We start from the raw sequence: 1,108,683 nt of genomic DNA, 5'->3' as shown, positions 1-1,108,683 counted from the left end.
AGTATTAAGGGATATAAAGAATGATGAGAGAAACTATTGAACAATGAGGTCAGAGGCAGCCTCTCTGAAAAGAAGATATCCATGCAGAGGTCTAATGAAGTAAAGGAGTGAGCTATGTCAGAAACTGAGGGATGCATTTCAGGCAGAGAAGAGCCCTTTAATAGCCCTGGTCTGTTGAGGAACTATCAGGAGGCCAATGCAATTAAAGCCGCTCAGGACAATGGCCCTTTCCTTCTCCATCTGCAGCATTCTTAAGCAGGATGCTGAGGCAACAGAAGCTGACTCCCAGGGTGGAAGAGTAAAGCAGAGCAAGAGCCTTCATCATTCTCCTTATGGGCCCTCTATTTCTAATGAAATTGCTTTAACTTTTTTGACAGCCACATCATACTGCTGACTCACATTGAGTGTGTAGTTAACAATCTCCTAATGCTTTTTCATACTGCCTGCTGTTTTTTTTTAAAAAAAAAGCTTCAAATAATGGCAAGGCAATTAACCAAGGAAAAATTAAATATGGGTTACAGAACCTCAATGTGACAGGATTTGTATCTCAGAGGGGAAAAAAGGGAAGTGAGACGAAGGGTGAAGAAGGTGAATTCTGGAGATAGTTGAGCTTCCTACCTCATTCTTTGCAGTCTGTATTTCTCAACCGAAGAGGTGTGTTCAGGAAATTGAGCCACTGAGGAAAAATGACCTTGCCATGTAGAGGGGCCCAGACAAATCCTTCATTGGAGGAGAAGCTAAAGTACCCATGTGCACCACTGAAAACGAAGTTTAATTAAATCTATAGCTAACTGAGGCCCAGTGTGTTAAACTGGGAAGGGGAAAAGTGTCCAGGTAGTTAGCCACCCAGCAACCATTCTGACTTTTTCAGCCAGAGAAAAACCCTTCACTATTAGATAAAACCATAGCCTTAGCCTTTTGTTATGGTAAAGTCTTTCCTTGGAGACTGAATGTGCCTTGCATAAATAAGTTTGAACTGAATGTGAGAGAAACTCATTCTAGCTGTTCTATTTTCAGAAGACATTAAGGGAGGCCATTATGGGAGGGCTCAAGGTTAAAACAGGGAAACTTAAGGCTTGTGGGGAGGACCCATCTCCTTTTTCCATCCAAACTGTGTGCTCCTCCCTTGTGTTTTGGGTGCTCACAGTGGAAATCAGGAGCTAGCCTTAACATATATTCTGCTGCATTGGTGCCCACTTTTCCTCTTTTGCACCCCACAGTCCAACCAAACTAAACTACTCAAAATTTTCAGGACATTCTTCACAATTTCCCCCATACTGTTTTCAGAAATTACCACCACTTGCCCTCCCCCTCTCATTCCTTAACAACCTCAAGCTCATGTCGTACTCATTTTTCTAGGCCCAGGCACAAGGCCCTTTCCTATAAGGGTATTGCTTATCCATGAAATTTGGAGATATTTCCTCATGCCTTGGAATCCTCCACCTTGTTCTTTGTACCTCTCATGACACTTAATCCTTTGTTTTTATTTCATTTTATTTTTTCAGTGTTCCAAGATTCATTGTTGATGCACCACACCCACTGCTCCATGCAATACGTGCCCTCACTAATACCCACCAACAAACTCACCCATCCTCCGTCCCTCTCCCTTCCAAAACACTGCTTGTTTCTGAGTCCATTGACTCTCATGCTTCATCTCCTCCTCTGATTTCTCCCAATTCACTTTTCCTTTCCTTCTCCTAATGTCCTCCTTGTTATTCCTTATGCTCCACAAGTAAGTGAAACCATATTATACTTGACTTTCTCTCCTGGACTTATTTCACTCAGCATAATCTCCTCCATTCCCATCCATGTTGTTACAAAAGTTGGGTATTCATCCTTTCTGATGGAGGCATAATATATGGACCATATCTTATTTGCCATTCGTCTGCTGAAAGGCATCTTGACCCTTGCCACAGTTTGGCGATTGTGGCCTTTGCTGCTGTTGGGGTACAGATGGCCCTTTTTTTCACTACATCTGTATCTTTGGGGTAAATACCCAGTAGTTCAATTGCAGGGTCATAGGGTAGCTCTATTTTTAATTTCTTAAGGAATCTCCACACTGTTTTCCAAAGTGGCTATACCAACTTGCATTCCCACCAACAGTGTAAGAGGGTTGCCCTTCTCCACATCCTCTCCAACATATGTTGTTTCATGTCTAGTTAATTTTGTCCATTTTGTCTGGTGTAAGCCTGCATAGGAAAGACAGATCAGATTCAGACTTGTTTCTTGGAGGTAAGACTGTGGTGCTCACTTGAGTTTCCAGGCTTAGCTTTGGAAAGGCATCCCTCTCCGTGGAGCGACGTGTGCGGGGAAGGTGTTGGCATTCCACCCTGACTTGTTTCTCACAGGGTGGTTGAGGGGCTTAACCTCAGACGTTCCCACACCCTCCAAGTTGGCACACCACATCCCTGTGGACGACACAAGGCACTGCCCTGTGAGAGGACTCCCTCCAGCCCAGGTGTTCTCAACTCAGGAAGCGGGCCAGTTCCTCTCTCATCCAGGCTTCGCTATACCTGCACATCGTTAGCGGGAGGACGTTTTTCCCGGAACATGGTGTTGCTTTATATCAGGGCCATGCTGTCTCCTTCTGCTTCCAGGCCCCTGCGTGAAACAACCATGTCTCCTTAAAGCCTGCTGTCACACCAGAGGCACTAGCGGCACCCACAAGTCCCAGGGGTGGAGGCCCAAGCCATCAGTTTGTGTGCACTTTCCTCCACCTCTGATAGAAGGCTTTGGGCTTTAGGGGAATGCGGAGCTGACAGGGCCCCCTGTGTGAAGCTCCTTCAAGGAGCTGAGGGGCTAGTGCCTTGCTCTGTGCTTCTCGGTGTCAGGACTGCTTCTCTCTCCACGGGATGGAGTAGGGCTTGCTGGGCAAATGCGTCATCCTGCAGCAAAGCCGTGAAACTGGCTCTGCGCTTCGACCACCCATTTCAAGCAGGCATCCCAGCTGAGGACACCCTCAGACTTCTTGGCCTAAAGGCGGGCAACATTGTCCTATCCTCCTCTCCCCGAATTGGGTGTGTAGCACGGTGCTTTCCTAATGCTTGATCCTGTGGGGCCGTCCGCTGAGGGCGTTAGGCTGAGGGAAGTGAGGCTGCTGTCAGAAGTCCTACAGATCCCTCAGATCTAGTGTGTTGGTTCTGCTGTGGGTCCTGCGTTAGGGGCACAGCAAGAGGCACTTTCAACACCCATGTGCGGGGCTTCCGTGAGGCTGAGGGAAGGGGCCGCCCTCTCCGATGGCCCTCGACCTGAGGCCCAGCAGGCAGCCTTCCTTAGGCTTCCGCCCCAACCCGCCAGGCTCCCTCTTCCTCTCTTCACGAAAGAGGCCTGCAGGGGAAAGGCAGCTCAGCTTCAGGATTGTTTCTTGGAGGTAAGGCTGTGGTGCTCACTTGAGGTTTCCTGGCTAAGCTTTGGAAAGGTATCCTTCTCGGTGGAGCGATGAGTGCAGGGATAGTGCTGGCATTGCACCCTGACTTATTTCTCACAGGGAGGTAGAGGGGCTTCACCTCGGGCGTTCCCACACCCTTCGAGGCGCACGTTACTTCCCCGTGGACAACGTGAGGTTCTGCCCCGTGTGAGGCAGGCCCCACGTCCCGGTGGTCTCGACTGAGGAAGCAAGCCAGTTCCTCTCTCATCCACGTTTCACTCTTGGTGCTCGCCATTTTGGAGTGGACGTTTTTGCCGGAGCATGGTGTTGTTTTCAGTCTGGACCGCTCTGTCTCGTTCAGCTTCTGGGCCCTTGAGTGAAATGACCGTGTCTCCTGAAGCTCACTGTCACACCAGAGGTGCTGGCAGCACCCACAGGTCCCTGGGGTGGCGGTCCAAGCCCTCAGTTTGTGTGCACTTTCCTCCGCGTCTGAGAGAAGGCTTTGGGCTTTCGGGGAATGGGGAGCTGACAGGACGCCCTCCATGAAGCTCATTCAAGGGGCTGAGGGGCTGGCGCCTTGCTCTGTGCTTCTTGGTGTCATGACCGCTTCTCTCTTCATGGGACGGAGTGGGACTTGCTGGGCAAATTCATTGTCCTAGAGCAAAGCCGTGGAAATGGCTCCTCGCTTCCAGCGCCCATTTGGGGCAGGCCTCCTGGCTCGGGGCGCCCCCAGAGAGGTTGGCCTTGAAGGCCGGCGTCGCTGTCCTGTCCTCTCCACGAGCTAGGTGTACAGCATGGTGCTTTCCTAATGCTTGCTCCCGTGGGGATGACCGCCAGTGTGTTACAGGCTGAATGAAGCGGGGCGACTGTCAGAAGTCCTACTGCTCCCTCAGATCTAGTGTTTTGTTTTGGCTTTGGGTACCGCATTATGGGCGTACCAAGAGGCACTTTCGAAGCCCTTGTGTGGGGCTTCTGTGAGGGCCAGGGAAGGAGCTGCCTTCTCGAATGTCCCACGAACCAAGGCCGGGCATGTAGTCTTCCTTAGGCTTCAGCCCCAACCTGCCGGGCCCGCTTTTTATCTCTTCATGAAAGAGGCCTGCACGGGAAAGGCAGCTCGGCTTCAGGCTTGTTTCTTGGATGTAAGGCTTTGGTACTCACTTGAGGTTTCCTGGCTAAGCTTTGGAAAGTCATCCTTCTCCATGGATCATGTGCGGGGGCGGTGCTGGCTTTGCACCCTGACTTGTTTCTCACAGGGAGGTCGAGGGGCTTCACCTCGGGCTTTCCCACACCCTCCGAGGTGGCACGTCGTTTCCCCTTGGACACCGTGAGGCACTGCTCCACGTGAGGCAGGCCCCTTAACCCGGGCGGTCTTGACTGAGGAAGGAGGCCAGTTCCTCTCTCATCCATGCTTCACTCTTGGCGCAGGTCATTCCGGAGTGGACGTTTTGGCCAGAGCACGGTGTTGCTTTGAATCAGGACTGCTCTGTCTCGTTCAACTTCCCAGCCCTGGAGTGAAATGACCGTGTCTCCTGAAGCCCACTGTCACACCAGAGGCACTGGCGGCACCCACAGGTCCCTGCGGTGGAGGCCCAAGCCCTCAGTTTGTGTGCACTTTCCTCCACGTCTGAGAGAAGGCTTTGGGCTTTATGGGAATGCGGAGCTGACAGAATCTTCTCTGTAAAGCTCGTACAAGGAGCTGAGGGGATGGCGCCTTACTCTGTGCTTCTCGGTGTCACAACTGCTTCTCTCTTCATGGGACGGAGTGGAGCTTGACGGCCAAATTGTTGTCCTATTGCAAAGCCGTGGAACTGGCTCTGCACTTCCTGTGCCCGATTCAGGCAGGCTTCCAGGCTCAGGGTGCCCACAGAGAGGTTGGCCTAAAGACCTGCATCACCCTCACGTCCTTGCCGCGAGCTGGGTATGCAGCACAGTGCTTTCCTAACGCTCGCTTCCATGGGGCCAACCGCCAGCCTGCTTGCAGGCTGAGGGAAGCTGGGATGCTCTCAGAACTCTTACCGCTCCTTCAGATCCAGTGTCTTGGTTCTGCTGTGGGTCCCGTATTATGGGCGCAGCAAGAGGCGCTTTCGAAGCCCTTGTACGGGGCTTCCGTGAGGCCCAGGGAAGGGGCCGACTTCTCGGATTGCCCCCGACCTGAGGACCGGCACGCAGCTTTCTAAGGATTCCGCCCCAACCCGCCGGGCCCACTCTTTCTCTCTTCATGAAAGAGGCCTGCATGGGAAAGGCAGCTCGGCTTTAGGCTTGTTTCTTGGAGGTAAGGCTGTGGTGCTCACTTGAGGTTTCCTGGCTAAGCTTTGGAAAGGTATCCTTCTCCGTGGAGCGACTTGTGCGGGGACAGTCCTGGCATTGCACCCTGACTTCTTTCTCACAGGGAGGTCGAGAGGCTTCACTTTGGGCGTTTCCACACCCTCCGAGTCGGCACATTGCTTCCCCATGGACAATGCGAGGTGCTGCCCCGTGTGAGGCAGGCCCCATATCTAGGTGGTCTCGACTGAGGATGCAGGCCAGTTCCTCTCTCTTCCACGCTTCACTCTTGGTGCACGCCGTTCTGGAGTGGACGTTTTGCCGTAGCACGGTGTTACTTTGAATCAGGACCACTCTGTCTCGTTCTGCTTCTGAGCCCTTGAGTGAAACAACCGTGTCTCCTGAATCTCACTGTAGCACCAGTGGCGCTGGTGACACCCACAGGTCCCTGGGGTGGAGGCCCAAGCCATCAGGTTGTGTGAACTTTCCTCCGCATCTGAGAGAAGGCTTTGGACTTTAGGGGAATTGGGAGCTGACAGGACACCCTCGGTGAAGCTCGTTCAAGGAGTTGAGAGGCTGTCACCTTCCTCTGTGCTTCTCAGTGTCACGACTACTTCTCTCTTTACGGACAGAGTGGGGCTTGCTGGGCAAATGTGTTGTCCTAGAGCAAACTCGTGGAAATGGCTCCTTGCTTCCAGTGCCCATTTGGGGCAAGCCTCCCGGCTCAGGGTGCCCCCAGAAAAGTTGGCCTTGAAGGCTGGCATTGCCGTCCTGTCCTCTCCGTGAGCTATGTGTACAGCACGGTGCTTTCCTAACGCTCACTCCCGTGGGAGCGACCGCCAACGTGCTTCAGGCTGAAGGAAGCGGGGCGGCTGTCAGAAGTCCTACCGTTCCCTCAGATCTAGTGTTTTGCTTTGGCTTTGGGTACCGTGTTACGGGCGCACCAAGAGGCGCTTTCGAAGCCCTTGTGTGGGCCTTCCGTGAGGCCCAGCAAAGGGGCCGACTTCTCGGATGGCTCCCGAACCAAGGGCCGGCACACAGCCTTCCTTAGGCTTCCACCCCAACCTGACGGTCCCACTCTTTCTCTCTTCGCAAAAGAGGCCTGCACGCAAAAGTCAGCCGGCTTCAGGCTGTTTCTTGGAGGTAAGGCTGTGGTGCTCACTTGAGGTTTCCTGGCTAAGCTTTGGAAAGGCATCCTTCTCCATGGGCAACGTGTGCGTGGACGATGCTGGTATTGCACCCTGACTTATTTGTCACAGGGAAGTCCAGAGACTTCACCTCGGGAGTTCCCACGCCCTCCGAGGCGGTACAATGCTTCCCTGTGAACAACGCGAGGCGCTGCCCCATGAGAGGTCGGTCCATTAGCCCTGGTGGTCTTGACTGAGGCAGCAGGTCACTTTCTCTCCAATCCAGGCTTCCCTCTGCACACAACGTTCAGGGGAGGACTTTTTTTCTGCCGAGCACGGTATTGCTTTGAATCAGGGCTGTGCTTTCTCATTCGGGTTCCAGGTCCCTGCATGAAATGCAGATGTCTCACTGAAGCGTGATGTCCCACCAGGCGCACAACACTGAACTCGCAGAAACAGCTCCCTGGAGGAACGGACAGTCAGCTCCCATTTTCCTCTAGGATGTGGTAGCGTTTGCGGAGGCAGGTGTGTCCAGGGCGCCATCCCAGGGCGCAGGTGGTGTGCAGTGGTCCTGTGGCCTTTCCCCTCATCTGGGGAATGCACAGTCCTGTTCCCGAGACCGCCTGAACGTGAGAGGAAAAGGCCATGCCCTTGCTAACTCAGGACATGGCAGTCTGCGCAGAGTGCCACCCTGGACAACGCACGCTGCTGTAGGGTCGAAGCTGTGTCTCCTGACATGGGCGAGGCAGTGCGAACCCAGGGCGTGAACCTGGTGCCCGTGAGAGCAAGGCCCAAGAGGCACCAACTCTCAGGCAAGTTCTCTTCCCTTAAGCGAGAGAGTGAATGCCCAAAGCCTTCTTGAGGAATCAGCAGCAAAGTGCGGTTTGAGCCACGCCGAAAAACTCTGCAAAAGCTCAGCATTCGCTGAGAAATCAGACTCGGTTCTGTGGGCTGCTGCTGCTTGCCTGAGCCTAGTGCTCCACAGCGCAGTGGGAGAAACCAGCCTAGAGCGAAACCTTCTTTGCCTGAGAGAGAAGCGTGGCTGCGCCTGTGGTAGCTGCCTTAAGGAAAGGGACACGCCTGTCACCGTGCTCCCCAGGAGCACATCTGGGGAGAGCACATCACGCCACCCCAGGAGAAGAGAGGAGCCGTTGGCATTGCTGTTGGGAAACTGACGTGAAGCAGGATAGCCTGCCCCCTGAGGCACAGCAGGCCTGTGGCAAGACAAGTGTCACCCACTCCCTGTGCGGAGAGACAGGAGACTGGCTGCTAAGGAGACACGAGGGGACGACTAGGGCAGGGGTGACTGCTCTACTCTGAGAAAGGAGTCTAGGCAGAAGGCAGGCCTGTCTTCTGACTCTAGGCCCAAGGTGACAGCAGCTCCTTGTCCACCTGTCCCTTGGGCAGACTTTGGGTTGCTTCAAGGCGCCTGACCCGGAACTCACAGAAAGAGCACCCTGGAGGAATGAGCAGTCAGCTTCCGTCTTCCTCCAGGATGTGCCAGCATTGGCGGAGACAGGGGTTGTTCGGGGAAGGAGAGGGGACAGTCCACCACAGGCTCCCCATCCCAGGTCATGGGCGGTGTACAGTGCTCCTGTCGCATCTCCTCTCATCTGTGGAAGGCACAGGTTTGTTCCCAGTTCCGCCTAAATGCAAGAGGAAAAGGACAAGCCCTGGTTAACCCGGGAGATGACAGTCTGCACAAAGCGCCACCCTGGTGACGCACGCTGCTGCAGGGTCGAGGCTGTGTCTCCTGACATCAGCGAGACAGTGGGAGCCCAGGGCGCGAACTTGGTGCCCGGGAAAGCAAAGCCCAAAGAGGCACCAACTCTCCTGCAACTAACTCTTCTTCCCTTTCGCGAAAGACCAAACACCCAAAGCCTTGTTGAAGAAGCAGGATCAAAGCGGTTCGCGCCACGATGAGAACCTCTGTGAAAGCTCAGCATTCACTGGGAAACCAGAGTCAGGTCTCTGGGCTGCTGCTGCTTGCATCTCCAAGTGCTCCGCAGCGTGGTCGGAGAAACCAGCCTAGAGCGAAACCCTCTTAGCCTGGACATCCCCTCTACCCGAGAGAGAAGTGTGGTCGCGCCTGTGGTAACTGCCTTAAGGAAAGGGACACACCTGTCACCCAGCTCCCCAGGAGCACGTCTGGGGAGAGCGCAGCAGGCCGCCCCAGCAGAAGAGAGGAGCCATTGGCATTGCTGTCGGGAAACTGACGCAAAGCAGGAGAGCCTGCCCTCTGAGGCACAGCGGGGCGGTGGCAAGACAAGTGTCACTCACCCATTCCCTGTGCAGAGAGACAGAAGCCTGGCTGCTAAGGAGACACGAGGGGACGACTAGGGCAGGGGCTCATGCTCCACTCTGAGAAAGTACTCTGGGCAGAAGGCAGGCCTGTCCTGTGCCTCTGGGCCCACGGGGACAGCAGTTCCTAGGCCATCTGTCCCTAGGGCAGACTTCGGGTTGCCACCAGGAATCTGAGCCTGAACTCACAGAAACAACTGCTGGGAGGAACGGGCAGTCAACTACCGTCTTCCTACAGGATGTGGCAGCGTTGGCGGTGGCAGGGGTGTCAAGGGAAGTAGCGGGGACAGTCCACCACAGGCTCACGATCTCAGGGCGCGAGAGGTGTACAGTGCTCCTGTCGCCTCTCCTATAGTCTGGGGAAGGCACAGGCCTGTTCTCTAGTATGCGTGTACGTGAGAGGAAAAGGCCAGGCCCTGGTTAACCCCGGGAGATGGCAGTCTGCGCAGAGTGCCACCCTGGCGACACACGCTGCTGCAGGGTCGAGGCTGTGTCTCCTGCCTTTGGCGAGTCAGTGTGAGCTCAGGGCCTGAACCTGGTGATCAGGAAAGCAAGGCCCAAGAGGCACCAAATCTCCCTCTAGTATTCTTCCCTTATGAAAGAGAGCGAACGCCCAAAGCCTTGTTGAGGAAGCAGCAGCGAAGTGCAGTTCACGCCAAGCCGAAAACCTCTGCGAAAGCTCAGGATTCACTGGGAAATCAGAGTCAGCTCTGATTTCTTGCCTGAACCTAATGTTCCGCAGCATGGTGGGAGAAACCACCCCAGAGCGAAACCCTCCCCTCTGCCTGAGAAACATCCCCTCTGCCTGAGAGAGAAGCCTGGTCGCGCCTGTGGTAACACCCTTAAGGAAAGGGACACTCCTGTAACCCCTCTCCTCAGAAGCATGTCTGGGGAGAGCACAGCACACCACCCTGGGAAAACAGAGGAGCCGTTGGCATTGCTGTAGTGAAAGTCATGTGAAGCAGGAGAGCCTGCCCACTGAGGAACAGCAGGCTGTTGGCCAGACAAGTGTCACCCACTCCCTGTGTGGAGAGACAGAGCCTGGCTGCTAAGGAGACATGAGGGGACAACTAGGGCAGGGGCACGTGATCGACACTGAGAAAGGAGTCTGGGCAGAAGGCAGGCCTGTCCTGTGCCTCTGGGCCCAATGTCACAGCAGATAGTGGGACTCCTGTCCCTAGGGCAGACATTGGGTTGACACCAGGCACCCGACCCTGAACTCTCAGAAACAGCTCCCTGGAGGAACGGGCAGTCAGCCACCGTCTTCCTCCAGGATGTGGCAGCGTTTGCAGAGGCACGGGTGTCCAGGGAAGGAAAGGGGACAGTCCGCCACAGGCTCCCCACACCAGGGCACTGGCGGTGTGCACTGCTCCTGTTGCCTTTCCTCTCATCAGTGGAAGGCACAGGTCAGTTCATGAGTCCACCTGAACGCGAGAGGAAAAGGCCAGGCCCTGGCTAACCCAGGAGATGGCCGTCTGTGCAGAGTGCCACCCTGGACACCGCACGCTGGTGCAGGTCAAGGCTGTGTCTCCTGACATCAGCGAGGCAGTGTGAACTCAGGGCGCAAACCTGGTGCCTGGGAAACAATGTCCAAGAGGCACAAACTCTCCCGCAACTCTTCTTCCCTTATGTGAGAAAGCAAACGCCCAAAGCCTTGTTGAGGAAGCAGCAGCGAAGTGTGGTTCACGCCGCACTGAAAACCTCTGTGAAAGCTCAGCATTCGCTGGGAAATCAGAGTCGGTTCTGTGTGCTGCTGCTGCTTGCCTTAGCCTAGGCTCCACAGCCCGGTGGGAGAAACCCGCATAGAGCAAAACCCACTTTACCCAGAAATCCTCTCTGCCTGAGAGAGAAGCATGGTCGCGCCTGTGGTAACAGCCTTAAGAAAAGGGATATACCTGTCACCGCAATCCCCAGGAGCATGTCTGGGGAGAGCGCAGCACGCAGCCCCGGGAGAAGAAAAGCTGTTGGCATTGCTGCTGGGAAACTGACGCTAAGCAGGAGAGCCTGCCCTCTCAGGAACAGCGGGCCGGTGGCTAGGCAAGTGTCACCCACTCTCTGAGCTGAGAGACAGAAGCCTGGCTGCTAACAAGACACAAGGAGATGATTAGGGCAGGGGCGTTTGCTCCACTCTGAGAAAGGAGTCTGGGCAGAAGGCAGGCCTGTCCTGTGCCTCTGGGCCCAAGGTGACAGCAGCTCCTTGGCCACCTGTCCCTCGGGAAAACTTCGGGTTGCCACCAGGCGCCCGACATGAACTCGCAGAAAGAGCTCCCTGGAGGAACGGCCAGTCAGCTACTGTCTTCCTCCAGGTGTAGCAACATTTGTGGAAGTAGGGGTGTCCGGGGACGGAGCGGGCCAGTACCCCACAGGCTCCCCAACCCAGGGTGCGGGCACTGTGCAGTGCTCCTATTGCATCTCCTCTAGTCTGCGGAAGGCACAGGCCTGTTCCTGAGACTGCCTGAACACGAGAGGAAAAGGCCAGACCCTAGCTAACTCGGGAGATGGTAGTCGGCGCAGAGTGCCATCCTAGGCGACGCATGCTGCTGCAGGGTCGAGAGTGTGTCTGCTGATGTTGGCGAGGCAGTGTGAATCCAAGGCATGAACCTGGTGCCAGGGAAAGCAAGATCCAAGAGGCACCAACTCTCCCGCAACTCTTCTTCCCTGACGCGAGAGAGCGAACGCCCAAAGCCTTGTTGAGGAATCAGCAGCAAGTACGGTTCACGCTGCACTGAAAACATTTATGAAAGCTCAGCATTCGCTGGAAAATCAGAGTCGGCTCTGTGTGCTGCTGCTGCTGCTTGCCGTAGCCTAGTCTGGGCAGCACGGTGGGAGAAACCCACATAGAGCGAAACCCACTTTACCTGGACATGCCCTCTGCACAAGAGAGAAGCATGGTCGCGCCTGTGGTAACAGCCTTAAGGAAAGGGACAGGCATGTCACTGCTCTCCCCAGGAGCACGTGTGGGGAGAGCGAAGCACGCCGCCCCTGGAGGAGACTAGCCATTGGCATTGCTGTCGGGAAACTGACGTGAAGCAGGAGAGCCTGCCCTCTCAGGAACAACAGGCCGGTGGCTAGGTAAGTGTCACCCACTCCCTGTGTGGACAGACAGAAGCCTGGCTGCTTTGGAGATACAAGGGGATGACTAGGGCAGCGGCGCATGCTCCATTCTGAGAAAGAAGTCTGGGCAGAAGGCAGGCCTGTCCTGTGCCTCTAGGCTCAAAATGACAGCAGCTCCTTAGGCACCTGTCCTTAGGGCAGACTCCGATTTGCCACCAGGCTCCCGGACCTGAATTCGCAGAAACAGCTCCATGGAGGAACGGGCAGTCAGCTACCGAATTCCTCCAGGGTGTGACATCGTTTGCAGAGGCAGGAGTGTCCGGGGAAGGAGCGCGGACTTTCCCTCACAGGCGGCTTCCCATCCAGGGCGCGGGCGGTGTGTAGTGCTGCTGTCGCCTCTCCTCTCATCTGGGGAAGGTACAGGCCTTTTCCGAGTTCGCCTGCACCCCAGAGGAAAAGGCCAGGCCCTGGCTAAGCCGGGATATGGCAGTCTGCAGAGTGCCACCCTGGGCGACATGCTTCTGCAGGGTCGAGACTGTGTCTGCTGACGTTGGCGAGGCAGTGTGAACCCAGGGCGAGATCCTTGTGCCCGGGAAAGCAACGCCCAAGAGGCACCAACTCTCTCACAATTCTTCCCTGACGCGATAAAGTGAATGCCCAAACCCATGTTGAGGAAGCAGCAGCGAAGTCCGGTTCGCGCCGCACTGAAATCCTCTACGAAAGCTCAGCATTCGCTGTGAAATCAGTCAGTTTTGTGTGCTGCTGCTGCTTGCCTGAGCCTAGTGTGGGCAGCGCAGAGGGAGAAACCCGCATAGAGGGAAAAACTCTTTGCGAGGACATCCCCTCTGTCCAAGAGAGAGAACCGTGGTCGCGCCTGTAGGAAGAGCCTTAAAGAAAGGGACACGCCAGTCACCACACTCCCTAAGAGCATGTCTGGGGAAGGCGCAGCACGCCAACCAGGGAGAAGAGAAAAGCCGTTGACATTGCTGTTGGGAAATGGACGCAAAGCAGGAGAGCCTCCCCTCTGAGAACAGCGGGCTGGTGGTAAAACAAGGGTCACCCACTCCCTATGTGGAGAGGCAGAAGCCTGCCTGCTAAGGAGAGACAAGGGGACGACTAGGGCAGGAGCGGGTGCTCCACTCTGGAAAAGGAGTCTGGGCAGAAGGCAGATCTGTCCTCTGCCTTGGGCCCAAAGGGTGAGCAGCTTTTGGCTGCCTGTCCCTAGGGCTCACTTTAGGTTGCCCCGAGACTCCCAACCCTGAACTCGCAGAAACAGAGTAACGGGCAGTCAGCTACCATATTCCTCCAGGATGTGGTAGTGTATGTGCAAGCATGAGTTTCCGGGCAAGAAGAGGGGACATTATACCACAGGCAGCTTCCCAAACAAAGGTGCGGGCGCTGTACAGTGCTGCTGTCACCTCTCCTCTCGTCTGGGGAAGGCACAGGCCTTTTCCAAGTTCAACTGAATGTCAGAGGAAAAGGCCAGACCCTCGCTAAGCTGGGATATGGCAGTCTGCTCAGAGTGCCAACCTGGGCGATGCACACTTCTGCAGGGTCGAGGCTGTGTCTTCTGAAGTCGCCAAGGCAGTGTGAACCCAAGGCGTGAACCTGGTGCCCGGGAAATCAAGGCCCAAGAGGCACCAACTCTCCCACAACTCTTCTTCCCTGACACGAGAGAGCGAACGCCCAACTCATATTGAGGAAGCGGCAGCCAAGTATGGTTTGCGCTGCACTCAAAACCTCTCTGAAAGCTCAGCATTCTCTGGGATATCAGTCAGTTCTGTGTGCTGCTTCTGCTTGCCTGAGCCTAGTCTGGGCAGCGCGGTGGGATAAACCTGCATAGAGAGAAACACTCTTTGCGAAGACATCCCCTCTGCTCGAGAGAGAAGCCTAGTCACGCCTGAGGGAAGAGCTTTAAGGAAAGGGACATGCCAGTCACCACGCTCCTTAGGAGCATGTCTGGGGAAGGCACAGCATGCCGTCCGGGGTGAAGAGAAAAGCTATTGGCATTGCTGGTGGGAAACTGACGTGAAGTTGGAGAGCCTCGCCTCTGAGAACAGCGTGCTGGTGGCAAACAAGTGTCACCCGTTGCCTACGGAGAGAGACAGAAGTCTGGCGGCTAAGGAGAGACAAGGGGACGACTAGGGCAGGGGCGCGTGCTCCACTCTGAGAAAGGAGTATGAGCAGAAGGCAGACCTGTCCTGTGCCTTGGGCCCAAGGGAAGAGCAACATTTGGCCGCTGTCCCTAGGGCTGACTTTGAATTGCCACCAGACTCTGGAACCTGAACTCGCAGAAAGAGCTCCATGGAGGAACGGGCAGTCAGCTACCGTCTTCCTCCAGGATGTGGTAACGGCGGTGCAGGAGTGTCCGGGCAAGAAGAGGGGTCATTCCCCCACAGGCAGCTTCCCATCCCAGGGCGCGGGTGCTGTGCACTGCTGCTGTTGCCTCTCCTCTCATCTGGGGAAGGCACAGGCCTTTTCCGAGTTCGACTGAATGCCAGAGGAAAAGGCCAGGCCCTGGCTAAGCCGGGAGATGGCAGTCTGCGCAGATTGCCACCCTGGGCGACAAACGCAGCCGCAGGGTCGAGGCTGTGGCTGCTAACGTCGGCGAGGCCATGTGAACCCAGGGCACAAACCTGGTGCCTGGGAAAGCAATGCCCATGAGGCAACAACTCTCCCGTTACTCTTCTTCCCTTACGAGAGAGTGTGATCGACCAAAGCCTTTTGGAGGAAGCAGCAGTGAAGTGCAGTTAACGTCAAGCCATAAACCTCTGCAAACACTCAGCATTTGTTGGGAAATCAGAGTCCGTTCTGTGTGCTGCTGCTACTTTCCTGAGGCTAGTCTGGGCAGGTCGGAGCGACAAACCCGCATCGAGCGAAACCCACTTTGGACAGACATCCCCTCTGCCCGAGAGAGTGCGTGATGGCGCCTGTGGTAACAGACTTAAGGAGAAGAATACAACTGTCACCGCATTCCGCAGGAGCATGTCTGGTTAAGGCGCACCACGCTGCCCTAGGAGAAGACAGGAGCCCTTGGCATTGCTGTCAGTAAACTGACGCTAAGCAGGAGAGCCTGCCATCTGAGGCACAGCGGGCCAGTGGCAAGACAAGTCTCACCCACACCCTGTGCGGAGAGACAAAAGCCTGGCTGCTATGGAGACAAGAGGGGACGACTAGGGCAGGGGCACGGGCTCCACTCTGAGAAAGGAGTCTGGGCAGAAGGCAGGCCTGTCCTGTGCCTTGGGCCCAAGGGGAGAGCAGCTTTTGGCCGCCTGTCCCTAGGGCTGACTTCAGGTTGCCACGAGACTCCTGACCCTGAACTCGCATAAACAGCTCCCTGGAGGAACAGGCAGTCAGCTACTGACTTCCTCCAGCATGTGGTAGCGTTTGCAAAGGCATGAGTTTCCGGGCAAGAAGAGGGGACATTCCCCCACAGGCGGCTTCCCAACCCAGGGCGCAGGCCGTGTGCAGTGCTGCTGTCTCCTCTCGTTTCATCTGGGGAAGGCACAGGGCTTTTCCGAGTTCGACTGAACGCCAGAAGGAAAGGCCAGACCCTGGCTAAGCCGGGAGATGGCAGTCTGCGCAGAGTGCCTCTGTGGGCAACGCGCGCTTCTGCATGGTCAAGGCTGTGTCTGCTGACGTAGTCTAGGCAATGTGAACCCAGGGTGGAAACCTAGTTCCCGGGAAAGCAAGGCCCAAGAGGCACAAACTCTCCCACAACTCTTCTTCCCTGACGCGAGAGAGCGAACGCCCAAACCCATATTGAGGAAGTGGCAGCCATGTGCGGTTTGTGCGACACTCAAAACTTCTGCGAAAGCTCAGCATTCTCTGGGATATCAGAGTTGATTCTGTGTGCTGCTGCTGCTTTCCTGAGCCTAATCTGGGCTGCGCGGTGGGACAAACCTGCATAGAGGGAAACACTCTTTGCGAAGACATCCCCTCTGCCCGAGGGAGAAGCCTAGTCACGCCTGAGGGAAGAGCTTTAAGGAAAGGGACATGCCAGTCACCACGCTCCACGGGAGCATGTCTGGGGAAGGCTCAGCACGCCATCCGGGGTGAAGGGAAAAGCCGTTGGCATTGCTGTCGGGAATCTGATGTGAAGCAGGAGAGCCTCCCCTCTGAGAACAGTGGGCTGGTGGCAAGATAAGTATCACCCGCTACCTATGGGGAGAGAGAAAAGTCTAAATCATAAGGAGAGACAAGGGGACGACTAGGGCAGGGGCGCATGCTCCACTCTGAGAAAGGCGTCTGGGCAGAAGGCCGACCTGTCCTGTGTTTGGGCCCAAGGGGAAAGCAGCTTTTGGCCGCCTGTCCCTAGGGCTGACTTCAGGTTGCCACCAGACTCCCGACCCTGAACTCGCAGAAATAGCTCCCTGGAGGAACGGGCAGACAGCTACCGTCTTTTTCCAGGATGTGGTAGCGTTTGAGCAGGCATGAGTGTCCGGGTAAGGAGAGGAGACATTCCCCCACAGGCAGCTTCCCATCCCAGGGTGTGGGCTGTGTGCAGTGCTGCTATCGCCTCTCCTCTCGTCTGGGGAAGGCACAGGCCTTTTCTGAGTTTGACTGAACACCAGAGGAAAAGGCCAGATCCTGGCTAAGCCGGGATATGGCAGTCTGCCCAGAGTGCCACCCTGGGCGAAGCACGCTTCTGCAGGGTCGAGGCTGTGTCTGCTGACATCAGCGTGGCAGTGTGAATCCAGGGCGTGAAACTGGAGCCCCTGGAAAGAAAGGCCCAAAACGTACCAACTCTCCCACAACTCTTCTTCCCTGACGCTAGTGAGCAAATGCCCAAACCCATATTGTGGAATCAGCAGTGCAGTGCAGTTTGTGCCACGCTGAAAACCTCTGTGAAAGCTCTGCATTCACTATGAATTCAGAGTCAGTTCTGTGTGCTTCTGCTGCTTGCCTGAGACTAGTGTGGGCAGCGCGGAGGCAGAAACCCACATAGAGCGAACACTCTTGGCGAGGACATCCCCTCAGCCAGATTGAGAAGCCTGGTCAAGCCTGTGGGAAGAGCCTTAAGGAAAGGGACACTCCAGTCACAATGCTCCCCAGGAGCAGATCTGTTGAACGTGCAGCGCACCGCCCGTGGAGAAGAGAAAAGCCGTTGGCATTGCTGTCGGGGAACAGACTCGAAGCAGGAGAGCTGAGCTGAGAATAGCTGGCTGGTGGCAAGAAGTGTCACCCGCTGTCTACGGGGAGAGACAGAAGCCTGGCTGCTAAGGAGAGAAGGGGACGACTAGGACAGGGACGCGTGATCCACTCTGAGAAAGGAGTCTGGGTAGAGGGCAGGCCTGTCCTATGCCTTGCGCCCAAGGGGAGAGCAGCTTTTGGCCGCCTGTCCCTCAGGCTGACTTCAAGTTGCCACCGACTCCCAAACCTGAGTTCGCAGAAACAGCTCCCTGGAGGAACGGGCAGACAGCTACCATCTTCCTCCAGGATGTGGTAGCATTTTCGCAGGCATGAGTGTCTGGGCAAGAGGAGGGGACATTCCCCAACAGGCGTCTTCCCATCCCAGGGCATGGGCGATGTGCAGTGCTGCTGTGGCTTCTCCTCTTGTCTGTGGAAGGCAAGGCCTGTTCTGAGTCTGACTGAAAGCCAGAGGAAAAGATCAGACCCTGGCTAAGCCGGAGATGGCAGTCTGCACAGAGTGCCACCCTGGGTGACGCATGCTGCTGCAGGGTTGAGGCTGTGTCTGCTGATGGCGGTGAGGCAGTGTGAACCCAGGGTGGGAACCTGGTGCCCGGGAAAGTAAGGTCCAGGAGGCACCAACTCTCCCACAACTTTCTTCCCTGGCCCAAGACAGCAAACGCCCAAACCCATGTTGAGAAAGCAGCAGCAAAGTGCGGTTCACGCCGCACAGAAAACCTATGTGAAAGTTCTGCATTCTCTGGGATATCAGAGTCGGTTCTGTGTGCTGCTTCGGCTTGCCTGAGCCTAGTCTGGGCAGCTCGGTAGGAGAAATACGCATTGGGTGAAACACTCTTGGCGAAGACATCCCCTCTGCCCAAGAGAGAAGCGTGGTCGCGCATGTGGGAAGAGCTTTAAGGAGAGGGACACGCCAGTCACGACGCTCTCCTGGAGCATGTCTGGGGAAGGCGCAGCACACCCCCGGGGAGAAGAGAAAAGCCCTTGGCATTGCAGTTGGGAGACTGACGCGAAGTAGAGAGTCTCCCCTCTGAGAAGAGTAGGCTGGTGGCAAGACAAGGGTCACCCGCTCCCTACGCGTTTGACAGAAGCCTGGCTGCTTAAGAGAGAGGAGGGGACGACTAAGGCAGGGGTGCGTGCTCCACTCTGAGAAAGGAGTCTGGGCAGAAGGCATATCTGTCCTGTACCTGGGGCCCAAGGGGACAGCAGCTTTTCGCCACCTGTCCCTAGGGCTGACCTCAGGTTGCCACGAGACTCCTGCACGTGAACTCGCAGAAACAGCTCATTGGAGGAACGGGCTGTCAGCTACCAACTTCTTCCAGGATGTGGTAGCGTCTGTGCAAGCATGAGTGTGCGGGCAAGAAGAGGGGATATTCCCCCACAGGCTGCTTCCCATCCCAGGGCGCAGGAGGTGTGCAGTGCTGCTGTCTCCTCTCCCGTCGTCTAGGGAAGGTACAGGCCTGTTCCCGAGTTCACCTGAATGCCAGAGGAAAAGGCCAGGCCCCGGCTAAGCCGGGAGATGGCCGTCTGTGCAGAGTACGAACCGGGGCGATGCACCCGGAGAAAGGGTCGAGTCTGTGTCTGCTGACGTGGCAAGGCAGTGTGAACCCAGGGCACAAACCTGGTGCTTGGGAAAGCAATGCCCAAGAGGCAACAACTCTCCCACTACTCTTCTTCCATTATGCAAGAGTGCAATCGCCCAAAGCCTTGTAGAGGAAGCAGCAGTGAAGTGCCATTCATGCCAAGCCGTAAACCTCTGCAAACACTCAGCATTCACTGGAAAATCAGAGTCGGTTCAGTGTGCTGTTGCTGCTTACCTGAGCCTAGTGTGGGAAGTGTGGAGGGACAAACCCACATCTAGCGAAACCGTCTTTGGGCGGACAACCCCTCTGCCCACGAGAGAAGCGTGGTCGCGCCTGTTGTAACAGACTGAAGGAGAATTACAAGCCTGTCACTGCATTCCCCAGGAGCATGTCTGGGTAAGGCGCACCACGCCGCCCCGGGAGAAGAGAGGAGCCCTTGGTATTGCTGTCGGTAAACTGACGCTAAGCAGGAGACGCTGCCATCTGAGGCAGAGCGGGCCAGTGGCAAGACAAGTCTCACCCACACCCTGTGTGGAGAGACAGAAGCCTGGCTGCTATGGAGACCAGAGGGGACGACTAGGACAGGGGTGCGTGCTCCACTCTGAGAAAGGAGTCTGGGCAGAAGGCAGGCCTGTCCTGTGCCTTGGGCCCAAGGGGAGAGCAGCTTTTGGCTGCCCGCCTGTCCGTAGGGCTGACCTTAGGTTGCCACGAGACTCCCGAAACTGAACCCGCAGAAACAGCTCCCTGGAGGAACGGGCGGTCAGCACCCGACATCCCCCAGGATGTGGTAGCATTTGCGCAGGCATGAGTGTCCGGGCAAGAAGAGGGGATATTGCCAAACAGGCGGCTTCCCAACCCAGGGAGCAGGCGCTGTGCTGTGCTGCTGTCGCCTCTTGTTTCATCTGGGGAAGGCACAGGCCTTTTCCAAGTTCGACTGAAGGCCAGAGGGAAAGGCCAGACCCTGGCTAAGCTAGTAGATAGCAGTCTGTGCAGAGTGCCATCCTGGGCGATGCACACTGCTGCAGGGTCGAGGCTGTGTCTGCTGATTTAGGCGAGGCATTGTGAACCCAGGGTGGGAACCTAGTGTCCGGGAAAACAAAGCCCAAGAGGAACCAACTCTCCCACAACTCTTCTTCCCTGATGCGAGAGGGCGAACGCCCAAACCCATGTTGAGGAAGCGGCAGCAAAGTGCGGTTTCCACCGCACTGAACCGCTCAGTGAAAGCTCAGCATTCTCTGGGATATCAGAGTTGATTCTGTGTGCTGCTTCTGCTTGCCTGAGCCTAGTCTGGGTGGCACGGTGGGAGAAACCCGCATTGGGCGATACACTCTTGGTGAAGACATCCCCTCTGCCCAAGAGAGAAGTGTGGTTGCGCCTGTGGGAAGAGCTTTAAGGAGAGGAACACGCCAGTCACCACGCTCTCCCAGAGCATGTCTGGGGAAGGCGCAGCACTCTGCCCTGGTAGAAGAGAGGAGCCCTTGGCATTGCTGTCAGAAAACTGACGTTAAGCATGAGAGCACAGCGGGCCGGTTGCAAGACAAGTGTCACCCACACCCTGTGCGGAGAGACAGGGTGCCCATAGTCCGTCCTTGTTCTATCTTCATTCCTCAAAGGAGAAGACACTGTTATGAATGAGTATCCATCTGAAGTAGTTTCCCTGAACAGATACCTTCCTGTGAATCACCTGTAGGGGACATGTATGTGTCACTTCATGATTTCAACACAGGTTCCACAGAAACCAACATTTCCTAGCTCAAGCCTGTCATGAATACGTCCTATAGCACAGTTCCCTCACTGCATTTGAAGGGTTTTGAGCAGAGGTAGACACTGTGGAACATCACCAGTGGTGAACTTCCAGTGTCTTAGAGGCCTAAGAGCCTTACCCTGACCTTAACTCCCAGAATCCAACCTGCCCTCTGTCCGTCCTCATTCAATCTTCTTTCCTCTACTGGAAAGACACTGTCAGAAGTCAGAATCTGCCTTAAGGAGATTCCCTGAAACAGAACTTCCTATTGGCAAGGGGATGGACGTCTGAGACTAGAGCCTTATACACGCCTATTCCAGTTCACCACACAGTCAGTCCCAAAAGCTTCCTTCTTTGACAGAATCATCACTGCCACGAATCCCTCCTAAAGCAAACTTCCCTCACAATGCTTGAAGAGTTTTCGACACAGAAAGTGTGGATGACCACAGGTCCTGAACATCCAATGTGTTGTGGATGCCTAAGCGCCATAGCCTGCACTTCACTCACCGTACCTAAAGTGCCCATCGTCTGTCCTTGTTCTATCTTCATTTCTCAATGGGGAAGACACTCTTATGAATGAGGACCCACCTGAAGTATTTTCCCTGAATAGATCCCTTTCTAGGAATCACCTGTTAGGCACCTGTATGCGTCACTTCATGATTTCAATAAGACAGGTTCCACAGAATCCAACATTTCGCACATTCAACCCTGTAGTGAGTACGTCCTATAGCACAGTTCACTCATGACATTTGAAGTCTTTGAGCAGAGGTAGACACTGTGGAACACCACAGGTTCTATACCTTCAGTATGTGTCTTAGAGGCCTAAGAGTCTTACCCTGCCCTTAACTCACAGGATCCAACCTGCTCTCTGTCCGTCCTTGTTTTGTCTTCTTTCCTCCACTGGAAAGACCCTGTAAGAAATCAGAATCTGTCTGACGGAGTTTCCCTGAAACAGAGCTTCCTATGGTCAAGGGGATGGACGCTGAGACTAGAGCCTTGTACACGACTATAGCTGTTTACCACACAGTCAATCCTAACAGCTTCCTTCTTTGACAGACTCAACATGCCACAAATACCTCCTTAAGCACACTTCCTTCACAATATTTGTAGTGTGTTCGACAGAGAAACAGTGTGGATGACCACAGGTCATGAACATCCAATGTGTTTTGGATGCCTAAGCACCATAGCCTGCACTTCCCTCACAATACCTAAAGTGCCCATAGTCCGTCCTTATTCTATCTTCATTCCTCAAAGGGGAAGACACTGTTATGAATGAGTATCGACCTGAAGCATTTTCCCTGAATAGATCCCTTTCTAGGAATGACCTGTTAGGGCCCTGTATGCGTCACTTCATAATTTCAACAAGACAGGTTCCACAGAATCCAACATTTCGCAGATTCAACCCTGTAGTAAGTACATCATATAGCACATTACCCTCACGACATTTGAAGGGTTTTGAGCAGAGGTAGGCAATGTGGAACATCACTGGTGGTGAACTTCCAGTATGTGTCTTAGAGGCCTAAGCCTTACCCTGCCCTTAACTCCCAGAGTCCAACCAGCTCTATGTCCATCCTTGTTCAATCTTCTTTCCTCCACTGGAAATACCCTGTCAGAAGTCAGAATCCGCCTGAAGGAGTTTTCCTGAAACAGAACTTCCTATGTCAAGGGGATGGATGTCTGAGACTAGAGCCCCATAACAGTGTCTTCTCCATTGAGGAATGAAGATAGAACAAGGACAGACTCTGGGCACTTTAGTAACTGTGAGTCAAGTGCAGGCTATGGCGCTGAGGCATCCAAAACACATATTGGATGAGCACGACCTGTAGTCATCCACACTGTCTTTCTGTTTCAGAAACGCTTCCAACATTGTGAGGGAAGTGTGCTTTAGGAGGGATTTGTGGCCGTGTTGAGTCTGTCAAAGAAGGAAGCTGTTGGGACTGACTGTGTGGTAAACTGGAATCGGTGCATATCGGAGTCTAGTCTTAGACGTCCATCACCTTGACAACAGGAAGTTCCGTTTCATAGAAATTCCTTCAGGAGGATTCTCATATCTGACAGTGTGTTTCCAGTGGAGGAAAGAAGACAGAACAAGGATGGACAGAGGGCAGGTTGCATACTGTGAGTGAAGGGCAGGGTGAGACACTTAGGCCTCTAAGACATATACTGCAAGTACACCACCGGTGATGTTCCACAGTGTCTCCCTCTGATCAAAACACTTCAAAAGCCATGAGTGAACGCTGCTGTAGGACTTACTCATGACAGGGATGTAACTGTGGAAGGTTGGAAGCTAAGGGACCTGTCTGTGTACAAATCATGAAGTGTTGATACAAGGCTATTGCCGGTGAACATAGGAAGTTCTCTGTTCAGGGAAACTCTTGCAGGCAAATATTAATTGATGAAAGTACCTTCTCCGCTGAGGAAAGAAGATAGAACAAGGACGTTCTCATGGCAGTTTGCATACTGTGACTGAAGTGCCAGTTAAGGCGGTTAGGCATCCAAAACACATTTGGATGGTCCTACCTGTGGTCATCCACACTCTATTTCTTTGTCAAAAACGCTTTAAACATTTTGAGGGAATTGTGCTTTAGGAGAGATTCGTGGCCCTGTTGAGTCTGTCAAAGAAGGAAGTTGTTGGGACTAAGTGTGGGCTAAACTGGAATGGGCGCGTATAGGAGTCTAGTCTCAGACGTCCATCCCCTTGACCATAGGAAGTTCTGTTTCAGAGAAACTCCTTCAGTCGGATTCTCATTTCTGACAGTGTCTTTCCTGTGGATGAAAGAAGACAGAACAAGGACGGCCAGAGGGCAGGTTGCATACTGTGATTGAAGGGCAGGGTGAGACACTTATGCCTCTAAGACACATACTGCAAGTACACCACCTGGGATGTTGCACAGTGTCTCCCTCTACTCAAAACACTTCAAATGTCGTGAGGAAACTGTGCTATAGAACGAACTCTCGACAGGGTTGAGTCTGTTGAATGATGGGTTCTGTGGAATCTCTCTGTGTTGAAATCATGAAGTGACGCTACAGGGCCCTTAAAGGTGAATTACAGAAATGGATCTGTTCAGGGAAACTACTTCAGGTGGCTACTCATTCATAACAGTGTCTTCTCCATTGAGGAATGAAGATCGAACAAGGATGGTCTCTGGGCATTTTAGTAACTGTGAGTGAAGTGCAGGCTATGGTGCTTAGGCATCCAAAACACATATTGGAAGAGCAGGACCTGTAGTCATCCACACTGTCTTTCTGTTTCGAAATTGCTTCAAACATTGTGAGGGAAGTGTGCTTTAGGAGGGATTTGTGGCCGTATTGAGTCTGTCAAAGAAGGAAGCTGTTGGGACTGACTGTGTGGTAAACTGGAATAGGCGCGTATAGGAGTCTAGTCTCAGATGTCCATCCCCTTAACCACAGGAAGTTCTGTTTCATAGAAATTCCTTCAGGAGGATTCTCATATCTGACAGTGTGTTTCCAGTGGAGGAAAGAAGATAGAACAAGGATGGACAGAGGGCAGGTTGCATACTGTGAGTGAAGGGCAGGGTGAGGCACTTAGTCCTCTAAGACACATACTGCATGTACACCACCTGTGATGTTCCACAGTGTCTCCCTCTGCTCAAATCACTTCACGCCGTGAGGGAACGCTGCTGTAGGATGTACTCATGACAGGGATGTGACTGTGGAAGGTTGGAAGCTTTGGGACCTGTCTGTGTACAAATCATGAAGTGTCGATACAAGGCTATTGCCGGTGAACATAGGAAGTTCTCTGTTCAGGGAAACTCTTGCAGGCAAAGAGTAATTGATGACAGTATCTTCTAGGCTGAGGAAAGAAGATAGAACAAGGACGTTCTCATGGAAGATTGCATACTGTCAGTGAAGTGCCAGTCAAGGCACATAGGGATCCAAAACACATTTGGATGGTCCTACCTGTGGTCATCAACACTCTATTTCTTTGTCGAAAACACTTTAAACATTTTGAGGGAATTGTGCTTTAGGAGAGATTCGTGGCCCTGTTGAGTCTGTCAAAGAAGGAAGTTGTTGGGACTAAGTGTGTGCTAAACTGGAATGGGCACGTATAGGAGTCTAGTCTCAGATGTCCATCCCTTGACCATAGGAAGTTCTGTTTCAGGGAAACTCCTTCAGTCGGATTCTCATTTCTGACAGTGTCTTTCCTGTGGAGGAAAGAAGACAAAACAAGGACGGACAGAGGGCTGGTTGCATAATGTGAGTGAAGGGCAGGGTGAGACACTTATGCCTCTAAGACACATACTGCAAGTACACCACCTGGGATGTTCCACAGTGTCTCCCTCTACTCAAAACACTTCAAATGTCGTGAGGAATCTCTGCTATAGAACGTACTCTCGACAGGGTTGAGTCTGTTGAATGTTGGATTCTGTGGAATCTCTGTGTTGAAATCAAGATGACACTACAGGGCCCTGAAAGGTGTTTCATAGAAAGGGATCTGTCCAGGGAAACTTCTTCATTAGGATATTCATTCATAACAGTGTCTTCTTCTTGGATGAATGAAGATAGAACAAGGACGGACTATGGGCACTTTAGGAACTGTGAGTGAAGTGCACCTATCCAAAAAACATATTGGATGAGCACGACTTGTCGTCATCCACACTGTCTTTCTGTGTCAAAACTTTTCAAACTATGAGAGGGAAGTGTGCTTTCAGAAGGATTTGTGGCCGTGTTGGGTCTGTAAAAGAAGGGAGCTGTTGGGACTGACTGTGTTGTAAACTGGAATGGGCACGTATAGGAGTCTAGTCTCAGACGTCCATCCCCTTGACCATAGGAAGTTCTGTTTCAGGGAAACTCCTTCAGGCGGATTCTCATTTCAGACAGTGTATTTCCTGTGGAGGAATGAAGACAGAACAAGGCCGAACAGAGGGCAGGTTGCATACTTTGAGTGAAGGGCAGGGTGAGACACTTATGCCTCTAAGACACATACTGCAAGTACACCACCTTTGATGTTCCAAAGTGTCTCCCTCTCCTCAAAACACTTCAAATGACATGAGGGAATGCTGCTGTAGGATGTACACACGGCAGGGATGTGTCAGTGCAAGGTTGGAAGCTGTGGGATCTGTCTGTGTGGAAATCATGAAGTATCAATACAGGGACATTGCCAGTGAACATAGGAAGTTCTCTGTTCAGGGAAACTCTTGCAGGCAAATAATAATTGATGACAGTATCTTCTCCGCTGAGGAAAGAAGATAGAACAAGGACATTCTCTTGGCAGTTTGCATAATGTGAGTGAAGTGCAAGGTAATGTGCTTAGGCATCCAAAACACATTTGTTTGGTCCTTACTTGTGGTCATCCACACTCTATTTCTTGTTCAAAACCGCTTTAAACATTTTGAGGGAAGTGTGCTTTAGGAGGGATTCGTGGCTATGTTGAGTCTGTCAAAGAAGGAAGTTGTTGGGACTAAGTGTGTGGTAAACGGGAATGGGAGCGTATAGCAGTCTGGTCTCAGACGTCCATCCCCTTGAGCATAGGAAGTTCTGTTTCAGGGAAACTCCTTCAGGTGGATTCTCATGTCTGACAGTGTCTTTCCTGTGGAGGAAAGAAGACAGAACATGGACGGATAGAGGACAGGATGCATACTGTGAGTGAAGGACAGGGTGAGACACTTAGGCCTCTAAGACACATACTGCAAGAACACCACCTTTGATGTTCCACAGTGTATCCCTCTACTCAAAACACTTTAAATGTCGTGAGGAAACTGTGCTATAGAACGTACTCACGACAGGGTTGCGTCTGTTGAATGTTGGATTCTGTGGAATCTCTCTGTGTTGAAATCATGAAGTGACGCTACAGGGCCTTAAAAGGTGATTCACAGAGAGGGATCTGTTCAGGGAAACTACTTCAGGTGGCTACTCATTCATAAGAGTGTCTTCTCCATTGAGGAATGAAGATAGATCAAGGACTGACTATGGGCACTTTAGGAACTGTGAGTGAATTGCACCTATCCAAAACACATATTGGATTAGCATGACCTGTAGTCATCCACACTGTCTTTCTGTTTCGAAAACGCTTCAAACATTATGAGGGAAGTGTGCTTTAGGAGCGATTTGTGGCCGTGTTGAGTCTGTCAAAGAAGGAAGATGTTGGGACTGACTGTGTGGTAAACTGGAATAGGCGGGTATAGGAGTCTAGTCTCAGACGTCCATCCCCTTAACCACAGGAATTTCACAGAAATTCCTTAAGAAGGATTCTCATTTCTGACAGTTTCTCCCCAGTGGAGGAAAGACGAAAGAACAAGGATGGACAGAGGGCAGGTTGCATACTGTGAGTGAAGGGCAGTGTGAGACACTTAGCCCTCTAAGACACATACCGCAAGTACACCACCTGTGATGTTCCACAGTTTCTCCCTCTGCTCAAAACACTTCAAATTCCATGAGGAACGCTGCTGTAGGACGAACTCGTGACAGGGATGTGTCTTTGGAAGTTAGGAAGCTGTGGGACCTGTCTGAGTGGAAATCATGAAGTGTCGATACAGGGCCATTGCCGGTGAACATAGGAAGTTCTCTGTTCAGGGAAACTCTTGCAGGCAAATACTAATTGAGGACAATATCTTCTCCACTGAGGAAAGAAGATAGACAAGGACGTTCTCTTGGCAGTTTGCATACTGTGTGTGAAGTGCATGTTAAGGCGCTTAGGCATCCAAAACACATTTCGATGGTCCTTACCTGTAGTCATCCAGACTCTATTTCTTTGTCGAAAACGCTTTAAACATTTTGAGGGAAGTGTGCTTTAGGAGGGATTTGTGGCCGTTTTGAGGTTGTCAAAGAAGGAAGTTGTTGGGACTAAGTGTGTGGTAAACTGGAATGGGCGTGTATAGGAATCTCTTCTCAGACGTCCATTCCCTTGACCATTGGAAGTTCTGTTTCAGTGAAACTCCTTCAGGTGGATTCTCATTTCTGACAGAGTCTTTCCTGTGGAGGAAAGAAGACAGAACAAGGAGGGACGGAGGGCAGGTTGCATACTGTGAGTGAAGGGCAGGGTGAGACACTTATGCCTCTAAGACATATACTGCAAGTACTCCAGCTGTGATGTTCCAGAGTGTCTCCCTCTGCTCAAAACAGTTCAAATGCCATGAGGGAACTGTGCTATAGGACGTACACATGACAGGGATGTGTCCTTGGAAGGCTGGAAGCTGTGGGACGTTTCTGGGATGAAATCATGAAGTGACGCAACAGGGCCCTAACGGGTGATTCATAGAAAGAGATCTGTTCAGGGAAACTACTTCAGGTGGCTACTCTTTCATAACAGTGTCTTCTCCATTGAGGAATGAAGATAGAACAAGGACAGACTCTGGGCACTTTAGTAACTGTGAGTGAAGTGCAGGCTATGGCGTTTAGGCATCCAAAACACATATTGGATGAGCACGACCTGTAGTCATCCACACTGTCTTTCTGTTTTGAAAATGCTTCAAACATTGGGTGGGAAGTGTGCTTTAGGAGGGATTTGTGGCCGTGTTGATTCTGTCAAAGAAGGAAGCTCTTGGGACTGACTGTGTAGTAAACTGGAATAGGCGCATATAGGAGTCTAGTCTCAGATGTCCATCTACTTGACCACAGGAAGTTCTGTTTCATAGAAATTCCTTCAGGAGGATTTTCATTTCTGACAGTGTCTTTCCAGTGGAGGAAAGAAGATAGAGCATGGACGGACAGAGGGCAGGTTGCATACTGTGAGTGAAGGGCAGGGTGAGACACTCAGGTCTCTAAGACACATACTGCAAGTATACACCTGTGATGTTCCACAGTGTCTCCCTCTGCTCAAAACACTTTTAATGCTGTGAGGGAACGCTGCTGTAGGACATACTCAAGACAGTGATGTGTCTGTGGAAGGTTGGAAGCTGTGGGACCTGTCTGTATGGAATCATGAAGTGTCGATACAGGGCCATTGCTGGTGAAGATAGGAACTCTCTCTTCAGGGATACTCTTGCAGGCAAATACTAATTGATGACAGTATCTTCTCCAATGAGGAAAAAAGATAGAACAAGGTCGTTCTCTTGGCAGTTTGCATACTCTGAGTGAAGTGCAAGTTAAGGCACTTAGCATCCAAAACACATTTGGATGGTCCTTACCTGTGTAAGTTAAGGCGCATAGGCATCCAAAACACATTTGGATGGTCCTTACCTGTGATCATCCACACTGTATTTTTTTGTCGAAAACGCTTTAAACATTTTGAGGGAAGTGTGCTTTAGGAGGGATTCGGGGCCGTGTTGAGTCTGTCAAAGAAGGTAGTGTTGGGACTAAGTGTGTGGTAAATTGGAATGGGCGTGTATAGGAATCTAGTCTAAGACGTCCATCCCCTTGACAATAGGAAGTTCTGTTTCAGGGAAACTCATTCAGGCGGATTCTCATTTCTGACAGTGTCCTTCCTGTCTAGGAAAGAAGACAGAACAAGGACGGACAGAGGGCAGGTTGCATACTTTGAATGAAGGGCAGGGTGGGACACTTAGGCCTCTAAGACACATACTGCAAGTACACCTCCTGTGATGTTCCACAGTGTCTCCCTCTACTCAAAACACTTCAAATGTCGTGAGGAAACTGTGCTATAGAATGTACTCTCGACACGGTTTAGTCTGTTGAATGTTGGATTCTGTGGCATCTCTCTGTGTTGAAATCATGAAGTGATGCTACAGGGCCCTAAAAGGTGATTCATAGAAAGGGATATGTTCAGGGAAACTTCTTCATTTGGATACTCATTCATAACACTGTCTTCTTCGTGGATGAATGAAGATAGAACAAGATGGACTATGGGCACTTTAGGAACTGTGAGTTAAGTGAAGGCTATCCAAAAAACATATTGGATGAGCACGACTTGTGGTCATCCACACTGTCTTTCTGTGTCAAAACGCTTCAACCATTGTGAGGGAAGTGTGCTTTTGGAGTGATTTGTGGCAGTATTGAGTCTGTCAAAGAAGGAAGTTGTAGATGACTTGATACTTGTTTTGGAAAACCCAAAAGACTCCACCCTCCAAATTTCTAGAACTTACACAGCAATTCAGTAATGTGGCAGGATACAAAATCAATGTACTGCAATCAGTTACTTTTCTGTACACTAATAATTTAACTGTAGAAAGAGAAATTATGGAATAGATTCCATTTACAATAGCACCAAAAATCATAAGACACCTTGGAATAAACCTAACAAAAAAGGTAAATGTTCTATACTCTAGAAACTACAGAACACTCATGAATGAAATTCAAGACACAGAAAAATGGGAAAGCACTCCGTGATCATGGATCAGAAGAATAAACACTGTTTCCCTGAGCAGTCTATACTTTCAACGCCATCCTGATCAAAATACCAACTCCCTTTTTCAAAGTGCTGGAACAAATGATCCTAAAATATTTATAGGACCAGAAAACACCATGAATCACCAAGGAACTGCTGAAAAGAAAAAAAAAAAAAAAAAAAAAAGCTAGGAGCATCACCTTGCCTGATTTCAAGGTATAAAACAAACATATTATCACAAAGACAGCATGGGACTGGCACAAAACACACACATAGATCAAATGAACAGAATAGAGAGCCCATGTAGGGACTCTCAACTCTGTGGTCAACTAATCCTCAACAAAGCAGAAAAAAATTTCCAGTGGAAAAAAGTCTCTTCAATAAATGGTCCTGGGAAAATCGGGCATCTATAAACAGAAGAATGAAATTCTCTCATTCTCTTACATCATACACAAAGATAAACTCCAAATGAATGAAAGGCCTCAATGTGAAATAGGGATCCACCAAAATCTTAGAAGAGAACATAGACACTAACTTCTTTGACATGGGCCACAGGAACTTCTTTCAAGACACATCTCCAGGGCACCTGGGTTGCTCAGTTGGTTGAGCGACTGCCTTTGGCTCAGGTCATGATCCTGGGATCAAGTCCCACATCGGGCTCCAAGCTCCACAGGGAGTCTGCTCTTCCCTCTGACCTTCTCCCCTCTCATGCTCTCTCTCAGTGTCTCTCTCTCAAATAAATAAATAAAATCCTAAAAAAAGACATGTCTCCAAAGCAAAAATGAACTTTTGGGACTTCAAGATCAAAAGCTTCTGCACATCTAAGAAAACAGTAAAAAAAAAAAAAAAGACAAAGAGGCAACCCATAGAATGGGAGAAGATATTTACAAATGACACTACAGACTAAGGGTTAATATCCAAGATTATAAAGAACTCCTCAAACTCAAAACCTAAAAAGCAAATAATGAAGTCCAACAATGGGCAGATGACATGAACAGACACTTCTCCAAAGAAGACATACAAATGGATAACAGACACATGAAAAAATGTTCACCATCGTTAGCCATCAGGGAGATTTCATTCAAAACCACATTGAGATACCACCTTACAGGAGTTAGAATGGCCAAAATTGACAATGCAAGAAACCACAAATGTTGGAGAGGTTCTGAAGAAAGGTGAACACTCTTACACTGTTGATGGGAATGCAAGGTTGTATAGCCACTTTGGAAAACAGTGTGGCGGTTCCTCGAAAAGTAAAAAATGGAGCTACCCTATGACCCAGCAATTGCACTATGGGGTATTTACCCCAATGACACAGATATAGTGAAAATAAGGGGCACATGCCTACAATATTTATAGCAGCAATGTCCACAATAGCCAAAGTATGTAAAGAGCTGAGATGTCCATCAACAGATGAATGGATAAAGAAGATGTGGTCCATATATATAATGGAATATTACTCAGCCATCAGAAAGGATGAATACCCAACTTTTGCATCAACATGGATGGAACTGGAGGAGATTATGCTAAGTGAAATAAATCAAGCAAATACTTTTAATTATCATATGGTTTTACTTATTTGTGGAACATAAGGAATACCATGGAGGACATTAGGTGAAGGAAGGGAAAAATGGAAAGGGGTGAAATAAGGGGCAGTGAAAGCCATGAGAAACTATGGACTCTGGGAAACAAATGGAGTTTTATAGGGGAGAGCAGGGGGGAATGGGTTATGCCAGTGATGGGTATTAAGGAAGGCAAATATCGCATGGAGCACTGGGTATTATACACAAGCGATGAATCATGGAACACTACATCAAAAACTAATGATGTACTATATGGTGACTAACATAACATAAAGAAAAAAAAATGAAACAAAATTTTACAACCTAAGAAACTAACTAAATAAATTAGTTTTAAATAAAGTTACCAAAAATGTAACAAATATAGAAAGTATATATAAATAAAAGTTTTAGAAATAATAAAATTTTAAAATATAGTTGGAAAAATTAAGAAAATAAGAAAGAACTAAGTTAAAGAAAGCTGGATCCTATTTCCCCTAGAACTGAAGCTCACAGCACTCTGTGATTAGTATACTTGGTGTGAGGGAGTTGGTTATGTTAGCCTTCTGGGTTAGGGGACTGTTGTGCTGATTCTCAGGTGGAGTTGTTTTAGTGGAAATGTGACTCGAAGCCCAGGGTGCTCGTTTAATATAAGGATCTCTTTCCTTCACAATGTGGGCACTCTTTCCTTCCATGAATTCTTTCAGGGATGATGGCATGATGAATATGGGTTTATCTAGCTCTCTATCCCTGGAGCTGAAATTTCTTGACCAAGCTCTTCAGTGCACTCTCTTAGAAGAGCAATTAATCACTCTTGTGTCCCTATTCTCCATGAACACCATATTCACCCTGCCCGTGTCTGATCCCATCCATTTCAGGTGTGTGACTGAACTCCAAAACTCTACATTTTATGGACTCCCAGGGCACAGACCCATGCTGCCTCCCCCCAGGGGAGGGTCTTGCCATGCTTTTCTCACTGGCCAGCCCATCCCAGGCAAAGTTCACAGGACCACACAGAGGTTTGCTGTCCATTGCAAAAGAGTTCAGGGTCCTGGCACCAAGACCTGCTTCTCTCTGCATGCCTCCCTGCCACTATTACTGGGAACACTGCAACACTTTCATACCACATTCTTATTTTGACCCAGAGGATCTTCAGCCCATCCTGTTACACCTGGGATTTCACTCCAGTTTGCCACCTAAGCGCCGCCAAGCCAGGCACGTCCCCCATAGCAGCAGACTTCTAAAAGTTTGGATTTTGCACTCTTTTGCTTATAATACTTTGTACAGCCTCCATAATCACCTTTCCTCCCTGTTGCCATATACACAGCTATGTCTGCCCCAATCAACTTCTTCACCTCTTACCTTCCATAGAGTGGTTTCTTTTCTACTTGTAGACTTGTAGTTTTTGTTCTCTCGGACCTCCAATTGATCTCTTTGGTGCTCAGACAGATTTGATAACTATCCATCTGTGTTTGTCGGATGAGACAAACTTAGGGTTCCCCACTCCTTTACTATCTTAACTCCTCTCCTGGAGTTCAATAATTTTTTATGTAAAAAGTCAAAGTCCTCACCCTGAGAAGTCAAATGTTATTGACATTTGACAGTGTCTTCTGCAGGGCAGGATGGACACTGGCAGGTAGATGTTGCTTCCAAACTAAGCAAAATATGCATGTGAGAGGAAAAGTGTGATCTAGGAGGCATTTGGAGTTAGTTATGCACCTTAGGATCAGAATGGCAAGAACTAATCTGTCTGAACCTCATCCCTAACCATTCCACAACACTACCATAGTTCTAGAAATGTTTTCAGAGGCTCCAGTAATGCAGTTTAGGGTAATTTTCTCCAACAACATCCTTCTTTCCTTCATTTAATCCCTGTTTCCCACCTACTCCAACATTCCCCATCCTGCCCCCACCCATTTGGGATGCAGCAGTAAGAGCCAATGGGAATAACTAAGAGTAGCCACACTTAAATCTGTTCCTTCTCAACCTCTGCCTGTTTTCCCTTGAGCTCACAGTCAGACTTCCCAAAGACCATTGAGGTGAGGTGGAGCTTATCTGTCTTTTCCTAACTGATTTCAACAATAATTACAAGGAAAGCTTCAGCTATTGCTGATCAAACTTCAGGAAGGGCCAAGGTAAGTGTTTTCTCCTGAGCTTATTGTCCTGATTGCCCTAGCCCTTCCTCTGTGCATGTGCCATTACTATCCAGTTCTAACACCTATCTTTTGCCTCTCTGTTCTTAATATAAATATTTTTCAATTTACTTTGAAATATAGTATGCATACCATATATTTAAGTCTTTTGAAATATTATTTAGTATATTAAGTGGTGTATAGTATATTCACAGTTATATAACCACTACTACTACCTAATTTTAGAAAATTTTCATTACCACAAAAGGAAACCTGGTACACATTAGAAATCATTCTCAATTCCTTCCTCCAAACCCTGCCTAACCAATAATATACTTTCTATCTCTATATATTTGCCTGTTCTGCACATTTTATATAAATTGAACCATACAATGGCCTTTTGTGACTGGCTTTTTTCACTTAGCATATTTACAAGGTTCATCCATATTATTGCATATATAGCTTCATCACTTTTACTGCCAAAAAAATATTCCATTTTATGGACATGCCATATTTGATTTATACATTTATCAGCTTATGGATAGTTGAGTTGTTTAAACTTTTTAACTATTATGAATTATTTTTGTGAGGACACATTTTAATTTCTCTTCTGTATATACTTAAAAGTGAAATGCAAGTTCACATGGTAACTTTATGTTTAACATTTTGAGAAACTGCCAAACTTCTTTCAAAAGTGGGTGCACCATTTTTTATTCCTATCTTCAATTAATTTAGTCTTTCTAGGAATCTCCATTTCATATGGGTTTTATCTAATTTGTTGGCATGCATGTGTTGTTTATAGTATTCCTTTCTCATTCTTTATATTTCTGTAAAGTCGATAGTAACACCTGTTCTTTCATTCTCGATTTTAGTGATTAGAATCTTTTCCTTTCCCTTGGTTGCTCAGGGTGTGTCAATTTTGCTGATCTTTTCAAAGAATCAACATTTGAGTTCATTAATTTTCTCCATGCATTTTCTGTTCTCTATCTCATTTATTTCTACTCTAGTCTTTTATTTCCTTCCTTCTCTTACTTTGGGTTTATTGTGCTTTTCTTTTTCTTTTTTTTTTAAGGTGAAAAGATAGGCTGTTGACCAAAGACCTTTGTCTAGAGGTTGTTGATCTTAGGCCTTTATCTATTAATATGAGTACTTACAATTACAACTTTCCTTCTATGCCCTGCTTTACTGTATCCCATATGTTTTAGTGTGTTGTGTTTTCATTTACATTGATATGAAAGTATTTTTCTAATTTTTATTGTGATTTATTCTTTGATCCTTTGTTTTTTCAAAAGTGTGAAGTTAATTCTAATTAAAATCCATTGTGGTCATAAAACATACATGGTATTATTTCAATTCTTTGAAATTATTAAGGCTTTTTGTGGTCTAACATATGATCTATCATGATGAATGTGTCATGGACCCCTGAGAAGAATGTGTTTTCTGCATTATTGGGAAAAGGATACTATAGATTTCTGTAGGGCTAGTTGATTTATAGTGTTGTTCAAGTCTTCTCTTTACGTGTTGATCTGCCTAGTTGTGCTATACATTAGAGAAAATGGGATACTAAAGAATCTATTATTGTTGGATGGTCTATCTCTCTTTTCAATTCTTTTTTTGTCTCATGTATTTTGAGACTCTTCTGAGGTGCATATATGTTTCCAATTGTTATCTTTTTGATGAATTGAACATTTTATCATAAAATATCCTTTTTGTCTCTAATAACTGATTTGCCTTAAAGTCTATTTTGTCTGATGAGTGCAGGCATCCCAGTTCCCATGTCACTCTGTGCATGTTATGTCTGTTTTCCACCATTTTTCAATTTATTAATGTCTTTGAATCTAAATTGTGTTTCTTCTAGACAGCTTGACATTGGATTCTTGGATTCTGTTTTCCTTGCCTTTCACTTGGAGGTTCTAATCCATTTACATTTAATGTAACTACTGATAAACTAAGACTTACAATTGCCATTTTGCTATTTGTTTTCTTTGTGTCAGGTCCTTTATGTTCCTCTATTTCTCCATTACTGTTTTTGGGGTGTGTTAAATATTTTCTAGTGAACAGTTTTAATCCCTTTTCTTACACTATTTTTTAGCATATTTTTATTGTTTCTGTGAGGATTGCATTAACATCTTTTTTAAATTAATTTATTTATTTTCAGCATAACAGTATTCATTATTTTTGCACCACACCCAGTGCTCCATGCAATCTGTGCCCTCTATAATACCCACCCCCTGCCACTTCAAATGCCCCAGATTGCTTTTCAGAGTCCATAGTCTCTCATGATTCACCTCCCCTTCCAATTTCCCCCAACTCCCTTCTCCTCTCTACCTCCCCATGTCCTTTGTGCTTTTTGTTATGCTCCACAAATAAGTGAAACCATATGATAATTGACTCTCTCTGCTTGACTTATTTCACTCAGCATAACCTCTTCGAGTCCCGTCCATGTTGCTAAAAAAGTTGGGTATTCATCCTTTCTGATGGAGGCATAATACTCCATAGTGTATATGGACCACATTTTCCTTATTCATTTGTCCGTTGAAGGGCATCTTGGTTCTTTCCATAGTTTGGCGACCGTGGCCATTGCAGCTATAAACATTGGGGTACAGATGGCCCTTGTTTTCACTACATCTGTATCATTGGGGTAAATACCCAGGAGTGCAATTGCAGGGTCATAGGGAAGTTCTATTTTTAATTTCTTGAGGAATCTCTACACTGTTCTCCAAAGAGGCTGTACCAACTTGCATTCCCACCAACAGTGGAAGAGGGTTCCCCTTTCTCCACATCCCCTCCAACACATGTTGTTTCCTGTTTTGCTAATTTTGGCCATTCTAAATGGTGTAAGTTGATATCTCAATGTAGTTTTAATTTGAATCTCCCTGATGGCTTGTGATGATGAACATTTTTTTCATGTGTCTGATAGCCATTTGTATGTCTTTATTGAAGAAGTGTCTGTCCATATCTTCCGCCCATTTTTTGATATGCTTGTCTGTTTTGTGTGTGTTGAGTTTGAGGAGTTCATTATAGATCCTGGATATCAACCTTTTGTCTGTACTGTCATTTGCAAATATCTTCTCCCATTCCGTGGGTTGCCTCTTTGTTTTTTTGACTGTTTCCTTTGCTGCGCAGAAGCTTTTGATTTTGATGAAGTCCCAAAAGTTTATTTTCGCTTTTGTTTCCTTTGGCTTTGGAGACATATCTTGAAAGAAGTTGCTGTGGCTGATATCAAAGAGATTACTGCCTATGTTCTCCTCTAGCATTCTGATGGATTCCTGTCTCACGTTGAGGTCTTTTATCCATTTTGAGTTTATCTTTGTGTACGGTGTAAGAGAATGGTTGAGTTTTATTCTTCTAGATATAGCTGCCCAGTTTCCCAGCACCATTTATTGAAGAGACTGTCTTTATTCCACTGTATATTTTTTCCTGTTTAGTCGAAGATTAATTGACCATAGAGTTGAGGGTCCATATCTGGGCTCTCTGCTCTGTTCCACTGGTATATGTGTCTGTTTTTAGACAGCCAGTACCATGCTGTCTTGGTGATCACAGCTTTGTAATAAAGCTTGAAATCAGGTAATGTGATGCCCCCAGCTTTATTTTTGTTTTTCAACATTTCCTTAGGGATTCGGGGTCTCCTCTGATTCCATACAAATTTTAGGATTATTTGCTCCAGCTCTTTGAAGAATACCAGTGGGATTTTGATTGGAATGGCATTAAAATTATATATTGCTCTAGGCAGTATAGACATTTTAACAATATTTATTCTTCCGATCCAAGAGCATGGAATGGTCTTCCATCTTTTTGTGTCTTCTTCAATTTCTTTCATGAGTGTTCTGTAGTTCCTCGAGTACAGATCCTTTACCTCTTTGGTTAGGTTTATTCCCAGGTATCTTATGGTTCTTGGTGCTACAGTAAATGGAAGCGATTCTCTAATTTCCCTTTTTGTATTTTCATTATTAGTGTATAAGAAAGCCACTGATTTCTGCACACTGGCTTTGTATCCTGCCACATTGCTGAATTGCTGTATGAGTTATAGTACTTTGGGGGTGGAGTCTTTTGGATTTTCCATATAAAGAATCATGTCATCTGCAAAGAGAGAGTTTTACTTCTTCATTACCAATTTGGATACCTTTTATTTCCCTTTGTTGTCTGACTGCTGTTGCTAGGACTTCTAATACTATGTTGAAGAAGAGTGGTGAAAGTGGACATCCTTGTCTTGTTCCTGATCTCAAAGGGAAGGCTGCAAGCTTTTTCCCATTGAGGATGATATTTGCTGTGGGTCTTTCATAGATAGATTTGATGAGGTTCAGGAATGCTCCCTCTGTCCCTATACTTTGAAGCGTTTTAATCAGGAACGGATGCTAGATTTTGTCAACTGCTTTTTCTGCATCAATTGAGAGGACCATATGGTTCTTCTCTCTTCTCATATTAATTTGTTGTATCACATTGATTGATTGAAGGATGGTTCAACAAGGTTCAACAATGATGTTGACTCATCCTTGTAGCCCAGGGATGAATCCCACCTGATCATGGTAGATAATCTTTATAATGTACTGTTGGATCCTGTTGGCTAGGATCTTGTTGAGAATCTTAGCATCCATATTCATCAGTGATATTCATCTAAAATTCTCCTTTTTGGTAGGGTCTTTGCCTGGTTTGGGGATCAGGGTAATGCTCGCTTCATAGTAAAAGTCAGGAAGTTTTCCTTCTGCTTCAATTTTTTGAAACAACTTCAGGAGAATAGGTGTTATTTCTTCTTTGAAAGTTTGGTAGAATTCCCCAGGGAATCCATCAGGTCCTGGGCTCTTGTTTTTGGGGAGATTTTTGACCACCACTTCAGTCTCGTTACTAGATGTTGGTCTATTCAGGTTGTCATTTTCTTTCTAGTTCAATTTTGGGAGTTTATAGTTTTCCAGGAATGCATCCATTTCATCTAGGTTGCTTAGCTTATTGGCATATAAATGTTGATAATAACTTCTGATGATTGTTTCTACTTACTTGGTGTTCGTTGTCATCTCTCCCTTTTCATTCATAATTTTATGTATTTGAGCTTTCTCTCTTTTCTTTTGGATTAGTGTCGCCAATGGTTTATCGATCTTATTGATTCTTTCAATAAAGCCAGCTTCTAGTTTCATTGATACGTTCTACTGTATCTCTGGTTTCTACTTCATCGATCTCAGCTCTAATCTTATTTCCCTTCTTATGTGTGGAGTTGGTTTGAGTTGTTGTTGATTCTCCAGTTCTTTAAGGTGTGTTCTGGATTTTTCAATTTTTTTGAAGGAGGCTTGGATGGCTATGTATTTCACCCTTAGGACCACCTCCAGTTCTCAGCTGCTGTGTTCTGGATTTTTCAATTTTTTTGAAGGGGGCTTGGATGGCTATGTATTTTCCCCTTGGGACCACCTTTGCTGTATCCCATAGGTTTTGGATCTAAGTGTCTTCATTGTCATTGGTTTCCATGAATTGTTTCAGTTCTTCCTTGATCTCCTGGTTGATCCAAGCATTCTTAAGCAAGTTGGTCTTTAGCTTTCAGGTGTTTGAGTTCCTTCGGAACTTTTCCTTGTGATTGAGCTCCAGTTTCAAAGCATTGTGATCTGAGAATGTGCAGGGAATAATCCCAGTCTTTTGGTATTGGTTGAGTCCTGATTTGTGATCTATGTGCCCTGATATGTGGTCTATTCTGGAGAAGGTTCCATGTGCACTTGAGAAGAATGAGTATTCTGTTGTTTTAGGGTGGAATGTTTTGTATATATCTAAGAGGTCCATCTGGTCCAATGTGTCATTCAATGCTCTTGTTTCTTTATTGATTTTCTGCCTCAATGATCTATTTCTGAGAGAGGCGTGTTAAGATCTCCAACGATTAGTGTATTCATATCAATATGACTCTTTATCTTGATTAACAGTTTTCTTATGTAATTGGCTGCTCTCATATTGGGGGCATAGATATTTACAATTGTTAGATCATTTTGGTGGATAGTCCCTTTAAGAATGATGTAGTGTCCTTCCGTATCTCTGACTACAGTCTTTAGTTTAAAATCTAACTTATCTGATATGAGATTAGCTACCCCAGCCTTCTTTTGAGGCCCATTGGCATGAAAAATGCTTCTCCATCCCTTCACTTTCAGTCTGGGTGTATCTTTAGGTTCAAAATGGGTCTCTTGTAGACAACATATGGATGGGTCCTGTCGTTTTATCCAGTCTGCCACCCTGTGCCATTTTATGGGTGCTCTTAGGCCATTCACATTGAGGGTGATTATTGATAGATACGTTTTTATTGACATTGTGTTCCCTTTGAAGTCTTTCTTTCTGTAGATTGTCTCTGTTCAATGCTATTCGTGGGCCTTTTCCTACTTTAAAGAGGCCCCCTTAATATTTCCTGCAGTATGGGCTTGGTGGTTGCATAGTCTTTTAATCCTTACGGGTCCTGGAGATTCTTTATCTCTCCCTCTATTTTGAAAATCAGTCTTGCTGGATAAAGTATTATTGGCTGCATGTTCTTCTCATTCAGTACCTTGAATATATCTTGCCAGCCCTTTCTGGCTTGTCAGGTCTCTGTGGACAGGTCTGACATTATTCTCATGGGCTTTCCTCTGTATGTAAGGATCTTCTTTGTCCTAGTTGCTTTCAAGAGGTTCTGCCTACAATTATAATTCTTCATTCTTACTATTAGGTGTCTCAAGGACTTTCGAGAATCTGTAATCTTGGGGGGAAACCTTTTGGCCTCTAGTACATGAACTCTGGTTCCATTCATGAGATTTGGAAAATTTTCATGAAGAACTTGTTCCACTGTATCTTCTAGATTTCTTTCTTTCTCCTCCCCTTCAGGGTTTCCAATAATTCTGATGTTGGAACGTTTCATGGCATCATTTATTTCCCTGATTCTGTTTTCGTGGCTTCTAAGCTGTTTGTTCCAGGCTTCCTCCTGATCCTTTCTCTCTATCTTTTTGTCCTCCAGATCACTAATTCTATCTTCTGTCTCAGTTACTCTAGCGTTGAGAGAATTTAGATTAGATTGGAACTCATTCAGAGTATTGTGAATCTCATCCCAGGTAGATTTCAGCTCTTCCCTAATATTGAAAACATGATTTCTGGTCGTTTTCAGTTCGGCCCTAATCAATTCCGTTTGGTCACCCATGGCTTTCTCCAACCTAGCTATTGCTTGGATAGTTGTTAGCCTGAATTCTCTTTCCGATATATTGTCTATGTTGCTAGCCGTTAGCTCTGTTGCAGAAGGTCCATCCTCTGTATTTTTCTTCGGTTGGGCATTCCTCTCCTAGTCATTTTGGTGAGAGATGGCTGAATGGGTGTAGCTGGGTGTATCGACTATGGTGCAGTCCAAGTGCACCCTGGAATGCTTCTGAGCATTCAGGGTTCCCCACCCAAATGAGAGGAAAAAGAAAAGGAAAAGAAAAAATGAGAGAGAGAGAGAGAGAGGAAAGAAAGGTGAGATAAAAGAGAAGGTTCAGCCCAAATGGGCCCCAAGGTAAGATTTATGAAGTATACAAATAGACACAGACAAACAAAAGGACTGATAAAAGTATATTACAAGAGAAAAAAATATATATATATTTGCATATATATATATATATATATATATATATATATATATATATAGAACCTCGTCAAAAAGAACCCTGAGTGTAAGAGTTATATACTATCAGGACAAACACAAAAACACAGAAATACTGGTGGAAGAAAAAGATGGGAGAGTGGTTGTAAATTCTCAGTGTGGGTGAGGAAGGTTGTTTTGATTCTTCCTGGATGTATCTTGATATCGTTGTTAAAGGACTCAACTTTCCTAAGATAAGGGGGGATTAGAAATTGGTTTACCTATAGAGGTGGCATTGATTGAGGAAAGGGGATTACCTTGAAGTTTAACTCTATATGAATATTAGAAAATAAAAATTAAAAAAAGGAATAAACTAGACTAAACTAAACTAAAAAAAAGAAATTTAAAAAATAGAAATGCAAAAGGAAAACACAGGTGTATGTATCAAAAAGTTCAGCTTAGAAGGTTATTATGGAATTTGATGTACTGGACATCTCACTGTGATGGTAAATAGGTTAAAAACTTATCTATATAATAAAAAAATGAGCCAGAATAGTAGGATCGAATTAATAATAAAAATTGTCCTATGAAATAGTGGTGGTTGTTCTCTTGTCTTTTTTTTTTTTTTTTTTTTTTTGTCCTTTCCTGGTTGGTTTTCTGGGGGAGGGGCCTGCCACGTGGGTTTTCAGTCAAAGATGTTCTCTCAGTTAAGTCCCCCCGCCGCCCTCAAGGGGGTGGGCTCTGAGGAAACTGTTTTTTTCAGGCTTTTGTTCTCTGGAGGTTTTTATATTTGTTCACTTTTGGTTTTCTCTCTCGCCTTGACCGCTTTTGATGGTTTTTGTAGGTTTAGAGGAAAGCAAACTGCACCCTGACCTCCCTCTCAAAGAGAAGCCTCAGTCTGGCTGCAGAGCCCAAATAAATCCCCCCTTTGCAGTTGGCAGAGCAGGTTCCCAGTCGCGGTCCCTGGGGACTCAGGATTTTTTGCTTGTACCCAAAACCAGGGCAGCAGCGGCTGTCTGGGCAGCTCCAGACTGCCAGAGAAGTTCCAAGCAGCGATTGCACACTGAAATATTCCCGCTGGCCTGGGCTGTGAGTGCCTGGTCTCTCCAGTCCGAGAGGACCCAGCTGGCACCTGTGTGCACCTCTCTCAGGGGAGGGCGTGGGGCATGACTCGGACTCTGATGGCATGGCAGGGCACTCTCATGGGGACTGCAAAAAGGCTGTGCTTCTGTTGGCTGGCAAGGCTCTCAGCCCCTCACGGGAGCTGGGCGCCACGCACTTTCAGGCGCTGGTGGTTCAGGGACTGAGACCTGGTTTCTCTGCCGCACTCTCTCTGGCTCTGCTCCAGGGGTGGCTGTCCTGGGTCTGGGGACTTAAGCCCCAACCCTAACACCCCGATTCCCGCAATTCCACCCCCCCCCCGTGAGTCTTTGCTCTATTTGGGTGCTTTCTACCAGACTCCCGAGTTAATGTTGGTCCCCAGGCGCAGGACACTCTCGTATTTGGATATTACTTTCCAACAGGTCGCCTCTGGTGGCTCCCTCCCTCTTTTGTTTATCTTCCCATATCAGTCCAACTTTCCCACTCCGCTTTACCTGCCCACTGGCGTCCTCTGCTCCAATAGAGATCCAGACGTGTATAATTCTGATATCAGGCTGATTTTGTGGGTGATCGCGGAGTTCTTTGGAAGGTAATCAACTCACTTTAGGGTACAGGTTGAAAGGGCACCTCCTCCTACTTCCCGCCATCCTGTCTCCCCCAATTACATTAACATCTTAACTTTAAACAATCTAAAATGGATTAATACCTACTTCATTTCCACAGAATATTTTCCTCCAATAAAACTCCAATTCTTCCCTTCTCTTTTGTATTGTTACTGTCATGCAGACTACATATTTAAAAATTATCTGCCATCACAGGTGTTGTATGTGAATGATAAATCACAAATTTTACACCTGAAACTGGTATTGAACTTAACTTGAATATAAATAAAAACTTGAAAAAATTATCTGCCATGAGCACAGTTTTATAACTACTGCTTTGTGTAGTTGTATTTTACACCATTTGGAGAAGGAAAATGTTACAAATAAAAATACATTCTACTGTCTTTTATATATATACCTATGTGTGTGTGTATATATACATGTATACATATATACACACACACATATATATGTTTATATAATATATATATACATATATATATATATATATATATTTGTTTTAAGATTTTCTTTATTTGTTTGACAGATGGAGATCACAGAGAAGCAGGCAGAGAGAGAAGAGGAAACAGGCTGCCTGTCGAGCACAGAGCCTGATGCAGGGCTCAGTCCCAGGACCCTGGGATCATGACCTGATTCGAAGACAGAGGCCTTAACCCACTGAGCCACCCAGGCGCCCCTATATAATATTTATTATACCTATATGTATACATTTATTTATTATGCCTATATGTATATATACATATGCCTATGTATATATTTTATTTATTAGTGATATTTATTTTTTCATGTGGAATTGCATTACTCTCTGTGTCTACTTATCTCAACCTATAGAATTTCTTTTAGTTTTGTCATAGGGAAGATGAGATAAAGACAAACTCTCTTAATTTTTTTTCATTGGGGGAAGTCTTAATTTCTCCTTGGTTTTGAAGGATATTTTGCCCTGAAATAGAATTCTTGGTTGACATATACTTTCTTTTAGCACTTGGAATATGTAATCCCACTTCCTTCTGGTTTCAATGGCTTTTCAAGAGAGTCAGCTGCTATTTTTTTTATATCACAAGTTCTTTACTTTTTTTCTTACTGCTTTCAAGAAGATGCTCTCTTTGTCTTTATCTTCTGATAGTTTTAATATGATTTGCTTCACTCTGAATCCTTTAGAGTTTATCCTACTTGGAGTTTGTTGTGTTTCTTAGTTTTAGATTGTTTTTCAGCAAATATGGAAAGTCTTTTATCACTTTTAATCAAATATTCTTTCTGTCCCATTCTTTCCTTTGGAGTCTTCCCCTTATAAGCATAATTGTATGTTTGATGAGGTCTATGAAGCTCTATTCATTTTTCATCAGTGGTTTTTCTTTTTGTTTCTCAGACCGAGTAATTTAAATTGACCTATATATTGGTTTCCTATGGCTGTTGTAACAAATTACCACAAATTTTGTGACTTAATTACAAAAATTCACTGTTTAACAGTTTTGGCCAAAAGCTGAAATAAGGGTACTATCAGTGCCATGCTCCTTCTGGAAGTTCTATGGGAACACCTATTTTTGTCCCTTTCAGCTTCTGGTGGCAGCATTCTTTGGCTTCAGATTGTAGCACTGTAATCTCTGCTTCCCTTTTCACATCTTCTCCTGTGTATGTGTGCATGAGTGTGTTGGTGTTTGTGTGCAATCTCCTTCTAGAATCTCTCTTATAAGAGCATTGCAATAGCATTTAGAGCCCAACAAGATATTCTTATCTCAAGATCCCAAACTTAATCACATCTGCAAAAACTAATTTTCCAAATAATTTAAAAGTTATAGGTTCCAGTGATAAGAACAGGGACATATCTTTGGAGCCATTAACAATACATTTCAATATTCAAATTCACTGATTCTTTTCTTTGCCAGCTCAAGTCTGTTATTGAACCCCTTTATTGAATTTTTCATTTTGGTTGTTGCACTTTTCAACTCCAGAATATATATTTTACACCTTAAAATTTTTTTGGTGTCCTTATTGATATTCTCTATTTGGGGAAACACTCTTCACATAATTTCCTTTAATTCTTTACTTATGGCTTCCTGCAGTATTTTGAACATATAGCCTATTTAGTCTTTGCCTATTAAACCCAATCTCAAAGAATTATCCTCAGGGACAATTTGTATTAACTTCTTTTTTCCCCTATGTATGGGCTATACTTTTCCTGTTCTTTGCTTTTATCACTTTTTGTTGTTGTTGTTGAAAATTGGCCATTTTGCATGATACAAAATGGCAACTCTAGATATCAGAATCCTTTCACCCCTCAGGATTTGTTGTTGTTGCTATTCTGTTGTCATTGCTACTGATGTTATAATTGTTCTGTTTAGTGAGTTTCCTTGACTAATTCTGTACATTTTGCATTCGCTGTTATATGAAGGCACTGTAACCCTGCTCAGTTAGCTTAATGGTCAGCTAATGATTGAACAGAGATTTCCTTAAATTCTCTGAACCAGTAAGCCTGTCATCCTTTATTGTGGACCTCTGTGTGTGCCTTGATGTACACCTTAAATGTTCTGGCAAGCAGATCACAACTCAGTCTTAGCTCAACTTCCTGCTTGTGCAGAGCCTCGAGGACAACCAATGATGACAGCTTCTGGTCTCTTATTTCCTGGACAAACATACAGGCCTGAACATGCACATGTTCTTCTAAATGCCTAGGAATATACTGTAATTTTTCAACGCTCACTACAGGCATCTCATTACACAAAATTTCTCATTTTGGACAACTTTTTATTTGATCCAACTAGTATCACTGCCTCAGGTACCTGCAATATTAAAAAAAATGCAGTGATTGGTTCGAACAAATGTCTTGGGGGTGTAACTTTGCCTAATGAGCAGAGGGTCTGAGTCAGGTCAAGTAATGACAAGCCCTATGAATGGTGATTTTCTTTTTTTTTCTTCCTTTCTTTCCTTTTTTAAATGAAAGAATTCCTTCCTTTTTTTTTAAGATTTTAATTACTTATTTGACAGAGAGAGATCACAAGTAGGCAGAGAGGCAGGCAGAGAGAGAGGAAGAAGCAGGCTCCCTGCCAAGCAGAGAGCCAGATGCAGGACTCGATCCAAGGACCCTGAGACCATGACCTGAGCTGAAGGCATAGGCTTAACCCACTGAGGCACCCAGGTGTCCCTGAATGGTGATTTTGTAGGGAAATTCCTGACACATAAAATGACAACTTTCTGAGGATGGGTCTTTTGGAGGAATTTTAAACTCATTCTACTAAATTGTTTGCTTTCATAGCTACCAAGTTTGTGATGCTACTAGTTCTCAAGGCTACCACAGAGAACATGACTGACTGTGGCCTGGAAATGGGATAGCCTGGTCAAATAAGGATTTTTAAAAATTGCTTCTTTTTATCTTTTTTAAAAAGTGGGCTCTATGCCCAGCATGGAGCACAACCCATGGCACAAACTCATTACACTGAGATTAAGACCTGAGATGAAATCAAGAGCTGGCTGCTTAACCAAGGTGCCCAGGTGCCCCTCAAAAGATTTGTTTCTTAAAGAACTTTAATCCAGGCTGTGTGAGTGGCTCAGTCAGTTAAGTGTCTGCCTTTGGCTCAGGTCATGATCCCAGGGTCCTGGGGTTGAGTCAGGTATCCTGCCCCCCCACTCAGCAGGGAGTCTGCTTCTCCCTCTTCCCCTCCTCCCCATATGTGCTTGCTCTCTCTTTCAAGAGCAAATACATAAAATCATTAATACTTTAATCCACAGAAAGGTTGGTAGAACTTTACCAAAGCTTATGGGAACATCAAGGCCATAATTGACTTATCCACTTTCTCAGAAATGGTGAGATACTTGGAATATTCCATCAAAATCAGACATGCACCAAACTGTACCAAAGAAGGGATCAGAGATCCACACAGCAGCTCTACATACAGGAGGCTTCCTCAAGGAGGGCTCACAGAAATGGAATTTCCCATTGAAAATACAACCCAATCACTCTCCCTTTCACCAATTCACTCATGAGTGTATGATAACCATGAGTTATGTGTGCAGTGTGTGTGTATCTGCAAGCAAAATTTTCAGATGAAATTATTGTTGGGTAAGTATGCAATTGTTTCCATAGGAAATTCAGCCTGTATTTTGTTGTCATTTGGCAAAATAAAAGTTAATATTTAATTTTTCTTTGGCACAAGTCAGTGATGTAAGTGATAGGCAGGAGCGGCAGAAGTTGTTTTCAGATAAGGAAGGCTGCTACATCAAAGAGGTTGTTGATGGATTCTATATAGTTTCAGAGAGCAGAAAAAGAAAGGCTCATAACAAACTCAGAAAAAGCTACCAGGAACAGATATCAGTTCATATTAAGAATATGGCTTTTGCATCAGGGAGATTCAAATCAAAACCACTTTGAGATACCACATTACACCAGTTAGAAAGCCAAAATTAACAAGACAGTAAACGTGTGTTGGAGAGGATGTAGAGAAAGGGGAATCCTCTTGTGCTGTTAGTGGGAATGCAAGTTGGTGCAGCCACTGTGGGAAACAGTATGGAGATTGCTTAAGAAATTAAAAATAGAGCTTCCTTATGACCCTGCAATTGCACTACTGGGTATTTACCCCACGGATACAGATGTAGTGAAAAGAAGGGCCATCTGTACCCCAATGTTCATAGCAGCAATGGCCACAGTCGCCAAAGTGTCAAAAGAACCAAGATGCCCTTCAACAGATGAATGGATAAGGAAGATGTGGTCCATATATACTATGGAGTATTATGTCTCCGTCAGAACGGGTGAATACCCAACTCTTGTATCATCATGGATGGGACTGGAAAAGATTATGCTGAGTGGAATAAGTCAAGCAGAGAGAGTAAATTATCATATTGTTTTGCTTATTTGTGGAGCATAAGAAATAACCTGAAGGACATGGGGAGATGGAGAGGAGAAGGGAGTTGGGGGAAATTGGAAGGGGAGATGAACCATGAGAAACTGTGGACTCTGAGAAACCATCTGAAGGTTTTAGAGGGATGGGGGGGGTGGGAGGTTGGGTGAGGCTGGTGGTGGGTATTATGGAAGGCATGTATTGCATGGAGCACTGGGTGTGATGCATAAACAATGAATTCTGGAACACTGAAAAAATTTTTAAAAATAAATAAAAATTTAAAAAAATATGGCTTTTGGGGGAGTTTAGATAGCAGAGGTGCAGGTGATCTTAATTTTGTCTGGTTCCTGGAATTCAACTAGATATTTATCAAATTATTCTGAACACCTGAAAAATCAATTGGATATCTAAGAAATAAATTGGTACATTCTACAAATAAGAAAGTGACCACTTTTTCCAAGATAGGAAGTGCAGAGATGTGAATCCAGGATGATATTCAGAAGATAAACCATGGAGGGAAGGGAGCCTGCTTAAGGAGATTCCCAAAAAGTATTATAAGCAGCAGAAGCAAAATCAGAACTTTTAGAAGTTTGCTACAGTTTGGGATGTCCCTGGCATAAAGGTCCTTGGGTGGCAAAGTGGGCCAAAATCCCACATGGGACAGTATGGACTCAAGATCCATGGGGTCACAAAAAGAATGGGGGAGCCCAAGTGCAGCAGAGTTTCAGGCATCAGATTGGATGAGCCAGCTGAAAAGAGCTAGTCTAGGTGCAGACTTTCTGCTTGGTATTGCCATAAACTGCAAACTGCTGCACAGTCATGCAACCACTCTCCCAGCATGGGTCCAGCCAAATTCAGAAGTGTGGTGAGAACCTCCTCCATCCCTAGGGAGAAATGAAATGAGTCCAGGCCACAAGAGCCTGAAAAGTCTGCAGAATGGAAACTGGGTTGTTTGTGTGCCTGAGATAAAAATATTCAGTCATAGGCTGGATGAAAACAGAGTTAAGATGGAAACCTGATAGACAAGACAATTGCTCCTCTCTGAGGGTTCACTGAAGAGTGAGGGGAGTGAACTCAGGATCTAGTTTGTTGTTTTGTTCTGTTTTACTTTTTGTTTGACTTTAAAATTTTTGTTTCCTTTTGGTCTGTTTTGTTCCTACTTTTCTGTTGTTCTTGTTATTTTTGTCTTTTCTCTCTCCTTCATTTATTCATTTCTGGACATAATAAGATGGAAAAACTTACCAAAAAAGAAAGAACAGGAGGTCATACTCACTGCCAAGGATTTAATCAACACATATAAAAAGTGTCTGAATTAGAATTTTTTAAAAAGTTTATAAAGACACTAGCTGGGTTTGAAAAGGCATAGAAGACACCGGAGAATCCTTTATGTAGAAAGAAAATAACTAAAATCTAACCAGGCCAATATTAAAAATGATATTACCAAAATTCAATCACAAATAAAGGCTCTAATAGGGAGAAGAGGAAAGGCAGAAGAGAGAGTCATTGATATAGAAGATAATATGGTGGAAAATAAAGAATCTATAAAGAACAGAGACAAACAACTAATGGATCATGAAGGTAGACTTCAAGAACTCAGCAATTCCATAAAGCAAAACAATACTTGGATAATAGGGGTCCCAGGAGATAGAGTGAGAGAGAGGGACAGAAGATTTATTTTTAACATTTTATAGATAAGACGTTTCCTAATTTGGGGAAGGAAACAGGCATTCCAGTACAACAGGCACAGAAACCCTCCTTCAAAAATAAATAAAAATAAATCAACATCTCAACATATAGTAGTGAAACATGCAAATTTCAAAGATAAAATGAAAATCTTAAAAGTACCTTAGGACAAGAGGTCCTAAACTTACAAGTGTAGAAACAATGCTGGCATCAGACCTGTCCATAGAGACATGGCAGGCCAGAAAAGATTGGCATGATATATTCAACATAAGAAATTGGAAACATATGCAGTTAAGGAGACTTTATCCAGCAAGGCTGTCATTCAAAATAGGAGAGATAAGAGTTTCCAGAATAAATAAAAACTCAAGGAATTTGTGAACAGTAAATATTAACAAGAAATATTACAGGGGATCCTTTGAACAGAGAGAGAGCTCCAAAGGAACAAAGATCAGAAAGGAAAAGAGAAAGTATAAGGAAAGAGCAACTTTACAGGTAACACAATGGAACTGAATTAATATAATTCAATAATCACTCTGAATGTAAATGGACTAAATTCTCCAGTCAAAAGATATAGGGTGTTGGGGTACCTGGATAGTGCTCAGTTAGTTAAGCTTCTGTATTTGAGTCAGGTAGGAATCCCAAGGTCCTGAATTGAGCCCCACTTTGAGCTCCTTGCTTGGTGGGGAGACTGCTTCTCCCTCTTCTCCCTTCTCATGCTCTCTCTCACTACCTCTGTCTTTCACTCAAATAAACAAGTAAATCTTTAAAAAATACACATAAAAATAATGAATGAATGAATGAATGAATGAATGATACATGGTATCAGATTGGATAAAGAAGCAAGACTAATCAATATACTATATAGAAGATTCACAGTTTAGACAAAAGACACCACCAGATTTAAAGTGAGGGTGAGGAGAACAAATAAAAGTGCAAATGGACTTCAAAAGAAAGCTGAGGTAGCAATCCTCATATCAGACAAATTAGGTTTTAAACAAAAGACTGTGGTAAGGGTTGAAGTGGGCCATTATATCATACTTAAAGGTCTATCCAACAAGATCAAACAATTATACCTATTTATGCTCCTAACATGGCAGCAGCCAATTATATCAACTAATTAATAAGCAAGTTAAAGAAACATATTGATAAAAATACAATATTAGTAGGGGACATGAACACCCCACTCAGAAAAAAGGACAGGTAATCTAAGAAGTTCAACAAAGAAACAAAGGATTTGAATGACACATTGGACCAGATGTACTTCACAGATTCATACAGAGAATTTGATCCTAAAGCAACAGAACACACATTTGTCTTGAGAGCACAGGAACATGCTGGAGAATAGATCACATACTAATCATAAATCAGGTCTCAACCAATACTAAAAGATTGATATAATTCCCTGCATATTTTTCAGACCACAATGCTTTAAAATTGAACTCAATCACAAGAGGAAATTGGAAAGAGCACAAGCACTTGGAGGCTAAAAAGCATCCTACTAAAGAAAAGATGGGTCAGCCAGGAAATTAAAGAACTTAAAAAATTCATGGAAAAAAATGAAAATATAGCTGTTCAAAAACCTTTAGTCTAGAGAAAATGCAGTCCTAAGAAGGAAGTATTTTGCAAAAACAGCCTCTCTCAAAAAATTAGAAAACTCTCAAATACACAAACTAAACTTAAACCTAAGGAATTGGAGCAAGAACAACAAATAAAGCCTAAGTCAAGCATAAAAAAATGAAAGTATAATAATTAGATCAGAAATCAATGGAATGGAAACGAGAACAGTAGAACAGAATAAGGAAACTAAAAGCTGGTTCTCTGAAAGAATTAATAAGATTGATAAGCCCATAGACAAAATTTTCAGAAGGAAAAGAGAAAGGACCCAAATTAATGCAGTCATGAATGGAAAAGGAGAGATCACAACCAACACCAAAGAAATAGAAACAATTTTAAGAACATATTATAAGCAAATATATGCCAACAGATTAGGCAATTTGGAAGAAATGGACGCATTTCTGAAAACTTACAAACTACCAACTCTGAAACAGGAAGAAATAGAAGATCTGAACAGACCCATAACCAGCAAGTGAATTGAAGCAGTAATTAAAAACTTACCAAAAAACAAGAGTGCAGGGCCAGATGGCTTCACAGAGGAATTCTACCAAGCATTTAAAGCAGAAATAATACCTATTCTATTGAAACTGTTTCCAAAAATAGAAAAGTGAGCAAAACTTCCAAAGACGTCTAAGAGGCCAGAATTACCCTAATCCCAAAACCACACCAAGACCCCTCAAAAAGAATTACAGACCAATAACCATGATGAAAATGGATGCCAAAATTCTCACCAAATTATTAGCCAATAGGATACATCAGTACATTAAAAGGACTATTCAACACAACCAAATGGGATGTATTCCTGGGATGAAAGGGTGGTTCAAATTTGCAAATCAATCAACGTAATACATCGCATTAATAAAGAAAGAACAAGAAGCATATGAATCTCTCAATTGATGCAGAGAAAGCATTTGACAAAATACACTATTCTTTCTTAATTAAAACTCTCTACAGTGTAGGGATAGAGGGAACATATCTCAATATCATAAAAGCCATCTATAAAAAGCCCACAGCAAATATCATTCTCAATGGGGAAAAACTGAGAGCTTTTCCCTTAAGGTCAGGAACAGAACAGGGATACTCACTCTCACCATTACTGTTCAACATAGTACTAGATGCCCTAGCCTAAGCAATCATACAACAAAGAGAAATAAAAAGCATTCAAATTTTCAAAGAAGTCGAACTCTCTTTACAGATGACATGATATTTTATGTGGAAAACCAAAAACACTCCACCACAAAATTTCTGTAACTCATACAAAAATCCAGCAAAGTGGCAGGATATAAAACCAAGGCACAAAAATCAGTTGCATTTCTATGTACTATAATGAAACAGAAGAAAGAGAAATTAAGGAACCAGTCTCATTTACAACTGAACCAAAAACTTTAAGATACCTAGGAATAAACCTAACCAAAGAGGTAAAAGATATGTGCTCTAAAAACTACAGAACACTTATGAGAGAAATTCAGGAAGAAACAAAGAAATGGAAAAACACTACATGTTAAGGGACTGGGAAAAAATATTGTTAAAATTTCTATGCTATGGGAGGGGGGGGAGTCAAGATGGCGGAGAAGTAGCAGGCTGAGACTACTTCAGCTAGCCGGGAGATCGCTAGATAGCTTATCTAAAGATTGCAAACACCTGAAAATCCATCGGCAGATCGAAGAGAAGAACAGCAATTCTGGAAACAGAAAAACAACCACTTTCTGAAAGGTAGGACCAGAGGAGAAGTAAATCCAAAGTGACCAGAAGCTAGACCCCGGGGGAAGGGGCCAGGTCCCGGCAAGCGGCGGAGCAACCGTGCACAAAATCAGGACTTTTAAAAGTCTGTTCCGCTGAGGGACATCGCTCCAGAGGCTAAAGGAGGGCAAAGCCCACGCGGGGTCAGTGTGGCCTCAGGTCCCGCAGGGTCACAGAAGGATCGGGGGTGTCTGAGTGTCGCAGACTTGGAGGTATTGGAATGGGAAAACCGGCTACAGAGACAGAGACGACAGTAAACTCACAGCTCGGTGTTACCTTGAACCGGTCGCAGGCTCGGTGAGCTCGGAGCGCGGCCGGAGGTCAGGCAGACGGGAGTAACTGGGCGCTGTTCTCTGAGGGCGGACTGAGGAGTGGGGACCTGGGCTCTCAGCTCCTCCCTGCCTGAGACCAAGAGGCCGCCAATCGTATTCCGCGTCCTTCGGAACTCTACAGAAAGCGCTCAGGGAACAAAAGCTCCTGAAAGCAAACCCGAGCAGATTACTCACCCTGGCCCCTGATAAGGGCGGTGCAATTCCCCCTGGGGCAAAGACACTTGAGAATCACTACACGAGGCCCCTCCCCCAGAAGATCAACAAGAAATCAGGCCAAGACCAAGTTCACCTACCAAGGAGTGCAGTTTCAATACCAAGGAGAGCAGCAGAATTCTAGAGGAGGAGAAAGCAAAGCACGGAACTCATGGCTTTTTCCCTGTGATTTTTTTGAGGCTTGCAGTTAATTTAATTTTTTTCTTTTTCATTTTTTGTTTTTTTTTCTCGCCTTCGGGTAAAAATATTTTTAACTGTTACCTTTTACTTTATTAACGATTTTTTACTAGATTATCTAATATATATATTTTTTCTTTTTTATATTTTTTTTAGGTGTTTTCTTTTTTTTAATTCTTTTCTTTTTTTTTTCTTTTTTCTTTTTTTTTCCATCTTCCTTTTTGAACCTCATTTATCCCCTGTCTCCCCCCTCACAATTTTGGATCTCTTCTAATTTGGTTAAAGCATATTTTCCTGGGGTTGTTGCCACCCTTTTAGTATTTTACTTGCCCCTTCATATACTCTTATCTGGACATAATGACAAGACGGAAAAATTCAACACAAAAAACAGAACAAGAGGCAGTACCGAAGGCTAGGGACCTAATCAATACAGACATTGGTAATATGTCAGATCTAGAGTTCAGAATGACAATTCTCAAGGTTCTAGGCGGGCTCGAAAAAGGCATGGAAGATATTAGAGAAACCCTCTCGAGAGATATAAAAGCCCTTTCTGAAGAAATAAAAGAACTAAATCTAACCAAGTTGAAATCAAAAAAGCTATTAATGAGGTGAAATCAAAAATGGAGGCTCTCACTGCTAAGATAAATGAGGCAGAAGAAAGAATTAGTGATATAGAAGACCAAATGACAGAGAATAAAGAAGCTGAGCAAAAGAGGGACAAACAGCTACTGGACCACGAGGGGAGAATTCGAGAATTAAGTGACACCATAAGACGAAACATTAGAATAATTGGGATTTCAGAAGAAGAAGAAAGAGAGGGGGAGCAGAAGGTATACTAGAGAGAATTATTGGGGAGAATTTCCCCAATATGGCAAAGGGAGCGAGCATCAAAATTCAGGAGGTTCAGAGAAAGCCCCTCAAAATCAATAAGAATAGGCCCACACCCCGTCACCTAATAGTAAAATTTACAAGTCTCAGTGACAAAGAGAAAATCCTGAAAGCAGCCCGGTAAAAGAAGTCTGTAACATACAATGGTAAAAGTATTAGATTGGCAGCTGACTTATCCACAGAGACCTGGCAGGCCAGAAAAAGCTGGCATGATATTTTCAGAGCACTAAATGAGAAAAACATGCAGCCCAGAACACTATATCCAGCTAGGCTATCATTGAAAATAGAAGGAGAGATTAAAAGCTTCCAGGACAAACAACAACTGAAAGAATTTGCAAACACAAAACCAGCTCTTCAGGAAATCTTGAAAGGGGTCCTTTAAGCAAAGAGAGAGCCTACAAGTGGTAGATCAGAAAGGAACAGAGACCATATACAGTAACAGTCACCTTACAGGCAATACAATGGCACTAAATTTATATCTCTCAATAGTTACCCTGAATGTGAATGGGCTAAATGCCCCTGTCAAAAGACACAGGGTATCAGAATGGATAAAAAAACAAAACCCATCTATATGTTGCCTCCAGGAAACTCATTTTAAGCCCGAAGACACCTCCAGATTTAAAGTGAGGGGGTGGAAAAGAATTTACCATGCTAATGGACATCAGAAGAAAGCAAGAGTGGCAATCCTTATATCAGATCAATTAGATTTTAAGCCAAAGACTATAATAAGAGATGAGGAAGGACACTATATCATACTCAAAGGGTCTGTCCAACAAGAAGATGTAACAATTTTAAATATCTATGCCCCCAACGTGGGAGCAGCCAACTATATAAACCAATTAATAACAAAATCAAAGAAACACATCAACAATAATACAATAATAGTGGGGGACTTTAACACTCCCCTCACTGAAATGGACAGATCATCCAAGCAAAAGATCAGCAAGGAAATAAAGGCCTTAAACGACACACTGGACCAGATGGACATCACAGATATATTCAGAATATTTCATCCCCAAGCAACAGAATACACATTCTTCTCTAGTGCACATGGAACATTCTCCAGAATAGATCACGTCCTTGGTCCTAAATCAGGACTCAACCAGTATCAAAAGATTGGGATCATTCCCTGCATGTTTTCAGACCACAATGCTCTAAAGCTAGACCTCAACCACAAAACGAAGTTTGAAAAGAACCCAAATACATGGAGACTAAATAGCATCCTTCTAAAGAATGAATGGGTCAACTGTGAAAGTAAAGAAGAATTGAAAAAAATCATGGAAACAAATGATAATGAAAATACAACGGTTCAAAATCTGTGGGACACAACAAAGGCAGTCCTGAGAAGAAAATATATAGTGGTACAAGCCTTTCTCAAGAAACAAGAAAGGTCTCAGGTACACAACCTAACCCTACACCTAAAGGAGCTGGAGAAAGAACAAGAAAGAAACCCTAAGCCCAGCTGGAGAAGAGAAATCATAAAGATCAGAGCAGAAATCAATGAAATAGAAACCAAAAAAACAATAGAACAAATCAACGAAAGTAGGAGCTAGTTCTTTGAAAGAATTAATAAAATTGATAAACCCCTGTTTCGACTTATCAAAAAGAAAAGAGAAAGGACCCAAATAAATAAAATCATGACTGAAAGAGGAGAGATCACAACTAACACCAAGGAAATACAAACTATTATAAGAACATACTATGAGCAACTCTACGGCAATAAATTTGACAATCTGGAAGAAATGGATGCATTCCTAGAAACATAAACTATCACAACTGAACCAGGAAGAAATAGAAATCCTGAACAGAACCATAACCAGTAAAGAGATTGAAACCGTCATTAAAAATCTCCAAACAAACAAAAGCCCAGGGCCAGACAGCTTCCCGGGGGAATTCTACCAAACATTTAAAGAAGAACTAATTCCTATTCTCCTAAAACTGTTCCAAAAAATAGAAATGGAAGGAAAACTTCCAATCTCATTATATGAGGCCAGCATCACCTTGATCCCAAAACCAGACAAGGATCCCACCAAAAAAGAGAGCTATAGAACAATATCCTTGATGAACACAGATGCAATAATACTCAACAAAAACTAGCCAATAGGATTCAACAGTACATTAAAAAGATTATTCACCACGACCAAGTGGGATTTATTCCAGGGCTGCAAGGTTGGTTCAACATCCACAAATCAGTCAATGTGATACAACACATCAATAAAAGAAAGAACAAGAACCATATGATACTCTCAATAGATGCTGAAAAAGCATTTGACAAAGTACAGCATCCCTTCCTGATCAAAACTCTTCAAAGTGTAGGGATAGAGGGCACATACCTCAATATCATCAAAGCCATCTATGAAAAACCCACCGCAAATATCATTCTCAATGGAGAAAAACTGAAAGCTTTTCCGCTAAGGTCAGGAACACACCAGGAATGTCCATTATCACCACTGCTATTCAACATAGTACTAGAGGTCCTAGTCTCAGCAATCAGACAACAAAAGGAAATTAAAGGCATCCAAATCAGCAAAGAAGAAGTCAAATTATCACTCTTCGCAGATGATATGATACTATATGTGGAAAACCCAAAAGACTCCACTCCCAAACTGCTAGAACTTGTACAGGAATTCAGTAAAGTGTCACGATATAAAATCAATGCACAGAAATCAGTTGCATTTCTCTACACCAACAGCAAGACAGAAGAAAGGGAAATTAAGGAGTCAATCCCATTTACAATTGCACCCAAAACCATAAGATTCCTAGGAATAAACCTAACCAAAGAGCCACAGAATCTATACTCAGAAAACTATAAAGTACTCATGAAAGAAATTGAGGAAGACACAAAGAAATGGAAAAATGTTCCATGCTCCTGGATTGGAATAATAAATATTGTGAAAATGTCTATGCTACCTAAAGCAATCTACACATTTAATGCAATTCCTATCAAAGTACCATCCATCTTTTTCAAAGAAATGGAACAAATAATTCTAAAATTTATATGGAACCAGAAAAGACCTCGAATAGCCAAAGGGATATTGAAAAAGAAAGCCAACGTTGGTGGCATCACAATTCAGGACTTCAAGCTCTATTACAAAGCTGTCATCATCAAGACAGCATGGTACTGGCACAAAAACAGACACATAGATCAATGGAACAGAATAGAGAGCCCAGAAATAGACCCTCAACTCTATGGTCAACTAATCTTTGACAAAGCAGGAAAGACTGTCCAATGAAAAAAAGACAGCCTCTTCAAAAATGGTGCTGGGAAAATTGGACAGCCACATGCAGAAAAATGAAATTGGACCATTTTATTACACCACACACAAAAATAGACTCAAAATGGATGAAGGACCTCAATGTGCGAAAGGAATCCATCAAAATCCTTGAGGAGAACACAGGCAGCAACCTCTTCGACCTCAGCCGCAGCAACATCTTCCTAGGAACAACGCCAAAGGCAAGGGAAGCAAGGGCAAAAAGGAACTATTGTGATTTCATCAAGATCAAAAGCTTTTGCCCAGCAAAGGAAACAGTTAACAAAATCAAAAGACAACTGACAGAATGGGAGAAGATATTTGCAAAGGACATATCAGATAAAGGACTAGTGTCCAGAATCTATAAAGAACTTAGCAAACTCAACACCCAAAGAACAAATAATCCAATCAAGAAATGGGCAGAGGACATGAACAGACATTTCTGCAAAGAAGACATCCAGATGGCCAACAGACACATGAAAAAGTGCTCCATATCACTCGGCATCAGGGAAATACAAATCAAAACCACAATGCGATATCACCTCACACCAGTCAGAATGGCTAAAATCAACAAGTCAGGAAATGACAGATGCTGGAGAGGATGCGGAGAAAGGGGAACCCTCCTACACTGTTGGTGGGAATGCAAGCTGGTGCAGCCACTCTGGAAAACAGCATGGAGGTTCCTCAAAATGTTGAAAATAGAACTGCCCTTGACCCAGCAATTGCACTATTGGGTATTTACCCTAAAGATACAAATGTAGTGATCCAAAGGGGCGCGTGTACCCAAATGTTTATAGCAGCAATGTCCACAATAGCCAAACTATGGAAAGAACCCAGATGTCCATCAACAGATGAATGGATCAAGAAGATGTGGTATATATACACAATGAAATACTATGCAGCCATCAAAAGAAATGAAATCTTGCCATTTGCGACAACATGGATGGAACTAGAGCGTATCATGCTTAGCGAAATAAGGCAAGCAGAGAAAGACAACTATTATATGATCTCCCTGATATGAGGAAGTGGTGATGCAACATGGGGGCTAAGTGGGTACGAGAAGAATAAAGGAAACAAGATGGGATTGGGAGGGAGGCAAACCATAAGTGACTCTTAATCTCACAAAACAAACTGAGGGTTGCTGGGGGGAGGGGGTTTGGGAGAAGGGGGTGGGATTATGGACATTGGGGAGGGTATGTGCTTTGGTGAGTGCTGTGAAGTGTGTAAACCTGGTGATTCACAGACCTGTACCCTGGGGATATAAATATATGTTTATAAAAAATAAAAAATTATATAATGTCTCTAAAAAAAAAAAAAAGAAAAGCAGGTATAAGAAAATAAAAAAAAAAAAAAAGAAAAAGATAAAGAAAATCGAACCAGGGGACTCACAGTGCCTGACTTCAAGCTATGTTACAAAGCTGTAATCCAGAAAGCATGGTACTGGCACAAAACCAGACACACAGATTAATGAACATAAGAGAGAGCCCAAAAAAGGACCCTCAACTCTATGGTCAACTAAGCTTCAACAGAGCAGTAAAAAATATCCAATATAAAAAATAGAGTCTCTTCAACAAATGGTGCTGTGAAAATTGGACAGCCACATGCTGAAAAATGAAACTAGACCACTGTACACCATACCCAAAAATAAACACAAAATGGAATAAAGACCTAATTGTGAGACAGCAATCCATTAAAATCCTAGAGGAGAACATGGGCAGCAACCTCCTTGACCTACAGTGGAACAATTTTTTTGTGAGACATGGCTCAAAATTCAAGAGAAACAAAAGGAAAAATGAACTATTGGGACCTCATCTAAATAAAAAGCTTTTGCAGAGCAAAGAAACAATAAAAAGTCTAAAAGGCAACCTATGTTAGGAGAAGATATTTACAAGTGATATATCAGATAAAGGGCTAGTATTCAAGATCTGTAAAGAACTTATGAAACCCAACACCCCCAAAATAAGTAATCCGGTCAAAAAATGAACAGAAGACATGAACAGACATTTTCCAAAGAAGCCAACAGACATATGAAAAAATGGTCAACATCTCTTGGCATCAGGGACATACAAAAAAAAAAAAAAAACCACAATGAGATACTACTCACACCAATCAGAATTGCTAAAATTAAGAATTTAGGAAAAAAAAAAGATGCTTGTGAGTTTGGGGAGGTGGGGGATCCCTCTTACAGTGTTTTTGGGAATGCAAACTGGCACAGCCACTCTGTAAAACAGAATGGATGTTCCTCAAAAAGTTAAAAATAGAGCTACACCATGACACAGCACCTGCAGTACTAGGTATTTATCCACAAGGTAGAATCAGTAATTTGAAGTGGCATCCCAATGTTTATAGCAGCAATGCCCACAATAGCCAAAATATGGAAATAACCCAGTTGTCTATCAGAAGATGAATGGATAAAGATGTCATTCATATATATATGAATTTCATATATATATATGTATATATATATATATATATATAAAATGGGATGTCATTCATATATATACACACACACATTCATATATACATATGTGTGTGTATATCTGTACATATATATACATATATGTGTGTTTGTATGTGTGTGTGTATATATACATATATATACATATATATATGTAATGGGATGTCACTCAGAAATCAAAAAACGAAATCATGCCATTTGCATGGACATCAGTTGAAGTAGAAGGTGAAGTGCTAAGCGAAATAAGTCAGTCAGAGAAAGACAAATACCACACAATTTCACTCATATGTAAAATTTCAGAAACAAAACAGCTCAACACAGGGGAAGGGAAGGAAAAATAAAATAACAGAAAATAGAGAGCAAGGCAAACTGTAAGAGATGCTGAACTCTAGGAAACAGACTGAGGGTTGCTGGAGGGGAGATTGGTGGGCAGAAGGCAAATTGGTGATGGGCATTACATTAATGCATGTAATGAACCCTTGGAGTTATATGCATCTGATGAATCAGTAAATTCTACCCAATAACTAAATTCTAAACCAAGAATATAGTATATGTTAACTAAATTGAATTTAAATAAATAGTTTATATTTAAAAATTTACATTTAAATATAAATTAAAAATTTATTTTTAAAAAGATAGCTAAAATTAACAACTGAAGAAACAACAGATTTTGGCAAGGATGCAGAGAATGGAGAGCCCTCTTACACTGTTTGGAGGGGGGTAATGCAAACTGATGCAGTATGGAGATTCCTCAGAAAGGTAAATTGGAACTACCATGTGACCCACAAGTTGCCCTACCTGGTATTTAATCAAAGGATACAAAAATAGTGATTCAAAGAGGTAAATTCACCACAATGTTTACAACACTATCCACAGTAGCCCAAATATGGAAACAGCACAAATATCCACCAATGGTTGAATGGATAAAGATGATGTGGTATATACATTTAATGGAATATTAGCCATAAAAAAGGAAATCTTGCCATTTACAATTACATGCATGGAACTAGAGTGTATTATGCTAATAAAAATGAGTCAGAGAAAGAAAAATACTATGATTTAACTCATATATGGAATTCAAGAAACAAAACAGATCAAAATAGAAAAGGAAGGAAAAATAAAATAAGATAAAATTAGAGAGGGAGGCAAATACTAAGAGACTCGTAAGTATAGGGGAAAAACTCATGATTTCTGGAGGGGTTGTGGGTGGGGGGGTTGTGGTAAATGGGTTTTAGGCATTAAGGAGGGCACTTGTAATGAGCATTGGGTGTTAAATGTAAGCGATAAATTACTAAATTCTACCCCTGAAACTAATACTACATTATGTGTTAACTTGAATTTTAAGTCAAATTTTGAATTTAAAAAAAATGAAATATGGTAAGAAAACACAAAACTTCAAGTTAAAAAAAAAATCATCCCCACTGTGTCAAAAATGTAAAGAAGTCCTCAGACTGGGTTATTCCAAGACTGGAAGACCAGAGTTCTAGTTGTGGTTTTAGTTGCTCTTAACTTGCTTTGTGACTTTGGTCAAGTCCATTCCCCTCTCTGGGTCTCATCTTTAAAATATGGATGATAATAATACACGCTGTACTAGCAGTACAGGGTATTAACATAAGTATATAAGCATCAAAAGAGAATGTTGAAAAGGTGCTTGAAGTGTAAATAATTCTACCATGCAATTAACTTCCTTTACTCTCCACCTTCTCAACCTTTTCTCTATCTTTTTTTCATTTTTCAAAGACTTTATTTATTTATCTGAGCCTTAGAGGGAGAGATCATGAGCAGGGGGAAGGGTAGGGGGAGCAGGGAGCCTGATGTGGGACTTGATTCCAGGACTCTGGGATCATGACCTGAGCTGAAGGCAAACACTTAACTGACTGAGCCACTCAGGTGCCCCTCAAATTTTCTCTCTTGTCCATCCCCATTGTTTTCTTATTTCATTCTATTTTTAATTCCATTTTGCTTTAAGCAGGTCTCAGACTTCATGCCAGTAGTGTAGTTAGGTAGAAGCAACACAGCCTTAGAGTAAGAGGGACCTGGGCTGTGCATTTTTCTTAGTTGTTGGGCAATTAATTTACCTCTTTGAGCCACAGTTTCATCATTTATAAAATGGGCACAAATAACACCTTCCTTGCAAGGTTGTTGGGAATTGTGATGGATTGTCTGCAGATATGGCCAGCAATCTCTCCCATCTCTGACAAGCATGTCGCCCTTCCCGTTAGGATATTCCCCACTTCTTAAATCTGGGTTAGCTGTGTGACTTGTTTAGACTGCTATAGTGCAGCAGCAGTATTGCTATATCACTTTCTGGTCTTATGCCACAAAAGGCTTTGTTTTTTACCCTTTGGAAGCCTGGCACCACATGAAAAAACATGACTAATCTACTTAGAAGAAAGGCCAAAAGGAGGGGAGGCTGTGGAGGATAAAATACTAATAAGGCATGTGGGAAGACTGGGCAGCCCAGCTGAGGTGCCAGACATGAGAGTGTCGACATCATGGATCTTTCAGACCTAGCCAAGCTGTCTGAGGCAACATCACATGCAATATAAATAAGCTATTCCCAGCAAGTCTTGTATAAATTGCAGATCATGAGTGGCTTTAAAACCACTAAGTTTTGGTTTGTTTCACAACAGTTGATAAATGAACCAAGGAAACTAAGTAAGGTAATAGAACCCCACTCGGTGGCTAACAGGTATAGATGCTCAACACGTGATTGTTCCTTCCCATTCAGAAGCATCTCTGGGAAATGGCTATCTATTTAGTGGTGTGAAAATTGACTTTTAGAATTAACACATCTGACCTCCAGTGTCCAAGGATGCAGATCAATTAACCACCTCTCATATACTTATAGGGACCTACTGAGGCCTATACAGGTTAGGATATACCCCCAGTCACACAGCTGAGTGTCCTCCCTTTGCCCACAGTGAGCCCAGGCCACCTCAAAAGCATGCTCATAGATGAACAAAATCTGGGGTGATGACATAATATCAGGTAAGAAAAATAGTATTTCTTTGACTAGTCATTCAATATATCTGAAGGAAATTAGCACTTATTGAGTACTTACTATGTACCTAACATCTCTTACAACAGCCCCAGAAGTGGGTATTATTATATTCTGAGGACACTGAGGCACAGAGGCATTTTGGTCAGCTAATGGGTTACTGGGAAGCTATGGGACTACTTAATGTACAGGATGTTAATTAGGGAGGCCTTGGAATTAACACTTGTAGAGGAGAAACATTAGAGAAGGCAAGGTTAAGCAGAGGGTGCTGATGAACTACAGTCCAGTCTTAATGGAAACCTCAGTACACCCTATGGAGAACTCTGAAACTAGGATGGTCTTGCTCTGAAACTACAATGGTCTTTCACTGTTGTTCCCTATTATATCTCTATGGGGAACCAGGCCATTGTATTCTTGCATCGATCACTGGATTCCTAGACCTTAATTTCTAGTTTAGAGTTATTTCAACTACTCCTATCATCAAGCCATCCCAAAGGGAGAATGGCTTAAAGAAATAAAATGATCATAGAGAAGAGTAGAAACATATGGGCTCTAGAATCAAATCTGGATTCAAATCTTGAAATTTCTCTTTAGTTCTTTAAAGCCCAGTTACTTAACCAGTTATTTAACTTATTTATTTATTTAAGTTATGTATGTATGTATGTATGTATGTATTTAAGTTATTTAGTATCTTACCAGTTATTCAACTCTGGGCAAGTTATTTAATTTCTCTGTGCTTTGGTTTACCTTTTTGGAAAATGGTAATAAAAATACTTAGCTTGAAAGATTGTTTTAAAAATTAAATACAATCATGTACATAAAACATCTTGCAGAGATCTGGCACAGTGTAAATAGTGAATAAATGAGAATTATAACAATAATAAATTATTGTGCATTGGTATGTTTGGTTCCTTTACTTACAGGGTTGAGTGAGTAAAAGTTAAGAGCTACCCAGAAAGGGAAAAGTCACTGTATCTTTTCTATTACTTGGTACTTACAATTGTCAGCATTCACTTCAATGAACAAATGTTTATTTAAAAGAATTTGTACAGACATAACACTCTTACTTTCAAAGAGTGGAGGAACTTTTTATAGTATGAATAAAAAAAAAAAACCACTGGGGCAACTTAAAATTACAGTTAAGAAAGGAAGGGAAAATACCCCCTTTACCCAGTCAGGGACTGAGACTTGGATCTAAAGACAACCCCTATCTCTGTCCTTTAAGTCTGAGAGTGACTTGACTAGCAATCTGATTTTGGTAGAGAGGAGAACTGAAGGCCTGGGGAGTCCAGTGCCTTTTCTTTTGTAAGGGAAGGCCACCAACAGAATCTATTGGAAAGGGGATAGCCTGCAGCTGACCTGAGCTGAGACTACCTTACCTTACATAAGAGGGCAGACTCAAGAGAGGGAGAGATGAATGGAAGGGAAGTCCCACCCTTTTACATATGTAAAATGGTCAGCACTCACTTGAATCTCAACTCATGCCTCTAACCCCTAGGATATATCATTGAGTAAATGCCAGAATAATGGTTTTGAACAAAAGTGGTTTTCAACATTTGGTAAAACAGATGTGCTGGGCCCTTCTCATCCTAAAGTTTCCCTATGGTAGAGCCCAATGATTTAGGCAGCAAGTTATTTAGGACTTGCAGAGGGAATTTCTGCAACTGATTTGAAAAATGAAGGTAATGGGAAAAGCCTGCAGGCCTCAAGATCTCTGGACACACAACCTGTGTTTGAGAACTTCAGCATATCTGGGGGACTGGCATGGAAGTGAACTCCATAATAGCAGCCAAGCCTCTCAAATGAATGGAAAGGAGGGCTTGTCCAACTTTCCTCTGGGCCTTGCTTAGATGAGATGAAATTAGGGGGCATATGAGGAAGATATATACACCAAGTCTTCTGGAAAGTCCAGCAAGAAGACTGTTGTCCCTTCAGAGCCTAAGGCAAAAGTACAGGGAGGGGGCACACTGGAGCCTTCACCTGAAACAAGGTCCTCCTCCAGCCCTCAACCCTTAGGCCCCAGGCCTCAGACACAAGAGGAGAGAATCATATCTGGCCCTTCTGCCCTTCCCTCAGCTTCGAACAAGGGCAGGGATTAAAATGTGGGTGGGAGAGAAGGGCTCATCAGATACACTGTCACTGGCACCTGAACCATATCTCTTCTTAAGTCAGAAACCCCAAGAGAAGAAAGAAATAAGAACAAAGTGAGAGGGGTCATGTTTCCATCACATCAAATAGAAAACTCAGTAGAGTTGGGGTAGGGTGGTTTCAAATAAGGACATTAATCACTCTGGCCAAGAGGAAGGGTTATGGTAGCAGAGCTCTATGTGTTCTCCATCTCTTCATTCGTCCTGCTTCCGTTTTGGCTTTTTGGGGTTCCGGGACCGGCTCTTGGCTTTGCACAGAGGACATATAGGTGCATTTCGATGAATTTGTTGATGACATGACAAGCAGGCCTGGTGGAAGAACACAGGATAAAGAAAGTTAGTAATTAGATTCTTCTAGACAATGGTTCAGCCTTCTGATCCCCAAGGGTCCAGAAAGAAATTATAACTTCCCAACAGGAAGAGATTACTACTACTTCTCAACAAGTGAGACCCAAGTAAAGAGGTCAGTGCCAGATGTAAGGGAAGTAAAGGTTATAAGGAGATGAGGGTCAAAGAGAGTTATTGAGGTAAAATATCCAGAATTTGGAAATAAGGCAAAATGAGAATTACATAGCATTTTAACATTATATTGGAACATGGACCAACAGGCCCTATTAAGGATTATTTAATTCTCTAGGATAGGTATCAGTAAACTTTCTCTGCAAATGCCAGGAAAGTAAATATTTTAGACTTTTCATATTACATTGTGTTAGCTGCAACTACTCAACTATAATTGTTTTACATGAAAGAAGTTACAGATAATACATAAACACACACAAAAAAACATATGTGTATGCCAGTAAACCTTTATTTACAAAAACTGGGAGCAAGTCAGACTTGGCCTGTGGGTTCTAGTTTGCTGACCCCTGCTCTAGGAGACTGTCCCTTTGTTTGACTATTTACTATTGATCAGGGCCCAAACTGTGACTTATGCTAATAAGCTACAAATGGTTTTTGCCCAGTAGAAATGCAGAATATTTCTGTTCCAAAGAAAAGATAATCACAAAGGTTATAGTTTATTGCCCTGTAGGACATCAACCAGTTCTGTATTTAATTTTGCAAAATTAGTTCAGCATTCCTTTCCTTTTCTTACTATATAGTTATCTGTTTCTCAAATGCTTTTGGAACCAGTTTTGTAATCCTGATGACTACCTCATTAACAACACATTGTCACTATATATTTGCACAGGTCTTATTTCTAACTTTTAAAAATTATGCTTAGGAGAGCCACCAACTTTCCTGCATTGTAGCCCCTTAGGGAATATGAAACAATAAAATGAGATGGTCTGCTATAGCACGTAAACACCAACCCTTCCTCTGTGTCCCAAGCAAAGGCTACTTTAGAAAGGCACCAAATTGGTAACCACAAAGCCCCAGTCCTAGCCTTCCATGGGGCTCCATGAAGATACTTTGCTTCCTCCACAACCCCTAGCCAGATCACTTACCTTCATAGGTGGGGGCTGCTGCCTAAAGGTGGCTGTCTGCCGAGTGTCCTGCTTTCTAGCCACTTGGAGTTGCTGGGCAGCAGCGGCTGCAGCGGCCAGAGACTCAGGGATGGGGGGCTCCTGAGGCTCCGTCTGCCACTCCGCTTTCTGCTTCTCAAAGTAACTTTGGAGATGAAAGACATTAGCTGGATCATTCTGAAAGCAAGGATAACCTTGCCCCTCTTAAAGACTCCATGCCACAGAACCAAAGGGGTTGGGCTGTGGCTCACTATAGAGTTTCTGCACACTCCCCAGGAAAGATTCTTCTCATTGGGTATCTGGGCCATTGTCTGCTGGGAAGGGTAATCTTCCTCCTCCTTGGTTTTGACAGATCCAGAAAATAAAGACTACCAGGGCTAGCAAAGTCTTTAAAGGGCATTTGCCTATTGTTCATCCCATGAACCCTTACAATAGTCTCATTAAGTATCCTCAGGCCTTTGTTGACATACTTCTAGGAATATGATGCTCACCACTTTCACAGACAGCCTGCCCTACTTTAAGGAAGTGTGCTTCCTTCTACTGAATTGAACTCTCTCTGTAAGATTAGTGTAGTTCTTAATTCTGGGTCTTAAGATGAAGCTGCAGGCTAGCCCCTGAAGACCATAAATGCCCAGGCTTCTATGTTTTCAAAGATTTCTAGATGCCCCTGTTAGACCTTGACTTGTGAGGTGACCTGAGTCACACGCGCGCGCGCGCACACACACACACACACACACACACAGTCATAGACACAGTCTTGTGTTATCAAAATTGCACAAAGAATTTTAAAAATTACTTGGTACTACTAGTCTAATCATCCTAACTTTGATACACAGAGACTTGCCCAAGGTCATAAAATGAGTCCGTAACTAACAGGCCTGAAGCTAGGACTGTGTTACATGACTTTTAAATAAGGCTTTATGTGTACCTATGCACCTCTGTATTTTTGTGTGTGTATGTGTTTGTATGTGTATGTGTTGTGTGTAAGTTACAGGGACAGGAAATAGGCAGCTTACTCCAAGGAGAGCTTCTCCTCCTCTTCACATAGGTCAGGGAGCCTCTGCAGGCCTAGAGTCATGCGTAGGGCATCGACATGTTCCTTCAGTGGCTTATACTCATCATGTAGCCGCCGGGTAGACTCTAGCAACTTATTTAGGTCATTCTCAGACTGTTTGATGGTGTTTTCCATCTGGAACACAGAGTGAGGTAGGTACAGAGAAAAGACACTATCATTCTCTGCAAGGATCTACAGCTAAGTGAATAAAATAGCCCAGGCCCCAGATCCAGACCAATCTATGGTTAAGTCCTTCATTTACCATATATTTATTCTATGTGGCTCTTGTCAAGCCTTGGTTTTTTTCCATTTTTATAAGATGATAACAATAGTTTCTACATCTCTAATCCAGACTGATTTGAGAAACAATAAACTTGAGAAAACTCACTGCCTGGATTGGAAAAAGAATAACAGTATCTACCTCATATAAATCTTATAAAGATTCAGTGATTGAATTTATATAAAGCTATCAGTAAAGGGGCTACTGCAGAGTAAACTCTCAATAAATGTTAGTTATTATTCAAATATAGCACCTTAAATGAGCACTTAAGAGTTCATTTAGTCCATCCCACCATCATTTTACTGATCAGAGAATTGAGACTCAGAAAGAAGAAACTTAAGAAACTTCCCCAGAGAAATGCTTCTTAGGGGGAAAGCATAGACAAAGACACAGGGCTTAAGCTTCCAAGGCTGGTTTTCAAAATGTAGTCACCAAATCAGCAGCATTAGCATCATCTGGAAACTCATTAGGAATGAAAATTCTTAAGCATGGCCCCAGACATATAGAAATCAGAAATCCTGGGGTAGAGTCCAATAATCTATGTTTCAGGAACCTTTTCAGGTGAACTGGATTCATGCTTAAGTTTGACTTCCACTGGCTTAGATTTTCAGCCCCTTTGTGACTAATACTTTTTTATGTGTATTGGATTTGTATACTCTGTTCGCTGGCAGCAGCTCATGAAACCCTGGAATCCTGTGATCTTATGATAGAAAATACCAAGTACCTACTATCCAAATCATAGTCCTATTTCCTTTAAGATCCCAGGCTTGGCAATGTGAGGAAATAAGTATTGCCATAGAAATAAGTTTTCCAAGAATAATAAAAACTTCAAATGTAATTTCTTTTTTGTTTTAAAGATTGTATTTATTTATTTGACAGTCAGAGATTACAAGTAGGCTGAGAGGCAGGCAGAGAGAGAGAAGAGGAAGCAGGCTCCCTGCTGAGCAGAGAGCCCAATGTGGGGCTCGATCCCAGGACCCTGGGATCATGACCTGAGCTGAAGGCAGAGGCTTTAACCCACTAAGCCACCCAGGCACCCCTCAAATGTAATTTCTAAAAAAAAAAAAAAAGAAAAAGAAAAATGTTTCTCATTGTCCTAGGCTCTAAGGATTAGAGAGGACTTTATAAGTCAACACTTCCATTTTTCCTCCTGGTTCATCAATTCTGTAGTCCAGACAGGTGATCATTCAGACTATCCTTGAATAACTCCAAAAATTGGGGAACTTTATCACCTTAGCAGGCAGTTTATTCCCCTGCTTCAGGTATCTCCAAAAGAGAAACTCTAATGAGGGGGCTACACTTTAGTAGGCTGACAAGGATTGTTTAGCTTACTTGGAAGATTTGGAGCCCTTTGAGCTAGACCTCAGAGGCAGCTGCCTGCTCTGCATTACTCCAAGGCTATCTCTCAACTCCCAGACTCCCAGGATAAGAACACATTAGTGCTGAAAGAGACCTTAGAGGTGACTGAATCCCTGTCATAGTAAAGTGAGAAAATGGGGCCCAGGAGAAAGAGGGACTTGTCCAGTGATATATGGTCAGTCAGTGACAGAGCCAGAGCTAGATCTCGAACTCCTGGATTCTTCCATTCCATCACAACTGATGCTTACTTCCCCAAGTTGGCCTCAGCCACATCTCAAGCAGAGGCCATAGTACTCACTACTGTTTATTCCTCAAAGGGCCCAGAGGTAGGCTTCGGGAAGCCATCCACATACCACGTTGATATCAGCATGGATCAGTCGGAGTTCCTCCACATGGGCCATCTTCTCCTGTAGCAGCAGGTCCATCTCCTGCTTATATTCCTTCAGGTGCCTCTCCTCTGATTCAAGGGCCTCAAACTCAGCCTTCAAACGTGACTTGATCTTCTCCATCTGCAGAGTCTTGTTCCTACAATTACCAAAAGCAAGAAACAGATGAGCAGGAAAAGAGAGGAAAATGGGAATGGAGTATGGACTTAGGCCCTCAGCCAAGTCTATTTTTCTAAGCCATCTTTCTAAGCCTTTTTTTCTCCAGCCTCCCCCAAAAGTAGAAGATCCTTTATTCTACGATTGAAGGTCAGTGGGTCTCAAAAGGGGATAATGTTATGGTTTTTGTTATTAGACTGATTCAAGAAAGAGCACTATTGGCATGTAGTGGGCAAGGGCCAGAGATGCTAAATAGACTCTCAGTGCACAGGAAAGTCCCACACCACAAATAACTCCCACCCGAGATGCTAAACATGACCCTTGAGAAACTTTTAAAGGAGCATTGTCCATTAAATTTTCTACAATGATGGAAATGTTCTATATCTATACTTTCCCATACACTAGGCACATGTAGATACAGGGTACTTGAAATGTGGCTAAATCAGCTGAAGAATTGAATTTTGAATTTTATTTAATTTTAATTAATTTAACTTTAAGCCATCACATGTGGTTAATTGAACAGCACTGCTCTACAGGGTCTACTCCTCTCTTCCAGAAGAGGAAGGGTAATGGAAGAACTATAGTTCATTTCTTTTCCTAAAAAAAAAAACTATATATGGTTGTTAAATCCCAATTGTATACTCTCTGGTTCAGTAAGTGCACACCTGTGAATTTATTCTAAGGAAATAATTAGAGGAAACAAAAAGTTAATATGCAGGAATACTCATTCTGGACTATGAGCAAAATTGCAATATGTAGGAAGCCATTAAAAGAATCATTATGAAGACTTGTGACATGGAAAATGTTGAAGATATACTCAATTAAAAAGTATATACAGTTAGGTTGAATTTTTCAACGTATACATGCACAAAGTATACTGGCACAGTTTCAAAGACCTTTAACACCATTTGAAGCCTGCCTAAATGAAAGAGCCACAAAGCTTTGGAAGGAGGCTCCTATAGAGCACATTGTTTTCCTCCCACTGGCTCTCTGTGCTCTCTGGTTTTTAGGTACTGCCTAGCTGTTATTCATCACTCAGGTTTAGCATCTCCTGTCCTCTGCATTAGTACTTGGCTTTCATCTTTGCTCCAGCCCATCCCATGGGTGCTCTTGCTCTACACACTAGACACTGGCCTCTGGCTTTAGCCTGTTTTTGTCTTTAGTTTCTCTCTCCTGTGGATACTGCCTTAAGAGGTGACCATCAGTGGTGCAGAACCACAAAGAGTACTGTATTATGTGGATAGGGCAATGGGAGAAAATTTTTTCTTTATTCAAAACTTTTTTTCATATTATTATATTTTGTTACCTTAGGAAAGGGTAAAAACGTTGGGTGTTATTATCCTATTTGTAAAAAGAAAAAAAGAAAGAAATTGAGGTTCGGGTATTAACTTGCCCAAGACTACAGAACTAGTAAATGGGATGTAAACACTTGAATGCAGGGCTCTCTAATGCCACCCACTATTCCACACTGCCTAAGTGGGGTTGCCCAGACTAAACAGCATAAACATATTGAGGGTTATTGGTATACCTGTTCAACTGTCTTGCAAAGGATGAAACTGATTTGTATTGGTCAATCAACTAACTATTTAGAGTCCCTTATATCTAGACATCCAATTTCTTCCTCTAGATTACATGCAGAACAATCTGAATTTCATCTATCCTTATCCCAATTTACAGATAAGAAACTAATGAGATTCAAAGTGATACAGTATATCACACTAAGTCGTAGAGCCAGTTTGTGGCAGTGCTCCCCCTACAACCTTTTTCTGTATTAAGCACAGCAATATTAGGAAGGGAACACAAGCTTTAGATTCAGGCCTGGATATAAATCTGTGTTCTGCCCTTGATTGGTTATTTGTTTTTAGACAACAATAATAACAGTTGTTATATGCAACTGATGAATTCTTGAACACTACAACTGAAACTCATGATATACTACATGTTGGTTAATTGACTTTAAATTAAAAAAAGGGGGGAGGCAAGATGGTGGGAGAGTAAGTGACCTCAGTTCATCTAGTCCCTCATATTTAGCTGTATATCTATAAAACCATTCTAAACACACATAAATTCAGCCTGAGATGTAAGAAAATACATCTGGAACTCTACAAATGGAAAAACAACAGCTTTTTGCAAGGTAGGAAGTGCAGAATCATGAATCTCCAGGAAATGTTGGAAGATAAAAAGACAGGATGGAGCCTCCATAAGCTGGCTACCAGAAGTGCAAAAATCAGAACCATTAGAAACCTTCTCCAGGGAGAGACATCCCTTTCTGAAAAGGGAACAGGGATTAAAAGAGCAGAATTTTACGTGCATCACTGTGGTCTCAGGATACCAGAAACAAAGAAAAACAGGGCTGCCTGATCTGAAAGAGTGTCCAAGCAGTGGAGTGGGAAAACTGGTTATGGTCAGTGAGCCCAGAAGGGACTCTCAGCTCCAGTTACCATAAACTGCAAGGCAGACCAGTAGGGAGGCTGTTCTCTTCCTAAGCACCCTGAAAAAGACTGGGACATGTAGGCCATTTAACATCCCTGGGAGTGACAAAACAGCTGAGCCTATGACTGAGCAACAGCTCTCAGGGCAGTGGTGGTCCCAGAAAGGATAGTAGGATGGCACCCAGCTGTGACCTGGGAGCAGTGAAGGAGGGCATGCATGCAAGCTCCCAGTAGCTCCCAGTTGCAGACACAAAGTGAAGTGTTGCTCATGGACCCTGGGGGCTCCCCCCAGGATAATTGCAGTGGGGGCAAACGATGAGAGTCTGTGGGTTTGGTGAATATGGAAGTGGAGATGGTTTGACTTGGAGGGCTTACTAAAGAAGTATGGTTGACTTGGAGAGTTTACTGAAGAAGGGGGACCATGATCTTGCAGCTCTGGGCCAGAGATCCTGGCACAGCTGGTTTTGTTCTGACCTTCTGAAGAGGTGAAGAAAGCCACTAGGGAATAAAAGCCACACAGAAGACCAGCTAACCTTAAGCCCATCCCCCTGACAAGGGGTGGGGTAACTCCACCCAAGCAAGACACTAGAAAGCCAAAACAGCAGGCCCTTCCCCTTGAAGACAGACAGGAAGAACTGGTGAATGACAGGCTTATATATCTGACAGGACTGTAAAACTCCAGCACCAGGGGAAAGCAATATATTGAGTTCCAGGTGTTTTCTCCCAAATCATTTATCCCTTAGTCTAAAATTTTATATTTCTTATTTTTATGAACATTTTCCCCATTGCAACTAGAGTTTTATTTTACCAACTTATATTTTTAAATTACCTTTTAACTTTTCCCCCCTCACATCCACATTTTATAGATTTATGCCTTACTCTAGTCCTTTTTTCACTATAGCCAAAATCCAATCAGGAACAAGAAGATCACACTGCTTTGTCTACCCTATGAGATTATAGTATCTACCCCCCCTTTTTATTGTTTTGGCTCATCTTGGGTTTATTTCCTTTTCTTTGATGGCTTCAAACCACTCCACATTTTTTCCAGGATGAATATGTCTTGGCTCATGGTTGATATTTTGGACTCTGTTCATTCACTCAGCCATCCTTTCCTGGGCAGAATAAAGGAAAGAACCAGAGGCAGTGTTCTCTGCAACAGAGCTAATCAATATGGATATAAGCAAGATGTCAGAGATAAAATTCAGGATAGCAATCAAAAAGTTAATAGCTAGGCTTTAAAAAGTGTAAATGAAAATACAGAATCTCTAAGGGTGGAAATAAGATCTAAAGAGGCCAAACTATGCTATGAATGAGATGCAGTTTAAACTGAATGCTCTAACAGCTAGGGTAAATGGGACAGAAGAGAGAATAAGTGATCTAGAGAACAGGCTAATAGAAAGGAATGAAGTGGAGGAAAATAGAGAAAGACAACTAATTGCCCATGAAGGAAGGCTTCAGGAATTTCATAATGCCTTGAAACAAACCAATGTCCAAATTACACGGATCTCAGAGGAGGTGGAGAGAGACTCTAGAAGGTCTATTCGAGCAAATTATTACTGAAAACTTCCCTAATCTTGGGAAGGAAACAAGCATTCATGTCCATGAGGCAGAGAGGACTCCTCTCAAAATCAATAAAAATAGATAAACACTCTGACATATAATAGTGAAGCTTGCAAATCTTAAGCCAAAGAAGCTATGCTGAGAGCAGCTAGGGAGAGATTTCTTATGTATGGAGAGAGGAACATCAGAATAACATCAGACCTAACCACAGAAACCTGGCAAGACAGAAAGAGCTGGAAAGACATATTCAGGGTACTAAATGAGAAGAACATGCAACCAAGAATACTTTATCCAGCAAGGCTCTCATTCAGAATGGAAGGAGAGATAACGAGTTTCCAGGACACTCAGAAATTGAGAGAATATGTGACAACCAAGCCAGCCCTGCAAGAAATAGGAAGAGGGACCCTATAAGTGAAGACACAACCCATGAGTAATATAGACCAGAAATTTACACAGAAACAGGGACTTTGGGAGAGGGGGGCATGATGGTGACTGAGTGGAGGACTTCATTTCATCTAGTTCCTCAAGTATAGCTGGATATCTATCAAACCATTCTGAATATACATGAATTAAACCTGAGATGTAAGTAGATTTATCTGGATCTCCACAAGCAGAAAAATGACTACTTTTTTTGAAGTAGGAGGTGTGGAATCTCGAATGTTTGGGAAAAATATCTGAAGAGAAGCAGAGTGGGGAGGAAGCCTCCACAAGCCTGCCACTGGAAATTGATATAACACTGGAGCAAAAAATAAGAAACCCTTGGAAATCCATCCTAGTGAGAGGCACCCTCTTCTGAAAAGGGCACAGGGAGTGAGTAGGGCCAAATTCTAGGTGGACCATTGTGGTTTTGGGGTTCTAGAAGACTCAGGAAGAATGGGAGAGCCTAAACCAATGGAGTGCTTAAGCAATGGAATAGGGGGACTGGTTGTGTTCAGGAAGCCCAGAGGGGGCTTTCAGCTCTGAACACCATAAACTGTGGGGCCAACCTGTTAGGAAGGCCGCCCTCTGCCTGACCATCCTGAAAAAGACTAAAAGGTGTGGGCTGTCAAACATCTTAGGGGAGATATAGAACTGCTTGCACCCATGACAAGGACAGATTTCAGGGCAGAGTGGCCTATGAGGAGATGCTGGGGCCACCCAGGGGTGGGGCAGCACACAGTGTCATCTAGGAGCTGCAGAGGAGGGTGCACATGCGAGCCCACAGCTGCTGGCAGTTGTGGAGTCACATGGTGCAGAGGTGCTCACGGGTTCCCATGGCTCCCTTGGGAGAAGAGCACCTGGTGGGAATCACGGGATTCATCAGTTTGGTACATAAAGACCTGCTCCCATGACTGGGCAACAGCATTCAGGGCAGTGTCACCCCCAAGAAACACTGGGGCAGCACACAATATAACCTGGGAGATGTGGAAGAGGGTGCACGTATGAGCCAATGGATGTTACCAATTGCAGAATCACAAAGCAGATACTTGCAGGTCCCCATGACTCCCCTGGGAGAGGTGGGGGTGGCACGAATTGCATGAGTGTGTAGAGTCTGGTACATGCAGCGGTGGAGAAGGACTGGCCTGTAGAATTTGATGGGGGTGAGGGGTGGACCTCAACATTGCAGCTCTGGGCCGGAGATTCCTGAAAGGCCACATTTGTTGTGACCCTCTAAAGAGAAGCAGAAAGATGACAAGGAACGAAAGCTATGCAGCCAATCACCTCACATTAAGCCCATCCCCCTGATAAGGGATGGAACAACTTCACCCAGGAAAAGACTCCTGAGAAGCTAAGAAGCATACCCCTCACCCAGAAGGCAGATTATGAATGATGAGCTTACTTGCCACAGTACTGTAAAATTCCAGTGCCAGAGTAAAATAATACAGGGAGGTCCAGGTGTTTCCTCCTGGCTCACTCATATTTCAGATAAAAATTTTACATTTCATTTTTAGTTTATTTTCTTATTTTTTCTTTCCTTTTTTTAATCCCGCTTCCATTTCAAAAAGATTTGTATTTTCCAGCCTATATTTTTAAGTCACTTAACTTTAATTTTCCTTCTCTATATTTGTTTCTATTTTTATTTTTATTTCTATAACTCTTATTTCTATTTTCTATATATTTTTATAGATTTATGCCCCATATAAGCCCGTTTTTCACTCTATTCAATTTTATCTTGGTATACATATAAGTTCTGATTTCTTTGCAATTTTGGAAAATAGTGTCTTCTAACATACTGACCAAAAATCAAGCAGGAACAGCCACACCCCCTGCTCTGTTCACATTGAGAGATTATAATCTTTCTCCTGATCCCCTCTTTATTTTTTTCTCTTATCTCCTTTCTTTTTTATTGTTTTGGATCATCTTGGTTTTGGTGGCATATCTGTGATAGTTTCTACCACTTCAGATTTTTTTGTAGGTGCATTTTGCCTTGGTTATGGTTGATATTTGGGACTCTGTAAATTCTCTCAACCATCCCTCAACAGAATAACTAGGAGAAGGAACTCCCAAAAAAGAAAAGAGCCAGAGACGACATGCTCTGCTACAGATCTAAGGGATATGGATACAAGCAAGATGTCAGAGATAGACTTCAGGGTACCAATTATGAAGTCAACAGCTAGGCCTGATAAAAGCATTAGCAGCAAGAAAGAATCTCTAAGGGCATAAATGAAATCGAATCAGGCCAAATTAAAAAAATCCTATGAATGAGATGCAGTCTAAACTGGATACTCTAACAGCCAGCATAAATGACACAGAAGAACAAATAACTGATCTAGAAGATAAGCTGATAGAAAGGAAGGAAGCTGAGGAAGATAGGGATAGATAGCTAGAAGCCCATGAGAAAAGACTTAGAGAGATCAATGGCACCATGAAACATTGCAATGTCAGAATTATTGGGATCGCTAAGGGGGTGGAGAGAGAGAGGGCTAGAAGATATATATGAGCAAATCATAGCTCAGAACTTCCTTAATTTGGGGAAGGAAACAAGCATTCTTGTCCGAGAGGGAGAAAGGACCCCTTCCAAATCAATAAAAACAGACCAACACCCCAGTATATAACAGAGAAACTTGCAAATCTTATAGGGACAGAAGCTATCTGGAGAGCAGTTAGGGGTAAGAGATTTCTGATATACAGAAGGAGGAACATTGAAATAACATCAGACATATCCACAGAGACCTGGCAAGCCGGAAAGGGCTGGCAAGACATAATCAGGGTACTAAATGAGAAGAACGTGCAGCCAAGAATACTCTATCCAGCAAGGCTGTGATTCATAATGGACGGAGAGATAAAGAGCTTCCAGGGCAGGGAGAAACTGAAAGAATATGTGACCACCAAGCCGGCCCTGCAAGAAATATAGTGGGGAGTCTGTAAAAGAAGAATATAGACCAAAAATTTACAGAGACAATCTACAGAAACAGGAACTTTATAAGCAATATTATGGCACTAAATTCATCTTTTAATAGTTATTGTCAACATGAACAGACTGAAAGCTCCCATCAAACAGCACAGGGTTTCAGATCAGATCAAAAAGCAGGACCCATAAATGCTGTTGTTTCCTTATTGATTTTATCTTTGGATGATCTATTACTGAGAGTGGTGTGTTAAAATCCCCATCTATTAATGTATTTATATCAATATGAGTCTTTATCTTGATTACTAGTTGGCTTATGTAGTTGGCTGCTCTGTATTGGGAGCATAAATATTTACAATTGTTAGATCTTCTTGGTGGATAGTCCTTTTAAGAATGATGTAGTGACCTTTTGTATCTCTGACTACAATCTTTAGTTTAAAATCTAATTTATCTGATATGAGAATCGCTACCCAAGCCTTCTTTGCAGGCCCATTGGCATGAAAGATGGTTCTCCATCCCTTCACTTTCAGTCTGGATGTATCCTTAGGTTCAAAATGGGTCTCATGTAGACAACATATGGATGGGTCTTATCGTTTTATCCAATCTGCAACCCTATGCTGTTTTATGGGAGTGTTTAGGCGATTCGCATACAGAGTGATTATTGAGAGATACGTTTTTTTTTTTGAGAGATACATTTTTATTGACATCATGTTGCCTGTAAAGTCCTTATTTCTAAAGATTGTCCCTGTAAATTTCTGTTCTATGACTCTCTTGGGTTCTTCTTCTATAAACCTCTCCCCCCTTAATATTTCTTGTAGTGCCAGCATGGTGGTCACATACTCTTTTAAACCTTGCCAGTCTTGGAGGCTCTTTATCTCTCCATCCATTTTGAATGTCAGCCTTGCTGGATAAGTATTCTTGGCTACATGTTCTTCTCATTTAGTGCCCTGAATACGTCTTGTCAGCCCTTTCTGACTTGCCAGATTTCTGTGGACAGGTCTGATGTTATTCTGATGGGCCTTCCTCTGTACATAAGGAATCTCTTCCCCCTAGCTGCTCTCAAAAGCTCCTGTCTAAAATTATGATTCATCAGTTTCATAATCAGGTGTCCCGAGGTCTTTCAAGATTCTATGATCTTGGGGGGTAGACCTTTCTGCCTCTAGGACATGAATGCTGGTTCTGGAACATTCCCCATATTGGGACAATTTTCATGGAGAATTTGTTCAACTCTATCCTCTAGTCTTCTTTCTTTCTCCTCCTCCTCAGGGATTCCAATAATTCTGAATTTGGAACATTTCATGGCATCATTTATTTCCCTAATTCTGTTTTCATGGCTTCTCAGCTATTTGTTCCAGGCCTCTCCTGATCCCTTTTCTCTATCAGTTTGTCTTCTAGATCACTAATTCTATCTTCTGCTTCAGTTATCCTAGCTGTTAGAGAATTTATATTAGATTGGAACTCGTTGACAGCAATTTTAACTTCCTCCCTGGTGGCTTTCATTTCTGCCCTAATCGAGTCCATGTTGTCATTAATGGTTTTCTCCAACCTAGCCATTGCCTGGATAATTGTTAACCTGAATTCCCTTTCCAACATACTGTTTGTGTCCATATCCAATAGCTGATGGAGAGAGCAGTCTCTGAATTTTTCCTCTGTTGGGCATTCCTCCTCTTAGTCATTTTGGTGAGAGAGGGCTGAGGGTATGTGTAGCTGAATGTATCAATCATGATCCAGGCAAGATGAACTATGGAATGCTTTGAACAATCAGGAGTCCCTGCCAAAAAGAAAGAAAAAAGAAAAAGAGAGAGAGAGAGAAAAGAAAAAGAAAAGGAAAAAAAAAAAAAGAGAGAGAGAGAAGACCCAGCCAGAATGGGCCGCAAAGGTAGGATTTATAAGGCATATGAACTGAAACAGACAAAGAAAGACCAACAATATTAAATGACAAGAAAAAAAGAACCCAGCCAAAATGAAGCCCAAGTATAAGATTTATATCATACCAGAACAAAAACAAATACACAGAAACACAGATAGAAGAAAAAGATGGGAGGGTGGTTATAAATCCTCTGTGTGGGCGAGGAAGGTTATTTTGATTTTTCCTGGGTGTATCTTGAGATCTTTGTTAAAGGACTCAAATTTCCAGAAATAAAGGGGGATTAAAACTGGTTTATATATAGGGGTAGTATTGATTAGGGAAAGAGGATTACTTTTAAGTTTTTCTCTAAATGAATATTAAGAAAATTAGAAAAGCAAAAGAAAAACACAGATATATGTCTCAAAAAAGTTCAAGTTCAAAGGTTATTATGGAATTTGTTGCATTGAACCTCTCATTATGATGGTAAATAGGCTAAAAATAAAAAAAGAAAATAAGAATAATGTTAATGAATTAAAAGAAAAGTTGTATCTGAGAAATATACAGGTTTTAGGGCAATACTCGGAGTTTAATATCTTCTTTCCCCTTAATATTGGGGTTTTACAGTTTTATGGGGACCCTGTGGTGGTTGTCCTCTCGATTTCTTTGGCTGGTTTTCTGGGGGGAGGGGCCTGCTGCATTGTTTTTCAGGCATCCTTGCTTGGGTTGAGTTCTCCTGCCCTCTAAGAAGGGGCTGAACTCTGAGGAAACCGTCCTTTCAGGCTTTTGTTTTCTGGACGTTCCCTATACCTGTTTTTTGTCTTTGTTTTTGTTTTTTTGTTTTTTCCTCCCCCCCCCCCCCCCCCCGTTGGTGGCTGTTGTCAGTTCTTTGGAGGATTAGAGTTAAGCAAACTGCACCCAGACCTCCATTTCAGAAAGAAGCCTCAGTATGTTCCCCTCTGGATGATTCACAGCACACAGACTCCCCCTCTGCCACCTCCCACCGGCAGAGCACATCCATAGCCACTGTCTCAGGGGTCTCAGGATCTCCTACTTGTCTCTGTACCCCTGTGCCACCAAAGCTGCAAGCAATATTGGTACAGAGAGCCTGCTTTCAGTGGCTGCCTTTGCTGGGCTGCTCTCTGGGCAGGTCTAGACCGTCAGAAAGATCCCAACCAGAGATAGCAGTGAGATCTTCATTCTGGCCTTAGCTGGGAGTGTTCAGACTCTTGGCCAGTCCTAGAGACCACCGGCCAGTTCTAGAGACCACCGTGCCCACACAGACCTCTCTCAGGGGAGTGTGTGGAGCATGGCCCAGGCCCTGGTCAGTCACACAGCAGGCATGCACAGTGAAAAAGGTTGTGATTCTAGAGAGCGCTGACTGGTGTCCACTCAGACTCTCTCATGCCCACCTGGGGCTCAGGGCCCATGGCCTGGAGGCTTTGCTGCACTCTCTCTGGCATGAGTGGTCACTGGCAATAGCTGTGCTGGGTTCATGGGCTTAAGCCTGTGGTCATAACTGCCTGATTCTTCCAGTTGCCCCTTAAGACCTTTTGCTCTTTTTGAGTGCTTTTAACCAGACTTCAAGATAATGCTGGTCCCCAGTCATAGGGCACTGTCATATTGGGGTATTAATTTCCAATGGATGGCCTCTGGTGTCTGCCTACCCCTTCTGTTTATTCTCAAATATAAGTCTGATTGTTCAAACTCCACTGCTTTAACTCATGACTGGCATCTTCTTCCCCTGTAGAGATCCAGAAGTGTATAATCCTACATCTCAGGCTGATTTCATGGATGTTCAGAGTATTCTGGTAGATAATCAGCTGACTTTAGGGGAAAAGTTGAGACAGCATCTCCTACTTCTCTGCCATCTTGCCCCCATCCCTATTTTCAATTTCTTAAGGAATCTCCACACTGTTTTCCAAAGTGACTGCAACAACTTGCATTCCCTGCAACAGTGTAAGAGGGTTCCCCTTTCTCCACATCATCTGCAATACATGTTGTTTACTGTCTTGTTAATTTTGGCCATTCTTACTGGCATAAGATGGTTTTGATTTGAATCTCCCTGATGGCTAATGATAATGAATATTTTTTCATATATCTGTTAGCCATTTGTATGTCTTCCTTGGAGAAGTTTCTGTTCATGTCTTCTGCCTATTGTGTGACGTGATTATCTGTTTCTTGCCTGTTGAGTTTGTGGAGTTCTTTATAGATCCTGGATATCAATCCTTGTTTATAGTGTCATTTGTAAATATCTTCTCCCATTCCATGGGTTTCCTCCTGTTGACTGTTTCCTTTGCTGTGCAGAAGCTTTTAATCTTGATGAAGTCCCAAAAGTTCATTTTTGCTTGTTTCCTTTGCCTTTGGAGACATATCTTGAAAGAAGTTGCTGTGGCCGATGTTGAAGCAGTTACTGCTTATGGTCTCCTCTAGGATTTTTGATATATTGCTGCCACACATTGAAGTCTTTTATCCATTTCGAGTTTATCTTTATGAATGGTGTAAGAGAAAGGTCAAGTTTCATTCTTCTACACATAGCTGTCCAAATTTCCCAGCACCATTTATTGAAGAGACTGTCTTTTTTCCACTGGATATTTTTTCCTGCTTTGTCAAAGATTATTTGACCATAAAGTTGAAGGTCTGTATCTGGGCTCTCTACTCTCCTCCATTGCTCTATGTGTCTGTTTTTGTGCCAGTACCATGCTGTCTTGGTGCTCACAGCTTTGTAGTAAAGCTTGAAATCAGACAATGTGATGCACCCAGTTTTGTTTTTCTTTTTGGGGGTATCTGATGGTTCCATACAAATTTTAGGATTGTTTGTTCCAGCACGTGGAAAAATGCCAGTGGATTTTTGATCAGGATGGCCTTGAAAGTATAGTTTGCTTTAGGCAGTATAGACATTTTAACAATGTTGATTCTTCTGATTCATGAGCATGTCAATGAAACTAGAAGGTGGTTCTTTGAAAGAATCAAAAAGATCTATAAACTACTGACCAAATTGATCCAAAAGAAAAGAGAAAGAACCCAAATTATTAAAATTATAAATGAAAGGTGAGAGATCATGACTAACACCAAGAAATAGAAAGAATCATCATAAATTATTTTCAAGAGTTATATGTCAATAAATTAAGAAACTTAGAAGACATGGATGCATTCCTGGAAACACACAAAGTTCCAAAACTGAATTAAGAAGATACTGACAATTGAATAGACCAATATCTAGTAACAAGACTGAATCAGTGATCAAAAACCTCCCTAAAAACAAGAGCTCAGGACCTGAAAGATTCCCTGGGGAATTCTAACAAACATTCAAAGAAGAAATAATACCTATTCTCTTGAAGCTGTTTCAAAAAATAGAAACAGAAGGAATACTTCCAGACTCTTTTTATGAAGCCAGCATTACCCTGAGCCCTAAACCAGGAAAATAACCCACCAAAAAGGAGAATTTCAAACTAATATCTGATGAATATGGATGCTATGATTCTCAACAAGATCTTAGCTAATGGGATCCAAAAGTACATTAATAATATTATCCTCCATGACCAGGTAGGATTTATTAATGGGAGGCAGGGGTTGTTCAACATTTCCAGATCAATCAGTGTGATAGAACAAAACAATAAGAGAAGAGAGAAGAACCACATGGTCCTCTCAATTGATGCAGAAAAAGCATTTGACAAGTTACAGCATCTGTTCCTGATTAAAAATCTTCAAGGTATAGGGATAGAGGGAACATTCCTCAACTTCATAAAATCCAACTATGAAAGGCCCACAGTTAATATTATTTTCAATAGGGAAAAGCTGACAGCCTTCCCTTTGAGATCAGAAACACAACAAGGATTCCCACTCTCACCACTCTTGTTCAATGTAGTACTAGAAGTTCTAGCAACCTCAATCAGACAACAAAAATAAATAAAAGGTATTCAAATTGGCAATGAAGTCAAACTCTCTCTGACATTATACTTTATATGGAAAACCCAAAAGACACCACCCACAAACTACTAGAAATCATAGACCAATACAGTAATGTGGCAGGATGCAAAATCAATGCAAAGAAATCAGTTGCTTTCTTGTACTCTAATAATGAAAATATAGGAAGGGGAATTAGAGAATTGATTCCATTTACTATAGCACCAAGAACCATAAGATACCTAGGAATAAACCTAACCAAAGAGGTAAAGGATCTGTACTCGAGGAATTACAGAACACTCATGAAAGAAATTGAAAAACACATAAAAAGATGAAATATGATTCCATGCTGATGGATCAAAAACATAAACATCGTTAAAAAGTTTATACTGCCTAGAGCAATCTATACTTTCAATGGCATTCCAATCAAAATTCCACCAGCATTTTTCAAAGAGCTGGAACAAACAGTCCTAAAATTTGTATGGAACCAGAAGAGATCCTGAATTGCTAAGGAAATTGTGGAAAAGGAAAACAAAACTGGGTGCATCACGTTGTCTGCTTTCAAGCTTTACTACAAACTGTGAGCACCAAGACAGCATGGTACTGGTACAAAAACAGACACATAGACCAGTGAAGCAGAGTAGAGAGCCCAGATACAGACCTTCAACTTTATGGTCAAATAATCTTTGACAAAGCAGGAAAAAATATCCAGTGAAAATAAGACAGTCCCTTCAATAAATGGTGCTGGGAAAATTGGACAGCTATGTGTAGAAGAATGAAACTTGACCATTCTCTTACACCGTTCACAAAGATAAACTCAAAATGGATAAAAGACATGAATGTGAGGCAGGAATCCATCAGAATCCTAGAGGAGAACATAAGCAGTAACCTCTTCAACATCGGCCACAGCAACTTCTTTCAAGATATGTCTCCAAAGGAAAGGAAACAAAAGCGAAAATGAACTTTTGGGACTTCATCAAGATTAAAAGCTTCTACACAACAAAGGAAGCAGTCAAAAAAACAAAAAGGCAACCCACGGAATGGGAGAAGATTTTTGCAAATGGCACTACAAAGGGCTGATATCCAAGATCTATACAAACTCGTCAAACTCAACACACACAAAACTGAAGATCACGTTGCACAATGGGCAGAAGACATGAACAGACACTTCTTCAAAGAAGACAGACAAATGGCTAACAGACATATGAAAAAGTGTTCCTCATCATTAGCCATCAGGGAGATTTAAATCAAAATGATATTGAGATATCACCTTACACCACTTAGAATGGCCAAAATTAACAAGACAGTAAACAACATGTGTTGAAGAGGATATGGAGGGAGGGGAACCCTCTTATACTACTGGTGAGAATGCAAGTTGGTGCAGCCATTTTGAAAAACAGTGTGGATATTCCTTAAGAAATTAAAAATAGAGCTTCTGTATGACTCTGTAATTGCACTACAGGGTATTTACCCCAAAGATACAGATGCAGTGAACAGAAGGGCCATCTGTACCCCAATGTTCATAGCTGCAATGCTGCAGTTGCCAAACTGTGGAAAGAGCCAGGATGCCCTTCAATGGACGAATGAATAAAGAAGATGTGGCCCATATATACTATGGAATATTATGCCTCCATCAGAATGGATGAATATCCAACTCTTGTATCAACATGAACAGGACTGGAAGAGATTATGCTGAGTGAAATAAGTCAAGCAGAGAAAGTCAATTATCATATGGTTTCACTTATTTATAGAGCATAAGAAATAACATGGAGGACATGGGGAGATGGAGAGGAGAAGGGAGTTGAGGAAAATGGAGGTGGAGAAGAACCATGAGAGACTGTGGACTCTGAGAAATAAACTGCGGGTTTTGGAGGGGCATGGGGTGGGGGACTGGGTGAGCCTGGTGGTGAGTACTATGAGGGCTTATGTTGCATGGAGCACTGGGTTTGGTGCATAAACAATGAATTCTGGAACACTGAAAACAAATTAAAAAAAAAAAAAAGCAGGACCCATCCATATGCTGTCTACAAGAGACTCACTTTGAGCCTAAAGAAAACTCCAGATTGAAAATAAGGAGATGGTAAACCATTTATCATGCCAACTGACCTCAAAAGAGACCTGGGGTAGCAGTCCATTTATCAGACAAATTAGATATTAAACGAAAGGCAGTAGTAAAAGATGTAAAAGTACACTATATCATATTTAAAGGCTTTATCCAATAAAAAAATCTAACAGTTGTAAATATCTATGCCCCCAATATGGGAACAGCCAATACAAACTGTTAACTGAAATAATCATATTTAATAATACATTAATAGTAGGAGAGTTCAACACTCTACTCACAGCAATGGATAGATCATGTAGACAAAAGATCAATGAAGAAACAAGACCTTTGAAGGACACATTGGGCAAGATGGACTTTGTAGATATATATATAGTACATTTCATTCTAAAACAAGAGACTACTCATTCCTCTCAGGTGCACATGGAACCTTCTCCAGAATAGATCACACACTGTGTCACAAATTAGGTCTCAACCAATACCAAAAGATTGAGATTATTCCCTACATATTTTCAGACCACAATGCATTGAAACCGGAACTCAAGCACAAGGAAAACATTGGAAGGAACACAAACACTTGGAGGTCAGAAAGCATCCTGCTAAAGAATGTGTGGGTCAATCAGGAAATTTGATGCAAACACATAAGAATGAAAACACATAACTTCAGAACCTAAGGGATACTGCAAAGGCAGTCCTTAGAGGGAAATACATAGCCATCCAAGCCTCTCTCAAAACATTAGAAAAATTCCAAATGCACAGTCTAACATTACACCTAAAGGGTTTGGAAAAAGAACAGCAAATAAAGCCTATACCAAACAGTCAATGAGAAGTAATAAAGAACAGAAATCAATGAACTAGAAACTGGAAGAATAGTGTAACAGAAAAACAAAACTAGAAGCTGGTTCTTTGAAACAATTAATAAGATCGATAAAACTCTGGCCAGAATTATCCAAAAGAAAGAGAAAGGACCTAAATTAGTAAAATCATGAATGAAGGAGGAGAGATCATGACTAATATCAAAGAAATGGAGGCAATTAGTAGAAATTATTACCAACAGCTATATGCCAACTAACTAGGCAATCTGGAAGAAATGGATATAATCCTGGAAATGTATAAACTACCAAGACTGAAACAGAAAAAATTAGACAATCTAAATAGACCAGAACCAGTAATAAAATTGAGGCAGTAATCAAAAACTTCCCAAAAAACAAGAATCCAAGGCCAGATGGCTTCCAAGGAAAGTTCAGCCAAACACTTAAAGTAGAAATTATACCTTTTCTACTGAAGCTGTTCCAAAAAATAGAAATAAAACTTCCAAACTCATTTATGAGGCCAGCATTACCTTGATCCCAAAACCAGACAAAAACCACATCAGAAAGGAGAATTACAGACAAATACGCCTAATGTACCTGGATGCTAAAATACTCAACAAGATCCTAGCCAACAGGATCCAACAGTACATTAAGGAGATTATTCACCACTACCAGGTGGGATTTATTCCAGGGATGAAGGGTGGTTCAACATTTGCAAATCAATCAACAAGATAGATTAACAAAAGAAGAGACAAGAGGCATATGAATCTCTAAATTGATGCAGGAAAAGCATGTGACAAAATACAGCATCCTCTCCTGATTTAAATTCTTCAAAATATAGGGATAGAGAGAACATACCTCAATATCACAAAAGGCATCTATGAAAAGCCCATAGCAAATATCATTCTCAAAGAGGAAAAACTGAGACCTTTTCTTTAAGGTTAGGAACATGACAGGGATGCCCACTCTCACCACTACTGTTCACCATAGTGCCAAATGTTCTAGCTTAAGCAATCAGACAACAAAAATAAATAAAAGGCTCTCAAATTGGCAAAGCAAAGGTCAAACTCTCTCTCTTCACAGATGACATGATAATTTATGTGGAGAACCCCAAAGACTCCACCCCCCAAATTATTAGAACTTATACAGCAATTCAGCAACGTGGCTGGATATAAAATCAATGCACAGAAATCAGTTGCACTTCTATATATGAACAATGTGACTGAAGAAAGATAAATTAAGGAATTTACTCCTTTATAATTGCACCAAAACTATTAGATACCCAAGAATAAACCTAACCAAAGAGGTAATGTATCTATATTCTAAGAACTACAGAAGACTTATGAAGAAATTGAGGAATACAAAGAGATGGAAAAACATTCATTCTCATGGATTGGAAGGAAAAACATTGTGAAAAGGTCTATGTTGGTGAAAGAATCTACACTTTAAATGCAATACCTATCAAAATACCATTGACATTTTTTTCAGACCTGGAAGAAACAATCCTAAAATTTATATAGAACTAGAAATGAATGTTGAAAAAGAAAAATAAATCTGGGGCATCACAATGCTTGACTTCAAGCTATATTATAAAGCTGTGATAATTAAGTCAGCATGTACTGACATAAAAAGAAACACATCGATCAGTAGAATAAAATAGAGAACCCAGAAATAGACCCACAAATCTATGGTCAACTAATCTTTGGCAAATCAGGAAAGAATATCCAATGGAAAAGGACAGTCTCTTCAATAAATGGTGCTGGGAAAATTGGATAGCCTCATGCAGAAGAATTAAACTTGTCCATTTATTGTACCATACACAAATGTAAAATCAAAATTGATGGAAGATGTAAATGTGAGAAAGGAATCCATCAAAAGCTTAGAGGAGAACACAGGCAATCACCTCTTCAGCATCAGCAACAGCAACTTCTTGCAAGATATGTCTCTAAAAGCAAGAGAAGCAAAAGCATAAATGAATTATTGGAACTTCATCAAGATAAAAGTCTTCTGCACGGCAAAGGAAACAGTCAACACAACTAAAAGGCAACCTACAGAACAGGCGAAGACATTTGTAAATGACATAACAGATAAAGGACTGATATCCAAGATTTATAAAGAATGTCTCAAACTCAACACCCAGAAAACAAATAATCAGATTATGAAATGGGTAGAAGACATGAATAGACACTTCTCCAAATAATACATACAAATAGCTAAAAGAACCATGAAAAAATGCTCCACATCACTTGTCATCAGGGAAGTACAAATCAAAACCACAGTGAGATATCACTTTATACCAGTTAGAATGTTAAATTTAATAAGACAGAGAACAACAAATGTTGGAGAGGTTGTGGAGAAAGGGGGACCCTCTTACACTGTTGGTAAGAATGCAAGCTGGTAGAGCCACTTTGGAAAACAGTATGGAGGTTTCTCAGGATGTTAAAAGTAGAGCTACCACAAGACCCAGGAATTGCACTACTTTTTATTTACCCCAAAGACATAAATGTAGTGAAAAGAAGGGGCACCTGCACCCCAATGTTCATAGCAGCAATGTCTACAATAGCCAAACTGTGGAAAAAAGACAAGATGTCCTTCAGCAGATGAATGGATACAGAACATACGGTTTATATATACCATGGGATATTACTCAGCCATCAGAAAGGATGAGTACCTACGATTTACATCAACGTGGATGGAACTGAAGTTGATTATACTAAGTGAATAAGTCAATCAGAGAAAGACAATTACCATATGGTTTCACTCATATGTGGAGTATTAGAAGTAGCACAGAGGATAATAGGGGACGGGAGGGAAAATTGAATGGAAGAAATCATAAAGTGGGACAAACCATGGGAGTCTCTTGACTCTGGGTAAAAAACTGAGGGTAGAGGAAGGGGAGGTGGGTGGGGAAATAGGACAACTGGGTGATGGGCATTAAGGAGGGCATGTAATGTGATGAGTTCTAGGTGTTGTACACAACTGATGAATTATTGAACACTATATCTGAAACTGTTAATGTAGTATAAGTTGGCTAATGGAATTTAAATTTAGAATAAGTAGTAGATGATCAGGAAGAGCATTTAAGGTAGTAATGCAGGAAGGAATGGCAGACACAGAGTGAAAAAGTGTGATCTCAGAATTTCCTCTACAGTAAAATTATAATGGCAAAAAAAAGGGGACCCTTAACAGTTTTTTTTTTTTAATTTAAATTCCTGAACACACTGTCTCATGAAAAACTATGGGATGAGATGCAGAATTCAATGGAAAAAACACAGCAAAGGGACACTGCAGAGTCAAGAGGGCAGTCAGGGGACGCTTTCCTGGGAATCTGTGGATGTGACATTAAGCTTAGACCCGGAAAATGAGTTGGAGGTAGCTGGTGAGTGCAGGTTGTCACAGAGGAAAGCAGTCCAGGCAGAAAAAACAGCACGGGCAATGTCCTTGGAGCACAAAAGAATATGGCACACTAGAGGAATTAAACAAAGGTCAGTGTGGGTGGAGTTTTACTATAAGAGGGAGGGGGTCTGAGATAGAACTAGGATGGATGCCAGAACGTGGCCTGGAGATTGAGGATTTGGGACTTTTATTTTTTGGAAGAGGGAGAATCATTGTAACATTTCAAGCATCAGAAGAGTGACATAAATCTAATTATCTCACTTTACTTCTTGCAGCCTTAATTTCCTCATTAGTAACACAGGAATAATAATAGCACCTACTTCACTGGTTATGTGGTGAGGGTTAAATGAGCCAAAACATGTAAAGTTCCCAAGCAGAGTGTGTGGCACTTGGTGAGGAGTGAACAAATTATAGTGCCCTTCTCTTCCCTCTCTGCCCAACTCTTCTGCTATGGGTATCTCCCACAGTGGTTTTAACTTTATTCTAAAAAGCCTACAATGAATAGGGTCTGTGTGTGTGCATGTGCATGTGTGCATTTGTGTGCATGTGCATGTGTGTACATGTACTAGCATGAGAAGCAAGATATCTTAACACTTGCTAAGATTATAATAATAATCATTACCATAAGCCACCTCCTAACTTCAACATAAATAATTTTATAGAACTGGGGTGATCCTTCCTAATTTGTAAACAACTCAGTTAAGATGTCAACTACTACTAAATGAAATCAGGGTGAGAGATCTCTCCCACTAACGCTTCATAGAAACCAGCATGGTACATCTTTCGTTGTTTGGATGAGTGCCTTTCATGTTATCTTCCCTCGTTTCCTCCATGCTTAATTCTGCTTATGGAACCTCGTGTTTTAAGGCAGGAAAGACACTACAGTCCCAGATTAAATCAAAATAAACCAAAGACTTTTCACCTGATTGGTTCTTAGTCAAGTGCTCCCTGGAATTGGAAAATCAAAGGCAGAAAGTCTTCCTTAAAGTATCAGTGTTATTTCCTTTTTCTGAGAAGGAGGGCTGTCCCCAGCAAAATGGCAGCTCCATCCATTGGGTATGAGGCCCAGGGTGACCACGATGTCGGCATCTATCCATGGTGTTTTGGAGCTTTTTGTAATTGTCAATGCCTTGCAAGAAATAGCAAGGACTAGAAACCTTAATTAAGGGGCAAAGGGCCAAGTCTCCTATTTAGAGAAAGGAAACAGAGTTATGAAAATTGGTTTCAGAAACAGCCTCTCTTTAATGCTGTTTCTTTTTTTTTTAGATTATCTATCTATCTATCTATCTATCATCTATCATCTATCTATCATCGTCTATCTATCATCTATCTATCTACCATCATCTATCTATCTATTTATTTATTTATTTTAATTTTTAAATTTATTTTCAGCATAACAGTATTCATTATTTTTTCACCACACCCAGTGCTCCATGCAATCTGTGCCCTCTATAATACCCACCACCTGGTACCCCAACCTCCCACCCATCCGTCAATTCAAACACCTCAGATTGTTTTTTAGAGTCCATAGTCTCTCATGGTTCACCTCCCCTTCCAATTTCCCCCAACTCCCTTCTCCTCTCTAACTCCCCATGTCCTCCATGCTATTTGTTATACTCCACAAATAAGTGAAACCATATGATAATTGACTCTCTGCTTGATTGATTTCACTGAGCATAATCTCTTCCAGTCCCATCCATGTTGCTACAAAAGTTGGGTATTCATCCTTTCTGATGGAGGCATAATACTCCATAGTGTATATGGACCACATTTTCCTTATCCATTCGTCCGCTGAAGGGCATCTTGGTTCTTTCCACAGTTTGGCGACTATGGCCATTGCTGCTATAAACATTGGGGTACAGTTGGCCCTTCTTTTCACTACATCTGTATCTTTGGGGTAAATACCCAGGAGTGCAATGGCAGGGTCATAGGGAAGTTCTATTTTTAATTCCTTGAGGAATCTCCACATTGTTCTCCAAAGTGGCTGTACCAACTTGCATTCCCACCAACAGTGGAAAAGGGTTCCCCTTTCTCCACATCCCCTACAACACATGTTGTTTCCTGTCTTGCTAATTTTGGCCATTCTAACTGGTGTAAGGTGATATCTCAATGGGGTTTTAATTTGAATCTCCCTGGTGGCTAGTGATGATGAACATTTTTTCATGCGTCTGATAGCCATTTGTATGTCTTCATTGGAGAAGTGTCTGTCCATATCTTCTGCCCATTTTTTGATATGCTTGTCTGTTTTGTGTGTGTTGAGTTTGAGGAGTTCATTATAGATCCTGGATATCAACCTTTTGTCTGTACTGTCATTTGCAAATATCTTCTCCCATTCCGTGGGTTGCCTCTTTGTTTTCTTGACTGTTTCCTTTGCTGTGCAGAAGCTTTTGATTTTGATGAAGTCCCAAAAGTTTATTTTCACTTTTGTTTCCTTTGCTTTGGAGACATATCTTGAAAGAAGTTGCTGTGGCTGATATTGAAGAGATTACTGCCCATGTTCTCCTCTAGGATTCTGATGGATTCCTGTCTCACGTTGAGGTCTTTTATCCATTTTGAGTTTATCTTTGTGTACGGTGTAAGAGAATGGTCAAGTTTCATTCTACAGATAGCTGCCAAGTTTTCCCAGCACCATTTATTGAAGAGACTGTCCTTTTTCCACTGTATATTTTTTCCTGTTTTGTCGAAGATTATTTGCCCATAGAGTTGAGGGTCCATATCTGGGCTCTCTACTCTGTTCCACTGGTCTATGTGTCTGTTTTTGTGCCAGTACCATGTTGTCTTGGTGATCACAGCTTTGTAGTAAAGCTTGAAATCAGGTAGCGTGATGTCCCCAGTTTTATTTTGTCATCTATCTATTTATTACTTGAGAAAGAGCAAGAGAGAGGAGTAGAGAGGGAGAGAGAGAGGGAGAAGCAGACTGTGGCGAGCTCATCTCAGCCTGATCCCAGGACCCTGAGGTCATGATCTGAGCCGAACGCAGACATTTAACTGAGCCACCCAGGCACCGCTCTTTAATGCTATTTCTAAAGTCTGTTTCTGTGGGAGGAATCTAGCCCAGGCTTTAGTGGAGGGACAGCAGTGTCACTGTGGCTTTGCTGGTATACTATTGTTACCTCTCAGCAGTGATATACCAAGGGCAGGAAAGTGGAAGCAGTCCTTCCTGGGTGTAGATAATAGAAGGTACATTGTGTGTAGAGATTTAAATGTAATCATAGAACCAACTAAAGCTGGTCTGCTCTTTATTATCACAATGGACTGACAATTCTAAACAATGCCCACAAAAGGACATCTGTGATGATTCTAGTTATTGTAAATTGTAAATTATGAACAAAGCTGCTATGAATATCAATGTAGAAGTTTTAGTGTGACCATATTTTTCAATTCTTTAGAATAAACGACCAAGACTGAAATTGCGGGATTGTATGGTAATTACATGTTTATTTTTTCTAGTAACTTCTAATCTGTTTTCCAGAGTGGCTGTACCATTTCACATGCTCACCAATCATGCATGAGTGATCCAGTTCCTCTACCTGGTCAGCCATTTTACTTGAGTTGTTTCAGTAGGCATGTGGTGATACCTCAAAGTGATCTTTTTTTTTTTTTAAGATTTTGTTCATTTATTTGACAGAAAGAGAGGGAACACAAGTTGGGGGGTGGGAGAGGGAGAAGCAGGCTTCCCACTGAGCAGGGAGTCTGATTCAAGGTTTAATACCAGGACCCTGGGATCATGACCTGAGCTGAAGGCAGACACTTAACAACTGAGTCATCCAGGTGCCCCCCTCAAAGTGATCTTAATTTGCAGTTCCCTAATGGCTAGTGATGTTGAACGTCCTTTCATGTAGTTATTTGTCAACTGTATATATTTTTCCATAAAATGGCTATTGTTTATTCCATTTTTAATTGGATTATTTATATTCTAACAGTTGAGTTTTGAGAGTCGATATATACTATAGACATAAGTACTTTGTCGTATATGTGGTTTGCAAATATGTTCTCCCAGTCAGTACCTTATGTTCCACATCTTAATCAGGTTTTTAGCAGAATATTAAAAAAATTTTGAAGTCCAATTTATCAAATTTTTCTCTTATAGATAATGCTTTGGTGTCAGGTCTAAGGCTCTTCACCAACCTCCAGGTTCTGCAGATTTTCCCTTATATTATCTTTTAAATTTTATATAGTTACATTTATATCTATGAGCTACATTGAGTTAATTTAGTATAAAGTGTGAAGTTAAGGCTGTGATCCCCCCCTTTTTTTTCCTTGCTTATGGATATGCAATTGCTCCAGCGCCATTTGTTGTAAAGACTGTTCGTCCTATGTTGGATTATTTTGCATCTCTGTCAAAAATCAGTTAGCCAGGAGGAGTCAAGATGGTGGAGAAGTAGCAGGCTGAGACTACTTCAGCTAGCCGGAGATCAGCTAGATAGCTTATCTAAAGATTGCAAACACCTGAAAATCCATCGGCAGATCGAAGAGAAGAAGAACAGCAATTCTGGAAACAGAAGAACAACGAATTTCTGAAAGGTAGGACCAGAGGAGAAGTGAATCCAAAGCGACGGGAAGATAGACCCCGGGGAGAGGGGCCAGCTTGCGGCAAGCGGCGGAGCAACCGAACACAAAATCTCCACTCCAGAGGCTACCCGGGGCGAAGCCCACGCAGGGTCAGCGTGGCCTCAGGTCCCGCAGGGTCACAGAAGGATCGGGGGTGTCTGAGTGTCGCAGAGCTTGTGGGTATTGGAACGGAAAAGCTGGCTACAGAGACAGAGACAACAGTAAGCTCACAGCTCGGTGTTACCTTGAACCGGTCGCAGGCTCGGTGAGCTCGGAGCGCGGCCGGAGGTCAGGCAGATGGGAGTAACTGGGCGCTGTTCCTTGAGGGCGCACTGGGGAGTGGGGCCCTAGACTCTCGGCTCCTCTGGGCCGGAGACCAGGAGCCGGCCATTTGTATTCCCATCCTCCGGAACTCTACGGAAAGCGCTCAGGGAACAAAAGCTCCTGAAAGCAAACCCGAGCGGATTACTCACCCCGGCCACTGGTAAGTGCGGTGTAATTCCGCCTGGGGCAAAGACACTTGAGAATCACTACACCAGGCCCCTCCCCCAGAAGATCAACAAGAAATCCAGCCAAGACCAAGTTCACCTACCAAGGAGTGCGGTTTCAATACCAAGGAGAGATGCAGAATTCCAGAGGAGGAGAAAGCCAAGCACGGAACTCATGGCTTTTTCCCTGTGATTTTTTTTTAGTCTTGCAGTTAATTTAATTTTATTCTTTTTCATTTTTTGTTTTTTTTTCTCGCCTTCAGGTAAAATTTTTTTTTAACTTTTACCTTTTTCTTTTTTAACGTTTTTTAACTAGTTTATCTAATATATAAATTTTTTCTTTTTTATATTATTCTTATGTGTTTTTTTTAATTCTTTTCTTTTTTTTTCTTTATTGTTTTTTTTTTTCTTTCTTCCTTTTTGAACCTCTTTTTATCCGCTTTCAACCCCCTCACAGTTTGGGATCTCTTCTAATTTGGTTAAAGCATATTTTCCTGGGGTTGTTGCCACCCTTTTAGTATTTTACTTGCTCTTTCATATACTCTTATCTGGACAAAATGACAAGACGGAAAAATTCAACACAAAAAAAAGAAAAAGAGGCAGTACCGAAGGATAGGGACCTAATCAATACAGACATTGGTAATATCTCAGATCTAGAGTTCAGAATGACAATTCTCAAGGTTCTAGCCGGGCTCAAAAAAGGCATGGAAGATATTAGAGAAACCCTCTCGAGGGATATAAAAGCCGTTTCTGGAGAAATAAAAGAACTAAAATCTAACCAAGTTGAAATCAAAAAAGCTATTAATGAGGTGCAATCAAAAATGGAGGCTCTCACTGCCAGGATAAATGAGGCAGAAGAAAGAATTAGTGATTTAGAAGACCAAATGACAGAGAATAAAGAAGCTGAGCAAAAGAGGGACAAACAGCTACTGGACCACGAGGGGAGAATTCAAGAGATAAGTGACACCATAAGACGAAACAACATTAGAATAATTGGGAATCCAGAAGAAAAAGAAAGAGAGAGGGGAGCAGAAGGTATACTGGAGAGAATTATTGGGGAGAATTTCCCCAATATAACAAAGGGAACGAGCATCAAAATTCAGGAGGTTCAGGGAACGCACCTCAAAATCAATAAGAATAGGCCCACACCCCGTCACCTAAGAGTAAAATTTACAAGTCTCACTGACAAAGAGAAAATCCTGAAAGCAGCCTGGGATAAGAAGTCTGTAACATACAAAGGTAAAAATATTAGATTGGCAGCTGACTTATCCACAGAGACCTGGCAGGCCAGAAAGAGCTGGCATGATATTTTCAGAGCACTAAACGAGAAAAACATGCAGCCCAGAATACTATATCCAGCTAGGCTATCATTGAAAATAGAAGGAGAGATTAAAAGCTTCCAGGACAAACAGAAACTGAAAGAATTTGCAAACACCAAACCAGCTCTACAGGAAATATTGAAAGGGGTCCTCTAAGCAAAGAGAGAGCCTACAAGTGGTAGATCAGAAAGGAACAGAGACCATATACAATAACAGTCACCTTACAGGCAATACAATGGCACTAAATTCATATCTCTCAATAGTTACCCTGAATGTGAATGGGCTAAATGCCCCTGTCAAAAGACACAGGGTATCAGAATGGATAAAAAAACAAAACCCATCTATATGTTGCCTCCAGGAAACTCATTTTAAGCCCGAAGACACCTCCAGATTTAAAGTGAGGGGGTGGAAAAGAATTTACCATGCTAATGGACATCAGAAGAAAGCAGGAGTGGCAATCCTTATATCAGATCAATTAGATTTTAAGCCAAAGACTATAATAAGAGATGAGGAAGGACACTATATCATACTCAAAGGGTCTGTCCAACAAGAAGATCTAACAATTTTAAATATCTATGCCCCCAACGTGGGAGCAGCCAACTATATAAACCAATTAATAACAAAATCAAAGAAACACATCAACAATAATACAATAATAGTAGGGGACTTTAACACTCCCCTCACTGAAATGGACAGATCATCCAAGCAAAAGATCAGCAAGGAAATAAAGGCCTTAAACGACACACTGGACAAGATGGACATCACAGATATATTCAGAACATTTCATCCCAACGCAACAGAATACACATTCTTCTCTAGTGCATATGGAACATTCTCCAGAATAGATCACATCCTCGGTCCTAAATCAGGACTCAACCGGTATCAAAAGATTGGGATCATTCCCTGCATATTTTCAGACCACAATGCTCTAAAGCTAGAACTCAACCACAAAAGGAAGTTTGAAAAGAACCCAAATACATGGAGACTAAACAGCATCCTTCTAAAGAATGAATGGGTCAACCGGGAAATTAAAGAAGAATTGAAAAAAATCATGGAAACAAATAATAATGAAAATACAAGAGTTCAAAATCTGTGGGAAACAACAAAAGCAGTCCTGAGAAGAAAATATATAGCGGGACAAGCCTTTCTCAAGAAACAAGAAAGGTCTCAGGTACACAACCTAACCCTACACCTAAAGGAGCTGGAGAAAGAACAAGAAAGAAACCCTAAGCCCAGCTGGAGAAGAGAAATCATAAAGATCAGAGCAGAAATCAATTTAATAGAAACCAAAAAAACAATAGAACAAATCAACGAAACTAGGAGCTGGTTCTTTGAAAGAATTAATAAAATTGATAAACCCCTGGCCCGACTTATCAAAAAGAAAAGAGAAAGGACCCAAATAAATAAAATCATGAACGAAAGAGGAGAGATCACAACTAACACCAAAGAAATACAAACTATTATAAGAACATACTATGAGCAACTCTACGCCAATAAATTTGACAATCTGGAAGAAATGGATGCATTCCTAGAAACATATAAACAACCATAACTGAACCAGGAAGAAATAGAAAGCCTGAACAGACCCATAACCAGTAAGGAGATTGAAACAGTCATTAAAAATCTCCAAACAAACAAAATCCCAGGGCCAGATGGCTTCCTGGGGGAATTCTACCAAACATTTAAAGAAGAACTAATTCCTATTCTCCTGAAACTGTTCCAAAAAATAGAAATGGAGGGAAAACTTCCAAACTCATTTTATGAGGTCAGCATCACCTTGATCCCAAAACCAGACAAGGATCCCATCAAAAAAGAGCTATAGACCAATATCCTTGATGAACACAGATGCGAAAATACTCAACAAAATACTAGCTAATAGGATTCAACAGTACATTAGAAAGATTATTCACCACGACCAAGTGGGATTTATTCCAGGGCTGCAAGGTTGGTTCAACATCCGCAAATCAGTCAATGTGATACAACACATCAATAAAAGAAAGAACAAGAAACATATGATACTCTCAATAGATCCTGAAAAAGCATTTGACAAAGTACAGCATCCCTTCCTGATCAAAACTCTTCAAAGTATAGGGATAGAGGGCACATACCTCAATATCATCAAAGCCATCTATGAAAAACCCACCGCAAATATCATTCTCAATGGAGAAAAACTGAAAGCTTTTCCGCTAAGGTCAGGAACACGGCAGGGATGTCCATTATCACCACTGCTATACAACATAGAGGTCCTAGCCTCAGCAATCAGACAACAAAAGGAAATTAAAGGCATCCAAATCGGCAAAGAAGAAGTCAAATTATCACTCTTCGCAGATGATATGATACTATATGTGGAAACCGAAAAGACTCCACTCCAAAACCGCTAGAACTTATACAGGAATTCAGTAAAGTGTCACGATATAAAATCAATGCACAGAAATCAGTTGTATTTCTCTACATCAACAACAACACAGAAGAAAGAGAAGTTAAGCAGCCAATCCCATTTACAATTGCACCCAAAACCATAAGATACCTAGGAATAAACCTAACCAAGGAGGCACAGAATCTATACTCAGAAAACTATAAAGTACTCATGAAAGAAATTGAGGAAGACACAAAGAAATGGAAAAATGTTCCATGCTCCTGGATTGGAAGAATAAATATTGTGAAAATGTCTATGCTACCTAAAGCAATCTACACATTTAATGCAATTCCTATCAAAGTACCATCCATCTTTTTCAAAGAAATGGAACAAATAATGCTAAAATTTATATGGAACCAGAAAAGACCTCGAATAGCCAAAGGGATATTGAAAAAGAAAGCCAACGTTGGTGGCATCACAATTCCAGACTTCAAGCTCTATTACAAAGCTGTCATCATCCAGACAGCATGGTACTGGCACAAGACCAGACACATAGATCAATGGAACAGAATAGAGAGCCCAGAAATAGACCCTCAACTCTACAGTCAACTAATCTTCGACAAAGCAGGAAAGAATGTCCAATGGAAAAAAGACAGCCTCTTCAATAAATGGTGCTGGGAAAATTGGACAGCCACATGCAGAAAAATGAAATTGGACCATTTCCTTACACCACACACGAAAATAGACTCAAAATGGATGAAGGACCTCAATGTGCGAAAGGAATCCATCAAAATCCTTGAGGAGAACACAGGCAGCAACCTCTTCGACCTCAGCCGCAGCAACATCTTCCTAGGAACAACGCAAAAGGCAAGGGAAGCAAGGGCAAAAATGAACTATTGGGATTTCATCAAGATCAAAAGCTTTTGCACAGCATAGGAAACAGTTAACAAAATCAAAAGACAACTGACAGAATGGGAGAAGATATTTGCAAATGACATATCAGATAAAGGACTAGTGTCCAGAATCTATAAAGAACTTAGCAAACTCAACACCCAAAGAACAAATAATCCAATCAACAAATGGGCAGAGGACATGAACAGACATTTCTGCAAAGAAGACATCCAGATGGCCAACAGACACATGAAAAAGTGCTCCATATCACTCGGCATCACGGAAATACAAATCAAAACCACAATGAGATATCACCTCACACCAGTCAGAATGTCTAAAATCAACAAGTCAGGAAATGACAGATTCTGGCGAGGATGCGGAGAAAGGGGAACCCTCTTACACTGTTGGTGGTAATGCAAGCTGGTGCAGCCACTCTGGAAAACAGCATGGAGGTTCCTCAAAATGTTGAAAATAGAACTGCCCTAGTACAAATGCCAGCAATTGTACTATTGGGTATTTACCCTAAAGATACAAATGTAGTGATCCAAAGGGGCACGTGCACCCGAATGTTTATAGCAGCAATGTCCACAATAGCCAAACTATGGAAAGAACCTAGATATCCATCAACAGATGAATGGATCAAGAAGATGTGGTATATATACACAATAGAATACTATGCAGCCATCAAAAGAAATGAAATCTTGCCATTTGCGACAACATGGATGGAACTAGAGTGTATCATGCTTAGCGAAATAAGTCAAGCAGAGAAATACAACTATCATATGATCTCCGTGATATGAAGAAGTGGTGATGCAACATGGGGGCTTAAGTGGGTACGAGAAGAATAAAGGAAACAAGATGGGATTGGGAGGGAGACAAACCATAAGTGACTCTTAATCTCACAAAACAAACTGAGGGTTGCTGGGGGGAGGGGGTTTGGGAGAAGGGGGTGGGTTTATGGACATTGTGGAGGGTATGTGCTTTGGTGAGTGCTGTGAAGTGTGTAGACCTGGTGATTCACAGACCTGTACCCCTGGGGATAAAAATATATGTTTATAAAAAATAAAAGATTAAAAAAAAATCAGTTAGCCACACTGTGTGGGTCAAATTCTCAGTCCTCAGTGTTGTTCATCTATCCCTTTGCCAATACCACATAGCCTTGATTATTGTAGCTATTAGATCTAGGACTTTTTTTTACATTTCTGTTGTTTTCAATTTATTGGGATTTCTTGTATAGACAATTATGTTATCTTCAAACAAGGACAATTCCATTTCTTCCTTTTCATTTGTAGTTTTTTTTTTAATTTTTTGACTAATCGTCCTGTCTAGAGCCTCTAGTACTATACTGACTAGCAGTGCTGAGAATGGACATCCCTACTTTCTTCTTGGCCTTGGAGGGATAGCATTATACTTCTTTCACAATGAAGTATAATGTTAGCTATCTGGAAAGTTTTTATAGGTACACTTTATGAAGTTGAGAATATTCTCCCTTATTCTTAGCTTTCTAAGCTATATTATCATAAATGTGTTGTCTTATCAAATGCAGTTATCTGTGTTAATTGACATAATCATGTGACTTTTCTTTTTTAGTCTGTTAATATGACATGTAACATTGACTTTTTTAGTAGCAAACCAGCCTTACAACTCTGGAATAAATCCCAGTTAATTATGGTATATAATTCTTTTTATATATGATATAATCTATTTGTTAATATTTTATAAAGGTTTTTATATCTTTATTCTTGAGTATGTTTTTATTAATGTCAGAGAACACTCTGTTTTCCATTCTTTTGAATTTTGGGGACATTATTCTGTATCCCAGGATATGGCCTATTTGTCTTGGCACATATTCCATGGGCACTTGAATATATAACTTGTCTTTGGGCTAAGTGTTCTATGAATGTTAAGTATATCCTGTTGCTGACGGTATTGTGGCATTCTATAACCTTGCTGATTTTCTGTCTAGTTCTACCAAATGATAGAGGAATGCTAAATTTTCAACTATAATTGGATTTATCAGCCACAGCAACTTCTTTCAAGATATATCTCCAAAGCAAAGGAAACAAAAGTGAAAATAAACTTTTGGGACTTCATCAAAATCAAAAGCTTCTGCACAGCAAAGGAAACAGTCAAGAAAACAAAGAGGAAACCCACGGAATGGGAGAAGATATTTGCAAATGACAGTACGACAAAAGGTTGATATCCAGGATCTATAATGAACTCCTCAAACCCAACACACACGAAACAGGGAAACATATCAAAAAATGGGCAGAAGATATGGACAGACACTTCTCCAATGAAGACATACAAATGGCTATCAGACACATGAAAAAAAGTTCATCATCACTAGCCATCAGGGAGATTCAAATTAAAACCACATTGAGATATCACCTTACAGCAGTTAGAATGGCCAAAATTAGCAAGACAGGAAACAACATTTGTTGGAGAGGATGTGGAGAAAGGGGAACCCTCTTCCACTGTTGGTGGGAATGCAAGTCGGTGCAGCCTCTTTGGAGAACAGTGTGGAGATTCCTCAAGAAATTAAAAATAGAACTTCCCTATGACCCTGCCATTGCACTCCTGGGTATTTACCCCAAAGATACAGATGTAGTGAAAAGAAGGGCCATCTGTACCCCAATGTTTATAGCAGCAATGGCCATAGTCGCCAAACTGTGGAAAGAACCAAGATGCCCTTCAGCGGATGAATGGATAAGAAAGATGTGGTCCATATACACTATGGAGTATTATGCCTCCATCAGAAAGGAGGCATGGATGGGACTTTTTTAACAGCATGGATGGGCCTGGAAGAGATTATGCTGAGTGAAATAAGTCAAGCAGAGAGAGTCAATTATCATATGGTTTCACTTATTTGTGGAGCATAACAATTAGCATGGAGGACATGGGGAGTTAGAGAAGGGGGTTGGGGGAAATTGGAAGGGGTGGTGAATCATGAGAGACTATGCACTCTGAAAAACAATCTGAGGGGTTTGAAGTGGCAGGGGGGTGGCAGGTTGGGGTACCAGGTGGTGGGTATTATAGAGGGCACTGATTGCATGGAGCACTGAGTGTGGTGAAATAATAATGATACTCTTACGCTGGAAATAGATAAATGAAAAAAAAATTCTTTGCTCTGAAATCTACTTTATCTGATATTAGTGTTTCCAGTCCTGTTTTCTTGATTAATGAACACATTGTGTATCTTCTTCCACTATCTGTACTTTCAACATATATACATCTATATACTTGAAGTGAGTTTCCTGTAGATAGCATATAAATGCGTCACTTTTTTAAATTATCTTGGCTAATCAGTATCTAATTGCTGTATTTAGGTCATTATATAGTGTACTTATTGACAAGTTAAAACTTAAGTTGTATCAATCCATTTTTGCTTATCATTTGATCTTTTATTTGAGTCAGTCTTTTTTAGCTATTGTCCTGTGTTTAATTAATTTTATTTCAGAGTCATATTTTGTCTATAGTGTTTCTACTAAAATTTTTATTTATTTTTTAAATTTCTTTTCAGTGTTCCAGAATTCGTTGTTTTTGCACCACTCCCAGTGCTTCATGCAATATGTGCCCTCCATAACACCGATCACCAGGCTCACCCAACCTCCTACCCTCCTCCCCTCCAAAACCCTCAGTTTGTTTCTCAGAGTCCACATTCTCTCATGGCTCATCTCCCCCTCCAATTGCCCCCAACTCCCTTCTCCTCTCCAGCTCACCATGTCCTCCATGTTATTCCTTATGCTCCACAAATAAGTGAAACCATATGATAATTGACTCTCTCTGCTTGACTTATTTCACTCAACATAATCTCTTCCAGTCCTGTCCATGTTGATACAAAAGTTGGGTATTCATCCTTTCTGATGGAGGCATAATACTCCATAGTATATATGGACCACATCTTCTTATCCATTCCTCCGTTAAAGGGTGTCTTGGTTCTCTCCACAGTTTGGCGACTGTGGCCATTGGAGCTATGAACATTGGGGTACAGATGACCCTTCTTTTCACTACATCTGTGGGGTAAATACCTAGTAGTGCAATTGCAGGGTCATAGGGAAACTCTATTTCTAATTTCCTAAGGAATCTCCACACTGTTTTCCAAAGTGGCTGCACCAACTTGCATTCCCACCAACAGTGTAAGAGGGTTCCCCTTTTTCCACATCCTCTCCAACACATGTTGTTTGCTCTCTTGTTAATTTTAGCCATTCTAACTGGTGTAAGGTGCTATCTCTCTATAGCGTTTTTAAGTTTATCTCTTTCTATAGTTTTTTAGTGGTTGCTCTAGGTATTACATTTCATAATTTTGTATTCTGTTGTGTCATATTTTTTTAAATAAAAGATTTTATTTATTTATTTGACACAGAGAGAGATCACAAGTAGTCAGAGAGGCAGGCAGAGAGAGAGGGAGAAGCAGACCCCCTGCTGAGCAAAGAGCCCAACCTGGGGCTTGATCCCAGGACCCTGAGACCATGACCTGAGCCAAAGGCAGAGGCTTAACCCACTGAGCCACCCAGGCACCCCTGTGTCATCATTTTATTGGTATGATAGTAGAAATATTATCTACCTTTATGCCCCTTTGCCTTCCACTGTTTATAACTATCTGAAGTATTTCTTCTACATACATTTCTTCTACATACATACATTATTGCTTCCACTACCAGAAATAATTAAGAAAACTAAACAGGAGGAGGAAAATGTATTGTATTTTAATCACATATTATTCTTTCATTTTTTTTCTTTCTGATATTTCATGTTTTGTTCTTCTTTTTCCTTTTAAAAATTCCCTTTATTTTAGGGTAGATATGGATATTTTTGCTACATATAAAATTTAGGGTTTGGTTATGGAGTGCATTGTGTCTCTCAAAAATTCCCATGTTGAAGTCCTAACTCCCAATGTGAATGCATTTACTCTGAGGTCCTTAAGAAATTAAGGTTACATGAAGTCATAAGTGTGGTACCCTAATTCAATTGGATTGGTCCTCTTATAAGAAAAGAGATACCAAAAATTGCTGTTTCTCTAAATGCACCAAGGAAAGGCCATATGAAGACACAGCAACAAGGTGGCAGACTGACAGTCACAAAGATAGCCTTCACACAAAGCTAGTTTGCTACATTTTGACCATAACTGCCTCCATAAGTGAGAAAATAAATGTCTGTTGTATAAGTCACCCAGTTTGTAATATTTTGTTGTAGAAGACTGAGAAGCTTTTGGTACTGTAAAGTGGGGTGTTACTTTTAAAAATACCTAAAAATGTGGAAGTGGCTTTGGAACTGGGGGATGAGTAGAGGCTGGACATGTTTGGGGTGCATGTTAAAAAAGCCCAGATTGCACTGAAGGGACTGTTGCTAGAAATATGGACATTAAAGGTATTTCTCATGAGTTGTCATAGAGAAAGAAGACCATGCTTTTGGAAACTGGAGGAAAGGTGATCTGTGTTAGAAAGTGGCAAAGAATTTGAATTTTTTTCTAGTGTTTTGTGAAAGGTAGTAAATGTGAGGAATGACATTGGATTTTTAGCTGAAGAGATTTTTAAGGAAAATGTTGAAGGTGAGGTTTGGCTTCTCCTTGTTGCTTATAGTTAAATGCAAGAGGAGAAGGAGAAACTGAAAGAATCATTAAGCAAAAAGGAACCAGAACTTGAAGATTTAGAAAACTCTAATTCTATCTGTATTGCAAAATATGATAAAACATGCTATGGAAAGAACACCAAGGATGTGCCTGGAAATCACTCTATGAGGAGATTACTTATCATTTTAATCAGGTATCTCAGTAGACTTCAGGAACAGAAATGAGATTACACAAGCACAGACACTGTCAGTATGGACCAAGGAAAGGAGAAATATAAAATAAAGTTTTTGGAACTCCAGGATTCTACAGGAAAGGACAATAGACTTATTTGACTCAAACATGCTTTATCTTTCAAGTAAAGGAAAGAATTATGCTGAACATAATTCAAAGATCATCAGGGCTGCCACTTGCACCACAGGCCCAGAACAGACCCAGGTGCAAAGCTGTTTTTTCCTAAGTTTCAAAGGGTGGGGTCCTCTCCTCAGTCTCAGAGGCCAGGATACCTCTGACTAGTGTTTCAGGGAAAAGGTGACTGCAAAGAGCTGTCAAGATGTGGCTGCCACAAGCAGCTGTAGGGGTGATGCTGTTCAAATTATCTAGCCAAAGAAGTTGCTTCTTGAGCCTTAATGGAACTTAACATGCTAGGTTTTGTACTTCATTGGGAACCATCAATCCGATCTTTTGGATTTCTCCTTTTTAAGAAGGGAATGTCTATCCTATACCTGTCCTACTACTATACTTGGGAAACAGATACTTTGTTTTCACAGATGGAGAGGAATTTTGACTCTGGATGAATCATACCACAAGACTTACCCAAACATAATTTAGATGATATTTAGATGAGATTATGTGCTCAGAATATATGCTTCAATGGACTAAGAGAGTTGGGGTTATGAGAAGGAATGAACAACTTTTACATGTGAGAAGGAAGTGTCTGTGGGGGGGGCACAGAGTGGGAAGTAAGGAATGCATTGTGTCCTTCTAAAATACATATATTCAAATCCTAACCCCCAAAGTGACAATATTTGGAGAGAAGATTTTTAGGGAAGCATAAGGTTAAATAAGGTCTTAACAGCAGATCACAAATCCAATAGTATTGGTGGACTTATACATAGAAGTAGAGATATGTGCACTGTTTCTATGCCCACACAAGAACAGAGGATAAACTCAAAATGGATAAAAGATCTGGGCGCCTGGGTGGCTCAGTGGGTTAATCCGCTGCCTTCGGCTCAGGTCATGATCTCAGGGTCCTTGGATCGAGTCCCGCATCGGGCTCTCTGCTCAGCAGGGAGCCTGCTTCCATCTCTCTCTCTCTCTCTGCCTGCCTCTCCACCTACTTGTGATCTCTCGCTATCAAATAAATAAATAAAATCTTTAAAAAAAATGGATAAAAGATCTAATCATGAAACCTGAAACCATAAAACTTCTAGAGAGAGCATAGGTAATAATCTCTTGCACATCAGCCTTTGCAACATATTTATGGATATGTCTCCTCAGGTAAGGAAAACAAAAGCAAAAATACTCTATTGGGACAATACCAAAATAAAAAGCAAAGGAAACCATCAATGAAGTGAAAAGGCAAACTACTAAGTGAAAGAAGATATTTAAAAATGATATATTATCAAATATCAAATATATTAGCATAGAGGTTAATATCTAAAATATATTATCAAAGAGGTTAATATATTATCAAAACTTATCAAAAATATATTATCAAAAATATATCAAATATATTATCAAAGAGGTTAATATCTAAAATATATAAAAAAAACTTATACAACTCAAGACACACATAAAAAAAACAAGTAATTTGATTAAAATGGGCAGAGAATCTGAATAGCTAGACTCAGAAAGACAAGAAATAAATGGTGAGAATGTGGAGAAAAAGGAACCTTTACACACTGTTATTGGCAATGTAAATTGGTACACTCACTGTGAAAAAATTTGTAGTTTCCTCAAAAAATTAAAAATAGAAATACCAAATGACCCAATAATTCGACTACAGGGTATTTCCACAAAGAAAAGAATCATTAATTCAAAAAGGTGTATGAACCCTGGCATTTATTGAGTTTTATTTACAACATCAAGAAGTGGGAGCAATGCAAGTGTGTACCAATAGATGAATGCATAAAGAAAATGTGGTATATAAATATATAATGGAATATATATCAGTCATAAAAAGAAGGAGATCTTGTCATTGTGACAACATTAATGGACCTAGAGGGCATTCAGCTAAGTGGAATAACTCAGACAAAGACAAATACCATATGATTCCACTCATATTGTGGGATCAAAAAATAAATAAACAAAAAAACAGTAAGTATTAAAAATGGAGAACAAACTGGTGTGTACCACTGAAAAGATGGACAGGGGAAGCTGGGTGAAACAGATAAGAGGTATTAAAAAGTATAAAGTCTAGTTATAAAATAAATAAGTCATGGAGGTAAAAAGTACAGCACAAAAATATAATCAATAATATTGTAATGATGTAGAAAGGTGACAGATCATGACAAAAATTATAGTAGTGAACAACTAGTAATGTACAGATGGTTGAATTACTCTGTTACATACTTGAGACTAATATAACATTATATGTCCATTATACTTCAATAATAAGTTAAAAAAGTAACAGTGACATAATGTCATAAAGATACACAAATGGAACTATGAAGCAAAAAAGAAAGTCCAGAAGTAAACCCATAAATATATGGACAACTGATTTCTGACAAAGGTATAACAACAATGCCATGGAGAAAGAATGTCCTTTTCAACAACTGGTCCTGATACAACTGTATATGCACATGCAGAATATAAACAAACAAACAAACAAACTTTACTTATATTCTGCATCATATACAACAATTAAAGTGGATCATAGGACAATGTGTGAAACCTAAAAAAATAAGCTTCCTGGAAGAAAACTCAGAAGAAAATATTTGTGACACAAACATAGAGAAAGGTTTTGTGAATTTTTCTTGGGCAAAGATTACATTTTAGTCATCACAGTGGTGTAAACTACAAAGAATTACTACTTCACACCACTATGATGGCTAAAATGTCCTTTTTTAGACACCCAATTAACAAGTGTCAGGGAGGTAGAACAAGTGCAATCTTCATACACTACTTCTAGTGATGGAATTTGCCACAGCACTTTGGAGACAGTTTCCAATGCCATTAAATGTTATATGTATACTTATAGTATGACCTAGAAATTCCACTCCTAGGAATCTAATCAGGAGAAATTAAAATGTATTTCCATGCAAATAATCAACAAAGCTAAAAGGCAACATATGGAATGAGAGAAGATATTTGCAAATGACATAACTAATAAGGGGAAGTATAAGATATATAATTATAAATCTCAGTACCCAAAAAAGCAAATAAACCAATTTAAAAATGGGCATAGGACATGAACAGATATCTTTCTCCCATCCAAGTACTAACCAGGCCCGACCCTGCTTAGCTTCCGAGATCAGACGAGATCGGGCGCGTTCAGGGTGGTATGGCCGTAGACATGAACAGATATCTTTCTAAAGAAGACATTAGAATGGCCAATACCCCTGGGGATAAAAATATATGTTTATAAAAAATAAAAAATTTAAAAAAAGAATGGCCAATAGACACATGAAAAGATGCTCAACACATCACTCATTATTAGGGAAATACAAATCAAAACTACAATAAGATATGACCTTGCACCTGTCAGAATGACTAAAATCAACAACGCAAGAAACAACAGGTGTTGGAGAGGATGTGGAGAAATGGGAGCACCTTTGCACTGTTGATGGGAATGCAAAGTAGTGTAGCCACTCCAGAAAACAATATGGAGGTGCCTCAAAAACAAACTGAGGGTTGCTGGGGGGAGGGGGGTTGGAAGAAGGGGGGTGGGGTTATGGACATTGGGGAGGGTATGTGCTTTGGTGAGTGCTGTGAAGTGTGTAATCCTGGCGATTCACAAACCTATACCCCTGGGGATAAAAATATAAGTTTATAAAAAATAAAAAATTCAAAAAAAATAGTGAAAAATATAACTACCCTATGATCCAGCAATTACACTACTAGGTATTTACCAAAAGAATATAAAAATACTAATTCAGGGGCACCTGGGTGTCTCAAATGGTTAAGCATCTGCTTTCAGCTCAGGTCATGATCTCAGGGTCCTGGGATCAAACCCCATGTCAGGTTCCCAGCTCAGCAGGGAGTCTGATTTCCCTCTCCCTTTCCCTCCCCCTCTACTTTCTCTGTCTCTTTCAAATGAATAAATAAAATCTTAAAAAAATACTAATTCGAAGGAATGATGCACCCCCATGTTTATAGAAGCATTATGTACAATAGCCAAATAATGGGAACATCCCAAGTGTCCATCAACTGATGAATGGATACACACACACACACACACACAGAGGAATATTACTTATCCATATAAAAGAATCGGAGCACTGGGTGTGGTGCAAAAATAATGAATACTGTTATGCTGAAAATAAAAAATAAATTTAAAAAAAGAATCAGATCTTGCTATTTGTAAGAACATGGATGGAGCTAGAGTGTATTATGCTAATGAAATAAGTAGTCAGAGAAAGACAAATACTACATAATTTCACTAATATGTGGAATTTAATAAACAAAACGAAGGGAAAAAAGAGAGAGGCAAATCAAGAAACAGACTGTGGAGATTAGAAAGAGAAAGAAGAGAGGAGCACAGGGCATCACACAAGGAAAACACATGTCCAAAGACATTGACTGGGAAAACAAGAGGGGCTGATTTTTTTAGTGTTTTTTGTGTTTTGTTTTGTTTTGTTTTTTCTTTTCCCAAACAGCAGAGCTCAAAGACCAGAGTTTTAGTGGTGCATGGTGTAGCTGGTATATAGCATTGAGGACACATCAGTGCTCCTGCAGAGAAGGCAGTCAGGCAGATGGCAGCATCTCAGGATTTCCCAAGACACACTGGGAGAGACAGTTTCCCCTTCTTGGAGCACATATGAGAAAGTGCCTCTCTGGGGACAAAGGAGCTGGTGGGGGACATTACCCTCCCCTGCACCTCAGCATAGAGAGAGACATCTGCTGAGGGTGGCTAACCCAGACACTAGCCGCTTAGCAAAGCCATTTTCTTTGCTCCAAATTCCATGTGCCTGAGCTCTGGCACAACTGCCTTTTTGGGTCAAATCTGCATCAATCCCAGGATAGTAAGACCCTCCCGCAGAAGACCAGCATAGGTCCCCTCCATGCCAGGTCTTTAAACTTTAGAGTTTTAAAACTCAGCTGGCCTGGATGGGATAACCCAAAGTGCGCTGCACTTCTCCAGACAAGCAAGTGACCTAGATACAGAGTGTATAAGCAGTGACCTGAAAAATGCTTAGGATGCTTGAGGCAAATTTATTCACTCTTCTAGGAGGTCTTCCCTGACAAAAGTGAACATGAATTAACCTCTCTGAAAACAAGCTGGCTGGCACCACTTCTTTCTCCTGTCCCTTAGCATAATATAACTTCAATAAATAGCACAGGGTCAACACTGGAGGTCTAAACCTTGTCTCACCTGTGCTTTGCTGGTACTGCTTTTCTCAAGCAAGTGTGGCTGAGAACCAGTGCACTGGGACCCTCTCCCAGAAGACCAGCAAAAACTCCACCACACAGCCCATCACACACCATGTCTACTGGCCATAAAGTTCTGCAAATCTTCAGCACTGGTGGAAATAGTATCAGGTTTTTTATAACAAGAAGACCAGAGCACACTTCATTTAAGACTCACCACACTCTGGCCAAGGTGCAAACACTCCCCACTGCAGGTAAGAAAAAAATGTGTAGAGGACTGACCTGATAAAGCAGTCATAACACAGCAGCAGAATACATGCAACATACACAAGAGACAATTCCTGAAGAACAAGGCTCTGGACATTATATGACCTCTTCTTCATAAAGTCATTATTCGCAGGAGCAGGAAGCATAGCAGGCTTTCCTAGCATAGAGAAGATGACAAAGACCTAGACAAAATGCCAAATGGAGAAATTCATCCCAAAAGCAAGAAAAGGAAAACATAATCTCCAGGGACCTAATTGAAACAGATATAGGTGATATTCCTGATTCAGAACTTAAAGCAACAATTTTAAGGATACTAGCTGGACTTCAGAAAAGCATAGATGACATCAGGGAGATCAATGCCATAGAGATAAAGGAGCAAAAAATGAATCAGGTTGAAACGAAAAATGCAATAACCAAGATTCAAAACCACTGGCTATAATGAACTCAAGGATAGAAGACTTCTTCCAAATAAATGATACAGAAAATAGAATTATGGAAAATAATGAAGGTGATCAAAAGAGGGAAATAAAAATCTTGCATCAGGAAAGTAGACTTAGGGAACCCCAGAATTACATGAAATATAATAGCAATCATATCATAGGAATCTCAGAAAATGAGGAGAGAGAAAAAGGGGGGCAGGTTTATTTGAGGAAGTTATAGCTGAACATTTCCCTAATCTGGAGAATGAACAGAATTCCAAATCCAGGAAGCATACAGAACTCTCATCAAAATCAAGAAAAGCAGGCCAACACCAATATGTCTTTAGTTAAATTTGCAAAATATAGAGATTAAAAACAAATAAACGAACAAGCAAAAAATCAAGACTAAAAGCAACAAGGGAAAACAAGTCCCTAACTTACAAGAGAAGACAAATAAGGTTAACAGCACACCTCTTCATAAAAACATGGCAAACCAGAAGAAAGCTATCCTGCAAGCCTGTCATTAACAATAAAAGGAGAGCTAATGATTTTCCCAGACAAACAAAAACTAAAGGAGTTTATGACCACTAAAACAGCCCTTCAAGAAATATTAATGGAGACTTGCTGAGTGGGAAAAAGACTAGAAGGGGACAGAGAAAATCTCCAGAAATAATGACAGAACAAGTGATAAGATGGCACTAAATTTACATATATCACTAATTACCCTGAGTGTAAATGAAACAAGTGCTCTAATCAAAAGACATAAGGTGTCAGAATGGATACAAAACCAAGACACATTTTACATGTTGCCTACAAGAGACTCATTTTAGACCTAAAGACACCCGCAGATTAAAAGTGAGGGGATGGAGAAATACTTATCATGTTAATGGACATCAAAAGAAAGCTGGAGTAGCTACACTTACATCAGATGAACTAGATTTTAATCTGAAGACTGTGACAAAAGATGAAGAAGGGGGGCATCTGGGTGGCTCAGTGGGTTTGGCATCTGGCTCTTGATTTTGGCTCAGATCATGATCACAGGGATGTGGGATCAAGCTGCAGGTTCTGAGCTGAGTGGGGAATATGCTTGAAATTGTCTTCCTTTCACTCTGCTCTCTACCCCCTTGCACTTTCACTGTCTCTCAAACAGACAAATGAATAAATCTTTTCAAACAGAGATCAAGAAGGGCACTACATCATAATAAAGGGGTCTATGCAACAAGATCTAACAATTATAAATTGTTATCCTCCTGAATTGGGAGCATCCAATATACAAAGCAATTAATAACAAACATAAAGGAACTCATTACTAATAATGCAATGATTCTAGGGGAATTTAATAGCCACTTACATCAATGGACAGGTCATCTAAGCAGGAAATCAGCAAAGAAACAATGACTTTGAAACACACACTGGACCAAATGGGCAGAAAAAATATATTCAAAACATTTCATCCTAAAGCAGCAGGATGCATATTTGTAAAGTGCACATAGGACATTCTTTAGAATAGATCAACTACTAGGTCATGAATCAGGCCTCAACAAGTATAAAAAAATGACATCATAACATGTATGTTTTCAGACCACAATACTATGAAACTTGGAAATCAACCACAAGGAAATATTTAGAAAGACCACAAATATGTGGAGGATAAAGAACACCTTACTAGAGAATGTGAAGGTCATTCAAAAAATAGGAAATTAAAGAAGAAATTTTAAAAATACATGGAAATAAATGAAAGTAAAAAACAGGAAGTTCCAAAATATTTTGGATGCAGCCAAGGTGGTAATAAGGGCGAACTATACAGTAATATAGGTCTACCTCAAAAAGTAAGGTAAATATCAAATATGCAACCTAACCCTACACCTAAAGGAGCTAGAAAGAGAAGATAAAATGAGGTCTAAACCAAGCAGGGAAGGGAATTAATAATGACTGGAGCAGAAATAAAAGATGTAGAAACAACAACAACAGAAACCAGTAAAACAGATCAACAAAACCAGGAACTGCTTCTTTAACAAAATTAATGAAATTGATAAACCCTTAGCCAGACCTATCAAAAAGAAAAGGGAAAGGACCAAACAAATAAAATCATGAATGAAAAAGGAGATCAAAACCAACATCACAGAAATACAAACAATTATAAGAGTATATTATGAAAACTTTATGTCAGCAAATTGGGCAATTGGGAAGAAGCAGATAAATTACAAGAAACATATAAACCACCAAAACTGAAACAGTAAGAAATAGAAAAACTGAAAAGACAACCAGCAAAGAATTTGAATCACAAATCAGTATCTCCCAACGAAGATAAGTCCAGGGCCACATGACTTCTCTGGTGAATTCTACCAAACAGTTATTATTTTTAAAGATTTTATTTGTTTATTTAAGACAGGGAGAGCAAGAGAGAAAGAGAGTGAGGGAGAAAGTATGAGCAATGGAGATGGACATAGAGAGAGGGAGAAGCAGACTCCCCAGTGAGCAGGGAGACACCAGGCTGGATCCCAGGACCCTGAGATCATGACCTCTGCCAAAGGCAGATGCTTAACTGCATCTTCTACCCAAGGGCCCCTTCTGCCAAACATTTAAAGAAGAATTAAAACTCATTCTTCTGAAACTGTTTCAAAACATAGAATGGAAGTAAAACTTCTAAATTCATTCTATGAGGCCAGTATTGCCTTGATTCCAAAATGTGACAAAGACCCCACTAAAAAAGAGTATCACAGACCAATATCCCCTATGAATATGGATATAAAATTTCTCAACAAAATACAAACAAAATACTAGCAAATCAAATACAACAGTACATTGAAAGAATTATTCACTATGACCAAGTGGGATTTATTCATGGGCTACAGGGACAGTTCAATATTTGCCAACCAATCAATGTGATATAACACATTAAAAAAAGAAAGGATAAGAACAATCTCAATCAACAGATGTAGAAAAAGCATTTGACAAAGTATAACATCCATTCTTGATAAAAATCCTCAACAAAGTAGGGATAGAAGAAACATATCTCCACATCATAAAGTCCATATATGAAGGACCCACAGCTAATATCGTTCTTAATGGAGAAAACTGAGAGCTTTTCCTTTGGTCAGGAACAAGACAGGACATCCACTATCACCACTGTTAATTTAACATGGTACTAGAAATCCTAGTTTCAGCAATCAGACACAAAAATAAAAGGCATTCAAGTTGGAAAAGAAGTCAAATTCTCAGTCTTCACAGATGATGTGATACTTTGTGTGGAAAACAAAAAGCCTCCACTCCAAAATTGCTAGGACGGATACACGAGTTAAGTAAAGCTGAAGGATACAAAATCAAGGTACATAAATCTGTTGCATTTCTATACACCAATAATGAAGCAGCAGAAAGAGAAACCCATTTACAATTGCAACACAAACCATAAGATACCTAGGAATAAACCCAAGCAAGGAGGTAAAAAGATTTCTACTCTGAAAACTATATAACACTTATGGAAAAAAATGAAGGTAACACAAAGAAATGGAAAGTCAAGCAGCGAAAGACAACTATCATATGATCTCCTTGATATGAGGAAGTGGTGATGCAACATGGGGGCTTAAGTGGGTACAAGAAGAATAAATGAAACAAGATGGTATTGGGAGGGAGACAAACCATAAGTGACTCTTAATCTCACAAAACAAATTGAGGGTTGCTGGGGGGAGGGGGTTTAGGAGAAGGGGGTGGGATTATGGACATTGGGGAGGGTATGTGCTTTGGTGAGTGCTGTGAAGTGTGTAAACCTGGTGATTCACAGACCTGTACCCCTGGGGATAAAAATATATGTTTATAAAAAATAAAAAATTAAAAGTAAAAAAAAAAAACATTCCATGCTCATGGACTGGAAGAATAAATTCTGTTCAAATATCTATACTACCCAAAGCAATCTACAATTCAATGTAATCCCTATCAAAATATCACAGCATTTTTCAGTTAGAACAAATAATCCTAAAATTTGTATGTAACAGCAAAAGACCCTGAATAGCCAAAGAAATCTTGAAAAATAAAAGCAAGCTGGAAGCATCACAATTCGACTTCAAGCTATATTATAAAGGTACAGTCATCAAGACATTATGGTATTGACACAAAAAGAGACACATAGATCAATGGAACAGAACACCCAGAAATGGACCCAAAACAATGTGGTCAACTAATCTTTGACAAATCAGGAAAGAATATCCAATGGAAAAAAATGACAATTTCTTCAACAAATGGTGTTAGGAAAATGGGACAGCCATATGCAGAAAAATGAAACTGGACCACCATCTTTTACCATACATAAAAATAAATTCAAAATGAATGAAAGACATAAATGTAAGACAGGAATCCATCAAAATCCTAGAGGAGAACACAGGTAGCAAACTCTTTGACATTGGCTGTCACAACTTCTTACTAGACACGTCTCCTGATGCAAGGGGAACAAAAAAAAAAATTAACCAATGAGACTTCACCATGATAAAAAGCTTCTGCCCAGTGAAGGAAACAATCAACAAAACTAAAAGGTGACTTTCAGAATGGGAGAAGATATTTTCAAGTGACATATCTGATAAAGGGTTATTATTAAAAATCTATAAAGAATTTATCAAACACCCAAGAAACAAATAACCCACTTAAGGAATGGAAAAGCGAAGACATTTTTCCAAAGAAGACATCCAGATGGCCAATAGACACATGCAAAGATGCTCAACACATTACTCACTATCAGGAAAATACAAATCAAAACTACAATGACATATCATCTCACATATGTCAGAATGGCTAAAATTAACAAAAGAAGAAAAAACAGGGACAAGTATGTGGAAAAACTGTTGATGAAAATGCAAAGTGGTGCAGCCACTCTGGAAGAACATATGGAGGTTCCTCAAAAAGTGAAAAATGGAGCTACCTTATAAACAAGCAATTGCAATACTAGGTATTTAGTATTTAATTAGATAAAAATACTAATTCAAAGGGATACTTGCACCCTGATGTTTTAGTAACATTACCTACAATAGCCAAATTATAGAAACAGGTCAAGTGCCCACTGACTGATGAATGGATAAATAAGTTATGGTATATATAGGCAATGGAATATTGCTCATGCATAAAAAGAATGAAATCTTGCTATTTGCAATGATATGGATGGAGCTAGAGAATATTATGCTCAGTGAAATAAGTCAGTCAGAGAAAGATGTATACGTAATGATTTCACTCATATGTGGAATTTAAGAAACAAAACAAAAGAAGAAAGAGAAAAAAAGAGAGAGACAAACCAAGGATGATACTCTTAACCATAAAGGACAAAGTGATGGTTACCAGAGGGGAAGTGAATGGGAGGGGTGGGTTAAATAAGTGATGGGGATTAAGGAAGGCACTTGTGATGAACACTAGGTGTTGTATGGAAATGTTGAATCACTATATTGTACACCTAAAACTAGTGTTATACTGTATGTTAACTAACTGGAATTTGAATAAAAACCTAAAAATAAAATATAGTTCCATACAATGACTTATATGCCTATGTTCAAAGAAACATTCATAGAAGCTGAAAAGTGAACACAACCTAAATGTTCATTAATTGTTCAGCAAATGAACAAAATGTGGTACACCCACACAATGAAAAACTGTCTATAAAAGGGAAAGAAACAGTAGCATATGTTACAATGTGTACAAAGCCTCAAAACCATCATGCTAAGTTATATGCAAAGTCCTATAATGGCAAATCTATAGAAACAGAAAGTGGATTACTTGTTGCCTAAAGCTGTGGGTGAGAATGGAGATCAATTTAAATTGGGCATAAGAGCTCTTTGTGGGACGAGGAAATGTTCCCAAATTGTATTGGGGTGATAGTTGTACAACTCTGTAAAGTAAAAGCACTGAATTGTGGCCACCAAAAATGGATGTTTTCTACTGTATGTAAATTACAACTCAATAGGTCTGTTAAACATATATCCTCTAATGAATTTTTACTGTACTCAGAATTAAATCTAAATTCACAACACCGTCTGAGCCAAAGTCTAAGCTGTTTCTACTCTGTTCCTGTTTCTCCAGGAAATAAATGACATGTCAAAACCCTTGTGTAAAAGAAATAGATTTTTTTATGGAGTTTGTCAATTGAGGTACCCAGGAGGACTAAGGATGGGGTTAACGATGAAACAAAGAATGCAGACATGTCACCCTTGTACACAATTGTCTTTACTATGCTCTTCAGGCTTAGTATCTAATGCCCCACTTTCCATGCTCTGTCCAGTAACTGGGTAGTTTGGGCTAAGATTAAATTTCCCAAATCTACAGAATAGACATCATGCTAATTTCCTTCTATTCACATATTCTATCAATCAAGTGGACAAAGAAAGTTTATTAATCAAGTACCAGTTGTTCCAACTATGTGCTGGATCCTGTGGGTGACTGATGAACAGAAATAAAATATAAAAGTGTGATCCAATGTAGAAAATAGAAAAAAAAAATGTAACCGTTATGGCTAAAATGGAAGCAGGACCACCAGAGTCCTTATTCTCTCTTCAAATCCAACTCTGACTCTATTAGTGGTTCATCATATACCTCCATGGAAATCCCAGGACTCCTCAGAACATATTTCAAAGCCACCAATAAAATTTATCCTCTTCATTTCAGAGATGAAGAAACAAATGTCCAAAAAAGGCAAAGAAGTAGCCCAAGAGAATGCAGCTATGGCCTTCTGGGTCCTCTAAATGTAGAGTTACACATGAAGCAATTTAAGATTCAGATAATTATATACACAAGAGCTTTCTGGAGACTGGCGCAGTTTCATACTTTTCTCCATCATAGTGCTTTGGCCATGAGCAGGGTTCAGCAATTATATTTGGAGTGACAAAATGAAACCAAATAGGTAGTAAGTTTAGGGTATTGACTGAAATTTAAGTAGTCTCAAAGAAAGAAAGATATTACTGTGGGTGGGGGAAGATTTGATTCATTCAGTCAATATTTATTAGGAGTCTATAAGTGCCAGGAACTGAGAAGCAATTGGGTGTTCATTAAAGTTCTGTTTAATAATAGTAGGGGTGTGTGTGTGTGTGTGCGTGTGTGTATTATGTACCAGCAATGGTGCTAAGCATTTTATAAGTCATCTAATTTCCCCATCATGATAAAATGGATAGGTATGTTTAGCTTCATTTTTACAGATGAAAATTCTGAGGTTGAGAGAACTAAAGTGGCTTGTCAAAGATCACAAAGCCAGGAAGTGGAGACTTGTGAGCCTAATCAGCTTTTCCACCATACCAAGGAACTTTCCTCATATGATAGATCTCAAGTGATAGAAAATAAGGCAATGGAAGTAAATCTTGTCCTGGTTTAGACAGCAGTTTTCAGGGTGAAATAGGGAATATCATAAAATCTCCTGGAACCTTGGAAATTCTGCCTGAGAAGTAGAACTCCGTGTAGCCTCACACAGAGATCTCAGAAGACTCCGTGAGGTAGAATCTGTAACATATTTGGCTTTACCAAGAGAGGAAAGCATCCAAGTCATTAAAGATGTGATTTTATGTGGAAAGTATTGTAATGAAATCCTCCAAAGAGGATAAAGTGCACCAGATGTGGCTGCAAAATCACAGGAAATCCACAATATACTTCTTTTATTTTTAATCCACAATCACTGGGGTCATAGTCTTACCTAACTGTTGAACCAAGGTACCTGAGCTCCCACAGCTATCCAAACAGAATCCTGAGTCAAAACAAAAACCAGTCATCTGGCTGACTTCTTTCCAATGGCTTTTCGCTGGCTAACATGGAGTAGGAAGTATAGAGAGGTTAATGGAATATCCATTCCTGGGCCAAACTTGGCAGGCTCATGTGTCATCCAGCTTTAGAGGTGACTTAGTCCTCACAAAACCCTTATTCACTCTTACTTACAGTGCTTACTTACTTGCAAACCTTAGCCCTTACTCACACAGAAAACTGCACAGATTTGTTGATGAGCTACAAAAATGGTGAGAAGTGGAGACTCAGAATATATTATGTAGGTATATCCTACCAGGTCTTACTATTGCAGTGGTTTTCAAGTGTGATCCCTGAAACAGCAGTAACACTATTGCCTGGGAACTTGTTAGAAATGCATATGCTTAGGCTCCACCCTGATCTACTGAATCAGAGACTCTGGAGATGGGACCCAGCAATCTATTTCAATGGTCCTCCAGGTAGAGTCTGATGCAAAACCAGTGTGTTAATGTTTGATAATCACTATGCTAATGTTTCAATGTAGGGGGTCAGAGAGAGGGACAGATGAAGAATGATACCAGATTTGGGGGTGGGGAGACATTTACTACTGATGGAGCAGACTAGGAAAGGATAATGTTGCAGTGGGAGTGAAACTGAAAATTCTGTTGGAGAATATTTGAGATGGCAGTGACACATCCAATGGGGTTGGTTAAGTGGGAAGTTGGATATATGAGTCCGGAACTCAGGGGAGAGTTCACAGCTATTCACCTTAATTCTAAGATCCTTGAGAACAAGTCTAATTCACCTTAATGGTCCCCACAGAATATACCAGTCTAGTGTATGACCCAGAACAAGTGGTAGATAAATGTCACTGAATGAAGAAAGGGGAGCAAGCTTTTCCTGCCTTCTCTAGTCTAGCTAGAATACTCCTTAAGTATCAAATGTTCTTCCATTTAATATTTATTTGCTCATCTGGGAAAACAGCTACTGTGAGAAAAGCAAATACCTTAGAACAGTTGAGTTTGAAGACTTTTTTACAGCTCACTAACAAATGTCAACTCTTTCCCATTCCCTTGGCTTGACTTGTCCATTCCTAAATTCCAGAGGTACCAGATCTCCTGTAACTGGCTATTGAGTGAGCACTAAGGTTGTGTCAGTTCTCAAGCCAGGTGACAGAGGAGCCTGCTGAAACTGCCACAGCAATGACTGAATGAAGGAAGGAATGAACGGATATACATGCCAATTCAAAACTTGGTAACAGAGTAACTTGTGTGCAACAATAAATCTCCCTATGGGAGCCCAAAAAGGTGGTGATCCATTCGGACTGCCAAATTTGGAAGGTTTTGGACAAGACCTATTCTAGGTCTACATTGAAGAATGAGTAGGAATTACAGGGTTGGAATGAGGGAAGGGCATTCGAAAAGGAGGGATTTACAATGGCAAAGGCCTGGGGGAGTGAAAGTGTGTAAGAGAGCAAGGAAAGTTCATGTAGATAAAAGATAGGTTGAATGAAAGGAAGTAGTAGCAGATAAGATTGGAAATGTGGATGTGGGCCAGACTGGCGAGACGGGGCCCTGATCTTTTGGCTCTGGGGCTAGAGATTGGGGCACCACCATTTTTGTTTTCATCCCTAAAGCAGCTCAGAAAGCCTTCAGGGAACAAAGCCACATAAAGCAACCTGGAGCAGCTTACACTGAGCCCAGCCCCCTGGAAAGGAGCAGTGCAACTCCACCCAGGCAAACACACCTGAAATTCAGTGCAGCGGGTCCCTCCCAGAAAACCAGCAGGAACATCAGGCAAATACCAAGGTTCCAGAACACACAGAACTGCAACACTCCAGCATTAGGGGAAAATAGTACATAGAATTTGAGGTTTTCCCTTCATGATTGTTTTAAAGGTTAAATTTTCCTATTCTTTTTTCCTTTCCAATTAGTTTGTTATTTTATCAACACTTTGTTTTTTAAGTCTTTTTTTAATTTCAGTTTTACCTTTACATTTTATAGATATAGTCTTCATTTTTTGCTTCCTTTCAACGTATTCAAATTATCTAGTTAGATAGATAGATAGATAGATAGATGATAGATAGATAGATAGATAGACAGATCCCTGTAAAAAAACAGTATGGAGGCACTCAGTTGTCCTCCATTGGGGTGGTGTGAAGTGGGAACAGGCACAATCCCAGGACCACTCTTAGTGCCAGGATCTTACAAAAGGCAGTAACGTAAGACCCTCAGACTCCCCCTGGGAGGACTGCTGTGGGCATGCACCACACATTCTGCAGAGTTTGACATGCAAGAAAGTGAAGACATTTTATCCCAGAGGGTTTACTAAATAAAGGAGACTGCAATCTCTCAACTCTGGAGCTAGAGAATGGGTCACGGCCATTTTCGTTTTTATTCTCTAAACAGGTGAGGAAAGCCTTCAGGAAACAAAAGCCACACAGAGGACCAGATCATATTTAGCCCATCCCCCTGGCAAAGGGATGGTACAGAGCTGTCCAGGGAAAGATACGTGAGAAGTACCACAGAAGGACCCCCCCCCCCCGAGAAGATCAACTGGAAGAACAGGTGCAGGATATAAAATCAATGCACACAAACCAATTGCATAGCTATATAATAACAATGTGATTGAAGAGAGAGAAATCAAATAATTGATTCCATTTACAATTTCACCAAAGACTGTAAGGTACCTAGGAATAAAAGTAACCAGAGAGATAAAAACTACAGATTGTTTATGAAATAAATTGAGGAATACACAAAGAGACAGAAAAACATTCCATGCTCATGGGTTGGAAGAACTAATGTTGTTAAAATGTCTATGCTGCCTGGCGTAATCTACAAATTCAAAGCATTCCCTGTCAAAATACCATGTGCCATTTTCACAGAGGTAGAACAACAAATTTAAAATTTTAATGGAACCAGAAAAGACCCTGAATCACCAGGGGAAGTTTGAAAAATAAAACCAAAGCTGGGGGGCGCCTGGGTGGCTCAGTGGATTAAGCCACTGCCTTCGGCTCAGGTCATGATCTCAGGGTCCTGGGATCGAGTCCCGCATCGGGCTCTCTGCTCAGCAGGGGGCCTGCTTTCCTTCCTCTCTCTCTGCCTGCCTCTCTGCCTGCTTGTGATCTCTCTCTGTCAAATAAATAAATAAAATCTTTAAAAAAAAAAAAAAACAAAGCTGGGGGGCATCACAATGCCTGACTTCAAGCTATATTACAAAGCTGTGACCATCAAGACAGCATGGTACTGTCACAAAAAAACAAACACATAGGTTAAAGGAACAGAAGAGAGATCAGAAATGGAACCTTTAGTCTATGGTCAACTAATCTTCAACAAGGCAGGAAAGAATATCCAATGGAAAGGGACAGTTTCTCCAATAAATGGTGCTGGGAAAATTGGACAGCCACATGCAGAAGAATGAAACTGACCATTCTCTTACAACATACACAAAGGTAAAACTCAATATGGATGAAAGACCTAAATGTGAAACAGGAATACATCAAAATCCTAGAGAAGAACACAGGCAGCAACCTCTTCGACCTCGGCCACAGCAACTTCTTGCAAGACACGTCTCTAAAGGCAAAGGAAACAAAACCAAAAATGAACTATTGGGACTTCACCAAGATAAAACTTTTCTGCACAGCAAGAAAGAGTCAACAAAACTAAAAAGCAATCTATAGAATGGGAGAAGATATTTGAATATGACACATCACATAGAGGGCTGATATCCAAGATCTATAAACAACTTATCAAACTCAACACCAAAAAACAAATAATCCAGTCTAGAAAAGGGCAGAAGACATGAACAGACATTTCTCCAAAAAAGACAAAAATGACAAAGACCTGAAAAATGCTCAAGATCACTTGTCATCAGGAAAATACAAATCAAAACTGTAATGAGTTACCACCTCACACTAAATGAGTTACCACCTCATACTAGTCAGAATGGCTAAAATTAACAATATAGGAAAGAACAAATATTGGCGAAGATGCAGAGAAAGGGGAGCACTCTTACACTGTTGGTGGGAATGTAAGCTAGTACAGCTACTCTGGAAAACAGTATGGATGTTCCTCGTGAAGTAAAAAATAGAACTACCCTATTATCCAGTAATTGTACTACTAGGTACTTACACCAAAGATAGAAATGTAGTGGGGGCACCTATACCTCAATGTTTATAACAGCAATGTCCACAATAGCCAAATTGTGCAAAGAACCGAGATGTTGACAGATGAATGGATAGAGCAGTGACATACATATACAACGGACTATTACTCAGCCATCAGAAAGGATGAATACTTACAATTTACATGGATGTGGATGGAACTAGGTGGTACTGAGCAAAATAAGTTGATCAGAGAAAGATAATTATCATATGGCTTCACTCATATGTGGATTATAAAAAATGGCACACAGGGTTGTAGGGGAAGGGAGGGAAAACTGAATGGGAAGTGAACAGAGAGGGAGAAAAATCATGAGAGACTTAACTACACGAAAGAAAGTGAGGTTTGGTGAAAGGGAGGTTGGTAAGGGGAAGGTTCAGTTGAGTGATGGACATTAAGGAAGGCACATGATTTGATGAGCACTGAGTGTTATACTCAACTGATTTCTTAAAATAAGACAATGACATTTGTCATATCAATTGACTCTTCCTTTCATGAAAGATGTCTCTGGTGTATGTAATGCTGTTTAATACCATTTTACCCACAGACGTTCTTTCAGAATTGGAGTGAATCCTCCCAAACACTGCTGTTACTTTAACAACTAATATTTATATATTATTCTAAATCTTTTGTTGTTATCTCAACAATCTTTACAGCATCTTCACCAGGAGTAGATTCTATCTCAAGAAACCATTTTCCTTGCTCATCCAAGAGAAGCAACTCCTCATCTGTTAAGGTTTTATCAAGAGATTGCAGCAATCCAGTAAAATCTTCAGATTCTACTTCTAATTTCAGTTCTGTTATTTCTACTACATCTGCAGTTACTTCCTTCATTGAAGGCTTGTACCCCTCAAAGTCATTCAGGAGGGTGCAATTAATTTCATAAACACTTGTCAATGTTGATATTTTGACTACTTTCCATGAACCATGAGTGTTCTTAATGACATCTAGAACGAACATTTTCCAGAAGGTTTCGATTTACTTTGCCCAGATACATCAAAGGAATCATCATATGGCAGCTATACCCTTAGAAAATGTATTTCTTAAAGGTGGAATTACTCCTTAATCCATAGGCTGCATAATGGATGCAGTGTTTTCAGAAATGGAAACAACATTAATTTTGATGTTTGTTTCCATCTAAGCTCTTGGATGGCCAGGTGCCAATGAGTAGCAAAATTTTGGAAGGAATCATTATTTTTTCCTTAATATTAGGTCTCAACAGTAAGCCTGGGAGGAGGGGCAAGATGACAGAGAAGTAGCAGACCCTGTTTCAACAGGTCCCCTAATGTGAACTAAATATCTACCAGAACTCTCTGAAGACCCATGAAATCAGCTTGAGATGTAAGATTATCTTCTGGATCTCTAAGGGCGCAGAAGACATCAGTGGAGAAGTAAAGGGGAATGAGAACACTCAGACAGATATTGGAGGATAAACAGAAGGGGGAGGGAGCCACCAGAAGTGACCCATTGGAAAGTAATACCCCAATAAGAAAGTGCCCAGTGACTGGGGAGCAGCATTAACTTGGAGTCTAGTTAAAAGCACTCAAAAAGAGCAAAAGATCTTAAGGGGCACCTGGTGGAATCAGATGGTCATGGGCACGTGCCTTAGCCAATGATCCCAAGATGGTCACCAATGGAGACCACCTGTGCCAGAGAGAGTCCGGCAGGGCCTCCAGTTCCTGGGCCCTGAGCCTGAGACTTTCTGCTGCTTACACCACTGCTCAGCTGGGTGCACTCCCGCCCATGCCTAAGAGAGCCTGATGTGAGGGCCGGCTGGCACTCTCTAGGATGGCAGCCTTCCATGACTAGCTGTGCCTGAGAGAACCCAGCAGTATCTCCAGTCTGGATCCCTCAGCCGACAGCCTTCCCTGACTCGTGCAACTACTGGGTCTGAGCAAGCTCGGTGTGGGCCTGGACTCCAGACAGCAGTTCCAGCAAAGGCAGCAACCAGAAACAGGCTCCCTGGACCAATATTGCTCCTGGTTTTAGTGGCATGGGGGTGCAGAGACAACTGGGGGCCTTCAGGTGACCACTGGGATGGTGGCTGGGGGTTTACACCATCTGTGGGAGGTTGCATTGTTCAGTGGACTTTGCAGAGGGGGAGTCTGTGTGTTCTGGATCACCCAGAGGGGAACATTCTGAGGATTTTCTTGGAGGCAGAGGTCTGGGTGCAGACAGATTCTTTCTTTGCTTTGATCCTCGGAAAAGCCACAAAACAAAGATCAAAAACCTGAAAAACCGTTTTCTACAGAGCCCAGCCCTTTGATAACCTGCAGGGTAACTCAACCAAGCAAGACTGACAGGAGAATGAAGCAGCAGGTACCTCCCCCAGAAGACAAGCCAAAAGAACAAGAAGGCAACCACCACAGGGTACCCATAAAGCGTAAACCCCAACATCAGGAGGAAACAACATATTAAGCTCTGGTATCGCCCTAAAATCTGTATATTTCATAGATACAACTTATATATTTTTTAATCTCACAATTCTTGTTCTTTTAATTTTTTTAACCTACTTACCATTAAGCTAGAGGTTTAATACAACATATTCCTTAATAACTTTTTAAGTTGAACTTTTTCATACATATACCTATGTATCTTTTCTTTTTTAAAATATACATATAGATATAAGCTTCAAGGTAATCATTTTTCCCTATTCAATACTACCACTATATATAAACCAGTTTCAATTTCCCTGTATCTTTGGAAAGTTGAGTCCTTTGACAAAGATATTAAGATACACCCAGGAAGAAATGAAATAACCTTCCTTGCCCACATCGAGGATTTATAACCACCCTTGCATTTTTTTCTTCTGTCAGTGTTTCTGTGTATTTGTTGTTGTTCTGGTATTATATAAATCTTGTTCTTGGGTTCATGTTGGCTGGGTTCTTCTTTTTTTCTTGTCATTTACTTTTGTCATCTTTTTGTTTGTTTGTTTTTGTTCATATACCTTATAAATCATACTTTTAGGGCTCATTTTGGCTGATTTTTCTCTTTTTTTCTCTTTCTCTATTTTTTTTTCCTTCTTGGTAATGACTTCCGATTACTCTGAAACTTTCCAGGGTGCACCTTGCCTAGATCGTGGTTGATATACTCAGCTTTACAACCCCTCAACCACCTCTCATCAAAATGAACACCCAACAGAGGAAAAATTCAGAGACTGTGCCCTCTGCCACAGAACTACTGGATATGGATATAAACAGTATGTTGGAAAGGGAATTCAGGGTAACAATTATCCAGGCAATGGCTAGGTTGGAGAAAACCATGAGTGATAACATAGAGTCTCTAAGGGCAGAAGTGAGAGCTGATCTGGCAGAAGTTCAAAATGCTATCAATGAGATCCAATCTAATCTAAATACTCTAACAGCTGGGATAACTGAATCAGAAGATAGAAGGACAAACTGATAGAGAAAAAGGATCAGAAGGAGGCCTAGAACAAACAGTGTAGAAGCCACAAAAACAGAATTAGGGAAATAAATGATGCCATGAAACATTTCAATGTCAGAATTATTAGGCTCCCTGAGGGGGTGGAGAAAGAGAGAAGACTAGAAGATATAGTTGAACAAATTCTGAACATGAAAATTTCTCCATTCTGGGGAGTGGAATAAATGTTCATGTCCTAGAGGCAGAAACACCTCCCAAGATCAACAAATCTAGAAAGACCTCCAGAAACTTGACTGTGATGTTCACAAATCATAATTTTAGAAAACAGGTCCTAAGGGCAAGTAGGGGAAGAGATTCCTTATGTACAGAGGAAGGTCCATCAGAATAATGTCAGACCTGTCCACAGAAACCTGACAAGCCAGGAAGGGCTGGCAAGACATACTCAGGGCACTAAATGAGAAGAACATGCAGCCAAGAATACTTTATCCAGCAAGGCTGACATTCAAAATTGATTGAGATAAAGAGCTTCCAAGACTGGCAATGGTTAAAAGAGTATGTGACCACCAAGCCGGCACTATTAAAGGGGGTTCTATAAAAAAAGAAAGAATACAAGAGTGACATAGAACAGAAATTTACAAAGACAATCTATAGAAACAAGGACTTCACAGGCAACACAATATAAATAAAAACTTATCTTTCAATAATCACTCTCAATGTGAACAGCCTAAATGCTCCCATAAAACAGCACAGGGTTGAAGACTGGATAAAATGACAGGACCCATCCACATGCTGTCTACAAGAGACACATCTGGAACCTAACCATACATCAAGACTGAAATTGAAGGGATGGAGAACCATCTTTCATGCCAATGCACCTCAAAAGAAAGCTGGGGTAGTGATTCTTAGATAAATTAGATTTTAAGCTAAAGACTGTAGTCAGAGATACAAAAGGAGACTACATCATTCTAAAAGGGTCTATCCACTAAGAAGATTTAACAATTGTAAATATTTATACCCCCACATTAGGAGCAGCCAACTATGGAAGCCAACTGTTAACCAAAATAGTCATAATTACATGAATACATTAATTGTAGGGGTACCTTAACATGCCACTCTCAGTAACACACAGATCATCCAAGCAGAAAATCAATAAAGAAACAAGAGCATTGAGTGACACATTGGACCAGATGTACCTCATAGATATACACAGAACAGCCCACCCTAAAACAACAGAATGCTCATTCTTCTTGAGCACACATGGAACTTTCTCCAGAATAGACCACATACTGGGTCAAAAATCAGGGCTCAACTTATACCAAAAGACTGAGATTAATCCCTGCATATTCTCAGACCACAACGCTTTGAAACTGGAACACAAGAAAAGTTTTGGAAGGAATTCAAACACTTGGAAGCTAAAGACCATCCTGCTCAAGAATGTTTGGATCATCCAGAAAATCAAATAAAAACATAAACAAGTCATGGAAACCAAAGGGAATGAAGACACATTGGTCAAAAACCTATGGTATACAGTAAAGGCAATCCTAAGTGTAAATACATAGCCATACAAGCCTCACTCAAAAAAAAAAAAAAAAACCTGAAAAATTCTGACTACACCAACTCTCTTTACACATTAAAGAACTGGAAAATCAACCACAAATTAAGCCAACCCCATGCACAAGAAGGGAAATATTTAAGAAACTAGACTTAAATGAATAATTTAAATTAATTTTTAAAAATTAAGAAACTAGAGATACAGTAGAAAACATCAATGAAGCTAGAAGCTGGTTCTTTGAAGGAATCAATAAGATTGATAAGCCACTGGCCAGACTAAGTCAAAAGAAAGAGACAGGACACAACACAGACCTGTACCCCTGGGGATAAAAATATATGTTTATAAAAAATAAAAAATTAAAAATCAAATTAATAAAATTATGAATGAAAGGGGAGAGATCATGACTAACACCAAGGAAACAGAAACAATCATCAGAAATTATTATCAACAATTACATGCCAATAAGTTAAACAACCTAGAAGAAATAGATGCATTTCTGGAAACCTATAAACTTCCAAGATTGAAACAGGAAGAAATTGACAACATGAATAGACTGATATCTAGTAATACTAGTTTCTTTTTTTTAGATTGAAGCAGTGATCAAAAACATCTCAAAAAACAAAAGCCGAGGACCTGACGGATTCCCTGGGGAATTCCACCAAACATTCAAAGAAGGGATCTGTATTTGAGGAACTACAGAACACTAATGAAAGAAATTGAAAAAGACAAAAAGATGGAAAAGTATTACATGCTCATGGATCAGAAGAATAATCATTGGGTGCGCCTGGTGGTGGGTATTAAGAAGGGCACATATTGCAGGGAGCACTGGCTGTGGTACATAAACAATGAATCTTGGAACACTGAAAAAATTAAATTAAATTAAAAAAACAGTAGGGTTAAAATATGCAGTAAGCTATGTTGTTAACAGATGTGCTCTCATCAAGGCTTGTTGTTCCATTTATGGACGACAGGCAGAATAGATTCAGAATAGATTCACAATAATTCTTTTTTTTCTTTTTTTAAAGATTTATTTATTTATTTGACAGACAGAAATCACAAGGAGGCGGAGAGGCAGGCAGAGAGAGAGAAGGAAGCAGGCTCCCCGCTGAGCAGAGAGCCCGATGTGGGGCTCGATTCCAGGTCCCTGGGATCATGACTAGAGCTGAAGACAGAGGCTTTAACCCACGGGGCCACCCAGGCGCTCCCCCCCCTTTTTTTTTCAAGATTTCATTTATTGGTTTGATAGAGAGAAAGACAGCAAGAGCAGGAACACAAGTAAGAGGAATGGGAGAGGGAGAAGCAAGCTTCCCACTGAGCTGGGAGCTAATGCAGGGCTCGATCTCAGGACCCTGAGATCATGACCTGAGCCAAAGGCAGATGCTTAATGACTGAGCGACCCAGGCACCCTGATTCAGAATAATTCTTAAGGGCACTAGAATCTTCAGAACAGTAAATGAGCCTTGCCTTCAACTTTAAAGTCACCAGTTGTATCAGCCCTTAACAAGAGAGTCAGCCTATTTGAAGCTTTCAAACTAGTCACTGACTTCTCTCTAGCTATGGAAGTCTTAGAAGACATCTACTTCCAATATAAGGCTATTTAATTTACACTGAAAATCTGTTGTTTAGTGTGCTCACATTCATTAATTATGTTAGCTACATTTCTGGATAACTTGTTGCAGCTTCCACATCAGTACTTGAGCTGCTTCCCCTTATACTTCTCTGTTATGGAGAAGGCTTCTTTCCTTAAACCTCATGAACCAGCCTCTGCTAGCTTCAAACTTTTCTTATGTAGCTTTCTCACCTCTCTCAGCCTTCACAGAAATGAAGAAGGTTAGGGTCTTGCTCTGGATTTGGATTTGGCTGGAGGGAATGTTGTGGCATATTTTAGGTTCTATCCAGACCACTAAAACTTTCTCCATATCAGAAATAAGGTTGTTTTGCTCCCTTATCATTCACTGGAGCAGCATTTTCAACTTCTTCAAGAACTTTTCCTTTGCATTCCCAACCTCATTTACTGTTTGGCACAACAAGCCTAGCTTTTGGTCTATCTCAGCTTTTGACTTGCCTTCAATAAGTTTATTAATTAGTTTTTTATTTAAAGTGAGAGACGTATTTCTCTCTTGAACACTTAGATATCACTGTAGACTTATTAATTGGCCTAATTTCAATATTGATATGTCTCATGGAACAGGAAAGTTCAAGGAGTTGGAGAAAGATGGAAAACAATTGGGCAGTTGAGCAGTCAGAACAGACATTTACTGATTAAGTCCATCATTTTATATGAGTGCAGTTCAGGGCAACCTGAAACAATTACAATAGTACATCCAAGATTAGTAACCACTGATCACCAAAACAAATATAATAATAATGAAAAAAGTTAGAAATATTACAAGAGTTACCAAAATATAACATGGAGACTTTAAGTGAGCAAATGCTATAGTAAAAATGTCACACAAAATCTTGCTTGATGCAGAGTTGACACAAACCTTTAATCTGTAAAAACAAATCAAAACTATCTGCAAAGTACAATAAAATAAGGTACCCCTGTTTATACTTCCAAAATGTGTTTTCCTTTCTTAAGTGAGGAAAACTTATTGTGTATAGATATGCATGCACTAAGACCTGGGTGAATGTGTGCATATGAATGGCATGTGCAGGATAAGGAGATATTAGTATGCATTTGAGGAGCTGGTGAAGGGCTCTACTTCATCTAGTGGTGGTTGCACCTTGTCTGCCTCATAGCTTATTTTCTTCCCTCTTCTCCATCTCCCTTTCTTTTGTTCTAATCTCCTCATTCCCTTTCTACATATCTGCATGCTCCCTTGCCACCAATTGAAAGCCTAATGAATGGGCTGGCAAAACAGATCAGTGTGAGATTTGGGGCCTGTGGTCTGAAGCACAGTATTGGGAGTGTGGTTGAGATTGGGAGGAAGGACAGGGCTGGATATGTGGTCAGAGTCAGGAGTGGGGAATGGCCTGTGGTTGGAAAATCTATTCCTAAAACATTTTCCATTTCAAATTCTACCATCGGTATGCATGAACACTGAGTATGAATGTGTTTATTTCTGGTCCTGGTCTGAGGGTCTGTCTAGCTTCTAGCTTGTCTTAATTAGTTCTTTTGGTGATGTTGCCATCATCACTGCTACTTAAGCTCAGAAGTGACATTATTATTATTTTTTAACAGAAATAGGCTGCTCTGCTCATAACTTCTAGGGATTTGAGACTGTAAATAATAGTTAATGTATCAGCATTTGTTAAAATATGTATGCCACGTGAATGGGAGAGTATATTCTCTCTTCCTTTCCTAGCTCTATGACCATAAATAGCTTATATTACTTCTCTGAACCTCAGTGTCCTTACTGTATAATGGGGATAATAATTCCTACCACAGATTTTCACTAGGAAGAATAAATATAAATGAGCCAAGAGCTCTGAAATTAGATGATCAACAACAAATGTGAGCTCCTTTCTCCAGTTCCTTCTACCCCTTCCCCTACACTACTTCTTTCCCCCTCCCATACATGTTTACCTTTCCCATGTGTGAACATCAAATATGTATTTATAGTACTTTCCCCACTTTAAATTCTTAAACCAACTGATGTAATCTCTGTATATTACTGAAAAATTGTCTAAAGCAAACTAATTTAAATGACTTTTGGGCATACATATTTAGAATTGTTATGTCTTCTTGGTGGCTTGACCCTTTCTCATTATGTAATATCCCACTCTGTTCCTGGGATTTGTCTTTGCTCTGAAATCTGCTTTATTAACATTAACATTAACATTAACATAGCTGCTCCTGGTTTCTTTTAATTAAAGTTTCCATAGTAATTTTTCCCCAACTTTTACTCTCAGCTTACCTATATCATTATATCTGAAGTGCATTTCTTTATAGATAACATATGGTTAAATTTTTTTAATCCACTCTTTCACATCAGTGTATTTAGACCATTTATATGCACATAATTATTGATATGTTAAGGCTCAGCCTGCCATTTTAGTTACCTGTTTGTTCTTCTTAGTTTTAGTTTTTGTTTTTGTTTGCTTTGGTTTTGTGCCCTGCTTTTCTGTGGGTAGCTTGAACACTTTTTAAAATTCCATTTTGACTTATCTATAATGTTTTTGAATGCATGCATCTCTTTTTTTTAAGATTTTATTTATTTATTTGAGAAAGAGAGCACAAGCAGAGGGGAAAGATCACAAGTAGGCAGAGAGGCAGGCAGAGAGAGAGGGGGAAGCAGGCTCCCCGCTGAGCAGAGAGCCCAATGTGGGCCTCGATCCCAGGACCCTGAGATCATGACCTGAGCCGAGGGCAGAGGCTTAAGCCACTGAGCCACCCAGGCACCCTGCATGCATCTCTTTGTACAGTTTTTAGTGTTTCTTCTTATTACATTATGCATGCACAATTTATCACAGTCATCTAATGTCATCATTGTATCAGCTCAAGTGAAATATACAAACCTCACCTCCCTTTACACTCCTCTATTTGTGACATGAATATCTTAAATGTTTACATACACTGAGAACTGCATGAAACAGTATGATAACTTTTGATGCAGTCATCAAGCATAATTCAGACAACTCAAGAGGAAAAGACTTCTTTTGTATTTACCCATGCTTTTTCTCACTGTATTCTTCCTTGTAAATGTCCTTTTATTGTTTATTTTGTATTTGAGGAACTTACTTTAGACATTCTTATAAAGTAGACCTCCTATTGATAAATTCCCTGCTTCAATTCATTTCAGAATGTCTTGATTAATCCTTTTATTTATATAGGACATTATCACTGGATATAGGATGTTGGGTTTCATTTGGAATTTCATTCAGGGTTCATGATTCTCTTCCTTCAATACTTGGAAAATTTGTGTCACTTTCTGCTAGGACCTCATCACTGACTGATGAGAAATCTGTTATTGTCCTCTAAAATTTTTCCCCTGAAGGTATAGATAAAGTGTTGTTTCTTTTTTGTTGCTTTCTAAATCTTTTCTTTGCCCTTTGTTTAGAAGGTTGATTATGATGTGTCTTGGTGTGAATTTTTTCACATTTTCTTGAGAGTGTTTGCTTTGCTTGTTGAATCTGGAGTTCATGTTCTTTGCTCAATCTGAGAAGTTTTAGCCACTATTTCTTTAAGTACCTTCCTAGTCCTGATTCTTTCTCAGGACATTTGCTGAAATAATCAATAGTGGGTCAATGAACTGTGTACACCAGGTGCTCAATAAATAATAGTTCCCTTCCCTTTATACCCTTGTAAAAGTAGAGATGCAACCTTTCGAAGGACAAAAAAAAGCTCAAATGCTTCCTTATACTCACATGTGTGAGTCTCATCAAAGACATTTACTCCAAGGGTTAAGCTTCTTGTTCCAAGGTCTTATTTCTTAAAGAGGCACACTTGATATCCACATCATTTCCCCTAGGTTCCATGAAAGCACTAAAGGGAAACTGTCCAACCCAGGCCACCCTCAGAATGAGGGTGGAAGCTGGGGTCCTGGATGGGGGACTTGTTCTGGCAAAGCAGAGTAGGTGAAGGAAAACCTGCTACCAGCCCAAACAGTTCCCTTACCTGACTACACTGTGTTCTGAGCAAGAACAACATCATCGCCTTGCCACAAGCTGCGCCTGGAAGGAAAGGGTCAGGACGCAGGCAACTCCCACTTTGTTGGCCTGCGCTTCACCTCTGGCGCCTCAAAGCTGCAGCTGAGCTCCCACCATCTGGCACAGCAACCACCTCCTCCGTCTCCATTGCTCCCACCCCCCTTACAGAGCAACGGGTAGGAGAGGAAGAAGGTGGTGAATGTGTGAATGCAAAAAATAATCACGCGCAAGGGCTAGCGGTCCTACTAGACCCAGCCTGCCAGATACTTCTGCATCCTCAGCTCTCAGTCCCTGGCGGCCACCACCAGCCCAAACGCGCTGTTGCTCTCAAAAGGCTAGCCTGAGCTCTAGGTCCTGAAGTTAATGAAGCTGAAAAAATTCTTTACTCGGAAAGAGAAAGGAGTCACATACACCACAGAGCCAACAAACACTAAATAAATAAATAAATATTTTTTAAAAATGGATCTAAGAATGCCGTCCCCCCAACTCCCACTCCAAGATGAAAAAAGCTGTCTTGGAACGACCACCACCACCACTATCACCACCCACAGCCCACTCCCACTCCACCCATGCCGTGTTCTCCCCAACCCCCGTGTGTCTCCATCTGGCTTTCTCTCTGACATCTGGCAAATGGTCTCTCTTGGTCAGTCTCTCCGCTTGGTTCAGTTCCGACACTTTCCCCCCTCCCTCCTATCCTTGAATTCCGTGAATCTGTTTCTTTCCCGCCCCTCTCCACAAGTAGCTTAACAATAGATACTTTCTGTTGGTAACTCTGCTCTATCCCTCCCGCAGCGGGGGGATTCTGGGGGCCTCAAGGGGTCTGAGGGGGCGCTGCAATGTTCCGCTTACCTGATCTCTTTAATGCTTTCCAATTTACACATGATTTCTTGCTCATCTGCCATGCTTTTCACTCTCAATTTCACGTCCCGAGAAATGTACAAACACACACGACCAGAGATACAATAGACACGGCGCAACCAACGCCTTCGGGCCTGGGGCTCTGAGTCTGTGCGGTAGGGATTCAAAGCAGCCTTGGGAGCTGTAGTCCGCAGCTCCAGGACCAGCCAGGCAGCCCACGGAGGAGCGGGACTACAAATCCCAGAAGGCCAAGCGAGATATGCCAGTTTCTCTTCCTGCAGTCACATTTTAGATTAATTTGTCACGGATAATTGTGTCAAAGGTTGTGAGGTGTTCAAGGGAATTAAGCTATTCGACTGGCCCCTGCGGAAAAAAATGGGAAAAAATACCTCAGAAGGCAACTGGAGAGATAAGAGACACACTCACTCACACCCTTCCTGGGGCCCCTACGCCTACACACTCCCAAAAGGTAACCAGGAGTCCCTAATTGATGGATGCTGTCAGTCTGCAAAGAAACCCTGCAGAAGAATTCTCTTGAGATGTTGAATGTACTGGCTGCAGCCCGGGAATTAGTAGCTTTGGCATTCAGATGGAGATGAGGGGGGTGGGATTAGAGAAGAGGCGGGAGAGGGAGGAGGGAGCAGCTGCTAAAGCTGGGGGAATGGGGGAGTGACCTAGTTCCTTTCAGTCCTCCATCCATTCTAAAAACAGTTACTGAGCTCAGATCTTTTTATTCTTTTCTTTTTCTTTTTTAAAATTCAATTTGGTGTAGTGTTCAATGATTCATTAGTTGTGTGTAAACTCAATGCTCATAAGATCAGGTGCCCTCCTTTATGCCCATTACCCAGTTACCTCATCCTCCACCCACCTCCCTTTTCCACAGTCCTCAGTTTATTTCCCAGAGTCAAGAGTCTCTCATGGTTTTTCTCCCTCTCTGATTTCTTTCTATTTAGTTTTCTTTCCCTTCCACTATGATCCTCTGTTTTATTTCTTATATTCCACATATGAGTGAAACTATATGATTATCTTTCGCTGATTGACTTATTTCATTTAGCATAATCCCCTCCAGTTCTGTCTATGACAGTGTAAATGGTAAGTATTCATCCTTTCTAATGACTGAGGAATATTTATTGTACATATGAACCACATCTTCTTTATCCATTCATCTGTTGAAGGATATCTTGGCTCCTTCCAGTTTGGATGTTGGAGACAGATTTTGCCAGTCAATGAAGGAGATACTGGTGGGGGGGTGTGGTGGGGGGAGATCATTGGGTGAGGCAAAAATAAATAAAAACAAGTCCTTAGCTTTGAGGAAAAGGAGGCTGTAAAGTGACCCATTAATTATAGTACAGTGTTCTATCATAATACAGGAATGGATATGGTGTAATCTGAGCAGAGAAGATGTAAATAGTTTTTAAAAGGTGACTGAGAGGGGCATCTGGGTGGCTCAGTGGGTTAAAGCCTCTGCCTTTGGCTCAGGTCATGATCTCAGGGTCCTGGGATAGAGCCCTGCATAGGGCTCTCTGCTCAGCAGGGAGCCTGCTTCCCCTCTCTTTCTCTGCGTGCTTCTCTGCCTACTTGTGATCTCTGTCTGTCAAATAAATAAATTTAAAAAAAGGTGACTGAGAATTTGCCAGACCATTGAGGAAGATGGACTTTTCAGGAGAAGGCACAACACATGTAGAAAGGAAAGAACAAGCAGGCCATAGTGTCACAGTATAAGGTTCACATAAGGGGTGTGGAGGTGGAAAAGAGGAGTGGGAAAAGTATTTAGAAAAGGTCGGCTGGGGCCAGAATGTGAAAGACCTTGAATGTCACACTAAAGAATTTGGACTTAATCATATAGGCACACATTTATTGAATACACATTTGTTAAATGCTTACTTGTGTGCCAAATAATGCCAAATGATTTTATGTTTCAAAGCATGGGAATAATAAGATTGGAGGGATGTCTTAGGGAGGTGACTCTAGAGACAAAGTGAAAAAAAATGGTTTAGAGGTGATGAGAGCATGTGAGAAAGAGTTACTCTGAGAGCATAGGCCCAGAGAACCGGGCTTCAGACAAAAAGAGGACTTTGGTTCACTCCCAACTAAAGGTGAATCAGAACTCTCTATTTAGCCCTACTTTAAAGGCTTGTTGTGAGTACGCAGTGAAAACTTCCCCAATGGTACAGAATACAGGGTCTGATATTTTTTAGGTGCTAGAAAAAAGTTAGTGGAATATAAATCTCAGTACATCCTGAATGTCCACATTGATTTAAAGGTATCTCTGCGGGGGGGGGGGGGGGGATGCCCTTCTCTTCTTTGAATCCTAGACATACCTTTCACAACAAAGAAATTCTTGGCAGTGTCACCCGATACTTTCTTTATGGTCTTGAAGATCCTTGTCATATAGTGCTACTAGCTAGCATTTGAAGACTCTACAGTTAGTTGACCACAAAGACTGGGTCTGAGCTACCCTACCATAGAGTCCAGAGTCAAGAATTGGCCCAAGCCCTGTCTTATAAGAGGAAGGTAAAGGGAACAGGTCCATGTAAATGCCTGGCCTGTATCAGCTGGTGTGCTGAGAGGCGCACGTGCAGTCACTTATTTCATCTTCAAAACCTCTATGAAGGTGGTAAGTAGATTCATCCCCTTTTACAAGGAAGAAAACTGACTCATATAAGGAAAGTGGTTTGGCCCAGGGCCACACATTAAGTTGCAAAACTAGAGCCTGGGCTCACGTTGGACCCAGTTAGCTGTAGATTAAAAAGGGAATACGTATGAAAAAATATGGAGATCAAAAGTAAAATTGGGGTTTTAGATTATGTATTTATGTCAAACATAAATTGCATTATAATACAAGTTAACAATGGTTTGAGGAGAAATGGAAGGTGTGTATGGTGATGTGTGGGAAGCAATTTAGGAATTTCCTTAGAGATTTTAAAACGAATATTTATTTATCTCACTATCCACTCACTCTTAGAATCTTAGTCTTGCTCTGTTCACATATCTGGTAAGGGTCTAGATATGGCTTTACATCTGTTTAAATTAAATGTATTAATAGCTTCACAGACTGATTTTGAAAGTAATTTTGCAAATATCTTGCCTTTTAAGCCTCATTAAATCCCTATTTCACAGACAAGGGAACAGTCTAAGAGAGGCAAAAGACTTGCCCAAAGTCACCCACCCTGTCTGACACAGAAACAGGACTCCTAACTCAGGGTCTTGTGCTCTTTCTGTAGCCCCATACTGTCAATATCAAGCTGCTGTGGTCCCCAAGGAATCCAAATGTCTCTGTTACTTCAGCCAGGTGGTATTCTCCAATTGGGGAACCTGCAGAGCACCAAGTATGTACTATGCTCCCAATCCATAGATATTAAAAGGAGATGAAAAGTTAATCTAGGAGTAGGGATCTTGGGAGCACCTAAAGCTTGAAAGGTTTATGCTATGTGTCACAATCAAGTTGTCCAATTAAGGAAATGTTTCTTAAGCCTCTTAACATCTGTGAGTTTATCTTGGCTTCTTAACCTCTTTAATAACAGGTATCTCATCTACTCTTTACTGAGTTGTAAGAAACCAGGCTAGCAAGAAGGGAAGGGAATTTTTAAAGATAAGAGAGGGGAATAGAAAGAAATTATAGCTTTCTGCTCCTTTTCCTGAAGCAGTACTTAAAACAAAACCTTTAAGCCAAGCTGGTAACCTTCCTACAGTAAGTGTTTAATAACTCTCAATTGATTAGAAGTCTGTAATGGATGAGAGAATATTTAGGAGCCCTACTAACAGTGCGCTCTAATGCATTATTTTATTTAGAAAAACTGATTGATTTAAGGTAGTGGGGGAAAAATTAGTTCTATCAGGTCCAACATTGTCCTTATTAATAAGAAACAGGTAAGAAGGACAAGGAATGTTGGGGTAAATATTATTAAAATGCAAGAAGTTAGCAAAGGAGAAGCCAGCCAGATGCTTGTTTACATTTTGCTTTCGGGAAATAGATCAAGATTTAAGAATAGAGGCCAAAATGTTTGAATTCATGTATCTTTTCCTGTGCTTCAATACCAAACTGAGCCAAAAGAGGAGGCAGAGGTGTGACAACTTTAAATCTGAAATGCCTTTCAAAAAGTGCTGAAAATGCTTATTAAGTTTCTCAAATCATGTTTTTAAAGTAACATTTCTTTTTAAATTTTTTTTTTTATTTGACAGAGAGATATCACAAGTAGGCAGGACCCTGGGATCATGACCTGAGCTGAAGGCAGAGGCTTAACCCACTGAGCCACCCAGGCACCCCATATTAAGTAACATTTCTAAGAGAAAAATAAGTCAAAGTTTTGGGATCATTTAGCTAAAAAACATTTATTGTGTACCTATTATGTCAGGTGCTATGGTAGGCAGGCAAGATACCATAATAGATATAACAGACATAGGCCCTGCCCTCAGCAAGTTGCAGGTTTGTTTGTTTGTTTGTTTGAGAGAGAGACCAGTTATATGACAAATATCACACAAAATTATATAGCAATAACCAGCAATTAGGGATTGGAAGAAGTCTGGGTTCTGTGAGTACACATAACAGGAGAACAAACTAAGTCCTGAACAGAGGGCAGGGTTATAGTAAAAGGAAATCTTCCCAAAGGAAACGAGGCAGGAAAGGAACAAAGGAGTAGGAGGCATCAAGGATTTATTCTTGCAGTCAACCCCCAAATATTTTGGGGGCACCTACTATATGCTAGACGCTCTTGTAGATATTGAGGATGTAGTGTTTTGCATGTATTAATTCAGATTAATTTTTGCAAGAACTCAAAGAAGTATTACTGTTATTATCCCCATTTTATAGACAGGCAAGCTAAGGCATAGAGAACTTAGGTAACTTTCCCAGAGTCACTCAGCTAATAAGAACTGAGATTTGAATTTAAAGTCTGGCTCTGGAAGTCATGCTCCTAACCACTATGTTCTATTGCTTCCCTAGGTTTTCTGTCCTCATGAAATTTACATTATAGTGGAAGGAAAAGACAATAATCATGGAATAAAAAAAATATTAATTTTATGTGTAGATAAAGCCAATAAACAAACTAAAAGAAGAAAACGGAATTACAGTAGTGTAATAATTTAGGAAGAATTGCCAAGGAAGGGTTTTCTTCAGAGATGACAATGAAAAGGAACCAGTCATCCAATGATCTGGAGAAAGAGTATTCCAGGCAGAGAGAACAGCCAGTGTAATGGTCCTGAGGCAGAAACATGTTTGACTTACGAAAGTAGGCAGGACTCTGACTGACTGAGGGGAGCAGCAGTATTAGATTGAGGAGATAGGCAGAGATAATATCTTGTAAACACTAGTGAGAAGTTTGGATTTTATTCTAATTGCAATGGTATCCATTGAAGATTTTAAGTAGTGGAGTCACATGATCTAGTTTTATTTTTATTTCTATTTTTATTTTTTTAAATATTTTATTTATTTGAGAGAGAGAGAGAGAGGAAGAGTGTGAGCACCAGCAGGGGGAAGGGCAGAGGGACAAGCAGACCTTCCAAGGGTGCAGAGCCCAATTTAGGGCTCTACTCCAGGACCATGAGACCATGACCTGAGCCAAAGTCAGACTGAGCCACCCAGGTGCCCCATCATCTAAGTTTTAAAGATCACTCTGACTGATGTGAAAATAATAGATTGTACTGGGTCAAGAGTGGAAGCAGAAAAACCATCCAAGGGATATTGCAGTTATCCAGGAAATAGGTGATGGTTTGGGGTAGTAACAGTGGGTATGAAGAAAAACAGACTGACTGGAAACATATTATTGGATGCAGAACTGGTATGATTTGCTCATGGATTGGATAAAGAAGTATAGAGGGGAAGATAGGGCAACCAAAATGACTCCTGGATTTATAGAGTGGATAATAGGGTAGTGCCATTAACTGAGATAGTGAAGAATGGAAGAGAACCATAGGACATTAGATTTAGAAGAGCTCCCACATGTGGCATATGGAAAAACTGAAGATCAGATATAGTAACTGATCTGTCTGGGGTCAACCAGTGAGTTGGGAGCAGAGACAGGCAATCCCATTTTCACAGTCTTCCAGATAAGTTTATGTTCTCTATCTCTTCAATTAATCTGGCCTAGTAATTCTTATAATGCATATGGAAGGGGGTAATTGAAGACTTACCCAAGATTACCTTAGGAGATGGGAATTGTGGGTGATGAGCATGTAATTTGCACCTGCTGCATGGATTGTGCTAGGTATTTTCAGGCAATATTTCAGCTGAGATTCTTGCTATTTTTGATGACCTTTTGTCGCTGAACTGTCTTGCTCTTCTATTCTTTCTCACTTACCCAATGCCACTGACCTAAATACCTCAATGAAAGTCCAGAGCATAAAGCAATGCTGTTAGAATATGGAAGATCCACTCCAAGTCCATAAACCCTATTGTGAAGAAATATATTATAAAAGTAGCCTAGTATACCTCTACTGAATTTTCTCAGTACACATTCATCAACTTCCTCCAGAACTCAAGGAAAAAGATACACTGACTACTGAGTCTATGACCTGGGATTCAAATCCCACTTTCACACTCCTTCCCTGTGTCTTGGAAAATTCCCTTCCCCTACTGAGTCTCAATCTTCCCATCTTTAAAATGATAGGATGGCACTCTCTAATGTACCTTGGAACATAAAAGAAAATATCTAACAGAGTATACATGCTTAAAAGCTCCATTTTCTAAGACCAACAAGATGTGAATCTAGGGTCCTTTCTTATTTGTTTCCCTGCATCTTCCATTCCCCCAACTCCCAGTAAATGTGAGTCATTTAAGCCATCTGCCCTTGCTCTTTCCTGTTTATCCTGTTCTAAAGGATACAGTCATTCTCTCTTTCCTTGAACTTCCTTCTTATGTGCTTGTTCCCACAGCCCTTGTATTCTGACTAGCACAGGTGAGATATCATGAGAACAACTTGCTTTTTTGTATTAATTTCTTAAATGTATGCAGGTTTTCTAAATCTGTATAGATCAGCTTCCATGAAGGGGCAGGATAAGGAAGCAGGAGAGTTGTGTTGAGGGGCTGGCTGCACCACTAACTAGCCAAGAATTCCCTGGGCCTCAGTTTCCTTATTTGTAAAATAACCTCACACTAGATGATGAACTCCAGGGCCTGCTCTATAAATAACTTTCTCAGATTCTATTTTCTAACACATATACTTTTAAAAATTCATCAACTTACTGGGAACATTTGCCACCATTCCTTTCCTTGTTCATTTCTCATTTACTCTGAATCATGCAAAGGAGAGAAGGAGGCAAGAGACCTGGCTTCTCTGCCCAGCTTTACCATTAACTCTCTGTGTGACCTGTGGAAGTCTGTTTCCTTCTCTGTGCTCTGTTCCAACATTTTTTATTATTTTTTTATTAACATGTAATGTAGCCCCAGGGGTACAGGTCTGTGTATCGCCAGGATTACACACTTTGTAGCACTTTCCATAGCACTTACCTTCCCCAATGTCCATAATCCCACCACCCTCTCCCGACCCCCCTCCATCGGCAACCCTCTGTTTTGTGAGATTAAGAGTCTCTTATGGTTTGTCTCCCTCCTGATCCCATTTTGTTTCATTTATTTCTTTCCCATCTCCCAAAGCCCCCCATGTTGCGCCTCCAGTTCGTCATATCAGGGAGATCATATGATAGCTGTCTTTCTCCGATTGACTTATTTCGCTAAGCATAATACCCTCTAGTTCCACGACATCGCAAATGGCAAGACTTCATTTCTTTTGATGGCTGCAATGGAATACTATGCATCCATCAAAAGAAATGAAGTCTTGCCATTTGCGATGTTGTGGAATATATATATATATATATATATATATACATATATATATATATATATATGATATCTTCTTTATCCATTCAACTGTTGATGGACATCTAGGTTCTTTCCATAGTTTAGCTATTGTGGACATTGCTGCTATAAACATTCAGGTGCATGTGCCCCTTTGGATCACTACATTTGTATCTTTAGGGAAAATACCTAGTAGTGCAATTGCTGGGTCATAGGTTAGCTCTATTTTCAACTTTTTGAGGAACCTCCATGCTGTTTTCCAGAGTGGTTGCACCAGCGTGCATTCCCACCAACAGTGTAGGAGGGTTCCTCTTTCTCCACATCTTCGCCAGCATCTGTCATTTCCTGACTTGTTAATTTTAGCCATTCTGACTGGTGTGAGGTGGTATCTCATTGTGGTTTTGATTTGTATTTCTGTGATGCCAAGTGATGTGGAGTACTTTTTTCATGTGTCTGTGGCCATTTGGATGATTTCTTTGCAGAAATGTCTGTTCATGTCCTCTGCCCATTTCTTGATTGGATTCTTTGTTCTTTGGGTGTTGAGTTTGATAAGCTCTTTATAGATTTTGGATACTAGCCCTTTATCTGATACGTCATTTGCAAATATCTTCTCCCATTCTGTCAGATGTCTTTTAGTTTTGTTAACTGTTTCCTTTGCTGTGCAAAAGCTTTTGATCTTGATGAAGTCCCAATAGTTAATTTTTTTCCCTTGCTTCCCTTGTCTTTGGTGTTGTTCTTAGGAAGAAGTTGCTGTGGCTGAGGTCAAAGAGGTTGTTGCTTGTGTTCTCCTCAAGGATTTTGATAGATTCCTGTCTCACATTGAGGTCCTTCATCCATTTGGAGTCTATTTTTGTGTGTGGTGTAACGAAATGATCCAGTTTCATTTTTCTGCATGTGGCTGTCCAATTTTCTCATCACCATTTGTTGAAGAGACTGCCTTTTTTCCACTGGACATTCTTTTCTGCTTTGTTGAACATTAGTTGACCATAGCGTTGAGGATCTATTTCTGGGCTCTCTTTTATGTTCCATTGAGCTATGAGTCTGTTTTTGTGCCAGTACCATAGTGTCTTGATGATGACAGCTTTATAATAGAGCTTGAAGTCTGGAATCGTGATGCCACCAACTTTGGCTTTCTTTTTCCATATTTCTCTGGCTGTTCAAGGTCTTTTCTGGTTCCACATAGATTTTAGGATTATTTGTTTCATTTCTTCGAAAAACTTGGATGGGATTTTGATAGGGATTGCATTAAATGCATAGATTGCTTTAGGTAGCATAAACATTTTCACAATATTTGTTCTTCCAATCCATGAACATGGAACATTTTCCCATTTCTGTGTGTCTCCCTCAATTTCTTTCATGAGTACTTTATAGTTTTCTGAGTATAGATTCTTTGCCTCTTTGGTTACGTTTATTCCTAGGTATCTTATGGTTTTGGGTGGAATTGTAAATGGGGTTGACTCCTTAATTTATCCTTCTTCCATCTTGGTGTTGGTGTAAAGAAATTCCACTGATTTATGTGCTGTTCTAACATTTTTAACACAATGGGGTTAGACTAGTTGGTCTGGTATTCTAGTTTAGTCACTTTTGGATTCTATGATCTTTGAGGATTGATTTATCTTTGCGGATTTCTAGGTAGATAAGAGAGCTGGATAGTTGGATAACTACATTTATCACTTTTCTTACTCCTTGGATATTGCTCCCAAGTACATAAGCTGGTAATGGTCAGAATTTTCCAAGATTTGTGTTCACTTGAGTGTGAATATGTTTGCTGTTCTACTAAATGCTTTCATCTATATGTTTCATTTTTTTTTTTTTGCAATCTGTCATAGTTCTGATTTGGCTTCTATGGTAGAGGAGCAGCAGGCTTGTTTCTAGGCTCTATGTTGCTGCCCACGAAGATGGTTAGAACCATGTTCTCAGAGTGACATCATACTGAAATGGCATTCATTCCCTTGGCTTTTCTCTTGAGTGCATTTCTCCTCCTTTGCTCCTTTTCTTCTTCCTGACTTCAAAATAGAAACAATCCTCAAGGTACTGACATCAAATCTCTTCTCTTTTTTTTTTCTGCTTTTTCCCTCAGGGAAGTAACAACAGCCCTCCCTCTTCCTTCAATTCTTACCTTTTTGAGGATGACCAAGCTGTATGTCTAACTCAAATGACCTTCAGGCCATCATTGCAAAATGCCTGCTTTATATCTCCAAGACTAAGTACAGAGCTGGGATTCTAGAAGGGCTGAATGTTATCAGGGTCCTTTCATATTTTCCCAGTTTGGGGCAACTTGGAACTACCCATAGGTCCCGCCTCCCCCTCATACAGCTGTTTAAGGATTAAATGAAAAAATATAAGGTGTGGAAAAGCACCAGCACAATGGCTGAAATACTGTAGTCATTCAGTACCTATTAATACACTTACTGTCCTCTCCACCTCTCCTAATTCTCAGAGTTTCTTGTGCCCCAAAATTCAGAGAGAATTTAATGAATAGAAGTAGGAGCAGATCATGAAAAATGATAGTTTGTCTTGATTTATGCATAAGAAGACAATGATAGAAGTTTCACTTCAGACCAGGCAGTATATGGTGTGAAGGTTGGAGTCATCATCTCTCCCTGAATATAAGGCAAAAACAGCTTTAATTATAGTAGAAGCTTAGAGGGATGATAACTTGTAAACAGAGAAACAACCCAAAGGGAAAATATGGACAGATTCAACTATGTAAAGATTGAAACTGTACAATAAAAAGTGATACTCATAAAATAAAAATAAAAACAGACTATGAAATAAAAACTCTTAAGGCTTAGTGTTACCTCACCCAAGTGTTGGTTGCATTATGAACAGCAGACCAAATATTAAGTGAAAGGAATAAATCTAAATTAATGAAACACCATCAGGCATCTTCAAGTGAATTGATTGGAAGATAAGTGAAAAGGCAAATCTCTTTTCCCTGAGTTTTCAATATCCCCTTGCATGGAGCCCATATAATTACACAGGTTGACTGCTGCATATAGTCCTTCCTTTTTTAGCACAGGTGGCAGTATGCAGAGTGCTGAGACACCCAGACTCTGTAGTCAGGCTGCATGTTGGTGCCCCAATATGTTTAACTGTTTGACTTATGGACAAATCACTTGCTTTCTCTGAATTTTGTTCTTATCTGGAAAATTTGGGTAATACCAATTATAACTACCTTTTAGAGTTGCAAAGAAATTTGAGTTAATACTTGGAACTGGCTAAAACCCAGTTCTAGTTACCAGCATAGTAAGCAATATAGAAATATTTGTTATTACAAGATGGATATATTTTAATAAATTTCTTGTCACCTTCTTATTTACCACCATTGGCAGCCTAGCTAACATCAGTTAGGTTCCCATTATCCTCTAGATCTTAAGGATTGAAAGGAAGGATTGAGCCTATCTGCTTAGAAATGAAAAATGCCAAATAAGTACAGCAATGATGTGGCAGCCAATCTGTCATAAAATTGAATATTCAAAAAATTTAAATTTCTGACATCCTTTAAAAATAGAGAAATCACAGGACACCTAGGTAGCTCAGTTGGTTAAGCATCTGTCTTTGGCTCAGGTCATGATCCTAGCATTCTGGAATTAAGCTCCCTGCTTAGTGGGGAGTCTGCTTTTCCCTCTCCACCCTCCCATGCCCCACTCATGTCTCTCCCTCTCAAATAAATAAACAAAATAGAGAAATCATATTCTTGGTCCTATAAAATGGCCATTAATTTACTATACACATTGATCACATGATCTGCTATTTATGTTAATCTAATAATCTTAGACAAACCCTACTTATAGTACATTGGCACATAAAAATCCATCTCAACTTTATCATAAATCAGATAAAAATCAATACAATAACTTTATTGAAGGCTAAAAATTTAATTAACATGTTTGCCTTCTTTAAATTAAGGTAAGCTTTTTGGAGAATAATTGGGATGATTTGGGTTTCTTGGGCAAAATTATTCAAGGAAGGAAGAAAGGAATTTAAGAAACATTTTTTCTTCTCTTTTCTTTTAATTTAATTTTATTTAAATTCAATTAACATATAGTGTATCATTAGTTTCAGAGGTAGAGTTCAGTTATTCATCAGTTGCATATAACACCCAATGCTCGTTACATCACATGCCTTCCTTAATGCCCATCAGCAACTTATCCTATCCTCCCATCTCATGTCCCGCAACCCTCAATTTGTTTCCTATAATTAAAAGTCTCTTATTGTTTGTCTCCCTCTCTGATTTTGTCTTATTTTTCCCTCCCTTCCTCTATGATCCTGCTTTGTTTCTTAAATTCCACATTGAGTGAAATCATATGATAATTGTCTTTCTCTGATTGTCATTTTTTGTTTAGCATAATACCCTCTAATTCCTTTCATGTTACTGGACATGGTAAGATTTCATTTTTTGGTGACTGAGTAATATTCCAGTGTGTGTGTGTGTGTGTGTGTGTGTGTTACATATATATTTACCATATCTTCTTTGACCATTCATCTGTCAATGGACATTTGTTCTCTTTCCATAATTTGGCTATTGTGCACATTGCTGCTATAAACATTAGGGTGATTGCACCCCTTTGTATCCTTTTGGTAAATAACTAGTAGTGCAATTGCTGGGTGATAAGACAGCTCTATTTTTAACTTTTTGAGGAATCTCTATACTGTAGAAATATTTTTTTCTTGATCCAACATTTCACTTCAACAAATGTTTATTGAATAAGCTGTTTATTTTAGGCGTTATTCTAGGGGCTGGAGGTCCAGAGAAATAAGAACAGTTCTTCCTTTCAGAATGTTTAAAGCCTAGTTTGATATGGCCTGGTAAACAAACAATAGCAGTACACTGTGAGTTGTGTCATAATGAAGAAGTGGTTAGCATGCTCTGGGGTCACATAGAAAAGATGAAGGAACTCCAAACTGGATAATCAGGAGGGTGTTCCCAGACAGATATTATCAGAGCTGGGACTTCTGCAGGCTCCATTAAAAACCTTGAATCAATTTCCCTATGACAGGCAAAGGCATGCATATTTCTAGAACCATAGCCCTTCTAAATCAACACATCTTGAATAAAGACTGACTCAACATTTCTCCTCCTCGTGACAGTCTTACTTCTTGGTATATTTAGTGCCACAAAGGTAGTGAATATCAGCTCAGGAAAGGCCTCTCAGAAGTCAACTAGCTCAATCGTTTTCAAATTAGTTTTGAGAAAGCTCCAAAAGCTTCAGAGTAAAGGGAAGCCACCCCATTCCTGGTTCAACTAGAGCTCAGCTAGTATTGCTTTTATATTTGGGGTTTTCATAAAAGAGATTTTTCAACATAGTGCTATGTTGCTTATAAACATACTGGATTAAAAAAAAAAAAACAGTAATTTAGTCCTGCTTGTCTTTATTTTAACGGTAAGTAAACTGAGGATCAGAGTAAGCAGGACCTGGCCAAAGACCAAATAAATATAATAAGAAAACAAATGCTATTGAAACAAACATGATTATCTTTTGTTTGTCAAAAACAGCTTTGCCAAAGTTCCTTTTAGGCTCTAAGTCTTCCAGTCCCAAGCCAGAAGTCTTGCCTAGGAGTGCCTGGGTGGCTCAGTTGGTTAAGCATCTGCCTTTGGCTCAGGTCATGATCCAGGGTCCTGGGATGGGATGCAATCCTGGGTCAGGCTCCCTGCTTAGCAGAAAGTCTGCTCCTCTCTTTTCCTCTGCCCCTCACCCAACTTGTGCTCCCTCTTTCAGATACTCTTTCTCTCTCAAATGAATAAATAAACTCTTCTGTGTGTGTACATGTGTGTGTGTGCACACACACGTGTGTGTGCATGTGCATTTTAAGAAGCCCTGCTTAGTGTGGCCTTATTAGCAATGGAAAACCCAGTAAAGCTGAAGAGGACCAGAATCCAGGGCCAATAATTCTCCTCATTCCACATATGCACATTGGTTACAACAAATGCACGTTGGTGTCAGATAGTGTTTAGGGAAGAACTAGGCCCTACATAAAAAGCTGGACTAGGTATATTACCTGACAAGACACAGACCAGAGAGTTAGTTGGAGTGTAATATGAATTAACAGGAGTATGCCCACCAGTGCTAGATGCAAAGCAAGAAGGCTCCGAAGGACTAACATAGTTGGAAGATCCCAGTAGGTAGCTGCCTCCAAAGTAATGTGTTCATAAAGACAAGGCTCTAGACTTCGGTTAGTCTCTGATATGAAAATAATGGAGGAAGGTAGACACACTGTCCAGTGAGATAAAAACAGGTCTCCATTGTATAGGGATTGGAGAATTGAGCTACAAATTAAGACATAGGGAGAAAGGTGAGAACCTAATGATTAGCACTGGGACAAAATGTTGACACTTTCCAAATTGATATATAAGTTTAATGTAACTGATATAAAAATACACAAAAATAGGAGTAGCTAGAGGCAAGATAATTCTAAAATTGGTATGGAAAGGTAGAGGAACTGGAAGAAGTAAAAACAATTTTGAAAGAGAAGAATGAAGTGAAAGAAATCATGGTAACCTACTTCAAATCTTATTAAATAGCTACAGTCTTTAGTACCCTGTGGTATTGGTGGAGGAATAAACACAGAAATCAATGGAAAAACATAGAAATCCTAGAAACAGACTCAGAAAAATACACCCAACTGGTTTTTGGCAAAGGTACAAAAGCATTTCAGTGGAATAAGGATGGGTTTTTCCATAAACGATGCTGGACCAAGTGGCCATCCAATGGCAAAACAACAACAATAAATTAATCTTGACCTAAACGTCACATCTTATGCAAAAATTAACTCAAAATTGATGATGGACTTAAATGCAAAATGTAAAAGTATAAAAATTTTAGGAAAGAAAAACAGGAGAAAATCCTTGGAATTTAGGGCTAGGCAAATACTTCTTATATTTATGCCAAAAGCATAAACCATAAAAGGAGAAATTGATAAATTGGGCTTTATCAAGATTTAAAACTTCTGCTAAGAGAAGATGAAAAGACAAGCTGCAAGCTGTAAGAAAATATATGAAAATGATATATTCAACAAAGGACTAGCATCTAGACTATATACAGAACCCTCAAATTTCAACAATAAAAACAGACAAATGGTTAAGGAAGATGCGGTCCATATACACTATGGAGTAGTATGCCTCCATCAGAAAGGATGAATACCCAACTTTTGTAGCAACATGGATGGGACTGGAAGAAATTATGCTGAGTGAAATACCTCAAGCAGAGAAAGTCAATTATCATATGGTTTCACTTATTTGTGGAGCATAACAAATAACATGGAGGACATAGGGAGATTGAGAGGTGAAGGGAGTTGAGGGAAAATGGAAGGGGAGGCAAACCATGAGAGTCTATGGACTCTGAAAAATAATCTGAGGGTTTTGAAGGGGCGAGGGGTGAGAGGTTGGGGGAGCCAGGTTGTGGGTATCAAGGAGGACACGGATTGCATGGAGCACTGGGTGTGGTGCAAAAACAATGAATTCTGTTATGCTGAAAAGAAATTTTAAAAAATTTCAACAGTAAAAACCAACCAATCTGATTAGAAAATGGGCAAAAGATATGAAGAGATATTTCACAGATGAGGATGTGCAGATAACAACTAAGTAAGTGAAAAAATGTTCAACATCGTTAGCTATTTAGGAAGTAAAATTAAGACCACAATGAAATATTGTTACACACTGATCATAAAGGCTAAATTTTTAAAAAATGGTGATAGTACTAAATGCTGGCAAGGAGTCAGAGAAATTGGATCACTTATTTATTGCTAGTGAGCATATAAATGATATGGTCACTCTGGAAAACAGTTGGAAGTCTCTTTTAAAAAAAGAACATGTAATTATTATACAATATGGTAATTGCACTCTTGGGCATTTATCCTAGAAAAGTGAAAATTTATATTTACACTAAAGCCATATGTTTATAACCATTTTACTTTTAATAACCAAAACATGGAAATAAACCAGATGCTATTCAACACATGAATGTTTAAACAAGCTACGGTACATTCATACCATGGAATACTACTAAGCAATAAAAACGCAATTATGCAGAGTGAAAAAAAGGCCATACATACTATATGGTTCTATTATGTAACATTCTTGAAATGAAAAAACTATAGAAACAGAACAAATAAATGGTTGCCAAGATTAAAAGAGGGAAGTGGGTGTAACTATAAAAGGGCAACGTGAGGAATCCTTGCACTGGTAAAAATGTTCCGTATCTTGACTGTATCATCAATATTCTCTTTGTGATATTGTATTATAGATTTTGCAGGAGTTACCATTGGGGAAAACACAATAAAGTGTACCCAGGATCTATCTGTGTTATTTTTAGAGTTGTATATGAATCTACAATTATCTAAAAATAAAAAATAAGAAAAAAATATGGTTTATCTTGATTACTCTGTTTGTTGGATCCCCTTAAAATTCTTCCCAAAACAAAAACCTCATTCATTTCCCCTTATGGCCAGCCTTTTACTTTCTTTTCTGTATCCCATGGCCTAGCATAGACCAGGCCTTCAGTGGATTCACACTGTACAGGTGGGGAGTGAATAATTTCCTTCAGATAAATTATTCCTAGTAATTCTACCTTCACAGGGAAAAACAAAATTCCTTGTCTCCTTCTGTCCATGTTTATTTATTTTCCTTTTGGCATAAAGATCAATTTTCAACATTGTTGAAGCAATCTGGATTCAGTTTATGAGCCCAAATTTATCAGTGATCTTCACCTTTTCTAGAGGTGTTAAAAGGCATACACTTTAGTGTAAAGGAACCTCGACCAAGTGTTGAAATTCTTAGCATCTAATGCAAGACCAGAAACTCAGTACTTTAGGTCATTTGACAAGTCACTTTACCTCTAGAAGACTCAGTTTCCTCATCTCCCCAATGGGAATAATAAGACCTTGTCAGAAAAGTTTTGTAAGCTGGAAAATACAATGTATCTAAAAGACATGTAAAAATCCATTTTTACACCTCCCTACCTCTGTGAAGTAAATAGATACACGAGACAATGTGTGGGAAGAAGGAAAGTAAGACCCCATTTGCACATGGCAGTTTTATATTGGTATAGTTCTTTCTTTTGGAACCCGAAGATCATCCCAGTAGTGAAAACTGACTAAGGATAGGATTTCTCAGTGGTGAAGAGTCTCAGATTTAATCCCATTTTTGAAGCCTCTTGGAAATATTAAAAAGGAAAAGTTGATAGATCTTCAATAAGTCAAAGTTACAATGTAACCCATCAATTCCACACCTAGGCATACATCCAAGAGAAAAGAAAACCAAATTTTAAAAAAAAGGAAAAAAGAAAAAGAAAAGAAATGAAAACCTATGCCTATGTCCACAGAAAAACTTGTATATGAATATAGCAGCCTTATTCATAAAACCCTGAAAGGTAGAAATATGCTCCCAAAGTCCATCAACTGACAAATGGATAACTAAAATATAGTCTATCCTTAAATTAAATATTATTTATCCATTAAAGAATGAAATACTTATCACCTGCTAAAACATGGATGAACCTTGAAAACATGCTAAGTGAAAGAGGCCAACTAGAAAAGGCCACAGATTGTAAGATTTTACTTATATGTAATATTCAGAATAAGCAAGTCTGTAGACAGAAGGTAGATTGCCAGGAGGAGTGAGGAATACAGTGACTTCTTGATGGGTATGGGTTTTCTTTCAGTGGTTATGAAAATGTTGTAGAATTAGACAATGGAAATTGTTGCACAACACTGTAGATGTAATAAAAACCACTGAATTTAAAAAGTAATTGTACATTTTAAGAAGGGTGAAATTTATGTTATGTGAATTATATCTCAAAAAACATTGTCAAATCATGTCTTGTACCAGCGACAGTATTTAAACATATCTGGAGATAATGCCAAAATTCTCAACTTAAGACCTTACATGAATGTGACTTATAGGCCAAATGGGTCTTCTCATCCCCCATACCTCCTGACCCTGTCCTATGTTAGGCTGTGATTGAGAATCCCTCCATGTATGCCATCCACATGTCTGTTAAAATTGTAGTTGAATCCTTTAATGCTGCTATCTAGGCTCCAAACTGCCTGTTTCTGAGCACTTGGCAAGACATATATCTCTGCCCACTGCTCTGTGGGGTTTAGAATTACTCACATTTTCAAATTTGGGTGTTCCTTCACAATAGCTGACTGTCCCAAGCCTTCTTTCTCCCAGGTATACTAATGACCCAGTGGCCTCAGGGACCAGACCTGGTCATGTCATTGATCTCATTCCCTAACTCCAACTTGCTGGTTCTGCCCTACTTTTGCTCAGATCTGTAGAGCTAAGTTTCTGCTACTTTCCCATTTGTATTTGATGGTTGCTGTGGTTGATACTGCCAAGTTTCACTCCTTCCTTTCCTCCCACAGATACAAAGCACTACCAGGGTTCATTATTCTTCACCCTGCTTTTATTGCTAACCAGTGCCTTTACTTGGGTCATTACTAGGGGTCTACATCAGAATTTTTAAAATTTTGTGTTTTCATTTTAAAAATTAACTTTTTTGTTTGCTAGTTATGGAAATATCACTTCATTTTTTTGCATGATGATTCATTATTGAATAATAACATTTATTGAGTACTTACTATTCTAGGCACAATGTATAAATAAATTTATCTTAAAAGAACTTCATGAACTATGCATTACCATTATACTCATGTTATAGCTGCAGAAACAGTCAGAGAGAGGTAGATAATATAACTAGTCCAAGATCACTTAGTTGATAAGTGACACCCCTAGGATCAAACAGAGGCAAACTGGGTGAAGGGCTCATATACTTAAAACTATGTAATACTCTATATGAATAAGTTATATAAAATTTTAGTTTCTTATGTCTGTGTTTTTAAAATCGGGGTGTTCTTAGGGATCCAAGATGCATTTTTCTTTATATTAGTCAATGTCCAGAAACTTTGTACTCTTGTATTGCTGAGTTGTTGCAGTAATCTTCATCTATCCCAGCTTATGGACATTTAGTTGAAAGACATGTTCAGAAACACAATTATGAATTATTAGCTAAGCCATGTTTTTTGTGTTCTTCTAGGCTTTCTTTTTTCACTGATGCCATTAAATAGTGTTAAAGCAACAGGATCTTAACAGATACTTAAGATGAATTATTTCCCAGTTTTAAGATGGATAGGTAGTAAGTGAAAATACTGGCATTTTAATCATATTCTCTTATTTATATCTCACCTCCTTCCACAAAAAGAATTTCATGAAGTTTACAGAGATACACACATTGTTAAAAAATTGGATAAATGGGAGCGCCTGGGTGGCTCAGTGGGTTAAGCCGCTGCCTTCGGCTCAGGTCATGATCTCAGGGTCCTGAGATCGAGTCCCGCATCAGGCTCTCTGCTCAGCAGGGAGCCTGCTTTCCTTCCTCTCTCTCTGCCTGCCTCTCTGCCTACTTGTGATCTCTCTCTGTCAAATAAATAAATAAAATCTAAAAAAAAATAGAATAAATGAAGTGGAAAAAGAAAGAAAAATAATGGGAAATAAATGCATAAAATAAGAAAAGGACAGAGATTGAGGAGGGGCAAGATGGTAGAGGAGTAGGAGACCTTATTTCAACCAGTCCCCTGAATTAAAGTAGATATCTATTTGAGCACTCTGAACACCCATGTATTCAACCTGAGATGTGAGATTACACACCTTTGGATCTTTATGGGGTCACAAAATCATCAATGGAGAGGTTGGGAGTGGGCAGGCAGATATCAGAGGATAAATAGAAGGGGGAAGGAGCCACCAGAAGGGAGCCTTTAGAAAGTAATACAACAATGCGAAAGTGCCTGCACTTGAGGACAAGTAATAACTTAAACAAGTTATAACCTGGCTGTGAGTCAGGAAGGGACTGATAACAACACTCAAACAGAACAAAGGGACTTACAGGACAATTGTTGGGACCAGGCAGCCATAGGCACAGACCCAAGTCCACAGTCCCAGGACCGCCTCCTGCACCTGGTACCCTCCTCCTCCTAGCACCCTCCTGCAGCTGGTACCTGCCCATACTTGAGCAGGCCCATTGTGGGCTCCAGTCAGTGGTCCCTGGGCCTGCCTGTGACCACCACAACCACCTCCACTGCCTCCACCACCACTGGGGCTAAACGCACCTGGCATGGGCTGGAGTTAGTGGTCCTGGGAAAGGCAGCCACCAGGAGCAGGCTCACCTGGACCAGTACCACTTACAGTTTTGGTGGCATGGGGGTACAGAGACAAGCAGGGTCCTTGGGAAACCACTGAGATGGTGGCTGGGGTGCACACTGCCTGTGGGAGGCTGCAGTGTTCAATGGAATTTGCAGGGGGTGTCTGTGTGCTCTGGACCATGCAGAGAGTAGCAGACTGTGGCTTTTCTCTGAGGTTGTGGTCTGGTTGCAGACCATTTACATTGCTCTAACCCTCTGCAAAGGCACAAAAAGCTATGATAAAATAAAAACCTCCAGAGAGCAAAATCCCGGAAAACCAGTTTCCACAGAGCTCAGCTAAGCAGGATTGACTGAAAAACAATAGGACAGCCCCCTCCGCCAGAAGACAAATCAAAGGAACAAGAGGACAAAACCACAGGGTCCCCATAAAACTGTAAAACCTCAACATCAGGGGAAAACAATATATTAAGCTCCTGGTATTGCCTCACAGTCTGCATATTTCTTAGATACAAATTTTCTTTTTTTTTTTTTTAATTTATTCTCACGATTCTTGTTTTTTTATTTATTTAATTAATTTTTATCTACTTACCTATTCAATAAGATGTTTAAGACAACATATTCCATAGAACTTTTTAACTTAAACTTTTTTCATACATATACTTTTTTCTTTATATATATATATATATATAAATATGTATATATATACACACAGATATAGATATATCGATATTGATATAACTATATATCGAAATATAGATAGCAAGACCCAGGAAGAACTGAAATACCGTTTCTCACTCACGTCAAGGTATTATAACCAGCTTCCCATCACCCTTACCTTTTTATTTTGTGTTTTTATTTTTTTCTTTCTCTTTTGACTGTCTTTCTGTTTGTTTGGTATTGTTTTTGTACCTTACAAATCTTATTCTTGGGGTTTATTTTGGCTGGGTTTTTCTTTTTTCTTTTTTCTTTTTATTTGTTGTTCTTGTTGTTTGTTCTCATTTTTGTACTTAATAAATGTTACTCTTGGGTCTCATTTTGGCTGTTTTTTTTAAATTTTCTTTTTCATATTTCTTTTTAGTGGTGACTTCTGAATGCTCCAAAACTTTCCAGGGCGCAGCTTGCCTGGATTACATTTGTTATTTTCAGTGATACATCCCCTCAACCACCTCTCACCAGAATGACTAAGAGAAGGAATCCCCAACAGAGAAAAATTCAGAGACTGTGACCTCTTCCACAGAACTATTAAATATGCACACAGGCAAGATGTTGGAAATAGAATTTGGGGTAACAGTTATTCCGACCATTGGTGAGTTTGAGAAAAACATTAGTGGCAACATAGAATCTCTAAGGGCAGAAGTAAGAGCTGATCTTGCAGAATTTAAAAATACTATCAGTGAGATCCAATCTGATCTAAATATTCTAACAGCTAGGGTAAATGAGGCAGAAGATTGAATTAGTGATCTAGAAGAAAAACTGATAGAAAAGAAGGATCAGGAGGAGGCCTGGAACAAACAGCATAAATGCAATGAAAACAGACTTAAGGAAATAAATGATGCCATAAAATGTTCCAATGTCAGAATTATTGGGATCCCTGAGTGGGTGGAGAGAAAGGACTAGAAGATATAGTTGAGCAAATCATAGATGAGAATTAATATTATCTGCGGAATAGAACAAGTGATGATGTCCTAGAGGCAGAGAGGACACTCCTCCCCAAACCAACAAGGATAGAAAGACCTCCAGACATGTAATTGTGAAAATCCTGAATTGCAAATTCAGAGAAATTGTCATAAGGGGATCTAGGGGGAAGAGATTCCTAACATAGAGAGGGAGGAAATTCAAGATAACATCAGACCTGTGCACAGAAACCTGGCAAACCAGAAAGGGCTGGAAAGACATATTCAGGGCACTAAATTAGAGAAACATGCATCCAAAATACTTTATTTGGGAATGCTGACATTCAGAATGGACGGAGAGACAAAGAACTTTCAAGACTGGCAAAGACTAAAAGAATATGTGACCACCAAGCCTGTACAACAAGAAATAGGAAGAGGGTTTCATAAGAGAAGAAAGACCCCTAGAGTGATATAGAACAGGAATTCACAGAGACAATCTATGGAACCAATTTCCTCACAGGCAACATGATGACAATAAAAACATATATTTCAATTATCACTCTCAATATGATAATTGAGAATGGCCTAAATGCTTCCATAACATGGAACAGGGTTGCAGATTGGATAATAAGACAGGAACCATCCATATGCTGTCTACGAAAGACTCATTTTGAGCCTAAATACACACCCAGACTGAAAGTGAAGAGATGGAGACCATCTTTCATGCCAATAGGCCACTAAAGAAAACTGGGGTAGTGATTCTCATATCAGATAAATCAGATTTTAACCTAAATACTGTAGTTAGAGATACAGGAGGGCACCACATCATTCTTAAAGGGTCTATCCTCCAAGAATATCTAATAATTGTAAATATTTATGCCCCTAACATGGGAGCAGCCAACTACCCAAGCCAAATGTTAATCAAAATAAAGAGACATATTGATAAGAATACATTAATTGTAGGGGATCTTAAATGCCACTATCAGCAACAGACAGATCATCTAAGCAGAAAACCAACAAAGAAAGAAGAGCTTTGAATGACACATTGGACTGGATAGACCTCATCGATATATACAGAACATTTCACCCTAAGACAACAGAATACTCATTCTTCTCAAAAGCACATGGACTTTCTCCAGAATAGACCACTTATTGGGACATAAATCAGGTCACAACTGATACTGAAAGATTTAGATCATTCCCTGAATGTTCTATGACCACTGTGTTTTGAAACTGGAGCTGAATCACAAGAAAAGGTTTGGAAAAAGTTCAAACACTTGGAAGCTAAAGACAATCCTGCTCAAGAATGTTTGGATAAACAAGAAAATCAATGAAGAACTTAAACAATTTATGGAAACCAATTAGAATGAAGACACATCAGTCCAAAACCTATGGGATATGGCAAAGGTGGTCCTATGGATGAAATACATAGCCATTCAAGCCTCGCTCAAAAAAAAAAAAAGAAAAGAAAAGAACAGAAAGAAAGAAAGAAATTTATAAAAAATAAAAAATTAATAAAAGAAAGTGAAAAAAAAAAGAAAAATCCTGAATATGCCAACTGTCTTTACACCTTAAAGAACTGGAGAATCAACAACAAATTAAGCCTTCCCCATGCACAAGAAGGGAAATAATTAAGATTAGAATGGCGATCAATGAGTTAGAAAGCAGAGATTCAGTAGAACACATCAACAAAACAAGAAGCTGGTTCTTTGAAGGAATCGATAAGATTGATAAATCACCAGCCAGACTAATCCAAAAGAAAAGAGAAAGGACACAAATTAATAAAATTATGAATGAAAGGGGAGAGATCATAACACCAAGGAAGTAGAAACAATCATCAGAAATTATCAACAGTTATATGCCAATAAGTTAAGCAATCTAGAAGAAATGGATGCATTCCTGGAAACCTATAAACTTCCAAGACTGAAACAGAAAGAACTGACAACATAAATAGACTAAGGTTTAGTAATGAGATTGAAGCAGTGATCAAAAACCTCCCAAAATGCCCTTCAACGGACGAATGGCTAAGGAAGATGTGATCCATATACACTATGAAGTATTATGCCTCCATCAGAAAGGATGAATAGCCAACTTTTGTAGCAACATGGACAGGACTGGAAGAGATTATGCTGAGTGAAATAAGTCAAACAGAGAGAGTCAATTATCCTATGGCTTCACTTATTTGTGGAGCATAACAAATATCATGGAGGACAAGGGGTGTTAGAGAGGAGAAGGGAGTTGGGGTAAATTGGAAGGGGAGGTGAATCATGAGAGACTATGGACTCTGAAAAACAATCTGAGGGGTTTGAAGTGACGGGGCGTGGGAGGTTGGGGTACCAGATGGTGGGTATTATAGAGGGCATGGATTGCATGGAGCACTGGGTGTGGTGAAAAAATAATGAATACTGTTTTTTCTGAAAATAAATAAATAAAATTTAAAAAAAAAAGCCTCCCAAAAAACAAGAGCCCATGACCTGACAGATTCCCTGGGGAATTCTACCAAACATTTGAAGAAGAAATAATACCTATTCTCCTGGAGCTGTTTCAAATATAGAAAATATAAACAGAAGGAAAACTTCCAAACTCTTTCTATGAAGCCAGCATTACCTTGATCCCATATCAGGCAATGATCCCCTCAAAAAGGAGAATTTCATTTATTCTTCTCGTACCCACTTTGGGATTATGGACATTGGGGAGGGTATGTGCTTTGGTGAGTGCTGTGAAGTGTGTAAACCTGGTGATTCACAGACCTGTACCCCTGGGGATAAAAATATATGTTTATAAAAAATAAAAAATTATATATAAAAAAAGGAGAATTTCAGGCCTATATCCCTGATGAATATACATGACAAGATTCTCAACAAGATCCTAGCTATTAGGATCCAACAGTACATTAAAAAGATTGTTCATCATGACAAGGTGGGATTTATCCTTGGAAGACAAGAGTGGTTCAACATTCACAAATCAATCAACGCGATAGAACAAATCAATGAGAGAAGAGATAAGAAACACATGGTCCTCGCAATTGATGCAGAAAATGCATTTGACAAAATACAGCATCTGTTCCTGATTAAAACTCTCCAAAATATAGGGATAGAAGGAACATCCCTCAACTTCATAAAATCTATCGATGGAAAACCCACAGCAAATATCATTCTTAATGGGGAAAAGCTGACAGCCTTCCCTTTGAGATCAGGCACACAAGGATGTCCACTCTCCCCACTGTTGTTCAACATAGTGCTAGAAGTCCTAGCAACAGGAATCAGACAACAAAAATAAATAAAAAGTATTCAAATTGGCAACGAAGAAGCCAAACTCTCTCTCTTCACAGATGACTTGATACTTTATGCAGAAAACGCAAAAGACTCTATCCCCAAAGTACTACAACTCAGAGAGCAGTTCAGTAATATGGCAGGATACAAAATCAATGCACAGAAATCAGTGGCTTTCTTATACACTAACAGTAAAAATATAGAAATGGAAATTAGAGAATCAGTTCCATTTACTATAGCACCAAGAACCATAAGATACTTGGGAATAAACCTAACCAAAGAGGTAAAGGATCTGTATTCAAGGTACTACAGAATTCTCATGAAAGAAACTGAAAAAGATGGAAAAGTATTCCATGCTCATGGATCAGAAGAATAATCATTGAGTGAACCTAGTTGTGGGTGTTAAGTAGGGCGTATATTGCAGGGAGCGCTAGATGTGGTGCATAAACAATGAATCTTGGAACACTGAAAAAATAAAATGAAATAAAAAAAAGAATGACAATCCTTGTTAAAATATCTATACTGCTTAGAGCAATCTATACTTTCAGTGCCATCCCGATTAAAATTAAACTGGCATTTTTCAAAGTGCTGGAACAAACAATCTTAAAATTTATATGGAAACAGAAAAGACCCTGAATTTTCAAGAAATTGTTGAAAAAGTAAAACAAAGCTGGGGCATCACATTTTCTTATTTCAAGCTATATTACAAAGCTGTGATCACCAAGACATCATGATACTGGCACAAAAATGGACACATAAACCACTGGAACAGAGTAGATCCAGATATAGATCCGCAAATCTATGGTCAAATAATCTTCGACAAAGTATGAAAAAATATCCAGTGGAAAATAGACAGTCTCTTCAATAAATGGTGCTGGGAAAATTGGACAGCTATGTATAAGAGAATGAAACTTGACCATTCTCTTACATCATATACAAAGATAAACTCTAAATGGATGAAAGACCTCAACATGAGGCAGGAATCTGTCAAAATCCTAGAGGAGGACATAAGAAGTAACCTCTTTGACATTGGCCATGGCAACTTCTTTCAAGACATATCTCCAAAGGCAAAGGAAACAAAAGTGAAAATGAACTTTTGGGACTTCATCAAGATAAAAAATTTCTGCACAGCAAAAGAAACAGTTGACAAAACAAAGAGGCAACCCATGGAATGGAGGAAGATACTCGCAAATGACATTACAGACAAAGGGCTGATATCCAAGGTCTATAAAGAACTCCTCAAACTCAACACACACACACAAAAAACAGATAACCAGTCAAAAAATGGGAAGAAGACTTGAACAGACAATTCCGCAATGAAGACATACAACTTGATAGCAAACACATGAAAAAATGTTCATCATTATTAGCCATTAGGGAAATTCAAATCAAAAGCACATTGAGATATGACATTTCACCAGTTAGAATGTCAAAAATAAACAAGGCAAGAAACAAGAAATGTTGGAGACAATGTAGGGAAAGGGGAACCCTCTTACATTGTTGGTGAGAAAGCAAGTTGGTGCAGCCACTTTGGAAAACAGTGTGGAGGTTCCTCAAAAAATTAAAAAGAGTTTCCTTGTGACCCAGAAATTGCAGCACTGTGTATTTACCCTAAATACAAATGTAGTGAAAGAAAGGGCCTTATACATTCCAATGTTCATAGCAACAATATCCTCCACAATCGCCAAACTTGGAAAGAGCCAAATGTCCTTCAACAAAAGAATGGATAAAGAAGATGTGGTCTTGGGGCACCTGGGTGGCTCAGTGGGTTAAAGCCTCTGCCTTTGGCTCAGGACATGGTCCCAGGGTCCTGGGATCGAGCCTCACATTGGGCCCTCTGCTCAGCAGGGAGCCTGCTTCCTCCTTTCTGTCTCTCTGTGATCTCCGTCTGTCAAATAAATAAAATCTTAAAAAAAAAGAAGATGTGGTCCGTACATACAATGGAATATTACTCATCCATAAGAAAGGATCAATACCCAACTTCGGCATCAATGTGGAGGGAACTGGAGACTATGGTGAGTGAAATAAGTCAAACGGAGAAAGTCAATTATCACATGGTTTCATTTATTTGTAGAACATAAGGGATAACATGGAGGACATTAGAAAAAGGAGAGGAAAAGTGAAGTTGTGAAATCAGAGTGGCAGACAAACCATGAGGGATTTTGGACTCTGACAAATAAACTGAGGGTTTTAGAGGGGAGAAAGTAAGTGATGGTTGAGCATGGTGCTGGGTGTTAAGGAGGGCATATATTACATGGAGCAGAGGGTGTTATATGTAAACAATGAATCTTGGAACACCACATGAAAAACTAACAATTTATTTTATGATTAATAACATAACACAATATCAATCAATCAATCAATATTCAAAAAGAAAAAAAAGATAAAGGCAGGGGCAAATGCAGAAAAAGGAATTCTTGCATAATTGTTGGTACTAGCCATAATCTATCTCTGAGTTTCTGAGCAGCCAAAGGCAGAATGAAATTGCAAACCCAATCATGCTTCCCATAGGATTCATTGGAAAAAAAAAAGTTTCTCAGGATTTCCTTTTCCTTAAAACAATGGATTCTGGGGGAGCTTAGGTGGTTCAGTGGGTTAAGCCTCTGCCTCCAGCTCAGGTCATGGTCTCAGGGTCCTGGAATCAAGGCCTCTGGCTCTCTGGAATCAAGGCATCAGGCTCTCTGCTCAGAAGAGAGTCTGCTTCCTCCTATCCCTCTGCCTGCTTCTCCTCCTACTTTTTATCTCTCTAAGTTAAATAAATAAATAAAATCTTTAAAAAAACAATGGATTCTAGGTGACATCAGGAAAATGACAAGAGCAGGCAGCTCCATTTCCATCCCTTAACAAAGCAATGAAAAACAAGCAAAATATCATTACAACCTTCTTTTTTAGAATTCTGGAAAACAGTCAAAGGTTCACAGCAATCAAGAGTTTTTTAATCAAGAAATTCTTGTGGAAAGATATTGCAGGAAATCTTGTAGTGTTTTTATTTGTAATTATCCTACCTTCTCCTCAGATTGACAATGATTTTGAAGAGGCCAGTTGCATTTGCGGAGTGAGACTCTAGTACCTGGTTCCAAAAGAAGCACAACAGACTTCATTTGCAATTTATCATATAAGCTCTTCTAATCTCTCTGTGGGCTCATGAAAAGACTGATGAAAACATTCATGTCTTTTTCACCTAACTTGGAATTTACCCAGGCCAGAAAACTGGTGGATGTTGCTTAAAAACCTGGTCATGGCAAACAGACCACACATTAATGGGGGTGAGACTACTATGCAGATATGCAATAGACCCCCTGAGGCCTGGGAGAAAAATTTGGAGGAGAGCTTCCTTGGAAAGTTAGGGCATTCAAATGTATCTATGTTGGGGTCCCTAGGTAGTGAATTCAGTCAAACATTGGACTCTTGGTTTTGGTTCAGGTTGTGATCTCAGAGTTATGAGATCAAGCCCATATAAGGCTCCCTGTTCAGTGCAGAATCTACTTAAAACTCTCTCTCCCTCTATCCCTCCTGCTCTCTAAAATAAATAAATAAATCTTTAATAAAGTACCCGTGTATTTAGAGGAATTTAGAAAGCCACATAGTATACAGGGCAAGATGCATGCTCACAAAAGTCTTGTGAAGACCTTAAACGTGTAAGTTTGAGCTGATTCTTAGGTTTGATGAGTACAGGTGAGGTGCAGGCTAAGTGTCAAAGAAAGAGCCCACCACATCATCAATCAACAAAGACAGGGAAAGGTGACATTTTGATTGTTTTCTTGGTAAGGTCCTGACATTTAGAGCAATATGTTTACACAAGGGGAACACCAGCTAAGAAAATAAAAATTCAAAAGCCATACACAATAATAAATACAGATCTGCAAATTAAACAAAGTCACTAGACACACTATCACAGCTTTAAGAAACCCATAACAGTAAATCTTGGGGAAGAATGATAATTGACCATGTGAAAGATGGTGGAAGAGTAGGAGACCTCATTTCATCTGGTCATTTGAATTTAGTTAGATAGCTATCAAACCATTCTGAACACCAATGAATTCAACCTGAGATGTAAGAAAAAAAATATCTGGAATTCTACAAGTAGAAAATTGACCACTTTTTGCAAAGTAGGAGGTGTGGAGAAGTGAATCTGAGGGGAGATATTGGAAGATAAATAGAGGCAAGAGAGAGCATTGACAAGTAGGCACCAGAAAGTGTGTTATAGCCCTGGAGGACAAAATGGAAATCCTTTGAAATCTGCTCCAGTTGAGAAGCATCCCTGCCTGAAAGGTGTTCAGGGGATGAAACTGGCAGAATTCCAGGTGGGTCAGTGTGGTCCTAGGATCTCAGGAGTCAAAGAACTAATGGCAATGTCTGAGTCATTAGAGTTCCCAAGCAGTGGAGCAGAGAAACTTGTGGTCAGAAAGCCCAGGAGGGGGCACTCAGCTCTATTCATCATAAACTGCCAGCTAGGAATGAATGGGTGACTGCTCTCTATCCAGAGATGTGTGTCATCCCCTGGGAGGGGCAGAACAACTGCATGCATGACCAGGGAAAAACTCTCAGGGTGAGGTCCCTGTAAAGAACAGTACAGGGTGACCTATCTTCTCTGGGAGGGAAAGGGCAGTACATGCAAGATCCCATGACTGATCTCAGTGCTGGGGCCCTACAAAGGGCAGTAACAGGGGACCATTTAACTTCCCCCAGGAGGATCACTGCGGGCCTGTACAGTAGGAATCTACAGAGTTTGGCACATAAAGAATGAATGGTTTATCCCAGAAGGTTTACTAAAGAAAGGGGGCTGTGATCTTTTGACTCTTGGGATGGAGATTGGGACATAGCCATTTTTATTTTGATCCTTCAAAGAAGGAAGGAAAACCTTCAGAGAACAAAAAGCACAGAGGACCAGCTTACACTGAGCCCAGCCACCTGGTGAGGAGCAGTGCAACTCTACCCAGGCAAAGGCACCTGAGAAGCAGCACAGCAGGCACCTCCCCTAGAAGACCAACTGGAAGAACAGGGTTATAGCAGCTTTACAGATACCATAAGATTGTAAAACTCGAGTGTTAGAAGGAAATAGTATATGAAGCTGTGGTTCATGTATACAGTGGAATATTACTCAGCAATCAGAAAGGATGAATACTCTAATTTTGCATCAACAGGGATGGGACTGGAAGAAATTATGTTCTGTGAAATAAGTCAGGCAAAGAAAGTCAATTATCATATAGTTTCACTTACTTATGGAACATAAGGAATAACATGGAGGACATTTGGAGTAGGAAAGGATAAATGAATGGGGGAATTAGAAGGGAAGATGAACCATGAGAGACTGTGGACTCTGAGAAAAACACTGAGTGTTTTGGGCGGGGGGAATGGGTGAACATAGTGGAGGGTATTAAGAAGGGCACATATTGCACGGAGCACTGGGTGTTATAATCTTGGAACACTACATCAAAAACTAATGATGTATTGTATGGTTTCTAACATAACAGTAAAAAATGGTAATCTGTTAATACTTTTAATGCCATTCTGATCTAAATCGCACCGGTATTCTTCAAAGAGCTGTAGCAAATAATCCTAAAATTTGTATGGAATCAAAAGAGATCCCGAATCGCTAAGGAAATGTTGAAAAACAAAAATAAAGCTGGGGGCATCACGTTACCTGATTTCAAGCTTTATTACAAAGCTGTGACCACAAAGACAGCATGGTACTGGCATAAAAACAGACACATAGACCAGTGGAACAGAGTAGAGAGCCCAGATATGGACCCTCAGCTCTATGGTCAATTAATCTTCAACAAAACAGGAAAAATATACAGTGGAAAAAAAGACAGTCTCTTCAATAAATGGTGCTGGGAAAACTGGACAGCTATATGTAGAAGAATGAAACTCGACCATTCTCTTACACCATACACAAAGATAAACTCAAAATGGATAAAAGACCTCAACGTGAGACAGGAATCCATCAGAATCCTAGAGGAGAACATAGGCAGTAATCTCTTCAATATCAGCCACAGCAACTTTTTTTCAAGATATGTCTCCAAAGGCAAAGGAAACAAAAATGAAGATGAACTTTTGGGACTTCATCAAAATCAAAAGCTTCTGCACAGCAAAGGAAACAGTCAACAAAACAAAGAGGCAACCCACGGAATGGGAGAAGATATTTGCAAATGACAGTACAGACAAAAGGTTGATATCCAAGATCTATAATGAACTCCTCAAACTTAACGCACACGAAACAGGCAAACATATCAAAAAATGGGAAGAAGATATGAACAAACATTTTTCCAATCAAGACATACAAATGGCTATTAGACACATGAAAAAATGTTCATCATCATTAGCCCTCAGGGAGATTCAAATTAAAAACACATTGAGATATCACCTTACACCAGTTAGAATGGCCAAAATTAACAAAACAGGAAACAGCATGTGTTGGAGAGGATGTGGAGAAAGGGGATCCCTCTTACACTTTTGGTGGGAATGCAAGTTGGTGCAGCCTCTTTGGAGAACAGTGTGGAGATTCCTCAAGAAATTAAAAATAGAACTTCCCTATGACCCTGCAATTGCACTACTGGGTATTTACCCCAAAGATACAAATGTAGTGAAAAGAAGGGCCATCTGTACCCCAATGTTTATAGCAGCAATGGCCATGGTCGCCAAACTGTGGAAAGAACTAAGATGTCCTTCAGCGGATGAATGGATAAGGAGGATGTTGTCCATATACACTATGGAGTATTATGCCTCCATTAGAAAGGATGAATACCCAACTTTTATAGCAACATGGATGAGACTGGGAGAGATTATGCTGAGTGAAATCAGTCAAGCAGAGAGAGTCAATTATCATATGGTTTCACTTATTTGTAGAGCATTACAAATATCATGGAGGACAAGGGGTGTTAGAGAGGAGAAGGGAGTTGGGGTAAATTGGAAGGAGAGGTGAATCATGAGAGACTATGGAGTCTGAAAAACAATCCGAGGGGTTTGAAGTGGCGTGGGTGTGGGAGGTTGGGGTACCAGGTGGTGGCTATTATAGAGGGCACGTATTGCATGGAGCACTGGGTGTGGTGAAAAAATAATGAATACTGTTTTTCTGAAAATAAATAAACTGAAAAAAATTTTAAAAAAATGTTAATCTTATCATGTCACTCTGGTAATCCTGTAATCTTACTTCTATCTAATCCCTTTCCTCCTGTCCATCAATTCTGTTTATGGATCCTTATAGGCTTTCAGGACAAAATTTGGAGTAATTTGTTGGCTTTTGCCTGATTCTCTAGCTTCATTTAACAGTACTTTCCAGAAAACCCTTTATCTCCAGCCATAGTAACTACTTTTTATTAGGTTGGACATCCAAACAGAATTAGACAACCAAGCAGAATTAGACATCTTACTGACACCATCCTAAAAAGAGTCCTACCTGGCTTTTTTGTCTCTGGGCATCAGAATCTTGGCTATAATGGTAAGGACGAGTCTACATGTTAGGAGATAACTCTTGGGATTCTTATGCCTTTATACATTTTGTAAGCAGCGGTACTAATGGCCCTTTTGTTTTCAACTATTTTTTTCAAGGATATTTTTATAGACAACAAACTTGAAAATAAGAGATATTGCCTTCCTCCAGAGCAAAGAACAGGTTGTTTACTGTCCAGTATAATAAAGGTAGTACTTCTCTCCAAGCAAAAGTCAGGCACGTTTGCTTACTAACCATTATAAAAAGTAAGGATCCCTCCATTTGATACAAATCCACTGCATGTGTAGTGCCCACTTTGGCCCCCCTGTATGACCCCGCTGGAACTTGGGTGAAAAAGGGAAGGAACAGAAACATGATGATCATGATGCTTGCTGTACTGTAATAAATTCCTTTGTCTTTAACCCAGGAGTTCCATGTCTTCCCTCAATACCTATGAAACTGTGTCAAGGTCATCCTTTCAAGATAGGATAAATAATTTATAATTATTTATAATTTATAATTTCTGGCACTAAACAGGCTAGGTAGGAAAGACTGGAGGGATCACATTTAATTCCAGAATTTTCAAAGACACCAAAGGGATATACTGAGAATTATTAAACTTATTTTCTTGAATAAGAACAATATACATTTTCCTCTCTATTAACCTAAGGTAAGGGGGAGGAGTCAAGATGGCGGAGAAGTAGCAAGCTGAGACTGCTTTAGCTAGCCGGAGATCAGCTAGATAGCTTATCTAAAGATTGCAAACACCTGAAAATCCATCGGCAGATCGAAGAGAATAAGAACAGCAATTCTGGAAACAGAAAAACAACCACTTTCTGAAAGGTAGGACCGGCGAAGTGAATCCAAAGCGACGGGAAGATAGACCCCGGGGGGAGGGGCCGGCTCCCGGCAAGCGGCGGAGCAACCGCGCACAAAATCAGGACTTTTAAAAGTTTGTTCCGCTGAGGGATATCGCTCCAGAGGCTAAACCGGGGCGAAGCCCACGCGGGGTCAGCGTGGCCTCAGGTCCCGCAGGGACACAGAAGGATCAGGGGTGTCTGAGTGAGTGTCGCAGAGCTTGCGGGTATTGGAACGGGAAAGCCGGCTGCAGAGACAGAACCAACAGTAAGCTCACAGCTCGGTGTTACCTTGAACCGGTCGCAGGCTCAGTGAGCTCGGAGTGCGGCCAGAGGTCAGGCAGACGGGAGTAACTGGGCGCTGTTCACTGAGGGCGCACTGAGGAGTGGGGCCCTGGGCTCTCGGCTCCTCCGGGCCGGAGACCAGGAGGCCGCCATTTATATTCCCGTCCTCCCCAACTCTACGGAAGCGCTCAGGGAACAAAAGCTCCTGAAAGCAAACCCGAGCGGATTACTCACCCCAGCCCTGGGTAAGGGCGGTGTAATTCCGCCTGGGGCAAAGACACTTGAGAATCACTACAACAGGCCCCTCCCCCAGAAGATCAACAAGAAATCCAGCTCGAGACCAAGTTCACCTACCAAGGAGTGTGGTTTCAATACCAAGGAGAGCAGCAGAATTCCAGAGGAGGAGAAAGCCAAGCACGGAACTCATGGCTTTTTTCCTGTGATTTTTTTTAGTCTTGCAGTTAATTTAATTTTTTCTTTTTCATTTTTTTTTTTTTTCTTCTCGACTTCGGGTAAAAATTTTTTTTTTTAACTGTTACCTTTTTCTTTTTTAACGATTTTTTACTAGTTTATCTAATATATATATTTTTTCTTTTTTACATTTTTCTCAGGTGTTTTGTTTTTTAAAAAAATTTTTTTTCTTTTCTTTTTTTTTTCTTTTCTTTTTTCTTTTTTTTCTTTCTTTCTTTTTGAACCTCTTTTTATCCCCTTTCTCCCCACTCACGATTTTGGATCTCTTCTAATTTGGTTAAAGCATATTTTCCTGGGGTTGTTGCCACCCTTTTAGTATTTTACTTGCCCCTTCATTTACTCTTATCTGGCCAAAATGACAAGACGTAAAAATTCAACACAAAAAAAAGAACAAGAGGCAGTACCGAAGGCTAGGGACCTAATCAATACAGACATCGGTAATATGTCAGATCTAGAGTTCAGAATGACAATTCTAAAGGTTCTAGGCGGGCTCAAAAAAGGCATGGAAGATATTAGAGAAACCCTCTCGAGAGATATAAAAGCCCTTTCTGGAGAAATAAAAGAACTAAAATCTAACCAAGTTGAAATCAAAAAAGCTATTAATGAGGTGCAATCAAAAATGGAGGCTCTAACTGCTAGGATAAATGAGGCAGAAGAAAGAATAAGTGATATAGAAGACCAAATGACAGAGAATAAAGAAGCTGAGCAAAAGAGGGACAAACAGCTACTGGACCACGAGGGGAGAATTCGAGAGATAAGTGACACCATAAGACGAAACAACATTAGAATAATTGGGATTCCAGAAGAAGAAGAAAGAGAGAGGGGAGCAGAAGGTATACTGGAGAGAATTATTGGGAAGAATTTCCCCAATATGGCAAAGGGAACGAGCATCAAAATTCAGGAGGTTCAGAGAACGCCCCTCAAAATCAATAAGAATAGGCCCACACCCTGTCACCTAATAGTAAAATTTACAAGTCTCAGTGACAAAGAGAAAATCCTGAAAGCAGCCCGGGAAAAGAAGTCTGTAACATACAATGGTAAAAATATTAGATTGGCAGCTGACTTATCCACAGAGACCTGGCAGGCCAGAAAGAGCTGGCATGATATTTTCAGAGCAATAAATGAGAAAAACATGCAGCCCAGAATACTATATCCAGCTAGGCTATCATTGAAAATAGAAGGAGAGATTAAAAGCTTCCAGGACAAACAACAACTGAAAGAATTTGCAAATACCAAACCAGCTCTACAGGAAATATTGAAAGGGGTCCTCTAAGCAAAGAGAGAGCCTAGAAGTGGTAGATCAGAAAGGAACAGAGACCATATACAGTAACAGTCACCTTACAGGCAATACAATGGCACTAAATTCATATCTCTCAATAGTTACCCTGAATGTGAATGGGCTAAATGCCCCTGTCAAAAGACACAGGGTATCAGAATGGATAAAAAAACAAAACCCATCTATATGTTGCCTCCAAGAAACTAATTTTAAGCCCGAAGACACCTCCAGATTTAAAGTGAGGGGGTGAAAAAGAATTTACCATGCTAATGGACATCAGAAGAAAGCAGGAGTGGCAATCCTTATATCAGATCAATTAGATTTTAAGCCAAAGACTACAATAAGAGATGAGGAAGGACACTATATCATACTCAAAGGGTCTGTCCAACAAGAAGATTTAACAATTTTAAATATCTATGCCCCCAACGTGGGAGCAGCCAACTATATAAACCAATTAAAAACAAAATCAAAGAAACACATCAACAACAATACAATAATAGTAGGGGACTTTAACACTCCCCTCACTGAAATGGACAGATCATCCAAGCAAAAGATCAGCAAGGAAATAAAGGCCTTAAACCACACACTGGACCAGATGGACATCACAGATATATTCAGAACATTTCATCCCAAAGCAACAGAATACACATTCTTCTCTAGTGCACATGGAACATTCTCCAGAATAGATCACATCCTCGGTCCTAAATCAGGACTCAACCGGTATCAAAAGATTGGGATCATCCCCTGCATATTTTCAGACCACAATGCTCTAAAGCTAGAACTCAACCACAAAAGGAAGTTTGGAAAGAACCCAAATACATGGAGACTAAACAGTATCCTTCTAAAGAATGAATGGGTCAACCGGGAAATTAAAGAAGAATTGAAAAAAATCATGGAAACAAATGATAATGAAAATACAACGGTTCAAAATCTGTGGGACACAATAAAGGCAGTCCTGAGAGGAAAATATATAGCGGTACAAGCATTTCTCAAGAAACAAGAAAGGTCTCAGGTACACAACCTAACCCTACACCTAAAGGAGCTGGAGAAAGAACAAGAAAGAAACCCTAAGCCCAGCAGGAGAAGAGAAATCATAAAGATCAGAGCAGAAATCAATGAAATAGAAACTAAAAAACAATAGAACAAATCAACGAAACTAGGAGCTGGTTCTTTGAAAGAATTAATAAAATTGATAAACCCCTGGCCCGACTTATCAAAAAGAAAAGAGAAAGGACCCAAATAAATAAAAAATCATGAATGAAAGAGGAGAGATCACAACTAACACCAAAGAAATACAAACTATTATAAGAACATACTATGAGCAACTCTATGCCAATAAATTTGACAACCTGGAAGAAATGGATGCATTCCTAGAAACACATAAACTACCACAACTGAACCAGGAAGAAATAGAAAGCCTGAACAGACCCATAACCAGTAAGGAGATTGAAACAGTCATTAAAAATCTCCAAACAAACAAAAGCCCAGGGCCAGACAGCTTCCCGGGGGAATTCTACCAAACATTTAAAGAAGAACTAATTCCTATTCTCCTGAAACTGTTCCAAAAAATAGAAATGGAAGGAAAACTTCCAAACTCATTTTATGAGGCCAGCATCACCTTGATCCCAAAACCAGACAAGGATCCCACCAAAAAAGAGAGCTATAGACCGATATCCTTGATGAACACAGATGCGAAAATACTCAACAAAATACTAGCCAATAGGATTCAACAGTACATTAAAAAGATTATTCACCACGACCAAGTGGGATTTATTCCAGGGCTGCAAGGTTGGTTCAATATCCGCAAATCAGTCAATGTGATACAACACATCAATAAAAGAAAGAACAAGAACCATATGATACTCTCAATAGATGCTGAAAAAGCATTTGACAAAGTACAGCATCCCTTCCTGATCAAAACTCTTCAAAGTGTAGGGATAGAGGGCACATACCTCAATATCATCAAAGCCATCTATGAAAAGCCCACCGCAAATATCATTCTCAATGGAGAAAAACTGAAAGCTTTTCCACTAAGGTCAGGAACACGGCAGGGATGTCCATTATCACCACTGCTATTCAACATAGTACTAGAGGTCCTAGCCTCAGCAATCAGACAACAAAAGGAAATTAAAGGCATCCAAATTGGCAAAGAAGAAGTCAAATTATCACTCTTCGCAGATGATATGATACTATATGTGGAAAACCCAAAAGACTCCACTCCAAAACTGCTAGAACTTATACAGGAATTCAGTAAAGTGTCAGGATATAAAATCAATGCACAGAAATCAGTTGCATTTCTCTACACCAACAGCAAGACAGAAGAAAGAGATATTAAGGAGTCAATCCCATTTACAATTGCATCCAAAACCATAAGATACCTAGGAATAAACCTAACCAAAGAGACACAGAATCTATACTCAGAAAACTATAAAGTACTCATGAAAGAAATTGAGGAAGACACAAAGAAATGGAAAAATATTCCATGCTCCTGGATTGGAAGAATAAATATTGTGAAAATGTCTATGCTACCTAAAGCAATCTACACATTTAATGCAATTCCTATCAAAGTACCATCCATCTTTTTCAAAGAAATAGAACAAATAATGCTAAAATTTATATGGAACCAGAAAAGACCTCGAATAGCTAAAGGGATATTCAAAAAGAAATCCAACGTTGGTGGCATCACAATTCCGGACTTCAAGCTCTATTACAAAGCTGTCATCATCAAGACAGCATGGTACTGGCACAAAAACAGACACATAGATCAATGGAACAGAATAGAGAGCCCAGAAATAGACCCTCAAATCTATGGTCAACTCATCTTCGACAAAGCAGGAAAGAATGTCCAATGGAAAAAAGACAGCCTCTTCAATAAATGGTGCTGGGAAAATTGGACAGCCACATGCAGAAAAATGAAATTGGACCATTTCCTTACACCACACACGAAAATAGACTCAAAATGGATGAAGGACCTCAATGTGCGAAAGGAATCCATCAAAATCCTTGAGGAGAACACAGGCAGCATCCTCTTCGACCTCTGCCGCAGCAACATCTTCCTAGGAACAACGCCAAAGGCAAGGGAAGCAAGGGAAAAAATGAACTTTGGGATTTCATCAAGATCAAAAGCTTTTGCACAGCAAAGGAAACAGTTAACAAAATCAAAAGACAACTGACAGAATGGGAGAAGATATTTGCAAATGACATATCAGATAAAGGACTAGTGTCCAGAATCTATAAAGAACTTAGCAAACTCAACACCCAAAGAACAAATAATCCAATCAAGAAATGGGCAGAGGACATGAACAGACATTTCTGCAAAGAAGACATCCAGATGGCCAACAGACACATGAAAAAGTGCTCCATATCACTCTGCATCACGGAAATACAAATCAAAACCACAATGAGATATCACCTCACACCAGTCAGAATGTCTAAAATCAACAAGTCAGGAAATGACAGATGCTGGCGAGGATGCGGAGAAAGGGGAAACCTCCTACACTGTTGGTGGGAATGCAAGCTGGTGCAGCCACTCTGGAAAACAGCATGGAGGTTCCTCAAAATGTTGAAAATAGAACTGCCCTATGACCCAGCAATTGCACTATTGGGTATTTACCCTAAAGATACAAATGTAGTGATCCAAAGGGGCACATGCACCCGAATGTTTATAGCAGCAATGTCCACAATAGCCAAACTATGGAAAGAACCTAGATGTCCATCAACAGATGAATGGATCAAGAAGATTTGGTATATATACACAATGGAATACTATGCAGCCATCAAAAGAAATGAAATCTTGCCATTTGCGACAACATGGATGGAACTAGAGCGTATCATGCTCAGTGAAATAAGTCAAGCAGAGAAAGGCAACTATCATATGATCTCCCTGATATGAGGATGTGGTGATGCAACATGGGGGCTTAAGTGGGTAGGAGAAGAATAAATGAAACAAGATGGGATTGGGAGGGAGGCAAACCATAAGTGACTCTTAATCTCACAAAACAAACTGAGGGTTGCTGGGGGGAGGGGGTTTGGGAGAAGGGGGTGGGATTATGGACATTGGGGAGGGTATGTGCTTTGGTGAGTGCTGTGAAGTGTGTAAACCTGGTGATTCACAGACCTGTACCCCTGGGGATACAAATATATGTTTATAAAAAATAAAAAATTAAAAAAAAATAAATAAAAATAACCTAAGGTAATGTATAAAACAACCATTAAAAGATAAACATCAACTCCCAAGTATCCATCATTCACAAATTAGTGTAAACCTTATTTTCTTTTTTGGTCCTAAGTAAATATCTCTTTGTTTTGGTTCTGTTGATCTCCACCGTGGAACTGGATGTCTTATTACTTCAGGATCCTTATTTATTTATTTATTTATTTATTTATTTATTTATTTATGTGATGTAATAAACATGGTATTTTCAATCTGTTTACTCAGATGTGCAAAAATGTATAAATTTATTGCTCCACAACCAAACTTACGTTAAGTCACATCAGGGTTTTCCTTAGTCTCACTCTAACAATTCAGGATTTTCTAATCTTCCTTTTCATTTTTCTCTGGGTTTGATTTAAGTTCCAAGAACATACATAATGCATGCCTCTGGTATTCTGTGCTGACATTTGCTGACACGTGTACCTTTTTGTTTCTTGGGCATGGTCAGGAAAGGTCAGGTGCCCTTTCTACCACTCCAAGTCTATGGAATATTTTGGTTTAGGCTATCTGTTTCTGTAACCATAAATAGTCTTCTCCATTTTGAGTTTTTACACCATAATATCACAGAAACCCTTGCAAGATGGTCCCCTACTCTCAAGTTTTCAGAGAAAAAGCAAGCACGAGTGTTGCCTGCTTTTCATTCCCAATCTTTCTGTCAGCTCTAGTCTTACTGAAGCCATTTCTTGATAGGAAGAGGGTGGGATTAGGGAATGACATACTTTTTAAGAGCGCCCATGAACTAGCTTGTTCTCCTCTTCAATTCTCTATTTCTCTTACTGAAGCTCAGAGGATCTCTATCTAGTCTTTTAAAGAAGGTAGGTAAGCAGGAATTTTTCCAAAATATTTATATTTAAGCCACTTAAATAATTAAATTTAATTTAGGAGAGAGATCACATGTTTGTTTATTAACAGCTTTTGGATTATGTATTTCTTCAGATATATTCAGTAGAATATATAATTTAAAGCCAATATAAAGAAAATATCACTGATGGAACAAAAAAAGGTTATTTTGTATAAACACAGAATTTATTTCTATAGTTATTGTTTCCAAATTAATATTTCAATTCTTAAAGAATAGTACTTAATTAAGTCCAATCACATAAAATGAGGGCATTTCAATAACTTAAGTAACATTGTTAGTAAGTTAGTTCTTTCTTTCTTTTTTTTTTTTTTTTCATTTTCAATATCAGGGCTTTCTGAAGAAATGGAATTTGAGTTGAGTCTTGAGAGTTGGATAAGACTTTACTAGGCAGAGAAAAATGTATAAGCTTTAGGTATTTTTTCACTGAAAGAATACCTAATCCTTCCAGGCACACGATACGGTAATGTACTTTTTAGAAATATTACCAGTTTTATTCCTCATTATTATTACCTCTCTAGGTATTATTATTCCTATATTATTGTTGAATCTGAGGCTCAAAGAGGTGACCTACTTATTTAGAATCACTCAGCTAAGAAGTGGCTGAGCCTGGATTTGAGTCTGTCGGACTCTGAAGCCCATGCTCTTTTCCCACTGTGTTATAACATATTACCTCTTTGTTAAATCCTTTCTCTTAGCTCAGTTTTTCTGATCTTATTATTGGCCCAGTTGTCTGTGAGAGAATCAGCTAGATTTAGAGGGGCCCCAGTAGAGGGAGAGGTCTGAGACCTAGTCCTTCTGTTATATAAAGTGTGAGGCAGCGAAGGTATTCTCTAAGAGTTCTTACGGCCTTTGTGTGACAATCAGATCATGAGTGGTAAACAAAAAGGTGACACCCTTATAGATCAGAACACAAACTGAGATCTACAGATGCACATCAAGGAACTAAGTATTCTGTGGGGGCTGAAGAGTCAGTTGCACTGATGGGTCAGTAAGGTTTAGATGCAGGGGATAATGTATGCCATCTTTGATAGAGCTTTCTGATAGACTCCAGTCAAAGATGGCTCTAGAACTATAGAAGCCATTGGGAAATTTAGTACATTGGACTAATTGCAATCTTTCAGTCTCCTGACTTGTTTTTTTTTTGAACAAATGGAAAGATTTATTATGCATTATTCTGCATTTAAAATGTGATTTGACTTATATAAAACACATACATTTGATAAATACATAGATATATTAAATTGTCTTAGCATTTTTTTGTTTTTTGTTTGTTTGTTTGTTTGTTGTTTGTTTTGTTTTTTGAAAACAGAGCTTTATTAAGATTTTAACCACAGGAAACTATGTGAAAGGCTAAGGACATTTTTTTTCCAGTTTTTTTTAAAATTTTTTATTTCTTTTCAGCATAACAGTATTCATTGTTTTTGCACCACACCCAGTGCTCCATGCAATACGTGCCCTCTATAATAGCCACCACCTGGTTCCCCCAACCTCTCACCCCCCGCCCCTTCAAACCCCTCAGATTGTTTTTCAGAGTCCATAGTCTCTCATGGTTCACCTCCCCTTCCAATTTCCCTCAACTCCCTTCTCCTTCTCATCTCCCCTTGTCCTCCATGCTATTTGTTATGCTCCACAAATAAGTGAGACCATATGATAATTGACTCTCTCTGCTTGACTGATTTCACTCAGCATAATCTCTCCCAGTCTCATCCATGTTGCTATAAAAGTTGGGTATTCATCCTTTCTGATGGAGGCATAATACTCCATAGTGTATATGGACCACATCCTCCTTATCCATTCATCCGTTAAAGGACATCTTGATTCTTTCCACAGTTTGGCGACCATGGCCATTGCTGCTATAAACATTGGGGTACAGATGGCCCTTCTTTTCACTACATCTGTATCTTTGGGGTAAATACCCAGTAGTGCAATTGCAGGGTCATAGGGAAGTTCTATTTTTAATTTCTTGAGGAATCTCCACACTGTTCTCCAAAGAGGCTGCACCAACTTGCATTCCCACCAAAAGTGTAAGAGGAATCCCCTTTCTCCACATCCTCTCCAACACATGTTGTTTCCTGTCTTGCTTATTTTGGCCATTTTAACTGGTGTAAGGTGGATTCTCATTTCATTTACTATAGCACCAAGAACCATAAGATACCTGGGAATAAACCTAACCAAAGAGGTAAAAGAACGGTACTCAAGGAACTACAGAACACTTATGAAAGAAATTGAATAAGACACAAAAAGATGGAAGACCATTTCATGCTCTTGGATCAGAAGAATAAACATTGTTAAAATATCTATACTGCCTAGAGCAATCTATACTTTTAATGTCATTCTGATCAAAATTCCACCGGTATTTGTCAAAGAGCTGGAGCAAATAATCCTAACATTTGTATGGAATCACAAGAGACCCCGAGGGGGGACAAGATGGCAGGGAAGTAGGAGGAGGCGACTTTTCAACCTGTACCCTAAAATGAGCTGATTACCTACCAAAGAACTCCGATCACCCATGAAATCAGCCTGATATCAGAATTATACACATCTAGATGTCTACAGGGGCAGAAGACGCCAGTGGGAAGGTAAAGCAGAGTGGGAATGGCTGACTGATATCGGAAGATAAACTAAAGGGGGAGGGAGCTACCAGAGGTGACCAATTGGAAAGTAATACCCAATCTGAGAGTGCCCCGCGTGTGGGGACCAGCAATAACTTGGAGACTGGTTGAAAGCACTCCAAAAGAGCAAAGGATCATGGGGGGGGGAATTGTGGGAATCGGGGTGGCTAGGGATGGGGCTTAAGTCCCTGGTCCCAGGACAGCCTCCCCTGGTGCTGAACCAGAGAGAGTGCAACGGAGAAACCAAGCCTTGGTCCTTGAGCTGCCAGCGAGCCTGAGATTGCATGGGATCTGGCTCCTGTGAGGGGATGGGAGCCATGCCAGATGGCAGAAAGTAAGAGCCCTGCTACAGAGCCTGAGATGCACATGCCCCTCATCCTCCCCTAAGAGAGGTACAAAGGCCCAGCCAGCGCTCTTTGACCCACGCCATTGTTTCAGAGCCTAAGCCGCGCGCCCCAAACTCTCCCCTGAGAGAGTTGTGCGAAGGACCAGCCTGGTGCTTTCGGACCTGCATCCTGTTCTCAGAGCCTGAGATGTGCGTTCGACCCACAGCTTCCCCTGAAAGGTGCGCGCAAGCTGGGCGCTCTTAGACCCAGAAAGACCAGGGACTCCCAACACAGTCCAGCGGGAAAATCTCAGTGTGTGATTGCTGCTTGGAACCTCTCTGGCAGTCTGGAGCTGCCCAGACAGCCACCGCTGCCATGGTTTGGGGTACAAGCAGAAGATCCTGCATCCCCAGGGACCGGGACTAAGAACCTGCTTTGCCAGTGGCCAAGGGGAATTTATATGGGCTCTGCAGCCAGACTGAGGCTTCTCTCTGAGAGAGAGGTCAGGGTGCAGTTTGCTTTCCTCTAAACCTACAAAAACCATCAAAAGCGGTCAAGGCAAGAGAAAAAAAAAAAAGTGAAGAAACATAAAAACCTCCAGAGAACAAAAGCTTAAAAAAAAACACAGTTTCCTCAGAGCCCACCCCCTTGAGGGGGGTGGGAAGACTTAACTCAGGGAACATCATTGATTGAAAACCCACGTGGCAGACCCCTCCCCCAGAAAACCAACCAGGAAAGAAAAAAAAAAAAAAGACTACAAGAGAACAACCACCACTATTTCATTGGACTACTTTTATTCTCAATTCGTTCCCACTATTCTGGCCCATTTTTTTAATATAGATAATTTTTTAACCTATTTAGCATTACAGTGAGCTGTCCAGTACATCAAATTCCATAATAACTTTCTAACCTGAACTTTTTGATACATACACCTGTGTTGTTCTTTTGCATTTCTATTTTTTAAATTTCTTTTTAATTTTAGTTTAGTTTAGTCTAGTTTATTCCTTTTTTATTTTTATTTTCTAATATTAATATAGAGTTAAACTTCAAAGTAATTCCCTTTCCCCAATCAATACTACCCCCATAGGTAAACCAATTTTTAATCCCCCTTGATCTTAGGAAAGTTGAGTCCTTTAACAAAGATATCAAGATACATCCAGGAAAAATCAGAACAAACTTCATCGCCCACACTGAAAATTTATAACCACACTCCCATCTTTTTCTTCCCCCAGTGTTTCTGTGTTTTTGTGTTTGTCCTGATAGTATATAAATTTTACACTCGGGGTTCTTTGACGAGGTTCTTCCTTTATTTGCATATATATATATATTTTTTCTCTTGTCATATACTTTTATCAGTCTTTTTGTTTGTCTGTTTTTGTTTGTATACTTCATAAATCTTACCTTGGGGCCCATTTGGGCTGAACCTTCTCTTTTATCTTCCCTTTCTTTCCTGTCTTTCTCTCTCTTTTTTCTTTTTCTTTTCTTTTTTCTCTCGTTTGGGTGGGGAATCCTGATTGCTCAGAAGTGTTCCAGGGTGCACCCTGACTGCACCATGGTCTATACATCAAGCTACATCTGTTCAGTCATCTCTCACCAAAATGACTAGGAGGAGGAATGCCCAACAGAAGAAAAATACAGAGGATGGGCCTTCTGCAACAGAGCTAATGGCTATCAACAAAGACAATATGTCGGAAAGAGAATTCAGGCTAACAATTATCCAGGTGATAGCTGAGTTGGAGAAAGCCATGGATGACCAAACAGAATTGATTAGGACTGAGCTGAAAGCGACCAGACAGGATGTTCACAACGTTAGGGCAGAGCTAAAAGCTACCAGTGCTGAGGTTCACAATGCTCTCAATGAGTTCCAATCTAACCTGAATTCTCTCAAAGCTAGGGTAACTGAGACAGAAGACAGAATTAGTGATCTGGAGGACAAACAGATAGAGAGAAAGGATCAAGAGGAAGCCTGGAACAAACAGCTTAGAAGCCATGAAAACAGAATCAGGGAAATAAATGATGCCATGAAACGTTCCAACGTCAGAATTATTGGAAACCCTGAAGGGGAAGAGAAAGAAAGATCTAGAAGATAGAGTGGAACAAGTTCTTCATGAAAATTTTCCTAATCTCATGAATGGAACCAACGTTCATGTACTAGAGGCCAAACGGCCTCCACCCAAAATTATAGATTCCAGAAAAACATCAAGGCACCTGATAGTCAAATTGAGGAATCATAATTGTAGGTATAATCCCTTGAAAGCCTCTAGGACAGAGGCTCCTTACTTACATAGGAAAGCCCATAAGAATAACGTCAGACCTGTCCACAGAGATCTGGCAAGCCATAAAGGGCTGGCAAGACATATTCAGGTTACTAAATGAGAAGACTCACATTCAAAATGGATAGAGGGATAAAGAGTTTCCAAGACCGGCTAGGCTTAAAAGACTATGCAAGCACCAAGCCAACACTGCAGGAAATATTAAGGGGCGTTCTATAAAAGAGGAAAAATCCTAAGAATAGCATTGAAAAGAAATATAGAGACAAACTACAGAAAGAAAGACTTCAAAGGTAACACGATGTCAATAAAAATGTATCTGTCAATAATCACTCTCAATGTGAATGGCCTAAATGAGCCCATAAAATGGCACAGGGTTGCAGATTGGATAAAACGACAGGACCCATGTGTTGTCTACAAGAGACCCATTTCCAACCTAAGGATACACCCAGACTGAAAGTGAAGGGATGGAGAAGCATCTTTCATGCCAATGGGCCTCAAAAGAAGGCTGGGGTAGCGATTCTCATATCAGATAAATTAGATTTTAAACTAAAGACTGTAGTCAGAGACACAGAAGGACACTACATCATTCTTAAAGGGACTATCCACCAAGATGATCTAACCGTTGTAAATATCTATGCCCCCAATATGGGAGCAGCCAATTACATAAGAAAACTGTTAATCAAGATAAAGAGTCATATTGATATAAATACAATAATAGTAGGAGATCTTAACACGCCTCTCTCAGAAATAGAGAGATCATCGAAGCAGAAAATCAATAAAGAGACAACAGCATTGAATGACACATTGGACCAGATGGACCTCATAGATATATACAGAACATTGCACCCTAAAACAACAGAATACTCATTCTTCTCAAGTTCACATGGAACCTTATCAAGAATAGACCATATACTGGATCACAAATCAGAACTCAAACGATACCAAAAGACTGAGATTATTCCCTGCATATTCTCAGATCACAATGCGTTGAAACTGGAGCTCAATAACAAGCAAAAGTTCAGAAGGAACTCAAACACCTGGAAGCTAAAGACCACCTTGCTTAAGAATGCTTGGACCAACCAGGAGATCAAAGTAGAACTGAAACAATTCATGGAAACCAATGAGAATGAAGACACCTTGGTCCAAAACCTATGGGAGACAGCAAAAGCAGTCTTAACGGGGAAATACATAACCATTCAAGCCTCCCTCAAAAATATTGAAAAATCCAGAACACAGCAGCTGTCTCTACACCTTAAAGAACTGGAGAATCAACAACAAATCAAACCAACTCCACACATAAGAAGGCAAAACATCAAGATTAGAGCTGAGATCCATGAGGTAGAAATCAGAGATACAGTAGAATGTATCAATGAAACTAGAAGCTGGTTTTTTGAAAGAATCAATAAGATTGATAAACCATTGGCCACACTAATCCAAAAAAAAAGAGAGAAAGCCCAAATTCATAAAATTGTGAGTGAAAAGGGAGAGATCACAATGAACACCAAGGAAGTAGAAACAATCATCAGAAGTTATTATCAACAGTTATATGCCAATAAGCTAAGCAACCTAGATGAAATGGATGCATTCTTGGAAAATAAACTCCCAAAATTGAACCAGGAAGAAATTGACAACCTGAATCGACCAATATCTAGTAACAAGATTGAACTAGTATTCAAAAGTATATCAAAAAGCAAGAGCCCAGGATCTGACAGATTCCCTGGGGAATTCCACCAAACTTTCAAAGAAGAAATAACACCTATTCTCCTGAAGATGTTTCAAAAAATTGAAGCAGATAGAAAACTTCCAGACTCTTCCTATGAAGCCAGCATTATTCTAATCCCCAAACCAGGCAAAGACCCTACCAAAAAGGAGAATTTCAGAGCAATATCCCTGATGAATATGGATGCTAAGATTCTCAACAAGATCCTAGCAAACAGGATCCAACAGCACATTAAAAAGATTATCCACCGTGACCAGGTGGGATTCATTCCTGGGCAACAAGGATGGTTCAACATTCGCAAATCAATCAATGTGATACAACAAATTAATAAGAAAAGAGAGAAGAACCACATGGTCCTTTCAATTGATGCATAAAAAGCATTTGACAAAATCCAGCAATTGTTCCTGATTAAAACGCTTCTAAGTATAGGGATAGAGGAACATTCCTGAACTTCATACAGGATATCTATGAAAGACCCACAGCAAATATCATCCTCAATGGGAAAAAGCGTGCAGCCTTCCCATTGAGAACAGGAAAACGACAAGGATGCCCACTCTTACTACTCTTGTCCAACATAGTATTAGAAGTCCTAGCAACAGCAATCAGACAACAAAGAGAAATAAAAGGTATACAAATTGGCAATGAAGAAGTCAAACTCTCTCTATTCGCAGATGACATGATTCTTTATATGGAAAACCCAAAAGACTCCACCCCCAAACTAGTAGAACTCATACAGCAATTCAGTAATGTGGCAAGATACAAAATCAATGTACAGAAATCAGTGTCTTCCTTATACACTAACAATGATAATACAGAAAGGGAAATTAGAGAATTGATTCCATTTATTATAGCACCAAGAACCATAAGATACCTGGGAATAAACCTAACCAAAGTGTTAGAGAATCTGTACTCGAGGAACTACAGAACACCCATGAGAGAAATTGAAGAAGACACAAAAAGATAGAAGACCATTCCATGCTCTTGGATTGGAAGAATAAACATTGTTAAAATGTCTATACTGCCTAGAGCAATCTATACTTTTAATGCCATTCCAGTCAAAATTCCACTGGTATTCTTCAAAGAGCTGGAGCAAATAATCCTAAAATTTGTATGGAATCACAAGAGACCCCAAATTGCTAAGGAAATGTTGAAAAACAAAAATAAAACTCGGGGCATCATGTTACCTGAATTCAAGCTTTACTACAAAGCTGTGATCACCAAGACAGCATGGTACTGGCATAAAAACAGTCATATAGACCAGTGGAACAGAGTAGAGAGCCCAGATATGGACCCTCAACTCTATGGGCAAATAATCTTCGACAAAACAGGAAGAAATATACAGTGAAAAAAAGACAATCTCTTCAATAAATGGTGCTGGGAAAACTGGACAGCTATATGTAGAAGAATGAAACTTGACCATTTTCTAACACCGTACACAAAAATAAACTCAAAATGGATAAAAGACCTCAACGTGAGATAGGAATCCATCAGAATCCTAGAGGAAAACATAGGCAGTAATCTCTTCGATATCAGCCACAGCAATTTCTTTCAAGATATGTCTTCAAAGGCAAAGGAAACAAAAGCGAAAATAAACTTTTGGGACTTCATCAAAATCAAAAGCTTCTGCACAGCAAAGAAAACAGTCAAGAAAACAAAGAGGCAACCCACAGAATGGGAGAAGACATTTGCAAATGACAGTACAGACTAAAGATTGATATCCAGGATCTATAACGAACTCCTGGAACTCAACACACACAAAACAGAGAATCATATCAAAACGTGGTCAGAAGATATGAACAGACACTTCTCCAAAGAAGACATACAAATGGCTATCAGACACATGAAAAAAAGTTCATCATCACTAGCCATCAGGGAGATTCAAATTAAAACCACATTGAGATATCCAATTACACCACTTGGAATGGCCACAATTAGCAAGGAAACAACATGTGTTGGAGGGGATGTGGAGAAAGGGGAACCCTCTTACACTGTTGGTGGGAATGCAAGTTGGTACAGCTTCTTTGGAGAACAGTGTGGAGATTCCTCAAGAAATTAAAAATAGAACTTCCCTATGACCCTGCAATTGCACTACTGGGTATTTACCCCAAAGATACAGATGTAGTGAAAAGAAGGGCCATCTGTACCCCAATGTTTATAGCAGCAATGGTCACGGTCGCCAAACTGTGGAAAGAATCAAGATGTCCTTCAATGGATGCATGGATAAGGAAGATGTGGTCCATTCACACTATGGAGTACTATGCCTCCATCAGAAAGGCTGAATACCCAACTTTTGTAGCAACATGGACGGGACTGGGAGAGATTATGCTGAGTGAAATCAGTCAAGCAGAGAGAGTCAATTATCATATGGTCTCACTTATTTGTGGAGCATAACAAATAGCATGGAGGACATGGGGAGTTAGAGAGGAGAAGAGAGATGAGGGAAATTGGAAGGGGAGGTGAACCATGAGAGACTATGGACTCTGAAAAACAATCTGAGGGGTTTGAAGGGGAAGGGAATGAGAGGTTGGGGGAACCATTTGGTGGGCATTAGAGAGGACACGAATTGAATGGCACACTGGGTGTGGTGCAAAAATAATGAATACTGTTATGCTGAAAATAAATAAAAAATAAATTAAAAAAAAGAGAGACCCTGAATCACTAAGGAAATGTTGAAAAACAAAAATAAAACTGGGGGCATCATGTTACCTGATTTCAAGCTTTATTACAAAGCTGTGATCACCAAGACAGCATGGTACTGGCACAAAAACAGACATGTACACCAGTGGAACAGAGTAGAGATCCCAGATATGGACCCTCAGCTCTATGGGCAAATAATCTTTGACAAAACAGGAAAAAAATATACAGTGGGAAAAGGACAGTCTCTTCAATAAATGGTGCTGGGAAAACTGGACAGGTATATGTAGAAGAATGAAACTTGAGCATTCTCTTACATTGTACACAGAAATAAACTCAAAATAGATAAAAGACCTCAATGTGATACAGGAATCCATCAGAATCCTAGAGGAGAACATAGGCAGTAACCTCTTCGATATCAGCCACAGCAACTTCTTTCAAGATATGTCTCCAAAGCCAAAGGAAACAAAAGCGAAAATAAACTTTTGGGACTACATCAAGATCAAAAGCTTCTGCACAGCAAAGGAAACAGTCAACAAAACAAAGAGTCAACCTACCGAATGGGAGAAGATATTTGCAAATGACAGTACAGACAAAAGGCTGATGTCCAGGATCTATAAAGAACTCCTGGAACTCAACACACACAAAACAGAGAATCATATCAAAAAATGGGCAGAAGATATGAAGAAACAATTCTCCAATGAAGACATACAAATGGCTATCAGACACATGAAAAAATGTTCATCATCACTAGCCATCAAGGAGATTCAAATTAAAACCACATTGAGATACCACCTTACACCAGTCCCCTGACTTTTTTATCAACTCAAGTGTTCACCCTAGGCATTTTTGTTTGCCAGTTACAGAAGTTAACAGAAGGATAAAGTATTTTATTGTAATGATATGGCAGACCATCTTGTGGAACCCAATTAGAGGAACTAGATCATGTCTCAAGGGACTGGAAAATTTTTCTAGGGTGCCCGGGTGGCTCAGTCAGTTAAATGTCTGCCTGTGGCTCAGGTCAAATTCTGTGTTAGACTCACAGCTCAGCAAGGAGTCATCTTCTCCCACTCCCTCTGCTGCTGCTCTCTCTTTCTCTGTTAAATAAATAAATGAAATCTGAGACTTATTTTTCAGTCTCTTGCTCTTATTCATTTTACTGAACTGCATATCTTACCTTTTTCCCTTGAAACATCTGCTCAACAACCCCATTTTTTCTTGCAATCCAGCTTCCTCTTATTTATCAGAACCAATCATTAATTTATTACAGCCAGTTATGGTTGTTCAAAAATGGAAGTTTCAGCCCTCCAGTCTATATGACTACACAAGATAGGCATGCTTTCAGCAACAATAAATAGGAATGACTAGAGTGACTTAAACAAATAAGGATTTTTTTTTCATTTAGTAAATCTAACAATGGACGAATGGTTTAAAAAACTGTGGTACACACACACACACACACACACACACACACACACACACAAATATTTTTCAGCCATAAAAAAGAATGAAATCTTGCTATTTAATACAACATGGGTGGACCTTGAGAACATTAAACTAAGTGAAACAAGTAATAGAAAGATAATCATCATATGATTTCTGTTACATGTGGAAATCTGAAAGTAAATAAATAAATAAGAAAGCTCATAGAGGGACGCCTGGATGACTCAGTTGGTTAAGCAGATGCCTTCGTCTCAGGTCATGATCCCAGGGTCCTGGGATCGAGTCCCACATTGGGCTCCTTGCTCGGCAGGGAACCTGCTTCTCCCTCTGCCCCTGCCTGCCTCTTTGTCTTCCTGTGCTCGCTCGCTCTCTCTCCCTCTGTCTCTGGCAAATAAATAAATAAAATCTTAAAAAAAAAAAGAAAGCTCATAGATCTGGAGAATAGATTGGTGGTTGTCAAAGGTGAGGGATGAAGGGGTAGGAGAAATAGATGGACTGTTTTTGTTTCATTTAAATAAATTGAATTAAACAAGTTTAGATGCAGGGAGTTTTTGCTGTTGATAGACTATTTCATCATGTTAGAGTCAGTATTTCATAGTCTTACCTCACATGGTTGCTTGAATTCCAGCTATCGTAGCCATAATCATGGCAGGGAAAAGGAAGACAGGTAGGGAAGAAAATGTTTCCTGTCCTTTTTTTTTTTTTTTAAATCAGGAAAACAAAACATTCCAAGAAATTCTTATCAAGTTTTTCCTTGCATTTCAATGCCCAGAACTAAGTCTCATAGTCACCTCAAGCTACAGAGGGGGCAGAGAAAAAGAGCTAGGCACATTGTTGCCATGAACAAAAATCTCAGTTCTGAAATATTTAAGAAAGAATATGAAAATAGGTATTACCAACAGCTAAAGATCTCTGCTACAATGACTTGCCAAGCTCAGTTCCTTGCATCAAGCTACCTGGTCTTTGTTTACTTTTTTTTATTTTTTTAGCTGTTTACATTTCCCTGTTTACAGGAAATGAGGGAACACAGTGATAAGGGCTGCCTTGTTGGGGATGCACCTGGGATAGGTTCCCTAAAAAGGAATATAGAAGAGTCTGTAGGAGGTGGTTTCTACAAGGGTCCCCAGTAATCCCTGCCTCCTGGAATCCATCGTTTTGTGAAGTCCCCTCTCCTTGACCATAAGCTTGATCAAGTGACCTGCTTCTGATGAATAGAAAATGATGGTTAATCTTCTCTGTCTCAAAAGTTTCATGGGTAATTGTTAAGATAGCCTTGGGTAACCTGAAACTTTAAAGTTTTGCTTGGATGACAAATGAGGTTAAATTCTTTGGACATCTAGGTCTTTTCCAATAAGATAAAGTGTTAAAGCATTGATCAAAGGATGTAGGTTTGTGCTTTTGACTTATTGCAAAATCAAACAAAACTAAACTAAACTAAAGATATTTGGGTCTGTTGGAAAGCATTCTTTGCACTTGATTGATTCATAAAATTATCATTTAAAGAATTCTGGCTTAACAGGTTACAATTGCTTACTGCTTAGTCTTCACTGGAGTCTAAGTTTTTTAAGAGTGCAAAAATCTACTAAGTGTAATTAAGACTGATGGGAATAAGGGAAGCAAATCTGTAGGTAGAAAAGTAGTAGGTATGCAAGAAAGTTATAAGACATGAGAATTAATTTTGTTGGAGGTAGAAGAGGATAATTTTGTCCTAAGTGAGAGAGGTTGTTTGGAAAGAAATTGTTTGGGACAGGTACTTTGGAAAACAGTATAAAGTTTCCTCAAAAAATTAAAAATAGATTTACCCTATGACCCAGCAATTGCACTACTGGTATTTACCTCAAAGATACAGATGTAGTGAAAAGAAGGGCCATATGCATCTCAGTGTTCATAGCAACAATATTCACAATAGCCAAATGGTGGAAAGAGCCAAGATGCCCTTCAACAGAAGAATGGATAAAGAAGATGTGGTCCATATATACAATGGAATGTTACTTAGCCATCAGAAAAGACCAATACACAACTTTTATAGCAACATGGATGGGACTGGAAGAAACTGGGCTGAGTGAAGTAAGTCATGCAGAGAGTCAATTATCATATGATTTCACTTATTTGTGGAACCTAAGGAATAGCACAGAGGACATTAGAAGAAGGAATGGAAAAATTAAGGGGGGGGGGAACCGGAGAGGGAGAAGAATCGTGAGAGACTATGGACTCCAGGAAACAAACTGAAGGTTTGTAAGGAAGGAGAGTGGGGGGATGGGTGAATCTGGTGATGGGTGTTAAGGAGGGCACATATTGTATGGAGCACTGGGTGTTATACACAATGAATCATGGAACACTACATCAAAAACTAATGATGTACTGTATGGTGTCTATCATAACATAATTTAAAAAAGAATGTTTGGGGACAAAATATGAATGCAAAGGAAAGTTTTAGAAGGTTTGTGAAGGGAAATCCTTGGAAAGGAATTCTAGGTGTGGTCAAGGATGGACTACATTTGAAATGAATGGATTTTAAAAGTGCACTGGTTTTGATTTGAATCTCCCTGATGGCTAATGATGATGAACATTTTCTCATGTGTCTGTTATCCATTTGTATGTCTTCTTTGGAGAAATGTCTGTTCATGTCTTCTGCCCATTGTTTGATGTGATTATCTGTTTTTTGAGAGGTGAGTTTGAGGAGTTCTTTATAGATCTTGGATATCAGCCCTTTGTCTGTACTGTCATTTGCGAATAGCTTCTCCCATTCTGTGGGGTGCCTCTCTGTTTTTTTTTTTTGACTGTTTCCTTTGCTGTGCAGAAGCTTTTGATCTTGATGAGGTCCCAAAAGTTCATTTTTGCTTTTGTTTCTTTTGCCTTTTATGACATGTCTTGAAAGAAGTTGCTGTGGCTGATGTTGAACAGATTACTGTCTATGTTCTCCTCTAGGGTTTTGATAGATTGCTGCCTCACATTGATATCTTTTTATCTATTTCGAATTTATTTTTGTGTATGGTGTAAGAAAATGGTCAGGTTTCATTCTTCCATACATAGCAGTCCAATTTTCCCAGCACCCTTTATTGAAGAGACTGTCTTTTTTCCACTGGATATTTTTTCCTGTTTTGTCAAAGATTAGTTGACCATAGAGCTTCGGGTCCATATCTGAGCTCTCTACTTTGTTCCAGTGGTTTATGTGTCTGTTTTTGTGCCAGCACCATGCTGCCTTGGTGATCACAGCTTTGTAGTAAAACTTGAAATCAGGCAACTTGATGATCCTGGCTTTGTTTTCCTTTTTCAACATCTCCTTAAGAATTCAGGGTCTTTTCTGGTTCTATCAAAATTTTAGTACTGTTTGCTCCAGCACGTTGAAAAATGCCAATGGTATTTTGATCAGGATGGCATTGAAAGTGTAGATTGCTCTGGGCACTATAGACATTTTAACAGTGTTTATTCTTTCAATCCTTGAGCATTGAATGCTTTTCCAACTTTTTGTGTCTTCTTCAGTTCCTTTCATGAGTGTTCTGCAGTTCCTTGAGTACATATCCTTTACTTTCGTGGTTATGTTTATCCCAAGGTATCTCATGGTTCTTGGTATTATAGTAAATGGAATTGATTCTCATTTCCCTTTCTAAAGTTTTGTTGTTAGTGTGCAAGAAAGCAACTGATTTCTGTACATTAATTTTGTATCCTGCCACATTACTGAATTGCTGTATGAGTTCTAGTAGTTTGGGAATGGAGTCTTTTGGGTTTTCCACATAAAGTATCATGTCATCTGTGAAAAGAGAAAGTTTGACTTCTTTACCAATTTGAATAATGTTTATTCCTTTTTGTTGTCTGAATGCTGTTGCTAGGACTTCTAGTACTATGCTGAACAATAGTAGTGAGCGTGGGCATCTTTGTTGTGTTCCTGATCTCAAAGGGAAGGCTGTCAGCTTTTCCCCATTGAGAATGTATTGACCGTAGGTTTTTCATAGATATATTTTATGAAATTGAGGAATGTTCCCTCCATCCCTATATTTTGAAGAGTTTTAATCAGGAACAGATGCTGTATTTTGTCAAATGTTTTCTCTGCATCCATTGAGAAGACCATGTGGTTTTTCTCTCTTCTTTTATTGATTTGTTCTATCACATTGATTTATTTGCGAATGTTCAACCACACTTGCATCCCAGGGATAAATTCCCACTAGTCATGGTGGGTAATTTCTTTAATTTTCAGTTGGATCTTATTAGCTAAGATCTTATTAAGAATCTTGGCATCCATATTCATCAGGGATATTGGCCTGAAATTCTTCTTTTTGAGGGAGTCTTTGCTTGGTTTAGGGGTCAGGGTAATGCTGGATTCATAGAAAGAGTCTTAAAGTTTTCCTTCTGTTTTTATTTTTTGAAACAGCTTTAGGATAATAGGTATTATTTCTTCTTTGGATGTTTGGTAGAATTCCCCCAGGGAATCCATCAGGTCCTGGGCTCTTCATTTTTGGGAAGTTTTTGATCACTGCTTCAATGTTGTTACTAGATATTGGTGTATTCAGGTTGTCAATTTCTCCCTGTTTCAGTCTTGAAAGTTTATAGGTTTCCAGGAATGCATCCATTTCTTCTAGGTTGCTTAACTTATTGGCATATAACTGTTGATAATAATTTCTCATTAATGTTTCTATTTCCTTGGTGTTGGTTGTGATCTTTCCCCTTTAGTTCATAATTTTAGCAATTTGGGTTCTGTCTTTTCTTTTGAATTAGTTTGGCTAGTGACTTCTCAATCTTATTGATTCCTTCAAAGAACCAGCTTCTAGTTTCATTGGTGTGTTCTACTGTATCTCTAGTTTCTATTTCTAATTTCAATTCAATGAGAATTGATCTCTGCTCTAATCTTGATTATTTCTCTTCTTGTGTGTGGGGTTAACTTAATTTGTTGTTGATTCTCCAGTCCTTCAAGGTGTAAAAAGAGCTGGTGTATTCTGGATTTCTCAACTGTTCTGAGTGAGGCTTGGATGGCTATGTATTTCTCCCTTAGGACCAATTTTACTGTATCCCATATGTTTTGGACCAATGTGTTTTCATTCTCATTGGTTTTCATAAATTCTTTAAGTTCTTCTTTGATTTCCTGGTTGATCCAAACATTCTTGAGTGGGATGGTCTTTCACTTCCAAGTGTTTGAATCCCTTCCAATCTTTTCTTGTGGCTAGTTCCAGTTTCAAAGCATTGTGGTCTGAGAATATGAAGGGAATACTCTCAATCCTTGGTATCAGTTGAGCCCTGATTTGTAATTCAGTATGTGGTCTATTCTGGAGAAAGTTCCATGTGCACTAGAGAAGAATAAGTATTCTGTTGTTTTAGGGTGGAATGTTCTGTATATATCTGTGAGGTCTATCTGGTCTGATGTGTCATTCAAAACTCTTGTTTCTTTACTGATTTTCTGCTTAAATGATCTGTCTATTGCTGAAAGTGGAGTGTTAAGATCCTCTACAATATATGTATTCATATCAATATGACTATTTTGATTAACAGTTGGCTTTTGTAGTTGGGTGTTCCCATATTGGGGGCATAAATATTTACAATTGTTAGAACTTCTTGGTGGATAGACCCTTTAAGAATAATGTAGTGTCCTGTATCTCTGACTACAGTCTTTAGCTTAGAATCTAATTCATCTGATATGAGAATTGCTTCTCCAACTTTCTTTTGAGGCCCATTGGCATGAAAAATGCTTTTCCATCCCTTCACTTTCAGTCTATATGTTATCTTTAGGTTCCAAATGTGTCCTTGAAGACAGTATAAGCATGGCTCCTGTCATTTTATCCAATCTGCAACCCTGTGCTGTTTTATGGGAGCATTTCAGCCATTTACTTTGAGAGTGATTATTGAAGATATGTTTTTATTGACATATGCTGCTTGAGAAGTCTTTGTTTCTATATATTGTCTCTGTAAATTTATGTACTCTGTCACTCTTGGGTTCTTTCTTCTTTTACAGAACCCCCATTAATATTTCTTGTTGTGCTGCCTTGGTGGTCACATACTCTTTTAAACCTTGCTGGTCTTGGAAGTTATTTATCTCTCCATACATTTTGAATGTCAGCCTTGCTGGATAACGTGTTCTTGGCTGCATGTTCTTCTGTTTTAGTGCACCGAATATGTCTTGCCAGCCCTTCCTGTCTTGCCAGGTTCCTGTGGACAGGTCTGACACTATTCTGATAGTCCTTCCTCTCTATGTACAGAATCTCTTCCCCCTAAGTGGCTGTAAGACCTCTTGTCTGAAATTATGATTTATAAATTTCACAATTAAGTGCCTGGAGGTCTTTGTAGACTCGTTGATTTGGGGGGTTGTCCTTTCTGCTTCTAGGACATGAACATTTGTTCCTTTCCCCAGATTAGGAAAATTCTCATCCAGAATTTGTTAAACTATTTCATCTAGTCTTCTCTCTTTTTCCACCTCCTCAGGGATCCCAGTAATTCTGACACTGGAATGTTTCATGGTCATTTATTTCCCTAATTCTCTTTTCAGGGCTTCTATGGTATTTGTTCCAGGCCTCCTCCAGATCCTTATTCTCTATCAGTTTGTCATCTAGATCACTAATTCTATCTCTGTCTCAGTTACCCTAGATGTTAGAGTATTTAGAGTAGATTGGATCTCATTGACTGCATTTTTTTTGCACTGCCAGATCAACCCTCACTTCCTTAGAGTTTCTATGTTGCTGTTAATGGTCTTCTCCAACTTAGCCATTGTCTGGATAATTGTTACTCTGAATTCATTTCTAATATACTGTTCATGTACTTATCCAATATTTCTGTTGCAGAGAGCAGAGTCTCTGAATTTTTCCTCTGTTGGGTGTTCCCCCTCCTAGTCATTTTGGTGAGAAGTGGTTGAGGGGATGTATAGCTGAATATATAAAGTACGATCCAGGCAAGGTGCACCCTGAAAAGTTTTGGAGCAACCAGAAGTCACCACCGAAAGGAAAGAAAAAAGAAAAAAAGAGATATAAAAAGAGAAAAAAAAGAAAACCCAGCCAAAATGAGATCCCCAAAGTAAGATTTATAAAGTACATAAACAAAAACGAATAAACCAAGGGACTGACAAAAGTAAAAGAAAAAAAAAAGAAAAACTTAGCCAAAATGAACCCCAAGAATAAGATTTACATAGTATAAAAACAAAAGCAAATGTACAGAAGAGTAAGATAGGAAGGTGGTTCTAAACCCTCCATGTGTGTGAGGAAGGTTATTTCAGTTCTTCCTGGGTGAATCTTGTTATTTTTGTTAAAGGAGCCAACTTTCCAGAGATACAGGGAAATTAAAACAAGTTTATATATAGGGTAGTATTGAATAGGAAAAAAAGATTACCGTGAAGCTTATATCTACATGCATATTAAAAAAAGAAAAAAAGAAACATAGTTATATGTATGAAAAAATTTCAAGTTAAAAAGTTATTATGGAATATGTTGCATTAAACCTCTGGTTATAATGGTAAGTGGGTTAAAAGTTAAAAGAACAAGAATTTTGAGAATGAATTTAAAGAAAAAGAAAGATTGAAAAGTTATATCTATGAAATACATAGGTTCTAGGACAATACTGAGTGTTTAATATATTGTTTTCCCCTGTTATTAGGGTTTTACAGTTTTATGAGGACCTTGTAGTGGTTGTCCTCTTGTTCTTTTGACTTGTCTTCTGGCAGCAGGGACTGCTGCATTGTTTTTCAGTCACTCTTGCTTGGGGTGAGTTTCCCTACCCCCTATCAAGGGGCTGGGCTCTGTAGAAGTTTTTCAGGCTTTAGTTCTCTGGAGGTTTTGTTCTTTGGTGGCTTTTTGCAGTTTTGGTGGGTTTAGTGCTGGGTAAACTGTCTGACCTCTGCCTTGAGAGTAGCCTCAGTCTGTTCCCCTCTGTGTGGTCCAGAACACACAGTTTCCCCCTCTGCAAACTCTGCTGAACAGCGCAACCTCCCATAGGCTTTACACACTCTCAGCCACCATCACAGTGGTGGCCCAAGGCTCCTATTTATCTCTGCACACCCATGCCACTTATACCACAAGTGATATTGGTTCAGGCAAGCCAGAATCTGGGTGGTGCCACTGCAGGGACTGCTCTCTGGAGCCCACACCCGTGCCAGGTTTGCTCACACCTGGTGGTGGTACAGGTTGCCAAAGACTGTGGGTCCAGAGACCACCTGCTGGAGCCCACACCAGCCTCTATCAGGCATAGGCAGGAGTGCCCCAGCCCGAGCGGTGGTGCAAACAGTGGAAAGCTGAGTGCTCAGGGACCACGGACCGGAGCCCCCGCCAGGCTCTTTCTGGCACAGGTGATTAGGTGGTGACAGTCCTGGGAACATGGGCCTGTGCCTGTGCCCTCCTGAATCCTCCAGTTGCCGCTTAAGATCTTTTGCTCTTTTTGAGTGCTTTTGACCAGACTCCAAGTTAATGCTGGTCCCTAATCACAGTGCACTTTCATATTGGAATATTACTTTCCAATGGGTCGCTTCTGGTGGCTCCCTCCCCCTTCTGTTTATCTTCCTTGGATATCAGTCTGAGCATTCCAACTCTGCTTTACCTCTCCACTGATTAAATTCTGCCCACATAGAGATCCAGAAGTGAATAAACTTACAACTCAGGCTGCTTTCATGGGTGTTCAGAGTGTTCTGGTAGATATTTAGTTCACTTTAGGGGACCTGTTCTTTGAAATATTGCTCCTCCCTCCTGAATTTACTTTAAAAAGCATTTTTGAACATGTTCTACAGTTTAGAATTTGCATAAATGATCAAAAAAAGAAAAAAAATAGGGGCACCTGGGTGGCTCAGTGGTTTAAGCCTCTGCCTTCGGCTCAGGTCATGATCTCAGGGTCCTGGGATAGAGCCCCGCATCGGGCTCTCTGCTCAGCAGGGAGCCTGCTTCTCCCTCTCTCTCTGCCTGCTTCTCCCCCTACCTGTGGTCTCTCCTTCTCAAATAAATAAATAAAATCTTAAAAAAAAAAAGAAAACACATATAATTTCACTTCATAATAATTTTCACACTCAGTACTATAATCCCTGTCTTTCCAGTATTTTTCTACCCCCAGTTATACTTATAATAAATGATCTACAATTTCTAATTTCTAGTTTCTAATACTTCCAACTGTTGTTTTAAAAGATTTATTTATTTGAGAGAGGGAGAGAGAGAGAGACCATGCATGTGAAGGGTGAGGGGCAAAGGGAGAGAATCTTCACACAGACTACCCACTGAGTGCATAGCTCCATGCAGAGGTCAACCTCAGGACTCATGAAATAATGACCTGAGCCAAATCCAAGCATTTGATGCTTAACTGGTTTAGCCACCCAGGCACCCTAATACTTCCAATTCTTGGTTATCTACTTGATTATCTACTTTATGGATCATTGGTGGCAAATTAAAATCCCATGCTGTTTTCCCTCTATCACACAGCACTTACCTGTGCTACCTTCCCCCGGCCATCAATTAATATTTGTCTGGAAATGAAAATTCATCTTCATACTGGCCTAAGGCAAATAAGCTGCCAAGAAATCAGAACCTACATTCTAGAATACACTAGAAATGTGACTTAGATTTCCCAATACTTCTTTATACCTTCCATTAAGTCAGGACTCTGAAAACTAACTCTTTTATTTATTTATTTTTAAAGATTTTATTTATTTATTTGACAGAGAGAAATCACAAGTAGATGGAGAGGCAGACAGAGAGAGAGAGAGAGGGAAGCAGGCTCCCTGCCAAGCAGAGAGCCCGATGCGGGACTTGATCCCAGGACCCTGAGATCATGATCTGAGCCGAAGGCAGTGGCTTAACCCACTGAGCCACCCAGGCGCCCCATGAAAACTAACTCTTTTAGTACCTACTATGTTCAAGGCACTTTACTTAATAAAGAGATTAATCAGACACACTCTCTTAAAAAATATTTTATTTATTTATTTGACAGAGAAAGTGGAAGAGCACAAATGGGGGAGTGACAGAGGTGGAGGGAGAAGCAGGCTCCCTGCTGAGCAGAAAGGCCCCTGTGGGACTTGATCCCAGGACCCTTGGATCATGACCCGAGCTGAAGGCAGACATTCAACCAGCTGAATCACCCAGGTACCCCAAATCAGACACACTCCTAATGGAAATTTCAATTTACTAAGGGATTTAAGGTAATCATATTGAGAGTTACAATATAGGGCAGGTCATTTTAATTTAATTCAAGAAATATTTATAGACTATCCACTGTGTTTCATGCATCTGGCTAAGTGCTAGAAAGCATTGATGACTAAGATGTTATTCTAGTCCTCAAGGTGCTCACCACTTATGGGGACAAGAAACATACATAACTCAGATGTTGGCTGGGCCTACCTTATTTCTCATAGATCTTGAAATAATTTGTTATGGCCTTTATCATTCCATGATATATGAACTTCTGACTCTCCTTATGATTTCTGTGGTCACAGTTGGAACTTATACCTTCTTGCTTTCTTCAGGGTCTGGCCTATAGCTCCTGTATCAATACATCCAATACAACTTACACATAGAGTTCAAACCTTCACTAGTTTTCACAAGAAATATATTCACAATAATCCTTACATGAGTTCTATACTTTATTAAAGATTTGGTGATAATAGGGAAATCTCAGAACACAAACCTTGTAGCTTTCCACCATCTGCTTTCTCCTTCTATCTCTTCACTTATCTTCCTCCCTCCCAGATTGCTCCTATAGTTCCAAACACTTTCTCCACTGTTATACAGAATACTTGTGTCTTCCCTAGATAATTACTAGCTTGCCTACCCTAGCTTGCCTACCCTAACCCATAAAAGATATACAGACAAACATCCCCCTTTTAAATGGGTATTTTCCTTGCAAGACAATTAGGTTTATACTTAGTAAATTTGTTTTTGTATTATATTCTATAAATAAATGTATTAGTGTGGCAGACCTTGTAAGTTGGTTCCCCAAGACTTATTCCACATTTTTTTTCTTGCCAACATAACCCTAATTTTTTTTTCTGGGAAGCAATGTGATTGGCCCAGGTAGGTACTCACTTTTCCAGTTTCCTTAAAGACAGAATGGCTCTGGATCCAGTTTTGACTAATGATAAGAAGGAAGAATCTGCTTGACTCCAAGGAAAGCTTTTGCTCTTTTAATAAAAGGTAGAGGAATAGCTGGTGCTGCCTGCCTCAGCACCTCAGGGGAAAGACCCAGAGAAAAGAATCCCTTAAATCATGTGCTCACCACTTACCACCCCCCTCCCTGTCCAATCAACTATGGTTAGGGACTATGATTATGTTGTAATAACCTGGCAGCTCTTATTACAACCAGGTATATGACTGAATGGAGGAACAAGATAAGGGGAACAGAATTCCTAGAGAGAATTTCTAGATAGATAATTACATAGGTACCTGTTACAACAAAGTTAGATGATGAATAGTATTGGGAGTGTGAAGACATTTTGCTGGTATTGGCTAGAATATCCACGATGCCCAAATTTTGTTTTACTCTTCCTCCTCAATTGCTCCCTGAGAGCAGAACAATAAAAACTGGTAAACAGAGTACCATGTTATTATTAATCAGACCTGGGCCCAATATTTGAAGTTCATGGCATAAACCTGAGGTCTCAGACAGGCTGCTACTCCCACAACTCAGTATAAATAAAAAATACTACAACTATTTTACCATCTGCAGGGCAGGTGAAGAGAAAGAAATTTGATAATCCCAGCAGAATGAAAGGAGAGGCAGCTGAGAACAAGGCCAGGCCCAGTTGACTGATCTTTAGTCTAGTGACCCCATTCATTAGCTCACAAGTAAATGTGACCCAGTCATATTGTTATTCAATTTATCAGTTAGGAGCTCCCTCTTGTCTAGGAGGAGGGAAGAAAATAGTAGGAAAAAGTGTGGAAACCATCTGTTACAGATTTTTCTGTTGTGAGGAAAGGGAATGACAGCTCCTTTCACCTTATACTCTGCTACATTAGATTCTCTTTTAATCCTTTGGGCTTAATAAGAAATATGACAGTCAGATAGGAAGGTAATTACTCCCTTTGTGGGAGAAGAACAGTGGAATATCAGAGAAGTTTGGCTTCTCCTTTTGTGATACAATCTCTTTGACTTTCATCATTCTTTTATCTTCCCAGGACCATACCTGTACAGCTGGTCAAGATTTTACCCATTATTTTATCTCCCATCTCAAATTATATGTATCTACAACTGTCCAATATGGCAATATTGTGCTACATGGTAGCACAACCCAGATAATGCAACATGACCCCAACAATTTAATATCCTACATTTGAACAATATAAAACCCCTTAAAGACCAAGTTTCCACAAAGAGTTACACTTGGAAAAGAGTTTATTTTGTAGAAATTAATTTCCCAAAGAAACCAAAGTCAAAAATTATCTTCTCCCCAACTTTTCATTTTTCTTTATCTCAGCCAAAAGAGGTGTCATCCAGATGCCTGGCTGGAGTCTGGCTTCCTTCAGTGGTTACAGAATTTGTTCCATTTCACTGGAATTATAGCTTTTCTAACACTCCTGAAGTTGAACTTATACAACTTTAAGTCTCCTTCGGGTCTCACTTTTCTCAAGTTTTAGTCCTACACTCATAAAATGTATGGCCAAACAGTGACCATCCTGATCAATGACAATCCTAAGCAAAAATAATGTTCCCATGTTACTATTACCAGTCCCATTTCTTGGGGAATGAGAATAGAGGGTGAACAGAAAAGAAAAAAAAGGCCAAAATCTTGCTTTTAAATTTATCTGTGTGCCTGTCAATTTATGCTAATTGTACAGTACCTGTAACAATTAAATACAGTTTTTTTAAAATAAGATTTTATTTACTTATTTGACAGAGAGAAATCACAAGTAGATGGAGAGACAGGCAGAGAGAGAGAGAGGGAAGCAGGCTCCCCGCTGAGCAGAGAGCCCAATGTGGGACTCGATCCCAGGACCTTGAGATCATGACCTGAGCCGAAGGCAGAGGCTTAACCCACTGAGCCACCCAGGCGCCCCCTAAATACAGTTTTCATGTGAGAAATTGTCAGGAGATCAAGCGAGCTTTTATATTTATTTTCTAAAAGCCTTGTGGAATCTCAAATATTTATTAGTTCTGAACTGCTGCTATTTGGGACTTATCAAACTTGTATTCCTGTCAGTATTGTTTTCCCTCAGCTTTTGAATTTCACAGGTTTTGGTTGTCTAAATAAAACACAAATTTGTTTCTACTATCTTTTTTCTACTATGGAAGGATGTGACCTATTTTGGAGAAACATACCATTACTCAGCTCAAAGTGAGAGACAGGTTGTAGTGGAAAGTGAGGAGGACAAAATACTGTCCCTCCAATCAATGCCTAAAAACATGTGCACCGAAATTCTTTCTGTCTAAAGGTCTCATTCCTCGCTAGCCATGGAAGAATTTTCCTTTATGTGAGGCTCTGTCTTCTAATCTATATTCCCCAAAGGATGTCCTATTTTATGGCAGAATCTCTGTCCTCCTAATATGAGCTGCAACTGTGATTACTAAATATAGGGTGCTGCAACAAATATTTTCTGGTGTAGAGTGATGGGAAATTATGGTTGAAACATGGGTCACTTAAACCTATGTTAGATTACCTAACAGCACCTTTGTTCCAAAGCTCAAATCAAAATGCTACTCTTCTCTGGTAAGCCACAAATCACAGGAATATTAATTAATGCTCAGAGAGAGAGAGAGAGAGAATGAAAAGCTGCTCTGGCCTTCTTACAATATACACAACTAAGAATAGGAAAAGAAAAACTGTGCATGAATATGAGACTTATTTGTAGACAATTATCCCACTTGCTATTGAGTCTGATCCAACCATGGTCATGACATCTGACCTATATATAATATCAGCATTCCCTTTTCTTGGGAAGGAATGAGGAAATGGCAGAGTAGAAAGGCAGGTACCTTCCTGATACAGGTAGAGGGCCTGAGTCCTACTTTCCTTGTAAAAATAGGGATTATTCAGGCAAAATTGTAAGAGGAACTACAGTTTTCTGGTTAAAGGGAAAAGAATTAGCAAAGACACAAGAGTGTTAAACAACACGATATGGGAAAGCAGTATTTTTTCCAAGGATGAGAAATTCAACTCAAACTAGCTTAAGCAAAAAATAAATTTAGCATGAGGATAGAGTGTCTTATGGACCCAAAGAATAAGGCTGATGAACTTAAAGGAATAAATTAGAGCTAGGGACTCAGTTGGTATCTGGTGTCTCCCTTTCTCATCTCTGCATCTCTCTGTGTGACTGCTTCATCTTTAATAGCAGACCAGCTTTTTCTCTTTTCCAGACCATATGGCATAAAAATGGCTGCTGCCAAACAGCTCTGAAGAGTACAGTACTCAGCATAAGAAAACAAAGTGGTTTGAAATTTCAGTCTAGAGTCCAAATTTTTGAGGAAGGGCTGTGATAGACCCAGATTGGTCAACTGTGTCCAAGGGGTCACATAAACGAAAATTTGTAAAGTAACATTGAGAAGGGGTTTGTGGCAAGAGAAAATCCCAGAAAAGAGGGTATGTTTATCAAAGGAGAATAGAAAACAACATATTTCTGAACATGAAAGAGAATGGCAGGAGATGGGGCTGGAGAAGAGACAAGTTATAGAGTATTTTGTAGCTTGAAGTGTATTCAGTAGGCACCATGGAGTAGGTTTGAAATGTTTTTAATCAGGGAGGAATTTGGTAAGATTGCATTTTAGATAACACATTAAAGGAGCAGTGTGGAAGATGATTTGGAAGAGAGGTAAGACTGAAATCAAGAAGCCCAATTAGAAAGTTGTTGAAATAGTCCTAAAGAAAAGATAAAGGTCTAAACTAAGGCAAAACTGATAGCATTGGAAGCTTAAAGGAAATATGGATATGAGAAATATTTAGAAAATAGGATAAACAGAGCTTATTAACTTAATTTGATAGGGTGGGGGATAAAGAGTCTAAGGTGATTTTAACTTTCTGTCTTGGGAGACAAGGTGAAAGTTTCACATGTTCTTTATTCACTATTGAGTGCAAAACAAGATCTAGGTATTACACACAATCCTTGCAACCTTCTGGAAGTGGAATTAGCATTGCTCATTCAGGCCCTTGAAGCAAACCTCAGAGGAATTTTGCCTATACACAGATATCTGAGGCCCTGGAAGAAGTAACTAAGAACTGAATGTTCCAAGTGATAGATGAAGTGTTTTATCCCACCCCAACCCCACCACCCCTGATCCTTTTTCTTTATTTCCCATGGGCAGAAATCTGGATGAAATGCCATTACAAATTCCTTTTGCCTTATTCAGATACAAAAAGACACATTTCTCTTAAATAAGTTATGGATCTATATCTATCTACCTAAATCTGTATCTATCTGTCTGTATCTATCTATCTATCATCTAGCTAGCTAGCTAGCTATCGCTATTCTAGCAGAATTCCTAAACAAAGTCTCTTTAAGCAAGGGATATACAGATTCATTCATTTATTGAGGGCTTTCTATGTGCCAGATACTACCCTAAGAACTTTGAGACACAGCAGCAAACAAAACAGATAAAAATCCTTATCCTCATGCATCTTCCATTTGAGCAATACAAGTTATTCTTCCCTAATATATACAGAGTCTATTTCCTGGGAAAAGATACAGTAGTCTTGACACAACTCATAAAATAGTCATATTCTAGTCATTTCATTTGGTTCTGTGAAATGTGTGATGATAACTTACTTTAGTATTTTTTTTAAATCCTCCTTAAGGAAGAAGAACGCATTAGTATATGAAGATAGTGAGTTTAGCTGTGGACAAAATAAATTTAAATTGTTTGAGGTCATCCAGATGAGAATACTTAGTAGTCAGTTGAATCTGTTTTTTTAAAGCTTTTATTTATTTATTTGACAGAGAGAAATATCCCAAGTAGGCAAAGAGGCAGGTAGAGAAAGAGAGGAGGAAGCAGGCTCTCTGCTGAGCAGAGACCCCAATGTGGGGCTCGATTCCAGGACCTGAGCTGAAGGTAAAGGCTTAACCTACTGAGCCACCCAGGTGCCCCATCAGTTGAATCCATTGATCTACATATCAGAAGACATGGCTGAACTGGAAACATAGATTTGAAAGTCTTCCATACATTAATACAGTATGGAGAGCAGAACAAAATAAATAGGTCATGGACAGAACCATGGGAGAACATAAATATTTAAGACATAGGAAGAAAAGGAGGAATACATGAAAGTTACAAAAATGTAAAATATAGACAGAAAGGAAAAGAGCAAGGAGAATGTGTGTCTGAAAGTCAAGTCAACAGAGAATTTCAAGCAAACTGAAATGATCAACGTTATTATATGTAGAAGTGAGATCTAATAATAAAAGGGCTTAAAATGTTCATGAAAAAGAGACATTTGTCTGTGAGTAAATAGCATCCTTAACGAGTGAGATTTTAGTGGAGATTGGTAGGTAAAATCCCTATTATAGAGGTTGAAAGGTGAATGGGAAATGAAAATAATAAAGGCCATAAATGTTGATAACCAGTTTTGAGACCTCTGTCGGAAAAGGAATGGTGATAACAGTCACCACTTCAAGGAAACTAGAGGAGGAACTAGAGGAAGAAACTGGAGGAAACCCCAGGATGAAGGAAAGTGTTTAAGGATGGAAGAGACTTGAGAATGTTTATAGGCTGTGGAGAATGAGTCAGTGTGTGGGGATGTGTGTGTAAAATATTAAAGACAGAAGAGGTAATAGAGCACAGTCTCTGAGAGGCTGGGTGAGACAAAGAACAGGAGCATAGATGGTAGAATTAGTTTTATACAATCTATGTGAGGCTGAGGGATCAAAGTACAGTATGGGATCAGATGCTGATTAAGAGTGAGAAGAACACCTAATAGTTTCAGTTTTTTTTTTTTTTGACAGTTAACCAAAAAAACTTTTATTTTAGTCTTCAAAGAACAAACTGTTCTTCTTTTTCCAAGATAATAATGATTAACTTACAAAAATGGGCATTTACAATGCATCTTCAAAACTTTTCCCTTTAACGGGAAACTTAGCTTTACAGAATCCAAACATTAACAGGTTAAAAAAAATTTTCTATCTTGTTGTCATTATAACACAAAACAGTTAAGTCAAGGAAATCCATTCATACTTCAGGACCTTCTCCTCCAGGAACCAGCATTGTTATATTATTTCCATTTAGCAAAATTTGATCTAATTTAGTCATCCTTCTTCCTTCTGGTGTGATTTCACTAGAGGCAGCAGCTGCGACGGGTTAGTGGTAGCGTTAGCCGCCATGGCTACGCCGGAAGCTTCAGTTTTTTTTAAAGGAAGGTAGATGATGAAGTAATCATTTAGGTGGTAGGTTTGATGGGTGAGTGAGAAAGTCATCAGTAATAGTGGAGAATGTTTAACATTTGGAATAATAGCTGAGACTTGGAGAGGGATTGACCAAGAAAAAGTGAAAGGGTTGTTAAGTACGGAGTTGAGAAACCAAATCTGTGTTAATAACACTATACATTAAAAGGCCAGAGTAATAGGGATTGCACTGAATATGTAGATTGCTATGGGTAGCATAGACATTTTTACAGTATTTGTTCTTCCAACCTGTGAGCATGGACCATTTCTTTGTGTCTTCCTCAATTTATCTCATAAGTGTTCTATAGTTCTTAGAGTACATATCCTTTATCTTCTTGGTTCAATTTATTCCTAGGTATGTTATGGTTTTAGCACAATTGTAAAAAAGGATCAATTCCTTAATTTCTCTTTCTTCAGTCACATTATTAGTTTATAGAAATGCAACTGATTTCTATTAAAGATTTTACTTATTTATTTGAGATAGAATGAGAGCACATGTGTGAGAGAGAGAGCACAAGCAGGGGCAACAGCAGACAGAGGAAGAAGCAGACTCCCTGCCAACCAGGAAGCCCAATGCGGGACTCAATTCCAGGACTCCAGGATCATGACCTGAGCCAAAGTCAGATGCTTAACTGACTGAGCCACTCAGGCACCCCAGAAATGCAACTAATTTCTGTGCATTGATTTTGTATCCTTCCACGTTATTGAATTCTGTATAAGTTCTAGCAATTTGGGGGTGGAGTCTTTTTGTTTTCCACATAAAGAGTATCATGTCATCTGTAAAGAGTGAGAGTTTGACTTCTTTGCTAGTTTGAATACCTTTTATTTCTTTTTCTTGTCTGAACACTGAGGCTAGGACTTCTAGTACTATGTTAAACAACTGGGGAGAGTGGGCATCCCTGTCGTGCACCTGACCTCAGGGGGAAAGCTCTTAGTTTTTCCCAATTGAGAACGATATTCGCTGTGGGTTTTTCATAGATGGCTTTTTTGATATTGGTATGTTGCTGCTATCCCTACACTGTGAGCGTTTTAATCAAGAAAGGATGCTGTTTTTGTCAAATGTGTTTTCCACAGAAATTGAGAGAATCATATGGTTCTTGTCCTTTCTTTTATTAATGAGATGTATAGCATTGATTGATTTGTGAATGCTGAACCACCCTTGCAGCCCAGGAATAAATCCCACTTGGTCGTGGTGAATAATCCTTTTAATGTACTGTTGGGTCCTCTTGGCTAGTATCTTTTTTTTTTAAGATTTTATTTATTTATTTGACAGTGAGAGAACATAAGTAGGCAGAGAGGCAGGCAGAGAGACAGGGGGAAGCAGGCTCCCTGCTGAGCAGAGAGCCCAATGTGGAACTTGATCCCAGGACCCTGAGATCATGACCTGAGCCGAGGGCAGAGGCTTAACCTACTGAGCCACCCAGGCATCCCTCTTGGCTAGTACCTTGTTGAGAATTTTGGAATCCAAGTTCATCAGAGGTATTGGTCTGTAAATCTCCTTTTTGGTAGGATCTTTGAGTATGGGATCAAGGGAATGTTGGCCTCGTAGAATGACTTTGGAAGTTTTCCGTTCCTTTCCATTTTTTGAGACAGCGTCAGAAGAATAGGTATTAGTACCACTTTAAATATTTAGTAGAATTCCCCTGGAATTCTGGCCATGGACTCTTTTTTGGGGGAGATATTTAATTACTGCTTCAATTTCCTTGTTAGTTATGGGTCTGTACACGTTTTCTTTTTCTGGTCCAGTTTAGGCAATTTATAAGTTTCAAGGAACGCATCCATTTCTTCCAGATTGCTTAATTTATTGGCAAATAGTTACTTCTTTAAATTGTTTGTATTTCCTTGGTGTTGTTTGTGATCTTTCTTCTTTCATTCATGATTTTATTAATATGGGTCCTTTCTATTTTCTTTTTGATATGTCTGGCTAGAGGTTTATCAATCTATTAATTCTTTCAAAGAACAAACTTATACTTTCATTGATCTGTTCTACTATTATTTTTGTTTCTATTTCATTGATTTCTGCTCTAATCTTGATTGTTTGTTTTCTGCTTGGGTTAGGCTTTATTTGCTGTTCTTTCTCCAGCTCCTTTAACCTCCTTTAACCTCTTCTATAACTTTCTTATTTAAGAAAGATATGTTCATGATCTACCAGGTGCCATCTATTGTGCAGGCAAAGGTCTGTTTTTTGAAAGAACTCACTGAATTGTAAAGGTAAATGAAGGTGAGTAAAATGAAATACTATTTTTTCTCCTTTACTTAATGTGTTTCTTTGGGGGACATAGTGGGCATGGATCCTTTAGAATACAGGTCAATCTCTCTAACAACTAGAAAAGCTTATTCTTCAGTTTTAGAATGTAGGCATTTTTTCAAAATCATGAACCATATTCCCCTTAGAATGTAAAGATACTTCTACAGATATAATATGGAAGCCTATCTCCAGATGTAACCATTCGACTTCCAGGAAGATTCAAGGTGTATTTGAGGAAATAAGAGATGTTTCATTATTCTTTTTTTTTTAAATTTTTTAAATTTATTTATTTTCAGCATAACAGTGTCATTTGAGACTTTTCTAATTTTTTTGAGAAAGGCTTGTATTGCTATGTACATCTCTCTTAGGACTGCCTTTGCTTTATCCCAAAGGTTTTGAATGGTTGTAGAGGGGAGGTGGGTGTGGGGATGAGGGAACCGCATCATGGGTATTAAGGACAGGTTATGTGATGAGCACTGGGTGTTAAATGCAACTGATGAATAACTGAACTCTACTTCTGAAACTAACCATGTACTCTCTGTTGGCTAGTTGAAAAAATACATTTTTTTAAAGTGTCAGAATGATTTTCTACAGCAGAGCCAGAATGGAAACAGGGAACAAAGAATACAAGAACTACAGCATATAGACACACAGAGTTAAAGTATTTAAAATTCCAGGAGCTACTCTGATTATGGACATTGTTTACATTATAGGTCAAGATCAAATCATCCAAGGAGCTTTCTCAGAAACATTATCCAAAATCAGTCCACAATCCCCTATCTGCCCCTCAAATACATCTGTCAATTTATGGTATTTCATTTATCTTAATTATTTGTTATATTGTCTTCTTTCATCCATTAGCTTAAAAGCTCTTTGATATTGGGGCACTGTTTAATATTTGTGCTGGACGCCCCCAAAATTAGTATGTTGCATATATTAGCTATCAGATATGGACCTTTTCCAAACTTTGACATGGTATCTATGGCATTTCACAATCTTTCACCTACCTAATTCTCTCTACTCAATTGTGTCCTTATGCTGCTCAGCTCCTAAATACAGATATAATATGTGTAAGTTAACTCTTCGAACTTCATTGCCCATACCAGGGGTCTTCACATTTTCTGGACCTTTGAGCAGAACATTTTATTTGCATGGAATAGACTTTTCCCTTCTGGAAAACTCCTACTCATGTGCTAACACCCAGAGCAATGTCACCTCTTCTATAACTTTCTTATTTAAGAAAGATATGTTCATGATCTACCAGGTGCCATCTATTGTGCAGGCAAAGGTCTGTTTTTTGAAAGAACTCACTGAATTGTAAAGGTAAATGAAGGTGAGTAAAATGAAATACTATTTTTTCTCCTTTACTTAATGTGTTTCTTTGGGGGACATAGTGGGAATGGATCCTTTAGAATACAGGTCAATCTCTCTAACAACTAGAAAAGCTTATTCTTCAGTTTTAGAATGTAGGCATTTTTTCAAAATCATGAACCATATTCCCCTTAGAATGTAAAGACACTTCTACAGATATAATATGGAAGCCTATCTCCAGATGTAACCATTCGACTTCCAGGAAGATTCAAGGTGTATTTGAGGAAATAAGAGATGTTTCATTATTCTTTTTTTTTTTTAATTTTTTAAATTTATTTATTTTCAGCATAACAGTGTCATTATTTTTTCACCACACCCAGTGCTCCATGCAATCCGTGCCCTCTATAATACCCACCACCTGGTCACCCCCCCCCCCCGCCACTTCAAACCCCTCAGATTGTTTTTCAGAGTCCATAGTCTCTCATGATTCACCTCCCCTTCCACTTTCCCCCAACCCCCTTCTCTCTAACTCCCCATGTCCTCCATGCTTTTTGTTATGCTCCACAAATAAGTGAAACCATATGATAATTGACTCTCTCTTCTTGACTGATTTCACTCAGCATAATCTCTTCCAGTCCCATCCATGTTGCTACAAAAGTTGGGTATTCGTCCTTTCTGATGGAGGCATAATACTCCATAGTGTATATGGACCACTTCTTCCTTATCCATTCATCTGTTGAAGGGCATCTTGGTTCTTTTTATAGTTTGGCGACTGTGGCCATTGCTGCTATAAACATTGGGGTACAGATGGCCCTTCTTTTCACTACAACTGTATCTTTTGGGTAAATACCCAGGAGTACAATGGCAGGGTCATAGGGAAGTTTTATTTTTAATTTCTTGAGGAATCTCCACACTGTTCTCCAAAGAGGCTGTACCAACTTGCATTCCCACCAACAGTGGAAGAAGGTTCCCCTTTCTCCACATCCTCTCCAACACATGTTTTCTGTCTTGCTAATTTTGGCCATTCTAACTGGTGTAAGGTGATATCTCAATGTAGTTTTAATTTGACTCTCCCTGATGGCTTGTGATGATGAACATTTTTCATGTGTCTGATAGCCATTTGTATGTCTTTGTTGGAGAAGTGTCTGTCCATATCTTCTGCCCATTTTTTGATACGCTTGTCTGTTTTGTGTGTGTTGAGTTTGAGGAGTTCATTATAGATCCTGGATATCAACCTTTTGTCTGTACTGTCATTTGCAAATATCTTCTCCCATTCCGTGGGTTGCCTCTTTGTTTTCTTGACTGTTTCCTTTGCTGTGCAGAAGCTTTTGATTTTGATGAAGTCCCAAAAGTTTATTTTTCACTTTTGTTTCCTTTGCTTTGGAGACATATCTTGAAAGAAGTTGCTGTGGCTGATATCGAAGAGATTACTGCCTACATTCTCCTCTAGGATTCCGATGGATTCCTGTCTCACATTGAGGTCTTTTATCCACTTTGAGTTTATTTTTGTGTACGGTGTAAGACAATGGTCAAGTTTCATTCTTCTACATATAGCTGCCCAGTTTTCCCAGCACCATTTATTGAAGAGACTGTCTTTTTTCCACTGGATATTTTTTCCTGTTTTGTTGAAGATTATTTGCCCATAGAGTTGAGGGTCCATATCTGGGCTCTCTACTCTGTTCCACTGGTCTATGTGTCTGTATTTATGCCAGTACCATGCTGTCTTGGTGATCACAGCTTTATAGTAAAGCTTGAAATCAGGTAACGTGATGCCCCCAGTTTTATTTTTGTTTTTCAACATTTCCTTAGCAATTCAGGGTCTCTTCTGATTCCATACAAATTTTAGGATTATTTGCTCCAGCTCTTTGAAGAATACCAGTGGAATTTTGATCGGAATGGCATTAAAAGTATAGATTGCTCTAGGCAGTATAGACATTTTGTTATTCTTTTGGAGGAAGTCAATTAACTAAACAGTCACTACAGTTCTCAAGTGAATTTTGTATTTGCCTTATTCTATAATTTGTGTGGAATTATATCCTGATTTTTTAGTTTCTTGAGGGTTACCTATATGCTTGCATTGAACTGCCCTCAATCAATAATAAGTTTATTTCTTTCCATAGTGATGTGGATAGGTCTTTCTTTTTTGATAGTTTTTACTTAGCTAACATAGTAGAGGCAGATACAATGATCTGTTCAAAGGAGTCAGATTGTATATTGAAACCCAAGGGAAAATATTGAAGGAGTTTAAGCAGTGACACAGTTTTGAATGTAGAAAAGGAATAATTAAAGATGATTAGTGGAATTTTATATATTTATTCCTCTGTTACTGTAGAATGATGAGTTCCATTAGTGAACAGAAAATACAGATTTAAAAAAAGAAAATACAGATTTTATATCAGTAAATACAGATTTCAGAAGATCTAAGCAAATTCTGTTAGAAGTCTGTCCCTGTGAGCTGTTGATGGTCCTTGGAAAAGGCTGAACACTCAGAAACTGTGTTTCTTTGAACTTGAAATGCACGTTTGTATCTTATGGAAGGAAAAGGATGATCTTACACTTACAGTGGTAGTACCTATTCCTTATGTTGTGATCTTCCCTGCTGGTTACAGTTTGTTGATTATTTTCATCTGGTACTTCTACTTAATTAGTCTTAGAGTGATTCACTCTTTTTCACCATCCCAATTATTCTTTTTTTTTAATTTAAGTTTAGTTAACCAACATACATCATTTAGTTTCAGATGAAGTGTTCACTGATTCATCAGTTGCATCTAACACCCAGTGCTCATCATATCATGCATCCCCCTACTCACCACCCCTTCCTTACACCTCAGTTGGTTTCCCAGAGTCAATAATCTCTTGTGATTTGTCTCTGTCTCTGATTTCTTCCCATTCAGTTTTCCCTCCCCTCCCCCTATGATCTTCTGCACTATTTCTTATATTCCACATGCAAATGTGGTGTGAGTGCAAGCTGGTACAGCCACTCTGGAAAACAGTATGTAGTTTCCTCAAGAAGTTAAAAATAGAGCTACCCTACTACCCAGCAATTGCACTACTAGATATTTACCCACAAAGATACAGATGTAGTGAAACAAAGGGGCACCGACCCCCCAATGTTCATAGTAGCAATGTCCACAATAGTCAAACTGTGGAAGGAGCCAAGATCCCCTTCAAAGATGAATGGATAATGAAGATGTGGTTTATATATACAAGGGAATATTACTCAGACTTCAGAAATTATGAATACCTACTATTTAGATTGACAGGGATGGAACTGGAGGGTATTAAGCTAAGAGAGATAAGTCAATAAGAGAAAGATAAGCATCCCATTTTTTTCTCCTTTTTTGATATTTTTTGGTTACTTGGTCCTCCAAGTTCCATTTTAGTTTTATATTCCATTTGAGCTCTTCGTTAATGTTAAAGTATGAGTTCTAGGGCCTCTCAGATTCTCTATATTTGGTACAGCGATTTTTATGCTTCCTAAAATGTTTAAATCTTTAGTTAAATAAACATCCAGCAAGACCTATGATGTTTGTAAATATGTTCATGCATTGTATGAAGTTCAAAATTGGCAACATATTTTTGTCATTATACGTTACAGAAACTTGAAACCTGATTTAAAAAGATCAAGTAAAGGGAGAGCCTGGGTGGCTCAGTCATTAAGCATCTGCTTTTGGCTCAGTCATGATCCCAGGGTCCTGGGATCAAGCCCCACATCAGGCTCCCTTCTCCCTCTCCTACTCCCCCTGCTTGTGTTCTCTCTATCCCTGTGTCTCTCTCTGTCAAATAACTGAATAAAATCTAAAAAAAAAAAAAAAATGAAGTGAAAAAGCCTCTGGAGAAAGCACACAATTTTTGTAGACAATCACTATGTTCCAGTTTTCAGTGTCATTATTTAAAAATTCGCATGTATATTTTGGGAAGGATCACTGAATACTTACATGTTCATTAATTGGAGGGTTTACATAGAATTCTTCTCCAGATGAACCTTTGGAAAATATAATTAAAAAACTTTATAATCTAGATGTATCTCAAGAACTTCAGGGACTCTCTGTGGCTAGGTGCCCAAATGGAAGTGGAAAGGAGATAAAGCTAGAAAAATAGAGGCAAGATCTTAGACAACCTTAAATTCTAAGCTAAGGAGTTTATACTTTACCCATTTTTATAAGCAAAAATATAAAATCAGCTTAAAAACAGCTATAATTTTTACTGAGTGTTTATTCTGGTGCCAGAGTAAATTCTCTATGTTAAGTGTTTTACACGCAGTCTCTCATTTAATCCTCATAACTATTTCATAATACTATAATAATCCCCATTTTACAAATGAAGAAACAGATTCAGAGAGGTTAAGCATCTTGGCTCAAGGAAACAGCTAGTCAGCTGTGGGGCAGAAATTAAAAACTGGCTTTCATGCCAAAGCCCTTCTCTAAACCGAAGGGAAGTGAGAGTAGATTTATGTTTTACAAAGATCACGCTGATGGAAGTATGAGAATGGATTGTAGCAAGACAAATACAAAGGCAGGGAAGGCCAGAGAGTATGCTATTGCAGTAGTCCAGAACTGTTAGGCCCTATTAAGGGGGTTGTTCCTTAACTACCAGAATTATGCAGATGAGTGACATGGTCAAAGGGGTTTATTTAGAAAATTACTCTGGAAGTCCTTCTTAAGAATGAATTGGAGAAGGCAAGACTAAAGAATAAGTTGGAAGGTTGTTGGGCTGGCCAAGATGCCTGTCGAGGAGTCTAGAGATTGTATCCCCAAATTCTCCAGCCTCTTCCATTTGCAGGGCAAACTGCACCTCTCCCACCTCACCCCGCCTTGACGCCATTCCATCCAGGATCTAGGAAGTGGGCTTTAGAGCACTTTTGTAGGTCCTAGACTGAGCCCCTACAGAGGCGCCAGCGGTGGCGGCGGTCGCCGGCGGGGGTGGGGCGCATGCGCGCGGTTGCTAGGCGACGGCAGTCGGGGCGCCACGGCTCCAACAGCGCTGGGGTTGTGTGTGTAGGCAGCGGCGCCAGAGGAGGAGGAGCACGAGGATGAAGCTGCGACAGCGGCCCCGAGAGGGAGCCGCCGCTGCTCTGTGGCCGCGGGGGCTGAGGGACGGGAATCAGGCCTGGGGGTCGGGCCGCTGAGGGGACCGGGGGTGGCGGTCCCGCCCGAGCTCCGGCCTAGTACTCCAGGAACGTACGGGGCCGCTGGGCGAGGGCCTCCCCCCCCCCCCCAGTGCCTACCCTCGCCCCTCCACGTCGATGGTGGTGAAGTTGGCGGCGTCAGGGAGCGCAAGGTACCAGGCTGCCTCCTTTACATCCAGCTCCTCCTGGGGCGCATCTCTGGCACCGGCACACGGACACCTGCGCCGCCGTCTCCTCCCGCCGGCTGAGCCCACCCCTGGCGGCGGGCGGGGGAGGGGCTCCCCCTGCAGGGGCTGTGTCCAGCAGGGCGACGACGGGGACCGTAGGAGAGTAGGGGTGAGTAGTGGCACCGCACTCGCCTGGTGCTGGGGCGCCTTTCTGTCCTCTGGGGCCCCGGGAGGCGACCAACGCGCTGCTTTCTCCTGCAGAAGCTTCTAACGCCTCTCCTACATCTGCTCGCGGCTCCCTATACCCTTCGAGGTAGTTTTCCTTCTAAAAACCACCACTCTCTGGTCTCAACCCCAGCATCCAGGAATGAGGGGCTTAAGGCCTGGCTTTGCTTCTTAGATGCCATAGATGCTGATAATTCTACGTACAATCACGCAGCCTGGTCCCCAATTCCGGGACAGTCTTTCCCAATATCCTTTTCATTCCTTTTCTGTTGCTTTTGCTCTCTAACGTTTCAGTCTGACCACAGGCTTCTCAAGAATCATTTCTCAGACTGTTGTCTCTCCATGCCTCAAAGCTTGAACGGGCAGATGGCCTGGCCTCTTTTCAGTTTTCTTGATACTCGTGTGCTGAGGAGAGCTTCTGAAAGTCGCGTGCCTGGCTTCCGACTTCTGACATGTATGAGGAAGTCAGTACTTATATTAAATAATAGTAATAAAACAAACTAGCAAACACACAACCTACTTGACTTCCAAAGTGGTATCGAAGTTGAAAAGAAGTAGACAGATAGTGCCTGATAACAAGGGAAACAGGTTTTATGAACTACTTTTCATCCAGAATGATCTAACTTCTTTTTTAGTAAATATGATGAAACTTAAAATGTCCCTAATAAAAACAGGGGTGTCTTATGATCTATCTGTTCTTCCTGGGGTATTCTGCAATTGAGATTAGTTGCTTCTAAAAACATGGCCATGAGGGACCTGAAGTGATGTTTTGGACAGAATGATTTAGATGAGGATCTAAAGTTGTAAGGTGCTTTTTGAAAATTAGCAATATTATCTTTGAGTAGTGAAGTTGTTCCTTTAAAAGAAAATGGTTGAAAAAAGTCACAGTTCACAGTTGACCCTTTCCAAAAGTGGACTGAATTCAGATTGATTAGTAATTTTGATTGTAAGGTACTTTCATGCACACACAATGAAAGATGGGTTCCTTCTTCTATTTGGGTCTCTTCCCTCCCTAATAGTTTTTAAGTTATTTTATGTTTCTTTTATTAGGAAAAAAGGAAAGAAGTAAAGAAGTGTTGCATTAAAGAGGCTAAATTTAATTTTGGGTAAATTATTTTAAGCTAAAGATTTTTAAAAAGGATATACATGCTTTTTGTGATTAGATAAGTTTATTTAGTGAATCAGTCCAAACTTGATAGTTTTGGGTAAAATGTAGCTTTCATGTTGTTTGAGGTTCTCTTGGATATACATTAAGGCACTGTTTAATTCTAGTATCACTGCAAAATAATCTTGGACCTCAGCGAGTATTTTATGTTGTTGTTGGTGGTGGTCATTGTGGTGGTGATAGTGGTGAATTGGCAAATTAACATGCTTATAGTTGCTAGATTCCAAACTTAGGAATGTTTCTATTTTGGAAAAGCTCTTAATTCAAGTCCGAACTATTTGAAATAAAATGTATCATTTGGATACTCACTTCACATACTTTTAGAAATAGGCAGTAATTTGGATACCATTTAGAATTTGATTTCAATGAATATGGTTATAGTTATAAAGGTGCCACATACTCAAGAGCGTTTACCTAGAGAGTTATACCCACACTGTAAGATAATATTAATACAACAAAGCACTCGACCAGTGAATTCTGGAATGACTTCAGTGTTTTTTAAATTAATTGGTTTTCAACAAGCTTTTATTGTCTAGCTTCACTGAGTGCCCATTACTATAGTAGTTACTGTAGAGAATAGAAGAGAAACAGGCCCCAAGAATTAAATTGTTCATCCACTGGAGACATCATGGTCAAAAATTAGAACATTGAGTAGTACAGAATAAGAGCTAAAATAATTATAGGTAAAAGAGGAGATTTGGAGCTGTTTGTCTGAGAAGGCTTTATAGACAAAGTCAGATTTGATTTGATTCTTTATTAAGAAAATTCTTTATTATTTTATTTGAAGTACAGATATTGTTGGAAGGTGGGGGAGTTCAACATAGCATGAACTGAGGCACTTGATTTTCTAATCTTTGTGAATATTACTCTCCTGGATAAACCTAAAGGGCACTTTCAGTAGTGGGCATAGTTTTTATGATAAATTATATCCTAAATCAATAATATTAAATAATTTTTCACAGGTGCATACTATAGAAGCCAGACTTAAAATAATCCTTCTATTTCTTGGGGCAAGTGAAGATGTTTTCTAAGAAGATAGAGAGTGTTAAGTTCACATATTTTTATCACCTGTACATTTTCTTTTTCTCCTAAAACAGTTACAATCTAAGTATTTTGTATAGGATTGATCTGATTAGTACAACTTTAGATTATTAATATTCTCCAATGACTATTTCCTGGTAAAGTAAATTATGAAATTCTATAAGCAACATTAATTTTGGTCCATTAAGTATATGATAGCTTAGTTTTTAGTACTGCTAATTAATACTACTATTTTTTTTAAACAAAGAGAGGTATCCCAGAGTCCTACAAATTGATGTCTGTCAAAGTTCTAATATTATCCTATTAATAATGCTTGTGTGAAAAATTGTCTGTTAACATCAGTGTTTAAATTGCAGTTACAAACCTTTGAAAAACTGATTTTATTGCTTTTCTAACAACTTTTTGCTGTGTTGAAAATTAGTTACATGACTAATAGTTTTCTTGGTTTTAGTCAACCATTTTAGGTTGATGTTTATATATAGAAAAATAAGCATAAGAAAATGTGCTATGGTTGTACCCCTCAAAAAAATTGCAAAGAATTCTTGAGATTAATTCATGGATTTACTGTAAGGAACAATATTACCAAACTAGATATTTTTTGAGGCTTCTATACACCATCTTATACTTCTCATTTGGTATCTTTGCTGCCAACAATAGTCTCTCTGATTATAGTTATTACTAATAAAAGTTAATTCACAGTAGTTAGTAATTTTGATAGATATAACTGTTGTTTTTAACATTCTCTACTTAGGTTGTTAGCTATTAGCTAAATAAGTTAGAGAGTTAGAGAGCAGAATAGTACACATATACATAGTCAATGAATATTCAATCACTAGAAATTAGTTAACAGCAAAGCATTCAGAAAGCATTGGGTTTAGTCTCCTTTCCTAAGCAAGTATTGCGCATTTCTGTTCTTAGCTGATTATGCTGGTATCAATAGGGGACATCTTTGGAAAGAGCACTGGTAAATTTAAATGATGGAGAAACTGCTGAGAAAATGAAAATTACTTTGTATGTCAAGTTCTCTGTACTATGGTGATTTAAGGCAAGTAAACAGCTTATGTAAATTGCTAAGTCTCAGTGGTGGCTGCATGTGAAATAGAGTAAGAGATTGCCAGTTTCCCTTACTATATAATAGAAAATTCTCAATATTTTTTACCATATTACTGAGTCTAGAGGTAGAGCAGCATTATACTGAATAACAAAGGTGTATCCATAAGTTATAATTTTCTTTATGCAGTTTTAACATTGTTATTATGGTCTTAAGTATGATATTTATTATGTCAGTGGGTTGAAAATTTCCCCGGATGAGCACAGTCCTATTTTATTATGGAAGTTTATGGCAAAAATGGCTTTTACCCAATAGTTCTTTTTGGATCACATTTCCCTGGAAAATAACCTTTTCCACAAAGTGGAAAATACTATCAGCCAATTCAACATAGGAAGAAAAGTGGAGAGTAGAATTCTTTCTTAAAGAATGGCACCTACAAACAAAATAAAGCAAATCCTTCACATATAAGTTCTAAAGTAATATTCATAAGAACTGCTTTATACACAATTATTGTTCTCTTAATATCAAATATTATATATTGTTAACTGTCTTTGGAATGTTGACACCCCAAATTTCCCCTGTGGTCTGATTCATTCCTGATGACAAATACATCTCAGGAATTTGATGGAATAAAGTATAAGCATTTTGAAGCAGCTTTTAAAATGCAATAAGTATTAAATGAAAATCTGAAGTTTAGTTATGACATGATTCATAATGAGAAAAAATGGTGTTTTTAAAAAATTCTTGATTAAAACAATTGCACACTACATATCCGTATTTACATAACCTTTAAAAGCCCTGATTTATATAGATCATTATGTTCACTTTCTGTGCCTCATTTCCCCTTTCTTAACAAATGTAGATATTACTTTGTTCTCACTGTCACTTCTGAGTTACATCTGTGACCCCTGAATGAATTTTTAAAAATATATTTATATCTTTAAAAACTTATTAGGAAAGATTTTCTGTCATGGTCTAAAAAGCTGAATCCATATCAGATAAACTGCATTTGAAACTGGGTGATTAACTGGAGGCAGTAAGAAGGGAATTAATCCAAACTCTTAAAAAACTGTGTCTAGAATGGATAAAGAAGATGTAGTCCATATACACAAGGGAATATTACTCAGCCATCAGAAAGGATGAATACCCAATTTTTGGATCAACATGGATGGGATTAGAGGAGATTATGCTAAGTGAAATAAGTCAAGCAGAAAAAGTCAATTATCATATGGTTTCACTTATTTGTAGAACATAAGGAATAGAATGGAGAACATAGGAGAAGGAAGGGAAAAATGAAGGGGGAGAAATTGGAGTGGAAGACGAACCATGAGAGACTAGGACTTCGAGAAACAAACTGAGGGTTTCAGAGGGGAGGGAGTGGGGGAATGGGTTAGCCCAGTGATGGATGTTAAGGAGGGTATGTATTTCATGGAGCATTGGGTGTTATATGCAAACAAGGAATCATGGAACACTACATCAAAAACTAATGACCTACTGTAAGATGACTCACATAACATAATAATTAAAAAAAGAGTTAAAAAATGACTAGATCTCCATGACATAATTTTGGATGACTAGGGCAATCTGCACAACAGGAAAAAGAGTGTAATATTGTTTATATTAAAAGAATACACAGAAAACAACAATATTTTATATACATTTCTACATATATATGTCAATCCATATGAAAAAATTCTGGTAAAATACAAACCAATCTTATAACAGTGGTTACCTTTGGGGAAGGAGATAGAGGAGCCTGTGACTGTGGGTGATAAACATAGGGAACTTCAATCTTATCTGTAGTGTTTCAACTTTTTTCATGTAGAATGTGTTTATATAGGACTTCTATATTTTTTTCTCATTTTTAAAAAAATTTTCAGCATAACAGTATTCATTATTTTTGCACCACACCCAGTGCTCCATGCAATCCGTGCCCTATATTTTTTTTAATTGAAATAGAGTGAATGGGAATTGATGGAAAGGAGATAGACCCAGTGGGAATCCTGCTTTTCTCTCTCCCTGTGCCTGCTACTCCTGTTGCTTGTGCGCGCGCTCTCTCTCTCTCTCTGTCAAATAAATAAATAAAATCTAAAATAAAGTAAAATAAAATAAAATAAAATACTGTGTCTAACTTAGTGGACTTAGAATCTCAGAATTATAAAATAATTACTCTATTTTTTAGAATCTCAGAATTATAAAATAATTACTCTATTTTTCTTTCAAATTGAAAACCAGTTGGTATATGAAGTGTGACATAAGTAGTTTTATTCCAGAGATCATACATAAGCCATACTTACTATTTATTAGTTGCTCCTTGACGTTTACTGGGTATTTAATTGTTCTTGTTGAGTTCAATTTCTAAATGTGCACACAAATCCTTATATTCCTTTTCTCTTTGTACTTTCCAGGCTATTATTATTAACTGGGTTGTTTTTGTTTATTATTAATAGATTTAATTATCATGGAGTGTGTTGATTTTGCTGCCAAATTAGTTCAGATCCCTATGATTCCATAGAAGATGGAAAAAAGTAGGGGTATAAGAAAAATGGATGTTTTATTTTACATGTTTAATTTTTTCTTAATATGCAGTAACAGTAGAATAGGTGTGAAGTGGTTGAAGTTGTGAATTTTAGAATATTTCTTATGTACTGCAGGTTTTATTACTTCCTTGTACTTTCTTGTAACTGGAACTAGGCTAACAAAGTATTAATTCTTTTAATAAATGTGTAAGAATGATATGTAGTTAGCATATCTACAAATTATGTGGAAAGAGATATTTCTAAGGTATTTAAAGAAGGTTGGAAACATTTTTTCTCTACTATCTTGTTGATATTAATTTGCCTAGCAAACTCTTTGTTCATAAATAATGCTAAGGTTAATTTAATCTCAGCCACTGTCTGAATTATCTCAAATTCTGTATCAGTGGGGTCTAAATCATATTTCAAAATTTCCATAATTCAGGCTCCACTAGTCAAAATTTGTTATAGCCTGGATATAGTAATTATGCTAAAAATATATATTCTGTAGAGTGCCAAACCCATGCTGGTGATGGATTGCATTCCACAGGAGAAGCAGCCAGAGCCATACCAGAGGTTAGATGTCAGAGCTTCTTTACTGGCTATGACAGTGTTGCCAGGTGAAGTGGGGAGATCCCAGGTACTGAGGCCATCTCAAAGATGTTGCCAAAAGTACTTGGTCTCATCAGGGAAAGGATTCAAGAACAGATACAATGCAGTGTACAATCGACATGTGTGGGAAAGTTTATTAAAACAAAAGTACACTCTCAAGATGTGAGAGCTGGCAAGAGAAGTGGGAGAGATTGCTAGAGAGTGAGAGAGCTGCAACCTGGAGTTTAGGTGTCCATTTTTTATTGATGGTTGTTAACAAGCGGCTGGAATATTAATTACTTAGGAGGGGATTTCTTGGAAGCAGGGTTGTCAGTCTTTACTTATTTGGTCAAGAGTGTCAGGTCTAATTTGTCAGTCATCTTGGACCTGTCTTGTTTGACCCAGCTTCTTTGGAGTGCTGCCAGAAAAGTCCTCTGACTTTCCCCATAGCTGGCCACGGCTTCCTCTTTGTTGGCCTCCAGGCCTCCTGTTAGAACCTAACTAATTTCTTGTAACAAAAGCACTGATATTCAATTAAAATAACTGCTAAGAGGAAAGAAGGTAGGTTTTATGTATTTTAAAATGTCTTCTAAGTGCTGCATTGAACATACAAGGATTAGATTATTAATTGAATTGAGCTGTTTACAAGAAAAGGGATTTGAACATCAGTTAGTAATGCAAGCAAAATTGGGACAATAGTTATGATGAATTGCTCTCAGATTTTTTTCCTAATATATTTTTTAAATTTATTTTCAACATAACAGTATTCATTATTTTTGCACCACACCCAGTGCTCCATGCACTCCGTGCCCTCCATAATACCCACCACCTGGTATCCCAACCTTCCACCGCTCCCGCCACTTCAAACCTCTCAGATTATTTTTCAGAGTCCATAGTCTCTCATGGTTCACCTTCCCTCAGACGTTTTAAAAACTAAAATAGCAATATTATTTGCATGTAAATTCTGTGCACTTAAATTCTTCTTATCATTTCGTCAGCATGAGAAAGTGAAATAAGTATGCATTGGAAGTTTCACTGAGGGATGCCTGGATGGCTCAGTCCATTAAGCAGCTGATTTTGGCTCAGGTCATGATCTCAGGGTCCTGGGATCCAGTCCCACATCAGGTTCCTTGCTCAATGGGGGGCCTGTCTCTCCCTCTACCTGCCACTCTGCCTACTTGTGCTCACTCTCTCCCAAACAAATAAATAAATACATTCTTTAAATTTAAAAAGTTACACTGAATAGTCTTTAAAAAAAGATTTTATGTATTTGACCAAAAAAGAGAAAGAGAGAGAAAGAGTACAAGCACGCAAACAGGAGGAGTGGCAGGCAGAGGGAGAGGGAGAAGCAGGCTCCCCGCTGAGCAAGGAGCTCAAGTTGGGACTGGATTCAGGACCCTGAGATCATGAACTGCACAAAGGGCAGATACTTAACCAACTGCGCCCCCACACTGAGTAGTCTTAATAGTCTTGATATGTTAATGGTATTTTAACAATGCTGGAAGTAGTAAAACTTCAGGACCTCCTTTCCTCTAGTATTTTTTTTTTAAGATTTTATTTATTTATTTGAGAGTGGGAGAGAGAGCATAGGGGCAAAAGGCAGAGGGAGAGGGAGAAGCAGACTCCCCACTGAGCAGGGAACCTGATGTGGTACTCCATCCCAGGACCCTGGGATTACACCCTAAACCAAAGGCAGATGTTTAACCAATGCAGCCACCCAGACTCCCCTTCTTTTCTCTAGTTTTGAATTAGTAATCATATAATGCATGCATGCATATTAATATATATTTGTTTTATTTATGTGATGTTGCAAAATGTTCTAAAACCCAATGTTACTGATAGCATGGAATGAAATTCTTCTAACAAGAAACCAGAATAAATGTCAAAGTTAACCGGGAAAAAGCACAGCTACATGCAATAATAGGGATGTTGGAGGCTTATTATTGATGTTCTTTTAGGAGGGGAAAAAAAAACTAGTTCTTTGTTTCATGCATATTACAATAGTGAAAACTCACTTCTACTGTGTAAGTCATAGCTCTTCACTGATAAGTCCTAGACCTTAGAAGTAAAAGCAAAGAAAGCAATAACGCAAAGGTCATTAGATCAACTAGAATAAAAATTTAGCTCTCTGGAATTCTTAATTAAACTGAAACACACTCATCTCCTTTGCCCCCCTCCCTAAACTCTCACCTCTACTCTGTTCTCTATCACTATAATTATGTTATTTCATGAATGTTGTATTATATTCCTCTTTATCCCTAGTATTTTCTTCACTCCGAAGTGTACTTAATGGGAAGTAATTTTTTAAAAAAAAATCTGTTTCAGTGGTATATCTTTTTTCCATCTATTTACTTTCAGTCTACACATGTCTTTATGTTTGAAGTGAATTTCTTGCAGACAACATATACTGGACCATATTGTTTTTATCCACTATGCTAATCTGTCTTTAAATTGGTCCATTCAGATTATTTGCATATTAAAATAATTATTGATATGTTAGGACTCTGTCTTCCAATTTTTTTATTGTGGTAAAAACATATACTATGAGATCCACTCTTTTAACAAAAATTTAAGTATTCAGTAGAGTTTACAGGAGATCTCTAGAACTTTATCATCTTGTGTGACAAACTCTATACCCATTGAATAGTAACTCCCATTTCTCCTTTGTCAAATAGCATTGTACTTTCTGCTCCTATAAGTCTTACTAGTTTAGATACTTCATATAAATGAAATTATTCAGTATTTGTCTTTCTCTGACTGGCTCATTTCACTTAATGTAATATCTTCAAGATACATCTGTTGTAGCATGTAACAGCAGTTCCTTCTTTTTTAAGGCTGAATAATATTCAGTTGCATGTATCTACCACATTTTCTTTCTTTTTTTAATTTAAGTTTATTTTTTCAGTGTTCCAAGACATATCAGTCAGTGGACATTTAGTTTGTCTCCACCCCTTATCTATTGTAAATAATATGCAACGAACATAGGAGTGCAAATATTTCTTGGAGATCCTATTTTCAATATTTTGGTTAATACCCAGAAGTGGGATTGTCAGATCATATGGTAGTTTTTATTTTTTTTAAGATCTAATTACTCTTTTCCCTCCAAGTTTTTATTTAAATTCCAGTTACTTAACATATGGTGTAATATTAGTTTCAGGTTTAGAATTGGGTGATTCAACATTTCCGTATAACACAAGGCACTCATCACAAGTGCTGTCCTTAATCACTATCACCTATTTAGCACATACTCCCATTCTCTTCCCCTCTAGTAACCCTGTTTGTTCTCTCTATATTTAAGAGTCTGTTTCCTGGTTTGCCTCTTTCCCCCACTACATTCATTTGTTTTGTTTCTTACATTCCACATATGAGTGAAATCATATGGTATTTGTTTTTCTCTGACTGACTTATTTCAGTTAGCATAATACTGCATAGTTCCATCCATATCATTGCAAACAGCAAGATTTCATTCTTTTTTATGGCTAAGTAATATTCCATTATAGATATACAATACCACATCTTCATCCATTCATCAGTTGATGGGCATTTGGGCTCTTTCCAAAATTTGGCTATTGTTGATAATGCTACTATAAACATTGGGGTGCATGTAAACCTTCAAATCTGTATTTTTGATCCTTTGGATAAATACCTAGTAGTGCAATTGTTGAGTTGCAGGGTAGTTCCATTTTAAACTTTTGAGGAACATCCATACTGTTTTCCAGATTGTCTGTGCCAGTTTGCATTCCCACCAACAGTACAAGAGGGTTCCCCTTTCTCCACATTCTTCCCAACATCTTTTTTTTTCTTCTATTGTTAATTTTAGCCATTCTGACATGTGTGAGGTGCTATCTCATTGTAGTTTTGATTTATATTTCCCTGATGATGAAGGATGTTAAACATCTTTTCATGTATCTGTTGGCCATCTGTGTTTTTTGGGAAAAAAAAAGTCTATTCATGTCTTCTGCCCATTTTTAACTGGATTACTTAATTTTAAAGATCATATAATAAATCTTAAGAGTTTTGTGGAACTTCCATGCAATATTCTGTACCAGCTGCACCATTTTTACATTCCCACCAACATGGCACAATGATTCTAGTTTTTTTGTTTTGTTTTAGATTTATTTATTTTAGGTGGGGCAGAGGGAGAGGAAGAGAGAAAGAGAAGCACATTTCCTGCTGAGCCTGATATGAGACTTGATTTTCTGACCCTGAGATCATAACCTGAGCTGAAATCAAGAGCTGGACCCTTAACTGACAGAGCCACCCAGGTGCTCCAAGGGTTCTAGTTTCTAAACATTCTTAACAATAATTTTCTGTTTTTTGTTTTGTTTTGTTTTTAAATAGTGGCCATTCTAACTGATGTGAAGTACTATCTCCTTGTGGTTTTGGTTTACATTTCCATGATAGTGATGTAAACTATATTTTAATATACCTATTGTTTATTTATGTGTCTTCCTTGGAAAATATTAATCATTTCCTTGTTTTTAAAATTGGTTTATTTTTGGGTGCCTGGGTGGCTCAGTGGTTAAGCCGCTGCCTTCGGCTCAGGTCATGATCTCAGGGTCCTGGGATGGAGTCCCGCATCGGGCTCTCTGCTCAGCAGGGAGCCTGCTTCCTCCTCTCTCTCTGCCTGCCTCTCTGCCTACTTGTGATTTCTCTCTGTCAAATAAATAAATAAAATCTTTAAAAATAAAATAAAATAAAATAAAATTGGTTTATTTTTATTTTCATTTTTACTGTTGCATTGTAGGAGTTCCTTAATATTTTGAAAATTAACCCTTTATCAGAAATATGGTTTGCAAACCTTTTTCCCATACTATAGGTTGCCTTTTCACTCTCAATTTATATTTCTGTGAAGATGCATTTTAGGGGCACCTGGGTGGCTCAGTGGGTTAAGCCGCTGCCTTCGGCTCGGGTCATGATCTCGGGGTCCTGGGATCAAGTCCTGCATCGGGCTCTCTGCTCAGCAGGGAGCCTGCTTCCCTCTCTCTCTCTCTGTCTGCCTCTCCGTCTACTTGTGATTTCTCTCTGTCAAATAAATAAATAAAATCTTAAAAAAAAAAAGATGCATTTTAGTTTATACTCCCATTTGTCTATTTTTGCATTTGTTGCCTGCATTTTTGGTGTCACATCAAAGTAATGTTTTGAAGCTTTTTCTTTATGTTTTCTTCTAGGAGTTATATGGTTTCAGGTCTTACATTTATGTTTTGAATCCACTTTGATTTGATTTTTGTGGATATGTAAGATCCAATTTCATTCCTTTGCATGTAGATATTCATATTCCCAACACCACTTATTGAAGAGACTGTCCTTTACCCATTGCATATTATTAAAACTTTGTTGAGTATCAGTTGACTGTATATACATGTATTTATTTCTGGGCTCCATAGTCTTGTCCTTAGGATTGTATGTCCATCTTTATGTTAGCACTACACTGTAGCTTTGTAATATGTTTTGAAAACAGGAAGTATGAGGACTCTACCTTTGTTTTTTTGCTCAACCTTTTGTTGTTGTTGTTGTTTGGGGAACTTTCTGGTTTTGTTTGAATTTTAGGATCGTGTGTGTGTGTGTGTGTGTGTAGTCTTTAGGTTTTTCTGCATATCAGATCATGTCACTTTGAGCAGAGATGATTTATTTCACTTCTGTTTAAACTTGGATGCCTTTTAAGCTTCCTTTATTTGTCTTATTGTTCTAGCTAGAAATTACAGAGGACACTAATTGGAAAGATATACCATCATACCATGTTTATGGATTGGAATGAATATCGTTCAGATGTCCATCCTACCAAAAGCAAGCTACAGATCCAATGAATACCCTATCAAAATTCCAATGGCATTTTTTTACAGAAATAAAAAATCCTAAAATTCAGTACTATGTTTGATAGAAATGGTGTGAGTTGGAATCCTTGCCTTACTCCTGACCTTGGAGGAAAGATTTTCAGTTTTTATTGAGTATGATGTTAACTGTGGGTTCTTCATATATGGCCTTTATTATGTTGAGGTAAGTTCTTTCCATTCTTAATTCATTGAATGCTATTTATTGTAAAGTGGTGTTACAATGTGTCAAATGATTTTTCTACATCTATACATCTGTAATCATATAATTTTCCCCTTTATTCTGTTAATGTGGGTATATCATATAGATTGATTTTTGTCTGTTGAGCTTGAGCTATCTTTGAATCTGGGAATAATTCCCACCTTTTCATGGTGTGTGATCTTTTTAAGGTACTATGGAGTTTGTTTTACTAGTAGTTTTTTCAAGAAATTTGAATCTGTATTCATCAGGGTTATTAGACTATAGTTTTCTTCTAATATTCTTTTTTTTCTGGCTAAGGAGACTAAATGAGTAATTTAACAATGTTCCAACAACAATAACAATAAAAAGCTCAGAACCAGGTGGTTTCATGGATGAATTCTACCAAACATTAAAGAATTAACACTAATCTTTCTCAAATTGTTCCAAATAAAAAATCAGAGGAATAAACACTTCCAAACTCATTTTATGAGGTCAGCATTAACCTAATACCAAAGCCAGATACAGGACTGTTTAGTTTTCAATTCCTTATTCAGATTTTGATAGGTTGTGTGTTCCTATAAATTTATCTATTTCTTCCAGAGTACCCATTTTGTTGGTGTATAATTATTCATAGTAGTCTCTTATAATCCTTTACATGACAACAGTTGTAATAACTCCTCTCGCATTTTTTAAACTTGGGTTTTCTATTTCCTTAGTTAATCTAGCTGGTGCTTTTTTAAAAAAATTAACATATAATGTATTATTAGCCCCAAGGGTACAGGTCTGTGAATTGCCAGGTTTACACACTTCACAGCACTCACCATAGCACATACCCTCCCCAATGTCCATAATCTCACCACCCTTTCCTTCCCCCTTCCCCCCAGCAACCCTCAGTTTGTTTTGTGAGATTAAGAGTCTTTTATGGTTTGTCTCCCAACCCATCGCATCTTGTTTCATTTATTCTTTTCCCACCCCCCAAACCTCATATGTTGCATTTCCACTTCCTCATATCAGGGAGATCATATGATAGTTGTCTTTCTCCAATTGACTTATTTTGCTAAGCATAATACCGTCTAGTTCCATGACATCACAAATGACAAGATTTCATTTATTTTGATGGCTACATAGTATTCCGTTGTATATATATACCACTTATTCTTTATCCATTCATCTGTTGATGGACATCTAGGTTCTTTCCATAGTTTGGCTATTGTGGAGATTGCCGCTATAAACATTTGGGTGCATGTGCCCCTTCAGATCACTACATTTGTATCTTTAGGGTAAATACCCAGTAGTGCAATTGCTGGGTCGTAGGGTAGCTCTATTTTCAACTTTCTGAGGAACCTCCATGCTCTTTTCCAGAGTGGTTGTACCAGCTTGCATTCCCACCAACAGTGTAGGAGGGTTCCCCTTTCTCCGCATCCTCGCCAGCATCTGTCATTTCCTGACTTGTTAATTTTAGCCATTCTGACTGGTGTGAGGTGGTAACTCACTCTGATTTTCATTTGTATTTCCATGATGCCTAGTGATGTGGAGCACTTTTTCATATGTCTGTTGGCCATCTGGATGTCTTCTTTGCAGAAATGTCTGTTCATGTCCTCTGCCCATTTCTTGATTGGATTCTTTGTTCTTTGGGTGTTGAGTTTGATAAGCTCTTTATAGATTTTGGATACTAGTCCTTTATCTGATATGTCGTTTGCAAATATCTTCTCCCATTCTGTCAGTTGTTTTTTGGTTTTGTTGACTGTTTCCTTTGCTGTGCGAAAGCTTTTGATCTTGATGAGGTCCCACTAGTTCCTTTTTGCCCTTGCTTCCCTTGCCTTTGGCGATGTTCCTAGGAAGAAGTTGCTGTGGCTGAGGTTGGAGAGGTTGCTCCCTATAGTTATCCTCAAGGATTTTGATGGATTCCTTTCGCACATTGAGGTCCTTCATCCATTTGGAGTCTATTTTTGTGTGTGGTGTAAGGAAGTGATCCAGTTTCATTTTTCTGCATGTGGCTGACCAATTTTCCCAACACCATTTGTTGAAGAGACTGTCTTTATTCCATTGGACATTCTTTCCTGCTTTGTTGAAGATTAGTTGACCATAGCGTTGAGGATCTATTTCTGGGCTCTCTTTTATGTTCCATTGAGCTATGAGTCTGTTTTTGTTCCAGTACCATAGTGTCTTGATGATGACAGCTTTGTAAGAGAGCTTGAAGTCTGGAATTGCGATGCCACCAACTTTGGCCTTCTTAGCTGGTGTTTTTTTAATTTTGTTTTCATTTTAAAAAATCAACTTGACCTTTTATTCTTTTTTTTTTATTTCATCTATTACTGCTCTGATGTTTATTTCCTTCTACTAACTTTGGATATGGTTTTTTCTTTCTAAGTTCCTTGACATGTAAAATTAAGAAAGATTTGAAATCTTCCTTCTTTTTTTTTAAAAAAAGATTTAATTTATTTATTTGACAGAGAGAAATCACATGTAGGCAGAGAGGCAGGCAGAGAGAGAGGGGGAGGCAGGCTCCCTGCTGAGCAGAGAACCCAATGTAGGACTCAATCCCAGGACCCTGAGATCATGACCTAAGCCAAAGGGAGAGGCTTAACCCACTGAGCCACCCAGGCACCCCTCTTTCTTCTTTTTAAATAAGTGTGAGCTGCTATACAGTTATCTCTTAGTACTGCTTTTACTACATCTTAATATGCTTTGGTATGTTGTGTTTTAATTTTTGTCTCAAGATATTTTATTTTCTTCTTTTTCATTCTTATAATAATCTTTATTAAATTTTATTATTGAAATAAAATTGATATATAACATTATGTAAGTTTCATGTGTACAACATAATGATTGAAATAAAATTGATATATAACATTGTGTAAGCTTTATGTGTACAACATAATGATTTGATATATTTATATGTTGCAATATGATTACTACCATAGAATTAACTAACACCTCTATTATGTTACATAATTATCATTTTTTGGTGGTGGGCACAAGTAAGATCTAATCTATTAGCAACTTTAACCTTATAATACAGTGCCATCGACTGTAATCATTATGCTGTGCATTAGCTTTGCCAGGATTTCTTTAACTACTAGTTTCCAGTTTTTTGTTTTTTGTTTTTTTTCCAGTGCTGATAGACTCTTTTTTTTATAAATTAATTTATTTATTTTCAGAAAAACAGTATTCATTATTTTTTTCACCACACCCAGTGCTCCATGCAATCCGTGCCCTCCATAATACCCACCACCCAGTACCCCAACCTCCCACCCCCCCGCCACTTCAAACCCCTCAGATTGTTTTTCGGACTCCATAGTCTCTCATGGTTCACCTCCCCTTCCAATTTCTCCCAACTCCATTCTCCTCTCTAGTTTCCAGTTTTTACCCTTAAACAATTTGTCCCCAATCCTCCCACCCTGCCAGCGTTTAGTGACCTCATTTTACCCCTTTTCCTTGAGTTAAGCTTTCATAGATTCCAAATATACATGATACCATACAGTATTTCTTTGTTAACACATCTCAGCATAATGCCCTCAAGGTTCATTCATGTTTTCACAAATGATAGGCTTTCCATCTTTCTCATGGCTGTCTTAATATTCATATATATTTTTTTATCCTTTCATCTGTTGACAGACACTTAGGTTGTTTCCAAATCTTGGCTATTGTGAATAATATTGCAAAAATATTATCATATTCTTTGGATGTATACCCAAAAGTGGAATTAATGGTAATTTTATGTTTCAGAGGAACCTCCCTGCTATTTTCCTTTCCCATATATAATGTAAAAGTGTTCCTTTTTCTCCACATACTCATCAACACTTTTTGTATATTGTCTTCTTTTTTTTTAATGATTATTTATATTTATTTATTTATTTATTTATTTATTTGAGAGAGAGAGGGAGAGCATGAGTTGGGTGGAGGGGAAGAAGGAGAGAGAGAAGCAGACTCCCCAGTGAGCAGAGCACTTGACACAAGGCTCAATCCCAGAACTCTGGGGTCATGACCTGAGCCGAAGGCAGATGCTTAACCAGCTGAGCCACCCAGGGGCTCCTATTTCTTGTCTTCTCTATGGTAGCCATTCCATCAGATGTGGGGTGATATTCTGTGTTGGCTGTGATTAGTGATATTAAGCATCTTTTCATAAACTTGGAGGTGATCTAGATGTTTATTTTTGAAAAATAACTAGCTTCTCTGCCCATTTTAAAATTGAATTGTTTTTCTGTTATGAGTTGTACTTTATATATTTTGGCTGTTACTCCTTGTCTGATATATGGTTTGAAAATACTTTCTCTAATCTCATAGACTGCCTTTTCATTTTTTTCCATTGTTACATTTTTTACACAGCTTTTTAGTTTGATATAGTTCCATTTTGTGTATTTTGTTTGTGCTTTTGGTGCACACCAAAAATTATTGCCCAGTCCAATCTTAAAGAATTTTTCTTCTACATTTTCTCCTAGGAGTGGTATAGGATCAGGTCTATGTTTAAGTGCAAACCACCAGTTTGTTCTATGTATTTAAGAGTCCTGGAGTTTTTGGCTTTTTTCTTTGCTTGTTCATTCATTTTTTTTCTTATATCCCATATATGAGTGAAATTGTGGTATTTGTCTTTCTCTGACTTATTTCACACAGCATTATACCCTCTAGGTCGATTATATTGTTGTAAACAGCAATATCTCATTTTCTTATGGCTGAGCAATATCCATTGCATATGTATATCACTTCTTTATCTATTAATTTATGGATGGACCTTTGTGTTGCATCCATATCTTGGCTATTGTAAATAATGCCGCAATAAACATAAGGGTGAATGTACCTTTTTGAGTTAGTCTTTCTGTTTTCTTTGGGTAAATAGCCAGTAGTTGAATTAATTTATCATATGATAATTTTATTTATAATTTTTTGGGGAACATCCATACTGTTTTTTCACAATGGCTATACCAATTTGCATTACCACCAATTGTTTGGGTTCCTTACCAACTCTTGTTATTTCTGTCTTTTTGATTTTAAACATCCTGGCAGATATAAGGTAATAATTTCATTATGGTTTTGATTTGCATTTAACTGATTATTAGTGATATTGAACATCATTTCATATGTTTATTGGCCATCTCTGTGTCCTCTTTGGAAAAATGTCTACTCAGGGTTTCTGCTTGTTTTTTAATTTGATATTTTTTTTCCTTGGTGTTGGCTTGTATAAGTTCTTTACATATTTTCGATATTAACACACTACTGGATATATCATTACAGATATCATTTTCCATTTAGGAGGTTGTCTTCTTTTTTGTTGGTGATATCCTTAGCTGTGCGAAAGCTTTTTATTTTGATGTAGTCCTGAAAGTTTGATTTTGCTTTATTTTCCTTACCAGAAGAGACATACCTAGAAAAATGTTTCAGTGGCCAAAGCCATAGAGATTGCTGCTTATGCTTTCTTCTAGGATTTTTATGTTTTCAAGTCTCACATTTTGATGTTTAACAAATTTTGATTTATATTTGTGTATGATATAAGAAACAGGTCCAGTTTCATCATTTGAATGTAGCTGACCAGTTTTCCCAAGACCATTTGCTGAGTAAGACTGTCTTTTTAGCCTGGTATATTCCTTCCTCCTCTTACAGATTAACTGTATAAACGTAAGTTTTTTTCTGGACTCTTTTATTTCTTCCATTGATCTATGTGCCTGTTTTTGTGCCCCTATCATACTGTTTTGAATACTACAGCTTTGTTGTATATCTTGCAATCTGGGATTGTGATACATCCAGCATTGTTCTTTTGTATCAAGCTTTCATTGGCTATTCAGCATCTTATGTGGTTCTGTACCAATTGTAATATTATTTGTTTAATAAACAGTGCTGTTGGTATTTTGATAAGGATTGCATTGAATCGGTAGATTGCTTTGGTAGTGTGGCCATTTAAATGATAATAATTCTTATAATACATGAGCATGCATTATCCTTCAATTTGAGTTTTCAATTTCTTTCATCAGTGTTTTATAATTTTCAGATTACAGGTCTTTCACCTACTTGGTTATGTTTATCTTTGGGTATTTTGTTATTTTTTAATGTAGTTGTAAATGGGACTGTTTTCTTAATTTCTCTTTCTATTATTTCATTATTAGTTTGCAGAGATGAACTGATTTCTGGGTATTAATTTCATATCATGCCATTTTACTGAATTCATTTATCAGTTCTAGCAGTTTTTTGGTGGAGTCTTTCAGGTTTTCTACATATAGTATCATGTCATCTGTAAAAAGAGAATTTTATTTCTCCCTGACTGATTTGGATGCCTCTTATTTATTTTTGTCTGATTGCTGTGGCTAGGACTTACAGTGCTATGTTGAATACAAGTAGTGAGAGTGGACATCCTTGTTGTGTTCCTCACTGTAGAGGGAAAGCTCTGTTTTTATCCATTTAAGGTGGTATTAGCTGTGGGTTTTTCATGTACAGCCCTTACTACGTTGAAGTATGTTCCCTCTAAACCTATTTGTTGAGGGCTTTTATCATTAATGGATGTTGTAGTTTGTCAAATGCTTTTTCTGTCTACTGAAAGGCTTTTATCCTTTCTCTAATGAGAGGATGGATTACACTGATTGACTTGTGAATATGAGACTACCCTTGTAACACAGGAATAGATCCCATTTGATTGTCATAAATAAGTTTTTAATGTATTGTTGGATTCTGTTTGCTAGTATGTTGTTGAAGGTATTTTTTGCATCTATTTTCATCAGGAATATTGGTCTGTAGTTTTCTTTCAAAGTAGTGTATTTATCTTTTTTTGGTATTAGAGTAATGCTAGCCTCATAGAAAGAATTTGTAAATTCCTTCCTTTTCTATTTTTGTTTTTTTGGAACAGTTTTAGAAGCATAGGTATTAGATTTCTTTAAATCTTTTGTAGATTTTGTATCCTGCCACATTGCTGAATTGCTGTCTGAGTTCTAGTGGTTTGTGGGTGGAGACTTTTGGGTTTTCCATATAAAGTATCATGTCATCTGCAAAGAGAGAGAGTTTGATTTCTTTGCCAATTTGAACACTTTTTATTTCTTTTTGTTGTCTGATTGTTGTTTCTAGGACTTCTAGTATTATGTTGAACAACAGTAGAAAGAGCGGGCATCCTTGTCCTGTTCCTGATCTCAAAGGGAAGACTGTCAGCTTTTCCCCATTGAGAATGAAATTCACTGTGGGTTTTTCATAGATTTTATGAACTTGAGGGATGGTCCATCTATCCCTATAATTTGGAGAGTTTTAATCAGGAACAGATGGTGTACTTTGTCAAATGCTTTTCTGCATCAATTGAGAGGACCATGTGGTTCTTCTTTCTTCTCTTATTGATTTGTTGTATCACATTGATTGATTTGCAAATGTTGGAACACACTTACATCCCAGGGATAAATCCCACCTGATCATGGGGGATAATCTTTTTAGTGTACCGTTGGATCCTATTAGCTAAGATCTTATTGAGAAATTTGGCATTTTTTCATATTCATCAGGAATACTGGTCTGAAATTCTCCTTTTTGAGGGGGTATTTCCCTGGTTTGGAGGTCAGGGTAATGCTGGCTTCATAGAAAGAGTCTGGAAGTTTTCCTTCTGTTTCTGTTTTTTGAAAGAGCATCAGGAGAATAGGTGTTATTTCTTCTTTGAAAGTTTGGTTGAATTCCCCAGGGAATCCATCAGGTCCTGGGCTCTTGTTTTTTGGGACGTTTTTGATCACTTCTTCAATCTCCTTACTAGATATCAGTCTATTCAGGTTGTCAATTTCTTCTTATTTCAGTCTTGGAAGTTTATAGGTTTCCAGGAATTCGTCCATTTCTTCTAGGTTGCTTAACATATTGGCATAGACCTGTTGATAATAATTTTTGATGATTGTTTCTATTTCCTTGGTGTTAGTCATGATATCTCCCCTTTCATTCATAATTTTATTAATTTGGGTCCTCCCTCTTTTCTTTTGGATTAGTTTAGCCAGTGGTTTATCAATCTTATTGATTCTTTCCAAAAACCAGCTTCTAGTTCCATTGATGTGTTCCACTGAAACTGTAGCTTCTATCTCATTGATCTATGCTCTAATCTTGATCATTTCCCTTCTTTTGCATGGGGTTTGTTTAATTTGTTGTTGATTTTCCAGTTCTTTATGGTGTAAAGAGAGCTGGGGTATTCTGGATTTTTCCATTTTTTTGAGGAAGGCTTGGATGGCTATGCATTTCCCCATTAGGACTGCCTTTACCATATCCCATATGTTTTGGACCAATGTATTTTAATTCTCATTGGTTTCCATGAATTGTTTAAGTTCTTCTTTGATTTCCTGGTTGATCCAAACATTCTTAAGCAGGGTAGTCTTTAGCTTCCAAGTGTTTGAATCCCTTCCAAACTTTTTCTTGTGGTTGAGTTCCAGTTTCAAAGCACTGTGGTCTGAGAATATGTTGAGAATATGCAGGTAATAATCTCAATATTTTGGTATCAGTTGAGCCCTGATTTGTGATTCAGTATGTGGTCTATTCTGGAGAAAGTTCCATGTGAGCTCAAGAAGAATGAGTATTCTGTTGTTTTAGGGTGGAATGTTCTATATATATCTATGAGGTCCATCTGGTCCAATGTGTCATTCAAAGCCCTTATTTATTGATATTCTGCTTAGATGTTCTTTCTATTACAGAGAATGGTCTGTTAAGATCTCCTACAATTAATGCATTAATATCAATATAAGTATTTTGATTAACAGTTGGCTTATGTAGTTGGCTACTCCATTTACTATAGCACCAGGAACCATAAGATACTTTGGAATAAACCTAACCAAAGAGGTAAAAGATCTGTACTTGAGGAACTACAGAACATTAGTGAAATAAATTGAAGAAAACACAAAAAGATGGACAAGCATTCCATGGTCATGGATCGAAAGAATAAACATTGTTATAATTTCTCTATTGCCCAGAGCAATCTATACTTTCAATGCCATCCCAATGAAAAATCTACAGGCATTTTTCAAAGTGAAGGAACAAAGAATCCTAAAATTTGTATGGAACCTGAAAAGACTCCGAATTGCTCAGGAAATGTGGAAAAAGTAAAACAAAGCTGGGGGCATCACATTGCCTGATTTCAAGCTTTACTACAAAGCTGTGATCACCAAGACAGCATGGTACTGGCATAAAAACAGACACATAGATCAGTGGAACAGAGTAGAGAGCCCAGATATGGACCCTCAACTCTATGGTCAAATAATCTTCGAAAAAGCAGGAAAAAAAATATCCAGTGGAAAAAAGACAGTCTCTTCAATAAATGGCGCTGGGAAAATTGGACAGCTATATATAGAAGAATGAAACTCGACCATTCTCTTAAACCATACACAAAGATAAACTTAAAATGGTTAAGAGACCTCAATGTGAGGCAGGAACCTATCAAAATCCCAAGAGGAGAACATAGGCAGAACCTCTTCGACATTAGCTACAGCAACTTCTTTCAAGACATGTCTCCAAAGGCAAAGAAAAACAAAAGTAAAAATGAACTTCTGGGAGTTCATCAAGATCAAAAGTTTCTGCACAGCAAAGGAAACTGTCAACAAAACAAAGAGTCATTCCTAGAATGGGAGAAGATATTAACAAATGACACTACAGACAAAGGGCTGATATTCAAGATCTATAAAGAACTCATCAAACTCAACACCCAAATAAACCAGATAATCATGTTAAAAAATGGGCATAATACATGAACAGACACTTCTGCAATGAAGACATACAGCTTGCTAGCAGACACATGAAAAAAAAAAAGTTCATCATCATTAGCCGTTGGGGAAATTCAAATAAAAAACATACTGAGGTACAACCTTACAGCAGTTAGAATGTCAAAAATAAACAAGGCAGGAAGCAATAAATGTTGGAGAGGATGTGGAGAAAGGGGAATCCTCTTACACTGTTGGTGGGAATGGACATTGATAAAGCCACGTTGGAAAACAGTGTGGAGATTCCTTTAGAAATTAAAAATAGAGCTACCCTATAACCCTGCAAGTGCACTACTAGGTATTTACCTCAAAGATACAGATGAAATGATAAGAGGGGCCATATGTACCCTAGTGTTCATAGCAGCAATGCACACAGTTGCCAAACTGTGGAAAGAGACAAGATGCTAATCAACAGATGAATGGGTAAAGAAGTTATGGTCCGTGTATATAGTGGGATATTATGCCTCCTTCAGAAACGATGAATATACAACTTTTGTATCAACATGGAGCGGACTGGAGATTATGCTGTTGTAAAAGGCAATATTTCAGTTCCTTCATCCCAAACATTTTGGACCATTGTGTTTTGATTTTCATTTGTCTTTATTTTTTTTTAAATTTCATCTTTGTTTCTTGGTTGACTCCTTCATTTTTTAGTAGCATGTTATTTATAGCATAAACAAATAACATGCTACTAAAATAACATGCTAATTCCTGTTTAATTATACATGCTCCCATGTATTTGTGTCTTTTCAGATTTTGTCTTGTGATTAATTTTTAGATTCATATTGTGATTAGAAAAGATACATGATAGGATTTCAATCTTCTTTAATTTATTGAGACTTGCTTTGTGTCCATGCATACTTGAAAGGAATGTGCATCCTGCTCTTGGGGAATACAATGTTCTGAATTTTTCTGTTAGGTCTATCTGCTCAGTATATCATTCAAAGCCAATTTTCCTTGTTGATTTTCTGTCTGGATGATCTCTCCATTGATATAAGTGGGGTGCTAAAGTCCTGTACTGATAGTATTTCTGAAAATTTCTTCCTACATATCTGCAAATAGTTGTTTTATGTATCCAGGTACTCCCATGTTCAATGCATATTTACAATTGTTATATCCTCTTATTGTATTGTTCCCTTTATCATTATATAGTGTCCTTTTGTGTCTCTTGTTATGGGCTTTGTGTTAAAATGTATTTTGTCCAATGTAAGTATTGGTACCTCTTCTTTCTTTTCACTGCCATTTTCATGGTAAAAGTTTTTCTGTCCCTTCCCTTTCAATCTGTGTTTGTCTTTAGGTCTGAAGTGAATTTCTTGTAGGTGCATATACATGGCTTTTGTTCTTATCTATTCTATCTTTTGATTGGTACATTTATTCCATTTACATTTAAAGTAATTACTGATAGGTATGTTCTCATTGTCATTTTGTTATTTGATTTCTGGTATTTTTTTGTAGTTCTTCTCTTTTCCTTTTTCTTCTGTTGCTCTCTTCCTTGTGTTTGATGGTTTTCATTAGTGCCATGCTTGGATTCTTTTCTCTTTATTTTTTATGTAGCATGTGTTTCTGATTTGTGGTTACCATTATGGTCATATATAATTGCTTATGCATTTTGAACTCATCTTGTTGCTTTTAAAATTATCTCTTTATCATTACTTTTTCCTATTTAATTATCATGCATCTTTTTTCAGGTGTTTATTTATTTTTATGTTCAGTTAGCCAATATATAGTACATCCTTAGTTTTTGGTGTAGTGTTCAATGACTCATTAGTTGCATATAATATCCAGTGCTCATCACCACATGTGCCCTCCTTAATACCCATCCCCTGGCTACTCCATCCCCAACCCACCTCCCTTCTGTAGCCCTCAGTTTGTTTCCTGGAGTGCAGAGTCTCTCATGGTTTGTCTCCCTCTCTGATTTCTTCCCATTCAGTTTTCCTCCACCCCGCCCCCTTGGTCTTCTGCATTACTCCTTATGTTCCACATATGAGTGAAACACAATAATTGTCTTTCTCTGCTTCATGTAGATGTCCTGGGTTCATTTTGCTGGGTCTGTCTGTGCTTCTGGCATCTCTGTGTCTGTATCTTTCTTTTTCAGCTATCATTTCTTCCCCTTTCTCTCAAATAATTTTTCTTCCCCTTTCTCTCTCTCTTTACTGGGATCCCTGTAATGTTAATGTTATGCTTCATGATGTTGCTGAGATCTCTTAACCTAGTCTCATTCTTTATTATTCTTTTTTTCCCCCTTTTGCCATCTGTTCTTGGTTGCTTTCCATTACCCTCTATCCTAGGGAGCTAATCCACTCTCCCACCTCTTCTAATCTGCTATTGATTCCCTCTACTATATTTTTTTATTTCAGTAATTATATTTTTCATCTCTGACTGCCTCTGTTTTATATTTTCTATCTCTTTCTTGAAGGTATCACTGAGATCCTCTTATCTTTTTTCTGGTCCAGTGAGTATACTTATGACTATAAAAGTAAATAGTAAAAAAGTTAATGGTAAAAAAGTAAATTTTTCTCCAGACATATTACTTAGATTAGATTAGATTACATTAGATTCAGATGTAGTGTTCAGTAATTCATCAGTTGCATATAACATCGCATACTCATCACCTCATATAACCTTCTTAATGCCACTCACCGAAAAACCTAATTCCCCCACTCCTCTCCCCTCCAGTGACCCTCAGTTGTTGCCTATAGTTAGGAGTCTTTCATGGTTTTTCTCCCTCTCTGATGACTTACCATTTAGTTTTCCTTCCCTTCACCTGTGATCCTCTGTCTCTTATATTCCACATATGAGTGAAACCATATGATAATACTATTTCTCTGACTGACTTATTTCACTCAGCATAATACCCTCCAGTTCTATCCACATCAGTGTAAATTGTTACGTATTCATCCTTTGGATGCCTGAGTACTTTTCCATTATCTATCTATCTATCTATCTATCTATATCACATATCTATATGTGATATATATACACACACACACATATATATATATCACATCTTTATCTAGTCATCTGTTGATAGACATCTCAGCTATTTACATAGTTCGGTTATTGTGTATATTGCTACTATGAACATTGGGGTGCAGGTGCCCCTTCAGATCACATTTGTATATTTGTGATAAATACCTAGTAGTGCAGTTGCTTCTTGAGAAAACTCCATACTGTTTTACAAAGTGGTTTTACCAGCTTGCATTCCTACAAACAGTGTAAAAGTGTTCCTCTTTCTCTATATCCTCAAGAACATTTGATATTCCCTGTCTTGTTATTTTTAGCCATTCTATCTGGTGGGATGTGGAATCTCATTGGAGTTTTGATTAATATTTTCCTGATGACAAGTGATGTGGGACATTTTTTCATATGTCTGTTGGCCATTTGTATGCCTTCTTTAGAAAAAGATTGTTCATGTCTTCTGCCCATTTCTTGACTGGATTTGTTTTCAGTATTGAGTTTGATACCTTTTTTTTAATAGATTTTGGATACTAACCCTTTATATAATATGTCATTTGCAAATATTTTCTCCCATTACATAAGTCGCCTTTCAGTTTTGTTGACTATTTTCTTTGCTGTGCAGAAGCTTGACATCTTGAAGTCCGAGAAGTTCATTTTTGCTTTTGTTTTCCTTGCCTTTGGAGATGTGTCTAGGAAGAAGTTGCTGTGGCCAAGGTCAAAGAGATTGCTGCCCATGTTTTCCTCTAGGATTTTGGTGGATTCTGCCTCACATTTACATTTATGTCTTTCATCCATTTTAAGTTTATCTTTGTGTAAGGTGGAAGAAAATGGCCCATTTTCCCTCTACATGTGGCTGTCCAATTTTTCCAGAACAATTTGTTGAAGCCCTTTTTCCATTGGATATTCTTTCCTGCTTTGTCAAAGATTAGTTGAGTATAGATCTGAGGGTCCATTTCGGGGTCCTCTATTCTATTCCATTGATCTATGTGTCTGTTTATGTGTCAGTACCATACTGTCATAATGATTACGGTTTTCCAATACAGCATAAAGTCACACATTGTGATGCCACCAGCTTTGGTTTTCCTTTTCAATATTTCTCTGGCTATTTGGGGTCCTTCTGGTTCTATACAAATTTTAGAATTATTAGTTTCAGCTCTGTGAAAAATGTTGATGGAATTTTGATAAGGATTGCTTTGAAAGTATCGATTTCTCTGGGCATAATAGACATTTTTACAGTATTTATTTTTCCAATCCATGAACATGGAATGCTTTTCCATCTCTTTGTTTCTTCCTTAATTTCATTCATAAGTGTTCTGTAGTTTTTGGAGTACAGATCCAAAAACATTTTGGTTTGGTTTATTTCTAGGTATCATATGTTTTTTTTTTCTTTCTTTCTTTCTTTTTTTTTTTTTTTTTGGTCCAGTTATAAGTGGTATTGATTCCTTAATTTTTCTTTCAGTGTTAGTGTATAGAAATGCAACTGATTTCTGTGCATTGATTTTATATCGTGCCACATTGCTGAATTGCTTTATGAGTTCTAGCAATTTTGGGGTGGAGTATTTGGGTCTTCCACATAAAGTATTATGTCTTCTGCAAAGAATGAGAGATTGATTTCTTCTTTGACAATTTGAATGCCTTTTATTTCTTTTTGTTTTCTGATTGCTGAGGCTAAGGCATCTAGCACTATGTTAAATAGCAGTGGGGAGAGTGGGCATCCCTGCCATGTTCCTGACCTTAGGGTAAAAGCTCTCAGTTTTTCCCCATTGAGAACGATATTCACTGTGGGTTTTTCATAGATGTCTTTTGTGATACTGATATGTTGCCTCTATCCCTACACTACGGAAACTGCACTTTCAATCTGGAGGTGACTTTATGTCTCTAATGAGTCTATTATAGACCACACATGAATGGGTATTCCTTTTTGTACATTTTATTTTTTCAATATTATTTTATGCAATCTAATACCAGCCCTGTGCCTTTGATTGAAACATTTAGTTCATTTACATTCAGAGTAACTATTGAAAGATATGAATTTACTGCCCTTGTATTACCTGTAAAGTTCCTGTTTCTGTAGATTGTCTGTTTCTGCCACTGTAGGTTAAGGAGCTCTTGCCTCAAGCTGCTTTCAGGATTTTCTCTTTATCTCTAAAAGTTGCAAGCTTCTATATTATATGCCAGGGTGTTAATCTATATTTACTGATTTTGAGGGGGGATCTTTCTACCTCCTGGACTTGAATGCCAGTTTCCTTCCCCAGATTAAGGAAGTTCTCAGCTAGGCTTTGCTCAAAAATATCTTCTGGCCCTCTTTCTCTCTCTTTCTTTTTCCTCTGGGACCCCAATAATTCTAATATTGTTTCACTTTAAGGTATTTGTGATTTCTTGAATGCTCCCCTCATGGCCCATTAGTTGTTTTCCTCAGCTTCCCTCCTTTCCATAATCTTGTCTTCTATGTCACTGACTTTCTTCTGTGTTATTTACCCTACCTTTTAAAGCATCCATTTTAGGCTGCATCTCAGTTAAAGCATTTTTAATTTTGGCCTGAGTAGATCTCATCTCTGATGAGATTCTCTAGTGTCTTTATGCTTTTTTTCAAGCCAGCTATTAACACTATAATTGTTATCTTGAATTCCAGCTCTTACATATTTATATTGATTAGATTTGTGACAGAGAGTATTACCTCTTTTTGTTATGAATTCCTGTGTGTAATCATTTTGCCCAGAGGAGAATGGGTAAGCCAGTGAGCAGAATAAAAAATATCAACCATGACCCAAGCAAAATACACACTAGACAAATCTGAAGATACCAGAAACCAAAAATGAAAAGAAAAAGAAAGGGGAAAGGGAGAGAATATAATCTCCCAAGGTGGGCAAAACAAGGGGATCCACTTGGTCCTAGATTTATTTTAGTATGTTAGATGACGCTGTATCCCAGAATTGTAAAGAAATCCAAGCAATATATATATTGCTTTCTTTACAATTCTTTACATATATATATATGCTTATATATGAATATATATACATATTTAAAGCATAAATCTGAATACAGTGAAAGGAAGACAAAAATGAAGACTATATCTATAAAATGTAATGTAAAACTGAAATTTAAAAAAGACTTAAGGAGGGCATGTGATTTGATGAGCTATGGGTGTTACACACAACTATGAATGAATGAACACTACATCAGAAACTAAAAAGAATGAAATGCATTTAAAAAATAAAATAACTCAAAGACAAAGAGCTGATAAAATAAACTAGGGGTGAAGAAAAAATAAGAAGGAAAATTTAAACTGAAAGATAAAATAATCATGAGAAAAAAACTCAAATTCTATATGCTACTGTCTCTTAATGGTGAAGATTCGCTGTTCTGTGTGCTTTGTAAACTTAGTATTCACCTGATGTTCCAGCTTGTCTTCTAGCAGAGGGGCCAGGAGACCAGGCTCAGTGTACATTGCTTCAGATTATTCTATGTTGGTTTTGTTCCCTGAAGCCTTTCATGCCACTTTAAGTGATGATAATAAAAATGGCTGCACCTGGATCTCCATCCCTGGAGCTGAAAGATTGTGGCCCCTTCTGCAGTAAACCCTCAAAGAAAAGCTGTCTTCAGTTGTTGTGTGCCACACTGCAGACTCCTGCGATGCACACCCTTACAAATCCTCCTGGGGGAGGGAGGGAGGTGACCAAGTTTCTGCCCTTTGCAGGGATCCCAGTTGAATAGTGGTTGACTGATTGTGCCTTGGTTTACACTTCATGGCAGTCCTAGCTGAGATCCCACTCTTGGGCTTGGCAACTGTAGCCAATTTCCCTGCTCCAATGCTAGGGAACTCTGTCGGCTCAGGCACCCCCTTTCTTTGTGTGACCCTAGGGATCCTGAAACCAGTGTCCCATCTAGGATTCTGCCCCACTTTGCTACCTGACACCCTTCAGGCAGGGATGTCTGTCATAGGAGCAGATTTCTAAAAGTTCCTATTTTGTGCTCTGGCATTATATCATTTTTCGGTAGCTGGCTTACAGATGTCCTTTCCCATATATCCCCTCAGATTTGTCTCTCCATATATCCCCTCAGATTTACTTCTCCACACCTACCTTACAAAACTGGTCGCTTTTCCACTTGTAGAATTCCAGCAATTATTTTCTTATATCTTAGGCTGTCTTCATAGGTGTTCAGAATGATAACTAAATTCAAGGGACCTGATGAATTGAGATCCCCTACTCTTCCATCATTTTGCTACCCTCGTCTATGGTTTTGTTCTGCATTTTCATTTGGAATGTATTTCTCTGCATCCTCGTTTTGTTTAACTCTTTGTTTCTATGTATTAGGAAAGTTAGCCACATTTCCTGCTTTGTGCCTTCTGTGCAATGTCCCTGTTCACCAGAACTAATTGCTCCAGGTATGTTTCCTATATGGGATAATGTGCCTTATTGTTGTAGCTGAGCTGTATTTGCCTTCAGTCCAGTCAGGGTCAATGTAACATTTTGTCTGTTGTGGGTATACCAGGCAGGGTTTTTTCCTTATATTGTTAAGAGGCCTGCTTGGGGCCACCATTGACTTGTAATTTTGTGGTGTCAGCAGTCAGACCTCATGCCTGCCCTCAGTCTATTTTCCTGGGCTACAGTAGCAGTACCCTTCAGGGTATTCTACCTGCTGTGTCTTCCAGAGGATTTCCTTGGGTGAGGGGCTGGCAGTAAATCCCTGTAACTTCCCCAGTGCATCTGCTGGAGCTGCAGTCACACTGAATTTCAGGACTCTCTTTCTGTGTTGTACCTGACATATTTTTGTTGGTGAGCAGTGCTAGCAGTCAGACTAGATTACTGTCCCAAGTTTATCCCTTACAGCTGCAGTATCACTGATTGGCAGGGCACTCTTTTTATGCTGCCAGCCCCTGGGACTTTGGGTGTCATTGGTAGCCAGTGGCAGGAGTCTCTTTGGAGGAATGTCTGCTAAGTGGGGTGGTTTGGATGGGGAGGGATCCACAGAAGAACATGGGTGCAGGACACTCGGTATTAGCAAGGTAGGTGGAGAGTGCTGGTTTCCTAAAATGTCCTTTTATCTAATTGTTGGAGGGAATGTGAGTAATGAAGCCTGGAGCACTCTTTTGTTCTTGCCAAAGTCTTTCCAGCACATATTCTGAGATTAGTAAATAAATCTTTATGTATATCCCAGGCACTTTTTAAACTGCTGCTTCTATGTTGTATCTAGCCTGGGTTGTTTGTTATGCTGTTTCTTTAAGGGCAAGGACCCAGTTTTCTATCACCCTATGGCTCACTTGGAGCTAAGCCTACTGATTTTCAAAGTGTCCAGAGTTAATTCTCCCTGATTGTAAAAGCTCACAAAGTTATACCCCAAATGTTATGCTTTTAGTGCATAGAGATTTATTCTTTTAGTGCAATTCCCCCATGCTTGGATGCCTGGTAAGATCTGATCTTCTCGCTTCTCTATGCTTGTGGTATCCCTTTCCTTAGGCTTGCTGGAGGTTTGGTTCCCAACATCATCTGTGTCCCTCCTGCCCTTTTTGATGTGGCCTTCTCTCTAGGATTAACTGGAATGTCTGTTCTGCCAGTCTTTGGGTTGGTTTCTGAGTTAGTTGCACTAAAGTGCCTGTTTTCTTGGTGTGTTCATGATATGAGGTGAGAATTTTCTTGCTTCACCTTCTTCCCAATCTCTCCCGTGACTGATTTTTGTAGATATAACTGATTTCCTCCTTTGGATTTTTTAACCTCCAATCTGACTTTATAAGTAATTAATTTACTCAGTTTACTGTGAAGTTTTTTCCTTTCCTAATTTTCTTCTAGATATGGCCTTTCTTTCCAGTTTAACATTTTTTGTAAGGCTGGTTTAATAGTGATCAACATCTTTACACTGTGTTTGGAGAACTCTTTATTTCTTCTGTTTTGAATGGTACCCTTGCTGAGTAGGGTTCTTGGTTCCAGTTTTTTTTTCCTTTCAGTACTTCAGGTTATATCATGCCACTCTATTCTGGCCCACTAAGTTTCTCCTGAAAGATCAGCTGATAGTCTGTTGTAGGCACCATATAAAAGTGTCTTTATTTTTTAATCCATTCATTCACCTATGCCTTTCGATAGAGGAATTTATTACATTTATAGTCAAAGTAATTATTGATACATATGTACTTAATGACATTTTGTTAATTATTTTCTGGTTGTTTCTGTAGTTGTTTTCCTTTCCTTTCTTCTTTTTCTGCTCTTTTCCCTTGTGAGTTACTGACTTTGTGTAGTGTTATCGTAGGATTCCTTTCACTTTGTGTGTGTGTTTATTTGTTACAGGTTTTTGATTTGTGGGTACTAGGAAGCTCATATATAGCAACCTATATATGTAGCAGTCTGTTTTACGTTGATAGTCACTTAGGTTTGAAATCATTCTAAAAGCACTACATTTGTACTCCCTCTTCACATTTCATTTTTTTGACATCATATTTTACATCTTTTTATTTTGTGTATCCCTTTTTAAAAAGATTTTATTTATTCATTTGGGAGAGAGAGCGTGCACACAAGCAGTGGGGAGGGCAGAGGGAGAGGGAGAAGCAGACTCCCTGCTGAGCAGGGAGCATGATGTGGGACTCGATCCCAGGATCCTGGGATCATGACCTGAGCTGAAGGCAGATGCTTAACTGACTGAGCCACGCAGATGACTTTTTTTCTTTATTCTTTTTGTTGATCAGATTGGATGATTTCCACTACCTTGTGTTTCTTTTCACTGATTAATTCCTTTTTATCATCTAATCTGCTTTCAATTTCCTCTGGTGTACTTTTCATTTCACTTATTACATTCCTCTCCTGATTGGCACTTTCTTATGTTTTGTCTTTTTTGAAATTCTCACTGTATTCACTCATCTGAGTTTGCTGTTCATCTTTATGACTATTACTTGAATTCTTTGTCAGGTAGGTTACTTATTTCTGATTCATTAAGGTCCTTTTCTGAGGCTTTGTTTTTTTTCATTTGGAACATATTTCTTTGCATCCTTGATATTTTCCTCTCTATTTCCATGTTTTAGGCCAACCAGCTCTTTCCCAGTTTTGAAGGAGTAGCCTTATGTATTGTGGCCTTATGTATTCATAAGTGGCCTTATGAATTGTCCCATGGTACCCATAAATGTAATACACTCGAGATGTTTAAGTGGCATCTCCTGTTGAGATTTGCCTACTTGTTGTGCAACAACTATTGTGGCATGGTGGTGGACAGGCCTCCTCCCCACACCTGCCCATATGGCTTGGCGTCCATGGCTGTAGCTGCAAATGCATAGGTGTGTGGGGTTCTGCCTCTAGCCTGACAGGCTTGAGATGTGATAGTAGGCAAAGCTATGTTGTGGCCCAGCTTGTTGGCGCACCATGGTGGCCTCTGTGGCTACACAAGTGGTGGGGTTAGCCCCCAAGACTCCGCTTGATGGGGTGCTATGGTTGCTGTTGTGACTATAGTACTGGACAGAGCTCCACCTCGCCAGCTATCTAGAACAATGCAAGTTCTCCAGTGGTTGGAGCTCTCCCTCCAGCCCTGGTGGCTGGATCTGTGGGTGACAGGCGGGTAGGGACTTATCCTATATCATCTGACTATATTGCCCTTTCTGCAGCTATGACTATGGTGGTCATGGGACTGTCAGCATGTATGCTTAGCAGTATTAACAGGTTATTGTGAGATTCTGAAGATGTTGTTCACTAGCATTATCATTAGCAAGATAGAATGTGATCACACAAATTGTGCCCAACTCTTTCTCACTTCCCAGAGAATGTCTCAGCAGTTTCTTGCTTGCTCAGCATACACTGTAGGACTAGTAAATGATATATTTCACTTTTTTTTTTCTAGGAACTTTCCCAAATGGCATTTTATTGCTGGGTCCCAAGTTGAATGAGACTGTATGTGAGCCCTTTAAGAGCAGGTTCTCCTTTAAAAAGCTTTTGCACAGCAAAGGAAACAATCAACAAAACTAAAACTCAACTTATGGAATGTGAGAAGATATTTACAAATGGCATATCCAATAAAAGGTTAGTACCCTAAATCTATAAAGAACTTATCAAACTCAACACCCAAAAAAACAAATAATCCAGTCAAGAAATGGGCAGAAGACATTAACAGACCTTTTTCCAAAGAAGACATTCAAATGACTAACAGAAAAAAATGCTCCACATCATTTGGCATCAGTAAATACAAATCATAACCCCACTGACATACCACCTCACACCAGGCAGAATAGCTAAAATTAACAACTCAGAAAACAGCTCATGTGAGGATGCAGAGAAAGGGGATCCCTCTTATACTGTTGGTGGGAATGCAAACTGGTATAGCCACTCTGGAAAACAGTATGCAGTTTTCTCCAAATGACCCAGCAGTTGCACCACTAGCTTTTTATCCAAAGGACACAAAAATAGTGATTTGAAGGGGCACATGCACCCTAATGTTTATAGCAACAATGTCCACAATTGCCAAAATATGGAGAGAGGCCAGATGTCCCTTAACAGATAAATGGATAAAAAGATATGGTATAGGGGCACATGGGTGGATCAGTTGGTTAAGCCACTGCTTTTGATCCCAGAGTCCCAGGATCAAGTCCTGCATCAGGGTCCCAGCTTCACAATGAGTTTGTTTCTCCCTCTGACCTTTTCCCCTCTCATGCACTCTCTCGTTCTCTCCCTCTCAAATAAATAAATAAAATCTTTTAATAGTAGAGAAGAGATTATATATATATATATATATATATATATATACATGTATATATGTGTGTGTGTATGTATGTTTGTATATATATATATATAAAATGGAATATTACTGAGCCACCAGAAAGAATGAAACCTTGCCATTTGCAACAATATGGTTGGAATTAGAGTGTATTATGCTAAGTGAAATAAGTCGAGAAAGACAAATAACATTTGATTTCACACATATGTGTAATTTAAGAAATAAAGCAGGTGAACAAAAGGGAAAGGAAGTAAAACTAAAATAAGATAAAAACAGAGAGGGGGCAAACCATAAGAGATTTTTAACTATAGGGAACAAACAGGGTCGCTGGAGGGGAAGTGGGTAGGGTGGTATAATTAGGTAATGGGCATTAAGGAGGGCAGATGATGTGATGAGCCCCGGGTGTTATATGAAACCGGTGGATCACTAAATTCTACCCCTGAAGCTAATAAGACACTATGTGTTTACTAAATTGAATTTTAAATTTTCCAACTGCAAAATCCACTGAAAAAGCAGAATTTGAATGCAAATCTATATAGTTTAAAAACCATTATCTTTCCCACTATACCAGTGTTCCTTAGAGTATTGTCCAAGGACCTTGAGGGGTCCATGAGGTCAAAATTATTTTCAAAATAATGCTATGATGTTATTTTGCTTTTTTCTTACTACGTTGATATTCCCACTGATGAGCTAAAAACAATGGCATTTTAGCACAAGTAAATCAAGGAAGTGGCACCAAATTGTACAAGTGGCTACTGTAGTATTTACCACAACACACCACAAGAAAATAACTTCCACCTAAGAATTTCTTTGCCGAGGGGCACCTGGGTGGCTTAGTTGGTTGAGCGTCTGACTCTTGGTTTTGGCTCAGGTATGATCTCAGGGTGGTGAGATTGAGCACTGTGTTGGGCTTTGTGTTCAGGGCAAGTTGGCTTGAGTTTCTCTATCCCTCTCCCTCTGCTCTTCCCTCTTCCAATACACACTCTTTCTCTCAAAAGAAATAATTATCTTTGATGAAAAAACAATAAAAAATAACTTTTTAGAATTTTAACCCTGAGTATATGTCATTTAATACTCTTTATTTGACAAAAGAGGAAGTGTACATAAAGCACATTTGCTGCATAAAGAAGTTTGATGTTTGCCTTTAGGAAAAGCACTTGTATGGCTGAACTTTGAGTCAAACTAGCAGTTTTTCTCATGGAATACCATTGTTTTCCTGAAGGACAACAGGCAAAAAGTCTATGGCTATTCCAACATTTTGTAGACATTTTCTCAATAATGGATGAATATGAAACTCTTATTTTAAGGCAAACAACTGGGAGTATTTGTTACAAATGATTAAATTTAGACTTTCAAGTGAAAATTAGAATTTTGGAAAAATTGTTTCTTTCACCATGAGATTGACAGCTTTACAATATTTCTCATCAGAAATTTGTCAAATAATTAAATGAACAAGATACACTATATCTCTTGTTTCATTTTGTATTCCAGGCTAACAACCCAAACAATAAAGTTTTAGTTGGCAATACTAGATGTACTGGATTTATGTTAGCTACTATTAAACAATAATAATAACACATGGTTATTCATAAGCCATCTATTTAGTAATTTGTTCTAGAATTTTGCTGGGATTTCATATTACTTTCACTATTGTAGTTTATATAGTTTTGGGGTTTTACCTTTCTTCCTTTTAAGAAAATCTGAAACCTTATACTCACTCTTCCTGTACCTCTCCTGTTATCAGTCTAGTAGTAGTTTCTTTCAGTATCCTAATTTATAATATATCTGGTTTTGGAAGTTTATTTATTTTAGAACAGCTGGTTGTTATCTTACTCTTTCCTACCTACCAAATTGCATTTTTAGTCTCTCATAACAATGTTTTTCTACCATATGTATTTTGATAATCATTCTTCTTCAAAGAGAAAATGGTACAAAATAGGAGTAGTTCATTTTTATCTGATAGTATGATACTGTTTCTCAAATAGTGAGGCCATTATTTGTGTTTTTATGGCTTTGATCCAACGTTTAATAAGGCATTTTGTATTATTAGCAATTTTTATTAAATTATTTCACTCTGGGCTTTAGTCTTTTTCTTTTTTTTTTTAAAGATTTTATTTATTTATCAGAGAGAGAGAGGGGGAGAGAGTAAGCACAGGCAGACAGAATGGCAGGCAGAGGCAGAGGGAGAAGCATGCTCCCTGCCAAGCAAGGAGCCCGATGTGGGACTCGATCCCAGGACGCTGGGATCATGAACTGAGCCGAAAGCAGCTGCTTAACCAACTGAGCCACCCAGGCGTCCCTGGGCTTTAGTCTTCTTAATACAATTCTTACTGTTATTGTGCTGTTTGTCTGTTGTCATTTGCTATCATTTGTCATTATTTGTCAAATACCCTGTCATTCATGCTTTATACATTTTTTTAAAAATGTGATTTCACTGAAGAGCTGCAAGGGCTATTTGCTTGTTCATAATGGCTTGTTTAAACATACTTTCTCTTTCTTACAGGATCCTTTTCAATTATTTTGTCAAAATTCTGTTTTTGAGAAATGCCTTCCTTTTTTTTAATTTTTTATTTTTTATAAACATATATTTTTATCCCCAGGGGTACAGGTCTGTGAATCACCAGGTTTACACACTTCACAGCACTCACCAAAGCACATACCATCCCCAATGTCCATAACCCCACCCCCTTCTCCCAACTCCCCTACCCCAGCAACCCTCAGTTTGTTTTGTGAGATTAAGAGTCACTTATGGTTTGTCTCCCTCCCAATCCCATCTTGTTTCATTGATTCTTCTCCTACCCACTTAAGCCCCCATGTTGCATCACCGCTTCCTCATATCAGAGAGATCATATGATAGTTGTCTTCCTCTGCTTGACTTATTTCGCTAAGCATGATACGCTCTAGTTCCATCCATGTTGTCGCAAATAGCAAGATTTCATTTCTTTTGATGGCTGCATAGTATTCCATTGTGTATATATACCACATCTTCTTGATCCATTCATCTGTGGATGGACATCTAGGTTCTTTCCATAGTTTGGCTATTGTGGACATTGCTGATATAAACATTCGCGTGCACGTACCCCTTTGGATCACTACATTTGTATCTTTAGGGTAAATACCCAATACTGCAATTGCTGGGTCAAGGGTAGTTCTATTTTCAACATTTTGAGGAACCTCCATGCTGTTTTCCAGAGTGGCTGCACCAGCTTGCATTCCCACCTACAGTGTAGGAGGGTTCCCCTTTCTCCGCATCCTCGCCAGCATCTGTCATTTCCTGACTTGTTGATTTTAGCCATTCTGACTGGTGTGAGGTGATATCTCATTGTGGTTTTGATTTGTATTTCCCTGATGCCGAGTGATATGGAGCACTTTTTCATGTGTCTGTTGGCCATCTGGATGTCTTCTTTGCAGAAATGTCTGTTCATGTCCTCTGCCCATTTCTTGATTGGATTATTTGTTCTTTGGGTGTTGAGTTTGCTAAGTTCTTTATAGATTCTGGACACTAGTCCTTTATCTGATATGTCGTTTGCAAATATCTTCTCCCATTCTGTCAGTTGTCTTTTGATTTTGTTAACTGTTTCCTTTGCTGTGCAAAAGCTTTTGATCTTGATGAAATCCCAATAGTTCATTTTTGCCCTTGCTTCCCTTGCCTTTGGCGTTGTTCTTAGGAAGATGTTGCTGCGGCTGAGGTCGAAGAGGTTGCTGCCTGTGTTCTCCTCAAGGATTTTGATGGATTCCTTTCGCACATTGAGGTCCTTCATCCATTTTGAGTCTATTTTCGTGTGTGGTGTAAGGAAATGGTCCAATTTCATTTTTCTGCATGTGGCTGTCCAATTTTCCCAGCACCATTTATTGAAGAGGCTGTCTTTTTTCCATTGGACAGTATTTCCTGTTTTGTCGAAGATTAGTTGACTGTAGAGTTGAGGGTCTATTTCTGGGCTCTCTATTCTGTTCCATTGATCTATGTGTCTGTTTTTGTGCCAACCATGCTGTCTTGATGATGACAGCTTTGTAATAGAGCTTGAAGTCCTGAATTGTGATGCCACCAACTTTGGCTTTCTTTTTCAATATCCCTTTGGCTCTTCGAGGTCTTTTCTGGTTCCATATAAAATTTTGAATTATTTGTTCCATTTCTTTGAAAAAGATGGATAGTACTTTGATAGGAATTGCATTAAATGTGTAGATTGCTTTAGGTAGCATAGACATTTTCACAATATTTATTCTTCCAATCCAGGAGCATGGAACATTTTTCCATTTCTTTGTGTCTTCCTCAATTTCTTTCATGAGTACTTTATAGTTTTCTGAGTATAGATTCTGTGGCTCTTTGGTTAGGTTTATTCCTAGGTATCTTATGGTTTTGGGTGCAATTGTAAATGGGATTGACTGCTTAACTTCTCTTTCTTCTGTCTTGTTGTTGGTGTAGAGAAATGCAACTGATTTCTGTGCATTGATTTTATATCCTGACACTTTACTGAATTCCTGTATAAGTTCTAGCAGTTTTGGAGTGGAGTCTTTTGGGTTTCCACATATAGTATCATATCATCTGCTAAGAGTGATAATTTGACTTCTTCTTTGCTGATTTGGATGCCTTTAATTTCCTTTGGTTGTCTGATTGCTGAGGCTAGGACCTCTAGTACTATGTTGAATAGCAGTGGTGATAATGGACATTCCTGGTGTGTTCCTGACCTTAGTGGAAAAGCTTTCAGTTTTTCTCCATTGAGAATGATATTTGCGGTGGGTTTTTCATAGATGGCTTTGATGATATTGAGGTATGTGCCCTCTATCCCTACACTTTGAAGAGTTTTGATCAGGAAGGGATGCTGTACTTTGTCAAATGCTTTTTCAGCATCTATTGAGAGTATCATATGGTTCTTGTTCTTTCTTTTATTGATGTGTTGTATCACATTGACTGAATTGCAGATGTTGAACCAACCTTGCAGCCCTGGAATAAATCCCACTTGGTTGTGGTGAATAATCCTTTTAGTGTACTGTTGAATCCTATTGGCTAGTATTTTGTTGAGTATTTTCGCATCTGTGTTCATCAAGGATATTGGTCTATAGCTCTCTTTTTTGATAGGATCCTTGTCTGGATTTGGGATCAAGGTGATGCTGGCCTCATAAAATGAGTTTGGAAGTTTTCCTTCCATTTCTATTTTTTGGAACAGTTTCAGGAGAATAGGAATTAGTTCTTCTTTAAATGTTTGGTAGAATTCCCAGGGAAGCCGTCTGGCCCTGGGCTTTTGTTTGTTTGGAGGTTTTTAATGACTGTTTCAATCTCCTTCCTGGTTATGGGTCTGTTCAGGCTTTCTATTTCTTCCTGGTTCAGTTGTGGTAGTTTATATGTTTCTAGGAATGCATCCATTTCTTCCAGATTGTCAAATTTATTGGCATAGAGTTGCTCATAGTATGTTCTTATAATAGTTTGTATTTCTTTGGTGTTAGTTGTGATCTCTCCTCTTTCATTCATGATTTTATTTATTTGGGTCCTTTCTCTTTTCTTTTTGATAAGTCGGGCCAGGGGTTTATCAATTTTATTAATTCTTTCAAAGAACCAGCTCCTAGTTTCGTTGATTTGTTCTATTGTTTTTTTGGTTTCTATTTCATTGATTTCTGCTCTGATCTTTATGATTTCTCTTCTCCTGCTGGGCTTAGGGTTTCTTTCTTGTACTTTCACCAGCTCATTTAGGTGTAGGGTTAGGTTGTGTACCTGAGACCTTTCTTGTTTCTTGAGAAAGGCTTGTACCACTATATATTTTCCTCTCAGGACTGCCTTTGTTGTGTCCCACAGATTTTGAACCGTTGTATTTTCATTATCATTTGTTTCCATGATTTTTTTCAATTCTTCTTTAATTTCCCGGTTGACCCATTCATTCTTTAGAAGGATGCTGTTTAGTCTCCATGTATTTGGGTTCTTTCCAAACTTCCTTTTGTGGTTGAGTTCTAGCTTTAGAGCATTGTGGTCTGAAAATATGCAGGGAATGATCCCAATCTTTTGATACCGGTTGAGTCCTGATTTAGGACCGAGGATGTGATCTATTCTGGAGAATGTTCCATGTGCACTAGAGAAGAATGTGTATTCTGTTGCTTTGGGATGAAATGTTCTGAATATATCTGTGATGTCCATCTGGTCCAGTGTGGCGTTTAAGGCCTTTATTTCCTTGCTGATCTTTTGCTTGGATGATCTGTCCATTTCAGTGAGGGGAGTGTTAAAGTCCCCTGCTATTATTGTATTATTGTTTATGTGTTTCTTTGATTTTGTTTTTAATTGGTTTATATAGTTGGCTGCTCCCACGTTGGGGGCATAGATATTTAAAATTGTTAGATCTTCTTGTTGGACAGACCCTTTGAGTATGATATAGTGTCCTTCCTTATCTCTTATTATAGTCTTTGGCTTAAAATCTAATTGATCTGATATAAGGGTTGCCACTCCTGCTTTCTTCTGATGTCCATTAGCATTGCAAAATTTTTTCCACCCCCTCACTTTAATCTGGAGGTGTCTTCGGGCTTAAAATGAGTTTCTTGGAGGAAACATATAGATGGGTTTTGTTTTTTTATCCATTCTGATACCCTGTGTCCTTTGACAGGGGCATTTATCCCATTAACATTCAGGGTAACTATTGAGAGATATGAATTTAGTGCCATTGTATTGCCTGTAAGGTGACTGTTACTGTATATGGTCTCTGTTCCTTTCTGATCTACCACTTGTAGGCTCTCTCTTTGCTTAGAGGACCCCTTTCAATATTTCCTGTGGAGCTGGTTTGGTGTTTGCAAATTCTTTCAGTTTCTGTTTGTCCTGGAAGCTTTTAATCTCTCCTTCTATTTTCAATGATAGCTTAGCTGGATATAGTATTCTTGGCTGCATGTTTTTCTCGTTTAGTGCTCTGAAAATATCATGCCAGCTCTTTCTGGCCTGCCAGGTCTCTGTGGATAAGTCAGCTGCCAATCTAATATTTTTACCATTGTATGTTACAGACTTCTTTTCTTGGGCTGCTTTCAGGATTTTCTCTTTGTCACTGAGACTTGTAAATTTTACTATTAGGTGACAGGGTGTGGGCATATTCTTATTGATTTTGAGGGGCATTCTCTGAATCTCCTGAATTTTGATGCTCGTTCTCTTTGCCATATTGGGGAAATTCTCCCCAATAATTCTCTCCAGTATACCTTCTGCTCCCCTCTCTCTTTCTTCTTCTTCTGAAATCCCAATTATTCTAATGTTGTTTCATCTTATGGTGTCACTTATCTCTCGAATTCTCCCCTCGTGGTCCAGTAGCTGTTTGTCCCTCTTTTGCTCAGCTTCTTTATTCTCTGTCATTTGGTCTTCTATATCACTAATTCTTTCTTCTGCCTCATTTATCCTAGCAGTGAGAGCCTCCATTTTTTATTGTACCTCATTAATAGCTTTTTTGATTTCAACTTGGTTAGATTTTAGTTCTTTTATTTCTCCAGAAAGGGCTTTTATATCTCTCGAGAGGGTTTCTCTAATATTATCCATGCCTTTTTCGAGCCCGGCTAGAACCTTGAGAATTGTTATTCTGAACTCTAGATTTGACATATTACCAATGTCTGTATTGACTAGGTCCCTAGCCTTCGGTACTGCCTCTTGTTCTTTTTTTTTTGAGTTGAATTTTTCCTTCTTGTCATTTTGTCTAGCTAAGAGTATATGAAGGAGCAAGTAAAATACTAAAAGGGTGGCAACAACCCCAGGAAAATATGCTTTAACCAAATTAGAAGAGATCCCAAATTGTGAGGGGGGAGAAAGGGGATAAAAAGAGGTTCAAAAAGGAAGAAAGAAAAAAAAAGAATTAAAAAAAAGAAAACAAATAAGAAAAATATAAAAAGAAAAAAATATATATATTAGATAAACTGGTTAAAAAACGTTAAAAAAGAAAAAGGTAAAAGTTAAAAAAAATTTACCAGAAGGTGAGCAAAAAAAAACCAAAAAATAAAAAATAAAAAAATTAAATTAACTGCAAGACTAAAAAAAAATCACAGGGTAAAAGCCATGAGTTCCGTGCTTTGCTTTCTCCTCCTCTAGAATTCTGCTGCTCTCCTTGGTATTGAAACCGCACTCCTTGGTAGGTGAACTTGGTTTCGGCTGGATTTCTTGTTAATCTTCTGGGGGGGGGGGGGCCTGTAGTAGTGATTCTCATATGTCTTTGCCCCAGGCGGAATTGTACTGCCCTTAGCAGGGGCCAGGGTGAGTAATCCGCTCGGGTTTGCTTTCAGGAGCTTTTGTTCCCTGATCGCTTTCCGTAGAGTTCAGGAGGACGGGAATACAAAAGGCGGCCTCCTGGTCTCCGAGAGCCCAGGGCCGCACTCCTCAGTGCGCCCTCAGAGAACAGCGCCAGTTACTCCCGTCTGCCTGACCTTCGGCCGGGCTCCGAGCTCACCGAGCCTGCGACCGGTTCAAGGTTACACCGAGCTGTGAGCTTACTGTGGGCTCTGTCTCTGTAGCCGGCTTTCCCGTTCCAATACCTCAAGCTCTGCGACACTCAGACACCCCCGACCCTTCTGTGACCCTGCGGGACCTGAGGCCATGCTGACCCCGCGTGGGCTTCGCTCCGGTTTAGCCTCTGGAGCGATGTCCCTCAGCGGAACAGACTTTTAAAAGTCCTGATTTTGTGCTCCGTTGCTCCGCCGCTTGCCGGGACCCGGCCCCTCCCCCCGGGGTCTAGCTTCTGGTCACTTTGGATTCACTTCTCCTCTGGTCCTACCTTTCAGAAAGTGGTTGTTTTTCTGTTTCCAGAATTGCTGTTCTTCTTCTCTTTGATCTGCTGATGGATTTTCAGGTGTTTGCAATCTTTAGATAAGCTATCTAACTGATCTCCGGCTAGCTGAAGTAGTCTCAGCCTGCTACTTCTCCGCCATTGACTCCTCCTCGAGAAATGCCTTTCTTAAACCCACACTTAGAGCTTGTTCACTTCATTTTCTGAGTTCCCATTTGTATGAAGTAGAAATTTCAAAATGGATATTATGGTCATAAACCAGTAAACACCCACAACCAAAACTAAAGTTCACCAAACAAGTATATTTGTTTCAGTTAGAACCCAATCAAGGGACAGAAAACAGAAACTTGAGAAGGGAAACTTAGCATAAAAAAGCATTGATTATAACAAGGGGTTGTATTAGTGTTTGATTTGCTAGTAAGGAATAAAGAGAACTTACGAATATAGGAAAAGCAGATATAGGGAGCAGCCACTAACCTTAGGCTTGTGATAGAGCACCCAAGGAAATAACAGATGGGAAGACCCTCTTTCCCCCTGTCCCTGGACAGAGATCAATGGGAGGGAACATGGAGGTAGTTCACTGGATGCAGAACTCAGCAAAGGTGCCACACTGGAATGACTCACAAGAAAGCTGAGGAAAGTTTTCTCTGGTTCCAGGAAGAAGACTGTATGGGAAGATGCCTCATGCTGTTTGTTACAATGTTCTGAAGGAGCCAACTCAGAGGAATTAAAATTGAATGCGATGAATCAATTACTGGTATTTTACCATTACTATTTGCAATGTTTTCTAATATTTCCTACTCTGTTCCATTTTTCTTTAAATGCTAGTTCATCCCACTTAAGGTATTATGGGACTTGGAATTAAAGTACTCAGTATATAGTTAATGGATCGTTACTGCAGAGTTGTAAATACTGGAATTACTTGGTCAGACTTGAGTTTATTTTATTTTTTGTCCCTTTTAAATATTTTAGATGTATTTCTTAACATGGAAAGAATCATCATTCCAGAACATCACAGGACAAAAAGAATGAAAATGTAGGGTAAAGATTTTTTTTGAGATTGGTAATAATACAAAGATAAAGCAAATATATTAACAATAAAATATTGGTAGGTGCACCTCAGTGGCTCAGTTGGCTAAGCGTCTGCTTTGGCCCATGTCATGATCTCAAGGTCCTGGGATCCAGCCCTGTATCAGGCTCCCTGCTCAGCAGGGAGTCTGCTTCTCTCTCTCCCTCTGCCCCTCCACCCCACTCATGCACTTTCTCTCTCATTCAAATAAATAAATAAAATTTTTAAATAATAAAATATGGGTGAACATATCTTAAAATTTTAATATAAAAGAATAGAAATATTATACAGTGATATTTATTATAATTCAAAAAGATTAAACTATTAATGATATTTATACTATTTAAGGATACAAATTTTGCAGTGATATTTATATTGATTCTAACAAAAATATTCACTTCATGAATTACAAATAATCAGAATATTTGTATATTTGTAAGAAAATATGTCTCACATAATTTCCCTTAAATGTTAGGTCTTTCCTGAACAAAGATCTGTATATCATCCTACTGCAAACTATTACTTTTTATCCTTCATTGACTTTTTGTTATGATTTTATTTAAATTCCAGTTAGTTAACATACAGTGTAATATTAGTTTGAGGTGTACAATGTACTGACTCACTCAACACTTCCATACAACACCTGGTGCTCATCACAGCAAGTACACTTTTTAATCCCCGTCATCTATTTTATTCAGGCCCCCTCTCTGGCAACCATCAGTTTGTTTTCTACAGGTAACAGTTTGTTTTTTTGTTTGCCTCCCTCTCTCTCTCCCTGCCTTTCCTTGCTTGTTTTGTTTCTTAAATTCCACAAATGAGTGAAATCATATGGTATTTGTCTTTCTCTGATTGACTTATTTCACTTATTATAAAATTCTCTAGTTGCTTCACATCTTTGTAAATGGTAAGATTTCATTTTTTATGGTCTTTGTATATATATACAGCAACCTCTTTATTCATTCATCAATAGATGGACACTTGGACCACTTCTGTAATTGGGTTATTGCAGATAATGCTGCTGTAATCATCAGAGTGCATATATCCCTTCAAATTAGTGTTTTTATAACCTTGAGATAAATACTTAGTAGTATAATTGCTGGGTGATAGGGTAATTCTATTTTAAACTTTTTGAGGAACCTACATACTATTTTCCAGAGTGGCTGTACCAGTTTGTATTCCCACCAATAGTGCAAGAGTGTTCCCTTTTCCCACATCCTTGCTAATACATGTTTCTTGTATTGTTAATTTTAGCCCATCAGACATGTATGAGGTGATATCTCATTGTAGTTTTGATTTATGTTTCCCTGATGATGAGGGGTGTTGAGCATCTTTCCTTGTGTCTGTTGGCCATTTGAATATCTTCTTTGGGAAAAGGTCTGTTCATGGCTTCTGCCCGTTTTTTAAATGAATTATATGTTTTGGGGTGTGAAGTTTTATAAGTTCCTTATATATTTTGATTACCAGCCCTTTATCATCTATGTCATTTGCAAATATATTCTCCCATTCTGTATGTTTCCTTTCAGTTTTATTGGTTGTTTCCTTCACTGTGCAGAAGATTTGAATCTTGATGAAGTCCCACTACTTTATTTTTACTTTTGTTTCCTGTGCCTCGGCAGACATATGTGGTAGAAATTGATACAGCCTATGTAAAATAGGTTGTTGCCTGTGTTCTCCTCTAGGATTACAATGATTTACTGTCTCACGTTTAGGTCTTTCATTGATTTTGAATTTATTTACCTATTATTTTGTATAAAGTCCATTTTCATTCTTTTGCATTTGCCTTCAAACTTTCCCAATACCATTTGTTGAAGAGACTGTCTTTTTTTCCGTTGGATATTATTTCATAATTTGTTGAAGATTAACTGACCATAAATTTGTGGATTCATTTCTGGGTTTTTGATTCTGCTCTACTTATCTATGTGTCCATTTCTGTGCTGGTACCATACTGTCTTGATCACTACAGCTTTGTAATATATCTTGAAGTCTGGAATCCTGATGGCTACAGCTTTGCTTCCCCACCCCCACCTCAAGATTGCAATGGCTATTCAGTCTTTTATGGTTCCATACAAATTTTAGGATTTTTAGTTCTAGCTCTGTGAAAAATGCTGCTGTTATTTTGGTAAGGATTGAATTAAATGCTTTGGATTGCTTTGGATAATATAGGCAAAGGACATTATTTGTCCTTTCAGTCCATGAGTAGGGAATGTTTTTCCATTATTTGTGTTCTCTTCAATATCTTTAAACAGGGTTTTCTAGTTTTCAGGGTAGAAATCCCTTAGCCTCTGTGGTTAGGTTTATTCCTAGATATCTTATGGTATTTGGTGCAATTGCAAATGAGATTGATTCCTGGATTTCTCGTTCTGCTGCTTTATTAATGGTGTATAAAAATGCTACAGACTTTTATACATTGATTTTGTATCCTATGAATTTACTCAGTTCGTGCATCAGTTCTAGTAAATTTTTTTTTGGTGTAGTCTTTTGGGTTTTCTATGTAAAGTATCATATCATCTACAAAGAATGAAAGTTTGACTTTCTCATCACTGGATCTCATAATTAGATGTCTTTTGTAGTTTTTGTTGTCTAATTGTTGAGGCTAGGACTTCCAGTAGTATGTTATATAACAATGGTGAGAGTGAACATCCCTGTATTCTTTCTGACTGTAGAAGAAGGCTCTCACTTTTTTCCACACCGAGGGTGATATTAGCTGTGAGTTTTTCATAAATGGGCTTTATTATGTTCGCTCTAACCTTATTTTGTTGAGGGCTTTTAACATGAATGGATGTTATACTTTGTCAGATGTTTTTCCTCCGTCTATTGAAAGGATCATGTTGTTTTTTTTTTTCTTTCTTTCTTTCTCTCTTTCTTTAATTCAATCTAGCTACCATATACTGTATTACTAGTTTCAGGGCAGAGTTTGGTGATTCATCAGTTGCATATAATACCCTGTGCTCATTACATCAAGTGCCTTCCTGAATGTCCTTCACCCAATTACCACACCACCCCACCCACTTCCCTGCCAACAACACTGTTTGTTCCCTACAGTTAAGAGTTTGTTATGGTTTACCCACTCTGTTTTTATCTAATTTTAGTTTTTCTTCTCATCCCCTAGGTTCATCTGTTTTGTTTCTTAAATTCCACATATGTGTGAAATGATACTGTATTTGTCTTTCTCTGACTGACTTATTTCATTTAACATAAAACACTGTAGTTCCATCCCCATTGTTGCAAATGACAAGATTTCATTCTTTTTGATGGCTGAGTAAAATCCATTATATTTTAAAATATTTTATTTATTTATTTGACAGAGAGAGAGATCACAAGTAGGCAGAGAGGCAGGCAAAGAGAGAGGGGGAAGCAGGCTCCCTCCTGAGCAGAGAGCCAGATGCAGGGCTGGACTCCAGGACCCTGAGATCATGATCTGGGGCAAAGGCAGAGGCTTAATCCACTAAGCCACCCAGGTGCCCCTGAAATCCTAAAATCCATTATGTATGTATGTATGTATATGTATGTATGTATGTGTGTATATATGTATATGTGTGTGTGTATATATATATATATATATATATATATAAAATCCTGTTTATCCATTCATCTGTCAATGGACATCTGGGCCATTTCCATATTTTAGCAATTGTGGACATTGCTGTAGTAATCATTGGGGTGCAGGTGCCCCTTTGAATCACCATCTTTGTGTCCATTGGATAAAGAGCTAGTAGTACAATTGCCAGGTCATAGGGTAGTTCTATTTTTAACTTTTGGAGGAAGCTGCATACTGTTTTCCAGAGTGGATGTACCAGTTTGCATTCCCACCAACAGTATAAGAGGGTTCCCCTTTCTCTGCATCCTCACCAACACTGGTTGTTTCCTGAGTTGTTAAATTTCAGCCATTCTTCTTGGTGTGAGATGGTATCTTATTGGGGTTATGATTTGTATTTCCCTGAGACAAGTAATGTGGAATACTTTTTCATGTGTCTGTTAGTCATTTGAACGGCTTCTTTGGAGAAAATTCTGTTCATGTCTTTCGCCCATTTCTTGACTGGACTTTTTATTTTTGAGGTATTGAATTTGATAAGTTCTTTATAGATTTTGGATATTAGCCTTTTATCTGATATGTCACTTGCAAATATCTTAGCCCATTCTGTAGGTTGTCTTCTAGTTTAATTGCCTGTTTCTTTGGTGTGGAAAAGGGACTTATCTAGATGAAGTCCCAATAGTTCATTTTTGCTTTTGTCTCCCTTGCCTCTGGATATGTGTCTAGGAAGAAGTTGCTGTGGCCAAGGTTGAAGGGGTTGCTAGCTGTTGTTTTCCTCTGGGATTTTGTTGGATTCTGGCTCACACCTAGGTCTCTCATCCAGTTTTTTTTAAATTTTTTTTTTATTTATTTTCAGCATAACAGTATTCATTATTTTTGCACCACACCCAGTGCTCCATGCAATCCGTGCCCTCTGTAATACCCACCACCTGGTACCCTGACCTCCCACCCCCCCGCCCCTTCAAAACCCTCAGATTGTTTTTCAGAGTCCATAGTCTTTCATGGTTCACCTCCCCTTCCAATTTCCCCGAACTCCCTTCTCCTCTCTATCTCCCCATGTCCTCCATGCTATTTGTTATGCTCCACAAATAAGTGAAACCATATGATAATTGACTCTCTCTGCTTAACTTATTTCACTCCTCTCATCCATTTTGAATTTATTTTTGTGTATGGTGTAAGAAAGTGGTCCAGTTTCATTTTTCTTCATGTGGCTGTCCCATTTTTCCAACAACATTTTTGGTGTTTTTTTTCCATTTGGTATTCTTTCCCGCTGTGTCGAAGATTAGTTGAGCTAGAGCTGAGGGTCCATTTCTGGGTTATTTATTCTGTTCCATTGAACTACGTGACTGTTTTTGTGCCAGTACAATACCATCTTGATGATTACAGTTTTAAAATACAGCTTGGAGTCTGGAATTGTGATGCCTTTGCGTTTGGTTTTCTTTTTCAACTTTCCTTTGGCTGTTTGGGGTCTTTTCTGGTTCCATACAAATTTTAGAATTGTTTGTTCCAGTCTGTGAAAAATGTCGATGGTATTTTGATAAGGATTGCTTTAAATATGTAGTTTGCTTTTGATAGTATAGCTATTTAACAATATTTGTTCTTTCAGTCCATGACTATGGATTTTTTTCCCCATTTCTTTCTGTATTCTTGAATTTCTTCCATAAGTGCTCTATAATTTTCAGAATACAGATCTTTTATCTCTTTGGTTAGGTTTTCTTCCTAGGTATCTTATGGTTTTGGTACCATTGTAAATTAGACTGATTCTTTGATTTCTCTTTCTTCTGTCTCATTGTTTTTGTACAGAAATGCAACTGACTTCTTTGTATTGATTTTTATATTCATCCATTTTGCTTAATTCCTGCATCAATTCTAGCAATTTTTGGGTGAAGTCTTTTGGATTTTCAAAGTAGAGTATCATGTCATCTGCGAAGAGTGAAAGTTTGACTTCTTTGATGATTTGGATGTATTTTATTTCTTTCTATTGTCTGATTGCTGGGGCAAGGACTTCCTGTACCATGTTGAACAATACTTTTGAGTGTGGACATCCCTGTCATGGTACTGACGTGTTGCTATTGAGGAAGATGTCACCTGTGAATATTTTTTTATATGGCCTTTATGATGTTGAGGTAGTTCCCTCTGTCTTTTCTTTGTGGACTATTTTTTAAAATCAAGAATGAATGCTGTATTTTGTCACATGTTTTCCTGCATCTATTGAGAGGATCATGTGTTTTTTTTTCCCTTTCTTTTATTAATGAGGTGTAACACATCAATTGATTTGTGGATATTGAACCACTCCTGTAGTGCTGGAATAAATCCCACTTGGTCATGGAGAATAATCCTTTTTAATGTACTGTTGGATTCTATTAGCTTATATCTTGTTGAGAATTTTTGCATCCATGTTCATCAGGGATATTGGTCTGTAATTCTCCTTTTTAGTGGGTAATTGGTCTGGATTTGGGATCATGGTGGCTTCATACAATGAGTTTGGCTTCATACAATGAGTTTGGAAATTTTCCTTTCATTTCTATTTTTTTTAACATTTCAGAAGAATAGGTATTAATTCTTCAAATGTTTGGTAGAACTCCCTAGGAAGCTGTTCAGCTCTGGACTTCTGCTTGTTGGATTTCTTTCTTTTCTTTTCTTTTTCTTTTTTTTACTACTTCAATTTCTTTGCTGGATGATTCTGTTCAGTGTCCTATTTTTCCCGTTGCAGTTTTGGTAGTTTTTATGTTTCTAGCAATTCATCAATTTCTTCGAGATTCCCTAGTTTCTTGGTTTATAATTGCTCATAATATTCTCTCACAATTCTATTTTATCTATGTTAGTTGTGATCTCTCATCTTACAGTCATGACTTTTTTTTTTTAATGTGGGTCCTTTCTTTTCTTTTTTATAAGTAAGGCTTGGGGTTTACCAATCTTGTTAATTATTTCAAGGAACAAGCTCCTAGTTTTGTTGGTCTGTTCTGTTTTTTTTAAATTTTTTTATATCTTTGATTTCTGTTTTGATTTTTATTAATTCTCTTCTCTTGCTTGTGATAGACTTTATTTCTTTTTATTCTCTATCTTTGTACTTTGCAAGTTTCACTATAATATATATTGATATTGACCTTTTTTTGTTGCTGTTATAATTTTGACTGGAAATCTCTGTGCCTCTTGGACTTGAATGCCTGTTTCCTTCCCCAAATTAGGGATGTTCTCAGCTATAATTTGTTGAAAGAAAGTTTAGTCCACTTCTCATGCACTTTTTTTTTTGGGAATCCTATGATACAAATATTTTACTTTATGCCATCACTGTGTTCTCTGCCTACCTTTGTGATCTAATAGTTTCTTTCTCTCTTCTTTTCATCTTCATTATTTTCTTTAATTTTATATTCTTTTTCTCTTAAATTAGATTTACTTATTTTCAGCATAACAGTATTCATTATTTTTGCACCACACCCAGTACTCCATGCAATCTGTGCCCTCAATAATACCCACCACCTGGTAACCCAGACTCCAACTCCCCCACCACTTCATTCCCCTCAGATTGTTTTTCAGAGTCCATAGTCTCTCATGGTTCACCTCCCCTTCAAATTTCCCCCAACTCCCTTCTCCTCTCCAACACCCCATGTCCTCCATGATATTTGTTATGCCCCACAAGTAAGTGAAACCATATGATAATTGACTCTCTCTGCTTGACTTATTTCACTCAGCATAATCTTTTCCAGTCCCATCCATGTTGCTACAAAAGTTGGATATTCATCCTTTCTGATGGAGGCATAATACTCCATAGTGTATATGGACCACATCTTCCTTATCCATTCATCTGTTGAAGGGCAGAAAGATTCCCTTCTTTTTTTTTTTTTATATAAACATATATTTTTATCCCCCGGGGTACAGGTCTGTGAATCACCAGGTTTACACACTTCACAGCACTCACCAAAGCACATACCCTCCCCAAAGTCCATATCCCACCCCCTTCTCCCAAATCCCTTCCCCCCAGCAACCCTCAGTTTGTTTTGTGAGATTAAGAGTCACTTATGGTTTGTCTCCCTCCCAATCCCATCTTGTTTCATTGATTCTTCTCCTACCCACTTAAGCCCCCATGTTGCATCACCACTTCCTCATATCAGGGAGATCATATGATAGTTGTCTTTCTCTGCTTGACTTATTTCACTAAGCATGATACACCCTAGTTCCATGCATGTTGTCGCAAAAGGCAAGATTTTATTTCTTTTTTTTTTAAGATTTTATGTATTTATTTGACAGACAGAGATCACAAGAGGCAGAGAAGCAGGCAGAGAGAGAGGAAGGGAAGCAAGCCCCCTGCGGAGCAGAGAGCCCGATGTGGGACTTGATCCCAGGACCCTGAGATCATGACCTGAGCTGAAGGCAGCGGCTTAACCCACTGAGCCACCCAGGCGCCCCAAGATTTCATTTCTTTTGATGGCTGCATAGTATTCCATTGTGTATATATACCACATCTTCTTGATCCATTCATCTGTTGATGGATATCTAGGTTCTTTCCATAGTTTGGCTATTGTGGACATTGCTGCTATAAACATTCGAATGCACATGCCCCTTCGGATCACTACTTTTGTATCTTTAGGGTAAATACCCAATAGTGCAATTGCTGGGTTATAGGGTAGTTCTATTTTCAACATTTTGAGGAACCTCCATGCTGTTTTCCAGAGTGGCTGCACCAGCTTGAATTCCCACCAACAGTGTAAGAGGGTTCCTCTTTCTCCGCATCCTCACCAGCATTGGCCATTTCCTGACTTGTTGATTTTAGCCATTCTGACTGGTGTGAGGTGATATCTCATTGTGGTATTGATTTGTATTTCCCTGATGCCGAGTGATATGGAGCACTTTTTCATGTGTCTGTTGGCCATCTGGATGTCTTCTTTGCAGAAATGTCTGTTCATGTCCTCTGCCCATTTGTTGATTGGATTATTTGTTCTTTGGGTGTTGAGTTTGCTAAGTTCTTTATAGATTCTGGACACTAGTCCTTTATCTGATATGTCGTTTGCAAATATCTTCTCCCATTCTGTCAGTTGTCTTTTGATTTTGTTAACTGTTTCCTTTGCTGTGCAAAAGCTTTTGATCTTGGTGAAATCCCAATAGTTCATTTTTGCCCTTGCTTCCCTTGCCTTTGGCGTTGTTCCTAGGAAGATGTTGCTGCAGCTGAGGTCGAAGAGGTTGCTGACTGTGTTCTCCTCAAGGATTTTGATGGATTCCTTTCGCACATTGAGGTCCTTCATCCATTTTGAGTCTATTTTCGTGTGCGGTGTAAGGAAATGGTCCAATTTCATTTTTCTGCATGTGGCTGTCCAATTTTCCCAGCACCATTTATTGAAGAGGCTGTCTTTTTTCCACTGGACATTCTTTCCTGCTTTGTCGAAGATGAGTTGACCGTAGAGTTGAGGGTCTATTTCTGGGCTCTCTATTCTGTTCCATTGATCTATGTGTCTGTTTTTGTGCCAGTACCATGCTGTCTTGATGATGACAGCTTTGTAATAGAGCTTGAAGTCTGGAATTGTGATGCCACCAACGTTGGCTTTCTTTTTCAATATCCCTTTGGCTATTCGAGGTCTTTTCTGGTTCCATATAAATTTTAGAATTATTTGTTCCATTTCTTTGAAAAAGATGGATGGTACTTTGATAGGAATTGCATTAAATGTGTAGATTGCTTTAGGTAGCATAGACATTTTCACAATATTTATTCTTCCAATCCAGGAGCATGGAACATTTTTCCATTTCTTTGTGTCTTCCTCAATTTCTTTCAAGAGTACTTTATAGTTTTCTGAGTATAAATTCTGTGGCTCTTTGGTTAGGTTTATTCCTAGGTATCTTATGGTTTTGGATGCAATTGTAAATGGGATGGACTCCTTAATTTCTCTTTCTTCTGTCTTGCTGTTGGTTTAGAGAAATGCAACTGATTTCTGTGCATTGATTTTATATCCTGACACTTTCCTGAATTCCTGTATAAGTTCTAGCAGTTTTGGAGTGGAGTCTTTTGGGTTTTCCACATATAGTATCATATCATCTGCGAAGAGTGATAATTTGACTTCTTCTTTGCTGATTGGCTGCCTTTAATTTCCTTTCGTTGTCTGATTGCTGAGGCTAGGACCTCTAGTACTATGTTGAATAGCAGTGGTGATAATGGACATCCCTGCCGTGTTCCAGACCTTAGCGGAAAAGCTTTCAGTTTTTCTCCATTGAGAATGATATTTGCGGTGGGTTTTTCATAGATGGCTTTGATGATATTGAGGTATGTGCCCTCTATCCCTACACTTTGAAGAGTTTTGATCAGGAAGGGATGCTGTACTTTGTCAAATGCTTTTTCAGCATCTATTGAGAGTATCATATGGTTCTTGTTCTTTCTTTTATTGATGTGTTGTATCACATTGACTGATTTGCGGATGTTGAATCAACCTTGTAGCCCTGGAATAAATCCCACTTGGTCGTGGTGAATAATCCTTTTAATGTACTGTTGAATCCTATTGGCTAGTATTTTGTTGAGTATTTTCGCATCTGTGTTCATCAAGGATATTGGTCTATAGCTCTCTTTTTTGATGGGATCCTTGTCTGGTTTTGGGATCAAGGTGATGCTGGCCTCATAAAATGAGTTTGGAAGTTTTCCTTCCATTTCTATTTTTTGGAACAGTTTCAGGAGAATAGGAATTAGTTCTTCTTTAAATGTTTGGTAGAATTCCCCCGGGAAGCCATCTGGCCCTGGGCTTTTGTTTGTTTGGAGATTTTTAATGACTGTTTCAATCTCCTTTCTGGTTATGGGTCTGTTCAGGCTTTCTACTTCTTCCTGGTTCAGTTGTGGTAGTTTATATGTTTCTAGGAATGCATCCATTTCTTCCAGATTGTCAAATTTGTTGGCGTAGAGTTGCTCATAGTATGTTCTTATAATAGTTTGTATTTCTTTGGTGTTAGTTGTGATCTCTCCTCTTTCATTCATGATTTTATTTATTTGGGTCCTTTCTCTTTTCTTTTTGATAAGTCGGGCCAGGGGTTTATCAATTTTATTAATTCTTTCAAAGAACCAGCTCCTAGTTTCATTGATTTGCTCTATTGTTTTTTTGGTTTCTATTTCATTGATTTCTGCTCTGATCTTTATGATTTCTCTTCTCCTGCTGGTCTTAGGGTTTCTTTCTTGTTCTTTCTCAGCTCCTTTAGGTGTAGTGTTAGGTTGTGTACCTGAGACCTTTCTTGTTTCTTGAGAAAGGCTTGTACCGTTATATATTTTCCTCTCAGGACTGCCTTTGTTGTGTCCCACAGATTTCGAACCGTTGTATTTTCATTATCATTTGTTTCCATGATTTTTTTCAATTCTTCTTTAATTTCCCGGTTGACCCATTCATTCTTTAGAAGGATGCTGTTTAGTCTCCATGTATTTGAGTTCTTTTCAAACTTCCTCTTGTGGTTGAGTTCTAGCTTCAGAGCATTGTGGTCTGAAAATATGCAGGGAATGATCCCAATCTTTTGATACCGGTTGAGTCCTGATTTAGGACTGAGGATGTGATCTATTCTGGAGAATGTTCCATGTGCACTAGAGAAGAATGTGTATTCTGTTGCTTTGGGATGAAATGTTCTGAATATGTCTGTGATGTCCATCTGGTCCAGTGTGTCATTTAAGGCCTTTATTTCCTTGCTGATCTTTTGCTTGGATGATCTGTCCATTTCAGTGAGGGGAGTGTTAAAGTCCCCTACTATTATTGTATTATTGTTTATGTGTTTCTTTGATTTTGTTTTTAATTGGTTTATATAGTTGGCTGCTCCCACGTTGGGGGCATAGATATTTAAAATTGTTACATCTTCTTGTTGGACAGGCCCTTTGAGTATGATATAGTGTCCTTCCTCATCTCTTATTATAGTCTTTGGCTTAAAATCTAATTGATCTGATATAAGGATTGCCACTCCTGCTTTCTTCTGATGTCCATTAGCATGGTAAATTCTTTTCCACCCCCTCACTTTAAATCTGGAGGTGTCTTCGGGCTTAAAATGAGTTTCTTGGAGGAAACATATAGATGGGTTTTGTTTTTTTATCCATTCTGATACCCTGTGTCTTTTGACAGAGGCATTTAGCCCATTAACATGCAGGGTAACTATTGAGAGATATGAATTTATTACCATTGTATTGCCTTTAAGGTGACTGTTACTGTATATGGTCTCTGTTCCTTTCTGATCTACCACTTGTAGGCTCTCTCTTTGCTTAGAGGACCCCTTTCAATATTTCCTGTAGAGCTGGTTTGGTGTTTGCAAATTCTTTCAGTTTCTGTTTGTCCTGGAAGCTTTTCATCTCTCCTTCTATTTTCAATGATAGCCTAGCTGGATATAGTATTCTTGGCTGCATGTTTTTCTCGTTTAGTGCTCTGAAAATATCATGCCAGCTCTTTCTGGCCTGCCAGGTCTCTGTGGATAAGTCCGCTGCCAATCTAATATTTTTACCATTTTATGTTACAAACCTTTTTTCCTGGGCAGCTTTCAGGATTTTCTCTTTGTCACTGAGACTTGTACATTTTACTATTAGGTGACAAGGTGTGGGCCTATTCTTAATGATTTTGAGGGGTGTTCTCTGAACCTCCTGAATTTTGATGCTCGTTCCCTTTGCCATATTGGGGAAATTCTCCCCAATAATTCTCTCCAGTATACCTTCTGCTCCCCTTTCTCTTTCTTCTTCTTCTGAAATCCCAATTATTTTAATGTTGTTTCGTCTTATGGTGTCACTTATCTCTCGAATTCTCCCCTCGTGGTCCAGTAGCTGTTTGTCCCTCTTTTGCTCAGCTTCTTTATTCTCTGTCTTTTGGTCTTCTATATCACTAATTCTTTCTTCTGTCTCATTTATCCTAGCAGTGAAAGCCTCCATTTTTGATTGTACCTCATTCATAGCTTTTTTGATTTCAACTTGTTTAGATTTTAGTTCTTTTATTTCTCCAGAAAGGGCTTTTATATCTCCCGAGAGCGTTTTTCTAATATCTTCCATGCCTTTTTCGATCCCAGCTAGAATCTTGAGAAATGTTATTCTCAACTCTAGATCTCACATATTACCAATGTCTGTATTGATTAGGTCCCTAGCCTTTGGTACTGCCTCTTGTCCTTTTTTTTTGTGGTAAATTTTTCCGCCTTGTTATTTTGTCCAGATAAGAGTATACAAAAGAGCAAGTAAAATAGTAGATGTGTGGTAAGAACCCCAGGAAAATATGGTTTAACCAAATCAGAAGAGATCCCGAATTGTGAGTGGGGAGAAAGGGGATAAAAAGAGGTTCAAAAAGAAAGAAAGAAAGAAAAAAAGAAAAAAAAGAAAAGAATTTAAAAAAGGAAAACGAACAAAGTAATATATAAAAAGGAAAAAAATATATTAGATAAACTAGTTAAAAAACGTTAAAAAAGAAAAGGGTAAAAGTTTTACAAAAATATTAGCAGAAGAAGAGAAGAAAAATGAAAAAGAAAAAAATTAAATTAACTGCAATACTAAAAAAAATCACAGGCAAAAGAAAAAAAAAAGAAAAGAAAAGAAAAAAATAACACAGGGAGAAAGCCATGAGTTCCGTGCTTTGCTTTCTCCTCCTTTGGAATTCTGCTGCTCTCCTTGGTATTGAAACCGCACTCCTTGGTAGGTGATCTTGGTCTTGGCTGGATTTCTTGTTGATCTTCTAGGGGAGGGGCCTGGTGTAGTGATTCTCAAGTGTCTTTGCCCCAGGCGGAATTGCACCGCCCTTACCAGGGGCCGGGCTGAGTAATCCGCTCAGGTTTGCTTTCAGGAGCTTTTGTTCCCTGAGCGCTTTCCGAAGAGTTCCGGAGGACGGGAATACAAATGTCGGCCTCCTGGTCTCCAGCCCGGAGCATCCGAGAGCCCAGGGCCCCACTCCTCTGTGCGCCCTCTGAGAACAGCGCCCAGTTACTCCCGTCTGCCTGACCTTCGGCCGCGCTCCAATTCACGGAGCCTGGCACCGGTTCAAGGTAACCCCGAGCTGTGAGCTTACTGTCGGCTCTGTCTCTGCAGCCCGCTTTCCCGTTCCAATACTCGCAAGCTCTGTGACACTCAGATACCCCCGATCCTTCTGTGACCCTGTGGGACCTGAGGCCACGCTGACCCCGCGTGGGCTTCGCCCCGGTTTAGCCTCTGGAGCGATGTCCCTCAGTGGAACAGACTTTTAAATGTCCTGATTTTCAGTGGAACAGACTTTTAAAAGTCCTGATTTTCTTCTCCGTTGCTCTGCTGCTTGCCGGGAGCCGGCCCCTCCCCCCCCGGGGTCTATCTTCCCCTTGCTTTTGATTCACTTCTCCGCTGGTCTTACCTTTCAGGAAGTGGTTGTTTCTCTGTTTCCAGAATTTCTGTTTTTCTTCTCTTCGATCAGCCGATGGATTTTCAGGTGTTTGCAATCTTTAGATAAGCTATCTAGCTGATCTCTGGCTAGCTGAAGTAGTCTCAGCCTGCTTCTTCTATGCCATCTTGACTCCTCCCCCCCATTCTTTACTGATTATAGTCATATGATTCTTTTTAAAAAGATTTACTTTTTTTATTTGAGAGAGGGAGTCTGTGCATAAACAGCAGGAGGGACAGGGGGAGAAAATCACAAGCTGACTCCCCACTGAGAATGGAACCCAATGCAGGGCTCGATCTCACAACACTGAGATCATAACCCGAGTCAAAAATCAAGAGTTGGACACTCAACCAACTGAGTCTCCCAGGTGCCCCTAAAGTCACATAATTCTTTTTTTTAAATTATGTTAGGTTAATCACCATACACTACATCATTAGTTTTTGATGTAGTGTCCCAAGATTCGTTGTTTATGTATAACACCCAGTTCTCCATGCAATACATACCCTCCTTAATACCAACCACCAGGCTCAGATAATTCTTAGAAGAGGTTTACAAATACATTGCTGCAGACTTTGAGTTATCACAAGATAATTGTTTTGGTTAAATACTAGATATTTTGTATCTCAATAAAATATGCTGAAAAACAATTGTGAAAGATAATTTAATTCATTGAAAAATTGACTTTGAGGTTGTGTGGGCCACAGTCTGGGATATTATGAATACAGCTTGTCTTTGGCATCCATTATTCAGTGCTCTGTTTCTTTTTCTTGGTGTCTCCCTCTCTCTTTTTTATTTTGTTCTGTTCCCACTATTTTATGCTAATGTGTTAACTATTTAACAAAAGTTTTAGTTGTTTGGGGGTTTAAAGCATTCTTCTTTCTCTGTAAGGGCTTGTGGAGCAAGGGATAACACCATTTTCCCCTTCTTTCGTACTGTATATCTCTGCCTCAGAGGCCCCAGTATTCCAATCTCAAGAGCCTGAAGCTTTGAGGAGTAACACATTCAAGTGTTTCCTATGAGACACCTGTCTTGGTTTCATCAGGCCTGCATGAGATCCAGTAACTTGAGAAAGCAACTGCTCTCCTAAGCACCAGTTGGGCTGCATAGCATGGCCTCTGCCTCTAAGAGTGAACTTGAGTTACTTGAATTTTGTGTGCCCAAATTTTGTTGTCAAAAGACAAAATAAGGAGAGAAGAAGAAAAACATTTGACTAGCTCTTGATGTTATTAGAATAAAGTGATATAGGGGATAGTTATTTAACATTCCTTCAGGTTAAAAGCTTTTCAAAATTATGTCATAAGGTATTATGACATGGCCATCTCTACTATCTACTCTTCTATAATGCTACTTGTAATAACTTTCAGGTCTTAAGAATAACAACACTTAAGAAATATGCCATACATTTTTCAAATAAAAGTAACGAAGCAGTGAACTAATAGAATTCCTTAAGTACATGAGTTCACTAAAATCCATGATTATAAAAGGACCTATGAAGGCATATTTTTTTTTCATTTGAAACCTCAATGTCATGTATTTTTTTCCCACTATATCTAATTAGCTAAGAAATCTTTTGAATTCTTCATTTTATTTATTTATTTTTAAGATTTTATTTATTTATTTGACAGAGAGAAATCACAAGTAGATGGAGAGGCAGGCAGAGAGAGAGAGAGAGGGAAGCAGGCTCCCTGCTGAGCAGAGAGCCCGATGTGGGACTCGATCCCAGGACCCTGAGATCATGACCTGAGCCGAAGGCAGCGGCTTAACCCACTGAGCCACCCAGGCGCCCGAATTCTTCATTTTAAGTACTGTATCTGTTTTCTATTCCTTTCCCATTGAATGTGGCTACTGAGTAAAATGATGACAGGAATCTTCAAGGAAATTTCATGATAAGGCTGTATGGACATTACAGATTTAGGGCTATAAATTAATTTTTAGCATTTAAATTAAGATGACTTAAGTGGGCTTTCATATTTACTGAGAAAAAAACTGAATATTTATTTTTTAAATGTAATTGGTAACTATAAATCTATTCAAGCTTTTCTGTTTTAAAATCCAAAACCATTTGTCTCAGTTTTCTTGCTTCCCCTGTCTTTGAGGATGACTCTTTCCTGACTTTCTTTTTCACTAAAACCTGTCACTTCTTATTCTATCCTTTGGAATTCTGTTCTCCATAAAACTGGCTGAAGAATGGCCATGTAATTTCTCCTGCATTTCCTTCCTAACTGCTCCAAAGATAAACACACAATACCCTTTTATTTTTTTAATCTTTATTTATCTTTTATTTTTTTAATTTTAAAGGATTTTTAAATTTGAATTCAATTAGCTGAGGTATAGTACATCATTAGTTTTTTTTTTTTACATCATTAGTTTTTGATATAATAGTCAATGATTCATTAGTTGCATGTATCACTCAGTGCTCATCATATCAGATGCCCTCTTTAAAGCCCATCACCCATTTACCGCATCCCCTCACCTAACTTCCTTTTCACAGTCTTCAGTTTTTCCCCCCTAGTCAAGAGCCTCATATGGTTTGATTCACTTTCTAATTTCTTCCCATTCAGTTTCCCCCAATGACCCTTATTGCCTTCTGCACTATTCCTTATGTTCCACATATGAGTGAAATCATATGATAATTGTGTTTCTATGATTGGCTTATTTCACTTAGCATAATCCCCTCCAGTTGCATCCATGTCATTGTAATGGTAGATATTCACCCATTCTGAGTAGTATTCCATTGTATATCGAATCACATCTTCTTATCCATTCATCCATTGAAGAGCATCTCAATTTCTTCCACAGTTTATCTATTGTAGACATTGTTGTTATGAACTTTGGGGTGGGTGTGCTTCTTCTTTTCACTACATCTGTATCTTTGGGGTAAATACCAAATAGTGCAATTGCTGAGTCATAGGGTAGCCCTATTTTTAACTTCCTGAGGAACCTCCATACTATTTTCCAGAGCACCTGTACCATCTTGCACTCCCACCAGCAGTGTAAGAGGGTTCCCCTTTCTCCAGATCCTCCACAATATTTGTTGTTCCCTGATAGTTAATTTTAGCCATTCTGACAGGTGTAAGGTGGTATCTCATTGTGGCTTGGATTTGTATTTACCTGATGACAAGTGATGTGGAGAATTTTTTCATGTATATGTTGACCACATGTATTTCCTCTTTGAGAAAATATATGTTCATGTCTTCTGCCCATTTCTTGACTGGATTATTTGTTTCTTGGGTGTTCAGTTTGAGAAGTTCTTTATAGATCTTGAATACGAATCCTTTATCTATAATGATGTCTGCAAATATCTTCTCCCATTCTGTAGGTTACCTTTTAGTTTTGTTGATTGTTTCCTTTACTGTGCAAAAGCTTTTTATCTTGAGGAATTCCCAATAGTTCCTTTTTGCCTTTGTTTCCCTTGCCTTTAGAGATCTGTCATACAAGAAGTTGCTTTGTCCAAGGTTGAAGAGGTTGCTGCCTGTGTTCTCCTCCAGGATTTTGATGGATTCCTGACTCAAATTGAGATCTTTCATCCATTTTGAGTTTATCTTTGTGTATGGTGTAAGAGAATGGTCCGGTTTCATTCTTCTACGTGTAGCTGTCCAATTGTCCTAGCACTGTTTATTGAAGAGACTGGCTTCTTTCCATTGGATATTTTTTCCTGCTCTGTTTTTGATTAGTTGAGCCCAGAGTTGAGGATCCATTTCTGGGGTCTCTATTCTGTTCCAGTGATCTGTGTGTTTGTTTGTTTGTTTGTTTGCCAGTACCATGTTGTATTGTCTTTGTAATATAGGTTGAAGTTAGGCATTGTGATACCCCAGCTTTGGTTTTCTTTTTCAACATTCCTCTGGCTAATTCAGGTCTTTTCTTGTTCCATACAAGTTATAGGATTGTTTGTTCCATCTCTGTGAAAAATATCAATGATATTTTGAAAGGGACTGCATTGGAAGTGTCCATTTCTCTGGGAGCATAGACATTTTAGCAATGTTTATTCTTCCAATCTATGAGCATGGGATATTTTTCGATATATTTGTGTCTTCCTCAATTTCTTTCATAAGTCTTCTGTAGTTTCTAGAGTACAGATATTTTACCTCTGTTTAGGTTTATTCCTAGGTGTCTAATGGTTTTTGGTGCAATTGTGAATGGGGCAAATTTCTTCTTTTTTTTCTTAAATTTCTTTTCAGCATAACAATAATCATCGTTTTTGTACCACACCCAGTGCTCCATGCAATCCGTGCCCTCTCTAATACCCAAAACCTGGTTCCCCCAACCTCCCACCCCATGACTCTTCAAAACCCTCGGATCGTTTTTCAGAGTCCATAGTCTCTCATGGTTCATCTTCCATTCAATTTCCCTCAACTCCCTTCTCCTCTCCATCTCCCCTTGTCCTCCATGCTATTTGTTTTGCTCCACAAATAAGTGAAACCATATGATAATTGACTCTCTCTGCTTGACTTATTTTACTTAGCATAATCTCTTCCAGTCCCATCCATGTTGCTACAAAAGTTGGGTATTTATCCTTTCTGATGGAGGCATAATACTCCATATTGTATATGGACCACATCTTCCTTATCCATTCATTCGTTGAAGGGCATCTTGGTTCTTTCCACAGTTTGGTGACTGGCCATTGCTGCTATGAACATTGGGGTACAGATGGCCCTTCTTTTGACGACATCTGTATCTTTGGGGTAAATACCCAGTAGTGAAATTGAAGGGTCATAGGGAAGTTCTATTTTTAATTTCTTGAGGGATCTCCACACTGTTTCCCAAAGTGGCTGCACCAGCTTGCATTCCCAACAACAGTATAAGAGGGTTCCCCTTTCTCCACATCCTCTCCAATACATGTTATTTCCTGTCTTGCTAATTTTGGCCATTCTAACTGGTGTAAGGTAGTATCTCAATGTGGTTTTAATTTGAATCTCCCTGATGGCTAGTGATTCAGCAACGTGGCAGGATACAAAGTCAATGTACAGAAATCAGTGGCTTTCTTATACACTAACAATGAAAATACAGAAAGGGAAATTAGAGAATCAATTCCATTTACTATAGCATGAAGAACTATAAGATACCTGAGGATAAACCTATCCAAAGAGGTAAAGGAACTGTACTCGAGGAACTACAGAACACTCATGAAAGAAATTGAAGAAGACACAAAAAGATGGAAGACCATTCCATGCTCTTGGATCGGAAGAATAAACATTGTTAAAATGTCTCTACTGCCTAGAGCAATCTGTACTTTTTTTTTTTATTTGTCAGAGAGAGATCACAAGTAGGCAGAGAGGCAGGCAGAGAGAGAGGAGGAAGCAGAGAGCCTGATGCGGGGCTCGATCCCAGGACCCTGAGATCATGACCAGAGCCGAAGGCAGAGGCTTAATCCACTGAGCCACCCAGGCGCCCCTAGAGCAATCTGTACTTTTAATGCCATTCCAATAAAAATTCCACCGGTATTTTTCAAAGAGCTGGAGCAAATAATCCAAAACTTTGTATGGAATCAGAAGAGACCCCGAATCACTAAGGAAATGTTGAAAACCAAAAATAAAACGGGGGGCATCACATTACCTGATTTCAAGCTTTACTACAAAGCTGTGAGCACCAAGGCAGCATGGTACTCGCATAAAAAGAGACACATAGACCAGTGGAACAGAGTAGAGAGCCAAGATATGGACCCTAAACTCTATGGGTAAATAATCTTTGACAAAACAGGAAAAAATATACAGTGGGAAAAAGATTGTCTCTTCAATAAATGATGCTGGGAAAACTGGACAGCTATATGTAGAAGAATGAAACTCGACCCTTCTCTTACACTGTACACAGAGATAAACTCATAGTGGATAAAAGACCTCAACATGAGACAGGAATCCATCAGAATCCTAGAGGAGAACATAGGCAGTAACCTCTTTGATATCAGCCACAGCAGCTTCTTTCAAGATCTGTCTCCAAAGACAAAGGAAACAAAAGCGAAAATGAACTTTTGGGACTTCATCAAGATCAAAAGCTTCTGCACAGCAAAGGAAACAGTCAACAAAACAAAGAGGCAACCCACGGAATGGGAGAAGATAATCGCAAATGACAGTACAGACAAAAGGCTGTTATCCAGGATCTATAAAGAACTCAAACTCAACGTTGACACACAAAACAGACAATCATATCAAAAAATGGGCAGAAGATATGAACAGGCACTTCTCCAATGAAGACACACAAATGGCTATCAGACACATGAAAAAATTGGGCAAATTTCTTAATTTCTCTTTCTTCAGTCACATTGCTAGTATTTAGGAATGCAACTAATTTCTTTGCATTGATTTTGTATCATGATGTTGCTGAATTTTTGTATGAGTTCTAACATGTTTGTGGTGGAGTCTTTTGGGTTTTCCACATAAATTATCATGCCATCTATGGAGATAGAGAATTTGAATTCTTCTTCACCAGTTTCAATGCCTTTTCTTTCTTTCTTTTTTTTTTTTTTGTCTGATTGCTGAGGCTTGGATTCTAGTACTATGTTGAACAGTGGTGAGAGTGGGCATTCCAGTCATTTTCCTGACCTTAATGGAAAAGCTCTCAGTTTTCCACCTTGAGAATATTTGTTGTGAACTTTTCATAAATGGGTTTTCTGATACTAAGGTGTGTTCCCTCTATCCCTCTATTTTGAGGTTTTAATTAAGAAAGGATGCTGTATTTTGTTTAATGCTTTCTCTGCATCGAGAAGGTCACATATTCTTGTCTTTTTTTATTGATATGCTTTATTATGTTGATTGGTTTGAGAATATTGATCCACACTTGCATCCCAGAAATAAATCCCATTTGGTCATGGTGAATAATCCTTTTAATGTATTGTTAGATCCTATTGGCTAGGATACTGGGGAGTATTTCTGTATCCATGTTCATCAAGAATTTTGTCGGTAATTCTCCTTTTAATGGGATCTTTGTCTGATTTTGTTATTAAGATAAAGCTGCCCTCACAGAACAAGTTTTGGAAATTTTCCTTCTATTTCTATTTTTTGCAACAGCTTCTTTAAATGTTTGTAAAATTCCCTTGGGAAGCTATCTGGCCCTGGACTCTTGTTTTGGGGGAAATTTTTGATTACTGCTTCAATTTCCTTGCTAGGTATTGGTCTGTTCAGAGTGTCTATTTCTTCCTGTTTCAGTCTTGGTAGTTTATAATTTTCAGGAATGTATCCATTTATTCCAGATTGCTTAATTTGTTGGCATATAGGTTCTGGTAATAATCTCTAATAGTTTTTTCTATATTGTTGTTACTAGTCACTATCTTGACCCTTTCATTCATGATTTTATTAAGTTTAGGTTCTTTCAATTTTCTTTTGGATATGTCTACACAGAGGCTTATCAATCTTATTAATTCTTTTAAAGAACCAGCTTCTGGTTTCCTTGACACGTTCTACTGTTTTTCTGGTTTCTATTTCATTGGTTTCTGCTCTAATCTTCATTATTTATCTTCTCCTGCTTGGCTTAGGCTCTATTTGCTGTTCTTTCTCCAGGTTATTTAGATGTAAGTTTAGTTTGTGTATTTTGAATTTTTCTAATTTTTTGAGTGAGGCTTGGATGGCTATGACTTCCCTCGTATGATTTTCTTAGCAGTATCCCATAGGTTTTGAACTGATATTTTTCATTTTCATTAATTTCAATGAATTAAGTTATTCTTTAATTTCCTGGTTGACCCATTCACTCCTTAGCAGGATGCTCTTTAATCTCCAAGTGTTGAGTTCCTTCTAAATTTCTTCTTGTGGTTGAGTCCTAATTTCAAGGCATTGAGGTCTGAAAATACACAGGGAATAATCTGTCTTTTGGTATTGGTTGAGACCTGATTTGTGACCTGTATTAAGTCTATTCTGGAGAAAGTTCCATGTTCACTTGAGAAGAACATTATATATATTATATATGTATATATATAATATATAATATATAATGAGTAATCTGGTGTTTTAGAATAAAATGTTCTGTACATATCTATGAACTCCATCTGGTTTAACTTGTCATTCAGTTCTTGTTTATTGATGTTCTGCTTAGGTGATCTGTCCATTGGTGTGAGTGGAACATTGAAGTCCCCTACTATTAATGTATTACTATCAAATGTTTCTTTACTATATTAATTAATTGGTTTATATAACTTGTTGCTCCCACGTTTGGGCATAGGTATTTACAATTGTTAGATCTTTTTCTTGGGTATATCCTTTAAGTAATAGTGTCCCTCTACATCTCTTACTACAGTCTTTGGTTTAAAATATCATTTGGTTGATATAAGGATTTCTACCCCAGTTTTATTTTGAGGTCCATTAGCATGGTAAATAGTTTTCCATCACTTCACTTTCAATCTGGAGGTGTCTTTAGGTTCAAAATGAGTCTCTTGTAGATATCATATGGATGGGTTCCTGCTTTTTTATCCAATATGATACTCTGTGTTCTTTTATTGGAGCATTCAGTTCATTTACATTTAAAGTAACTATTGAAATATATGAATTTAGTGCCATTGTATTGCCTGTAAAGTCCCTGTTTCTCTAGATTATCTCTGTTACTTTCTGGTCTATGTGACTCTTGGAGTCTCTCTTCACTTACAGGATACCCCATAATATTTTTTGCAGGGGTGGCTTGGTTCTTTTAGTTTCTCTCTGTCCTGGAAAATCTTGATCTCTCCTTCCATTCTGAATAATAGCTTTTCTGGATAAAGTATTCTTGGCTGCATGTTCTTCCCACTTAGTATCCTGACTATATATAGCCAGCTGTTTCTCCCCTGCCAGGTTTCTGCAGATAGGTGTGATGCTATTCTGATGTTCTTCCCTCTATAGGTAAGAAATCTCTTCCCCTTAGCTTCTCTCAGGATACCTTCCTTGGCTCTAAGAATTGCAAACTTCACTATTTTATGTCAGTGTGTTTATCTATTTTTATTGTTTTTGGGAGAGTTCCTCTTGTTTCTTGGACATGGATGTTTGTTTCCTTCCCCACATTAGGGAATTTCTCAGGTAATATTTGCTCAAATATACCTTCAAAACCTCTCTCTCTGTCCACCCCTTCTTGGATTCCATTGATCTTGATATTGGTTCTTTTCAATGATGATTAAATACTCTAAGTCTCTCTTCATGTCCGGTGAGTTCTTTTCTTCTCTTTTCTTTAGTTTCCATCCTTTCCATTAGCCTGTCTTCTAGATCACATATTCTCTCTTCTTCCTCATTGACCCTAGTTGTTAAAACATTCAATTTAGACTGCATCTCATTCATAAGATTTTTAAGTTCGGCCTGATTAGATCTCATTTCCGCCCTTAGAGATTCTGTATTTTCATGTATGTGTTTTCTGAACTTAGCTATCAGCTTTATAATTGCTATCCTGAATTCTATCTCTGACATCTTGCTCATATCCATATCCATTAGTTCTGCAGCAGAGGACATTGCCTCTGGTTCTTTTCTTTGTGAATTCCTCTTCCTAATCATTCTGTCAAAGGATAGTTGAATGAAAGAACAAATTCTAAACTATCAACTACTACCCAAGAAAAATGCACCCTAGGAAAAACCTGAAGTTTTCAGAAGCTACCACAGATGTGCAAAAAAATTCGGGATTATTCAAAACAATTTTAAAAAAGTGGGGGCAAAGAAAGACTGTAACCTTTCAGGGTGGACAAAGCAGGGTAATCTGCCTATTCCTGATTGATCTTTTTTTTTCTCTGTGTTAGGAGACACTGTATCCCAGAATTACAAAGAAATCACAATAAGATAAAACTGAATAGAGTGAAAAAAGGGCTAGTATGAGATGTAGTTTTATAAAATGAAGATGTGAAAAAAAAAGTTAAAAATCTACTTAAAAACATAAGTTGGGAAATAAGAATCTATTTGAAATGGGAACAGGGTAAAAAAGAAAAAGAAAGAAATAAAAAAGAAATATAAAATTTTAGCCTGAAATATAAATGAGTCATGAGAGATCACCTGGAGCTCAATATATTATTTTCTCATGATACTTGAGTTTTATGGTCTTGTGGGAAATAAGCTTGTTATTCACCTGTTCTTCCAGTATCTTCTGGGGGAGGGACTTGCTGCTCAACTTCTCAGAATTCTTTGTGTTAGTGGAGTTGCCCCACCCCTTGACAGGAGGATGGGCTTAACGTGAGCTAGTCATCTGTGTGACTTTTTTTCCCTGGCAGCTTTCCATGCCTCTTTAGAGGATTATAGCAAATATGACCATGTGTGAATCTCTGGCTCAGAGCCACAATATCATGGTCTCTCTTTTCTTCAATAAACCCTCCAGGTCAAACCATCTCCACTTCTGTGTGTACCAAACTCCACAGACTCACGTTATTCATGCCTGCTGCAACTCTCCTGGGGAGTTCTGGGGACCTGTGGGGGTCTCTGTGCTTTGTGCTTTTGCAAATGCAAGCAGCCATGGGCTCACATATGCACCCTCCTCTGATGATCCCAGGTCATGGTTGGTTGCATCCCCAGTGCCCTTTTGGAGGCCACACCACCCTGAGAGCTGTTGCCCAGTCATGAACTCAGCCCACAACTTCTCATCCTTTTCAGGGTGCTCAGGAAATGAGCAGTCTCCCTACCAGTCTGGATTCCTTCACTGTGCAGTAACTTTTTGTTTTGTACTCCTAGTAGTTTATTTTGCTTTTGTTTTCCTTGCCTAAGGAGACGTATTTAGAAAACTGTACTTAAGGCCATGTCAAGTAGATTACTGCCTGTGTTTTCTTCTAGGAGTTTTATGGTTTCAGGTGTCACATTTAAGTCTTTAATCTTTAAAGTTTTGTGTATGGTGTACTAAAGTGGTCCAGTTTGATGTTTTGCATGTTACTGGCCAGTTTTCCCAACACCATTTATAGAAGAAACTATTTTCTCACTATTGTATATTCTTACCTCCTTTGTCATAGATTATTTTATCATATAAATGTGGATTTATTTCTGGGCTTTCTGTTCTGTTCCATGGACCTATATGTCTTTTTTTTTTTTTTTTTTTTTGGCTAGTCCAATACTGCTTTGATTTCTATAGCTTTGCAGTATATCTTGAAATATGGTATTGTGATACCTCCAGTTTTGTTCTTCTCCTTTAAGATTGCTTTGCTTAGTCACAATCCTTTTGTACAATGACATTTTATTCTAATTACTTTTGGGAACAGAGAATTGAAAAAAGTGCATGAACAGTTTTGTTTAATTCTGTAGGCATTTGTTATTGGCTGTTTATAGTGTCTAATCAAACACTGGGCTATCTCAGGATATAAAGATGTATAAGATCTTTAATGTATCACATAATGATAGGGGGGCATTATAGATCTTCAGTAGATCACAGTCTAGTTTATAATGTCACAAAGCTCTTTCTAATGTCACAAAGCTTCTTAATCCTGTGACATAATGTTCCTTAAACATACTATATATAATTAATAATAACTAATTATTATAATTATTATTAATAACTATTAATAACTATTAATTACAAAAATGCCATACCGTGACTGTATTTCTATTATAATTTTCATTTCTGATTTTCCTTTACTTTTAGAAAAGGAAGAACAAATTTATCTTACCAACCTCTCCAACTAAACTGTGAGATAAAACATATCCTATTGAATTTCTACTACTATCCCATCTAGTGCTCTTAAGACCTAGTAGAATTTGGGGGGAAAACACAATGGAAATTACCACTTAATCACAAGTATCACAAAAAAAAATACTAAGTGTTTCTATTTTCCCTTTTCTTTTTCTTGTCTTTTTTACCATTGAAATATATGGATGAATTTCTTGTATCAGATTCAGGGGAAGTGGGAAATGATATACTGATTTAAGAAAAGCATATGAAGGGGCACCTGGGAGGCTCAGTGGATTAAGCCTCTGCCTTCGGCTCAGGTCATGATCTCGGGGTCCTGGGATCAATTCCAGCCTCAGGCTCTCTGCTTGGTGGGGAGCCTACTTCCTCTTCTCTCTGTCTCTGCTGGGTATCACCTACTTGTGATCTCTCTCTGTCAAGTAAAAAATTAAATCTTTAAAAAAAAGAAAAGCATATGAAGAATATAGGATACCCTTTATTATTAAAGGAGATACATGCAAATATTTTATTTCATTTGAATATTAAATTTATCCTGATTTTTTTTAAAGCTGTTGGTATCTATCAAACAGATTCCAGATGTTGTCTGGCTTAGATAATTCGGATGGAGAGGTACCAGCATCTTTCCATAAGTACCATGAATATTTATGTGTTTGTAGTATGTTTAAGGAACATTATATCATAGGATTAAGAAGATATCTAGAAAAAATAGAACAAGAGAAAATAATAAGAAAAAACAGAGGACATGGGGCACCTGGGTGGCTCAGTGGCTTAAGCCTTTGCCTTTGGCTCAGGTCATGATCTCAGGGTTCTGGGATCAAGCCTCGAATTGGGATTTTTGCTCAGCAGGGAGCCTGCTTCCTCCTCTCTCTCTGCCTGCCTCTCTGCCTACTTGTGATCTGTGTCTGTCAAATAAATAAATAAAATCTTTAAAAAAAATAGAGGACATAATATTTTAATTAAAGGGAACGAAGTTCTTTAAACAAAGTTCTATTCTGGTTATAAGAGTAACATACATTTGTTATAGAAAACTTAAAAAATTGCAAAGAAGAAAATCAATGAATCATCAGTAATTCCTCCTCAATTCCTGAAATAACCTTTGTTGTATTTGTGACTTTCTTTTTTTCTCTTTATATTGCCCTACCTTAATTGTGGTCATACAGTAAACAATTTTATTTCCCATTTTTTATGAACATTATTTTTATTTAAACATTTTCCCCAAGTGATTAGAATTATTTTCAAACATTTTTGATGACTGCATGATAACCTATTTAATGGATGTGTTATGATTTACTTAATAATTTCCTTATTAGACATTTAGGCAAAAGAGTTTTTATTTTTCCATTATAAATAAATCTTGTGAAAAACATTTTTTGGTGTAAAACTTTGCATTTTGGGTATCTCTTTAGAGTAGATATCACAGAATTGCTTTCTAAAATAGTTTTATAACTTTATATTCTTATCAACAATAAATACACAATTTATTAAGGATCAAATTGTTTTCAAATGTTTATTAGACATTTATATTTCTTCTTTTTCAATTTTTTTGTTCTTTGCTCATTTCTCTATCACATAACTTTTAACAGTTATTCCAGAATCAAAGAACCACAAAAAGAAAATCAAAAGCCTGAGCACCACAAAAACATTCAGGAAAACTCTGCTGGAAACATATTCTTATACACTTGATATTATTTTTCAAGAAGATTTATTTATTTATTTATTTATTTAATATAGAGAAAGAGAAAGCATGAGTGGGAGGAGCAGAGGGAAAGAGAATCCGAAATAGACTCCAAGACCCTGATCATGACCTGAACCCAAACCAAGAGTCAGATACCCAATGAGTGCAGTCACCTCAACCCTTGATATTATTTCTATGTTAAGAAGACTTGTGGAAAAAAATGTATTATTGAAAACCACTGTTGTCTTTAATAGAGATAAAATAAGCAATATGTGAGTGAGCAATAAATGAAGAATTGGTTTTTATATGGTCAGGTCAGAATATATATATATATATATATATATATATATATATATATTTGAGTTTTCAAGCATGTATTAAATGAAGTTCTGGTTTTTATTTCATTCATTTATTCAACAAATATTTTTTGAGCAATTACTATATCCCAGGCACTGGAGTACAGTAATAAGCAAAGCAGACAGAATTCCCTGTCTTCACAGACTCTTTCTAGAATGACCATTGCTACAGACTAACAGCATTAGCATCACCTGTGAGTTTTTTTTAGGAATGTTGATAATTAGGCCCAACCCTAGACTTCTTGAATCTGCATTTTAACAACATCCTTAGATGTTATCATGCACATTAAAGTTTGATAAACACTGATCCAGTGGATTTGGTAGTAGGAAAGTAATCTGGGAAGAATCTTGAGCAAAGATGTGGAGAGACACTGAGCAAAATACATTTGGAAAGTTAAATATAGTTTGGTAGAGAAAGCAGAACTGTTTACTAAATGCTGTGTGGTCAGTGTGTTTGTGTCACCCCAAAATTTATACATTGAACTCTTAATCCCTTAGGTAATTGCATTAGGAATTGATTAAGTCATGGAGGCAGAACCTTCGCATTTGGGATTAGTTTCCTTTTATAAGTGACCCCAGAGAGCTAGCTCACTTTTTCTGCAGTGTGAGGTTACAGTGAAAGGACAGCTGCCTAACAGGAAGGCCCTCATCAGACACTGAATCTGTAAGCACCATTATCCTGGACTTCCCATAAATGTGAAAAATAAAGGTTTCTTGTTCATAAGGCACCCAGCCTCTTATTTTGGTATAGCAGCACAAACTTGTTAAAACACTAAGAGATAAGATTTGTGGGGCTTGAATGTTGAAAGCTTAGATTTCATCTGTCATATACTGAGTGGTTTTCCATTGGGCAATTGGATATATGAATCTGGGATTCAGAGGAGAAGATAGGCAGATATTTGACAGTTTGCAGAGTGGAGCAGGGTTGAAATTTCCAGGTATGGATTAGATATCCTATGAAAAAGAGAATATGTGACAAGAAGGGAACTAAGAACAGAACTTCATGAAAAACAATATTTAAGATGGAGAAAAGAGAAGAGGAGTCCATGATGGAAAACTGAAAAAGAATTAGAGGTAGAATGAGGACCAGAAGAGCTAGTCCTAAAGTGAATTGCATAAAGAATTTCAAGAATTAAGGAGGAACTACAGTATCCATTACCATGAAAAGTTAAATAAGATAAATTCTGAAAAATAAATATTAGATTTGTAAATAGGCAGTCATTGATGATCTTAGAAAAATCATTTTTTAGTGGAGTTGTGGGGAAAAAGCCTAATTACCTTCACTTGAAATATGAATGGAAGGAACTAGAGAGTGTGAAAGTAGACTCTCGGTAAACATGGCTATGAATGAGGAGGAATAAAAGATGTAGGTAGGTTCCATGTGTAGGGAGAGGCACCCTTGCTTGCTCTCTCCCTGTATCTCAGCTTTGTTTTAAGATCTTTAAGATCATCTTTATATGCTGAGATGTAAGATCCAGTAATGAATGTGATAGTAATGTTAACATTATTGAATGCTTACTCTGCGTGAGGAACTCTGCTAGGTTCTGGGCATATATTATATCACTTAGTAATTACAACAATCTTATGAGAGAGACAAGGATAACATGATATTTCTGAGGTTGCACAAATGATTAATAGTAGAGTTAGGAGTTAAACATGAACAGTCTGATTATTTAGCCTATACTTACAATCATTATAATCATTAAGCTATACTGCCTCTCAAATAGAGAAGAGATGGAAAAGAAACAAAAAAGAGGAGATAATGGATAAAACAAAGTCCTTAAAATATATGGGAACAAATGCCATTCAGAGTATTCAGAAGTTAAAGTATAGGCCTTTTAGCACAAAGATGGACAGCTCTTTCTTCCACTTGGGAAAGAAGAGAGTAAAGATATGCTTGATATAGAAATGTTTGGGAACTTTATAAATTTGTGCTTAATTTAAATATGCAAGCCCACACTTTAACACTTTCTATCCCCTTAATCCTGGTCTCCATCTGACATACACTGTATATTTATTGATCTGTCTTGATTATTATTTTGATCCCAGCAAATGGTAATTTTATATTCTTGATAAAAATAGTATCAGTGGAAAAATGGTAGTAGAAATCCCAAGGGAATGATTTGAGAAAAACAATAATTGAAAAAAATCAATACAGTAATTATAGAACACTTTCAAGTTTTGTGGTAAGTCATAGAATGGAGTGGAACAATAGTATGTGGAGAAGGTAGTATTAATGGTAAATGTTTCTTTTAGAATGGGAACACATAATATGTTATAAGCTGAGGAAGAGGAGCCAGTTGACAGAAACATGAAGGATACTAGTGGTAGTAAATCATTGACAACAGTCTGATGGATGTGGGATCAAGGCGATATTTGAAGAAGTTATCTTTTTTTTTTAAATTTTTATTTTTTATAAACATATATTTTTATCCCCAGGGGTACAGGTCTGTGAATCACCAGGTTTACACACTTATCTTTATTGAGGAAGAGATATGTATATTTTTCTTATGGAAATGGAGGTGGTAAAGATGGGTACATCTTTACAGTTACAGGTGTATGTATATATTATCTATCTCTCTCATTGTACTGTACAAGAAGTTTGTGTATGTTGTTCACTGTTGAATGCTCAGTGCCTGAACTATGATGTAGCTTACAGTAAATGCACATTTACTTGGATGGAATGAATATTCATAGATACGTTCAGAGTTATAAGGGAAAGAATTAGAGGAACCTTTCAATTGATACTTTCTATTATATCTTTAACCAGAAAAAACACAATTTGTGTAAAAATGAGGGTGATGGGTAGAGGAATCTTGAACTCTGCCTCTATAAAGAATTAAAATTAGTGATCGGCATTAAGGGGGCACATGATGTGATGCATACTAGGCGTTACATGCAACTGATGAATTATTGAACTCTACATCTGAAATTAATGATGTACTATATGTTGGCTAATTGAATTTAAATTTTAAAAAGGTGGAAGCAAAATGATAGCCCGGAATTATTTGAGGCCCAGATGAGGTTGAACTTTTTCTGTTTCAAACTTCTATTGATGTAACTTATGTAAAACACTCTACACATTGGCATATGGTTGTCCTTAAGTAAATGTTAGTTCCTTCCCCCATTTCCTGATAGCATTTACTTATTAAGTCATGTTATCTCGGTATTTCCAGATTGTATACTTCTTGATAATGTGACTGTGTCTTATATTTCTTTGTATTCTCGACTCCCTTCTTTCCTTGTCACAATAATGACAATAGCAATAAATGAACTCCTGTATAGCGTTTTATAATTTACAAAGGTTTCTATACAAATTACCTCATTTAATCTTTAGAATAACATATTATGAGCTTTTGATAGGTGAGTACACTGGAGCTCAGGAAGATGTAAAGGCATGTTCTAGGTTTTAGAGCAAGCAAGTGGATAAACAGAACCCCAAATATTGCTAGCTACTAGATATCAATGCACTAGATATCAATGCACACCAACTAACTGAAAGTGTAAGATATGGTAAAGGTGAATCTTAATGATGGATGGAATTGGTAGGCTAATAAAATGAGTCAGAGACAATATCACTGAATTCCAGGACTTTTTAAACATTAGCAACATTTAAATTGAGAAGAGAAACTAAAGGGGATTAAATAATGAGTTTGGATTTTTTGGTTTATTTATTTCTTTTTATTAACTTCAATTAGGCAACATATAGTACATCATTAGTTTTTGATGTAGTGTTCAATGATTCATTATTTGCATATAACACCCAGTGCTCATGAGATCACGTGCCCTCCTTAATGCCCATCACCCAGTTTGGATTTGGATTTTTACATGTGAATTATTATATTGCTGGGATATCAAAGAATAGGTGAATTATAGGACAGTAACTTCTTCCTCCTCTTACCAATTCTGATCTATTCTTTACATAGCAGCCATCCTCTAAAAATATAACTGTGACTTTAATGAGTTAGTGAAACAATCAAAGAAGAAATAAAAGAATAAAAGAATACATGTAGACAAATAACAATGAAAAGAAGCAATTGTCCAAAATCACTGTGACACAGCAAAAGCAGTTATAAAAGAGAAATATAGCAACAGAGGCCTACCTCAAGAAATACAGAAAATCTCAAATAAACAATCTAACCTTACACTTAAGGGAACTGGAAAAGGAAGAACAAAGCCCAAGGTGAATAGAAGGACAAAAATAAGGGTCAGAGCAGAAATAAATGATGGACTTAAAAAATTAAAAAGATCAATGAAACCATGAACCATTTCAGTTTTTTGAAATGATAAACAATATTGATAAACCTTAGGCAGACTCATCAAGAAAAAAAGAGAAAGGATTCAAATAAAATCATAGACAAGGGAGAAATAAGGGCTGACACCACAGGAATACAAAGGATTAGAAAGAATAAATAAAAAAATCATATGCCAACAAATAAGACACAGATGTGGAATTTAAGACACAAAACAAATGAGTAAAGGGAAAAAAGAGATAAATTTAAAAACAGGCTTTTTAAAATTTTAGTTATTAAACAGTGCAGTATTGGTTTCTGGAATAGAATTCAATGATTCATCACTTACATGAAATACCCAGTGCTCATCACAAGAGCACTCTTTAATAATGGTCACCGATCTAGCCCATCCCCACCTCCCTCCATCAACCCTCCATTTGTTCTCTATTATTAAAAGTCTATTATGTTATGGCTTATATCCACTGCTCCCATTTTCTTTTCTTTTCCCTCTTCCCATATGACATTTGGGCTTTCTTCATAGTTTGACTATTGTTGCTAATGTTGTTATAAACGTTGGGGTGCATGTACCCAATCAAATCTGTATTTTTGTATCTTTTGGGTAAATACCTAGTAGTGCAATTGCTGGACCATAGTGTAATTCTACCTTTAAGTTTTTGAAGAGTCTCCAAACTGTTCTCCAGAGTGGCTCTCCCATTTTGCATTCCCACAAACGGTACAAGAGAATTCCTCTTTCTCCAGGTCTTGTCAACACCTGTTGTTTCTTGTGTTATAAATTTTAGCTATTCTGACAGATGTGAGGTGGTATCTCATCATTAATTATGAACAAACTGATGGTTATCAGAGTGTAGGAGAATGGAGGATGTGTTCAATAGGTGATGTGGTTTAAGTTGTACATTTGTGATGAACACTGAGTGATATATGGAATTGTTGAATCACTATAATATACACCTGAAACTAATAAAACATTGCATGTTTAAAAAAGAAGAAATGTACAAATTCCTAGAAATATAAACACTTATATAACTGAATCAGGAAGAAAACTAAAATCTAAACAGACCAATTACTAGTAATGAAATTGAGTTGGTAATCAGGCATATTCTACCAGACATTTAATGAAGAGTTCATACCTATTCTCCTCAAACTATTAAAAAAGTGTAAAAGTAAAGAAAGTTTCCAAATATATTCTAATAGTTCAGCATTACCCTGATATTGAAATTCTAAAAAAAAAAAAAAGGACACCACAAAAAAGAAAACTAAAGGCCAATATCCCTGATGAGCATAGATGCAAAAGATCTCAACAAAAATGTTAGCAAACTGCATTCAACAATACATTGAAGGATGAGTTACCTGGATGAAGTGGGATTTATTTCAGGGATGCAAAATAATTCAATATTCAAAAATCAAATGGTACATTTACATTAGTAAAATGAAGGATAAAAGCCATGTGACACAAAGATCCAGAAAGAGCATTTGAAAAATTCAGCACTTATTCACGATAAAAATGCTCAACAAAGTGGGTTTAGAGGGAAAAATACCTCAATGTATTGAAAGCTGTTTATGAAAATCCAATAGAGATTTTCATCTAAGATCACTTTTAAAAAAATTATTTAAATTACAGTTAGTTAACATAAAGTGTCATATTGCTTTCAGGTGAACAATACAGTGATTCAACACTCCTGTACAATACCTGGTGCTCATCACAGGTGTACTCCTTAATTACCATTCCCCCACCCTTCTCCACTCTAGTAAACATTGGTTTGATCTCTATAGTTAAGAGTCTGTTCCTTAGTTTGCTTCAATCTCTCCCTTATTTTGTCTATTTGTTTGTTTGTTTGTTTTTGTTTTGTTTTCTTTCTTAAATTTCACATATGAATGAAAACATATGGTGACTGTCTTTCTGGCTGACTTATTTCATTACCACAATACTCTCTAGCTCCATCTACATCTTAGCAATGGCAAGATTGTGGTTTTTTTATGGCTGAGTAGTATTCAATGTCTTGGATATACCACATCGTCTTTATCCATTTGACAGTCAAAGGACACTTAGGCTGTGTCCGTAATTAGACAATTGTAGATAATGCTGCCAAACATCAGGGTGTATGTACATCTTTGATTTAGTATTTTCACATACTTTGGGTAAATACATAGTAGTGCAATTGCTGGATTGTAGGGTAGTTCTGTTTAAAATTTTTTTTTAAAGATTTTATTTATTTATTTGACAGACAGAGATCACAAGCAGGCAGAGAGGCAGGCAGAGAGAGAGGGGAGGAAGCAGGTTCCCTGTGGAGCAGAGAGCCCGATGCGGGGCTCGATCCCAGGACCCTGGGATCATGACCTGAGCCGAAGGCAGAGGCTTTAACCCACTGAGCCACCCAGGCGCCCCTCTGTTTTAAATTTTTGAGCAAACTCCATACTGTTTCCCAGAGTGACTGCACACGATTGCATCCCCACCAACAACACAGAAGGGTTCCCCTTTCTTTTCATCCTTACCAGTTCCTGTTGTTTCTTGTGTTAATTGTAGCTGCTCTGATGTGTGTTGACTTGTAGTCTCAACATTCCTCCTGTATCATTGTTTGTATATAGAAATTCAACTGACTTCTGTGCATTGATCTTATAACCTGCCATTTTGCTGGATTCCTGTATTAATTCTAGCAATTTTTTGGTGGAGTCATTCAGGTTTCCTACATAGAGCATCATATCATCTGCAAAGAGCGAAAGTTTGGCTTCTTTGTTGATTCAATGTCTTTCATTTCTTTCTGTTGTCTGATTGCTGTGGCAAGACTTACGGTACCATGTTGAACAATAATGGTGAGAGTGGACATCCCTGTCATGTTCCTGATGTCAGGTGAAAAGCTCTGTTTTCCGCTTGAGGAAGATATTACATGTGAAACTTTTCTATAAGAACGTTATGTTGTTGAAGTATGTTTCCTCTATCCATACTTTGTTGGGGGTTTTTATAATGATTGTTGTACTTTATCAAATGTCTTTTCTGCATCTATTGAGGGGATGATATGGTCTTTTATAAAAAATGTATTTTGTTTTTTCAGTGTTCCAAGATTCATTGTTTATGCAGCACACCCAGTGCTCCATGCAATAAGTGCCCTCCTTAATACCCATTACCAGGCTCACCCATTCCCCACCCACACTCCCTTTCATAATTCTCAGTTTGTTTCTCAGAGTCCACAGTCTCTCATGCTTCATCTCTCCCTCCGATTTCCCCCAATTCACTTTTCCTTTCCTTCTCCTAATGTCCTCCATGTTATTCCTTATGCTCCACAAGTAAGTGAAAGTAATTGACTCTCTCTGCTTGACTTATTTCACTCAGCATAATCTCCTCCAGTCCAGTCCATGTTGATACAAAAGTTGGATATTCATCCTTTCTGATGAAGGTATAATATTCCATTGTATATATGGACCATATCTTCTTTATCCATTCATCTGTTGAAGGGCATCTTGGCTCTTTACACAGTTTGGCAATTGTGTGCATTGCTGCTATGAACACTGGGGTACATATGGCCCTTCTTTTTTTTTAATTTATTTTTAATTTATTTTCAGCATAACAGTATTCATTATTTTTTCACCACACCCAGGCCCTTCTTTTCACTGCACCTATATCTTTGGGGTAAATACCCAGTAGTTCAATTACAGGGTCATAGGGTAGCTTTACTTTTAATTTCTTAAGGAATCACCACACTGTTTTCCAAAGTAGCTGTACCAACTTGCATTCCCACCAACAGTGTAAGAAAGTACCCCTTTCTCCACATCCTCTCCAACACTTGTTGTTTAGTGTCTTGTTAATTTTGGCCATTCTAACTGGTGTAAGGTGGTATATCTCAGTGTGGTTTTGATCTGAATCTCCCTGATGGTTAATGATGATGAACATTTTTTTCATGTGTCTATTAGCCATTTGTATGTCTTTTTTTGGACTGTTTATGTCTTCTTCCCATTGTTTGATGTGATTATCTGTTTTTGTGTGTTGAGTTTGAGGAGTTCTTTATAGATTTGGATATCAGCCCTTTGTATTGTCATTTGCGAATATCTTCTCCCATTCCGTGAGTTGATTTTTTGTTTTCTTGACTGTTTCCTTTGCTGTGCAGAAGCTTTTGATCTTGATAAAGTCCCAAAAGTTCATTTATGCTTTTATTTCCTTTGATTTGGAGACATATCTTGAAAGAAGTTGCTGTGGCCAATGTTGAAGAGGTTACTACCTATGTTCTCCTTTAGGATTTTGATAGATTCTTGCCTCATGTTGAGGTCTTTTATCCATTTCGAGTTTGTCTTTTTGTATTGTGTAAGAAAATGGTCGAGTTTCATTCTTCTACACATAGCTATCAAATTTTCCCAGCACCGTTCCCCTGCCGACTGGATATTTTTACCTGCTTTGTCAAAGATTTTTTGACCATAGAGTTATGGGTCCATTTCTGGACTCTCTTCTCTTTTCCACTGGTCTATGTGTCTGTTTTTGTCTCAGTACCATGCTGTCTTGGTGATCATAGCTTTGTAGTAGAGCTTGATATCAGGCAACATGATGCCCCAGGTTTGTTTTTCTTTTTCAATATTTCTCTAGCGTTTCATGGTCTTTTCTAATTCTGTACAAATTTTAGGATTGTTTGCTCCAGCACTTTGAAAAATGCCAGTGATATTTTGATCAAGATGGCATTGAAAGTGTAGATTGCTCTGGGCAGTATAGACTTTTTTAACAATGTTTATTGTTATAATCCATGAGTATGGAATGTTTTTCCATCTTTTCCTGTCTTCCTCAATTTCTTTCATATGTGTTCTGTCGTTTCTCAAATAAAGATCCTTTACCTCTTTGGTTAGATTTATTCCAAGTTACTCATCATTCTTGGTGCTATAGTAAATGGAATTGATTCTCTAATTTCACTTTTTATAGTTTCATTGTTAGTGAATAAGGAAGCAATTGTGCATATAAAAATTTTTTTTGTGCATTGATTTTGTATCCTGACACATTACTGAATTGCTCTATGAGTTCTAGTAGTTTGGGGGTGGAGTTTTTTGGGGTTTCCATATAAAGTATCATATCATCTGCAAAGAGAGTTTGGCATCTTCTTTGCCAATTTGAGTACCTTTATTTCTTTTTGTGGTCTGAATGCTGTTGCTAGGACTTCTAGTATTATGTTGAACAAGAGTGGTGAGAGTGGGTGTTCTTGTCATGTTCTTGATCTCAAAAGGAAGGCTGTCAGCTTTTCCCCATTGAGAGTGGTATTCACTGTGGGTTTTTCATAGATAGATTTTATAAAGTGAGGAATGTTCCCTCTATTCCTATACTTTGAAGAGTTTTAATCAGGAAAGGATGCTGTAGTTTGTCAAATGCTTTTTCTGCATCAATTGAGAAGACCATATGGTTCTTCTCTCCTCTCTTATTGGTTTGTTCTATCACAGTGAATTAATTTGCGAATGTTGAACCACACTTGTATCCCATGGATAAATCCCACTTGGTCATGGTGTATAATCTTTTTAAAGTACTGTTGGATCCTATTAGCTAGGGTCTTGTTCAGAATCTTGACATCCGTATTCATCAGGGATGTTGTTCTGAAATTCTCCATTTTGATAGGGTCTTTTCCTGGTTTGGTGATCAGCATAATGCTGGATTCATAGAAAGAGACTGGAAGTTTTCCTTCTACTTCTGTTTTTTGAAACAGCTTCAGGAGAATAGGTATTATTTTTTCTTTGAATGTTTGGTAGAATTCCCCAGGGAATCTGTCAGGTCCTGGGCTCTTGGTTTTTGGGAGGTTTTTGATCACTGCTTCAATCTCATTACTAGATATTCAGGTTGTTAATTCTTCCTGTTTCAGTCTTGAAGAATTTATAGGTTTCCATTTCTTCTAAGTTGCTTAACTTATTGGCATATAACTTTTGATAATAATTTATGATGATTGTTTCTATTTCCTTAGTGTTAGTAGTGATCTCTCCCTTTTCATTCATAATTTTATTACTTTGTGTCCTCTCTCTTTTCTTTTGGATTAGTTTGGACAGTGATTTATTGATTTAATTGATTCTTTCCTTTGAAAGAAGGTTTCATTTGAAAATACCTTCTGGTTTCATTGATGTGTTCTACTGTATCTCTAGATTCTAATTCGTTGAACCCTGCTCTATTCTTAATTATTTCCCTTCTTGTGTGTGGCATTGGCTTAATTTGTTGTTGATTTCCCAGTTCTCTAAGGTGTAAAAGAGTTGATGTATTCAGGATTTTTCAATTTTTTGAGTGAGGCTTGGATGGCTATGTATTTCCCCCTTAGGACTGCCTTTGCCTTATCCCATACGTTTTAGACCAATGTATTTTAATTCTTATTGGTTTCTATGAATCATTTACATTCTTCTTTTATTCTGAGGTTGTTCCAAACATTCTTGAGCCAGATAGTCTTTAGCTTCCAAGTGTTTATATTCCTTCCAAACTTTTTCTTGTGGTTGAGTTCCAGTTTCAAAGCATTATGGTCTGAAAATATGCCATGAATAATCTCAAAATCTCAGTATCAGTTGAACCCTGATTTGTGATCCAGTATGTGGTCCATTCTAGAGAAAGTTCCATGTGAACTCCAGAAAAACGAGTATTTTGTTGTTTTAGGTTGGAATTTTCTGTATATATCTTTAAGGTCCATCTCATTCAATGTGTCATTCAAAGTCTTGTTGTTTTAGTGATTTTCTGCTTGGATGACCTGTCTGTTACTGAGAGTAGTGTGTTAAGATCCCCTGCAATTTATGTATTCATATTAATAGGATTCTTTATTTTGGTTAACAGTTGGCTTCTGTTGGTGGCCACTCCTATATTGGGGGCATAAATACTTGCAATTGCTAGAAGTTCTTGGTGGATAGACCCTTTAAGAATGATCTAGTGTTCTTTTCTAATTCTGACTGGTCTTTAGCTTAAAATCTAATTTATCTGATATGAGAATCGCTAACCCAGCTTTCTTTTGAGGCCCATTGGTATGAAATGCTTCTCCATCCTTTCACTTTCAGTCTGGATATATCTTTAGGTTCAAAATGCATCTCTTGTAGACAGCATATGGATGAGTCCTGTCCTTTTAGTCTGCAACCTTGTGCCTTTTTATGGGAGGCATTTAAGCCATTCACATTGATAGTGATTATTGAAAGGTTAGTTTTTTTAAATTTCTTTTCAGTGTAACAGTATTCATTGTTTTTGCACCACATCCAGTGCTCCATGCAATCCGTGCCATTTCTAATACCCACCACCTGGTTCCCCCAATCTCCCACCCCACACCCCTTCAAAACCCTCAGATCGTTTTTCAGAGTCCGTAGTCTCTCATGGTTCACCTCCCCTTCCAATTTCCCTCAACTCCCTTCTCCTCTCCATCTCCCCTTGTCCTCCATGCTATTTGTTATGCTCCACAAATAAGTGAAACCATATGATAATTGACTCTTTCTGCTTGACTTATTCCACTCAGCATAATCTCTTCCAGTCCAGTCCATGTTGCTACAAAAGTTGGGTATTCATCCTTTCTGATGGAGGCATAATACTCCATATTGTATATGGACCACATCTTCCTTATCCATTCATCCATTGAAGGGCATCTTGGTTCTTTCCACAATTTGGCGACAGTGGCCATTTCTGCTATGAATACTGGGGTAAAGATGTCCTTTTTTCACTACATTTGTACCTTTGGGGTAAATACCCAGTAGTGCAATTGAAGGGTCATAGGGAAGCTGTATTTTTAATTTCTTGAGGAATCTCCACACTGTTCTCCAAAGTGGCTGCACCAACTTGCATTCCCACCAACAGTGTAAGAGAGTTCCCCTTTCTCCACATCCTCTCCAATACATGTTGTTTCCTGTCTTGCTAATTTTGCTCCTTCTAACTGGTGTAAGGTGGTGTCTCAATGTGGTTTTAATTTGAATCTCCCTTATGGCTAGTGATGATGAACATTTTTTTCATGTGTCTGATAGCCATTTGTATGTCTTCATTGGAGAAGTGTCTGTTCATATCTTCTGCCCATTTTTGAAATTTATTTTTTATTTATTTTCAGCATAACAGTATTCATTATTTTTGCACCACACCTAGTGCTCCATGCAATTGTTTAAGTTCTTCTTTGATCTCCTGGTTAATCCAAGCATTCTTAAGCAAGGTGGTCTTTAGCTTCCAGGTGTTTGAGTTCCTTCTGAACTTTTCCTTGTGATTGAGCTCCAGTTTCAAAGCACTGTGATCTGAGAATATGCAGGGAATAATCTCAGTCTTTTGGTACCGGTTGAGTCCTGATTTGTGACCCAGTATGTGGTCTATTCTTGAGAAGGTTCCATGTGAACTTGAGAAGAATGTGTATTCTGTTGCTTTAGGGTGGAATGTTCTGTATATATCTATGAGGTCCATCTGGTCCAATGTGTCATTCAATGCTCTTGTTTCTTTATTGATTTTCTGCTTCGATCATCTATTTCTGAGAGAGGCATGTTAAGATCTCCTACTATTATTGTATTCATATCAATATGACTCTTTATCTTGATTAACAGTTTTCTTATGTAATTGGCTGCTCCCATATTGGGTGCATAGATATTTACAATTGTTAGATCATCTTGGTGGATAGTGCCTTTAAGAATGACGTAGTGCCCTTCTGTATCTCTGACTACAGTCTTTAGTTTAAAATCTAATTTATCTGATATGAGAATCGCTACCCCAGCCTTCTTTTGAGGCCCATTGGCATGAGAGATGCTTCTCCATCCCTTCACTTTCAGTCTGGGTGTATCTTTAGGTTCAAAATGGGTCTCTTGCAAGCAACATATGGATGGGTCCTGTCGTTTTATCCAATCTGCAACCCTGTGTCATTTTATGGGCGCATTTAGGCCATTCACATTGAGAGTGATTATTGATAGATACGTTTTTATTGACATCGTGTTACCTTTGAAGTCTTTCTTTCTGTAGATTGTCTCTATATTTCTGTCCAATGCTTCTCTTAGGATTTTTCCTCTTTTATAGAACCGCCTTTAATATTTTCTGCAGTGTCAGCTGTGGTTGCATAGTCTTTTAAACCTTGCCAATCTGGAAACTCTTTATCTCTCCATCCATTTTGAGTGTCAGTCTTGCTGGATAAAGTATTCTTGGCTGCATGTTCTCTTTTAGTGCCCCGAATTTATCTTGCCAGCCCTTTCTGGCTTGCCAGGTCTCTGTGGACAGGTCTGACATTATTCTGATGGGCTTTTCTCTGTAAGTAAGGAGCCTCTTTGTCCTAGCAGCTTTCAAGAGATTGTATCTACAATTATGATTCCTCAGTTTGACTACGAAGTGTCTTGATGTTTTTTTGGAATCTATAATCTTGGTTGGAAATCGTTCAGCCTCTAGTACATGAATGCTCATTCCATTCGCGAGATTGGGAAAATTTTCATGAAGAACTTGTTCCACTATATCTTCTAGACTTCTTTCTTTCTCCTCTCCTTCAGGGATTCCAATAATTCTGACTTTGGAACTTTTCATGGCATCATTTATTTCCCTGATTCTGTTTTCATGGCTTCTAAGCTGTTTGTTGAGGCCTTCTCCTGACCCTTCTTTTCTATCAATTTGTCTTCTAGATCACTACTTCTATCTTCTGCCTTGGTTACCCTAGCTGTTAAAGTATTAGATTAGATTGGATCTCATTGTTAACACTTTTAACCTCTGCCAGATTGGCTCTCACTTCAGCCCTTAGAGAGTCTATGTTGTCACTAATGGTCATCTCCAACCTAACCATTGCCTGGATAATTGTTACCCTGAATTCCCTTTCTGACATACTGTTAATGTCCATATCCAATAGTTTTGTGGCAGAGTTCTCAGTCTCTTAATTTTTCCTCTGTTAGGGGTTCCTCCTCCTAGTCATTTTGGTGAAAGGTTGTTGAGGGGATATATAGTTGAATATATCAGACATGATCATGACAAGGTGTACCCTGGGAAGTTTCAGAGCTCCCAGAAGTCATCATGAAGAAAAAAGGGAAAAAAATAGAGAAAGAGAAAAAAAACCAAAGTGATATTTATAAGTCATATAACAAAAATGAATGAACAAAGAGACAGACAAAAGTAAAAAGATAAGAAAAAATGAAAACTCTAGCCAAAATGAACCCCAAGAATAATATTTATATAATACTAGAACAAAAACTAATTATACAGAATTACTAGCCAAAGACTAAGATGGGAGAATAGATATAAATCCTCGATGTGTGAAAAGAAGGTTCTTTCGGTTCTTCCAGGGTGTATCTTTTATCTTTGTTAAAGGACTCAACTTTCCAGAGATACAAGGAAATTAAGACTGGTTTATATATAGGGGTAGTATTGAATAGAGAAAAAGGATCACCTTGAACCTTATATCTATATGTATAGTAAGAAGAAAAAAAGTAACACAGGTATACGTACGAAAAAAGTTCTAGTTAAAAAGTTATTCTGGGGGCGCCCGGGTGGCTCAGTGGGTTGAAGCTTAAAAAAAGTTATTCTGGAATATGTTATATTAAACTTCTATTTGTAATGGTAAGTAGGTTTAAAAAGTTAGAAGAAAAATTGTGAGAATGAATTTAAAAAAAAAAGAAAGAAAAATTGTATCTATGAACTATACAGGTTTTGGGGCTATACAGGGAGCTTAATGTATTGCTTTCTCTGATGTTGGGATTTTACAGTTTTATGGGGACCTTGTCGTTGTTGCCCTCTTTTTCTTTTGGCTTGTCTTTTGGCAGCGGGGTCTGCTGCATTGTTTTTCAGTCGATCTTGCTTGGACTGAGTCACCCTGAGAGGGGCTGGGCTCTGTGGAACCAGGTTTTTCAGGCTTTTGTTCTCTAGAGGTTTTTGTTCTTTGGTGGCTTTCAGTGGCTTTTGGGAGGTTTAGTGGAAAGTAAACTGTCCATATCCAGACCTCCACCTCAGAGAGAAGCCTCTGACTACTCCCCTCTGGGTTGTCCAGAACACACAGTCTCCCCCTCTGCAAACTCCTCTGAACACCCTAACCTTCTACAGGCAGTGCACAACCTCCCCAGCCACCATCCCAGTGGTCGCCCAAGTCCCCCACTTGTCTCTACACACCCATGCCACTAAAACTGCAAGCAATATTGGTCCGGGCAAGCTCAAACCTGGGTGACAGCTGTTGCCAGGACTGCTCTCTGAGGTCCACACCCATGCTGGGTGCACTGTAGCCCAGAAGAGGCGCGGGCCGTGGGAGGCTGTGGGCTGAGGGACCCCGACCAGAATTCATGCAGGTTTCCTCAGGCATGGGCGGGAGTGCGCCCAGCCCTAGTGGTGGGGCAAGCAGCAGAAGGCTGTGTGCTCAGGGACCAGGGACTGGAGGCCCCAGTGGATTCCCTCTGGCATGGGTGGTCACCAGTGGTGATGGTCCTACGGCCATGGGCTTAGGCCCTTGCTCATGACCGCCTTATTCCACAAGTTGCCCTTTAAGATCTTTTGCTTTTTTTGAGTGCTTTTAACTAGACTCCAAGTTAATGCTAGTCCCCACTCACAGGGCACTTTTGTGTTGGGGTATGACTTTCCAACAGGTCACCTCTAGTGGCTACCTTCCCACATATCAGAGGATATCAGTCTGAGCGTTGTCACACCACTTTACCTCTCCACTGATGTCTTCTACCCCTGTAGAAATTCAGAAGTGTAGAGTCTTACATCTCAGCCTGATTTCATGGGTGTTCAGAATGTTTTGGTAGATATTTAGCTCACTTTAGGGGACCAGCTGAAATAGGCTCTCCTACTTCTCTGCCATCTTGCCTCTCCTCCTCTGCATTCTAGATGATATGGTTCTTATAATTTATTTTATTAATCTGTTTTATCATGTTGATTGATTTATGGATATTGAAATACCCTTGTAACCCACAGGGGGGAAAATCCCACTTGATTGTAGTGATGATTTTTTTTAATGTACTGTTGGATTTGAATTGCTGCTAGGTTTTGTTTTGTTTTGTTTTTGAGAATTTTTCTATTCATGTTCATCAGAGATATTGGCCTGTAGTTTTTTTATTAGTGGTATCTTCATCTGGTTTTGGTATCAGGATGATGTTGACCTGTATTTAGAATTCCTTCCTTTTCTTTCCTTTTTTTTTTTTAATTGTTGAGAAAAGATAGGTATCAGTTCTTATAATGTTTGGTAGAAAGCAAGAAACAAAATGTCAGGTGTATTTGCTGTCTTTTTTAAAAAAAATTTTTTCATTTAAATTCAACTTAGTTAACATATAGTGTATTATTAGTTTTAGGGGTAGAATTCAGTGATTCATCAGTTGCAAAAAAACACCCACTGCTCATTACATCAAGTGCCCTTTTTAATGCACATCACCCAATTGCCCTCCAAAACTACCCCTTGCCCCCCAGCTACCTTGTTTATTTCCCATAATTAAGAGTCTCTGGTGGTTTCCCACCCTTTCAGTACTTATTTTGTTTTTCCTTTGTTTCCCTTCTGTTTATGTTTTGTTTCTTAAATTACACATAAAAGAGAAATCATATGGTATTTGTCTCTCTGACTGACTGATTTTGTTTAGCATCATGCCCTCTAGTTCCATCCATGCCATTGCAAATGGCAAGATTTAATTCTTTTTGGTGGCTGAGTAATATTCCTGTGTGTGTGTGTGTGTGTGTGTGTGTGTGTGTGTGTGTGTGTACACCACTTCTTCTTTATTCTTTCATCCTTTGATGGGCATCTGGGCTCCTTACATATTTTGGCAATTGTGGACATTGCTGCTATAAACAGTAGGGTGCATATATGGTGCCCCTGCAAATCACTCTATTCTTTGGATAAATACCTAATAGTGCAGTTGCTAAGTCCTAGGATAATTCTATTTTCAACTATTTGAGGAACATACATACTCTTTTCTAGAATGGCTGGACAGGTTTGCATTCTGACCAACAGTGTAAGAGAGTTCCTCTTTCTCTGCATCGTTCCCCAAATCTGTTGTTTCTTGAGTTGTTAATTTTAGCCATTCTGATTGGAGTGAGGTGGTATCTCATTGTGGTTTTGAATTGTATTTCCCTGATGCTGAGGGATGTTGAGCACTTTTTGATGTGTAAGTTAACCATTTGAATGTCTTCTTTGAGATATATCTGTTCATGCCTTCTATCCATTCCTTTACTGGATTTTTGAATTTCGGGTGTTGGGTTTGGTAAGTTCTTTATAGAGTTTGGGTAGTAGCCCTTTGTCTGATTTTTCATTTGCAAATATCTTTTGCCATTTCATTGAATGCTTTTTACTTTCTGTAGAAAAGATTTATATCCTGATGAAATCCCTGTAGTTCATTTTTACTTTTGTTTCCCTTGCCTTTGGAGACAGGTTTTGTTTTGTTTAGTTTTTCCTTTGCTGTGGAGAAGCTTTTTTCTTAATAAGGTTCCAATAGCTTATTTTTGCTTTTGTTTACCTTGTCTTTAGAGCCATGTCTTGCAAGAAGTTGATTACAGTTTTAAAAGACAGCTTGAAGTCTGGAATTTCGATGCCTTCAGCTTTGGTTTTCCTTCCAATGTTACTTTGGCTATTTGGGGTCTTTTCTGGTCCCATACAAATTTTAAAATTGTCTTTTCCTCCTCTGTGAAAAATTCTGGTTGTATTTTAATAGGGATTGCATTAAATATGTAGTTTGCTTTGGGTAGAATATACATTTTAATAATATTTTTTCCAATCCATGAGCATGGAATGTTTTTCCATTTCTTTGTGTCTTCCTCAATTTCTTTCATAAGTTTCTATACTTTCCAGAATACAGATCTTTTACCTCCTTAGTTAGGTTTATTCCTAGGTATCTTAGGATTTCTGGTGCAATTTTAAACAGGATTGATTCCTTGATTTTATTTTCTTCTACTTCATTGTTAATTTGTAGAAATGCAGCAGACCACTGTGTTTTCATTTTATATCCTGACTCTTTGCTGAATTCCTGTATGAGTTCTAGCAATTTTTTGGTGGAGTTTTTCTGGGTTTTCTACATTGAATATCATGTTTTCTGCAAAGACTGAATATTTTAACTTCTCCTTTGCCAATTTGGTTGCCTTTTATTTCTTTTTGTTTTCTGATTCCTGAGGCTTGGACTTTTAGTATTAGGATAAACAAAAGTGGTGAAAATGGACATCTGTGTCATGTTTATGATCTCAGGAGAAATGCTATTGAGGATTATATTCATCGTGGGTTTTGTGTATATGATGTTTATGACAGGAAGGTATGTTCTCTCTATCACTACATCATGGAAGATGTTTTTTAAATAAAAAGAAGGTGGTGTATTTTGTCAAATATTTTTTCTCCATCTGTTGAGAGGATCACTCTTTAATACTGTGGCATATAATGTTTTTTAATTTCTTGATGTTGAACTACCTTTGCAGCTCAGAAATAAATCCCACTTGGTCATGGTGAATAATCCTTTGAATGGACTGTTGGATCCTATTAGCTTGTTTCTTGGTGAGAATTTTGCATCCATGTTCATCAAGGATATTGGTCTGCAATTCTCCTTTTTTAAAAAATTGATTTTTTTCAGCAGAATAGTATTCATTGTTTTTGCACCACACCCAGTGCTCCATGCAATCCGTGCCCTCTCTAATACCCACCACCTGGTTCCCCCAACTTCCCATCCCCCACCCCTTCAAAATTCTTCTTTTTAACTGGGTCTTTGTCTGGTTTTGAGATTAAGGTAATAAAGGCCTCATAGAATGAGTCTGGAGGTTTTCTTTCCATTTCTATTTTTTGGGAACAGTTTTAGAAGAATAAGCATTAGTCCTTTATTTTTATTTTTTATTTTTTTAGCATCTTAATTTTATTTTTCAGTGTTCAGAGATTGTTTATGCACCACACCCAGTGTTTCATGCAATGGGTGGCCTCCTTAATATCCATTACCAGGCTCACCCACATCTCACACCCACTCCCTTTCAAAACCCTCAGTTTGTTTCTCAGACTCCACAGTCTTTCATGCTTCATCTCCCCCTCTGATTTCCCCCAATTCACTTTTCCTTTCCTTCTCCTAATGTCCTCCATGTTGTTCCTTATGCTCCACAAGTAAGTGAAACTATATGACAATTGACTTTCTCTGCTTGACTTATTTCACTCAGCATAATTTCGTCCAGTCCTGTTTGTGTTGATACAAAAGTTCGGTATTCATCCTTTCTGGTGGTTGTGTAATATTTCATTGTATATATAGACTCTATCTTCTTTATTCTTCAGCCTGTTGAAGGCCATCTTGGCTCTTCTTTAAATGTTTGGTAGAATTCGCCTGGAAAACCATCCAGCCCAAGAATCTTGCTTGTTGGTTAATTTTTTTTATTAAAGATTCAATTTCTTAGCTGGTTATGGGTCTGTTCACTTTTCTCTCCCCCCTCTTTCTTTGGTAGTTTGCATGTTTCTAGGAAACATCTATTTCTTCCAAATTGCCTGATTTTTTGGCATATAATTGCTCATTAATATTCTCAGAATTGTTTGTATTTCTTTGGTGTATGTTGTGATCTCTCCACTTTCTTTCATGATTTTTATTTATCTGGGTTCTCTCTCTCTCTCTCTCTCCTTGATAAGTCTGGATAGGGGTTTATGAATTTTGTTAGTTCTTTCAAAGAACCAGCGCCTACCTTTCTTGTTCTGTTCTACTCTTTTTTAAATATATCACTGATTTCTGCTCTAATACTTTTTTTTATTTCTCTTCTCCTGCCAGATTTAAGCTTTATTTGCTCTTCTTTTTCAAGCTCCTTTTGGTGTGAGGTTAGGTTGTGTATTTGAGATTTTTCTTTCTGAGTAAGGCCTGAATTGCTATATACTTCCCTCTTAGATCCACCTTGCTGCATCCCAAAGATTTTGAACTGTCATGTTTCCAGTTTCATTTGCTTCCATGCTTTTTTTAAAAAAAATTTTTCTTTTCAGCATAACAGTATTCAGTTTTTCTTCTTTTTAAAAAATTTCTTTTCAGTGTAATAGTATTCATTTTTTTTTGCACCACATCCAGTGCTCCATGCAATGCATGCCCTCCCCAATACCCACCACCTGCCTCCCCCAACCTCCCACTCCCCGCCCCTTCAAAAGCCTCGGGTTGTTTTTCAGAGTCCATAGTGTCTCATGGTTCACCTCCTCTTCCAATTTCCCTCAACTCCCGTCTCCTCTCCATTTCCCAGTGTCCTTCATGTTTTTTGTTATGCTTCAAAAATAAGTGAAACCATATGATAATTGACTCTCTCTGCTTGCCTTATATCACTCAGCATAATCTCTTCCAGTTTCATCCATGTTGCTACAAAAGTTGGGCATTCATCCTTTCTTATGGAGTCATAACACTCCATAGTGTATATGGACCACATCTTTCTTATCCATTCGTCTGTTGAAGGGCATCTTGGTTCTTTCCACAGTTTGGTGACCGTGGCCATTGCTGCTATGAACATTGGGGTACAGATGGCCCTACTTTTCATGACATCTTTATCTTTGGAAACAATCTGAGGGTTTTGAAGGGGCAGGGAGTGGGAGGTTGGAGGAACCAGGTGGTGGGTATTATAGAGGGCACAGATTGCATGGAACACTGGGTGTGGTGCAAAATCAATGAATACTGTTATGTTGAAAAGAAATTAAAAAAACCCCAGTATTCATTGTTTTTGCACTACACCCAGTGCTCCATGCAATCTGTGCCCTCTATAATACCCACCACCTGGTGCTTCCATGCATTTTTTAAAAATTCTTTTTAATTTCCTGGTTGACCCATTCATTCTTCAGTAGGATATTCCTTAACTTCCTTATATTTGTTGTCCTTCAAAATTTTTTCTTGTCATTGAATTCAAGTTTTATTGTGGTCTGAAAATATGCATGGTATGATCTCAGTCTTTTTGTACCCCTTGAGATCTGATCTGTGACACAGCATATGATCTATTTTGGAGAATGTTCCATGTGCACTCAAAAAGAATGTGTATTCTGCTGTTTTAGGATGAAATGCTCTGAATGTATCTGTTAAGTACTTCTTGTCCAGTGTGTCATTTAAAGCCTTAGTTTCCTTGCTGATCATCTGTTTAGATGATCTGTCCATTGCTGTGAGTGGGGTGTTAAAGTTTCATGCTATTATTGTATTATCATCAATGAGTTCTTAAAGTTTGTTAAGTGATTTTTACATTTGGCTGCCCCCACATTAGAGGTATAAACATTTACAATTGTTAGATCTTCCTGTAGTATAGACAACTTTATTATTACATAGTGTCCTTCTACATCTTTTATTACAGTCTTTGGTTTAAAATCTAGTTTGTCTGATGTCCATTGGCATGATAAATTGTTCTTCACTGCTGGCTTTTCAACTTGGTGGTATCTTTGGATGTGTCTTGTTCATATAATATTAATGTTTATCATATCATATCAATGTTCTTTATTAATCTATTCTGATACCTTATATCTTTAAATTGGAGAATTTAGTCATAAGTACTTTCATAGTAATTACGGAAAGTCATGAATTTAGTGTCATTGTATCACCTGTACAGTCATTGTTCCTGTAGATTGTTCTCTTTTTCTTTCTGGTCTTTGTTACTTTTGTTCTCTTTCTGCTCAAATTGTCCCCTTTAATATTTGTTATAGGTGTAGTGTAGTGTTTCTGAACTTGTTTGGTTTCCACTTGTCTTGGAAACTCTTATCTCTCCTATTTTGAATGACAGTCTTGCTAGATAAAGTATTCTTGGGTGCATATTTTTCCCATTTTGTACATTGAATATATCATGCAAATCATTTCTGGCCTGCCAGGTCTATGGGACAGGTCTGTTTCCAGCCTTATTTATCTAGCCATTTAGGTGAAGAACGTGGTCTCCTGAGCTACTTTCAGGTTTTTTTTTTCTCTTTACCTTTGTATTTGCATGTTTCAATATAATATGTAGAGGCATTGACCTATTTTTGGTGATTTTGATGGATGTTCTCTGTGTCTCTTGGACTTAAATGCCTGTATCGTTCTCCAGATTAGGGAAGTTCTCATGTATAATTTGTTCAAATAAACCTTCTGCTCCTTTTTCACTCTTCTTTTTCTTGTACTCTTCTAATATGGATAAGTATTTTACTTATGGAACCACTGAGTTCACTAAGTTTACCTTTGTGATCTAATATTTTTCTTTTCCTCTTTTTGCTGCTTTATTATTTTCCAGAATTTTATCATCTGTGTCTCTGATTTGTTCTTTTCTTCATTAATCATTGGTTTTAGTGTGAACTTGGGACGGCATTTCAGTTATAACATATAATTTTGGCTTGACTGGGTTTTGGTTCTTTTATCTTTACAGTAAGGTATTCTCTAGTATCTTCAAAGCTTTTTACAAGCCTAGGTAGTAGCTTTATAATCCTTGTTTTAAATTCTATTTTAGTTATACTACCTATATCCCTACTGATTAAATCTCTTGTTGTGAGTGCTACCTCCTCTTCTTTGTTTTGGGGTGAATTTCTCCAACTCATCATATTGTTCAGAGAAAAAAAAATGAAAGAAAAGTAGAAAAAAACAAAAACAATAATAACAACAGCAATATCAACAAAACAAAACAAAACAAAGAATAGATCCTGAGAGTATTTCAGTTTGCTTGTTTAAAGGGACTAGATTGCAAAATAAAAAGAACACACACACACACAAGTGTAAGGTATATAAAGTATATATAAAAATAAAAATTAAAAAAGAATGAAAAATAATAGAAAAAATGAAATGACTAAAAAAACCTAAATGAGTAAAAAATAAAAAAAACAGAAAATGCTTGATATTCTTTTCACATGGAGCTGAAGCTTTGCTGCTTTCTATGATCAGCAAACTTGGTGTAAGTGAATTGTTGGTGCTTGTCTTTGGGGGAGAGGCCTCTTGTCCTGATTCTTATTTATTTATTTATTTATTTATTTTATTTTTAATAAACATATCTTTTTATCCCCAGGGGTACAGGTCTGTGAATCACCAGGTTTACACACTTCACAGCACTCACCAAAGCACATACCCTCCCCAATGTCCATAATCCCACCCCTTTCTCTCAAAGCCCCTCCCCTCTTGTCCTGATTCTTAAGTGGACTTGCTCCAGTGGAAATGTACCTTCAGCTCTTAAGAAGCACAATGCTTGGTGTAAGCGGCCCTGGATTCCACGTGGTGGTGCTGTTTTGCTTAGTGGAGTCTTTCAGCACTGCTGGGTGGGATGAATATGGTGGTATTCTGCTCTCTATCCCTTCAGTGAGCTCTTCAGTGAGCTCTCACAGAAAAGCAATCACTTTTGTCTCCCCAGTTTCCAGCAGAACTCTATGTTCACCCCGCCTGTGTCCAAGCAGCTTCACCCCCCACCCCCAGGCATGCTACTGAGTTTCAAAACTCCAAATTTTAAGGACTCCCATGGTGTTGACCCATGCTGTTTCTCTCCAGGGATGGTCTCACCTGCTTCTGAGTTTTGCTGGACTTGTCCCAGGAAAGCAGTTGCTTGACCATGTAGGGATTTCCAGTTTATGGCAACACAGAACTCATTGTTCTCAGCCAGATTCCATGCTCCTATGCATGGCAACCATGCTGCAGTTAGATGTTACCCATTCTTCTTGTGATCCATGGGATCCTTAGACCATTTCACCACCTGAGCACCTTTAAGTCAGGCACATTCTCCCAATGTAGCAGACTTCTAAATTTCTTATTTAGAAGTTATTTTCTTAGAAGAAAAGTTATTTTCTTAGAATTTTTTTTTCTTAGAAGCACTTCACTGCTTATAGTATGTTTACAATAGCCTCCTTAAACAGTAATGTGTTGAGGAGTGGTTTGGGCTGCCAGGAAATGGAAGGGGTAGGAGAAGGAAATATGGTAATTTGGCTATTTTTTCTTGAGTTCATTTGCAGCCAGAGTTGCATTGGGACACCTTCTAGGACACTTTCACAGTGAAGCAGGAAAAGATTCATCATATTCCCTACAATGTGAATGAGCACCTGCCGGGTGCTGGGTCTGCCTTTCCTTCTCAGTCATGTCAGGGAGAACAGAAATGAGAGGCTTTTCATGATCTTCTGAGATCTCCAAAAATGCCTAGAAGTGTTTCTCTATTCATCTTGTGAACTTTGAAAGTTTTCACTTCCAAATGCAGAGATCCAGGTCATCTCCCCAACGGGGTCCTCCCTTTCTTCTGGATAAGTTTCTCAAGGACAGAAAAAAGTTTGCATACAATTTGGTGTTTAACACCATGCCTAACAAATGTCTTGTCCATGGCAGGCATCCAGTGGGTGCATGGTAAATGAGTCAATGCCTAAAGATATGTCTTCTCCTTTGGATGTTTAAAAGTAATTATTTAGGGCACCTGCATGGCTCAGTGGGTTAAGCCTCTGCCTTAGGCTCAGGTCATGATCCCAGGTTCCTGGGATCGAGCCCCGCATCTGCCTCTCTGCTCAGTAGGGAGTCTGCTTCCTCCCTGCTCTCTCTCTGCCTGCCTCTCTGGCTACTTATGATCTCTGTCTGTCAAATAAATGAATAAAATCTTAAAAAAATAAATAAAAGTAATTATTTAATTCAAAGGGAAACAAGTTCCCCTATGTGTATAGCATGTGTGTGTGTTATAATTGTTTTAAAGTCTATTTAGTCCAATATAAGTAATGGAATATTATTCATCCATAAAAAGAATATAATCTATAATCGCCTAATTATGGAAATAGCCCACATGTTCATTGACTGATGAATCGATAAAGAAGGAGTGATATATATAAAAAGGAACATTACTCAACCATAAAAAGAATAAGTTTGGCCATTTGAAATAACATCCATTGAGCTAGAGAGTATTAGTCTACTTGAAATCAGTAAGAAAAAGATAAATAGCATATGTCTTTATAAAGCAAATGAAAAAAGGCAAGAAAAATATATAGAAAGAGGCAAACCAAGAACTAGATTCTTAACTGTGGAGAACAAATTGATGGTTACCAGAAGAGAAATGGGTTGGAGGATAGGTTAAATAAGAGATAGGGATTAAGGAGTGCACTTGTGATGAGCACTGGGTATTGTATGGAAGTGCTGAATCTCTGTACTGTGTACCTGAAACTAATATTACACTGTATATCTCCTAACTGGAATTAAGATAAAAACTTAAGCAAAAAAAAAAAAAAAAAGCTGAGAAGCAGCCTTGTTATCCTGGAGAAGACCCAAAACATTTAAGAATTGGTAGTATTTATGAAAGTGTTTGTGTAGGTAAGGATAAAAGCAGAAGGACCAGTTTGAATATCTATTTAAAATGTATTTAGGGCCCCAAGTTCTTTCCTGCCTCAGCTTGGTAGATGACTGAACTGCCTTCTCAACTCAGAATCAGTCTGGGGTTTTATTCTCTGGATGAGTCTCTGAACTGCAGGATACCAGATGCAAAACAAACAAATGAACAAAAATAACTTTAAAAGTTAAAAATATCATATGATACATCAAGTACACAGTAGCGTATTTACAGCAAAGAAAATGAAAACACTGATTTGAAAAGATATGTGCACTACTATGCTTATTGTAGCAGTATTATCAATAGTGAAATATGGAAGGAACTGGTATCATTCAATGGACAAATGCATAAGGAAGATTTGTCATATATCTGGAATGTACTATATAGTGGAGTATTACTCAGCCATAAAAAATAAGCTCTTGCCATTTGTGACAACATGGATGGCCCTATGTTATATGATGCTTAGTGAAATAAGACTGAGAAAGACAAATGCCACATAATTTCACTCATGTGTAAAATCTAAAAACAAAAACAAATAAATAAACAAACAAAAAACAGAATTAGATCTATAATTACAGAGAACAGACTAAAGTTTGCCAGAGGGGAGGGACCTGTGGGGATGATCTAGGCTTCCAGGTATGGATAGAATAAGTCACAGAAATAAAAGGCACATATAAAGAATATATTCAGTAATATGATAGCATTGTATATGAGAGGTGGTAGCTACACTTGGGGTGGTCAGGTGGCAATTTAGTAGCTCACAGAAGCTTGACAAACCATGGCAAATCTCTCATTTTTATAAATACTTCAGTTAGTTTTTGTGGACCATCAGTAAGGTAAGATATAACTTAGCAAATATTTCTAAATACTTATAGACAGTCACAATACAAGAGATGAACTAAAGTAGGATGAATTTTCTGAACAGTATCTAATGAGGGAGGAGGATTTTTATTACAATAAATATTTTAAACTGTCCAGGTAAGAATATGTAAATAACCATATGTTAAAAATGACAAATCAGGAACTGCAAGTTAAATTAGTGAAGTGTTCATTGCATCTTTCTTGATAACTAAATCATTGAAAGTGAAATATTCCCTCCCCAATTTTTTAAGCCCATATCACTTATTCAGATTTGTGAATAGATACATGTCAATAGAACAATGAATGCTGGTATACAACCACCACCTACCACAGCTTTGGTTCATTCGGATTTCCAAAAATTGATATTAGCAAATTAACCTAAGCAGAATAAAATTCACTAATACGATACCTACAGGAAGGCACACATTTTGGAATAATACCAGCCAGATTATTTTGTCTGTGAAATGGTGTTTTCTCCACTGCAAAACTACAAGAGTTTTCTAAGAACTTGAGTAGCTTGGACTTGGCTTCCCAAATTATTGCTATTTGTGACTTTAATACTGTCATCAACAGAACAACTTACAAGGCTCTACTTGGTATGATTTTCCTGTGGTGGAGAAGTAGCAGCATCAGGAAAATAGTTTTTTTTTTTTTTTTTTTCCCCAGCATCTCATTATCTTAGCTTTCCTCAGTTTCATAACTTCTTTACACTATTGTCTAATTTATGTTCTATCTTTGCTTTATTCTCCAGCCTGACAAAATGGGCAGTTAGCTAATTAGCATTCTCACTGGAGGACCTGTAATTAGACAATGGGAGAAAACTAGAACACAGTTGTGGATTTGGCTTAGTTTTTATGGTAACAGCAGCAAGGCTTACAGATTTTAGGTTAACACTCACTAGTTGAATGGAAAACAATACTTTTAAATTCTGCACTATAAAGCATTCAGAGATTATTTTTGCAATTTCTAATTATGTATAGAAAATTGATAGAATATTCTATCCATGTATGGTAGGAAAACATAAATTTCTAAAGAGGAGATTATTTATGGGAGAATAATATCCACCAAAAATGGAGAAACTGAATTTGGGTAGCATTCTGTAGTCATGTCAGTGTTAGAATGATTGTAAGATTATTTTATTTTTAAGTGAGTAAATTAGAGGTTAGGGAAGAGAGAGTTTAGATCAAACTAGTATTTGTGCTTTCTTTACTATCCCTTCGAGCATGCTTGTTCACAGTAATAAAGATGGTTAATATTTATTATAAAGTACTGATCATTATTGACAAAGCAAATTGCATTTCCATTCTTACTAGAACTTTAGTTTTTAAATATCTGTAAGGGTACAGTGCAAATTTATATAAACAAACCAAGGATATTGTTTTCCCTGGCCTATAAGCAAAGTAAAATTTAAAATAGGCAGGCAACATATAATTAAGATTTAAACTGTCCATTGGCAGTCTACATTTTTGGAAGATGGTTTCCTGGCTATAGAGTTTAACTTCTAAAATGAAGGTAGTTAGCTAAAGACATATTTTAAGAATAACCCCTTCCATCTTTATTTCCTAGCTGTGTTTCACTGTATTGTTTTTATATTTGAATTTGAGAAAATAACAGCAAGGAGTTATGTGCTGTTTATTTCTTCCTCCATTTTGTCTGAAACTCCATATGCAAGCTTTTGGAAGGTGCAAAATCTATTTTAAAGGCAGTTTAATGTTAGTATTTTGCACTTGTTAATGGCTGCTCTTTTTCCAAACTTGAAACTACAGTAATCCATTATCTGTCTAGCCTTATTGGAGAATAAGTTATTCTACCTAAAAATATATTTTAGCAACTGAAGATTTCCACTTCATGGGGAAAAATATTCTAGCCACTTTTCAGAGTTGGCTATAAAATATTAGTTTTTTAAAAGAAAATACCAAATATATCTTGACTTTCTTGTTTAGTAGGTTTATCATTCTTAGCATGTATTGTCTGTCTTTTCTGGTTTCTCTCTTTTGTCATAGCTGTCACTTATCATTGTCTTCTATAGCTGTCCAGTTTTCCCAACACCATTTATTGAAGAGATTGTCTTTTTTCCACTGTATATTTTTTCCTGTTTTGTCGAAGATTAATTGACCGTAGAGTTGAGGGTCCATATCTGGGCTCTCTACTCTGTTCCACTGGTCTATGTGTCTGTTTTAATGCCAGTACCATGCTGTCTTGGTGATCACAGCTTTGTAATAAAGCTTGAAATCAGGTAATGTGATGCCCCCAGCTTTATTTGTTTTTCAACATTTCCTTAGCGATTCGGGGTCTCTTCTGATTCCATACAAATTTTAGGATTCTTTGCTCCAGCTCTTTCAAGAATGCCGGTGGAATTTTGATCGGAATGGCATTAAAAGTATATATTGCTCTAGGCAGTATAGACATTTTAACAATGTTTATTCTTCCGATCCAAGAGCATGGAATGGTCTTACATCTTTTTGTGTCTTCTTCAATTTCTTTCATGAGTGTTCTGTAGTTCTTCGAGTACAGATCCTTTACCTCTTTGGTTAGGTTTATTCCCAGGTATCTTATGGTTCTTGGTGCTATAGGAAATGGAATCGATTCTCTAATTTCCCTTTCTGTATTTTCATTGTTAGTGTATAAGAAAGCCACTGATTTCTGCACATTGACTTTGTATCCTGCCACGTTGCTGAATTGCTGTATGAGTTCTAGTAGTTTGGGGGTGGAGTCTTTTGGGTTTTCCATATAAAGAATCATGTCATCTGCAAAGAGAGAGAGTTTGACTTCTTCATTACCAATTTGGATACCTTTTATTTCTTTGTTGTCTGATTGCTGTTGCTAGGACTTCTAACTACTTTTAGTTTGTGTTATTTAATCTGTCATTTACTGAGAAAAGGAATAAACAAAAATCTTAAGAGATGTGTGTTAATAAAATTTAATAAGCTTGAATGAGAATCAAAGGTCTCTTTCTGTATAAACAATCATAAGTGATAATAATAATAATAGTTTACATTTACTGAGCACTTATTATATTCCAAATACCATAGTAAATTATGTATGTACATTATATTATTTGATCTTTACAACAGACATAGAAGATAGATGTTACTATTTCAACTTTATAGATAGAGAAATTGAGGTTCAGAAAGATTAGGTGACTTTCTTAAATAGCTAGTAAATGATAAAATTGGATTTTAAACCTATGTTGGTCTAAATATGTGTTTAATGTCTGTCTTCCCCAACTAACTATAATCTAACTTATATAACTAACTCTAAGCTCTCCTAGGACATTGACCACATCCGTTTTATTCAAAATTGTATCTCAAGTATCTAATACAGTGCCTTTCATGTCTATAGTCTTCCAGTCTATAAATATTTGATGAATTAGTGAATGACAACAAAGCCCAACCAGAGGGATGAATTAATCACATTTAGCTTGTGGCACATTATAATCATTGACCTAAGGACCATCACTTACTTTTTTCCAGTTTTATTGTGAAATAATTGATATACATCGCTGTGTCAGTTTAAGGCCTACAACATGATTTACATATATTGTTAAATGATTACCACACTATGTTCAGCTAATATCCATCTTCTTACATAGATACAATTAAAAAATTGAAATTAATTTCTTTTTATGATGAGAACTCATAAGGTTTACTCTCTTAACTATTTTCCTACATATCACACAGCACTGTTAGCTATAGTCATCATTTTGCACGTTACATCCCTTGTCCTTATTTACCTTGTAACTGGAAGTTTGTACCTTTTGACCACCTTCCTCTAATTCCCTTTCTCTCCATCCTCTGCCTCTGTTAACCACAAGTATGGTCTCTTCATCTATGAGCTTGGGGTTATTTTTAGATTCCACATATAAGTGAGATCATACAGTATTTCTTTTTGTTTTGTTTCACTTAGCATAATGCCTTCAGGGTTCATTCATGTCATAACAAATGATAGGATTTCCTTTTGTTTGTTTGTTTGTTTTTGTTGTTTTTTTCGTATATGGCTAAATTATGTGATTATAGATATTATATATAATATAACTTCTTTATTCATTTATCTATCTGTTGATACATAGTTGTTTCTGTGTCTTGGCTATTGTAAATAATGCTTTTGTGGACATAGAGGTGTAAAAATATTTTCAAGTTAGTGTTTTCATTTCCTTTGAATATATTTCCAGAAGTGGAATTGCTAGATCATAATGGTAGTTATATTTCTAATTTTATCAGTATCCTCCATATTGTTTCCCATAGTGGGTGTACCAATTAAACAATCTACCAACAGTGCAGAAGAGAATTTCTTTTATCTCCACATCTGTTCTTTATTGGTAATTGTTATCTCTTGTCTTCTAAAATTTTTTTAAAAGATTTATTTATTTGAGAGAGACAGACAGACTTTGTGAGCACAAGCAGGGGGGGTGGGAAAGGTAGAGAGAGAAGTTGGCTTTTCAATGTAGGGCTCAGTCCCAGTACCCTGGGATCATGACCTAACCTGAAGACAGACACTTAACTGACTGAACAAGCTGGGTACCCCATCTCTTGTCTTTTTGATGATGGCCATTCTAATCAGAGTGAGGAGATATCTCAATGTGGTTTTAATTTTACATTTCCTGATCACCAGTGATATTGAGCATCTTTTCATGTACCTATTGAACTTTCATATATCTTCTTTGGAAAAATGCCTATCCAGGTCATTTGCCCACTTTTAATTGGCTTATTTGTGTTTTTGTTGTTGGTAGTGTAAGTTGTATTTTTTTTTTTTGTATTTTGAACATTAATCCCTTTGCATATATTTTGTTGGCAAATATTATTCCCATTCCATAGACTGTCTTTTCACTCATTTGTTAGTTTCTTTTGCTTTGCTGTGGAGAAGTTGTTTAGTTTTATGTAGTCCTATTTGTTTATTTTTTAAATTTTGTTGCTTGTGCTTTTGGTGTCATATCCAAAAAATCATTACCAAGACCCATGTCAAGGAGCATTGTTCCTATGTTTTCTTATAGAATTTCATGGTTTCAGGTCCTACATTTAAATCTTTATTCCATTTTTAATTAATCTTTGTCAGTGTGTAAAAAATTGGTACACTTTTATTGTTTTGTATATGAATATCAAATTATCCCAGCACAGCTTACTATTTTCTCCATTGAACACTGGATATTTGTCAAATATTAATTGACTATATATGCTTGGGTTAATTTCTGGGATCTTAATTCTGGTCCTTCAGTCTATTTGTCTTTTTTATGTCTGTATCATACTCTTTCTGACTGTGGCTTTATAGTATAGTTTGAAATCAGGATTGTGCTTCTTTCTACTTTGTTCTTTTTCATGATTTCTTCAGCTATTCAGGGGTTTTTGAGGTTCCATATAAAATTTAGGTATATTTTTTTTACTACTAAAAGTGCCTTTGGAATATTGATAGGGATTATATAAGTCTATACAAGGCTTTTTTTTTTTTTTTTGGTGTTTGGTAGTATGGGCATTTCAACAATATTAATTCTTCAATCCTTGAACACAAGATAACTTCCCATTTGTTTGTATCTTCTTTGAGTTATTTCACCAAGGCCTTGTAGTTTTTAGAAATCTTTCTCCTCCTACTTAAATTTATTCCTAGGTGTTTTATTGCTTTTTATGCTATTGTAAATGGGGTCAATTTCTTTTTCAGAAAATTCATTGTTTATAGAAATGCTACTGATTTTTGTATGTTAATTTTATATTCTGCTAATTTATTGAGTTCATTGATTTGATCTAACAGATTTTGGTTGATTTTTAAGAAATTTCTTTATATAAAGTTATGTCATTTGTTGAATGGATAAAGATGATGTGGTATATATATACAATGGAATACTATATAGCCATCAGAAACCTGAAATATTGCCATTTGCAATGACATGGATGGAACTAGAGGGTATTATGATAAGCAAAACAAGTCAATCAGAGAAAGATAATTATCATATGATCTCTCTGATATGAGGAATTTGATAGGCAGGGAAGGAGAGTGTTGGGGGGAAGAGAGGGAAAAATGAAACAAGATGGGACCGGGGATGGAGATAAACTATAAGAGATTTTTAATCTCAGGAAACAAACTGAGGGTTATTGGAGGGGCGGGAGTGGGAGGGATAGGGTGACTTGGTGATAGACATCGGGAAGGGTATGTGCAATGAAAAGTACTGTGAATTGTGTAAGACTGATGAATGACTGACAGACCTGTACCCTTGAAAAAAATGATACATTATATGTTAATTAAAAAATCATGTCATCTGCAAATAAAGGCAATTTTCCTTCTTCCTTTCAAATCCATATATGTTTTATTTCTTTTGTTTTTCTGATTGGTCTAGATAGGACTTCCAGTACTATGTTGAATATAAATATTCTAAATGGACATCTTGTCTTGTTCTTGATCTTAGACGATAAGTTTTCAGGTTTTCACCAGCGTGCGATGTTGGCTGTGGGCTTGTCATATATGGCCCCTACTATGTGAGATATTTTCCTGTTATGCCTCATTTGTTGAGTTATCATGAAACATGCTGAATTTTCTCAGATTTTTTTTTCTGTGTCTATTGAGATGATCGTGATTCTTTTAAGTATCCCAGTGAGTGATTTCCACATGTTGAACCATCCTTGCATCCTAGGAATAAATCCTACTTGTTCATGGTGTATGAGCCTTTTAATGTACTGCTAAATTCAGTTTCCTAGTATTTTATTGACAAATTTTGCATCTGTATTCATCAGGAATATTGGCTTATAGATATTCTTCTTCTTCTTCTTTTTTCCTATTATCTAGTGTCCTTTTCTGGTTTTGGTATCAAGATAGTTCAGCCTTTACAAAATGAGTTTGGGAGTGTTCCTTCCTCTTTATTTTTTGGAAGAGTTTGAGAAAGATTGGTGTTAATGTCTTTGTTACCGTTTGGGAAAATTCACTAGTAAAGCCAACTGTTTCTGGGCATTTCCTCATTGGAAGAATTTAGATTACTGACTAAATCTCCTTACTGATAATTGGTCTATTTAGGCTTTTTATTTCTTCCTGATTCAGTCTTAGTAAGTAGTGTTTCTAAGATTTAAAAAAAAAATTCTAGATTGTCTTTTTTGTTGGTGTATAGTTGTTTTAAAATAGCTTCTTATGTTTCTTTGAATTTCTATGGTATTAGTTGAAATGTATTCTATTTCATTTGTAATTTTTTTAAATTTATTTTTTTATTTTCAGCATAACAGTATTCATTATTTTTGTACCACACCCAGTGCTTCATTTGTAATTTTGGTATTTGTCCTTTATCTCTTTTCCTTGGTTAGTCTAGTTAAAGATTTGTCAATTTTATCTTTTAAAAAACCCAACTCTTAGTTTGTTTAATCTTTTCTATTGTTTCTCTGTTCTCAGTTTCATTTATTTTTGCTCTATTTTTTATTTGTTATGCTAAGTTTGACCTCAGTTTCTTCTTCCTTTTTATACTTTCATAAGACATAAAGTTAGGTTGTTTTCTGGGAGTATTCCTACTTCTTAATATTGGTCTTCTTTGATATGAAGTTATTTTTAGAACTCCTTTTGTTTCATTCTCCAAATTCCTACATGTTGTATTTCCACTTCTGTTTGTCTCAAGAAACTTTTTATTTCCCTCTTATTTCTTATTTGATCCATTGTTGTTGTTTTCAAGGTCTTGTTGTTTAATTTCTATGTGCTTATGAATTTTCCAGTTTTCCTATTGTTACTGATTTCTAATTTCATGCCACTGTGGTTGCAGAAGATAGTTGGTATGATGTTAGTCTTCTTGAATTAGTTATGACTTGTTTTGTGACTTAATATATGGGCTATCCTAGAAAATCTTTCTCATGTGCTTGAGAATAATGTGTATTCTGCTACTGTTGGATAAAACCTTCTCCATAGGTCTGTTGGATCTATTTGGTGTACAGTGTTGTTCACATCTGTTGTTTATTGATACTCTGTTTGTATGATGTATCCATTGTTTAGTGTTCGGTATGAAAATCCCCAGATATTATAATATTACTATTTATTTTTACTTTCATCTCTGTTAGTTTTGCTTTACGTATTTAAGTATTCCAATGTTGGATGAATAAACATTTACAACTGTTATATTTTCCTGATGTACTGACACTTTTATCGTTATATAATGACTTTTTTGTCTCTTTTAAAACTTTTAGTTTATGTAACTATAGCCACTCTGCTTTTTTTTTTTAAATACCATTTGCTTGAAATGTCTTTTTCTATCCCTTCACTTTCATTCTGTTTGTCTTTAAAAACAAAGTGAGGGGGTGTCTGGGTGGCTCAGTGGGTAAAGCCTCTGCCTTTGGCTCAGGTCGTGATCCCAGGGTCCTGGGATTGAGCCCCACATTGGGCTCTCTGCTTTAGCAGGGAGCCTGCTTCTCCCCCCACTCTCTTCCTGCCTCTCCACCTACTTGTGATCTTTGTCTGTCAAATAAATAAATAAAATCTTTAAAAAATAAAATAAAAACAAAATGAGCTTTTTGGGGTGAGGGGGCAAGATAGTAGAGAAGTAGGGCATCCTATTTCAACCAGTCCCCCGAATTGAGCTGGATATCTGCCAGACAACTCTGAATATCCACAAAATCAGACTGAGATGTAAGAAGATATACCAGGATCTATACCAACAGAATATCTCCAGTGGCCAGTTTCACTGTGTGAAGCAGGGAGCCATGATTCTGTGGTCAGATATTGGGAGATAAACAAAAGGAGGAGGGAGCCACAATAAGTGCTGGTGCTGGGAAGGTGAAATAACAGAGGAGTGCTAAAGCCTCTTACACAGGGGCCAGGGGCTCAGACTCGCAGACCACTGATAGCCATTGGAAAAGGACTTTAGGGAAACCCCCCCCAAAGGCTGAAACCTGCACCTGTGGGGGCACATGTGTGAACTGGGGGTGACTGGCAGTTTAAGAAGCAGAAAGGGCAGAACATGGGCCTGGACCTGGAAGCAAGGGCTGGGAGTGCTGGAGTGGGGCTCACAACCCAGATCTCTACAGTATTTAGCAGTATAGACAAAACCAGAGTCAGTGTGACCTGGAGGGCTTTCTGGAGAAGAGTCTGTGATCTCTGTAATCTGAGACAGAAGTTTGGACACAGTTAATTCTGCTCTGACTCTTGGAAGGGACACGGAAACCAGGGAAAGCCACCAGAAAACAAAAGAGCCTTGAAGCTGGTTTTCATTGAGTCCATCCCACATGACAAGGGGCAAGACAATTCTGCCCAAACAGGGTTGCCTGAGTAACAGCATGGCAGGTCCCTCCCCCAGAAGACAGGATGAAAGAACAAGAGGCCAAGAACCTGAAAGTCCCCATAAAAGTGGTGCATCTTCCTTGGATTGTGGTCAGTGGTTCGGACTCTGTACATTCCCTCAACTACCTCTTACCAGACTGACTGGGAGGAGGAATCCCCAAGAGAGGAAAAAATCAGAGACTATAACCTCTACCACTAAACTAATGGATATGGACATAAGCAAAATGTCAGAAGTAGAATTCAGGGTAACAGTTATGCAGACAATAGCTAGGTTTGAGAAAACCGTTAGTGTCAACATAGATTCTCTAAGGGCAGAAATGAGAACTGATCTGGCAGAATTTAAAAATGTTATCAGTGAGATCCATCTAATCTAGATAATCTAACAACTGGGGTGAATGAAGCAGAAGATTGAGTTAGTGATCTAGAACACAAACTGATAGAAAAGATGGATCAGGAGGCAGTCTGGAACAAACAACTTAGAAGCCATGAAAACAGAACTAGAGAAATAAATGATGTGATGAAACATTCTAATGTCAGAATTTTGGGGATCCCAGAGGGGATGGAAAGAGAGAGGACTAGAAGGTATAGTTGAGCAAATCCTAGCTGAGATTTCCCTAATCTGGGGATTGAAACAATTGTTCATGTTCTAGAGGCATAGAGGACACCCCCCCAAGACAAATAAGGGTATAGCAACCTCCAGGCATGAGATAGTGAAACTCATGAATCTTAAATCCAAAGAATATATCTTAAGGGCAGCTGGGGGGAAAAGATTCCTTACACACAGAGGGAGGAACACTAGAATAATGTCAAACCTGTCAACAGAAACCTGGCAAGCCAGAAAGGGATGTCAAGACATATTCAGGTCACTAAATAAGAAGAACATGAAGCAAACAATGCTTTATCTGGCAAGGCTGTGATGTACAATGGATGGAAAAATAAAGAGCTTCCAAGACTGGCAAAGACTGAAAGAATTTGTGACCACAAAGCTGGCCTTGCAAGAAGTATTAAGGGGGGCTTATGAAAGAAGAAAGACCCCAAGACTAATATAGAACAGACATTTACAGAGACAATCTATAGAAACAAAGACTTCACAGGCAAAATGACAACAAAAACATATATTTCAATAATCATTCTCAACATGAACAGCCTAAATGCTCTCATAAAATGTCACAGGGTTGCAGATTGGATAAAAAGACAGGACCCATCCATATGCTGTCTACAAGAGACTCATCTTGAACCTAAAAATGCATTCATACTGAAAGTGAAGGAATGGAGAACAATTTTTCATGCCAATGGACATCAAAACAAAGGTGGGGTAGCAATTTTCATATCAGACAAATTAGACTTTAAAGCTAAAGACTGTTGTTAGAGATACAGAAGGACACTAAATTATTCTTAAAGGGTCTATCCTACAAGAAGATCAAACAATTATAAATATCTGTGCCCCAACATGGGAGCATCTAAGTACTTAAGCCAGCTGTTAATCAAAATGAAGAGACATATTGATAAGAATATGTTAATTGCAGGAGATAGTAACACATTCTCAGCAATACAGATAATCTAAGCTGAAAATCAGCAAAGTAATAAGAGCTTTGAATGACAAATTGGAACAGATGGACCTCATACATATATACAAAACAGTCCACCCTAAAACAACAGAATACTCATTCTTCTTGAGTGCGCATGAAACTTTTTCTAGAATAAACCACATAGTGGGTCACAAATCAGGTGAACCACTGGTCTCAACTGATACCAAAATATTGAGCTTATTCCCTGCATGTTCTCAGACCATAATGCTTTGAAACTGGAACTAAACCACAAGAAGAGGTTTGGAAGAAATTCAAACACTTGGTGGCTAAGGCCATCCTGCTTAAGAATGTTTAGGTCAACCAGGAAATCAAAAAAGAACTTAAACAATTCATAGAAACCAATGAGAACAAAAACAAATTGGTTCAAAACCTATGGGATATGGCAAAGGTGGTCCTAAGGGGGTGATGCATAGCCATCCAAGCCTGACTCAAAAAGATAGAGAAATCACGAATACACCAACTCTCTTTACACTCTTAAGAACTGGAGAATCAGCAACAAATTAAACCTACCCCATGCACAAGAAGGGAAATAATTAAGATTAGGGCAGAGACCAATGAATTAGAAACCAGAGATACAATAGAACAAATCAACAAAACTAGAAACTGATTCTTTGAAAGAATTAGTAAGGTTGATAAACCAGTGGACAGAATGATTCAAAAGAAAAGAGAGAGGACACAAATCAATAAAATTATGAATGGAAGGGGAGAGATCACTACTAACACCAAGGAAATAGAAACAATCATCAGAAATTATTATCAAGAGTTATATGACAATAACTTAAGCAAACCTAAAAGAAACAGATGCATTCCTGGAAACCTATAAACTTCCAAGACTGAACATGAAGAAATTGCCAACCTGAATAGACCCATATTTAGTAACAAGATTGAAGCAGTGATCAAAAACTTCTCAAAAAACAAGAGCCCAGGACCTGACAGATTCCCTGGGAAATTCTACCAAACATTCAAAGAAGAAATAATACCAATTCCCCTGAAGCTGTTTCAAAAAATAGAAAATAGAAACAGAAGGAAGACATCCAGACTCTTTATATCCAGCATTACCTTGATCCCCAAAACAGGCAAAGGCCCCACCAAAAAGGAGAATTTCATACCAATATCCAGATCCTAGCTAATGGGATCCAACAGTCCATTAAAAAGATTATCCACCATGACCAGGTGGGATTTATCCCTGGGATGCAAGTGTGTTTCAACATTCACAAATCAATCAATGTGATAGAACAAAAAGCATTTGACAAAATACAGTATCCTTTCTGTGAAGGATGCTGATTAAAACTCTTCAGAGTATAAGGATAGAGGAAACATTTCTCAACTTCATAAAATCCATCTACGAAGAACCCACAGTGAATATCATTCTCGATGGGGAAAAGCTTTCTCCCTTAAGATCAGGAACATGACAAGGATGCCCAACTCTCTCCACTATTTTTTTTAATCTTTTAAAAAAAATTTAAAATATTTATTTGACAGACAGAGATCACAAGTAGGAATAGAGACAGGCAGAGACAGAGGAGGAAGCATGCTCCCTGCTGAGCAGAGAGCCCAATGTGGAGATCAATCACAGGACCCTGGGATCATGACCTGAGCTGAAGGCAGAGGCTTTTATCCACCGAGCCACCCAGGTGCCCTCTCCACTATTTTTCAACATACTACTAGAAGTCCTAGAAAAGGCATTCAGACAACGAAAAGAAATAAAAAGTATTCAAATTGACAAAGAAGTCAAACTCTCTTACTCTTCATCTAGGACATGAGACTTTATGTGGAAATCCCAAAATATCTACCCCCAAATTTCTAAAACTCCTACAATAATTCAGTAATGTGACAGGATACAAAGTCAATGCACAGAAGTCTGTTGCTTTCTTGTACACTAACACTGAATCTGTAAAAAGGTAAATTAGAGAATGGATTCCATTTACAATGGCACCAAAACCCACAAGATACATTGACATAAATCCAAAGAGGTGAATGATCTATACTCGAGGAAATACAGAACTCTCATGAAAGAAATTGAAGAAGACACAAAAAGTTGGAAAAACATTCCATGCTCATAGATTTGAAGAATAAACATTGTTAAAATGTCTATGTTGCCCAGAGCAATCACATTTTTCAAACTGCTGGAACAAATAATCCTAAAATTTGTATGGAACTAAAAAAGACCCCAAATCACCATGGAAATGTTGAAAAAGAAAAACAAACCTGAGGGTATCATGTTGCCCGATTCCAAGTTTTATTACAAAGCTGTGATCACCAAGACAGCATGGTACTGGCATAAAAGCAGACGTATAGACCAGTGGAACAGAGTAGAGAGCCCAGATATGGACCCCTAACTCTATGGTCAAATAATCTTTGATTATTTGAAAAAAATATACAGTGGAAAAAAGACAGTCTCTTCAATAAATGGTGCTGGGAAAATTGGACAGCTATATGTAGAAGAATGAAACTCGACCATTCTCTTACACCATACACAAAGATAAACTCTAAATGGATAAAAGAACTTCAATGTGAGGCAGGAACGTACCAGAATCCTGGAGGAGAACATAGGCAGTAACCTCTTTGACATCAGCCATAACAACTTCTTTCAAGACATGTCACCAAAGGCAAAGGAAACAAAAGTGAAAATGAACTTTTGAGAATTCTTCAAGATCAAAAGCTTCTGCACAGCAAAGGAAATTGTTAACAAAACAAAGAGGCACCCCAGAGTAGGGAGAAGATATTTGCAAATTACAGTACAGGCAAAGGGATGACATCCAAGATCTATAAAGAACTTCTCAAACTCAACACCCAAAAAACAAATAATCCTGTCAAAAACTGCTCAGAAGACCTGAACAGACATTTTCCAAAGAAGACATACAGATGGGTAACAGACACATGACAAAATGATCATCATTAGCCATCAGGGAAATTCAAATCAAAACCACACTGAGATACCCCCTTATACCAGTCGGAATGGCCAAAATTGACAAGGCAAGAAACAAGAGATGTTGAAGAGGATGTGGAGAAAGGGTAACCCTCTTACACTGTTGGTGGAAATGCAAGTTGTTGCAGCCACTTTGGAAAACAGTTTGTAGGTTCCTCAAAAATTAAAAATAGAGCTACCCTATGACCTGCCAATTGCACCACTGGGTATTTACACCAAAGATACAGATGTAGTGAAAAGAAGGGTCATGTGCACCCCAATGTTCATAGCAGTAATGTCCATGATAGCGAAACGGTTGAAAGAGCCAAGATGCCTTTCAACAGATAAATGGATAAAGAATATGTGGTCCATGTATACAATGGAATATTACTCAGCCATCAGAAAGGGTGAATACCCAGCTTTTGCATCAACATGCATGATATGGGGGGAGATTATGCAGAGTGAAATAAGTTAAGCAGAGAAAATCAATTATCACATGGTTTCACTTACTCACTTACTTTTGGAACATAAGGAATAGTATGGAGGACATTGGGAGAAAAAGGAAAAGTGAAGCAGGAAGAATCAGAGGGGGAGATGAACCAAGAGAGTTGTTGAGTCCAAGAAACAAACTGACAGGTTAAGGTGGAAGAGAGTAGAGGGATGGCTTGGTGTGATGATGGGTTAAGGAGGGCACATATTGGATGGAACACTGGGTGTTATACATAAACAATGAATCTTAGAACATCACATCAAAAACTAATTACGGACTGTATGGTGACTAACATATCATAATAAAAATAATAATAAAATTTCTTTCAGAAAAAATGACTTTCTTGTAGGTAATATATTGTTTGCTCTTTTTTTCTTACCCATTCAGCCATTCTATGTCTTTTAATTGGAGATTTTCATCAGTATTCATTAAAGCAAATATTGATAAAGACATACTGTTGCCACGTCGTTATGTGTTTTCTCATTGTTGTTGTAAATCCATTGTTTCTTGTTAATTTTTTTATTTGTTTTTTGATGTGTTTTGTTATCAATGTGCATTGACTTCTTTGTTATGTTCTTTAGTGTAATTAAATGATTTTCCCTCGTTATTACCATAAGGTTTACATAAAACACCTTAAACTTATAATATCCTATTTTAAATTGATAACAGCTTAACTTCAATAGAATTTTTAAGCTTTACGCTTTTACCATCCCTCCCATCTATGTTTTAGATTATTGATGGTATAATTCATTTTTTAAGATTTTATTTATTTATTTGACAGACAGAGATCACAAGTAGGCAGAGAAGCAGGCAGAGAGAGAGGAGGAAGCAGGCTCCATGCTGAGCAGAGAGCCCAATGCAGGGCTCGATCCCAGGACTGTGGGATCACGACCTGAGCCGAAGGCAGAAGCTTTAACCCACTGAGCCACCCAGGTGCCCCTTCACATGTTTTTATAGTATGTAACTAACAACTTATTATTGTAGTTATAGTTATTTTAACTATGCTTATTTTTTCATTGCAACCTAAAATTTTAAGTGAACTATTGCCATATTGCAGAATCCATAACTATATATTTGCCATTATCAATGAGATTTACACTAAGTTTTCATTTTTTAAAATTTTTTATTTTATATAAACATATATTTTTATCCCCAGGGGTACAGGTCTGTGAATCACCAGGTTTACACACTTCACAGCACTCACCAAAGCACATACCCACCCCAATGTCCATAATCCCACCCCCTTCTCCCAAACCCCCTCCCCGCAGCAACCCTCAGTTTGTTTTGTAAGATTAAGAGTCACTTATAGTTTGTCTCCCTCCCAATACCATCTTGTTTCATTGATTCTTCTCCTACCCACTTAAGCCCCCATGTTGCATCACCACTTCCTCATATCAGGGAGATCATATGATAGTTGTCTTTTTCTGCTTGACTTATTTCACTGAGCATGATACGCTCTAGTTCCATCCATGTTGTCGCAAATGGTAAGATTTCATTTCTTTTGATGGCTGCATAGTATTCCATTGTGTATATATACCACATCTTCTTGATCCATTCATCTGTTGATGGACATCTAGGTTCTTTCCATAGTTTGCCTATTGTGGACATTGCTGCTATAAACATTCGGGTGCACGTGCCCCTTTGGATCACTACATTTGTATCTTTAGCTAAATAGTGCAATTGCTGGGTCATAGGGCAATTCTATTTTCAACATTTTGAGGAACCTCCATGCTGTTTTCCAGAGTGGCTGCACCAGCTTGCATTCCCACCAACAGTGTAAGAGGGTTCCCCTTTCTCCGCATCCTCGCCAGCATCTGTCATTTCCTGACTTGTTGATTTTAGCCATTCTGACTGGTGTGAGGTGATATCACATTGTGGTTTTAATTTGTATTTCCCTGATGCCGAGTGATATGGAGCACTTTTTCATGTGTCTGTTGGCCATCTGGATGTCTTCTTTGCAGAAATGTCTGTTCATGTCCTCTGCCCATTTCTTGATTGGATTATTTGTTCTTTGGGTGTTGAGTTTGCTAAGTTCTTTATAGATTCTGGACACTAGTCCTTTATCTGATATGTTGTTTGCAAATATCTTCTCCCATTCTATCAGTTGTCTTTTGATTTTGTTAACTGTTTCCTTTGCTGTGCAAAAGCTTTTGATCTTGATGAAATCCCAATAGTTCATTTTTGCCCTTGCTTCCCTTGCCTTTTGCGTTGTTCCTAGGAAGATGTTGCTGCAGCTGAGGTCAAAGAGTTTGCTGCCTGTGTTCTCCTTAAGGATTTTGATGGAATCCTTTCTCACATGGAGGTCCTTCATCCATTTTGAGTCTATTTTCGTGTGTGGTGTAAGGAAATGGTCCAATTTCATTTTTCTGCATGTGGCTGTCCAATTTTCCCAGCACCATTTATTGAAGAGGCTGTCTTTTTTTCATTGGACAGTCTTTCCTGCTTTGTCGAAGATGAGTTGACCATAGAGTTGAGGGTCTATTTCTGGGCTCTCTATTCTGTTCCATTGATCTATGTGTCTGTTTTTGTGCCAGTACCATGCTGTCTTGATGATGACAGCTTTGTAATAGAGCTTGAAGTCCGGAATTGTGATGCCACCAACGTTGGCTTTCTTTTTCAATATCCCTTTGGCTATTCGAGGTCTTTTCTGGTTCCATATAAATTTTAGCATTATTTGTTCCATTTCTTTGAAAAAGATGGATGGTACTTTGATAGGAATTGCATTAAATGTGTAGATTGCTTTAGGTAGCATAGACATTTTCACAATATTTATTCTTCCAATCCAGGAGCATGGAACATTTTTCCATTTCTTTGTGTCTTCCTCAATTTCTTTCATGAGTACTTTATAGTTTTCTGAGTATAGATTCTGTGGCTCTTTGGTTAGGTTTATTCATAGGTATCTTATGGTTTTGGGTGCAATTGTAAATGGGATTGACTCCTTAATATCTCTTTCTTCTGTCTTGCTGTTGGTGTAGAGAAATGCAACTGATTTCTGTGCATTGATTTTATAACCTGACACTTTACTGAATTCCTGTATAAGTTCTAGCAGTTTTGGAGTGGAGTCTTTTGGGTTTTCCACTTATAGTATCATATCATCTGTGAAGAGTTATAATTTGACTTCTTCTTTGCTGATTTGGATGCCTTTAATTTCCTTTTGTTGTCTGAATGCTGAGGCTAGGACCTCTAGTACTATGTTAAATAGCAGTGGTGATAATGGACATCCCTACCGTGTTACTGACCTTAGCAGAAAAGCTTTCAGTTTTTCTCCATTGAGAATGATATTTGCGGTGGGTTTTTCATAGATGGCTTTGATGATATTGAGGTATGTGCCCTCTATCCCTACACTTTGAAGAGTTTTGATCAGGAAGGATGCTGTATTTTGTCAAATGGGTTTTCAGCATCTATTGAGAGTATCATATGGTTCTTGTTCTTTCTTTTATTGATGTGTTGTATCACATTGACTGATTTGCAGATGTTGAACCAACTTTGCAGCCCTGGAATAAATCCCACTTGGTTGTGGTGAATAATCCTTTTAATGTACTGTTGAATCCTATTGGCTAGTATTTTGTTGAGTATTTTCGCATCTGTGTTCATCAAGAATATAGGTCTATAGCTCTCTTTTTTGATGGGATCCTTGTCTGGTTTTGGGATCAAGGTGATGCTGGCCTCATAAAATGAGTTTGGAAGTTTTCCTTCCATTTCTATTTTTTGGAACAGTTTCAGGAGAATAGGAATTAGTTCTTCTTTAAATGTTTGGTAGAAGTCCCCCGGGAAGCCGTCTGCCCCTGGGCTTTTTTTGGAGATTTTTAATGACTGTTTCAATCTCCTTACTGGTTATGGGTCTGTTCAGGCTTTCTATTTCTTCCTGGTTCAATTGTGGTAGTTTATATGTTTCTAGGAATGCATCCATTTCTTCCAGATTGTCAAATTTATTGACATAGAGTTTCTCATAGTATGTTCTTATAATAGTTTGTATTTCTTTGGTGTTAGTTGTGATCTCTCTTCTTTCATTCATGATTTTATTTATTTGGGTCCTTTCTCTTTTCTTTTTGGTAAGTCGGGCCAGTTTTATTAATTTTTTATTAATTCTATTAATAATTTTATTAATCAATGTTATTAATTTTATTTTATTAATTCATTCAAAAAACCAGCTCCTAGTTTCGTTGATTTGTTCTATTGTTTTTTGGTTTCTATTTTATTGACTTCTTCTCTGATCTTTATGATTTCTCTTCTCCTGCTGCCTTAGGGTTTCTTTCTTGTTCTTTCTCCAGCTCCTTTAGGTGTAGGGTTAGGTTGTGTACCTGAGACCTTTCTTGTTTCTTGAGAAAGGCTTGTACCTCTATATATTTTCCTCTCAGGACTGCCTTTGTTGTGTCCCACAGATTTCGAACCGTTGTATTTTCATTATCATTTGTTTCCATGATTTTTTTCAATTCTTCTTTAATTTCCCGGTTGACCCATTCATTCTTTAGAAGGATGCTGTTTAGTCTCCATGTATTTGGGTTCTTAGAAAACTTCCTTTTGTGGTTGAGTTCTAGCTTTAGAGCATTGTGGTCTGAAAATATGCAGGGAATGATCCCAAACTTTTGATACCGGTTGAGTCCTGATTTAGGACCGAGGATGTGATCTATTCTGGAGATGTTCCATGTGCACTAGAGAAGAATGTGTATTCTGTTGCTTTGGGATGAAATGTTCTGAATATATCTGTGATGTCCATCTGGTCCAGTGTGTCGTTTAAGGCCTTTATTTCCTTGCTGATCTTTTGCTTGGATGATCTGTCCATTTCAGTGAGGGGAGTGTTAAAGTCCCCTACTATTATTGTATTATTGTTGATGTTTTTCTTTGATTTTGTTATTAATTGGTTTATATAGTTGGCTGCTCCCACGTTGGGAGCATAGATATTTAAATTTGTTAAATCTTCTTGTTGGACAGACCCTTTGAGTATGATATAGTGTCCTTCCTCATCTCTTATTATAGTCTTTGGCTTAAAATCTAATTGATCTGATATAAGGATTGCCACTCCTGCTTTCTTCTGATGTCCATTAGCATGGTAAATTCTTTTCCACCCCCTCACTTTAAATCTGGAGGTGTCTTCGGGCTTAAAATGAGTTTCTTGGAGGCAACATATAGATGGGTTTTGTTTTTTTATACATTCTGGTAGCCTGTGTCTTTTGACAGGGGCACTTAGCCCATTAACATTCAGGGTAACTATTGAGAGATATGAATTTAGTGCCATTGTATTGCCTGTAAGGTGACTGTTACTGTATATGGTCTCTGTTCCTTTCTGATCTACCACTTGTAGGCTCTCTCTTTGCTTAGAGGACCCATTTCAATATTTCCTGTAGAGCTGGTTTGGTGTTTGCAAATTCTTTCAGTTTTTGTTTGTCCTGGAAGCTTTTAATCTCTCCTTCTATTTTCAATGATAGCCTAGCTGGATATAGTATTCTTGGCTGCATGTTTTTCTCGGTTAGTACTCTGAAAATATCATGCCAGCTCTTTCTGGCCTGCCAGGTCTCTGTGGATAAGTCAGCTGCCAATCTACTATTTTTACCATCGTATGTAACCGACTTCTTTTCCTGGGCTGCTTTCAGCATTTTCTCTTTGTCACTAAAACTTGTGAATTTTACTATTAGGTGAGGGGTGTGGGCCTATTCTTATTGATTTTGAGGGGCGTTCTCTGAACCTCCTGAATTTTGATTGTCATTCCCTTTGCCATATTGGGGAAATTCTCCCCAATAATTCTTTCCGGTATACCTTCTGCTCCCCTCTCTCTTTCTTCTTCTTCTGGAATCCCAATTATTCTAATGTTGTTTCGTCTTATGGTGTCACTTATCTCTCGAATTCTCCCCTTGTGGTCCAGTAGCTGTTTGTCCCTCTTTTGCTCAGCTTCTTTATTCTCTGTCATTTGGTCTTTTGTATCACTAATTTCTTTCTTCTGTCTCATTTATCCTAGCAGTGAGAGCCTCCATTTTTGATTGCACCTCATTAATAGCTTTTTTGATTTCAAGTTGGTTAGATTTTAGTTCTTTTATTTCTCCTGAAAGGGCTTTTATATCTCTCAAGAGGGTTTCTCTAATATCTTCCATGCCTTTTTCGAGCCCGGCTAGAACCTTGAGAATTGTCATTCTGAATCTAGATCTGATATATTACCAATGTCTGTATTGATTAGGTCCCTTGCTTTCGGTACTGCCTCTTGTTCTTTTTTTTGTGTTGAATTTTTCCGTCTTGTCATTTTGTCCAGATAAGAGTATATGAAGGAGCAAGTAAAATACTAAAAGCATGGCAACAACCCAAGGAAAATATGCTTTAACCAAATTAGAAGAGATCCCAAGTCGTGAGGGGGTAGAAAGGGGATAAAAAGAGGTTCAAAAAGGAAGAAAGAAAAAAATAGAAAAAATTAAAAAAAAGAGAAGAATTTAAAAAAACAAAACAAATAATAAAAATAAAAATATAAATATATATATATATATATATATATATATATATACATATATATGTATATTGGATAAACTAGTTAAAAAACGTTAAAAAAGAAAAAGTAAAAGTTAAAAAAATTTACCAGAAGGCAAGAAAAAAAAAATAAAAAAGAAAAAAATTAAATTAACTGCAGCACTAAAAAAAATCACAGGGAAAAAGCCATGAGTTCCATGCTTTGCTTTCTCCTCCTCTGGAATTCTGCTGCTCTCCTTGGTATTGAAACCGCAGTCCTTGCTAGGTGAACTTGGTCTCGGCTGGATTTCTTGTTGATCTTCTGGGGGAGGGGCCTGTTGTAGTGATTCTCAATATCTTTGCCCCAGGCGGAATTGCACTACCCTTACCAGGGGCCCGGGTGAGTAATCCGCTCGGGTTTGCTTTCATGAGCTTTTGTTTCATGAGCGCTTTCCGTAGAGTTCCGGACGACCAGAATACAAATGGCGGCCTCCTGGTCTCCGGCCCGGAGGATCCGAGAGCCCAGGGCCCCACTCCTCACTGCGCCCTCAGAGAACAGCGCCCAGTTACTCTCGTCTGTCTGACCTCCGGCCACGTTCCGAGCTCACCAAGCCTGCCGCCGGTTCAAGGTAACACCGAGCTGTGAGCTTACTGTCAGCTCTGTCTCTGTAGCTGGCTTTCCCGTTCCAATACCCGCAAGCTCTGTGACACTCAGACACCCCCGATCCTTCTGTGACCCTGCGTGACCTGAGACCACGCTGACCCCGCGTGGCTTTGCCCTGGTTTAGCCTCTGGAGCGATATCCCTCAGCGGAACAGACTTTTAAAAGTCCTGATTTTGTGCGCTGTTGCTCCGCCGCTTGCCGGGAGCCGGCCCCTCCCCCCGGGGTCTATCTTCCCGTTGCTTTGGATTCACATCTTCACCGGTCCTACCTTTTATAAAGTGGTTGTTTTTCTGTTTCCAGAATTGCTATTCGTCTTCTCTTTGATCTGCTGATGGATTTTCTGGTGTTTGCAATCTTTAGATAAGCTATCTAGCTGATCTCCCCCCAGTCAGTCTCAGCCTGCTACTTCTCCGCCATCTTGACTCCTCCCCTATGTTTTCATGTTTTTAAATGTTTTTACTTTACTTACACTAAAAGAACTTTCTTAGCCTTTCTTGTATGTCAGCTGTAGTGATAATGAACTCTTCAGCTTTTCTTTGAGACAGCTTTTAGTCCTACTTTGTTTCTGAAGGATAGTTTTACTGGTACAGAATTCTTGGTTGACAGTCATTTATTTTGAATATATCATCTTCCCCTTTTTTTTCTTGGCTCTCAAATTTTCTGTTGAGAAATCTGCTGATGGTCTTACACAGTTTTCTTGTATGTAGTGACTCTCTTCTTTAGCTATTCCTTTTTTTTTGGACAATTTAGTTATAATGTGTCTTTGTTAGTCCTATTTGAGTTCAACCTACTTGGGATCCTTTCGGCTTTATGAATTTAAATGTCCATTACTCTTCCCAGGTTCAGTAAGTTCTACTCCCTTATTGCTTTCAGTATGCATTCTGCCCCTTTCCCTTCTCCTTGTGGAATTCCATAATGTGACTATTGGTTTCCTTTTTGTCCCTTAATTCTCATAGGCTTTCATTACTCTTTTTTCTTCATTTTGCTCCTCTGTCTAGGTAATTTTTAACATTGTAAACTTGAGGTGTTGATGTGTGTGTGTGTGTGTGTGTGTGTGTGTGTGTGGTCAGCTCTACTTCTAATACTCTCTATTGGATTCTTCAGATTACTTACTGGATTTGTCAGTTCCAGAATTTCTGGGACTTTTAATGTATGCTATTTCCTGTTGAACCTCTCATTTTGTTCATTCATTTTTTTCCCAAATTCCATTTAGTTGTCTGTGTTTTCTAGTAAGTAGCACACTGAACTTCTTTAATGGGATTATTTTGAATACTTTTTCTAAGAGTTCATAGTTCTCCTTCCTTAGAGTTAGTCATAGGCTCTTTATGAGCTTCCTTTGATCATGATCCTTGATTCCTTACATTAGTATCTACACATTTGAATGATTGGTTTCTGCTTTCAGATTTTATAGGATTCCTTTGTCGAAGACAGTTTTTTTCCCCCCAGTCAGCTCAGCGTGGGGTTTGGCATGTGTCTGCTAGTAATTTCCTTAAGCAGGTGGGTCCTCCTATTATTTTCCATTTTGGGACAAGGCAACTTTAACATTCTAAGGACAAGGAAGTGGGTGAGCTACTGGCTAAGAACTCTTGGATAAGTCTTCTGGCTTGGTTTTCTATACATATGAGTCTGTAGAATGGGCTCTATGTTTACCTGGATTCTCTGGTCAGGCTTACTAGATAGTTTGTAACAGGTACTATATTCAGTAGCTTATGGAGCTATGAATTAGCTTCCTTGCCTTGGAAGGACTGTAGGACGGAGTCCAAGACCTATATAGCTTTTTGACTGTTGACTCAAATCAAGCTAGAATATGCACTGAATTACATAGTAAGTTTTCTGTTTTTTTGTTTTCTCTTCAGAAGGGAAACCATGGGCTGTACTTTCCTATCAGGTACCACTATACACAGAGCTATTTAATGAGTTATGTGACTTCCTGTTTTCTTTGGCTATATTTCCTGGTTTGACGGGCTGAAGACTGTATTCAGCAATGAGGAAGGCTACAGATTAGATTCAGATCCTCAATGAAGGAGAGTAGCTCCCAGTTCCTCCTAACCAGAGAGCCAGTTTGAGAAACTGAGAGTAGCCTGGAGCAGCCCTACCCACTTTCACCCAGTCAAGGAGCTTAATCACAACCCCTCCAGCTGTGGAGGATGTGGATCCGTCTGACCAAAATGCTAGAGAAAACTCCTGGAAGCTGTGTAGCCCAGTAGCACTCAATCCAAAAGGTGGGTGGGCATTGTTATTATTTTTTATGCATAAAGCTTGTGGCCCTCTTCTGTCAGGAAACTTGGGCTTCAGGTCATCTTCAGTTAAGACAACAAAAAGCTTTACCAGCTTTAGAGCTGCTTTGCCCACTATGCCTAGGCAGAGATTCTAATCTGTAGCCTTCCTCATTTATCCATTCATCTGTTGAAAGGAATCTCTGCTCTTTCCCCAGTTTAGCTATCATGGACATTCCTGCTATGAACATTGGAGTGCATGTGCCCCTTCTTTTCACAGCATGTGTATCTTTGGGGTAAATACCCAGCAGTGCAATTGTTGGGTCATAGGGTAGTTCTATTTTCAACTTTTTGAGGAAACTCCACACTGATTTCCAAAGTGTCTATACCACCTTACACTCCTACCAACAGTGTAAGAAGGTTCCCCTTTCTACACAACATCTCCAACCTTTTTTGTTTTTTGCCTTGTCAATTTTTGCCATTCTAACTGGTGTAAGGTGGTATCTCAATGTGATTTAAATTTTAATTTCCTTGATGGCTAATGAAATGAACATGTTTTCATGTGTTTCCTAGCCATTTGTATGTCTTCTTTGGAGAAGTGTTTGTTCATCTCTTCTGTCAATTTTTTTACTTGACATTTTTTTTTTTTTTTTTTTAGTTGTTGAGTTTGGGAAGTTCTTTATATATCTTGGATGTCAGTCCTTTGTATGTAGTGTCGTTTTCAAATATGTTCTCCCATTCGGTGGGTTCCCTTTTTCTTTTATTGACAGTTTCCTTTGCTGTGCAGAAGGTTTTTATCTTGATGAAGTCCCAAAAGTTCATTTTTGCTTTTGTTTCCCTTGCCTTTGGAGATGTGTCTTAAAAGAAGTTGCTGTGACTGATGTTGAAGTGGTTATTGCCTATGTTCTCCTCTAGGATTTTGATGGATTCCTGTCTCACATTGGGATCTTTTATCCATTTTGAGTTTATCTTTGTATATGGTGTAAGAGAATGGTCGAGTTTAATTCCTGCATATATAGTTGTCCAATTTTCCCATCACCATTTATTGAAAAGACTGGCTTTTTTCCTCCAGATATTTTTTTATGCTTTGTTGAAGATTATTTGACCATAGAATAGAGGGTCCATATCTGGACTCTCTATTCTGTTCCATTGGTCTATGTGGATGTTTTGTGATAGCCATGACATCTTGGTGATCACAACTTTGTAATAAAGCTTGAAATCAGGCAACGTGATGCCCCCAGCTTTGTTTTTCTTTTTCAACATTTCCATTGAACCAAAGTGTTTTCATTCTCATGGTTTTCATTAATTGTTTAAGTTCTGCTTTGATTTTCTGGTTGACCCAAACAGTTTTAAGCAGTATGGTTTTTAGCTTCCAAGTGTTTGAATTCCTTCCAAACTTTATCTTGTGGCTGAGTTCCAATTTCAAAGCCTTGTGGTCTGAGAATATGCAGGGAGTAATTTCAATCTTTTGGTATTAGTTGAGCCCTAATTGTGACCCTGTATGTGGTCTATTCTGGAGAAAGTTTCATGTGCACTCAAGAGAAATGCGTATTCAGTTGTTCTCTATATATCTATGAGGTCCATCTAGTCCAGTGCCTCATTCAAAGATCTTTTTTTCTTTATTTTCTACTTAGATGATCTGTCTATTGCTGACAGTGGATTGCTCAGGTCTCCTACTATTAACGTAGGATAGTAATATCAACATGTCTCTGCATTTTGGTTAACAGTTGGCTTATATAGTTGGCTGTTCCTATGTGGGGGGCATAGATATTTATAACTGTTAGATCTTCTTGTTGGATAGACCCTTAGTAATGATGTAGTGTCCTTCTGTATCTCTAACTAAAGTTTTTCGCTTAAAATCTAATTTATCTGATATGAGAGTTGCTACCTCAGCTTTCTTTTGTGGCCCATTGGCATGAAAAACTCTTCCCCATTCCTTCACTTTCAGTCTGTATGTATCATTAGGTTCAAAATGAGTTTCTTGTAGGCAGCATATGGATGGGTCCTGTGTTTTTATTGAACCTGCAACCCTGTGCCATTTTATGGGAGCATTTAGGGCACTCGAATTGAGAGTGATTATTGAAAGATATGAATTTATTGTCATCATGTTGCCTGTCAAGTCCTTGCTTATATATATTGCTCTGTATATTTCTATTCTATTTCACTCTTGGGGTCTTTCTCCTTCTATCAAACCCCCCTTAATATTTCTTGGGGGACCAGCTTAGTGGTCACATATTCTTTCAGTTTCTGCCAGTCCTGGAAGCTCCTTATCTCTCTATCTATTTTGAATGGCAGCCTTGGCAGATAAAGAACTCTTGGCTGCATGTTCTTCTCCTTTAGTACCCTGAATATGTCTTGCTATCCCTTTCTGGCTTGCCATGTTTCTGTGGACAGGTCTGTTGTTATTCTGATGTTCCTTCCTCTCTATGTAAGGAATATTTTCCCACTAACTGCCCTTAAGATTGTTTCCTTTGCTTCAAGATTTGTGAGTTTTATGATTACATGTCTGGGTGTTTGTCTATTCTTGATCTTGGGAGGGGTCCTCTCTGCCTCTAGGACAGGAGTGTTTGTTTAATTCTCAAGTTAAGGATGTTCTCAGCTACAATTTGCTCAAATATATCTTCTAGTCCTCTCTCTCTCCACCGCCCCCCCAAGGATCCCAATAATTCTGACATTACAACATTTTGTGATGTCATTTATTTCTACAATTCTGTCTTCATGGATTTTAAGCTGTTTGTTCTAGGTTTCCACTTGTTCCTTCTTTTCTATCAGTTTGTCTTCTAGATCACTAATTCATTTTCTGCCTCGTTTACCTTAGGTGTTAGAGTATCTAGATTAGATTGGATCTCATTGATAGTATTTTTAAGTTCTGCCAGATCAGCTCTCATTTATGCTCTTAAGAATATATGCTGCCGGGGCACCTGGATGGCCCAGTGGGTTAAACCTCTGCCTTTGGCTCGGGTCATGATCTTAGGGTCCTGAGATTGAGCCCCGCATCAGGCTCTCTGCTCGGTGGGGAGCCTGCTTCCTCCTCTCTCTCTCTCTCTCTCTCTCTGCCTGCCTCTCCACCTACTTGAGATTGAAATAAATAATATCTTTAAAAAAATAATATATGCTGCCATTAATAGTTTCCTCCATCCTAGGTATTGTCTGCATAAGTATTACCTTGAAGTCTATTTCCAACATCTTGCTTATAGCTACATTCATTAGTTCTGTGGCAGAGGTCACAGTCTCTGAGTTTCTCCTATGTTGGGGTTTCTTCCTTTTCTGTTGAGGGGTGGTTGAGGGAATATACAGAGTCCAAACTATTGACCACAATCCAAGCAAGGTGCACCTGTTTTGTGGGGACTTTAGTGTTGTCAACCTCTTGTTCTTCCAGCCTGTCTTCTGGGAGGAGAGGGGTCTGCCACAGTGTTACTCAGGCAACCCTGTCTGGGCAGAGTTGTCCTGTCCCATTATAGAGGGATGGGCTCACTGAAATCCATTTCGGAGGCAATTTGTTCTCTGCTGGCTTTTTCTGACAGATTGCTGTGTCATGCCCGAGCATCAGAGCAGAATTGACTGTATACAAACCTCTGTCTCAGAACAGATAGATTGCATTTTGTCCCTCAGTGCACTCTTTGGGCCACATTGTCCCTACTTTTATCTGTGCTGCCAAAAGCTGCAGTCTCCTGGGTTGTGCACCCCACAGCAGCATTCCCAGCCCTCTCTTCCAGGTCCAAACACATCTCTGTCCTTTGTTCTTCTAAGACTTCTAGCTGATCCCAGTTCACATGTGTGCCCCCACAGCTTCAGATTTCAGTTCAGGGGCTGCACTAGAGTCCTTTCCCTGTCATTACCCGTCTGCAGTCCTGTGCCTGGTCCCCAGCACAGGAGGCTTTTGTGCTCTAGCCATGCAGGATCCTGGAGGCTCATTCCCCTTCCATTTATCTTCCAATATCTGTCTGTAGAATTATAGTTCCCTGCTTCATACCTCGAGACCAACCACCTGAGATTGTCTGTTTGTACAGTTCCAGATATATCTTCTTACATCATAGGTTGATTTCAAGGGTGTTCAGAATGGTCTGGTAGATATTGAGCTAATTTCAAGGGGCTCGTTGAAATAGGGATACCCCACTTCTCTTCCATCTTTGCCCCTCCAATCAAACTATAGTGTATATATTAATTCAATTTAAGCAAGAGGTGCCAGATTTCTCTCCCAGCTGACTTCCCCAGCAGTGAATCATGGCCTTATCTCTCCCCAACTCTCCTCTAATACTTATTACTATCCATCTAATGTTTACAAATCATATTACTGTAAAGTAATATATCATTGTTTTGTTAAGTATTTCTCATACTGTTTGCATGTTTGGTCATCTTTTCATGTGTTTTTAGTTTAGGTGAGTTTTTATTTTGTGAAATACCTATTTATATTTGCCAGTTATTCTACCACTTTATCAATGTTGGTGGTGTGTGTGTGTGTGTGTCTTATAGGAGTTCCTTAAATAGGGTTTCTAATAGTTATCACTGATGTCTGAATATTGAATATTGAAAAAATTAAAGCTTTTCACTGTTGACCATACCATTTGCTTTCGTTTCAAAGATGTGTTAGTAGGGTTGCTACTTTAGGGACTTAGAAGCTTCTTTTTCTTTGACTCTTAATTACACTTGCCTGAAATCTGATCTCCTAATAGATAAGGTCTTGCTTGTTTTGAAATACTTAGCATATCTTAACTATAATGAAAGACCTATTTTAAAATATTTTTGAAACTCAATAATTTTTAATATCATATTTGAAGGAGTAAATATGCATGACTAGCTAAAAACATTTTGGAAAAGAAGCGTAATGAGGGAGTTTCCCTTATTAGATATTGAAATGCATTTTAAGGCTAGACTACTCAATGCAATACTTGAGACCTACTAATGAATAACATATCAATTTACAGACTTATCAATGGATAAGATATTTAGGCCAAGAAGTAATCCTAGTATACCAATTTACTTATTTATTGTTTACCATGCAACCAATATTTAAGGCACTAGAGACCAAGCAGTGAGCAAAAGAAAATCCCTGCTCTCTTTGAATCTACATTCTAGTGACATATATGCTATACATAAACAAGTATTTCTTTGGTATATAAAATATATGTTAAGTATATAAATTAGACAAATAGGTATTTGATTTGTGAAAAAGTTTGTGGGAAAATGTTTCACAAATTGTGAGAAAAATAAGGGATTTTTAACAAATTGAGTTAGTTTAATCAGTTATTTAGAGGAAATAAATGTAAACACTTCTTACATCAAACTATGTGGATTAAATGTTTAAGATGAAAATATAACAATCTAGAAGAAAACATAGGTAAATCATTCTTGAAACGCCATAAGGAAAGCTTTTAAATTTTAAAAGCAATAGATAAATGATATAAATGATGCCATGTGGGGATGCTAACCCTTATCCCTACCTGGTATCAATGAGGCAGAATGAAATGGTGTGGGTCAAGCTAATTGACATGTTTTCTCCACTTTATTTATGCTTCGTACCAGTGAGACCTAGCAAGAATCTGAACCTCTATGTCTACCCAGCATTAGTGAGGAGGAATGAGGTAGTGGGAGGTGAGTCTGTTTTGTATTATAATTCCCTCTTCTCCCTCACTGTCAATAGGGTCAAATGGGAAGCTGAGCTTCCACTCCTACCTTGTAGCAACAAAGTGATGTTAATCACTCTCAACTCTATCCATTACTTATAATCCCACTCAAAGGTAATGAGAAGGTGTGTGTTAAGAGTGTGTCCCTACTTTTCCCAAAATGTATTGACTGTCAACAAGGCAAAGGGACTGCAAAATTTCCACCCTACTTGTCTGAAGCAAAGCAGTGGGAACCAACATTCTGCTCTTGCTAGAGTGACATCAGTGGAGCCCAACAAGAAGCTGAGGATACAAACTTACATAGCCATCATAGTACATAAACAAGGGACTCTCTGATTAAAAAGATTAAATAAGATCTAGAGTCTCATAATAGGGTACCCAAATTATTCAAGATACAATTAAAAAGTACTCTTCATAGCAAGAACCAGGAAATCCAAAATCAAATGAGAAAAGAAAATGATCAAATATCAACACACAGAAATGAATCAAATGTTGGAAATATCTAAAAATGTTTTAAAGCAGCCACCATAAAAATGCCCGTCAAACAATTACAATTCTCTTGAAGCAAAAAGAAAAACAGAAAATCTTGAGGCATCTGGGTAGCTCAGTTGGTTAAGAGTCTGCCTTCAACTCAGCTTATGATCTCAGAGTCCTGGGATCTATCCCCAAGTTTTGCTTCCTGCTCAATTGGGGAGTCTTCTTCTCCCTCTTTTTGTCCAATCCCCCTACTTATATTCTCTCTCTTTCTCCCTCAAATAAATAAATAAATAAAATCTTAAAAAATAGAAATTATTTTTAAAATTACCTATAAAAGAAATCAATAAACTGAAAAATACAGCAAAAAACTGCTGGATAAAATCAGGAGTATGGATGATAGAAGATAGAATCAGTGAAATGAGGAAAAGTTACAATTTATTCATTATGAACAACAGATGAAAATATAGTAGTAAGAAAAACAACAGAGCTTCATAGATCTATGGGACTATAACAAAATATTTAACATTTCTAACTACAGAATCCCAAAACTAGAAGAGAAGATTATGACTCAAACCTTCATCATTATGAAGAAATAATATAGCCAAGATACTGAAATAACCTATGTGTCCACTGATGGGTGAATGGATACATAATATCATAAATGGTTAAAATCATGCAACAGAATTTTATTGAGCCATTACAAAGGAGATTTTGACATTTGAGACAACATAGGTGATACTTAAGGACATTATGCTAGGTGAAATAAGTCAAACAGAGAAAGATACATACTGTATGATCATGTGTAGAACATAAAAATGTCAAATTCATAGGAATAGAATAGATTTGTGGTTTTTAGGACCTGTGGGATATGGAAAACAGGTAGATATTGACCAACAGGTACAAACTTTCAGTTATAAAATTAATAAGTTCTGAGGATCTAATATATAGAATGATGACTATAGCTAACAATACTGTATTATAAATTTCAAATTTGCTAGAGAGTAGTTCTTAAATGTTTTCAACACATACATCATCTGAGACTGTGTTAACTTTATTAACATTTCACAATATATGCATATATTAAATAATCAAAATATACATCTTAAATTTACACAGTGTTGTCAATTATACCTTAATAAGACCAAAAGAAAAATAATGCTGAAATTCTCCTAAATTTGGAACCCTCCCCGGATTCAAGGTCATGAATTAATCTCAAATAAAATAAACCTAGAAAATCCACACTAAGAACTGCCAAAGTAACTTCTGAAAACTTTTTACAACAACAAAACTTCGAAAGTAGAGAAAAATGAAAATTTACTCATAAGGGAAAAACCACTTTTTTTTTAAAGAGTTTATTTATTTGTTAGAGAGAGAGAGGGAGAGCAAGCAAGCACAGGCAGACAGAATAGCAGGCAGAGGCAGAGGGAGAAGCAGGCTCCCTGCCGAGCAAGGAGCCCAATGTGGGACTTGATCCCAGGACTCTGGGATCATGACCTGAGCCGAAGGCAGCTGCTTAACCAACTGAGCCACCCAGGCATCCCGGGAAAAACCACTTCTAATGACATAACATTTCTCATCAGAAAACAAATGTTAGAAGGAAGGGGCACAGTATTTTTTACAAGCTTAAAGAAAACTTCCAAATGCAAATCCCATATCTGGCAAAAATATCAATCTGGAATGAAGGGGGAATTTCAAATGAAGGGAAAGTAAGAATTTTTTCCTAGCAAAACTACTCTTAAAATGACTAAAAGAACTTCTCTAAACAAAAAGGAAATGATAAATAAGGCTTTGAATATCAGAAAGGAAAGACATCAGAATGGATAAACATACAGCTAAATATAATTGAATATCCTCATGCGTTTTTAACTCATATTTACTGATTGAAACAAAAATCATAGCACCATTTAATGTGATGTTCAAAATATGTAGAAAAAAAATACTTAACACAATTATGTTTCAAAAGTGAGGAAACAAAAGGAACATGAATGGAATTAAGGTTTTTATTTTTACTTGAAGTTGTAAAATGATGCATTTAGACTTCTAGTCTAGTCTAATGATGCATTTAGACATAGACATTTAGTGATAAGTTACATATATATCTTGTAATACTTAGAGCAACCACTAAGGATATTATACAAAGAAAGCGATAAAATCATATAATCCTCTCAATAGTTGCAGAAAAAAATTGACAAAATACAGCATACATTCTTGATAAAAACACAAAAATTAGGTATAGATGGAACATGTCTCAACATCATGAAAGCCATATACAGAGACCCACAGGGAATATTCTCAATGGCAAAAACTGAAAGCTCCCAACAGGAACAAGACAGAGATGTCCACTTTCACTGTTACTATTCAACACCATACTCACCCTCAGCAGTCAGAAAACAAAAGTAAATAAAAGTCATCCAAATCAGCAAGGAAGAAGTCCTTTCACGATATGTGGATGACATGATATTCTATGTAGAAAACTTGAAATATTCCACCAAAAAATTGTTAGACCTAAAACATGAATTCAACAAAGTTGCAGGATATATAATCATGCATGTCTGTTGCATTTCTGTACATCCAATAATGACTCAGTAGAAAAAGAGATCAAGGAATTGATCCCATTTGGATTTGCACCCACAACCCTAAGATACCTAGGAATAAACCTAACCAAAGAGTAAAAGATTAATACTCTGAAAAATATAGAATAATTATGAAAGAAATTGAAATGGACACAAAGAAATGGAAATACATCCCATGCTCATATATTGGAAGAAAAAAACATTATTAAAATGTCTATACTACTTAAAGCAAACTACACATTTAATTCAAACCCTATCAAAATACCACTAGCACTTTTTACAGAGTAGAACAAATCTAAAATTTTTATGGAACAATTTGTAAAGACCCTGAATAGCCAAAACAATTCTGAAAAAGAAAAAGCCACAGGCATCATGATTCCAGACCTCAACTGTATGACAAAGCTATAGTCATCAAGGCAGTATGGTACTGGCACAAAAAGAGATGTTTAGAATGATGGAACAGATCAGAGAACCTAGAAAAGTACCACAACTCTATGGTCAACTAATCTTCAGTAAAGCAGAAAAGAATTTCCAATGGAAAACAGAGAGTCTCTTCAACAAATGATGTTGAGAAAACTGGACAACCACACGCATAAGAATGAACCTGGACCACTTTATTATAGCAGACACAAAAATAAATTCAAAATGGATGAATGACTTAAATGTGAGACAAAAAACCATCAAAATCTTAGAGGAGAACACAGGCAACAACCTGTTTTACCTCAGATTTAATGACTTCTTAGCTAGTATCTTATTGAGGATTTTTGTTTCCATGTTCATCAGGAATATTGTTCTGTAATTTCCATTTTAGTGGGGTCTTCATCTGGTTTTGGTATCAAGGTAATGCTGCACTCAAAGAATGACTTTGGAAGCTTTCCTTACATTTCTATTTTTTTAAACAGACTCGGAAAAATAAGTCTTAATTCTTCTTTAAATGTTTGGTAGAATTGCCCTGGAAAGACATCCAGCCCTAGAAACTTATTTGTTGGGAAATTTTTGGTTACTAACTCAATTTCTTTACTGGTGATGTGTCTGTTCAGGTTTTCTGTTTCTTCTTGTTTCAGTGTGGTAGTTTATGTTTTTAGGAATTTATCCAACTCTTCCAGATCACCTAATTTCTTGGCATATAATTTTTCATATTATTCTCTTAGAATTTTTTTATTTCCTCAGTATTGGTTGTGATTTCTCCTCTTCCATTCATGATTTTATTAATTTGGGTCCTTTCTCTGTTCTTTTTCATAAGTCTGACTAGGGCTTATAAATTTTATAAATTCTTTCAAAATATCAGCTCCTAGTTTCATTAATCTGGTCTGCGTTGTTTTTTTTTATTTTTTTAATTTGTATATCATTGATTCCTGCTCTAAACTTTATTACTTCTCTTCTCCTGCTGAATTTAGGTTTTATTTGCTATTCTTTTTCCAGCTTCTTTAGGTGTAAGGTTAGGCTCTGTATTTGAGATTTTTCTTGCTTCTTGAGGAAGGCTTCCATTACTGTATACTTGCCTCTTAGAACCACCTTTGCTGCATCCCAAAAGCTTTAAACTGTTGTATTTTTATTTTCATGTGGTCCCATGTACTTTATAAATTCTTCTTTTTTTAAATTTTTTTATTTTTTTTAAAGATTTTATTTATTTATTTGACAGACAGAGATCACAAGTAGGCAGAGAGGTAGGCAGAGAGAGAGAGGAGGAAGCAGGTTCCCTGCTGAGCAGAGAGCCCGATGTGGGGCTCCATCCCATGACCCTGAGATCATGACCTGAGCCGAAAGCAGAGGCTTTAACCCACTGAGCCACCCAGGTGCCCCTAAATTCTTCTTTAATTTACTGGTCAACCCATTCATTCTTCAGTCAGATGTTCTTTAACATCTATGTATTTGTGGTCATTCCAATTTTTTTTTTTCTTGTCAGTGACTTCACGTTTTATAGCGTTGTAATCTGAAAATATGCATGGTATGCTTTGAACCTTTTTGTACTAGTCGAGACCTGGTGAGTGTTCCATGTACACTTGAGAAGAAAGTGTATTCTGCTGCTTTAGGATGGAATGCTCTGAATATATCTCTTAAGTACCTCTGGTCCAGTGTGTTATTCAAAGCCTTTGTTTCCTTGTTCATCTTCTGTTTAGATGATCTGTCTATAGCTGTGAGTGCATTGTTAATGTCCTCTACTATCTTTGTGTTATTGTCAATTAGTTTCTTTAATTTTCTTTTGAATTGGTTTGTATAATAGGCTGTGTCCAGGTTAGAGGTATAAATATTTATAATTGGTGGATCTTCTTGTTGTATAGACTTCTTAATTAAGATACAGTATCCTTCTACATCTCTTATTAGAGTCTTTGTTTTAAAATCTAGTTTGTCTGAATAGGGATCACTGTTCCAGCCTTCTTTTGATGTCTATTGTGATGATAAATTGTTGTCCACCCCCTCACATTAAATCTGGAGGTGTCTCACATATGCAGCTTATATGAGTCTCATATAAGCAGCATATTGGTGGGTCTTGTTTTTATGCATTCTAATACTTATGTCTTTTGATTGGAGCTTTTTGTCCATTTACATTCAAAATAATTCTTGAAAGGTATGAACTTAGTGCCAGTGTATTACTTGTAAAATCACTGTTCCTGTTAAATGTCTCTCTTTCTTTCTTGTCTTTGCTCAAAGCAACCCCTTGAATTTTTCTTGCAGGGCTGGTGTAGTGCTCACAAATTCCTTTAATTTTTGTTTGTCCTAGAAACTCTTTACCTCTACCATTCTGAATGACAACCTTACTCAATAAAGATTCTTGGCTCTGTATTTTTTCTCATTTTGTCTGTGAAATATGTCATGCAAATCATTTTTATCCTGCCAGGTCTCCCTAGACAGGTCTGCTTCCCGCATTATGCATCTACCCTAGTAGGTTAAGGAACTCTTGTCTCAAGATGCTTTTAGGATTTTCTTTTTATCTTTGAAATTTTCAAACTTCACTAGTATATGTTGAATTGTTCACTTTTTTTTTTTTTTTTTTAATTTTGCAGAGTGTTCTCTGCACTTCCTGGTCTTGAGCATCTGTTTCCTTCCCCAGATTAGGGAAGTTCTCAGCTATATATACTTTTCAAATAATCTTTAGCCCCTCTCTCCTACTCCTCATCTTCTAAGACCCCTAGTATGCCATTATCATTTCAGGTTATAGAGCTGCTGAATTCTCTAAATTTCCCTTTGTGATCTAATAGTTTTCTTACCTTTTCTTTTCAGATTCCTTATTTTATGTCATTTTATTTTTCTATAACACTGATTCTGCCTTGTTTATCCTCATTTTTATAGCCTTCATGTGGAACTACATCTTAATGATAGAATTTTTAATTTCACTCTGACTATATTTTAATTATTTCATTTGTACAGCAAGGAATTCTCTAGTGTCTTTTGTGCTTTTTTCAAGCCCAACTAGTATCTTTATAACTGCTGTTTAAATTCTAGTTCAGACACCTTACTTATATCCATATTGATTAAATCTCTGGAAATGAGTACTACCTCCTGTTCTTCCTTTTCGGGTGAATCTCTCCATTTCATCAGTTTTTTCATAGTGTAAAAGAAGAAAGAGAAAAAACAACAACAATAACAATGACAACAGAGAAAAACAAAACAAACAAAGAAATTAACAAACAAAACCATAATTAGACTCTGGGTGTGTTTTTATCTGCTTGTTAAAAGAAATAGATCCCAGAATAATAAAGAATGAAAAACTTACACATATACATAAATAAAATAAATATAATAAAAGGAAACAAAAATAATTATGTATGTATATGTATATGTAAAAATAAAAATTTAAAAATGAGCTAAAATAGAATTGAAAAAACAGGAAAGTAATGAAAAAAACAACACCCAAAGACTAAGAAAGAAAAATGGAAAGAATGTTATTTACAGTTTTCCCCAAGAGCAGAAGCTTTGCATCCCTCTATGATCAGTAAAGTTGGTGCATGCCAGTAGTTCATACTGGTCTTCTGGAGGAGGAGCCTGTTTCACTAGTTCTCAGGTGGGCTTCCCTCCCTTGTGCATAAGCCAGGGGCAGTGTAAATGGCTCTGGATTCCACCATATGGCACTATTTTCCTCCCTGAAGGTTTTTAGCACAGCTGGGTGGGATAAATATAACAGCACAACACTCTCTTGTCCCAGACCTGATAGTTCACACCCCAAACTTCCATGAGCCCTCCCCCCAAAAAGTCAATCACTACTGTCTCCCTGGATTCCATCAGAACTTTATGCTCACTAGGTCTTTGATCTGGTGGTTTTATCTCAGGCCTGTGGCAATTTCAAAACCACAGATTTTGCAGACTCCTGCAGCAGAGACTTCTGATATTCTTCCTGAGGTAGTGAGGGGAACTCCTTATGCTTCTGCTTCTTGCTGTACCCCACCCAGGAAAGATGGTGCACAATTTTATATCAATTTACTGTTTTGGACAACATAGAGCAGAAAGTTAACATCTAGAATTGCTGTTGTCAGTCAGCTTCTCCACTCCTATGCCTGGGAACTCTGCCACAGTCAGGCAGAAAATGTGTCTCCAGGGATCCTGACACCATGCTGTCACACCTGGATTCTCCCATACTTTGCCACCTGAGCATTTTTAATCCAGAGATGTTCCTCACTGTAACAGACTCCTAAAAGTTCCAGTTTTGCATTCTGTGACCTATATACTTTACAGTCACCTCCTTAAGCAGGCTCCCCCCTCCCCACTGTATCCTCAGCTATACCATGTCAGACTCAAGTCTCCACACCTCCTACCTTCCAAGAGGAGGTCACTTTTCTACTTGTAGTCTTAAAGCATTTTTTTTCTCAGACCCCCAATTGATTTCTCAGTTGTTCAGAATAATTTGATATTATCTAGCTGTATTCGAGGGATGAGACAAAATTTGGGTTCCCCTACTCCTCTGCCATCTTATTCCTTCCACTGTTGCATTCTATATGATAGTAATGAAGCATCAGAAAGAGAATTAGAAAAAAGTTTCATTTATGATTTCAACAAAAATAATACAATATTTAAGAATGAAGCCAGCCAAACAAGTCAGAGACCTGTACTCTGAAAACTGTACAATACTGATGAAGATAACACAAAGAAACATAAGGACTTTCCATGTTCATGGATCGGAAGAACAAATACTTTTTAAAATGTCTATTCTACCCAATGTAATGTGCACTTTGATGCAATCCCTACCAAAATGCAACCAGCATTTTTCAGAGAGCTAGAACAATCAATCCTAAAATTTACTATCCCAAATAGCCAAAGCAATCTTGAAAAGAAAAGCAAATGTGGAGGTATTACAATTCCAGACTACATGTAGTAAGGAAAAACCATAATAATCAAAACAGTATTGCACTGACACAAAACATGAACATAGATTAATGGAACAATATAGAAAACCCAGAAGTTATCCCACAATTATATGGTCAATTAATCTTTGACTAAACAGGAAGGAATATCTAATGAGAAAAGGACAGTCTCTTGAACAAACGGTGCTGGGGAAACTTGTCAGCAAAAGAATGAAAGTGGACCACCTTTACACCATATACAAAAACCAATTCAAAATAGATTAAAGACCCAAATGTAAGATCTAAAACCGTAAAAATTCTAGATGAGAGCACAGGCAGTAATGTCTCTATCACCCTACGCAAAAATTTTCTAGATATGTCTCCTGAAGTAAGGGAAATAAAAGTAAAAATAAACTATTGGGACTACATCAGAATAAAGAGTTTCCGCACAGTGAAGGAAAACACACACACACACACACACACACACACACACACACACACACCCCAAAACTAAAAGGCAGTGTATTGAATGGGAAAATGTGTTTGCAAATGACATATTTAATAAAGGGCTAGTATCTAAAATAAATTAATATAAGTAACTAAACATCAAAAAAGAATGTTCTTTAAAAAACAAGCAGAAGACATGAATACACATTTCTCCAAAGAAGACATACTGATGGTCAACAGACACATGAAGGGATGCTCAAAATAATTCATTATCTAGGAAATTCAAGTCAAAACTACAATGAAATATTACCTCACATTTGTCAGAATGGCCACACACACACACACACACACACACGGGAACAAGTGTTGATGAGGATGTGGAGAAGCAGGAACCCTGTTGTGCTTCTTCTGGGAATCTAAACTGGTGGGGTCATTCTGGAAGACACTATGGAGGTTGTTCAAAAATTTAAAAACATTACTATGACCCAGTAAGTTACTGGGTCATAGTTACTGGGTCATAGTAATGAATTACAGGACATTTACCCCCAAAATCCAAGTACACTAATTCAAAGGGATACATGCACCCCTGTGTTTATAGCAGCATTATTTGCAATACCCACATTATGGAAGACCAAGTGTCTGTCAGTCGGTGAATAGGTAAGAAAATGTGAAAATAAGTATAAATCAGCAATGAAAAATGAAATTTTAACTCCAAGGATATGGATGGAGCTAAAGAGTATAATGCCAAGAGAAATAAATCAGTCAAAGAAAGACAGATACCCTGTTATTTCACCCATATGTGGAATTTAAAAAATAATACAAAAAAGAAAATGAAAAAAGAGACAAATCATGAAAATCATTTCTAACTTCATTTCTAACTTCATTTTATATTTTTATTTGAATTCTATTAGCCAGCATATAGTACACAATTAGTTTCAGATGTAGAGTTCAGTAATTCATCAGTTGTGTGTAACACCCAGTGCTCATCACATCACGTGCTTAATGACCATTGGGCAGTTACCCCATCCCCCCTCCCACCTACTCTGTAACAACCCTCAGTTTGTTTCTCATAGAATCTCTCATTGTTTGTCTCTCTCTCTCTCTCTCTCTCTGATATCTTCCCATTCCACTTTCCCTCTCTTCCTCTGTGATGCTCTGTGCTATTTCTTATATTCTACATATGAGTGAATCCATATGATAATTCTCTTTCTCTCACTGACTTATTTCATTCAACATAGTATCCTCCAGTTCCACCCACATCGACATGAATGGTAAGAATTCATCCTTTCTGATGGCTGAAATATATATGTGTGTATATATATATACATATATATATATGTACACACACACACACACACACACACACACATTTTCTTTACCTATTCATCTGTCCATGGACATCTAGGCTCCTTCCACAGCTTGGCTATTGTGAACATTGTTGCTATGAACATGGGGTGTAGGGGCCCTTTTAGATCAGTACCTTTATTGCTGTTTCCTGACTTGTTAATTTTAGGCATTCTGACTGGTATGAGGTGGTGTCTCAGTGGGGTTTTGATTTGTATTGTCCTGATGCCAAATGATGTGGAGCATTTTTTCATGTCTTTTGGCCATTTGTATGTCTGCTTTGGAGAAATGTCTGTTCATGTTCTCTGCCCATTCTTTTTGACTGGATTATTTGTTTTATTTGATGTTGAGTTTGGTAAGTTCTTTATACACCTTGGATACTAGCCCTTTATCTGATATGTATCTTGCAAATATCTCCTCCCATTTCATAGGTTGCCTTTTAATTTTATTGACTGTTTCCTTGGCTATGAAAAAGATTTTTATCTTGAAGAAGCCCCAATTGTTCATTTTTGTTTTTGTTTCCCTTGCATTTGCTGACAAGGCTGATGTGTCTAGGAAGAAGTTTCTGCAGCTGAGGTTGAAGAGGTTGCTGCCTCTTTTCTCCTTTAAGATTTTGATAAAGTCTTGTCTCACATTTAGGTTTTACATCCATTTTGATTTTATCTTTGTGTATGGTGTTAAGAAAATAATCCAGTTTTATTCTTCTACAAGTGGCTGTCCAGATGTCTCAACACCATTTGTTGAACAGACTGTCTTTTTTCCATTGGATAATCTCTCCTGCTTTTTTGGAGATTAGTTGCCCATAGAGTTGAGGGTCCATTTCTGGGTTCTGTATTCTGTGCATTGACTAATGGGTCTCTTTATATGTCAGTACCATATTGTCTTGATTACAGCTTTGTAATATAGCTTGAGGGCCAGCATTGTGATGCCACCAGCTTTGCCTTTCTTTTTCAACATTACTCTGGCTATACAGAATCATTTTTAGTTCCTATTTGGACAGGAATTGCATTGAATGTGCAGATTGTTTTGGGAAGCATAGACACTTTAGCAATATTGGTTCTTCTAATAAATGAGTGTGTAATGTTTTTCCATCACTTTGGGTCTTCCTCAATTTCTTTCATACATATTTTGTAGTTTCTCATGTACAAATCCTTTACCTCTTTGGTTAGGTTGATTCCTAGATATCTTATGTTTCTTGGTGCAATTATAAATGTTATCAATTCTTTAATTTCATTTCTGTAGCCTCATCATTAGTATAAAGAAATGCAACTGATTTCTTGTATTGATTTTGTATCCTGTCATGCTGCTGAATTGCTGCATGAGTTCTAGCAATCTTGGGGTGGAAATTATTGGGTTTTTCACATAAAGTATCATGTCACCTGCAAAGAGTGAGAATTTGACTTCTTCTTGCCAATTTGAATTACTTTTATTTTTTTCTGTTTTCTGATTATGGAAGGTTAGGGCTTCTAGTGCTAGGTTGAACAACAGTGCTGAGAGTGGACATTCCTGTCATGTTCCTGACCTAAGGGAAAAGGTCTCAATTTTTCCCCATTGAGAATTATTTTCACTGTGGGCTTTTCATATATGGCTTTTATGATATTGAGGTATGTTCTGTTCATCCCTAAGCTGTGGAGAATTTTATTTAAAAAAAAACATGGTGTATATTTTAAAAATGTGCATCAATTGAGACAATAATATGGTTCTTGTCCTTTCATTTGTTAATGTGAATTATCACGTTGATTGATTCCCAGATGTTGAACCATCATTGCAGACCAGGAATAAATCCTCCTTGGTTGTGGTGAATAATCCTTTTAATGTACTGTTTGATCCTATTGAGTAGTATCTTAGTGAGAAATTTGGTATCTAGTTCATCAAGGATATTGGTCTGTAATTCTTTTCAGTGGCATCTTTGGTTTTGGGATCAAGGTAATATTGGCCTCATAGAATGAGTTTGGAGGTTTTCCTTCCATTTCTATTTTTTGAAGTGCCTTCAGAAGAAGAGGTACTAATTTTTCTTTAAATGTTTGGTAGAATTCCCTGGGAAGCCATCTGGCCCTCAACTCCTGATTTTTGGGAGGTTTTTCATTACTGCTTCAATTTCCTTGCTGTTTATGGATCTATTCAGATTTTCTATTTCTTCCTATTTCACTTTTGGAGGTTTATATGTTTATAGGAATCTATCCACTTCTTCCAGATTGCCTACTTTGTTGGCATGTTGTTGCTCATAGTACATAATACATAGTACTCTGCTTATTTAAGAATGTACATAGTATTTGTGCCAATACCATGCTGTCTTGGTGATCACAGCTTTGTAATATAGCTTGAAATAAGGCAACATGATGCTCCCAGCTTTATTTTTCTTTTTCAACATTTCCTTGCATATTTGGGGTCTTCCAGCATTTTGAAAACTTCTATTGGTATTGATTGGGATGGCATTGAAAGTATAGATTGCTCTGGGCAGCATAGACATTTTAACAATAATTATTCTTCCAATCCATGAAAATGGAAAGTTTTTCCATCTTTTTTTCTTTTTTTGTCTTTTTCAATTTCTTTCATAAGTGTGCAGTAGTTTCTAGAGTACAGATCCTTTACCTCTTTGGTTAGATTTATTACAAGATATCTTATTGGTTTTTGTGCTATTGGAAATTGAATACACTCCCTAATTTCTCTTTCTATGGCTACATTGATAGTGTATAGGAAAACAACTGATTTATGTGCATTGAATTTTGCATACTGCCACATTAATACAGAATGATATTGGCAGAAAAACAGACACATAGATCAATGAAACTGAATAGAGAGCCCAATTCTATGGTCAAATAATCTCCCCAAAAAACAAGAAAAAACATCCAAAGGGGGGGGGAGAGTATTTTAAATGGTGTTGGGAAAATTGAACAGCTCTATGCAGAAGAATGAAACTTGACCATTCGTTTATACCATACACAAAGATAAACTTGAAATGGATAAAAGACCTCAATGTAGGATAGGAATCCATCAAAATCTTAGAGGAGAACATAGGCCGTAACCTCTTTGACATCGACTACAACAACTTCTTTCAAGACATGTCTCCAAAGACAAGGGAAACAAAAGCAAAAATGAACTTTTGGGACTTCATCAAGATAAAAAGCTTCTGCACAGCAAAAAAAAAAAAAGAAAAACAAAACAAAACAAACAAACAAAAAACATAAAAAACCACAACTTTCAACAAAACAGAGAGGCAACCTACAGAATGGGAGAAGATATTTTAAAATGACACTACAGATAAATGACTGTTATCTAAGATTTATAAAGAAGTTCTCAAATTCGACACCCCCCCCCAAAAAAAAATAGTCAAGTCAAAAAATTTACAGAAGACATGAACAGACACTTCTCCAAAGAGGACATACAAATGGCAAGGAGACACATGAAAGCATGTTCATCTCATTAGCCATCAGAGAAATTAAAATCAAAACCATATTGAGATACAATCTTACACCAGTTAGAATGGCAAAAATTGACAAGGTGAGAAATGATAAAGGTTGGAGATGTTGTGGGGAAAGGGGAACCCTCTTACACTGTTGGTGGGAGTGCAAGGTGGTATAGGCACTTTGGAAATCAATGTGGAGTTTTCTCAAAAAGTTAAAAATAGAACTACCCAATGACCAGCAATTGCACTACTGGGTATTTACCCCAAAGATGCAGTAGTGTAAAGAAGGTCCACACACATGTCAATGTTCATAGTCACAATGTCCATGATAACCAAACAGTGGAAAGAGCTGAGATGTCCTTTGACAGATGGATGGATAAAGCAGATGTGGTCCATATATACAATGGAATATTCCTCAGACCTCAGAAAGGATAAATACCCAACTTTTGCATCAATATAGATAGAACTGGTGGAGATTGTGCTAAGTGAAATAAGTCAAGCAGAGAAAGTCAATTATCATATGGTTTCACTTATTTATGGAACATAAGGAATAGCATGGAGGACATTAGGAGAAGGAACGGAAAACAAGAGGGGCAATCAGAGGGGGAGATGAACCATGAGAGACAATGGACTTTGGGAAACAAACTGAGGGTTTTAGATTGAAGGAAGTGGGGGGATGGGTTACCCGGTGACAGATTTGAAGTAGGGTATGTATTGCATGGAGCACTGGGTGTTATATGCAAACCCTGAATTATGGAACACTACTTCAAAAACTAATGATATACTGTATGGTGACTAACAATGTAAAAACAAATATACAGGAGGAGGGAGACAAGATGGCAGAGAAGTAGGATGCACTGTTCCAACTGGCCACTTAAAGTGAGTTGATTATCTACCAAAGAACTCTGATCACCCTTGAAAGCAAACTGAGATTAGAATTATACACTTCAGGATCTCTACTGGGGAAGAAGATGCCTGTGGACAGGTAAAGTGGAGTGGGAACATCAGACTGATATCAGAAGATAAACAAAATGGGGGGAGCCATCAGAAGTGACCCATTGGAAAGGAATACCCAAATACAAGAGTGCCCCGTGATTGGGGATGAGCATTAACTTGGAGTCTGGTTGAAAGCATGCAAAAAGAGCAAAATATCTTAAGGAGAAATTGGTGGAATTGGGTGGTTAGGGACAGGGGTTTAAGCCCACAGACCCAGGATGGCCACTGCTGGTGCTGAGCTAGAGAGTACGGCCAAAAAGTCAGGCGTTGCTACCTGAGCCACTGACGCGTGTGAGAGTGTCCGGGTGGCACCGTGCATGAGATAGTCTGGTGTGGACACCAGCCAGCACTCTCCAGAACCACAGCATTTTGTACCCTGCATGTGCGCTGTGCAACTGGGGTCTGAGTCGCACTCTACACCCTCCCCTGAGAGAAGTCCCTCTAGGCCATAAGCAGTGCTCTCTAGGACTGGCTGAGAGTCCGAATACTCCCAGCCCTGGCTGATGGAAAATTTCAGCGTGTTGTCTCTGGTTGGGATCTCTCTGATGGTCTGGACCTGCCCAGGCAGCTGTGGTGGAGGGAGCCACTGGGGACCAGCTCTCTGGACTAGTACTTCTTGTGGTTTTGGTGGAACCTGGGTGGAGGCAGGAGATCCTGTGGCCCCTGAGACTGTGCCTGGGGACGTGCTCTGCCAGTGGCAGAGGGGGAGTTTCTGTGCTCTGGAGCACCCAGAGGGGAACAGACTGGGGCTTCTCTCTGAGATGGAGGTCTGGGTGCACTTTTCTTTCCTCTAAACCTCCAAAGAACCACCAAAAACCACAAAGGGGAGGGGAAAAAAAAAAAAGAGAACAAAAGCCCGAAAAACTGGTTTCCTCAGAGTCCAGCCCCTTGATAGGGAGGAGGAGGACTGAACTCTAGTAAGACTGCCTGAAAAACTACTTGGCAGGCTACTCCCCCAGAAAGCCAGCCAAACAAAAACAAAAACAAACAAACAAAAAAACAAGAGGATAATCACCACAACTTCATAGATACAACTTTTCTTTTTAATTTGTTCCCACTACTCTCATTCTTTTCATTTAAAAACAAAATTTAACCTGTTTACCATCACAATGAGATGTTCAGTACAAATTCCATAATAACCTTTTAACTTGAACTTTCTTGGTACAAATACCTGTGTTTTTCCTTTGCTTTTCTATTTTTTTTAAATATTCATATATAGATAAGCTTCAAGGTAATCCTCTTTCCCCAGTCAATACTACCCCTATATATAAACCAGTTTTAATGACCCTTTATCTCAGGAAAGTTGAATCATTTAACAAAGATATTAAGATACACCCAGGAAGAATCAAAATAACATTTCTTGCCCACACTGAGAATTTATAGCCTCCATTCCATCTTTTTCTTCTGTCAGTGTTTCTGTGTATTTGTTTTTATTCTGGTAGTATGTAAATCTTACACTTGGGGGTTCATTTTGGCTGGTTCCCTTTTTTTTTTTGTTGTTTCCTTGTCATTTACTTTTGTTGGTCTTTTCATTTGTCTATTTTTGTTTGTATATTTTATAAATATTACATTTGGGGCTCATTCAGGCTGGATCTTCTCTTTCATTTTACTTTATTTTATTCCCCCCCCCCTCTCTCTATCTCCCTCTTTTTCTTTATTTCTTCTTTCTTTTTGGTGAGGGCTTCTGATTGCTCAGAGATGTTCCAGGGTGCACCTTGCCTGGACCACAATTGATAAATTCAGGTACACATCTTCTCAGCCATCTCTCACCAAAATGACTAGGAGGAGGAATGCCAACAGAGGAAAAATTCAGAGACTATGCCCTCTCCATCAGAGCTATTGGATATGGACATGAACAGTATGTTGGAAAGGGAATTCAGGCTACCAATTATCCTGGCAATGGCTAGGTTGGAGAAAGCCTTTAATGACAAAATGGAATTGATTTGGGAAGAAGTGATAGCCACCTAGGAAGGTGTTAACAATGCTCTCAATGAGCTCCAGTCTAAATTCTCTAACAGCTAAGATAACTGAGGCAGAAGATAGAATTAGTGATCTAGAGGACAAACTGATAGAGAAAAAGGGTCAAGAAGAGGCCTGAAACAAACAGCTTAGAAGCCATGAAAACAGAATTAAGGAAACAAATGATGCCATGAAACTTGTTGATGTCAGAATTATTGGAATCCCTGAGGGGGAGAAGAAAGAAAGAAGAATAGATACAGTTGAACAAATTCTCCATGAAAATTTCCCCAATCTGGCAAATGGAACTCGTGTTCATGTCCTAGAGGCAAAAAGGTCTACCCCCAAGATAATAGAATCTAGAAAGACCTCGAGACACTTGATTGTGAAACTGATGAATCATAATTTTAGAGAGGAGCTCTTGAAAGCAGCTAGGGAAGAGATTCCTTTTGTACCGAGGAAAGCCCATCAGAATAATGTCAGACCTGTCCACAGAAACCTGGCAAGCCATAAAGGGCTGGCAAGATGTATTCAGAGCACTAAGTGAGAAGAACAAGCAGCCAAGAATACTTTATACAGCACGACTGACATTCAAAATGGATGGAGGGATAAAGAACTTCCAAGACCAGCAAGGTTTAAAAGAGTATGTGACCAGCAAACCGGCACTGTAAGAAATATTAAGGGGGCTTCTATAAACGAGGAAAAAATCCAAGAATATCATTGAACAGAAATTTACAGAGCCAATCTGTGAAACAAAGACTTCACAGGTAACACGATGTCAATAAAATTGTATCTCTCAATAATCACTCTCAATGTGAATGGCTTAAATGCAGCCATAACATGGCACAGGGTTGTAGATTGGATAAAACGACAGGACCCATCCATATGTTGTATACAAGAGACCCATTTTGAACCTAAGGATACATCCAACTGAAATTTAAGAGATGGAGAAGCATCTTTCATGCCAATGGGCCTCAAAAGAAGGCTGGGATAGTGATTCTCATATCAGATAAATTAGATTTTAAATTAAAGACTATAGTCAGCGATATAAAAGGACACTACATCATTCTTAAAGGGTCTATCCACCAAGAAGTTCTAACAATTGTAAATATTTATGCCCAAAATATAGGAGCAGCCAACTACATAAGACTACTATTAATCTACATAAAGAGTCATATTGATATGAATATATTAATAAGGTATCTTAACCTACCACTCTCAGTAATACACAGATAATCCAAGCAGAAAGTCAATAAATAAATGAGAGCATTGATTGACACATTGGACCAGAGGGACCTCATAGGTATATATCTGAGAACATATACAGAATATTCCACCCTAAAACAACAGAATACTTATTCTTCTCAAGTGCACTGGAACTTTCTCCAGAATAGACCACATACTGGGTCACAAATCAACTAATACCAAAAGATTGAGATTATTACCTACATAGTCTCAGAACACAATGCTTTGAAACTGGAGCTCAACCACAAGGAAAAGTTTGGCAGTAATTCAAACACCTGGAAGCTAAAAACCACCTTGCTTAAGAATGTTTGGACCAACCAGGAAAGCAAAGAAGAACTTAAACAATTCATGGAAACCAATGGGAATGAAGACTTCAGACCAAAACCTATGGAATACAGCAAAGGCAGTCCTAGGGGAAATACATAGCCATCCAAACCTTCCTCAAGAAAATGGAAAAACGCAGAAAGCACCAGTTATCTTTACACCTTAAAGAACTGGAAAATCGACAACAAATTAAGCCAACTCCACACACAAGAAGGGAAATAACGAATATTAGAGCAGAGATCGAAGAGATAGAAACTAAAGATACAGTAGAATGCATCAACAAAACTATAAGTTGGTATTTTGAAATAATCAATAAGATGGATAAACCATTTTCCAAAATAATCCAAAGGAAAGAAGAGAAGAACCAAATTAATAAAATTATTAATGAAAAGGGAGAGATCACAACTAACACCAAGGAAATAGAAACAATCATCAGAAGTTACTGTCAAGAGTTACATACCAGTAAGTTAAGCAACCTAGATGTAATGAATGCATTCCTGGAAAACTATAAACTTCCAAAATTGAATCAGAAAGAAACTGACAACATGAATACACCAATATTTAGTAATGAGACTGAAGCAGTGAACAAAAACCTCCCCAAACAAAAGAGCCCAGGACCTGACAGATTCCCTGTGGAATTCTACCAACATTCAAAGAAGAAATAATACCTCTTATCCTGAAGCTATTAAAAAAAAATTGAAACAGAAGAAAAAATTTCAGACTCTTTTTATGAAGCCAGCATTACCCTGATCCCCAAACCAGGCAAAGAACCCACCACAAATGAGAATTGCAGACCAATATTCCTGATGAATATGGATGCCAAGATTCTCAACAAGATCCTAGCTGATATGATCCAAGAGTACATTAAAAAGATTATCCACCGGGGAGCCTGGGTGGCTCAGTGGTTTGGGCTGCTGCCTTCGGCTCGGGTCATGATCTCGGGGTCCCGGGATCGAGCCCCGCATCAGGCTCCCTGCTCCACAGGAAGCCTGCTTCCCTCTCTCTCTCTCTCTGCCTGCCTCTCTGCCTACTTGTGATCTCTGTCAAATAAATAAATAAAATCTTAAAAAAAATAGATTATCCACCATGACCAGGTGCAATTTATCCCTCGGTTCAACATTCACAAATCAATGTGATAAAACAAATCAATAAGAGAAGAGAGAAGAACCACATGGTCCTCTAAATGCATGCAGAAAAAGCATTTGACAAACTACAGCATCCATTCCTGATTAAAACGCTTCAATGTATAGAGATAGAGGGAACATTTCTTAACTTCACAAAATCTATGAAAAACCCACAGTGAATATCATCCTCAATGGGAATAAGCTGACAGCCTTTCCTCTGAGAGCAGGAACACGACAAGAATGTCAACTCTCATTACTCTTGTACAACATAGTAGTAGAAGTCCTGGCAACAGCAATCAGACAACAAAGAGAAATATAATGTATTCAAATTGGCAGTGAAAAGTCAAACTCTCTCTCTTCGCAGGTGACATGATACTTTATATGGAATATCCCAAAAGACTCCACCTCCGAACTACTAGAGCTCACACAGCAATTCAGTAATGTGGCAGGATACAAAACCAATGTACAGAAATCAGTTGCTTTCTTATACACTTAACAATGAAAATACAGAAAAGGAAATTAGAGAATTGATTCCATTTACTATAAAACCAAGAACCATAAGGGTCTTTGGAATAAACCTAACCAAAAGGTAAAGGGTCTGTACTTGAGGAACTACAGAACACTCATGAAAGAAATTGAAGAAGATACAAAAAGATGGAAAAGCATTCCATACTCATGGATCAAAAGAATAAACATTGTTACAATGTCTATACTTGCTAGAGCAGGCTATACTTTCAATGCCATCCTGATCAAAATTCCACTGGCATATTTCAAAGAGCTGGAGCAAATAATCCTAAAATTTATATGGAATCAGAAGAGACCCCGAATTGCTAAGGAAATGTTGAAAAAGAAGAAGAAAACTGGTGCCATCACGTTGCTTGAATTCAAACTTTACTACAAAGCTGTCATCACTAAGACAGCATGGTACTGGCACAAAAACAGACACATAGACCAGTGGAACAGAGTGGGGAGCCCAGATATGAACCCTCAACTCTATGGTTGAATAATCTTTGACAAAGCAGGAAAAATATCCAGTAGAAAAAAGACATCTCTTCAATAAATGGTGCTGGGAAAATTAGACAACTTTGTGCAGAAGAATGGAACTCAATCATTCTGTTACACCATACACAAAGATAAACTCAAAATGGATAAAAGACCTCAACATGAAGCAGGAATCCATCTGAATCCTAGAGAACATAGGCAGTAACCTCTTCAACATCGGCCGCAGCAACTTCTTTCAAGATACATGTCCAAAGGCAAGGGAAAGAAAAGCGAAAGTGAATTTTTGGGACCTCATCAAGATCAACAGCTTCTGAAGAGCAAAGGAAACAGTCAAGAAAACAAAGCGGCAACCCACAGAATTTGAGAAGATATTCGCAAAGAAAATAACAGACAATGGTCTGATACAAAGCAGACAAAGAACTCCTCAAACTCAACACACACAAACCGGATAATCATGCCAAAAAATGGTCAGAAGACATGAATAGACACTTCTCCAATGAAGACATGCAAATGGCTAACAGACACATGAAAAAATGTTCATCATCACTAACCATCAGGGAGATTAAAATCAAAAGCATGTTGAGATACCACGTGACACCAGTTAGAATGGCCAAAATTAACAAGACAGTAAACAACGTGTGTTGGAGAGGATGTTGAGAAAGGGGAACCCTCTTACACTGTTGATGGGAATGCAAGTTAATGCAGCTACTTTGGAAAACAGTGTGGAGATTTCTTAAGAAATTAAAAATAGAGCTTCCCTATGACCCTGCAATTGCACTACTGAGTATTTACCCCAAAGATACAGATGTAGTGAAAAGAGAGGTCATCTGTACCCCAATGTTCATAGCAGCAATGGCCACAGTCGCCAAACTGTCAAAAGAACCAAGATGCCGTTCAACGGACCGATGGATGTGGAAGATGCAGTCCATATATACTATGGAGTCTTATGCCTCCATCAGAAGGTTGAATATCCAACTTTTGTATCAATATGGACAGGACTGTTGTACTGTTAATGATTCATGTGTATAACACTGATTGCTCCATGCATTCTTTAGTAGGATTCTCTTTAACATCCAAATATTTTATTTCTTTCCACATTTTCTCTTGTGAATGAATTCAAGTTTCAAAGCATTGGTATGAAAGGAAGCATAGAATAATTATAATATTTTGTTCCTTTTGAAACTTGATTTGTGATGCAATGTGTGATGTATCCTGGAGAGTGTTCCATGTTCACTTGAGAAGAATGTGATTTTTTTGCTTTAGGATGGAATGCTCTGTATATATCTGTTCAGTCCATCTGGTCCAGTGTGTCATTCAAAGTCCTTGTTTCCTAGTTCATCTTCCTCATAGGTGATTTATCCATTGTTGTGAGTGGGTAAAGTCCCCTTCTATTGTATTAGTGTCAATGCTTTTCTTTAATGTGGTTATTAATTGGTTTATATAACTGACTGCTACCATGTTTATGAACACAAATATTTACAATAGTTAGATCATCTTGTTTGATAGAGCTTTTATACATGATGTAGTGTCCCTTTTTATCCCTACTACAGCCTTTGTTATATAATCAAATTGGTTTGATGTAAGAATTGTTACCCTAGGTTTCTTTTGAGGTTTATTAATATGATAAATTGTTTTCCACCCCCTCACTTTCAATCTGGAAGTATCTTTGGGTCTAAAATATGTCTCTTGTGGACGGCGTATGTTTGGTCTTGCTTTTTTTTTTTTTTATCTAATCTGATACACTGTGTCTTTTGATTGGAGCATCTAGCCCATTTACATTGAGAGTGACTATTGAAAGATACAAATTTAGTGCCATTGTATTACTCGTAAATTCCCTTTTTCTGTAGGCTGTCTTTGCGTCTTTCTGGTCTATGTTACTTTTAAGCCCTCTCTTTGCTTACAGGATGCAGTTTAAAATTTATTGCATGAATATTTTAGTAATCATAAATTATTTTATTTTCTATCCTGGAAACACTTTATCTCACCTTCCATTTTGAATGACAGCCTTGCTGGATAAAATAGTTTTGGCTCCATGTTTTTCTCATGTATTTCTCTGAATATATCATGCCAGTCCTTTTGGGCCTACCAGGTCTCTGGATAAGTCTTCTGCCAGTCTAATGTTTCAACGCTTGTACTTTAATGACTTTTTGTCTTGAGATGTTTTCAGGATTCTCTCTCTCTTTTTAAAGATTTTATTTATTTATTTATTTGATAGAGAGTGAGAAATTGTGTGTGTAAGAGAGAGCACACATGAGGGGAAGGGCAAGAGAGGGAGAAATAGTCTCTCTATTGAACAGGGAGCCTGATGTTGCACTTGATCTCAGGACCCCAAGATCAAGACTGGAGCTGAGGGCAGATGTTTCACTGACTGAGCCACCCAGGCACCCCAGGATTCTCTCTCTGTCTCTGCATTTTGTAAGCTTCTCTATTTTATGACAGGGTGCTGACCTATTTCTGTTGATTTTGTGAGGTCTCCTTGCCTTCTGAACTTCAATTCCTGTTTCTTCCACAAATTAGGGATATTCTTAGCTATGATTTGCTCAAATGTACCTTCTGTCCCTCTCTTTCCTTCTACTTCTGGGACTCTAATAATTGTATTAATTTTTCACTTCATGGTATTGTTGATTTCTCAAAGCCTCCCCTCATGATTCAGTAATTTTTCTCTTTTTTCCTCAGCTTTCATAGTTTTCATCACTTCTTCTTCTATGTCACTACCTCTCTCTTCTGCCTCATTTACTCTAGTGGTTAGAGCACCCATTTTAGACTGCCTCTCATTTAAAACATTTTTAAGTTCAACCCAATTAGATTTTAGTTCTTTAATTTCTTCCTAATGGGATTCTCTAGTGTCTTTTATGCTTTTTTTTCCTACCCCTTTTAGTATCTTCATAATCATTATTTGGAATTCTAGGCCTTACTTACTTATATTCACATTGATTAAATCCATAGGAGAGAGTATTATCTCTGGTTCTTTCTTTTGTTATGAATTTTTCCTTCTAGTCATTTTGTCCAGAGGATAGATGAAGGAGAGAACAAAATAAAAATATATCATCCATGACTAAAGTGAAATGCACACTAAGCAAATCAGAAGAGATCAGAAACTAGGGGTGCCAGGGTAGCTCAGTTTGTTATATGTCTGCCTTCAGCTTTAAGTTGTTATCTTGGGGTCCTGGGATTGAGCCCAATATCGGACTTTTGCTAAGTGGGGAGTGTACTTTTTCTTCTCACTCACCCTGTGTTCTTTCTCTATCAAATAAATAAAATCTTTTTAAAAAGGAGATCAGAAGCCAAAGTGATAAATAAAAGGGAAAAAAGAGAGAATATAATCTAACAGGTGGACAAACAGGGTAATACAGTTTTTTGGGTGTACTTTGGTCTGTTTGTTTGAAGACAATAGATCCCCAAATTGTAAAAACACAAAACAGATAGATAGATAGATAGATAGATAGATAGATAAAGTGAATATAGTGAAAGGAAGCCAAAAATTAACAACATATCTATAACATGTAAACATAAAAATGAAAATTAAAATACTTAAAAAGTTTATAAAATGAGAAACTATTTGAAAAGGGAAAAAAGGGAAAAGTGAAAGAAATTTAAACTGACCGACTAAATTTTCACGAGGGAAAAAAAAAAAAACCACCTCAAATTCTATATATTATTTCCCCCTAGCTCTGGAATTTTTCACTTCTGTATGATCTGTAAACTGATGTTCCTGCTGGTCTGGTGGAGAGGCTTGTTCTGGTAATTCTCATGTGTCTTTGCCTGGGTAGAGTTGCACCACTCCTTGCTGGGCTCAGTGTAAGCTGCTTTGTGTTGCTCTAGGGGGCTTTTGTTCCCTGAAGGGTTTCCTTGCCACTTTAGAAGATAAGAATAAAAATATTAGTGCCATGATCTCCAGCCCTGGAGTTGAAATTTCATGGCCCCACACTCTTCAGTACACCCTCAGGGAAAAGCAGTTAATCACTTTTGTGTGCACCAAACTCTGCAGACTTCTGAGGTGCACACCCACACTTTTGTGGGAAGAAGGAGGGTCTCACCAATGCTCTGCCGCTTGCTGGGCCTGTGCTTCAGGAGCGGTTGCAGGATTGTGCTGGCACAAATGCTGCTCCCCCCAGGGGAAAGAGCAGTGTCTTGCTGTGGTTCTCCTGCTGGCTGGTCCCTGCTCAGAGGTTGCTCGTCTGATCATACAACAGCTTGAGATTTATGGCAAAGCTGAGCTGGGGGCCTGCTTCCCTGCTCCAATGCTTCAGAACTCTGTCATGCTTAGGCACTCCCATTCTTTCTGTGACCCCAGGGATACTGAGATTACACCATGCCACCTAGGATTCTGTCCTGCTTTGCCACCTGAACACCATTCAGACAGGGACATCCTTCCAAGCAGACTTCTAAAAGTTCCAGTTTTGTACTCTGCTGCTTTATCATTTCCAGTGGCTGGGTTACAGAGCCCCCCACCCCGTTTTCTAATATATCCCCTCAGATTCACTTCCCTGAACCTCCTACCTTGTATGTGGTGGCTATTTTATTTGTTGAATTGCAGCAATTCTTTTTGTAGATCTCAGATTGAATTCACTTGTGTTCAGAATGATTTAATAGATGTATAGCTGAATTCAAGGGACCAGATGAAATGAGGGTCTTCTACTCTTCTGCCATCTTCTTTCCCACTGGTCCATAGGCTCTTAACTATAGAGAACAAACTGATGGTCACCAGAGTGGATGAGAACGGAGGAATGGGTGAAATAGATGATGGGCATTAGGGAATACAATTGGCATGATGAGTACTGGATAATGTATGGAATTGTTGAATTCCAGTTTTGTACAACTGAAACAAATAGGACACTACTGTATACCAACTATACTGTAATTAATATTAATAGAATAAAAATATGGGCTCATTTCTTCTATTGAAAGGCATAGCATATTGAGTGCATAAAAAATTATTTTTTTTAATTTTTCTTTTTGCTGCCCACAATAGTGTTCAGATTTTAGGACACATACAGACTGAAACTCAGGGAATGGTAAAAGGTATTTAATGAAAATTCAAATGAAGAAAAAATAACCTGGGCTTAACTATAAGAAAAAAATAAACTGAGGGTTGCTGGAGGGGTGGCGGGTGGGGGGTGGGGTAATAGTATATAGTATATAGTATATATATATATATAGTATATAGGGATGGGCATTAAGTAGGGCATGTGATGTGATGAGCACTAGATGTTATATGCAACTTATAAATTATTGAACACTACATCTGAGAGTATTATGCTAACTGAAATATACGAGACAAAGAAAAATCTCGTATGATTCCATTTATATGTGGATTATAAGAACCATGAGAGACTATGGACTCTGAAAAATAATTTGAGGGGTTTGAAGTGGCCGAGGGGGTGGGAGGTTGGGGTACCAGGTGGTGGGTATTATAGAGGGCACGGATTGCATGGAGCACTGGGTGTTGTGCAAAAATAATGAATACTGTTATGTTGAAAATAAATAAATTAATTAAAAATACATATATATATAAAATATAGTGATCGAGGGAACATATCTCATATCATAAAAGCCATCTATGAGAAGCCCATAACAAATATTCTCAATGGGGAAAAACTGAGAGCTTTCTCATTAAGGTCAGGAAAATGACAGGGATGGCCACTCTCACTAGATTTGTTCAACATAGTACCAGAAGTCCGAGCCTCAGCATTCAGACAACAATAGCAAAGATGAAGCCAAATTATCTCTCTTTGCATATGACAATATGCTTTATGTAGAAAACACAAAAGACTCCACCCCTAAATTACTTCAACTCACACAGCAATTCGGCAATGCAGCATGATACAAAATCAATGCACAAAAATCAGTTGCTTTTCTATACACCAACAATGTGACTGGAGAAAATGAAATTAAGGAGTTGGTTTCATTTAAAATAACACCAAATACCATATGATACCTAGGAATATACCTAACCAAAGAGGTAAAGAGTCTCCACTGTATAAACCACAGAATACTTATGAAGGAAATTGAAGAAGACACAAAGAGATGGAAAAAACATTAATTGCTCATGGACTGGAAGAATAAACATTGTTAAAATGTCTATGCTGTCCAGAGCAACCTACACATCCATCGCAATCCCTATCAAAATATCATCACCAGTTGTCAGAGAGCTAAAACAATCCCAAAAATTGTGTGGGAGCAGAAAAGAACCTGAATTGCCAGGGGATTGTTGAAAGAGAAAACCAAAGCTGGGAACCTCACAATGCCTAACTTCAAGGTATATTAAAGACCTTTAATCACCATGATAGTGTGGTATTGGCACAATAACAGGCCCATAGCTTAATGGAACAGAACAGAGACCCCTGAAGTGGACCCTCATCTCTATGGTCAACTAATCTTTGGCAAAGCAGGAAAAAATATCCAATGGAAAAAAAGACAGTCTCTTCTGTAAATGGTGCTGGGCAAATTGGAAATCATATGCAGAGGGATGACACTGGACCATTCTCTTATTCCATACACAAGGATAAACTCAAAATGGATGAAATACTTCAATGTGATGCAGAAATTCTTAAAAACTCTAGAGGAGGATCCAGGCAGTCACCCATGAGACATTGGACACAGTGATTTCTTTCAAGGCACGTCTCCAAAGCAAGGGAAACAAAAGCAAAAGTGAACTTTTGGGACTTCATCAAGACAAAAAGCTTCTGCACAGTAAAGGAAATAGCAAAACTAAGAGCCAACCCACGGGATGGAATAAGATGGTTGTAAAATGGCATTATGGATAAAGGACCAGTATCCAAGTTCTATATAAAACTGCTCAAACTCAACACCCCCAAGATAATAATAATCCTGTCAAAAAATGGGCAGAAGTCATGAACAGACACTTCTCCAAATAAAACATACACAAGGCTAACAGATACATGAAAAAAAAATGCTCCACATCACTAACCATTAGGGAAGTCCAACTCAAAACCCTAGTTCTATGACAAGGTCTTCCATTCTTGTCCTTCTCGTATATCAAATTAAAAAGTAGATTTTTAAATTAAAAAAAAAGAAATGAGCAATCAAAACAGAAGCAGAGATATAAATACAAAGAACACACTGGTGATTGTCATAGGGCAGGGGATGGACAAATAGGTGAAGAGTATTAAGAGGTACAAACTCCCAGTTATAAAATAAATAAGACATATGAATGCAATACATAGTATAGGGAATATAGTCAATAATACTATAATAACATTGTAAGGTGATAGATAATACTTATCATGGCGAACATTTCTTAATATATATAATTGTCAAATCACAATGTTGTATCCCTGAAACTAATATAATGTTGTATATCAACGTTAATTTAAAAATATTAAAAATAAGATTGACACCTGGATAAAGACAAAATAATAAAACAAAATTTGGTTTCATATACAACGTAGGTTGGTTGAGAATAAAATGTTGGAAAAAGCACATTATGCAAACTATAACCAAGTCAGCAGTGGCTATGTTAAATTGAGGGAAAGTAGGGGCGCCTGGGTGGCTCAGTGGGTTAAACCGCTGCCTTCGGCTCAGGTCATGATCTCAGGGTCTGGGATCAAGTCCCTCATTGGGCTCTCTGCTAAGCAGGGAGCCTCTCTCTGCCTGCCTCTCTACTTGTGATCTCTCTCTGTCAAATAAATAAATAAAATCTTAAAAAAATACTTATAAAAAAATAAATTGAGGGAAAGTAGACTCTAGGAGAAGAGAATATTGAGTAGGGACATTACGTAATTATAAAAGTGTCAACACACTAGGAAAGCATACAGATCTAAAGGACATAAATAATTCTCAAAAAAACAACTGCAAAAAAAGAAATCTTATTAGAAATTAGGTAAAGCTTATAAGTAGATATTTTACTGAAGAGGATATATAGATATTAAAAGAAACCCATGACAAGATGTTCAACAACTTTAGCTCTTACTCCTATGGCTTTTGCAAGGTATGTTAGGTAATATTTTCTTCTCCTTAGAGGTGTAATTTATTTCCTCCCTTATCTGTCTTAGCATGATTTAATTCTGATTATTAGTCTGGAAATCAGTAGAGGGGGCCAGGGTAAAGGGGACATTTGTTGCCTTGCAATGGAGAGATTTCTGCCAACATCTTTCAAGAAGGAAGTATTATCTCCCTTTAGGTTTATTAGGATATCATTTTCATATAGAAAAATTCACCCTTTCTACTATACAGTTCTATGGATTTTTACAAATGCATGGTCCTGTAACTACCACCAAAACCAAAATAAATAAAATTTCCATTGCTTTATAAAAATTCCCTAATCTACTTTTGTATCTTTCCTTAACTTCTATCTCAGCTTCTAGTAGCCACTAATCTGTTTTCTTTCTCTATAATTTTTCATTTTTGATAATGTTACATAAATGAAATACTATAGCATGCAGGTATTACAATCTTACTTTTTTTTTCACTTTTCATAATCCATTTGCAATTTATCTATGCCATAGAGTGTAAAAGTATTTCTTTTGATATCTGAGTAATTCATTGTAAGGATGTACTACAATTTTTTTATTCATTCACCAGCTGAAGAACATGTGGGTTATTTCTAAATTATGGTTATTATGAATAAAGCTACTATAAAAATTAGCATATGCATTTTTGTGTGAACATAGAGTTACATTTGTGTCTTAAATTTAAATACCTAAGAGTGGGATTCCTGGATCAGAAGGCAAGTTTAGGTTTAACATTATGAGAAGCTGCCTGTGTTTTCCAGCATTTGGCATTCCATTACTAATGTATCAGATTTCTAATTACTCCACATTCCTGCCAGTATTTGGATTTTAAGGTATAGGTATTTAATGGTATATAATTGTGATTTAAATTTGTCATATTAGCACTGTAAACTTTTTGAGATATTTCTAGGAGTCAGGCACAGATTGAGTATTTTACACATATCTTACATAATCTTTTGTGGAAAAACAAAGAGTAGACAATTAAGGAAATAAATTTTATTCAGGATATTGCAATAAGGATAACATTCATCAATGCGGACCATCTCAAAGAAAAGGAAGAGGGCACTTGGTTTTATAAAAGCAGTTTAACAAGGGGGTCATAGCATTGATGAATGGTGAAAAGGGCCTTAAGCTGAAATATGTAAGATCAAGGAGTTCTTCGTTTTGTTATCTTGGTCTTTTTCACAACATAAAAGTCACCTCTCATATGGTTATACGAAGTATATACTGTTTTCATGGGCATTTTACTGATAAGAAAACTGAGGCCTAGGAAATGTAAAAAATTTCCCAAGATTACTCAGGTAATGAATGGCTGTGTTAGAACTGCTTTCCAAAAGCAGAAACAGTGTTTATGTCCTTATACAGTGCCTGGAATATAAAAGGAGCCCAATAACTGTTAGTTCAATGAGTGCATGAATGTCAGGTATTACTGAGCAGTCAGTATTAAATATATACCAGGAGACTTTAAACCTCACTCCTAAACATGTTGATGCTTTTTTTATTCCTTTATGGCAAAAATTCCCTGAAGTTACAAAAAAAAAAAAAAAAAGGCTGGCAAAAAGTATTTTAACATATAACAGTGTTCTATGTTAATTAGAGATACTGATTGGTCTGTGGTTTTCTTTTCCTGTTTTTTACTTCCTTATATGGTAATGCATGCCTGATAGAATGAGCTAGGAAATATACTATTCTCTTCAATTTTGTGAGAGTTTATGTACATTTGTTTACATTTCTTTTTTAAATGTTTGGTAGAATTTACCATTGAAGCCATCTGGGCCTGTGATTTTAACCTGCAGTTCCCAAATGACAAATGATTTTGAGCATTTTTTTCATGTGCTTATTTACTATTTTTATATGTTCTTTGGTAAAGTGTCTGTTCAGATACTTTGAACATAATTTTAGGTTGTTTTCATATTATTCAGCTTTACAAAGTGCTCTATGTATTCTGGATACAAGTTGGGTAGAAAAGACAGACTGTTTTCCTTTAAAAAACCTCCTTATAAGATTGGCATTTGGCCAACATCTGGGAACTTGGATTTTTGTATGGTTCCCATCATTCCATTATAAGAATTACTCACTGTGTCTAAACTGTTTAGACAAACAGTATGGTTTATGCTGAGCAACAGCTTTCCTTTTGTTAGTCTGGAATTGTACATGCTAGGCAGACAGTGGCTTTGAGACATTTCCACCCCTTTCCCATCCCACAAAGCCCAAAAATGGATACCAAGTCTCAAATGAGTTTACCTGGTAGATATTTCAGGCATGTTGTTGTCTGAAGTTCAGACAGCTTGTTGCTGGAAGAATTACATTTGACTTTACCAGGAGAGAACTTGTGGAAAGCTCTTCTAGATTTTACCACACATACCTTTTCCTTGGCTGGTTTTGTTTATTGTAATAATTTAAAGATGTGAGCACAACTATATGCTGAGTAATATGAGTCTTCCTAATGAATCATTGAACTTCAGGATGGTTGGGGACTCCTGACTCCAGGATGGTATGAAATATGTATTTTCAAACATTTCACACAGCCTTCGGTTTGTCTTATTTAATTTTACAAACGATGTTTTTAAAAGAGCAACAGATTTAATTTTGGAGTCAAGTTTATAATGTTTTTTCTTTCATGATTTGTGCTTTTGGATTTGTGGTTAAGATTTTTTTCGATTATTTTTATTAATATGTAATGTATTATTTGCATCAGTGGTACAGGTCTGTGAATCATCAGGCTTACACATGTCACAGCACCCACCATAGAACATACCCTTTCCAACTTCCATAACCCAACCACCCTATCCCTACCTCCCACCCCCAGAAACCCTCAGTTTGTTTTGTGAGATTAAGAGTCTCTTCTGGTTTGTCTTCCTCCGCATCCCATCTTGTTTTATCTTTTCCTTCTCTACCCCCACAACCCCCTGCCCAGCCTCTCCAATTCCTTATATCAGAGATATCATATGACAGTTGTCTTTTCCTGATTGACTTATTTCACTCAGCATAATACCCTTTACTTCCATCCACATCATTGCAAATGGCAAGATTTTATTTCTTTTGATGGCTGCATAGCATTCCATGTGTTTAAGATTTTTTAATACTTAATTTGTTAAGACATTGTTTTTTTACGTTTTTATTCAAATTCCAGTTATTTAAAATAGAGTATAATATTAGTTTTAGGAAAACAGTATAGTGATTCAACATTATATACAACACACAGTGCTCATTAAAACAATTGCACCTCCTTAATCCCCATCACTTACTTAAACCATCCCCCTACCCACCTCCCTTTTGATAACCACTGATCTGTACTCTATACTTAAAGAGTCTTCTTTTGATTTGCCTCTCTCTTTTTTCCTTTGTATGATTTTTAGTTTCTTACATTCTTCATATGTTTGAAATCATATAGTATTTTCTTTGTCTCACTGACTTATTTTGCTTAGCATAATACATCCTAGCTCCCTCTGTGTCATTGAAAGTGACAAGATATCATTTTTATGACTGAGTAACATTCCTGTGTGTGTGTGTGTGTGTGTGTGTGTGTGTGTGTGTGTGCGTGCGCACATGCACACACATGTGTGTATATTCATCCAACAATGAGTGGATACTTGGGCTGTTTTCATAATTTTGTTATTGAAGAGAATGCTGCTATAAACACCAGGGTGTTTGTATCTCCTTGAATGAGTTTTTAAAACTGTTTTTATTTGTTTCAGGGGTAGAATTTAGTGATTCATCGGTTACATATAACATCCAGTGCTCATTACTTCATGAGCCTTCCTTAATGCCCATCACCCAGTTATCTCTTCTTTCCACCAACCTCCCCTCCAGCAACCCTCAGTATGTTTCCTAGAGTTAAGCATCTCTTATGGTTTTCCTCCCTATTTTCATCTTAATTTATTTTTCCTTCCTTTCCCACTCTTCATCTGTTTTATTTCTTAAATTCCACATATGAGTGAAATCATATGGTATTGATCTGAGACTGACTTATTTCACTTAGTATAATACCCCTCTCGTTCCATCACTGGAAATGGCAAGATTTCATTATTTTTGATGTCTGAGTAATCTGTTTATATCTATATCTATATGATATATATAGATATGGAATAATCTATATATGATATATATAGATATGGAATAAAATATGGAAAGAGCCCAGATGTCCATTGGCAGATGAATGGATAAAGAAGAGGTGATATCTCTATCTCTATCTCTATCTATCATATATAGATATATATATATCTATACCAAAATAATTATATATAATATATAATCATTATATAATCATATATATCATATATATATATGTATATATACATATATAGATATCTATCATATCTTTCCATATTTGGGCTATTATGAACATTGCTTCTATAAACATGTTACATGGGCCCTTTGAATCATTATTTTGGTTTCCTTTAGATAAATACCTAGAAGTTCAATTGCTGGGTTGTAGGGTAGCTCTATTTTTAACATTTGGAGGAACCTCCATACAGTTTACCATAGTACTTGTACCACTTTGCATTCCCACAACAGTGTAAAAGGGTTCCCCTTTCTCCACATCCTCTCCAACACTTGTTTCCTGTCCTGTTAATTTTGGCCATTCTGACTGGTGGGAGGTGGTATCTTACTTTGGTTTTGATTTGTATTCTTTGATGCTGAGTGATCTCGAGCATTTTTCCACATGTCTGTTGGCCATATGAGTGTCTTCTTTGGAGAAATGTCTGTTTGTCTTCTGCGCATTTCTTGATGGGACTTTTAGTTTTTTGGGTGTTGAATTTAAATTCTTTATAGAGTTTTTATACTAGCCTTTTATCTGATATGTCATTTGTGAATATCTTCTGCCATTCCATAGGATGCATTTAGATTTGTTGACTGTTTCCTTTGCTGTGGAAAACCTTTTATCCCAATGAAGTCCTAATAGCTCATTTTTGCTTTTTTTCCCTTGCCTCAGGAGACATGTCTAGGAAGACGTTGCTGTGGTCGAGGTCAAAGAAGTGGTTCTATGTGATCTTCTCTAATATTTTGATATTCCTGTCTAAAATTTAGGTCTTTCACCCATTTTGAGCTTATATTTATGTATGGTGTAAGAAAGTGGTACAGTTTTGTTCTGCATGTGGCTGTCCAATTTTCCCAACACCATTTGTTGAAGAGACTGTCTTCTTTCCATTGGATATTCTTTCCTGATTTGTCAAAGATTAGTTGGCAATAGAGTTGAGGGTCCATTTCTAGGCTCTTTATTTTGTTCCATTGATTTATGTGTCTGCTTTTGTACCGTACCGTTTTCTACTGATAACTACAGTTTCGTAATACAGCTTGAATCCAGAACTGTGACCCCTGCAGCTTTGATTTTATTTTTCAACATTCCTTTGGATATTTGGGGTATTCTCTGGTTCCATACAAATTTTAGAGTTGTTTGCTCCATCTCTGTGAAAAATCCTCATGGGAATTTCATAGGGATTACTTTGAATGCGTAAATTGCTTTTGGTAGGTAAACATTTTAACAATATCTTTTCTTCCAAAGAAGTGAGCATGGGATTTTTTTCCATTTTTTGTGTCTGCCTCAATTTGTTTCATAAGTGTTCTATAGTTGCCAGAGTACACATCCTTTACCTCTTTGGTTAGGTTTATTCCTAGGTAATCTTATGTGTTTTGGTGCAATTGTAAATGGGATCAATTCCTTGATTTCTCTTTCTTTTACTTCATTGTTCATGTATAGAAATGCAACTTATTTCTGTGCATTGATTTTCTATCCCACCTCATTGCTGAATTGCTGTATGTGTTCGCAATTCTGGGGCTGGACTCTTTTGGGTCTTCTACATAGAATACCATGCCATTTTTGAAGAGTGAAGGTTTTACTTCTTTGCCAATATTGATGCCTTTTATTTTTTTATGTTGTCTCATTGCTGAGACTAGGACTTCCAGTACTATGTTGAAGATCAGTGGTGAGAGTGGACATCCCTGTCATGTTCCTGACCTTAGAGAAAAGGAGCTCAGGTTTTCCCCATCGACAGTGATATGCATCATGGGACTTCTGTATATGGCTTTTATGATGTTTAGTTATGTTCCCTCTGTCCCAGTATGGTGGAGGTTTATTACCATGAAAAGATGTTATATTTTTTCAAATGCTTTTTTTTTTTTTGTATCTATTGAGAAGATAATACGGTTCTTGTCCTTTCTTTTTATTACTGTGATATATCACATTGATTGATTTGGCATTGTTGACTCACCTCTGCAGCACAGGAATAAATCCCACTTGGCCATTTAATGCTTTGAATGGACTTTTAGATCCTATTAGCTAGTATCTTGCTAAGAATTTTTGTGTTCATGTTCATCACGGATATTGGTCTCTATTTTTTTTTTTAATAATTCTCCTTTTTAGTGTGGTATTTGGCTTTGGGATCAAGGTAATGATGGCCTCAAAGAATGAGTTTGGATTTTTTCTTCCATTTCTGTTTTTTCGAACTGTTTCAAAAGAATAGGTATTAATTCTTCTTTTTAAAATTTTTTAAATTCTTCTTTTTAAAAAGATTTTATTTATTTATTTGACACAGAGAGAGATCACAAGTAGGCAGAGAGACAGGCAGGGAGAGAGAGAGAAGAAGATCCCCACTGAGCAGAGAGCCCAATGAGGGACTGACTCAATCCCCAGACCTTGGGATCATGACCTGAGCCGAAGGCAGAGGCTTAACCCACTCAGCCACCCAGGCACCACAGGTATTAATTCTTTTTAAAATGTTTGTTGAAATTCACCTGGGAAGCCATCTGGTCCCAGACTTTTGTTTGTTGGGTTATATTTTTATTACTAATTCAAATTCTTTGTTGGTTATTTGCCTGCTTGTGTTTTTTAATTTGTTCCTGTTTCAGTTTTACTAGTTTATATGTTTCTATGAATTTTTCCATTTCTTCCAGATTACCTAATTTCTTGTCATATAATTGCTCATAATATTCTCTTATAAATGTTTGGGATTTATTTTTGGTGTTGTTTGTGATCTTTCCTCTTTTATTCATGATTTTATTTCTTTGGATCCTTTCTGTTTTCTTCTTGATAAGTCTGCTGCAGGTTTACCAATCTTATTCTTCCAAAAAACAAGCTCCTAATTTCCTTACTCTAATCTTTATCATTTCTCTTCATTTGCTGGATTTAGGCTTTATTTGCTATTTTTTCCAATTCCCTTAGGTGTAAGGTTCCTTTGTGTATTTGAGACTATTTTTATTAACTTCTTAAGAAAGGCTTGCATGCTATATACTTCTGTCTTAGGACCACCTTTCCTTCATCCTTAAGTTTTTGAACTGTTGTGTTTTCATTTTTATTTGTTTCCATGTATTTTATTTTTTTTTTTTTTTATTTTTTTATTTTTTTTTATTTTTTTTTTTTTTTGTAATGTGTTATTCTTTTTTTTTTTTTTTTTTTTTAACTTTTTATTTTTTATAAACATATATTTTTATCCCCAGGGGTACAGGTCTGTGAATCACCAGGTTTACACACTTCACAGCACTCACCAAAGCACATACCCTCCCCAATGTCCATAATCCCACCCCCTTCTCCCAAACCCCCTCCCCCCAGCAACCCTCAGTTTGTTTTGTGAGATTAAGAGTCACTTATGGTTTGTCTCCCTCCCAATCCCATCTTGTTTCATTTATTCTTCTCCTACCCACTTAAGCCTCCATGTTGCATCACCACTTCCTCATATCAGGAAGATCATATGATAGTTGTCTTTCTCTGCTTGACTTATTTCGCTAAGCATGATACGCTCTAGTTCCATCCATGTTGTCGCAAATGGCAAGATTTCATTTCTTTTGATGGCTGCATAGTATTCCATTGTGTATATATACCACATCTTCTTGATCCATTCATCTGTGGATGGACATCTAGGTTCTTTCCATAGTTTGGCTATTGTGGACATTGCTGCTATAAACATTCGGGTGCACGTGCCCCTTTGGATCACTACATTTGTATCTTTAGGGTAAATACCCAATAGTGCAATTGCTGGGTCATAGGGCAGTTCTATTTTCAACATTCTGAGGAACCTCCATGCTGTTTTCCAGAGTGGCTGCACCAGCTTGCATTCCCACCAACAGTGTAGGAGGGTTCCCCTTTCTCCACATCCTCGCCAGCATCTGTCATTTCCTGACTTGTTGATTTTAGCCATTCTGACTGGTGTGAGGTGATATCTCATTGTGGTTTTGATTTGTATTTCCCTGATGCCGAGTGATATGGAGCACTTTTTCATGTGTCTGTTGGCCATCTGGATGTCTTCTTTGCAGAAATGTCTGTTCATGTCCTCTGCCCATTTCTTGATTGGATTATTTGTTCTTTGGGTGTTGAGTTTGCTAAGTTCTTTATAGATTCTGGACACTAGTCCTTTATCTGATATGTCGTTTGCAAATATCTTCTCCCATTCTGTCAGTTGTCTTTTGATTTTGTTAACTGTTTCCTTTGCTGTGCAAAAGCTTTTGATCTTGATGAAATCCCAATAGTTCATTTTTTCCCTTGCTTCCCTTGCCTTTTGTGTTGTTCCTAGGAAGATGTTGCTGCGGCAGAGGTCGAAGAGGTTGCTGCCTGTGTTCTCCTCAAGGATTTTGATGGATTCCTTTCGCACATTGAGGTCCTTCATCCATTTTGAGTCTATTTTTGTGTGTGGTGCAAGGAAATGGTCCAATTTCATTTTTCTACATGTGGCTGTCCAATTTTCCCAGCACCATTTATTGAAGAGGCTGTCTTTTTTCCATTGGACATTCTTTCCTGCTTTGTCGAAGATGAGTTGACCATAGATTTGAGGGTCTATTTCTGGGCTCTCTATTCTGTTCCATTGATCTATGTGTCTGTTTTTGTGCCAGTACCATGCTGTCTTGATGATGACAGCTTTGTAATAGAGCTTGAAGTCCGGAATTGTGATGCCACCAACGTTGGCTTTCTTTTTCAATATCCCTTTGGCTATTCGAGGTCTTTTCTGGTTCCATATAAATTTTAGCATTATTTGTTCCATTTCTTTGAAAAAGATGGATGGTACTTTGATAGGAATTGCATTAAATGTGTAGATTGCTTTAGGTAGCATAGACATTTTTACAATATTTATTCTTCCAATCCAGGAGCTTGGAACATTTTTCCATTTCTTTGTGTCTTCCTCAATTTCTTTCATGAGTACTTTATAGTTTTCTGAGTATAGATTCTGTGTCTCTTTGGTTAGGTTTATTCCTAGGTATCTTATGGTTTTGGATGCAATTGTAAATGGGATTGACTGCTTAATATCTCTTTCTTCTGTCTTGCTGTTGGTGTAGAGAAATGCAACTGATTTCTGTGCATTGATTTTATATCCTGACACTTTACTGAATTCCTGTATAAGTTCTAGCAGTTTTGGAGTGGAGTCTTTTGGGTTTTCCACATATAGTATCATATCATCTGCGAAGAGTGATAATTTGACTTCTTCTTTGCCGATTTGGATGCCTTTAATTTCCTTTTGTTGTCTGATTGCTGAGGCTAGGACCTCTAGTACTATGTTGAATAGCAGTGGTGATAATGGACATCCCTGCCGTGTTCCTGACCTTAGTGGAAAAGCTTTCAGTTTTTCTCCATTGAGAATGATATTTGCGGTGGGTTTTTCATAGATGGCTTTGATGATATTGAGGTATGTGCCCTCTATCCCTACACTTTGAAGAGTTTTGATCAGGAAGGGATGCTGTACTTTGTCAAATGCTTTTTCAGCATCTATTGAAAGTATCATATGGTTCTTGTTCTTTCTTTTATTGATGTGTTGTATCACATTGACTGATTTGCGGATGTTGAACCAACCTTGCAGCCCTGGAATAAATCCCACTTGGTCGTGGTGAATAATCTTTTTAATGTACTGTTGAATCCTATTGGCTAGTATTTTGTTGAGTATTTTCGCATCTGTGTTCATCAAGGATATCGGTCTATAGCTCTCTTTTTTGGTGGAATCCTTGTCTGGTTTTGGGATCAAGGTGATGCTGGCCTCATAAAATGAGTTTGGAAGTTTTCCTTCCATTTCTATTTTTTGGAACAGTTTCAGGAGAATAGGAATTAGTTCTTCTTTGAATGTTTGGTAGAATTCCCCCGGGAAGCCATCTGGCCCTGGGCTTTTGTTTGTTTGGAGATTTTTAATGACTGTTTCAATCTCCTTACTGGTTATGGGTCTGTTCAGGCTTTCTATTTCTTCCTGGTTCAGTTGTGGTAGTTTATATGTTTCTAGGAATGCATCCATTTCTTCCAGATTGTCAAATTTATTGCCGTAGAGTTGCTCATAGTATGTTCTTATAATAGTTTGTATTTCTTTGGTGTTAGTTGTGATCTCTCCTCTTTCATTCATGATTTTATTTATTTGGGTCCTTTCTCTTTTCTTTTTGATAAGTCGGGCCAGGGGTTTATCAATTTTATTAATTCTTTCAAAGAACCAGCTCCTACTTTCGTTGATTTTTTCTATTGTTTTTTTGGTTTCTATTTCATTGATTTCTGCTCTGATCTTTATGATTTCTCTTCTCCTGCTGGGCTTAGGGTTTCTTTCTTGTTCTTTCTCCAGCTCCTTTAGGTGTAGGGTTAGGTTGTGTACCTGAGACTTTTCTTGTTTCTTGAGAAAGGCTTGTACCGCTATATATTTTCCTCTCAGGACTGCCTTTATTGTGTCCCACAGATTTTGAACTGTTGTATTTTCATTATCATTTGTTTCCATGATTTTTTTCAATTCTTCTTTAATTTCCCGGTTGACCCATTCATTCTTTAGAAGGATACTGTTTAGTCTCCATGTATTTGGGTTCTTTCCAAACTTCCTTTTGTGGTTGAGTTCTAGCTTTAGAGCATTGTGGTCTGAAAATATGCAGGGAATGATCCCAATCTTTTGATACCGGTTGAGTTCTGATTTAGGACCGAGGATGTGATCTATTCTGGAGAATGTTCCATGTGCACTAGAGAAGAATGTGTATTCTGTTGCTTTGGGATGAAATGTTCTGAATATATCTGTGATGTCCATCTGGTCCAGTGTGTCGTTTAAGGCCTTTATTTCCTTGCTGATCTTTTGCTTGGATGACCTGTCCATTTCAGTGAGGGGAGTGTTAAAGTCCCCTACTATTATTGTATTGTTGTTGATGTGTTTCTTTGATTTTGTTATTAATTGGTTTATATAGTTGGCTGCTCCCACGTTGGGGGCATAGATATTTAAAATTGTTAAATCTTCTTGTTGGACAGACCCTTTGAGTATGATATAGTGTCCTTCCTCATCTCTTATTATAGTCTTTGGCTTAAAATCTAATTGATCTGATATAAGGATTGCCACTCCTGCTTTCTTCTGATGTCCATTAGCATGGTAAATTCTTTTCCACCCCCTCACTTTAAATCTGGAGGTGTCTTCGGGCTTAAAATGAGTTTCTTGGAGGCAACATATAGATGGGTTTTGTTTTTTTATCCATTCTGATACCCTGTGTCTTTTGACAGGGGCATTTAGCCCATTCACATTCAGGGTAACTATTGAGAGATATGAATTTAGTGCCATTGTATTGCCTGTAAGGTGACTGTTATTGTATATGGTCTCTGTTCCTTTCTGATCTACCACTTGTAGGCTCTCTCTTTGCTTAGAGGACCCCTTTCAATATTTCCTGTAGAGCTGGTTTGGTATTTGCAAATTCTTTCAGTTGCTGTTTGTCCTGGAAGCTTTTAATCTCTCCTTCTATTTTCAATGATAGCCTAGCTGGATATAGTATTCTGGGCTGCATGTTTTTCTCGTTTAGTGCTCTAAAAATATCATGCCAGCTCTTTCTGGCCTGCCAGGTCTCTGTGGATAAGTCAGCTGCCAATCTAATATTTTTACCATTGTATGTTACAGACTTCTTTTCCCGGGCTGCTTTCAGGATTTTCTCTTTGTCACTGAGACTTGTAAATTTTACTATTAGGTGACGGGGTGTGGGCCTATTCTTATTGATGTTGAGGGGCGTTCTCTGAACCTCCTGAATTTTGATGCTCGTTCCCTTTGCCATATTGGGGAAATTCTCCCCAATAATTCTCTCCAGTATACCTTCTGCTCCCCTCTCTCTTTCTTCTTCTTCTGGAATCCCAATTATTCTAATGTTGTTTCGTCTTATGGTGTCACTTAATTCTCGAATTCTCCCCTCGTGGTCCAGTAGCTGTTTGTCCCTCTTTTGCTCAGCTTCTTTATTCTCTGTCATTTGGTCTTCTATATCACTAATTCTTTCTTCTGCCTCATTTATCCTAGCAGTTAGAGCCTCCATTTTTTATTGCACCTCATTAATAGCTTTTTTGATTTCAACTTGGTTAGATTTTAGTTCTTTTATTTCTCCAGAAAGGGCTTTTATATCTCTCGAGAGGGTTTCTCTAATATCTTCCATGCCTTTTTCGAGCCCGGCTAGAACCTTGAGAATTGTCATTCTGAACTCTAGATCTGACATATTACCGATGTCTGTATTGATTAGGTCCCTAGCCTTCGGTACTGCCTCTTGTTCTTTTTTTTGCGTTGAATTTTTACGTCTTGTCATTTTGGCCAGATAAGAGTAAATGAAGGGGCAAGTAAAATACTAAAAGGGTGGCAACAACCCCAGAAAAATATGCTTTAACTAAATTAGAAGAGATCCAAAATCGTGAGTGGGGAGAAAGGGGATAAAAAGAGGTTCAAAAAGAAAGAAAGAAGAAAAAAAAAAAAAAGGAAAAGAAAAAAATTTTTTTTTAATAAAAGAAAACACCTGAGAAAAATGTAAAAAAGAAAAAATATATATATTAGATAAACTAGTAAAAAATCGTTAAAAAAGAAAAAGGTAACAGTTAAAAAAAAAAAAAAAAATTTTACCCGAAGGCGAGAAGAAAAAGAAAAAAAAAAAAATGAAAAAGAAAAAATTAAATTAACTGCAAGACTAAAAAAAAATCACAGGAAAAAAGCCATGAGTTCCGTGCTAGGCTTTCTCCTCCTCTGGAATTCTGCTGCTCTCCTTGGTATTGAAACCGCACTCCTTGGTAGGTGAACTTGGTCTCGGCTGGATTTCTTGTTGATCTTCTAGGGGAGGGGCCTGTTGTAGTGATTCTCAAGTGTCTTTGCCCCAGGCGGAATTACACCTCCCTTACCCGGGGCCGGGGTGAGTAATCCGCTCGGGTTTGCTTTCAGGAGGTTTTGTTCCCTGAGCGCTTTCCGTAGAGTTCCGGAGGACGGGAATACAAATGGCGGCCTCCTGGTCTCCGGCCCGGAGGAGCCGAGAGCCCAGGGCCCCACTCCTCAGTGCGCCCTCAGAGAACAGCGCCCAGTCACTCCCGTCTGCCTGACCTCCGGCCGCGCTCCGAGCTCACCGAGCCTGCGACCGGTTCAAGGTAACACCGAGCTGTGAGCTTACTGTCGGCTCTGTCTCTGCAGCCGGCTTTCCCGTTCCAATACCCGCAAGCTCTGCGACACTCAGACACCCCCGATCCTTCTGTGACCCTGCGGGACCTGAGGCCACGCTGAACCCGCGTGGGCTTCGCCCCGGTTTAGCCTCTGGAGCGATGTCCCTCAGCGGAACAGACTTTTAAAAGTCCTGATTTTGTGCCCGGTTGCTCCGCCGCTTGCCGGGAGCCGGCCCCTCCCCCCGGGGTCTATCTTCCCGTCGCTTTGGATTCACTTCTCCGCCGGTCCTACCTTTCAGAAAGCGGTTGTTTTTCTGTTTCCAGAATTGCTGTTCTTCTTCTCTTCGGTCTGCCGATGGATTTTCAGGTGTTTGCAATCTTTAGATAAGCTATCTAGCTGATCTCCGGCTAGCTGAAGCCGTCTCAGCTTGCTACTTCTCCGCCATCTTGACTCCTCCCTGTTTCCATGTATTTTAAAAATTGTTCTCTAATTTCCTTGTTGACACATTCATCTTTGAGTAGGATATTTTTAATCTACAATATTTGTTGCCATTCCAAAATTTTTCTTGTGGTTGAATTCAAGTTTTATAGCAGCATGGTCTGAAAATATGCATGGTATGGTCTTAATCTTTTTGTATGATTTGAGACCTGATTTGTGACTGAGCATGTGATGCATTCTGGTGAGTGTTCCATGTGCACTTGAGAAGAATGTGTATTCTGCTTCTTTAGGATGAAATGCTCTGTATGTATCTCTTAAATACCTATGGTCCAGTGTGTTATTCAAAGCCCTTGTTTCTTTCTTGATCTCCTGCTTAGATGATCTGTCCATTGGTGTGAGTGGGCTCCTAAAGTCCCCTACTATTATTGTATTATTATCAATGAGTTTCTTTAACTTTGTTATTAATTAGTTAATGTGTTTTGCTGCTCCAGATTAGGGGCATAAATATTTATAATTGTTGAACTATCTAGTTGTATAGGCTTCTTTTTATGATATAGTGTCTGTCTTCATCTCTTATTACAGTCTTAGGTTTAAAATCTAGTTTATCTGATATACAGATGGCAGCTCAATCTTTCTTCTGATGTCCATTGGCATTATAAATAGATTATCCACCCCACTTTCAATCTGGATGTGTCTTTGGTCCTAAAATGAGTTTCTTGTATTCTGCCACATTACTGAATTCCTGAATGAGTTCTAGTAATTTTGGGGTGGAGTCTTTTGGCTTTTCCACATGAAGTATAATGTCATCTGTGAAGAGAGAGTGTTTGACTTCTTCTTTGCCAATTAGAATACTTTCATTTCTTTTTGTTGTCTGATTTCTGTTGCTAGGACTTCACTGGGCATCCTTGTCATGTTCCTGATCTTAAGGTAGGGCTCTTAGCTTTTCCTTATTAAGAATAATATTTGCTGTGGATTTTTCATAGATGCTTTTTATGAAATTGAGGCATGTTCCCTCTATCCCTCCACTCTGAAGAGTTTTAATCAGGAAAAGATTCTATATTTTGTTAAATGCTTTTTCTGCATCAGTTGAGAGGACAAGATTTTTGTCTCTTCTCTTAGTGATGTGTTCTGTAACACATAATTTTATGATTCAAAGTGCTGAAACAAATGATCCTAAAATTTGTATGGAACCAGAAAAGACCCTGAATTGCCAAGGAAATGTTGAAAAAGATAAACAAAGCTGGGAGCATCACATTGCCTGATTTCAAGCTATAATACAAATCTGTGTTCACTAAGACAATGTAGTACAAGCACAAAACCAGGCACATAGATCAATGAAACAGAAGAGAGAACCCAGTATGGACTTTGAACTCTATGGCCAACTAATCTTTGACAAATCAGAAAAAAAATCCAATGGAAAAAAGCCAGTCTTTTCAATAAATGGTGCTGGGAAAATTGGACATCTGTATACAGAAGGATGAAACTTGACCATTCTTTTACCCTATACACAAAGATAAACTGTAAGTGGATGAAAGACATCAATGTGAGACAGGAATCCATGAAAATACTAGAGAAGAAAATAGGCAGTAACCTCTTGGACACTTACCACAGCAACTTCTTTCAAGACATGTCTCCAAAGGCAAGGGAAATAAAAGTGAAAATGAACTTTTGGGACTTCATCAAGATCAAAAGCTTCTGCACAGCAAAGGAAACTGTCAACAAAACAAACAGGCAACCCACAGATTAGGAGAAGATATTTGTAAATTACACTATAGGCAAAGGGCTGACATCCAATATCTATAAAGAACTTCTCAAACTCAACACCCCCCCCAAAATAAATAATCCTGTCAAAAAATGGACAGAAGACCTGAACAGACATTTTCCAAAGAAGACGTACAGATGGGTAACAGAAACATGAAAAAATGATCATTAGCCATCAGGGAAATTCAAATCAAAACCACACTGAGATACCATCCTCTAACTAGTATGTTAGAATGGCCAAAATTGACAAGGCAAAAAGAAGCAAGTGTTGGTGAGGTTTTGGAGAAAGGGGAACCCTCTTACACTGTTTGTGGGAATGCGGGTTGGTACAGCCACTCTGGAAATCAGTATGGAGGTTCCTCAAAAAGTTAAATAAAGCTGTCTCATGTCCCAGCAATTGCACTACTAGGTATTTACCCCAACACACAGATGTAGTGAAAAGAAAGACCACATGCACCCCCATGTTCATAGTAGCAATGTCCACAATAACCAAACAGTGAAAAGAGCTGAAATGCCCTTCAACAGACAAATGGATAAAGAAGATGTGGTCCATACAATAGAATATTACTCAGCCATCAGAAAAAGGTTAATACTCAAGGTTTGCCTCAACATGGCTGGAACTGGAGGAGATTATGCTAAGTGAAATATACCAGAGAAAAACAATTATCATATGGTTTCACTTATTTGTGGAACATAAGGAATAGCATTTCCATTCCTTCTCTTAGGAGAAGGAAGGGAAAACAAAGAGAGGGTAATCAGAGGGGGAGAAGAACCATGGGAGACTATGGACTCTGAGAAATAAACTTAGAGTTTTAAAGGGGAGGAGCATGGGGGATGGTTTAGTCCAGTTTTGGATATTAAGGAGGGCATAGATTGTATGTAGCACTGGGTATTGTATGCAAACAATGAATCATGGGACTCTACATCAAAAACTAATGATGTAGGGAGAGGAGGAGTCAAAATGGTGGAGTAGCAGGCTGAGATGACATCAGGTAGCAGGAGATCAGCTAGATACTTATCAATCCATTCCAAACACCTACAAATCCAAGAGGAGATTGAAGAGAAAAAGAACAGCAATTTTAGAAACAGAAAATCGACCACTTTCTGGAAGGTATGACCTGCGGAGAAGTGAATCCAAAGCAATGGCAAGATAGACCATGGCGGGGAGGGGCTGGCAACAGCAAGTAATGGAGCAATGAATCACAAAATCTGAACTTGTAAAAGTCTGCTCCACTGAAGGACATCGCTCCAGAGGCTAAGCAGGGGTGGAGCCCTCATGGGGACAGTTTGGTCTCAGTTCTATGGGGTCACAGAAGGATCAGGGTTGTCTGAGGGTTGCAGACCTCATATGTATCAAAGTGGGGGAGCCAGTTACAGAGATCTAACAGAGGATTGATCTCTCAGCTTGGGGTTACCTTAAACTGTGATCCATGGCACAGTCAGGCCACTTCTCATTGAACAGAGACCCCCACAATTGGCAGATCTGGGGAGACTCACCTTCCTTCTCTGGAGGCAGGAATCTGCTGGGTATGGAGACTCCAAATGGGATTGTGCACCAGAGACAGAAATGCTTGGTCACAGACTGGGTGAGTTTGGAGTGCGGCTGGAGGCCAGGGAGATGGGAGTGATTGACTGCCTTTCTCTGAGGGCACACTGAGGAGTGGGGCCCTGAGCTCTCAGCTCCTCCAGGCCAGTGATTGGGAGGCCGCCATTTACATTCCTGTCCTCCAGAGCTCTATGGAAATCATTCAGGGAACAAAAGATCCTGAGAGCGAACCCGAGCAGATTATTTAGCCTGGCCCCTGGTAAGGGCAGAGCAATTCTGCCTCAGGCAAAGACACTTGAGAGTCACTACAGCAGGCCCCTCCCCCAGAAGATCAGCAAGAACATCCAGCCAACCAAGCTCACTGATCAAGAAGAACAGCAGAATTCCAGAGGAGGGGAAAGCAAAGCATGGAATTCATGGCTTTCTCCCCATGATTCTTTAGTCTTGCAACATTAAATTTTTTTCTTATTCTAATTTTTTAAACTTTTACTCTTTCTTCTTTTAACGTTTTTTAAACTAGTTTATCTTAACAATACCTTTCTTAAGAAACTCTTTTTGAACCTTCATTATTATAGTCATATTTTATCCTTCATTTTATCTAACTTAATTTTTTGTATACATATAGGGAATTTTCTTGTAAAAATTTTTGGGATACAACTTCTTCTAGTAGATCAAAATATACCTTAAATCTAGCACAAGGTTAGTCCTAGTCTCCAACCTGAGCAAATACTCTACTTTATTTGTCATTCTTTTCCCAGCCGACTTATCTTATCAACTCTTCTTTTTAGAATTATTTTAAAATTTTTATCTTTATAGTCACATTACATCCCTTCATCATGTTTACCCTTATATGGGCACAAACACACACACACACACACACACACACAAATATATTTATATATATATATATATATATATATATATATATATATATATTTTTTTTTTTTTTTTCCTTTTCTTTAAAAATTCAGGAGGTAGTTTCTTCTAAGAGACCAAAATACTCCCTAAATCAAGTGGGTGGCTCTGTTCTATTCACCGATCTAATATAAGTATTTTCTTTTTTCTTTTCTTTAAAAAAATTTTTTTTTTGAACTTCTTTTTACACCCTTTCTTCTCCCCATGATTTGGGGTCTCTTCTGATTTGGTTAACACAGATTTTCTGGGGGCTTTGCCACTCTTTTACTACTTTATTCTCTCATTCATATATTCTAATCTGGATAAATTGACAAGATAGAAAAACTCACTACAAGAAAAAGAACAAGAGACAGTACTAAAGGCTAGAGTCCTAATCAATACAGACATTGGTAATATGTCATAGCTGAAGCTCAGAATGATGATTCTCAAGGTGCTAGCCAGGCTCAAAAAAGACATGGAAGATATTAGAAAAAACCTGCCTGGAGAAATAAAAGCCCTTTCTAGAGAAATAAAAGAAGTAAAATCTAACCAAGCTGAAATTAAAAAAAGCTATTAATGAGGTGCAATAAGAAATGGAGGCTCCTACTGCTAGGATGAATGAGGCAGAAGAGAGAATTAGTGATATAGGAGACCAAATGACAGAGAATAAAGAGACTGAGCAAAAGAGAGACAAACAACTACTGGACCATGAGGGGAGAATTTGAGAGAGAAGTCATACCATAAAGTGAAACAATATTAGAATAAGTGGGATTCCAGAAGAAAAAGAAAGAGAGGAGGAAGTAGAAGGTATATTGGAGTGAATTACTGTAGAGAATTTCCCTAATATGGCAAAGGGAACAAGCATCAAAATCTAGGAAAGGCAGAGAATCTGCCTCAAAATCAATAACAATAGGTCCACACCCCATCATCTAATAGTAAAATTTACAAGTCTTAGTAACAAAGAGAAAATCCTGAAAGCAGCCTGGAAGAAGAAGTCTGTAACATACAATGGTAAAGATATTAGATGGGCAGCAGACTTATCCACAGAGACCTGGCAGTCCAGAAAGAACTGGCATAATATATTCAGAGCCCTGAATGAGAAAAACATGCAGCCAAGAATATTGTATCCAGCTAGGCTATCATTGAAAATAGAAGGAGAGATAAAAAGCTTCCAGGACAAACAAAAATTAAAAGAATTTGTCAACACCAAACCAGCTCTACAGGAAATATTGAAAGGGGTCCTCTAAACAAAGAGCAAGCCCAAAAGTAGTAGATCAGAAAGGAACAGAGGCAATATACAGTAGGAGTCACTGTACAGGCAATACAATAGCACTAAATTCATATCTCTCAGTAGTTACCCTGAATGTAAATGGGCTATATGCCCCAATCAAAAGACGCAGGGTATCAGAATGGATAAAAAAGCAAAACCCATCAATATGCTGTCAACAAGAAACTCATTTTAGACCCAAAGACACCTCCAGATTTAAAGTGAGGGGGTGGAAAACCATTTACCATGCTAATGGACATCAAAAGAAGGCTGGGGTGACAATGCTTACATCAGAGAAAATATATTTTAAGCCAAAGATTCTAATAAGAGATGACGAAGGATACTATATCATATTCAAAGGGTTTGTCCAAGAAGGTCTAACAATTTTAAATGTATATGCCCCTAACATGGGAGCAGCCAGCTATAGTTATATGGTTATAATTATAGTATTAAATCAATTAATAACAAAATCAAAGAAACACATTGACAATAATACAATAATAGTAGGGGACATTAACAACCCTCACACTGAAATGGACAGATCATCCAAGCAAAAGATCACCAAGGAAATAAAGACCTTAAATGACATACTGGACCAGATGGACATCACAGATATATTCAGAACATTCTATCTCAAAGCAACAGAATACACATTCTTCTCAAGTGGACATGGAACATTCCTCAGAACAGATCACATCCTGGGTCACAAATCAGGCCTCAACTGGTACCAAAAGATTGGGATCATTCCCTGCATATTTTCAGACCACAATGCTGTGAAACTAAAACTCAATCAAAAGAGGAAAGTTGGAAAGAACCCAAATACATGGAGCCTGGAGAGCATCCTACTAAAAAATGAATGGGTCAACCAGGAAATTAAAGAAGAGTTGAAAAAAATCATGAAAACAAATGATAATGAAAACACAACTGTTCAAAATCCGTGGGACACAGCACAGGCAGTCTGGAGAGGAAAATATATAGCAATACAAGCCTTTCTCAAGAAACAAGAAAGGTCTCCAATATGCAACCTAACCCTACACGTAAGGGAGATAGAGAAAGAACAACAAAGAAAGCCCAAACCCAGCAGGAGAAGAGAAATAATAAAGAGCAGAGCAGAAACAAACAAACAAAAGCAGTAGAATGAATCAACGAGACAAGGAGCTGGTTCTTTGAAAAAATTGATAAGATTGATAAATCGCTGGCCAGACTTATCAAAAAGAAAAGAGAAAGGACCCAAATAAATACAATCATGAATGAAAGAGGAGAGATCACAACCAACACCAAAGATTATACTATGAGTTGGGGCACCTGCGTGGTTCAATGGGTTAAGCCTCTGTCTTTAGCTCAGGTCATGATCTCAGGGTCCTGGGATTGAGCCCCACATCAGGCTCTCTGCCCATTGGGGCGCCTGCTCTCCCCCCTCTCTCTGCCTGCCTCTCTGCCTACTTGTGATATCTCTCTCTTTCAAATAAATATAAAATTTTTTTTAAAAAGTATATTATGAGCAACTATAGGCCAAAATTTTGACAATCTGGCAGAAGTGGATGCATTCCTAGAGACATAAAAAGTACTACACCTGAACCAGGAAGAAATAGAAAACCTGAACAGACCCATAACCAGTAAGGAGATTGAAGCAGTCATCAAGAATCTCCCAACAAACAAGAACACAGGGACAGACAGTTTCCCAGAGGAATTCTGCCAAGAATTTAAAGTAGACCTTATTGCTATTCTCCTGAAATTGTTCCAAAAAATGGAAATGGAAGGAAAACTTCCAAACTCATTTTATGAGACCAGCATTATCTTGATCCCCAAACCACACAAAGACGCCATCACAAAAGAGAATTACAGACCAATATCCTTGATGAACACAGATATGAAAATTCTCAACAAAATACTAAACAATAGGATCCAACAACACATTAAAAGTATTATTCACCATGACCTAGTGGGATTTATTCCAGGGCTGCAAGGTTGGTTCAACATCCACAAATCAATCAATGTGATACAATGTATTAATAAAAGAAAGAAGTAGAACCATATGATACTTTCAACAGATGCTGAAAAAGCATTGGGCAAAATACAGTATGCTTTCTTGATAAAAACTCTTCAAAGTGTAGGAACAGAGGGTGCATACCTCAATATCATCAAAACCATCCATGAAAAAAACCCACAGTGAATATAATTCCAAATGGAGAAAAACTGAGAGCTTTTCCACTAAGGTCAGGAACATGGCATGGATGTCCATTATCACCACTGCTATTCAACATAGTACTAGAAGTCCTAACCTCAGCAATCAGACAACAAAAATAAATTAAAGGCATCCAAATCAGCAAAGAAGAAGTAAAACTATCACTTGTTGCCGATGATATGACACTTTATGTGGAAAACCCAAAATACTCTACTCCAAATCTGGTAGAATTTGTACAATAATACAGTAAAGTGTCAGGATATAAAATCAATGCAGAGAAATCAGTTGCATTTCTATACACCAACAACAAGACAGAAGAAACAGAAATTAAGGAGTCCATCCCATTTACAATTGCACCCAAAATCATCAGATACCTAGCATTAAACCTAACCAAAGAGGCAAATAATCTATACTTAGAAAACTATAAAGTTCTCATGAAAGAAATTGAGGAAGACACAAAGAAATGGAATAAAAGAGTTCTGTGCTCATGGATTGGAAGGACAAATATTGTGAAAATGTCTCTCCTACATAAAGCAATCTATACGTTTAATGTAGTCTCTATCAAAACAGCATCAATTTTTTTCAAAGAAATGGAACAAATAATCCTAAAATTTATATTAAACCAGAGTAGACCTCAAATAGCCAGAGGAATGTTAAAAAGAAAGCCAAAATGGGTGGCATCATAATTCCAGACTTCAAGCTCTATTACAAAGCTGTCATTATCAAGACAGTATGGTACTGGTGCAAAAACAGACACATAGATCAGTGGAACAGAATAAAGAGCCCAGAAATAGACGCTCAACTCTATGGTCAACTAATCTTCAGCAAAGCAGGAAAGAATGTCCAATGGGAAAAAGACAGCCTCTTCAACAAATGGTGTTGGGAAAATTGAACAGCCACATGCAGAAAAATTGAACTGGACCATTTCCTTACACCACACAAAAAAATAGACTCCAAATGGATGAAAGGTCTCAATGTGAGAAAGGAATCCATCAAAATCCTTGTGGAGAACACAGGCAGCAACCTCTTCAACCTGAGCCACAGCAACTTCTTCCTAGAAACATCAGCAAAGGCAAGGGAAGCAAGGGCAAAAATGAACTATTGGGACTTCATCAAGATCAAAAGCTTTTGCACAGCAAAGGAAACAGTTAACAAAACCAAAAGTCAACTGACAGAATGGGTGAAGATATTTTCAAATGACATATCAGATAAAGGGCTAGTATCCAAAATCTATAAAGGACTTATGAAACTCAACTCCCAAAGAACAAAGAATTCAATGAAGAAATGGGCAGAGGACATGAAGAGACGTTTCTGCAAAGAAGACATCCAGATGGCCAACAGACACATGAAAAAGCGCTCCACATCACTCGGCATCAGGAAAACACAAATTAAAACCACAATGAGATACCACCTCACACCAGTCAAAATGACTAAAATTCACAAGTCAGGAAATGACAGATGTTGGTGAGGATGTGGAGGAAGAGGAAACCTCCTACACTGTTGGTGGGAATTCAAGCTGGTGCAGCCACTCCGGAAAACAGCATGGAGGTTCCTCAAAAAGTTGAAAATACAGCTACCCTAAGACCTAGCAATCACACTTCTGTATATAAAGATACAAATATAGTGATCTGAAGGGGCACGTGCCCCTGAATGTTTATAGCAGCAATGTCCACAAGAGCCAAACTATGGAAAGAACCTAGATGTCCATCAACAGATGAATGGATAAAGAAGAAGTGGTATATATATATATACAATGGAATACTATGCAGCCATCAAAAGACATGAATTTTTTTCATTAGCAATGACATGGATGGAACTAGAGGATATTAAGCTTAGCAAAATAAGTCAATCAGAGAAAGACAATTATCATATGGTCTCCTTCATATGAGGAAGTTGGGAGACAAAGTGGGGGGGTTGGGGGGTAGGGAAGGAATAAATGAAACAAGATGGGATCAGGAGGGAGACAAACTCAGAAAGACCCTTAATCTCACAAAACAAACTGTGGGTTGCCAGGGGTAGGGGGGTAGGGAGAGCATGGTTGTGTTATGGTTATTGGGGAAGGTATGTGCTATGGTGAGTGCTGTGAAGTTTGTAAACCTGGAGATTCACAGACCTGTACCCCTGGGACTAATAATACATTATATGTTAATAAAGAATAAAAATTAAGAAAAAAGGGGCAAAATATCCCAAATGATATACTATATGGTGGCTAACATAACATAATAAAATAAATTAAAAATAAAATGAGTTTCTTGTAGACAGCATAGTAATGGGTATCCTTTTTCTCCATTCTGATATCCTATGTTTTGGATTGGAGCTTTTAGTCCATTTACGTTCTGAGTAATTCTTGAAAGTTCTGAATTTAGTGCCATTGTATTACCTGTAAAATCTCTGTTCCTGTCAATTGTGTCTACTCCTTTCTGGTCTTTGTTATTTTGGGACTCCCTTTTCAAAGTATCCCCTTTAATATTTATTTCATGGCTGGATTGGTGTTCAGGAACTCCTTCAGTTTCTGTTTGTCTTGGAAACTCTATCTCTCCTTCTATTCTGAATAATAGCCTTATTGGCTCATGTATATTGGGTGCATATTTTTTCCTATTTCACACCTTGAAAACATCATGCCAATGCATTTTGGTCAGTCAGGTCTCTGTGGAGAGCTACTTTGATGGCCTTAAGGGTCTATCCTTGTTGCTGAAGAACCTCTTTTCTTGAGCGGCTTTTGGGATTTTCTTTTTATATTTGAAATTTGCAAGTTTCAGTATTATATGTCGAGTTGTCAACCCACTTATGCTGATTTTTAGGGCTATTCTTTGGGCCTCTTTTTCTTGAATGTCATTTCCCTTCCACAGATTATGGAAGAATCTCAGATATAATTTGTTCAGATAAGCCTTCTTCCCCCTTTTCCCCATTCTTCACCTTTTAGGACCCCCTGTAGTATGGATTTTTTTTTTTTTTTTTGCTTAATAGTATCACTGATTTCCCTCTGGCTATCTTTGATCTAATAGTTTCTTTCCCTCTTTTTAGCTTCCTTTTTTCTATCATTCTATCTTGTATGTCACTCTTCCACTCTTCTTCATTCATTCTTATTTTTATGCCTCTACTTGGAACTGCATCTTGGTAATAGCATTTTTAATTTTGCTCTGGCTGGATTTTAGTTATTTTATCTCTACTTTAAGAGATTCTCTATTGTCTTTTGTGCTTTTTTATGCCCAAATAGTACCTTTATAACCATTGTTTTAAACTCTAGTTCAGACTTCTTACTTATTTCCATACTGATTAAATCCCTGACTGTGTGTACTACCTCCTGTTCTTTCTTTTGGGATGTTTTTTTTCTTGCCCTCATTTTGTCCAGAAAAGAAAATAAGAAATAAAAAGAAGAAAAGAAACCACAGTAACAATAACAAAAAAGAAAGAAACAACAAATAAAAAACTGGATCCATGGTGTATTTTGGTCTGCTTGTTAAAAGAACCTAGATTGTAAAATAAAAAGGAAAGAAAAACATCTATATATCTATATCATATATATAAAAAACACATATATTTATATGTTTGTGTGTATAAATAAAATACAGTGAAGGGGAACACAAATTTAATATAGCTTTATAAAGTTTATATAAAATTAAAAAGATTAAGAAAGAATGTGGAAAATAAGAAAATGACAGAAAATAATTCTAAAATGCTGAAGAATAAAAGTACAAGGACTGCTATATACTTTTTTCCCTAAGAGCTGAAGCTTTGCTGCTCTCTGTAATCAGTAAATTGTTCGTGAGAGAGCATTGTTTATGCCAGTCTTCTGAGGGAGGGGCCAGTTGTGTTGATTCTCAGGTGGAGAGCCTTCAGTGCTCAGGAAGGGCTCAGTGTACGCAGCTCTAGTTTCCAGTAGGTGGCACTCTTTTGCTCCCTGAAGGCTTTCAGCAATGGTTCCTGGGGTGAATATGGCTGCAAACTGCTCTCTAGCACCTGAGCCAAAAATTCTCACCCCCCCCACTCTTCAGTAAGCCTTCATAGAAAATCAGTCAATCACTCTTGTCTCCCTGGTTTCCATCCAATTCTGTGTCCACATAGCCTGTGACTGAGCATTTTTATCTTAGGCATGCAACTGAGTTGCAGAACTCCAAATTTTAGGGATTCCCATGACAGGGACCTACACTGTTCCTTCCAGGGAGGTTCTCACCATGCTTCTACCATTTGCTGGGCCAGTTCCAAGAAAATGGTCAGATGATTGCACAGCAGTTCATAGTTTACGGCAACACAATGTAGACAGGTGACATTTAAACTCACTGTTCTCAGCTGGCTTCCCTGCTCCTATGCCTCAGAACTCTGCCACACTAAGAGACTAATAGTTCTTCTTGTGACCATAGGGATCCTTAGACCACACTGTGACACCCGAATTTCTGCTCCACTTCACCACCTAAGCACCTTTAACTGAGGCATGCCTTCTACTGTAGCAGACTTCTAAATTTCTGATTTTGTAATCCACTGATTATAACCCTTTGTGGTAGCCTCTGCCATATCTTTGGCTATATAACACCAGAATCACATCTCTGCACCTCCCACCTTCCAAATGGTGGTCACTTTTCTACTGGTAGACCTGCAACATTTGTTTTCTCATACCTCCAATTGAGTTCTTTTTTGTTCAAAACGATTTGATATCTATCTAGTTGTATTTGAGGGACAAGAAAAACTTAGGATCCCCCTACTCCTCCACCATCTTTACACTTTCTCCATTTTCCAGTTATTTTTGTAGTTTTCTTTTGTACCTTGATTCTTTTTTTGTTCTCTTCGTGATTGATGAGTTTCTACAGTGTTATGTTTAGCTACCTTTCTCTATAGTTTTTGTGTTTTATCATAGATTTTGGATTTATCATTATCATTAAGTTAATATATAACACCCTAATAGCAGTCTTTGTCAACCTGGTGGTAATTTTTTTTTTTTTTTAGAAAATAAAAAGGTTTAATTATTATTTTTTATTTCACATTTTTATTTAAATTCTAATTAGTTAATAAATAGTGTAATATTATTTTCAGGAGTATAATCTAGTAATTAATCACTTACATACAACACCTAGTGCTCATCGCAAGTGCCTTCCTTAATATGAGTCCCTCATTTAATGCATCCCCCTGCCCATCTCCCCTCCAGCAACCTTCAGTTTGTTCTCCATAATAATTCTTATTATAAGAATAAGAATTCTTATTCTTCCCTTAGAATCTTTTTAGGGTTTGCCTCTCTTTTTTTGCCCCTATGTTCATCTGCTTTATTTCTTAAATTCCACATATGAGTGGAATCATATGGGATTTGTCTGTGTGACTTATCTGCCTTAGGATAACAGTTATTTTAATTAACAATAAAGTTATTTTAATTAGCAAGATTTCATTCTTTTTATGGATGGGTAATATTACATTTTACGTATACACTATAATTTTTTATCCATTCATCTGTTGATAGACATTTGTGCTCTTTCAATAATTTGGCTATTGTTGATAATGCTATTGTAAACGTCAGGGTGCATGTGTCCCTTTGACTCAGTATTTTTTAAGATTTTATTTATTTATTTATTCACGAGAGACAGAGACAGAGAGACAGAGAGAGAGAGAGAGAAGCAGAGAAGCAGGCTTTCCCTTGAGCAGGGAGCCTGGTGCAGGGCTCGATCCCAGGACCCTGAGACCACAACATAACCAAAGGCAGATGCTTAACTATCTGAGCCACCTAGGCACACTTGACTCAGTATTTTTACATCCTTGGGTTAAATACCTACAAGTGCAATTGCTGAATCATAGGGTAATTCTATTTTGAACTTTTTGAGGATATTCCGTACTGTTTCAGAGTGGCAGTTTGCGTTCCCACCAGCGTTGCAAGACAGTACGTTCTACATACCGATACTTACTGTATCTTGTGTTGTTAATTTCAGCCATTCTGACTGATGTGAGGTGGTATCTCATCTTGGTTTTAATTTCTATTTCCCTGATGCTGAGTGATGTTGAGCATCTTTTCATGTTCCTGTTAGTCATTTGCATGTCTTCATTGGAGATATATCTATTCCTGTCTTCTGCCCATTTCTTGATTGGATGTTTTGCTTTTTAGATGTTGAGTTTGATATGTTCTTTATAGATTTTGGATAGTAGCCCTTTATCTGATATGCCACTTGCAAATATCTTCTGCTATTCCATAGGTTGTCTTTTACTTTTTTTGGTTGTTTCCTTTGCTGTGCAAAAGCTTTTATCCCGATAAATTCCCAAGAGTTCATTTTTGCTTTTGTTTCCTTTGTCTTTGGAGACATGTCTAGCAAGAACTGCTGTGGCTGAGGTCGAAGAGGTTGCTGCTTGTATTCTCTAGGATTTTGATGAATTCCTGTCTCACATTGAGGTCTTTCATCCATTTTGAGTTTATATTTATGTATGGTGTAAGATAGTGGTCCAGTTTTGTTCTTCCGCATGTGGCTGTCCAGTTGTCCCAGCACCATTTGTTGAAGAGACTGTCTTTTTGTGTTTTGTTTTATTTTGTTTTGTTTTCCTGTTGGATATTCTTTCCTGCTTTTTCAAAGATTAGTTGAACATAGAATTTAGGGTCCATTTCTGACTTCTCTAATCAGTCCCATTGGCCTATGTGTCTGTTTTTGTGCCAGTATCATACTATCCTGATAATTGCAGCTTTGTAGTACAGCTTGAATTCCAGACTTGTGATGCCTCTAGCTTTCCTTTCCTTTCCATTCCTTTTGTTTCCTTTCCTTTCCTTTCCTTCCCTTCCTTTCCCTTCCCTTCCCTTTTCCTTCCTTCCTTCCTTCCCTCCTTCCTCAGTTTTCATTTTTAGCATTACTTTGGCTATTTAGGGTATTTTTTGGTTCCATAAAAATTTTAGAATTGTTTTTCCAGCTCTTTGAAAAATTCTGGTGGTATTTTGATATGGGTTGCATCAAATATTGCTTTAGGTAGTAGAGACATTTTAACAACATATTTTCCTGCAGTGCATGAGCATGAAACATTTTTCCATTTCTGTGTGTCTCATTCAATTTCTTTCATAAGTGTTCTATAGCTTTCAGAGTATATTATCTTTTACCTGTCTATGTTTATTTCTTGTTATGGTTGTTAGTGCAATTCTAAATGGGATTGATTCTTTAATTTCTTTCTTCTGCTACATTATTGGTGTATTTTAATGAAATTTTTTTTTTTTTGCACATTGATTTTGCATCCTGCGACTTTAATGAATTCCTGTAGCAGTTCTAGCATTTTTTTTTTTTTGGTGGAATCTTTGTTTTTTGTTTTTTGTCATTGTTGTTTTTTTAATATAGAGTATAATATCCTCTGCAAATAGTGGATGTTTTACTTCTTCCTTCCTGATCTGAATGGATTTTATTTCTTTTTGTTATCGATTGCTAAATTTAGGACTTCCCGTTATATGTTAAATAAAGTGGTATGATTGGACATCCTTGTCTTCTTTCTGAGTGTAGTGGAAAAGCTCTCAGTTTTTCCCTGTTGAAGGTGGTATTTGCTGTGTTTATTTTATATATGGCCTTTAAGGTGTTGAGGCATGTTCCCTCTATCCCTACTTTGTTGAGTGTTTTTTATGAAGAATGGATATTTTATTTTATTAAATGAGTTTTCCACATCTATTGGAAAGATCATATGATTCTGTTCTTTTCTTTTATTAGCATGGTTTATCATGTTGTTTGATTTGCAAGTATTGAAGCACCCTTCCAAACCAGGAATTAATTCTACTTTATCCTGGTGATTGATTTTTTTAATGTACTCTTGGATTCGATTTGCTAGTATCTTTTTGAGAGTTTTCACATCCATGTTTATCACAGATATTGGACTATAATTATCCTGTTTAGTGGCGTGTTTGTCTGGTTTGGGAGTCAAGGTCATGCTGATCTCATACAAGGAGTTTGGAAGATTTTCTTCCACTTTATTTTTTGAAACTGAGAAGTATAGATATTAATTCTTCTTTAAATGTCTTATAGGATGCCCATGGCAATCCATCTGGCCCTGGACTCTTGTTTGGAGATTTTTTATTATTGTTTCAATATTTTTGCTGATTATGGGTCTGTTCGTATTTTCTTTTTCATTCTGTTTCAGTTTTGGTAGTTTGTATGTTTCTAGTAATTTATCCATTTCTTCTGGATTTCCCAGGCTTGGGGCATGTGATTTCTCATAATATTCTTGTAATGCTGTTTGCATTTCTGTGATTTTTTTTTTTATTTACCATCTCATTCAAATATAAAACAGTGTGGAGGTTCCTCAAGAGATTAAAAATAGAGTTCATGATGTGATGTTCATGATTTTATTTCTCTTGTATTCATGATTTTGTTTGGATCCTTTCTATTTCTCTTTGATAAGTATGGCTAGGGGGTATTAATTTTATAATTTTCTTCAAGGATGTATCTTTTGGTTTCATTGATCTATTCTACTCTTTCTTTCTTTTATTTTTTTTTTTTTTTGCTTTTTTGTATATCATTCACTTCTGTTCCAATCTTTATAATTTCTTTTGTGCTGTCTTTAGTCTTCATTTGTTTTTCTATTTTCTTTCTCCTTTATGTGTAAGGTTAAGTTGTTTCTTTGAGATTTTTCTTGCTTCTTGAGGTAGGCTTGTAGCTATATACTTCCCCCTTATGCCTGCTTTTGCTACATCCCAATATTGTTGTACTCTCTTGTTTTCATTTTTAAGTTTTCTTGTATTTTATATAAATTTATTCTTTAATTTCCTAGTTGACCCATTAATTTTTTGTTAACCTCTGTGTATTTGTGGTCTTTCCAAATTTTTCCTCATGGTTGACTTCAGATTTCATAGCATTATTGTCAGAAAATATGCATGGTATTCTCAATATTTTGGTGTTTGTTGAGGTTTGATTTTTGACCCAGTATGTGTTCTGTTCTGGAGAATATCCCATGTACATTTGAAAAGAATGTGTTTTCTGCTGCTGTAGTATTAAATGTTCTGAACACATCTGTTTAGTCCATCCAGTCAGTTTTTACCTTGGATGATCTATGGGTTGATATAAGTTAGATGTTAAACTCTTACTATTATTGCAATATTATCAATGAGTTCCTTTATGGTTGTTATTGTTTTATATATTTGGCTGCTCAAAAATTGGAAGCTTATTTACAATTGTTGGATCTTCTTGTTTGATAGTCCCCTTTATTATGAGATAGTAGATATAGTACTCTTCTTCCTTTCTTATTACAGTTTTTAGTTTAAAATCTAGGTTACCTGATACAAGGATGGCTATTCCAGCTTTATTTTGACATGCATTAGCATAATAAGTGGCTCTCCATCCCCTCCCTTTCAATCATCAGGTGTCTATAGGTCTAAAATGAGTTTTTTTGTAGTCAGCATATAGGTGGGTCTTTTTAATTTAATTTAATTTAATTTAATTTTCTGTGGTCCATAATTTATTGTTTATGCAACACACCCAGTGTGCCATGCAATACATGCCCTCCTTAATACCCATCACCAGGTTTGGTGAACCTGTATCAGACAACCTAGATTTTAAACTAAAAACTGTAATAAGAGAGGAAGAAGAGTACTATATCTACTATCTCATAATCAACAGGACTATCAAACAAGAAGATCCAACAATTATAAATATTTAAGCTGCCAATTTTTGAGCAACCAAATATATAAAACAATTAGTAACAACCATAAAGTAACTCACTGATAATATTGCAATAATAGTAGGAGACTTTAATATCTAACTTATATCAACCCACAGATCATCCAAGAGAAAAACTGACTGGATGGACTAAACAGATGTGTTAAGAACATTTAATCCTACAGCAGCAGAATACACATTTTTTTTCAAATGTACATGGAACATTCTCCAGAACAGAACACATACTGAGTCCATAGTCTCTCATGGTTTGTCTCCCCTTCTGATTTCCCCCAAGTCACTTCTCCTCTCCATCTCTCAGTGTCTTCCGTGTTCTTCCTTACGTTCCATAAGTAAGTGAAACCATATGAAAATTGACTCTCTCTGCTTGGTTTATTTCACTCAGCATAATCTTGTCCAGTCCCGTCCATGTTGATACAAAAGTTGGGTATTTATCCTTTCTGATGTAGGCATAATACTCCATGGTATATATGGACCATATCTTCTTTATCCAGTCATTTGTTGAAGGGCATCTTGGTTCTTTCCACAATGTGGAGACTCCTTAAGAAGTTAAAAATAGAGCTACATTATGACCCTGCAATTGCACTACTGGGTATTTACTCCAAAGATACAGATGTAGTGAAAAGAAGGGCCATATGTACCACAGTACAGCAATTGGTCTTTTCTAAAAATTCTGACACCCTATGTATTTGATTTGAATACTTAATCTATTTACATTCAGAATAATTACTGATAGATGGGAATTTTATACCATTTTATTGCTTTTTGGGCAATTATTTCTGAAGGTTTTCTCTGTTCATTTCTAGCCATTTTCCCATTCAATGAGTCCTCATTAATATTTCTTACAGGGTGTTTTAATGGTCACAAACTCCTTTAAATTTTGTTTGTGTGGGAAACTCTTCATCTCTCCTATTCTGAATGATAGCTTTGCTTGTATTCTTGGCTGCAGAGTTTTCTCTTTTAGCATATTGAGTATATCATGCCACTTTCTTCTGTCTTGCCACATTTCTATGCAGAGATGTGATACTAAACTTATTTGTCTTCCCTTGAATGTAGGGACTTCTTTTGTCTTACTGCTTATTTGATTTTTTCTTTATCTCTATGTTTTGCAAATTCAACTAGAATGTCCTGGTGTTGGCCTGCATTTCTTGATTTTGGTGGGAGCTTTATGTAGTACCTGGATGTGGAAGTCCCCAGATTAGGGAGTTTTCAGCTATAATTGCCTCAAATAAATTTCCTGCCGCCTTTTTCTCTCTTCCACCTCTGGGACTTCCTTGATACAAATGTTATTGCACTTCCTGGAGTCCCTGAGTTTCCTAAGTCGACTTTCCTGATCCAAGATTTTTCTTTCCCTCTTTGATCTTCTTCATCATTTTCCATAATTCTCTCTTATTATTTTTAAGACAGGATATATATATATATAATGTATTATTAGCCCCAGGGGTAAGGGTCTGTGAATCGCCAGGTTTACATACTTAACAGCACGCATCACAGCACATACCCACCCAAATGTCCACAACCCCACCACCCTCTCCGTATCCCCCTACCCCTGGCAGCCCTCAGTTTGTTTTGTGAGATTAAGAGTCTCTAATGGTTTGTCTCCCTCCTGATTCCATCTTGTTTCTTTTATTCTTTTCCTACCCCCAAACCCCCCAAGTTGCATCTCTACTTCCTCATATCAGGGAGATCATATGAGAGTTATCTTTCTCTGATTGACTTATTCCGCTAAGCATAATACCCTCTAGTTCCGTCCACATCGTTGCAAATGGCAAGATTTCATTTTTTGGATGGTGGCATAGTATTCCATTATATTTATATATCACATCTTCTTTATCCATTCGTCTATTGATGGACATCTAGGTTCTTTCCATAGTTTGGCTCTTGTGGACATTGCTAATATAAACATTCAGGTGCACATGCCCCTTCGGATCACTACATTTGTATCTTTAGGGTAAATACCCAGTAATGCAATTGCTCGGTCATAAGGTAACTCCATTTTCAACTTTCTGAGGAACCTCCATGCTTTTTTGCAGAGTGGTTGCACCAGCTTGCATTCTCACCAACAGTGTAAGAAGGTTCCCCTTTCCTCACATCCTAGCCAGCATCTGTCTTTTCCTGACTTGTGATTTCTAGCTAGTCCAACTGGTGTGAAGTGGTATCTCACTGTGGTTTTGTTTTGTATTTCCCTGATGCTGAGTGATGTGGAGCACTTTTTCATGTGTCTGTTGGCCATCTGGAAGTCTTCTTTGCAGAAATGTCTGTTCATGTCCTCTTCCCATTCCTTAATTGGATTATTTGTTCTTTGGGTGTTGAGTTTGGTAAGTTCTTTATAGATTTTGGATACTAGCCCTTTATCTGATATGTCGTTTGCAAATATCTTCTCCCATTCTGTCAGTTGTCTTTTGGTTTTGTTAAGTTTCCTTTGCTGTGCAAAAGCTTTTGATCTTGATGAAGTCCCAATAGTTCATTTTTGCCCTTGCTTCCCTTGCCTTTGCTGATGTTTCTAAGAAGAAGTTGCTGTGGCTGAGGTCGAAGAGGTTGCTGCCTGAGTTCTCCTCAAGGATTTTGATGGATTCCTTTCTCACATTGAAGTCCTTCATCCATTTGGAGTCTATTATTTTGTGTGGTATAAGGAAATGGCAAGGAAATGGTTGAAGAGATTGTCTTTTTTCCTTTGGACATTCTTTCCTGGTAGGAAGCCATCTGGCCCTGGGCTACTGTTTTTGGGGAGATTTTTGATGACCTCTTCAATCTCCTTACTGGTTATGTGTCTGTTTAGGTTTTCTATTTCTATCTGGTTCAGTTGTAGTAGTTTATATGTCTCTAGAAATGCATCTATTTCTTCCAGATTATCAAATTTCCTGGTGTATAGTTGCTCATAATGTGTTCTTATAATTGTTTTTATTTCTTTGGTGTTGGTTGTGATCTCTCCTCTTCCATTCATGATTTTATTAATTTGGGTCCTTTCTCTTTTCTTTTTGATAAGACTGGCCAAGAGTTTATCAATCTTATTAATTCTTTCAAAGAACCATCTCCTAGTTTTGTTTATTTGTTCTACTGTTTTTTTTTTTTGCTTGTTTGTTTCATTTTGTTTTGTTTTGTTTTTGGTTTCTATTTCATTGATTTCTGCTCTGATCTTTATTGTTTCTCTTCTCCTTCATTGTTTAAGCTTTCTTTGTTGTTCTTTTTCCAGCTCCTTTAAGTGTAGGGCTAGGTTGTGTATTTGAGACCTTTCTTGATTCTTGAGAAAGACTTGTATTGCTGTATATTTTCCCCTCAGGACTGCCTTTGCTGTGTCCCACAGATTTTGAACTGTTGTGTTTTCATGAATTTTTTCAATTCTTCTTTAATTTCCTGGTTGACCCATTCATTCTTTAGAAGGATGCTGTTTAATCTCCATGTATTTGGGTTCTTTCCAAATTTCCTCTTGTGATCGCGTTCTAGGTTAGAGAATTGTGGTCTGAAAAGATGCAGGGAATGATCCCAATCTTTTGATACTGGTTGAGACCTGACTTATGACCCAGGATGTGATCTGTTCTGGAGAATGTTCCATGCGCACTGGAGAAGAATATATATTCTGTTGTTTTGGGATGGAATTTTCTGAATATAGCTGTGATGTCCATCTGGTCCAGTGTGTCATTTAAGGACTTTATTTTCTCTTTGATCTTTTGCTTGGATGATCTGTCCATTTCATTGAGGGGCTTGTTAATGTCCCCTTTTATTATTTTATTATTTTCAATGTGTTTATTTGATTTTGTTATTAATTGGTTCATATAGTTGGCTGCTCCCATGTTAGGGCATAGATATTTAAAATTGTTAGATCTACATGTACAGACCCGTTAAGTTTGATATAGTTTCCTTCCTCATCTCTCTCTTTTTTTAAAATTTCTTTTCAGTGTAACAGTATTCACTGTTTTTGCACCACACCCATTGCTCTATGCAATACATGCCTACCTTAATGCCCCTCATCTGGCTCCGCCAAGCTCCCACCCCCTGCCCCTTCAAAACCCTCAGATAGTTTTACAGAGTCCATGGTTTCTCATGGTTTACCTCCCCTTCCAATTTCCCTCATCTCCCTTCTCCTCTCCGTCTCCCCATGTCCTCCATGTTATTTGTTATGCTCCACAAATAAGTGAAACCATATGATAATTGACTCTCTCTGCTTGACTTACTTCACTCAACATAATCTCTTCCAGTCCCGTCCATGTTGCTACAAAAGTTGGGTATTCATCCTTTCTGATGGAGGCATAATACTCCATAGTGTACATGGACCCCATCTTCCTTATCCATTCGTCCATTGAAGGGTATCTTGGTTCTTTCCACAGGTTGGTGACCGTGGCCATTGCTGCTATAAACATTGGGGTACAGATAGCCCTTCTTTTCACTACATCTGTATCTTTGGGGTAAATACCCAGGAGTGCAATGGCAGGGTCATAGGGAAGTCCTATTTTAAATTTATTGAGGAATCTCCACACTGTTCTCCAAAGAGGCTGCACCAACTTGCATTCCCACCAACAGTGTAAGAGGGTTCCCCTTTCTCCACATTCTCTCCAACACATGTTGTTTTCTGTCTTGCTAATTTTGGCCATTCTAACTGGTGTAAGGTGATATCTCAATGTGGTTTTAATTTGAATCTCCCTGATGGCTAGTGATGATGTACATTTTTTCATGTGTCTGATAACCATTTGTATGTCTTCATTGGAGAAGTGTCTGTTCATGTCTTCTAACCATTTTTAACATGACTATCTATTTTGTGTGTGTTGAGTTTGAGAATTTCTTTATACATCCTGGATATCAACCTTTTGTCTGTACTGTCATTTGCAAATATCTTTTCCCATTCCGTGGGTTGCCTCTTTATTTTGTTGAGTGTTTCTTTGCTGTGCAGAAGGTTTTGATCTTGATGAAGTCCCAAAAGTTCATTTTCACTTGTTTCCTTTGCCTTTGGAGACATATCTTGAAAGGCATTGCTGTGGCTGATATCAAAGAGGTTATTGCCTATGTTCTCTAGATTCTGATGGATTCTTGTCTTACGTTGAGGCCTTTTATCCATTTTGAGTTTATCTTTGTGTTACTAAGGAAATGTTGAAAAACAAAATAAAACTGGTGGCATCACGTTACCTGATTTCAAGCTTTACTACAAAGCTGTGATCACCAAGACAGCATGGTACTGGCATCAAAACAGACACATAGACCATTGGAACAGAGTAGAGAGCCCAGATATGGGCCCTCAACTCTATGGTCAAATAATCTTCCACAAAACAGGAAAAAAATATACAGTGGAAAAAAGACAGTATCTTCAATAAATGGTGCTGGGAAAATTGGACAGCTATATGTAGAAGAATGAAACTCAACCATTTTCTTTCCTCATCTCTTATTATAGTCTTTGGCTTAAAATCTAATTGATCTATGTATTGCCACTTCAGCTTTCTTTTGATGTCAGTTAGCATGGTAAATTGTTTTCAACTCCCTCACTTTAAATCTGGAGGTGTCTTTGGGTCTAAAATGAGTTTCTTGTTGACAGCATATTGATGGGTTTTGTTTTGTTTTGTTTTGTTTTGTTTTTGATCTGTTTTATCCATTCTGTTACCCTGTGTCTTTTGGTTGGGGGCATTTAGCCCATTTACATTCAGGGTAACTACTGAGAGATATGAATTTAGTACTATTGTATTGCCTATATAGTGACTACTACTGTATATTGTCTCTTTCTTTCTGATCTACTACTTTTAGGCTCTCTCTTTGCTTAGAGGACCCCTTTCAATATTTCCTGTGGAGCTGGTTTGGTGCTTACAAATTCTTTTAATTTTTGTTTTTCCTGGAAGCTTTTTATCTCTCCTATTTTCAGTGATAGCCTAGGTGGGTATAGTATTTTTGGCTGCATGTTTTTCTCGCTTAATGTTCTGAATATATCATGCCAGTTATTTCTGGCCTGCCAGGTATCTGTGGATAAGTCTGCTACCAATCTAATATGTTTACTATTGTATGTTACAGATTTCTTGTCCTGGACTGCTTTCAGGATTTTGTCTTTGTCACTAAGACTTGTAAATTTTACTATTAGATGTTGGGGTGTGGACCTATTCTTATTGATTTTGAGGGGGGTTCTCTGTGCCTCCTGGATTTTGATGTTTTTTCCCTTTGCTATTTTAGGGAAATTCTCTACAGTAATTCGCTCCAATATACCTTCTGCTTCCCCCTCTCTTTCTTCTTCTGGAATCCCACTTATTCTAATATTGTTTCACTTTATGGTATCACTTATCTCTCAAATTCTCCCCTCATGGTCCAGTAGTTGTTTGTCTCTCTTTTGCTCAGCTTCTTTATTCTCTGTCATTTGGTCTTCTATATCACTAATTCTCTCTTCTGCCTCATTCATCCTAGCAGTAGGAGCCTCCATTTTTTATTGCACCTCATTAATAGCTTTTTTAATTTCAGCTTAATTAGATTTTAGTTCTTTTATTTCTCCAGGCAGGGTTTTTTTTTTTAATATCTTCCATGCCTTTTGTGAACAAAGCTAGCACCTTGAGAATCGTCATTCGGAACTCTAGATCTGATATATGATCAATGTTCGTATTGATTATGTCCCTAGCCCTCGGCATTGCCTCTTGTTCTTTTTTTTGTCATGAGTTTTTCTGCCTTTTTCACTACCTCCCAATCTCCAGCCCAGAAGAGCCAAGAGCTTGGGGCCCCACTTCTTGGTGTGCCCTCAGAGAAACGTGCTCAATCACTCCATTCTCCCTGGCTCTGGGCTGCACTCCCAGCTCACCCAGATTGTGACCAAGCATCTCTGTCTTCTTGCACACAGCCCTGTTTGGAGTCTCCAACCCTGCAGATCCCTGCGCTCTTCCAGGGAGCTCTCCCCAGATCTTGTGGAGTCCCTGCTCATAGAGCAGTGGTCTGTGCCACGGATCACAATTTAAGGTAACCCTGAGTTGAGAACTCACTCCTGAGCTCCGTCTCTGTAGCTGGGTTCCCCGCTCTAATACCTGTGAGCTCTGTGACACTCAGACACCCCAGATCCTTCTATGACCCCACAGGACCTGAGACCATGCTGTCCCCGCATGGGTTTCACCTTGGCTTAGCCACTGGAGCAATGTCCTTCAGTGGAGGAGACTTTTAAAAGTTCTGAAATTGTGTTCCTTTGCTCTGCCACTTGCTGGGAACCAGCCCCTTCTCTCGAGGTCTATCTTCCTGTCACTTTGGATTCACTTCTCTGTCGGTCCTACCTTTCAGAAAGTGGTCAATTTTCTGTTTCTAGAATTGCTGCTCTTCTCTTCAATCTCTTTTTAGATTTGTAGGTGTTTGGAATAGTATGATAAGCTATCTAGCTTATCTCCTGCTACCTGAGGTCTTCTCAGCCTGCTACTTCTCTACCATCTTCGAAAGGATATCCACAATTCTCCTGTCTATATCATTTATTCATTTCCCTGTTTCTTGCATCTTTGTGGTCATTGATTCAATCACTTTCAAATCTCAATTATTGCATTTTCCTTTTGGCGTGATGGTTTTAAGGTCTTTTATCTCCACAGGACTTTCTGGTGTCTTCTGTGCTTTTCTCAAGCTCAGTGTCCTTATGATTGATGCTTCAAAACCTGGATCAGGCATATTCTTTATATCTGTTTTGATTAGATACATGGCTTTTGTTGTTGTTGTTGTTGTTGTTTCTTTTGTGATGTCTTCCTTTGTCTTGGCATTTTGCCTAGGTCTCTGTCTTCTGCATGTTAGGAAAACCTGCTCTATTTCTTGGTCCTGAGAGTAATGGCTTTACCAAAAATGTGTCATATAATGACCAGAGCCTGGAACTTCAGGGATTGTTTGTGATGTGTGATGTGGACACTCTAATTATGTGTTATTGCTGCTCTATCCCTCTTATCAATATTGTATAGAATTTCTCCTTGCCTGCAACAGCTGATTGGTCCTTGGCCATCGTGTGGTGAGTTTTAACCTGGAACGTTCTGGTCTGCTTCTAAAAAGAGACCTGATGTTGTTTCCATCAAGATAAAGCTTTCCAGAGCTTTATGGTGAGTAGACGTGGTGTATGAGGGGTTTTGTGCAGGTCTTCTTGTGAAGGACCCTGCTGCTCTGGTTTTTAGGCACACTGGCCCAAGAAAGCAGAGTGCTGGGTTTCAGGGCTTTGTGTAAAAAATTTATGCAGCTACTGTTGGCACTGTGCTGTTTACTGAAGTTAATTTATCCTGAGGGGTGTGGGAAAGAAATGGCACCAGGCAGCTCCTTTGTCCCTGGAGAGGGGACTTTGTCCTACCTGCTGTAGGGAAGTTCTCCCAGAAGAGCTAAAAATTTCCCTCAGGCATACAAGGTGTTTTTCAGATCTGTGCTTGCATACTGTCTCCAAGCTGCTTGCCTGCCTGGAGAAGCCCAGTGCACTTTGGGCTTTACCCCAGCCAGGATGACTGAGTTTTAAAACTCCAAACTGGGCACCTGGGTGGCTCAGTGGGTTAAGCCTTTGCCTTTGGCTCAGGTTATGGTCTCAGTGTCCTGGTATCAAGCCCCACATCAGGCTCTCTGCTCAGCAGGGAGCCTGCTTCCCGGTCTCTCTCTGCCTGCCTTTCTGCCTACTTGTGATCTCTGTCTGTCAAATAAATTAATAAAATCTTTTTAAAAATCCAAACTATACAAACTGCTATGGTAGGGGCCTCACTGGTCTTCTGAGGGAGGGTCTTGATGCTCTGGGATTGATGAAGTTTTGACCCAGAAAGGCACCAGAGCTCGGGAGTGTGGAGTTGGAACAAAGCACATTAAGTGGCCCGTATCTGGGTTAGCTGCCCTCAGTAGAAGTCTTTGCACCTATGTTGAGGAGAGGAGGAGGAAAATGTCACCAACCACCTCCTTTGTTCCCAGAGGTGCAATACCACTTCTCTCAGGTGGCATCAGCGCTTAAGAAGGGAAAACGTCTCTACCTGTGTGTCTCAGGAGATCCTCAGATGGGGCTGTCTGTCCCCTGGGTTACCTGCCTGCCTTCTTTAAAGAAGCAGGACAGTGTCCTTAGGGCTCTGTACCAGCCACCTCACGGACTTCTAATTTCCAGTCTTTGAGTCCTCTGGTTGAAAAAAATACTTCACAAAAATCAGCCTCTCTCCTTTTCTCAGTCAATTGCTTTGGGGAAATAGTTTCCTTGTGTGATCCCCAGTGCACTTCTCTCTCCATGACCGAGATCCTTCTTCTCAACAGTATGTGATCCATTTCTCCCATGAATCATTTCTCTGAACATCTTATCTTCCACAGTGTGGCCTCCTCTCTCCTTTTAGTTATTCAGTTTGTTCTGTTGGTCGTCAGGTTGATTTCTCAGGTATTCAGAATAATTTCATTTTTATCTAGCTGTTTTTGAGACAATGCAAGGTAAGCCTGAGGTCCTCCTGTTACTCTGCCATCTTAGCTCTCTTCTCCTATTCTTTTTAAAAATTATCCTGGTTTTTTTTTTTAGTTTTTTTTTTCATTTTCATATTCATTTTAGAATGTACTGGTGGATTTCTATAAATATTTAAATTAGGGTTTTGGTTGGGATTGTGTTATATCTATAAATAATTTTAGAGAGTTTGCATCTTGGCAACATTGAAGTTTCTAATCTATGAAAACAGTCTCCATTTAATTTTGTTTCCTTTGATTTTGTTTATCAGTGTTTTATAATTTTCAGTATACAAACCTTGTACATATATTGTTAGATATGTAACTAAGCATTTCATGAACTTTGGTGCTATTATATATGGTGCCATTTTGTTGGTTTCTAATTTTCCAATGTTTCGTTGCTAGTATATGGAAATATTAAAATATATTTGAATTTTGTGTATTGTCCTTGTATTCTATGACCTGAATAAAGTTATTTATTTGTTCTAATGCTATTTTTGCATTTTTTTTAATTTTCTAAGCTATCTGAAGATAAAGGATTTGGTGGTGTTGTTTTAGGATTTTACGTATTTGAGAGAGAGAGAGCAGTGGGGGTGATGGGAAGGGAGAGGGAGAGGAACAAGCAGACTCTGCACTGAGCACAAAGCGTGAAATAAGGCTCCATCTCACAACCCTGAGATTATGACCTGAGCCAAAATCAAGAGTTGGATGCTCAACTGACTGAGCCACACTGGTATCCCAGAAGATAAAGTTTTATTTCTTTCTTTCCAATCTATATGCTTGTATTTTTCTTGTCTGATTGGATGTTTTAGTATCTTCCATATAATATAGGATAAAAGTGGTGTGTACAAACATTATGAGCTTGTTCCCAACATTAAGTATAACTGGCAAGCGATAAGCGGCACATGTTTAAAGTATACAGCCAATAAGTATTTTACATATACATATACCTGGAAATCCATCACCACTATTAAATTTCAAGGACACAGAAGACAAAACAAAGCCTTGCCTGAGACTTGTTGATTCAACTGGTAAAGATAGGGTAATTTAGATTCAGACAGTTGTTTTCTTATATGTATAGTGAAAAGAAGAGTAGCCAAATATGCTAGCTCTCCATGGTCTTTTTTCATTTGCTAATAAGAATGATAGCAAAATAAAAGGTGAAAGATGAGTATAATGAAAGTTGTGGTATATCCCATTGCTAAAGAGCCAATCCCAGACTGCAACTAATCTGTTTTATACTTTGCAACCCTATTCTGAGGCAAGTGGAACAAATCCTTGCACTTCATTGGAACACAGGAAGTGAGGGGAAACTCTCATGAAAGCCTCCCAGGAAAGGTACAGAAGCTTCTGGTAAGGCACTGGACCATCTTCTTACAGGCCTTTCATCTTCTTATGTTCCAGGAGGATCAAAATGCATTTTTTAAAGACACAGAATAATGTGGTTCAAGCCTGTACTGGTATGGTTTACATGGATATGCAAGGTTGGTGTTATGACTGAGCTGTTATCTTATCATGTATATGCCCATGAAACCATTATCATTGTCAAGATAGTGAATGTATCCTCTTTTCAAAAGTGTCCTTATGCTCATTTGTAATCCTTGCTTATACCCAACTATGTGTGATATTTGCCCCATCCCCAAGAAACCTTCCATTTGATTTTGGTTACTATAGATAAGTTCACATTTTCTAAAGTTTCAACAAACTTTTCTAACAAAATCTCATAGAGTGTAGCCTTTGTGGTTTGGATTCTTTCATTTTGCATAATGCATTTGAAATTAATCCATGCCATAGATTTTAATGGTAGGTCTTTCCTTTTTATTACTGAGCAGTAATCTAGTGTATGGATATATTATAATTTGCATATTTACTCACTTATTGAGTGGAATTTAGGTTGCTTCCAGTTTTTGGCCATCACAAATGTGAATATTAATGTACAAGCCCTTATATAAACATATATTTCTCCTGGATATATCTCCAGAAGTGAGATCATGGATTTTATTGTAACTGTATGTTTAGCTTTTTAAGAACTTGTCAAACTGTTTTCCATAGTTGTTGTACCATTTTACATTTCCACCAGTAGTGTGTAAGAGTTCTAGTTCCTTTGAAATCTCACCAGAACTTGATATAATCAGTCTTTTAAATTTTAGCCAATTTATAGGTGTGTAGTGGTATTTTATTGTGGGATGTATGTACGTATTATGTTCAGTTTATTATTGTGGTTTTAATTTGCATTTTCCTAAAGACTAATGATGTTAAATATCTTTCTACATGTTTCTCTGGACTGAATGTTTTTTAATCTCCACAAATTCATATTGTGAAGCCTGTTCCCCAGTGTGATTATGCATGTGGCTTTAGAGAGGTAGTTCTGTTATGAGAATGGAGCCTTCATGGTAGTATCAGAAGACACAGGAGAAAGCCTCTCTCTTTCTTTTTCTCTCTCTCTCTTCTTTCTTTCTGTTGGCCATGTGAGTACACAGTGAGAAGGTAGCTATCAATAAGCTATCAATAAGACCCATGATGACATGGGTCCTCACCAGACAACAAATGTTTTTTTTTTTTCCTCTCTCTCTCTTTTTTTAAATTTATTTTTTATTTTTTTTAGCATAACAGTATTCATTATTTTTGCACCACACCCAGTGCTCCATGCAATCCATGCCCTCTATAATATCCACCACCTGGTACCCCAACCTCCCAACCCCCCACCACTTAAAACCCCTCAGATTGTTTTTCAGAGTCCATAGTCTCTCATGGCACTCTCATGGTTCACCTCCCCTTCCAATTTCCCCCAACTCCCTTCTCCTCTCTAACTCCCCATGTCCTCCATGCTATTTGTTATGCTTCACAATAAGTGAAACCATATGATAATTGACTCTCTCTGCTTGACTTATTTCATTCAGCATAATCTCTTCCAGTCCCGTCCATGTTGCTACAAAAGTTGGGTATTCATCCTTTCTGATGGAGGCATAATACTCCATAGTGTATATGGACCCCATCTTCCTTATCCATTCATTCGTTGAAGGGCATCTTGGTTCTTTCCACAGTTTGGTGACCGTGGCCATTGCTGCTATAAACATTAGGGTACAGATGGCCCATCTTTTCACTACATCTGTATCTTTGGGGTAAATATCTAGGAGTGCAATTGCAGGGTCATAGGGAAGTCCTATTTTAAATTTCTTGAGGAATCTCCACACTGTTCTCCAAAGAGGCTGCACCAACTTGCATTCCCACCAACAGTGTAAGAGGGTTCCCCTTTCTCCACATCCTCTCCAACACATGTTGTTTTCTGTCTTGCTAATTTTGGCTATTCTAACTGGTGTAAGGTGATATCTCAATGTGGTTTTAATTTGAATCTCCCTGATGGCTAGTGATGATGAACATTTTTTCATGTGTCTGATAGCCATTTGTATGTCTTCATTGGAGAAGTCTCTGTTCATATCTTCTGTCCATTTTTTGATATGATTTTCTGTTTTTTGTGTGTTGAGTTTGAGGACAACAAATGTTTTGACGCCTTTGTCTTGGAACTTCCCAATCTCCATATCTCTGAGAAATAAATTTATGCTGTTTAAGTCCCTCAGTTCATGGTATGTTTGTTATAGTAGCCCAGACTCTTTAAGACAGAAATTGATACTGAGAAGTGAGGTGCTCCTCTACAAATTCCTGAAATTGTGGAAGCAGATTCAGAACTAAATAATTGGTAGAAACTGGGAAAGTTTTGACCTGCATACTAGAAAAGGCCAATATTGTCATGAAAGGTATGTTAAAGGCAATTCTGATAAGAACTCAGGAAGAAAACTGGAGAGAAAACTTTCATCTTCTTAGAGAACACATAAATAATCATGTACAGAATATTGGTAAAACATAGATGGTAAAGGCCATTCTGATGAGTTATTAGAGGGAAATGAAAAACATCTTATTGGATAATGGAGAAAAGGCAATTCTTGTTTTAAAGTGACGAAGAATCTGGCTACGTTTTGTTAATGGTCTAGTGTTTTGTGGAAGGTAGAATTTGCAAGTGATGAAATTGAGTATTTGGCTAAGTAGATTTCTAAGCAGTATTGAAGATGTGGCTTGGTTTCTGACTGCTTAGAGATAAATGTAAAAATATGAAATGAAGAAGGAATTGTTAAGTCAAAAGGAACAAGAACTTGAAGATTTGGAAAATTCTCAGCCTGCCCATATTACAAAAAAAATTAAGAAATCTTGTTATGAATAAAACATCAAGGATGAGGCTGGCATACCATTTGATAAGGAGATTAATATGGGTAAAAAACAGTGACATAATCTGCTACCCTGATTTATGCAAGAACTCTGGTATTTTGAACTGAAAGTGTGAAAGGCAGAATGAAATGAAGGAAGGTTGTTGGACTTCTGAGACTGCAGTACCGGACTATAGAATTATTTGGCTGTTAATGTGCACTCTTCACAAATGGCCTTGAAGGTGATTTAGAGGTCATCAGCGCCACTCTCTTGCTTTTAACTGGCCAGTTTCCAACCAAAGCCAGGGTGTGATAGTCCCATCTGGTAGACTCTTGGGGGGCATGACTCCCACCTGGCAGACTTTGGGTCATGACCCCTGCTGGTATGGGCAGGGCCACCACTGAGAGTCATGGTATTGGTGGTGACCATGAGGGTGATAGTGCCACCCTAGTGGGCCTAGAAGGTAAAGAATTGAGCCAAAGAAAAATATTCTCATGCTTTAAGATTTAGGGGGTTTTGTCTTGCTAGATTTTGGGTTTGGAATATGTTACCTCTTCATTCTGTCCAGTATCTCTTTTTGGATGGGAATGTCTATCCTATGCCTGTCACACCACTGTATTTTGTAACACATAACTTGTTTGATTCCAAACATTCACAGCTTCAGAGGGCTTTTGCTTTAGGGTGCATTATACATCAAGCCTTATCTGTATCTCCTTTAGATGACAGTTAGTACTTTAGACTTTAGGGTTTGGGCTAGAACAAGGCTTTTAAGATTGTTTAGATAGAATGAAACATTTTGTATGTGAGAAGGACATGAATGTTGGAGAGCTGTTGTGAAATGCTGTGGACTGTATGACTATGATCCCTCAAAATGTGTATGTTAAAGCCCTAATTTCCAATGTGAAGGTATTTGAAGGTAAGGCCTTTATCCTGAAATTAGGTTTATGAAAATAGAGTCTTCACAAATGAAACTAGTGCCCTGATAAGAAAAGATGTGACAGAGATGATCTCTCTCTGCCGTCAATGTGAAGATACAGCTGGAGAGCCAAGAATCAGGCGCTCCAAAGACATAGGATCTGCTGGCACCTTGACAGTGAACTTCCCATTATCCAGGACTGTGAGAAATAATTGTTGTTTAAGCAACCTACTACTCCATGCTATTTTTGTTAATAGTAGCCTGAAATGAATAAAATACATGCTTACTTGTCTTACTAGCTCCTTTTTGGTGAAGTGCCTATTCAAATCTTTAGTCCATTTTAAAAACTAGATCATTTTTTTCCTAATTGTTGTGTTCTGTGCGTTCTTTATATAATTCTTTATAGAATTCCTTTATCAGATGCAGTCTTTGAAAATATTTTCTCTAGGTCTATTGCTTGTTTTTTGAAGTGCAGAAGTTTTTAATTTTGATGAAATTTAATCTCAACTTTTTTATGGATTGTACTTTTTGTGTTATATCTAAGAAGGACTCCATCCTTGACCAAATTTTATTCTGGCTCCTCTGAGCCCTGTTCTGAACTAAGCTTCATTTTTATCATAACAAGCCCAGTTTTAGTAAGATTTCTTCTGTATTAGTTTGCTAGAGTGGACATATCTAAGTACCACAATTTTAGCAGAACACAAAGTCATTTTCTCATAGTCTTGGAGGCTAGAAGTCTGAGATCAAGATATTGGTATGATTGTTTTTTTTTTTTCTGGTCTATTTCCTTGTCTTATATACAGCCATATTCATCCTGTGTCTTCAAATGACCTTCACTCTGTGTATATCTGTGTCTTAATTTTCTCTAATTATAAGTGATGAAGTTCTAGAACCTAGGTGAGGTTCGGTGGACTGAGGTCCAGAGCCGATGACCAAGAATGAATTCTTGAGACATCTTTGGTGCAAAATGGTGGTTTATTAAAGCATGGGGACAGGACCCATGGGCAGGAAGAGCTGCTGCCCAGGGTTGTGAGAGATGGCAGGTTATGTACCTTGTGGTTGGGGGAAGGTGAGGGAAAGGGAGGTTTCAGTGGAACATTCATATGCTAAAGAGGGCCTACAAGGTGCTGGGATACCTGAGGCCTTGCTGCTTGATGTTGCCTTTTGGCAAGCCATTCACATTTCTGCTATCAAGAGTCTTTGTTAGTGACATTTGGGTTCAGAAGAAATTTAACTTTATTTAGGGCTGAGGAACTGAGCTATTTGCCTCTGGAAATTGTGCTATTGATAAGGTAACTTCTTTGTTTGTAGATCTCTAGGACATTTGTAAACCAAGGGAGACTGTCTTGCAGGATTGTGATCTCTGCAAGTTAACTATTTGTTTCTTGCTTATGGCAGTCAGGGGTGCCTGAGGAATGTCACACATATTACCAAGGGGAGGGGTGTGGGTGGAGACAGGGTGCAAGGTGCCAGCTTTTGCTTCGTCCTCAGCCAGCCTCCTGCTCCCTCATCATAAGGACACTGATCATACTGGATTAAGGCATACTCTATAATGGCATACTGATTATGGCATACCCTATATACCTGTTTTACCTTAATTATCTCTCTACAGACCTTATTTTTCTTTTTAAAGTCACATTCTGAAGCACTGTAGTTTTGGACCTGAAACATGAATTTAGCTCCTAAGGCCTACCAAACCAGTTTATGGAATTACCCCACTCTTGATATCCAACCAAGTTCTTTAATCCCCATGTATATATCTCATCACATTCCTCTTCGTCCTTAATACCTGACCAAATTTCTCTTAGTAATCTTACATCATCTCCATCACTCTGTATGTTGGCTATAAATTTCCTGCTGCCCTGTTGTATTTAGAGTTGAATTTGATCTCTAATAGTGCAGTAATCTTTCCCTTACTACAGTAGTCTTGGATGAAGTCTTTAGCAAGTGTCAGAATAGTTTCTCTGTAACAGTCTGGGACTATAACTGGGATAAAATTGAATTCATCACTGTAACCCTGAATCTTTCACCCAGGACCCTGAATGTACACCTTTGAACACTTTGTCTTTATTCCTGGTTGATAGATTGGAGATCCATTTGTGATTTTGATACAGAGCGAATGCAACAGATGACCATCAAAGCATGGTGATGACAGAATTTGATCCTTAAGATTCTATGTCTATTCCTGAGGTTGGGATAGAGTCCTACACTTCTTTGTTTGAAAGGTGCCATTGGTATAGAACAGGGTAAATTATCATTGAAATTTCATTGGATTGAACTTCAGTTCTTGGTAGAGTTCTCAATTAAATTCCCTTTCTTTGTTGCTGTTACTTTGGCATCACTCTTCCCCATGGAAAAGCCCTACTTTTCTTAACTGCTTCTCAAAAGATGCTTGCTTCTTTTCTGTTTAAAGTGAGCATTATCCTCAAAAAGGTCTTCTTTGCCTTTTCAAGTGGAGATATGCTTTCTGACACTGGGGCAGTAAATCCCAGGCTCTTCATGAGGCTTGTTTATTTTTCCTGACTCGTTGGCTAGGGATTGTTCAAAGCATTTTTTAAAAAATTGTCTCCTTAAGGGAAATTACATATAAATTATCCTTTGTTTCTCAGACAGGATTGTGTATGAAACTGATTTTTTCATACCTGGATCCTTTCTTTCCTTGATTTTGCTTTGCTCTTCCTGTGGATAACATTTAGTCTACTGGGAATCCCCTTCCTCAACTTCATTTGACTACATGCTTAAGGATAATATGGAATTTCAGTGGCCTTTTTAGGAAATTTTAGATCTTCCTAAGTTGCCTCATTTAATATCTCTCACTTTCCATCACCTTCACTCCTTTCTTTTGCCGCCTTCCATATTTACTTAACCTCCCTTGAATCCTTTGATGTGTTTCCATTCAAATTGAGGAACCTCTATAGAAACTTTATCAGATGATTTAGATGTAACCTGCCTGCAGACAAGCTTTTGTGAACAATGGAACTAGATAAACTTAATGACTAGTGTTATAAAGCTAGTCTCTTCATATACACGCATCTCTCTTAGAGCTATTTCTTTTTAAAATTTAAATTTTGTTAGTTAACATATAATGCAATGTTTATTTCTGGAATAGAATTCAGTGTCTCATAACTTATATACATTACCCAATGCTCATAACAATGCCCTCTTTAATACTCATCACACATCTAGCCCATCCTCCACCTACCTCCCTCCATCAGCCCTCAGTTGAATCTCTATCCTTAAGAGTCACTTATGGTGGGGCGCCTGGGTGGCTCAGTGGGTTAAGCTGTTGCCTTCGGCTCAGGTCATGATCTCAGGGTCCTGGGATCAAGCCCCGCATCAGACTCTCTGCTCAGCAGGGAGCCGGCTTACTCCTCTCTCTCTCTGCCTGCCTCTCTGCCTGCTTGTGATCTCTCTCTGTCAAATAAATAAATAAAATCTTTAAAAAAAAAAAGAGTCACTTATGGCTCCTTTCCCTCACTCCTTTTTGTACTTTTCCTCCTTCCCATATGTTCATCATTTTTTCCCCTTAAATTCCACATATCTCATAGAGCTTTCTCTAAAAATCACTTGCACATTTCGATGTGGAATCAATGTTTTCCAACATTTTTATTTATTTTTATTTTTTATTCAAGTATAATTAATATACATTGTTGTATTAGTTTTGGGTGTAAATATAACCCAAGATTTCAATACTTTTTTTGGTAATCTCTTCAATGTATTTCCTTCTTAATCTTTTTCATGTATTATACCCATTTCCCCCACCCTCCTTTTTTCTGACAATGACCAGTTTGTTCTCCATATTTAAGTCTGGTTTTATGCTTGTCTCTTTTTTTCTTTGTATTTTTTATTAAATTCCACACATTAGTGAAATCATATGGTATTTGTTTTTGTCTGACTGACTTATTTCACTATATGCTACTTAAAGCCATTTTATTGTTGCAAATGGCAAGATCTCATTCTTTTTTATGGCTGATTAAATATGTATACCACATCTTCCTATCCTTTGGTCAGTCAGTGGACACTTGGGCTAATTTCCATAATTTGGCTATTCTTGGTAATGCTGTTAAAAATATCAGAGTGGATGTATCCCTTTGAATTAGTATTTTTGTATTCTTTGGATAAATACCTAGGAGGGCAATTGCTGGGTCATAAGGTAGTTCTATTTTTAAACTTTTGAGGAACCTCCGTACTGTTTTCCAGAGTGGCTGCACTTGTTCACATTCCCACCAACAGTTCAAGAGGGTTCTCCTTTCTTTGCATCCTCACCAATATCAGAAGTTTCCTTTGTTGTTAATTTTAGCCATTTGACAGTTGTAAGATAATATCTCATTGTAGTTTTGATTTACATTTCACTGTTGATGAGTGCTGTTGAACATCTTCTCATGTGTCTGTTTATCATCTCCGTGTCTACTTTGGAAAAATATCTATACATATCTTCTCTATTTTTAAATGGAGTATTCATTTTTTGTGTGCTGATTTTTATAAGTTCTTCATATATTTTGGATACTAATCCTTTTTCAGATATACCATTCACAAATATCTTCTCCCATTCCATAGGCTGCCTTTTACTTTTGTTGATTGTATTCTTTCTGTGAAGAAGCTTTTGATTTTAAAGAATTCCCAGTAGTTTAGTACTACATTTTTTTCCCTTGCCTCAGGAGACTTATGTAGAAAAATGTTGCTTTGCCTAATGTCATAGAAATTACTGCCTGGGTTCTCTTTTAGTTTTTTTTTTTTTTTAATGGCTTTCTGAAACACATTTAATCCATTTGAAATTTATTTTTTATGTACAATGAAAAAAAATTGGTGCAGTTTCACTCTTTTGCATGTAGCTGTCCAGTTTTCACAAAACCATTTGTTGAAGAGTGTGTTTTTCCTAGTCAATATTTTCCCCTGCTTTGTCAAAGATTAATTGACCATAAAATTGTGGTTTAATTCAGGGCTTTCTATCCTGCTTTATTGATCTATGCTTCTGTTTCTGTGCCAGTGCCATGCTATTTTGATTGCTACACTTTTGTCATATAACTTGAAATCTGGAGTTGTGACTCCTACTTTTTTTTTTTTTTTTTTTTTTTTTACTTTTTCAAAATTGCTTTGGCTATTTGGGGTCTTTAGGATCCATATAAATTTTAGGAAGTTCTTTTTTTTTTTTTCCTAGTTCTCTGATAAAAGCTGTTGGCATCTTGATAAAAAATTGCACTAAATATATAGATTGCTTTGCATAATATAGACATTTTAACATTTTTTTCTTCCAGTCTGTGAGCATGAAATATCCTTCCTTTTCATGTGTTGTCCTTATTTTCTTTCATCAGTGTTATATCATTTTCAGAGTAGAAGTCTTTCACCACTTTTAGTGTTATTCCTAAGTATCTTATTATTTGTGATGCACTGTAAATGAAATTATTTTCTTAATGTCACTTTCTGCCGCTTTAGTATTAGTGTCTAGAAATGCAACAGATTTCTGCATATTGATTTTTGTATCCTGTAAAATTATTGGATTAATTTAAAAGATCTACGATTTTTTGGTGGAGTATTTGGGGTTTTCTGTAAATGTACAGTATCATACATCTGGATATAGTGAAAATTTTACTTCTTACCAGTTTGGGTGCCTTTTATTTCTTTGTGTTCTCTAATTTCTGTGACTTAAACTTCCAGTAGTATGTTGAATAAAATTGGTCAGAGTGACCTTGTTGGCTTGTTCCTGAACTGAGGGGGTACATTTTCAATTTTACCCCACTTAGTAGGACATTTGCTGTGGGTTTTTCATATATGTTCCTTATTATGTTGAGGTATGTTTTCTCTAAACCAACTTTTTTTTTGGCATTGACATTCTTATTTTTTTAAATATTTTATTTATTTATTTATTTGTCAGAGAGAGATCACAGGTAGGTAGAGAGGCTGGCAGAAAGAGAGAGAGAGAGAAGCAGGCTCCCTGCCAAGCAGAGAGCCCGATGTGGGACTCGATCCCAGGATCCCGAGATCATGACCTGAGCCGAAGGCAGCAGCTTAACCCACTGAGACACCCAGGCGCCCGCAATTCTTATTTTTCATTTAAATTCAATTAGCCAACATATAGGACATCATTAGTTTCACAAGTAGCGTTCAATAATTCATCAGCTGTGTATAACACCCAGTACACATCACATCCTGTGACCTCCTTAATGCCCATCACTGAGTTACCCCATTACCCCCATACACTGCCCCTTCTGCAGCCCTCAGTTTCTCTCCCAGAATGAAGAATTTTTCATGGTTTGTCTCTCTCTTTGATTTATTCCCATTCAGTTTTCCCTCTCTTCCCCTATGACTTTCTACACTATTTCTTATATTCCACATAGGATTGAAACCATATGATAATTGTCTTCATCTGACTGACTCATTTCACTAAGCATAATACTCTCCAGATCATCCACATCAATGTAAGAGGTAGGCATCCATCCTTTCTGAAGGCTGAGTAATGTTCATTTGTATATATAAACCACATCTTCTTTATCCATTCATCTGTTGAAGGGCATCTCAATTCCTTCCACAGTTTATCTATTGTAGACATTACTGTTTTGAACTTTGAGGTGCATGTGCTTCTTCTTTTCACTGCATCTGTATCTTTGGGGTAAATACTGAGCAATTGCTGAGTCATGGGGTAGCTCTATTTTTAACTTCCTGAGGAACCTCCATATTTTTTTCCAAGGGGCTCTACCAGCTTACATTCCCACCAACAATGTAAAACGTGTTTCCTTTCTAAACATCCTTGACAAGATTTGTTATTTGCTGTCTCATTACTTTTAGCCATTCTGACTGGTCTAAGATGGTATCTCATTGTGGTTTTGATTTATATTTCCCTGATAACAAGTACTGTTGAGCATTTTTTCATATGTCTGTTAGCCATTTGTATGTCCTCTTTGGAGAAATGTCTGTTCATGTCTTCTGCCCATATATATACTAGATAATTTGCTTTTTTGGGTGTGGAGGTTGAGAAGTTCTTGATACATCTTTGTTATAAGCCTTTATCTGATATGTTCTTTGCAAATATCTTCTCCCTTTCCAAAGGTTGTCTCTTAGTATTGTTGACTGTTTCCTTTGCTGTGCAGATGTCTGTTCTCTTGATGAAGTCCCAATTGTTTACTTTTTGCTTTTATTTCCCTTGACTTAATGATGTGTCTTGGAAGAAGTTGCTGTAGCCGAGGTGACAGAGGTTGCTGCCTCTGTTCTCCTCTAGGATTTTGATAGATTTCTGTCTCACCTTTAGGTCTTTCATCCATTTTTAGTTTATCTTTGTGTATGGTGTAATAGAATGGTCTAGTTTCATTCTTCTGCATGTGGTTGTCCAATTTTCTCAACACCATTTATTTGAAGAGACTCTATTTTTTTATATTGGATATTTTTTCATGATCTGTTGAAGCTTAGTTGACCATAGAGTTGAGGGTCCTTTTTTGGGCTCTCTCTTCTGTTCAGTAATCTGTGTGTCTGGTTTTGTGCCAGTACCATGCTGTCTGGATTACAGCTTTGTAACATAGCTTGAAGTCAGGCATTGTGATGTCCCCAGGTTCGATTTTCTTTTTCAATATTCTCCTGGCTATTTGGTTTCTTTTCTGGTTCAATACAAAGTTTAGGTTTGTTTCCTGTAGCTCTGTGAAAAATGTCAGTGGTTTTTTTGATAGAGATTGCATTGAATGTGTAGATTGCTCTGGGAAGAATAGACATTTTAACAATAGTTACTCTCCCAATCCAAGAGTGGAATGGTTTTCTATCTTTTTTTTCTTCTTCAATTTTTTTTTTAATTTTTTATTTTTTATAAACATATATTTTTATCCCCAGGGGTACAGGTCTGTGAATCACCTAGTTTACACACTTCACAGCACTCACCCAAGCACATACCCTCCCCAGTGTCCATAATCCCACCCCCTTCTCCCAAACCCCCTCCCCCCAGCAACCCTCAGTTTGTTTTGTGAGATTAAGAGTCACTTATGGTTTGTCTCCCTCCCAATCCCATCTTGTTTCATTTATTCTTCTCCTACCCACTTAAGCCTCCATGTTGCATCACCACTTCCTCATATCAGGGAGATCATATGATAGTTGTCTTTCTCTGCTTGACTTATTTCGCTAAGCATGATACGCTCTAGTTCCATCCATGTTGTCACAAATGGCAAGATTTCATTTCTTTTGATGGCTACATAGTATTCCATTGTGTATATATACCACATCTTCTTGATCCATTCATCTGTTGATGGACATCTAGGTTCTTTCCATAGTTTGGCTATTGTGGACATTGCTGCTATAAACATTCGGGTGCATGTGCCCCTTTGGATCACTACATTTGTATCTTTAGGGTAAATACCCAATAGTGCAATTGCTGGGTCATAGGGCAGTTCTATTTTCAACATTCTGAGGAACCTCCATGCTGTTTTCCAGAGTGGCTGCACCAGCTTGCATTCCCACCAACAGTGTAGGAGGGTTCCCCTTTCTCCACATCTTCGCCAGCATCTGTCATTTCCTGACTTGTTGATTTTAGCCATTCTGACTGGTGTGAGGTGATATCTCATTGTGGTTTTGATTTGTATTTCCCTGATGCCGAGTGATATGGAGCACTTTTTCATGTGTCTGTTGGCCATCTGGATGTCTTCTTTGCAGAAATGTCTGTTCATGTCCTCTGCCCATTTGTTGATTGGATTATTTGTTCTTTGGGTGTTGAGTTTGCTAAGTTCTTTATAGATTCTGGACACTAGTCCTTTATCTGATATGTCGTTTGCAAATATCTTCTCCCATTCTGTCAGTTGTCTTTTGATTTTGTTAACTGTTTCCTTTGCTGTGCAAAAGCTTTTGATCTTGGTGAAATCCCAATAGTTCATTTTTGCCCTTGCTTCCCTTGCCTTTGGCGTTGTTCCTAGGAAGATGTTGCTGCAGCTGAGGTCGAAGAGGTTGCTGCCTGTGTTCTCCTCAAGGATTTTGATGGATTCCTTTCGCACATTGAGGTCCTTCATCCATTTTGAGTCTATTTTTGTGTGTGGTGTAAGGGAATGGTCCAATTTCATTTTTCTGCATGTGGCTGTCCAATTTTCCCAGCACCATTTATTGAAGAGGCTGTCTTTTTTCCATTGGACATTCTTTCCTGCTTTGTCGAAGATGAGTTGACCATAGATTTGAGGGTCTATTTCTGGGCTCTCTATTCTGTTCCATTGATCTATGTGTCTGTTTTTGTGCCAGTACCATGCTGTCTTGGCTGGTTCTTTGAAAGAATTAATCAAATTGATAAACCCCTGGCCCGACTGATCAAAAAGAAAAAAGAAAGGACCCAAATAAATAAAATCATGAATGAAAGAGGAGAGATCACAACTAACACCAAAGAAATACAAACTATTATAAGAACATACTATGAGCAACTCTACGGCAATAAATTTGACAATCTGGAAGAAATGGATGCATTCCTAGAAACATATAAACTACCACAACTGAACCAGGAAGAAATAGAAAGCCTGAACAGACCCATAACCAGTAAGGAGATTGAAACAGTCATTAAAAATCTCCAAACAAACAAAAGCCCAGGGCCAGATGGCTTCCCGGGGGAATTCTACCAAACATTTAAAGAAGAACTAATTCCTATTCTCCTGAAACTGTTCCAAAAAATAGAAATGGAAGGAAAACTTCCAAACTCATTTTATGAGGCCAGCATCACCTTGATCCCAAAACCAGACAAGGATCCCACCAAAAAAGAGAGCTATAGACCGATATCCTTGATGAACACAGATGCGAAAATACTCACCAAAATACTAGCCAATAGGATTCAACAGTACATTAAAAAGATTATTCACCACGACCAAGTGGGATTTATTCCAGGGCTGTAAGGTTGGTTCAACATCCGCAAATCAGTCAATGTGATACAACACATCAATAAAAGAAAGAACAAGAACCATATGATACTTTCAATAGATGCTGAAAAAGCATTTGACAAAGTACAGCATCCCTTCCTGATCAAAACTCTTCAAAGTGTAGGGATAGAGGGCACATACCTCAATATCATCAAAGCCATCTATGAAAAACCCACCACAAATATCATTCTCAATGGAGAAAAACTGAAAGCTTTTCCACTAAGGTCTGGAACACGGCAGGGATGTCCATTATCACCACTGCTATTCAACATAGTACTAGAGGTCCTAGCCTCAGCAATCATACAACAAAAGGAAATTAAAGGCATCCAAATCGGCAAAGAAGAAGTCAAATTATCACTCTTCGCAGATGATATGATACTATATGTGGAAAACCCAAAAGAGTCCACTCCAAAACTGCTAGAACTTATAAAGGAATTCAGTAAAGTGTCAGGATATAAAATCAATGCACAGAAATCAGTTGCATTTCTCTACACCAACAGCAAGACAGACGAAAGAGATATTAAGGAGTCAATCCCATTTACAATTGCATCCAAAACCATAAGATACCTAGGAATAAACCTAACCAAAGAGACACAGAATCTATACTCAGAAAACTATAAAGTACTCATGAAAGAAATTGAGGAAGACACAAAGAAATGGAAAAATGTTCCATGCTCCTGGATTGGAAGAATAAATATTGTGAAAATGTCTATGCTACCTAAAGCAATCTACACATTTAATGCAATTCCTATCAAAGTACCATCCATCTTTTTCAAAGAAATGGAACAAATCATTCTAAAATTTATATGGAACCAGAAAAGACCTCGAATAGCCAAAGGGATATTGAAAAAGAAAGCCAACGTTGGTGGCATCACAATTCCGGACTTCAAGCTCTTCTTCAATTTTTTTCATAACTGTTTTGTAGTTTCTAGAGTACAGATCTTTTATCTCTTTGGTTAGGTTTATTCCTAAGTGTCTAATGGTTTTTGGTGCAATTGTAATTGGGACAAATTCTTTAATTTCTCTTTCTTCTGCCTCATTGTTAACATATAGAAATGCAACTCTATCCCCTGGACTTTAATGCCCATTTCCTTCTCCAGATTGGGGAATTTCTCAACTATGATTTGCTCATATATACCTTCTACCCTTTTCTCTTTCTTTTTCCTCTAGGACCTTAATAATTTTAATAGTGTTTCACTCTATGGTATCAGTGATATCTCAGCCTTCCTTCATGACCCATTAGTTATTTTCCTCTCTTTTCCTCAGCTTCCTTATTTTCCATCATCTTATCTTCTATGTCACTGACTCTTCTGTCTCATTTTCTGTAGTTGATAGAACATCCATTCTAGGCTGTGATTCAGTTAACTCATTTTTAAAAGATTTTACTTATTTATTTGTCAGATTGAGAGAGAGAGAGAGAGAGAGAGAGCATGCACACAAGCAAGGCAAGCGGCAGGCAGGAGAAGCAGGCTCCCTGCTAACCAAGGAGCCTGAAGTGGAACTCGAACCCAGGACCCTAAGAGAAGACTTAATGGATTGAGCCATCCAGGTGTCCCCAGTTAATGCATTTTAAACTTCAGGCTAAGCAGATCTCATTTCTACACTACAAGTTTTATGCTTTTTTTTTCAAGTCCAGCTCTAACATTTCACTTATATCCATATTTATTAGATCTGTGTCAGAGAGTATTACCTCTGGTTCTTTCTTTTGTTGTGAATTCCTCTTTCTATTCATTTTGCCCACAGAAGAGTGGGTGAGCCAGTGAGCAGAATCATAAGTATCAACCATGATCCAAGCAAAATACACACTAGACAAATCCAAAGCAGTTGGAAACCTAAACAGACAAACAAACAAAAGAAAACAAAACAGAAGAAAGGGTGGGGGGAGTGGAGGTAGAATGTAATCTCAGAGGGTGGACAAAGCAGGGTGATCTAGTATTTCCTCAGTGAATTTTGGTCTGTGTGTTAGAAGACACTAAATTTTAAAATGGCAAAGACAGAAAAACTTTATATATAGATAGATAAATATTTTTATCTCTATCTATATATATAAAATACATATATTTATATTATATATAATGTTTATATATATTATACATAATATATATTACATATATGTATATTTAAATAGAGTGGGAAAAAAGCAAAAATGAAGCATATATCTATAAAATGTTGTAAAGAAAAAGAAGTGAAAAAGTAATTTAAAAACAAAGAGTTGATAAAATAAGTAACTAGTTGAAATGGGAAAAAAATATTGGAAAATTTGGGACTGAAAGATAAATGTATCATGAGAAAAAACTTCAAGTTCTGTATACTATTTTCCCCTTGCACTGGAGTTTTACTGTCTTCTGGGATCTGTAACCAGTTCTGCACCTGTTCTTCCCATTGGTCTTCTGGGGGAGGGACCTGCTGTGCTGCTTCTAGGGTGTCTTTTCCTGGGCGGAGTTGCACTGCCTCTTGCCAGGGCTAGGCTTCATGTAAGCTAATCCTCTGTGTGGCTTCCCCCCACTCCACACCCACAAGAGGCTTTCTGCACCTCTTTAGAGGATCAGAATAAACATGACCATGCATGGATCTCTAGGCTCTGTGCTGAAATATGGAGGTCTTCCCTCTTCAGTGAATTCTCTGGGACACAGTCTTCACTTTCATATTGTGACAAACTCCATAGACTCCTGTGGTGCATGCCCACAGCAGTCCTTCCAAGGGGAGTCCGAGGGACCTACATTACTGCCCTTTGTGTGCCCTGGGGCTGAGAGTGGTTGCAGGTTCATACATGTACCTGATCCACTGCTCTGGGGGATGACTGAGTGTTACCCTACTGTCTTTTCTGGGGCCGCCATCCTGAGGGCTATAGTTCAGTCTTGGTACACCCATTTCATCCCTCCTGAAGATGACTGGTGGTCTGTGCATTCCAGTCCTTTTCAGGGTGCTCAGGAGATAATGCATACTGGGAGTCCCCTCTTGGGCTCATGACCATAATCAGTTTCCCTACCCCACTACTGGGACAGTCTAATGGCTCAGGGTCCACCATTAGTTCTGTGGTGTCTGGGATCTGAGGCGGTACTGACCCACCTAGAATTCTGTCCTTTTCATTCTCTGAGCCCCTTTCATTTGGAGATATTTTCTACTGGAGCAGTTTTCTAAGGGTTCCAATTTTGCCCTCTGGGGCTATATGACTTACCAGTAGCTGGCTTATGGAGGTTCCCTCTCCCCTTCGCTTATCCTCAGATATCTCCTTTTAGATTCATGTCTCCACACCTCATACTTTGCAAAACGCAGTCAATTTTTTACCTGTAGATCTTCAAATATATATTCTTCCATCCCAGGCTGAATTCATGGGCATTCAGAATGGTTTGATAGTTATTCAGCCAAATTCAAGGGACCTTACAAAATGAGGTCCTCTGCTCTTCTGGCATCTACCAAACCAGATAACCAACATTTTTTGAGAGCTTTTATCATCATTGTATATTTTACTTTGTCAAATTTTTTTTTCTACAATCATTGGAATGATCGTATGGTTTTTATAATTTCTCTTATTGATGTGATGTATCAGGTTGATTGCTTTTTGAATAACCAACCACCCTTGCATCCCTAGGATACATCCCACTTGATAGTATTGTATAATTTTTTAAATGTATTGTTGGATTCTGTCTGCTACTGTTTTGTTGAGGATTTTTGCATTACTGTTCTTCAAAAATATTGGCCTATATTGCTCTTTTATTTGGTGTCTTTGTCAAGTTTTAGTATCACGTTAATGCTGTCATCATAGAAGGAATTTAGTTTTCTTTCCTTTTCTACTTTTTGGAACAGTATGAGAAGTAAATGTATTAACTTTTCTTTAAATATTGATATAATTAGCCTGTGATGCTATCTGGTCCTGGATAATAACTGTTCATTGGGAGTTTTTGTTTTTGTTTTTGTTTTTGCTTTTTAATTTATTTTTTTATTTTCAGCATAACGGTATTCATTATTTTTGCACCACAGCCAGTGCTCCATGCAATCCGTGCCCTCTATAATACCCACCACCTGGTACCCCGACCTCCCACCCCCACCTCTTCAAAACACTCAGATTGTTTTTCAGAGTCCGTACTCTCTCAAGGTTCACCTCCCCTTCCAATTTACCCCCAACTCCCTTCTTCTCTCTATCTCCCCATGTCCTCCATGCTATTTGTTATGCTCCACAAATAAGTGAAACCATATGATAATTGACTCTCTCTGCTTGACTTATTTCACTCAACATAATCTCTTCCAGTCCCATCCATGCTGCTACAAAAGTTGGGTATTCATCCTTTCTGATGGAGGCATAATACTCCATAGTGTATATGGACCACATCTTCCTTATCCATTCATCCGTTGAAGGGCATCTTGGTTCTTTCCACAGTTTGGCGACCATGGCCATTGCTGCTATAAACATTGGGGTACAGATGGCCTTTCTTTTCACTACATCTGTATCTTTGGGGTAAATACCCAGGAGTGCAATGGCAGGGTCATAGGGAAGTTCTATTTTTAATTTCTTGAGGAATCTCCACACTGTTCTCCAAAGAGGCTGCACCAACTTGCATTCCCACCAACAGTGGAAGAGGGTTCCCCTTTCTCCACATCCCCTACAACACATGTTGTTTTCTGTCTTGCTAATTTTGGCCATTCTAACTGGTGTAAGGTGATATCTCAATGTAGTTTTTTTTTTTTTAACTTTTTATTTTTTATAAACATATATTTTTATCCCCAGGGGTACAGGTCTGTGAATCACCAGGTTTACACACTTCACAGCACTCACCAAAGCACATACCCTCCCCAATGTCCATAATCCCACCCCCTTCTCCCAAACCCCTTCCCCCCAGCAACCCTCAGTTTGTTTTGTGAGATTAAGAGTCACTTATGGTTTGTCTCCCTCCCAATCCCATCTTGTTTCATTTATTCTTCTCCTACCCACTTAAGCCTCCATGTTGTATCACCACTTCCTCATATCAGGGAGATCATATGATAGTTGTCTTTCTCCGCTTGACTTATTTCGCTAAGCATGATACGCTCTAGTTCCATCCATGTTGTCGCAAATGGCAAGGTAGTTTTAATTTGAATCTCCCTGATGGCTAGTGATGATGAACATTTTTTCATGTGTCTGATAGCCATTTGTAAGTCTTCACTGGAGAAGTGTCTGTCCATATCTTCTGCCCATTTTTTTGATATGATTGTCTGTTTTGTGTGTGTTGAGTTTGAGGAGTTCATTATAGATCCTGGATACCAATCTTTTGTCTGTACTGTCATTTGCAAATATCTTCTCCCATTCCGTGGGTTGCCTCTTTGTTTTCTTGACTGTTTTCTTTGCTGTGCATAAGCTTTTGATTTTGATGAAGTCCCAAAAGTTCATCTTCACTTTTGTTTCCTTTGTCTTTGGAGACATATCTTGAAAGAAGTTGCTGTGGTTTATATCAAAGAGATTACTGCCTATGTTCTCCTCTAGGATTCTGATGGATTCCTGTATCACATTGAGGTCTTTTATCCATTTTGGGTTTATCTTTGTGTATGGTGTAAGAGAATGGTCGAGTTTCATTCTTCTACATATAGCTGTCCAGTTTTTCCAGCACCATTTATTGAAGAGACTGTCTTTTTTCCACTGTATATTTTTTCCTGTTTTTTTCGAAGATTATTTGACCATAGAGTTGAGGGTCCACATCTGGGCTCTCTACTCTGTTCCACTGGTCTCTGAGTCTGTTTTTATGCCAGTATCATGCTGTCTTGGTGATCACAACTTTGTAGTAAAGCTTGAAATCCGGTAATGTGATGCCCCTAGTTTTATTTTTGTTTTTCAACATTTCCTTAGTGATTCAGGGTCTCTTCTGATTCCATACAAATAATCAAGATTAGAGCTGAGATCCATGAGGTAGAAACCAGAGATACAGTAGAATGTATCAATGAAACTAGAAGCTGGTTTTTTGAAAGAATCAATAAGATCGATAAACCATTGGCCACAGTAATCCAAAAGAAAAGAGAGAAAGCACAAATACATAAAATTATGAATGAAAAGGGAGAGATCACAACGAACACCAAGGAAGTAGAAACAATCATCAGAAGTTATCATCAACAGTTATATGCCAATAAGCCAAGCAACCTAGATGAAATGGATGCATTCCTGGAAAACTGTAAACTCCCAAAATTGAACCAGGAAGAAATTGACAACCTGAATAGACCAATATCTAGTAACGAGATTGAAGCAGTGATCAAAAACCTCCCAAAAAACAAGAGCCCAGGACCTGATGGATTCCCTGGGGAATTCTACCAAACTTTCAAAGAAGAAATAACACCTATTCTCCTGAAGCTGTTTCAAAAAATTGAAGCAGAAGGAAAACTTCCTGACTCTTTCCATGAAGCCAGCATTACCCTGATCCCCAAACCAGGCAAAGACTCTACCAAAAAGGAGAATTTCAGACCAATATCACTGATGAATATGGATGCTAAGATTCTCAACAAGATCCTAGCCAACAGGATCCAACAGCACATTAAAAAGTTTATCCACCATGACCAGGTGGGATTCATCCCTGGGCTACAACGATGGTTCAACATTCGCAAAACAATCAATGTGATAGAACAAATTAATAAGAGGAGAGAGAAGAACCACATGGTCCTCTCAATTGATACAGAAAAAGCATTTGACAAAATCCAGCATCCGTTCCTGATTAAAACGCTTCAAAGTGTAGGGATAGAGGGAACATTCCTGAACTTCATCAAATCTATCTATGAAAGACCCATAGCAAATATCATCCTCAACGGGAAAAAGCTTGCATCCTTCCCGTTGAGATCAGGAACACGACAAGGATGCCCACTCTCACCACTCTTGTTCAACATAGTATTAGAAGTCCTAGCAACAGCAATCAGACTACAAAGAGAAATAAAATGTATCCAAATTGGTAAAGAAGTCAAACTCTCTCTTTTTGCAGATGACATGATCCTTTATATGGAAAACCCAAAAGACTCCACCCCAAAACTACTAGAACTCATACAGCAATTCAGCAACATGGCAGGATACAAAGTCAATGTACAGAAATCAGTGGCTTTCTTATACACTAATAATGAAAATACAGAAAGGGAAATTAGAGAATCGATTCCATTTACTATAGCACCAAGAACCATAAGATAGATAGCTGGGAATAAACCCAACCAAAGAGGTAAAGGATCTGTACTCAAGGAACTACAGAACACTCGTGAAAGAAACTGAAGAAGACACAAAAAGATGGAAGACCATTCCATGCTCTTGGATTGGAAGAATAAACATTGTTAAAATGTCTATACTGCCTAGAGCAATCTATAGTTTTAATGCTATTCCGATCAAAATTCCACCGGTATTCTTCATTGGGAGTTTTTTGATTATTGATTCATTTGTCTTGCTGGTAATCAGTCTATTCAAATTTTTCATTTCTTTCCGGGCCGCCTGAGTGGCTCAGTCATTAAGTATCTGCCTTCAGCTCAGGTCATGCTCCCAGAGTCCTGGGATCGAACTCTCTATTAGAGTCCCTGCTTAGTGGGAAGCCTGCTTCTCACTCTCCCACTCCCCCTGCTTGTGTTCCCTCTCTCACTGTGCCTTTATCTGTGAATAAACAAATAAAATCTTCAATTTTTTTTCTATTTCTTCCTGCTACAGTTTTTGTAGGTTACATGTTTCTAGGAATTTATCCATTTCTTCCAGGTTATCCAATTTTTAGCACATAGTTTTTCCTAATATTCTCTTACAACTGTGTGTATTTCCATGGTCTCTGTTTTTACATCTCCTCTTTCTTTGTGGTTTTATTTATTTGAGTCCTTTTAGTTGTTTTTGATGAGTCTGGCTAGAAGACTATGAATTTTTTTTAGGTTTTCAAAGAACTGGCTCCTCGTTTCATTGATCTGTTCTATAGGTTTTTGTTTATTTTTTCACTTCTGTATCAATTTTTGTTTTCATCTTTATTAATTTCTTCCTTCTGCTGGTTTTAGGTTTTGCTTTTTGTTCTTTTTCTAGCTCCTTTAGGTGTAAGATTACTCCCCCCCCCCCCCCGTGATTTCTCTTGCTTTTCAAGGTAGCCCTGTATTGCTTTTCAGGCACAGAACTGTTATTGATGCATCCCAAAGTTTTGGAAAGTTGTATTTTCTTTTTTTATTTTAGTAAAAGGTTGATTGAATGATTGATTGCTTCATCATAGAGGGATAGAGAACACACAAGCAGGGGGAGTGGGAGAAAGAGAAGCAGGATCCCAGCTGAGCAGGGAGCCTCATGCCAGGCTTGATCCCAGGATCGTGGAATCATGATCTGAGCTGAAGACAGATGCTTAACTGACTGAGGCACCCAAGTGTCCCAACAGTTTTGTTTTCATTTTCACCTATTTCCAAGTCCTTTTGGATTAGGTCTTTGATTTTTTGGTTAACCCAGTCATTGTTTAGTAGCATGTTATTTAACCTCTATGGGTTTTTTTGTTTGTTTTCTTTCCAGATTTCTTTCTCTAGCTTATTTCCCTTTACATAGCTTTATGATCAGAAAAGACACATGGTATACCTTTACATCTTTGAACTTATTTGGACATTTTTGTGTCCTAATATGTGCTCTATTCTGCAGAATGCTCCATGTACTACTGAAAAGAATGTTTATTCTGTTGTTTCAGGATAGAAAGTTCTCGATATATGTTATATCCACCTTGTCAAATGTGTGATCAAAGGCATTGTTCCATTGTTGATTTTCTTGTTGGATAACGTGTCCATTGATGAAAGGGGTGTGTCCAAGTCCCCTACTATTATTTTGTTACTTTCAATTAGTTCTTTTATTTTTTTTATTAACTGTTTTATGTGTTATGGTACTCCCATATTGGATGCATAAACATTTACAATTATTATATCTTCTTTTTGGATTGTCCTTTCTCTTTTTATATAATGTCTTTCTTTGTCTCTTTTTTCCTTTCTTTATCTCTTGTTATAGTCTTTAGTTCAAAATCTATTTTGTTTAATATAAATAATGCTACCCAGACTTTCTTTTGGCACCCATTTGCATGATAAATGTTTCTCCAACCCCTCATTTTCAATCTGTTGGTGCCTTTAGGTTTAAAATTATTCTCCTCTAGGAAACAAATAGATGATTTTTTTTGTTCTTTTATTCATTCTGTCACTCTATGTCTTTTGATTGGAGCAGTTAGTCTATTTACATTCAAAGTAATACGTGATAAATGTCTACTTATTTCCATTTTGTTACTTTTTTTGTAGTTGTTTCTGAAGTTTTTCCTCTGATCCTTTCTACTTTTTGTCTTTCATGGTCTGCTGAGTTCCTTCAGTTATATACTTGGATTCCATTCTCTTTATTCTTTGTATAGATATTGTTGATTTTTTTTTATTTTTGGTTATCATTAAGTTTGTATATAACCTCTTCTGTATATAGCAATCTATATTAAGTTGCTAGCCATTTAAGTTTGAGTACAGTATTTACTATTCTACTCCCCATATTTTGGGTGTATGTTGTCATATAGTACATCCTTTCATTTTGTACTTTCCTTGACTGACATTCTATTGTGATATTTATTTTTTTTTTACCTTTTGGGCTTTCTACTTTCATACTGTCACTTTTGTCCTTTCCTTTTGACTCAAAGTGTGTTATATGATTTCTTGCAGGGCTGGTTTATGGTAATGAGCAACTTCAGTTTTTGTTTGGTAAATTTTTAAAATTAAATTTAAATTTTGGTAAATTTTAAAATCTCTCCTGAATGATAGTCCTTCTGGAGAGAGTATTCACAGCTGCAGATTTTCTCCATTCAACACTTTGAATACATCATGTCCCTCCCATCTGGCTTATAAAGTTTCTGTTGAAAAAGCTGCTGATAGCCTTTTGGGGTTCCCCATGTATGCAACTGTCTTTTTTTACTTTTAAGATTTTTTTCTGTTTCCTTACCTTTTGCCATTTGAATTATAATATAATATGGTGTTAATCTGCTTTTGTTGATTTGTTGAAGGGGTTTCTGTGCCTTCTTGTATTGGATCTGCTTCCTTCCCCACATGAGGTAAGGTTTAGGTATTAATTCCTCAGGTAAATTTTTACCTCCTTTGCTCTCTCTTCTTTTTCTGAGATATCTATAATATGAAATTTGTTATGTTTGGTGGAGTCACTGAATTCCCTAATTCTATTTCCATTTTGCATAATTCTTTCTTCTCTCTTTTTTTCAGCTTGATTACTTTCCATTACTCTGTCTTCTAGGTAATTAATTTGTTCCTCTGCTTTTAGGCTGCTTTTCATTCCATCAAGCATGTTTTCCATATTTTACTGAACCCTTTATTTATGCTCTGTTAGTCATCATCTCTGTGTGTCAGGATCTCACTTATATCTTCCAGTGTTTTCTCAAGATGAGTATGTTTATTATCAGTACTTTAAATTCTTTAGCAGGCATGTTATTTATATCTGCTTTGCTTATATGTCTGACCATGGCCTTTTCCTGTTCTCTCTTTTGGGACAAATTCCTCTATCTTCTCATTTTTTCTAAGTTTCTGTGCCTGTTTCTCTGTGTTAGGAGAGTCAGTACATTTCATGTTCTTGAGGAGAGGTCCTATACTGCCCTGCCATGTACTGTCCCCTGTTTCCCAAGTTCTGGTCCTCTAGGGAGTTTCTCCATTGTGTGCAGCATGCAGTTGCTGTTATGTCCTGACCAGTTTATCCTTAAGGCCTGTCATCTGCAGAGGCTCTTTTTGCCTGTTGTGGGCAGTGTTTTGTTCCTGGCCTGAATGTGGTGACTTTTAACTAGATGTGTTCTTGTCTGTTTGGGAAATGAGACCTGTTATTACTGCCACTGGCACCCAGGTCCTACAAAACTCATGGGTTGGGATAAGCAAATTCGGCTGGGTTTTGGGCTGGTTTTCTGGGGAGGGGGCTCACTGAGCTGTTCTCTATCTTTAGTTGTAGAGTTTGTTCTGCCGGTCTTGAGGTTGATTTCTGGCATTCTGATTTAGGCAGACTTGATAGTTATCTAGTTGTATTCACGGGGCAAGATGATCCTAGGGTCCTCCTACTATACCACCATCTTTCCAAACTCTTGCAGATACCATAACTTTTTGATTATTTTAATTTGGTATTAAGTTTTGAAACTGGGAGATATGAGTACTCCATCTATTTTGTCACTTTTCAACATTTTTTTTTTTTTTTGCTATTCTGGGTCCCCTCTAATTCCATATAAATATTAGGATTAGTTTTTTCCTTGTTAAAAAAAAAGGTTGGAATTTTTATACATATTTTTATACATATTTCATTACACATTGCATAATATTGATATCTTAATAATATCAAGTATTCCAATCCGTAATCACAGGATACTTTTCTACTCATTTAAGATTTATTTAATTTCTTCTAATGGTATTTTGTTGTTTTCAATGTAAAAGCCTTGCACTTTTGTAGTTAACTTTATTTCTAAATATATTACTGTTTTTGATGCTATTACAAGTCTGATGGGTCTTAACATTTTATTTATGTAGTTTCATTAGTTGTGTGTAAAAACGCAATGGTTTTGTTATGTCTTGATCTTGTTTCCTGCAATGTTGCTTAACTCTGCTGTTAGATCTGATAGGGTCTTTTGTTCTTTTCCTTTTGGGGGGGATACACTCTTTATGATTGTCCAGTTATAAAAATTGAATTAATTTTACTTTTTTCTCCCCGATATTGGCAACTTTCATTGTGTTTCTTGCCTGATTCCCTGGCCACACCCTCCAGTACAATGTTGAATAGAAGTGCTAAGAGCAGATAGTCTTGTCTTGTTCCTGATCTTAGAGGGAAAATAACCAGGCTTTCATCATCAATTATTATGTTAGCTATGGGTTTTTCATGGATATTGGTTGTGGGGTATTCATAAATATCTTTTATCCTGCTAGTGAAGGTTCCTTCTGTTCCTAGTTAATTTTTTTTTAAATCATAAAGCATGTTGCATTTGTCAAAAGATTTCTCAGTATTTATTGAAATGACCACTTTTTTTTTCTTTTTTATTCTTTGGCATAATTTGTTACCTTGATTGATTTTTGCATGTTGATCCATTCTTACATTCCTGGTATAAATCCTAATTGATCATGGTGTATATTAATAAACTGCTGGTTTCAATTTGTTGGCATTTTGTTGAATATTTTTGAACCTATATAATTAAATCCATTTATTTCTTGTGATTTCCTTGTCTGGCTTGGTAACAGACTAAAGTTAACCTCATAGAATAGATTAGTATATTCTTCCTCCTTTTCTATTTTTGGAAGAGTTTGGAAGATTGCTATTAATTCTTCTTGATATGATTAGTAGAATTCTACAGTTAACTCATCTGGTCGTGAATTTCTCTTTGGGACTTTTTTTAAATTTTTTTAATTCCTTTTCAAATTTTTATTTATATTCTAGTTGTTAACATATAGTGCAATATTGGTTTCAGTAACAGAATTCAGTGATTCATCACTTACATACAACACCAAATGTTCATTATAAGTGTTTTCCTTAATAGCTATCACCTATATAGCCCAACCCACATTCACCTTCCTCCCTCAACCCTGTTGTTCTCTCTTTTTAAGAGTCTCTTATGCTTCGGTTCCCCCTCTTTTTCTTTTTTCCCCTCCTAAATCTTCGTCTGTTTTGTTTCTTAAATTACACATATGAGTGAAACCCTATGGTATTGACTTTCTCTGAGTCATTCCTTTGCTTAACATAATATACTCTAGCTCCATCCACATTGTTACAAATGGCAAGATTTCGTTCTTTTTGTGGATGAGTAATAGTCCTTGTATATACATACCACATCTCCTTTTTCTTTTCATCAGTCAGTGGACATTTGGACTCCTTCTATAATTTGGCTATTGTTGATAATACTGCTATAAATATTGGGGTGCATGTACTCATTTGAATTTGTATTTCTGTGTCTTTGAGTAAATACCTATTTGTGCAATTGTAAGTTTATAGGTAGTTTTATTTTTAACTTTTTGAGGACCCTCAGTACTGTTTTTCCAGTTTGCATTTCCACCAAAGAGCGAGAGGGTTCTCCTTTCTCCACATACTCACCAGCACCTGTTGTTTCTTGTGTTGTTAATTTTAGATATTTTGGCAGGTGCGAGGTGGTATCTCTTCATGGTTTTCATTTGTATTTCTCTGATGATGAGTGATGTTGAGCATTTTCTCATGTATCTGTTAGCTATCTGGATAACTTCTTTGCAAAAATGTCTATTTCTTCTGCCCATTTCTTAACTAGATTATTCATTCTTTGGGTGTTGAGTTTGATAAGTCCTTTATATATTTTGGATACTAACCCTTTATCAGATATGTCACTTGAAAATATCTTCTCACAGTCATAGGGCTGCTTTTTAGTTTTGCTGATTGTTTCCTTCATTTTACAGAAGTTTTTAATCTTGATAAAGTTCCAATAGTTCATTTTTGCTTTTGTTTCCCTTGCCTCTGCTGCTGTATTTAGTCATAAGTTGCTAAGGCCAAGGTCAAAGAGGTTGCTACCAGTGTTCACCTCTAAGAATTTTACCCATTTTAATTTGTTTTTGTATATGGTGAAAGAAAGCATCCCAGTTTTATTATTCTGTATGTGGCTGTCCAGTTTTCCCAGCACCATTTATTGAAGACACTGTCCTTTTTCCATTGGATAGTCTTTCTGACTTTGTCAAAGATAGTTGACCATAGAGTTGTAGGTGCTTTTCTGGGTTTTCTATTCTGTTCCATTGAGCTATGTGTCTGTTTTTGTGCCAATATTATTCTGCCTTGATAACTACAGCTTTGTGATATAGCTTGAAGTCTAGAATTGTGATGTCTCCAACTTTTATTTTCTTTTTCATGATTGCTTTGGCTGTTCAAAGTCTTTTCTGGTTCCATACAAATTTTAGGATTATTTGCTCTACCTCTTTGAAATATGCTGGTGGTATTTTGATATGAATTGAATTAAATATGTAGATTGCTTTGAGTAGTATAGACATTTTAATAATATTTGTTTTTCTAATCCATGAGCACAGAATATTTTCCATCTCCTTGTGTCTTCCTCAATTTCTTTCATAAGGGTTCTATGGTTTCCAGAGTACAGATCTTTTACCTCTTTAGTTAGGTTTAATCCCTGGTATCTTGTGATTTTTGGTGCAATTGTAAATGGAATCAATTCTTTGATTTCTTTTTCTGCTGCTTCATTATTGGTGTATAGAAATGTAACAGATTTCTGGATATTGATTTCATATCCTGTGACTTTTCTGAATTTATGCATTATTTCCAGCAAGTTTTTGTTCAAGTCTTTTCAGTTTTCTACATAGAGTACCAAGTCCTCCTCAAATAGTGAAATTTTGACTTCTTTCTTGCCAATTTGGATGCTTTTTATTTCTCTTTGTTGGCTTATTCCTGAGGGTAAGACTTCCAGTACTATGTTAAGTTGTAATTGTGAGAGTGGACTTCCTTATCTAGTTCCTGAGCACAGAGGAAAAACTCTCAACTTTTCCTCATTGAGGATATTAGCTGTGGGTCTTTCTTATACGACCTTTGTGATATTGAGGTATGTTCCATCTATCTATCCTTGTTTAGTTGAGGGTTTTTATCAAGAATGAATGCTATATTTTGTTGAATGCTTTGTCTGCATCTGTTGAGAGGATGGTATGGTTCTTATCCTGTGGTGTATCACATTGATTGATTTGCAAATATTGAACCAACTCTGTAGCATAAGAATAAATCCGACTTGATTGTGCTGAATAATTCTTTTAATGTACAGTTAGGTTAGATTTGCCAGTGTCCTGTTTAGAATTTGTGCATCGCTCTTCATCAAGGATATTGGCCAGTAATTCTTTTTAGTGGGATCTTTTTCTTTTTTGTAATCAAGTTTATGCAGGCCTCGAAGAGGGTGTTTGAATAGTTTTTTCTTGGGAGTTTTTTTGGATTAGTGATTCAATCTTTTGTTACAGTTCTTTTTTATATATATTTTTATTTCCTATTGAGTCAGTGTTGGTAGTTTATGTTTTTAGTAATTTCTACATGTTAGGTAGGTTATATTATTTGTTGGTACAAATCTTCATATATCCCCTTATAATCATTTTTATTTCTATAAGGATAGTAAAGATGTCACCCTTTTCAATATGATTTTAGTCATATGAATTTTGTCTGTTTTTTTTTTTTTTGTTTTTTTTTTTTTGGTTTGTCTGACTAATTTGTTTTCATTTCCTGATATTTTCAAAGAACTAACTTTTGGTTTCCTGATTTTTTCTTTTGTTTTTCTCTGCTCTATTTTGTTTCCCTACATTCTAATTTGAATTATTTCCCTTTTTTTTTGTTTCTTTGAATGTAGATTGCACTTCATATTCTAATTCTTCAGTTGGATGGTTAAGTTATTGATTTAGACCTAGCTTTTTATTGAGATATAATTGACACAAAAAATAGATATATTTAAGATGCGGAATGACATGGTTAAAACTATGCACTGTGAAATAGTCACCATTGTCATGTTAATTAATACATCTATTTTCTCACATTATTGCCTTTTTGGTGTAATTAGAACTCTCAGTAAATCTCAAGTACACAGCAAAGTATTATTAACAATACTCACTGTCATTAACATTATATCTGCATTACATATTTATCTTATAACTGAAAGTTTGCACCTTTTGACCAGCTTCCTTATTTTCTCCAAAGTCTAACTTCTGGTAGTGGCCATTCTATTCTTTATTTCTATGAGTTCAACATTTTTATATTCCACATAAATGTGACACAGTAAAGTATTTTTTACTGTCTAATTTCACTTATGTAATGACTTCAGATTTACCCATGTTACAAATGGCAGAGCTTCCTTTATAAATGTTTTTTATTAACATAAAATGTATTATTAGCCCCAGGGGTAAGGGTCTATGAATCAACAGGTTTACACACTTCACAGCACATGCCATAGCACTTACCCTCCTCAATGTCCATAACCCCTCCACCCTCTCCCTAGCCCCCTCCCACAGCAACCCTCAGTTTGGTTTGTGAGATTAAGAGTCTCTTACGGTTTGTCTCCCTCCTGATCCCATCTTGTTTCATTTAATCCTTTCCTATCCCCCAAGTACCCCATGTTGCATCTCCACTTCCTCATATCAGGGAGATCATATGAAAGTTGTCTTTCTCCAATTGACTTATTTCACTAAGCATAATACTCTCTAGTTCTAACCACATCATTGCAAGTGACAAGATTTTATTTCTTTTGATGGTGGCAAATATATATATACCACATCCTCTTTATCCATTCTTCTGTTGATGGACGTCTAGATTCTTTCCATAGTTTGGCTATTGTGCACATGCTGCTATAAACATTCTGGTTCACATGCCCCTTTGGATCACTACGTTTGTATCTTTAGGGTAATTACCCAGTAGTGCGATTGCTGGGTCATAGGGTAGCTCTATTTTCAACTTTCCAAGGAACCTCCATGCTGTTTTACAGAGTAGTTGCACCAGCTTGCATTCCCACCAATAATGTAGGAAGGTTTCCCTTTCTCTGCATGCTCGTTAACATCTGTCATTTCCTGACTTGTTAATTTTAGCCATTCTGACTGGTGTGAGGTGATATCTCATGGTTTTAATTTGTATTTTCCTGATGCCTGGAGCACTTTTCATTGTGTGTTGGCCATCTGGATGTCTTCTTTTTTTCTTTTTTTTTTTAAATTAAATTTATTTATTTTTTAAAAATAAACATTTAATGTATTTTTATCCCCAGGGGTACAGGTCTGTGAATTGCCAGGTTTACACATTTCACAGCACTCATCATAGCACATACCCTCCCCAATGTCCATATCCCCACCACCCTCTCCCGTTCCCCCTCCCCCCAGCAACCCTCTGTCTGTTTTTTGAGATCAAGTCTTTTATGGTTTGTCTCCCTCCCAATCCCACCTTCTTTAATTTTTTCTTTTCCTACCTCCCAAGGCCCCTACATTGCATCTCTACTTCTTCATATCAGGGAGATCATATGACATATGATAGTTGTCTTTCTCCAATTGACTTATTTTGCTAAGCATAATACCCTCTAGTTCAATCCACGTCATCGCAAATGGCAAGATTTCATTTCTTTTGATGGCTGCATAGTATTCCATTGTGTATATATACCCCATCTTCTTTATCCATTCATCTGTTGATGGACTTCTAGGTTCTTTCCATAGTTTGGCTATTGTGGACATTGCTGCTATAAGCATTTGGGTGCACGTGCCCCTTTGGAGAACCATGTTTGTATCTTTAAAATATATACCCAATAGTGCAATCGCTGGGTCATAGGGTAGTTTTATTTTCAGTTTTTTGAGGAACATCCACACGGTTTTCCAGAGTGGTTACACCAGCTTGCATTCCCACCAACAGTGTAGGAGGGTTCCCCTCTCTCCACATCCTCGCCAGCATCTGTCATTTCTTCACTTGTTAATTTTAGTCATTCTGACTGGTGTGAGGCGGTATCTCATTGTGGTTTTGATTTGTATTTCCCTGATGCTGAGTGATGAGGAGCATTTTTTTCATGTGTATGGTGGCCATCTGGATGTCTTCTTTGCAGAAATGTCTGTTCATGTCCTCTGCCCAATTCTTCATTGGATTTTTTGTTCTTTGGGTGTTGAGTTTGCTAAGCTCTCTATAGATTTTGGAGAGCAGCACTTTATCTGATATGTCGTTTGCAAATATCATCACCCATTCTGTCAATTGTCTTTTGGTTTTGTTAACTGTTTCCTTTGCTGTGCAAAATCTTTTGATCTTGATGAGGTCCCAATAGTTCATTTTTGCCCTTGCTTCCCTTGCCTTTGCTGATGTTTCTAGGAAGAAGTTGCTGTGGCTGAGGTCGAAGAGGTTGCTGCCTGTGTTCTCCTCAAGGATTTTGATGGATTCCTTTCTCACATTGAGGTCCTTCATCCATTTTGAGTGTTTTGTTTTGTTTTGTTTTGTTTTTTGTTTGTTTGTTTGTTTGTTTGTTTTGCATGGTGTAAGGAAATGGTCCAGTTTCATTTTTCTGCATGTGGCTGTTCAATTTTCCCAACCCCATTTGTTGAAGAGACTGTCTTTATTCCACTGGACATTCTTTCCTGCTTTGTCAAAGATTAGTTGACCATAGAGTTGAGGGTCTATTTCTGGGCTCTTTATTCTGTTCCACTGATCTATGAGTCTGTTTTTGTGCCAGTACCATGCTGTCTTGATGATGACAGCTTTGTAATAGAGCTTGAAATCTGGAATTGTGATGCCACCAACTTTGGCTTTCTTTTTCAACATTCCTCTGCCTATTCGAGGTCTTTTCTGGTTCCACATAAATTTTAGGATTATTTGTTCCATTTTTTTCCAAAAAAAATGGATGGTATTTTGATAGGGATTGAATTAATTGTGTAGATTGCTTTAGGTAGCATAGACATTTTCACAATAATTTTTCCTCTAATCCATGAGCACAGAACTATTTTCCCATTTCTTTGTGTCTTCCTCAATTTCTTTCATGAGTACTTTATAGTTTTCTGAGTACAGATTCTTTGCCTCTTTGGTTAGGCTTCTTGCTAGGTATCTGATGGTTTTGGGTACAATTGTAAATTGGATTGACCCCTGAATTTCTCTTTTTTTTTTTCTGTCGTGGTGGTGGTGTATAGAAATGCAACTGATTTCTCTGCATTGATTTTATATCCTGGCACTTTACTGAATTCCTGTACAAGTTCTAGCAGATTTGGAGTAGAGTCTTTTGGGTTTTCCACATATAGTATCATATCATCTGCAACTCTATTCCTACACTTTGCAGAGTTTTGATTAGGAAAGGATGATATAGTTTGTCAAATGTTTTTTCAGTATCTGTTGAGAATAACTTATGGTTCTTGTTCTTTCTTTTATTAATGTATTGTATCACATTGATTGATATGCAGATGTTGAACCAAGCTTGCAGCCCTGGAATAAATCCCACTTGGTCGTGGTGAATAATCCTTTTAATGTACTGTTGGATCCTATTGGCTAGTATTTTGGTGAGAATTTTCACATCTGTGTTCATCAAGGATATTGGTCTTTTTTGATGAGATCTTTGTCTGGTTTTGGGATCAAGGTAAAGCTGGCCTCATAAAATGAGTTTGGAAGTTTTCCTTCCATTTCTATTTTTTGGAACAGTTTCAAGAGAATAGGAATTATTTCTTTATTAAATGTTTGGTAGAATTCCCCTGGAAAGCTATCTGGCCCTACGCTCTTGTTTGTTGGGAGATTTTTGATGACTGCTTCAATCTCCTTATTGGTTATGGATCTGTTCAGGTTTTCTAGTTCTTCCTGGTTCAGTTGTGGTAATTTATATGTCTATAGGAATGCATTCATTTCTTCCAGATTGTCAAATTTACTGGCATAAGTTGCTCATAATATGTTCTTATAATTGTTTGTATTTCCTTGGTGTTGGTTGTGATCTCTCCTCTTTCATTAACAATTTTATTAATTTGGGTCCTTTCTCTTTTCTTTTTGATAAATCTGGCCAGTGGCTTATCAATCTTATTAATTCTTTCAAAGAACCAGCTCCTAGTTTCATTGATTTCTATTGTTTTTTGTTTTGTTTTGTTTTGTTTTGTTTCTATTCCATTGATTTCTGCTCTGATCTTTATTATTTGTTTTCTCCTCCTAGGTTCAGGCTTTCTTTGTTGTTCTTTCTCCAGCTCCGTTAAGTGTGGGGTTAGGTTGTTTATTTTAGAACTTTCTTGTTTCTTGAGAAAGGCTTGTACAACTATATATTTTCCTCTCAGGACTGTCTTTGCTATGTCCCACAGATTTTAAGCCGTTGTGTTTTCATTATCATTTGTTTCCATGAATTTTTTCCCATTTTCCTTAATTTCCTGGTTTACCTATTCATTCTCTAGAAGGATGTTCTTTAGTCTCCATGTATTAAGATTCTTGCCTAATTTCCTCTTTTGATTGAGTTCTAGCTTCAGAGCATTGGGGTTTGAAATTATGCAGGGAATGATCCCAATCTTTTTTTTTTTTAATTTCTTTTCAGCATAACGGAGTTCGTTGTTTATGAACCACACCCAATACTCCCTATAATATGTGACCTCCAAAATACCCACCGCATGACTCCCACAACTTCCCACCCTCCGCCCCTCAAAACCCTCAGGTTCTTTTTCAGAGTTTATAGTCTCTCATGGTTCATCTCCCCTTCCAACTTCACTCAACTCCCTTCGCCTCTCCATCTCCCCATGTCCTCCATGTTATTTGTTATGCTCCACAAATTAGTGAAACCATATGATAATTGACTGTCTCTGTTTGACTTATTTCACTCAGCATAATCTCTTCCAGTCCTGTCCATGTTGCTACAAAAGTTGGGTATTCATCCTTTCTGATGGAGGCCTAATACTCCATAGTGTACATGGACCACATTTTCCTTATCCATTCGTCCAGTGAAGGGCATCTTTGTTCTTTCCACAGTTAGGTGACCATGGCCATTGTTGCTATAAATATTGGGGTACAGATGGCCTTTCTTTTCACTACATCTGTATCTTTGGGGTAAATATCCATTAGTGTAATTGCAGCGTCATAGGAAAGTTCCATTTTTAATTTCTTAAAGAATCTACACAGTCTTCTCTAAAGTGGGCTGCACCAACTTGCATTCCCACCAAAAGTGTAAGAGGCTTCCTCTTTCTCCACATCCTCTCCAACATATGTTGTTTACTGTCTTGATAATTTTGGCCATTCTAACGGGTGCAAGGTGGTATCTCAATGTGGTTTTAATTTGAATCTCCCTGATGGCTAGTGATGATGAAAATTTTTTCATGTGTCTAATAGCCATTTGTATGTCTTCATTGGAGAAGTGTCTGTTCATATCTTCTACCCATTTTTTGACATGATTGTCTGTTTTGTGTGTGTTCAGTTTGACTATTTCTTTAAAGATCCTGGATATCAACCTTTTGTCTGTACTGTCATTTGCAAATATCGTCTCCCATTCTGTGTGCTGCCTCTTTGTTTTGTTGACTGTTTCCCTTGCTGTGCAGAAGCTTTTGATCTTGATGAAGTTCCAAAACTTCATTTTCGCTTTTGTTTCCTTTGTCGTTGGAGACATATCTTGAAAGAAGTTGTTGTGGCTGATATCGAAGAAGTTACTGACTATGTTCTCCTCCAGCATTCTGATGGACTCCAGTCTCACGCTGAGGTCTTTTATCCATTTTGAGTTTATCTTTGTGTGTAGTTTAAGAGAATGGTCGAGTTTCATTCTTCTCCATATAGCTCTCCAATTTTTCCAGTACCATTTATTGAAGAGACTGTCTTTTTTCCACTGTATATTTTTTCCTGCTTTGTCGAAGATTATTTGACTATAGAATTGAGGGTCCATATCTGGTCTCTCTACTCTGTTCCACTGGTCTATGTGTCTGTTTTTATGGCAGTACTATGCTGTCTTGGTGATCACAGCTTTGTAGTAAAGCTTGAAATCAGGCAACATGATGCCCCAGTTTTGTTTTTGTTTTACATTTTCTTAGCAATTCGGGGTCTCTTCTGATTCCATACAAATTTTAGGATTATTTGCTCCAGTTCTTTGAAAAATACTCGTGCAATTTTGATCGGAACAGCATTAAAATTACAGATTGCTATAGGCAGTATAGACATTTTAACAATGTTTATTTTTCTGATCCATGAGAATGGAGCTGTCTTCCACGTTTTTGTGTCTGCTTCAGTTTCTTTCATGAGTGTCCTGTAGTTCCTCGAGTACAGATCCTTTACCTCTTTGGTTAGGTTTATTCCTAGTTATCTTATGGTTCTTGGTGCTAAAGTAAATGGAATCGATTCTCTAATTTCCCTTTCTGTATTTTCATTGTTAGTGTATAAGAATGCAACCGATTTCTGTGCATTGATTTTGTATCTTGCCATGTTACTGAATTGCTGTATGAGTTCTAGTAGTTTAAGGGTGGAGACTTTTGGGTTTTCCATATAAAGTATCATGTCATCTGTGAAGATAGAGAGTTTGACTTCTTCATTGCCATTTGAATACCTTTTATTTATCTTTGTTATCTAATTGCTGTTGCTAGGACTTCTAATAATGTTTTGAATAAGAGTGGTGATAGTGGGCATCCTTGTCGTGTTCCTGATCTCAATGGGAAGGCTGTGGGCTTTTTTCCATTGAGGATGATATTTGCTGTGGGTTTTTCACAGATATGTTTTATGAAGTTCAGGAATGCTCCCTCTATCCCTATACTTTGAAGCATTTTAATCAGGAACAGATGCTGGATTTTGTCAAATGCTTTTTCTGCATCAATTGAGAGGACCATGTGGTTCTTCTCTCTTCTTCTATTGATTCGTTCTATCACATTGATTGATTTGCTAATGTTGAACCATCCTTGTATCCCAGGAATGAATCCCACCAGGTCATGGTGGATAATCTTTTTAATGTGCTGTTGGATCCTGTTTGCTAGGATCTTAGCATCCATATTCATCAGTGATATTGATCTAAAATTCTCCTTTTTGGTGGGTTCTTTGCCTGTTATGGGGATCAAGGAAATGCTGGCTCCATAAGAAGAGCCTGGAAGTTTTCCTTCTGCTTCAATTTTTTGAAACAGCTTCAGGAGAATAGGTGTTATTTCTTCTTTGAAAGGTTGGTAGAATTCCCCAGGGTATCTAGTCCGATCCTGGGCTTTTTGGGGTTTTGATCCCTGCTTCAATCTTGTTACTAGATATCGGTCTATTCAGGTTGTCAATTTCTTCCTGGTTCAATTTTGGGAGTTTATAATTTTCTAGGAATGCATCCATTTTATCTAGTTTGCTTAACTTATTGGCATATAACTGTTGATATTAACTTCTGATGATTGTTTATATTTCCTTGGTGTTAGTTCTGATTTCTCCCTTTTCATTCATAATTTTATTAATTTGAGCTTTCTCTCTTTTCTTTTTGATTAGTGTGGCCAATTGTCTATCGATCTTATATATTTTTTCAAAAAACCAGCTTCTCGTTTCATTGAAACGTTCTACTGTTTCTCTAGTTTTTTTTCTTATTGATCTTTGCTCTATTCTCGATAATTCCCTTTCTGTTTGTGTAGTTTGCTTAATTTGTTGTTGATTCTCCAGTTCTTTAAGGTGTAGAGACAGCTGGTGTATTATGGATTTTTCAATTTTTTTGAGGGTGGCTCAAGGGGGTAGTCTCTGAGTAAACCAGTTTTTTAGGCTTTTGTTCTCTGGAGGTTTTTTTGTTGTTTATTCCTTTTCTCTCACCTTTAAAGCTTTTGATGGTTTTTAGAGGTTTAGAGGAAAGCAAACTGCACTCAGACCTCCCTCTCAGAGAGAAGCCTCAGTCTGTTCCCCAGACCTCCCTCTCAGAGAGAAGCCTCAGTCTGTTCCCCTCTGGGTGCTCCAGAGAACATAAATTTCCCTTGGCCGCTGGCAGAGCATGTTCCCAGTTGCAGACCCTGTGGACGCAGGAACTTCTGTTTATACCCTAAAGCACAACAATGGTGGCTGTCTGGGAAGCTCCAACTGTCAGAGAGGTCCCAAGCAGTGATATCACACTGAGATTTTCCTGCTGGCCTGGGCTGGGAGTGTTCAGACTTTCCGGGTCTGAGAGTGCCAGGCTGGCGCCTGCACTCACCTCTCTCGGGGGAGGGTGTGAGGCATGACTCAGACTCTGATGGAGTGGCACGGCGAGCATGCATGGAGAGGGCAAAGAGGCTGCAGTTCTGCTGGCTGGCGGGGCTCCCAGCCCCTCACGGGAGCTGCCACCCAGGCGCTCTCAGGTGCACTCGAGGCTTAGACACCAAGGCCTTGTTTCTTTGCCACACTCTCTGGCTCAGCGCCAGGTGGCTGTCCTTGGTCTGGGGACTTAAGCCCCTGTACTTAACCGCCCCAATTCCCACAATTTCCTCCCATGATCCTTTGCTCTTTTTGATTGCTTTCCACCAGACTCCAAGTTAATGCTGGTCTCCAGTCACAGGGCACTCTCTTATTGTGGTAATACATTCCAATGGGTCACTTATCCTGGCTCCCTCCCTCTTTTGTTTATCTTTCAATATCAGTCTGGTGTTCCCACTCCACTTTACCTGCCCACAGGTGTCTTCTTCTCCCGTAGAGACCCAGACATGTATAATTATAATCTCAGCGTGATTTCATGGGTGATCGGAGTTCTTTGGTAGGCAATCAGCTCACTTTAGGGTACAGGTTGAAATGGCACCTCCTCCTAGTTCTTCGCCATCTTGTCTGGCAATCCCAATCTTTTTTTTTTTTTTTTAAGATTTTATTTATTTATTTGAAAGACAGAAATCACAAGTAGGCAGAGAGGCAGCCAGAGAGAGAAAGGAGGAAGCAGGCTCCCTGCTGAGCAGAGAGCCCAATGCGGGGCTCTATCCCAGGACCCTGAGATCATGACCTGAGCCAAAGGCAGAGGCTTTAACCCACTAAGCCACTCATTCGCCCCAATCACAGTCTTTTGATACCGGTTGAGACCTGACTTATTACCCAGGATGTGATCTGTTCTGGAGAATGTTCCATGTGCACTATACAAGAATGTGTATTCTGTTGCTTTGGGATGGAGTGTTCTGAATATATCTGTGATGTCCATCTGGTCCAGTGTGTCATTTAAGGACTTTATTTCTTTTTTGCTCTTTTGCTTGGATGATCTGTCCATTTCAGTGAGGGGTTTGTTAAAGTTCCCTACTATTATTGTATTAATGTTAATGTGTTTCTTTGATTTTGTTATGAATTGGTTTATAGAGTTAGCTGCTCCCGTGTTAGGGGCATAGATATTTAAAATTGTTAGATCTTCTTGTTGGACAGACCCTTTGAGTATGATATGGTGTCCTTCCTCATCTCTTATTATAGTCTTTGGCTTAAAATCTATTTTCTCTGATGTAAGGATTGCCACCCCAGCTTTCTTTTGTTTTCCATTAGCATGGTAAATTGTTTTCCATCCACTCACTTTAAATCTGGAAGTGTCTTTGGGTCAAAAATGAGTTTCTTGTGGATAGCATACTGATGTGTGTGTGTGTGTGTGTGTGTGTGTGTGTTTCTTTATCCATTCTGATACCCTGCATCTTTTGATTGGGGCATTTAGCCCATTTACATTCAGGGTAACTACTGAGAGATATGAATTTAGTGCTATTGTATTGCCTGTACAGTGACTACTACTGTATATTGTCTCTGTTCCTTTCTGATCTATTACTTTTAGGCTCTCTCTTTGCTAGAGGACCCCTTTCAATATTTCCTGTAGAGCTGGTTTGGTGTTTACAAATTCTTTTAATCTTTGTTTGTCCTGGAAGCTTTTTATCTCTCCTTCTATTTTCAATGATAGCCTAGGTGGATATAGTATTCTTGGCCACATGTTTTTCTCGTTTAGTGCTCTGAATATATCATGCCAGTTCTTTCTGGCCTGCCAGGTCTCTGTGGATAAGTATGCTACCAATCTAATATTTTTACCATTGTATGTTACAGATTTCTTTCCCGTGCTTCTTTTAGGTATTTGTCTTTGTCACTATGACTTGTAAATTTTACTATTAGATGATGTGATGTGGACCTATTCTTATTGAATTTGAGGGGGATTCTCTGTGCCTCCTAGATTTTGATGCTTGCTCCCTTTGCCATACTAGGGAAATTGTCTACAGGAATTCGCTCCAATATACCTTCTGCTTCCCTCTCTCTTTCTTCTTCTTCTGGAATCCCACTTATTCTAATATTGTTTCACTTTATGATATCACTTATCTCTCAAATTCTCCCCTCATGGTCCAGTAGTTGTTTGTCTCTTTTCTGCTCAACTTCTTTATTCTCTGTCATTTGGTCTTCCATATCACTAATTCTCTCTTCTGTCTCATTCATCCTAGCAGTAGGAGCCTCCATTTTTTATTGCACCTCATTAATAGCTTTTTTGATTTCAGCTTGGTTAGATTTTAGTTCTTTTATTTCTCTAGAAAGGGCTTTTACTTCTCCAGGCAGGGTTTTTCTAATATCTTCCATGCCTTTTTTGAGCCCAGCTAGCACCTTGAGAATCATCGTTCTGAGCTCTATATCTGACATATTACCAATGTCTGTATTGATTAGGTTCCTGGCATTCAGTACTGCCTCTCGTGCTTTTTTTGTGGTGAGTTTTTATGCCTTGTCATTTTATTCAAATAAGAATATATGAAGGAACAAATAAAATTCTAAAAGGGTGGCAAAGACCCAAGGAAAATGTGTTTTAACCAAATCAGAAGAGACCCCAATTCTTGGGGGGAAGAATGAGGGTAAAAGGAAGTTCAGTAAAAAAAAAAAAAAAAATAGAAAAGAAAAGAAAAAAGAAAAAAACATAAAAAAGAAAAAAATACACATATATACATATATTAGACAGGTGTCTAGAACATGGTCACCCACTTAATTGGGGGAGTATTTTGGTCTCTCAAAATTTTAAAGATTGAAAAACATATGTAAGGGTAAACACAAAGAAAGGATGGAATATTACTATGAAGATGGAATTTTTTTTTTTATTTTCTGAAAGAGCAATTGATCAGATTAGTTGGTTGGGAGAATAATGGAAAAGAAAGTGGAGAGAATTTGCTCACTCTGGAGACTAGAACAAAACCCTGTGCTAGATGTAGGGTATATTTTGATCTATTAGAAGTTGTATGCCAAATTTTTTAGAAGAAAAAACCCTATGTGTATGCAAAAAATAAAGTTAGATACAACAAAGGATAAAATATGACTTTAGGAATGAAGGTTTGAAAAAGATTTTTTTTTGAACGATATTGTTTAGATAAACTAGTTTAAAAATATTAAAAGAGGAAAGGATAAGAGTTAAAACAGAATTTAGCAGAAGAAAAAAATAAAATAAAATAATTAACTTTGCAAGAATAAAGAATCATGGGGACAAAGCTATGAATTCCATGCTTTCCTTTCTCCTCCTCTGGAATTCCACTGTTTTCCTTGGTCGTGAACTTGGTCTTGGCTGGATTTCTTGCTGATCTTCTTGGGGAGGGGCCTGTTGTAGTGAGTCTCAAGTGTCTTTGCGCAGGGTGGAATTGCACTGCCCTTACCAGGGGCCAGCCTAAATAATCCGCTCGGGTTTGCTTTCTGGATCTTTTGTTACCCGAACGCTTTCCATAAAGTTCCAGAGTATGGGAATGAAAATCATGACCTTCCAATCTCCAGCCCAGAAGAGCCAAGAGCTTGGGGCCCCACTTCTTGGTGTGCCCTCAGAGAACAGCGCTCAATCACTCCATTCTCCCTGGCTTGGGCTGCAATCCCAGCTCACCCAGATTGTGACCAAGCGTCTCTGTCTCTTGCACACGGCCCTGGCTGTAATCTCCAACCCCGCAGATCCTTGCACTTTTCCAGGGGGCCCTCCCCAGATCTGTGGAGTCCCTGCTCACAGAGCAATGGTCTGTGCCACGGATCACAATTTGAGGTAACCCTGAGTTGAGAGCTCACTCCTCACCCCCCTCTCTGTAGCCAGCTTCCCTACTCTAATACCTGTGAGCTCTGTGACACTCAGCCACATCCATCCTTCTGTGACCACATGGGACCTGAGAACATGCTGTATCCACATGGGCTTCACCCCGGTTTAGCCTCTGGAGCGATGTCCTCCAGTGGAAGAGACTTTTAAAAGTTCTGATTTTGTGCTACATTGTTCCGCTGCTTGCCAGGAGCTGGCCCTTCCCCCCGTGGTCTATCTTCCTATTGCTTTGGTTTCACTTCTCCCTCAGTCCTACCTTTCAGAAAGTGGTTGATTTTCTGTTTCTAGGATTGCTGCTCTTCTTCTCTTAAATCTCCTCTTGGATTTGTAGGGGATTGGAATGGTTTGATAAGCTATCTAGCTGATCTCCTGCTACCTGATGTCATCTCAGCCTGCTACTTCTCCACCTTCTTCACTCCTCTCCCCCTCATTTTTTTAATGAATGAATAATATTCTATTTTATGTAATCACACATTTTCTTTATCCATTTAACTATTGACAGACCTGTCGTTTGCTAGTTTTGGCTACTGAATAATGCTGTGAGGAATGTAGGAGTGCAAATATCTCTTAAGATACTAATATTGTTTCTTCTGGACACACTGAGAAGTGTTATTCACTGTATTGTATGGTATTTTTATTTTAATTTTTTGAGGAAACCCTGTACTCTTTTCTATAATACTTGTACAATTTACTATCCCACCAGTAGTATACAAGGGTTTTCTTTTTCCATACTTCTCCCAGTAATTGCTACCTCTTGTCATAATGAAATACTAGCCATAACAAAAGATGTTAGGTGATATTTCATTGTGGTTTTGATTTGTATTTCCTTGATGATTAAGTGATATTGAGCGGAGTGCCTGGGTGGCTCAGTGGGTTAAAGCCTCTGCCTTCGGCTCGGGTCATGATCTCAGGATCCTGGGTTTGATCCCCGCATCGGGCTCTCTGCTTGGCAGGGAGCCTGCTTCCTCCTCTCTCTCTCTGCCTGTCTCTCTGCCTACTTGTGATCTCTGTCAAATAAATAAAATGAATTTTTTTTTTAAAAAGTGATATTGAGCACTTTTTCATGTACCTGTTGATCGTTTACATGTCCTTGTTAGGAAAACGTTTATTCAGGCAATTTTGTCTATTTTTAAATTAAGTCTTTTGTTTACTATTGAGTTATATGAGTTCCTTATGTATTTTTATACTAAAAGGTTAGTATAACCTTTTATCAGATTTATAGCTCAAAATATTTTCTTCTGTTCCATAGGTTGTTTTTTCATTTTGTTGATTGTTTCTTTTGTTGTGCAGAAGGTTTTTCTTTTGATGTAGTCTCACTTGTTTATTTTTACTTTTGTTGCCTGTTTTTTTGGTTTCATATTAAAAAAAAAATCACTGTCAAGACCAATGTCAAGTAGATTTTTCCCTGTCTTTTCACATAGGAGTTTTACAGTGCTAAATCTTAAATTTAAGTCTTTTTCTGTTTTCAGTTCATTTTTGTATATGGCATGAGGAAATAGTCTAATTTTTTTTAACATATGGATATATAGTTTTCCTAGCACTATACATTGAAGAGATTCTCCTTTTCTCATTGCATGTTCTTGGCAATGTTGTCATAGATCAATGACTGTATATATGAGGTTTTATTTCTGAGCGCTTCCTTCTCTTCCATCACTCTGTAAGTCTATTTTTATGCTGGTATGTACTATTCTACTTACTATAAATTTATAATATAGTTTGAGTTCTGGAATTGTTATGCCTCCAGCCTGTCCTTCTTTTTCAAGAATTGCCTTTGCTATTTGGGCGGCTGCATATAAATTTTAAGACTCTTTTTCTACTTCTGTGAAAAATGGCATTGGAATTTTGATGAGATTGCTCCTAATCTATACAACATTTTCAGTAGTATAGACATTTTCAGAATTTTAATTCTTCCAACTTAAGAACATAGAATATCCGTCCATTTATTTGTGCCTTACATTAGTGTCTATTCATGGGAAGGATCAAACTCCCAGTTTCTGCTGGTTGATTTTGGCAGGTAGAGGCCTTTTCTTGACTCCTGAGGCTAATTGTATTACTTTTGGAATTGCAGTCATGCTTTATTCGATCTGAGTCAGAATCCCTTTGCTAGGTCCACAGTGGGATCTGTGGTTTTGTAGGCTTAATACCATGGGCCTGAGTGGTCATGGATCCTGTCTCATTCCTGAGTGTATGGGACTGCCTCCAGGACTTTGTTAAGTAATGTGGAACTGGGATGAGTCTGCTTTAGTATCCGTATTTGGGTGCTTAGACACAAGTTCTGTTATCAGATGCACTGATGGGTGTAAAGGGTCTTAGTAAAAGGTCTCCTGAGGGACAACATAAGGTCTCCATAAGGGCCTCTACAGGTCAGTAGGTAGGTCACTGGGCAGGTATTATTGGCCTCATACTGTGTCAGAGAGGGGCTAGAGTAACATCTCAAGGCTGGTTCAGGGTTCACAGCCAAGACTGAGGTCTGCAGGCTTCGTTCTGGAGGCATGGATGAGCATCCTCCTGTCAGGTCCATGGGTGAGGAAAAGTGCCCCTGAACCATGACTGAGAAGAGCTGGAGTTGATATGGTACATTTCAGGGTTTGCATTTGGGCTGAGGTTACCTTGATCTTAACCCCCAGGGACAGATTGGTTTATCTCTTGGTGGGTCTCTGAGTGGGCAGAACTACCCATGGACAGTGGCTGGGAGGAGTTGGAGATGAGTCACAAGTTCATTTATGGATATGCTGTCAAAGGTTGGCTGACTTACTTCTATGGACAGTGCCAAGTGTGTTTTCTGATGGGATCCTGGGATGGCAGAGCTGTTAAAGTTCCAGAGCCAAGTATAGAGCAGCTTCAGGATCTCTAGGGGTGCAGATGTATGTCTTCCACAGGGTCAATGCACATGCAAAACTATTCATGGAGAAATATAGGGCCCTTTTAGGATCTCCAGCAGCACAGGAGTTTCTTTGTTGTTGTTGTTGTCATTGGGTCCCTGCACCTTCATGACTGTTTCTGGACTACTACTCATAGAGGCTGGAGCTGAGTGAGTATAGGGCCCTTTCAAGATCTCTGGAGGCACAGATGGGGGTGTTTCTTGCTGGGTTCCTGCCATTCTGCTCTTTTTTTATATGTCTATTAAATTTACTTGGGTTGCCATAAGAAAGTATTGAAAACTTGGATGAGTTAAAATAAGAGAAACTTGTTTGTCTCACAGTTTTGGAATTTGGAAGTCATAAATATAATTGTGAGCTTTGTAATGCTCACTCCACAAGTTCTAAGGGAGGATCATTTGTGGCCTCTTCTTAGCTTCTGGCAGTTGCACTTCATTGTGCTTCATTACTTATATGCTCATTATCTTAATATCTGCCACAGTAGTCATAGAGCATCCTCTCTGTGCTGTTTCCAAATTTACCTCATCCTATCAGGACACCAGTCATTAATTTAGGGCCCACTCAAATCCAGCATGACTTTACCTTAATTAGATTATATTTGCAAAGATTCTATTTCTAAATAATGTTACATTCATAAGTGCCAGGGACTAGGTCTTGTTTGGGGAGACAAAGTTTAACCCACAAAGATGTCTTTATTCCTCAATTCCTCCATTATTATCATGTTTTGCATTAGATATGTATTTTCAAGTGAACCATTTTGATTTCTTCTTTCTTCCATTTTTATTTATACATAATAAATTTAACTTTTAGTAGTTCTAAGGGTTTCAATTAACATCTTAATTTATGCCTATATACTTGTCATTAATGGAGCTTAAGGTCAGGGTGTTTGAGTGGCTAAGACAGTTAGATGTCCAACACTTGACTGTAGCTTAGGTCATGATCTCAGTGTTAAAAGAAGGAGCCCTGTGAAGAGCTTCATGCTCAGCAGGAAGTCTAGTTCTCTCCCTCTCCCCCACTTTCTCTCTCCTGCTTTCTCACTCTCACTCTCTCTTTCAAAAAATATTTTTAAAAATATCAATTTAAGCTCAATAATGTGTAAAAATTACAAAAACTGTACTTCAGAATATCTCCATTCTGCCCCTTGTGCTGCTGATGTTATTGTTACAGATTGCATCCATATAAGTAGTGCATCCATCAAACTAGATTTATAATTATTATATTTTCATAGTTGTATTTTAAGTCAAATTTTAAAAGGAGCTATAAATAGAAATATTAATAAAAATTTTTATATTTTCCCTTTAATTAACTTTTCTGATGTCTTTTAATTCTTTATGAGGACTTGAGTTATTGTCTGCTGACTTTTTTTTCATCCTGAAAGACCCCTTTTCTTCAATTCTTGTTTATCTCAATTTTTGTTTCTTTCTTTATTTTTTTATTTTAAATTCTTAACTTGCCATCCATTTATGAGGGATGGTATTGGTTATAGAAATCTTGGTTGAAAGATTTTTTTCCAGAACTTTAATTCTACTATAGTATCATAATAATAAGCTATTAATCATATTACTTAACTTTTGCATGTAATGAGGCAGTTTTTCCTTGCTGTTTTCAAGGTTTTCTTTCAGTGTAGTTGTCAGCTTGATTGTGATGTATCTAGGTGCAGATATCTTTGAAATTATCATCCTTGAAATTTCCTTAGCTCCTTGGATACATAAATTCATGGATATTATGAAATTAAAATTTCTGTCATTTTTTTTTTCAAATACACTTTCTGCCTCTGTCTTTCCTCTCCTTCTGGATATTTTATTATGCATTTTTTGACAATATCAATAATATACCATGATACTCTTAGGCTCTGTTTAGTTTTCTTCTCCTCCTTCTTTTTCTTCTTTCTTTCTTTCTTTCTTTCTTTCTTTCTTTCTTTCTTTTTCTCAACTGGATAATCTCAATGTCCTATTTCAAATTTATTCTTTCTTTTGCCTGCTCCAATTTACTGCTGAGTGCCTCCAGTGAATTCTTTATTTCACTTATTTTGCTTTTCAACTTTAAAGTTTCTATTTGGATCTTTTTTTATAATTTCTCTCTTTATTGATGTTCTCAATTTGGTAAGATATTGTTCTAATGTCTTCCCTTATATTTTTAGACATACTTTCCTTTACCATATTGAACATACTTAAAAGGGCTAGCCCCTCCCCCAGAATATCAGCAGAAACACTTGCTCATACAACATATCTCAACTAGAGAGTTCAGTGGGGCCTCAGTCTTTCTGGAAGTAATATTGGGGCTCATTTCATGAGCAGACCAGAGCACACTTAGTTAAAGCTCAACAGATTCAGGCCAAGGACCAAACACTGCTCACAGCAGGCAAAGAGAGCTTCTGCAGCTGACTGGTCTGAAGGACAAAGCAGCCAAAATGCAAGAGAAAAGCACACAGCACACGCCAGAGGCATTGTCTGAAGTGCCAGGCCTTGGACACTAGATTATTATTTCTTCATAAAGCCATTACTCTCAGAAGCAGAAGACAAAACAGTCTTTTCTAACACAGAGAAGGGAAAAACTTAGACAAATGCCAATGTGGAAGAATTTATTCCAAATGAAAGAAGAAAAGGTCAGGCCAGAGATATGAGCAGAATAGGTATGATGATTTTCTCTGATGGAAAATTTAAAGCAACAGTTATAAGGATACTCAACAGGACTTGAGAAAAGTATATAAGACATCAGGGAGACCTTTAACATAGAAATAGAAGAGTTAAAACAGAATCAGAGATTAAGGGTGCAATAAACAATATGTGAAACAGGCTTGATGCAATAAGCATCAAGCTGGAAGAAGCAGAGGAGGTAATTAGTGACATATAAAACAAAATAATGGAAAGTAATGCAGCAGGCCAAAATGGAAAGAATTATGAAACATGAGATTAGTCTCAGGGAACTCAATGACTCCATCAAACATAATATTCATATTATAGGAGTTCAAAAAGAAGAAAAAGAAAAGGTAGCAGAAGATTTATTTAAGGAAATAATAGCTGAAAACTTAATCTGGGCAGAAAAAAAAGCAGACATGCAAACCAAGGAGAGACAGCGAACTTCCATCAAAATGAACAAAAGCAGACACGCACCAATACATATTGTAACTGAATTTTCAAAACATACTGATAAAGAAAAAATCTTAAAAGTAGCAAGATGAAAGAAATCCATAAATAACAAGGAAAGATGAACAAAGTGCAGATTTCACAACAGAAATTTTGCAGGCCAAAATGGAGAGGCATTATATATTCAAAGTGCTTAATGGGAAGGCTATAGCCAAGAATATTCTATCCAGCACAACTATCATTCAGAATAGGAGAGATAGTTTCCCAGAAAAACAAAAACTCAAGGAGCTCATGACCACTAAACCAGTCTTGCAAGAAATATGAAAGGGAACTCTGAGTGGAAAGATGACACCAAAAGTGACAAAGACAAGAAAGGATCAGTGAAATTCTCCAGAAACAATGACAAACAAGGTAATAAAATGGTTGTAAATATATACCTCTCAGTAATTAATTGCCTGTATATGGACTAAATGTTCCAATCAGAATGGATAAAGAAACAAAACCCATGATATATACTGCCTACAAGGACATATTTTAGACCTAAAGATGGATTGAAAGCGAGGCAATGGACAAACATCCTCATGCAAATGGTTATCAAATAAAAGAGTAACAATACTCACTTTGGACAAACTAGACTATAAAACACAAAGCCTATAAAACAACTGGCAAAAAAGGTGACTATATAATCATTGAGGGGACAATCCAACAAAAATATATAACAATTGTAAATATTTATGCATCCAGCATGGGAGGAACAAATATAAAAAGAAACTAATAACAAACATAAAAGAAGTCACTGATAACAATAATAGTAGGAAATATTAACACCCCATTTACATCAATGGACCAAACATTGAAACAGAAAATCAACAAGGAAACAATGGTTTTGAAAGACATGCTTGACCAGATGGACTTAACAGATATATTCAGAACATTATATCCTAAAGCAGCAGAATACACATTCTTTCCACGTGCACATGAAACATTATCCAGAGGGCGCCTAGGTGGCTCAGCATCTGCCTGTAGCTTGGGTCATTATCCCAGCGTCCTGGGATGGAGCACCACATCACATCAGGCTTTCTCCTCAGTGGGGAGCCTGCTTTTCCCTCTCACTCTGCCTGCTGATCTGCCTACTTGTGCTCTCTCTCTAGCAAATAAATAAAATCTTAAGGAAAAAAATCACATTATCCAGAACACATCACATATTTGGACACAATCAGATCCCATCAAATACAAAAAGATTGACATAATATCATGCACTGCTTCTGGCCACAACATTATGAATCTAGAAAACTACAAGAAAAAAAAATTTGGAAAGACCAAAAGTACATGGGAGGTTAAACAACATTCTGCTAAATAATAAGTGGGTCAACCAGGAAATCAAAGAAGAAATTAAAAAAAAATACATGGAAACAAAAGAAAATGAAAAACAACAGTCCAAAACCTTTGGGATGCAACCAAACTGGCCCTAAAGGGGTAGTATATAGAAATACAGGCTTACCTCAAAAAGTGAGATAAACTTCCAATAAACAACCTAAAGGAGATATGGAGGAAATTGGAGGGGGAGATGAGCCATGAGAGACCGTGGACTCTGAGAATCAAACTGAGGGTTTTGAAGGGGAGAGGGGTGGGAGGTTGGGTGAGCCTGGTGGTGGGTATTATGGAAGACACATATGGCATGGAGCACTGAGTGTGGTGCATAAACAATGAATTCTAGAACACTGAAAAATTTTAAAAATGAATGAAAATTTAAAAAACAATAAAAGAAGACTAAAGTTAACAGAAGGAAGTAATTGAAGATTACAGCAAAAATAAATTATATAGGGACGCCTGGGTGGCTCAATTGGTTAAGCAGCTACCTTCGGCTCAGGTCATGATCCCAGCGTCCTGGGATCGAGTCCCACATCAGGCTTCTTGCTCAGCAGGGAGCCTGCTTCTCCCTCTGCCTCTGCCTGCCATTCTGTCTGCCTGTGCTTGCTCTCTCTCCCTCTCTCCCTCTGATAAATAAATAAAATCTTAAAAAAAATTATATATTTTGAGTCTATTTTTGTGTGTGGTGTAAGGAAATGGTCCAATTTCATTTTTCTGCATGTGGCTGTCCAATTTTCCCAGCACCATTTATTGAAGAGGCTGTCTTTTTTCCATTGGACATTCTTTCCCGCTTTGTCGAAGATTAGTTGACCATAGATTTGAGGGTCTATTTCTGGACTCTCTATTCTGTTCCACTGATCTATGTGTCTGTTTTTGTGCCAGTACCATGCTGTATTGATGATGACAGCTTTGTAATAGAGCTTGAAGTCCGGAATTGTGATGCCACCAACGTTGGCTTTCTTTTTCAATATCCCTTTGGCTATTCGAGGTCTTTTCTGGTTCCATATAAATTTTAGCATTATTTGTTCCATTTCTTTGAAAAAGATGGATGGTACTTTGATAGGAATTGCATTAAATGTGTATATTGCTTTAGGTAGCATAGACATTTTCACAATATTTATTCTTCCAATCCAGGAGCATGGAACATTTTTCCATTTCTTTGTGTCTTCCTCAATTTCTTTCATGAGTACTTTATAGTTTTCTGAGTATAGATTCTGTGTCTCTTTGGTTAGGTTTATTCCTAGGTATCTTATGGTTTTGGATGCAATTGTAAATGGGATTGAATCCTTAATATCTCTTTCTTCTGTCTTGCTGTTGGTGTAGAGAAATGCAACTGATTTCTGTGCATTGATTTTATATCCTGACACTTTACTGAATTCCTGTATAAGTTCTAGCAGTTTTGGAGTGGCTTCCAAAACTGGAGTGGGTTTTCCACATATAGTATCATATCATCTGCGAAGAGTGATAATTTGACTTCTTCTTTGCCGATTTGGATGCCTTTAATTTCCTTTTGTTGTCTGATTGCTGAGGCTAGGACCTCTAGTACTATGTTGAATAGCAGTGGTGATAATGGACATCCCTACCGTGTTCCTGACCTTAGCAGAAAAGCTTTCAGTTTTTCTCCATTGAGAATGATATTTGCGGTGGGTTTTTCATAGATGGCTTTGATGATATTGAGGTATGTGCCCTCTAACCCTACACTTTGAAGAGTTTTGATCAGGAAGGGATGCTGTACTTTGTCAAATGCTTTTTCAGCATCTATTGAGAGTATCATATGGTTCTTGTTCTTTCTTTTATTGATGTGTTGTATCACATTGACTGATTTGCGCATGTTGAACCAACCTCGCAGCCCTGGAATAAATCCCACTTGGTCGTGGTGAATAATCTTTTTAATGTACTGTTGAATCCTATTGGCTAGTATTTTGTTGAGTATTTTCGCATCTGTGTTCATCAAGGATATCGGTCTATAGCTCTCTTTTTTGGTGGGATCCTTGTCTGGTTTTGGGATCAAGGTGATGCTGGCCTCATAAAATGAGTTTGGAAGTTTTCCTTCCATTTCTATTTTTTGGAACAGTTTTAGGAGAATAGGAATTAGTTCTTCTTTAAATGTTTGGTAGAATTCCCCCGGGAAGCCGTCTGGCCCTGGGCTTTTGTTTGTTTGGAGATTTTTAATGACTGTTTCAATCTCCTTACTGGTTATGGGTCTGTTCAGGCTTTCTATTTCTTCCTGGTTCAGTTGTGGTAGTTTATATGTTTCTAGGAATGCATCCATTTCTTCCAGATTGTCAAATTTATTGCCGTAGAGTTGCTCATAGTATGTTCTTATAATAGTTTGTATTTCTTTGGTGTTAGTTGTGATCTCTCCTCTTTCATTCATAATTTTATTTATTTGGGTCCTTTCTCTTTTCTTTTTGATAAGTCAGGCCAGGGGTTTATCAATTTTATTAATTCTTTCAAAGAACCAGCTCCTAGTTTCGTTGATTTGTTCTATTGTTTTTTTGGTTTCTATTTCATTGATTTCTGCTCTGATCTTTATGATTTCTCTTCTCCTGCTGGGCTTAGGAATTCTTTCTTGTTCTTTCTCCAGGTCCTTTAGGTGTAGGGTTAGGTTGTGTACCTGAGACCTTTCTTGTTTCTTGAGAAAGGCTTGTACCGCTATATATTTTCCTCTCAGGACTGCCTTTGTTGTGTCCCACAGATTTTGAACCGTTGTATTTTCATTATCATTTGTTTCCATGATTTTTTTCAATTCTTCTTTAATTTCCCGGTTGACCCATTCATTCTTTAGAAGGATACTGTTTAGTCTCCATGTATTTGGGTTCTTTCCAAACTTCCTTTTGTGGTTGAGTTCTAGCTTTAGAGCATTGTGGTCTGAAAATATGCAGGGAATGATCCCAATCTTTTGATACCAGTTGAGTCCTGATTTAGGACCGAGGATGTGATCTATTCTGGAGAATGTTCCATGTGCACTAGAGAAGAATGTGTATTCTGTTGCTTTGGGATGAAATATTCTGAATATATCTGTGTGTCCATCTGGTCCAGTGTGTCGTTTAAGGCCTTTATTTCCTTGCTGATCTTTTGCTTGGATGACCTGTCCATTTCAGTGAGGGGAGTGTTAAAGTCCCCTACTATTATTGTATTATTGTTGATGTGTTTCTTTGATTTTGTTATTAATTGGTTTATATAGTTGGCTGCTCCCACAATGGGGGCATAGATATTCAAAATGGATGAAGGACCTCAATGTATGAAAGGAATCCATCAAAATCCTTGAGGAGAACACAGGCAGCAACCTCTTCGACCTCTGCCACAGCAACATCTTCCTAGGAACAACGCAAAAGGCAAGGGAAAGGAAGCAAGGGCAAAAATAAACTATTGGGATTTCATCAAGATCAAAAGCTTTTGCACAGCAAAGGAAACAGTTAACAAAATCAAAAGACAACTGACAGAATGGGAGAAGATATTTGCAAAGGACATATCAGATAAAGGACTAGTGTCCAGAATCTATAAAGAACTTAGCAAACTCAACACCCAAAGAACAAATAATCCAATCAAGAAATGGGCAGAGGACATGAACAGACATTTCTGCAAAGAAGACATCCAGATGGCGAACAGACCCATGAAAAAGTGCTCCATATCACTCGGCATCAGGGAAATACAAATCAAAACCACAATGAGATATCACCTCACACCAGTCAGAATGGCTAAAATCAACAAGTCAGGAAATGACAGATGCTGGCAAGGATGCGGAGAAAGGGGAAACCTCCTACACTGTTGGTGGGAATGCAAGCTGGTGCAGCCACTCTGGAAAACAGCATGGAGGTTCCTCAAAATGTTGAAAATAGAACTGCCCTATGACCCAGCAATTGCACTATTGGGTATTTACCCTAATGATACAAATGTAGTGATCCAAAGGGGCACATGCACCCGAATGTTTATAGCAGCAATGTCCACAATAGCCAAACTATGGAAAGAACCTAGATGTCCATCAACAGATGAATGGATCAAGAAGATGTGGTATATATACACAATGGAATACTATGCAGCCATCAAAAGAAATGAAATCTTGCCATTTGCAACAACATGGATGGAACTAGAGCGTATCATGCTTAGCGAAATAAGTCAAGCAGAGAAAGACAACTATCATATGATCTCCCTGATATGAGGAAGTGGTGATGCAACATGGAGGCTTAAGTGGGTAGAAGAAGAATAAATGAAACAAGATGGGATTGGGAGGGAGACAAACCATAAGTGACTCTTAATCTCACAAAACAAACTGAGGGTTGCTGGGGGGAGGGGGTTTGGGAGAAGGGGGTGGGATTATGGACATTGGGGAGGGTATGTGATTTGGTGCATGCTGTGAAGTGTGTAAACCTGTTGATTCACAGACCTGTACCCCTGGGGATAAAAATATATGTTTATAAATAATAAAAAATTAAAAAAAATTATATAGAAAGTTAAAAACAAAAGCAAAAACAAAAACAAAAGCATAAGCAAACAAACAAAACCAATAGAACATATCAATGAAGCCAGTATCTCCTTATTTGAGAGAATTAACAAAATTGATACACCTCTAGTCAGACTAAATAAAAGGTAAAGGACCCAAATAAATAAAATCACAAATGAGAGTAAAAAATAACAGTCAACACCATAGAAACACAATTGAAAGAGAATATTATGGAAGAATATATGTGATGACAAATTGGGCAATCTGGAAGAAATTAATAACTTAGAAATGTATAAACTACCAAAATGGAAGCAGGAAGAAATAGAAAACTTGAACAGACGAATAACCAATAAATAAATTGAATTATTTAATCAAAAATCTCCCAACAAACAAAAGTCCAAGCCCAGAAGACTTCACATCCCAAAGATTAGAACATTTGTTCTTTTCAATAGATGCAGGAAAAGCTCTTGAGAATACAACATAGATTTATGATACAAACCATCAATAAGGTAGGTTTAGAGGGAATATATATACACCTAATAAAAACCATATATTAAAAACTCACATTTAATATCATCTTCAATTAAAAAATGAGAGCTTTTTCCTCCATGGTCAAGAACAAGATGGGGATGTCAGCTACCACTGTTGTTATTTAACATAGTACTTGATGTCCTAGCCACAACTATCTGATAGGGCAAGAAAAGATATTGCATCCAAATGAGCAAGGAAGAAGTAAAACTTTCATTAGTAGCAAACAACATGATAAATTGTACATAAAACTGCAAAGACACCACCAAAAAAAAAAAATTGCTAGAATTGATACACGAATTCAGTAAACTTGCATGATACAAAATAAGCATAGAGAAGTCTCTTGCTTTTCTATACACCCATAATGAGGCAACAGAAAGAGATATAAAGGAATCAATCCCATTTATAATTGCACCAAAAACAAAAATACTCCTTACCAAAGAGGTGAAAGACCTTTGCACTGAAAAGTATAAAACACTAATGAAAGAAACTGAAGATGACACAAAGAAATGGGATGATATTTCATTTTATGGATAGTAAAAAAGATAATAATAATTAAGGGACGCCTGGGTGGCTCAGTGGGTTAAGTCTCTGCCTTTGGCACAGGTCATGATCTCAGGGTCCTGGGATTGAGCCCCGCATCAGGCTCTCTGCTTGGCGGGGAGCCTGCTTCCTCCTCTCTCTCTCTCTGCCTGCCTCTCTGCCTACTTGTGATCTCTGTCTGTCAAATAAATAAAATCTAAAAAAAAAAAATAAATGTTTATAATACCCAAGGCAATCTACAAAAAATCCTGTAATTTGTACAGAAGTACCAGAGACTACACATAATGAAACCAATTTTGAAAAAGAAAAGCAAAGTTGAAGTCACCACAATTCCAGACTTCAAGTTATATTACAAAGCTGTTGTAATCAAAACAATATGGTATGGATAGAGAGGAGAAGGGAATTGGGGAAATTGGAAGGGGAGGTGAACCATGAGAGACTATGGACTCTGAAAAACAATCTGAGGGTTTTGAAGGGGCGGGGGGTGGGAGGTCGGGATACCAGGTGGTGGGTATTATAGAGGGCACGGATTGCATGGAGCACTGGGTGTGGTGCAATAATAATGAATACTGTTATGCTGAAAATTTTAAAAAAATAAATAAATAAACACAAATACCAAACATACTTAAAATTGTGATGAATTAAATAGTTTTAAATAAATATCAAAAAAACAACAAACAATATGGTATTTACATAAAAATAGACCCATAGATCAATAGAACATAAAAGAAAATCCACAAAGGAACCCAGAACTATATGCTCAATTAATGTCTGGCAAAGCAGTAAATAATATCCAATAGGAAAAGGACAGTCTCTTCAACAAATGGTATTGGGAAAACTGGACAGCAAAATGCCAACGAATGAATCTGGACCTCTGTCTTACACTATAAGCAAAAGTAAATTCACAATGGATTAGAGACCTAAATATGAGACAGTAAACCATAAAAATCCTAGAAAACAACATAGGCAGTACCATCTTTGACATTGGCATGAGCAACATCTTTCTAGATACATCTCTTCAGGCAAGGGAAACAAAACCAAAAATAAACTAGTGGGACCTCATCAAAATAAAATCTTCTGCACAGTGGAGGCAACATTCAGCAAAACTAAAGGACAACCTATAGAATGGGAGAAATTATTTACAAATAATATATATGATAAAGGGTTCTTACTCACATACATAAAGAACTTATAAAACTCAACACAACAAAAAATGAAAAATCCAATTTAAAAATGGGCAGAGGACATAAACAGACATTTTTCCAAAGAAGACATATAGATGCCCAACAGAAAAATGAAAAAGATGCTTAACATCACTCATCATCAGAGAAATGTAAATCAAAACTGTAATGAAATATTGTCTCACAACTGCCAGAATGTTTAAAATCAACAACACAAGAAACAACAGCTTTGGCAAGGATGTGGAGAACACAGAACACTTTTGCACTGCTGGTGGGAATGGAAACTGATGCACCCACTCTGTAAAACAGTATGAAGTTTCCTCTAAAATTTGAAAATAAAGCTAACCTAAAATCCAGCATTAGCTGTATTAGGTATTTCCTCAAAGAATATGAAAATACTAATTCAAAAGGATATATACACCTCAATGTTTATAACATCTTTATCAACAATAGCCAAATGATGGATGTATCCCATGTGTCCATTGCCTAAAGAACAGCTAAAGATGATGTGGCACATATATACAATGAAATATTACTTAGCCATAAAAAAGAATAAAATCTTGACTTTTGTAATGACGTAGATGGAGCTAGAGTATATAATGCTAAGTTAAATATGTTAGTCAGAGAACGATAAATATGTTATGATTTCACTCACATGTGGAATTTAGCCTAGAAAATAAATGAGGAAATTAAAAAATAAAGGAGAGACAGAAGCATACCATGAAATGGACTGTTAACTATATAGAATAAATTGATGGGCACCACAGATGATATGGGTGAGGGAATAGGTTAAATTAAAGATGAGGATTAAGGAGTGTACTTGTGATGAGTACCTGGAATTCTATGGAATTGTTGAATCAGAATATTGTAGACCTCAAACTAATGTTATACTGTATATTAACTGGGCTGTCTGGGTGGCTCAGTTGGTTAAGCAGCTGCCTTCGGCTCAAGTCATGATCCCAGCATCCTGGGATCAAGTCTCACATTGGGCTCCTTGCTTGGCAGGGAGCCTCCTACTCCCTCTGACTCTGCCTGCCACTCTGTCTGCCTGTGCTCGCTCTCACTCTCTCTCTCTCTCTCTCTCTGACAAATAAATAAATAAAATCTTTAAAAAAATACTGTATATTAACTAACTTCATTTAAATAAAAACTTAAAAACATAAAATAATGTAAAAAATAAAAGCATCACCAAAGGAAGGCAGTTAATACATGGGAAACTCCCTAAAGTTGTTAGCAGATTTTTCAGCAGAACCTGCAAGCCATATGGGAGTGGCATTATATTTTCAAACTGCCTAACAGGAAAAATCTGCAGCCAAAAATACTCTCCCCAGTATGACTATAATTTAGAATAGGAGAGAGATTAAAAAAAAAATTCCCAGTTAAACAAAAACTGAAGGAGTTTATAACCACTAAACCAGTCCTGCAAGAAATTATGTAGGGAATGCTTTGAGTCAAAAGGAAAGGCTAAAAATGACAGTACAAAAATAGAAAGCACAGGGACCCCTGGGTGGCTCAGTGGATTGGGCCTCTGCCTCCGGCTAGTTTTGTGGTTTCAGGGTCCTGGAATCAGGCCCCATGCCAGGCTGTCTGCTTGGTGGGGAGCCTGCTTCTTCCTCTCCCTCTTCCTGCCTCTCTGCCTACTTGTGATCTCTCTCTGTCAAATAAATAAATAAAATTTTTAAAAAAGTAGAAAGCACAAAACTGCAAAAATAAATATTGCCATAGAATGTTAGTCAAGGAAATCACAAAATAAAAGGTGGTAATATGTGACACAATATATCTAAAACATGGGGAGATGAGTAGTAAATAAAGCATTCAAATTTAAACTGCCATCAACTTAATATAGGTTACTTTATAGAGAAGAGATTGTATACAACTTAATGGTAACCAAAAATTAAAAAAAAAAAAAAACAATAGCTATACAAAGAATAAAGAGAATGGAATCCAAGTATATCACTAAAGGAACCCAGAAAACCAGGAAAGACAGAAGAGTAGAAAGAATCAGAGGGAAAACTTCAGAAACAATAACAAAACAAGTAATAAAATAATCATAGACATTTATTATTACTTTGAATATAAATAGACTAAATGATCCAATAAAAAGACATAGGGTGACAGAATGGATAAAAGAACAGGAACAAACATTTATCTGTTTCATACAAGATATTCATTTTAGACCTAAAGACACCTACAGACTGAAAATGGGAAGGAGAGACATTTATCATGCAAATGGATACCAAAAAAAAGGCCTGGGCAGCACTATTTATATGAGATAAAATGGAGTTTATTTTTATTTCAATTTTTTGTTTTATTTTTTAAATTAAATTCAATTATATAAAGTATAATACATCTTTAGTTTCTGATACAATGTTCAATGACACATTAAGTATATCATACACTGCTCATCATATCATGTGACCACTTTAATTCCCATCACCCAGTTACCCCATCCCTCCCCACCTCCCTTTCCAAAACCCTCAGTTTGATTCCCAGAGTCAAGAGTCTCCTATGGTTTGTATCCCTCTCTGATTTCTTCCCATTCTGTTCCACCCAACCCTATCATTCTCTGCACTATTATGATCCACATATGAGTGAAACCATATGAAAACCGTGTTTCTCTAATTGACTTATTTCGCATAGCATAATATCCTCCAGCTGCATCCATTTTGATATAAATGACAGGTATTCACCTATTCTAATGACTGAGTAATATTCCATTGTATATATGAACCACATCTTCTTTATCTATTCATCCATTGGAGGACATCTTAGCTCATTCCACAGGTTGGCTATTGTGGACATTGTTGCTATGAACATTGGAGTGCACATGCTCCTTATTTTCACTACATTTGTTTCGTTGGAATGTACACACAGTAGTGCAATTTCTGGGTTGTAGGGTGCTTCTACTTTTAACATTGCAAGGAACCTCCATACTGTTTTTTAGAGTGGCTATACCAGCTTACATTTCCACCAACAGAATAAGAGGTTTCCTCCTTTTCCACTTACTTGTCAACATACATTGTTCCCTCTCTTGTTAATTTTAGCCATTCTGACTGGTGTAAAGTGGTGTCCCCTTGTGGTTTTTATTTGTCTTTCTCAAATGGCATGTGATGCAGAGCATTTTTTCATGTGTCTGTTGATCATGTGTGTGTCTTTGGGAAAGTGTCTTTTCATGTCTTCTGTTCATTTCTTGATTGGATAATTTGTGTTTTGGGTTTTGAGTTTGAGAAGTTCTTTATAGATCTTGGATGCTAGCCCTTTAACTGTAATGTCATTTGTAAATATCTTTTCCCATTCTATAGGTTGCCTTTTAGTTTTGTTGATTCTTTCCTTTTTTATGCAGAAACTTTTTATTTGGTGAAGTCTCAATAGTTGATTTTTGCTTTTGTTTCCCTTGCCTTTAGAAATGTGTCTTGAGGGACGCCTGGGTGGCTCAGTTGGTTAAGCGGCTGCCTTTGGCTCAGGTCATGATCCCGGCATCCTGGGATCCAGTCCCACATCGGGCTCCTTGCTTGGCAGGGAGCCTGCTTCTCCCTCTGCCTCTGCCTGCCACTCTGTCTGCCTGTGCTTGCTCTCGCTTCTCTCTCTATGACAAATAAATAAATAAAAATCTTAAAAAAAAAAAAGAAATGTGTCTTGAAATCAGTTGCTTTATTCAAGGTCAAAGCAGCTATTCCCTATGTACTTCTCTAGGATTTTGATGGATTCCTGTCTCACATTTAGGCATGTCATCCATTTTAAGTTTATATTTGTGTATGGTATAAGAAAATGGTTGAGTTTCATTCTTCTGCATGTGGCTGTCAAATTTTACCAACACAATTTGTTGAAGAGACTGTTTTTTTTTAAATTGGATATTATTTCCTGCTTTATCAAAGATTATGTGACCATAGAATTGAGAATCCATTTCTGAGCTCTCTATTCTGTTCCATTGATCTATGTGTCTGTTGTTGTGCCAGTACCATACTGTTTTGATGATCACAGCTTTGTAATATAACTTGAAGTCAGGCATTATAATGCCCCACATCTGGTTTTCTTTTTCAACCTTACTTTGGCAATTCAGTGCCTTTTCTGATTCCAAAAAAATTCAGCATTTTTTCTTCCAGGTCTGTGAAAAATGTCAATGGTATTCTAATAGGGATTGCACTGAACGTGTGGATTGCTCTGGGCAACATAGATATTTTAACAATGTTTATTCTTCCAATCCATGAGAATGGAACATTTTTCAATCTCTTTTTGTCTTACTCAATTTCTTTTTTTTTAAATTAAATTTATATATTTTCAGCATAACAGTATTCATTATTTTTTCACCACACCCAGTGCTCCATGCAATCTGTGCCCTCTATAATACCCACCACCTGGTACCCCAACCTCCCACCCCCTGCCACTTCAAACCCCTCAGATTGTTTTTCAGAGTCCATAGTCTCTCGTGAGTCACCCCTCCCCTTCCAATTTAACCCCAACTCCCTTCTCCTATCTCCCCATGTCCTCCATGCTATTTATTATGCTCCATAAATAAGTGAAACCATATGATAATTGACTCTCTCTGCTTGACTTATTTCACTCAGCATAATCTCTTCCAGTCCCATCCATGTTGCTACAAAAGTTGGGTATTCATTCTTTCTGATGGAGGCATAATACTCCATAGTGTATATGGACAACATTTTCCTTATCCATTCGTCCATTGAAGGGCATCTTGGTTCTTTCCATAGTTTGGCGACCATGGCCATTGCTGCTGTAAACATTGGGGTACAGATGGCCCTTCTTTTCACAACATCTGTATCTTTGGGGTAAATAACCAGGAGTGCAATTGCAGAGTCATAGAGAAGTTCTATTTTTAATTTCTTGATGAATCTCCACACTGTTCTCCAAAGAGGCTGCACCAACTTGCATTCCCACCAACAGTGTAAGAGGGTTCCCCTTTCTCCACATCCTCTCCAACACATGTTGTTTCCTGTCTTGTTAATTTTGGCCATTCTAATTGGTGTAAGGTGATATCTCAATGTGGTTTTAATTTGAATCTCACTGATGGCTAGTGATGATGAACATTTTTTCATGTGTCTGATAGCCATTTGTATGTCTTCATTGGAGAAGTGTCTGTTCAGATCTCTGCCCATTTTTTTATATGATTGCCTGTTTTGTGTGTATTGAGTTTGAGGAGTTCATTATAGATCCTGGATATCAACCTTTTTTCTGAGTCTTACTCAATTTCTTTCATAAGTGTTCTGTAGTTTCTAGAGTATGGATCCTTTACCTTTCTGGTTAGATTTATTCCTAGCTATCTTATGCTTTTTGGTGTAATTGTAAATGGGATAAATTACTTAATTTCTGTTTTGTCAGTCACATTGCTGGTATATAGAAATGCAATTGATTTCTAAGCATTGATTTTTATATCTTACCACATTGTTGAATTTTTGTATCAGTTCTAGCAATTATAGAGTGGAGTCTTTTAGTTTTCCACAGAAATTATGATGTCATCTGTAAAGAGTGAGAGTTTGACTTCTTCTTTGCCAGTTTGAATGCCCTTTATTTCTTTTTGTTAGTCTTATTGCCAAGGCTAGGAATTCTAGTACTATGTTGAACAATAGTGGTGAGAGTGGGCATCTCTCTCATGGTCCTGACTTTAAGGGAAAAGTTCTCAGTTTTTCCTCATTGAGAATGACATTCACTATGGCCTTTTTATAGATGGCTTTTATGATGTTGAGGTTATGTTCCCTCAATCTCTCCACATTGAAGAATTTTAACCAAGAAAGGATACTGCATTTTTTCTAATGATTTCCTTGCATCAATTGAGAGGATCATATGGTTCTTGTCTTCTCTCTTATTAATGTTATGTATCATATTGATTGATTTGCAAATGTTGAATCACCCATGCTTTCCAGGAATAAATCCCACTTGGTCATGGTGAATAATCCTTTTAAGGTACTGTTGGATCCTATTAGCTAGAATGTCAGTTAGTATTCTGTCATCCATGTTTATCAGGGATATTGGTCTTAAATCCTCATTTATAATGGGGTCTTTGTCTGGCTTTGTTAGGCCAATGTTTGCCTCATAGAAAGATTTTGGAAGTACTCTTTCCATTTCTCTTTTTTGAAACCCCTTGTGTAGAATAGTTATGATCTCTTTTTGAAATGTTTGTAGAATTCCCCAGGGGAACCATCTGACCCTATACACTTGTTTATTAGAAGGTTTTTGATTACTGCTTTAATTTCCTTGTTGGTCTGTTCAAATTGTCTATTTCTTCCTCTTTCAGTCTGGGTAGATTATCAGTTTCCAGGAATGCATCTATTTCTTCCAGATTACCTAATTTGTTGGCATATAATTGCTGGAAATAATTTCTAACCATTCCTACTATTTCCTTGGTATTAGTCATGATCTCTCCCCTTTCTTTCATGATTTTATTAATTTGGATCCTTTATCTTTTCTTTTGGATGAGTCTGGCCAGAGGTTTATCAATCTTATTAATTCTTTCAAAGAACAAAGTTTCGTTGATCTATTCTACAGTTCTTCTGGTTTCTATTTCATTGATTTGTGCTCTGATATTTATTATTTATCTTCTCCTGCTTGGTTTAGGCTTTACTTCTTTTCTTTCTCCAGATTTTTAGGTATAAGATTAGTTTATGCCTTTGGAATTTTTCTAATTCTTTGAGAGGCTAGGGCAGCTATATACTTCTCTTTTAGGGCCTCCTTTGCAGTGTCCCATAGGTTTTGAACCAATGTGCTTTTTTTCTCATTAATTTCAATGACTTGTTTAAGTTCCTCTTTAATTTTCTGGTTGACCCATTCATTCTTTAACAGGATGGTGTTTAACCTCCAGGTGTTTACATTCCTTCTTTATTTCTTCTTGTGACTGAGTTCCAATTTCAAAATATTTTTGTCAAAAAATATTCAAGGAATAATCTCAATCTTTTGTTATCAGTTATGGCCTGATTTGTGAACCAGTATAAGATATATTATTTCAAGAAAGTTCCATGTGCGCTTGAGAAGAATATTTATTCTGTTATTTTTTAATGGAATGTTCTGTATGTCTGTGAAGTCCATCTGGTGTGTCATCCAAAGCTATTGCTTCTTCATCTTATGCTTAGATAATTTGTCCATTGCTGTGAGTGAAGTGTTGAAGTCTCCTACTATTAATATATTGCTATCAAGATGTTTCTTTATTTTGGTTATTAATTGGTTTATATAATTTCCTGCTCCCACGTTGGGAGCATTGATATTTACAATTGTTAGATTTTCTTGTTGGATAGACCCTTTAAGTGTGATATAGTGAGCCACTACATCTCTTACTACAGTCTATGATTTAAAATCTAACTTGGATGGTATAAGGATTGCTACCCAAGCTTTCACTGGGGTCCACTAGTGTGGTAAATCATACTACATCCCTTCACTATCAAAACGGAGGTGTCTTCAGTTTCAAAATGCATCTCTTGTAGACAGCATAAGGATGGGCCTGCTTTTTTATCCAATCATAATCTTTGGAGCATTGAGCCCAGTTACATTTAGAGGAACTATTGAAAGATATGAATTTAGTGTCATTGTGTTACCTGTAAAGTCCCTGTTTCTGTAGATTGTTATTTTCTGCTCTATATTAATCTTTTTTTAAAAATAGCTATCCCTTCCCTTTTAAAATTTTTTTTAAAGATTTCATTTATTTATTTGACAGACAGAGACAGAGAGGCAGGCAGAGAGAGGCAGAGAAGCAGGCTCCCTGCCGAAGCAGAGAGCCCAATGCAGGACTCAATCCCAGGGTCTTGGGATCATGACTGGAGCTGAAGGCAGCAGCTTAACCCACTGAGCCACTCAGGCACCCTCTATATTAATTTTGAGCTCTCTCTTCGCTTACAGGATCCCCTTTAATATTTCTTGCCAGGTGAATTTAATAATGACAAATTCTCTTAATTTCTGTTTGTCCTGGAACCTCTTATTTCTCCTTCCATTCTGAATATAGCTTTGCTGGATAAAGTATTCTTGGCTGCATGTTTTTCTCATTTAATAACCTGAATACATCTTGCCAGCCCTTTCTGGTCTGCCAGATTTCTGGGGATAGGTCTGATGTTATTCTCATGTTCCTCCCTCCATAAGTAAGAAATCTCTTCCCCCTAGATGCTCTCAGGTAAGCTCCCTTGGCTCTAAGATTTGCAAGATTTACTGTTATATGTTGGGGTGTTGATCTACTTTTACTGATTTTTCAAAGAGTCCTCTCTGTCTCTTTGATGTGAATACTTGTTTGCTTCCCCACATTAGGGAAGTTCTCAGCCAATATTTGCTCAAATATACCTTCTAGGTCTCTCTCTCTCTGTACCCCCATCTTGGATTTCAATGATCCTGATATTGATTCTTTTCAACATATCTAAATTCTCTAAGTCTCTGCCCATGTGCCATGAGTTGTTTTTCTCTTTTCTTCAATTTCCTTCCTTTATAACAGCCTGTCTTACAGATTACTTAATCTCTTCCCTGTCTGATTGACTCTAGCTATTAGAACATCCAATTTAGATTGCATTGCATTCATAGCATTTTTAAGTTTGTCTTGATTAGATCTCATTTCTGCCCTAGAAATTCTGTATTGTCATGTATGCTTTTTTCAAGCCTAGCTATTAGCTTTATAATTGTTATCCTGAATTCTATCTTTGACATCTTGCTTATATCCATATCCATTAGTTCTGTTGATCTAAACCAATTACAAAAGGGTGGAGGGAGAAATACTATAATCTCTTAGGGTGGACAAAGCATCATGATCTGCCTGCTCCTGATTGATTTTCTGTCTGTGTGTCAGAAGACATTATATCCCAAAATTGCATAGAAATCAGAAGTTTTATCAAGATATGCATATATCAAGATATATATACCAAGATAAAATATATATTGTATGAATATATTATATAACATATTAATTATATTAACATATAATCAATAAATATATTCACATATATGATAAAATTTAATAGAGTGAGAAGTGGGCTAGTATGGAACATAAATCTGTAAAGCATAGATGTGAAAATATAATCATTAAAAAGTAACTTAAATATTTTATAAAAAGAAAAGAAATAATCTTTTTGAAATGGGAACTGGGTAAAAAAAAAAAAAGGAAAAAAGGAAACAAAAAGGAAATGTAAAATTTTATCCTAAGTGTAAACAACTTGTGAGGGAATACCTGGAGCTCAATATATTGTTTTCCCTTGGTGGTTGAGTTTTACAGTCTTATGGGAAATAAGCTTGTCATTCACCTGTTCTTCCAGTCTGTCTTCTGGGGTAGGAGTCTGAGGGGTCTGTGCCTGGGTGGAGTTATCCCTCCCTTTGTCAGGAGGATGGGCTTAATTTAAGTGAGCTGGTAGTCTGTGTGAATTTTGTTACCTTGTAGCTTTCCATGCCTCTTTAGAGGGTCAGAGCAAATATGACTGTTCAGGAATCTCTGGTCTAGTTCTGCAATGTCATGGTTCCCTTTCTTCAGTCAATCCTCCAGGTCAAACCATTTCCACTTCTGTATGTACCAAACTCCACAGACTTCATGCTATTCAGGCCCACTACAAATCTCCCATCAGGACCTGCAAGTATATGTGTTTTGTGCCTTTGCAATTGTGAGCAGCCATGGACTCACACGTGCATACTCATCCACCAATTCAAGGTCATGGCTGGGTGCAGACCCAGTGTCCTTTCAGGGGCCACACCTCCCTGAGAGCTATTGCCAAGTCATGGGCTCAGGCTTTGTGTGTGCCAAACCACTGAATCCCATGGTTCATGCCCAATTGCCTCTCCCAGGAGGAGTTCCAGTGACCCAGGAACATCTTTGAACTTTATGTCTTTGTGACAGTGAGAAATTGTAGGTTCACTGCACACCCAGTCCCACTGTTCGCAGGTCACAGGTGGGTGCTGCCCTAGTGTTTTTCCCAGGATCACTGCCACCCTGAGAGCTATTCCCCAGTTATCATATCTCCCCTGGGATCTTAAGTAACCTGTACCTTGTCATTTTCAGGGTGCTCAGGCAAAGAGAGGTCTTCCAAACAGTCTGGCTCACAGTCTATGTTGGCCAGAACTGGGAATCCCTCTGGGCTTGCTGACCATAACCAGTCTCCCCACTCTACTGCTTAGGTACTCTATCAACTCAGGCTTTCCCATTCCTCTGAGTCTCCCTGGATCCCTAGTCCACAATGACCCATCTAGAATTCTACCCTATACATCCCCTGTGCCCTTTTCAGATAGGGATGTCTCTCATTGGAGGAGATTTCTAAGGGTCCTGATTTTGCATTTGGGTGTTATACCACTTTCTGGTGACCAGTTTATGGAGGCTCCCTCCACCCTCCATTTATCTTCTAATATTTTTCCAGAAGATTCAAGATTCCATACTTCCTAACTTGCAAAGGTAGTTGTTTTTTGCTTGAAGAGTTCCAGTTATATTTTCTTACATCTCAGGTTGAATTTGTGTGTGTTCAAAATGGTTTGATATATATCCAGATGAAACAAATTCTTTTGCTCTGCTACCACCTTGTCCCAAAATGGGTTTTAATTTTTTTTTTCCAAAATGGGTTAAATCAAATATTGTAAAAAGAGACAATGAGGGACATTGCTATTATATAATAACAAAGGGGACAGTCCAACAAGAAGATATAACAATTGTAATTATTTATGTACCCAATATGGAAACACCATAATACATAAAACGTATTAAAAATATAAAGGAACTAATCTATAATAATATAATAATAACAGGAGACTTTAAGACCTTACTTACCTCAATGGACAGATCAACCAAGGAGAAAATTAAAAAGGAAAAAAAGGTCTTGATGACATTATGGATCAGTTAGGTTTAATAGATATACTCTGAGCATCCCATCCTAACACAGCAGAATATACATTCTTTTCAGATGCAGATGAATTATTCTCCTGAATAGATTGAACATGGGGACTATAGTCTAAGTCTCAACAAGTTAAAAAAATGAAGAAGAACAATAACGACAATGACAAAAAAAGGTCATAATAAGTTTCTTTTCTACCCTCAATAGTAAGAAACTAGAAGTCAACGGAAGAGAACCTCTGGAAAGATGACAAATACATGCAAGTTAAATAATATGGTATTGAATAATGCACTAATCAATCTTGAAATCAAAGAAATAAAAAATATTACCTGGAAACAAATAAAAATTAAAACACAATCATTCAATACATATGGGATGTAGCAAAAGCACTTGTAATTGAGAAGTATATAGCAATACAAGCCTACCTCAATGAACTAGAAGAATCTAAAAAAAAAATACTAAATTTACACCTATAAGAAATAGGAAAAGGGACATAAAACAAAACCTCAAACCAACAGAAGTAAGGAAATAAAGTTCAGAGCAGAAATAAATGACATATAAACTAAAAAAATATCAATAAAACCAGGGGCTGGCTGATGAAAAATAAAAACAAACTTCATAATCTAGTCACACTCATCAAAAACAAAAAGACATAAATAAAACTACACATGAAGGAGCAGAGATAACCAACACCACTGAAATACAAACAATTGTAAGAAAATATTGTGAAAATCTATATGCCAAAAATAGAAATTGATATATTCTGCAGACACCTGGGTGGCTCAGTCAGTTAAACATATGCATTTGGCTCAGCTCATTATCCCAGAATCCTGAGATAGAGCACTTCTCAGGCTCCCTGCTCATTGGGAAATCTGCTTCTCCTTCTGCCCCTCACCCCACTTGTGCTCTCTCCCTCAAGTAAATAAATAAATAAATAAATAAAATCTTTTTAAAATTTGATAAATTTCTATAATCATATGTTCTACCAAAACTGAAGCAGGAAGAAAGAGAGAATTTAAATAGACTATTTACAAACAAAGGGATTGTGACAGTAATTGCAAAACTCCCAAGGAACAAAGAGCCATGACTATATGGCTCTTCAGCTGAATTTTAAGAAGAGTTAATACCTATTCTTATCAAACTCTTCCAAAAAATAGCTAAAGAAAGAAAACTGCTAAGGTTTTGCTATGAGGTCAAGGTGATGCAATAAGGCTAGCATCACCCTGATATTAAAACATGATAAAGATACCAGAAACAAAGGACAACTACAAGCCAACATCTCTGATGAATATAGATGCAGCAATCCTCAACAAATTACTGGCAAACTGAATTCATTCAATAAAATGTACAAGTACAATTCCAATGCATTAAAAATATCACCACAATCATGTGGGATTTAGTCCTTAGATGCAAGGGTGATACAATTGCTTAAATGAATCAATGTGATATATCACATTAGTAAGAGAAAGGATAAAAGTGGAATGATCATTTCATTTGACAGAAAAATCATGTTCACAAAAGGGAACATCTAATCGTGATAAAAGCCATCAACATCATAAGTTTAATAAAGGTCACATATGAAGAACCCACAGTGAAGATCATACTTAATGGAGAAAAACTGAGAGCATTCCTCCTTAGGTCAGGAACTGAACAGGGATGTCCACCCTCACCACTTTTATTCAACACAGTAGTGGAAGTCCTAGCCACAGCAGTCAGACAACAAGAATAAATAAGAGGCATATGAATTGTAAGAAAGAAGTTCAACTTTCAGTGTTTGCAGATGACATGATACTCTGTATAGAATACATATAATATTCCCCCAACAAAATATAAGAACTGTTAAATGAATTCAGTAGATTTCCAGTATACAAAATGACTGTATAGAAATCTGTTGCATTTCCATACACCTATAGTGAAACATCAGAAACAGAAATTAAAGCATTTCCATTTAGAGTTGCACTAACTATATCAAATAAAGTATAAGACATGTACTCTGAAAATTATAAAACAATTATGAAAGAAATTGAAGAATACATAGAAAAATAGAAAGCTATTTCATTATAATGGATAAGAACAAATATTGTCAAAATGTGTGTATTATCCAAAGGATTCTATAGATTTCATAAAACCCCTATCAAAATGCCAACAGTTTTTTTTCACAGAGATAGAAAAAACAATCCTAAAATTTTTTTTTTTTTTTTAAAGATTTTATTTATTTATTTGAAAGATGGAGATCACAAGTAGGCAGAGAGGCAGGCAGAGAGAGAGAGAGAGGGAAGCAGGCTTCCTGCGGAGCAGGGAGCCCGATGCGGGGCTCGATCCCAGGACCCTGAGATCATGACCCGAGCCAAAGGCAGCAGCCCAAACCACTGAGCCACCCAGGCGCCCCCAATCCTAAAATTTGTATGAAACCACAAATTCCTTAATTGCCAAAGCAACTTTGAAAAAGGAAAACAAAGATGGAGATATCACAATTCCAGACTTCAAGTTATATGACCAAGTCCTAGCAATTAAAACAGTCTGGTACTGACACAAAAAGAGACATGTAGCTAAACAGAACAGAATAGAAACCAGAGAAATAAACACACAATTATATGGTGAGTCTTTGGCAATTCAGGAAATATTATCCTATGGGAAAAAGACAGTCTCTTCATTAAATGGTGCTAGAAAAACTGGTCAGCTACATGCCAGAGAATGAAACTAGACCACTTTCTTATACACCCCAGACAAAAAATAAACTCAAAATTCATTAAAGACCTAAATGTGAGACAGGAAGCCATCAAAATGAAATAAAACAAAGAAATTACCAGAATAGAAAATTACAGACCACTATCTTATGAATATAGATACAAAAACATAAACAATATATTAACAAACTAAATCCAACAATACATAAAAACAATTTTTCACTATAAATAAATGGAATTCATCTCTGTAATGCAAGGTGGTTCAACATTTAAAAATCAAGATATTTGTAAATGTATTATATATTGGCTAATTGAACATAATAAAAAATAATAAAAACAAAAATCAAATGGTGTAAACTATTGCCTCAACAAACTGAAAAAAAAAATCACATGATAATATCATGGATATTGATAGATACAGAGAAAAACATTAGAAAATCCAACACCAATTCATAATGAAAACCTTCAGTAAGATAGAAATAGAAGGAACCATTCTCAACTTGATAAAATTATCTACAAAAAACATATCACTTGTCTAAAATTATGATTCGTGAATTTCACAATCAATTGTTCAGAGGTCTCTTCCAGATTTGTTGATCTCAGGAGAGTCCATTCTGCCTCGAGGACATGAACACTTGTTCCATTCCCCAGATTAGGGAAATTTTCATCCAGAATCTTTTCAACTATATCTTCTACTCTTCTCTCTTTCTCCACTGTCTCAGGGATCCCAATAATTCTGATGTTGGAATGCTTCATGGCATCATTTATTTCCCTAATTCTGTTTTCATGGCTTCTAGGCTGTTTGTTCCAGGCCTCCTTTTGATCTTTCTATCAGTTTTTCTTCTAGATTACAAATTCTATCTTCTGCCTCAGTTACTCTAGCTGTTAGAGTAGTTAGATTAGATTGGATCTCCTTGATAGCATTTTTAACTCCTGCCAGGTCAGCTCTCACTTCTGCCTTTAGAAATTCAATGCTGTTGCTAATGGTTTCTCCAACCTGGTCTTTGCCTGGATAATTGTTACCCTGAATTCCCTTTCTGACATACTGTTTATGTCCATATCCAGTAGTTCCATGGGAGAGGGCACAGTCTCTGAACTTTTCCTCTGTTGGGTGTTCCTACTCCTAGTCATTTTGGTGAGATGGAAGTTTTGGTAGTTGATGGAATATATTGCTGAAAATATTAACTATGATCCAGTCACCCTCTCCACTGATGTCTTTTGCCCCTGTAGAGATCCAGAAGTTTTTTAATCTTACATCTCAAGCTGTTTTCATGGGTGTTCAGAGTGTTCTGGTAGATATTTAGCTCAATTTAGGGAACTGGTTGAAACTGTGTTTCCTACTTCTACACCATCTTACCCCTCCTCCACATGTTATTTTTAAAATAACAACAAACGTATTCTAAAGTTTATACAGAGAGGCCAAAGACCCAGAAGAACCACACAATATTGAATAAAGAACAAAGTTGGAGGATTGGTGGTATTTGACTTCAAGACATATTATAAAGTTACAGTAATCAAAATGGTGTATTGTGAAAAATAGACTAAGATGTATGAAGCAGTATAGAGAACCCAGAAATAGACAACCATAAATATGGTCAGTTGATCTTGACCAACAAGAAATGTCAATACAAATGAGAAAAGATAGGATCTTCAACAAATGGTTTTGGAAAAACTGGACACTGAAATGCAAAAAAAGAAAAAAAAACAGAAAGGAAATGAACCTAGAAACATACCTTACACCCCTCACAAAAAGTTAACTTCAAATGTATTAAACTAAATGTAAGTCACACAGCCATAGAAATTCTAGATGACAATACATGATAAAACCTAATTACCTTGCACATGGTGATGACTTTTTAGATGCAACATCAAAGACATGATTCGAACACACACACAAAGACACACACACACACAATCGATATGTTTGAATTCATTAAGACTAAAAATTTCTATTTTGCAAAATACAGTATCATGAGAATTAGAAGCCAAGCCACAGGAAGGAGAAAAAAATGGTGGTACTATAAGAGGATTCTGAACTCACCTCCTCCAAGAACTACACCAAATCTGCAGTTACATACGGATAATTTCCCTCTGAAAAAGATCTGGAAAGTATAGGAACAGTTCTCCACAACAGAGGATAAAAGGACAATATTGAAATGTATGGGAAAAGAAGAGAAACTCTTGCAATAAAGGGGGAAAAAAGCCATCCTTGGCATGATGACAAATAGGAACTCACCAAAAATGTGCTTTCCCCAGAAGATCCATCAGTTTGTACCCATCTTAAACACCTTGGCTTCTAGGATATGCTCCAAGGTAATGAGCCCCCAGAACATCTACCTTAAAGAATCAATGAGGTTGACATTCAAGGGTCCCAAAGCAGTACAGGAAACTTTATCTCCCTTCTTGTAGGGGTTGGATGTTACCTTGCTGATGTTGAGACCCAGTGTGTGTGTGTGGGGGGTGTAGAACACAGCAGTTTGAAACATGTCTAGGCTGCTTGTGTGGGAGATTTACTTGCTGATCTTGGGACATCAGCCAGAGGTTTGAAATACAGTTGTGGTGCTCCACAGAGATGGGGTAACTCATCTCTGGGTTGGATGCTATTGTTGCACTCTCCCACAAAACCTGAAAGCATAGGGAAATGAGCTTGGATACAGCACCCTCCTACTGCATTTTTTTGGACAGTGGGTTAGAGTGGTTGAGCCTTTGCTGAAGTCAGAGAGCATAGTCAGTTTGTGTTTTCTCACTCCCTGGCTGAAGCAGGTGAACGTGTACAGTCATGGAGTTTTCCACACCTTAATGAAAGTCTGTGAGTAGGGGAAGTTACAAATCTCCTCTGCCCCTGCTGGGGCTATCAAGCATGAGTATATACATCATTCTCTTCCTCTCACCCTAAAGCCAGTGTATACACACAGACAAGCTCTCTTATGCATTGTTGAACCCTACAGAAATATTCCATCAAGACATTATCCCACTGCCATTTTAAAGCCAGATAACGTGCCCCCCAACAATTTCCAGCTGCCTTGTTAAAGACAAAAACTTGTAGAATTCACATAAAGAACACTTCTTATCCATTCACCAGACTCTGGTGTTCAAGAGGACTAGAATTTCAGAGCTACATAGGCTTGTAATAATCAGAAAAATAATTCTTGGCAGGCCACGCCTCCATGGGTAATGGACAGACAGCACACTAATACTGAAGTACAGTCTTTCTTTGAAAAATGCTGGCATATTTAGCCTCACACTTCAGCCTGAGGGGCAGGATTTTGGTTTTTATCACACCTAGGCATTATGTAGGCAATCCCAGTGAACATAAGCAGGAATACACTATCCTTGTGTAACCTCTGGACCAAGCTACAGCCCAACAAGACTTTTCAGAAAGAAGACAATGAATTTAACTGGGGTCCCAATTTTTGTAAGTGTCACTTAGAGATTCCTTCAGATCTGGTTAGGAGGCCAGGAGGGATTATGATGTGTTTCCCCAGGACTGCATATATTTGTATCCTTTAGAAGTTGTAGCATTAGGATCTGGCTTCCAATCAGCCTGAAATTAGGTGGTAAATAACATCTCTTTCCTTAGATTACCGGCAGGTCTTGAAATACTCTCAGCAATGGGGACATGAGTTAGGCAGTTTGGACAACCAAAAAGGTTCAAGAGATAACCAAGAGCTAGGGGGAGGTTAAATGAGCAGGTTCACCACTTAAAAAAGGACATTCCTTTAAGGTAAGAGAAATAACTACTTCCTATGATACATAGAAAGAAATGCAGAGAGCCAAATAAAATGAGAAAAGGAGAGATAATTTCCAAATGAAAGAATAAGATAAAACTTCAGAAAATATCTTAATGAAATGAATATTAAAATCTACCTGATAAAGAATTCAAAGTATTTGTCATAAAGATGCTCACCAAACTCAGATTGTATAAACACAATGAGAGCATCAACAAAGAAAAGGAAAACCTAAGAAAGTATCAAAAGTAAGTCCAGAGCTAAAGAATAAAATAACCAAATTGAAAAATGCATCAGAGTGGTTCTACATCAGACTAGATAAAGTGGAATGGATCAGTGAACTGGAAGGTAGACAATGGAACTCAGCCAGACCAGGAACCAAAAAGAAAAAAAAAATTGAAAAGTGAAGATAGTTTAAGTGGCTTATGGGACAACACCAAGTAGAATAACATCCACATTGTAGGGTTCTCCAAAGAAGATAGAGACAAAGAGGAAATCTAATTGAAGAAATAATAACAAAAACAAATTGTTACACACAAAAGAAACCTCATAAGTCTATCAGATTTATCAACAGAAAATTTGCAAGCCAGAAGAAAGTGGCATGACATATTCAGAGTGCTAAAAGGAAAAAAGTTACAACAAAGAAAACTGTACTTGGCAAGGTTATTATTCAGACTTGAAGGAGAGATAAAAAGTTTTCCACACAAGCTAAAGCTAAAGGAGTTCATTACTACTAAATCAGGCCTTATAAGAAATATTAAAGGAACTTGGGGTGACTGGGTGGCTCAATTTTTTATGCATCTGACTCCTGATTTTAGCTCAGGTCATGATTTCATGGTCATTATATCAAGCCCTATGCCCGGACTGCATTGGGCTCTGCACTGGATGCCTGTTTAAGATTCTCTGTCTCCCTTCCCCTCTTTACCTCCCCCCACTTGCACATGCTCTCTCTCTAAATAATAATAATAATAATAATAATAATAATAATAATAATAAATATTAAAGGGAATTTTTAAAAGGAAAAAGAAATGAGAAACCATAGAAAACTAAAAATCTCCTGGAAAAGTTAACTATACACTAAATGTAATCAATTAATAAATTATAAAGCTACTAAAAAGGTTAAAAGACAAAATTAGTAAAATTAACTAAAACTACAATAATTAGGTAAGGGACATATGAAATAAAAAGACACAGAAAGTGACATAAAAAATGCAAAATGTGGAGAAGGGTTATTAAATAAGAGTTTTCAAATATATTCAAATTTAAGATATCAACTTAAGCTAGACTGTTATATACATAGGATAATATATGTAAACTTCATGGCAACCACATACTGAAAATATACAACACAAAATATTAAAGGAATCTGAACATAACACTAAAGAGAAAGTGATCAAGCCACAAAGCAAGGGGGGGAAAGAAGAAAGGAAAAGAGAGGAACTATGAAACCAGCTGGAAAAACATTAACAAAGTGACAATTAGTACATACTTAACAGTAATTGTTTAAATGTAGTGGACTAAATTCTCAAATTAGAAGATAGAATGGCTGAATGGATTTTTTAAAAGATGCACTTATATATTGCCTACAAGAGAATTGCTTCAGAAGTTAAGGATATACACAGACTGAAAAGGAAGAGATGGAAAGAGATATTACATGAAAATGGAAATGAAAAGAAAGCTGGTATAGATATATTCATATTAGGCAAAAGAGAATTTAAAATAGATTGTAATAAAAGACAAAGAGGCACAATTCATAAAAATAAAGTGGTTAGTCAATCAAAAATACATAACATTTTATAGATATGTATGCACCCAACATCAGAGCATCAAAACCTATAAAACTATTATTAACGGACATAAGGGAAGAAATTGAAAGTAATACAATAATTGAAGACAATTTTAATAACCCCCACATTACTGGATAGATCATCCAGAATTAAAATTAATAAGGAAACATTGGCCTTAAATGACACATTGCACCACATAGATGTAATAGGTATATACAGAAAATTCCAAGTGCACATAGAACATTCTCCAGGATGGATTACATGTTAGGTGACAAAGCAAGTCTCAAAGGTTTAGAAAAATTTAAGTCATATGAAGTATCTTTTCCAAACAAAAAAGTATATAACTAGAAATCAAGAATTCTGGAAAATTTACAAACTATGCAGATTAAACAACATGTTACTGAATAATTATGGTTCATAGAGGAAATCAAAGGAAAAATTAAAAAAATACCTACGGGAGAAATTACAACACAAATGTGGCATGCCAAAATTTATGGAATACAACAAGAGCAGTTCTAAGATAGAAGTTCATAGCAACATAGGCCTGTCTCAAAAAACAAGAGATATATCAATAGACAATTTAACTTTACACTTAAAGGAAGTAGAAAAAGAGCAACAAGACCAAACAAACAAACCAATGTTAGTAGAATGAAGAAAATAGTAAAGATAAAAGCAAATAGAAACAAAAGAGATAGAGACTAAAAATATAATAGAAAAGATAAAGGAAAATAAGAGCTGATTTTTTAAAAGATAAACAAAGCTGAAAAAATGTAGCCAACTTAACAATAGAAACAGAGAAAAGACTCAAATAAATAAAATTACAAGTGACAAGGTCACCAAGTCTGCCCAGAAAGCTTAGAAGTCTAAATGAATATTATCCTCAATACCTGCCACCCCAGTCTTAGCCAGTGGTAGAAGAATGGTCTCAGAATTGTTTGTTCAATTGGATATTTAAGTTTAATAGTAAAAGACAGTTAATTATAAGAATGCATTTTAAAACCTTCAGAAGGAAAGAAGAATGTTTTGTGGACCATTTGTGTGTGTGTGTGTGTGTGTGTGTGTGTGTTAGTTTTTTTATTTGTTCATTTAGGGGTTTTTTTGTATACTTTCACTAAACTTTTTTTAAATTTTTTTATTAATTTTTAATTTTTTTTATAAACATATAATGTATTTTTATCCCCAGGGGTACAGGTCTGTGAATCGCCAGGTTTACACATTTCACAGCACTCACCATAGCACATACCCTCCCCAATGTCCATAACCACACCACCCTCTCCTGACCCCCTGACCCCCAGCAACCCTCAGTTTCCTTTGTGAGGTTAAGATTCTCTTATGGTTTGTCTCCCTCCCAATCCCATCCTCTTTCGTTATTAGTTTTTAAATTATTAGTTTTTAAAATCAGTACCTTTAAAAAAAGATTTTATTTATTTAATTGACAGACAGAGATCACAAGTAGGCAGAGAGGCAGGCAGAGGTGGAGGGAAGCAGGCTCCCAACTGAGCAGAGAGCCTGATGCAGGGCTCAATCCAGGACCCTGAGATCATGATCTGAGGCAAAGGATGAGGCTTATTCCACTAAGCCACCCAGGCCCCCCATAAAATAAGTATTCTTTAATGGAAACAGCTTGACCAAAAATCTGCCACAGAATTTTTAAGACTCATTAAAATAAAAGTTTAATGAGAAAAAAATTACAAGTAAAAGAGAAGTTACAACTGATACAAGGAAAATACAAAGGACAATGGGACAAGAGCAAAAGCAAGCAAATGAGACTACATCAAATTAAAAAATTCTGCATAGTATAGGAAACGACCAACAAAATGCAAGGGATCCAACTGAGATGGAGAAAAGAGTTGTAAATTATTAATCCAATAAGTTTTTGATATACAAAATATATAAAGGACTCATATAACTCAATAACAAAAATTTAATTAAAAAATGGCCAGGGGATCTGAATATACACTTTTCCAAAGAAGGCATACAGATGGCTAACAGGCTATGGAGGGGGAAAAAAAAAGATCAATGATTACTGCTGAGGTGAAAGAGATGAATATGAAGACAATAGAGACTATGTCAGTGAAAATACACTGTATAATACAGTGATGGATAATGCCATTATACATTTGTCCAAAGCCATAAAACATACCTTACCAAAAGTGAACTTTAATGAAAATTAAGTGATTGTACCCTGTCACAATTATGCTATGTCATGATTATGTGTTTTAATATATGTTTATGCTCAGTAAAACATGTACCATTCTATTGAATGTAGTTGATAATGGAGGAGACTGTATGATTGGGGGCAAGGGCTATATGGGAAATTTCTCTACCTTCCCCTCAATTTTTCTTTGGTCTGAAAACTGCTTTATAGAAATTAAGTCTTTAAGAAGAAGTATAAGGGTTTAGGGGGAAAAAACTTATCCAAGGAGGTGAAAGACTTGTATTAAAAACTACAAAACATTGATGAAAGTAGACATAAATAAATGGTAATGTACCTTGTGTTTATAGTTTGGAAGACTTAATATTCTTAATATGTCCATACCAAAAGTGATATAGATATTCAATTCAACCTGTCAAAACTCCATTCGCATTTTTTTTACAGAAATAGAAAAATATCCTAAAATGTGTGTGAAATCATGAAGGACAACAATGTTAAGAAACAACAAACCTCAAGGCCTCACACATCTGTTTTCAGATACTGGGGTAAAGACAGATATGCAGTGCTATGGAACATAGTCAAGAAACACACTCATACATAAATCAACTGATATTTTACTAGGGTGTCAGAAAATACAATAGAGAAAGGACTTTGTCTTCAACAACTTTGTTAGAAAAACTGGATAGGTACATGCAAAACAATGAATTTGGACCCTTATCTTACACTATACACAAATTCAAGTCAAAACAGACTCTAAACTGTGTAACTCCTAGAAAAAGGAGAAAAATGTCCTACAAAATTAATGTTAGCTTCATACTATAACAAAACACTGTAAAGTGGGATGTTTAAACAGCATATATTTATTTTTTTATAGTTCCAGAGACTGGGAAGTTTAAGATCGAGGGGTGAAAAGAAATAATCAGCTATTATATTCATTTATCTTTTTTATTATATTTTTGGTCTCTATTTCATTTATTTCTATTTGCTTTGATCATTTTTTTTTTGGTCTTTGCTGTTCTTTTTCTACTTCCTTTAGGTGTAAAGTTAAATTGTCTATTGAGATATCTCTTGTTTTTTGATCACACCTTTAGTTCAAAATGCCAGTATTTTTTTCTGGTATAATTCCATCTCTCTCTCTTTTTTAATTCTTTTAATTATTTTTTTTATTTCTTTTTAAATTTCTTTTCAGCATAACAGTATTCATTGTTTTTGCACCACACACAGTGCTCCATGCAATCTGTGCTCTCTCTAATACCCACCACCTGGTTCCCCCAACCTCCCACCCCATGCCCCTTCAAAACCCTCAGATTGTTTTTCAGAGTCCATAGCCTCTCATGGTTAACCTCCCTTTCCAATTTCCCTCAACTCCCTTCTCCTCTCCATCTCCCCTTGTTCTCCATGCTATTTGTTATGCTCCACGAATAAGTGAAACTATATGATAATTGACTCTCTCTGCTTGACTTATTTCACTCAACATAATCTCTTCCAGTCCCATCCATGTTGCTACAAAAGTTGGGTATTCATCCTTTCTGATGGAGACATAGTACTCCATAGTGTATATGGACCACATCTTCCTTATCCATTCGTCAATTGAAGGGCATCTTGTTCTTTCCACAGTTTGGCGACCGTGGCCATTGCTGCTATAAACATTGGGGTAGAGATGGCCCTTCCTTTCACTACATCTGTATCTTTGGGGTAAATACCCAGTAGTGCAATGGCAGGGTCATAGGGAAGCTCTATTTTTAATTTCTTGAGGGATCTCCACACTGTTCTCCAAAGTGGCTGCACCAGCTTGCATTCCCACCAACAGTGTAAGAGGGTTCCCCTTTCTCCACATCCTTTCCAACACATGTGGGAGAGACAAGATGGCGGGGAAGTAGGAGGAGGTGCCATTTCAACTTGTACCCTAAAGTGAGCTGATTACCTACCAAAGAACTCCGATCACCCATGAAATCAGCCTGAGATCAGAATTATACACGTCTGGATCTCTACAGGGGCAGAAGATGCCAGTGGGCAATCTTTTTGTTTGTCTGTTTTTGTTTGTATACATCATCAATCTTACCTTGGGGCCCATTTGGGCTGAACCTTCGCTTTTATCTTCCCTTTTTATCCTGTCTCTCTCTTTTTCTTTTTCTTTTTTTTTTTTCTCTCATTTGGGTGGGGAACCCTGATTGCTCAGAAGCATTCCAGGGTGCACCTTAACTGCACCACGGTTGTTACATCCAGCTACATCTGTTCAGTCATCTCTCACCAAAATGACTAGGAGGAGGAATGCCCAACAGAAGAAAAATATAGAGGATAGGCCTATGCAACAGAGCTAACGGCTATCAACATAGATAATATGCCGGAAAGAGAATTCAGGCTAACAATTATCCAGGCAATAGCTAGGTTGGAGAAAGCCATGGATGACCAAATGGAATTGATTAGGTCAGAACTGAAAGCGACCAGGGATAATGTTCACAATGTTAGGGCAGAGCTGAAAGCTACCAGGGATGAGGTTCACAATGCTCTGAATGAGTTCCAATCTAATCTAAATTCTCTCAAAGCTAGGGTAACTGAGACAGAAGATAGAATTAGTGATCTGGAGGACAAACAGATAGAAAGAAAGGATCAGGAGGAAGCCTGGAACAAACAGCTTAGAAGCAATGAAAACAGAATCAGGGAAATAAATGATGCCATGTTATGTTCCAACATCAGAATTATTGGAATCCTTGAAGGGGAGGAGAAAGAAAGAAGTCTAGAAAATATAGTGGAACAAGATCTTCATGAATATTTTCCCAATCTCGTGAATGGAACCAGCATTCATGTACTAGAGGCTGAACGATCTCCACCCAAGATTATACATTCCAAAAAAACATCAAGGCACCTCATAGTCAAATTGAAGAATCATAATTGTAGATACAATCTCTTGAAAACCGCTAGGACAAAGAGGCTCCTTACTTACAGAGGAAAGCCCATCAGAATAATGTCAAACCTTTCCATAGAGACCTGGCAAGCCAGAAAGGGCTGGCAAGATATACTATAATCCCATCTCTTAACAAATTTAGTGTCTGGCAAAGGCTTGCTTCCTGGTTTGTAGACAGCTGCCTTCTAGCTGTATGATCATTTGGCCTCTCCTCTGTGCATGCATGTGGAGAGAGAAAGAGCTCCTTCTCTGTGTTTTGTGTAAGAGCACTAATCCCATCATAAGATTCTCAATCTCATGATTTACTTGAAAACTAATTACCTCCCAAAGGCCCCATCTCTATGTAACTACCATCACATTGGAGTTAGGGCTTCCACATATGAATTTGGGGCCACATTATTCTGCCCATAACATTCCATTCCTGGCCACCTAAAATTCAAAATTCATTTTTTTTCTTATATGCAAAGTACTGTCATTTCATCCCAACAACCTCAAAAGTCTAAATTTGTTCTAATACCAACTCTAAATTCATTTTTTTTTTAAATTTAAGTGTTGTTAGTTAACATACATTGCAGTATTGGTTTCTGGAGTAGAATTCAGTGATTCATCACTTACATACAATACCCAGTGCTGATCACAAGTGCCCTCTTTAATACCAATCACACATCTAGTCCATCCCCCACCCACCACGCTCTCAATCAAATCTGTTTATTCTGTATCATTAAGAGTCACTTATGGGAGTGACTGGGTAGCTCAGTCATCAAGCAGCTGCCTTAGGCTCACATCATGATCCTGGTGTCCTGAGATTGAGCCCTGTGTCAGGCTCCCTGCTCAGCGGGAAGCCTACTTCCCCTTCTCCCACTCTCCCTCCTTGTGTTCCCTCTCTCGGTGTATCTGTCTCTGTTAAATAAATAAAACAATCTTTTTTAAAAAAGAATCATTTATGGCTTGATTTACTCTCTCTTTTCTTTTTTCCGTCTCATTCAAATATTATCTAAATCAGATATTGGTGAGATTGGAGATAACATTCATCCTGAAGAAAAATTCCTCTCAATCTGTGTACCTGTGAAACTACATAAGTAATGTGCTTCCAACATATAATGGTGGGACAGACATAAGATAGACATTCTCATTCCAAAAAGGGAGGGGAACGGGAGAAAGAAAGGAGTCACAAACAAATCTGAAGTTCAGTAAGCCAAATTTCATAAGATCTTCAGACTCACGTGTAATTATTCTCTTTGTTTTGATGTTCTACCTTCCAGACCCATGAGGGTGTTGTCCAAGACTTCTGGGCATACCAGGTTGGAGATTGTGCCTTTCCCTGACAATTTTTTTTTCTGGGTGGTGTTTGCACCGTGCCAGGTTTTGCTGGGCATCCCACACTCATTGTCTCTGCCAGGTGGGTCTACATTTTAAGGTTTCTGGAAGATCCCACCTGCCCTGTTGAAACCAAGGTAATTGTGTATGCACACACACATATGTACACTTTGAGACTGAGAAAGGATCCCTAATGATCTCTGATTTGCCACTGGGGTCATTTTCCCCTTATCTTGAATAGCACATTTACAGTCTAATAGGTCTTTGTTCTGGTCTTTTAGGATGTAAGAAGTTTGACAACTTTCTTTAATTACATTTCATTATCTCTATCACCTTTAGTTCAAATTGCCAGTATCTTTTCTGGTATATTCCCATCTATATTCTTTTTTCTATTGATGTGACTTATTATGTCTATGGTTCACACTCACACTAATTTATCAAATGGTTAACCAAAATATTGGTGTTATCCTCCAAATACCTTTCTTTCTTTTGCAATAGGGGAAGATTTAGAATTTACCACATCTTTACTTCCGGTTATTTTTTGCTGAACATTTTCTTCTTCAATTAACTCCCCTTATCTTATTTTACCATAACAGTCAGAAGGAACTTTGTTTTTTTTCAACCTTTTGCATATAAATCTCTTTAACAATCTCTTTATGCAATTTTATTGCTCACAAGTTTTACCTTCGACACACTAGAACATAAAAACAATTTAGCCAATTTCCTGAATAATTTATAGCAAGTATTGCTTTTTCTTTATTGTTTCTTATTTTATACTGAGACATTATCAGAAGTAGTCTTACCACCCATATTTCTACTATCGTGCTGTTCATATGTTTCTGTAGGAAGATGTAGGCTTTCTCACCAATTCTATTCTTTTCTCTCTAAACCCTCACCAGAATTTCTTTCAGCATTCCCTAAATAGTTGTCTTATTTTTTTCTAGCATGCAATTCAAATTATTTCAGCTTCTACCCATTACACAGTTTCATAGCCAATCCCAGGGTTTTATTTGTGCTATAATAAAATACCATTGACCAGTGGCTTAAACAAATACATTTTTTTCACAGTTTTGGAGGCTGGGAACTCCAAAACCAAGGTTTTGGCAGTTTCAATTCTTCCTGGCTTGCAGATGGCTGCCTTTTTACTGTGTGTTCACATAGCTTATTCTCAGTGCCTGTCTGTGGAGAGACAAAGGAGTGGGGAGGAAGGAGAGAGAGGGGGAGATCTGATATTTGTTTTCCTCTTCTAATAAGGATACTAATCCCACCATTAGACTCCTACCTTTATGACCTAATCTAAAACAAGCTATGTATCAAAGTACCAACTTCTAAATACCACCACAGTGGAGTTTAGTGTACCAAGATGTGAATTTGGGGAAGACACAAACCTTTGACCCATAAAAGCATTGTTCTTGGCAATGTTTTTTTGCATATGACACCAAAAACACAGGCAACAAAAGCAAAAATGTGTATGTAGGTCAACTTAAGACAAAAAGTATCTCTCTGGACTACATTGAAAACAATCTAAAGAGTGCAAAGGCAAATTATAACATGTGACAGAATATTTCTAAATCAGATATCTGGAAAGGGATGAGAGCCAAAATGCATATGGAACTCCTAAACTTAATAGAAAAAATAATAATCTGATTAAGATATAGCTAAAATGCTTAAATACACATTTTCCCAAATAAGATATACAAATGGAACTCAAATATATATAAAAAAAGATGTTAAACATCATTACAAGGGAAAATACAAATGAAAAACCACAAGTAAGTATCACCTCACATCTGTCAGGATGGCCATTATTTAAAAAACAGAAACAGAAAATAACAAGTGTTGGTGACAATATGGAGAAATTGAAAGTCCTCTGCATTCCTGGTTGTAATGTAAAATGATGCATCTTCTATAGAGAACATGGAGATTCCTTCCAAAATAACAGTAGAACTACCATATGATGCAGCAACCTCACCTCTGTTTTTGTACAAAAGAGTAAAAGTTAGGATTTTATTTTTTTTGAAGATTTTATTTATTTATTTGACAGAGAGAGATCAAAAGTAGGCAGAGAGGCAGGCAGAGAGAGAAAAGGGGATGAAGCAGGCTCCCTGCTGAACAGAGAAACTGATACGAGACTTGATTCCAGGACCCTGAGATCATGACCCAAGCCAAAGGCAGAGGTTTAACCCACTGAGCCACCCAGGTACCCCCAAAGTTAAGATTTTAAAAAGATATCTGCACTCTTGTGTTTATTGTAGTTTTATTAACAATAAACAAGAGGTGGAAATAACCTAAATGTTTATTGAGACATAAATGGATAAAGAAAATAATATAAATACTATAGAATATTATTCAATCATAAATAAGAAAGAAATCCTGTCATATGTTACAACATGGATAAACTTTGAGGACATTACCCTCTGTGAAATAAGCCAGTCACAAAAGGAAATATTCTACTTGATTCCACTTATATAAGTATCTAAAGTAGTCAGATTCATCACAGCAGAAAATAGAATGGGTCTGGGTGGAAGGGGAAGTGGGGAGATGCTGTTCAGTGGGTTTCAGTTATGTAAGATAAAAAATTTCCAGAGATCTATTATACAATATTGTGCTTAGAATTAACAAAACTGTATTGTACACTTAGTTTTTTGATAATTGGGTACTTACGTTATTATGGTTTTTTTTCAATTTGTTAATTATTCTACAATACACATGACATAAAAATTATCATCTTAACCATTTCTATGTGTATAGGTAATTGATATTAAATACATTCATAATGCTGTGCCACTACCACCAGCATCCTCTTTCTTAGTTCTCTCCATCTTGTGAAACTGAAACTTTATACTCCTTAATTAACTTTGCATTCCCCTCTTGACCCACCCATCGAAAGTACATACTATTTTTTTAAAAAGTTTTTATGCTCATATTTTAATTACAGTTAGTTAACATATAGTTTTATATTAGTTTCAGGTGGACAATGGAGTAACTCAATACATCCATATATTACCCTGTGCTCATCACAAGTACATTCCTTAATTTCCATCAGCAATTTAACCCACCCCCAGTCCCTACCCCTCTGATAACTATCAGGTTGTTCTCAATAATTGAGTCTGTTTCTTGATTTCTATCTTGCTCTCTTTCTCTTTCTTTTATATTTCCCCTTTTTTTGTTTTGTTTCTTAAATTCCACATATGATTCAAATCATATGGTATTTGTGTTTTTCCAACTGACTTATTTCATGTAGCATTATACTCTCTAGCTCTATCCATGTCATTGAAAGTGGCAGGATTTGGGGGCATCTGGGTGGCTCAGTGGGTTAAAGCCCCTGCCTTTGGCTCAGGTCATGATCTCAGGGTCCTGGGATTGAGCCCTCCATCGGGATTTCTATTCATCAGGGAGCCTGCTTCCCCCCACCACCACCACCACCTGCCTTTCTGCCTACTTGTGATCTCTGCCTCTCAAATAAACAAAGAAAATCTTAAAAAAAGAGAAAATGACAAGATTTCATTCTTTTTAATGGCTAAATAATATTCCACTGTATATGTACCACATGTGTTTATCATCAGTCAGTGGACATTAGTGTTTCTTCCATTTCTTGGCTATTGTAAATAATGCTGCTATAAACACTGGGGTGCATGTATCCCTTTCAATTAGTTCTTGTATTAGAGTAATTACCTATAGTGCAATTGCTGGACTATAAGATAGTTCAAATTTAACTTTTTATAAATCTCTCTTTTTATGGATTTTATTTATGTATTTGACAGATAGAGATCACAAGCAGGCAGAGAGGCAGGCAGAAAAAGAGGAAGGGAAACAGGCTCCCCGCTGAGAAGAAAGCCCAGTGGGGGGTTTGATCCCAGGACCCTGGGATCATGATCTGAGCTGAAGGCAGAGGCGTTAACCCACTGAGCCACCCAGGTGCCCCAATTTTTAACTTTTTAAAGGAGCTCCATACTCTTTTCTAGAGTGGCTGACCACTTTACTTTCCCACTGACAGTGCATGCGTGTCACTTTTCTCCACATCCTCACCAGCACCTGTTGTTTCTTCTGTTGTTGATTTTAGGCATTTTGACAGGTGTGAGGTGTATACAAACTCATTGTAGTTTTGATATGCATTTCCCTAATGATAAGCCATGTTGAGATTTTTTTTCATATGCCTGTTAGTCATTTGTATGTCTTCTTTGAAGAAATGCCTGTTCATGTCTTCTGCACATTTTTAACTGGATTATTTGTTTTTTGAGTGTTGAGTTTTGTAAGTATTTATATGTTTATAATATTTGTTCTTCCAAACAATGTCTTTACATTTCTTTGTGTCTTCTTTTTTTTTTTTTTCTTCAGTGTTTTATACTATTCAGAGTACAGGTCTTTCACCATTTTGATTAGGCTATGCCTATCTAGGTGTAATTATTTTATAATTTTTAAATTTAAATTCATGTCCATTAACATATAGTGCATTATTAGTTTCAGGGTAGAATTTAGTGATATATAATATCCAGTTCTCATTACATCAATGCCCTCCTTAATACCCTTCACCCAAATACTCCCACCTACCATCCCTCCAAAAACCTTCTGTTTGTCCCTTATACTTAAGAGTCTTTTATGATTGGCCTCTTTCTCTGTTCATGCAAATACTCCTGGCCACCCTCCCTCCAAAACTCCCCAGTTTGTCCCCTATAGTTAAGAGTCTCTTATGATCTGGCTCTCTATTTTTTCATGTTTTATTTTTCCTTACCTTCCCCTATGTTAATCAGTTTTGTTTCTCAAATTCCAAATATAAGTAAAATCACATGGCTTTCATTTTTCTCTGAATGACTTATTTTGCTTAGCATAATACACTCTAGTTCCACCCACATCGTTGAAAATGGCAACATTTCACTCTTTTTAATGGCTTGGTAATATTCCATTGTGTATGTGTACTGCACCTTTATCCATTCATCCATTGATGGACATATGGATGCTTTACATGTTTTGTCAATTGTGGACATTGTTTCTATAAACTTTTTGGTACATATGCCCCCGGTGAATCACTATTTTGGTGTCCTTTGGATAAATAACTCAGTGCAATTGCTGGGTCATAGAGTTATTCTATTTTTCACTTTTTGGATAACCCTCATCCTGTTTTCCAGAGTGGCTGCATTAATTTGCATTCCCATCAAGAGTGTAAGGCTGTTCCCCTTTTTTCACATCCTCATCAAATTTTTTTTTTCCTGAAGTGTTAATTTTAAGTATTCTGACAGGTGTGAGGTTGTATCACATTCTGGTTTAGATTTGCATTTCCCCAATGTTGAGTGTTGTTGAACATTTGTTATCATCTTTGGAGAAATGTCAATTAATGTCTTCTGCCCATTTCTTGAATAGATTTTTTATATTGGGGGTGTTGAGTTTGCTAAGTTCTTTATAGACTTTGGATACTAGCCCTTTATCAGATACGTTATTTGCAAATATCTTATCCAATTTCATAGGTTTCCTTTTAGTTTTGTTCATTGTTTCCTTTGCTATACAAAAGCTTTTATCCTGATAAAGTCCCAATCATTCATTTTTGCTTATGTCTCCCTTTTGGAGACCTGTCTAGCAAGAATTTGCTGTGGCCAAACTTAAAGGGGTTGCTGCCTGTGTTCTCCTCTAGGATTTTGAAGGTTTCCAGTCTTACATTTAAATCTTTTATCCACTTTGGGTTCATTTTTCTGTATGGTGTGAGAAAATGACCCACTTTCATTCTTCTGTGTGTGGCTGTCCAATTTTCCCTACATAATTTGTTAAAAACTTGCTTTTTTTCCATTGGATTTTCTTTCCTACTGCTTTGAAGATTAGTTGACAGTAGAATCGAGGATCCATTTCTGGATTCTCTGTTCTGAGCCATTAATCTGTGTGTTGTTTTTGTGCCAGTACCATGCTGTCTTGATTATTACAATTTTACACACTTTGAACCCCAGAATTGTGATGCCTCAAGCTTTGGTTTTCTTTGTCAACATTACTTTGGCTATTCAGGTTCATTTATGGTGCCATAGAAATTTTAGAATTATTTGATCCAGATCTGTGAGAAATACTGGTGTTGTTTTGATAAACATTGCATTGAATGTATAGATTGCTTTTAGTAGTACTGGCAATTGAAAGTATTTATTCTTCCAATCCATAGCAGGGAAAGTTTTTTCCACTTCTTTGTGTCTTCCTGAATTTCTTTCATAAGTGTTCTGTAGTTTTCAGAGTACAGATCTTTTTATCTCATTGGTTAGCTTTATTCCAAGGCATCATATGGTTTTTGGTGCAATTGTAAATGGGACCAATTCTTTGATTTTCCTTTCTGCTGCTTCATTATTGTTGTAGAGAAATGCAACAGACATCTGCATATTTATTTTATATCCTGTGACTTTGCTGAATTCTTGTATCAGTTCTAGTAATTTTTTATGAAGTATTTAAGGTTTTTTATAGAATGTCATGTCATCTACAAAGAGTGAAAGTTTGACTTCTTCTTTGCTCACATGGATGCATTTTATTTCTTTTTGTTGTCTGAATGCTGAGGCTAGGATTTCCAGCACTATGTTGAACAACAGTGGTGAGAGTGGACATCCTTGTCATGTTCTTGACCATAGGGGAAAAGGTCTCAGTTTTTCCTCATTGAGAATGATATTTGCTCTGGGTCTTTCGTATTATAGCCTTTATGATATTGAGGTATGTTTGCTCTATCTCTACTTTGTAGAGGGTTTTTATCAAGAAAGGAAGCTGTATTTTGTCAAATGTTTTTTCTGCATCCATGAGAGGATTATATAATATGGTTCTTATTTCTTTTATTAATATAGTATATCACATTGCTGGATTGTGTTTGTTGAACCACCCCTGCAACCCAGGAATAAATCCCACTTGGTCATGGTGAATAATACTTGTAATGTACTATTGGATCCTATTTGTCAGTACCTTGGTGAGGAATTTTTAATCCATGTTCATCAGGGATATTAGTCTGTAATCATCCTTGTTAATGTAGTCATTATCTAGTTTTGAGATCAGGATAATTTGTGTCTAAAAGAATGAGTCTGGAAGTTTTCCTTCCATTTATATTTTTGGAAACAGCTTCAGAAGAATAGGTATTAATTCTTTAAATGTTTGGTAGAATACTGCTGGGAGGCCATCTGGCCCTGTATTTTTGTTTGTTGGGATATTTTTGATTACTGATTCAATTTCTTTTCTGGTTTTGGGTCTGTTCCACTTTTCTGTTTCTTCCTGTTTCAGTTTTGGTAGTTTTTATGTTTCTAGGAATGTATCCATTTCTTCCAGATTGCCTAATTTGTTGGTGTACATTTGTTCATAATATTCTCTTAGAACTTTTTGTATTTCTGTGGTATTTGTTGTGATCTCTCCCCTTTCATTGATGATTGTATTTATTTGGATCCTTCCTCTTTTTGTTAACGTTGGTGGGACATTCCTCAATCTTGTTAATTCTTTCAAAGACCCAGTTCCTAGTATCCTGGATCTGTTCTACAACTATTTTTATTTCTATGTCATTGATTTTTGCTGTGATCATTATTCTTTTTCTTCTTCTGCTGGATTTAGGCTTTATTTGCTGTTCTTTGTCCAGTTCCTGTAGATGTAAGGTTAGGTTGCTTATTTGAGACTTTTCTTGCTTTTTGAGGAAGACCTGTATTGCTATATACTTCCCTCATAGGACCACCTTTGCTGTATCCTGAAAGTTTTGAACTGTTGTGTTTTCATTTTCATTTCCTTCCTTGTATTTTTAAAATTCTTTTTTAGTTTCCTGTTTGACCCATTCATTTTTAGTAAGATGTCCTTTCACTTCCATGTATTATGCTCCTCCTGAGTTTTTTCTTGTGTTGATTTCCAATTTCATAGTATTGTGGTCTGAAAATAGGTACAATATGATCTTAATATTTTTCTACTAGTTGAGTCCTGATCTGTGACCCAGCATGTCATATATTCTGGAGAATGTTCCATGTTCAGTCAAAAAGAATGTGTATTCTGCTGCTTTAGAATGAAATGTTTTGAATATTACTGTTAAGTCCATTAGTCTAGTGTGTCATTCAAAGCCCTTGTTTCCTTGTTGAACTTCCACTTAGATGATCTGTCCATTGCTACAAGTAGGATAATAAAATTCCCTGCTATTGTTCTACTTTTATCTATGAGTTTATTTAAATTTGTCATTAATTGATGTATGTATTGGGGCATAAATATTTACAGCTATTAGATCTTCTTGTGGTACAGCCCCTTTTATTATGGTGTAGTGTCACTCTTCATCTCTTATTATAGTCTGGTATAAAATCTAGTTTATTTGACTTAAGGATAGCTGGAAACTACAGGCTTCTTTTGATGTCCTGTAGCATGATAAATTGTTCTCCACCCCCTCACTTGAAACCTGGAAGTGTGTTTGGGTCTAAAGTGAGTCTTTTGTCAGCAACATATAGATCATTTTTAAAAAGTCATTCTTGTACCTTATGTCTTTTGATTGGAGCTTTTAGTTCACTTACATTCAAAGTAGTTCTTGAGTTTTCCATTTAAAGTATCATGTTGCCTGTGAAGAGAGAGACTTTGACTTCTTCATTGCCAATTTGAATGCCTTTTATTTCTTTTTGTTGTCTGATTTCTGTTGCTAGGACTTCTAATACTATGTTGAACAAGAATGGTGAGAGTGGGCATCCTTGTTGTGTTCCTGATCTCAAAGGGAAAGTTGTCAGCTTTTCCCCATTGAGGATGATATTCACTGTGGGTTTTTTATAATTGAATTTTATGAAGCTGAAGAATGTTCCCTCTATCCCTATACTTTAAAGAGTTTTAATCAGGAATGGATGCTGTATCTTGTAAAATGCTTTTTGTGCATCAATTGAGAGGACCATGTGGTTCTTCTCTCTTCTCTTATTGATTTGTTCCATCACATTGATTGATTTGCGAATGTTGAACTACCCTTGCAACCCAGGGATAAATCCCTGGTCATGATGGATAATTGTTTTAATGTACTGTTGGATCTTGTTAGCTAGGATATTGTTGAGAATCTTGGCATCCATATTCATCAGGGTTATTGGTCTGAAATTCTCCTTTTTGATGGGGTCTTTGCCTGGTTTGGGGATCAGGGTAATGCTGGCTTCATAAAAAGAGTCTGGAAGTTTCCATTCTGATTCAATTTTTTGAAACAGCTTCAGAATAATAAGTATCATTTCTTCTTTTAATGTTTGGTAGCATTCCCCAGGGAATCTGTCAGGTCGTGGGCTCTTGTTTTTTGGGAAGTTTTTGATCACTGCTTCAACCTCGTTACTAAATATTGGTCTATTCAGGTTTTCAATATCTTCCTGATTCAGTTTTGGAACCTTATAAAGATGTAGTGAAAAGAAAGGCAATATGTACCCCAATGTTCATAGCAGCAATGGCCATAGTCACCAAACTCGAGAGAACCAAGACACCCTTCAATGGAGGAATGGATAAGGAAGATGTGGTCCATATATACTATGGAGTATTATGCCTCCATCAGAAAGGATGAATACCCAACTTTTGTATCAACATGGATGGGACTGGAAAAGATTATGCTGAGTGAATAAGTCAAGCAGAGAGAGTCAATTATCATATGTTTTTGCTTATTTGTGGAACATAGGGAATAACATGGGGAGATGGAGAGGAGAAAGGAGTTGGGGGTAATTGGAGGGAGAGACAAACCATGAGAGACTGTGGACTCTGAGAAACAATCTGAAGGTTTTGGAGGGGAGGGGGATGGGAGGTTGGGTTAGCCTGGTGTTCAGTATTATGGAGGGCACGTATTGCATGAAGTACTGGGAGTGGTGCATAAACAATGAATTCTGGAACACTGAAAAGAAATTTTAAAAATAAATAAAAATTAAAAAGAAAACAAAGTAGTTCTTGAAAGATGTGAATTTAGTGTCATTTATTACCTGTCAGGTCACTGTTCTATAGATTGTCTCTGTTCCTTTCTGGTCATTACTTTTGACTCTCTTTCTGCTCAAAGTGTCCCCTTTTCATATTTCTGGCAGGGCTGGCTTAATTTTCAGGAACTCCTTTGGTTTCTGTTTGTTTTGGAAACCCATTATCTCTCTTTCTGTTCTGAATAACAGTTTTGGTGGATAAAATATTCTTGGATTCATATTTTTCCCATTTAATATGTTGAATATATCACGCCACTCTTTTCTGTCCTGCCAGGTTTCTGAGGACCAATGTGCTCAGCCTTATGTGTCTAGCCTTGTAGGTTAAAGACTTTTTCTCCCAAGCTCATTTCAGAATTTTCTTGCTATCTTTGTATTTTGCAAGTTTCACTATGATATATCAGAGTGTTGACCACTGTTTTGTTGATTTTCAGGGGAGTTCTTTGTGCCTCTTGTACTTAAATGACATTTTCTTCCCCAGATTAGGGAAGTTGTCAGCTACAATTTGTTCAAATAATCCTTCTGCCTCCTTTTCCCACTCTTCTTCTAGGGCTCCTATGATATGGATGTTATTTCCCTTTATGACATCACTGAATTCCATAAGTCTACCTTCATGATCTAATTGTTTTCTTTCCCTTTTCTTTTCAGTTCCATTATTTTCCATAAATTTATCTTCTACATCACCTATCCTCTCCTCTGCTTCTGCCTCCCTAACAGTGTTTATATCCAGTCTGTCTGCATCTCAGTTATAGCATTTTTTATTTCAGCCTGACTAGTGTTTAGGTCTTTTATGGCTGCAGTGGACATTTCTCTTCATCTTCTATGTTTTCTTCAAGTATGGTTAGTAATTTTATAACTGTTGATCTAAATTCTTGTTCAGATATATTGCTTATATTTGCTTTGAGCAAGTTCCTCCCTGTGATATCTTTCTGATATTTCTTTCAGGTAGAATTATTCCATCTTGCCATTTGGCTAAGTTTCTATCTTGTATCTTAGAGTAGTGTTATATTAAAAAGAGATCATACACTGTCCAGGGCCTGGCACTTCAGGAAGTGTTTTTCTTTTATGCTGTGTTCACTCCATTGTTTCATTTTGGCTGCTCTTCCCCACCTGTCTTTCCTCTACAGAGTTCCTCTTTGCTTGCCTTGGATCTTTATCTAGGTATGCTTTAGTTTAGTTTTGTTTTTGTTTTTTGTTTTTTGAAAAAAAGCTTGAAAAAAAAAAAGAAGAGAGAGAGAGGAAGAAAAAAAAAAACCTTGATCCAATAAATAAGAGAAAAAGAAAAGGGACAATAAAAAAAGGAAAGAAACTACAATCCTGATTACAAATAAAAAGAAAAAAAAATAGATAAATAGATAAAAATAAAAGAAACAAAGAAGACTGAGAGAGAGAGAGAGAGAGAGAGAAATGTAAAAACTAACTACATCTGATTCCAAAGGAAAAAAGAATAAAAGATAAAAATACATCCTGGTTTTATTTATTTATTTTTCTTTTCTTTATGTTATGTTAGTCATCATTAGTTTTTGATATAGTATTCCATGATTCATTATTTATGTATAATGCCCAGTATTCATTACAACACATCCCCTCTTTAATACCCATCATCAGGCTACCCTATCTCTCCCTTCCCCTCCCCTCTGAAATCATCAGATTATTTCCTGGAGTCCATAGTCTCTCATGGTCTTATGTCAACAAGAACTGAAAGGGATGGTGTACATCACTGTATTTTCTATAGATGTGGTGTATGTGGCATGCTGCCTGTGTTACTGTTCTGGGGTAGAGGCCTGCTGGGTTGGCTCAGGGTCAGTCCTGCCACAGTTTAGAACAAACAAACAGTGGTGCCCGGGTTGTTCAGGGGTTTGGCCTCCACCTTTGGCACAGGTCATGATTCCATGGTCCTGGGATCGAACCCCGCATCAGGCTCCCTGCTCAGCAGAGAGCCTGCTTCTCTTTCCCTTCTGCCTGCCACTCTGCTTACTTGTGCTATCTCTCTGTCAAATAAATAAAAATCTTAAAAAAAGAAAAAAAAAAAAAACACTTCCCAAGCACAGGGATGGCAGAGTTTGATGTAATCAGCTTCTTCCTCCACTGAGGCCACTGTTGCTCTCTGATGTCTGACCATGTTGGTAGCAGAGGTAAAATAAGGACACCCCATCTCACACTTACCCCAGTTCAGGAAGCCCTCACAGGGAAGTGAGTGCCATCAACACACCCAGCGCCCAGCTCTCCTGCATTTATCACTAGTGAGGCTGGGAATCAAAACTCCAAATCTTAAAGGAGCCAGCAGTGCTTAGATCTGCTCCCTCTTGTGGACTAGAGGATCTCTGCACTCTGACTAGTGCCCATTGTCCCAGGAACAAACAAACAAACAAACAAAATCAGTCCCCCATCTGCACAATGCCTGGATTCTATGCTATGGCAATATGAAAAAGGGCGACCAGATTATCCACCCTCTGAATTTTCCTTTGACTCTTGTCAATGAAAACAGCCATTTGCTGGAGTCTGAGAGTTCTTTTGTTCTGAAGAGGCAATATACTCTCTTCCAAATGTATTCTGGGAAGGGGAACTGTCTCTCCCAGTGAGATTCTGAAGATTCCTACTCCACTTTCCATGCGTTCCAGGGCCTTCCATCTCTTCAGAACGTCATGCTACAGCTCTGCTCCAATGAAAGTTCTGCACTTGCAACATTTCAGAGTTTAAGATACATTCACTGTTTGAAAAACTCCTGCACCACTCAGTTCTCTCAGCTCCCCCATCCATATTTTGGAGAGGTGTTCTTGTGTAATCCTCATGCTGTATTCTCTCCATCCCTCTACCCTCTCTCTCTTTTCTCTCCACAAGGAAAGTTTTCCCTGCCCTTCACAGCATGTCAGCATTTATCTCCCCCAATTCCCTTTCCTGCACCTCTCACCTATTATATTGTCTCCCCTGAACAGTGGATATCCTTTTTTGAATCCCCAGATTAATTTCCTGGATGTTCCAAGTGATCTGACCTCAATATAGCTGTGTTCAAGGGTCGAGGAAAGCCTCACATCCCCCTAATTCTTCACCTTCTTAACTTTATGTCACATCTTACAATTTTAGATGCAATTGTAAATGGAATTATTTTTTTTTATTTCTTTTTCTCCTGCTTGATTATTGATATATGGAAATGCAACAGATTCTTGTACATTGATTTGTTTATTGTGACTTTAATGAATTCATTTATCAGTTCCAGCAATTTTTCTGATGGAGTCTTTTGGGTTTTATATGTAAAATCATATTATCTGTAAATAGTGAAAAACCTACTTCTTTCTTGCCCATTTGTATGTATTTTATTTCTTTTTGTTGCTTGACTGCTGTCGCTGAGACTTCCACTTCTGTGTTGAATAACAGTGCTGAGAGTGGACATCTTATCTTGTTCCTGACTTTAGGAGAAATGCTCTCAGTTTTTCTCCATTGAGAGTTTTGTTCATTTGAGGGTTTTTCATATATGGCCTTTATTATGTTGAGCTATGTTCCATCTCAGCCTATAAAGTTGAGAGTTTTTATCATGAATGGATGGTGTACTTTGTCAAATGCTTTTTCTGCATCTAATGAAAGGATCATATGGTTCTTATCTTTATTATCACTGATGTGATGCATCATGTTGATCGATTTGAGACTATTGCATCACCCTTGCAAGCAAGGAATAACTACCACTTGATCATGGTGAATGATTTTTTAATGTATTATTGAATTCATTTTTTGTTGAGCATTTTTGCATCTATGTTCATGAAGGATACTGGCCTGTAGTTGTCTTTTTTTTGTGGTGTCTTTATTTGCTTTTGCTATTAGGGTAATACTGGCCTCACAGTATTTGGAAATTTTCCTTCCTTTTCTTTTTTTTTTTTTTAGAATAGTTTAATAGAGCAGTATTAATTATTCTTTAAATGTTTGCTTCTAAAGCCATCTAGTCCTGCACTTTTGTTTGTTGGGAGTTTTGTAATTACTGACTCAATTTCTTTGCCAAGTTATCAGCCTGTTCAAATTTTCTATTTCTTCCCTTTTCAGTTTTGGTAGCTTATATATTTTTAGGAATTTATCTATTTCTTCCAGGTTGCCTAGTTTGTTGGCATATACTTTTTCATAATATCCTTTTATTATTGTATTTCTGTGGTCTTGGTGTTATTTCTTCTCTCTGATTTTTGACTTTATTTATTTGAGTCCTTTCCTTTTTCTTTCTTGGTAAAGCTGACTGGAGACTTACCAATTTTATTGATTTTTCTCAAAGAACCAGCTTCCAGTTTGTTCTATTGTTATTTTCGTTTCTATATCTTTAAGTTCTCCTCTAATCTTCATTATTTCCTTCCTTCTGCTAGTTGTAGGTTTTTTTTTATTCTCTTTATAGCTCTTTTAGGTTCAAGGAAAGGTTTTTTATATTTGAAATTTTTCTTGCTTCTTGAAGTAGTTCTGTATTGATATAAACTCCCCTTTTAGAACTGCTTTTGCTGCATCTACAGATTTTAAACTCCTGTGTTTTCATTTTCATTTGTTTCCATGGACTTAATATTTCTTTTATTTACTGATTGACTCATTCTTTGTATAGTAACTTGTTATTTAACATCTATCTATTTGTGGTCCATACACATTTTTGTGTGTGTGTGGCTGTCTTGTACTTTCGTGGTCAGAAAATACATATAGTATGTTTTCCATCTTGTTGAATATGTTGATGTTTGTTTTATGGGTTATTATCTGTTCTTGAGACTGTCCAATGTGCACTTGAATAGAATGTGTATTCTGCTTTTTTAAGATGGAATGTTCTGAATATAACTTAGATCATTCTGTTCCAGTGTGTCATTCAAAGATATTGTTTCCTTGTTGATTTTCTGTTTAGAAGATCTGCCCATTGGTGTATGTGAGGTGTTAAAGTCCCCTATTATTATTGCATTATTATCAATCATTTCCTTTATGTTTATTAACTCTTATGTATTTGGTTGCTCCTATGTTGGGTGCATAGATATTTACAATTGTTATATCTTCTTGTTGTATTTTTCTCTTTATTTTTATATAATGTCCTTCTTTGCCTCCTATTACTTTTTTTTTTTTTTTTTTTTGCTTGCTTGTTTGTTTGTTTTGTTTTAAAGTCTACTTTGTTCTATATATGTATTGTTACACTGGCTTTCTTTGACATCTATTGTGTGACATATATTTCTCCATCCTCTCCATTTCATTTTTTTAAAGAATTTTATTGATTTATTTAAGAGAGAGAGAGAGAGAGAGAATGGGAGGGAGAGGGAGAGAGAATCTAAATCAGACTTTGCACTGAACAGAGTCTGACATGGGGCTTTATCCCCCAACTGTGAGATCATGACTTGAGTCAAAAATGTAGAATTGGATGCTTAACCTGCTGAGCCACCCAGGCACCCCTCCATCCTCTCACTTTCAGTCTGTGGATGTCTTTATATCTGAAATGAGAATCTTGTAGGCAGCATATAGGTGGGTCTTGTTTTTTCATCCATTACGAGACCCTATGTTTTTTATTGGCATATTTAGTCAATTTACATTCAAAGTAATTATTGATACTTATGTATTTATTGCCATTTTGTTGTTTGTTTTGTGGTCATTTATGAAGATTTTATCTGATCATTTATTCTCTTGTTATCCTTTATGGCTTGCTGGTTTTCTTTAGCAATATATTTGGATTCCTTTCTCTTTATTTTCTGCCTTTTTATTAGTGGTTTTTGATATAGAAACATTATGTTTCTATATAACATCTTGTATATATAGCAGTCTATCTTAAGCTGTTGGTCATTTAAGTTTGAACCCATTATTCTCTCCTCCCCATATTTTAGTTGTTTGTTATACTTTATATTTTTTTGTGTGTGTTTCTTGACTCAGTTTTTAAAAAATACTTGTTGTTACTGCCTTTGTGTTTCCTACCTCTATATTGTCAGCTTTGCTCTCTCCTTTCCATTCAGTGTGTACATTTTAATATTTCTTATGGATCTGGCTTAATAACCACTAACTCCTTTAGCTACCCCTTTCTCCCTCCCCTCCCCCAGAAAGTCTCTGTTTCTCCTTCTATTCTGAATGATAACCTTGTTAGATATTCTTGGCTATAGGTTTTTCCCATTCAGCATTTTGAATGTATCATGCCAATCTCTTCTGGCCTGGAGAGTTATTGTTGAAAAATCTCCTTTTAGACTAATATTTTTTCCCTTGTAACTTAGTGACTTCTTCTGTCTTGTGACTTTTAGGATTTTTTCTTCAACAGCGTATTTTGCTATTTTAATCACAGTATGTCTTGGTGTGAATCTGCTTTTTTAAAAAATTTTGGGGATTCTCTGTGGTTCCTGGATCTGGAGGTCTGTTTCTTTCCCCAGATTAAGGATGTTTTCAGCTATTATTTCTTCAAGTAAATTTTATTCTCTCTTCCTATCCCCCCACCGCCCCGGGACTCCTATAATATGAATGTTACTATGTTAGTTGAAATCACTGTGTTCCCTAAGTCTGTTTTCATTTTACATAATTCTGTACTCCCTCTACTATTCAGCCTGATTACAGATATTACATTACATTACATTATATTACAGACATTTTTCTGTCACTATTCCATTCCACTGTTTCTTCCATATAGCTGTTCATTCTATCAAGTTTTCCTCATTTTGTTCATTGAAAACTTGATCTTTATTATATTATTCCTTATCTCTGTGTTAATGCCTCAAGTCTTCCACTCTTTTCCCAAGGCCAATGAGTAATTATCTTATGATCATTGCTTCAAATTCTCTATCAAGTATGTTACTTATGTCTGTTTAAGTTCGATATTACGGCATGGGTTTGTCCTGTTCTTTCATTTAGGATAGATTTCTCTGCTCATTTTATCTCTCTTTCTGTGTCTATTTCTGTGCGTTAAGAAAGTCTTCTGCACCTTCTGCTCTTTTTTTTTATTATTATGTTATGTTAGTCACCATACAGTACTTTATTAGTTTTTCATATTGTTGAAAATATTACTTATTTCTTACTGATTAGGATGTGTTTAATTTCTTTTTGTTGTCTGATTGCTGTGGCTAGGACTTCCAGTACTGCATTGAACCAACGTTTTGAGAGTGGAAATCCTTGTTTTATTCCTGACCTTACAGGGAAAATTCTCACCTTTTCCCTATAAAGGACGATGTTGACTGTGTGTTTTTCATGTATCATTTTTATTATTCTGAGATATGTTTTCTCTAAACCTACTTTGTTGACAGTCTTTGTCATGAATGGATGTTATAGTTTGTTAAGGGCTTTTTCTGCATATATTGAAGTAATCATTTGTTTACTGTCCTTTCTTTTATTGATGTGATTATCACATTGATTGATTTGTTCATATTGAATCACTCCTTCAACCAACTTGATCATGGTGACTGATTTTTTAATATATTATTGGCTTTTATTTGCTTGTATTTTGTTGAGGATTTTTACACCTATGTTCATGAAAGGTATCGGTCTATAATTGTTTTTATTTGTTGTGTCCTTATCTGGATTTAGTATCGTGGCCTCATAGAATCAATTTGGAAGTTTTCCTTCCTCTTCTATTTTTTAGAATAATTTGAGAAGAAATGAAATGATCTCCTTAAATGTTTGGTAGAATTCACCTGTGAAGCTATCTGGGCCTTGACTTTTATATATATTTCATTTTTGGTATACTTTCATTGAATTCAATTTTATTTTTTAGTTGTCTTCTGGTTTTGTTGACTGTTTTCTTTGCTGTGCAAAAAACTTTTGATCTTGATGAAGTCCCAATAATTTATTTTTGCCCTTGCTTCCCTTGCCTTTGGTGATGTTTCTAGGAAGAAGTTGCTGTAGCTGAGGTTGAAGAGGTTGCTGCCTGTGTTCTTCTCAAGAATTTTGAAGGATTCCTGTATCACATTGAGATCTTTCATTTATTTTGAGTCTATTTTTGTGTGTGCTGGAAGGAAATGGTCCAGTTTCATTCTTCTGCATGTGGCTGTCCAATTTTCCCAACATCATTTGTTGAAGTGACTGTCTTTTTTTCAATTGCACATTATTTCCTGCTTTGTCAAAGATTAGTTGACCAGAGAGTTGAGGGTCCATTTCTGGGCTATCTTTTCTGTTTCATTGATCTAAGTGTCTGTTTTTGTGCCAGTACCATACCATCTTGATGATGACAGCTTTGTGATAGAGCTTGAAGTCTGGAATTATGATGCCCCCAATTTTGGTTTTCTTTTTCAACATTCCTTTGGCTATTTGTGGTCTTTTCTGCTTCCATATAAATTTCAAGATTATTTGCTTTATTTCTTTGAAAAAAAGTTGATGGTATTTTGATAGGGATTGCATTAAATATGTAGATTGCTTTAGGTAGCATAGATATTTTCACAATTTTTATTGCAATGCATGAGCATGGGATGTTTTTCCATTTCCTTGTGGCTTCCTCAATTTCTTTCATGAGTACTTTATAGTCCTCTGAGTATAGATTCTTTGCCTCTTTGGTTAGGTTTATTGCTAGGTGTCTTATGATTTTGGGTGAAATTATAAATGGGATAGACTCCTTAATTTCTCTTTCTTTTGTCTTGCTGCTGGTGTATAGAAATGCTATTGATTTCTGTGCATTGATTTTATATCCTGACACTTTACTGAATTCCTTTATGAGTTCTAACCATTTTGAAGTGGAGTCTTTGAGTTTTCATAGATGATCTTGATGATGTTGAGGTATGTATCATCTATCCCTACACTGTAAAGAGTTTTGGTCAAGAAAGGATGCTGTACTTTGTCAAATGCTTTTTCAGCATCTATTGAGGGTATCATATGCTTCTTGTTCCTTTTTTTATTAATGTATTATATCACATTAATTTTTTTGTGGATTTTGAACCAAACTTGCAGTCCAGGAATAAACCCACTTGGTCTTGGTGAATAAACCTTTTAATGTACTGTTCGATCCTATTGGCTAGTATTTTGGTGAGGATTTTTGCATCTGTGTTCATCAAGGATATTGGTCTATAATTCTCCTTTTTGATGGAATCTTTGTCTGGTTTTGGGATCAAGGTAATGCTGGTCTCATAAAATGAGTTTGAAAGTTTTCTATCCCTTTTCTATTTTTTGGAACAGTTTCAAGAGAATAGGTATTAATTCTTCTTTAAATGTTTGGTTGAACTCCCATGGAAAGTCATCTGGCCCTGGGCTCTTGTTTGTTGGGATATATTTTTTTAAGATTTTATTTATTTATTTGACTGATAGAGATCACAAGTAGGCAGAGAGGCAGGCAGAGAAAGAGGGCGGATGCAGGCTCCCTGCTGAGCAGAACGACTGATGCAGGGCTCTATCCCAGGACCCTGAGATCATGACCTGAGCCCAAGTCAGAGGTTTTAACCCACTCAGTCACCCAGGCACCCCTGTTGGGAGATTTTTGATTACTACTTCAATCTCCTTATTGCTTATGTTTTTTTTTCAGGTTTTCTATTTCTTCCTGTTTCAGTTTTGGTACCTTATATGTCTCTATAAATGCCTCCATTTCTTCCATATTGTCAAATTTGCTCTCATATAGTGGCTCATAATATGTTTTTATAATTGTTTATTTTATAATTGTTTATTGTTGGTTGTGATCTCTCCTCTTTCATTAATTATTTAATTCATTTGGGTCCTTTCTCTTGTCTTTTTGATAAGTCTGGTCAGGGGTATATCAATCTTATTCTTTCGAAGAATGAGCTCCTATTTTTGTTGATTTGTTTTACTGTTCTTTTGCTTTATAAATCATTCATTTCTGCTCTGATCTTTATTATTTCTCTTCTCCTGCTGGCTTTAGGCTTTCTTTGCTGTTCTTCACCTTGCTCCTTCAGGTGTAGGGTTAGGTTGTGTACTTGAGACCTTTCTTATTTCTTGATAAAGAGTTGTAGTGCTATATACTTCCCACTCAATACCACCTTTACCTTGTCCCAGAGATTTTGAAGAGTTGTGTTTTCATTTTCATTTGTTTCCATAAATTTTTAAAAATTCTTTAATTTCCTGGATGACCCATTCATTCTTTAGTAAGATGCTCTTTAGCTTCTATGTATTTGAGTTTCTCAAATTTTCCTCTTGTGCTTAAGTTATAGTTTCAAAACATTGTGGTCTGAAAATGTGCAGGGAATGATCCCCATCTTTTGGTACTGGTTGAGTCCTCATTTGTGACTCAGGATGTGATCTGTTCTGGAGAATGTTCCATGTGCACTAGAGAAGCATGTGTATTCTATTGTTTTGGAATGGAATATTCTGAATATATCTGTGATGTCTATCTGGTCCAGTGTGTCATTTAACACCTTTATTTCCTTGTTGATCTTTTGCTTAGATGATCTGTACATTTCAGTGGAAGAGGGGCTGTGAAAGTCTTCTACTATTACTGTATTATTATCAATGTGTTTCTTTGATTTTGTTATTAACTGGTTTATATAATTGGCTGCTCCCATGTGTTAGGGGCATAGATATTTAAAATTGTTATATCTTGCTGTTGGACAACACTTTAAGTATGATATAATGTTTTTTCTCATCTCTTATTATGATCTTTGGCTTAATATCTAATTTCTCTGATATAAGGATTGCCACCCCAGCCTTCTTTTGATGTCCATTAGCATGGTAAATTGTTTTCCACCCCCTCACTTTAAATCTGGAGGTTTCTTTGGGACTAAAATGAGTTTCTTGCAGACAGCATATCAGTGTCTTTTTTTTTTTTTAATCCAGTCTGATACCCTGTGTCTTTTGATTAGGGCATTTAGCCCATTTACATTCAGGGTAATTATTGAAATTTGAATTTATTGCCATTGTATTGCCAGTAAGGAGACTGTTACTGTATATTGTTTCTGTTCCTTTCTGGTCTGCTACTTTTACACTCTCTCTTCGCTTAGAGGACCGCTTTCAATATTTCCTGTAGGGCTGGTTTGGTATTTGCATATTTTTTTTAGTTTTTGTTTGTCATATAAACTTTATTTCTCCTTCTATTTTCAATGACATCCTAGCTGGATATAGTATTCTTGGCTGCATATTTTTCTTACTTAGTCCTCTGAATGTATCATGCCAGTCCTTTCTGGCCTTCCAGGCTTCTGTGGATTGGTCTATTGCCAATCTAATATTTCTACCATTGTAGGTTACAGACCTTTTGTCCTGAGCTGCTCTCAGGACTTTTTCTTTGTCTCTGAGACTTGTAAGTTTTACAGGGTATCGACTTATTTTTACTGATTTTAAGGGTGAGAGTTCTGTGTGCCTCCTGGATTTTGATGTCTGTTTCCTTCCCCAAATGAGGGACCTTCTCCACTATAATTTGCTCCAGTATACCTCTGCCCCCTCTCTCTTTCTTCTTCTTCTGGGATCCAAATTATTCTAATATTGTTTCATTTTATAGTATCACTTTTCTCTTCAATTCTTCCCTTGTGGTCCAGTAGTTGTTTATCTCTCTTTTCTCAGATTCTTTATTCACCATCGTTTGGTTTTCTATATCACTAATTCTCTCTTCTGCCTCATTTATCCTAGCTGTAATAGTCTCCATTTTTTATTGGGCTTCATTAATAGCTTTTTTTTTATTTCAACCTGGTTAGATTTTAATTCTTTTATTTCTCCAGAAATGGATTTTATTTCTTCAGAAATGGATTCCCTAGTATCTTCCATGCTTTTTTTGGAGCCCAGCTAGCACCATGATAATCATCATTCTGAACTCTAGTTCCGACAACTTATGAATGTCCTTATTGATTAGGTCCCTAGCCATCAGTACTGCCTCCTGTTCTTTTTTTTTTTTTTTTTTTTGAGGTGAGTTTTTCCTCCTTGCCATTTCATCCAGGTAAGAATAGATGAGCGAGAGAACAAAATGCTAAAAATGCAGCAACAACCCCAGAAAAGTATACAGTAACCATATCAGAAGAGACCTGAAACCAGGTAGAGAAGAAAGTAGGGAATATATATATATATATAAGACTGGTGAATAAAACAGAGCCATGCACTTAATTTTGGGTGTATTTTGGTCTTTTAGAAGAAAATGCCTCCCAAAACTACAAAAAAGAAAAACATATATATACACAAAAATTGGGATAAACATGATGGGATGTAATATGACTGTTCAGATGAAAACTTAAAAAGATTAAAAAAAGGAAATTGATAAGATAAGAAGTTGGTTGAAAAAAAAAGTGGAGGAAAAGAATGTTATCAGGCTGGAGACTAGAACAAAGCCATAAGCTAGATTTGGGATATATTTTGATCTGTTAGAAGAAACTGTATCCCAAAATTTTAAAGACAGAAAAACCTATATGTATACAAAAAGTATGGTTAAATAAAATGAAGGGTTAGAATGTGACTATAACAATGAAAATTTAAAAATATTTTTAAAAAGGTATAAGAGTTAAAAAAAGTTAAAAGAGGAAAGAGGAAAAATTGAAAAATAGAATAAGAAAAAATAAAATAAAATAAAATACCTTCAAAAGACTAATGAATCACAGTGAAAAAGCCATGAATTCTATGTGCTGTATTCCTGTAGCTCTGAATTTTTGCAGTTCTCATTGATCAGTGAACTTGGTCTTGGCTGGATAGTTTTGTTGATCTTCTCAGGGAAGGGCCTGTTGCAGTGCTTCTCAAATGTCTTTGCCCAATGTGGAATTGCACTGACCTTACCAGAGCTAGGATAAGTAATCTGCTCGGGTTTGCTTTTGGGAGCTTTTGTTCCTTGAATACTTTCTGTACAGCTTTGGAGGATGAGAATGGAAATTGCGGTCTCCCAATCTCTGGCCCCATAGGAGCTTAGCTCTCAGGGGATCCACTCCTCAGTGTGCCCTCAGAGAAAAGCAGTCCATCACCCCTGTCTACCTGGTCTCTTGCTGCACTCCATGCTCACCTGGTGTGTCCCTGAGCATTTCTATCTCTGGCTTATGGCCCCACTTTGAGTCTCCAAAACCCAACAGGTTCTTACAGTATGCTCTCATGCCACTCTCCCAGAGGAGGAAAGAGGGGGGTCTTATCAGATCTTCCACTTGTGAAGTCTCTGCTTGAAGAGCAGTGGCCTGACTGTGCCTCTGATCATGGTTTCAGGTAAACCTGAGCTAAAAGCCCACTCCTCAGATCCATCTCTGCAGCCAACTCCCCTGCTCTGATACCTGGGAGCTCTGCCACACTCAGACACTGCTGGTCTTTTTGATCTTGCAGGTCCTGAGACCATAATGCCCCATTCATGGCTCTACCCCCTGCTTAGCTTCTGGAACAACGTCCCTCAGTGGAGCAGAATTCTAATATTTGTGATTTTTTTTTTATTCTGCTGATCTACTGCTTGTTGGGAGCTGGGTCCTCCCACTGTGGTCTATCTTCCCATATATCACCTTGGATTTACTTCTCTGAAAATCCTACCTTCCAGAAAGTGGTCACTTTTTTTGTTCCTAGAATTGCTGCTCTATTTCTCTTTGATCTCTTGTTGATTTTGTAGGTGTTCAGAATGGTTTGGTAACTATCTAGTTGAACTCCTGGGACCCAATGATATTTAGGTCTCCTGATCCTCTGTCATCTTGTTCCTACAACAGTTGAGCATTTTTTGAGGCAATCAACCATATTTTGAGACTCCAACCTTTATGGATTCCTGCAGTGCAGACCCTTGTCCTTCCTCCCACGGGAGGGAGAGGGTATTGCCATGCTTCTGCTTTTCGCTGGGTCCCTGCTTGGAGGGTGGTCACTGAACCATGGTTTATGGCAACTCTAAGAAGAAGACTGGTTTCTAGAATCACTGTTTGCAGCCAGCTTGAAAAATCTGCTGCACTCATGCACCCACATATTTTTTGTAACCCTGGGGATCCTGCGATCATGCTGACCTACCTGGGATTGATTCTGCATTGCCACCTGAGCACCTTTCAGGCAGGGATGACCCCAACCAGATAAGACTTCTAAAAGCTTCAATTTTGTGCTTGGCTGCTCATAACTCTTTCTTATAGTTGGCTTAAGGAAACTCCCTCCCCCAGCAGCTTAATCTTCTGATGTATCATATCAAGTTCACGTCTCCATACCTCTGACCTTGCAAAAACTGGCCACCCTTCTATTTGTAGAATTGAAACAATTCTTTTCTAGATCTCTGGTTGATTTCACAGGTGTTCAGAATGATTTGATAACTATCTAAGGGAATTCCAGGGACCAGGCGACATTAGGGTCCCCTTCTCCTCCACCATCTTAACTCCTCCTGGACCACTTTCTTTTGTCATAGAAAAATTAAATTCCAAAGGGATGAAAGACCTAAATGTGAGACCTGAAATCATAAAAATCCTAGAAGAGCACACAGGCAGTAACTTCTTCAACATTTGATATGGTATATATTTTTTGATAGGTTTCTTGAATCAAAGAAAAGAAAATGAAAAATTAAGACTACATTATATTAAGACTACATCATAATTAAAAGATTCTGTACAGGAAAGGAAACAATTGACAAAAGTAGAAGGCAATCTAATGAATGGGAGAAGGTATTTGCAAATGACTTATCTCATAAAGGGTTAATATCCAAAATAACTTATAAACTCAACTCCCCAAAGCCAAATAATCCAATTAAAAATGGGCAAATGACATGAACAGAACTTTCTCCCATGGAAGACATCCAGATGGCCAGCAGGCACAGGAAAAAGATACTCATAATGACTGATTATCAAGGAAATGAAAATAAAAACTATTATGAGATATCATATTGTACCTGTCAGAATAGCTAAAGTAAAAACACAAGAAACAATAGGTGTTAGAATTTGGAGGAAAGGGAACACTCTAGCAATAATGGTGGGAATGCAGGCTGGTGCAGCCATTGTTGAAAATAGTAGGAAGGTTCCTGAAAATTTTAAAAATAGAACTACCTTATAACCACATTAATGGGTATTTACCCAAATAATACAAAAACACAAATCCAAAGATATACATGTACCTCAATTATTATTGCAGTATTATTTAAAATGGTCAAGGTGTGGAGGCAACATAAGGGTGATTAATGAATGGATTATAAAGATGTGAGATTATATGTATATATAATATATTATATATATATATATATATATATATATATATATATATATATAATCACACTCACAGACACACATATACATAATGGAATATTTTTCAGCCGTGAGAATGGAATCTTGCCATTTGCAATGTCATGGATGAAGCTAGAGAGTATTATATTAAGCAAAAATAAGTCAAGTCAAAGAAAGATGAATACCATATGCTTTCACTCATAAGTGGAATTTAAGAAGCAAAGCAAATAAGCAAAGGTAAAAAGTAAGAGAGAGGAAGACAAACCAAGAGACAGATTTGTAATTATGGAGAACATACTGATGGTTAGCAGAGGGGAGGTTTTTCAGGTTATGGGTTAAATAGGTGATGGAGGTTAAAGAGTGCACATATTGTGATAAGCACTGGGTGATGTATGGAACTGTTGAATTACTATGTTATATGCCTGGGACTAATATAACACTGTATTTTAACTAATTGGAATTTATATAAAAACTAAAAAATAATAAAATTACTGCTTAGCCTAAGAAGTCATGAAATGTTTGAAGAATATTTTAGGTAAAACTGAGGCTAAAATGTAATGTCTTTATTTATTATGAGAATCCTATAGACCATGCTCTAAAATTCATATCCCTGTTAGATTTACTTCTACCACTGCAAAGATTGTGGAGAAGTTAAAAAAGATTGTTACAAACAGAAACAAAACCATGAATATACATGGACAAACCTTAAATGCATATTGTTAAGTGAAATAAGCCAACCTGAAATGGTTACATGTCATATGATTCCAATTATATGGCATTCTGGAAGAGTTCAAACTATGTAGACAACAGAAAGATCAGTGGTTGCCAGTGGCTCCATAGGAGGAAGAGAAAAATGAGTAGGTGAAGTGCAGAGTACTTTTAAGGCAGGGAACCTATTCCATATGATACTATAATGATGGATACATGTTGTTATAAATGTGTCAAAACCCAGAGAATGTACAAAACCAAAAACAAACTCTAAAGTACTCCTAGAGATGTACTAATAGTGATACATTATTACAAACAAAAATTTATAGAGTACATCCTGACACAGTATAGGATCTCTTAATATAGCCATTACTCTCAGAAGCAAGAATATAACAGGCTTTTCTAACAATTATACATATGCACACACACAAACACACACACACACACACACACACACACACACACACACACAACAGTGACCTAGACAAAATGACACAACAGAGGAATTCACCCTAAAAGAAAGAAGTAGATGCAATAGTCAATGATTAAACAAAACTGATATAAGAGGTTTTAACCAGAATTTAAAACAACAATCATCAGTGTCTGGGTGACTCAGTGAATTAAGTGTCTGGTTTGTCTCAGGTCCTGGGCTGCGTCCCACATCAGGCTCCCTGCTTGCTTCCCCCTCTCCTTCTGCAACTCCCCCTGCTTGTGAATTCTCTCTCTCCCTGTCAAATAAATAAATAAAAATCTATAAAAAATAAAAAGAATAAAACAACAATCATCAGGACACAAGCTGGGATTGAGAAAAATACAGAAGACACTAGAGAATCCCTAACTGCCGACATAAAAGAACTTAAAACTAGTTAGTCAAAAATATAAAATGCTATAACTTAGATGCAAAACCAACTGGATGAATGACTATAAAGATGGACAAACCAGAAGAACAACTCAGTGATAATCAAAGATAAAATTATGGAAAATAATGAAGCTGAAAAGAAGAAGGATCTGCATCATGGATGTAGAATTAGAGAATTCAGTAACCCCTTAAACTATAATAATAATTGTATCACAGGAGTCCCAGAAGAAGAGAGGGGAAAAGAGGCAGGAAATTCATTTGAGCACATTTGGCTGAAAACATCCCTAAACTGTGAAAGGAAATAAACATCAAAATTCAAGAGGTACAGAATCAACAACAAGCCCACTCCAAGACATAACATAGTCAAATTTACCAAATACACAGAGAAGGAAAAGTCCTGAAAGTAGCTTCAGATCAAGCACTATGAAACTTGAAGTCAACCATAAGAAAACTTCTGGAAACACCTCAAATACATGCAGCTTAAAGCAAACACTACTAAAGAATAAATGAATGAACAAGGAAATTTTAAAAAGAAAATTAAAAGGACATATAAGAAAGGAAATGAAAATGAGAACACAACAACCCCAAACTTTTGGGATGCAACAAAGGAAAATTTTTTGAGATCTTGCTATATAGGCCTACCCAATTATTTGTGCCAGGTCTGTGATAAATGTCGATGGTATTTTCATAGGAATTGCATTGAATGTGTAGATTGCTTTGGGTAACATAAACATTTTAACAATATTCTTCTAATCTATGAGCATGGAATGTTTTCCACTACTTTGTGTCTTCCTCAAATTCTTTCATAAGTGTTCTGTAGTTTACAGAATATAGATCCTTTACCTCTTTCATTAGTTTTCTTCCTAGGTATCTTATGGTTTTTGGTGCTACTGTAAATTAGATCAATTCCTTAATTTTTTTTCTTCACTCTCATTGTTAGTGCATAGAAATTCAACTGATTTCTGTGCATTGATTTTATATCCTGTCATGATGCTGAATTGCTGTGTAAGTTCTAGCAATTTGGGGGTGGGGTCTTTTGACTTTTTCAGACAAAGTATAATGACATACGACAAGGAGAGAGTTTGACTTCTTTTTTTTGCAAATTTGAATGCCTTTATTTGAATAATGAAATAAAATATTTATTTGAATGCCTGATTGCTGAGACTAGGACTTCTAGGACTATTTGAACAGTGAGGAGAGTGGACATCCCTGTCATGTTCCTGACCTTAGGAGAAAAGTTCTGTTTTTCCCCATTGAAAATGATACTTATGGTGGGCTTTTTGTAGATGGCTTTTATGATATTGAGGTATGCTCCACTTACACTGTGCAGAGTTTTAATCAAGAAAGAATTTCTTGTATATTATCAAATGCCTTTTCTGTATCGAGAGGATCATATAATTCTTTTTTTATTGTGTTATGTTAGACACCATATAATACATCATGAGTTTTTGATGCAGTGTTCCAAGATTCATTGTTTATGTATAACACCCAGTGCTGCATGCAGTACCTGCCCTCCTTAATACCCACCACCAGGATCACCATCCCCCCACCCACCTCCAGTCTAAAACCCTCAGTTTATTTCTTGGGGGTTGACAGTCCCTCATAGTTCATCTCCCCCTCTGATTTCTCCAAATTCACTTCTCCTTTCCTTCTCCTAATGAACACTGTTATTCCTTATGTTACACAAGTAAGTGATACCATATGATAATTGACTCTCTCTGCTTGACTTATTTCACTCAGCATAATCTCCTCCAGTCCCATCCATGTTGATTTAAAAGTTGGGTATTCATCCTTTCTGATGGCTGAGTAATATTCCATTGTATATATAGACCATATCTTTTTTATCCATTCATCAGTTGAAGGGCATTTCAGTTCTGTCCACGATAATGGAAATTGCTGCTATGAACATTCGGGTACATATGGCTCCTCTCTTTACTACATCTGTATCTTTGGGGTACATATCCAGTAGTGCAATTGCTGGGTCATAGGGCAGTTCTATTTTTAATTTCTTAAGGAATCTACACACTGTTTTCCAAAGTGGCTGCACCAATGTGCATTCCCATCAACAGTGTAAGAGGGTTCCCCTTTCTCCACATCCTCTTCAACACTTGTTGTTTACTGTCTTTTATAGACAATTTTGTCCATTTAATGAACATTAATTTTGGCCATTCTAACTGGTGTAAGGTGGTATCTCAATGTGGTTTTGATTTGAATCTCCATAATGGCTAATGATGATGAGCATTTTTTCATGTGTCTGTTAGCCATTTGTATGTATCCTTTGGAGAAGTTTCTGTTTATGCCTTCTGCCCATTGTTTGACATGATTATCTGTTTTTTGTGCGTTGAGTTTGAGGAGTTCCTTTTTTTTAATATAAATTAAGGGTTTATCACAAAATGTAAAGTGTTAGTTTAATGACTCATTGTCAGTGATTCAAAAAAACAAAGCCATGAGCCCTGGGTGTGACTGGGGGCAAAATCCAGGCTCAGGAGCGGCTGACAGGCACTGGTTCACAACCTCCAGCAGGTGGGTATTCGCTAGAGCAGCTGCTACCCATTCCTTATCTGCAAGCTGCTTGTTCACTGCATGCTCCAAGGCATGAGTTCCTGGTGTAGTGTGCACATCCATCTTGAAACGCTGGGGAAGGGATCAAAGAAGCTTGACTTTGATGGACAGGCCGATAAGAGTGGCCATGCTGCAGTGTGGAATGTTGGGTGTGAAGGCCACAGCCACTGTACTCTCAGGGTTGCTCACCTGAACCCGGACTTGCTCCACTACGTTCAATTCTTCCAGTGTCAGTGGATGCTGCAGATCATTGATGGAGCGAATCAGTGAAGATCTTGCTCATATCGATGCTGTCTGGAACCTGTTCATCCTCCTCACCAGCGGTCACCGGTAGCCCCCCAGAGTGCTCCTAGATGAGCAGGTTAGCGTTCTCCAGGAGGCTGCCCTCCACCCTACTGCCACACACCATCGCGAAACCACGGCCCGCTGCCCGAGTTTGAGGAGTTCTTTGTAGATCTTGGATGTCAGCCCTTTGTCTGTAGTGTCATTTGCAATGTCTTCTCCCATTCCGTAGGTTGCCTCTTTGTTTTTTTGGTTTTGGGGGTTTTTGTTTGTTTGTTTGTTTTTGTTTTGTTTTGTTTTGGCTGTTTCCTTTGCAGTGAAGAAGTTTGATCTTTTTTTTTTTTTTTTAATAATATTCTTTTTTTTTTTAAAGATTTTATTTATTTATTTGACAGAGATCACAAGTAGGCAGAGAGGCAGGCAGAGAGAGAGAGAGAGGGAAGCAGGCTCCCTGTGGAGCAGAGAGCCTGATGCGGGACTCGATCCCAGGACCCTGAGATCATGACCTGAGCTAAAGGCAGCGGCTTAACCCACTGAGCCACCCAGGCGCCCCAAGAAGTTTGATCTTGATGAAGTCCCAAAAGTTCATTTTCACTTTTCTTTCCCTTGCCTTTGGAGATGTGCATTGAAAGAAGTTGCTGTGGATGATGTCGAGGAGATTACTGCCTATGTTCTCCTCTAGGATTTTTGATGGATTCCTGTCTCACACTGAGGTCTTTCAACCATTTTGAGTTTATCATTGTGTATGGTGTAAGAGAATGGTCAATTTTCATTCTTCTGTATATAGCTCTCCAATTTTTCTAACAGCACTTTTTGAAGAAATTATCTTTTTCCACAGGATTTTGTTGTTCTTATTGAAGATTATTTGACCGTAGAGTTGAGGGTCCATATCTGGGCCATCTACTCTGTTCCATTGGTCTATCTGTCTGTTTTTGTGACTGTACCATGCCATCTTGGTGGTCACAGCTTTGTAATAATACTTGAAATCAGGCAACGTGATGTCCCCAGCTTTGTTTTTCTTTTTCAACATTTCCTTAGTGATTCCATACAGATTTTAATATTGTTTGTTCCAGCACTTTGAAAAATGTCATTGGTATTTTGATCAGGATGGCATTGAAAGTATAGATTTCTCTGGGAAGCAAAGACATTTTAACAATGTTTATTCTTCTGATCCATAATTCTGGTATGTTTTTCCATCTTTTTGTGTCATCTTCAATTTCGTTAGTGAGTGTTCTGTTTTCCCTTGAGTATAGATCTTTAACCTTTTTGGTTAGGTTTATTCCAAGGTATCTTTCAAATTTTGGTGCCATTGTAAGTGGAATTGATTCTCTAATTTCCCTTTCTACAGTTTCATTATTAGTATAAGAAAGCAACTGATTTCTGTGCATTGATTTTGTATCCTGCCACATTACTGAACTGCTGTGTGAGTTCTAGTAATTTGGGGATGGAGGCTTTTGGCTTTTCCACATAAAGTATAATGTCATCTGTGAAGAGAGAATGTTTTACTTCTTCTTTGCCAATTTGAATACCTTTTATTTCTCTTTGTTGTCTAACTGCTGTTGGTAGGACTTCTAGTACTATGTTGAACAACAGTGGTGATAGTGGGCATCCTTGTCGTGTTCCTGATCTCACTGGGAAGGCTTCTTGTCAGCTTTTGTCCATTGAGAATGATATTTGTTGTGTGCTTTTCATAGATGGTTTTTATGAAGTTGAGGAATATTCCCTCTGTCCCTAAACTGTGAAGAGTTTTAGTCAGGAATAGATGTTCTATTAGCTAGGATCTTGTTGAGAATCTTGCCATTCATATTCATCAGGAATATTGGTTTCAAATTCTCCTTTTTGAGGGGGTCTTTGCCTGGTGGGGGTCAGGGTAATGCTGGCTTCATAGAAAGAGTCTGGAAGTTTTCCTTCTGTTTCTATTTTTGAAACAGCTTCAGAAGAATAGGTAGTATTTCTTGTTTGAATGTTTGGTAGAATTCCTGAGGGAATCCATCAGGTCCTGGACTCTTGTTTTTTGGAAGGTTTTTGATCACTGCTTCAATATCATTACTAGATATTGGTCTATTCAAGTTGTCAATTTCTTCCTGTTTCAGTCTTGGAAGTTTATAGGTTTCCAGGAATGCATCCATTTCTTCTTGGTTGCTTAACTTATTAGCATATAGCTGTTGATAATGATTTCTGATGATTGTTTCTATTTCCTTGGTGTTAGTCATGATCTCTCCCCTTCCATTAATAATTTTATTAATTTGAGTTCTTTTTTTCTTTTAGATTAGTTTGACCAGTGGTTTATCCATCTTATTAATTCTTTCAAGGAGGCAGCTTCTAGTTTCATTATTATAATTGTTTTATATTAATACATAAATATATAAATAAATAATTTATATTTATATTAATATATTATATATTAAATAAATAATAATAATTATTATCATCATTATTATTATGTGTTGTATTGTATCTCTGGTTTCTAACTCATTGATCTCTGCTCTAATCTTAATTATTTCCCTTCTTTTACATGGGTTGGCTCTCACTTCTGCCCTTAGAGATTCTATGTTGCCACTAATGGTCTTCTCCACCTTAGCCCGTGTCTAGTTAACTGTTACCCCGATTCTATTTGTGACATATTGTTTATGTCCATATTCAGTAGTTCTGTGGAAGAGTTCTCAGTCTCTGGATTTTCCCTCTGTTGGGTGTTCTTCCTCCTAGTCATTCTGGTGAGAAGTGGTTGAGAGGATGTAAAGTTGAAAATATCAAGTACAATCCAGGCAAGGTGCACCCTGGAAAGTTTTGGAGCAATGGGAAGTCACTGGGGTGGGGGAGGTGAAGGAAAAAAGAAAAAGAGAGAAAAAAAAGAGAGAAACCCCAGCCCAATTGAGCCCTAAATGTAAGATTTATAAAGTACAAAAACAAAAATGAACAAATAAAAAGACCATCAAAGAAAAAATAGAAAAAAACCCTGCCAAAATGAACCCCAAGAATAAGATCTATAAAGTACAAAAACAAAAACAAAGACACTAAAACACTGACAAAAGAATAAGATGGGAAGTTTGTTCTAAACCATCGATGTGAGTGAGGAAGTTTATTTCAGTTCTTCCTAGGTGTATCTTGTTATCTTTGTTAAAAGACTCAACTTTCTGACCATACAGGGAAATTAAAACTGGTGTGTATATACACACACACATACACACACACACACACAGTATTGAATAGGGAAAAAGGACTACCTATCTATCTATATCTATTTCTATGTCTATATCTGTAATCTTTACAAAAGAAAAAAACCAAAAATGTATGTATGAAAATGTTCAAGTTAAAAAGTTACTATGGAATATGTTGTATTGAATATCTAGTTGAAATGGTAAGTAGGTAAAAATAAATAAAAGAACAAGATACATGAGAACGAATTTTAAAAAGAGAGAGAGAGAAGTTGTATCTACAAAATATACACCCTTTGGGGCAATACCAGGAGCTTAATATTTATTTTCTCCTGATATTGGGGTTTTACAGTTTTATGGGGACTCTGTGGTGGTTGTCTTCTTGTTCTTTTGGCTTGGTTTCTGGGAGAGGGGCCTGCTGCATTGTTTTTCAGTCAATCATGCTTGGGCTGAGTTGCCCTACCCCCTATAACAAGGGGCTGGGCTCTGTGGCAACCGGTTTTTCAGGATTTTGTTCTCTGGAGGTTTTTGTTCTTTGGCACCTTTTTCGACAGTCAGAGCAAAGTAAACTGTCTACACCCAGACCTCTGCCTCAAAGAAAATCCATAATCTGCTGCCCTCTGAATAGTCCAGAACACACAGAGTCCTCCTCTGAAAACTCTGTTGAACACTGCAACCTCCCAAAGATGGTGTGCACCCTCAGCCACCATCTCATTGATTGCCCAAGGACCCCGGTTGTCTCTGTATCTCCATGATACCAAAACCAGGAGTGATACTGGTTCTGGGTAGCAGTGGAGGCAGCAGAGGCGGCTATTATGGCTACAGACCCAGGGACCAACAACTGCAGCCTGTGCTGGGCTCTCTCAGGCATGGGCAGGCACTGGTTGTGGCCATCCTGAGACCGTGCTCTTAAGTCTGCACCTGCAACAGCCCGATCCCAACAATTGTCCCTTATGTCCCTTTGTGCTTTTATCCAGTCTCCAAGTTAATGCTGGTCCCCAAGCACGGGGCACTTTCATATTGGGGTATTACTTTCTGAGGGTCACTTCTGGTAGCTCCCTCCCCCTTCTGTTTATCTTCCTATATTAGTCCATGCACTCCCAACTCTGTACCTCTCCACTGATGATCTTCTGCCCCCATCGAGATCCATAAGTGCATAATCTTATATCTCAGGCTGATTTCATGGGTGTTCAGAGTGCTCTGGTAGATATTTAGCTCAATGGGGAATGGTTGAAATAGGGTCTCCTACTCGTCAACCATCTTGTCCCTCCTTCCTCGAGAGAATCATATAATTCTTGTTCTTTCTTCTATGACTGTGATGTATCATGTTGATTGATTTGCAAATGCTGAAACACCCTTGCACTACAGGAATAAATTCCACTTGGTTCTAGCGAATAATCATTTTTTTAAAGATTTTATTTATTTATTTGACAGACAGAGATCACAAGTAGGCAGAGAGGCAGGCAGAGAGAGAGTTGGGAGGAAGCAGGCTCCCTGCTGATTAGAGAGCCGGATGCGGGGCTTGATCTCAGGACCCTGGGATCATGTCCTGAGCCGAAGGCAAAGGCTTTAACCCACTGAGCCACCCAGGCGCCCCAGTGAATAATCCTTTTAATGTACTGTTGGTTCCTATTGTCTAGAACCTTGGGGAGAATTTTGGCATCCGTGTTCATCAAGGATATTGGTCTGTAATTCTTTAAAATTTTTTTTTGTTTTATTATGTTAGTCACCATACAGTACATCATTAGTTGTTTTGTTTTGTTTTGTTTTTTAATTTCCTTTCAGTATTCCAGAATTCATTGTTTAGGCACCACTCCCAGTGCTCCATGAAATATGTGCCCTCCATAATACCCACCACCAGGCTCACCCAACCTCCCACCCCCCTCCCCTCCAAAACCCTGTTTGTTTCTCAGAGTCCACGGTCTCTCACGGTTCATTTCTCCTTCCAATTTCCCCCAATTCACTTCTCCTCTCCATCTCTCCATGTCCTCCGTGTTATTCCTTATGCTCCACAAATAAGTGAAACCATATGATAATTGACTCTCTCTGCTTGACTTATTTCACTCAGCATAATCTCTTTCAGTCCCGTCCATGTTGAAACAAAAGTTATGTATTCCTCCTTTCTGATGGAGGCATAATGCTCCATTATATATATGGACTGTATCCATTTTATCCATTCGTCTGTTGAAGGGCATCTTGGTTCTTTCCACAGTTTGGCGACTGTGGCCATTGCTGCTTTGAACATTGGGGTATAGATGGCCCTTCTTTTCACTACAACTGTATCTTTGGGGTAAATAGAGCATATTTACACATCATAGTGTATTATAGTATTTGCCCTATAGTATTTATAGTATATTATAGTATTTACACTACCCAGTAGTGCAAGTGAAGGGTCATAGGGTAGCCTCTATTTTTAATTTCTTAAGGAATCTACACACTGTTTCCCAAAGTGGCTGCACCAACTTGCATTCCCACCAACAGTGTAAGAAGGTTCCCCTTTCTCCACATCCTCTCCAACACATGCTGTTTACTATCTTGTTAATTTTGGCCATTCTAACATATGTAAGGTGGTATCTCAATGTGGTTTTGATTTGAATCTCCCTGATGGCTAGTGATGATGAACATTTTTTTCATGTGTCTGTTAGCCATTTGTGTCTCCACTTTGCAGAAGTGTCTGCCCATGTCTTCTGCCCATTGTGTGACATGATTATCTGTTTTGTGTGTGTTGAGTTTGAGGAGTTCTTTATAGCCCTTGGATATCAGCCCTTTGTCTGTATTGTCATTTGTGAATATCTTCTCCCATTCCTTGGGTTGCCTTTTTGTTTTGTTGACTCTTTCCTTTGCTGTGCAGAAGCTTTTGATCTTGATGAAGTCCCAAAAGTTCATTTTTGCTTTTGTTTCCTTTGCCTTTGGAGACATATATATTTTTTTAAGATTTTATTTATTTGACAGAGAGAGATCACAAGTATGCAAATAGGCAAGCAGAGAGAGAGAGAGGGAGGGAGGGAGAGAGGGAGGAGGAAGCAGGATCCCTGCCTAGCAGAGAGCCCGATGTGGGACTCGATCCCGACTCGATCCCAAGACCCTGAAATCGTGACCTGAGCTGAAGGCTTAACCCACTGAGCCACCCAGGCAGCCCTGGAGACATGTCTTGAAAAAAGTTGCTGTGACTGATGTCAAAGAGGTTACTGCCTATGTTCTCTAGGATTCTGATGGATTTCTGCCTCACCTTGAGGTCTTTTATCCATTTCGAGTTTATCTTTGTGTATGGTGTAACAGAATGGTTAAGTTTCATTCTTCTACATATAACTGTCCAATGTTCCCAGCACCATTTATTGAAGAGACTCTCTTTTCCACAAGATATTTTTTCCTGCTTTTTCAAAGATTATTTGACCATAAAGTTGAGCGTCTATATCTGGGCTCTCTACTCTGTTCCACTGGTCTATGTGTCTGTTTTTGTGCCAGTACCATGCTGTCTTAGTGATCACAGCTTTGTAGTTTGGTATTGGTTGAGCCCTGATTTGTGACCCAATATGGGATCTATTCTGGAGAATGTTCCATGTGCTTTTGAGAAAAATATGTATTCTGTAGTTTTAGGATGGCATGTTCTGTATATAACTATGAGGTCAATCTGTTCCAGTGTGTCATTCAAAGCCCTTGTTTTTCTTGTTGCTTTTGTGCTGAGATGATCTGTCCATTGTTGTGAGTGGGATATTGAAGATCCCGACTATTATTGCTTTATTATCAATGTTTCTTTACTTTGGGTATTAATTGGTTGATATAATTGGCTATTCCCACATTGGAAGCATAGATATTTATGATTGTTGGGTCTTCTGGTTAAACTCTTTGAGTATGGTACAGTGTCTCTCTATGTCTCTTACTACAGTTTTTGGTTTAAAAATCCAATATGTCTGATAAAAGGATTGCTACCCCAGCTCTCTCTCTCTCTTTTTTTTACTAGTATAATTTTTATTTTTATTTTTATTTTTTATTTTTATTTTTTTATTTCTTTTCTGTGTAACAGTATTCATTGTTTTTGCACCACACCCAGTGCTCCATGCAATCTGTGCCCTTTCTAATATCCACCACCTGGTTCCCCCAACCTCCCACCCTCTGCTCCTTCAAAACCCTGATTGTTTTTCAGAGTCCATTGTCTCTCATGGTTCACCTCCCCTTCCAGTTTCCCTCAACTCCCTTCTCCTCTCCATCTCCCCTTGTCCTCCATGCTATTTGTTATGCTACACAAATAAGTGAAACCATATGATAATTGACTATGCTTGACTTATTTCACTCAGCATAATCTCCTCCAGTCCCGTCCATGTTGCTACAAAAGTTGGGTATTCATCCTTTCTGATGGATGCATAATATACCCAAGCTCTCTTTTGAGGTCATTTGTCATGATAAATGGTTTGCCATCCCCTCACCTTCAATCTGGTGGTGTCCTTATTTTCAAAATGGGTCTCTTTTAGACAGCATATGGAAAGGTCTTGCTATTTATTTAGTTAGTTAGTTAGTTTCATCATAACAGTATTCATTATTTTTGCACCACACCCAGTGCTCCATGCAATCCATGCCCTCTATAATACCCACCACCTTGTACCCCGACCTCCCATACCCCACCCCTTCAAAACCCTCAGATTGTTTTTCAGAGTCCATAGTCTTTCATGGTCTTGCTTTTTTTTTTTTTTTTAAATCCAATCTGATACCCTATGTCTCTCTCAATTGGAGCATTTAGCTGATTTACATTCAGAGTAACTACTGAAAGACACTAATGTAGTGCCATTGTATTGCCTAGAAAGTCCCTATTTCTGTAGATTGTCTCTTTTATTTTCTGGTCTATGTTACTATTGGTGTCTCTCTTCTCTTACTGGATCTCCTCCAATATTTCTTGCATGGCTGGCTTAGTTGTCACATATTCTTTCAGTTACTGTTTATCCTGGAAGTTCTTTTTCTCTTCTTTCATTCTGAATGACAGCCTTGCTGGATAAAGTAATCTTGACTGCATGTTCTTCTCATTTAATACCCTGAATATCTTACTAGCCCTTTCTGGCCTGTCAAGTTCCTGTGGATAGCTTTGATGTTGTTATGATATTCCTTCCTTCATATGTAAGGAATCTCCTTGCCCTAGTTGCTCTCAGGATAATTTCTTTGGCTCTAAGGTTTGCAAACTTCACTATTTTCTGTTGGGGTGTTGATCTGTTTTTTATTAATTTTGGGAGGGGTCCTCTTTGCCTTTTGAACATGAATGTTTGTTTCCTTTCCCAAAGGAAGTAAGGTTATCAGCCATGATTTCCTCAAATATACCTTCCAACCCTCTCTCTCTCCACTCTTTCTTGGATCCCAGTGATTCTGACATTCATACTTTTCAAGGCATCATTATATTTTCTATGTCTCTCTTCACGTTCAGTTGTTTTTCTCTTTTCCTCAACTTCCTTCCTTTCCCTCAGCCTGTGCTCTAGATCACTTATTCTCTCATCCACCTCATTGACCCTAGCTGTTAGAGCATAAAATCTAGACTGCATCTCACTGAAAGCATTTTTAAGTTTGGCCTTATTAGATCTCATTTCTACCCTTTGAGATTCTATATTGTCATGTATGCTTTTTTCAAAGCTAGCTACTAACTTTGTAATTGCTATCCTGAATTCTATCAGCAACATCTTGTTGTAAGTTCATTCTTCTAGTCATTCTTTCCAAGGAAGGATGGGTGAGTGGACAAACAGAATCCCAAATATCAACCACAACCTAAGAAAACTGGACCCTAGAAAAGTTCTGAAGTAGTTGGAAGTCACCACAGAAAAGCAAACAAAGCCAAAATGAATGGAACAATAAAAAAGAGGTGGGGGGAGAGAGAGACTATAATCTCACAAAGTTTACAAAGCGGGGTGATCTACTTGTTTCTGATTGAATTTTGATCTGTGTTAGATGTTATTTGCCAATATTGAAAAAGAAAATTATGTATATATTTAATATTGAATAGAGTGAAAAAAAAAGACTAGAATGTGGCATAATCTATAAAATGTGGATGTGAAAAAAGGTTAAAGGGTGACTTAAAAACATAAATTGGTAAAATAAGAATCTAGTTGAGATGGGAAAAATGTAAAAAAAAAAAAAAAAGAATAGAAAAGGAAACACCTGGAGCTCAGTATATTAATTTCCTCTAGTGCTTAAATTTTATAGTCCTATGGGATCTATAAGCTTGTCATTCATATGCTCTTCCCATCAGTCTTCTGAGGGGAGAATCCTGCTCTTTGCTTCTCAGATTTCTTTGCCTGGGCAGCGGTTCCCCACCCCTTGTCAGAGGAATGGGCTCAAGGTGAGCTGGTGGTGGTTTTGTTTTGTTTTGTTTTGTTTTGTTTTGTTTTTTTCCCCTGGTGGCTTTCTGTGCCTCCTCAGTGGTTCAGAGCAAAAATGGCCATGCTCGAATCTCTGGCCCAGAGACATAATATGGCAGTTCCCTTTCTTCAATAAATCATCTCTAGGTTAAACTCTTTTCACTTTTGTGTGCATGCACTAAACCCATAGACTCTCACTCTTCACCCCCACTACATTTCTCCCAATGGGGTATCCCAGGGGCCCATAACTGACACTTTGCTTTGTGTCTTTTTGACTACAAGCAGTTGTGGTTTCGTGAGTACACCATGTTTTGCTGTTCCTAGGTCATGGTGAGTGCCATCCTACTGTCCTTTTCCGGGCCACCTCTACTCTGGGAGCTGTTACCCAATGTGAGAGCAACTATTTCATCTTTCCCAGGGGATGTTTAACAGCCTGTATATTCCAGTCCTTTTCAGGTTGCTCAGGCAAAGAGTAATCTCTCTACCAGTCCACTCATGGTTTATGGCAACCAGAGCTGAGAGTCCCTTCTGGGCTCACTGACCATAACAAATTTCTCTGATCCACTGCTTGGGCATTCTATCAGATCAGGCACCCCCATTCTTTCTGTGTATCCTGGGATCCTGACACCACAATGACCCATCCAGAATTCTGCAATTTTCATTCTCTGGACCCCTTTCAGAAAAGCATGTCTCTCACTGGAGACGATTTCTAAGTGTTCTGATTTCACTTTCCGGTAGCTGGCTTATGGAGGCTCCCTCCTCCCTCCATTTATCTTCCAATATTTCCCCACAGATTCATGATTCTGCATCTTCTACCTTGCAAAAAGTTGTTATTCTTCTGCATTTCGAGTTCCAGATATATTTTCTTACATCTTAGGTTGCACTTGTGTGTATGTTCAGATTGGTTTTATATATATCCAGCTACATTCCAGGGACCAGATCAAATGAGGTCCCCTACTCTGCTGCCATCTTGCTTAGAATTAACCCCCATGACTTTCTTTTATTAACTTTTTTATAGCTTTCAGTATGCAAATCTTTCACCATTTGGGTTAAAATTCTCAGTATTTTATTAATTTTAATGCTTTTGAAAGTGAATTTTTAAAAATTTCTTTTCCAGTTAGTTTATTGTTAGATTCCAGAAACAACTAACTTTTTATGTTTATTCTCTATCCTGCACCTTTGCCAAATTTGTTTATCAGTTCTAATAAAATCTTTAGGATTTTCTACATATAAGAGTATGTCACCTTCACTGGAAGAGATTATGCTGAATGAAATAAGTCAAGCATAGAGAGTCAATTTTCATATGGCTTCACTTATTTGTGGAGCATAACAAATATCATGGAGGACAAGGGGTGGTAGAGAGGAGAAGGTAATTGGGGTAAATTGGAAGGGGAGGTGAATCATGAGAGACTATGGACTCTGAAAAACAATCTGAGGGATTTGAAGTGGTGGGGGGTGGGAGGTTGGGGTAACAGGTGGTGAGTATTATAGAGGGCACGGATTGCATGGAGTACTGGCTGTGGTGAAAAAATAATAAATACTCTTATGCTGAAAATAAATTAATTAATTAAAAAAGAGTATGTCACCTTCAAAGAGAGACAATCTTATTTCATTATTTCCTATTAGCATGTCTTTTTTTTTTAAGATTTTATTTATTTATTTGACAGAGAGAAATCACAAGTAGATGGAGAGGCAGGCAGAGAGAGAGAGGGAAGCAGGCTCCCTGCTGAGCAGAGAGCCCGACTCGGGCCTCGATCCCAGGACCCTGAGATCATGACCTGAGCCGAAGGCAGCGGCTTAACCCACTGAGCCACCCAGGCGCCCATATTAGCATATCGTTTATTTCTAATTGATCTGGCTAAGATTTTTCACTGCTGTGTTGAAGAAATGTGGTGAGGGTGGGCATTCTTGTATTGTTTCTGATCCTAGCCCCCAAAACCCGAAAGATTTGAGTATGATGTTTCCTGTAGTCTTATCATATATGGTCTCTACTATGTAGAGGTACATTTTGTTTATACCTAATTTGTTGAGAATTTTTATTACAAAAGGATTTTGAATATTGTCAAATGTCTTTTCTATATCCACTGTGATGATCTGATTCTTCTCCTTCATTTTGTTAACTGGTATATCACGTTTATTGATTGGTATATGTTGAACCATCCTTTAATAGAAGAGTTAAATCCTGTTTGATCTTAATGCATGGACTTTTAACGTGTTGTTGAATTCAGCTTGCTAAGATTTTGTTGAGGATTTTCATATATAAATTAACTAGGTATTCTGGCCTGTAATTTTCTTTTCTTGTAACATCCTCATATGGCTTTTGTATCAGAGTAGTGCTGTGTTTATTAAGTGTACTTGTCAGTGTTCCATTTCATAGTCTTCTATTTTTTCAAAGAATTTGAGAAGGATCGATATTAATTCATTGGTAGAATTTACCAGTGAAGCTATTCCTGGGAGATGTGTGATTGCTCATCCAGTCTCTTAGACTGACTCATCTGTTCAGACTTTGTTTCTTCATGACTCAGACTTCAGAAGTTATATCTTTCTTGGAATTTATCCATTTTTACTACATTATCCAATTTTTTGGAAGGCAATTTTTCATAGTAGTCTCCTATTATCTTTTTTTATTTATGTTGTATTGTTTGTGATATATTCTTTTATTTATTATTTCATTTAAATAAAGATTAAGGCCTCTCTTTTTTACCTAGTTAATCTAAATAAATGTTTGTCAATTTTATCTTTTTTAAAAAAATCCACAACTGAGTTTTCTTTTTACTGTTTGTTTGTTTGTTTGTTTGTTTTACCATATTACCTTGATTCACCCAATCTGGTATAACATTCTCTGTCTTTTAAGTGAAGTGTTTAAACCAATAACATTCAAAGTCATTGATACTGGATTAATATCTTCCATATTTCTTGCTGTTTTCTATCAGTTGCCATTTTTAAAATTTCTCTTTTAGTCTTCCACTTTTTCTTACACTCTATGGCTTTATTTATTTTTAATTTTTAAAAAGATTCTATTTATTCATTTATTTTGAAAGGGGAGGGTTATAGGGAGAGGGAGAGAGAAAATCTCAAGTAGACTCTGTATTGAGTTCAGAGCTCAATGAGGGGCTCAATCTCATAAACTGAGCTCATGACCTGAGCTGAAATCAAGAGTCAGATGCTTAACTGACTGAGTCACCCAAGGTGCACTTTCTGATTTTAACTGATCTTTTTGTATAATATAAGGGGCATTTCTTCTCAGTATATCTATCATAATTCTTTTTTTCCCTTTTTCTTTATGTAGGGGGCTCTTTAGGCTTTTTAGTATACATTTAAAACTGATCTTTTCAAATAACCTCTTTCAAATAACACTAATCTGTTTCACTGATAGCTCAAAGAGCTTATAACAGAATATTATCAATTCCTCTTTCCTATTTCTTACAACATTATTGTCATTCATTTAATTTATCTAGAAGCTTTAATTACCAAATATGTTTTGTTACTATTGTTTTAAAAAGTCGTCTATTAGGTGATTTGCAATTTTTATGTTCATATTACCATTTTTGTATCACTTCTATAGAAATAGTGCTTTTATGCTTATTAAACATCTAGTAAGTCATGTCTGAACATTGTCACTGAGGAGTCTCACCATTTTTACTTTACATTAGTCCCCCCTTTATTCTAGCTATCAAGAATATATATAGCAATGGATACCAGCACATGTTCAGGTACCTGGTTCTACCAGTTTATTTTGCAAAATTTTCTTTTGTGTACAAGAAGAGATTAAAAGTATGGCATTGAGGAAATCAGAGTGTCCAGGTCTGCCCCCATAGACCCAAGCACTTGCTGGTCTGACCATCCTCTAAGAAACTAAGCTCCAGTCTAGTTCCTCTGTACCAAGGATCCAGACTTGTCCCTAAAGTCCTAGGCTTCATTTTTATACCAGTGTCAGGCCAGCCCCTGTGACACAAAGCATAGGGTCAATACACACAGACCCTTTAAAACAGGGTTCATATCTCCAGGCCCCTAGCTCACACCAGTGTCTCCTGTGAACCAAGTTTCCATCATAACTGGGTTTCAGGAATACTCTAGTGGCTCACAGGTCCAGGCCTCCCTGATGGAATTGTACTTCAGAATTGCCCCCATGGACAAAATTTCAAGGCTCATTCCAGCACCAGACTGGCACAGGGCTTAAGCCTATCCCTAGTGTCTTGGGCTTCTGGATCAACACCACAGTCCCAGATATCAGGATGCCTCTGTGAATAAAGGCAGAAAATGTGCTCCCAGTGGACCATGGGACCAGGTCAGCCCCTATGGATCCAAGTTCCAGGTGCACCCTTGTGGATTCAACTGACAGGGCTGCCCCCACAAGCCCAACTGCCAGGCCTTCTCCAGTAATCTTTGGTCCTTAATTAACTTTCATAGACCAAGAATTCAGACCTGCCCATGCAGAACTCAGTCTCAGGCCCAACATCACAGACTCAGCACTAGGCTCACCAATGGCCCCAAGTGATAGGACCACTTCAGTGGAAACTGGCTCCAAGATTGACTCTCAAGACCAGATTTAGCCATCTGCTAACCCAGGCACCATACTGGCTACCCCAAGCACTCTAGCAGCAAGTCCACCAACAGACATTAAATTAAGGCCACACAAAATCTCTTGTCAGTTTGACTGGTAAAGGACCTAACCTACCAAAGTGAATCTATAAAGCCTAGTAGAATTGCCCACATCTTGAAATGTGGTGACACCAGTGTAAAGCCACAGAGGTCATGAATAAACAAGGAAACGTGACACCAACAAAACTGACTAATAAAGTACCCATAACCAACCCTAGAGACATGGAGAGCTACCAAATTTTTGAGGAAAAAAATCAAAATAATTATCTAAAGAAGCTCAGTGAGCCACAAAAGAATACAGATACATGACTAAATGAAATCAGGAAAACAATACATGAACAGAATACAAAGTTTAACAAACAGATAAAAAAAATTTTAAAAATCAAATGAATTCTGGAGCTGAAATCAGAACACAATGACTGAACTGAAAAATTTCATGGAGAATTTCAACAAAAGACTTAATCAAGCAGAAAACAAAACCAGTGAGATTGAAGACAGATACTTTTAAATTATCCAATATGAAGAACAAAAAGAAAAAGATAATAATAAAGAAAAATGAAGAAAGCCTATGTGTCTTATAAGATAATATAAAAAGAGAAATATGTATGCATTATGGGAGTCCCACTAGGCCCAGGGAAAAAGAAATAGGGCAGAAAACTTATTTAAATAAATAATGATGGAAAATTGTCTTAATCTGGAAAAGGAAATGTTATTATCAATGAATTTCTGAACATAATACTTGCAGACAAGCAAATTATGGGATAATACTGACAGACAAACAAACAAACAAACACCTGCCAACCAAAAACCTATAGCTGCCAAAGCTGCCTTTGAAAAGGAAGGAGAGATAATCACTTTTCCCAACAGTGGGTTAAAGCCTTTGCCTTTAGCTCAGGTCATGATCCCAGGGTCCAGGGATCAAGCCCCACATTAGGCTCCCTAAAGGAGCCTGCTTCCTCTTCTATCTCTGCCTGCCTCTCTGCCTACTTGTGATCACTGTCTGTCAAATAAATAAATAAAATATTTTTAAAAAGTTAAAGTGCAAAAGTATAAAAATAACTACAGTTACAATATTTTTATTGTATATACATATATAAAAATGTAAATTGTGACATCAATATATAAAATCTGAGGGGGAGGATTTCAAGTGTAGAGTTTTTTAATATTGTTTGTTTTAATTTGTTATTAGCTTAAAGTTATCAACCTTATAAATATAAGGTGTTTTATGTAAGCTTCATTTTAACCCCAAATTTTTAAAAATCCAGAATAGATAAACAATATAAAAATAAATCTATCAAAGCATACCACTACAGAAAAAAACAAACAAGCAAACATTAAATCTCAAAGACAGAGAGGAAAAAAAAAAAAACAAAGTAACTAGAAAACAATCAGAAAATAATGAATAAAACTAAAAGCTTTTCTGTCAATGACAAGGAAAAAGACATGAATCCCAATTTTCATTATTTCTATTCAGTACAGTACTAGAAATCTTATCCAGAGCAATTAAGCATGAAAAAGAATAAAAAAAATTCCAATCGAAAAGGAAGAGGTGAAATCGTCTCTGTTTGCAGATGACATAATCTCATAGAAAGGAAACCTCTTATAATGAAAAAAAATAAATGCAGTAAATTTGCAGGATATGAAGTTAACATAGGAAATTCAGTTGTATTTCTATAGAGCAACCACACAGTATCTGAAAAAGAAAGTATGGCATCAACCCCATTTGTATCAGTATAACAACAATAAAATAGAAATCAATTTAACCAAGAAAGTAAGAGATTTGTACCCTGAAAGTTATAAAACCCTGGATAAAGAAATTTAGTAAGACACAACAAACATGTAAAGCTATCCTATGTTCATGAATAAGAATTAGAATTATTAAAATGTCCATGCTACCCAAAGCAATCTAGAGATCAATGCAATCTCTACTAAATTCCAGTGGCATTTTTAATAGAAATATTTATTTTAAATTCCAGAAATTCATGTGGAACCACAAAAGACAAAAGAAGTGAAAACAGTCCTGAGCAAAAACAGCAACATGGTCACTATAGTTATCACTGCTTTATGTATATTTGAAGAGAGTAAGACAGTAAATTTTAAAAGTTTTCATCATGGGGGAAAATAAATATTGTGATGGATGTTAATTTACTGTGGTAATTATTTCAAAATAAATGTAAATGAAGTTTTTATGCTGTCACTTGAAATTTACACAGTGCTGTACATCAATTTTATCTCAGTAAAAAATTAGTATAAAAATTAATAACAGAACTACCATATGATTCAGCTATCCCTCTTCTGGGTATATACCAAAAGAAAACAAATTAGTATCTCATAGAAATATTTGCCCTCCCATGTTCATTGTAGTATTATTCACAATAGTCAATATATAAAAACAACTCAAGTGTCTGTCAATAGAAGCATTGATATATATATATATATATATATATATATATATATATATATATAATGTATATATATATAATGTAAACATGTACACAAGGAAATATTATTCAGCCATTAGAAGGAAGTTAATCCTACCATTTGTGACAACATGAATAAACCTTGAGGACATTATGTTAAATGAAATAAGACAGAAAATTAAGATACTATATAAACTCATATGTAGAATCTAAAATTTGTAAAAAGTTGAACTCAGAAGCAGATTAAAATCGTAGTTACCAGAGACTGAGTGATGGGATAAAGGATAGATACTGTCATATGTTAAAAACAGTAGTTATGTAGGATCAACAAGTCTAGTGAATGTGTGGGAATGCTGACTGTGCAAAATAATTCTATATTGCACAATGGCAATATACCATGAGTGTAGACTCCAGGTAATCTCATCACAAAAAAAAAAATGGTAACTATGTGAGATGACATGTATATCAAATAATCAAGTTGTATATCTTAAATATATATAATTTTTATTTAAAATGCACATTTTTTTCATAGCAATTTTTATTAACATATAATGCATTATTAGTTTCAGGGGTACAGGTCTGTGATTCATCAGTCTTATGCAATTCACAGCATTCACCATAGCACATACCCTCCCCAATGTCCGTCACTCAGCCACCCCATCCCTCTCACCCACTTCCCTTCCAGCAATCCTCGGTTTGTTTCCTAAGATTGAGTCTCTTATGGTTTGTCTCCATGCCTTGTCCCATCTTGTTTCATTTTTCCCTCTCTTTCCCACATGACCCTCCATCCTGCCTCTTAAATTCCTCATATCACAGAGATAATATGATAGTTCTCTTTCTCTGATTGACTTATTTTGCTTAGTGTAATACCTTCTAGTTCCATCCACGTCATTGAAAATGGCAAGATTTTGGGTTTTCTGATGGCTGCATAGTATTCTTATATCTTTATTCATTCATCTGTTGATGGGCATCTAGGCTCTTTCCATAGTTTGGCTATCGTGAACATTGCTACTATAAACATTCGGGTGCACATGCCCCTTCAGATCACCACATTTGTATCTTTAGGGTAGATACCCTGTAGTGCAATTGATGGGTCATATAGGGTGACTCAGTTTTCAACTCTTTGAGGAACCTCCAGACTGTTTTCCAGAGTGGCTGCACCATCTTGAAACCCCAGCAACAGTGTAGGAGCACCTGTCTCTGCATCCTCACCAACACCTGTCATTTCCTGATTGGTTAATTTTAGCCATTTTGACTGATGTGAGGCAGTATCTCACTGTGGTTTTGATTTGTATCTCCCTGATGCTGAGGGATGTTGAGCACGTTTTCGTGTGTCTCTTGGACATTTGGAAATCTTTTTTGCATGAATGTCTGTTCATGTCTTCTGCCCATTTTTTTAAATAAATTAATTTATTTATTTTCAGAAAAACAGTATTCATTATTTTTTCACCACACCCAGTGCTCCATGAAATCCGTGCCCTCCATAATACCCACCATCTGGTACCCCAACCTCACACCCCCCCCGCCACTTCAAACCCCTCAGATTGTTTTTCAGAGTCCATAGTCTCTCATGGTTCACCTCCCCTTCCAATTTCTCCCAACTCCATTCTCCTCTCTAACACCCCCTGTCCTCCATGCTATTTGTTATGCTCCACAAATAAGTGAGACCATATGATAATTGACTCTCTCTGCTTGACTTATTTCACTCAGCATAATCTCTTTCAGTCCCGTCCATGTTGCTACAAAAGTTGGGTATTTGTCCTTTCTGATGGAGGCATAATACTCCATAGTGTATATGGACCACATCTTCCTTATCCATTCGTCCACTGAAGGGCATCTTGGTTCTTTCCACAGTTTGGCGACCATGGCCATTGCTGCTATAAACATTGGGGTACAGATGGCCCTTCTTTTCACAACATCTGTATCTTTGGGGTAAATACCCAGGAGTGCAATGGCAGGGTCATAGGGAAGTTCTATTTTTAATTTCTTAAGGAATCTCCACACTGTTCTCCAAAGAGGCTGCACCAACTTGCATTCCCACCAACAGTGGAAGAGGGCTCCCCTTTCTCCACATCCTCTCCAACACATGTTGTTTCCTGTTTTGTTAATTTTGGCCATTCTAACTGGTGTAAGATGATATCTCAATGTGGTTTTAATTTGAATCTCCCTGAGGGCTAGTGATGATGAACATGTCTTCTGCCCATTTATTGATTGGATTGTTCTTTGGGTGTTGAGTTTGATAAGCTCTTTATAGATTTTGGGTACTAGCCCCTTATTTGATGTGTCATTTGCAAATATTTCTCTAAAAGGAACTGAAATCCTGATACATATTAAAACATGAATTAGCTTCAAAGAAAATAAGCTAAGTAAGCTAAGCCAGACCCAGAAGGACAAATACTGTGTGCTTCCAGTTATATGAGGTAATTTGTGTAGCCAAAAGTAGAAAGTAGAACAGTGGTTACTGAGGTTTGAGGAAGATAGGAATGGTATGGAGAGTTATTATTTAATGGATACATTGTTTCAATGTGGAATGATTAAAAAAGGTCTGTAAATGGATAGTGATGGTAGTTGCAAAACAATGTGAATGTACTAGAGGCAATTGAACTGTTTAAATTGAACATGTAAAAATAATTAAAATGGTATTTTTATTGTGTGTATTTTCCCTTAATTAATGTACTAACATTAGAAGTCTCTTAGAAAATTTTTTTAAATATTTTATTTATTTGTCAGAGAGAGAGAGGGAGAGGAAGAGAGAGTGCACAAGTAGCAGGAGTGACAGACAGAGGAAGAAGCAGGCTCCCATTGAGCAAGGAGCTCAGTGTTAGACACGATCCCAGGAACCTGAAATCATGATCTGAGCCAAAGGCAGATGCTTAATCAACTGAGTCACTCAGGTGACCCTAAGTCTTTTAGGAAACTTAACTCAACAGTTGTAATAAAAAGAAAACCACAGGGACATGTGAGTGGCCCAGTCAGTTAAACATCTCCTTTAGCTCAGGTCATGATCCCAGGACCTGGGATCCAGCTCCATGTGCAGGGTCCTTGCTCACTGGGGAGCCTCCTTCTAAATCGCTCTCTACTCCTCACCCTGCTTGTGGTCTCTCTGACTTTGCCAAATAAAGAAATAAAATCATATTTAAAATTTAATTTTATTTTTGCAGATTTATTGTTTATGCACCACACCCAGTGCTCCATGCAATATGTGCCCTCCTTAATACTCACGACCAGGTTCACATATCCCCTCACCCCTCTAACCTCCAAAACCTTCAGTTTTCTTCTCAGAGTCCACAGTCTCTCATGGTTCATCTCCCCCTCCAATTGCCCTCAATTGACTTTTCCTTTCCTTCTCCTAATGCCCTCTGTTACTCCTTATGCTCCACAAGTAAGTGAAACCATAAGATAATTGACTCTCTCTGCTTGACTTATTTCACACAGCATGATCTACTTCAGTCTTGTCCATGTTGATACAAAAGTTGGGTATTCATCCTTTCTGATGGAGACATAATACTTCATTGTATATATGGACCATATCTTTATCCACTCGTCTTTTGAAGGGCATCTTGGCTCTTTTACACAGTTTGGCGACTGTGGCCATTGTTGCTATGAACACTGCGATACAGAAGTCCCTTCTTTTCACTACATCTGTATCTATGGGGTAAATACCCAGTAGTGCAATTGAAGGGTCAAAAGGTAGGCTCTATTTTTAATTTCTTAAGGAATCTACACACTGTTTTCCTAAGTGGCTGTACCAACTCGCATTCCCATAAACAGTGTAAGAGGGTTCCCCTTTCTCCACATTCTCTCCAACACACATTGTTTACTGTTTGTTAATTTTGGTCATTCTAACTGCTATAAGGTGGTATTTCCAATGTGGTTTTGATTTGAATCTCCCTGATGGTTAATGATGATGAACATTTTTTCATGTGTCTGTTATCCATTTGTATGTCTTCATTGGAGAAGTGTCTGTTCATATCTTCTGCCCATTGTGTGATGTGATTAACTGTTTTGCATGTGTTGAGTCTGAAGAATTCTTTATAGATCTTGGATATCAGCCCTTTGTCTGTACTGTCATCTGTGAATATCTTCTCCCATTCCGTGGGTTGCCTCTTTGTTTTGTTGACTGTTTCCTTTGCTGTGAAAAGCTTTTGATCTTGATGAAGTCCAAAAGTTCATTTTCACTTTTGTTTCCTTTCCCTTTGGAGACATTACTTGAATGAAGTTGCTGTGGTTGATGTTGAAGAGGTTTCTGCCTATGTGCTCCTCTAGGATTCTGATGGATTCCTGCCTCGCATTGAGATTTTTTATCCATTTGAGTTTATCTTTGTGTATGGTGTAAGATTCATTCTTCTAAACACAGCTGTCCAATTTTCCCAGCACCATTTATTGAAGAGACTGTCTTTTTTCTACTGGATATTTTTTCCTGCTTTGTCGAAGATTATTTGACAATAGAGTTCAGGGTCCATTTCTGGGCTCTCTACTCTGTTCCACTGGTCTATGTGTCTGTTTTTGTGCCAGTACCATGCTGTCTTGGTGATCACAGCTTTGTAGTAAAGCTTGAAATCGGGCAATGTGATGCCCCCAGTTTCATTTTTCTTTTTCAACATTTCCTTAGTAATGCAGGGTCTCTTCTGGTTCCATCCAAATTTTACTATTGTTTGTTCCAGCACTTTGAAAAATGCCACTGGTGTTTGATCGGGATGACATTGAAAGTATAGATTGCTTTAGGCAGTATAGACTTTTTAACAGTATTTATTCTTCTGATTCATGAGCACGGACTGCTTTTCCATCCTTTTATGTCTTCAATTTCTTTCATGAGTGTTTTGTAGTTCCTTGAGTACAGATCCTTTACCTCTTTGGTTAGGTTTATTACCAGGTATCTTATGGTTCTTGGTGGTATAGTAAATGGAATAGATTCTCTAATTTCCCTTTCTATATTTTTATTTTAGTGTATAATGAAGCAACTGGTTTCTGTGCATTGATTTTGTATCCTGCCACATTACTGAATTGCTGTATGAGTTTTAGTAGTTTGTGTGTGAAGTCTTTTGGGTTTTCCATTTAAAGTGTCACGTCATCTGTAAAGAGAGAGAGCTTGACTTCTTTGCCAATTTGAATACCTTTTATTTCTTTTTGTTTTCTGATCGCTGTTCCTAGGACATCTAGTACTATGATGAACAACAGTGATGAGAGTGGGCATCCTTGTAAGTGTTCCTGATCTCAAAGGGAAGGCTGTTAGCTTTTCCCCATTGAGAATGATATTTGCTGTGGGTTTTTCATAGATAGAGTTTATAAAGTTGAAGACTGTTCCCTCTATCCCTACACTTTGAAGAGTTTTAATCAGGAAAGGATACTGTAATTTGTCAAATGCTTCTACTGCATCAATTGGGAGGACCATATGTTTCTTCGCTCTTTTCTTATCTTTTTGTTCTATCACTTTGATTGATTTGTGAATGTGGTACCACTTTTGCATCCCATTGATAAATCCCTCCTGGTCATTTTGGATAATCTTTTTAATGTACTGTTGTATCCTATTAGCTAGGACCTTGTTGAGAATCTTGGCATCCATATTCATCAGGAATATTGGTATGAAATTCTCCTTTTTGAGTTTTTTGAGGTTTTTTGTTTGTTTTTTGTTTTTTGTTTTTTTGCCTGGATTGGAGATCAGGGTAATACTGGATTCTTAACAAGTGTCTAGAAGTTATCCTTCTGTTTCTATTATTTGAAATCGCTTCAGGAGAATAAGTATTATTTATTCTTTGAATATTTTGTAGAATTCCCAAGGGAATCAGTAGGGTCCTGGACTCTTGTTTTTTGTGAGAATTTTTTTTTATTATTTATTTACTTATTTTACAGAGAGACACAACAAGAGAGGAAACACAAGGAGGAGGAGTGGGATAAGGAGAAGCAAGCTTCCCACCAAGCAGAGAGCCAGATGTGGGGCTCGATCCCAGGACCCTGGGATCACGACCTGAGCCGAAGGCAGATGCTTATAGTCTGAGCCACCCAGGCGCCCTTTTTGGGAGGACTTTGATCACTGCTTCAATCTCGTTACTAGATATTGATTTATTCAGGTTGTCAATTTCTTCCTTTTCAGTCTGGGAAGTTTATTGGTTTCCAGGAATGTATCCATTTCCTCTAGGTTGCTTAACTTATTAGCATATAATTGTTCATAATAATTTCTGATGATTGTTTCTATTTTCCTGGTGTTAGTTATGATCTCTCCCCATTCATTCATAATTTTATTAATTTGGGTTTTTTTCTTTTCTTTTGAATTAGGTTGGCCCGTAGTTTGTCAATCTTATTAATTCTTTCATAGAACCATTTCTAGTTTCATTGATCTCTTATACTGTATCTCTAGTTTCTAGCTCATTGATCTCTGCTCTAATCTTGATTATTTCTCTTCTTGTGTGTGATGTTAGCTCAATTCGTTGTTGATTTTCCAGTTCCCTAGGATGTAAAGAGAGTTGGTGTATTCGGAATTTTTCAATATTTTTTTCAATATTTTTGGCTGTGTATTTCCCCCTTAGGACTGCCTTTACTCTATACCACAGGTTTTGGACCAATGTGTCTTCATTCTCATTGGTTTCTATGAATTGTTTATGTTTTCCTTTGATTTCCTGGTTCATCCAAGCATTCGTGAGCTGCACTTTAGCTTCCAAGTGTTTGCATTCTTTCCAAATTTTTCTTGTGATTGAGTTCCAGAATCAAAGCACTGTGGTCTGAGAATATGCAGGGGATAATATCAGTCATTTGTTATTGGTTGATCCCTGATTTGTGACCCAGTATGTGGTCTATTCTGGACAAAGTTCCATATGTGCTTAAGAAGAATTAGTATCATGTTGTTTTAGGGTGGAATGTTCTGTATATATCTATGAGGTCCATCTGGTTCAATGTGTCATTCAAAGCTCTTGTTTCTTTATTGATTTGCTGCTTGGATGATCTGTCTATTACTGAGAGTGACATGTTATGATCTCCTGTAATTAATGTATTCATATTAGTATGAGTATTTTTTAATATATTTAATTTTTTTTTAATTTCAGTGTTCCAGAATGCATTGTTTATGCACCACACCCAGTGCTCCATGAAATACATGTGCTCCATAATACCCACCACCAGGTTCACCCAACCTCCCACCCCCACACCTCCATAATGCTCAGATTGTTTTTTAGAGTCCACAGTATCACTATGACTATTTTGATTAACAGTTGGATTGTGTGGTTGGCTGCTCCCATATTGGGGACATCAATATTTATAATTGCTGGATCTTCTTGGTGGATAGACTCTTTAAGAATGACATAGTGTCCCTCTGTATCTCTGACTACAGTATTTAGCTTAAGATCTAATTTATCTGATATGAGAATTGCTACACAAGCTTTCTTTTGAGACCCATTGGCATGAAAGATGGTTCTCCATCCTTTCACATTCAATTTTGAGTCATCATTAGATTCCAAATGTGTCTCTTGTAGACAGCATATGAAGGGGTCCTGTCGTTTTATCCAGTCTGCAACCCTGTGTAATTTTATGGGAGCATTTAAGCTATTCACATTGAGAGTGAATACTGAAAGAAAGGTGTTTATTGATCTCATGGAGCCTCTGAAATCCTTGTTTCTGTAGATTGTCTCTGTAGATTTCTGTTCTATGTCACTCTTGGGTTCTTTCGTCTTTTACAGGACCCCCCTTATTATTTCTTGTAGTGCTGACTTTGTTGTCACATAACTCTTTCAAACCTTGCTGGTCTTGGAAGCTCTTTATTCTCCATCCATTCTGAATGTCAGCCTTGCCAGATAAAGTATTCTTGGTTGCATGTTCTTCTCATTTAGTGCCCTGAATACATCTTGTCATCCCCTTCTGGCTTGCCAGGTTTCTGTGCACAGGTCTGAAGTTATTCTGATGGTACTTACTCTGTACTTAAGAAATGTTTCCCCCTAGGTGCCCTTAAGACCTCCTGTATGAAATTATGACTCATGAATTTCACACTTAAGTGTCTGGAAGTCTTTCTAAACTCATTGATCTTATGTGTAATCCGTTCTGCCTCTAGGGCATAAACACACCCTTAGAGATTATATGTTGTCACTAACAGTTTTCTCCAAACTAGCCACTGCCTAGATAATTGTTATCCTGAATTCCCTTCCATACATACTGTTTATGTCCATATCCAATTGTTCTGTGGCAGAGGACACAGTCTCCGAATTTTTCCTCTGTTCAGTGTTCCTACTCCTAGTCATTTTGGTGAAAGGTGGTTGAGGGGATGTATAGCTGAATATATCAACTATGAACCAGGCAAAGTGCACCTTGGATAGTTCTGGAGCAATCAGATGTCACCACCAAAGAGAAAGAAAAAAGAAGAAGAGAGAGAGAGAGAAAGAGAAGAAAAAAAGAGAAAACGCTGCTAAAATGGGCCCAAAACAAGATTTATAATGTACATAAACAAAAACAATCAAACAAATGGACCAACAAAAGTAAATGATAAGAAAAAAAAAAAAAAAGAACCCAGCCAAAATGAACCACAAGAGTAAGATTTATAAAATACCTGAACAAAAACAAATATACAGAAACATTGACAGAAGAATAAGATGGGAGGGTGGTTATAAATCTTCCATGCGGGTGAGGAAGGTTCTTTCAGTTCTTCCTGAGTGTATCTTGTTAACTTAGTTAAAGGACTCAACTTTCCAGATATAGGGAGATTAAAACTTGTTTATATATAGGAGTAGTATTGGATAGGGAAAAAGGATTACCTTGAAAATTATATCTATATGTATATTTTTTTAAAAAGAAAAGAAAAAGAAACACAGGTAGATGTAAGAAAAAAGTTCAAGTTAAAAAATTATGGGGGTGCCTGGGTGGCTCAGTCATTAACTGTCTGCCTTCAACTCAGGTCATGATCTCAGGGTCCTGTGATTGAGTCCCACATCAGGTTCCCTCCTTGGGAGAAATTCTACTTCTCCCTCTCCTACTACCCCTGCTTGTGTTCCCTCTCTCACTGTTTCTCTCTGTGTCAAATAAATAAAAATCTTTAAAAAATAAAAAAATAATAAAAAATAAAATGTTATTATGGAATATGTTGTATTAAACCTCTAGTTGTAATGGTAAGTAAGTTAAAAAATTAAATGAACAAGAACCGTGTGAAAGAATTAGAAGAAAAAGAGGAAGAAAAGTTTTTTTCTATGAAATATACAGGTTTTAGGGCGATACCAGGAGCTTAATATATTGTTTTCCCCTGACATTGGGGTTTTACTGTTTTATGGGGACCCCTGTGGTGGTTGCCTTCTTGTTCTTTTGTCTTGTCTTCTGTGGGAGAGGACTGATGTATTGTTTTGCTATCAATCTTTTTTGGGTTGAGTCACGCTGCTTGCTATCAAGGCAGTGGCTACTGATCAAGGCAGTGGTTACCGATTTTTCAGGCTTTTGTTCTCTGGAGGTTTTTGCTCTTTGGGGGCTTTTTGCAGTTTTTCAGAGGGTCAGAGCAAAGAATCTGTTGCACCCAGACCTCTACCTCAGAGAGAAGCCTCAGACTGCTAGCCTCTGGGTGGTCTAGAGCACACAGACTCCCCCTCTGCAAACTCAGCTGAGCTGTGCAACCTCCCACAGGCAATGCACACCCCCAGCCACCATCGCAGTGTTTGACCAAGGCCCCCTTATCTCTGCACCCCTGTGCCACTAAAACTGTGATTGATATTGTTCTGGGGAGCCTGCTTCTGGTGGTTGCCTTTGCCAGACTGCTGTCAGGAGTCCAGGTCCATGCTGAGTGTGCTCAGACCCTGTGGTCACACAGTTCACAGAAAGTTGAGGGCTGAGGGACATTGATTGGAGATCTTCCCAGGTTTCTTTAGGTGCCAGATAGGTGCACTCAGACCCTGCTGCTGATTGGGGAAGGCTGCAGACTGCCATCTGGTGTCCATACCAGGCTCTCTCAGGTGCAGGTGGGGGTCTACCCAGCCCAAGTGGTGATGCAAGCAGCAGAAAGCTGTAAGCTTAGGGATCATGGGCTGTAGGTCCCCCAGACTCTCTCTGGCATGAGTGGTTGCCAGTGGTGACCATCCTGGGAATGTGGGCTTAGGTCCATGCCCGTGACCGCCCAGTTCCACCAGTTACCCCTTAAGATCTTTTGTTATTTTTGAGTGCTTTTAACCAGTCTCCAAGTTAATGCTGGTCCCCAATCACAGGGCACTTTCATAGTGGGGTATTACTTTCCAATGTGTCAGTTCTGGTGGCTCCCTTCCCCTTCTGTTTATCCTCTACTATCAGTCCGAGCATTCCCACTCCATGTTACCTCTCCACTGATGATCTTCTGCCCCCTTAGAGATCCAGAAGTGTATAGTCTTACAGTTCAGGATGATTTCATGGGTGTTGAGAGTATTCTGGTAGATATTTAGCTCACTTTAAGGGACTGTTTGAAACAGGGTCTCCTTCTTCTCTGCCATTTTTCCCCTCCCTAAATAAATAAAGTCTTAAAAAAAAAAAGAAAGAAAACCAAAAAGCCAGAAACAGACTCTTAATTATAGAGAATAAGTGATGGCTATCAGAGGGGAAGGAGTAGGAAGAGGGGTGAAAAAGTTGGTGGGGATTAAGGAGTTCACTTGTCTAGGTGAGCACAGGGTGATGTATGGAATTGTTGAATCATTTTGTTTTACACCTGAAACTAATATAACATTGTATATTAACTAACCTGAATTAAAATAAAAACTTAAAAAAAGAAAACCACAGACCCCAAATGACATGACTTAATGTCATGTCTTTGACATGACTTTAATGTCCCAAATCATTAAACTAAGACTTAATACTTAATGACAGTTTCACCACCCCCCCCAGAAATGTAACCCTTGACCAGTCAACATGGTAATTTCCTGGTCAGCACTATGAAATTTACTGACAGACGCTTTTGGAGGTTGACTTTGCCTAACAGTTTGCTTTTTTCCACTCCCTCTCTACTTTTAAAAACCCTTCCTTTTCTGTGGCCCTTTGGAGTTCCCATCTACTTGCTCAATGAGATGTTGCCAAATTAATGAATTAATTAATAAAGCCAATTAGAATTTTTAAATGTACTTGGCTGAAATTTTATTTGTTAACAGATTTGGTGTCATTGGTGGGATCTGAAAAAGAGATAAGCAATACACCACTTTGCAGCCTCCAGTATGGGCTGATACACACATTTGAAATGATAACCAATTCCACCCACCAACAAAACCATCACAAAGCCAGGATAAAGAGATAATGTTTTAATTCAAATTCACTGCAATACCAACAGAGAAAGAGGGCAAACGTCTGGTCTGACGACAGGCCCCAGTAAAAGCATCTCATGAGAAAACAGAAGAAGGTCACCCTACACATTGGTGTGACTGCATTTCTGGAAAATGAGCTGAAGGCAGGCATTTGTTCTGATACAACTCAAGTCTAGGAAGTCCCCATACTGGCCCTTAAACAGCACAGGGAACAAACTCTTTCAAAAATAGGTGAAGAGAGTCTTTGCAGCCAACTGGACTAAAGGAAAATTCCACTCCACTACTATAGTAGGGTGCATGGAACATACATATGTTCAAAAATGACAATAACAACAACAAACACTGACATGCTTGGTTCTGGTGAACAGGTGACTTTGTTTTTTAAATTCTAATTTTTTTTAAAGATTTTATTTATTTATTTATTTGACAGACAGAGATCACAAGTAGGCAGAGAGGCAGGCAGAGAGAGAGGAGGAAGGAGGCTCCCCACTGAGCAGAGAGCCTGATGTGGGGCTCAATCTCAGAACCCTGAGATCATGACCTGAGCCAAAGGCAGAGGCTTTAACCCAGGTGCCCCAACAGGTGACTTTGTGCTACAGGGCACTATGGAACCTCATCTTTATAAGGCCAGTACTTTAAAAAGTAGAAGACATATTTGGCTTTCCCAATACATAGAAACAAACACAGAGAGTTAGAAAAATGAGACAGAGCAATATGTCCCATATGAAAGAGCAGGACAAAACCACAACAAAAGATCTTGCTAAGGAAAATGAAGATAAGAAATATGCCTGATAGAAAATTCAAAGTAATGCTCATTAACACATTTACTAGCTTTGAGAAAAAAAAGTGGAGGATCTCAGTGAGACCTTCAACAAAAAGATAGAAAATGTAAATAACCAATTAGAGATAGACAAATATTGAAATTAAAAATATAGTAGATGGAATAATAGTCGACTAGAGGAAGCAGAACAGATCTTCCATGGAAGACAGAATAATGAGAAACAACCCAGGTGAACAGCCAAGAGAAAAAGAAATGAATATTTTTTTAAAAAAAATGAGAATACTTTAGGGGAAATCAGTGACATCATCAAGCAGAATAACATTTGCATTATAGGTATCCCAGAAGGAGAGAAGAGAAAAGGTGGCAGAAAACTTACTTGAAGAAATAATAACTGAACCTTTCCTAATCTGAGGAAGGAAGCATATATCCAGATCTAGGATTCCCAGAAAGCCTCCAATAAAATCAATTCAGGAGATCCACACCAAGATATGTAATAAAATTACAAAAAGTAGTGACAAAGGGAGAATTTTATTTATTTTTATTTGTTTAAGATTTCACTTATTTATTTGACAGAGACATATAAAGAGAGCACAAGTAGGCAAAGTTGCAGGCAGAGGGAGAGGCAGGCTGTCCACTGAGCAGGGATCCCAATGTTGGGCTTGATCCCAGGACCCTGGGATCATGATCTGGGCCAAAAGCAGGTGCCTAACCAACTGAGCCATCCAGGTGCCTCCAAAGAGAGAATTTTAAAACCAGCCAGAGAAAAAAACCACAATTGCATAGAAGGGAAACCCCAAAAGGACATCAGCTGATTGTTCAACAGAAACTTTGCAGACCAGTATATTTGGTATATTCAAAGTGTTGAAAGTCAAACTCTGCAACCAGGAATACTCTATCCAGTAAGACTACCATTCAGAATAGGAGAAATAAATAGTTTCCTAGACAAACAAAATGGAAAGGATTTTATCACCACTAAATCAGCCTTACAAGAAATATTAAAGGGAATTCTCTGAATGGAAAGAGAAGTCCACCATCAAGAGTTAAAATTGGAGGTCCCTGGCTGACTCAGTTGGTTAAGCCTCTGCCTTCAGCTCAGGTCATGATCTCAGGGTCCTGGGATCGAGCCCCACATCAGGCTCTCTGCTCAGTGGGAAGCTCCTTCCCCCAATCTCTTTGCCTGCCTATCTGCCTACTTGTGATCTCTCTCTCTCTCTGTCAAATAAATAAATAAAATATTTTTAAAAAGAGTTAAAATTGGAAAAGGAAAAAAAAATTCACAATTATGTACCAACATAATCAAAGTAGTAGATTATAGTAGATTAGACTTATAAAATCATTATGGGGGTTAAAGGACAAAATCAGTAGAATCAATTCTACCTATAAATAATGGTCCAGGGGTTTTCAAAATTAAAGGATTCAGATTATGTAAAACATGGTAAAGGGGATAAAAATTTAGTGCTTTAGAATGGTTTTATACTTAAGTGACTACCAACTTAATATGGACTGCAATATGAATAAAATGTTATATATTTCCCTAATGGTAGCCATAAATCAAAAACCTGAAATAGTATTCAAAAAGTAATGAGAAAGGAATCCAAGCATATCACTAAAGAAAGCCATCAAACAAGAGTGAGGAAAAGGTAACAGGGAATAACCACAAAAACAACTCTAAAACAAGTAACAAAATGGCAATAAGTATATACCTATCAATAATTACTTTGAATGTAAATAAATTAAATAATTCAATCAAAAGATATTGGGTGACTGAATAGATTAAAAAAAAAAGACCCATCTATATGGTGCCTTCAAGGGAATCATTGGAGGCTGAAAGACACATGCAGATTAAAAGTGAAGGAATGGAAAAGCATTTATCATGCAAATGGAAGTGAAATAGAGTTGAAGTAATACAATGCAATGCAATGCAATACAATACAATGCAACACGTGTAGCAGACAAAGTAAAACAAAACCACAACAAAAGACAAAGGATACTACATAATTATAAAAGGTACAATCCAAGAAGATATAAATAACAACTATAAACACTTAAGCACCCAACATGGGAGCACTCAAACACATAAGGCATCTATTAATAGCCATAAAGAAATAAATCAATAGTAATGCATTAATAATAGGGGATTTTAACACCCAGCATATATCGATGGGTAGATCACCCAGACAGAACATCAACAAAGAAGCAGTGGCTTTGAATGATACACTGGATCAGTTAGATTTAACAGACATATTCAGAACATCTCATCCCAAAATAACAGAATACACATTATTTTCAAATGCTCCTGTAACAGCTTCCAGAATAGATAGAATGTTGGGCCACAAATATATATATATACACATATATATATATACATATATATATATATATATGTTTTTTAACAAATCCAAAAAATTAAAACCATGTCATGCATTCTTTCCAACCACAAAGTTATGAAAGCAATACTCAATCACAAAAAATCTGGAAAGAATACAAACACATGAAGGTTAAATTACATCCTACTAAACAATGAATAGGCTAACCAAGAAATCAAAAAGAGGAAATAAAAAATACATGGAGGCAAATGAAAATCAAAACATAAGCATTCAGAATCTTAGGAATGAAGCAAAAACTATTCTAAGAGGAAAGATTATAGCAATATGGGTCTACCTTAAGAAGCAAGAGAAATGTCCAATAAACAACCTAACTTTACAGGTAACAGAGTTAGAAAAAGAAGAAGACACAAAGCTCAAACCAGGTAAACGGAAGGAAACCATAAAGATTAGAGCAGAAATAAATTAAATAGGGGCTAAAAATACAATAGAACAGAACAGTGAAATCAAGAACTGCTTTCTTGAAAAGATCAACAAAATTGACAAGCCTTTAACACACTTATCAGAAAAAAAAAATGGTGAAGGAGTGGACTCAAATAAAACCAGATATGAAATAGGAAAAATAACAACTGGAACCATGGAAATACAAAGAATTATGGAAAATCATACACCAAATATTTGGAATAGAAGTACAAAGAATTTTTAAGATTATACAGAATAATTGGGCAACCTAGAGGAAATGGATAAGTTCCTAGAAACATAGCCCTCCAAAACTGAATCAGAAAGAAATTCAAAAGTTAAACACATCAATACTAGCAATTAAAGTGATTCAGTAGGGGTGCCTGGGTGACTCAGTGGGTTAAAGCCTCTGCCTTCAGCTCAGGTCATGATCCCAGGGTCCTGGGCTCAAGCCCCGCATCAGGCTCTCTGCTCAGCAGGGAGCCTGCTTCCCTCCCCCTCTCTCTGCCTATGGTGATCTCTGTCAAATAAATAAAAATAAAAATAAAAAAATTATATATGATTCAGTAATCAAGAAATTCCCAACAATCAAAATGCAGGACCAAATGGCTTCATAGGTAAATTCTACAAAACATTTAAGGAAGAATAACTATCATTCTCAAATAATAAAAAAAAAAATAGAAAAGGAAAAAAAAAGCTTTTAAATTTATTTTCTGAGGCCAACATTACCCTGATACCAAAATCAGATAAAGACCCCACCAAAAAAAAAAAAAAAAAAAAAAAAAAAAAAAAAAAAAAGTAAAGAAAACTACAGGCCAATATCTCTAATGAGCATACACAGGAAAAACCCCAACAAAATATTAGGAAACCAAATCCAACAGTACATTTAAAAAATTTAAAAAAAAAATCATTCACCATAGTCAAGTGTAATTTATTTGAGAGATACAAGTGTGGACCAATATTTGCAAATCAATCAACATGATCCCTCACATCAAAAAGACAAAGGAAAAATAAAACATGATCATTTTAATAGATGCTTGAAAAGCATTTGAAAAAGCACAACATCCATTTATTATAAAAACTCTCAATAAAATAAACTTACAGGGAACCTACTTCAACATAAAGGCAATATATGAAAAACCTACAGCTAACATCATATTCAATGATGTAAACCTAAGAGCTTTTCCTCTAAGATCTGAAAGAAGACAAAGATGTCCACTCTCTCCACTTTTATTTAACATAGCCCTGGAAGTCCTGGCCACAGTTATAAAAAAGAAAAAGAAAAGGCATCTAAATTGGTAAGGAAGAAGTATTCACTATTTATAGATGACATGATACTCTATATAGAAAACCACAAAGATTTCACCAAGAAACTACTGAAACTGAAATTCACTAAAAAGTCACAGGATACACAATTCACATACAGAACTCTATTACATTTTTATAAAATAATAATGAGGTAACTGAAAAAAAAACAGGAAAACAATCCCACTGGCAGTTGCAACAAAAAGAATGAAATACTTAGGAAAAACTTAACTAAGGAGATGAAAGATCTGTACTCTAAAAACTATAAAACATTGATGAAAGAAATTGAAAATGACACAAATAAAGATTTTTTATTTTATTTATTTGTCATAGAGAGAGAAGCGAGAGCAAGCACAGGCAGACAGAGTGGCAGGCAGAGGCAGAGGGAGAAGCAGGCTCCCTGCCAAGCAAGGAGCCCAATGTGGGACTCGATCCCAGGACGCTGGGATCATGACCTGAGCTGAAGGCAGCGGCTTAACCCACTGAGCCACCCAGGCGTCCCGAAAATGACACAAATAAGTGGGAAGATGTTCTATGTTCATGGATTGTGAAAACCAATATTTTGAAAATGTCTATACTACCCAAAGCAATCTATAGATTGAATGCAATCCCTGTCAAAACACCAGGAGCATTTGTCACAGAAGTAGAACAGATAATCCTAAAATTTGTATGGAATTTCAAAAGAACTCAAACAACTAAAGAAATCTTGCAAAAGAAAAAACTGGAGCTATCACCATACCAGAGTTCGATATGTACTACAAAGTTGTAGTAATGAAAACAGTATGGTTGGGACAAAAATAGATGCATAGATCAATGGAACAGAATATGGAATCCAGAAATAAACCCATGATTTTATCACCAATTAACCTGCAACAAAGGAAGAAAAATGTACAATAGGAAAACAAACAAACAAACAAACAAACCAATCTCTTCAACAAATGATGTTGGGAAAGCTAAACAGCTATACGCAAAGTAATGAAACTGGACCAATTTTTTATACCATACACAAAAAGAAACTCAAAATGGATTAAAAACCTAAATGTGAGAACTGAAACCATATATTTCCTAGAAGAAAACAATAGAGTACTGCCAGTCTCTTTGACATGAACCATATAAACATTTTTCTATATATGTCTCCTCTGACATGGGCAGAATTAAAGTATTGGGACTATAAAAAAATTTGCACAGCAAATGCAACCTACTTAATGTGAGAAGATATCTGCAAATAATGTATCTGATAAGGGGATAATATACAAAATCTATAAAGAATTTCTAGTACTTGACACCTCTAAAAATGTCAAGCAGTCAAATAAAAAATGGGCAGAGGACATGAATAATTTTTTTCAGAAAGGATGTAGAGATGGCCAACATACAAATAGAAAAATGTTCAACATCACTAATCAGGGGATTATAAATTAAAACAATAATGACATATTACCTCAGATTTCATAGAATGGTTAGAATAAAAAAAAATCAAGATAACAAGTCAATAACAAATGTTGGTGAAAATGTGGATGAAAAAAATCCTTGAGTTCTCTTCTTAGGTATTAAAGTAGGTGCAGCCACTATGGAAAATAGTATGGAGAGTACTGAAAATATTAAGAATAGAATTGCCATATAAGCCAGTAATTCCACTACTGGGTGTTTACCCAAAGAAAATCAAAATATTTATTTGAAAAGATATATACACTCCTATGTTTATTGCAGATTTATTTACAACAGTTAAGATATAGAAGCAATCAGGTGTCCATCCACTGTAGAATGGATAAAAAAGTTGGTATGTATATATGCAATGAAATATCACTCATCTGTAAAAAAGAATGAAATGTTGCCATTTGCAAAAACATGGATGGATCTTATGGGTAAAATGCTAAGTGAAATAAATCAGGAAAAGACCAATACCATATAATTTTACTCATATGTGAAATTTAAGAAACAAAATAAAGAAGTAAAGGAAAAAAGAGACCAAAAAAGACTATTTCTTAAATATAAAGAGCAAAGTGGTAGTTGCCTGATGGCAGGATGGTGGGTGCAGGTCAAATAGTAAGGGGACTAAGAATGCATTTATGGTGGGACGCCTGGGTGGCTCAGTGGGTTAAAGCCTCTGCCTTTGGCTCAGGTCATGATCCCAGGGTCCTGGGATTGAGTCCCCCATCCGGCTCTCTGTTCAGCAGGGAGCCTGCTTCCTCCTCTCTCTCTGCCTGCCTCTCTGCCTACTTGTGATCTCTGTCTGTCAAATAAATAAATAAAAATATTTTAAAAAAAGAATGCATTTATGGTGATGAGCAATGAACAATGTATAGAATTGTTGAATCATTCACCTAAAACTAATATAATATTTCATGTTAATTATACTTGAATTTTTAAAAAGTGGGTTAACTTAATTTATGGCCAGCATCTTACCAAGGTGTTTCCAGCCCTCAGGAGAATTATAACCTAGAAATATAATAATTATTATTTGGAATGTTCTAATTAGATAAGATCACTTAAGAAGTTCAGTTAAAAATGATCCCCAAATTAAACAGAATGGCAAGTAGAAGCCTCCAAAAGTTTTTCAAAATTTCAAAGTAGTTTCAATAAATGATTCATTGAAAAAGCCAATGAAAAATTAGAGATGTAAGAGGCACCTAAACCAAGACTCTAAGAATGACAAAACTCCTACTGCTCCTTTCTATCCTGTGAGAACTCATCCTACTGATCCTCTAATGTTTTCCCTTCTAAAAAGGCTACATACTGTAAACAAGACTGCCAAGTTACTTGCCTGATAGACACTCCCATGTCTACTTTCAAAAGAAGGACCCCATATGAGCAATACCTATGGTTGTCAAAATAGGGCTTTTATGGTCAAGTGCTATGTTATCTTCTTAAACAGCCAAGGGGAAACTGAAAAATACCAGAACCCTGCAAAGGGGATTTTAGAAAAATTGGCTGAAGGCAGCAAACCATGTAAATTCTTACCAAAATCTGTTCTTTCAAACCCCTGTGACACTGTAACACACAGTTGAGAGGAAAAGAAACTGCCCCTTCCTTCCCAAATCCAGACCCATTATTGATTTTCTCCCAGATTATTGATTTTCTCCCAGAGATAGCTATTTTCTTGCCATCTGTGTGACTTGGCTTTCTGCCTGCCTAAGATATGCAGGTTGTTAATTCTTTTGTTTGGCTATCATTGGGAGTGACTGTGGATTTGAGGGAGGTAATATCCTCCACACCCTCTTGGAGGACCCATCTTATACCAAAGAGGGGTTATTCAATCTGCTAGAAATATTTAAAATTAGAACTATGTAGCCATAGAGTAAAAAGCAAATTGAGGGTAATGTAGTTGAATAGATGGATCAACCTATGATGACATTTAAGTTACCCAATTCTTTGGGGGGATGAAAGCAACTTTCCTTTTCTTACAAATCTTTCCAAAACCAGAGATGCAGCTCTAAAGGCAATTTCAAAGTGCACCCATTCCTTTATGAATCCCCTAACTTTCCCTATTTTTCTTAAATGTCTTGTTAATGATTGGTTTTCAGAAACCAAAATCTTTCTTGGAAGAACTTACATTCTTTCTTTCCATTAAAATTATATGTTATTATGTCTTTGAAATGTAAACACAGCCCACAGTCTTATGAAACTAAAGGGGAAAAAAGGGAAAGAGTCCTTTTTTAAAACGCAAACTTCTAAAAGGGCTCTTGTGCCCAAACTCTAATAATTAGTCTCCTAAGATGAGTTCCAGGAACAAATACAAATCTTAAAAATCTTCTTTACAAATATTAGTAAATATAAGGTCTTTACCTCTGTCTTTGCATGTGTGTGTATATGTAAAATGTTGTACATATATGTATATGTTGTAAATGTGAGGTTTTTTTTTAACCTCCAGGTTGTATTGTTTAAATTAATTTGTCAAAGAACTCTTTTTAGTTCATTTAAAGGTAAGTATTTGTAAAGATTGGGTGTTCTAAAACTCCTAGAAAGAAAAATTTAACAAAATTTTCCAAGTTTGTGTACTAAGGGAAAATATTTATTGGTTTAATTAAAATAGATATGTCTTTAGAGTTATCAACATTAAAATTAAAACTTATTCTGCCTGGGTATATGAAAAGTCAGTCAAGTAAGTTGATATAATCTCTGTTACAAAATGTTTTTCTTAAAAAACATCTGGCTCAGGAAAATGACTGAGTTTACTGTCTCATGAAGTTTTGGGGGGTAATGTGAGCATAATTATTAAAAAAAATTAATTAAGTGTAAAAACATATTTTTAATTTAGGTAACATTTTAGATAGTCTCCCACATATTTTTGATAAACTGAAACCTTAAAATTTTACTGAGTTAGGTCAAATGAGAAATCAAGTTAAATTCATTAAATATCTAAATCATTTCCAAGTAAGATAAGATAATGATACAGTAACTACTGAACATAAATTTATCTACTTTTGGCTTCTTTGTTATAGAGAAACTCAAGATAAATTTGGGTCTGTTGGTAAACAAGTTTTGTGCTTTATTAAAATATTTTATTTTGAAAAAGTACATTTCTCAAAATTATAAAATGTATCAATTTGCCAACCTAAGGAACACTGGTAAAAGAGACAGTTCACAATTGCTCACTTATTAACTTTCACTAGAAATTAAGGTTCCTAAGAGTTAAAAACATTCTAATAAGGGAAACAACTCTCTATAGAAGGAAAGTAAGATGTGGGCTTTGGGTTAAGAGAGGGAATACTCAGGACAAAATCTAAATGCAAAAAAAAAACGTTTTAAAACGTTTGTGGAAAAAAACTTTTATGGTGACTAACATAACATAATAAAAAATTAAAAAATAATCTTTAAAAAGAAATATTATATGTGGCTAAGGACTAAGATTGGAATACATAAATGCTAATATCAAAAATAACCTGGTACAAAATTAAAATTTGCTTTTCTCTCTGTTAACAAAAGGTTTTTCTAGACTTTTGATCATCTTAAGTCCTTTTGACTTAGAATATTCAAAAGGATTTGCTAAACTAATTAGACTTACTTGATATGTTAAATTACATGGGAAGCATTGCCAAACAAGAAGTAATACTAGGTTTTTTTTATAAGATTGTGGCACATTGAATAAAATCTATTCTGCTTAAAAAAAATGGCCCCTGATTGCCAAATTTTTGCCATCCTTATGTCCTTTTTACAAGGCAGTAGTCTGCTCCTGAATCAGAGAAATTAAGATATTTGCAAATGGTTGCAAATTCAGTGGACAGTCTGGGCTATGGGAAGCCCAAGACAACTAGCTGGTTCTGATGAAACCCATTTTTTGTCTTTTACATTCTTTCACCTATTGTTTGGCATTTAAGATGACTCAAATTATAAATATGCATGGGTACAGAGACTTCTGTAATATTGCAAAAACAGTCTACCAACAATGTATAACTTAGGTTCATAATCCTCGAGAAACTGTTTTTGTTCCCAGATGCCTCAGATTTCCTCTCTGGACACTTAAACTCCTGCAGCTGGACTTCCTTCAATTGCCACCTAGTAAAGGATTAGCAATATGTATTTGTTTTTGTTTGTATGTTTTCCAGCTGGGTTGAAGCCCCTCCCTGACACAAGGCTGATGCCCTCACAATAGGAAAAATCTGTTAAAAATATATTGCCTACTTGGATTATACTTTTTATCATCTCTAGTAATTGAGGCACCCTGGGAAAATCATACAGATCTTAACAAAACTATACAACTTCTTGAAATTCTAATAGTATACAACCTTCTGCTTAATCACTTGTCTCATGCTATGGTGCTTATCTACTGTAAGTGTCTAGTGTCTTATATTCAAGCTTGTAATCAATAGGTTAAGGAGGCTTACTAGATCTCAATTCATAGGGTCCTGTGAGTCATTTTAGAGCCTCATGGTTAGGTATTCTGAAAGCATTATCAGCAGAAGACAACCCTCAAGTCCATTGGAAAGAAACTTACCCGGTAGTCCTACATGACTAACAGTGCTGCAGACTAAAAGGTATTGAGCCAATCACACACACACACACACACACACACACACACACACACACACACACACGGCTCCACTTGACACCAGGCCTGTGTCCTATTGGAAAGCCTCTGAATGAAGTTGATAAGAAAGAAATAGAAGTAGCTTGTGTAAGTAGCTTCCACCCCAAACAATGGATCTTTAACTAAACATGAAACCCATTCCTCCTTTTCCTTACCTTTACTCTGGCATTGGCCTAGAAAGGTAATGCCTTCAACTCTATCTCTTGGATCATAGCTAAGAAGGGTAACCTTTGGAATTTAGTGACCTTTTATTTCAGACTAAAATAAAATCTATCTATGTCCCTAAATTTTCACGAGCAAAATAAGACATCTCATTAGTCAACTTCCCCAAATTGGCATTGTCGAGTTGAAAGGGACCTCCCAGGAGGCATTCATGATTCAGCATTCACTCATTCAGGCAGGTCACTACTTGCCTAGGTATGGATAAATGCAAATGAGGCTATGATAAAGAAACTTACCTTAATTCGTTTTTAAAAAGATTTATTTATTTCTTAGAGAGAAAGAGAGAGCAAGTGAGTGAGTACACACAGTGGAGAAAATCAGAGGGAGAGGGAGAGAGAAACCCAAGCAGACTCCACTGAGTGTGGGTGTACCCCAGTCTCATGACCCTGTTATCACGGCCTGAGCTGAAACCAAGAGTCAGACACTTAATCAACTATGCCACCCAGGTGCCCCAGAAATTTACCTTAATTCTTACCATTATTTCAAAAGCTGCTGATAAAATTATAGCTGCTCCCCAAATTCTCAGACTCTGACCAGTTATTCTTGATAATAGAATAGCCCTTGGTTATCTTTTAGCTAAACAAGGAGAGGGTCTACTGTAGACAACAACACTTGCTGCACCTGGATTAACACTTTTGGAGAAGTGGAAACTCAGTCACTGAACAAGTTACTTGTCTTAAAAGAGTGATTCCTTCAGTGGGGTCTTTCTTTGATATATTTGATTTTAATTGGTTCAGGTCTTGGTGACATTGGTTTCAAAATGCATTCCAAAGATTGGGAATTATTCTGCTTATAGTGATGATAATGATCCCCTTGGTGCATTATATTCTCTCAAAAGCTTTAAGTGTATGCTTGAAGCAGCTAACCAGCAAGAAAATGACCCCCCCCCCAAGATCAGAACATTAAAAGGGGAACAAAGAGGACAACTGACTTAAAATTTTTGAACCTAAAGTCATAACCTGTGAATGACACACACATTAAGCAAAAACATCATGACCTGTACCTGTGACTATCACACAAAGGATCTACAGATGCCTTAAGAATTATGGAACAGTACTTAAGAGAGAATGGTAGACATAATCTAATGTCTTAGATTATGACATCTCACAGTCAAGCTGAGAATCTCAACAAAAAAGTGTGAAAAAAGAAAACCATGGATATCAACCTTTTGTCTGTACTGTCATTTGCAAATATCTTCTCCCATTCCATGGGTTGCCTCTTTGTTTTCTTGACTGTTTCCTTTGTTGTGCAGAAGCTTTTGATTTTGATGAAGTCCCAAAAGTTCATCTTCGCTTTTGTTTCCTTTGCCTTTGGAGACATATCTTGAAAGAAGTTGCTGTGGCTGATATTGAAGAGATTACTGCCTATGTTCTCCTCTAGGATTCTGATGGATTCCTGTCTCACATTGAAGTATTTTATCCATTTTGAGTTTATCTTTGTGTACAGTGTAAGAGAATGGTCCAGTTTTATTCTTCTACATATAACTGCCCAGTTTTCCCAGCACCATTTATTGAAGAGACTGTCTTTTTTCCACTGCATATTTTTTCCTGTTTCGTCGAAGATTAATTGACCATAGAGTTGAGGGTCCATATCTGGGCTATCTACTCTGTTCCACTGGTCTGTTTTTATGCCAGTACCATGCTGTCTTGGTGATCACAGCTTTGTAGTAAAGCTTGAAATCAGGTAACGTGATGCCCCCCGTTTTATTTTTGTTTTTCAACATTTCCTTAGCGATTCGGGGTCTCTTCTGATTCCATACAAATTTTAAGATTATTTGTTCCACATCTTTGAAGAATACTGGTGGAATTTTGATCAGAATAGCATTAAAAGTATAGATTGCTCTAGGCAGTATAGACATTTTAACGATGTTTATTCTTCCGATCCAAGAGCATAGAATGGTCTTCCATCTTTTTTGTGTCTTCTTCACTTTCTTTCATGATTGTTCTGACAGTACAGACAAAAGGTTGATATCCAGGATCTATAATAAACTCCTCAAACTCAACACACACAAAACAGATAATCATATCAAAAAATGGGCAGAAGATATGGACAGACACTTCTCCAATGAAGACATACAAATGGCAAACAGATGCATGAAAAAAATATATATACATACACATATATATTTAATATATATATAATTTAATCTTTAACCCATTAACACAGGAATTTCCTGATTAGCACTAGGAAATTTACTGATAGTTCCCCTTATGTTTCCATTAGCAGGGCCACCTTGCCTAAAACAATTGATTCTTTGCTAACAGTTTTCTTATTCCCATTTTCTCTCTATTATTAAAAAAAAAATCCTTTTTTGTAGTCTTTTGGAACTTCCCTCTACTTACTTAGATGGGATGTTGCCCAATTCATGAATTGGTCAATAAGAACAATTAGATTTTTTAAATATACTAATGGAATTTTTGTTATTTAACAGTTGAAATGATTCAATTTTTCAAAAATATCAGTATCAGGGGAGCCTGGTTGACTCAGTGGGTTAAATCCTCTGCCTTCTGCTCAGGTCATGATCCTAGGGTCCTGGGATAGAGCCTCAAATTGGGCTCTCTGCTCAGCAGGTAGCCTGCTTCCCTTCCTCTCTCTCTGCCTGCCTCTCTGCCTACTTGTGATCTCTGTCAAATAAATAAATAAAATGTTTTTAAAAATAAATAAGAACATATCTGTATCAGTGTATAATAACAAAGTCTTCAGTATAATAGTGAGGTGTTTTGAATATCAAAATAATATAAATTTGTTCAATGTGGTCATAAATAGCAAATTATACCTGAAAACGTCCCTAATCTTGGGAAGGAAACAAGAGAGAACTCCCATCAAAATCCAACACCAAGACATGTAAATAAACTTTCAAGATACAGAGAAAAGAAAATAGTTGCCAAGGGTGGGGGGGGGGGTCATTAACTTACAAGGGAAGACAAGTAAGTTTAGCAGGAGACCTCTTCACAGAAACTTGGTAGGCCAGAAGGGAGTGCCAAGATGTATTCAACATGCTGAATGGGGAAAAAAAAATGTGCCACCAAGAATATTTTGTCCTACAAAGATGACATTCAGAATTGAAAGAGTATTCCAGACAAACAAAAAGTAAGGGAGTCCATGTCCACTAAACCAGCCCTGCAAGAAATATTAAAGAGAACTCTTTGAATTTGAAAGTAAAACCAAACCCAACAAAGACTAGAAAGGAACACAGACAATCTCCAGAAACAAGAACTTTACAACTAACATAATGATATGGAGTTCATATCTATCAATAATCATTCTGACTATAAGTGGATTAAATGCTTCAATCAACAGACATAAGGTATCAGAATGGATAAGAGAAACAAGACTAGTCTACATGATGCCTGCAAGAGACTCACTTTAAACCTAAAAAACACCTACAGAATGAAAGTGAAGGTATGGAGAAAAATTTATCATTCTAATGGAGTTGAAAGAAAACTAGAGTAGCCATACCTATATCAGATAAACTGGATTTTAAACCAAAGACTGTAAAAAGAGATGAAGAAGGACAATATATAATAATTAAGGGATCTATCCAATGAGAAGATCTAACAATTGTAAATATTTATGCTCCCAAATTGGAAACAGCCAAATATATAAATCAATTAATAACAAACAAAAAGGAATTCATTGATAATAACACAATAACTGTAGGGGACTTTTACACCTCACTTACATTAATGGACAGACCCTCTAAGCAGAAAATTAACAAGGAAACAATGGCTCTGAATGACACACTAGACCAGATGGACTAACATATAATCAGATAATTTCATCCTAAAGCAGCAGAATACACTTTCTTTACAAATGTACATGGAAAAGTCTCCAGAATAGCTTGCTGGTTCACAAATTAGCCTTCAAGAAGTACAAAAAGTCTGAGATCATAATATCCATATTTTCAGACACCAATGCTATGACACTTGAAGTCAACTACAAGAAGAAATTTGGAAAGACCTCAATTACATGGAGGTTAAAGTACATCCTACTAAGGAATGAATTGGTTAACCAGGAAATTAAAGAACAAATGAAAAACTACATGGAAACAAGTGAAAATGAAAATACAACTGTCCAAAACCTATGGGATGCAGCAATAGCAGTCATAAGACAAAAGTATATAGCAATAAAGGCTTAGCTCAATAAACAAGATAATTTTTTTTTTTAAATCACATGAGGGTTTATTTGGCAAGCTTAAGCTTGGGCCAAAGTGGACCCGACACAGAGGAGTAGAGACTTGGACCCTCAACCAGATTACAGTCAGAGTTTTTAAAGACAGAGTAGGGGTGGACTTAGCAGTAGGTGATTGGGCCACGATCGCTAACCCTATGTTCTTGTGATTTTTTTTTTGTTTTTTTATAAACATATATTTTTATCCCCAGGGGTACAGGTCTGTGAATCACCAGGTTTACACACTTCACAGCACTCACTATAGCACATACCCTCTTCAATGTCCATAACCCCACCCCCTTCACCCAACCCCCCACCCCAAGAAACAAGAAAATTCTTTTAAAAAAAAATCTCAAATACACAACTTACCTCTACACCTAAAAGAGCTAGAAAAGGGAGAGTGAATGAAGCCTAAAGCCAGCAGAAGAAAGGAAATAATGAAGATTAGAGCAGAAATCAATGATACAGAATTTTTTTTAAAAAGTAGAACAGATCAGTAAAACAAGGAGATGGTTCCTTGAAAGAACTGATAAAATTGATAAACTCCCAGCCAGACTAATCAAAAAGAAAAGAGAAAGGACTCAAATAAATAGGGTAATGAATGAGAGAGGAGAGATTGCAATCAATACTACAGAAATACAATTATAAGAGAATATTATGAAAAATTATATACCAAAAATTGGGCAATCTGAAAGAAATTCCTAAAAACATAAAAACTACCAAAACTGAAACAGGAAGAAATAGAAAATTTGAATAGACTCATAGCCAGCAAAGAAATAGAATCAACAATCTCCTAACAATCAGAAGTCTAGGCCCAGATGGCTTCATAGGGGAAAGCTACCAGACATTTAAAGAAGAGATAATATTTTTCTTCTCAACCTATTCCAAAAAATAGAAATAGAAGAAAATCTTCCAAACTCATTCTATGAGGCCTTGGTTCCAAAACCAAAGACCCAATTAAAAAGAGTTACAGGCCAATAACCCTGATGAACATGGATGCAAAAATTCTCAAGATACTACCAAATCATATCAATATGACTCTTTATCTTGATAAACAGTTTTCTTAAGTAATTGGCTGCTCCCATATTGGGAGCATAGATATTGACAATTGTTAGATCATCTTGGTGGATAGTCCCTTTAAGGATTATGTAGTGTCCTTCTGTATCTCTGACTATAGTCTTTAGTTTGAAGTCTAATTTATCTGATATGAGAATTGCTACCCCAGCCTTCTTTTAAGGCCCTTTGGCATGAAAGATGCTTCTCCATCCCTTCACTTTCAGTCTGGGTGTATCTTTAGGTTCAAAATGGGTCTCGTGTAGACAACATATGGATGGGTCCTGTCGTTTTATACAATCTTCAACCCTGTGCCGTTTTATGGGCACATTTAGGCCATTCACTTTGAGACTGATTATTGATAGATACGTTTTTATTGACATCGAGTTACCTTTGAAGTCTTTCTTTCTGTAGACTGTCTCTATATTTCTGTTCAATGCTATTCTTAGGATTTTTCCTCTTTTATAGAACCCCCCTTAATATTTCCTGCAGTGTCGGCTTGGTGGTTGCATAGTCTTTTAAGCCTTGCCGGTCTTGGAAACTCTTTATCTCTCCATCCATTTTGAATGTCAGTCTTGCTGGATAAAGTATCCTTGGTTGCATGTTCTTCTCATTTAGTGCCCTGAATATATCTTGCCAGCCTTTTCTAGCTTGCCAGGTCTCTGTGGACAGGTCTGACGTTATTCTGATGGGCTTCCCTCTGTAAGGAAGGAGCCTCTTTGCCCTGGCGGCTTTCAAGAGATTATACCTACAATTATAATTCCTCAATTTGACTATCAGGTGTCATGATGTTTTTTTTTTGAATGTATAATCTTGGGTGGAGACCGTTCAGCCTCTAGTACCTGAACGCTGGTTCCATTCACGAGATTGGGAAAATATTCATGAAGGACTTGTTCCACTATATCTTCTAGACTTCTTTTTTTCTCCTCCCCTTCAGGGATTTCAATAATTCTGACGTTGGAACATTTCATGGCATCACTTATTGCCCTGATTCTGTTTTCGTGGTTTCTAAGCTGTTTGTTCCAGGCTTCCTCCTGATTCTTTCTCTCTATCTGTTTGTCTTCCAGATCACTAATTCTATCTCTGTCTCAGTTACCCTAGCTTTGAGAGAGTTTAGATTAGATTGGAACTCATTGAGAGCATTGTGAACCTCCTCCCTGGTAGCTTTAAGCTCCTCCCTAACATTGTGAACATCCTGTCTGGTCACTTTCAGTTCAGCCCTAATCAATTCCATTTGGTCATCCATGGCTTTCTGCAACCTAGCTATTGCCTGGATAATTGTTAGCCTGAATTCTCTTTCCGACATATTGTCTATGTTGATAGCCGTTAGCTCTGTTGCAGAAGGTCCATCCTCTGTATTTTTCTTCTGTTGGGCATTCCTTCTCTTAGTCATTTTGGTGGGAGATGACTGAACAGATGTAGCTGGATGTATCAACTGTGGTGCAGTCAAGGCGCACCCTGGAACACTTCTGAGCAATCAGGATTCCCCACCCAAACGAGAGACAAAAGAAAAGAAAAAGGAAAAGAAAAAGAAAAAGAAAAGAAAAAGAAAAAAAGAGAGAGAGAAAGACAGGAAAGAAAGGGAAGATGAAAGAGAAGGTTCAGCCCAGATGGGCCCCAAGGTAAGATTTATGAAGTAGACAAACAAAAAGAGACAAAAAGACTGATACAAGTATTTGACAAAAGAAATATATATATATATGAAAATAAAGGAAGAACCTCGTCAAAAAGAACCCCAAGTGTAAGATTTATATGCTATCAGGACAAACACAAAAACACAGAAACACTGGTGGAAGAAGAAGATGGGAGAGTTCTTATAAATTCTCAGTGTGTGCAAGGATGGTTGTTTTGATTCTTCCTGGATGTATCTTGATATCTTTGTTAAAGGACTCAACTTTCCTAAGATAAAGGGGATTGAAAATTGGTTTACCTTTCGTGGTAGTATTGATTGGGGAAAGGGGATTACTTTGAAGTTTAACTCTATATGAATATTAGAGGATAAAAATAAAAAGGAATAAACTAGACTAAACTAAACTAAAATTTTTAAAAAAGGAATTAAAAAAATAAAAATGCAAAAGAAGAACATAGGTGTATTATCAAAAAGTTCAGGTTAGAAGGGCATTTTGGAATTTGATGTACTGTAGAGCTCGCTGTGATGGTAAATAGGTTAAAAAAATTACCTATGTGTAAAAAAAAAAAAAAAAAATGTTCCGGAATAGTGGGAACGAGTCAACAATACTAGTTTTCCTATGAAGTAATGGTTGTTTTCTTGTAGTCCTTTTTTTTTTTTCTTTCTTTCTCGGTTTGTTTTCTGGGGGAGAAGCCTGCCATGTGGGTTGTCAGTCAATGATGTTTCTTGAGTTAAGTCCTCCCACCCCCCTCAAGGGGGTGGGCTCTGAGGAAACCGTTTTTTTTCAGGCTTTTGTTCTCTGGCGGTTTTTATGTTTGTTCACGATTTTTTTCTCTCACCTTGACCGCCTTTGATGGTTTTTGTACTTTTAGAGGAAAACAAACCGCACCCTCATCTCCCTCTCAGAGAGAAGCCTCAGTGTGGGTGCAGAGCCTAAATAAGTTCCCCCTTGGCCACTGGCAGAGCAGGTTCCAAGTTGCAGACCCTGTGGGCACAGGATCTTTTGCTTGTACCCAAAGCCAAGGCAGTGGCGGCTGTCTGGGAGCTCCTGACCACCAGAGAGGTTCCAAGCAGCAATCACACACTGAGATTTTGCCGCTGCCCAGGCTGGGAGTGCCTGGTCTTACTGGGTCTAAGAGTGCCCAGCTTGTGCGCACCTCTTTCAGGGGCGGCTATGGATCGCGCGCACGTCTCAGGCACTGAGAATGGGGCGCAGGTCTGAGAGCACCTCTGTCAGGGAAGAGTTTGGGGCACGCGGCTTAGGCTTTGAAACAATGGCGCGGGTCAAAGAGCGCCGGCCAGGCCTTTGTAACTCTCTCAGGGGAGAATGAGGGGCATGCGCGCGTATCTCGGGCTTTGTAGCTGGGCTAGCGTGTTCTGTCGACTGGCTTGGCTCCCATCCCCTCACAGGAGCTAGAACCCACACATTCTTGGGCGTGCTGGAGGCTTAGGGACCAAGACCTGGTTTCTCCACTACACTCTCTCTGCCTCAGCGCCAGGGAGGCTGTCCTGGGACCGGGGACTTAAGCCCCTGTCCCTAGCCACCCCGATTCCCACAATTTCCCCCCGCGATCCTTTGCTCTTTTGGAGTGCTTTCAACCAGTCTCCAAGTTAATGCTGGTCCCCAGACGCAGGGCACTCTTGCTCCTATTGGGTTATTACTTTCCAACCTGTCGCCTCTGGTGGCTCCCTCCCCCTTTTGTTTATCTTCCAATATCAGTCTGCTGTTCCCATTTCGCTTTACCTGCCCACTGGCGTCTTCTGCCCCTGTAGAGATCCAGACGTGTATAATTCTGATCTCAGGCTGATTTTATGGGCGAATGGAGTTCTTTGGTAGGTAATCAGCTCACTTTGGGGTACCGGCTGAAAAGGCGTCTCCTCCTACTCCCCTGCCATTTTGTCCCCCTGTCAGGTACTACCAAATCAAACCCAACATTTCATTAAAAGAATTATTCACCATGATCAAGTAGGACCTAATCAAGTGTAGCAGCAGGGCTAGTTCAATATTCATGAATCAGTGTAATACATCACATTATCAAAGGAAGGATAAGAATGATAAGATACAATAGAGGCAATAAAAGCATTTGACAAAACACAGCATCTATTCTTGATAAAAATCCTCAACAAAGTAGGGATAGAGGGACCGTACCTCAACATCATACAACATAATGGCCAAATACAAAAGACCCACAGCTAATATCATCCTCAGTGGGACAAAAGTGAGAGCTTTACTGCTATGTTCAGGAAGAAAACAGGGATGTCCACTCTCACAATTGTTATTTAACCTAGTACTGGAAGTCCTAGCCTCAACAATCAGACATCAAAAAGAAATAAAATCCATCAAAATCAACAAGGAAGGGGCTTTTGGATGTTGCAGTTGGTAAAGTGTCCTACTCTTTGTTTCAGCTCAGGTCATGATCAGGATCATGAGATTGAACCCTGTGTAGGGCTCTGCACTCAGTGCAGAACCTCCTTGAGATTCTCTCTCCCTCTCCCTTTGCCACTCCTGCTCATTCTGTCTCTCTAAAATAAATGAAAAAAAATATTTAAAAATCAACAAGGAAGAAGTCAAATATTCCTCTTTGCAGACAACATGGTACTCGATATAAAAAGCCTAGAAGATTCCACCAAAAATTTCTAGAACTCAGCAGAGTCCCAGGATACAAAATCAATGTGCAGAAATCTGTTGCATTTCTGTAAATCAATAATGAAGCAACAGACAGGGAAATCAAGGAATTGATCCCATTTACGATTACACCAAAAAACCATGGGATACCTAGAAATAGGCCTAACCAAAAATATAAAAGATTTGTGCTCTGAAAACTACAGAACATATATTAATGGAATTGAAAATAGCACAAAGAAATGGAAAAACAGGGTACCTGGTGGCTCAGTCAGTTAAGAGGCTGCCTTTGGCTCAGGTCATGATTCCATGGTCCTGAGATGGACCCTGCATTGGGGTCTCTGCTCAGCAGGAAGTCGGCTTCTCCATCTCACTCTGCCTGCTGCTTTGCCTCCTTGTGCTCTCTCTCCACCCCCTCTCTCTATCTGCCAAATAAATACATAAAATCTTTTTTTTAAAAGAAATGGAAAAACATCCCATGATTATTGATTTGATGAGCAAGTAATTTTAATATGTCTATAGTGCCCAAAGGAATCTACACATTTAATGCAACCCTATCAAACTGCCACCAGGATTTTTCACCAAGCTAGAACTAACAATCTTAAAATTTGTATGGAACCAAAAAATCCCCAAATAGCCAAAAAATCTTGAAAAAGAAAAGCAAAGCTGGTGGCATCACAATTCTTGGCTTCAAGCTGTATTACAAAGCTGTAGTCATCAAGATAGTAGATGACACAAAAACAGACACACAGATCAATGGAACAGAATAGAAAACCCAGAAATGGACCCACAACTATATGGTCAACTAATCTTTGAAAAATCAGGAAAGAATATCCAATGGCAAAAAGACAGGTTCTTCAACAAACTGTGCTGGAAAAAATGGACAATAACAAGCAGAAGAATGAAACTGGATCACTTTATTATATCATACACAAAAACAGATTCAAAATGGATGAAGGACCTAAACGTGAGACAGGAAACCATCAAAATCCTAGAGAAGAAGCCAGGCAGTAACCTCTTTGCTCTTGATTGTAGCAACCTCTTATTAGACACATCTCTGGCAGCAATGGAAACAAAAGCAAAAATGAATGACTGGGACTTTATCAAGATAAAAATTTCTTCACGGTGAGGGAAACAGTCAACAAAACTAAAAGGCAACCTAGAAAATAAGAGAAGATGTTTTCAAATGACATATCTAATTAAGGGTTAGTATCTAAAATGTATAAAGAATTTATCATAGTCAAGCAATCGATTATCATATGGTTTCACTTACTTGTGGAGCATAAGAAATAACACAGAGGACATTGGGAGAAGAAAAAGTGAGTTGGGGGAAATTGGAGGGGAATATGAACCATGAAAGACTAGGGACTCTGAGAAACAAACTGAGGGTTTTGAAGGGGTGTTCGGTGAGCCTGGTGGTGGGTATTAAGGAGGGGACATATTGCATGGAGCACTGGTTGTGATCCATAAACAATGAATCTTGGAACACTGAAAAAATTATATAAATTAAATTAAAAGAATTTATCATAATTGACACCAAGAAACAAACAAACAAAAGCAAATAGTATAGTGAAGTAATAGGTAGAAGACATGAATAGACATTTTCCCAAAGAAGACATATAGATAGCTTACAGGCACATGAAAATATGCTCAACATCAACATCACTCATCATCAGGGAAATACAAATCAAAGCCACAATAAGATACCATCTCACACTGGTCAGAGTGTCGAAATTTAACAACCCAGGAAACAACTGATGTTAGCAAGGATTTGGAGAAAGGGGAACTCTCTTGTACTATTGGTGGGAATGCAACGCATGCAGCCACTCTGGAAAACAGTATGGAGGTTTCTCAGAACATTAAAAATAGAACTACCCTATGACCTTGCAATTTCACTATTAAGTATTTACCCAAAGTGTACAAAAATGTTGATTCAAAGGGGTACATTCACCCTGAGGTTGACAACAGCATTATTAACAATAGCCAAATTATTGAAACAGTCCAAATGTCCACCAAGTGATGGATGGATAAGGAAGATGTGATATATATATATAGATCCACAGATCTATATATATATCATAAGGAAGATGTGATATATATATCTATACCTATAGATAGATAGATATGTGATATATCAATATAGATAGATAGTTATATAATCTAGATATATATAGATATAGATAATTATATATAGTTATATATAGAGAGAGAGATTATATCTATATAATATAGATATATAGCTATAGATTATAGATTATATAATATATATTATATATAGATTAGATTATATCTATAGATTATATCTATATCTACCTATCTATATCAATATCGATATATCACATCTTCCTTATGATATATATATAGATCTATATATATATCACATATCTATCTATCTATAGATATAGATATATATAATACATATTCATATATCTATAGATAAATAGATATGTGATATATCAATATAGATAGGTAGTTATATATATCTAGATATATATCTAGATAGTTATATATACCTATCTACAAATAGATATATATCATAAGGAAGATATGATATATATATATCATAACATAAGGATATATCATAACATAAGGAAGATGTGATATCACATCTTCCTTATATTATGAGTAATATTCCATTATATGTAATGGCACATTCCATTATATGTAATATATATATATATCACATCTTCCTTATATTATGAATAATATTCCATTATATGTAATGGCACATTCCATTATATGTAATGGAATATTATATATAATGGAATATAATTATATATAATGGAATATTATTCAGCCATAGAAAGAACAAAAAATCTTGCCATTTACTGCAACATGGATGGATCTAGAGTGTATGACACTAAATGAAATAAGTCAGTCAGAGAAAGACAAATAACATATGACTTAGCTCATATGTGGAATTTAAGAAACAAAAGAGATGAATGTAAGGGAATAAAAAAGGGATGGAGGCAAACCACAAGGGACTCAACTATAGAGAAAAAACTGAGTGTTGCTAGAGGGGAGTTGTGTCAAGGAGGATCTAAATGGGTGATGAGTATTACAAAGGGCATTTGTGATGAGCACTGGCTGTTACATGTATGTGATGGATCACTAAATTCTACTCCTGAAACTAGTGTTACAGAATATGTAAACTAATGAGAATTTATTTAATTATTTAGGTTTTTTTTTTTTTACTTATTTGAGAGAGAGAGAGAGAGAGAATGGTTGGGGGGAGGGGCAGAGGGAGAAGCCAACTCCCTGTTGAGCAGAAAGCCTGATGCTGGATTTGATTCCCAGACTTGGGGATAATGACCTGACCTGAAGGCAGACACAACTGACTGAGCCACCCAGGCATTCCACTAATGAGAATATAAATTAAAACTTGAAATAACAACAATAAAAATCCAATAGAAAGGAGAATCTCTGGTTCTTTAGGTCTCTGTCCTAGTTTAAAGGGCATCTGATTAGGTCAGGCCCACCTACAATGTATCTCTTCTAATTAACCTAAAATCAACTGGTTAGGGGTTTAAATAATATCTGAAAAAATCCTTTCCCTTTGTCCATATGCTATAACCTAAATTGTGGGAAGTACATACATTATATCCACAGACCTGTCCACATTCATTAAAAAGGGGATTATACTGGGCATGTACACCAGGGGGTGGAGAGATGTGGGGGCAGAGTTAAATTTTATCTATCACATTTGCAATCTAGTTGCAGGTTAAATACTGACTTTAAATCTAATAAACAATGTTCATCTAACATAGCTTTACATCTGAATAATAACTTTACCTTTTATTTAAATGTATCAATAAAAGTTAGAAATTATTTATGTTTAAATTTTATTAAGTTTTAATTGCAAAGCATCATAAAAGTACACTCATGCAAAAGTTATTTATGCTTAAGGTCCCTGGATAATTTATAATAATAAATTATAATAACCCATAATTCTAGTCCCTTCCCCTAGAGGATGTCAATTAATAATATGGTGCAGATCCTTTAAGACCTTTACTCATGCATTTTAAAATTCATTTATACCTGTAAATATGTATAATATCATTTATTCATAATTAATATATGAATAAGATCATACTGAGCACATTGCTTTGCATTTTGTCCTTTACTTGGCAATATGCCTTTATTTTTTCCCATTCTAGTCCAGATACTTTCACCTAAATATTTTTTAAGATTTCATTTATTTCAGAGGGAGAAAGAGAGCAGGAGCATGAGAGGGTGGAGGGACAGAGGGAGGAGGGAGAAGCAGACTCCCCACTGAGCAGGGAGACCTGTGGGGCTTCATCCCAGGACCTTGATTAGATCATGACCTGAGTTGAAGGCATACAATTAACTGACTGAGCCATTCAGACATGCTTCACCTAATTATTTATAAACTATTAAATAATCTTTTTTACAATGATTTTTCCATTTCCCATTGTGGACACATAGCTTGTATCTTTTTACGATTTCAAATATTGCTGCAGGAAGCATCCTTTTGCATAAATTTAAAAGTTTCCCTGAAGTAGATAGCCTGAAGTGAAATTGTTGGGTCATAGGAAAGCACTTATACTTTTCCTACCCTGTATCAAGTTAACTGGTATTCATATCCATCAGTTTTCGTGTTTTTGGACTATGGTCTCTCTCTTTTTAAAATTATGTTCAATTAGCACCTGTATAACGAATACATCATTAGATTTTGATGTAGTGTTCAATGATTCTTTAGTTGTGTATAACACCCAGTGCTTGATGAGTCTAGTTTGAATAATGAGATTAATCATCCCTATTGATTCAAACACTGCCCCTTATTTTGTGCATATCTGTGCATATCTCTTTTAAACTTCATCTCCTGTTTTATCTACCTCTCCAATCTCCTTTTAACATACACACAACTACGTATTTAATGTATATTCTCCTGTATATATTCATTTACATAAAATAAAAACATATAACATTTAATTTTGCTTTATAAACTTACAAAAACAGTATTTACTACATTTATTTATTTTACACTAAGCAGTTTTCTGTTTTATTATGGTGCAATTTATATACACTGAAATTTACACTTTTTAGATGTACAGTTCTTTAAATTATAAAAAAATTATATTATTGTTTAATGACTACCATAACTATGATGTCAGTTAATTATGTAATCACCAAAGGATTCCTTGTGCAACTTTGTATTCATTTCACTCATTGATCCCTATCTCCTAGCAACCACCTACCTATCTGTTTTCCCATACTACAATTTTGTCTTTTTCAGAATGTAATATAAATGGAAGCATACAGAATGCAGCCTTTTGATTCTTCTTTTACTTCAGATAATACTTAGAGATTCCTTTGCCCTGTGGTATGTATTAGTAATTTATTCTTCCTTTTTTATTTCTGAGTTTATTTCATTGTATGTTGTATTCCAATTTGTTTCTCTCTTCCCTAATTGAGAGACATTTGGGCTATTTTTAGATTTTGATGATAATGTACATAGCCACTGTAACATGCACATATAGGTTTTTGTAGGAGCACATAATTTCATTTTTCTTAGGTAAATATCTAATAGCAGGATTGCTAGGTTTTATCATAAGAGTGTGTGGAACTTTTAAAAATATATCTTCCAAACTACTTTCCAAAGTGGCTGAACCATGTCGTATTTGTAACAAGGTATGTGGATTCCAGTTATTTTTCATCTTTGCCAAACTCCAATTGTGTTAATGTTTTTTATTTTACCCATTATAACAAGGAGCTAGTGACATCTCATTGTGTATTTTACTTGTATTTTTCTAAACACCAGTGATGGTGAACATCTTTACATGTGCTTAATTTGCATTTGTATACCCTCTTGGGTAAACTGTTATACTTTTCTTCATTTTCCAATGTTTTTTTTATTATTATTATTGCATTTTGATTTTTTAATATATTCTAGGTACAAGTCATTTAAGAGATAGGTGTGCTTTTCAAATATCCCCCCACCACCAGGTTGTGGATTGTTATTTCATTTTCATAGCAGTATGTACCAAAGAGCAGGATTTTTTAAAAAGATTTTATTTATTTATTTGACAGAGATCATAAGTAGGCAGAGAGGCAGGCCGAGAGAGGTCGGGGCTGGCGGGGGGAGCAGGCTCCCTGCTGAGCAGAGAATCCCATGTGGGGCTCGATCCCAGTATCCTGAGATCATGACCTGAGCCGAAGGCAGAGGATTAACCTACTGAGTCACCCAGGCACCCCTAACTAAAATTTTTTTTTTATAACAGTTTCAGGATTACAGAAAAATTGTGAAAGAAGTAGAGTTCTCATATACTTCCTCTCACTACCTCTACACAATTGTCCCTATTTTTAATACTGTTTTTAAATTTTTTAAATTTATTTTTATAGGGTACCTGGGTGGCTCAGTGGGTTAAGCCGCTGCCTTTGGCTCAGGTCATGATCTCAGGGTCCTGGGACTGAGTCCCACATCAGGCTCTCTGCTCAACAGGGAGCCTGCTTCCCTTCCTCTCTCTCTGCCTGCCTCTCTGTCTACTTGTGATCTCTCTCTGTCAAATAAATGAATGAAATCTTTAAAAAATATATTTTTATATTAAAATATACTGTATTGTTAGTTTCAGTTGCAGAATTTAATGACTCATCAGTTGCGTACAACTCACACTATTCAATACTCAAGTGTTCTTCCTAATACAGCTCATCCAGTTACCGTACACTCACCTCCATTCCAGCAGCACTATTTGTTTCCTGTAGTTAAGAATCTCTTATCGTTTGTCTCCCTTTCTGTTCTCAACTTATTTCATCTTTCCTTCCCTTCCCCTATGTTAATTTGTTCTGTTTCTTAAATTCCATTTATGGGCAAATAATATGGTATTTCTGTTTCTCTCAGTGAGTTATTTCACTTAATATAATAGCCTCTAGTTCCAACCAGGTCATTGCAAATGGCAAGATTACATTCTTTTTCATGGCTAAGTAATATTCATATTATATATATATATATATATATATATATATTTATATAATATATTATATATATATACTGAATTAAAATAAAAAAATAAAAAATAAGTGGTATATATATATACCATATATATATTATATATATATACCACTTATTTTTTATTTTTTTATTTTAATTCAGTTAGCCAATATACAGATCATTTATTTCAAATGTAGTGTTCAATAATTCATCGGATGCATAGTGCTCATCACATCATGTGCCCTCCTTAATGCTCCTCACTCAGTTACCCAATCCTCTCCCCCCACCCCTCCAGCAATAGTCACGGTTTTTTCGTTTTCGTTTTTGTTTTTTGTATTTTGTTTTGTTTATACTTAAGAGTCTCTCAGGGATCTTCTCCCTCTTTGATGACTTCCCATTCAGTTTTCCCTCCCTTCCCCTATGATCCTCTCTGTTGCTTTTTCTATTCCACATATGAATAAAATTATATAAATGTCTTTTGCTGATTGACTTAATTCACTCAGCATAATACCCTATAACTCCATCCACATCAATGTAAATATTAAGTATTCTTCCCTTCTGGTGGCTGAATAATAATCCATTTCACACACACACACACACACATCTTTATCCATTCATTTCTTGATGGACATCTCAGCTCTTTCTACAGTTTGGCTATTATATTTTACAGAGAGAGAGATAGAGAGAAAGAGTGAAAGAGAGGGAACACAAGCAGGGGAGTGAGAGAGAGAGAGAAGCAGGCTTCTTGCTGAACAGAGAGCTCAATGTGGGGCTCCCTATTCCAGGATCCTGGGATCATCACAGGAGCCAAAGGCAGATCCTTAATGACTGAGCTATCCAGGTGCCCCCAGTTTGGCTTTTTAGACATTGTTGCTATGAACAGTGGGGTACAGGTAACCCTTCAGAACACTATATTGGAATCTTTGGGGTAAATATATAGTAGTGCAATTGCTGGGTCATACAGTAGCTCTATTTTTAACTTTTTGAGGAACCTCCATACTGATCTCCAGAGGCTCTACTAGCTTACATTCCCACCAAGAGTGTAAGAGGGTTCCCCTTTTTCTGCATTCTTGCCAGCATTTGTTGTTTACTTTCTTGTTAATTTTTAGCCATTCTGACTGGTGTGAGGTGGTATCTCATTGTGGTTTTGCTTTGTATTTCCCTGGTGACAAGTGATGTAGAGCATTTTCTCTTGTGTCTGTTCACCATTTGTATGTCTTCTTTGGAGAAATGTTTGTTCATATCTTCTGCCCATTTCCTGATTGGATTTTTTGTTCTTTGGATGTTGAGTTTGATAAGTTCTTTATAGATTTTGGATACTAGCCCTTTATATGGATTCCTGTCTCCCATTTAGGTCTTTCATCCATTTTGAGTTTATCTTTATGTATGCTATAAGAAAGTTGTCCAATTTCATTCTTCTACATATGGCTGTCCAATTTTCCCAGCATCGGTTATCAAAGAGACTTTTTTTTTTCCCCCATTGGGTATTCTTTCCTGCTTTGTCAAAATTTAGTTAACCATAAAATTGTGCGTCCATTTATGGGTTCTCTATTCTTGATTGATCTATGTGTCTGATTTTGTGCACATATAATACTGTCTTTATGATTACAGCTTTGTAATACAGCTTGAAGTCTGTCATTGTGATGTCACAAGCTTTGGTTTTCTTTTCCAATATTCTTTGACTCTTCAGAACCCTTTATACTTCCATACAAATTTTAGGATTATTTGTTCCAGCTTTGCGGAAAATGTCAAAGGTATTTTGATAGGGATTGCATTGAATGTGTAGATTGCTCTGGGCAGCACACACTTTTTAAATTTTTATTTATTTATTTATCTATCTATCTATTTATTTATTTATTTATTTTATGGTGATGCCCTTTTATTTTTTTTTATTTTTTTATTTCTTTTCAGCATAACAGTATTCATTCTTTTTTGCACCACACCCAGTGCTCCATGCAATCCGTGTCCTCTCTAATACGCAACACCTAGTTCCATCAACCTCCCCACTCCCCGCCCCTTCAAAACCCTCAGATTGTTTTTCAAAGTCCATAGTCTCTCATGGTTCACCACCCCTTCCCATTTCCGTCAACTCCCTTCTCCTCTTAATCTCCCCCTGTCCTCCATGTTATTTTTAATGCTCCACAAATAAGTGAAACCATATGATAATTGACTCTCTCTGCCTTACTTATTTCACTCAGCATAATCTCTTCCAGTCCCGTCCATGTTGCTACAAAAATTGGGTATTCATTCTTTCTGATGGAGACATAATACTCCATAGTGTATATGGACCACATCTTCCTTATCCATTCATCTGTAGAAGGGCATTTTGGTTCTTTCCACAGTTTGGTGACCGTGGCCATTGTTGCTATGAACATTAGGGTAGAGATGGCCCTTCTTTTCACTACATCTGTATCTTTGGGGTAAATACCCAGGAGTGCAATTGCAGGGTCATAGGGAAGTTCTATTTTTAATTTCTTGAGGAATCTCCACACTGTTCTCCAAAGAGGCTGCACCAACTTGCATTCCCACCAACAGTGGAAGAGGGTTCCCCTTTCTCCACATCCTCTCCAACACATGTTGTTTCCTGTCTTGCTAATTTTGGTCCTTCTAACTGGTGTAAGGTGGTATCTCAATGTGGTTTTAATTTGAATCTCCCTCATGGCTAGTGATGATGAACATTTTTTCATGTGTCTGATACCCATTTGTATGTCTTCATTGGAGAAGTGTCTGTTCATATCTTCTGCCCATTTTTTTATATGGTTGTCTGTTTTGTGTGTGTTGAGTTTGAAGAGTTCTTTATAGATCCTGGATATCAACCTTTTGTCTGTACTGTCATTTGCAAATATCTTCTCCCATTCCGTGGGTTGCCTCTTTGTTTTCTTTACAGTTTCCTTTGCTGTGCAGAAGCTTTTGATCTTGATGAAGTCCCAAAGTTCATTTTCACTTTTGTTTCCTTTTCCTTTGGAGACATATCTTGAAAGAAGTTGCTGTGGCTTATATCAAAGAGGTTACTGCCTATGTTCTCCTCTAGGATTCTGATGGATTTTTCAAAGAGCTGGAGCAAATAATCCTAAAATTTGTATGGAATCAGAAGAGACCCCGAATTGCTAAGGAAATGTTGAAAAACAAAATCAAAACTGGGGATATCACGTACCTGATTTCAAGCTTTACTACAAAGCTGTGATCACAAAGACAGCATGGTACTGGCATAAAAACAGACACATGGGCCAGTGGAACAGAGTAGAGAGTGCAGATATGGACCCTCAAATCTATGGGCAAATAATCTTCAACAAAACAGGAAAAAATATACAGTGGATAAAATACTCTTCAATAAATGGTGCTGAGAAAACTGGAGAGTTATATGTAGAAGAATGAAACTTGACCATTCTTTTATTTATTTTTTAATTTATTTTCAGTGTTTCAGAATTCATTGTTTATGAACCAGCAGACATTTTAACAATACTTATTCTTCCAATCTGTGAACATGGAATGATTTTCCATTTCTTTGTTTCTTCCTCACATTCTTTCATAAGTATTCTGTAGTTTTTAGAGTACAGATACTTTTCTTCTGTGGTTCTCTTTATTCCTAGGTATCTTATGGTTTTGGTGCAATTGTAGTGGGTTCAATTCCTCAATTTCTCTTTCTTCTGCTGCATTGTTATTATATAGAAATGCAACTGATTTCTGTGCATTGATTTTATATCCTGCCACGTTGCTGAATTCCTGTATGAGTTCTAGCAATTTTGGAGTGAAGTCTTTTGGGTTTTTTAGGTAAAGTATCATGTCATCTGTGAACAGTGAGAGTTTGCCTGCTTCTTTGCCATTTTGGATACCTTTTATAGGTTTTGTTGTTGTCTGAATGCTGAGGCTAAGACTTCCCATACTATGTTGAACAACAGTGATGAGAGTGGACTCCCTGTCGTGTTTCAGACCTTTGGGGCAAGGGTCTCAATTTTTCTCCCTTGAGGATGATATTTATTGTGGGTTTTTCACATGTGTCTTTTATGATACTGAAGTATGTTCCTTCTATCCCTACATTGAACAGAGTTTTTATCAAGAAAGCAGGCTATGTTTTGTCAAATGCTTTTTCTTCTTCTATTGAGAATATCATATGGTCTTGTCTCACATCAATTGTTTTGCATGTGTTGAACCATGCTTGCAGCCAAGGAATAAATCCCATTTAGTCATTGTGAATAATCCTATTAATGGTCTGCTGGATCCTATTAGCTATTATATTGTTGAGAAGTTTGGTATCCATCTTCATCACTGATATTTGTCTGTAATTCTGCTTTTTCATTGTGTGGTTTGGGAATGAAGGTAATTTTGGTGCCATAGAATGAATTTGGAAGTTTTCCTTTCTTTTCTATCCTTTGGAATACTTTGTGAATAAGTTTTTAACTCTTCTTCAAGTGTTTGGTAGTATTCCCCTGTGAAGCCTTGTGCCTGTGGACTTTTGTTTGTTTTGATATTTTTGTTTACTCATTCAAATTTTTTGCTGGTTATGTATATATTCACATTTTCTATTTCTTCCAGTTTTAGTTTTGGTAGTTTGTATATTGCTAAGAATTTATCCATTTCTTCCAGGTTGTCCAATTTTTTGGCACATAGTTTTTCATATTATTCTCTTATAATTGTTTGTATTTCTGTAGTGTTGGCTTTGATATCTCATATCTCATTCATGATTTTATTTATTTGGTTCCTTTTGGTTTTCTTTTTAATAAACCTGGCTAGTGGTTTATCAATTTTCTTAAATTTTTCAAGGAACCATCTTGTTTCATTGATGCTTTCTGGTTATTTTCTTAGTTTTAATAGCATTTATTTCTGCTCTATTCTTTATTATTTCCTTCCTCTTGTTGACTTTGGGCTTTATTTCTTGTTATTTTTCTATCTCCTTTAGGTAAAAAATTAGGTTTATTTGAGATTTTTTTTATTTCTTGAGGCAGGCTTATACTGCTATACCCTTCCCTTTTATGACTGCTTTTGCATCCCAAAGGGATTTGGACTGTAATGTGTTCATTTTTATTCATTTACATGTATTTTTTTATTTCTTCTTTGATTGCCTGGTTGACCCACTCATTCTTTAGTAGTATTTTACTTAAACTCCATGTATTTCTGGTCTTTCCAGATTATTTCTTGTGACTGACTTCTAGTTTCATAGCATTGTGGTTAGAAACTTTGTATGGTATGACCTCAATCTTTTCATATTTGTTGAGGCCTGATTTGTGACCTAATATGTGATCTATTCTGGAGAATGTGCCATGTGTACTTGAAAAGAGTGTGTATTCAGCTGTTTTAGGATGAATATTCTGGATACTTCTGTTAAGTCCATCTATACCAATGTGTTATACAGTGCCACTGTTCCCCTGTTTATTTTCTATTGACATGATCTTGACATCAATGTAAGTGGGATGTTATGGTCTCCTACTATTACAGTATTTTTATGAATTATTCTTCTATGTTTTTAATTGTTTTATATATTTGGGTGCTCCCATGTTGGGTGCCTAAATATTTATAATTGTTAGGTCTTCTGTTGCATTTTCTTCTTTATGATTATATAGTCCCTGCTTTGTCATTTGTTACTGACTCTATTTTAAAGTCTGGTTTTTCTGAAGTAAGTATTTCTACTCTGACTTTGTTTTCACCTTCACTTGCATAATAAGGATCTCTCTTAACTTTCATCTCCATCCCCTCACTTTCAATCTGCAGGTTACTTTAGGTAAAGTGAGTCTCTTGTAGGCAGCATATACACTTGTCTTTTTTTTTTTAATTTTTTTCCATTCTCACATGCTATGTATTTTGATCGGAGAATTTAGTCCATTTGAATTCAGATTAATTATTGATAGTTGAGAATTAGTGTCATCTTATTACTTGTTTTGTCATTGATTCTGGATATTTTCTGTGGTCCTTTCTTGCCTTTGACTGTTTTGGTCTTTCATTTGCACTCAAATTGTTCCCTTTAATATTTCTTGCAGGGCTGGTTTAGTGATCACAAATTCCTATAGTTTTTATTGTCTGAGAAACTCGTTTTCTCTCCTTCTATTCTCAATGGTAGCCTTGCTGGAGAGAATATTCTTGGCTACAAATGTTTCCCATTCACTTTGTTGAATATATCATGCCACTGTCTTCTGGATTGCTATGTTTCTGTGGAGAGAACTGCAATTCCCATTATGGGTCTTCCCTTGTAAGTTTGGGACTTGTTTTGTTTCTCTGCTTTTTGGATTTTTTTTTCCTTTACTGATGTATTTTACAAATTTAATTACAATATATCCTGGTGTTGGCCTGCTTTTATTGATTTTGATGGGAGTTCTCTGTGCCTTCTGGATCTAAATGTCTTTTTCCTTTTACAGATTAGAAAGTTTTCTGTTATTCTTTTTTCTTTTTTTAAATTCCTTTTATTAACATGTAATGTATTATTAGCCCCAGCGGTACAGGTCTGTGAATTGTCAGGCTTACACACTTCACAGCACTCACCATAACCCAACCAACTCACCATACCACCACCTCACGACAACCCTCAGTTTGTTTTATGACATTTAGAGTCTCTTATGGTTTCTCTCCCTCCCAATCCCATTTTGTCTCATTTATTATTTCCCTACCCCCAACCCCCCCACTTTGCCTCTCAAATTCCTCATATCAGGAAGATCATATGATACTTGTCTTTCTTTGATTGACTTATTTTGCTCATCATAATACTCTCTAGTTCCATCCAAGTCATTGCAAATGACAAGATTTTATTTCTTTTGATGCCTGCATAATATTCCATTGTATATATACAACACATCTTCTTTATCCATTCATCTGTTGATGTACATCTATATTCTCTCCATACTTTGGCTATTGTGGACATTGCTGCTGTAAACATTCAAGTGCACGTGCCCCTTCGGATCACTACATTTGTGTCTTTAGGGTAAATACCCACTAGTGAGATTGCTGGGTCATAGGGTAGCTCTATTTTCCACTTTCTGAGGAACCTCCATGCTGTTTTCCAGTGTGTCTGCACCAGCTTGCATTCTCACCAACAGTATAGGAGGGTTCCCCTTTCTCCACATCCTCACCAGCATCTGTTGTTTTCTGACTTGTTAATTTTAGCCATTCTGACTGGTGTGAGGTGGTATCTCATTGTGGTTTTTAATTGTATTTCCCTGATGCCGAGTGATATGGAGCACTTTTTCATGTGTCTTTTGGCTATCTGGATGTCTTCTTTGCAGATATGTTTGTTCATGTCCTTTACCCAATTATTGATTGAATTATGAAATTGTGATGTTCCCAACATTAGCTTTCTTTTTCAACATTCCTCTGGCTATTCAAGGTCCTTCTTGGTTCCATATGAATTTTAGGATTATTTGTTCCATCTCTTTGAAAAAGAAATTGATAGTATTTTGATAGGGACTGCATTAAATGTGTAGATTGCTTTAGGTAGGAGAGACATTTTCACAATATTTTTTTCTTCCAATCTATGAGCATGGAACTTTCTTCCATTTCTTTGTGTCTTCGTCAATTTATTTCATGAGTACTTTATTCTGAGTACAGATTCTTTGCCTCTTTGGTTAGGTTTATTCCTAGGTATCTGATGGTTTTGGGTGCAATTGTAAATGGTATTGACTCCTTAATTTCTCTTTCTTCTATCTTGTTGGTGTATGGAAATTCAACTGATTTCTGTGCTTTGATTTCATATCCTGACACTTTACTGAATTCCTGTACAAGTTCTAGCAGAATTGGAGTGGAGTCTTTTGGGTTTTCCAAATAAAGTATCATATCATCTATGAAGAGTGACAGTTTGACTTCCTCTTTGCCGATTTGGATGTCTTTAATTTCTTTTTGTTGTCTGGATGCTGAGGCTAGGAATTCTAGTATTATGTTGAATAGCAGTGGTGATGATAATGGACACCCTGCCATGTTCCTGACGTTAGTAGAAAAGTTCTCAGTTTTTCTCCATTGACAATGATATTTGCGGTGGTTTTTTTCATAGATGGCTTTGATGATATTGAGGTATGTACCCTCTATCCCTACACTTTGCAGAGTTTTGATCAGGAAAGGATGCTGTACTTCGTCAAATGCTTTTTCAGCATCTATTGAGAGTATCATATGGTTCTTGTTATTTCCTTTATTAATGAATTATATCACATTGATTGATTTGCAGATGCTGAACCAACCTTGCAGTCCAGGAATGAATCCCACTTGGTCGTGATAAATAATCCTTTTAATGTACTGTTGGATCCTATTGGCTAGTATTTTGATGAGATGTTTTGCATCCATGTTCATCAAGAATATTGGTTTGTAATTCTCTTTTTTGATGGGGTCTTTGATTGGTTTTGGGATCAAGGTAAAACTGGCATCAAAAAAGACTTTGGAAGTTTTCCTTCCATTTCTATTTTTTGGAATGGTTTCAGGAGAATAGGTATTAATTCTTCTTAAGTGCATGGTAGAATTTCCCTGGGAAACCTTCTGGCCCTGGGCTCTTGTTTGTTGGGAGATTTTGATGAGTGCTTCATGCTTCAATCTTCATACTGGTTACGGGTTTGGTCACGTTTTTTATTTCTTCCTGGCTCAGTTTTGGTAGTTTATATGCCTCTAGGAATGCATCCATTTCTTCCAGATTGTCAAATTTGCTGGCATGTAGTTGCTCATAATATGTTCTTACAATTGTTTGTATATCTTTGGTGTTGGTTGTGATCTCTCCTCTTTCATTCATGATTTTATTAATTTGTGTCCTTTCTCATTTCTTTTTGATAAATCTGGCCAGGAGTTTATCAATCTTTTTTTTTTTTAAGATTTTATTTACTTTTTTGTCAGAGAGCGAGAGCGAGAGCGAGCACAGGCAGACAGAGTGGCAGGCAGAGTCAGAGGGAGAATCAGGCTCCCTGCAGAGCAAGGAGCCCGATGTGGGACTTGATCCCAGGACACTGGGACCATGACCTGAGCCGAAGGCAGCTGATTAACCAACTGAGCCACCCAGGCGTCCCAGGAGTTTATCAATCATATTAATTCTTTCAAAGAACTAGCTCTTAGTTTCATTGACTTGTTCTACTTTTTTTGTTTGTTTATTTCTATTTCATTGATTTCTGTTCTGGTCTTGTTTCTTTTTTCCTGGTGGATTTAGGCTTTCTTTGCTGTTCTTTCTCCAGCTCCTTTTGGTGTAGGGTTAGGTTTTGTACTTGAGACTTTTCTTGTTTCTTGAGAAAGGCTTGTATTGCTATATATTTTCCTCTCAGGACTGCCTTTGCTGTGTCCTACAGATTTTGAACAGTTGTATTTTTGTTATTATTTGTTTACATGATTTTTTTTCAATTCCTCTTTCATTTCCTGGTTGAACCATTCCTTAGTACATTGTTCTTGAGCTTCCATGTACTTGAGTTCTTTCCAACTTTCCTTTTATGATTGAGTTCTAGATTCAGATCATTGTGGTCTGAAAATATGCAGAGAAAGATCCTAAACTTTTGGTACCAGCTGAGACCTGATTTATGACCTAGGATGTGATCTATTCTGAAGAATGTTCTATGTGCACTAGAGAAGAATGTGTATTCTGTTGCTTTGGGATGGAATGTTATGAATATATCTGTGATGTCCATCCAGTCCAGTGTGTCATTTAAGGCCTTTATTTCCTTGTTGATCTTTTGCTTGGAGGATCTGTCCATTTCAGTAAGGGGGGTGTTAGAGTCCCCTACTATTATTCTATTATTTTTGATGTGTTTCTTTGATTTTGTTATTAATTGGTTTATATAGGTGGCTGGTCCCCTGTTAGGGCATAGATATTTAAAATTATTAGATCTTCTTGTTGGACAGACCCTTTGAGTATGATATAGTGTCTTTCTTCATCTCTTATTATAGTCTTTGGGTTAAAATCTAATTAATATGATATAAGGATTGCCACCCCAGCTTTCTTTTGATGTCCATTAGCATGGTAAATTGTTTTCCACCCCCTCACTTTTAATCTGGAGGTGTTTTGGGGTCTAAAATGGGTTTTCTGTAGACAGCATATTGATGGGTTTTGTTTTTTTATCCATTCGGATACCCTGTGTCTTTTGGTTGGGAAATTTAGCCCATTTACATTCAAGGTAACTACTGAGAGATATGAATTTAGTATAATTGTATTGCCTGTAAGGTGACTATTACTGTATATTGTCTCTGTTCCTTTCTGGTCTACTACATTTAGGCTCTCCCTTTGCTTAGAGGACCCCTTTCAATATTTCCTGTAGAACTGGTTTGGTGTTAACAAATTCTTTTAGTTTTTGTTTATCCTGGAAGGCTTTTTATCTCTCCTTCTATTTTCAATGATAGCCTAGGTGGATATAGTATTCTTGGCTGTATGTTTTTCTCATTTAGGGCTCTGAATATATCATGCCAGTTCTTTCTGGCTTGCCTGGTCTCGGTGGATAAGTCTGCTGCCAATCTAATATTTTTACTATTTTGTGTTACAAACTTCTTTTCCCAAAATGATCTCAGGATTTTCTCTTTGTCACTAAGACTTGTAAGGTTTATAATTAGATGATGGGGTGTGGACTATTTTTATTGAATTTGAGGGGGTTCTATGTGCCCCCTGGATTATGATGTTTCTGTCCTTTGCCATATTAGGAAATTCTCCACTATAATTTCCGCCAATATACCTTCTGCCTCCCTTTTCTTCTTCTTCTGGAATCCCAATTATTCTAATATTGTTTTCTTTTATAGTATCACTTATCTTTCGAATTCTCCCCTCATAACCCAGTAGTTGTTTGTCTCTTTTGCTCAGCTTCCTTATTCTCCATCATTTGGTCTTCTATGTCACTAATTCTCTCTTCTGCCTCATTTATCCTAGCATTAAGAGTCTCTACGTTTTATAGCCCTCATTAATAGCTCTCTTGATTTCAACCTGGTTATATTTTAGTTCTTTTATTTCTCCAGAAAGGGTTTATCTAATACCTTCCAGCTAGCACCTTGAGAATCGCCATTCTGAACTCTAGATCTGACATATTACCAATATCCATATTGATTATGTCCCTAGCCTTTGGTACTGCTTCTTGTTCTTTTTTTTTGTGTGGTGAGTTTTTCCACCTTGTCATTTTATCCAGAGAATAATATATGAATTAGAGAATAAAACACTAAAAGGGTGGAAGAACCAAGAGAAATGTATGCTAACTAAATATGAAGAGACCCCAAATTGGGGGAAGAAAGAAAAGGGTAAAAAGAAATTAATATAAACATATTATATTATATATATTAGTTAATAATTAATATATTGATTATATATATATATATATATATATATATATATATATAATTAGATTAGTGAATAGGACAGAGGCACCCACTTGATTTTGGGTGTATTTTGGTCTCTTAGAAGAACCTACTTCCCCAAATTTTAAGGAAATAAATATACATATATATGTCTGTATACATATATATGTAATAAGAAAGTATAAAAAATATATATATATATGAATAAATATGATGAAGGGATGGAATATGATTGTAAAGATAAAAATTTAAAAAATATTCTAAAACAGGAATTGATAAGATAAATTGGTTAGAAAAAGAAATAAAAAGTAAGTAGAGAGAATTTATTCAGGCTGGAGACCAGAATAAAATCCTGTGTAGGTTTAGTGTATATTTTGATCTATTGGAATAAATTGTATACTAACATTTTTTTTTGTAACAAATACCCTATATGTGGGTGCCTGGGTGGCTCAGTGGGTTAAGCCACTGCCTTCAGCTCAGGTCATGATCTCAGGGTCTTGGGATCGAGTCCCGTATCGGGCTCTCTGCTTAGCAGGGAGCCTGCTTCCCTCTCTCTCTCTGCCTGCCTCTCTGTCTACTTGTGATCTCTCTCTGTAAAATAAATAAATAAAATCTTTAAAAAAAAAGACCCTATATGTATCCAAAAAATAAAGTTAGATACAATGAAGGATAAAAATATGAGTATAATTATGAATGTTGAAAAAGATTTTTTTAGAAAGGTATTGTTAATATAAACTAGTTAAAAACTGTTAAAAGAAGAAAGAGGGAAAGTTAAAAAACTAAAATAAGAAAAAATAAAATTAGAAAAATTTAATTAACTTTGTAAGACTAAAGAACCATGGGGAGAAAGCCATTAATTCCATGCTTTGCTTTCTCCTCTTCTAGAATTCCCGTGTATTCCATGAGCAATGAGCTTGGTCTTGGCTGGATGTTCTTGCTGATCTTCTGGGGGAGGTACTGTTGCAGTGATTCTCAAATGTCTTTTTCCGAGGTGGAATTGTGCCTCCCTTGCCAGGGGCCAGGCTAAGTAATTGGCTCTCATTTACTCTCGGGAACTTTTGTTCCCTGAACACTTTCCGTAGAGCTATGGAGGATGGGAATGAAAATGGCGGCTTCCCAGTATCTGGCCCAAAGGAGCCAAGAACTCAGGGCCCCACTCCTCAGTGTGCCCTCAGAGAAACGTGATCAATCACTCCCATCTCCCTGGCCTCCAGCTCTGCTCCAAACTCACCTGGCCTGTGATGGAGCCTTTCTGTCTCTGGTGCACAGCCCCATTTGGAGTCTCCAAACCCAGAAGATTCTTGCCTCCAGAGAAGGAAGGTTAGTCTTCCCAGATCTGCCACTGATGGGGTCCCTGCTCAAAGAACAGTGACCTTACTGTGCCACAGATCACAATTTCAGGTAACCCCAAGCTGAAAGCTTCCTCTTCAGCTCTGTCTCTGTAGTTGGCTTCCCCGCTCTGATACCTGTAAGCTCTGTGACACTCAGACACTGCTGATCCTTCTGTGACCCCACAGGACCCGAGACCACACTGTTCCCACAAGGGCTGCACTCCCACTTCAACTTCTGGAGTGATGTCCCTTAGTGAAGCAGATTTCTAAAATTTTGGATTTTGTGCTCCACTGTTCCAGTGCTTGCTGGGAGCTGGCTCCTTCCCCCATGGTCTATCTCCCTGTTGCTTTTGATTCACTTCTCCACATGTCCTATCTTACACTTCTGATTTTCTGTTTTTCTGATGTTCTTCTTCTCTTTTATCCCCTCTTGGGTGTGTAGGTGTTTGGAATGGTTTTATAACTATCTTTTTTTAAAAGATTTTATTTATTTATTTGACAGACAGAGATCACAAGTATGCAGAGAGGCAGGCAGAAAGGGAAGATAAGCAAACTCCCTGCTGAGCAGAGAGCCCGATGCAGGGATCGATCCCAGGACCCTGAGATCACGTCCTAAGTTGAAGGCAGAGGCCCAACCCACTGAGCCACCCAGGCGCCCCATTTTATAACTATCTTGCTGAACTCCTGTGACCTGCAGTCATCTCACTCTGCTACTCCTCTGCCATGTTGATTCCTGTCTCTTTTTCACATAAATTTTCTGTCCTCCCTTCTCTCTTTTTCTTCTTCTGGGACTCTTATAATATGCATGTTATCATGTTTGATGAAGTCATAGACTTCCCTAAGTATATTCTCATATTGAGTAATTTTCCTTTCCTTCTTTTACTCAACTTCATCACTTTCCATTACTTTATCTTCTAGGTGTTTAATTCACTCCTCTGCTGTTCATTGCATCAAACCTGTTTCCCATCTCATTTATTGCATTCTTCATCTATGATGATTTCTTCTGAAGGGAGATCTTAAGGTTCTCACTGATGTCTTCTATTTTTTTTCCTCAAGCCCAGCTGGTATTTATATGATTGTTGCTTTAAATGCTCAATTAAGCATGTTACTATTATCTGTTTCACTTAGATCTCTGGCTCTGTTTTTGTTCTTGTTCTATCTTGTTCTTCCATTTGGGATAAATTCCCCTATTTTTACATTTTGTTTATGTCTCTGCTTTCTCTGTTAAAAAAATCAGTTATGATTGTTAAAATGTCTATACTGCCTAGAGCAATCTATACATTTAATGCCATTCTGATCAAAAGTCCACCAGTATTTTTCAAAGAGATGGAAAAAACAACTCTAAAATTTGTATGGAATCAGAAGAGACCCCGAATTGCTAAGGAAATGTTGAAAAAGAAAAACAAAACTGGTGGCATCACTTTGCCTGATTTCAAGCTTTACTACAAAGCTGTGATCACCAAGACAGCATGGTACTGGCATAAGAACAGACACATAGATCACTGGAACAGAGTAGAGAGCCTAAATATGGACCCTCTACTCCATGGTCAAATAATCTTCAACAAAGCAGGAAAAAAATATAGAGTGGAAAAAAGACAGTCTCTTCAATAAATGGTGCTGGGAAAACTGGACAGCTATATGTAGAAGAATGAAACTCGACCATTCTCTTACACCATACACAAAGATAAACTCGAAATGGATAAAAAAACCTCAACGTGAGACAGGAATCCATCAGAATCCTAGAGGAGAACACAGGCAGTAACCTCTTCAATATCAGCCACAGCAACTTCTTTCAAGGTATGTCTCCAAAGTGAAAGGAAACAAAAGATAAAATGAACTTTTGGGACTTCATCAAGATCAAAAGATTCTGCACAGCAAAGTAAACAGTCAACAAAACAAAGAGGCAACCCAAGAAATGGGAGAAGATATTTGCAAATGACAGTGCAGACAAAAGGCTGATGTCCAGGATCTATAAAGAAATTCTCAAACTCAACTCAAAACAACTCACCTCAACACAAAACAGCTAATCATGTCAAAAAATGGGCAGAAGATGTGAACAGACACTTCTCAAATGAAGACATACAAATGGCTATCAGACACATGAAAAAATGCTCATCATCACTAGCCATCAGGGAGATTCAAATTAAAACCACATTGAGATTCCACCTTACACCAGTTAGAATGGCCAAAATTAGCAAGATAGGAAACAACGTATGTTGGAGAAGATGCAGACAAAGGGGAACCCTCTTACATTGTTGGTGGGAATCCAATTTGGTACAGCCACTTTGGAGAACAGTGTGGAGATTCCTTAAGAAATTAAAAATAGGGGGAGGAGTCAAGATGGCGGAGAAGTAGCAGGCTGAGACTACTTCAGCTAGCTGGAGATCAGCTAGATAGCTTATCTAAAGATTGCAAACACCTGAAAATCCATCAGCAGATCGAAGAGAAGAAGAACAGCAATTCTGGAAACAGAAAAAGAACCACTTTCTGAAAGGTAGGACTGGAGGAGAAGTGAATCCAAAGCGACGGGAAGATAGACCCCGGGGGAAGGGGCCAGCTCCCGGCAAGCAGCAGAGCAACGGCGCACAAAATCAGGACTTTTAAAAGTCTGTTCCGCTGAGGGACATCACTCCAGAGGCTAAACCGGGGCGAAGCCCACGCGGGGTCAGCGTGGCCTCAGGTCCCGCAGGGTCACAGAAGGATCGGGGAGCTTGCGGGTATTGGAACGGGAAAGCCGGCTACAGAGACAGAGCCGACAGGAAACTCATAGCTCGGTGTTACCTTGAACCCGTCGCAGGCTCGGTGAGCTTGGAGCACGGCCGGAGGTCAGGCAGACGGGAGTAACTGGGCGCTGTTCTCTGAGGGCGCACTGAGGAGTGGGGCCCTGGGCTCTCAGCTCCTCCGGGCCGGAGACCAGGAGGCCGCCATTTGTATTCCCGTCCTCCGGAACTCTACGGAAAGCGCTCAGGGAACAAAAGCTCCTGGAACAAAAGCTCCTGAAAGCAAACCCGAGCGGATTACTTACCACGGCCCCTGCTAAGGGCGGTGCAATTTCGCCTGGGGCAAAGACACTTGAGAATCTCTATAACAGGCCCCTCCCCGACAAGATCAACAAGAAATCCATCCAAGACCAAGTTCACCTACCAAGGAGTGCGGTTTCAATACCAAGGAGAGCAGCAGAATTCCAGAGGAGGAGAAAGCAAAGCACAGAACTCATGGCTTTTTCCCTGTGATGTTTTTTTAGTCTTGCAGTTAATTTAATTTTTTTCTTTTTCATTTTTTGTTTTTTTATCTCCCCTTCTGGTAAAGTTTTTTTTAACTTTTACCTTTTTCTTTTTTTAACATTTTTTAACTAGTTTATATAATATATATATATATTTTCTTTTTTATATTTTTCTTATTTGTTTTCTTTCCTTTTTTAAAATTCTTTTCTTTTCTTTTCTTTTTTTTTCTTTCTTCCTTTTTGAGCCTCTTTTTATCCCCTTTCTCCATCCTCACGATTTGGTATCTCTTCTAATTTGGTTAAAGCATATTTTCCTGGGGTTGTTGCCACCCTTTTAGTATTTTCCTTGCTCCTTCATATACTCTTATCTGGACAAAATAACAAGACGGAAAAATTCAACACAAAAAAAAGAACAAGAGGCAGTACCAAAGGCTAGGGACCTAATCCATACAGACATTGGTAATATGTCAGATCTAGAGTTCAGAATGACAATTCTCAAGGTTCTAGCCAGGCTCGAAAAAGGCATGGAAGATATTAGAGAAACCCTCTCGAGAGATATAAAAGCCCTTTCTGGAGAAATAAAAGAACTAAAATCTAACCAAGTTGAAATCAAAAAAGCTATTAATGAGGTACAATAAAAAATGGAGGCTCTCACTGCTAGGATAAATGAGGCAGAAGAAATAATTAGTGATATAGAAGACAAAATGACAGAGAATAAAGAAGCTGAGCAAAAGAGGGACAAACAGCTACTGGACCACGAGGGGAGAATTCGAAAGATAAGTGACACCATAAGACGAAACAACATTAGAATAATTGGGATTCCAGAAGAAGAAGAAAGAGAGAGGGGAGCAGAAGGTATACTGGAGAGAATTATTGGGGAGAATTTCCCCAATATGGCAAAGGGAACGAGCATCAAAATTCAGGAGGTTCAGAGAACACCCCTCAAAATCAATAAGAATAGGCCCACACCCCGTCACCTAATAGTAAAATGTACAAGTCTCAGTGACAAAGAGAAAATCCTGAAAGCAGCCTGGGAAAAGAAGTCTGTAACATACAATGGTAAAAATATTAGATTGGCAGCTGACTTATCCACAGAGACCTGGCAGGCCAGAAAGAGCTGGCATGATATTTTCAGAGCACTAAACGAGAAAAACATGCAGCCAAGAATACTATATCCAGCTAAGCTGTCATTGAAAATAGAAGGAGAGATTAAAAGCTTCCAGGACAAACAGAAACTGAAAGAATTTGCAAACACCAAACCAGCTCTACAGGAAATATTGAAAGGGGTCCTCTAAGCAAAGAGAGAGCCTACAAGTGGTAGATCAGAAAGGAACAGAGACCATATACAGTAACAGTCACGTTACAGGCAATACAATGGCACTAAATACATATCTCTCAATAGTTACCCTGAATGTTAATGGGCTAAATGCCCCTGTCAAAAGACACAGGCTATCAGAATGGATAAAAAAACAAAACCCATCTATATGTTGCCTCCAAGAAACTCATTTTAAGCCCGAAGACACCTCCAGATTTAGAGTGAGGGGGTGGAAAAGAATTTACCATGCTAATGGACATCAGAAGAAAGCAGGAGTGGCAATCCTTATATCAGATCAATTAGATTTTAAGCCAAAGACTATAATAAGAGATGAGGAAGGACATTACATCATAATCAAAGGGTCTGTCCAACAAGAAGATCTAACAATTTTAAATATCTATGCCCCCAACGTGGGAGCAGACAACTATATAAACCAATTAATAACAAAATAACAGAAACACATAAACAATAAAACAATAATAGTAGGGGACTTTAACACTCCCCTCACTGAAATGGACAGGTCATCCAAGCAAAAGATCAGCAAGGAAATAAAGGCCTTAAAGGACACACTGGACCAGATGGACATCACAGATATATTCAGAACATTTCATCCCAAAGCAACAGAACACACATTCTTCTCTAGTGCACATGGAACATTCTCCAGAATAGATCACATCCTCAGTCCTAAATCAGGACTCAACCGGTATCAAAAGATTGGGATCATTCCCTGCATATTTTCAGACCACAATGCTCTAAAGCTAGAACTCAACCAAAAAAGGAAGTTTGAAAAGAACCCAAATACATGGAGACTAAACAGCATCCTTCTAAAGAATGAATGGGTCAACCAGGTAATTAAAGAAGAATTGAAAAAAATCATGGAAACAAATGATAATGAAAATACAACGGTTCAAAATCTGTGGGGCACAACAAAGGCAGTCCTGAGAGGAAAATATATAGCGGTACAAGCCTTTCTCAAGAAACAAGAAAGGTCTCAGGTACACAACCTAACCCTACACCTAAAGGAGCTGGAGAAAGAACAAGAAAGAAACCCTAAGCCCAGCAGGAGAAGAGAAATCATAAAGATCAGAGCAGAAATCAATGAAATAGAAACCAAAAAAACAATAGAACAAATCAACGAAACTAGGAGCTGGTTCTTTGAAAGAATTAATAAAATTGATAAACCCTTGGCCCGACTTATCAAAAAGAAAAGAGAAAGGACCCAAATAAATAAAATCATGAATGAAAGAGGAGAGATCACAACTAACACCAAAGATATACAAACTATTATAAGAACATACTATGAGCAACTCTACGCCAATAAATTTGACAATCTGGAAGAAATGGAGGCATTCCTAGAAACATATAAACTACCACAACGGAACCAGGAAGAAATAGAAAGCCTGAACAGACCCATAACCAGTAAGGAGATTGAAACAGTCATTAAAAATGTCCAAACAAACAAAAGCCCAGGGCCAGACAGCTTCCCAGGGGAATTCTACCAAACATTTAAAGAAGAACTAATTCCTATTCTCCTGAAACTGTTCCAAAAATAGAAATGGAAGGAAAACTTCCAAACTCATTTTATGAGGCCAGGATCACCTTGATCCTAAAACCAGACAAAGATCCCATCAAAAAAGAGAGCTATAGACCGATATCTTTGATGAATACAGATGCGAAAATACTCAACAAAATACTAGCCAATAGGATTCAACAGTACATTAAAAAGATTATTCACCACGACCAAGTGGGATTTATTCCAGGGCTGCAAGGTTGGTTCAACATCCGCAAATCAGTCAATGTGATACAACACATCAATAAAAGAAAGAACAAGAACCATATGATACTTTCAATAGATGCTGAAAAAGCATTTGACAAAGTACAGCATCCCTTCCTGATCAAAGCTCTTCAAAGTGTAGGGATAGAGGGCACATACCTCAATATCATCAAAGCCATCTATGAAAAACCCACCGCAAATATCATTCTCAATGGAGAAAAACTGAAAGCTTTTCCGCTAAGGTCAGGAACACGCAGGGATGTCCATTATCACCACTGCTATTCAACATAGTACTAGAGGTCCTAGCCTCAGCAATCAGACACCAAAAGGAAATTAAAGGCATCCAAATTGGCAGAGGAGAAGTCAAATTATCACTCTTCGCAGATGATATGATACTATATGTGGAAAACCCAAAAGACTCCACTCCAAAACTGCTAGAACTTATACAGGAATTCAGTAAAGTGTCAGGATATAAAATCAATGCACAGAAATCAGTTGCATTTCTCTACACCATCAACAAGACAGAAGAAAGAGAAATTAAGGAGTCAATTCCATTTACAATTGCACCCAAAACCATAAGATACCTAGGAATAAACCTAACCAAAGAGGCACAGAATCCATACTCAGAAAACTATAAAGTACTCATGAAAGAAATTGAGGAAGACACAAAGAAATGGAAAATGTTCCATGCTCCTGGATTGGAAGAATAAATATTGTGAAAATGTCTATGCTACCTAAAGCAATCTACACATTTAATGCAATTCCTATCAAAGTACCATCCATCTTTTTCAAAGAAATGGAACAAATAATTCTAAAATTTATATGGAACCAGAAAAGACCTCGAATAGCCAAAGGGATATTGAAAAAGAAAGCCAATGTTGGTGGCATCACAATTCCGGACTTCAAGCTCTATTACAAAGCTGTCATCGTCAAGACAGCATGGTACTGGCACAAAAACAGACACATAGATCAATGGAAGAGAACAGAGAGCCCAGAAATAGACCCTCAACTCTACAGTCAACTAATCTTCGACAAAGCAGGAAAGACTGTGCAATGGAAAAAAGACAGCCTCTTCAATAAATGGTGCTGGGAAAATTGGACAGCCACATGCAGAAAAATGAAATTGGACCATTTCCTTACACCACACACAAAAATCGACTCAAAATGGATGAAGGACCTCAATGTGCGAAAGGAATCCATCAAAATCCTTGAGGAGAACACAGGCAGCAACCTCTTCGACCTCAGCCGCAGCAACATCTTCCTAGGAACAACGCAAAAGGCAAGGGAAGCAAGGGCAAAAATGAACTATTGCGATTTCATCAAGATCAAAAGCTTTTGCACAGTAAAGGAAACAGTTAACAAAATCAAAAGACAACTGACAGAATGGGAGAAGATATTTTCAAACGACATATCAGATAAAGGACTAGGGTCCAGAATCTATAAAGGACTTAGCAAACTCAACACCCAAAGAACAAATAATCCAATCAAGAAATGGGCAGAGGACATGAACAGACATTTCTGCAAAGAAGACATCCAGATGGCCAACAGACACATGAAAAAGTGCTCCATATCACTCGGCATCAGGGAAATACAAATTAAAACCACAATGCGATATCACCTCACACCAGTCAGAATGGCTAAAATCAACAAGTCAGGAAATGACAGATGCTGGCGAGGATGCGGAGAAAGGGGAACCCTCCTACACTGTTGGTGGCAATGCAAGCTGGTGCAGCCACTCTGGAAAACAGCATGGAGGCTCCTCAAATGTTTAAAATAGAACTGCCCTATGACCCAGCAATTGCACTATTGGGTATTTACCCTAAAGATACAAACGTAGTGATCCAAAGGGGCACATGCACCCGACTGTTTACAGCAGCAATGTCCACAATAGCCAAACTGTGGAAAGAACCTAGATGTCCATCAACAGATGAATGGATCAAGAAGATGTGGTATATATACACAATGGAATACTATGCAGCCATCAAAAGAAATGAAATCTTGCCATTTGGGACAACATGATGGAACTAGAGCGTATCATGCTTAGCGAAATAAGTCAAGCAGAGAAAGACAACTATCATATGATCTCCCTGATATGAGGAAGTGGTGATGCAATATGGGGGTTTAAGTGGGTCGGAGAAGAATCAATGAAACAAGATGGGATTGGGAGGGAGACAAACCATAAGTGACTCTTAATCTCAGAAAACAAACTGAGGGTTGCTGGGGGGAGGGGGTTTGGGAGAAGGGGGTGGGATTATGGACATTGGGGAGGGTATGTGCTTTGGTGAGTGCTGTGAAGTGTGTAAACCTGGTGATTCACAGACCTGTACCCCGGGGGATAAAAATATATGTTTATAAAAAATAAAAAATTAAAAAAAATTTAAAAATAAATATATAAAAAGGAAAAAAAAAAGAAATTAAAAATAGTGCTTCCCTATGACCCTGCAATTGCACTACTGGGTATTTACCCCAAAGATACAGATGTAGTGAAAAGAAGGGCCATCTCTACCCCAATATTCATAGCAGCAATGGCCATGGTCACCAAACTGTGGGAAGAACCAAGATGCCCTTCAGTGGACGAATGGATAAGGAAGATGTGGTCCATATACACTATGGAGTATTATGCCTCCGTCAGAAAGGAAGGGTACCTAACTTTTGTATCAATGTGGATGGGACTATAAGAGATTATTCTGAGTGAAATAAGTCAAGCAGAGAGGGTCAATTATCATATGGTTTCACTTATTTGTGGAGCATAAGAAATGACATGGAGGACATGGGGAGATGGAGAGGAGAAGGGAGTTGAGGGAAATTGGAGGGAGACAGACTATGGAGTCTGAAAAACAATCTGAGGGTTATGGAAGGTCAGGGGTGGGAGGTTGGGTGAGCCTGGTGGTGGGTATTATGGAAGGCACGTATTGCATGGAGCACTGGGTGTGTACATAAACAATGAATTCTGTTACACTGAAAAAATATTAAATTAAAAAATGAAATCTTATTAACAACTACAACAACAAAAATACCCAACTCAGGGAGAGAATAAAATCTCTAAAAATTGTTTTTAAAAAGTCAGTTATGTCTCCCACTTCTGAATCTAATTTCCTTATGAGTTAGAAATTATGTAGTCCCTAGGGTGGTTCAGTAATTATCTTTTTTTTTGTGTGTGCTGCCTGTTCTCTTCCTTTGTGTTTTTACTGTTCTGTCTTTCAGGCCAGTCATCTGCAGAGGCTGTCTTTGCTTTGGTCAGTGTTTCATCCCTGTCGTGAAGGTGCTAAATTTTTGCTAAGTGTGCTCTGGTCTGCTTGTGATTTGAAGTCCTACAAGATGTCTGGTTGGGAGACCTGGTTTGGACAGGGTATTTTTTCCCTAGTCTTCTGGGGAAGATGTCTGCTATGCTGGGACAAAAAGGCAGTTCTGCCTGGGCACATGGGAATGGGGCTTTGTGAAATCATGTTAGGCAGTGAGTGTCTTCAGCACTGTGCTGCTTTCTGCAATTGACTCTGTATCTATTCTGAGGAGCAGGGGAAAGAACGTTTATGCTGAAGGGCAGGGGAGGGAACTGGCACTAGCCCACTCTTTTCTTCCCAGTGAGGCATCCCTTTAAATCTTGCCTCCTAGAGTCACACTCTGAGAAGATCAAATCATCTCCCCTTTCTGTGCTACAGGCACTCTTCAGATCACTTTTTCCATGTTGTCTGCCCTGGGGTTGTTTCCCTGCTTTGTCCTGAGGATCAGTGCAGTGCCCTCCAGGCTCTATCTTGCTAAGCTGTAAAACTCCAGGCTTTAAGCTGTTTTTGCTGCAAGAACTCATAATATTCAGCCCTTCTCTTTTTCCAAGCCAATGGCTTTGTGGAAACCATTCCTGTGGTATGTTGCCATGTGGTTGTCTTTCTTTCTCACAGCTCCATGCCCTCCATTGCACCTATAGTCTGTTTCTCTCTTAAAACCTATCTCTGCACCTCCTACCTTTCATGTGGCCTCTTCTCTTGCTTTAGTTGCATAGTTTGTTCTCTCAGTCCTTAGGTCAATTTCCGGGGTATTTAGGGTGATTTGATAGTTATCTAGTCATGTTCATGGGAGGAGAGAGTACTAGGGTCTGCCGTCTCTATCACTATCTTACATATTGTCCTCTTTCACTTTTCTCTAAAAGTTAGTGTTTTACTTTCCACAATTTCTAGACTGTTTTTATCTTCATAAATTATTTTTTAAGTAATTATAGTAGATATCATGTGGTTCTGGATAATAATTTATTTATTAGCTTTTGGGACAATTAAATAACTCATAATGAATGAAAATGGATGAATTATTTTTTCAATCCTTATGCACAAAGTAATTTTAACACCATAGAAGGAACAACTTGTCAACTTGGGTAGAACTTACTTTCATATTGGTCCAAATGGTGTGGGTTCCCAAGCTCTGATAGATTGAAAGTTGGAGTAAAGAACTGTGCAGAAAGACCCAAATAATCATTGTCCCTTCTTGACAGAGGAAAGGATACTTACTACAGCAATATATTCTAAGTTGGAATGAGGTTGAAAGTATAAAGATATTTATACTTTATAAAGTTGTTGAAAGTTGAAAGTATAAAGAAAATATAAAGATATTAAGGACCAGAGTAGATAAAGGTGCATGCCTGCTACAAAACTGAATAGATATTTTTCCTAGGACAAGACAGAAGGCGACTAAAATTTATTGATTACCTATAATGCATTGGGCACCAAGCCAGCCATTTTCTTACACATTATTTTTTTAACTTCTCAAGAGTCCTGTGAGATAAGTATTCTTAGCTCTAGCTCTAGATGAAGATGTAGGATAATTTAAGTAATCTAATAATATGCATACCTTCAAACAGACTTTTTAATACTGTTCAATGTTTATGGGAAGGTGATAGTGGAAGTTGTATGGGGGAAAAGAAGGATTACTGGCAGCATTCACTCATTCATTCATTTAAATATACATTGAGCACCAACTGTGGACTACTTTCAGTTCTAAGCACAAATCCCTGTATTCATGGAGAAAACATGCCCTGAAATCTATAACTTGATTACTTTTAATGTTACAGGCACTCCAAATACAGACCTAAAATTAGCAGAATCCTCTTCTCCTCAGAAGACAGCTTATCAGCCATAGATGTATGTCCTTTAGATCCTGCCAACACCATCACTTATGTTTTTAAAGTATTCTTCCCAAACTCTCATGTAATACTCTCTATGAGAAGAGAGTTTAGGTAATGTAATTTTCTCAGCCTTGTTATGTTTCCAGTGATTTAGAATCTCTTATATTTAGGTGCACCTGGGTGGCTCAGTGGGTTAATGCCTCTGCCTTTGGCTCAGGTCATGATCCCAGGTTCCTGGGATTGAGCTCTACATCTGGCTCTCTGCTCCGCAGGGAGCCTGCTTCCTCCTCTCTCTCTCTGCCTACCTGCGATCCCTCTTTGTCAAATAAATAAATAAAATCTTTAAAAAAATCTCTTATATTTATATCTTATTTAACCATCTAGCTAGGCCAACCCATTAATCTTCTTTAATTTTCTTCCTCTTACAGATGAAAAAGCTTAACTTTAAAATAAAAGTACAAATTATTAACTTATTTTATTATTTAAAGTGTTATTAATATTTAAATATTAACTTATTTGAATTATTAAATGATTATTTAATTATTTAATTAATTATAATTATTTAACCTCTTAAGGTTAAATGATTTTCCCTTGCTACATAACTAAATAAACCCAAACTGATAGCTTTGGAAATTAAATTTGGGCTCCATCTGGTGAAACAGAATTTTTTTTTTTTAACATAAGGCACAAGGTGCCACAAATCTGATTCTGTATACATACTTCTGAGAAGCCCTGAGCTAAACTCCACCATATGTGCTACTTTAATTTATATTTCATCTATCCATTTATTCTAGAAGTATTAAGTAAGTGGCTATTAAATGGTTACCAATTTAGTGAATAATTTGAAATGAGTAACATTTTAAAAATCCTTCTCTTGAGGTTAGTTTCATTCATTTATATTATTTATATAATTCATATTATATAATTTATTTTATATTATTATATTGTTTATATTAATTAATTTATATTAAAATACAAGTTAATTTGAAAGTGTTTATGAGCTCCTATTTTATTTTTTAAGAGATTTTATTTATTTATTTGACAGATAGAGACACAGCTAGAGAGGGAACCCAAGCAGGGTGTAGTGGGAGAGGGAGAAGCAGGCTTCCTGCCGAGCAGGGAGCCTGATGTGGGGCTCAGTCCTGGGACCCTGGAATCATGAGCTGAGCCAAAGGCAGATGCTTAATGACTGAGCCACAAAGGTGCCCCTATGAGCCCCTATTTTAAAACTTGCTAAGGATTAAAATAGAACAATCATTGGGAGAATGATTAAATAAAATATGCTATACAGAAAAAATGAAAGGACAAAATTGATCTACATATATCAAATAGATTTTTTTTTCTTGAGTGTTGTTGACACATGATTAGTTTCAGGTTTAGAGCATAGTGATTTGACAAGTTTATACAATAATGCTGTGTCATTACAAGTATACATCACTATTACAATATTATTGACTGCATTCCTTATGTTGTACTTTTTATCCCCATGATTTATTCATTCCATATCTGGAAGCCTGTATCTCCCTGTCTCCTTCAACAATTTTGCTCAACTCCCATCCCCTTCCCCTAAAACTATCAGTTTGTTCTTTGTATTTATAGGTATGATTCTTCTTTTTCTTTGTTTAGTCTTCAGAGTTTTTTGGATTCCACTTATGAGTGGAATCTTATGGTGTTTGTATTTTTCACTCTGACTTATTTCTTTTAGCATAATACCCTCCATGCCATCCATGTTATCTCAAATGGCATGATCTCATCTTTTTTTGTGACTGTGTAATATTATATTGTTTATATATACATTTTCCTTGTCCATTCATCTATTGATAGATTCTTATGTTGCTTCCAGATCTTGGCAGTTGTAAATAATGTTACAATAAACATAGGGGTGTAGATAACTTTTCAAATTAGTGTTTTCATAAATAATTCCACAATGGAATTATTAGTTCATTAGGTATTGCCATTTTTAATTTTTTGAAGAACCTCCATACTGTTTTCCACAATGACTGCACCAGGTCACATTCCCACCAACAGTGCACAAGGATTCCTTTTTCTCCACATCCTTATCAATATTTTTTGTCATTTTTCTTTTAGCCATTCTAACTGGTATAAGGTGATATCTCCTTGTGGTTTTGATTGTAATTTCCCTATTGATTAGTGAGGTTGAGCATTTCTTTAGAAAAAAATGTGTATTCAGATCCTCTTCTTATTTATTAATCAGATTGTTGTGTTGACTTATATAAGTTGTTTATATATTTGGGATATTAACCCCTTATATGATACATCATTTGCAAATATCTTCTCCCACTCAGTAGGTTGTCTTTTCATTTTGTTGATTATCATCTTTGTTGTCACAAGATTTTTATTTTGATGTAGCCCTAATAGTTTATTTTGCTTTCATTTTCCTTGCTTTAGGAGACATAACTAGACATGTTGGTGTGGCCCATGTCAGAAATCACTGCCTGTGTTCTCCTCCAGGATATTTACTTGTGTGAAACTGCAAAAGATACTTAATAGCCCAAGCACTTTTGAAAAACAAAAAAGCTGGAGGTATACAATCCCAAATTTCAAGATATTTAAAAAAGCTATAGTAATCAATACAGTATTATGGTATTGGCACAAAAATAAACATATAGATCAGTGCAGCAGAATAGAGTGCAAAAATAAACCCAAGAATTTGTGGCCAAATTAATCTATGTCAAAGTAGGCAAGAATATACAATGGGGAGAAGACAGTATCTTCAACAAATGATATGGGAAACCTGGACAGCTACATGCAAAAGAATGAAACAGGACCAATTTCTTACACCATACACAAAAATAAACTTAGAATTGATAAAAGCCCTAAATGTGGGACCTAAAACTGTAAAATTCCTAAAAGAAAACATGGGCAATAATTTCTTTGACATTGGTCATAGAAATGTTTTTCTAGATATGTCTCCTCTGGCAAGAGAAATAAGAGAAAAAATAAACTATTGAGACTACACCAAAATGAAAAGCTTTTGCACAGAAAAGGAAACTATCAATAAAATAAAGATGTAACCTACAGAGTGGGAGAAGTTATTTGCAAATATATATTTGATAATGGGTTTATATGCAAAATTTATAAGGAATGTATGCACTTCAACACCAAAAATCAAAACAAACAACAACAACAATCTGACTAAAAAATGGTCAGGGGACTTGAATAGACATTTTCCCAGAGAAGATATACAGAGGGCCAAGAAACACATGGAAAGTTGCTCATTGTCACTAATCATCAGGGAAAAAGAAAATCAAAAACCAAAATGAGATATCCCCCTGCAACTGTCAGAATGGCTAGAGTCAAAAAGACAAGAAATTCCAAGTTCTGGCAAGGATGTGGAGAAAAAGGAATCATCATACATTGCTGGTAGGAATGCAAATTGGTACAGCCATTGTGGAAAACAGAATGGAGTTTCCTCAGGGAATTAAAAATAGAAGTTTTATGTGACCCAATAATTTTAGTACTGTTTTTTTACTCACAGAAAACAGAACAAAAACCCCCACAAATTGAAAAGATTGCACTGTGTGTTTAGCACAACATTATTTACAATTTACAACTGTCCATTATTTACAATATTCAAGGTATCAAAACAACCTAAGTGTCATCAATAGATACATGGATAAAGGAGAAAAAAAAAATATATATATATATATATATATATATGTGTGTGTGTGTGTGTGTGTGTATAATGATATTATATATCACAATATATAATATAAATATATATATATATATATATAATGGACTATTACTCACCCATAAAAAAGAATAAGATCTCTTAAGACAACACAGGCAAAACTGAAATTGGAAGTCTTCAAAGAGGGAGATAAACCATGAGAGACTCATGACTATAGGGAAAAACTGAGAGTTTCTGGAGGGGAGGTGGGTGGTGGATGGGATAATTGGATGGTGGCATGTGATATGGAAAGCATGTGATATGATGAGCACTGGATGTTATAAACAACTGGTAAATTGATGAACACTACATCTGAGACTAATGACTATATGTTAGCTAATTGAATTTAAATTTAAATTAAAAAAATTAAGATCTTGCCTTTTGCAACAACATGGATGGAGCTAGAGGTTATAATGCTAAGTGAAATAAATCAGAGAGATAAAGACAAATACAATATGACATCATCCATATGTGAAAATCAAGAAACAAAAGAAAAAAAAAACAAAAATAAAAAGAGAAGTCAAAATAGATTTCTAAATACAAAGAACAAACTGGTGGTTTTCAGAGAGGATGTGAAAGGTGGATGGGTTAAATAAATAAAAGGGATTGAGACTTACGGTGAGCACTGAAAAATATAAAACTGTTCATTCATGATGGTTGTGCACCTGAAATTAATATAATAAAATGTGTTAATTATACTTCAATGAACTGATGAAACACTGAACATATCATAAACCAATAATGTACTATAACTTGGCTAAATGAATTCAAATTAAAAAAAGAAAATGTAGTATTCAAAAAATAAGCAAAATACTATGTAAAATAGAGAAAAGTTAATCATAAATGAAAGGGAAATAAATATATTTTTAATATGCTACCATATAAAACAGTATATTGGTTGTTTAATAATTGAGTCTATTGGTTGCTTCATAATTGAGGCATGAATGTAATTTTGTGAGGTTTTTTTTTTTTTTTGCAGCAGGAATTAGCTCTTTCAAATTATATACTGATTGGGAGGATATAGTTCTAAACAAGCCACAATTATTACCAACTGAATCTTTTATCATGATTAATACCTATGAGTACTTTTTTGAACATCTGTATTTTTAAACAGAAATCAAAAACTGTCTTGGCCTCATTGAGTTTTCATTTTTATGACAATTTTACATACTTTTATTCTTATTATCATTTGATTTTAACACATAAAATTGAGATTATATTACATGGTTGCTATTAGTATATTACTACATTAGTAATTATAGTAGTGTTACATTCATAGTTTACTGGTTTGTAAAATCTCTGAACCAAACACTAAAAAATAAACAAATAAGTAAAAATAAAAATAAGAGATTACTCCATGCAATCAATACATAACACGTATTGCTTGGAGCACTGTGTGTGGTGCATAAACAATGAATTCTGGAACACTGAAAAGAAATTTAAAAAATAAATAAAAATTTTAAAAATAAGAGATTACTTGTACGAAAGCAGATCATCTAATTTTTAAAAAAGCAATATATTTGAATAATCACTTCACCATAAAAGAGATAATGATTTCAAACAAGCATAAGAAAAGATGTTCATATCATTAATAACTAGGAAACACTATGAGATACTATTGCATACCTGTTAGAATGACTAAAATTAAAATAAAAGATGCCAAGTACACCAAAAACTGAATATTTAAACAAAGATGTAGAGAAATTCATACATACACTGCTGGCGAGAACATAAATTGATACAACTACACTGGGAAAAGAGTTTGACAGTTTCTTAAAAAGTTAAATATGAAACTACCATATGAATTAGTCATTCCACTCTTAGTCATTATCAAAGAGAAAATAAAGTATATGTCCATGCAAAGATTTGTATACACATATTTATAGCAGCTTTATTTGTAAAACTCCAAATAACCCAAAGGTTTATAAGCAAGTGAATGAATAAAGAAATTACAGTATATCTATACAGTGGAATATTACTCAGCAGTGATCTGAAAGGCAGAAGGAAAAAGGTACTCTGGGTCAGAGGACCTATATTCCAGTTCTAGCTCCAGCAGTCTGGAGTTTTATGACACAGAATAAGTCACAAAATATTTCACAGCCTCAGTTTTCTCATTTATGTAATGGGATAAATTAAAGTATTTACCTTGTTTATTTCATATGTTGGTTTTAAAACTCAACTGAGGTAAATATCTGGAATTGTGTGGTAAATTGTAATTTGTATGACTTTTTTGAGGTATGAACTTTTAAAAATTGAAGTATATTTGGCAGACAATATTATATTAGTTTCTAGTGTACAACACACTAATGTGACAATTCAATACATTAAGCTATGCTCACTTCAGTTCTATAGATTAAGCTATTTACCATCTATCACCACTCAATGTTATTGCAATATTATTAATTATATTCCCTATTCAGTGCTTTCCATCCTTGTGACCTATTTATTTTATAACTGGAAGCTTGTATCTTGTAGTCCCCTTCACCTATTTCTCTCATCTCCCTTAATCCCACCCCCTCTGGCAACCAGCAGTTGATTTGCTATCTTTATGATTCCATTTCTGTTTTGTTGGTTGGTTAGTTTTGGTTTTTAGAAGCCACATATAAGTAAAATTATATGGTATTTTTCTCTGTCTGACTTATCCACTTGGCATATTAATTTCTTCTTCTGATTAAATTTATGAAAACACCTTTTCTGAAAATTTTTTTCTTCTAATGTTTTCTCAGATTAAAGACTATGGTTTGAGAGCTTCTTTAAATTTTAAGTAATAATGATAAATTTTTATCATTCTTGCAAAGTTGACTTTTGTTGACTAAAAGATAGTAAGAACATCATCATGACTGTTCACTTTTTTAAAAGATGTTTTACTTATTTATTTGACAGACAGAGATCACAAGTAGGCAAAGAAGTAGGCAAAGAGAGAGGAGGAAGAAGGTTCTCCATTGAGCAGAGAGCCTGATGTGGGGCTTGATCCCAGGACCTTGGGATCACGACCTGAGCCAAAGGCAGAGGCTTTAACCCACTGAGCCACCCAGGTGCCTGTTTACTTTTAGCATATCAACAGTATTTATGGTCAGTCTGAACCCTATTGCTTTGCTTCCAGACTCCAATAAGGTATTTGGGACACTAAAATATCCAATATGTCTGTCACTTTCACTCTGTCAAACTCAAATAAAACCTTTTGACCGGAATATATTTGTATCATGAAAAAACAAGATTAGTATTTACACATGCAAGTTGGCCTCCAAAATTGTACAGATTTATTCTCTCTGTTTGGTTTAATGGCCTTCTTAAAATGATATTTGGGTAAAAACATGAAACCATACAAAGCTAATTCCCCCCAAAAGAAAATATATGAAACTAAGTTAATGTATGGACTACTACACATTACTTAATGGTCCTAATTTGGATTGGTTTGGTTCTTATTGGTTAACCTGTATTAGTGATTTAATATATATGAACTGTGTATTGCAGTGATATTGTCCTTGGTATATTATATATGGTAACACATACACACACATACACACTAGTACTATACATACTAGTATGTACCACACACACCATATTATTTTGCTCTAGTACATGTATACATACTAGAACAAATGAAAGTTTTTATCCCCATTAGGGGAACAAATGGTTTCTGATTTAATATCTGTACCAAGAGAGATGATACTTCTTTCCAATTGGTAGATATAGAAAGTGGGGTTATTGGTTTGGCTTTTTTTTTTTTCTTATAGAGACTTCTTTCTTCCTCATCTTGGTCATGTATTGTGTTAGGTATCCCTTTAACTTGCTCATGAAATTTAGAAAATTCTTAGATTCCTTTTTTTGTATGCATTTGTTCTTTGCTACTGCAAGTTTGTATTTATTTGCTTCTCTCTCTCTCCTGTTCACTAGGCCACTGTAAAGTTTAAGTTTTCAGAAAGCTAGCAAAGACTGATACCATTTCTTAAACCTCTTCAGTCCCTTCTGTATTCTAGCAAGGTTTTACTCCGAGGGAGACATATGTTTAATAGTCACCAATTGTGCTTCTTCTTATTCCTCTACAAAGAAGTCTTAACAGCCAAGTTTCAAGATACTGCAGCTTCTTTTAAGAACCATAGTTTTGTAGGTGAACTGGAAAAGAGAGATAATGACCACCCACCTACCTCCTTCATCCTGGGCACATGGGAAGGTAGGTGAGTAGCAGCTCGTTCAAGACATACATACACATTTACATCATTGTGTGAATAATTTTAACTGTTGCCTCAAAATTTTGCCTCCTATCTTGCTTGCCTATAAGATAACAAGCAAATTAAAAAAAAAAATAGCTGCTATTCAGTGATGAAGACAAAAAGAAAAATTTGGAAGGTCAAGAAAGTGCTTTCTTCCTACAGGGTCTTATAAGCTATTTAGCAACTATTTTGGGAGCATCTACTATATGTGAGGCTTAGCACAGGGGACTTAAAGTAAGTTTCAACTTTTCCTTAAGAAGTATAGTGTAGCAGAATGAAAGCTACTGAGAAAAGTCTTCTTAATGTCCTTTTATACTCCAGAGGCAGATAGTGAGCCTTTTCTTGGCCTCCCACAAATGTATTTTTGCATCTATAAATCATTAAAACTGTAGAATCAGAAGGGGGTCTCTTAGTGCCATATGTGGAAAAACAAGGTAGACCCTTTCATCATGATAGGTATGGCGATAAGAAGCTTCAACTAACAACATATTTACCGGTATGACTAAATTAGATACCAGTGAGAATGTATTTCTCCACAAATTAGTAATCCTGGGTTGAAGTAAGTAACCCTATGATCTTGATAGCATATACATGAGGCATCAACTCCAGAGCAACATTTTACTCTTCAAGAATCATGGGTTTCTTTGGACAGAGAAATTTGGTGTGTGATTTTCCTGAAATTCACATATTTCTAAGTGAACTGTGGAATAATTTTTCTAATGATTTTATGTTAAATAGTGCCAGTTTCTCTTGTCTTGACATGTTTTAAAACTTTAAACAAATTTAGGTTCAGCAAGTAGGGGAAAGAGAGGAGTTGAGATGGCAGAGGAGTAAGGGAACCTAATTTCATCTGGTCCCTGGAATTCAGATAGATAGTTATCAGATTATTCTGAACACCTGCAACATTAATCAGACTTCTGAGAGAAGAATTGTTGCAATTCCACAAATAGAAAAGTGACCACTTTTTGGAAGGTAGTAGGTGTGAAGATGTGAATCTGGGGTGCTATATTGAAAGAAAAGGTGGAGGGGAGGGAACCTGCTTAAGAAAGATACTCTATTATAAGCAATAGAGTACAAATCAGAACTTTCAGAAGTCTGCTACAGTGAGAGATGAACCTGGCATAATGGTACTCAGGTGGTGAAGCAGGATGGGATCTGATGTGGGACAGTGTTGTGTCACAGGATCCCTGGAGCAAAAGAAGAAAGAGGGTTCCTGAATCCAGTAGGGTTCCCAGGGACCAGAGTGGGGAAGCCAGCTAAAATAACAGGACTAGGAGGCGGCTTTGTGCTTGGTGTTGCCATAAACTGAGATCAACTGCATGGTCACCTGATTGTTCTTTGGGCAGTGGCACAGAAAAGGTAGAAAGTGGGGAAAGACCCCCCCCTCCCCGGGAGGAACAGTGTGGGTCCACTACATGAGTCCATAAACTTTGAAGACTGGAAATTGGTTCACATGCCTGAGATAAAAATGGTGGGTCACAGGCTGGGTGAACACATAGTTTGGTCAGAAACCAGAGAGACATAAGTGACCAGCTGCTTTTATTTCGAGGACTCATTGAAGAATGGAGAATGCAGATTTTCAGCTCCAGGGCTGGAGAGTGGGTCTCTGTCATGTTCATCTCCTCTGTTGGTGCTTAAACTTTTCAGGGAGCAAGCAGTGCCATATAGTGGAATACAGAACCTCTTAAATGGATTCGGGCCCCTTGTCAATGGAGGCACAATTCCACAAGGGCAAGGACACCTAAGAATCAGTGCAACAGATCTCTTGCCCTGAAGACCAGCAGGAAAACCTAGATGGCACGAAGTTTACCCATCATAGAGAACTGCAAAACATCAGTCCTTGGGGAAAACAGTATACAACATTTGTGGGTTTTTAATTATTTTTCAGCATTTCAGGTTTTTTTAGCTGTTTTATTATATTTTCAATTCTTTTTATACACACACACACATAGTGATAGATAGATAGATAACTGATCAAATTTTGTATATTTTGATATATTTCAATATATTTTGTATATTTTGGTTTGTTTGTTAAAAGAAACTAGATTCCCAAAATACGGAAGAAAGAAAAACTTACATATATATACATAATGTATATGTATATATGTATGTATATACATTATGTATATACATATGTATGTATATATACATATACATGGAACATTCTCTAGAATAGATCACATACTGGATCACAAATCAGTTCTCAACTGATACAAAATATGCTGAGATTATTCTGTGCATATTTAGAGACCACAATGTTTTGAAACTTGAAGTCAAGTACAAGAAAAATTTTGGTAGGAACACAAATACATGGAATTAAAGAGCATCCTACTAAAGAATAAATGGAGAAACAAGGAAATTAAAAAGAATTTAAAACATACATGAAAGCAAATGAAAATCAGAACACTACATTTTAGAACCATTGGAATGCAGCAAGGGTGGTCCTAAGAGGGAATTATATAGCAATAGAGGTCTGTCTTAAGAAATAAGAAAATTCTTAAATACACACCCTAAACTTACACTTAAAGGAGCTGGAAAAAGAAGAGAAAATAAAGCCTAAATCCAGCAGAAGAGAAATAATAATGATTAGAGCATAAGTCAATGATAGAGAAATCAGAAAAATGGTAGAACAGATCAAGGAAAATAGAAACTGCTTCTTTAAGAGAATCAAGAAGATCAATGAACTCTAAGCCAGACATGGAGAGGGAGAGAGAGAGAAAGAGATAGATAGAGAGAGAGAGAGAGAGAACTCAAATAAATAAAACCATGAGAGAAAAAGGAGACAACACAACCAATGCATAAGAATTAAAAACAATTCTAAGAGAATATTATGAGCAATTATATGACAACAAATTAGGCAATCTGGAAGAAATGGAGGCATTCCTAGAAACATATAAACTACCAAAGCTGAAACAGGAAGGAATAGAAAACCTGAACAGACCCATCATCAGCAAAGAAATTGAATCAGTTATCAAAAATCTTACAACAAACAAGAGCCCATGGCCACATGCCCTCCCAAGTGATTTCTACAAAATATTAAAGAGGAGAAGGGAGTTGGGAGAAATGGGAAGGGGAGATGAACCTTGAGAGACTGTAGACTCTGAGAAACAAACTGAGGGTTTTGGAGAGGGGTGGGGGCTTGGGAGGACCTGGTGGTGGGTGTTAAGTAGGACACATATTGCATGGATCACTGGGTGTGCATGAACAATGAATCTTGGAACATTGAAAAAAGTAAATTAAATTATAAAACACATATTTATAAAAAAATAAAGAGGAATTAATACCTATTCTCTGAAACGATTTCAAAAATTAGAAATGGAAGGAAAACTTCCACATTCATTCTATGAGGCCAGCATTACTTTGATCCCAAAACCAAAGAACCCCTCAAAAAGAATTACAGACCAATATCCTTTATGAACATGGTTGCCAAAATTCTTGCCAAGATATTATCTAGTAACATCCAATAGTACGTTAAAAGGATTATTCACCATGAACAGGTGGGATTTATTCCTCAGCTGCAACAGTGATTCAACATCCACAAATCAATGAGGAAAGAAAGGACAAGAACATGAGCCTCATAATAGATGCAGAAAACACATTTGACAAAATGCAGCATTGTTTCTTCAAAATATCTCCACTATGTAAAGATAGAGGGAACATACTTCAATGTCATAAAAGCCACATATGAAAACCCACATTAAATATACTCAATGGGATTGGGAGGGAGACAAACCATAAGTGACTCTTAATCTCACAAAACAAACTGAGGGTTGCTGGGGGGAGGGGGTTTGGGAGAAGGGGGTGGGATTATGGACATTGGGGAGGGTATGTGCTTTGGTGAGTGCTGTGAAGTGTGTAAACCTGGTGATTCACAGACCTGTACTCCTGGGGATAAAAATATATGTTTATAAAAAATTAAAAAATATATATATATATATATATATATAGATATATATATATATATATACACTCAATGGAGAAAAACTGAGGGATTTTCCCCTATGGCCAGGAAAATGACAGGAATGTCCATTCTCACTGCTGCTCTTCAACATATTACTGGAAGTCAGTTTCAGCAATCAGACAACAAAAAGAAATAACGGGCATCCAAATCAGCAAAGAAGAAGTCAAATTTTGTTTGCAGATGGCATGATACTCCATGGAAAACAAAAGAAGTCATCCCAAAATTGCTAGAACTCATCCAGGACTCAGGAAAGTGGCAAGATACAAAATTAATGCACAGAAATAGGTTGCATTTATATATACTAACAATGAGAAAGAAGAAAGATATATCAAGGAATTGATCTCATTTACAACTGAACCAAAAAACATAAGATAGCTAGAAATAAACCTAACCAAAGAGGTAAATGATCTGTACTCTGAAAAGTACAGAACATTTGTGAACAAAATTGAGGAAGACACAAAGAAATGGAAAAACATTCTATGATTGTTGATTGGAAGAACAAATATTGTTAAAATGTCTATGTTACCTAAAGCAATCTACATGTTCAATACAACCTCTATCAAAATGCCATCAGCATTTTTCATGGTGGTAGAACAAATAATCCTAAAATTTGCATGAAACCATAAAAAACCCAAGTAACCATAGTAATGATGAGAAAGAAAACCAGTAGGAGGCATCACAATTCCAGGCTTTAAGATACATTACATAGCTGTAACCATTAAGACAGCATGGTATTGGCACAAAAAGAGAAACAGATAAGTGGAACAACAGAATAGAGAACCCAGAACTAACTAATTTTTGACAAAGCAGGAAAGAATATCAAGTGAAAAAAAGTCTCTACAACAAATGATGCTGGGAAAGTTGGACAGTGAGACCCAGAAGAATGAAACAGGACCATTGTACACCAATTAAACTTAAATGGATGAAAGACCTAAATGTGAGACAGGAATCCATGATAATCTTAAAAGAGTACACAGTATGCAACAACTTTCAACTTGATTGCAGCAACTTCCTCCTACACCCATTTCCAAGGCAAGGGAAACAAAAACAAAGATAAACTCTGGGAATTTATGAAGATAAAAAGATTCTGCACAGTAAAAGAAACAGTCAAGAAAACTAAAAGGCAACCTATAAAATGGGAGAAGATATTTGCCAGTGACTTAACAGATAAAGGACTAGTATCTAAAATCTATTAAGAACTTATCAAGATGCCCTTCAACGGATGAATGGATAAGGAAGATGTGGTCCATATACACTATGGAGTATTATGCTCCATGAGAAAGGATGAATACCCAACTTTTGTAGCAACATGGATGGGACTGGAAGAGATTATGCTGAGTGAAATAAGTCAAGCAGAGAGAGTAAATTATCATATGGTTTCACTTATTTGTGGAGCGTAACAAATATGGAGGACAAGGGGTGTTAGAGAGGAGAAGGTAGTTGGGGTAAATTGGAAGGGGAGGTGAATCACAAGAAACTATGGACTCTGAAAAACAATCTGAGGGGTTTGAAGTGGCGGGGGGGTGGGAGGTTGGGGTACCGGGTGGTGGGTATTATAGAGATCACAGATTGCATGGAGCACTGGGTGTGGTGAAAAAATAATGAATACTGTTTTTCTGAAAATAAATAAATTGAAAAAATTAAAGAAAAAAGAACTTATCAAATGTAACACCCAAAACCAGAAAATCCAGTCAAGAAACGGATAGAAGACATGAACAGAGATTTCTCCAAAGAAGACATACAGATGGCCAACAGATACGTGAAAAAAAAAATGCTTAACATCACTCAGTTTAAGGGAGACACAAATCAAAACCACAATGAAATGCCACCTCACAGCAGTCAGACTGGCTAAAATTAACAAGTCAGGAAACAATAGCTCTCAGCAAAGAAGCAAAGAGAAACCCTCTTACACTGTTGGTGGGAATAAAAAATTGTACAGCCACTCTGGAAAAGAGTATAAAGTTTCTTCAAAAAATTAAAGATAGAGGTACTCGGGATGCCTGGGTGGCTCAGTGGGTTAAAGCCTCTGTCTTCAGCTTGGGTCATGTTCCCAGGGTCCTGGGATCAAAACCCACATCAGGCTCTCTGCTCAGCAGGGAGCCTCCTTCCCCTTCTCTCTCTATGCCTGCCTCTCTGCCTACTTGTGATCTCTGTCAAATAAATAAATAATTTTTTTTAAAAAAGAGATAGAGTTACTCTTTGATCCAACAATTGCACTACTAGATATTTATCCAAAGGATACAACAATAGTGATTCAAAGGAGCACATGCACCCCAATGTTTTTAGAAGCAATGTCCCCTATTGCCAAAATATGGAAAGAACCCAAATTTCTATCAACAAATGAATGGATAAAGAAGATATGGTATCTATACACAATGCAATAATACTCACACATCAAAAAGAATGAAATCTTGTCATTTGTAATGACGTGGATGGGACTGGAGGGTATTGTGTTAAGTAAATAAGTCAGTCAGAGAAAGACCAATACATATTATTTCTCTCATATGTGGAATTTAAGAAACAAAAGAGATGAACATAGGGAAAGAAAAGGAAATAAAAAATAAATTTAAAAGAGTAGGAGGGAAAGTATAAGAGATTCTTAACTACAAAAAACTGAGGGTTGCTGGAGGGGAAAGTGTAGATGTTGGGATAATTGGGTAAAGGGCATTAAGAAGGCACTTGATGTAATGAGCACTGGGTGTTACATACAACTGATGAATCACTGGATTATACCCCTTAATCTAATAATACAGTATATGTTAATATAAATATGTAAATACCAAAATATAAATAAATAAATATAAATACAATATAAATAAATAAATAATTTGAAGATAGAGTTATCCTATGACCCAGCAGCTGCACTACTAATTATTTATCATAATGGATAATAGAATAGTGATTCAAAGGGGGCACATTGAATCCAATGTTTATAGAAGTAATGTCCACAATTGTCAAACTATGAAAAAAGTCCAGATGTCAATTGACAGATGAATGGATAAAGAAGAAATATATATATATATATATATATATATATATATATATGTATATATACACAATGGAATATTACTCTGCCATCAAAAGGAACAAAACCTTGGCATTTGCAATGATATGGATGGAACTAGAGGGTATTATGCTGAGTGAAATGAGTCAGTTAGAGAAAGGCAAATACCACGAGTTCATATGTGGAATTTAAGAAACAAATCAGATAAATTTAGTAAATGGGAAGGAAAAAATAAAGTAAGATGAATACAGTGAGGGTGAGAAGCCATAAGGGACCTTTAACTGTAGGAAACAAACTTAGGGTTACTGGATGTGAGGTGGGTTGGACGATGGGGTAACTGGGTGATGGGTATTAAGGAGGGTGCTTAAAGTAATGAGCACTGGGTGTTGTATACAACTGATGAATCACTAAATTCTTCCTCTGAAACAAGTAATACAGCATATATTAGTATAAAGACATAAGTTTTAAAAAGCTAAACATAAAGCTAATCTAAGACCTAGCATTTGGACTACTAGGCCTATATCCAAAGGATAAAAACATAGTGACTTGAAGGGGCACATGCACCCTAATGTCTCCAGTACAGCATTAATTAATACAGCATTAATTTTCACAGTAGCTAATAAATGGAAAGTGCCCAGATGTCCATTAACATATGAATGGATAAAGAAGATGTGGTATGTCTATATAGTGGAACATTACTCAGCCATCAAAAACAATGAAATCTTGCCATTTGCAATGGCATGGATAGAACTAGAGGATATTATGCTAAGCATATAAGTCACTCAAAGAAAGACAAATACTGTATGATTTCACTCATATGTGGAATTTAAGATGGAAAGGAGATGGACTTGGGGTAGAGAAGGAAAAATAAAATAAGATGAAACATGGAGACAAATTCTCAAAAGGGACACTTAACTATAGGAAACAAACTGAGGGTTGTTGAAGGGGAGGTGATTATGGGGCTGCAGTAATTGGGTGATGGGCTTTAGGAAGGCACTTAAAGTAATAAGCATAGGGTGTTGTATGCAACTAACAAATCACTAAATTCTAACTCTGAAACTAATAATAATACAGTATATGTTAATTAAATTGAATTGAATTAAAAATAAAAAAAATTTAAACGAATTTTTGTTAACAGAGATTGTCATATAATTAGATTATTTTTCTACTTTAGACACAATTATTCTTACTCTCCACAGAAAGGCTGCTTCTCAATTTTCCATCTGGTGATGGCAATCACTAAAATCCGAAGTTCAACAGAATAGTTGTAAAAATGCCTCAGTGATTTCAGTTGAAAGCAACACATTTGTTACATGGCTCTTGCACTTAGGTATCAGGAATGTACAAATGTGTTTTTATTAAAAAACACAAAATGGATTTTCTGTAGGCATTGACAAAGACAGAATTAAACAATGATATGTTGTTAACTGAAATCAGCAAGTATTGGTTATAGTTATCTTCTTAAACATCAGCCAGGCTTTTCTTCGGTCATTACCTTCAGCTGACTTCTCTGAAGTTGTTAGTGAGAATCAGCTTGGTGATTGGTGAGATCAATTGCATTGAACTTCCTCTCAGTTTATTAATAAAGTACTATTATAAGAATTAGGATATGCCACCTCCTATACCACATTCCATTCCACCCATTCTAGGGTCTTTGGGAATTTCAGTGACTAGATCTTCTCTTGAACTTAACAGAGAAACCACTTTGGCAGTAACCAATAAAACAGTTCTTACAACCTTAGTTGAGTCAATTATTCCTTTTTCCTTTATTCAATGATGAGTCAATTATTCCTTTTTCCATGATATTCACAAAACCTCTAAGCATAACCTCATACTCATCTTCTGAGGAACTTTGCATAATTTTCTCAATTATTCGTGATACTTCAGTATCTACATTCTTAGCCATGGTCATTGCAGGAATTTTGGGTGTTTAAATAATTTCTATATCAGTTTTTGATCTTCAGGAGCTAAATTTTTTTAAATATTTATTTGAGAGAGAGGGAGAGAGAGAGAGAGAGAGAGAACATAAGTGGGGGAGGGACAAAAGGAGAGCGAGAAGCAGACTGTCCACTGAGCATGGAGTCCGATGCAACATGGGGCTTGATCCTAGGACACTGAGATCATGTCCTAAGCCAAACGCAGCTGCTTAACCAAGTGAGCTGCCTGGATACCCCAGAAACTGTAATTATTGATTCCAAAGCTGGAATGCTTCAAAGCATGACACAATCCCTTCCCAGAACAATGCCTTCAACAGAAGCTCATGTAGCATTGAGGGAAACCATAGCTGTTTTTCTTTTCAATATCTCTTGTCCCATCAACTTTCAGCACAGCTACTCTATCTGAAAGTTTGGGCAGACGTTCAATCAGTTTTTCCTTTTCATGTTCACTAGTTGTGATATCTAACTGCTTGATGATTTTTTGAAGAAAATTTTCAATTTGAGCCTTGTCACAATTTCTTTTCAAGATCATGGCATCATCTTTGGTCACAATGACCTCTCCAACTTTTGCTAAGTCATGAGGCTGAATATTTCAAGATTTGGGGGAAATTGGAGGGAGACATGAACCAAAAGAGACTGTGGACTCTGAGAAACAAACTGGGGGTTCTGGAAGGGAGGGGGGTGTTGGGTGAGCCTGGTAATAGGTATTAAGGAGGGCACATATTGCATTGAGCACTGGGTGTGATGCATAAACAATGAATCTTGGAACACTGAAAAAATAAAATAAAGTTAAAAAAAATAAGATTTAGTGTCAATCCTTCTTTTCCAAACACTGCACCACCAATAGCAACTACTTTCTCTTTAGTCTGTTTCTTTTCATTGTCACCAAAACCTAGCACTTTGACTGCTACAACCAGAAGGCTAATTTTTAGTCTATTAAAAATGAGTTTACTCAGATCTTCTTCATCAACATCTAGCGATTATGACCAAGGGTTAATGGGGAGCATTGGTAATTTCAGGAGCATACACAGTGTCTTGGACTCTGGAAACTTTCTTTTCACCTCCATAGAATATAGAATAATGGAATTCATATTTCTGACCTTTTAATGTATTAATGAAGTATGGAGAAATACACTTTCAATCAAATTTCATGCCCTGAATTATTTCTAATTCATGCTTAAGTGTTTTTCCATCCTTTACTATGATGACTCCCATTCTTCTAGCTTTTTTCCATTGCATCAGAAATGATGTTGCACATTTCTTTGTTTCCATTAGCAGAAATTGTAGAAATCTGAGCAATTTCATCAGGGGTTGTCACAAGTTTAGACTGCTTCATCAATTACAGCATCAACAGCTAACATCACACCTCTCCTGATTTTCACAGGATTAGCACTTTTGCTAATCTCTAAGCCTTCCTTGGCAATAGAGTGTGCCAGGAAAATAGAAGTAGTGGTGTCATCACCGGGATCTTTATTTGTGTTACTGACATCTTGAACAGGTTTAGTACCAATATTTTTATATTTATCTTTAAGTCAATGGACTTTGCAACAGTCACACCATCTTTTGATACTTTGGGTCTTTTCCAACTCTTTCCAATAATCACTGTTCTTCCCTTTGGCCCCATAGTAAGAGCTATCAAGATCAACTAAAAGGTCTACACATTGAATCATTAAAGCTCAGGCATCTACACCAAATTTTACTTCTTTGGAATAAACCTGAATGAGATAAGCTAATGTCCTAGACGCTGGCCTAATTTCAGGAAGAACTGCAGGTAATCAAAGCATTTCTGTGGGGCAGCAGCAGGGTGTGCCAGCACTCAGGCAAGTTGTAGGAAGCAAGTGAGAGGAAGATTTCCTCCTGTTGTGAATTTTAGTTGATTTTTTCTTCTATCAAGTATCAATAACTCAGATGTCCTATTCATATAGTAACGTAATTTTCCAATACATATTTAATTTTAAGAATTATTTCCCATTATCCTTCCAAGCCATCAGAGTGTTCAATAAGTTCCAGTTTTTTCAAAGTCTGAAGTTACATCTTTTGGATTGCATCTGGTACCAAGAAGCAACACAAAAACTTTATTTATCGAATATTATGGTCATATTTAAAGTTTGGGGAGTATAGCTACCACACTACTAAAAGATATATTCAGAGAATGGAAAAATATATAAGGCTAGTAAGTGGTGATAATGATGAGGACCTTCACAAACCTTGGTTAGGCCATACTTTGCTCCTAGACCATGGTTTAATGCTCTAACTTCTAGTTGAGAAATATATTTTAAGATCTTAAAGTTATAAAATGATAATTTATTATTATATAATAATTCAGCACTTTACATTTTTCAGAAAGATGATTCACTCATCTTGAGGTAGAAGGGAATAAGTAAGAAGGTTCAAGGTTAGTTTTATCCAAGTGTTTTTCTTGTTTCTGCCAACTTGTAAACTGTACGTGTGACTTTTTAGTTAATATGACTGCAAGTGAACTAAAAAGTAGAAAAGTCTATCTAAGGTGGAAATATTCATTCCAGGTGTTTAGGAAAATTAATATTTATTCTAAATTGTGGTCCTTTAACTTTTAAGATCTTCACTTTGCATAGATCATCAAGAAGGAATAGTAATACTTAATCTTCAAACTGTACATAAGAGCCATCTGGAAACATTCTGCTACTTAATGAAAAGTGTAGATAAAGTAGCTCTCCTTGAATTCACTGTTCATATATACTTTTCTTTAGTATGTGTGTGTGTGTGTGTGTGTGTACAGATAATTTGGCTATGGTTCTTTTGGATTGAGTCTTATCCGTAGTCACAAGATAAGTTCTCTTAAGCCTATGGAAGATTCTGAGCCTATATATATATATTTATATATATATAATATATATATATATTACACCTCTGATTAGCACAAATATTGAAAAGAACTATCAGTCTTTGAGATCAAAATATGCTGCTCCTGACTGTCGTACTGAACTTTAAATGGGTAAAATGTGTTTCAGAGAATGATTTATTGAATTCTTACCATAAGTTTGCCTTCTGCTTATGTAACTCTATTGGAATCTCTCATTCCATAGCTTTGGATTATTTTTGACAATTCTGACAGCATCAAAGGATAAAAGCCATGATATAATGAATACGCCACACAAGTAAGAAATACAGATGTGGACTATAGACCTCCAAAGAAGAATTGAGCTGGTCGAGGATATGTGCCAGATATTGGAAATGTTAAGAGGTAAGTACTTTGCTGATTATTGTTGTTGAGGGGTGTGTGTGTATGTGTATGTGTGTGTGTGTGTGTGTGTGTATTAGAGCAGAATTATTGCAAGAAGATTGCCATGATCTATGTAATAGCTGTGACTATTTTTATAAGAAAATTAAGGATACTTTCAGAAAATTTAAACTGTCAAAGTGGTAGTGAAAATCTGAAAAGCTTTTTAGGCTTTTTAACAGGAAATAAGCTTAAGAGAGAGTAAATGAAAATGAAGTATCATTTATTGAGCTTTACTAATCAAGTACCAAAATATGTGTTATCCCATTTAATCCTCATAATAATTCTATGATGTATGTGCTATTATCTTCATTTTACACATAGAAAACGGTCTTAAATAGATTACTTGACAAAAACTGTGCAACTATTAAGTTCACGGTTGTGTTTTAGACACAGGTCTCTCTGACTTCTAACATTGTATGTAGAGAGAACCAAATATGTAAGAAAAAATTATTGCTGTACAATTTTATGGTTTTCTTATGAAGAATTAAACATCCATTTAATTTTAATTTTCTGAGGAAAGTTTTTGACATAGTATATTCAGAAAATTCTTAAGCAACTCCAATATATGCACCTGAAGAAAAAAGCAGTGCTAGAGAAAGAAGCAACTATTCTAAGCAATGAAATAGCTATGATTCTGACACTCTTCCTTTTTGTTTTTTCTGAATTTCTTCAGATAGTATGTAAATGCAAACCAAATTTTCCAGGGAAGGTATATGTACCTAGAGCAGGTAAGTGTAGAAATGTAGACTTCTATTATGAAATCTGTTAAATTTATTCAGCTAAAGCAACAGTTTAATGTTTATTTAAACTGATTGTAGGCTCATGTCACATACTTTTGGACACTTGATCACTCTAAGGAATTTAAGCCTCTTTTATTTTTATAGTTTAGAAATGTTTATGTTTCCTTCACTGTGCAGAAGCTTTTTGTCTTCAAGAAGTCCCAATAGTTCATTTTTTTAAATTTTTTTTTATTTTTTTATTTTTTATAAACATATATTTTTATCCCCAGGGGTACAGGTCTGTGAATCACCAGGTTTACATACTTCACAGCACTCACCAAAGCACATACCCTCCCCAATGTCCAATAGTTCATTTTTGCTTTTGTTTCCCTTTCCTCTGGTGACATGTCTAATATGAAGTTCCTAGGCTGAGGTCATAATTTTCAAGAAAAGTGGAAATATTGATTTGATTTTTATTAAACTACAGCCTTTATAAGTTCTTCCACATGGTGTTTAAACTTTTAATTACATCTTTAATATTCATTTTATAATTTACTAAGTATGTACAAAATTATTGGGAACTGTGGCATTGTGGCAAGATCGTTTGATTTACAGACAAAATGAATTTGAATTTTAGTTCTGCCTCCTATTTACAAGATAAATTTGGGTAATTCATTTAGCCTCTCTGAGCCTTAGTTTTCTTTTATTTATTAAGTTTTTTATTATTATGTTCAGTTAGCCAACAAATAGTAGTACATCATTAGTTTTTGGTGTAATGTTCAATGATTCACTAGTTGCATATAACACCCAGTGCTCTTCACAACACATGTCCTCCTTGTTAAGTTTTTTTAAAAAGAATAATTCCAATATAGTTAGAATACAGTGTTATATTAGTTTCAGGTGCACAATATAGCTATTCAAGAATTCTGCACATTACTAAATGCTCATGATGATTAATGTACACTTTAAGCCCCATCACCTATTTCACCCATCCCCACCACTCTCTTCTTCTCTGACAACTATCAGTTTGGTCTCTACAGTTAACAGTCTGTTTTTTCATTTCTCTCTCTCTCTCTTTCTCTCATTTTAACTTTGATCATTTGTTTTCTTTCTTAAATTCCACACATGAGTGAATTTTGTGGTATTTTTCTTTAACTGACTTATTTTACTTAGCATTATACTCTCTAGTCCCATCCATATTTTGAAAACGGTAAAATTTCATTCTTTTTTGTGTCTGAGTAATATTCTATTGTATATATATCATATCGTCTACAGCCACTCATCTATCTGAACTTCAGTTCTCTCATCTCTAATATGGCAGAAATAATCCATATCTCATATAGTTTTGTGTGAATAACTTGATATAATAAATGTGAATGTACTTTATAGACAATAAAATTTCATAACAATGTGAGGGAAAAGGAAAGGACCGAGGAACTGTTTCTTTGGAAAAGATCAATAAAATTGATAAACCTGTAGCCAGACTTATCAGAAAATAAGAGAAAGGACCCGCATAAATAAAATCATAAATTAAAGAGGAGAGATCACAACTGACACTGCAGAAATACAAACAATTACAACAGAATATTATAAAAAAATTGTATGCTAATAATTTGGGCAATCTGGAAGAAAGGGATAAATCACCAAACTAAAATAGGTAGAAAGAGAAAATTTGAACAGACTAATAACTAGTAAAGAAATTGAATCAGTAATCAAGAAACTCTCAGCAAACCAAAGTCCGGGATGGCCTCACAGGCAAATTTTACCAAACATTTAAAGAAGAGTTAATACCATTTCTTCTCAAACAGTTCCAAAAAACAGAAATGGAAATAAAACTTCCAAACTCATTCTATCAGGCCACCATTACCCTGATTCCAAAACCAAAGACCATCACTCAAAAAGAGAACTATGTGCCAATATCCCTAATGAACATGGATGCAAAAATTCTCAACAAAATACTGGCAAATTTAATCCAACAATATATTATAAGAATAATTCCCCATGATAAGATGGAATTTATTCCTGGAATGTAAGTGTGGTTTAATATTTAAAAATCTCACAAAACAAACTGAGGGTTGCTGGGGGGAGGGGGTTTGGGAGAAGGGGGTGGGATTATGGACATTGGGGAGGGTATGTGCTTTGGTGAGTGCTGTGAAGTGTGTAAACCTGGTGATTCACAGACCTGTACCCCTGTGGATAAAAATATATGTTTATAAAAAATAAAAAGTTAAATAAATAAATAAATAAATAAATGATTTGTAGGCAAAAAAAAAAAAATTGATCAATATGCTGCACCACATTAATATAAGAAAGTATAAGAATCATATTATACTGTCAATGGATGCAGAGAAAGAATTTGAGAAAGTAAAACATCTATTATTGCTAAAAAAATATACTCAACATAGTGGGGCTATAGGGAGCATACCTCAACATCATAAAGGTTATATGCAAAAGACCTAGAGCTAATATCATCCTTGATAGGAAAAAACTGAGATAAAAAGGTAAGAACTTTCCTTAAGTGGGTAGGAGAGTTTTTACCTTTTTATCTCAGTTTTTCCCCATCAAGGATGATATTAGCTCTAGGTCTTTTGTATATAACCTTTATGATGTTGAGGTATGCTCCCTATAGCCCCACTATGTTGAGGATATTTTTTTTAACAATAATAGATGTTTTACTTTCTCAAATTCTTTCTCTGCATCCACTGACAGTATAATATGATTCTTATACTTTCTTATATTAATGTGGTGCAGCATAAAGTGGGTAGGAGAAGAATCAATGAAACAAGATGGGATTGGGATGGAGACAAGCCATAAGTGACTCTTAATTTCACAAAACAAACTGAGGGTTGCTGGGGGGAGGGGGGTTGGGAAAACGGGGGTGGGGTTATGGACATTGGGGAGGGTATGTGCTTTGGTGAGTGCTGTGAAGTGTGTAAACCTGGCGATTCACAGACCTGTACCCCTGGGGATAAAAATATATGTTTATAAAAAATAAAATTTTTTTTAAAAAATAAATAAATAAAAAATTTTTTAAAAAATGAACCAAACCACAAAAAAAAGGTAAAAACTCTTCTGGAAAGCAAAGGAAATGATCAACATAATTAAAAGTAACCTTTAGAATGGGAGAATATATTCGCAAAGGACATATCTGATAAAGGGCAAGTATCCAAAACATATTAAAAAAAAAAAAAAACTTGTCAGTATCTACTTACTCCAAGAAAAACAAAATCCAGTTGAAAGATGGTCCAAAGACATGAATAGACACTTTTTTCCCCAAAAAAGACATCTAGATGACTAATAGATACATGAAAATATGCTCAACATCCCCCATCATCAGGGAACTACAAATCAAAACTACAATGATATACCACTACATACTAGTCAGAATGCTTAAAACTAACAAGAGAAGAAACAAGTGTAGGTGAGGATGTAGAGAAAGGGGAATTCTGTTATACTGTTGGTGGGAATGCAAACTGGTACAGCCACTATAGAAAACAGTATGGAGGTTCCTCAAAAAGTTAAAAATTGAGATACCTCAGAATGCTTAAAACTAACAAGAGAAGAAACGAGTGTAGGTGAGGATGTAGAGAAAGGGGAATTCTGTTATACTGTTGGTGGGAATGCAAACTGGTACAGCCACTATAGAAAACAGTATGGAGGTTCCTCAAAAAGCTAAAAATTGAGATACCTTGTGACCCAGCAATTGCACTACAAGTATTTGCCAAAAGGATAAAAGAAGATAGATTCAAAGGGGTACATGCATTGCAATGTTTATAGCAGCATTATCAACAATAGCCAGACAATGGAAAGAGCCCAAATGCCCATCAACAGATGAATATATAAGAAGATGTGGCATATGTATATGTAATGGAATATTCTCAGACATCAAAAAGAATGAAATCTTGCCATTTACAATAATATGAATGGAGTTAGAGAGTATAATGTTAAGGAAGATGTCAGTCAGACAAAGATAAACACCATATGATTTCACTCATGTAGAATTTAAGAAACAACACATGTGAATACATGGGGGAAAATGAGAGAAGCAAAGCATAAAGCATATTCTTAAGTATAAGTAACACACTGAAGGTTGCTGGAGGAGAGGTAGGCAGGGAGATGAGTTAAATGGGTGTTGGAGATGGAGGACTTTTTTGTGTGTGTGATGAGAACTGGGTGTTGTATGTGATGAATCACTAAATCCTATACATGAAACTAATTTTACACTGTATGTTAACTAACTGGAATATAAATAAATACTTGGAAAAAGGAAAACAAGCTAAGGATCAAATTTTATAATAAATTAAGAGCTTCAAAATACCTTTTCTAAAAATATTGAAGCTGAAAAATTTGCAGAAAGTCACATAGCTAATACATGGTATAACCAGAAATCCAACTTTGGACTGTGTGTCTCTAAGCTCAATATTCTTTCCACAATACTAAGCTGCCTAGGTGATTGTATCCAGCCTTACAAGTGGATTAAATGTATGAAATGAATTCAATGGAATAATTACTGAGAGAGGAAGATGGTTGCAAATTAGGAGGACCCTGGGCTTGCCTGTCCCACTAACACAACTAGATAACTATGAAATGATCTTAAAAGCCCCAGAAATATACCTCAGTTGGTGGAGAATATGACTCTTTCATGTGTTTGAGACACACATGAGGTGCAGAGATTACTTAAATAAATAAAACAGGCATTTGTAGTAAAAGATGTATATTACATTCTTTAATATAATCACAAAAGGGACCAAATCAACAAGAAGATCTAACAATTTTAAATATTTGTAAACCTAAAATTAGGGCAACCAAATATTTCAAAAATGTGAATAACAAATATAAAATAGCTAATCAATAATAATACAATAATAGTAGAGGACCTTAATACCTCATTTACATCAATGGACTGATCATCTAAATGGAACGCTAACATAAAAACAATGGTTTTAAAAGACACACTGGACAAAACGGAGTTAACAGATGTATTCATATATATATATTTTTTCTTTTCTTTCATTTTATGTATTTATTTGTTGGTGGATAAAGATGTTTTTAATTTCTTTTCAGTGTTCCAGAATTGTTTATACACCACAGCCAGTGCCCCATGCAATATGTGCCCTCCATAATATCCACCACCAGACTCACACAACATCCCATCCTTCTCCCCTCCAAAACCATCAGTTTATTTCTCTGAGTCCACTGTCTCTCATGGTTCGTCTTCCCCTCCAATTGTCCCCAACTCCCTTCTCCTCTACATCTCCCCATGTCTTCTGTGCTATTTCTTATGATCCACAAATAAGCAGAACCTTATGATAATTGACTCTCTCTGCTTGACTCAGAATAATCTCTTCCAGTCCCATCCATGTTGATATAAAAGTTGGGTATCCCACCTTTCTGATGGAGGCATAATACTCCATTGTATATATGGACCACATCTTCCTTACCCATTCGTCCATTGAAGGGAATCTTGGTTCTTTCCACAGTTTGGCGACCATGTTATTGCTGCTATGAACATTGGGGTACAGATGGCCCTTCTCTTCACTACATCTGTATCTTTGTGGTAAATACCCAGTAGTGCAATTGCAGGGTCATAGGGAAGCTCTATTTTTAATTTCTTAAGGAATCTACACACTGTTTTCCAATGTGGCTGCACCAACTTGCATTCCCACCAACTGTAAGAGGGTTCCCCTTTCTCCACATCCTCTCCAACACATGTTGTTTACTGTCTTGTTAATTTTGGCCATTATAACTGGTGTAAGGTTGTGTCTCAGTGTGGTTTTGATTTAAATCTCCCTGATGGCTAATGATGATGAACATTTTTTCATGTGTCTGTTAGCCATTTGTATGTCTTCTTTGGAGAAGTGTCTGTTCAGGTCTTCTGCCCATTTTTTGATGTGATTATCTGTTTTGTGTGTGTTCAGTTTGAAGGGTTCGTTATAGATCTTGGATATCAGCCCATTTTCTGTAGTGTCATTTACTAATATCTTCTCCCATTCCTTGGGTTGCCTCTTTGTTTTGTTGACTGTTGCAGATAAAGATTTTTTTTTTAAATACTTAATTTATTTGGGGGAAGAACAGCAAAGGGAGAGGAGGAGAAAGCTTTAAGCAGACTCCATGTTGAGCATAGAGCCTGATGTGGGACTTGACCTCACAACACTGACATCATGATCTCAAGCCAAAACCAAGAGTCAAATGCTTAACTGTGTTACCCAGGCAGCTCAGGATGAAGATCTTATTTTTTTTAAAAGCAGAACAAAACACACCCATAATCTAGTTTAGGGGGCCTTGTTTTTTACTTTTCTTTTTTGTTTTGTTTTGTGTTTTTCTTTCCCCCATTTTTTTCTGGACAAAAATATGAGACAGAGAAATTCCCTCCAAAGGAAAAAAAAACGGGAAGTATAACTCAAGGCCAGGGATTTAATCAACACAGATAAAAGTAAGATGTCTGAGCTAGAACTTATTTTTTGAAAGATTTTATTTATTTATTTCACAGAGAGAGACACAGTGAGAAAGAGAGAACACAAGCAGGGGAGTAAGGGAGGGAGAAGCAGGCTTCCTACTGAGGAGGGAGCCTGATGTGGGGCTTGGTCCCAGGGCCTCAGGATCATGAGCTGAGCCAAATGCAGATGCTTCATGAATGAGCCACCCATGTGCCCCTCTGAACTAGAATTTAAAACAACACTTATAAGAATGCTAGCTGTGTTTGAAAAAAGCATAGAAGACACTAAAGAATCCCTTACTGCAGAGTAAAAGAACTAAAATCTAGTCAGGCAAAAATTTAAAATGCTATAACCAAGATGCAATTCCAAATGGGGGTCATAAAAACAGTAATGCATACAGTAGAGTAATGAATCAGTGATACAGAAGAGAAAACTGTGGAAAATACTGAAGCCAAAAAGAGGGACATAGGGTAATGGGCTATGAAGGCAAACATAGGGAATTTAGCAACTTCTTAATACATAATAACATTTATATCATAGAAATCTGAGAGGCAGAAGAGAGAGATAAAGGGGCAGAAGATTTATTCAAATAAATTATAGCTGAAAAAATTCCCTAATCTGGAGAAGGACACAGATATCTAAATCCAAGAAGCAAAGATAACTCCCATTAAATTCAACAAAAGCCAGCCATCACCAAAGGCATATTAGTCAAATACACAAAATACAGACAAGGAAAGAATCCTGAAAGCAGCTAGGGAAAATAGACTTTACCTACAAGGAGGCAAAAATCAGTTACACAACAGCTTTTCCACAATAACTTGACAGGACAAAAAGAAGTAACAGGAAATACTCAACATGCTTTTGGGAAATATATGCAACCAATAATTTTTTATTTAGCAAGATTACCATTTAGAATAAGAGAGATAAAAATTTTGGGCGCCTGGGTGGCTCAGTGGGTTAAGCCGCTGCCTTCGGCTCAGGTCATGATCTCAGGGTCCTGGGATGGAGTCCCACATCGGGCTCTCTGCTCAGCAGGGAGCCTGCTTCCTTCTCTCGCTCTCTATCTGCCTGCCTCTCTGCCTACTTGTGATCTCTGTCTGTCAAATAAATAAAATCTTTAAAAAAAAAAGAGAGAGAGATAAAAATTTCCCCAAACAAAAAAATAAAGGATTTCATAATCAGTAAACCAGTCTGGTAAGAAATTTTAAGGGGAACTCTGAGTGGAGAAATTAAAGACCAAAGGCAACAAAAAATAAACATCAATCTACAGGTAACACAATGGCACTAGATTTATATATTTCAATAATCACTCTGAATGTAAATGGACTAAATATTCAACACAAAAGACATCGGGTATCAGAATGGATTAAAAAAAATAGATCCGTCTATATGCTGCCTATAAGAGACTCATTTTAGACCTAAAGACACTTGCAGATTGAAAGCAAAGGGATAGAGATCTATCTGTCATCTGATGGATGCCAAAAGAAAGCTGAAATAGGCACACTTCTATCAGACAAACTAGATTTAAAAAAAAAAAATAAAAAAGACTGTAACCAGAGATGAAGAAGGGTATTATAATCAAAGGGTCTACCCATCAAGAAGATCTAACATTTGTAAATATCTATGCCCCAACTTAAGAACACCCAAATATATAAATCAACTAATAACAATTATAATAAAGAAACTCATTGATAATAACACAGTAATAGTAGGGCATTTAGCATCCCACTTACAACAATGGACAGATCATCCAAGAAGAAAATCAAGAGGGAAACAATGGCTTTTAATGACACACTAGACCAGATGGACATCACAGATATATTCAGAAGATTTCATCCTAAAAAAGCAGAATACACAATCTTTTCCAGTGCACATGGAACATTCTCCAAAATAGATCACATACTGGGTCACCAATAATTCCTGAACAAGTACAAAAATATCAAGATCATACCATTCATATTTTCAGGCCACAATGCTATGAAACTTGAAGTAAAAAAAGAAAACATTTGGAAAGATCACAGATGAATGGAAGTTAAAAAACATCCTACTAAAGAATGAAGGGTTGACCGGGAAATTAAAGAAACAAATAAAAAACCTAGAAGCACATGAAAATGAAAACACAACAGTCCAAAGCTTTGGGATGAACCAAAGGCAGTACTCAGAGGGAAGTGTATTGGAATACAGGCTTACCTCAAGCAGAAAGAAAAGTCTCAAAGACACAACCTAAGCTTATACCTAAAACAGCTAGAAAAAGAAGGGCAAATAAAGCCTAAAACCAATAAAAAGAAAGTAAATAATAAATATTGGAGCATAAATAAATGATACAGAAACAAAGAGATGAACAAAAAACCCAAAGTAGAACAGATTAATGAAACTAAGAGCTGGTTCTTCAAATGAATTAATGAAATTGGTAATCACCTAACCAGTCTTACCAAAAAGAAAAGAGAAAGGACCCAAATAGATAAGATCACAAATGAAAAAGGAGAGATCACAACCATGCCACAGAAATACATGCAATTCTAAGAGAATATTATGAAAAACTATGTCAGTAAATGGGGCAACCTGGAAGTAATGGTCTAATTTTTAGAGACTTACAAAGTACCACAACTGAAACAGGAAGAAATAGAAAATTTGAGCAGACCAATAACCAGCAAAGAAGTTGAATCAGCAATCAAAAAAATCTCCCAATAAATAAAAGTCCTGCACCTGATGGCCTCTCTGGGGAATTCTATCTGACATTTAAAGAAGAATTAATACCTTTTTTTTTTTTTAGCGGAAATTCTCCTTTTTTTAAATTTTCAGCATAACAGTATTCATTATTTTTTCACCTTTTTCATGAACTGTTCCAAAAAATACAAATGGAAGAAAAACTTCCAAACTCATTTTACAAGACCAGTATTACTTAAATACCCAATTCAGACAAAGACCCCACCAAAAAGAAGAATTATAGACCAATATCTGAAGAGCATGGATACAAACATTCTCAATATGAATCTAGCAAATCAAATTCAACAGTACTTTAAAAGAATTATTCACCACAATCAAGTGGGATTTATTCCCATGCTACAGGGGTGGTTGAATATTGATCAATGTGATACAACATAGTAATGAAAAAAAAAAGAGAAGAATCATATGATCCTGTCAATAAGTGCAGAAAAAGCATTTGAAAAATATATCTGAAAAATATAAAACACCGATGAAAGTAATTGAAGATAACACAAAGAAATGGGAAAACACTCCATGCTCATGGATTGAAACAAACATAGTTAAAATGTCTATACTAAACCCTGAAAAAGTAAAGTTAAAAAAAAAAGTCTATAATACCCAAAGCAATCTACGCATTTTTCACAGGTCCAGATCAAGCAATCTTAAAATTTGTATGGAAGGGCAAATGACCCTGAATTGTGAAAACAACTTTAAGAAATAATAACAAAACTGGAGGCCTCACAATTCCCAGACTTCAAGATACATTGCGGAACTGCAGTAATCAAAACAGTATAGTATTGTCATAAAAATAGATACATAAAACAATAGAACAGAATAAAAAGCTCAGAAATAGTCCCACAATTATATGGTTGATCAATCTCTAACAAAGCAGGAAATCATGTCCAATGAAAGGAGGATAGTTTTCTCAAAAAAAACATGTTGGGTAAACTGGACAGCAACAGGGAAAAGAAAGGAACTGGATCTTTTTCTTATAGCAGACACAAATACAAATTCAAAATGAATTGAAAACCTAAATGTGAGACGTAAAATGTTAAAATCCTAGAGGAGAACCCAGGAAGTAATATCTTTGACATCAGACATAGCTACTTCTTTCTAGATGTGTCTCTTGAGGCAAGGGAAACACAAGCAAAAATAAACTATTTGTACTTTATCAAAATAAATTTTTTGCACAACAAATGATTAAACCAACAAAAGTAAAAGGCAACCTATGAAATGAAGGAAGATATTTGTAAATGGCATATCTGATAAAGGGTTAGGATCCAAAATATATAAAGACTTATAAAACCCAACACCCAAAAAATGAATATGCCAATTTATAACCAGACAGAAGACATGGAAAGACAATTTTCCAAAGAAGACTTTACAAACACTACAGCAAAAAAAAACTATGCTGGCTAACTGAACATAAAAAAAGCACTGGGTGTGGTGAAAAATAATGAATACTGTTATGCTGAAAATAAAAAATAAATTAAAAAAAATAATAATAAAAATAAATAAAAATAAACACACACACAAAAAAAAAGACATCCAGATAGCCAATAGACACATGAAAATATGGCCAATATAACTCATCATCACGGAAATATAAATCAAAACTACAATGAGATATCACCTCACACCTGTATGAATGGCTAAAATTAACAACACAAGAAACAATAGGTATTGTTGAGGATGCAGAGAAAGGGGAACCCTCTTACACTGTTGGTGGGAGTGCAAACTGGTGCAGCCATTCTGGAAAACAATACAGAGTTTCCTCAAAAGTTAAAAATAGAACCATCCTATGATCCAGCAATTGCAGTACTAGGTTTTATCCAAAGCATACAAAAATATTAATTCAAAAGGATACATGCACCCCAATGTTTATAGCAGCTTTATTTATAATAGTGAAACTATGTACTACCCAAGTGTGCATTGACTGATTAATGTAAAATGAATATTTGTTATGAGGGAAATTAGTGAGAGAAAAACAAATACCATATGATTTCACTTATATTTGGAATTTAAGAAACAAAGCAAAGGAGCAAATCAAAAAAAGAATAAGTCAACTAAGAAGTACTCTTTAATTGTAGAGAACAAACTGTTGATTATCAGAGGAGGTGGGTGAGGGGATGTGTTATGATGGTGATTAAGGAGTGCATTTGTTATTACGATCATCGGGTTTTAAGTGGATGTTTTCAATCACTGCACTGTATACCTGAAATTAATATTACATTGTATGCTAACTAACTCAATGTAAATACAAACTTAAAATTTCTTCATATTTGAGACTGATACTGCTAACCATATTCAAGCAATTGCACAAATAGAATATAAATGTTTCTTTCATAGCCCTTTGGATTATGAAAGATTAACGAAATAGTATTTGTAACATTAACACATTTAAGATCATTGGAAGAAACTGACTACATAAGCATAATATTTAGGCATATCACCCTCATACATTCAAAAAATATCAAGAAATAAGTGATGGTATATAAGAAGATATCTATTTGTCTAGGGATTATGTATCACATTTACTGTGTTGGTATAGACTTTTGCAGCAACTTCTGTACTCCCTCCTTTTCTTTTCCTATGTTTCTTTCACTACCTCCCCAATAAATATACTGCAGGCCTTAAGGATCTTAAGGGGAGTTATCTCTGTCAGTGAATGCAGTGGCTGCTTATTATAAGTTTCACAGCAACAGCAAAAGTCACCAATGGAGAGTTCATGTCTAAAATCGTTATTAATGATGATTACAGAAAATGGGGCATTTAAGAACTAAAATAAAAAACATCAATTTCTCTTATAAATAAATGGTTTGTGAATTGCTATTTACAAGCACTTAATTAGCTAGTTTTCATGTTAAGTTTTAATCAGATCCTGCAAAAGAGATTTAGGTATATTAGATTCAAAGGCTTGGACAATGAGCATTAAGAAGAAGCCTACCGGGCACCTGGGTGGCTCCTTGGGTTAAGCCGTTGCCTTCAGCTCAGGTCATGATCCCAGGGTCCTGGGCTCAAGCCCCGCATCAGGCTCTCTGCTCAGCAGGGAGCCTGCTTCCTCCTCTCTCTCTCTCTGCCTGCCTCTCTGCCTACTTGTGATCTCTCTCTCTGTCAAATAAATAAATAAAATCTTTAATAAAAAAAAAAGAAGAAGCCTACTGTCACAAAAACATGCATTCCAACACTTTCCACTCCATGGAAAAGTAGATATCAGATATTTACTATGGGTACAATTCTGTTGAGAAGCAACAACAGTTAAATATATGGGCAATGACCTCCTGGGGATTACAGCCTGATGGGGAACATGGAAAGATAACTTCAACTACTATCTTATTTGACAAGGAAAACTAGCTTGTGAGGCAGGGAATGTTATTCACATTTCACAGATAGGGGAACTCAGGTTCAGAGAACTTAGGCATCTTGCCCAAAGTCACACAGCTGGGTCATGGCTAGGTCAGGACTCAAACTCACTTTTTGGATTTTGATGGTTAAAATCTATGTATTTATTTATACAACACAGAGGGCTGTGTTGTAAAATGCATGTAACATACTTTAGTAGTAAAATGCATATAACATACTTTTAGTGTAATAGGAATTCAGAGTAGTAAATGCATATAATATACTTTAAGTGCAATAGGAATTCAGAGAAAAGTGTTTTGAATTCAAATTCTGTCTGAATCAGTCCATGTTTTTCTCATGAATGATCTGGTTCCTCAGATATGTCTTGTAGATTGACTAATTAGATTTTAAAAGGGAATGAACAAGCCTGTCTCTGAATCCAATTCTTCATTTGTAAAACAGGGATGATGCTATCCCTTTTCCCCCTGTATCATTGCTATAGTTGAATAAAGTAATATATGTAAAATCTTTTAATAAATTAAAAAGCAATCAAGTACTGGTTGGGCTTGTGAAAGGATTGACATGCCTTTAGATAAAGATTTACTACACCTGTCCTTGGAAGAAGAAGAAAAAAGAAAGAAACATAAAAAGAATTGGCAAGCTCAAAGCCCAGATTCCTATTTTATGAACATAAAGTGTCCAGGTTGCTATAAAATTACTAGTTTTCAGCCATAATTGTGTTTCTTTGTGTAGGCTGTTCAAAAATGTTGTGCCTGCCAATAGGAGGAAAGGTTAGACTCACAGAAGGATGTCCATTTAGAAGAAAGCAACACTAATGATCTACACGGCCTCCTAAATTTGTGTTATATGGCAGAAAGCCTTATCAGTTCCATAATTCCAGTTAATCTACCAAGATAATGTAATTAATTTTGTAAGGTATACAACAAAGATCTCCTATATTTAGTGTCAGTTTTTCAATAATATTTAAATTATGGGCAAAAAAAAGCATTAAACAATGTAAACTGTTCTTACTACTTACTAAAGTGTGAAAGTGTAAGTGCATGTTATTGATGTGTTTACATAGAGCTGACAGTGAAGATATGGTTTTAAGGATGGACTAAAATCTCAGGGCAAAGAGGGCTCAGTTCATCTGATCTAACCCCCATCTGATGCTTGTTAAAAAGGAATCTGGAGCAGAAAATGGTCTGGTGTTTCCTAACAGAACTTAATCTGTATCTTATATAGTTATTTATCTCTCAAATTCTGTTAATCTTAAACAATAGTGCCACAGGAAGTGGTGATGCAACATGGAGGCTTAAGTGGGTAGGAGAAGAATAAATGAAACAAGATTTTTCATTATTCTTATAAATTGACTTGAATTAATCTTTTCATTAACTTTTAGGGTTTTTAATAATGTTGATTGAAATAAAAGTGTTATATTTATTTAAATGCAAACTCTTATTCTGGCAACTGGAAGATGAGAAGGCAATTTGCTCACTTCTGCTTATTGTTTCTGAATTATGCTCCTAAAAGCAGAGTCAATGTTCTTTGCATTCCTAAATATAAAACACTAATTTTTCTGGGAAGATGTTTTAACTGAACACACACACACACACACACACACACACACACACACACACACACACAAAAAAGTGGGTGGGGGGAGAAGAGCATTATCTTTTGGCTCACTTATTCTGGATGTGAATCTCTACCTAGATGTTACTTTATCTCAGGGAAGGTCATGCCACTAACTTGAATAAGGTTAGACTATATAATAGGTAATTATTACAAGGCAGTCCTCACTATATATGACTTAATTCTAAGGGTTATGTTATCTTTCTGTAACTCTAAACACAATTTCCCACCAAAGCTAGGGGCATCACAATGCCTGACTTCAAGCTGTGATCATCAAGACAGCATGGTACTGCCACAAAAACAGAGACATAAATTAATGGAACAGAATAGAGAGTCCAGAAATGGACCCTTAACTCTATGGTCAACTAATCTTCCAAAAAGCAGGAAAGAATATCCAATGGAAAAAAGACAGTCTCTTCAATAAATGGTGCTGGGAAAATAAGACAGTCGCATGCAGAAGTATGAAACTGGACCATTCTCTTACACTATATACAAAGATAAATTCAAAATTGATAAAAGACCTAAATAGGAGACAGAAATCCATTAAAATCCCAGAGGATAACACAAGAAGCAACTTCTCTGATCTTGGCTGCAGCCACTTCTTGCAAGACACATCTCTAAAGGCACAGGAAACTAAAGCAAAAATGAACTATTAGGACTTCATCAAGATAAAAATCTACACAACAAAGGAAACAGGCAACAAAATTAAAAGGCAACCTATGGAATGGGAGAATATATTTGCAAATGACATATCAGGTAATGTCCTAGTATCCAAGATCTACAAAGAACTTCTCAAACTCAACACCCAAAAAACAAAGAATCCAGTAAAGAAATAGGCAGAAAACATGAACAGATATTTCTTCAAAGAAGACATACAAATGGCCAACAGACACATGAAAAATGCTCAACATCACTAGCCATCAGAGAACTAGAAATGAAAAACACAAGATACTACATTTACCAGTTAAAATGGCAAAAAATAACAAGACAGGAAAAAACAAGTATTGGTGAAGATGTGGAGAAAGGGCAACCCCTCTACACTGTTGGGAATGCAACCTGATACAGCCACTCTGGAAAACAATATGGAGGTTCCTCAAGAAGTTAAAAAAATAGAGTTACCTTATGATCCAGCAATTGCACTACTGGGTAGTGAAATAAAGTGAAATGAAGGGGCAACTGCACCCCAATGTTCATAGCAGCAATGTCCACAATAGCCAAATAGTGGAAGGAACCAAGATGTCCTTTGGCAGATAAATGAATAAAGAAGATGTGTTTTATATATACAATGGGAGTATTATGCCTCCATCAGAAAGGATGAATACCCAACTTTTGTAGCAACATGGACGGGACTGGAAGAGATTATGCTGAGTGAAATAAGTCAAGCAGAGAGAGTCAATTATCATATGGTTTCACTTATTTGTGGAGCATAACAAATACCATGGAGGACAAGGGGAGTTAGAGAGGAGAAGGGACTTGAGGGAAATTGGAAGGGGAGGTCAACCATGAGAGACTATGGACTCTGAAAAACAGTCTGAGGGTTTTGAAGGGGCGGGGGGTGGGATGTTGGGGAAACCAGGTGATGGGTATTGGAGAGGGCATGGATTGCATAGAGCACTGGGTGTGGTGCAAAAACAATGAATACTGTTATGCTGAAAATAAATTTTAAAAAAATGCAAGAAATTTCTGGAAGGCCTAAAAAAAAAAAAAAAGAAAGAAAAGATGAATAGCTACGATCTACATCAACATGGATGGAAGTGGAGGGTATTATACTAAGTGAAATAAGTCAATCTGAGAAAGACAATTATCAGATGATTTTGCTCATGTGGAATATAAGAAATAGCACAGAGGATCATAGGGGAAGGGAGGGAAAACAGAATGACAAGAAATCAGAGAGAGAGAAAAACCATAAAAGATTCTTAGCTATAGAAAACAAACAGGGTTGCTGGAGGGAAAGTGGGTGGGAAGATGGGATAATTGGGTGATGGGAATTAAGGAGAGCATGTGATATGATGATCACTGGGTGTTTTATGTAACTGATGTATTATTTAACACTATATCTGAGACTGGTGATGTATTATATGTTGGCTAATTGAATTTAAATTAAAAAATATATACTTTCCAAGGAAACAATATTATAATGATCGCTAATCAAAACATCAAAAGTAATCATCTTTAGATGAAAAAATGCAAGTGACTTTTTTTTTCTTATTTCTTTAAAAGATTTTATTTATTTGAGAGAGAGACACAGGTAGTGACAGAGATAGCTAGAGAGAGCACAAGCAGAGAGCAGAGTGAGAAGCAGGCTCCCACTAAGCAGGGAGCCCAATGCAGGGCTTGATCCCAGGACTCTGTGGTCACGACCCCAGCTAAAGGCAGACACTCAACCACTTGAACCATCCAGGTGCCCCAATATGCTTCCCTGTTTTCCAATTTTTCTACAGTAAACATTATTACACATACAATTCATGAAAATAATTTATTGAGGTGAAATTCACATAACATAATAGTAACCATTTTAAAGTTGAGTAATTCAATGTCATTGAGTAAACTCAAAATGTTGGAACTCTAGCTGGAACTGGAACAACTCTAGCTGGAAAATATTCCCATCCTTCCAAGGTAAAACACCTAACTTATGAAGTAGATTCTTTGCTTTATCTATACTAAATATTTCAGGTATAACCCAAATATTTCATATGCATAGAATCATACAATGTATCTGACTTATTTCACTTAGCATAATGTTTTGAGATTCATCCACATTGTATTATGTATGTTACAGTACTTCATTTTATTTTATGGCTGAATAATAATCATTTCCTTATCCATTCATCCCTTGCTGAACATTTTGGCGGTGGCCATCTTTTGGCTAGTGAGGTCATATGGTAGTTCTATATGTTCAGTTATTTGAGGAATTGCCAAACTTTCCTAGAGTGAGTGAATGCTTTTGCATTTCCACCAGCAATGTTTTTCCATATCCTCACCAACACTGGTTATTTTCATTTTTTATACACAGTGTAGGTTTTTTTTTTTAATTTTAACGTGTTATTTTAATTCCAGTTAGCTAATATACAGTGTTACATTAGTTTCAGGACAAATGTACTCCTTATCCTATCACCTATTTAACCCATCCTCCTACTGGTATCCTCTCTGGTAACCATCAGTTTGTTCTTTATAATTAAAAATCTGTTTCTTGATATTTTTTTTCCTTTTGATTTTTGTTCTGTTTTGTTTCCTAAATCCACATATTAGCAAAATCATATGGTATTTGTCTTTCCCTGGCTTATTTCACTTAGCATCATACACTGTAAGTCTATCCATGTTGTTGTAAATGACAAAATTTCACTCATTTTAAGGCTGAGTGATATTTCCGAATGTGTGTGTGTGTGTGTGTGTGTAATCTTCGTTCATCTTTTCTTTTTTTCCTTCATCTTCTTTATCCTTTCGTCCATCAGTGGCTTGCTCCCATATCTTGGTTATTGTAAAAAAAAATGCTTTAACAAACATAGCTGTGCATATCTCTTTTAATTAGTGTATTGGTTTCCTCTGGGTAAACGCCCAGTAGTGGAACTACTAGATCATATGGCAATTCTATATTAATTTTTTTTAGAAATGTCCATACTGTTTTCCACAGTGTCTGCACGAATTTCCATTCCCACCAACAGTGCATGAGGTTTCCTTTTTCTCTTTTTTTTTAAATATAATTTTTTATTTTTTATAAACATATATTTTTATCCCCAGGGGTACAGGTCTGTGAATCACCAGGTTTACACACTTCACAGCACTCACCAAAACACATACCCTCCCCAATGTCCATAATACCACCCCCTTCTCCCAAACCCCCTCCCCCCAGCAACCCTCAGTTTGTTTTGTGAGATTAAGAGTCACTTATGGTTTGTCTCCCTCCCAATCCCATCTTCTTTCATTTATTCTTCTCGTACCCACTTAAGCCCCCATGTTGCATCCTTGCCAACACATTATTTCTTGTCTTTTTTAAAATTCTTACAATTATGATAGGTGTAAAATGGTATATCATTATGGTTTTAATTTGCATTTTCCTGATGATGAGTGATATTGAACATCTCTTCATGTATCTGTTGACCATCTGCATGTCTTCCTTTACCCATTTTTAAATTTAATTATTAGTTTTCTCAAATTTGAGTTGTATACATTTTTAATATATTTTCAGTATTAACTCCTTATTAAGTATAACATTTGTAAATATCTTCTCCAATTCAGTAGGTTGTCTTTTTTTTTTTTTTGTGGCTTCCTTCTCTGTGCAAAAGCATTTTAATTTGGTTGCAGTCCCAATAGTTTAATTTTGCTTTCATTTCCTTTGCCAGAAGAGACATGTCTAGAAAAATGTGTCTATGGCCAATGTCAAAGAAATTATTGCCTGTTTTCTTATAGGAATTTTATGGCTTCAGATCTCACATTTAGGTCCTTATTTCATTCTGAATTTTATTTTGTGTATGATGTAACAATGTGGTCCAGTCCCTTTCTTTTGCATGTAGCTGTCCAGTTTCTCAATTCCATTTGGTGAAGAAACTCCCTTTTCCCCCATTGTATATTTGCTTCTTTCGATGTACATTAATTGACCATAAAAATATGAGTTTCTTTCTGGACTCTCTACTCTGTTCCATTGATCCGTGTGTCTTTTTTGTGTCAGTAACCATAGTGGTTTTCATTAGCACAGCTTTGTAGTATACCTTGAAATCTGGGATTGTGATACCTCCAGCTTTCTTGTTCTTTTTTAAGATTTATTTGGCTATTTGGGGTCTTTTATGGTTTTATACACACTTTAGGATTGTTTTGTGAAAAACGCCGTTGGTATTTTGATAGGGGTTATATTATATCTGAAGATTGCTTTGGCTAGTGTGGATGTTTTAACAATATTAATTTTTCCAATTCATGAGCATAGAATATCTTCCTTTTGTTAATGTCATCCTCAGTTTTTTCATTAATATTGTATAGTTTTCCAAGCACATGTCATTCACCTCCTTGGTTAAATTATTTTTATATATTTTATTTTTCTTCAATTGTAAATGTCAATGCTTTATTTTTTTTAATGCTTTATTTTTTAAACTTAAATTAAATTAAAATAAATTATAGTTTAAATTTAAATTTAATTTAATTTTAAATTTAAGTTTAATTTAAGTTTAATTAAAATTTAAGTTTAAAAAATAAATCATTGACATAAGCATAATTTAATTTAATTTAATTTTTAAAATTGCTTTTCAGTGTAACAGATTTCATTGTTTATGCACCACACCCAGTGCTCCATGCAATACAAACCCTCCATTATATTCACCACCAGGCTCACCCAACCTCCCACCCCCTACCCCTTCAAAACTTTCAGATTGTTTTCAGAGTCCAGAGTCTCTCATTGTTCATCTCCCTCTCCAATTTCCCTCAACTCTCTTCTCCTCTCCATCTGCCCATGTCCTTCGTGTTATTTCTTATGCTCCATAAATAAGTGAAACCATATGATAATTGACTCTCTGCTTGACTTATTTCACTCAGCATAATTGCTTACAGTCCCTTCCACGTTGACACAATAGCTGGGTGTCCCACTCTCTGATGGAGGCATAATACTCCATAGTGTATATGCACCACATCTTCATTATCCATTTTTCTGTTGAAGGGCATCTTGGTTCTTTCCACAGTTTGGCGACCATAGCCATTGCTGTTATAAACATTGGGGTACATATGGCCCTTCTTTTCACTACATATGTATCTTTTTGGTAAATACCCAGTAGTGCAATTGCAGGGTCATAGGGAAGCTCTATTTTTAATTTCTTAAGGAATCTCCACACTGTTCTCCAAAGTGGCTGCACCAAATTGGATTCCCACCAACAATGTAAGAGGTTTCCCCTTTCTCCACATCTTCTCCAACACACGTTGTTCCCTGTCTTGCTAATTTTGGCCATTCTAACAGGTGTAAGGTGGAATCTCAATGTGGTTTTAATTTGAATCTCCCTGATGGCTAGTGATGATAAACATTTTTTCATGTGTCTGATAGACTTTTGTATGTTTTCATTGGAGAAGCGTCTGTTCACGTCTTCTGCCCATTTCTTGACATGATTATCTGTTTTGTGTGTGTTGAGTTTGAGAATTTCTTTATTGATCCTGGACATCAGCCTTTTGTCTGTACTGTCATTTGCAAGTATCTTCTCCCATTCCTGGGTTGCCTCTATGTTTCGTTGACTGTTTCCTTTGCTGTGCAGAAGCTTTTGAATTTGATGAAGTCTCAAAAGTTCATTTTCGCTTTTGTTTCCTTTGCCTTTGGAGACATATCTTGAAAGAAGTTCCTGTGGCTGATATTGAAGTGGTTACTGCCTATGTTCTCCTCTAGGATTTCTGATGGATTCCTGTCTCACGTTGAGATCTTTTATCCTTTTCAGTTTATCTTTGTGTACAGTGTCAGAGAATGGTCGAGTTTTTCTTCTACATATAGCTGTCCAGTTTTCCCAGCATCATTTATTGAAGAGACTGTCTTTTTTCCACTCTATATTTTTTCCTGTGTTGTTGAAGATTATTTGCCCATAGAGTTGAGGGTCTGTATCTGGGCTTTCTCTGTTCCATTGGTCTATGTATGTGTTTTTATGCCAGTACCATGCTGTCTTGGTGATCACAGCTTTGTGGTAAAGCTTAAAATCAGGCCACATGATGCTGCCAGTTTTTCTTTTTTACTTTTTCAACATTTCCTTAGCAATTCAGGGTCTCTTCTGATTCCATATAAATTATAGGATTATTTGCTCCAGCTCTTTGAAAAATACCAATGGAATTTTGATTGGAATGGCATTAAAAATATTGATTGCTCTAGACAGTATAAACATTTTAACAATGTTTATTCTTCCAATCCAAGAGCGTGGAATGGTCTTTCATATTTTTGCGTCTTCATCAATTTCTTTCATGAGTGTTCTGTATTTCCTTGAGTACAGATCCTTTACGTCTTTGGTTAAGTTTATTCCCAGGTATCTTCTAGTTCTTGGTGCTATAGTAAATGGAATCGATTCTCTAATTTCCCTTTCTGTGTTTTCATTGTTATTGTATAAGAAAGGAACTGATTTCTGTGCATTTATTTTGTATCCTGACATGTTACTGAATTGCTGTATGAGTTCTAGTAGTTTGGGGGTGGAGTCTTCTGGGTTTTCCATATATAGTATCATGTCATCTGCGAATAGAGAGAGTTTGACTTCTTCATTGCCAATTTGGATACCTTTTATTTCTCTTTGTTGTCTGAATCACTACCCCAGTCTTCTTTTGAGGTCCATTGGCATGAATGATGCTTCTCCATCCCTTCACTTTCAGACTGGGTGCATCCTTAGGTTCAAAATGGATCTCTTGTAGACAACATATGGATGGGTTCTGTCATTTTATCCAATCTGCAACCATATGCCATTTTATGGGTGCATTTAGGCCATTCACATTGAGAGTGATTATCGAGAGATATGTTTTTATTGACATCGTGTAACCTGTGAAGTCTTTGTTTCTATAGATTGTCTCCATTATATGGAGAATATATCTATTCAATGATATTCTTAGGATTTTTCCTCTTTTATAGAACTCCCCCTTAATATTTCCAGCAGTGTCAGCTTGGTGGTCGCATACTCTTTTAAACCTTGCTGGCCTTGGAAGCTCTTTATCTCTCCATCCATTTTGAATGTCAGTCTTGCTGGATAAAGTATTCTTGGCTGCATGTTCTTCTCATTTTGTGCCCTGAATATATCTTTCCAGCCCTTTCTGGTTTGCCAGGTTTCTGTGGACAGGTCTGATGTTATTCTGATGGGCTTTCCTCTGTACATAAGGAATTTCTTTGCCCTAGATGCTTTCAAGAGCTCCTGTCTACAATTTAGATTCACCATTTTCACTATCAGGTGTCTTGAGGTCTTTCTATATTCTATGAATTTGGGGAGAAACCTTTCTGCCTCTAGTACATGAATGCTGGTTCCATTCTCCAGGTTGGGAAAATTTTCATGGAGAATTTGTTCAACTATATCTTCTAGTCTTCTTTGTTTCTCCTCCCCCTCAGATTCCAATAATTCTGCCATTGAAATGTTTCATGGCATCATTTATTTCCCTAATTCTGTTTTCGTGGCTTCTAAGCTGTTTGTTCCAGGCTTCCTCCTGATCATTCTTCTCTATCTGTTTGTTCTCCAGATCACTAATTCTATCTTCTGCCTCTGTTACCCTAGCTTTTAGAGAATTTAGATGAGACTGGAACTCATTGATAACATTGTGAACATCATTCCTGGTGGCTTTCACATCTGCCCTAATAAATTCTATTTTGTCACCCATGGCTTTTTCCAACCTAGCTATTGCCTGGATAATTGTTAGCCTGAATTCCCTTTCCAACATATGGTCTATGTCCATACGCAATAGCTCTGTTGCAGCAGGCTCAGTCTCTGAATTTTTCTCCTGTTGGGCATTCCTCCGCCTAGTCATTTTGATGAGAGTTGGCTGAAAGGATGTGTAGCTGAATATATCGACTCTGGTGCAGGCAAGGTGCAACCTGGAACGTTTCTGTGCAATCAAGAGTCCCCACCCAAAAGAAAGAAAAAAGAAAAAGGAAAGGGGGAGGAAAGAAAGATAAAATAAAAAAGAAGGACAAGCCCAAATGGGCCCCAAGGTAAGATTAATGAAGTAGACAAAGAAAAACAGACAAACAAAAAACTGACAAAAGTAGATGACAAGAGAAAAATAAATAATCAAGTAAAAACAAACAAACAAAAAGAACCTCATCAAGAAGAACCCTAGTATAAGATTTATATACTATCAGGACAAAAACAAATACACAGAAACACTGGCAGAAGAAAAGGATTAGAGAGTGGTTATAAATTCTCAGTGTGGGCGAGGGAGGTTATTTTGATTCTTCCTGGGTGTATCTTGATATCTTTGTTAAAGGACTGAACTTTCCTAAGATAAAGGGGGATTAAAAACTGATTTACCATAAGTCAAGCAGAGAGAGTCAATTATCATATGGTTTCACTTATTTGTGGAGCATAACAAATAGCATGGAGGACATGGGGAGTTAGAGAGGAGAAGGGAGTTGGGGGAAATTGGAAGGGGAGGTGAACCATGAGAGACTATGGACTCTGAAAAACAATCTGAGGGTATTGAAGGGGTGGGGGGTGGGAGGTTGGGGTACTAGGTGGTGGGTATTATAAAGGGCACGAATTGCATGGAGCACTGGGTGTGGTGAAAAATAATGAATACTGTTATGCTGAAAATAAAAAATAAATTAAAAAAAAAAAAAAAAAAAAAAAAAAACTGATTTACCTATAGGGGTAGCATTGATTGAGGAAAGGGGATTACCTTAAAGCTTAACTCTGTATGAATATTTAAAAAAAAATAAACTAAAATTAAATTAAATTAAATTAAAAAATTTAAAAAATAGAAAAGCAAAATAAAAACAGGTATATGTATCAAAAAATTCAGGTTATAAGATTATTATGGAATTTGATGTACTGGACATTTCACTGTGATGGTAAATAGGTTAAAAATTATAAAAAAAAAAAAAAAAAGAACCAGAATAGTGGGAACGACTTAAAAATAAAAGTTGTCTCTATGAAGTAGTGGTGGTTGTTCTCTTGTCTTGTGTGTTTTTTGTTTGTTTGTTTGTTTGTTTTGGTTGGCTTTCTGGGGGAGGGGCCTGCCAAGTGAGTTTTCAGGCAGTATTCCCTGAGTTAAGTCCTCCTACCCCCATCAAGCAGGTGGGCTCTGAGGAAACAGGTTTTTCAGGCTTTTGTTCTCTGGGGGTATTTTTGTTTGTTTGTTCATTTGTTTTCTCTCCCCTTGGCAGCTTTTGATCATTTTTGGAGGTTTAGAGGAAAGCAAACTGCACCCAGACCTCCCTCTCAAAGAGAAGCCTCAGTCTGTTCCCCTCCAGGTGCTCCAGAGCACATAAATTCGCCCTCTGCTGCTGGCAGAACACATTCCCAGTCATGCTCTGGAGTCACAGGAACTCCCCCTTGTACCCAAAACCACGATAGCCGTGGCTGTTTGGGCAGCTCCAGACCACCAGAGAGGTCCCAAGCAGCAATAGCACACTGAGATTTTTCCAGTGCCCTGGGCTAGGAGTGCTCAGACTCTCCAGGGTCTGAGAGAGCACCGATTGGCGCCTGCACACACCTCTCTCAGGGGAGGGTGTGAGGCGTGACTCAGACTCTGGTAGCATGGCACGTGCATGGAGAGTGTTAAAGGCTGTGGTTCTGCTGGCTGCCAAGGCCCCCTCACCCTTATGGGAGCTGCTACCCAGAGGCTCTCAGGTGTGCTGGCAGCTCAGGGACCAAGACCTGTTTTCTTAGCTGCACTCTGGCTCAGCACCAGCGGTGGCTGTCCTAGGTTGGGGGACTTAAACCCCTGTCTCTAACCTCCCTGATTCCCAGAATTTCCCCCCATGATCCTTTGTTCTTTTGGAGTACTTTAAACCAGACTCCGTTAATGCTGGTCCCCAGTCACAGGGCACTTTCTTATTGGGGTATTACTTTCCAATGTGTCACTTCTGGTGGCTCCCTCCCCCTTTTGTTTATCTTCCAATATCAGTCTGATGTTCCCACTCTGCTTTACCTGTCCACTGGCATCCTCTGCCCCCACAGAGATCCAGAAGTGTATAATTCTAATCTCAGGCTGATTTCATGGGTGATCAGAGCTCTTTGGTAGGTAATCAGCTCACTTTAGGGTACAGGTTGAAACAGTGTCTGCTCCTACTTCCCCACCATCTTGTCTCACCCATGTCAGTGCTTTCCTAATTTCTCTTCTTGCTACTTCATTACTGCATAAAACTGCAAAGGATATCTGTATGTTGATTTTATGCCCTGTGACCTTACTGAATTCATTTATCAGTTAAAATATTTGTTTTGGTGGAGTCTTCAAGTATTTCTTCATCTATAAATCACTTTATCTATAAATAGTGAAAATTTTATTCCTTCCTTAACAATTTTGATGCTTTTTTTGAGGTTTTATTTCCTTTTTAAAAAATTTTTATTTATTGGGACGCCTGGGTGTCTCAGTTGGTTAAGCAGCTGCCTTCAGCTCAGGTCATGATCCCAGGGTCCTGGGATCGAGTCCCACATCGAGCTCCTTGCTCGGCAGGGAGCCTGCTTCTCCCTCTGCCTCTGCCTGCCTCTTTGTCTGCCTGTGCTCGCTCGCTCTCTCTCCCTCTGTCTCTGGCAAATAAATAAATAAAATCTTTTAAAATTTTTTATTTATTTTTAAAATAAATTAAATTAATTTTTAATAAATTTTTCAAATAAATTAAAATAATTTTTAAATAAAATGAATTAAATTAAATTTATTTTATTTTTTTAAATTTCTGTTCAGTTTTCCAGTGTTCCAGGATTCCACACCCAGAGCTCCATGCAAGTACATAATACCGACCACCAGGCTCACCCAACCTCCTTACCCCCTCCCCTACAAAACCCTCCGTTAGTTTTTTATTCCTTTTTCTTGTCTGATTGCTGTGGCTAAGACTTCCAGCAGTGCTGGATAAAGTTGGTTTCATATGATTCTTATTCTTTGTCTTATTCTTGATCTGAGAGGAAAAGCTCTCAGTTTTTCACTGATGAACATGCTGTTAGCTGTGTGTTTTTCATCTATGGCCTTTATTATGTTGAAGTATGTTCCCTGTAGAGTCACTCTTTGAGAGTTTATATCATGAATGGATCCTCTACTTTGTCAAAAGCTTCTTCTGCATCTGCTGAAATAATCATTTGATTTTTATCCTTTCTCTTGTTGATGTACATATTGCTTTGATTGATTTGCAAATATCAAAATACCCTTGTGTACCTAGAATATATCCCACTTAATCATGGTGAATATTTTTTTAAAGATTTTATTTATTTATTTGACAAAGAGAGAGAAAGAGAGGGAATACCAGCAAGGAGAGTGGGAGAGGAAGAAGCAGGCTTCCTGTTGAGCAGGGAGAGCCATGTGGGGCTTGATCCCAGGACCCTGGGATCATGACCTGAGCCAAAGGCAGATGCTTAATGACTGAGTCTCCCAGGTGCCCTAGATCATGATGAATAATTTTTAATGTGTTGTTGAATGTGGTTTGCTTATTTATGGTTATGGATTTTTGTATCTATATCCATAAGAGAGATGAGATATTCACCACAGTTTTCTCCTCTCTTTCTCACTCTCTGTCTCTTTCTCTTTGGTAGTGTTTTTATGTTTTTTCTATCAGGGTGATAGTAGAATCATAGAATGAATTTGGAAGTTTTCCTTCCTTTTCTATATTTTAGAATAGTTTGAAAAGAATAGATATTAACTGTTATCTAAATGTATCGTAGAATTCACCTGTGAAGTCATCTGGTCTCGGACATCTGTTTTATTGGGAGTTTTTTGATTACTCGTTCAATTTCATTTGTAGTATTTGGTATGGTAAGGTTATCTATTTCTTTATGGTTCAGTCTTGTAAGGTTGTATATTTCTATTTATCCTACGTTGTCCTATATATTTTCTTATAATTGTTTATAGTAGTCTCTTATGAGCTTTTTAAAAATCTCTTTTTTAAAGATTTTATTTATTTATATGACAGAAAGAAAGAGCAAGAGAGAACAAGCAGGGGGAGAAGCAGAGGGAATTGGAGAAGCAGGCTCCCCACCAAACAGGGAGTCCAATGAAGGGCTCAAGCCCAGGACTCTGGGATCATGACCTGAGCTGAAGGCAGATGATTGACCAACTGAGCCACCCAGGAGCCCCTGGGCTTTTACGTTTCTGTGGTAACAGTTTTATCATTTATTTTATTTCTGATTTTATTTATTTGAGATCACCTTTCTTTTTTTCTTGGTGGGTCTAACTAAAGGCTTGTCTACTGTGTTGATATATTTAAAGAACCAGCTCTTACTTCTGTTGATTGTCTATGTTGACTTTCTAGCTTCTATTTTATTTATTTCTCTTCTGATCTTTGGTATTGTTATCTTTGACCTTTATTTGTTCTTTTCTCTAGTTCCTTAAGATGTAAATTTAAATTATTTATTTGAGGTTTTTCTTGTTTCTTGAGGTACCTATTTATTTATTTATTTATTTATGTTTATCACATAAAGAGTAAATATATCCTGTGATATAATAGCTATAAATAAGTAAATAGATATGATAAATATATCATTATTTCCTTTCTTTCTGCTGCATCCCATAAGTTTTGGTAAGTTGTATTTCCTTTTTCATTTGTCTGGTAGTATTATTTTCCAACTTCTCCTTTATTTATTTTTTTTTTAATTAAATCCTTGGTTGCCCAATAGCATGTTGTTAAACCCCACACATTTGTGAATTTTCCATTTTTTCTCTTGCAATTAATTTCTAGCTTTATACCATTGTGACTGGAAAAGATACTTAATATGATTCTAATCATTGTAAACTTTTTAAGATCCTTTTTGTGGCTTAGCATATGATCTAACCTGCAGTGTGTTCCATGTGTATTCTGTGAAGGTGAATGTGTATCTATCTATCTATCTATCTATCTATCTATATTTTTTGGGGGGCATGGAATGTTCTATACTAAATCCATCTGGTTTAACAGGTTACTTATAGCCAATGTTTCATTTATATTTTGTTTGGATAATTTTCATTATTGTTGTAAGTGGGACATTAAAATCCCTTGTAATTGTATTGTTGTCTAGCTCTTCCTACAGGTTTGTTAATATTTGTTTTATATATTTTAGTGCTCCTTTGTTGAGTACGTATATGCTTACAAGTATGTTTTCTTGTTGGATTGACTCCTTCATCCTTATGTAATGCCCTTCTTTGTCTATCCTTACAATTTTTGTTTTAATGTCTGTTTTGTTGAACACCAGTATAGCTACTTCAGCTTTTTTAAAATTTCTATTTGCATGCAGCATCTTTTTCCATCCCTTCATTTTCAGTCTGTATGTGTGAATACATCCAAAGTGTGTTTCTTGTACACAGTGTATAGATTGGTTTTTCTTTAAGTCCATTTAACTACTAATTGTCTTTTGGTAGGAGAATTTAGTACATTTACATTTAGAGTAATTATTGGAAAGTATGTACTTCCTGTCATTTTGTTAACTTCCCTGCTTGTTTTGTACTTCCTCTGTTTCTTTTTTTCTTCCTTTTTTTCTTGTTCTTTTTGGTTTGAGGACTTTCCTTAGTGGTATGCTTAAATTCCTTTTTCATTACCTTTTGTGTATATACTATTGCTTTGTGGTTATCATGAGACTTGCATACCTGCATTTACATTTGTAAGTCTATTTTATGATGATAACAACTTACATTTGAATGCATACATTTCTATGCCTCTCCATGTTTAATGTTTCTGATGTCATATTTTACATTTTTATAATCTGTATCCCTGAACTAATTATTATAGTTACACCTATTTTTACTACTTTGTATTTTAACTTCTACACCAGCTTTGTAAGTGATTAATTCACTACCTTTACCAGTTTGATTTATAGTTTCATACACACACACACACACACACACATTACTATTTAGCATCTTTTCTTTTCAGATTGAAGAAGCCCCTTTAACATATCTCATAAAACAAGTTTAGTAGTGATTAACTCCTTTAGCTTTTGCTTCATTAGTACAATACCTGCTGGATAGAGTATTTTGGTTTGAAGTCTATTTTTTCTTTAACACTTTGAATATATTATATCACTCCCTTCTGGCATACAAATTTTCTGCTGAAAAATCTGCTTGTACTCTTATGGGGATTCCCTTATACGTTATATGGTTTTTTGTTTGTTTTCTCTTGCTTCTTTAAAATTAATTAATTAATTAATTAATTTCTTTATTGCATGAGAGAGAGAGGAGGGGAGGGACAGAGAAGAGAATCTGAAGTCAACTCCACACTCAGAATGGAGACAGATGCATGGCCTGATCTAAACACATTGAGATTACAACCCGAGCAGAAACTGAGAGTAGAACTCTTAACCAATGAGCCCCCAGGCACAACTCTTGCTGAGTTTAGTATGCTCTATTTGTCTTTAATTTTTGACACTTTAATTATAAGTTGTCTTAGTTGTGGATCTTCTTTCATATTATTTGGAACTTTCTGGGCTTCTTGTACATATATGTCTGTTTCCTCCACCAGATAAGGGAAGTTTTCAGACATTGTTTTTTCAAATAAGTTCTCTGTTCCTTTCTCTCTCTCTCCTTTTTCTGAGACTTCCCTAATGCAAACGTTAATTGGCTTGAGGTTGTCCCATAAACCCCTTAAGCTATCATCATTTTTTTTTTTTTTTTGCTTTGTTTGGGTGAATCTCTCTGTCTGGTATTTGAATATGGAGATCTATTCTGTTTCTAGTTTGCTATTCAACCCCTCTAGTGTATTTTTTAGTACAGTTTTGTGACTTCTGTTTGATACTTTCTTATACATTCTATCTTTTTTAAACATTTTGTTTTGTTTTGTTTTTTACTGTTTTAATCCATCCTATTCCCAAGTTTGGTAAACATCTATATGAGCATTACTTTGAACTCTTAATCAGGTAAATTATATATCTTCATTTTATTAAGATTTTTTTCTGAGTTTTTATCTAATTTCATTGGGAACATATTTTTCTGTTTATTTTGCTTGACTCTCTGGGTTGATGTCTATGTATTAGATGAAATAGTTCTTTCCCAGTCTTGAAGGTTTGGTCTTGTCATTAACCCCTGCTCTGGCTCTTGGTTTTCTCTCAAACTTTTGCAATTATCCAAGCAGACTTCTGAAAATTATTATTAATATAGGATGTATTATTTGTTTCAGGGGTTCAAGAAGCCTATTTTATTTTCCATAACTCCCTGTTGTTGAGAGTGTGTCAAAACCTGTTAGTGTCCCACAGGGAAGGATCACAATCAGCACCTAGATTCAGGCTGATTGGGAGACAGACTCTCAGATGGTGGCCTTAAAAGTATGCAGATATATTGTGATTCCTGGGTGGCTCAGTAAGTTAAGCCTCTCTGCCTTTGACTCAGGTCATGATCCCGGGGTCCTGGGATTGAGCCCCATATTGGATTCCCTGCTCAGCCAGGAGCCTGTTTCTCCCTCTTCCTCTGCCCCTCCCCTGCTTGTGCTCTCTCTTACTCACTCTCAAATAAACAAATGAAATCTTTAAAAAATTAAGTATACAAATATATACAGTCTTGTGAGAAAACTAACATCAGTCCCACTGTCCATCAGAGCCATGCAATCTAGAAGTGTTCTCTGGTGGCAGTTGCAAAATTCATGCTCCAGTGGAGTGCATAAACTCCTTTATTGGAGATACCAGTGAGCTGTAGGAAGACACATGGAGAGCAAAAAGAAGGAGTCCCTCAGTTTACATTCTCTGAGAGCATCTCTGTAGACTCTCATTGTATGCTAAATCTGAAGCCTGAGCCTAATGCTGAATGAAGCTCCAGAATGAGCAATTAAACCTCTTCCATAGAAAACTTTATGTATGCTTCAGTCTGCTGTGTGTGCAGGGCTCTGTGTGTGGTGGCCTGTCCAGAATTGTCTCTACTATTGTTACAGTCCCATGTGACCCAGCAATGTAAGTTCCCCTGGACATTAGAGGCAGGTAGTCAAAGAATATTGCCTGTGCAGCAACCACAAAAATCAAGCACCAAATGTATGTGTAAATTCCTCTATAGGAGATACTGGTGCTCCGGAGCCAGAATTGAAGATGGTATCCATTGACTTGAGTGAGGCATAAAGGGAGTGTAAAAATGGAACCTGTCAAAAAAGGGAAAAGAGTTAAAAAAAAGAAAAAGAAAATTAAAAGAGAAAATGAAAAAAAGAGTATCACAGCAGACCCTGCCCCTCAGACCAAATTAGGAAACAAATATTTCACATAATATGTGAAATATGAAAATATGAAAACTGTCTAGGCAGTTTTCAAAGGACTGCTTCTGTGCTGGATTCTGAAGAAGGTGAGTCTGGGTAGCAGCCTTTTAAGAGCCATTTATCAGTTGGCCATAGCCTCACAGATCTCATAGGCACGAGCCCCATTAGTTTTCCTTTTAAAAAAAAAAAAATCTAAATTTAATTAGCCAATATATAATAATACTTCATTAGCTTCATATATAACATACCTAGTGATGCACTCATCACATCACGTGCACTCCTTAATGCCCATCACCCAATTACCCCATGCTGTCATCCACCTCCCCTCCTATAGTTAAGAGTCTTTCATAGAAGGGAGTGAAAACTGAATGGGAAGTAAATGGAGAGGTTTTCAAACTAAATCTTTGAAGGCACTGTCTCTCCAGTTCATCTTAAAAGTTGGGGTGGCCACTGTGACGTATTAACTTTTACTCCAAGGAGAAGCTCCAGGTTTTGAATTTCCTCCCAGTCATGGGTTGCTGCACCAGGGATGGGGTATATGGAAAGATTGTATCTCAGCCCTTCATACCTGCTTTAATTTTTTTTTCCTCATTTGCTCAGTGTGAATCAAGTCATGTGCTAGAATTTAGGTAGAAATGTTCCTTATATAGCTGTAGATTTGGTGTGTCTGTGGGACTTGGTGAGTTCATGATCTTCCTATCTCTCCACTGTGAACTAGAACCTTCAGCTGTAATCTTTTGACCCTAATGGCTACAGATTTTTCATCCACCTTTACAATATTTCCAAACTATGTCTTCCACTTTTCCACTCAGAGTTCCATGTTAGGTAAAACAGATACTCGATTCAGGCTTTTTAGGTAGCCCTTAGACCAGTTAGAACAGGCTAACACAATAATGTACAAATGAGGTTTTGTCTGCTCTCTCTGCAACCAGGAGCCAGGGTGACACACATCTTCAATATCATAGCCGAGTTAGGAGGTGGTAGGGCAAGGATGAATAAAAACACAAGGATGAATCTTTTTTAAAAAGATTTCATTTCTTTATCTGGCAGAGAAAGAGAGTAAAAAGGAGGAGCGGCAGGCAGAGAGATAGGGAGAAGCAGATTCCCCATTGAGTGGGGAGCCTGATATTGGACTCAATCCTAACATCCCAGGATTATAACCTGGGCTGAAAACAGGCACTTAACTGACTGAGCCACCCAGGCACCCAAATTTTATACAATTTTTAAGTTATATTTTTCTTGATTCTATGTTTGTTTGGTTGCTATAAACCTTTGACTGTTTTCCATAGTTTTGACTAGGGTAGTTCAGAGTTTCTACTTGTTTTTCAATGTTTCCATGAAAGGATAAGAGTTTGCAGCTGCCCACTCCCTCCTTTTAGTGATTTGACTCCATAATATACAGCATAATAAAATTAAATTCTAAATTACTGGCATAAAAATGATGGTTGGATTCCCATGCCTATCACTACTTTCTCATCACCACCAAAACCTAGTCAACCTATAAATATATTTGAATAAATTCATGCCCCCAGGAAAATAATTGTGCATGATATATTTTTGTATGCCCAGTTTCTAGATAGAGTCTGTAACTAAAAGTGTTTAATAAATGCATTTTGAATAAATGAATAGTACTATAAAATCCAACCATTAGTAATAACAGTGATTACATAGAAAAGTGTGAAATTCTGGGAATACAGAATTGCATTGGCAATCAGTTTATAACCATACACTCCTTCACAATTTCCATGGTACCTTCATATTTATTATCTTATCAGAGCTTCATAATTATTCTGTGAGCTAAGAATGATAGGGGCTTTAATCCCCATTTTATAAATCAGGTAGATTAAATGATGTTCTAAATCATGTAACTGTATCTGGCACTGGTAGGAATTTTATCTAGGTCCGCTACACACAAAACCTCTCCTCCTTTCATTTTTATTTCTTTTGAGAATCATTATGGAAGAAAATAATTCCCCTTTTCATTTGCTCCTCCTGAAAGAAGCAAACATTGCTCTTTTGGAAGTTTTGAAGAATACCAACTGCCAACAACTGAAAGAAACAGAATGATTCCCTACTCTAAATCATTTCAGAACAAATGAATATGTCCATATGTGTGAGTGGTAGGACCTGAATTCTTGGAGGGAGAATAGAATTTTATTTACATGTCAGAGCACCAATACCCTAGTTTGAGGCACTTTATACAGGAGCAGAATGAGGCTGTGAGAAGGATTTGGGAGTTCAGCCCATGCACTGGGAAGATAAGGAAATGAGAGAGCAAAGATATCCACAGGGGCCTTAAGGCTTGCTTTCTTCTTGTCTGATATCCTCTCCTATCTCAACTGAAGAACTGGAGCCTGGGGTGAGGAGAATTGGGTGTAGAAAGATGTAGGAATAACTCTAGGCAACAGTGAAATCCATAGAGGTGAAAGAAAAACAGCACATTGTAAGTTATGAAACACAGAAGCATTAGAGAGGTTCTTGTTGTTTTCCTAAGGGAAAGAAACAGTTCATGCTAAAGTTTGAATGTCTTTTTTTCTCTTTTTTTAAATTAAATTTATTTATTTATTTTCAGAAAAACAGTATTCATTATTTTTTCACCACACCCAGTGCTCCATGCAATCGGTGCCCTCTAGAGTACCCACCACCTGGAACCCAAACCTCCCACACCCCAGCAACTTCAAACCCCTCAGATGGTTTTTCAGAGTCCATAGTCTCTCATGATTCACCTCCCCTTCCAATTTACCCCAACACCATTCTCCTCTCTAACACCCCTTGTCCTCCATGATATTTGTTATGCTCCACAAATAAGTTAAAACATATGATAGTTGACTCTCTCTGCTTGAATTATTTCACTCAGCATAATCTCTTCCAGTCCCATCCATGTTGCTACAAAACTTGGGTATTCATCCTTTCTGATGGAGGCATAATACTCCATAGTGTACATGGACCACATCTTCCTTAACCATTCGTCCATTGAAGGGCATCTTGGTTCTTTCCATAGTTTAGCGACCGTGGCCATTGCTGCTATAAACATTGGGGTACAGATGGCCCCTCTTTTCACGACATCTGTATCTTTGGGGTAAATACCCAGGAGTGCAATGGCAGGGTCATAGGGAAGTTTTTATAATTTCTTGAGGAATCTCCACACTGTTCTCCAAAGAGGCTGCACCAACTTGCATTCCCACCAACAGTGTAAGAGGGTTCCCCTTTCTCCACATCCTCTCCAACACATGTTGTTTCCTGCCTTGCTAATTTTGGCCATTCTAACTGGTGTAAGGTGATATCTCAAAGTGGTTTTAATTTGAATCTCCCTGAGGGCTAGTGATGATTAACATTTTTTCATGTGTCTGATAGCCATTTGTATGTCTTGATTGGAGAAGTGTCTGTTCATATCTTCTGCCCATTTTTTGAAATGTTTACCTGTTTCGTGTGTTGAGTTTGAGGAGTCCATTATAGATCCTGGATATCAACCTTTTGTCTGTACTGTCATTTGCAAATATCTTCTCCCATTCCATGGGTTGCCTCTTTGTTTTTTTGACTGTTTCCTTTGCTGTGCAGAAGCTTTTGATTTTGATGAAGTCCCAAAAGTTTATTTTCGCTTTTGTTTCCTTTGGCTTTGGAAACATATCTTGAAAGAAGTTGCTGTGGCTGATATTGAAGAGATTACTGCCGATGTTCTCCTCTAGGGTTCTGATGGATTCCTGTCTCACGTTGAGGTCCTTTATGCATTTTGAGTTTACCTTTGTGTACGGTGTAAGAGAATGGTCGAGTTTCATTCTTCTACTTATAGCTGTCCAATTTTCCCAGCACCATTTATTGAAGAGACTGTCTTTTTTCCACTGTATATTTTATCCTGTTTTGTCGAAGATTAATTGACCATAGAGTTGAGGGTCCATATCTGGGCTCTCTACACTGCTCCAAATGGTCTATGTGTCTGTTTCTATGCCAGTACCATGCTGTCTTGGTGATCACAGCTTTGTAATAAAGATTGAAATCAGGTAACGTGATGCCCCCAGCTTTATTTTTGTTTTTCAACATTTCCTTAGCGATTCGGGGTCTCTTCTGATTCCATACAAATTTTCGGATTATTTTCTCCAGCTCTTTGAATAATACCGGTGGAATTTTGATCGGAATGGCATTAAAAGTATAGATTATTCTAGGCAGTATAAACATTTTAACAATGTTTATTGTTCCGACCCAAGAGCATGGAATGGTCTTCCATCTTTTTGTGTCTTCTTCAATTTCTTTCATGAGTGTTCTGTAGTTCCTCAAGTACAGATCCTTTACCTCTTTGGTTAGGTTTATTCCCAGGTATCTTATGGTTCTTGGTGCTATAGTAAATGGAATCGATTCTCTATTTTCCCTTTCTGTATTTTCATTGTTAGTGTATAAGAAAGCCACTGATTTCTGTACATTGACTTTGTATCCTGCCACATTGCTGAATTGCTGTATGAGTTCTAGTAGTTTGTGGGTGGAGTCTTTTGGCTTTTCCATATAAAGAATCATGTCATCTGTGAAAAGAGAGAGTTTGACTTCTTCATTGCCAATTTGGATACCTTTTATTTCTCTTTGTTGTCTGATTGCTGTTGCTAGGATTTCTAATACTATGTTGAACAAGAGTTGTGAAAGTGAGCATCCTTGTCTTGTTACTGATCCTAATGGGAAGGCTACAAGCTTTTTCCCATTGAGGATGATATTTGCTGTGATTCTTTCATAGATAGATTTGATGAGGTTCAGGAATGTTCCCTCCATCCCTATACTTTGAGTGTTTTGATCAGGAATGGATGCTGGATTTTGCCAAATGCTTTTTCTGCATCAATTGAGAGGATCATGTGGTTCTTCTCTCTTCTCATATTAATTTGTTGTATCACATTGATTGATTTGTGAATGTTGAACCATCCTTGTAGCCCAGGGATGAATCCCACCTGGTCAGCGTAGATAATCTTTTTTTTTTAAATTTTTTATTTTTTATAAACATATATTTTTATCCCCAGGGGTACAGGTCTGTGAATCACCAGGTTTACACACTTCACAGCACTCACCAAAGCACATACCCTCCCCAATGTCCATAATCCCACCCCCTTCTCCCAAACCCCCTCCACCCAGCAACCCTCAGTTTGTTTTGTGAGATTAAGAGTCACTTATGGTTTGTCTCCCTCCCAATCCCATCTTGTTTCATTGATTCTTCTCGTACCCACTTAAGCCCCCATGTTGCATCACAACTTCCTCATATCAGGGAGATCATATGATAGTTGTCTTTCTCTGCTTGACTTATTTCGCTAAGCATGATACGCTCTAGTTCCATCCATGTTGTCGCAAATGGCAAGATTTCATTTCTTTTGATAGCTGCATAGTATTCCATTGTGTATATATACCACATCTTCTTGATCCATTCATCTGTTGATGGACATCTAGGTTCTTTACATAGTTTGGCTATTGTGGACATTGCTGCTGTAAACATTCGGGTGCACGTGCCCCTTTGGATCACTACGTTTGTATCTTTAGGGTAAATACCCAATAGTGCAATTGCTGGGTCATAGGGCAGTTCTATTTTCAACATTTTGAGGAACCTCCATGCTGTTTTCCAGAGTGGCTGCACCAGCTTGCATTCCCACCAACAGTGTAGGAGGGTTCCCCTTTCTCCGCATCCTCGCCAGCATCTGTCATTTCCTGACTTGTTTATTTTAGCCATTCTGACTGGTGTGAGGTGATATCGCATTGTGGTTTTGATTTGTATTTCCCTGATGCCGAGTGATATGGAGCACTTTTTCATGTGTCTGTTGGCCATCTGGATGTCTTCTTTGCAGAAATGTCTGTTCATGTCCTCTGCCCATTTCTTGATTGGATTATTTGTTCTTGGGTGTTGAGTTTGTTAAGTTCTTTATAGATTCTGGACCCTAGTCCTTTATCTGATATGTCGTTTGCAAATATCTTCTCCCATTCTGTCAGTTGTCTTTTGATTTTGTTAACTGTTTCCTTTGCTGTGCAAAAGCTTTTGATCTTGATGAAATCCCAATAGTTCATTTTTGCCCTTGCTTCCCTTGCCTTTTGCGTTGTTCCTAGGAAGATGTTGCTGCAGCTGAGGTCGAAGAGGTTGCTGCCGGTGTTCTCCTCAAGGATTTTGATGGATTCCTTTCGCACATTGAGGTCCTTCATCCATTTTGAGTCTATTTTTGTGTGTGGTGTAATAAAATGGTCCAATTTCATTTTTCTGCATGTGACTGTCCAATTTTCCCAGCACCATTTATTGAAGAGGCTGTCTTTTTTCCATTGGACATTCTTTCCTGCTTTGTCGAAGATTAGTTGAACATAGAGTTGAGAGTCTATTTCTGGACTCTCTGTTCTCTTCCATTGATCTATGTGTCTGTTTTTGTGCCAGTACCATGCTGTCTTGATGATGACAGCTTTGTAATAGAGCTTGAAGTCCGGAATTGTGATGCCACCAACGTTGGCTTTCTTTTTCAATATCCCTTTGGCTATTCGAGGTCTTTTCTGGTTCCATATAAATTTTAGAATGATTTGTTCCATTTCTTTGAAAAAGATGGATGGTACTTTGATAGGAATTGCATTAAATGTGTAGATTGCTTTAGGTAGCATAGACATTTTCACAATATTTATTCTTCCAATCCAGGAGCATGGAACATTTTTCCATTTCTTTGTGTCTTCCTCAATTTCTTTCATGAGTACTTTATAGTTTTCTGAGTATAGATTCTGTGTCTCTTTGGTTAGGTTTATTCCTAGGTATCTTATGGTTTTGGGTGCAATTGTAAATGGGATTGACTCCTTAATTTCTCTTTCTTCTGTCTTGCTATTGGTGTAGAGAAATGCAACTGATTTCTTCATTCATAATTTTATGAGTTTGGGATTTCTCTCTTTTCTTTTGGATTAGTGTGGCCAATGGTTTTTTGATCTTATTGATTCTTTCAAAAAACCAGCTTCTAGTTTCATTGATACGTTCTACTGTATCTCTGGTTTCTACCTCATGGATCTCAGCTCTAATATTGATGATTTCCCTTCTTATGTGTGGAGTTGGTTTGATTTGTTGTTGATTCTCCAGTTCTTTAAGGTGTAGAGACAGCTGCTGTGTTCTGGATTTTTCAATTTTTTTGAGGGAGGCTTGGATGGCTATGTATTTCCCCCTTAGGACCACCTTTGCTGTATCCCATAGGTTTTGGATCAAAGTGTCTTCATTGTCATTGGTTTCCATGAATTGTTTCAGTTCTTCCTTGATCTCCTGGTTGATCCAAGCATTCTTAAGCAAGGTGGTCTTTAGCTTCCAGGTGTTTGATTTCCTTCTGAACTTTTCCTTGTGATTGAGCTCCAGTTTCAAAGCATTGTGATCTGAGAATGTGCAGGCAATAATCTCATCTTTTGGTATCGGTTGAGTCCTGATTTGTGACCCAGTATGTGGTCTATTCTGGAGAAGGTTCCATGTGCACTTGAGAAGAATGAGTATTCTGTTGTTTTAGGGTGGAATGTTCTGTATATATCTATGAGGTCCATCTGGTCCAATGTGTCATTCAATACTCTTGTTTCTTTATTGATTTTCTGCTTTGATGATCTGTCTATTTCTGAGAGAGGTGTGTTAAGATTTCCTACTATTAATGTATTCATATCAATATGACTTTTTATCTTGATTAACAGTTTCCTTATGTAGTTGGCTCCTCTCATATTGGGGACATAGATATTTATAATTTTTAGATCATCTTGGTGGATAGTCCTTTTAAGAATTATGTAGTGTTTGGAAGTGGAGGTGAACCATGAGAAACAATGGACTCTGAAAAACAATTTGAGGGTTTTGAAGGGGCAAGGGGAGGGAGGTCAGGGTACCAGGTTGTGGGTATTATGGAGGGCACAGATTGCTTGGAGCACTGTGTGGTGCAAAAATAATGAATACTTTTATGCTGAAAATAAATAAAAAATAAATTTAAATGAATCAATTAAATTGGGGCGCCTGGGTGGCTCAGTCGGTTAAAGCCTCTGCCTTAGGCTCAGGTCGTGATCTCAGGGTCCTGGGATTGAGCCCCACATCAGTCTCTCTGCTTGACAGGGTGCCTTCTTCCCTCTGCACCCCCACCCCGCCTGCTTCTCTGCCTACTTGTGATCTCTGTATGTCAAATAAATAAATATAATCCTTAAAAAATCAATTAAATTGTACTTCATAGAAAATAGAAAATTGTACTTCAAAGAAAGCAAAACAAAACAAAAATACTTATGTAGTGTCCTTCTGTATCTCTGTCTACAGTCTTTAGTTTAAAATCTAATTTATCTGATATGAGAATCACTACCCCAGCCTTCTTTTGAGGCCCATTGGCATGAGAGATGCTTCTCCATCCCTTCACTTTCTGTCTGGGTGTATCTTTAGGTTCAAAATGGGTCTCTTGTAGACAACATATGGATAGGTCCTGTCATTTTATTCAATCTGCAACCCTGTGCCATTCTATGGGCACATTTAGGCCATTCACTTTTAGACTGATTATTGATAGATACGTTTTTATTGACATCGAGTTACCTTTGAAGTTTTTCTTTCTGTAGACTGTCTCTATATTTCTTTTCAATGCTATTCTTAGGATTTTTCCTCTTTTATAGAACCCCCTTAATATTTCCTCCAGTGTAGGCTTGATGGTTGCATTGTCTTTTAAGCCTTGCGATCTTGGAAACTCTTTATCTCTCCATCCACTTGAATGTCAGTCTTGCTGGATAAAGTATTCTTGGCTGCATGTTCTTCTCATTTAGTGCCCTTAATATATCTTTCCAGCCCTTTCTGGCTTGCCAGGTCTCTGTGGACAGGTCTGACGTTATTCTGATGGGCTTTCCTCTGTAAGTAAGGAGCCTCGTTGTCCTACCAGCTTTCAAGAGATTATATCTACAATAATGATTCTTCAATTTGACTATCAGGTGCCTTGATGTTTTTCTGGAATCTGGAATCTTGGGTGGAGACCATTCGGCCTCTAGTACATGAATGCTGGTTCCATTCACAAGATTGGGAAAATTTTCATGAAGAACTTGTTCCACTATATCTTCTAGACTTCTTTCTTTCTCCTCCCCTTCAGGGATTCCAATAATTCTTTTTTTTTTTCATTTATTTATTTTCTGCATAACAGTATCATTATTTTTTCACCACACCCAGTGCTCCATGCAATCCGTGCCCTCTATAATACCCACCACCTGGTACCCTGACCTACCATCCCCCGCCACTTCAAACACCTCAGATTGTTTTTCAGAGTCCATAGTCTCTCATGATTCACCTCCCCTTCCAATTTCCCCCAACCCCCTTCTCTCTAACTCCCCATGTCCAATAATTCTGACATTGGAACATTTCATGGCATCATTTATTTCCCTGATTCTGTTTTCATGGCTTCTAAGCTGTTTGTCCCAGGCTTCCTCCTGATCCTTTCTCTCTATCTGTTTACCCTCCAGATCACTAATTCTATCTTCTGTCTCAGTTACCCTAGCTTTGAGAGAGTTTAGATTAGATTGGAACTCATTGGGAGCATTGTGAACCTCCACCCTGGTAGCTTTAAGCTCTGCCATAATATTGTGAACATCATCTCTGGTCACTTTCAGCTTGGCTCTAATCAATTCCGTTTGGTCATCCATGGCTTTCTCCAACCTAGCTAATGCCTGGATAATTGTTAGCCTGAATTCTCTTTCCGACATATTGTCTATGTTGATAGCTGTTAGCTCTGTTGCAAAAGGTCCATCCTCTGTATTTTTCTTCTGTTGGGCATTCCTCCTCCTAGTCATTTGGTGAGAAATGAGTGATCAGATGTAGCTGGATGTATCGACCATGGTGCAGTTAATGTGCACCCTGGAACACTTCTGAACACTCAGGATTCCCCACCCAAACGAGAGAAAAAAGAAAAGAAAAAGAAAAAAAAAACAGAGAGAGAGAGTGAGAGAAAAGAAAGGGAAGAGAAAAGAGGAGGTTCCAAAAACAGACAAACAAAAAGACTGACAAAAGTATATGACAAGAGAAAAAAAAAAAAAAAAAAAAAATATATATATATATATATATATATATATATATATATATATATAAACAAATAAAGGAAGAACCTCATCAAAAAGAACCCCAATTGTAAGATTTATATACTATCAGGACAAACACAAAAAACACAGAAACACTGGTGGAAGAAAAAGATGGGAGAGTGGTTATATATTCTCAGTGTGGGCGAGGAAGATTATTTTGATTCTTCCTGGATGTATCTTGATATCTTTGTTAAATAACTCAACTTTCCTAAGATAAAGGGGGATTAAAAATTGGTTTACCTATAGGGGTAGTATTGATTGGGGAAAGGAGATTACCTTGAAGTTTAACTCTATATGAATATTAGAAAATAAAAATAAAAAAGGAATAAACTAAACTAAAATAAAATAAAAAAAGAAATTTTAAAAATAGAAATGCAAAAGAAAAACACAGGTTTATGTATCAAAAAGTTCAGGTTAGAAGGGTATTATGGAATTTGATGTACTGGAGAGCTTACATAATGATAAATAGGTTAAAAAATTATCTATATAAAAAATTGAGCCAGAATAGTGGGAACAAATTAAAAATAAAAGTTGTCCTATGAAGTAGTGGTGGTTTTTCTCTTGTAGTCTTTTTTTTTTTTCTTTCCTGGTTGGTTTTCTGTGGGGACGGGCCTGCCACGTGGGTTTTCAGTCAATTATGTTCTCTGAGTTAAGTCTGCCTGTCCCTTCAAGGGGGTGGACTCTGAGGAAACCATTTTTATCAGGCTTTTATTCTCTGGATGTTTTTACATTTGTTCACTTTTTTTTTCCTCTCGCCTTAACCGCTTTTGATGGTTTTGTAGGTTTAGAGGAAAGCAAACTGCACCCTGACCTCCCTCTCAGAGAGAAGCCTCAGTCTGTTCTTCCGTGGGTGTTGCAGAGCCCATATAAATTCCCCCTTGGCCACTGGCGGAGCAGGTTCTGAGTCGCAGTCCCTGAGGACGCAGGTTCTTCTGCTTGTATCCAAAACCATGGCAGCAGTGGCTGTCTGGGCAGCTCTAGACCACCAGAGAGGTTCCAAGCAGTGATCACACACTGATATTTTCCTGCTGGCCTGGCCTGGGAGTGCCTGGTGTTTCTGGGTCTAAGAGCACCGGGCTTGCATGCACCTCTCTCAGGGAAGGCTGCAAGTCATGGGCACGTCACAGGCTCTGAAAGTGGGATGCAGGTCTGAAAGCACCAGGCTGGGCCTTCACACACCTCTCTCAGGGGAGAGTTTGGGGTGTGCATCTTGGGCTCTGAAACAATGGCACAGGTCTAAGAGCGCTGGGTGGGCCTTTATGCACCTCTCTCAGGGGAGGGGGAAGGGCGCGCGTGTCTCAGGCTCTGTAGCAGGGCTCATGTGTTCTGCCATCTGGTGTGGCTCCCAGCCCCTCACAGGAGCCAGACCCCATGCAATCTCGGAGGCCCTGGAGGCTCAGGGACCAAGAACTGGTTTCTCCACCGCACTCTCTCTGGCTCAGCACCAGGGGAGGCTGTCCTGGGACTGGGAACTTAAGCCCCTGTCCCTTGCCACCCCGATTCCCACAATCCACACCCCCACCCCCGTGACCCTTTGCTCTTTTGGAGTGCTTTCAACCAGTCTCCAAGTTAATGCTGGTCCCCAGATGCAGGGCACTCTCATATTAGGGGTATTACTTTCCAACCTGTCGCCTCTAGTGGCTCCCTCCCCCTTTTGTTTACCTCCCGATATTAGTCCAATGGTCCCACTCTGCTTTACCTGCCCACTGGTGTCTTCTGCCCCTGTAGAGATCCAGACGTGTATAATTCTGATCTCAGGCTGATTTCATGGGTGATCAGAGTTCTTTGGTAGGTAATCAGCTCACTTTAGGGTACAGGTTGAAAAGGCACCTCCCCCTACTTCCCTGCCATCTTGTCTGGTCCCTAAAAAACTTTTTGTTTAAAATTTTGGTTAGTTAACATACAGTGTAATATTATATTCTGGCATACAATATAGTGATTCAGGACTTCCATGCAACATCTGATGCTCATTAAAAGTGCACTCCCTAATCTTATCACCTATTTAACCTATCCCCCCTGCCCACTTTCCCTTCAGTAACCCTCAGTTTGTTCTCTATAGTTAGAGTCTATTTCCTGTTTCTCTCTTTCTCCTTGTTCATATGTGTTGTTTCTTAAATTTCACATATTATAGAAATCAGATGGTATTTGTCTTTCTCTGATTGACTTATTGTAGCTTAGCATAACATTCTCTAGCTACATTCATGTCATGGCAAATGGCAAAATTTCATTCTTTTTTATGGCTGAGTAATATTCTACTATATACCACATTTCCTTTATTCATTCACCATTCAAGGGACATTTGGGCTCCTTCCATAATTTGGCTATTGTAGATAATACTGCTGAAAATATTTAGATGTATTTATCCATTTGAATTAGTATTTTTGTATTCTTTGGGTAAATACCCAGTAGTGCAGTGGTTGAATTACAGGATGGTTCATTTCTTATAAGGTAAAACAGTATCAGTCTTCCTTATTTTTCAAAGCATCCAATTTTCTTCAAAATCAAATATATCCAAAGGTATTTATTCATACTTTTTAAATTCTAAAGAAATGAGTTGTTTTAATAACAGTTAGTTGACTTTAAATACAAAATAAAGGAACTCTTTTATGAGTAAAATTGTGTAAGCTTTAGTTTATAGACTCAGTGTCACCGTCTCCAGCTTCTCAGAAGCCTTTTACTCTGCCTTTCTTTGTCTATCTCCAATAGAGAAAGAGCAATAAAGCTTCCCTTCCATGAGGGTCAAAATTCTATGTTAGATTATATTATACTTTCTGGGGCTAAAATAGATACTACACTTTCTCTATTCTAAGCTCTAAATGTCAGCATTTATATTCTCCCTAAAGGATCCTGATTGACAATCCAAACATTTTCCAAGAGGCAAACATTTATTCCTTCTGAATGAGAATCCTGAATATTCCACCCTTTCAAGAAGGAATGGGACTCTGAGTCAAGCCTTGGTACTGATCCCTGACTTTGACAATCTCTAGACTTCTCCTTATAGGAAGAAAATGCCTTGGTAGGGAATCAGTCATGGAAACATGCTTCAACTCCTGCATTTCTTTAAATATTCCTCTTACATAAGGAGCTTTTGTTGGCTATAATCTCCCCAAGGAAGGAAAGCAAATAAATGATAAATGATGTCAATTTAGACAGCTTTCATTTCAGGCTTGATAGGTGACTCCAGACCCTGAGTTCTAAAGTGAACCCAGTGCTCACCCCCTAAATACTTCAATATTTCAATTGGGCCTTTCAAATTGGGGACTGTTGATTTTTAGGATTGACAGAGCTGAAGTTATTTTTACAAAATGGACTTCAAAAATCCTTTTAGTTTACTTTCTGGAAGATCCAACCTTAGGATTATTGGTGGTGAAATCTGATGTCGTGTACTTGTTACTGCCTTCTCCTTTTCACTTCTTTTGGATCTTCTTTCCATTTTCTCAGAATGTATACTGGAACTGGGATCAAAGCTGAGATTCAAATATATATATATATATATATATATATATATATATATATATATTCCACTAATCTGTCAAAGGACATCTGGGATCTTTCCATATTTTGGAAATTGGGGACATTACTGATATAAACATTGGGAAGCATGTGACCCATCAAATCACTATGTGTGTATCCTTTGGTTAATTATATAGAGAACAATTGCTTTGTTGTGGGATAGCTCTATTTTAGCTTTTTGATAAACATCTATACTCTTTCCAGTCTAGTTGCCTAAGTTTGCATTCCCAGCAACAGTGTAAGAAAGCTCCCCTTTCTCTGAATCCTCATCAACATCTGCTATTTCCTGACTTGTTAATTTTAGCCATTTTAGCCATTCTGACTAGTGTGAAGTGGTATTTCATTGTGGTTTTGACTTGTATTTACCTGATGGCAAGTGATGAGTATTTCTTCATGTGTCTTTTGGCCATTTGTAGGTCTTCATTGGAGAAATATCTGTTCATGCCTTCTACATATATCTTTACTGGATTTTTTTGTTCTTTGGGTGTTGAGTTTGTTATGTTCTTTATAGATTTTGGATACTTACCTTTTATCTGATAAGACATTGGCAAATCTTCTCGTTTAGTTTTGTTAACTGAAGATATTTATCTTGATGAAGTCCCAATAGCTCATTTTTACTTTTGTTTTCCATACTATTGGAGACATGTCTAGAAAGAAGTTGTTGCCATATGGTTCAAAGAGTTTGCTGCTTATGTTCTCCTCTAGTATTTTGATGGATTCCTGTCTCACATTTAGGCATTTCAAACATTTGGGGTTTATTTTTGTGTATGGTGTAAGAAAGTGATCTAGGGGCCCATGGGTGGCTCAGTCAGTTAAGCTTCTGCCTTCAGCTTGGGTCGTGATCCCAGGGTTCTGGGATGGAACCCCACTTTGTGTTCCCTGCTCAGTGGGGAGTCTGCTTCTGCCTCTGCCTTTGTCTCTCCCCCCTGTCTGTGCTCTTTCTCTCACTCACTCTCTCTCTTCCTCTCAAATAAATAATAAATAAAATCTAAAAGAATTAAGTGAGCCAGTTTCATTTTTATGCATGTAGCTAATTTTCCCAACAACATTGTTGAAGAGAGCTTTTTCCCATTGAATGTTCTCTCCTGCTTTGTTGAAGATTAGGTGAGTATAGAGCTGAGGGTTCATTTCAGGGTTTTCTTTTGGGTTCCATTGATCTCTGTGTCTGTTTTTGTGCCATTGCCATGCTGTCTTGATGACTACAGTTTTGAAATACAGCTTGAAGTCTGGAATTGTGATGCTCCTGGGTTTGGTTTTCTTTTTCAATAATCCATTGGTGATTCAGGGTCCTTTTCTGGTTCCATAAAAATTTTAGGATTGCTTTTTCCAGCTCTTTGAAAAATGCTGATGGTATTTTGATAGGGATTGCATTGACTGTATAGAGTGCTTTGGATAGCATAGACATTTTAGTATTTATTTTTCCAATCCATGAGAATAAGAAGTTTTTTCCATTTCCTTGTGTCTTCTTCAACTTCTTTTATAATTGTTCTGCAGTTTTCACAGTACAGATCTTTTACTACTTTGGTTAGGTTTATTCCAAAGTATCATATGTTTTTTGGTGCAATTGTAAATGGGATCAATTCCTTGATTTCCCTTTCAGCTGCTTCATTATTGCTGTAGAGAAATGCTATTCTGTGCATTCAAAATTCTGTGCACAAAATTCTGTGCATTAATCTTATGTCCTGTGACTTTGCTGAATTCTTTTATGAGTTCTAGCAATATTTTGTAGTCTTTCAGGTTTTCTACATAAAGTATCATGTCATCTTCAAAGAGGGAAAGTTGACTTCTTCTTTGCTCACCTGGATGACTTTATTTGTTTTTGTTGTCTGATTGCTATGGCTAGGATTTTCAGTACTATGTTGCACAATAGTGGTGAGAGTTGACATTGCTGTCCTGGTCCTGACCTTAGGGGAAAAACCCTCAGTTTCTCCCCATTGAGTATGATATTTGCTGTGTGTTATTCATATATGGTTTTTATGATACTGAGCTCTGTTCAGGGTGGAGAGTTTTTATCAAGAAGGGATGCTATATTTTGCCAAATGATTTTATGCATCAATAGAGAAGATAATATGGTTCCTGACATATAATTGTTCATAATATCGTCTTATAGTTATTTATATTTCACTGGTGTTGGTTGTGATGTCTCCTCTTTCATTCATGATTTTATTTATTTGGGTCCTTCCTCTTTTCTTTTTGAAAGTCTGGCTGGGGGGTTATCAAACTTACTAATTTTCAGAGAACAAGATCCTGGTTTTGTGGATCTGATCCACCATTTTAAAAAAATTTCTACATCTTCAACCTGCTGTAATCTTTATTATTTTTGTTCTCATGCTGGATTTAGTCTTTATTTGCCATTCTTTTTACAGCTTCTTTAGGCTAAGTTTATCTTGTGCAGCTGAGACTTTTTTTTTTTTTTTTTTTTTTTTTGTTGTTGTTGTTGTTCATCTCTTGAGAAAGGTCTTTCCTCTTAGGACTGCCTTTGCAACACCCCCAAAATTTGGACTGTCATGTTTTCATTTTCATTTGTTTCCATGTATTTTTTACTTTACCTTACTTTTTTATTTTTACATATATTTTTACTTTACTTTTTACTTTCTGGTTGACCCATTCATTCTTTAGTAGGATGCTCTTTAAACTCCATGTATTAGTTCTCCTCCCAATTATTTTTATTCTAGTTGACTTCAAATTTTAAAGCACTGTGGTCTGAAAATGCATGGAGTTAGCTCTGTTTTTGTACCATTTGATCCTTGTTTTATGACCCAGTATGTCATCTATTCTTGAGAATGTTCCATACTCTCAAGAAGAATGTATATTCTGTTGCTTTAGGATGAATAATTCTAAACAGATCAGTGAAGTCCATCTGGTCCAGTGTGTCATTCAAAGCCCTTGTTTCCTTGTAGATCTTCTGCTTAGATGACCTACCCATTGCTGTGAGTAAGGTGTTAAATCTCCCACTATTTTTGTATTATTTATTTATATTTAAATTCAATTAGCCAACATATAGTACATCATTAGTTTCAGATATAGTGTTCAATAATTCATCACTTGCATAAAACACTCGTTCTCATCACATCATGTGCCCTCCTTAAGGCCCATCACTCAGTTATCACATCTCACCCATCTCTCCTTCCACAGCCCTCAGTTTGTTTCCCAGAGTCAAGAGTCTCTCATGGTCTGTTTCACTCTCTGACTTCTTTGCATTTAGTTTCTCTCCCTTCTCCTATGGTCCTTTGAACTCATATTCCACATATGAGTGAAAATACATTATAGTCTCTCTCTGACTGACATATCACTTAGCATAATACTTGCAAGAAGTTGCTGTGGCTGAGGATGAAGAATTTGCTTCCCATGTTCTCCTCTAGAATTTTTTTTTAATTTCTGTCCTCCAGTTATGTCTTTCATCCATTTTGAGTTTATCTTTGTGTATGGTATAAGAGAACAGTCCAGTTTTATTCTTCTGTATATAACTGTCCAATTTTCCCAGCACCATTTATTGAAGAGATTGTCTTTTTTTCTATTAGATATTCTTTCCTGTTTTGTGCAAGATTAGTTGACCATAGAGCTGAAGGTCAATTTCTGGGTTGTCTATTCTATTCCATTGATCTATGTCTTTCTTTCTGTGTCAGAGCCATGCTGTCTTGATAGTCGTGGTTTTGTAATGTAGCTTTTCTTTCCTTCCCTACCAATATGGGTAATAATTTATTCTTTCTTTTAACAACACATCATCTAACATTCATTAAGTTTCAAGTTGTAATATAGCTTAAAGTCAGAAATTGTGATGCTACCAGCTTTGGTTTTCTTTTTAACATTCCTCTGGCTATTTGGAGTCTTTTATTGTTCCATACAAATTTTAGGATTGTTTGTTCCAGCTCTATGAAAAATGTTAATGGTATTTTGATAAGGATTGCATTGAACGTGTAGATTTCTGTGGGCAGCACAGACATTTTTAACAATATTTGTTCTTCCAAATCTTGAGCATGGAATGTTTTCCCATCTCTTTGTGTCTTCCTCAACTTCTTTCATAAGTAAGTTTTCTGTAGTTTTTAGAGTACAGATTCTTTACCTCTTTGGTTTAGTTTATTCCTAGATATTTTTGGTGCAATTGCAAATGGGATTGATTCCTTGATTTCTCTTTCTTCTTCCTCATTGTTAGTGTATAGAAATGCAACTGGTTTCTGTGTATTGATTTTATATCCTGCCACATTGCTCAATTCCTGTATGAGTTCTGGCAATTTTGGGGTGGCGTATTTTGGGTTTTCCACCTTAAAGTACCATGTCATCTGTTAAGAGTGACAGTTTGACTCCTTCTTTCCCAATTTGAATGCATTTTTTGTTGTTGCTGTCTGATTGCTGAGGGTAGGACTTCTAGTACTGTGTTGAACAACAGTGGTGAGAGTCTTCCTGATGTTAGGGAAAAAACTCTCGTGTTTTCCCCATTGAGAATGATATTCACTGTGGGATTTTTGTAGGTAGCTTTTATGGTATTGAGGTGTATTCCCTCTATCCCTACACTGTAAAGAGTTTTAATCAAAAAGAATGCTGTATTTTGTCAAAGGCTTTTTATGCATCAATTGAGAGGATCGTTTGGTTCTTGTCTTTTCTTTTATTAATGTGAAGTATCACGTTGATCAATTTGTGAATGTTGAACAACCCTTATATCCCAGAAGTAAATCCCACTTGGTTGTTGTGAATAATCCTTTATATGTACTGTTGGATCCTATTGACTAGTATCTTGGTGAGTATTTTGACATCCATGTTTATCAGGGATCTTGTTCTGTAATTCTCCTTTTTAATGGAGTCTTTGTCTGGTTTGGGGATCAAGGTAATTTGGCCTCATAGGACAAGTTTGGAAGTTCTCCTTCCATTTCTATATTTTGAAACCACTTTAGTAGAATAAGTCTTATTTCTTCTTTAATTGTTTGGTAGAATTCCCCTGGGAAGCCATTTGGCCCTGGAAAGTTTTTCATTATTCTTCAACTTCCTTGCTGATCATGGATCTATTCAGATTGTCTATTTCTTCCTGTTTCAGTTTTGCTAGTTAATAAGTTTCCAGGAATGCACACTTTCTTCTAGATTGCCTAATTTGTTGGCATATAATACTCATAATATGTTCTTAAAAATTTTTGTATTTTGTTAGCATTGGTTATGAACTCTCCTCTCTCATTAATAATTTTATTAATTTGGGTCTTCTCTCTTTTGTTCTTGAAAAGTCTTGCTGGATGTTTATCAATCTTAATTCTTTTCAGGAACCAACTTCTAGTTCAATTAATCCATTATACTGTTCTGGTTTTTATTTCATTGAACTCTGATCTAGTTTTTATTATTTCTCTTTGGTTTGGTTTAGGCTTTATTTGTTTGTTCTTTTTCCAGCTCCTTTAGGTGTAAGGTTAGATTGTGTATTTGAGATTTTTCTAATTTTCTGAGAGAGGCTTGTAATGCAGTATACTTCCTTCTCAGGACTGCCTTTGGTGTATCCCAAAAGTTTTGAGCAGATGTGTTCTCATTCACATTAGTTTCCATGAATTTTTAAAATTCTTCTTTAATTTCCTGGTTGACCCATTCATTCCTTAGTAGGATGCTCCTTAACCTCCAAGTGTTTGAGTTTGTTCCAATTTCCTTTTGTGATTGAGTCTAGTTTTCAAAGCAATTTGTTCTGAAAATAATGCAGGGAATAATCCCAGTCTTTTGATACCAGTTGAGATCTGATTTGTGACCCAGTATGTGATCTATTCTGGAGAAAGTTCCACGAGCCCTTGAGAAGAATGAGTGTTCTGTTGCTTTAGTTTGGAGTGTTTTGTAATTATCTGTGAAGTCCATCTGGTCCAGTGTGTCATTCAAAGCCCTTGTGTCTTTGTTGATCTGCTTAGATGATTAGTCCATTGTTGTGAGTGAGGTGTTAACATCCCCTACTAATATTATATTATTATCAATGAGTTTCTTCAATTTTATTATTAACTGGTCTATATATTTGGTGTTCCCATGTTAGAGGAATAATTATTTACAGTTGTTAGATCTTCTTGTGGTATAGACCCCTTTATTATGATATACTTTTCTCCATCTCCTATTACTGTCTCTGATTTAAAATCTTCTTTGTCTGATATAAGGATAGGTACTCCACCTTTCTTTTGATGTTCATTCACATGATAAATTGTTCTCCACCTCTCATTTTCAATTCACAGCTATCTTTAGGTCTAAAATGAGTCTCTTATACGCAGCATATAAATCAGTCCTGTTTTTTATCCATTCAGACACCACATGTCTTTTGGAGTGTTTAGTCCCTTTACATTCAAGGTAATTGTTAATAGATATGTATTTATTTCCATTTTACTATTTCTTTTGTCATAGTTTCTGGAGATTTTCTTTGATCCTTTCTTGTCTTTGTCACTTTTAGTCTCTCCTTAGCACTCAAAGAATCCCCTTTAATATTTCTTGCAGGGCTAGGTTAGTGTTTTCTAACTCCTTTAGTTTTTGTTTGTCTGGGAAAGTCTTTGGCTCTCCCACTATTGCTGGATAGAGTCTTCTTGCATGCAGATTTTTCTCATTCAGGACATTGAATATATCATTCCTCTTCTTTCTATATTGCGAAACTTCTTTTGGGAAATCTCCTAGCCTTATGTGTTTTCCCTTGTAATTATAGGACTTCTTTTGTCTTTTGTTTTTAAGATTTTTTTCTTTATTACTATATTTTGAAATTTTAATTACAATGTTTTTTTGTGTTGGCCTGCTTTTGTTTATTAGAATTCTCTACTTCTCCTGGATCTGGATATTTGTTTCCTTCCTCAGATTTGAGAAGGTTTCAGGTATTATTTTTTCAAATAAATTTTCTGCCCCCTTTACTCTCTCTTCTTTTTGTGGGAATTCTATAATATGAATATTATTACATATGATGGAGTCAGTTCCCTACATCTATTCTTGTCTTGCAGACTTCTTTCTATGATGGAGTCAGTTCCCTACATCTATTCTTGTCTTGCAGACTTCTTTCTACTCTCTTTTGTTCAGTTTCATTGCTTTCCATTACTTTGATGTCTAGGTCATTAATTTGTTCCTCTACTTTCCAGTTTGCTGTTCATTGCTTCAAGCCTGTTTCCAATCTTTATTTTACTTTTCATCTCTGATTGATTCTTTTTAAACTCTTTCATCTATGCTAATGATCTCACTTGGTGTCTTCCATTCTTTTCTAAAGTCCTGTGAGTATCCTTATGATTGTTGCTTAAATTCTCCACCAGGCATGTTACTTATATTTCCTTCACTTAGATCTCTGATCAGCACCTTATCTCATTCTTTCATTGGGGATAAATCCCTCCATTGTCACATTTTCTTTAAGTCTTCTTCTCCTTGTTATAAAAGCCAATTATGTCTCCTGCTCCTGAAAGTAACGGTCTTATGAAGAGGTTACATAGTGCCTAGAGCCTAGTGTTTCAGGGATTAACTCTGGTGTGTGCTACATGCATTCTGATGTTGTGTTTTGACTGCTTTATCCTTCCCGTCAGCCTTCTGTAGAGGCTCTCCTTGGCTGATGAGGGCATTGTTTAGTCTCTGACCTGAGTGTGGTGAATCTTAAATGGGCATACTTTAAGATTCGTATTGTGAAATACTAGCTGACACATCCTGCACCAGAACAGAGGCCTACAGACTCTCTAGTCTGTAGACATTGTGTAGGTGGGGTTTGTGCTGGTCCTCTTGGGGATATACTTGTCTTGCTGGGACTGATGCAGATTTGTGTGGGAATGGCACCCTGTCATAACGCTTGGGATTGGTGTATGCAAGTTAGACAGCTCCACTCTGTGCTGCACTGTTTTCCACAGGTGGCTCTGTGTTATTGTTACTAGGCAGGAGAAAGAAATGGTGCCAGATACCAGCTTTGTTCCCAGATAGGCATCACTTTTCACTGCCTCTCAGAGACATACCACCAGAAGAGTGAATATTCTCCCCACTGTGTGCCACAAACATTCTTCAGAGACATGCTACAAGAAGAACAAATAACCTCACTGTGTGCCCCAAACATTCTTCAGGTGGCTGTTTCCAGGATGTCTACCCCCAGGTGTGTTTTCCTGCCTTCTCTCAAGGAGCAGTGTAGGGCCCTCTGTACTCTCTCCCACTGAAGCCCATTGACCTTTAGAACTGCATGCTTTAAATCTCGTTAGTTATAAAAACTTTAAAAATTCATCGTCTCTTTTTTTCCAGGAAAATGGTTTTGGGAAAACATTATCCTTTCGTGTTCTCCTGTTGCTCTTCTTTCTTTCCCTTCTCGCAACCACAGCCTCCCTTTCCTTGCAGTACCCCTGATCCACTTCTCCACTAAACTCCACCTCCAAACTTCTACCTTCTTCAATGTGGCCACTTCTTTCCCTTTAGTTGTGGAGCTTTATCGATGGTCTTCAGGACTATTTCTGAAGTATTTAGAATGATTTGATATTTATCTAGTTGTGTTAGGTGAGGCTGGGGTCCTCTGACTTTGCTGCCACCTTCTAAATGACATTTTCTTAATTTCATTTTGAAATTGTTCATTGCTAGTGTTTGGAAAGACAATTAATTTTTGTATACAGTTCTTGTATCATACAATACTTCTGATTTGTTATTTATCATATTAATTAATGTATTAATTCTAATAAATTATTTGTAGGTTCCCTAGTATTTTAAATATTTGTTAATTTATTTGAGATAGAGAGAAAGTGAGCACAAGCAGAGGGAGGTGCAGAGGGACTGGGATAGAGAAAATCCTCAAGCAGACTCCCTGCTGAGTGTGGAGCCTGAGGACCCTGAGATCATGAGCTGAGCCAAAACCAAGAGGAGCTGGATGTTTAACTGACTGAGCCACCTGGTGCCCCAAGTTCCCTAGTACTTTTTACATAAAATATACCACCTATAAATGGTAAACATCCTTTACAGTTTTGGGTTTTGTTTATTGGTTTTTTCTTTGACTAATTGGCCTGGCTTTAGCTTTAATAATATCGTTGATTGGAATTATCAAGAGTATTCATAGGGTTGAGTTACAATGGCAGAGAAATAGGGGAACTTGAAGCTTTCCTCATCCTTTCAGTGAGGCTGTTTTGAGGTCCAATCACTTGGAAGAGCCAAAGAATTTATCTGAGGATTGGAAGAAGGAGTTCCACCAGTTGGAGGGAGATAGTGTGATAGGTACAATGTGCATGGAAGTGAATTGGGGGAGAACATTTTCCATGGGGAGAGAAAAGGAAGAGTAGGGTTGAGTAATGCAGTGTTCACTGGGTTCACACAAGAACAAAACCTCTGGGACCACAAACTGGGGAGGTGGGGGAATTGAGTGGGCAGGGATTTTTCCAGACAGTGAATGTAGCTCAGTTTTGGAAGCTCATGACTTTTGCCAGAGCTGAGCTGTAGTGTGCACTCCTATAGAGGGCAGCTCTGGGTACTCAGTGTGGTGTAGGGATCTCCTGGACCACACTGGTAGATACCACTCTCCTTCCTGGAGTATATCTGGAAGAAGGCATATTGCCTCTCCAATGACAAAACACCCTGCAGGCACCAGCAAATGGAAAGGCCTGGTGAGGCTGGATAATCTGGTAACTGTTTTTTGCTCTCTATGCCATAGATTCTGTGCCTCATGCAGACATAAGACTGTTTTTGTGAAACAAATAGCAGTATTCAGAGCACAGAGAGGCTCTACTCTGGAGGAGAGAACAGAAATCCAGGGGGTGCTGGCTCCTTTAAGATTAGAGTTCTGAATCCTAGCCAGAGCCAAAGATAAAATACAGGAGAGTTGTCATGCTGGGCATGCTGATGGCCATTGTCTTTCTGTGAGGAGCTTCTAAACAGCTGGTGGGGGTGAGATCCCCTGTCTCTGGGTGTAATGCTATTTTTATATTGATACTAACACCAGTGGATTTCAGAGAACAGCACAGCAGCCTCCAGTGGAAGTAGGAGCTACTTACATCGAACCCCACAACCTTGTGCCTAGCAAGCACTTTTTTTTTTTTTAAACAGGGGCAGCATTGACTCTGTGCTAGCACAGCAGGCCTCTCCCCTAGAGGAGCAACACAGGCAGCATGCCACAAGTACTAAGTCTACAGATCATACAGTGTGTCCCCTTCAGTTCTGGTGGAAACAAGACCTGGTTGTATTTTTTTTTTTCATTTTTTTCCCCTTTGGAATAAGGCTGGCAAATTTGTTTGTTTGTTAAATTGTTGTTGTTTCTTTTATTTGCTTCTCTCTCCCTCTCTCTCTCTTTTGCACCAGGTTTCTTTTTTCTTTTTGCCCTTTCTTTTTCTTTATTGATTTTTCCTTTCATTTTCTTTGAAATAAGGCTTATAATTGTTGTTGTTGTTGTTTTTTGCTTGTTTTTTGTTGTTGTTGTTTTGGTTTTTATCTGTTTGCTTGGGGTTTTATTTTTGTTTTGCTTTTAATCTATTTGATTTATTTATTGTTCATTTTCCGTTTTTTTTTTTCTTTTGTTGGATCAGGCAGGCCTTGTTTCTTTTTTTCTCTTTTCCCTCTTTCCTTCCTTTTTGGCTTTTTTCAACAAACAAATCAAAACAAACCTAGATAAAGTCCCAAACACACCCCACTGCAAGCAAAGAGGAAATCTGGAGAGGATGGACCAGTGGCAAAGAGCAGCCAAAACACAACAGTGGAGTACACACATTATAAACCAGAAACTCTTATTGAGGTGCCAGACCCTAGATACTGCATGACCTTTTTAATATAACATTACTCTGAGTTGCAGGATATATAACAATCTTTCATAAAAGCAAAAGAAAGAAACTGGGCTAAAATGACAATATGGAGGAATTCTCCCCAAAAGAAAGCTCAGGTAGATATCACAGCCAAGAATCTCCTCAAAGCAGATGTAAGCAGTATATCTCAATTAGAATTTAGTTCAACAGTCTTAACACTAGTAGGTGGGCTTAGAAAAAGCATAGAAGATACCAGAGAAACCTTCACTGTAGAAACAAAAGTCCTAAACAGCAATCAGGCTGAAATGAAAAGTGCTACAACTGAGATACAAGATAGACAATATAACTGCTACAAGGAATGAAGACGCAGAGAAGAGGATAGGTGCCATAGAAGATAAAATTAGGAAAACAAGAAAGCTAAAAAGAAGATGGAAAAAAATACCCATTTAGATCACAAGATAGAGTTAGAGAACTCAGGGATTCCATAAAGTAAAATAATATTTGTACCACAGGAGTTCCAGAAGAAGAAGAGCAGAAAAAAAAAAAAAGCAAAAAGTTTATTTGAACAAATTATTGCTGAAAGCATCCTTAATCTGGAGGAGGAAATAAGAAATAGGAAACCCCCGGGCGCCTGGGTGGCTCAGTGGGTTAAGAAATAGGAAACCCCCTTAAAAATCAACAAAAGCAAGAGAACACCATGACATAACATAGTGGAACTTGCAAAATACAAAGATAAAGAGAGAACTCTGAAAACAATTTTGGAGAAAAGGTCCTTACCCTATAGGGGTAGACTCATAAGGCTGGCAGCAGACCTGTCTACATAGACAGGACTGAAAAGACTGGCATGACATATTTAACTTGCTAAATAGGAAAAATATTCAACTAAGTTTGCTTTCTCCAGCAAGGCTGTCATTCAAAATAGAAAGAGAGATAAAGAGCTTTTAAGACAAACAAAAACTAAAGCAGCTTGTAAAGACTAAACCAGCCCTGCAAACAATACTAAAGGGAGATGCTTTGAGCAGAAAGACAGCCAAAAGTAAGAAAAAAAGACCAGAAAGGAACAGAGAAAACCTACAGGAACAACAACTTTACAGGTAATACAATGGCACTAAATTCATATCTTTGATTACTTACTCTGAATGTAAATGTGTAAAATGCCCCATCAAAATATATGGGGTACCAGAATGGATAAAAACAAAAACAAACAGAAGAGATCCGAATCGCTAAGGAAATGTTGAAAAACAAAAATAAAACTGGGGGCATCACGTTCCTGATTTCAAGCTTTACTACAAAGCTGTGATCACCAAGACAGCATGGTACTGGCATAAAAACAGACACATAGACCAGTGGAACAGAGTAGAGAGCCCAGATATGGACCCTCAACTCTATGGTCAAATAATCTTTGACAAAACAGGAAAAAATACAGTGGAAAAAAGACAGTCTCTTCAATAAATGGTGCTGGGAAAACTGGGCAGCTATATGTAGAAGAATGAAACTCAACCATTCTCTTACACTGTACACAAAGATAAACTCGAAATGGATAAAAGACCTCAATGTGAGACAGGAATCCATCAGAACCGTAGAGGAGAACATAGGCAGTAATCTCTTCGATATCAGCCACAGCAACTTTTTTCAAGATATGTCTCCAAAGGTAAAGGAAACAAAAGCGAAGATGAAATTTTGGGACTTCATCAAAATCAAAACCTTCTGCACAGCAAAGGAAACAGTCAAGAATACAAAGAGGCAACCCATGGAATGGGAGAAGATATTTGCAAATGACAGTATAGACAAAAGGTTGATATCCAGGATCTATAATGAACTCCTCAAACTCAACACACACAAAACAGACAATCATATCAAAAATGGGCAGAATATATGGACAGACACTTCTCCAATCAAGACATACAAATGGCTATCAGACACATGAAAATGTTAATCATCACTAGCCATCAGGGAGATTCAAATTAAAACTACATTGAGATATCAACTTACACCAGTTAGAATGGCCAAAATTAGCAAGACAGGAAACAACATGTGTTGGAGAGGATGTGGAGAAAGGGGAACCCTCTTACACTTTTGGTGGGAATGCAAGTTGGTGCAGCCTCTTTGGAGAACAGTGTGGAGATTCCTCAAGAAATTAAAAATAGAACTTCCCTATGACCCTGAAATTGCACTCCTGGGTATTTACCCCAAAGATACAGATGTAGTGAAAAGAAGGGCCATCTGTACCCCAATGTTTATAGCAGCAATGGCCACGGTCGCTAAACTATGGAAAGAACCAAGATGCCCTTCGATGGACGAATGGTTAAGGAAGATGTGGTCCATATACACTATGGAGTATTATGCCTCCATCAGAAAGGACGAATACCCAACTTTTGTAGCAACATGGACGGGACTGGAAGAGATTATGCTGAGTGAAATAAGTCAAGCAGAGAGAGTCAATTATCATATGGTTTCACTTATTTGTGGAGCATAACAAAAAGCATGGAGGACATGGGGAGTTAGAGAGAAGGGGATTGGGGTAAATTGGAAGGGGAGGTGAATCATGAGAGACTATGGACTCTGAAAAACAATCTGAGGGGTTTGAATTGGCAGGGGGGTGGGAGGTTGGGGTACCAGGTGGTGGGTATTATAGAGGGCATGGATTGCATGGAGCACTGGGTGTGGTGAAAAAATGATACTGTTATGCTGAAAATAAAACAAACAAACAAACAAAAAATATTGTCCATCTATCAATCCAAGAGAGTAATATTAGATCCACAGTCCCCTCCAGATTGAAAATCAATGGGTGGAGAACCATTTATTATGTCAATGGACATCAAAAGAAAGCTGAAGTTGCCATCCTTATATCAGACATACTAATTTTAAAAGAGAGATTGAAGAAGACAAGAAAAAAGACACTGTATCACAATAAAAAGGACTGTCCAACAAGAAGATCTAACAATTGTGAATATTTGCAAAATATATAAACCAATTAATAATAAAATTAAAGAAACTCATTGATAAGAATACAATAATAATAGGGGACTTAAACACCCCACTCACAGCAATGGACAGATCATCTAAGCAGATCAACAAGGAAGTAAGGACTTAAATGGCACACTGCACTGGATAGACTTCATAGATATATTCAGAGCATTTTATCCAAAAGCAGCAGAATATACATGCTTCTTGATTACACATGGAACATTGTCCAGAACAAGTCATACAATAGGTTACAAACCAGGACTTAACCAGTACAAAAAGACTAACATCATACCATGCATGTTTTTAGTCCAAATGTTATGAAACTTTAAGTCAACCACAAGAAAACATTTGGAAAGTCCACAAATACATGGAGGAACATCCTATTAAAGAATAAATATGTCAACTAGGAAACTAAAGAAAATTTTAAAAGATACACAAGAGAAAATGAAAATGAAAATACAGCCATCCTGGAAGGCAAAACGTGTTGGAAGAGTAAGGAACCTTATTTCAACCTGTCCCCTGAATTTAGCTGAATATTTATCAAAATATTCTAAATATCCACAAAATCAGCCTGAGATGTAAGAATATACATCTGGATCTCTATAGACAGAATATCTCCAGCAGTCTCAAGGTATGAAACATGGAGCCATGATTCTGCAGGCTGATATTGGAAGATAAATGGAAGTTGGAGGGAGCCACCATAAGTTGGCTCTGGGAAAGTGATACAACAATGGAGTACAAAAGTGTCCCATTCTGGGGACTGGACACAGATTTGCTGACTAGTAGCAGTGGGGAAAAGTCTTCAGTCCAGCCCCCAACAGGATCCAGGAGTTGTAGGTATGTGCATGCAACCCAGGGGCAGTTAATGGTTTTAGAAGCACAAAGGGCAGATATGTGCCTGGCCCAGAGATCCACACCTGGGAGTGTTGCTGCAGACCACACAACCAGGGAGGCTGCGCATTTCAGCAGTGCAGACAGAAATGGAGACAATCTGGCCTAGAGAGCTCAGTGAAGAGCAGACTGTGATTTCTCTGTTCAGAGACAGAGGTTTGAATGTGGTCACTTCTATTCTGACTCTCAGAAGAGATGCAGAAATCTGCCTGGGAAAGCTGCCAAAGAACAAAGCCTCCCAAACTAGTTCTTACTGAACCCAACTCCCCCCCACCCCGCCAACAGGAAGTAGGGCAAGTCTGCCTAAGCAGGATTGCGTGAGTAACAGTGTGGCAGGCCCCACCCCCAGAACACAGGTTGAAAGAACAAGAGGTTGAAAGAACAACCTTAAGGTCCCTATAAAACAGGTGCACTTTGTTTGGGCTGTGGTCAATAACTTGGACCCTGTACATTCCCTCAGCCACCCATGAAAAGAATGTCTGAGAGGAGGAAACCACAACATAGTAAAGACTCAGAGACTGTGACCTCTGCCACAAAACTAATATATATGGATATAAGCAAGATGTCAGAAATAGACTTCAGAGTAACAATTATGAAGTTGATATCTAAGATGGAGGAAAATATTAGCGACAATATAGAATCTCTAAGGACAGAAATGAGATCTAATCTAAAAAGCTATAAATGAAATACAGTCTTAACTGGATACTCTGACTGCCAGGGTAAACAAAGCAGAAGAACGAATTAATGAACTAGAAGATAAGATGATAGAGAATAAGGAAACTGAAGAGGCCTGGGGAAACAGGCTAAAGTTCAAGAGATCAGACTGAGAGAAATTAATGATGTCATGAGATGCTCCAATTTCAGAATTATTGGTATCCCTGAAGGGGTGGAGAGAGACAGGTCCAGAAGATATATCTGAGAAAATCTTAGCTGAGAACTTCTCTAATTGGTAATGGAAACAAGCATTTGTGTTGGCAATTGACAATGTGATTAGAACAATGACCAGTTACAAAATTGAAGCAGTGAAAAAACCTTCCAAGAACAAGAGTCCAGGCCCTGATGGATTTCCAGGGGAAGACTACCAAACATTTAAAGAAAAAATAATACCTATTCTCCTGAAGCTGCTTCAAAAAATAGAAACAGAAGGGAAACTTCCAAACTCATCGTATATGAGGCCAGCATTACCTTGATCCCAAAAGGAGACAAACACCTCATCAAAAAGGAGAATTTCAGACCAATATCCCTAATGAATAGGGATGCTAAAATTCTCAACAAGATCCTAACTAATAGGATCCAATAGTACATTAAAAGGATTATCCACCATGACCACATGGGATTTATCCCTGGGATACAAGGGTGATTCTACATTTGCAAATCAATTGGTGTGATAGAACACATTAATAAAACAAGAGATAAGAAGCATATGATCATCTCAATTGATGCAGAAAAAGCATTTGACAAAATACAGCAACCTTTCCCACTTAAAACCCTCCACAGTGTAGGGATAGAGGGAACATTCCTCAATTTCATAAAATCCATCTATGAAAAGCCCACAACAAATATCATTCTCATTGGGGAAAGGAACACAACAAGGATGCTCACTCTCACCACTATTGTTCAAGATAGTACTAGATGTCCTAGCATCAACAGTCAGCCAAAAAAAAAAAAAGAAAAAAAAGAAAAAAGAAAAAAAAAGAAAGAAAATGTATTCAAATTGGCAAAGAAGAAGTCAAACTCCCACTCTTCATAGATGACATGATACTTCACATGGAAAAAACAAAAGACTCCACCTCCAAATAACTAGAACTCACACAGAAACTCAGTAATGTGAGACATTGTCTCAGGAGACAAGATTAATGCACAGAAATCAGTTGCTTTTCTATACACTAACAATGTAACTGTAGAAAGATAAATTAGGGAATGAAAGCAATTTACAATAGCACCAAAAGCCATGAAATAACTAGGAATAAACCTAACCAAAGAAGTAAAGAATGTATACTCTGGAAACTACAGAACACTTATGAAAGAAATTGAAAAAGACACAAAAAGATGGAAAACTTTTCCATACTCATGGATTGGAAGAATAAACATTGTTAAAATGTCTATGCTTCCCAAAGAAATCTACACTTTCAATGTCATCCTTATCAAAACACAATTGGCATTTTTCAAAGAGCTGAAACAAACAGTCCTAAAATTCATATGCAACCAGAAAAGATCCAAAATTGTCAAGGAAATGTTGAAAAAGAAAAGGCTAGGGGCATCACATTGCCTGATTTCAAGCTATATTTACTAAGCTATGATCACCAAGACAATGTGGTACTGGTATCAAAACAGACACAGATCAATGGAACAGAATAGATAGCCCAGCTATGGACCCTTAACTCTATGGTCAAATAATCTTGACAAAGCAAGAAAAATATTCCATGGGAAAAAGACAGTATCCTCAATAAATGGTGCTGGGAAAATTGGACAGCTATATACAGAAGAATGAATCTCAACCATTTGCTTACACCACACAAAAGATAAACTCAAAATAGATGAAAGACCCCAATGTGAGACAGGAATCCATCAAAACTGTAGAAGAGAACACAGACAGCAATCTCTCAGCATCTTCTTTCAAGACACATCTCCAAACGCGAAGGAAACAAAAGTGAAAATGAACTTTGAGACTTCAAGATAAGAAGATTCTGCACAGAAAATGGAACAGTCAATAAAACAAAGAGGCAACCCACAGAATGGGAGAAGATATTTGCAAATGACATTAGAGATAAAGAGCTGTTATACAAGATCTATAAATAATATATCAAACTCAACACACACACACACACACACACACACACACACTCCAGTCAAGAAATGGGAAGAAGACATTGAAAAGACACTTCTCCAAAGAAGATATATGAGCAGCTAAAGACACATGAAAAAATGTTCATCATCATTAACCATCAGGGAGATTCAAATCGAAACCACATTGAGATACCACCTTATACCAGTTAGAATAGTAAAAATTGACAAAGCAAGAAACAACAAATGTTGGAGACAATATGGAGAAAGGGGAATACTCTTACACTGGTGATGGGGCTGAAAGTTGGTGCAGCCACTTTGGAAAGCAATATGGAGTTTCCTCAAAAAGCTAAAAACAGAGCTACGCCATGACCTGGCAATTGCACTACTGGGTACTTATACCAAATGTACAGGTGTAGTGAAAGGAAGGGACACATTCACCCTAATATTCATAGCAGCAATATCCACAATAGCCAAACTGTGGAAGGAGCTGAGATGCCCTTCAGCAGATGAATGGATAAAGAAGATATAGTTCATATATACAATAGAATATTACTTAGCCATCAGAAAGGATGAATACCCACCATTTGCATTAGCATAGGTTGATCTGGAGGTGATTATGTTAAGTGAAATTAGTCAAGCAGAAAAAGACAATGATCATATGGTTTCACTTATATGTGGAACATAAGGAATAGCATGGAGGACATTAGGAGAAGGAACAGGAAAATTAAGGGGTGAATCAGAGGAGGAGATGATCCATGAGAGACTCTGGACTCCAGGAGAGAATCTGAGGGTTTCAGAGGGAAGGGGTTTGGGAGGATGGGTTCGCCCAGTGCTGGGTGTTAAGGAGGGCATGTATTGCAATGAGCACTGGGTGTCATATGAAAACAATGAATCATGGAACACTACATCAAAAACTAATGAAATACTGTATGGTGACTAATATAATAAGAAAAGAAAACAAAGCTGTCCAAATTTTTGGATGCAGCAAAAGCGATCCTAATAGAGATATATATAGCAATATAGACCTTCCTTAAGAAGTAAGAAAAGTCTCAAATACACAACCTAACATTACACCTAAAGGAACTGGGAAAAGAAAAGGAAGAAAAGCCTGGATCCAATAGGAGAATGGGAAATAATAAAGATTAGCTATAGAGATAAAAAATTAGAACAGATTTAAAAAATCGGGGTTAATTTATTAATAGAATTATCAAAATTGATAAGCCTCTTGCCATACTTATCAAAAAGAAGAGAGAAAGAATCCAAATAAATAAAATCATGAATGAAAGAGAAGAGATCACAACAGACACGAAGAAATAGAAACAATGATAAGAGACTGCTATGAGCAATTGTATGTCAATTATGTAGGTAATCTGGAAGATAAATTCCTAGAAACTTAAAGTAATCAAAACAGGAAGAAATAGAAAACCTGAACACACCCACAACGAGGAAAGAAATCAACGCAGTAATCAGAATTCTCCCAACAAACAAGAGCCCAGGGTTGGATGCGTTCCAAGCGGAATTCCACGAAACATTTAAAGATTTAATACCTATTCTTCTGAAACTGTCCCTAAAAATAGAAGTAGAAGGAACCTTTCCAAATTCATCCTGAGGCCAGTGTTACCTTGATCCCAAAACCGGAAAAAGACCTCACTAAAATGGATAATTACAGACCAACATCCCTGATGAACATGGATACAAAAATTGTCAAGAAAATAGTAGCAAATCAAATCCAACAGTACATTTAAAAAATTTATCACAATCAAGTGGGATTTATTCCTGGGCTGCAGGGATGGTACAACATCCATAAGTCAATCAACATGATTCACCACATTAATAAAAGATAGGTTAAGAGCCTTATGATCCTCTCCATAGATGCAGAAGCATTTGACAAGTTATAGAATAATTTCTTGATAAAAGCCCTGAATATTTCTCCTCCATTCTCTGACACCATATACAAAGATAAACTCAAAAAGGATGAAAAACCTAAATGGGAGACAGTAATCCATCCAAATCCTAGAGGAGAGCAGAGGCAGTAACATTTTCAACCTTGGGTGCAGCAACTTCTTCCAAGACACGTCTCTGAAAGCAAGGGAAACAAAAACAAAAAATGAACTATTCAGACTTCCCCAAGATAAAAAGCTTCTGCACAGGAAAGGAAAGAATCAACAAAACTAAAAGTCAACCTACAGAATGGGAGAAGATATTTGCAAATGATGTAACAGATTAAGGGGTGATATCCAAAATCTATAAAGAATTTCTTGAACTCAACACCCAAAAAACAAATAATCAAGTCAAGAAATAGGCAGAAGGCATGAACAGACATTTCTCCAAAGAAAGCATACAAATGGCCAACAGAGACATGAAAAAAATGCTCCACATCACTTGCCATTAAGGAAATGCAAATCAAGACCAAAATGAGATACCACCTCATGCCAGTCAGAATGGCTAAAACTAACAAGACTGGGAACAACAATTTTTTGAGAGGATGTGGATAAAGTGGTAACCTCTTACAATGTTGGTGGGAGAGCAAGCTGGCACAGCCCCTTTGAAAACAGTGTGGAGGTTCCTCAAGAAGTTAAAAACACTGCTACCCTACAACCCAGCAATTGAATTACCTAGTATTTACTTCAAATATACAGATACAGTGAAAGAAGGGGCACATGAACCCCAATGTTCATAGCAGCCATCAGAAAGGATGAATACCCACTGTTTGCATCAGCATGGATGGAACTGGAGGGGTTTATGCCAAGCAGAGAAAGACAATTATTATATGGTTTCACTCATAGGTACAATATAAGGAATAGTGCAGATGACCATAGGGGAAGGGAGGGAAAACTAAATGGGAAAGAATCAGAGAGGGAGACCAACCATGAGAGATTCTGGACTCAGGGAAACAAATTGAGGGTTGCTGAAGGAAAATGGTGTGGGAGTATGGGGTAACTGGGTGATGGACATTAAGGAAGGCATATGATCTGATGAGCACTAGGTATTATATACAACTAATGAATCATTGAACACTACACCCAAAACTAATTATATGTTTGCTAGTTGAACTTAATTTAAAAAAAAGATAAAAGGCACAACAAAAGAAATGGTCAACAAAAGTGAAAGGCAACCCATGTAATGGGAGAAAGTATTTGCAACTGACTTATTAGATAAAGGATTAGTACCCAAAGTCTATAAAGAACTTATCAAATTCCACACCCAAAGAACAAATAATCTGGTCAAGAAATGGACAGAAAATATGAAGAGACATTTCTCCAAAGAAGACATAAAGGCCAACAGACACATGGTAAATGCTCACCATCACTCATCATCAGGGTCATACAAATCAAAACCACGATGAGATACCACCTCTCACCTGTCAGAATGCCTAAGATTATCACCTCAAGAAACAACAGATGTTAGCAAGGTTGCAGAGAAAGTGGAACCTTCTCACATTGTTGGTGGGAATTCAAACTGGTGCAGCGACTTTGGAAAAGAGTATGGAAGTTCCTCAAAAAGTTAAAAATAGAGCTACCCTCTGATGCAACAGTTGCACTAATAGATATTTACCCAAAGGATACAAAAACACAGGTTCAAAGGGATACATACACTCTGATGTTTATAGCAACATTATCAACAATAGCCAAAATATGAAAGAGCCCAAATGTCAATCAATGGATGACTGGATAAATGGATAAAGAAGATGTGACATGGAATAATATTTTATAATAGAATATTTACTCAGCCACCAAAAAGAATGAAATCTTGCCATTTGAAACAAATGGATGGAACTAGTTTATTATACTATGCAAAATAAGTCAGTTAGGGAAATACAAATATCATATGATTCCACTCATATGTGGAATTTAACTTTAAAAAACCTGATGAACATAGAAAGGAAGGAAAAATAAAATAAAATAAAATAAAATAAAATAAAATAAAATAAAATAAAATAAAAACAGAGAGGGAGGCAAGCCATAAGAGACTTTTAACAATAGTGAACACACTGAGGTTTATTGAAGGTGAGGTGGGTGGGTGGATGTGGTAATTGGGTTATGAGTATTAAGGAGGGCATTTTATGCAGTGAACACTAGGTGTTATATAAAACTGATGAATCACTAAACTCTACCCCTGAAACTAACAATACACTATATGTTAACTAACTTGAATTTAAATTAAAGGAAAAAAAGAGTATTCATACTTGCTTTTTTCCTGGTCTTGGGGGAAAGTTTTCATTTTATCATCCTTACTTACAATATTAGCATGGGTTTTTCTTAGATCCCCTTTATGAATTTGAGAAAGTTTCCTTCTGTTCCTAGTTGTTGTTCGATTTTATCATGAAAAGATGTCAGATTTTTATCAAATGCATTTTCTGTATGTACTGAAATTATCCTGTTATTTTTGTCCTTTATTTGGCCAATATAGCATATTACACTGAATTTCATATGTTGAACCAACCTTTCATTCCTCAGATGGTTCACATTTGATCATGATGTGTAATTATTTATTTTTACCCTTATGGATTCATTTTGCCAGTAGTTTGTTAAGGATTTTGCATCTGTATTCATAAAGTATATTGACCTGTAATTTTCTTTTCTTGTGATATCTTTGCCTGATTTTGGTTTCATGGTAATACTTCTCCCATATGGCGAAATATTTTCTCCTATTCTACCATTGGAAGAGGTCTTAGACATTTGATAGCATTTATCAGTGAAATTATATGAGTTGGGTTTTTTAATGGGAAGTTTATTATTGTTATTGTTAAAAGTATTACTATTTTACTTTATTTTACTTATTGTAGATAGGTTTCAGGTCTTCTATTGCTTCATGACTTAATTTTAGTAGTTGTGATTTTTATGAATCTGTCTTGCTCCAACAAACATATTTCACATATTTCACTTACTCTCTAGTTCTACTGATTTCATTGCATATCTCAAGACTTCTTTCCTTCTTTTTTAGTAGACTTTTTTTTAAATTTTTTTATTTTTTATAAACATGTATTTTTACCCCCAGGGGTACAGGTCTGTGAATCGCCAGGTTTACACACTTCACAGCACTTACCAAAGCACATACCCTCCCCAATGTCCATAACCCCACCCCGCCTTCTCCCAACCCCCCTCCCCCCAGCAACCCTCAGTTTGTTTTGTGAGATTAAGAGTCACTTATGGTTTGTCTCCCTCCCAATCCCATCTTGTTTCACTGATTCTTCTCCTACCCTCTTAAGCCCCCATGTTGCATCACCACTTCCTCATATCAGGGAGATCATATGATAGTTGTCTTTCTCTGCTTGACTTATTTCACGAAGCATGATACGCTCTAGTTCCATCCATGTTGTCGCAAATGGCAAGATTTCAAAAAATTTTTTTCAGAGTTCCAGAATTCATTGTTTATGCACCACACCCAGTGCTCCATGCAATACGTGCCCTCCATAATACCCAACACCAGACTCATTCAACCTCCCAACTCCCTCCCCTCCAAACCCTCAGATTGTTTCTCAGAGTCCACAGTCTCTCATGGTTCATCTTCTCCTCCAATTGCCCCCAACTCCCTTCTCCTCTCCATCTCCATGTCCTCTGTGTTATTCCTTATGCCCCACAAATAAGTGAAACCATATGATAATTGACTCTTTCTGCTTGACTTATTTCATTCAGCATAGTCTCTTCCAGTCCTGTCCATGTTGATACAAAAGTTGGGTATTCATCCTTTCTGACAAAGGCATAATACTCCATAGTGTATATGGACTACATCTTCCTTATCCATTTGTCTGTTGAAGGACATCTTGGTTCTTTCCACAGTTTGGCGACTGTGGCCATTGCGTCTATGAACATTGGGGTATATGTGCCCCTTCTTTTCACTATATCTGTGTCCTTGGGGTAAATACCCAGCCATGTAATTGAAGGGTCATATGGAAGCTCTATTTTTATTTTCTTAAGGAATCTCCACACTGTTTTCCAAACTGGCTGCACCAACTTGCATTCCCACCAGTAGTGTAAGAGGGCTCCCCTCTCCACATCCTCTCCAACACATGTTGTTTATAGTCTTGTTAATTTTGGCCATTCTAACTTGTGTAAGGTGGCATTTCAATGTAGTTTTGACTTGAATCTCCCTGATTACAAGTGATAATGAATATGTTTTTCATGTGTCTGTCAGCCATTTGTATGTCTTCATTGGAGAAGTGTCTCTTCATGTCTTCTGCCCATTTTTTGACATGATTATCTGTTTTGTGTATGTTGAGTGTGAGGAGTTCTTTATAAATCCTGGATATCAGCCCTTTTTCTGTACTGTCATTTGCAGATATCTTCTCCCATTCTATGTGTTGCCGCTTTGTGTTGTTGACTATTTATTTTGCTCTGCAGAAGCTTTTGATCTTGATGAAATCCCAAAAGCTTATTTTTGTTTTTGTTTTCTTTGCTTTGGAGACATATCTTGAAAAAAGCTGCTGTGGCTGATGTCGAAGGGGTTACTGCCTATGTTCTCCTCTAGGATTCTGATGGATTCTTGCCTCACATTGAGGACTTTTATCTATTTTGAGTTTGTGTATGGTGTAGATGGAGAGGAGGGAGTTGGGGGGGATTGAAGGGGGAGATGAACCATGAGAGACTGTGGACTCTGAGGAACTAAATAAGGGTTTTGGAAGGGAGGGGGTGGGAGGTTGGGTGGATCTGGTGGTGGGTATTGTGGACAGCATGTATTGCATGGAGCACTGGGTGTGGTGCATACACAGTGAACTCTGGAACACAGAAAAGAAATTTTTAAATAAATAAAATTTTTAAAAAAGATATACTTGTAGTGAAAAGAGGGTCCATCTGTACCTCAATGTTCATGGCAGCAATTACCACAGTAGCCAAACTATGGAAAGAGCCAAGATGCCCTTCAACAGACAAATGGATAAAGAAGATATGGTCCATATATACTATGAAGTATTATGCCTCCATCAGATTGGATGAGTACCCAACTTTTGTGTCAACATAGAGGGGAATGGAGGAGATTATGCTGAGTGAAATAAGTCAAGCAGAGAGTGTCAATCATCATATGGTTTCACTTACTTGTGGAGCATAAGGAATAACATGGAGGACATTAGGAGAAGGAAAGGAAAAGTGAATGGGGGCAATCAGAGGGGGAGACTAACCATGAGAGACTGTAGACTCTGACAAACTGAGGGTTTTGGAGGAGAGGGTGAGGGGTTAGGTAAGCCTGGTGGTGGGTATTAAGGAGAACATGTATTGCATGGAGCACTGGGTGTGGTGCATAAAAAATGACTCTTGGAACAGTGAAAAAGTAAAATAAAATTAGAAAAAAATAAAGAATGAAAATAAAGAAAAGCAAATGTACATGGAAATAAATGAAAATGAAAACACAACTGTCCAAAATTGGTTGCAGCAAAACTGTTCTAAGATGGAAATTCACAGAAATATAAGCCTACCTCAAGATTCTAGAAAAATCTCAAACAACCTAAGCATAAACATAAAGGAGCCAGAAAAAGAATAACAAAGGAAGACTAAAGCTAGCAGAAGGAAGTAAATAAATTTTAAAATAGAAATAATTAATATGAAAACAATAGAACAGATCAATGAGATCAGGAGTTTGTCTCTTTGAAAAAAAAAATCAACAAAATAAATAACCTCTATCTAGTCCCATGAGGAGAAAAGAGAAAGGACTCAAATAAATTAAATCACAAATGAGAGAGGAAAAATAACAACCAACACCACAGAAATACAAATGACTATAAGAGAAAATTATGAAAAACTATATGGCAGCAAATTGGACAATCTAGAAGATATGGATAAATTCCAGTAAACATATAAACTACCAAAGTTGAAACAGAAAGAAATAGAAAACTTGAACATACTGATTATCAGCAAAGAAATTGAATTAGTTATCACAAAATTTCTAACAAACAAAAGTCCATGAACAGGAGGCTTCACCAGTGAATTTGTCCAAATATTTAAAGACTTAATACATATTCTTCTATAACTATTCCAAAGATAGAACTGGAACTAAAACTTCCAAATACATTCTATGAGGCCAGCATTATGCTAGTACCAGAAGGACATCACTAAGATAGAACTACATGCCACTATACTTGATGAACATACATGCAATACTCAACAAAAAACTAGCAAACTGAAGCCAACAATACATTAAAATAATTATTCTCCACAATCAAATGAGATTTACTCCTGGATTGCAAGTATGATTCAATATTCACATATCAATCAGTGTGATACATCACATAAATAAGAGAGATGATTATGACATTATGACCATTTCAATAGACACACAAAAAAGCATTTGACAAAATGTTTCAACAAAGTAGGTTTAGAGAAAACATACTTCAATGTAATAAAGACCATATATGAAAATCCCATAGGGAACATCATCCCTGATGGAGAAAAACTGAGAGACTTTCCTCTAAGATAAGGAATAAGACAAAAATGACCAGTATCACCCTTTTATTCAATATAGTCTGGAAATCTTACCCACAACACTCAGACAATGAAAAGAAATAAATACCATTGAAATTGATGGGGAAGAAGTAAACCTTTCACTATTTGCATATATATAGTATATATAGAAAACCTGAAAGACTCCACCAAAAACTTCTAGAATTGATAAACAAATTCAGTAAAGATGCAAGATACAGAAATCTGTTGCATTGCCATACACCAGTAATGCAGCAGCAGAAAGATAAATTAATTAATTAATCTCATTTAAAATCTCACCAAAAGTAGTAAGATATTTAGTAATAAACCTAACCAAAGAGGTGAAAGACCTGTACTCCTAAAACTAAAAAACACCAATGAAAGAAATTGAAGAGGGTACAAACAAATGGAAAGACATTCCATTCTCCTGTACTGGAAGAGCAAATATTGTTGAAATGCATATACTACATCAAATAGTCTGAACATTTAATGCATTCCCTATCAAAATACTAGCAGTATTTTTCACATAACTGTAACAGTCCTAAAATTTGTATGGAATCACAAAAGACTCTGAATAGCCAAAGCAACCTTGAAAAAGAAAAGCAAAACTGGAGTCATTGCAATTTCAAACTTCAAGCTATATTACAATGTTGTAGTAATCAAAGTAATATGGTACTGGCAAAAGAATGGACACATAGATCAGTAAAGCAGAATAGAAAATCCAGAATTGAATCCACAATTATATGTTTAGTTCATCTTTCACAAAGAAGGAAAGAATAGGAAAGTATCCATTAACTGATGAATGGATAAAGAAGATATGATAGATGATGGATAGATAGATGATAGATAGATTGATGTATAGATAATTGGTAGATAGATTATAGACAAAAAAGATATAGAGTGATATATAATGGAATATTACTCAGCCATATAAAGGAATGAAATCTTGCTATTTGCAATGACATGGCTGAAGCTAGGGAATACAATGCTACATAAAATAAACCAGTCAGAAAAAGGCAAGTACCATATGATTTCACTCATGTGTGGAACTTAAGAAACAAAACAAGTAAACAATGGGGAAAACAAAAGAGAGAGACAGAGACAGAAAAACCAAGAAATAGACTTAATTATGGAGAACAAACTGATGGTCTCCAGAGGGGAGATATGTGGGGGAAAATGTTAAATAGGTTTAAGGAATGCACATCTTATATTGAGCACAGGGTGATGCATGGAAGTGTTGAGTCACTATATTGTACACCTGTAACTATATAACACTCTAGGTTAACTAACTGAAATTAAAATTTTAAAAATGACACAGAGCTCTAGTAAATGATAGAATGAAAATTTGTACCCAGATCTCCTGACTCCAACCTCAAATGCAAAAGTTTTCCCACTATGTTTAATCTTGTATGTCTTGGAACCTTGAGGGGTCACCAGCACCTTAAGTTCATTGGGGCAGCCAGGAGATTGTCCATGACATAACATGGTTAAAGTATTAATTAAGAAAACATACACTGCATTATCAACCATTTATTAAGTTGAAAGCTTAACACATTTTATTTTAATATGTAAAACTATTTCTTATGAATGTTACTGGCTACAGAAGTATAGCTGCTACTGAGATAGAACAGAACAACTTTAGAAAAGAAATATATATAAATATATATATAACTACCTGAGGAAAGAAGAAAGCAAAAGAAACAAAGAATCTTTACCAATGAGTCATGGAAGTGGCCATAGTTTCTGGAGAAAATGCTTTTATAACTGCTTCCCAGCTATCACTAGTGGCCAGAGAACACACATTTACTGCATAGTTACTCTAACAGATGGCTTGCTTCTCCAATAAGGTATAATACAGTTTCCACACACGAATTTCAACTGATCTCTCTTTAGACATTCTTTATATAGAAAGAAAAAAAAATAGTAAGTTGTAACCCACTATTTCTTTGTCCTTCTAGGAGACTGAGAATTAGAACTTTTTTTTTTAAATGGAAGATTAAATTCAGATAATTTAATGGACATTGCTGCTATGAACATTGGGGTACAGGTGCCCCTTTGTTTCACTACATCTGTATCTTTGGGATAAGTACATAGTAGTGCAATTTCTGGGTCATAGGGTAGCTCTATTTTGAACTTTATTTACCAGTGTGTTTTTAGTTCATTTGGACAATAGACTGTGTATAGAGCAGGATGTTTTACATGTGCTATGAAAGTCTTCCCTAATGAAGTAAGTGATGATAGAAGGTAGCAGAAAAATGAGCCCCAGTTCAAAATCAAAGAATAATGGGTCTTGAAATCAAATTGTCTGTCTATTATGTTTAAAACTCTGGAAGGACAAATGGATATTGAAAGTCAACAGACTGTTACTTTCCTATAAACATTTTGTCTAAAGCTTACACATATGATGAGGGGACAAGGTATAAGACTTGAGGCTGCTTAATCATGCACAGTTAAGAAATGAAATCCAAAATTTTTATTTTTTTATTTTTTTTAAAGATTTTATTTATTTATTTGACAGAGAGAGAGATCACAAGTTGGCGGAGAGTCAGGCAGAGAGAGAGAGAGAGAGAAGCAGGCTCCCGCTGAGCAAAGAGCCCGATGCGGGGCTCGATCCTAGGACACTGAGATCATGACCTGAGCCGAAGGCAGCGGCTTAATCCACTGAGCCACCCAGGCGCCCCAGAAATCCAAAATTTTTAATATCTCAGTTGTGCTTAGCTCTCCTCATGACAATTTTTGGTGTGACATGCATCATTTTGGGAATGCACTGAAGCTCAAAAAAATTTTTAATGTTCTTCAACAGATGAATGGATAAGGAAGATGTGGTCCATATACACTATGGAGTATTATGCCTCCATCAGAAAGGACGAATACTCAATTTTTGTAGCAACATGGATGGGACTGGAAGAGATTATGCTGAGTGAAATAAGTAAAGCAGAGAGAGTCAATTATCAGATGGTTTCACTTATTTGTGGAGCATAACAAAAAGCAGGGAGGACATGGGGAGTTAGAGAGAAGGGAGTTGGGGTAAATTGGAAGGGGAGGTGAATCATGGGAGACTGTGGACTCTGAAAAACAATCTGAGGGGTTTGAAGTGGCGGGGGGTGGGAGGTCAGGGTACCAAGTGGTGGGTATTATAAAGGGCACGGATTGCATGGAGCACTGAGTGTGGTGAAAAAATAATGATACTATTATGCTGAAAATAAATAAATTTTTAAAAAAATTTAAAGAAAAAGCCAATTTTGTTTTAGAGGTGTGTAAGGACAGGCTGAGAAGCATGTTCTCATTACTTGAGAAAAATCCTATGTTTACAAAACACATAAAATACGCTATTTCTTAAACTATTTCTTTGTTAAGTATTACAACCTAAAAACCATTCAAGAGCACATAAACAAGTGGGTGTACTTAGAGGTTGAAGAAGCAGTAAAGCAAGTCTTTACCTCTTTTCTGATATAATTACTGTGTGTAATAGATTTAATATAAATTAAAATGAGAGAATTTGAATCTTGAATTTTCTCAGATCGCTTTCATGTGAACCTTTTTCATTTTGAGAATCAGTAAAGGTTTCTAACCTCTTTCCCTCTCAATCATTGAGAGAGATTACATTTTATGTTTCTCCCTGGGATTTTTGTAACTTCTTTACTTGATGTACTTGACATAGGGAATTGAAAAGTGAGTTATATAAGAAATAAGAATCCAAATCAGGGTTATGTAGGTAATGATGTGACCTGGTTGATTTAGAACATGTATGTGAAAGCACACAGGAAACTCTAACAGGTAATGTAAATGTAAATAAGTATTTATGCTTTATTATTATTACTAAAATATCATAACTATTATATTCCACTTTTTAAATTTAAATTCAGTTAGCTAATATGTAGTACATCATTAGTTTTTAGTGTAGTGTTCAATGATTCTTTAATTGCATATAGCACCCACTGCTCATAACATCACATGCCCTCCTTAATATCACCCAGTTACCCCAACTCCACACCCCTTTCCCCTTCAGCAACCATCAGTTTGTTTCCAGAGTCAAGAGCTTCCCATGATTTGTCTCCCTTTCTGATTTCTTCCCATTCAGTTTTTCCTCCCTTCCCTTATGATCCTCAGCACTGTTTATTATATACCACATATGAATGAAACTGTAAGAATTGTCTTTCTCCAAATGAATTATTTCACTTAGCACAATAAACTGCAGTTCCATCCATGTCGATGTAAATGGTAGTTATTCATCCTTTCTGATGGCTGAATAATATTCCATTATATTTATATACCATATCTACTTTATGCATTCATCTGTCAAGGGACATCTCAGCTCCTTTGACAGTTTGGCTATTGTGAATATTGCTGCTATGGACATTGGGGTACATGTCCCCCTTTGTTTCACTATATCTGTATATTTGGGGTAAATACCTAGTAGTGCATTTGCTGGGTCATAGGGTAGCTCTATTTTGAAGTTAATGAGGAACCTCCATACTCTTTTCTAGAGTGGTTGTACCAGCTTGCATTCCCACCAACAGCATAAGAGGTTTCCCCTTTCTCCACATCCTCCCCTACATTTGTTGTTCCCTGTCTTGTTAATTTTAGCCTCTCTGATAGACATAGGTGGTATCTCATTGCAGTTTTGATTTGCATTTCCCTGATGCCAAATGATGTGAAGCATTTTTTCACGTGTGTGTTAGCCATTTGCATGTCTTCTTTGAATAAATGTCTGTTCATGTCTTCTGCCCATTTATTGACTTCTTTATTTGTTTTCTGGGTATTGAGTTTGAGAAGTTCTTTATAGATATGGGATACCAGCCCTTTATCTGTTATGTTATTTTCAAATATATTCTCCCATTTCTTGGGTTTTCTTTCCATTTTATTGACTGCCTCCTTTGCTTTTTCTCTTGAAGTACCAATAGTTTATTTTTGCTATTTTCCACTTTTTAAAAGACCTATTTATTTATTTTAGAGAATGGGAGAACATGAGCAGGGGAGGAGAGGGAGAGAGGATCTCAAGCAGAGTCACTGATGTATGCAGAGCCCCACACAGAGTTCTATCTCATAACCCTGAGATGATGACCTGAGCCAAAATTGAGAAGGATGTTTAACCAAGTGAGCCACCCAGGTGTCCCTTATTTTCTATCTTTAAAGTAAAATATGTTGTCTTCATATAATACAGATTTGTATTATTTCTCCTTAAAGTTAATTCTAAAAACAATAGTACAGTTCAAAGTGTAAGAACTAAGAAAAGAGCTTAGTTTCTTATGATGACTGAAATATGGTGACTTCTCAATTTTCTAGGCCCTACCAAAAATCATGCATAGTAGATAATTTTTGATATATGTAATATCCTTGAGGATGCCTATTATGAAAATAAATGCTAGAAGGGAAAGAGAAGGGTAGTTGTCTAATAAGATGTCCTTGTATCTCCCTCATAACATGCCTACCAGAGCACTGACTGAAATTTAACACTTTCACAAATAATAAAGTGGCTTAGCCACATGTAGATCATTGAGAATTTAATATTTTCTTCTTGATTTGGTTACTGCTGGACAGTTCTGTCCTACATAACTACTGAGTTTGTCTTTTATTTTTTAATACATTTCCAGTGGTTCTGGAAAGGATAAAGTGGAGTCTGTAGTAAAACATGAAGACTGATCTCAGAATTTTGTTCTGTCTAAATGACATACAAGTGAACTATATTTCATATTAAAGAGATGGGAAGGAGGATGTGAATGAAGAAAGTAGAATAAGTCAACTGAATGGGAAAGAGAACACTTTGTTTTCTTGGCAATAATTCTCTGAGGTCAATGTTGGTAGTTGTGACTTGCAGACATTTATCTGCTTCTTAAGTTCTTATTTATTTATTTATGTTATAATTGTTCTATTATTGTTCTCAATCTCTTATATATATATGTATATGTATATATGTATATGTACATATGTATGTATACATATATATGTATACATACCATATATATGTGAAAATATATATATATATTCAGTACTCCCCATGGTTTCAGGCATCCTTTGAGAATCTTGTAACATATCTACCATGTATAAAGGGGGACCAAAGCATCATTAGTTGGACAAAAAGCTTTCTCTGTGAACACATAGTTGCCTCTAGTGAGCACTAATTCCCTTTTAAGAGCTCATAAATCATCCATTTAGTAATTTCTTCTAGTCATGATTTTATAGATTTGATAACTCATTTAAGTTCCTTGGTCCTTTTTTCTTTTTTCTCCCTTTCCCATTTCTAGTTAAATGGGAGACTCTGTATCCACCCTTTGGATAATTCTTTCTTCTTTGTCAAAGATTAGTTGACCGTAGAGTTGAGGGTCCATATCTAGTTTATCTACCTGCTCCATTGATCCATGTGTCCATATTTATGCCAATACCATGCTGTCTTGATGATCACAGCTTTGTAAATATAGGTTGAAGTCAGGCTTTGTGATACCACCAGCTTTGGTTTTCATTTTCAACATTCCTCTGGCTATTCAAGGTCTTTTCTGGCTCCATATAAATTTTAGGATTATTTATTCCAGCTCTGTGAAAAATGCTGATGGCATTTTGATGGGGATTGCATTGAATGTGTAGATTACTTTGGGTAACATAAACCTTTTTAACAATTTTCTTCCAATCCATGAGCATGGAATGTTTTTCCACTTCTTTGTGTCTTCCTCAAATTGTTTTGTAAATGTTCTGTAGTTTTTGGAGTACAGATTATTTGCCTCTTTGGTTAGGTTTATTCCTAGGTATCTTATGGTTTTGTTTTTTGTTGTTGTTGTTGTTGTTGTTTTATTTTTTTTGGTGCAATTGTAAATGGGATCAATTTCTTAACTTCTCTTTCTTCTGCCTCATTACTAGTGTATAGAAACCCAACTGATTCCTGTGTATTAATTGTATATCCTGCCACATTGCTCAGCTCCTGTATGGGTTATAGCAATTTTTGGAGGTTGGAGTCTTATTGGTTTCCCACATAAAGTATCATGTCATCTGTGATGAGGAAGAGTTTGATTTCCTCTGCCAATTTAAATGTATTTTATTTCTTTTTGTTGTCTGATTGCTGAGACTAGGAGTTCTAGAACTATGTTGAACAACTGTAGTGAGAGTTATCATTGCCATTGTGTTTCTGACCCATTGTGAATGATATTCGATGTGGGCTTTTTGTAGATGGCTTCTGTGATATTGAGATATCTTCCTTTTATCCCTACAGTTCAGAGAGTTTTAATCAAGAAAAGATGCTGTATTTTTGTCAAAGGCTTTTTCTGCATCAATTGAAAGGGTCATATGGTTCTTTTCTTTTCTTTTCTTTTCTTTTCTTAATGTGATCTATCCCATTGATTGATCTGTGAAAGTTAAACCACACTTTCAGCCCAGGAATAAATTCTACTTGGTCATGATGAGTAAAATTTATAACGTACTGTTGGATCCTATTGGCTAGGATCTTGGTGAATATTTTGCCGCTTCCAGTCTGCGACGAGAGAAGAATTAGGCACAAACAAGTCAGCTGAAAAATACTGGCAGCAGGGGACAACCGTCGAAAAGGACTGCTGCCACAAGCAACTCCACAGTCTCACTTTTATTAGATAGAAAACAATAGCCAATAGAAGGATTGATGAAGGTCAAACGTTAATCCCGTCTTGCAGACAAGCAAGGAGGAGGATAAAGTTTATAGTTAAACAAGCACATTCAAAGGACTCATCTAAACTAAAAAACGGGCACTTCTGCGATGAGAAAGGAGCAATAACGGATAAGGGAAGCAGGTGGTTTTCGATCCACCCAGAGCTGACAGGGCGTTCCCAGGTGCTCTGCTTCCCTGAAGCAGGCCGCGTTCCACCCTAGGCAGGCGGGGCATTCCCAGCTGCCCGGCTTCTGTGAAGGGGCGGCCTTCCGCCCTGAGTGAGCCAGGTATCCCCAGCTGCCCAGCTTCACGGTCGTATATCGTCCTTCTCCCCAAAGACCTGTTGTCAGTATATGTATTTCTTAAGGCCATATCTAAATGTGCTTGGTAACTAGTAAAATCCTCCAGGGGTTACAGTTTAAGTAACAAATTGTTCCAAGGGGCAGCAGCATATTTTAGTATCCAAGTTCATCAGGGATATTGTTCTGTAATTCTCCTTTTTGATGGGTTCTTTGTCTGGTTTTTGGATCAAGGTAATGCTGGCCTAAGAGACTGAGTTTGGAAGTTTTCTTTCCCTTTCTTTTTTCTGAAATGGCTTCGGGAGAATAGGTATTATTTATTCTTTAAATGTTTTGTTGAATTCCCCTGGGAAGCCATCAGTCCCTGGACTCTTGTTTGCGAGATTTTTAGATTACTTCTTCAATTTCCTTGCTGGCTGTGGGTCTGTTCAGGTTTTCTATTTCTTTCTATTTCAATTTTGATAGTTTATAAGTTTCTAGGAATGGATCCATTTCTTCCAGATGGTCTAATTTATTGGCATATAGTTGCTCATAATATGTTCTTAAAGTTATATTTCTTTGCTATTAGCCATGATGTCTTCTCTTTCTTTCATGATTTTATTAATTTGGGTCCTTTCTCTTTGCATTTTGATAAGTCTGGCTAGGGGCTTGTTGATGTTATTAATTCTTTCAAAGATCCAGCTTCTAGTTTCATCAATCTATTCTACTGTTTTTTTCTGGTTTATATTTCATTGATTTCTGCACTTAATCTTTATTATGTCTCTTCTCTTGCTTGGTTTAGGCTTTATTTGTTCTTTCTCCAACTTTTTCAGGTGCAAGGTTAGCTTGCGTATTTGAGACCCTTAGTTTTTTTTAGAAATGCTTGGATTTCTATGTACTTCCCCCATAGGACAACCTTTGCTGTTTCCCAGTGGTTCTGAACAGTTATTTTCATTTTCATTTGTTTCCATGATTTTAAAAATTCTTTTTTATCCATCTTCTTCATCCTTATTTTTTTCTTATGTCCAGTTAGCCACAATATAGTTGACCCACTCATTCTTTAATAAGATGGTATTTATTCTCTAAGTGTTTGAGTTCCTTCCAAATTTCCATTCATGATTGAGTAAAAGTTTTAAAGCATTGTGCTCTGAAAATATGCAGGGAATAATCCCAACCTTTTGGTATTGGTTGAGACCTGATTTGCAACTCAGTATGTGATCTATTCTGGGGAATGTTCTATGTGCACTCAAGAAGGATGTCTATTCTGTTGCTTTATGTTGGAATGTTCTGTTTTTATCTGTGAAGTCCATCTGGTCCAGTGTGTCATTCAAAGCCCTTGTTTCCTTGTTGATCTTCTTCTTAGATGATCTGTCCATTGCTGTGAATGAGATGTTGAAGACCCTTATTACTTTTGTATTTTTATCAATGTGTTTCTCTAATTTGTTATTAATTGGTTGATAAAATTGCCTATTCCCAAGTTAGGAACACAAATATTTATAATTGTTAGGGTTTGTTGTTGTTGTTGTTGTTGTTGGATAGACCCTTACAGTCTTTAGTTTACAGTCTAATTTGTCAGATATGAGTATTGTACTACAGCTTTCTTTTGAGGCCTATTAGCATGATAAGTGGTTCTTCACCCCCTTACCTTCAATCTGGAGGTTATCTAGGGTCAAAGTGAGTCTCTTGTAGACAGCATATCAATGGGTTTTGCTTTTTTATCTAATGTGATAACCTGTGCCTTTTGAATGGAGCATTTTGCCCATTTACATTCAAAGTAACTATTGAAAAATATGAATTTAATGTCATTTTATTTCCTGTAAAGTCCCTGTTTCTGTAGATTGTCCCTGTTTCTTTCTGGTCTATGTTACTTTTGGGCTCTCTCTTCACTTACAGGATCCCCATTATTGCAGGCTGGCTGGTGACACAAATTCTTTTAGTTTCTTTGTCCTGGAAGTTCTTTATCTCTCCTTACGTTCTGAATGATGGTCTGGATAAAACATTCTGATTGATAGCTGAATAAATTATTCTTGGCTGTATGAGTTTTTCTCATTTACTATCCAGAATATATCATGCCAGCCCTTTCTAGCTTGCCAAGTCTTTGTTGCCAGCCTTATATTCTATGCCTGTAGGATAAGAACCTCTTGTCTCAAGCTGTTTTAAAGATTTTCTCTTTATCTATGAAATTTGAAATATTTTGTAAATTCCTATATTTTGGTCTATTGATTTGTTTGTATTGATTTTTAGTGGGGTCCTCTCTTCCTTTTGGACTTGAATGTCTGTTTAATTCCCCAGATTAGGGACATTTTTAGCTATGATTTGCTCAAGTATACCTACTGTTCCCCTCTCTCTGTTTCTTCTTCCTCAGGGACCCTAGTAATTCTAATATTTTTTTTTGGTTTATGTTATCACGATTTATTGAAGCCTCCCCTCATAGTTCATTAGTTGTTTTTCTCTTCTTTCCTCACCTTCTTTTCTTTCCATCAACTTATATGTCACTTACTCTGTCTTCTGCCTCATTTACCCTAGCTGTTAGAACATCCAATTTAGGCTGCATCTCAGTTAAAACACTTTTAATTTGAACCTGATTAAATTTTATTTCTGCACTAAGAGATTCTTGAGTATCTTTTATGCTTTTTTTTTTTTTTAGCCCAGGTAGTAATGTTATGATCTTTATCCTAAATTCCAGCTCTGACATTTTATATATATCCATATCAATTAGATCTGTGGCAGAGATTATTACCTCTAGTTCTTTCTTTTGTTGTGAATTCCTCATTCTAGGCCTTTTGTTCTGAGAAGAATGGGTGAAGAAGAGAATAAAATTAAAAATATCAACCATGACCCAGGTGAAATACACACTAGACAGATCTGAAAATGTCATAATATAAAGATGAAAAGAAGAAAAAAATGGGGGGGGTGATAATATAATCTCACTGGTGGAAAAAAAGGGTGATATACTTAGTTTTGGGTGTATTTTGGTCTGTTTCTTAGAACACACTAAATCCCAAAATTGTTCAAAAAGAAAAACTTTTATATATACAATGAAATTGGATACCATGAAAGGAAGCGAAAATGAAGAATATACCTATAAAATATAAACAATGAAAGTTTTAAAAAACTAAAAATAAATGATTGAGAAATAAGAAACTAGTTGAAAATGAAAAAAGATAAAAGGAAAAGGAAAATATTAAACTGAAAGATAAACAAACCTTAAGAAAAAGCCTTGAATTCTATGTATTGTTTTCCCCTAGCCTTGGAATTTTGCTGTCCTATGTGCTCTGTAAACTTGGTATTCACCTGTTGTTTGAGATGGTCTTCTGGGGGAAGGACCTGCTGCACTGGTTCCCAGGTGTCTTTGCTTTTTGGCATTGCACTGCCCCTTGCAAGGGGCCCAGGTTCAGTGTAAGCTGCTACCGGTTCCTCTACTTGCCTTCTGTTACCTGAAGGCTTTCTGCATCTTTTTTTTCTTCATTCATTTATTTTTTTTATTATGTTATGTTAGTCACCATACAGTACATCATTAGTTTTTGTTTGTGTATAACACCGAGTGCTCCATGCAATATGTGCCCTCCTTAATACCCATCAGTGGGTTAACCCCATCCCCTCACCACCTCCCCTCTAAAACCCTCTGCACTTCTTTAGAAGATCAAAATAAATATGTTCATGTCCTGATCTCCAGTCCCACAGCTGAAAGATCCTGGACCCTTCTCTTCAGTAAACACTCAGAGATAAGCAGTCTTCACTTTTGTTTGTGCCAAAATCTGCAGGCTCCCGTGGTTTGAACTCTCACTGACCCTCCACAGAGGAGGAGTGTTGCTTCATTTCTGCTCTTTGAAGGGCCCCCTCATGGAGAGTGTTCACTAGGTCAAACCATAATTCACAGTTTATGAAGGAGCTGAGAGCCCTTTCTGAAGTCACTGACCATGACCGGTTTCCCTGCTCTAGTGCTAGGGAACTCTGTTGGCTAAGGCAGCCTGATTCTTTTCATGACCCTGAAAATCCTGAGACCACACTGTCCCACCTAGGATTCTACCCTGCTTTGCCACCTGGGCACGTTTCAGGCTTGTATGTTTCTTACTGGTGCAGATTTCTAAAGGTTCTGTTTTTGTGCTCCATGGTTAGTTAAAATCACTTTCTAGTAGCTGACTTACAGAGGCTCCCTCCTCCCCCCATTTATCTTTTAATATATCCTTTCAGATTCACTTCTCAACACCTCTTACTTTGCAAAAAAAAAAGTGGTCACCTTTCTATTTGTAGAAATCCAGCAGTTCCTTTCTTACATTTCAGGTTGGATTAGAGATATTCAGAATTATTTGATAGTTATCTAGCTAAATTCATAGGACCAGAAGAAACAAGGTCCTCTACTCTTCTGCCACCTAATCTTTCCTCTCCACATCTTGTTTATGCATTCATCTGTCAATGGATATTTGGGGTATCTTTGGAGTTTGGCTATTGCTGATAATGCTGCAACAAATATTGTGGGGCATGAACTCCTTTGCATTTTTTTTTTAAATCTATTGGGTAAATACCTAGTAGTGCAACTTCTGGGCCATAGGATAGTTATATTTTTATCTGTTTTAGAAACCTCCATAGTGTTTTTCAGAGTGGCTGCACCAGTTTACATTGCCACCATCAGTGCAAGAGGGTTTCCCCTTTCCCCACATCCTCACCAACATCCATTTTTTTCTTGTGTTGTTAATTTTAGCCATTCTTAAATATGTGAAGTGGTATCCCATTGTGGTTTTGATTTGTATTTCCCTAATGATGAGTGATGTTCAATATCTTTTAATGTCTCTCTTAGCCCTCTATATGTTTTTGAAAAAGTGTGTATTCTCATCTTCTGTCCATTTCTCAACTGGGCTTTTTGGTTTTTGAGTGTTGAGTTTGCCAAATTCCTTATAGATTTTGGATACAAAACCTTTATCAGATATGTCACTTTCAAATACCTTCTCCTATTCCATAGGCCTGAATTTTACTTTATTGATTGTTTCCTTTGCTATACAGAAGATTTTTATCTTGATGAAGTCCCAAAAGTTGTTTTTGGCTTTGTTTCTTTGCCTCTGGTGATGTATGTAGTAAGAAGTTGCTATGGCTGAGGCCAAGGAGTTTGTTGCCTGTGTTATCCCCTAGGATTTTTATGGCTTCAGGTCTCATTTTTAGCTCTCTCAAACATGTTCAATTTATTTTTGTCTGTTGTGTAAGGAAGTGGACCAGTTTCATTCTTCTGCATATTGCTCTCCAGGTTTCCCAACACCATTTACTGAAGAGACTTTTTCCTTTGAGGATTCTTTCCCGCTTTGTTGAAGATTAATTGACCATATTATTGTGGGTCCATTTCTGGGTTCTCTATTCTGTTCCATTGATCTATGTGTCTGTTTTTGTGCCAGTACCATACTCTCTTGATGACTAAAGCTTTACAACAGAGATTATAGTCCTGAATCTTGATGACCAGCTTTTTTTTTTTTTTTTCCAGGATTGCTTTCACCATTTGGGGTCTTTTGAGGTTCCATACAAATTTTAGGATTGTTTGTTCTATCTCTGTGAAAAATCCTGGTGATATATATATTTTTAAAATTTTATTTATTTATTTGACAGATAGAGATCACAAGCAGGCAGAGAGGCAGACAGAGAGAGAGGAGGAAGCAGGCTCCCTGCTGAGAAGAAAGCCTGATGTGGGGCTCGATCCCAGGACCCTGGGACCATGACCCAAGCCGAAGGCAGATGCTTTAACCCCCTGAGCCACCCAGGTGCCCCAATCTTGGTGATATTTTTATAGGGATTTCATTAAATGTGTAGATTGCTTTGGGTAATGTAGACAATTTAACAATATTTGTTCTTCCAATCCATGAGGATAGAATGTTTCTTCATTTCTTTGTGTCCTGCTCAAGTTTTTTCACAAGTGTTCTATAGTTTTTGGAGTACAGATCTTTTACCTCTCTGGTTAGGTTTATTTTTAGGTATCTTATAGGTTTTTGCAATTGTAAATGGGATTGATTCCTTGATTTATTTTTCCCCTGATTCATTATTGGTCTGTAGTATTGCAACAGATTTATGTACATTGATTTTATATCTTGTGACCTTACTGAATTCATGTATTACTTCTAGCTATTTTTTGGTGGATTCTTTAGGTTTTCTATGTAGAGTATCATGTCATCTGCAAGTAGTGAAAGTTTGACTTCTTCCTCACCAATTTGGATGCTTTTTATTTCTTTTTGTTTTCTGTTGCTCAGGCTAAGACACTCAGTACTATGTTAAATTTTAATGGTCAGAGTGCACATCCTTACATTGTAGAACATCATCTTTGAAATTTTTCTCCCTATTTACCTTCTTTTTTGAGCAAAAGTAACTATTTTCCTTTATCCATCTTCAATGCTTTCATTTATTGCTCCTTACCAGTAATATTAAGCATAAGATGTTAACTAAGGCATTATATATTTATAATTTAGAAAACTCTTCCTTGCCAAAAAATTGTTACTCTTTTCTTTAATGCTTAACTGATACCTTCCTGCTTTTTTTTAATGTTTAATCACTTGTCACAATTTTTAAAAAGATTTTTTATTTATTTGTTTGACAGAAAGAGATATCACAAGTAGGCAGAGAGACAGGGAGAGAGAGAGGGGGAAGCAGGTTTCCGGCTGAGCAGAGAGCCCAATGCGGGGCTAGATCCCAGGATCCAGAGATCATGATCTGAGCCGAAGGCAGAGGCTCAACCCACTGAACCACTCAGGCACTCCACTTGTCACAATTTTTAATTATCAATTATATATATCAATTATATCAATTATATATATATATATATTTCTATTATTATCTGTCTATTTCTATTATTATCTGTCTCCACTCCCCACCAACACCACTATAAGACATTGAGATCAGGATCTTATGTTTGGTTTTTATGTCCCCACATCCTAACATGTTTCCTGGCACATAGTTAGAACTAAGTAAATGTTTATTAATTAATTTATTAGTCAGAAATTTAGTCCAAATATTATATCCTTGAATTCATTCCTAATCTCTATAACCATTACCCTTATCTCTCACCCCATGGGCAGAATTTAACGTTCCCTCTTTTGTATGTGGATGGAAATTTTCAAGTAACTTGAAAGACCAACCATACATTCATGTGTACCTGAGACATACCTAATTTTTATGCCTAGTGTTCTTTTTATTCTCATAGGTGTCTCAGCTTGGACAATAATAAATGGAAAATCTATAGAATTGTGTTTTAGCACTTACTAGAGCCATTTCTAGCCAATCTTTATTAATTTGTTAGTTCTTTGAGGGCAGAATCAATTCTGGTTTCTCTTTCTAGACCTTGAGCCTATTTCAGTATCTGGCACTCAGTGACTATTCTTTCAAATGAAAAGCATTCCTGCCATCTTTGCCTCAAGAAGTTTATATTGTTTAACAAAACAAACACAAAAAACACATGACACCTATACCCATACACAGGTTTTTAGGACATACTGTCAACATTTTTCATAAAATCTTCTTTCTTAAGGGTTTGAAAGGTAAATCCAAGTTTATGTATTCTAAGTCATTTATCTCTTTTCTGCTTTAGGTTATTGAGTAGGATATTTTCCCAATAAATACTAGTAATTACAGTGAGGATTTATTTTTTTTTTAAGATTTTATTTATTTGACAGACAGAGATCACAAGTAAGCAGAGAAGCAGGGAGAGAGAGGAGGAAGCAGGCTCCCTGCTGAGCAGAGAGCCTGATGTGGACTCGATCCCAGAACACCGGGATCATGACCTGAGCTGAAGGCAGAGGCTTTAACCCACTGAGCCACCCAGGCCCCCCACAATGAGAATTCCTTATGTGGGTTTCTTCCTGACCTTAAATTTGCTAGTATGTATTGAACACATATTATATGTAACATGCAATTTATTGTATACATGAACATGATAAAGGTACTCACAACAATGTTAATTTGGGCAGAGAAAATAGAGAAGAAAAAATATTCTATGGTTCAATAGCTAGGAACTGTCAAACCTTTTACAGGTATCTCTCTTTGCCAGTAAATTATAGTTAGTCTTTTAAACAGTTGTTTTAAAGTGATTTTTTAAAGAGACTTCTGAGCTTTGAATAAATGTAAGAGTAAAATCTCAAAGTCCTATTTGTACTAGAAATTATTTTGAAGAGAATAAAATGTAAATCAAATAGTAAATGAACTTATAAAGGAAATAGACTTCAAAATTTAAATGAGAGATTAATAGAGAAGTGAATGGATATCTATATATTAGCTAATTCATTAAGGGGATATTTTGAAGTCACAGTGGGAGTATAATCATTACAGAAGTCATATGTTACTGGGATATCAGTTCTGATATGTCAATTCTGTGTGCATTCAATGTTTCCATATGTGACTTTCCTAAAGCACACATGCAGTTATGCATATTATTCTTAGAGCTATTGGTGACTTTCCTTCTTATTTATATAAATATTACTAAAGAGTAACTGGAAAACTCTAGTACATTGTTCACCTAGATAATCTTGTTTAGATTAGTGAACACTGCTGTTATCTGAAGAGCTTGTTAGTGCTCGCAGGTCTAAACCCTTTGCCTCACTGTTAGACTTCTTAAAAAAAAACACACAATATTTTGATGGGGTCTGTTGCATCCTTTACATATACTGAAAACCTATTATATGTTCTATTCACTTTTCTAAGCACTTTCCTTATTCATCTTACATAATCCTTACCTTATGAGGTAAGTATCAATATTCTTATTTTATGTATGAGGAAACTAAGCCTCAGACTGAGAAAAAATACTTTGGCCAACTTAGAACTCAAACCTGCAGAGACAGATGCAGTACATGAGAGGAGGTGTTTTAAATAAAATTGTTTTTAATTCTTTTTTGTAATTAATATTCTTTTTTAACATCTTAATTTTATTTCTTTCAGTAATTAATATTCTTTTAAAAATGTTTTGTTTATTGTTCAAGTTGACTTAATTTTCTCTTTACAATACAATAAATATAATTACAATAAATAAAAGAGGATGCACATACAACTCATAAGTGTACACATGAACCTTTAAAAAAAACCTGGAGCAGATTTATCTACTTGTCATGTTATACTCTACTTTCAATTGTTTGAAAGTAAATACTAGTTTTCTAGTCTGCCCAGTAGATAGAGTTCCTGACATTTTGCAATTAGTAGTGCTGAAGATGTTATGCTTTTCAGGAGTGGAACTCCGCTTTAACAAGAAGGATCTTGTGTGAGATTTGGTAAAATTTAACTGGCAGAAAGGAAAAGAATCCTTTCAAGGATGTATGTATTCTTGACCCTTGTTGAAATGTCATGTTTTTTCTTTCTCAAAGCTGTTATTATTAGCAGTTAATTATAGCATGATTTATTTTGTGAGAGGGGAGAGGAATTACAGTATTATTGCCATCACTGAAATTTTTATGCATAGAATTATTAAAGAATTAGAGTCTCTCTCTTTTTATATTGAGAGACAAGTCCAATCACCTGAATCACAAAAATTAAAGGTCATATAGGCTGTAGTTTCTTACAAAGAAATTATTGCATTCTGAAGTGCTTTTCCAAAATTTTACTAAACATGACTGTGGTATTTTTGTTTATTTATAGGGACTGGTAACAACTGAACATATCAAACCAAACAGGGAGACGCTTGCTTCATCCCTACCACCACATTTTACCACAAAACAATATAACTGTATGTGGATTCCAAGCAGGCTAAAAAGAAAAAGGAGCTGATTAGTCTTCAGACTGTCTACTGAACGGGATGACGGCCACGGCTGCAGTGGAGACACAAAAAATGGAGAAGAATGCCTCCAAGGAAGAGAAACAACAGTCTAAGCAGGACAGCATGGAGAAAAGCAATGCTGACTCAGAAGAGTGGATGAACTCTGAATGTGACCCTGAACAGATGATCCTTAAGAGCAGCAACAATGACAATAGCTACCAACCTGGGGATGTTTACTTGAGAAAAAAGGAAATTCCCTCTAAGCCACACCGTCAGCTCTATAGATCGCCCTGCTTAGATCATCCAAGCTTCTCCCAGAGCAGCATTCTGCAAGAGGGGAAGCTTGACTTGGAAAAGGAATACCAAGCCAAGATGGATTTTGCTCTAAAGCTGGGCTATGCAGAGACACAGATTCAATCAGTGTTGAACAAGTTGGGCCCAGAATCACTTATTAATGATGTCTTGGCAGAGCTCGTCAGACTCGGGAACAAAGGTGATTCAGAAGGACAGGTCAGCTTGAATCTTTTAGTGCCTCGGGGTCCCAACTCCAGAGAGACCACAAGTCCTGAACTGTTTCTTGAAGATGAAATAGACAGCAGTGAAAATTTGAGGCCAGTTGTCATAGATGGAAGTAATGTGGCAATGAGGTAAGTGTAAAATATATTTACTCTTTAAAGAAAAGGAAAAAAAAAGTCCCTGAGCTCATATAAATCATCTTCCTTTGCTAAACGCTTTGAGAGGCCCCTGGTTGTTGTCTATGGCTTTTGCTCTTGTAGGTGGAGAGAGGCTAAAATGATCCCACCTTTGCCCTTTCTCCCTTCCTTAAAATTGTTGGCAATTTGTTTTCGGATACCCTAAAGCATCTTAGACATAAGTGATACTTCAGTAGAGACAACTCATTCAACCTTTGTTCCTCTTGGGGTCCCTTCTCCCACCTCTACTTGCCTGGACCAATCATCCTGAGAATGCTTTTATAACATCACTTGGAAGCTTATTTGGGAACTACCAGTAACTCCCAAATGCCATTCTACCAACTTTGGATCCCTTTGCCTGGTTTTGTGATCTGACCTTTCTCCCCTTCCATTTGGTTGTGTTTTTCACACCTACTGCATTTACATCAGTCGTTTTAATAGCTTCCATGTAAATTATGATTTCTACCCCCATTGCTTGTGTTCATGTCATTCCTCTGCATAAGAGTGACCTCCTTTTTATCTTCATACCCATCAATATGTACTGCCTCCATAAATACCATCCTTACTTTTCTAATCCCAATGATTATCTCTGAGCTAAAGTACCTATGGTAGGTTGAATAATAGCCCCCTAAAGAAGTTCACATTCTAATCCCTGGAATCCGTGAATAGGTTATCTTACATGGTAAATGGGACTTTGCTGGTTTAAGTTAAGGACTTGAGATAGGTGAAATTATCCTGGTTTATCAAAGTGGACTCACTAGAATCACAAGTCCTTATAAGAGGGAAGAGAAGGCAGCCAGATAAGAATGACTAGTAGGAGATGTGATGACAGAAACAAGAGGTCATGTGGTGTAAGAAAGAAGTCACGAGCCAAGGAATTTGGATATCCTCTGAAACTGAAAATGGCAAGGAAACAGATTCTCTCCTGAAACCTTCAGAAACAACACTATCTTGTCAGATAGAATTTGAATTTTAGAATTTTAGAATTCTGACCTGAACTAAAAATAAATAAGTTGGTGTTATTTTAAGACACTAAATGTGTGGTGATTTGCTACAGAACAATAGTAAATACATAACCAAGAGTGCCTTCATACTTTATTCCATACTTTCTCATATAATTTTTTATCTCATGTAAAAGATCTTTAGGAATCTCTTTTTCCATTTTTTAAACAAAAGTAAACTATTAAAAATAGTTTTTTAAGTATTTTATCAAAATAAAAACCTCCTTTTATTTCCAAAATGAGTTGTCATTCAGTTTAGCTGAAAAATTCTAAATGATTGGGGCACCTCATGAAATCAAGGTTGTGAGATCAACTCCCAAGTCAGACTCTGCACTCAGCAAGTAGTATGATTGATATTCTCACCCTCTGTGCCCTTCCCCTGGCTCTCTGTCTCAAATAAGTAAATAAATTTGAGCTCTGTGTCTCAAATAAGTAAAATTTTTTTTTTTAATTCTCAAGAATCAGGAGCCTGTTTCTTAATGAGTTTATCATTGGTTGATGAACTCACTGGAATCTTAGACTGTACACAACCAGAACAAAAGTAAGAAGCTTTAGACTAGCAAGTTTTTCATTCAATTATGAATGAAAATGTTTTATGTCTTGTTTTATGCCTCTCTTATATTCCTCAAAGCACATAACACACTACTGGATGTTCCTAGAGAAGGAGCAGGGATAGCAAAAGTCTTATGAACCATACCATTGTTCTATGCAGGAGTTTCTTAGCAGGCTATCTGGAAGTACATCTTAGTGTATAGTTCTATATAATCCTCACAACAGCTTTATTTTACAGATGAGAAAACTAGAGTTCAACAAGGTTCAATGATTTTTTAATTAACACGTAATGTATTACTTTTTAATTTTAATACATTGATTCATTACTCTTATCTAATACCAAATATTCAGTACAACATATAACCTCCCTAATGTCCATCACCCAGTTACCCCATTCCCCCATCCCTTCCCTCCAACAGCCCTCAGTTTGTTTCTTAGGTTTAAGAGTCTCTTATGGTTTGTCTCCCTCTCAAATATAGTTTTGTTTCATTTTTTCCTTTCTTCCCCTATGGTCCTCTACCTTCTTTCTTAAATTCCACATATCGGGGAGGGAAGAAAGTGGAGGTATAGGGGATGCCATTTCAACTAATCCTCTGAATTTGGCGGTATATCTAACAAACTATTTTGTACACCTATGAAATCAGCCTAAGATATAAGAATATATATCTGAATCTCAACAAGCTGAAAATCTACTGCTTTTTGCAAGGTAGGATATGTGCTGTCATGAATCTGTGGGGTGATATAGAAAGATAAACATAAGGGGGAGGGAGGCTCCATAAGCTCGTTCCTGGAAAGTGATATAACACTGGAGCACAAAATCAACCCTTAGAAACCTGACCTGAACTAAAAATAAATAAGTCTAAATAGATGTTTCCAGTGAGAGACATCTCTCTCCTAAAAGGGTTCTGGAAATGAAAAGGCAGAATTCTAGGTAAGACAAGGAATTGTGGTCTTAGGATCTGAGGAGTCACAGAGAAAATGGGTAGACTCTCTACCTGAACTGGTAGAGTGCCTGAGCAGTGAAATCAGGAAGCAGATTATGGTCAGTGAGTCCAGGAGGGGTTTCTCAGCTCAGACCATCATAAACCATGAGTTGGGCTGGTTGATAATTGCTCTTCTCTTGAGCAGCCTGAAAAAGTCTGGAACCTGCACCTGACTAGACAAAAGCTCTCAGGGCAGTAGCAGCCCTGAAAGGACTTTAGAATGGCAATAAGACATGATCCAGGAGCTTCAGGTGTGCATGCATGAGCCCACCTTTACTCATAGTTTTAGAGTCAAAAAGGTCAGTGGCAGTCCCGGTCCCCTGGGACTACCTCTAAGAGAGTTTCCGTGAGCACACCCCATGGGAGGCTGAAGTTTTCAGTGCATACAGAAATGGAGACTGTTTTTCCTGGAAGGTTTATTAAAGAGGGAAGACTGCAATCTTTCTGCTCTGGGCCAGAGGTTTGGGCACATCCATTTTTGCTCTGACCCTCTGAAGAGACATGGAAAGCCTCCAGGGAACAAAAACCATACAAGGACCCATTTGCACTGATCCCATTCCCTCTGAGAAGGGGAGGGACAACTCTTGCCAGGTGGGGATACCTGAGAAACACCACAGCAGGCCACTCCCCAGAAGACAGTCTGAAAGAACAGGTGAATGACAAGCCTATGGATCTCATAAGACTATAAAATTCCAATGCCATGGGCAAATAGTGTATTGAGCTCCAGGTGTTGCCCCATGACTTATTTATTTTTCAAATAAAACTCTCCTTTTCTTTTTCTTCTTTTTCATTTTTCTTTTTACCTTTTTCTGATTTCAACTAGATGCTTATTATACCAACTTGTATTTCATAGTCACATTTTAACTTGTATTTTTTCACACTTATCTTTTTTTATAGATAAATGCTTCATTTTACTCCTTTTACACTCTATTCTCTCTCTCTCTCTCTCTCTCTCTCTCTCTCTATATATATATATATATATATATATATATATATATATATAACTATTTAGGATTTTATTTATTTGTCAGAGAGAGAAAGAGAGGGCAGCAGGCTGAGGGAGAAACAGGACCCCTGCTGAGCAAGGACCCTAATGTGGGACTTGATCACAGGACACTGGGATCATGACCTGAGCTGAAGGCAGACACTTAATTGACTGAGTCACCCAGACTTCCTATAAGGTTTACTTTTGTTGAAATTTTAGGATGTAGTGTCTTTTAACAAAATTCACCCAGGAACAAGTGGAACACCCTGCTTTGTTCACACTGCAAAATTATAATTTCTCTTCCCCTTTTCCCTTTTATTCAATTTTATTTTGGTGTTTCATTTTGACTTTGTTTTTCTGTGGTGGCTTCTGACTACTCAGGATGTTGCTAGGGTGCAACATCCCAAACAAGATGTGGTTGATATTTTGGACTCTGTTCACTGGCCCGCCCATCATTCTCTTGACAGAATGGCAAGAAAGAGGAACTCACAAAAAAAGGACTAGAGACTATTCTCTGGCAAAGAGATAATAGATATGGATATAAGGAAGATTCAGAGATAGCATTTAAGACAGCAATCATAAAGTCAATAGCTAGGCTTGAAAAAAGCATTAGTGACAATATAGAATCTCTAAGGGTAGAAATGAGACTAATCAGGATGAACTTAAAAGTGCTATGAATGAGATGCAATATAAACTGGATATTCAAACAGCCAGGTTAAATGAGGCAAAAGAGAGAATAAGTGATCTAGAAGATAAGCTGATGGAAAGGAAGGAAACTGAAGAAAACAGAGATAGACAACTAGTAGCCCATGAAAAATGTTGTGGAGAGATTAATGATATCATGAGTTTCCAATGTCAGAATTATTAGGATTCCTGAGGAGGTAGAGAGAGAGAAAGAGAGAGAGAGAGAGGGCTAGAAGGTATATTTGAGTAAATCATAGTTGGGAACTTCACTAATCTGGGGAAAGTAACAAGCATTTGTGTACAAGAGGTAGAGAGGACCCCTTCCAAAATCAATAAAAATAGATGAACACCCTGACATATAATAGTGAAGCTTGCAAATCATACAGCCAAGAAAACTATCCTGACAATAGTGAGGGAGAGAAGTTTCCTTAAATATGGATGGAAGAACATCAGAACAACATTAGACCTATCCCAGAAAGGTGGCAAGCCAGAAAAGGCAAGACATATTCAGGGTATTAAATGAGAAGAACATGCAGACAAGAATACTTTATCCAACAAGGGTGTCATTCAGAATGGATGGGGAGATAAAGAGCTTCCAGGACAGGCAAAAACTGAAATAATATGTGATCACTAAACCAGCCCTTCAAGAAATATTAAGAAATATTAAGGGGATTCTAGAAGCAAGGAGAGACCCCAAGATTAATATATACCAGAAAGAAACAGAGACAATCATCAGAAACAGGAACTTCACAAGTAATAAAATGACACTAAATTAATATATTTAATTAGTTACTCTGAATGTAAATGGGCTGAATGCTCCCATCAAAAGACACAAGGTTTTGGATTGGATTAAAAAAGGAGGACTCATCCATATGCTATCTACAAGACTCATTTCAAACCTAAAGTCACCTCCAGATTGAAAGTAAAAGGATGGAAAACAATTTACCATGCCAATGGGCCTCAAAAGAAAATTAGGGTAGCAATCCTCATATCAGACAAATTAGATTTTAAACCAAAGACTATAGTAAGAGATGGAGAGAGACACTATATCATATTTAAAAGGTCTATTGAATAAGGTGATCTTACAATTGTAAATATCTATGCCTCAACATGGGAGTAGCCAACTATATAAATCAATTGATAATGAAATAAAGAAACATATTGATAATAATACATTAATAGTAGGAGACGTCAACACTCCACTCACAGGATTAGACAAATCATCTAAGCAGAAGATCAAAAAACAAGAACTTTGAATGACACATTGAACCAGATGGACTTCATAGATATATGGAGAACATTCCATTCTAAAACAACAGAATACTCATTCTTCTTGAGTGCACATGGACATTTCTCCAGATTGGATCACATATGCATCACAAATCAGGTCTCAATTGCTATCGAAAGTTTGAGATTATTCCCTGCATAGTTCAGACAAAAAGCGTTTTTTGTTTTTTAAAGCTGTCCTGGTTATTTTTTTTAAAGATTTTATTTATTTATTTGACAGAATGAATGAGAGAGCACAAGCAGGCAAAGCAGCAGAGGGATAGGGAGAAGTAGGCTCCCCACTGAGCAGGGAGCCCAATGCAGGGCTTGATCCCAGGACCCTGGGATCATGACCTGAGCTGAAGGCAGAGGCTTAACCCACTGAGCCACCCAGGTTCCCCCAGACAAAAAAGTTTTGAAACTGTTACTAAACTACAAGAAGAAATTTGGAAGGAACTCAAACCCTTGGAGAAAGAGCATCCTACTAAAGAATGAATGGGTCAACCAGATAATTGAAGAAAAATTTAAACAATTCATGCAAACCAATAAAAATTAAACCTCATTGGCCCAAATCCTATGGGATTCTGCACGGTGGACTTAAGAGGGAAGCACATAGCCATTCATGCCTCTCTCAAAAAATTAGAAAAATCCCAAATACACAAGCTAAACTTACACCTAAAGGAACTGGAGAAAGAACAGAAAATTAAGTCTAAACAAAGCTGGAGAAGGGAAATAATAAAGATTAGAGCAGAAATCAATGAAGTAGAAACTAGAAGAACAGGACAGATCAACAAAACTAGAAGCTGTTTCCTTGAAATAATTAATACGATTGATAAACTCCTAGCAATACTCACCAAAAGAAAAGAGAAAGGAGCCAAATTAATGAAATCATGAATGAAAGGGGAGAGATCATGACTAATACCAAGGAAATAGAGACAATTCTTAGAATTTTTTACCAGCAGCTATATGCCAACAAACTAGGCAATCTGGAAAAAAATGGATGCATTCTTGGAAACTTATAAATTACTGATACTGAAACAGGAAGAATTAGATAATCTGAACAGACCAATAACCAGCAAAGAAAGTGAAGCAATGGGGTGCCTGGATCCCGCATCGGGCTCTCTGCTCAGCAGGGAGCCTGCTTCCTCCTCTCTCTCTCTGCCTGCCTCTCTGCCTACTTGTGATGTCTCTCTGTCAAATAAATAAAATAAATAATCTTAAAAAAAGAAAAAGAAAAAGAATGTGAAGCAATAATGAAAAATCTCTCCCCAAATAAAAGTCCAGGAGCAGATAGTTTCCCAGGGGGATTTTACCAAACACTTAAAGAGATAATACCTATTCTTCTGAGGCTCTTTCAAAAAATAGAAATGGAATGAAAACTTCCCAAGTCAGTCTATAAGGCCAACATTACCTTGATCCCAAAACGAAAGACCCCAGCAAAAAGGAGAATTTCATACCATTATCCCTGATGAAAATAGATGCCAAAATACTCACCAATATCCTAGTCAATAGGATTCAACAGTACCTTGAAAGGATTATCCACCAAGACCAGGAGGAATTTATCCCAGGGATTCAAGGGTAATTCGATATTTGCAAAGCAATCAGTGTGATAGATCACATTAACAAAAGGAAAGAACCATATGATCCTCTCAGTTGATACAGAGAAAGCATTTGACAAATTATAGCATCCTTTCCTGATTAAAACTCTTCAAAGTATAGGGATAGAGGAGACATACTTCAATATCATAAACACCATCTATGAAAAGCCCACAGCAAGTCTCATTCTCAATGGAGAAGAACTGAGAGATTTTTCCCTAAGGTAAGGAAAAGGACAGGGTTGCCCATTCTCACCACTATTGTTCAACATAGTACTAGAAGACCTAGCCTTAGCAAACAGACAACAAAAATAAATAAAAGGTGGGGCGCCTGGGTGGCTCAGTTGTTAAGCATCTACTTCAGCTCAGGTTATATTCCAAGGGTCCTGAGATTGGGCCCCACATCAGGCTCTGTGCTTAGTGGGAACCCTGATTCTTCCACTCCCACTTTCCCTGTTTGTGTTCCCTCTCTTGCTGTCTATCAAATAAATAAATAAAACCTTTAAAACTGAGTGAAAGGCATTCAAATTGGAAAAGAAGTCAAACTCTCTCTCTTAGCAGATAACATAATACTTTATGTGGAAAACCCAAAAGACTCCCCTCCAAAATTACTAGCACTCATTCAGCAATGCAGCAACATAGAAGGATATGAGATCAATACACAGAAATCAGTTGCATTTCTATACATTAACAATGTCACTGAAGAAAGAGAAATTAACAAATTGTCTCCATTTATAATAGCACCAAAAACCATTGATACCTAGGAATAAATCTAACTAAAGAGGTAAAAGATCTATACTCTAGAAAATACAGAACACATATGAAAGAAATTGAGGAAGATGCAAAGAAATGGAAAAACACTCCATGTTCATGGATCGGAAGAATAAACATTGTTAAAATGTCTAGCTGCCCAGAAAAATCTACACTTTAAATGCAATCCCTATCAAAATGTCATCAACATTTTTCACAGAGCTGGAACAAATAAACCTAAAATTTGTATGAAACCAGAAAAGACCCAGAATCTCTAGGAGAATATTGAAAAAGAAAACCAAAGCTGGGGCCATCACAGTGTCGGACTTCAACCTATATTACAAAGCTGTGATCATCAAGACAGCATGGTATTGGCACAAATACAGACACATAGATCAACAGAATAGAATAGACAACCCAGAAACGGACCTTCAACTCGATGATCAACTAATCTTCAACAAAGTAGGAAAGAATATTCAATGGAAACAGCAACAACAGTCTCTTCATTAAATGGTGCTGGGAAAATTGGACAGACACATGTAGAAGAATGAAACTGGATCATTCTTTTACACTATTCATAAACTAAAAATTAATAAAAGACCTAAATGTGAGACAGGAATCCATTAAAATCCTAGGGGAGAACACAGACAGCAACCTCTTCAACCATGACCACAGCAAGTTCTTGCTAGATATGTCTCTAAAGGCAAGGGAAGCAAAAGCAAAAGTGAACTTTTGGGACTTCATCAAGATGAAAAAATTCTATACAGCAAAGGAAACAGTCAACAAAACAAAGAGGTAACCCATGGTATAGGAAGAGATTTTTGCAAATGACATTGCAGAGAAAGGGTTGGTATCCAAGATTTATAAAGAACTTCTCAAACTCAGTACCCAATAAAGAAATAATCCAGTCAAGAAATGGCCAGAAGATATGAACAGACACTTCTCCAAAGAAGACATATGAATGGACAACAGACAAATGAAAAAAGTGAATGACATCACTAGCTGTCAAGGAAATACAGATCAAAACCATAGTGAGATACCACCTTACACCAGTTAGAATGGCAAAAATTAACAAGACAGAGAAAAACAAATGTTGTGGAGGATGTGGAGGAAGGGGACCCTCTTACACTGTTGGTGGGAATGCAAACTGGTATAGCTACTCTGGAAAACAGTGTGGAGGTTCCTCACAAAGTTAAAAATATAGCTACCCCCAAATCCAGTAATTTCCCTACTAGGTATTTACCCCAAAGATACAAATGTAGTGAAACAAAGGGGGCACCTGTTCTGCAATGTTCATAGAGGCAATGTCCACCATAGCCATACTGTGGAAGGAGCTGAGATGTCCTTCAAGAGAAGAATGGATAAAGAAGATGTGGTTCATATATACAATGGAATATTATTCAGCTAGCAGAAAAGATAAATACTTACCATTTGCATCAGTATGGACTGGAGGGGATTATGCTAAGTGAACTAAGTCAAGCAGAGAAAGACAATTATCATATAGTTTCACCCATATGAGGAACATAAACAATAGCATGGAGGACCATAGTGGAAGGGATTGAAAACAGAATATGAAGAAATCAGAGAGGAAGATAAACCATAAGAGATTCTGGACTCTGGAAAACAAACCAAAGGTTATGGAGAGGAAGGGCATGGTGGGATAGGGTAGCCAGGTGGTGGATATTAAGTCAGGCATGTGTTTTGATGAGCACTGTACATTATATGCAACTAATGAATTATTGAACACTACATCAAAAACTAATGATGTACTATATATTGGCTAGCTGAACACAATAATAAGAAAAGTCTTCTCAGGTGTTCTGATAAATCCCTAGCATACAAAAAAAAAAAAAAAGAAAAGAAAAAAAATCCACATATCAATGAGATCATATAATTGTCTTTTTCTGTTTGACTTCTTTCGCTTAGCATAATGCCCTCTAGTTCCATCCATGTTCTTGCAAATGGCAAGATTTCAGTTTTTGATGTCTGCATAATATTCCTGTGTGTGTTTGTGTGTGTGTGTGTATACCACATCTTCTTTATCCATATTCTTGAGGTCATTTGCTATAGTTAGTAAAGTAGCTGTGGGAACTTGAACTTACATATTCTGGTTCCAAATGAATGAAATAAAACTAACATTTATAAATATCTGTTCTTTTTTTTTCTTTTCTCAAATTTTTATTTAAATTCCAGTTAGTTGATAAACAGTGTAATATTAGTTTCAGGTGTAGAAAAGTGCCAGGCACTTTTGTATACATTATTTAATTCTCACTAAAAATCCTACATAAGCAAACTAATTAGGTTTATTTTTGCAGGTGAGGAGCCTCAGGTTCAGAGAGGATGAATAACTGCCCAAGGTTATGCCGGTAATAAATGACAATGATTGTATTAAAATCTGAATCTGGGGGCGCCTGGGTGGCTCAGTGGGTTAAAGCCTCTGCCTTCGGCTCAGGTCATGATCCCAGGGTCCTGGGATCAAACCCCGCATTGGGCTCTCTGCTCAGTGGGGAGCCTGTTTCCTCCTCCTCTCTCTCTGCCTACTCGTGATCTCTGTCAAATAAATAAATAAAATCTTAAAAAAAATAAAATAAAATCTGAATCTGACTCCAATGTTCTTTAACAATATAATGCAATAGTACATGGCTATCAGTGTTATTAAGAATAAACTAATGATGTTCTGTATGGTGACTAACATAACATAATAAAAAAAAAGTATATTTGAGGGGCGCCTGGATGGTTTATTTGGTTAAGTGTGTGACTTCAGCTCAGGTCATGATCCCAGGGTCCTGTTACCAAGCTCTGCCTCAGACTCCCCATTCAGTGGGGAATCTACTTGTACCTCTGCCCTTCCTCCAACTCATGCTCTCTCTCTGTGTCTCTCCTTCTTAAATAAATAAATACAATCTTAAAAAAAAAGAATATTTAACATTCTTCCTGGTAGCAGAGAGTACATTTACAAATTTCCTTTTCCAAATCTTTTAATCATGACAGCACAGTCACAATATGAGTAAAGCATGTGAGCTCTCTCCCCTGTTTTACTTAGGGAAAACTGGAAGCACGGTAACAAGAGAGTTAAATGGCCTGTACACAATATGAAAGTAATCAGAATTATGTAGTGGGCCTGCAAAAAGCAGAGTGTGATTTCTATTCAAAGGGCCAATGGTAACTCTGCTTTTATCCTAATAGGCATAGACTAGAGTCATTTCTGAAGGGAAGAGGTATGGGATCTGCCAAACTCAACCTCTTGCCAAACCAGATCATCCAAAACACCTTAGGTTAGACCAGTTTCCCAAGGCCTATATTTCTTTAAGTTTGTTTTGTTTTGTGTGTGTGTGAGTGTGTGTGTGTGTGTGTGTGTGTGTGTGTGTGTTTTGAATGTAGTGATGAAAAATCCCAGGAATTTCTTGAGGATTTTGACTTCATGGTGATATAAGACCTTCCTTATTTTTGTTCAAGGATTGCTGGGTATAAAAGGCACTGTAGTATGGTTACTTTGCTTTGTAAGGAACACTGGAGAAATTAATTACCAAGGTAATTAGTTTCAACATATCTAGTCTATGCCAGTAGCCAACTGTCATACTGATGGAAAGATGAACTTTTGTCTTTTGTAGGAGTTGCTTTGCTAAATTAAAGATGCCTCACATAATTCAAATAAAGCAAAAAAAAAAGGCAGCATAAAATAAGCTTATTTTTAGGAGCATATTAAAATGGTGCAGAGTGAAGGGCATGATTTTCTAAAACTGCCAGCTGTGTCCTTGTTGGCACCTCATTCCTTTTTTGATAGGTTAGGTACTGATAAGTTTCACTTACCTGCAATCACATTTCACATGGTCAGAATTCAGTACCATAGTCTGCTTGTTAATTTGTTACTGCAGTTAATCTAAACTTGGCTTGTTTTCCCCATTGGTTAGCTGTAACTTTGCCATTAGATTAATACTTCTTAGGCAAACTACATACAACATCTGTTGTTCCTTAGCCTGTCATTTGAGCCTGCCTTGAAGTCATGATGGTTTATTGTCTACAACATTTGCCTAACATTTACAATAGTGGTGTACCTGTGATTCACATACTGATATAAGTTAAGATCCTAAAGGGTATGTTCATTTTAAGAACTGCCTCTTTGGGGATGAAAAATCCATTTCAGAAGAATTAAGGCTTTCAAATGTAAATGCCATCATGTTTTTTAAGTCTGAGCAAAACCCAAACATTGTCTAAAAAAAGGGCAGAGGAAAATGCCATGTGACCCATCTGCTAGGCAGAATTTGGCTTAGAACCTGGATCTTAGTTTATAGAACAAAGTGAGATATACTGTCACCAAGACACTTGGCAACTTGCAGGTCTAGGCTTTTAAGATTACATTTTATTGTATTTTATTTTATTAAAGATCTCATTTATTTATTCATGAGAGACAGGGAGAGAGAGGTAGGGACACAGGGAGAAACAGGTTCATGGGACTCGATCCCAGGACCCGGGGATCATGACCTGAGCTGACGGCAGATGTTTATTTGACTGAGCCACCCAAGCACCCTAGATTACATTTTTTAAGATTTTTTATTTTTATTTTATTTTTTAAAAAAGATTTTATTTATTTATTTGACAGACAGACATCACAAGAAGGCAGAGAGGCAAGCCAGAGAGAGAAAGGAGGAAGCAGGCTCCCTGCTGAGAAGAGAGCCCGATGAAGGGCTCAATCCCAGGACTCTGAGATTATGACCTGAGCTGAAGGCAGAGGCTTTAACCCACTGATCCACCCAGGAGTGCTAGATTACATTTTAGATAGGCTTTTAGGTCCTAACTTTGTAAATTGCAAGATAGTATTTTGTGGGTTGGGGCTAAAACAGGTCATCTTGCAAGAATCACTTTATTTTCCCGTATTTTTTATGCACTCCTCAAATACTTATTGGCACTAAACTTTGTATATTGGGCCTTTTTGTAGGAATTTTACTGCCACCTTCATCAATGTTGAAAGTGAATTCTGATTCCTATTGGGCATTTGGGCCACTTCATGGAATGTGGCAATGGCATGATTTTAATACATTTTCAATGGAATGCTATAGGCATTTTACATTTTTTAACATGATAATTCCCAGTATGTTAAAAACTTATATCAGAATATAGATGTATCAAAATATTAACAGTGATTGTCTCTGAGAGGCGTCAAAACAGATCCCACAAGGGTTTTTCTTTACATTTTATATATTTTTCACATTTTATATTACAAATATGCATTACTCATAATGATGACAGATGTTTTATTGAATAATAATTGTCATACAATATTGTATTAGTTTCAAGAGTACAAAATAGTGATTTATTACTTATATACATTACAAAATGGTCACCACAATAACCATACTTACCATCTGTCATCCTACAAAATTTTTACAATAAGCTATCTTCCTTATGCCATACATTACATTCTCATGTTTTTTATTTTATAACTGGAATACTGTACCTCTTAATCCCATTCAATTATTTTGTCCATCCCCTATCCACTCACCCCTCTAGAAACCAACAGTTTCTTCTATCAATTTCTATTTCGTTTTATTTATTTATGTTTATTTAGATTTTATGTACCAGTGAAACAATATGGCATTTAACTTCCTCTATATTACTTACTAAACTTAGCATAATACATTCTAGTTTCATTAATGTTGGCACAAAAAGCAAGATTTAACTACTTTTTATGACTAATATTTCAATATCCCTCTCCTCCCACACTCAAGTGTGTATGTGTGTATCTTAATCCATTCATCTATTGATGGACATTTAGGTTGCTTCCATGTCTTGTCTGTTGTAAATAATGCTGCAATGAACATTGGGGTACAAATGTCTTTTTGAGTTAGCGTTTTCATTTCAGATTGTCTTGGATAATGTAGACATTTTAACAATGTTTATTATTCCATTCCATGACAAATGGAATGTTTTTTTATGTTTTTGTGTTTTCTTAAATTTTTTTCATCATTGTTCTGTAGTTCCTTGAGTACAAATCTTTACCTCTTTGGTTAGATTTATTTCCAAGTATCTTATGGTTCTTGGTGTTATAGTAAATGAGATCAATTCTCTAATTTCATTTTCTATATTTTCATTGTTAGTGTATAAGAAAGCAACAGATTTCTGTGGATTGATTTTGTATCCTGCCACATGACTGAATTGCTGTATAAGTTCTAGTAGATTGTGGTGGAGTCTTTTGAATTTTCCATATAAAGTATCATGTCATCTGTGAAGAAAGAGGGTTTGACTTCTTCTTTTTCAATTTGAATACCCTTTATTTCTTTTTGTTGTTTGTTTGCTGTTGCTAGGACTTTTAGTATTATGTCGAACAACAGTGGTGAGAGTGGGTATCCTTGTCGTGTCCTAATCTCAAAGGAAAGGCTGTCATCTTTTCCCCTCTGAGAATGATATTCACTGTGAGTTTTTCATAGGAAGACTTTATGAAATTAAGGAATGTTCCCTCTATCCCTATAATCTGAACAGTATTAATCAGGAACAGATGCTGGATTTTGTCAATTTTTTTTTTCTGTATCAATTGGGAGGACCATATGCTTCTTTTTTTTCCATTTATTTATTTTCAGCATAACAGTATCATTATTTTTTCACCACACCCAGTGCTCCAGGCAATCCGTGCCCTCTATAATACCCACCACCTGGTACCCCAACCTCCCACGCCCTACCACACCAAACCCCTCAGATTGTTTTTCAGAGTCCATAGTCTCTCATGATTCACCTCCCCTTCCAATTTACCCCAACTCCCTTCTCCTCTCTAACTCCCCATATCCTCCATGCTTTTTGTTATGCTCCACAAATAAGTGAAACCATATGATAATTGACTCTCTCTGCTTGACTTATTTCACTCAGCATAATCTCTTCCAGTCCCGTCCATGTTTCTACAAAAGTTGGGTATTCATCCTTTCTGATGGAGGCATAATACTCCTTAGTACATATGGACCACATCTTCCTTATCCATTCATCCGTTGAAGGGCATCTTGGTTCTTAACACAGTTTGGCGACCGTGGCTCTTGCTGCTATAAACATTGGGGTACAGGTGGCCCTTCTTTTCACGACATCTGTATCTTTGTGGTAAATACCCAGGAGTGCAATGGCAGGGTCATGGGGAAGTTCTATTTCTAATTTCTTGAGGAATCTCCACACTGTTCTCCAAAGAGGCTGCACCAACTTGCATTCCCACCAACAATGTAAGAGGGTTCCCCCTTCTCCACATCCCCTCCAACACATGTTGTTTCCTGTCTTGCTAATTTTGGCCATTCTAACTGGTGTAAGGTGATATCTCAAAGTGGTTTTAATTTGAATCTCCCTGAGGGCTACTGATGATTAACATCTTTTCATGTGTCTGATAGCCATTTGTATGTCTTGATTGGAGAAGTGTCTGTTCATATCTTCTGCCCATTTTTTGATATGATTGTCTGTTTTTTGTGTGTTGAGTTTGAGGAGTTCATTATAGATCCTGGATATCAACCTTTTTTTTAATATTTTATCCATTTATTTATTTGACAGACAGAGATCACATGTAGACAGAGAGGTAGAGAGGGAGAGAGGAGGAAGCAGACTCCCCGCCGAGTGGAGAGCCCGATGCGAGGCTTGATCCCAGGACCCTGAGACCACGACCTGAGCTGAAGGCAGAGGCCTTAACCCACTGAGCCACCCAGGCACCCCGGATATCAACCTTTTGTCTGTACTGTCATTTGCAAATATCTTCTCCCATTCCATGGGTTGCCTCTTTGTTTTCTTGACTGTTTCCTTTGCAGTGCAGAAGCTTTTGATTTTGATGAAGTCCCAAAAGTTTATTTTCGCTTTTATTTCCTTTGCCTTTGGAGACATATCTTGAAATAAGTTGCTGTGGCTGATATCGAAGAGATTACTGCCTATGTTCTCCTCTAGGATTCTGATGGATTCCTGTCTCACATTGAGGTCTTTTATCCATTTCGAGTTTATCTTTGTGTGCGGTGTAAGAGAATGGTTGAGTTTCATTCTTCTACGTATAGCTGCCCAGTTTTCCCAGCACCATTTATTGAAGAGACTGTCTTTTTTCCACTGTGTATTTTTTCCTGTTTTGTCGAAGATTATTTGACCATAGAGTTGAGGGTCCATATCTGGGCTCTGGGCTCTACTCTGTTCCACTGGTCTATATGTCTGTTTTTATGCCATTACCATGCTGTCTTGGTGACAAGGATGGTTCAACATTCTCAAATCAATCAATATGATAGAACAAATCAATAAGAGAAGAGAGAAGAACCACATGCTCCTCTCAATTGATGAAGAAAAAGCATTTGACAAAATTCAGCATTGGTACCTGATTAAAACTTTTCAAAGTATAGGGATAGAGGGAACATTCCTGAATTTCATCAAATCTATCTATGAAAGACCCACAGCAAATATCATCCTCAATGGGAAAAAGCCTGCGTCCTTCCCGTTGAGATCAGGTACATAACAAGGATGCCCACTCTCACCACTCTTGTTCAACATAGTATTAGAAGTCCTATCAATAGCAATAAGACAACAAAGGGAAATAAAAGGTATCCAAATTGGTAATGAAGAAGTCAAACTCTCTCTCTTCACAGATGACATGATTCTTTATATGGATAACCCAAAAGACTCCACCCCCAAACTACTAGAACTCATACAGCAATTCAGCAACGTGGCAGGATACAAAGTCAATGTGCAGAAATCAGTTGCTTTTTTATACACTAACAATGAAAATAAAGAAAGGGAAATTAGAGAATTGATTCCATTTACTATAGCACCCAAGAACCATAAGATACCTGGTAATAAACCTAACCAAAGAGGTAAAGGATCGGTACTTGAGGAACTACAGAACACTCATGAAATAAATTGAAGAAGACACAAAAAGTTGGAAGACTATTCCATGCTCTTGGATCGGAACAATAAACATTGTTAAAATGTCTATACTGCCTAGAGCAATCTATACTTTTAATGCCATTCCGATCAAAATTCCACCGGTATTCTTCAAAGAGCTGGAGCAAATAATCCAAAAACTTGTATGGAATCAGAAGAGACCCTGAATCACTAAGGAAATGTTGAAAAACAAAAATAAAACTGGGGGCATCACGTTACCTGATTTCAAGCTTTACTACAAAGCTGTGATCACCAAGACAGCATGGTACTGGCATAAAAATCAACCATATGGTTCTTATCTCTTCTCTTATTGATTTGTTCTATCACATTGATTTGTGAATGTTGAGCCACCCTTGCATTCCAGGGATAAATCCCACCTGGTCATGGCAGATAATCTTTTTCATGTACTGTTGGATCCTATTAGCTAGGATCTTGCTGGGAATATTAGCATGCATATTCATCATGGATATTGGTCTGAAATTCTCCTTTTTGATGAGGACTTTGCCTGGTTTGGGAATCAGGGTAATGTTGGCTTCATAGAAAGAGTCTGGAAGTTTTCCTTCTATTTCTATTTTTTTGAAACCGCTTCAGGAGAATAGGTATTATTTCTTCTTTGAATGTTTGCTCAAATATCCTAGGGAATCCATCAGGTCCTGGGCTCTTGTTTTGGGGGAAGTTTTTGATCACTGCTTTAATCTCATTACTAGATAGTGGTCTATTCAGGTTGTCAATTTCTTCTTGTTTCAGTCTTGGAAGTTTATAGATTTCCAGGAATGCATCCATTTCATCTAGGCTGCTTAACTTATTGGCAAAAAGCTGTTGATAGTAATTTCTGATGATTGATTCTATTTTCTTGGTCATGATCCCTCCTTCATTCATGATTTTATTAATTTGTGTCCTCTCTCTTTCTTTTTACATTGGATTGGACAGAGATTTATCAATCTTATTCATTTTTTTTCAAAGAACCAGCTTCTAGTTTCATTGATGTGTTCTACTGTATTTCTAGTTTCTAAATCATTGATCTCTGCTCCAGTCTTAATTATTTGCCTTCTTGTGCATGGGATTTTACAGTTGATTTTACAGTTCTTTAAGGTGTAAAAAGATTTGGTGTATTTGGGATTTTTTAGCTTTCTTGAGGGAGGTTTGGATGGCTATGTATTTCCCCCTTAAGACCACCTTTGCTGTATCCCATAGGTTTTGGACCGAAGTGTCTTCATTATCACTGGTTAACACGAATTGTTTAAGTTCTTTGATTTCCTCATTGATCCAAATATTCTTGAGCAAGAAGGTGTTTAGCTTCCAAGTGTTTGAATTCCTTCCAAATTTTTTCATGTGGTTTAGTTCCAGTTTCAAAGCACTGTGGACTGAGAATATGCAGGGAATAATCTCAACCTTTTGGTATCAGTTGAGCTCTGATTTGTGACCCAATACATGGTCTATTCTGGAGAAAGTTCCATGTGCACTCAAGAAGAATGAGTATTTTATTGTTTTAGGGTGTATTGTTTTGTATATATCTATGAGGTCCATCTGGTCCAATGTGTCAGTCAAAGCTCTTGTATCTTCATTGATTTTCTGCTTAGATGATCTATAACTGAGAGGGACATGTTAAGATCTCCTACAATTAATGTGTTCATATCAATATGACTCTTTGTTTTGATTAACAGTTGTCTGATGTAGTTGGCTGCTCCCATATCAGGGTCATAAATATTAACAATTATTAGGTCTTGCTGGTGGATAGAAACTTAAAGAATGTATCTGTATCTCTGACTACAGTCTTTAGCTTAAAATCTAATTTATCTAATATGAGAATCACTACCCTATCCAGAATTCATTATTTATGCACCACACCCAGTATGCCATTGAAATATGTGCCCTCCATAATACCCACCACCAGGCTCACCCAACCTCCCACAGCCTGCCCCTCCAAAACCCTCAGATTGTTTTTCAGGGTCCATGGTCTCTCATGGTTCATCTCCCCATCTAATTGCCCCCAACTCCCTTCTCCTCTCCATCTCCCCATATCCTCCATGTCATTTCTTATGCTCCACAAATAAGTGAAACCATATGATAACTGACTTTCTCTACTTAACTTATTTCACTCAGCATAATATCTTCCAGTCCTGTCCATGTTGCTACAAAAGTTGGGTATTCATCCTTTCTGACAGAGGCATAATACTCCATAGTATATATGGACCACATCTTCCTAATCCATTTGTCCATTGAAGGGCATCTTCATTCTTTCCACAGTTTGGCAACCGTGACCATTGCTGCTATGAACATTGGGGTACAGACCCCATCTTTTCACTAGTGCAATTTCAGGGTCATAGAGAAGCTCTATTTTTAATTCCTTAAGGAATCCCCACACTGTTTTCCAAAGTAGCTGCACCAACTCGCATTCCCATCAACAGTGTAAGAGGGTTTCCCTTTCTCCACATCCTCTCCAACACATGTTGTTTCCTCTCTTGTTAATTTTGGCCATTCTAACTCATATAAGGTGGTATCTCAATGTGGATTTGATTCGTATCTCCCTGATGGCTAGTGATAATGAATATTTTTTCATATGTCTGTTAGCCATTTGTATGTCTTCTTTGGAGAAGTGTCTATTCATGTCTTCTGCACATTTTTTGACATGATTAGCTGTTTTGTGTCTGTTGAGTTTGAGGAGTTCTTTATAGATACTGGATATCAGCCCTATGTCTCTATAGTGTCATTTGCGAATATCTTTTCCCATTCCGTGGGTTGCCTCTTTGTTTTGTTGACTGTTCCCTTTGCTGTGCAGAAGCTTTTGATATTGATGAAGTCCCAAAAGTTCGTTTTCGATTTTGTTTCCTTTGCCTTTGGAGACATATCTTGAAAGAAGTTGCTGTGGTCGACGTCGAAGAGGTTACTGCCTATGTTCTCCTCCAGGATTGTGTTGGATCTTTGCCTCACATTGAGGTCTTTTATCCATTTCAAGTTTATCTTTGTGTATGGTGTAAGAGAATGGTCGAGTTTCATTCTTCTACATATAGCTGTCCAATTTTACCAGCACCATTTATTGAAGAGACTGCCTTTTTTCCACTGTATATATTTTTTTTCTGCTTTGTTGAAGACTATTTGACCATAGAGTACAATGTCCATATTTGGGCTCTCTACTCTGTTCCACTGGTCTTTGTGTCTGTTATTGTGACAATACCATGCTGTCTTGCGGATCACAGCTTTTTAGTAAAGCTTGAAATCAGGCAACATAATGCCTCCAGTTTTGTTTTTCTTTTTCAACATTTCCTTAGCAATTCGAGGTCTCTTCTGATTGCATACAAATTTTAGGATTGTTTGTTCCAGCCTCTTTGAAAAATGCCAGTGGAACGTTGATCAGAATGGCATTGAAAGTATAGATTGCTCTAGGCAGTATGGATATTTTAACAATGTTAATTCTTTCAATCCATGAGCATGGAATGTTCTTCCATCTTTTTCTGTCTTCGTCAATTTCTTTCACGAGTTTTCTGTAGGTTCTTGAATACAGATCCTTTACCTCTTTGGTTAGCTTTATTCCTAGGTAACTTATGGTTATTGGTGCTATAGTAAGTGGAATTGATTCTCTAATTTTCCTTTCTGTATTTTCATTGTTAGTGTATAAGAAAGCAACTGTTATCTGTACATTGATTTTGTATCCTACCCATTACTGAATTGATGTATGTATGAGTTCTATTAGTTTGGGGGTGGAGTCTTTGGGTTTTCCACATAAAGTATCATGTCATCTGTGCAGAGAGAGAGTTTGACTTCTTCATTGCCAGGTTGAATAGCTTTTATTTCTCTTTGTTGTCTGATTTCTGTTGCTAGGATTACTAATACCATGTTGAACAATAGTGGCGAGAGTGGGCATCTTTGTTATGATCCTGATCTCAAAGGGAAGACTGTCAGCTTTTTTCCATTGAGGATGATATTCACTGTAGGTTTTTCATATATAGATTTTATGAAGTTTAGGAATGTTCCCTCTATCCCTATACTTTGAAGCTTTTAATCAGGAACAGATGCTGGATTTTGTCAAATTTTTTTTCTGTATCCATTGAGAGGACCATGTTGTTATTCTCTCTTCTCTTATTGATTTGTTCTATCACATTGATTGATTTGCAAAAGTTGAACCACCCTTGCATTCCAGGGATAAATCCCACCTGGTCATGGTGGATAATCTTTTTCATGTACTGTTGGATCCTATTAGCTAGGATCTTTTTGAGAATATTAACATCCATATTCATCATGGTTATTGAACTAAAATTCTCCTTTTTGATGGGATCTTTGCCTGGTTTGGGGATCAGAGTAATGCTGGCTTCATAAGAAGAGTCTGAAGTTTTCCTTCTGCTTCAATTTCTTGAAACAGCTTTAGGAGAATAGGTATTATTTCTTCTTTGAATGTTTAGTAGAATATCTCAGGGAAACTGTCAGGTCCTGGGCTCTTGTTATTTGGGAGGTTTTTGATCACTGCTTCAATCTTGTTACTAGATATTGGTCTATCTGGGTTGTCAAGTTCTTCTTGATTCAGTTTTGGAAGTTTATAGTTTTCCATGAATACATCCATTTTGTCTAGGTTGCTTAACTTATTGGCATATAACTATTGATAAAAATTTCTGATGATTGTTTCTATTTCCTTGGTGTTAATTGTGATCTTCCCATTTTCATTCATAATTTTATTAATTTGTTTCTCTATCTTTTCTTTTGGATTAGTTTGGTCAACGGTTTGTCAATCTTATTTATTCTTTCAAAAATGCAGCTTCTAGTTTCAGTGATGCATTCTACTGTATCTCTAGTTTCTATCTCATTGATCTCTGTTCTAATCTTAATAATTTCCCTTCTTGTGTGTGGATTTGGCTTAATTTGTTGTTGATTCTCCAGTTTTTTAAAGTGTAAAAACAGCTGGTGTATTCTGGATTTTTCAAGTTTTTTGAGGGAGCTTAGATGGCTATGTATTTCCCCCTAGGACCACCTTTGCTGTATCCCATAGGTTTTGGACCAAAGTGTCTTCAATCTCATTTGTTTCCATGAATTGTTTAAGTTCTTCTTTCATATCCTGGTTGATCCAAACATTCTTAAGCAAGTTGGTCTTTATCTTCCAAGTGTTTGAATTCCTTCTGAATTTTTCTTGTGGTTGAGCTCCAGTTTCAAAGCATTGTGATCTGATGATATGCAGGGAATAATCTCAATCTTTTGGTATATATTTAGCCTTGATTTGTGACCCAGTATGTGGTCTATTCTGGAGAAGGTTCCATGTGCACTCGAGAAAAATGAGTATTCTGTTGTTTTAGGGTGAAATATTCTGTATATATCTATGAGGTTCATCTGGTCCAATGTGTTACTCAATGTTCTTGTTTCTTTATTAATTTTCTGCTTGGATGATCTATTATTGAGAGTGGCATGTTAAGGTCTCCTACTATTAATGTTTTCATATCAATATCACTCTTTATCTTGATTATCATATCAATGTGTTACTCAATGTTCTTGTTTCTTTATTAATTTTCTGCTTGGATGATCTATTATTGAGAGTGGCATGTTAAGGTCTCCTACTATTAATGTTTTCATATCAATATCACTCTTTATCTTATGTAGTGGGCTGCTCCCATTTGAGGACACAAATACTTACAACTGTTTGATCGTCTTTGTTGATAGACCCTTTAAGAATGATGTAGTGTCTATGGAATATTATTCCTCCATCAGAGAGGATGAATACCCAACTTTTGTATCAACGTGGACTGGACTGGAAGAGATTATGCTGAGTGAAATAAGTCAAGCAGAGAGAGTCAATTATCATATGGTTTCACTTATTTGTGGAGCATAACAAATAACATGGAGGACATAGGGAGATGGAGAGGAGAAGGGAGTTGAGGGAAATTGGAGGGGGAGATGAACCATGAGAAACTATGGACTCTGAAAAACAATCTGAGGATTTTGAAGGGGCGGGGGATGGGAGGTTGGAGGAGCCAGGTAGTGGGTATTATGGAGGGCGCGTATTGCATGGAGCACTGTGTGTGGTGCATAAACAAGGAATTCTGTTATGCTGAAAAGAAATTTTAAAAAAGGAATGATGTAGTGTCCTTCTGTATCACTGACTATTGTCTTTAGTTTAAAATCTAATTTATCTGATATGAGAATCACTACTCCAGACTTCTTTTGAGGCCCATTGGCATGAAAGATGCTTTTCCATCTCTTCACTTTCAGTTGGATGTATCCTTACATTCAAAATGGGTCTCTTGTAGACAGCATATGGATGGGTCCTGTCATTCTATCCAATCTGCAACCCTGTGCCATGTTATGGACTCACTTAGGCCATTCACGTTAAGAGTGATTATTGAGAGATAAGTTTTTATTGACATCATGTTACCTGTGAAATCTTTGTTTCTGTAAGTTCTCTCCATAAATTTCTGTTCAATGATATTCTTGGGGTTTTTTCCTCTTTTATAGACCCCCCCCTTAATATTTCTTGTAGTGCCAGCTTGGTGGTCACATACTCTTTTAAACTTTGCCAGTCTTGGAAGCTCTTTATCTCTCTATCCATTTTAAATGTCAATCTTGCTGGATAAAGTATTCTTCACTCCTTTTTCTTCTCATTTAGTGCCCTGAATACATCTTGCCAGCCCTTTATGACTTGCCAGGTTTCTGTGGACAGGTCTGACATTATTCTGATGGGCTTTCCTCTGTACATAAGGAATCTCTTTGCCCTAGCTGCTTTCAAGAGCTCCTGTCTATGATTAAGATTCATCATTTTCACAATCGGGTTTCTCAAGGTCTTTCTAGATTCTATGATCTTGGGGGGTGATCTTTCTGCCTCTAGGACACAAACGCTGGTTCTATTCCCCAGCTTGGGAAAATTTGCATGGAAAATTTGTTCAAAAATATCCTCTAGTCTTATTTCTTTCTCCTCCCCCTCAGGGACTCCAATAATTCTGACATCAGACTGTTTCATGGCATCATTTATTTCCCTAAATCTATTTTCATGGCTTCTAATATGTTTGTTCCAGGCTTTCTCCTAATCCTTTTTCTCTATCAGTTTGTCCTCTATATCACTAATTCTATCTTCTCCCTCAGTTACCCTAGCTCCTAGAGAATTTAGATTCATTTGAAACTCATTGAGAGCATTGTTAACATCATCCCTGGTGGCTTTCACTTCTGCCCTAATCGATTCCATTTTATCATTAAAGGCTTTCTCCAACCTAGCCACTGCCTGGATAATTGTTACCCTGAATTTCCTTTCTGACATACTCTTTATGTCCATATCCAATAGCTCTGTGGCTGAGGACACAGTCTCTGAATTTTTCCTCTGTTGGGCAGTCCTCCTCCTTGTCATTTTGGTGAGAGATGGCTGAAGGGATGTGTAGCTGAATGTATGAACTGTGGTGCAGACAAGGTGAACTCTGGAACACTTCTGAGCAATTGGGAGTCCCAAAAAGAAAGAAAAAAGAAAAAAAAATATATAGAGAGAGAAATGAAAATGAAATGAAAAAGAGAGAGAGAGAGAGAGAGAAGACACAGCCCGAATGGGCCCCAAAAGTAAGATTTATGAAGTGTACAAAAAAAAAAAATCAGACAAACAAAAAGACTGAAAAAAGTAAATGACAAAGAATAAAAAAGAAGAACCCAGCCAAAATGAGCCCCACGTATAAGATTTACATGGAGGCTTAAGTGGGTAGAAGAAGAATAAATGAAACAAGATGGGATTGGGAGGGAGACAAACCATAAGTGACTCTTAATCTCACAAAACAAACTGAGGATTGCTGGGGGGAGGGGGTTTGGGAGAAGGGGGTGGGATTATGGACATTGGGAAGGGTATGTGATTTGGTGAGTGCTGTGAAGTGTGTAAACCTGGTGATTCACAGACCTGTACCCCTGGGGATAAAAATATATGTTTATAAAAAATAAAAAATTAAAAAAAAAAGGGCAGAAAACATGAACAGACAGTTCTGCAATGAAGACATACAAATGGCTAACAGACACATGAAAAAATGTTCATCACCACTAGCCATCAGGGAGATTCAAATCAAAACCACATTGAGATACCACCTTCTGCCAGTTAGAATGGCCAAAATTTACAAGACAGTAAACAATGTGTGTTGGAGAGGATGTGGAGAATGGGGAGTCCTCTTACATTGTTGGTGGGAATGCAAGTTGGTACATCCACTTTGGAAAATAGTATGGAGATTCCTTAAGAATTAAAAATAGAGCTTCCCTATGACCCCTGCAATTGCACTACTAGGTATTTACCCCAAAGATACAGATGTAATGAAAAGAAGGGCCATCTGTACCCCAATGTTCATAGCAGCAATGCCCACAGGCTCCAAACTGGGAAAGAAAAGAGATGCCCTTCAATGGATGAATGGATAATGAAGATGTGGTCCATATATTCTATGGAGTACACTTAGCCTGTGCTACAAGGACCATGGTACACTGTGCCAAAAAAAAGATTTATATACTACCAGAGCAAAAACAAATTCACAGAAACACTGACTGAAGAAAATGATGGGAGGGTGGTTATAAATTCTCATTATTGGCGAGGATGGTTAATTTGATTCTCCCTGGATGTATCTTGATATCTTTGTTAAAGGACTCAACTTTCCTCAGATAGAGGGGAATTAAAACTTGTTTATATATAGGGGTAGCATTGCTTGGGAAAGAGGGATTACCTTTAAGCTTATCTCTATATGTTTATTAAAAATAAACAAAAGAAAATAGTTAAAACATAAAAAATAGAAAAGCAAAAGAAAAACAGTTATGTGCATCAAAAAATTTCAAGTTAAAAGGTTACTACTGAATTTGTTGTACTGAACATCTCATTGTGATCGTAAATAGGTTAAAATATATTTTAAAAATTGAAAAATACAAGAATAGTGGGGAAAATTTAAAAATAAAAGTTATATCTATGAAGTAGTAGAGATTGTCCTCTTGGTTGTTTTTTTATTTGTTTATTTGTTTTGTTTTGTTTTTTTCCTGGCTTTTGGGGGGAAGGGCCTGCCACATGGTTTTTCAGGCCCTCTTGCTAGAGTTGAGTCTTCTTGCCCCCTATCAAGGGGCTGGGCTCTGAGGAAACTGGTTTTTCAGGCTTTTAATCTCTGGAGACTTTTTTTTGTTTTGGGATTTTTGTTTGTTTGTTTGTTTGTTTTCTCTCCTTGGCTGCTTTTGCTGGTTCTTAGAGGAAAGCAAACTGCATCCAGACCTCCATCTCAGAGAGAAGCCTCAGTTTGTTCCCCTCTGGGTGCTCCAGAGCACATAAATTCCGCCTCTGCCACTGGCAGAGTACGTCCCCAGTCACAGTCTCAGGGATCTCAGGAACTCCCGATTTTACCCCAAACCAGGAGAATTACTAGTCCAGAGAGCTGGCTTCCAGCAGCTGTCTCTGCCACAGCTGTCTGGGCATGTCCAGATCTCCAGAGAGGTCCCAACCAGGGATAGCATACTGAGATTTTCACGATGGCCTGGGATGGGAGTGTTCAGAGTCTCCCCGTCCTAGAGAGCACTGGTAGCGCCCACACAGACCTCTCTCAGGGGAGGGTGTGGAGTGCGATTCAGACCCAGGTCACATAGCATGTGTGCAGAGAGCAAAACGCTGTGGTTCTAGAGAACACTGGCTAGCATCCGCACCAGACTATTTCATGTGCATCACCACCCAGATGCTCTCACGTGCACCAGTGACTCTGGGACCAAGGCCTAGCTTCTTCGCAGCACTCCCTCTGGCTCATCGCCAGTGGTGGCCATCCTAGGTCCATGGGATTAAGCCCCTGTCCCTAACCGCCTAATTCCACCAATTTCCCCTTAAGATCTTTTGCTCTTTTTGAGTGCTTTCAACCAGACTCCAAGTTAATGCTGGTTCCCAATTGCAGAGCACTCTCGTATTGGGGCATTACTTTCCAATGGGTCACTTCTGGTGGCTCCCTCCCCCTTTTGTTTATCTTCCAATATCAGTCCAATGTTCCCACTCTGCTTTACCTGTCCACTGGCGTCTTCTGCCCCCATAGAGATCCAGAAGTGTATAATTCTAATCTCAGGCTGATTTCATGGGTGATCAGAGTTCTTTGAATTCTAATCTCAGGCTGATTTCATGGGTGATCAGAGTTCTTTGATTGATAATCAACTCACTTTAGGGGACTAGTTGAAACAGTGCCTCCTATTTCTCTGCCATCTTGTCTCCCTCCTCACATACTCTTTTAAACCTTGCTGGTCTTGAAAGCTCTTTTTCTCCCCATCCATTTTGAATGTCAGTTTTGCTGGATAAAATATTATTGTCTGCATGTTATTCTCATTTAGTGCCCTGAATTTGTCTTGCCAGCCCTTTCTAGCTTGCCAGGTTTATGTGGACCAGTCTGATGTTATTCTGATGGGCCTTCCTTTATTTGTAAGGAATATCTTCCCTGTAGCTGTCCTTAAGGACTTTTGTCTAAAATTATGACTTGTGAATTTCACAATGAAGTGTCTGGGGGTCTTTCTGGACTTGTTGATCTTGGGGGTTGTCCTTTCTGCCTGTAGGACTCAAACACTCATTCCATTCCCCCAGCTTAAGGATATTTTAATTCATAATTCATTCAACTATATCTACTAGTCTTCTCTTTTTCTCCAGTCCCTCAGGGATCCCAGTAATTCTGACATTGGTCATTTCATGGCATCATTTAGTTCCCTAAAGCTGTTTTCATGGCTTCTAAGCTGTTTGGTCCAGGTGTCCTCCTGATCCTTCTTTTCTATCAGTTTGTCTTCTAGATCACTAATTGAATCTTCTGCCTCACTTACAGTAGCTGTTAGCGTATTTAGATTAGATTGGATCTCATTGATAGCATTTTTTAGTACTGCCATATCAGCCTTCATTTCTGCCTTAGAGATTCTATGTTGCCACTAATGGTCTTCTCCAGCCTAGCTATTGTCTGAATAATTTTTACCCTGAATTCCCTTTTTGACATACTTTTTATGTCCATATCCAATAGTTCCATAGGTGAGGGCACAGTCTCTGAATTTTCCCTCCATTGCGTGTTCCTCATCCTCATCCTTTTGGTGAGAGGTGGTTGATGGATGTATATAGCTGAATATATCAACATGATCTAGTCAAGGTGCACTCTGGAAAGTTTCAGAGCAATCAGAAGTCACCACCAAAAGGAATGAGAAAAGAAAAAAAGAGAGAAAACCCAGCCAAAATGAGCTCCAGAAGTAAGATTTATAAGGTACATAAAGAAAAAACAACAAACGAAAAAACTAAGACAAGAAAAAAAAGAAAAAAACAGCAAAAATTGACTCCATGAATAAAATTTATGTAGTACAAAAACAAAAACAAATACATGGAAACACTAACAGAAGAATAAGATGAGAAGGTGGTTATATACACTCAATGTGATCAAGGAAGGTTATTTCAGTTCTTCCGGGGTGAATCTTGTTATCTTTCTAAATGATTTCAACTTTCCAGAGATACAGGGAAATTAAAACTGGTTTATATATAGGGGTAGTATTTTTTTTAAGATTTTATTTATTTATTTGACAGAGAGAGATCACAAGTAGGCAGAGAGACAGGCAGAGAGAGAGGGAGAGAGAGTGAAGCAGGCTCCCTGCTGAGCAGTGAGCCTGATGTGGGACTCAATCCCAGGACCCTGAGATCATGACCTGAGCCAAAGGCAGCAGCTTAACCCACTGAGCCACCCGGGCGTCCCTAAGGGTAGTATTGAATAGGGAAAAGGATTACCTTGAAGATTATATCTTTGAAATAAGTCAAGCAGAAAGAGTCAATTATCATATGGTTTCACTTATTTGTGGAGCATAACAAATAGCATGGAGGACAAGGGGAGATTGAGAGGAGAAGGAAGTTGAGGGAAATTGGAAGGGGAGGTAAACCATGAGAGACTATGGACTCTGAAAAACAATCTGAGGGTTTTGAAGGGGTGGAGGGTGGGAGGTTGGGTAAACCAGGTGGTGGGTATTAGAGAGGTCACAGATTGCATAGAGCACTGGGTGTGATGCAAAAACAATGAATACTGTTATGCTGAAAATAAATAAAAAAGAAAAGAAAAGAAAAATACACAGGTATGTGTATAAAAAATTCAAGTTAAAAAGTTATTATGGAATATGTTGGCTTAAAAAAATAAAAGAACAAGAATCATGAGAATGAATGAATGAAAGAAAGAAAGAGAAAGAAGGAAGAAGGAAAGGGATGAAAGAAAGAAAGAAAGAAAGAAAGAAAGAAAGAAAGAAAGAAAGAAAGAAAGAAAGAAAGAAGAAAAGAAAGATGAAATATGAAATATACAGGTTTTGGGGCAATATGGAGAGCCTAATATAGTTTTTCCCCTGGTGTTGGGGTTTTACATTTCTGGGGGGACACTCTGGTGGCTGTCCTCTTTTTCTTTTGGCTTGTCTTCTGGGACAGGGGCCTGCCACATTGTTTTTCAATCAGTCCTGCTTGGGCTTGGTTGCCCTGTGCCCTTTAAAGGGGCTTGGCTCTGTGGAATCCAGTTTTTCAGGCTTTAATTCACTGGAGGGTTTTGTTCTTTGGTGGGGTTTTGCGGGTTTTCAGAGGATTAATGTAAAGTAAACTGTCCACACCCAGACCTCTGGCTCAGAAAGAAACCTCAGTCGGCTCTCCTCTGGGTGCTCCAGAACTCACAGACTCCCCCTCTGCAAACTCTGCTGAACAATGCAAACTTCCACAAGTGGTGCGCACCCCCAGCTAATGTCTCAGTGATTGCCTGAGGCCTCTGCTTGTCTCTCCAACACTGTGCCACTAAAACTGCAAGAAATATTGGTCCTGGTGAGCCCAAACCTAGGTGTCTGCCATTGACAGGACTGCTTTCTGGGGTCACTCACCCACAGCGGTGGCACAGGTCGTGGAAACCTGCAGGTGGAGGGAACCTCACTGGAGACTGTGCTGGGTTCTCTCAGGCATGGTCTGGGTGCATTCAGACCCCACAGCTGGTCACGGAAGGCTGCAGGCCCTGAGACCAATGGCCAGTGCCCACACTGGACTCTCAGGCATGGGCAGGAGTGCACCCAGCCTAAGTGTGGTGCAAGCAGTGGAACACCCTGAGCTCAGGGACCACAAACTGAAGCCACCACCAGGCTCTCTCTGGCATGGGTGGTCACCAGCAGTGACAGTCATGGGACCATGGGAATAGGTCTGTGCCCATGATTGCCCAATTCCACCAGTTGCCCCTTAAGAATGTTTGCTCTTTTTGAGTGCCTTTAACCAGTATCCGAGTTAATGCTGGTCCCCAATCACAGGGCACTTTCATATTGGGGCATTACTTTCCAATGGGTCGCTTCTGGTGGCTCTCTCCCTGTTCTGTTTATCCTCCAATATCAGTCCAAGAGTTCACACTCTGCTTTACCTCTTCACTGATGTCTTCTATCCCCGTAGAGATCCAGAAGTGTAATATCTTACATCTCAGGCTGATTTCATAGGTGTTCAGAGTATTCTACTAGATATTTAGCTCAATTTAGGGGACTGGTTGAAACAGGGTCTCCTACTTCTCTGCCATATTGTCCCTCTTTCATCTCACTACAGCTTTAAACTACAACTTGAAGTCCAACTTTAAATATCTTTATAAAGATTTCTTTGGATTTGGGGGTCTTTTGTGGTTCCATGCACATTTTAGGATTGTTCTTTTTAGCTTTGTGAAAGGTGATAGTGGAATCTGGTAAGGATCACATTAAGTTTGTATATTACCTTTGGTAATATAGACATTTTCACAGTATTTGTTCTTCCAATCTGTGAGTATTGAATACTGTCCCATTTCTTTTTGTCCTGTTCAATTTCCTTCATCAGTGTTTTATAGTTTTCAGAGTACAATCTGGTTAAGTTTATTCTTAGATATCTTATAGTTTTGAGTGCAATTGTAAATGGGTTGATTTCTTGAATTCTCTTTCTGTTCCTTCAATATTGCTGTATAGAAATGCAACAAATTTCTGTATATTGATTTTGTGTCCTGTAACTTTACTGAATTCTTGTATCTGGTCTAGCAAATTTTTGATTCAGTCTTTTGGGGTTTCTACATAGGGTATCATGTCATCTGCAAATACTGAAAGTTGTACTTCTTCCTTGCCCATTTGGATGTCTTTATTTCTCTCTGTTGTCTGATTGCTGAAATTATGAATTTCCAGTACTCTGTTAAATAACAGTGGGAGATTTTTAATTACTGATTCATTTTCATTGCTGATTATCAGTCTGTTCAAATTTTCTATTTCTTCTTATTTCAGTTTTGGTAACTTATGTATTTCTAGGAATTTATCCATTTCTTCCAAATTATATAATTGTTTGGCATATAGGTTTTCATAATATTCTTTTTTTTTAATTTTTTATTTTTATAAACATATATTTTTATCCCCAGGGGTACAGGTCTGTGAATCACCAGGTTTACACACTTCACAGCACTCACCAAAGCACATACCCTCCCCAATGTCCATAATCCCACCCCCTTCTCCCAAACCCCCTCCACCCAGCAACCCTCAGTTTGTTTTCTGAGATTAAGAGTCACTTATGGTTTGTCTCCCTCCCAATACCATCTTGTTTCATTGATTCTTCTCCTACCCACTTAAGCCCCCATGTTGCATCACCACTTCCTCATATCAGGGAGATCATATGATAGTTGTCTTTCTCTGCTTGACTTATTTCACTAAGCATGATACGCTCTAGTTCCATCCATGTTGTCGCAAATGGCAAGATTTCATTTCTTTTGATGGCTGCATAGTATTCCATTGTGTATATATACCACATCTTCTTGATCCATTCATCTGTTGATGGACATCTAGGTTCTTTCCATAGTTTGGCTATTGTGGACATTGCTGCTATAAACATTTGGGTGCACGTGCCCCTTTGGATCACTACGTTTGTATCTTTAGGGTAAATACCCAATAGTGCAATTGCTGGGTCATAGGGCAGTTCTATTTTCAACATTTTGAGGAACCTCCATGAAATCATAAAGATCAGAGCAGAAATCAATGAATTAGAAACCAAAAAAGCAATAGAACAAATCAACAAAACTAGGAGCTGGTTCTTTGAAAGAATTAATGAAATTGATAAACCCCTGGCCCGACTTATCAAAAAGAAAAGAGAAAGGACCCAAATAAATAAAATCATGAATGAAAGAAGAGAGATCACAACTAACACCAAAGAAATACAAACTATTATAAGAACATACTATGAGCGACTCTACACCAATAAATTTGACAATCTGGAAGAAATGGATGCATTCCTAGAAACATATAAACTACCACAACTGAACCAGGAAGAAATAGAAAGCCTGAACAGACCCATAACCAGTAAGGAGATTGAAACAGTCATTAAAAATCTCCAAACAAACAAAAGCCCAGGGCCAGATGGCTTCCCGGGGGAATTCTACCAAACATTTAAAGAAGAACTAATTCCTATTCTCCTGAAACTGTTCCAAAAAATAGAAATGGAAGGAAAACTTCCAAACTCATTTTATGAGGCCAGCATCACCTTGATCCCAAAACCAGACAAGGATCCCACCAAAAAAGAGAGCTATAGACCAATATCCTTGATGAACACAGATGCGAAAATACTCAACAAAATACTAGCCAATAGGATTCAACAGTACATTAAAAAGATTATTCACCACGACCAAGTGGGATTTATTCCAGGGCTGCAAGATTGGTTCAACATCCGCAAATCAATCAATGTGATACAACACATCAATAAAAGAAAGAACAAGAACCATATGATACTCTCAATAGATGCTGAAAAAGCATTTGACAAAGAGACTGCCTTTTTTTTTCCTTCCTGCTTTGTCAAAGATTAGTCGATCGTATAGTTATAGGCCCATTTCTGAGTTTTTAAAATTCTGTTCCATTGATTTATGTGTCTGTTTTTGTGCCAATATCATATTGTCTTGAAGACTACAACTTTGTAATATAACTTGAAGTTTGAAATCATGCTGTCTCCAACTTCAATTTTCTTTAAGATTGATTTGGTTATTGGAGTCTTTACATGTCATTCCATAGAAATTTTAGGATTGTTTGTTCAAGCTCTGTGCAATTGTAAGTGGGATCAATTTCTTGATTTCCTTTTCTGTTACTTCATTGTTGGTGCATAGAAATGCAAAAGATTTCTGTGCATTGATTTATACCCTGTGACTTTGTTGAATTCGCATATTAGTTTTAGCAATTTTTTCATGGATTCTTTTAGGTTTCCTACATATAGTATCATGTTGTCTGCAAATAGAAAGCTTGACTTCTTCCTTGCCAAGTTGGAGTCTTTTATTTCCTTTTATTGTCTGATTACTAAAACTAAGACTTCCAGTATTATGTTAAATAGCAATGATGAGAGTGGACATCCCTGTCTTGTTTCTGACTGTGGAGGGAAAGCTCTGTTTGTCCCAGTTAAGGATGCATTAGTTGTGGGTCTTTCATGTATGGCCTTTATGATGTTGAGGTAGGTTCCATCTATCCTTATTTTATTGAGGGTTTTTATCAAGAATGGATGCTGTATTTTCTCACATGCCTTTTTTGCATTTAGTGAGAGGATCATATGGTTCTTGTCCTTTCTTTTATTAACATGGTGTATCACATTGATTGTCTTGGGCACATTGAACCATCCCTGCAGCCCAGAAATAAATCCCACTTGATTGTGGTGAATAATTCTCTTAATATACTGTGTGATTTGGTTTTCTATTATCTCACTGAGTTTTTTTTACATCCATGTTCCTCAGGGATATTGGCCTGTAATTCTTCTTTTTATTGTGGTCTTTGTCCGGTTTTGGAATCACTGTAATGATGGCCTCATAATGGAATTTGGAAGCTATCCTTCCATTTCTATTTTTTGGAACAATTTGAGAAGTATAGGTATTAACCCTTTAAATGTCTGGTATAATTCCCCTAGGAAACCATCTGGCCCCAGTCTTCTGTTTACTCAGAGATTTTTTATTACTGATTCCATTTCTTCATGGTTATCAGTCTATTTATTTTTATTTTAATTTTTTTAATTTTTTTTATTTTTTATAAACATATATTTTTATCCCCAGGGGTACAGGTCTGTGAATCACCAGGTTTACACACTTCACAGCACTCACCAAAGCACATACCCTCCCCAATGTCCATAATCCCACCCCCTTCTCCCAAACCCCCTCCCCCCAGCAAACCTCAGTTTGTTTTGTGAGATTAAGAGTCACTTATGGTTTGTCTCCCTCCCAATACCATCTTGTTTCATTGATTCTTCTCCTACCCACTTAAGCCCCCATGTTGCATCACCACTTTCCAGATGGCCAACAGACACATGAAAAAGTGCTCCATACCACTCGGCATCAGGGAAATACAAATCAAAACCACAATGAGATATCACCTCACACAGTCAGAATGGCTAAAATCAACAAGTCAGGAAATGACAGATGCTGGCGAGGATGCGGAGAAAGGGGAACCCTCCTACACTGTTGGTGGGAATGCAAGCTGGTGCAGCCACTCTGGAAAACAGCATGGAGGTTCCTCAAAATGTTGAAAATAGAACTGCCCTATGACCCAGCAATTGCACTATTGGGTATTTACCCTAAAGATACAAATGTAGTGATCCAAAGGGGCACGTGCACCCAAATGTTTATAGCAGCAATGTCCACAATAGCCAAACTATGGAAAGAACCTAGATGTCCATCAACAGATGAATGGATCAAGAAGATGTGGTATATATACACAATGGAATACTATGCAGCCATCAAAAGAAATGAAATCTTGTCATTTGCGACAACATGGATGGAACTAGAGCGTATCATGCTTAGTGAAATAAGTCAAGCAGAGAAAGACAACTATCATATGATCTCCCTGATATGAGTCTATTTATTTTTATTAATTTCTTCCTGTTTCAGTTTTGGTAGTTTATATGTTTCTAGAAATTTTTCCATTTCTTCCAGATAGCCCAGTATGTTTGCACATATTTTTTTTTCTGGTCTTATACTTAGGTTCTTAATCCACTTTAATTAAGAAGTTAAGTTCTTAACCCTTCTATTTCTCTCTCTTGTTCTATTCTCCTATGATTTTTTTTCATTTATTTATTTTCAGCATAACAGTGTCATTATTTTTTCACCACACCCAGTGCTCCATGCAATCCGTGCCCTCTATAATACCCACCATGTGGTACCCCAACCTCCACCCCCCCACCACTTCAAACCCCTCAGATTGTTTTTCAGAGTCCATAGTCTCTCATGATTCACCTCCCCCTCCAATTTACCCCAATCCCCTTCTAACTCCCCATGTCCTCCATGCTTTTTGTTATGCTCCACAAATAAGTGAAACCATATGATAATTGACTCTCTCTGCTTGACTTATTTCAATCAGCATAATCTCTTCCAGTCCCATCCATGTTGCTACAAAAGTTGGGCATTCGTTCTTTCTGATGGAGGCATAATACTCATTAGTGTATATGGACCACATCTTCCTTATCCATTCATCCATTGAAGGGCATCTTGGTTCTAGTATTTTTCTTGTGATTGCTTCAAGTTTCATAGCATTGTGGTCAGAAAATATCCATGGTATCAATTCAGTCTTTTTGTACTTCTTGAGTCACAATTTGTGGTCTATTCTGGAGAATGTCCTATGTGCACTTGGAAAGAATATGCATTTTGTTGCATTAAGATGAAATGTACTGAATATATCCGGTAAGTCCATCTTTTCTAGTGTGCTACTCAAAGCCATTTTTTTCCTAGTTGATTTTCTGCTTAGATGTCTTTTCTCCTTTGATGTATTTGAGGTGTTAAAGTTCCCTAGTATTATTGCATTACTCTCAGTGAGTACTTTTGTGTTTGTTATTAATCATTTCATATATTTGTGTGCTCCCACATTGGAAGCATAAATATTTACAATTTTTAGACCTTCTTGTTGGAGAGTACCCTTCATTATTATGTAGTGCCTTTCTTCATTCCTTTTACGCTCCTTGGTTTAAAATCTAGTTTGTCTGATGCTGGTATCGCTCCTCCTGCTTTCTTCTGACATCAATTCAGAAGGTAGTTGAGTGGCTGCCCAGTGCTGGGGAGAGGCTATGGAAGAAAAGGGGGAGTGACACAAGGTTTCTTTTAGGGCTGATGAAAATGTTCTGAATTTGTTATAGTGATGGTTGCACAACTCTGTGAATGTACTGAAAACAACTGAACTGTACCCTTAAATCAGTGAATGATATGTGAATAAGATCTCAGGAAAGCTGTAATAAAAAACCTTTAATGAGAGAGTGTTCTGAATCCACTGGAAGCTCTAGGCTGCACTGACTGGCTGAGAAAAAAAAAAACAGAAAGAAAGAAAGATAAATACTTTTCCATTACTTCAGTTTCAATCTGCAGGTGTCTTTAGGTCTAAAATGAATCTCATAATTAAAAATAGAGCTACCCTATGACTCTGCAATTGCCCTACTGGTTATCCATCCCAAATATACAGATGTAGTGAAAAGAAGAGCCATATGTACCCCAGTGTTCATACCAACAATGGCCACAATCGCCAAAATGTGGAAAGAGACAAGATGTCCTACAACAGATGAATGGATAAAGAAGATATGGCTCATATATACAATGGAATATTACACCTCTATCAGAAAGGATGAATACCCAACTTTTGTATCAACATGGACTGGACAGGAGGAGATTAAAATGAGTGAAATGAGTCAAACAGAGAAAGTCAATTATCATATGGTTTCACTTACTTGTGGAGCATAAGGAATAACATGGAGGACAGTAGGAGAAAAAAAAATGATTTGGGGGAAATTGGAGGGGAAGATGAACCATGAGAGACTGTGGACTCTGGAAGGGAGTTGGGTGGGGGGGGTGAGCCTGGTGGTGGGTATTAAGGAGGGCATGTATTGCATGGAGCACTGGGTGTGGTGCATAAACAATGAATCTTGGAACACTGAAAAATTAAATTAAATTTAAAAATAAATAAATAAAATGAATCTCGGGTGGGCAGCATATAGATGGAGCTTTTTTTTTTAAATATAATTTTTTTATTTTTTATAAACATATATTTTTATCCCCAGGGGTACAGGTCTGTGAATCACCAGGTTTACATACTTCACAGCACTCACCAAAGCACATACCCTCCCCAATGTCCATAATCCCACCCCCTTCTCCCAAACCCCCTCCCCCCAGCAACCCTCAGTTTGTTTTGTGAGATTAAGAGTTTTTTTTTTTAATCCATTCTGACACCCTATGTCTTTCGATTGGAGTGTTCACTTATTTTACATTCAGAATAATTATTTTTAAGTGATTTGTATTTTATTATATTATGTTAGTCACCATACAGTACATCATTTTTTTAATTTTTATTTATTTACTTTAAATTTTTCAGTGTTCCAGAATTCATTGTTTATGCACAACACCCAGTGCTCCATGTAATACTTGCTCTCCATAATATCCACCAAAAGTCTCATCCAACCTCCCACCCATCTCCCTTCCAAAACCCTCAGTTGTTTCTCAGAGTCCACAGTCTCTAATGGTTCATCTCCCCCTCCAATTTCCCCCAACACACTTCTCTCCATCTCCCCATGACCTCCATATTATTCCTTATGGTCCACAAATAAGAAAAACCATATGATAATTGACTTTCTCTGCTTGACTTATTTCACTCAGTATAATCTCCTCCAGTCCCATCCATGTTGATAGAAAAGTTGGGTATTCATGCTTTCTGATGGAGGCATAATACTTCATAGTATATATGGACCATAGCTTCTTTGTCCATTCATCTGTTGAAGGGCATTTTTGTTCTTTCTATAGTTTGGCGACTCTGGCCATTACTGCTATGAACATTGGAGTACAGATGGCTCTTCTTTTCACTACATGTGCATTTCTTTAAATTTTTATTTTTTAAATTTCTTTTCAGTGTTCCACAGTTCATTGTGTATGAACCACACCCAGTGCTCCATGCAATATGTGCCCTCCACAATACCCACCACAAGGCTCACCCAACCTCCCAGCCCCCTCCCCTCCAAAACCCTCAGTTAGTTCCTCAGAGTCCATAGTCTGTCATGGCTCATCTCCCCCTCCGATTTCCCCCAACTCCCTTCTCCTCTGCATCTATAATATACACAAAGATAAACTCAAAATGGATAAAAGACCTCAACGTGAGGCAGGAATCCAGTAGAATCCTATAGGAGAACATAGGCAGTAACCTCTTTGACATCAGCCACAGCAATTTCTTTCAAGATATATCTCCAAAGGCAAAGGAAACAAAAGCAAAAATAAACTTTTGGGACTTTATCAAGATCAAAACCTTCTGCACAGCAAAGGGAACAGTCAACAAAACAAAGAAGCAACCCACGGAATGGGAGAAGATATTCGCAAATGACAGTACAGACAAAGGGCTGAAATCCAAGATCTATAAAGAACTTCTCAAGCTCAACAGACAAAAACAGATAATCACGTCAAAAAATGGACAGAAGACATGAATAGACACTTCTCCAATGAAGATATACAAATGGCTAGCAGACACATAAAAAAATGTTTGTCATTACTAGCCATCAGGGAAATTCAAATCAAAACCACATTGAGATACCACCTTACACCAGTAGAATGGCCAAAAGTAACCAGACAGTAAACAACATGTGTTGGAGAGGATGTGGAGAAAGGGTAATGCAAGTTGGTGCAGCCACTTTGGAAAACAGTGTGGAGATTCCTTAAGAAATTAAATATAGAGCTTCCCTATGGCCCTGGAATTGCACTACTAGGTATATACCCCAAAGATACAGATATAATGGGAAAAGGGCCATCTGTACCCCAATGTTAATAGAAGCAAAGGCCACAGTCACCAAACTGTGGAAAGAACCAAGATGCCCTTCAACGGACGAATGGATAAGGAAGATATGGTCCATGTATACTATGGAGTATTATGCCTCCATCAGAAACGATGAACACCCAACTTTTGTATCAGCATGGACGGGATTGGGAGAGCTTATGCTGAGTGAAATAAGTCAAGCAGAGAGAGTCAGTTATCATATGGTTTCACTTATCTGTGGAGCATAGTGAATGACATCATTAGTTTTTGATGTAGTGTTCCATGGTTCATTGTTTGCGTATAACCCCCAGTGCTCCGTGCAATACACACCCTCCTTGACACCCATCACTGAGCTAATCCATCCCCCCACTCCCCTGCGCTCCCCTCTGAAAACCTCAGTTTGTTTCTCAGAGTCCATAATCTCTCATGGTTCATCTCCCCTTCTGATCCCACCCCCCCTTCACTTTTCCCTTCCTTGTTCTAATGTCATGGAGGACATTGACAGAATAATTATTGATAGATATGCATTTAGGTCCCTTTTCTTACTTGTTTTATCATTGCTTCTGGAGAATTTTCTCTGTTCCTTTCCAGTCCTTTACATTTTCCTTCTTTCCTTTGCATGCAAAGAATTCCCTTTAATATTCCTTGTAGGGCTGTCTTAGTGATCAAAATCTCCTTTAGTTTTTGTTTGTCTGGGAAACTCTTTACTTCTCCATGTATTCTGAATGATAGCTTTGCTATATAGAATATTCTTGGTTGCAGATTTTTGCCATTCAGCATTTCTAATATACCATGCCACTCTCTTCTGTAATGCAAAATTTCTGTTGAAAGATCTGCAACTAGACTTATGAGTCTTTCCTTGTAAGTTAGGGATTTCTTCTGTCTTGCTGCTTTCAGGATTTTTTTCTTTATCACTCTATTCTGCAAATTCAACTCCTATGACATAAATGTTACTATGTCTGATGGGGTAACTGAGTTCCCTAAGTCTACTCTTGCAGTTCATCATTCTTTTTTTCTCTCTTTTGTTCAACTTCATTATTTTCCATAACTTATCTTGTATATCACTAACTTATTCAATTGCTTCTTCTCTCCATTTGGTCATTACATCCAGTTTCTCAGATATTGCATTTTTCATTTCTACCTGATTGCTTTTTAGCCCTTTTATCTCTTCAGTAGGGTCTCCCTGATGTCTCTCAATCTTTTCTCTAGCCTGGTGTGTATCCTTATGACTGTTGCTTTAAATTCTGCATCAGGCATATTACATATATCTGTTTCAATTATATCTCTGGCTGTGACCTTTCCTTGTTCTTTATTTTGGGATGAGTTCTTCCACCTTGGTATTTTGTTTAGGTCTCTGTTTTCTTCTGTGTGTTAGAATTGCCTGCTATTTTTTCCATTCCCAAAAGTAATGGTTTCATGAAGAAGAGGTTATATAGTGTCCAGGGCATGGTGCTTCAGAGAGTGTCACTGGTGTGTGCTGCACGCACTCTGTTGTAGTGGTTTGGCTACTTTATTTCTCAAGTTAGCCATCCCACAGAGGTTTTCCTTGCCTGCAGTGGGTGGTGTGTGGACCTTAGCCAGAGAGTGGTGAGTCTTAACTAGTTGTGCTCTGGTCTACTTGTTAAATGAGACCTAATGCTACTTCCACTATAATTGAAGCTTTGCAGAACTCTGTAGTCAGTAGATGTAGTGCATGCAGAGGTTTCTGCTGGACTTCTGGGGAAGAGGCTCAATGTGCTGGTACTTAGGCACACTTGCCTGAGAAAAGCAGCACCAGCAGAGTGCAGGAGGAGCAGTAGTTGGTGTAAGCAGGTTAGGCAGCCAATGTTGGTGCTTTGCTGTTTATTGCATTTGGTTTATGCTGAGGGGCAGGGGAGAGAAATGGTGTCAACCAGCTCGTCTTTCCCTGGAGAGAGGTCTCTGTGCTTACTGCTCCCAGGGAAGTACTCCCAGAAGATCAAATAGTTTCCCTTCATGCACCCCAAGAATTTTTCAGATTGCTGTGTTCAATCTGTCTGTCTGCAGACACTGTCTGGAACAGTGCATTGGCAATTTTAGCTTTATCCCAGCCAAGCCTACTGACTTTTAAAACTACTAACTTGGGTGTTTTAGTTGGTTAAGTATCTGCCTTCAGCTCAGGTCATGATCCCGGGGTCTGGGATGAAGTCCCACTTTGGACTCCCTGCTCTATAGGGAGTCTGCTTCTCACTCTCTGCTCCTCCCCCGTACTTATGTTCTTTCTCTCTCTCTTAGAAGAATAGATAATATCTTTTTTTTAAATAAATAAATAAATAAATAAATAAATAAATAAATAAAACTCTGAATTTTAGGGACTTGCTGTGGTGGAGTCCTAACACTGGTCTTCTTGGGGAGGGTCTTGCTATCCTGGGGCTGATGCACGTTTTATAGATAAGGGCAGTCATACCAGGGTGAGGAGGTTTGGGATTTGGAGCAAAGTAGGCGAAACAGCCAAGGTCCTGGTTAACTGTTGTCAGCAGGTTTCTCTGTACCTATGCTGAGAGGTGGGGGAGGGAAATGGCACCTGCTGGCTCTCTTGTCCCCAGAGGGGCATCTCTGTACACACCATCTCTCACAGATCTATTCCAAGAGGAGCAAATAGTCTCTCCTTGTGCACCTTGGGCAATCCTCAGATCACACTATCTGCCCTGGTCTTGTTTGCCTGCTTTATCCACAGGAATAGGGCAGTACACTCAGGTCTCTATTCCAGCCAAGCCCCTGACCTCTAAAATTCTAGTCCTTGATCCCCACTGGTTGCAAACACTCAGGAAAATCAGCTCCTGTCATTTTCCCAGCCAAAGGCTTTAGGGAAGTATTTTCCTTGTGCGTATCCTTGTACAATCCACTCTCTCTTGCCTTTCTCTGTGACCAGGCCTCCTTCTCCTCCCAAGCACCCATGATCTGTTCCTCCCCCAAACCATGTCTTGGCACTTCCTTCCTTCCTTCCTCATTGTGGCCTTGTCTCTCCCTCTAGTTGTGCAGTTTCTTTCTGTCAATCCTTAGGTTGTTTTCTTGGGTATTCAGAATGATTTGATAGACATCTAGCTGTTTTCAAAGGATGTGGCAATCCTAGGGTCCTTCTAGTATGTTGTCATCCTAGCCTCTCCCTAACATGGGTTTGTTTCTGGGCTTGCTATTGCATTCTATTGATCTATTTATCTGATTTTATTCCAGTACCATACTGATTTGATTTGATTTCTGTTGCCTTGTAGTATAGATTGAATGTAAGAGGGTTCCCCTTTCTCCACATACTTTGCAACATTTACTGTTTCCTGCCTTGTTAATTTTAGCCATTATAACTAGTGTAAATTGTAAAGTGGTAAGGTGTAAGGTAGTGTCTTGTCGTAGTTTTGATCTGTATTTCTATGATGGCTACTGATGTTGCTGTTTTCAAGATTGTTTTGCCTATTCAGGGTCCTTAGGGTTTTCACACAACTTTGAGGATTAGTGTTCTAGTTCTTTCAAAAACACTGTTAATATTTTATTAGGGATTGCATTGAATTTGCAGGTTGTTTGGGGCAGTATGGATACTGTAACAATATTAACTTTTCTAATCCATAAGCATAGTGGTCTCTCCATTAATTTGTGTCACTTTTAATTTCTTTCATCAGTGTTTGACAGTTTTCAGAGCACAGATCTTTCATCTCAGTTGTTTATTCTTATATATGTTATTCTTTTTGATAGAATTGTACATGGGTTTTTTTTTCAAAACTTCTGCAGTTCTTTATTAGTGTTTAGAAATACAGCAAATTTTTACATATTGATTTGTATCCTGAAGCTCTTTTGCATTTATTGTATTAGCTCTTTTGGTTTCTTGGTGGATTCTTTAAGGTTTTCTTTTTTTTTTAAGGTTTTATTTATTTATTTGACAGAGAGAGAGAGATCACAAGTAGGCAGAGAGGCAGCAGAGGTGGGGGGGAAGCAGGCTCCCCGCTGAGCAGAGAGCCCCATGTGGGGCTCAATCCCAGGACCCTGAGATCATGACCTGAGCCAAAGGCAGAGGCTTTAACCCACTGAGCCACCCAGGCACTCCTAAGTTTTTCTATATATAGTATCATGTCATCTGCAAATAGTGACAGTGCTTACCAATCAAATGACTTTTATTTCTATTTCCTGCTACTTGTTGTATATAGGACTTCCAAACTATATTGAATAAAAATGGTGAAAGTATACATCTTTGTTTTATTCCTTATCTTAGAAGAAAACTTCCCAGTTTTTCACCATTGAGCATGATGTTTGCTGTGAGTTTTTCATATATGGTCTTTATTATGTTGAGGTGCATTCCCTCTATATTCATTTTTGAGAATTTTTTAAAATCATAAATGGATGATAAATTTCATCAAAAGTTTTTTCTGCATCTATTGGGATGATCCTTTAATTTTTATCCTTATTTAATATGTTGTGTCAGTTGATTGAACTGTGGGTATTGAACTATCTTAGAATCCCTGGAATAAATCCTATAAAATCATGATGTATGATCCTTGTAATGTTTTTACAAATTTTTCCAGTATTTCATTGAATATTTTTGTAGCTATGCTCATCAGGAATATTTATATCCATTTTTTTAAGTGAATTTGTCTAGTTTTCATACCATGGTAAGGCTGGACTCATAGAATGAGCTTGGGGGCATTTTTTTCTCCTCAGTTTTTCAGAATAGTTTGAGAAGAATGGGTATTAACTTTACAATTTTGGTACAATTCACCTATGAAGCCATCTGGTACTAGACTTTGTTTTCTGGGAGTCTTTTGATTAATGATTCAGTTTCATTAGTAGTAACAGGTCTCATTAGATTTTCTGTTTCTTACTGATTCAGTCATGGAAGATTTTTTGTTTTGTTTTGTTTTTTAATTTTTATTTTTTATAAACATATATTTTTATCCCCAGGGGTACAGGTCTGTGAATCACCAGGTTTACACACTTCACAGCACTCACCAAAGCACATACCCTCCCCAATGTCCATAATCCCACCCTCTTCTCCCAAACCCCCTCCCCCCAGAGACCTGAAAGATTTTTTGTTTTTAGGAATTTTTTTTTGACTATGGTTGACACACAATATTATATTTGTTTTAGATATACAGCATAGTGATACAACAACCTTAAACATAAAGTTATGCTCACCACTACTGTAATCTGACCAGAGATACATTATCATTGTATTACAATTTATTGACAATATTTTTAAGTTGTTATTTAAATTCCAGTTAGTTACCATACAGTGTAATATTAGTTTGTGTAAAATATGATGATTCAAAACTTTCATACAATACTTGGTGTTCATTACAAGTACACTCCATGTACAATCTCCATCATCTATGTAACTTATCCCCCACCCACCTTCCTTCTGATAAACATCAGTTTATTCTCTATAGTTAAGAGTTTGTTTCTTGGGCTGCATCTCTCTCTCTCTTTTCCCCAATATATTCATTTGTTTTGTTTCTTAAGTTAAGCATATTAATGAAATCTTATGGTATTTGTCTTTCTCTGACATATTTTGCTTAATAGAACACTCTCTAGCTCCATCCACGTTGTTCCAAATATCTTCTTTATCCATTCATCACTTAATGGCACCCAGGTTGTGTCCATAATTTGGCTATTATCAGGGTGCATGTATCCCTTTGAATTAGCATTTTTGTATTCTGTAGGTGAATATCTACTAGTGCAATTGCTGGATTGTAGGGTAATTATATTTATAGTGTGGCTTTTGTAAATGATGTTGCAATAAACATGGGAATGGATATATATTCTTTAAAATAGTGTTTTTGTTTTCTTTAAGTACCTAAGAGTGAAATTATTAGATCATATGGTATTTTTATGTTTAATTTTTGAGAAAACTCCATACAGTTTTTCACATTGGCTGTACCAATTTATACTCCCACCAACAGTGTACAAGTTTCTTTTTTCTCCACCTCCTTTCTAACACTTGTTATTTCTTCTTTTTAATTATTATTCTAGCCATTTTGACAGGTGAAAGGTGATATCTTTTTGTGGTTTTGGTTTGTCTTTCCCTGATGACCAGTGATGTTGAACATTTTTGCATGTGTCTGTTGACTATTTGTATCCCTCTCTTTAAAAAAAAAAATTTCTACTCAGGTCAACTGTTCATTTTTTAAAAACCAGATTGTTTCTTTGTTGTCTCGCTGTGTAATTTCTTTATTTAGTTTGGATATTAATACCTTATCTTCTCCCATTTACAAATATCTTCTCCCACTCAGTAGGTTCATTTTTTTGATGGCTTCCATGTTGTGCAGAAAGTTTTTATGTTAGTATAGTCCCAATAGTTTATTTTTGTTTTCATTTACCTTGCTTGAAGAGGCATATCAAGAAAAATGTTTCTACACCTAATGTCAGGAAAATTAATTCCCATGTTCTCTTCTAAATTTTTAAGCTTTATGTCTCACATTTTGGCCTTTCATTCATTTTGAGTTTATTTTTGTGTATGGTGTTAGAGTCTGATTCAATTTAATTCTTTTACATGTAGCTGCCCAGTTTTTCCAGCACCATTTATTGATAAGACTGTCTTAGTCTCTTCAACAAATGGTGTTAGGAAAATTGGGTAGCCACATGTAGAAGACTGAAACTGGATCATTTTCTTATATCACACACAAAGATTAATTCAAAATGGATGAAAGGCCTAAATGTGAGACAGAAATCCATTAAAATTCTAGAGGATAACACAGACAGAAGACTCTTCTTGCTAGACGTGTCTCCAAAAGCAAGGGAAACAAAAGAAAAAAATGAACTATTGGGACTTCATCAGGATAAAAACCTTTTGCACTGCAAAGGAAACAGCTGACAAAACCAAAAGACAACCTACAGAATGGGGGAAGATATTTGCAAGTGTCTTATCAGATAAAGGGCTAGTTTACAAGACCTAAAAAGAACTTATAAAACTCAACACCCAAAAAACAAAAAAAATTCAGCCAGGGAATCAGAAGACATGAACAGACCTTTCTCCAAAGAAGACATACAAATGGACAACAGACACAAGAATAGGGTTATGGAGGGGAGCAGGTGGGGAGATGGGTGAGCCGGCTGTGGGTATTAAGGAGGGCACATATTGCATGGAGCACTGGGTGTGATGCATAAACAATGAATCATGGAACATGAACAAAAAATAAAATGAAGATGTTAAAAAATGCTCAACTTCATTCAGCATCAGTGAAATACAAATAAAATAAATGTTGGGGAGGATGTGGAGAAAGGGGTACCCTCTTACACTATTGATAGCAATGCGAGGTAGTACAGCCACTTTGGAAAACATTATAGAGATTCTTCTAAAAGTTAAAAACCGATTTACCCTATGACCCAGTAATTGGACTACTAGGTATATACACAAGGTATACAATTATAGTGATCTGAAAGGACAGCTGCACCCTATGTTTATAGCAACAATGTCCACAATAACAAAACTATGGAAAGGGCCCAGATATCCATCAACAGATGAATGCACAAAGAATAGAATATTACTCAGCCATTAAAAATTAAATCTTACCATTTCTGATGATGTGGATGAAACTGGAGGCTGTTATGTTAAGTGAAATAAGTCAATCAGAGAAAGACAATTATGATCTCACTCATATGTGTAATTTAAGAAAAAATACAGAGGATGATAGGGGAAGGGAGGGGGGAAAAGAAAGTAAAGAGGGAGACAAACCACAAGAGACTCTTAACTATAGGAAACTGAGGTTTGCTGAAGGGGAGTTTGGTGGGGAAGTTGGGGTAACTGGGGGGTGGGCATTAAGGAGGGCATGTGATGTACTGAGCACTGGGTATTATATGCAACTCATGAAAAATAGAACTGTACTTCTGAAACTAATGATACACTATATGTTAATTAATTGAATTAAAAAAAATTTAAAGAAAAGACTGTCTTTTCACCATTTTATATGTTTGCCTCTGTCTTCATGGACTAATTGACCATATAAATGCCAGGTTATTTCTGGGGTCTCTACTATGTTCATAGGTCTATGTGTCTCCTTTTGTGCCAGCATTATGTTGTTTTGATTACTACAGCTTTGTAGTATTATCTTTTTTCTATTTTTTTAATTTAAATTAAATTTAGTAAAGATACAGTGTGTTATTATTTTCAGGAGTGGAATTCAGTGAATCCTCAGTTGTATATAACACCCAGTGATAATTTTATAACATTCCCTCCTTAATGCCCATTACCCAGTTACCCTACCCCACAAACCACAACCCATCCAGCAACTCTGTTTGTTTCCTATAGTTAGGAGTCTCATGATTAGCTTTCTTCTTTGTTTTTACCTTGTTTTATTTTTCCTTCCCTTCCTCTATGTTAGTCTGCTTTCTTTCTTAAATTCCGCATATGTGTGAAATCATATGAAATTTGTCTTTCTCTGACTGATTTATTCTGTGCACTTCTTGGCAGGATATTTGTTTATTGGGTGTTGAGTTTGATAAGTTCCTTATGGATTTTGGATATTAGCCCTTTATCCGATATGTCATTTGGGAATATATTCTCCTATTCCATAGGCTGTCTTTTAATTTTGTTATTTTTTTTTTCTGTACAAAAGCTTTTTATCCAATGAAGTCCCAATAGTTCATTTTTTAAAAGATTTTATTTATTTATTTATTTGACAGAGAGATAGATAGCACAAGTAAGCATAGGAGCAGGCAGAGGGAAAGAGAGAAGCAGCCTCTCTGCTAAGCAGGGAGCCTGATGCAGGGCTTGATCCCAGCACCCTGGAATCATGACCTGAGCTGAAGGCAGCTGCTTAACCAACTGAGCCACGCAGTTGCCTCCCAATAGTTTATTTTGCTTTTGTTTCCCTTGTCTCTAGAGATGTGCTAGCAAAAGTTGTTGAGGTCAGATTCAAAGAGGTTGCTGTCCATGTTCTCCCCTAGGATTTTGATGGATTCCTATCTCACAATTTTCATCAATTATGAGTTTATTTCTGTGTATGGTGTTAGAAAGTGGCCTATTTTCATTCTTTTGCATGTGGCTATCCAATTTTCCCAACATCATTTGTTAAAGGAACTGTCTTTTTTCCATCGGATGTTTTGTCAAATATTGGATGCTTTGTCAAATATTAGTTGACCATAAAGTTGATGGTGCATTCTGGGTTCTCGATTCTGTTCCATTGATCTATGTGTCTATTTTTGTGCTGGTATGATCATTATAGCTTTGTAATATAACTTCAAGTCTAGGAATGTGATGCGTCCAACTTTGCTTTTCTTTATCCAGATTTATTTGGATCTTTGGGGTCTTTTGTTGTTCTATAGATATTTTAAGGTCATTTGTTCTAGCTCTGTGAAAAGTGATGGTGGTAGTTTAATAAGGATAGCTTTATTAAGGATACCTTTTAAAAGTAGTTTAATAAGGATTAAACTTGTAGATTACTTTTGGTAGTGTAGACATTTTCACAATATTTGTTCTCCCAATTCATTAGCATGAAGTGTGTATTTTTCTTCCATTTCTTTGTGTCCTGTTCAGTTTCTTTCATAAGTGTTCTACAGTTTTCAGAGCACAAATCTTTTACCTCTTTGGTTAAGTTAATTCCTAGGTATCATATCAGTTTTGGTGCAACTGTAAATGGGATCAATTCCTCAATTACACTTTGTGCTGCTTAATTGTTAGTGTATAGAAATGTGACAGACTTCTGTGTGTAGATTTTATATCTTGCCACTTTGTTGAATTCCTGAGTCAGCACTGAATTTTTTACTGGAGACCTTGGGTTTTCTACATAGTGTATCATCTTCACATCGTGAAGATGTAAAATTTTTGCTTTGCCTGTTTGGATGCCTTTTATTTCTTTCTGTTGTCTGATCACTGAGGCTAGGACTTTCTGTACTATGTTGATTAATAGTGGTGAGATTAGATATCCCTGTAATGTTCCTGACCTTAGAGAAAAAGCTCTCTGTTTTTCTCTGTTGAGGGATGATATTCCCTGTGGGTCTTTCATATGTGAATTTGATGATGTTGAGGTATATTCCCTCTATCTCTACATTGTGGAGAGTTTTTAATCAAGAAAGGATGCTCCACTTTGTCAAATGCTTCTTCTGCCTCAATTGAGAGGATCATATGGTTCTTATCCTTTCTTATCAATGTGGTGTATTACATTGATTCATTTGCAAATGCTGAACCACTCTTGAAGCCCAAGAATAAATCCCACTTGGCCCTGGTAGTAATACCCTTGATGAATATCGATGTAAAAATTCTCACCATATACTACCTAGTGGTAGTCCCACTAGATCCCACTAGGTAGTATATGGTGAGAATTTTTGCATCGATATTCATCAAGGGTATTGGTCTGTAATTCTCCTTTTTGGTGGGGTCTTTGACTGGCTTGGGGTCAAGGTAATTCTGGCCTCATAGAATGGGTTTGGAAGTTGTCCTTCCATTTCTGTATTTTGGAAAAGTTTAAGAGGAATATATGTTCATTTTTCCTTAAATGTTTGGTAGAATTCCCCTGGGATGCCATCTGACCCTGGAATCTTGTTTGTGAGATTATTGATTACTGCTTCAATTTCCTTGCTGGTTATAGGTCTGTCTGGGTTTTCTATTTCTTCCTCTTTCAGTTTTGGTAATTTATAAATTTCCAGTAATGCATCCATTTCTTTCAGATTGCTTAATTTGTTGACATATAGTTGCTCATAATATGTTCTTAAAATTGTTTGTGTTTCCTTGGTGTGGGTGGTGATCTCTTCTCTTTCATTCATAATTTTATTAATGTGGACCCTTTCTCTTTTCTTTTTAATAAGTCTGGTTAGGGGTTTATTGATCTTATTCTTTCAAAGAAAGCAGTGCCTAAATTCACTGATCTGTTCTACAGTTTTTCTGGTTTCTACATCATTGATTTCTGCTCTAATCTTTATTATTACTTTTCTCCTGCTGGATCTAGGCTTTTAGGTCCAGCTACTTTAGATGTAAGCTTAAGTTGTGTATTTGAGACTTTTCTTGTTTCTTGAGAAAGACTTTTACTGCTATATACTTCCTTCTTAGGACTGCCTTTGTTGCCTCCCAAAGGTTTTCAATTGTCATCTTTCCATTTTTGTTTCCATGATTTTTTAAAATAATTCTTAAATTTCATGGTTGGCCCATTATTTTTTAGTGGGATGCTCTTTAACTTCAATGTATTTTTGTTCCTTCAAAATTATCTCTTGTGATTGAGTTCAAGTTCTAAATCATTGTGTTTTGAGAATATGCAGGGAATAATCTCAGTCTTTTGGTACTGGTTGAGATGTGATTTGTGAACCAATATGTGATGTATTCTGTAGAATGTTCCATGCGCACTTGAGAAGATTGTGTATTCTGTTGCTTTAGCTTGCAATGTTCTGACTATATTTGTGAAGTCCATCTGGTCCAGTGTGTCATTCTAAAGCCCTGATGTCCTTGCTGATCTTCTCCTTAGATGATCTGTATAACAGTGAGTGGGGTGTTAAAGTTCCCTAATATTATTGGATTATTTTTGTTGAGTTTCATTAATTTTGTTATTAATTAGAGGTATAAATATTTACAATTGCTATATCTTCTTTTTTGATAGATCCTTTTATTATAACATATAGTGTCTTTCTTCATCTCTTATCACAGTCTTTGGCTTAAAATCTCATCTGTCTGCTATAAGGATTGCTACTCCAGTTTTCTTTTGATGTTCATTGGCATGATAAATGGTTCTCCAAACACTCACTTTCAATCTGGAGGCATCTTTGGCTCTGAAATTAGTCTTTTATAGACAGCATATCATTAAGTCTTGTTTTTTTTTAATTCCAATCTGACACCCTATGTCTTTTGATTGAAGCATTTAGTTCATTTCCTTTCAGAGTGTCCTTGCCAGGGGGACTGACTTAGTCTAAGTGGCCACAGATAGATCAATGTGGCTGTTTTGCTGCCTGAAAGATTTCAGCATCTATGTGGGGAATGAAAATGGTGATGCCCTGATCTCTAGCCCTGGAGCTGAAAGTCTGCTCACTCTACTTTTCAGGAAGCCCTCACAGAGAAAACAATCACTCTTGTCTCCTTGGTTTCTGACAGAACTCTGTGTTTATCCAGCCTGTGATTCAGTGTTTTTATCTCAGGCACAGGACCCGGTTTGAATCCCCAAACTTTAGCAATTCCCAAACCACTCCTCCAGGGTGGGGGAGGGTCTTGCTGCAGTTCATCCGCTTGCTAGGCCCCTGCTCAGAGAGTAATCACTGGACCATACAGCAGTTCACATTTTATGGCAACACTGAGCAGAAAGCGGGTGCTTGGACTCAGTATTTTCAGTCAGCTTCCTTGTTCGAATGCTTAGAACTCTGCTGCACTCAGACATCCCCCTTCTTTTTGTGACCCCAAGGATCCTGAAACCAAACTGTCCCACCTGGGGCTCAACCCCACTTCACCCCCTAAGCACATATCACATGACTTGTAGAAGGTTCCAATTTTGCTTTGCTGCTTATAACACTTTCCAGTCCCCTATTTATAGATGCTCCCTCCCCAACACAGCTGTTCTTCTGATATATTGTCTCAGATTCCCATCTCTGTACCTCCTAACTTGCAAAAAGTGGTCATTTTTCTATTTGTACAATTGCAGTAATTCTTTTCTCTGATCTCTGGTTGATTTTGTAAGTGTTCAGAATGATTTGATAGCATCTAGCTGACTTCCAGGGACCAGATGAAATTAGAGTCCCCTACTACTCCACCATCTTGTCCTACTCCTGTCCTCAGCTGTAGGTTTCTTATATATGCCATTTCTTATGTTGAGGTATGTTCCCTCCACACCATATTGCTGAGATTTTTTTTTATCATGAATAGAGCAAATTTTGTCTAATGTTTTCTGCTTCCATTGAGATAATTATATGAATTCTATCCTTCATTTTCTTTATGTGGTGTATCACATATCTTTATGTGGTGTATCACATATGTGGTCTGATTTGTTTCTTCAGAATAAATACCACTTGATGATAGTTAGTGATCTTTTTAATGTATTTTTGAATGGTTTGATAACAATTTGAGGAGGTATTTTAGACCTATCTTCATCAGGGACATTAACCTACATTTCTTTATTTGTATCTGATTTTGGTATCACAGTAATTCTGGCCTTGTAGAATGTATTTGGAAGCCTTCCTTTGTCTTCTTTTTTTTCGGAATAGTTGGAGAATAGGTAGTAACTGTTTTTTTAATGCTAGATAGAGTTCTCCTGTGAATTGATCTTGTCTAAATTTTTCATTTTGGGGTAGTTTTTTTTTTAATTGCTAATTCATTTTGTTACTAGTAATTGGTCTGTTCAGATTTTTTTCTTTCTTCTTGAATCCTTTGGGAAGATTGTAGTTTCTAGGAATTTATCCTTTTTTCCTAAGTTGTTCAATTTATTTACATATTTTTTGTGGTATTCTCTTATAATCTCTTTTATTTCTGTGGTGTCAGTTGTGGGAGGGGGGCAAGATGCAGAGTAGTAGGAGACATTGTTTCAACTGGTCCCCTAAAGTGAGCTGATTATCTACCAGAACACTCTGAACATCCATGAAATCAGCCTGAGATGTAGGATTATACAATTCTGGATCTCTATGGGAGTAGAAGACTCCAGGCGACAGGAAAAGCAGAGTGGGTATGATTGGACTGATATCAAAAGATAAACAGAAGGGGGTGGAGCCACTAGAAGCAACCCATTAGAAAGGGCACAGATTGCATGGATCACTGGGTGTGGTGCAAAAATAATGAATACTGTTATGCTGAAAATAAATAAAAAATAAAGAAAGAAAGAAAGTAATACCCCAACACGAGAGTGCCCTCTGATTGGGGACCAGCATTAATGTGGAGTCTGGTTAAAAGCACTGAAAAAGACCAAATATCATAAGGGACAATAGGTGGAAATGGGCAGTCATGGGCAGAGGCTTAAGCCCATGGACCCAGGATGGCCACCGCAGGTGAGCACCCCTGCCAGGGAGTGCAGCGAAGCCTCCAGGCAAGACAGTCTGGGTGCATGCCAACCAGTGGCTCTCTAGAACCACAGCTTTTTGCACTCTACATGCTCACTGCACTGCACAACCAGGGCTTCAGCGGCACCCCACACCCTCCCTTGAGAGAGGACCGTGTGGGCGCTAGCAGGTGGGCCCCCTAAGACTGGCCTAGAGTCTGAACACTCCCAGCCTGGGTGGGCATAAAAATCTCAATGTGCTGTCTCTGCTTTGGATCTTTCATGCAGTCTGGACCTGCCCTGACAGCAGCCCAGCAAAGGCAGCCACTGGAAGTGAGCTCCCTGGAACAATATCATGGTTTTAGTAGCACCGGGTGCAGAGATAAGCCAGAGCTCCTGCAACTCCTGAGAAAGTGGCTGGGGATGTGTTCTACCAGTGGCAGATAGCAGAGGGGGAGTCTGTGTGCTCTGGATCACCTGGAGGGGAATAGACTAAGGCTTCTCTCTGAGACACAGCTCTGGGTGCAGCTTGCTTTCCTCTAAACCTCCGAAGAACCAACAAAAGCCACCAGAGGGAAGAAAACAAAACAAACAAAAAACCCTCCAGAGAACAAAAGCCTGAAAAACCGTTTTCCTCAGAGCCCAGCCCCTTAATGGGGGCAGGAGGACTCAACCCAAGCAAGACTGCCTGAAAAACAACACAGCAAGCCCTTCCCCCAGAAAGCCAACCAAAAAAATAGAGAGGACAACCACCACAGGGTCCCCATAAAACTGTAAAACCCCAATATCAGGGGAAAAGAAGATATTAAGCTCCAAGTATTGCTCTAAAACCCATATACTTCATAGATACAACATTTATTTTTAATTTGTTCTCACTGTTCTCATTCTTTTTAAATTAAAAAAAATAATTTGACCTATTTACCGTCACAGTGACAGGTTCAATACAACAAATTCCATAATAACCTTTTAACTTGAACTTTTTTTGATACATACACCTGTGTTTTTCCTTTGCTTTTCTTTTTTTTAATATTCATATAGAGATAAGCTTCAAGGTAGTCCTCTTTCCACTCCTACATATATATATCATTCAGTGTTTTTTTTTGAGTTATATGAATTTTTAATAGAAATTTCCTGTGAAACTTCAATAAATGAACAGTAAGAATTTGAAGGCCAGGGCCTGAATAAAGATCATGCGTTTGTTTTGTTTTGTTCTGTGGGTAGGGCTTAACTAAGTCATAAAGAATCAAAGCTGCTTCAGAATTCAAGAAGGTCTTCAATTGTGTCTCATCCCACTTCCATATCATTCAGTTTTAATCCCTCTTTATCTCTAGAAAGTTGAGTCCTTTAACAAAGATATGATATGAAGATACACCCAGGAAGAATCAAAATAACCTTCCTCGCCCACACTGAGGATTTATAACCACCCTCCCATCTTTTTCTTCTGTCAGTGTTTCTGTGTATTTGTTTTTGTTCTGGTAGTATATAAATCCTATACTTGGGCTTCATTTTGGCTGGGTTCTTTTTTTCTTGTCATTTACTTTTGTCAGTCTTTTTGTTTGTCCATTTTTGTTTGTATACCTTATAAATCTAACTGTTGGGGCCCATTCTGGGTGGGTTTTCTCTGTGGTGTCATTTGCTACCTCTCTCTCATTTCTTTATTTTTTTTAAGATTTTATTTATTTATTTGACAGAGCGAGAGAGGGAACACAGGCAAGAGGAGTGGGAGAGGGAGAAGCAGGCTTCCTGCTGAGCAGGGAGCCCAATGTGGGGCTCAATTTCAGGACCCCGGGATCATGACCTGAGCCAAAGGCAGATGCCTAGCCAACTGAGCCACCCAGGCGCCCCTCTCTCATTTATTATTTCACTTATTTTCCTTCCTCTTTTCTTTATGAGTCTGGCTAAGAGTTTACAATTTTGTTTATCTTAAAAAACACACACACACACACTTCTTGGATTCATTGACTTTTCTTAGTCTCTGTGCCATTTATTTCTGCTGTTATCTTTATTCTTCCTTCTACTCACCCTGGCTTTGCTTGTTCTTTTTCTAGTTCCTTTATATGTAAGTTTAGAATGAGTTTTGTTATTTATTTTTTTTTCTTGAGTCAGACCTGTACCACTATATATTTTGCTCTTAGAACTGTGTTCACTGTTCACTGTATTCCAAAGATTTTGGATTATTGTGTTTAATTTTTATTTCTCTTCATGTATAATTTTTCTTTAATTGCTTTGTCGACCCATTGGTTATTTAATATTGTGTTCTTTAGTCTCCACATTTGTGTTTTTCTTCCAGTTTTTGTATTGTGATTCATTTCTAATTTTATACTCTTATCAGAAGAAGATGCATGGTATGTTTTTCTTAAATTTATTGAGGCTTGAATTGTGACATAACCTGGTTTATTCTGGAGAACCTTCCATGTGCACTTGAAAAGAATGTGTATTCTGTTGTCTCTAGTTGGACTTCTGTATATATATCTACTATGTCTATATGGCCTAATATGTCATTCAAAGATACTTTTTCTTATTGCGTTTCTGCAAGTAGGCTGTTAAAGTCCTCTACTATATTCTTTCTTTGTTTCCATTAATATTTACTTAATGTACTTTGATGCTCCAGTGTTGAGTGTGTAGATATTTACAATTGTTATATCTTTTTTTGGATTACATCCCTTACATACTTTTTCAGTATGTATTGCCTCTTTTGTGTCTTGTTACAGTCTTTGTTTTTAAGTCTGTATCAGTGTATTTTTTTCAGCAGAAACTTTGCAGCCATAAGGGAGAAGCTTAATATGTTCTGTGTGCAGAAGGGGAAAAAAATCTGCAGCCAAGAATACCCTATCCAGCAAGGCTATCAACATAATAGAAGAAGAGATAAAGAATTTTTCAAACAAAAACTGAAGAAGTTTATAACCATTAGACCAGCTCTACAAGAAATATTAGAGGGGACACTTTGAGTGGAAAGACCATAACTGAGCATATGAAAAGCAAGAAACACAAAAACAGTATGAATAACTTTTTCTGTAAAAATCAGCCAAAGGACTTACAAAATAAAAGGTGCAAAATATGGCAGCATATTCCAAAAAACGTGAGGGGAGAAGAGTAAAAATAAAACAAAGTTAAATTAAATTAAATTAATTAAATAAATAAAATAAAAAAATAAAGTCCATTTTCTCTCATGTAAGTATTGGAACCACAGCATTTTTCTCTGCTTTCATTTGCATAATGTTTTCTATTCCTTCACTTCAGTCTGTAAGGTGTCTTAAGGTCTGAGGTGAGTGTCCTGTAGCCAGCATATAGATTTTTTTTATTTTTAAAAATTTATTCTACCACCCTATGTCTTTTTCTTTCTTTTTAAAATACAAAACTCTGACTTTGATGACTTCAAATAGCAGTAGCATCTGCAGACACATTCATGGACACTAGCTCACATATACACACACCATCTCATACACTCAAAGAACGTACAGGAAATTTGTATTAACATACAACAAATTTTGTAATATATAAAGAGAAAGGAACAAATTTTTCTCTTTAAGTAAAATAGAGATATTGCAAATGCATATAATGATTTCCAGCATACTAAGCACTTAATACATATTCTCCCTTATTCCCCACAGAAAAGATTTAAAGAAAATATTGATATCCTATTTTATAAGTGAGAAACTGAAACCAATAAATTTTTAATGACTTGCCCCAGTCAAACCCATTATTTTACTTATGAGTCACAAAAATACAGTCTTATTTGATATGGCCCACTAATTCCTCCTGGTGTCTTTCCTTTTTAAAATAGATATAGCTGTAAAAGCTTTTCATCCTATCCTCTCATGTTTTTCAGCAAGTTCTTCCCAGATCTACCCTGATATCTACAAATATGCCAGTGAGTCCCAGAAAAATATTTATAAATATTTTGATAGAAAAATATTACTTATAATGTCATGATGCCTCCCAAGTAAAGCATAAATAGAAGAGGAAATTTGTTAAGAATTGGCTCCTGCTGCAGCTAGCACTACAATAATGGGCTATCAGCTAAAGGTTTGGAACCTTTCCCATTACTTCCTCAATATGCATTCTTTTACATTTTTTATTTTAAAAAATTAAAAAAATAAACTTTTTATTTAAATTCCAGTTAGTTAACATACAGTGTAATCTTAGGTTCCAGGGTACAATTTAGTGATTCAACACTTATATACAGTACCCAGTGCTCATCACAACAACTGCACTCCTTAATTCCCATCACCTATTGAACCCATCCCCCCACCCACCTCCCATCTGGTAACTATCAGTTTATTCTCTATAGTGAAGAGTCTGTTTCTTGGTTTGTCACTCTTTCTCTTTTTACACACCTGCTCCTTTTTTTCTATCAGTGAAATTATATGGTATTTTTCTTTTTCTGATTGACTTCTGATTTGACTTATTTCACTTAGCATAATGCTCTTTAGCTCCATCACATTGTTGCAAATGCCAAGTTTTCATTCTTTTTAAAAAGATTTTATTTATTTATTTATTTGAGAGAGAGAGGTCGAGAGAGAGAGATTGAGTATGAGCAGGGGGAGTGGCAGATGGAGAAAGGGACTGCCCAATGAGCAGGGTGCCCAATGTAAGCCTTGATCTGAGGTCCCTGGGATCATGACTTGAGCCAAAGGCAGATGCTTTAAAAACTGACCTACCCAGGTGCCCCAAGATTTCATTCTTCTTGATAAATGAATAATATTCCATTGTGTATATATCCCACATGTTCTTTATCCATTCCTCAGTCCATGGACACTTGTGTTGTTTCCATAATTTATCAATTATAAATGATGCTACTATAAACATCAGAGTGCATGTATGCCTTTGAATTAGTATTTTTGTATTTCTTGAGTAAATATTTAGTAGTGCAATTGCTGGATTGTAGGATAGTTTTATTTTTAACCTTGTGAGCAAATGCCATACTGTTTTCCAGAGTGGTTGTACCAGTTTGCATTCCCACCAAAAGTGCAAGAAAGTTCCCCTTTATTCACGTCATTGCCAACATCTGCTTTTTCTTCTGATTGTTTATTTTAGCCACTCTGACAGGTGTAAGGTGATATTGTAGTTTTGATTTGTATTCCCCTGATTATCAGTGATGTTGAGTATCTTTTCAAGTCAGTTGGCAATCTGTAGGCCTTCTTTGGAAAAAGTGTCTAATGGTGACTTCTTTTTTTTTTTTTTTTTTTCTAATGGTGACTTCTGACCATTATTCAATTGGATTACTCATTTTGGGGGTGTTGAGTTTTATATAGTTTTTATAGATTCTGGATGCTAACCCTTTATCAGATATATGATTTACAAATATCTTCTCCCTTTCCATAGGTTGCCTTTTATGTTTGTTGATTGTTTCCTTTGCTGTGCAGAAGCTTTTATTTTGATGAAATCTCAATAGCTTGCTTTTGCCCGTGTTTTCCTTGCCTCAGGAGATGTATTTAATAAAAAGTTACTAAGGCCTGTGTCAAAGAAATTACTGCCTGTGTTCTCTATTATTTTAACGGTTTCCTGTCTCACTTTTAAGTCTTTTATCCATTTTGAGTTTATTTTTGTGTATTGTGTAAGAAAGTGGTCCAATTTCATTCTTTTCCATTTTGCTGTCTGGTATTCCCAACCCCATTTGTTGAAGAGATTATCTTTTCTCATTGACTATTCTTTCCTGCTTTGTTGTAGATTAATTCACCATATAGTTACGGGATCAATTCTGAACTTTCTATTCTGTTCTATTGATCTTTTTGTCTATTTTTGTGTCAGTTCCATACTGTCTTGATCACCACAGCTTGTAATACAACTTGAAGTCTGAAATTATGATGCATCAAGCTTTGCCTTTTTTTCTTTTCCTTTAAGTTTGCTTTGTCTATTCAAGGTCTTTTGTCGTTCCATACAAAGGAACCAAAGAGGTTTGTTCTCTCTCTATGAAAAAAAAAATGCTGTTCATATTTTGGTAAGGATTTTATTAAATGTGTAGATTGATTTGGGTAGTACTGACATTTTAACAATATTTGTTCTTTAAATTTATGAGCATGGGTGTCTTTCCATTTCTTTGTATCCTCTTCAATTTACTTCATCACTGTTTTAAGGTTTTCAGAATAAAGATCTTTCACCATTTTGGATAGTTTCATTCTTGTGTACCTTCTTGTTTTTATTGTGTGTGTAATTGTAGATGGCATTGTTTTCTTTATTTCTCTTTCTCCTGCTTCATTATTGGTTGATAGAAAAGCAAGAGATTTACAAAAAAAAAAATGCAACAAATTTCTGTAGGTTGATTTTGTATCCTGAGTCTTTACTGAATTTGTCTACCAGTTCTAACAGGTTTTTGGTGTATTCTTTTGGGTTATTCTGTAGAGTATCATATCTTATGCAAACAGTGAATGTTTTACTTCTTCCTTGATGATTTGGATGCCTTTCATTTCTTTTCATTTTCTGATTGCTGTGCCTAGGACTTCCAGTACTATGTTAAATAAGAGTGGTAAGATTGGTCACCCCCGTGTTGTACCTGACCATAGAGGAAAAGCTCAGTTTTTTTTTTTTTTCCATTGAAGATGATATTAGCTTTGGGGTTTTCATAGATGGGCTTTGTTATGTTGAGGTATGTCCCTTCTAAACCTACTTTATTGAAGGTTTTTTTTTTTTTATCATGAATGGATGTTGTATTTTGTCAAATGCTTTTTTCTGTATCTACTGAAATGGGTTTATGGTTCTTATCCTTTCTTTTATTAATGTGGTATGAGGCATAAAATGTTTTTATTATATTTGTCTCACTTAGATCTCTGGTCATGGCCTTATCTTGTTGTTTCATTTGGGAAGAATTCCTCCTTCTTGGCATTTTTTCTAAAGTCTTTACCTTGTGATTGGAGACAAGATGGTGGAAGATAGGGGACCTCATTTCATCTGGTTTCCTGCATTTAGATAAATAACTATCAAATCATTCTGAAAACCTATTAATTCAACTTGACATGTAGTAAAATAATTGCTGGACTTCTACAAATAGAAAACTGATAACTTTTGCAAGGTAAGAAGTGTGGAGAAGTGAATCCGAGAATATATATATATATATATATATATATATATAATCAGCAGGGGAAGGGAGCCTCTATAAACCCACTACCAGAAAGTGATATAACCCCCAAGTAATATATCAGTATCTTTAGAATCTACTCTAATGTGGGGCTTCTCTGAAAAGTGCTCAGTTCTCTGAAAGGTGCTCAGTTGGCAAAGTGGAGCAGAATCCTAGGTGGTACTAGTGTGGTCTCAGGATCCCTGGGGGGTAGAACAGAGATGCCTGAGCCAATGGTATTCCTATGCACTGGACCTAGGAAGCCAGTAAGGGTCAGTGAGTCCAGGAGGGAATCTCAGCTCATTCACCATAAACCATGACCAACACCACAATCAGGCAAAATCTTTATTCCAGGGGCCTTGCAAATTAAAGAAAAATTGGTGGACCTCCACCTTCCTCCCTGGAGGGATGGCATGGGAGCATGAAACACCAGTCTACCACTTCCTGTGGGGGGGGCCCAGCAAAGGACAGAAAAGCAGGCCCCTCTACCTTCCCCTGGGAGGATGGATGCAGGCCCACACTGCAGACATCTGCACAGCTTAGCACACACAAAAGTGAAGATTGTTTGTCCCTAGGGGTTTGCTGAGGAGAGGGGACTGTGGTTTCTCTGCTCTGGGGCTCAAGATCCAGGCAGAGCCATTTTTGTTTTCATCCTCTAGAGAGGCACAGAAGCCCTGCAGGGTACAAAAGCCACATAGAGGAACCAACAGCATTAATTACACTGAGCCCAGGGCCCCAGCAAGGGGCGTTGCAACTCTGCCCAAGCAAAGACACCTGAGAATCAGGAGAGCAGGTCCTTACCTAAGAAGACCAGCTGAAACAACAGGGTAACACCAAGTTTACTGAACATACAGGACTGCAAAACTCCAGGGCTAGGAGAAAATAATATATTGAATTCAAGGTGTTTCTCTCATAATTCATTTATGTTTCCACTTAAAATTTTCCTTTACTTTTTTTTCCTTTTCAATTACTTTCCTATCAACTTTTTAAATCATTTTTAAGGTTCATTTTTTACATTTACATTTTATAGATATATTCTTCAGTTTTGGCTTCCTTTTACTATGTTCACTTTTTATTTTTGTATGTGTATTATTTGCTTTCTTTAAAATTTTGGGGTTTGCTCTCTTCTAAAAAACAAACCAAAATACACCAAGGACCAAGTGGATAATGCTGTACTGTCCACCTGGAGAATTATATTCTTTCTTCCCGCCCGCCCGCCCACCCACCTTTTTTTTTTTTTTTTTTTTTAATTTCTGACCTGTTTGGATTTATCTAGTGTGTATTTTCCTTGGGTCATGAGTAATATTTTTAATTTTGTTCACTCATTTATCCATTCTTCTTTGGGAAAAAATGACTATAAAGAGGAATTCACAATAAAAGAAAGAAACAGAGGTAATATTCTCTGCCACAGATCTAATTGATATGGATATAAGTAAAAAGCCAGAGCCTGAATTCAGGATAACAATTATAAAGTTACCAGCTGGGCTTGAAAAAACATAAAAGACAGCTAGCGACTCTCTTAGTGCAGAAATAAAATTAAATCAGGCCTAAATAAAAAATACTCTAACTGAGATGCAGTCTAAATCAGTTAGGAACACTATATCATACTTAAAGGGTCTATCCAATAAGAAAAACTAATAACTATAAATATTTATGCTCCTAACTTGGGAGCAGGCAGTTATATCAACCAATTAATAACCAAATTAAAGAAACACATTGATAATCATATAATAATAATAGTGAATTTTAACATCACACTCACAGCAATAGACAGATCATCAAAGCAGAAGATAAACAAGGAAACAAGGGAATTGAAGGGCACACTGGACCAGATGGACTTCATAGATACATACAGAACATTCTGTCCAAAAGCAGCAGAATGCACATTTTTCTCAGGTGCACATGGAACATTCTCCAGAATGGATCACATACTGGGTTGCAAATCAAGTCTCAACTGATATGAAAAGATTGGGATTATTCCCTGCATATTTTCAGAGTGCAGTCCTTTGAAACTTGAACTCAATCACAAAATGAAATTTGGAAGGAACTCAAATACTTGGAGGTTAAATAGCATCCTAGTAAAGAATGTATGGGTCAGGGCACCTGGGTGGCTCAGGTCATTATCTTGGGGGGTCCTGGGATCAAGCCCCACATTGGGCTTTCTGCTCAGCAGGGAGCCTGCTTCTCCCTCTCTCTGCCTGCCTTTCGGCCTACCTGTGATCTCTCTGTCAAATAAATAAATAAATATTAAATAAAGAATGTATGGGTCAACTAGGAAATTAAAGAAGAATTTTTTTTAAAAATCATGGGAACTCATTTTATGAGGCCAGCATCACCTTGACCCCAAAACCAGACAAGGGTCCCATCAAAAAAGAGAATTATAGACCAATATCCTTGATGAATACAGGTGCAAAAATTCTCACCAAAATATTAGCCAATAGGATCCAAAAGTACATTAAAAAGATTATTCACCACGACCAAGTGGGATTTATTCCAGGGCTGCAAGGTTGGTTCAACATCCTCAGATCAATCAATGTGAAACAATACATTGAAAAAAAAAAAAGAAAGAAAAAACAAGAACCACATGATACTCTCAGTAGGTGCTTGAAAAGCATTTGACAAAGTACAGCATCCCTTCCTGATCAAAACTCTTCAAAGTGTAGGGATAGAGGGCACATACCTCAATATTATCAAAGCCATCTATGAAAAACCCACAGCAAATATCATTCTCAATGGAGAAAAACTGAAAGCATTTCTGCTAAGGTCAGGAGCACGGCGGGGATGTCCAGTATCACCACTGTTATTCAACATAGTACTAGAAGTCCTAGCCTCAGCAGTCAGACCAAAAAGAAAAAAAAATTAAAGGCATCCAAATTGGCAAAGAAGAAGTCAAACTATCACTCTTTGCAGATGATATGATACTCTATGTGGAAAACCCAAAATACTCCACTCCAAATCTGTTAGAGCTTGTACAGGAATTCAGTAAAGTGTCCGGATATAAAATCAATGCACAGAAATCAGTTGCATTTCTTTACACCAACAACAAGACAGAAGAAAGAGAAATTAAGGAGTCAATCCCATTTACAATTGCACCCAAAACCATAAGATACCTAGGAATAAACCTAACCAAAGAGGCAAAGACTCTATAATCAGAAAACTATAAAATACTCATGAAAGAAATTGAGGAAGACACGAAGAAATGGAAAAATATTCCATGCTCCTGGATTGGAAGAACAAATATTATGAAAATGCCTATGCTACCTAAAGCAATCTACACATTTAATGCAATTCCTATCAAAGTACCATCCATCTTTTTCAAATAAATGGAACAAATAATCCCAAAATTTATATGGAACCAGAAAAGACCTCGAATAGCCAAAGAAATATTGAAAAAGAAAGCCAAAGTTTGTGGCATCACAATCCTGGACTTCAAGCTCTATTACAAAGCTGTCATCATCAAGACAGTGTAGTACTGGTACAAAAACAGACACATAGATCAATGGAACAGAATAAAGAGCCCAGAAATAGACCCTCAACTCTATGGTCAGCTAATCTTTGACAAAGCAGGAAACAATGTTCAATGGAAAAACGACAGCCTCTTCAACAAATGGGGTTGGGAAAATTGGACAGCCACATGCAGAAAAATGAAATTGGACCATTTCCTTACACCACACACGATAATAGACTCAAAATGGATGAAGGACCTCAATGTGAGAGAGAAATCCATAAAAATCCTTGAGAAGAAAATAGGGAGCAACCTCTTCGACCTCAGTCATAGCAACTTCTCCCTAGGAATATTGCCAAGGCAAGGGAAGCAAGGGCAAAAAAAAACTATTGGAACTTCATCAAGACCAAAAGCTTTTGCACAGCAAAGGAAACACTTAACAAAGCCAAAAGACAACTGACAGAATGGGAGAAGATGTTTGCAAATGACATATCAGATAAAGGGCCAGTATCCAAAATCTATAAAGAGCTTATCAAACTCAACACCCAAAGAACAAAGAATCCAATCAAGAAATGGGTAGAGGACATGAACAGACATTTCTGCAAAGAAGACATCCAGATGGCCAGCAGACACATGAAAAAGTGCTCCACATCATTTGGCATCAGGGAAATACAAATCAAAATCACAATGAGATACTACCTCACACCAGTCAGAATGGCTAAAATTAACAAGTCAGGAAATGACAGATGCTGGTGAGGATGCAGAGAAAGGGGAACCCTCCTACACTGTTGGTGGAAATGCAAGATGGTGCAACCAATCTGGAAAACAGCATGAGGGTTCCTCAAAAAGTTGAAAATAGAGCTACCTTATGACCCAGCAATTGTACTACTAGGTATTTACCCTAAAAATACAAACGTAGTGATCCGAAGGGGCAAATGCACCTGAATGTTTATAGCAACAATGTCCACAATAACCAAACAATGGAAAGAACCTAGATGTCCATCAACAGATGAATGGATAAAAAAGAAATATATATATATATATATATATATATATATATATATATATGAAAAGAATAAATGAAACAAGATGAGATAGGGAGGGAGACAAACCATAAGAGACTCTTACTGTCACAAAACAAACTGAGCGTGACCGGGGGGACGGGGAGAGGGAGAGGGTGGTGAGGCTATGGACATTAGGGAGGGTATAGCTATGGTGAGTGCTGTGAAGACTGTAAACCTGGCAATTCACAGACCTCTACCCCTAGGGCTAATAATACATTATATGTTTATAAAAGAATAAAAAATAAATTTAAAAAACAAAAAAAATTCTACTTAAAAAAGTATGGAAACTATTGAGAATTAAAACACATCTGTTCAAAACCTTTGGGATACAGCAAAAGTGGTCTTCATAGGACTGCCTTTCTAATAAATAGAAAACTCTAATAAACTCTAATAAGTAGAACTCTCTCTATAAATGAGAAAAGTCTCAAATACACAACTTAACATTACACCTAAAGGAGCTGGAGAAAGAACAATAAATAAAGCCTAAACCAAGCAAGAGATGAGAAGTAATATTAGAGCAGAACTCAGTGAAATAGAAACCAGAAGGACATTTGAATACATCAATGAAACTAGAAGCTTGTTCTTTGAAAGACTGAACAAAATCAATAAACCTGTAGCCAGACTTATCAAAAAGAAAATAGAAAGGACCCAAATTAATAAAAACATGAATGAAAGAGGAGACATCATGATCAGCAACAAGGAAACACAATTTTAAAAACATATAATGAGCAACTGTATGCCAACAAATTAGGCAATCTAGAAGAGATAGATGCATGCCTGGGAACTTATAAACTAAGAAAACTGAAACAGGAGGAAATAGAAAACTTTAACAGGCCCATAACCAGCAAGGAAAATTAAACAGTAATCAATAACCTCCCAACAAACAAGAGTTCTGGGCCAGATGATTCCCAGGGGAAATCTACAAAATATTTAAAGAAGAAATAATACTTATTTTTCTGAAGCTATTTCAAAAAATAGAAATGGAAGTAATATATCCAAACTCATTCTATGAGGCCAGGATTGCCTTCATCCCAAAACCAGACAAAGACCCCAGCAAAAAGGAGAATTACAGAACAATATCCTTAATGAACATGGATGTCAAAATACTTCCAAGATATGAGCCAATAGGATCCAACAGCACATTAAAAGCATTACTCACCAGGACTAAGTGGGATTTATTCCTGGGCTGCAAGGGTGGTTCAACATTCACAAATCAATCAATGTGATTTATCACAATAGTAAAAGAAGGGACAAGAACCATATGATCTTCTTATTGATGTAGAAAAAGCACTTGATAAAATATAGCATCCTTTCTTGATTAAAACTCTCCACAGTGTAGGGATAGAGGGAACATGCCTCCATATCATAAAATTCATTTACAAAAAGCCCACAGCGAATATCACTCTCAATGAGGAAAAATAGAACTTTTCCCCTAAGGACAGGGACATGAAAGGGATGTCCACTTTCATCTCTGTTGTTCAACATAGTACTAGAGGTTCTAGCCTCCACAGTCAGACAACCAAAAGAAATAAAGGGCATTCAAATTAGCAAAATAGAAGTCAAAGTCTCACTCATCACAGATGACATGATACTTTACATGGAAAACCCAAAAGACCCCCCCCCCATTGTGAGAACTCATACAGCAATTCAGCAATGTGGCAGAAAATAAAATCACTACACAGAAATCAGTTGCATTTTTTACACTAACAATGAAAGATAAATTAAGGAATTAATCCTATTTGCAATTGAACCAAAAAACACAAGATTTTGGTTAGGAATAAACCTAACCAAAGAGATAAAGGATCTGTACTCTAAAAGCTACAGAACACTTATGAAAGAAATTGAGATAGACATGAAGAAATGGAAAAACATTCCATGTTCATGGTTTGGAAGAATAAATATTGTTAAAATATATATGCTACCCAGAGAAATCTACACATTCAATGCAATTCCTATCAAAATGAGATCAACATTTTTCACAGAGCTGTAACAAATAATCCTAAAATATGTATGGAACCAGAAAAGACACAAATAGCCAGAGGAATGTTGAAAAAGGAAACCAAAACTCATGGCATCACAATGTCTCACTCACTTCAGGCTATATTAAAAGGTTGTGATCAAGACATTATGGTACTGGCACAAAAACAGAAACATAGTTCAGTGGAAGAGAGAGAGAACAAGAAATGGAGCCTCAAATCTATGGTCAGCTAATCTTTGACAGAACAGGAAAGAACATCCAATGAGAAAACGAATAGACTCTTCAATAAATGGTGCTGGGAATATTGGACAGCCACATGCAGAAGAATGAAACTGGACCAGTCTTTTAAACCATATACCAAGATAAACTCAAAATGGCTGAGACAGGAATCCCTCAATATCCTAGAAGAGAACACAGGCAGCAACCTCTTCAATCTTGGCCACAGCAAGTTCTTGCTAGACACCTCTCCAAAGTCTAGGTAAAAAAATAAAAAAAATGAAATTTTAGGACTTCATCAAGATAAAAAGTTTCTGCACAGCAAATGAAACAGTCAACTTTTAAACTTTTTAGTTTAAAAGCAAACTACAGAATGAGAGAAGATATTTGCAAATGACATACCTGATAAAGAGTGAGTATCCAAGGTCTATTAAGAACTTCTCAAACCACTCACTGAAGAAAAAAATAATTGAGTCATGAAATGGGCAGAAGACATGAACAGACATTTCTCCAAAGAAGACATGTAAATAGCCAGCAAAGACGAGAAAATATGGTCCATATCACTTGCCATCAGGGAAATATAAATTGAAACCACAATGAGCTACTACCTTACAGCAGTCAGAATGACTAAAATCAATGAGACAGGAAGCAACAAATGTTGATGGGAGTGTGGAGAAAGGGGAACTGTCTTACACCATTTGTGAGCATGCAAATTGGTAAAGCCACTTTGGAAAACAGTATGGAGTTTCCTCAAGAAGTCAAAAATAGAGCTACCCTATGGCCCAGGCATTGTGCTATTGGGTATTTACCTTAAAGTTACAAATGTAGTGATCTGAAGGAGCACCTATACCCCAATGTTCATAGCAGCAATGTTCACAATAGTCAAACTGTGGAAAGAGCCAGGATATCCAAGAGCAGATGAATGGTTAAATAAGGTGTAGTATATATACACAGTGTAATATTACTCAACCTCCAGAAAGGACATTTACCCTTTGCATGGATGTGGATAGAACTGGAGGGTATTATGCTGAGTGAAATAAGTCAATCAGAGAAAGAAAATTATCATATGTTTTCACACATTTGTGGGATATAGGAAACAGCCCAGAGGATCATATGAGAGGGGAGGGTAAAGTAAATTGAAGTCATCAGAGAAGGAGAAAAACCATGAGAGACTCTTAAGTGTAGGAAACAAACTGAGGGCTCCTAGAGAGGATGTTAGTGAGGGGATGGAATTTGGTGATGCATATTACAGAGGGCATATGATGTGATGAGCCCTGGATATTATAACAACTGATAAAGTGTTGAACATTTCATCTGAAACTAATGATGCACTACTATGTTGGCTAATTGAATTTAAGCTAAAAAAAAAAAATCTATTACATTTTCAGGTTGTGCTTTCGTATCAGTAAGTTTGATTTGCTGACTCTAATTGTCTGCATTGGTTTCAATTTTCATGTAAACGACAGTCAAGCCTTAAAAGCAGGTATGCATGGATAAGTAAATAAATAGCTCCACACTGAGGAAAGAAGAAGAAGAAGAAGAAGAAGAAGGAGGAGGAGGAGGAGGAGGAGGAGGAGGAGGAGGAGGAGGAAGAGGAAGAGGAGAAGAAGAAAATGGGGAAGAAGAAGAAGGAGGAGCAGGAGAGGGGGAGGGGAGGAGGGGGGAGTAGAAGAAGAGGAAGAAACCCGAGGAATAGCACCAGCTTCTTCAACTCTATGCCCTCCCAGTTGCATTGCCATTTACTTTTGAAGCAAATCCTAATTAAAATGACTGAATCATTAATCAAAATTATTGCTAGACAGGGACGCCTGGGTGGCTCAGTTGGTTAAGCAGCTGCCTTTGGCTCAGGTCATGATCCCAGCGTCCTGGGATCGAGTCCCACATCGGGCTCCTTGCTCCGCAGGGAACCTGCTTCTCCCTCTGACTCTGCCTTCCACTTTGTCTGCCTGTGCTCGCTCTCACTCGCTCTCTCTCTGACAAATAAATAAATAAAATCTTTAAAAAAAAAATTATTGCTAGACAGACTCTGCAGAAAAATTTTAAGTGCTCAGTGCAGTACATCTCTGGTCCATTCCACTTCTTCAAAGCTTAGCAATTTTAACACACAACTTCTAGCCAGAATAAGGACAAATAACAATGTACTTCCCACTTCAAGATAATTCCTATCACATGATTAGTTTCTTGGAAATTTCTTCCTGCCCTGTAGCTACAGCAGAATTTCTTGTATTAATATAAATCTAGGGGCGCCTGGGTGGCTCAGTGGTTTAAAGCCGCTGCCTTCAGCTCAGGTCATGATTGCAGGGTCCTGGGATCAAGCCCCGCATGGGGCTACTGCTCAGCAGGGTGCCTGCTTCCTTCTCTCTCTCTCTCCTGCCTCTCTGCCTACTTGTGATCTCTCTCTGTGAAATAAATAAATAAAATCTTTAAAAAATATATAAATCTAATTTCACTTTAGAATATGACTGGTAAGTTGCTTACTGTCCAACACAGATACTTATCACCTCCCTTTTTGTTTGAATTTTTTAAGTTCTTTTTTTTTTTAATTTATTTTTGGCATAACAGTATTCATTATTTTTATTTTTTCACCACACCCAATGCTCCATGCAATCTGCGCCCTCTATAATAACCACCACCTGATACCCCAACCTCCCACCCACCCGCCAATTCAAACCCCTCAGATTGTTTTTCAGAGTCCATAGTCTCTCATGATTCACCTCCCCTTCCAATTTACCCCAACTCCCTTCTCCTCTCTAACTCCCCATGTCCTCCAAGCTTTTTGTTATGCTCCACAAATAAGTGAAACCATATGATAATTGACTCTCTCTGCTTGACTTATTTCACTCAGCATAATCTCTTCCAGTCCCGTCCATGTTTCTACAAAAGTTGGGTATTCATCCTTTCTGATGGAGGCATAATACTCCATAGTGTATATGGACCACATCTTCCTTATCCATTCATCCATTGAAGGGCATCTTGGTTCTTTCCATGGCCATTGGTGCTATAAACATTGGGGTACAGATGGCCCTTCTTTTCACTACATATGTATCTTTGGGGTAAATACCCAGGAGTGCAATGGCAGGGTCTTAGGGAAGTTCTATTTTTAATTTCTTGAGGAATCTCCACACTGTTCTCCAAAGAGGCTGCACCAACTTGCATTCCCACCAACAGTGTAAGAAGGTTCCCTTTTCTCTACATCCCCTCAAACACATGTTGTTTCCTATCTTGTTAATTTTGGCCATTCTAACTGGTGTAAGGTGATATCTCAATGTGGTTTTAATTTGAATCTCCCTGAGGGCTAGTGATGATGAACATTTTTTCATGTGTCTGATAGCCATTTGTATGTCTTGATTGGAGAAGTGTCTGTTCATATCTTCTGCCCATTTTTTGATATGCTTGTCTGTTTTGTGTGTGTTGAGTTTGAGGAGTTCATTATAGATCCTGGATATCAACCTTTTTTCTGTACTGTCATTTGCAAATATCTTCTCCCATTCCGTGGGTTGCCTCTTTGTTTTTTTTTTTTTTTTTTTTTGACTGTTTCTTTTGCTGTGCAGAAGCTTTTGATTTTGATGAAGTCCCAAAAGTTTATTATTTTTTCTTTTGTTTCCTTTGCCTTTGGAGACATATCTTGAAAGAAGTTGCTGTGGCTGATATCGAAGAGATTACTGCCTATGTACTGCCTTTGTTTGCATTTTTTAAAAGGAGTTAAGTTATTTTAGATATTATTAGGGATAACATAACATGAGATTTATTTGTCTGCAAAATACCTTTGTAAAATTAACTCTGAAAAATTATCATTTTTATTCATTAATTCTAACTTAACTACAGGGTCCCTACTCCTTAATTCTGTAAAAAGTCTTCTAGCAAAAATAAAACCTTAAATTCAAAAAAAGAATTAAATAAATAAATAAAAGTCTCTGCCTTCTTCTATGTGGTAGAAAAACCAGTTATGTTTCTTGCTCTTAAGAGTAATGGCTTTATGAAAAAGAAGTCATATAGTGCCCAGGGCCTGGCACTTCAGGCAGTGTCTCTGGTGTGTGCAGCATTTGCTCTGCTATCGTGTTTTGGCTTTTCTTTTTTTTTTTTTTTTAATATTTTATTTTATTTATTTGACAGAGAGAAATCACAAGTAGGCAGAGAGGCAGGCAGAGAGAGAGCAGGAAGCAGGCTCCCTGCTGAGCAGAGAGCCCGATGTGGGACTCGATCCCAGGACCCTGAGATCATGACCTGAGCCGAAGGCAGCGGCTTAACCACTGAGCCACCCAGGCGCCCCACGTGTTTTGGCTTTTCTATCCAACGGATCAGTTGTCTGCAGAGGCTTTCCTTACTTGCTGTGGATAGTGTTTGATCTTTGGCCATAATGTTGTGAGTTTTAACTAGGTGTGCTCTCATCTGCTTGTTAAATGAGAATGGATACTGCTTTCTCTAGAACTGAAGCCCTGCAAAACTCTCTGGTCAAAAGATGTCGCGTCGGGGGCGCCTGGGTGGCTCAGTGGGTTAAGCCGCTGCCTTCGGCTCAGGTCATGATCCCAGCGTCCTGGGATCGAGTCCCACATCGGGCTCTCTGCTCAGCGGGGAGCCTGCTTCCTCCTCTCTCTCTGCCTGCCTCTCTGTCTACTTGTGATTTCTGTCTGTCAAATAAATAAAATCTTTAAAAAAAAAAAAAGATATCGTGTGGGCAAGGTTTTCTGCTGGTCCTCTGGGGAGGGAGTCTTATGTACTGGGCCTGAGGCAAGCTTGACTGAGAAGGGTGGTCTGCCCAGAGCACAGGGGTATGGAACTTGGGATAAGTACGTTAGGCAGTTTGTGTTGGCATTTTGCTGCTTCCCACAGGTAGCTCTGTGTTTATTGTGAGGATTCAAGTGTGAGAAATGGCACCAGCCATCTCTGCTGTCCCTGGAGAGGCATCTCTGATCACTGCCTCTCAAGGAAGCACTCTGAGAAGAGTGAATAATCTCTCTACTTGTGTCCCAGCTTTTTTCAGATCACTTGCTTCCAGGTTTTTTGTCTATCTTTTCACCAGGAGCAGGCTCTCTCCCAGCCAATCATGCTGACCTTCAAAACTACAGTCTTTATATTTTTTTAATTTAAATTCAATTATCCAAAAACTCCAGTATTCAGAGATGTGATGTGGGCAAGGCTTTTTGCTGTTCTTCTGGGGGAGGAGCCTGCCAAGTCTCGCTGAGTTCTTCTACTTTTCTTTCCAGCCTGGTGAGCATCTTTGCAATCATTAATTTAAATTCCTTATCAGACATATTGCTTATCTCCATTTCATTTAGTTATTTTTCTGAAGTTTTGTCTTACTTTTTCTTTTAAAGCATATTACTCTGACTCTACCATTTTGCTTGACTCTCTGTGTTTGTTTTTATGGATTAAGCAGAACAGCTACTTCTCTTAAATGTAAAGGAATCTCCTTGTGTAGTATATGTGTATACATGTCAAGCTTGCCTCAGGCCCAACACATAATACTCCCTCCCCAGAGGACCAGCAGAAACCCTTGCCCACACCACATCTTTTGACCAGAGAGTTTTGCAGGGCTTCAGTATATGAGTATACATCCCCTTTGTAGTATATGTGTGTTTAGTGACTTTTCTGGTTGGGTGAAGCTGTGGCTGGTATGGGCTGGAGGTTCTGGGGCCCTCCACATTATTAGCACCTTGGAAGGGCAGCTAAAGTTGAAGTGGGTGCAGAGCGTGTTGATCAGTGCAGCCCCTGGGTTCTTCATGCATTGGGTGTCCTGACAAGACAGCTAAGGCTAAAGTAGGTGTAAACTAGGGTGTCCCAGTGCTCTCCCCATAGATGGTGTCCTGGAGGGGTCCTAGAGCTGAGGTGACATGTGGCCTGGGAGTTCCCATGGCTCTCCATGCAGCAAGTACCCAGGCAGTACAACTAAAGCTAAAGTGGATGTAGGCTGGGAGATCCTAGGGCTTTTTGTGAATAATGCAACCTGAAGTACAGCTGAAGCTTAAATGTATGCAAGCCAGGGTGTCCTGGAATGGTCTGTGCAGAGGATATACTAGTGGAGTGGTTGGCACTGAGGTGGTACAAAGCCCAGGAGGTTCCTGTGGTCCATACACAAAGATACCCTGACAGAATAGCTAAAAGTAAAGTGGGTGCAAGCTGGGAGGACCTGGAGCTCTATGCACAGAAGGTATATTGTCAGGATAGCTGAAGCTAAAGTGGATCCAAAGTGATGTGGGCCTGGAATGTTCTGGTGTGCTTTGCACCTGTGGCCACTTGGGGGGGCTGGCTATGGTTGATATGGGCCCAGGGCTTCTAACTAGGGTTTTCTGAGGCAGCAGGCCAGCTATAGAAACCAGACCCTGCTCTTACCTGTTCTTTTAACATGGAGGGAGAGCATAAACCCAAACGTTCTCCAGTCCTTCTGACTTAGAATTCTTTCAGCTCCTTTGGCCTTTGAAATTACACCTTTCTTTTGTGCCCCAAAGCTACCAGGGCTGGTGTAGGCTTGTGGACCAAGGGATCACTGAGGCGGCAAGCTAGCTATGCATCAGGATGTTGCTTCATTTTGCACTTTCAAGGTGGAGTGAACTAAACCATGCATTTCTCCAGTTTTTCTGACCTGGAGCAGCTCTTCCGTCATTTGGCCGAGTTCTAGTGCTGTATCTTTTATATATGGTAGTTGCTTTTTTAAACCAGTTTGTGTGTGTGTGTGTGTGTGTGTGTGTGTGTGTGTGTGTGTGTGTGTGTGTGTTTTCCCTGTGCCCAAGGACAGAGGACTCTGTTCCTCGTACCTTAGTACTATCACTTTTCAATGCTATTTGCAGTGTCAGGAGTGGGAGTTCCCTTTATTACAATGTGTTCATCTCTTTTTTCTCTTTGGCCATTATATCTTTTGTTGTGTAGAGGCAGTTCAGTCAGCCCTAAGTCCTTCTTCAAGAGGAATTGTTCTATAAATCAGTGTAATTTGGTATGTTCCCTGAAGGAGGTAAGTTCAGGGTCTTCCTATGTAGTCATCTTGGACAAGACACTGTCTCTAGGAATTTAGCCATTTCTTCTAGGTTGTTTAGTATTGAAAAATATTTTATAGTGAAAAATATTTTCATAGTGGAAAATATTTTATTTATTTTTATTTATTAAAATATTGTTGAAAGACAATGTTACATTAGTTTTAGGTGTACAATATAGTGTCTGGACAACTATATTCTCACTGCAAGTGTAGTTACCATCTGTCTCCATACAATGTTAGCACAATACCACTGACTATATTCCCTATGCTATGCGTTTCATCCCCATGACTTATTTTTTTCATAACTGAGGGCTTGTATTTTCCACTTCCCTTCACCCATTTTGCCCACTCTCCCCTCTAACAACCACCAATTTGCTCTTGGTATTTATGGGCTTATTTCTGCTTTGTTTATTTTGTTTTGTTTTGTTTTTTAGATTCCACATATAAATAAAATTATATAGTACTTGTCTTTCTCTGTCTCAATTATTTATGGTCTCACTTGTTTACGGTTTTAGACTGTGTTTGGAAAGACACACTTTATAGCACTGCCAAGTCATGTGAAATGAAATCCTATCCCTTTCCTCCAAATTCCCCCTCTATTGGCAATTCTGGTTATTTTTCCTGAGTTCATATTATTCTCATACTTACCAGCACTATAGCAGTGGGCAAACTAACACCTGGGCATCTTCCCTACCTGTCTGTTTCATGCTGGCTTCATCCAATATTAACTCTTTAAGAGTTAATTGGCTGTCCCAATTTACCCATTGTTCAAATTTTTAGAAGCAATCAGCATGGTAGCTGTTTCTAAGGCTACCTTGGAGTTTGTTGGCAGTTAAATATATTTCCTTTCCATTTTTTTTTTCTTAAGTGCTTTGACTTTTAGTAATGTACTGTAATTGCTTTATGGGAATTACTGTACACTTAGACATGATTAACATGTGTTTAGAAATGTTAGGAAAATACTGAATATTTTTTGGTCATGTGCCTCAAGAGTGATTAAGACACTGGGAAGTCTTGCAGTATATGTATTAATGGGGCCTCTGAGATTATGTATTAATTCACTCAAAGGGACCAATACAATTGGAGCTAATTTCTCTTGTAGTTGAGTACTAGTGAGAAGGTAAGAAATCTAAAGAAAGAGGCCCCATTATATTGTCATAATTAGCTTCATATTGTCTTTTTTTTAAGATTTTATTTATTTTTTGACAGAGAGATCACAAGCAGGCAGAGAGGCAGGTAGAGAGAGAGGAGGAAGCAGGCTCCCTGCTGAGCAGAGAGCCCAATGCGGGGCTCAATCCCTGGACCCTGAGATCATGACCTGAGCCAAAGGCAGTGGCCTAACCCACTGCCACCCAGGCGCCCCGAGCTTCATATTGTCTTAATTAGCTTTCTAATCAGCCTTGACAGGCAATATCCACTTCATTATACTAGAATTGGTACATGTAATGTATGCCAATTTATCATCCAAACTGTTTAATAACTGTAATTTAGTGTGGTTTATATTTATGTTAGAATACCAAACTATGTGCTAAGAGGTTGGAATTCTCACATGCAAACTAGGCACAAATTTAGTACACTCTCTGTAACTTTTTAATCTGATGGCAATAAATATATCTCTCCCCAATTCATTTGCTAATTTTCCCTCTTCAAATTTTCAATCAAATTTCTGTTTGATTTTCAAGTTTTTACAATGTTTGTGTCTAGAAATAATAAAGATAAAATGTCTTCTCTTTTTACATCATATTCTAATTATAAAAGCAATACTTAATATTTTGAAGAAATTTTCGAATAAAGAAAAATCACTCATAATCCTCTCACATAGAATAATTCTCTTATTAATATTTTGATGTATCTATTTCTTAGCATTTTTTCTAAATTTATATATAGACTTTCTTCCACAAAATTGGGATTACATTATATAGAGTCTGTATCCCTTTTTCTTTTAGCATTATATTGTGAGCATTTCCCACATCCTAAAATTTTAAAATAATGTGATTTTTATTGGCAAATTATATTTAATTAAATGTGATAACTATTTTTAGTCAGAATTTACACGTCTCTTTTCTGCTGTCAATATCATTTTTTAAATTTAATATATGTGCTTAAAACTTATCTCCAACTAATCCTCCATATAAATTATCTAAACCTCTGGTGACACCTCTTCTTTTCTCATCTGTTGTGAATATCTGAATATTCTAAAATAAAGTGGTAATAGATGTAGAAAGAGAAGAGAGAAAATTGAAGCAGTGGTAGGAAATACTCATCAGGTTTGTTATAAGTTGGGAATTGTTATTAACCATCTGTGGCCTTAAAAAAAGGTGTAATAATAGTGGAAATATTTATAATGATTGAGTAAAAAAAGAGATTCGTTTATTGTTTTAAAAATGCATTTTTGGGCACCTGGGTGGCTCAGTCAGTTCAGTGTCTGCCTTCAGCTTAAGTCATGATTCCAGGGTCCTGGGATTGAGCCTGGCATCAGACTCACTGCTCAGTGAGGAGCCTGCTTCTCCCTCTCCCCCTCCTGCTGCTTCCCCTGTTTGTGCTCTCTTTCTGTGTCAAATAAATAAATAAAATCCTTAAAAAAGTGAAAATTCATTTTGACATCATCAAGAAATAAAATGTCTATTGTTAATGTCTTGGTACTAAGAAAAAGACTGTTTGGGGTATTTCTTTGCTACCTATTGTTGATCCTTTACCCGTTCATTCTCTATCTTCATAAAGCCATGGGAATAAAGAAGAGTTCTCCTGCAGAGGAATACAACTTGCCGTGGACTGGTTTCTAGACAAAGGCCATAAAGATATTACTGTATTTGTGCCTGCATGGAGAAAAGAGCAATCCCGCCCTGATGCACCAATTACAGGTACGATTTCAAATAGGACATTTCTTCTCATCCAGAGGAAAAGCTAACAAGATAGTTTAGGGAGAGGTTGATTGTCCCAACATAATTATTTTTCTAAGTTTATTAAGTATCTTAAAATGTCTTGTATTAAGTAGATTTTTAAACATTATTTTTCCTAATCCAAATAAAACCATTATTATGCTGTGGCATATGGCAGTTAAATTGAGACAACTTCAATTTAGCAAGTAATAAAGCAAGCTGTTGAAAAACAAAGGAGTGCTTTCTATTTGACAATATACTTCAGACTAAAGGGGGATGAACATGGTTATGAGTGTGACTGTGTTTTCCAAAAGAATAAAGAAACCATGATAGAAAATGGATCACATTCTGTACCAGAGGAGTGATTGTGAGATTTGCAAAATATAAGGTAAAATATATAGAGAGAAAAGTCCCATTACAGTCAGAACCAACTTATCCATGAAACACAGCAGGCCCATTGCCCAGGGCCATGATACATTTAGGATCCTACAAAGATGTTTTGAAGCACAGGCAAGATGTCATAGTAAGAGGACCCTAAGCTCATCCCATGCCATGTTTGCAACTAGATATCACTTACATTCATGTCAATAAACAAAAGTGATCTGAAGACTGGCAGAACAACTCCATAACTAAATGTAGAGAAGAAGCCACATCAGAGAGGTTAGGAAGGGCAGAAATGGTAGTTTAGTCTGGAGCAGCCTGAAAGAGGGAGGGAACTATGGTTGCAGAGAGGGAAAAGCACCAGGGAGCCCACACAGGGAAAACAAATCCCCATAATGTCTGTCTTTGAATATCAGAGGGGCTGAATTCTGTGAGTTTATATAACCAGCAAGACTTTGAGCCTAAAGCTTTAAAAGTCCACTGACTCAGCCAGCAATGGGTGAGCTGGGAGGGCAAGTGATAGCTGGGTCTCCATCCTTAAAGAGACATCAGCCCAAGGAGAGGCAATATAGAAGCAACATCTTACAAAACAGGAGGAAGATTTGTCTATACTGATTTTGGAGAATGTTGGGGGACATCTCTGGGAGCAAAGGAACTGACAGTCACCATTTTCATTCCCCACCCTCCAACATAAACAGAACCACCTACAGGAGGCTGTACTGCAAAGACACTTGTTACCTAACCTCCTAGCAGTGTGCCCTGCCCAGGAGTTCTCTTGAGGACTTGCTTTTCCTAAGTCTTCTGGCCTTGGCCCTAGGCTTAGTGCAAATTTTGTTAATGCCACAGGTGCCCCACCAAGTCAGCCATGTGCACATATATCCTGTGCCTCAAACACCACAATCAGTACCTGGTCGCTGCACACATGGATGGCAAACACCTCTGGCTGCTGCCACAGTTGTGTGCTGCAACCCTGTCATCACACTTTGAGAAACTGGCTTAGGTAAGTACACATTTTAATAATGTCACATATGCCCTGCCCACATGACACCAGCCACCTTGACTTTCAGCCGCTGATTGCACAGCCAGCAGGTGTTCCTTTCTACCACCTCGGCCACATGCCCAGCTCCCAGCCACTGCCACTAACACGTGCTATGCCTTTGGTCACAAATGTACTTTGAGGGATCTGACCTAGGACTAGTAACTCACTAAAAATTTTGCTAACACTGCTACCTAACCCTGAACCCTTGTACAGTCTCATCCCCTCAGGGATGGCCTACCTGGGTCTCACTAACACCACAAAGAGCAAGCACAGCCCACAGCAGGCACAGAATCAGTGCAGAAGCTTAGACTGAAAGGGAAAGCTACTCAAACACAATAGCCAGATGCAAACAACACACATGGGAAAATCCCATCAAGTGCCAGGTTCTGATGAATATCAGATGAATATCAGTGCTGGACACTACAGGATCTCCTCTTTATAAAGCCACTACGTTCAGGAGCAGAGAGCAGAGCTGACTTTTCTAACACAAACAGGTAAACCAAATGAGGAGACAGACAAGTTTGTCCCAAATGAAAGAATCGGAGAAAATCACAGCAAAACTAAGCAAAACAGAAATAAGTAGTATACCTGATAGAGAATTTAAAGCAATGTTCATAAAAGTGTGCACTGGACTTGACACTAGAGTGGACAATATCTGTGAGACCTTTAACAAAGAGATTTTAAAAAAGAACCAATCAGAGATGAAGAACTCAATAAATGAAATTATGCAGAAATCAATGGCTTTCTTATACTCTAACAATGAAAATACAGAAAGGGAAATTAGAGAATCGATTCCATTTACTATAGCACCAAGAACCATAGATACCTGGGAATAAACCTAACCAAAGAGGTAAAGGATCAGTACTTGAGGAACTACAGAACACTCATGAAAGAAATTGAAGAAGACACAAAAGATGGAAGACCATTCTATGCTCTTGGATCGGAAGAATAAACATTGTTAAAATATCTATACTGCCTAGAGCAATCTATACTTTTAATGCCATTCAATCAAAATTCCACCGGTATTCTTCAAAGAGCTGGAGCAAATAATCCAAAATTTGTATGGAATCAGAAGAGACCCCGAATCGCTAAGGAAATGTTGAAAAACAAAATTAAAACTGGGGCATCAAGTTCCCTGATTTCAAGCTTTACTACAAAGCTGTGATCACCAAAACAGCATGGTACTGGCATCAAAACAGATACATAGATCAGTGGAACAGAGTAAAGAGCCCAGATATGTACCCTCAACTCTATGGTCAAATAATCTTCAACAAAACAGGAAAAAATATACAGTGGAAAAAAGATGGTCTCTTCAATAAATGGTGCTGGGAAAACTGGGCAGCTATATGTAGTAGAATGAAACTCGACCATTGTCTTACACTGTACACAAAGATAAACTCGAAATGGATAAAAGACCTGAATGTGAGACAGGAATCCATCAGAATCCTAGAGGAGAACATAGGCAGTAACCTCTTCGAAATCAGCCACAGCAACTTCTTTCAAGATATGTCTCCAAAGGCAAAGGAAATAAAAGCGAAAATAAACTTTTGGGACTTCATCAAAATCAAAAGCTTCTGCACAGCAAAGGAAACAGTCAAAAAAAAAAAAAAAAAAAACAAAGAGGCAACCCACGGAATGGGAGAAGATATTTGCAAATGACAGTACAGACAAAAGGTTGATATCCAGGATCTATAATGAACTCCTTAAACTCAACACACACAAAACAGACAAGCATATCAAAAAATGGGCAGAAGATATGAACAGACACTTCTCCAATCAAGACATACAAATGGCTATCAGACACATGAAAAAATGTTCATCATCACTAGCCCTCAGGGAGATTCAAATTAAAACCACATTGAGATAACACCTTACACCAGTTAGAATGGCCAAAATTAACAAGATAGGAAACATGTGTTGGAGGGAATGTGGAGAAAGGGGAACCCTCTTACACTTTTGGTGGGAATGCAAGTTGGTGCAGCCTCTTTGGAGAACAGTGTGGAGATTCCTCAAGAAATTAAAAATAGAACTTCCCTAAGACCCTGCCATTGCACTCCTGGGTATTTACCCCAAAGATACAGATGTAGTGAAAAGAAGGGCCATCTGTACCCCAATGTTTATAGCAGCAAAACTATGGAAAGAACCAAGATGCCCTTCAACGGACGAATGGATAAGGAAGATGTGGTCCATATACACTATGGAGTATTATGCTTCCATCAGAAAGGACGAATACCCAACTTTTGTAGAAACATGGACGGGACTGGAAGAGATTATGCTGAGTGAAATACATCAAGCAGAGAGAGTCAATTATCATATGGTTTCACTTATTTGTGGAGCATAACAAATAGCATGGAGGACATGGGGAGTTAGAGAGGAGAAGGGGGTTGGGGGAAATTGGAAGGGGAGGTGAATCATGAGAGACTATGGACTCTGAAAAACAATCTGAGGGGTTTGAGTGGCGGGGGCGTGGGAGGTTGGGGTCCCGGGTGGTGGGTATTATAGAGGGCATGGATTGCATGGAGCACTGGGTGTGGTGAAACGATAATGAATACTGTTATGCTGAAAATAAATTAATTTTAAAAAATAATGAATACTGTTATGCTGAAAATAAAAAATAAATTAAAAAAAATAAAATAAAATGTTATAAAAAAAAATAAATAAATATAAAAAAAGAACATTAAAAAATGAAATATTTGGAATAAACAGTAGGAAACAAGAAGCAGAGGAATATATTAGTGACCTGGAGTTTAGAGTAATAGAAAACAATCACACTGAATGTATGAGAGACAAATACTGCATAATGATAATAGACTTAGAAAATTCAGTGACTCCATCAATCAAAGTAATGTTTGCATTTTATGGGTCACAGAAGGAGAAGAGAGAAAAATGTGGGCAGAAAAATTATTTAAAGAAATAATAGCTGAAAACATTCCTAATCTGGGAAAGGAAACAGATATCCAGATGCAGGAGGCACATAGAAACCTGAGCAAAATCAACAAAAGCAGATCCACACCAGTTGGGTATTCGTCCTTTCTTATGGAGTCATAATACTCCATAGTGTATATGGACCACATCTTCCTTATGGCAAAATGCAGTGATAGAGAAAAAAAAATTTAAAGCAGAAAAACAAAAGAGATAGTTATGTATTTTTCAGCAGAAACTTTGCAAACCACAAGATAGTGGCACAATACATTCACATTGCTGAATAGGAAACATCTGCAGTGGAGAATACTCCACCCAGTTAAACTAGCATTCAGAATAGGAGAGATAAAGAGTTTCCCAGACAAATAAAAACTAAAGGTGCTCATGACCACTAAACTAGCCTTGCAAGAAATATTAAAGGGAACACTTTCAATGCAAAGGAAAGACCAAAGGTAACAATATGAAAGTAGGAAACACAAAAGAAGTAAAAATAATTATTTCTATTAAAAAATCAGTCAAGGAACTCACAAAATAAATTATGATAATATATACCTAAAATGTTGGAAGGAGAGGAGTAAAAGAATGGGTTCAAATGACCATCAACTTAATATAGACTGCTATATACAGAAGATATTACATACAAACATAATGATAACCACAAGTCAAAAACCACTAATAGATGCAAAGAATAAAGAGAAAGAAAACCAAATGTATCATTAAGGAAAACAAACAATGAAAGAGAATAAGAGAAGAAAGGATCACAAGAAAACATCAATAACAACCACAAAGAACATTAAAATGGCAATAAATATTTATCTATCAATAATTACTTTGAATGTAAATGGAATGCATGCTCCAATTAAACGACATAGGGTGACAGAATAGATAAAAAGAAAAAAAAAAAAAACCCAAGACACATCTCTATGCTACTTGCTTGAAACTCATTTTAGACCTAAAGACACCTGAAGATTGAAAGTGAGGGATGGATAAACATCTATCATGCAAAATGGATATTAAAAAAAAGATGAAATATCAATACTTATATCAGAAAAAAACAGATTTTAAAACAAAGACAGTAAGGAGACAAAAAAGGACACTATATGATAATTAAGGGGACAATGAAACAAGAAGACTTAACAAGTATAAATATTTAAGTACTCAACATGGAAGAACTAAATACATAAAATAGTTAATAATAAACATGAACTAAACAGTAATAAAATAAGAGTAGGGGACTTTAACATCCCACTTACATCAACAGGAAAATCCAAAATAAGAAAATCAATTAGGAAACAATAGCTTTGATGACATGTTGGGCCAAGTGGATTTAGCATATATAGTTAGAACATCCCATCCGAAAACAGCAGAACACACATTCTTTTTTTTTAATATTTTTTATTTATTAATTTGACAGAGAGAAATCACAAGTAGACAGAGAGGCATCCAGAGAGAGAGAGAGAGGGAAGCAGGCTCCCTGCTGAGCAGAGAGCCGGATGCGGGACTCAATCCCAGGACCCTGAGATCATGACCTGAGCCGAAGGCAGTGGCTTAACCCACTGAGCCACCCAGGCGCCCCCAGAACACACATTCTTTTCAGGTGCATATGGAACATTTTCTAGAACAGATCACATATTAGGGCACAAAACAAGTCACAGCAATTGAAAAGATCAAAATCATACCATACATCTTTTTCCACCATAACACTATAAAACTAGAAATCAACCAAAAGAAAAAAAATGGAAAGAACACAAATACATGGAAATTAAATAACATGCTACTAAACAGTGAATGGGTTAAGCAAGAAATCAAAAAGATATCTGTAAGTACATGGAAACAAATGAAAATGAAAGCACAATGGTCCAAATCCTGTGGAATGCAGCAAAAGCAGTTCTAAAAGGGAAGTTTACAGACATACCTCAAGAAACCAGAAAAATCTCAAATAAAAAAACTTAACCTTACCCCTAAAGGATCAAGGTGTAGATATAGATCTAGAAAAGATCTAGAAAAACGAACAAGTTCAACCCCCAAAGCAGCAAAAGGAAGGAAATAATAAATATTAGAGCACAAATAAATGATACAGAAACTAAAAATGAACAAACAAACAAAAAGTAAAACAAACAAAAATAGAAGAGACCAATGAGACCAGGACTGGTTATTTGAAAAGATTAAAAAAAAACATCATAAACCTCTAGCCAGACTGATCAAAAAACAAATAGAAATGACTCAAATAAATAAACTTAAAAATGAAAGAGGAGAAATATCAATCAAAACAACAGAAATCCAGAAAAAGAGAATATTATGAAAAAAATATATGACAACAAATTGGATAACCTAAAGAAAATGGAGTGGCAGGTCCCTACCCCAGATGACCAGCACAAGCCCCTGCTCACACAATTCTCTGAAGCCTGGAGATTAAAAGGTCAGAAGACTTGCCTGAGATAGAGCCAGGAGGGCACTGTGCTATTCATGGAGAGAGCAAGCAAATAACCTTGGGATAGACAGTATGGCAACAGCCATCTGAAAAATGCCTGGGGTACTTAGGGCAAAGATTATTTGCTATGCTGGGAGTACTTCTCTGAGAGGCAGCATTCACAGAGATCCCTCTCTGGGAAAAATAACATGGCTAGCACTATTTCTCTCCCCTGGCCCATAGCATAAACTTGAGCCACTTGCAAAAAGCAGCTCATCATGGACACTGGATGGCTAACTTGCATATGCCAAGCCCAGTTCCCTTGAGCTCTGATGGGACAGCCTTTCATGTCAAGCAAGATTCGGTCCCAGCACAAAAGACCCCTCCCCCAGAAGAACAGAACAAACCCCTGCCCACACCACATTCCCTGATGACAGAGTTCTTTAAGTCCTCAGTTCTTGTGGAGTTGGTGGCAGGTCGCACCTTAGAAGCACACCAGAGTGTACCAACATAAAACTCACAACATTCAGGCCAGGGACCAAGCACTGCCCACAGCTGGCCAGGAAAGCCTCTGCAGAAGACTGGCCTGAAGGACAGAGCAGCCAAATCACAATAGCAGAGCACACACAGCACACACCAGAGATAATACTGAAGTGCCAGGCTCTGGGGACTACATGACCTCTTTTTCATAAGGCCATTACTTTCAGAAGCAGGAAACATAATCAGCTTTTCAAAAACACAGAAAAAGGAAGAAACTTAGAAAAAAAGCCAAGAAGGAAGAGTTTATATTCAATGAAAGAACAAGACAAGGCCACAGTCAGGAATCTAAGCAAAAGAGATATAAGTAACATGCCTGATGGAGAATTTAAGGTAACAATCATAAGGATACTTAGTGAGTTTGAGAAAAAAATGTAAGACATCAGTGAGACCCTTACAATAGAGATAAAAGAGTTAAAAAAGAATTAATCAGAGATGATATATCCAATAAACAAGATTAAATGCAGACTTGATGCAATTAAGAGCAAACTAGAATAAGCAGAGGAACAATTTAGTGACCTAGAAGACAAAATAATGGAAAACAATGAAGCTGAACAAAAGAGAAAAAGAATTATGTAACAAAAGAATAGACATAGGGAAATCACTGGCTCTATCAAATGTAATAACTCATATTATAGGAGTCCCAGAAGTAGAGAGAAAAAATGGGGCAGAAAATTTATTTCAGGTAACACAGCAAAAAACTCCCCTAATTTGTCAAGGGAAATAGAAATCCAGATCCAGGAGACAGTGATCTTCCATCAAAGTCAATGAAATCAGGCCAACAAGATATATTGTAATTAAATTTGCAAATGATAATCATAAGGAAAAAAATCTTAAAAGCAGCAAGAAAAAAAACCTTAACTTCCAAGGTAACACCCATAATGCTAGTTGTAGATTTCTCAGCAGGAACCTGGCAAGCCAAAAGGGAGAATGATATAGTCAACATGCTGAATGGGAAACATCTGCAACCAAGCACACACTATCTAGCAAGGCTATCATTTATAACAGAAGGAAAGAAAAAGAGTTTCCCAGACAAAAACTAAACACAAGAGCAGCCCTGCAGGATATACTAAAGGGGACCCTTTTGTGCAAAGGAGAGATGAAAGACAAGAAAAGATCAGAGAAAATCTCCTGAACCAATGACAAAACAAGTAATAAAGTGGCAATAGTACATAGCTATTAATACTTACTTTGAATATAAATGTACTAAATGCTCCATTTAGTGGAGTGGTGGAATGGATTAAAAGAACAAGACCCATCTATATGCTGAATACATGAGTTTCATTTTATTTTTTTAAAATTTCTTTTCACTGTTCCAGAATTCATTGTTTATGCACCACACCCAGTGCTCAATGCAGTACATGCCCTCCTTAATACCCACCACCAGACTAACCCAATCCCCCATCTCCCTCCCCTCCAAAACCCTCAGATTGTTTCTCAGAGTCCACTGTCTCTCATAGGTTGCCTTCCCTCGAATTTGCCCCAAATCACTTCTCCTCTCCATCTCCCCATGTCCTCCTTGTTATTCCTTTATGCTCCACAAATAAGCAAAACCATATGATAATTGACTCTCTCTGCTTGACTTATTTCACTCAGCATAATCTCTTTCAGTCCTGTTTTTTCATCTTTTCTGATGGAGGCATAATACTCCATAGCATATATGGACAATATCTTCTTTATCCATCTGTCCATTGAAGGGCATCCTGGTTCCTTCCACAGTTTGGCGACTGTGGCCATTGCTACTATGAGCATTGGGGTACAGATGGCCCTTCTTTTCACTACATCCGCAACTTTGGAGTAAATATCCAATAGTGCAATTGCAGGGTCATTGGGAAGCTCTATTTTCAATTTGTTAAGGAATCTCCACACTGTTTTCCAAATTGGCTGTACCAACTCGCATTCCCATCAACAGTGTAAGAGGAGGGTTCCCCTTTCTCCACATCTTCTCCAACACACGTTGTTTACCATCTTGTTAATTTTGGCCATTCTAACTGGTGTAGGGTGGTATCTGATGGTTTTGATGGTTTTGATTTGACTCTCCCTGATGGCAAGTGATGATGAACATTTTTTTCATGTGTCTATTAGCCATTTGTATGTCTTCTTTGGAGAAGTGTCTGTTCATGTCTTCTGCCCATTTTTTGATGTGATTGTTTTGTGTGTGTTGAGTTTGAGGAGTTCCTTATAGATCTTAGATATCAGCCTATTGTCTGTACTGTCATTTGTGAATATCTTCTCCCATTCCATGGGTTGCCTCTTCATTTTTTTTTTGACTGTTTCCTTTGCTGTGCAGAAGTCTTTGATCTTGATCTTGATGAAGTCCCAGAAGTTCACTTTTACTTGTTTCCTTTGCCTTGGAGACATATCTTGAAAGAAGTTGCTATGGCCCATATCCAAGAGGTGACTGCCTATGTTCTCCTCTAGGATTCTGATGGATTCCTGCCTCACATTGAGGTCTTTTGTCCATTTCGAGTTTATCTTTGTGTATCATGTAAGAGAATGGTCAAGTTTCATTCTTCTACACACAGCTGTCCAATTTTCCCAGTGCCATTTATTGAAGAGACTGTTTTTTTTTCCCACTGTATTTTTTTTTTCCTGCTTTGTCGAAGAGTATTTGACCATAGAGTTGAGGGTCCATACCTGGGCTCTCCACTCTATTCCACTGGTCTATGTGTCTACTTTTGTGCAAGTGCCATTCTGTCTTGGTGATCACAGTTTTGTAGTAAGGCTTGAAATAAGACAACATGATGCCCCCAATTTTGCTTTTATTTTTGAACATTTCCTTAGTATTTCCGGGTCTCTTCTGATTCCATACAAATTTTAGGATTGCTTGTTCCAGCTCTTTGAAAAATGCTGGTGAAATTTTGATCAGAATTACATTGAAAGTGTAGATTGCTCTAAGCAGTAGAGACAGTTTAACAATGTTTATTCTTCTGATCCATGAGCATGGAATGGTCTTCCATCTTTTTGTGTCTTCTTCAATTTCTTTCATGAGTGTTCTGTAGTTCCTTGAGTACAGATCCTTTACCTCTTTGGTTAGGTTTACTCCCAGCTATCTTATGGTTCTTGGTGCTATAGTAAATGGAATCAATTCTCTAACTTCCCTTTCTGTATTTTCATTGTTAATGTATAAGAAAGTAACTGATTTATGTACATTGATTTCACATTACTGAATTGCTATTTGAGTTCTAGTAGATTGAGGGTGGAGTATTTGGGGTTTTACATCAAAGTATCATGTAATCTGTGAAGAGAGAGAGTTTTACTTCTTCATTGACAATTTGTTTTATTTTTTAAAGATTTTATTAATTTATTTGACAGAGAGAGATCACAAGTAGACAGAGAAGCAAGCAGAGAGGGCGGAGGAAACAGGCTCCACACAGAGCAGAGAGCCTGACATGAGGCTCAATCTCAGGATCCTGAGATCATGACCTGAGCTGAAGGCAGAGGTTTAATGTATTGAGCCATCTAGGTGCCCTTTCATTGACAATATGAATACCATTTATGTCTCTTTGTTGTCTGATTCTTATTGCTAGGATTTCTAATATTATGTTGAAGAGTGGTGAGACTGGCCATCCTTGGTGTGTTCCTGATCTCAAAGGGAAAACTGTCAGCTTTTCCCCATTGAGGATGATATTCACTGTGGAGTTTTCACAGATAGATTTTATGAATTTAAGGAATGTTCCCTCTATCCCTATACTTTGAAGCATTTTAATTAGGAATGGATGCTGGATTTTGTCTAATGTTTTTTTCTGCATCCATTGAGAGGACCATGCGGTTCTTCTTTCTTGCCTATTGATTTATTCTATCACATTGATTGTTTGGTGAATGTTGAACCACACTTGCGTTCCAGGGATAGATCCCACCTGGTCATGATAGATAATCTTTTTCATGTACTGTTGGATCCTATTAGTGAAGATCTTGTTGAGAATTTTGGCATCCATATTCATCAGGGATATTGGTCTGAAATTCTACTTTTTGGTGGGGTCTTTGCCTGGTTTGGGGATCAGGGTAATGCTGGTTTCATAGAAAGAGTCTGGAAGTTTTCCATCTGTTTCTACTTTTTGAAACAGCTTCAGGACAATAGGTATTATTTCTTCTTTGAAAGTTTGGTAGAATTCCCCAGGGAATCCATCAGGTCCTGGGCTCTTGTTTGGGGGTACGTTTTTGATTACTGCTTTAATCTAGTTACTAGTCTATTCAGGTTGTCAATTTCTTCTTGTTTCAGTCTTGGAAGTTTATGGATTTCCAGGAATGCATCCATTTCATCTAGGCTGCTTAAACTATTGGCATGTAACTGTTGGTAAGAATTTCTGATGATTGTTTCTATTTCCTTGGTGTTAGTCATTATGTCTCCCCTTTCATTCATAATTTTATTAATTTGTGTCCTTTTTCTTTTCTTTTGGATTAGTCTGGCTGGTGGTTTATTGATCTTATTGATTCTTTCAAAAAACCAGCTTGTAGTTTCTTTCATGCATTTTAATGTATCTCTAGTTTTTTTTTTTTATTTCATTGATCTCACTCTGTTTTTCATTATTTCCCTTCTTGTGTGTGGAGTTGGCTTAATTTGTTCTTGATTCTCCAATTCTTTAACATGTAAAGACAGCTGCTGTATTATTCAATATTTCTGAGGGAGGCTTAGATAGCTATGTATTTCCCACTTAGTACTGCCTTTGCTGTATTGCAAAGGTTTTGGACCAAATTGTCTCCATTCTCATTGGTTTCCATGAGTTGTTTAAGTCCTTCTTTGATTTCCTGGTTGATCAAAACATTCTTAAGCCAGGTGGCCTTTAGCTTACAGTTGCTTGAATTCCTTCTGAACTTTTTCTTCTGGTTGAGTTCCAGTTTCAAAGCATTGTGGTCTGAGAATATGCAGAGAATAATCTCAATCTTTTTTGTATCAGTTGAATCCTGATTTGTGACCCAGTATGTGGTCTATTCTGGAGAAAGTTCCATGTGCACTTGAGAAGAATGAGTATTCTGTTGTTTTAGGGTGGAATGTTCCCTATATATCTATGAGGTCTATCTGGTCCAATGTGTCATTCAATGCTCTTGTTACTTTGTTGATTTTCTGCTTGAATGATCTGAGAGTGGTGTGTTAAGATCCCCTACTATCAATGTATTCATATTAATGTGTATCTTTATCTTGATTAACAGTTGTCTTATGTTGTTGGCTGCTCCCATATTGGGGGCACAAATATTTACAATTGTTAGATATTCTTGGTGGATAGACCCTTTAAGAAAGATGTACTGTCCTTCTGTATCTCCGACTATAGCCTTTAGTTTAAAATCTAATTTATCTGATATGAGAATCACTACCCCAGCCTTCTTTTGAGGCCTATTGGCATGAAAGATGCTTCTCCATCACTTCACTTTCAGTTGGATGTATCCTTAGTTTCAAAATGGGTCTCTTGTAGACAACATATGGATGGATCCTGTCATTTTATCCAATCTGCAACCTTGTGCCATTTTATGGGAGTGTTTAGGTCATTCATGTTGAGAGTGATTATTGAGAGATCTGTTTTTATTGATATCGTGTTGCCTGTGAAACCTTTGTTTCTATACATTGTCTCCAGAAATTTCTGTTCAGTGACACTCTTGGGTTCTTTCTTCTCTTATAGAATCCTCTTTAATATTTCTTGTAGTGCCGGCTTGGTGGTCACATACTCTTTTTAAACCTTACCAGTCTTGGAAGCTATCTCTCCATCCATTTTGAATGTCAGCCTTGCTGGATAAAGTATTCTTGGCTGCATGTTCTTTTCATTTAGTGCCCTGAATACTTCTTGCCAGCCCTTTCTGGCTTTCCAGGTTTCTGTGGACAGGTCTGATGTTGTTCTGATGGACCTTCCTCTGTACATAAGGAATCTCTTTGCCCTAAGCTGCTTTCAAGAGCTCCTATTTAAAATTGTGATTCATCATTTTCACAATCAGGAGTCTTGAGGTCTTTCTAGATTCTATGATCTTGGGGGGGGTGACCTTTCTGCCTCTAGGACATGAACACTGGTTCTATTCCCCAGATTGGAAAATTTTGATGGAGAATTTATTCAACTCTATCCTGAAGTCTTCTTTCTTTCTCCTCCCCCTCAGGGATTCTAATAATTCTGATGTTGTAATGTTTCATTGTGTCATTTATTTCCCTAATTCTGTTTTCATGGCTTCTAAGCTGTTTGTTCCAGGCCTCCTCCTGATCCCCTTTTTCTCTATCAGTTTGCCCTCTTGATCACTGATTCTATCTTCTGCCTCAGTTACTCTAGTTGCTAGAGAATTTAGATTAGATTGGGATTCATTGGTAACATTGTTAACATCTTTTTTTAAAGATTTTATTTGTTTATTTGACAGAGATCAAAAGCAGGCAGAGAGGTGGGCAGAGAGAGAGAGGGAGGGAAGCAGGCTCCTTGCTGAGCAGAGAGCCCAATGTGGGGCTCGATCCCAGGACCCTGGGATCATGACCTGAGCCAAAGGCAGAAGCTTTAACCCAATGAGCCACCCAGGTGCCCCAGCATTGTTAACATCTTCCCTGATGGCTTTCACTTCTGCCCTAATTGATTCCATGTTGTCATTAATGGTTTTCTCCAACCTAGCCATTGCCCTCAATTCCCTTTCCAAAATACTGTTTATGTCCATATCCAATAGTTCTGTGGCACAGGGCCCAATCTCTGAATTTTTCCTCTGTTGGGCATTCCTCCTCCTAGTCATTTTGGTAAGAGATGGCTGAAGGGATGGGTAGCTGAATGTATCAACCATGATCCAGGCAGAATGAACCCTGGAAGACTTCTGAGCAATCAGGAGTCCCCACCAAAAAGAAGGAAAAAAAAAAAAGAGAGAGAGAGATAGGAAGAGACAGACTGAGGGGGCGGGGGAAGAAAGAAAAAAAAAAAAGACCCACTCATAATGGGTCCCAAAGTTAAAATTTAGAAGGTATGCAAACAAAAACGGACAAACAAAAAGACTGACAAAAGTAAATGACAAGAAAAAAAAAAAAAAGAACCCAGCTAAAATGCACCCCAAGTATAAGATTTATATACTACCAGAACAAAAACAAATATGCAGAAACACAGATAGATGAAAAAGATGGGAGGGTGGTTCTAAATCCTCAGTGTGGGTGAGGAAGGTTATTTTGATTCTTCCTGGGTGTATATTGATATCTTTGTTTAAAGGACTCAACTTTCCCGAAATAAAGGGGGATTAAAACTGGTTTATATATAGGGGTAGTATTGATTGGGGAAAGAGGATTACCTTGAAGCTTATCTCTGTAAGAATATTAAAAAAAATAGAAAATCAAATAAAAAACACAGACATATGTATCAGGAAAGTTCAAGTTAAAAGGTTATTATAGAGTGTGTTGTACTGAACCTCTTGTTTTGATGGTAAACAGGTTAAAAATTATTAAAAATTAAAAAGAACAAGAATAGTTGGAAGGAATTAAAAATAAAAATTGTATCTATTAAACTCTACCAGGAGTTTAATATTTTCTTTTCCCCCGGTAATGGGGTTTTACAGTTTTATGGGGACCCTGTGGTGGTTGTCCTCTTGTGTTTTTGTTTCTGTTTTTGTTTTTGGCTGGTTTTCTGGGGGAGGGGCAGTCTTTTTCAGGCAGTATTGCTAGAGTTGAGTCCTCCTGCCCCTTATTAAGTGGCTGGTCTCTGAGGAAACCAGTGTTTCAGGCTTTTGTTCTCTGGAGGGTTGTTTTGTTTTGTTTTGTTTTCCCCTTGGTGGATTTTGGCTGTTCTTTGGAGGTTTAGAGGAAAGCAAACTGCACCCAGACCTCAGTCTCAGAAAGAAGGCTCAGTCTGTTCCCCTCTGGCTGGTCCAGAGCACATAAACTCCTCCTCTGCAACCTCCCACAAGTCACATGTCTCCAGCCACAGGGGGTCTCAGGAGCTCCCGCTTGTCTCTGCATCTGACCGTTACTAAGACCACGAGCAATATTAGTCCAGAGAGCTGCTACCAGCTCTCTGGGCAGGTCCAGCCCACTGGAGAGATCTCAACCAGAGAAGTGCACAGAGACTTTCACTTTGGCCCAGGCTGGGAGTGTTCAGACTCTTGAACTAGAAAGCACTGGCTAGCACCCACACTGACCTCTCTCAGGGGAGGGTGTGGAGCATGACTCAGACCCTGGTTGTGTTGTGCATGAGCAGAGTGCAAAAGGCTGTGGTTCTAGAGAGCGCCGGCTGTCATCCACACCAGATGGTCTCACGTGCATGCTAGTATCTCAGGGACCATGGCCTGGATGCTTCACAGCACTCTCTTTGGCATGGCGTCGGTGGTGGCCATCCTGGGTCTGTGGGTTTGAGCTCGTGCTCCCGTAACTGTCTGATTCTACCAGTTTCCCCTTAATATCTTTTTCTCTTTTTGAGTGCTTTTAATCAGACTCCAAGTTAATGCTGGCCCTCAATCACAGGGCACTCTCATATTGGGGTATTACTTTCCAATGGGTCAATTATGGTGGCTCCCTACCCCTTTTGTTTATTCTCTGATATCAGTCTGACATTCCCACTCCGCTTTACCTGTCCACTGGATTGTATTCTGCCCCCTGTAAAGATCTAGAAGTGTATAATCCTACATCTCAGGCTGATTTCATGGGTGTTCAGTGCTCTGGTAGATAATCATCTCACTTTAGGCGACCAGTTGAAACAGCATCTCCTACTCCTTTGCCATATCCCTCCTCTCCCCAAAAAAATCATTTATTGTCTTCTTAATTTTGACCATTCTAACTGATGCAAGGTGGTATCTCAATGTGGTTTTGATTTGAATCATCCTGACAGCTAAAGATGAACATTTTTTCATGTGTCTATTAGCCATTTGTATGTCTTCTTTGGAGAAGTGTCTGTTCATGTCTTCTGCTCATTTTTTGATGAGATTATCTGTGTTGAGTTTGAGGAGTTCTTCATAGATCTTGGATATCAGCCCTTTTTCTGTACTGTCATTTGCATATACCTTCTCCCATTCCGTGGGTTGCCTCTTTGTTTTGAGTGTTTCCTTTGCTGTGCAGAAGGCTTTGATCTTGATGAAGTCCTAAAAGTTCATTTTCACTTTTGTTTCCTTTGCCTTTGGAGACATGTGTTGAAAGAAGTTGCTGTGGCTAAAGAAATAGACTCTTAACTATAGAGAGCAAACTGATGGTTACCAGAGGGGAGGTGGGTGAGGGAATGGATTAAATAGGTGTTGGGAATTAAGAAGTGCAGTTTTTGTGATTTCAACACGTGTTATATGTAAGTATTGAATCACGATATTGTACATCTAAAACTAATATTACACTGTATGTAACTGTAATTTAAACAAAAACTTTTTTAAAAAGGGTAAAAAGAACCATATTATCATTTCAGTAGATGCAGAAAAAGTATTTAACAAAGTACAAAACCCATTTATCATAAAAACCCTCAACCAAGTAGCTTTAGAGGGAATATATCTCTAATTATTAAAGGCCATGTATAAAAACTACACAGCTAACATGATCCTCAATGGGGGAAAACTGAGAGCTTTCCCCCTAAGGATAGGAACAAGACATGTATGTCTACTATTATTCAACGTAATACTAGAAGTTGTAGCCACAGCAATCAGACAATAAAAAGAAGTAAAAGGCATCCAAATCAATAAGGAAGAAGTAAATTTTCACTATTTGCAGATGACATCATACTCTACACAGAAATCCTGAAAATTCTCAAAAAGTGCTAGATTGTTAAGTGAATTCGGAAATGTTGCAGGATAAAAAATCAGTGTACAGAAATCTATTGCATTCCTATACACCCATAATGAAGCAGCAGAAAGAGAGATTAAGAAAAGAATCCTATTTACACTTGCACCAAAAACAATAAGGCACCTAGGAAAAAACCTAACCAAAGAGATATAAGATCTATAGTCTGAAAACTATAGAATACTTATGAAAGAAATTGAGAAATACACAAAGACACATACTCATGGATTGGAAGAACAAATATTTTTAAGAAGTTTATGCTACTCAAAGCAATCTACACATTAAATGCAATCCTTATCAAAATACAAACAGCATTTTTCAGAGAGCTAGACCAAACAATCCTAAAATTTGTATGGAACCACAAAATATCCTGAAAATCAAAGCAATCTTGAAAACTGAAAACAAGGCTGAGGGCATCACATATCTGGATTTCAAGTTATGTTATAAAGCTGTAGTAAATAAAACAATATGGTGCTGGCACAAAAATAGACACATAGATCAACGTAGCAGAATAGAAAATCCAGAAGTAAACTCACAATTACATATGGTCAATTACTCTTCAATAAAGCAAGAAAGAATATCTAATAGAAAAAAGGCAGTCTCTTCAATAAATGGTGCTGGGAAAATTAGACAGCCACATGCAGAAGAATAAAACTGGACCATTGTCTTACAAAATAAAAAAAAATGAATTCAAAATAGGTGGAAAACTTAAATGTGAAACAGGAATCCATCAGAATTCTAGAGGAGAACACTGGCAGAAACCTCTCTGACTTATACAACTCAACACCCAGAAAATGAATAATCCCATTAAAAAATGGCGGGACACATAAACACATTCTTTCAAAGAAGACATCCTGATGGCCAACAGACACATGAAAGATGTTCAACATGACTCGTCCTCAGGGAAACACAAATCAAAACTACAATGAGATATTACTTCATACCTGTCATAATGGCTAAAAAAAAAAAAACCGCAAGAAACAAGTGTTGGTGAGGACATGGAGGAAAAGGAACACTTGTGCACTTCTGGTAGGAATGTAAACTTATGCAGTCACTATGGAAAACAGTATGAAATTTCCTCAAAAAGTTAAAAATAGGACTACCCTATCATCCAGTAATCATGCTACTGGGTGTTTTCCCCCAATAATACAAAAACAAAACAAAACAACACAAAAACTCTAATTCAAAGAGATACATGCACCTGTATCTTTAGAGCAACATTATTTACAATAGCCAGGATGTGGAAGCAGCCCTAGTGTTAGTGCCCATAGATTGATGAGTGGATAAAGAAAATGTGATATATATATATATATATATATATATATATATATATATGTATATATATATACACACACACATACATATCTGTATATATACACACACACAGACATACGCACACACACATATATATATAATGGATATACACATAAATGTGTATATATATGGATAAATATAATGGATATATGTATATCATATATATATATATATATGTATGTTTGTGTGTGTGTGTGTGTGTGTATACACATACAATGGAATACTATTCAGCCATAAGAAAGAATGAAATCTAGTACACAAGAAAGTGATAAAACATTGTATGTTAATTGAAATTAAAATAAAAACTTAAAAAATAAGTATTTATACAAAAAAAAAGAAATCTTGCCATTTGTAATGACATGGATGGAGCTAGACAGTATAATGTTAAGTTATAAAATTCAGCCAGAGAAAGACAAATATCATATAGTTTCACTCTTATGTGGATTTTAAGAAACAAAAAAGACCTTCAAAAGAAAAAAAGAGAGAGAGAGTTAGACAAACCAGAAAAACCCTCTATGTATAGGGAACACATTTATGGTTACCAGAAGGAAGATGGGTGGTGTGAATGGGTGAATAGGTGATGAGGAATAAGGATTGCAATTGTCTTAATGAGCACTGAGTGATGCATGGAATTTTGGAATCACTGTGTTTTACACCTGAAACTAATATAACACTGTATGTTAACTACACTGGAATTAAAATATAACAAAAAGATGTTTTAATTTTATATTCCTTTAGCAATGAAGGAAAAATCAAATATAGCAATTAATTTATAATAATGTATCTAATGAGATTATTTGTTTTTATACCAAAGCAGTTGTAAAGTATAATTTTTAGTACTTCTTTATGAAAGAAGGGGCCCACAAAGGCAAACATGTCTAAGGTCCACAAAAGTCATGATGCAGCCCTAATGTCAGTAGGAGTACTACATTTGCTTACAACAGTATATGAAGTTAGCTTTTTTTTTTTTTTCTGAAGCTAGCTTTTCATAGCATTTGAGAACATAAAGACCCTACTTCTCTGAGTATCAGCTGTTTGCATGAGGTGCCAAGTAAGAAATAATGCTGGTCCGAATTGTTTTGTGGATCTATCTGTAAGCTTCTGAACAGGGTCCCAACTTCATCTGAGAGTGGATCCTGGCCCTGCTCAAGCCCAGCTTGTAAACTGGCTTTCCTCAGCAATTAAGAAGCCAAAAGGAAAGGGGGTCGGTAGTCAACATGCTACAGCTTTGTTTTTCCTTAGTTGTGGCTTTCCTTCAGGCAGAAGGCAAAAATGTAACTCCCTCAGAGTGATGCTTTACCATCCTCCTGACAGACATATCCTCAGCATACTGCTCTGTTTTCTTCAGCAGCCAAAAGCTGCTGCTTCCTCCAAAGGGCAAATCAGTCAACAAGAATGGTAGGGTATCAGTGCTATTTCTCACTCTTCATGGTAGTTTTTTAATGTCATTGAATGTCATTGAATCCAGTTCTTTCACTTTATGGAAAACTGAAGTCCAAAGGAGAAGGTGACTTGCCTGAGGTCACAATCCAAATTTGTGTCATAGCCAGGAATAGAAACCACTTTCTCTCTAAGGGCAAATAACATATGCATTTAGTACCAACTTTTGTATTTGTAATATGAGGATAATGTTAATTTCCAAAGATGGTTTCTACTGTGTGGCATATAATCTATATTTTGACAGATCAAGATATCCTACGCAAACTGGAGAAAGAAAAGATTCTTGTCTTCACACCATCCCGAAGGGTCCAGGGCAGGAGAGTTGTCTGTTATGATGACCGGTTCATAGTCAAATTGGCTTTCGATTCTGATGGCATCATTGTATCTAATGATAACTACCGAGACCTTCAAGTTGAAAAGCCAGAATGGAAGAAGTTTATAGAGGAGCGGTTGCTGATGTATTCTTTTGTGAATGACAAGTACGTTGTTTTCAATAGGCTCTGAATAGACTAAATCCAAGTTGTACTAGGAATAGATTATTTCATTTCAATAAACATTTACTGAACACTTACTGTGTACTGTGTATTATGCTGATTGCTATAGGGATAAGAGGTTGAATAAGAAATAGGACTCACCCTTAAAAGAGGCTCAAAGTGTAGTGGAGAAGAGAAAAAAAGAGAGACACAATGTGTTGTGATAAGCAGTATGGTTAGTTTTTAAAGTTGCTTTGTCTACATGAAATGATAAGAAAAAGCCTCAAACAGGAGATGACATTTGAGATGAAGTTTAAAAACAGAAGAAAGGGGACTACTGGGTGTTATAGGTAAAGAGAACATCATAAATAAAGCTATAAAGATGTGAAAGTGAGTGTCATGTTGGGGAGCCACCAGGAATGCCAGTATGGTTGAAACATATAATTCACAGAAGAATGATACACTAGAAAAATCATCTTGTGTGTGTGTGTGCGTGTGTGTGTGCGTGCGTGCATGTGTGTGTGTGTGTGTGTTCAAGTGAGAATGGAGGGAAGAATGCTGGCCTAGCTTAAGGCAGAAAGGGCAGTTAGAAGGCTGTGACAATAGTATAGGCAAGGAGTACTGAATGTCTGAACTCCTGAAGTGGGGGTGGGGATAGAAAGGAAAGTGTTTACCTCTTGCTTGTTTGATTTCAGATTTATGCCTCCAGATGATCCTTTAGGACGCCATGGCCCAAATCTTGAAAATTTCTTGAGAAAGAGACCTGTTGTTCCGGAGCATAAGAAGCAACCATGCCCTTATGGTGAGTACCTATGTGCAAAACTGAGTTCTGTACTAAGGGAAACATAAGGACTTATATGCATACTTACTTCTCAAAGGTTTCCCTTTTGAATGGAAAAATCTTATCTTGTCCACTTCCTGGGATTTTAAGTCTGTGACCTTATGTATTCTCCGTTAGGCATTTAAAGAAACATCTTATAAACCACATGAGGGAAAGGTAACTAGAATTGAAGGAAAGATTAGTTGTCACTTGTTTAAATAATGCATGCGTCCTTGCTGCCTCCATCCTGACCAGTGTTGCTGGAGGTAGGGAAATGCAGAAACCCACATGGCCTATGGAAGCAGAAAGGGCAAAGCCAAATTGGATTTGGCCACAGGAAGGACGTATCTCTCAAGCAGGTGATTGCACTCTCTGTCAACTAATAATACTCTTTTCTTCAGTTCTGTATTTTCCAGTTTGCCTTCAAACTTCAATTTCATTTGCTCTTTTAAAATACAGTTTTTTAGAGTGCTTTCATGATCTTACACAAGTCCCTCTGACACAAAGTTTGTAAGCCTAACAGTGCAACATAGGCTGCCTGGTCTGAGGCTACTTTGCATGTTCACTCTTTTTGGATAATCATTTATTTATGGGACATCTTGGGTTTTTTCTTTTTATCAATTAACATTTATATAAATTATATAGTATTTTCATGTTCATTATCATCATTTAATCTTCACAATGACCATATAATATAGGCATAATTATGAACATTTTTAACAGAAGAGGAAATTGAGGCTCAGAAGGTAAAGTCACTTATTAAGGTTACATGGCTAGTAAGCGGCAAAGCTGGAATTGAAACACGGGTCTGACTGGCTTCCAAGCCTATGCTTTTTGCATTGTACTATGCTGCCTGCTGCTAGCCTACACCACCGCAGCATGCAGGCTATGTCTAGGCAAAGTTGTGAATTACAGGAATATGAAGGCTGTTCAACTGCTCAGTTCTTAGCTTTTTCACTGTAGTTTCCTCTCCAGCTTTCCACTTCTTCCCTCTCCCCTCACAGTGTGTGATGCCTCCTTGATGTTGTCCTGCCTCTCTCATCTTTGTGGACAGTTAATTTTCTTCTTTAAGCCCAAACACTAAAACTCTTACTTGAGTAACCAGATTCTTACAACAGTTTCTGACAGATTTACACCAGTATGAGAGAGAGTCTTACCCCAAGGCATTATTTTTCAGGCAAAAAATGCACCTATGGCCACAAGTGCAAATACTACCATCCGGAGCGGGCCAACCAACCACAGCGTTCGGTGGCTGATGAGCTCCGCATCAGTGCCAAACTGTCCACAGTGAAAACCGTGAGTGAAGGCACCCTGGGCAAGTGCGGCACAGGGATATCTAGTGCCAAAGGTGAGACAACCTCAGAAGTCAAATGTGTGGCCCCCAAGCGCCAATCGGATCCCAGCATCCGGTCCATGGCTGTGGAGCCTGAGGAATGGGTGTCCATTGCCCGTAAGCCTGAGGCCAGCTCTGTCCCCTCACTTGTGACTGCCCTAAGTGTCCCCACAATCCCACCCCCCAAAAGCCATGCAGTGAGTGCACTCAATACCCGTTCAGCCAGCAGCCCAGTGCCAGGATCCTCTCATTTCCCCCACCAGAAGGCCTCACTGGAGCACATGGCCAGCATGCAGTACCCCCCGATCCTGGTTACCAACAGCCATGGGACCCCTATTAGCTATGCTGACCAATACTCAAAGTTTGAGTCCTTGGGGGACCATGGCTACTATTCAGTGTTAGGCGACTTCTCCAAACTGAATATCAATAGCATGCATAATCGAGAGTACTACATGGCTGAAACAGACCGAGGGGTATATGCCCGGAATCCCAGCCTCTGTCCTGACAACCGTATGAGCCATACCAGGAATGACAACTATTCCTCTTACAACAATCTATACTTGGCTGTAGCTGATAGTCATCCTGAAGGCAGTTTGAAGCTGCATCGCTCCGCATCTCAGAACCGTCTTCAGCCTTTTCCTCATGGCTACCATGACGCCTTAACGCGAGCACAGAGCTATGGCCCAGAGGATTCTAAACAAGCCCCCCACAAGCAGTCAGTTTCCCACTTAGTTTTGCAAACCCAGCACCCAGCAACTGGAGCCTGCTCCAGCTGTCCTGGAGACTACCCTATGCCTCCCAATATCCATCCTGGGGCAACCCCTCAGCCAGGACGTGCCCTTGTAATGACTCGGATGGACAGCATTTCTGACTCCCGTCTCTATGAGAGCAACCCCATGAGGCAAAGACGACCTCCTCTGTGCCGGGAACAACATGCCAGCTGGGATCCATTGCCCTGTGTAACTGATTCCTATGGCTACCACTCCTATCCCTTGAGTAACAACCTCATGCAACCATGCTATGAGCCAGTCATGGTACGGAGCATGCCTGAAAAAATGGAACAGCTTTGGAGGAATCCTTGGGTTGGAATGTGCAATGATAACAGGGAGCATATGATCCCAGAGCATCAGTATCAGACTTATAAGAACCTCTGCAATATTTTCCCTTCAAACATTGTTCTTGCAGTGATGGAGAAGAATCCCCACACAGCAGATGCCCAACAACTGGCAGCTTTGATTGTTTCTAAGCTTAGGGCTGCTCGTTGACATGACATAGGACTTATTCCTTTATACAAAAATAAATATTAATATTAATAATGTACTCATACTATGATAATAGTAACAAACAATTTTGTGTTGCGCTTTACAAGTTACAATGTTTATGTTATTTGAAGCGCAAAACAACCCTGTATGGTAAATCTTACTAATGTCTTATTTTCTAGAAAAGGAAACTAAATCTCACTGAGATTAAGTTACTTGCCAAGATCACACTGCTAGCAAGTGACCAAACCAGGACTCATACTCGAGTCCTCTGACTCCAAGTCCCATGCTTTTTTGCACGGCACCATGCAATGGAGGACAAAACTCAGGGGAAGAGGTCTAAATATGAAACTCCCAAGAGATTCCATTACCAATGTTTTCTTAATCACATTCTACATTACAAAGTATTGATAATATATCTAATTTAGAGAGCAGGATCAAATCACATCTTGAATGAACCTTTTGGGATTTTTAATAGGATATTTAAAGCTACTTAAAAGTAAATACATAAATTATTGCATGAATATCTGACCATTCAATATCTTTACTAACCAAGCTACAGGGTCACATCAAGGCTTCTAGAGATGTATTTCAAACCTATTGTTAACAACTATAGTGCATGTATAACTGTAAATATTTAGTTTGAGATGTTTGTGTATCTCCATATAACCTTTTATATAGTGATGATAAGAAAAGCTCTGCACAGTCCTTAGTCTACAGTTGTATAGATCATGAATCCAACTTGATTTTATGTCACATTTCATAGTTTCAACTAGTTTTGAAAGTGAAATTACATGCCAATATTTGAATAATGTTTTCTTAGTCATCAGAGCATACTAGCTCTATTTTCTTTGCACTTTTTACTTGTCAACATTTACTGACAGTTCTTAGCTTTTAAGTCTCTTCACCTTAGCAAATTAGGGATCAGATTACAGCTTTCTTCTTCAGAGGAGCTGATGGATAAGCTCAAGTTCTAAGCATAGTAGGTGTGTGCTAGACAAGCACAGAAAAGTTTGAGAGGACCAAGGGGTTTACTACCAGACTCCACTTCCCTTTTCCCAGGGGTGATGGTCAAACTTGTGCAGCATTACATGATGAACACAAAAGCTGCACTCAAAGAGGGTCTAATGGATACTCTTTAGACTTCTGACCTATGCGGTATTCCACATCAAAGGATAAAATGTAATGGAGGACAGCGCACAGACATGTAATCCACTTTCTTCTGCTGTCTGCCCTTTGGGCAATAAGGTCAATAATTGATGGAACAGAATTTCTTTAGGGAACAAAACCAGGGGATTTTCTAAGTGGAAAAAGGCAGCTCACAAAAGGGGTTGCTACATCTTTGCTAATAGTTGGTTCAGTTATGCACTTCAAATACATGCAAAAAGGATGCACTTACCCTTAGATAATTCTTAAATGCATTACTAAACACTGCAGGACTTTGGGTTGGCACCATTTGTGCAACTAGTATCTTGCTCAGGGTGGAAACCTTTGTAGCTAAATGCCTCTAAACGAGGCATTTATTTTTTTAAGCCGTACTAAATGAACCCCTTTTTTAATCCATTGTATATTAAACATTTTGGACCATGACCTACTCACTACTTCTTGAGATGGAACTTGCTAATTTCTATGAATTTTTTTTGTCATGAAAGTTGAGAAGGCCTGGACTAGGTCTTTTGGGTGACACTGCCTATAAATGTTTCTTACTGTGAAACATTCCACGTGTGAGGCTGTAGTCAGGGTTGTTTTTGGTTGTTTGAGAATGGCTTGCATGCTGCTTTCTGGCTTTCTGTCTCTGTCCTTGTTGACTAAAACTGCATTTCAACCAGCATTTTTCTTCAGTTAACCACAGTTTCATATTCATCTTCTACCCTCTGATCTTTGTGTTCCCCAGCATATTGAGGTGTAAAAAGTATTTTCTGTCAGGTATAAAATAGAGAGTGACAGTTGCCACTGAAGTGTTTGCAATTCACACAGTTTCACCCAAATTTCACACAAATACCATTTCCTATGTTCAACTTCTTGGACCTCCTGAATCTGTCCCTTGTCTAAATCAGGGTATTTGACAATCTTAGATGACTGTACTGCCTTTGTACCAGTTCATCTTCCTACCACAATCATCAATGGTACCACAGTATCCACTAGTTGCGAAATTTACAGGGACATGGTTTATCTTGTTAGCTGCAAGATATTTACAGCACATGGTATATCTTGTTAGCTGCAATTTATCTTGAATATGTTCATGTTTAGTACTCAGAAAAACTGTAGGCTCCTCCCAACACAGGAAATAATTTTAGGGCAGCATATGTATTTTTTATTTTCAAAAAACAATTGTCATTCTTCTTATAAAATGTGTATGAACTGAAGTAACAAAAAGCAATTCCTAAATAACCATAAATGACCTTTTGTTGATACAAATTATCTTTTTTCCCTGATTGTATAAAAAACAAGTGTACAAAACACATAATAAACTAAGTTAGGTAACTGACTTTCACCATGATGTTTCTGGCATTGTGTGTCACAGGAAAGCAGCCTGGGAGGTCATGAGGGAGCTATTTCCAAAGAGCAAGCTTCTTTATTACTATGCACACAGCTATTGTGTGTACAGTTGCAAGCATTATTTTGCATAATTTCTCTTTAGCCCATTAAATTTAATATGTCCCTGCAAAGGGAATTTTGTGTCAAAAGTGTTTAAGAAGCGGGGGTGCCTGGGTGGCTCAGAGGGTTAAGCCTCTGCTTTCAGCGCAGGTCATGATCTCAGGGTCCTGAGATCGAGCCCCGCATCGGGTTCTCTGCTCAGTGAGAGTCTGCTTCCTCCTCTCTCTCTCTCTGCCTGCCTCTCTGCCTACTTGTGATCTCTGCCTATCAAATAAATAAATAAAATATTTTTTAAAAAAGTGTTTAAGAAGCATAAATATATGAATGCATAAATCTAGCATGGTTTTTAGTGAAGTTATTAGAAAAACATTTTCTCTGTACTGAGGTCTGCATACTTCTTGACTTTTTCCATTTTGTTTGTAATTATAAAACGAGAAAGAGAAAGAAGCATTGGGAACTTCTCAGCTCTCCTGTTAATAAAACCAGGCTTCCTTTCTAGGGTTAAGCATGTGTCCTGCAGAATACTTACCTCTAAGCACTCAGCAAGAATTACTGCACAGTGTGCTGTGTGGTTCCAAGGACCAGTATATTTTGCAAGAGGTGCTTTGTACTTCTAATTTTTTCACTAAATTTCTGCATTCATAGCAAGTCTGTGCCTGCTCAGGCCTTAGATTTTGTAGATTTTGTGATTTTTTTTCTCTTTTTGTGATTTTGTTGTTATTTTTATTTCAACCTGAAGAAGTGTGATTCTGGAGTGGCATGGTCAATCCAGTTACAAGAGCCCTTTCAAGGTAGCATATAGCCATTGCACTGTCTCTTAAAATGCAAAGTATGGAAGGGAGAATGACATATGCCTTATGAAAAAGGTCTGTAAAAGTTTTCTTTCTTCTAAGTAAGAATATAAATATAAGTACTCTCTCTCTCTCTCTTTCTCTCTCTCTGCTAGTTTCCAGAACTATGAAGATCTACTTTTCTATTCGAGAATAAATTATCTTTATATAATAATTCAAACATTGATACACATTAACCTTTGCCACTGAGCTTTCTTCTAACATAGAAGAGTTCACTTTGAGAGGCGCTCTGTTACTGTTCTATCTATGCTGTTAGTACGGGACTTTGTACAATTGCCCTTTCCAAGGGCCAACACTTTCACTACACTTTTACTCTGTGAACCAGGTCTGAGACTGCACAGGGAAAATAATGTTAAGCTATCCAAAGAGCCCTGCTCATGTGTCCCCCTAATTCTTCTCTGCATTCCCCTAGTTTTCTTCTCCTCACGTCTGACACTGAGGAGGGCATAATCTTAAACTGAAGTGGCAATACAGTTTGTTCTCACTGGAAACCAAACCAGTATTTTTTGGGAATCTGCTTGTCTATAGTAGTTGATGCCTTTGAAAAGACTCAGCATATTAAATGTCTATCATATTGTAGCTAGCTATATACATAGGCAGATTGACTATTTCTAGTCCTGATTTGTATATCACTGAGCTATAGTAGTTTGCTTTATCCATTTGTGGGATTAAACAAATACTGTTTAATGGTTGTAAACTTTTATAAAACCTCTTTGGGTTTTTTGTTTGACCCAAACATAATGTAAGTCTCAATGACAAAATACACAAAGCCAACCACAAGTGAGTGAAAATATATCCCATCCCCAGTTTTGTCTACTCCTATAATGCAGGTGCAGTGCTTTGCAATGTTCTCACTAGCATGAATGTGCTATGACTACCTAATGAGGTTTTCATTGGTTTCACCTATAATCATGACTGAAAATGCTGTATCATTGACGATAATGAACTGTAACACACTTATTTTCTGCATAAACTATTTGTCTACTAACTACTAATGACTGTGTTTCTTTAAGAACATCAACAACAAAAGCCATACCACACCGACCTACACGTATACTCTATATCTCTTCTAAAAACCTAATTTTTTGCCCTTGGGGAATTTCAATAAAAATTTGAAACTACAAGGAAAAAAAAATCTGTCCTTGGGACTTGCAAGAAGAGAGTTGTCCCCAAATGAGTTCAATCTGAATTTTATCACAGTAAGCAAATGCCTTCCTTTCTCTTTGTATACTAAAGAAGCTTCCAGTGCTACTCATCTGGTGTTTCTCATAGGCCTGGACTGGGCCAAGCCTCCACTCATAGGTCAGAACTAGATGGAGGGCTCAGGGTCCAGATTAGTTTCTTCCCTGAATAGCCTTAGGGCCACAGAAATATCATGTGCTGGGCATTAACCAAAATATCAGCGCTCAAAGCAGCCTGGCACCCTATACTTTCAGAGAAGTCACTGGTGGAATGCTCAGCTCCATCAACTCCATCAGGTTATAGGTGTGGGAACTGAGGATCTAAGAATTAAAGAGATTTGATTAAGGCTTAAGAAGGAGGTAATGGCACAGCCATGGACGAACTTCAGGCCTCCTTGCTCCCAGGCCAGTGAGCTCTTTCTTTCTTTCTTTTTTTTAAGATTTTATTTATTTATTTGACAGACCGAGATCACAAGTAGGCACAGAGGCAGGCAGAGAGAGAGAGAGGAGGAAGCAGGCTTCCTACTGAGCAGAGAGCCTGATGCAAGGCTTGATCCCAGGACCCTGGGATCATGACCTGAGCTGAAGGCAGAGGCTTTAACCCACTGAACCACCCAGGCACCCCACCAGTGAGCTCATTACAGTAATGTCTGCTCTTCCCTCAAGCTTTTCAGAAGCTTCCTACTCCCAACGTAACCTCCCCACCCCCACCCCCTGAACAATCCAAGTCAGTCCCATTCTAAGGGCAGAGATGACCACAGTTGCTACAGGAAAGCCCAGCCTGAGCCTTTGGAAGGGGCTATTCATAAACCTGAGAATATTTCTCTCTTTTATCATCCTTTTGGGACTAAGAGTGCTTATCTCTCCCTATCCTTTTCCTTCTTCCTCTATTACTCAGGAATATATGTAATTAAGTTCTTATTGAGTACCAAATATGGACCTGGCCTATACTGGACTAGGGAGAGACAGAAGAGGAATAAACAGTTCCGAGCTTCTGGAACTTACACTTTCATGAGGAAATAAGGTGCACTTACAGAATAAGTTAATAAATTAAGATTTTCTTGGAGGGCAATGGCAGCCTGAGTGTTGGGGGAGTGGTAACAATAGAATTCCAAGAGGGGACAACTGACTATTCAGTGCCTCTCTAATCGTAGGTGAGAAATCAACTAGTTTGACCATTCCTCTCTCTAGCTTAACTCTCTGGCCTCACGACTTAAAATATTCCAGTCATCCTGGACCCTTCACTGGTGTCCCAACATGCCATGCTTTTTCTTTATCCCCTCCAGACTTTTACCTTACTTCTACTCTTTGTTCTCACTAGAGTAACTTACTTTTGAAAACTCACTGCTAATATCACCTCCTTTATTAAGCTGTGCCACCTCCTTGATCACATTTTTTTGATCCTTACCTACAGTGGGCCTTGTAGGCATCTTGAACAATCCTTCTTAGTGCTTGTCACTCTGTTACAACTATGTTGGCATGCAAACTCCTGTCCAAATAATAAGGGAGTTCCTTAGAAGCAGAAACCATGTTCTTCATCACTGATGAATTATCAGAAGAGGTGACTCTCAATTATTGTCACTGAATAACAATATAATATATACCCCCTTCTATTGACCCCCAACTCTGCTCCCCAGTTAAATGTGTACAGTTTGATAAATTTTTCTAATCAGTTCTCTGAACTCCAGTCAGAAGGAAGAGGTCCAAGGGCACTGGGCTATTATTGCTTCCTGGCCAGTCCTCTCCTACCCCTCTTCCACACCTGACCCTACCCCTGACCCCACCATCTAAAGCAGCTCTTCCCAGGGACCTGCTTCACAGAAACCAGGTTTCAGAACTCCAGCAAACAATGACCCTTGACTCTTACCCTACCTGAACCTGGTCTAGAAATAAGCTCATGTAGTCTGCTCATCTTTAGGCCCATCTTTGAAGGCCAAGGTAAAGCACTTTGACCTAGGTTATACAGAGTTGAGTCTTGAGTTCAAGGCCTACTAATCCTGCTATGAATCCACACTACCCACACATACAAAGCATGGTACACTTTGAAGAGCACTTTCACATCTATTATCTTTTTTGAACCTTACAACAAATATGAGGCAAATATTTTCTTACACATGAAGAAACTGGCGTAATTTACCCAAAGTTGCTCCCATAAAGTGATGGAGTTCCCTGGAACCTGGATCTTTGGGCAGATTTTTCCCTCTGCAATCCAGTGCAGCTCAAACTTTAGCATGAATCAGAATCACCTGGTGACTGTTAAACCAGATTGCTGCTCACCCTGAATCTTTCCAATTCAGGTCAGTAGTGGAGTTCGATAATTTGCATTTCTAACAAGTACCCAGATGATGCCAATGTTTCAAGAAACTTGGATCTATATGCTATAAACTTGTTTTGTGCCCTTGGACAAATCCCTTCCCTTTTTGTCTGCCTTAGTGCATAAAATCTGGGGGCTAGACTAGAACCATGATTTCCAAATTCTTTAGCAGCGAAACCCATTTGCCCCCCCAAAAATAAATAAATAATAAAATCTTGCATAGGATACCAATACATACACAATATATAAAATCGAGGCTGCTCCAGATAAGTGGTGGAGGGGAACCAAGAGTTTCCAGAACCCATCTCCACATGGAGCCGGTGCTGAGCTACCTCCCAGACTACATTTACTCTGAGGGTTCCTTCAGCTCCAGGATTCTGAAAGACAGCACTTACTATTGTGGCAGAAGTCAGAATATTTGCAGGGAAACTGACTGCATTAACCAATGCAAGTGACGGCTCAGTCTGTGCCTAATGTTTGGGTCCACACAAGATAGGAAATGTTAACCCTGTTGGGCTGAAGGATCCCTTTGATAATGTTTAGGTCTGTGGGCCAGCTCTAGAAAAATGATTATATACACATACACACAAAGATATCCAGGATATACTTTAATAAGTGTTGGGGACTTCCTATGGGTCCTACCTCAAATTAACCTTTTGACGGCATCAGAAATGACATTTCCACTAAATTTCTCCTCGGCATTTTCATAGCAGAAGCCCTCTCCTTCATTCCTTAGCTCAGCCACTCCTTGGGCCAGCTTCTTGTCTGGAATGCTGCCTAGTTCTGTCCTATGCTTCCCCTTTTCTGGGGCCAACTTGGCCCTGCGGAAATGCCCACTCTCTTGCTCAGCTATCACTCTCTCCAGAGGACTGGCAATACTGTGGCCAGACTTCACCTCAATCAACCTCCACCATGAAAATATAACCCTGAGAAAAACAAAGAACATGTGGCACAGGAGGGCTCCCTCCAGAGAACTTCAGATTATATGAATGGCAATTTGTCTTCTCTCACTTGGCAGAGGGCTCAGAGGGGTGTGAACATATTCATCCCTGTCTCTTGGCAGCTCAGAGCTGGCAGAGTAGGCACTCTTGTCTGGCAGAATTATGGGACATACAGAAGCTCTATGTCAGCCGATAAGATATTCCTCTAGCTTCAGTGTCTATCATGTCTATCATGTCCACTCTATCTATTCCAGGCCAAAGGAGTGGAAAAATAAAGGTTTATTTTTGGTTTTCAATTGCTGTTTAGTGAGAGTAAGCAAGGAAATGAGCCAAAACCCTGCCAGGTAACATCAGGAAGGCCTGGGGCCTCCCACTGTCAGGGAGGTTCTGAGCAGATTCTCCTGATGCTGCTGGGCTCTATAGCAACACCTCTCTTCTGGAGCCTGATGCTTCTAAGTGAGCTGGCCCAATTCTACAGCAGAGAGGAATGAAAATGGTTCAAATCAGGAAGAAAGTATGAGTGGGGCCTGGTGGTGAAAACAATTAGGAGCAGTGGGCCCAAGGAGCCAAAGGACCAGGCTTTTGCTTAAAGTCCTGTTACAATCACATCTTCTCTGAGTCCCTCAGAAAAAAGCAAGAACTACACTGGTCTGCCCCAGCACACACCCCCTTATCTTATAAACACCAAAATTAACAGTTGCCTGTTTATTGTTTTTCAAAACAAAACTTAAAAAAACCCCAAAACATTCAAAATTCCATTGTGGCAGAAAGCTGAGCTGATACGGCTGAAGTGGGACTGTCTCCCAGGTTGTTTCATGGAGCATCAGGTGCACTGGTGGGGGCCAGGAGCAGGGGGACAACAGGGGCAGGGAAGGGGCTGTTGCTGCAGCAGAGCTGGAGAAACACTTTGCACCAGTGTGGGCATCAGAAGAGCTGCAGGCCAGTTTTGAGTCCATGCAGCTGGCCCTGGCTCCAGAGAAGGCCCTCCAAGTTGCTGCTGTTGCTACTGTTGCTGCAGTTGTCACTGCCCACACCACAGTTCAAGCCAAGGGTGCTGTGGAGAGAGGGGAGAGGGGTCTGTCAGGGAAAGACACAACTTTAGGCTCTGGAAGGGTTAAGGGTGCTTGAATGATGTGTATCTACGGAAAGGGCCCACCCTCCTGCCTGGTTTTATGAAGACGACTATGGAGCAAATCTGAGAAACTACTTCAGATGGGCCCCAGGGGTCGTTCTGCCTTCCCCACAATTGAGAAGAGGGAAGGAGCACAACTTTTCAAATGAAACTTTATGCAAAGCCCTAGTATATAAATCAGATTAAAGTAGAACTATTTGGGTCAAGGCAGGAGGGAGGGCCCGTATACCCCCCCCCACCCCAGGAAGATATTGAACGTGGCCACCTTAATAGGCTTTTTTCTAGGGCCATAGATATTGGGATCCCAGAGGACCCTGGCTGGATCCCTCCCACCCCCAACAGCTGAATAAAGGGTCCAAGGCCAGGACTGGGCTACAGGGCTAGGCCCAGATCCCAACCCAGGATTAAAAGGTTGTTCTAGGGGAGATGGAGAGAAGGTAGTTGAGGGAAATTGGAAGGGAAGGTGAACCATGAGAGACTATGGACCCTGAAAAAACCACCTGAGGGTTTTGAAGGGCAGGGGGTGGGAGGTTGGGGGAACCAGGTGGTGGGTATTAGGGAGGGTATGGATTGCATGGAGCACTGGGTGTGGTGCAAAAACAATGCATACTGTTATGCTGAAAAGAAATAAAATATTTTTAAAAAAGTTGTTCTAGGGAGAGGACTACCCTTCCCCTCCCTGGCACTGTTCAGAACACCCTTGCTTCCCCTGCTTCCTGAACATCCTTCCAGGTAGATGAGGGTGATAGCTGAGAGCAAAGCCATCACCCTTCCCCTCAGGTAGATCCATGGCTACACTACTGCAGCTGAAAAAACCCTTAGAGATGATCTAGTCCCATTCCCTCCCCTTGCCCACCATCTTACAGACAAGGGAACTGAGGCCCAGAGATGAAAAGGGACTTGTTCCTGGCCACAAAACCAAGTCAGAGGTGGATCTAAGACCAGGAGCAGGAATGGGCATGCCTGCTTCAGCAGAGGAAACCTCCCTACTACAGGGGGTGTGGGGACTGGACAGAATCATCTCCCTTGGGGAATTAACAGCTCCTCCTGCCCACACTTGATACCCTGATGCTCATCAAGCCAGCCTTACCCAAGGGGAGAAGAGGTCTCTTAGACATGTGGGCCCCACTCCCAACTATAGACCACCTGGTTTCCCCAGCTGCATCTCCTCTCCAAGGGCCTGCTGCCCCCTGGCCTAGGACAGAATCCACAGCAATGCCTTGGGCCTGGCCTGCTGCTGGGGTCCCTGGGTTCTATAGCTCTCTCCCTGAAAGTCCAGAGAAAGAGGGGCTCATTTCCCAGGGAGTGGGTAGGCAGCACAGGGACACACTCTTCAGTTTCAGGGGCCCACAGAGGTCTCTCTCTGGTACTCACAGGATTCTCCCAGTCACAATGGCCCCGCATTCCGGAATGTACAGGCCCTCTGGACGGGCTCCTTCGTGTTACCAGCAGAACCCCTCAGCAAGGGCTGCTTGGTTCCTGGCTCCCTGATGACCCAAGGGCTCCCACGCCTGTGATCCAGAGGCGAGTTTCGAGGGAGAGCATGGAGCCCTGCGCAGGCCTTGCTACCAAGATGCCTGGACAGTGCAGGGAGGCCTACTGATTACTCTGTGCACCTTTGGACAAATCCCATCCCCTTTCTGGGCCTCAGTTTTCTCCTCAGGAACATGAGGAAGTTGGATTATAATACCCATTCTTGACCTTTTGGGAGTGGTGGACCCTTTAGAGAATCCGAGGAAAGCTATGGAACTCTCTCCCAAAAATGTGTGTGCACACTTACATACACTCTGTCTCCATCTCTGTCTCTCTCACACAGACACACACAAACTGGATGCAATCTGAAGGGTGCCAAGCCAGCTCTGCGTGGCTACTTCAATGCCCACCCCAACCCCCAACTAGGGACTGGGAGTCCTGTCAAGGGCCCAGTCAGGGACCAGAGCTTACACATCACTCATTTAACCCCCCCCTTCCTACTTTGGTCCTTCCCTTCCTCCCTCCCTCCCGCAGGAGGCAGAGAAAGGGGTAAGAAATCCTGCTGCCATGGGCACTCACCCAGTCTTGCATGTTGGGGGTTCCAGCCGCTGCTCAAGCACAGGCTGGTCCAAAAGATACATGGTGTCATAATTCTCCAGCATAAGCTCTGCTGGGTCCTCAGTCTGACCTGGCATTAGGCCTAAGGGGAAGGTATCCCATCGTACATCTTCTGTGGAGCAAAGGGAGGAGGCAAGAGTGGGCTGATTAGCTAGTTCTCAAACCGGTATACTGGCCTGTCTACAAGGTCTACCTGCTCACATACACTTGATCTTAGCCTAAAAGGCCAAGAAGCGATCTACCCGCCCATCTCCATTAGCCTGCTCAGCATGAGGTTTCTGTGCAAGTCCAGCCTTATTTCTGTCTGCATCACTTGTCGTGAGCTCCTCTCTTTGCACTCCCCACCCCTTCCATACTCCCTTATTCACTCTTTATTGCCCTTCTTCCCTACCACCACAACCCACCCCCAAGTTCACAGATACCATGTACACAACTACAAACATATTTGTTCTTCTCAGCTCTTCTTCCACTTCCCCAGACATGCCCTCAACACAAATACAGACAAGGGCATCATCTTCAGTTCTGGCCGTATCACTGCCTCAACCTTTCACCTGCTCTGCTATTACCGCACACACACATGCTGAGAGGTTGGATGCCCCAGAATTCCCACATCTTTATCCCGAACCCAGATACCTCAGAGTATCTGAATTATCTAGATTTCCTGCATGTCTACACACAACCCCCACTCTCAATGTGTTTGAGTGTCACATCATTTTTTAGTGGCCTTGCCTTGAGATACACATACACACACCCACATACCACACCTCAGGGTGGACTCTCTCTCAGAGGTATTATACTCCCCCTGCCCCCTGCAAGGTCTTACTGCCCCCAGATGTAAACACAAAGAACATCCCTAATCTAGGGAAGGGATGTCTTACTGTATATCTCACTCTCCACTGCCACCTAAGTATATACACACAAACACACAGACAGAACCCACCATTCACTGAATGTTCCCAGTTTCACTCCCTGCCTCCTACACCTCTCATTCACAGGTACATAAGAATGCATGGCAAGTCTTAGTCCCTGTATATATGTATACCCACAGAAGCAGCAATGGAAAGAGAGAAGAAAAGACTTTAATATCCTAGCCTTTCCACTTTCACAAACTACTCTCCCACCGCCCCACAACAGAATGAACCATATCAGGTACTCCCTATCCTCTGCCTAATAACTTATATACCCTCTACATAGTATTATAGTAGACCCTCATTCCCATCCTTATACCAGTACATCCAATGTACTAATGTCTTCAAGTAAAGCTTTCATGAGTTTCTCCAAGTAGATCGAGTTTCTGGCCTCCTCCATCTCCCTGGTACCCAGAAAATTCTCCTTGTCATAATGTTCCTGGCATTCTGGAAACTATCACTCCTGGACTAGCTTTTCATGTTACCCAGAGAACCACCCACCCTGACTCTTTTACAGGAAGAAGTTGTGTCTATCTTAATGTCCTGTGTTGCCCTATAAATATAAGAATACCTTCATACACAAGGACCACTTCCCCCATGTCTGTCACTGACCTGACCATCCTCCCGCCCCATCACTAACATCCCCAACCCTGCGTACATCATAGCCCCTGCCTCTCCAGACTGACATCTGTGTACATGGCCCTCACTGACAACAGAGACACACATGGGTTACCTCTGGATGGTTGTCTCACTGCCTGTTCCCACACTTTTCCATATACCCCCACCTCTCATTGCTGCTACTTCTCCTCAGAGATACCTCCTGGCTCCCAAAAGTCTCAGTGATCCTGCCTCTTTTTCCAAAAACATAACATGATCCTGTGTGCTTTTATGCAGATGCATAGTGTCTACTTCACAATGACTTCTTTCATAGCCCCTACTCTCACACATAAATAATTTTGCCTATGTCAATGCCCCTCCCATTCAATATCTACAAAGGCCCCAAACACAGTCCTCCTTACCCTAAGAGACTTCTCTGACAACACACATAGACATAAAGGTACTCCCTCGCACCTAACACTCAGTGCCTTTATGCCTCAGCCCTTCCAGCAAAGGCTCTACCTTTCCCCCTAAGTTCCTTTGCTACCTCCCCTCTCTTTCTGTTGTTCCCTATCATGCCCACTCTATACCATACCCAATTCCAGCTGCCTTCCTTCCCTCTTTCAGATTTCATCCCCCACCCTGACATATACACCAAACTGTTCATTCCTTCAGGATCTCTCTGCTTAAAGTTCCTATTCCCTAACCTAAACAAAGGCACTGAAAACACATCCCTCAGAAGATTTGTGTAGTCCCACTTTCTTACCACCTCATATTCTCTTTCCACCACCAGGCTTTGTCTCACTAACTTGTATCCTCACCTAAAAACCACACTACTCCTTTATTTTCACTTTTCTGATCTCCCTTCCCTTCCTCTAACTTAATACCCCTGGTTTCCCTCTTTCTCATATATACAGCAAAATCCTGTCTCATCACCACCCAGCCTCCATACACATTCATATATACATAGAAAGCATTGTCTCCCTGCTCCTGATTCACTGCATGCAAAAAACACATGCAGAATCACATATATCCACCCACCCCTTGCTATCTCCTCTGTATTTTGCTGCTCAGTGCCCACAACCACACCATCCCATGCAGCACTCTGTATGAAGCAGCCAGTAGTGTGACAGTTGTTGGGACCCTGAAGCTTACACACACTGTCTTAAAGGGGAGGAAAACCAGGTGTCATCTACACATCAAGTTGCTTCCTAGTCTTGCCTCACCCTGGCTACCTTCCATTACTTTCCATCTCTTCTCTAGGGTGGAGGGAAGCCTCAAGAACCAGCTGGAGAGGGAAGACTGGTGTGATGGAAAGTGAGTATCAGGTTTCTTACCAGAGCTAACTTGCCATGGTGAGCCCTGCAAAGCTCCTCTTTTCTGGGCCAGAAGCCTGGCATTCTCCGCAGTGGGAGACTCCTCTCCAGTAGATAAAGGCCCCACCTCCATTCTATCTTCCTCCTCCACCTCTTCCTCCTCCTCATCTTCATCTTCATCATCTTCATCTTCTTCCTCCTCCTCCCACTTCTGGTCATCATTTTCCTCTTCCTCCTCTTCCACCTGATCTTCCAGATTTTTCTCCTCTTTTTCATCTTTCTTGAGATCATTAAGGCGGCCCTGCTCCTCCTGCTGCTGGGGTTCTCCTTCAATTCCAAAGGAACCAGCTGGTTTGAGGTTCCAATACAGGCTGTCCAATGTGTAAGGAGACTTCCCGATGGGGGAGGCCTCTGAGCCCTCTTGTACTAGGCTGTTCTCTCCAGTCTGGGTATAAATGGAACAGATGCGCAGCAGCCTTTCCTGCTCCTCGTCTGGCAGGACCTGTCCCATGGCTTTGAAGACGCTGAGCAAAGGGAAGGATGGAGTAAGACAGATTCAAAATCTCAACTCACTTCATACCCCAACATTCCATGGTTTGAATATGGTCTCTAAGTTTCCAGACCTGCCTCCAAAAGGCAGTGCAGAAGAGCAAACTGAAATGGGACCGAGGCCCCTGAACAAGCGCTGTGATTCAGCTCTATGGCTCACTTCTACTCTCAGTGAAACAGAGTAATGGTACCTGACTTATAGGGTTGTTGGGAAGAGTAAGATAGCTCACACAGAATGTCTGGCACAGCGCCTAGTACATAGTGAGTTGGCATGCAATAAATGATAGCTATTCATCTGTACTAAATGCTTTGTAAATACACAAACTAGCCAACAGGCTAACAGGACTGGACGTGAGAATGGCAGAACCCTCTGTTCCCCTGGCCTAGCTGAGCAATTTGTTCTGAGTTCCAAAGATATGCCTCCAAGCGTGTTGGGCTTCTTCTGCCTGGAACACAAAATGTGACTCCTTTCCAGGAGCAATTACAGTCCTGCCTGAAATGGAGGAAAAAGAAAAGAAACCAGCAGTTGACAAGACAAAGTGAGATGTGAGAGGGAAGCCAGATGAGCACTGTGGACCTTGGGCACTACAGGAACTGGGGAAAGGCAGAGAGTACAAGGAGGGCAGGAGAGATCAAGGGAGGGCTTTGTGCAGAGACAAGAGTAAGCACACTATACTGTGTCCATGTGGTGGGAGTACCCCGGCTCCGGGTGAAGGGCTATGCTGACGAGCCGTGGGAACAGAAGTGTGCAAAAGTTAAGTGTGTGTGTTAGAAGAGGGGGTCATCTGACAACTCTAAGCACAGGTGATGGCTGCATTTCTGAAGATCACCATGGTACCTGTGTGGAGGATGGCCTCATGGAGATGTGGAAGATGGCCTGGAGGCAGGGAGACCAAGGAGCTGGTAAGGGTTGACCTAGGGTACTGACCATGGAGACAAGGGGAGAGGGGCTGTGAAAGACACAGAGAGCAGGACTTAGTGACTGATGGTAAGGGTCAGGCAAAGGGGAGTTAAAGATAATGAGAGGGTGCATGTAAAGGATGGTGCTAATAGCAAAACCAGCAACACAGAGCCGACAGGAAGGAGAGATCCTAGGGAGAAAGAGCATGAACACCTCTTGCAGAGCCTCATATAAAACCAGGGATCTGGTCATTGCTGGAGGTGTGGATGGAGTAGACAAATAGTTTCCTTCTATGTGTACTGAGTTGTGAACTGAACTGTGAGTCATTCATGGAGATTGCCATTATGCTCAGCAAGCTCTCTGGCCCCATATGGTCTCTGGTCACTGGGGGTGGGGCTGGGGCTTAATGACTTTACTGAAACACCCTTTCTGCAGGGCTAATTTCATATTCCAAGAGGACACGGACTCAAACTGAATTGATATTGGCTGCTTCAGGGAAAGTCTTGAAAAGTTTCTAGGCTTTTTGGAGGAAAAGCCAGAGATATTCTTCCTGCTCACTGTGGTCCATTAGTATGATTAATAATAAACATTCCCAGGCACTTGATATTGGCAAGATGCTGTTATCACCACTGTTTATTATTGCCCACCTGCTATCTCAAGCTGTCTAGTGTGATCACTGAGGTGTAGGGGTAATACGAATCTTAAAATGCAACTCTCTCTTCGGGTTTATTTGGTCACAGGTCAGGTTGTGGAAGAATGTGGAATTTGGACTCACAAAACCTGGGCCCAAATCCTTGTCCCACCATCAACAAACTGTGTAGCTTTTGGATAAATCACTTCACTCCTTGGCACTCCAATGTCTTTCTTATCAAATAAGGATATAATCCTTGATCTCTAAAGGCTGCTGTGTCAAAGGAAATTACTTCTACAAAAAATACAGCACCATGCCTCAGACAGTTAACTGCCAGTGGTATCTTTTATTTCTTCTTCTGGGGAAAACAAAGCCAGGTTCTCTATGTGCCTAATAACACATGCTTTTCACAATCATGCAATCTAATGGAACATTAGAGAAAGAGTACGGGAGTAAGGACAGGATATCTGGATTCTGGCTCTAGCTCTGACCTGTAGACTTACCACTGACTTACAGTCTAATACCTAGGATAATCCTATGTCTCAACCTGTGTGATGGGATGATTAGGACTCTAGATTCACTGATTACCTGGGAAAAGCAAAATCTGTGTGTAAGGATTGTACCCAAGTAAGCCGCTGTTACTGCCAGTATGTGCCACATCCCTCTGGTATCCTTGGATTGGGAGATCTCTGTGGTCCAGACTTCAAGACCAGCAGCTTCCACTCTGCAGGCACTTAGGATTGGAAAGCACGTTGAAGGCCACCTACCCAAAGCTCTCCATGCTGCTCTTCTCACTCCCTCCCCCCATTACCTTCACATGCCATGGTCTTTCCAGACTTTGAAACTTCATTTATTCTTCTGGAATTGCTCAAATGCCCTGTCTGTCATGTTTTTCTGACCCCTCCAGGTCATTTTGGTTCTCTTCCCAGTTTCCCACCTATCCATATCACTTCCAGTCTAGAGCATACACATCTGGAGATCTAGCTGTTTGGTTCAGTTCCATCTGTTGGATATCTTGCCCTAGCTTCCTCTCTCTACAAACCTACATTTTTTTTTCTCTTATAAACTACTACTGTGCCCCAAATGCCATCAGGGTTCAAGAATGACTTTCTGACTCTATGAAGGGATCAGGGGACTAAGAGGGTCTTGGCATCTAGACTCCCACTTCATTCAGTCCCCAAGCACAAACTGAGCTCCCAGCAAAGAGAGCACTGCTGGCAATGAGAGAGCAGAGTATACTTTAGTTCAACAATGTTTACTGAGGTCTGTTTAGGGTCTGGATTTGTGTTGTGGTTTAGGGCACAGATGGCTAATACAGAGCCCTTACCTTTAAAAAGCTTCTCTTATAGAGGGAAGGAGACACTATGGGAAAAAGACATGGCAACATAAATTCTCAGATTTGGAAAGTGCTTAAGAGTCAACATAACAGCACAGATAGTGATACCAAGTGAGATAGGGAGCAGAAGAGAAAGATTACTTTAGGACTGGGTTGAGAACAAGATGACCAGTGTTTTGGTCATAGTAAAGTATCTGTGGGCCATCCATGTGGAGATGTCTGACATACAGTCAAATATAGGAGGCTGAATCTTGGGGGAGGGGCCTGGGATAGATAAAGAGATTTGGGCCTTGGCACTTTATAGGAACTGGGGAAAAAAAGCACAGGCATTTCAAGGAGAGAGTGGTAAACGGCCATTAATGCAGCAGACACCGCAACGGACAAGGGCTCAATGGATTTGGTAATTAGGAGATCAAAGCAGATTTGGGAGTTAAATGCCAAATTGCAGAAGGTTGAGGAATAAAAGCGTAGTGAGGAAATCAAGACTGCTGAGTACAGACTACTCTTTTGAGATGTTCTAATGGTGGTCAGTGGTGGGGGAAAAGGACTAATATGCTGCTGATTACCCAACACAGGGATGAAGGGTCAAAGGAGATTTTGCTTATGTTATTGTTTAAAGATGGAAAAAAACCTGAGGCACATTCATAAGATGAAGAGGAAGAGCCAGGAAAGCAAGGGAGAAGCAGGGTTGAGGCCCCAGTGACGTTGGCAGAGGTGGCTCCAGAGAATAGGTGGAAGGGCAGGCTTTGAGGTGGGGCAAGGCCAATTCATCCTGAGACTGGCAAGATGGCTGAGTGTCATCACAGATCAGTTCACAAGGGCTAGACCTCAGGTGGAGGGGCCCTGCTAGATGCTTGAGGAAGCTAGGGTCAAATGGGGAGGGGTTTGAGGTGAGTGGTAAGGGCTTAGAACAGTCAGGAAACAGGAGAGAAAGAGGGCAGAAAACAAGTAAAAAGTTCAGACAAGCAGAGCTGAGGCCAGGCCTGAGATTAAAAATCATACCTCTGTAGTGGCAGCAATCCAGAATGCTACATAGTTTTCTCCAGCAGAGCTCAGCTACTTGGACTGAGGAGTGGCAGAAGCAGAGTGGGGAGAATCAATCCCAGCTCAGGGGTTGGCAAGTTAAATACACCAAAGGATAGGCAGAGCTGAGGGTCCTGACGATGAATGGTTGAAGTGATCAACCACACACGGGATGGAGGAGAAGCAAGGCTGAGGAAATGGAGGGATGGAGGTCTGGAGGCAGGCAAAGAGCTAACATCATGGGATGCAAGGGTGAGAAATGGAAGGATAAGAGGTTATGGCCACTGAGTGGAATGCTGGGGTGTCAGGTTTCAGAGGGGGAATAGCTCTGAATGATGGAAATGTGTTGCAGATGTAGTAGAAAATGAAAGTCACTGGAGTGAGGAGATGAAGAGTGTCAGATGGATCACTCAAATGAAATAGATATTATTCCAGAAAGGAAGAATGTTATGCCTATTATGCCTGTCTGCCTGTTATGAAGGAAGTGGCTCAGGATTAGACCATGACAGAGAAAAGGAAATGGAGACAACCACAGGTATTTACAGGAACCAGTGCAATATTCAGTTTGACCACAGCACCCAGGGAAGATTGGGTAAAGGGGACTCACAGAAGGTACAGTTACCATGATGGGTTGGGGCAGAATCAGAAAGATCTTTCAATGTCAGGCCAAGAAACCTAGACTTCATCAGAATATGTCACTGAATGTTGGTGAACACCTAGGAGAGATATACTTTGGGAGATAACAAAGGAGACAGCCCAGGGCTCAGAGTCAGAAGACTGGGTTCAATGATAAATAGCAGCTATCATTTATTGTGCCCTCACTTTGAACAGGCCACTGGGCTAAGCACTGTGGGGATGGGAGGAAATTATCTCATCCATTCTCAAAACAGACTCAGCTGAGACAGGTCTTAAGTTGTGTAATCTTAGGCAAGAATTCCCTACCCCTTCCCTATCTCAATTCTCCCATCTGTTAATAGGAGGGAAACAGGACTCAGAGTCCTTGCAAAGGCCTAATTCTGCCACTCTAGGCTGTGTGTCCCTGAGGCCTATGGAGCCTTACCCTCTTACCAGATGAAATTCAAGAGACTTACAGCTGAAGGAGTTGGGAACTGGCCCAGCAAGGGGACCCCAAGCAGGACTCAACCACCCGGGGCCAGTCAAGAGAGGCAGAGCAGTTGAATAGCCTCCAACTCCTTCTGGCTTCCCACTGGCTTGCAGAAAATCGGCGGGCATTCCGTCCTGAGAGAGAAGAGAGGGTCTGAGGAGAAGGAACCAATAAGCCTCCCACCCAATCTTATACCTTTAAAAGCTTGGCTTTGTCCCTCCCTACTCCTCCAGACTCCCTACTCTATTCCTCCCATTTGCTGAAGCTTTCAGGCCCTTTTATCCCAGACCAGTTTACTTGGCTCCAAAGTAAAAAAAAAAAAAAAAAAAAAAAAAAAAGGTGGAAGATTTGTCTACTGCTATTGCGGGCCCTCCTGGACAAGCTTAAACCTTTAACAAGGGGAATGTCCACCTGGTGCCTTTCAACTGAGAGCTGAGGACAGCAGCAGATGCTTCTGCCTGGGCTGTGTTAGGCCCTGAGGTTAGGGCTAGTCTCCCTCACCAGTCTTGGTGTTAGCCACAATCAGTTCAATGGTCCATCTGAGGATGTAGGTGGGCCGGATCCCGCTGTCACCCAAGGCTGGCAGCTCAGAGAGCAACCTCTCCAGCAGGGCCTGTGTGAAGGTCTGGGAGTGCAGGCCCCTGAGCAGAGGCTGCCAGAATTGAGAGAATGGCTTTGGCACCAGGATGTCACTCAGGTCCACATTTTCTGGTTTGTGAGGGATACAGGTTGATGGAAAGGGGAGGCAGGGGCCCATGGGAGAGAAGGAGAAAGGAAAGGAAAAAAAAAGGAGGGAGGAAATAAGAAAAGCAAAGGTAAAGAAGGTGGGGAGGAAAGAGGGTGGGGGGCGCCCAACAACAACAGAGTTGCCATCACAAAACAGAAAGAGAAGAGCACAACAGCAAGGAGAGAAACCAGTTAGTATCCGACAATAAAATGACTCAAAACAAAGTATTAAAAAAAAAAAGCTCTGGTTCTAGCTTCAACTTTGTCAATAACTCACTGTGTAATTTTGGGACAGTACCTTCCCCTCTCTGGACCTCAGTCCGACCATCTGTAACATGAGGATATTGAACTAGATGACCTCACAAGGCCCTTCCAGTTCTGCTATTCTAACTCTCTAGTAAGTGGCTAAATCACAATTAACATAGCACAATAATGACATTAAGACTCTCCCACACCCCAGCCCACCCACTTCCAGGCCACTTAAGAATAGCCCAGCAACTGAGTAACAGTGGTGCTACATGTTCTGCTCAGCTGAGACAGGCTATGGAAAGGCAGGAAACATCCCTTGCCTCCCAGCCCTGGGCTACCCAGCCCACCCCTGGTGTTCCTGCCCAGGACAAAGAATACTCTTTGAAGTGAGGCCCCAGGACCATACCTTCGTAGTCTATCTGCAAAGCTGCCAACTGTTCAAATGTGGGGATAAGAAAGCCATCATCCAGAAAAGCATCCAACACAGCCTCCCTGGAGCAAGAGGATACTTAATTAAGCCCTCTTCTACTTCTTTACCCACTCCCAGGGCAGCTTATGCCTCCGGCTCAAGTGAAAAAAGCAGCATGGGAAATGAAAGCTGTTGACAGTTGGATCTCAGGCCTCAGCCTTTTGGGGCAGAGGCAGGTCCAAAGACTGGGATAACTAGATTTTGAACAAGCATTTACCAAGCACACGCTGATCTAAAGCCCATAATGACGGTGGTAGTGGCTGAACAAGCCTGAAAGCACATACAGAGAAAGGTCCCAGGTCCACAGAGGAGGTAATGCCTAGGGTCACAGGGTCAAGGGCTTTTAGACGTCAGCTACTAATCAGTCTTTTTGCTTCTCTTAACAGTCCTCCAGTCTTTTACCCTCCCTTCTCCCCAGTTACCCCCTTTCAAATCCTAGAAGCAGAAACTTTGGGGACTCAACTGCAGGAGCAAATATAACCCTTATTCCTAGGGACCCCAAGAACCTAGAATTACGTTACAGGGCTTGAAAGCATAGGCTATAGGGGGTAATCCCTCAACCCATGTAGCTCAAACTGAAACCAACAATCACTAACTGTTTTCTGCAGATCTAGCAGTTCCCCACAAGAGAGGATCCCCAAGCTGACCAGGCCTAGAGGGGGAACATGAATTCCCAAGGTGTCTCAATGGCCAGAGGCATTGTCAGACCATTCTGTCATGCTTAGATCCCTCCCTCCACCAGGTATGAGGTGAAAAGACTTGTCTTTCCATCCATCTCCCATCTTCTCAGGTCAGTATCCAGGAAGAGCACTTACAGCAGCCAGCTGCCTGCCCGGCATAACTGGGCAGACACTACTGAACACAGGTACAGAGACAGTTATCACAGCTGCTGAGATGGCCTTTGCTGAAGGGTGCCAAGAAGCCTAGGATAGGCAGACACTGATAAAAACATCTTTGGAATTAGTAGTATCTTTGGAATGAAAAAGATGCAAGGGGCAATCCCAACCTGCACTGTAGGCCATCTACCCAGGCCCACCCTGTCACCTGTAAGACCTTCCTAATACTCTCTGCCCCAGCCCAGATTCCTTCCAATCTCTCCCTAGGGTCTAGCAATGCCTCCACAGGGTCTTAGTGGAAGGTTCCTCAAAGCCCTTTTCCAGCTGAATTTGGGTAGCAAGATCCAAGAGCTAAGGAGGAGAGGAATTGATAGATATTGTGTGCACCAGATTGAACTGAGCACTCTTTGGAGGGTAGGGGGAGGCTCATGGCCACAGAGCAGGAAGGGACTTACTCTTTCAAAGAGCCAGATCCTGGGGAAGCCTCTCCTTTGTTCCCCCTACCACGATTATCCTACCCAAGGGACACGATTATTCCTTACTTGCAGTTAAAAAATCAGCAGTGCTCACTGTATCTTTTACCTCAAACTTGGACATGGGCTAGACAGTGAAGTGGTAAGGATGAAGGGCTTTTCCTACTTAACCAGAGCTCCACATACCACTGGACAGAGAGGAACAAAGCTGGCAAGGGGACTGATGACAGCAGACATTCCTGTCCCTGGCCATTTTAGTGATTCAGAGTATGCAATCCTTACCTGGCAGCTGGCAGGGCCAGGGGAAGAGGGTCAGACTGAATTTGGGTCATCTGGTAGGGAATTAGGATTATCCGTAAGATTTCCTTACAGCAAAGGTTGACAAGCTGGGATATGGAAGCCTATTTCAGTGAGGCTGCTAGAGAGCCCCTAATTACCTAGTTACACACCTGTTCTCACATGTAATGCCTTTGAGCTCTGCCAGGATGCATTCTACAGGTGGAGACAGGTTGTTCCATGCTTTAACAGCCTGAGGTAAATGCCTAAATTTCTCCAGCACCTGCCAGCAAAGAAGTTACCATCAGAACCCTGATTCAACCAAGCAACCCTCTTCCACCCTTCAAGGATCCCTTCCCATAGGACCTCTCAGCACCTCCCTTCATGAAATAGGCATGGCATGCAGGGGTGGGCCCACAAATTCCCTACTGAGCCCACATTCTAAAATATCCTGACCTTGAAAAGCCAGACCTCCTTCTCCCTCCCTCCCCACCCTGAACTCCCTGTGGCTCCCAACCACCAGATACTCCAATACTGAGATGTCCAGTGAGGACATTTTGTTGGAATTGGGCCAGAGACCCTTGGGCCCAGGAATGAGGAAAAGCAATGGGTTATGGAAGAAAGGGAATCAGGACATTGATATTCTAATTCTGGTTCTGTCACTGATTGCATATGTGACCTGGGGCTAGTCCCTTCACTCATCTGTGGTTTCAATTTATTTCTTCATCTGTGAAAAGGAAGAGCCAAGCTGAATGGTTTCTAGGCTACCTCCCTTCCTGCTAAAATAGGACTCCTCAAGCTCACCTGATCTAGGAAAGTTCCTGGGTGCCATCTGCTTATCAGCTGCAGTATTGCAGGACTATGCAACCACCTATGCCCAGTTGTTCCCTACCACCCAGTGGGGCAGATTATCCAGACTTCCATCATCTGCTCTCTTCCATCGGTGTTGAGGATCAGCCAACTGGATTCTGCTTCTCTTGTCTCCTTCCTAGATCCCCCCTCTCTTTCCGAGAAGTCCCCTCAAGCTCTGCCACTTTTCTTTCAAATTCCTTTTCAGGACTTCTCTCAGGAAGCTGGCAAGAGGGAAGAAATGGCTGGGCAAATGAAAACACACAAAGTCAAGGGCACTTTCTTACCTTAAACTGCTCCTCTTCGTATGAGACCAGCAGTTCTCGGGCTCTTTCTGAAAATACAATATGGAAACAGATAGGGCAGACCGGCCCTCTGCTCCTTATGGGATTCTGAGCCCTTCTCATCTCACTTCTTGAGTTGTAAATTGGGAACCAGAATTCTTCCCTCTCCTACTTCACAGGGTTCAAGGTAAATGGTTTGTGACAGTAATTGTTTTAAGCTAAAACTCACCACAACCCCAGAGGAATTGCTGAGCCAGGAAAATAACCAGTGTTAACCATAAGTCTGAGTCTTACAGACTCAGGGGCCCCTCTATGCCCCCCATCCGACCCAAGGACACCTACCATATAGCTCTTTATGTCTCAGAGCCTTTTTCAAATGTGAATCAACCTCTTTGTTGCCTTCACTGTCTCCATCAACCCTGATATCCAGTTCTGCACCTTTCCCTTTATCCATAGGCTCTGGTTTCTGTTCTGTGATGTCATCAACTACAATATTTTTATCTTCCTCTTGGTCTTCTTCATCTGTCTCTTCCCTATCCTCCTCCAGCTCCCATGTTTCCCTCAGGCTGTTCTCCAGCTGGCGGCACCAGTAGGTCTTCTGGAGCCAATCCAGAACAAAGTAACAGCCTAAAGGAGAGGAGGAAGGAAGGCAGTATCACTGGAGTAGCCACAGGCAAACAAGCTCCTAGCAGGCCCCTAGCCTCCTCTTTATAAGCATTATGGGAAGACCTGAGGGAAGATGGTTGACTCTAAGAAGGCACAAATCTCAAATATCTAGAGGTAGCCCGTCTTTCTCTGGGTTATCTCCCTATTCTTTGCTTTTTTTCTGCTTATCAGCACCTTTCACAAGAAACTAATACCAGTATTAGAGACGGAATGCCAAAAATAATACAGAGCTGACAAGTGAAGGAGAGGGACCCAGGCCCACTAGATAGTTACAGGGTTCTGGCCAAGTCTCTTCCTTTTTCTGTATCTCAGCTTCCCCAACATGAAGGGACTAGGCTGAATCAGTTGGGATGGGGTGTTTAAAGAACTCCTGGGTTCATGACACTGAATGGCTCACACCTCTCAACCTGCTCCCCATTCACTTCTCTAGGTATGAAATTTAAGGGAATGCCAAAAAACATAGTAATCAAGACATCAAAAGAGGATCAGAACAGTGTGCTCCTAAGCTGTATTGGAGTCTGAAGCAAAAGGAGAAATCACCAATAATTCTGTCTTTAAAATTTTGGCATTTTGTTCATTATGGGTTTTTCCACATCAGAATGTTATTTATTCTGATTACTGAGCTTCTGACACCCCCTTAAAGTGTGTGCCCAAGACAAATGCCTCACTTGCCTCACTGTAGTTCTGGCTCTGACACCAGTTAGAGATCCTCCTCCGTCTCCCCACAGTGCCACCCAGCCCAGGCCCCTGGGCTTAACTATAGGTATGATCCCTGAAAACTCACCTCTGCGGCAGTCATTTATATGGGGCATTTTCTTGTGTGTCAACTCATGGCGAAGTTCAACAATCCAATCCGGAATGTTTATCTGATTGTGAGGGAGGGTGTGAGTACAGAAATTAGAAAATATTAAAGCTCCAAAGGACCAAAGAGATTAATTACCCTGGCCTCCCCACATTTTACAGATAAAAAATACTGAGATCCTGAGGAGGTTTCAGTATTAATGGCAGAGCCAGGATTAGAAACATGGTCTCCTTATTCCTTCTACTGCTCTGGGGAGTTAATCTGGAAAATCAGAAAAGATAGCTATCTCCTCCAACACCAACCACCCTCTTTGAACAAAGATTCCTGTGAAAGAGCATTAACAATCACCCCCAGCCTTCCTCTGCCCTAGGAGTCCCAATCCCTGGGTGCCCTTTATCCTTCCTCCCTTCATCCCACACTCTTTTTCAGGAAGCTTCTCTTTATGGCTGAGAACCTGCCCACCCTCTGGGCTTCTACACACCTCACATACTCACTCAGGGCAGGAATGTCAGGCATTTTCATGCTGCTTAGCTGAGCTTGTCTCTTCCCTCAGACTGTCAGCTAGCTCCCAGAAGGCAAGTGCTGGGACTGCTACCTCTTTCCTGTCCTTACCCAATGGAGCAATCCAGTGCCTCAGCTACACTGGCCCACTCCCAAAAAGCTGGACAAGCCAAGCCACTGAAGATAGCAGCCATGAGCAAGGGAGAAAGTCTGCTTCTTTCGAGCAGGAGGCTGAGGCTCTGGGGCTCTTGCTGGGCTTGGCTGGTAGTGGGGGGATGAGCTAGTCTGACTGTGTGCCCATAACACCCGATGCCCCATTTAGTGAGCCCTTCTGGGGCAAGAGAATTAAAAAATGCCATTTTGTCATACATACCTCCTGAGCCAGGAACTTGAGAGGAAGCTTGACAAACTTTGTCTTCCTCTCTGAGATAAGATTCACAAACCTGGGGTTGGGGAAGAAATCAGTGGCATAGCCCAAGGAATGGTTTTACTCAAACCGTGGGGCTTCAAAACATCTTGCTAAGTTACTGACACCCGGAGTTTCTACAACTTTCCACTAACTGGTCTGTCCTCTTCTTATGATTGGTATCAGCCAGCACAGGGATGTCTGCCCTGTACTTAAGCCATACAGATGAGGAAGACACTGCTCTGGACTTGAAAAGGTCAGTCTAGGATAAATAATCATGACAGAATAAAACATACTATGCTAGATCACGTTATAAATGCTAAAACAAAAGATTACCTATATCAAAAAATATGAGGAGCCCACCTAAATGATGGAGAAGGTAAGAAGAGCTAGGGAGGACCTCAAGGCACACAAAGTAAACAGTATGAAATGAGCAGATTTTGACAGCTGAGAAAATTCAGTGACAGTCTTTTTTCTGATGTGTATGAAATAGCTAGAACCACTCTATATCATTTTGTTAATCAGGAACTCAGTGTCCACTTCAACTCAGCAACCTTTCAGTTGTCAAGGACAGAAGGGGGAACTAGGTATGGATGGGAGGAGGGTTGAAAAATCTACATCGAATCATGGCCAAAGACCTCAGACCATTCAGAAAAGTTCTGGGTAAAAGAGTTAAAGGGGAAAAAAAAAATCAAATTATCAAAGCTGGAGGTCATTCACTGAGATCACTTGGTGTAAATCACCCCCACCCCACATTCCAGAAAGAGAAGAAAAATGGAAGACAGAAGGTTCTCAGGGGAAAAAAAAAGGAATGTGTATTGTCAGGGGGTACCAAAAGGTGTCATGTCAAATAATCACAAGATGACCCATACAGAGGGGCACATGGGGTGCTTTGCTTCAGGTAGCACCTAAAGCCAAGCTTTGCTAATCAAGCGGCTACCCCCACCCCCATCCCTCAATCCATCCTCACCCCTACCCATGCAGGCCTTACCTGACCAACGCCATGCCATAGAGCAGTCTAAGTTCATCAGGGCCCAAGCCACCAGCTACATCCATGAGCTTACAGCGTACCAGGTCAGCAGTAGAAGCCACTGCCAGGGGTAGTTCGTTGCCTAACCTAAAGAGCCACAGTCCAGCACCATCATAAAGGTCCCTTACCCTGGTCCACCCACCACGTCAAAACCTAGATCATTGTAAATTATTCCAATGACAAAACTGGCTCTAGAGGGCTTGACAAGACACCAATCAATAAAGTAGGAAGAGGGATGGTAACCTAATTGTATACAATCCAAATGTATACAGGGTGTGAGATGCTGGCTAGGGTTTACAAAAGCAGTTGATTGCCTAACTGCTAGGCAATCAACCAACAATTAAGCGTGAACACATTCCATTCTTTCACTCTAAAACCTTTAATTCATTCAGCTGGAGGAAACTTCATCCTTTGCTCCCAACTCAATCTTACCAATTGGACCGAGGTTCCCCATCCAAACACGGTTTTGCTAGCCAGCACCGCCCCTGCTCCCCGCCCAACTCTACTCAAAAATCCACCCTCGGGTGTAAACCTACTCCTTAAACCCTGGCTCGAGTACACCGGTCCTTTTGGCACCTTCCCCAAGACAGAAGAAAGTAAGGGTTAAAGCTCGAAGATTTAACTAGAAGGTGGTTGAAGCACACCGCCTTCCTTTCCGTACATGGGATTAGTACAAAAGCGTGGCTGGGACTTTCCCCCAGGGTCTTGGGAAATGGGCAACGCCCAAATCACTCCAAAGGACCTTAAGGCATTTAGAAAATTGCAGACTTGGGCTTTGTAAATGGAATCCTACAAAGAAAGAGGTGAGACGCCACTAGCACGATAGCAGGAGGGCTGAGCCGGCAGCCTTACCTACTCCTCCACACGGTGATGCGGTTCAGGGCGTACCGCTGCAATTTATGGTCATCACAAAAGAGATACACCGTCACCTGATCCCACTCGGCCCTACTGAGCCAGGCGACCACGATGCGCTGGGCCCAAAGTGGCGACGACCCTTTCTCTTTGACGCACTTTCCGCACCACGCACTCCACACAAGATCCATACCCAGGAGACCTACACCTGGCCGGATCCAGATTCCCACCGGACACTGGACTCCACCGCAGGCCTTCTGTCGCAGCACTCCCACAGCTTTCAGTTCAACATGCTACCTTCACTCCAAACCGCCGCTGTGCCAGCAGCCAATGGGAGAGCGTGACCCAGACGCAAGCCCGCCTCCCTAAGTTAGCGTGGCAAATCAGAACGCGAGAACTGGGAGCCGACCGACCCACAAATTAGAGGCCAGGCCTCCTTAGACGGAAGTGTTCTTTTCTCAAAGCAACCGTGCCGGCATCAAGTGTTCAGCTTCAAGGTTCCGCTAAGTTCATGGTTACTAACGTGCTTCTGTCCCAGACCCCAAGAAGGGTGTCTAAACTGCGAGGAATTTCGCTTTGCGACCTTTGGCGGGCTGGGGAGGCATGTGATTGTCCTGTGTACCGGGAATGCGTTTATAAGTATGTTGTTATTGCCATGAATCAGCACCTGACCCAGAAAAACACTGTGGACACTGAAGCAAGTCTACAGAGGAAATACTGAACTATTTAAAGTTGGATTGGAAAATCTGCTGGTTTTTCACATCTGTAAAGCTATGAGCTTAAACTGGGTGATCTCTAGGTTCTCTTTCGTAGCGGAAATTGTAGGATTTTACTTTTTCAACAATCCACTGCTATGTTGGTTTCAGTATCTACATAGGTATACTTAGTTTTTCTGCATAATTCCTTAGGATTCGGGAGTTGCCAGGGGGACAATTTTCTGAAGCCCTTCTGATTTTACAGGTTAGCTAGATTTTTCAGGGTTCCATCCCAATCCTTCTCACGAAATTATTTTCCAGTCTAACACTTGAGAGAGAACTGTTGCTAGCAATAGTTTTATTGTTATCATGTTCAGTTAGCCAACATACCAGTTTTTGACTGTAGTGTTCCATGATTCATTGTTTGCTCATAACACCCAGTGCTCCATGCAATATGTGCCCTCCTTAATACCCATCACTGGGTTACCCCTGCCCCCACCCGCCTCCCTTCTGTAACCTTAAGTTTGTTTCCTGGAGTCCGGACTCTGATGATTTTTCTCCCTCTCTGATTTCTTCCCATTCACTTTTCCCTCCCTTCCCTTGAGGTCCTCTATGCTATTCCTTATGTTCCACATATGACTGAAACCATATGATATTTGTCTTTCTCTGCTGTTGATAGCAATCTTAACAACGTATCTATGAGTAACTCTTTCTCACTTTATAGCAACAAATCCCAATCCATTTTCCATACATGCTACTTTCCCCAGCCAATTTCTCCTAAAATGTAATATTCTCATGATTCTTGAATGACATATACTCTGTTCTGACTAGCCATGCCAACCAGTAAGCCAGTTATCTGCCCCAAACCAGATACCCTTTAAGCTTCAGGATCTTGGCTTCATTCAGGCAAAGACAGGGAGATGGCTTATATGACTCCTTAAGATCTAATCCAGTCAGAGGAGGTACTGAGTCTGAAGGAATCATTTGTGAAAATTTTGGGGGTTTAGAGGCTAATTTTGGATTTTGCTTTTCTGGAAAGACCCCTATCCTTCCCCTTTCATTCCACATGAAGCTGAAGGTCTCTTTATTCTATGTGTTCCAAGAAAACTTGACCAAAGTACCTAACAAGAGCACCATGTTTAGTATGTGACAAATGAAGCCTGATACTTTTTGATAATTAGGGATTACTGGGTCAAAAAGTGTGTTAAGTAGTGATAGCTTTGAGGAGACACTATATTAGTTTCTTGTGGTTGTGTAACAAATTTCTGTAAATTTTGTGGCTTAAAACAATAGAAATTCATTATCTCACAGGTCTGGAAGTCAAAAGTCTGAAATCAGTATTATTTGGCTGAAATTGAGGTGTTACTAGGGCAAAGGTCCTTCAGGCTGCTCTAGGGAGAATCCATCTCTAGTCTTTTCCAGCTTCTAGTGACTCCTGGCAGTCTATGGTTTGTAGCCACATCACTCCAATCTTCAAGGCCAGCATCATCAAATGTCTCTCTGCTCTGTCTTCACTTCACCTTTTCTTCGTGTGTATAAGATCTACTACCTCCCTCAATTACATGTGATCACATTCAGGCACATTCTGGATAATCCAGGATAATCTCCCCATTTTAAGATCTTTTATTATTATTATTATTATTTTATGTCAGTCACCATACAGTACATCATTAGTTTTTGATGTAGCATTCCATGATTCCTTGTTTGCGTATAACACCCAGTGCTCCATGCAATACATGCCCTCCTTAATACCCATCACCAGGCTAATCTATCCCCTCACCCCCTCCCTTATAAAACCCTCAGTATGTTTCTCAGAGTTCATAGTCTTTCATGGTTTGTCTCCCCATATGATTCTCCCCTTCTTCACTTTTCCCTTCCTTCTCTGAATGTCCTCCATGCTATTCCTTATGTTCCACAAATAAGTGAAAGCATATGATAATTGACTTTCTCTGCTTAACTTATTTCACATACCATAATTTCCTCCAGTCCCTCCAGGACCCCTCTAGCTGTACGGATGGGCTTGAATTAAACATGGGCTCTCCAAGTCTAAGGCGTTGCCTGTGAAATCTGTAGGTTGATCAAATTTGTCTTCAAGCTAATGCTTCCCCTTGCTTGTTTCACCATCCCCCTCCTTCTAAATACCCATCCCTACTTTTGTGCATCCCATTTACCTAAGGCAGTCTTGAGGCCCCTAATAAGCATACCCCTATATGTTGATAACCCTCAAGTCTCCGGCTCTGGTCCTATCTCTCCCCGGAGCTCAAAATCCACTTAATCAACTGCTTGTTGCACTCAATGTCAACCTGTCCAAAACTAAAATACTTTTGCCATAAATTTGACCCCCTATCCTATATCCTTTGATCCTAGTAAATGGCAACAGTATGCACAAGGCATCCAAGCTTCAGTCTTTGTACTCAGACAGCTTGGGGTTCAGTTCTGTCTCTACTTACTGTCTGTGAAAACCTTGGCAAGGTTTTAAACTTCTCTATGCCTCATTTTCTTCATCTGAAAATGGAGGGGAGTAAAGCACTTACCTCACAGAACTGTATGGATTAAAAGAGAGAAGTGTAGTGCTTCTAGAACAATGCAGGGCACATTGTAAGCACTAGAAATATTAGTATATTTGTTATTAACATTATCATCCTCTACTAGTCCATCTTCTCCCTCACTTGCATGTTACCCCTCCCCATAACTAGATAATCTATCTAGTAAACTCTCTTTACTGTCTTCTTAATAAGCCCTCTCCTTGACATCCTCATAGCCACTACTCTGGGTCAAGCCTTGGTCCTCTCTAGATCATATACTACCTTCTTAACTGGTCTCCCTGCTTCCATCCCTTACGCTGCAGTCTCATAAAATGAAACCTCATCTTGATAGAGTCATACATTCCTGGATTTTTTTCCTGAAACAGTAAGCATTAAATGGCTTTCCGTGGGTTTTTATAATTTGGCTCAAACCGACTTCATGTCTAGCTATTCTTTGTAACACATTGAAGTTACAGTTGGTCTCTGAATATGTCTCTTATAAGCCTTTATGCCCTTCCCTATTATGTTAGCCTATTTAGAAAGCTTTCATTTTTCCCCCTTTCTGGCAAAACATCATTTATCCTTTAAAATTTAGGATCTTTTGCCAAATCAAATTTTCCCAAGCAAAATAAATCTGTTAGGCCCATCACTGAACCCCACACCACTTTGTACATCCTTATACTGGAGAAAGGAAAAGAAGGAAACACTTGTTGAATGCCTACCATGGTCCAGGCCCTATGCTAAATGATTGACAACATTGAACTTTGAGCCCTAGGGTCCAAGAAAGCAGCTACAGTCGAGAAAACTCTCCCACCCTTTTGTGTTCCAAAAAAAAAAAAAAAAAAAAAAAAAAGCTAGCTAATTGTAAGGGACCACATTGTCCTGTCATATTCTGAGATAAGACCCTACCCATACTTCCTCATGACTCCCATAAGACTGATGATGACTCCTTTGTTCACCTGCTTCTATAAAACTTTCATTTCTTTTCTTTGAGCAGTCTCCCTATGGCTAAGGCCTGAATAAAATCATCTCCTTAATTCTGTGAAGTTAGTTTTGTTCTTATTAGTTTACAGATAAGAAAACTGAAGCTTAGCTGTATGGCTTAAGATGGTACCATTAAGAAGGAGGAAATGTGATTTACTCCCAGATCTGTGTGGCTTCAGCCTAGGTTCTTTCCACAACTCTCAGACATGGGATGTGATTTACCTGTTTATAGGTTGGCTTCAGACCATGAAACCTAAAGAATCAGGGACATCCAGATCTCCAATTAATCTTAATCCTCGCTTGCTAAATGAGTTCCTGAATAAACCATGTCAGTTCCCACTGAGGTAGTGTGGCAGTGTTTCTCACTCCTTTTTAACCTAAGACTCTTTTTCCTAAGTGGGAAAAACAAACATGAAAGGCTAAAATTTTGAGCCAAAGGAAAATTTATATTTTAAATGTAGAAGATAATGATTTATCCTAAGGATTGGGGCCCTCTGAGGAATTTCAGGCCTGATGAAGGGGGATAGTGGTGAAGGGGGTTGGCTAAGTTTCCTTCTAAAACCTCCAGCCTTCTAAAGCCCTCAAGTGGCAGAATTTCCTCAGAGAAGTAGATGGCCCATTTGAGAATGGAAGCTTTTCATTGTCTACTGTGTCCCATTTATTATTCTATCCAATAATACCTCAGGATCAGGTGTTGAGAGGTAAGAGCCAAATAAAATCTGAGGCTAACTGCTTGCTTCTGTTGTAAGATGCTCTCTAAAATCATAATATCCTCTCAATGGAGGGCACCCCAAGGGTCGTCTTATCTAGTTCCCTGATAAAGTAGATTGCATATCATTCACATGGGAACCTATTCCTTCTTAGGTATTTGCATTAGAAACTAACAGTGCTCACCGTAGGTCATTGTTATTTGTGTCTAGCTTCCATGTTTTGTGCTTCAGTAGCAATGTACCTTCTTTTAGCTTTCTGCTGAAATGGCAGACAAACTTATAGATTCAAAGTTCCCACTCAAACCCTAGTCTGCCTGAAGACCTCCATTTTAATTATCAAATTATGTATTATTTCCTAACAAAACCAGAAGGTTAGATCAGAGCAGTGCACGCTAGCTGAGTGAGGGAATTATAACTTTTAGGGGTCTGTCAGCATTTCTCTTAGGTTCAAACATTTCTGGGTCCAGACCCATTATAAGGAGACACATTTTACTTCATGACTCATTTCACACAAACATATGTATAACTGAAACAAAGTTTATTTAGTTTTATTTTTTGAAAAATGCTGGTCATCACTGTCATGTAAGGGGTTCATGACCATATACTGCCAACAACTGAGAATCATAACCTTCTATTCCCATACTTAGCCTGGACATTGAAAACTAAAACTAAGCCTTATTGTCTATGCAAACGTATTTCCTTATTCTATTATCTTCATTAACATGGCTTTACTTTTCCAGAGCTCCCCTGCCCAGGCAAATTGTTTGTTATAGGACTATCCTGAAAAATGAAACAATTAACTCCTCAATGGAAAGTATCCACAGAGAGTTTAAAATGCACTAAGAGTCTTTTAATCCATCACCTCAAAATCATTTTCTTGCTGTTTCCACCAGTCTTGGACTGTTGCATTATGATCCTTACCTAATTCTAATCAATCCCTGCATTAAAAGACCTACGTCAAACCAAACTTCCAATTCAAGTTCTAACTTTTCCTTTCCCCCCTTTGAGACATCTTTGCCAAAGCTTTACATAGGTGGTGTTCATCTTCACCCTGGTAAGCAATAAACTCAACTTGGGCTTACCAGTAGTCTGGGTTGGTGATATTTGGGAAGACAGCTTTTGATATACCATATGATGCAGTTACAACATGGGATTTATTGGGGGGAAACTTCTAAGCAGGCCAAGAAGTAGCAGAGCACATGCAGCCTCTCTTGATTTCTGCTTGTTCCATGGCATATGCCAGTCATAGATATTCTGTGTGCACTAAGACCAAAGTCCCAGCAAAGAGGAGCCTGCTTGAACTGTAAGCTGGCTGTACAACTGTGAGCACTCCAAGAGAGTAAAAGCTTTGTCTCCACACTGGGAAAAGGAGCCAAGGCACACCTTGTTTCTCTAAGTAACAAGAAATGTAACAGTGATCGTCAAGATCAGTAACAGTGCTAAGAACTATGGCATGCCCAAGGCCAAAGTGTACATATTAAGGGCCCGAGAAAGAACCTTTCCCACCAGGAATGCTGATATAAGCCAGAGACCTTGTCTTTCCACAGGTGGTTCAGTACAGCACATTCAACTCTCAACTGAGCTGCTGAAAAGGGGGAGGAAATGAGATTCTAGGACTATTCAGACTTGTCTCACATCTGTCACCTGGAAGTCATTCCACAAATGACTATTGGGTTGCAACCTGCAGTTTAAAAAAACCTGTTCTAATTTTTAGGGTGATTATTGTGTTCATTATATTGATTGTGGCCATGATTTCATGAGTATATACATATAACAAACTCATCAAATTTTATACTTTAAATATATGCAGTTTATTTTATGAAAGTTATACCCCATTAAAGCTATGAAAAATAAATAAAAAGGTGTAGATAACAGGGTTTAGATGCAAGAAGACTGGTTATATGTTGGTAATTGGTAAAGCTATTTATGCCTGTGTTTGGAAATCTCCTGCATATTTTTAAATGAATTTCACCACACAGATATGAATACAAAAACAAACCAAAACTTCAAAAAATAAAGAACATGGATGGAAGACCATTCCATGCTCTTGGATCAGAAGAATAAACATTGTTAAAATGTCTCTACTGCCTAGAGCAATCTATACTTTTAATGCCATTCCGAACAAAATTCCACCGGTATTTTTCAAAGAGCTGGAACAAATATTCCTAAAATTTGTATGGAATCAGAAGAGACCCCAAATTGCTAAGGATGTTGAAAAACAAAAACAAAACTGGCGGCATCACATTGCCTGATTTCAGGCATTACTACAAAGCTGTGATTATCAAGACAGCATGGTACCAGCATAAAAACAGACACATAGACCAGTGGAACAGAGTAGAGAGCCCAGATATGGACCCCTAACTCTATGGTCAAATAATCTTTGACAAAGCAGAAAAAAATACACAGTGGAAAAAAGAAGGTCTCTTCAATAAATGGTGCTGGGAAAATTGGACAGCTATATGTAGAAGAATGGAACTCGACCATTCTCTTACACCATATATAAAGATAAACTTGAAATGGATAAAAGACGTCAATGTGAGACAGGAACCCATCAGAATTCTAGAGGAGAATATAGGCAGTAACGTCTGCGATTTCAGCAACAGCAATTTCTTTCGAGATATGTCTCCAAAGGGAAAGGAAACAAAAGCAAAAAATGAACTTTTGGGATTTCATCAAAATCAAAAGCTTCTGCACAGCAAAGGAAACAGTCAACAAACCAAAGAGGCAACCCACGGAATGGGAGAAGGTATTTGCAAATGACAGTACAGACAAAAGGCTGATGTCCAGGATCTGTAAAGAACTTCTCAAACTCAACACACACACAAAGCAGATAATCATGTCAAAAAACAGCCAGAAGACATGAATAGAAACTACTCCAAAGAATACATACAAATGGCTATCAGACACATGAAAAAATGTTCAGCATCACTAGCCACCAGGGAGATTCAAATTAAAACCACATTGAGATACCACCTTACACCAGTTAGAATGGCCAAAATTAACATGACAGGAAACAACATGTGTTGGAGAGAAAGTGGAGAAAGGGAAACCCTCTTACACTATTGTTGGGAATGCAAGTTGGTGCAGCCAATTTGAAGAACAGTGTGGAGATTCCATAAGAAATTAAAAATAGAGGGGTGCCTGGGTGGCTCAGTGGGTTAAAGCTTCTGCCTTCAGCTCAGGTCATGATCCCAGGGTCTTGGGATAGAGCCCTGCATCAGGCTCTCTGCTCAGCGGGGAGCCTGCTTCACTCCCGCCACCTCTCTGCTTACCTGTGATCTCCCTCTGTCAAATAAATATGTAAAATCTTTTAAAAAATTAAAAAAAGAGCTTCCCTATGACCCTGCAATTGCACTACTGGGTATTTGCCCCAAAGGTACAGATGTAGTGAAAAGAAGGGCCATCTGTACCCCAATGTTCATAGCAGCAATGGCCACGGTTGCCAAACTGTGGAAGGAACCAAGAAGCCCTTCAACAGACAAATGGATAAAGAAGATGTGGTCCATGTATACTATGGAGTATTTCACCTCCATCAGAAAGGATGAATACCCAACTTTTGTATCAACATGGACGGGACTGGAAGAGATTATGCTGAGTGAAATAAGTCAAGCAGAGAGAGTCAATTATCATATGGTTTCCCTTATTTGTGGAGCATAACAAATAACATGGAGGACATGGGGAGTTAGAGACGAGAAGGGAGTTGGGGGAAATTGGAGACGGAGGTGAACCATGAGAAACTATGGACTCTGAAAAACAATCTGAGGGTTTTGGGGGGGGGAGTTGGGCCAGTTTGGTGGTGGGTATTATGGAGGGCATGGATTGCATGGAGCAGTGGGTGTGGTGCATAAACAATGAATTCTAGTACACTGAAAAGTAATTAAAAATAAAAAAAATAAAAAAGGAAAAAAAGAGAGAAGGATCTGAACCGTGGCTGCACAGTTATTAAAGGAGTGTGGAGAGTGAAAGTTGCTTCAAGGATCCAGCAGACACAAATTTCTTTAGGGCCTTCTGTCACCCTGGTTAAAAAAAAATTCAAATATCCTCAGGAGATAGGAGAATTATGAATACTAAGTGGTATTCAAGTATCCAATAATTCATCAAATAAATATTAATTAAGCACCCATATTTGCCAGGCACTCTTCTAAGGGATGCAGCGGGGAACAAAATTAAGGCCCTGGCCTTCATGGAGACTAGATTCTAGTAGAAGGAAAATGACAACCTATAAGAAAATAAGTATTGTGTAATATAATATCAGGTAATGATAAGAGTTATGGGGGAAAAATAGATACAAGATAAGAAAGTAGTAAGGAGTTAAGGGAAGGCCTCTAAAGAATGAATCCAATCTAGAGTTGGGATTAAAATATCTGAGAGGCTCCTGGGTGGCACAGTCAGTTGAGCATTAGACTCTTGGTTTCAACTCTGTTCTGAGATCTCAATGTCATGGGATCAAGCCCCACCTCGGGCTCCACTCTCAGTGTTCAGAGTCTGCTTGAGGTTTTCTCTTCTTCTTCCCCTTCCACCACTCTTGCTCTCTCTCTCTAAAATAAGATAAATAAATCTTTAAAAGAGCAAGTATAGCAAATGGAGACAAGGGAAGGGATAGGAAAAGGTGATTAAGTACTAGAAATCAAGTTTATTTACTAGATACTGGAGGAAAAGTGTTAAAGATAAAGGAGATATCAGTCACATAAAAGGTGTCAAAGCCTTTGCTGTGCAGAAGCTTTTGATCTTGATGAAGTCCCAAAAGTTCATCTTCGCTTTTGTTTCCTTTGGCTTTGGAAACATATCTTTAAAGAAGTTGCTGTGGCTGATATCGAAGAGGTTACTGCATATGTTCTCCTCTAAGATGGGAGAAGATATTTGCAAATGACAGTACAGACAAAAGGTTGATATCCAAGATCTATAAAGAACTCCTCAAACTCAACACACACAAAACAGACAATCATATCAAAAAATGGGCAGAGGATATGAACAGACACTTCTCCAATGAAGACATACAAATGGCTATCAGACACATGAAAAAATGTTCATCGTCACTAGCCATCAGGGAGATTCACATTAAAACCACATTGAGATACCACCTTGCACCAGTTAGAATGGCTAAAATTAGCAAGACAGGAAACAACATGTGTTGGAGAGGATGTGGAGAAAAGCGAACCCTCTTACACTGCTGGTGGGAATGCAAGTTGGTGCAGCCTCTTTGGAGAACAGTGTGGAGATTCCTTAAGAAATTAAAAATAGAACTTCCCTATGACCCTGCAATTGCACTCCTGGGTATTTACCCCAAAGATACAGATGTAGTGAAAAGAAGGGCCATCTGTACCCCAATGTTTATAGCAGCAATGGCCATGGTCGCCAAACTGCGGAAAGAACCAAGATGCCCATCAATGGACGAATGGATACAGAAAATGTGGTCCATATACACTATGGAGTATTATGCCTCCATCAGAAAGGATGAATACCCAACTTTTGTAGCAACATGGATGGGACTGGAAGAGATTATGTTGAGTGAAATAAGTCAAGCATATAGAGTCAATTATCATATGGTTTCACTTATTTTTGGAGCATAACAAATAGCATGGAGGACAAGGGGAGTTAGAGAGGAGAAGGGAGTTGGGGGAAATTGGAAGGGGAGGTGAACCATGAGAGACTATGGATTCTGAAAAACAATCTGAGGGTTTTGAAGGGGTGGGGGATGGGAAGTCGGGGTACCAGGTGGTGGGTATTATAGAGGGCACGGATTGCATGGAGCACTGGGTGTGGTGCAAAAACAATGAATACTGTTATGCTGAAAAGAAATTAAAAAAAAAAAAAGTTGTCAAAGCCCTTGTCCTTAGCCCTGCTAATAGAAGGGAATAAATATAGGGTACCTGGACTGGTGCTGTTAGAACAGAAATAGCACAGCTGATTTCTGGTTGGTCACTTTCCTGTGTCTCAATTTTCAGTTGTCCAATGATCCAGCTGTGCTATATGTTGCTCAGCAGTTGACCTGTATATCAGGTTGGAAAGCCAGAGCTTGGGTTTGGACATCCAGGCTGTGAGAACTGCTAAATCCTGATCCTTGTTGACCAGAGTTTGGGGACTGCTTCACTTGGGGAAGTGTGACCCCACATGCATCCTTAATACTACCACCATGCCTATCATTACCTTAACACCTCCCAATTTCATGTTGTTTTATATTCTTCCAAGCAAGTTTACATTTACAAAATATGTAAATTTTCATCAACTACATAAATCTAACCATATAAATATTAGCGATGTTTTGAACAGTTTTTTTTGTGGGAATCTTCCCATTATTCCCATAATTCATGTTGATAATATATATCTTTCCCTGCACATAACCAGATATTCCTATGCATAGATGCCTATGCTGCTTGTTTTCCAAAATGGAATCATATCATAAAGACTTTTCCACATATTTCCATCAGCAGTATATCATTAAAGCTCCTTCAAGTCATCTGATATAGCTGAAATTATTTTTTTGATGATTTTATAATAATCCCTCCTACAAACATACTTTATTTTTTCAAGTGTTCCCTGTTGCTGGACATTCATTTTGTTACCAACTTTTTGCCACAAAGAACTATGATGCAATCATATTTTTGTATAGATTTGCTAAAGATATTGTTGCCATACATAACTCACATTTTTATATTTGGTGGCCCTGCCAAGAAGGGTAAACAGGCTCTGTAATTATTTTTAACTCTGTACTATTTACCAATATCTGTGGTTTCAATACTTTCATTATAGCCAATTTCAAGCTACCAATGTGAAATCATTGAACACAAGATTGGGAAGAGATGTACACAATTGGCTCCAGCCTCTAAGAACGAGCTCCAGAACAGCACCGTGAAGACTAATAGAAAATGTGGCATTCCATTCTTGTATTTTACTTGTTAATTTATTTTGGTGGCAGGAAGAAGAACATCACCAGTACTACCAAGTCCACACTGCATAATTCTATATGGTACCATTCACATCTACATGAAGGATGTCCTCTGGAGTTATGCAAAGCACAACTGTTCTTGGTGGTCCTACTTCCCAGTGCCCCTAAAATGGTGCCTTTTGCTTCTTTGTAGGGCTAACATAAGGATGCAGGGCAGAAGTTATATAATTTAGCATATAGCAGAATCACCCAGGATACTGGTTAAAACCAAGATTACTGGGCTTTACTCCCAGAGTCTCTGACTCTGTAGGTCTGGAGTGGGGCCTGATATTTTACATTTCTAAGTTCCCAATGGTGGTGACATTTTCAATTTAGGGACCACCTTTTGAGACCTAGTGGTATAGAATAAAGGAGGTGTTTTCTCTGTGAGTAGGAAATACATGGCCGGACCACTCAATTAGAATGATTGCCTTATGGAATAAGGGCTCACAGTAGAGTACCAAACTCTATTTGTTAGCCCCTATTGGGGCTTGGCAGGTAGCAGAAGTATGTGTAGTGGTTAGCTGGGATGTTGAAAATGTTATGTTTAGGATCAATTTCTTTGTTTTGAGGTTTAGGTGCTTTAGAAAGAAAAAATTGAGCAAAGCCAAGGACACTGGGGGAATAAGAGCTAGACACTAAGGCTGGGAGATGGGGTTGAGAAGAGTCAGCAGCCCAGGCCAACAGTATAAAATAGATATCAAAAGGGCAAGGGACAGGGTCTCTAGCCCTCTTTCTTTCTAATACTCTCTCACCACCACATTTTAACATATGCTTCAAGATCCTCAAATTTCAGGGTATTAAGAACCTGCTAGGTAATATTTGAAGGTACAGAGGTGTGAGAAGATGTATTGGCTTCCACTCAGCACTAATGTAAAAGGGCCTGCTTGGCCTACAAGCCTGATTCCAGAGTATGTAGTGACATGAGCTCTGCACTAGGTGGCAGGTTACCCTATTGTTCCTGTTGCTCTTCGCCCTTGAGACAATGAGCCCAACACTTCTTTGGACTTCATTTTGTATTATCTGTAAAATGAGAACTTTGGGGTAGATTATACTGATAAAGGATAGAAGCAGAAAAATGTTCACTTTTATCCCAGAAGCCTGACCTATATCCTGAATAGTTTTAATAGGGATCAAATATGTGTTGGTTGCTATATTCAAGTGGGCTCATGACCACCTGTAAATCTCACCAATTGTTAATATTGAACTGAATGACAAACACCAGAGCAATCTTGCAAAAGTAGCTTTATGAGTAGAAATTTAAAGAAAACATTTATGATCTAAAACTCCCTGCATGTCCCTTTCCTTTTGAGCACTAAGTATATAACCACCAGCTTCAAAGAGCAAAAGTGCAACTCTTTCTGTCCACAGGTGCTGTCCCCATGCAACTTATATAAACTTACTAAGTTTATATGCAACTGATGAATCACTGAACTCTACCTCTGAAACTAATAATACACTACGTTAACTGAATTTAAATAAAGTAAAATTAAAAATAAATAAATTATAATAAACTTACTAAGTTGCATTGTGAAGTATCTCAGGAATTCTTTCTTGACCATTGCTTTCAAGAATCCCACAACAATATCAATAGGCCACCTCAGTGAGCTCTACAGTGCAAGATGTGATTCTTCTTGGGGGCTGGTTTTGGAACCAAGGACTGGAGAGAATTTTGTGGATGCCAAGAGACTAGAGGAATGGGCTTGCTGTCTCCCCATAACTTTCTACAATCTTGGAAGGGATGGACTTCCCATTCTTCCCTCTCCACCAATACCCTAGCTCCAGCTGTCACTCACCACTCACCTCTAAGCCTCTCAGGGACCCCAGCTGACTACCTAACCCTCACTGCCACCATATCCTGTGCCCTGTGTGTGTGTGTGTGTGTGTGTGCATGATGTGTGTGTGAGGGGAATGGAGTAGGCCACAGGGTATAATGCTAAAATGGATTAAGAAGCTCTCAACCTGGGGCGCCTGGGTGGCTCAGTGGGTTAAGCCGCTGCCTTCGGCTCAGGTCATGATCTCAGGGTCCTGGGATCGAGTCCCGCATCGGGCTCTCTGCTCGGCAGGGAGCCTGCTTCCCCCTCTCTCTCTCTGCCTGCCTCTCCATCTACTTGTGATTTCTCTCTGTCAAATAAATAAATGAAATCTTAAAAAAAAAAAAAAGAAGCTCTCAACCTGAATTTTGAAGACTTACCTCCTCATGTTTAACAAGGGCTGTATCTTATCAAGCCAGGGTTGTAATAAACCCAAATGAGATGACAAAGAAAACATTTCTCAGGAGCACTGTAATATTGTAAGAAAAGAACTGGATCTAGAGTCAACCAGTCTGGGCTTGAATCCTATCTAGGACACTTTTCAGCTCTTTGACCTTGAACTATTTAACTCATTCAGCCTTAGAGTTTTCATTTGTAGCATCTGTTGAACTAATAATATCTACTAGTCCAGGATTTCTCAAACTTAGCCTTATTGACATTTTGAACTAAATAATTCCTTGTTGGAGTTGTCATGTGCATTGACGGATGTTTAACTGCATCCCTGACTCCTATCCCCTAGATATCAGTAGCACTCTTCTCCTCCCTTGTTGTAACACTAAAAAATGCCTCCATTCATTGTCAAATGTCCCCTGTGATTAAAATCACCTTGGTTGAGAAGCACCATCCTAGAACACAGAGTTACTGAGAAGAGTGGAAAGTAGAAGCACATTGTAATATGTTGAATTTATATATTTTTAAATAAATATTTAGGATTTTGATTGGAGAAATATAGAAATAGACACATTTGTAAGTCAAACAAATGAGGAGGTGAGGGTTGGATTATGACTTCATTTGGAGAGTTGAGAAGAAATTATTGAAAATAAGATTACCAAAAATCCCAGTCTTCCAGAACTCAGGGAGTTTCCCGCAATGTGAGACTTTCAGTGCCAAAATCAGGAACATTCTGACCAAAGAGGGATGTCACTCTAGTCAAAAATGGTCACCACCAATATGTACTACATACCAGACATTGTGTTAGGCACTTTACATACATTGTTCAGTCCTGGCAATAAACCTGTGACAAACATCATATCTCTATTTGCTTGCATAACCTACTGAGACTTGGTGCAACAGAATGGGATAGTAACAGGTATTTGGGCAAGTCTACTCAAAGGAGGTGGGATGGTTTCAGGCCTTCCAAAAACACTCTATGCTCTACTCTGGGATCTTCTTCTCCCCATTCCTAGACCCAGGACACAGAGGAGGCCTACCAGAACACAGCCTATGACTTGCTGGTGACATTATGGATGCACAGGTCATATCATGCCCAAAACCTTCAGCATAAAGTGGGCTTAGGTGGACCTCCTTGGAGTATATTATACATCAGCAATATTGTCTCCAAGGGTAAGGAAGTAGTCATGAGGAAAGGGGGAATTCCCTAAAAATAACCATCTGCAAGATTGTTTTGGCACCTTTTTGGAACATTACCCTTGAACTGGAGGAGGTGGGGTGGGAGAGGTAAGTGGGATGACAAGGCAGAAGAGACAACAAATCCTCTGTGCCATTCTGGAGCTCACATTTCCTCAGTGTGCCATCATTTCCAGGAATTCTCACCATTTCACTTCAACCCCAACCAAAATAAAATAAAAATTGAAAAAAAGATTTGATCCTGGAAGTCTGTGCCCAGTGGTGATGCTGGTATCACAAAACCTTGCCAGGCATTTTGTAAAAAGCTTTATTTCCAAGGGTGAATAATTTTCTTTAGGGAATTCTGGAGTTTTTTCTGCTAATTGCTAGAAAATATATTGTCTGTCTCTTCTGCTCTTCTTCCTGCCTGCATTTTGATGTCCTAAACAGCTATCCTCACTCTAGTCTTAGAAACGTAAACTTGTATTTGCTTCTAGCACCCACAGTAGAATCTGCAAACTGCTCATTTCTTTCCCCTGAGTATTGCTAGAATTTATTAGTGCTGCTGTTTGCATAGCAGGAGCTACCTACTCTCATCACAGATTTGCCTGTTCCTCTGTGAAGTCCAACGTTGCCACAGAATAATGTATTTTGTTTTATGCTCCATCCTACTTCTACCTCCTGGTCTCCAGTCAGAGAGACCTCAGAACAGGGGTGTGGAAGCACGCTCACACAGATCTACTCTTACACTTCAAACTTCTGAGGTAAATTCTCCTAGAAGCATGGACTGTTGAAGCTGGAAGAAACTGAAGAAGGTCAGCCAGTTTAACTCCCTAGGTAATTTTAGGTTAATTGGAGGCAGTGATGACCAGAAAGACCAACACCCCAGTCCAGGATCACTCAATGAGTTGGGGGTTGAGCCTGGAATCAGAATCCACAGTTGCTGGAATCTAAATTACCATTCAGAATACTTACTTTCCATCCTAGCCCTTGTGAAGATTAAGGGATTGGAAGTTTTAGCCAGCATTCTTGCTACATGATACCTTGAGCTGAAGAGTTCACTAACTTCCTGCTCCTTGGAAAGGTCAGTGTCCTTGCCTAAGGGTCCACATAGACAGCATTGGTCTGGAGAAGAAGGAGATAAGATCATTAGAGAAAGTGGTGAAGTGACCAATGTCTTGGTGGCTGTTACTGTGAGGTACGTACCTGGATGTAACTCATTTGTGTAGCTTGGCATAGTTAAGTTAAATAATTCACTTTTCTTTATTGACAATTTTTACTTCCATAAATCTCTGTTAAATTACTGCAATAAGCCAGCAGCACATGTTAAGATGAAAGATCCAGGCAGTTTCTCTCATTTTTTAATGGACATGTATGCTGTGGGTTATAATTCTAGACATATGTGTACAATACATTGTCTGTTAGGAATTTTGTGTGTGTGTGGTTTTTGTGAAAGCATGAAATAAAGAGCAGGAATTTTGGAAACAGATGAGGATTCTAGTCCCAGTTTGAACTAACTGCATAAACTTGGGCAAGTTGTGCAGTGCCTGAGTGGCTCAGTGGGTTAAGCCTCTGTCTTAAGCTCAAGTCATGATCTCAGGGTCCTGGGATTGAGCACTGCGTTGGGCTCCCTGTTCAGTGGGGGCCCTGCTTCCTTTTCCCCCTCTGCATGCCTCTCTGCCTACTTGTGATCTCTCTCTCTCTCTCTCCAGGATCAGGTCAAATAAATCAATAAAATTTAAAAAAAACTTGGGAAAGTTGTTTAATCTTTCTGAGCCTTGATTTCTCTAGCTGAAAAATGAGGGCTATCATATTCACTTGACTCGGTTATTGGGAGAATGATATGAAATGATGTGGGTCAAGTGTTTAGCTTAGTGCCTGGTGCAAACACTGAATGTATGCTTAGCCAATAAGGTTTATTAACATCATTACTATGTGCTGTTTTATTTTGCTTAGAGCATTGGGACCTATAGGTATATTGCAGCAACTTATCTGGGAAACAGTACGCCATCCCTGTAAGTCCTGTCCCAGCTCCCTTAACCCTGTCCTCTTCTGTACTCCAAAACCAATTTTGCAGTGTGGCTATCCCAAAGCGAAGCATAGCAATTAAAAGTTCCCCTTGCCCTCTGCTAGTCTGAGTACTTTGTTAATATGATAAGAATGCATTTTTATCTCTGCTTTTTTTGCATTGTTTTATAATTACTTGATTCTGTCACTGTGTGTGTCCAGCTAGATTTTAAATGTGGTCAAAAACTGACTTAATCCTTTCTGATCTTCCAAGGAACAGCATTAATGCTACAGTAGAGAGGGTGTTCAGGGAATATTTAAATAAATTAATAAATGAATGAGCACCCAGATGGTAAGGACTGAGAATCCAAACTTTTTCTAATTTTAAAAGGGCCAACCTCTCTGCTTAGATTACCATCTATAATGGAGTCCCAGATATTTCTAGTAAGAGGGCTGGTCCCAAGTTGTTCTGAGAAGTTTTTTTTTTTTTTTTTCACACACTCATCCAAATTTGAGTTTACTTCTTCTCCCTCTTTATATGCGCAGAAATTTCCACCCTTATTCTGGAACTTAACATAATCAATTTTAGAATAAAGTGTGTTGTGTATCTCCATTACCCCTTAAGAGTGGCTATTCCTGGAGAGTGATTTTGGCTTTGGAGCACTGGGCTTTGGATTCTGACAGGTCTGGATTGAAACTCTGGCTCTACCACTCATTTATTGTCTGTATAACCTTCAACAAGAGGCTTAACCTATTGAATCCAGTATCTGTGTCTGTAAAATGTTGTAAAAGATTTATGGAAGTTTTATTTAATCTTTGCAAAAATCCTTTGTGTGGGGGGATATAGAATTGTGGCCAGAATTAAATAATATAATGTGTGCAAAGTACCCAGTATAGTGCTTGGCATATAGTACACATCTAACCAATATTTGCTTATCATTTGTTTATGAAAAATAACAAAGTTGCAGAAGAAAAAATATAGAAAATAGAGAAAAGAAGGAAAAACTATCCACAGTTCCACTATCCTGATATAATAATGTTTGGTCTCTAGGATTCTTCAGGGATCCTGGCTTATTCATCTTTGCAGCCCCCAGAGTACCTGGCACATAGTGGTCACTCAATCAAAGTCTTCTGTTCAACTTGATGAAGTCCCAGAACCTAAGTCATGTTTGGTGGGGTGAGGTTCGGAGCTGACGACTAAAGAAAGAATTCTTAAGACATCTTTGGTGCAAAATGGTGGTTTATTAAAGCACGGGGACAGGACCCGTGGGCAGACGGAGATGCTGCTGCCCCGGGTTGTGAGGAGTGGCTGGTTATATACACAGGAGTTGGGTAGGTGAGGACAAAGGGCTGTTCAGAAGGGCTATTGGGGTAAAGAAGACTGTCAGGATATGGAAGGCCTGGTTACTATCAAGCCAAGGCCACTTTCCCTCTAATGAGGCACTAAAATAAAGACAATTGGGAGTCTCCTGGTGGAATGTTACATTCCTGCTATCAAACGTCCTTGTTAGTGAGATTTAGGTTTTAAAAGAAATTTAACTTTATTTACTTTTCCTTCTACCTCCGTCTCCTTTGGTTTTTTTATGGAGGGGAGGGTGACGTTAGGGCTTGAGGAACTGAGTTATGTATCTTTAGAAATTGGGCTATTGATAAGGTAACTTCTTTGTTGTAAATCTCAAGGACATTTGTAAACCAAGAGAGACTCCTGCCTTGCAGGACTGTGATCTCTGCAAGATAACCATTTGTTCTTCTTTTAGGGCAGTCAGGGGTGCCTGTGGAATGTTACACATATTAACAAGGGGAGTGGGTAGAGAGGGGGTGCAAGGCACCAGCCCCTGCTCCATCCTCAGCCAGCCTCCTGCTCCCTCATCAAACTGACTTAGAAGGGAGAAGTAGATAAATGGCAAACTTATGTGGAGACTTTGACAATTTACAAAATCCATGTCCATTACATATTTGTTGCTCATACCAGCCACTTTGCGGCTGATGGATTGCCATTCTTCCCATTTTACAGAGGAAGAAATTGAACCTCAAATAAGTGCAAGTGATTTGTGTTAGTCCACACAGCCAGTAAGTAAATGGCAGAATAGGACCTCTGGCCCAGGGTTTCTTCCTCCAAAGCCTGGGCCTTTGACACTGTCTTACCCTTGTTACCCAAGTTCAGTCCTCCCTAATAAAGCCTAAATTGCCATTTCTGTGACTAGAGGTTTAATGTTCCCTGGCAAAGTGTCCAACTATGCTCCCTCTTTACTCTTGATCCCTGGAACTTGGGTTGGGGAGTAGGGATACTAATGAACAGGGAGCTGAGGTAGTCAGGGTCTTGGATCTGCTAACCCAGAGAGAACAGAGGGATAAAAGCCAAGCCCAGAGAAGCCTGGGGCCATTTCCACCGGGAATGGGCAGAGGAGAGGAATTCACTTTAGAGAAAGTTCAGCTAGTTCTGGACCAGTAAACTTTGGGAGATAGCAAGTTCCCCCTGAAGCCTCTGTCCAGACAATTGGGGAGAGATTATGGGTCATTATGGGTTATTTCCATCTTCTGTGTCTGGGGCAGGCCTATGTTTCTGAGACAATGCCACCTCTATTTTGCCTCTGCCTTAGCCATCCAGTCCTGATATTTCAACCCCCACCATAAACTGGGGACCTTTGAAACTGCTTCTTGCTGAGCTAAGCTAGACTCAAAGTAAGCCTTTTCCCCCTACATATTAGCCCCAGGTTCCATCCCCATACTCTTTTGCTAGAATCTGACCCCCACATCTGTGAAGCCTTCTCTAGCTTGCCTTAATCCCTGAGATCTAAGCAAGTTTTCTCAGATCCATGAAATGTCCCTGCAGATGTTTATAGAGAAAATCCAGATGACAGAACTCTAGTAAAAGTTCAGAAAGTGTGGGTACAGATTTACCAGAGTCCTTAGAGAGGGTGGTGTAGGGAAGTATGGGGGAGTGAGATGGATCAGGGGGTCAGGGTGGGATAGGCGTGGCCATATTTTTCTGCCTCAGTTTGCTGGGTGGGTTTTACCTCCCTGGACCTCAAATTCTACCTGAGTTTGAAGGAAAGGATTCACAGAGTATTCAAATGGAGATGAACTTCAGAGGTCTTATTTTGTCTCAGACTGAGAGACTTGTCCAAGGTAAGTTGAAGTTAGAGCTGGGATTTGAATACAAAAGAAAATACCTAGACAATGCCTAGTGCAGAGAAGGAAATCAAATGTTTATCTGCTTTCTTCTTCCTGATTTTCTGGCCAGGGTTCCTTTTAGGGTGAAAAGCTTATCCTTGTTTCCCAGGGATTTTCCCAGTTTTATCACTGAAAGTTATGAATCCTGGAGCTCTCATTCATTCCTGCAGACCACAATAGTAGGTAACCCTCTTTCTCTTTATACTTTTGTCTCACCACCTTGCTTCCCTTTGGGAACTTCAAATTTGCAGGCAGAGATGAAATTACTTCTCAAAAAAACACAATCTGAAGTTTGTTTGTTTCTTTTTTGTTTGTTTGCACCTGAGAATGGTATGTTTCACCAGCATTGTGTCAGCCTATTTTACAAATGTATCTATGGTTCAGGTAGGCTAGATAGCTAGCCCAAGGACATACAGTGTCGTATGGGGCTCAGGGGTGAACAAGCAAACCCAGGGCTTCTGACACTAGGCTCAGTGTTTTTCCCCATAACACTCTCCAATAACCCCTAAAAATCAGACCCATGACTGCACTGTCTTGCATTTTGGGGGGCTTCTCTGAAGACCAAATCTAGGGCTATATATCCAGTGCACCCTCAGCTAGAGATCTGCCTGCCCACATGATGACTTTTGTGTATGGTAATAGGCTGAAGAATTAAGGAGGGATGGCAACTTTCTGGATCTGGCTCTTGTTTGTACATTAACTCATCCTGCATGTTTTGAGGGATCTTTTGAGATCCACCTCCTTCAACTTGTAGCCTGCCTCTCCCTCCCCTTCCCTGCTCCAGGCTCATATAATTCTAGTATCTTTTCAGGCTAGGCTTTGCATGCACCATGGCATTATCCTGAGGGTGTCAGATAATGTCCACCTAGCACAGGATCACATTAGCAGCCTACTGGAGACCTCTTGCCAATAAATATGACAGTGCAAAGAGAATGGTTAGGGAAAAGGTTGGGAAACCCAGTATGTTGTACCATCTGGAACACTCCCACTCAATATTCTATCAATGGTTCCTGGGTTTGAGGTTTGGGGGAAGAGGCCTAAGAGGGTTAGAAAGGGCATGGGCCTTAGAGTCAGCACAGCAGGAATGGACCGTAACTGTGCCCCAACTGCTGCGTGTCTTTGGGCAACCAACTCCACCTTTCCTGGGGCTCGGTTTTCTCTTCTGTACAATGCAAGAACTGCTCCACATAATCCACAAGTTCTCTGTCAGCATTAAAATTTTATCACCATTTTAATCTCTAATATTAGCTCCTCTGGGATGGTTTCTTTAGAAACTATGATGATTATTAAGAATGGTAATAATAACTACCATTTATTGAACACTGGCTATTCACCAAATCAACAGATCAGATGAGAACTTGGGCTCTGGAACAAGATGATCTGAACTGGAATCCTGCTCTGACACTCACTAGTTGGGTGTCCTTTGACAAGTGACTCAATTTTTCTGTTCCTTCATTTCTTTCATTTGTAACTAAAGAAAAATAAAAAGTGCTGAGCACAGTGCTTGGCACTTAAGAAGTTAGATATTATGTAAAATACCATTTATTCCTCATAACAACCCTATGAGATAGAGAATATAATTATAACCATTTTACAAATGGAAGAAATGAAGCTCAAAGCAGGTAGACCACCTTCCCAAGATCACAGAGTTAGCAAAATCTTGGCAGCGGGCTTCAAACCCACGGAATCTGATTCCAAACCTCACTCTCTTAATTCTTGTGCTATGCAATTCAAAGTTTCCCAAAAGGGCAGTGGGTTGGGGGCAGGGCCCAGAAGCCCTTGGGAAGGTGGCTGAATCCAGGACACCAGGGAATGAGAAAAAACTGCTTTCTGCACAAAGACCTCTCAAAGAATAAGTCCTGGCCCCTTTAGGGAACTTGGTAGAAGAAGATGAAGGATTAAGGAGCCCCACAGAATATAAAGGCCTGGGAAGGTCAGAAGGCTTAGTCTCTGTTGCAGGGTGGAGGGCCCCTCAGCCAAATATTTTCAATACCAGCAATACAGTTTGACAAAACTTCCTTCCTCCCCATCTGATTCAGCTTGGCCATGAGGGCCTTCTCTAGCTGGGTCCCTCAGCCTTGTGAGAAAGTCTCCTGGGGGTCTTGATACAGTCTGGTTTTCTAGCAGTTTCACTTGGTCTCTTTGTGCAATAGCAGTAAACCTATGGATTTATATGCATAATTTTCATACATATACTCTGCTTTAGCACTTTATCACAGTCTTTTTAGATCTCTGCAACTACCCTGGGAAGAGGAGCTTCTCTTCTATTTTATAGGTGAGGAAACAAAGGATACTAGTCAAAGTTGTGCAATACAACTGCAGTTGGAGACTAATGTCGGCCCTCTGTGACCATTTCAAGTAACCTTAAAGAAATATCAAAAACAAGAAGTACTGGAAAACCAGTTAAGTGAAGACACGTAAGCAATAGTTTTGAACAACTAGGTATGATAGAAACATAAGGTATTAAGATGACCTAAGAGTCTCTCATGTGTCTATGTGGAAATTAGTAAACCTTAATTTTTACAATCAAACCAATTATACCTTGTGATATGCAATTATACCTTAGAGAACTGCTTGCAAGCACATATACCCCCTTTCCCTTTTTGCATATGATCCCTTTTAAGCTAAGAAGCTTCAGAACTATTCTCCAGAGAAATCTGAGACTGTCTCCCAGGCTATAGTCTTGAGTAAGACAATCAAGAAAGCATTTACTAACCTACTTTGAGGTTGGCTTTTCTTTCAGTTGACAAAGTAATTTGACCAAGATCGAGCTGTTGGGCAGATGTGGGTCCCAAACACAGGCCAGGTGCCTCTATAGAGAGCAAGATGGAATCATTCATGTCAATCAGTGACATATGTCAAGCAGTGATGTAAGAAACCAAGGGCATTTCAGCTAAGAGAAGATAGTACTGAAACCAGCACAAGCTGACAACACCCAGAACTGATAACCAACAGAACAAGAGATGGTTTGCAAAGGCCTAGGACTCATTAAACTTTTTTTTTTAAGTGAGGATTTCTGCAGCAAACTGTCAGATTCTCCAGATGCTGACCCTTTCACGTGTGATCACATCAAAAAGGCAACTGCCAGATTGATCTCTGAATGTAGCAGAGAGTCTCCACTTCTTGAACCTAATAAGCAGCACCTTCAGAGAGGTGACCCAGACCAGACTAAAGATTCATCTAAACTGTTCACTTGTGGACTGATGTTATGTTTGGTTTGTTAACGACCTACTCTGCTGTATCTTGTTTGTTGTGTGACTTTATATTGTGTTTTGCTTTGTGTGATATATAGGAAGCTAAGTTAAACATGTAATAAAGTGGTATTGAGTTTGGAATCCTGAGCCTCTTTTAAAATTATGTTAACCTTGTTTTATGATTGAATAAACTTGACTTTGTGGAAAGACACAACTCTTGTGTGTGCCTTCATAGCATGCTTGTGACACTCACCATGAGAGAGGCATGGAGGAAGAGGGAACCAAAAGCTAATTTTTTCTCATGTTCACATTCTGTTCTTTTCCTTCTCCATCATACAAGGCATTGCCTTCAATCAGGGCAGAAGAAAAATTTTATGGATTTTTAGGTTAAAATAAGATGTTTTAAATAACCTAGGGCTTGCCACAGAAGAACCCCTCAAACTCTTTGTCGCACCTTGTCTGTTCTGTACTGTGTGTTCCCAAGACCAAACATGGCACCTGTCACTTAGAGGGCACTTGATAAATATTTGTGAAGTGATTGAATGAACCAATATGTCCTACTTCTCTCTCTCTAAATAAAATGTTTCAGGGACATTAAATGTTCACAATAGTCCTGCAAAATATTTCACATTACAATTATCCCTACTTTAGATATTAGGAAAGCAAAACTGGAAATAACTAGAGCTGAAGTTCAAACCCAGAAGAAGATTCTTTGTCTAGATCTAGATCCTGGAAATGTCAGAGAGACAGCAATGCCCAGGACTCTGTCAGTATAGAAGAGATGTCCATCTACCCAGTTCTGGACCCAGATAAAAGCAGAAAGATTGAAAGGAGGTCTCCACTCTCCAGTCTTCTGTTCTAAGGGCCTAGATGCTCCCCTTTCCCCTTCCCCACATCTTCAATAGAACAATGGAGTCTTCATCAAAGATTAGTTGACCAGAGAGTTGAGGGTCCATTTCTGGGCTATCTATTCTCTTCCATTGATCAATGTGTCTGTTTTTGTGCCAGTACCATACTGTCTTGATGATTACAACTTTGTAATAGAGCTTGAAGTTTGGAATTGTGATGCTGCCAGCTTTGTTTTTCTTTTCCAACATTCCTGTGGTTATTCAGGGTCTTTTCTGGTTCCATACAAATTTTAGGATTATTTGTTCCATTTCTTCGAAAAATGATTACTATATTTTGATATGGATTGCATTAAATGTGTAAATTGCTCTAGGTAGCATAGACATTTTAAATCATTGGCCATTGGCCAGTTAATTCAACCTCCAGCCCTTCTCCCCTTCCTAGAGAAATGAAAGTTCCAACACTCTAACCATGTGGTTGGTTATGTCAGCAACCAGTCCCATCCTTAAGCACATTCCAGAAGTCACCTAATTAATATAGACTCATGCATAGTTGAAATGAGTTTGTTTTAAATATGAAGGAATTCAAGAAACAAAACTATAGAGAACAAACTGATGGTTGTTGGATGGGAGGTGGATAGGGTAATAGGGATTAAGACTGCACTTGTGATGAGCACCAGGTGTTGTATGGAAGTGCTAAATCACTAAATTCTACACCTGAAACCAGTATATTACACTATATGTTAACTAACCTGAATTTAAATAAAAACTTGAAAAAAGGGGAAAATATCAAGGTACCTTTATCATTCTTTTTTTAAACTTTATTTTTTTCAGTGTTCCAAGATTCATTGTTTATGCATCACACCCAGTGCTCCATGCAATACGTGCCCTCCTTAATACCCACCAGGCTCACCAAACCTCCCACCCCCCTCACCTCCAAAACCCTCACTTTGTTTCTCAGAGTCTACAGTCTCTCATGATTCACTTCCCTCTCCAACTTCCCCCAACTCCCTTCTCCTCTCCTAATCGTTCATGAGTACTCTCTAGTTTTCTGAGTATGTATTCTTTGCCTCTTTGGTTAGATTTCTTCCTAGGTATTTTATGGTTTTGGGCACAGCTGTAAATGGGATTGAATCCTTAATTTCTCTTTCTTCTATCTGTGGCTGGTGTATGGAAATGCAACTGATTTCTGTGCATCAATTTTTATCCTACACTTTACTGAATTCCTGTATGAGTTCTAGCAGTTTTGGAGTGGAATCTTTTGGGTTTTCCACAAAAAGGATCATATCATCTGCAAAGGGTGGGAGTTTGACTTCTTTCCTGATTCGGATGTCTTTTATTTCTTTTCATTGCCTGATTGCTGAGGCTAGAACTTCTGACACTATGTTGAATAGCAGTGGTGATAGTGGACAACCCTGCCATGTTCCTGACCTTAGAGGAAAAGCTCTCGGTTTTTCCCCATTGAGAATGATATTCGCTGTGGAATTTTCATATAGATGATCTTTATTATATTGAGGTATATACCCTCTATCCCTACACTGTGGAGAGTTTTGATCAAGAAAGGATGCTTACTTATTTCCTTTCTTGATCAAAACTATCCACAGAGATTATGATGAGTGAAATAAGTCAAGCAGAGAGAGTCAATTATCATATGGTTTCACTTATTTGTGGAGCATAACAAAAAGCATGGAGGACATGGGGAGTTAGAGAGAAGGGGGTTGGGGTAAATTGGAAGGGGAGTGAATCATGAGAGACTATGGACTCTGAAAAACAATCTGAGGGGTTTGAAGTGGCGGGGGGGTGGGAGGTCGGGGTACCAGGTGGTGGGTATTATAGAGGGCACGGATTGCATGGAACACTGGGTGTAGTGAAAAAGTAATGATACTGTTATGCTGAAAATAAATAAATGGGAAAAAAAAAGGAGCACTGGATGCCAGAAGACAGTTGAGTATTATTAAAGGATTGAAAAAAAAAAAAAAGATGCTCACTTTGTCAAATGCTTTTTCTGCACCTATTAAGAGGATCATATGGTTCTTTCCCCTTCTGTTATTTATGTATTGTATCACATTGACTGATTTGTGGATGTTGAGCCAATCTTACAGCCCAGGAATAAATCCCACTTGGTTGTGGTGAATAGTCCTTTAATGTACTGTTGGATCCTATTGGTAGTATTTTGGTGAGAATTTTTACATCCATGTTCATCAAGGATATTGGTCTGCAATTCCTCTTTTTGATGGGGTCTTTGTGCGGTTTTGGATCAAGGTAATGTTGGCCTTATAAAATAAATTTGGAATTTTTCCTTTCTTTCTATTTTTTGGACCAGTTTCAGGAGAATAGGTATCAAGTCTTCTTTAATTGTTTGGTAGAATTCCCTTGGGAATCCATCTGGACCTGGGCTCTAGTTTGTTGGGAGATTTTTTTTTAAAGATTTTATTTATTTATCTGACAGAGATCCCAAGTAGGCAGAGAGGCAGGCAGAGAGAGGCAGAAGCAGGCTCCCTACTGAGCAGAGAGCCCGATGCAGGGCTCAATCCCAGGACCCTGGGATCATGACCTGAGCTGAAGGCAGAGGCTTTAACCCACTGAACCACTCAGGTGCCCCTGTTGGGAGATTTTTGATCATTACTTCAACTTCCTTACTAGTTATAGGTCTGTTCAGGTTTGCTATTTCTTCCTGGTTCAGTTTTGGTAGCTTATATGTCTCTAGTAATGTCTCCACTTCTTCCATATTGTCTAATTTGTTGGTGTATAGTATTCTCATAACGTGTTCTAAATTTTTTTGTATTGGTTGTAATCTCTCTTCTTTCATTCATGATTTTATTAATTTGGATCTTTTCTCTTTTCTTTTTGATAAGTCTGGGCAGGGGTTTATCAATCTTATTAATTCTTTCAAAGAACCATCTCCTAATTTCATTGATCTCTTCTACTCTTCTTTTGGTTTCTATTTCATTGATTTCTGTTCTGATCTTTGTTATTTCTCTTCTTCCCCTGGGTCTAGGCTTTATTTGCTGTTCTTTCTCAGCTCCTTTAGATGTAGGGTTAGGTTCTGCATTTGAGACCTCTCTCATTTCTTGAGAAAGGCTTGCATTGCTATACACTTTCTTTGTAGTGTCCCAAAGGTTTTGAATAGCTGTGTTTTCATTTTCATTTTTTCCCCTGAATTTTAAAAATTCTTCTTTAATTTCCTGGTTGACCCTTTCTTTTCTCAGAAGGATGCAATTTAGCCTCCATGTATTTGAGTTCTTTCCAACTTTCCTCTTGTGGTTGAGTTCCAGTTTCAAAGCATTCTGTCTTGAAAATATTCAGGGAATAATCCTAGTCTTTTGGTATGAGTTGAGACTGGATTTGTGACCCGGTATGTAATCTCTCCTGGAGACTGTTCCATGTGCACTCGAGAAGAATGAGTATTCCCTCACTTTAGGAAGCAATGTTCTGAATATATCTGTGAAGTTCATGTGCTCCAGTATGTCATTCAAAGCCGGAATTCCTGGTTGATTCTGTGTTTAGATGATTGGTCCATTGCAGTGAGGGGGATGTTAAAGGTCCCTGCTATTATTGTATTATTTTCAATGTGGTTCTTTGATTTTGTTATTTTTTAAATTTTTGTTTATTTATTTAAATTTATTTTCAGTGTTCCAGAATTCATTGTTTCTGCACCACACCCAGTGCTCCATGCAATACATGCCCTCCATAATACAGACCACCAGGCTCACACAATCTCCCCCGCCTCCCCTCCAAAACCCTCACTTTCTCTGAGTCCACTGTCTCTCATGGTTCGTCTCCCCCTCCAATTTCCCCCAACTCCCTCCTCCTAACTCCCCATGTTCTCCATGATATTTGTTATGCTCCACAAGTAAGTGAAACCATATGATAATTGACTCTCTGCTTGACTTATTTCACTCTGCATAATCTCTTCCAGTCCCGTCCATGTTGCTACAAAAGTTGGGTATTCATCCTTTCTGATGGAGGCATAATACTCCATAGTGTATATGGGCCACATCTTCCTTATCCATTCATCCGCTGAAGGGCATCTTGGTTCTTTCCACAGTTTGGTGACTGTGGACATTGCTTCTATGAACGCTGGGGTACAGATGGCCCCTCTTTTCACTACATCTGTATCTTTGGGGTAAATACCCTGTAGTGCAATTGAGGGTCATAGAGAAGCTCTATTTTTGATTTCTTAAGGAATCTCCAGACTGTTTTCCAAAGTAGCTGCACCAACTTGCATTTCCACCAACAATGTAAGAGGATTCCCTTTTATCCACATCCTCTCAAACACATGTTGTTTCCTGTCTTGCTAATTTTGGCCATTCTAACTGGTGTAAGGTGGTATCTCAATGTGGTTTTGATTTGAATCTCCCTGATGGCTAGTGATGTTGAACATTTTTTTCATGTGTCTGTTAGCCCTTTGTATGTCTTCATTGGAGAAGTGTCTGTTCATGTCTTCTGCCCATTTTTTTTTACATGATTATCTGTTTTGCATGTGTTGAGCTTGAGGAGTTCTTTATAAATCCTGGATATCAGCCCCTTTTCTGTATTGTCATTTGCGAATGTCTTCTCCTATTCCGTGGGTTGCCTCTTTGTTTTGTTGACTGTTTCTTTTGCTTTGCAGAAGACTTTGATCTTAGTGAAGTCCCACAAATTCACGTTCACTTTTGTTTCTTTGCCTTTGGAGACATATCTTGAAAGAAGTTGCTGTGGCTGATGTCGAAGAGGTTACTGCCTATGTTCTCCTCTAGGATTCTGATGGATTCCTGCCTCACTTTGAGGTCTTTTATCCATTTCAGTTTATCATTGTGTATGTTGTAAGAGAATGGTCGAGTTTCATTCTTCTATATATAGCTATCCAATTTTCAAAGAACCATTTATTGAAGAGTCTGTCTTTTTTCCACTGTATATTTTTTCCTGCTTTGTCAAAGATTCATTGATTTTGTTAGTAATTGGCTTATATAATTGGCTGCTCCCATGTTAGGGGCATAGATATTTAAAATTGTTAGATCTTCTTATTGGATAGACCCATTAGTTATTACATAGTGTCCTTCCTCATCTCTTGTTACACACTTTGGTTTAAAATCTAGTTTGTCTGATATAGTGAGTGCCACCCCAGCTTTATTTTGATGTCCATTAGCAAGGTAAATTGTATCACACACCCTCATTTTAAATATCGAGATGTCTTTGGGTTTAAAATGGGTCTCTTGCAGACAGCATATTGATGGGTCTTGGGGTTTTTTTTTTTTTTTTTTTGGTCCATTCTAATACTGTGTGATTTTTGATTGGGGCATTTAGCCCATTTGCACTCAGGAAAGCTATTGGAAGATATGAGGTTAGTGCCATTGTATTGCCTGTAAGGTGACTGTTACTGTATATTGTTTCTGTTCCTTTCTGATCTACATTACTTTTAGGCTCTCTTTGCTTAGAGGAACCCTTACAATATTTCCATTAGGGCTGGTTTGTTGTTTGCAAATTCTCTTAGTTTTTGTTTGTCTTGGAAGCTTTTTTTTTTTTTCTTCTTCTATTTTCAATGACAGCTTAGCTGGGTATAGTATTCTTGGCTGCATAGTTTTCTTGTTTAGTGCTCTGACTATATCATGGCAGTCCGCTCTGCCCTACTAGGTCCCTGTGGATAGGTCTGCTGCCACTCTAATATTTCTACTGTTGTAGATCTGGCTTCAGGATTTTCTCTTTGTCTCTGAATTTTAAGTTTTACTATTAGATGGCAGGGTGTTGACCTATTTTTCCTGATTTTGAGGAAGGTTCTCTATATCTCCTGGATTTTTATGCTTGTTTCCTTTCACCAAATTAGGGAACGTCTCTGGTATAATTTGTTCCAATATACCTTCTGCCCCCCCTTCTTCTTCTGGAATCCCAAATATTTTAATACTGTTTTGTTTTATGGTATTACTTACCTCTCAAATCCTTCCCTCATAATCCCATAGTTTTTTAGCTCTCTTTTTTTCTCAGCTTCCTTATTCACCATCATTTGGTCTTCCATATCACTAATTCTCTCTTGTATTTCATTTATCCTAGCAGTAAGAGCCTCCATTTTTTATTGCACTTCATAATTTTTTTAAATTTCAACATGGTTTCATTTTAGTTCCAGAATGGGATTCTGTAGTATCCTCTATGCTTTGCTTCAAGCCCAGCTACTATCTATATAATCACCATTCTGAATTCTACTTCCAACTTGTTACTAATGTCCACGTTGATTAAGTTCATGGAAGTTAGTGCTGCCATTTGTTCTTTTTGTGTGTGTGTGGTGAGTTTTTCTGCTTTGTTGTTTTGTCCAGAGAAGAATAGTTGAATGAGAGAACAAAATGTTAAAAGTCTAACAATAACCCCAGAACAATATACAATAAATAAATCAGAAGAGACCCACAACTGAGGGACAAAGGAAGGAAAAAAAATGATCAGGCTGGTGAATGAAACAGAGCCACACATTTGATTTTGGTTGTATTTTAGTCTGTTAGAAGAAACTTTTTCCCAAAATTTTAAGAGAAAGATTATATATATATATATATATATATAAGGGATGAAATATGACTGTGAGGGTGAAAATTTAAAAAAAAAAGATGTTAAAAAAGGAATTTATAAGACAAGTAGTTGCTTGAAATTTTCATAATCATTAGCCATCAGGGAGATTCAAATCAAAACCACATTGAGATACCAAGTTATGCCAGTCAGAACGGCCAAAATTAACAAGACAGGAAACAACGTTGGAGAGGATGTGGAGAAAGGGGAACTCTCTTACGCTGTTGGTGGGAATGCAAGTTGGTGCAGCTACTTTGGAAAACAGTGTGGAGCTTTCTTAAGAAATTAAAAATAGAGCTTCCCTATGACCCTGCAATTGCACTACAGGGTATTTACCCCAAAGATACAGATGTAGTGAAAAGAAGGGCCATATGTAACCCAACATTCATAGCAGCAATGGCCACAGTCACCAAACTGTGGAAAGAACCAAGATGCCCTTCAGCAGACAAATGGATAAAGAATATATGGTCCGTAAATACAATGGAGTATTTCACCTCCATCAGAAAGGATGAATACCTAACTTTTGTATCAACATAGATGAGACTGTAAGAGATTATGTTGAGTGAAATCAGTCAAGCAGAGAGGGTCAATTATCATATGGTTTCACTTACTTGTGGAGCATAAGAAATAACACAGAGGACATTGGGAGAAGGAGAGAAGGGAGATGAGAGAAATCAAAGGTGGAGATTAACCATGAGTGACTATGGACTCTAAGAAACTAACTGAGGGTTTTGGAGGGGAGGAGGATGGTGTGTTAGGTGAGCCTGGTAGTGGGTATTAAGGAGGACAGGTATTGCATGGAGCACTGGGCGTGATGCATAAATAATGAATCTTGGAACACTGAAAACATAACTAAAGTTAAAAAAAAAGAAGTTAGTTGAAAAGAGGAAGAAAAAAAAATTAAAATAAGAGAAAATGTGATCAGGTGAGAGACTAGAACAAAGCCTTACACTAGATTTTGGGTACATTTTGGTCTGTTAGATGAAACTGTATCCCAAAATTTTAACAAAAGAAAAACTTTATAAATCTCTCTCTCTCTCTCTCTCTCTCTCTCTCTATATATATATATATATATATATATATATATACACACAAATAAGGTTAAATATAATGTTGAGATAGAATATGACTATGAAAATGAAAATTAATCAGAGGGAGAGATGAAACATGAGAGACTGTAGACTCTGAGAAGCAAAACGAGGGTCTTAGAGGGGAGGATTTTGAGGGGGATAGGTGAGTCTGATAGTGGATATTAAGGAGGGCATGTATTGCATGGAGCACTGGGTATTGTACATAAACAATGAATTTTGGAACACTGCATCAAAAACTAATGATGCATTTTATTTTATTGTGACTAACTAACACAATAAAATTTTTTTAATTAAAATTAAAAAGATTTTTTAAAGAAAGATTTTGGTAAGAAGTTGGTTAAAATAGGAATTAGGAAATTTTCAGTAAAAATAGAAAAAGAAAAAATAAAAAAAAATAATAAATTTAATTTTGAAAGACTAAGTAATCATGGGCAAATTCCATGAATTCTATATGTTGTATTCCCCTAGTACTGGAGTTTTGCAGTTTTCATTAATCAGTAAACTTGGTCTTGGCTGAATGTTTTTGCTGATTTTCCAGGGAAAGGGTCTATCTCAGTGATTTTCAGATGTCTTTGCCTGAGGTAGAATTGTATCACCCTTGCCAGGAGCCAGGATAAACAACCTGCTAGGGTTTGCTTTCAGTAGTTTTTGTTCCCTGAAAGCTTTCCATATAGCTTTGGAAGATGAGAATGGAAATGCTGGCCTCCCAATCTCTGGCCCTGGAGGAGCTGAGTGCTCAGGGCCACTCTCTTTGGTGAGCCCTCAAAGAAAATCGGTCACTCTTGTCTGCCTAGTCTCCATGCTCATGGAGACTCATGTCTGCTCATGTCTGCTACACTCTATGTTCACCCACCCTTTGACTGAGTATTTCTACCTCAGGCACATGACCCTATTTGGAAACTCCAAATCCAGCAGATTCCTGCAACATGCTCCCATGTTTCTCCTCCCTGTGGAGAAAGAGGGGGGGTCTTCTCCCTGGACCTGCCACTTGTGGGATCCCCTGACTGTGCCAAGGATCACAGCTTCTGGCAACCCCGATCTGAGAGCCCGCTTGCCGGCTCCATCTTTGCAGCTGGCTTCCTGGCTCTGAAACCTGGGAGCTCTACCACACTTAGGCACCCCTAGGCTTTCTGTGACCCTGAGGGTCCTGAGACCACACTGTCCCAGAGGACTCCACCCTCTGCTTAGCTACAAGAGTGATATCCCTCAGTGGATCAGACTTCTGAAAGTTCTGATTTTGTGTTACACTGCTCTATCACTTGCTGATACCCAGCTGAAGGAAGCTCCCTTCCGCTGTGGTCTACCTACTGGTATATCGCCTCAGATTTTCTTTCCTGCATGTCCCACTTTCCAGAAAGTGGTCGTTTTTCTGTTCATAGAATGCTGCTGGTCTTTTCTTTGATCTCCTCTTGAGTTTGTAGGTGTTTGGAATGGTTTGATGACTGTCTAGATGAATTCCTGGGACCAGATGAACTTTAGGTCTCCTATTCCTCTTCCATCTTGCTCCTCCCTCTGTTCTACTTTTTTGTTTGTTTGTTCCTATATTGTTTACTGCTGGTCTAATCTTTATTACTTCCCTTCTTTTACTGGATTTAGGCTTTATTTCCTTTTCTTTTTCTAGTTTCTTAAGGTGTAAGCTTAAGTTGTGTATTTGAGACTTTTCCTGATTCTTGGAGTAAGCCAATATTGCAATACACTTCCCTCTTAGGACTGCCTTTGCTGTGTTGTGTTTTCTTGTTCATTTGCTTCCATGTGCTTTATTTTTTTGTCTTTAATTTCCTGGTTAGCCCATTCATCCTTTTTTTAAAAAAATTAATTAATATATAATGTATTACTTGTTTTAGGGGTAAAGGTCTGTGATTCCTCAGTCTTATATAATTTACAGCACTTACCAAAGCACATGCTCATTTATTCTTTAGTAAGATGTTCTTTGACTTCTATGTATTTGTGGTCATTTCAATTTTTTTCTTGTGATTGACCTCAAGTTTCATAACATCGTGGTCTGAAAATAATCATTGTATGATCTAAATTATCTTTAATTGTTGAGATCTGATTTGTGACCCAGAATGGGATCTATTCTGGAGAATCTTCTTTTTTTTAATTTTTTTTTTTTTTATTCTGGAGAATCTTCTGTGTGCACTCAGAAAGAATGTGTATTATTCTGCTTAAAGTTCAAATGTTCTGAATATTTGTTAAGTACATCTGGTCCAGTGAGTCATTCAAAGCCATTGTTTCCTTGTTGATTTTCTGCTTAGATGATCCGCCCGTTGCTATAAGAGGGATGTTCAAGTCCCCTAGTATTATTGTATTATTTTCAATCAGTTTCCTTATGTTTATTAATTGATTTACCTATTTGAGTGCTCCCAGGTTGGTGGCATAAATATTTACAATTGTCAGATCTTCTCGATTGACAGAATGCTTAATTATGATATGATGCCATTGTTTCAGTCTTTGTAACAAAATCTAGGGGCCCTTATGTGGCCCAGTTGGTTGAGGGTCTGACTTTTGATCTCAACTCAGGTCTTGATCTCAGGATTGTGAATTCAAGTCCCATATTGGATGCCACACTGGGTGTGGATCCTACTAAAAAAATAAAACCTCATTTCTCTGATACAAGTATCATGCTCCACCATTCTTTTCATGTCCACTAGCATGATAGATGGTTCTCCATCCCTTTACTTTCATTCTGAAGGTGTCTTTAGTTCCAAAATGAGTCCCTTGTGGGCAGCATATAGATGTGTCTTGCTTTTTATCCATTCTAATACACTATGTTTTTCTTAATTTAATTTTTTCAGTGTTCCAAGATTCATTGTTTATGCATCAAACCCAGTACTGCATGCAATATGTGCTCTCCTTAATACCCACCACAAGGATCTCCCAACCCCCCACCCTTCTCCCTTCCAAAGCCCTCAGTTTGTTTCTCAGAGTCCACAGTCTCTCATGGTTCATCACCACCTTTGATTTCTCTCATCTCCCTTCTCCTCTCCTTCTCCCAATGTCCTCTGTGTTATTTCTTATGCTCCACAAGTAAGTGAAACCATATGATAATTGACCCTCTCTGCTTGACTGATTTCACTCGGCATAATCTCTTACAGTCTCATCCATGTTGATACAAAAGTTAGGTATTCATCCTTTCTGATGGAGGTGAAATACTCCATTGTATTTATGGACCATATATTCTTTATCCATTTGTCTGCTGAAGGGCATCTTGGTTCTTTCCACAGTTTGGTGACTGTGGCCATTGCTGCTATGAACGTTTGGGTACAGATGGCCCTTCTGTGCACTATGTCTGTATCTTTGGGGTAGATAAATAGTAGTGCAATTGCAGGGTCATAGGGTAGCTTTATTATTAATTTATTTTTTTATTAGATTCTGAACTGGTTTTTATTTTTTTCTTTTCCTCTCTTTTTTTAAAATTTATTTTCAGCATTCCAGAATTCATTGTTTATGCACTACACCCAGTGCTCCATGCAATATGTGCCCTCTATAATAACCAACACCAGGCTCACCCAACCCCAAACCCTCCTCCAAAACCCTCAGTTTGTTTCTCAGAGCCCACAGTCTCTCAAGGTTCATCTCCCCCTCCAATTCCCCCAACTCCCTTCTCCTCTCCATCTACCTATGTCCTCCGTGTTATTCCTAATTCTCCACAAATAAGTGGAACCGAATGATAATTGACTCTTTATGCTTGACTTACTTCACTCAGCATAATCTCTTCTAGTCCCATCCATGTTGATACAAAAGTTGGGTGTTCATCCTTTCTAATGGAAGCATAATACTCCTTAGTATATAAGGACCATACCTTCTTTATCCATTTGTCCATTGAAGGGCATCTTGGCTTTTTCCACAGTTTGGAAATTGTGGCCATTGCTGCTATGAATATTGGGGTACAGATGGCCCTTCTTTTCACTACATCTGTATATTTGGAGTAAATACCATGTAGTGCAATTACAGTGTCATAGGGAAGCTCTATTTTTAATTTCTCAAGGAATCTCCACACCGTTTTCCAAAGTGGCTGCACCAACTTGCATTCCCACCAACAGTGTAAGAGGGTTCCCCTTTATGCACATCCTCTCCAACACATGTTGTTTACTGTCTTGTTAATTTTGGCCATTCTAACTGGTATAAGATGGTATCTCAATGTGGTTTTGATTTAAATCTCCCTGATGGCTAGTGATGATGAATATTGTTTCATGTGTCTGTTAGCCATTTGTATGTCTTCTTTGGAGAAGTGTCTGTTCATGTCTTCTGCCCATTGTTTGATGTGATTATCTGTTTTTTGAGTGTTGAGTTTGAAGTGTTATTTATAGACCTGGATATCAGCCCTTTGTCTACACTGTCATTTGTGAATATCTTTTCCAATTCTCTGGGTTGCTTCTTTGTTTTGTTGACTGTTCCCTTTGCTGTGCAGAAGCTTTTGATCTTGGTGAAGTCCCAAAAGTTCATTTTTGCTTTTGTTTCCTTCGCCTTTGGAGATGTATCTTGGAAGAAGTTGCTGTGGCCAATGTTGAAGAAGTTACTGTTTATGTTGTCTTCTAAGAATCTGGTGAATTCCTGCCTCATGTTTATTCCTGCCTCATATTTATCCTCTTGTATTCATTTGGAGTTTAACTTCATGTATGGTGTAAGGGAATGGTGAATTTTCATTCTTCTACAGATAGCTGTCCGATTATCTCAGTACCATTTATTGAGGAGACTCTTTTTTTCCCCACCGTATATTTTTCCCTGCTTTGTCTAAGATTATTTGGCCATATAGCTGGAGGTCCATATCTTTGCTCTCTACACTGTTCCACTGGTCTATGTGTCTGTTTCTGTGCTAGTATCGTGCTGTCTTGGTGATCACAGCGTTGTAGTAAAGCTTGAAATCAGGAAACATGATGCCCCCAGTTTTGTTTTTCTTTTGCAGCATTTTCCTAGCAATTCAGGGTCTCTTCTTGTTCTATACACATTTTAGGATTGTTTGCTCCAGCTCTTTGAAAAATGCCAGGGTAGGGGCACCTGGGTGGCTCAGTGGGTTAAAGCCTCTGCTTTCGGCTCATGTCATGGTCCCAGGGTCCTGGGATCGAGACCCGCATCAGGCTCTCTGCTCAGCAGGGAGCCTGCTTCCCTTCCTCTCTCTGCCTGCCTCTCTGCCTACTTGTGATCTGTCAAATAAATAAATGGAATCTTTAAAAAGAAAAAAAAATGCCAGGGTAATTTTGATTGGAATGGCATTGAAAGTGTAGATTGCTCTAGGCAATATAGACATTTTAACAATGTTAATTCTTCTGATCCATGAGCATGGAAGGGTTTTCCTTCTTTTTGTGTCTTTTTCAATTACTTTACGAGTGTTCTGTAGTTCCTCAAGTCCAAATCCTTTACCTCTTTGGTTAGGTTTATTCCCAGGTATCTTGTGTTTCTTGGTGTTATAGTAAATGGAATTGATTCTCTTATTTCCCTTTCTGTATTTTCATTGTTAGTGTATAAGAAAACAACTGATTTCTGTACATTGATTTTGTATCCTACCACATAACTGAATTGCTGTGTAGAGTCTTTGGGGTTTTCCATATAAAGTATCATGTAATCTGTGAAGAGAGAGAGTTTGACTTTTTCATTGTCAATTTGAATACATTATGTTTCTCTTTGTTGTCTGATTGCTGTTGCTAGGATTTCTAGTACTATGTTGAAAAAGAGCGGCAAGAGTGGGCATCCTTGTTGTGTTCCTGATCTCAAAGGGAAAACTATCAGCTTTTCCTTATTGAGAATGATACTCACTCTGGGTTTTTCCTAGACAGATTTTATGAAGTTAAGGAATGGTCCCTCTATCCCTATACTTTGAAGAGTTTTAATCAGGAACAGATGCTGGGTTTTGTCAAATGCTTTTTCTGCATCCATTGAGAGTACCATGTGGTTCTCTCTTCTCCTATTGATTTGTTCTATCACATTGATTGATTTGTGAATGTTGAACCACCCCTGCATCCCATGGATAAATCCTACCTGGTCATGGTGAATGATCTTTTTAAGGTACTGTTGGATCCTACTAGCTAGGATGTTGTGGAGAATCTTGACATTCATATTCATCAGGGATATTGGTCTGAATTTCTTCTTTTTGGTGGGGTCTTTGCCTGGTTTGGGGATCATTGTCATGCTGGCTTCATAGAAAAAGTCTGGAAGTGTTCCATCTGTTTCTATGTTTTGAAATAGCTTCAGGAGAATAGATATAATTTTTTTCCTTGAATGGTTGATAAAATATCCCAGGGAATCCATCAGGTCCTGGGCTCTTGTTTTTTGGGAGGTTTTTGATCACTGATTCATACTTCTTAGATAAAGGTCTAATCAGATTGTCAGGTTGATTCAGTCTTGGAGGTTTATAAGTTTCCAGGAATGCATCTATTTCTTCTAAGTTTCCTAACTTACTCGCATATAACTGTTGATAATAATTTCTGATGATTATTTATATTTTTTTGGTGTTAGTCGTGATCTCTCCCTTTTATTTCATAATTTTATTAATTTGGGACCTCTCTCTTTGCTTTTAGATTAGTTTGGCCAGTGGTTTATCGATCTTATTGATTCTTTCAAAAAAAATAGCTTCTAGATTTGTTGATGTGTTCTACTGTATCTCTAGTTTCTCTCTAATTTATCTCTGCTCCAATCTTCATTATTTCCCTTCTCATGTGTGGGGTTGGCTTAATTTGTTGTTGATTCTGCAGCCCTTTAACGTGTAAAGACAGCTGCTGTATTCTGGATTTTTCTTTTTCTTTTCTTTTTCTTTTTCTTTCTTTCTTTCTTTTTCTTTTCTTTTTCTTTTTTTTTTTTTTTTGAGAGAAGCTTGGATGGCTATATATTTCCCCCTTAGGACCAACTTTGCTCTATACCATAGGTTTTGGACTGAAGTGTCTTCCTTCTCATTGGTTTCCATGAATTGTTTAAGTTCTTCTTTGATTTCCTGGTTGATCCAAACATTCTTAAGCAAGGTGGCTTTTAGCTTACAGGTGCTTGAACTCCTTCCAAACTTTTTCTTCTGGTTGAGTTCCAGTTTCAAAGTACTGTGGTCTGAGAATATGCAGGGAATGATCTCAATCTTTTGGTATTGGTTGAGTATTTGTGACCCAGTATGTGGTCTGTTCTGGAGAAAGTTCCATGTGCACTTGAGAGGAATGAGTATTCTGGTTTGTTTGTTTGTTTGTTTGTTTTGTTTTGTTTTGTTTTGTTTTTTAAGGGTGGAATGTTCTGTATATATCTATTAGGTCCATCTGGTCCAATGTGTCATTGAATTGTTCACTCGTTCACTATTGATTTTCTGCTTGATTGATTTCTCTATTACTGGGAGTGGCATGTTAATATCCCCTACTTAAAGTATCCATATCAATATAACTCTTTATCTTGATAAACAGTTGTCTTATGTAGTGGGCTACTCCCATATTGGGGATAAACATTTACAATTGTAAATAAACATTTACAATTATTAGATCTTGTTGGTGGATAGACCCTTTAAGAATGATGTAGTGTCCTTCTTTATCTTAGACTACAGTCTTTAGTTTAAAATCAAATTTATCTGATATGAGAATCACTATCCAAGCCTTCTTTTGAGGCCCATTGGCATGAAAGATGCTTCTCCATCACTCCACTTTCAGTCTGGATGTATCCTTAGGTTAAAAATGGGTCTCTTGTAGACAACATATGGATGGGTCCTGTCGTTTTATCCAAATTGTAACCTTTTGCCATTTTATTGGAGGGTTTAGGTCGTTGAGTGTTTAGGTCGTTGAGAGTGATTATTGAGAGATATGACATCGTTTTGCCTGTGAAGTCCTTGTTTCTATAGATTCTTTCTGTAAATTTCTGTTCTATGACACTCTTGGGTTCTTTTTTCTTCTATAGAACCCCCCTTATTATTTCTTGTAGTGTGGGCTTGATGGTCACATACTCTTTTAAACATCACCAGTCTTGGAAGCTCTTTATCTCTCAATCCATTTTGAATGTCAGCCTTGCTGGATAAAGTATTCTTGGCTGCATGTTCTTTTCATTTAGTGCTCTGAATACATCTTGCCAGCCCTTTCTGGCTTGCCAGGTTTCTGTCCAGCCCTTTCTGGCTTGGACAGGTCTAATGTTATTCTGATGGGCCTTCCTTTGTGCATAAGGAGTCTCCCTCCCTTAGCTGCTTTCAAGAGCTCCTGTAAAAAATTATGATTCATCATTTTCACAATCAGGTGTCTCAAGGTCTTTCTAGACTCTATGATCTTGGGGGTAAACCTTTCTGCCTCTAGGACATGAACACTGCTTCCATTCCCCAGATTGGGAAAATTTTCATGGAGAATTTGTTTAAATCTATCCTCTAGTCTTCTTTCTTTCTCCTCCCCCTCAGAGATTCCAATAATTCTGATGTTGGAATGTTTCATTTCTTCATTTATTTCCCTAATTCTGTTTTCATGGTTTCTAAGCTGTTTGTGCCAGGCCTCCTCCTGATCCTTTTTCTCTATCAGTTTTTCCTCTAGATCACTGATCCTATTACGCTAGCTGCTAGAGGATTTAGATTAGTTTGGAATTCATTGATAGCATTGTTAACATCTTCCCTGGTGGCTTTCACTTCTGTCCTAATTGATTCCATTTTGTTATTAATAGTTTTCTCCAACCTAGCCATTTCCAGTATAATTGTTAGCCTGAGTTACCTTTCCCACATATTGTTTTTGTCCATATCCAATACCTCTGATGGACAGGGCACAGTCTCTGAATGTTTCATCTGTTGGGCATTCCTCCTCATAGTCATTTTGATGAGAGATGACTGAGGGGATGTGTAGCTGAATGTATCAACCACGATCCAGGCAAGGTGCACCCTGGAACGCTTCTAGCAATTGGGGGTTCCCACCATGAAGAGAGAAAAAAAGAAAGAAAGAAAGAGATGGGGGAAAAAAAGAAAAAAAAAAAAGGAGACTACCCAGCCCAAATCGGACTCAAAGGTAAGATTTATAAAGTATTCAAACAAAGATAAACCAAAAGACCAACAAAAGTAAATGCGAAGGAAGAAAAAAAAGAATCCAGCCAAAATGAACCCCAAGTATAAGATTTATATACTACCAGAAAAAAAAAAATACACAGAAACACTGACAGAAGAAAAAGATGGGGGAGTGGTTATAAATTCTCAGTCTGGGCAAGAAAGCTTATTTTGATTCTTCCTGGGTTTATCTGTATATCTTTGTTAAAGGACTCAACTTTCCTGAGATATAGGGGGATTAAAACTGGTATATATATATGTGTGTGTGTGTGTGTGTGTGTATATATATATATATATATATGTAATTATATATATTTAATATGTAATATATACATATGTATTGTGTATATATATGTAACATATATCTATATATAATATATATGTAATATATATATGTAATTGATTGGGGAAAGAGGATTGCCTTGAAGCTTATCTTTACATGAACATTAAAAAAATAGAAAAGCAAAAAACAAAAAAAACCCACAGGTAAATGTATCAAAAAAGTTCAAGTTAAAAGGTTATTATGGAATTTGTTGTACTGAATCTCTCACTGTGATGGCAAATAGTTTAAAATTGTTAAAAATTAAAAAGAATGAGAATAGTGGGAAAGAATTAAAAATAAAAGTTGTATCGATGAAGTATACAGGTTTTAGGGCAATACCAGGAGCTTAATATCTTCTTTTCCCCTGATACTGGGGTTTTACAGTTTCATGGGAATCCTGTGATGGTCTGTCCTCTTTTTTTTGGGTGGGGCTGGCCTTTCTGCGGGAAGGGCCTGTGGCATGGTTTTTAAAGCAGTCTTGCTAGAGTTGAGTCTTCCCTCCCCCTACCAAGGGCCTGGACTCTGAGGAAAGAAGTTTTTCAGGCTTTTGTTCTCTGGAGGTATTTTTTTTTCTCACCTTGGTGGCTTTTGGCAGTTCTTCAAGGTTTAGAGGAAAGAAAACTACACCCAGACCTCCATCTCAGAGAGAAGCCTCAGTCTCTTCCCCTCTGAGTTCTCCAGAGCACATAAACGTACCCTGTGCCACCTCCCACAGGGAGAGCATGTCCCCAGCCACAGTCTCAGGGTCCAAGGAGCTCCTGGTTTTACGCTGGTGCTACTAAAACCATGAACAGTATTAGTCCATTGAGCTGGCTTCCAGCAGCTGCCTTTGCCCTGCTGTCTGAGCAGGTCCAGACTGCTGGAGCAATTCCAACCAGAGATAACGTGCACTGAAATTTTCCTGTTGGCAGGGGCTGGCAGTGTTCAGACTCTCTCCAGTCCTAGAAAACACCAGCTCGTGCCCACACGGACCTCTCTCAGGGAAGGGTGTGGAGCCATGTGGAGCGCGACTCAGAACCCGGTTCCACAGCGCACAAGCAGAGTGCAAAATGCTGTGGTTCTAGAGAGCGCCAGCTGGCATTCACAACAGACTCCTGGGCGCTGCCACCCAGATGCTCTCACATGGGCTGGAGGTTCAGGGACCAAGGTCTGGGTGCTTTGCCACACTATCTCTGGCAGGGGCCAGCAGTCATTGTCCTAGGTCTGTGGGCCTAAACCCGTGCCTCTAACTGCCAGATTCCACCAATTTTCCCTTAAGATCTTTTGCTCTTTTCAAGTGCTTTTAACCAGACTCCAAGTTAATGCTGGTTCTCAATCATAGGGCACTCTTGTATTGGGGTATTACTTTCCAGTGGGTCATTTCTGGTGGCTTCCTCCCCCTTTTATTTATCTTCCAATATCAGTCTGATGTTCCCATTCTGCTTTACCTGTCCACTGGCATCTTCTGCCCCCGTAGAATCCAGAAGTGTGTAATCCTACATCTCAGGCTGATTTCATGTGTGTTCAGAGTGATCTGGTAGATAATAAACTCACTTTAGGGGACCAGTTGAAACAGCGTCTCCTACTACTCTGCCATCTTGACCCCCTCCCTCTATTTATTTATTTATCTTACCTTCACTGAAGTTCTTTCTTTCTGGCTGGACATGAGAACAAGATTAAGTGGACCAGTGCTGGCTTTATTTCTTTATAAGTAATAATTTGAGTCTTTTTTTTTCCATTCAGTATGATTGCTTGTTCATAATAAATTCACAAAAAGCTATACAAGGAAATACCTACTGATAAGGCATCTGCAAATCAATTTATGTTTCAAGATTAAACTATCAAATGGCACTATGTCATTACAGGCATTCAACTTTTGTTTTCTTTTTTCAAGTTTATCAGTTCTTTAATATTTCTTTTTCCTAGCAAAGGATGGTATATGATCACAAAGTAAGGCCTAAAGGCCATTTATAGTTGCTCCCAGTATTATGCTGCACGGGACTTTTAAGAGCTGATATAAACCATACTGAACAATGTCAAATGGAACCATACCTGATCACATTAAAATAGTCTCCAATACCTTCTTCTTGGCTGACTTTGTGTTTATCTTATTAAAATTACAGTACAAAAGATTGTAGTTTTTGTAGACTTGTAGTTTTAGGGGACTGTTATGTTCATATGGATATATTTTTATTCACCAAATGTCTCTATATTAATGTTCTTTGTATAAACATGGCTGAAAAAATTTTAAAAGGCACAAAAGGGTGAAAATGAGAAAGTTTTTAACTTTCAGTAAAGAATACCAAAGCAAGTATCTTTCATGAAGAAAAGCAGAGAAAAATGTTCAGTAACTTGAGCTAAAACAAACACCCTACATCAGTCAGAATTACAAAACTTAACAAGACAGGAAACAACAAATGTTGGAGAGGTTGTGGAAAAAGAAACCTTCTTACACTATTGGTGGAAATGCAAGTTGGTGCAGCCACTTTGGAAAAGTGTGTGGAGATACCTCAAAAAATTTAAAATAATCTGAGGGGTTTGAAGTGGTGGGGGGTGGGAGGTTGGGGGAGCCAGGTGGTGGGTATTAGAGAGGGCATGGATTGCTTGGAGCACTGGGTATGGTGCAAAAATAATGAATACTGTTACTCTGAAAAAAAAATTAAAAATAGAGCTACCCTATGACCCGGAAATTGAACTACTGAATATTTACTCCAAAGATACAGATGCTGTGAAAAGAAGGGCCATATGTATCCCAATGTTCATAGCAGCAATTCTCACAATATTCAAACTGTGGAAAGAGCAGAGATGCCCTGTAACAGATGAATTTATAAAGAAGATGTGGTCCATATATACAATGGAATATTCCTCAGCCATCAGAAAGGATGAATACCCAACTTTTGCACCAACATGGATGTGACTGGGGGAGATTATGCTGAGTGAAATAAGTCAAGCAGAGAAAGTCAATCATATGGCTTCACTTACTTGTAGAATATAAGGAATACCATGGAGAACATTAGAAGAAGTAAAGGAAAAGTGAATTGGGGGAAACTGGAGGGTGTGATGAACCGTGAGAGACTATGGACTCAGAAACAAATTGAGGGTTTTAGAGGGGCAAGGAGAAATGGGTGAGCCTGGTGGTGGGTATTAAGGAAGGCATGCATTGCATGGGGCACTGGGTGTGGTGCATAAACAATGAATCTTGGAACACTGTATCAAAACCTAACAATATATTTTATGGTGACTAACATAACAATACAAAAATGTTCAAATAAAATGAATGACTGAGAAAAAAACCCACAAAACAAAAAACAAACAAAAAAGCAAACTTCTTTTCAGATAGGTCCCGAGGCTTGAGGAGAAAATGACTTTTCTTAATCACATGCTTCATGTAAATTAAAATGTAAACCTGCACATACATATATTTGGTTTAACAGTTGGACCCATTTTTTTTAAAGGAAGGCAATTAAAGGAAAACAAAATCAAAATACCTTCATAAACAAAGAACTCCACCTGTAGCCTCTGTCCTTTTTACCATCGAGTGGGGCAAAATGTCTGATAAAATGTAAAATGCAGCAGGGCACCTGGGTGGCTCAGATGGTTAAGTGTGCTTCAGCTCAGGTCATCATCCCAGCAACCTGGGATCAAGCCCCTCATTGGTTTCCTGGATGAGCAGGGAGTCTTCTTCTCCCTCTCTCTCTGCCTGTCCCCCTGCTCATGCTCTTTTGCCCAGTATCTCTCTGTCTCAAATAAATAAATAAATAAACAAATACAATCCTTTAAAAATTTCTTTAAAGAATGTAAAATGCAGCATATGCAATCATGTAATTTAAAAACGATAACTTATCACAAATTGCATTTGACAGCTCACCACAACAATGGAAAACTGTCCCCTTGTTGGTTCACACAGTACTTGAAACCCAAAGTGAGGTCACCCAGTAAAATGATCTGGATAAAACGTCTGCAGCTCAACAGATACAATTAAATATCAAGTGATGACCCTTATCAAGACATTAAAATTTTAGGAAATGTATAGAAACTCTAGAATAATTACAGCATTTACCCAAATGCAACCCAAGGTTTATCAGTAACTTAGCATATCAAGGAAGCCTTATGAGCCAAAGAGATTGTTAGGATACGGAGTCAACCACCACTCAATTAGACAGAGAACACTCTAGATAATGCAAGTCACACAGCGAGGTTTATTTCCAGCTAGCTGGGGTCCTAGTATCCGCCTGGCGCAGCAGGTTTCAACAAGGACCCCAAGCACTCAAAGCCAAGGGTATATATAGCATTTTCAAGGCAAATATTCATAGCTACATACATATCATGCACCCCACTTTGACAGTTTGACTTTGTTTAACCTTTTGCCACCCCGGCATCACCCTGGCGCCATCCTGGCGGTTAAGCGAGATTTAGGTTTAGAAGAAATTCAACTTTATTTACATTTCCTTCCACCTCAGCCTCCCTCAGTTTTATGGTGTGACCTTAGGCCTTGAGGAACTGAGCCACTTGTCTCCGGAAACTGGGCCATTGAAGAGAGAGCCCTTTTTTGTTGTAAATCATCAGGACATTTGCAAACCAAGGGAGACTCCTGTCTTGCAGGATTGTGATCTCTGCAAGTTAACTTTTTGTTTTTCTTTAACATTTGGTCCCTATGACACCATCACCTACCCCCCCCCCCCCCCCCCCCCGGTGGTATATGATTAAGTTGTTTTTTCAGGTTTTAGCTACTTTCTCTTATCTCAAGTTACATGCGCCCCTGTGGGCTAACTCAGTAAAATGGGTTCCCAGCCTTCAGGATGGCCATTCTTATGCTAACCCACTCTTAAGAGTGCAAGGTGCCAGCTTTTGCTTTGCTTTGCCGAGATGGCTGTACTTATGTCAGGGCTAGACTCCAGGTGGGTACAGCCTTGTTTTTCTTGGCCTTCACACCTGGATCTGGTTTCTGGGACTTGTTTTTAAGTCCCCTGGGGGAGGGGAGCAGGGACAGTAAAATAGGTCCTTACAAGATCTCATTTACAATTCTGGGAAGGCAAAGAGAAAACCATTTACAGATCATCTAATCTAAGAAAACTTTGCCCTTTTAAATAGAGAGAAAAGCAGCCTTTCTATACCAGTGTCTGTCCTTTTTTTTTTTTTTTAAGTGTGCATCCTTAAGATATGAGTTTTCTGGGTTTCCCTCCCATCATAAATGATGTCTCAGACAAAGGGAAGGGGAGATCTTTCAGCTGCTGTCCTGCTCGCGTCCCTTGCGGGAACTTAGGAGCGTCTTAGCTAAGGTCTGTCCGTATAAACCCCGGACCAGGCTACTCCATGGAGTAGCTGCATAATTGCTGCCATGGCCCTCCTGGTCAAGGATGCAAGAAAATTGTCTCTGGGTCAAAATCTCACCTTGACCACCACCCACGCTATCGAGGGCCTTCTCTGGACTCCACCAGACCGGTGGATAACAAATGTCCTAGTGATGGGGTATCAGGCCCTCCTCCTCAATGAACCAAAAGTGATCTCCCAGCCTCAGGCGGTGCTAAATCCAGCCACGTTGCTACCAGAGGTGCTGGCTGACCACCCACGCGACTGCGGGAAGGCCCAGCCCAAGTCACAGGAATAAGGTCGGATCTCAGAGACACTCCCCTCCCAGATGCGGAAATGACTGTTCAGAGACGGGAGTAGCTACATGGTCAATGGAAAGAGGTATGCGGAGGCTGCCGTGGTTTCTCCTGAGCAGGGACTCTGGATAACGGCCCTGCCACACAGGACCTCAGCGGAAAACGGAGCTGATTGCATTCACCAAGGCACTACTAGAGATGGCCAAGGGGCCCGATGTACACCCTGCTTAAACAAGGCGTTGTGGTTTGTCTTGGAAGGAGCCACATCCTCGCCAACCCAGGGACTTGGTTTGGATGCATGCTGCCAAGTGGGAAACTTGGAGCCTCGCTGGAAGGGACTGTTTACTGTCATCCCGACCACCCCCACGGCGATGAAAATAGAAGGCATTGGGGCCTGGATTCACGCGGGTCACATCAAACGAGCCAAGGATGAGGACGCCCCCCAGAGGTGGATGCTGCTGCTGATGGACCCCGCTGATCATGGACTAAAGCTAAGACTCAGAAACAATGAGTTCATTGAGTTCATTGTTGCTTCTATTGTTAAAGTATAGGTGGGAAATATAGACAATTAGGGCTTGACATACTATTTCTAAAAAGGGGGTGCTCTGCATAGCCCTAGGAGAGAAATGCTGTTTCTGGGTAAACCACTCTGGAATCATTAAAACAGTCTGGCAGCTGTTAAAAAAGGGATGTAGAACTGGCTGAAAAGTCAGATTTGACTAATCTCCAAAGAAAAGGGGAGAATGTAAGGGCCTATTCAGCCAGAGCATCCCCACCCCAGTTGAACTGCAATTTTGCTGTAAAGCTTAAATTGACCTTGCCCCCCCAGGGGAACTTATTTAAAAGCAAGTCCGGGAAACCAGTCCCACGTAACAAAGTCCAAGTACAGGGGTGGGTTGGGCCAGGTGGAGGTATTCAATCAGTGGGGGATGCATACTGTCTCCCTGGTTACCAAGGAGTATAGGCCCTGCCCTTTGGGAGCCTTTTGGGCGCCAATCCCAATCAAGGTGTAATAGGCTGGTTTAAATGTCTACGAGGGTAAATTGTAACTCAATTGGTCACCTAGCATCACTGTGGAGTTTCCTGTGTGTGTTAAAATCTCATTGGCCACCTGTGAGTAGCCAGGCCTGACCGCATGGTCTTTGCCCTTAAAAGCTAGTCTGTGAAACAGAGAAGGGTTGCCCTCTCTTTGTAAGAGGTGCGGCCCGAATGTTCGGTTAGATTCCTGATGCTTGGCGCGAAATAAAGCCTTGCTTGACCTTCAAAACAAAAACAAAAAAACAAAAAACAAAACCCTGCAGCTGTGCTTAGCCAGCTAGCTCCACCCTCTGGGTGTGAGATGACCTGGGACACTGCTTTTTCTTGCTTCTTTGTGGGACTCTTATCCGCAGGCAGGTAGTTGGGCTCTTCTGTGTTCTGTTCTACTTCCACAGGTATATCTTGGAATGGGACCAGCATCTCTTCTCCAATTTCACTTTTCACAACATGCTGAGCCTTCATATCCTTGATTGATGCTATTACTGATGCCAAGGCCTCTGCTTTCAAATCCAAATGGATCCACACTGAAAGCATCCGTAGACAAAAGGACAAGACTGATACAAAGTGAAGGTCAAACAAAGCTTTATTTCACGCCAAGCATCGAGAATCAAACTGACTGTCCAGGGCCATCTCTTGCAAAGAGGCAACCCCTCCCAGTCTCACAGACTAACTTTTATAGAGTAAAGGCCATGTGGTTGAGCCTGGCCACACACAGGTGGCCAATTGAATTACATTCTACTCCATGATAGTCATCTAATTCAGCCTATGACCTTGGCTAGAATTGGTGCCTTTGTCTGGTGTCCAAAAGGAGGGGCTCACACTCCTTGGTGGGTAATACGTGTGCTTTCCCTTGTTTGGATGTTTCTACCTGGCCTGGCTCATCCTTGGCAGGTTGGGAGGTAATACATGTGCTTTTACTGATTGGACGTTTCCACCTGGCCGGACATGTCCTTGTATGTGGGCTCCACTATCAGGGACTGGTCAGTCATATTTCTCCAGTTTTGTTTCTAAGCGCTTTTCTCTTGGGGGGAAGGGGCAGGTTCAATCTAAGTTTACTGCATAAACAACAAAATGGCTCTCTCTGGCTAAGTAGGCCCTTACACACACCACACATCTTTGAATAGCCATTTGAAAAATAAAGCTAATAACACCTTTAATTTTTTTTTAACTTTAAAAATTTTTATTTTTTTAATTTCTTTTCAGTGTACCAGAATTCATTGTTTATGTACCACACCCAGTATCCCATGCAATACTTGCCCTCCATAATACCCACCACCAGTTTCACCCAACCTCCCATGTCCCGCCCCTTCAAAACCCTCAGATTGTTTTTTAGAGTCCATACTCTCTCATGGTTCATCTCCCACTACAATTTCCCCCAACTCCCTTCTCCTCTCCATCTTCCCATGTACACCTTTAATTCTTAACAAAGCTTCTTCACAGAGATTTGTCTGAGACATATCATCAAGACTATCTATGTACAAAACCACTGTTTTGGTACGTTTGTTTGTAGTTCCCAGAAAAAAACTGAGCTTTCCTTATTGTGAATTTACCATCTGCTCTATATGGAAAACCAAAAAATGTCATAAATTTCAGAAGCCAGCAGTTTTGTTTCTCCTGGAGTTGTAGTCTTCTATATAACATTGTGCAAGCTTAACATCATATGTTTTCCTTTCATCTTTTCTCTGTTGGCATGGCATTCTGCTAAGTACTAAAGAGTGAGCAAAGTAGAATGGACAACAGGGGGGTTGGGATGGTCCATAAACAAATAAGACCAGGCAGACATGTCTGATCCTGGACATTGTCTCTTCTATTTAATGTATCTGCTTCTAGATCCCATAGCTATTTAACTACTGAGAGATTATCGGGTTCTTCATTCATGGTGGAGGAGGAAGAATTCATCTGTTATGCCATACACATGAACAAAATCTTCTTAAATTTGTGCCAAACTTTTGGAGTCCAGAGCCTGTTGCACCATCAGGGCCATATCAACGAATGAGACAGAGGAACCCTGGAGCCACAGAGTGGGTCCCTCAATTAGTAACCATGGCCTCCGTGATGACAAAGGACCAGGTTAACTCTAGAAGCTGAAGAGCAAATTGTTGGATTGTTTAAATTAAATATATGTAAATAATTTTTGAAGCTAGGTGATGGGTTCACAGGGTTCACTTTACTATTCTTATTACTTTTGTATACTTTTGAAAATTCCCATATAGAAAAGTTTTTAAAACTTTTTAAAAAGTTTAAAAACTGTTGATAATAACTTCTGATGATTGTTTCTACTTCCTTGGTGTTAGTTGTGATCTCTCCCTTTTCATTCATAATTTTATGAATTTGGGCCTTCTCTCTTTTCTTTTGGATTAGTGTGGCCAATAGTTTATCGATCTTACTGATTCTTTCAAAAAACCAGCTTCTAGTTTCATTGATACATTCTACTGTATCTCTGGTTTCTACCTCATTAATCGTGATTATTCCCCTTCTTATGTGTGAGTTGTTTTGATTTGTTGTTGGTTCTCCAGCTCTTTAAGGTGTAGAGACAGCTGGTGTATTCTGGATTTTTCAGTTTTTTGAGGGAGGCTTGGATTGCTATGTATTTCCTCCTTAGGACCGACTTTGCTGTATCCCATAGATTTTGGACCGAAGTGTCTTCTTTCTCATTGGTTTCAATGAATTGTTTAAGTTCTTCTTTGATCTCCTGGTTGATGCAAGCATTCTTTTTTTTTTTAAGGTTTTATTTATTTATTTGACAGAGAAAAATCACAAGTAGGTGGAGAGGCAGGCAGAGAGAGAGAGAGAGAGGGAAGCAGGCTCCCTGCTGAGCAGAGAGCCTGATGTGGGACTCGATCACATCAGAGATCATGACCTGAGCCGAAGGCAGTGGTTTAACCCACTGAGCCACCCAGGTGCCCCGATGCAAGCATTCTTTAGTTTCCAGGTGTTTGAGTTCCTTCCAAACTTTTCCTTGTGATTGAGCTCCAGTTTCAAAGCATTGTGATCTGAGAATATTCAAGGAATAATGTCAGTCTTTTTGTAAGGTTGAGTCCTGATTTGTGACCCAGTATGTGGTCTATTCTGGAGATGGTTCCATGTACACTTGAGAATAATGAGTATTCTGTTGTTTTAGGGTGGAATGCTCTGTATATATTTATGGGGTCCATCTGTTACAATGTGTCATTCAATGCTCTTGTTTCTTTATTGATTTTCTGCTTCGATGATCTGTTTATTTCTGAGAGAGGCATGTTAAGATATCCTATTATTCCTATTATTAATGTATTCATATCAATATGACTCTTTATCTTGATTAACAGTTTTCTTATGTAATTAGCTGTTCCCATATTGGGGGCATAGATATTTACAATTGTTAGATCATTTTGGCGGATAGTGCCTAAGAATGATGTAGTGTCCTTCTGTATCTCTGACTACAGTTTTTAGTTTAAAATCTAATTTATCTGATATGAGAATCGCTACTGCAGCCTTCTTTTGAGGCCCATTGGCATGGAAGATGCTTCTCCATCCCTTCACTTTCAGTCTGGGTGTATCTTTAGGTTCAAAATGGGTCTCTTGTAGACAACATATGGATGCGTCCTGTCGTTTTAGCCAATCTGCAACCTTTTGCCATTTTATGAGCTCATTTAGGCCATTCACATTGAGAGTGATTATTGATAGATACGTTTTTATTGACATCGTGTTACCTTTGAAGTCTTTCTTTTCATCCATTTTGAATGTCAGTCTTGCCGGATAAAGTATTCTTGGCTGCATGTTCTTCTCATTTAGAGCCCTAAATATGTCTTGCCAGTCCTTTCTGGCTTGCTAGGTTTCTGTAAACAGGTCTGACGTTATTCTTATGGGCTTTCCTCTGTAAGTAAGGAGCCTCTTTGTCCTAGCAGCTTTCAAGAGATTATACCTACAATTATGATTCCTCAATTTGACTATCAGGTGCCTTGATGATTTTTTTGGAATCTATAATCTTGGGTGGAGACCTTTTGGCCTCTAGTACATGAATGCTGGTTCCATTTGCAAGATTGGGAAAATTTTTGTAGAACTTGTTCCACTATATCTTCTAGATTTCTTTCTTTTTCCTCCCCTTCAGGGTTTCCAATAATTCTGACATTGGAACGTTTCATGGCATCATTTATTTCCCTGATTCTGTTTTCATGGTTTCTAAGCTGTTTGTTCCAGGCTTCCTCCTGATCCTTTCTCTCTGTCTGTTTGTCCTCCAGATCACTAATTCTATCTTCTGTCTCAGTTACCCTAGCTTTGAGAGAGTTTAGATTAGATTAGAACTCATTGAGAGCATTGTGAACCTCAGCCCTGGTAGCTTTTAGCTCTGCCCTAACATTGTGAACATCATCTCTGGTTGCTTTCAGCTTGGCCCTAATCAATTCAGTTTGGTCATCCATGGCTTTCTCCACTAGCTATTGCCTGGATAATTGTTAGCCTGAATTCTCTTTCCGACATATTGTCTATGTTGATAGCCGTTAGCTCTGTTGCAGAAGGTCCATCCTCTGTATCTTTCTTCTGTTGGGCATTCCTCCTCCTAGTCATTTTGGTTGATACCCAAGATCTATAAAGAACTCCTCAAACTCAACACACACAAAACAAACAATCATATCAAAAAATGGGCAGAAAATGTGGACAGACACTTCTCCAATGAGGACATACAAATGGCTATCAGACACATGAAAAAATGTTCATCATCACTAGCCATGAGGGAGATTCAAATTAAAACCACATTGAGATACCACCTTACACCAGTTAGAATGGCCAAAATTAGCAAGACAGGAAACAACATGTATTGGAGGAGATGTGGAGAAAGGGGAACCTTCTTCCACTGTTGGTGGGAATGCAAGTTGGTACAGCATCTTTGGAGAACTGTGTGAAGATTCCTCAAGAAATTAAAAATAGAGCTTCCCTATGACCCTGCAATTGCACTCCTGGGTATTTACCCCAAAGATACAGATTTAGTGAAAAGAGGGGCCATCTGTACCCCAGTGTTTATAGCAGCAATAGCCACGGTCGCCAAACTGTGGAAAGAACCAAGATGCCCTTCAACAGACAAATGGATAAGGAAGATGTGGTCCATATACACTATGGAGTATTATGCCTCCATCAGAAAGGGCCAATACCCAATTTTTGTAGCAACATGGACGGGACTGGAAGAGATTATGCTGAGTGAAATAAGTCAAGCAGAGAGTCAATTATCATATGGTTTCACTTACTTGTGGAGCATAACAAATATCATGGAGGACATGGGGAGTTAGGAGGAGGGAGTTGGGGGAAATTGGAAGGGGAGGTGAACCATGAGAGACTATGGACTCTGAAAAGCAATCTGAGGGGTTTGAAGTGGCAGGGGGGTGGGAGGTTGGGATACCAGGTAGTGGGTATTATAGAGGGCACAGATTGCATGGAGCACTGGGTGTGGTGCAAAAATAATGAATACTATTATGCTGAAAATAATAAAAAAAATTTTTTAAAAGTTTAAAAGCTTTAAAAAAATTTTAAAATGTTTTAAAAAGACTTTTTTTAAAAAAAATTCTTTAAAAAAAGAAAAGTTTTTAAAAAGAAAAGGGCGCCTGGGTGGCTCAGTGGGTTAAAGCCTCTGCCTCTGCCTTTGGCTCAAGTCATGGTCCCGGGATCCTGGGATTGAACCCTGCATCAGACTCTCTGCTCGGCGGGGTGCCTTCCTCCCCGCCTCTCTCTGCCTGCCTCTCTGCCTACTTGTGATCTCTGTCTGTCAAATAAATAAATAAAATCTTTAAATGTGATATATATATATGTATATATATATATACATTATATAATTATATATATAATTATTATATTATATATAATAAATATATAATTATATAATGTATATATATATATATATACACATTATATTACTATATAATGTATATATATATATACCAAGAAAGACAGAGCAGGAAGCAGGAAAAATGGATGTCACACAATGGACCTAGGAGAACTTACAAAGCAATGTTTAGCTCTAGTACTTGCCAACCAATATGCTGGGTATGTGTGAAAGTAGTATTGGGATGTATGTAGGCAGCACAGAGGGTAGGAACATCTGTGAATGCGCAGTGCGCCTTTGTGTCTATATATCATCTTGTATGTAGAGTGATATGGTTGTATGTGCATTCAAAGGAGTGCATGTGTGCAAAGGAGTATATGAATGTGACAGATTATAGACACTTTTATACCTAAGAAGATGAATGTAAACATTGTTAGTGTGGTTGATGTGCATGTACAGGTTTAATCGAATATATGCATATGTAGGTTATAGGAGAGTTTGTATGTTCAGGGCTATGTACTTGTGGATATTTCATGGTTCTGTGTTTGTATATACATATTATTCATGCACACATATCTGGGGTATGTGTGTATAATCAAGGAACAGGTTGAATTGAGTATGTAGCAGTATGAATATGGTATAGTAAATTTAGAGGACTCAATGTGTATGCAATCTAAGAGAGTGGTGACTCACTCAGGGTTGTGAATCTAAGGGTACTGTGTTCTGTTCCTCTGGACTACTGAAAAGAGGTTGAGTGCTATGGAAAGGGGTAGCATGGCTGTTCTGAGGCTGAGGCATACAAAGCTACTGAACACATAACACTTATCTCCTTAAGGAGTGAGACTGTGTCTGTGCAAGAGCCAAACTGGCAGCTAGTTTAGAGGACAAGAGGGACATTACTTTCCTCCAGAATCAGGGTTGTTGCAGCTTCATTCCCTTGCTCTTCTACCTCATGAACAAACAAAAGAGGTAATGCAGGTGAGTTCACAGTCCTCAACTAGTTTCCCTTATGCTCCCCTCTCTGACCCCTTCTCCTCCTAGCAGCGCCCTTAGTGGTTTTTTTTTTTTTTTTAGATTTTATTTATTTATTTGAGAAAGTGAAAGCACATACAAATGAGTTGGGGGAGAGGAGCAGAGGGAGAAGGAGAGGAAGAAGCAGACTCCCTACTGAGCAGGGAGCCTGGAGGAGGGGCTCAATCCCAGGACCCTGGGATCATGACCTGAACTGAAGGAAAACACTTAACAGCTGAGCCCCCCAGATGCCTCAACACCTCCTAGTACTCATTAACAGCAAGTTACAAGTTGGCCTCTAGAGTCAATGGATGGCTGTGGTGTTTCCTGTGGTAGCTAGAGTTGTTGTGTTTCCCCAAGCAAGGAAGGCTGGTGAAAGATGGGGAGGAAGCCTGAGAAGATCCCATCCCTCCAACCTGTTAGATAACTTCATCAGTGTAAAACTTATCTGAGACCTACTTAATTGCCTCATCACTCCTCTCCTCCAGTACCCAAAGTTCTTCTGTCCTATCCTCCCCCTTTCCCCTTCTGCTTTTCTCACTTGCCCTGTTTAGGCCTGGGCCAGATGCCCACTTTACCCCTTCCTCCCAGAAAACTGGGGACGAAGTCAATGTATGTCTAGGGAGAGAGCTGTTGTTGGAGGAATCTCATAGCCTGGGGCCAGGACAATAGTCTGGTTCCCTTATTTGGCCCCCTTGTATTGCTCTATAGAATGCCAAACTCATCTTCTACTGTTCTAAATCCTTCTAGTGGTCAGAGCTCCAGAAGCTTTTTCACCATATGGCCCAAGATGCAGGCCTGTGAGCTCTGAGAAATATTTGGAAGTTTTTGTAAGGGTGCTTTTAATAGTTGAGACTAGACAAAGATTTAGGGTAAGAGCCTGGGCTTTGGATTCTTTTACACATTTCTGGCTCTCTTAGATCCTTGACAGGATTCATGGCATGGCTTATAGCACCTGTCATGGCCCAAAGGTAGCTGAGCTTTAGCCCTGGGTCCAGTTTATCTTGTCTCCTTTTTGCATAGAGAGAACATGTTCTGCAAAGTGGACATCTTCCTCTTCCAGCTTGTCAAATGTATTCATTGCAAGTGGCTGAATTAACATAGAGCCACAGCCTTATATATTGGCACACAGGCACAGGAACTTCCTCCTTGGCATCACCTCCACGTTTTAGGGTCTGACATCAACAACAGCTGGAACAGGTTTGAGTTGGCCAAGTTGGGATGATCTTTGAGTTGGGTCCAAGATCTAGATGGTCTCATATTCCCCAACTTTTACACTAGGAATATACATATAGGGGATAGAACCCTGACCTGGGAGTTCAGAAAATTTGGTCCTTCCCAATTCTGCCAGCTTAGACAAATCTCTTGCTACTCTGACCTCAGTTTCCTATAGCTATAATATTTTACTGTAACTTGCCCTGTCCTCTTCCCAGGGCATTTGGAGTTTGAATATAGGCATGTCTACATGCAAAATAAACTAGATTATGTATAGGCCCGATAAGAGGACTGAACAGTGCATTTGGATGGTGGATATTCTTGCAGAACAATACACAAATGGTTGCTCTTGTCTTGAACTGATAGCATAATTGATTTTTGAAATATCCCATACAGCATATTGCCTTTTACGAGAAATAGCTAATTCTAACCTTAAGCCCCTTCTCAAATAGTTTCCACATTTTTTTGGACTTTTGTGGCTAGCTCAGATTATTCAAGCAACATCTGGGGACATCTGGCTTGGAGAAAAATGACGAAGATCCTCCTTAAACCTTTTCCTTCTCTATTTTTTTTTTTCTTTCCCAGAATATACTGTCAACTTGCTGTCCTATTTTCCAGGGTTCTAGATTAAAAGGGTGTTGTCCTTCTCTTTGGAATTAAGGTCCAAGCAGTGGATGATCTGGATTACTGGGATGAGGACAAGAGGGTGTGCCTTTAGGGCCCCTTTGAAAACCTGGGGATCTGTACCCTAAAGTTTTCTAGTCCAGGATCATTTGATGTGGCTAAAGAGACATTGGAAAGGCTTTTTATTCCCAATTTTCCCTACTGACCTATCAGAGTACCTGAAAATCTACTCACAGGAAGTGTTCTTTTGTGTTAAGAACTCATAGTTACAGAAGGCCCCTGGTAGCATTCTTTTTCCCTTCCTCCTCCAGGTCAGGAGAATATAGCAGTGGCCAACTTGTTGGTGTCTCTCCCTTTACTTTCTTCAGCTCCACAGAAGTGGCAGTAGAGAGAAGAGAGGAAGTTCTGTTTTCCTCTCCACCTAGAGACGGTGGCCTAGATGGGTCCTGAGCTCCCTATACCAACTGTATGGGCCTACCTCACTAACTCCTATTTAAGGAGGGCCATATTTATTAGGTACCATTTTGGTGGAGTATTTTCATGGAAATTTGAAGAAAACCTTCACATTTTGGCTTTCTACTCACTGAAGAACCAGGCCCTAATGTATCTAGTTGTTGAGATGCCATCCTTTAGTTAAATTAGATGGCAGTCCCACAAGGAAAGAGGTGCCCAGTTATAGGTTCAGCTCCACACTTTTTTAAAGCTTCCTCTGCACCATCTTTGTTTCTTTCATTTGTTCCCTTAACTTCTTTGTCCTTTTACTGTTTTTCACTCCTCTTTCCCCAACAATCTTCCCCACCATCCTTTCACTATTTAGCTTTCTGCCTGTCACTCCTTTTTTTTTTAATAAAAAAAGATTTTATTTATTTATTTGACAGACAGAGATCACAAGTAGACAGAGAGACAGGCAGAGAGAGAGAGAAAGGGAAGCATGCTTCCTGCCGAGCAGAGAGCCTGATGCAGGGCTGGATCCCAGGATCCTGAGATCATGACCTGAGCTGAGCCACCCAGGCACCCCAGTTTGTCACTTCTTGATCACAAGCATCCAAAATGGGTGTTAACAAATGCATTCAATTACACAGCTGTAAAAAAGATGGCTCTCTAACTCCTGGAGGGAAAACCAAGCAAGGTGGAGAGGATGAAGCTGTTGTAGAGCAATTCAGTGTTCCCAGGGCCTCCTGAAAGGAGGAGTTCCATTGAGACTCTAGAGATTAAGTTTGCCAACCTCATTTGAGAAAGACCCTTCCCCATTTCTTTTCTCTAATCTTCCCTTCCCTTCCTTTCATTTTCATCTTTGCTCCTTAGAAAATCCCTTGGTTTCCTTTAACAAAACCCCCCTCAACTGGGGGTGCCTTTCAAGATTATGGGAGTGTATTGAATTAGAGAATTACTTTCCTCAGCATAGAAATGTCTCTCCTCTCACTCAGTGTTTCCCTAAGTCAAAAGAGGGAAAGGAAAAACAGGTCCATCCCCACTGTTTCATTGGGTCTCCTCAGAGACAGATGGTTACTGCCAAAACCAATGAGTGAGTGATGAGTGGTTGAGTTGGATAAGATGGAACCCATGCTAGCAGAGAAGAAGCAGTGCACAGTTGGCTGGACCCTGAGTTAAGAATCTAGAGACCTTTATAGGCCCATGGGAGAGAGGTAAGGAGGGAAGGAAAAGGGAGGAAGGGAAAGAAGGAGGGCCACAGGAAGAGGAATTGAGAAAGAGAAAAAGTGGGCTCCAAGCTATTTCCCACAGGTTCCTTTCTCATTTGGAGATGGGACCTAGCATGGGTAAGACGGGCAGAGATAACAACTGTGGTCATGGGACGGGCACAGGAGTACTTCTGTATTCTGTGCTCTGAGCATCCTGGTAAGATGAGAACACCAGAAATCCAAGTTAGGCCCATACATAGTATCTCAATGCATCAAAAATAAGGGGTGAGAAAGCAAAACTTCAGTAAGAGAAACTTGACCAATGGTGTGCTTAATTTTAATGTCATATAGACAATAACTTTTTCCTGTCATCAGTTTTCCTATTAATAGTAGTTTTATGTATGGTAACTATTACTTATATAATAACAACACTACAGAATTATTTCTAAAGCTATCTTCTCTGGTTCTGGCTGCCACCCAAACCACCCCTAATTCCAAAACTAGCTCAGAGATAGAAGAGGGCTGGATTCCTTTTTAAATTTCAGTCTTTGTCATTCTGGTAAAGAGGAGGAGGTATTTATCTGCAACAGGGCAGCTGCTAACCCAGACGGTCTTTACAAATTGCTCCAAATGGTGTAGTACCCAAATTTGGAATCAGATCCCCATGCTGTCACCTCTGACCAACATCCAAACTCCTCATCCCATACTGGCTGAATATCTTTCAGGTTTTCTGGCTCTATGGAGTTGGCTAGACTTCCCTTTTTCCTCCCATTCCAGCTTCACTCCACCCCTCATTCTCATCTTGGCCCAGATGCATTTCTAGAATGAATATTTAAGTTCAACACCCCATGTTTTGTTCTTTCTTCCTTCTGCTCAGGTGGTTTTGACCCTCTCCTTCCTTGAGTTTTGATTTTTCTACAACATAAGAACATGTATGGTGTAAATCAGCTAAAACCCATGTAAGAACCCCCAACAGGGGAAACAGCAAATGTCTCAACATAGGCTCTTATGTAAACTCAGTCTGAACACTGGTTTCCTACTTCAAGTCCTGTATCTAATAAGCGGTGGGATTTGGACAAAATCTTTCTCAGATTATAGTGATTTACAAGTTGCTGTGTGCTCAATTACTATTATCCAGTCACTGGACATGGGCATTATTAAGGGATGGAAGGAATTGAGCATAAAGGGTGATTTTGACTAAAATGATCTTAGATCCCTTTAGCACTGAGATTCCTTTTTTAAAGATTTTATTTATTTATTTGATATATATAGAGAGGATATAAACAGTTGAAGAAGCATGCAGAGAAGTGGGGGAGAAACAGGATCCCCATGGAGCAGGTAGCCCAATGCAGGACTCAATCCCAGGACTCTGGGATCATGACCTAAGCTGAAGGCAGACTTTTCACCAGCTGAGCCACCCAGGCACCCAAAACAGTGAGATTCTAAGTCAATTAACTTCATCTCTCAGAACATCAATTTATATTTAAAATGCAGTTAACTTTCCCTGTCCTGCCAACCTCAAAGACCTATGGGGCACCAGAGCCATTTGGGTGGTAATCTGTGATGGCCAGATTGCCCCTGCAGTCTAATTGAGTGTTAATATGTTGAAAGGTAAGTGAAATATATATACTACTCCAAGGATATAAAGAGCTTAGTCAATGAATATTAGAATCATCCAAGCTCCAGAATCAGTTAGAGGGGCAGGTCCAAGGGAAAATAGTATGTGTTCTGGGCCTGAGGAGAGGGGTTGTGGAAGAGGAAACTCTGGTCTGAGACCTTGGCTTAGGAAAGAGTGTCTTACTCTGTTTCCAGGAGTTCTGAGCCAACTAGGAAATTAATTTTCAAGATTATTTTATTTAAACATAATTTGCATAAATTCCACCCAGCCCACAAAATACGTTTCCCCCAGCGCTTTTGATTTTCCATCCCATCATCACCTTTCTTTTCCTCTCATCTAGTTTTCTAAGTTCCCCTTCCCTCTCCAGCCTGAAACCAGCTCACTCAGGGCCCCATCCTTTGGACAGATTCCTGGAACTTGAAACCCAAATGAGAGAGAAATGAAAAAATTCTGCCTGATTTGTTGTTGAGCTTCTGTCCGATTTGTAGTCATCTGCTCCCATTTTCATTCCAGAACCAGGCTAGGGTCAGCCTCATTTTCCTGGCAACCCAACTCCTCTCCACCTTTTCTTCTACCTAGGCATCCACCCAGAAGTCAGCTAGGGGTCAAAAGTAATGTAATGATTCATTGGAGGGTCCAAGCGGGGGGCTCTGGTATAGGTATGAATTTCCATTCCCAGATAAGACATGCTGTCAGTTCTTGGCAGATGACACAAAACCCACCCACATTTTCCTATTCTGCCTGAAACGAAACCTTCTTTACCTCTGACTTACAATGTAGAGATTTCCTGCTAGGAGCTAAATCAAAAAAGCTTTAGGAGGTCAATTAGAGTGCTGTATGTGTTTAAATGGGGAAAGGCCCAGCATCTTAACCTCCAAATAACTTGTTAAGACCCCTATTGAAAGAATCTGGAGTGAATATCCACCTTTCTAGCCCTGAGTTCTGGGTCTTCGGATCTGGCACAGAAAGGCCTGTGCCAGGATGTGAAGCCAGTTCTTAACATTCCAAATGTGGTAATCAAACATTTGGTAAACAGCCTGCCCAGCTGCACAGGCCCAAGGAACAGCTTTTCAGAGGTGGTTCAGAAAATGAAGGTATGAATCAACCTCTTCAAAGCCCTTTTAAGAAGCCTGACTCTGGCTTCCAAGCTGTCTGCTGTGTTGACTCCCCGACTTTTCCTGGTGAAGATGAGGGATAACACATAGTTGGGTCCTGTTTTCTGCCAGCAGAAGGTGCGGCTATGTAGACATTCTGTGGATTATTCCTAGAAAATGACCTTCCTTTCCCTTCATCCTTCATGGGAGGAAGGGAGAGCAGTGTGTGGCTGAAGTTCCACTTTCCAGAAACAAGGCCAGTAGACGAAGCTAAGACTCTCAGCCACTATGTGGCACCATTTACCTACTTCTCTGTGCAAGGTTAATGGTTTTGTCCAAAGCAAACTGAACTTAAAACTCTGAAAACTTTTTAGGGATTTAGTTCTGACTTGGTTACGAATATGACAAGGGATGTTGAGAAAAATCCCTTGACCCCTGTGTCTCAGTTTCTAATTTTATGAACTAGGAAGCAGATGGGGTCCCCTAAAATCTCTTCCAGCTCCATTATCCTGTAAATATATGAGTGTACTCTGATAATCATCTGAGTGATGGAATCTGGGGCCTTTGGGCTACAGAGGATAAATGCAGAAAAAAATCACAACAGCCAAGTTATGTGTGTAAAGTTGGGAGAGAGGGGGACATGGGTCATGGAAGCGGGAGGACTTTCTAACATATGGACCATGATTTCTCCTGGGCCTTTCAGGTAGCAGGAAAAAGATGAAGAAGCCATTCATTTGCTGAGTAAACACTGACTGATTACAAAATTGGGACCTGTCACTGTGTGATGAAGGTAAGGCTGTGGTGGTATGTGGGAGTGGAGTGGATGGTGGGTGGGACACCAAAGTGAATAAACCCCAAAGGTGAGGAAGTAAATGAGTAAATAAACAGCCAGCGCACAAGGGTGAATGGACTTCTTGCTAATTAGAACTAAAATCTGCTGGGGAGATGGAGAAGAAGGAAGGATAAATTCTGACATGGTGGTAAGGAAGGTCTTACAGAGAAGGAATAATTTTAGTTAGGTTTTAAAAGATGAACAAAAAAAAACACAAAAAGATTAAAAGATTAACGTGTGTGTGTGTGTGTGTGTGTGTGTGTGTGTGTGTGTGACTTGTAGAAAGGGAGGGGAGGAGGGAAAGAAAAACCAGGCATTCTAGGCAGAAGGAATATCTTAAGAAAAGATGGGGATAGGTTCATTTATGCTGTTTGGAGGAAAAGGGAGTAATTTTGTGTGACAAAAGGAATAGAGTGGGAAAAGAGTTTGCAAAACTGGTTTGGGGCCAGATTCTTGGTTTAGAGAGCCCTTTTCACATGTCTAGCTCTGTACCGGTTGTAGGGAACATTTTCAAGATGTGGATAGGGCTCTAGTTCTTCAGGTTGGGGAAACAAGACCCACTCTCTCACACATATAAAAGGCTACCAAAGGAAGAGGGTCTTGGAGGGCACACTGAGGCATGGTGGTCTTCCTGCAGGAGTATTCCTCCTCTATTTTATCCTGCAACCCAGATGGTAAAAGCTTTAAAATCTGACCTAAGAAGAACAGGAAGGCCTGCCTCAAGAATGGGGCAGCCATCTGAGGAGAACTGACTGACTGCCCTACTATGGCTATGTTATCAGGCTAGTTTTCAGTTTGTTTCCAGTTATACCTCACTGGACAAGGGCAAACAACAAAAGGGTTGAGGCACTGTAGGATCTGGCATCAGTCCAATTAGAGTAACAAAGCAGGCTGGATTTAGGTTAGATTTACAGAAGGAAGAAATTTGTTCTCTGAGAAGTGAAAAATCTGGTAACCATGAGAGGTTATAACATGTATTTGGTCAATCACTGATGAACGCCCACTCTGTGCCAGATACATGGCTGGAGGGGAGAAGTGCAGGGCCGGGGGTTGGAATGATAAATCAGACATGACTCAGCATGTTCTCAACATTTATGTTATTTTAAGCTACTAAGTGTGTGGCATTTTGTTAGAGCAGCAATCATAAAACTCATACAATGGAGCAATGAAAACATAAACAATAATGTTCTAGTATGAAAAGTGTTCTAGAAAAAAACCCAAAGAAGGTTGTGAGAATTCAGAGGTCAGGACCTTGTCTTAGGGAGGATTCAGAGATGTCTCCCCAAAAGAGATGTGACATTGGTAATGAATATGGAAGAATAAAGAGTTCATAGGTGGCTGTAAGGGATAGGGCAGTCTTAAAAGAGATGGGCTTGTTTAGGGAATTGAGAAACAAATGGACTAGGGTGGGTGAAGGGTAGGACATGTGAGGGGGAAAGGAGTGAGAGAAGAAGCTGCTGCCTCTACCCTCCTCACTGGGAAAGAGCTGAATTGCCCAGGTTACTGTCTGCCCAACTTGGCTAAGGTAAGAATCTGGCTTTGTAGAGCTACAGCCTGCTCCATCTGTGTTTGTCACCTGCCTCCTCCCCCCATTCTCACTATGAAGTCCACTGAGGAGACCCTCACCTGTACCAGCCTCACAGCAAGGCAGTGATGAAGAGGAAAGAGAGGAGCCAGGAACCAGCTTGCATGTCTTGTAACTCTTAATCCAACTTGGCCCTGGTTTTAAGGGTTGGGTTAAAAAGAAAGAGCTGGAGAGGGTGTTGAATTGTGGTAGAAATCTTTATTTCTCCTAGAAAATTCTGGTCTAGGGATGGGAGAGCGGCATTGGGCTTGAGCCAAGGGGTGAGCATGGGGAGCTATCTTGGAATTTAGGATCATCTGGGCACTCCATTGTCAAACTCTCATCAGTAGCAAATGTGGAGACTGGCTCAATACCCAGGGTGGGGTCCTGGGAGCAAAGTTTATGGAAGAAGGGGAAGAAGAGGAAGAAGGGATGTGGCTTGTCTCAAGGGGCTAGGGACTCTGCCCACCCTGGTATAGGCCTCAGGCAAGCAGGCTTCATTCTAAGGTGGCTTGTTCCCCCTCCCCTCCCCTTCCCCATTCTTGCCCCTATCTTTGGTACTAGGGCCTCTAGAGAATAGGAAAGAAAAAGAAGTGGGTAGAAAACAGCTGGATATAGCCAAGAGCACATCTGGCTTCCCAGACTCTCTTCTGGTCTTCATTTCCACCTCCCCTTATACCCCTTCCTCATTTTTCAGGCTTCTGGTAGGACGTCTGTGTAGAACTAGGGGAAGGGTAAGGAATTAGAGTGGGCTGTTGGGGTTGGGGTGCAGGGAGAAAGTTATTCAAAACATTAACTGGTCTTGTGAAGTGACCTCTTGGCTGGGGCCTGACAACCTAACTTCTGGTTTTTGCTCCAGCTACCTCTTCCCCTCTCTCTATTCTGGGCTGGAACTGAGCCTCACAAGGAAGAAGGAGCAGCAAAGTTGCCCGGGTTTCTTGTCTGATTTCCTGCAGGCTGAGGGCCAGGACAGCCTCCCTAAACAAGTAGTAGGGGATGCATATAGCTTTGAGTCATATTGTTGCTGACTTGAGTCAGATTGTCGCTCAACAGTTGCTCCTCTGGGCACAGCAGGAACAAGACATTCCTGGAAAACCCCAGCTCTTTGCCAGCTCTTCCATGAGCACACCCTGGTCTTGGGTCTCTACACAGGAGCAGTCAAGAACTCTGGAGGTGGTAGCAATCCTGGCCACACAACCTGTCCTGCTGTCCAGCCAGCTGCTGGTCCCTTCACTGCCAGTGTTTGTGGACCATACAAAACAACCAAGTGAGTGAGCAAGAAGAGCAGGCTGAGAGGTAGGGGGATTTGCGGATATGGTATGTGAGTTTTCCAGACTGCAAGTGGCTGCCTGTACCCTCATTCTTTTTTGCCCTCAGAGACAAGCATGAGGTGCACCTTCAGCAGGCTGTGGGGGGTAGGTAACACTGAAATGTTGATCTGGGTAGGTGTTTTGACCCATGAATTTGCCTTTCTGTGTTCCTCCTCCTCCTCCCGGCTGTTCTCTCCCTCTTCTCTACACCCACTTTGCTTTTAGTCTTTTCTGTTCCTAGGCAAGGAACTCACTAAACCCAAAGCAATTTTAGGACACCTAATAGAGAGACTCATAGAGGCAGCAGCAGGAGCTGCTGCTGCTGCTGTTGGTGCTGCTGATGAGTGCCCAGAACCTGGTGCTCAGGGAGTTGGAGTCAAAAGCCATCACGGTCAGGTCTGCTGACCCCTAGTCAGTTTCTCAAGTCAGGCACCTCCTACTCCCTGTGGAGGCTTAGGGATCTCTAAGCCTTCCAGCTTCTTCTGTCACTTCCATCTTCACCCCTTACACTTAGCCTTCTTTGGTGGCTTCTCTTTTTACCCCCTTCCCCAGCCTATTACACCCCTGCCTCAAGTTTTTAAAGTGATGACAGAGGATTAAGACATGGACCCATCTTGGCCATTTAGTCTGTGGTTGTCTCTGACTTTCCCGGCTGTATACTGTGGCACAATTGTTCTCTCAGAGTCTCCAGGCATCTCCTAAAAGCTTCTGAAAAACATCTGTTTCCAGGCTAAGCTGTTCTTTGCTTCTGCAATTTCTGGGCCCAGGAAATAACTGGCTAGTCACTGTGACCACACTTGAAAGCTGGCTGTCCTCCTGATACTTGAAGAACCAGAAGGAAGAAACATCCCCAGCTTCTTGTCTGGGGTAGTGTCCCTTGATTGCCTGGGTTTACACACCACCTTTGTGGTCCTCATTCCCCTTCCTGCCCTGGCCATGCTTGAGAGGGAAAAAGAAGGCAAACTGTGTCATCCTTCCTTTTACCAGAGTATCCAAGCCAGCCAAGAAGGAGGCTGGCTCACTGTTTGCCATGGGGAGCTTAGAAAATAATCTGATCTGATAATAATCTGATCTCCACACTTTTTTTCTGTGTGTTCTATGGTCATCTTCCAGGAGATGAAGGTCCAGCCTCACTCCTATGGGACGTAGGGTGGTGGCAGGAGGAAACCAGCAGCAGCAGTAGCAGCAATAGCAGCAGAACAACAGTCTCATTTACTGCTGTGCCTCCCATCAGCTCTACCTGGCTCTGTGCCCTTTGGGTTGGAACCAAACTCTTTGCCTGGGCCATTTCTTGCCTTGATAAGTTGTACTTCCTGTGTAGCCCTCTTAATCTAGCCAACATTTTATGTCTATTCCTTGTGCTGGAGGGATTGGTGGTGAGTGTCAATGCTGAATTGCAACCCTGTCTCAGCTTAATGTTTGGAGCCATTCATTTTCTTTACATCCTTAAACTGATACATTTCCTGCATTTCCTTGAAAAAGCCTTGGCCATGGTAGTCCTTGTTCATACCTTCCATTCCTCCTGGAAGGATGTGTGTGCCTTTCTTCTGATTTGGATGGCTGAGATCTTATTCTTTGGCTTGTTCTTCCTCTATGGGGAACTCTTGGGTATATCGACGCCAGGTCAGGGTAAGTCTCACTTTGGGGACATATTTACATGTCTCTAGTAGACTGTAATAACTCTCACCACTGTTGGCTATGAAGGTGTCTACCTCCTGTTTGCTCTGGGCCAGCTCACTGCTGTTGTCACAGCATGGGTGTATGCACCTATGTCTTGCTGGTGCCCATGCTCCTGATCCTCTTCCAGCACTATTATGCTATAACCCTGGCTCACCATAAACTAAGGCCCAGTGAGAACCTCTAGTTGGTCTATTGGTCAAGAAGGTAAGAAGGTGAATTCTACCTTCCCTTCCTTCATCTTGCCAGTTTTTGATTAGAGGTAAGGATTTCTAGCTTTGAGCTTGGCAAAGTCTTTCAAGAGTAGTTCCAGGTCATGTCAATAACTCCTAGTCAGGTTTAGCTAGCCATGGTCAGAAGGTTAGATCCCTCCCCATCATCATTGGGGCACTGGAAGCAAAGGGCTTAGGGGCAAGGTTAGCCAGACCTCAGATTTCCCCTGTCATACCATAGGCCTTTCTCTTAATCATGGAATGATCAGGAAGGATAGAGGATAGTTCTTCCTGGGTTGGCATTATATTCCCCTCTCAACAGGTTCTTGCCTCTCATTCTCTCATTCCTGTCCCCTAACAAGACCATAGTTTAGGTGGACGTCTTTTGAGTGGTGGTAACAATTGGATAGCAACATCAGTCACCTATGGATATCAATGGTGATTGGCTGCGAATATCAATAGCAATTATTTGTGGATATCTGACAGGTGGTTATGAGTATTGGTGACAATTGGTATCAGCAGTGCCCAGAGATAGCCAGATTGCAGCATTGCTCCTCATACTTCTCCTGGGACAAGTGTTCCTTAGATCCATAAGGAAGTCTCTGAAGATTAAGAATCTAAACAAATGCTGGTCAGCCAGTTCTGAACCTGGAGAAACACTCTAACTCCAGGACTTCCTCTTTATCCCATTTTTTCTTTGCCCACTTCTTCCCTTTATTTCCCATTCTGTGACTTTTCTTCTGTAATATTTTAAGTAGAGTATTGTCCTTCGTCACAATATATTAGTTAATGTTAGCCACACAGTCCAGCTATAGTAACAATATATAGTCACTAATAGACATGAATTGTTATCATCACACATTGCATAGACGGGAATGAGGAAACTACTTATTGGCAAGAATAAGCAAATGACTTCCTCTTCCAGAACTTTTAAAACATATTCTTGGATTTTACTCATTTTTAATTATTATTTATTTTTTCCAACATTTTTTATTATCCACAAAGGGTCTACCTCCAATCCTTGCTGTTATTGAATATTCTTACTTTCCCACCTCTTCTTCTCCTTTTTCTCCTCTTTTTCCTCCTCTTCCTTCTACTACTTGCATGCTCTTCCCTTCTGGCTTTTTTTGTGTTGCTCACCACCATATACCCTGCCTTTTTTGGAACTGGTTTCTAGGAGAGAGAAAAGGGACTTCTTCAGGTCTGACTTCAAGTCAAACCACTGAGGTGTTTGAGGAAGTGTGTTGGAAACTGAAGCTGAGCTGGGAGGTTGAACTGAACTCTCGCATTGCTAAAGCTATGAACATAATTTAGTTCATAAAACTTTTAAATAAAATATCCTTTGGAGTCTCCATTCTAGGGTCTGTCTGTGGATTTTCTGGAAGAGGCTTATGGGCATCAGCAGGGATGGGGTGATATATAAAACTAATGATAAGATATGTGGGCACATAATTTGATAATATAAAAAGAAATTTACTATTTTTATTGCATCTGCTCCTCACAATAAACTGTAATCACTCACAGACACCTTGGTTAGTAAAGAATTTTCTGTTTCTGGTGGGAATATGATGAGAAGGGGAAGAAGAAAACTCCAAAAGCTGAAATGGAATGGGTGGTTGACTCTCCTGTTTAGGGCATAGTGGTGGAAACCCTGGACACTTCTCAGGAGTGGCAGGTTGTAAGGAGAAAGGTTTCCATTTAAAAAACACTGAAAGAAGATCAAGATTGTGGCAAGACGTCAAAGAAAATCTCCACCTTCTCATGCCTAAAAGATGCTGGAACAATTTGGTGCTTTCAGAGACTATTCTGGCCCACTGTTTTTAAGTTAAAAATGGGAAAAAATGTTGATACAAAAGTTGGGCATAATATTCCATTGTATATATGGACCATATCTTCTTTATCCATTCATCTGTTGAAGGGCATCTTGGCTCTTTCTGCAGTTTGGCAACCGTGGCCATTGCTGCTATGAACATTGGGATACATATGACCCTTCTTTTCACTACATCTGTATCTTTGGGGTAAATACCCAGTAGTGCAATTGCAGGGTCATAGGGAAGCTCTATTTTTGATTTCTTAAGGAATCTCCACACTGTTTTCCAAAGTGGCTATACCAACATGCATTCCCACCAACAGTGTAAGAGGGTTCTCCTTTCTCCACATCCTATCCAACTCATGTTGCTTACTGTCTTGTTAATTTTGGCCATTCTAACTGGTGTAAGGTGGTATCTCAATGTGGTTTTGATCTGAATCTTCCTGATGGCTAGTGATGATAAACATTTTTTCATGTGTCTGTTAGCCATTTGTATATCTTCTTTGGAGAAGTATCTGTTCATGTCTCCTGTCCTTTTTTGATGAGATTATCTGTGTTTTAAGTGTTGAGTTTGAGGAGTTCTTTATATATCTTGGATATCAGCCCTTTGTCTGTAGTGTCATTTATGAATATCTTCTCCCATTCTGTGGGTTGCCTCTTTGTTTTGTTGACTGTTTCCTTTGCTGTGCAGAAGCTTTTAATCTTGATGAAGCCCCAAAAGTTCATTTTCTGCTTTTGTTTCCTTTGCCTTTGGAGACATATCTTGAAAGAAGTTGCTGTGGCTGATATTGAAGAGGTTACTGCCTATGTTCTTCTCTAGGATTCTGATATATTCCTGCCTCATATTGAGTTCTTTTATCCATTTAGTTTATCTTTGTGAATGGTGTAAGAGAATGGTCAAGTTTCATTCTGCTATACATAGCTGTACAATTTTCCCAGCACCATTTATTGAAGAGACTCTCTTTTTTCCACTGTATGTTTTTTCCTGCTTTGTCAAAGCTTATTTGACAATAGAGTTGCAGGTCTATATATGGGCTCTCTACTCTGTTCCACTCATCTTTGAGACTGGAGGAGATTATGCTGAGTAAAGTAAGTCAAGGAGAAAGAGTCAATTATCACATGGTTTCACTTACTTGTGGAGCATAAGGAATAACATGCAGGACATTAGGAGATGGAAAGGAAAAGTGAATTGGGGGAAATGGGAGGGGGAGATGAAGCATGAGAGACTGTGGACTCTAAGAAACAAACTCAGGGTTTTGAAAGGGAGGTGTTGGGGGGTTAGTTGAGCCTGGTGGTGGGTATTAAAGAGGGTACATATTGCATGTAGCACCGGGTGTGGTGTGGTGTGGTGCATAAGCAGTGAGTCTTGGAACAGTGAAAAAAATAAAATTAAATTTTTAAAAATTGGAAAAATGGGGGTGCCTGGGTGGCTCAGTGGGTTAAGCCTCTGCCTTCAGCTCAGATCATGGTCTCATGGTCCTTGTATATGTGCTGCCGAAGCGAGCACAATGGTCTCATGGTCCTTGGATGGAGCCCCACATCAGGCTTTCTGCTCAGCAGGGAGCCTGCTTCCCTTCCTCTCTCTCTCTGCCTGCCTCTCTGCCTACTTGTAATCTCTGTCTGTCAAATAAATGGAATCATTAAAAAAATGGGAAAAATGAGTTGTAGTGAAGGACAGGGATTTTTCCCAAGGGCATATAGAAGTCGTGGCAGAGCTGGGAGTTCTGTCACTTCAGAGGAATACTGTACCAATCTATGTTACCTCACCAACATCAGAAATAGCTGATTAGGATTTCCAACCAAAAGTCAAGAAGACCGTACCCCATTGCAATCAACAGCAGTGATGACAGTGGAATGAAGGGATGGGGGGTAGGGTTAGGGTGTTATGGAAAGCCTTAGAAGCTTAAATGACTAGGTAGGACCTTAGAGTTGAATGGACCTTAGGGAATGAGTGGGACCTATTTGGATAGGTGAAGAATGTCTGAACATTATACAAAAAGAAAAAAAAAAAAACATATAGAATGTTAGGGCTAAGAGAATCCTTGAAATGCAAGTCCAGCCTTTTTCCATTTCGGGTGGGAAAACAGGCCTGGAGAGAGACTGGGCCTTGACTTGAGTTATATGCAGATATAAAGTTGCAACCACATCTATCACACAACAAAAGACACGTTCTTCCTTTATTTCCCCCCTTGTATCTGGGTGGGATGGTAAGACTTTTTAATCGAAAAGGAGAGAAGGGGGAGAATTTCATGACCTGGCTATGAAAGGTTTAGTATGTCCTTATTTTTGTAACAGAACCCTATATCTGAATGTGTCCTCAGCCTCCAGCACATAATGTCTTGTAAGAATGAATCCGTGGATTGTCCCAAATTTAGTGATACTCCAAGACTTAGCCTACAAATCCTCTAGACCTTTAGGGTCTTCTCTGAATACTGAGCACTCCTCAATACTTATGCTCCTTTCAATGACTTAGGTACTTACTTCTGCACTAAGGTCATATTGGGTCTTCTGCCCAGGCATGAATTGTTTCTACTCTGAGGAGGGCAGGGAGTAGAAGCAAACACTGGGAAACACTTTAACTTGAGCAGCTCTTGCCATATGTTAAGAACAGTTCTTTTCCTCACATGTGAACACTCTCAGCCATGGATTTAACTCATTCTCACATTCCCCCTCATAGCACAGTCACACTCCATCCTCAAACATTCATCCACAACTCCCCAAATATACCAACTTTACCCATGACAGATATGCCATTGGCCAGGCTCTCTGTGAAGTCCTGGAAAATCTTTTGTTATTGGTAGCTGGTAGGGAAGATGTACTCTCCCAGCACATACTTGTATCTGTATTTTTTTATTAAGAAGGGGCCAGGAAGTCTGTAGGTTAATCCTAGTCTCTATGTGTCTGGCCCTATCTAGTGAAGTATCCAGTTGTCTTCTGTATTCCACTCCTGCTTCAGCTCTCCAGCAGTTATCAGCAGGCTAAGTATAGCTGGTCCCACAGTTTCAGGTTAGATCTAGAGAGGTTAACAACTGTTAATTTGTGAGAAATTATTCTGGGTGTGTTCTCCCACTCCTCTCACTTATTTTCAGTGCTTTTAAAATTTTAGAACAAAAGGTTTTAGAATCACAGGGTGCATTTAAAAATAAATTATATTTAGGGCGCCTGGGTGGCTCAGTGGGTTAAGCCGCTGCCTTCAGCTCAGGTCATGATCTCAGGGTCCTGGGATCGAGTCCCGCATCGGGCTCTCTGCTCAGCAGGGAGCCTGCTTCCTCCTCTCTCTCTCTCTCTGCCTGCCTCTCTGCCTACTTGTGATCTCTCTCTGTCAAATAAATTAATAAAATCTTAAAAAAAATTATATTTAGACCCCCTCATGATACATATGGGGAAACTAAAGCCCAGGAAAAGGATAAGACCAGTCTAAACTGAGACAGTGATTCACTCTGTGACAATTAGAGTTAGAACTCAGATTTCCTGAGTCTCAGGATTCTTGAAACACAGTGATAAGGATCTAATCCAAATACTTCACTTTATAGTTGCCAAAACAGGCCCCCCTCTAAAAAAAAAAAAAAAAAAAAAAAACAACTTGTGTAAGGTCATGCAGTTATTGTGACAAAGCTGGGATATACAGATATACAGATATTCAAAATCCTAGTCCAGGACTCTTGAAAGATAATTTTATGCATCTAGATCATTCTGTATATTACAAGCAAGAAGGGCTCAGAAAGGGAATATGATTTGTCTGGTCACAGAATATATTAGTTACAGTCAAAACTAGACCCCAAAGCTGGCTGTAAAACTGGGCCTGGATAGAAATTGGGGATTTTGACTTCTAGTCCCTGAGAAAACCCAGTGGCCTGGGGACATAGTGTCTATGAATTAAATAACAGAATAGGAGAAGGATGAGTTAATATGGCAGAGTAGTTGGAGGACCTTATGCTTGCTTTATTTCTTGAACACAGCTAAATAATTATCAAATCATCTGAACACCCAGAAAATTGATTTGGGGACTGAGAGAACACACTGAACAGCTAGAGGGAGAAAAGAGGCCACATTATGGAAGGCAGGAGGTGTATAGATGTGATTCTCAGGAGAAAAGAATCATGGGTGCTATGGAAAGGGGTGGGGGCATAATCATGGAGATAGGAGAGAGAGAAAGAGATAAAGCAGCATACAGGGAATGGCACAAGAAAAACACAGACCCTCAAACCACTGACTGGTAGAACAAGAGAAGCTGATTACTACAAGTCTTACAAGGAGCAGAGCTGAAAAACTGAAGTTTTAGAAGTCTGTACCATCACCAGGGTCAAGCCTGGGAGCATAGTGTTGCTTCTGTGGAGAAAGAAGACAGAGGCCCAGAAGCAGACAGTGTGGTTTGAGAATCCCCTGGATCACACTGGAAGAGACAGTTCCCCTTCTTGAAGTGCATTTGGGAGAGGTGGCACTGCCTCTCAGGGAACAAAAGAACTGGCAGGCACTATTGACCTGCCCCATTCATTTGTATAATGACAGAGATGCATGATGAGGGCAACTAACCTGGATGCTGGTGTTTTGCTATGCGTTACCATTAAATCCAAGCCCTTGCACAATCATGTGACTGCTTTTCTGGGACAAACCCGCACCAGCCACAGCTTTGTAAGACCCTTGCCCAGAGGATCAGTGTAAGTTCACAATGTGTTGTGTCCCTAAAACATGGATTCTTGAAACCCAAGCATATGCCTGAAATAAAACACAAGAACACTGCACTACCAGGTGGTCAGATGGCTTGAACAGACAGGGTGAAGGCAGGGATCAGACAGAAGCCTGGGACACAAGAGGGGAGATTGTTCACTCCTCTGAGAGGGGTTCCTGGACAGCAGTGGGTGTGAACTCCCCTCTTCAGGAAAGAAAATGGGCTGACACCATATTTCACCCTCCTATGCATGAATGGATTTCAGTGAGTGACACAACACATGCAGTGAAGGCTTGAGCTGCTTACATCAAACCTACCACACTGCACTCTGCAGATACATTTTTTTTTTTAATTAGGGCAAGTGTGATTGAGAGCCAGAGCAACGATGGACTCCTCCTGCCCAAGACCAACAAAACTACTCCACCCATGCTCCCTCCTGCACACAGCAGATCCACTGATCATAGAGTACTGGAATGTTTCAGCATGAGTGGAAATAGGAGCAGGCACAGGCTTTCCTAACACACAAAAGACAGAGCCCTAGACGAAATGCCAAGTTGGAGGAGTTCACCCAAATGAAAGATTAGCTCCCTGGCTAGGGAGCTAATCAATATAGATATAGTGTAGGAAATAAAATTTAAAACAAGAATCGTGAGGATACTAGCTGGGCTTAAGAAAAGCATAAAAGAAACCAGAGAAACCCTACCACAGAGATAAAAGACCTAAAAACTAATCAGGCTAAAATTTCTTTTAAATGCTGTAACCATAAGAGACTCTTAATTTTAGGAAACAAACTGAGCATTGCAGGAGGTGAGGGGGTAACTTGGTGATGGACATTGGAAAGGGTATGTGTTGTAATGAGCACTGAGTATTATATAAGACTGGTGAATCACTAACCTGTACCCATGAAACAAATAATACTTTATATGTTAATTAAAAATAAATAAAATAAAATTACATTACATTAAATTAAAAATGTAACAGAGATATAAAACTGATTGGATGTAAAGACCACAAAGATGGAACAAGCAGAGGAACAATTAAGTGACATGAAGATGAAATTATGTAAAATAATAAAACTGAAAAGAAGAGGGAAAGTAAAATATTTGATCAGGAATGTAGATTTAAGAAACTCAGTGACTCCATAAAAACAACAACATTCATATCATAGGAGTCCCAGAAGAAGAAAGGGGTCAGAGATTTCTTTGAGGAAATTGTAGCTAAAACGTCCCTAATCTGGGGAAAAAAAACAGACATCTACATCCAAGAGGAACAAAGAATTTCCACCAAAATCAACAAAAGCCGACCAACACCAAGACATATTATAGTAAAATTTATAAAATACACAGATAAGGAAAGAATCCTGAAAGCAGCAAGGAAAAGAAATTCCTAACCTAGAAGGGAAGACAAATCAAATTTGTTTCTCCATATCTCTACAGAAACCTGGCAGTCCAGAAGACAGTGGCATGGTATATTCAACATGATGAATGAAAAATACATAGCCAAAAACACTGTCCAGCAAGGCTTTCATTTAGAATAAAAAGAGAGGTATATGGTGATTCACAGACCTGTACCCCTGGGGCTAATAATACATTATATGTTTATAAAAAATTAAAAAATTAAAAGAAAAACTGTATGAGTCAAATCCCACGATTGTCTGTAGTTCATCTCCAAACTCATTGATTAGGAGCCAAATGGTAATTTATCCCAGTATATCAGGAAATAATCATTCGATAATCATTCAGGTTTCTTGTTTTGTGGTTGTAATGACTCTATATTCATAAGATTCCAGTATAAACATTTATAAATTATGATTCTCTCATTCTAATATTTATACATGAGTAATAATAAAGAGAAAATTATTTTTAAAAAAAAAAAGGAGAGGTAGAAAAACTAAAGGAGTTTGTGACCACTAAACCATCCCTGAAAGAAATATTAAAGGGGACTGTGAGTGGGAAAGAAAGACCAAAAACAACAAAGCCTAGAAAGGAAACAGAGAAAATCTCCAAAAACAATTACTTTTCAGGTAATATAATGGGACTAAATTCATATCTTCTAGTAATCACTCTGAATATAATTGGACTAAATGCTCCATAAAATGACATAGGGTATCAGAATGGATGGGGGGGATGGTGAAATAGGCAACAGGGATTAAGGAGTGTACTTGTGATGAGCACTGGATGATGTTTGGAACTGTTGAATCACTATTTTGTGCACCTAAATCTAACATAACACTGTATGCTAACTACACTGGAATTAAAATTAAATTTAATTTTTAAAAAAGAAAAAAAAAACAACATGAGCCATCTATATGCTGCCTACAATAGACTCATTATAGACCTAAAGACAACTGCAGATTGTAAGTAAGGGGGTAGAGAAGCATCAATCATGCTAATGGACATCAAAAGCAAGCCTGAGTAGCTATACTTATATCAAAAAAACCAGATTTTTTTCCTTTTTTCATTTTTATTTTATTTTATTTTTTAATTTCTTTTCAGCGTAACAGTATTCATTGTTTTTGCACCACACCATTGTTTTTGCACCACACCATTGCTCCATGCAATCCATGCCCTCTCTGGTACCCACCACCTGGTTCCCCCATCCTCCCACCCCCCGCCCCTTCAAAACCCTCAGATTGTTTTTCAGAGTCCATAGTCTCTCATGGTTCACCTCCCCTTCCAATTTCCCTCAACTTCCTTCTCCTCTCCATCTCCCCTTGTCCTCCATGCTATTTGTTATGCTCCGCAAATAAGTGGAACCATATGATAATTGGCTCTGCTTGACTTATTTCACTCAGCATAATCTCTTCCAGTCCTGACCATGTTGCTATAAAAGTTGGGTATTCGTCCTTTCTGATGGAGGCATAATACTCCATAGTGTATATGGATCACATCTTCCTTATCCATTTGTCCGTTGAAGGGCATCTTGGTTCTTTTCCATGGTTTGGCGACCCTCAAACTCAACACACATGAAACAGACATAGGCAGAAGATATGAACAGACACTTCTCCAATGAAGACATACAAATGGCTATCAGTCACATGAAAAAATGTTCATCATCACTAGCCATCAGGGAGATTCACATTAAAACCACATTGAGGTACCACCTTGTTCCAGTTAGAATGGCCAAAATTAGCAAGACAGGAAACAACATGTGTTGGAGGGGATGTGGAGAAAGCGGAACCCTCTTACACTGTTGGTGGGAATGCAAGTTTGTGAAGCCACTTTGGAAAAAGTGTGGAGATTCCTCAAGAAATTAAAAATAGAGCTTCCCTATGACCCTGCAATTGCACTACTGGGTATTTACACCAAAGACAAACCAGATTTTAAATCAAAGACTGTAACAAGAGATGAAGAATGGCATTACATCATAATTAAAGGGTCTATAAATAAGACCAAATATTGTAAATATTTATACCCCCAACTTGGGAATATCCAAATATATAAATCAATTAATAACAAACATAACGAAACTCATTGACAATAACACAATAATATTAGGGGACTTTAATACTCACTTAGGTCAATGGACATATCATCTAAGAAAACCAACAAGGAAACAATGCCTTTGAATGACACATTGAACCAGATGGACTTAACAGATACATTCAGAGCATTTCATTCTAAAGCAACAGAATATATTTTTTATTGAGTGCATACAGAACAGTCTCTTGAGTAGATCACATACTGGGTCACAAATCAGACCTCAACAAATATAAAAAGACCAAGATCATACCATGCATATTTTCCAACCACAATACGATGAACTTGAAATCAACCACAAGGAAAAAAAAAATGGAAATGCCTCAAGTATAAGGATATTTGAAAAATCCACTGAAGTATGAATGGATTAATGAAGAAATTAAAGGAAAACTAAAAAAAAAAATATGTGGAGGTAAATAAAAATGAAAAACAAAGCAGTCCAGCCCTTTGGGAGGTAGAAAAGACAGTCATGAGAGGGAAGTATGTAGTAATACAGGTGTACCTCAAGAAGCAAGAAAAATCTCAAATACACAACCTAACCTTATACCTAAAGAAGCTAGGAAAGGAACAAGAAATGAAGCCTAAAGCCAGGAGAAGTAGGGACATAATAAAGACGAGAACAGAAATAAATGGTACAGAAACAAACAAACAAACAAAAAAACCAGTAGAACAAATCACTGAAACTTTGATCTGATTCTTTGAATGAATTAATAAAATTGATAAATTGCTACTAAGAATTATCAAAATAAAAAGACAAAGAACCCAAATAAATAAAATCACAAATGAAAGAAGAGTGATAATATCAAACACCACAGAAATACAAATTATGAAAAATTATATGCCAACAAATTGGGCACTCGGAAGAAATAAATTCCTAGAAACATATAAACAACCAAAACTGAAACAGGAAAAAAATAAAATATTTGAACAGACCCATAATCAGCAAAGAAATGGAACCCATAATGAAAAATTTCTCAACAAATGAAAGTCCAGGGCCAGATAGCTTCCCAGAGGAATTCTACCAGATATTTCAAGAGTTAAAACCTGTTCTTCTCAAGCTGTTTCAAAAAATGGAAATGGGAGGAAAAGTTACAAAATCATTTTATGAGTCCAGAATTATCTTGATTCCAAAACCATACAAAAACCCTACAACTACAGGCCAATATCCCCAATATCCCCAAAGAGCATGGACGAAAAAAATCTCAATAAAATACTAGCAAATCAAATGCAACAGTACATTAAAAGAAATATTCACCATGATCAAGGGGGATTTATTCCTGGGCTGCAGGGATAGTTCAATATTCACAAATCAATCAACATGGTATACCACAGTAATACAAGATAGGATAAGAAACATATGATCCTCTCAACAGATGCAGCAAAAACATTAGAAAAAATATAGCATATATTCTGTTTTTCTTTTTTTTAAATATAATTTCATTTTTTTCACTGTTCCAAGAGCCACTGTTTCTGCAACATAGCATATATTCTTGATAAAAGCCCTCAGCACAGCAGGGATAGAGGGAACATACCTCAACATCATAAAGACCATATACAAAAGAAACACATCGAATATCATCCTCAATGAGGAAAAACTGAAACCTTTTCCTCTAAGGGCAGGAACAAGACATGGATATCCATTCTCACCATTGTTATTTAACATGGTACTGGAAGTCTTAGCCTCAGCAATCAGACAATAAAAAGAAATAAACAGCATCCAAATCAGCAATGAAAAAGCCAAACATTCACTATTCAGAGATGACATGATACTCTATGTAGAAAACCTGAAAGCATCCACCCAAAATTGGGAGAATGGATAAAGGAATTCAGCAGAGTCACAGATGTAAAATCAACTTACAGAAATGAGTTGCATTTCTATACACCAATAAGGAAGCAACAGAAAGCTAAATCAAGCAATTGATCCCATTTACAATTGCGCCAAAAAACACAAGATACCTAGGAATAAACCTAAACAAAGAAGTAAAGAGTCTGTACTCAGAAAACTATAAAGTACTCATGAAAGAAATTGAGGAAGACACAAAGAAATGGAAAAACGTTCCATGTTCATGGATTAAAAGAATAAGTATTAAGAAAATGTCTATGCTACCTAAAGCAATCTACACATTTAAAATCAATCCCTATCAAAATACCATCATTTATTTAAAGAAATGAAACAAATAATCCTAAAATTTATATGGAAACAGAAAAGACCCTGAATATCCAGAAGAATGTTGAAAAAGAAAAGAATGTTGAAAGAGTCTGGAAGTTTTCCTTCTGCATCAATTTTTTGAAACAGCTTCAAAAGAATAGGTGTTATTTCTTCTTTGAAAGTTTGGTAGAATTCCCCAGGGAATCCGTCAAGTCCTGGGCTCTTGTTTTTTGGGAGCTTTTTGATCACTGCTTCAATCTCATTACTAGATATCGGTCTATTCAGGTTGTCGATTTCTTCCTGGTTCAATTTTGGTAGTTTATAGTTTTCCAGGAATGCATCCATTTCATCTAGGTTGCTAAGCTTATTGGCATATAACTGTTGATAATAACATCTGATGATTGTTTCTACTTCCTTGGTGTTCGTTGTGATCTCTCCCTTTTAATTCATAATTTTATGTATTTGGGCTTTCTCGCTTTTCTTTTTGATTAGTGTGGCCAATGGTTTATCGATCTTATTGATTCTTTCAAAAAACCAGCTTCTAGTTTCATTGATACGTTCTACTGTATCTCTGGTTTCTACCTCATTGATCTCAGCTCTAACCCTGATGATTTCCCTTCTTATGTGTGGAGTTGGTTTGGTTTGTTGCTGATTCTCCAGTTCTTTAAGGTGTAGAGAAAGCTGGTGTATTCTGGATTTTTCAATTTTTTTGAGGGAGGCTTGGATGGCTATGTATTTCCCACTTAGGAAAGCCTTTGCTGTATCCCATAGGTTTTGGACCAAAGTGTCTTCATTCTCATTGGTTTCCATGAATTGTTTCAGTTCTTCCTTGATCTCCTGGTTGATCCAAGCATTCTTAAGCAAGGTGGTCTTTAGCTTCCAGGTGTTTGAGTTCCTTCTGAACTTTTCCTTGTGATTGAGCTCCAGTTTCAAAGCATTGTGATCTGAGAATATGCAGGGAATAATCTCAGTCTTTTGGTATCGGTTGAGTCCTGATTTGTTACCCAGTATGTGGTCTATTCTGGAGAAGGTTCCATGTGCACTTGAGAAGAATGAGTATTCTGTTGTTCCAGACTCTTTATATGAAGCCAGCATTACCCTGATCCCCAAATCAAGCAAAGACCCTACCAAAAAGGAGAATTTCAGACCAATATCACTGATGAATATGGATGCTAAGATTCTCAACAAGATCCTAGCCAACAGGATCCAACAGCACATTAAAAAGATTATCCACCATGATCAGGTGGTATTCATCCCTGGGCTACAAGGATGGTTCAACATTCGCAAATCAATCAATGTGATACAACAAATTAATATGAGAAGAGAGAAGAACCATATGGTCCTCTCAATCGATGCAGTAAAAGCATTTGACAAAATCCAGCATCCGTTCCTGATTAAAACGCTTCAAAGTATAGGGATACAGGGAACATTCCTGAACTTCATCAAATCTATCTATGAAAGACCCACAGCAAATATCATCCTCAATGGGAAAAAGCTTGCAGCCTTCCCATTGAGATCAGGAACAAGACAAGGATGCCCACTTTCACCACTCTTGTTCAACATAGTATTGGAAGCACTAGCAACAGCAATCAGACAACAAGAGAAATAAAATGAATCCAAATTGACAATGAAGAAGTCAAATTCTCTCTCTTCACAGATGACATGATTCTTTATATGGAAAACCCAAAAGACTCCACCTCCAAACTACTAGAACTCATACAGCAATTCTGCAACATGGCAGGATACAAAGTCAATGTGCGGAAATCATTGGCTTTCTTATATACTAACAATGAAAATACAGAAAGAGAAATTAGAGAATTGATTCCATTTACTATAGCACCAAGAACCATAAGATACCTGGTAATAAACCTAACCAAAGAGGTAAAGGATCTGTACTTGAGGAACTACAGAACACTCATGAAAGAAATTGAAGAAGACACAAAAAGATGGAAACCATTCCATGCTCTTGGATCGGAACAATAAACATTGTTAAAATGTCTCTACTGCCTAGAGCAATCTATACTTTTAATGCCATTCGATCAAAATTCCACCGGTATTCTTCAAAGAGCTGGAGCAAATAATCCTAAAATTCGTATGGAATCAGAAGAGACCCCAAATCCCTAAGGAAATGTTGAAAAACAAAAATAAAGCTGGGGGCATCATGTTACCTGATTTCAAGCTTTACTACAAAGCTGTGATCACCAAGACAGCATGGTACTGGCATAAAAACAGACGCATAGACCAGTGGAACAGAGTAGAGAGCCCAGATATGGATTCTCAACTCTATGGTCAAATAAAAATATGGAAAAAATATGCAGTGGAAAAAAGACAGTCTCTTCAATAAATGGTGCTGGGAAAACTGGACAGCTATAAGTAGAAGAATGAAACTCGACCATTCTCTGGCACTGTACACAAAGATAAACTCAAAATGGATAAAAAACCTCAATGTGAGACAGGAATCCATCAAAATACTCGAGGAGAACACCAGCAGCAGCTTCTTTCTAGAAACATCACCAAAAGCAAGGGAAGCAAGGGCAAAACGAACTATTGTGATTTCATCAAGATCAAAGGCTTTTGCATAGCAAAGGAAACAGTCAACACAACCAAAAGACAACCAACAGAATGAGAGAAGATATTTACAAATGACATATCAGATAAAGGGCTAGTATCCAAAAATCTATAAAGAACTTATCCAACTCAACACTCAAAAACCAAATAATCCAATCAAGAAATGGACAGAAGACATAAACAGACATTTCTGCAAAGACATCGAAATGGCCAACGGACACATGAAAATGTGTTCAACATCACTCAGCGTCAGGGAAATACAATTCAAAACAACAGTGAGATACTTCCTCACACCAATCAGAATGGCTAAAATTAACAAGTCAGGAATCGACAGATGTTGGCTAGGATGTGGGGAAAGGGAAACCCTCCTACACTGTTGGTAGAATGCAAGCTGGTGCAGTCACTCTGGAAAACAGTATGGAGTTTCCTCAAAAAGTTGAAAGTTGAGCTACCCTATGACCCAGCCATTGCACTACTGGGTATTTACCCTAAAGATACAAATGTGGTGATCCAAAGTTGCACATGCACCAGAATGTTTATATCAGCAATGTCCACAATAGCCAAACTGTGGAAAGATCCTATATGTGCATCAACAGATGAGTGGATAAAGAGGATTATATATATGTATATATATAATATATATATATTATAATATGTATATATATATATATGTATATATATAATCCTCTTTATCCACTCATCTGTTGATGCACATATAGGATCTTTATATATATATATATATATATATATATATATATATATATATATTCACACACACACACACAATGGAATACTATGCAGCTATCAAAAAATCTAAAATTTTGCCATTTGCAATCACATGGATGGAGCTAGAGGGTATTATGTTAAGCAAAGTAAGTTAATCAGAGAAAGACAATTATCATATGGTCTCTCCAATATGACAATTTGAGAGGCAGGGTGAGGGGTAGGGAGGGAAAAATAAAGCAAGATGGGATCGGGGAGGGAGACAAACCATAATAAACTCTTAATCTTAGGAAACAACTGATGTTTGCTGGGGGAGGGGTAGGGTGGTGGCTGAGTTATGGACATTGGGGAGGGTATGTGCTATGGTGAGTACTGTGAATTGTGTGAGACTGATGATTCACAGACTTGTATCCCTGAAGCAAATAATACATTATAGATTAATAAAAAAATGTCTACACTACCCAAAGCAATCTACACATTCACTGTAATTCTTATCAAAATACCACTAGCATTTTTCACAGAGCTAGAACCATCCTAAAATTTGTATGGAACCATATGTAAAGATCCTGAATAGCCAAAGTAATCCTGAAAAAGAAAAATAATATATAAAAAGAAACTGGAGGCATCATGATTGCAGACCTCAAACTATATTATAAAGGTGTAGTCATAAAAACATTATGGTACTGGCACAAAACACATAGATCAATGGAACAGAATAGTAAAATCCAGAAATAGTCCCACAAGTCTATGGTCAACTAATCTTTGACAAGGCTGGAAAGAATATTCAACAGAAAAAAATAGTGTCTTCAACAAATGATGTTTGAAAATTGGAGAGCAACGTGCAGCGAAATTCAAATGTTCCATTTCCTTATGCCATAGACAAAAATAAATTCAAAATGGATGAAAGACCTAAATCAAGACAGGAAACCATCAAAATTCTAGAGGAGAATGCAGTCAGAAACCTCTTTGACTTTGGTCAAAGCAACTTCTTACAAGACACGTCTCTTCAGGCAAGGGAAACAAAAGCAAAAATGAGCTATTGAGACTTCATCAAGATAAAAACTTCAACACAGTGATGGAAACAATCATCAAAACTAAAAGGTTGCCTACATAATGGGAAAATCTAGCAAATGACATATCTATTAAGGGGTTGGTAACCAATATCTATAAAGAACTTATCAAACCAAACACCCAAGAAATAAACAATCCAGTTAAGATATAGGCAGAAGAGCCTGCCACTCTGTCTACTTGTGATCTCTGTCTGTCAAATAAATAAATTAAAAAAAAAGATATAGGCAGAAGACATGAATGAATATTTTTTTCAAAGACATTCAGATGGTCAGCAGACACATGAAAATATGCTCAGCATCACTCATCAGCAGGAAGACAAATAAAAACCTCTATGAGATACCACTTCATACCTGTCAGAATGGCTAAAATTAACAGCACAGGAAAAACAGATCCTAGCAAGGATATGTAGAAAGGGAAATCCTCTTATACTGTTGATGGGAATAGAAATTGGTGCAGCCACCCTGGAAAACAGTATAGAGGTTCCTCAAAAAGTTAAAAATAGAGCCACTCTATGACCCAACAGTTGAACTACTAGGTATTTATTTATTTTTTAAAGTTATTTATTTATTTATTTGACATTTAGCACAAGTAGGGAGAGCAGGAGAGGGAGAAGAAGGCTCCACACTGAGCAGGGAGCCTGGTGTGGGGCTTGATTTCAAGATCCCAGGATCATGACCTGAGCTGAAGGCAGACACTGAACTGACTGAGCCACTCAGGAACCTTGCACCAGGTATTTACCCAAAAGATACAAAAATATTGATCCAAGGGGGTACCTGTACCCTGATATTTATAGGAGCATTATCAACAATAACCAAATCGTGGAGAGCCTAAATATCCATCAACTGATGAATGTATAAGGAATATGTGATACACACACACACACACACACACACAGAGAGAGAGAGAGAGAGAGAGAGAGAGAGAGGAATATTATTCAGCCATCTAAAAGAATGAAATATTGTCATTTGCAAGGACATAGGTGGAGCTAGAGTGTATTATGCTAAGCAAAATAAGTCAGTCAGAGAAAGACAAAAACCATATGAGGAATTTAATAAATAAAACATATGAACATAGGGGAAAGGAATAAGAGACAGAAGCAAACCATAAGAGTCTATTAATGATCGAGGACAACCTGCGGGTTGATGGCGGGGAGGTGGGCAGTGTATGGGCTAAAAGGGCAATGTGTATTAAGGAGGGCTCTTGTGTTGCACACTGGGTGTTATATATAATTGATGAGTTCTTAAATTCTACTCTTGAAACTAGTATTACATTTTATGTTAACTACCTAGAATTTAAATCAAAAGTCAAGCAGAGAGAGTCAATTACCATATGGTTTCACTTACTTGTGGAGCATAAGGAATAACATGGAGGACATTAGGAGAAGGAAAGGAAAAGTGAATTGGGGAAATCAGAGGGGGAGTCAAAGCATGAGGGACTGCGAACTCTGAGAAAAAAACTGAGGGTTTTGGAGGGGAGGGGATGGGGGTTAAATGAGCCTGGTGGTGAGAATTAAGGAGGGCATGTATTGCATGGAGCACTGGGCATGGTGCATAAACAATGGATCTTGAAACACTGAAAAAATAAAATTAAATTTAAAAAATTGAAAAAGAAAAAAAAATGAAATTAAAAGAAAAATAAATAGCAGAATAGGGGATGCAGTCCTTGCTTAAGCTGGCTGTTAATGCCTAGAAAGCTAGAATCTGGGGCACAGCCTGTATGTGGGGGGCTCTGTTCACCCCTTTTCTGGTCCCCCTTCACAGAAAAATCTTTTAACTAAAGGCTCAACTCATTTTTCCCCTTTCAAGGTCTTCAGGTTTGAAAATGACACACTTGGTGTTACAGTCGCTGCTGAGAACATAATTGCCAGCTGGGACATCACCATGGCACTCAACCATCACATTTGCAGAGCACTGTCTTGTTTTTGTCAAAGCTGTTTCCTATCTTTCCTTTTCTTTCTTTCTTTTTTTTTTAAGTGCTACTTTTCTTTTGGATTAGTTTGGCCAATGGTTTATCTATCTTATTGATTCTTTCAAAAAACCAGCTTCTAGTTTCATTGATGCCTATAGTTTCTATCTCATTGATCTCTGCTCTAATCTTGATTATTTCCCTTCTTATGTGTGGAGTTGGCTTAATTTGTTGTTGATTCTCCAGTTCTTTAATGTGTAGAAACAGCTGGTGTATTCTGGATTTTTCAATTTTTTTTGAGGGAGGCTTGGATGACTATGTATTTCCCCCTTAGGACAGCCTTTGCTGTATCCCATAGGTTTTGGAGTGAAGTGTCTTCATTCTCATTTATTTCCATGAACTGAGTAAGTTCTTCTTTGATCTCCTGGTTGATCCAAGCATTCTTAAGCAAGGTGGTCTTTAGTTTCCTGGTGTTTGAGTTCCTTCCAAACTTTTCCTTGTGATTGAACTCCAGTTTCAAAGCATTGTGATCTGAGAATATGAAGAGAATAATCTCAATCTTTTGGTATGGGTTGAGTCCTGATTTGTGACCCAGTATGTGGTCTATTCTGGAGAAGGTTCCATGTGCACTCAAGAAGAATGAGTATTCTGTTGTTTTAGGGTGAAATGTTCCCTATATATCTATGAGGTCCATATGGTCCAAAGTGTCATTCAATGCTCTTGTTTCTTTATTGATTATCTGCTTGGATGATCTATTACTGAGAATGGTGTGTTAAGATCTCCTACTATTAATGTATTCATATCAGTATAACTCTTCATCTTGATTAACAGTTTTCTTATGTAATTGGCTGCTCCTGTATTGGAGGCATAAATTTTTACAATTGTTAGATCATCTTAGTGGATAGTCCCTTTAAGGATTATGTAGTGTCCTTCTCTTTCTCTGACTACAGTCTTTAGTTTAAAGTCTAATTTATCTGATATGAGAATCGCTACCTCATCTTTCTTTTGAGGCTCAATGGCATGAAAGATGCTTCTCCATCCCTTCACTTTCAGTCTGGGTGTACCTTTAGGTTCGAAATGTATCTCCTGTAGACAAAATATGGATGGGTCCTGTCATTTTATCCAGTCTGCAACCCTGTGTCATTTTATGGGTGCATTTAGGCCATTCATATTTAGAGTTATTATTGATAGATACGTTTTTATTAACATCATGTTACCTGTGAAGTCTTTGTTTCTATAGATTGTCTCCATATATTTCTGTTCAATGATATTCTTGGGATTTTTCCTCTCTTATAGAACCCCTCTTAATATTTCCTGCAGTGTCAGCCTATTGGTTGCATACTCTTTTAAACCTCGCCAGTCTTGGAAGCTCTTTATTTCTCCATCCATTTTGAATGTCAGTATTGCTGGATAAAGTATTCTTGGCTGCATGTTCTTCTCATTTAGTGCCCTGAATACTTCTTGCCAGCCCTTCCTGGTTTGCCAGGTTTCTGTGGACAAGTCTGACGTTATTCTGATGGACTTTCCTCTGTACATAAGAAATTTCTTTGCCCTCGCTGCTTTCAAGAGCTCCTGTCTAAAATTATGATTCATTATTTTCACTGTCAGGTGTCTTGAGGTCTTTCTAGATTCTATGATGTTGGGGGAGACCCATTCTGCCTCTAGTACACGAACACTGGTTCCATTCATGAGACTGGGAAAATTTTCATGGAGAATTTGTTCAACTATATCTTCTAGTCTTCTTTCTTTCTCCTCCCCCTCAGGGATTCCAATAATTCTGATGTTGGGACGTTTCATGGTGTCATTTATTTCCCTAATTCTGTTTTCGTGGCTTCTAAGAAGTTTGTTCCAGGATTCCTCCTGATCCTTTTTCTCTATCAGTTTGTCCTCCAGATCCCTAATTCTATCTTCTGTCTCAGTTACCCTAGCTTTTAGAGAATTTAGATTAGATTGGAACTCATTGAGAACTTTGGGAACATCATCTCTGGTGGCTTCCACTTCTGCCCTAATCAATTTCATTTTGTCATCCATGGCTTTCTCCAACCCAGAAAACAAAGAGAAATAAAAGGTATCCAAATTGGCAATGAAGAAGTCAAACTCTCTCTTTTCACAGATGACATGATACTTTATATGGAAAACCCAAAAGACTCCACCCCCAAACTATTAGAACTCATACAGCAATTCAGTAATGTGGCAGGATACAAAGTCAATGTATAGACATCAGTTGCTTTCTTATACACTAACAATGAAAACATAGAAAAGGGAATTAGAGAATCGAATCCATTTACTATCGCACCAAGAACCAGAAGATACCTGGGAATAAACCTAACCAAAGAGGTAAAGGATCTGTACTTGAGGAACTGCAGAACACTCATGAAAGAAATTGAAGAAGACACAAAAAGATGGAAGACCATTCCATGCTCTTGGATCGAAAGAATAAACATTGTTAAAATGTCTATACTGCCTAGAGAAATCTATACTTTTAATGCCATTCTGATCAAAATTCCACCAGTATTTTTCAAAGAGCTGGAGCAAATAATTCTAAAATTTGTACGGAATCAGAAGAGACCCCAAATTGCTAAGGATGTTGAAAAACAAAAACAGAACTGGCGGCATCATGTTGCCTGATTTCAAGCTTTACTACAAAGCTGAAATCACCAAGACAGCATGGTACTGGCATAAAAACAGACACATAGACCAGTGGAACAGAGTAGAGAGCCCAGATATGAACCCCTAACTCTGTGGTCAAATAATCTTTGACAAAGCAGGAAAAAATATCCAGTGGAAAAAAGACAGTCTCTTCAATAAATGGTGCTGGGAAAATTGGACAGCACCATATGTAGAAGAATGAAACTTGACCATTCTCATACACCATACACAAAGATAAACTCAAAATGGGTAAAAGACCTTAGCGTGAGACAGGAACCCATCAGAATCCTAGAGGAGAACATGGGCAGTAACCTCTTTGATATCAGCCACAGCTACTTCTTTCAAGATATGTCTCCAAAGGCAAAGGAAACAAAAGCAAAAAATGAACTTTTGGGACTTCATCAAGATCAAACACTTCTGCACAGCAAAGAAAACAGTCAACAAAACAAAGACAACCACGGAATGGGAGAAGATATTTGAAAATGACAGTACAGACAAAAAGCTGATGTCCAGGGTCTATAAGGAACTTTTCAAACTCAAAACACACAAAGCAGATAATCGTGTCAAAAAATGGGCAGAAGACATGAACAGACTCTTCTCTAATGAAGACATACAAATGGCTATTAGACACATGAAAAAAATGTTCATCATCACTGGCCATCAGGGAGATACAAATTAAAACCACATTAAGATACCACCTCACACCAGTTAGAATGGCCAAAATTAACAATAGAGGAAACAACTTGTGTTGGAGAGGATGTGGAGAAAGGGTAACCCTCTTACACTGTTGGTGGGAATGGAATGCAAGTTGGTGAAGCCACTTTGGAGAACAGTGTGGAGATTTTTTAAGAAATTAAAAATAGAGCTAACCTATAACCCTATAAATGCACTACTGGGTATTTACCCCAAAGATACAGAAGTAGTAAAAAGAAGGGCCTTCTGTGCCCCAATGTTCATAGCAGCAAACAGCCATAGTCACTAAACTGTGGAAAGAACCAAGCTGACCTTCAATGAACGAATGGATAAGGAAGATGTGGTCCATATACACTATGGAGTATTATGCCTCCATCAGAAAGGATGAATACCCACCTTTTGTAGCAACATGGACGGGACTGGAAGAGATTATGCTGAGTGAAATAAGTCAAGCAGAGATAGTCAATTATCATATGGTTTCTTTTATTTGTGGAGCATAAGAAATAACATGGAGGACATGGGGAGATGGAGAGGAGAAGGGAGTTAAGGGAAATTGGAGGGGGAGTTGAACCATGAGAGACTATGGACTCTGAAAAACAATCTGAGAGGTTTGGAGAGGAGGGGGTTGGGAGGTTGGGGGGGTCAGGTGGTGGGTATTTTGGAGGGCACATATTGCATGGAGCACTGTGTGTGGTGCATAACCAATGAAATCTGTTACAAAATAAAAAGAAAGTGCTACTGCTTTAAGCCCCAGGGAGACAGATTAGACAGATATTATTACTCCTTTTATAAGGAAGAAACTAATTTATGGGGGTTAATAAGGGTGTAGCTCTTGACTGAGCAAGTTTAGAAGAGACTGTGGCTAAATCTCTTGATCCATTGATTTCCAAGTTTCTGGAGTGTTCCATATAAATATCCATAGCCCCGGAGGAGTAATCCCTGTCCTTCAAGTGCCCTGATGGCAGCTCCCTCCCTAATTTATTCATCACTGACCTGTACCAGATACTGTATTGGGCTTTCATTGGAGACAAAGGAGATTTGGACCCTGTCTTTTTGTGTTCTCAAGATAAGTATCTATTTATTTAATATTTACTTATTTGAGAGGGGAGCAAAGGGAGAGAGAGAATCAGCACACAGACTCTCTGCTGAGCATAGAGCCCAACATGGGACTCAGACCCAGGACCCTGAGATCATGACCTGAGCCAAAATCAAGAGTCAGCCTAACTAACCAACCAAGCCACCCAGGCATCCCATAATCTGGGTATCTATTGAGTCTCTACCTCACTATCTTCAGCCTTCTTTTTCTTAGCAAAATGCTCTGAAAATTATCTTTCAACTGATGGGGTTGAATCAGTTTATAGTTTTTTCAAGGGGACTTGATCAGGAATCTGGAGATGAGCATTCCATTTCCAGTTCTTTCATTACTTCATGTGAAACAGTTCTCAGTTCCCTTCATGTCTGTGGGCCTCAGCTTTCACTTATTTAAAATGATGGGGCAGGGGAGAGGGAAGAGGGTTGTTAAGAATCTCTGCTGCAGATCACTTAGGAGATGGAGATCCTTTGTGTTCTGTGGGCAAAGCCCTCTCTTTGAGCAAAAGTCTGGAGGTTAAGAGCCAGCTGGCACTGCTATGAGATGCTTCATCCTTTTGCTTTCCTCCTTAGCTCTGTGAACACTTCTTAGGGGACGGGTGGGGGATTTGAGCTTCCTGAGGCCTTCAGAGGGATCTCATTTCTACTTCTACTAACCAGCAACATTCAGGAAGTATCAAAGCTATTTTGGGTTGGGAACTATTCAGCCAGATGCACTTCCTGGGGTTGAGGGTAGGGAAGAGAGAGAGAGAAAGAATAAGAAAAAGAGCCACAGAGGAGAGAGAGGCAGAAAGTAAGTCAGAGAGACAAAGAGGAAGCAATAAAGAATTCCAGAGAGGGAGAAGAGGAAGAAGGGAGGAGAAAAGAGAAAAAGGGAGAAAGAAAGAGACAGAAACAGATCACACATTGGGGGGTGGGAAACAGAGAGAGAGAGAGAGAGAGAGAATGAGAGTGAACACACCCAGTCCCAGAAGTCTTCACGAAAGGAGCTGCATAAAATCTTGCATCTTGTAGTAATAGAACACAGAACTGGAAGGATCCTTCAGAAATTGAGATCAGAAAGGAATTGAAATTTGCTCATAGTCACACAGCAAGTTAGAGGCAGTGCCGGGATTCAAACCCATAACTAAAATAAGATATTTCAAAAAAAAGTCCAAAGGCTTGGGGTTTGTAAGTCTTCTTTACATAACTATGGGGAATGTATTAACACAAGAGTGCCACCACAGGATTTGCCCCAGAGGAAGCACTGGCATCTGGAAATTTTATCCTCTTCCTCCACTAGCTCTGCTCTGATGGCCTAGAAACACATGCCTGTGAAGACTGAGTTGGGTAAGTTTAATTTTCAGATACAATGTTTTGGGAGATTACAAGCAGACTTCATATAGGAGTTAACTAGGGTGGAGCCTTGAAGGGTGAAAACATAAAAAAAAAATGGCAAATATGCAGTCATCCTTCTAAAAATTTCAAGCAACCAGGGAAAATCTAATGTGGGTAAGATTTTTTTAATTATTTATTTGTTTTCTTTTTTCTTTTTTTTTTAAAGATTTCATTTATTTATTTGAGAGTGAGATAGTGAGAGAGCAAGAAAGTGAGCAGGGGGAGGAGCAGAGAGAGAGGGAGAAGCAGACTCTGTGCTTCAGGGGAGCCTGACGTGGGGCTTGATCCCATGACCCTGAGATCATGACCTTAGCTGGAATCGAGAGTTAGATGCCTGACAGAATGAGCCACCCAGAGGCCCCTGTTTTCTTTTTTAAATTTTAAATTCAATTAGCAACTTACAGTACATTATTAGTTTCAGATGTAGTGTTCAATAATTTATCAGCTTTGTATAATACCCAGTGCTTATCACATCATGTGCTCTCCTTAGTGTCCATCACCCAATACCCCATCCCTCACCCACCTCCCCTCCAGCAATCCTCAGTTTGTTTGCTACAGTTTAATTTTAAAAATTAATACACAGAGTTATATTAGTTTCAGGTATCCTATAGTGATTCCACAATTCTATATATCTCTCAGTGCTCATCAGGATAAGTGTACCATTTATGCCTTTCACCTGTTTCACCCATTCTCCACCCACCTTGCCTTTGGTTACCATCTGTTTGTTCTCTATAGTTAAGAGTCTGGTTTTGTTGTTGTTGTTTTCCCCTTTTGATCTTTTGTTTTGCTTCTTAAATTCCGCATATCAGTGAAATCACATGGTATTTGTCTTTCTCTAACTGACTTATTTCACTTAGCATTATACTGTCTAGCTCCAACATGTTGTTGTGAATGGCAAGATTTTATTTTATATGGCTGAATAATATTCCATTATCTGTATCCATATACTACATCTTCTTTATCCTTTCATCTGTCCATGGACACTTGCTGCTTCCATAATTTGACTATTGTAAATAACGCTGCAATAAACATAGGGGTAAATATATCCTTTCAAATTAGTGTTTTCATACTCTTTGGGCAAATACGCAGTAGTGTGAATGCTGGATCGTAGAGTAGGGTAGTTCTATTTTTAATTTTTTGAGACACTTACATACTGTTTTCCACAGGGACTACATCAGTTTGCATTTCCACCAACAGTTCTGGAGGGTTCCTTTTTTCTACATCCTTATCAATACTTTTTTCTTGTGTTTTTGATTTTAGCCATTTTAACACCTGTGAGGTGACATCTCATTGTGGTTTTGATTTGGATTTTCCTGTTTTCAGGTCTCTGTTGGCCATCTGAATGTCTTCAGAGAAATGTCTGTTCATATATTCTTCCCATTGGATGATGATGATGATGATGATGATGATGATTTTGGTGAGTGTTGAGTTTTACAAGTTCTTTATATATTTTGGATACTAACCCTTTATTGGATATGTCATTTGCAATTATATTCTCACATGCAGCATATTCTCTTTTAGTTTAGTTGGTTGTTTCCTTTGCTATGCAGAAGCTTTTTATTTTGTTGAAGTTCCAGTAGTTTTTTTTTTTTAATTTTGATCCCCTTTCCTCATAAGATGTATCTTGAAAGATGTTGCTAAGAACAATGTTGGAAACAATACTGCTTCTGCTCTCTTGTAGGATTTTTATGGTTTCAGGTCTCACATTTAGGTCTTTAATCCATTTTGAATTTACCTTTGTGTATGGTGTAAAAAAGTGGTCCAGTTTCATTCTTTCACATGTAGCTAACTAGTTTTCCCAACACCATTTGTTGAAGAGACTGTCTTTTGTCCACTAGATATTATTTTCTACTTTGTTGAAGATCAGTTGACCATATAGTTGTGAGTTACACTCTGGGTTTTGTATTCTGTTCTGTTGATCTATGTGACTATTTTGTGCCAGTACCACACTGTTTTGATTATGATAGCTTTGTAATACAACTTGAGGTCCAAATTTGTGATGCCTCCAGCTTTTTTTATTTTCCCCCAACTTTGCTTTGGCTATTCTGAGTCCTTTGTGGTTCCATACAAATTTCAGGTTTGTTTGTTCTAGTTCTTTGAAAAATGCTGTTTGTATTTTGATAGGGATTGTATTAAATCTGTAGATTGTTTTGGGTGGTATGGATATTTTAACATTTTTTTCCCAATTAATGAGTATGGAATGTTTTTCTATTTATTTGCATCAGTTTCAATTTCTTTCATCAATACTTTATACTTTTCAGACTACAAGTCTTTCATCTCTTTGGTTAAGTTTATTCCAAGGTATTTTACTATTTTTGGTTCAATTATAAATGGGATTGTTTTCTTAATTTTTCTTTTTGCTACTTCATTTTTATTGTATAGATGTGCAATGAAATTCTGTATATTGATTTTGTATCCTGTAACTTTAACTGAATTAATTCATCAGTTATAGTAGTTTTTGGCAGAGTCTTCAGCAGTTTCTGTATATAGTATCATGTCATCAGCAAATAGTTAAAGTTTTAATTCTTCCTTACCAATTCAGATGCCTTTTATTTCTTACTGTTTTCTGATTGGTGTGACTAGGCCTTCCAGCACAATATTGAACAAATGTAGAGAGAGTGGACATCCTTGTCTTATTCCTGACCTTAGGGGGAAAGCTCTCAGTTTTTCTCCTGTAGGTTTTTTTTTTTTTAAACATAAGGCCTTTATTATGTTGAAGTATATTCCCTCTAAATCTACTTCATTGAGGATTTTTATCATGAATAAATGTTGTACTATTTCAAATGACTTTTTTGCATCTATTGAAATGGTCATATGGTTTTTATCCTTTTCTTATTGATGTTAGGTATCACTTTGAGTGATTTGTGGAAACTGAACCAGCCTGGGAATAAATCTCACTTGATTGTAGTAAATGATTTTTTTTAATTGTATTGTTAGATTCTGTTTACTAATATTTTGTTGAGGATTTTGTCATCTATATTCACCAGTGATATATATATATATATATCAGTGATATATATAACATATATATTATATATAAATTATATATAATATATATATAAACTTTTAATATATATATATAGTTTATATATATATGAGTATGGAATATATATATACTATATATATATTTATATATATATAAACTTTTAATATATATATATATATATAAACTTTCTATTTTATTTATTTTTATTTTATTTATTTATTTTTGCTCTAATCTTTATTATTTCCTTCACATGCTGGTTTGGGGTTTTGTTTGTTCTTCTTTTTCTAACTTCTTTAGGTATAAGGCTAGTTTGTGTAGTTGAGATTTTTCTTTGCTAGTTTGTGTAGTTGAGATTTTTCTTGCTTCTTGAGGTAGGCCTGTATTGCTATAAACCTCCCTCTTAGAATAGCTTTTGCTGCATCTGAAAGATCTCCGATCATTGAATTTTCATTTTCATTTGTCTCATTTTTTTTTAAATTTCCTCTTTGATTTCTTGATTGACCCATTCATTGTTTAGTAGTATGGTATTTAACCTCCACATATTTGTGCTCTTTGCAGAGTTTTTTTTTTTTTCCTTGTGCTTGATTTCCAGTTTCATAGTGTTGTGGTCAGAAAAGATACATGATATATGACTTCAATATTTTGACTTTGTTGAGAATTGTTTTATGATCTAATACATGATCTATTCTGGAGGATGCCCCATGTGCACTTGAGAAGAATGTGTATTCTGCCATTTTAGGGTGGAATGTTCTTAATATATCTGTCAAATCCATCTGGTTAATGTGTGTTGGATTTTGATAGGTACAGAAGAGAGCTGTTCTAGCTCAAATAATAGCACAGGAGAGTTTAAAGTGGGTAATAGGGAGCTGGGAATGTGCCATCTGCCTTCTGAAGGGCAGATGATATGAATAGGAGCAAGGAACCCCAGGTTTTTGTCACTCCATGAATGTCAAGCATGTGGGTTGGCTTATGTGGATGGTGGAAAGGAAAGGAAAAATTTTTAGCATTAATGAGGCAAGAACAGGACTGCACTCTAGGCAGATTCCCAAGGAAATGCAGCCTCCTAGAAAATGGATTATTGGAAAGACACTGACATTAGAGAGCCCAAATAGAAGATCTTTGCTGCAGTCCAGGTGACAAACAGTTAATAAGAATTTGATGTGATGGAGTGGGAGTGGGTATGGATGTGGTGCGGTAGAGTTCGACTTTCTAATGTTTCTATAGGAAAAAATGCCCTGTTTTATTTGAGTTAGGATGGTTGTGGAGGGAGGAAGGAGAAAGATGAGCAGTTGGTCAGAAAGTGTCCTCCCAGAACCCCCAGACAGTTAGCTATCTATTCCTAGTTTCTGTTGGATTAAGTGTGTGTGTGTGTGTGTGTGTGTGTGTGTGTGTGTGTGTGTCTGTGTCTGTGTGTGTGTGTCGCTTTGTGTCTCCCAATGTGCCTGTGTAGCCCCCTACATCTGTGTAGGCTTGTGCATCTTCACACATCTAAATATGTCCATATTCTCTCTCTGGGTTTCATCTAACCCATGTTGTGATTAAATTGATTGGCTAATGGAATGACTTTACATTGCCTTGTGCATCTTTAGATGTCTCAGATTTCCACTAGCTAATCTAGGATATGATGAATTTGATTGGTTAAAAAAGCCATTTCAAATTGCCTGTGCTCCATGGCACAGTTAGGGCTTGAAATCCAATTACTGCTGGTTATAGGAATTACCATAAATTATTTAACTTGATATTGCAGACAGAAATTTAGGACTTTGTCACATCTCTATGCAAATCTACCCAACTAAATGGGACCATAACTGGGAAACATTTTTGGAAATAAAACTCTGGCTCAGTGAAGGCTCTCTGCTGCCTTGTGAGGGAAGAGGGGAGGGGGTGCAGCCCTGAAGGACCTCATACCCCTGATTATGGTTTGATTCTGCCTAGAGACAGGATCTCTTCCAGAATTCAGACAATCTCTTTCATTTTCCTTTCATTCCAACCTGGAATGGTGAGTGTTCTCACCATGCTTTCTTCTCATTCCCAGGAGCCATCAGCTCTACCAAACACAGTAGATTCTCAATAAATATTTATTATGTTGAATTGAATTATGCATAAACCAATGACCAAAGAAAATGAGGAATTTATCTAAGTTCTCAAAGAGGAATTAGAGTTTAAGCCCTAGTTTCTGAATTTCCTATCAAGAGCTCTTGCAATTATATCATCCTGTCTCAAGATAGCTCAGGTTCAGACTTCTGGCAGTGGATGGCTTATGTTGCACTGACCAAATGTGTGACTGGCACCAGTTTTTTTTTTCCTTCCTCTGGGTCTCAGTGCTCTCATATGTACCTTGGGAAGATTAGACTAATGGTTTTGAACGGTCCTTACAGGTTTGTTTCTAGGAGTTTGTGACCAACACTGAGAACATAAACCCACATGCCCTTGGGTAGTGTAGAGAGGAGAGGAAGCAATTAGGGCTTGCTTCAGAGCCTGTGTGTCACACCTTCCTCCCTCTCTTTTGACCCTGAATCTCCATTAAAAGAAGTAAAATAACTTTTCGAGCTTGGGAGATCTTGATCTGACCCATAAGCCACTGGGTCTCTGGAAAGTGGGACAGCATGTCCAACCCATAGCCTCCAAAGCCTTATAGGGCTAGGAAGACTAAGTCCCCAACTGGGCAGGTGGGAAATAGTTGGCCGAGAGAAGTTCTCTGGTCTAGAGGGTCTAATTCTTGTGAGAAAGGGGGGTGACTGCCACTCAGTCCTGGACAGGTAATCAGGCTGTGTTAAGCCACTGTGTTCTGGAAAGGCCAGGAATGATGTCATGGGACACTTTGGGCTGCAACAACAGGAAACCACTGAGTGTTTACATTGGCTTCTAGAGCCCAGGCAGCCTGTTTTGTTTTTTTTTTTTTTTTTCACTTCCTCAGTCTATCTGTTTCCTCTAATTCAAATACTATGAAGAGGGACTCACTGCCTAGGGCAGGGAAAGAGGAAGGGAGGCCCCCAGGAGAAATAGCCCCTTCCCCAGCCCAAAGGGCTTTACTCTATCTGGAGCCCTGCCAAGAAATGACTGTAGGGTAGGGAAAGCAAGGTAATTAGGGCATATTTTGAGTGTTCTACAACTCCATGGGAAGAAACTTCAGAATTTTCCCTAAGATTCAGGTTCTAAACCTAGAAGCCATCTTAGATTTTCCTAAAATGAAATCAGTCACCTAGTCTTATAAATTCAATGTAATTCAATCCATTTAATCCATAGTAATTTGTATGCAAAGTGCTGTGTTGTGCTATGTCTGTGAGTCTGTGTCAGTGGAAAATGCAGGCAGTGGTGCCATACAAAGATGAAAAAAGCAACAACAGTTCATACCCTCAAGGAATTGACAATTGAGTGGTGGAGTAGCAGTATGATGTCCTTCATCTCTTTCATTTTCTTCATCCCAAAGGTTTTTTGCCCAGTTTAGGGTCCCCATCACTTCCCTTACATTTAATAGTCTCTTAATGGGTCTCCTTGTTTCCAGTCTTCCCTCCTCCCATGCTTCCTCCATAGTTATGCTAGAGTGACTCTGACCCTCCTTTCTAGCTCCACTCTCTCATTAAGCCTCCTAGGAAAAATGACAAGGGCTCAAAATGTGGTCTCAGTACCAAGCAGACCTGGGTTTGAATGTCTACCTTATCGCTCACCATTGCCTGTCTGAAAGTGGGCAGTGGCTTTGCGTTTCTAAACCCCTACTTCATTAGCAAAATGAGGATAATGACTATTTTTTAGGGCTTTTGTGAGAATTAAATGAAATAATGCACACATGGTGTCCAGTACAGAGTTATCATTTGATAAATGGGCTCTAATTATTATCCTTCAGAAATGCCACGTTCTTCTCTGTCCTAATTCCTTTAAGCAATCTGAAGAAGGACAATTTCCCTTAAAGAGAATTGCCCTTGTAGGACAGAAATACCATCTAGAGCAATGCAATCAGCCCCCTGGGGCCAATGAGGATAAATAATCTGCTTAAGGCTACATAGAGAATGAATATCAGAGCCTCAGGTAGAACCACTACTAGAAGTAGAACTAGGATTCTCCAGAATTCTAGTTCAGTGCTGGTTTCACTTCACCAACTACTGGACTGAACACTTAGCCTTTAAGATGCATTAACTGGCAATGTTACTTTTCTCTGAGACGTTTTCTGGTGTGTGTGTATGTGTGCGCGTGCGTGCACGCATGTATGTCCCCTCTATGTGATATACTGATATTACTACTGTTAGACTACAATACTATAATTTATTAAGTATTATTATGTGCCAGGAACTAGTCTAAATAATTTACAAGTATTAACTCATTTTATCCTTACCACAACTCTCTAAGGTAGGTACTGTTATTAGTCCCACTTAATAGATGACAAGATAGGTTCAGATAGGTATGTAATTTACACAAGGTCACACAGCTGGAAATGACAGGTCTAGGCTAAGAATCTAAGTAGCCTGATTTCAAACTGATGAGCACTTGAAATATAGTTACTGTAACTAAGACACTTAACTTTTAATATTGTTTTATTTTAATGAATCTAAAGTTGAATTTTAATAGCCACTTGAAGTTGTGGTTACCATGTTTCACAGAAAAACTGTTGGAATCCTGATTTTTCAGACTCCAAGGGGTTAGGAATCATATCTAATAAATGTTTGTGTCATCACAGTTCTCCACCCAGTGCATAACATATCTATTATGGTCAAATCCAACTACATGAGGAGGCTCTTGTGATTTAGGCAAGATGAGAGTTTGCACTATGACAATCACTGTCTAGAGGGATAGAGGAGACATACTTGAGAGCTTGTTATCATTACCATTATCATAGATAGTTAGCAGGTACTAAATACTTTCTATATGCTAGGCAACTGCTTTAAATGATCTAGCTTGTGAAGCATAAGGAATAACATGGAGGACATTCAGAGAAAGAAAGGAAAAGTGAATTGGGGCAAATAGGAGAGGGAGATGAAGTATGAGAGACTGTGGACTCTGAGAAAAAAAATTGAGGGTTTTGGAGGGGAGAGGGGTAGGCGATGAATGAGCTTGGTGGTGGGTATTAAGAAGGGCACATATTGCATGGAGCACTGGGTGTGGTGCATAAACAATGAATCTTGGAACACTGAAAAAATAGAATAAAAAATGCTTTAGCTGGATTAATTCATTTGATCCTCACAACAACCTTATGAAGTATTATTATTATCACACATTTTTCAGCTGAGGGCATTGAGACACAGAAAGTTTAAGTGAGTAGTAAGTTACAGAGCCAGGACATAAGCCAGGAAAAGCTGGCTTTAGAATCCAAGCTCTTAATCACTGCTCTGTACTTTACAGAAGGTAACATTTATGGGACTTGGTATTGGGTTAAATGTGGGGACTAGGAGCAGTCAAAGATGACTTATGAATTTCTTGGTCAGGGAACTCTGGGTATATAGTAGGACGTTCGTGCAAATAGGGAACAGTGGGGCAGAGGAACAGATATACAGGGAGCAATATTTAAGATTTTAGTTTGGTTCATGACAGGGTTATGCTGCATGTGGGACATCTGGAAGATATCCAAGTAGATGGTTGGCCACATGGGTTTGGAGCTACCTTGTCACCCGATTCCTTCTTCTTTAGACTCAGATGTCATTGGCTCTGGGAGATTCACTCTCACCTCTGAGACTAGGAAATTATTTTATGTGTCATTCTCACAGCACCCTCCTCTATTCTTTCATAGCATTCACCCCAGGTTCAATTATTGATGTGATTATTGGTTTAATGACTAGACTGTGAGCTCCATGAGGACAGGTATTGTCTGTCTTAGAGCTCTAGACAACATGTCTAACACCATCTCTGGAATATAGTATTCATTTACTTGCTCATTCATTCATTCAAGAAATATGTATCAAGCATTTACTATTTTCCAGACACTATTCTAGAAGCTTGTGATTCAAAATGGACATAAAGCCTTTGCCCTCATGGAGCTTACAGTCCATTGAGACACACAGTGAATGTTAGGGATTATATCTGATGTTTATTGGGTCTGTGATGCTGAGTAGAACTATATTAATTTATCTATTTATTCAATAAACATCTATTATTTTCAATGTACCAGGCACTTTTCCAACCTCTCATTTAATCATCAAAATAATCCTCTGAAAGAGATACCATCATTAACCCCATTTCTAGGATAGAGCACCTGACATCAGAGAGATTTAGCAACTCACCTAGGTCACACAACTAGTAAGGAGTCAAGTACAGGAGTTTATCCAAAACACCTGCCAATTTACTCATTACACTACAGCACACTGATTTTGATATATCAGTTCTGGGCTTAAAATGATACACTGGAACCTCTTGCAGGGCATCTGACTCTGAGGGAGACCTTGAGAAAATAAAGCCACGCAGAAAACTACCAGCCTTGGGCCTCCTGGGTGGTTCAGTCGTTAAACGTCTGCCTTTGGCTCAGGTCATGATCCCAGGGTCCTGGGATTGAGCCCCACATTGGGCTTCCTGCTCTGCAGGAAGCCTGCTTCTGCCTCTCCCACTCCCCTGTTTGTATTTCCTCCTGTCTCTCTCTCTCTCTGTCAAATAAATAAACAAAATCTTAAAAAAAAGAAAACTACCAGCCTACACCAGGTCTGACATGTATCCCTTTGCACTCTCCATTTCTCGTGGTGATAAGATAGACCTCATCATTGGTTTCTATTTGGTAGATGGGGGAATAGAGACATAGGTCAAGGAGGGAGTTACCTAAGAGCAGTGAAGAAAAGTCCTGGCACGCTTGTAATTTAAAAGACCATAGAAATAGGGTACTGGGGTTTAACTCCAGGAAGGGGAAGGGTAGTGGTAGCTATGGAAAAAATACTCAATTGTCACTTTAAAGCTTGGACTCCTGAAGAAGAACACACCTCCATGCCATTATATGAACCCTTGCCTCCAACTCCTCCCTGGGGCATGTATCTGGAAGACAGGAGGCAGAGGAGATAATTCTGTGGTTCAACTTCTCCTACCACAAAGGTAGATGTTTGGAAAGACTCTAACACTATAAGAGAAAAAAGGTGCAAGGACAGGTGGAAAGGGGGTTAGCCCTGCCAGACTGTCCTTCTCTGAGGTTCAGGGTAGAACTCTGTATGCACAGCCACCTTCTACTGATTGACTCCAAATGCTGCAGCATGAAGAGAGCCAGAAGGAAAGGAAGAGAAGAGTTGGCAGTTCCTGTGTGTGGACTGGCCTGTCTGTGACTATGAGACTGTGTGCAGGATCTGTATGTGGGTGAAATGAAGACAGGATGGCATGGAGACAGGGCAGGTCTGGGATAGGAGGATACACAAAAAGGAATGTGGCAAAAAAAAAAAAAATGAAGAAAGAGACAAACCCCCAAAACAGACTCTTAACTATAGAGAACAAACTGATGGCTACCAGAGGGGAGGTGGGTGCGAGGATGGGGGAAATAGGTAAAGGGAATTATTGTGACGAGCACTGAATAATGCACAGTATTGTTGAATCACTATATTGTACACCCATGCTAATTACACTGGAATTAAAATTAAAAAATAATTTACAAGAAACAAAAGGAATGTGGCAGAGTGAATGAAGAATCTCTGTGCCTAATTTTGTTGACAAGACATAGTGTGACTCTATATTTCTGAAAGAAGTGTTTATACCTGGGTGGGAGACATGGCTTATCAGAAGCATGGCCTGTGAAAGCATATGTATATGTGTGTAAAGTGTTGGGGAGGAAGAGCTGTGTCTGTGTCCGTATGTGCATGCCAGTTTCTGTATGGTATTCAAGAATACTAGGCATATGGGGTGCCTGGGTGGCTCAGTGTGTTAAGCCGCTGCCTTCGGCTCTGGTCATGATCTCAGGGTCCTGGGATCGAGTCCTGCATCGGGCTCTCTGCTCAGCAGGGAGCCTGCTTCCCTTCCTCTCTCTCTGCCTGCCTCTCTGCCTACTTGTGATCTCTCTCTGTCAATTAAATAAATAAAATCTTTTAAAAAAAAAGAATACTAGGCATAGAGAATATGTTTAAGGAGTGTTATAATGAGGTTTGCAAGAGGAACAAGGGGTGAAGTGTGTGGTGAAGTAAATTGTGGGGAATACATTGAAGTGAGGTGTTGGCAGAGGTCATGGTGCACTGGCTGTGTGGAAAATACATGACCTGTGGAATGGTCAGGATTGTATGAAAATTCAGTGAGTTAACCCATGGGAAGTGTCCTGTATACATAAATAGATGCTCAAAATATTATCATTACCATTATTATGGCTGTGAAGTGTAGTTGCTGACTTCTGGGTAAGAGCAGGGGCTCATTAAATGTTTGTCAAACTGAAGACTGAATGACTTGTTGGGTTTGTTTTTACCTGTTTGATACTCAGCAGACACTCAGTTGATAACTAAACTGGTTCTTGAATTGGCCCATTATTTTGTCTATGTTGAAAACTCTGAAGTGGGAGCCCTGGAATTTCAAATGCCATAGTGGGTGAGGTGGGATTGGAGGAAATAGGATGTCCTAGCGAGGCCTGGACAAAAAGCAGGGGAAGGACCCAGAAGCTCTTCATGTACTCAAGAAACTGAGTCAAGGAAAGGTGAAGGGCAGTAAGGTGCCAGGACCCAAGGGAATATTGTGAAGGATGGAAAACATATGAATTCTCCATGCCTGGCCTAAGCTCTGCTATTCCAAGGCAGCTCTTGGATTTGAAGCTCAAGCCCACTTAGGACAAGGCAAAACTGGCCACCTATGAAGCAGAGAAATGGGAGGAGAAAAACCGTTGCAGAGGATCTGCCCATTGCTATGGAAATGTAAAGCATAGTTTTACAACTTAAGTCTCCAGGGCCTACCCCAGTCAGGGGCCCCTCAAGTGGTCATGGAGAAAAGTAGTTACAGAGTGCCAGGTCCACAACAGTGTTGAGACTATAAATTAGGTTTCCTGATTACTCATTTGTTTGTATATTGTCTGTCTCCTCTGATTAGAATGTTCTTCACAACCATTTCCCCAGAACCTAAAATAGTACCTGGCATGGAGTCTGTACTTCACAAAGGGTTATACTAGATCCAGCAGTAAGGGTATTAAGTGTAGGTGTTATTATCACTTTCTCTCTCTCGCTCTCTTTTTTTGTATTTTTTATTGTGATAAAGCATATATAACATAAAATTTGCCAATTTAACCATTTCTAAGTCTACAATTCAGGGACATTAATTACATTCAGTGTACCATCATCACTTTTCTATTTCTTATACTTTTCTGTCATCCCAAACAGAAACTCTGCAACCATTAAGCAATAACTGTATACTCTTCCACTCCCCCTATCCCTGGTAACCCCTAACCAACTTTCTGTCTCTATGAATTTACCTATTCTAGGTATTTCATCTAAGTGGAAGCATACAATATTGGTCCTTTAGTTTCTGGATTATTTACCTTAACATAATGTTTTCAAGATTCATTTATGTTATGTCATGTATGAAAATGTCATTTCTTCTCGGTGGCTGTATAATATTCCATTGTATGTATATGCCCATTTTATTTATCCATTCATTTGTTTATGGATACTTGAGTTGCTTCCACATTTTGGTCATTGTGGATAGTGCCACAATGAACATTGGGATACAAGTATCTGTTTGAGTCCTGATTTTCAATTCTTTTAATTTTAATTCTTCTATTTTTTTCAATTTTAATTTTGATGAAGTCCAATTTATCTACTTTAAATTTTGTTGCTTTGGTGTCATATCTAATAATGTCAAATCCAAGATCATGAAGATTAACCCCTATATTTTTTTCTAAAGGTTTTATAGTTTAAGCTTTTATTTTTAAACCATTAATACATTTTTACTTGATTTTTGTATATGGTGTGAAGTCAGGGTCCAATTTCATTCTTTTGTACATGGAAGTCCAATTGTCCCAGAATCATCCATTGAAAAAATTATTTTCTCCCATTAAATGGTATTGATACCCTTCTCAAAAATCAAATGACCATAGACATATGCATTTATTTCTGGACTTCCAATTCTATTCCATTGGTCTATATGTCTACACCTATGCCATTGCCTAACTATTTTGATTACTGTATCTTTGTGGTAAAATTTTTTGTAGTTTTAAAATTGGGAAAAGATCCCTCCACCTTTATCCTTCTTTATTTTTTTTTTAAAAGATTTATTTATTTATTTATTTGACAGAGAGAGATCACAAGTAGGCAGAGAGGCAGGCAGAGATAGAGAGGAGGAAGCAGGCTCTCTGCTGAGCAGAGAGCCCGATGCGGGACTCGATCCCAGGACCCTGAGATCATGACCTGAGCTGAAGGCAGCGGCTTAACCCACTGAGCCACCCAGGCGCCCCCTTCTTTATTTTTTAAATAACTTTTTGGCTTGCAATCCTAAATGAATTTGAGGATTGGCTTTTCCATTTATTCAAAAAATCTTACTGGAATTTGATAGGGTTGCATTGAATCTGTAGATTGTTGGAGTAGTCATATTGATATTTTAACAATATTAACTCTTCATACCAATTAACATAGGGTACTTTCAATTTATTTAAATCTTATTAATTTTCTTTCAGCAAAGTTTTGTAGTTTCAATGTACACTTACTTCACCTTGTTGATTAAATTAATTACTTAAGTATTTTATTATTTTACATGTGATTTTAAGTGGAATTGCTTCCTTAATTTCCTTTTTTTATTGTCCATTGCTAGTAAATTAAAATACATATAATTTTTATCCTGATGCTGTATCTTGCAACTTGGCTAAATTTGTGTCTTAGCTCTACTAGGTTTTTGATTAATTCTTTGGGATTTTTTCTACATATGGGATGATGTCTTTTGTGAATAAAGATAGTTTTACTTTTTTAATTTCCAATTTAGATGCTTTTTATTTCTTTCTTTATGGTTCTTATTACTCTAGCTAGAACTTCCAGTATGATGTTGAATAGCAGTGGTAAAATTAGACATTTTTGTCTTGTTCCATATTTAAGAAGAAAGTTTTTAAGTCTCTTACAACTGAGTATGATGTTAGTTGTGAGTTTTTAATAAACATAATTCCCCATATTGACAAATTTCCCTTCTATTCCTAGTTTTCTGAGTGTTTTTTTTTTTGGTCATGAAAGGGTTTGCATTTTTGTAAAGTGCCTTCCCTCCTTCAAATGAAATAATGATATGATTTTTCCTGTCATTCTATTAATGTTGCTATATTACATTGATTTTCTTATTTGATCCATTTGTTCTTTAAGATTATGCTGCTTAATTTCCACAAATTTGCAACATTTACATTTTTATCTTGTTATTGATTTCTAGCTTCATTCCATTGTGGTTAGAGAAGACAGCTCATATGTTTCAGTCTTTTTAAAATTTATTGGGTCTTCTTTTGTAATCTAACACATGTCATATCCTGAAGAAGGCTCCATGTACACTTGAGAAGAATGAACATTCTGGGGGCATCTGGGTGGCTCAGTTGGTTAAGCAACTAGCAACTGCCTTCAGCTCAGGTCATGATCCTGGAGTCCAATGATAGAGTCTCTCATCAGGCTCCTTGCTCAGCAGGGAGTCTGCTTCTCCTTCTGACTTCTCCCCTCATGCTTGTTCTCTTTCTCTCTCTCTTTCTCAAATAAATAAATAAAATCTTAAAAAAAAAAACCAAGAATGAGCATTCTGCTATTTCTGGTTGGAGAATTCTATATATGTCTGTTAGGTTTAGTTGGTTTACAATGCTCTGCAAATCTTCTATTTCTTTACCTTCTATAAATGTTCTATTTATTAATGAAAGTAGGTATTTAGTTATTCACTATTATTGTATAATTTTCTACTTCTCAATTTAATTTTGTCAATGTTTGCTTCATATTTTGGTGGCTCAAGTTTTTGGTGTGTATATGTTTATAATTATACATTCTTGATAAATTGACTCTCTACCAATATATAATTTCCTCCTTTGTCCCTTGTAAAATGTTTTAGCTTAAAGTTTAGTTTGTCTGATACTCATATCTAGCTACTTTTGGTTGCTATTTTCATGGAAAATATTTTCCCATCTTTTCACTTTTAATCTATCTGTGTCTTTGGATCCAAAGTGAATCTTTTGTAAGCAGCATATAGTTGGGTCATGTTTTCAAACCATTTCATTAATCTCTGCCTTTTGATTGGGTAGTGTGATACATTTCTATTTAATATAATTACTGTTCCCTTATTTGACCCTCATTTTCTCCATTACTGCCTACTTGTATGTTCAGTGTTTTTTGAAAAAAAAAAAGTTTATAGCCCCTTCTCTTTTGCTTCTGTGTATGTTCATTTGATTTTATTTTGTGGCTGCCATGGGGATTACATTTAACAAGCTAATTTTAATTGTTACTAACTTAACTTAAATATTATCAAAAACTTTGCTAAGATACAGCTCTGTCCCTTTGTATTATGGTATTCAGAAATTATAGCTTTATATATTGTGTGCTCAGTAATAAAGATTTATAATTATTTTTATATGTACATCTTTTAAATAATGTAGGAAATAAAAACTGGAGTTAAAATCCAAAAACTAAATAACATTGGCTTTTATGCTTCCCCATCTATGGACTTCTATGAGAAATGTTTATTTCTTCATATGATTTTTAGTTACTGTCTAACGTCCTTTAGATCAACCTAGAAGTATCACTTGTAGGGCAGGTCTAGTGTAAATATATTCCCTCAGCTATTGTTTATCTGGAAATGCCTCAATTTTTCCCTTATTTTTGAAGAAGAGTTTTGCCAGATACAAAATTCTTGGTTTACAGCTTTTTTTCTAGCTGTGAACTTTTTCCCTTATAAAATATCTTATGAGGGTTTTGTTATTGTTGTTGAAAACTGGATGGACATTCAAATATTATAATGTGGCCAATCTGGAAATTAGATCCATCTATTTCCCCCAAGGTTTGCTCTTTTGTTGATTGCTAAAGGTATGTATGTTTAGTGAGTATTCTGAACTATTTTTAGAAAAAATGAACTCCTCATAATGTATGGTCTCTGAAATCTCTATTTCCTTAGCTCACATCTGGTTAGTGTTTTGATATATGTCCTTGAATTCCACAAACCCAACTGGATACCTAAAAAAATCATCCTAAATGCACCATAAATAGGCCTGAAGACTTAAAGAACAAACTCCACAGCTAAAGGGAGAGAAGAGGTCCCATCAAAAAAGGTAAGGAGTGCAGAGATAGGGTGAGGGGAAAAACAGATCATGGGTTCTTTGGAGGGAAGGGAACCAGGGTCATGGAGAAGGGTGAGAGACAAAGAAACACACAGGGAGATACAGAAGGAGAACGTATTCCCAAAGCCTTTGGCTTGGAAAACAAGAGGGGCAGAATTTCATGAATTCTTGCAGCCAGTGGGGTTTGAAGCCTAGAGTTTTAAAGGTCAGTGTGTTTGGCTGGTATAGAACCTGAAGGGCAATTTGCTGCTCCTACAGAGAAGGCAGGCAAAAAAAGCCAGGGACAGACAGCATGGGAACAGCAATTTGAAGATTGCCTGGGGCACACAGTGGGAAGATTACTTGCTCTTCTCAGAGCACCTCACTGAGAGGCAGTGTTCATGGAGACACCTGTCTGGGAACAAAGGAGCTGGCTGGTGCCATTACCCTCCCCACCTCTACCTCCTGCCACCCTCCAGCCTAAACAGAGAACAACTTGTGGAAAGGAGCACAGCACTGTCACTGGCTACCTAACTTGCTTATACAAGTTAAGCAGTCAAACTTGCCTCAGTCCCAGTGCAGAAAGTGCTTCTTCTAGAAGACCACTGCCAACCCCCAGGCACACCACATCTCTGGGCCAGGGAATTCTTCAGGGCCTTAGTTCTGGTGAAGTTTGTGTCAGGTCTCATTTCACAAACAGACTAGAGTACACTTAGTTAAAACTCACCGCATTCAGGCCTGGAACCAAGCACTGCCCATAGCAGCCAAGGAAAGCCTGTGCCAACAACTGGCCTAATGGATAGAGAAGCCAAAACACAACAACAGAGCACATGCAGCACACAACAGAGACATTACCTAAAGTGCAACCCTGGGCACTACATGATCTCTTCATAAGACCATCACTTTTAAGAGCAGGAAACATGACTAGATTTTCTAACACAGAGAAGAAGGAGGAGACAGACAAAATGTGAAGATTGAAAAATTTATCCCAAATGAAAGAACAAGATAGGGTTCAGGCCAGAGATCTAAGTGAAACATATATAAGTAACATGCCTGATGGAGAATGTAAAGGAATAATCAGAATACTCACTGGATTTGAGGAAAAAAACAGAAGACATCAGTGTAACCCTTACCACAGAGATAGAAGAGTTAAAAAAGAATCAATCACAAACAAAGAGTGCAATAAACAAGACTAGAAACAGTCTTGATGATTGAATTGGAATAGCGGGCTAGATGAAGCAGCGGAAAGAATTAGTGACCTAGAAGCCAAAGTAATGGAAAATAACGAAGATGAATAAAAGATAGAAAGAAGAATTATGCATAAGAGCATAGTCTTAGGGAACTCAGTTATCATCCATTGTAATAATATTTGTATTTCAGGAGTCCCAAAAAGAACAGAGAGAAAAGGGGGCAGAACATTTATTTGAAGAAATAATAGCTGAAAACTTCCCTAAACTGGGGAAGGAAACAAACATCCAGATCCAGGAGACACAGAGAACTCCCATTAAAATCACAAATGAGAGAAGAGAAATAACAAACAAACAAACAAAAAAACCCCACAGAAATACAAATAATTATAATAGAATATTATGAAAAACTGTATGTCAACAAACTGGACAACCTAGAAGTAATGGATAAATTCCTAGAAACATAAATTACCAAAACTGAAACAGAAAGAAAGAGAGAACTTGAACGGATCAATAACCAGCAAAGAAATTGAATCAGTAATGAAAAAATCTACCAACTGAATGGGAGAAGATATTTGCAAATGACTTATAACACACAACACCCCAAAAATGAATAATCCTGTTTAAAAAAATGAGAAGACATGTATAGACATTTTTTCCAAAGAAGACTTAGAGATGGCCAGCAAACACATGAAAAAATGCTCAACATCACTCATCATCAGGGAAATGTGAATCAAAACTACAAGGAGATAATCATCTCACACCTGTCAGAATGGCTAAAATCAACAACACAAGAAACAGCAGATGTTGGTGAGGATGTGGAGAAAGGGAAACCCTCCTGCACTGTGGGAATGCAAACTGGGGCAGCCTCTCTGGAAAACAGTATGGATTTCCTCAAAAAGTAAAAAACAGAACTACCCTCAGACCCAGCATTTGTACTACTAGGTATTTACTGAAAAAATACAAAAGAATACAAAATACAGAATACTGAAAGAATACAAAATACTAATTTGAAAGGATACATGCTTTGTGATGTTTATAGCAGTATTATCTATAATAGCCAAATAATGTAAACAGCCCATGTGTCCATTGACTGATGAATGGCTAAAGAAGATATGGCATATATATATATATATATATATATATATATATATATTACTCAGTGATAAAAAAGAATAAAATCTTAACATTTGCAGTGACATAGATGGACGTACAGTGTATTATGCTAAGCAAAATGAATCAGAGAAAGACATGTCATATGATTTCACTCATATGTGGTATTTAAGAAACAAAACAAATGACCAAAAGGTAAAAAGTGAAAGAGAGAGAGAGAGGCAACACAAGAAACAGACTTTTATCTTTAAAGAACAAAATGATGGTTATTGGGGGGGATGTGTTAAATAGGTTATGGGGAGTAAGGGAGACACTTGTTGTCATGAGCACTGCATGATGTATGGCAGTGTGGACTCACTAAATTATATACGTGAAACTAATATTACCCTGTATGTTAATTAACTGGAATTTAAATAAAAACTTTAAAAAATAAAACATTTTCATCACTATGAAAATAAATCTTGTGTACCTTATCAGTCACTTCCCATTATTATTACAAATATGGAGATGATATTGTCCCTACCCTCAAAATATTCATTATTTTGGGGGGAACACAGACATGAAAACAAATAATGTCAATCCAGATTGCTAAGTGGAGGAGGCATGAACCAGATCCCAGACTGGGTATAGAAGTTGGTCAGGGAAGATTTCCCAGTAAAGGTGTTCTTTAGCTAAGTCCTTCAGTTAACTTAACTAAGCAAAGGGAGGGGATGACACGGATGCATTTCAGGCAAAGTGTAAATATACATTATGGTGGCCAGAATTTTAATATGGCTGTAGGCCAGGGATATAAAGGAGGAAATAAGCCAGGGTCTGGGGAGAACATGATAAAGAATGAAGCAAAGACTTACATAATACAAAAAGTTTAGAATTAATCTCATAGGCACTGAAGAGCCATGTAAACCTGTAACATTTGGCCAGGTTGAAGACTTTCATGGTGTCCACCTTTTAGGGATTGCTGCCCAGATTCCTGTTAGAAAAGAGCTAGCTACTTCCTGGTCCCTTGGTGGGCTGGCCATGCTCCCTTCTAAAGGGTTTCTGTTATAAAGAACTCATTACATATTAGACATATTTATTATTCCTTTCTAACACATCACCAAACAAAGCCTAATAAGGCCATAAAAATTAATCACATCTCAGTTCCTATTAAGACAATAAATCAGATTTCCATTTTTTTTTAACTCTGCTCCAATTTCCCCTGTTTTTCCCCAGGCTTCTCTCAGACTTTCTTTCTCTTCTTGTTCCTGCTCTAGTAAAATTCAGAGAGCCTCAGTTGCCTCATCTGTACCAGGAGCTGTGTTCACCTCAGTGGTCTGACATTTCCTAAAGTGATTTGTACTAACAGGAATTATTCTTATACACATACTTTCTCATTGCTTATTCTCCTGCAAATCTCATAAGACTTCTAGCATAATGGGCTTTAGTTCCATTTTATTAGAGAAGAAGGCTGAGTTTCCGAAGGTTGAAGTCAGTACCCAGTGTCACACAGCATTTCAGGAACAGAATTAGGCGTTAGACTTAAGTCATCCAATATCTTACCACCAGAGCAGACACCCTTTTTTTCACCTTCTTAGCCAAACCTTTTGGATTTCTCCTCAGCTGGTCCTCACAACTCCCAAAAGATGTTTTGCTAAAAAGTTTCTACTTGTCCAGAGACCCTGTCAAAGATGACTGAGAAAGAGCAGTCAAAGAGGCATCCAAACAGGCCCAGAAGGAGAGCATGTCCTTTCTATTACCTTACCCTAATAACCCAGAACGATGATGGTAGGTCAGGTGCAGACCTTTAAAGTCCCTAAATCATGAACAGATTTTAGCATCCCTGCCCATATGTAATAAAAAATAAAAACAACAAGCCATTGAAATCAGTGTAAAGAAGTTTATTAATATTCTGATACTGCTTATGATGACTAATTTGAAGTCTTTTTTAAATATCAAATAGAAAAGTGTTCTTACTTGGGGGAACGGTTCTTGTGCACTTGCTTTGAGGGTGACTGTTTATTGGCCTGTCTGCAGTGCATGGTGGGTGTGAGTGCCTAATGACAACACTGTGCAAATATGAGGGCTGCTTGGGCTCATTGTCTTGCTTATCTTGGTCTCTCAGTCAGTCTTGCCTTTGGGAGGCCCCGCCTCCTCCTACCCCTGAGGGTAACCTCTACTGAGGTTACATAGGGTCTACCTCCAGGGCTGAATTCACGCCTCTAGCCACAGGCTCTTGGCTTGATGTAAAAGTTGAGGACAGAACAAGGAACTGAGGCTCCCTCTCTTTTCTGTCTCCCACTCCCTTCTCCTCTGTTTCTGACTCTATGTATCTGTTTTGCTATTTATTTAAGCCATTTTATTACCATCTCTATTTATTTCTATCTCTGAATCTTTTTCTTTTCTCCAGTCACAGACTCCATTTTTCCTTTTATCTTATTTTTTCTGGTTCTTTCATTCTGTTTTCTTCTCTATTTTTCTCACAGCCCAGTGTCTCTTCCTTTGCTCTGTGGGCATGTGTCTTGGTCTCAGCTTTTCCTTGTCTTATTTTCTTTACCATCCCAGAACCCATAGGGACTTTTAGAGAAGATAAGCTACTATATCTTGGGCTCTCTTTCCAGGAGAGTTTGGGGTGGAGGTTTGGGGCTAAATTTGAACTTTTCAGGCTTGGGTGGGGCCTCCAAGGAGACAGCTAAAGAAGGAGGGAAAACTGGCTTATTTAGGAAGAGAATGGAGCCTGGGGTGGGAACTTGGCAAAGACTGTGAGTTCTACTGTTCAGTCAGTGTCCTGGCCCTGTGTTCTCTGACTGAAGCCTTGAGGCTAATTTTAGATGCTTTCAAAATATCCCAGAAGGCTCCTACCCTTCCATTCAGGCTGGGATGCCAGAGGATTCATAGATGATAAAAAAACTGAGGCCTCCTTTCTATTTTTCCTTAGCTCCTACCACCTCTAAAAAAACAGTACTGATGCAGCTCCCAGAGTGGGGCCTGAAGGGAAACGGGAGCAGTGGCAACAGATAATGATCCAGCCAGAAAATAGGAAGGTTAATAGAGACTTTAAATCCCAAAATCTTTAAGTATCTCAGCTGAGAGGGATCCTAGAGATAAGTTTTGTCTTTTTCCCTCAATATATATGTGTAGGGAAGTTCGGAGAGGGTACTATTAATATCTTTCAAAAGGAGGGGAGGAAAAAAAAAAAAAGAATTTCTTAGACCTATCCCCTTCACCTCTACCCTAGTTTACTATTTCTGGCATGGATTATTGTGATAGCTTGGTTTTTCTGCTTGCAGGCTCTTCCTGGGCAATCAAGTGTCCATATTGGCCAGAGAAACCTATTATATTTGAGGGGTGGGGGTTTGGGGGGCTGTTTTCACCCCCCCAAATATGATTGATTTCCTTGGCCAGTATGGGCACTGATGTTTATAGCAGCAATGCCCACAATAGACAAACTATGGAAAGAGCTTAGATATCCATCAGCAGATGAATGGATAAAGAAAGTGTGAAATACACAGGCACACATATACATACAATGGAATATTATGCAGCCATCAAAAATGAAATCTTGTCATTTGCAATGATGTAGATGGAACTAGATGGTATTATGCTATGTGAAATAAGTCAATTATAGAAACATAATCATCATATGATATTGCTGATATGTGGAATTTGATAAACAAGTCAGAGGATCATGGGGAAAGAGAGTTAAAAATGAAATGGTTTCAAAACCAGAGAGGGAGACAAACCATAAGAGACTCAATTTTGGGAAACACAATGAGGGTTGCTGTAGTGGAGGAGGTGGGAGGGATGGGTGGCTGGGTGATGGACATTGGAGAGGGTGTGTGCTATGGTGAGTGCTGTGAATTGTGTAAGACTGATGAATCACAGACCTATACTCCTGGAATAAATAATACATTATATGTTAATACAAAATAAAAATAAAAGTTGGAATGTTAAAAAAAAAAAGACTTCACTAGTTCTTGAGTACTTTGATAAAATCCCAAACCTCTTAGACTGACACACAGCCTAAACCTGGTTATGATCTAGCCTCCACTTACCTTTCCAAATTCTTCCCCTACTTCCCTTACTTGCAATGGAACCTTCAAAGTACCATCCTCCACATTCTCCTATCCTAACATTCTTTCTCTTTTTCTCTCTCTCTCAAAAACAAATAAAACAACAACAACAACCAACCCACAGTAGTTAACACAAACCTACAGGTAAAAATTTGAACAACATAATAAAAAGAAAGTAAAACCCTCATGATTTCTATGCCCTACTGCCATCTAAAGACAATCACTTCTCCAACCTAATCAGTCCTATTATTCTATCCCTCTCTGATCCAGCCATGAGGGCCTCCTTGTTGTTGTAAGAACACATGAACTCCTACCTAAGAACCTTTGCCCTTGATGATCCTTCTGCCTGGAATGCTCTTTCCCTATGTATCTTTCTTGTTCCCTCAGTTCGTTTATGTTGCTACTTAACTGTGTCCTTGTCAATGAGGTGTTCTCTGACCTCTATCTAAATTTACAACTTCCCCCCCATCCCTTGTTTTCTCTCCTGCTTTATTAAATAGCACTTATCACCACCTAATTTACTACATATTAAACTTATTTATTTGTTTATTTTCTGTATCTCTCACTAGAATGTAAGTTCCATGAGGGCAGTGATTTTTCCACACAGCTGTACCCTCAGTACCTAATAGAGCACCTATCATATTATAGGTTTTCAATAAAATATTCACTGAATGAAGTTCAACAGGTGATAACATAAATTCTTTTATGTATTTGAGACTGTAAATTCATGCTATGCTGACCAACTGATTTGTTTTTTTCTTTCTTTGGTACCAAATTGCTTCAGTTACTATAGCTTTTTATGGTTGATATATGCTTTCACACTTCTGACTTGTGTACTTGCTGTTCCTTCTACTTGGCATGAGTTTTATCCTCTCTGGTCTATGTAGAGAACTGCTGCTTACTCTTCAAGTCTTAGCTCAAGCTACACCATTTTGTGAAACTTCCCTGTTTCTGCAAAGCTGGATTAGATAACCCTCCTCCATTCTCTGATAGTCTCTCTGCCATTGTAATTATCACCCTGTGACTGGGTCATTGATTTACACATCTGCCTCCCTTGGTAAACTGTAAGGACCGTGAGGAACCAAGACTTGGTGATGGTATCCCTAGTGCCTAGCATGATATCTGGAATTCAGTAGGAAGAGCTGTAATCAGACAGAGCTGAATTTAAATACAACTGTGCTAATTTATAGCTATGTGATCTTGGGCAACTTACTTAACCCTGCTGAGTCTCAGTTTCCTGTCCTATAATATAGGCATCATGATACCACATGCAGTTGTGATGAGGATGCAATGAAATAAGTCTGTATGCATAAAGGGCTGTAAAAATATGTAGACCTCTCATTATCTCACTTGCTCCTTAAGAGGGAAGTAGGACAAGTATTTTCCATTTGCAATGATGTGGATGGAACTAGATGGAACTCCATTTTTCAAAGACCCTGTGAAGTTAAAGTGAATTTTTGAAGGATGTAGGATAAATAAGTGGCAGAGCTGGGACCCCAATATGAATCTTCCGGATTGGAAGCTTGCTGTCTGTCTGGCAATTAAGAATGTTATGGACTCCAGGATTCTTGGTTTTTAAGCCAGCATGTGGGTATGGTGTGTTGCCCTCAAAGAAGACTGGCACATCCTTGGCAATATTCCTTACCCCACTGAAGAAAATGGAGAGTGGTTTCCTTTTATCCCCAGGTCTGCCATAGTCCAGGTGTTCTTAATCTTCTTAATCAGGGAGCAGGAGACCATTTTCTACTATCTGAAATAGAAGGTGGAGAAACGTGAGTGTTTTCTTCCATGAGGGGCAGCTAAGGGTTGGGCCTTCTCTGGAGCGATTCTGAGAGGGAAGGAAAGTGAGGGAACTGCTGTATATAGTGTCTACTATTTGTCAGCCACTTTTTCATGTGTCCATTCTTTCAGGTAGTAAACACTTGCTATACACCTACTATTTGTCAGGTGCTATACTGGATGCTGGGAGTATAGTGGTAATGAAATTGGAGGGGGAGAACACAGATGGCAAACAAATAATAACTACAAAGAACACGTAGTCTTCTCATTTTATGGATGAGGTCTCAGAGAGGGAATATGAATTAGCCATGAAACACAGTTAGTGTTGGGACAAAATGCGGATTTGTCTAACTTTAAACCTAGTATTCTTTCCACTATACCACTTCCTCCAAATCATTCCTTTCACCTACCTGTCTTAGTGCTCAAAATGGCACCATTAGAAAGTTACTTCTATGGGGTAATAGTTATATCCAAGAATTCCCTATCCCTATCAGTATAACATACCTAGGAACCTGAGACATATAAGCAGCTATTAGTGTATCTCAGTTTATGAGCTTTAATATAGCAGTTATCTGGCAAAAAGCAGAGAAGAGTGGGTACCAGGTGGTGAATTATGGTGGAGGGCAGAGGTAGAAGAAGGAAAGTATAGCAGCTGGAATGAAGGCCCAATGTATTAAAAGTAAATATAGATTAGTATTTTTATAACCTTGGCAGGATAAGACAGAAATAACAAAAGGAATATTTATAAATGTTGGTGACATAAAAAAAACAAACAAAAAAATTATGTTGCAAAATGAAAATCAGAAGCCAAAGGACAAACTAGGGACAAACTTGCAAGATATTCAACATAAAAGGGGATGCCATCCTTAAAATATAAAGAAATTTTTATAAATCAATAATTAAAAGAGAACACCTCAGGAAAAACTGAACAAAAGATATGAATAAATAATTTATAAAACAAGAAATATAAAACACTAACATGTAAAGATATTCAACCCATTAGTAATTAAATAAATGAAAACAAAGATGAAGAGGATTTTTTTTTTGGTGTAGCATATTGGCAAATATTAAAATGACCGATACCAAGTGTTGATGAACATGTCAGGATGAAAGTACTTGCATGCAATGATCATGGAAATAGAAGTAAGAAAAATTTCTCTGAGGAATGTTTGGTGATAGGTATCAAAATTTAAAATCGGAGAGGTGCCTGCGTGGCTTGGTCATTAAGTGTCTGCCTGCAGCTCAGGTCATGATCCCAGGGTCCTGGCTTCTAGCCCTGCATCTGGCTCCCTGCTCAGCAGGAAGCCTACCTCTCCTTCTACCACTCTCTTCTTGGTTCCCTCTATCACTGTGTCTCTCTCTGACAAATGAATAAATAAAATGTTTGAGAAAATTAAAGTTTGCTTCCCCTTTGACTAACTGAGAAATAAATGTGGACCAGTGTATACAGATTTGCCCAAGATTATTCATCACAATGTTGTTTGATAGTACAAAATTGAAAAGAATCCAAGTGAGCACTAGGTGTTATAAGCAACTAATGAATTACTAAACATTATTCCAAAAACCAAAGAGGTACTACTATACGTTGGCTAATTCAATTTTTTAAAAAGATTTTATTTGTTTATTTGACAGACAGAGATCACAAGTAGACAGAAAGGCAGGGAGAGAGAGAGAGAGGAGGAAGCAGGCTCCCCGCCGAGCAGAGAACCCCATGTGGGACTCGATCCCAGGACCCTGATCATGACCTGAGCCGAAGGCAGTGGCTTAACCCACTGAGCCACCCAGGCGCCCTGGCTAATTCAATTTTTTAAAGATTTTATTTATTTATTTGTATGCACGAGAGAGAATGAGAGACAGAGAGAGAGAGTGGGCATGAGAAGTGAGAAGTCAGAGGGAGAAGCAGACTCCCTGCCCAGCAGGGAGCCCGATGTGGGACTCGACCCCGGGACTCCAGGATCATGATCTGAGCCAAAGGCAGCTGCTTAACCAACTGAGCCACCCAGGTGCCGTGGCTAATTCAATTTAAATTAAAAAAAAAAATCCAAGTGTCCTTTAATAGCAGAATGATTAAATAAGCTATGGTACATCCATGTAATTAAACCACTTAAAATGGTGAGTAGACTCATATTAGTTGACATAAAAAGATGCCCATGAAATATTGTTGAGTGAAAAAAGCAGATTATAAATCAGCATACAGAGAGTGTAAATTATGGTTTGTGTATGCATGTGTGTGATATCTCAGACTATATTAATAGAAATACCATTTCTAGAAAAAGTTTATCTCTATAGTAGGCAGAGTCCAGGTCCAGTACTGAGCATGGCATGTTAATAGGCACAAAGACAAATTGGTATCTGTCCAGAGGGAAGTGAGTGGGCTAGGGGGAATTAGACCTAACTCAGGGAAATAGGTGAAGGAGCTAGAACCAGAGAGGAAAAATTCCAGGGAAACCAATTTTGGCTTAAATAAAAGAAACTCTTTGAATATCCTACCTTTCGTGATTGTCATGACTGTCCAGCTAAGGACTGGACAAAGAAGGTGTGTAAGGGGAGGGTAAAGTAGTCAGGGGATCTCCAAGTCACTTTCCTTCTAGTTTTTGAGGGTCTCAGACTTGACAAATGCTGTAGGCCTACACTGTCTGCCTGGGGCTGATGGGGAAGGCAAGGACAGGGGTCCCTGAAAATAAAGCCCACTGGGACTTGCAGTGAGTTAGAGCAAAAATCATAGTCATCCTGGCTTCCAGGTCAGATCCTTGTAGAAATCTCTCTTTCCCTTGCCTGGCCTTACTCCCCCAGCAGCCCCTTCCTTCTTGTACAACATCTTACCTGTGGAGAACTGTGGAGCTTTCACAACTCTTTCTCCATCTGGGTCATGGTTTAAATTAGTTCCATTAATTAGGCCTATAGGTAGGAGGTTACCTAGGTAATATGATTCCAAGGGTACTCGATCAATCCCCCTGTTTTAAGAGACCTCCCAATGTCTCTTAAATTTTTCATGACTAGTGCTTTGTCTTTTGAATCTTGAATACTTTCCAAAATCCCTTTGCAAAAATGCAGATAATTCCAGGAAGGGGATCCCCTTAAGCTGCCAGGAAAGGGGGAGAGGTGGGGAAGGGCTTCTGCACTCTGTAGAAGGTCTCTTTTGAGTATCTAGAGGAAATTTTATATGTTGGAAGGCTATGCAAGGCAGAAGAGGGGAGGAGGCCTTTGGGGAAGGAATTCTTTAATCCAGGGACCTTACCTGGTTTAAATCTGTGGTTAAATCTTTTAAGAGCTAGACTCAGTAGTTCGTAGGCCTAGCTGCACATTAGAATCACCCAGAGAACTTTTAAAAATACTGGGGAACAGGGACTCCTGGGTGGCTCAGTTGGTTAAGCAGCTGCCTTTGGCTCAGGTCGTGATCTCCGTATCCTGGGATAGAGTCTCACATAGGGCTCCTTGCTTGGCAGGGAGCCTGCTTCTCCCTCTGCCTCTGCCTGCCACTCTGTCTGCCTGTGCTCCCTTACTCTCTCTCTCTCTGACAAATAAATAAATAAAATCTTTAAAAATACTGATGAACAGACTTTACTCAAGGCAGATTTGATTTAGTTGGTCTAGGGTGAGGTCCAGGAATTGTAATTTTTGCAAATCCTCCCAAGTGATTCTAATGTGCAGCCAGAGCTGTGAACCACTAAGCCAAGAGAAGCCCAGTTAGATGTAATCCAGACTGAGGGAGAACAAACAGGGCTAGATTAGCTTCCTCGTCCTCAGTAGTTCAGGACCATGGGTAAGGGATTGCACTAGTCCACTGCTCCCTAGCTATATCTGCTTGCCTTGAGGGTGATTAGGAGCAGGAGGGCTGATTACTTATATAGATGACCAAATTTTCTGGTTTGCTTGGGAGTTTTCTGGTTTTAAAACTGAAAGTTTTGTATATGTAGTAAAGTTGAAAGGTTGGTAACCCTACACAGGGTGACTGCAAGTACTTAAACCTTAAGTCATTTCAACACTTGTTGGGACAACTACTTCTTTTTCCCCCTCAGTTTTCTCTTCTGAAGAATACTAGCAGCCTTTAAAGGCTTGTTCTGCCTCTCTCACTGGATGATATAAATATAATGCAAGTGAAAGGCCTCAGTGATCTATAAAGCAATGCATGCAGTAGTGGATAGAATGTTATAAATAATAAGCAGTACCTGTCAGGCTTGGGGTCACAGGATTCTTGCCAGTTAAATCTGTAATGTCCATTGTAGTCATGGGATGGCTCACATTTATTCTTTTCTTTTCTCCCATGGGTTCATTTATCTCTTCTTCCACTTTAAAAAAAAAATCCTAGGATATCAGAGCTGGAATTGACCCATTGATACCTTTCAGTCTTATCCCTTCATCAAATGGAGAGAGGGAGGCTAGAGAGGTAAAATAATTGATAATAGATATAACAAGATAATGCAGTTCATTAGTAGTAGAGTTGAGACTCAAACTCAGCATACCTTGATGCCCAGCCCCTTCATTTCAGAGTCACAAAACATTGTCAAACCAACTCCTTGATTCCAATAGGCCCATATCCTTTCCAAGGGCATCATTTTTGATTTTTTCTATAAACACTGTCTAAGTTCAAAGAGAAAAGAAGCTCAAGGAACTGTGGGAGCTCAGGGCAGGGTAACAAAATTCAGTCTGGCAAAGTGGCTATTGTCAGGGAAGACCTATAAGATAAGGTGAGCTGAGACTAAAAGAAAATTACTCATTTTTCAGGTAAATGGGGCAGATGGGCAGGGGGAAGCCAGCAGGGGAAAGGCAGTTTAGGTAATGGGAATAGCATGCCCAGTGGCCTAAAGGAGTCAGAAAATATGATTTTTCAGTTCTCTCCCATTGTTGTATGAGTGGAGAGTAAGGTGATCATTAGTTGGACAGCTGAGGCTAGTCATATATGCCTTGCTAAGGAGTCTGGACTTTAGTGTATAGGTGTCAATACCACAGAAGGTTTTTAAGCTTGGGTCAGATACTTAACTCTCTTGAACAACTGGTAACTCCAGGGCAAATAGAGAGGGATTAACAAAAACAGTGTGAAAGTTAGTTATCCTGACTCTCAGAACAAGACTAACACTTTCCTGGCCCAAGCTGTCAGTAATGGAACTGAGGTTTAGACATGACTGACTCATTTCTGTGGTACTGGCCTGGGAGGAGACTCAGCTCCTGTGTGGAGGTTCAGTCCTACCCTCTTCTCTGTGGGCTGAACCAGGAAAAATCTGGGCCTAGGCTGGCCGATCTTCAGGTTAACTCTTCCAGAGTGTTTCCCAGTTTGCTCTAGAGTCAGGGGCCCAAAGACCCTGGTTCCTCTGCCCTTGGCCGCTACTGCCCCCTGGGAATGTGTCCCCTAAGATCATTGCTCTGGTCCTTATTCTCATCTGCATTGGAGGAGTTTTCCCCATTTGTCTTCTGGGATTCATGTAATGACCCTTCATACTCTCAGGTCACCGTAGCATGGGGTTCTCTCTCTCTTTTTAATTTAAACTTCAGTGTTCCGAGATTCATTGTTTATGCCTCACACCGAGTGACCATGGGGTTCTCTCTTTCTCCTCTACAAAGTTTATCTAAAGCATGTACATGTAGCTGAAAGTCTAATGGGGGAGGCAGACAGCAGTAATTAGAGGACAATAGGAGTTTGGTATCCAAGCATGGTGAGAGCACAGAGAAAGAAGGGAGTTTCTGTGGGTGGTGGAGCATCTTCCCAGAGAAAATGACATTTGACTTGGGTTATCAAGAGTGAGTAGGAGTTGGTCAAGTGGAGAAAGAGTATAGAACTGAGGGAACAGTAGGCTCAAAAGTACAGATATTTGAACCTTTCTGGTGTTGATTAGGTGTGATTCCAGCAGAGAGAGAAGGCATGGTAGAATAAGGGAAATTGGGGAATGGGAGAGGAAATGCTGAAATGAGACATCTCAACTACTTCTGGGCATCTCCACCTGGATGGCTTATGGGTAGCTTAAACTCATCATAACCCAAAACTTCTTTTCCTTGCCCCACAAACTGGCCCTTACGTAGGACTTTCAATCACTGAGTCTTAGCAATTCTACCTCTTTAACCTCTCTCTAATTTATCCTCTTCTCCCAATTCCAAATACTACCACCTTCATCAGAACTGAAGAGTACTGTCTTTTCTTTTACTATAATGAAAACTATGTAAGTCATCACATCTTCCTTTCCATATAGACTTCAGGATGCTCAAAGCCAAATTCACAGCTCAACTGTGTGAATCACAGATACTTTCATATCTGTGCTTTATTCTTAATTAATTTCTCCTTTTCTCTTACCATCATCAACAGGGTTCCTCAATTTTGACTTCCCAATTCTGACATCAGTCATTTTTATCTAAGGTTTTTATTTATTTATTTTTATAATTTTATTGCTTTTCTGTGGTACTTTGTCTCAGATCATCTGTGGAATGTGTTCAGAGATGGATAAATTGAGATATGGTTGGCCCACAAGAGATTAAATAGTTCAGATCCTCATTATTTTTGCCTAAATTATTATGATGTCTTCCAAAAATGAGTGCTATATTCCATACTCTATCTCATCCCCTCTAATTGGTCTCCCTCTGTTCAGCAGTGTTATCTTTTCTAAAAGCAAAACCTAGTCAATTCACTCCCCTGTTTTGAAAACCTTAGCAGTTTCTCATTGTCTTGATAATGACATTAAAGACCCTTAGTATGAGATGCAAGGCCCTTTGCAAACTTACTGCCTCTCATTTATTTATACTTACTGAGTACCAACTATACTATATGACAAACACTGTGTCAGCCACTGGCATTTGATAATGATCAAAAATTGGCACTGTTTCTTTTCTCATAAAACTTATACTCTACTTGGGGAGATTGATATTACTCAACTCAAGACTCAAATAAATGTATACTTACAAATTGTGGTTAAGTTATCTGGAGGAAGACTGGTTCTGTGAACATATGGCAGGGAGCCTTATTAAGTTTTAGAAAGTTCCACAAGAAGTAACATTTTATTTTTTTAAGAGATTTTATTTATTTATTTGTCAGAGAGAGAGAGAGAGTGAGCACAGGCAGACAGAGTGGCAGGCAGAGGCAGAGGGAGAAGCAGGCTCCCTGCTGAGCAAGGAGCCTGATGTGGGATTTGATCCCAGGATGCTGGGATCATGACCTGAGCTGAAGGCAGCCGCTTAACCAACTGAGCCACCCAGGTGTCCCAGTAACATTTTATTTAAAGGATGGATTGTGTTAGTGCTAACTAGGTAAATTGTGGGAGGGAAGAAACAAGTACCCCTTGCAGAATAAATAGCTGGAAAAGATCTTTATAGGGTGGATTATAAGAGGAATGATACATTTTAGAAACAGAAAGAAGGCCAGTGTGACTGGGATCCAAATAGCAACAGGGAGTGTTGGTTGAGAGGTTAAAGAGGTAGGCAGGAACCAGACCACAAAAAGCTTTTAAAGACCATGACAAAGATTCTGTTCTTCATCATTCTGTTCTCCATCATAAGAGCAAAGAGAAGAATCCACTGAAGGCCTCTAAGCTGGAAAGTGACATGATTAGATTTTTATATTGAAAAGATTCCTCTAAATGCTTTATGGAGAACAGATGGGAGGAGAGCCAGAAAGGATGTGGAGAGATCAATTAGGAACCTGCTGTATCTGCCCATTCAGGTTGGCTGGGACAAGGGTAGCACCAGCTGAGATGGAGAGAAGCAAGCAGTTAAACAACAACAACAACAACTTGGTAGGAGGCCCATTGATAGGACTTGGCAATGGACTGGTACGGCAGAGGATAAGGAAGAAGGTGATGTTAAGGATGACTCTTAGGTTTCTTTTTTTTTTTCTTTCTTTAAATTTGATTTTGATTTTTCAGTGTTCCAAGATTCATTGGTTATGCACCACACCCAGTGCTGCATGAAATATGTGCCCTCCTTAATACCCAGCACCAGGCTCACCCAACCCCCAACCCCCTCCCTTCCAAAACCCTAGTTTGTTTCTTAGAGTCCACAGTCTCTCATGGTTCTTCTCTCCCTCTGATTTCTCCCAACTCATTTCTATCTCCAATTCCCAATGTCCTCTGTGTTATTCCTTATGCTCCACAAGTAAGTAAACCATATGATAATTGTCTTTCTCCACTTGACTTATTTGACTCATCATAATCTCCTCAGTCTTGTTCATGTTGATACAAAAGTTGGGTATTCATCCTTTCTGATGGAGGCATAATATTCCATGGTATATATGGACCATATCTTCATTATCTATTCATCTGTTGAAGGTCATCTTGGCTCTTTCTACAGTTTGGCAACTGTGGTCACTGCTGCTATGAACATTGGGGTACAGATGGCCCTTCTTTTCACTACATCTGCATCTTTGGGGGTAAATACCCAGTAGTGCAATTGCAGGGTCATAGGGAAGCTCTATTTTTAATTTCTTGAGGACTCTCCACACTGTTTTCCAAAGTGTCTGCACCAACTTGCATTCCCACCAATAGTGTAAGAGGGTTCCCCTTTCTCCACATCCTCTCCAACACTTGTTGTTTTTTGTCTTGTTAATTTTGGTCACTCTAACTGATGTAAGTAAGGTGGTATCTCAATGTGGTTTTGATTTGAATTTCCCTGATGGCTAATGATGATGAACATTTTTTCATGTGTCTGTTAACCATTTGTGTCTTCTTTAGAGAAGTGTCTGTTCATGTCTTCTGCCCATTTTTTGATGTGATTATCTGTTTCTAGGGTGTTGAGTTTGAGGAGTTCTTTTTAGACTCTTACGTTTCTGAAGGAGAACAGGTTCAATAGGGAAGACTGGAAGGGGTTTTAAAAATGTTGAATTGGAGGCGTCTGTGAGGTGGAACCTCTTTTTCATATGACTTAGTGTTCCAGCCTCACCCAGCTCCAACATGCTAACTTGCTAACCTTCTGTGATCTCTTTTGCTTCCTTGATTTTATAGATTCTGTTCCTTCTGTGTGATGCAACACTTTCTTTACTCCTGTCCTCCATTCCCACTGTCCAGGTGGAAGTAGTAGCTTGAGGAAAGTCTGTTTGGCTTTGCAGGGTGTGTGTGTGAGAGAGAGAATATAGAATAAGTGAGTTTACTAGTTAAAAGTGGGGGTCCTATGTAAGAGCATCTGGGCTCATAACAAGTCAGCTTCAGTTGTCAATGACCTTGAGCAAGTTATTTAATCTCTCTCAATTTCAGCTTACTCATCTATAACATGGAGATAATAATAACCATGATTTGAAGCTGTGAGGATTAAATGAGATAATAATTCATATCAAGTAATTAGATGCTTGACACATAATAAGTACTCCATAAATATTGACTGTAGTTATTGTGTTGAGTGTTTGTCAGGGTAAAGTAAGGAACAGATGTGAATAATGAAGACACCAGCCTGATTAGAAATACCCAGCTGTATTTAAAAAGAGAGATGAAGCTGGAAATGAAAAGTAGTGCTTGGAGGTGAATGGGGAGAGAGTGCCAAAGATCAGTGTCAATAAGTCACCAAGTGAGCACTCAAACCTCGGCTGGGATTCCAAATCATGTGACCTTTCTACTCAGCTTAGTGCTGACTTTCACCAGGAGAAAAATGGAGAAAAAATAGTTGCTAAAAGGCAGGGTGTATCACTTCAGCAAGGAGAATGTGGAATGTTCAAGATGTAGTCTAAAGGAAGAGATAAGATAGGTCCAGTGTATGAGAGTTTATGCATAAGGGAGTGGTGATTCTAATTCTAGCTCTTATACTCATTAGCTTGTGTGGCCTTGGGGAGGGGTCGTACCTTCTCTGAGCCTTTTCATAGTAGGGCTAGGAATCTTTACCTTTCAAAAGCAAGGAGTAAATGAGATAGTAAGATATAATGTGTGAAAAAACAGACTACTGCAAATAACCTATGAGCAAGCTCTTACCATTGCATATGGCACGTAATAGTTGCCCCAGAAAAAGTTTTTGGTTGAGGGGTGCCTGGGTGACGCAGTGGGTTAAAGCCTCTGCCTTTAGCTCATGATCCCAGGGTCCCAGGATCGAGCCCCGCATCGGGCTCTCTGCTCAGCAGGGAGCCCGCTTCCCCCTCTCTCTCTGCCTGCCTCTCTGCCTACTTGTGATCTCTGTCTGTCAAATAAATAAATGAAATTTAGAAAAACGTTCTTGGTTGAAAATCTGCATCTGTACTTAAGAAAGTATGAAAAAGAACATCTGTCATTATAGCCTAATGGAGAGTGTAATAGTTTTCTATGATTACGGCCATAAATCACTACAAATTTAGTGGCTTAAAACAACACTAATTTATTTTCTTACAATTCTGGAGGTCAGAAGTCTAAAATGGGTTAGCAGGGCTGCATTCTTACTGGAGACAAGGGGAAAATCCATTTCCTTGCCTTTTCCAGTTTCGTGAGACTTCTTGCATTCCTTGGTTGTGGATAATCTCTGTCTCAAGGTCAGCTGATTAGCAACCTTAATTCCATCTACAGTCTTGTTTCCTCTTTGCTATGTAATATAACACATCTATAGGTCTGGGGATTAGGATGTGGACATCTCTGGTGGGACCACTATTCTGTTATTCTATCTACTGTAAGAAGGTAGATATTAAACAAGTAAATACAGAAATAAAATACATTATTGCAAACTATAGTTAATGCTGTGAAGAAGATAAATCTCTGAGATTGAAAATAAAATTGTTGTTGTTGTTGCTTCTGGAAGAAGGGTAGAGAGCATTCTGTTTTACAAAGAATGGTTAAGAAAAGGAGTTATATTTAAACTGAGACCTAAAGGAAGAGAAAGAGCCAGCCATGCAAATAGCCAGTGGAAGAGTGTCCCAGGAAGAGTGTACCAGTCAGAAGGAACAGCATCTCCAGAGACCCTAAAGTAGGAAAAGTATGACACTGAACAGGAAGCAGAAGTATCCCACATCCAGTCTTTCATATGGAGTGGGAGAACACAGGTAGGAGCAGAACAACTTGTAGAAATAAAGGAGATGATCAAATGACTGAATGTAATGAGGTAAAGTGATTTTATTACTTCCATCTCCATTTTCAATATAATCTGTGAGGCCAGAGCCTTTAAGGATGAGAATCAGCCCCCCTAGACAAGCAGGCAACCCTTTGACCCCTAGGGTATACTTTGCTGATCCAGCTCTCTAAAAAATTGAAATGACCAGAGTGTGGAGCACCAGAGGGCCACAGTATACCTGCAGATCTGGTACACAGCCAGTCAGTGGGTGGATCCAGACAGAGGCCTTTGCCCAGGAAACCATCTCTATGACAAACACCATCAATCAAGAAAGCTTGGAGCTGTTCAAGTTTCTGGGAGATGAGAAGAAAATGCAAGCCATAACCTTTGACATTAGGAGCTTATGTTGCAGATCTAGAACTCATGTTGCAAGAGGAACAAGACCTCCCCAGTTTTTCAGATCAGCTGCTGGACAAAAGAAGCCCACATTTTCCTGGGTCTCAGATCCTGCCCTGAGCCATGGTAGATACCTTGTCCAGGTTTGCTCTTGGCAGAGAGATCCAAAAGCCAGCCTTCATATTTATTTTTCCTCCCTGAGAATCATTCAGCTTCTGTTTTTAGAAGACATCTTCAAAGCAATAGAGCTATAGGACCTTTTTTTTAAGATTTTATTTATTTATTTGACAGAGAGAGAGAGAGAGATCACAAGTAGGCAGAGAGTCAGACAGAGAGAGAAGGGGAAACAGGCTCCCTGCTTAGCAGAGAGCCCATTGCAGGGCTCGATCCCAGGACACTGAGATCACGACCTGAGCTGAAGGCAGCGGCTTAATCCACTGAGCCACCCAGGTGCCCCAGACCTTTTTTTTTTTTTTTTTCTTTTTTTTTAACTAACTTTCTTGATCCTTATCGTTCTTGAGTCTGGAGGCCCAGCAGAAAAACACTAGTCTGAGAATCGTGGGAGCTAGGTTTTTTCCCTGAGCAAGTTAATTTGCTCCACTCGGCCTTAGTTTCCTTACACATAAAGTGAGACATGTAGGCTAGATGATAGGTAAAAGTGTGATATTCTAGAATTCTGATTTCTGTTTTCATTTTTCACAAGGTGGGGTTAGACAATGATGAAAGACTAGGCTAGCTTTTTCAGACTCCATATTTCTATGAGTTAAACACAAGGCTCTCTCTCTGGGCTCTCTTTCTTCTCCTAAACATTCTTGGCACAGAAAAATTAGCTGAATATCTTCGAACCCAGTATACCTGGAAGCACATTTGAAGTTTTGTTGATATGGAAAAAGTAGAATCAGATCTCTCAGCCTTGAAAAGAGGAGGCTGAGGGGGTTGGGTAGCGATATGTGTGTGAGATAAAGAGGAAAACAGTTCCTCCTCTTCCCCTGAGGCATTACACCTGCCAGTAACATAGTCTCTGGAACCACTGGGGTCATCCAGGAACACATGTGTAGTTGGTTCTAGGGGGCAAGTCAAACTTGGTGGAGGACCCTGCATTTTTGTCTATGAGACTTATCTGCATATGGGCTTTCATCTGTATGTACACACATGGCTGTGTTGAACATAAGCAAAGTGCTTTTGAGGGGATGGGAAGAAGAAGAAAGGCTCTCAAAACATATTTTGGACCTGTATTTCTCAGATTAGAAAAATGTTGGAATGTTTTCTGGTCTAAGACCAGGGTTAAGGAATGAGAAAAAGTGTTTCTGAGGTGCATCTACTTATCAGAAACATGAAAACACAAATTAGGCTCATCAGCACACATGCACTCAAAAGGACACATAAACAGACAAGTATGTGAGTGTATAGACAATACACATATGACAAAACAGGCATATCTAAACCCAGGAGCACCGTGGAACCTACATTTCCACCCACATAGCTATGATTATCTTTTTTCCTGGTTTGCACTTTATGGTTTGCAAAAATGCTTCTCATGTTCAACCTTATATATCCTGACAACAATCCTGGGAGGTATCAATTATTATTTCCTCAGTTTTTACAGATGAGTAAACTGAAGCTTAGGGTTAATCAATTGATTTACATAAATTTTTTGGATCATCAAATGACAAAACAGGGGCTAAAAACAGGTCTTCTTCCAAATTCAGTGTTCTTTATATTATTTTATGCTGCATTCTAAGTGAAATTTTCTTTCTCTCTCTCATGCATGGCCAAAAAAATTATGTAGCTATCTGGATATATATATATATATATATATATATATATATATATATATACATATATATGTATATATATAATCTCAACCACATACAACTCTAGCTATTAGTAGAAGGTATTGAGCAGTGCTCTTTTGGAGGCCTCAGTAATTGGGGAGGAATCTGTTCAAACCTTTGAGGCATCTTCCTTCTGTTTCTTGTCCATTTACTTATGCTTTTTCAGAACATTGGAAATAGTTTCAATTGACCTTGCTAAGATTAAGCCTTTGATTTTCATACCTCAACACTCAGCTTGTAGGATGTGAGGAATATTAGAAAAACACATTATTTCGGAGGGGGACAAGATGGCGGGGAAGTAGGAGGAGGCGCCTTTTAAACCTGTACTCTAAAGTGAGCTGATTACCTACCAAAGAACTCCGATGACCCATGAAATCAGCCTGAGATCAGAATTATACACGTCTGGATCTCTACAGGGGCAGAAGACTCTAGTGGGCAGGTAAAGCAGAGTGTGAATGTTGGACTGATATCGGAAGATAAGCAAAAGGGGGAGGGACCCACCAGAGGCGACCGGTTGGAAAGTAATACCCCAATATGAGCGAGAGTGCCCTGCATCTGGGGACCAGCATTAACTTGGAGACTGGTTAAAAGCACTCCAAAAGAGCAAAGGATAGAGGCGGGGAAATTGTGGGAATCAGGGTGGCTAGGGACAGGGGCTTAAGTCCCCAGTCCCAGGACAGCCTCCCCTGGCACTGAGGCAGAAAGAGTGCGGCAGGGAAACCAGGTCTTGGTCCCTAAGCCGCCAGCGCGCCCGAGAATGCGTGGGGTCCAGCTCCTGTGAGGGGCTGGGAGCCTCGCCAGACCACAGAACGCGGGAGCCCTGCTATTCAGCCTGAGATGCGAGCGCCCCTCATCCTCCCCTGAGAGTGGTACACAAAGGCCTGGCTGGCGCACTTTGACCCGCGCCATTGTTTCAGAGCCTAAGACACGCGCCCCAAACTCTCCCCTGAGAGAGGTACACGAAGGCCCAGCCTGGTGTTTTCGGACCTGCGCCCCTTTCTCAGAGCCTGAAATGTGTGCATGACCCACAGCCTTCCCTGAAAGAGGTGCGCGCAAGCCAGGCACTCCCAGCCTGGGCCAGCGGGAAAATCTCAGTGTGGGATCCCTGCTTGGAACCTCTCTGGCAGTCTGGAGCTGTCCAGACAGCTGCTGCTGCCCTGGTTTTGGGTACAAGCAAAAGATCCTGTGTCCCCAGGGACCGCGACTTGGAACCTGCTCTACCACTGGCCAAGGGGGAACTTATTTGGACTCCACAGCCAGACTGAGGTTTCTCTCTGAGAGGGAGGTCAGGGTGCAGTTTTTTTCCTCTAAAACGACAAAAACCACCCAAAGCGGTCAAGGTGAGAGAAAAAAAAAAAAAAAAAGTGAACAAACATAAAAACGGCCAGAGAACAAAAGCATGAAAAAAAAGTTTCCTCAGAGTCCACCCCCTTTAGGGGGGCAGGAGGACTTAACTGAGGGAACATCATTGACTGAAAACCCACCTGGCAGGCCCCTCCCCCAGAAAATCAACCAAGAAAGTAAAAAAAAAGACTACACGAGAACAACCACCACTACTTCATAGGACAACTTTTATTTTTAACTCATTCCCACTATTCTGGTTCATTTTTTTTATATAGATAATTTTTAACCTATTTACCATCACAGTGAGCTGTCCAGAATATCAGATTTCATAATAACCTTCTAACCGGAACTTTTTGGTACATACACCTGTGTTTTTCTTTTGTATTTCTATTTTATGAAATATTTTTAAATTTTAGTTTAGTTTAGTCTAGTTTATTCCTTTTTATTTATATTTTCTAATATTCATATGGAGTTGAACTTCAAAGTAATCCCTTTCCCCAATCAATACTACCCCTATAGGTAAACCAATTTTTAATCCCCCTTTATATTAGGAAATTTGAGTCATTTAACAAAGATATCAAGATACATCCAGGAAATCAAAACAACCTTCCTCTCCCACACTGAGAATTTATAACCACTCTCCCATCTTTTTCTTCCACCACTGTTTCTGTGTTTTTGCGTTTGTCCTGATAGTATATAAATCTTACACTTGGGGTTCTTTTTGACGAGGCTCTTCCTTTATTTGCATATGTATTTTTTTTTCTCTTGTCATAACTTTTATTAGTCTTTGTGTTTGTCCATTTTTGTTTGTATACTTCAAAAATAATACCTTGGGGCCCATTTGGACTGACCTTCTCTTTACACTTCCCTTTCTTTCCTCTCTCTCTCTCTCTCTCACTCTTTTTTCTTTTTTTCCTTTTCTTTTCTTTTGTCTCTCGTATGGGTGGGGAATTCTGATTGCTCAGAAGTGTTCCAGGGTGCATATTGACTGCACCACAGTTGATACATCCAGCTACATCTGGTCAGTAATCTGTCACCAAAATGACTAGGAGGAGGAATGCCCAACAGAAGAAAAATACAGAGGATGGACCTTATGCAACAGAGCTAACAGCTATTAACATAGACAATATTTTGGAAAGAGAATTCAGGCTAACAATTATCCAGGCAATAGCTAGGTTGGAGAAAGCCATGATGACCAAAAGGAATTGATTAGGGCCCAGGTGAAAGCTGAAAGAACCTCCTACCAGGGAGGTTCACAATGCTCTCAATGAGTTCCAATCTAATCTAAACTCTCTCAAAGCTAGGGTAACTGAGACAGAAGATAGAATTAGTGATCTGGAAGACAAACAGATAGAGAGAAAGGATCAGGAGGAAGCCTGGAACAAAAAGCTTAGAAACCATGAAAACAGAATCAGGGAAATAAATGATGCCATGAAACGTTCCAACATCAGAATTATTGGAATCCCTGAAGGTGAGGAGAAAGAAAGAAGTTTAGAAGATATAGTGGAACAAGTTCTTGATGAAAATTTTCCCAATCTCGTTAATTGAACCAGTGTTCATGTACTAGAGGCCAAAAGGTCCCCACCCAAGATTATACATTCCAAAAAAACATCGAGGCACCTGATAGTCAAATTGAGGAATCATAATTGTAGGTATAATCTCTTGAAAGCTTCTAAGACAAAGAGGCTCCTTACTTACAGAGGAAAGCCCATCAGAATAACGTCAGACCTGTCCACAAAGACCTGGCAAGCCAGAAAGGGCTGGCAAGATAAATGCAGGTAACTAAATGAGAAGAACATGCAGCCAAGAATACTTTATCCAGCAAGACAGACATTCAAAATGGATGGAGAGATAAAGAGTTTCCAAGACCGGCAAAGTTTAAAAGATTGTGCAACCACCAAGCCGACACTGCAGGAAATATTAACAGGGGTTCTATAAAAGAGGAAAAATCCTAATAATAGCATTGAACAGAAATAAAGAGACAGTCTACAGAAAGAAAGACTTCAAAGGTAACACGATGTCAATAAAAACGTATCTATCAATAGTCACTCTTAATGTGAATGGCATAAATGCGCCCATAAAATGACACAGGGTTGCAGATTGGATAAAACAACAGGACGCATCCATATGTTGTCTACAAGAGACCCATTTTGAACCTAAAGATACACCCAGACTGAAAGTGAAGGGATGGAAAAGCATCTATCATGCCAATGGGCCTCAAAAGAAGGCTGGGGTAGCAATTCTCATATCAGATAAATTAGACTTTAAACTAAAGACTGTAGTCAGAGATAGTGAAGGACACTACATAATCCTTAAAGGGACTATCCACCAAGATGATCTAACAATTGTAAATATCTATGCCCCCAATATGGGAGCAGCCAATTACATAAGAAAACTATTATCAAGATAAAGAGTCATATTGATATGAATACACTAATAGTAGGAGTTCTTAACACGCCTCTCTCAGAAATAGACAGATCATCGAAGCAGAAGATCAATAAAGAAACAAGAGCATTGAATGACACATTGGACCAGATGGACCTCATTGATATATACAGAACATTCCACCCTAAAACAACAGAACACTCATTCTTCTCAAGTGCACATGGAACCTTCTCAAGAATAGACCACATACTGGGTCACAAATCAGGACTCAACCGATACCAAAAGACTGAGATTATTCCCTGCATATTCTCAGATCACAGTGCTTTGAAACTGGAACTCAATCACAAGGAAAAGTTCTGAAGGAACTCAAACACCTGGAAGCTAAAGACCACCTTGCTTAAGAATGCTTGGATCAACCAGGAGATCAAAGAAGAACTGAAACAATTCATGGAAACCAATGAGAATGAAGACACTTTGGTCCAAAACCTATGGGATACAGCAAAGGCAGTCCTATCACCCTCGCCCCGCAAGGACAAGAACCTTGGTTCGGATGCATCTTCTCTCTCTTTATTTCCGCAAGTCTACACACTTATATACACTTACATGACCAATCAGCGAGCAGGGTACAGGAGGGAGCGAATCAGGCTGTGCACCTAAACGAACAACTTCGCTATCAACCAATGCTGTTTACTTCCTCTTTGGGCGTTCCTCTTAGTCTCACGAGGCAATCCTAACCTGGCAACTAGCCAGGAGCCATCTTTTAATGGCGGAGGCCACCCTGGCCAGGGGCCTGCCTCCGACATCTCCCCCTTTTTTCTTTTATGGCAGGGATCGTGCCTGTCTTAGGTTGTCAGTGGTGGGGAATATCCTTACCCGTCATCAGACGGCAGATATCAATGATCTGTGTCCTGTCTTAGGTTGGTATATTTCTCCCACCAAACTTACCCGTTGTTGACTACCGATCCAGCATACTTAGCCACACTTGGGGGGATGTTCCAGCCTCCATGGCTAACAAGGCCTGCACCATGGCTTGCTGTTGCCTATGTTGCTGTCGCCTCCAAATTTGCAGTTTCCTTACTAGCAGAATCAAGCCCACTATGAGGATTGTCATCAGACCAATTATGCTAGCCCATTGTTTCCTAAAGGTTAACAACATCTTGCAATGTTTTGATTATCTCTGGGAGGGTTGCAAGCTCAACTCTGGTGTTATTTATCCTTGTTATGCCTAGTAGCAGGTGCTGAGTATAGTTTTGGAATTCTGCGGACTAATTCCCCCGCAAGTATTGGGAGAGCTGTCGGGAGACATTCTGTAAGTCACTCATATTAGTATAGGCTATGGGAGTTACACAAATTGCCAGGAAGGGTACTCTACATCTCAGTCCCAATAGGGCCCCCCATATGTCCACTTGTTCTTGAACCAAATCCACTCTCTGGTTGACTATTAGGATTCCTGCTTGCAGATGTGCATTGATCTGAGTCTGTGTTTGAAGGGCAGCCACCGTTCCTTCTGCAAGGGTGTTCACAGCTTCCGCAGTGGGTATAGTTGCAGCAAGCAAGACTGCTGCTGCCGTGGCAGCTGCTGTAGATATAGACAATGCTGTCACAACGGCGGCTGTGATACCAAAATCTCTCTTCTTTCTGGATAGCACCACCGGTAACTTGTCCTCTGGAATGGAAACTGGGAAAGGAACATGGGTAGGGATACGCATAATCACAGCCAGCTTCAAGGCCGTGACATTCCAGCACTGAGAAAGATAGCAATTCTTAGTCCAATTCAACGTATCATTCAGCTCGCTAGCATTTATTACGAGGAAAAGGAACAGTGGCCAGACGCATATGGGAGTGGGCTGATAAGTAATATTATTGGGACAAGACACATTAACTGTTGTCTCAAAGGTACTAGAGTCATTTTGTTTATAAGAACAGTTGAGGAATTTGCCACCATTTAACATGGACACTGCTGAGATATCAGTACATGCTCCTAGCAAGTTACAGACCTGCCATGCATCAAAGGGAGAGGAGGGAATATGAGAGAAGAGTTAGTCACTGGTAAAGGATATGGCCATGCTTTAACCACTGCTCACAGCTCTCTGGCTTCAGTCTGCCACAGGAGGTGTAGCATCCCCAGAGTTATCATCAGCATCTTCAGCATCATGACTGGTGTTTGGAGGCAAGGCTGCACGCACCAGTCGCTCTGGGATCCAAATTGGAGCCTCCTTTTCCTGTGGAAAAACACATACAGACCCCCTACTCCATACTAACACTGGATCTGGTCCCTTCCACTTTCCTTTGAGGATGTCCTTCCAAAGTACTAAAGCAGCAGCATCACTTGCATGTCTGTCTGCAGCTGATTTACCCGTTTTGTCCAACGTTAAAAAATTCAAAATAAAGAGAATGGTGTTGAGCTTATCTTTAGGGGACCTGAAGGTGTCCCCTATTCCCCCTTTTTGTTTATAAAGTGCATTTTTTATTGTAAGATGCACACGCTCCACAACACCCTGTCCTTGTGGGTTATAGGGTATTCCATGTATCAAGTGAATGTCAAGTTGTTGTAGGAAGGCTTTAAAGGGTTGTGAGATGTAGCCTGGACCATTATCTGTCTTTAATTGGTGTGGCTTTCCCCATGCCGCGAAAGCCTGTGGGCAATGGGCGATAATATCTCTGGATTTTTCCCCCGTATGCACTGAGGCGAAAATTATTCCAGAGCAGGTATCTACAGAGCCATGAACATATCTTAACTTTCCAAATTCTGAAACATGTGTGACATCCATATGCCATATGTGATTAGGTAACAAACCCTTAGGATTAACCCCCAAGGATCGTGCAGGTAGTAAGGTCACGCAATTTCTGCAGGAGACTACTATGTCCCGTGCCTGTGCTTTTGTTATGTTAAATTTGAGGCGAAGAGTTAAAGCATTCACTTGGAACAACTTGTGATAAAGTCTTGCCTGTTGCACCGGGTCCTCAATGGCAAAGACAAATTCTCCTCTGGTTAAGGAGTCTGCTAACCGATTACCTTTTGTCAGGGGTCCTGGTAAGGTTGTATGAGCTCATATGTGGGCAATATAAAATGGAGCCTTCCTGTCCCAAACTAATGTTTGGATTTCTTGTAATGCCTCAGAGATAGTAGACCTGGCATTAATAGAACCCACATTTTCAATGATAGAGACAGCTTGCACCACATATCTACTATCTGATAAAAGGTTGAAGGATTCTTGATGAAACATTTGAAATGCTTTTATCACTGTGAGCAGCTTGGTTTCTTGGGGAGAGGAGCTTTGAAATAGGAAGGTCCAACTCTCTTCTTTGGTAACTATAGCTCCTACAGGTGTCCTGGCTTCTTGCAGTAATAGCAAACTCCAGGAGTACCACTATGTTTATATTGTTGAGCTCCCTGTAATCCTTGTAAACCTTGAGTGATATCTGCAGCCATAACCTGCCCTTGAATAACACTGTCGTTGATATCCCTGCAAAATTTAATATATGTACTCAAGTCTTTGCTTTTCCAAGGTCTGATGACTTCTTTACACCATTATTAGCCTGGTCATAAGCCAGCTGTTTTATCAATGGCATGGCTGTCTCTACCTCCCAAATATTCGACCAGCTGTTTGCATCAGCCTCGCTACAAAATCAGCATATGCTTCATTTGGTCCTTGTATTACCTTAGACAGACCCTGTAAATCCCCACTGCCTTGAATTGTCTTCCATGCTTTAGTGGCCGCCGCGGCTATTTGCAGATACACCGCAGGGTTGTATTGTATTTGGGCCTGCTTTCCCACAGACGGTCCTATTCTCATTAACATTTCTAGGTCCCACTGTGGATTTCCAGCCGCTGCATTACAGCAGGCAGTGTCCTCCAAAGAACGAAGGGCTTGGGGGAAGAATCCATACGGGCTGAATGTCTTTCAGCTGCTGCTTGACTGTTTTTATCCTAGCAGTTTTCGTTTTTAACGGCGTGCCATTGGCCTTTAGAAGGTCCTTTAGGGAACCCTCTAACCTCGAATTTGACAGTCCAGATCCCATAATTAGAATCCCAACCTAATGGCTGTTCCGCGTATACTCGCCGCTAAATCCCGGCTCTAAGGCCGTCCCGCTTCTTGTTGCGGACTTGTACAAGATTCCCACCACTTTGATCGTGGTCCCTTCCCCGCTTACCTGCGGTTTCAATAAGAAAATCCCGGCTCTATGGCTGCCCCGCTTCTTGTTGCGGTCTTGTACAAGTTTCCCACCACCTTTGTCATGATTGTACACCGCGGTTTTTCTATTTTTACTCCCTGCTTTACCGCGGAATTCCCACTTTTGAACGTGGCTAATGTCCCCGCTTACCTGCGGACCTTTACTCCCCGCTTTCCTGCTGATTACCTTGCAATATTCCTTTATTTAGTTCCCGGGTGCCGGCGCCATTTATCGCCCTCGCCCTGCAAGGACGACAAGAACCCTGGTTCGGATGCATCTTCTCTCTCTTTATTTCTGCAAGTCTACACACTTATATACGCTTACATGACCAATCAGCAAGCAGGGTATAGGAGGGAGCGAATCAGGCTGTGCACCTAAACGAACAACTTCGCTATCAACCAATGCTGTTTACTTCCTCTTTGGGCATTCTGCTTAGTCTCAGGAGGCAATCCTAACCTGGCAACTAGCCAGGCGCCATCTTTTAATGGCGGAGGCTGCCCTGGCCAGGGGCCTGCCTCCAACACGGTCCTAAGAGAGAAATACATAGCCATCCAAGCCTCTCTGAAAAAAAATTGAAAAATCCAGAACACAGCAGCTGTCTCTACACCTTAAAGAACTGGAGAATCAACAACAAATCAAATCAACTCCACACATAAGAAGGGGAATAATCAAGATTAGAGCTGAGATCAATGAGGTAGAAGCCAAAGATACAGTAGAATGTATCAATGAAACTAGAAGCTGGTTTTTTGAAAGAATCAATAAGGTCGATAAACCATTGGCCACACTAATCCAAAAGAAAAGAGAGAAAGCCCAAATTCATAAAATTATGAATGAAAAGGGAGAGATCACAATGAACACCAAGGACATAGAAACAATCATCAGAAGTTATTATCAACAGTAATATGCCAATAAGCTAAGCAACCTAGATGAAATGGATGCATTCCTGCAAAACTATAAACTCCCAAAATTGAATCAGGAAGAAATTAACAACCTGAATAGACCAATATCTAGTAACGAGATTGAAGCAGTGATCAAAAACCTCCCAAAAAACAAGAGCCCAGGACCTGATGGATTCCCTGGGGAATTCTACCAAACTTTCAAAGAAGAAATAACACCTATTCTCCTGAAGATGTTTCAAAAAATTGAAGCAGAAGGAAAACTTCCAGACTCTTTCTATGAAGCCAGCATGACCCTGATCCCCAAACCAGGCAAAGACCCTACCAAAAAGGGTAATTTCAGACCAATATCACTGATGAATATGGATGCTAAGATTCTCAACAAGATCCTAGCCAACAGGATCCAACAGCACATTAAAAAGATTATCCACCATGACCAGGTGGGATTCATTCCTGGGCTACAAGGATAGTTCAACATTCGCAAATCAATCGATGTGATAGAACAAATTAATAAGAGAAGAGAGAAGAACCACATGGTCCTCTCAATTGATGCAGAAAAAGCATTTGACAAAATCCAGCATCCGTTCCTGATTAAAACGCTTCAAAGTATAGGGATAGAGGGAACATTCCTGAACCCCATCAAAACTATCTATGAAAGACCCACAGCAAACATCATCCTCAATGGGAAAAAGCTTGCAGCCTTCCCGTTGAGATCAGGTACACAACAAGGATGCCCACTCTCACCAATCTTGTTCAACATAGTATTAGAAGTCCTAGCAATAGCAATCAGACAGCAAAGAGAAATAAAAGGTATCCAAATTGGTAATGAAGAAGTCAAACTCTCTTTCCTTGCAGATGACATGATTCTTTATATGGAAAACCCAAAGGACTCCACCCCCAAACTACTGGAACTCATACAGCAATTCAGCAACGTGGCAGGATACAAAGTCAATGTGCAGAAATCACTGGCTTTCTTATACACTAACAATGAAAATACAGAAAGGGAAATTAGAAAATCAATTACATTTACTATAGAACCAAGAACCATAAGATACCTGGGAATAAACCTAACCAAAGAGGTAAAGGATCTGTACTTGAGGAACTACAGAACACTCACGAAAGAAATTGAAGAAGACACAAAAATATGGAAGATCATTCCTTGCTCTTGGATCGGAAGAATAAACATTGTTAAAATGTCTATACTGCCTAGAGCAATATATACTTTTAATGCCATTCCGATCAAAATTCCACCAGTATTATTCAAAGAGCTGGAGCAAATAATCCTAAAATTTGTATGGAATCAGAAGAGACCCCGAATCGCTAAGGAAATGTTGAAAAACAAAAATAAAACTGGGGGCATCACGTTACCTGATTTCAAGCTTTACTCCAAAGCTGTGATCACCAAGACAGCATGGTACTGGCATAAAAACAGACACATAGACCAGTGGAACAGAGTAGAGAGCCCAGATATGGACCCTAAACTCTATGGTCACTTAATCTTTGACAAAGTAGAAAAAAATATACAGTGGAAAAAAGACAGTCTCTTCAATAAATGGTGCTGGGAAAACTGGGCAGCTATATGTAGAAGAATGAAACTCGACCATTCTCTTATACCGTACACAAACATAAACTCAAAATGGATAAAAGACCTCAACGTGAGACAGGAATCCATCAGAATCCTAGAGGGGAACATAGGCAGTAATCTCTTTGATATCAGCCACAGCAACTTCTTTCAAGATATGTCTCCAAAGGCAAAGGCAACAAAAGCGAAGATGAACTTTTGGGACTTCATCAGAATCAAAAGCTTCTGCACAGCAAAGAAAACAGTCAGGAAAACAAAGAGGCAACCCACGGAATGGGAAAAGATATTTGCAAATGACAGTACAGACAAAAGGTTGATATCCAGGATCTATAATGAACTCCTCAAACTCAACACACACAAAACAGACAATTATATCAAAAAATGGGCAGAAGATATGAACAGACACTTCTCCAATGAAGACATAAAAATGGCTATCAGATACATGAAAAAATGTTCATCATCACTAGCCCTCAGGGAGATTCAAATTAAAACCACATTGAGATATCACCTTACACCAGTTAGAATTGCCAAAATTAGCAAGACAGGAAACAACATGTGTTGGAGAGGATGTGGAGAATGGGGAACTCTCTTACACTGTTGGTGGGAATGCAATTGGTGCAGCCTCTTTGGAGAACAGTGTGGAGATTCCTCAAGAAATTAAAAATAGAGCTTTCCTATGATCCTGCAATTACACTACTGAGTATTTACCCCAAAGATACAGATGTAGTGAGAAGAAGGGCCATCTGTACCCCAATGTATATATTCATCAATGGCCACGGTCGCCAAACTGTGAAAAGATCCACGATGCCCTTCAATGGACAAATGGATAAAGAAGATGTGGTCCATATACACGATGGAGTATTATGCCTCCATCAGAAAGGACGAATACCCAACCTTTGTAGCAACATGTACGAGACTGGAAGAGATTATGCTGAGTGAAATAAGTCAAGCAGAGAGAGTCAATTATCATAAGGTTTCACTTATTTGTGGAGCATAACAAATAGCATGGAGGACTTGGGGAGTTAGAGAGGAGAAGGGAGTTGGGGGAAATTGGAATGGGAGGTGAATCATGAGAGACTATGGACTCTGAAAAACAATCTGAGGTTTTTGAAGCGGTGGGGGGTGGGAAGTCGGGGTACTAGGCGGTGGGTATTATAGATGGCACGGATTGCATGGAGCACTGGGTGTGGTACAAAAATAATGAATACTGTTATGCTGAAAATAAAAATAAATTAAAAAAAATGAATACTGTTATGCTGAAAATAAATTAAAAAACCACATTATTTACATAACATTTCTCGTCTGTCTCTTGAATGAGGCTGTGAGCTCTGTGAAAGTAGTGACTTCTATATGTCTACATCCCTGGAGCCTAGTGGAATTCATTGTGTATAGTAAGCATTCACACACATTTTCTAAATGAATACAATGCATGGCTGCTGAGTAATAAAGTCAAATGGCTTAATTTTGGTTTCTTACTGTGATGTGATCATGGCCAAGTGACCTCACTTTTTTGAGCCTAAGTGACCTCACTTTTTTGAGCCTCAGTTACCTTATCTGTCAGATAAGGATTGATACCTATCATAACTAAGATGTTCTTAGGAGTGAATGAGATGATGATTTGATAGTGGCTTCTTTTTCACCTGAGGGTCTTTAAAACATTGGTTTCATAGATTCTTATTGTATAGGAATCTCTTCTCCAACCTCCCAGAGTGTGGGGGCTTCTCCAATCTTTGCTCACACATCTCCTTTTTTTTTTTTTTTTTTGAAGAAGAGGTGGGGAGCAGAGAGCGAGGGAGAGGGAGAGAATTTTAAGCAGGCTCTACACCCAGCACAAAAGCCCTATGTGGGGCTTGATCTCGTAACTCTGAGATCATAGCCAGAGCCAATCAAGAATCAGATACAGCAGACTGAGCCACCCAGTTGCCCCATGATTTCAGAACATATTCAGTGACTCTCCAGTTTTAGACAGGTATGATAAGAGCCTTCTTCCTTGCATCTCATAACTTTCTCACAGCTCTGTCCTTTGGTGCTGTATATAGCCCATCTATTACCTTTTCTTAAGGTGACCATTCTGAAGTCCAAACACATAGACAACATCCCCCTAAATCTTTTCAAAGTCAAACCATCTCAGATACTCCAACTATTTCTCATGCATCCTGGGTCCCAGGCCCTCCGCAACTAGCTCACTCTCCTATGGATATATCCCAATGTGTGTGTCTCCCCTTAAAGTGGGGGAACCACAATAGCATACAGTTCTTCAAATGGGGTCTGACTAAAAGAGGACAGAACTATCTTTTCCTCCTGGACCTTAGTCTACTAGGCCTGAATTAACTCTACTGGAAACCACAGCTCACTGTTAACATTTATGAAGTTTATTATTAAGTAAAACTTCAGAAGTCTTTCTTTTCAATTTTTTAATTTCATTTCATTTTTTTTCATTTTCTTTTATTTACAGTGTTATATTAGTTTCAGGTCTATAGTATAGTGATTTGATAATTCCATACATCACTTCAGAGGTTTTTTTAACCCACGCTGTATCTAAGACACATCTTCCCCATGATGTTGACTTTTTGGACTCCAGCACAAATATTACATTTGTTCTACCTTTTAGTTTTACCATTATTTGGGCCTATCACAAACTTTTGGCTTCTAACTCTATTGCACAGCCTACCTACATTTTCTCCTAGATTCTTTTTATTCTCCTTTGTTCTCTTCTTCCCCCTTCTCTTCCTCTTCTTCCTCCTACTATTCATGTATTCATGTTTCTTTTTTTTTTACCATTTTATATAATTACAAAAATAATTTAGGCTCATTAAAAAAATTAAATACTATAGAAATACATACATTAGGAAGTAAAAATTCTCTCTTTACTCTCCTTTCTAATACCAGTTTCCTTTCTTGAGATAACAACTGCTATGATTTGCTGTGCATATTTCTCCTTTTCTGGGAACTTACATGTATATAATCACATGGATATTTTAATTCATACTATTCATATTGTTCTGTAACTTCACACTCACAGTTCTCTTCATGGTAGATCATGGTTTTAAAAGGCTCTACCGTGTCCTGTTGAATGGATATACCATAACGTATACTGTACATAATTAGTCCCCTAGTCATGGATATTTAGTTTGTTTCCTTTATTATAGTATCACAGTAAATGTTCTTCTACATTCCTCCTTGTGAAGTAGAATGTTTTCCCAAGATAGACTGGTAGCAGAACTGGCTCACACACACACACACACACACACACACACACAGCGCACACAAAAGGGAGGAGAGAGAGAGTTTTAAGTGGGAGCAGAAGTAATGAGACAGGAATAGAAAGCTCTGTTCTATTAGTTTTGTCTCCTAACAGGTGAACTTAAGTTAGTGTAAGGGGAAATTTGGGCCATTAGAGAATTAGGACATAATACAATTTGATAGGCCTGCAAGGCTAGATGTGAGAATGGTGGATCCCTGTCTTTCCCTGGCCTAGCTGAGCAATTTGTCCTGAGCTCCAAAGATATGCCTGAAAGTGTGTTGGGCTCCTTCTGCCTGGAGCACAAAATGTGATCCCTTCCCAGGAGCAATTATAGTCTTGCCTGAAATGGAGGGAAAAAAAATAAACAAAACAAAACAGTAGTTGACAAGACAAAGCAAGATGTGAGAGGGAAACCAGATGAGCACAGCAGACCTTGCACACTACAGGAGCTGGGGTGAGGCAGAGAGTACAAGGAGGGCAGGAGAGATCAAGGGAGGGCTTTGTGCAGAGACAAGAGTGAGCACACTATATTGTGTACATGTGGTAGGAGTAGCCTGGCTCCAGGTGAAGGGCTGTGCTGGGAAGCTGTGGGAGGAAGAAAGGAAGAGAAGTGTGCAAAGGTTAAGTGTGTGTGCTAAGAAGAGGGGGTCATCTGATGACTCTAAGCACAGGTGATGGCTGCATTTCTGAAGATCACCATGGTGCCTGTGTGGAGGATGGCCAGATGGAGGATGTAGAGGATGGCCTAGATGGGACAACCTTGAGGCAGGGAGACCAGGGAGCTGGTGAGGGTTGACCTAGGGCACTGATCATGGAGATGAGGAGGAGAGAAGCTGTGAAAGACAGAGAACAGGGCTTGGTGACCCATGGTAAGGGTCAGTCAGAGGGGAGTTAAAGTTGATAACAGTGTGCATGCAAAGGATGGTGCTACTAGCAAAACCAGTTACACAGAGCCAACAGGAAGGAGAGCTCCTAAGAAGGAAGAGGGTAAGCACCCCTGGCAGAGGCTCTTATAAGACCAGGGGTCTGGTCACTGCTGGAGGTGTAGTTGGAGTGGACAAATAGTTTCCTTCTAGGTGTATTGAGTTGTGAACTGAACTGTGAGTTATTCATGGAGGTTGCCATTATGCTCAGCAGGCTCTCTGGCCCCATATGGTCTTTGGTCACTGGGGATGGGGATAGGGGCTAAGGACTCTATGGGAAGACCCTTTCTGCAGGGTTAATTTCATATTCCAAGAGGAATATGACTCAAACTGAATTGATATTGGCTGCCTCAGGGAAGTTCTTGAAAAATTTCCAGGCTTTTTAGAGGAAAAGCCAGAGAGAAGCTTTTCCTTCTCACTGTGGTCCGTTATTAATCATAAATATTCCCAGACAGTTGATATTGCCAAGATTCTGTTATCATCACTGTTTATTATTACCCACCTGCTATCTCAAGCTATCCAGTGTGACCATTGACGTGTAGGGATGATATGAATCTTAAAATGCATCTCTCTCCTTGGGTTTGTCTGGTCATAGTTCAGGTTGTGGAAGAATGTGGACTTTGGACTCACATAACTTGGGCCCAAATCCTTGTCCCACTATCAAAAAACTGTAACTTTTGGATAAGTCACTTCACTCCTCAAAACTTCAAACTCCTCATTTCTACCTCTAAAGTTTTTTTGCTAGATATTGAAATGTCCTTCTCAGTTCTCAGCACACAAAAAGTGCCTTATTAAAGTTATCTTCTCCCCTTTCACCCAAACCCTAGCTTTTGCTTCCAAGAAGTGGGTAAAAGACTGAGGGTGCCTAAAAGCAATATTTTTCTACTGCTCAAGTATACTGTACTCTCAACCATATTGTACCAGGAGGACCCATTTCCTTTGGGGGAAATAGCAGTATATTCTTATGTTTATTCTCTTGTGTGTGGTTTTTTTTAATTTTTAATTTTTTATAAACATATATTTTTATCCTCATGGGTACAGGTCTGTGAATCTCCAGGTTTACACACTTCACAGCACTCACCAAAGCACATACCCTCCCCAATGTCCATAACCCCACCCCCCTTGTGTGTTTTTTTAAGATTTTATTTATTTATTTGACAGAGAGAGAGAGAGAGAGAGAGATCACAAGTAGGCAGAGAACTAGCAGAGAGAGAGAGAGGGGAATCAGACTCCCTGCTGAGCAGAAAGCCCAATGCGGGGCTCGATCCCAGGATCCTTAGATCATGACCTGAGCCAAAGGCAGAGGCTTAACCCACTGAACCACCTAAGTGCCCCAATTCTCTTGTGTAAAGGGTACAGATAGTTTAGTGCCTGGGCTACTGACTCAGAGGAAGGAAGAGAGAGAAAGGCCTTAGAGTGTGTGACCTCAAGCTAAAGTTTGCTTTCATGTATGCCAAATTTCTCTTTTATGAACATGGGAACTAGTCATAACTGGGTGGCTCAGTTGGTTCAGCATCAAATTTTTTAATCTTAGCTTAGCTCTTGATCTCAGGGTGGTGAGTTCATGCCGCATGTTGGGCCCCATGCTGGGTGTGGATCCTACAAGAAAGAAAGAGAGAGAGAGAGAAAGAAAAAGAGAAAGGGAAAGAAAAGAAAAGAGGGGAGGAAGGGAGAGAGGAAGAGAAGGAAGGAAAGAAGGAGAATAAGGAGAAGGAGAAAGAAAGAGAAAGAGAAGAGAAAGAGAGAGAGAGAGAAAGAGAAAGGAAAAGGGAGTAGGGGAGAAAAGAGACTTCATAGGCTTAGTTAATTCTTTCCCTAAGCATCAGCCAAGAGCAATTGTGCTGAGTGAAGAGGAAAAGATTTTATTTAGATATAAAGAAGGACTTTTCAACAGTGATCAAAATGAAAAGCGGCCCTCAGAAAGTTCTAAGTGATGGGATCTTTCAACTGTTACCATCCAATAAATGGGAAGGTGAGGTGCTGCTTTATCTTAAGTATCTCTGTGATTCAGTACTGTTCCCTATACAGTTCCTCTCTGGTATTCTCTCCTGTACTGTTGTGTCCTCTGAAGGAGAAATACCATTTAGAATGCAGAAGATTCTTTACTGCAGTGAGTTTAGATCCTAGGGGTGGGAGGTGATTACAAGTCTGATCTCATTTCTCTCTTGAGTTTGGCATAGTCTTTCACATACATCTGCATCATGCAGTTCCTGCTTTCAATTTATTTGACTTTGATGTCCATATCTGCTGCTGTTCCAGAATAGACCTAGTCCCCAGGAATCCTGAACCTTTCCACCTGGACCCCATGTCTGGCTCTAAAGCCCAGATCTTTTGCATCTCTTATTGCCAATTAAGATGCCCCAGGCTTCCATGGTCTACAGGTCTAGAATTTTTCTGTACCACCCTCTGCTCATAACTGGCCCTCACCTACATTTACTGCTTGAAAAATACTTGCCTATTCATCCTTGAACCTTCTGAATTTAGATCTTTTGAAAATCTGTCTTTACACCTTTGACTTCCCTCACCCAGGGTAGCCAATATATGTTAACCCTTATTCACGTGTCTTCTTTCTAAAAGCAGTGGCATAAATGTCATCATATCTAAACCCAAGTGTCAGGATTACTCTGGCCACAGGAAGATTGAGATAACTTTCATTTCACAAGGGATCTTGGTAGGAAGTGGGGTGTGGGGGAGGTAAGACATTCTGGTCATATAGTTATAAAGGGTCTTACAAAGAAGTAAGAAACAAAGATGTGTTTTTCTGGCCATCTTGAAAAAAAAAAGAGACCCTCAGCCACTTCCACTTTGCTCTGGAGATGGGGAGAATACCTAAGATGGGTCCCTCCTAGCTAGAGGATTTTAACTGTAACCTTCAAGCAATATCTAGCTGCTTCACCACAATCACCATAACCAGCTTCTGTCTGGTGAAGTTGAAGGGGGTCTACTTTCCTTGTTCTAGCTTTCAAAATTTCTTGCTTATATTATCACAACAGCTTAACTGACTTCTTTGTCTTCTCTACTATCCCTGAATCCATTCTTTATACTTATTGCCTGATCTTGGGTAAGTTCTTTCCTCTTTCTGATCCTCAGTTCCCTCAACCTGAATGGAGGCTGGACAAAATAGTTTCTGACAGTCTGTGCTTTCCTACTATTTCTCAACCTTCTCCTGCCCAAAGGGCAAAACCTATCCTCTCTTGGCCCCTCTTTCCATCAAATTACTTAGCTTGCCCACCCTCTGATCTCCCTTCCTCCTTCCCTATTTGGACCCCGGTGGCCCTTTTCCTTTTAATAGTGTGTAAAGCTGCTTGATACTCCCTAACCAGCTCTCTCTTGTGTGTTATAGAAGGTGTTGACATGGGACATGGGGAATGACACACGGGGGTTTCCACTTTCTAGAATGGACAATGACAGTTGGAGTCTTCAAACAACTTCCCTTACCCCTTTAAGCACTTAGTCTAGTCTGAGGCTCTTGTGGGCTTTAATAAATGAGGGAATCAGTGATTCCTGAGGCCATGGTAATGTCAAGGAAAGTGACTGGCTGCTCTTGCTATCCCTGCTGCTGAGGCTTTCTGGAGAGTGCTGCTCTTCCTTAGAGGGTCAACTGCTCAACTTAAGAAAATAGTTTGGGCAGGGAACTTTTTTTTTTCAATTCTTAATACATCTAAAGCATCTAATTTTCATTTTTTGAATTTATTTTAAGTTCCTGTATAGTTAAAATACAGTGCTATATTACTTTCAGATGTACAATATAGTGATTCAACAATTCCATACATCACCCAGTGCTCATCACAAACAAGTGTACTCCCTAATCCCCATCATCTATTTCACCCATCCTCACCACCCTATCTCCCCTCTGGTAACCATTAATTTGCTTTCAAAGAGTCTGTTTCTTGATTTATCTCTTTCTCTCTATTTATTTTTACTTTGCTTCTTTGTTTGTTTGTTTCTTAAATTCCACATATGAGTGAAATTATATGATATTTATCTTTCTCTGACTGATTCATTTCACTTGGTATTACACTCTCTAGCTCTATCCATGTCATTACAAATAGTGAGATTTCATTGCTTTTTATGGCTGAATAATATTCCACTGTGTATATATACCACATATTCTTTAACCATTTATATGTTGATGGACACTTGGTTTGCTTCCATAATATAGCTACTGTAAATAATGTTGCTATTAACATAGGGGTGCATTATACCTTAGAATCAGTGTTCTTGTGTTTTGGGGGTAAAAATTCACAGAAGTAAAATTACTTGATGATAGTGTAGTTCTATTTTGAACTTTTTGAGGAACTTGCATATGTTTTCAAGAGTGGCTGCACATTTGAATTCTTACCAACAGTACAAGAAATTTCCTTTTTCTCCATATCCTTTCCAGCATTTGTTGTTTCTTATGTTGTTGATTTCAGCCATTCTGACAGGTGTGAGGTGATATCTTCTTGTAGTTTTGATTTGCCTTTCCCTGATAGTGAGTTGAGCAGGGAACTTTGTTTACCCTAGCACACATCAATGAATCTTGGGAGCACTGAGGGAAACTGAGGCACACTGATTGATGCACATTGTTGAGTTGGGAAAGCAAAGGAGCAGGAAATAGGACTGCTGATTCCTGAGGGCAAATGCAAGGTCAGTCCTTACGCAACCCTACTAGACTCAATTTATTGTTGTAGGGATTCTACTTCCCTTCTCATCCTTTTATAATGTCAGAGTGGGAAAGGACCTTGGAAGCCCAGGAATCCATTCTTTTCTTACAAAAGGGGAAACTCGAGTCCAGAGAGGGGAAGGGACTTCCCAAGGCCACAAAGTGGTCACAGAGTGAGTTAATGGCAAAGCCTCACCTAGAAGCCAGGTGTTCTGACCACCCTTCTCAAGTATCCATTTCACTTCACCAAGTTGGCTCATCATCCTTGGGGTATGTAGTGCTCTACATTGTAAAGGATACTCAGACCATACCTGCACACTGTTGCCTATGGATAGGAGGAAAAATAACTATGATCAGACACTTTCAAAGTAAAACTCAAACTTATCCAGTTAACTGCTACAGTATTGAATTCTATTGTCTTGAGATTCTGTGACCTTGAAAGAAGTAGAATGATTTCTGGCAAACACATCTCCAATGCGTGGATTGAGGGTGCATCCCACCTGGGAGATTACAGCCTTATCAGAAAGGAAACACATAAATCATGAATGTATTGGGGGGAGGGAATAAAGCATCAAGGCATTGATTTGAAGAAGATGAAGACCGGGATTTGAAGAAAGGAAAATGAATAGAGAACAGATACAGAGAATAAGCCAAATTCTGTTGAAAATGAGGATTGAGTAAGAATGGGGTGGGAATATGATGGGAAAAGGGATACATAGAGCTACAGAAGAGAACGACTGAAGTGTTGGAGGAGCTGAGGCGGTGTAGCCAAGAGAAGAGAAGTTTCAGGGGGACATGGGATCTTCAGAGCTCTAAGGGATTATTAGGGAGAATCGGGGATTTGTGTGGCCACCGGGAGCAGAGCGGAAATCCCCAGGGCAAGTCACAGAGCAAAGAAGTTAGCTATACGCAAGGACTTTCTGAGAGTCAGTGCTATCTTGAGAGGGAACAGACACTTTTGATAGGCAGTGAGCTCCTCATTTATGGAAACTTGCAGTCAAGGGCTGAAAGCCTCTGCCAGGGTGCCGCCCAAGGTCGGGCCTTGCTTGGGGGTGGGGCCGGGCCGCCTGGATTTGAAAGGGTGGGGGCTGCGAAAGGCATTGGAGAAAGAGTAGGCCTGTGTGTGCGTGTGTGTGTGCGCGCGCGCGCGCGCGTGGGGGGGGGAGTCTCCCTAAGAGTGCCCAAGCCCAGCCTGACCCCCAAGTGGCTGGTGTGGCGGGGCTGGGCTGGGCGGGGCGAGGCCAGCGGCGGGCAAGAAGGCGGGCTCGAGGGCGGGGAGCAGCGCGGAAGCCCAGCCACATAAAGAAACGGGCGACGCGACAGGGGCGGCTCTTTCCTGGGTGGGGTTTCTGAAGTCGTGGCCCGTTAGCAGGAAGCCGAACAGTTGCCCCAGCGCTAGAGAGGGACCCAATCTGAACCTCCAGCCCCCAGAGTCTGTGCTGTCTGTACTGTGTTCTCAGCGCTGCCAGACAGCTCCTAGCCGAACTTTATCAACTCTGCCACTTTTGCAGTCACCATGCCTAAGACGGTGAGTACAGGGGATGTGCGCTGCCGCCCTAGGGGCTCTAGCAGACTCTAGTAACCCTCTGCTGATGGTTATGGGCTTGGCCAGCCATCCGCCCACTCAGAACGCCGCGCCGTCCGCTGAGGCCTGGGTTGGGGAGGAGCGAGAATGGAGTCCTTGTCTGGTGAGCCCTCTTGTGTGAGTGGGTACCAGGCTAGAAGTGGACAGGGCGGGACCGGCCTCTTTCTCAGATTCCAGTTTCTGGCGGCATGTGGGATGAGGCAGTAGGGAAGGTTCCTTGGGGACCCGGAGGTCTCCTCTTGCTCCTGATGGTCTGCGGGGGCAGGGGAGGGAAACACTTCCTCCAGTTCAGGAATTGGCACCTTTCTGGGGACAAGGCTGCTTTGGTCCAGGAGAGTCCATGGGAAAGGTGTAGGAAGTGCAGTGGGCTGATCCAGCACCCTCTTTCACCTTTCTCATAGTCTCCCCTGGAGACTCCATATGTTTTCGACTATTAGAGGAGAAAGAGTTGGTGGAGGAGAGAGTTGTGGAGGGACTCAACAGATGCTGTTTGCTTCCATCCAGGATCACTAATACTTCACTTGGAGGAGGAGGTCTACTTTACTTCCTAGTGTGGAAGACTGGTTTCTTCCTCTCTCTACCGACAGATTCTTGCCCTTCCCATTGCTTAATAGTTCTCTGTCTCCTTCTATCCCATCCAGATTGTTCTGTAAGGTGTGGATTCTCCCCGGTAGGGCCACGCCTTTCTAGAATGGTGGTAGCTTCTACGATTTGATCTCCACCCCGCTGGCTGTTATGAGAAGAGCAGAAGCCTCCTGGGAGTGGGGCCTAGGGAGGCCGGATGCCCAGAAGGGAGGGGCATGGGAGGGGTGTGCCTGAATAATGAGTCCTGCTTGCTTTTGTGCAAGTCATACCAAGAGGTTTCTGGAGCCCTTCTCTTGTTCAGGAAGGCCTAGTGACCACCCTGGCTTGCGTCCTTAAGGCCAAGAAGCTTGTGCTTGCCGATCCCTCTCCCTAGAGGATTGTCTGAGCCTTGTAGTGCTGAGATAGTGACTAGTAGCCCTGAGAAGGTCCGAGGGTCCCTGGAGGAGAGAAGTGGGGGGCTGGTTCATTGGGTGTATGCTGATTTTGGTTGCCACGTTGCTATAGTCCAGACTTTCTGCCAAGTCATTCTTGTCTTTTCAAAACCCTATTAGAAACACCAAGTTTTCAACAAGCATGTGCTTCTACATTCTCTCTTTTTAAAATTGCTCATGGTTTTATGACATGGAGTTTTTCCGCCTCCCCCAATACACATAAAGTGACAGAGAATGGTTTTGAAAAGAGAGAGGGAAAAAAAAGCCCACTGTTTCTGCCAACACAGAAGATTATAAAGATCCTTACAGGAGACTCTTCTTCAGTTTATCTCTCTGTGGGTGGTTTTACCTAAATAGATTGGTGGATCTCTGAGAACAGACTTTGCCCCACAATCTCTCTTCACTACTGGCATCCTTCATCCTCAATTCTAAAATATCTCACCTTTAAATACAACTTGATGGGCCTGGAAATTGTCTCAAAGTTGCCTTAACCATCCCATCTCAGTCAGAAGTGGTGAAGAAGATAGCCTGGTGATCCTTTTCCTGGGCTTGGAAAGAGCCTGGAGAATGAGCTGTTTGAAGTCAAGCCTAGGGTACTGAAGGTACCTGAATACTGAAGGTATTTTTATGCAGATTGTCTGAAACTTGAATCAGATTGGAAGGAGAGGGCTGAATTTTGATAGTCTGAAAGCTTTGGAGAATTTTCCATACTGTTCAGTTCAAGGAATAGTCAACTTTTAGGAGAAACAACTGTATCATGCCTATTAAGACCATAGAATCTTGACCTGAAAAGGACCTCTGAGACTCTCTAGTGCAACTTTCTTCCTCTCCCCACTCCACTATTTCTCTTTTAACTAATGAGGATATTGGGCTTACAGAAAAGAACCTAAGAGTACATGGTGACATAACCAAGACTGGGGCCCAGACTCTTTGATGCTTATCTCAAGGACCCTTCTTTCTGCCTCAGTGACAAGGTTCTTTTTTTTTAAATATTTTTTAAAGTTTTTTATTTTATTCATTTGGCAGAGAGAGAGAGAGAGAGAGAGAGATCACAAGTAGGTGGAGAGGCAGGCAGAGGGGGAGGGGGAAGCAGGCCCTCCGCTGAACGGAAAGCCCAATGCAGGGCTCCATCCCAGGACCCTGAGATTACAACCGGAGCCGAAGGCAGAGGCTTAACCCACTGAGCCACCCAGGCGCCCTGTGACTAGGTTCTTGAAGTTGAGTCCTCTCACCTGCCCAAAGCAAACTGCCCCTGTTCTTAGGACTTCCTGGTCCTCAGATAAAAGGAGGTAGATAGGGACGCCTGGGTGGCTCAGTTGGTTAAGCAGCTGCCTTCGGCTCAGGTCATGATCCCAGCGTCCTGGGATCGAGTCCCGCATCGGGCTCCTTGCTCGGCAGGGAGCCTGCTTCTCCCTCTGCCTCTGCCTGCCATTCTGTCTGCCTATGCTCGCTCTCTCCCCCTCTCTCTCTGATAAATTAATAAAATCTTTAAAAAAAAAAAAGGAGGTAGATAATTCAGACATAGTGACGTTGGCATTTGGTGGTCTCCTGTTGAGAGTTGGGGGTTTCACAAGGTGCCTCCTGTTACTTTTCTCATTCCTCATCCCAATGCTGAGGCATCCAGGAGCATATACTAGTTCACTGCATGCCAGCTAGTAACTTTAATGGAGGAAGAAAATTCCCTATTTGCCGCTCCTCCTTCACTAGTTAGGCTATTAGGCTATTTCTGGATTATGACAGATAGGGAAGGGTAGTGGAAAAATCAAATCCGTTCATTCATATGAACTATGTCTATAGTCTGTCCAGAGTTGGTTTCACTTTTACATCCAATTGTCTCCCTTAGTCAACCCAACCTCTGTTAAATCTGTTAAAACATGCTTCTCTGTACCCTCTCCCTGCCAATTCTTGGATTCTGCTTCTAGTTGCCAGTTTCCTAAGTCTGCCAGAATGAAGAAGCTTATTAACTGACATCTATACTTTCTGCTAAGACAGTTGTTAAAAAAACAAAAAACAAAAAACAACTTTTCCCTTCTCTGAAAGTCTTTGGGAGTTTTTGATCTCCCAGAAAGAGATTGTTTTGAATTTTCAAGGTTTTCTTGAGTTTTTGGTTTGTTAGAGTTGAAAAGGCTCTTCACAACTGTCAAGTCTAACCCTTCTAATTTATAGAGGGGGGAAAAGGAGGCCCACAGATAAGGAGGACCTGACCTAGAACAGTATAGCACATCAGTAGCAAAGCCAGAACTTGAATTTAAGTCTTAGTTAGAGTATCAGTTTGGTAAGATCTTTTCAATTTGCTGAATTTTTAACCCTAGCTCAGCAGGTCAGGGGGAAGGTTATCAAATGATTGTTGATAGGACCATCCATGTGAGCAGATGTAGCATCCACCTCCTTAAAGTATTTGAAGGCTTCTGGATCTGCATTCAGCTAAACTTTAACAGGGACTGTGTGGACTGTTTATTCTCCTGCCATTCCTAGCATTGCTTGAGCCACTCGAGTGGCACTGAAATGGTACTTTGTGAATAGAAGGAAGAATCTCAGTTTTTAACTCTTGAACCAACCCTGCCTACAGACTTCAGGGTGGGGCAAAAGATTAGGAATGGAGGTTATATGTGAGAGAGGGCAGCTCTGGATCCTGCATCTCTCCACCTCTGTTTCTCCAGTTCATTCAGCCCTTTGTGGAAGCATGGATGATAGAGCAGGAACCATCTTGGGGATTTTCTTTAGGCTGTTCCTTGAACAGCCCTTTGGGCAGAGAGGTGCTGGGGGGGTAGGAGGACACTTGAAGGTATCAACTAATCTGTACTTAGTTTTGTAGAGGGGAAAGTTTCTCTGTGAGTGGATGACAGAGGCAGTACTGACCACTACTCTGCTAGCTCTCCATTATTATCTAGCTGCCTATAACAATAGCTTTGTTTTAGTGGAGTTATTTTTATTTTTTTCTCTTCCCCCTCTTAGGAGAGTGCTTTCCTGGATGGTGAAGTGATATTTAGAGGTCATCCATCTGGTCTATCTCGCTGACTCTAAATCCAATTCTATAGATGACAGCTACACTTATTCTGAACTCTGTTCTGCTAGTGTTGCTTGGCAACAGTCTATGTAGGCTCATCTGTATCTTCTTGGGAGTCCCCCTCATTGGAATTTCCAGACTCATGGTCCCCAGAGAGGAGAATATTTGGCTACCACCACAATCAGGGTTGGGCCTTTAATGGCTAGAGTTGATGAAAATTGGCATTATTACAGGTTGGGAACAGTGTGTTTCTGATTTTTCAAAGATAGAACTGAGTCTATTATGTACATCTTTCCCAACTCACAGTATTCTTTCTGCTACCACTCTTTCTGCGCCACTCTTCTGCCTCCTCCCCAAAAAGAGTACAAAGATGGTCTCCTTTGGGCCAGTCTAGTGGTCAAGAGGTGGTCTTGTCGTGATTGGCTGGCTTTGCTATTCATCCCTCCAATTTCATGCTTGATAGAGCTGAAAAACTTTTCAATTTTAGGTTTGGATTTGTGGTATAGGAACAGTCACTTGAAGGGTAGCTCAGGACTCCATTGATTTGGAAATTGGCAAATAACACTGACTTGGGAATTTTTCTTCTTCTCTTTCTATGTAGGAAGAACATCTTCCCTGTCCTCAATAAAGTGATCCAAATGAAGTAAATATTTAGACAAATCCTTTCTTTAGGCTCTCAGTCTCTCCCAATTTGTCATGAAGGAATTGTAAAAATAATAAGGACACTTAGGGACTTTTCTGGTACTGATATCCTTGAGAGCCTTGATGATACACTTTCAAGCCTCCCATTTCTATGTTTTTTCCTTCAGACATTTTTTTTTCCTCAAAATTTGAGTGCCTTCTATACCAGGCAGTGTGCTAGGCTTTGCTGGGAATACACAGTTCATCAGCACTTGCTAGAATGTACCTTCTTTTTCCCCCTACACCTCTGGAGTACTTTTTTTTTTAAGATTTTATTTATTAATTTGACAGACAGTGCTCAAGCAGGGGGAGCAGCAGAGGGAGAGGGAGAAGCAAGCTCCCCGCTGAGCAGGGAGCCCATTGTGGGACTCGATCTCAGGACCTGAGCTGAAAGCAGAGGCCCAACCATCTGAGCCACCCAGGTACCCCTGGAGTACTGTTTTTTCTTGGGTGTTGACTTCAGAATGGAGTTTCTAGCTTGGGAGTTGGTTTGTTTCATTAGTAGCTCTAACAGAAACACTGGCATGAGCCATAGAGCAAATGACCTGGCCTTAAACATTTAGTTCTACCTTTATGTTTTAGTTGGGGTCAGCAAAAGTCAGAAAAGGGAAGTGATATGAGTAAATAGTAATAAGGTTGGGACTAAAACCCAAGTTGGCTGGCCCCCAGTGTAGGGGAGGATTTTTTTTTTAAAGACTCATTTATTTTAGAGAGAACATGACCCGTGCTGAAATCAAGTGTCAGATGCCCACCTGACTGAGCCACCTAGGTGCCCCTAGGGAAGGAACTTTTAAGGTCTGCCTTCTAAGTTGCACTTGGTGCAGGGTGCTCAGTGTTTCCTACCTCTTTGCTGGGGGTGACTTGACCGTAGTGTTCTTATGGTAATGGGAAGAGCAATTCTTTCTGAGTGTTTAGAGCTGACCTCAGAGGTTATATGGAGATAGCTCAGGCTCTGACAGTGCCTTTGGGACTGTTTGTAACACTTACCAGGAAGGTAAATGTTTTTTTGCTCTGTTTGCAATGAGTGGTAGAGAACAGATGTATGTGTTGAAGGGAAGAAGAGAATAGTCTAGCCACATTTTCTTGCTTGAGACTGGGCCTCTATTCTCCTTAAAGTCTTTATGGATAGGGGTTATTTCTTTTGTGTATTCATAGCTAGAGGAGTCGGTCATCTTGTCCAGGATCACATGAAGTTGGAAAGCAGAATTTGGGTTTCCCAGTTACTAAGTTAGTGGTCTCTCACTAACTTGCCTATCTTGGAAGAATGACTATTCACCAAGGTGACACAGACTTCCAGAGAATTGGTTCTGTGGTGATTAAATTAACAAGATGGCTGCAGCAGAGTTCCCCTAAATAGCTTCTGCTGTAGCAGGTTTCAGTCAGTGGGTGACTCAGTTTTTCTGGGGCCCCAGAATGACTGTTTTCTCTTCCTGCTCACTCCTCACCCACATTATTGCTTTCTCTTTGCCTTCTTAAATTTTGAGTTCTGACATCTCTGTATCTGACTCAATGCTCCAGCTTGACCTGTTCCATGAATTAGGAGAACATTATGGTACTTTGGTCGAAGTAGTTGCTGCTGTAGCAGATATTTGAATTCAGACTGGAGTCTCCTGGCCTCAGCTCCTCACTACTCACCTCTAGGTGTTGTAGGCCAAGCCTAAGGTAGGTAGAGAGCTAAAAAAATTCCTTTTCATGACTTAATAGAAAGGTAGCATAGAGTAGTGGGGAAAACACAGCTTCTGGAATCAGACTGCTTAGACTCAAATCTGAGCTCTGTGACCAATTAGTTGTGCAGCCTTGGGCAATTTACTTACCTTGTGTGCCTCATTTTCCTCAACTGTAAAGTGAAGATAATAGTAGTGCCTATTTCATAGTGTTGTTCTGAGGCTTAAATGAGGCAATTTTTGTGAAGTGCTTAGAGCTGTGCCTAGCATCTACTAAGTTAGATGCAAATGTTTGTTATGATTACTTATGGAACTGAACTATTATATGCCCAACGTTGTGCCAGGTATAAGAAGGGTAAGAAAGAAAGCAGGCAGTTGTATTCTCACCATTTATTGAGTGTTTACTAGGTACTATTTACTATGAGAGAAACACATAAATGAATGGAGCTGCCTTCATAGATCTCCTATTTAATTGGAGATTTAGGGCTAACTCACTTAAAAACATTTTGACAAAAATAAATTTTACATGGCATTTTCTGTAGATTTTGAGAAGGGGGTGTAATGAGACATGAACAGGGCTTTGAAGGAAGTGTATACTTGGGAGCAGGGACTGTTCTGAGTGGGAGAGGACGTGGTTTTGGCACATGGACGTAAACCCTAGTCCAGTGCTCTCTTGAAAGTGATTTTGGGGGATTCTGGGTGGCTCATTTGGTTAGGTATATGTCTTCAGCTCAGGTCATGATCCCAGGGTCCTGGGATCAAGCCCTGAATTGAGCTCCCTGATCAGTGGGGTGTCTGCTTCTCTCTCTCTCTCTCCCCCAGCTCATGCTTACACACTCTCTCAAATAAATAAATAAAATCTTAAAAAAAAGAAAGTGAGTTTGTCTAAAATGAAGGAATCATTGAGGTGTTTCAAGGACAGTGACAGAGTACCTGTAAGCATAGACCAAGTTACTCTTTGTAAGGTCAGTTAGAGCCAATAGTTCTGAAGGAGTTTGTTGGGGAAGACTTCACCTTGGGTTTTCTAGAATTGGGTGAGTTAACTGAAATAAATATTGTTGTCTTTGTTGCCCATGTAGATATTTTGTGTGGCAGAGTATCAGTCAGGGCCTAATGACTAATCTGAGATGGAGTTGTAGGACGGGGTTCAAGGTAATAGTGTCATCTATTTAAGTGTCATCAGTTAAGCTGTACAAACCTTTGTGATCTTTGAGGGTATTTTAAAAAATGTTTTATTTATTTATTTATTTTAGAGTATGAGAGGCATAAGTAGGGGGAGAGGCCAAGGGAGAAAGAGAGAATCTCAAGCAGATTCTTCACTGAGACTGGAGCCCACTGGGGAGCTCAATCTCATGATCCTGAGATCATGACCTGAGCTGAAATCAAGAGTTAGACACTTAACAGACTGAGCAACCCAGGCATCCCACTACTATCTTCAAGGGTTTTAAGTGAGCAAAACTCCTCTCCAAACATCCTTGCTGATATACCTGGGATATTAATAACTCAGAAATTCCTATGCCGAGAACAAAAGTCACTTAACCTCTTTGCCTTTGAGGCATCCATTCATCCGTTGAAGGGTGCCTTTGAAATTTTCTTTTCTCTAACATGAGACTGTCAATAATAACAAACATACGTAACCAGAGTAGATCAGAGGCCTCTTCCTCAGGTTTCTTACTCCTCTTGGCACCTGGACCATGGTGGATCTGGAATATGCTTAGTGAGAACATCTGGCAATTTGCTTCAGAGTTATGCTATACCTCTCTGTTGGTACTTGAAAAGCTGCTCCAGAAGAGCCTGAGGGTGGGCTTGGGGAAAACCTCTTTTGGTTATCTTTTTCTTTGCCATAGCCTGGGCATTTTCCTAAGGTTGGGAGTTTGCCTCCTGGCCTCAGGCCAGTTGCCAGAGGAAACCAATGACTAAACGCTTCCTCCCTGTGACGTCAGCTTTTGGAACCTTTCCTGATGATTCCTTACCAGTCAAGTATGCCTTATTTGGTATTTTTCCCCCCTCAAATGCCCTTTACCACCTCAACTAGTCCCCTGTTCTTTTTTGATACAGAGAATGCCTTTCTCAAGTTTATGTAGTGCCACCTGCAAACTTTTTTTTTTTTTTTTTTTTGCCTTAGTATAGGGCTTGCTTAGAGTGGGTGGTTGAGGCTCTTTGATGGAGGTGAGGGAGAGGTGGGAGAGAAGAGAGAAGGATGGGAGGGCTCTGGAATAACTGTGATTTCTTTTTTTTTTTAAGGTTTTAAAAGCAACTTTATTTCACTGTGTTTTCTTTTTTTTTTTTTTAATTTTTATTTTTTATAAACATATATTTTTATCCCCAGGGGTACAGGTCTGTGAATCACCAGGTTTACACACTTCACAGCACTCACCAAAGCACATACCCTCCCCAATGTCCATAATCCCACCCTCTTCTCCCAAACCCCCTCCCCCCAGCAACCCTCAGTTTGTTTTGTGAGATTAAGAGTCACTTATGGTTTGTCTCCCTCCCAATCCCATCTTGTTTCATTTATTCTTCTCCTACCCACTTAAGCCTCCATGTTGCATCACCACTTCCTCATATCAGGGAGATCATATGATAGTTGTCTTTCTCTGCTTGACTTATTTCGCTAAGCATGATTCGCTCTAGTTCCATCCATGTTGTCGCAAATGGCAAGATTTCATTTCTTTTGATGGCTGCATAGTATTCCATTGTGTATATATTCCACATCATCTTGATCCATTCATCTGTTGATGGACATCTAGGTTCTTTCCATAGTTTGGCTATTGTGGACATTGCTGCTATAAACATTCGGGTGCATGTGCCCCTTTGGATCACTACATTTGTATCTTTAGGGTAAATACCCAATAGTGCAATTGCTGGGTCATAGGGCAGTTCTATTTTCAACATTCTGAGGAACCTCCATGCTGTTTTCCAGAGTGGCTGCACCAGCTTGCATTCCCACCAACAATGTAGGAGGGTTCCCCTTTCTCCACATCCTCGCCAGCATCTGTCATTTCCTGACTTGTTGATTTTAGCCATTCTGACTGGTGTGAGGTGATATCTCATTGTGTTTTTGATTTGTATTTCCCTGATGCCGAGTGATATGGAGCACTTTTTCATGTGTCTGTTGGCCATCTGGATGTCTTCTTTACAGAAATGTCTGTTCATGTCCTCTGCCCATTTCTTGATTGGATTATTTGTTCTTTGGGTGTTGAGTTTGCTAAGTTCTTTATAGATTCTGGACACTAGTCCTTTATCTGATATGTCGTTTGCAAATATCTTCTCCCATTCTGTCAGTTGTCTTTTGATTTTGTTAACTGTTTCCTTTGCTGTGCAAAAGCTTTTGATCTTGATGAAATCCCAATAGTTCATTTTTTCCCTTGCTTCCCTTGCCTTTTGCGTTGTTCCTAGGAAGATGTTGCTGCGGCAGAGGTCGAAGAGGTTGCTGCCTGTGTTCTCCTCAAGGATTTTGATGGATTCCTTTCGCACATTGAGGTCCTTCATCCATTTTGAGTCTATTTTTGTGTGTGGTGTAAGGAAATGGTCCAATTTCATTTTTCTACATGTGGCTGTCCAGTTTTCCCAGCACCATTTATTGAAGAGGCTGTCTTTTTTCCATTGGACATTCTTTCCTGCTTTGTCGAAGATGAGTTGACCATAGATTTGAGGGTCTATTTCTGGGCTCTCTATTCTGTTCCATTGATCTATGTGTCCAAATAACTGTGATTTCTGTCTTCATTTTTTTCTTTCTTTCTTTCTTTCTTTTTTTTTTTTTTTTTTTAATCTCTGCAAGCTCTTTTGACCCAGTCTGGTCACCTCTGTCTAGCTTCTTATTTTGATCTCTGACAGCCTAGGTAGTCCTGCTTAACCTAAAAAGGCTCAGAGTGTTGGGGGAGGCCGGGGTCATCCTGGCCCCCTCAGCATCTTAAACCATTCCTTTGGAGTAGGTAAAGCCTTCCAGTTAATAAATTCTTTGTGTGCCCTTTGTATGCATAAGCTTCTGACTTGGCTCTCCTGAGTGGAATGGGTCTGATGTCACTCTGCCTCCCATCCTCAGTTCTGAGTTTTCTAGCCCTAGGTTAAAAGAGCTGAACTTTCTGACATTTAAACCTTGACATACTGTCTGGGTGGTTTTTTTCTTAATGCTTTTTAATAGAAATGGTGCAATGAAAAAAATAGTATACTTAAAAAGGATATCTGCTTCTTAGTCTCTGCCTGTGTGACCTTGAGCAAGTCATTTCTGTGGACTATAGTCTCAATATCTGTTTAAAAAGAACATTGGTTTTTCCTGAAATTCTTACTATTTGTGCTCAATCTTTAAGAAGATAATAAGGCTTCTTGGAAAGAGCGTTAACAAAAGAGAGAGCAGTGACTATTTGGAGAAGTTGTCCTTTCTTTACAATGACACTGGGAACATTATTTTTGCCCCCAACTATCCATGCGTAAGTAACCCTCTTTATTTCAGTGAGCTCTGCTTATACTAGGTTTTTGATCCACCTACCCCAGAACTCACTGTGGGCATCCTGGTTTGGAGAGACAACTGTTGGCTAAGTGCCTTGGGTGGGGCCTTGGAGCCCAGCCTGCAAACCACAATTGCTGGCTATTTTAGGTCGTTGGTGAATCCAAGAAGAATAGAAGACCCTGGAATTGGTCATTGTTCCACAAGGGAAGGGGGAGGCGAAGAAACAAACCAAAACTGAATGCAAATGAGATTTGACTTCCTTTACTCCCTTCCTCCACAACATCCCTCTTCTTAGGGCTATGAAGTTGCTTTTGGCCAAGTCTTAAATTAAGACCTTAAAAGGAAGGTCCCCTTCCTTTTCCTCTGTCTGAGTCACTGATATCTATATTGCCCTTGCATGGGGAGAGCTAGGTGATGTGGGCTTGGGAGGAATTTTTAAGGGAGATTGCCACATGCCTGGTGTTGAGCCTTCAACTGGCCCTGTATTTTGCGAATATGGCTTTCTTTGGTGTTAGACCTGTGGATCAAAAGAGAGTATTTTCTGAATTTCCCATCAAGGCCTAATGGGCTGATATGGCATAAGCAAGTTCCTAGAAATTATGTGGTCTTGGCTGGATTTGTTTTCACCCATCTTCTTCTTCCTCTTTATGACATTTTGTATAGTTATTATTTATGAATAAAGGATATCAACCACCTAGGAGTTGTCCACAAATTTGATCTTCACTTACCCTGAGTTCCCAGTAGGGAGGTTATAATAGAAGTATTTTGGTATTTGTCTTCCTTTGGGAACAAGTTCCTAGACAGCTTAACTGAAGAAGACTTAGTTGGGTAGAGCTAGGTAGTGCTTTTGGGTGGAAGATTCTTCCTCAAAATTGGGCTGAAATATCCTCCAGGCTGTGTAGGAGCTTTCTGCTGGGTACAGCCACCTTGTTGTCAGCCTTTCCTTTCTAGAGACCTCTCAGGTGGTAGAGTAGAATAACTGTTCATGAAGGAGAGTAAGCAAGCAGGTGGATGAGTGAGAAGGAAAAAGAGGAGTCAAATGGAAGAAGAGTAGTTATTTTTATATTTCCCCTTTTTAAAAAAAATATATTTTTTTAAATTTCTTTTCAGTGTTCCAGAATTCATTGTTTATGCACCACACCCACTGTTCCATGCAATACGTGCCCTCCATAATAACCACCACCAGGCTCACCCAAATTCCCACCCCTGCCAAACCCTCAGTTTGTTCCTCAAAGTTGACAGTCTCTCATTTCCCCCTCCCATTTCCCCCAACTCCCTTCTCCTCTCCATCTCCCTATGTCCTCCGTGTTATTCCTTATGCTCCACAAGTAAGCAAAACAAAATGATAATTGACTCTCTGTGCTTGACTTATTTCACTCAACATAATCTCTTCTAGTCCCATCCATGTTGATACAAAAGTTGGGTATTTATCTTCTTTGATGGAGGCATAATACTCTGTAGTATATACGGACCATATCTTCTTCATCCATTTGTCCATTGAAGGGTGTCTTTGTTCTTTCCACAGTTTGGTGACTGTGACCATTGCTGCTATGAACATTGGGGTACAAATGGCCCTTCTTTTCACTACATTTGTATCTTTGGGGTAACACCCAGTAGTGCAATTGCAAGGTCATAGGGAAACTCTATTTTTAATTTCTTAAGGAATCTCCACACTGTTTTCCAAAGTGGCTGCACCAACTTACATTCCCACCAACAGTGTAAGAGGGTTCCCTTTTCTCCACATCCTCTCCAACACATGTTGTTTACTGTCTTGTTAATTTTGGCCATTCTAATTGGTGTAAGGTGGTATCTCAATGTGGTTTTGATTTGAATCTCCCTGATGGCTAGTGATGTTGAACATTTTTTCATGTGTCTGTTAGCCATTATATTTCCCCTTTTTATAAAACACAACATGACATATGACAGAGTTTAGTAAGTGGAGAAATCTTCCATCAAACCCCACCATTTAACATAGTAAGTATTATTTATTTATATTTCTTGTCATAGCTCATATAATAATTTTCCATTGTGCAGTCATTATATATATATAAAAAGTACTACTACTTTATCTTTACTTAATATATCACTAAAAGCTTAAGTAAATGCTGCTTAGTTTTCGAAAATGAACACTTTCATGGTTTTATAAAATTTCATCCAATGTCTATGCCATAATTTACTATTACTCTTTTGGGAGTCATTTAGATTAGTCCCAGCATTTGCCAGTATTTATAACACTGCAGTGAATGTGAGGAAGAGAAAATCTAAACCCCTTAGCATGATAAATATATAGAAAGCCATTTGATGCCTGGATCCATCCTAGCTTACTCTCTGGACTTACCTCCCCAGATGTATGCTATATTATGGGTTTGTGGGATCAAGGTTTTCTAAGTAAGCCATACCTTTTATACCTTTCAGCTCTAGCATATGTCTTTCCTTTCAGTTTGAAACATCAAGTGTGTCTTCTTCACCTCCCTCCACTCCATGTCACCTCCACTGGAAACTTTCTTTAATACTCCTAGGTAGTTAGTATTTGTTGTACCATCCTCTGTGTGTGGACTGTACTTCCTTTATAAGAACTTCTGTTATGATATTTAACATGTGGTGTTGCAGCCATTAGGCTCTCAGACTTTTTCCTTCAGTAAACTCATGGACTTGAAAACTTCTAACTACTCTGCCTCAAGAAGGGGATCTTTGTCCAGGTGGAGGTGGTTAGGGATGGACAGGTCTTTGAAGAATGTATAGTCAGTGGCAGACATAGAGAGAGAGAAGCAGCAATAATGTATGCAAGGGATCCAAGAGTGTTGAATTAGAACCTAGTAGGACATACAAGACACTAGTAATAGAAAAAATACACCTTAGAGGAGGGAAAGATAATTAACACCTACAGGGCAGAGACGCTCCTTGAGAGAGTTTTGTTGGCCTTGACCCACCAGTGCAAACTTCTTAAACATTCCAGATCTCAGTTTCCTATCTGTGATATGGAAAGAGTAATAACACCCTACTTCTTAGGGTTATGGCAAAGTTTCAGGCACTAATGCATCTGAAAGTGCTCTGTGAGGTGTGGGGTACAGAGGAGGGAAGTTAGGCTGAGGCTATCCCAGAATTTTTCTGGTTGTCCTCTTAAAGTTCTTTCCTTGTGTGTTCCCTATTAAGCTTCTGAGCCCAGAAAGACAGATGCTATGGTTTCCCTGAGCAAGACCCACAGCTTTGTACTTTAGTAGAAGTTATGCAGGGAAATCCCATTCATGTAAGCAGGGTGGCTCCAGCTGGCCCTAGTCAAGAATAGCCCCAAGGGGCTGGAAAGGGAGGTGCCACCTTCTCTCTAGCTCTTTAACATCAAATGGATGGTACTACAGTAGAAGTTTTCAGCTGGAGGTGGAGGTATTTATAGAAGCTGCAGTGAAGCTGGGTACCTTTCAGGCCTCCTGGCCCCAAACCTGCCATGGATAGAAGGAAGGGTATCTGTGTCTGTCACTGACTATATATTATAGTTTGCCCATCCACCTGTCTTGGGCAGATAGCTCATGGGCAACCATCCAAGCCAGATTCAAGGTCTTTGGATGTGTTTTGTTTTCTCCACATACTACTGTGGCTTTTTGCTGCTGTTGTGGCCATTTGAAAACCCTTAAGTAACCCAGGACTTTGTTTTATAGAGGAAACAAATTATCTGAACCTATGGAAGATCTATTAATTATAAAGTACAACAAAGGGAAGGACTTGCTCAAGGTCCCATAGTCAGGGACAGAATCAGGTCTTAAAGCCAGGACTCTCAGGAGTGTGTTCCTTTCATTCTATCAGCTTATGCCACTAAGAATGCAAACTTCATGAGAACAGGGAGAGTTTCCCACTACTCATTGTATCCCAGTACCTAGTACAATGCCTGGCATAGAGGAGGGACTCAAAAAATATATGTTGAATAGATGCATTAATAGCTACTATTGTCAAGTTGGATTGTGTTTCACAGACTTCTTTGACTAAGTCTACTAAAAAGCCAAACAACAATTTCAGTGGTGCACTGGAAATTACCTAATATAAACCCAGCTGGGCCCTGGAAGAAGCTGAGTAGTGCCAAGGAATGGGGAGGAGTAGTCCCTCTTGTGTACCTTAGAGAACCTGTTTACCTGTGAGCAGTCAGCTAGTTCACAGACAATTCCCATTCACTGTTTTATGTCTTCACAAAATATTGGTAGCATCACAAGGGAGAATATTTGAATCAAAGTTTTTGGTGGATTCTATAGCAGCCATGCAGACATTTCTATATGCCTTTGTGAAGCAACCTACACTTTGGTTCTGGAGTACATATTTGAAACATTACCCAATTTTTAAATATTTTTTATATTTATTCATTTGAGAGAGATACAGAGACAGAGCACAAGCAAGGGGAGAGCCAGAGGGGGAGGGAGAAGCAGACTCCATGATGAGCCAGGATCCCAACGTGGGGCTTGATCCCAGGACCTGGAGCTCATGACCTGAGCCTAAGGCAGATGCTTAACCATCTGAGCCACCCAGTTTTATAATTAACCCCTACCCAATTTTTAAATTTAATTTTTTGTGTGTGTGTGTGCTGCTCACTGTGCTATAGCCAGCAGGCAGGGATGCCTTGTATTATCTAATTCTTAGAGGTATGTGCTCCTGAGGTTTAGGGATTGAGTTGACTCCTATGCTCAGGGATGGGCAGGACCAGGCACAGATTAAGGAAGATAGCAGGGAAGATCTATAGATCATCATTTTGGGGCACTCAACATCTGTGTTCTCCTGTTGCCACTGTTGCCACCACCACTGCCACCACCATTACCTTTGCTGCCTTAGGGCCCAGAACGGCAATTCTTTGCAGAATTGGGCATATTTTAATCAAAGTCAGCTAATCAGGGGAGCAATAGAAGGTACTCTTTTTCCTACCCATTTTTGAGAGTAAGGTGTGGCTAGCATTCGGGAGGTTTAGGTTGAAGCCTACTAGATACAGTTGGGTGCTCCAAAATAGGTAAGTTCCTCTGAAGGTCATCTTGTCTTTAAATAATTTCTCCATCTGTTCTTAAAGTGCTGAGATAGATACCATATAGGGTATATTAACAGTCTGTGCTGCTTGGTAGGGCATAGTTTAAAAGACTATTACAATTTATGATTTGGCTTTTTTTATTATGAAACTAAGATATATTTGCTGTGAGAAATGAAATAGTACAAAAAAAGGAGAATTCCTTGTCTTCTGACCTGACTATTCTTTGGAGATAACAACCATTTATCTGAACTTACAGTCCTTTGTAAATGTATTTATACACATATGATTTTGAATACATGCATAACACAAATCCATACTGTTCTGCATTTTTTTACTTATTTTGTGGTGGCCATCTTTTCATGTCAAATCATGTTTTAATGTCTATATGATGAACTCATTAATAAGCAAGTTATCAAATGGGTGGAACATATAAAATCTACATGAAAGAAAAGGACCCATATTCTTTGTTTAGTGGAAAATGAAGAAGATATTTTATTTACCTGCCAGAGAAAGAAAGGCTTCTTGGAGAAGGCAGGAATTGTGGACCATTCTGTTAGCATGAAGGATAGGATGAGGAAAGTTATTTCCCTTTCCAAGCCCCTCATCTCAAGATTGCTGTGCTTTCATCTGTGTGTAAATAATCTTAGTGGAATGCCTAGCAAGTAGGTAAACCACTTCCCTCTGTTTTATGTGGACCCTTTCTCTTGCATTTTTGCCACTTTGGAGTAGCTTGAGTCCAAACAGTACCTGACTGAGAACCCTGTTTCCTAGAAGACCTCTAGCTGCCTTAGTTGTTTAAGGTTAAGGAAAGTAGCTGTGTGTGTGTGTGTGTGTGTGTGTGTGTGTGTGCGTAGTAGGTGGGGTAGTGGTGGTGGTCACATGCCTTTCCAGTTCTCACCAGAGAAGAGCATTGAAGTTGGATTAGAATCCTCCCCACCACTCATAGGTATCAGGGATCTTGTTCAGGTTGCAGAAAAGTGGAACTTTGCAGAGTATTCAGTTATAATTAAGCCATCTGGTTGAAGAGTTGAGGAAAATAGTGATTTTTGAATTACAAAAATATATATACACTGTATTTTGAAAACAAATTTAGCCTAGTAGCTGCCCCTGGTCTTAGAAGCTTGCTAGCTTGAAGATATTGATCATGTTGAAAGGAGCCAGACCCAATGAGGACAAGCAGAAATTCCCGGATATGCAAGATATCTTCTGCCCACTCATGGCATGCCCCTCCCTTCTCTTGTTTCTTAGTTCCCAGACTTTCATAGTGGATGGAACAGAGTTTCTGCTTGTCCAGCCTTTAATCCTAAAGCCTCTGACACCAGAGGTTAACCTTGATTCAGACAGACCTACAGGCTGCAGCAGGTGCCATCGCCTTCTTCTTTAGATAAACAGGAAGCTGCCTGAAGATTCTGAGTGATTGGAACTTTCTGAATCTTATGGAGCAAGGAGAGCAAGGCTCTGAGAGAAAGCTCCAAAAAGAGAAAGGAGATGACACTTGGGATACTTTATTCTTTGGGCTACTTGGGTCAAAAATATCTTCAGGTATTTACTGTAGGCCAAGCTTGCAAGAAGTTCTGTATTTTAGCATATTGGTTGTGTGACCTCAGGGAAGTCCCTTAACCTCCCTGTGCCTCCCATTCTTCATTAGTAAAGTGGAGATGATAATGCTAGCCTCAGAGTTTGTGGGAAACTTGGATAAGATAAAATTGGAAAACCCTCAAATGTTAATTCTGTAGAAAATAAACATACAGGATTCAAGTCCTCAGAGATGCTTAAGTCACGTTTTAACAGCCTCTGTTGACAAAGGTAGTAGAGTCCCAGTGGATGAAAGACTTTAACCTCATCATTAAGAATGGTTATCCTTAAAAGGGTAAGCCTCGGTTACTAGGAAGAGTTCATTCCCGTGAAACAACTCATTTATAAACCATCCAGGACCAGTGATGCATTGCCATATAATCAGCTCTCAACTAACCATAACAACACTTTTTTAAAAAATTTATTTTCAGCATAACAGTATTCATTATTTTTGCACCACAGCCAGTGCTCCATGCAATCCATGCCCTCTATAATACCCACCACCTGGTACCCCAACCACCCACCACCCACCCCTTCAAAACCCTCAGATTGTTTTTCAGAGTCCATAGTCTCTCATGGCTCACCTCCCCTTCCAATTTCCCCCAACTCTCTTCTCCTCTCTGACTCCCCTTGTCCTCCATGCTATTTGTTATGCTCCACAAATAAGTGAAACCATATGATAATTGACTCTCTCTGCTTGACTTATTTCACTCAGCATAATCTCTTCCAGTCCCGTCCATGTTGCTACTTTCTTCTTCCAGTTACCTACACTGGCTTTCCTAAGCCATGTAAGCCCAGGGAATGCAAACTCTCTTTGCTCTTCTTACAGTCCAAACGAGAATAATTAGTTAGGGAAATAAAGTCCAAACAATTTCCCAGACATAAAGTGGTTAGAGTGCTACTGCTGAGTTGTCCGTAGGGTATTACACTTTTTTTTTTATTTTATTTATTTGTAAGAGAGAGAGAGTGAGAGCGAGCACAGGCAGACAGAGTGAAAGGCAGAGTCAGAGGGAGAAGCAGGCTCCCTGCGGAGCAAGGAGCCCGATGTGGGACTCGATCCCAGGACGCTGGGATCATGACTTGAGCCGAAGGCAGCTGCTCAACGAAGTGAGCCACCCAGGCGTCCCTACACTTTTTTTTTTAATGCTATTTTTCCACTTTATTCTGGGAAATACTTTTTATTTATTTTTATTTTTTTTAGTAAGCTTATAGTTTGTATTTTCTTAAACTTTTTTTTATTTTTTCAGTGTTCCAAGATTCACTGATTATGCATCATACCCAGTGCTCCATGCAATATGTGCCCTCCTTAATACTTAACCACCAGGCTCACCCAACTCCCCACATCCTCCCCTCCAAAACTCTCAGTTTGTTTCTCAGAGTCCACAGTCTCTCATGGTTCTTCTCCCCCTCTGATTTTCCCCAACTCCCTTTTCCTTCTCCCAGTGTCCTCTGTGTTATTCCTTATGCTCCACAAGTAAGTGAAAGCATATGATAATTGACTCTCTCTGCTTGACTTATTTCACTCATCATAATCTCCTCCAGTCTCATCCATGTGGATACAAAAGTTGGGTATTCATTCTTTCTGATGGAGGCATAATATACCATGGTATATATGGGCCATATCTTCTTTATCCATTCATCTGTTGAAGGGCACTTTATCCATTCATCTGTTGAAGTGCATCTTGGCTCTTTCCACAGTTTGGCAACTGTGGCCATTGCTGCTATGAACATTGAAGTACAGATGGCCCTTCTTTTCACTATATCTGTATCTTTGGGGTAAATACCCAGTAGTGCAATTGCAGGATCATAGGGTAGCTCTATTTTTAATTTCTTAAGGATTCTCCATACTGTGGCTGCACCAACTTGCATTCCCACCAAAAATGTAAGAGGAGGATTCCCCTTTCTCCACGTCCTCTCCAACACTTGTTGTTTCTTGTCTTGCTAATTTTGGTCATTCTAACTGGTGTAAGTAAGGTGGTATCTCAATGTAGTTTTGATTTGAATTTCCCTGAAGGCTAATGATGATGAACATTTTTTTGGGTGTTGAGTTTGAGGAGTTCTTTATGGATCTTGGATATCAGCTCTTTGTCTGTGGTGTCATTTGCAAATATCTTCTCCCATTCTGTGGGTTGCCTTTTTGTTCTGTTGACTGTTTCTTTTGCTGTGCATAAGTTTTGTTCTTGATGAAGTCCCAAAACTTCATTTTCACTTTTGTTTCCTTTGCATTTTGATAGATGTTTTGAAAGAAGTTGCTGTAGCCAGTGTCGAAGAGGTTACTGCCTATGTTCTCCTCTAGGATTTTCATAGATTCCTGCCTCACGTTGAGGTCTTTTATCCATTTTGAATTTATCTTTGTGTATGGTGTAAGAGAATGGTCATGTTTCCTCAATACATAGCTGTCCAATTTTCCCAGCACCATTTATTGAAGAGACTATCTTTTTCCATTGGACATTTTTTCCTGCTTTGTCAATTATTTGACCATAGAGTTGCAGGTCCATATCTGGGCTCTCTACTCTGTTCCACTGGTCTCTGTGTGTGTTTTTGTGCAGGTGACATGGCACTTTATGTGGAAAACCCAGAAGACTCCATCTCCAAACTACAAGAATTCATTTAGCAATTCAGTAATGTGGCAGGATACAGAATCAATCTACAGAAATCAGTTGCTTTCTTACATGCTAACAATGAAAACTCAGAAAGGGAAATTTAAAGAATCAATTCCATTTACTATAGCACCAAGGACCACAAGATACCTAAGAATAAACCTAACCAAAAATGTAAAGCATCAGTACTTGAGGAACTACAGAATGCTCATAAAAGAAATTGAAGAAGACACAAAATGATGAAAAAGAATTCCATGCTCGTGCAGGAGAATAAATACTGTTAATATATCTATACTGCCCAGAGCAATCTATACTTTCAATGCCATCCCGATCAAAATTCCTCCAGCGTTTTTGAAAATGCTGGAACAAATAATCCTAAAAATTTGTATGGAACCAGATAAGACCCTGAATTGCTAAGGAAATGTTGAAAAAGAAAAAGAAAACTGGGGGCATCGTGTTGCCTGATTTCAAGCTTTACTACAAAGCTGTGATCACCAAGACAACATGGTACTGGCATAGGGTATTACTCTTATGCTGATGTGGATAACTGACTTTAACCAAAAGGAAAACAGTGAACTTGGCTTATGAAACAAGGAAAGAAATAAGCTTCTACTTTCCTGACCATTTGTGCCCTCAGTAGCATCCTTCTAGGCTATGAACTCAGATAGGGGTACCAAATTTATAAGACTGGGATTGACAGAGGGAGGTATCCTTTCAAAGAGTGGAGATAGAAGAGACCATGTATGAGATTGTCCTACATAGGACATTATTCCAGCATTCTACATTATTCCAAGGGGGGTTTGAACCGTTCTCCTTTCCACACTCTATTGGGATTCAACCTTTGTCAAGGGAGCCAAGACTGAAGAAATCTTGATAAAGCTTTTAGAGACCCATCTAGGTGAGTTCTTCTGAAACCTCTAGCTGTTGAACAGCCCAGAAAAAGGAATGCTTGGGTGAGGAAGCTAGGAGGAAGTTATAAATTAAGGATAGCTATCTGCTCTCCACATAGTTCCCTGTTTAAAACAACCTTGACAGATGTGAATTGAAGGAATCCTTTTACAGGTTGGCTAGTATTGCCCTGCAATTATTTTCCAGTGTTCCTAGCTTTACTTATCCCTTGCCTGGACAAAAACAAAACAAAGCAAAACAACAACAACAAAAAAACAAGGTCTCCAACACAAATACTGATAATTCTCTGTTTGTGATATGCATCATAGCTGTCAAAACCCTTTTTACCAGTGTTATGTCATTTGATATTTATTAGCTCTCTCCAGTTGGCAGGTTAGGAATTATTGTCCCCCTATTTTCATATGGGAACACAGACTCTACAAAAATTACTCAGCTAATGAATAAGGGAGATAGGACTTGAGTGGGAAACAAGAAGACTTTAGCTTTAGACTCTGCATAAGGTGGAGTATGGGAAGGGGAGATAAATGTTGTTTCACCGAGGCCCGAACTTAAGCTCTAGTCATAGTTAGGCCAGAGTTCTAAGACTAGAAAGGAAGTTTCAGGCTTAAACATGAGGTACTTCCCCTGTACCAATAGTTGCTCAACCTCCCTTTAGTTTCTCCTTCTAATATATCACTAATCAAGAATAAAGTTTAGAGAGAATTCTAGTAATTGAGATTGGTGTGTGGATGGCCATCTGTCAGTTGTTTATGTTCTGCCCGTTTGGGGTCTAGCCTGGCTCTTGTTTTGTAGCTGGTATCCTGTGTCACCCTTTTTGCTAGTGTCAAACCACTGCTTTCAAGTCTAGTCAGGCTTTCCACCTGGTTGAGCCAGTAACTTACTTGGTTTTGCCTTACTTCTGAACACATAGATGTTGCCTGCAGTGAGAATTGTTTGGGGACTGCTTTGACCTAGCTAATGTAGCATCTTGTTTGTACCTTGGGATCATGAACATTGGTCCAACTTGTTGAATGGAGGAGGTGCTGGGGAATTGTGAGAAGAGCACCCTTCTGGAGTTGAAGAGATGGAGTTTTGTCTGGGCTCTGCTGCTAGCTTTCCAGAGTACCATTGGCCTTTTGGGGCCATAGTCTGTTCTACAAGGAGTTGGTTTGCCTAATCTCTGAGGGCCATTCCTGTTCTGAAAGTCTGTGATTTACTCAGAAATGTTATATTCCCCTGACAGTGGACATGGGTCTGCTCACCTTGAGTAGAAGGTTGGTGGTTGCTTCTTCTTCTTCTTCTTCTTCTTCTTCTTCTTCTTCTTCTTCTTTTCAAATAATGCATCCATTGTCTGGGATTGCATTTTTTTTATGTTATGTTAGTCATCATAGCGTACATCATTCATTTGTGATATAGCATTCAATGATTCATTATTTGCATATAACACCCAGTGTTCCTTACAACACATGTCCTCCTCCTTAATACCCATCACCACAAGCTTCTTTTATGGTAGGAAAGGGGATTATGTTTCAAGTCCTCCCTGGGGCCCAAGAAGGTGTTTAATGTGGAGACCCAGGCAATTCCAGGAGGACATCTTGGTTTCTTTTCACCCACCAGCCTCCAAAAGAACTTTTTATTTGGGAAGAAAGGTGACTAGGAGCTTCAGGGTGGATATAACACATACTGCATTCTGTGGGACCCAATAAGTATATCTTTTCACTACTAGATGGGGAACCCTTTGAAGTAAGGGCTTGTCATAATCTTTGTGTTCTCAGTACCCAGTACTCTGCCCCACACTTTGCAGGTATTCAATAACTGCTGGGTTTTCTTCTCCTATTTATCCCTTGAGTCAGACTAGATTCTCTGGAAACCTTCCATCTCCAGAAGGAAGAATCTAGAAGCTAATGGGGAGAAAAGGGTTACATCTGAGTATTGGCCATCAGTGGTACCCCTTGTATCCAGAAGCCCACAGTTCTTAGTAGTAGCTGATTTAAAGGTTTATATGCTTTCACACATACATATTTTTCTTTTCTTTCTTTTTTTCTACAGAAGGGGTAAATGTGAGGATCCGGGGCATGGAGTGGGAGGTCAGAAGGTGGATTTCTGCAGTCAAATGCTCTACCCCTGAGCTATACCCCCGAGAAGGTGGACTTCTGAATGGTTGTTTTTTCTCACCACTTCCTTATGAGAGAAGTACTAACTGAACCCTGAGGATCCTAGACCTAGTCCAGAGGAGAAAGGCTTGTGTGCAGTGTTGACTACTAATAGAGGTCTTTAGCCTTGGAACTTTGTGGTTGGCACTAATTTCATTTATTTTAATTTCTTTTCAGTGTTCCAGAATTCATTGTTTTTGCACCACACCCAGTGTTCCATGCAATACGTGCCCTCTATAATACCCACGACCAGGCTCACCCAACCTCCCAGCCCCCTCCAAAACCTTCAGTTTGTTTCTCAGAGTCCACAGTCTCTCGTGGTTCATCTCCCTCTCTAATTTCCTCCAACTCACTTCTCCTCTCCATCTCCCCATGTCCTCCATGTTATTCCTTATGTTCCACAAGTAAGCGAAACTATATGACAATTGACTCTCTCTGCTTGACTTATTTCACTCAGCATAATCTCCTCCAGTCTCATCCATATTGATACAAAAGTTGGGTATTCATGCTTTCTGATGGAGACATAATATTCCATGGTATATATGGACATAGTTTCTTTATCCATTCATCTGTTGAAGGGCATCTTGGTTCTTTCCACAGTTTGACAACTGTGGCCATTGCTGCTATGAACACTGGGGTATAGATGGCCCTTCTTTTCACTACATCTGTATCTTTGGGGTAAATACCCAGTAGTGCAATTGCAGGGTCATAGGAAAGCTCTATTTTTAATTTCTTGAGGAATCTCCACACTGTTTTCCAAAGTGGCCAGGTGGGATTTATCCATGGGATGCAGGGTTGGTTCAACATTTGCAAATCAATCAATATGATAGAAAAATCAATAAGAGAAGAGAGAAGAACCACATGGTCCTCTCAATTGATGCAGAAAAAGCATTTGACAAAATACAACATCTGTTCCTGATTAAAACAATTCAAAGTATAGGGATAGAAGGAACATTCCTCAACTTCATAAAATCTATCTATGAAAAACCCACAGCGAATATCATCCTCAATGGGGAAAAGCTGATGACAACCTTCCCTTCGAGATCAGGAACATGACAAGGATGCTCACTCTCACCACTGTTGTTCAACATAGTAGTAGAAGTCCTAGCAACAGCAATCAGACAACAAAAAGAAATAAAAGGTATTCAAATTGGCAATGAAGAAGTCAAACTCTCTCTCTTCACAGATGACATGATACTTTATATGGAATACCCAAAAGAAATTGAGGAAGACGCAAAAAGATGGAAGATCATTCTATGCTCATGGATTGGAAGAATAAACACTGTTAAAATGTTTATACTGCCTAGAACAATCTATACTTTCAATGCCATTCCAATACAAATTACACCGGCATTTTTCAAATAGCTGGAACAAACAATCCTAAAATTTGTATGGAATCAGAAGAGACCCTGAATTGCTAAGGAAAGGTTGAAAAAGAAAAACAAAGCTGGGGGTATCACGTTGCCTGATTTCAAGCTTTACTATCAAGCTGTGATCAACAAGATAGCATGGTACCGGCACAAAAACAGACACATAGACCAGTGGAACAGAGTAGAGAGCCCAGATATGGACCCTCAACTTTATGGTCAAATAATCTTCGACAAAGCAGGAAAAAATATACAGTGGAAAACAGTTTTTTCACTAATTGCATTCTTTTTTTTTTTTAATTTCTTTTCAGTGTAACAGTATTCATTGTCTTTGCCACACCCAGTGCTCCATGCATTTTGTGCCCTCTCTAATACCTACCACCTGGTTCCCCCAACCTCCCACCCCCCGCCCCTTCAAAACTCTCAGATTGTTTTTCAGAGTCCATAGTCTCTCATGGTTCACCTCCCCTTCCAATTTCCCTCAACTCCCTTCTCCTCTCCATCTCTCCTTGTCCTCCATGCTATTTGTTATGCTCCACAAATAAGTGAAACCTAATTTCATTCTTAGCTCTCCTTCCCACTGAGTTAGATGTCTCTGCCTTGATTTCTTTTTATTCTTTAAACCTTTGCTAAGGGGATAGGGAGGGAAGCAAGCCATACATGTCTGTTTCCTTTTTGAGCCCTTAATAGGGCAGCTGGGCAGGTCCCTTTCTTCTTTCTTCTTCATGCATGGCTCTTGTTCTTCAAGGCCGGGGGTTTGAGCCAGAGGCCTAGGGGCTAGGTACTCCATGGCTCAGCTCCTGGCCTGGGGCCTACTACTGAGGGGGATCTGTATTAACCAGGGCCTTTCTGTTACGTGAATGAGCCTTTGGGGAAGATGGTTAGTGCTCTAAGCTTACTGCTTATTTTTTTCCCAGTGCTTTTACTTAGGAAGGAAGTAACCTACTGTGTATGATTGTTTGGGCCAGTTATCTTTGGCTAACTTTTGGATAAGACCCTTGATGCCCATGTTTTATAGAAAGTAGAATGTTATGAGAGGTGTTAGTCCAGATTTGAGGCCTTACTGATAGTGAGTAGAGTTACTAGCCTGACAAGTATTGGTCCAGTCTAGAAGTTGGCAAACTTGTTTGGGTCCTATTTATTGTGTATATTGTAAGAATAGGTTTCAAAAAAAAAAACCTGCTGAAAAGAGAAAAAAGGGGTGTCTGAGTGGCTCAGTGGGTTAAAGCCTCTGCCTTCAGCTCAGGTCACGATCTCAGGGTCCTGGGATTGAGCCCCACATCGACTTTCTGCTCAGCCAGGAGCCTGCCTAACCTCCCCTGCCCGCCACCTGCCTCTCTGCCTACTTGTGATTTCTGTCTGTCAAATAAATAAATAAAATCTTTAAAAAAATAAAAATAAAAAGAGAAAAAAATAGAATATGCAACAGAGACCATATGTGGCTCATAGAAACAGTTTGCCTATCCCTGATAGTCTGTGCTTTATATTACCAGTTTATTATGTACCAATTTTTTTAAGATTTTATTTATTTATTGGACACAGAGAAATCCCAAGTAGGCAGAGAGGCAGGCAGAGAGAGAGGGGGAAGCAGGATCCCCGCAGAGCAGATAGCCCAATGTAGGGCTTGATCCCAGGACCCTGCGATCATGACCTGAGCTGAAGGTAGAGGCTTAACCCACTGGGCCACCCAGGCACCTCTATATACCAATTTCTTATAAACCCACGACACCATTATAACAGTGTCTATAGTCACCAAATTCCTGAGCCATGCACCCATATGGTAGACCTCTGAATCCTGATTTATAGGGTTGAATCCCGATTTATAGTTACAGGGTTGTTTGTAGCCAGCCCCTTCCATATTTGTTACTAACTAACCAAACCACTCTGTCTCCTTCTGATGTAATTTGGGGCCTTAGTCACTAGGGTTAGAATTAAAATTGTATCCTCAGAGCAAAAAGACCCTGATAGATGATAGTTTTCTTCCAGCTCATCATTCCTATGATCACATGGCCCTGAATCTGATAAGTATGCAGCTGCTGTTGATAGTAATTAGGGAGATTTGAAAAATAAAACACAAAGTCCAAAGCTATACTCAACAGTGGATTCCAGAGCTGGACTGTCTCTTCCTATTCCTTCCACCACACTTTATTTTTGGCTTTGCTGAGCCTCCTAAAATCCAGTCTGGCTTTTTTTAAAAATTTTTCAATTTATTTTCAGAAAAACAGTATTCATTATTTTTTCACCACACCCAGTGCTCCATGCAATCTGTGCCCTCTATAATACCCACCACTTGGTACCAGTCTGGCTTTTTGAGAAGATACATCCTTTGTGTTTTTCTGAGACCATGCCTAAACAGAAGGTACTTTTGAAGTATGACACAGAAACTCTTTGGAGTTATGGGAATGACACAGTACGGCTCTAGTGATAGGCTTATTGGGACACAGAGACATTCCCAGCTCTATCTGTAGCCCTTACATCTAGTGTTCTGGGGGCTTCCACTATGTTAGCTGTTGTGTGTTTATGTGAGTACATGTCTATTTGGGCACCTGTGCCTCTTCATGCCAAAACTTTGGGAATCCTAAGACAGAGAGAATGTGGTGCCAAGACTGAGTCACTCTTCTGTAAAGGTCAGAGTTTTAATAGGGGTTGTACCAGATTTGCTCTGGAATGCTTTTTCTTTTTCCTTCTGCTGTGACTACCCTTTGCCAAACACACTGAGAGTTATGGATGGATACACACCCAACTCCAGACTACTAGGGAGACTCAACCACTGAGCTTCCTGACCTGAGGTGATCAGGGCACAAGGGGTAAACAGCATTCATCAGAACTGCTCTTCTTCTCCCCTTCCCTAAAGTCATCCGACTCTACACTTCTATCCAACACATAGAAGACCTGTGGAATATGCAAAGATGTTTCTGTCCTTAATTACTGAAGCATATTTGTGAATAGTCAGTGAGTAAAGTTAGTTTAAATTGTTTTAATATGACAATTGATGGTAAGCATTCCAAGTAGAGTTGCTTCAGGTTTTCCTGTAACTTTTTGGGTGGGGGTCTGGTCAACATTGTTTAAGGTGACTTGAAAGAAAAGAAGCGTGGTAGCCACAATATAAATTAAGTAGGTCAGTTATAAAGGATCATTTTCAACTATTATTTATAGGTGTATGACCTTAGGTTAGGCATTGACTCTTTCTTAACCTGAGTTTTCCATTTTAAAAATGTGGGTAACAGTGAGACCCACCTCCTTGGGATTTATGAGAGAGAAAATAGCTTGCAAGTGTGAAAGTACATCTAGGAGGGTGCCTGGAATATTGAAAGTGCTTGATAAATACCTCATTTTTCTTAATTTCTGTCATGTATTTTGCTCTCTTTAAGTATTTGAGATCAGAACAATTCAAAACCCTAGTTAGGCTTTGCCTCTAATTTGTAAGTGTGCTCTCTGTGTGCAAGTAGCTCTTTCTCTTTATGATTTTTTTAATAGGTGAGGAAACTGATATTTGAAACAATGATGCCAATTATTGGCCTAGTTTGTGGTGAACCCCACTGTACCTTCCACTGCAGCCTGTTGAGGGAGACTGAGAATCTATGTGGGCATGTCTTGCTTTATGAAGAGGAACCCCAGCTCTTGAGAGCCTTGCAAATCTCAGGATGAGGGAGTGGGGGAAAAGAAGAGCTATACTGAGACCCATGTTAGACTGGATGGCTATGGGGTGGGAGGAAGAGATGATGTGCAGAGGAAAAAATGATTAGAGGAACCCTTACTCAAGAGGGCAAAGTAGTTTGTGAAATTAGTGTGCCCCACCTCTTTGCAGAAGCCAGGCAGCTATGGCTGAGGCCCATCCCAAGCTCTTGCTGTGTTGGTAGCTTTCACTTCCTCTTTGTGTGTATATGGTGGGGTGTGGGTACAGTGGAAATCTTAGTCTGGTTGCCTTTCCAGGTCTACCTGTAGGTAGACATGGTTTTCATGTGCCTGAATGGGTTGTAGTAGGCTCCCCTGAGATCTGGAGAGTGGTTCCACCTAGGTTTGTGGGAGCTAGGGTAGGGAGTACTCATTAAACTAAGCGTGTACTTCAGTGGGACTGTGCAGAACAGAGCCAGCTTCCTATCTATATCTTGTATATTAGGCCTCCTTGTCTGGCTTTGTCTTCAGGAATTTCTATGCCTGTGGAACAACTATTCCCCAAATCTTATGATCTTGTGCCTAGTATCATGGTGGTGAAGTGGTCTGTAATTTACTCTTTTGATAAATTCTGAGGAGAGAGTCTGGGAGCTGGAAAAGGAGATTTGGATCCTTCGTACCTTAGGAATGTTTTTCACATGTTGTATATTTCCCTGTAGCATTTGGGGGCATACATTGTGTTTCTTGCCTCTGTGTCCTTATACATGCTATTTCTCTAAACGGAACATGTTAAGTTTCCCTTTCCATTTAACATCTTTTTCCTATGACAGCCTCATTTATCTCAGGACATGTCAGCTCTTCCTCTAAAAACCTTCTGCCCTTCTGTTTTCTCCATTATGGCCTGAGTGCCCCTTTATGGTTCCACAGTTCCCTCTGATTAACTCTATTACTGCTTTTACTGTATAGAATGGTAATTACCCATTCACTTGTCTGCATGCCACTGCCTCCTTGCCGCTCCCCCCAAAATCTGTTACATGCTCATTCACTCACTTTCACACACACATGTGTAAGCATTAAAATCATCTTAAGGCCTGATCCATACTAGGTATCTGAGAAATTGGTGTATGGAACCAGCGTGTGTGCATACACAACTGTATTAGAGAAGTCGATCCTTTCTAAAACACCTGAGGTAGGTAAGAGTTGGCCCTATTTGCTTTTCTGGATCTTACTAGAATTGTAGGTATAATTTAAGGGTTTATTTTGGAAAAATGTGTATTGCCTGGGCCAATGGGAGGGCTTGTGGGTAATTACTGTAGAGATTCTGGTAGGCCTCTTTCCTGCTGCTCTCTGAAGAAGCTAGACCAAAATTAAGGTAGTGGGGGAAAGGGCTTCTGAGTCTACCCAAAGAGCTCACAGGCTTGTGTGTGTGTGTGTGTGTGTGTGTGTGTAGGGTAAGTGGTTTCATGCATACGCACTTTGGCATTAAGGGGTGCAAAGACTGTATGTTTGTGGTGGTAAGGATGCTAAAAACCCTGGTATTGTCTGAATAGGTTAAACAGGTTTTACCAGTTTGGTAGCTGGGCTTGTAGTTTGGAAGGCAAAAGGTGGCTTTATCAACTGAAAAAAAATACAAAGCCATCTTTTAAAGAAGTTATATCAGTTTATCATATTCTATTATCATATATATTATATTATATTATATTATATTATATTATATTAATCAGACCTAAACTAATAAGATGGATGTTATGACCACACCCTTTCTGCAACTTTTCCAAAATAATCATAGATCTGTAGAGCCCAAGGGCATTATTTAGGCTCTCTTTACCTCTGCTCCCAGGAAGACGACCATGACAAAAATGAAGACTAAGCTATGATCACTGACAGAGATACCTAGGGCAGGTATAAGAGTATTCCTCAGTCTTCAGCACATCCACTGGAGGCAGGTGCTGAGACGTTGGTATTTTCTTAAGGCCTATGTGATAAACCTTGTTCCTTGATGCGGGCAAGAGTTAGATTACATTGTAAGATAAGGTGTAGGGAAGTAATAGGCTGGGTGGGTCTGAGGACATCCTGCTTAGGGGTGGTCGGCCAAGGTCCTTCGTACAATTTTAGCCAAGAATCATGCTGCACCGAATATTCACACTTAGTGAGGCAGTGCTGTGGAATGACATCTGCCTCTGCTTCACTCTAGATGAATGAGGAGGTTCTCCCTAAACATTCAGATGGAATGTTCAGACACATTCTTTGCTACTTATAGTCTAGGAAGTAAAGACAAGGGAGAGCCCGGGAGTCAGCTGGTCAGAGAGAAGGGAAATTGAACAATGAATAGACTTAGGCTGTGGTACCTTCTCGCCATCCCTTACTCTGTGTTGGAGGAGCTATTTATTACGGGTCTGAAGCCATTTTCTTTTTTATAGTGGCCTAAGCCATCCTAGTCCTATTAAGACTGCTTGTAGATCATGCTACTTTAGCAGAAATGCTGTTAACTGGCATCTGAAACCCATTTGTAGTACCTTGAATAATGTTTGGGAGACTTTTTGAAAAATAAGTTTCCTGCATTTTTGTATCTCCTGGTTCATTAATCAAAGAAGAGCATTAGCATGTTGTTTTCCAGTTTCCAAATGTAGAAGTTGCCAATTTGTGTTTTTCCAGAAAATTCGTTTTTCTAGAAGTACTTTGGATCATCACCATTTGTGTCTAGGCATGGATCCTGAAATGTCGAAGGTGCTCTCAGTCAGTGGTAACTTGTTACCCTTCCTGTCCCTGTCTGTAAAACTGGGAGATTTATTGTAGATTATTCAGCTTGATCAGGCAGAGAACTCCAGCTCCTTTCGCAGTCAACCAAAGCCTCCTCCAAGGAGGGGAAGTGTGGTAATGACATTATCTTTCCCCAGGCAGTCACGTGTTCTCTGAGAACAGGATGTGGGGAGGGCTGGGCCCCAGTCACAGGGCTTGCAGAGGCCAGGGAAAGTGGGCTGGTGGTTTGGGCATGCGGGTTGGTACCTGCCTCCTTGGCTTTGAAAGGCATGAAAAACCCCTGTATTTTTAAGGGTTCACTTATGTGTACTTATGTGTACACTTATGCATACAGTCTGTGTTCTTACCCTAATAAAGAACTTAAAACACCTGTGAATGAAGCCTAACTTTTCAGGCTGTAGAAATTCAGTGGTAAGGAGTGGGTGGGCCTATGCTTCCCACTACCAGCTCATGCCTTGTGACTCTGAAGCCATAGGCCTTTTGGCAAGGTTTTGTTGGGGGGACCTGGACCCCAGTAAAGAATGGGGCTGCTTTGTTTCTCTTTTTCAGGGCCCTAGTCATTTCCCTCCCCCAGATGGCTTCCTAGCATACTGTGGTGATTTGCATGTTCAGTTTCTTTTCAGGCCTCATCCTCTTCTTCTCCCTGCCCCCACTACTTCTGCTGGGGACTTTGGAGATGTGCTGTGTGGGGCGGGGAAAAGAGGATGTAGCTAGCTTCCTGTACAAGGGAGGGTGGGGTGCCTGCCTTCCTGCCTGTCTGCCCACCCGCCCAGTTGCCATTTACCCAGTGCTTGAGGAACTGACTAAAGAGTTCAGAGTCACCAAAGGCCGAGGGATTTTCCAAGGGCAAAGGGATGGGTCTTTGCTTTTAATGGCCTCTCTTCACAGTTCTTCACCATGGGGATTGCTAGGCTTCCTTTTCCTGGAATCCCAATGCTAAAACATCCTTTAGAGGCCAATTAGTCCAGCTACCTTAGATGGGGAAATTGAGGCCAAAAGAGTCTATAAGTTCTATAAAGAATCGTGGCCAAGTTGAGTAAAATTCTAGAAAGTTATACCTGGAGCTCTTTCCCTTTCCCTAAGCTGGTAGTCCAGTGGTTTGCAAACTGTATTTGGCTGAGCTCTCTGGGCAGCTGCAGTCCTTTAACTAGAAAAGTTCTACTTTTATAGTACTTCATATTTTAAAGTTTCATGTGGTTTTCTTTCCGTCTTAAGAGTGAAGAGGCAAGCAGCTGCTAAAAATATAATAAAATTAGGGTGCCTGGGTGGCTCAGTGGGTTAAGCCTCTGCCTTCAGCTTAGGTCATGATCTTAGGGTCCTGGGATCGAGCCCCATGTCAGGCTTTCTGCTTTCTTTCTGCTCTCTTTCTTCCCCCTCTCTTTCTGCCTGCCTCTCTGCCTACTTGTGATCTCTCTCTCTGTCAAATAAACAAATAAAATCTTTAAAAATATATAATAAAATTGAAAACCACTGAGCAATACCTGCCTAATACAATTGGAGACACTCTTCCTAGAAGAGAAAAAGATTATTCCGAGGTTACTGGGGCAAGACCCAGGTCCAATTTCTGGCCTGCTGTTCTTGGTTGGTTGCTCCTAGATAATTGTGTAGCTCCCTCTACCACAAGAAGACTATTTCTACCCCATTGCTGCATTGATCTTCTCCTCTCCCAAGAATAGTTCCGTTTGTAGCACCTGAGGCAGAGCTAGAGGCCACTTGATTTCTTGGATGAAATAAATGAAAATAGGTAAGCCATTGGAATCTCCTTCAACCTTTTTTTTTTTTTCCTTTTAGTCTTAATAAAGAGAAACTTGGAAGGGTAAAAAACAGTGTACTAGTAGTTGGGGAGACGTGGGTTCTAGTCCTGTCTTTCATACTTGAGCAAATTGCTATTTACCTCATTGAAACTCCATTTCTCCCTTCTGCAAAACAGGACTTGTCTATGCCCTGTCTTCCATATAGAATTGAATTAGGTGAGATAATGCATATGAACAAGTGTCACTTAAGCTGTAAAGCATTGTGTACCTGGGGCTAGGGTTATTACTGTATAAGAGTAAACCAGGCACCCTGGAAGAATCTGGATTGGATAGGTTGCACAAGAAAAAGAACTAAAATTTATCAAACATCTAATACACACTAAGTGCCAAGCCAGATTATTTTCTTTTTTCTTTTCATTTCTTTTCTTTTTTTTATGTTATATTAGTCACTGTACAGTACATTAGTTTTTGATGTAGTGTTCCATAATTCATTGTTTGCTTATAATTCTCAGTGCTCCATGCAATATGTGCCCTCCTTAATACACATCACCAGGCTTACACGTACCCCCACACCCCTCCCCTCTGAAATGCTCAGTTTTTTTCCTATAGTCCATAGTCTCTCATGGTTCATCTCCCTCTCTGGTTTCCTCCTTTCATTTTCCCCTTCCTTCCCCTAATGTCCTCCATGCTATTCCTTATGTTCCACATATAAGATAAATCATATGGTGATTGTCTTTCTCTGCTTGACTTATTTCACTTAGCATAATCTCCTCCAGTTCCAACCATGTTGATGCAAAAGTTGGGTATTCATCCTTTCTGATGGCTGAGTAATATTCCATTGTATTTATGGACCACATCTTCTTTATCCATTCATCTGTTGAAGGGCATCTTGGTTCCTTCCACAGTTTGGCTATTGTGAATCTTGCTTATATGAACACTGGGGTGCAGGGGCCCCTTCTTTTCACTACATCTGTGTCTTTGGGGTGAATACCCAGCAGTGCAATTGCCAGGTCATAGGGTAGCTCTAAAACCTCCATACTGTTTTCCAGAGTAACTATACCAGCTTGCATTCCCACCAACAGTGTAAGAGGGTTCCCCTTTCTCCACATCCTCGCCAACATTTGTTGTTTCTTGCCTTGTTAATTTTGGCCATTCTAACTGACATAAGGTGGTATCTCAATGTGATTTGGATTTGAATTTCCCTGATGGCTAATGATGTTGAACATTTTTTCATGTGTCTATTGTCTTCTTTGGAGAAGTGTCTGTTCATGTCTTTTGTACATTTTTTGACTTGATTACTTGTTTTTTGGGTGTTGGGTTTGAGAAGTTCTTTATAGATCTTGGATACCAGCCTTTTATCTGTAGTGTCATTTGCAAATATCTTTTTTTTTAAGATTTTATTTATTTATTTGAGAGCAAGAAAAAGTGAGAGAGAGTGAGAGAGAGAGTGAGTGCACAAGTGGTGTAGGGGCAGAAGGAGAAGCAGATTCCCTGTTAAATGGGGGGCCCGACGCACAGCTCAATCCCAGGATCCTGAGATCATGACCTGAACTGAAGTCAGAAGTTTTATCAGTTGAGCTACCCAGCCTCCCCAAGCCAGGTTTTTTCTTAAAAATAAAGGAGTTGATGGTTGTTCTCATTATAATCCTGTGAGGTAGGCATTATTACTCCTATTTTACTTGTAGGAAAATTGAGGCTTCAAGAGAACTATGGACTTGCAGTGTCCCAGGGTCTCCCTCCAGAGCTCAGACTGTCAGATATTTGTGAAGAGACCCTAAGAATGTGCTTTGGTTTCAATTGGGGCTTTCTAAGCCATTCCCTGCCTCACTCCAGCCTCTCTCATGAGGTAGTGATGGGACTTTCTTTTGCTTTCATATCTCAGTCCACAGCATTTTACCTCCAGCTTTCCTTGGCACCAGGCACATTTAGGTGCCCTTGTTTGGCCTTTAGCTAATGGGGAAGCCCTCAGAGTCAGCAGTCTTTTTTATTGACAAGAGGGGCTTCCTACTCCTTTGGGGTGCTGGCAAGGAGAGTCGGATTTGTTGCTCGTCAGACAGACCTGGTCAAGATTATGAAGCTAGAAGATGGCAGTTGTTTCTTTTCACTGAGGCTCAGTTTCCTCATTTGTAAAATGGGGCTAAAGATTCTTACCTGCATGTGTATCATGTGCTGGTAAATATTTAAAAACAAATTTTCTGGTGAAGTCAAGGTTTATACTGTTTACTGATCCCCATGGTGTAAATACTCTCACCATGGCTGTATCAAAGGTACCAATGTGAAGTCCTTGAGGGAGGAACTGTAAAGAGATGCACATAATCAGGACTAGTGTGAGCTAGTTCCAGTGCACCATTATTAATCACACCTGTCTCAGCTTCCACCCTCATCCTCCCCATATGCTCACATCTCAAAGCAAATATAGGACCCTCTCACCATGTCTCTTCTGTTCTCCCAAGTTCCCAGAGCATCCAAGAAAGGGAGAGTATCATTTAAGGTGCTCCTTGCCTAAAAATTCTCCCAGGAAAGAGTGAATATAGAGTATTTTAGGGACAGAGAACTCAAGAAGGCTTTGATTGGGACCCTAATTAGAACATTCTGATCAATGTGTTTTGGCTGGTGAGGTATCTGCATCAGTTGTTTTCTTCAATTGTATGATTTTTTAAAAGATTTTATTTATTTATTTGGGAGGCTGAGTGATCCAGTGTCCAGTGGCAACTGTCCAATCAATTTATTTATTTATTTGAGAGAGAGAGAGAGAGCATGAGCCAGGGAAGAGGCAAGGGAAGGAAGAAACAGACTCCCTGCTAGGCAGGGAACCTGATGCGGGGTTCAATCCCAGGACTTCAGGATCATGACCTGAGCTGAAGGCAGATGCTTAACTGACTGAGTCACCTAGGTGCCCCTCCCATTGTCTGATTCTTAACTAGATGTGAGGATGGTGGAAGGCTCTGGACAATCACCTAAGCATTTGATCATTCCAGAAAGCATTTAGATTTCTGTTTAGAATTCCAAAGTCTCCCTCTCCAACCCCTCATCTCCTCTCAACAGTGTCTGTGGCAGGTGAAGTTTCTTTAAATTTCCTAAGGGATAAGAAAAAAAAAAACCCACTAATTCCTAAGATCCTCTTCTGTCTGTTTCAGTTTGGAATGGGGTCCAGTATTCTGTGTTTTTAAACTAGTGCCCCTAATGATGCTTACGATCAGTTAGGTTTGGGAAACACTGCATTAGGACTGCAGGACACTCTGCCAGGTTGGCATCATTATGCCCATTTTGCAGATGAGAAGTTGGAGAGCTCATGTCTTAATTGGTAAAGTTGGAGCTTGCATATAGTTTCAGAATACAAAGCTATGTTCTTCCTACAACAGAAGCATTGCTTTAGGGCATGATACTATCTCTGGTGGTGGGGAGTGATACCAGCTAGCAAGGGACAAGGATAATCCCTGCCCTATTTTACAAATAGGGAGACCAGGTTGCAGTGGGATTTGGCAGCAGTAGCAGGACTGTTTGCATTGCTAATCTTTTGTGGAGGTGGGCTGCATTCAATTTTGGAGAGCTGTTCACCAGGCCCAGTAGCCTAAATGTCTCCATAGTTGTTCTCTACTTGTGTTTCCCTTCCTTCAAGCATCCATCTAACCATAATAACACTAGCCCGTGAGAAGGTTGGTTCAGGGAACTGTATTCCATGACAGTTTCCCAAATCTGGCTGAGCCTTAGAATTATCTGAAGTTCTTAACTTCTGATGTCCATGCCCTCCCTCTTATATAATAAATCAGAATTTCTGTGGGTGAGTTCAGGGTATGTGTATTTCAAAAATTTCCTTAGGTGAATATGATAAGCCAGTTTACAGATACAGCTTGTGATTTTTCTGGATACCAGCTGAAGAAAGTTTGGAGGTCCTGGTGGGTTGTGTTGAGGGGTAGGGAGTTGTGTATTTTGGTGAAACTTGATTGGAAAAAATGGGAAGGCAGAGCCCAGCTTAATGAAAATCAGGCAGCCTCTATAAAGGACAAGGTAGCATAGGTGCTTTGTTGTGTTCTACCTCTCCCCAGGACTTTGCTTCTTGGGGAAAATCCCCATTCCTCCCAAGAGAGAACATATTTAAAATAATGCATGCAAGGATATGCATGTGTGTACCTGATGTGCATGGCTTCACATTGTTAACCAACTAGAATTCTAATCACATTTTAGAGTTTGTCCCCAAAGTGCACATGTCCTTTATGCTGAAAGGGCTTTCTGGAGGTCTTCTTGGGTAGCCCCTAGACCTCTACAGTTGGACACATTTTCATTTTAAATCATTTCTGAGAGGTAGGATATCTGTAATAACATGGCTAAAAATGTGGGGTGCCTAGGAGGCTCAGTTGGTTAAGCGTCTGCGTTTGGCTCAGGTCATGATCCCAGGGTGCTGGGATTGAGCCTTGCCTACGGTATTGAGCCCTGCATCTGGGCTCCCTGCTGACCAGGGAGTCTGCTTGTTCCTTTCCCTCTGCTCACTCCCTCTCTCTCAAAGAAATATATAAATAAATAAAATATTTTAAAAATATACGGTCAAAAGGGAGGGATTAGTAGTCTTCCCATTCTACTTGTGATGTGCTATGTATTTTCATGTCTCTTATTTTAACCTAAATCTCCCAATGACCTTGTTGTGAAGTTGATATTATTAGACCTGTTTTATAGTTTTGGAAACTGAGTTTTAAAAAAAAGGGAGGTGAAAGAAGCTGCAAAGCCTTTTTTTGTCATACCATGCTTCACTCCTCAAAGAGCTGAGACAATTATTTCTGGGACAAGGACTCTAATTTTGTGGGTTTTCCAGATACTGGGTTTTAGCTCTTGGCTTACCAATAAGGTTGGCAGAAAGCAGACCTTAGCCTACCTCTGGGGTTAAAAACAGCTTTTTGACTTGGCCTAGAAGCCTCCTCCTGCCCCTGCTGAGTCAACTGATCCTGGCTTCAGCGATTTTTAATACCCAGGAGCATAAGACAGGGAAGAAATCCCATGAGTATTAGACAGAACTCAGGCTGATGCTTGGATCAGCCCCAGTGTGCTTCAGAGCTGTGATGCTGGAGATTTCTGGGGTGGGTTCCTAATCAGAGAAAGTAGAGCCCGCTTCTGGTGCCCTGGGCAGACCTGGTATCTCCAGACAGCTGCAAATGCTCCATGTTTCTAGCCTACAAATACTTCTTTTTACATTTGCAGGTGGGAAGCTGGGTCAAGCATGGAACTGATGTGAAAGACTGAAATCCAGCTGGGTGTAGTCCCAGAGAGGGGCTTTGGCCATTTGGGAGACTATTTTATTAATGATGGGTCCTGTTCTCTTTTATTTCAGCAGCTTCAGAGTTTTATGGGAATCGAGGAATCTGTTGTTCTTAGCTACTTAGATATAAATCTGTTCCTGAAATTCCATGCCTCTTTGCCTGTTGCATCCCACTCTCTCCTCACCAGATTCTGTTTCAGATCTTGGCTGTGTCTGCTGTCAGGGAACTTCCCAATCAGTTGCTATCCCAAGTTTTTGCAAAAGAAGCTGTCTTAGAAACAAGGATCTTTGAGTTTTCTTCTATGGTGTTATGAAAGGTTTAGTTTCTCTAGAATCAATGTTGGTGAATGTCTCAGAGTCTGAAAGTTAGACCTGCCTTCTGTTGAAAGCTAGACTTCCTAACCATGCCAGCTTGGGGTTTTTCATGGAAGCAAGATGGCCCAGCTTCCTTCACATAGTCTTCATAGTCTTCAGCAGTGGTTCACCTGAGGTATCTACTGTTTTTAAGTGCCAGGGCGGTTCTATAGCTTTTTAAATGGCCACTAAATTAAGATCCAGCTTTTTATCCCTGATCTCAGGCTACCTAGCAGCTATATGACTCTGGGACAATGCCTCTCCTTTCCTGGACCTCAGTTTCCTCAGCTGTTATGTTGCAGAGTTTGAACCAAATGATCTCTAAGGTTCCTTTCAGGTCTGACAGTTTGGGATTCTGGTCTGTTTGTTCTGAGAGCAGGGATGAGAAGTTCAGAAGGATGCTATTCTGCAGGAGCCAGATGAGAGACTAGAATGAGTGGATTTTAATTTTGAGGAACTGTTAAGAGGAGGAATGGCTGTGCTGAGGAACTGGTTGGGCAGTCTCTGTAACTAAGAAGGAGAGATGAGCTGGGGTAGGGGTAAGGGAGTAGGTATTGTTTGATCCTGGAGTATGGTTTGGCTGAGCTGATTTTGAGAGTAAGTCCTGGAGTTAGGTGCACATAGTGAAAAGTTTACTTTCTGACCTTCATGTGTTGAGAGGGGGACTCTACCTCAGTCTGAGCTTGATTTGAAAGGTCATACAATTAAGGCTAGATTAATTGGGGAAGCCGCAGCTTGCTAAGGTAGTCTCATTGTATCTGACCTTTGCAGCTTTGGCCTCTGCTCTGAACTCTCAGTCCCATAGTGATTAGATATGTTCTCATTGCTAAGAGAGATTAGTTACATGTGGGGTTACTTCCCCAAATATATGGTGAATTGTGGAGTAACACCCCATTTCTAATATGTACTTATCTCCCATTGATTCTTGGGGAGCTTTGGGAGGGCAGGACTGAGTCAAAGCAAGTAAAAGGAATCCTTGTCTCCCATGGTCTTTGCAGCACTTGAAGTAAAGAAGTGCTGACCCATTAAGATACGAGTATAGATGGGGTTGGATATAGCTCTCCTTTGTGGAAACTACTGGGAAAAGGCACAGGCACGGGAAGGGTTAATCCCAGGCAAGTGTTGATGGCTGTGTTAAGGGTCTAGAGATGGGCAGGAAGAGGTCAGAACAGATTACTGTTCCAGGTACCATTTCCAAGTCAACAGTGGCTGAGTTGCTGGGAAGTAAGTGAGTCAGTGGAAGAGGGGAGGGGGGAAGGAGAATACCTCCTAAGCTGGAGATTCAAAGCAACCCTTGTTTCCCTCCTTATGGAAAACAGCTGCTTGAGGCAGTGCTGTCATTCCAAGAAGCAAGACAGACCAGGCCTTGCTCTGCCCTGCCCTGGCCTTGCCTCCGTTCTGGCAGCAGGAAATGTTTGGTGCTGGAGCCTAAATAGTGGGGATTAGGTAGTTTGAGTAACACTGTGGTGACTGTTCTCTGTCCAGTGGAGAGACTGAAGTTCTGAGGTTGCCCTGGTAAGGTTTATCCTGCTTTGTCCCCCTTTCCCACTTGCCTTTGTCTTCTTTATACCAGCAGCTCCACAGAAATGCCAGAGCCCTTGAGAATGGGGAGGTGGCAATTGGGGGTGAGGTCATTGAGCTCAGACACAATTGGGCTGACTCACAAGCTCTGCCCCTGTGAGGGGGCCTTCCCAAGGAGTGTTTCCCAGATGTGCTCAGGCTTCCAATGCCAGAGTGTTTGGTCCTTGGCCAAAAGAGTTGCCAAGGCAGTGTCTGAAGACAGCAGTGAAACCAGCATGACCAGAGAGAGGAGTGAAGTCATGGAAGGAGCTCTGGGAATGTCTAGAGAAGACCTTCCTTGCTTGCTGGCTGAGTAAATTTGGCTTCAGTGATATAAAGTGGGGCTGTGGATGATGGGGCTTGGCACATAGTTGGTATTCAGTAATTGTTCATTTCTATCCTTCTGTCACCTGCTTCTGTGTATTTCAGTTTCATCATCCATGAAGTGGGGCCAGTAATTTTTTTTAATTTATTTTTTATTTATTTTCAGCATAACAGTATTCATTATTTTTGTACCACACCCAGTGCTCCATGCAATCTGTGCCTTCTCTAATACCCACCATCTGTAATTTTAATTCTTTCTGGTTTACATGTCCATGCTTCAGGCAAGTAACTTGTGGTTATTTAACTCTCTCTACTTGCTGCTCTGCCTCCCCCAAATTTCTTTCCAGGGAAAGCCATCTTGAAGTTCAGCGATATTGGACAAATGAGGGGAAACATTGCCCTGATCTCCTCACTGTGTGGTTTGGCTACTGCTTACCTGGATGTTGTTGGCTCTAGGAAAAGAGAGGGTTGGTCCCTTCTTTGAAGCTGGCCAGGCCCAGAATCCAAAGTACCCCAGCTGCTGCAGCATCTGCCTGGTTATTTTTGTTTTCTAGGTCAGCCACCTGGGGACAGAGGAGAGATCCCAGGTTCCTGACGGCTTTGGATGGCAGATCACTAAGATTTGTTTGTTAGTCTCCAGTGAAGGACATTGGTGTGGAAAGTGTCTGTGTTCAGTTGTTCAATAAATAACAGTATATTTATTGTTCTTGGGCTAGAGGTGGGGAGGCTAGTGTATGAGAGGATGACACCGTCCCTACCACAACCAAACTTTTTGTTCTTGTTCCTTAAACCCTTAGTGTTCTCCAGAGACACAGTCTTTAAACTCAGACTGCGGCTAGATCCTCAGGGACAGGGTTTGAAAAGGATTTAACTCTCTACATATTGAAATGATACCCCACCCAGGCCAGTTCCTCTACTCCTGCCAAGCTGAGGGGCTTCCCAGGAAATTTCTGCTGACTTCAGAGGTTTTATTTTCAGGTTCTTGCCTCTCAAACAAGATAACCCTCTTCTCACTGAAATTGCAGAGAACAGGCCTCAAAGGAAGGCAGTGGGTACCTAAGTACTAGGGTGAGAGTCCAGTGGGCCCTGTGTATCAGTGGGTCTGGGCATGCAGCTTATTTTACACACTTGGGTTCCAGATTATTCTAAGGGAGAACAAGGGATCTTCGTTGAACAAGACACCTGTTCTACCTATCACCTTCAAGCCCCAGCTGTGTTATTACCCTTATTCCCCCTCTACCTCTGACATACAGAAAACAGGAGAGTACAGACCAATGACCCTGTCCTCATGACTCACATTTTCTTCTGAGTTAAGTGGTGGCAAGAATAGACGTCCCTTTGTGTTTGCTTTTCTTTCTATTTTTTTAAACCTAAGATTATTTGTCCTCAGTGAAATTCAGGAGATATTAGACTGTTCTCCCTAGAGTAACAGCTACTGTGGAAATGGCAGAAACCCTGGACAGGAATTCTGGAGAAGTAGTTTCTAGTTTGGTTTCAGCTAGACATCTTTAGATTTTAGAAGAGCCCTTGTTCTGGGGTCATGCTCTATTTAGGAGGAAGGAAGCATAGACAACACTAATGTGTATGACATTCTTATTCCTAACCCAGGCTACGTCCTTTTCTACCAATTGATTTATTCAAGAAACATTTATTTAACAAATATCTGACTTAAATATTTGGACTTCTGAACTAGACCCTAAAGATGTTACATTGGCATGACCTGTGATTAATATGATCTGTGATTAACACTGGCTTATTTACTTTGAAAATTCTTCCCAATAGTGCGAAATAAAGGGGACTCATAGACTATGGAATATTTCCTTGGAATCCTACCTCTTTCATCAGTTTCTTCCCTGGGCACTTTCTTCAAAAAGCATCATTCTGAGTCTGCCCCACTCTGCTCAAAGCCTCAAAGATGGCTGGCCTTCCAATAGGTTAAGGCCCAGCTCTTTAGTATAAACCTCAAGGCCCTCCACTTAGCTTCCCAGCCTCTCTGCCTACACTTCACTGTGTAGTCCACATTCACCCTGAAGTAGATCTGCTTCTCAATGGGCCATCTCCATTCCTGTCTCATTCTGGGCCATTGCACATACTGATTTCTCTACCTGGGACATTTGGATGTTCTTCCCCCTATCCCACAATCTTTCTATATTTCTTTCTTTCTCTCCCTCTCTCTCTCTTTCTTTAATACAGCTTATCCTTGTGGACCAGTGCAAATATCACTTTGAACTGTGGTTTCTTATCACCACAAAATGTTTCTTTTGTTCTGCTATGGCATTTCTCAGGGTCTTCCTTGTATAGTATAGTTTTCCTATTATTCAATAAGTGCTTCGGGGTCAAGGACTGGTCCTAGAGCTCTACTCTAATCATAGTTCCTTAAATGTTTTGTTCCATTAATATTGGGTGAATTGAAATAAATTTATAGGGAGCTCCTTAACTTGGAATTTTTAGGCCTCCATAGGGGTCCATGGATATAATCTGAAGTGGGAAAGATCTATGAGAGTGGATTGAGAAAAATTACATATCTGTTTGTACTAACCTCTCACTGAGATTTGGACCTCCTTCAATTATGAATATAAGTGAAATTGCACTACTAGGCATTTACCCCAAAGATACAGAGGTAGTGAAAAAAAGGGCCATAGGCACCCCAATGTTTATAGCAGCAATATCCATAGTAGCCAAACTGTGGAAGGAACCAAGATGCCCTTCAACAGATGAAGATAAAAGAAGATGTGGTTCATATATACAATGGACTATTACTCAGCCATCAGAAAGGATAAATACCCACCATTTCCATCGACATGGTTGGAACTGGAGGAGATTATGCTAAGTGAAATAAGTAAAAAAAAAAATAAGTCAAACAGAGATAGAGCATTATCATATGGTTTCACTTATATGTGGAACATAAAGAATAGCATGGAGGATATTAGGGGAAGGAAGGGAAAAATGAAGGGGGAGAAACCAGAGAGGGAAACCAACCATGAGACACTATGGACTACCGGAAAAAAAAAAAAAAGAGGGTTTCAGAGGGGAGGGGTGTGGGGATATGGGTGAGCCTGGTGATGGATATTAAAGAGGGCAAGTGATGTAATGAGCATGGGGTGTTATATACAACTATTGAATCTTTGAACACTACATCAAAAACTAATGATGTATTTATGTTGGCTAATTGAACATGATAAATAAAAAAAAGAAAAGAAAGATACAAGCCCCAGAATCTACAAAGGAAAATAATGACAAATTAATTATGTACAAAATACTATAGGAAAAAAATGTTAGACGATCTAACACAAATAGCCGGGAAAAAATATTTGTCCAACCATGACCTTAGTATATAATAGATATAACTAATTACTTAATAGATAAAGAGAACAGCCCAATAGGAAAATAAACCAAGGACAAAAAAATTAAAATGCTAATAAACATATATTTTAAAAGCTTTTATTTATTTATTTGACAGAGAGAGAGACAGCGAGAGAGGAATACAAGCAGAGGAAGTAGGAGAGGGAAAAGCAAACTTCCTGCTGAGCAGGGAGCCTGATGTGGGGCTCTATCCCAGGACTCTGGGATCATGACCTGAGCTGAAGGCAGACGCTTAACTGACTGAGCCACCCAGGTGCTCCAACATAATTATTTTTAATGAGCAAGCCCAACTTGCTGGTGTATAAACAAAATATATTTTTTTATTTTTCAAAAAAAACCCTAATATGTTGGCTAATTGAACTTAATAAAAATGTGAAATATAAAAAAACAAAAAAACAAAAAACCCTAAATGACAGAATGAGGAGAGCCTTAGAGCTGATAAAAGCATGGAGGTGCTAGGAAGGTGGCCCAGCTGGAGAAGGCAGGAAGCTCTGTATCTCTCAAACCCCTGCCTACCCTGTCCTGTGCATGTTTTCCATTTGGCTGTTTCTGAGTTACATCTGTTTATAATAAAATGAAAAAAAAAATGAATATGAACAAAAAAAGGAGTGGTAAAAATGGCAGTACCAGTGACTTTGTCACTAATGGAAATCTTAGAAACTTTTATATCACAATTTTTTGCTGAGGTTTTATTCTTATTTTATTAACTTAAAAATGTATTATTAAAGTATACTTGGTACACAGTGTTAATATTAGTTTCAAGTATACAACATAGTGATTTGGCAATTCAATACATTACTCAATTCTCTATACTATAGATTTCTCAAAATATTTCTATGCTCAATATAATGTTAAAATTACACTAATAATAACTACTAAGATACAGTGCTAGGCAATTACTTAATGTTATAAAAAGCACACATTTTTATAATTATTTAAATATAATTGGTTTCTTTGTATCACTTTATTTCATGCATTCACATATATTCTGAAAGGGGGTTGGTCCATAGACTTTATCAGACTGCCCAAAAGGGTCCATGGCACAGTAAAAAGATAAGATATAAAATCTTCCCACCTCTGGGTCTTTAGACTATGCTTGATCTCTGTATTTCTTATATTCCCATGTTTAGAACTGCTCATTTAACCATCTTCTGAGTACCTATTGAGTCCTGGGTACTGGAGAGGTAACTCAAAGTAAGACAGAAACCTTGAGGTGATAATGAAGTCCAGTGTATTAAAAGCCCTACTGGCTCTTTTCCACTTTTTCCTACCTCCTCAGTCATTGGTGTTTTGAGGTCTCCCTTGAGTCCGTTCAAGGGTGATATGAGGCTAGATGTTGAGGCCAAATTCTAGCCCATCAGGCTTCATTCTCACTACCTTATGAAGGCCCATTCTACAGGGTTACTGGATTGGCAGGAAGCCTAGGATAACACCAAGTCAAGGTGGCTAATCTTGCCTGTTGTCCCCCTCTGGGGTAATTTGCCTTACTTGTTCCTGCCTTCAGGGCCTTTCCTGTCCCATTGTCTATCTTGAAATAGATTTCCTCCCTGACTCCCTAGTGATATTTATTTACAAAGTTGTTCCCCAGGCCTGGTCCTCATCAGAATTGTTCAGCTGGCAAAATGGTATTTGGCCCCCTCTTACCCCCTAACTGACCCCTATGCCCAGGAAAGACCCAGAGATGTCAAAGACTGATTAGGTTTATGTCTTACCTACATAAACCTAATGGGGATTTGCATTTTTTATTAATTCTATTTTTAGTCTCAACTAATAGTGTAAGTAGTATATAAGCATCTTAGAAAATGTAGATTCATTTTTTTTTCAATTCAAAGAATAAAGAACACATTCATAACCACCCTAAAACCAAGCCTGACTAGTACTTGGGCATGATTGCAATAATTCTCTCTCTGTACATACTGTTTATAGAATTGAGCTCATGTAGTCTTGTTGCTTACCCTTCCTTATTTCATATTACTGAAGTATTTTCCCTGGGCATGAAATAGTCTTCAAAATATTTTTTAAAAGATTTTATTTATTTATTTGACACAGAGAGAGATCACAAGTAGGCAGAGAGGCAGGCAGAGGGGCAGGCAGAGAAAGAAGGGGAAGGAGGCTCCCTGCTGAGCAGAGAGCCTGATGTGGGGCTCAATTCCAGGACCTGAGCCTAACCCACTGAGTCACCCAGGCACCCAATCTTCAAAATATTTTATATGACCTTATATAACAAGTCAGATTGTGGCCATACTATATATAGTACTTATGAAAAATGTCCCACAACTTAAATAATTAATATTTTATTTCCTCTCATGGGGAATATTTTGCACTTTGATGTATAAAAGTTTTAGTGTATTCGTTTAAATTGAGGTTTGGACTTAGATCTGAATTCAAACCCTGTCTTCTGCTTTACTAATGATATGACTTTAGACAAATATTTCTTTCTTTCTTTTTTTTTTTTTCTTTTTTTTTTTTTCTTTTTTTTTTTTTTAAAGATTTTATTTATTTATTTGTCAGAGAGAGCGAGCGGGAGCGAGCACAGGCAGACAGAGTGGAAGGCAGAGTCAGAGGGAGAAGCAGGCTCCCTGCGGAGCAAGGAGCCCGATGTGGGACTCGATCCCAGGACGCTGGGATCATGACCTGAGCTGAAGGCAGCTGCTTAACCAACTGAGCCACCCAGGCGTCCCATCAAATATTTATTTCTTGTGGAGATAACCTTATCTACTTCACAAGGTGATTGTTGATATTAAATGGGATGGTGCACATGAATTACCTAGTGAGTAGCAAGTCTCCAAACATAAAAGCTACTGCATATTGCTCCTACTGCTACCAATACTACCAAGTTTTCAGCCAAAAGAACAAATCTTTATTGATGAAATTTCAGCTATAAATATCAGCTAAGGGTTCTATTTGTAAAAGCAGACAGTACTTTTCGAGGTGCTTGGGTGGCTCAGTGGGTTAAGCCTCTGCTTCTCTACCTACCTGAGATATCTCTCTCTCTCTCTCTCTCAAATAAATAAATAAAATCTTAAAAAAAAAGCAGATGGTACTTTTTCCAGTGGTTATAAAATTGTGTGTGTGGCTACCTATTAGTTTCACTGGGACCTGTCCCATTCCTTTTTCCCCTCTGCTGACTTGGCTTTTGTAGCATCTCTGTGCCACCCACACCTACCTTTGGTAAGGCCCCTTCTCTCTTTTGTGCTTAGAGAGACCAATGAAACATAAAAGCAAGATGTAGTAACAGTGCAAGTCAGTATATACCACCATAGACACCAGTATTGAAATGGTCATCACCTAGTGTAATTGACACCCTCGCCTCTGCATTACTATTGTTGTACAGATGAGGTGAACTAGGGCCCAGGAAAGAGATAAGACTTATCCAAGGTTGTAGATAGATTGAGACAGTTGCAGTGCTAGGCTTGGAGCCTAATGTTCTTTATCTTCCCCTTAACTTGTGTCTGCAAAGACAAGTACTGCAGATAATCCAGGCTGTGGATCAGAGGTGGGAAGAGAATGCTTTGGGCCTAGAGCTGCCTGGTGTAGGTGGGGAAGGCTTCCTGGAAGAAGTACAGTCAGCACTTGCTTCCTCTTGAAAGTTTGCTGATTTGCATTTATGTGTTTGCCCCTTGGTAAGCATTGCTCTTTGACTATGTTTTTTGTCTTCATAAGCTGGTTGGGAGCCAGGGCCTAGTTATTTTTTGTTTATTTCAGTATTCTCCCTTCCTTCCCACCAATATCTAAGTTGCTCAGATTCTTAGAACCCTAGTTCCTTCTTCTGTGGTTGAACAATATACCTGTCCCATGCTCTGCTAAGCTCAGAGCCAGACAACTAACTTGCCTCTTTTGATCTCATCCTAGATCAATGTGCGTGTGACCACCATGGACGCAGAGCTGGAGTTTGCCATTCAGCCCAACACCACTGGCAAACAGCTGTTTGACCAGGTAAGGGATGGACTATTTGTTTCTTAGTCTCTTCTACCTCTCCCAGTAGTTCCCTCCACAATGCCCACTTCTTGGGAATCTTTTCTCCTACATGCTCCTCCACGATAATTCCAAACAAAGGCTGACCCTTGCCTTAATAACAAAGGAGGCAGAGTTTAACTTTGGCAACCTGCACCTCAGATGGCTCCAATTAATCCTATCCTTGGTCCTGAACATGGTAGAAAAGAGAAGCAAGCAGAGTGTGACTCTGTGTTATATGCTCTAAAAATATTAACACATGGAACCTTCCTCTCAACTCTGAAAGATGCAAGTGATCTCTTCCCCATTTTAATAATGAGACTCAGAAATAAAATAACTTAGTGTATCTATCCAATATCTGGCTGGGATTTCAATGCTGCATTCTAGTCACTGACCTCTGTCACTTTTTTGTTTTCTTCCTAGTAGAAGGAAACAAACTTATTCTCTCTGAGGTATTGTCCTCTATGTGCATTTCCTTCAGAAGAATATTGGGACTTAGGACACCACTGGGAGTGCTAAATGCATTATGAGGGTACTTCACACCTTGCACTCATGCCATGGAAATAATGCTGATGTGTCATTCCCATCTCCAATGCAAGGGATATCCCTTCATGGGGAGTCACTATTATCAGAAGGGATATGCTATATATAATCTAATACCTGGGTGGGGGGGCCACAGAAACTTTCAGCATTCAAAGACTTTCCAGGGGCCAAGGGAACGTGCTGTCTGTGACAAGCAAAATGGGGTTTGCATCCCTTCAGGTGGGTCATTATCCTGTTTGCCTACCAGTTTCTGGTAAGTGGGGGTCTGATATTGTCTAGGATATGTTACCTTGTTGGATTTTCTAGGCCTTCTTTATCCTTTGCCCTCTGAGTCCCTTTGTTGTCTAAGAACTTACCAGAGCTGTGGAGGGAAAGGAAGAAAGGCTCCTTTGGCCTCTTCTTAGACTCCTTCCCAGACACCTTGTTCTACACATTATCCTTCTCAAGCCAAATGATTCCATTCCCTGCCTTCAACACTGGGGCTTTGTTCATTTTCATTGGAGGGAGGTAACTGTGGAGGGAGGGTGAGGAAGGCATCATTTAGAACCTGGGGCAGAAAAATTCTTGAACAAAGAGGCTTATTAACTTCAAAAAGCCACAAGGCATGGTAATTCTTTGTTCGTGTTGGTTTGATTTGTGTACTGTGGGTGTTGTTCTGTATGAAGCTCAGATGGTAGGGAGCCCTGGACAGATGGTATGCTAGTTGTGAAAGCAACTACTTCCCAAACAAAACCTTTGAGAGACTCTGAAGCTTTCATACTGGCTGGAGAGAGGAAAGGGAGAAAACCAGTGAGTTCATGACTTCTCATCTGGAAGATCAGTGTTGTTTTGAGAAATACCATTTATTGAGCACTTAATATGAACTAGCCTTGGCTAGGTGCTTTAATCCTTGCAAAGATCTTGCCTCTGACAAGTAAAAGAACATACTCTAGGTTATGTAAGCTATGCTATGTTATAACTTAGTAAGTTATAATATATATAAGTTAGTAAGTTATAATATGAAGTTTCAAATACAACTCTGCAAAACTGTAGTTTTCCCACTGTAATATTCTGTCTGGGTAAATGAGGCTGTTTGGGTCTAGAAGACTTAAGAGAAGATGTGTTTTCTGTCTTGATATTTCTGAGGGCCTGTCATAGGAAGGAGGGAGCAGTAATGTTCTGTGAGGTAAGTTGGGGAAGATCTGGGACTCCATGGGTGAAAAAGGGAAAAAGATTTGAACTCAAATAAGGAGTTGACAATCTGGCACTCTCAGGGCCAAGTCAGATCTGGATGGGAATCCACAGAGGTATGTGTTCACATGCTGTTGGGGAATACTATCTTTTCTCTCTCTCTAACTTAATGAGTGAGTCATAAGAGAAGAAGTCCGTTCTTACTGGCCTTTGAGATCCATTATTCAGGGAGGCCCTCCTGGTGGAATTGGGGCCTAGGAGGAAGGAGCTGGACTCCTTGGAAGGAATAGACAAAAGCTCTGGGCCCACCCTGGAACTCTGGCCATTGACCAGAGAGGAAGCTGACTGGAAAGGAAGCACCCTCTTTGGCATTAGTAATAAATAACAAGCAACAATGGGAAGTCATAGCTCGAGGACACACAAGACCTGGTGGGAAAGGGAAATGTGGCCTACAGTTTCTCCGTTTAACTTTGTGAGTGTGTGCACAACTAGGGAATGGAGAGAACATGTTTTGCTACAGCAGTCCTGCACTTACCACCACTTCTAAAGCCTGAGGTTCTTCAGAGGGCTCTTGGTTACCTAGGTGCCACTAAGGGGCAGTGTGACCACCATGAGTTACATTTTTGAGAACCCCTTGCCTGGCTCCACCCCCGCCAGGGGCTCTAACTCTACCTGCCTCTTGCCTTCAAGATACTGAACTCCGCAAGAAAGGTGAAATCTCAGAGCAACCATTCATTCATTTGTTCACTGACTGATTCACTGTTGACTGAAGGTCTACTGTGTCTCAGGAAAAATCTCTAGACTGTTAAATACCATCTCTGTCCTGTCTGTACCTATAGAAGGAGAGACAAGTAAATGCAATACCGCTCTCTTCCCACATGGAATAAAACACCCTTGAAGTTCAGGTTGTGTATAGAAGTGATGTATAGGGGCGCCTGGGTGGCTCAGTGGGTTAAAACCTCTGCCTTCAGCTCAGGTCATGATCTCAGGGTCCCTGAGATTGAGCCCCACATGGGGCTCTCTGCTCAGTGGGGAGCCTGCTTCCCCCCCTCCACCTACTTGTGATATCTGTCTGTCAAATAAATAAATAAAATCTTTAAAAAAAAAGAAGTGATGTACAGTGTTTAAAGTCTGGGATTTAGTGTCAGCCTTGGGCTCAAATTCTGTCCTACTTAGCTGTGTGATCTTGGATGTCTCATTTAGCCTCTTGGGACTTAAATCTTCTTAGTGAAATGGTAATCAAACTAATTTCAGAGATTTTGTGGTCTTATTTAATCCTCAAATAAGTAAAGTGTCTCGTGTATAGGAGACACTCAAATGTTTGTTGCTCTTATTAAGGGCTAAATAGGTAGTAGAAATTGCCCTGGAGGTACGGATAAGGGAGCCATTAAATCAGGAAGCTTTTCTGGCTTGGTAAAGTCTTTATGATTTGTGGATTCTGCATTGAAGACAATAACCTTTCTTCTTTTTCTTCCATTTTTATTTTATAAAATAATTAACATCTATTATTATAATAGTAATAACTCTATCTTAGGTGAAGGATTGAGTCTTACAGGGGGAAAAGGTCTATTTAAGGTTAGATAGCTAGGAAGTGGTATAGTGGCTTGAATCAAGGCATATATAATTTGTGGTTTTCCCAGAACCTTTTGTCAGCTGTGTCCTCAGTGACCTCTCTTCTCTTTGCCTGTTCCTATTCTGAGTGGAGGAAATTTGTCTCTAAACTTAGAATCCTAGCTGAGTTTGTTCTGTGCTATAGATCAGGTGGCCACTCGAACACAGGCAGTGTGGAGTAGCAGAAACAGGGTTGGTGGCAACCCCTACCAGAACTTTCCAGTTGTACATTGATTTGCTTTCAGGTAGGTAATTGATGCAGCTGCTGCCAAGCCTGTAATGGGGTCTCAGTGGGCCTCAGGTGTTTGGGCACTGATGGAGTTTGCATGTAATTTTTCACAGTTTTCCTTTTGAGGCTCCAGCCTTGCTTTCCAGTCCTGCTCTGGACTTCTGAAGTGGCTCATTTCCTCACTAGTTGGTTCACTCAGATGCATGGGGGATTCTGCATGGGCTCTGGAATTGACCTAATTGCCCTTTCCCTCCATAAACCTCAGATATAGGCCACCTTCACATGCAGAAGAGAGACAAAAGAGGGTTCTTTGTTACATTCAGATGCTCCTAGTAATTAGTGAGGATTTTCTCAGAGGCAAATCCCTTCCCCTCACTGGACCTCAGTTTTCAAGTTTATGCTTCTTGGACCCTATAATGCTTCACAGTCTGTCATGAGGGTTTGTGTTGTGTGGCTCAATAGAATTCACAGCCAGTGTCTTAAAAAACTGAAGTCCTAGTTCCTGTATGTGTATATTGCAGATTTTAGGAGGTACAGAGAGCTGTGGGATGAATTTGATTTAGTATCTTTTTTTAAAGATTTTATTTGTTTGTCAGAGGGAGAGAGAGAGAGAGAGAGGAAGTGCACAAGCAGGGGGAGTTGTAGACAGAGGGAGAAGCAGGCTCCCTGCTGAGCAAGGAGCCCAATGTGGGACTCTATCCCAAGACCCTAGGATCATGACCTAAACTGAAGACAGATGCTTAAGTGACTGAGCCACTCAGGTGTTCCTTGATTTAGTATCTTGGAGCATCACTTTTACTTATAGATGTTATCTTTTTAAAACATTGGGGTACATAGTTGTCTCCATTGGTTGAGTGTCCAACTCTTGTCCCTCCAAACTCCATCAGTGCCCAAACACCTGAGGCCCACTGAGACTCCATTACAGGCTTGGGAGCAGCTGCATCAATCACCTACCTGAAAGCAAATCAATGTACAACTGGAAAGTTCTGGTAGGGGTTGCCACCAACCCTATTTCTGGTTTGTGGGACTCAGCCCACCTGGGGTTCCACACTTAGCCACGAGTCTGCTTGAGGAGTCTCTCCCTGTGCCCCTCCCCCAACTCATGCATGCACGTGTACTCTTTCTCTTAAATAAATAAATAAATCTTAAAAAATAAAAAAATAGATATATAAGGAGTAGAATGTAAAATGTGTGCATGTAATTAAGATTAAACCTGAGGCTTCAAAGAAATTCTGGCTTTAGCTATCTACTTATATCCCGCTATCCTTTGTGTCCTCTGGGGTATATGCATTTATTATGTTCTGCTGCTTATGGATTCTTCCATAGAAGCTTTGAAAAGTGCTGGCTCATCTCAGTAAGTTGGCAGTCTGGGGTCAAAGGGAGCCAAGAAAGAATATATATAAAATTTATATGTGTGTGTGTGTGTGTGTATATATACACACACACACACACACATATAAATTTATTATTTATTTAGTTAGTTAGTTCTCAGAATGGAATGGGAAGGACCCTAGTCACTACAGCCATAAATATTGTTTCTGGAACAGGACCTAGAAAATAAGATTTCTCTTTTCTCTGGGGTGGAAGTCTCAGCCGGAAGCAAAGCTGGAAGCAAGCAAAGCTTGGCCTCATTTCCAAGTAGAGACAAGAGTTGCCTGATCAAATGATTCTCAGTACCCTGTGGACCTTAATTGGAGATTTCCTTATAGCGTGGAGTCCAGGGGTCATCTCTTATATCCTTTTTTCTTTTTCAGTCTCAATTCTGACTTTAGATCATATTTCCTTCCCTCCACATCCTTATTTCCTCACTTTGGGATTTCGTGGACGCTGAGAGAGATCGCTCATTTCTCCAAAACCCTGAAGCCTAAGGACATGGAAAATTTATATGCATCTGATTTCTTTATGTTCATAATGGAAGAGGCAGAGCTCAGAGAGATTAAATTTGCTACTGATCCTGATTTTTTTTTTTTAATTTCACTTTAACTGTTATTTGTCCAACCGCTCCTCAGAGATACTCCACATCCTGGAACGATTTTAGGTCCTGTGATCTTCCTCTCATTATAAACCTACTCATCCTTCTAGTGAAATGGACAATATGGTGCAAAAAGAGGCTAAGGAGCCCATTCTTGGGACATCTAGGACTGATTATGTAGTCTATCTGCCTTAGTTCATTTTAATTCTGGGATCTCCAAGCCTCTACAGTTGGTACAGGCAGAGGCCAGTTGCTCCCCTACCAATTCTATTCTGAGTCTGCCATCCCATGACTTAGGGTCCTGGCCCTAATGGTCCATCTTCAGCATCTTCAGTGTCTCTTTCTTACCTGGGGCTGAATTACTTCTTCTGCACCAATTGCATCTGGTCGCTATTCTTCTAAAACCCTGTGGAAAATCTTTAGAACTGTTAGTTAGGCTCTGCCTTAGGTCTAGGATGAGATAAGAGGTGCTTTAAATAAAACGTATCTTTTTCTAATACCTTCCCCCTCTATCCTCTCCAAAAATCCAAATGAAAACAAAACAAAACGGGACACATGGGTGGCTCAGTTGTTAAGCATCTGCCTTTGGCTCAGGTCATGATCCCAGGACCCTGGGACCCAGGACCCTGGGATCGAGCCCCTGCTCCCCGGACTCCCTGATCAGCGGGAACCCTGCTTCTCCTTCTCCCACTTCCCCTGCTTGTATTCCCTCTCTCTAGCTGTGTCTCTGTCAAATATATTAAAATAAAACACAATATCACATTTCAACATGAGCATTTTGTGTTCTTCATCTAAAACTTATAGACAATTCATATTGCCTATCAACTTAGACTCAGGGATTCACCTTGCCATTGAATCCTGGAAGTATTTTGATCTTTCCTTAACACTGCCCACACACAAATTATCTTTTAAAAACATGTTCCTAATTACTCAAGTCAGCAAGAGGTATGTGGGAAATAGGACTGTATTTCTTATTTTCTTTTCTTTTGTTTCATTTGAACTGGTAAATCTTATTTATTTATTTATTTATTTTAAAGATTTAATTTCTTTTCAGTGTAACAGAATTCATTGTTTATGCACCACACCTAGTGCTCCATGCAATACGTGCCCTCCAAAATACCCACCATCAGGATCCCCCGCTCTCCCACCCCCGCCCCTTCAAAACCCTCAGATTGTTTTTCAGAGTCCATGGTCTCTCATGGTTCATCCCCCCCTCCAGTTTCCCTCAACTCCCTTCTCCTCTTCATCTCCCCATGTCCTCCATGTTATTTCTTATGCTCCACAAAGAAGCGAAACCATATGATAATTGACTCTCTGCTTGACTTATTTCACTCAGCATAATCTCTTCCAGTCCTCTCCATGTTGATACAAAAGTTGGGTATTCATCCTTTCTGATGGAGGCATAATACTCCATCGTGTATATGGACCACATCTTCCTTATCCATTTATCCGGTGAAGGGCATCTTGGTTCTTTCCATAGTTTGGCGACTGTGGCCATTGCTGCTATGAACATTGGAGTACAGATGGCCCATCGTTTCACTACATCTGTATCTTTGGGGTAAATACCCAGTAGTGCAATTGCAGGGTCATAGGGAAGCTCTATTTTTAATTTATTTCCTTTTTTCTTTTTTTATATATTTTATTTTATTTTTTTCAGTGTTTCAAGATTCATTGTTTATACACTATGCTCACTGCTCCATGCAATATGTGCCCTCCTTAATACCCACCACCAGGCTCACCCATCCCCTCACCCCCTCATTTCCAAAACCCTCAGTTTGTTTCTCAGCGTCCACTGTCTCTCGTGCTTTGTCTTCCCCTCCACTTTCTCCCAATTCACTTTTCCTCTCCTTCTCCTAATGTCCTCCATGTTATTCCTTATGGTCCACAAGTAAGTGAAAATGATAATTGACTCTCTCTGTTTGACGTATTTCATTCAGCATAGTCTCCTCCAATCCCATCCATGTTGACACAAAAGTTGAGTATTCATCCTTTCTGACGGATGCATAATATTCCATTGTGTGTATGGACTATAACTTCTTTATCCATTCATCAGCTGAAGGCCATCTTGCCTCTTTCCATAGAACTTTATATATTATACCCTTTCTTTTTTTAAATTTTTTTATTTCTTTTCAGCATAACAAAATTCATTGTTTTTGCACCACACCCAGTGCTTCATGCAATCCGTGCCCTCCCAAATACCCACCACCTGGTTCCCCCAACCTCCCACCCCCAACCCCTTCAAAATCCTCAGGTTGTTTTTCAGAGTACATAGTCTCACATGGTTCACCTCCCCTTCCAATTTCCCTCAACTCCCTTCCCTCTCCATCTCCCCTTGTCCTCCATGTTATTTGTTATGCTGCACAAATAAGTGAAACCATATGATAATTGATTCTCTCTGCTTGACTTATTTCACTTAGCATAATCTCTTCCAGTCCCGTCCATGTTGCTACAAAGGTTGGGGATTCATCCTTTCTGATGGAGGCATAATACTCCATCGTGTATATGGACCACATCTTCCTTATCCATTTATCCAGTGAAGGGCATCTTGGTTCTTTCCATAGTTTGGCGACCGTGGCCATTGCTGCTATAAACATTGGAGTAGAGATGGCCCTTCTTTTCACTACATCTGTATCTTTGGGGTAAATACCCAGGAGTGCAATTGTAGGGTCATAGGGAAGCTCTATTTTTAATTTCTTGAGGAATCTCCACACTGTTCTCCAAAGGGGCTGCACCAACATGCATTCCCTCCAACAGTGTAAGAGGGTTCCCCTTTCTCCACATCCTCTCCAACACATGTTGTTTCCTGTCTTGCTAATTTTGGCCATTCTAACTGGTGCGAGGTGGTATCTCAATGTGGTGATGATGAACATATTTTCATGTGTCTGATAGCCATTTTTATGCCTTCATTGGAAAATTGTCTGTTCATATCTTCTGCCCATTTTTTAATATGATTGTCTGTTTTGTGTGTGTTGAGTTTGAGGAGTTCTTTATAGATCCTGGATATCAACCCTTTGTTTGTATTGTCACTTGCAAATATCTTCTCCCATTCCGTGGGTTGCCTCTTTGTTTTCTTTACTGTTTCTTTTGCTGTGCAGAAGCTTTTGATCTTGATGAAGTCTCAAAAGTTTATTTTCGCTTTTGTTTCCTTCACCTTTGGAGACCTATCTTGAAAGAAGTTGCTGTGGCTGATCCTGAAGTGGTTACTGCCTATGTTCGCCTCTAGGATTCTGATGGATTCCTGTCTCACATGGAGGTCTTTTATCCATTTTGAGTTTATCTTTGTGTATAGCATAAGAGGATGGTCAAATTTCATTCTTCTACATATAGCTGTCCAGTTTTCCCAGCACCATTTATTGAAGAGACTGTCTTTTTTCACTGTATATATTTTTCCTGTTTTGTCAAAGATTATTTGACCATATCTGGGCTCTCTACTCTGTTCCACTGGTATGTGTGTCTGTTTTCATGCCAGTACCATGCTGTCTTGATGATCACAGCTTTGTAGTAAAGCTTGAAATCAGGTAATGTGATGCCGCCAGTTTGGGTTTTGTTTTTCTACATTTCCTTAGCAATTCGGGGGTCTCTTCTGATTCCATACAAACCTTAGGATTATTTGCTCCAGCTCTTTGAAGAATACTGGTGAAATTTTGATCGGCATGGCATTAAAAGTGTCTGAAAAACAATCTGAGGGGTTTGACGGGGTGGGGGGTGGGAGGTCGGGGTACCAGGTGGTGGGTATTATAGAGGGCACCGATTGCATGGAGCACTGGGTGTGGTGCAAAAATAATGAATACTGTTATGCTGAAAATAAATAAAAAATAAATTTAAAAAAAGTGTAGATTGCTCTAGGTAGTATAGACATTTTAACAATGTTTATTCTTCCAATCCAGGAGCATGGAATGGTCTTACATCTTTTTGTGTCTTCTTCAATTTCTTTCATGAGCATTCTGTAGTTCCTCGAGTACAGATCCTTTACCTCTTTGGTTAGGTTTATTCCCAGGAATCTTATGGTTCTTGGTGCTATATAGTAAATGGAATCGATTCCCTAAATTCGCTTTCTGTATTTTCATTGTTAGTGTATAAGAAAGCCACTGTTTTCTGAACATTGACTTTGTATCTTGCCACGTTACTGAATTTCTGTAAGTTCTAGTAGTTTGGGGGTGAAGTCTTGGGTTTTCCATATAAAGAATCTTGTCATCTGTGAAGAGAGAGAGTTTGACTTCTTCATTGCCAATTTGGATACCTTTTATATCTCTTTGTTGTCTTATTGCTGTTGCTAGGACTTCTAATACTATGTTGAACAAGAGTGGTAAGAGTGGGCATCCTTGTGTTCTTGATCTCAACGGGAAGGCTGTGAGCTTTTTCCCATTGAGGATGATATTTGCTGTGGGTCTTTCATAGATAGATTTTATGAAGTTCAGGAATGTTCCCTCTATCCCTATACTTTGAAGCGTTTTAATCAGGAACGGATGCTGGATTTTGTCAAATGCTTTTTCTGCATCAATTGAGAGGACCTTGTGGTTCTTCTCTCTTCTCTTATTGATTTGTTCTATCATATTGATTGCTTTGCAGTTGTTGAACCATCCTTGTAGCCCAGGGATGAATCCCACCTGATCATGGTAGATAATCTTTTTAATCATGGATAATCTTTTTAATGTGCTGTTGGATCCTGTTTTCTAGGATCTTGTTGAGAATCTTAGCATCCATATTCTTCAGTGATATTGGTCTGAGATTTTCCTTTTTGGTGGGGTCTTTGCCTGGTTTGGGGATCAGGGTCATGCTGGCTTCATAAAAAGAGTCTGGAGGTTTTCCTTCTGCTTCAATTTTTTGAAACAGCTTCAGGAGAATAGGTGTTATTTCTTCTTTGAAAGTTTGGTAGAATTCCCCAGAGAATCAGTCAGGTCCTGGGCTCTTGCTTTTTGGGAGGTTTTTGATCACTGCTTCAGTCTCGTTACTAGATATCCGTGTATTCAGGTTGTCAATTTCTTCCTGGTTCAATTTTGAGAGTTTAGAGTATTCCAGGAATGTATCCATTTCATCTAGGTTATTTAGCTTATTGGCATATAACTGTTGATAATAACCTCTGATGATTGTTTCTACTTCCTTGGTGTTAGTTGTGATCTCTCCCTTTTTTTTTTCATAATTTTATGAATTTGGGCCTTCTCTCTTTTCTTTGGATTAATGTGGCCAATAGTTTATTGATTTTATTGATTTTTTCAAAAAAACCAGCTTCTAGTTTCATTGATACGTTCTACTGTATCTCTGGTTTCTACCTCATTGATCTCTGCTCTAATCGTGATTATTTCCCTTCTTATGTGTGGAGTTGTTTTGATTTGTTGTTGGTTCTCCAGCTCTTTAAGGTGTAGAGACAGCTGGTGTATTTTGGCTTTTTCGATTTTTTGAGGGAGGCTTGGGTGCCTACGTATTTCCCCCTTAGGACCGCCTTTGCTGTATCCCATAGGTTTTGGACCAAAGTGTCTTGTTTCTCATTGGTTTCGATGAATTGTTTAAGTTCTTCTTTGATCTCCTGGTTGATGCAAGCATTCTTAAGCAAGGTGGTCTTTAGCTTCCAGGTGTTTGAGTTCCTTTCAAACTTTTCCTTGTGATTGAGCTCCAGTTTCAAAGGATTGTGATCTGAGAATATTCAAGGAATACTGTCAGTCTTTTTGTAAGGTTGAGTCCTGATTTGTGACCCAGTATGTGGTCTATTCTGGAGATGGTTCCGTGTGCACTTGAGAAGAATGAGTATTCTGTTGTTTTAAGATGGAATGTTCTGTATATATCTATGAGGTCCATCTGTTACAATGTGTCATTCAATGCTCTTGTTTCTTTATTGATTTTCTGCTTGGATGATCTGTCTATTACTGAGAGAGGCATGTTTAGATCTCCTATTATTAATGTATTCATATCAATATGACTCTTTATCTTGATTAACAGTTTTCTTATGTAATTCACTGCTCCCATATTGGGGGCGTAGATATTTACAATTGTTATATTGTCTTGGTGGATAATCTCCTTAAGAATTATGTAGTGTCCTTCTGTATCTCTGACTACAGTTTTTAGTTTAAAATCTAATTTATCTGATATGAGAATCACAGCCCCGGCCTTCTTTTGAGGCCCATTGGCATGAAAGATGCTTCCCCATCCCTTCACTTTCAGTCTGGGTGTATCTTTAGGTTCAAAATGTGTCTCTTGTAGACAACATATGGATGGGTCCTGTTGTTTTATCCAATCTGCAACCTTGTGTCCTTTTATGGGCACATTTAGGCCATTCACTGAGAGTGATTATTGATAGATACATTTTTATTGACATCATGTTACATTTGAGGTCTTTCTTTCTGTAGATTGTCTTCATATTTCTGTTCAGTAATATTTTTAGGATTTTTTCTCTTTTATAGAACCCCCCCTTAATATTTCCTGCAGTGTTGGCTTGGTGGTTGCACAATCTTTTAAGCCTTGCCGGTCTTGGAAACTCTTTATCTCGCCATCGATTTTGAATGTCAGTCTTGCTGGATAAAGTATTCTTGGCTGCATGTTCTTCTCACTTAGTGCCCTGAATATATCTTGCCAGCCCTTTCTGGCTTGCCAGGTCTCTGTGGACAGGTCTAAGGTTATTCTGATGGGTTTCTTCTGTACGTAAGGAGCTTCTTTGTCCTGGCTGCTTTCAAGAGAGTCTGCCTGCAATTATAATTCTTCATTCTTACTATTAGGTGTCTCGAGGACATTGATAATCTATAATCTTGGGGGGAAACTGTTCTGCCTCTAGTACATGAACGCTGGTTCCATTCGTGAGATTGGGAAAATTTTCATGGACAACTTGTTCCACTATATCTTGTAGACTTCTTTCTTTCTCCTCCCCTTCAGGGATTCCAATAATTCTGACGTTGGAACTTTTCATGGCATCATTTATTTCCCTGATTCTGTTTTCATGGCTTCTAAGCTCTTTGTTCCAGGATTGCTCCTCATCATTTCTCTCTATCTGTTTGTCCTCCAGATCACTAATTCTATCTTCTGTCTCAGTTACCCTAGCTTTGAGAGAATTTAGATTAGATTGGAATTCATTGAGAGAATTTTGAACATCATCCCTAGTGGCTTTCAGTTCTGCCCTAATCAATTCCGTTTGGTCATCCATGGCTTTCTCCAACCTAGCTATTGCCTGGGTAATTGTTAGCCTGAATTCCCTTTCTGACATATTGTCTATGTCAATAGCCATTAGCTCTGTTGAAGAAGGCCATCCTCTGTATTTTTCTTCTGTTTGGCATTCCTCCTCCTAGTCATTTTGGTGAGAGATGACTGAACGGATGTAGCTGGATGTATCAACTGTGGTGCAGTCAAGGTGCACCCTAGGACTCTTCTGAGAAATCAGGATTCCCCACCCAAATGAGAGAAAAAAGAAAAGAAAAAGAAAAAAAAAGAGAGAGAGAGAGAGAGAGACAGGAAAAAAAGGGAAGATAAAAGAGAAGGCTCAGCCCGAATGGTCCCCAAGGTAAGATTTATGAAGTATACAAACAAAAGCAGACAAACAAGAAGACTGACAAAAGTATATGACAAGAGAAGTATATATATATACAAGTATATATATATATATATATTTCTCTTGTCATATACTTGTATATATATATATACTTGTATATATATATATATGTATATATATATATATATATATACACAAAAAAAAAGGAAAGAACCTCGTCAAAAAGAACCCCAAGTATAATATTTATATACTATCAGGACAAACACAAAAAAGACAGAAACACCGGTGGAAGAAAAAGTTGGGACAGTGGTTATAAATTCTCAGTGTGTGCGAGGAAGGTTATTTTGATTCTTCCTGGATGTATCTTGATATCTTTGTTAAAGGACTCAACTTTCTAAGATAAAGGGGGATTAAAAATTGGTTTACCTATAGCTGTAGCTTTGATTGGGGAAAGGGGGTTACCTTGAAGTTTAACTCTATATGAATATTAGAAAATAAAAATTAAAAAGAATAAACTAGACTAAACTAAACTAAAATTTAAAAAAAATTAAAAAATAGAAAAGCAAGAGAAAAACACAGGTGCATGTATCAAAAAGTGAAGGTTAGAAGGTTATTATGGAATTTGATGTACTGGACATCTCACTGTGATTGTAAATTGCTTCAAAAATTATCTATATTTAAAAAAATGAACCAAAATAGTGGGAACGAGTTAAAAATAAAAGTTGTATCTATGAAGTAGTGGTGGTTGTTCTCTTGTCATCTTTTTTTTTTTTTTCTTTCCTGGTTGGTTTTCTGGGGGAGGAGCCTGCCACATGGGTTTTCAGTGAATGATGTTCCCTTAGTTAAGTCCTCCCATCCCCCTCAAGGGGGTGGGGTCTGAAGAAACCGGTTTTTCAGGCTTTTGTTCTCTGGAGGTTTTTATGTTTGGTTGTTCTTTTTTTTTTTTTCTCTAGCCTTTACAGCTTTGATGGTTTTTGGAGGTTTAGAGGAAAGAAAACTGCACCCTGACCTCCCCCTCAGAGAGAAGCCTCAGTCTGCTCCCCTGTGGGTGCTGCAGAGCTGCTGGCAGAGCAGGTTCTGACTCATGGTCCCTGGGGATGCAGGATCTCCTGCTTGCACCCAAAACCATGGCAGTGGTGGCTCTCTGGGCAGCTCCAAATCGCCAGAGAGGTTCCAAGCAGCAATGGCGCACTGAGATTTTCCCACTTGCCCAGGTTGGGAGTGCCTGGTCTTTCTGGTCCGAGAGCACCGGGCTGGCACCTGCACACACCTCTCTCAGGGAGGGTGTGGGGGCACACGCATCTCAGGCTCTGATAGCAGGGCGTGGCATTCTGCCCCCCCCCCCCTGTGATTCCTTGCTCTTTTTGAGTGCTTTCAACCAGACTCCAAGTTAATGCTTGTCCCCAGACGCAGGGCACTCTGGTATTAGGGTATTACTTTCCAATGGGTCGCCTCTGGTGGTTCCCTCCCCCTTCTGTTTATCTTCCGATATCAGTCCAACATTCCCACTCCGCTTTACCTGCCCACTGGCGTCTTCTGCCCCTGTAGAGATTCAGACGTGTATAATTCTGATCTCAGGCTGATTTCATGGGTGATCGGAGTTCTTTGGTAGGTAATCAGCTCACTTTAGGATACAGGTTGAAACGGCGCCTCCTCCTACTTCCCTGCCATCTTGTCTCCCCCAATTTCATTCTTTTTGATGGTTGAGTAAAAATTGAGTAAAATTCCATTATATGTACACACACACACACACACACACACACCACATCTTCTCTATTGACTCATCAGTCAATGGACATTTGGGTTCTTTCCATAGTTTGGCTATTTTTGGCAATGCTGCTATAAACATCAGGGCACATGTACCCCTTTGAATCTGTATTTTTTATACTTTGGGTAAATACCTAAGTAAAATTGCTGGATTGTAGTGTAGTTTCATTTTTAACTTTTTGAGGAATCTCTATACTTTTCTCCAGAGTGAGTACATTGGTTTGCATTACATTCCCACCAACAGTGCAAGAGGATTCCCCTTTTTCCACATCCTTGCCAGCACCTATTGTTTCTTTGTTGTTAATTTTAACCATTCTGACCAGTGTTAAGTGGTATCTCATTGTGGTTTGGATTTGTATTTCTCTGTTCATAAGTGATGTTGAACATCTTTTCATGTGTCAGTAAGCCATCTGGATGGAAAGGTATCTAGTCATGTTTTCTAGGCAGGTTGCCTCTTAAGCCTTTGTTTATTCATGTATAAAATAGAGATAATAGCTATCTCAGGGTTGTTCAGTGTTCAATACCTGTTACATAATAGGTACTTAATAGATATGAGCTACTTTTTCCTTAGGGCCTCTGAAGCTCTAGATTGTAAGCTTCAGGAATGACTATGGGGTTTGGGTTTGGGTGCATAGTAGAAACTTTGTAGATATAGTGGAGGAGTGTATGTGTGTGTGTGCACATGTGTGTGTATGTGTTGAGGGAAGATATAATTTATTGATAAGGAAGGACATTAGCAATATTGGGTCCTCCTTTCCTATTTCTATATCCAGGTAAATTCCTTCGGTTTACTCCCCTACCTCCCTTGCCTACCCCCGAAGAAAATTAAAAAAAAAAAGAAAGAAAACCATCAGCACAACCTCATTAGGTTATGAGTCAGCTTTATTGCCTCCCATCTCCAGTGGTGGGCATGCTGGGGTTCAGCTGTCAGCCAGAACCATTAACATTGCTAATGTCAGGGACTGGAAAACAATCTCCATCTGCTGGCTGGCCTCCCTTTCCTACTACCCACTGCTTAGCCAAGAGGCTCAGAACACCAGGGGCCACTTCGCTACTATACTGAGGTACTCACCCTGTTTCTACCCTCTTTCCCATTCTCAACCTGTGCTATTGGTAAAGGTAATCATGACTAGCCTCTAATCAGGGCTGGGAAGAAGCATCTCAATACCCAGACACAGCACATCATTGGATTAATGGATACCACAATACCTGCTATGTCTCCCTGAACATTCTTTCTTAGGGCATTGTAAATGGGACTGGGAACAGTGTGGACATATTTCTAGTTGCTAAAGATAAAAGAGTAACCCAAGAGAAGAAGATAAAGGAATTAAGCCAACACTCTCTATTTCCAGCCTTTTAATTCATCCGGAGAGTAGAAAGGCACATGACATAATAGAGGGAAGAAGTGGCAGTCAACACTGGATTTGAAAAACTCATGGGTTTGGAGTCAAACAGACCTGACTCTTCTACTCACTAATTGAACCTTCACTTCTTGGAAACTTAGTTCCACTATCTATAAAATGGGCCTAGTTGTAAATGTATCACAGAGCTATTGTGAAAATCAAAGGGGATAATGAATATAGTTATTGGTATGTGGTAGTGCTCCTAAGTGATAGACCTGTTCTCTACCTCAACAAAAGTACTTTGTGTAGAGAGATGCTGACATCATTTCTTGACTACTGCCCAAGTGCATTTCCTTGCCAGACCCTGGACACCTTATGTCTTTTGAAGTCAGGGACCATCTTAGTTTCAGTTTTGTGTCCTCCATACATTCAAGCAATGTTTTTCTTTTCTTTTCTAGGTGGTGAAAACTATTGGCCTGAGGGAAGTTTGGTTTTTTGGTCTGCAATACCAGGACACTAAAAATTTCTCCACTTGGCTGAAACTCAATAAGAAGGTAACTTCTTACCCAGTTGTTGGGTTTGTAATTCATTCCTCCATCATATCTTATATTCAAGTGGGTAACATGTGGTAGCTGGCAAATCCAGGGCTGTGCTTTTCACTGGGTGGTCTATTGATCAGAATAAAGACAGAAGACTCAGCCAAGACTCAGCTCTGTCTCCACTTTGACTTCTAACAGTGAGAATGGCCTTCATCCAAGGAGGAAGAGACCCTTCCCTTTTTCCTTGGAGCTCTGTTTTAAATTTTGACTTGTCTTATACCATAATCATTAATGGATTTTCAAGAGGAGATCGGCATCCTATTTTTTCTTTCCAAACTCAAGGGCTTTAGGAGGTTTGTTAAAAGGAGAATAACAGACTGAAGAAAAAAAAATATATGTGTTTATAAAGTTTCTTCAGGTACTTATTTAAATTCCAGCTAGTTAGCATACAGTGCAATATTATTTTCAGGTGTAATATTTTGTGATTCATTGCTTACATACAACACCTGGTGCTCATCACAAGTGCCTTCCTTTATACCCATCACCGATTTATAACCCATTCTTTCTTGATTTTCTATCTCCGTTCAACTCCAGATGAGATGGTTTGAGTAGAAGTCCATTCAGGCTCTTCACCTCCAAGCAGTGTCTCTGCAGGAGCATGTCAGTCCTCCATCTCAATATCCTCAAACTTCCTAACTTTGTTGTTGGAGGTTTCCAGTGTCTTGTGTTATCTGATTCTGATTGTGTCTAGGGGATAAGTGCCTCACCTTCACCTGGCAGAATCTTGTTTCCCCAAGGAGTGGAGACTTTTGCTGGACAAATGTGTTGCTGTTAAGAGCCAATTTCAGGCTTTAAAAGATAGTCTAGTTTTGTTCTCTTGTCTAGCCAATTTCTAAGGCTCAATGATACATAATAGTTTTTACTTTGCTAATTTTTGGTATGGGGGGTGCTTAAAAGAGGAGCTTTCTTAAGCCTAACCTCAAAATTTAGGGGCAGTTGGTATATTGCCAGATGTTGGTGGCTTGAAGGCTTATGACCATCAGTGGGTTGAAGGTCATTTCAGGAAGGAATCCCCAAAAATAAGCAATTATGGGCATGGAGTTGGGTCCCCAGTGAAAAAAAAATGTCTCTTTTCTGAATTAACCAGAACAGTTGCCACCTGGCTCTTCAGGATTACCCAAATTGATGACTTTTCAGTGTCTCTCCCCACCCTACAGGCAAAGACCATTTTTTTTAAGATTATTTATTTATATATTTATTTGACAGACACCATAAGTATGCAGACAGGCAGACAGAGAAAGAGAGAGGAAGAAGCAGGCTCCTGGCTGAGCAGAGAGCTCGATGTGGGGCTTGATCCCAGGACCCTGGGATCATGACCTGAGCCGAAAGGCAGAGGCTTTAACCCACTGAGCCACCCAGGCACCCCGGCAAAGACCATTTTTTTAAGAGCTGTAACCCCTTGCTGCTCCCAGGTGACTGCCCAGGATGTGCGGAAGGAAAGTCCTCTGCTCTTCAAGTTCCGGGCCAAGTTCTATCCTGAGGATGTATCTGAGGAATTGATCCAGGACATCACACAGCGCCTGTTCTTCCTGCAAGTGAAGGAGGGCATTCTCAATGATGATATTTACTGCCCACCAGAGACTGCTGTGCTACTGGCCTCCTATGCTGTCCAGTCTAAGTATGGTGACTTCAATAAGGAAGTCCACAAGTCTGGCTACTTAGCTGGGGACAAGTTGCTGCCGCAGAGGTGAGGTGGTGCCCTTGGTCATCTGCCCTTGCATGGAGAAGGTCCGTGGCTGACCAGGCCCTGTTATACAGGGACTGCCAGATCTGTTCTGTTCTACTAGGGTCTCTCTGAAGATCATGTTATGCATACTGGTTTTTATTTTGCTAATTAATGGTGTTGGGGGAGTGTTAAAAGAGGAGCCTTCTTAAGCCTAACCTCAAAATTTGTGGGCAGTTAGTACAAGAGACACATATTTGCATATGGCACCATGCCCTTTTGTTTCTCTGTCAAAACCAAAAGCTTTTTTCCTTCTCTTCTTTTGCCTGATTGCAGAATTGTATTGCTCTGGAAACAGGTGCTTATATAGATTACCAAAGACAGATTGACTCCTTCTACCCCAGTTCCATTTTTTTTCAATCCTTTTCACTGATTTAGACCTCTTGTATCAGAGGTTCACAGGAGGGACAGAGAAATACCCAAGCCAGGGATGTGGGGGGAGCTCCAACTGTATTTTAATATCAATAACCAGTGCACAGAGCTTTCTGCTTTTATAAACTTCAAAGCTGAATGCTCTCAAACACACATTATTTTTGTTTTAGCATGACAACAACACACAAAATGAATAAGGCAGGCATTATCTTTATTTCCTGGCTAAGGAAATAGAGCAGAGTGCTCACTCTGACTTGCCAGACCTCCTACAGCTAATTTGAGGCAGAACCAGACCTGGGACCCTAGTCTTTTGAATTTTTAACCCTGGTTTTTTTCCTACTGCTTCCAGTGGCCATTTTCCTAAGCTTGTGGATGGAAGAAAAAGTTCTTCATTCTGGGAGCCTCAGTCCCATTGGAGCTGTGGCATATGCACAACTTACCTGAAAGTATTAGGGATAATGATTGTTCTCTGGAACACTACCTGAGTCACTGCTTTGATGTCTGAGATGGCATATTTAAAACAAGTCATGTTTATGATCTAGTAGATCTTGTTTATGATCTAGTAGATCCAGTAGATCTAGTTAAGCCTCTTTCTTCTAAAGTCATTTGGGCTGAGTTCTCTGTACTGGAGCTATATGCTGTAATCTCATCCCTGAGCAATTTTCTCATAAACAAAAACTATTTGTCCCATAAGGATCTAGGAGAGAGTGTCATGCCTCCTCCATGAGGCCCATCTCTACTCTTAACCCCTCAAGTCAGCACAGAGTCTTGATACATTCCTGCCCTACTTGGAAATCACAGCATATTATTGGATTTTCTGGTTAAAACTACAAAGGAAGGTGTTAACATTGTCTTTCTTTTCCACCCATTCTTGTATTTCTCCTACCTCTCAGGCAGTTCCCTATCTCTGATTAATACCTCCTGCTACAATTTCAGTCTACTTCCAGTATGATCTTAGTGGGCTGACTCCATATCTTTTTTGCATCAATCCCTCAGAAAGTTAAGTGGGCTTCCCTTTACTTACTTTACTCCTGCATTTGGGTTTTGTGCTTGAATCTACTATCTGTTGTTTTTCTAGGGTCCTAGAGCAGCATAAACTCAACAAGGACCAGTGGGAGGAGCGGATTCAGGTGTGGCATGAGGAGCACCGGGGCATGCTCAGGTAATATCACCCTAGCAACTATGAGTATTACTGCTTTTGTAGGGAGAATGAGAGTAGGTTTTGGTCCAAAGAGATAAAGGACTAGGGGCACTGGAGGATGCTGGGGAGAAAGGGATAAGAATGCAACTTATAGGGGAAATTAGAGATAGAAGGCAAATAAAGATCATTATGAAACTGTATTTTTTTTAATGATGGCAACTGATAGCCCAAACAGTTTTGACCACAAAGAAACTGAAGGGACCTCAGGATCCCTAGGGAGCTTCTAGAGTACTAGGGCCCCCTCCACAAGAAAGAAATGGTCAAGGAGATCTCTAAACATGGCAGATCTTTTGGTGTTGTCTAGTTGAGGAATGAATCTTATCATTTTGCCATCATCACACCATCTGGGTTCTGCTAAGAACGTAAGATACTTCAATGCAGCTAACATGCCAGAGGCCGTCAAGGGTCAGCCCACCCTTGTTACCCTTGGGAACCTCAGATCCTAGGCTCCTGTCAGCAGGTTTTGTTTGACAATGTCATGTTGTGCTCTAATTTCCATCATCTGCTCACCTTCTATCCCCTTTCCCTCCCCTAATGGCAAGATTCTTGACAGAAGTGCAGAGCATATAGGCTGTCTCCCTGGGTCTGATTCACAGGCTCCCCTCTATAATCCCCCCAAATCTTTTATTTAGGGAGGATGCTGTTCTAGAATATCTGAAGATTGCCCAGGACCTGGAGATGTATGGTGTGAACTACTTCAGCATCAAGAACAAGAAAGGCTCAGAATTGTGGCTGGGAGTGGATGCCCTAGGTCTCAACATCTATGAGCAGAATGACAGGTATAACTTAGATTTCTCTTAGTTTATTTGGGCCACTCTGACACCTAGTACTCATCACGAAGTAGGACTGTATCTCCTGGGTCCCAACTAGGTCCCACCCTTTTCTACCTAGTTTAGATCAGCCTAAATGATTGCATAACCTCCCAGGCCTCAAAATCTTGCATTGACCAGACTTGCACCATCCACTATGGTAATCACTGGCCACATGTGGCTATTAAGCTCTTGAAATACAGCTACTCTTAAATTGAGATACACTGTAAGTGTAAATTATACACAAGACTTTGAAGACTTAGTGTGGAGAGTAGAATGATGAATGTCTCATTAAATACTTTCTAAGATATTATGTGTTCAAATGATAGTCTTTTAGGTATGTTGGGTTAAATGAACTGTTATTATAGTTACTCCCACCTGTTTCTTTTTTACTTCTTTTCTTTTTTAAAAATTTATCAATGTATAATGTATTATTTGTTTTAAGGGTACAGGTCTGTGAATCATCAGCCTTACACAATTCACAGTGCTTACCATAGCACATACCCTCCCCAATGTCCATTACCTAGCCACCCTATCCCTTCCCTCAACTCCAACATGTGGCTACTAGAAAATTTAAAATATCATTATTTTTCCATTGGACAGCATCACCCTAGCACCAACCTTGTCAGATTTGTAATTAGTCCCACTCCCATATGATGATTAAATGCTTTTTGGCCTACATTCCCTCTTTCTATAGACTTTTCTCATTTTCTTATTTTTTCCCTTGGTCTGCTCTTGGTGAGGATGGATGTAGTAAATGATTGTTCCATGTAACTTCTGAATCTTGGAGCTCATTGTTTACATTCTCCCCAACTGTTACAACCTTGGGTGGAAGAGTCCCAGTAAAGCAGGGGTGGAGATTCTTGTGAGAGATTTTCACAGTGTTCCTGCCTCAACAAAAAATACAGTAAAACTGAGGACTCTGAGAAACAAACTGAGGGTTTTGGAAGGGAGGGGGTTAGGGGGTGGGTAAGCCTAGTGGTGGTTATTAAGGAGGGCACGTATTGCATGGAGCACTGGGTGTGGTGCATAAACAATGAATTTTGGAACACTGAAAAAGTAAAATTTAATTAAAAAAATACAGTAAAACAAACCTCAGAGTTTGGGACAAGAAATAATAAGTTGGTTGTGGTATCAGGAGGTCCTTTTTGCACCCTCAAACTGGCAACTGACCTGGTAGCTTGTGATAACACTGGCTGAGCTGATAATGAATCTACCTCCTTAAGGAAGAAGTTGGGGGTGCAAAAGGCAAACCACCAACCCTCTATGTCCTTCTTGTCTTTCCATGGTCCTAATGTTCTTGTTCTCTACAGACTGACTCCCAAGATAGGCTTTCCCTGGAGTGAGATCAGAAATATTTCTTTCAATGACAAGAAATTTGTCATCAAGCCCATTGACAAAAAAGCCCCGGTAAGTGATTCTTCCTACTGGACAAGAAAGGTACTTGCCAAGACCTGGATAATGCTAGGAGCAAACATGTCATTGTATGTTTCTCTCATTTTTCTGGATTTTTTTTTGTATGTGTGCGGGGGCTAGGAATAGGAGGCACAAAAGGAGATTGGCCCTGAAAGGGGTTATTGATGACGAGACACGATCAGGAGACATCCTGTAGCTGGTGCCACCCTGGCAAATGTGTGTTAGGAGAAACATAGATGAGGGAGAGCCCCAGGCAGTCTAAGTACTCCCTCTCTGCCACTGTCTTCTGCTACCCTGATGCCGTGGGGGTGGAAACAGAGAGCACATCTTATTTTTTTTAAGCCTGTAGGCTCCAGAAAGGGAAACTGTTGGTATACTTGATTTATTTTTAATTGTAGAGAATAGACAGAGCCAGAAATCCAGATCCAAAAGATGATCTTCGAAACTTGCTCTTTGGTATAACTTTACTGCTGTCCTCTCAAGACTTATCTCCAGGGCAACCCAAGAACAAGAAAGGGCTTTGGGTCCAGGCATTCCTCTAACATGCTCATCACAGTTTTCACTTACTTAGCTGCCTGTGGTTGATAAGACTGGAAAGCTGGTGATTTAGAGTAAGATAGAAAAAAGAAAAAGGTGTTGTCTTTTGGTATACCTCATGTCCAACAGGGGTCAAAGGCCATGCTGAGATAGACCCTTCTCATAAGGCCTCAGCAATTCTTCTCCAGCTGTAAGTTCTCTGAACTTCTGCTGCTAGGTACTTTATATATTTTATCTTGTTTAATGCTCAACAACCTTGTCAGGTAAGTAGTAGTATACCTGCTTTATATTTGTGGAAATTAAGGTTCAAAGAATTGGAGTGATTTGCTCAAGATCACACAGCTAAAAAATATAAATCTGGGGTTTATATATACATTATTTGACCTCTAAAGCCTGTGCTCCTTCAACTGCACACTAAGCCATATGAAACAGTAGTAATTTGGGTTCCATGGCAGAGGAACTGGTAGTTAACCCATTAATTGGTAACCTTGGTCCAATGGTATTTATAGTAACAATTAAGCAAACTAGATTCTTGTGTGTGTTTTTTTTTCCTTTTCTTCTTTTTTTAAATTGCTGCTGTGTTCAACTTCCAGTGGGAAAAGTTAATTAACAAAGACAGCTGAGATCAAAGGCTTGTTTTTTTAAATGACAGCCAGAGCAATCAGTGTTCAAATTTATGTATTTATGTATGTATTTACGATTTGCATTATCCCAAAAATGATTTAAGGGGCTGTGTCTAGGATATGCTTTTAGGAGGATACAGAAACAGTCCAGCTCCCCACACCGCCATATCCCAGGGGCCTCTAAGAGAGACCCCTGAGATTTAGCAAGATCCCTCATTAGCAGATAGGTTCCATTCCTATCTTTCAATTAGATTGAGGATATTTTAGGATGTAATGTTTTCATAAGCAAAGGTTAAAAGAAATTGTGGTTTGATGGAAAGAACACTGGTTTTAGAGTCCAGAGGTCTGGGTTCTAGTCCTCGGTTTGCCACTAGTCTTCTGTGTTACCATGGACAAGTTACTTCACCACTCTGATAATTAACCTTCTTATCTGTAATATGAGAAAATTGGGATAAATAACCCTTTCAGTGCTTTCAAAAGGCAGAAGCTCACTTTCATCTGTCCTTCCAAACTCATTTTGATTGTTGGTTTCCTATCAGGACTTTGTCTTCTATGCTCCCCGGCTGAGGATTAACAAGCGTATCTTGGCCCTGTGCATGGGGAACCATGAGCTATACATGCGCCGCCGCAAGCCTGACACCATTGAGGTACAGCAGATGAAGGCACAGGCCCGGGAGGAGAAGCACCAGAAACAGATGGAACGGTAGGTTCTGTGGCACTAGAGTGGAGGGTAGAGGCTAGGGCAAAGAAGCTTCCCAAAAGTGTCAAGATTGATAAAGGAAAGACATGGAACCATCCTGGGATGGGGGAAGAGAGAGCTGTACAGGGTTATCACCTCTACTATTAAGTCTCAGGCATCACCTTCCCCAGGAAGCTGACATCAGAAGCCTAGGATTTTAGAGGCTTATGGGGGGAGGGATATTTCATAGTTCCATATAGTCTCTGATCCTCATGCCATTGCTTTTCTAGGCAGATTCTCGGTTGCTCCAGCCTATCTGACCAGTGTAGTGTCATTAGCAGAAAGCTCCATGCACATTTAAACATGGACTCTGTAGGGATTTCTGAGTGGAATTGGGGAGAGCCACCAGAATTTTCCTTATGTAACTCCCTTGTTACTGAAAGTGTAGCAAGACTCAGCAACAGTGACATCAACTTGAGAACTTATTAGAAAGGCAGAATCTAACACCCTACTCCAGACCTTCTAACTCAGAATCTGCATCTTTTTTTAAGATTTTATTTATTTATTTGACAGAGATCACAGGTAGGCAGAGAGGCAGGCAGAGAGAGTGAGAGGGAAGCAGGCTCCCTGCCAAGCAGAGAGCTCGATGTGGGACTCGATCCCAGGACCCTGAGATCATGACCTGAACCGAAGGCAGTGGCTTAAACCACTGAGCCACCCAGGCACCCCCAGAATCTGCATCTTGATTAAGATACTAGGAGATCAGTTCTCCAAAGAAGGTATGCAAATGACCAGCAAACATGTGAAAACATCCCTAATTATCAGGGAAATGCAAATCAAAACTACAGTGAGATACCACTTGGTAACTCACTAATATGGATATAATAAATAAATACAGAAAATAAGAGCTGTTGTCAAGCATGTGGAGAAATTGGAACTCATGTACATTGCTGGTGGAAATGTTTCAACTACTATGGAAAATAGTTTGGTGGTTTCTCAAAAAGTTAAACATAGAATTACCGTATGATCCCAAAATTCCACTCCTAGGTATATATTCAAAATAATTGAAAACAGTACATGTGGGGCACGTGGGTAGCTCAGTGGGTTAGGCCTCTGCTTGCCTCAGGTCATGATCTCAGGGTCGTGGGATTGAGCCTGGCATCAGGCTTTCTGCTCAGCAGGGAGCCTGCTTCCCCCTCTCTCTCTGCCTGCCTCTCTGCCTACTTGTGTTCTCTGTCTGTCAAATAAATAAATAAAAATCCTTAAAAAAAAACAGTACATGTACACAAATGTTCATAGCAGTGCTATTTGCAATGGACAGAAGATAGAAATAGACCGAATGGTCAGCAGATGAATATATAAACACATTGTATAGCCATACAATGGAATAGTATTCAGCCATAAAAAGGAATAAAGTCCTGATACATATTACAATGTGAATGAACCTCTATAACAGAATGCTAAGTTAAAGAAACCAGACGCAAAATTTCATATACCATATGATTCCACTATATGAAATATCCAAAACAGATAAATGTTTAGAGGCAGAATGCAGGTTGATGGTTATTAGGGGTAATGGGCGGGGAGAGGTAAGAAGAAACTCACTTATGTGTATATGGTTTTGCTTTGGAGTGATGAAAATGTTTTGGAACTAGATAGAGGCAGTTAATGTACATTATGAATGTACTAAATGCCACCAAATTGTTTGCTTTATAGTGGTTACTATAATGTAAATTTCACCTCAATAAATTATTTAAAAAATAAGATCCCAGGTGATTCCTGTTCATGTTAAGGTTTGAGAACAGTGTTGTAGTAGATACTCTGTCATAAACAGTTTGGAACCTCAGGAGGCTTCTAAATGTAGTAGCCTAGAAAAGGAGTCCAAATAAGTCCAAATAAGAACCAAAGTTCTTATTTATTCGGAAAAATTTTACTGAGATTGGGGAAGTGTACAGAGCTGGATCTGGCAGGAACCTGCCCTCAAGGATCTTAAAGTCTGATAGGAGAAAGAGGAAAAGCAATATATACATAACTGTTCAAGGTACAAATACCCTGTCATTTTTTCATTCAATAAGTATTTAATGAGTAGTGAAAAATAAATAGACAAAAGTCCCTGCTATCAGGAATCTGACATTCTCGTGGAAAGAGAACAAATAAGGAAATTATATAGTATGTAAGTTGGTGAGAAAGTGCTGTGGAGAAAAATAATAAAGAGGAGGGATGGGGAGAATATAGGTCAAGTATTCTGAGGGCCCAGAGAAAGAAAAAACGCCTAGCCCAGGGTGAAAAAGGAACCTCCTAGAAGATGCATTGGGGCAAAAAAAGTGAATACTTGTTTTAGATTTGCAACAAATTCTGGGGGAAAAGAGCCTAGAGCTGGGATGTAGAGGGCCTGTAGAAGCCATAGAGCTCAGTGGACTCCCAAGGCAGAGTCAAAACTTGACCCTATAACTATGAGGTAGATGGGCAGGACTTATTAGGCCATTTTACAGATAGGAGTGCTGAGAACAAGAGCAAAGAAATGACATAGTTAAGTTCACCCACTGGTTACCCATTGGTGAGTAGTAGAGCTGGGAGTCCAGGTTAGATCCTGACTCTGGAATAAATGACAGGGTCCTGGGTGTACTGACCAATGTGGGGCTATAATGTAAGGACAGGATGTGGGGATAAGGGAGCGTGGTCCTAACTCACAAGCTTTAAGTGTGTTAGATGGGTAAGGGCTGAGGGTCCAGGGTCAGAGAGCCTTGGGGCCTTTCCATGTGACCTATTCCATCCTTTCTCTTTCCTTAGTGCTTTGCTGGAAAATGAGAAGAAGAAGCGTGAGATGGCAGAAAAGGAGAAGGAGAAGATTGAACGGGAAAAGGAGGAACTGATGGAGAGGCTGAAGCAAATTGAGGAACAGACTAAGAAGGCTCAGCACGGTGAGGCTTAGAGTCAGTCACCTTGGAGACTGGGTTTTCCTAGAGCCTAACTCTGAGCTAGAGGCTCTTCTGCCTGAGCTGCAGACTCAGGCTATCTAATCCATATGTGGCTACAGATAGATGAAAGACAGGGCAAAAGGAAGAGTTCCCAGAGCTTTCTGCCAGCTGTGCCCTGGGATGAAGCATTTCCAGGAAGGAAGCTAGGTGTTCCTTCCATGTCTGCATATTTCACTATCTTTCCCCCTTCTTCTCTTTCCAGAACTAGAAGAACAGACCCGCAGGGCCCTGGAGCTTGAACAGGAGCGGAAGCGTGCCCAGAGTGAGGCTGAAAAACTGGCCAAAGAGCGTCAAGAAGCTGAAGAGGCCAAGGAAGCCCTGTTGCAGGCCTCCCGCGACCAGAAGAAGACTCAGGAACAGCTGGTAAAGCTATAAAATGAGCTAGGATTGTGGTAACTGAATTTTCTTCCCTGTCTGCCTACCTATTCACAGTTACCCCTGCCTGCAGGGCTGTCTCCTTCCATCAGGGTGCCAGTCAACAGGTCTCCAGCAGATATTTTATTCAAAAGCAAGTTGCAGAGTCACTGATGTGGCCCAGAAAGCTTTGCAGTCTTCCCTAACCCTTACTTTTATTCTACTTACTTAGCCCTTAGGGATCTGAGCTGATGACCGGAAAAAGGAAAGGGAGGGAGGAAAGAAGCAAAAGAATTTACACTTAATTGACTACCTACTGTGTGTTACAAGTTATGCTAGCAACTTTTCCTCTTCCCTTAATTTCTGATTTCCTCTCCCAATAATCCTATGGGATTAACCCACATGGGATACTATGCCCAGTTAAGGAAATTAGGACTCAAGGAGGTTTAAGAGACTTGTCAAAGATCACACAGTGTGGCTGAGTAAGGCTGAGAACCTATTTTTGCCTCTTTTTGAAGGGTTTGTTCACTAAAATTGTATGTAAAACTGTGTCCAGGCACTTTTCAGGGGAATAGAGTGAGCATCCTTACTTTCATCTTTTTTTAAATTTATTTTTTATTTATTTTCAGCATAACAGTATTCATTATTTTTTCACGACACCCAGTGCTCCATGCAATCCGTGCCCTCTATAATACCCACCACCTGGTGCCCCAACCTCCCAGCCCCCCCGCCACTTCACACCCCTCAGACTGTTTTTCAGAGTCCATAGTCTCTCATGGTTCACCTCCCCTTCCAATTTCCCCCAACTCCCTTCTCCTCTCTAACTCCCCATGTCCTCCATGCTATTTGTTATGCTCCACAAATAAGTGAAACCATATGATAATTGACTCTCTCTGCTTGACTTATTTCACTTAGCATAATCTCTTCCAGTCCCGTCCATGTTGCTACAAAAGTTGGGTATTCATCCTTTCTGATGGAGGCATAATACTCCATAGTGTATATGGACCACATCTTCCTTATCCATTCGTCCGTTGAAGGGCATCTTGGTTCTTTCCACAGTTTGGCGACCGTGGCCATTGCTGCTATAAACATTGGGGTACAGATGGCCCTTCTTTTCACTACATTTGTATTTTTGGGGTAAATACCCAGTAGTGCAATTACAGGGTCATAGGGAAGCTTTATTTTTAATTAATTGAGGAGTCTCCACACTGTTCTCCAAAGAGGCTACACCAACTTGCATTCCCACCAACAGTGTAAGAGGGTTCCCCTTTCTCCACATCCCCTCCAACATATGTTGTTTCCTGTCTTGCTAATTTTGGCCATTCTAACTGGTGTAAGGTAATATCTCAATGTGGTTTTCATTTGAATATCCCTGAGGGCTAGTGATGGTGAACTTTTTTTCATGTGTCTGATAGCCATTTGTATGTCTTCATTGGAGAAGTATCTGTTCATATATTCTGCCCACTTTTTGATATGATTGTCCGTTTTGTGTGTGTTGAGTTTGAGGAGTTCTTTATAGATCCTGGATATCAACCTTTTGTCTGTACTGTCATTTGCAAATATCTTCTCCCATTCCGTGGGTCGCCTCTTTGTTTTCTTGACTGTTTCCTTTGCTGTGCAGAAACTTTTGATTTTGATGAAGTCCCAAAAGTTTATTTTCGCTTTTGTTTCCTTTGCCTTTGGAGACATATCTTGAAAGAAGTTGCTGTGGTTGATATCGAAGAGATTACTGCCTATGTTCTCCTCTAGGATTCTGATGGATTTCTGTCTCATGTTGAGGTCTTTTATCCATTTTGAGTTTATCTTTGTGTATGGTGTAAGAGAATGGTTGAGTTTCATTCTTCTGCATATAGCTGTCCAGTTTTCCCAGCACCATTTATTGAAGAGACTGTCTTTTTTCCACTGTATATTTTTTCCTGTTTTGTTGAAGATTAATTGACCATAGCGTTGAGGGTCCATATCTGGGCTTTCTACTCTGTTCCACTGGTCTATGTGTCTGTTTTTATGCCAGTACCATGCTGTCTTGGTGATCACAGCTTTGTAATAAAGCTTGAAATCAGGTAACGTGATGCCCCCAGCTTTATTTTTGTTTTTCAACATTTCCTTAGTGTATAGGGGTCTCTTCTGATTCCAGACAAATTTTCATCTTTATTACTTTTGTGACTCAAAAGTTAAGAACCCATGTCCCAAATTCCTTTATATATGTTCTTTCCCTCTACTGTTTGGAGTATGAATGCAGGAACTAAGACCTATTTACCAGGGAGAAGTTTCCTCTAGAAGATAGATCTGTCCAAGATGAGAGGGTGTGCATAAGGGTTATTTTTTCCCCTTGTTCAGATTGCCTTGTGACACTATAGCATCTTTCCTATACTTGTCCTGGGAGGAGTCTTAGTGGAGTCCTGAGCATTCCAGAAAAGCAGGAAGGGGTCTGGTACTTCATACAGTGACACATGCAGTGGGCAATAGTGTATGCATGAGAGAAAGAGGGGGAGAATGAGAGGAAAGGGGGGAGAGGGAGAGAGAGATGAGGGAGAGAGAAATTACATGTTTGTGTTCAGGAGGTCTGTAGTCTAGGTGTGGATCTATGACTTCTAACAAAATGATTTGGAGTTAAAAAGAATAGGATGGTCTTCCAGTCATCCTGGAGGAGGTGTGGTAAAAAGAGCCTCCAGAACAGCAAGCAAGTGGAACAGCAGGTTTTCTATTGGCTCCCCAGTGGAACTGGTTTTGAAGATACCTAGGTCCTGAGGACCAGAAGGCTCAGCTCTCACAAGCTTCCAATTTATCCATAGGCCTTGGAAATGGCAGAATTGACAGCTCGAATCTCTCAGCTGGAGATGGCTCGACAGAAGAAGGAAAGTGAGGCTGTGGAATGGCAGCAGAAGGTGAGACACAGTGCCCTGAGTAAAAGCCTTATGATAAAGGATAGGTTTCAGTTCCTTAGATTCCTCAGATTTGGGCTCCTTATTCTTTGCATCCTTCCTTGATAGCAGGCATCATGGGAGAAGGAGCTCGAGGCTTTCTCAAATATTTCCCAGAATTCTCCAATACACCAGGGAAGTTGGTAAATTGTTCCTATTACACAGATGCAGAAACTAAAGGCAGACAAAGTGACTTGGCCTTCCTGGTGCCTGCTTCCTGCTGGGCCATTCTATGCATTTGTAGGATGCCACAAGTTAGCCTGATCTGACTGTTGATTCTTCCTGCCCTCTATTACTGGACAGGCTCAGATGGTACAAGAAGACTTGGAGAAGACCCGTGCTGAGCTGAAGACTGCCATGAGTACACCTCACGTAGCTGAGCCGGCTGAGAATGAGCAGGATGAGCAGGATGAGAATGGGGCAGAGGCCAGTGCTGACTTGCGGGCTGATGCCATGGCCAAGGATCGCAGTGAGGAGGAACGTACCACTGAGGCAGAGAAGAATGAGCGTGTTCAGAAGCACCTGAAGGTATTCCAATAGGACCAGAGGGTCAAAGATACCATGTACATTTCTTATATCATTATTGGGTTAGGTAGAGGAGCCTGTCTCATTGGGGTATGGGAGTCTGAGCCTTTGTCTAATGAGAGCTTTAAGGATAAGCACCCATCATTTATCAGTCAGAACTTGGGCCACCTCCTCCTTTTGTTTTTTGCTCTATACTCCATTTTTTTCTTGTATCCAGAAAATACCCTGACCTAATTTCTACCTGAATCTTTGGTACATTTTTCTACTTTCAGAGAATACCTTCCATTGGTCCACAAAGTTTGTGGATTTTTCTTTTTTTGATTGTTTTATTCTTGCCCCACTGCATTTCCAACATTGCTGAAAATGGCCCTCAAAAATATGTATATGTGTTTGTATGTAGAAAGAGAGGAGTTAAGGGGTGTGTGTGTGTGTGTGTGTGTGTGTAGAGGGGGGGGAGAGAGAATGAATCTGATGAATCTGCTTAAATAAGAAGAGTTAAAGTGAGAGCAAGCCATTAACCCCTCATCCCCTTACCCCCTCACAGGCCCTCACTTCAGAACTGGCCAATGCCCGTGATGAGTCCAAGAAGACTGCCAATGACATGATCCATGCTGAGAACATGCGACTTGGCCGAGACAAATATAAAACCCTGCGTCAGATCCGGCAGGGCAATACTAAGCAGCGTATTGATGAATTTGAGTCCATGTAATGTTCACCAAGCCTCTAAGGACCCCTCCTCCCTTCTTCCTTGCCCCCACACTCCTATACTCTTGCCTAACTCACATTGTGCTGAAGCAACTAACTAGAGCAGCCCTGGAGTCATGCTAAGTCTTCAGTGCCCCTATGGGACCAAACCTAGTCCCTCAGCCCTCACTCACCTCATTGGGCAAATAAATGGCCCACTATAGTGCCAATTGGACCGTCTTTTCCCTCTATGTCCATTTTAATCTAGATTGCTAGAAGAGACCACTTTGTAGCTTAGAGGCAGTTCCTACTTGATTGGGGAAATACCCCCACACAATACTGTTCTGTGGGACTTAAGTGTGATATAAGTTGAAAACTAACCCCCATCCCTGCCCCACAACTTCCTTCCTTTTCAGGGTCCTGTGATTTGCAGAATTAGAGCATCACACAGTTTACAGAAGGAGGTAGGGCCCTGGGTGTATGCTCTAGGATATCAGCGAATTTAGGATTAGACCTTACAATGTCCATTTCTTCTAGAGTTATTTAGGCTTCATAATGATTGGAAGTGAAAAAGATGTCAGTCATTCTTCTCTATACCTCCCAGATTGGAACTGTTACAAAATCCTTCTAAGTCTTGTCCCTGAGTTCAGGATTTCAGATTTTCCCCACAGTGAGATGGGAGGAGACAGTATCTTCAAGAGACTTCACCAACATCTTAGAAGGCTATTTCCCATTCTATTCAGGCAGGGCTGTTTAGAAGATCCTCCCCAATGCCTTATGGGAGCCTAAGCTTGTTTCAAGTGAGCTCTATGGGAAGAGGTATCCCTTACTATTACTCTGGGTCTCTCCCTTCTTGGGATCTGCCCCTCCCCATTCCAATCCCCAAATTCCCTCCAGATAGAATAGTAGGGATGTTTACCCAAAAGCCTAGCCATCCCATCCAGAACTCTTGCCAGTGGGGGTAAATGTTCACAATGGGCTTCAGAGAGCTGTTGGGGGCTCTGGTCTGGTCCCTTCTACACTCTAACCCCCTTTTCTCAACACAGGAGCAACCTCCTCCTCTTCTCTGTTTCATGTGTGCTCCTTTTTTTTTTTTCTTACCAGTATTATATATTCTAGTGGCATCTAATTCAATATTGATTTCTGTGTTTCTTGCTAGTGCACCCTTAGAAGATACTAGTTTTGAGGCAGGATGATTTTGGCCTCATTTCCTTACCATTCCCACATATGGGGGGAAGCATATACTAGGAAGCATATACTATATTATAAAAGAATATTTTGCCAGAAATATTATTGTAAGAAGCTTTCAGTATTAGTGATGTCATCTATCACTATAGGTCATACAGTTCATTTTTAAAGTACTTGGTATTTGGTTTTATTGTTCTTTTTATTTTCCCCTCTCCCCAGAGTTCAGTCCCCAAAGGGTAATACTGTTGCTCCATGGCAGTGCCCCTAGCCCAGAGCCCTTGGCTTCAATCCCTCCCAAACTCCATCCTGCCTGACTTTGGGGAGTCTTATGTGCATTGCTGTGAATTATATTGACACTCTTTTGGTGATAGGCCCTATACTGGCTAAATTCAAACCTGGAATTGTGGGGTACTCTAGCTGCCTCTTAAGGGCAATAATGCACCCACAGGGAGCCTGGGGAGAAAGGTTAGATTTTGTATTCAATTTTTTTGTGTGTGTTTTTTGGAGTTTTTAAAAATTGTTTTTGGAAGGATTTATGCTCAACCCATGTTCTATTTCAGTGCCAATAAAATTTAGGATGACTTCTCTGTGCCTTTATTTTTGTTGTGGTGTGAGTAGTGGCTATAAAATACTACACTAAAATTTCCATTCTGTAGACCACCTTCCAATCTTTGGGCTCATTTCATCCTCATTTCAGTCCTATGGAGAGCAGATATGACCATCCTCATTTTATAGAGGGGCCAAGGGAATTGAAAAAGAAGAGTAACTGCCAAAGGGCACAGGACTCTCTTAATCACTTACACCCTTTCCACAGCTCCAGGCTAATTTTTCCGGTGTAGGTGGGCCCTGCATTGACCATGTAATGTTCTGGGGCTCACTTGCACTTGGGACTTTGGAGTTGCTTGTGAGAAATGGTTTGTATCTCTAGATTCCTCCTGGGATAGTTAAGCCCTGTCCTGCCTTCTTGTCAGGAAATCTTCCAGGCTTGCCTACTTCCTACTACTAAATTTTTGCACTACCAGTGAAGATCAGAAAAATTACCTTGAGCCCTGTTGTAAAAGGCAGTGGGGAGTGAAGTGTAAAGTGAAATGGAATATGTCAAAAGCTGTTGGGAAGTACTTTACAGCTTACAAAACGTGTCTATTTTGTAGCTTAAATGGGGTTATGTCAGTTTAACAAATGAGAAAACTGATACCGGGATAAGATTTCTCAGCTCTCTTGAACCTGACACATTATCTCACTCACCAGTCCCCATCTTTGTGAACCAACACTTGCAAGGAAAAGTAAACTATGTATTCTGTGAGCTTTAAATCCTTCACAACAAACCTTTGAGCCAGGGAACCTGAACTTGTCTGCACATTGGAATTTTAAAGGTTGAAAAGCCCAGACCATATCCTCAGATCAAATTATAATCTGTAGTACAGACCAGTACACTTGGTGATTTCAATGTGTAGATAGACTTGGGAAACACTGCTCTGAAGACATACTATTTTTTAACACTTCTTAAATTTTTTAAATTTCATTTTAATTTCAGCATAGTTAACGTGTAGTGTTACTCTGGTTGCAGGTGTACAATACAGTAATTCAACAATTCCACACATCTCCCAGTGCTCATCACAGCAAGTGTACTCCTCATCCCATCCCGCGTTTCACCCACTCTCCCACCATCTCCCCTCTGGTAACCTAACAGTATGTTCTCGATAATTAAGAGTCTGTTTCTTGGCTTGTCTCTTTCTCCCAATCTTTCCTTTCCTTATTTGTTTTATTTCTTAAACCCCACACATGAGTGAAATCATATGTCATTTTTCTTTATCTGACCGACTTATTTCATTTAGTATTATATTCCCTAGCTCCATCCATGTCATAGCAAACGGCAAGATTTCATAATTTTTATGGCTAAATAATATTCGTGTGTGTGTGTGTGTGTGTGTGTGTGTGTGTGTAATATATCTCATTTCTTTACCCACTCATCTATCAATGGACACTTGGGCTACTTCCATAATTTGGCTATTGTAAATAATGTTGCTATAAGCATAGGGATGTAAGTATCCCCTTACATTTTTGGGGGTAAATACCTAGTACTGCTATTGCTGGATCATAAGGTGTTTCTATTTTTGACTTTTTGAGGAACATCCATAGCTTTCCACAGTGGCTTCACCAGTTTGCATTCTCACCAACAGTGCAAGAGGGTTCCATTTTCTCCACATCTTTGCCAATACTTGTGTTTTTGTGTTTTTGAGTTTAGTTATTTTGATAAATATGAGGTGGTATCTCATTGTAGTTTTGCCTTGCACTTCCCTGATGACAAGTGATGTTAAGCATCATTTTGTATGTCTGTTGGTGATCTGGTTATCTTTGGAGAAATGTCTCTTCATTTTTTGTGCTCAATTTTTAATTGGATTATTTGGTTTTTGAGTGTTGATTTATATACGTTCTTTATATATTTTGGATGCTAACCATTTATCAGATACATCTTTTGCAAATATTTCTCCCATTCAGTAGATTGCCTTTTATTTTGTGGATTGTTTCCTTCATGGTGCAGAAGTTTTTTGTTTGTTTGTTTGTTTGTTTGTTTTTGTTTTTGTTTTTTTTAAGTAGTCCCAGCAGTTAACTTTTCTTTTATTTCCCTAATCTCAGAAGATATACCTAGAAAAATATTACTAGGGCCAATGTCAGTCACATTACTGCCTGTGCTCTCTTCTGGAATTTTTATGGTTTCAGTTCTCATATTTAGGTCTTTAATCCACTTTGAATCTCTTTTTGTATATGGTGTAAGAAAATGGTCCAGTTTCATTCTTTCGCATGTAGCTGACCAATTTTCCTAGCACCATTTGTTGAAGACACTGTCCTAAGCCTACTAGATCATCTTTCCTGCTTTCTCAAATATTAATTGACCATATAGTTGTGGGAACCTTTCTGGGTTTTCTATCCTGTATCATTGATCTATGTGGCAGTACCATACTATTTTGATTATTACAGCTTTGTAATATAACTTGAAGTCTGGAATTGTGATACCTCCAGCTTTGCTTTTATTCTTAAATGTTACTTTTGCAATCAGGGATCTTTTGTGGTTCCATACAAATTTTAGAAGTGTTTGTTCTAGTTCTGTAAAAAAATGATGTTGGTATTTTGATTAGGATTGCATTTAATGTGTAGATTGCTTTGGGTATTTTAAACATCTTAACAATATTTGTTCTTCCAATCCATGAGCGTGGAATATCTTTCATTTCTTTGTGTCATCTTCAATTTCTATCATCTATGTTTTATAGTTCTCAGAGTATAGGTCTTTCACCTTTTTGGTTAGTTTATCCCTAGGTATCTTATTATTTTTGGTACACTTGTAAATGGGATTGTTCTCTTTTTTTAAATTTTTTTTTCATTATTTATGTATTTATTTGACAGAGAGATCACAAGTAGGCTGAGAGGCAGAGAGAGAGAGAGAGAGAGGGAAGCAGGCTCCCCACTGAGCAGAGAGCCCGATGCGGGGCTCGATCCCAGGACCCTGAGATCATGACCCGAGCTGAAGGCAGAGGCTTAACCCACTGAGCCACCCAGGCGCCCCTGGGATTGTTCTCTTAATCACTCTTTCTGCTGCTTCATTATTAGTATATAGAAATGCAACAGATTTTTTATTATTAACATATAATGTATTATTTGTCCCAGGGGTGCAGGTCTGTGAATCATCAGGCTTACAAATTTCACAGCACTCACCATAGCACATACCCTCCCTAATGTCCATAATACAGCTACCCCATCCCTCCCACCACACTGTCCTCCAGCAACCCTCAGTTTGTTTCCTGAGATTAAGAGTCTCTTACAGTTTGTCTCCCTCTCTGATTTTGTCTTGTTCCACCTTTCCCTACCTTCCCATATGATCCTCTGTCTTTTTCTCAAATTCCTCATATCAGCAAGATCATATGATAATTTACTTTCTCTGACTTATTTTGCTAAGCATAATACCTTCTAATTCCATCCATGTCATTGCAAATGGCAAGATTTCATTTTGATGGCTGCAAAATATTCCACTGTAGATCCATTCCATTGTAGATCCATTCATCTGTTGAAGGACATCTAGGCTCTTTCCATAGTTTGGCTATTGTGGACATTGGCTGCTGTGGACATTGGGGTTCCTGTGCCCCTTTGGATCACCATATTTGTATCTTTGGGGTAAATACACAATAGTGCAATTACTGGGATGTATGGTAGCTCTATTTTCAACTTTTTGAGGAAGCTCCAAACTGTTTTCCAGAGTGGCTGCACCAGCTTATATTCCTGCCAACAGGAATATAGGAGGGTTCCCTTCTTTCCGCATCCTCACCAACATCTGTTGTTTCCTGACTTGTTAATTTTAGCCATTCTGATTGGTGTGAGATGGTATATCATTGAGGGTTTGATTTATATTTCCCAGGTGCCAAATGATGTTGAGCACTTTTTCTTGTGTCTGTTGGCCATTTGGATGTCTTCATTGCAGGAATGTCTTTTCACATCTCTGCCCACTTGTTGCCTGAATTATTTGTTCTTTGGGTGTTGAGATTGATAAGCTCTTTATAGATTTTGGATACTAGCCCTTTATCTGATATGTCATTTTTAAATATCTCCTCCCATTCTGTTGGTTGTTGTTTGGTTTTGTTGACTATTTCCATTGCTATGCAAAAGCTTTTTATCTTGATGAAGTCCCGATAGTTCATTTTTGCCCCTGCTACCTTTGGCTTTGGCAATATTTTTAGGAAGAAATTGCTGTGGCTGAGGTTGAAGAGGTTTCTGCCTGTGTTTTCCTCTAGGATTTCTATGGATGCATGTCTCACACTTAGGCCTTCATCCATTTTGAGTGTATTTTTGTGTGTGGTGTAAGGAAATGAACCAGTTTCATTCTTCTTCATGAGGTTGTCCAATTTTTCCAATACCATTTGTTGATGAGACTATCTTTTTTCCATTAGAGATTCTTTCCTGCTTCATCAAAGATTCATTGACCATAGAGCTGAGGGTCCATTTCTGTGCTCTCTATTCTATTCCATTAGTCTATATGTCTATTCTTGTGCCCGTTCCATATTGTCTTGATGATTGCAGTTTTGTGATAGACCTTGAAGTCCAGAATTGTAATGCCATGATCTTTGGTTTTATTTTTTAACATTCTTCTGGTTATTTGGTGTCTTTTCTGTTTCCATACAAATTTTAAGATTATTTGTCCCATTTCTTTGAAAAAAGTTAATGGTATTTTGGTAGGGGCTGCATTAAATGGGTAGATTGGTCTAGGTACATAAACATTTCAGAATATTTTTTCTTCCAATCCATGATCATGGAACATTTCACCATTTGTGTCTTCCTCGATTTCTTTCATGACTATTCTATAGTTTTCTGATACAGATCCTTTACCTCTTTGTTTAGGTTTATTACTAGGTATCTTATGGTTGTCAGTGCAGCTGTAAATGGGATTAACTCCTTAATTTCTCTTTCTTCTGTCTTGCTGTTGGTGTATAAAAATGCAACTGATTTCTGTGCATTGATTTTATGTCTTGACACTTTACTGAATTCCTGTATGAGTTCTAGCAGTTTGGGGGTGGAGTCCTTTGGGTTTTCCACATAAAGTATCATACCATCTGCATAGAATGAGAGTTTGACCTCTTCTTTGTCAATGTGGGTGCACTTTATTTCCTTTTGTTGTCTGATTGCTGAAACTAGGACTTCTAGTACTATGTTGAATAGCAGTGGTGATAGTGGACAGCCCTGCCATGTTCCTTACCTTAGGGGAAAAGCTCTCAGGTTTTGAGGATGATATTTGCTGTGGATTTTTCATAGATGGGCTTTTATGATATTGAGGTATGCACCCTCTATCCCTACACTGTGAAGGGTTTTAATGAAGAAAGGATGCTGTACATTGTCAAGTTCTTTCTCTGCATCTATTGAGAGGATCATATGGTTCTTGTTCTTTCTTTTATTAATGTATTGTGTCACATGGATTGATTTGTGGATTTTGAACCAACCTTGCAGACCAGGAATAAATCTCACTTAGTCATGGTGAATAGTTCCTTTAATGTACTGTTGGATCCTACTGGCTAGTATTTCAATGAAAATTTTTGCATCCATGTTCTTCAGGGATATTGGTCTGTAATTCACCTTTTTGACTGGGTCTTTGTCTGATTTGAGATCAAGGTAATGCTGGTCTCATAAAATGAGTTTGGAAGTTTTCCTTCCATTTCTATTTTTTGGAACAGTTTCAGGAGAATAGGTATTAATTTTTTAAATGTTTTGTAGAATTCCCCTGGGAATCTGTCTGGCCCTAGGCTCTTGTTTGTTGGGAGATTTTTGATTATTGCTTCAATTTCCTTACTGGTTATGGGTCTGTTTAGGTTTTCTATTTCTTCCTGGTTCAGTTTTGGTAGTTTATAACTCTGTAGGAATGCATCCATTTCTTCCAGCTTGTCTAATATTGTGGCATAAAGTTGCTCATAATATATTCTTGTAATTGTTTGTATTTCTTTGGTGTTGGTTGTGATCTCTCCTCTTTTATTCATGATTTTATTAATTTGGGTCATTTCTCATTTCTTTTTGATAAGCTTGGCCAGGGGTTTGTCAATATTATTAATTCTTTCAATGAACCAGCTCCTACTTCCATTACTCTGTTTTATTGTTCTTTGGGTTTCTATTTCATTGATTTCTACTCTGATCTTTATTATTTCTCTTTTCCCGCTGGGTTAAGGCTTTATTTGCTATTATTTCCCTAGCTCCTTTAGGTGTAGGGTTAGGTTGTGTACTTGAGACCTTCCTGGTTCATTGAGAAAAGCTTGTATTGCTATATACTTTCCTCTCAGGACCACCTTTGCTGTATCCCAAAGATTTTGAACAGTTGTGTTTTCATTTTCATTTGTTTCCATGAAATTTTTTGATTCTTCTTTAATTTCCTAGTTGACCCATTCATTCTTTAGTAGGATGCTCTTTAGCCTCCATGTGTTTGAGTTCTTTCCAACTTTCCTCTTGTGGTTGAGTACTAGTTTCAGAGCACTGTAGTCTAAAAATATGCAGGGAATGATCCCAATCTTTGGTACCAGTTGACTCCTGATTTGTGACCCAGGGTGTGATCCATCCTGGAGAATGTTCCATGTGCACTAGAGAAGAATGTGTATTCTGTTGTTTTGGGATGGAATGTTCTGAATATATCTGTGATGTCCATCTGGTCCAGTGTGTCATTTAAGACCTTTATTTCCTTGTTGATCTTTTGCTTAGATGATCTGGCCATTTTAGTGAAAGGGTGTTAAATTTCCCTACTCTTATTGTATTATTGTCATTGTGTTTCTTTGGTTTTGTTATTAATTGGCTTATATAATTGGGTACTCCCATGTTCGGGGAATATATATTTTAAATTGTTAGATCTTCTTGTCACACAGACCTTTTAGGTATGATATAGTGTCTTTTCTCTTGTTACACACTTTGGTTTAAAATCTAATTTGTCTGAGATAACGATTGCCACCACAGATTTCTTTTGATGTCCATTAGCATGGTAAATTGTTTTCCACCCCCTCACTTTAAATCTAGAGGTGTCTTTGGGTTTAAAATGAGTCTCTTACAGACAGCATAGCGATGGGTCTTTTTGTTTTTGTTTTTTGTTTGATCCAATATGATACCATGTGTCTTTTGATTGGGTCATTTAGCCTATTTATATTCAGGGTAACCATTGAAAGATATGATGTTAGTGCCGTTGTATTTTCTGTAAGGTGACTATTACTGTGTATTGTCTCAGTTCTTTTCTTATCTATGTTACTTTTAGGCTCTCTCTTTGCTTATAGGACCCCTTCCAATATTTCCTATAGGACTGGTTTGTTGTTTGCAAATTCTCTTAGCTTTTGTTTGTCTTGGAAGCTTTTTATTATCCTTCTATTTTAAGTGACAGAGTAGCTGGATATAGTGTTCTTGGCTGCATAATTTTCTCATTTAGTGCTCTGAATATATCATGCCAATTCTTTCTGGTTTGCCAGATGTCTGTAGATAGGTCTGCTGCTAATGTAATCGTTCTACCATTGTAGGTTACAGATCTCTTGTCCTGAGCTGCTTTCAAGATGTTCTCTTTGTCTCTGAGATTTGTAAATTTTACTATTAGATAATGGGGTGTTTACCTATTTTTATTGATTTTGAGGGGGGGTTCTATTGTCTCCTGGATTTTGATGTTTGTTTTCTTCCCCAAATTAAGGAGGTTCTCCCCTATAATTTGTTCCAATATACCTTTTCCCCCCTTTCTTTTTCTTTTTCTTCTGGGATCCCAATTATTCTGATATTGTTTTTTCTTATGGTTTGTATTATCTTTTGAATTCTCCCCTCATGGCCCAGTAGTTGTTTTTCTCACCTTTTTATTCTCCCTCATTTGATCTTCTATATCACTAATTCTCTCTTATTCCTCATTTATTCTAGCTGTTAGAGCTTCCATTTGTTATGTGCTTCATTAATACCTTTCTTGATTTCGACTTGGTTAGATTTTAATTGTTTTATTTCTCCAGAAAGGGATTCTCTACACTCTTCTGTGCTTTTTTCAAGCCCATCTAGTATCTTTACAATTTTCATTCTTTTTTTTAAGATTTTATTTATTTATTTGACAGAAAGAGATCAAAAGTAGGCAGAGAGACAGGCAGAGAGAGGGAGGAAGCAGGTTCCCTGCTGAGCAGAGAGCCTGATGCAGGGCTCGATCCCAGGACCCTAAAACCATGATCTGAGCCGAAGGCAGAGGATTAACCCACTGAGCCACCCAGGCGGCCCTACAATCATTATTCTTAACTCTAGTTCTGACATCTTACTAATGTCCATAATGATTGGTCCCTAGCAGTTGGTACTGCTTATTATTTTTTTGAGGTGATTTTTTTTTTCATTTTGTCATTTTGTCCAGAGAAGAGTAAATGAATGAAATAACAAAATGCTAAGAGGGTAACAACAACCCCAATAAAATATACACTAAACAAATAAAAAATGACCTGAAACTGGGGGGGGGGGAGGAAGGAAAAATAAAAGGATAGCATCAAGTTGATGACTAGAGCAGAGGGACACACTAGATTTTAGTCATGGTTTGGTCTGATAGAAGAAAATGCCTTCCAAAATTTTAAAGAAAGAAAAACACATATATACAATATTAAGGGTAAATTCAATGATGGGACAGAATATGACTGCAAAGATGAAAATTTAAAAAAGCTTTTAAAAAATGAATTGAGAAGATCAGAAGTTGGTTGTAAAAAGAAAGAAAAAAAATTAAAAAGAAGAGTGTGATCAGGCACTAGAACAAAGCCATATACTATATTTAGGGTATATTTTAATCTGTTAGAAGAAACTGTATCCCCAAATTTTAAAGAATGAAACACACACACACGTACAAATAAGGTTAAATACAATGAAGGGATATAATATTACTGTAAAAATGAAAATTAAAAACGATGTTAAAAAATGAATTGAGGGCACCTGGGTGGTTCAGTGGGTTGAGGCTCTGCCTTCGGCTCCGGTGATGATCTCAGGGTCCTGGGATAGAGTCCTTCATTGGGCTCTATGCTCAGCAGGGAGCCTGCTTCATCCTCTCTCTCTCTGTGTTTGCCTCTGCCTACTTGTGATCTCTCTCTCAAATAAATAAATAAAATCTTTAAAAAATTAATTGATAAAGTAAAATGTTGCTTCCAGGGCGCCTAGGTGGCTCAGTTGTTTAAGCAACTGCCTTTGGCTCAAATCATGATCCTGAAGTCCCAGGGTTGAGTCCTGCATCAGGCTTCCAGCTCCACAGGGAGTCTGCTTCTTCCTCTGATCTTCTACCCCTCATGCTCTCTCTCACTGTCCCTCTTTCAAATAAATAAATAAAACCTTAAAAAAAAATAAAATGTTTCTTTCGGAAAGTGGTCACTTTGCTGTTCATAGAATTGCTGTTATTCTTTTTATTGATCTCCTGTTGAATTTCCAGGTCATCAGAATGGTTTGATAATTGTCTAGTTGAATTCCTGAGATCAGACAAAATTTAGGTCTCCTACCTCTCTGCTATGTTGCTCTTCCCTCCAAACTGGGCTTTAAAACAAAGACTGTAACAAGGGATAAAGAAAGGCACGATATCATAATTAAGGGGACAATTCGGTAAGAAGATATAACAACTGTAAATACTTATGAAAAAATAAAACAAGATGAAGTCAGAGAGGGAGAAAAAAACACAAGAGACTCTCAATCATAGGAAAGAAACTGAGGTTTGCTGTAGGGGAGGGGCATGAGGGGTGGGATAACTGGGTGATAGACATTAAGGAGGACATGTGATGTATGAGTATTGAGTATTATACAAGATTGATGAATCACTGACATCTACCTTTGAAACAAATAATAAATTATATGTTAATTAATTGAATTTAAATTTATAAACATAAAAACACCAACATAGTGTAACCAAGATGGGAACACATAAATACACAAAACAGTTAATAACAAACCTAAAGGCACTAATTGATAATAACAATACTAGGGGACATTAACATCCCACTTACATCAAAGGACAGAACCTCTAAACAGAATATAAAGAAGAAAACAATGACTTTGAATGACACACTGGACCAGATGGACTTAACAGATATATCCAGAACATTCCATCATAGAACAGCAGAATACACATTCTCCTTGAAGGCACATGGAATTTCTCCTGAATAGACTAGATACTACATAAACACATGGAAGATAAATAACATGCTACTAAACGGTGAAGGGGTCAATAGGAAATCAAGAAAGATATTATTATTATTTTTTTAAAGTACATGAAGACAAGTGGCGGGGGGGTGGGAGGTTGGGGTACCAGGTGGTGGGTATTATAGAAAGCACGGATTGTATAGAGCACTGGGTGTGGTGAAAAAATAATGAATACTGTTTTTCTGAAAATAAATAAATCAATTAAAAAAAATAGAGCTTCCCTATGACCCTGCTATTGCACTACTGGGTATTTACCCCAAAGATATAGATGTAGTGAAAAGAAAGGCCATCTGTACCCCAATGTTTATAGCAGCGATGGCCACGATTGCCAAACTGTGGAAAGAACCAAAATGCCCTTCAACATATGAATGGATAAGGAAGATGTGGTCCATATACACTATGGAGTATTATGCCTCCATCAGAAAGGACGAATACCCAACTTTTGTAGCAACATGGATGGGACTGGAAGAGATTATGCTGAGTGAAAGAAGTCAAGCAGAGAGAGTCAATTATCATATGGTTTCACTTATTTGTGGAGCATAACAAATAGCATGGAGGACATGGGGAGAAAGGAGAAGGGAGTTGGGGGAAATTGGAAGGGGAGGTGAACCATGAGAGACTATGACCTCTGAAAAACAATCTGAGGGTTTTGAAGGGGTGGGGAGTGGGAGGTCGGGGTGTCAGGTGGTGGGTATTATAGATTGCATGGAGCACTGGGTATGGTGCAAAAATAATGAATACTTTTATGCTGAAAATAATTAAAAATAAGTTTAAAAAATAATAAAAAAGTACATGAAGACAAGTGAAAATGAAAATACACTAGTCCAAAACCACTGGGCTGCAGCAAATTTGGTCCAAGAGGGAAGTTTATAACAAACAGACCTACCTCAAGAAGCAAGAAAAATCTCAAATATCTAACCTATTCTACACTTAAAGAAGCTTCAGAAAGAATGATAAACAAAATGTAAAACCACCAGAATGAAGGAAATAATAAATTCTAGAACAGAAATAAATGATTTGGAAACAAAACAAAACAAAACCAGTAGAATAGGCCAGTAAAACCAGGGGGTGATTCCTTGAAAAAATCAATAAAATTGATGAACATCTAGTCAGACTTATCAAGTAAAAAAGAGAAGAATCAAAGAAACAAAATCATAAATGAAAGAGAAGGAATAAAAACCAACACTAAAGAAATGAAACCAATTATTGTAAGATACTATAAAAAAAAGCTATATGCCAACAATTTGGACAACCATGTAGAAATGGAAAAAAATATCCTAGAAATATATTTGAACAGACCAATAGAGAGCCAAGAATTTAATTCAGTAATTTAAAAACTCCCCCCCCCAAAAAACTCCAGGACCAGATGGCTTCACAGATGAAATCTACCAAACATTTAAAGAAAATTTAAACTTATTCTTCTCCGTGTTATCCCTTATGCTCCACAAATAAGTGAAAGCATATGATAATTGGTTCTCTCTGCTTGACTTATTTCACTCAGCATAATCTCTTCCAGTCCCATCCATGTTGACACAAAAGTTGGGTATTCATCCTTTCTGATGGAGGCATAATACTCCATAGTGTATATGGACCACATCTTCCTTATCCATTTATTTGTTGAAGGGCATCTTGGAGTACATGGGGAGATGAGAGAAGGGAGTTGAAGGAAATTGGAGGGGGAGATGAACCATGAGAGACTATGGTCTCTAAAAAACAATCTGAGGGCTTTGAAAGGGAGGGGGGTGAGAGGTTGGGGAATCCTGGTGGTGGGTATTATGGAGGGCACTCCATATGGATATTATGCATGGAGCACAGGGTATGGTGCATAAACAATGAAATCTGTTACACTGAAAAGAAATTAAATTTAAAAATAAAAATCCCTTATACTTCTCGAGTTATTCCAAAAATTAGAAAAGATATAAAAACTTCCAAATTCATTCTATGAGGCCAGCATTACCCTGATACCAAAATCAGATAAAGGCACAATTAAAAATAAGAACTACAGGTCAATATCCCTGTTGAATGTTGATGCAAAAATACTCAAAACGATAGTAGCAAACCGATTCCAGCAAGACATTTAAAGAATCATTCATCAGGAGCAAGTGGGATTTATTCATGGTTTGCAAGTATTGTTCAATATTTGCAAATTAATTAATGTAACACAGCACATCAATAAGAAAAAGGATAAAAACCACGTGACCATGTCAATAGACACAGTAAGAAAAATTTGACAAAATACAACACCAATTCATGGTGAACCGCCTCTACAAAGTAGGTTTAGAGGGAACATATCTCAACAAAATAAATGAAATACCCACAGCTAACATCATCCTTAAGGGAGAAAAACTGACACCTTTTTCCCTAAGCTCAGGAAACAGACAAGGATATCTACTCTTGTCACCTTTGGTGAACATAGGAATGAAGTCCCAGACAAAGCAGTCAGAAAACAAAAAGAAATAAAAAGTCTCGTAAGGAAGAAGAAACGTCAGCATTTACAGACGTCATGACTTTCTCTCTATAAAACTCAAAAGGCTCCACCAAAAAATTGCTAGAACTAATAAACAAATTCAGTAATGTTTCAGGATACAAAAATCAATGTACAGTAATCTGTTGCATTTCTAGTCACCAACAATGAAGCAACAGAAAGGGAAATCAAGGAATCGATTCCACCTAAATTGTACCAAAGTGATAAGGTACCTAGGAAAAAAACCTAACTAAAACATGAAAGGCTTGTACTCTGTAAACTATAAAAAACTGATTAAAGATGTTCATGATGACAAAAATAAATGGAAAGACATTTCACGCTCATGGATTGGAAGAACATGTATTGTGAAAATGTCTATCCTATAGGGTCATTTGCAAATATCTTCTCTCATTCTGTGGGTTGCCTCTTTTTTTCTTTGTTGACTATTTCCTTTGCTGTGCAGAAACTACAAAGAGCTAATATCAAAGATCTATAAAGAACTCCTCAAACTCAACACTCAAAAACAGATAATCACATCAAACAGTGGGTAGAAGACATGAACAGACACTTCTCCAAAGAAGCCATACAAATGGCTAACAGACACATGAAAAAATGCTCAGCAACATTAGCCATCAGGGAGATTCAAATGCAAACCACATTGAGATACCACCTTACACCAGTGAAAATGGCCAAAATTAATAATACAGTAAAGAACAAGTGTTGTAGAGGATGTGGAGAAAGGGGAACCCATTTACACTGTTGGTGGGAATGCAAGTTGGTGCAGCCAATTTGGAAAACAGTGTGGAGATTCCTTAAGAAATTAAAAATAGAGCTACCCTATGACCCTACAAATGTACTACTGTGTATTTACCCCAAAGATACAGATGTAGTGAAAAGAAGGGTCATCTATACCCCCCAATGTTCATAGCAAAAATGGCCATAGTCACCAAACTGTGGAAAGAGCCAAGATGCCCTTCAACGGAAAAATAGATAAAGAAGACATGGTCCATATATACTATGGAGTATTATGCCTCTATCAGAAAGGATGAATATCCAAGTTTTTTTTATCAAAATGGACAGGGCTGGGAGAGATTATGCTGAGTGAAATAAATTAAGCAGAGTCAATTATCATATGGTTTCACTTACCTGTGGAACATAAGGAATAACACAGAGGACATTGGGAAAAGGAGAGGAGAATGGAATTGGGGGAAATCAGAGGAGGAGAAGAACCATGAGAGACTGTAGACTCTGAGAAACAAACAGGGTTTTGGAGGGGATGCAGGTAGGGGTTGGGTGACCCTGGTGGTAAGTATTAAGGAGTGCACATATTGCATGGAGCACTGGGTGTGGTGCATAAACAATGAATCTTGGAACACTGAGAAAAAATAAAATTAAATTAAAATATTAAAAAAAAGGAAACTAAAAAAAATAGTGCTACCTTATGTCCCAGCAATTGTACTACTAAGTACCCACAGAATACAAACAGTGATTTGAAGGGGCACATGCACCCCAATGTTTATAGTAGCAAAGTCCACAATAGTCAACATATGGAATGAGCCCAGATGTCCATGGACAGAAGAATGGATTTAAAAAAAAAAAAAAGAACACACACACACACACACACACACACACACACACACACACACGGTGGAATATTACTCAGCAATCAAAAAGAACCAAATCTTGCCTTTTGCAATGACATAGATGGAACTAGATGGTATTACACTAAGCAAAATAAGTCAGTCAGCGAAAGACAAATACCATGTGATTTCACTCATATGTAGAACTTATGACAAAATAGATGAACGTAGGGGAAGGAAAGGAAAAATAAAATAAAATGAAGATAAAGAGGGAGGCATAGAAGGAACCATAAGAGACACTGAACTGTAGAAACAAACTAAGGGTTGCTGAAGGGGAGGCAATTGGTGGGAAGGAATAACTGGGTGATGGGCGTTAAGGAGGGCACTTGACGTAATGAGTACTGGGAGCTCTGTGCAACTAATGAACCACTAAATTCTACCCCTGAAACTAATAATACAGTATATGTTAAGTAAATTGAATTTAAGTAAATAATTAAAAAGTGGTGTTCACCAGTGCCTTTGACCCTGGGGTTTTAGCAGTTCCCTGCCTGTTTGGCGATGCCCTAGGCTTAGTAAATTATTTCCTTCACTTTTATTCTAGTTGCCCTTTAAATCCCTGTTTTTGCACTGTATAAGAAAATTTGTACACAGACCCTTTAGAGATATCCCTCACTACACTTCAGGTCATTGCACTGTGGGTGAAGTTCCTATTATTACCATGTCTCCATCTCTCCTACTTCTCTCTTTGTGGTCCTTCTATCATTTGTTGTTCAGAAGTTGTTCAATTAGCCTTCAGTTTTTCATGAGGAATTGCTCTACATAAAAATGTATATCCATTGTGTCTAAGAGAATATGTGAACTCAGGATCTTTCTATGGCACTAGCTTCGACTCATTTTTTAAAACTCTTTTTTTCTCTTTTTGTTGCTCTGTCTGGATGAGTTCCATTGTTTTGTCTTCCAGCTCACTGATTTGTTCTTTTGCTTCATCCAGTCTTCTGTTGAAATTCTCTAGTGTATTTTTCAATTTAATTATTGTATTCTTCATCTCTGTGACTTCTGTTTGGTACTTTCTCGTATTTTCTATCTCTTCAGTGAAGCTCTTATTGTGTCCATCCATTTTTCTCTCAAGTTTGTGGCACATCTTCATAACAACTACACTTAACTTTTTTTTAAATTACTTGTTTCTATTTTATTAAGGTCTTTTTCTGAGATTTTGTCTCTCTTTTTTTTTCATTTAAAACATTCCTTTTTCTCATTTTATCTGTTTGTCTGTGTTAGTTTCTATGTATTAGGTGAAATAACTACCTCTCTTAGTCTTACATAAGTGGCTTTCTGTAGGAAATGATTTGTGAGCCCAGGAATGCATTTTCCTCTGGCTGCTAGACTTATGGGCATATACTCAAGAGGTGTTCCTCATGTTGGCTGCACACACATGCTGGCCATAGTGGAGCCATGTCTGTGGTACAGGGGAGTGAAGGGTCACTCATTTGGCTGTAGCATGGCTGCATTGTAGGGGATATGGGATGTTTGCCCTCACTAGCAGTAGTACTAGCAGTAGTGTGACTGCAGCATAGAGGGGGTGTGAGCCGCTCACTTGGTGGCTGTGGCACAGATGTGGCATGGATGGATGAGGCTTGCCCAGTAGCACTAACATGTTAAAGAGAGATTCCCAAAATGTTGCCTGCCAGCCCCGGAATAATCCAGGTAGAATGAGATCTCAAAAAAAAAAAAAAAAAAAAAGAAAAAGAAAAAAAAAAAAGATGGCATCAACCAACATTTCTTTTTGTGGTGAGAGTCCCAATGGGTTCTTACCCATGTTATGATTAATAAGTGGGTCTTCTCCACATATGTTCTTGGAACTTTTCAAACTACTGCTTTTTTTCTGGGTTTTGGGATGATTGAGACTGCACGTGAACCCTAAGAACAGGTTCTTCATTGCTTACAGTGCTATGGTTCTCCTGGACATATTCCTATTTGTTTCTAGAGGCAAACATTTTTGGGGACTATGTCTCCATCGCAGAATCCAAGGGCCACAGTGCCTTATGTCAGGGAACAAACCCCTTGTTCCTCAGGGAAAAGTTCCATGTTTTTAAGATTGTTCCTAATTGTAGGTTGCCACATTTTGGGTAGAATTTTTGGCAAGATACCTATCTTGATGTAACCCTTTTATCTTTTGTTGTGGAAGATGCACCACAAACTTGAGAAAAGAATGGATGGACACAATAAGAACTTCTTCTGTAGTGGTGTTTATCTAGTTTCCAGGACTTTTTCAGAGTAATTATTCTGTATGTACCTGTAGATTTATTTTGTCCATGGGAGGAGGTGAATTAAGGATCTTTGTATATTACCATCTTGTCTCAGTTTGCTCATAGGGTTTTAAGGCTACTAAGCTCTGCTTTAGGTTTTATTATGCCAGTCAAGGAGTGCACATGGTAGACAGAATTCCTAGGAAACCCCTCCTTGGCTGGGATACTGCCTTTCATCACCAAGTCCCACTTTGAATTAATGAAATAGTGACAGAATTAAGACTAGGTTCTAGATCTTTCTTTCTTTTTTTTTTTTTTTTTAAATTTTTTTTTTTTAATTTATTTGACAGACAAAGATCACAAGTAGGCAGAGAGGCAGGCAGAGAGAGAGAGGAAGGAATGCAGGCTCCTCTGTGGAGCAGGGAGCCCGATGCGGGGCTCGATCCCAGGACCCTGGGATCATGACCTGAGCCGAAAGCAGAGGCTTTAACCCACTGAGCCACCCAGGCGCCCCTAGATCTTTCTTTCAAAGGCTCCTTATGAGTTGAGAGACAAACTTCGTTATTAGCTTGTTTCTCTTAAATTTGGGTATCTATAATAATTTCAGAGATGCCCATCTACAACTCCAGTGTTTTGCAATGGTTTTACCAAGCAGTTCAACACTGTGACTGGTAAAGGTGCTCAGCAAAGTTTACTGAAGAGTACCAAGCAGCATGTTGGACAGAGCAGCAGGATAATGAGGTATGTGTCCATGGGAGATTAAGGCAGGCTTTAGACCCTCTTCCCCATTATCTGATCTCTTGAGAACAGTTGGGGAAATGAAAGTGTGATTGTTGTTTGGTTTAGAAAGTGATATTTAGAGGGAAGGAAAAGAGTATGTATCATCATTGAAGGTGTGTACATCTGAGGAAATGTTAATAGGAACACTTCAGGGTTGTGCAGACAGGAATAGAGACGAACACATGTTTCCTCAATAGGTCTTATGGAATCTGAGGAAGAGAGTTACTTTTGAAGATTCTACATGGTGAAAATAAGAAGATCTTTATTTCAAAGCTTAGAGTATAAACAGGCGGAGCAACGGAGCACAAAATCAGGACTTTTAAAAGTCTGTTCCACTGAGGAACATCTCTCCAGAGGCTAAACCGGGGTGAAGCCCCTGTGGGGTCAGCGTGGCCTCAGGTCCCACAGGGTCACAAAAGGATCGGGGGTGTCTGAGTGTCGCAGAGCTTACAGGTATTAGAACAGGGAAGCCAGCTACAGAGACAGAGCTGACAGTGAGCTCACAGCTCGGGGTTACCTTGAACCAGTCACAGGCTCGGTGGGCTCGGAGCGTGGCCGGAGGTCAGGCGGATGGGAGTTGCTGGGTGCTGTTCTCTGAGTGCACACTGAGGAGTGGGGCCCCGGGCTCTTGGCTCTTCTGAGCTGGAGACCAGGAGGCTGCCATTTGTTTTCCCGTCCTCCAGAACTCTATGGAAAGCGCTCAGGGAACAAAAGCTCCAGAAAGCAAACCGGAGCGGATTACTCAGCCCAGCCCCTGGTAAGGGCGGTGCAATTCTGCCTGGGGCAAAGACACTTGAGAATCACTACAACAGGCCCCTCCCCCAGAAGATCAACAAGAAATCCAGCGGAGACCAAGTTCACCTACCAAGGAGTATGGTTTCAATACCAAGGAGAGCAGCAGAATTCCAGAGGAGGAGAAAGCAAAGAACGGAACCCACGGCTTTCTCCCTATGATTCTTTAGTCTTGCAGTTAATTTAATTTTTTTTCTCTTTTTCATTTTTTTCTCTTCTTCTGCTTAATTTTTTTTTAACTTTTACCCATTTCTTTTTTTAACGTTTTGTTAAGTAGTTTATCTGATATATAGAAATTTTTTCTTTTTTATACTTTTCTTTATTCGTTTTCTTTTTTTAATTTTTTTCTTTCTTTATTTTTTTTTTCTCTTTCTTTCTTTCTGAACCTCTTTTTATCCACTTTCTCCCCCCCCCCCCATGATTTGGGATCTCTTCTGATTTGGTTAAAGCATATTTTCCTGGGGTTGTTGCCACCCTTTTAGTATTTTACTTGATCCTTCATATACTCTTATCTGGACAAAATGACAAGGTGGAAAAATTCACCACAAAAAAAAAGAACAAGAGGCAGTACCGAAGGCTAGGAACCTAATCAATACAGACATTGGTAACATGTCAGATCTAGAATTCAGAAGGACAATTCTCAAGGTTCTAGCTGGGCTCGAAAAAGGCATGGAAGATATTAGAGAAACCATCTCAGGAGATATAAAAGCCCTTTCTGGAGAAATAAAAGAACTAAAATCTAACCAAGTTGAAATCAAAAAAGCTATTAATGAGGTGCAATCAAAAATGGAGGCTCTCACTGCCAAGATAAATGAGGCAGAAGAAAGAATTAGCGATATAGAAGATCAAATGACAGAGAATAAAGAAGCTGAGCAAAAGAGGGACAAACAGCTACTGGACCACGAGGGGAGAATTCGAGAGATAAGTGACACCATAAGACGAAACAACATTAGAATAATTGGGATTCCAAAAGAAGAAGAAAGAGAGAGGGGAGCAGAAGGTATACTGGAGAGAATTATTGGGGAGAATTTCCCTAATGTGGCAAAGGGAACAAACATCAAAATCCAGAAGGTACAGAGAAACCCCCTCAAAATCAATAAGAATAGGCCTACACCCCATCACCTAATAGTAAAATTTACAAGTCTTAGTGACAAAGAGAAAATCCTGAAAGCAGCCCGGGAAAAGAAGTCTATAACATACAATGGTAAAAATATTAGATTGGCAGCAGACTTATCCACAGAGACCTGGCAGGCCAGAAAGAGCTGGTATGATATATTCAGAGCACTAAACGAGAAAAACATGCAGCCAAGAATACTATATCCAGCTAGGCTATTATTGAAAATAGAGGGAGAGATTAAAAGCTTCCAGGACAAACAAAATCTGAAAGAATTTGCAAACACCAAACCAACTCTACAGGAAATATTGAAAGGGGTCCTCTAAGCAAAGAGAGAGCCTACAAGGGGTAGATCAGAAAGGAACAGAGACAATATTCAGTAACAGTCACCTTACAGGCAATACAATGGCACTAAATTCATATCTCTCAATAGTTACCCTGAATGTTAATGGGCTAAATGCCCCAATCAAAAGTCACAGGGTATCAGAATGGATAAAAAAAACAAAACCCATCTATATGTTGCCTACAAGAAACTCATTTTAAGCCCCAAAACACCTCCAGATTTAAAGTGAGGGGGTGGAAAAGAATTTACCATGCTAATGGACATCAGAAGAAAGCAGGAGTGACAATCCTTATATCAGATCAATTAGATTTTAAGCCAAAGACTATAATAAGAGATGAGGAAGGACACCACATCATACTCAAAGGGTCTGTCCAACAATAATATCTAACAATTTTAAATATCTATGCCACCAACGTGGGAGCAGCCAACTATATAAACCAATTAATAACAAAATCAAAGAAACACATCAACAATAATATGATAATAGGGGACTTTAACACTCCCCTCACTGAAATGGACAGATCATCCAAGCAAAAGATCAGCAAGGAAATAAAGGCCTTAAACAACACACTGGACCAGATGGACATCACAGATATATTCAAACATTTCATCCCACAGCAACAGAATACACATTCTTCTCTAGTGCACATGGAACATTCTCCAGAATAGATCACATCCTCAGTCCAGAATCAGGACTCAACTGGTATCAAGAGATTGGGATCATTCCCTGCATATTTTCAGACCACAATGCTCTGAAGCTAGAACTCAACCACAAGAGGAAGTTTGGAAAGAACCCAAATACATGGAGACTAAACAGCATTCTTCTAAAGAATAAATTGGCCAACCAGGAAATTAAAGAAGAATTGAAAAAAATCATGGAAACAAATGATAATGAAAACACAACGGTTCAAAATCTGTGGGACATAGCAAAGGCCGTCCTGAGGGGGAAATATATAGCGGCACAAGCCTTTCTCAAGAAACAAGAAAGGTCTCAGGTACACAACCTAACCCTACACCTAAAGGAGCTGGAGAAAGAACAAGAAAGAAACCCTAAACCCAGTAGGAGAAGAGAAATCATAAATATCCGAGCAGAAATCAATGAAATAGAAACCAAAAACAAAAACAAAAACAAAAAAAACAATAGAACAAATCAATGAAACTAGGAGATGGTTCTTTGAAAGAATTAATAAAATTGATAAACCCCTGGCCAGACTTATCAAAAAGAAAAGAGAAAGGACCCAAATAAATAAAATCATGAATGAAAGAGGAGAGATCACAACTAACACCAAAGAAATACAAGCAATTATAAGAACATACTATGAGCAACTCTACGCCAGCAAATTTGACAATTTGGAAGAAATGGATGCATTCCTAGAAACATATAAACTACCACAACTGATCCAGGAAGAAATAGAAAGCCTGAATAGACCCATAACCAGTAAGGAGATTGAAACAGTCATTAAAAATCTCCAAACAGGGGGACAAGATGGCGGGGGAGTAGAAGGAGGTGCCTTTTTCAGCCTATACCCCAAAGTGAGCTGATTACCTACCAAAGAACTCCATTCACCCATGAAATCAGCCTGAGATCAGAATTATACACGTCTGGATCTCTACGGGGGCAGAAGACGCCAGTGGGCAGGTAAAGTGGAGTGGGAACGGTGGACTGATATCAGAAGATAAACAAAAGGGGGAGGGAGCCACTAGAGGCAACCGGTTGGAAAGTAATACCCCAATACGAGCGAGAGTGCCCTGCATCTGGGGACCAGCATTAACTTGGAGACTGGTTGAAAGCTTTCCAAAAGAGCAAAGGATCGTGGGGGAAAATTGTGGGAATTGGGGTGGCTAGGGGCAGGGGCTTAAGTCCCGGTCCCAGAACAGCCTCCCCGGCACTGAGGCAGAGAAAGTGCGGCGGAGAAAGCAGGTCTTGGTCCCTAAGCTGCCAGTGCGCCCGAGAATGCATGGGTTCTAGCTCCTGTGAGGGGACAGGAGCCATGCCGGTCGGCAGAATGCGCGAGCCCTACTACAAAGCCCAAGATACATGAGCATGTCCTTCATGCTCCCCTGAGAGAGTCACAAAGGCCTGGCTGGTGCTCTTTGACCCACGCCATTGTTTCAGAGCCTAAGCCGCATGCCCCAAACTCTCTCCTCTGACAGAGGTGCACAAAAGCCTGGTGCTTTCGGACCTGCGCCCAGTTTTCAGTGCCTGAGGCGCGCGTGCGACCCATAGCCGCCCCAGAAAGAGGTGCGCGCAAGCCGGGCACTCTTAGACCCAGCAGGACCAGGCACTCCCAGCCCGGGCTAGCGGCAAAATCTCAGTGTGCGATTGCTGCTTGGAACCTCTCTGGCGGTTGGGAGCTCCCAGACAGCCAGAACTGCCTTGGCTTTGGGTACAAGCAAAAGATCCTGTATCCACAGGGTCTGCAATTTGGAACCTGCTCTGCCAGCGGCCAAGGGGGAACTTATTTAGGCTTTGCATCCAGACTGAGGCGTCTCTCTGAGAGGGAGATCAGGATGTGGTTTTCTTCTTCTAAAACTACAAAAACCATCAAAAGCGGTCAAGGTGAGAGAAAAAAGTAAACAAACATAAAAACCGCCAGAGGAAAAAAAAACAGTTTCCTCAGATATCCACCCCCTTGAGGGGGGTGGGAGGACTTAACTCAGGAAACATCATTGACTGACAACCCACGTGTCAGGCCCCTCCCCCATAAAACAAACCAAGAAGGAAAAAAAAAGAGGGGAAAAAAAAGGACTACAAGAGAACAACCACTACTTCATAGGAAAACTTTTATTGTTCAATCGTTCAGACTATTCTGGTTCATTTTTTTTTTTTACACATAGGTAATTTTTTTAACCTATTTACCATCACAGCAAGCTGTGCAGTACATCAAATTCCATAATACCCTTCTAACCTGAACTTTTTGATACATATAGCTATGTTTTTCTTTTGCATTTTTATTTTTTGAATTCCTTTTTTTAAATTTTAGTTTAGTTTAGTCTAGTTTATTCCTTTTTATTTTTATCCTCTAATATTCATATAAACTTCAAAGTAATCCCCTTTCCCCAATCACTACTACCACGAAAGGTAAAACAATTTTCAATCCCCTTTATCTTAGGAAAGTTGAGTCCTTTAACAAAAGTATCAAGATACATCCAGGAAGAATCAAAACAACCATCCTTGCACACACTGAGAATTTATAAGAACTATCACATCTTCTTCTTTCACCAGTGTTGCTGTGTTTTTGTGTTTGTCCTGCTAGCATATAAATCTTACATATGGGGTTCTTTTTGACGAGGTTCTTCCTTTATTTGCATAAATATATATATATATATATATATATATATATATATATATATATATATATATATATATATATTTCTCTTGTCATATACTTGTATCAGTCTTTTTGTTTGTCTACTTCATAAATCTTACCTTGGGGCCCATCCGGGCTGAACCTTCTCTTTCATCTTCCCTTTCTTTCTTCTCTCTCTCTCTCTTTTTTTTCTTTTCTTTCTTTATCTTTTTCTTTTTCTTTTCTTTTGTCTCTCGTTTGGGTGGGGAATCCTGATTGCTCAGAAGTGTTCCAGGGTGCCCCTTGACTGCACCACAGTTGATACATCCAGCTACATCTCTTCAGTCATCTCCCACCAAAATGACTAGGAGGAGGAATGCCCAACAGAAGAAAAATACAGAGGATGGGCCTTCTTCAACAAAGCTAACGGCTATCAACATAGACAATATGTCGGAAAGAGAATTCAGGGTAACAATAATCCAGGCAATATCGAGGTTGGAAAAAGCCATGGATGACCAAATGGAATTGATTAGGGCCGAACTGAAAGCGACCAGATAGGATGTTCACAATGTTAAGGCAGAGCTTAAAGCTACCAGGGATGAGGATCACAATGCTCTCAATGAGTTCCAATCTAATCTAAACTCTCTCAAAGCTAGGGTAACTGAGACAGAAGATAGAATTAGTGATCTGGAAGACAAACAGATAGAGAGAAAGGATCAGGAGGAAGCCTGGAGCAAACAGCTTAGAAACCACGAAAACAGAATCAGGGAAATAAATGATATCATTAAGCGTTCCAACATCAGAATTATTGGAATCCCTGAAGGGGAGGAGAAAGAAAGAAGTCTAGAAGATATAGTGGAACAAGTCCTTCATGAAAATTTTCCCAATCTGGCGAATGGAACCAGCATTCATGTACTAGAGGCTGAACGGTCTCCACCCAAGATTATACATTACAAAAAAAACATCACGACACCTGATAGTCAAATTGAGGAATTATAATTGTAGGTATAATCTCTTGAAAGCCACCAGGGCAAAGAGGCTCCTTACTTACAGAGGGAAGCCCATCAGAATAACGTCAGACTTGTCCACAGAGACCTGGCAAGCCAGAAAAGGCTGGCAAGATATATTCAGGGCACTAAATGAGAAGAACATGCAGCCAAGAATACTTTATCCAGCAAGACTGACATTCAAAATGGATGGAGACATAAAGAGTTTCCAAGACTGGCAAGGCTTAAAAGACTATGCAACCACCAAGGCAACACTGCAGGAAATATTAAGGGGGGTTCTATAAAAGAGAAAAAATCCTAAGAATAGCATTGAACAGAAATATAGAGACAGTCTACAGAAAGAAAGACTTCAAAAGTAACTCGATGTCAATAAAAACGTATCTATCAATAATCACTCTCAATGTGAATGGCCTAAATGTGCCCATAAATTGGCACAGGGTTGCAGATTGGATAAAACGACAGGACGCATCCATATGTTGTCTACAAGAGACCCATTTTGAACCTAAAAGTACATCCAGACAGAAAGTGAAGGGATGGAGAAGCATCTTTCATGCCAATGAGCCTCAAAAGAAGGCTAGAGTAGCAATTCTCATATCAGATAAATTAGACTTTAAACTAAAGACTGTAGTCAGAGAAAGAGAAGGACACTACATAATCCTTAAAGGGACTATCCACCAAGATGACCTAACAATTGTAAATATCTATGCTCCCAATATGGGAGCAGCCAATTACATAAGAAAACTGTTAATCAAGATAAAGAGTCATATTGATATGAATACACTTATCGTAGGACATCTTAACACTCCTCTCTCAGAAATAGATCATCGAAGCAGAAAATCAATAAAGAAACAAGAGCGTTGAGTGACACATTGGACCAGATGGACCTCATAGATATATACAAAACATTCCAATCTAAAGCAACAGAATACAAATTCTTCTCAAGTGCACACGGAACCTTCTCCAGAATAGACCACATAGTGGGTCACAAATCAGGACTCAACCAATACCAAAAGACTGAGATGATTCCCTGCATATTCTCAGATCACAATGCTTTGAAACTGGAGCTCAATCACAAGGAAAAGTTCAGAAGGAACTCAAACATCTGGAAGCTAAAGACCACCTTGCTTAAGAATTCTTGGATCAACCAAGAGATCAAAGAAGAACTCAAACAATTCATGGAAACCAATGAGAATGAAGACACTTGGTCCAAAACCTATGGGTTACAGCAAAGGCGGTCCTAAGGGGGAAATACATAGGCACCCAGGTCTCCCTCAAAAAAATTGAAAAATCCAGAATACACCAGCTGTCTCTACACCTTAAAGAACTGGATAATCAGCAACAAATAAAACAAACTCCACACATAAAAAGGCAAATCATCAGGATTAGAGCTGAGGTCAAGAGGTAGAAACCAGAGATACAGTAGAACATTTCAATGAATCTAGAAGCCGGTTTTTTGATAGAATCAATAAGATCAATAAACCATTGGCAACACTAATCAAGAAGAAAAGAGAGAAAGCCCAAATTTATAAAATTATGAATGAAAAGGGAGAGATCACAACGAACACTAAGGAAGTAGAAACAATCATCAGAAGTTATTATCAACAGTTATATGCCAATAAGCTTAGCAACCTAGATGAAATGGATGCATTCCTGGAAAAATATAAACTACCAAAATTGAACCAGGAAGAAATCGACAACCTGAATAGACTGATATCTAGTAATGAGATTGAAGCAGTGATCAAAAACCTCCCAAAAAACAAGAGCCCAGGACCTGATGGATTCCCTAGGGAATTCTACCAAACTTTCAAAGAAGAAATAACACCTATTCTCCTGAAGCTGTTTCTATGAAGCCAGCATTACCCTGATCCCCAAACCAGGCAAAGACCCTATTCATCAGACCAATATCACTGATGAATATGGATGCTAAGATTCTCAACAAGAACCTAGCCAACAGGATCCAACAGCACATTAAAAAGATTATCCACCATGATCAGGTGGGATTCATCCCTGGGCTACAAGGATGGTTCAACATTCTCAAATCAATCAATGTGATACAACAAATTAATATGAGAAGAGAGAAGAACCACATGGTCCTCTCAATTGATGCAGAAAAAGCATTTAACAAAATCCAGCATCCCTTCCTGATTAAAACACTTCAAAGTATAGGGATAGAGGGAACATTGCTGAACCTCATCAAATCTGTCTATGAAAGACCCACAGCAAATACCATTCTCAATGGGAAAAAGCTTGTAGCCTTCCCATTGAGATCAGGAACAAGGCAAGGATGCCCACTTTCACCACTCCTGTTCAACATAGTATTAGAAGTCCTAGCAACAGCAATCAGACAACAAAGAGAATACAGAGCCCAGATATGGACCCTCAACTCTTTAATTGGAGAATTTAATTGGAGAATTTAATTCCCCAATTTATCCAAATTGGCAAAGAAGAAGTCAAACTCTCTCTATTCGCAGATGACATGATTCTTTATATGGAAAACCCAAAAGAATCCACCCCCAAACTAGAACTCATACAGCAATTCAGCAACGTGGCAGGATACAAAGTCAATGTGCAGAAATCACTGGCTTTCTTATACACTAACAATGAAAATACAGAAAGGGAAATTAGAGAATCAGTTACATTTACTATAGCACCAAGAACCATAAGATACCTGGGAATAAACCAAACCAAAGAGGTAAAGGATCTGTACTTGAAGAACTACAGAACACTCATGAAAGAAATTGAAGAAGACACAAAAAGATGGAAGGCTTGGATAGGAAGAATAAACATTTTTAAAATGTCTATACTGCCTAGAGCAATCCATACTTTTTCTTTTTATGCCATATATGTATTTTTTATTACAATTTTTAAAACTGAAGAAAACCCTTGTAAGGTTCTGTACAATAAATGGAGTTAGAATTATTATTCACAGATTGTTGAATACTAAATTTTTTTTTATTTTTTATTTTTTATAAACAAATATTTTTATCCCCAGGGGTACAGGTCTGTGAATCACCAGGTTTGCACACTTCACAGCACTCACCAAAGCACATACCCTCCCCAATGTCCATAATCCCACCCCCTTCTCCCAAACCCCCTCCCCCCAGCAACCCTCAGTTTGTTTTGTGAGATTAAGAGTCACTTATGGTTTGTCTCCCAGCCAATCCCATCTTGTTTCATTGATTCTTCTCCTACCCACTTAAGCCCCCATGTTGCATCACCACTTCCTAATATCAGGGAGATCATTAGATAGTTGTCTTTCTCTGCTTGACTTATTTCGCTAAGCATGATACGCTCTAGTTCCATCCATGTTGTCGCAAATGGCAAGATTTCATTTCTTTTGATGGCTGCATAGTATTCCATTGTGTATATATACCACATCTTCTTGATCCATTCATCTGTTGATGGAGCAATCTAAACTTTTAATGCCATTCCGATCTAAATTCCACTGGTGTTCTTCAAAGAGCTGGAGCAAATAATCCTAAAATTTGTATGGAATCAGAAGAGACCACTAATCGCTAAGGAAAAGTTGAAAAACAAAAATAAAGCTGGGGGCATCACGTTACCTGATTTCAAACTTTATTACAAAGCTGTGATTACCAAGACAGCATGGTACTGGCATAAAAACAGATACATAGACCAGTGGAACAGAGTAGAGAGCCCAGATATGGACCCTCAATGCTATGGTCAATTAATCTTCGACAAAACAGGAGAAAATATTCAGTGGAAAAGACAGTCTCTTCAATAAATTGTTTGGGAAAACTGGGCATCTATATGTAGAAGAATGAAACTCGACCATTCTCTTACACCGTACACAAAGATAAAACTCAAAATGGATAAAAGACCTCAATGTGAGACTGGAATCCATCAGAATCCTAGAGGAGAACATCGGTAGTAATCTCTTCGATATCAGCCACAGCAACTTCTTTCAAGATATGTCTCCAAAGGCAAAGGAAACAAAAGCGAAAGTAAACTTTTGGGACTTCATCAAAAGCCAAACCTTCTGCAAAGCAAAGGAAACAGTCAAGAAAACAAAGAGGCAACCCACGAAATGGGAGAATATAATTGCAAATGACAGTATAGACAAAAGCTTGATATTCAGGATCTATAAAGAACTCCTCAAACTCAACACACATGGAACAGGCAATCATATCAGAAAATGGGCAGAAGATATGATCAAAAACTTCTCCAATGAAGACATACAAATGGCTATCAGACACATGAAAAAATGTTCATTATCTCTAGCCATCACGGAGATTCAAATTAAAACCACATTGAAATATCACCTTACACCAGTTAGAATGGCCAAAATTAGCAAGACAGGAAACAACATGTGTTGAAGAGGATGTGGAGAAAGGGGAACCCTCTTCCACTGTTGGTGGGCATTCAAGTTGGTGTACCCTCTTTGGAGAACAGCGTGGAGATTCCTCAAGAAATTAAAAATAGAACTTCCCTATGACCCTGAAATTGCACTCCTGGGTATTTACCCCAAGGATACAGATGTCATGAAAAGAAGGGCCATCTGTACCCCAATGTCTATAGCAGCAATGGCCACGGTCGCCAAACTGTGGAAAGAACCAAGATTCCCTTCAACAGACGAATGGATAAGGAAGATGTGGTCCATATACACTATGGAGTATTATGCCTCCATCAAAAAGGATGAATACCCACGTTTTGTAGCAACATGGACGGGACTGGAAGAGATTATGCTGAGTGAAATCAGTCAAGCAGAGAGAGTCAATTATCATATGGTTTCACTTATTTGTGGAGCATAACAAATATCATGGAGGACAAGGGGTGTTAAAGAGGAGAAGGGAGTTGGGGGAAATTGGAAGGGGAGTTGAATCATGAGAGACTATGGACTCTGAAAAACAATCTGAGGAGTTTGAAGTGGCGGGGGGCTGGGATGTTGGGGCACCAGGTGGTGGGTATTATAGAGGGCACTGCTTGCATGGAGCACTGGGTGTGGTGCAAAAATAATGAATACTGTTTTTCTGAAAATAATTTAATAAAAATAAAATCTCCAAAGAAACAAAAGCCCAGGGCCAGACGGCTTCCCGGGGGAATTCTACCAAACATTTAAAGAAGAACTAATTCCTGTTTTCCTGAAACTGTTCAAAAAAAAAAACTAGAAATGGAAGGAAAACTTCCAAACCCATTTTATGAGGCCAGCATCACCTTGATCCCAAAACCAGACAAGGATCCCGTCAAAGAAGAGAGCTATAGACCAATATCCTTGATGAACACAGATGCAAAAATTCTCACCAAAATACTAGCCAATAGAATTCAACAGTACATTAAAAGGATTATTCACCATGACCAAGTGGGATTTATTCCAAGGCTGCAAGGTTGGTTCAACATCCGCAAATCAATCAATGTGATACAACACATCAATAAAAGAAAGAAGAAAAACCTCTCAATAGATGCTGAAAAAGCATTTGACAAAGTACAGCATCCCTTCCTGATCAAAACTCTTCAAAGTGTAGGGATAGAGGGCACATACCTCAATATTATCAAAGCCATCTATGAAAAACCCACTGCAAATATAATTCTCACGGAGGAAAACTGAAAGCTTTTCTGCTAAGGTCAGGAACATGGCAGAGATGTCCATTATCACCACTGTTATTCAACATAGTATAGAAGTCCTAGCCTCAGCAATCAGACAACAAAAGGAAATTAATGTCATCCAAATCAGCAAAAAAAAAAGTCAAACTATCACTCTTCGCATATGATATGATACTCTATGTGGAAAACCCAAAAGACTCCACTCCAAAACTGCTAGAACTTGTACAGGAATTCAGTACAGTGTCAGGATATAAAATCAATGCACAGAAAACAGTTGCATTTCTCTACACCAACAAAAAGACAGAAGAAAGAGAAACTAAGGAGTCAATCCCATTTACAATTGCACCCAAAACCATAAGATATCTAGGAATAAACCTAACCAAAGAGGCACAGAATCTATACTCAGAAATCTATAAAGTACTCGTGAAAGAAATTGAGGATGGCACAAAGAAATGGAAAAATGGTCCATGCTTCTGGATTGGAAGAATAAATATTGTGAAAATGTCTATGCTACCTAAAGTAATCTACACATTTAATGCAATTTCTATCAGAGTACCATCCATCTTTTTCAAAGAAATGGAACAAATAATCCTGAAATTTATATGGAACCAGAAAAGACCTCAAATAGCCAAAGGATATTGAAAAAGAAAGCCAAAGTTTGTGGCATCACAATTCCGGAATTCAAGCTCTTTTACAAAGCTGTTATCATCAAGACAGCATGGTACTGGCACAAAAACAGACACATAGATCAATGGAACAGAATAGAAAGCCCAGAAATAGACCTTCAACTCTATGGTCAACTAATCTTCGACAAAGCAGGAAAGAATGTCCAATGGAAAAAAGACAGCCTCTTCAATAAATGGTGTTGGGGAAATTGGACAGCCACATGCAGAAAAATCAAATGGCATCTCTTGTAGACATCATATGGATGGGTCCTGTCGTTTTATCCAGTCTTAAACCCTGTACTATTTTGTGGGAGCATTTAGGCCATTCACATTGAGAATGATTATTGAATGGTAAGTTTTTATTGATATCATGTTGCCTGTGATGTCCTTGTTTCTATGGATTGTCTCTGTAAATTTCTGTTCTAGGTTACTCTTGGGTTCTTTCTTCTTTTATGGAACCCCCTTTAATTTTTTTTTTTTTTTTTTTTTTTGTCCTACTGGCTTGGTGGTCACATAATCTTTTAACTCTTGCTGGTCTTGGAAGCTCTTTTTCTCTCTATCCATTTTGTCAGTCAACTTTGCTGGATAAAGTATTCTTGGCTGCATTTTATTTTTGTTTAGTGCCCTGAATATATTTTTCCAGCCCTTTCTGGACTGTCAGGTTTTTTTGGACAGGTCTGACTTTATTCTGGTGGTCCTCCCTCTGGATCTAAGTGATCTCTTCCTCCTAGATGCTCTTAAGACATATTGTCTAAAATTATGATTCGTGAATTGCATAATCATGTGACTGGATGTCTTTCTCACCCCCTTGACCTTGGGGGTTATCCTCAATGCCTCTAGGACATGAACACATATTCCATTTCCCAGATTGGGGAAATTTTCATCCAGGATTTGTTCAAATATATCTTCTAGTCATATTTCTCCACCTCCCTCAGGGATCTCAGTAATTTTGATGTTGGAATGTTTTATGGTGTCATTTATTTCCCTAATTTTGTTTTCTTGGATTCTAAGCTGTTTGTTCCAGGCCTCCTCCTGATGTTTCTTTTCTATCACTTTGTCTTATAGATCACTAATTCTATCTTCTGCCTCAGTTCCCCTAGCTGTTAGAGTATTTAGATTAGATTTGATCTCACTGATAGCATTTTTAACTTCTGCCACATCAGCTCTCACTTCCGTCCTTAGAGATTCTATGTTGTCACTGTTTGTCTTCTCCAACCTAGCTATTGCCTGGATATTTGTTACCTTGAATTCCCTTTCTGACATATTGTTTATGCCCATATCCAATAGTTCTGTGGCAGAGGGCACAGTCTCTGAAGGTTTCCTCTTGGGTGTTCCTCTTCCTAGTTCTTTTGGTGAGAGTTGGTTGAGGGGATGTATAGCTGAATATATCAACCATGATCTAGGCACGGTGCAACTTGAAAAGTGTCAGAGCAATTGTAAGCCACCACCAAAAGAAAGTAAAAATATGGGCAGAAGATATGAACAGACACTTCTCCAATGAAGACATACAAATGGCTAGCAGACACATGAAAAATGTTCATCATCACTAGCCATCAGGGAGATTCAAATAAAAACCATTTTGAGATACCACCTTACACCAGTTAGAATGGCCAAAATTAGCAAGACAGGAAACAACATATGTTGGAGAGGATGTGGAGAAAGGGGAACCCTCTTACACTGTTGGTAGGAATGCAAGTTGGTGCAGCCACTTTGGAGAACAGCGTGGAGATTCCTTAAGAAATTAAAAATAGAGCTTCCCTATGACTCTGCAATTGCACTCCTGGGTATTTACCCCAAAGATACAGATGTCGTGAAAAGAAGGGCCATCTGTACCCCAATGTTTATAGCAGCAATGGCCACGGTCGCCAAACTGTGGAAAGAACCAAGATGCCCTTCAACAGACGAATGGATAAGGAAGATGTGGTCCATATACACTATGGAGTATTATGCCTCCATCAGAAAGGATGAATACCCAACTTTTGTAGCAACATGGATGGGACTGGGAGAGATGATGCTGAGGGAAATAAGTCGAGCAGAGAGAGTCAATTATCATATGGTTTCACTTATTTGTGGAGCATAACAAATAACATGGAGGACATGAGGAGATGGAGAGGAGAAGGACGTTGAGGGAAATTGGAAGGGGAGGTGAACCATGAGAGACTATGGACTCTGAAAAACAATCTGAGGTTTTTGAAGCGGTGGGGGGTGGGAAGTCGGGGTACTAGGCGGTGGGTATTATAGATGGCACGGATTGCATGGAGCACTGGGTGTGGTGCAAAAACAATGAATACTGTTATGCTGAAAAGAACTAAAAATAAAATAAAATAAATTTTAAATTAAAAAATAGTTCAGACATTATATGTTTATGTGTTATATAAACAATAGGAAATGACTAATCTATGGTGCTAGAACTAGAGTAAGGGCTGCTCCTAGGGAGTTAGTGGATAGAAGAAGCACCAAAGGATCCCCTGGGAATGTCGGAAATGTTCTATAGCTTTATCTTAGTAACAGCCAGGTATATTTTTTCTCAAAATTCATCAATTGTACACTTGAAATGAGTGCCTTTTATTACATAAGCATTTTACAAAAGTACAAAATAAAATAAAATGTCCTCCTTTAGGGGCTAGAATTCGTATAAGAAGGGAAACATTTAAAATGGTTAGCAAAATATGGGCTTTTGACATATGCCCTGACCCCTCCCTACCCAGGGTTCATTCCATCATTTTAAGTGTTTTTCTACATCTGCATGGGGTAATCTATGGAGCAGTAGGCTGGAGAGGCCCTATTGTTTGTGTTTGGAGTTCCAGGATACTAGAGGTGTTGCAAACATCCTACCCCTTCCTTTCCAGCATTTTTTTTTCTTTTTAAGATTTTATTTATTTATTTATTTATTTATTTGTCAGAGAGAGAGAGAGAGATCACAAGTAGGCAGAGAGGCAGGCTGAGAGAGTAGGGGAAGCAGGCTATCTGCTGAGCGGAGAGCACAATGTGGGGCTTGGTCCCAGGACCCTGAGCTGAAGGCAGAGGCTTAACCCACTGAGCCACACAGGTGCCTCCCTTTTCAGGTTTGAAGATTACCTGCATAATTAACTCTAGATGAATGGCTGAAGGATTTTTTGAAACTGGTAAGATAGATCTACAGTTGGACAACCTCAGGCCCCTGGAGCCAAATCCATCAACCTTTTCAAATCATCCTCTGTAGCTGGAACCACATTCAGCCACATATAGAGTCAAAAACCTGTCACACTTTGGTTAGGTTTATATCTGTACTCGTGGAACTACAGAACACTCATGAAAAAAATTGAAGAAGACCCAAAAATATGGAAGACCATTCCATGCTCTTGGATCGGAAGAATAAACATTGTTAAAATGTCTATACTGCCTAGAGCAAACTATACTTATAATGCCATTCCGATCAAAATTCCCCCGGTATTCTTCAAAGAGCTGGAGCAAATAATCCTAAAATTTGTATGGAATCAGAAGAGACCCTGAATCGTTAAGGAAATGTTGAAAAACAAAAATAAAGCTGGGGGAATCACGTTACCTGATTTCAAGCTTTATTGCAAACCTGTGATCACCAAGACAGCATGGTACTGGCATAAAAACAGATACATAGACCAGTGGAACAGAGTAGAGAGCCCAGATATGGACCCTCAACTCTATGGTCAATTAATCTTCGACAAAACAGCAAAAAATATAGAGTGGAAAAAAGACAGTCTCTTCAATAAATGGTGCTGGGAAAACTGGACAGCTATATGTAGAAGAATGAAACTCGACCATTCTCTTACACCGTACACAAAGATAAACTCACAATGGATAAAAGGCCTCAACGTGAGACAGGAATCCATCAGAATCCTAGAGGAGAACATCGGTAGTAATCTCTTCGATATCAGCCACAGCAACTTCTTTCAAGATATGTCTCCAAAGGTAAAGGAAACAAAAGCGAAAATAAACTTTTGGGACTTCATCAGAATCAAAAGCTTCTGCACAGCAAAGGAAACAGTCAAAAAAAAACAAAGAGGCAACCCACGGGATGGGAAAAGATATTTGCAAATGACAGTACAGACAAAAGGTTATTATCCAGGATCTATAAAGAACTCCTCAAATTCAACACACATGAAACAGGCAAACATATCAAAAAATGGGAAGAAGCTATGAACAGACACTTCTCCAATCAAGACATACAAATGGCTATCAGACACATGAAAAAATGTTCATCATCACTAGCCCTCGGGGAGATTCAAATGAAAACCACATTGAGATATCACCTTACACCAGTTAGAATGGCCAAAATTAACAAAGCAGGAAACAACAAGTGTTGGAGGGGATGTGGGGAAAGGGGAACCCTCTTCCACTGTTGGTGGGCATGCAAGTTGGTGTAGCCTCTTTGGAGAACAGCGTGGAGATTCCTCAAGAAATTAAAAATAGAACTTCCCTATGACCTTGAAATTGCACTCCTGGGTATTTACCCCAAGGATACAGATGTCATGAAAAGAAGGGCCATCTGTACCCCAATGTCTATAGCAGCAATGGCCACGGTCGCCAAACTGTGGAAAGAACCAAGATGCCCTTCAACAGACGAATGGATAAGGAAGATGTGGTCCATATGTACTATGGAGTATTATGCCTCCATCAGAAAGGATGAATACCCAAGTTTTGTAGCAATATGGACGGGACTGGAAGAGATTATGCTGAGTGAAATCAGTCAAGCAGAGAGAGTCAATTATCATATGGTTTCACTGATTTGTGGAGCATAACAAATATCATGGAGGAAAAGGGGTGTTAGAGAGGAGAAGGGAGTTGGGGGAAATTTGAAGGGGAGGTGAATCACGAGAGACTATAGACTCTGTAAAACAATCTGAGGTGTTTGAAGTGGCGGGGGGCTGGGAGGTTGGGGCACCAGGTGGTGGGTATTATAGAGGGCACAGATTGCATGGAGCACTGGGTGTGGTGAAAAAATAATGAATACTGTTTTTCTGAAAATAAATAAATTGAAAAAATTTAAGAAAATCAATAAAAAATTAAAATAAAACAATAAAAAAAATACCCTGTCACACTAATGCCACGCACATACACACACTTTTCCAGTCAGTACAGTACACCCTTGTAACTATATAAATACACCAATTAGCAAATCTTTACTTTTAGGCCCTCTTGATTTTCCGCTTTGCATAAGGATCACGGAAGGACTTTATGCCTCAGTTTCATCACACTGACCTTTAAGTGTGGTTGGGAAGATCCAATGATATAATAAGTAAGAAAAAAAATGGGAAAATTGTGATACCATAGGGAAAGAAGCATGTGTAGCAACTTCTTGTGCATATGAATTGCTTATGTAATGTTTTTTTTTTTCCCAAAATAACTGAGAAATAGTGTCCTTGGCCAGATTCTTCTTGAACAATATCTTCTAATTATGCATTCTATCTGTTGTGTAACTGCTATTCCATGTACAGCCACAGCTGAGATCCCAGCCAATATTTGAGTTGAAGGTGCTTCCACAATGATAACTTCCACCTGTCATATTACTCCCAGTCTTAGAGTGTTCCAAATTCTCAATGTATTGTAAAACAGAGACAAGTTATCTCCACTGTGTCCTGTATAAAGCACAAGCCTAATAAAATGGTTGCTTTATAAGTTTTGGGGTGGCTTGTTAAGCAACAACAGATAGTAAAACATCTACCTCCCCCATTAAACTGTTCTTTGTATTCAGTGACTGTCATCTCTGCAACTTACTGCCTAGTATGGAGCCTGACAAGCATTCATAGTCAGTAAATGTTTGATAAACTGATGTGAGTAGAAAAGGTATAATAAATAAATAGAGGTAAGTAGCAGAGCTTAGACAAAGCTGGGGATAGTGAAAGGCAGGAGGCATGAAAATCAACACAGTTTCCTACAGAGAGACAGGAAGAGATGTATTATATTGAATTGGCACTTATGATGTGTTAGAATAATAGATTTACACTGCACACTCTGCTAGAACTGGAGAAACCTTCAGGCCAGAAAATTCTAAAAGGGCTGAGATGTGTGTGTGTGTGTGTGTGTGTGTGTGTGTGTGTGTGTTGTGTTGGAACAGGAGGCGGGTCCTATTACTGAGACCTATGCTGAGACTCAGATGGAAGCTCATAACATCTCCCAGAGAGAACTCAGGGAAAAGGCAAAGCCAAAGAGAGAGTCCTATCATCTCAATGAGGTACTGATAGAAATAGAGTGCTATCTCCCACATAACACTACTACTCTTATACAAAGATGGCATTGTATATGAGTGTACTTCTCTATCTCTCATAACTTTTTTTTTCCAGTCTACTTCCTACCTACTTTTGTAGGTGAGACCTTTATTGTCTCTCACCTAGCCTATTGGAAGAGGAACCATATTTTTCTAATGGAAAATATTTCTATCTGTAGAATATGGCATGGAGACTAACACTCTAAATAGAAAAGAAAAAGAAAAAATGAATAAAATGGAGAATGTCCCAAAAAATCTGGACTAAATGACCATTCTTAGTATTAAAAAAAAATTCCTAGCTAACACAGTACTCACCTTTCCTTCATTTGTTTGATTTTTCCTTTAGTCATTAATCCCACAGGCAGTTTTGAACATTTATTAATGAACTGTGGTATGTACTGAGTGGAGACAGAAAAAAAAATTAAAGTTAAAATAAATTGTAAGAAAAAAAAAGAGTTGGATGCTAAAAAAAAAAAAAAATGTAAGACCTGAGAACGCATAATTTCTCAGGGAAGATAGATATTTAAACAAATGATCCTGGTTGAGATTTTAGTGGTGAATTATTCAAGCACAAATAAACAATATATACTTGGAAATAGAGAAGACACTTGGGCATTATAAGACTGTAGGAAGAGATATAGGACTCCTTTGAAAAGAGGTAAAAATTAATCCTGCGGGGATAATGTGGGACCAAGAAGAGTTTAGAGAAAAGAAGGGGACCAAGGAGAAAACTTTGAGGTATGCCTATTGATGTGGGAAACAAAGGCAGAAGAAAAATTGTTAAATTTCCTTATTACCTACAGCTCATTGACAAGTCCTTGAAACAGGCAGAGTGACATTCCACTAGGAACTCAGCTGCCTTGAGGTTAATACTTTGCTAAAGGCAACAGGCAATCTTAGCCCAACCTCCAGGACCCTGTAAGTCTACTTTAACATATAGAAATTCTTTTGAATGCCTCCTTTATCTTTAACCCCCAAGATACATTTTGGCAATAATCCTCCCAGCGTATGGCCCACCAATATACATCTGAAGGATCTCATGACTGAAGGTTTACTCAACAATAATAAATGAACTTTCCCAACACTAGCCCCCTCAGAATCCTGGAGACCTTGTTTCCAAAATACCTGGGAGACTTAAGCTATCTCTAACTCCCTCCCAACCTGAAAGTATATAATGGGCCACTCCTCGTGACCCTAGTGCTGTTTCTCTTTCTGTCCAAGGGTGCTTTAATAAAACCAAGTTTTTTCACCAAAGATGTCTCAAGAATTCTTTCTTGGCCACTGGGTTTGAACCCTACCTAACATCTTTCTTACATCACCTACATAACAAAAAAAAAACAAAAAAAAAACGAAAAAAAATGAAAAGAAAAGAAAAGGAAAAGGAAAAGAAAGGGAAGGGAAGGGAAGGAAAGGAAAGGACAGAAAGAAGAGAAAAGAATATAAAAGAAAAGAAAAGGAGATAGACCAATAAATGGAGATGTAGTCAGGAAACTTGGTGAACAAAGGAATGGAAATGAATATTTCTTTTTTTTTAATTTATTTTTTATTTATTTTCAGCATAACAGTATTCATTATTTTTGCACCACACCCAGTGCTCCATGCAATCCATGCCCTCTCTAATACCCACCACCTGGTTCCCCCAACCTCCCACCACCCCCCCGCCACTTCAAATATATTTCTTGAGACTCTCCCTGTAATTTTGTCCCTTGTTTCTTCTAATAATCCCATGAGTTAGGGCTTTATTTGCCCAATTTTGGAGGAGAGAAAGCTAAAGTTCAGAGAGCCTAAGTGGTTTGCCTGCACTATAAGAGGCAATCATCCTCCAAGATATTCAAACCCTGAACTTATCTGCCTCATGGCTTAAATTTTCAGCCTGCTGGTAAAAAGAGAATGATCTGTCTGGCTCTGAGAGCTTAGCAAGAGATCCTCCCAAACTTCATCAACTTTCTGTCATACTAGGTTCATTTGCCTTGGCTCCCTTGGCCCAAACACTAAGAGTTCTATGACTCAGGAAGCCTTTTCTATGCTTCCAGGGAAATATCATAGATGTAGTATTTTAATCTTATCTGGAGACTATATATATATTTTTTTATTTCTGAAAATACCCTAAAAACCAGCCTGCAGTTCACCACATGCTCATATTTCTGTGCAAGTGTACACATGTGCATGGTGAGACAAATCAAGAAACTCACCAAGATGATCATCTGCACTTGAAAGACATGGAAATATGGAAGAGGACAAAGGGAAACAGGAAAGATGTACTAGATAAAAATATCTCCAGACCTACAGTACCTCTCTACAGTGAAGATTTATGGCAGAGGTAAGAACGTTGAGCAGATTTTGGTGTTGTGGAAGTGATGTGGGAAACAAAGGCAGAAGGAAATGTAGGTAAAATTAAGTGTCCTTAATAACCTACAACCCATTGACAAATACTTGAGGCAGGTAAAATATAACATTCCTCTAGGAAGTTTCCAACTATCTTAATGTTAATGCATTGCTAGAGGGAAAAACAACTTTAGTTGGACAATAGCAAGGCCTGCAGTGTCCTGTGAGTCTTCTTTAGCTTACGAAAATCCTTTTGGAACTTTCCTTATCTTCACTTCTCCCACCCCAAAATATTTAATCAGTTGCTCCTCACAATCCTGGAGCAACAAACAGCATCAACTCATGGACATTGGTCCTGTCCCCCTGCTTTAATAAAACCACCATTTTGCACCAAAGATGTCTCAATAATTCTTTATTGTCCATCAGCTCAGGACCTCACCAGCATCCCAAAACTACATCAGAAGGACACTCAACTTAGAGTCAGAACCCAGTTTTTAGTATCTTCTCTGCAACACAATAGTAAGAGGTTGGGTATATCTTGTCACCATTCTGACCCAAAGCTGCCTGCCTATAAAATGGGGTAGGACAACTGATTTCCAAAGTCCCTTCTAAATTGAACATTGCATGCATGATTCTAGAAATACCATGTTTATCATATAAAGAAGACCCTGATTACAAATCTTGCTCACATTTTAATCACTTCTGGGACTATATGATTTTTTTTCATTACTTTGACTGGAATAGCCTCTAGTGTTTGTGTCAAACTGTGATGAGAATTTGGTTCAGATGTGCTTAAAAACAAAGATGTATCTTCAGTCCCAGGGTCTTGTATAGCACCTGACAGCCCCAATCCTTTTTCTACAAATAGTTTTCTTTCTACTCCAACCCAATGTTTGAACATCTAGGCCTGGTAAGGACTGGTACCCTGGTGCTCTTCCTCTGCCCAGCTCAGCCTAAGTGCCCTCTGCTCCCAGAACTTATGAAAAATGTCCTTTCAAATTCCACAAAGAAAACTGGCACTGTTTGGAAAGTATTATATACATTTCCCCCTTTCTTTTTCCCTTTGTCAGTAGAAGGGAAAGAGGAAGGGAACCAAGCAGAATGAATGAAGAAAATTTTCTCTGGGTAGTTACAAATTGCTTAGATGTCTCAGAGAAAGTAATTGATTATTATTCTTGTTGATAAAAAAATATTCCAGGCTATGAGAAGACTATTGTAAAAGCACACATGCTTGAGAATAAGACTAAATGATGAATGATGTCAATTGGGGATCTGTTTATTCTCTAAAGTAAAGAGCACTTACTTGTTAGTTGATGAAAGGCATGATACCTTGATTACAGAGAATGTATTTAATTCCACTTGACAGATATCTTAAAAGTTCTAGCTCTAGATCTGTGATCCTGAGCCAGTTACTTCTCCTCTTTAGGTCTCAGTCCCCCCATCTACACAGTGAGATCTGGATCTTCCTTACCATTCCCTCTTAAACAGACATGCTGGAGATATATGTCAGAACTTTGCATCCAGGGGTCTCAGTCACAATGAAGACTGTTGAAGGTTTTGAGATATGAGATGTAAAGGAGTTACAAAAGCCCTGAAATTTGGGCTATGTCCTAACTTTTACAGTAACAATCTGGATGACTCTGAGCAAATAATTTCTTGGGGTTTTCCTTTTCCTCATATGTGGAAAAATGACCAGACAATCCTTAAGGTAACTTCCAACTTGGGAACTCTACAAATGCATAAGCTTTCAATTAAAAATTCCCTACTTCCAGTGCTCTGAGGGGGAATAATTAAATAAAGCAAGTTATTACTCCCAAACAACTTCACATCTAGGAGAAAAAAAATGGAGGTTTTTGTGATTATCCTGCTTACCTCATCTAGAATCCTTGGCCAAGTCAAAAATCTTCAGCCTTCTCTCCAATTAAATAATCCCTTCAAATGATCCATTTTACACTGGATTGAGTGATTCATCAAACACATGTTGACATGATAAGTATATGAATAGCATTTACCCAAAGGTACACTCTCAACCTTCATATCCTAATTCTTTTATCTGACATTCCAGTCTGGCTCCAAACTAGTTTTCTCAGTCCTTTTCTGTCCTTTGGTGCACCTGTGTACTTCTATTACCACATAATATACACACAACCAATATGGTGTGATAGATCTATCATTCTCCAGGTGCACACAGTTCTTGGAGGGCCACAACTAATCATTCATCATTTCTGTGCTCTTTATATGGTAATTTGCACATAAGAAGTACTCAGTCAGTATATGAAAAGCAAAAGAATAAATGAGTAAGTGAATGAATGGAACAAACCTAATTTAAGTGAAAAAACATATATAAATCACAGAGAAGTTTCTAGCCTTTGGCAGTATTTGTGACTAGTGGAATAAGTGGAGGTTTTATGGGGGGGGTGTTATTATACAACAGTGTATCATTAACCACTATTAGAGCTTCATCTTGTGGAAGATTCCAATATAGTGAGCCATTTCAAGCCAATAGAACTATGCAAGGAGAGGGCATGTTTGGAGACTGGGGAGCAGTCCATCTTGGCTGTTCAATGGAATTTGATAAAAGGGTGATAAAAGAGACAGACAAAGATTCTTCAGAATCAGGTTATAGTAAACCATGAATACCAGACTAAGGGTTCCTAACTTTCTTCTGTAGGCAAGGAAGAGCTACTGGTGGCTTCTGAACAGTTAAGTATTATAATCCAAGCTGTGCTTAATGGAAATAATTGTGGGAACAGGGTCAAGGAGGGACTAAGTGTTTGGTCAATGATGTTAGACAGCCTCAGAGATAGGAAGACAGACACTTGATGCTGCTCTGAGATGGCACAAGTGTGGCACTCTAGCTTGTGAGAACTCTAACACATCATAATTTGGTGATAGATACCAATAATATCAACAAATAATTCAACAAATAATAATATCAACAAATAATTCTTTCCAGCTGTAAACACTAGGCAGCTGTGGCCCATTTATATAGTGTCAGTCACCTGGGATGTCACGTATCAAACTTAATAGAGGACTCTAAGTTCTGACTGAGCCTCCAGAAGTCTTGGCTCCTATCTGATTTGGTCCATTCAGCCTTACCAGTTCCCTATGCAACTAGACAAATTTTCACTATCATAATATTGCCCTCTAGTGGTATTTTTCTTCAAACAGCCAGGGGTACACTTAACCCTGACCTTAAACTGTTCCTCTTCCTCACTAATTGCAGTTTTCTTTTATATGTCTGTTTTCTGTTTCCTCTTTCATCTCTGCATTCTCTTTCCTTTCCCTCACTTATTCCATGGTGGAGTAAACTGAGACAAGGAGAAAGGACTAGAGATTATTAACTCAATATAACATAAACTGAAGCTTAGAAAAGTGAAGTAATTTGTTCTGCGTCATTTCAGTCACAAATTAGCTGGATTGAAATTCAAATCTTATCACTTGATTTTGACTTCTGGGTTCTTTCCTGGAAACTTTCCTCCTCCCCTCCCCACCCTTTCTCCTTCCCTGTTCTTTCCTTCCACAAATGCCAATGTTAAGATCTGGAGATGAATATATTCTGTTGTAGAGAAAACCCCTTGTCTCTTTCTCAGTACAGAAAAACATAGGGGAACCTGGGTGGCTCAGTGGGTTAAGTCTCTGCCTTCCATTCTGGTCATGATCCCAGGATCCTGGGATGGAGCCCTGCGTCGGGCTCTTTGCTCATTGGGGAGCTTACTTCCCCCCCCCCCCTCCTCTCTACCTGCCTGTCTGCATACTTGTGATATCTCTGTCAAATAAATAAATTAATTTTAAAAAGAAAAACATATGATTTTAAGAACCCAGTGTGATTAGTGTATTGATAGACTCAGTTGACAGTGTTGGGTCACTAAGGATATAAAGTGACTTACATGTCAGAGAAGGAAGAAAAGGGGAGACGATTTCAGGCCAAGATATAAGCAAACATTAAAGCACAGATTTGTGGAAAGGACAGAGCATTTTCAAAGAAATAGTAAGGGCTAAAAAGTAGTGGGGCCTCGAGCCAGAATGTGCCAGCCTTTGTATGCCAGGCAGACTATTTTGGACTTTAAACTCTCTCTCTATTTACACAATTACTGAAACTTGTAAGCAACTGCACTTTCTAGGCTATCATCTCCTCTCCCACACACCAAACTGCTTAGTTAATTTGTAAAGCAGCCAGAAATATAACAAATTTTATTGAGTTTTCCCAGACACACTATGTAAATCCAGGGCTGAATGGGTCCTAAACTATCCTGCCTTCTAGGTCTTCTGATGTTTATCAAAATGGAGGGTGGTAAATATGGAGAAAATACCTAAAAAATACTGGGCAGATTCCAGACATATGGACCAGCCTCAGGTAAATCAATATGCATACTATACCAGTACCATGCTGTCTCGGTGATCACAGCTTTGTAATAAAGCTTGAAATCAGGTAACATGATGCCCCCAGCTTTATTTTTGTTTTTCAACATTTCCTTAGCGATTTGGGGTCTCTTCTGATTCCATACAAATTTTTGCATTATTGCTCCAGCTCTTTGAAGAATACTGGTGGAATTTTGATCGGAATGGCATTAAAAGTATAGATTGCTCTAGGCAGTATAGACATTTTAACAATGTTTATTCTTCCGATCCAAGAGCATGGAATGGTCTTCCAACTTTTTGTGTCTTCTTCAATTTCTTTCATGAGTGTTCTGTAGTTCCTCAAGTACAGATCCTTTACCTCTTTGGTTAGATTTATTCCCAGGTATTTTATGGTTCTTGGTGCTATAGTAAATGGAATCGATTCTCTAATTTCCCTTTCTGTATTTTCATTGTTAGTGTATAAGAAAGCCAGTGATTTCTGCACATTGACTTTGTATCCTGCCACGTTGCTGAATTGCTGTATGAGTTCTAGTAGTATGGGGGTGGAGTCTTGGGTTTTCCATATAAAGAAACATGTCATCTGTGAATAGAGAGAATTTGACTTCTTCATTGACAATTTGGATACCTTTTATTTCTCTTTGTTGTTTGATTGCTGTTGCTAGGACTTCTCATACTATGTTGAACAAGAGTGGTGAGAATGGGCATCCTTGTCTTGTTCCTGATCTCAACGGGAAGGATGCAAGTTTTTTCCCAGTGAGTATGATATTTGCTGTGGGTCTTTCTTGGATAGATTTGATGAGGTTCAGGAATGTTCCCTCTATCCCTATACTTTGAAGTGTTTTAATCAGGAATGGATGCTGGATTTTGTCAAATGCTTTTTCTGAATCAATTGAGAGGACCATGTGGTTCTTCTCTCTTCTCATACTAATTTGTTGTATCATATTGATTGATTTGCGAATGTCGAACCATCCTTGTAGCCCAGGGATGAATCCCACCTGATAATGGTGGATAATATTTTAATGTGCTGTTGGATCCTGTTGGCTAGGATCTTGTTGAGAATCTTAGCTTCCATATTAATCAGTGATATTGGTCTGAAATTCTCCTTTTTTGTAGGGTCTTTTCCTGGTTTGGGGATCAGGGAAATGCTGGCTTCATAGAAAGAGTATGGAAGTTTTCCATCTGCTTCCATTTTTTGAAACAGCTTCAGGAGAATAGGTGTTATTTCTTCTTTGAAAGTTTGGTAGAATTCCCCAGGGAATCCGTCGGGTCCTGGACTCTGGTTTTTTTGGGAGGTTTTTGATCACTGCTTCAATCTCGTTATTAGATATTGGTCTATTCAGGTTGTCGATTTCTTACTGGTTCAATTTTGGTAGTTTATATTTTTCCAGAAATGCATCCATTTGATCTAGGTTGCTAAGCTTATTGGCATATAACTGTTGATAATAACTTCTGATGATTGTTTCTACTTCCTTGGTGTTCGTTGTGATCTCTCCCTTTTCATCATAATTTTATGGGAGAAGATATTTTCAAATGACAGGACAGACAAAAGGTTGATATCCAGGATCTATAATGAACTACTCAAACTCAACACACACAAAACAGGCAATCATATAAAAAAAAATGGGCAGAATAGAGCAATATATACTTTTAATGCCATTCCGATCAAAATTCCACCGGTATTCTTCAAAGAGCTGGAGCAAATAATCCTAAAATTTGTATGTAATCAGAAGAGACCCCGAATCACTAAGGAAATCTTGAAAAACAAAAATAAAGCTGGGGGCATCAAGTTACCTGATTTCAAGCTTTATTACAAACCTGTGATCGCCAAGACAGCATGGTACTGGCATAAAAACAGACACATAGACCAGTGGAACAGAGTAGAGAGCCCAGATATGGACCCTCAACTCTATGGTCAATTAATCTTCGACAAAACAGCAAAAAATATACAGTGGAAAAAAGACAGTCTCTTCAATAAATGGTGCTGGGAAAACTGGACAGCTATATGTAGAAGAATGAATCTCGACCATTCTCTTACACCGTACACAAAGATAAACTCAAAATGGATAAAAGACCTCAACGTGAGACAGAAATCCATCAGAATCCTAGAGGAGAACATAGGTAGTAATCTCTTCGATTTCAGCCACAGCAACTTCTTTCAAGATATATCTCCAAAGGCAAAGGAAACAAAAGCGAAAATAAACTTTTGGGACTTCATCAGAATCAAAAGCTTCTGCACAGCAAAGGAAACAGTCAAGAAAACAAAGAGGCAACCCACGGAATGGGAAAAAATATTTGCAAATGACAGTACAGACAAAAGGTTGATATCCAGGATCTATGATGAACTCCTCAAACTCAACACACACGAAACAGGCAAACATATCAAAAAATGGGCAGAAGATATGAACAGACACTTCTCCAATGAAGACATACAAATGGCTATCAGACACATGAAAAAATGTTCATCATCACTAGCCCTCAGGGAGATTCAAATGAAAACCACATTGAGATATCACCTTACACCAGTTAGAATGGCCAAAATTAACAAAACAGGAAACAACAAGTGTTGGAGGGGATGTGGAGAAAGGGGAACCCTCTTACACTGCTGGTGGGAATGCAAGTTGGTGCAGCCTTTTTGGAGAACAGTGTGGAGATTCCTCAAGAAATTAAAAATAGAGCTTCCCTATGACCCTGAAATTGCACTATTCGGTATTTACCCCAAGATACAGATGTAGTGAAAAGAAGGGCCATCTGTACCCCAATGTTTATAGCAGCAATGGCCACGGTCGCCAAACTATGGAAAGAACCAAGATGCCCTTCAACGGATGAATGGATAAGGAAGATGTGGTCCATATACACTATGGAGTATTATGCCTCCATCAGAAAGGATGAATACCCAACTTTTGTAGAAACATGGACGGGATTGGAAGAGATTATGCTGAGTGAAATAAGTCAAGCAGAGAGAGTCAATTATCATATGGTTTCACTTATTTGTGGAGCATAACAAATATCATGGAGGAAAAGGGGTGTTAGAGAGGAAAAGGGAGTTGGGGTAAATTGTAAGAGGAAGTGAATCACGATAGACTATGGACTCTGAAAAACAATCTGAGGTGTTTGAAGTGGCGGGGGGCTGGGAGGTTGGGGCACCAGGTGGTGGGTATTATAGAGGGCACAGATTGCATGGAGCACTGGGTGTGGTGAAAAAATAATGAATACTGTTTTTCTGAAAATAAATAAATTGGAAAAATTAAATAAAATAAAAATAAAATTTAAAAAATGGCCATAAGATATGAACAGACACTTTTCCAATGAAGACATACAAATGGCTATCAGCCACATGATATACTGTTCATCTTTCTAGCCCACATTGAGATATCACCTTACACCAATTAGAATGGCCAAAATTAACAAAACATGAAACAACATGTGTTGGAGGGGATGTGGAGAAAGGGGAACCCTCTTACACTGCTGGTGGGAATGCAAGTTGGTGCAGCCTCTTTGGAGAACAGTA

The 1,108,683-nt window shown here is 38.8% G+C and overlaps 4 protein-coding genes, 2 long non-coding RNA genes and 4 pseudogenes across 26 annotated transcripts; 4 read left to right on the top strand and 6 right to left on the bottom strand.

The window, feature by feature from the left end:
* Positions 1 to 63,983: 63,983 nt before the first annotated feature.
* ZC4H2 (zinc finger C4H2-type containing) lies at positions 63,984 to 133,971 on the bottom strand. 3 transcript variants are annotated; one of them, XM_082715930.1, is made up of 6 exons: positions 133,783 to 133,915; positions 132,902 to 132,957; positions 69,631 to 69,802; positions 67,601 to 67,773; positions 66,567 to 66,729; positions 63,984 to 65,430 (listed from the first exon to the last, which is right to left on the bottom strand). In XM_082715930.1, exons 3-6 carry the CDS (start codon positions 69,784 to 69,786, stop codon positions 65,317 to 65,319), a joined length of 606 nt encoding a protein of 201 aa, XP_082572056.1. In that variant the 5' UTR covers positions 69,787 to 69,802; positions 132,902 to 132,957; positions 133,783 to 133,915; the 3' UTR covers positions 63,984 to 65,316. The 3 variants fall into 3 exon arrangements, with proteins under 3 accessions (XP_082572056.1, XP_082572058.1, XP_082572057.1); XM_082715932.1 differs by lacking the exon at positions 132,902 to 132,957 and having other exon boundaries at positions 133,783 to 133,971; XM_082715931.1 differs by lacking the exons at positions 66,567 to 66,729; positions 132,902 to 132,957 and having other exon boundaries at positions 133,783 to 133,953.
* Positions 133,972 to 210,767: 76,796 nt separating this feature from the next.
* Positions 210,768 to 807,718, top strand: ZC3H12B (zinc finger CCCH-type containing 12B). 8 transcript variants are annotated; one of them, XM_082715900.1, is made up of 9 exons: positions 210,768 to 211,276; positions 616,112 to 616,269; positions 616,982 to 617,036; positions 700,642 to 700,793; positions 704,641 to 705,405; positions 781,141 to 781,280; positions 801,274 to 801,508; positions 802,198 to 802,304; positions 803,500 to 807,718. In XM_082715900.1, exons 5-9 carry the CDS (start codon positions 704,798 to 704,800, stop codon positions 804,918 to 804,920), a joined length of 2,511 nt encoding a protein of 836 aa, XP_082572026.1. In that variant the 5' UTR covers positions 210,768 to 211,276; positions 616,112 to 616,269; positions 616,982 to 617,036; positions 700,642 to 700,793; positions 704,641 to 704,797; the 3' UTR covers positions 804,921 to 807,718. The 8 variants fall into 8 exon arrangements, with proteins under 8 accessions (XP_082572026.1, XP_082572028.1, XP_082572027.1 ...); XM_082715902.1 differs by lacking the exon at positions 700,642 to 700,793 and adding an exon at positions 603,985 to 604,104; XM_082715901.1 differs by lacking the exon at positions 700,642 to 700,793 and adding an exon at positions 407,480 to 407,559.
* Positions 516,555 to 517,130, bottom strand: LOC309856086 (cytosolic iron-sulfur assembly component 2B pseudogene; annotated as a pseudogene). The gene has a single exon. The product of its transcript is annotated as a cytosolic iron-sulfur assembly component 2B pseudogene (transcript).
* Positions 613,357 to 626,935, bottom strand: LOC309855909 (60 kDa heat shock protein, mitochondrial pseudogene; annotated as a pseudogene). The gene is made up of 3 exons: positions 626,913 to 626,935; positions 613,801 to 614,795; positions 613,357 to 613,616 (listed from the first exon to the last, which is right to left on the bottom strand). The product of its transcript is annotated as a 60 kDa heat shock protein, mitochondrial pseudogene (transcript).
* Positions 630,077 to 630,422, top strand: LOC309855827 (small ribosomal subunit protein eS27-like pseudogene; annotated as a pseudogene). Its single transcript has one exon. The product of its transcript is annotated as a small ribosomal subunit protein eS27-like pseudogene (transcript).
* A 5,771-nt stretch (positions 807,719 to 813,489) lies between the features above and the next one.
* Positions 813,490 to 833,256, bottom strand: LAS1L (LAS1 like ribosome biogenesis factor). 8 transcript variants are annotated; one of them, XM_082715908.1, is made up of 15 exons: positions 832,808 to 833,148; positions 831,917 to 832,042; positions 830,893 to 830,962; positions 830,001 to 830,082; positions 828,893 to 829,177; positions 828,554 to 828,600; positions 827,591 to 827,700; positions 825,770 to 825,855; positions 825,392 to 825,442; positions 824,890 to 825,096; positions 824,375 to 824,522; positions 818,865 to 819,367; positions 815,984 to 816,131; positions 815,306 to 815,508; positions 813,490 to 813,853 (listed from the first exon to the last, which is right to left on the bottom strand). In XM_082715908.1, exons 1-14 carry the CDS (start codon positions 832,996 to 832,998, stop codon positions 815,319 to 815,321), a joined length of 2,244 nt encoding a protein of 747 aa, XP_082572034.1. In that variant the 5' UTR covers positions 832,999 to 833,148; the 3' UTR covers positions 813,490 to 813,853; positions 815,306 to 815,318. The 8 variants fall into 8 exon arrangements, with proteins under 8 accessions (XP_082572034.1, XP_082572033.1, XP_082572036.1 ...); XM_082715907.1 differs by having other exon boundaries at positions 815,984 to 816,134; positions 832,808 to 833,146; XM_082715910.1 differs by lacking the exon at positions 825,392 to 825,442 and having other exon boundaries at positions 832,808 to 833,147.
* Positions 833,257 to 880,355: 47,099 nt separating this feature from the next.
* On the bottom strand, positions 880,356 to 882,561 carry LOC309856606 (armadillo repeat-containing protein 1-like; annotated as a pseudogene). Its single transcript has 5 exons — positions 882,401 to 882,561; positions 882,190 to 882,226; positions 881,882 to 881,929; positions 881,035 to 881,302; positions 880,356 to 880,389 (listed from the first exon to the last, which is right to left on the bottom strand). The product of its transcript is annotated as an armadillo repeat-containing protein 1-like (transcript).
* Positions 882,562 to 981,188: 98,627 nt separating this feature from the next.
* MSN (moesin) lies at positions 981,189 to 1,062,327 on the top strand. Its single transcript, XM_082715915.1, has 13 exons — positions 981,189 to 981,641; positions 1,028,926 to 1,029,009; positions 1,045,592 to 1,045,687; positions 1,047,145 to 1,047,419; positions 1,048,906 to 1,048,989; positions 1,049,661 to 1,049,807; positions 1,051,151 to 1,051,247; positions 1,052,953 to 1,053,116; positions 1,055,883 to 1,056,013; positions 1,056,273 to 1,056,433; positions 1,059,217 to 1,059,309; positions 1,059,649 to 1,059,873; positions 1,060,415 to 1,062,327. Exons 1-13 carry the CDS (start codon positions 981,630 to 981,632, stop codon positions 1,060,577 to 1,060,579), a joined length of 1,734 nt encoding a protein of 577 aa, XP_082572041.1. The 5' UTR covers positions 981,189 to 981,629; the 3' UTR covers positions 1,060,580 to 1,062,327.
* LOC309855553 lies at positions 987,776 to 994,513 on the bottom strand. The gene is made up of 2 exons (XR_014306855.1): positions 991,776 to 994,513; positions 987,776 to 990,286 (listed from the first exon to the last, which is right to left on the bottom strand). It is a non-coding gene; the product is annotated as an uncharacterized lncRNA (long non-coding RNA).
* LOC309855552 lies at positions 1,001,696 to 1,005,868 on the top strand. The gene is made up of 2 exons (XR_014306854.1): positions 1,001,696 to 1,004,670; positions 1,004,721 to 1,005,868. It is a non-coding gene; the product is annotated as an uncharacterized lncRNA (long non-coding RNA).
* Positions 1,062,328 to 1,108,683: the final 46,356 nt, after the last annotated feature.

The sequence above is a fragment of the Mustela nivalis genome, assembly GCF_964662115.1.
Source record: "Mustela nivalis genome assembly, chromosome: X".
NCBI classification, from domain to species: domain Eukaryota; kingdom Metazoa; phylum Chordata; class Mammalia; order Carnivora; family Mustelidae; genus Mustela; species Mustela nivalis.
The sequence above is the reverse complement of the archived record's forward strand: the minus strand, read 5'-3'. Positions and strand labels throughout refer to the sequence as shown.

What these genes read in the sequence shown, in the direction of transcription:
- ZC4H2 (XM_082715932.1), bottom strand. Translation starts at nt 133,835, where the DNA reads ATGGCAGATGAGCAAGAAATCATGTGTAAATTGGAAAGCATTAAAGAG. An exon ending in TCCATGCTGATATCAACGTG is followed by an intron (nt 67,774 to 69,630) that starts GTATGTGGATGG and finishes TCTGTGTTCCAG; the next exon opens with ATGGAAAACACCATCAAACA. An exon ending in GAGGAGAAGCTCTCCTTGGA is followed by an intron (nt 66,730 to 67,600) that starts GTAAGCTGCCTA and finishes TCATCTCCAAAG; the next exon opens with TTACTTTGAGAAGCAGAAAG.
- ZC3H12B (XM_082715906.1), top strand. Translation starts at nt 704,798, where the DNA reads ATGACGGCCACGGCTGCAGTGGAGACACAAAAAATGGAGAAGAATGCC. An exon ending in GGAAGTAATGTGGCAATGAG is followed by an intron (nt 705,406 to 781,140) that starts GTAAGTGTAAAA and finishes ATCTTCATAAAG; the next exon opens with CCATGGGAATAAAGAAGAGT. An exon ending in CCCTGATGCACCAATTACAG is followed by an intron (nt 781,281 to 801,273) that starts GTACGATTTCAA and finishes ATATTTTGACAG; the next exon opens with ATCAAGATATCCTACGCAAA.
- MSN (XM_082715915.1), top strand. An exon ending in CCATTGACAAAAAAGCCCCG is followed by an intron (nt 1,051,248 to 1,052,952) that starts GTAAGTGATTCT and finishes GTTTCCTATCAG; the next exon opens with GACTTTGTCTTCTATGCTCC. An exon ending in GTGTTCAGAAGCACCTGAAG is followed by an intron (nt 1,059,874 to 1,060,414) that starts GTATTCCAATAG and finishes ACCCCCTCACAG; the next exon opens with GCCCTCACTTCAGAACTGGC.
- LAS1L (XM_082715907.1), bottom strand. Translation starts at nt 832,998, where the DNA reads ATGGATCTTGTGTGGAGTGCGTGGTGCGGAAAGTGCGTCAAAGAGAAA. An exon ending in TGTGGCTAACACCAAGACTG is followed by an intron (nt 824,523 to 824,889) that starts GTGAGGGAGACT and finishes CTTCTCTCTCAG; the next exon opens with GACGGAATGCCCGCCGATTT. An exon ending in CCCCCAACATGCAAGACTGG is followed by an intron (nt 815,509 to 815,983) that starts GTGAGTGCCCAT and finishes TGCACTGTCCAG; the next exon opens with GCATCTTGGTAGCAAGGCCT.